Source organism: Ambystoma mexicanum, chromosome 6p, assembly GCF_040938575.1.
Source record: "Ambystoma mexicanum isolate Mex_15411 chromosome 6p, UKY_AmexF1_1, whole genome shotgun sequence".
Taxonomy (NCBI): domain Eukaryota; kingdom Metazoa; phylum Chordata; class Amphibia; order Caudata; family Ambystomatidae; genus Ambystoma; species Ambystoma mexicanum.
The window spans coordinates 579,168,398-580,011,389 of record NC_090935.1 but is presented as its reverse complement, the minus strand read 5'-3'; the positions used below and the strand labels follow the sequence as shown (position 1 = coordinate 580,011,389).

Genomic DNA, 842,992 nt, shown 5'->3' with positions numbered 1-842,992 from the left:
GGTAGATGGGTGAAGAGGATAGACGGGAACATGGTAAATTGCTTTGTGCATACTAGACAAGTCTTGGGGCCATTGGTGATATGGTCCGTTATACCATCTTCATTATTTGGGTTCACATCATTCCCTTATTGCATGTTTTACAGGCTACGTGAATCAGCAGTAAAAAGTCGTCCAGCAGCATATCTCTAGTCTTTCTATACCAGCCCCACGGCAAGTGCCAATCACCCCAGCAAAAGGAGACAATTGTTTAAAACATTTTATTTTTAAAAAGAGGCAGTTTGATTGTTTGGGCCACAGGGTCCTTTTTTTGGAAGACATGATTGTTGGGGTCATGACTAAATCCCCTCACCTCAATAGTCCCACCTGCATTAAAATTTCCTCAACCTCCATCGCCTTAGCCACCTTCTTAAAAACAATATTGCAAGCACCACAAAGGTCACCAAAAACTCTGTAGCTATCCTAGGAATTAAATACAATTCTAGATGAGAATAGGGAACTCCCTGGTGTAGATAATGTGGATGATTGTGTTACCATCCTCCATTAAAACCTATCCTGAACCAATGTTTGGTGTTATGGAATACTTGAACTTCCCATTCTGAAGCTGAGCCCTCTCAGTGTAGTGCTGCAGCAAAAGCAGAAGCTTGGAATTCCCCTGTAGCTAGACCTTTTAAGAGGCAACAAACCTGAGATGCCCCTAACCAAGTTGCCCCTGCTAGCAAGCAATGTGATGCTACATTTAAACCTTGTGATAAAAAACAGTGGCTCAGTTCCCACCCTCTGGCCCAATCAGGCTAGTCTCTGCTATGGGTGGCTCAAGGTAGAAGCCCATCTGCATCTTTCCGAACACCCAAAAAGAAGAGACACTTGGTAAAAAGATCTACCCTGCTTCAGGAAGCATACTGCACCTTCCAGCCTCTTGTGCATCCTCCGACCCCAATAGACAAATATTACAATGGGCTTCTTTCCCCTTTGAATACTGCCACAGGTAACACATACATCTACTGTTAGATATCCCAGAAACATCGGACCCCGGTTGGAGATTAGATTTCTTGTGAGAACTTGGATGGATATTGTGAAGACCACACAGTTTGATTGTAAAGCAGCCTGCTTTAACCCAACAACTGGCAGCTACCAAATATCTGCTTACAGACTATCCCATTTATCAGCCTTGTAGCGCAAATACAATAACACGGGTATCCTTTTACAAAGATGCCTGGGGAGATGACACCTCATTTTTTTCAAAAACCTGCGTTCTCCCCATTTGCTGCCTTGCTCACAAACGGTATTAACTATAGAGGAGACTTTCATTTTGTTGAATCACAGTTGCCAGAGAACAGCAGCACAGATTTGAGAAGATTGTTTGATAGTACATGTTCTTTGGTTTCCAGGAGACCTTTGAAACCTAATCCAGGAATATCCAAACAGAGAAGAACCTCAGTGTTTTGCTGCAGTATGGGAGACTCATACAGTGCTACAACCCCCATTGGAATGAAATATGTAATCTCATGCAGTGGATAATGCAAGCCAATGTCCGGAGGCTTACCCAACAAAGTAATTGTCCGACCGATGATCCAAGAATTAAGTTTGCACTGAAGAACAAGGGGCACGATACACAACTGCAAATAAAGGGCTGTCACCAGCATATTACTCTGTGATTACCACTAGATGTAGTACTATATGCACAGCATGTGAATCTAAGCAGATCCACAAGCATCAGAAATAAGATTACTGTGAGTAATGCATGTCTTAACCAACATTCGAGAATAGTAAAGCTTGAGGACACTGCTGAAGAGGCATTGGCAAATGTCTTTGTTTCACGATTGCAGCCCAAGCTCCAATAACAGTTCAACATGATTTACACAGGCTCGCAGGCTGAAAAACCTTTCTGAACTTGTAACAGTCTGAACCTCTGTTTCTAATGGATTGTGTCCTCTCAAAGATTCCTCATATTTTCCTGCTTAGAAAAACTCTTGGAAACTGCAAGTCTCGGGGATCCTCGAGTAATCCGCTTCGGGACCGGATGGGATGTCGACATCTGTACAAACAGCATGCTCAGCAAAGCACTCCATGACCGCTGTTCCTTTTTCCAGCATGCCCAGTATCTTACTCTTGAATAATTTGATTACCTCAAAGAAATGCTCCGGCACGTTTTTCAAATCTTAAAATTTCATAGATTTTATTACTTTTCGATAGTCAACTCCGAAAAACCTTCGAGTTTCAAGAGTGCCATGATTGCGGCGCAAAAATGTCATTAACCGAGCCCCCATAGAATGGGTCCGTTTTGCCTCTGTGCCGATCATGTTAGTGGCAATTTGTGGCTCATTTCAGAGCATGACGCCAAATGCCCTAAAGGAGAGAGCCTCCAAATTAACTCTGGGTCGTTTGACGTCAAAGTTAGCAAATTCACTGTCGAAATGAAAAAAACGACAATGGTAAAGGCTCAGCGGCCGTGGACTCACCGGAGAGGGAGCGGAAACAGTCAAAGCGTTGTAAAATATCCCATTCGTGGAGCGACTCCAGTCTCTCGTCAGGAGAGACGGGTACCTTTTCCCTCAAACTGCTTCAGTGGAAAAGTGGTAAGAATTTCGTAACAAGATACAGGTCTTGAAGAAGGCGGATTTTCCCACTTCTGGCTCCTCCCGGAGAAAGACCTTGAATGCCACTGCGCCTGAAAAAGCCATCAGTGTCTCGGATCGCCAACTTCCTCATGCGTCAAAGAGCCCGGGAGCGATTAAGGTCTTGACAAGGATTTTCGAGCTATCGGCACTACCAGCGTCCTTGTCGGCTGCTGTATTCATTGATGCTCCGTCAGCTCCGCCTGCATCGAAGGACCACTCGGCTTCGATGGTCAAAGACTGCCTCCCAAGGTTTTCACCAAAGTCAAGCAGGTACTTTGTCTTCCTTCCAGTGCATCTTAGATGCCCTTCTGGTTCGAACCCATGAGCCTTTTATTTTTTTAATTATTTTTTTACAGCCCGAGTATTTTCAGGATGAGGAAAGTAGACTGGCTGACCTGGCTTCCATTTTGCATGATGCAAGTGGTCTGGATACCTCCCATGAAGTGGAGTTTCTTCAAGGGTATCCTCAAGCCCATCCTACTGTGGCATGTAGAAGGCTGATGGCCAAGTTGGCGGATGCCTTAGCCTGCCCCCCAACCCATCCACAGGAGATTATGGAATGTGATCTCAGGAAAAGGGCACACATGTTGAATCTGGCCTCCCTTTCCACAATAATATTAAAAAAATCCCCTTTTAGAGGTGTGAAAAACTGTCCCAGAAGTCCATAAAGGTTTTGCCAGGTAATACAGACCAGCTTCCTTTGACCCAGTGTTCCTCACCAAACACCCTCATATGACAGTCTGGTTGTGCAAGCTGCTACAGTTGGCTTTAAGGCAAGTTCCTTCCCCAGACGGGGACAATGACGTATTATGGTCTGGCCAAAAACTGTTTTCCTTGGAGCAGCATGGCACTTAAGGCAGTAAATACCTCTTTTGCACTTGCAAAGTACACAAATACCCTATGGTCTGTGGTGGCTGAGGCAGCAGAGCACATCCCTGAGGGGGAAATGAGGAACAGGCTCTTTAATATTGTAGAGGATGGAAAGGAGGCTATGCGTAAGCCCTAGAATCGGGACTTGCCACAGCTGACTGTGTTGGAAGGTCTATGGCGGCAAGCTCTGTTAGAAGATTCGCATAGCTTCATGAATCATTTTTTTTCACAAGATGTGTCACATCAAAAGGCCGAGCAATTTTGCGTGTACATTTATTTGGACCCAAGGTTGACGATAGCCTTAAGAAATTACATGTCCCCAAGGCTGCAGAACGTCCCTAGGGGCTGCGGTAAGGCAGCCTGCTCAGACTTCCTCATAGTGGAAAGGCAAGCCCTTTTAGTACTACAATTATGGCCAATAGAGAAACAGCCACCACCCGCCAGGGCCAGAGACTCTTCTCTAGACCCTCAAGAGGTAGAGAGCTAAGGCAACACAGAGCACTTCTGAATCTAATCCCCTCCAGTGCAACCCTTGCCTCCAAACTTCCTTGAGGACTTGTGCCATTCCATGCTGTTTCGGGGGTTCAGGCGGATTGTTCACACCATACTCAAGAATGGTACAATACTAGACGCATGGGCAAGGCAGGTGATTTCTCTGGGATACTGCCTCGCCTTTTAAAGCATCTAGCAGACTGCCCACCTCCTGTTCCAGAACCACTACTCCTGAAAGAGGATTCCTCTCTTCTGGAGAAAGGTGCCATAGAGCTAATACCAGTACAGGAGAGGAACAGTGAGTGGTACTCCCTTTATTTTTCAGTCCCAAAAATGACTGGGTGGTGGGGGGGGCTGCAGTAAGATGGTAACACTCACAGATCCTTCAGGACTGATTGATGTCACTTGACCTACAGGACTCTTACTTCCATGTGCCAATTGATCCAACGCACAGGAAGTACCTGAGTTTCGAGTTCTGCCTTTTGGGCTTACCTCTGCCTGGGGGTTTTCACCATGTCGATGGCGGTAGTGGCATCCAGTTTTAGAAAAGGGAGAGATTCACGTTTTCCCTACTTGGATGATTGGTTGATCAGGGCACTGTCTCCGGATCAAGGCCTGGATCTCAATTTAAAGAGGTCGCAACTGCCACCTTCTCAAATGCTTCAATTCATCAGAGCTCCCCTGGATTCTAGGGCAAGGATTTTCCTCCTGAGGACAGAGCTCTGCACATCCAGCAGATGGCTGCCAATTTTCAGAATCCCAATACCTTCCGGCCCTAGACTTCCTAAGGTTTCTTGGCCTCATGGCATCCTGCATAGTCCTAGTGCCAGAGATCCGTTTGAGGATGAGATTAATCCAATGGGCCCTCAGATCTCAATGGTTGCATTTCTCGGGCATGTGACACTTGATTCAAGTCCGGAGCAGAGTTGCGCAGGATCTCCAGTGGTGGATTCGTGGAGAATATGTTGTTGGGAGAACCCTTTTGGCAACCATGGCCAGAGACGACAGTAGTAACACGTATTAGCAAACTCATCTCTGAAAGGCTGGTGCACCAACCTGTATGGGTTAACTGTGAGCGGGCTGTGGTCCCTGGCAGAGGCAAAGGTTCACTTAAACATGTTAAAGATGGGTGCAATCCGACTGGCGCTGATGGTCTTTTTGCTCTCCATACAGGGAAAAACTGTCCTGAACATGACGGACAACACAGTGGCCATGCACTGCATCAAGAGGCGGTGTAGGGTCTCTTCCCCCTGTGCAGAGTGGCCATGTAGCTCTGGTTCTTAACGTTACAAAACAAGATCTCCTTGGCAATTCATCTTGCTGGGAAGGAGAACACAATGGTGGATGCCCGGAGTAGGCACGGCTCGGTCTCCCACGAGTGGGAGCTATGTTAGAAGTCCTTCTGCAGATCTTCACCCTCTGGGGACCCCCAGGGTGGATCTGTTTGCATCCAGTATGAACAGGAAGTGCAATCTTTTCTACTCATGGGAATGTCCCCCGAGACGAGCACTGGGGCGGGGGGAGATGCATTTGTGGTGGACTGAAACCTCCACTGATTCCAGTCATTCCCCAAGTGATCATAAGGTTGAAGAGGTTCGGAGCCACCATGATCCTGATTGCCCTGAACTGGGCCAGGGGGGTGTGGTACCTGGACATTCTGGACATGGTCACTGTCCTCCATATAGTCTTCCTGGAGGCCGGGCCTTCTTTCTCAGGAGATGGGGCTGGTTCTTCACCCGAGCGTACACAGGTCCAACCTGCACACTTGGTTTCTGAAAGGCTAAGCTACAAGAATTGGGAAATTCCAGAAGATGTGATGGAGGTGGTGTTTTTAGCCAGGAGGCCAGCAACAAAGGCTTTGTACTGCTGCCATTGGAGAACAGGATGTTGATCCTTTTCTTTGCGATATCGGGAAGGTGTCGTCCTTTCTTTATTTGGTAAGACAGGGTTTCAGATTGCCACTGTTACGATCTATTTGGCGTTGTTTTCTATTTTTAAGAGCATGCCCAAACAAGGATCGTATTTCTCATACTCCTACATCCCGTCCCACTTTTGGGACATTCCGTCTAGTCTGACGGGACCGCAGCACTTTTGTAAAAAGGCATCAAATTGAAAAATGTGTCCTTCTCTTTTTACGTGGGGTACCGCACTTGGCCGTAATCCCGCCCTCCTTCGCTCTGCGCATCGCCCTTCAGTCCTTTTCACCGCGCGGTCGGGGCTGGATGCACTTGCATCACCGGGAAGACATTTTTCTTGTTTCCCGTTGTCCTTCTCTCCTGCTCCGGTTCAGCAGTCGCGTAGTCCTCCGTCTATGCCGGATTGTTTTGGATTTGTCCCTTGTTCCTCTTGCGAACGTCGCTTTGCTAGGGCGGATCCCCATTCTTTCTGTTTGGAGTGTCTGGGACCGGATCACCGTTGGGACTCGTGTTTCTACTGAGACTCCCTTTCGGTCCCGGCACTTCAGCGTCGTCTTCGTCGGTGGGAGGAGATCTTCCAGCGAGTTCCTCCACCGCATTTTCAACTCTTCATCGACGAAAAGAGACGCCCAGTAAGTTCCTTACTTTTTAAGGCACCCCGCCCTGGGGTCTCCTTCCCAGGGTCCTCCAGGTCTGGGAGGGGCTTCAAGAGCTCTGCTACCAGGGTTTCCCCTGAGGTGCCTCGCAGGCCTAATAGGCATACCATGGTTTACTACGAGGGTTCCCCCGAGGGGCCTGCCGACACCATATTATGATCTTAGGTTCACCAATCGGGTGCTAATAGCCAGCCCAGTCGTGCTGAGGCTTTGGGTACCAGAGGTCTCCTTGTCTGGAGCTTCCCATACAGGCACCGGGGTGCACCAGGCCTCAGTCGAGCCTTTCTGTACTGAACCACGGTTCAAGACCACTCTCGGGGGAGCTATACAGACCGGACTCGGTTCTGAGCTTCCTCTCATTGAGGCTAAGGTGTTTACCGACAGAAATGAGACCTGTTAAGGTCTTGTCTGTGAGGTGGATGCCTCAACATTACCGCGCTCGCGGTAATACCGGTTCTGTTGAGGGGGCGCAGGGAGAGGTTGCTGACCGTTTCTCCTCTGTTACCGGCTTTGCTGAGATTTCTCTCTTGGAGGCTAATTCAAGGGGTCACGTCGGGATATCCAGTAAACATCCCATGCCCCATAGTGCCGGCTCTGCCGAGGATCCTTGTGTCAAGGCTAAAGTTTCAATCAAGTCCCCTGACAAGTCTGTGGAGTTAGATGCCTCCTCCACACATGTGATGCAGTTCTCCTCAGCTGCTAACAAAATGGCGTGCCTTCCTGCGTGGTCTATGGCTGCCATTTTGGATTCTTCCCTCACACCCACGCTATTGACGGTTGCTGGGAACCTTCTTTTTTGGTGGACCAGCTTTTCCACGGGACAGTGTGAAATCCGATCAGCCCCTCCTTATGACTGGCGTACTCAGATGCCACTACCGCATACGGTCTCGCTTCCTCCTACTTCTGCCCCATTGGTCTGTGTAGACCCGGTTGGTGGCAGACTCTCTGGGCAGCCTTCCTCTCTACGTTTGTGGGGGTATGCCCCTCATGAGCAGCCTCTGCCCACTCCAGTGCCTAAAGTTTCGGCAGAGGATGCCTTTTTCCAGAGGTTTGTCTTATGAACTCTGATCCCATGAGGGAGTACTTTAAAGGCTTTTTAGGGAGATCTGCCCTCCGGTGCCACATCCTGCCCCGACAGTTCCATTCACCTGTTGACCTGGCAGCGGTACTGCCTCTATCTCTCGGCCCGCCTCAAGCTCTTCCGCCTCTGCCTCCTTTGTCTCTGGTTGACAAGACTCCAGCAGAGCGAGACGTCATTTTGACGCGAGTTGCAGCGCAACTGGCAGATCGTGACGGTCTGGACGACCCTCATGCAGATCAGGATAGTGAGGACCAGCCCCGCTCTGTCGGAGCATTCCATGACCGTGTCCTGGACATGTCACTCCTTGACATACCAGTACCTGAGGCACCCTTGTCTCTATAGGAGCGCACCGGCCTGTTCCTTCAGAAGGACGTTCTGGCCGAGGCCCGCAAAGTATGGGATGAATCCCACACTGGGCTACATATCAATAAGAGAATTGACACCTGTTACTGGCTTCACACCTCTGAGGAAGTAGCCTTGGCGTCATCTCCGCTCTCTTCCTCAACGGTGGTAGCAGCCGCCACTCTGCAATCCAAGCAGGCCTCTGCGATCTCTGCTGCCGCGGATCAAGTTCTGGCCAAGGAAGACAAGTTGCTCGATTCCTTGGACAAGAAGGTTTTGTACAACTCGGCGCTGCAATTGCGTCAGACTAACGCAGAGCTCATTTTGGCCGCGGCGGATATGAAACTGTGGATGGATTTGGCGGGCTTCCATGAGTTCATTCCTGGAGACAGGCTGGAAAACTTTAAAGGTTTGCCAGACGCTAGGGTGTTGGCGCAGGATATGCTGGAGGCTGCTGCGCACCATGTTGATACCTCAGCTCAAGGCCTCATGTTGGGGGTCGACACCTCATCAAGCTTGGCTTCATGCAACAAAGTTTTCGAAGGAGGTCCAAGATAAAGTTCTGGACCTGCCTTTTGATGGCAAAGAGTTTAATTCCTCAACGGATGACGACCTTACAAAGACTAAGGCGAGCACACAAACTGCCAAGTCTCTGTTAGTGCTTGTGAGACTGGGATCCAGATCCGAGACTGGCATCTGGATCCCAGTCTCGGCCCTCCTCCGCCTTCAGAGGGTTCCAGGACTGCAGGTCACGCAGAGCTGATCCTCCGACAGGTAGCTCCCGTCGGAGACCGCAACAGGGTCGATTTTTCTCTCGGTCTTCAGCCTCCTCTTCAGGGACAGGCAGTCTCTCTGCCAAAAAGTTTCAAAATTATATTTTTTGGCGCTCGCACGAGACTCTGGTGGGAGGACGAATCCCGTCTCATCTGGAGGCGTGGCAATCCCTCACCGAAGACTGGTGGGTTTTGTCCATCGCTCGGGCGGGCTTCCGCTTGCCCCTACCTCACCCTTCAATCCTCCCTTTCAGCAGTCGGGAGACGCCCTCCCTCAGAGCCGAGGTCCAGAAGCTTCTAGATCTCAAGGCGGTGGAACCCGTTCCCCAAGTGGAACGAGGGGGGGGGGGGTTTTACTCTGTTCGCGGTGCCCAAACCCAACCAGGCTGGCCTGCACACCATCGTAGACCTTTCCCAGTTCAACCTTTCCCTTCCCCAAGAGAAATTCCAGGTGATCACGCCCTACCAAATAAAGTCCTCTTCAGAAGGGCGACCGGCTCAGTGTTGTGGACCTTCAAGACGCGTATATTCATATCCTGATCTGGAGCCCGCATCGGAAATATCTGCGGTTTTTCCTGGGTGAGGAGCACTTCCAATTCCGAGTGCTCCCTTTTGGTCTCAGTTCAGCGCTGCGTGTCTTCGCGAAGATGTCGGTCATCGCTGCTTTTCTTCGGCTACAGGGTATTCATGTGTATCCATATTTGGACGACTGGCTTCTGCGCAGTCCTTGCCCAGTGAAAGCCTTGAACAACCTTCAGTCTCTCCTCCAGCTCTTGTTCTGCCTTGGGCTGTCGGTGAACTGGCGGAAATCCTTCATGACTGTCTCTCTGGACCTGATATTGCTGGGTTTCTGTTGGAACACGATCTACTTACTATGGACAGGATGGCAGACCACGTGTCAAGTTTTCATTCAGTCAGAGAGCATGTCGGCCTGGTGGCCCCAGAGGCTTCTAGGTCTCATGGCCTTGTGCGTGCTTGCTCTTCCCCTTGCTCGTCTCAAGATGCTACTTACGCAGATGGCTCTTCGGAGCGCCTGGCTTCAGGCAGTGGATCCGGACACCAAAATGATTCTGGTTCCACTCTGCATGATGACAGATCTCCTATGGTGGTCTTCCATAAATCTGTCGGTGGGTGCTCCTTTTCAGGAGCCCTCCCCTCAAACGACCATTACGACGGACTCCTCCCTTATTGGGTGGGGCACGACGTTGGATCATCTTCAGGTTTTCAACCTATGGACGCCACAGGACAGACAATTTCACATACATTTTCTGGAGCTTCTGGCGATTTTCCTGGCGCTCAAAGCTTTGAAGCCAGTGATTGTGAACCAAGTGGTTTGCATCCACACAGACAATGTGGTGTCCATGTTTTACATCAACAAGCAGGGGGGGTACCAGGTCACCTCTCCTTGTAGATCTAGCCATTCAGATTTGGGAATGGGCCATTCAGCACAGTGTTTGGCTGCTGGCAGTGCACATTCCGTGCCAACTGAATGTGACTGCAGACTCTCTCAGCTGACGAGCGGTGGTCAGCTACTTTAGTTATTTTAAAATGTTTTTATTGGCATTTATAATGTACATTAACGGTTCACTGCTCAATTTCCAATCACTGTCTAACATGTACTTAAGACAGGTTAACGTCAACAAATAACTTGTGCAATAACAATGAACAAACAGTCTTCACTTAGAGTTCTCTCACAAGGGCTCCCAACCCTGTTTCCTAAAAGGTTCCAGCATCTGGGGTGCTGCTGGGGATTTGAAGGTCCCAGTGTGGCGGTCCAAATTACCTCGTAAGGGCCTGACACTTAACAATCTCTAGCCACCATATGAGTGAATTCAGGTCCTTCACAGGGGTTTATCGTCTGATGGGCGGAACATGTCCCAGATTAGAGTTTTCCAGGCATCATAGGTGGGTTTGCATCCACTTCTGCCTTAGCTACTCCTCACCCTATACGCTAGTTTATGCCCCTGTCCAGTGTTCCAGTTCACTGTGCCATCTGGTATATTGTGAGCCTCCTGCTGTTTTCCACGCCATAGCAATGGCCCTTTTGCCCAGCACACATACCATATCCATAAATTTAATAACATGCCTAATTTTGCTTATTCTTGGGTAGGCCCCCAGGAGGCATTCTTTTGGTGTCCATTCGTACCGCGCCACTCCAGCCTTTCTGCAGACCTCTATCCTGGCCCAGAAGTGCTGTATCTTCGGGCACTCCCAGAACATGTGCAACATTCCGGCCCCACCTAACCCACACCAGGGACATAATGGGTTTGTATTTTTGCTGAATTTGGCTATTCTGCTCGGTGTCATATATGTCCTGTACAGGATATTCAGTTGGATCAGCCTAAATCGAGCATTTCTTATCACTTCCCGGGGGTATATTAGGATCCTCTCCCATTCCTTCTCCGTTATACTGCCTCCCACCACTGCTTTAACATGTCACTTTTAGGGTTGGGTCTGTCTACAAGTTGGGTATAGTCTGGACACTGGTTTCCACCCGTCCCCCAGGTTGTGAAGTAGTGTTAGGGCTGGATCTGCCTCTGGTTCCTCCAGCCACTCTCTCCATTTCCTTTTTGCCACCTTCCTGATCTTCCGGTACCATAAAAATTGGCCGTTATGCAGCCCCTCTTTCTCTCACATGGATTCAAATTCCCTGAAGACACCGTCTTTATTTGTATCCCCCAAGTGTAAATGCCATATCTTTCTCATTACCTTACAACTGCCAGGTCCGCATTGACTGCACAGACCTCGGCAGCGAGTGGAGTCTCAGGATTAGGGGTGCACACATCGCACCGGCTTCAGGGCCCTGCCCCAAACTCTCCTACCCAGCTGTACAATCATTGGGGCCTCCCCTAAGTACCTCAACGGGACCCATAGCACTTCATTCAGACGCGCTGGCGCTACAAGCTGTTTTAGCAGCCTTTTTTCCGATGTGGCTTAGTCCGCAAGCCACTTGACCACGAAGCGGAGTTGGACCGCCAGGTAATACTTCTCAAGATCTGGTAATTGGACCCCGCCCGCCTTATCTAGTAACATTAGCGTGCTCAGGGACAGTCTGTCTGGCAGGACCCCACAGCAGCTCCCTCAGTAATTTCTCCAATAATCGAAAAAAGGAAGCTGGTATATAGTAATGAACACTGTGGAAACAATATAGGAACCTCGACAGGACTATCATTTTGATGACTGCAACCCTACTCATCACTGATCACGGCAGTTTGGACCAGAACTTTGCGGACTTCCTGAGCCCCTGCACCGCCAGTACAGTGTTGCCCCCCCTGCATCTGTTCAGATGTGTCAGATATTTACCCCTAGGTACCTGAATGAGTGCAGCTTCCACCGGAGCCCTACTTAGGGAGATCTTCTTCCCTGTCCCTTGCCAGCCCCGCCAATGGGAATATGCACGATATCTCCGTGCTGAAGGAGATCCCCGACACTCGCACAGCAGTACATTGTCTGCGTATAAGTAGACAACATGGTATACTCCCCCTACCCAGATGCCTGCATCGAAGAATTGTTTCCTAATGTATATAGCCATCGGCTCTAACCCTAAAACATAAAGCATTGGCGACAGCAGGCAGCCTTGTCTGGTGCCCCTTTGTATATCCCACAGTGCTCAGACTATTCTCCCAGTCTTTACCCTGGCCACCGGTGCCTCATAGAGAATTCTGATCCACCGAATGAAGTGGTCACCCGGCCCAAATTGTCTCAAAACAGCGAGTAGCCATTCCCAGTATATGGTATCAAACGCTTTTATGACGTCCAGGGAGATTACCGCATACAGCTCCTGCAAGTCTGTTTGCGCAATAATACGTTGAAACCTACGCAGGTTTGCTGCTGTGTTCTGACCTGGTATGAACCCGTTCTGATCTTATCGCCCATATAGCCTTTGACAGTTGCTTGGCCAATATATTCGTCAAGATCTTAATATCATAGTTGAGCATTGCTAGTGGCCTGTACGAACCGCACTCAACTACAGGTTTCCCGGGCTTGAGTATCGGGACCACCAATGTCTCCCTCATGCTCCTCGGCAGGACCCCTGTTTCGTATGACTCCTTGAATACTTCCTGAAGGACCGGGGCTAGTTCTGTGTTGTATGACTCATAAAACTCTAGGGGGCAACCCATCGCTCGCAGGGGACTTGCTGGTGGTTAGTAATTTAATCGACTCGCCTATGTCCTCAACCGTCAGTTCCCCATTTGATATATCCCGTTGGGTATCATTCAGTGCAGGGAGTCCTAGCTCTTCTAGTGTGTCCAATATGTCACCCTGGGGTACTATTATTTCGTGGTTCAGTTGGGAGTAAAAGCTTTTAAATGCATGATTAATTGCTGATTACGATGTGTGCACCTGACCTGTTGCATCTTTAATTTCTGTGATCAGATGTTTGGCATTTTCCCTCTTGCACAGCCACGACAATAGTCTACCTGGTTTGTCACCCTCTGAATGTGCCATAGTGGTTTTTGCGATGTAATCAAATTTAGCTAATCTAGCCCAGGCACTTTGGCAGTCATCTCTGCTGATAATTCCTTTTCCGCCTCCCTTGTTTTCTGAGCGCTGGCTTCCATCTGTCTGATCTTCCCCTCGCCTACCTCTAGTTACTTTTTCAGTGACTTTCTGATGCCCCCAGCACTAGCAATGACTCCCCCCCCACACTCCCCCTAACCACAACTTTCAGTGCCTCCCAGACTGTGTCCCAGCCTTTTACACGCCCCACATTGTTATCCATATACTCCGTTCTCCAGCATGGGGTCTGGTATGGATTCACATGCTCATGAATATTCCCCGTCGTCAGGCTGGGAATCCTCGGTAAAGAAAAAAATCAGTATCAGTTTCGTTTCTGATCTGTCTTTCTTAGTAGTAACCAATCACTGATCTCTGGGTCATACTGCCCCCAGCCAATGACTGCCCTCTCCCTAAGCCCCGCCTCCGGCAGCCATCCTCAGATTTTTACCGCACGCTCAAGTGTTGGGAGTGTTTAGCTCTCGAGTTTTTTACTGCGTTTTCACGCTTTTTCAGGAGACTTTCGCATTTTTTAGGTTTAATCGAGCATCAAGCTCCACCGTTTCTACTTCCGATAACGGGGACCAGGTCGATCTCGAAGGGGGAGCGAGGCGTTGACCCTCCCCTCAAGGCGAAGGCCCAGGACGCACTTAAGGTGGTGAGGGCCTTGATCCACCCGGCTAAGGCCTCTACCGAAGTGGTCTCTGCGACCCTGGCGGAGCCGGCTGAGACTACGCCTATTGAAACGGCCTCTCGGCCCAGAGTATCCCTGCCGCCGCGGAGGGAATCCTCTTTCCAGCCCACCGCTAAGAACCCCGTGAAGCCCCCGGCTGAAAAAGAGGGGGGGGGGCGGTGGCCGCTACAGACTCAGAATCAGCCTCTGAGGAGGAACTGGTGGAGACCAAGAGGGGCCTCAACGAAAGGTCCATAGGCCTCAACGAGAGGTTCATAAACCTCAATGAGAAGTTCGAGAAGGTTCGATCCCAGGGGACGGTCCCTGCTGACGTGATCGAAGATAGCGACGAGGAGGACGATCCCGTCCGTCGCAGCCATTGCCCGAGCCCCAGGATAGCTCAGCGGCCATTTTGTTGGCAATCCAATCCTTATGTACCGAGATAAGGACGAGATTACCACGGACCCCGACGGAGGATCCAGAACCAGGCCCGTCAGGAAACCCTCCGCACAAGCGGAGGAGAGTCCACCCCTCTCCGCCCTTCATGCCTGCGAGGCCGGAGGATACGGCGACGGATACGGACGATGACGGCGGCGATGACACAGCAGACATCCCGTCGTCACCCCCCCAACCCCCGTGCGGGCTTCCCCAGCCGACGAGGTTGGCTCTTTCCACGCCATGATAACCAGGGCATCCAAGCTCTTCCAGCTCTGCCCTGAAGAACAGAAAAAGGAGGGGTTTCTGTACCAAGGACGAGAGGCTAAGAGGAAGACGGTCCTCGCGGTGCCTTTACTCGACGACATCTGGGACGAGGGGCTTGCTGTCCTCAACCCTGCCACGACACCCGCCAAGAGGGACAGGTACGAGAAGAAGTACTGAGTCCCCGATGCCGCCCCCTTGTGCCTCAGGGCCCAGCCCACGCTGGACTCTGTCGTCTCGGCTGCGGCTAAGAAGGCGGCAGCGGGCGCGGCGGCTTCAACTTTCACTTCCCCACCGGACAGCGAGGGCAAGAAGTTGGACTCTATGGGACGACGGGTCATCTCTTCGGCGGCGATGACAATTAAGGCGGCCAATGCCTTAGCGATCGTGGCCCGCTATGACGGGGAGCTCTGGTTCAAGATAGCTACCCTGCTAGATTTCCTGCCTGATGACAATAGAGCGGAGGCCCTAGAAATTCTGCAAGAGGGCGAGGTGGCGTCGGATCACGCCATTACGGTGGCAACGGACATTGCCGATACCGGATTTCGCCAACTGGGCAACGGAGTTTGCCTCAGACGACGAGGATGGCTCAAGGCGACAGACTTTCGCTAGGACGTCCAGACCAGAGTGTTGGACATGGCGTTCGACGGCAACAACCTCTTTGGTAAGGCGGTGGATGAGTCTCTACAGGCCATTAAGACCGACTCAGAGACGGCCCGGGCCCTTGGAATGCTTCAGCAGCGACGGCCCTTTCGGAGCTCTGGAGGCAGACAGGGTGCCTCCAAAGGATCCAACGGTGGCTCCTCCACCTACCGCCAGGCGGCCTGCTCCTCTTCCCAGGAGTCCTACAGAGGTCGCGGCAAGCAAGGGGGTTCCCGCCGTCGTCGCCAAGGAGGCCAAGGCGGCAAGGCCGCGTCCAAGCAAGACTGACCCGGCCGGGTGGTTGGGCCCCCACCGAAGCACCCCAGTGGGAGGCCGACTGACGAAGTTCGTCAGGGTGTGGGAGTCCTTCTCCACCGATCGTTGGGTGTAGGACACCCTGGCCAACGGGCACTCACTGGAATTCCTAAAGAAGTGCCCTCGCATTCCTCCTGTGGCCAGGAAGGAGAATCACGTCCCTCAACTGCTGTTGGAGGTAAAGGCGATGCTCAAGAAAGGTGCCATCGAGCTCGTCCCCAGGAGGCTCCGGGCTCCGGAGTGTACTCAAGGTATTTCCTCGTCAGGAAGAAGACAGGCGGTTGGCGCCCCATCCTAGACCTGCGTCGGTTAAACAAATACATCAAGGCGCAGAAATTCAGGATGGTCACCCTCCAGCACATACTGGGACAGCTGGAGGAAGGCGACGGCCTATCGTCGCTGGACCTGGAGGATGCCTACTTCCACATCCCCATTCTAGAAAGGCACAGGAAGTTCCTCAGGTTCGTGGTTCAAGGACGCCACTACCAATTCAGAGCCCTACCGTTCGGATTAAAGTCGGCACCCAGGGTTTTCACCAAGTGCCTGGCAAAGTGCCTGGCACCAGTGGCGGCACGGCTGCATCTGCAGGGGATCCACGTCTACCCCTACCTGGACGACTGGCTAATCCGGGCAAGGTCAAGGGAACTCGCCGTCGATCATACGGCGAGGACCGTCCATTTGCTCACGGAGCTGGGGTTCTCCATCAACTACCCCAAATCCCACCTGGTTCTGTCACAAGTAGCACTGTTTTTGGGGGCGAAGCTCGATACAGTGGAGCAATTGGCCTCCCCTTCAGAGGAGAGGACCAAAACCATCCTGGGCAAGGTACAGCGACTGTTAGCCACGGACGTGGCCAGGGTGAGATCCATCAAGTCCCTTCTCGGGATGATGTCCTCATGCATCTACCTTGTATCCCTTTGCAGACTTCGGATGCGTCCGCTACAGGAGTTCCTCGACGCCCGCTGGGTTCAGGCGGGGGGCTGCTTCGAGGACCGGATCCCCCTCTATGAGGAGTTCCGTCGGGCGATCCTATGGTGGGGCACCCGGGCTCACCTCACGATGGGCACGGACTTTCAAACCCTGGCGTTTCAGGAGACGGTGACTACGGACGCCTCTCTGGAGGGTTGGGGGCCCACACTGGAGATCTCCACGCAAGAGGCCTTTGGCTCCCGGTGGAGAGGTCTCTTCACATCAACATCTTGGAGCTCCGTGCAGTGTTCTGGGCGCACAAGTCGTTCCTCCCGTCCCTCACGGACAAGGTGGTGAGGGTCTTCACCGACAACACCACCACGATGTTCAACATACGGAAGCAGGGAGGCACCAGATCCCCAGCCCTACCCAAGGAGACCCAGGATCTGTGGCACTGGGCCGTCGCCCAGGGGATGTTTCTGGTTCCCTTCCACCTGGCAGGAATAAAAAACACCATCGCCGACTCACTCAGCAGGGAGCTGCGCTCCTGCCACGAGTGGGAACTGCGCCAGGATCAAGTGGATCGACTCTTCCAACGATGGGGCAACGCCCAGATCGACCTGTTCGCGACGGCGACGAACTCCAAGTGCCAGAGGTTCGCCAGCAGGTTCCCACAGCTTTCTCGTGGGAAAGGAGATGGACTTGTACACAGTTAAAATCCCCCCACCCCCCAATATGAAAAAGCAGTCACTGTAAGGAGTCAACTTCGCACCCAACTTGGTCAGGTACGCTGAGGTCCCACAATTGGGGAGATAAGTGTTGACTATGCAGATTCTGTCATATCTCCTTATTTCGCCCCCTTCTCATGAATAGCGCAATATAATTTCCCTGTCTTGGAAGTTCAGGATCCTTGCTATTATCGGACGAGGATGTGATCCAGGTAGCAGCTTTTTTTGTAGGGTCCTGTGGGCACTTTCGACCGCGAACCCCTGTGAAAGGCGGCCAGCATTTCTTGTTGTAGCAGAGTTTCTATGAAATTCGTGGGATTGGAGCCTTCCATCCCCTCAGGGATTCCGAGCAGGCGCACGTTGTTGCACCTAGACCGCCCTTCAGCGTCCTCCACCCTTTCCTCCAGGACCTTGTTTCGCCGTTCCAGTTCCTGCACGCTGTTTGGTATATCCTTCAGTGTTTCAGTTGTTTATCGTTGCCCAGACTCTGTGATGGTTACGCACTCTGTGAGGCTGCGCATATCTTGGTGCATCAGCTGCATGTCTGATTTTACTGCCTCTATTTTGGTGTCAATAAAAGAGTGTAACCCAGCAATTGCCTCCAGCACCTGCTTGTCCTTGTTGTTTTCGTCTGTTGTCGGTTGGTCTGAGCAGGCCACTTTGGCTTCCTGCCTCTGTTCCTTTGGTCTGGCTACAGCGAAGGACTCCATAATGGTGGTCTTGGTCTTTCCTTTGGGCGGGCCATAGCCGTCAACGGTGGGTCGGGACAGTGCTGGTCCACTAGTTGGCGCCATGCCCTGTGTGGCTTGAAGCTTGTCTCGTCTAGCTGCTTGCGCCAACTCTCCTTCTCTGGCTCCCTATTTCCTGATTTTTGTTGGGCACAGCTTAACGGCTTGTAGTAGGTGCCGTCTGCTGGAAGCCTTCACTGCAAATAGGACTTGTCTGTGTTAGCTACGCCTCACGTTCGCGTTGCACAATCGGTCCCTCTGCTTGTGCAGGTGACAGACACTTTGCTGCCCCCAGGTGATTTCTATGTGCAAACTGGGGCAGGCAGCTCAAGTCAGTGGTCACTCCGTGCTCATGCGATGTATGCTGCCCCTGATTTGCCTATTCCCCTTGCGTAAACCGGGTCAGAGGTTCAGTGCTATTGGGGGAGATGCGCCTCACTGGCACGTGTCTATTCCTTCGCCTCGTTGATAGTGCTGATAGTACAGATCAGCGCCTGGTTTCCCGCCTGGCGTGGGTGCCTGGTGTCATGGCCAAGCACGGTTCACCATGCAGCCCTGCCACTCACTCCAACCGGCGCACTCTTCCCTGGTGTGTGCCTTCACGGCTCGTTGCCTCCGGCGACCAAGGTTGTTACACACACCCACCCGTGGTCAGCTCCCCCCTCCTGTGTTAGTGTTGTCAATTCGCTTTGTGTACGGCAAGCCAAGGGGTGGGCTGCATGTCGCCTGCTGGTCGGACGACAATGTCAGCAAGCGTTCATTTGCTCTCTCCAGCCCGACTCTCTGGGCACTCTCCAGTGTTCTTGGGTGGGCCTCCAGAATGTCAGTTTTGCGGTCCCGCTTTCCTCCTTGGGGGGAGGGGAGGGGTACTGCCGACCCACACCCGCAGGTCCGTTTCCCGTTGCTGCTGTCCGCGCGCCCCAGCGTCACCAGCTCACATCTACTGCATTCGTAGTACTTTCTGGGTGCTCCCACTCGCCGCGAGACCAAGGATGGTGCCAGTCTCGGGCTGCGTTCTGCTGGGCTCGCCAGGCCGACCCACTGCCTCCAGGTTCTGGCAACTGTGCCACTTGTGTCATGGCCTGAGCCTGTGGCAGCAGCTATCTCCGCTCACAGTCCAGGGTGCAGCTTTGCAGTGCCCGACCCCTCCTTCCACTCGCTCTCAGGCCACAGTGCCACCCGCCATCTTGCCTTCCCCGGGGCTCAAGTTCAGGAGCTTTGTTTATCTGGTTGCAGGCTCCGATTTTCGTCAGGTCTTCTCCGGTGAGGTGCAGGATCGCTAGTTTTGTGTGGACACCCCCTTTTCCGCACTCTATTCAACAGTTGCCATATATTCAAAGGATCATAGCCAGGATCTGGACGGGAGCTCTGTCTCAGTACGTCCTTACTCCATGAGCTCAGGCCACGCCCCCACTATGGTCAGCTACGAGTGGGAACTGAGCACGGAGATCCTCTGACCTTTTTCGTCATTCGGGCACTCCAGAAGTGAACCTCTTTGCGACATCATCAAACAGGAAACTTCCTCTTTATGCTTCCAGGAACAGACTCGGAGCTTCTACCATGGTGGATGCTCTCGAGATTCCGTGGCACAACATGAGGGCCAATGCCGTCCCGCCTCTTCCTCTGATTCACTGGGCGCTATGCAAGCTCAGGAACATGACGAATTGCACTCTCCTGTTCATAGCCCCTTGGTGGCCAGCCATATTCTGGTTTTCAGAGCTTCAGCATCTGTCAGTGTGCTCACCGATCAGGCTTCCTCTGATTCCCGACCAGCTTCACCAGAGCAATCAGCAGATGTGGCACCCCTCCCCACAATCGTTCAGCTTGGCGGCCTGGTGCCGGAGTCCAAATCTTTAGAAAGTTTCAACTTGTCAGTGGATAATATGCGTATTATCCAGGCAGCTAGAAAACGTTTGACAAGGTCTCAGTATATGAGCAAGTGGCTCCGGTTCTGTCACTGGTGTTTAGCTAAGCAGCTGGACCCCAGAGATGCTACCATTGACACGGTCCTGTCTTTTGTGTCTCATCTGGCAACTTCATGCATTCATGGTTTGTCTTGTAGGACTTAATTGTCGGCTATCGCTGCTTACCTGTCCACAGACACTTGCTCTTTTTCATTGACAAACCCTGTCATTAAAATATGCTTTGCAGATCTATTGCATCTTTATCCACCTGTGCGCAACCCGCATCCTAAGTGCGAATTTAATGTGGTCCTCACTGCCTTATGCCATAAACCTTTTGAGCCCATGGCTACGGTGGACTCTAAGTTCCTTTCGTGGAAAATGGCTTTTCGATTGTGGTGACTTCGGCAAGGCGTGTAAGCGAGCTTCAGGCCTTGTCTGTAGAACATCCATTCCTTGCCTTTCATAAGGATAAGGTTGTCCTCCGGACTAATCCTTCTTTTCTTCCAAAGGTGGTATCCGATTTTCATCTGAACCAGTCTATTTCTTTACCCGTCTTTTTTCCAGACCAGACTCCGATGCTGAGAGGTTTATTGCACAATTTGGATGTCAGACGAGCTCGTAAGTTTTATTTGGACAGAACATCTGTAACGCTCACCTGGCTCCCACGGAAGCGCGGGCGTTGCTGGGACTGCTGTGACCTCTTCTGCAGAGATGCGTAAGACCCGGAAGATGGACTGGACTGGATTCCCCAACCTGGCTTTTCTGGCTCGGAGGAATATCCCACTGTGTGTGAAAAGGAAGGGTTAATAGTCTGCGGGTGATGTTACGACCGCCCACTTCCCTTCTCTCCCTCCGTGAAACCCTTTTGGGATTCCCTGCGAAGACTCACCTTAGGGACCAAAATGACGAGCTCTCCATCCTGCTTCTGATGCAGGGGCGCGTTGTGATTCCAGTTACTTCACTGGATTGATGAGTTTAAACTAGTTTGTCCATTCCCGTCGTACCGCAAATGTTTATGGCAAGTTTGGGTTTATATTCACTCATCTGTTCTTTTCTTTCGCAGGTGCTGGAGAAGATTCCGGGCTGCAGGCGATTTGGATGAAGCCAAATTCTGGTAAGAATTCCGATGAGAGATTCCTTTGCAGTTTTAAGTATCTCCTTTAATGTCCAATGTCTTTTTCCCCATAGGGGCCGGGTACGGCAATGCCGGAGGTAAGGCGCCGACCCGAAAAGAGCTGCTGTGTCTCTCTTGCAAATGGGTAAGTCTTGAGTGAGCGTATTGCTAATGTTCTCACATGCTCTCACTAATACAATGTCTGTTTCTTTTCCCCTTAGGGGCCGGGGTGCTGAGATGCCGAAGGTATGGCACAAACCCGAAGGCGGAGAGGGAATTGAACCACAGGTAAGTTCTACTTAGATTCGTGTTTCCATTCTCACCTTTTTCCTTCCTTCCAATAGGTGCTGGATGGCGGTGGAAGCTCCGGATGGACGTCGCAGGACTCGAAAACGCCACGTGCAGGTTAGTGAAATGCAGCGTGCTGCGCGCGACGCGATGCGCGTTTAAAATGTTTGCCTTCTTTGCAGGATCGTCGGAGTGCAGATGTATCAGGTAAGGTTCTTGTTTTCACCTGTTCTCTTCCCTTTTCTTCTTTAGGTGTTTGCAGGATGCTGGCAGGCGTGATGGAGGACCAAGGCAGGAGCAGGCATGGTGAGCGTCCAGCTGCTAAGTGCAGAACAACGCGAAGCGTGGTCTGCTGCTTGGGTGTGGCTTAAATAGCCTTTCAAGTAGTTCCAGGTATGTATTCTTCCCCCAGAAATATGTATTCCTCCACCGGTCACACCCTAGAGATCAAGTAGTCCCTAGAAAAATAGTTCCTTCCAGTCTTGGAAGTTGCAGCATGGTCTGCACAGGTAAGTCTACACCAAGCACTACTCCCAACCTACTTCTGTATGAGCCTGACGCCAACGGCGCCAGGACTGAGTCCAAAGGGCCCCCATCTGGGGCTGCTGGGACTTCCCTTGAATGCATGGTGTCTGTCTCTGAGGGTGCCGGGCCTGGTTTGGCTCCTTGGAGGCAGGCATCATGACAACATCTAAACTTAGGAACTCGTCACAGCTTTTTGTGACCTTCGGAGATCCGAAAGGAAAGCCGGCCTCGAAAGCAACTATTTCCCGATGGATTGCTTCCTGTATATCAGAGGCTTATACCGTTCAGGGCCTTCAGCCTCCAAAAGGAATTCATGCCCATCTTGTGCGGGGCAAGGCGGCTGCCGTTGCCTTCCAGAAATGTTCCCTGGGAAACCATTGCCAGAGCAGTTGCGTGTGCTTCCCCATCAACCTTTTGTAAGCATTACTGCTCAGACCTGAGCTCCAGAGCTGATGCTTAATTCGGTCAGGCTGTTCTTCAGAACCTCTTTCAATAATGGAGTTCCATCCACCCGTTTTTCCTGTGAGGAGTGCTTGGTAATCTCCCAAATGCATGGAGGGAAGGGGACGGGACGTAGGAGTATTACAAAGTGACTCACTGTAGTGACTCTTACTCCTAGTCCATAGTCCCCTTTCCTCCATACGCCCGCCCACCCGCCGTCCCCTCTAATAAGTATCCTCTATTATTGCTTAAAGGTCTCAGACCTGATGAAAGAAAAGGACTGAAGGGCGATGCGCAGGGCGGAGCAAAGGAGGCCAGGGTTACGGCCACGTGCAGTACCCTGCCTAAAGTGGACGACACATTTTTCAATTTGATGCTTTTTTACAAAAGTGCTCTGGTCCTGTCCCACTGGACGGAATGTCCCAAAAGTATGAAGGAAAGGGGACTATGGACTAGCAGTAAGATGGTCACTACGGTGAGTAACTTTGTTAATACCTTTGTTGGTCCAATTTCTAAAAGATCTAGCAAACACTTTCCCTCTGATTTATCCCCCACCCCTCCTTTCATGGTCTTGCATCTTTTGTTGACTTTGCTTATGGCTTCTCCTTTTGAGCCAATGCATTTGTGCCCTCTGAGTCCTTACTTGGAAGACGACTTTCTTAGTTGCTATATCTTCAGCTCGAAGGGTGAGCGAATTGTAGGCCCTTTCTTGTAAACCACCTTTTACGATTTTTACCAAACACCAGGTGACTGTTTCTTCCGAAGGCCGTATTCTGGTTTCATTTGTCGCGAACAATTTGTTAGCCAGCCTTCTATCCATCACCTCATCCATCTCAGGAGGAAGAGACTACATAGGCTTGGCCCCTAGGACAAACAAATTTAGTCTGGAAGACCAACCTTTCTTCCCTCGTCCGTGATATCTTACTGCTATGAGAATCTATCTAAGTGAGGAATCCATGAGAGCACACAATCCATTAGAACAAATTCGAGGGGATTGTGTCCTCCGGCGTGTTGCACATCTATGACGGGTAATGAGCACAGCTGTGCTGCTTCGGAAATTTTTTCGGCGCAGGCGTCCTGCGTCGTTGTCGACACGCTGTCCTTGAGGGCCTCCGTCGAGTGTCGACATCACCGGATGTTCTATATAGGACGCACGGCGCCCATAGCTTCAGTTCCGTTTTTTCTGCAAACGTGTTTGCTTTGGAATCTCGACACGCTCGATTCTTCTACTCCGAAAGCGATGTCTTCGTCTTCTTCTATCCCGAAGTCGGTCTTTAAAAAATTTCAGGACTGCGTTTCGAAAATGTCCATCACGGACCCGCAAGACATCTGCCTCCGGTGCCTCGGCGAAAGCCACGCCACCGACGACTGCGATGACTGCCATCTGTGACATCGAAGGCCTTGGGGAACGAAAGAAAAAATTTAAAGATGGGTAGGGTGTCTAAGCCCCATAAGTCGAAATCCACTGGGCTTTCGACCGACGACTCGAGGGGCGACACTCTGCATCGGTGAAAGTCCAGGGGGTCTCGGTCTCAGAGTGGTTCCCGCCATTCCTCTGCCTCTTCGAGGCATTTTCGGAAGCGCCGTCACCGGTCACCTTCCCTCTTCCTCGTTGGAGGACTCTGCCAGAAGGCGGTTGACTTGTCCCATCAAGTCTTCGTCGCTGGCCGAATGGGATGCATTCCGCCAGCAGATGGTGATTTTCGAGTCGCAAGCCACTGTTCCGTCCGCGCCTTCGAGAGAAGCAGGCAAGGAACGGGCTCGGTCCACCACTCGCACACCTTCGGGCTCGGGCGGTCGGCGCGATCATTGCGAGCCATCGAGGTCCCGCTCGGACAAGGTTGATCGCCATAGACGTGCCAGATCCAGGTCCCGATCCTCGATGCCATCAAGACAGTTGGAACCTGTGAAGCCTTCCGAGAAGTCGTCGACGCCATCGGCGCTGAGGCCGTGTAAGGACACTCTTGGGGCTCCGGCCTCAAAGCAGTTGTCGAAGTCATCAGCGCCGATTCCAACGGCGCCCTCAACGCCGTTTGTGGAGGATTTGCCTGAGATGCCCCAGAGGGCTGTGGAAACTCGGAGGAAGGCTCGCAGTAAGTCCGTGAGGCCTGTTTTTGAGCCCTTCTCTGTTCCTCCACCCAGATTGGGTTTTTCCAACCTTTTGGATTACATTTCGGAGGTGGAAGAAGGATCTGATGAGGAGGTGGCTGTGCCTCCTGATGTCGCTGATGACCTGTTGTCTGGTCACATCAGATGGAAGAGCTCAATCAGTCCTTGCATGACGCCAGTGGGCTTGACCCCTCTACGTAGGTGGAGTTGGGGAGGCCTGAGCCATGTACACACACCAAATCCTCATGTAGGCGTCTCATGTCGAGGGTGACTGAATACTTGGGGTGGTCTGCTCCACCTGTTGATTTTCTGCAGGATGATCTGACAGATATCCTGGACTAAGGTCCATCCACTGACCCGTTGTTGCCATTTCATATGGCTTTGCAAAGAAGGGTGGTGGCGGATTGGACTGCTCCGGAGAGTCTCCCGGCATTGAATAAGTCGCTTCCGAAAAAATACCGTTCAGCCAGTGGTGACCCCTGCTACTTGATGACCCACCCTACTCCGGAGAGTTTGGTGGTGCAGGCGGCTACGGCCCCCACAAAGCAGGCTGTGTACCCTACCATCCCTCCTCCATCCCTCCTGAAAAGGACGATAAGCGCTTTGATGGTTAGGCGAAGAAGGTATTTTCATCTGGAGGTATGGCTTTGAAGGCAGCCAACTCCGTTTGTGCCTTGGCAAGATTCACTCACACTCTGTGCAATTGTGCATCTTTGGCGGCTGAGCATATTTCCGAAGGGGAGGAATGGGATGGTTTTCTAGCCCTCGTGCAGAATGGCAAGGATGCCATATGTGAAGCCGTTCAGTCGGGTTTGGACACGGCAGACTGTGTCAGTCGCTCCATGGCTGCGAGCACTGTGATACGCAGATTTGTGTGGTTGCGGAAGTCAGGGTTTGCTCCTGATGTGCAATCCCGGCTTCTCAGCATGCCCATTGATGGGGTCCATCTGTATGGCAGCAAGGCTGACGCAAGCCTTGAGAGGTTGCAGACCTCCAAAGCTGCAGTGAAGTCTTTGAGTGCTGCAGTACGTCAACCTCAGCCTTTTCGTCCTAGGGGACAGCAATGGAGGGGGGGGGTTCCTTTCAGTACTACTCTTCCTTTGGTAGATTGAGAGGGGCTGCCAGTCAAAGGGGCCACCGTAGGAGTACCAGAGGTGGAAAGCAAGGTACTCGAGGTGCCAAAGCCGCTCGGGCAGTTGCCTCTTTGCCCTCAGGCACTGCCGCAGCCACGTCTGCTCAGTCATGAGGCCATGTCCCATGGTACGCCAGTTGGGGGCAGACTTGCGCAGCACCTTCGAGAATGGCGTGCCATTACTTCAGATGTATGGGTTCTGGAGATCATAACCCACGGCTATGGTCTCCCCTTTCGGCAGAGGCCTCACGACAATCCACCGGGAAAGCTCTCTTTTAAGCGTCCGGACCCGCTCCTTGCGCAGGAAATACTATCCCAGCTGGAGAAAGGCGCCATAGAACTGGTGCCTGTAGCAGAGAGGAACAAGGGATGGTATTCCCCTTATTTTTTGATCCCGAAAAAAGACGGGGGATTGAGACCCATCATGGATTTGCGTTGGCTGAAAAAGCTCCTCAGGAAGGACAAGTTCAAGATGGTAATTCTTTCTCAAGTCATCCAGGCCCTTCAACTTCAGGATTGGTTGGTGTCTCTAGACCTCAAGGATGCTTACTTTCATGTGCCGATTCATCCCAAGCACAGGAAGTACCTGAGGTTCGCGGTTGGCGACTCGCATTTTCAGTTTCGGGTCCTGCCGTTCGGATTGACCTCCGCCCCGAGGGTCTTCACCAACCTGATGGTGGTGGTGGCAGCGCATCTCAGAAAAGGGGGGGATTCACGTCTACCCCTACCTGGACGATTGGTTGATCAGGGGGCGCTCTCCCGAGCAAGTCCTGGATCATCTGTCCGTCACCTGCCACTCCCTTCACAGGTTGGGCTTCTCACTCAATTTAAAGAAGTCCCATTTGACACCTACCCAGCGGCTCCAATACATCAGAGCTGTGCTCGACACATCCCTGGGGCTGTGTTCGCCTCCCCAGGTGAGGGCTCATCACATTCTGCTGATGGTGGACAAATTTTAACGTTCCCAGTGTCTCCCGGCGTTCGAGTTCTTGAGGTTGCTCTGTCTCATGGCATTCTGCATTTTCCTGGTGCCAGAGGCCAGGCTGCGGATGAGATCCCTGCCGTAGACTCTCAAGATGCAGTGGTCGCAATTCTCCTGCAGGATGTCGGATCCTGTTCAGATTCCACCCTTGGTCGGCCAGGATCTTCTGTGGTGGGCCGTAGAAGGCAATCTGATAAAGGGAGCTCCATTTTGGCAACCTTGGCCGGAGGTGATGATCGTGACGGACGCATCCCTCACGGGTTGGGGAGCTCATGCCAACAAGTTGACAGCCAGCGGCCGTTGGTCTCCGTCGGAGTCCAGACTCCACATCAATCTGTTAGAGCTGAGGGGCGTCAGGCTAGCCCTGAAGGCTTTTCTGCCATCTGTGCGGGGGAAGAATGTCCTGATTATGACAGACAATACAGTGGCCATGCACTACTGCAACAAAAAAGGGGGGCGAGGTCACTCCTGTTGTGCAGGGAGTCTATGCAGCTCTGGTTCTGGGCCATTCAGCAGGGCATTTTGATCTCAGCAGTTCATCTGGCCGGAGACGAAAACGCGGCGGCGGACGCTGTGAGCAGGCAGAGCACGGTCTCTCACGAGTGAGAGCTGGCTCAGCAAGTTCTTCTGGAGATCTTCGCCCTTTGGGGAACCCCACAAGTGGATCTCTTCGCCACCAGTGTCAACTGGAAGTGCGAAAGGTTCTACTCGCGGGAATTTCCTCCAAGAGTGGCCTTAGGGGACACGTTCATAGTGGAGTGGTCCTTCTCACTGCTGTACACGTTTCCTCCAGTCCCCGTCATTCCGCAGGTGTTGCGGAGGTTCCGTTCCCGGATGATCCTCATTGCTCCGGCATGGGCCAGGAGAGCGTGGTACCCGGACCTGCTAGACATGTCCATCTGCCCTCCACGCAGTCTTCCCTATCGAGACGTTCTGCTCTCACGGGAGGGGGGTTGGGTTCTCCATCCAGAGGTCAAGTCTCTCAGCCTTCATGCTTGGTATCTGAAAGGTTGAGGTATAAGGATTGGGACCTCCCCGAAGACGTGATGGAGGTGTTGCTTTCGGCCAGACGGCCTGCAACAAAATCCCTGTACCCTTGGAGAAAGTTCTGTGACTGGTGCAGGGTACAGAATTTGGATCCTTTCCAATGTTCCATTCCTTTGGTTTTGTCTTTTTTGCTTTCCTTAGCCCACAAGGTCCTGCAAGTGGGTACCATTAAGGGTTGCCTGGTGGCGCTGTCTATTTTTAAGCGCTCGTCTGAGGAATGTTCTTATTTTAAGATTCCTTTGATTTCAGTGTTTCTAAAAGGGCTAACTAATGTGTTTCCACCGTCGCCTTTCCAGGTGCCGGGATGGGATTTGAATTTGGTTTGAAAGTTCCTGATGGGAGCTCCGTTTGAGCCCTTACATTCTTGTCCATTGGGACCGTTATCCTTTAAAACTATTTTTAGTTGCGGTTACTTCCGCACGCAGAGTGAGTTGCAGGCACTCTCCGCCAAGCCACCCTTCACTGTGTTCCATAAGGACAGGGTTGTACTTAGGGTGCGGCCTTCTTTGTCTTCAGGAGGTTGTGTCGGAATTCCCTTTGGGCCAAAAGGTCATTCTTCCAGCGTTTTATCCTCCTCCACATCCTGGTAAGGAAGAGGAGAGACTCCATAGGTTGGATCCTAGGAGAGCTTTGACTTTCGATCTCTCACGGATGTCCCGGGTCAGAGTGGACGATCAGCTCTTTGTTGGTCATGCTGGAAGGCGTTTAGGTCAGGTTGTTTCCAAGCAGACCTTATCCAGATGGATCATTTTGACGATCTCGGAGTGTTACCGTTTGGCCGGAAAGGACCCTCCAGTAGGCTTACGGGCTCACTCTACTAGGGGTGTGGCTGCCTCCACTGCTCTACAGAGACACTATTCCTTGGACTCCATCCATGGGCAGGATTTGGCCCATGGATTGATACTGCCCCCATCCAGTGACACTCCTCTCCTTAAGCCCCGCCTCTGGCAGCCATCTTCAATTTGTTCTCTGAGCTATTTGTGTGTTTTCGATGGAAAAGGCTCTATTTTTGTTTCAAAGAAGCCTGTGTGCTCTTCTTCATCTGCCGACAGCGGCGGCCCATTGTCTGGGAAGTTCTGTGCCCCTCAAGGGTGAAGATTCATCGAAGATTCTACAAGGCCATGTGGGCCTACTTTGCGGCCTCCGACGGAGGAGGAGGAGGAAGAGAAATGCTTCTAATGCCTGCACCCAGGCCACAAGGAAGTAGAGTGCGAGATATGCCTCGGTTTCTCCAAAAAAAGAATGAAGGACAGGCGTAGTAGGCTGGCGGCGTGGCTTAATGCCAAGGCCTCTGACCTGTGCTCTGAGCAAGGTCATGCCTCACCCAGGAACTGCCGGTCTGAGGAGCGTTCTAAGTCCTTTGAGGGCGCCTCATCTGTGAGGGCCCAAGATAAGGCCAAGAGCTACAAGTCTGAGTCCACTGGGTTCGCCGTGGAAGCGAGTCCCAAAGTGGATACTGCGCAATTAGCATCACCTTCCGCCTCCATTGCCAGCCTATCATCAAGCTCCTCTTCAAAGAGGAAGTCATCTACCCTGGCTTAACTACGTAACAAATCTGTGAAGCCCAAGCAGGCTCAACTGGCAAAGGCTAAGACCTCATTGGCGACTATCGATGACTAATACTACCACGACAGCTGCGGGCGCTGATCCTGAGAAGGTAGCTTCCACGGCTCAGTGTCCCCGCGACGCCGCCACAATGACTTTGGCAAAGTCTGCAGGCAAGCCAGAAGGGGTGAAGCCGGCCAAGGCCCTGGTTCAAGACCCTTAGGGGGAGGGGTGGGTGAGGAGGCCCTGAAGCAGCCCTCACAGGCCGTCGCACAAACCATGGCGGTCTCCTCCACGGATGACATAGATCAAAAGTCCTTGCATACGGTCCACGAGGACCTTGAAGCAGAGGACAACAGCACAGGCCCTAATTTTCCTGTTCTGCCTTCTCAGCCAAGGGACATTTCCTTGATATTCTGTCAGCTCTGCACATCAGGTGAGTGTTTGGCAAAGAAGACCCTCCTGGGCCTTTAACTCTGTGATTTATTTTGTTTGAATTGGCGCACCCCAGCCCCGTTGTGCAGCCTCCCCACTCCCTCCCCCCAGCCCGCTTCCACTTCCCTGTTCCCGCCCTCCAGCCTCCAAGCACGCCCACCATCCCCTGATTGGTGCACCATCTAGGTCATAACTGACCTCTCCAGGGCAGCCCTCTGCCCATGCAGCCCCTACGCCTAAGGGACCCAAGGCAAAGGGCAGCTCCTACAGAGGCGGCTCCTGATGGTATGCAGGTGTCAGCAGTGGAAGCCAGCAGTCAACCAGCAGCTACAGCCAAGATAAGAGTGGCTGGGGTGGGGAGTAGAGCAATCACTCTACCCTAGTAGCCCTACGACTTTGCAAACTATCCTAGCACTGAATGTTGGCCTGCATCGCACCATAAGGAACTATTCAGATTGACTAGAATCACATCTGTTCTCACTGCATTGATTCACTGCTAGAAAGTACACACTGTGGTATTAGTTTGACCTACTGTGAGTGATTTACCTGCCTAAGCTACTGACCTTGAATGTCTTCCCGTTAACATCTAGAAGCACCCACTGTGATATTACAGTATATTTGCATATGTCACACCCTTGGAATTTGTTCTGGTTAAATTGACTGACACCTTGAAAGCTACACTGATTTGCATCTAGAAAATGCCCTCACAGGTAATACTGTAATTTATTTTGCCTGTCCTGCACCTCTCCTGGATTCGGACTAATGATTCTAACCTACTTGAAATCCTCAACTTATCACTGCCTATACTTTTACCTTGTCGGTTCTTGCCATCCTATGTCTGCTAGGCCTATCACTCTTAATGTAGTAGTCACCTATGTCACATCGGAATGTAATCTTGTAATACCTGTATGTGACCACCTGTCTCTTTGTAAACTAGGTGGTAGTAATTTGCATTTTTCCTGTATGTATGTACCATAATCATCTTTGTAACTAAGCTCTAAGTATACTTGTAATGCTCGCGCCCAGCTACCTAAGGGTTTGGTTGCGCTCTATCAAATAAACAAACCAACTTAGAAATTGTTCATGTTAGCTTTATTCGCCTCTAGAAGGTGCCATCTGAGATAATACTGTAATTTCTCCAGCATTGAATCTTTCATAGATTCAGATGCTTGAATATTACCCGTCGTCAGATCGGGAATCCTCAGTGATTTAAATAATTATTTTTAAAAATTAAATATATACATTATTTCCATAGAAAATGAATGTAGATTGTCCATTATGGCCAATAAGTCATTCAATTGTGTAGCCCCTCCACCTCACTTTGGTCCTTTTATAGCCCTAACCAATGAGTTCGCAGGCCTTAAGCTCTGCCGCAGGCAGCCATCTTCAGATTTTTCACTGCAGTCTAACGGAGGGAATCCTTAGCTCTCGGAGCTTTCCATTTTTCTTTTGTTAGCTGTTGTCAAACTATTTTTCAAAATATATTCCGTCTTGATCTCCTGATCAAACACTACGGATAGTGTGTTTCTGGGCTTAGAAAACACAAAAATTCTACCTGTTTTCGTCGAGTGAAACTTCACTTCACATCATGGCTGAAGAGCCAACTGCCAAAAAGCCTTCCCTGTTCAGGGACTGCAACAGGTGCAAGAAGAAACTTGTTTATATGAGGGACCCTCATGGCACTTTATCTACTGTCTCTACCCTCATGACATCCACAGATGTGACATTTGCAAGACCTTCACCAACAAAACCTTGCAGGACAGACACATGAGACTTTTGCTACAGCTTGAGTCAAAAGGGCAATCTTCTGATATTCTGATGAGGAATCTGTCAAGACAGCCTCTGTCTCATCTATAAAACCATCTGAGAATCAAACTTCAAAGAGAAGGGCCTATTCAATGGAAAGGAGCACTTCCCCTTTGCATAAAAGCAAGAGAAAGGTGGAGATGACTTCCCTCACACCTTCTCTTAGCCCTGGGGACCAAAAGAAACAGCATCCAGAAGAAAAAAAGACCTCCAAAGTTAAGGAGGTGTTTTCTAAAAACTCGTTGGGGGGGGGGGGGCGGCAATTGTCCACGAAAACTCTGTCTACCTGAGGTACCAGTGATAAGGGCTTGTCGACGACCAAATGAAATCACCGTCAACTAAGAAATCGTTGTCGACGAATCAACCAGCGTCGTCGACGAAACCATCGACAAAGCTATCAACACCCATGTCCAGTGAGAAAAGCAAGCCTAAAACACCGTCCACGGACATCCCAGTTGCGCCGTCCAATGAGGGCAGCACAGATAAACCAATGGTCACCATTCCTTACACCAAAGAGGTCCACGAGGAACCAATAGGAACGCAGTTATCTCCCTTAAGAGAGATGACATAGCTGCCTGACATAAATTTACAGGAAGAATTTTCGGACACTGAATTCATATGTGAACAACCTATTCTCACTCCTAAAGTGAATAGCATGCCCTGGCACCCCACTATGGAGGAGCCCAAGGACACAAACGACCCAACACTCATGGAGTCAATGCAAAGGATTAATAATGAATTCAACAGGCGTCGGAGACAGAGAAATCTGACTTCTACTCCGACAGATGCAAGGTCTCCTCAGAGGGACAAATCGCCTCACCATAGCATGCCGAGAAGCTCCCCTCCCAAGATCAGACCTCATAAAATGCCACGTTCACCCGAACCTCCTCGCAGATCTAGGAGCAAGACACATAGTGCTTCACCAAGAGTCTCCCCTCCAAGGTCTTCGCCTAGAACAAGACCACGCTCGCCTACAAGGGATCCTACAGTTTTACCATCGACTGCTTCGGTTTCAGACTGGCAGGAGGACCCGTTCAGAGATTTTTCAGACCCAGAAGAGGGAGAGATTACTCATGAACTGGAAACACAAAGTGAGTGGGACGACTACATCATAGAGAAACCCAGGAAGAAGGATTCTCCAGGAGATACTTCACCACCTGACGATTTGGTATTGTTCCATACGATTATCGTCAAAGCAGCAGACCTTTTCAAGTTGCAAGTTACAACAGAAGAAAAGAAGTCAGTTTTATATGAACATAGGGATAAGTGTAGGAGAACAATCGCCACTATCCCTATTTTAGACACCATAAGGGACTCCGGAGCAAAGATATTGTCTACACCTGTGTCCACACCTGCACTCGTCTCGCGGCCAGAAAAGAAATACAAAGCCCCAGACACGGCACCACTATGCTAAGAGGGCATACTAAGCCAGATTCCGTAATCACAGTGGCAGCCAGAAAGAAATTGGCTAACCCATCATCCCCTTTATCAGCACCACCTGATAAGGAAGGCCGTAAATTGGAGGCTATGGGTAGAAAAGTGTCCTTGTCAGCTTCACTTACCATTAGGGCAGGCAACACATGACAGGGCGACTGGACCATGAGATATGGCTTTGCATGGCTAAGTTATCCAAACACTTGCCGGTGGAATTAAAGGAAGAGGCTAGGGCAATCATATCGGACAGTGAAGCTACATCCGATCATATGATTGACGCAGCGGTGAATGTAGCAGAATCAAGTTTTCAACAAATGGCCCATGGCATGATCCTGAGAAGATGAGCCTGGATGAAAGCAACAAACTTCAGGCCGTAGGTCCAAGCTCAAATATTGGATATGCCCTTTGATGGACAAGATCTTTTTGGGAAAAAGATTTATGACCATCTCAAGGGAATAAAAACGGACACTGATACAGCCCGAGCCATCAGTTCCCTTAAAGATAAGCCATGAGCGCAGATCCTTTCGAGGCTCATCGTTCAAGTACAGAGGTTTTAACTGCCCATCCTACGGTCAAAATGACACAGGGCAACAACTTTCAAGACCATCAGTCGACAGCCAGGAACAGCCAAAGGGGGAGACGTGGCTCTAACCAGACCAAAACATAAAGCAAACACAATTGGCAACTCCTATCTTCCCCTCCCACATCACACCCCGGTGGCGGGAACAGTAAGCTGCTATTTCCAACGCTGGCGGACAATAACACCCGACAAGTGGGTGTTGCAAGTGATTCGAGAGGGTCACACTATCGAATTCCTGGATCAACCCCCATCCCTTGCTCCCATCCCACGCAAGGTTAATCTCATGAAACGTATCATGTTGGAAATTCACAAGTTGCTTCAAAAAGCAGCTATAGAACTGGTTCCAGATCAACAAATGGTAAGGGGCTTCTATTCCCGGTTTTTCCTCGTGAGAAAAAAGAATGGTCAGTGGAGACCGATATTAGATTTAAGAGCGCTAAACAAATTTGTCAAGCGCATCAAGCAAATACTTCCTAAAAAACAGAACGGAAACCGTATGGATGAAACCTTTTAAATCCAACCCAAGAGACTCCACATGCTGAGTACCACAAGGATCATATTTTTCCCCGCTTTTATTCAACATCTACCTATATCTATTAATCAAAAGACACGGCCTCACCTGCTACAACTACGCCAACAACATACAAATAATTTTTAAAATATAAGACACCCGAGAAGAAAACACAAAACTAGAGATTTGCCTTCATGATATATTCAATTGGATAAACTTGAACCACCTCAAAATTAACCCAGGCAAAAAAGAGATAATGATAGTCACAAAAAAACAGAGGAGACATCAACTACATCCCCTGGCCAAGAGAACTCGGCATGACGCCAACGCCATTGTTGATTTGTAAAAAAAACCTAGGGGTCCAGATGGACAACAACCTCGCCCTATAGCCACAAGTTAAACGCTCTACTCAAGAAATGCTTTTCTCCTGCGAGCGGCAAAAAGGATCCTGCTGTTCCTATAATTCGGCAAAAAAAACTCTTACCATCATCGATCTGGTCATGTCCAGAGTAGATTATGCCAACAGCCTATATCTGGGCATGCCTGAACGACTTCTAATAAAACTACAACGCATACAAAATGCGGCAGCCAGACTCCTTCTCAAACTACCCCTAAGAGAACACATCACACCTGCGCTAAAAATACTACATTGGCTACCAATAAAACAGTGAATAAAATTCAAATTCATGTGCATCACACACAGAGCAACACACAACCAAGGCACAGAATTCCTGAGGGATAAATTACGCCTACACCAGCCGTCAAGAACGCTCAGATCAAGCAACGACATCCGCCTAGAACCGAAACCCTATAACAAAAGAAAACTGAGCACCCTCGTTCTCTCACCAGGCACCTAAAACTTGGAATGACCTACCAAAGAATATACAGAACACAAGAAACCACCTAGTATTCAAGAAACTGCTCAAATCCTGGCTTTTCACTGTGTAACTAGAAGACCACCCACAAGAACGCCCACACCGCTAAACAACGATGAATAAAGAGACCGACGTTGGGCCCCACCAAACATGAACAGAATCCAAGGAACGCACCCCACGACATACCATAAGACATGAGATAGCCACAAGAGGAGGACACAAAAGACTGAACACATAGTCGGACCAAAACAAAATCACTCGGACGACTCATCCACACCATCCCGGCCTATACCACACCCAAAGTGTCTCTCCCTTTGCAGGACTCTCGATTCTAGATGTGTTTTAGGACTGTGTTAGGCAGAAACCTGTGCAGTTCCCTTAGGGACCACTGCAAAAGATTTAAGACTACAGGTGTTGGCAGTAAACCCATTTGGTAGCAGTCCGCACCACCCAGATTTACCTGGTAGCTGTAGCTGAGCAGTCAGACTTCCCTCAAGAAGAGTTAGGCAGTATGCAAAGTATACACAATAGGCACTCAGATACAACAATACAAGCAAACACTGACCAGAGCTTTGGTATCAAAGTATATAATTATTTATTTAAAAACACACTGTTGAAAACACTCCAGCACTCTTATGGTAAAATATTCTAAACACAGTTACTATTATAATATATATACACCCCTTTTTCCTTATCAGATAAGTCACTGTAAAACGCCACTTATTTTCATGCAGAGGTGAGCGCTTAACTAGATGGCACTCCAATAAGTTTGTGAGAAAGGGAGGGAAAAAGACAGAATATGAAAAGGTACACCACTCTAAGATTCAGGAACACTGTTAGCAAGGCAGAAGAGCAAAAGTCACTGGTGAGCCAAAGTCCAAAGGCTGGGCCCACTCTTAGAGAGAGCAGAGCACAAATGCGCCCAAGATCACACAGTTACACTAGGCTTAGAAAGTCTTGCAGAGGGTTCAAAAAGAGTTTAGAGAGGCTTAGGAAAGTTTAGCCAGGGTGTCCCAGGCTAACCCAGGTTCGAAAGCCGGGGGCTAAATCTACCCCGTACAGTCGGTAGCAAGGGAAGCCAGACGGGACACGGTACCTTAAGTGGGAAGCATCCTCCAGCGGTGGCAGTTGTTCCTGGTAGTTGGTGCAAGTTGCGTCGTCGTCCAGGGGAAGAGAAGATCTCCAATTGGAGGAAAGATGAAGGTCGTTGCACTACCAGGGCAGAAACCAGCCGCAGAGTTTTCTGGTTAAAGGTGGTACCTTTGTTTCGCGGTCGTGGTAAAACGCGGTATCCCGGTTGCCGGGGTGCTTGGCACAGGCAAGGCGGCCACGAGGTACGTCAGGAAGGCGAAAAGACGGTGAAACTGGTTATCCCCACCAGTCAAAGGAAGAAGACTCTCCGGCGGGAGATCTCCTCTGTCATTGGGAAAAGTGGTGAGACGGTCCAGCAGGGCTCCACCGGGGGTGGTGTCGTGGCAGGTCGGCTCAGCTTCTCCCTCGTCGGATTCTTAGGTCCTGTGGCGACTTCTGAAGTTCCAGTCCCCAAAGCCCTGCTTTTATGCAGCAAACTCCCATTCACTCAGCCTAGCTGTCACTCAAACATGCTAAGTGGTGAGCCGGCCGGCTCACCACTTGGGCCAGTCAGCATGGAGTGCGACTTGAGTTGCCTAGGCAACTCAGTCCAGGGTGCCTAAATTCCCCTCCACCCCTCCTAAGTACCCCAGACAGAGTGGCACCACTTTGGAGGGCTTCTGTGGAGAAGCCCGCCAAAAAGTGGAACAAAGGGCTCGACTTGGGTTGGAGTCACAGAAGAGAACACAAACGCCATTTTAGAATCAAGTTTTGGCAAAAAATACCAACCGGAGAATTAATATTAATTAAACCGGCAGTATGTTCGAGGCTACCGTAAATAATTAAATAAAGATAGTAGCCTAAAATAATGGGAAATCCCATAGGAAAATATTTGCGGTTGAATATAAAAAGTAGTATCCACTGCCACCAGCCAAAACTCGATCAGGGGGGACGGAGACGTGCCCCCTCGACTAACAGACCCTGGGGCAATTGAATTGCCCCAGCCAGTACGTCCACAATATGATGGTTTGTACTGGTTCTGTTCAGAATTTAAGACTAGTAAAGTCAATGGTGACTTTACATGCCCTGGTAGTCAGTCCCAGGGTATGGAGTCTATACTGGGGGGTCACTATGACACCCCTGTGTCACTGCACTGAGGGTGCTGTGTAACACATCACAAAAACACATGAAGCCCTATGGAGTAAAAGACCCCATAGCCCATTAAACACATCTAGATTCAAAGAAACGCACCCAAATCATGTCCAAGAGTGAGGGTAAAAGAGTCTCACTCTATGCAGGAGAAAAAATAAACCCCAAAAATCCAGCAAAGCTGCTGGGGGACTCACTAGGTTAGGAAATTCAGCCTAAACAGAGAATTCTCCCTAACACTCTATACTGAATTAATCAATTGTTTCTCAAATCCAGCGAAGTATGGTACTATACTCAATTGCTCTGTTGGGTGCCGGCCTCCCCCCCACTATTCAGGACTAGAGTATAGCCATTCCCGCACCAGGCAGGATTCCCAAAATCTAGGCATTCAGCCATACTGTGATTAGCTGCAAAACTTATAACCCACTAACCAAAAAAAGCTCAACTTTCTGCCTACTTAACTCGCTCAAAAAACGAACACCACCACCTCTCGCACTGCAGGTCGCATGCACTTCACCACACTGCTACAACACATAACTGCACCAATAGCACATGAGGACTGACATTGCTCCGATACTCGCACCAAAAGCTCAGCACACGGTGTATACCGAGTTGAAGCTGCCAACAGAACAGCACTCCTCTCACTATCCTACTCCCTCTTCACCCTACTAACCCACCCCACTTTCTCGTTTGCAGATCCGCCAGAGCGCCTGGGGACCAACTCCGTTGGTGACGGTGCGCGATACAAATAACTTTAACATTTAACATCAAATTCAAGAGGGCATCCTTCCAGAATGTCCTCCCATGGTTAAACAAACACGATTTCCTAGCCACCGTGGACTTGGAAGACCCCCTTTTTTCATATTCCATTCATCCTGCCCGCAGAAAGTTCCTCAGATTTGCAATAGGGGAGTTATATTTTCAATTGCGTGTTCTTCCATTCGGACTAAGGTCAGCACTGAGAGTCTTTACCAAGTGTCTGGCACCAGTGGCAGCAAGATTCAGACGAACTGGAACGGAGGTTTATCCATACCTGGATGACTGGTTAATAAGGGCAAGTTCGTTCAAACTTGCAACCTCGGCTGTGACAAAAACAATAAACCTACTGAAGGGTCTAGGTTTCTCAATAAACAAAGACAAATCCTGTCCAACACCCGACGACTGTGCTCTTCCTGGGAGCAGAGCTCAACACCAGCATAACCAGGGTATGGCCTTCAGCGGACAGAATGTCAGCAATGCTTCAACTAACCTCTTGGTTCCACGACAACATAACAGCCACGGTACGCTCTTTCAAATCACTGCTGGGCATGATGTCCACATGTACATTTCTCATACCAAATTGCAGACTTCGCATGAGGCCAATCCAAGAGACCATACACCGGCAATGGAGACGAGCACTCTAGTCATGGGAAGATACCATCCAGCTCCTAGCAACCTTCCACAAGGCACTCCAATGGTGGAGCACGCCTCAAACTCTGTTGCAGGGAATGCCTTTCCAAGCTTTGACATCAACGCTTCTCCTTGGAACAGATGCATTACCATCAGGCTGGGGAGCCCACCTGGCAGTTCTGCAAACAAAGGGCACGTGGTCAGGCCCAGAATCCCGGCTAAATATCAATGTGTTGGAACTCGGAGCAATACGCTGGCCACTGAAAGCCTTCCTTCCGGTACTATCAGGGCAAGTAGTAACCATCCAGGCTGATAACACAACCTCCATGCATTATACCAACAATATAACAAGGAAGCGCAGAAGCTATGGACCTAGCCACTACAGCACAAAGTTCACATCAAAGCTGAGCAGAGACTACTCTGCATCCCACAAATGGGAACTGGACGAAGCAGAAGCTCAACGGATATTCCATGAGTAGGGACATCCGGAGATCAACCTCTTTGCCACCAAGAGCAACCGGAAATGTCACATGTTTGCTTCCAGATATCCAGAACACCGGTCATTAGGGGATGCCTTCTCAGTGAACTGGACAGGCAAATTCCTGTACGCTTTCCCGCCGATTCCTCAGATAACGTGAGTACTTTGCAGATTGAAGGAACAGACGTACACAATGATACTGATAGCACTGGATTGGGCTCGTTGTTAGTCTCACCTGGCTCCCACAGAGACGTCGATCGGAACTGGACAGCTGCGGTCTCCACCAATGTGACGCGTAGGGCCGAGATGACGGACTGGACTGGCCCACCTAGCTTCGTTTGCTTGGCCCGAAGGAATATTCTTCTGCAAATGGAGAAAGGGAATTAACCACCCGTGGAGTTGAGCGTAAATCCCCCACCCCCGCTGTTCTCCCCACAGATCACCTTTGATGTCCCCTCTTATAGTCTCACCTGATGGTTTGAAAAGATGAGCTCTCCATCCTGCTTTGAGCCCAGGGGCGTGTTGATAACCAGTTCCTTCATGGGCTCGAAGGAATGGGTGAGTTCCAGAACAATATTGACTCCGAGATTCCCGGCAAGACGCCGTAAGTATAAAGTTCGTAAGAGTTCAAATGCCTGACTTTCACTCTTGTCTGATTCCTTGCAGATTGCAGCTTGACCCTAATGAAGAGTTCCTCGTGGCAACCGGTAGTATTCTGGTAAGGATTTGTATTTTCCAACACAGTTCAATAAAATAATGTCAATATGTAACCTGTTGCTTTCTCCCTTATTCAGGTGCTGAGAGAAAGTATGAAGTCTCGGGGAATAATACCTCCAGCGGTAAAATCAGGTAAGTCCATTGTGGTGAGTAGGGTTCCCCTTGTTAGTCTTTGTTTCACCTTGCTGTCCTTTTGTTTCCCCTTAGGGGCCGGGGTTCGGTGAAGATGCAGTGGAAGCTGCGCCGACCCGTGAAGAGGAATAGTACCCCCGGTGGTAAAATCAGGTAAGTCTCTGGGGGGGTAACTAATATTCCTCTGTGTATTCCCTTGGCTCACCTTGCTGTTCTGGTCTTCTCCCTAAGTGCCGGAGTGCGGCGGGAACATGCAGGAGGATGCAGTGGAATGTGAAGATGCTGCAAAGGCCGGTGAGTTCAGCGCGGCGCTGCAGCAGGCGAGGCGAGGCGACGCGCATAAAATAACTTCTTTCTTCCAGCTCGAAGGCGCGATGGATCGGGAATTCAGATAAGGATCAAAGGTATTGCTCTTGTTCTAACCTTTTCTAATTCTTTCTCCCTTTTTCTAGGAGCTCCAAACTCGAGGCGGGCATGGCAGAAGGCTGGATGCAGACTTGCAGGCACGGTGAGCGTTACGCTGCTGGATGCAGAATAACGCGAAGCGTGTGCTGCTCTTCGGGCGTGGTTTAAATATCCTCCAAAGTAGTTCCAGGTAAGTATTCCTCCCCAGCCCCGCCCGAGTAAAAAAATAGTCCCTAAGTAAAGTAGTCCCTTCCAAGCTTCCTTTGGCTTGGAGCTCTTGCAGCATGGTCTGCATCAGGTAAGTTTTAATCTATGAGCCTGGCGCCTATGGCGCTAGGACTGACACTCCATATGAGCCTGGCGCCATAGGCGCCAAGACTGGACCCAAACAACCCCTAGCAGGGGTTGTTGGGCTTGCTTAGGATAACTTGATGCCTGCTTCTGGGTTTGCTGGACTTGGTCTGGGTCCCCGGGGGGTAGGCATCATGACCGCACTACCCCCCACCCCCAAAGGCCCCTCCTAAAGTCGTTCTTCCCTGTGGTTTCGGTTTGTCTGGGAAATTTTGGTGGAATTTTTTCACCAATCGGGGTGCATGAACATGGTCACTAGGTTCCCATGACCTTTCCTGTGGTCCGTAACCTTTCCAGTCGATTAAATAAGAGTTTTGACTTTATCAGCTTGGAGTCCAGGATGTTCTTAACTTCAAATTCGGGTTCTCCGTCTACAAGGATAGGGTCTGGTGGCTTGGTTAGTCTTGTCCCTGGTTGCACTGGCTTCAAAAGTGACACATGAAAGACGGGGTGAATTCGCATATTAGCAGGTAAGTCCAACTTGACAGCCACCCGGTTGATAATGGCCTTAATAGAGTATGGTCCCAAATATCTGGGGTTAAAGGTCCGTGTTCCCTTTAGAGGTATGGCTAACCATACTTTGTCCCCTATCTGGTATTGTGGAGTATCACTTCTATGCTGATCAGCATCTTTCTTGTATTTTTCTGTCGCCTGTTTTAAATGTGTAGTTGCTTCCTTAAAGGCTTGTGTAATCGTAGCGTGCAGATGGTCCACTGCGGGCATTTCTAAGTGTTGGGGTGAGCCAAGGTCTGAGGTTCGAGGATGGTGCCCATATAAGGTATAAAAGGGGCTTTGTCCAGTTCCAGAGTGTACTGAATTATTGTATGCATATTCGGCGATCCAAAGAATGTCTTTCCAATTACTCTGTCTGATGTAACATACAACGCAGGTATTGTTCGAGAGTCTGGTTGGTCCTCTCCGTTTGACCATCGGTCTGGGGGTGGTGACTGGTCGATAACCTCACATCGATTTGCGCCAATTGACAGCATTTTTTCCAAAAATGTGAAATTAATTGACTGCCCCGGTCAGAGACCAATATGGACGGAAATCCGTGTATGCGAACAATGTTTTCGAGGAAGTCCTTGGCCAGGATTGAAGCTAAAGGTAATCCCTTTAAAGGAATAAAGTGGGCCATCTTGGAAAAAAGATCCACAATAACTAGAATGGTGTTAAATCCATTGCCTGGGGGTAGGTCAGTAATAAAGTCTAACGATAAGGTGTGCTATGGTGTAGGCGGAATGTCTAAAGGTTGTAAGAGTCCAGCTGGTTTTTTTCTTTTGACTTTTGTTTTGGGCGCAAATGCCACAAGACATCACAAATGATTTAATATCCTTTCGCCAGGTGGGCCACCAGAATTGTCTTTTAATTTTAGCTTCAGTTTTTGCAATACCTGGGTGCCACTTCATTAGGGTATTATGATAACGGGAAATGAATAGCTCTTGTAGTTCCTTGTGTGGCAGAAATAGCCGCCCTTGGTAATAAGGCATGTCATTGGTGACAGAGTAGTCCGGGCCTTTTTTAACCCAGTCCTGCAGGACTGTAGGATCAAAGAGTTGCTGGATCTTTACCTGAATGTCCTCTAGTGTCTGTAGAGTAGTCGTGCCAAGAATTCTTTGTTCGGAAATTATAGGTACTGGATCTGGGTTCACTTCTGCCTCTTCCATCCATATTCGGGATAAGGCGTCTGCTTTACCATTCTTACAACCTGGTCGATAGGTTATTACGAAATCGAACTCGGCAAAGAACAATGCCCATCGAAGTTGACGTGACGATTGGGCCTTGGCTGTCTTTAAATACTGTAAGTTCCGGTGATCACAGTAATGGTATGCCTGGCACTGAGAAGATAGTGCCGCCAAGCCTTGAAGGTGGATTTAATGGCTAATAACTCCTTGTCGGTAACCGCAGAGTTTAACTCGGGTGCCGAGAACTTTCTGGACCAAAATGCTACTGGATGAAGCTGGCCAGTTTCAGGGTCCTTTTGAGACAGGACAGCTCCCATGGCTAGACTGGATGCATCAGTTTCCACTATGTATGGAAGTTCAGGGCGCGGGTGCTTTAATACAGGTGCAGACGTGAATTTCGCTTTCAGCTCTTGGAAGGCATTTTCAGCTTCTTCAGTCCACATAAAGCGTTTATTTTTTCGCAAGAGTGCTGTGATGGGATGTACAACATGTGAAAAATCCGGGATGAATCTGCGGTAGAAATTGGCAAAGCGGAGCATGCTTTGTACTCCTTTAACTGAACTTGGTGATGGCTACTTAAGGATTGCGTTCACCTTTCGTGAGTCCATTCGGACTCCCTTTGGGGTCAGGATAAACCCAAGGAATTCAACTTCTGTGGCATGAAAAATGCATTTTTCCAGTTTTGTATATAGTTTGTGCTGGCACAATTTCTCAAGGACTGCTCGGACGTGCTTCACATGGTCAGATTCTGAAGAGGAGTATACTAGAATATCGATATATACGACAACACAAACGTCAATGAGTTCACGAAGGACAGCGCTCATGAAGTATTGGGAGGCTGCTGGTGCATTGCACAGCCCGAAAGGCATCACCTGGTATTCGAATAACCCATACTTAGTGCGGAAAGCAGTCTTCCATTCGTCGCCTTCTTTTACACGTACCAGATGGTATGCCCCCCGGAGATCTAATTTAGTGTATATACAAGCGTCCTTCACTTTGTCTAGTAGTTCAGGGATCAGAGGCAATGGGTATCGGTTCTTAACAGTTATCTGGTTCAATGCGCGGTAGTCTATGCACGTTCTTAGGTCACCTTCCTTTTTGGGCACGAAGAACAAAGCTGAAGATGCAGGGGACTTGGATGGGCGAATAAAGCCATTGCCGAGGTACTGGTCTAAGTATTGTCGTAGGTGAAGGTTCTCAGGTTCCGTAAGGGCATAGATCCTGCTACAAGGGGGTTGTGCACTGGGTATGAGATCGATTTGACAATCGTACCATCTGTGAGGAGGTAAGGTGTTTGCCTGTTCTTTTTGGAAGACATCCTGGAATTCTTGGTATTCTGGAGGTAGTTGCATGACTGCTGTGGTTACTGTGGCCAGGCCTGCGTTCTGACTTTTCTTTGGGTAACAGGTTTGTGCACAATCCGGGAAGGTTATTCTCTTCTCTCGCCAATCAATACAAGGATTGTGTGTTTCCAACCAAGGTATCCCCAGTATTATTTGGAACTGTGGGTCTTTGATTAGATCAAACACAATAGTCTCTCGACACCCATCCTGACCCAATAGTGTCATCTCTGCGGTCGAATGAGTTACAGGCCCAGAGGCAATTTCAGTTCCATCGACTGTGGTGATGACATCTGAGGTGGTTTTTCAGCAGAGAGGTAGATTCATCCTGGAAGCCAATTCATAGTCCATATAGTTTACTATGGCCCCGCTATCAATGTATGCCCTTACTGCGTTCATACGCAATGGCTGCCCTGGATCTACGAGGACCATTGGTATGATGAAATGTGAGGTCTGAGTATCCTCCTTCAAGCTCGGCAAGCGGACCTCTACGCTTGTCGGGCGTGGTCGTTTCCCGAGTCTGACTCCATATGGCTTTTATCAGCAGCTCCTACCACCTTCTTGGGTGGTTTTACAGGGCAATCCCTTAGAAAATGCCCAGAAGTTCCACAATATAGAAACAATTGCATTTGCCGTTTCCTTTCTCTTTCCTTCTGGGTTAAGGATCCTTTAACCCCTCCGATTTGCATGAGTTCTGAAGCATCTGCTCCTTTGGGGTTAGCAGGGTTTTGACCAACTCCCGATTCTCAAACTTGGCTCGATCAGCCTTTCTGTTCTCAAGTCTGTGATCTAACTGGACCACTAAGTCTATATATTCAGCGCAGTCTTGAGGTGGTTTCACGACTTGAGCCAAGACATCCTTGAGTTCTCCTCGAAGCCCTAAATGAAATAACGTGATTTGTTTTATCTCAGGCCATCCAGTTCCCACTATCAACCTATTAAAGGTTGCGATTTAGGATAGAAGGTCCTGGTTACCCTGTCGTAGGGACAAAAGTTTGTTATCCAGGGCCTGTCCTTGGGAGTGCCGGGCAAATAGTCTTTCCATGCTCGTTTGAAAGTCCTGAAAATCCCGAAGAATTGGGTCATCCTGAGTAACTAGTGTAATTGACCAATCAGCTGCACTGCCGCTGAGATATGACAATACAAAGGCTACCTTGGCTTGATCGTTTGGGGGAAGGCTCCAGGTCTGCATAAAAAGTGCAAGCGGCATTGGTTCATAAACACGGCAAACCTTTTGGGATCTCGGGCAAAGCGTTCGGGTGGAGCTAATGGAATATTTCCAGGTAGGTTTATTTGCACAGGGTTACTCGATAACACAGGAGCTGGATTTCCCCTGGAACCAGGTAGGGGTGCTTGTCCAGCCTGGCCTTGCAATAGTTGCCTAGCAAGGTCATCAGTTCGCTCCTTGGACAAAATCATTTCTCTCCTAAGAGCATTGGTTTCTTGACGGGCGGAATGCACTTCAGCCCTCAGTTCCCCTAGAAATTGGGCCAATTGGTCAGTCTCTGAGGTATCCATAACGCCCGGGTGGGAATTTGTGGGTAGGCTTTGCATTCTGTTACGCCCACCTGGCTCCCACAGAGGCGTCGATCGGAACTGGACAGCTGCGGTCTCCACCAATGTGACGCGTAGGGCCGAGATGACAGATTGGACTGGCCCACTTAGCTTCGTTTGCTTGGCCCGTAGCAATATTCTTCTGCAAATGGAGAAAGGGAATTAACCACCCGTGGAGTTGAGCGTAAATCCCCCCCACCCACACTGTTCTCCCCACAGATCACCTGTGATGTCCCCTCTTATAGTCTCACCTGATGGTTTGAAAAGATGAGCTCTCCATCCTGCTTTGAGCGCAGGGCCGCGTTGATAACCAGTTGCTTCACTGGCTCTAAGGAATTGGTGAGTTCCAGAACAATATTGACTCCGAGATTCCCGGCAAGACGCCGTAAATATAAAGTTGGTAAGAGTTTAAATGCCTGACTTTCACTCTTGTCCGATTCCTTGCAGATTGCAGCTTGACCCTAATGAAGAGTTCCTCGTGGCAACCGGTAGTATTCTGGTAAGGATTTGTATTTTCCAACACAGTTCGATAAAATGTCAATATGTAACCTGTTGCTTTCTCCCTTATTCAGGCGCTGAGAGAAAGTATGAAGTCTCGGGGAATAATACCTCTGGCGGTAAAAGCAGGTAAGTCTATTGCGGTGAGCAGGGTTCCCCTTGTTAGTCTTTGTTTCACTTTGCTGTCCTTTTGTTTCCCCTTAGGGGCCGGGGTTCGGCGAAGATGCAGTGGAAGCTGTGCTGACCCGTGAAGAGGAATAGTACCCCCGGTGGTAAAATCAGGTAATTCTATGGGGGGGGGTAACTAATATTCCTCTGTGTATTCCCTTGGCTCACCTTGCTGTTCTTGTCTTCTCCTTGGGTGCCGGAGTGCGGCGGGAACATGCAGGAGGATGCAGTGGAATGTGAAGATGCTGCGAAGGCCGGTGAGTTCAGCGCGGCGCTGCAGCAGGCGAGGCGACGCGCATAAAATAACTTTTCTTCCAGCTCGAAGGCGCGATGGATCGGGAATTCAGGTAAGGATCAAAGGTATTGCTCTTGTTCTAACCTTTTCTCCTTTTTTCTCCCTTTTTCTAGGAGCTCCAAACTCGAGGTGGGCGTGGCAGAAGGCTGGATGCAGACTTGCAGGCACGGTGAGCGTTACGCTGCTGGATGCAGAATAACGCGAAGCATGTGCTGCTCTTCGGGCGTGGTTTAAATAGCTTCCAAAGTAGTTCCAGGTAAGTATTCCTCCCCAGCCCCGCCCGAGTAAAAAATAGTCCCTAAGTAAAGTAGTCCCCTCCAAGCCTCCTTTGGCTTGGAGCTCTTGCAGCATGGTCTGCATCAGGTAAGTTTTAATCTATTAGCCTGGCGCCAGGACTGACTCTCCATAGAAGCCTGGCGCCATAGGCGCCAAGACTGGACCCAAATAGCCCCTAGCAGGGGTTGTTGGGCTTGCTTAGGATAACTTGATGCCTGCTTCCGGGTTTGCTGGACTTGGTCTGGGTCCCCGGGGGTAGGCATCATGACACTCGTCAAGTTTGGTACCCAACTCTCCAACACTTATCCCAGTGGCCCCTGATTCACCTCAAAGCTCACCAGAAACATTTAACACAACAGAATCACAAGGTACTCCACCACGACTCAGCACGCCTGTCACTCAAGGTGTGGTTCCTGAGCAGCGAAAAACTAGCTAATTTGACTCTTCCTCCAGAATGCTGGGACATAATCAAAGCCTCTAGGGCTCCTTCCACATGGACCACATACATCCGGAAATGGACTCGTTTCACCAAATGGTGCGAGACGTCACTGATGAACCCATTCACTGCGTCAGTAGAACAAGTGCTACCATACTTATTGCACCTAGCTAAAGCAGGGCTCTACTTGGCCTCCATCAAGGTGCATTTATCCGCCTACACTACAGATCTATATCAACCTTGCTTACCAACACGGCTATCGAGATATTTCTGAAAGGATTGCTGTGTACTTTTGTTGGGGGAGAGGTGGTGTATTCTGCCCCCCTGCACCATTCCCGCACCAGGTAAAGGGTGTGTGAGCTAAGGGGGAAGTTATCTCTGCCCCTCTTGTGAATATTCACATCTCCCATTTTGGATATAAGTGTATAAACGGTCTGCTTATGCGTGTGGTTTGGACTCCATTGTCATGATCTCTGCTTCCAAAAGGTCAGGGTTTTCCCAACTCCCTTGGAAGCAGATCCATAACCCAGGTTCCGAGGGCCAACCAGTCCCAATTGGGACCTTTTGGACCCAGTCCTGGCGCCAGTGGCACCAGGCTCATAAATATGCCCAGTCCCAGCGCTGGAAGCGCCGGGCTCATAATGCTTGGGTGGACTTACCTGCAGCAGACCATGCTGCTTACTTGCCTGCCAGTTGAGCCTCTGATCCTCTTCTGTTTGGAACTACTTTTCCTGTTGGGTGGGGCAGGAGCCACTCCCTAGATTCAGAACACTGGAACTCTTCTGGAAAGCAGGAACTCTTTTCTTACCTAGGCGTGGTTGTGGAAGGATACACCTAAGCACTACAGGAGGCTATTCAAACCACACCCGATGGATGAATCTTGCTTTGCGTTATTCTGCATCCTCTGCAGCAGAACGCTCATCGTGTCTTCTGCATCTGATCCTGGGCCTAAGCAAAAAGGCTTACCATCCTGAATCCAGTCTTTAGCAACACCTATAAAGACAAGAAAGAACAGGTTAGCATTACGGTCTTCAGTGACAGCGCTTCACTTACCTGGTCCATCGGCTGTCATCAACGCCTCGCGCTGCATTCCGGCATCTGAAAGACAAAGGCTTACCTACTCTTCGTGCGCTCCGGAGGCCTTCGGCGCTGCATCCCGCATCTGAAAGACAAAACAAGGTGCGTTTAAAGACATTGGGGAACTTTAATACTCACGTGCCATTACTCCTTTCCACATCTAACCCAGTGGGTATTCCGGCACCCTGCAGCCGCTCCGAACTTGTACCTGCAAAATAAAAAGACAGTTAGAGCGCATCGTGAAGCAGGCAACAAGCGCTTACTTACGTGCTTCCAGGCGCTTCTATTCATCACACGGGCTCCATCTTCAACTCACTTCAGCCCGTCATCCGCCATCGCCGGAACCCTGCAAAACAAGAGACATCATTACTAAAGACTTTTAAAGACATTAGAATTACTCGAAACTTACCGTTCGTGCAGTAAACGACGGACAGCAGTCCTCTGAAGTCAAGAGGCCTGCTCCCCTTATCCAGTGAAGAAACTACCCAAGGCAGATGGAGAGCACGGCGTTCACTTACCTAAGGTGAGAGCGTTGACCTTTGGGGTTCTACAGGAGAAGAGAAAGGGAAGAAGAGAGAGACATTCAATAACCCAGTTCATTAATCCCATATTTTCTATCTGCAGACATCTTACCCTTCGAGTCAGACATACAGTGCACAGAGGTCCAGCCCAAAGAGCCAGCTGTGTGTTACACATCACCTTTGAAGATACGGCATACGCCCAGTCAAGACCGGCGCCTCAGGTGAGCGTTACATCCATTTTGTGTCTTCCCAAATGCCATCTTTTTCTAGGCCATCTGCCGAACTGTCCACTCTCCCTCTCCCAGCGCCTCTTCTTCTCCCAGTTGTTCTCACGGAAACGTGGCCATTCATTGTTGTTGCAATTAGCAAGTATCAAGTCCTGACAAATGTGCTCATCCTAAAATGTGAGACCAAGGCCTGCTCCAGCCCAAGTGCCCATCATCTCTGCTGACCGATTCATTCCCCTTCCACCCCCTCCTTGCCAGGCTGCGGTCCACTGAACCCATGCCCCCTGTTGGCCGACTCATTCCCTCTGCACCCCCTCCCTGCTAGGCCGCGGTCCACTGAACCAATGCCCCCTATTCTCTTTGAATGCATCTGGTCTCCAGACCCTTCCCCTGGACCACCTCTAATTCACCCTCCATATACCTAATCTAGGATGATCATATATTCTGGTAACACTAACGACTATCTCCAATGTGTTTGAAATCGTGAGACTCCAGAGTCCACACATCAGAGATTGTCCCTTCTGATAAGGAATCTGAAGGAACAACCCCCTAACCCATGCTCCCATAAAAATACAGGTTGGAATGTACCTATTTCACACCAACAGCCCCTTTTTGATGTGACAATTTATGCCAGTCATTATTCCTTGCATGCCAAGCTCTGTTATTTAGTCTTCTCAGATAGCGCTACATCATCTCTGCAGACCTCGCCCGACCTTCACCCTGCAAGGATGAGCCCAGTTGACCACGTGTCCTGTGACTGACGGAGATACATCCACCAATGTAACCCAGGCATCCCCTATGGGGCTGGGAGTAGTATATGTGCCTAACCAATCATGTTTTCGGATCGTCTCGTATGTTTCACATCACTTATGACGCTTGGTGCCCTTAAAATGGGCTGCCCATTTATCTGTCAGCAGAGCGCTCTCGACCAGCAGAGTTCTTTGCTTCCATTTATTTGCTTATATACATTTTTGGTTTCCTTGCAATTACTCTCCTGGTCTCATTCCCTAGTCGGGTATGTACTTTATTCTGTCTAGGACGCGTGCATGATAATGTGCCAACCTTCACTTTCCCGCCAAAGCCAGTTCCTTCTTGAAGCCTGAACACGGTCCTGGCAGCGCTCATGGAATCACCATATGAACCCAAAGATAGGTGTAACATGACATTTTTACCCTGGAAAACTGCTTTCCTAGTAGCCTTCAAATCAGCCAGGAGGATTAGTGAACTGCAAGCTCTTTCATCAGAACCTCCATTCACCATGTTCCAAAGGGGCGTGTCATCCTAAAAATGCACCCTAAATTCCTACCTAAGGTGCTATCAGAAATGTAATTCTCGGAGTGTATCGTGCTTCCAACTTTCTTCGCAAGCCACACATCTAATGCAGAGAGATCATTACACTCGCTAGATCTAGCGCGAGTCCTAAATCTTTACATACAGAGGACCACGGAGTTCCGCTCTTCTACAAGGTTTTTCCTAGCTTTTGCTGGTCGCACAAAAGGACAGCATATCTCGGAACAGAGCCTAGCACGTTGGGAGACCCAATGTATTACCCACTGCCATCAGTCTAAAGGCGATCCTCTTGCCAGACCTCCTTCAGTTCACTCCACCAGGGGAAGACTAGCTTCAGTTGCGTTCCACGCAGGTGTACCAGTAAAGGACATCTGCAGAGCCGTGACTTGGAGCACACTGCATACTTTCGCCAAACATTACTGCTGGGCTGAAGATGCCAACAAAGTATCAGTGGTTGGACAGGCGGTACCTCTTTGAGTAAGGTAGGAGCAGCCTTCTTTTCCCCACCTTTCCCTAATAAATGTGACTTGTTGAGTTGCTATATGCTATGCGCACTGAAGACTACTTCAGAATGTATAGTATTTTGGATTGTGGGCATGCTTAACTGCTTGGTATTCTTTTTAAGCATCTGAATCTATGAAAGATCCAATGCTGGAGAAGTCTTAGTTACTTGCCTGTAACTGTATTTCTCCAGCATTGGTATCTTTCATAGATTCACATGCGCCCACCCACCTCCCCTGAGAGGCTGCTCCATGGCCCGGCTGTCATCATACAGGTAGTCTTCTCACGGCCGAAAATCTGAAGATGGCTGCCTGGGGCGGAGCTTAAGGCCTGCCACCTCATTGGTTGGGGCTATAAAGGACCAAATTGAGGTGAAGGGACTACACAATTGAATGGCTCATTGGCCATAATGGACAATCTTTATTCATTTTCTATGGAAATAATGTATATATATTTAATTTTTATTAAAATATTATTTAAATCACTGAGGATTCCCAGTCTGAGAGCGGGGAATATTCAAGCATGTGAATCTATATCCCATAATTTGATGACATTTACCCATAACGCAGGGAATCCTAGCCACTCCTTTTACCCTTGATTTCCACAGTTTCTGCTTTTCTTAACTCCCCCCCCCCCCTTTTTTTTCTCAACATGGCCTGCAGGAGACTAACTCCCGTAGAATAAATACATACTTACGTTTGTTTTCGCACAAAATGGTAGGAGCTTTGCGACGTGAAGCGTGATGACGTCGGATGTTTACATCTGTCGCCATCCCGCTCGCATTACCACAGACGTCTTCATGTTTAAAAAAAAGTGTGATGCATCCGGATAGCAGTCTGCTCTTCCAGAAGCCTCACTGCACCCTAACGGACGTGACAATCCAGTGAATGACGGTAAGATGATGGAACCTCAGGTACTGCTATTCTTCCATTCTCCCTCTTATTACATGGAGATGATACACCCCGCGCTCACCCACAACGGACGTTCTGGGCACACTTGCATACCCCGCTCTGCACTCCTGTGCAAGTTATTTTGAGAGATCTTGAACAGCTTGTAGCATCTATAAGTATGGGCTCTTTAGCCAATTCTAAACGGATGTTTGGCACCATGCGAGTGTTTACATACAGAGGTCACTTGATTTATCCCTTTTCTTGGCTCATACTACCGAGAAGCGTTACTTTCACCTTATGACCTTCACTTATTTTCATCCAATTTTTAACCTGAGGGCACATGGTGATGGCTTCCTAATATTACACCATAGGCATTGCACCACCTTCCCAGTTGGATATATACTTTTAACTTCTCTGTAACTATCTATGCACACACAAAACGGTGAACATGACTGTTTTGGTACTTAACTTCCAATGAGAATTAACTTAGTCCTTTTCCATATAGACATATAGCAACTTTTGCTATAGAAACCCCCATGGTGATGACATCTCGCACCGGAGAAGATCCTTAATGACATATCTATTATAACACTTAGGAGATCCTGGGACCATCAATACATAGGACATATGCTCCCCGCCGGGAGGTAAGCAGATATGCATGGTTAATATACACCAACTTGATATTAAGGCAATTAATCCCCGTTAGTTACAATTTTATCTTTGTATGTTCAGCTAAATATCAGTGCACTAAGATTCCTGACTTAGGATACCGATATTATTGGTCTCTAATAGGAGCAACCATAAAGTGACCCAACACGATGCACAAAGGAACCTACTCCACACAGAGAGGTACGTTTTTTGATTCTCTGGTAACCTCTGCTATTGTTAAATCTGGAGTCTAGATACTTATACAGTTTTGGGACATTCAGAGGTTATCCTCTACCCTCTGATATAAGACCGGGATCCTCAGAAAGAACCTTAGTGGGGCACACATGCCAGGTATGGTCATCTTCAGCCTAATTCAACTTATTGACAAATCTGTAAACGTACCAGTCTCAGGCATGTAATCTAAGGGATTATTATTTGTTTTAGAATCTGCAGATATCAGAATTTTAGACCAAAGATGGTTATGAATAGATCTTCAAATTACTACTCCTGATGAAGGAAATTCTATTTTCCGAAACACATTGAGTTTTTAATAATACCTACCCCTGAATACATGTTATCAATATGAAATTAATATTGTAACGTTATAGCTTCAGTTGGAATACATCTTTTTTACTCTACCTTGTTGAATTGCATTAAAAATAACGTTCTAATTGCTAACTCATGTCCAATTGAATTAAACTCTAATAGGTTCTTTGGCATAAAAGCCACCCCATAATTAACTCAATTTACTCACAACTACTATTTCTGTTTACGTAAAGAATTGTCTTAGAACTATTTAGTTACTAACAGCTAGTTAATTTGTCTTTTGAAAATATGCATGTATGAATGTTATTTACCCATCGTTTGTCATTGACAATCTCCCGAGTGTACAGGGTACGCAAGTGTTCCACAGATCATGGACACTTTCGTTCCTCTTCTTATCTATGAAAGATACCAATGCTGGAGAAATACAGTTAGGTAAGTAACTAAGACTTATTTTGCCTGTCCCGCATACTTAGAAATTGTTCCTGTTTGCTTGATTCGCATCTTGAAGGTGCCCCCTGAGATAATACTGTAATTTATTTTGCCTGTCCTGCACATTTAGAAATTGTTCCTGTTAGCTTGGTTCACATTTATAAGGTACCCTCTGCGATAATGCTGTAATTTATTTTGCCTGTCCCGCACACTTGGAAATCGTTCCTGTTCGCTTGATTCGCATCTAGAAGGTGCCTTGTGTGATAATACTGTAATTTATTTTGCGTGTCCCAAATACTTAAGAATTGTTCCTGTTGGCTTGTACCACATCTAAAAGTGCCCTCTGAGATAGTTCTGTGCTTTACTTACCTGCGCCGGTCACACTTAGAAACTGTTCTTGCTCCATTGATTCACTTCTAGAAAGTGCACACTGTGATATTTCTGTGATTAAGTTGCCTCGGCCGCTCACTTAGAATGCGTTGCTTTTAGCTTGATTCTGTTGGAATCGTCCCTGTTACACCACTGTGACTTAGAATTGTTCTTATCAGACTGACTCACACCAGAAATGTGCATTGATTCTCAGCTAGAGCGTGCCCACTGAGATAGCACTGTGACTTACTTAGCTGTGCCCACTGAGAGAGTACTGTTATTTACTTGCCTTTGCAGCACACTTAGAATTTGTCTAGTTACATTGATTCAAATCTAGTAGATGCTCGCTGTGATGGTTCTGTGATTTACTTGCCTCTCCCACACTTTTAGGAATTGTTCTTGTTAGATTGTCTCACATCTAGAAAACTACATTGATTCACATCTTGAAGTACCTGATGATATGGCACTGTGATTTACTTGCCTAAAATGCACAAATAGAATTGCTCTCACTGCCTCCATTCACACCTAGTAATTGACGTCTGAGATTGTACTGTGATTTATTTGTACCACACACTTAGAAATTGTTCTTGTTGCATTGATTCACATCCAGAAATGTCCACTGAGTCAGTACTGTAATTTATTTTACCCGCACACTTACAAATTATTCCTCTTAGCTTTACCCACCTCTAAATTACCAATTGAGATAGCTCTGTAATTTATTTGCCTGTCCCACTCACTTGGAGCCTGTTCTTGTTAGCCTGTTTCACATCCAGACGGTGCCCACTGAGTTATCTCTGTGATTTACTTAGCTGCGCCGATCACACTTAAAAACTGCTCTTGCTGCATTGATGCACATCTAGAAAGTTCCCACTGTGATATTCTGTAATTTAGTTGCCTCTGCCGCTCTTAGAATTCATTCCTGTTACATCAATTTGATTAAAAATTGTTTCTATTACATCCACTGTGACCTAGAAATTGTTCCTGTTGGACTGACTCACACCTAGAAAGTTACATTGAGCCTCACCTAGAAAGTTCCCACTGAGATAATACTGTCTTACCTGCCTGCACCGTACACCCGGAATTACTCTTGTTCGTCTGACTCACTTCTGCAAGCTCCCCACTGCGATAGTACTGTGTTTTGCCTGCCTGTGCCGCTCACTTAGAATTTGTCTTGTCTCATTGATTCAAATCTAAGGGGTGCCTGCTGTGATGGTACTGTTATATACTTGCCTGTCCCACACTCTTAGGAATTGTTCATGCTAGATTGATTCACATCTAGAAAGGTAGCAGAAAGCTACCTGGATTCACATCCTGAAAGTACCCTCTGAGATAGCACTGTGAGTTACTTACCTACGCTCCACAATTAAAAACAAGAGTTTGCACCTGGCTCCATTGAAACGTAATTGCCATACATCAGAGCACTCTAACTTTATAAAGCAGTCTTTTGAACAAGCCTTTCTTCGCAGTCTCATTCCAATGTCTTTTTTTGTAAAGGTCTCAAAAACAATGCCACATTGGAGTGATCACCCACTCTTCTCTGAGCAAACACAATTGACCAGCACAGTTTGTCATGACCCCTAACCAGTCGCAGACTTAACTTTGACAATGATTCACAACTAGAAAGTGTCACCTGAGATAGTACTGTAACTTACTTGCCTATGTTTTAGGCGCTGCTACTAGATCCAGACCTCCACCCTACTGCTACCATCTTTAGCCCTCTCCCACTGCTGTGGTGTCCAGAATCTAGACGCACGTTGTACATCTAGGACCTCTACATCTACTGTTACTAGTTCATCAATCTCTAGGTACTGCCATGACCTCCCCACGGGATGGAGATCCCTGCTCATCATATACCCCCTCTCCCACCTGTCCTGATCCCTAGCCTCCCCACACCATTGCCCCCCTATCGCTCACCCCTCACTGTGCAAGGCCCGTGCTCTAGCACCCAACTTCACGACCCCCCTCTATTCCCCACCTGACTGCAAACCATGACCCCTCCCCCATAAATCATTACACCCAGATACTGCCCGTCCACTCTCCTACCATCATCCCTCGAACTTTAAGATCAGAGGAGCACTGTGGCATGCCAAACAGCTGCCTCCTCAAACGCTTAACCCACATCCACCATCCCACCCTAACATATTGACTTCCGCTCTCCCACTGACATCGATTGAGAACACTGTTAGCCCCCGCCCATGCACCATGCCCTTTATCAAACTCCCAAGCCAGGGGAGCCCTCTGGTATGCCAAACAGCATCAATCCACCTCCATTTCCACTCCGTCCTTGTGCCCTCTGAAGAACTCCCCTCCCTCTCTTCCAACCTCCCATGCCGCCCATCCCTCCCCCATAGCCCACTGGGGAACCCACCACTCTCTCAACCAACCTCCCATGCCACCCTCCCCCTTAACCCGTACCCAACCCCCACCAACAAACCGCCCCCTTCTTGTCCCTTCCCCTGTCTGAAAGTAGCCATCTCGCCCTTGCTAGAAAGCTAGCCTCTGACAAGCCCGACCTCATATTTATCACCGAAGCCTGGTTCTCCGACGACTTTGCCCCTCCCCTATAGCATATGAAGCCTTCCCCCCCTGGCTACTTGCTAATCGCCCACAATAGACCCTCCAGAGGTGGCGGAGTGGCAGTCCCCTTCAATCCTCATTTCTCCGTCTCACTCTTCGAATCCCAGACATGCATTGCCCCCTGCAAATCCCTTCTAGTAAAACTCTTGCTACCACCAACCTTCTCCCACAGCTTCCTACTCATCTACAGACCCCCTGGCTACAACAGACATTTCGCCGACAACCTTTGTGATTCAATAGCTACCATTTAAGTAAACCACCCTGCTCTTACACTCTTAGGAGACTTCAATATCTGGTTAGATATCCCCAACAACCCCATGACTTATCCGCTGGTTGACCGTCTTGCTCCCATGACCTGGTTTATATATTCTGCCCGAAACCACTCATCTTGACCGTCCACTATGCCATCCTGTTCTCTTTCCACACTGCTCTTACTGCCCCCCCCCACAGTTCCCCCTGGAATCTCAAATGCTGGAACAACGTCAAGATCCTTCTCCACCTAGCCGAAGCCCTGCTTCTACGTCCTCCTGCAACACCCCCTGATAGACCATTAACTATTGACTCCTGGCTTAAAGACTCACTAATTCCTCTCGCCCCCCTCGTGCCCCATTTCCACACGCAATGGACCCTCCCCCAAATGGTTCATGCCCCACCTGAGGAATGCCAAAAAACATAATAACTCTCTTGAATGCAAATGGCGAGCATCTAAAAGCGATCTCAGCAGATCCATGTTCGCCCTGCACCACTGGAACTATAAAGCTGAAATCCCAAAGGCCAAAAAAGCCTATTACAATAAACGAATCCTCAAGTGTGGCAACCGCAGCAAAGAACTCTACTTGATCATATCAGAATTCGTCAAACCCAATTGCACCTCTACCCAATCCACCCCCATACAATCACTCTGCGACTTCCTCTCCCTACACTTCTACAACACCGCTCTTGACAGGACGACATCCCTTAACACCAAACTGTCCTCCCTCTCCCGCCTCCCATCACCGACGACTCCTGATTCCATTGCCCGACGCCCAATTTCCCTACGTTCAACACTTTCAAACCCATCTCCAGACCCTACTATCAGCCAGCAAACCCTCGAGGTCGCCCCTTGACCCCTGCTCCGCCTCTGTCCTGAAAGAAATATTCTCATCTACCTGCACAAGAGAACATGCAAGAGCCATACTAAATTACTCCCTCACCTCTGGTATCTTCCCTGATGCCTTCAAAATAGCACATATCAATCCACTTCTTAAAAAGGCATCCCTTGATCCGCTTGACCCCAAGAATTACAGACTAGATTACTTGCGAAACTCATTGACCGGACAGCATACTCCCAGCCCAATTCCTTTGTAGAATCCAACTGTCTCCTCGACCCGCTCAATCTGACTTCAGACCGCGACATGGAACAGAAACTACTCTGATCTCGTTCTGGGATGATCTCAAGGTCACTCCAGACTCTGAAGGCTGCGCAGCACTGTTCCTCCGCGATCTCTCTGCAGCCTTTGACACGGTAAACCACTCAATCGTCCTTGGCCACCTTCACTCCCTTAGAATCCGTGGCACTGCTCTCATTTAGATTGCCTCCTTCCTCAACAACAGGAAACAAATAACCCTCCTCTCCCCTTTTGTCTCAACTGCTCGCTCGGTGAACAATGGAGTACCCCAAGGCGCACACCGATCTGCTCTCCTGTTGAACCACTATATGACCACTCTACCAAGAATCATCCGCATGCACAACATCTCCTGTTACAACTACGCTGACGATACCCAAATATCCTAAGGATTACAAAGTCAGGCACCAACCCCCAACTAAACCTTGAAGCCGGTCTCCTCGATATGGACCGATGGATGACATTAAACCACCTCCTGAACCCTGACACAACTGAAATCATGGTGTGCGGCAGATCAATGTGTCAAAATGATGTCACTACCACCTCAAACTTCTCAGATGCATTTTTCCCTACCTCTCCTACCCGAACCGACTTGCCGCAGTTATGTCTATTGTGATGTTGATACTGGACTATGCCAACTCCCTATACCTAGGAGCTTTGGCATACCGACTCCACAAACTCCGAAGAGCCCAAAACGCTTCCCCAAAACTGCTCCTCATGTCCCCTGCCCTCCAAGATGTCAGGCTGGAGCCAGGCCACGATCACCTATGGCCCTCAAGGGCCTCTCCATCCCTCCAAAGACCCACTTGGAGTCAGACTTGGCGCTTGTGGCACCAGACTCACTCACTCCCATAGGATAACATTGGGGATTGGACTTGTAGTGCATTGATGGGGACAAGATGGATGCCCCCACATATTTCGGTTCCCAGAACTGCATGTGCGGTCTAGTCTTTTGGGTGTGGTTCAGCCCAGAGACACCTGGGATACCCAGAGACTATTTAAGCCACGCCCATGCTGAGAAACATGCTTTGTGTTTTCTGCACCTGCAGCGTGACACTCACCGTGTTCGGATCGGTCTCCAGTAGGCCTGCATCTTTCTTCTGCGCTCAGCTCCTGCAAGAACAAGAACACCGTTAGGAACAGCCTTACCTTGCGGCGCTTCTGCCCATCATTCATCGCTTCTTCTGTTCGGCGGTGTCATTCCCATCCAGGCACGCCGCTTCCTAAGGAAAAGGGTAAAGAACAGAAAAAAGGCATTGGTAAGCATTCAGCAAATCTTCGCTTATTTTTAAAGACTGTACGACCTTTAAACACTTACCTGAATCCCAGCCGCTCTGTGGGAACTCTGTCTGCGGAACTTCTCATCCATCTGCAAGAGGGAAAAGACATTCCAGGTTAGCGTGGAAACATCTAGAGGCGCCACATAAGCGCTTACTCACCACATTTCTTCTTCATAACCGGCATCCAAGCTGAAAACGTCGCGGCACCTAAAAGACACAGAAAAAGAACTCAGTTCAATACAAATACGAAAGGGTCGCATCGCGCATCGCGTGCTCACTCACCATCAGTGCTACTCATCTCAGCAGCACGTCGCCATCCCCGGATGCCGGCCATCATCTAAGGAAGGAAAGGAACGAAGTTGGAGAACTGTTCAAAAGACTCATTATACTTACCTGTCGGACTCTTGCCAGTGAAGTAACTAGGCAGCACAGAGCCCGCATCAGTCAACGCACCCCTGTGCTGAAAGCAGGACGGAGAGCACACTTTCCAAGAAAACAAGGCCCAGTCTCCAGTCGAGTAGACTCCAGGGAAGGGTTTGAGGTCGTAAGAGGTCAGAACAGGCTGAGTGACCTCCCTGTGGATACCAGGTGAGCGTTACACCTGAGTCCACAAGACCACATCTCACCAGCCCTCCAAACCCTCCACTTTCTCCCCTTCGGACGAAGGGCCACTTTCAAGACACTATGCATCACTCATCGAGCAGTGCACAGTACAGGCCCATTGTACCTACAAGAAAAGATAAAACCTTACCTCCCATCTCGCACCCTAAGATAAAGTTCTGCCCTCCTTCTAGTGATTCCGACCTCTAACTCTGTCAAATCAGAGGATCCGCCTTCTCAACCTTGGCCCCATCTCTGTTGAACTCACTCATCCCACATATTCGACACACCCAAGACTATTTGACATTTCGCAAAGCTCTGGAAAAAAAGTCTCTTTCCGTAATGCCGACCACGACCATCTGAAGTGATTGAACGTTACAACCCGATGACTAATGCTCAATGAAATCCTGGGCAATGATGCCACTGAATACGCTTATTAAATCACTATTAAGCAAATGTACGCTTGAAATCTGGAATATCAAACTCCTTAGATCATAATTCCACCCAAAATACTCCCATATCACAATGCTTACTCTCTACTCCACAACATCACACAATTAGAGTGCAGATACACCCCTTGATCAATTTCGGCCTAGCTGCTCAATACAAAAATTACCCCATGAACACCTAGTTATTCTAGTAAAATGCAGCTACAACCCATGACAAACCGGCCTAGCTGCATACACGGGCGTCCTAACGCGGCCAGAACCCAGTCTTGGTGTCCACCCTCCAGACTGCGCACATTCACCTGATATCAATACGACCACACCTAATGCTAGGATGCAGCTACCATCAAGCAATTGCATCAGCTGCACACATAACTGGTGCACCCAAGCACTCTGACACCCTTCTCTCTCAACTGACCTGGACTACGTTCCCTGAGGGCGTTCAACCTTCCAGCGCTTTGAGGTCATACCAATGATACATAGAGTGCGATATAAATGCCAAATAACATAACATAACTACATACCTTGGTGTCGGAGATCCTGATGAGGATGCCTCCGGCTCCAGTACCTGTGGTTTCCCAGGTCCCCGGATCAGCCTCCAGCAAAGAAGAGGAACCATCATCCGACGCCCCCACATCAACCTCCTCCACCACGTCAGGCCCCTTCTCCCCAGCAGACACTGGAACCGATACGGCCACGGGTGATGACGAAGACATTGTTGCTGCAGACAATGAATTGCCACATTTGGATTCTCCGCATATGGTGTCCCCACCAGATGAGGTGGGATCGTTCCACTCAATGATCGCCAGTGCCTCTGATCTAGTCCAGCTGGTGCCAGAGTAAACCAAGTAGGAGGGCTGCCTGTGTCAAAGCCGCGAGGCCAAGATGAAGACTATCATGGCGGTGCCCTTTCTGGACGATGTTTGGGGAAGAGGGCCTGGCCCTCCTGAAGAACCCTTGCACGGCTATAGTGAAACCGGATAGGCTGGAGAAGAAATCTATGGTGTCGGACTCCGCACCAAAGTGCCTTAGGTCGCAGCTGCGCCGGATTCAGTGGTGTCTGCGGCCTCGAGGAAATGGTCGGCTAACCCGTCCTCGTCTTTGGTCCCTAAGGACAGTGTGGGGAAAAGGATGGACGCCATGGGAAAGAATGGGATTTACACCGCGGCATCCACTATCAAGGTGGCCAACGCACTGGCGATCCTGGCCAGGTACGACGGGGAGTTGTGGTACAAGCTGGGGACGATCCTGGAATTCCTCCCCGATGATCAGAAGATGGAGGACATCGCTCTCTTCCAGGAAGGGGAAGTAAAGTGTCGGATCACGCTATCACAGTGGTGTTGGACATCGCCGACACAGGGTTCCGACAAATGGGGAACAGTGTCTGTCTTTGTCGACAAGGTTGAATGAAAGCCACTCATTTCTGTCATGAGGTCCAAGCGAAGGTGCTGGACATGCCTTTTGACGGAGAAAACCTGTTTGGGAAGGCCGACAAGTCCCTTCAGGCCATCAAGACTGATGCGGAGACGGCCCGTTTCCTGGGCACTATCCTGCAGCACTGCTTGTCATTTCGCTCCTCCAGGGGAAAGTCGAGCAGGTCTTCAAAAGGGTTCTCCACATTGTACCGACAGCCTTCCAGATCCTCAATGCAAGAAGTCTACAGAGGCGGTTCCCAGGCCTATGGTAGTGGAGGACAGCGTCGCTGTCGCCCGCTGGGCAGGTCTCCGGCCCCGAAGCACACCTGAACCGACTGGCATGTCGGGCCCCCACTCATGCACACTGGTGGGAGGCCGGCTGACGAGGCTCATCGGAGAATGATCACCACAGACAGATGGGGGCTGTTTGCCCTCACCCTCTGACACATCCTGGAGTTCCAACGCAGGTGTCCGCAGATTCCTCCGGTTCCCCGTCAGGAGCAGCACATCCCTCGGCTTCTGGTAGAGGTACGAGACATGCTGCGAAAAAGGGGCAATAGAGCCGGTTCTCCAACGGCACCGGGGCTCCGGAGTCTATTCAAGATACTTTCTAATGAAAAAGAAGTCAGGGGGCTGGATGGGCACATTGCAAAACGTGCTCGGCCAACTGGAAACTGGAGACTTCTTGACGTCGTTGGACTTGGAGGACGCATATTTCCACGTCCCATTCAGAAGAAACATTGGGAAGTTTCTACGGTTCATGGTGCAGGGACAGCACTACCAGTTCGAGGCACTACCTTTCGGCTTGAAGCCGGCCCCCAGAGTGTTCACGAAATGCCTGGCTCTTGTGGCAGTCCATCTGTGTCTACAGGGCATACACGTATAACCGTACCTGGACAACTGGCTGACACACAGAGACTGGCCGGCTACTGATGGATCTGGGATTCTCCATCAAATATCCAAAGTCCTGCTTAACACCATCACAGAACACGCTGTTCCTAGCCGCCAGACTCAACACGGTGTCTTGCCTGGCATTGCCCTCGGAGGAGAGGCTAGCAGCCCTTCAAGGAAAGGTGAACAGCTGTCATCGACGAAGACAGCACAGTGCGGGCCATCAAGTCATTTCTGGGCATGATGTCCTGCATCTACCTAGTCTGTCTCTGCAGGTTGCAGATGTAACCCCTACAGGAATTCCTGGATGCCCGCTGGATACAGGTGTCTGGAAGCTTCACGGACAAGATCTCTCTCAACAAAGAGTTCCGTCGGGCGATGGATGGTGGGGCGTCCGCTCCAACATCGCCCAAGTCCCGGGGTTTCCAAACCCCCAATACCAGGAGACAGTCACCGCGGTTACCTCCCTGGAACATTGGAGAGCACACACCGGACGTCTACACGCCAGAGGCCATTGGCTGCCAGAGGAGAAGTATCTTCATATCCACATTCTAAAGCCACCGGGCAGTGATCTGGGCCCTCAAGTCGTTCCTCCCTTCTCTGAAAGGCAAGGTGGTGAGCATGTTCATGGACAACACCACTACCATGTTTTACATAAGGAAGCAGGGGGGCACTCGATCCCTGGTGCTCTCCTTGGAGGCTCAGGACCTGTGACGCTGGGCTGTCGGACAAGGGATGTTCCTCGTCCCTCTCCACCTGGCGGTAGTCAAGAACACCATTGCAGGTTACCTCAGCAGGGAACTTCGCTCGTGCCACGAGTGGGAGGTTTGTCAGGATCAGGTGGACCGCCTATTCGGCAAATGAGGCGGACCAGAGATCGATCGGTTTGCGATGGCAGCGGACTCCAAATGCCAGAAGTTTGCCAGCAGATTCCACCAGCCGAGGAGTCTGGGGGACGTCATCCCCTTCCTGTGGGTAGGGCTGTTTCTGTATGCGTTTCCTCCATTCCCTTTCCTGCTACAAGTCATCAACACACAGGATCCATGCAAGATGATACTCATTGCCCCGCCGTGGCCAAGGCAGATTTGGTATCCGGACCTTCTCAGCCTGTCAGCGGCACCTCTGGTCAAGGTGTCAGTGGTTCTGGATCTTCTCCCCAGAGGAGGCGGCGCAATCCCACAACCCAGGATCGCTGAACCTGAGGGCTTGGCTCCTGCAGGCCTAGAGTTTCGAGGGTATGAGGGGCCAGCGGACTGCAGGAAGGTCCTCGCCAAGGCCAAGGCATCATCGAACTTGAAGTGCTACGGTCAGAAGTGGAAGCATTTTGTGGCGTGGTGCCAGTCATAAAAGATTACCCCTCTGAGGGTCACAGCCCCACTGATCCTTCCGTATTTGCTAACCTTTGCAAAGGCCATACTGGCACACGCCTCCATCAAGATACATCTGGTGGCTATCTCCCGCTACACCAGGTCCCCAGGAAGATCTTCACTTTAGTCGCACTGACTCGTCAAGGAGTTTCTCAAAGGGCTTTTTTGATCTTTCCCCCCAGTTAAGGCTCCTGCCCCGATGTGGGAACTCAACGTGGTTTTGATGAGGCTCATAGGGGCCCCCTTCGAGCCTATGCATCAGGCCCCACTCAAGGTTCTCTTGTGCAAAATGGCTTTCCTTGTGGCCATCACCTCTGCCAATAGGCTAGGTGAGATCCAGGCCCTATCCTGCAAGCAACCGTACCTGACTTTCCACGAATCAAGGGTGCTTCTGCAAACGCACCCCTCTTTCATGCTGAAGATTCAGTCTGAATTCCACCTCAATGAGCCTTTGGTGTTACCTGTTTCTTTTCCCGAAACCTTTGCCGCTGGCGGACTGGCCTTGCACTCGCTGGAAGTTGCTTTGTCATCGGTTGGCGAACCAACCGCTACCTGGCTGTCCGTGAGCCCACTCCACCAGAGCAATCACAAGGACGTCGTTCCTGTCTGGTGTGCCCCTGCTGGACCTCTGCAGGGCTTCACGAAGAGGTCCACGCACACCTTCACGAAGTTCTACTGCGTCAACAGGGATTCCAGGGAGAAGTGCAGTCTCGCCCAAGCAGTGCTGCACAACCTATTCGCTTGAGTCGAGCCTGTTCCAGAGGTGAGTGTATTGCTTCTGTTGAGCCTTAGCCACCTCCTGTAGTTGTGTAATGTTGTACTGCTATGTATTAGCTATTCATGAGCCTGTGAATCCATGCCAGACACCATCTTTGGTATGGATTCACATGCGAACCCTCCCTCCGGCCCCTGTGCTGCTCTTCTTGGTCATGCTGCCACTTTACGTGCTTACCAAATCTGAAGATGGCTGCCAGAGGTGGGGTTTAGGGAGAGGACTCACTTTGGACAGGGGCAGTATGACCCAGAGGACAGTGATTGGTTTAGAGGAAAAATACAGTTTTTAAGTGAAAGTGAAACTGTTTTTTCTTTTACTGAGGATTCCCAGCCTGATGATGGGGAATATTCTTGAGCATGTTGATCCATGCTAGACCCATTCTGGAAAACAATAGTTACGGGTAAGTAACTTAAACCTGACTTATCCCTGGTAATGTTCTTTCTGTTGGATGTTCCTCCTACAGATTCCTCATTGCCCTCCCAGCCTACCCCATGGTTAGGGAGCTTTCCTTCTATGGTTCACTATGACACTCTCCTTTAACACTTAAGCGTCTGTTCTTTTGTCCTTAATCCTGAACGTGACGCCATTTGTACTGATGTCTAGGTCACATTCTGGTCCCGAACCAGACGACTAGAGGATCTTCTTCTAACTGCACAGTGCTCTCTGCTGGGGAAATAGTTTGAGAGTTCTGCAAAGCAGGAAAATATATCCAAGGTGAGGAATCCGTGGCAAGAACATCCATCAGAAAACAATTACCAGGCGTTAGTAATTTGTCTGTCTCTTGACATGCACAGAAGAAAGAATTTTGAAAGCAACCTCATGGCCTTACGGTTACAGAACCTCCAGGGCCAGGCCCTGCAAGGGGTTGGGGAGTCATTAGGGGCAGGACATGAGGGAAGGTTTGAGCAAGGGGAGAGATGCCCCACAGAATGTAAAGCAGGGAGAATTCCGTAGCCCCACGATCTGTAACTACAGCAAACAGTAGGGCTACTGGAAGTCCCCATGGAGACCCCAGCATAAGTGTCTACCTCCACAACAAGGAGCATTTCTATATGTTCCGTTTGAACTGAAGAAACCAATGCCCTCAGCCACATATGATCAGTGCTGAGACAGCCCGAGAGAAAATCTAGTCCTAAACGGCTTGATCCCATTAGACCAGTGGTCTTCAAACTTTTTTGGCCAGGGCCCCCCTGAGCAAAATTTGGGCAGGTCGGGACCCCCCAGAAATGCCAAATGGACAGTATATATTGCGCGCCGTCACCTGCTCCCATCAAAGTCGCTGGGCTCCCTCATCCCACTCCTACCCAGTCGCTGGTCTCTCCCCACCCCATCACACACCCAGGGCTCTCCCCACTCTGCTCCCATCACTATCCCATGGTTCCCGCCCATTGTGCTCCCACCATAGTCCCTCGGTTCCCCCATCCCGTTCCCAACACAGTCTGAGGGCCAGTGGCGGCTGGTGAATCTTTTTTAAGTGGAGGGGCATTAAGGGGAGGTTCGGGGGGGTTTCCCCCTGTGAATTTTTTTTTAAATAATAGGTTAAAATGTTGCATTGTAGAGCATACTTTTAACAAAAAATGGGTAAATAGCCAAACAGTTTGCAATTGTTGCTGGGAGTCCAGGGGGCAGGCATTGATATTTTATTTCTATCGCGCTCGTACACAAGTGTTTCAGAGCGTAACAAGGCAAGGGAGGGGAACAGAGGAGAATAAAACAGCGATCTTACTAGGCCCAGTGACATTGAGAACGCGCAAGTGTGAGGGGAAAAGTGCATGGAAGGGGGGAGAAGTGGAAAGTGCGAAGCAGAGGAGAAACGGATAAATAACAATAAATAAATAATAAAGGCAACAAACAGTGGTAGTGCAGCCAGCAATTTGCAAGTGCTACGTTTAAGGCAGCAGACAGGGTAGGTCTGATAAGTGCAGGAAGAAAGATGGTTCTCCTCAAGTTTTAGAGTGGCAGGGCGCTGTTCCAGAGGGAGGCCCCAGCCGAAGACGGAGATCTACCCCCAGCTCGTTTCTTTGATAAACGACTGACCCTGAGGGAGTTGGAGGTAGAGGAGTGAAGAGCTCGAGAGGGGAGGTATTTGCGGAGGAATAGCTGAAGGTATTTTGGACCCAGGCCCCAGAAAGCCTTGTGGACAAGGCAGAGGGTTTTGAATGATAGATGTCCGGTAAAAAGATACCATCCCTGTCCCCTGGGCCCCACTGGTCCTAACACAATGAACATGATTATGTGTATATGCAAGGCGCTGCACATTCATACAGCAATCCCTCTATCATTCACATGAGCATCCATCACCATACACTCACTCATAACGCATCCATACACATGTTTAAATAAAAACAATGAACATAAACGTACCTTCTGCATTGGCCTGTGTGTGGGTGCTGAAACAGCCTGCTCCAGCTGCTCTGTCCGTATGTGCGAGGAGGCGCAGGAGCTCCCCCTCGGACATACAGACATGCAGTGCCCCAGCCAGCATTTCCAATGAGCTATGCAATGCTGGCGAAGCAAAACGCCCCAGCACTTGCATGGCTCAGTGAGCATGTGCGGCTGGGGAACTAAACTGAACTGTCAAAGGGAAACAGTGTTTCCCTTTGACAGTTCAGCCAGCCCAGGAGCACTCCATTAGCTGGATAAAGCAGCTGAGGGAGTGCTCACTGTTTCACTGGGCTGGTTCCTTAGCTCCTCCATAATGGGTGAGGGGCCACTGGGTGGGCGCCTCTTGCCATTATGGATGAGCCGCCAGGCTCGGACAGGCCTATAGGGCAATGCCTGTACCAAAAATGTAAAATGCTAGTTTGGGCCAATCAAAATGGGCCACCATTTTGGCCAATGTGGACCATTTTGATGAGTTACTTAACTATGCAGTTAGTAATGTTGACCATTGTTGCTGAATATATCACAATTTACTTACATTTTAACACAAAGCACCCCTTTGGGTACTATTGAAACAGTGGGCTTCATAACTACTCTGGCGGTAGCTGTGCCGGTAAAACCGGCACGGCTGCCACTGGAGTTGCATCCGGGTCTGGTACCCGCAAATGGGCAATTACTAGGTCATGCCGAGTTAGGCGGACATGATAATTGCCCTTTCGAAGGTGCCGGTAGATCCCCATTCCCATTTGAGCCCCATATGGCTCAAATGGGAATGGGGAGCTCGGATGCACCGGCACCGTTAATAACGGTGCTGGTGCATCCGACGAGCTGAGGTCAGACCTGGCGGGGGCTGTCGAGCACCCATGAGCACAACTCTTACTATGGCGGAACGGTAGCAACGGTGCCGGTAGCTTACCAGCACCGTTGTTACTGGTCCGCCATAGTAGTAATGAGGCCCAGTCTGTGACTAAAGGAATGAATATCCATTTACAACTGTGGGCCACTTTTTCATTGTTGCCTGAGACAGTTTCATGCTTCAGCCCGCCCATGTGGGCCACCCCTGCCCATTTCTTCCAATCTAAAAAAAAAAAAAAAAATAAATAAAATCTTATTTCATGCTGAGCTCTCAGGGCCCCCCTGGGATGCACCCGCGGACCCCTAGGGGGTCGCGACCCACAGTTTGAATACCACTGCATTAGACCCAGAAGGCCCATACATTCAGTGTCAAGTAGGGAGCCAAGCCAATTCATGTTTAGTGGACACTGGCGCAAGTAGATTAGATTGGACTGTTTTCCTAACAACCCACTATACTATGACTGTTAATGCTGTAGGCATATCAAACGCCCCTGTAATACACCCCATTACAAAGCCTGTTTTTTGTCACTTTAGAACCTATGGCAGCATTTGCTTTCTTACAGAGCCCATCAGCTCCAAGACCCATTTTAGGTAGAGATTTATGTACATTTAACTGTACTATCTACTGTGAACCAGATGGAGTTTTTCTAGTGGTGCCTGACAGAAATACCAGAGTGGTACTTGCTTGCCATGCTGAAAAACTACACTGACAAATGTCGGAGGTAAACGACACAGACCTATCCCCAGAATTGAGTGAGTTACTGGAACAGTCCCTAACTCCCTCAGGTCAACGCACAATTATGAATGAAGTAGGGTGCATACACAACACATAGCCAGTCCAAATCGAGTGAATCAATTGAAACTGTTACTGCACTATCAGTTGAGCCCAGAAGCAGAGGAGGGTATAGTGCCCGTAATACAATCCCTTTTGAAACCAGGAATAATTGTACCGACAAGCAGCCCACGCAATATATTGCCAGTAAGGAAACTGGGGAGATGGCTACAGATTAGTTCAGGACCTTAGAGGCATAAACGTTGTTACCATCCTTCCAAGTAGTCCTGAATCCAGTGACCATACTTTCCTGTATTCCCCAAAAGATATACACTTCACAGTGGTGAACCTATGTTATGCATTATTTTCCGTACACATACACCCAGATAGGCATTTGTTAGTCTTTTGCCAAGGAACCCAGTACATGTAGACTCTCCTCCTACAGGGGTACATAGAGTCCCCGACTCTTTTGCCAATAGCTCAAGAAGGACTGGATGAAGTCCCATTCAAAGGACAGTCCGTTCTAGTACAGTACATAGATGACCACCTCTTGTAAAGCAAGCTAACATGACTTGACACATATATGCATGAGAATAAAAGACAGTCGCATAAAAACTCCAACCAATTCACATATCCGATAGGGGTGGGCGACATGAGATCTTATTTCAAATTTCCAAAAATGGTGCACTTGGAAAATGAGTAAATTGAGCCAGATATGAGAATTGGAAATATATAAATTCTAGTGACAAGGAAGTGAACCTTGATACCAGTCACGGCAGCCCCATCCCCCATGCCTGTACCAGTCATGGCAGCCCCGACCCTGCCGCCTCAACAGCCTCCGGTAATGATAATCGCCAGGCAACATCTGCCTGTGCCCAGCACTCCTCCGGCTCCCCTAGACCCGCAGTACACAACAGTGGACACAGAGGAGGACGACGACCAGGACAGACCATCATCAGCAAAAGCATTTCACGAGCGGCTTGCAGGCCTGGCTGAGTACCTAGGAATCCCGCAGCCACAGGTGGAGCAACCGGAAGCGAGGGTACTGGCTGAAGTTCTCGCACTATGCCCTACTGCCAGAACAGGAATCCCACTTCAGAAGGACGTAGTAGCGCTTGCCAAAAATGTGTGGCTCAATCCACACTCTACCCAGCCTACCAAAAGGCGTTTCAATGCTAAATACAGGCAAAATGAATGCCCCCCCCTCCCTTATTGTCAGCACACCCACAACCGCATTACTCAGTGATAGCGGCAGCATCACTGTACTCCAAGCCACAATCTTCTTGAGCGACTTTGGCCTCAGCACTTGCGGACGCCATGTTGGCTGCTGTCAACCAGAAGTAATGGCAGGAGAGTGCCGATTTCCTCCCTGAGCTCCCTACCCGCAGCCAAGCTCGCTTCAAGGCTGGGCTGGCTGAGGCCAAAATCGTGGCGCAAGACCTAATGGAGTCCGTGGTGGCCTACATTGACACTTCAGGTCGGGCCATTTGCATTGCCAGGGACATGAGAAGGATGGCGATGCTAAGGGCTACAAAATACAATCCAGATGTGCAGGAACACATACTAGACCTGCCTTTTAAGGGGTGGGGGGGGCTGTCCCATTTGACAACAGATGAGGAACTCTATGAAAAAGAATAGCACGCAGACAGCAAAATCTTTATCGATCCTCAAGTCCACTCCTAAGACGTACAGCCAAACGCACCAGCGCTTGGAAAAGGGTTGGTCCTTCGGAGGCTTCAGAGGCTTTCAGGAGAGACTGTCCAGGCAACCGGACAGATTCCCTAGCCAGCACTGGCTGAAGCAGCACAAAGCGGCTAAGAAGGGGTTTTTCCAGTCCCCAGCCTCAGAGGGGAAGATAATTGTGACAGGCCCACCCGGATCCACGAGTCTGGTGGGGGGGCAGGCTTGCCCTTCACACACACCACTGACGGACAAGGTTCACAGACCCATGGATCCTCTCAGTAGAATCCATGGACTTCCGGCGCTGCATTCCTAAATCTCCTCCTTCCTCCCGCAGATTGCTTCAACAACTCTGTTGGCGGAAATACGCTCGCTAGTAGCGAGCCAGGCAGTGGAGGAAGTCCCAGCTTCACAACGGGGCACGGGCTTCTATTCACACATTTTCGCCATACACAAAAAGAACCAGGCTGGCCTGAGAGTTGTTAGACCCTTCCACTTTGAACCTTTTCCTCACACTCCAAAAGTTCAAGATGGTTACCCCAGCCTTCATAGCGGAGAGATTGCGTGTGGGAGACTGGATGTGCACCCTGGATCTGAAGGATGCCTACCTACACGTCCGGATTTGGGACTCCATTGGTCCTACCTGAGGTGCAGGATAATGGGTTTTCACTTTCAATACAGGGTTCTACCCTTTGGACTCAGTTCGGCCCCCAGGATCTTTACAAGTCTAATGAACGCAGTGGCAGCCCTACTCGCGCCGCAAGGCCATCATATTTACCCATATCTAGACTGGCTAGTCAGTGCGAGATCTCCGGAGCGGTCCGACATACGGCATCTGCCCTCATGGATACACTATGACCTGGGATTTTCTATCAATCTCAAAAAGTCACAGTTGGTACCCACGCAGAGGCTGACTTTCCTGGGATTTATCTGGGACACAAGCTCCAAGAGGATCTTTCCCTCAGAGGACAAGATAATGGCCACCAAGAGGGCCACTTGGCATTTCTCAGCAGAGCAGTGACCTCGTGTGGTGGTACCAGCACCTGTTGGGAGATATGGCCACATGTCTTCTTGCAGTGCCACATACGAGGCTCAAAATGAGGCAGCTGCAGCTACATTTATCAGCCTCCTGGTGTAACGCTCACCTGATTCCCGCAGAGGCGCCGGTCTTGACTGGGTGAGTGCCGTATCTTCAAAGGTGATGTGTAACACACGGTTGGCTCTTTGGGCTGGACCTCTGTGCACTGTATGTCTAACTCGAAGAGTAAGATGTCTTAGGTAAGTGAACGCCGAGCTCTCCATCTGCCTCGGGGCAGGGTGCCGTAACCAGTTTCTTCACTGGATAAGGGTGCTGGCCTCTTGACCTCAGAGGACTGCTGTCCGTCGTTAACTGCACGAACGGTAAGTTCTGGGCACTTCAAATGTCTTAAAAGTCTTTTGTAATGATAGCTCTTGTTTTGCAGGGTTCCGGCGATGGCGGATGGCGGGCTGATGAGAGTTGAGGATCGAACCCGCGTGAGGAATAGAAGCGCCTGGAAGCACGTAAGTAAGCGCTTTTAGCCTGCTTCACGATGCGCACTAACTGTCCCTTTTATCTTGCAGGTACAAGTTCGGAGCTTTAGAGAAGCTGAAGGGTGCTGGAATACCCACTGGATTCGGCGTGGGAAGGAGTAATGGCACGTGAGTAATAAAGTTGCCCAATGTCTTTAAACGCACCTTCTTTTGTCTTTCAGATGCGGGATGCAGCGCCCAAGGCCTCCGGAGTGTGCGAAGAGCTGGTAAGCTTTTGTCTTTCAGATGCCGGAATGCAGTGCGAAGACCTCCGGAGCATGCGAAGAGTAGGTAAGCCTTTGTCTTTCAGATGCCAGAATGCAGCGCGAGGCGTTGGTGACAGCCGATGGACCAGGTAAGAGATGCGCTGCCACTGAAGACCGTAGTGCTAACCTGTTCTTTCTTTGTCTTTACAGGTGCTGCTGAAGACTGGATTCCAGGATGGTAAGCCTTTGTTCCCTTAGGCCAGGATTAGAAGCAGAAGACACGATGAGCGTTCTGCTGCAGAGAATGCAGAATAACACAAAGCAAGATTCATCCATCGGGTGTGGTTTAAATAGCCTCCTGTAGTGCTTAGGTGTCTCCTTCCACAGCCACGCCTAGGTAAGAAAAGAGTTCCTGCTTTCCAGAAGAGTTCCAGTGTTCTGAACCTAGGGAGTGGCTCCTGCCCCACCCAACAGGAAAAGTAGTCCCAAACAGAAGAGGATCAGGGGTTCAACTGGCAGGTAAGTAAGCAGCATGGTCTGCTGCAGGTAAGTCCACCCAAGCATTATGAGCCCAGCGCTTCCAGCGCTGGGACTGGGCATCTTTATGAGCCTGGTGCCACTGGCGCCAGGACAGGGACCAAAAGGTCCCAATTGGGACTGGCTGGCACTCAGAACCGGGGTTATGGGTCTGCTTCCAAGGGAGTCGGGCAAGTCCTGATCTTTTGGAAGCAGAGATCATGACAGCACCCCCCCTCAAGGCCCCTCCCAAACCGGGCTTCTCCGGGGGTTTGGGCTTGTTAGGAAATGTTCGATGAAATCTTTTGATTAGACGAGGCGCGTGGACATATTCTGCAGGTTCCCAGGATCTTTCTTGGGGACCGTAGCCTTTCCAGTCAATCAGGTAAAATAGTTTAGATTTGGAGATCTTGGAATCCAGGATGCTTTTGACTTCAAACTCGAGTTCTCCATCAACTAGAATAGGTTTTGGAGATGTAGTTAGTCGGGTTTGAGGTTGCACGGGTTTTAATAGAGAGACGTGGAAGACCGGATGTATCTTCATGTGAGGGGGTAAGTCCAACTTGACCGCTACTGGATTTACTATGGTAGTGATGGAATAGGGACCAAGGTATCTTGGGTTGAATGTGCGTGGTCCTTTTAGAGGTAGATATTTGGTGGATAACCAGACTTGATCTCCTACTTGATATTGGGGGGCTTCCTTCCGATGTTGGTCTGCTCCTTTCTTGTATTGTTCTTTAGCCCTTTGAAGGTGAGAAATGGCTTCCTTAAAGGCTTGGGTGATTGTAGAATGCAGGTGGTCTACTGCTGGTGTTCCAAGATCTTGGAGTGGATCCAACTCCGAGGTTCGAGGGTGACTACTGTATAAAAGAAAAAACGGGGTTTTCCCAGTTCCCGAGTGGACAGAGTTGTTGTAGGCATATTCGGCTATCCAAAGGATATCTTTCCAAGTTTTTTCAGTTTGTTGTAGCATGCAGCGCAAATACTGTTCCAGATTTTGATTGGTCCTCTCGGTTTGTCCGTCGGTTTGAGGGTGGTGGCTGGTCGAAAGTCTCACATCAATTTGAGCCGACCGACAGCAACTTCGCCAAAAATGAGAAATAAATTGACTACCTCGATCCGAAATTAGAACTGAAGGAAAACCGTGCAGTCGGACGATGTTTTCGAGAAATTCTCGAGCCAGAGTTGCTGCTGTTGGTAAGCCTTTGAGTGGAATGAAATGCGCCATCTTGGAGAATAGGTCCACGATTACTAGGATCGTATTGTATCCGGATCATGGAGGTAGATCGGTGATGAAGTCCATAGAAAGCGTATGCCAAGGGCGAGGCGGGATGTCAATAGGGCGTAAGAGGCCTGCTGGTTTTTCCTTTTGACTCTTGTTTTGGGCGCATACTCCACAGGACATTATAAAGTCTCTGATATCTTTTTTCCAAGACGGCCACCAGAAGTAGCGTTTGATCTTTTCCGAGGTCTTGGTCATACCGGGATGTCCTTCCATTAAAGAATCGTGATAACAAGAGATTACCTTTTTCTGTAAATCTGTGCTGGGCAGGTATAACCGTTCTTGGAAATAGAATAGGTTGTCCTTCACCGTAAAGTCCTTTCCCTGCAGATGCCAATTCTGTATGTCTGCTGGAGTTAACAGTAGCCTGGCTTTATCCTTAACTTCCTCTATGGATTGTGTGGCGATTACACCTAGAATTCTTTGTTCGGGAATGATAGGTACAGGTTTAGGATTGATCAAATGTTCTTCCACTCCCATCCGAGAAAGGGCATCAGCTTTACCGTTTTTTGTACCAGGTCGATAGGTAATTATGAAGTCAAACTCGGCAAAGAATAGTGCCCAACGGAGTTGCCTAGAGGATTGAGCTTTTGCGGTTTTCAAATATTGCAGGTTTCGGTGATCTGTAATCACAGTAACGGTGTGTCGGGCCCCCAGAAGATAATGCCGCCAAGCCTTAAAGGCGGACTTGATAGCTAGAAGTTCCTTATCAGTAATTGTGTAATTGATTTCAGGAGGCGAGAATTTGCGGGACCAAAATGCCACGGGATGCTACTGATTGGTTACTGGGTCCTTTTGTGATAGAACTGCCCCCATGGCAAGGCTCGAAGCATCAGTTTCAACGATGTAGGGGAGTTCTGGGCGAGGATGTTTTAAGATCGGTGCAGAGATAAATCTAGTCTTCAAATTCTGGAAAGCTTGTTCCGCCTCGGTAGACCATTCAAAACGTTTGTTTTTCTTTAACAAGGCGGTGATGGGCTGGACTATTCGAGAGAATTCGGGGATAAACCTGCGGTAAAAGTTAGCGAAGCCTAACATGCTTTGAACACCTTTTACGGAGGATGGCGATGGCCATTTGAGAATTGCATCGACCTTCTTTGAATCCATACGCACTCCGCTAGGTGATAATATGAATCCCAAGAATTCAACTTCAGTCACGTTGAAAACACATTTTTCCAACTTAGCGAAAAGTTTGTGTTGACGCAATCTCTCGAGGACCATTTTCACGTGTTTCCGATGTTCAGTTTCCGATGAAGAATAAACGAGGATGTCGTCAATGTAAACAACAACACACACATCTATGAGCTCTCTGAGGACATCGTTCATAAAATATTGAAAGGCGGCCGGGGCATTGCAAAGTCCAAAGGGCATGACCTGATATTCAAATAGCCCATACTTGGTGCGGAAGGCCGTCTTCCATTCATCGCCCTCTTTTACTCGTACCAAGTGGTAGGCTCCTCTAAGATCCAGCTTTGTATATATGCATGCTTTTCTGACTTGGTCCAGGAGTTCAGGGATCAAAGGTAACGGATATCTATTCTTAACGGTGATCTGGTTCAGGGCGCGATAATCTATACAAGTTCTAAGGTCCCCTTCTTTTTTTGGAACGAAGAACAAAGCTGAGGAAGCAGGGGACTTGGAAGGACGAATAAACCCATTCGCTAGGTATTGATCCAGGTATTGTCGGAGGTGAAGATTCTCAGGCTCGGTGAGGGCATAAATTCTACTACAAGGAGGAGTAGATCCAGGTATCAGGTCTATCTGGCAGTCATAAGACCTATGAGGAGGTAGAGAGTTAGCCTGATCCTTCCGGAAAACATCTTGGAATTCTAGGTATTCAGGAGGTAACTGGGGAGCCTCCGAGGAAATTGCTGCCAGTGCAACACCAGGTCGAGGGTGACAAGTAGAGACACATTCTGGAAACTGAACCGTTCTTGCTCGCCAATCGATCTGAGGATTGTGCTTCTCTAACCAAGGAATTCCTAGAATAATCTGGAACTGAGGGGCCTTGATCACATCGAACACGATCTTCTCATGGTGTCCATCTTGACTTACTAGCGTCACTTCTTGGGTGGTATGCGTTACTGGTCTGGAGGCTATCTCCGTACCATCCACCGTAGTAATGACGTCCTTTACAGCCTTTGGACAAAGAGTCAGATTCATCCTCAAAACCATTTCATGATCCACATAATTGCCGATTGCACCGCTGTCGACGTAAGCTTCAATCGCATGTAATCGATCCGGATGTTCAGGGCTAATGAGGACCATAGGTATCACGAAATGCGAGGTCGCGGAACTGGTTTTAACGCTCGGCAAGAGGACCTCTATTCTTGTCAGGCGAGGTTGTTTCCCTGCTCAGAGTTTGTGACCCTGGTAACTCCAGCTCCTACTGCCTTCTTGGCTGGTTTCACCGGACAGTCTCGAAGAAAGTGCCCCGAGTTTCCGCAATAGAGGCATAATTGCAGCTGTTTTCTCCTTTCCCGCTCCTTTTGTGTTAGTGGTCCTTTCAGGACCCCTATTTGCATGGGTTCCCCGGAGTCTACTCCTTTGGTAGGAGTTGGTGGTTTGGAAAATACTCGAGCATCAAACTTGGAACGATCGGCCTTCCTGTTCTGCAGTCTGTGGTCAATTTGAACGACTAAGTCAATATAGTCCGAACAGTCTTGCGGGGGATTCACTACTTGGGCTAACACATCTTTGAGCTCTCCAAGTAGACCTCTATAAAACAGCGTAATCCTTTTGTTCTCAGGCCATCGAGTTTCCACTATCAGTCTGTTGAAAGACGCACTATAAGCCAAAAGGTCTTGATTACCTTGTCGCAATGAAAGGAGCTCATTGTCCAAGGCCTGCCCCTGTGAATGTCTTGCAAACAGTTTTTCCATACTGAGCTGAAAAGCTTGAAAATCATGGAGAACCGGATCATCTTGATTAACTAGAGGGATCGACCAGTCTGCCGCATTGCCACTAAGGTACGAAAGCACAAAAGTTACCTTAGCTTGATCAGTTGGAAAGGCTGCTGGCCGGCATAAGAAGTGCAACCGGCACTGATTAATAAATACTGCAAACCTCTTTGGGTCACCAGAAAATCGTTCGGGTGGAGCCAGAGGTACATTCCCAGGTTGGTTGATCTGCACTGGGTTCGTAGAGGATGTTGAAGGAAGATTTGCCCCTGATGCGGGTAACGGAGTTTGTCCGGCTTGTGACTGTAGCAATTGTCTGGCGAGATCGTCTGTTCGCTCCTTGGAAATAATCAGTTCCCTTCTTAGAGCATTCGTTTCCTGACGGGCTGCATGCACTTCTGCTCTTAGTTCCCCAAGTAACTGGGCTAGCTGGTCGGTATCCGAGGTTTCCATAGCGCCTGGGTGGGAGTTTTGCGGTAGGCTTTGTGTTCTGTAACGCTCACCTGATTCCCGCAGAGGCGCCGGTCTTGACTGGGTGAATGCCGTATCTTCAAAGGTGATGTGTAACACACGGTTGGCTCTTTGGGCTGGACCTCTGTGCACTGTATGTCTGACTCGAAGAGTAAGATGTCTTAGGTAAGTGAACGCCGAGCTCTCCATCTGCCTCGGGGCAGGGTGCCGTAACCAGTTTCTTCACTGGATAAGGGTGCTGGCCTCTTGACCTCAGAGGACTGCTGTCCGTCGTTAACTGCACGAACGGTAAGTTCTGGGCACTTCAAATGTCTTAAAAGTCTTTTGTAATGATATCTCTTGTTTTGCAGGGTTCCGGCGATGGTGGATGGCGGGCTGATGAGAGTTGAGGATCGAACCCGCGTGAGGAATAGAAGCGCCTGGAAGCACGTAAGTAAGCGCTTGTAGCCTGCTTCACGATGCGCACTAACTGTCCCTTTTATCTTGCAGGTACAAGTTCGGAGCTTTAGAGAAGCTGAAGGGTGCTGGAATACCTACTGGATTCGGCGTGGGAAGGAATAATGGCACGTGAGTAATAAAGTTGCCCAATGTCTTTAAACGCACCTTCTTTTGTCTTTCAGATGCGGGATGCAGCGCCGAAGGCCTCCGGAGCGTGCGAAGAGCTGGTAAGCTTTTGTCTTTCAGATGCCGGAATGCAGTGCGAAGACCTCCGGAGCATGCGAAGAGTAGGTAAGCCTTTGTCTTTCAGATGCCAGAATGCAGCGCGAGGCGTTGGTGACAGCCGATGGACCAGGTAAGAGATGCGCTGCCACTGAAGACCGTAGTGCTAACCTGTTCTTTCTTTGTCTTTACAGGTGCTGCTGAAGACTGGATTCCAGGATGGTAAGCCTTTGTTCCCTTAGGCCAGGATCAGAAGCAGAAGACACGATGAGCGTTCTGCTGCAGAGAATGCAGAATAACACAAAGCAAGATTCATCCATCGGGTGTGGTTTAAATAGCCTCCTGTAGTGCTTAGGTGTCTCCTTCCACAGCCACGCCTAGGTAAGAAAAGAGTTCCTGCTTTCCAGAAGAGTTCCAGTGTTCTGAACCTAGGGAGTGGCTCCTGCCCCACTCAACAGGAAAAGTAGTCCCAAACAGAAGAGGATCAGGGGTTCAACTGGCAGGTAAGTAAGCAGCATGGTCTGCTGCAGGTAAGTCCACCCAAGCATTATGAGCCCGTCGCTTCCAGCGCTGGGACTGGGCATCTTTATGAGCCTGGTGCCACTGGCGCCAGGACAGGGTCCAAAAGGTCCCAATTGGGACTGGCTGGCACTCGGAACCGGGGTTATGGGTCTGCTTCCAAGGGAGTCGGGCAAGTCCTGATCTTTTGGAAGCAGAGATCATGACACCTGGAACCAGGATAAGGGTTCGCAGGCGGAGCAGGTCAGCATAACACAACAGCTCCACCAGGATCTGATCTGCGGATAGGCAGGCCCTTCCAGCAACCATACCTCAGGTCACCATTACCACAGACTCATCCCAAGAGGGATGGGGAGCTACCCTGTACAGCCACAGCGGCCATGGAGTATGGTCCCGGCAGGAGCAGCTGGCGCACATCAACTGGCTAGAGATGGGCTAGCTGGATTGCTCTCAAAGCCTTTCTACCTATTATCACCAGCAGGGCGATTCTCATTCAAATAGGCAGCTCCCCCTGCATGTATTATATCAACAAGCAGGGTGGCACCCGGTCCCCGCCACTCTGCAGACTGGCGGTCTACATTTGAGAGTGGTCTCTTATGAACAACATACACCTGTCAGCAGTCCACCTCCCGGGGGAGTCCAATCTGGAGCCAGACCGGCTCAGCAGGCTGGGCGTGGACAACCTCGAATGGCAGTTGAACAAGCAGGTCCTTCAAGGGATCTTCAACAGGTGGGGTCATCCACAGGTGGATCTCTTCACCACCAGTACCTACAGGAGGTGCCCCCAGTTTGCCTCCTGGCAGGGGAAAGGCAGGGGTTCGCTGGGCGATGCAATGCAGATCCCGTGGAACAACATGCCGGCTTACGCTTTTCACCCACTCCCCTGGTGCACAGGGTCATCTGCAGGAACAGGGAGTTGAGGGGCCTTCGGATCATCCTCATAGCCCCATGGTGGCCAGCAAGACCTTGGTTCTCGGAGCTGCTCAGACCAACGGACCAGGCCCCCGTTCACCTCCCACTGGGCCCAGCACACTTACTCTCTCAGCAGGAGGGAAAAGTCATCCACCGCTCCCTGCAGAAATTAGCCCTTGCAGGGCTCCGTGGAGCAGGTTTCCCTGGAGCATCTGCACCTGTCACAGGCTAACCTGCCCATTATACAGGGGGCTAGGAGTGACGCCACCAGGAGCCAGTACAAAAGCAAGTGGACCAGGTTCTGTCACTGGGCAGAATCAAAGGAAATTGATCCTTTGGCTTGCACGTTGGATGACGTGCTCTCCTTCTCTGCACACCTCGCACACTCTGGCGTGCAAGTAGACACATGCTGCACTTATCTGGCGGCCATTGGATCTTACAACAACTCTCAGGAGGAGGTATCCTCATACTCGGTGGTTAAGAGGCACTTAGCGGGCCTGACTAGGCTATATCCAAGAAACCGCACCCGGTGTGGGACCTCGATGTGGTCCTGGGCGTCCTGGCGCATAAAGCATTTGAGCTGATGGCGTCCGTGGACATCAGGCTAGCAACCAGTAAGACGTCCCTCCTAGTGGCCTTACCTCTGCATGCCAAATCAGTGAGATCCAGGTGCTAGTGGCTTCAGAGCCATATACTACATTTCATAAGGGCAAAGTGGTGCTCAGAACACACCCCACATTCTTACCTAAGATCGTCTCCTCTTTTCACCTTAATGAGGCGGATGATGCCCAGAGGGGTACTGCACTGTCTAGACATCAGACGGGCGCTAAGATTCTACCTGGACATAACCAAGAGCTTCCGCAAATCAGATGCCCTATTCGTCAACTTTGGGGGATCACAACCAGGCTGTCAGGCCTCCAAGTCTTCCTTAGCAAGGTGGATGGTTATGGCCCTCAAGGAGGCCATTGCCAGCAAACATGCATGCCCACGCCATCAGAGCTGAAGCCACAGCGGTAGCTTTCCAAAGGCACGTTCCGTTGCAGGTTATCTTCAAATCGGCTACGTGGGCCACTCCCTCGGCCTTCTGCAAGCACTACTGTTTGGATGCTAGCGCCAAGTCGGACGAGGCATTTGGTCAGGCAGTGTTAAGGAACTTTTCTTTAGAGGGGCAACTCTCCAACCTGAGCTACATTCAGTTGTAATCGCCCATACAGTATGGAGGAAAGGGGACGGGATGTAGGAGTAATTATAAGTTAATCACCATAGAGACTAATGTACTCCTTGTCCATAGTCCCCTTTCCTCCATCCGTCCCCCTATTAAACCTGTTGTCATTAGGCAATGTTAATATTGTTGACTCGTCAAGAGGAACTGAGGAGTGGCGCCGGTGGGCGGATGTCAGGGGAAACCCCCTGCGCCCATCTAAATTTCAAGGGGAAGATGATTTTTCTAGTGAAAAAGGTTCTGTCTCCCGTCCCTAGCGAGGGACGCCCATACAGTATGGAGGTAAGGGGACTATGGACTAGGAGTATGTTAGTCACTACGGTGAGTAACTTATAATGTTTACTTGGTACGAGACCGAGAGTCACAGACAGGGTGAAGTTCATTCATGTAACTTCCAAAAAAGAGTTTAGAAAATTGGTTAGCTAGACTAGGGCAAGACTCTTTCCTGGCGTCAACACAGTCCTTGCAGCTTGCCGTTTTCACAGAAGTCAGTCCCTAAGTGACCATTTCTGTTGTCTAGGAAAGGTAACTGTACTTATCGCTGGGGCACAGCTTACCCAAACCAATACAAATATTGGACAACTAAGAATAATCTCTTCTTCAAGTAAAGTAACAAAGGAACTGCGGTCAAGCCCTATTTGGAATTTCACCATTGCTGGAGCTGCCCTGCAATGGGACTTTGCCTGTGCAGAAATTCAGGATTTCCCCAATGAACAACTGATGAGAATCAGTGATGTGCGGCATTGAGTATGGCCACAAGAGCTAAACTATAAATGACACATTTGAATGTATTGAAGGTGAAAATCCTTGGGCAGCCATCTCGGTTCCTAAATAGTGCCCGGGGATAACCCCAGACATGTGTGTAGGATTAGGAACTGATTGGTTATGTCTCTTAAGCCTCCCCAGCTACAATGTCTGGATACTTTGACAGATCAAGTAATATTGGTAGGGGTCATGATCTGTTGGCGAAGGTTGGGCCACTGCCATGTCTATACAAGGTAGAGAGTTATTTAAGTCTAATGAAAGCTGTATCTGGATTAGTAGGACCCCCTCAGTAGACCTACATTTCTTCCTTGAACTCAAACTAGGGTGCACAAAGTATTCTGACTGATGGCGACGACTCACCTTGTAGAATAAAATAAATGACCCTAGACTGTATAGTCATGATACCACACATTTGAGAACTAATTACAACTCTGACACCAGGTTCAGGCGATCACTGACATAAAGAAACAGTTGCATGTCGAAACTGTGTTTGATGGGGTGAACGTTTCTAAGATTGCACACTGGTATGCTCCCTGTGTTCTTCTGATGTATGTGTATTAACATAATATAATGGATAATCCAGTCACTGCTACCATTACAGGACTAATACATTTACCAAACACATAATGATACATTTAGTCAGGAAGGAAGGGGCAGAGAATATAAAATGTTTTTCACATTTAAAGCTCATGCTACATAAAATTAAAGCAAGTGTTAGCCAGAGTTTGTGTGAAGTACCCTTTAGGACCACTACACACAACTAAGACTACAGGTGTAAGCAAACCAACCTTGGGTATATAAGTCTGTACTACACAGTTTTTGATGTTAGAGGTCTACAATCACAGGTGTTCAAATAAACTCTTACACTCAAGGTTTCTTGGTTAAACAGTTAAGTTATTCAAGAGTCAGTTATAAAACATTCACTAGAAGGAGGCAGTTAGATATCATACACAAATATACTTCAGTACTATACTCGTTAAGTTTCAGAGGCATTCAGACTACTTTGAAGGAGGAGCAAAATGGCATTCAGAATACTTTGAGGGAGGAGCAAAAAGGAATAGGTTCAGAACATAAAAAGATTACAATTATTCTTAGACAGTGCAGATACTTTGAGTTCACCAGAAGAGTCAATTCAATTCAATAGGCCGGCCTAGGTCAATGGGCTAAAGTCTTGGATAGAGCAAAACGGTTCTGGTAAGTAAACGGTAAAGTCTCTGTAGAAGTTCTCAGAAGTAGTTTGTAAAAAGAAAAATTATATGTTGGGTCACAAGCTGATTAGGCCTGCGAGTTGCAAAGGTTTGAAGCACTTTCACCGCGAGAGGCAAGTACTCTCTCATTTCACAGTACCTTACAAATGAAGAAAAAGATGCAGCTGAAGACTTCTGTTCCTGGCAGTTCCTGCAGATCTCGCTGTTCCTGTGGGACTGGTCAAAAAGCTGGCACTTGGCAAATCTTCAATTCTGGTAGCTGTAGTAAAGCACAAAAACTGGTGTCCCTCTCCCTGGTTATACGGTTTCCTGCAGCACTCTGAGGAAATTCAACCAACTCCGAGATAAGGTGTCCAGGTGGCTTACTTTCAAGTTGATAGGTCCCACCAATTTAAAGGGAGAAGTCGTCCTTGAAGGGACTTCTCTGTCGAGGTGAATTTGGCGATTCGGACCTGCAGCAGGGCTTCACCGGGCAAACAGTCGAGGAGTTGCAGCAGCCGTCCTCTTCAAGCTCGTCTTTGGTTCTTTCGTTCCAGTGGTTGACTCTGCCTTCCAAGCCAAGAGACTCGCCTTTTATTCAGTTCTCTCCCATTCATTCCAGCCTAGCTATCACTCACCCAGCAGGATGGCTGTCCTTGCCGGACAGTCAGCCAGCCGGCCAATTATACCAGAGTGAATTTGGGCCTCCTAGGAGACTAAGCACAGGGAGTTTTGGGCACCTCCCTCACTTCCTGCCCAGCCCAGACACTAGGGCGCAAGAGGCGGACTTCAGTCCTGAAGCCCACCAAAGGCGTAGGAACAAAGGAACCAAACCTAGTTTGGCATGCAGGGCAAAACTCTAGAAGGACCTTTCCACAAAGAAATGGTGAAAAAAGAAGACCGGGACCCGTTTAAACAAAGGGGGCTCAGACGCCATCTTGAAAAACATGGCTCCAGCGATTTAACACTAGCGGTGTTCGCGGTCGGGAAAAATCATGGTAGTTCGTTGTAAAACCACTGCCACCAGCCATTTCAAGAGGAAAGGGTAGAATTTGACTGCTGGTGAGTATCTAGACACAGGGGATACTAAGTAACCCCTCAAGCACTCTATTGTTTGGGTGTGCTGAGTCTAAGATTTTAAAGAGACTAGTAAAGTCAATTTCACTTTACTTACTCTGGGAAACAGTAGTTTATCCCAGAGAAAGTATTTAATCCTTGGGAAAGCCTGAAAAGGTTTTCCTGTGTCACTGCACTGAGGGTGCTGGGTGACACAACTGAAAGGATGATGCCTATGGAGTTGGTTAGACTCCATAACCAAAGGAAACACACACAGAAAACACATTAAATCGAAAAGTCCAAAGCCCCAAAGTTTAGCAAAAGAGCTGGAGGGCTCTAAGGTGGGAGGAATTGGCACATTTAGGAGAATTCTCCCTAACAGCAAGTTGCTATTTTAATTCCATGAACCAGCTTAACTGCTTAGTGACCTGAGATTTCAAAAATAAGCTGCAGTACATGGTGAGGGACGAAAGAGAGACCAGGGAGTTTGGAAAACCTGCAAACAGGCATTTTATGATTTTAGCCACTGATACAATTACACAGTGTACCTAGCATGGAGCAATTATACAGCACAAAGGAGCCCCATAACAAGAGCAGGTTTTAATTGCATACTACGGAGTGAAGTCTTGGCTATAAGAGCAACGCAAGAAGTTGAGGCTTATTGTTCCAAGTATCAAGAGGAGGTGGAGGACTTGCCTCACTTTCTTTTTAGTCCTGATTATGCTCATTGAAGAACAAGATTATTAGTTCCTGTGTTCAAAAACAAGATTTCAATGGATTGCTTTTCCCCCCCAGATTCCTCATCTGATAGATATCCTCATCGGGTGTCGTATGTATACCATGTCACTACACCCCATACCAAACTCCTTTTTCTGTATGCTCGTACGCTACTTCAGGTGCATGACATTGAGTATTAGACTCAATGTTTTTGACAAATTCTCGCACCGTTTTTTCATAAAACCTCAATTGCGATGTCCACTCGCTGGATTTCAGGCTATAAAAGGTTCACCGACTGCCATTCCAAAATGTCAGTGACCGACCCGCACAACATTTGTCTTGTCGGTGTCTGGGTGCGCATCACAACACAAAGGGATGTGTCTCGTGATCCAAGATGCATTCAAAACCATTTGTGAGAGGGCCACCAAACTTACTTTGGGCGACCGTCCCTGAAATGCCTGGCACAGTCGCTCGTCTGGTCCTCCGAAGCCGAGACGGAAGGACCCACTCCGAGAAGGAAAAGCATCGGTGGAAGGCCAAAAAGCAGTCATACTTGAGGAGCCACTCTTCATCACGTAAGAAAAAGAGGCACTACTGCCATTTACACAAGTCCAACTCGTTGTCGGAAAAAGGTAAGCCTGGGCCGACCACTCGAGGAGTGGGAACATTTAAAAAAAAGAAATGTTAGAAATGTTTAAAACCCAGGCTGCTGCAGGTGCGCCCCTCGCCCCGAACAGCAAGACTCTGCTGCAAAAGCGGCGCTTAGCACTCCCGACCCCCAAGCATGCCAAACCATCAACTCCTTCAACGTCGGAGAAGCCTTCAGGCTCCACGCCGAAGAAAAGCGCAGAAAACATCGGCGGCTGGGCCTTCTTGAGAGCGTTGAGAGGCTGATGTTCCTGATGTCACAGTAATACCCAAGCCTCGACCTGCGCCAACGGCCGTTCCATCAGCGTCGAAAGAAAAACCCTTGGTGCCAATTATCAGCGACAGATCCCTTGCCCTGCTCTCCTGGTCCGAATTCTGTGAGTCCATGGCATTGATTTTCGCCACTGACCAGGGGGACATCAGTCCCATGTATACATGGTCGGGAGGTGTCCATTTTTTTCAACGGCCAAGCAGATATGTTGGCGTTAGCCCAAGGATTACTTGCTGCCAGTGGCCTGGACCTGTCTCCAGAAGTCGAACTTCAGCAGGGTCAGTCTTACATGCACACCCATTCTAAGTTCAGGGCCGGTGCTATCACTAGGCAAGGTTATGCGCTTGCCTATATGTGGAAATGTTAGAGCGGCAAAATGCTGCTTTAACATATCCACCCTAATTGTATACTAACTGCTTTGCCTGTGATAGCACCGACCCTGACTGTCTGCAGGCTGAGGCTGGCAGACCAGGCGGCGTTGCCACGTCGCAAAGGTTGGGGTCGGGTCAGGGTCATGAGTGGCATGGGCGTAGCAGCGCTGGCCCGGTCCGGCACCTGCGCATTTGCACTCCACGTGGCAGGCCATGTACGAAGCACCATATGTGCCCCCTCGCATTGACTGATCGTCGTGATGGTCATGGTGTGAGTCTATTAGGGAATGCTGCAGTGCACTGTGCAGCCTGGGTGAGCCCCCTGCCTTGATCCTGTTAACTTGAATTAGTCCACCGTCCAGACCGTTTATCAAACGTGGTTGCCTGCGCACCCTGGCTGGAGGCCGGCAGCAGCTGTTTGCTGTGCAGTGCGCCAGGCCAGTGAGTGCCTGTTGCGTAGGGCACCTATCCTGGACACGGCGGACCCTGCAGTGCTATGAGAGCGACCCTGGGGCTGGGCCCTGCCTGTACTGGAGCCTGTGCTGAGAACATTCCGACGTCACGCAGGTGAGGACTCCACAGTAATTGTATACTGCCTTGTCTTGATAGGATCAACCCTGCTTCCTTCTCACACTCCCTCCTTCTCTTCAAATCCGACTAGCAGGGACTGGTAGCTGCGTTAACATGTGTGCTCTGCTGTACTCCGCATGCAACACTACGAGACGGACACTGGTCAGATTGCATGCTCGTGTGTGTGCCCTGTGTCTCCTTCACACTCCACTACACGAAAGTCAGTGCGTCCCCGGCAAACACCTTTGTTTGTTTGTTTGTTTGATTTATATAGCGCATCAAACCCGGGGGTATCTGGGAGCATTTTGCAAGTAGATTTCAAGTTTTCAAGTTAAACATAGAGTAGTTACAGTTGTTATGTACAATAATACAGTAATACAATAAAACAAAAGCGAGTGAGCAATATAATACAAAGGAGGTACATTACGACAATTTACATAGCAGAAGACAGACTCTTGATATGAAAGGAAATCCGTAAAATGACCTTTGGACCCCCGTATGTCCTTAGTAGCTAGCCAACTTTTAGTGTTTTTCCTAAAGCTATAGAAAGACAGTTCTGTTCGAGAGAATACAGGAGTGTGTTCCATAGCTGAGCGGCCATGACAGGAGAGCTTCTGCAACCTGCTTTTTTCAGTTTAAATCTGGGGACTGTGAGGCAGAAAGCGTTAGCCGTCCTTGTAGGACATGTTGATGATTTTTGGACAATTTTATGCCTTAGGTATTGCGGGGCAGCATCGTTTATGCATTTGCATGTGAGGGAGACTGTTTTAAGCTGGATTCTGTCCTTGATTAAGAGACAGTTGTTCTTTCGCCTGGCCTCCGAAATGTGTTGTCTCCTTGGAAAACTTAAGGCCGTTCTCAGTGCATTATTTTGAAGTATTTGGAATTTATTGACAATGTATTTGTTAGCACCTAAGTAGTGGGCATTACAATAATCAAGTTTTGAGAGAATTAAGGCTCTCGCTAATGTGATACAGCTTTCAAGGGAAAGGAAAGGTTTGCAGGCCTGTATCAGCTTTAAAACATAGTTCGGGTTGCACACCCATTTGTACCCTTAATCTGAATGCACTAACTATAACAGTGGAAAACAGCACAGAGTGTAGGCAGAGGTGTGTGCATGCAATATATTCTGCATTAACTCAGCTCACTTTGTTAACACGCCTGCTGTAGACACCCCGCCTGTGTGCAGTGCAAACCCTTCCGGTCAATGGCACTAATGCAAGCAGGTCCGACTCCACCTTTCAACCTTCAAAGGTCAATCAATAACATGGCTGCCATTTCCTTCCTTGGGGCAAAACTTGTTGACAGAGCCAGGACCTCGAATAATGTAGCCAGTCCCCCCACGCTTCCCATTTGGGGATTCGGAAAATAGCTTTTCAACGGATCAAGGGGAGCTGGAGGCAAGAAATTCATGGAATGCCCCACGTGGAATAAATACAGGATCCTTACTGACACCCTGGAATGTAGGCAATCCCAGTGTCCCTGCCGGTCGCAGAGTCTTCCTGATTCTCGGACATTGTTTTAGTGATTACATCAAATGCAAGGAACATGGGCGGGCCGAGTTGCCCCATCTGCCTTTGTGGGACACTTGTGCCAATTTGAGCTTGCAGTCCATTGACTAACTAAGGCGAGCTATTCCCACCCATTTCCTGCCCAAAACGCATCAACTCCTGGGATGTCTTTGAGCTCGCTTTACTCAAGCCAATAGCCCCATATCGCCCGAGATGTTTTGAGTAAGTGCAGCTCACTACTGCTCGGTCACAGCTCTGCTCAAGTAGGTCACTTTGAAATACAGTTGTTGCTTGAATAAGAAAAAAGGGAGTTGGGGGCTGTGAGGAGTAATGGCGCATCACACTGCCTCTAGTACTGGAGTGCAAAGTAACCTATTTAAGGGAACATCATGACACTAATTTATTTATTTTTCCTTATTTTATTGTTCATTTATACGGCGCTTATACAAAGGTGGAGTGCTTCAAAGCGCTTCAAGGTGGGAAGGGAACAAGGAAATACAGTAATCACTCTTAGGCCTTGACGTTTCCGAGTGAGTGACCGAAAAACTAGCATACTCTGCCTGGCGGTATTTCACCTAGTGCAAGTGCATCAAGTGTTACAGTAGCGACCAAGCTAGAGAGAAGGGACACAAAAGGGGGTGTAAGGGAGACAGGACGGTATGCAGTGATTATCATGAATACTAAAATAACTAATACCATTATAACGAACCTAAAATAACTAATTGCAAAATATTGAATTCGGGAAAAAACTAAAAAAGGAGGTGGAAGGGGGGATAGTGGTTTTGGGGGTGGGGAAAAGTATTAAGAACAAATAAAAGGGGGGTTTTGGGGCAGAACCCCACCAAAGGTAAAGGTAGAGATCCTGTGGGCCAAGTGGGCCATGTAGATAATGAAAGACTAGGGGGGTAGGTTAGATCCCTGGGGGACACCACAAGTAGAGAGACTAATAGAGGAGAGAAAGGACCCAAGTTCCACCTAGGAGGGCCGGTCAGAGAGAAAGGAGGTGAGCCATGCCAGGGCCTGAGCTCTGATGCCCAGGGTAGCACAGAGATGGCTGATCAGGATGTTGTGGTTTACCATATCAAAAGCAGAAGAGAGGTCAAGAAGAATGAAGACAGAGGGAGAGTTAGAGTCAAGATTTGAGAGCAGGTCTTCATGGGTGTTCAGAAGAGCAGTTTCGGTGCCTCTGGATGCTCTAAAGCCAGACAAAGACGACCAACAAACTCAATGTGGAGGTTGATGGCAAAACAAAAGAAAGCCAGACTGTGTTTACTTTACTTTATCAACCAGCATCAGTCATCAATGCAAGCAAAGCCTGCTGTGTGCATCCCTGTGTACAATAAGTGTCACACTGACATGAACGCTCCATGCACTGTGAAAGAGTCCTTTTGAATAATAACCCTGCACAAGTGATTCGCTCTCGGTTGCTTTTAATGGCCATCTCTCAACCCGCCATCACCCGCTGCGATTATGTGTGCAGCTGACACAACTGCATCCGAGAGCCTTCACAAGGCAGCCAGACTGCCTGGATTCAGTGTACCAGCGACATCCTAGTGCTCTTGCAGTTTAATGTGTAGAAAGTGTAATGTGTTAGCTGAAGGTAATGTAATGGGTTGCAGCAATCAGTAACAAAATGGTGACATTTGGTTGAGAATGGTTAGGACCCGGAAAGATCGTGGTGGGGGGGCGCCAATCTGACAGTTTGCCTAAGGTGGCAAAATTCCTTGCACCGGCCCTGGCTAAGTTTAGGGCCTTAGTAGAAAGGGTAGTGGACACCCTAGGTTTGAAGTCCTCTTCAGCACCTGTTCAGGGCTACGAATTGACAAACATCTTAGATCAAGGTCCTGTGACAGAGCATAACATGCCACTTAATCTGCCTATTGCAGACGCCCTGCACTCCTTTTGGCAACATCCCAGCTCCATTCCCCCAGTGAACTCTTAACTTTACGAGGAATTACAGGCCGGAAAGAGGAGATCCATCTTTCCTGACTTCTCACCCTTCTCCGGAAGGGCTTGTTGTGCAGGCAGCCACAATCGTCAACAGACCTGCGGCATCCACTTCAAATCTGCCTCCGGACAGGGAGAGTAAAAGGTTCGACGCAATGGGCAAGAAGGTCTTTACTTCTGGCAGCATGGCATTTAAAGCAATCCAATGTGGTATGTGGATTTTCAAAATATTCTTTTGGTTATGGAAAGCAGTGACACAGGCTACGCAATACATCCCTGAAAGTGAAATGTGGGATGGGTTTACTTGGCTGGTGGTATATGGGAAGGAGAGAGCCAAGCAGTCGTTGCAAACGGGCCTGGACATCGCCGACTGCGTTGGCCGTTAGATGGGGTCGGTGGTAGTATTGAGATGTCAAGCATATCTCAAAACATCTGCCTTCTCCCTGAATGTCCAGAATAGGCTTCTGGAAATGCCTTTCGGGAGAGAGTTTCTTTTTGGGCAAAAGGCTGATGACGCTTTGGAGAAGTTTAAGGAGTCAAATATATCTGCAAAATTGCTGGGCCTAGCTGCGCAGCAGGCCAGACTTGCCTTCAGCTTTGCCTCTAAGGGCAGAGGCTGCAGGTGCTATGTGCCTTAAGGCAGGAAAGCGCAGCTCCCACAGGGCTACAGATGTTATGTGTCCTATGGCAGGAAGGCGGAGATCCCGCAAGCCAGTAAAGGGAAGAGGCGTTTCTTGCGTCCCACAAGGGGCAGAGGTGCTTCTAGAAGCCAACAAGCAGCAGCAGGGTCACGTGCGCCCTCTAAGCTGCTTTGATTTAGTCTCCCACGAGATACCGGTTGTGGACGGTTGGCAGGGCATTGGTCCCTGTGGCAGGAAATAACTACCGACGCCTGGGCCCTGCAGTTGATTCGGTGGGGTTATTTTCTGCCTTTTCTAAAGAGGCCTCCAGGCAGACCCCCACCTCCCCTCAATCCAACCAGAACAGGAGCTCCGCAATGAACTGGGAGCCCTATTATCGAAGGGTGCCATGGAAGAGGTGCCTCCCGATCAGAGAGGGTCAGGTTGTTATTCCCGTTACTTCCTGGTGCCCAAGAAAGGAGGAGGTCTCCGTCCCATCCTGGATCTCAGGGCCCTGAACAAGTGCCTGAGGAAGGATAAATTCAGGATGGTGATGTCGAGAGAAATTCTCCACACACTCGAACTCAAGGACTGGCTGGTGTCGATAGAACTACAGGATGATAATTTCCATGCGCCAATACACCAAAAGCACAGGCAGTTCGTAAGGTTCCTCATTGACGACAGGCACTATCAGTTCAAAGTTCTTCCCTCTGGGTTGACCTCCGCTCCAAGGGTCTTCACCAAGCTCATGGCAGTCGTCGCGGCCCACCTAAGAAGATTCCGGGATCCATGTATTTCCATACCTGGAAGACTGACTGATCCGAGGGGATTCAGCTGGGCAAGTCTCATCTGGAAGACACCTGCCTACTGCTGCACAGGCTCGGCTTCTCCCTCAACTTGAAGAAGTCCCATCTGATGCCAGTCCAGGGACTCCAGTTTATCGGATCGGTCCTAGACACCTGGGTGGGAAAGGCCCCCGCCCCCCACCGACGAGAGAGTCAGCAACATCGACCAGATGGTAGTTGTTTCAGAACCACGCCACTCTTCCAGCCGCTTCCTTCCTCTGATTTCTGGGTCTCATGGCCTCCTGTATTTTACTAGTGCCAGAGATCAGGCTGCTGTATGGGATCCCTCCAATGGCTCCTGATGGACCAGTGGTCTCAATACCTGGGAGCGCTCTCGGATCGCCTGTCTGTGTCCAGCCAGGTAGTCTGTGAACTCGGCTGGTGTACCTCACGCAGCAATCTTTTGGTGGGGGAACCTTTCTGGCCATCCTGGCCCAAGTGGTCACGGATGCGTCTCTGAAGGGTTGGGGTGCCCGCTGCGAGGAATTGCAGGTGAGCAGCCTTCTGTCTCCATCAGAAGCCCAGTGGTATATCAACAGCCTGGAGTTGCGCGGCAGCAGGTTAGCCCTGAGGGCCTTTGCACAGTCTCTCAGAGGGAAGCATGTCCTCGTCCTGACAAACAACACAGTGGCCATGCATTACCTCAATAAGCAGGCATGCACTCTCACCCGCTCTGCACAGAGACAATTTAGCTGTGGTTCTGGTTGAGCGAGAACCAAATCTCGGTCTCGTCACTTCATCTGGCGGGGACAGAAAACACCTTGGTGGATGCTCTGAGCAGGCAGAGCACAGTCTCACAGGAGTGGGACGTGTGCCCGGAAGTCCTAGAGGAGGTCTTCACTCTCTGGGGTACCCCTGCAGTGGATCTGTTTGCCAGGGAGTCCAACAGGAAGTGCAAACAGTTTTGCTCAAGGGAAATTCCCAGCGAATCTTGCACTAGAGGACAGGTTTCTGGTGGATTGGACATTCCCTCTCCATTATGCCTTCCCTCCGATTCCTACCATTCCTTGGGTTCTCATGAGGTTGAAGAGCTTTTGAGCATCCATGATCCTGATCGCCCTGGATTGGGTGAGGAGAACGTGGTACGCTGATCTACTGGATCTGACCATCTGTCCGCCTCATCGGTTGCCTCAGCGTCCAGATTGCCTCACCCATTCGGAAGGCTGGGTACTTCACCCAACCCCGGGCTCCCTCAAACTATATGCGTGGCTCTTGAGCGGGTGAGGTATGATGACTGGGTCCTCTCAGAGGAGGTGCTTGACCATCTACTAGATCTCTGTATGCGTGCAGGTGGAGATGATTTGAGGCGTGGTGCAGGGAACGCGAGACTGACCCCATCGCTTGCCCCATCACCACGGTGATGGAGTTCCTTTGATCACTGGCCTCTTCAGGCCTTCTGGTTGCCACAGTGGAAGGGTATTTGGCGGCCCTGTCTGTGTTGAAGAGATCCCCAGATCAAGGTTCGTTTTTCACCATTCCAATCATGGCCCAGTTCCTGAAGGTCCTTCTCAACAAGTTTCCGCCTACCCCCTTTATTGTCCCAGATTGGGATCTTAATCTGGTTTTGACCTTTTTGATGGTCGGCTCTGTTCAGACTATGCATTCCTGTTCTTTGTGACTGTTATGATATGGCATTTATAATGCGCCTATACACAAGTGTTTCAAGGTGCAAGGAAGGGGGAACAAAGGGAGGACATACAGCGATTTTACTAGGCCAGGTGACATTGAGATCGCGCAAGTGCAGGGGAGGCGGGAGGGGAAAAGAGGGAGGTGTAAGGGGAGGGGGCAGTGCAGTACATGGGATCACACAGTTGAACAAATAAAACAAATAAAAAGGTAGGCCAGCTGGTGGCAAGTGCAAGGTTAAGTGCAGACATCAAGTGTCAAGTGCTGGTAGGGGACTGTAGGGATACAGAAACAGACCCAGACGAGGCAAGGGAGGGGGCACAAAGGGACTGTTGTCCCTTAAAACTGCCTTTTTGGTCGCAATCCCGCCTGCCAGGAGGGTTAGTGACTGCAAGCCTTGTGTTGCAAACCCCCATTCCCGGAGTTCTTTCGCGAGAAAGTCTCTCTTAAGGTCAGGCCAGGATTCCTGCCTAAAATAGTTTCAGAATTTCATTCTGTCCCAGGCCATTGACTTGTGGGTCTTCTACCCTCCTCCGCATCCTTCAAAGGAGGAGGAACGTTTCCACTGTCTTGATCCCAAGAGGGCGTTATGTTTTTATGTGGCCCGTACGGCTGAGTTTAGGAAATCAGACAAGTTGTTTGTGGCCCATTCCTTATCTAGGAAAGGCCTGCCCATCACTAAACGAACTCTGTCGTGGTGGATTATCCTGTGCATAGCCGAGTGTTACCAGTCAGCTGGCAAGGAGCTTCCAGCAGGTGTCAGGCCCACTCGGCCAGAGGGGTCTCATCCCTTTTGGCACTCCAGAGAGGGGTCCCGATTAGAGATATTTGCGGGCGGCCACTTGGTCATCTTTACATACCTTTACCAGGCACTATGCCTTGGATGTTGCACGGGGAGCTGACGCTAGGTTTGGTAGGGCGGTTCTACAGAATCTGCTGGTTTAAATCTTTCTGCCCTCCTCCATTATCCTAACTGCTTGGGTAGTCTATTATGTGGGATCTGTAGGAGAAAAGCAATGCATGGAAGGAGAAATTACCTTGCCATAATGTTCTTTCTATGGATTCTTCTCCTGCAGATTCCTCATCGAACCCTCTCATCCATCCACGCTCGGAAAGTTCTGTGGGTGGTCGCTTCTGTCCAATCGAGGTGACATCTGATATGGCTCTGGGATGACTGTTTTCTGTAAAAAAATATATATATACGTTTTTTTCTTTACACATTGTTGTGTGGTCACCCTGTTGGGGTGTACCCATGTTAATGTTCTAATGGCTGGTTAGAACTGCTCCTGTGGTTTTTCTTCTGCAGCGTTCAATCGCAGGGAGAAAGGTTACAGGAGCTGATGTGTGGGGCGTAGTGACGTGCTACAAATATGACGCCTGATGTCACGTCTGGAGCCGACAATCGGGAGACTGTCAAGATGGATTGACGATCGACTGCCGAGAGTCTAGGTCCACTACGCCCCCTGACGAAAAATGTCCAAAGCAGCAGAGCTGGAGATGAGCATCTATCATGATAAGAACATTACGGTAAAGTAATTTCTCCTTCTAAGAAGTCAGTGGTCACAGTACCTCGAAGCGCTCACGGATCCCCTTACGGTGTCCAACCAAGTGTCCGTCGACCTCGGCTGGTGGACCGACCGCATCTATCTGCTGGCCTCCTTGACCTCAGGCCCGAGTGGTCATGGATGCATCTCTGAAGGTTTGGGGTGCTCACTATGAGGATTTGCAGGTGAGCGGCCTTTGGTCAGTGACGGAAGCCAGGTGGCACATCAACAGGCTGTAGTTGCGAACAATCAGGCTAGCCCTGAGGGCTTTCGTTCCATCTCTCAATGGGAAACATGTCCTGATCCTGACGAGCAACACGGTGGCCATGCACTACCTGAACAAGCAGGGTGGCGTGCGCTCCCTTCCACCTTTGCAGAGAGGTAATGCAACTGTGGTTCTGGTTGCGGGAGAATCAAGTCTTGGTCTCGGCAGTTCATCTGGCGGGGACAGAGAATGGCTTGGTGGATGCTCTGAGCAGGCAGAGCACAGTCTCCCTTGAGTGGGACGTGTGCCAGGAAGTCCTGCAGGAGGTCTTCTCTCTTTGGGGTACGTCAGCAGTGGATTCGTTTGCCACAGAGTCCAATAGGAAGTGAAGTCAGTTTTGCTTGAGGAAATTCCCAGCGGACAGTGCGTTGTGGGCCGCGTTCCTGGTATATTGGACCTTCCCTCTGCACTACGCCTTACCCACAATTCCTGTCATCCCATGGGTTCTCATCAGGAGGTTGAAGAGGTTTCGAGCGACCATGATCTTGATCGCCCTGAACTGGGCAAGGAGAATGTGGTACTCTCTTGGATCTGATCATATGTCCGCCTCACCGCCCTTATCTCCTAGCCCAGTCGGAAGGTCAGGTACTCCACCTGAAACCCGGAGTGTCTCAACCTACATGCCTGGCTCTTGAGAGGATGAGGTATGATGACTGGGACCTCTCAGAGGAGGTACTTGTGGTGTTGCTGGCTGCACACAGACTGTCTACAAGATCTCTGTATGCATACAGCTGGAGAAGATTTGAGGCGTTGGGCAGGGAATGCGAGATTGATCCCCGCTCTTGCCCTACCACTACAGTGATGAAGTTCCTTCTGTCACTGGTCTCAGGAGGCCTTCAGGTTACCACAGTCAAAGGATATTTCGCAGCGTTGTATGTGTTCAAAAGGTCCCCTGATCGAGGTTCCTTCTTTATGAACCTGGTTGTGGCCCAATTCCTGAAGGGCCCTGTGAATACGTTTCCGCCAACTCACTTTGTCGTCCCGGATTGGGATTTAAATCTACTCCTGACTTTCTTGATTGAGGCTCAGTTTGAGCCCATGCATTCCTGTTCTTTGAGACAGTTGTTGAAAACAGCCTTTTTGGTTGCGATCATGTCAGCCAGGAGAGTTAGTGAGCTGCAGGCCTTGTGTTTCAAGCCCCTGTTCCTGTGATTTTTCCAAGAAAAGGGTTCCCTCAAATAAGACCTGGCTTTGTTCGTTCCGAAAGTGGTTTCTGAGTTCCACCTTTCCCAGTCCATAGATTTGCCGGTCTTCTACCCTTCAGCACATCCCTCTAAGGTTGAGGAGAGGTTCCACCGCTTACATCCCAAGAGAGCTTTCAGCTTTTACGTCACTAAGACGTCTGCGTTTTCTAAAAATCTGACCAACTTTTTGTGGCCCATTCATTGTCCCGCAAAGGTCTAGCGGTAACAAAGCAGACTCTATTGCAGTGGATTATCCTCTGCATCACAGAATGTTACCAGTTTGCAGGCAGGGAGCGTCGTCCTGGCATCGGGGCACACTCGACGAGAGGGCTCTCAACTTCTACAGCCCTGCAGAGGGGAGTTCCTATTGGGTACATCTGTTGTGCAGCCACGTGGTCGTCCTCCAAACATTTACCAGGTAGTATTGTCTAGATGTCGCACTTGGGGGCTGATGCACATTTTGGTAGGGCAGTTCTGCAAAATCTACTACTGTAACACTTTCTGCCCATCTCCATGGTCATAACTTCTTGGGAAGTCTCCTCAGATGAGGAATCTGCGGGAGAAAAGCAATCAATTGAAAGAGAAATTACTTACTGTAATAATCTTTTTATGGATTCTTCTTCTGCAGATTCCTCATCGCCCCTCTCTTCCATCCCCGCTCAGAAAGTTCTTGTGGCTTTGCGCATCTGTTCAAGCAAAAGCATGCCTGGTGATGGTTCTGAGGTGACTGCTTCGATCTGGCTAGTCGCTTACCGTTCAAAAATATAAAAAGCTCTTTCAATTTTTTCTCTGATTCTTGGGGTTTTCACCTCTTTGGGATGTTTCCCATTGTCAAGTTTTTAGCAGGCTGGTTAGCCTGGTCTTCCATCGTTTTCCACTGCAGCGTTCAAGCACGGGAGACAAATCGGCGGCACTGCGGTATGGGGCATAGTGAGGGGGTATATATACGATGCGTGATGTCATGTCCGGAGCAGCACCAAGCAAGATGGATTAACGATCGTTGGCCGAGTCGAGGTCTACTATGCACCCTGTTGAAAAGTTTCCAAGCAGCAGAGCTGGATGAGGATATCTATCAGATGAGAAATCTGCAGGAGAAGAATCCATAGAAAGATCATTACTGTTAGTAATGTCTCAATTTGTGCAATATTGACTGGCACTTTACTATTTATTAAATGTGAAGTCCCCTTTTATAGCATGGTCTCTGTCAAACTACAACCACAGAGCCTGGAAGAATCGGATGCGCCTAAAATTTAAATCGTGTTATGCAATTTAAACTAAGTGGTCCAAATTTCATCAGCATTAAGAGGATATTGTCCAATTAAAGGTTATTCTGTAATCAGTTGCGTAAATACAGGTTAGCTTGTGCAAGGGGTGTTCTGTTATTGGTTGGAAAGTATGCATGCAGGGCAGGGCTTGTGTAAAATGGATCAGTTTATGCCAGATATGTTATGATAATAGTATCCTCTACTTATTTGGGCTCTTTTAATGTGGATTTGTTTGATTTTTAGATGTTGGGGGAGCAAATGTGTATGGTTAGTAAGACCATTAAGTGTTTTTGCTAATCCATAACACATTTTAATCATTTTTACTACACACATCATGGGATAGACAAATGGAAACAAGGATGTATTTAAAGTCACTGAGGTATTGATTGATGCATTGCGTTATAAATAACCTATCATATCATGAATGCTTGATATTAGTTTCAGGAACAGAGCCTCTACTATATATACAAATCACCCTGAGATATTTATGCATTGTGTGAAGAATCATTTATCTGTAACTACTGCAGACATTATTTGTCATTTTTATATAGATGCACCATGTTTGTGTTACTGCGGAAATTAATATTCCTTTTTTAATTTCAATGTATAAATGCTATGTACTTTCCACTATAAATCAATTTGGTGCTAGGGATTCTATGGGCATACTTCTTAAGAGCACTTGAATTTTGAAACTCCTTAATGCCAATATCTTGGAGTGTTTCACTCAGTATTTGTCTTTGAAGTCTGAGTTTGTTTATAAAAAAGTATTTGATTTTGTTTATTTCTTTTATGGATACGATTTATCTGAAATAAAGTAATTGACTGATTAGCTAATTTATTTCTGTTTTTAGCTGGATTAATTGGTTGCTGTTGTAGGTGCTTAAATAGCTGGAATAGTGTAAGATCACATGCTATGCATATGCTGACATCTAGTGGAAGCTGCAGAGTATTACAGTTGTTTTTGAAACTCGAAAAGGGACATCGACAGGGCGTGCCAGTAATACTATCCCTAGTATGACGTCCATTGTACCCATGATCCTTCACACGTCGAGGTCCCTCAGATTGTTTTGTTCCGCCATCATTGTTGGACGCTGAAAGCGGGGTTCCTTTCCAGCTAACGCCATTTATTATCAAAGAAAAAATGAGAGCTAGTTACTCTTTCGAAGGGATTGTGTCCGCCGACGTATTCCTTATCTTAGATATCTCTTTCCAGCTTTGCTGGCCTCGGAAATTTTTTCTCTCTAGAGGGCGCTGCGCGTCGACGTCCACCGAGTCGATGTCCCTCGACAGCCGCCGTATCAACGTCATCCTGCCTATAAAGGCCGCGCGCAGCGTTCGTTGCTCAGTTCCGTTTTTCCACGCTTACTCGGTGCCTCGGAATATCGTTGCTCAGTTTCGTAGAGATATTATTCCATTTTCCTCGAGATATTCGATCCATACTCAATGGCTTCCTCGTCTGAACCGACGACCCCTCGGTCTGGTTTTAAAAAATGCCGAGACTGTGGAAAAAAGATGTCGCTGACGGACCCTCACAGGGTCTGTCTGTGGTGTTTGGGAGCTGAACACCATTGTTCGGAGTGCGAGGACTGTATGTCCATGACAGCTAAGGCCCTGAAGGAGCGTAGGGGGAAGCTGGAAAAAGGTAAGACTTCTAAAGCTTCTTCTTCCTCGACGAAGTCGAGACATTCGTCTCCTCGTCACCATTCGCGCTCCAGGTCTCGAAGCAGGTCCCATCACTCCTCGAGATCGAAGCACTCGAAAAGGAGATGCCGAAGATCCTCTTCTTCCTCTGTTTCACCTAAGAGAATCCCTTGCCCCACGAAACATAGTTCCCGGGCTGAATGGGAGGAATTCCGAAAAAATATGATGAGCGTCTTCGAGAAAGCGGCCTCGACCCCCTCGAAGACTGCCGAGAGCGATGCTCTGGTCGAAAGACCCGAAGGTCCAAAACGCTGCGAGTCGCAGCACCCGGCGAAGGAAGCTTCACGAGCGCGTCACGAACCCTCGAGTAAAGCAAAGACCTCGAATCCTTCTTCGAAGGTTCCGTCGACGCCATCGACGAAGGTTCCGTCGACGCCGAGGTCGGTGTCTTCGACGCCGTTGGCGAAGGGACCTTCGACACACGGGTCTGTCGACTCAACGCCATCCTCAACACCGGCGTCGACGCCAAGGAAAGTCACGGTTGCGGCGCACCCAGTGGCTATTCCCAGGTCTTCGATGACAATGTCGTCGAGATTGTCGATATCCTCAAGCAGAATTCCGATTCTATCGAGGACCTCGAGGCCTCCACCTTTGTTTTCAACGCCACGTTTGAAGCCTTCGGCGTCAACAACATCGACGTTTTCGAGGCCGATTACAACAAGTTTGGCACCCTCTGCCTTGGAGATGGGTTTCACACCCTTTGTGAGTTCAGACCAATTGAGAACAATGTCCTCAATTATGGAAGAGGGAGAACTGTCTGACCAAGAAGAGACATTTGAGTTGCAGGGATCTGCAACCCCGGTTCAAGAGGAGTTATCCTCAGAGGAACGCAGATTAAAGGAACTCCATGATTCCTTACATGAGGCAAGTGGTTTAGACACTTCCCCAGAGGTGGAGTTCGCTAGGCCAGACCCGGGGGAGCATGCTGAAACCCCTTATAGAGCCTTAATGGCCAGAATCACAGATTTATGGGGTGGTCAACACCTTCACAGGCTTTCCAACAGGATGACCTCACGGATATTCTTGATAAAGGTCCACAGGAGGATCCTGTAGTACCTTTTCATAAAGCTCTTCAAAGAAAAATAATGACGAACTGGGAAACCCCAGATGTCGTCCCGGCAGTAAATAAAAAAACTGTCTACTAAATACAGGGTATCTTCTGCAGACCCTGAGTTTTTGTCCAAACACCCATCCCCAGAAAGTCTGGTGGTACAGGCAGCACCTTCTACTGACATCTAGACTGCTTACCCTACCGTCCCACAGGACAGGGACGATAAAAAATACGATGCTATGGCTAAGAAAGTCTTTTCGGCATGTAGCATGGCGTTAAAATCTATTAATGCTACTTGCACCCTTGCTAGATTTAGCCATACACTTTGGGAGTGTGCTTCTACAGCGGCTGACTGCATCCCGCAGGGAGAAGAAAGGGAGGCGTTCCTAAATATCATAAATGACGGTAAAGACGATATGTGCGAATCCCTCCAGACAGGCATTGATTCGGCTGACAGTATCAGCAGAGCAATGGTGGCAAGTACAACAACCAGGAGATTTGCTTGGTTGAGAAAGTCTGGTTTTGCCCCAGATGTGCAAGCCAGGCTCTTGAACAGGCCATTTGATGGCTCTTCTTTGTTTGGGGAAAAAGGCGGATGACAGTTTAGAAAAACTGCAAACATCAAAGGCAGCAGCAAAATCCCTAGGCGCTGCAATCCGTCAGACACCTTTTCGTCCCACAGGAACCTCTGCGAGAGGCAAGTCCTTTCGCTTCTACTCCGCATTCGGAAGAGGTAGAGGACGACCGGCTCAAAGGGGACAAAGAAGAACTACCCGAGGTGGACGGGGTAGATATTCAAAAGCCGCAGCAACAGCAGGTGCCTCTTTACCATCGGCATCTGCATCAGCCTCCCCAAAACCACTCTGAGGACTTCCCTCACAAGACACCTGTAGGAGGCAGGTTAACTCAACATCTGGAGCAATGGCAGGCTATCACGTCAGATGCTTGGGCATTGGAGACAGTTGCACAAGGTTACTGCCTGCCTCTCCTACGCATACCTCAGAGTCATCCACCGGGGATCAGCTCTCAAAAAGCTCCAGATCCGCTCCTCTTGCAGGAAATTTTAGACCTGCTAGAGAAAGGTGCCATAGAACCGGTACCTGTAGCGGAGAGGAAAAAGGGCAGGTACTCCCCTTACTTTCTCATACCAAAGAAAGACTGAGGACTGAGACCCATCTTGGACTTGCGAGAATTGAACAAATTCCTCAGGAAAGACAAATTCAAGATGGTAACTCTCTCTCAGATCCTTCAGGCCCTTCAGTTCCAGGACTGGTTGGTATCTCTGGACCTTCAGGATGCTTATTTCCATGTGCCAATCCATCTCAAACACAGGAAATACCTGAGGTTCGCAATTGGCAATTCTCATTATCAATTTCGAGTGCTGCCATTTGGGCTGACCTCCGCCCCGAGGGTCTTCACCAAGTTAATGTCGGTAGTGGCTGCAAGTCTAAGGAGGGAAGGGATTCACATCTACCCCTACCTGGACGATTGGTTGATCAGAGCTGTATCTTCGGAACAAGCTCAGATCCAGCTAGATCATGTTTGCCACTCCCTTCACAGACTGGGCTTCTCCCTCAATTTAAAGAAGTCACAAATGATACCATCGCAGAGACTCCAGTTCATCGGAGCGATCCTGGACACTTCCCTGGGAAAAGCCTCGCCACCAGAGGTGAGGGCTCAAGATATTCTACAGATGGTCACCAAGTTTCAAAATGCCCAACGTCTCCCAGCCTTCGACTTTTTGAGGTTGCTAGGCCTCATGGCATCCTGCATTTTCCTAGTGCCAGAGGCTCGCCTGAGAATGAGATCTCTCCAGTGGGCACTGAGAACTCAGTGGTCACAATTCTCAGGGAGAATGACAGATCTTCTTCAGGTTCCCGACAGGGTGGCTCGAGACCTTCAGTGGTAGGCCTGTCAGGAGAACATTCTGAAAGGAGAGAAATTTTGGCAACCTTGGCCGGAGATAACGGTAGTCACGGATGCCTCACTCACGGGGTGGGGAGCCCACGCCAACGACTTGACCATCAGCGGTCGTTGGTCTCCATCGGAGTCCAGACTACATATCAACCTGTTAGAGCTGAGGGCCATCAGACTTGCGCTGAAGGCTTTTCTGCCATCTGTACAAGGAAAGAATGTCCTGATAATGACGGACAACACAGTGGCCATGCATTACCTCAACAAAAGAGGAGGCGTAGGATCACTACCTCTGTGCAGAGAGGCGATGCAGCTCTGGTTTTGGGCAATCCAAGAAGGAATCTCTCTATCGGCAGTTCACCTAGCCGGAGAGAAGAACTTGACAGCGGACGCTCTGAGCAGGCAGAGCACAGTCTCCCACGAGTGGGAACTAGCTCAGGAAGTCCTTCAAGAGATCTTCGCCCTTTGGGGAACCCCTCAGGTGGATCTGTTCGCCACCAGTGTCAACAGGAAGTGCGATCTGTTCTGTTCAAGGGAATTTCCCCCGAGAGGAGCTCTGGGAGACGCGTTCATAGTGGACTGGGAGTTTCCACTCCTGTACGTGTTTCCACCGGTCCCTGTCATTCCTCAAATGATCAGGAGGTTGAGAAGATTCCGGAAAACCATGATCCTAATTGCCCCGGATTGGGCCAGGAGAACGTGGTACCCGGACCTTCTAGACTTGTCCATCTGCCCTCCAATTCGACTTCCACTCAGAGAGAATCTGCTCTCACAGAAGGGAGGTCAGGTTCTCCATCCAGACATCAAAACCCTCAACCTTCACGCTTGGCTTCTGAAAGGCTGAGGTACAAGGATTGGGACCTCCCTGATGACGTTATGGAGGTGTTGCTTTCGGCAAGAAGGCCAGCAACAAAATCTTTATACCGCTGCCGTTGGAACAGATTTTGCAGCTGGTGTAGGGAAAAGAATATCGATCCCTTTTCATGTGGTACACCAATGGTTTTGTCCTTCCTACTTTATTTAGCGAATTCAGGCCTTCAAGTTGGCACCATCAAGGGCTATCTCGCAGCGCTATCCATCTTTAAGCGCACTGCGGAAGAGCCATCCTATTTCAAGTTACACTTGGTAATACAGTTTCTAAAGGGGTTAACTAACGTTTATCCCCCAAGACCATTCCAGGTTCCCCTATGGGATTTAAATTTAGTCCTAACTTTCCTGATGGGCACACCTTTCAAACCACTCCACTCTTGTTCGTTAAGATTTCTTACCCTTGAGACTGTTTTATTAGTAGCACTTACATCTGCTAGAAGGATGAGCGAGTTACAAGCTCTTTCTTGTAAACCCCCTCATACAATCTTTCACAAAGACAAAGTTGTTCTGCAAGTGAAGCCTAATTTCCTCCCAAAGGTGGTTTCTGAATTTCATATCACACAGAAGATTACCCTTCCATCTTTCTATCCTCCCCCCCCCATCCAGGGAAAAAGGAAGAGAGGTTACACAGGCTGGACCCAAGAAGGGCTTTAAGTTTTTACATTAGTAGACTGGCTAGGATAAGACAAGCAGACCAGCTGTTTGTAGGCTACGCAGGTCACAAGCTGGGGCTACCGATAACTAAGCAGACCATTTCCAGATGGATTATTTTAGCCATTTTGGAATGTTATAAACTGGCAGGAAAAGAGCCCCCTCAAAATCTTAGGGCTCATTCGACCAGAGGTATCGCAGCTTCATCGGCCCTCAAAAGAGGAGTGCCGGTTCGAGACATTTGTGCGGCTGCCACATGGTCGTCCTTCCATACCTTTACACGGTTTTACAACTTGGATTTCTCCTCCAGTCAGGAAACTAGGTTTGGAAGGGCAGTATTGCACTCTATTCATCAATAAGAGGAAGCATGAAGTCAGTACTCCCACCTCCAATAACAGAATACTGCTATGGGAGCCTATCTAAGATAAGGAATACGTCGGAGGACACAATCCCTTCGAAGAACAAGTTACTTCTTACCTTGTAACGTTCTTTCGATGGGATGTTCCTCCGACGTATTCCTCATCGACCCTCCCATCCATCCCCGCAGTACTACTTCCCTTGTTGTTGCAGCTTACGCTCCTTCAGGGTGATTAGTTGAGTCCAGAAAGAATTATTGTGGGCTACAAAACGGAACTGAGCAATGGACGCTGCGCGCGGCCTTTATAGGCAGGATGACGTCGATACGGCGGCTGTCGAGGGACATCGACTCGGCGGACTTCGACGCGCAGCGCCCTCTAGAGAGAAAACATTTCCGAGGCCAGCAAAGCTGGAAAGAGATATCTAAGATAAGGAGTACGTTGGAGGAACATCCCATCGAAAGAACGTTACAAGGTAAGAAGTAACTTTGTTCTTCTGTCCTTTTATAGCCGTTACTCGACAACGGTTTCGAGGACAGATTTAGTCAGCTGCAGAACCTGCCTCGACGGACCTCCACACGGTCTCTGAAGGCCGCTCTGGGCCTCGGCTTACACAATAGGGGGATTTGGGGGTGGTACATATCTTAGCTCAGAGAATACATATTTCCCCTTCTTCCCACTCTATTCACCAAGCTGCCCTACCAATTCGAAATGGAAAACGCTCCTTTTAATTTTGTCCTACTTGTAATAAAACATTTCCCTGGAAGGACTTGCACCGGGTGTGCAACCTCTGTCTTCCGAGGGACCACAACGAGGGCCACTGTAAAGCTTGCAAGCTTTTTAAGGCCAAAACCTTAAAGGACTGCAAAACAAAGCACTGGGCCCACCACAACATGCAGGCCAAGGCCGCCATAGATGTTGAATGTGCTTCTAGCGATGGCAGCATCAGCGTCTTCAGTGACGACAACAGGGAAAGTTAAACCATCTGATGCCCACATGCAATCCCCCGACCCCACCAGACAGGCCAGCAGCGCTGTTACGGGGACGACACCCGGCGGCACCAGCAGACAAGACCCACCCTACTAAACACACAACCCAAGGCCATAAGCCGACGGTAACACCGACTACATGGCCACACATGGCGTAAGGGGAAGGTCCACCAGTTCCCTGTTCTCGGGGCATTCGCGATCGTGTTCGCTTCATGACAGGCTTCTGAAGTCGAGAGATGAGTCTGATTTGGACGCAGTGTCCAAAACTACTGCTGAAGGCAACAAACACGTCAAAATCGGCTAAAGGACCACAGACTTCGAACAGTTCACACCTTGTTAAAAAACATATCCCAGAAACACTTCTGAAGGGGCAGACTTCGACATACCACACATCAAAAACCCACAAGTCCCATAGGGAGAAGGAAAATGTTATCTAAGGGGAGGGAATAATATCTGAAACTATGAAGCACAATAGGCAGCCTACACCTGAACTACCTCCCACTCCTTCAATTTATCCCAAGTTCTTCAGAGGTCTTCTGAAGATATAGACGGTCATGAGGCGCATTACTTTTATGGTCAATCTTTTTTTAGAAGAACCTGTCATGATGCCTACCCCTGGGGACCCAGACCAAGGTGCAGTCCTGGCGTCTATGGCGCCAGGCTCATATGGAGAGTCAGTCCTGGCGCCATAGGCGCCAGGCTCATAGATTAAAACTTACCTGATGCAGACCATGCTGCAAGAGCTCCAAGCCAAAAGAGGCTTGGAAGGGACTACTTTACCTAGGGACTATTTTTTACTCTGGCAGGGCTGGGGAGGAATACTTACCTGGGACGACTTTGGAGGCTATTTAAACCACGCCCAAAGGGCAGCACACGCCTTGCGTTATTCTGCATCCAGCAGCGTAACGCTCACCGTGCCTGCAAGTCTGCATCCAGTCTTCTGCCCCGCCCGCCTCGAGTCTGGAGCTCCTAGAAAAAGGGAGAAAGAAAGACAAAAGGTTAGAACAAGAGCAATACCTTTGATCCTTACCTGAATTCCCGATCCATCGCACCTTCGAGCTGGAAGAAAGAAGTTATTTTATGCACGTCGCCTCGCCTGCTGCACGTGTCCTAGACAGAATAAAGTACATACCCGACTAGGGAATGAGGCCAGGAGAGTAATTGCAAGGAAACCAAAATTTATATAAGCAAATAAATGGAAGCAAAGAACTCTGCTGGTCGAGAGCGCTCTGCTGACAGATACATGGCCAGCCCATTTTAAGGGCACCAAGCGTCATAAGTGATGTGATTCATACGAGACAATACGAAAACATGATTGGTTAGGCACATATACTACTCCCAGCCCCATAGGGGATGCCTGGGTTACATTGGTGGATGTCTCTCCGTCAGTCACAGGACACGTGGTCTACTGGGCTCATCCTTGCAGGGTGAAGGTCAGGCGAGGTATGCAGAGATGATGTAGCGCTATCTGACAAGGCTAAATAACAGAGCTTGGCATGCAAGGAATAATGACTGGCATAAATTGTCACATCAAAAAGGGGCTGTTGGTGTGAAATAGGTACATTCCAACCTGTATTTTTATGGGAGCATGGGTTAGGGGGTCGTTCCTTCAGATTCCTTATCGGAAGGGACAATCTCTGATGTGTGGACTCTGGAGTCTCACGATTTCAAACACATTGAAGATAGTCCCTAGTGTTACCAGAATATATGATCATCCTAGATTAGGTATATGGAGGGTGAATTGGAGGTGGTCCAGGGGAAGGGTCTGGAGACCAGATGCATTCAAAGAGAATAGGGGGCATTGGTTCAGTGGACTGCGGCCTAGCAGGGAGGGGGTGCAGAGGGAATGAGTCGGCCAACAGGGGGCATGGGTTCAGTGGACTGCAGCCTGGCAGGGGGAGGGGGTGGAAAGGGAATGAGTCGGTCAGCAGAGATGATGGGCACTTGGGCTGGAGCAGGCCTTGGTCTCACATTCTAGGATGAGCACATTTGTCAGGACTTGATACTTGCTAATTGCAACAATGAATGGCCGCGTTTCCGTGAGAACAACTGGGAGAGGGATAGGCGCTGGGAGAGGGAGAGTGGACAGTTCGGCAGATGGCCTAGAAAAAGATGGCTTTTGGGAAGACACAAAATGGAGTCCAAATCATACGCATAAGCAGACCGTTTATACACTTATATCCAAAATGGGAGATGTGAATATTCACAAGAGGGGCAGAGATAACTTCCCCCTTAGCTCACACACCATTTACCTGGTGCGGGAATGGTGCAGGGGGGCGGAATACACCACCTCTCCCCCAACAAAAGTACACAGCAATCCTTTCAGAAATATCTCGATAGCCGTGTTGGTAAGCAAGGATGGTTGAAATAGATTTGTAGTGTAGGCGGATATGGCGGATAAATGCACCTTGATGGAGGCCAAGTAGAGCCCTGATTTAGCTAGGTGCAATAAGTATGGTAGCACTTGTTCTACTGACGCAGTGAATGGGTTCACCAGTGACGTCTCGCACCATTTGGTGAAACGAGTCCATTTCCGGATGTATGTGGTCCATGTGGACGGAGCCCTAGAGGCTTTGATTATGTCCCAGCATTCTGGAGGAAGAGTCAAATTAGCTAGTTTTCGCTGCTCAGGAACCACACCTTGAGTGACAGGCTTGCTGGGTCGTGGTGGAGAACCTTGTGTTTCTGTTGTGTTAAAAGTTTCTGGTGAGCTTTGAGGTGAATCAGGGGCCACTGGGATAAGTGTTGGAGAGTTGGGTACCAAACTTGACGAGTGTCATGATGCCTACCCCCGGGGACCCAGACCAAGTCCAGCAACCCCGGAAGCAGGCATCAAGTTATCCTAAGCAAGCCCAACAACCCCTGCTAGGAGCTATTTGGGTCCAGTCTTGGCGCCTATGGCGCCAGGCTCATATGGAGAGTCAGTCCTGGCGCCATAGGCGCCAGGCTCATAGATTAAAACTTACCTGATGCAGACCATGTTGCAAGAGCTCCAAGCCAAAGGAGGTTTGGAAAGGGACTACTTTACTTAGGGACTATTTTTTACTCTGGCGGGGCTGGGGAGGAATACTTACCTGGAACTACTTTGGAAGCTATTTAAACCACGCCCGAAGAGCAGCATACGCTTCGTGTTATTCTGCATCCAGCAGCGTAACGCTCACCGTGCCTGCAAGTCTGCATCCAGCCTTCTGCCATTTTTGAAGACAAGAACAGCAAGGTGAGCCAAGGGAATACACAGAGGCAATATTAGTTACCCTCCACAGACTTACCTGATTTTACCACCGGGGGTACTAATCCTCTTCACGGGTCAGCACAGCTTCCACTGCATCTTCGCCGAACCCTGGCCCCTAAGGGGAAACAAAAGGACAGCAAGGTGAAAAAAAGGGACAAACAAGGGGAAACCTCCTCTCCACAAGAGACTTACCTGATTTTACCGCCGGAGGCATTATTCCCCGAGACTTCATACTTTCTCTCAGCGCCTGAATAAGGGAGAAAGCTACAGGTTACATATTGACATTATTTTATCGAACTGTGTTGGATAATACAAATCCTTACCTGAACATTACCGGTTGCCACGAGGAACTCTTTGCTAGGGTCAAGCTGCAACCTGCAAGGAATTGGACAAGAGTGAAAGTCAGACATTTGAACTCTTACGAACTGCATACTCACAGCGTCTTGCCGGGAATCTGAGTCATTATTCACCAATTCCTTCGAGCCAGTGAAGCAACTGGTTATCTACGCGCCCCTGCGCTCCATGCAGGATGGAGAGCTCATCTTTCTAAACCATCAGGTGAGAATTTAAGAGGGAACATCAAAGGTGATCAGTGGGGAGAACAGTGGGAGTGGGGGGGGGGGTTAACGCTCAACTCCACGGGTGGTTAATTCCCTTTCTCCATTTGCAGAAGAATATTCCTGCAGGCCAAGCAAACGAAGCTAAGTGGGCCAGTCCAGTCCGTCATCTTGGCACTACGCGTCACATTGGTGGAGACCGCAGCTGTCCAGTTCAGATAGACGCCCCTGTGGGAGCCAGGTGAGCGTAACAGAACCCTCAAGTTATAGAAAACATCCAGAACAAGCCACCAGCTCCTGGTTTTTTGGCAGGGGGTTGACACATTGTCGCCGCATTAGCGGCAACAATGTCACAACCCCCTGCCAAAAAACCAAGACAGACGCCCTTCAAACAGACCCCCCCTCAACAGGACCCAAACCAGTTTGAACTCTGACTCCGACCTAAGCTTCCAGGAGACTGGAGCATATACTGATTCCGAGGATCGGGGGGACATAACAGAGGTGGACCATTATTTTGTGAAGACGAAGAAGACGTTTAGGTCATACCGTCTCCTGACCATGTAGACCTGCCGGTGGCAGACTCACCGGTGGATAACCAAATCCAACTCAATGACATACTCCTAAAGGCAGCTGATCACTTCCAAATTCAGACACAAGAAACACAGGTGGACAAAGACTTTGTCATTATTTAAATTGCACTGAGAAAGTATTTAAAATTGAATTGTGAAACCTAGGCCTTTTCCCCACTTTACAGGACTCTCAGACTTAGGTGTCTTTTTTCCTCTGTTATTTAAATTGCACTGGGAAAGTATTTAAAATTGAAATGTGAAAGTAGTGCCGTTCTATGGGTTTGACTTCTTAGCAAAGCATTTATCTAGCAAACTTTCTACCAGTGTCTGAGTGCCTATCATCTTGTCCAATTGTCTACTATTGTCTTGTCTCTCGCTGTCTAATCTGCTTGTGCCCCTCCCTGCGTCTTTCCCTAGGGTTCTCCCCACCCCTACCCCTCCCTCCTTTATCCTCTACCCACCTACTCTATGGTGCTCTCTGTCTCTCCTATCTTTTCCAATTGCTTCTCTATCGATTATCCTGCTCTCCTCACTAAATCTGCTAGGAAGAGGTTTAAAAAGGACATCCTGGTCTCCAACACAGGCCTCCCTATCACTGACACCTATACCATTGCCTCCTCTGGCAAACCCTCACCGACATCCTCTTTGTCGGTCCCTGGCCGGACCTATGGACTCTGCATATGGTCTCTGTGCTTTCTCCTCTCTCTTCTTCTCCCATTAATGGTGGCACCCAATGTGAGGTCCTCCTGGCCTCCTTCGACTCCTCTAAGGTCATCATAAATGTTTACCTGAATGGTACCGTCTTGGTCCAAGGCTCTCAGGCCAATCTTCTCCTCTTTGATAGACGCTTCCCGCACCTCATCAACTTCCTTCCTTCTCCCGCTGTCCCCTCTTTTACCTCCACAGCTTCTTTGCCTCCGCCTGCTGTCTCCTCCTTGGCTACCTTGCCCTCTCCTCCTTCCTCTTCTGCCCCCCCCTCGGGGTTCTTCTACACCTCTGCAGAGCGTACCTCTGATTTGTACCCCTCCCCGGGAAGTCTTTCAAGGACGGCAACCTTCTCCATATTGCCACTTTTAATTCTCGCTCAGCTGTCAAACACTCCTCTGACATCTGGTGCCTCCTGGAAGAACTTGACCTTGATGTCCTCGGTCTCAATGAGACATGGTTCACGGCCAGCTCTGTCACAAGCTTCGACACTCTCCTCCCTGATGGCTACAAGATCCTCTCTGTGCCCAGGTCCAACCGCTCCAGAAGGGGAGTAGCCCTGATCTTCCATAAGTGGATTCCTGCCTCTGTCATTCCTACGCAGGCCTACTCCTCTTTCAAATGCCTCGTCTGCAGGCTCTCTCTCCTAGCCATTCCCTTACTGTGGCTGCCATCTATCGACGACCTGGTCACATCTCCTCCTTCCTCTCTGAGTGGGCTGACCTCTCCTCTTCCCTCCTAGTCTCGAACACTCAACTCCTCCTTCTTGGAGACTTTAACATCCACCTGGATGCTTCCTGTCCTTCCTCTGGACTCTTTCGGACCTCTGCACCTCTCACTCTCTATACTCCCCTGTGGCCCGACTCACTCTGCAGGGCACACTCTGGATGTTCTGATCTCTTCAGACCTTTCCCTTTCTATCCCTCTCACCACTCTCCTCTCTCCTGGAGTGATCATTTTCTCCTTTCCTCCCAGCTCACCCTCTCTACCCCTCAGGCCAAGCCAACTCCAGCACTGCAACCCACCTTCTCGGTTATCAGACCCATGAAGCGCGTGTCACTTGAGGCATTAGTTGAGGCTTTTGCTGCCTCTCTCACCGCCACTCCCCCTTTGGCTGACTCATACCCTGACACAGCCCTTTCCATGCTCCACTTTGCTATATCTGATACTCTTGATGTTCTTGCCCCTGTCATGAGGATCCGCTTGAAGCCCAAAGCCAAGTGCAACTCTTGGTATGACTCAGAGCTTGTCACCCTCAAATGCAAGTGCAGGGTGGCTGAGAGGAAATTGGCATGTTTCCGGTGCATCCTCTGACAAACTGGCCTGCCACCTGCTTCAAAGGCAATACCGTCTCTCTGTCCACACCGAGAAGAGAGCACACATCCAAGCCCACGTCTCTGCGTCATCAAACAACTCGGCCAAACTCTTTAAAATCTGCAAAGAACTGGCCAATCCTGCTGCAGTCTCTACCTCTCCTGTCCCCTCCCAGGACCTATGCACGACTCTGGCCTCTCATTTAATCTCTAAAACTGAGGACATCCTGTCCTCTCTCTCTTCCTCTCCCCCTCTACTCCCTGCTCTTCCTCTGACCACCTCTCCTCCCTCCTTCTCTGCGTTTCCCCTTTTCTCCCCAGACAAGGTTTCTAGACAGTCTGATCTATGAAAGTCTCATCAAAACAGGCTTACCCGTTTTCCTCCAAAACCATCAAGGACCACATTGACACCCTGGCTCCTGCTCTGGCTCAATTCTGCAACCACTCCTTCGCCACTGGAGTCTTCCCTCCCCCCCCGAAGCACTCCCTTGTGTACGCTCTTCTGAAGAAACCCTCTGCCGACCCGTCCTGGCCAGATAACTACCACCCAATCTCCATCACTCCTTTCCTGGGCAAACTCCTGGAAAAGTTGGCCATCTCCCAGCTTAATCTTCACACTGGAACTGTTGGTTGTCTCTATGACCATCAGTCTGGCTTCAGATCTGCCAGAGCATGGAAACTGCTCTCCTGAACATCCGTGAAGACCTGATCTCCAGCCTTGATTCCAACATGTCCTGTGTTCCCATTGTGATGCTGGAAATGCATCGGAAGGACAGGGCCCCCGTATCCTTGTCCTTTACTGCTTTTTATCGTGTGTTCTGTCGTGTTTTCCACGCACGCAGGAGTTCATGTGGGACTCCTGGCAGTGCAGCTCTCTTTTGGTTTTGTGTACAGACCCATGGGATACCCTTATGGCACCCATGGGTGGGGGTACAACCCTGTGCCCCTAGTCTATGTTTTTGGGCACCTGTGTGTGGCCCACAGAGAAGGGTACAGGCTGGTGGCAGCCCCATGCTGAATTGACTGGTGCCCTGAGCGGCCTCCATTTTGGGATGCCCAGGCCCTGTCATTGGAATTGGTAGATTCCTGATGGAGACAAGATGGCCCCCGTGGCCTCTTGCCTTCCATCGCCTGTTACCTTGATCTTCCCAAGTCCTCCCGGGAAGCCCTGACTCTGTCCCTTCCACCTGACAGGCTGTTGGGTGGAAGTTCCATATATGGTAGTGCAGGGAAGTGCCGACCAGACTGGCTGGAGCCTTCCCAACGACCGTATGCTGTGGATACACCTGTGGGTGGGACCTGGGTGAATGGAGTGTGTGACGAATCTACACTTCTTGTTGTGGATGTCTGGGATCTGGTGTTTGACACAATGACTGAGACAGCCCTGCCCGAAACTGGAATGAATGCAGTGTGTAGTGTTGAATGGCGTGGTACTTGTCCGAATTCACATTCTGTGTTGTGAGTGTCTGGATGGAGAGTGCACCGCGTGCCTGATTGGCTGACTGACTGCTGAATGCCTTTCGAAGTGATTGGCTGCCTGAGTGTGACCCAGCATAATGAATGGGAGATCAACAGTATATCTGGGGACCTCTCACTGCTAGGAATCGTGTTCAGAAGCTGAAGTCCAACTACGAAGAGTAAGTGGAGTGAAACTGAAGCTTGACCTTGAAGCCCTGCTGGAAGAGAAGAATTGCTGTTGCTCTTCTTCATCAATCTGAAAGCTGCTGTGTCTCCAAGGACTGACCCAGAGAGGACCTGGTAAGGCGCCCTCTTCCCGAGCTACGAGGGACCATTGTGCACCAGCTGATCTTTGCCAAAGCTCCCTGGTAGACAGACCTACGAAAGGCTGCCAACCGGAGACAGGGACTGCCGCGGAATCCCAAAGAGAAGCGCCTGGACTGTTGTCCGCCACCGTCACCGACCGGAGCTGCCGTGCTCCTGTTGCCTAAGAACTTTAGATTCACGGACGTGCTCGTCCGCACTGCCGCCCACCTGCCGGAGAAGGCCAGGCCGTCGAGGCGCCGAGGAGCATCCGCTGGTGGGCTTCCTGCCACCCAAAGACCACAGAGACGCCGACGACTCGACACCCTTGCTGGGCCACAGTTCTTCAAACTCTTTGTGATTCAGAACTATCGACATCGAGGTGCCCCTCACGCCTCTTCCTTGCAGGGCGTTTACGCATCCCCGTCAACGAGCACCGCTAGAAAAGAAGCTGCTACTTCACCGCCGTAATTCACCTTGTCCTTCGCCGGACTTTCGACAAATCGTGTCTCCTGCCTTAAAGGGAGGGCACTCAAGAAGGGCTGACGATTCCCCGACGAGGAACGCTTCAACGCCAGGTACTTTGGGGTTGCTGAACTATTGGAAAGACTCTTGTGAACAATATATGGACTGGGCTTGTGATATATCTTTATTCTACAGGTTGTCCAGGTGGGGTAACGGTGCCAGTATTCTGCCAATTGTTTTAACCAACTGCTTTCCTGTTATATCTATTGTTGGTTTCCTTCACAAACTGATTTGTGACATTTAACCGTACAGTTGATGCACTTTAAAGAGATCGAATAGTAATTGTGGTACCACTGTATAGATTTGCCATTATAGATAACCGAGTACAAAGTGAGTTATTGTGATATTGTACATAACCTTGAATATTAATTATATAAAGACTGTGTTTTAACTAATATAGTGTGTGAACATTCCTTTGTGGGTGCTTGGGGACTACACTGTACTTAAGTACCAGCTCGCATCACCTCCTGAGAAGCTAGGCCTTGATTGCTCGTGCATTGCTACCGTAATAGAGAATCTTGGCTGGGGTCCTCTGTGCCTCTCCTCTACCATATAGAGAGCAGAAGTACAGACCCCCCCCCCCTCCAGTCTTTACACTCATTTTACGTGATCTCTCTTCTGCCTTTGACACTGTGAACCATGCCATCCTGCTCAACCGTCTCCGTGGTAACCTGGGTATCACCGATCAGGCACAGGCTTGGCTGACTTCTTTCCTCTCCGATCGACCCTCCCAGGTCCAACTTGTGTCCTTCTTCTCCTCTATCTCTACCTGTGGTGTTCCCCAGGGGTCTAACCTATCTCCCTGGCTGTTCAACCAATACCTGGCACTTCTTGCCCACCGCTCTCTGCCCCAACTTTCAGTGCTATGCGAATGACACTCAGCTCATTTTCAGGCTCCCTTCAGCCACCTCTTCTGCTTCTCTCATCTCTGACTGTCTGTCTGCTATCCAGGAGTGGTGTGCCGCCAATGATCTCTGCCTTAATGCCAGCAAGACTGAGATTCTCCTCAACGGCACACCTGCTCCCTCCTTTCCTGTCACTCTCTGGCTGGCCTCTCTTGGCCCTCTTCCTGCTCCCACAATGCAAGGTGTGCCATCACCAGCTTTTTTCCAATATTGGGGGACTCCACACATTCCCTGGCAACAGTGGAATTAATCCTTTCAAAGACTCCTTTCAAATTCTTCTCCTACCTGTGAGGCTAAGAACCTTGGGTCATCTTCGACTCCACCCTCTCCTTCTCTCCTCACATTTCTGACGTCTCCAAGAAGTCAAACTATCAGCTGCACCTCCTCAGAGGTATTCTTCCCTTCCTCACTTTCCCCCATAAGCTCACTCTCTCCAGAGCTCTGGTTCTCTATAGGCTGGACTACTGCGACAGCCTCTTTCTGAATCTGCCTGCCTCTACTCTCCACCCTCTGCAACTCATCCAAAACAGGGCTGCGAGACTTGTTCTTGGCCTCAAGCCCAGGGATCGTATCTCTCCAGGACTGCAATCTTTGCACTGGCTCCCAGTGCCTGCCAGGATTAAGTTCAAAACCCTCTGCATTGTTCACAAGGCTTTCTGGGGCCTGGGGCCTCAATACTTTCAACTCTCTCTGCCTAAATATCTTCCTTCTCGAGCCCTTCGCTCATCCGCCTCCAACTCCCTCGGGGTCAGTCACTTCTCCAAGCAACGAGTTGGTGGTAGATCTCTTTCTTCGGCTGGGGCCTCCCTCTGGAACAGCCTCCCTGCTTCTCTGAAGCTTTAGGAGAACCATCTCGGGTTCTGAAAGCACCTCAAGACCTTCCTCTTTGCTTCTGATTTCTCTCCTCCGCTGATCTCCTGGCTGAAACTGAAATTGCACTGGTCACCTGGCTACCCTCTGTTCTAGGTTCCAGGTCTCCTCCCTGCCATTTGCACACCGGCACTGCCCCCCTGGCAACCCCCTGCACTCGGGGGGGGGGGGCTGTTTATGTATCCCTAAAGCCCCCTACCAGAACCTGACACCTGATGTCTGCACTTACCCCTGCACTTGCCACCACTAGGCTGCACATCTTTTTTATTGTATTTATTGGTTTTTATTTATTTTATTGTTATCCTATGTACTGCACTGCCCTCTCCCGTTCCCCCTCGCACTTTTCCTTTTCCCCCGTACACTGCACTTGCGCGATCTCATTGTTACCTGTCCTAGTAAGATCGTTGGCTCTGTCTTACCTCTGTTTCCCCCTCCCTTGCCTCGTCGTGCCTTGAAACACTTGTGTATAGGCGCGTTATAAATGCCATATCATGTTGGTGACAAGAAATCAGCAACCCAATTAACTCCCTTATTACAATCAGTGCAAAGGAGAATACAACCCTCTCTGGTAACCCCCCAACTTAACGCGGGCAGTAAACCCCTGCATTGATGAAATGTTCCATCCAGCGCCCTCTGACCCCCTCTATATCAGGGGTCAGTTAAAGCCAGACGTATTGGTCATCACCACCACGAGGAAAAGGGCGGGAACACCTCTTGCATCTTCAGAGGCTCCCCTGATAAAGAAAGCAAAAAGTGTACACTTTCGGTAGGAAGGTTGCCACCTCTGCAGCATATCAGGCAAGAATTGCCAACAACACCACTCTGTTGGCCAGCTACAACTGCCACAGGTGGGAGAAAATAGACACAATAATAGCCTCAGCCCCAGAGCCATTTAAATCCCAAATCTCCCTCGCAGTAGCAGAAGGGAAGGCTGTATCAAACTGCATTTTGAAAAATAATTTAGATGCAGTGGATAATGCTGGAAGAATTATTGCAGAGGGCACACTTATAAAGTGCCACGCATGGCTACGCCAGTCAGGCTTTACATTAGAAACACAAGCGACCCTCCTCAATATGCTGATCGAGCCTAATGTTCTGTTCAGCAAAGCAGTATAGAATGCACTCAAAACTGCAAAAGAAGAGTGTGACACTCTAAGGTCACTGGGACAACTAACAAGCAAACCCTCAGGTCAAAGGGGAGGCCCTCATTTTCATCGCTTCAGGGGACAAAATTTGCAGAGGTTCTGTATACAACCAAGGTCAGGGTTCAGCGCAAGGCCAATCTTCTCATGGTTTTCAGAGAGGCCAAAGGAGATGCTGCGGCAAAGGCAGATCCTCTTCTTCCAGAGGTGGATCCACTCCCCCAAAGCATTGACCACCCGCTCCAGGTTCCCTCCCATGTCACTCCTGTAGGAGGACGCATAAAACACTTCACCCACGCATGGGAGGGAATCACCTCAGACAAGTGGATACTTTCTACCATGGCGGGTGGTTGTGTAATGCTGCTACAGTGACCCTCCCACCATCCTCCAAGACAAAGAACAACCACAAAGGAAGAACAGCGCATACTGCTGGAAGAGGTAAAGGCGCTCCTGTTAAAGGACACCGTCAAAATGGTCCCGGCGAACCAGGTAAACAAGGGTATCTATTCAACGTACTTCCTTGTGCCCAAAAAAGATCTAACAATGGGGGTCATTCCGAGTTTGGAGCCTGATGTCTCTAACCATGACAGCCTTAGGAGAGGTACTGGAACGGGCAGCAGCCAAGTGGTTGAGAGGTGCAGTGCAGGCCACACAGTATGATATTGTATCTGGTCTGGCGGAAACGGTGCCCATTCATTTGCCTTTAGGTGCCAGATAACAGAGGTCGAAGTGGGCGGGAGCTGTCAGGAGCGGTGTTCCTATAGTTTTTATTTTTAAGTTTCACTGTTCCTATACTTTTATTTTAAAAAGAAACCGTTCTGGAATGGTTTTGTTTTAAAATAAAAGTGTAGGAAGAAGTTGAAGCTTGAACTTCAATGCACTGTGCATTCCCTTAAATAGCAGGTGGGTTTGTTTGGGGGTTGGGATTGTGTGTGGGAGGGGGGCGCAGAGATGGGTTTTGTCGGGAGCGGGGCAGACCAGCAGGGAACATAGCTCCACTACTTATTTTCGTACACTTCGACCACTGCCAGATACCCCCTTCTGGCTCTCAATGCTCATAGCTGCCCTTTACTGCAAGTAGTATCACCCCCCCCTGTGGAACATATTGCAAACAACTCGGGCCTGATTGGCTCTAAATGATAGAACGCCCGCCTTTGGCCACTTGCCCCTTCCTTCGTTGTTCTCGGACATTGGCTCTGTTGCATCGAATATCTGCTTTTAATATTATTGCCTCTAGTACCATGGAAAGGATTGATCTTCCAGACAAATATAGTGCTACCAATTGGGTGATTGTCACGTGTGTCTCACTGGTTATTGTTGAAAGAATTAGTACGAATTCCTCTTATATTTCCGCTTTCGGTTTTGATCTGGTGGTCTTCCGTCTGCACCAACAGTTTGCACCCTCTTTCCATCCTATATTACACCCTGGAAGGCAGGCGAGTGCTCACTGGCCCTCAGCGAACCCATGTTAACCCTCGAAGTGCTGCACCTTGGAAAATATATCTTTCCGGAAGTACACGAGATAAAGCGACTGGATTCCATATTGAATTAGTGCCAGGACTTGGTGTAAAGACTAAAGGCTCTGGAAGTTGCTTTCTCTTTGATGATTTTTTGTCATTTTTTTAAAAATTGATTCGTACAATTCAATCAAATAATTTTTTTTAAAAAAAACCTATTATAGGGCGCATCCTCTGGACTCGCTGCAGGGAACTTGGGTAACCCCTGTTTGGGAAACATCTGTGCCCTGGCCAGTGAGCCGGGCTGTTTCTCTTAATTTACTTTCTTGGAATGCGCGAGGTTATCGCTCTTTGGTGGGCTTGAATGCCCCCCCCTTATCGCTGATTTGTTTCTATTGCAAGAGACTTGGCTGTTGTCTGACTTTATATTAGATGGCTACAATGTGGTTTTCGGATCTGCGGTACCCCTAAGGGGTGGCCGCCCCAAGGGAGGTCTATATACTGGTGCCAATGCTCCCTACACTTTAAAATACTTTTTTCGAAGTGGAATATTCATACTAACCCCCTTTGTGCAGTAATGGAAAATGTTCCTGTATCTGGTGCCCAGACTTTTGTAGTAATTTTATGCGATCATCTTGATGGAATTGTTGAGCAATTGTTGGCTTGAAACTGCACGCAGAACGCCGCTTGGACATAGGCTGAGAAAAGGGACATTAAGAGAGAGTTAAGAATGGAATCCCATTAAATAGCGAATAGGAGAATTATGTGCAAGAGCACCAGGGCTGATTAACAACGTAAAATAAGAACTTGCAGTCATGGATTTATAATGGGGAGAATTCAGGACTCCAAGCCCCATTGTACATGGAATTAGGCATGTAGACCTGCTTTAAACCAGAGTCTGTTTAGGCCTAAGAAGAAGAGGGTCCAGCCTCGAAACGCGTCGCCACTCAAAAGCACACTACTGGCAACATTTCTTCATCTTTTGTTTGCTCTTTGCAATAATACTGAGATTGTTTTTGCATTTGTCTTTGTACTTAAAGTTGCAATTTAAAAACAAAATACATGCACTTACGTGTTTTACAAAAACTATCTGTTTGAATGTTTTTCAATTACCTACAGTAATCACTTTCTTTAGGATATAGTAGTTGGTTGATCCAACACACCTTATAGTGTGCAGGGGACGGGAGGGTTCAAAGCTTGAATCTTCTCCTTCTTTGTTATTTGTAGAGGTCTTGTGCCAGGATCTCAATTCCTCCCCCGCACCTTAAAATTTGATTAGCAGTATTCCTTACGACTCTTTAAACATTTGGTTGTGCACCTATTTTGGTATTACCTTGTCAATTGTTGGCTTGTGTCACTGGGACTTTGCTTGAGTGGGGGTTGGTATTAGCCTTGTGGTGGGATTGTGGTGGCGGGCGATTCCAATGCCCATTGTGGCCAAAGGGGTGACTTATGGAATTAAGATGGTGGTGATGCCTCTGATATTGTTTGTGAAAGCGACGGTCCTTACCTATCCAGGCTGAAAAGGAAAGGTCGTTTGTGGTTAGATGTTGCGGCTGAATTTGGTCTGTTGCCCCTCAGTGTTAGGGGGGCTCCAGCACAATCATTGGCAACCTGGAGTAATGAAAGGTCTTCTTGTGTAGATTACATATTTGTAAACTACCCTATACGCTCTCAGGTTATGGAATTGGTTATTCATTGTACATCTCTTAGTGACCATGCAATGCTTGGGGCGTACTTACAATCCGGCGCACTGCCTGTATAGAACCCCCCTGTGTTAAGTGTCTGTTTATGCTCAGGGTGACAGAATTGTTTTGGACTGAGGCTAGCGCTACATGCATAAATCAGTCATTGGAAACATGTGGATATTCCCCTGAAGATCTTATATGTTTCAACCAGTGGATTTTATAAATGCTGTTGAACAACCCTTGGCCTTGCCAATATCGGAATTTGGTGGTACGACAATCTGCCAAATCCAATTCACAGGGAAAAAGAAATCTTGTGAGCCGCTGCTCATAAGGTTGTGCCCGATAAATCCCTCCTGGTGATAGTAAAAAGAGCACATGTATTGGCACTGTGTCCTCGCTATAAAAACTGGATGCAAGGACACAAATGTGGCCTTCACAGTTCTAATTGGAAGATGATACAAGCCTTATTGAAAAAACACAATTCAAATTAGTTTTGGTACTTATTTCGTACCTTTGTCAAGTGAGTCTTCCAATGAGGTCTGTGGTATATCTGAAGATTTGTGGGTAGCCCATATTGAGAATATGTATTGGGACGGTTCTTTGATATCATTTGTACCAGCTAAGTATTCACGGCCAATTATTGGTGAATCCATTGTTTGTGATTTAGAAGACATATTACTTCTAATAAGTAAGATTGAGGCATGTAGAGCTTCCAGCCCGGATGCGATAGCCAATGTTGTGCTCAAAAGAAACCCCCTTTTCTGGGCGCTGCTCCTTCATGAATTATTCACACATATAATCAAAATGGGCAAGTTTCCTAGAAGCTGGCACGAATCTATACTGGTCCCAGTACATGAAAAAAGGGCCCACGTACGGACCTTAACAATTTCCGTCTGCTCGACTCCATTAAGAAGGTTTTTGGTGCCTTACTATTGAAACAATTGTCAGCTAACTGGATAGAAAAAAGGCAGCAATACTGTTCATAGCATATGGGCTCTCCAGCTTTTAATGTCTGATGCTCTGTGTTTTGTGGACTGTAAGGTGGTGGTCGATAGGGTATCTCGACCCAGACTTTGGTATAAGTTGCAGTGCTGGAGCATCACCCCATATTTGTTATATTTGATCAAACTGTTTTATTCAGCCGCCACCTAGTAACGGACTCACTCAGGAGTGATATGCATCAAAGCCACTCACAACTAACATCCTTAAACAGGGCTGCGTATTGGCGCCCTTCCTGTTTAACTTATACGTGGCTGATATGGACGTGGAATAGCAGGCTGCCCATAACTCCCCCCCCCCCCACCCCTAAGCTTGGCAACGAGAGCATAATATGGCTCTCGTATGCTGACGATACGGTGCTGCTCGAGCAAACGCCTATTGGCCTGCAGCACTCTTTGGATGCTCTCCATTCGTATGCAGCTACTAACAAACTGAACATAAATTTGAGCAAAACTAAAGTTATGGTAGTTGGAAAGCGAGCGCATGCGAACACTCCCTTTCTTTGGCATTTAGGGATAGAGCGCCTTGACATATGATAGCGCTTAATACCCAGAGGTTTCTAAGCGCGCACCCGAGGATCGAACCTCTGGTACTCGTGTTGTCTTGCTTCCAATGCGAGAACCTTGTCCCTGAGCTATCCTCCCGAGATGGATAGTGGATAGTTACCTCTAGCTGGGCATGCCGATGAAGCAGACTCCTTCCCTTGGTTTTTTATAACGAGATGCTTCCCCCCAAAGACTACTAGGAAGTGGCAGGCAGTTAAGTCTGGCATGCATAAACAGGGAGGTCACTGAATTGAAGGCTTGCTAGAGGTATATCGCAAATGTATCATACCCGGGGTCCTCTGCGGATTAGAGGTTTTACGCACCCGATATGTGAGCTGGCTTGACATGGTTGAGGGAAGATTCTGTGCTCATTGCCTGGTCTGCCCATTGCCGCCCCAGTGGAAGCACTGAGATTGGAACTAGGGGTACCTTCTCTTTTCTCTCTTTGGAAACTGGCAAAATGCAAATTGCTGGTAAACATCCAGTTGGCTGTTGGTTCCGTTACATCACTATTGGGTCTCGCTGTTGCACATGTTCGATTAAGTCATGGTAACTGTTCTTACGGGGATCTATCGGTCACTGTGATGGAGCTTCTTGGGGATTAGGCTCTTCTCGTGGAGTGTGAAGCCCCAGTTTTTATGATTAAATTGAAAGAAAAGACATTAGTGATGGATTGATTGCAATCATTAACTAAACTGTCCGGAAAGAGGTGATATGCTCAAGATACCAGGCATGGCTCCTTTACTGATCTCCCTCGTGGACACCTTATCAAACTGCACAATCCTGCCCTGAAACACCTTTCTACTTTACTTGTGCCTCAACAGCCTCCTTTACTGGAGTATACTGGTGCATGGAAGGGTATCCCACCAGACATCAGGTTCTGCCGTTTTTTAGGCATAGTATCGAGACTGACAGACATGTTCTGACTGAATGCCCTCAGCTGATGGACTACTATATTAGGGCTTATGGGAAATTCCTGCGCCCTATGAGTAGCCAGGGAAGTGACCAGTTCTGGGGTACAGTCTACTGAGCTGAATCATTGGTAATAACTGCTGCGTGGTATTATGTTTCGGAACGGATTTCAAGACAGCTACATGTATAGATTTTAGAGTCTTTTATTTGTTCTTACTTTGTTTTCATGTGTTTTCATGACTGAAGTAATATTGTATTTTTAATGTATTATTGCTAACCTCCTTTCTCTGCTCTCCTCCTTCGTTCTCCTCCCCAACCTGTTCAGTTAGCTGACTGGTCACCTAGTGCACCTCCAGAGCCTCACAGGTCCCAGGCTCCCCCGCCAGTCCTGCACTTGCCTCTGGGCCTCCACTCTCTGCCTTGCATTACTGCTGCACCTGGAATAGGTTCCATGAGAGTGGCACCCACTCTGCACTTAACCCTGCGCACTTGCATGACCTTAAATTTACTATGCTTACAATGTTTGTCTGTCCTGTCTTCCTCTATCTCCCCTCCATAGCTTGCTGTGCCTGCATGCATAGGCGCATTGATGACCAACATTTTTTGTCTTGTATGTCCCTCCGCCTGCACCTCTCCCCCCCACTCTTTGTCACGCACTTATACTAGTAGAAATACCCTGGCCAAGTATGCTAGTTATTGCTGTTGGATCATTCGAGAATCTTCAAGGCCTAAGAATGAAGACGATATTCCCTTGTTCCCTTCACGCTTTGAAGCACTTCACTTGCGCTTTACAAATAAACAATTACAATTATAATGATTATTTTGTGTTTGATGTATTGTATAACTTTGCTGAGTGTAAAAGGCTTGCTTGGTCATTTGCATCTTTATGCAAATAATAAATAAATAAAATAAAGGGGCATTGACTAGTATTCTAGTAGTGTTTTAAAATGGACTGGTCGTGGCTAGTGGTCTGGTAGTGTTCTAAAATATACAGTAGACACGGCCGAAGGTCGTGGCAGGTGCTGAAATAATCTATGGAATAGCAAAACCCTTGAATTCAAGGGAAACACTTTAGTTGCAGGGACATTAAGGTGACAACCTAATGCAACAAAATCCCTAAAATTCAGCTAGAGCCAGCATAACTTCACGCTCCTGTTGTGCAGCCTATGACCACTATTATGACATCTCTGAGGCCATCACTGATTACATTTATCACATCACTGATGGAGTCACTGGTGACATCATTGTTTACATGATATATAATACCACTGATTACATATGTGATGGCAACAGACATATAATATCATTTGACTTAGCTAATAAAAGCTTTAATGAACTAAATAAAAATGTAGGCCATGGCCAAGGCTGTCTACACTGCACATGGTTGAAGGCCATGGCTAATGGATGGTTAGTGTTGTACAATATACAGAGGGCACGGCCAAAGTCTGTAGCCACTGGCCATGGCAGAAAGCCATAGATAGTGGCCCCTTCATGTGTTACAATATACAGTGGGCACGGTCGAAGGCTGGGACCTCTGCCTATGGCCAAAGGCCATGGCTAGTGGCTGATGAGTGTTGTAAATTATACAGTGGGCCGTGGACACTAGTCATGGCTGAAGGCCATGGCTTCTGCTCAATAATGTGTTATAATATACAGGGGGGGTGGCCAAACGGTGTGGCCACTGGCCATGGATGAAGCCATGGCTAGTGGCCCCTTATTGGGGTAAAATATACAGTGGGCATGGCAAAAGGCCATGGCTAGTGTCATGTTACTGTTGTAAAGTATACAGTGGGCACAGCCGAAACCTGTGGCACAGTGTAGCCCTTAATGTGCTCAAATATACAATGGACACGGCCAAAGGTCATGGCTAGTGGCCCATTAATGTGTTCAACTATACAGTCGGGCATGGCCAGTACATCCAGCATTGCTGGCTTGGACGAGGGACTTGGAGACGATACATGAAATGAGCAATGGCCATAAATTTGAGAGTTCCCACGTCTCTCTTAGTGCAAACTTGTCCTTGATCCACTACAGGTATGTCCACCGTCTATACTACTCACCAGTTAGGCTAAAAGGCTCCACTGTATACTTTACAACAGTAATTGGACACTAGCCATGGCCTTTTGCCATGCCCACTGTATATTCTACCCCATTAAGGGGCTTATAAATCACTTGAGCAACTTTGAATTATCTCCCTTTTTGTTTACCATCCATTTGAGAGGCATGTGGATGGTCTGGTTCTTAAAGGTAGACCCCACTAGGTATGGTCTTAAAGACCAGACTATGGTAAAGCATTTTTTCTGCAGTGGCCTACCTCAACTCTCTACCGTTCAGTTGCTTGCAGATAAAGGTAGTGTTCCTTACAGTTATCGTTCAATTGAGTCAAAACTGCACCGATACCTGCCTCAGACGTATTTTGTGGTAACCATGGAACGGAATCTTGTTTTCTGCTGCCCTAACACTATGAGCCTGACAATGGGTTACCTTTAGCCCCTGAATGTCCTTCTCACATTCTTCTGCCGAAAGCCACCTTTCTAGCTTTCTTGGATGGGAAGCAATGGCCATAAGAGGGACTGCTATGGTACGACATAACATTCTGTTAATATCAAGTGTTGCCTAAAACGCCTTTCACTTGGGTCATTGTGCAATCTTACTACCTATCCGTACCCTGACAAATGTGACACTTGCTGGACTTTATGGTCATGGTGCCTGGTGATCACCTACCTGCAACTTTTTAAGGTGTACTTCCCAAGTGGCACTATATATGACAATATCATCCAGAAATGCCTTGCGAACGTCAACCTTGGTTGGGTATCCAGTCGTATTGCAAACATTACAGAGTGGTACATAACTGAGTGGACAATAACACAGAAAAATACCAAAAAGATTAAATAAATATATAAATGAAAGTGGGCTAAGGGGTTAAAATGAGTCGAGATTGGGTTAGGGTGGCGTTATAAGGGTAGAAAATCAAGGTGTTTGGAGGTGGGTAGGTTGCCCAAATTAAAAGAAAAGAAAATGTCAGTGTTTTTCAGTGTCTTACCCGCAATGAAATGTAGCACTCTGTAATTGTGGTCGGTAAAATCACATATAATCCCTTGGTTGGCCTGCGTTTGTGTGGAAACAAATTAGGAGATATGAAGAGTGCCTTAATTTAAAGTGAAGAGGCACCAGCATAATGCTTTATTTCATTCATTACTGTTTCTCACTGGTTACCGCAGAAAGGGTGCACCTTTGGGATGCAGGTAGTCACTTCTATGGGAGACTCCACCCGAAAAAATGACAGTTTGGCACACATCCGGAACATTACTGAATTGTAAGACAAGAATGCTCCCTAAGCCCATGAATTCTGTCCTGCATAATTGTAAATAAATTGAAAAACTATGCTGGATATTTCTAATATAAATAAAACATTCGGCATTGATCAGGAGAATCTCCATGTGTCTTGGATTGTGCACCTCCCTGCTACAGATGAATAAATGCAGATCAGAACATTAATACTTCATCATGAAAATAAATGTGTGAGAAATATAGATCAGAACAGAAGAAAACTTAGTTTGCATTGTTGAAATGTATATTAACTAGTCAACTAGGAAAGCAAACCATCTTTAATTTAATCAGCTCACATGCAAAGTGTTTCAAATGGAGCACACGAGTAGATAATCATGAAAAAATGAAGATTACGTATTGTTTTAAATTACAATGGGCCTCATTACAAGGTTGGCGGTCCGGTAATAACAATACCGGTAAGGCATTACCGGCATCGATTCCCGGACCGGCCCATCACGGCCTGCAATGCCGGTCCTACCGGCATCGACAGGGACCCGCTGTGACTGTGCACCACCGTACCGGCATGCGCACGGGCGCCGTGCCAGTAACACTGGCATGCCGCAAGGAAGGGGACATTACGAGTCGCACGGACATGCGCATACCGGCATCCAGATGCCGGTAAGAAGGGCCACCATGATGCCGGTAACGCAGGCATCGCGGATCACCCGTTAATAGCAAACTGCTGTGTTGCCAACTGCCACAGGTGCACACAATCAGCACAGGTGGAGGCAATGGAGCCTGGCCCTGCACAAAAGGAGCACACCCACACGCCACATCCCTTTCAAGACCCAAATGATTCCATTTGCAGTTGCGATACTGGAGCTGGAGGACATGCTTGCACTGCTACTCCTTGAGCAGGCAGTACACCAGGGATTACAGAGGAGACGCAGGAGGAGAAGGAGGGTGAGACTGGCCCAGCAAATCCCACCAGTGCAGGCAGTGATTCCCTACAGGCAGCCACCAATCCCTCACATAAGGGCCAGTCCATTCAACTTAACCATAGCACAGATCCACACCCTGTACCGCCTGGACAGGGACACCATCACCACCATAGTGGATCTAATACATGAAGACTTGGTCAGCCTGATGAACATCCACACCGCCATCCCCCCTCTGCTGAAGGTGGTGTCTGTGCTCCACTTCCTGGCCACAGGCACCCACCAGCACACAGTGGGGCAGCTGCATGGCATCTCGCAACCATGTTTTTCCGGTGTGCTAAACCAAGTGATGGATGCACTCCTAAAGCACGCAAGGGCCTACATATCACTACCACGGACAGCACAGGAGGTGAATGACACCTAAATAGCATTTCATGCACTGGCACGCATGCCCAATGTCATTGGTGCCCTCAACTGCACCCACGTGGAGTTGGTAGTCCTGCATGCCGTGGAGGTGGTGTACCGCTATCGGAAGCTATACCACTTCATCAATGTGCAGATGGTGTGTGATGCCAGCAAGATAACACATTGCTGTGCTAGATTCCCAGGATCCACGCATGATGCAATGGTGCTGCGGAACTCCTCGCTACCCCGCTATATGGAATGACGGGCTGCCCAACGTGCCTGGCTGCTGGGTGAGTCTGCTCTCTGGGAGTGTATTTGGGGGGGGGGGTACATGCATATGCAACCTGTCTGCTCTCTGGGTCATGGGAGTGTATTTTGTGGGTGGGGGGTGGGGGGGAGGTGCATGCATATGCAACCTGTCTGCTCTCTGGGTCATGGGAGTGTATTTTGGGGAGGAGTGGGTACATGCATATGCAACCTGTCTGTTCTCTGGGCCATGGGTGTGTTCTCATTGGGGGTGTCTGGACACTGTCCATGCTGGCAAACACCGTGCCCATAATCATTCGAATTTGATGCATGACACCGACAATGGAGGCCGACATACTCTGGCCGCACACCAATGTGTAAATGTCAGACTCGCAATCAGCGCACACCCCTGAACTTGTCCACTGGACATCATCTGACCGTACCCACATCACCACAATGCACCATCATGCAGTCACAAAGCTGAATACACATGACCGCATCAAAGCACCTCGCAGGTCATGCATCCATGAATGTGCAGTATAAATTGCCACTTGGGGAATTCCCTGTCACTGCCCCTACCCGACAGTAACACTGCATAACACCATGGTAATATGTGCAGATGAATGCAAATGGGAAAATCACACGTGACAAGGATGCTTAAAATGGAACCCATCAAGTAGTGAACAACACCTATATGGGTGCAATTGGTGCGGGAATCACCCACAGTACATGAGTACCAGCATGCAAGTCGACACCCTGCATCATCCAAGGAACGCATCCCTACACTGGCGGACCTTACCAACAATCACATTGTGCCATTGTGACATGTGTGACGATGTCGAGGGACATGTGCATGGCGTCATCAATTATCCAAACGCATGATAGTCTAAACACCCTGTATCATGTTGGACATCAGCCTAATTCATTAGACATTGCCCAACATGCATTTGGTCTCATCCCCTGCCACATAACTCTCACATGTAAGTACATCATGGACCTTTTCATTACATCTGGGTGAGTGTTGATTCCAATGTCTAGGCCCCTAAGTCTTGTACGTCACCCAAGACCAGCACCATGGATTGCCAAGTTGTGTACAGGGCAGATAGTTGCGCAGATGTGCAGTCAATAGCTGACATTGACGATATACTGCATATGAGCATGAACAATGTACAGGCTAAGCACAAATGGAATTGAAGAAATACCCTCACACATACATTATTGTGCTCCTCACCCCTGTCAGGAATCCGCAGAACAGGCACGAAGAGGACTACAATCGTGCTCATAGACGCACTCGGGTGGTCAAAGAGCAGACCTTTGGCCTGTTGACGGCACGGTTTCGCTGCCTCAGCAGGTCGGGTGGCGCACTCATTTACGTGCCTGAGAAGGTGGGCAAGATCATATTGGTATGTGCCATGCTGCACAACATTTCCATCCGGTGCAATGTACCTCTGCCACCTGACCTGGACCAGCCACCACCAGGTGAGGATGAAGATGATAAAGTAGAAGATGTTGCACAACGGCCTGGTCGCGATGCACATGATGGACGTGTTGTGCGCCAATCATTGATCACCCATTTTTTATGATGCCCTGGGATGAAGAGGGAGTTTGGAATGTTGGACTTTGGGCACTAGGATTGGGGGACTTTGGGCACTGGGATTGGGAAACTCTGGGCACTTGGATTGGGGTACTCTGGGCTCTCTACACTGTCATGCAATAAATTGACACACGCTCAAGAAGCAATGTGCAGTCATGTGATTTTTTTTTTAACACAACAGGTGTATTGAACTAATATAAATTTGAACATGAATGAACCCTCCACCTGCAGTACAGCATCTAACTCTACCCTCCCTCCACCCCCCAAAACCCTGACACAACCACTCCCCCTACCCAGACACCCCCTCCCCCCACCCCGCCTCAACACCCCCACACACCCCCTCACCCTACACACCCCCTCACCCCTCCCTCCACCCCAACGCCCCCACACACCCCCTGTCCCCACCCCCCAACACCCCCACACACCCCACCCCCAACACCCCCACACACCAAAAGCTTAATATGTGTCCGAATGGACTGACAAGCAACACGTCCAAGGTTTGAGTATTTGTGCTACAGATATAAAGCCCTCATGGGCCGGCTTTGCTGTACGGTTTACAGCCCGGATGATGGCCACAGTGTTCTCTCTGTTGGCCCTGCGTGTTGCCTCCCCATCAGACACATATTGCTTTATCATGTCATGCATTGACTGTTGACAGGCCTCCATTCGCGACATCCGTCCATCCATGTCCCGGATTGAGATGGTTCGGGATGGTTGCATGGCTGATGGGGACATGCGCAACCCAGTCCTGTCCTCTGGTGGAGACGTCTCCTCCTGGCTGCAGTGACCTTCAGGCTCATGCTCAGGGGTGCCCTGTGATGTGTCCTGCGGGCTGGGCGTGTGTCCACCATCCCCCGACATGCTGCCTTCTGCATTAGGGTCCTCCTCATGCCCCTCGTTCTCGTTGGCACTGTGTTGGGCGGATGCAGCAACCTCACGCAGAGAACTTGTGGCTGCCAACTGCGTGCCGTCAAGGTTGCTTGCCACTGATGTGGACTCATCCCCAGCAATGTGTGTCTCCTTGGGGGCCGATACATGCATTGCATGTGGGCAGGCTTCCTGCCCGCAACATCTTTATGCTGGTGTGCCTTGCTGGCACGGGTGCCTCTGGCCGGTGCTGCATGGTGACAGGTGGCTGCTCGACCTGTGTTAGGGGCAGTGCACCCGGTTGGGCACTGGTGTGTGCTTTGTCAGCCCCTTTGCTCATCCTTGCACCCCTGGACATGGATTGCCTGGTGCCATCATCCTGACTCCTGGCCTTTCTTGCAGATGTTCTTGGCTGTGCCACTGCATCATCCCCGTTGCTGTCAGAATTCGTGCCTGTGGGGATAGATGGGCATGGCATCAGTGATGGGGGGGACATGCATCCTGCATGCATTGGTGTTGGTGCAGTTTGGGCCATGTGCTTCGTTCTGTGCTTGTTGGAGTGGCAGACATGGTGCTTGCAAGATTGGGGGGGGTGGATTGTATTGTCATCCCTCAGGTGCATAATGTTTTCCATGGTGTCTATTGTGAGGCCTACAGGTGACATGTGCTGTTTGGTTGTGTATCGGGGGTGTATTAGTTATTGGAGAGGCATGCAGCATGAATTTTGATGTGACAGTGGCGGGGCAAGCATCTCGACAGGGATGTGTGTATGATGGGCCATGTATTTGCGCTCATCAGATTCACATTTGGTGGCCAACTTTGTACTTGGGATGTCAGGGGTGTGTGGGGACTTTTGTGGTGCGCAAAGGGTCATTCACCGTCATCATCCGATGCTGGGACTCCATACTCTGCTCCTCCAACTCCTTCTATGGCCTCTATGTCCATGATGGAGCTGCAGGTTTCCTCCCACCTGGACAACTTGATGGGGGAGTTTGGACCGCCGCCTGTTGCCTGCCTGCCCCTGGCTGCGGTTGGCTGAGAGTATATTACAGACTCGCAGGCGCAGGTCGTCCCATCTCTTCCTGCAGTCCTTAATGGTGCGTGTTGTAGTTCCCACCGCACTGACCTTCCTTGCGACATCCTCCCAGATTTGTATTTTGCGCAACTCTGCTGGTCGCCGCAGGTCCACACAGAAAACAATATCGGCCTGCTCCACAAGCGTGTCTGAGAGTATATTGAGCTCATCATCGCTGAAGCGCGGTTTGCGCATGCGAGAAGTGCCTTTCTTTGTCACTTTAGCCATTGTCTTCCAGCAGGGATTGGGAATTCTGGTGCACATGTCCTGTCTGCCAAGGATTGCAATGGATTGTGTTTTTCAAGATGGCTGTCGCTGTATTTCCCGTTCTGGCGCAATGACGTTACTTCCGGTGCCGGTATTGACGGACCCAGCAATAACGGTACCGTTATTTAGGGGCACAACGATGACGGATGAGTTATCAGTGCATTTCTTGATGCCGCTATCGGGAGGCATTGGGGACGTTACCGGCATGGAGGTGCATCCGTTAATGGCATGCCCGGACACGCGCCCACGAAGACTCGTAATCAGACGTTGTTTGCGGAGTAAGCACTGCACGGACACGTTCATACCGGCATGCCGGTAATGACAGATTTTTACCGCCAAACTCGTAATGAGGCTCAATGTCTTCTGGGACGGATTAGTTCAACAAAAAGATGTGAAGTCATTGTAAAGTTTTTGATATGAATTGCTTACACTCCGTCATGAAGAAGCCTTTCATGCATAAAAAATAATTTTGAATCTTGCGATGGCACAGCCAATGCTTGTTTTGTTATTTTCTTTGCTATCTTGACTACAAGTTTAAATGTCATTTCAGCCTTTCATTCTTTTAATCATGAAAACACAGTAGGTTCACAGAAATACAAAGGGCAATGTGGACCAGCAAGGCCTGCAAGTGAATGAGGTGGATCACACCAATTGCCAGGAACTATTTCTAATAAATACAGCTTAAAATTCCTCCAAGATGGAATCCATGGTTTTCTGGCTGATGAGAATCATGACCATTTAGCCTGTTACCCTAATGTCTGCATTCCAAGAACACATTACTGCCAAAGTGACATCAGTTAAGGTAATAAAGCTGGCCAGATGTCCAATAATGGAAAAAAGGCTGTTTGCATGACTCATTATGCTGAACACAGCACAAATCGAAGAAATAAATCTTAAGGCTGCAATTCTGTTGCAAGAACATAATGGCTGTTTAAATCAGCACCCATGCAGTGTGAAATTCATTTTGCTTTTAAATACACAACATAATCATCTAGAAGCAAATGGGAAAATGTGTTACGATCATAACGTGTTCATCTGTCATGTGTGTCCAAATTCAAATTGCCTACATCTTTAAATAGTTTTTAAAATATGACTATTAATAGCTTCATGAACAATTATGGCACCTATTTATGCGGCATATCCAGACATCTGTCTAGGCGGGCATCCCAGAAATCCATATTTCAGCTAGGTGGTATGTTGCTACGATAAAATAGGCAATAAAAATGACTATTGCATTCCAAAGTGTGAGCATGTGTATAGAAATTAAGATCATCATATGACGATTGGGGGTGTTTACCCTGTGAGTATCTGACTATTAATCAGGCCAATGAAACAATGTTTCGGCCTCATTCGGTGTCATTAGTGAGGAGTAGCTTGGGTCTTGAGGCCCAGCTGGCTCGGGACCCACCTGTGGCATAGCCATCTCACTCGGGGTGACTTATGCAAAACAAAAGAGGTGATTGCTGGAAGGTTTGGAAGTAATATCAAGCTCTGGCATTGCTCTGGGCAACCTTCCAGATCATCGTTCTTCAACCTGCCAAGCCATTACTGAAGGGAAAAGACCATATGCAAAACAGGTTTTGTCCCACCCCCCAAAAGCAGCAGTCCAAATGGAACTGCTAAATCACATCCCTTCTGCATGAGACAACAAGCATCCCCAGACATGTGTTGGCTTCATTAAGCATCATCAGTGAGGAGTAGCTTGGCTCTCTAGGCCCAGCAGGATCATAACGTGTTCATCTATCATGTGTGTACAAATTTGAATTGCCTACATTTTTAAATAGTTTGTAAAGGGATGACTATTAATAGCTTCATGAACAATGACAATGATTGCACCTATTTATGCTGCATATCCAGACATCTGTCTAGGCAGAGATCCCAGAAATCCATATTTCAGCTACGTGGTACGTTGCTATGATAAAGTAGGCAATACAAATTACTATTGCATTCCAAAGTGTGAGCAAGCATCCCCCACCTTCTTTTTCATTTCACATGTATAGAAATTGAGATCATCCTATGAAGAGTGGGGGTGTCTACTCTGTGAGTGTCTGACTATTGATCAGGCCAATGGAACAATGTTTTGGCTTCATTGGGCGTCATCAGTGAGGAATAGCTTGGGTCTCGAGGCCCAGCAGGCTCAGAACCCACGTCTGGGCATACCTGTCCCACTGTGGGTGAATTATGCAAAATAAAAAGAGGTGATGGCTGAAAGGTTTGGAATTAATCCTGACCTCTGGCATTGCTCTGGGAAAACCTCCAGATCATCATTCTTCAGCCTGCCAAGCCATTACTGAAGGGGAAAGAGCATATGGAAAACAGGGTTTGTCCCACCCCAAAAGGGGCAGTCCAGCCCAAACTGCTAGATCACATTCCTTCTGCACGAGACCACAAGCATCCCCAGACATGTTCCAGCCTCATTAGGCATCATCAGTGAGGAGTAGCCTGGGTCTCTAGGCCCAGCAGGATTGGGACCCACGTCTGGGCATACCTGTCCCACTCAGGGTGAATTATGCACAAATAAAAAGAGGTGATGGCTGGAAGGTTTGGAATTAATCCTAACCTCTGGCATTGCTCTGGGTGGCAGCAGAACACAGATACCTTTGCTGACAGGGGGCCAGGGTGGAGCTAAGGGGCAGCTGCCCCTTCTGATTCCTCCCTGGTGCTCGGTGTGCCCCCAAGTCCTCCGGCAGGGCCCTTATAGTTCTGTGCACCATTCACAGGTTTTTAAAATAAAATATAAGGGTTGGCGCACAGTCAGGGTACTGGCTGAGCGCCAGCCTTGATTTAAAAAAGAAACTGATTTGGGTGCTGACATGTGCAGCACAACGGCCCACTCTCAGGGTTGCTATGGCAACCATGTTGGCGCTGCTGAATGCGCAGTGCCGGCGGGCCCTGGGGATTCAAGTCCTTTCGGGTCACACCAAAATCTGTCCAGTGTGCTGCCTGCTGGCCGTGCCTCTGCCCAGAAGACCCAAGGTAAGTATACATTTTATTTGTATGCAATGCATTTTGTGGGTGTGTGTGCAAGACTTGTTGAGTGAGACTGTAACTGTGCATGTATGTACGTGTCTATATATGCATATGTTAGGATCAGAGTGTGTCTAGGTAATGGTATGTGCCTGTGATTGCATCATCCCTGCAAGGGATTTAAAGTGACCAACCATACAGTTTTTATGTACAGGATTTTCCTGTTTTCTTTCGAAGTATCTTGGATGGTGATGCAATGCCATTCGGCTTCGAGCCTTTAACATCGACTCGAGTACCAGAAGAGTTCCAAACAGAAGAGGCCAGGTTGACTGATTTAGCCATGAATCTCAAAGCTGCAACTGGCCTGGATACTTCTCCAGAGGTTGGATTAGAGCAGCCAGAACTTCATAACAATATAATACTGCATACAGAAGGATGATGGCTAAAGTCCCTGAGGCCTTCGGTTTGCGACCATCCTGCAAGGGATGTCACAGAATATGACCTCACTGATATCCTTGGTAAACAGCTACAGGTGGAACCTGTTATTCCCTTTCTCTCTGCCATCAAAGATCCTTTGCTAAGCTGGGGAAGACACCCTGCTCGGTACCAGCAGTGCACAAGGATCTGGAGACGAAGTATAAACTGACATCCTCTGACCGGATTTCATTTCCAAGCATCCCTCTCTCGAGAACCAGGGGAGCCAACGCAAGCTCATATCCTTCCTTGGCCCCTGATAGGAACAACAAGAGTTATGATGCTCCGTCAAAAAAGATCTTCACCCCAGGCAGCATGGTCCTGAAAGCCATTAATCAACATGTGCGCTACACCCACACCTTATTTAGGATGCCGCAAAGGACAAAATGGGGGAACGTTTCCTAAGTACAGTGGGAGATGGTAAATAAGCCATGTGCCAAGCGCTTCATTCTAGTCTGGAAGCTGGAGACTGTGTGGGGATGGCCATGGGTACAAACGCCATGTCACAAAGTTTTGCCTAGCCCAGGAAGTCCAGATGTGCCATTCAAGTTGCTTTACATGCCATTCGATGGCTCAAACTTGTTTGCTCAAAAGGCAGACTATACCCTAGAGCAATTGCAAACATCTAAGGTGGCGGCAGTGAAATCGGCAGAAGCAGCTGCACGTCAACCCGCTTTGCTCACAATCCAATGGAAAGTTGAGTCTTTCCGCTAGTACAGCTATGCTACCCAAAAAGGAAAACCTCCAGACAAAAGACGTTTTTGAAACCGAGAGGCAGAGGAGGTAACACTTCTCAATCCAATCCCGTTTTAGCCCCCTCCAGTACGTCATTGGCTTCAAAACTACTTTGATAGCTTTTATCATCCTACTCTGCTAAGGGAAGTGTACTGCATCATTCTTCAGAATGGTGCAACATTACTATGGGCATGAGCACTGCAGGTGGTCATCCCAAGGGCACTGCCTTCCTTTTCTACGGAATCTGCCAGAGTGCTGTCCACCCATCCGGCCGCTTGTGCTCCCGAACCGTTACTCCAACAGAGGATTATCGCCCTACTGGAGAAAGGTGCCATAGAAATGGTACCTCAAGCAGAGAGAGAAAAGGGGTTGTACTCCCTTTACGTTTTGGTGCCAAAGGATGACAGAGGACTCAACCCATATTGGATCTCAGACGCTTGTTTCTCAGAAAGGATGAGTTCAAAATGGTAACTCTCTCGCAGATCCTCCATGCCCTGGAGTTTCACAATCAGTTGGTGTCACTCGACCTCCAGGAGGCTTATTTTAACTTGCCAATCTATCCGAAGCACAGAAGTTACCTGACATTTGTCATCAGCTGTTCCCATCCCTTCTGGGTACTGCTTTCCAGGCTCACCTCTGCTCCGGTTGTTTTCACTAAGCTGTTGGTGATGGTGGTGGCCAACCTGAGGAGAAGAAGGAATTCAAGTTTTCCCCTACTTGGATGACTGGCGGACCAGAGTCCATTCCCTAGATCAAGCTCTGGATCACCTCAGCCACACCTGCCACCTCCTACACAAGCAGAGTTTCTCCCTCAACTTCAAAAATGCCCCAAGTGACATCTTTCCAAATCCTCCAGTTCATTGGAGCGGTTCTGGAATCTTGCTTGGGGAAGGTTTTCCTCCCGAGGACAGTGTTATGCACATTCAACAGATGGTCATATAATTTCACAACACCCAATTTCTGCCAGACCTAGACTTTTTATGGTTGCTAGTGCCAGGGGCCCGATTGAGACTGGGATCACTGTAGTGGACTCTGAAGTCCCAATGGTTTCAGTTCATAGGAAACATGGCAGATCTTCTGCAGGCCCCAACCAATCAGGGTTGCACAGGATCTCCTGGGGTGTCTGGAAGTGACCATGGTCACGGACGCCTCCTTGCAAAGCTAGGATGTTCATCTGACTGAGCTGATAGTAAGCATTCTGTGCCCCCTGGCAGAGATAAGACTCTACTTAAACCTGTTAGAGCTGAGGTCAATAAGACTGGTGTTGATGGGCTTTTTGACTTCTGTATAGGGCAAGACCACCCTGATCATGACGGACAAAACAGTGGAAATGCACTACATCAAGAAGAGAAGTGATGCAGGGGTCAGAGGTAGTTTAACTCTGGTTCTGGGCATTGCAGAACAATGTCTTTGTCGGCAATTCACTTGGCCGGGATGGAGAACACTGACAGACTCCCTGAGCAGGCAGGGCTCAGTGTCCCACGAATGGGAGCAGTGCTAGTAAGTCCTTTTTGGAGATTTTCTCCTTTTGGGAAACCCTCAGGTGGACCTGTTCACATCCAGTTCCAACTGGAAGTGTGAACTGTTCTGCTACAGGGAATTCCTTCTGAGAGGAGCACTGGGGAATGCCTTTGTCCTGGAATTGAATGTTCCACTACTGTATGCATTCCCACTGATTCCTGTCATTCCTCAAGTGATTAGGAGGTTGAAGAGGTATGAGATAACGATGATTTTGATTGCTCCAAATAGGGCCAGGAGGACATGTTACCCGTGGACCATCTGTCTTCCATTGCGTCTTTCCCCAAAGGGAGGACCTGCTCTCGCAAGAGAGAGGCCTGGTTCTCCACCCGGGAGTGGGAATGCTGAACGTGCAGGTCTGGCTTCTGAAAGGTTGAGGTATAATGACTGGCACCTCCTGGAGGACATCCTGGAGTTGATGATTTTGTTCAGGAGGCCAACAACGAAGCCGCTGTACCTCTGCTGTGGAACAAATTGTGCAACTGGTTCGGAGCCGAAGAAATGGACCCTGTTCTGTGTGATACCTCAAAGGTTCTGTCGTTCCTGATGTACCTTGCCAGGCAAGACCTTGAGGTCATGACAATGAAAGTTTACATGTTTGTTTCTTTGTTTGTTTTATTATTTATAATGCGCAGATATACCCAAGGGTATCAAGGCGCAGCATTTACAAGAATATGCGAAGCTTGGTTACAAAAATAGAATATACATGCAGGCAATGGAAGTATATACAGAGCATAGTAAGGAGAACAAGCAATATATACAATATAAACGCGAGTACGGGTGGGCGCACGAGGTTACACAGTGTGCGGGTAGCAGGAAGTGATAGCCTTGGCGCCTAGCTATCTTGGTGGTCCCTCGTTTTCAGCCATGAAACTACCATGGATCGGAATTTCAAGTAGGGCATATCTGCTCTCAAGTTGGGAGGCAAAGAGTTCCACAATTTGGCTGCTTTTACCGGAAAACTGTTACCTCCTATGGTGGCAAGTTTGAAATTTGGGACAGCGAGGCAGTCTTTGTATGCAGTTCTAAGGGGTCTTGCGGAAGCTTTTCTGTGGAACCTGTTAATCAAATAGATCGGTGCGGCATTGTTGAGAGATTTGTGGGTTAGAGATGCCGTTTTTAGGAGGATTTTGTCTCTAGTGGAAAGCCAGTTATTCTGTTGGCTAAGTCCTGAAATGTGCTCTCTTCTAGGGATGCCTAGGGCTGCTCTCAGGGCGTTATTCTGGAGGGTTTGTAAATTGTTGGTGGTAGCCTTGGAGGTTACCAGGTAAAGGGCGTTGCAATAGTCAAGGCGGGAAAGTATAAGGGCTCTAGCGAGTGTGAGGCAGCTAGTGTCCGACAGAAATGGTTTGGCTGAGCGGATTAATTTGCACGTGTATGCAGTTGAGGATGCCAGGGCACTCAATTGTCTTTTGAAGGAAAGGTTGGAGTCCAAGTAGAGACCCAGTGTTTTGACCTCCTGACCGACTTTATATTATTCCCATCTATCATAAAGGAGTTGTAGGCAGGGCTAAGTTTCTTTAAACTGGGCGTAGTACCCAGGATGATAAGCTCCGTTTTCTCATCATTCAGGCATAGTCCATGAGTGGCCATCCATGCCTGAATGATGATGTACACCCTATTTAGCAAGGCCAAATACTTTTCATAATCTCCGGAAAGCGGAAGGAGGATCTGGGTATCATCTGCATAGTTAGTGTAGGTGATACCGAGATGATCCAAATCATCGAAAAGGGGCTTGGTAAATATGTTGTACAGTGTGGGGGAGACGCAGGAGCCCTGTGGGACACCACAAGTGATAGGAATGGGGTCTGCTGCAGCAGTGGGGGAGAAGACCCTCATAGTTCTTCCATTGAGGAATGAGGTGATCCATTTGATGGCCTCTGGAGAGAAGTGTGCTGCTGTATGGAGGTGTGAGCATAGAACAGAATGGTCGACCAAATCGAAAGCTGCAGATAAGTCAAGGAGGAGGAGCAAGGCAACTTGCCCTTTGTCCCTAAGGGTATCAATCTGAGCTTTTAAGTCAATAAGTGCAGTTTCAGTCCCGTGTTGAGGACGGAACCCTGATTGTCTAGATCCTAAGAGGTGGTGTTCCTCCAGGTGCTTCTGTATTTGTACATAGGCGACCTTGTCAAGGATTTTTAGTAAGAAGGGAACAGTAGTTATAGGTCGGTAATTTGTGGGTATGGCTGGGTCCAGAGTAGGTTTTTTTAATAATGGAAGTACCCAGGATTGTTTTAGGTTGGGAGGGATGGAGCCAGTGTTGAAGGAAGCGTTGATCAGTTTAGTGATGAAGGGGGAGAGGTCACGGGCGGCATCTTTGATAAGCTGTGCTGGGCACAGGTCTCCCTGGCAGTTGGATGGTTTCAAAGATAGGATAATCTTTTCTACTTCAAGAGTATTGACTTTAGAGAACTTGAAGCGGATAGGATCTGTGGGCGTGTGCTTATCCTGAGTTTTGGAGGGGAGAGTGTCTTTTAGGGCAGCTTTTTTTTACTAGAGATTTTACTTTGAAGGGTCACAATCTTATTTGCCAAAGCATTTTGAATTTCAGAGCACCAGTTTTTATCTTTGGTGCAGGTATCAGGGGGTAGTATGGGGGTTTCTACTACTTTAAGTATAGAGAACAGTTCTTTCATATTAGATTTAGCTTGGGATATGTGAGAGTCAAAGGAGGTTCATTTGGCCAGGTAGATTTCTTTTTTTAGAGTGTGGATAGTTTGGAGAGTTTGTTTGTTTGCAGCTGAGGGGGATTTTTTTCAGGTGGCCTCGCAATTTCTCTTTTGCTGCCATTTTTGAGGAATGGGGTGTACCATTTGTTAAGGTGCGTTTTCAGTTTACTAGGTCTGAGTTTAAGTGGGGCAATGAGGTCTAGCGAGGAAGCCGTAACCTTGTTATTTTCTTCAACCAGGATCTCTGGATCCAGGTTATCGGGGAGTGTATTAAGTGTAGGGAGTAGATTCGGGATGAGTCTTTCTGGTGTAATATTCTTTTTATTTCTGGTGAGAGTTGGAGGGGCCGTGGTGTTAGGCGGAGGTGGGGGTCTGTCCGTGGACAGCAAGAACGATGCCAGGTGGTGATCGGTCCAGACTAGTGGAGAGGTATTTGTGATTTTCGGAAAGCAGTTGTGGTCGGGCACCCAGTCAAGTATTCTACCTTTCGAATGAGTGGGTGCCTTACTTCTTTGCGCAAAGCCTAGTTCAGCAAGAGTGTTAGCTATGGTGCTGGCTGTTTGATCTGCTGGGTCGATGTAACCCATGTTAAAGTCCCCCAGGGTGAGAACTTGAGAGGAGCTTTTACAATTGCTAGATAGAATGGCATTGAGGTCTTCATCAAAGGTGCCAATAGGGCCTGGTGGGCGGTAGATCAAGTGGATATTGAGGGTTTGGGTATTAGTGAGTGGGACTTTGACTGATAATGTTTCGCAGGAGAGGACATTGGAGGAGGTTGCTAGTCTCATGGACAGACTGCATTTGTGTATGATGGCGACATCCCCTCCTCTGGAGTTGGGGCGATCTTGCCTCAAGATGGAATAGTTATCTGGGACTGCTAGCATAAGCATAGGGCCTGCTGCAGGGTGTAGCCAAGTCTCAGTGATAGCGAGGAAATCAAGATCTTCTTTGAGGATCAGGTCAGCAATTTCTGTGGCATGAGCTACTAATGATCGGGCGTTGATCAGAGCTCCCTTGATTTTAGGGCTGGCTGTGTTTTTAGTAGCAGTTGTATGACGTTTGTCTTGTGTTGATTCGAGAATGCCCTGACTGGGGAGGTTATGAGGGGTCTAGTGGTGGGGTTGTAAGGTGGATTGGAAGTTTTAGTAGAGGAACTGGAACGAGGAGGCTGTTCTTTGGACGTCTGTAAAGTGGGCAGTGAGCGGGCGAGAGGCTCATAAACTTTGGCTAGTCTAGCTCTAAGTCCTAGGTTCCTATCTATGGTAGTACGAGGGAGACTAGTGGGTAGTAACTAGAGGTTATTTATCTCTAGGTGTGGTGCCTGGTTGATGAAAGTAGTAGGAAAAGGCATGTTGGGTAAGTACGGGACCATCTTAAGTTGAGTTATACTGTTTAGGATGAAGATGAGGACGCAGGCAAGCAAGCTGGTGGTAGTAAATGGAAACATACTAAGTAGTGGTGAGGATATTGGTAGGCTATAGGATAGGCTTGGGAATGCTAGTTAGGACAGTGTGCATTTGTGTTAAGGACTTAGGCCATAGAACACCATCTAGATTCAGAATATGGCAATGAGGCTAAAATGCATGGAACACCATCTAGATTCAGAATATGGCAATGAGGCTAAAATGCAATCGTTATTCCTGGTCCTCATTGTCCTGTGATTCCTGAAAGTACTCACAAATACCTTTTCCTGGCCCCTCTTGTGGTGCCAGTGTGGGATCTAAACTTGGTACTCACTTTTCTAATGGGAACACCCTTTGAGCCGTTGCACTCTTGTCTGCTCGGGCTTCTCACTTGCAAGACGGGCATCCTCATGGCCATAAAATTGGCATGGAGAGTGAGTGAGCTCCAGGCTCTATCATGTATACCACCCTTCACAATTTTCTCAAGGGACAAGGACACATTCAGAGTGCGTCTTTCTTTTCTACCCAAGATGGTATCTGAATACCACCTTTAAAAAAAAAACTCTGTTTGCCATTCTTTTACCCACCACCTCATCCCTCTAAGGAAAAGAAGAGACTACATAGGCTTGGTCCGTGAGGAGATCTACATTGCCAGAATAAATTCCTTCAAGATGGAGGATCAGCTCTTTGTGGGCTACAACGGCCCTAAAATGGGCACAGGGGTAACAAAGCAGACCATATCCGGATGGATTGTGCTGTGCGAATCTGAATGCAGCACAATGGCGGGAAAAAACATTGACACTCCAAAGGGGAGTTCCAACTCAAGACATCTGCCAAGCAGCAACGTTGGCTTCTATTTACACCTTCTCAAAACATTACTGCCTGTATACCCTGTCACGTTTGGACACCTGCTTCGGTAGAGCTGTCCTGCAGCATGTTCTTTAATGACACCAGCAGAGTTTGCTCCTCCCGCCTTCTGTATATTGGTACTGATATGGGAGTTTATCTAAGATGAGGAATCCATGGGAGGACACAATCCATTGGAAGAATAAATGACTTACCTTTACCTTGAATGTTGCTCCCACAGATTCCTCATTGCCCTCCCAACTTACTCCGCAATCAGAGATCTCTCTCTGTTGCTGTCTCTTTTGATGCTAAGATGTGCATCATATGATTTGTGATCCCCAACACAGCTGAGCACGGGGGAAAAATCTAGCAACAAGGTCTGATGCAAGATATTTGTACTTATGCCAGAGTCACATCAGATGAAGAGCGCAGAGGAACCTGGCCCTGGAACCTCTAGCAATATATCTGAGGCAGCAATATGACACCATAGGCATCGAGGTGAAAGGGGAGCGGCATCTTATCTCCCTATATGCAGATGATATGCTACTGTACTTGCGATTCCCAGAAGAAAATCTCCAGTACATCCTAGAAGTGCTGGAGAGATACGCTGTGCTGTCCGGTATAGCAGTGAACCCCCAGAAATCCAGCATGTTCCCATTAGGGGGGTACATGGGGATTCCAGCTGAGTGACTCCCTGTATTGCAAGTACCATGGGCGGTTAGCACATTTCTGTACCTGCGGATAGATATATACCACACCGTGGAGGAGGAGCATAGGTGCAACACAGAAGTAGCCATTAAAAAAATTGAGAAGTGCATGCAATTTTGGGCAAAGCTACCCTTGGCGTTGATGGGGCGGGGAGCAATGCTAAAGATGGTGGTTCTGCCAAGGCTCCTACACTACTTTGGGAACATACCGTACCTGATTCCTAAGAAGTTCTTCACCAAACTGAATAGCATGTGTAGGGACTTTTTGTGGCATGGCACGCGAAATAGAGTGGCGTTATGGAAGTTACAGAACTTCCATGACAAAGGAGGGATAAAGCTGCCCAACTATGAGGCGTACTACGTGGCAAGCCAGTTACAATATGTCGCCAAATGGCTCTCTGACGAAGAAACCTCGGAATTTAGGCTGTTTGTGCGCGATTGTGCACCTTTGTATTTGAAAGTGTTGATGTGGGTACCCGGGGCGGAAATGGTGGGGCGCCCTAAAATGAGGCTACTGGGGTGGAAGGTGTGGCGCAGGGCATGCCAGATGATGGAGAACCTGTCCCTATGCTCTCCGCAGATACCACTGGTTGCATTGACGGGGGCAGATGTGCAGCTATGAATGATACTCAGGAACCACTGGGAACCGGCTGGGGTGGCAACAATGGGTGATATTTGGTGGGAGGGCTCTAGCATTACTTTTGAGGGGCTGCGGGAAGAAACTGGCTTGCACGAGGGCCAGCATATTACGTATTATAGAATGGTACAGAGGATTAAGAGAACATGGCCTGAAACTGTGTTGGAGGAAGAATCAGAAGCCACCATAGACATGATATACGACATAGCTGAAGGGGGCCATGAGATTTCCAGATTGTATGAAATGCTGATGTCTGAAGTGGTGAAGGAGGTCACGCAGTTGAGACTAGATTGGGAAACGGAAGTTGGAGCCCCGATGGAAGACGGGATGTGGGTACGGGTGCAGGGGTATCATAAGAAAGTGTCTAGAAACGCGAGGCTGAAACAGATTCAACTGTACATAACGCATAGGGCATATGTGACGCCTTGGAGGATATCGAGGTTTGAAAATGCAGGACGGCAAGCATGCCCCAAGTGAGATGAGGAGAACGCGGGCATGCTGCATATGGTCTGGTCATGCCCAATCCTAAAACGTTTCTCGGGGGGAGTGAAAGGGAAACTGGAAAAAAAGGGGGTCAAGATTGTAGTGGATACAGTGTGGGCCTGTCTGCTGGGGGGGTTCCCAAGACCACAGAAGCTCAGGCACGTGAGTAAGCTGAGGGATCTGGCTTATGTGCTTGCAAAAAGGAGAATTGCCATGGGATGGAAGACATGCCACGTGCCAAATGTGGAGGTGTGGTTGAGAGATTTGCAAAAATGGGCAGAGGCCGAAACCATGGTATGGCAAGAAGCGAGTAGCACAGGGGGGGAGGAGGAGACGGAGTCCCTGATGGCCTGGAAATCATTGATAGCCGAACTGTTTGGGTCAATAGGTGACCCGGCGGAGCCTATAGAAGAGGAGACCGCACCACAGGATGCGGAAACTGAAGGTGTAAAGCAATAGACTCGTAGAGAGGGGTGGGATAAGGGAAGTAGTGGCAAGAAGTTAAGAAAGTGTAATGAAACTGTTGGAACATACACTGTTTGTTTGATTTGTATTGTTTGGTTGTGTTTATAACTCAATAAAATATTTTTTTTTTTTAAAAGAGCGCAGAGGAACCTCGACACTACAGCTGCACGGTGCCCCTTGCTGTCAAACGTTTTTAAGATCTGCTGACGCAAGGAGAATATATCTATGATGAGGAATCCATGGGAGGAACATCCATCAGAATTAATGTTACCAAAGAGAAGTAATTTGTTCTTCTCACTATATTTAAAGGCAAGTGTGATTTGACTTCTTGTAAAGAACATCGTTTTTTTCTGCAGACAGAGCACAGAAGCAGAGAAGTTATGCCTATCAGACTGAGAATAGGATATTGTACTTTGCTAGCGTGAGTTATTTCTTGTTTTCACTGTACTGAAGCTGAGGGAGCTTACCTTTAAATAAGAACAAAAATGCTTTTTCAGTACTGTGTTTGTTGTGTAAAACAGAGAACACTTCTAGCTCCTACAGTGCAGCATTTTGTAAATTATAGCTAAAATAAACTGGATCATGCAGTGTTCACAGGCATGGTCAAATACTTTGGGCTGTGAATCAGTGGCCGTGCTTCATAGCCAAAACACAGAATGATCATTTCTGACCCGTGAAACCCATAGATATTTAAAAAGTGAATGGGGAGGTGAAAGGGAGTTTACACATTCTAATTTCATTCCCATTGAAAATGATACCAATAAAAATAAATCCTCTCCTCTCTCGACATTTCACAGTAGGTAGATGACTCTGCTCCTGTGGTAGCTGATTCCAGAAGTGGGATGGGTTGTACTGCTTGTATTAGAAAATCATAACACCCTTTTCCTATATTGGGTGGGTGAACCATAATCCTGTGCATTCTTAATTGATAACATTGATTTTCTAACCCAAACCTATATACTTAGATTGAACTCCTCTAGATTGCATGTACCATGCTAGAAAACCACAGCCCCACGTACACACAGGAGGGTGAACTATTATAAATGTGCACATGCATGTCATTTTTTTAATGTAATCTCTCTCTGTTACCAGTACCTGTTTTTGATGCTGGAGAAAATGTTCTAAACTTGCTGAGGGATTGCGATGTATAAGAATTTCAAAACACTGGCTGATAAGCGGCATGACATCAAGTATTGTGTAACATTGAAGATTAATGTCAAAAAATGAATGCTATAGAGCGACTGTGTGTAATACATTAATTAGTGTTACAGGTATGCCAACTCTAGTTGTTATATGCTCTCAACATTCATTTATCGGATTGTGGTGACTTTCTCTGCATAAAGTAAGGGGACCACCTTGATTTTCTTTTATTTAAATGTAAATGATGCACACAGTTTGTTTCTTGTCCCAGAATTATGGGGTGGTATTATATACCAGGGATTGCCAGTTATTGAAAAGATCAACACAGCAACAAATACCTCAACAGATGGAGGCTCAATTTGGATCGCTAAGTAGATAATAACACTGGTGTCGACGCAGCCAAGCATTGAGTAACACAAAATGTGCGCAAGAAGACAGATCTGTGTGAAGTTTCATTATTGCATAGAATTAGATGGTCCCTGTTGTGTAGTCTAATGAGAGTATTGTAAGGAACTCATGGTGGCCACAGTAAAGACAGACACAAGTGATCACAGTTCACAGAAACTGTATGAATCAGTGAGAAAAACGCCTAATTTAAACCTAACTGTAAGATGGGAGCAAGCTACTACTATCAAATTATAATAAGGCAGTCCTTGTGGCGTCTTGTCAAATAAAAAGGGCCTATACTATACTTAAAAGAAATATCGCCAATCCTTACTGCTAAGTTACAAAAATAGTGTGGGATAATGTTCACCAGAAAAGAAACAAGTGTTCACAAAATGATAAGTCAGGATGCTATAGCCTGGGTCTCCCTTCTCCATGTTTTTAGCACGGGACAAGGCGGGACTCTTAGCACACTCCTGAGTTTCTCTAGCACGAGGCTACAGTTCCTTTCTGGGTATCAGGACCTTTGGTGGTTAAGTCTCTTTTTCTACAAAGTCTCTTGCGTCCGAGGGCCTGATGTGTCCAAAATAACAAAACAACAGTTCCTTTCCGTATGTACCCCTGGGTCTCCCTCTTCTGGGCTCAGACCCTTCTCGAATGTTAGCCTCTCTCCGTCGGGTGCACTACGGCCTTTTACTCAGAATGTTTCACTTTGTATTCATGAGTCTCAATGTCTTTTTAAACAACCTTTCACTGTGGACATCCCTCAGCCGGGTTAACTCTTGTCAACACAATGTTTGTCAACACAATGTTCACGAGGTTATTACTCTTCACCCTGTTTTGCAGGCATCCCGCAGCCGGGTTCCCATTTGCCAGTAACACCGTTCACTTTGCTTTATCACAATGCAGGATTCATTTCCCTTAGCTTTCCTCTTGGCAACGGGTCAAAGACTTTCAAATACACAAAGGGTTTTACTCAACCCTTGTATGGCCACTTTGACCTGTTACATCAGGCTCTCATTGACATTTGGGATGTGATCTTTGATGTCCTGGGTGTTAGTCTTAGCAGTGCACTGTGGTGGCGCAAGTTATGGTTGCTTAGCTTACCATAACTGGTGAATTTCTGAGGTTTTTTGGTTTTACTTGTAACCATAACGTCCCTTTAAACACGTTTTTCCATTGAATTTCATAGGTTTTTATTAGTGCAACTTAACCATAAGGTCCCTTTAACAAGTTTTTTCCATTTCACTGGGGCCTCACTTAGACCTATGTATGACTTCCAGTTTGCAAGTCATAGTGATAATATATACTTCTCCAGCATGGGGTCTGGCATGGATTCACATGCTCATGAATATTCCCCGTCGTCAGGCTGGGAATCCTCGGTAAAGAAAAAACCAGTATCAGTTTCGTTTCTGATCTGTCTTTCGTAGTAACAACCAATCACTGGTCTCTGCGTCATACTGACCACAGCCAATGACTGCCCTCTACCTAAGCACCGCCTCTGGCAGCCATCCTCAGATTTTTACCGCACGTTCATGTGTTGGGATCCTCGTGCTATTGCTCTCGAGCGTTAGTGCTATTTTTCGCGCTTTTTCACAAAAAACTTCGATTCTTTCGGTCAAAAGAGCCTCAAGCTCCACCGATCCTACATCCGATCAACGGGGACCCGTGTCGGATTCATCTGTGCCCCTCAAGGGTGAAGATTTCGTCGGGCTACGCTTCGGAGGACTCCAGAAGCTTCTCAGGCCCGGTCCCGGAGATGGCCCAGGAGAAGGGAAGCTCGACGCCCGGAAAGCTGTTCAGGGTCTGCCCTGGATGCCAGCTGCAGAACGTCTTCAAGGAGGACGAACACTCTTTCTGCCTTTACTGCCTTCATGAGGACAAGACGCACGTGGAGAAGGACTGTGCGTTTTGCGGCAACATGTCGGAACGGACCATGAAGGACCGCCATCAACGTCTCGCCAACTGGCTGGAGGGTAAGAGCCCGTCTGGCGAGAAGAAGAAGAAATCCGAGCGGTCTTCTAAGACCTTTGAGGGCGCCCCGGCGACGGGGGCCCAACATAAGGCCAAGCACCGCGAGTCCGCTGGCACCGGGAGCGCCGAACGGTCGGGCTCTACGGGCGCCAGGCAGGGCGCACCCTCCCCGGCACCATCAACCACGAGCCAACGCTCTGGGTCGGGTAAGAGGAAGGCCGAGCACCCGGCGAAGCTCCTGGAGAGGCCCCGGTCGAGCTCTAAGGCAGAGGAGGAGCGTGGCAGTGCCCCCTCCCTCAAGGATAAGGCGGTGAGCGCACCTAAGGTGGTGAAGGCCTTGATCCATCCGACCAAGCCCTCTATCGAAACGGTCGCGGCGGCCCTGGCTCAGCCTGTGGTGGCTACACCAGTGGTGGCGACCTCAGGGCCCAGAATCTCCCTGCCTCCGCGGAGGGAGTCTTCCTTTGTGCCCATCGATAGGACCCCCGTGAAACCCTCCGTGGGGAAGAAGAAGGGGGGGCAGGGCGTCGTCGTAGATTCGGCCTCAACCTCAGAAGAGGAGCTGATCGAGGTCTTAAGCCACGGCCTAGGCGTGGAAGAAGGCCAGCCCGTCGGAATGGACCCCGACGCAGGTGACGACGACGACATCGTCGAGGATACCGACGGGGCCCCTGCTCGCCCGTCGGATTCCCCTCTGCCAGCGCCGCAAGACAACTCGGCGGCCATTTTGTTGGCCATACAGTCCTTATGCTCCGAGATAAGGACGAGGCTACCGTTACCGACGGAGGAACCTCTCCCGTCGGGGGATCCAGAACCGGGACCTTCTGGTGTTCCCCCCACCAAGAAAAGAAGGATCCATCCACCACCTCCTTTTCAACCGTCGCGCCCCGTCCAGCCCTCCTCCCCGTCCACCCGAGGGGATGATACGGGGACTGACACGGCAGCGACGGGTACGGACGACGAGGCATACGACGAGGATTTTCCGTCGTCGCCTCCCACCAGGGCTTCTCCGCCCGACGAGATCGGATCTTTCCACTCCATGATCTCCAGGGCTTCCGAGCTTTTCCAACTCTGCCCTGAGGAGAAGAAAAAGGAAGGCTTCCTTTATCAGCGGCGCGAGGCCAAGAGGAAGACGGTCCTCGCAGTGCCTCTGTTGGACGACATTTGGGATGAGGGCCTTTCCCTCCTCAAGAACCCTTCCACGACGCCAGCTAGAAGAGACCGGTACGAGAAAAAGTACCGGGTCCCGGACACGGCCCCCCTATGCCTCCAGGCGCAGCCTACCCCGGACTCCGTCGTCTCCGCGGCAGCCAGGAAGAAAGCGGGGGGGGGTGCGGCCTCCACATCAACTTCCCCGCCGGACGGCGAGGGAAAGAAATTGGATGCTATGGGACGTAGAGTCATCTCGTCGGCAGCGACGACGATTAAAGCGGCCAACGCCTTGGCTATCGTGGCCCGCTACGACAGGGAGCTCTGGTACAAGATAGCTCCCCTGCTGGATTTTCTGCCGGACGACAAGAGGGCGGAGGCCCTTGAGATCCTGCAGGAAGGTGAGGTGGCGTCGGACCACGCCATCACCGTGGCGACGGACATCGCCGACACTGGGTTCCGCCAGCTGGGCAACGGCGTTTGCCTTCGACGTCGTGGATGGCTCAAAGCTACAGACTTTCGGCAGGACGTCCAGACCAGAGTCCTGGACATGCCCTTCGACGGGAACAACCTGTTTGGGAAGACAGTGGACGATTCCCTTCAGGCCATCAAGACGGATACTGAGACGGCCAGGGCCCTTGGAGTCCTGCAGCAACGACAAACGCCCTTTCGGAGCGGCGGAGGCAAGGGCGCCTCCAAAGGTTCCGGCGGCGGTTTCGCTTCCTACCGTCAAGCGGCCCGCTCGTCGTCGCAAGAGGCCTACAGAGGACGAGGCAAGTCTAGCTGACCCCGCCGTCGTCGCCAAGGAGGTCAAGGCGGCAAGGCCGCGTCCAAGCAGGATTGAACCGGCCGTGGGGTCGGGCCCCCACCGAAACACCCCGGTGGGAGGCCGGCTGGCGGGCTTCGTCAGCGTGTGGGAGTCCATCTCCACCGACCGTTGGGTGCTGGATGCCCTGGCCCGGGGCCACGCGCTCGAGTTTCAAAGAAGGTGCCCGCGCGTCCCCCCGTGGCCAGGAAAGAACTTCACGTCCCTCAACTTCTCCTGGAGGTAAAGGCGATGCTCAGAAAGGGCGCCATCGAACTCGTCCCAAAGAGGCTTCGGGGCTCCGGAGTCTACTCGCGATACTTCCTCGTGAAGAAGAAGACGGGAGGATGGCGCCCCATCCTAGACCTGCGACGTCTGAACAAGTTCATCAAGGCGCAGAAGTTCCGGATGGTCACCCTCCAGCACGTCCTGGGTCAGCTGGAGGAAGGAGACTTCCTATCGTCGTTGGATTTGGAGGATGCCTACTTCCACATTCCCATCCTAAAGGGGCACCGAAAATTCCTCAGATTCGTGGTCCAAGGGCGTCATTACCAGTTCAAAGCCCTCCCCTTCGGACTACGGTCGGCACCCAGGGTATTCACCAAGTGCCTCGCACCGGTGGCGGCGCAGCTGCGCCGCGAGGGGATTCACGTCTACCCCTACCTGGACGACTGGCTCATCCGCGCCAAGACGAGGGAGCTCGCCGTGGTCCACACGGCAAGGACCGTCCAACTCCTCACGGACCTAGAATTCTCCGTGAACTACGCCAAATCCCACCTGGTTCCCGTGCAAGTCGCACTGTTTCTGGGAGCGAGGCTCGACACAGTGTCCCTTCTGGCCTCCCCGTCGGAGGAGAGGACCAGGACCATCTTGGGCAAGGTGCAACGGATGTTGGTGGCCGACGCGGCCAAGGTGAGGTCCATCAAGTCCCTCCTCGGGATGATGTCTTCCTGCATCTACCTCATTCCCATGTGCAGGCTCCGGATGCGCCCGTTGCAAGAATTCCTGGATGCGCGCTGGATCCAGAGGACGGGCAGCTTCGAGGAAAGGATCAAGCTCGACGAGAGTTTCCGACGAGCGATACGGTGGTGGGGCACCCGCGCGCATCTGACGGCGGGCATGGACTTCCAGACCCCAGCCCACCAGGAGACTGTGACCACGGATGCCTCCCTGGAAGGGTGGGGAGCGCACACCGAAAATCTGCACGCAAGGGGACTCTGGCTCCCGACGGAGAAGTCCCTGCATATCAACGTCCTGGAGCTACGTGCAGTGTTTTGGGCCCTCAGGTCCTTCCTTCCGTCCCTCAAGGGCAAGGTGGTGAGGATCTTCACCGACAACACCACCACCATGTTTTACATCAGGAAACAGGGCGGAACCAGGTCCCCAGCGCTGTCCAAGGAGGCGCAGGACCTGTGGCATTGGGCCGTCGCCCAAGGGATTTTTCTGGTACCGTTTCATCTGGCAGGGATAATAAACACCATCGCCGACTCACTCAGCAGGGAGCTGCGCTCGTGCCACGAGTGGGAACTACGGCAGGATCTGGTGGATCGCCTCTTCCGACGGTGGGGCACACCCCAGATCGACCTGTTCGCGACGGCAACGAACACCAAGTGCCGGAGGTTCGCCAGCAGGTTTCCCCAGACGAGGAGCATGGGCGATGCTTTCTCGTTCCCCTGGGAGGGCCTGTTCCTCTACGCGTTCCCTCCCTTGCCTCTGCTAATCCGGCTCGTCAACCAGCTCAAGAGGTCACGGTGCAGGATGATCCTCGTCGCACCTGCGTGGCCGAGGCAGATATGGTTCCCGGACCTTCTGGACTTGTCAGCGTCCCCGCCGATCAAGCTGCCGGCGGACGCGGATCTACTCTCCAGGGAAGGAGGCGCCATCCTCCACCACGACCCGAAGTCGCTGAACTTGCAGGCCTGGCTCCTGCAGCGCTAGAGTTTGGAGGATACGACATACCGGCCGATTGCAGAGAGGTTCTTGCAAAGGCCAGGGCGTCCTCGACTCTTAAATGCTACGGACACAAATGGAAGAGGTTCTCTGTCTGGTGCCACGCACAGAAGATTAACCCTCTACGGATTACGGCTCCCCAAGTACTGCCGTACCTGCTGACGCTGGCCAAAGCTGGTCTGGCACACGCGTCCATCAAGATTCATCTTGCTGCGATCTCCCGATACACCAGAACCACGGGGCGGACGTCCTTGTGGTCTCATCGTCTGGTGAAAGAGTTCATGAAGGGACTGTTCAGATCGTTCCCGCCGGTGAAGGCTCCGGCCCCGGCGTGGGAGCTCAACGTGGTGCTGACCAAGCTCATGGGACCTCCGTTCGAGCCTCTGCACTCGGCCCCGTTGAAGTTTCTATCGTGGAAAACAGCTTTTCTTGTGGCCATCACCTCCGCACGACGAGTGGGAGAGATCCAGGCCCTTTCCTGCAAGGCCCCGTACTTGACTTTCCACGACACGAGGGTAGTGCTCAGGACGCACCCCTCCTTCATGCCCAAGGTACCGTCGGACTTCCATCTCAACGAACCCTTGGTGTTACCTGTGTTCTTCCCGTCGCCTTCGTCGCCGGCTGAGAGGACTTTGCACTCGCTGGATGTAGCTAGAGCGCTGAAGTTCTACATGGACCGCACGAAGGGTTTTCGGAAGACGTCACAACTCTTTGTGAACTTTGGACCTGTCAATCAGGGGAAGGCTCTCTCGAAGGCTTCCATCTCCAGATGGCTCTCCGGCTGTATCATGTGCTGTCACCGGTTGGCAAACCGACCGCTGCCTGGCCGTCCGAGAGCCCATTCCACCAGAGCGATCGCAGCTACCACGGCGTTCCTATCTGGTGTGCCCCTGCGGGACATATGCAGGGCTGCTACGTGGAGGTCGACGCACACCTTCACGAAATTCTACTGCGTCGACCGGGATTCCAGGGAGGAGTCCAGGGTCGGCCAAGCAGTGCTGCGCAACCTGTTCGCCTGAGGTGAGCCTGGTGAGGAGGTAAGATGCTTAATGTTGAGTTGATGTGATGCTTGATGTTGAGCCTTTGCCACCTCCCGTGGTTGTGCATGTGTGTACTGCTATGTATTCTTTATTCATGAGCATGTGAATCCATGCCAGACCCCATGCTGGAGAAGGAACAAGTTACTTACCTGTAACTGTTGTTCTCCAGCATGGGTCTGGCATGGATTCACATGCGAACCCTCCCGCCTACCCCTCTGCGGCTCTTCACTTGGTCATACTGCCACTTCACGTGCTTCCAAATCTGAGGATGGCTGCCAGAGGCGGTGCTTAGGTAGAGGGCAGTCATTGGCTGTGGTCAGTATGACGCAGAGACCAGTGATTGGTTGTTACTACGAAAGACAGATCAGAAACGAAACTGATACTGGTTTTTTCTTTACCGAGGATTCCCAGCCTGACGACGGGGAATATTCATGAGCATGTGAATCCATGCCAGACCCATGCTGGAGAACAACAGTTACAGGTAAGTAACTTGTTCCATACCGAGACGTTCATGAGGCACATAGCACTTTATGTCTGGGTGCACTTCGCACATTGCACTTTATACATTCATTGCACCTATTAAGGATGTCTTGCAGTATGCATAATATTTCTGCGCAACTTTGTATATAGAAACATTTGACAAGTGATATTCCACCACTGACCAGCACACATTAGGGATATCTGCCTTTTTGCACAATATTCTGGGAAATAAAGCCCATAGTGCCTTTAAATATATTGGCACTGTTGTATTAATTGTTTACGAAGCATATTGCACTTTATATTTGCAGTATACAGTTTTGAAACCGTTTTAACACAACGGCACTTTGGTATCAATTGTTTACGAAGTACATCGCACTTTATACTTGTATTGCACTTTGTAAAGCTATTATGCCATTTGCACAATCTCTTGCACATTTTTGTACAGAGTGCTATTGAATATTATGGTATTAAGCCAGTTTGTGACTTCCTGTATCCCATACCAGTGGACAGGGGAATAATAGCCATTTGCACAGTCTATCTGGCGGATGTCCATATGTAGTGCTATTTTACCAGGTTGGCATTATTTTGTGCATCTGGCACAGTGCATCCCAAATCCCATCTACTGTGAGGGATTGCCATTTGCACAAATTGAAGTTCAGTAGTGTGCAATGTGGTATCCAGTTTAATAGTATAGATCTTCTGTTAGGCACGTCTCCCTTTACACTTCATATTTATGTCTCAGAGATCAACGGAGACCGAGTATATATATATATATGTGTGCGCATATATATATATATATACACAATATGTTTCACTAAGTGTATCATTGGGATATCCAGCAACGTGTTATTTTACCGCCATGTACAACTTTCAAAGATGTCTGCTTGCAAGTGTATAGTCAACATCCAAATCGGGCCCAAAACAGCTAGCAGTGGCAACAACAACGTAGGACTGCAGTTGTAATAAAACGACCCGAATGCATTGTGACTTTTCAAACCCGACGAAGCCGGTTCAGGGTGAAACACGTCGTTTGTTTTCTTTGTTTTCTGCTGCCCCCATGTCCATGGAAACAAATTAATAAAGGACTATTTTGTGGCACCCCACGAAGGGATCGAGCTTCTATTTCATTCCTCTTTACACTTCAGCCTGAGTGTCACTGCACCGTGGACTTCTCAGCAGTCTATTTTTGCTTTTTCATATATATTTATATATATATATATATATATATATATATATATATATATATATATATATATATATACATATATATATATATATACATATATATATATGTTCAAAGTACTACCATTCTCATTCAGAAGATTCAAGCTGCACTTTCCTCAGTGTTTGTTAGGCAAAAACAATCCCAATTGGAACAAAAAATGCTGCCGGATCCACACCTTGTTAGCCAAAATGACCTTCCTTTATTTTTCTTGCAGGGAAAATCGTACAATACAATAACATGGAAATCCTTTAAAATCCAAAACGACCAAAATACACGGGTCCTCCCAAGTGCAGCAATCAGTTTGCTGAGGCGTTCACGCGTTCCGCGGCCAACTCGCCACTTGTTCACAGCGATTAACCTCATTGTCAAACTAACATTTAAAAAGACATGAAAGAGAGGCAGCCCAAGAAAATAGACACAGCCAAAGGACTGGTTTTCTTAGCAAGCTGCAGTCCCAAAGATAACATGTCGGCCATATTGGCCTAGTGTTTTAGGTAAGTAACCAACAGCTTTTTACTTTCTGCGAGTGTCATTCTGATATATGCACAGTGATATATTTACAATAATTGTATAATTCCACACAGTGTATTGCATTAAGGTGCATTAATCCTCTTGACATTATTTTTATATTGCGGCTGATGGATAGTAAGGCGTATTTCCATATGTGTAGTTGAAAGACAGTAACAGCATCAGCGCCAGTACCCATGGAGCTTTTTACATATTGCAAATTTGCGAAATATTTCACATGGGAATTATTAATGTAACCACCATGTGTTTGGGCAATCTGTTGTTCAAAGTAAAATGCTTATTTGAGCGATAAAGTGCAAAGTGCCATGAAGCATTTAGCATCTGGTCATTCTAGCTTCTCTTTAACGCTGTGGTTAAAGAGAAGCTAGAATATATATATATATATATGTACACGGAAAAAGTGTTTGTTTGTATGTTACTCATACACTTCCACACTGTTCCACCAATATGCACCACATTTTTCAAAGTGACCTGTTAGGACCCTCCGGACATTACTGTCTACATGACATTTGGACACCCCGTCCCGTTCCCAGATTTCAGCACCTTCACACATGAGACGGTTGCCTGGAAGTGGCAAAACATCCAGATGCAAGGAACAAAGCCTGAGGTCCCAAAAAACACATTTCAAGGCCATAGGATGCTCTGTTCCCGAGATATTTGCACCGCAACGCAGACAATCAGTGAAACATCAATGTGGTCGTAGAAGGACCGGACAAAGCGCATTTTAAGCATCTTGATGCCTGGAACAAAACTTGAACCTGCCTACATGACCTTGAAAAACATGTTTCAAGGACCTAGGATGCACTGTTTCTGAGATATTTGCACTGCACCACGTCATGGTTAGGTGACAGGTGGGGAGAGCGCACAGAAGGTCCCACTATGCTGAAGCATGCCAACTCTTGTCTTCCCTTCACGTGTACTCTGTGGTATGTAAGCCAGCCACACATGCCCATTTTCAGTGCACTTTACTTCAGAGTGCAAAGCACATCAAGCGATAAGCGACTTAGAACAGTGACCTACAGAATTATTGAGTTTCAAAAACTAATGAGGATTATCATGTATGTCTACAGAACCTATATATATATATATATATATATATATATATATATATATATATATATATATATATATATATATATATATATAATGCCCCAAATGGTTTAAAGATCTTCAATGTTCCCAGTGCTCTCTGAAAGAATTTTATTTGGCCTTTTGCTGAATTGCATTCTAGTATTTGTAGTATTTGTAGTCTCCCAGTCAAGATGGGGGAATAATGCCACGATTGTACACTTTTTGTCTAACATAAATCTATAACCATAGTTCTATAAGGATTTACATATTTAAGTGGCACTATGGTATGTGTACTTTTTAAGTTATCTTTATAATATCTTTATAAAGCAAAGTATTGTTGAAAGCCAGACATGTGGGTGAGGAGGGGAAATGATGAGAGAGCAAGTAAGTCATTAGTATTTTCCCAGGATGTGGCAAGAAAGGTTGCAATCCTGGACACTGTTGCAGTAGTTTTCCCCTGTTTGTAGCTGACACAGCGTAACATTTTTTCATAGGGCGGCGCATCCCATTGTTTTCTTGATGTTGGCAAGCTTGCTGAAGTATTTGCCTACCAGGATTTTACCCAGGTTTTCATCATGTTCCCAGTGCAGAGGCTTACTGACAAGACCACAAGCACTTGTCTCGTATCAGGATTTTCTTTTCCAGGGAATATTTTGCTACAGATTGCTGGGTTTATAAGGTAAGCACCTTTTATTGTATTGTATTGTATTGTTTATTTATAGTGCGCACCTAACCCAAAGGGTAGCAAGGCGCAAAAGTATCAAGAGGTTTGTGAAGCTTAGTTACATAGCAGCAGGAGGTGTGTTCCCGCAGAGGTTACATTGCTGGTGACACCTGGACAATAATGGACAATCAATCAAGTATCCCACAAGATGTACAGTATATACAAATATTCTAGCATGTATCCTCTAATAGGCAAAAATAGACATTAGTATGTACAATTCACAGGGGTTATGGTGAAGCACAACCTAGAGAAATATTAAGTATTGTGTTCCTTAAGTCAGTGGATAGTCTTAGCTCTAAATTGTAAGTACGGGAGGTCCTCCCTAAGTGGTGGAGGTAGTGAGTTCCAACATAGGGCTGCTTTGACGGGGAAACTGTTCCCCCCAGACCTCATGCGTTTGAATTTGGGCACAAGGAGGATATTGGCGTTGGCCTTTCTAGATGGGCGGGAGGAGATAGGTCTGGAAAATCTAGTTATTAAATATTGAGGAGCTGCCTGATGGAGCCACTTATGCGTCAGGGAGGCAGATTTAAGGAAGATTTTGTCTTTGGTTGATAGCCAGTTGACAGATCTTCTAGTATCCGAGATATGTGCTTTTTTGCCTTTGGTTGATAGCCAGTTGACAGATCTTCTAGTATCCGAGATATGTGCTTTTTAAGGGATGCTCAGGGCAGCTCTTAGAGCGTTGTTTTGAAGGATTTGGATTTTGTTGGTGGTATATTTGTTGCAGCCTACATATAGGGCATTACAATAATCCAGCTTGGACAGTATTAGAGCTCTAGCTAGTGTAATGCAGTTGGACGATGAGAGGAAAGGTTTAGCTGCTCTAATAAGTTTGCAGGTGTATGATGTGGCAGAAGCCATAGCATTAACTTGTTTTGAGAGAGTGAGTGTAGAATCTAAGTAGAAACCAAGGGTTTTGACCTCTTTGGCTACTGTAATCTAGTTGTTGTCGATTACAAAGGATGAGTAATTTGGTCCTAATTTGGTAAGGTTTGAAGAGGTTTATACTTTCCCAGCATATTTATTGGAAAATGTCTTCTCAAGTTATTTTTCTGGTGTTCATTACCTTTTTTAACATTTCAATGCTATTTTGTCTTGTGAATGTAAACCTATATCTACTGAAACAAAACAAGATCACAAGAAACAAAACAGAAAATGGATATTCAAACAAAACAGAAAGCAGTTTATTATGCATGGCAGCAATCACTAGTCACTAACAACCTAAGCCCCCAGCACTCTCTAGCACTGAGAGCTTCAGCAATCCCAGCCCTCCCAGCACACCCTCTTACTGAGAGCTCCCTTGCTCCCGGCCCCTGCCTTCTCTGCTCTACCTCGCCCCCTATACTGATCAGAAAACCACTGTTATGCAGAATAGCCTTGTGGCTTTGACGCATATTACATGCATAGAAAGCAGTGTATGGCAACAGTATTTTCAACCTACGTGCATCCGTTTCAACATAGCTGTGTACTGTAACACAATGACATGTTCTCCTATAGTATTCTAAGAAAGCAAGCATATTGTGTTAATTCTTCTTGTCTTTTCTCACAAGACAGTCTAACTGCAGAAACGAAAAGATTTGCTGTGTTATCTCGCAGTCAAGGCTAAATCTGTCAGTCTGCCAAGAGACAAATTGTTATGAAAACATCTATACACTGTGTTCAGCTGCGAACACATTTTCCTTTCGCGATCAGCAAAAGCTGAATTCATAATGGACAAAAACACACCACATCTTTGCGTTTAGAAACAAGAATGAAGATTGTCCAGGCTTAACAGCTCAGGCAGTCTTGATTCTATTAAAGACAAGGAGGCGAGCATTATGCTTTAACTTCTTTAATTACTGCTCCCACAGCAATTCAACAAAACAAATATATTTTTTTTAAACTTGGTAACACTGTTTTACGCTTCCATGCCCTGGAAGCTTTCTGTAAACATAGGGGTATCATAGTTTTTAAAAAAACAGCACAAAAAAGACGACATAAAATCGGTCAATTCCCTACAAAATAGTGGGCAGGACAGCAGAGTTTGGGCAGATTTGTCGCGAGCTTTCCAGCGATGTGTGAGTTCTGCAGACAGTAACTGGTATGCATCTAGAGTTTGTGAGTACTCCCATCCAAGCACGAACCCCGATTCCGATGTTCAAATCCCAAAGCGAAAGGGTCCAGCTCTTCAGCGAACTACAGATCCTAGCCAACAAAGGGGTGATATAGAGAGAGCTACTGCAGGATATAGGCTTTATCAGCAATATGTTCCTAGTGCCCAGAGGGGAGAAAGTAAGACCCGTAATAAATTTAAAGAGCCTGAATGAATGGGTAGTTTACAGGCATTACAAGATGGAGGGTATTCATCTCCTTCGAGATCTTCTCAGGTCAGGAGATTGGCTGGTCCGACTGGATCTCAAGGACGCCTATCTCACAGTACCGATAGCAGCTCAATATCAGAGATATCTGCGTTTCCTGTGGGGTGCCGAGGTGTGGAGGTTCACTTGCCTACCTTTCGGGCTAGCTTCCGCTCCGTGGGCCTTCACCAAGCTCATGCGCCCGGTAGCAGCAGCTATCCGCGAGCAGGGGATAAGGATTATCATTTACCTAGATGATATTTTGATTCTAGGTCAGAGCGCAGCGCAGCTGCAGGTCCAAGCAGAATGGGTATCCAGATAATGACGTCTGGATTTCATCATCAATTCCGAGAAGTCAGATCTCCGCCCCACGCAGAGGATAGAATTCTTAGGATTTGTGATAGATACCAAGAAGGCGGTTCTAGAATTACCGGCTCAGAAAATGCGAGCGATCCGCAATGAGCTAAGAGGGGTGATAGCGAGGAAAGTTATTTTGCTTCGTAATCTAGCCTGTGTAGTGGATCTGCTTGCTCGTGTCCTGGCCAGAAAATAAGGATCTTTCTCGCTCCCAACTGTCAGGGAAGCTAGCCATGCTCCTATGTCTCATAGCGTGTAGACAGGTATCGGATGTGAAAGCATTAGAAGTAGACAGAAACATCTTCTACCCAGATGGTGTGGCCTTCTCCATTGCAAATAGAACAAAGTCAGACTCTGCAGTTATCTCATATCCCTATTTCCCAAATAATGCTAAGCTTTGCGTAGCACAGTGCATCAAGGACTATGAAGCAGCTACGGCAGCGTTGAGGCCCAGAGGTGTAACGCAGTTGCTCATTGCCCGTAGGAAGCCTTTTCACGCAGTAGCGACAGCCACCATAGCGAGATGGGTTAGAGAAGTGATGCAGTGGGCAGGAATAGACTTGTCACGTTTTTGGGGCGCATTCCGCGAGAGGCGCATTGGCATCCAGCGTATTTGCGTCAGGAGTATCCTTGCAAGACATTATGAAGTCAGCTGATTGGTCTAATGAACGTACCTTTAAGACTTTCTATTTTAAACCTGTCTCACAGATTGCTAATAGAGTTATTAATGACTTTGAACAAGCATAATGCTTGCCTCCGTCTTGTGATAGAATGAAGATTGTCCAGGCTTAACAGCTCAGGCAGTCTTGATTCTATTAAAGACAAGGAGGCGAGCATTATATCCCCACCCTCGTGGGTCATGACAAGGCATGAACTGTACTATTGTATTGTGTTGAGCAAAGACCCACCCTTACGTTCTCGTCTTCCATTAATTTCAGGGCAGACCCGAAGCGACATGAATAAGTCTTCAGTGTTCCCGCATATTGGAATTCTTGGGGGAAGGTTCTACTACAGCATCTTACGCCAAAGGTTCGGCGAGAGGAAGGATTGCATCCCCATGGTTGTTAGTTTTTATGTTGACTGAGGAGTTTGAGTTAAGAACATTGGTCGCCAGCCAAAGAAAGAGGATTGGAGAGCAGTCAGAGCCCCTCTTATGGACAGGGGTGGGTCCTCATTGGACAAAGGGACTGATGCAGGACTACAGAGACACAGAGGATTGTGGGCATTAGTAGTTTGAAACGATTTTATGTCATTTTTTGTGCTGTTTTTTGAAAACTATGATACCCCTATGTTTACAGAAAGCTTCCAGGGCATGGAAGCGTAAAACAGTGTTACCAAGTTTAAAAAAAAAAAAGTGTTTTGTTGAATTGCTGTGGGAGCAGTAATTAAAGAAGTTAAAGCATAATGCTCGCCTCCGTCTTGTCATAGAATGTGCGCTTTACAAAATAACAAGTGTACATAATTCTTCCTGGCTCTCAGAAAATATTGATTCATGATAGCTGAGAACAATCTACAGTGCTAAACAGAGTTTACACTAAATGATTAATGGATTAGTCCATGCTAACTAACCATAAACAAATGCAGATTGACAGTCTTGCGCACTTTCTTCTAGGGGGGAGGCCAATTGAAATTCATTTGGATATTTCCCTTTGAGATATATCTTACAGTGCCATGTGTCATGGGTGCCATTTTCACTATCGGGGTAAAAGTACCTGGGCATATGTTATTGTTGCAGCCGGTCATTTTTTCCCTTTTCTGTGCTGCTTAAATTTGGTTATTTGGGGTTGTGCGATGTATCACAACAGTCAACAAGAGACCAGCCATAAAACAAGGCTGTAGAGGCGGAGTCAAATACCCCCACCCAAAGCTCCTCCCCCATGCTACCTATATGCTGGGAACCAGAGTGTGAGACACGTGCAGTGCCAGTGAAAATACCTATACCGAAAATAATTTTGGAAGTAAGGTTCCCATTGAGGAAGCCATACATGCATTCATGACAACATGATGGCCATTTGAATGAAATCCCAGAGGAAGTGGGAAACACAAGCAAGGATGTCATGAAAAGCAGAGCTGACGTACTCAGAAGAAGAGGTTGAAGAGTGTAAACATTCCATAGAAACAAATGAGGTGGTGTTAATGATGAGCAACATTTCGGGCTCGCGATTAAGATGCTCATGCTACAGAAATAATGAAGAAGATATCAAGTAATTTTACAGGTGTACCGATGCAGTAACGCAAGTAGATAAAGTATTCTTTTTTTTTTTGATAACATATTTTATTGGTGTTTTAAAAACAAGTAAACAAACAATCAATACATGCGCATTGCTGGTATAGGTCACTGTCTGTCTCCGATTGGTGTACACATAATGTTTCAAGAAAAGAACAAAGAACAAATGGGTCAATTTTGTCCGAACACGGGGCAGCGCCTAGCTGCATTATCCTGCGGGCACCATGGGCGTCAGGGGGGGGGGGGCGCCTTTTGATGTGTCCCAATGGCCAATATGCCTGTGTTAGCCCTCATTGGGCTTCTTCCCATTTCTGCCACACTTTCGGGGCTTTAGCCGGGCATCCTCTGGCTGCGTATACTCTGTATTCCGTTGCGATACAAATATCCACATCGGTCCTCCATTGTTCGTAGCTCGGTATTTGGTCCGAGTCCCATTTCTGAGCAATGTTCCTTTTCAAAAGTGCAGTAGTGGTGAACAAAAGCAATTTTTCATATCTAGATAAGTCAATTTCATCATCTATCCCCAACAGTAATAGCTTAGGGTTTCTGGGAATTGTTTTCCCCATAACTCTGGAGAGTTCCACACAACAATCCTCCCAAAGTGGTTGGATGTGTGTGCAATCCCACAGGATGTGGAAGAAGGTGCCTTTTTCTGTTTTGCATCGCAGGCAGCTCGGGTCATTGATCCTTCCCCATTTATATAGGGCTACCCTAGGATAGTATACTCTGTGTAGTATCTTTAACTGGATCAGTCTAAGCCTCGATGATATTGCTATCTCCCTAGGGAACATCAATGCTATGACCCATTCCTCCGGTAGTATGGCCCCCACATCCGACTCCCATTTGGTCCGCAGTGACAGCAGATCTGGTGTGCCAAAGGAACTTATGGCACTGTACAGAACCGATGTCACTTTATGAGTGATTTGTTCCGGGAATAAGTTTCTTTCAATGGGGGTGAAGTCTGGTAGAGAGATCACTTCAGGGAGAATGTTCTGTAATGCGTGTTGTAGTTGGGCATAGTGATAGTGTTCCGTTTGGGGAAGTCCAAATCAGAGCGCCAACTCCGCAAAAGGAACCATGGTGTTATCTTTCACAAGGTCTCCCAGTGTGAGTGATCCATGCCGAGACCAGTTCGGCCATCTGGGGAGCGTGTATACACTGGGAAGGTTCTTGTTATTCCACAGTGGCTGCACCTGCGATAGTTTGTCGCCCCATCCCACAAATTTGTGTGCATCTATCCAGATTTGTGTTATCTGTACTCGCATGTTGGGGGTGGCCACGCGGTCTCTTTTCTTGTAGAGATATAGCATAATGGGTTTCCCGGGAGTGTCGGGTTCTAAAGATCTGTTATGTGGTGCGCCGGTGTCGCCGTGTAGTTGGTCATTCACTTTCATCAATTGACTGGCCCAATAATACGTTTGCATTCGGGGTAGTCCTATTCCACCCTCCCATATGGATCTTTGGAGCGTGGCGAGAGCTATACGTGGGTGGCCGTCATTCCATAATAGTCTACGAAGTGTCTGATCTATTTTCTTGAATATGTTTGGAGGAATGTATAAGGGGGCGTTCTGTAATATGTACAGGAGTCGAGGCAAGGTCATCATTTTAAAGAGCGCAGCTCTACCCAGTAATGTCAGAGGATGGGATGACCAGTGACGTGTGTCCTCTGCAAATCTTGTCATGACTGGGTACAAATTTCTGGGAACATAATCAGTCAGATTGTTTGTTATTAATATACCTAAGTATTTGAATTGTTCCCTTTCTACCTGGTAGGGACATTGGGGCGGGATCGATTCTTCCTCTTGTCTAAGCGGGAACAGGGTAGATTTGGCCCAGTTTACCCTCAGGTCACTAAAGGAGCCGTATTTCTGGAGTAGATCAGTCACTATGGGGCAGGATCTGACCGGGTCGTGTAGGTATACCAACAAGTCGTCTGCATATAGGGACACTTTGTCCTCCCAGGCTTCAGACCATCGGAATCCCTTCCATGTTTCGTTAGTTCTTAACAGTATTGCGAGCGGTTCAATTGCTATTGCAAATATCATGGCTGACAGTGGGCATCCTTGCCTGGTCCCTGTGCCAATTTCAAAGGGGTCTGATACTTGACCATTCACTTTCGTGACAGCTAATGGAGAATTATACAGTAATTTAACCCAACTCATGAACTGGGGCCCAAATCCCATTCTATGCATTATCTCCCAGATCGCATCCCATCTGATAGAATCAAAGGCCTTCTCGAAGTCTACTGCCAGCAGGGCCAGAGGGCCTCGGATAGTGGTCGCATTTTCCATTGCAGTGAATAATCGATGTATATTCATCCGCGTGGATCTTTGCGGCATGAAACCACACTGATCCGGGTGGATCAAGGAGGGTATGACTTGCTGGAGTCTATTGGCTAATGTTTTCGCTAGGATTTTGGTTTCAGTATTGATGAGGGAAATCGGTCTATACGAGCTGCAGCAATCTGGGGGTTTATCCGCATTAGGTATGACCACTATAGTGGCCTGTCTCAGGTCCTGTGGGAGGGACCCTTTGTTGCGGGAGGTTTCATACATTTTCAGTAAGTGTGGTGTGATTAAGCTTGTGCCCATTTTCTTCCACACCTCAACGGGAAAGCCGTTGGGTCCCGGGGTTTTTCCGGGTTGGAGGTTCGCTATGGCTGCAGACAGTTCATCCTCTGTTATATCGGTTTCTAGCAGGGCTCTTTGTTCGAGCGTCAAGGAGGGAAGGGTGATTCCAGAGATGGCCGTGGTGTCAATGGGGGAGGTTGGTGCTCCATAAAGCTCCTTATAATAGGCTGCGAACCCTTCCGCTATGTCGCGGTCCGCTGTTGTTAGTGTATTCCCCTGTGATCTAATTGCCCTAACATGTCGGAGCCCCTCGTCTCGCTTCTCCAGCCATGCCAACATTTTGCCTGCCTTATCCCCGGTTTCGTATACTCTGGCACGCATCGCTGCGTGTGCCTGTCTGGCATTGTCCAGGGCTACGTTTTGGAACTGTTTTTGTGCTAATTGTAACTCGCGGTGAGATTCTGGGAGGTCCTGGGATAGATAAGCTACCTCTGCCTCTTGCACGCGCACTTCGGCCGCCCGGATCGCTGCTACCTGTTTTCTCTTATGGGCTGTGATCTGGGATATGAGTTCCCCCCTCAGTACTGGCTTGTATGCCTCCCACAGTGTTACAGGGCTATCCACGGAGGTTATGTTCAATTCAAAGTATGCTTCTGTCGCATTTTTAATATGTTCCACCAAGTCGGGGAAGCCTAGATAATAATTATTTAACCTCCATGCGGGTGGGGGGACCGGCCTATGGGTATTAAGCTCCAGTATGAGCGGTGAATGGTCCGATATGCCTCTGGGTAGGAGGTGTGCATCGGTTGCTAGATGTAATTCGGAAGTCGGGAGAAAAAAGTAATCAAGTCTGGATAGCGAGGCGTGTGCTCCGGAGAGAAACGAGTATTCTCTCGTGCCGGGGTGTAAGTGTCTCCACACATCTTTCAGGCCTATTGCGTCGACAAATGTGGCTAATTTAGTATGCGCAGCTGGGTTTCTCGAACGGATGTGCGTACGGTCGAGTTCCAGGTTCATGACTTCGTTAAAATCTCCCCCCACCACTACCAAGTTCGAGGAATCCGCCACTAACATAGGCGTTATATCGTTAATTAGTGCGGTGAGTAAGGTTGGTGGTGCATATACAGCTAGCATGGATATGGACCGCTCCCAGAGAGTCGCGGTTATGTAAACAAATCTGCCTCCCGTGTCCTGTGTGACAGATAGGAGATTCAATGGTAGTTGCTTGTGTACCAGGATCAGTACTCCCCTGGCTCCCATGGAGAAGCCCGAGTGTAACGCAGTGCGGTAATTGGTTCGCTTAAAGAGGTTACAGTTCGTACCCGCCAGGTGCGTTTCGGTTAGGAAAACCACATCGGGCGCATGACGGTTCAGATATTGTAGTACAAGGCGCCTCTTGATACTGGTGCCCAGCCCGTTCACGTTCCAGGTCATTATCTTAATGGACCTGGTCTTGCTTACAATGGCGTGTTCTGTCATGGTGGTTGGGAGTTGGGCATACCGGGTAATGCTGTGTGTGTCCTCGGTTGTGACCCCTGTCCGCCCCACGGGAGCCAGACTCCAGCCCTTTGCGCGCATTGATCCTAAAACAGTAAACTAGACAAACAAACTCTGTCATGAAAACAAACTCCCTTGCCCCCTCCCTATACTCCACCCCAACTAGAAGTATCTGTCGCCCGAACATTAGGCCGAGCTTGACTAGGGTCTGCTCGGACTGAAAAATTAATCAAAACATTTGGTATAACTAGTTTGTGTGTCTCTCGCTGTTACTTGACACTAGTTCTTCCACCTTTGTCAGGGGGGGGCCCACTTGGGCCGCCATCTCTTTATTCTGCGGGGGAGGTCTGACGGTGTGTTGCCAACGGGCATCTCAACTTGAAGTCTCTTGCAGATGTTGGCGGTTATGTTGGTGTCAACCTGTGCCTGTCCGCCTCAGTCGGCTCCTCTTGGCGGTAGTTCATCCTGGTCTTGCAGTGGCTGTGCATTCGGGGGTCTGTCTGGGCGCGGTCTATGTCGTTCACGTTCCCTTCTATTTGTAGGGCCCCAATCTCCCTCCAGGTTGTTTTCTGCCCAGTTCCATGCATCTTTTGGATCATTAAAGTGCACTGTTGTGCCATTATGGTAAATTTTCAACTGTGCCGGGAACAGGAGGCCATATTTGACGTTCTGGATCTGTAGCTTTTTCTTAAGCTGGTCGAAGGATTGGCGTGCTCTTTGTACTTCCCTGGTGAAGTCCGGGAAGAAGGCGATTTTGGCGCCGTTATAGGTCATGGAACCTTTGGATCTAGCCATCTGCAGTACCGTGTCTCGTCCCTGTAATTTAGGATTTTGGCGATCACTGTGCGGGGTGGGGCCCCAGGCGTTGGTCTGCCTGTTGGGACTCGGTGTGCACGTTCAATAGAGAAGAGTTTTGAGAATTTCTTTGGAGCATATAGATCCATGAGCAGTTGTTCCAGGAATAGTTCCATGGAGGGGCCTTCACTTTTCTCAGGTAGTCCCAGGATTCGTATATTATTTCGCCTAGAGCGTCCCTCCCCCTCCTCCACTCGTTCTTCTAGAGTTTTAACACGTTGCAGTACTCTGGTCATCTGTTGACTCATGTTACGGAGGCCATCTTCCGTGTTGGATATGCGGGTTTCCGCCTCTCCCGTGCGAGACGTGAGTTTCTGCAAGTCATGGCGTAGGAGGGACACTTCTGTGCTGATGCCATCCATTTTGATCTCCATAGCCGTTCTGGAATTGGCTATGGCATTCATAATGTCTTTGAGAGAGGGTTCGGGTTCCTCATCTTCAGTAGCTGCCTGCGTCGGCTCCAAGGCCAGTGTGGGCACTGCGTATTGCTCCATTTTGCTTTGTGTCGTGCCTCTTCTGCCCTTATCTTTACCCATACCCTCTTCCACTTTCAGGGGTTTCCTGATCCTAAAAGTGTTGTACGTGAGCCGGGACACGGATTTAACACTTGGGCTGTTGGTCGAGGAAAGGGGCTATTTGCATTCAGGGTGTTAGGTTGTTGAGAGGGGGTGGGCGGGTGGGGCGGCTCCCCCCCTCCGTCCCCCACCTCCCGTTCCCCTCCGCGGGACCGTCCACCTACACTCCGGGCTTCCCGCGCCTCCCTGTGTGCAGGAGCAACGTGCTTATGTCCAACAGAGTAATGCTAGTCCCTTTCAGCTTGATTCTGTGTATCTGGATGGTTTCGCAAGACTTGCCGTGTGGGATTACCTCTGTGTTTTGCCGCACTCCCAGCGAGGGTCTTAGAGCTGCAGCGGTGATTTCCGTGCACCGCAATGATCGGAGGGATTTACTGGGAGCGGGCGGGCGGGAAGGCCGGGAGCGGGAAGGGACCGGTCGCAACCACCGCCTCCCGCCCACCTTTCTCCTCACCGTTTTGCGTGTCTGGCTACGCACTTCGCCGTCTCTCCCGCCGTTGCCGGATTCCTGTTGCTCTGGAGTTGCTCTGGAGTGGCAGGCGCTCAACGCGGAGTGGAGCGGAGCGCCTGCGGCTGGACGGCACGCCTGGGGACTGGGGACGGGGACGACGCCGGCGGTCTTGTGTATGGAGTCGTCAGGGGGCAGTGCGCCGGGGGCCGCTCGCACAGTGCCAGTGTCCTCACGTCTCGAGGCGGGGTCGCGGCCTTCCCGTTAGGTGTTTGTACCTCCCGTGGGCCGCTGTTCTTCGTTCTGGATTTGAATGACGAGTTATTCCAAGTCGCCGTCGGCCATCTTGGATCGTGTTCAGCGGCAGCCACACTCTCTCACCTTCCGCCGCAGCTATCTCCGCTTTCGGTCTCCGTTTTTGTTTCGGAGTAGCTGCGATGCGTTCTGCTGTCTTTCCGCCAGCTTATCATAGTTTTGAAGGGGTGCTGCGAGTCAGATTCCCCCAGGATTTAACAGGATGTTTGGCGGCACCAGGAGCTCAGCGGGCACACGTCTACATCGGTTGCTCGCTGGCCACGCCCCCGATGAAGTATTCTTAAAGGCTAGTGAATAGATTGCGGTGATGCGCCAACATATATGCATAGGAATGTATGGACTATGGATGATGCCACAACGCATTTTAGCAGAGCTAGATACAGTGAAAAGAAAGGCTTTCAGTGTGTCGCAGTTGGAAAAGCAATCGACATTCAGAGGTGAATCGAAAAAAGGCTTCGCTGGCCCAGTACGAGGAAGCCAAGGCCACCGTGAATCCGAATGTTCATGCAGTAGTTACAGAACATGTGAAAAGAAACTCCTGTTTGAGATGAGGAGTGAGAACATCGAAGATGTCAAAGGCTCATCATTTAATAGTGTTTTAAATGCAGAAAGTCTCTGAAACATGGTCTGCAGTCACGTGGATGGATGAAAATAGATACTGGGATGAGTTGTATCGAAACCAAGAGACAGAGGATGCCTATGCTCCCTCTTATTCTCAAGTACAGAGAACATTTTCAAGGCCAAGTTCAAAGCCTTAATTGACTGGCAGAAGGCAAGAGTGATGATAGATGACAGGCTAATTGGTGGGAAACTATGGTTATGACCAGCCCACCAGCACCTGGATGTTAGCCTGTGTGCTGCTTGCATAGGTGAAATATTACAGAGGAGTACAAGGGTGCCAAACAATTATGAAGGGCCACGTACTAAAGAGCCCTATAGTTTGCATAACCAATGGGACATCGTGTATTTGATGATGTTCGTAGTGACCTGCACTAGAGGAGGGCTTAGTTGCCCCACCTGATGATAGAGACCCAATCACCATCCCTGACAAGTATGGAACGTATACCTAGAGGTTCCCTGTAAGCCTATCACTTTCCCAATTAGGTTTTTGTAGTTTGCAACGTAGATTGACGTCAATGATGACGAGGTGTTAAAATAAATATTGTGTTTTTGATTAAATTCATTGAGTGAGAAGATCAAGCGTGTTCGTTGATGTTCATTATACTCCCTGTTTTAGATAATTGATATTAAAACAGACGCACTTTGCCAACTTCCTGAGTCAGTTTGATTATTGATGTTTGAGTATATTCTGCATCCCCATCTATCGCAAAGTATTGTTACCTCGTCTTAAAGGGCTTGTGTTGGGCACACAAGTTCACGTGCTAGCAGAGAGAGGATGGTTAAAAATCTATCAACCTAGTAAGCTTTGGGGTCCCGGAAATATTGGATGTCCTCCCACATTTAGCTAGAGGAACGTGAAGCTTCCTGTGGATAGCGGCCATTAGTTAAAAAACCTTGCAAGTACAGTTGGGATGGGACCCTCATTTTCAAGCGGAATCCCCTCCTGACTTCTACAGGAAGCTGAGTGGACTGAAGGCTGAAATGGCTGGTTGAGGAGGAGGCAATCCCAAGGGTCAGAACTCAAAGCGAATGGTGAGTAGGGCTGAGTGAGGTGGCAAACTGAATGAGCACTAAGTGGGGAAGAGTGATAACGGGGAAAGAGTAACAGAGGGTTGGTTGGGGTATTTTATTTTTGGTTTAAGATGAAGAGCGTCATGCTTTAAGACAAAGATCATCATAGTTTAAGGTTTATAGACGAGGAGCGATCTATATAATAAGCCTGGAATCCTACGTAAAGGACGTTTAGAAGGAACTTGTCCTAAAGTCCAAGTGGACGTACATAGGCTACGAACGATGAAGGATTGTTAAAGAGGACAGTTCATACTTCGATCAGAGTCATTATTAGGGGGCAGGAAAAGTCACAAGCGTTGACAGAGATTTATGTGGGTCAGTGTAGTGGCATTAGCCTGCTGAGCTATCCACAGTTGCATATTAGGGCGTAACAGGCGCAGCGGTTACATGTATATGCGAAGCTTGGTTACAACAAAGAAGTTATTTACATACAGGTATTAAATACACAAATATACAGGTAAAGTCTTATTACAAAAAAAAATATACAGTAATTCCTGTTACAGACAGGTAGAACAATGGTGAGAATATAACTGGTGAAGGGCAACTAGCTGATGTCGGCGGTGTAAGCAAGTATGGGTGATAGTGGGTGAATGTGTAGGGAGTGCAGTGGGGTAACGGGAGGTAGTCCTCACAGTGGGAGCTAGCTACTTATAGCATTGGTTTTCAGCAACAGGATGTGTTGGTCCTGAAGTTTTGGTAGGGAAGGTCAGTTCTCAAATTGGGAGGTAGGGAGTTCCATAATTTAGCTGCTTTCACTGAGAAGCTGTTGCCACCTATTGTGGATCGATTGAAATTGGGAATATAGAGGCAATCTTTGTAGGCTGTTCTGGAGGGTCTCAGGGAGGTCTGTCTGTGGAATCTGTCGGCTAGGTAGATAGGTGCAGTGTTGTTAAGAGATTTGTGCATGAGTGACAAAGTTTTTAAGAGAATTTTGTCATTAGTTGGGAGCCAGTTATTTTGTCTAGTACTCTGAGATGTGATCTCTTCTGGAGATACCTAATGCCGCTCTAAGGGCGTTATTTTGTAAGGTTTGGATTTTTCTGGTAATGGCTTTGGTGAACCCTAAATAGAGGGCATTGCAGTAGTTCAGGTGAGACAGGATGAAGATCGTGCAGCTATGGTCAGATAGAAAAGATTGTGCAGCTATGGTCAGATAGAAAAGGTTTAGCTGTGCGGATCAATTTGCACGTATAGACCGTAGAGGATGCTAAGGAATTGACCTGATTGGTAAATGAGAGTTTTGAGTTTAAGTAAAAGCCAAGCGTTTTTACCTCATGTCCTACATTGAAGCTGTTACCATCAATTATAAATGAAGAGTAATTGGGAACTAGTTTTTTTAGGCTAGTGGTGGTGCCCAGGATGATGAGTTCAGTTTTGTCATCATTCAGGCATAGTCTGTGTGTGGCTATCCATGCCTGGATGATGATATACACTCTGTTCACCAAGGCCAAATCCATTTCATAATCCCCAGAAAGCGGGAAGAGGATCTGGGTGTCATCTGCATAGTTAGTGTAGGTGACACCGAGATGATCCAGATCATCGAAAAGGGGCTTGGTGAAGATGTTGTATGATGTGGGCGAGACACAGGTGATTGGTATGGGGTCTGCCGCTGCTGTGGGAGAGAAGACCCTCGTGGTTCTGCCATTTAGGAAGGAACTGATCCAGGTAGTTGCTTCTTCAGAGAAGTGAGCAGCTGTGTTAAGGTGGTTGTAGAGAATATTGTGGTCGACCAGGTTCAATGCGGCCGAGAGGTCTAGGAGGAGGAGTAAGGCGGCTTTGCCATTGTCTCTGATCTCATCGATTTGGGACTTGAGGTCGATGAGTCCTGTCTCGGTTCCGTGTTGTAGACAGAAGCCTGATCGTCTAGCTCCTAGTAAATGGTGTTCTTCCAAGTATTTCTGGATTTGTACATAGGCAACCTTATCCAAGATTTTTAGGAGAAAAAGGTACAGTTGTGATAGGCCTGTAATTAGTCGGTGTGGTAGGGCCAAGGGTAGGTTTTTTTAAGAGTGGAAGTACCCATGATTGTTTAAGATTAGTGGGGATAGAACCGCGTTAATAAGCGGAAAAGGACGCCTTAATAAGCTTCGTAATGAAGGGAGAGAGGTCTCAAGCAGCATCCTTGATAACCTGTGCAGGACACAGATCGCCCTGACAATTAGACGGTTTCAGAGACAGAATGATTCTTTCCACTTCAAGGGTTGAAACTTTGGTGAAGTTAAAACTTGTGGAATCATTGGTAGTAGTACTCTATTTTGTTTTCGATGGGAGAGGGTTGTTTAAGGAGGCTCTTTTACTAGCAATTTTGTTTGTAGGGTAGAAATTTTGTTAGCTAGTGCGTTTTGGATCTCTGAGCACCATTTATCATCTTTGATGCAGGTGTCAGGTGATGCTATGGGGATCTCTAATTCTTTGAGTATAGTGAAGAGCTCCTTCGTATTGGATTTGGTTTGGGAGATGCGCGTGTCGAAAGAAGTTAGTTTTGCTAGACACATTTCTCTTTTATAAAGGGCTGAAAGTTTAGAAGGTTTGTATTTGTTAGCTGCTGACAGTAGTTTTTTCCAGGCGGCCTCACAATTTCTTTTTTGCTGTCTTAGGTTTTTGAGGAATGGTGTAAACCATGTATTCAGATGAGGTTTGGGTTTACTTGGTCTAGGTTTGATGGGGGCAATCAAGTCCAAGGATGTGGACATAATTTTATTGTATTCTTCAACCAAAGACTCTGGATGCGAATTAACAGGGAGCATGTTGAGGGTAGGGAGTAAGTTTGGATAAGTCTCTCCAGTGTAATATTCTTTTTATTTCTGGTTAGAGTGGGTGGAACCCTAAAGGCTGGGGGCGGTGGGGGTCTATTGGTAGAGAGCAAGAATGAGACAACGTGGTGGTCAGTCCAGGCTAGAGGTGAGATAGAGAGGATATTGGCATGACATATTGGCATGACAGTTGTAGTCGGCCACCCAGTCGAGTATTTTGCCTTTGTCATGGGTAGGTGCGTTGCTTCTTTGGGTGAAGCCTATTTCAGCAAGGGTGTTACTTGTGGTGAGGGCGAGCTGGTCTAGAGGGTCTTTAAAGCCCATATTGAGGTCCCCAATAATAAGTACTTGTGAGGAACTTTTGAGCTTACTGGACAGAATGGTGTTGATGTCATCCTTGAAGGTTCCAGGGGAGTCTGGGGGGCGGTATATCAAGTGGATGTTAAGAGTTTGGGCACTGGTGAGTGGAACTTTGACAGATAGTAATTCACATGAGAGGACATCAATAGGAGTGGCTAATCTCATGGGGAGGTTACTTTTGTGAATAATAGCGATACCGCCTCCTCTAGATTTTATTCTGTCTTGTCTCAGTATGGAGTAACCATCCGGGACTGCTAGCATAAGCATAGGGCCTGCTGCCGAGTGTAGCCATGTCTCTGTAATGGCGAGGAAGTCAACGTCCTCTCAAGATCAGGTCAGCGATTTCTGTAGCGTGTGCTACTAGCGATCTGGAGTTGATTAGGGCTCCCTTGATCTGGGGGCTCATGGTGGTTGTGGTAGTAGCTTGTGTTATTTTAGGTTTACTATGCTTGATTAGATTTAGAGGCTTAAGGTCAGAATTACGAACAGTACCGAAAGGTTGGTCTGGATAGGCCAGGTTGGCTTAGTCCTTCGTCCTATTGTGGTGGGAATAGAACTAATGGGAGGTTCATAGATTTTAGCTAGTCTAGCTCTAAGACGTAAGTTCCTAGCTATAGTTGGGCATGGATTACTTGGTAGTGGGGGTTGGGAGTCATTCATGTTTAGGAGTGGACTGGAAGTTGTAATGTTATAAGGGTTAGAGGTGTGTGTTGGGATGGGTAAGTGTAGTGACATGGTGTATACCATGATACAATTTTGCAGGGCTATGGTGTAAGCAGTCTGGTTCGCGGCTAATAGAAGCATGCTAGGTAGTGGTGGCAAAGCTTTCGCGAGCAATGGGTAGGTGAGCAATTGGTATGCTAATAGGCCACCGGGGAACAGGTAAGGAAAGGCAAATCATTCAGTGTCCTTGGAGGAGTTGACCTTGATTTTGACCATAGTTTCCAGAGAGGAGGTGGAGCATACAATCAGTAACTATCACGGCAGATAAAGAGGGGCACTGGCCTCAAACTCACGAAGAGTTCACAATCAGTTAATGCGGCAAAGCAATAGGTAGGGCAACAAGCATGCACAACCACTCCGCATATGAGCGAGCAGTCCTTACTGCATGAGCCACCACAGGTCAAGTTTAGGCTAGGCAGATCGTTTAGATTATTAAAGGTGCTAGCACTGTACTGGTAGCAAATTCTAGGCAAATGGTGGGACATGCGGGACATCAGTTCGGGACATAGGCGGATTCAGGGCCAGTTAGGGCAAACAGACATAAACTGGCATTGGCTATACAGGTGAGCAATTAGAACAGTGGAGCAGTGCAATCATAGGTCATTCAAGGCTAGTGGGCAAGCAGACATGAGATGTGCAGGCCTCAAGACGGCATGCAGTGAGATAAACATTCAGTGCAGATGCGTTCGTCATAGGGCGTGATGGGAACAATGTACACGCGAGATTAGACCGAGGTTACATTGGGAGGCATTGTACTCGTGTAGAAACAGGGTCATGCACGGTTAATCAGGCAAAAAGATAGTGCGGGCACAGGCACTACCAGAGGGCAATATTAGGCATGACAGACAGGCAGACATTAGGCATACTTGTGCAGATGTTGTGGATGATATGCTTAATTTACAGGCAAAATATGCGTTCAAAGTGTCCGAATTGATCATCCGCGGGCCTCATGCAGTGATCGGTAAAGTTTGGGCTTCTATCGTCGCGGAGGGGGATTCGACAGAAGTGGGCAAGTAGTTTGATGGTATCCCAAAGGTTTAAGTCTCTCAGGAGGTTCTACATGTACGATCAGCTGCTAGGCAGTGGGCTGGAGATTAGTTGAAGGCGTGGAGCGCACGTTATCTTACGTGATGAAAAAGGGAGGACACATGGAATAATCTGCACAGTTGCAAGCGCGGGGATGGCTAGGAGCCTCACCATAAGTAGTTTGGATATTGGAAGACAACGATGTTGAGCACTCAAGCACGTGATAGTAGCGCCTACCTTAATAGGCTATGAAGAGATACATTGAATGTTCAGGCCTAGAAGGGGTGGAATGTTACATTGTGCATAGAAAGGCAGGGCACAGGACCAAGTTTAGTAGCTAACAGAGACCTGTATGTGAGTGCTTAAAGCATTATAGACTTGGATAGCCAGGCTTTGTAGTCAAGGCACTATGACACTAGCTAGTGAAGCACAGGGCTGGTAAAGCTTGCTCACTAGGGGTTAATGGCGATGCATATTACTTCAGCTCCACTTTTTGCTGCAGTGGCTCTGCCATGCTTCGTAAACAAAGCCTCTTTCTCATGAGAAGGAAGGGTACGGCCTCGCACAAACTGATAATACACATTCCTGAAGTGGCAGATGGGCTCCAAGGGAAGGAGGAAAGGAGAGTCTTGGAGAGTTAGCAAATTGGGATTTTCTATCGGTAAACTTGTTTTTGCACTGAGAATGTTCGAGAATAGTGCATCACGTTGACTGACAGCACAAGATTACAAAAATGCATGCCCACATGATCCAGGTGGGAGATTCATCCGCAGACTGCTATGGAGCATGTGCCCGGAGCATGATGACCTAGGCAGCTCCTTGTGGCGCTGTCATCTACAGAGCTGTCTGAGCAAGCAGTTCGTTTAAGATGACCTGGATCTCCAGCGCTATAACATCCAAGGGACGTAAGACTGTGTTTCTCTAATGAGCTTCGTGATTTCTTTAACAGACATTCCTGTCCATCTAAATTACTGTTATATTTACTGTTCTGTTATATTATGCTCTATGTCTAATAAATGCTAAATTTATGCTGAAGGTGTGATTTCTCTAGCATGAGTTCATTGCTTTGCACGACCGGACCTGTAAGTGAGTGTAATAGGGTAATTTATGCTAATAAGGGCTGGTCTCTGGGGAGAAGTACCCTTTTCAATACAGCCGGCCAGTTTGTTAGTTAATGTCAGGTTTCATGGGGTTTGGTTGAATGTGGTGGAATGAGTGTATGATTAACATAAATTATGGTTTGGGCCTTAACTTTTAGTGCAGAGTGTGGAGAGCTTCCCAAGCCAAAATGGAGACTTCCAAAAGGATCAGTGATTGGTCAGAAGTAAAAGAAAGGCGTTGTTAGAACATTCTAAACTGCCTTTCATTGTCAGCAGCCCAGCAGGAAGGTCTTATGTTTGAAGCTCTGAAGATTTAGAAACTTTAGCTAGGCCCTTGTGCCTAGGATTTGTTATTTGGATCAGGAAAGTGTTGGAGAATTTAAGAAGAAAGTCAGAAACGTTCCGATAAAAGAAAGAAGCAAGTTAAGTGACTTTATAATTTTAAAATTAACTTTGTGAAATTCAAGGAGTTTTATTTCTATACAATTTATCAACCAGTTCCTGTTTTCTTATTCTTAGTTTAAAGAGTAGTTAGTTTTGTTCTTTTAAGACTTTATTTTTGGATTTCTTGGACAGTACTCTTATTTAATGAACTGCGCAACATATTTAGCGCGTGGCAAGTTGGTGTGTGGAAGCCTGTTCATCTTTTCAGCGTTGTGTGTTTTTTCGGCCGTATAAAAATAATTGAGCACTGTACCTTCTTACGGTAACAGTGCTTTCTTTTAACGTCAGGCTAGCGCTAGAAATCTTACACTGTCTGCGCAAGTGACAGTGTTATAGATACGCGATCCTGAAACATTATGATTTATTGACTAACAATCTAACCTGGCGTGCGTACCTCATTAAGCTGCCTCTTCCAGGATCAGTGTCCGGAGCTCAGTAATTTCCTCTTTTCTACTTGAACAAATAAAATTAAGGAGGGAGAAATACTGATCTACTACGCATGCGCATATGCCATTTTTGAACTCTATTTTCTGTTCCTATGCGCACACCATTTTAGAAGGAAAAGGAATATCTTCACGCATGCGCATAACTCTAGTCAAGTGAACGCTTCCTTGAAGAGCGATATTTTTATGCAAGCAAAGGATCCAATTAGTGAACACTCCTTTTTTCCACATGCACAAACAATTCTAAAAGGGAGAAGCAAGAGTGTCATATTTGAAATTTGTGTTAAAGCTAGAGATTCACACAAAAGTCGGACCTAGCATTTCCAGATGGGCGTGTGTGTGTTTTGGAATTTGAACTGCTAGAAGATTAATTCATGGAACTGAGAGAGAGTGAGCTAAAGATAGCAGTTTTCCAATTCTGAATTGAAGAAGTTAGTAAGAGCATCAGAGACTCTATTTTTTCTTCAGTAAGAAAACAAACACTTCCTCTAAGTTATCAATAGAGGATATTCAGGTATGGTGGCATGTTTATTTACTCAATTCAAGAAAGAGAAGTCAGATCCTAGGAAAAGAAAGGTTACTGACTAAAGTTTATTTGTTGTTTTTTATCTACAGGTTAAGAGATATAAAGAAGCTGAGCAAAACCTGAAGTTTATTATTTTGTCCCATTTTCCCCCTTTCCCTTGGGGATGCTCTCAACTGAACTGTTTGTTACCAGTTAAGAGGTTAGCATCCAAAGGGGACTGCGGGGGTTCAGCAGCTTCTGCGGACAACATCCTGATTGAAGATGAAGCCTGACAGTTAGTATCTGTATATTACATATGATATATGTGGTAAAAGAAATTAAATATTGAAAATATAAGGAAGAAATAGACTAAGGTAGAGAATATTGAGAGTTGAAATGTTATTATTTATTTATTAGTTGACCAATGATGTTCATTGAATAAGTAGATTGAAGTAAAGTGACATAGAGGATTGGAGCTGCGACGATTGGTGCACGCTCATTGTATTCTTTTTCTGGAAAGCATTTATCTGTGTAAAATAATGGTAAGGAGTGACAGTCGATTGTGACTAGTCATGATGGAGGATATTACTCCGTTTATACACTTGTGCAGACAGCTGCCAAAACACGCACCCAAGCTCAAACAGTACAGTGCAGAATGGGTTAAAGGCACGCCAGATAAAATGTTCATGCCATGGCCCCAAGGGGGATCACTGTCTAAAGCAGTTTTACAACATATGACAACATACTTGCACACAGCATATACAAATAAGAGGCTAGAAAAGAGGTTAGCTAGCATAGAGCTTTGGAAGATGTACCAGGAGGAATGGGAAGACCCGCCTCCTGAAGACTGGATGCTTAACCGGTGTAAAGAGGGGGGTGTTGAGTCTTCTGCTCCCCCTACCGCGCCTGAAGCAAATGGCGACAATCCAAAGGATGATGGATTATATCCTTTACGAGAGCTTAAGGCAGCAACAGGGTATAACAGCCCAACATATAAATCGCCTGCACATAGCAGCAACGAGGTCCAGAAAAGACTCTAGAAAGAGATGCGATACCTAAAGTCCCATGGGACAAGGAAAGAAGTGATCGACCAGGTATGTCTCTAGATATAGAGAGAGAGCTCTAAAGATGCAAAGAAGAAAAAGACAAAACAGACCAGGTAATGCCCATACAGACCGAATGGATGGGTGGTCAGATACTGCTCAAATTTGATAGAAAGAGCATTGCGGAAGTAAGAAAAAAGGAAGATCAGGACGAGCAAGATGAGAAAGACAAATAACGAGAGAAATGATTCATGGAAGATGAAGCTAAAAGAAAGAGTAGATAAAGAAGAGAACTGTATCAAGATGAACAGTTGAAAAAGCAGGCGACAGCAGAAGAGCAGAGAAAATATGATAACAGGCAAAGAGCAATCAAAGAACGAGATAAGAAAAGAGAAGACGAGGAAAAGAAATTGAGATGAAAGAATGTAAAGACGCAGAGATGAAGATATGTGCGTAGAGCAAACGAGAGAAGAGAGGTGAAAAGACAGGAAGATAAAGGGTCAGGGAGAAAGCTGTCATGATCTCTGCTTCCAAAAGGTCAGGGTTTTCCCAACTCCCTTGGAAGCAGATCCATAACCCAGGTTCCGAGTGCCAACCAGTCCCAATTGGGACCTTTTGGACCCAGTCCTGGCGCCAGTGGCACCAGGCTCATAAATATGCCCAGTCCCAGCGCTGGAAGCGCCGGGCTCATAATGCTTGGGTGGACTTACCTGCAGCAGACCATGCTGCTTACTTGCCTGCCAGTTGAGCCTCTGATCCTCTTCTGTTTGGAACTACTTTTCCTGTTGGGTGGGGCAGGAGCCACTCCCTAGGTTCTTTTCTTACCTAGGCGTGGCTGTGGAAGGAGACACCTAAGCACTACAGGAGGCTATTTAAACCACACCCGATGGATGAATCTTGCTTTGCGTTATTCTGCATCCGCTGCAGCAGAACGCTCATCGTGTCTTCTGCATCTGATCCTGGGCCTAAGGAAAAAGGCTTACCATCCTGAATCCAGTCTTCAGCAACACCTATAAAGACAAGAAAGAACAGGTTAGCATTACGGTCTTCAGTGACAGCGCTTCACTTACCTGGTCCATCGGCTGTCACCAACGCCTCGCGCTGCATTCCAGCATCTGAAAGACAAAGGCTTACCTACTCTTCGTGCGCTCCGGAGGTCTTCGCACTACATTCCGGCATCTGAAAGACAAAAGCTTACCAACTCTTTGCACGCTCCGGAGGTCTTCGGCGCTGCATCCCGCATCTGAAAGACAAAACAAGGTGCGTTTAAAGACATTGGGGAACTTTAATACTCATGTGCCATTACTCCTTTCCACATCTAACCCAGTGGGTATTCCGGCACCCTGCAGCCGCTCCGAACTTGTACCTGCAAAATAAAAAGACAGTTAGAGCGCATCGTGAAGCAGGCAACAAGCGCTTACTTACGTGCTTCCAGGCGCTTCTATTCATCACACGGGCTCCATCTTCAACTCACTTCAGCCCGTCATCCGCCATCGCCGGAACCCTGCAAAACAAGAGACATCATTACTAAAGACTTTTAAAGACATTAGAATTACTCGAAACTTACCGTTCGTGCAGTAAACGACGGACAGCAGTCCTCTGAAGTCAAGAGGCCTGCTCCCCTTATCCAGTGAAGAAACTGGTTACAGCACCCTGCCCCGAGGCAGATGGAGAGCACGGCGTTCACTTACCTAAGGTGAGAGCGTTAACCTTTGGGGTTCTACAGGAGAAGAGAAAGGGAAGAAGAGAGAGACATTCAATAACCCAGTTCATTAATCCCATATTTTCTATCTGCAGACATCTTACCCTTCGAGTCAGACATACAGTGCACAGAGGTCCAGCCCAAAGAGCCAGCCGTGTGTTACACATCACCTTTGAAGATACGGTATACGCCCAGTCAAGACCGGCGCCTCTACGGGAATCAGGTGAGCGTTACAAAAGCAAAGCAACGAAGAGAGTTTGACGGGGAAACGGAACGAAAGAGAAGGCAAAGGGCACGCAGCATTGATCACATTGAGAAAGAGTTAATGGAACCGAATCCAGTAGGAGCATGGGAGGACATAGAAGAATTTTTCCCGACACATGATCCAATGCCAGAACCATCTAGGGCAGATTTAGAGGATGATTTTCATATAAGAAGCATTGGAGAAAAAATGTATAAGGTTTATCATGAAATGAGGACTAAGAGTGTATAAAAAAAAGGAAAAAACAATCGATTTGAAGGTGCTCAGTCAAGAGGCAAAGAGGGGGGTTTGTTTTAACCCCGGGAACAGAGTCTTGTCTTTGGACAAACTAACGTTAAACAGAGATGAGAAAGAAGGAAGCCACACTAGTTGGAGCCAAGATATGTCAGATGAAGACAGAGAAACCTTCCGTTTGGAGGAGGGTGCTAATGCATGAGGTCCTGAAGGATGTTCTCCGACAGACAGGTGCAGTAAGATGGTCAGATCTGGACCTACCTAAACCGAGGGCGCCAGAGCCCCTGGCACGGCCAGATCGACCTAAAGGGCCTATCCCATAGTGTGAGGGGGAACTCGCCACTTTATGTGAGCAGGCTAAGGTCACTACCAGGAAGGAAGGCAGTGTGGATCCATTGCCCCTGCTATGGATAGGCAGACGATGGGAGACTATTGCGATTTTGGGATCTCACAGTTCCTGTTGTTAGAAAAAGGAGAAGTTAGCCCACAGTACATACCATGGCCCTAAATGGATAAGGATAATCTAAGGTGTAAACTCCCGAGTCTGATGTCGGGATCCGGAAAATGGATTTAGGAATTAGAGAAAATGATAGGAGGCAATATGCTAGCTATAGGGGACATTAAGGGTCTTCTAGCAGCTATACTTGGGGAGAGAGCTGATGACATTTGATCGAGAGCAGGATACACAGCTGTCACTGTCCAGAACACAGCTAATGATGGAGCGATGTTCAATAATTGTAGAGCGGCAGTTTGGAAAGCGCTTCGAGTACAATATCCTGATACGTCGGATATGGGCGCTATAATGGCACGTAAGCTGCAGGAAGGGGAGGATCCGCTTGTTTACATTCATAATTTCCAAGAGCAGCAGTCTTTGGAAACGTGCAAGCCATGGGGAAAATCTATATCTGTGTTCTATCATATATTATGTCAAGGGCTACCAGACAAGGTGTAGAGACAGCTCAAGAAACTGGTGGATATGGAAGCAAAACCATGGCCAGAAATACAGCTGACCATAGTGCATCATTGCAGATTTGTCATGATCCCTGCTTCCAAAAGGTCAGGGTTTTCCCAACTCCCTTGGAAGCAGATCCATAACCCAGGTTCCGAGTGCCAACCAGTCCCAATTGGGACCTTTTGGACCCAGTCCTGGCGCCAGTGGCACCAGGCTCATAAATATGCCCAGTCCCAGCGCTGGAAGCGCCGGGCTCATAATGCTTGGGTGGACTTACCTGCAGCAGACCATGCTGCTTACTTGCCTGCCAGTTGAGCCTCTGATCCTCTTCTGTTTGGAACTACTTTTCCTGTTGGGTGGGGCTGGAGCCACTCCCTAGATTTAGAACACTGGAACTCTTCTGGAAGGCAGGAACTCTTTTCTTACCAGGAACTCTTTTCTTACTTAGGCGTGGCTGTGGAAGGAGACACCTAAGCACTACAGGAGGCTATTTAAACCACACCCGGTGGATGAATCTTGCTTTGCGTTATTCTGCACCCTCTGCAGCAGGACGCTCATCGTGTCTTCTGCATCCAGTCCTGGGCCTAAGGAAAAAGGCTTACCATCCTGAATGCAGTCTTCAGCAACACCTATAAAGACAAGAAAGAACAGGTTAGCATTCCGGCATCTGAAAGGCAAAGGCTTACCTACTCTTCGTGCGCTCCGGAGGTCTTCACACTGCATTCCGGCATCTGAAAGGCAAAGGCTTACCTACTCTTCGTGCGCTCCGGAGGTCTTCATACTGCATTCCGGCATCTGAAAGACAAAAGCTTACCAACTCTTCGCACGCTCCGGAGGCCTTCGGCGCTGCATCCCGCATCGGAAAGACAAAACAAGGTGCGTTTAAAGACATTGGGGAACTTAAATACTCACGTGCCATTACTCCTTTCCGCATCTAACCCAGTGGGTATTCCGGCACCCTGCAGCCGCTCCGAACTCGTACCTGCAAAATAAAAAGACAGTTAGAGCGCATCGTGAAGCAGGCAACAAGCGCTTACTCACGTGCTTCCAGGCGCTTCTATTCATCACACAGGCTCCATCTTCAACTCACTTCAGCCCGTCATCCGCCATCGCCGGAACCCTGCAAAACAAGAGACATCATTACTAAAGACTTTAAAAAGACATTTGAATGACTCGAAACTTACCGTTCGTGCAGTAAACGACGGACAGCAGTCCTCTGAAGTCAAGAGGCCTGCGCTACCTATCCAGTGAAGAAACTGGCTACAGCACCCTGCCCCGAGGCAGATGGAGAGCTCGGCATTCACTTACCTAAGGTGAGAGCGTTAACCTTTGGGGGTCTACCGGAGAGGAGAAGACGAAAGAGATAGGGACACCCCAATAACCCCAGTTCATTAACCCCATATTTTCTATCTGCAGACATCTTACTCTACACGTCAGGCATACAGTGCACAGAGGTCCAGCCCAAAGAGCCAACCGGGTGCTACACATCACCTTTGAAGATACGGTAGTCGCCCAGTCAAGACCGGCGCCTCTGCGAGAATCAGGTGAGCGTTACAGAACGCAAAGCCTACCGCAAAACTCTCGCCCAGGCGCTATGGAAACCTCGGATACTGACCCCCTAGCCCGGTTACTTGGGGAACTAAGGGCAGAAGTGCATGCAACTCGTCAGGAAATGAAAGTTCTAAGAAGGGAACTAATTATTTCCAAGGAGAGAACAGACAATCTTGCTAGACAAGTGCTACAGTCACAAGCCGGACAGACCCCGTTACCCGCATCAGGGGCAAATCTTCCTTCAACATCCTCTATGAATCCAGTGCAGATCAACCTACCTGGGAATGTACCTCTGGCTCCACCCGAGCGATTTTTTGGTGACCCAAAGAGGTTTGCAGTATTTATCAATCAGTGCCGGTTGCACTTCTTATGCCGGCCAGCAGCCTTTCCAACTGATCAAGCTAAAGTAGCTTTTGTACTTTCGTACCTTAGTGGCAATGCGGCAGACTGGTCGATCCGTCTAGTTCATCAAGATGATCCGGTTCTCCATGATTTTCAAGCCTTTCAGCTTAGTATGGAAAAACTGTTCGCAAGACATTCACAGGGGCAGGCCTTGGACAATGAGCTTCTTTCGTTGCGACAGGGTAATCAAGACCTTTTGGCTTATATTGCATCTTTCAATAGACTAATAGTGGAAACTCAATGGCCTGAGGACAAAAGGATTACGCTGTTTTATAGAGGTCTATGTGGAGAGCTCAAAGACGTTTTAGCCCAAGTAGTGAATCCCCCACAGAACTGTTCGGATTACATAGACTTGGTCGTTCAAATAGATCACAGGCTGCAGAACAGGAAGGCCGATCGTTCCAAGTTTGATGCTCGAGTATTTTCCAAACCGCCAACTCCTTCCAAAGGAGTAGACTCTGGGGAACCCCTGCAAATAGGGGGTCTGAAAGGTCCTCTAACACAACGGGAGCGGGAAAGGAGGAAACAGTTGCAATTATGCCTATATTGCGGAAACTCAGGGCACTTTCTTCGAGACTGTCCGGTGAAACCTGCCAAGAAGGCAGTAGGAGCTGCAGTTACCAAAGGTACAAACTCTGAGCAGGGAAACAACCTCGCCCGACAAGAATAGAGGTCCTCTTGCCGAGCGTAAAAACCAGTTCCGTGACCTCGCATTTCGTGATACCTATGGTCCTCATTAGCCCTGATAATCCGGATCGATTACATGCAATTGAAGCTTACGTCGACAGCGGTGCCATCGGCAATTATGTGGATCATGAAATGGTTTTGAGGATGAATCTAACTCTTTGTCCCAAGGCTGTAAAGGACGTCATTACTACGGTGGATGGTACGGAGATAGCCTCCGGGCCAGTAACGCATACCACTCAAGAAGTGACGCTAGTAAGTCAAGATGGACACCATGAGAAGATCGTGTTCGATGTGATCAAGGCCCCTCAGTTTCAGATTATTCTAGGAATACCTTGGTTAGAGAAACACAATCCTCTGATCGATTGGCGAGCAAGAACGGTCCAGTTTCCAGAATGTGTCTCTACTTGTCACCCTCCACCTGGTGTTGCACTGGCCGCAATTTCTTCAGAGACTCCCCAGTTACCTCCCGAATACCTAGAATACCAAGATGTTTTCCGGAAGGATCAGGCTAATTCTCTACCTCCTCATAGGTCTTATGACTGCCAGATAGACCTGATACCTGGATCTACTCCTCCTTGTAGTAGAATTTATGCCCTCACCGAGCCTGAGAACCTTCACCTTCGACAATACCTGGATCAATACCTGGCAAATGGGTTTATTCGTCCTTCCAAGTCCCCTGCTTCTTCAGCTTTGTTCTTCGTTCCAAAAAAGGAAGGAGACCTTAGAACTTGTATCGATTATCGCTCCCTGAACCAGATCACCGTTAAGAATAGATATCCGTTACCTTTGATCCCTGAACTCCTGGACCAAGTCAGAAAAGCATGCATATATACAAAGCTGGATCTTAGAGGAGCTTACCACTTGGTACGAGTAAAAGAGGGCGATGAATGGAAGACGGCCTTCCGCACCAAGTATGGGCTATTTGAATATCAGGTCATGCCCTTCGGACTTTGCAATGCCCCGGCCGCCTTTCAATATTTTATGAACGAGGTCCTCAGAGAGCTCATAGATGTATGTGTTGTTGTTTACATTGACGACATCCTCGTTTATTCTTCATCGGAATCTGAACATCGGAAACACGTGAAAATGGTCCTCGAAAGATTGCGTCAACACAAACTTTTCGCTAAGTTGGAAAAATGTGTTTTCATCGTGACTGAAGTTGAATTCTTGGGATTCATATTATCACCTGGCGGAGTGCGTATGGATTCAAAGAAGGTCGATGCAGTTCTCAAATGGCCATCACCATCCTCCGTAAAAGGTGTGCAAAGCATGTTAGGCTTCGCTAACTTTTACCGCAGGTTTATCCCTGAGTTCTCTCGAATAGTCCAGCCCATCACTGCCTTGTTAAAGAAAAACAAACGTTTTGAATGGTCTACCGAGGCGGAACAAGCTTTCCAGGATTTGAAGACTAAATTTATCTCTGCACCAATCTTAAAACACCCTCGCCCCGAACTCCCCTACATCGTGGAAACTGATGCTTCAAGCCTTGCCATGGGGGCAGTTCTATCACAAAAGGACCCGGTAACCAATCAGTTGCATCCCGTGGCATTTTGGTCCCGCAAATTCTCGCCTCCTGAAGTCAATTACACGATTACTGACAAGGAACTTCTGGCTATCAAGTCTGCCTTTAAGGCTTGGCGGCATTATCTGCTGGGGGCCCGACACACCGTTACTGTGATTACGGATCACCGAAACCTGCAATATTTGAAAACCGCAAAAGCCCAATCCTCTAGACAACTCCGTTGGGCATTATTCTTTGCCGAGTTTGACTTCATAATTACCTATCGACCTGGTACAAAGAACGGTAAAGCCGATGCCCTTTCTCGGATGGGAGTGGAAGAACACTTGATCAACCCTAAACCGGTACCAATCATTCCCGAACAAAGATTTCTGGGTGTAATCGCCACAGAATCCATAGAGGAAGTTAAGGATAAAGCCAGGCAACTTGTAACTCCAGCAGATATACAGAATTGGCATCTGCAGGGAAAGGACTTTGCAGTAAAAGACAACTTATTGTATTTCCAAAAACGATTATACCTACCCAGCACAGATTTACAGAAAAAAGTAATCTCTTGTTATCACGACTCTTTAATGGAAGGTCATCCCGGTATAGCCAAGACCTCAGAAAAGATCAAGCGCTACTTCTGGTGGCCGTCTTGGAAAAAAGATATCAGAGACTTTATAATGTCCTGCGGAGTATGCGCCCAAAACAAGAGTCAAAAGGAAAGACCAGCAGGCCTCTTACGCCCTATTGACATCCCACCTCGCCCTTGGCATACGCTTTCTATGGACTTCATCACCGATCTACCTCCATGCTCCGGATACAATACGATTCTAGTAATCGTGGACTTATTCTCCAAGATGGCGCATTTCATTCCGCTCAAAGGCTTGCCAACAGCAGCAACTCTGGCCCGAGAATTTCTCGAAAACATCGTCCGACTGCACGGTTTTCCTTCGGTTCTAATTTCGGATCGAGGTAGTCAATTTATTTCTCATTTTTGGCGAAGTTGCTGTCGGTCAGCTCAAATTGATGTGAGACTATCGACCAGTCACCACCCTCAGACCGACGGACAAACCGAGAGGACCAATCAAACTCTGGAACAGTATTTACGCTGCATGCTGCAACAAACTGAAAAAACTTGGAAAGATATCCTTTGGATAGCCGAGTATGCCTACAATAACTCTGTCCATTCGGGAACTGGGAAAACCCCGTTTTTTCTTTTGTACGGCAGTCACCCTCGAACCTCGGAGTTGGATCCCCTCCAAGATCTTGAGACACCAGCAGTAGACTACCTGCATTCTACAATCACCCAAGCCTTTAAGGAAGCTGTTTCTCACCTTCAAAGGGCTAAAGAACAATACAAGAAAGGAGCAGATCAACATCGGAAGGAAGCCCCTCTCTATCAAGTAGGGGATCAAGTCTGGTTATCCACCAAATACCTATCTCTAAAAGGGCCACGCACATTCAACCCAAGATACCTTGGTCCCTATTCCATCACTACCATAGTAAACCCAGTAGCGGTCAAGTTGGACTTGCCCCCGCACATGAAGATACATCCGGTCTTCCACGTCTCTCTATTAAAACCCGTGCAACCTCAAACCCGACTAACCAAATCTCCAAAACCTATCCTAGTGGATGGAGAACTCGAGTTTGAAGTCAAAAGCATTCTGGACTCCAAGATCTCCAAATCTAAACTATTCTACCTAATTGACTGGAAAGGCTACGGCCCCCAAGAGAGATCCTGGGAACCTGCTGAATATGTCCACGCTCCTCGCCTAATCAAAAGATTTCACCGAACATTTCCTGACAAGCCAAAACCCCCGGAGAAGCCCGGTTTGGGAGGGGCCTTGAGGGGGGGTACTGTCATGATCCCTGCTTCCAAAAGGTCAGGGTTTTCCCAACTCCCTTGGAAGCAGATCCATAACCCAGGTTCTGAGTGCCAACCAGTCCCAATTGGGACCTTTTGGACCCAGTCCTGGCGCAAGTGGCACCAGGCTCATAAATATGCCCAGTCCCAGCGCTGGAAGCGCCGGGCTCATAATGCTTGGGTGGACTTACCTGCAGCAGACCATGCTGCTTACTTGCCTGCCAGTTGAGCCTCTGATCCTCTTCTGTTTGGAACTACTTTTCCTGTTGGGTGGGGCTGGAGCCACTCCCTAGATTTAGAACACTGGAACTCTTCTGGAAGGCAGGAACTCTTTTCTTACCAGGAACTCTTTTCTTACTTAGGCGTGGCTGTGGAAGGAGACACCTAAGCACTACAGGAGGCTATTTAAACCACACCCGGTGGATGAATCTTGCTTTGCGTTATTCTGCACCCTCTGCAGCAGGACGCTCATCGTGTCTTCTGCATCCAGTCCTGGGCCTAAGGAAAAAGGCTTACCATCCTGAATCCAGTCTTCAGCAACACCTATAAAGACAAGAAAGAACAGGTTAGCATTCCGGCATCTGAAAGGCAAAGGCTTACCTACTCTTCGTGCGCTCCGGAGGTCTTCACACTGCATTCCGGCATCTGAAAGGCAAAGGCTTACCTACTCTTCGTGCGCTCCGGAGGTCTTCATACTGCATTCCGGCATCTGAAAGACAAAAGCTTACCAACTCTTCGCACGCTCCGGAGGCCTTCGGCGCTGCATCCCGCATCGGAAAGACAAAACAAGGTGCGTTTAAAGACATTGGGGAACTTAAATACTCACGTGCCATTACTCCTTTCCGCATCTAATCCAGTGGGTATTCCGGCACCCTGCAGCCGCTCCGAACTCGTACCTGCAAAATAAAAAGACAGTTAGAGCGCATCGTGAAGCAGGCAACAAGCGCTTACTCACGTGCTTCCAGGCGCTTCTATTCATCACACGGGCTCCATCTTCAACTCACTTCAGCCCGTCATCCGCCATCGCCGGAACCCTGCAAAACAAGAGACATCATTACTAAAGACTTTAAAAAGACATTTGAATGACTCGAAACTTACCGTTCGTGCAGTAAACGACGGACAGCAGTCCTCTGAAGTCAAGAGGCCTGCGCTACCTATCCAGTGAAGAAACTGGCTACAGCACCCTGCCCCGAGGCAGATGGAGAGCTCGGCATTCACTTACCTAAGGTGAGAGCGTTAACCTTTGGGGGTCTACCGGAGAGGAGAAGAGGAAAGAGATAGGGACACCCCAATAACCCCAGTTCATTAACCCCATATTTTCTATCTGCAGACATCTTACTCTACACGTCAGGCATACAGTGCACAGAGGTCCAGCCCAAAGAGCCAACCGGGTGCTACACATCACCTTTGAAGATACGGTAGTCGCCCAGTGAAGACCGGCGCCTCTGCGAGAATCAGGTGAGCGTTACAAGATTGTTGCAGGAGAAAAATCTAAAGAAAGAAGATGGTAGGAAGATTGAGGAGGCTAAGTTAGTACAGAGAAAGCTATAGAAGTATGCTATAGAAGGGGCAATGTTAACTAGTGGAGAAGGGCCAGGATCGCAGCTAGCTGCAGGTATGCCACAGGTGAATAACCAACGGCAGTTCGATCAAGGCAGGAATGGATTAATACCATGAGGTAGGGGAACCTTCCATGGAAGAGTAGGCTTTCAGAATAATCGAGGGAATTTTCAGAGTAACCCAGATGGGTTTCAACCTATGCAGAATGATAACAAGGGCATGCAGGGAGGACAAGTCAGAAGACTCCCTCCTGTATGTTGGACATGTGAAATGACAGGGCACACAGCACGAACATATGGGAGCCAACGGTATGTACATAATGGGCAGTTCTCAAGAGGGGGGACCGCTTATCCACCTGCATATGGCTCCCAAAGTAGAGTTTGCCCAAGATCAATCAGTGTATCAAACACAAGAGTCAAGAATGCAACAGGCTTTGCAACCACAGCAAGCACCATTGAACCCATCACAAGGGCAGTCACGGCACGCACCCATGCAGATACAGGAGGGTGCAAACACAGCACAGCTATTAACTCCTAGAGTATGAGGTGTCACTATCGAAGGTGGGAATCCTTTCACGGGCACAGGAATAAGTATGTTCCCACAATAGGACAGTTCACTGGGTGACTTGATGTGTTCAGTACTATAAGTAACACCAAATCCTCAAGAGGAACCAAGGGTTGATGTCACGATAGGAGGCAAATCTTTTTATTTTTTGGTAGACACTGGTGCAACTTGCTCATGTTATTGTCAGGAAATACCATGAATGCTCAAGGTTTCATAGGAGCTACAAGCAGAGTTCCTTTTACTGAAACATTGCCAGTCTCTATAGGAGAATGTGATATGTCTGTCATGACATTGTTGAATTCAAAACAGACATCAGTTAATATATTGGGTCGAGAGCTAATGACAAAGCTAAACATGACGATTTCTTTTACTGATGAAGGGATAGTGTGTTCTACGCCTGGAATACATTATTTAAATGTGAATGAATTAATTATGGCATTTACATGGCAAATAGCCATACAAGGAGTACCATTAGAACCAGAAGTATTCATTATGGGGTACACATTCTGTTAACATGGCTGCCTGGTTTAGTGGGTAAGACTATGAAAATACCTGATGAATTTCTCATTAGGCCAGAAATTCCCATGCACGTAGACTGGGCGGGGGGGTGGATTTTTCCCTTGGAGTTACAAGCAGCTATAGTATGAGGGGTCTTGACCATGCTCGCAGGATTTGATGACAATGGCAGATCATAGAGTACTGTAATTGCTATTGGAGAGGGTTACAGATTAACTGACGTCACTGATGAGGATATATTTAAAGATGACCCATCCGATGACGAAGTAGTGTTCGAAATGAGCATTACATATTGGTTTAGGGCAGAAAGATGCAAGGTTCCACAGAAAATGATAGTGCAACATCGTCCCACATTTTTTGATGAAGACATGGCGAAAGTTTCACTATGGACTACGGGCCCTTATGACGTAGGCCTATTAAAGGGGGTTGGAGAAGTTGAGATTAAACTGAAGCCAGGAGCAATTTTACCTCGAGCACGGCAGTATCCCATGTCTCGAGAAGCAGACAAAGGTATTTTTAAGACGACATCCGCTATGATGGATCAAGGCATTTTAGTGGCGTCAGAGTCAGCATGCAATATCGCAGTGTACCGTATCAAAAAATTGAAGTGAGGGTCGTGGCATTTAATTCGACATGCGCCCAATTAATCAGATTGTAGATGTTGAGTTTCCTCTAGTTCCAAATCCGGCGACGATCATATGTAGTATTCCCCCAGAAGCACGATATTTTACAGTGATTGACTTGAAAAATGTTTTTTTCTCAATCCCTTTGCACAAAGATTCTCAGGATGTGACATCATTTATGTTCCGTCAGACTAAACTGAAAAGTACACGATTACCCCAAGGGTACTGTGAGTCACCATCGATTTTCAATTGAGTCCTACAGATGGACTTAAGCAATATTGATTTGCCGAGTGTTGTTTTGCAATACGTAGATGATATTTTGGTCTGTAGTATATCCGAGGAAGAGTGCATACGTGACTCAGTGCAGCTAATGATTATTTTAGCCGAGAAAGGATACAATGTGGACAAGGAGAAATTGCAGTATTGCCAAAGAAGAGGTGTTATACATATGTCAGTTAATTTTGCATGAAGGAAAGACACATCTTGAAAAGGCTGAGGCAATTTTGAAAACGGTGAAACCGCACACGATAAAGCACATGCAAAGATTTTTGGGACTGTTCAATTACGTAAGAGCCATGGGTATTTGATTATAGTTCATACACAAGGCCATTATTGCAGGCCCTGAAAAAGGCTCAACAAATCCAGGAAAAGATTGTATGGACTGAGGAAATGGAAGAAGGGTTTGATGAGTTAAAAAAGGCAATTTGCATAGCTCCAGTCTTAGGGATTCCTAATTATTCGGAGAAATTCTTTTTATTCTTGCGCACAAATGGAACAGTTATGATGGCAGTACTCATGCAGAGAACTACGTAGGAGTACAAGCATCTAGCATATTACAGTGGGATCCTGGATCCAGTAATGAGGGGTCACTTCCCTTGTGAACAATCGTTGGCAGCTGCCGCGTTTGCTATTGATAAATCTGCCAGCATACTAATGGGGTGTTCCATGACGTAGTTTGTTGAGCATGTATTATTTGCTGTTCTAGAGCAACCTAAAGGTACATTGACGTCTCAAAGAGCTTCTGCTTATGAGGTAGTTATATCAAATCCAGCGATTAAAATAGTAAGATGTAAAACAGTGAACCCTGCCACGTTTGTAGCTGAACCACTGGCAGAAGACAAGCATGTACATGTACATGATTGCTCAAAATACGAGGAATTCTATGATAAGATCCCAAGGGTAAAAGAAAATGCTTTGGCAGCTGGGGAGATCCTCTTTGGTTCTTCAATGAACGATCAACCTGATGGGCAAAGATATTCAGGTGCCACTGAGGTAAGGCACAAGGCTAATGGGGAATTTGAAGTAATTACGAGTGCAAGACTACTGTCTCACTTTTCAGCACAGGCTGCAGAATTAATGGCACTGATTGTGGCACTGAAGAAACACGCAGACCAGGAATTAACCGTGTACAGTGACTCTGCCTATGTTATGTCAACAGTGCACGCAGGATTAGCACATTGGAAGAGGAGGGGCTACCGCTGAGCAAACAGCACTCCAGTGCAAGACGCTGCTTTATTGGACAGACTTATTAGAACACTACAACTCCCAGTAGCCATCACGATAGTCAAGCACGCAGCGCACACTAAGAGAGCAGACTTTATTTCACGTGGAAACCAGGCTGCAGAAGAAGAAGCAAACAGAGTTGCATATTCACCTGATATGAGTTTGGATACGCCTTATGTGAAAGAAAGAATGGTGGTGATGATGATTTTAAATGAAAGCTTTAATAATTTATTGAAGACACAATTAATGGAAGTTCAAGGTGGAGCCCCACAGGACGAGAAAGACCTGTGGACACGGAGGGGGTGTTCTTTATCCCCTTCCGAGGCACTGTAGCGACAGAAAAGCACTGGTAAACCAGTGATGCCTGTAGCCTTATTAAGGGTGGTGTTGGAACAGCTACACTACCCTGAGCATGTCACTATGGAAAGCCTCACAGCAACTATTGCGGAGGACTGGTTCATACCGAATTTGTTGGAACACGTTGCTTTTTATGTAATTTTGCTGTTGCCTGGACCTCGGGCATCTGGATCTCTCCATCATTGGGAATTGCCCGGGGTGGAGGTCATTGGGGCCCCTGCCCTTGTTGGCCTCACCATGATGGACTGGCAGGCGTCCTTTCAGTGGTTTCATTTTGCCATCTTCACACACCCCTTAGTGGAACAAGGGTTTGGGCCGTCAATCATGACATAAGCGCCAGCTGATGCAGTGTCTACGAAGAAGGACATAGCAGCCTTGCTGTAGAAGATCCGGTGGATCCCTGCAGACATAGGTGTCCTACTTGACACCTTGGATAAACGTGTTGATAAACTTGATGATCGATTGCTTTGGAAAATAATCAAACCTCCATGGACATGGTGGAGCTCCAAGGGGATATGAGGCTAGCGGAACTGAAAAGGAGGGAATCTGAAATGACACTTAAGATGGATGACTTTGAGAACCGAGAGAGGAAAAACAACCTCTGTTTTTTTGGGATCCAGGAGAAAGACAGACTGAAAGGGACATTCAGAGGACATTCCATAAGGTGGTTAAGCTTCTGTTTGGCAGTGATATGATTGCAGAACCCACAATTGATGGGGCTCATCATGCAGGGGGAAGGGGAAGGAGTCTGAGGTCTGTGCTTGCCCGCTTCCACTATTATGAAGAAAAGCTGAGGATTCTTGTGAAGGTGAGTAAGTAGGGGGCCGGTTTCCCCTAAGTTCCACCAGGATAACTATTTTCCAGGACCTTTCAGCCTTCACTTTAGCGAGGAGAAGAATGTGTGCTCGCCTCACTCACTGGCTCAATGGGAAGGGCATTTCGTATTGCTGGGGGTTTCCGTTTTCTATTTCTTTCGAGTATGAGGGCCAAAAATGTAGGATGACATTCAGAGGGTTGAGATTGAACTCAACACCCCACCAGGAGGGTTCCTTGATATTAGGGGTGCTGATAATGTTTGACCTCTCATTGCCCCCTCCCCCGATCCACAGAACTGGACTTAGGTTTTTATGTTTTTTTTTACTTGTTTGGTCAGTTATTGAGTTGGTCAAGGTTTTAGGGTTGAAGGGTGCTGATTTAGTGGGGACTGGATGCATGTGATGTGTTCAATTACAGTAGTGCTGAGGCTGGATGAGGGCTGGGGTAAAGGTGCAGGCTAAACATTATATGCTATTGTTCATTTGGTTGTGGGTGGGTCTGGGTGCTCTTATATAGATATGACGGGTGGATATTCCCTGGTGGTTTGGGAATGCCTGGTCGTCGGATCCTCGAAGAGTGGCTTTAACTGGATGGGGCTGAACACCGCAGGAGGGGGTGGGAGGTTTGGGGTAAGAGCTGGTAATGAGTTTGCATGATGAGTTGAGCCTATTCCACCCTCACGATAGGGGTTTCACCTTTTATTCTCTGCCTTATGGGACATATACTTGCATTTACTATCTTTGTGTGTCTAGGGAGTTGTGGGACAGTGCGCTGTGTTGCGAGATACTTTTGGTTAGTTGGTTGGGTGACAATATGGTATCGCTGGACCTATCATGGTGGGGGTTGAGTGCTCTACACTCCCTGTGGTGATGTAATGAGTCGTTTTGTAAGGATCCAGTGTTTAGGGAGGAATTTGAAGGGGCCATTAATGTCATGATCTCTGCTTCCAAAAGGTCAGGGTTTTCCCAACTCCCTTGGAAGCAGATCCATAACCCAGGTTCCGAGTGCCAACCAGTCCCAATTGGGACCTTTTGGACCCAGTCCTGGCGCCAGTGGCACCAGGCTCATAAATATGCCCAGTCCCAGCGCTGGAAGCGCCGGGCTCATAATGCTTGGGTGGACTTACCTGCAGCAGACCATGCTGCTTACTTGCCTGCCAATTGAGCCTCTGATCCTCTTCTGTTTGGAACTACTTTTCCTGTTGGGTGGGGCAGGAGCCACTCCCTAGATTCAGAACACTGGAACTCTTCTGGAAAGCAGGAACTCTTTTCTTACCTAGGCGTGGCTGTGGAAGGAGACACCTAAGCACTACAGGAGGCTATTTAAACCACACCCGATGGATGAATCTTGCTTTGCGTTATTCTGCATCCTCTGCAGCAGAACGCTCATCGTGTCTTCTGCATCTGATCCTGGGCCTAAGGAAAAAGGCTTACCATCCTGAATCCAGTCTTCAGCAACACCTATAAAGACAAGAAAGAACAGGTTAGCATTACGGTCTTCAGTGATAGCTCTTCACTTACCTGGTCCATCGGCTGTCACCAACGCCTCGCGCTGCATTCCGGCATCTGAAAGACAAAGGCTTACCTACTCTTCGTGCGCTCCGGAGGTCTTCACACTGCATTCCGGCATCTGAAAGACAAAAGCTTACCAAATCTTCAGACGCTCCGGAGGCCTTCGGCGCTGCATCCCGCATCTGAAAGACAAAACAAGGTGCGTTTAAAGACATTGGGGAACTTTAATACTCACGTGCCATCACTCCTTTCCACATCTAACCCAGTGGGTATTCCGGCACCCTGCAGCCGCTCCGAACTTGTACCTGCAAAATAAAAAGACAGAGCGCATCGTGAAGCAGGCAACAAGCGCTTACTTACGTGCTTCCAGGCGCTTCTATTCATCACACGGGCTCCATCTTCAACTCACTTCAGCCCATCAACCGCCATCGCCGGAACCCTGCAAAACAAGAAACATCATTACTAAAGACTTTAAAGACATTAGAATTACTCGAAACTTACAGTTCGTGCAGTAAACGACGGACAGCAGTCCTCTGAAGTCAAGAGGCCTGCTCCCCTTATCCAATGAAGAAACTGGTTACAGCACCCTGCCCCGAGGCAGATGGAGAGCACGGTGTTCACTTACGTAAGGTGAGAGCGTTAACCTTTGGGGTTCTACAGGAGAAGAGAAAGGGAAGAAGAGAGAGACATTCAATAACCCAGTTCCTTAATCCCATATTTTCTATCTGCAGACATCTTACCCTTCGAGTCAGACATACAGTGCACAGAGGTCCAGCCCAAAGAGCCAGCCGTGTGTTACACATCACCTTTGAAGATATGGTATACGCCCAGTCAAGACCGGCGCCTCTACGGGAATCAGGTGAGCGTTACAGAACGCAAAGCCTACCACAAAACTCCCGTCCAGGCGCTATGGAAACCTCGGATACCGACCAGCTAGCCCAGTTACTTGGGGAACTAAGGGCAGAAGTGCATGCAGCCCGTCAGGAAACGAACGCTCTAAGAAGGGAACTGATTATTTCCAAGGAGCAAACAGATGATCTTGCTAGACAATTGCTACAGTCACAAGCCGGACAGACCCCGTTACCCGCATCTGGGGGAAATCTTTCTTCTATATCCTCTATGAATCCAGTGCAGATCAACCTACCTGGGAATGTACCTCTGGCTCCGCCCGAACGATTTTCTGGTGACCCAAAGAGGTTTGCAGTATTTATCAATCAGTGCCGGTTGCATTTCTTATGCCGGCCAGCAGCCTTTCCAACCGATCAAGCTAAAGTAGCTTTCGTACCTTAGTGGCAATGCGGCAGACTGGTCGATCCCTCTAGTAAATCAAGATGATCCGGTCCTCCATGATTTTCAAGCTTTTCAGCTCAGTATGGAAAAACTGTTCGCAAGACATTCACAGGGGCAGGCCTTGGACAATGAGCTTCTTTCGTTGCGACAAGGTAATCAAGACCTTTTGGCTTATATTGCGTCTTTCAACAGACTGATAGTGGAAACTCAATGGCCTGAGGACAAAAGGATTACGCTGTTTTATAGAGGTCTACGTGGAGCGCTCAAAGATATGTTAGCCCAAGTAGTGAATCCCCCACAAGATTGTTCGGACTATATAGACTTAGTCGTTCAAATAGATCAGAGACTGCAGAACAGGAAGGCCGATCGTTCCAAGTTTGATGCTGGAGTATTTTCCAAACCGCCAACTCCTTCCAAAGGAGTAGACTCCGGGGAACCCATGCAAATAGGGGGTCTGAAAGGTCCTCTAACACAAAAGGAGCGGGAAAGGAGAAAACAGTTGCAATTATGCCTCTATTGCGGAAACTCAGGGCACTTTCTTCGAGACTGTCCGGTGAAACCTGCCAAGAAGGCAGTAGGAGCTGCAGTTACCAAAGTTACAAACTCTGAGCAGGGAAACGACCTCGCCCGACAAGAATAGAGGTCCTCTTGCCGAGCGTGAAAATCAGTTCCGTGACCTCGCATTTCGTGATACCTATGGTCCTCATTAGCCCTGATAATCCGGATCGATTACATGCAATTGAAGCTTACGTCGACAGCGGTGCCATCGGCAATTATGTGGATCATGAAATGGTTTTGAGGATGAATCTAACTCTTTGTCCCAAGGCTGCAAAGGACGTCATTACTACGGTGGATGGTACGGATATAGCCTCCGGGCCAGTAACGCATACCACTCAAGAGGTGACGCTAGTAAGTCAAGATGGACACCATGAGAAGATCGTGTTCGATGTGATCAAGGCCCCTCAGTTTCAGATTATTCTAGGAATACCTTGGTTAGAGAAACACAATCCTCTGATCGATTGGCGAGCAAGAACGGTCCAGTTTCCAGAATGTGTCTCTACTTGTCACCCTCCACCTGGTGTTGCACTGGCAGCAATTTCTTCAGAGACTCCCTAGTTAGCTCCCGAATACCTAGAATACTAAGATGTTTTCCGGAAGGATCAGGCTAACTCTCTACCTCCTCATAGGTCTTATGACTGCCAGATAGACCTGATACCTGGATCTACTCCTCCTTGTAGTAAAATGTATGCCCTCACCGAGCCTGAGAACCTTCACCTTCGACAATACCTGGATCAATACCTGGCAAATGGGTTTATTCGTCCTTCCAAGTCCCCTGCTTCTTCAGCTTTGTTCTTCGTTCCAAAAAAGGAAGGAGACCTTAGAACTTGTATAGATTATCGCTCCCTGAACCAGATCACCGTTAAGAATAGATATCCGTTACCTTTGATCCCTGAACTCCTGGACCAAGTCAGAAAAGCATGCATATATACAAAGCTGGATCTTAGAGGAGCTTACCACTTGGTACGAGTAAAAGAGGGCGATGAATGGAAGACGGCCTTCCGCACCAAGTATGGGCTATTTGAATATCAGGTCATGCCCTTCGGACTTTGCAATGCCCCGGCCGCCTTTCAATATTTTATGAACGATGTCCTCAGAGAGCTCATAGATGTGTGTGTTGTTGTTTACATTGACGACATCCTCGTTTATTCTTCATCGGAATCTGAACATCGGAAACACGTGAAAATGGTCCTCGAAAGATTGCGTCAACACAAACTTTTCGCTAAGTTGGAAAAATGTGTTTTCAACGTGACTGAAGTTGAATTTTTGGGATTCATATTATCACCTGGCGGAGTTCGTATGGATTCAAAGAAGGTCGATGCAGTTCTCAAATGGCCATCACCATCCTCCGTAAAAGGTGTGCAAAGCATGTTAGGCTTCGCTAACTTTTACCGCAGGTTTATCCCCGAATTCTCTCGAATAGTCCAGCCCATCACTGCCTTGTTAAAGAAAAACAAACGTTTTGAATGGTCTACCGAGGCGGAACAAGCTTTCCAGGATTTGAAGACTAAATTTATCTCTGCACCAATCTTAAAACACCCTCGCCCCGAATTCCCCTACATCGTGGAAACTGATGCTTCAAGCCTTGCCATGGGGGCAGTTCTATCACAAAAGGACCCGGTAACCAATCAGTTGCATCCCGTGGCATTTTGTTCCCGCAAATTCTCGCCTCCTGAAATCAATTACACGATTACTGACAAGGAACTTCTGGCTATCAAGTCTGCCTTTAAGGCTTGGCGGCATTATCTGCTGGGGGCCCGACACACCGTTACTGTGATTACGGATCACCGAAACCTGCAATATTTGAAAACCGCAAAAGCCCAATCCTCTAGACAACTCCGTTGGGCATTATTCTTTGCCGAGTTTGACTTCATAATTACCTATCGACCTGGTACAAAGAACGGTAAAGCTGATGCCCTTTCTCGGATGGGAGTGGAAGAACACTTGATCAACCCTAAACCTGTACCAATCATTCCCGAACAAAGAATTCTGGGTGTAATCGCCACAGAATCCATAGAGGAAGTTAAGGATAAAGCCAGGCAACTTGTAACTCCAGCAGACATACAGAATTGGCATCTGCAGGGAAAGGACTTTGTAGTAAAGGACAACTTATTGTATTTCCAAGAACGATTATACCTACCCAGCACAGATTTACAGAAAAAAGTAATCTCTTGTTATCACGATTCTTTAATGGAAGGACATCCCGGTTTGGCCAAGACCTCAGAAAAGATCAAGCGCTACTTCTGGTGGCCGTCTTGGAAAAAAGATATCAGAGACTTTATAATGTCCTGTGGAGTATGCGCCCAAAACAAGAGTCAAAAGGAAAGACCAGCAGGCCTCTTACGCCCTATTGACATCCCACCTCGCCCTTGGCATACGCTTTCTATGGACTTCATCACCGATCTACCTCCATGCTCCGGATACAATACGATTCTAGTAATCGTGGACTTATTCTCCAAGATGGCGCATTTCATTCTGCTCAAAGGCTTGCCAACAGCAGCAACTCTGGCCCGAGAATTTCTCGAAAACATCGTCCGACTGCACGGTTTTCCTTCGGTTCTAATTTCGGATCGAGGTAGTCAATTTATTTCTCATTTTTGGCGAAGTTGCTGTCGGTCGGCTCAAATTGATGTGAGACTATCGACCAGTCACCACCCTCAGACCAACGGACAAACCAAGAGGACCAATCAAACTCTGGAACAGTATTTACGCTGCATGCTGCAACAAACTGAAAAAACTTGGAAAGACATCCTTTGGATAGCCGAATATGCCTACAATAACTCTATCCATTCGGGAACTGGGAAAACCCCGTTTTTTCTTTTGTACGGCAGTCACCCTCGAACCTCGGAGTTGGATCCCCTCCAAGATCGTGAAACACCAGCAGTAGACTACCTGCATTCTACAATCACCCAAGCCTTTAAGGAAGCTGTTTCTCACCTTCAAAGGGCTAAAGAACAATACAAGAAAGGAGCAGATCAACATCGGAAGGATGCCCCTCAATATCAAGTAGGGGATCAAGTCTGGTTATCCACCAAATATCTACCTCTAAAAGGGCCACGCACATTCAACCCAAGATACCTTGGTCCCTATTCCATCACTGCCATAGTAAACCCAGTAGCGGTCAAGTTGGACTTGCCCCCGCACATGAAGATACATCCGGTCTTCCACGTCTCTCTATTAAAACCCGTGCAACCTCAAACCCGACTAACTAAATCTCCAAAACCTATCCTAGTTGATGGAGAACTCGAGTTTGAAGTCAAAAGCATTCTGGACTCCAAGATCTCCAAATCTAAACTATTTTACCTAATTGACTGGAAAGGCTACGGCCCCCAAGAGAGATCCTGGGAACCTGCTGAATATGTCCACGCTCCTCGCCTAATCAAAAGATTTCACCGAACATTTCCTGACAAGCCAAAACCCCCAGAGAAGCCCGGTTTGGGAGGGGCCTTGAGGGGGGGTACTGTCATGATCTCTGCTTCCAAAAGGTCAGGGTTTTCCCAACTCCCTTGGAAGCAGATCCATAACCCAGGTTCCGAGTGCCAACCAGTCCCAATTGGGACCTTTTGGACCCAGTCCTGGCGCCAGTGGCACCAGGCTCATAAATATGCCCAGTCCCAGCGCTGGAAGCGCCGGGCTCATAATGCTTGGGTGGACTTACCTGCAGCAGACCATGCTGCTTACTTGCCTGCCAGTTGAGCCTCTGATCCTCTTCTGTTTGGAACTACTTTTCCTGTTGGGTGGGGCAGGAGCCACTCCCTAGATTCAGAACACTGGAACTCTTCTGGAAAGCAGGAACTCTTTTCTTACCTAGGCGTGGCTGTGGAAGGAGACACCTAAGCACTACAGGAGGCTATTTAAACCACACCCGATGGATGAATCTTGCTTTGCGTTATTCTGCATCCTCTGCAGCAGAACGCTCATCGTGTCTTCTGCATCTGATCCTGGGCCTAAGGAAAAAGGCTTACCATCCTGAATCCAGTCTTCAGCAACACCTATAAAGACAAGAAAGAACAGGTTAGCATTACGGTCTTCAGTGACAGCTCTTCACTTACCTGGTCCATCGGCTGTCACCAACGCCTTGCGCTGCATTCCGGCATCTGAAAGACAAAGGCTTACCTACTCTTCGTGCGCTCCGGGGGTCTTCACACTGCATTCCGGCATCTGAAAGACAAAAGCTTACCAACTCTTTGCACGCTCCGGAGGCCTTCGGCGCTGCATCCCGCATCTGAAAGACAAAACAAGGTGCGTTTAAAGACATTGGGGAACTTTAATACTCACGTGCCATCACTCCTTTCCACATCTAACCCAGTGGGTATTCCGGCACCCTGCAGCCGCTCCGAACTTGTACCTGCAAAATAAAAAGACAGTTAGAGCGCATCGTGAAGCAGGCAACAAGCGCTTACTTACGTGCTTCCAGGCGCTTCTATTCATCACACGGGCTCCATCTTCAACTCACTTCAGCCCATCATCCGCCATCGCCGGAACCCTGCAAAACAAGAAACATCATTACTAAAGACTTTAAAGACATTAGAATTACTCGAAACTTACCGTTCGTGCAGTAAACGACGGACAGCAGTCCTCTGAAGTCAAGAGGCCTGCTCCCCTTATCCAGTGAAGAAACTGGTTACAGCACCCTGCCCCGAGGCAGATGGAGAGCACGGCGTTCACTTACCTAAGGTGAGAGCGTTAACCTTTGGGGTTCTACAGGAGAAGAGAAAGGGAAGAAGAGAGAGACATTCAATGACCCAGTTCCTTAATCCCATATTTTCTATCTGCAGACATCTTACCCTTCGGGTCAGACATACAGTGCACAGAGGTCCAGCCCAAAGAGCCAGCCGTGTGTTACACATCACCTTTGAAGATATGGTATACGCCCAGTCAAGACCGGCGCCTCTACGGGAATCAGGTGAGCGTTACAATTAAGGAATATTTTATTCTGAATTATAAGGGGAAGGTGGATATAGGTACAGTCTGGGATGCTGCTAAAGTGATGTGGAGGGGTCTGTTGATTAGATAGGGGGCCCAGAAGAAAAGGGAGAGAACCGTGCTGAAAAATAGGTTACACAAGGAGATTGGTGTAGTGGAAAGGGATATACAGACATTGGGTATGGGGTGGAGGAATGTGTGGATGAGGTGAGGTGTAAAAGGGAAGAGTTGCAGCTTTTGGAAGAGGGCAAGATGGTCCAAAAGCTCCAGTTTATGTGGCAGAAGTATGAGAACGGGGATAAGGCAGATGTGCTATTGGCTGCCCGCCTTCGTGGACAGCGTGTCGAAAGATGGATAATGGCTTTGTAGGGCACTGTAGGGCACTGATGGCCGAGTGTAATTGACTTCTGAAGGGATTGTAGATGGCTTTGCTTCTTGTGTGAGGGATTGTATGCAGGTGAGGGCTGGGTGGACTCCGGAGGACTGGAGGCCTACCTAAATGGGGTCGCTCTCCCTGTCCTAACGCCTGAAGATATGGCGAGTGTGGATGCTCCTATAACACTGGAGGAGATTGTGGACGGCAATCGCTGGTTTCAGCTGGGGAAGGCCCCAGGTGAGGACAGGTACACGCCGGAATTCTATAAATCTTTTATTTTAGGGCTCTCATTTGGTGATCCCTAAGGAGGATAAAGACCCCTTCCTCTATAGTCCCTATAGACCTATCACACTTCTTAATGTGGACGCAAAGTTTTTCACTCAGGTCCTTGCCTCTAGGTTGGACATGTACATGCCCTGACTTGTCCATTTGGGTCAAGTTGGATTTATAAGGGGGCACCAGGGTGCGGAAGCTCGGTGGAAAACACTACACCTCATGGACTGGGCGAAGGGTGTGGGGTAATCCTATGCTCATTTCAATTGATGGGGAGAAGGTTTTTCCCCTTGTTTGGTTTGGCCCGGGGTACGAGACAGGGTTGTCCCCTTTCACCTCTTCTTTTTGCTCTTTCTTTAGAACCACTGGCCTAAAGATTGAGGGAGGATCAGCGAGTGGAAGTTATAAGGGTAAGGGAGATGGAGTATAAATTGGGGTTGTATGGGATGACATTTTGTTGATCTTCAGAACCTGTTGGGATTGATGCCAGTGGCAGTTGAACTGATTGGACAATATGGTAAATTCAAAATTAATAGGGCTAAATCTATTTGTTTTCCTTTGGTAGGGGGGGGATCGGGATATCAGTGGATTGGGCCATTTCGCCAGGGAGGTGCGAGAGGGCCAACTGCATTATTTGGGTGTTTTTCTTACGAGAGAACTACAAGGGTTGTGCGAGGTCAACTACCCACCTATTTTGGAAAGGTTGTACGACGACTTGGGACAATGGGAATGACTCACCATATCATGGATGGGATGTCTGAATGCTATAAAGATGAATTTCCTTCCTAGAGTTTTGTATTTATTTCAGAGGTTTCCTATCAGTGTTCCTGAGGCTATGTTTAGGGAAGTGAAGGGATGTTTTGTAACGCTCAACTGGCTCCCACGGAGGCGCTGGTCTGGTCTGGACTGCTGTGGCCTCTTCAAGTGTGATGTGCAGAATTCGGACCACCGATTGAACAGGACCCCCAAATCTTGCTTATCTAGCCCGTAGGAATATCCTTCTGCAGATGAGAAAGGGGATTAACTGTCTGCTGAATAATGTGCTTGCTCCCCCCTTTCCCCCTTCGTTCTCCTCTGACTTCCTCCAAAACCCCCGGTTTAAGCTCACCTTATGGTTTGGAAGGATGAACTCTCCATCCTGCTTCTGGTGCACAGGCGTGCGTTCGTCCAGTTACTTCACTGGTTTTCAGAATGGTGCTGGCAAATCCACTTGACTTTACTGAGCGATATGCCGTTAGTAGGAAGATACAAAAGTTCAAGTGTGAGCCTCCTTTTATGTTGTCTTTTTCTGTCCTTTATTTCAGGTGCAGAACAAAGGCGATGCGTTGAGGGGTTAAATTGCTGGGGTAAAATCAGGTGAGTTAGTGATGAGGGCGACCCCTCTAAATGTCTTTGTAATTCCCCAGTAATGTCTTTTGTCCTTTCACCATAGGGGCCGGGGTGCGGTACCTGCCAGAGATGTGGCGCCGACCCGAGATGTGGAATGGTTCACCAAGAATAGCCGGTAAGTAATATGGCTGAAAATTCGGCTTTCCTCTTGTGTTCCCTTGCTCACCTTTTGTCTCTTCTTCTCTCCCTTAGGTGCGGTGCAGAGATGGGGCGACCGGCACTGAGAGCCGCGATGGAGCTGGGCGGCGTCTCGGGAACAGGTGATTGAAGTGCGGCGCTGCAGTGAGCAACGCGGTGCTTTTAAATGGAAGTCTTCCTTCAGGAATGCTGGCGTGAAGATTCCGGCTGCAGGTAAGAAGGTTGAAATAGTTCTTGGTTTTCACCTTTCTCTTCTCTTATTCCCTTACAGGTGTTCCAGGTTCGAGGCAGGCGTGGCTGGAGTCCAGGTGCAGGAGCAGACACGGTGAGCGTTCAGCTGCTGGCATGCAGAACAACGCAAAGTACGTGTGGCTGTCCGGGCATGGCTTAAATAGCCTTGGAAGAAGTTCCAGGTGAGTATTCTTCCACAGCCCCACCCAAGCAACAAAATAGTTCCTTCAGAAAAATAGTCCCTCTTAAGCCTCATTTGGCTTGGTTCTTCATGCAGCATGGTCTGCATCAGGTGAGTGTGCAGCATGGTCTGCTTCAGGTAAGTGCACCAAACACTTCCCCTTATGAGCCTGGCGCCAGGACTGATGTCCAACATGAGCCTGGCGCCAACGGCGCCAGGACAGAGTCCAAAGAGCCCCTATAAAGGGCCGCTGGGCTTTTACCCGGGGGCGTTATGCCTGCTCCCGGGGGTGCTGGGCCTGGCCTGGTGCTCCGGAGGTAGGCATCATGACATGTTTGTTAAAGTTCTTATGGCACGGGAAGAAAGCACGAGTAGTGTATGATATTTTGGTGCTTCCAAAGGAGTGTGGGGGAGTGAATTTTCCAGACCTATATTTGTACTATAAAGTGGCTCAGCTTCAGGTCTTTGTGCCTCATTTGAGGGAACAGGTGGAGCGTCAGTGGGTGGGTTTGGATCATTATCACCTTCGACTGGTGACGTTTGGGGAATGGTTCTGGGTGCTGCAGATCCATATGCTGCATAGAATAAGGGAGCATCCCATTTTGGGTGTCCTTTGGACTATCTGGCGCAAGGAGCCTGAGATGCAGGGGTTTATGACTTGGCCTTTCCTGGTGAGCCATTTGTGTGCCCCACGGGTGAGGGGCCTTATTCCAAACTTAGAGAGGTTTCAGAGTTGGTATGAGGCGGGTTTGACGCGGGTTGGGTAGTTATGGTAGAGGGGGCAGTTTATCCCCCTTTCGGAATTGGAGAAGGCACTGGGATTTGGGACCTTGTTCATTTTCTCCTTTCTGCAGCTGAAGGGAGTGATCACAGCTGATGTTCGGAAGGCACAGGTGTAGCGGGATCTCAACTCTCAGACGGAGATGACAGGTCTGATTTACCTCCTGTATTGTGCCCTGATACAGGGGGGTAAGGGGAGCACAAACAGACTTAGGGGTCAGTGGGAAAGAGACTTGGGCATAGGATTGGATGGGGAATTGTGTCATAGATTGTGTTCTAGGGCATTTAAGGTATTGATTGCTTGCCAGTTTAAACTTCACACTATTAAATGATTGCATAGCTGGCAGTACAACCCGGTGCTCCTCTCCAAGATGTTTCCTGGGGCGAGTCCACTCTGTTGGCATGAGTGTGGTGTGCGGGCGGACTATTGGCACATGTGGTGGGGTGTGATAAGGTGCAGGTGTATTGGGATGAGGTGCTTGGATGGATAAAAGAGATGGATGGTGTTTCACAGGAACAGGTGCCGTTTCTTGTGCTGTTTGGCCCGGAAGAGATTTAGGGAGAATGTGAAGGGTGGCTCACTGCTGTTGGCGGAGAGGGCATGCTTGGCTATGCATTGGACAAGGCTAGAGCTACACCGCAAAATGGAATGGGCCAATAAGGCTAAGAATCTTTATACGATGGAAAGCATTACTGCAGCCATTCACGGGCATGAGGTGAGTGTAGAGACTCAATAGAACGGGTTCTGTGCCTGGTTCATGCCCCCGTGAGTTTTTTTTTTGCTGTCAGGTTTGGGGTGATGAGGTGCTGGAGGGAGGGTTTTTGGAGGGGCCGGATTCAGCCCCTCCCTGCTATGGAGGTGATTGAATTACCAGTGTTGGGCTTTACCACTAGTGGATGTTGTGGTTTTTGCTTAATGTCTGCCTTCCCTTTGCTCATTTCTTTTCTTTCTTGTTTTTCGGTTGGGTTCTTTTATGTAATGTAGAGATATCGCACATGCAGTTTGTTTTATTGTTCATATGGGTCAGGAGGTGTTTGTTGTCTATACCAGGGTGTTGGGGTAGCGAGGTGGGAGGAGTTCTGGGAAAGAGGGGAGTTATGTTTTTCTTTATGGCATCGATGTGGTTTTGATTGCTGCTTCTCTTTTTGTGTTTTGAAAAATGACAATACTCTTTCAATTTAAAAAAAAGCCATCTTTGATTGATGAACGTCTTTGAGCGATGGGTTGCAAATGTTTTAAAATATATAGTGGGCATGGCCAGAGGCCAAAGGCCATGGTTAGTGGTCTCATAGTGCCCACTGGCCATTGCTTAAGGCGATGGCTAGTGGTCTGGTAGTGATCTAAAATATACTGTGGACATGGTGAAAATCTATGGAATAACAAAACTCTTGAAATTCAATGAAAAAACATTAGTTAATGATCAGTTAAGGTAAGAAACTTATTGCAACAAAACCCGTCAAATACAACGCATTAGGGAACTCAAGACCAGCTTAACCCGCTGTGTTCCTGTTGCAAAGCCCAAGAGGACATATTTATTAGAAGAGAAGGGATTCACAATGCCATAGAAAATGGCATTATGGAGGATATAGTATTCTAGGGGAGAGCAAGTGTTTTAAAATATAGAGTGGGCACGGCCAAAGTCTGTGTTCACTGGCTGTGGCTAGTGGTCTGGTAGTGATTTTAAAAATTTAGGGCCTCATTACACGGAAGGCGGTAAGGGTTAACGGTCACCGGTAAGGGCACCGGTGACCGTTAACCCTTACCGCCTTACTACGAGGTCCCTTTGCGGGACCCGACCTTAACGCCTGGTGTAGACCAGCCGTTAAAGTTGGGTCCCGCAAAGGGATCTTGGTGCTAATTACGTTACCGCAATTTGCGGTACCGTAATTAGCTCCTTCCCCATTCCCATTATGCCCTATGGGGCAAGAATGGGAATGGGGAAGGGCCATGGAGAAAGGGGGAATTACCGCCCGCCAACCTTGGAATGGGGGTGGTAATTCCCATTTTCTCCATGGTGGTACCGGTATGGTACCGGCGGCAACCATGGTGCTAATAGCACCATGGTTTACCGCCTTCCATGTAATGAGGCCCATAGTCTGTGATGTCATCATTGTGGTCATAGGCTGCGCAACAGGCGATGCAAAGTTAAGGTGGCTTTAGCTGAATTTTCCAGGGTTTTGTTGCAATACATTTTTTACCTTAACTGATCATTAACTAAAGTTTTTTATTTAATATAATATATATATATATATATATATATATATATATATATATTGCCCTACCAAAAACCTGTACACTTCACTAAAAAAACTTTTCAAACGTGCCATTATGGTTCAAAGTAAAACCGAAAACCCCCTGAAATTCGCCAGTTATGGTAGGCTAAGCAACCATACCTGCCATCACCACTGTGCACTGCTAACACTAACACCCAGGACATGAAAGATGGCATCACAAACATCATTGATGACATCACTGACGACTGCACATGTTTAGCCCCTTTGTTTTTGTTCTGTGCCATATATATATCTGTATATTTAGTTAAAAAAACGTTGTTAAAGGGACGTTATGAATCAAAGTAAAACCGAAAAACCCTTGCCATTGCCTAGTTATGGTTAGCTAAGCAACCATAACTCACACCACCTACGTGCATTGCTAAGACTAACACCCAGAACATCAAAGATGACATCACAAATGTGTCAACCCAAACAGTCAAGGGGTATCTGAATTTGTACTATTGTCTTACACAAAAAATAGTCAACTTTGACAAAGGAACACATGAAGACATTGTAAGTAGGGAAACCTAAACGTTTGAATTGAAAACCATGCTTTTAATGATCATGTGGAATGAAATGGATTATACCATTACAAAAGAAAGTATGCCTCCAGCGTAATTACCTTACAGAAACTCTGCTGCCAGGACCGACAGTAGACGCACGCAGTACAGCGAAGGCAAAATACAATAAAATAGTAAGTGAACTTCATTTTTCTTATATGTGGGTGTACTTTTTTGGCATGTGGGGCACAAAGAAATAATTTCTTTCTGTTGTTTTGACACAGAAATGTGCAGTACTTTGGAGTGGCTGGAGGAGAATTTTCCACATGGGGAAATGTCCAAAGATAGCGATAATAATGGTAGACACTGCTCTGCATGAGCAAAATAATGATCAGTATTTTATGGCCATTTAACATATATATATTTATTTTTAATAGACCAGGACAAAAAAGAAGAAAGGCCAACAAACACCACAGAGGAAGACAGGCTGAAAAGGATAGAACTGAAAATGGTCACACTGAATGACAATTTTAATAGTTTATGGCAATTTGTGAGTTTGTGAGAGGAAAAATACGTTAACACTGTCCCACCTGTACCTGCCCCCCTTCTCTATTCCCTAGTGAACCTTCCCCAAACCTTCAAGAAGAAAATAGACGTTTTGATGCCATGTTCGCGGACACGTACAGGATCAGAGTGTGACGACTATACATTTAAATATTATTCCCCCTTTCCCCTTTAAGGTGGCTTTGAAAAGAGCCATTTTTTTCTTCTTTTGGGCAGATGCCTTACAGACACCTGTTATTTTGTGTTTTGAAAAAAAAATGTGTTCTTTACTCCTGCAACCATTACAGAACATTCTCCAAAGCAAGCCTCACATTCCAAAAGAACATGGCGTTTCCCAAAGAAGATAACGCAACACCATCTGCTTCAAAATAAGCCGCATTACTGGGAACAATGTTCTCATGGCTGCAGAAAAATATACCAGCGCGTAACATAAAAGCATGCATGCCGCGATTGATGTTACGCCTCCCAATACTTTGATCAGGACAGAAAACAGAACTGTTGTCCCATTTTCCTCTAGGGAGTAACCCAGAAAAAAATATTTTCACAGTTGAAAAGATGTTCATTACTGCTTCAACCAACTGTTTCATATCTTCCAACAAATTACGTAAACTCACGTAGCCCAAATGGCAAGCACCGTAGTGCAATAGTACCACATGAGGAGTGGTCATTGTACGCATCTAGGTGCAAACTTGCAGAATTGCCGCAACATTGCGATCAGTCTCAGCGCTCCACACCACCTCCACTCCTCTCACATCGAAATGGTGTGCCAGATGCCGACTATTCAACATAGTACTGTAAACCATGTACAAAAATATCTCCAAAGACCAAAACCGTGACCCTCTGCATCGCTGTCATCTTCAGTATACGCACCGTCTTTCAACACAAAAGAGCAATGTGAACATCTGATTGACTGATGCCTACAGTCCCCTTTCCATGCTGCATTTGCTGTAGAAACCCGTATGTGACACGCCCTACCCGCAGACAAGCCTTGTCTACGTGCTGCATGTAACTCTTAGCCAGTCCTTCTACCCTTTCCACATCACTCGCAAATCCATTCCCTCATTGAACACAGCTAAGCAGTCACACAACCATCCACCAATCACATTCAACATCCCTACATCTAACTCTGTCATCAAAATTGTGCACTTCAAATGTACTATTGATCACTCTGAATGCAAGTCGCATATCATTGCAAAGCCCCTACTTCAAAAACTACTGTGCAAGTGTTGCGGATTTCTACGTATAGCTCCATGCATGCACACATGCATGCGTATAAAGTACAGGTATGCATATTTTAATCAGAGAACATGTACAACCCTTATGATTGCATTTAAACAAATTAATGCCACTAAATCTGCAAAGCCAATACATGCCAACGCTCCCCCTTTAAGTGCAAGATGTCCGATTTGTCATTGACAAACCGCACTACTACTTACTGTCTCCCGCATAACCTATACATACGTTGCAACCCGCACTATTTAGCGCAAAACTCGATTTTCCATTAGAAAATGGCACAATTTGTTACTGTGTACCGCCTACATAAATGCTACTTCCAATACGATCTTATGAGAAAAATAAACGTTCCCGATTGCTGTGGTGACATCTCCCTCTGAGGCTTTCCCGATTTTTCAAAATCGTACTTATAGTATGAAAGTGCAGACATTTTTCCCATCTACTATAATGACCTATCGCTTGCAAACCTCTCTGCTATAGACAACACAGCTTAAAAGAAACAAGGCATTTTCATAACCTAAAAATTGTACTCATTTCTGAAGCATGTGCAACTAACATACGGAAAGTAACATACAAAAGCAGCACATAGTGAAGTGAAATGCACACATGCACTGTGTTGAAATGTCAAAGGAGAATACTCGACAAAAGATGCAAAATTAACGTGTACAGTAACATCACTGCTTTAAACACACAGTTACTAACTTCTTCTTTTTACAATCGCAGTGAAGACTACTCTCCTGAAAATCAACAGCATCTACACTGCAAACGACACATCCGAAGAAACCTGGTTATTCAGGAAAAAAAGTAAGTACAGTACAACCTTTATATTCTAACTGTTCCTCAAACAGACTGTGTAGGTTATGTATTTAATTTGCGCACCAAAGCAAACAGTGATTTCTGAACCATTCTACCCACAAATCCCCATTTAGTAAACAAAGAATAACAGGCAGAATGGCTCACAAATCCCTGTGTGTTTGGAACTCAAATAACGTACAGAAGCCTTAGAATGTTAGTACTAGAAAACAAATAGCTGTTTCAATGTTATGCCATTACATTTACTATTAATGCTTCTCCTCACCACTAGCCCACTTTGTACTCTCATCTGAAGCACATTGTAGTGGTGTACAAACAGAAAAATAGCCTTCCCAAATCATTGTAAGAGGCCAATGCACATTCACACACCACCACAAAGAGCTTCCCCGTCAAACTCATGCACGCATGCACACAGCACACATACATTGTACAACAGACCAAACCATGCCTTCTTTTTTTTCAACAGACCCCAAAGAATGCCTACCAAAAAGCAAGTCCTTAGAAAGGAACGCAGAAATAGAGCAAATAAAAATAAGTATGCAACCTAAGCATCCATCTGTAGCAGAGTTTGTAAAGAAGGTTCAAACAAAACAGCTAATACAGTCGTTTAGCAAAACAAATGAAGCATCAACTACCGAAACTTTACCTCCTCCAACAAAATGTGGCACGAAACACAAAACACTTTACAAAAAAATATCGGCTACCAGTACTGCTAACAATGCTCCTATTAATCTTGATATAGTAACAAGAACCTATAGTAAAAAAAAAGTATTTTAGCAAAAATGTTTCACCACAGAGTCCTTCAGAATCTAATAAGAAGAGGACCGAAATCATCCTCAACCCTTAAAACCTACCGTAGAAAATTAATCCTACAAGCTCTCATTGACAGTGCAATCCTTCTCAAAAGGAAGTTGTTTATATTAGTGTTAAATAGAATGAAACCACTAACAAAACTAAGTACCAAACTACAAAAGAAACTTATCAATAAACGGAATGTGAACAAAAAGAACTTCTTACATATTTGTGGAGGTGAATGGAATCACACAACAACCACAGAACCATATTTTAATGAAGAAGCATACAAACAAAATCAAACAAACACATTTGCCATCCATAGCAGTGGACGAGGGTATGAAAAAATCAATAATAGCATTATGGAACAAGAAGCACTGCTTAGAAAAGTATACCCTGAAAACTCAGAATTACCTCTCAATTCGACTGAACCAGACCGTCCAGTGTGCAAATGGCCGTGCACGTCAATGTGTGCCATTCCTAACAAATCTTTCAAATCTTTACGTCGGTTCCTCAATCAGTATGTGAAAGGTAAAGACAAAATTAAAATGAAAGTGCTGCAAAATATGGATATCTGTCCAGTGCGCAAATACACAGGACTACAAGGACATTCATTAGCCTGCATTTCCTGACCTATTTGCAAAAGCACCTTACATGATATCAAAAGGATATCAATACATCATTCAAATGTAAGAAATCTAGTGTATAAAATTTACTATGCTAAAAGTCCAGCTTCAGAATTATCCTATTTAAATAACACTCTTCTGCATGGTACACCCAAATATCTACAAGAAGAAATTGACCGTATCCAGAGAAAATATTTTGGAAGTGAAAGTCACTTACAAAATGCAATAGTTCTCGAACAGACTAGCAACAATTCTGCACATAGCAACCTTCTATTACACACATACAAAAAAGAAATACTAAAATTTAAAAGTGCATCGGCTGAAATAACAAACCATGTGTGTGCGTGTGTTGCCGCAGAACGTTTTACAAAACAAACACAAAAAATGTAGACATAGCATACAAAATAGAAGACAATGAAGATTCCAAATGGTTTGAAGTAGCTCTCTACCTTTTAGCCGAAAATAAATATCAAATAAGTGAACCCCTAATATGTTGCAGTTACTGTACTACAAAATTGGACAACAACCAAACTCCTTCACGTGCTATCACACACAAATAATTTGGAATTGTTTCCATTACCAAAAACCCTGCAACAACTCAATTTGTATGAGAGCATCATAATTCAAACAGTTCATCCATTTCAAGCAATTATACGCCTTCACCCAAAAACAGCAAAATTACCTCACTCTGAATTGGTGAAAGGCGTTCGTGGCAAAGTAGCTTATTTGCCATTAGATCTAACAGAATACACACTCCAGCAGTGCAACGTTCAATAGAACATTCTTTGATTGTCTTGGTAAATTGTGTACCAACAAAAGACAAAAGAATTTGGCAATAACTGGTGGACTTACATAAAGTTAGACAAGCCTTGCAATATCTAAAAGAGAATAACAATTGTTACAAGGAAATAAATATTGAAGAAAGCTTAAGGGAAACAACTGAAATAATTGAAGAGTCATCAGAAACTGGACAATTCGAACTTCTGAATCCTGCTGCAGTATCCACTCTTTTGGACCAGTACACAATTCATCCATTGCATTCCAATGAAAACATAGATGATGCACTAGAAACTTACCAAATGCGACAAACCAAAGGTTCACCAATGAGCATATGGGAAAAAAGTATAGAAGCACATGCTTTTCCACTGCTATTTCCTACTGGCAAAGGTAGAAGATACGATGATAGACCCATTCAGATTACGGCATCAGAATACCGCTCATTATTTTGTGTATTCGGAAGATCCTAGGTTTAGACAAAATGTGGAATACATATTCCACCTACACTTTGAAAGTGAACTAGCAACCCTATGTTACGGAGTTGCACACATTTTGAAATCTGGAACCCACTTTCAAAATATGTCAGCTATGCAATTAATACAAAAAGTACAAGAAAAAGATGAGGTTTTACAATCAAGTATAACAAATTTGTTTGCAAACATGCGTGGTACAAAAGAATACTGGTTCCGACGGCACGGAGACGTACATTGTATGATCAGAAACCTTGGACCACTGACTTGGTTTGTTACACTAAGTTGTGCAGAATATGCATGGGAAGATTTACATGAATTCCTACGCATCTCAAACAGCAACAAAATCAACATACATTTATTAACACCTGGAGAACTTTGCTCTCTAGATCCAGTTAATGTCTCAAGGTATTTCCATCATCGTTTCATTGCTATGCTAGACTTTATTTGCAATAAAACTGTTCCACCCCTCGGAGAAGTGCAACACTTCTTTTGGAGAAAAGAATACCAAGCGAGAGGAGCACCACATATTCACACTCTTTTATTGATCAAAGGTGCACCTAAATTTGGTCATGACACTGATGCCACTGTTTTGCAATTTATCCAAAAATATGTCACTTGTGAAATCCCTTCACAATGGACACATAGTGACCTGCATTGGCAGATTTTACAATTTCAAAGACACAAATGTGGCAAATATTGCCGTCGCAAATACAAAAACAAAGGGAAATACTACACCAAATGCCGGTTTGGTTTCCCTAGACCAGTTACAGAAACAGGTGAAGTGAACAACTTCATGTCTTAAGTTCGACATAGTAAATCACCTAAGAACACGTATTACATAAAAGCAACAGAAGAATCAAAATATATCAATGATTACAATCCAATCATTGCCCTCTTATGGAATGCATACATAGATGTGCAGTACATTGCAGACAATTCCACTGCTGTTGCACGATATGTTACAGCCTACTTAACAAAAGCAGAAAAAACAGAGCTTCAAGACCTCTGGGATGACCTATCATCAGACAAAACACTATCTCAGAAATTGTACAGCCTAGGCATAAAAATGCTCTCTCATAGAGAATGTGGGGCCTATGATCCGGCAGATCGTTTAACTGGCACTGCTTTGTACGGAAAATCAGACAACATAGTATGGCTAAGTCTTGGCCCTGCTAAATCTAAAAAAAAAGAGTTCTGAAATCATACGAGGACATAGAAACAATTGCAGAAATGACCCAATTCTTCAGGATTTTCAGGACTTTCAAACGAGCATGGAAAGACTATTTGCCCGGCACTCCCAAGGACAGGCCCTGGATAACGAACTTTTGTCCCTACGACAGGGTAACCAGGACCTTCTATCCTAAATCGCAACCTTTAATAGGTTGATAGTGGAAACTGGATGGCCTGAGATAAAACGAATCACGTTATTTCATTTAGGGCTTCGAGGAGAACTCAAGGATGTCTTGGCTCAAGTCGTGAACCCACCTCAAGACTGCGCTGACTATATAGACTTAGTGGTCCAGTTAGATCACAGACTTGAGAACAGAAAGGCTGATCGAGCCAAGTTTGAGAATCGGGAGTTGGTCAAAACCCTGCTAACCCCAAAGGAGCAGATGCTTCAGAACCCATTTTAAACAACTTTCACTACATCTCAGCGGCAGTGCAGCTGATTGATCAATTACACTAGTTCATCACTAGTTTAAAAAACGACTTACTGGACACATACTATCCGAACAGGAGTAGCACTTTAGAAAGCATGTGTCTATACCACATAGCTCAAAACTTTGCATACAAAAATAATGTAAAACCTGATGAAAGCAAAGGCAGATATAGAGTTACAGATTGTGAAGGCAGCTTAGTGAAACTTACCAAACGAAGCTTAATTAATCATGTTAAATTGTCATTAAAAAATCCTCAACAGAAAGAACTATATTACATGTCTCTGCTACAACTTTTTAAACCATGGAGAAAAGAGGAAGAGATACTAGATATCTATGACTGCTATGAAGATGCTTTCAAAGCAAATGAAAGCGCTATCACCGATGTGAACTTTACGCAGTACAAAACAATGTTGCACAATGAACAGCAACATGAAGAAGAAATTCAGGCCCAACTAGAGAAGGACTCTTCCGACAGTAGTCAACCTTCTGTAACAGGAAGCCAAGAACCACTAGGACAGCCACTAATAGCAAATGAGGCAGAATTAGCTATGACAGAAGTGGAAAACACCATGTGTCACTATCAAGAAAATATAGAAGACTTAACTGTACAACAAGCAAAACTTAACAAAGATCAGTGCACCATTTCTGAAGACGTAACAAAACATATTGCACATGGTGTACAACACGAAAATAAAGAATGTACCTGCCAAAATTACAAACCAATACTGCTGTATGTCAGTGGTGAAGTTGGGTCAGGAAAAACATTCTTAATGAAAAGCATCAGCAAGTTCCTTCAGCAATTGACAAACAACAAACTGTCGGCTGTTGTAACTGCCCCCACAGGTTTAGCTGCCTACAACATAGGCGGTGTCACTTTACACCGATTACTACTTCTTCCAGGAGAACACCAAAACAAATTAGGCTATTACAAACTTTCTGCAGACGCTGCAATGGAACTACGCAGAGTATTAAAGCAAATGAAAATGGTACTAATAGATGAAGTGAGCATGGTCTCCAACCCTATGTTGGCTTTGATTCACCTCAGATTGCAAGAAGTACTTAAAACAAACTACGAAGAACTCTTTGCAGGGAAACACATTATCGTTTTCGGAGATCTTCTACAATTGACACCACTGAAAGGTGAACCTATTTTTAAAACCTTAGGACACAAACTCTGCCGTAAAACTGTTGGCAGCATAGGAAATGTCAACCTTTGGCAACATTTCCAATACAGAGAATTAACAGAAAACATGCAGCAATCTGCAGATCTCACTTATGCCAACATCCTAAAAAGTATTAGAGTTGGTGTGCTACTTCAAGAAGCACAAGCAATATTGAAAAACCGGCACATTCATGCACTTTATGGCGATAATGCATGTGCTGCTGATGTTATGGAACAATTAGCGCACAAAAATGTAAATTGTATGGCCTTAATGCCAACTCTTGCAAGCTGTTTCAAATTCAATGAAACAATGTTAAATAAAGAAATGCAACCAATAATAGAAATTTGTGCCACAGACAAACTAGACGTACATGGTATGACACTACCCATGTGTGAGCAAGCCACAACAAGACTAAATGGCTTAGAAAATTCAATCTCCAACATAGCTGGGTTGGAAAAAATATTAAACTTATCCTTAAATTGTAGAGTAATGCTTAAATGTAACCTTGACGTGGAGCAAGGGGTAGTTAATGGGACACTGGGTACAGTTGTTGGCTTTCAATCATACCCACGTGACAACAACATTCAGTTTGTCAATATTCGCTTTGACAAACTTTCAGAAGTGAAAAGAATAGGGCGCTCAACTGCTCGATTCCTTTTGTTCAAAGACATGTATGTACGTAGAGAATAATTTTCTGTAACTCTTGCATATGCAGTCACCATTCATAAATCCCAAGGTCTTACCCTAGACAAAGCATTGATAGATATAGGAAACAGTCTTTAAAGAAGGCATGAGCTACGTAGCACTATCACGCTTACGTACACTTGACGGTCTATTTCTAATCAACTTTGATGCAAGTAAAGTAAACGCTGATATTCCTTGCATTTTAGAATACAATAGACTACGTTCACTATACACCCCCATCTGAAACAATATCCTGTTCCAGAAAAAGTAAAACGTGGTAAAAGAAAACTAATTCAAACAGAAATGCAACAGAAGCTGACAGCAAATCCTTCAAAGAAAACAAAAGAAGGTAAAAGTTCATCAATTACCTCAACCAAAGAAGAACCTATTAGGGAAAGTAAACCAGGTACTTCTTCAAAGAAGGAACAGAAACTCTGAAAAAAGCACTCAGATACAGAACTAGCTGGTCCATTCAAATTTTCAAATGAAACTGGAGTAAGTTGCTATGCAAATGTAGCAATGAATATTCTATTTCAATTGCCACCAGTTGTTAACAATATTTACTTACACAGTACAGACCAATTGTGTTTGCAAATGTTAGTCCTTCATAGAAACGCAACAAACAATCCTGACAACACGTACAGTGTTTACGGAATACGACAAGAACTGGACTACTGTGCTCGAATGGTGAGATTCACTATAAACTCACAAGAAGATCCACAAGAATTTCTAATGTACTTACTACAAGTACTGGAAAGCAAAAGCATACCTATGAATGAAATCTTCCAGATTGCATACATGTGGAAACATACATGCACTCTTTGTAGCAATGTGATACAGGAACAAATTCCAAATGAGCGATTTGTGTATGCATCCATACCTAATTGTGAATCCATTCCATTTCAGCAACTTCTACAGAATGCAAACCATGGCAGATTATGTACTATGTGCAATTCAGACAATCGCTCCACCTTACTGATACAAATACCTAGTAAGTACATAATACTTATGCTGCTTCGTTATAATGCAGATGGTACCAAAAATAACTGCAAGCTCACTGGATTCACACACGGTCAAGTGTCACTTGGAAAGAAAACCTTTACAAAAGTAGGTATAATCTACCATGCAGTAGCTACAACCAATGCAGATCACTACACTGCATACATTAAAAAGAAATGTGGATGGGTGGAATGTAATGATAGCACCATTACTCTAAAGCAGAGATTGCCAGCTAATCTTACACATGCGTATTTAATCTTCCTAAAGCCAAAATTTAATAACTAATGTGTACTTCAACATTACCAAAAAATGAAGTGAAAGACTAGAAACAGTTAGAATATGCCAACAGGTATCTAACTGTTGTTAAAACAAGGCAACAAACATAACATTAGTCACAAAGAACAAGGAAACACTCAAAGAAAGCAAAGAAATAGTTTGTAGCATAACAATTAAAGTTTTTTTTTAATATGACAAGGTTTTTTATCCCCAGATCCAAGGATTTTAAAATCAAACGCAGAAACCGAGCAAAATGCACAGTACACTGGTTTGTAAACTAAATATGAGGTTGAAAAAAAAGCTAAACTGTCTATTATACAATGTAATAAATCTGCTTAAAATGCAAACAATAACATGCTTTTTTCTTTTATCACAGAAATTAAAAAAGTCTAGTTCCGCCAAGTACTAAAGTCATGTAAGACATATATGGATTCTGAACAAAATAACAGTAAGTATAATTACAGTCATTTCATACATATGCTAATCTATGGCAGTAATGTGGTGCAGTGGCTCTAGACTGGGCCTAGCATCTTTGATGTATAACCTACCACCTACACCCTACGGCCAAGCAACCAAGACTATAGATCTTACCCACAACCATCGCTGCATATCAAAACCATGGTGCTTCTAATTTGAGTACTTCTAAGTTTACTTTTGGGTGCAGCCATGCACCCATGACTGCAGGCCCTCCCCACAGCCACCTGAGTGATGTTCAATACTACGGGTGTATCTATAGCTGTGATATGCTGCAGTGGGTGTTGACAGGGCTTAAAGTCTTACATGTATGTCCATACATAGTTCAATGTATGGGTGTTAAGTGGCTTATGGCTCCAGTGCTTATAACTTTGATCTTTGCTGCATGGCATTCGGCCATGCAGCCAAGACTCTACACACTCCCCATAACCATCTGATCGATAACGAATGCTACAGGTGTACCCATTGCTGTGACATGCTGTGGTGGTTGTGGCCAGGGCCTAAAGTCTTGGAAGTATGGCCTACGGCCTATGGTCTACAGCCATGCACCCAAGACTCTAGGCCCTGGCCACAACCACCACAGCATTTTAAACCCATGGTTACTTATAAAGCAGTAGCACACCCATCGAACGAAACATTGCAACTGTAGTATGTACTGAATTTGTAGGCAAGACTCTAGGCCCTGCCCACACCTACCAGATACATAGTCCATTGTATGGGTGTGATGTATGAATGTGATATGCTGCAGTGGTTCTGGGCAGTGTTTGCATACTTGGGTGTAAGGCATACAGCCTGCAGCCATACACCCAAAAGTCTACATCTTGTCCACAACCACCGCACTATATAAAACCCATGTTGGCTTATAAGTTAAGAGGTTAAAACTTTGTGGTTGGGTGCATGGCCTTTGGCCATGTACCCAAGAGTGCAGGGTCTCCCCACAACCACCTGAGTGATGTGCGATACTACGGGTGTATCAATACGTGTGGTATGCTGCAGTGAATGTGGCGAGAATATAGAATCTTAGCTGTATGTCCATAGATATTGCAATGTATGGGTGTGCAGTAGCTTATTACTCTCGTGCTTACAACTTTGTTCTTGGGTGCAGGGCCTTCGGCCATGCAACCCAAGTCTCTACACACTCTCCACAACCATCTGACCCATAAGCAATACTACAGGTTTATCCATTGCTGTGACATGTTGCAGTGGTTGTGACCAGGGCCTAGAGTCTTGGAAGTATGGCCTACGGCCTACGGCCATGCACCCAAGACTCTAGGCCCTGGCCACAACCACCACAGCATATTACACCCATGGTCGCTTACATGAGTAACACACTCATTAAATGAAACGTTATAAGTGTAGCATGTACTCAATTTGTACCCAGGACTCTAGGCCCTGCCCACACCTACCAGATACGTAATCGAATGTATGGGTGTGATGTATGAATGTGATATGCTGCAGTGGTTGTGGGCAGTGTGTACATGCTTGGGTGTATGGCATACAGCCTGCAACCATGCGCCCAAAAGTCTACGTTTTGTCCACAACCACCGCACTATATAAAATCCATGTAGCCTTAAAAGTTAACACACTATAACTTTGTTGTTATAGTGTGTTAACACTATAACACCCAAGAATGCAGGACCTCCCCACTACCACCTGAGTGATGTGCAATACTACGGGTGTATGTATAGGTGTGGTATGCTGCAGAGGATGAGGCCATAGTATAGACTCTTATTTGTTTGTCCATAGATATTGCAATGTGTGGGTGTGCAGTAGCTTTTAACTATAGTGCTTACAACTTTGTTGTTGAGTGCATGGCCTTCGGCCACGCACCCAAGTCTCTACACACTATCCACAACCACCTGATCCATAAGCAATACTACAGGTCTGTCCATTGCTGTGACATGCTGTGCTGGTTGTGGCCAGGGCCTACAGTCTTGGAAGCATGGCCTACGGCCATGCACCCAAGACTCTAGGTCCTGGCCACAACCAGCACAGCATATTACACCCATGGTCGCTTATACATCATTAACACACTTAAACAATGAAACATAATTGTACCATGTACTCAATTCGTACTCAGGACTCTAGGCCCTGGCCACACCTACCAGATACATAGTCGAATGTATGGGTGTGATGTATGAATGTGATGTCCTGCAGTGCTTGTCGGCAGGGTCTACACTCTTCGGTGTATGGTGTACAGCCTTCAGCCATGCATCCAAAAGTCGACGTCCTGCCCACAACCACTGCACTATGTAAAATCCACGTTGGCTTATAAATTTAGAGCTTATAAGTTTGTTCTTGGGTGCATGGCCAAAGGCCATGCACCAAAGACTGCAGGCCCTCCCCACAACCACCTCAGTGATGTGTGGTATCTATAGGTGTGGTATGCTTCAGTGCTTCTGGCCATAGGCTGGACTCCTAGCTGTATGTCCATAGATATTACAAGGTATGGGTGTGAAGTGGCTTAGACCTCCATTGCTTGCAACTTTGTTCTTGGGTGCATGGCCCTTGGCCCTGCACCCAAGACTGTACACACTCCCCACAATCATCTAATCAATAATCAATGCTACAGGTGTATCCATGGGTGTGACATGCTGCAGTGGTTGTGGCCAGGGCCTACAGTCTTGGAAGTATGGCCTTTGGCCTACGGCCATGCATCCAAGACTCTAGGCCCTGGCCACAACCACCGCAGCATGTCACACCCATGGCGGCGTACTAATGAATAGCATACCCATAGGAAAAAATAATGTCATTACGGCATGTACTCAATTTCAATGTTCTGTAACACCACGCGTGTCCTTAGAACAGTTTCAAGTGCCCTGTACACAGGATGGACTGAAATACTACCCTTATTAGACCCCATGTTTTCTGTACATACAAACATCCCAAACAAGGCGGGCATAGAAAATACATCATGAACTCCTACCGCCAGAACAAATGCAGTTTTTCACCCATCTCTTACTGTCTGAACCTCCCCAAGCAATATGACACAGCAAAATAGTTTTTGAAATAACATGCTGCCACTGGTTGCCACTCCGCTGTCGGCGGATCCAAGATGTCGGCCGCATCCAAACAATCTAACGCAGAACACTTCTCACTGCAGCCAATCGACAGAGACGTTGCGTGTCCGCGGTCATGATGCCAGCCCCTTAGCCAATCGGTATCTTGTCCGCGGAGCGAACAGGGAAGTGTGACCGCGGAGCTGACATAGATATCACAAAATTTTAGAGACCTACTTTTTGGTCATTTTAAAGAAAAGTACTGCACGGAAGGTCACCAAATTTACAAAAGCACGCTTTCGGGACCAATCCCCTGCTGCAAATTTGGTGAAAATCCATCCAGCGGTTTGCCCTGTAGCCGTGCGCAAAGTTTTTCCCCCATTCAGTCTAAGAGTTCAGAGTGGCCCATATACTTTTTTTGCAAACTTTGGTGAGGATTCGTCCAGGGGGAGCAGAGTTATAGGCCGCCCAAAAAGTGCTCTTCCTATGGAAACAGCAACTTAATCATAACTACACGGCCACTACTGTGGCCGTGTAATATATATATATATATATATATATATATATATATATATATATATATATATATATATATATATATATATATATATATATATATATATACACCAACAAAAGACATTGTTAAAGGGACGTTATGGTTAAGTTGCACTACTAAAAATCCTATGAAATCCAATAGAAAAGTTGCTACAGGGACGTTATGGTTACAGGTAAAACTGAAAAACCACAGAAATTCGCCAGTTATGGTTAGGTGGGTAACCATAACACAACCATAACTCGCGCTACCACTGTGTACTGCAAGGACTAACACCCATGACCTCAAAGATGACATCACAAATGTTATTGATGACATCACTGATGCCATCACATTTCTGGCTCCCTTTTTTTTGTTCACTGACATATGAAGGGCAGGTGGTTTTCTTCACTGACAGGCTGGAAGTGAACATTCAAAAGGTACTACATTTGTAGACCTTACCCTTCTCATATGTCCTTACACTCTTTTTCTAAGGGTTCTGTCACATCATGTGATTCATGTACATAGGGGAAGAAGCAGACCTGAAACACAGCAATCATTTCTGTGCATGAAGACAATCAGTTAGGTTATGAAGACTTTCTGGTAATACTGCTGCTTTTTTGCTTACTTTACTTTCCCGGTATATGGGCATATTTGTGTGCGTTGTGGTCTCTTTATGGTTTGTGTGTAGTAGTACAAATCTGTAGTACGTGAGGGGGTATTAGCTACTTATTTCATGTTTCACAGTAGGCGAAACTCTGAAAATAAAGCATTCATCATTATACTATGTAGCATGGCAAAAAGTTGAATATTGGACGTCTATGGTGCATGATGCAGACAATGCCTACGTTTCTGCATGAGGTGGTTGCTATACTGGAAAGAAGTCTGTAGTGCAGTGGTGTTTATAGCAATGGATTCTGTGCTGAATTATGTATCTCATGATAGTTCTCCAAATGACCTTGGATAGTATTGTGGCAACATTATATTGACAATCCCTTGTGGAGGCTTGTTATTAAAACTAAAGGCACATGTGATGGCATCAGTGATGTCATCAATGACATTTGTGATGTCATCTGTGAGGTCATGGGTGTTAGTCCATGCAGTGCACAGTGGTAGCGCGAGTTATGGTTGCATACCTTCCCACAACTGGCAAATTTCTGGGGGTTTTCAGTTTTACCTGTAACCATAACGTCACTGTAGAAACGTTTTTCCATTGAATTTCATAGGTTTTTTAGTGGTGCAACTTAACCATAACGTCCCTTTAACAATGTCTTTTGTTGGTTTATTTCATAGGTTTTTAGTAGGGCAGTGGAACCAGAAAGTTCCTTCAGTATACATTTTACAGTGACGGTGGTAGGTTTTTAGTAGTGCAAATTAACCATAACATCCCTTTAAAAATGTTTTTTTTGGTTTATTTCATAGGTTTTTAGTAGGGCAGTGGATCCAGAAACTTCCTGTAGCATAGTTTTTTCAGTGAAGGGGATATGTTTTTAGTAGCGCACGTAACCATAAAATCCTGTTAGCAGTGTTTTTTGTTAATGAATCTGGTAGGTTTTTAGTAGGGCACTGTAACCAGAATGTTGCTTTGGCATAGTGTTTTCTATGAAGGTGAAAGGTTTGTGGTAGAGCAACTGAACCATAACGTGCCGTTAACAACATTTGTGCATGGAATCCTTGGCTGCCCCCATGACGAACTTGTTGAAAGGGCAAATTCCCCTGTGTATGTATCCATTTGTGCTGCCCCTTCCCTTTGCTAACAGTGTCTGTGTATTTTAGAAATGGAAGGTGTACATGTTAAATGTTGGGGAGTGTATGAGTGTTTTTTCTTTTTCTGTTAACAATGCATGGTGAGTCTACAATCACAATGCAAGTTTCCATAAAACTCCAGTACTGGCCGCATCTTCCAATGCACGTTTCAGTAATTGTGGAAGCGCACGTCTGTCTGTTGCACAGCTATTCACATGAGTAGGGCATCCTCTGTGTGCTAGTAACACCACCCCTGTCGCCAGACCTATAGAATAATAGGGTAGGCTATGGTATTTCAAGCAGTCATGGTGACTGCCTGGGTTGCTGTGCAGACCTACCAATGTATGGCTGCAGCTTGCCTGGCTCTATGAGGCCCACTGGAAAACAAGGAATAGTAACCTCCAATGTACGGTGGGCGTGTTCAATGGCGCATTAATTTGATTGATGTGCTGCTTGCCTTTCCATGACCCGTAAAACAGACAAACCGTCTCTGCAGTGAGCACTGTGACGGAAAGTATCAAGGGTTTGCTGGCGGGTCAAACAGTTGGAGTAACATTTAATTGCAGGTGTAACAGTCTGCAGTGAGTCTGCAAAATGGCAAAGATGGTGCGCCTTGGTCACTCACATACAAGTGCATGTAAAGAGAAGGAAACGAACAGCACATTCTTCGGAGTGCAAAGACTATCAGTGGTGGTTAGAAAAGTAGTGCAGCCGCATGGGTCTCGCGGAATACTTCTCTTCCTGCTCCACGTAATGAAGCTGTGTTTCACCTTGTTGTAAGCATTCTTTTATTTCAGAATGTATTAATGTCCGTGAATACTGGTTCTACGGCTAATGGCGTACCATGAAGTGTCTGTACTGCATGTGACGAGAACTGAAATCGAAGCACAAGGCAACAGTGGGCAGGGTACTGCCCTTCCAACAGTGCATGATAATTTCATGAACAGCATTCTGCAAAGCTGCTCCGGCCACCAACAGGAACAGTTGTGTATGGCAGCAGATCCTAAAAACATCCTTGCACACCATAGGCTGTGCTGCAGACCTTACCTGGCAAAGAGCATTGTATTGTGCATGTATTGCAACGCGGAACTCTACAAAGGGAAAGTACTTGGAAGTGCTTGGGAAGGGTCAGTCCGGGAGCATGACAATGACTGACGACTATTTAAGTGAGGGCCACCCAACATTTCCCTCTCTTTGTTCACTTCCCCTATATTATCCCTGTAGGTGGTGCCCCTTCCGTACCGGGCCTTGCCTTCCTTTCCTTCTGTGTGGTGTGTAATAAGATCAAAATAAATGGAAAGCAACTAGAAGAGGAAAAAAGTTCAATGGAAAAAGCTGCTTTCAGAGTTGGAAAGGCACAAGTAGACGTCTTCACAATGTACCGCGCTTTCTTCATTCCCGGATGAAATGAAAAGTAACGCAGCCACATCCGTGTCTGCGTAATGCGATAAAGATTTATGCATTAGATCAGAAACATACGCATGACCTAGGCAAATGCCTCCTTCATCGGAAACAGTATGGAAACTCTGGTAACATATTGTGCACTTTTCCCTCCACAATAATGAACAATAATGGCGGCATGATCGTGCGTCACCAAAGTCTCACAAACAGTCACTGCATTGCAGGTACTCCATACCAGTTCAAATCTACATGGTACAATCCAAAATGAGAAACCAATGCAGTGTGTTCCATTCACTTTCAATCAATGTATTCCGAACTCTCCCAAAAACTGTACACTGTGGCGCGTGAAGCACACAGCCATAACCACATGTTTCGCATTTGTATCGACAAATACACTCTGTATCACAGTGTGTGCATGAAAAACCACCCTCACGAAACCTTATTCAGCAATGCCGTAGCATGCACAGGGCCATTGCTATGGTGGCCATCGGCAAAAGGGCCGGATGTAGCACGTGCATCCTTGTATCTATCGCGATGTCCGCTGTCTTATCGTGCTGTGCGCACGGGAGTGGGGTAATAAATGTCAACCAGGGTAGGGGATTTTGTTTGCAGTGGTGGCTCTCAAAAGAGCCGTTTTGTGTTTTTTTTTTAAGTTGCTTCCATAGAAACATTTTTTTTCTGGTTTTTATAAGTGTTTTTGTTTGTTGTACTTCGCCTCACATTCTTACAATAACGTCTTCAGTGCAGCCTGTAGATTTGAAAACAAAATGTCATTGCCACTGGGCGACAAAGAAATGCCATTTCCATTGAGAAGGTGCACATATCGATAACCAATATTGTCATTCTCACAGGAGTACACCCCAGCAGTATGCAAGAAGTTACACATGCTTCTGTTGATAAGACGCCTTCCAACCTCTGGCTGACGACAACATTAATTGGAATAGTTATAAACTGGACTTGGTGGTATACATGAGAAAAGCACGTTTGCAGTTGGAGTAATGCGCTTCACTGCTTTCATCATCTTTTTGAGTTGACGGTACACACGTGAACAAGCCATGGACCCCAAAAGTAAGCCTCCATAGAGCACGACCACAACGTGTACAGTTGCGTAAGTGACCACCCGTCGACATTCTGAAAGCAAGTCTCTGAAACTGCACATCTACACCACAAAGCGTCCCCTCCTCCAAATTCAAATTGCCATTAAAGCCTCTTTCCCCGGCATACTGGAGCAGATCTAGCACAAAGCGATCACCCACTATGAAAACTGTGTGTCTCGCCATCTCTGCCAGCCTCATTACACAGAGTAATGAAACAAAATATGACCGCCCTTTCCTGTGACGCACACCCTGACCACCTGATTGGACAATTTCCACAGTCGCATTTCCATTGGCCAACATGGTGAGAAGCGCAGATTGTGGCATGTGCGCTCCCCATGTAACACTAGCAGTTCTGTAAAACAGTACACTGCGTACATACCACACCCAGAAACGTTGTTGTGCAGTCCCTCAGCCTCCACAGTCCCATTTCAATGGCCACCGTTCTGAAAATCTCCGGATGCAGCTTTCATACTGCGTGCGTGCATGGGGGAAGAAATGTCAACCAGGGTGAGGGCTTCCGGCTGTAGGGGTGGCTCTGAAAAGAGCCGTTGTGGTTTTTAAAAAGAAATTGTATTATCTTCCACAAAAAGCTTCCACAAAAAGAGCTTGTTTTCGGTTTCATAGAGTAGTGTGTTTTCTGTTCGTCCTCAGATTTTTACAGGAACATTTTGAATGCATCTTGGAGATGAGCAAACAAAACACCATTACCAATGGACGACAACAAATTGCCATTTGATAGCAAGACCTCCGCATTTGCAGAGCTAATGATGTCATTGTTACATAAAAACATGCCATGAGCGCACAGAAATTCAGACATGCTTCTGTTACTCAGACACCTTCCAGCCTCTGGCTGGGTAGAACAGACAATATAAGTGGTCCATACTCTTCGTGGTGGTATGGCGGAGAAAACCACCTGGCCAGTGGGAAAAAGCCTCTTCAATGCATTCATCAGCCTCGTGAGTCGACAGAGCAAATGTAAACAAGACACGTAACCCAAATGCAAGGCGCCATAATGCATGACGACACTATGCACAGTAGTGGAACTAGCCAGGTCTCTGCAAAGTGCATGCATATCGGCTAAACTGAGGTCATTGATAGCCCACCACAATGCGTCCATTGCTTCCAAACTGAAATTGCCATGAAAGTGCCTTTCCTGGCCATACTTGTGCAGATCTATCACCAAGGCATCACCCAAAGTGAACACAATGCGTTTCTCCATGTCCGCCAGCGTCACTACGCACAGTAATGAATACCAGTATTACCGCCCCTTCCTGTGCCCCACACACTCAGTAACTCAATGGATAACCCACACACTACCATTGCCAATGGCCAGCATTGTGACAAGCTCAGATTGTGGCATGTGCGCTTCCCAAAGTACTGTGAGGGCCACGACACAGTAAAGCATGAACAGCCCTTCTTCCTTTTCCATTATCCTCTTCCCAGCACACCCTCATTAGGTATTGTTAAGTGGTTACACACGCATCCACCAGTGCCATCCAAGACGTCAGCATCTAACACTGTCAGTTCTCCACAAGACATCATATGGACCATTACAAATTCAGCCTGCAAGTGTGCTGGGTTTGGAAGGCATGTCCAGTGGAAAGTTCAGTGAAACATTGCAGTATTTGTGCATGCACATTCATCCACATGAGCACCCATTACCACAAAATAAATGTATGAAGATTTTTTTGGCAGTATATGTACAACTCTGTTATAAGTGCCTCTGCGCACGATATCTGCCACTAAACGTGGATTATGTTTTTGAAAAGCATAGTGGTTTTTCCCCCATCTCCTACCATGAAGTGGCACTTCAATGGTATCGGCTTGTAACGTTTTCATTTAGCTATATCATACAGTGTATTAGCGAAACAGGAACTCTCTTCTTTCCTTCTGACAATGCTACGAATTGTGTTCGCCACTAACCCATCTCGTACATAAATCGTAAAGATATGGCACCAAAGCCACCACTGAATGTGGCATTCCAACCTAAAGGCAGTTCCCAAAAGATCAGTGTGTGCACGGCTGTGGTTCTTTGTATGCTGCACTATTGCCACAGACTATTTTCTGCCAGCTTCTACTCTCCGCCCTCAGTAACTCATCCATAAGAGGACTGCGCGACTTGTTGTTGGTCTGAAGGCCAGGGATCATATCTCTACTGGACTAAAATGTCTGCAATAGCTCCCAGTGGCTGCGAAGAATAAGATAAAAACCCTGTGCATTATGCACAAGGCCTTCTGGGTCCTGGGACCTCAATACCTTCCACTCTGACTTCCTAAATGCCTCCTTGCTTGAGCTCTTCCCTCATGCACCTCCTACTCCCTCAGGGTCAGTTGCTTCTGCACGCAAGCAGTTAGAGGTAGATGTCTTTCTTCTGCTGGGGCCTCTCTCTGGAACAGGCTCTCTGCCTCCCTGGAACTTGCGGAGAACCATCTTAGGGTCTGGAAGCACCTCATACCTTTTCCATGTTCTTCTTCTTTTTTCCCTGCTCACTTCCTGCCTAAAACTGTTTGTGCACTGGTTTCTTACCCACCCTCTAATCTGTGCCCCAGCCCACCTCCCTCCCAATAGTTCCACCTCTGTACTGGCTTTCTGCCAACCCCCACACTTGGGGACTGTTTTCTGTAACCCTAAGAGTCCAACCACCACTTTATGTCTACACTTATCCTTGCACTTGCCAGAACCGGCCGTAGTGGCACTTATTGCTGTTTTTTGTTGTTCCCATGTACTCCACTGTGCCATCTCCCTTCCCATTCACTTGTGCACTCTCAGTGTCACCTGGCCTAGTGGGATCAATGTCTCTGTGTGGCCTCTGTTCCGCCTCCCTTTCCTCGTCGCGCCTTCACACACTTGTGTGTAGGCATGGTACAAATGCCACAGCATATCATACCATACACACACCGCATTCATAACAACAAGATGCCTCCCACATACCTTGAAGACTTCACAAAATGGTCTTTCCACTGTAATCCATGTACTACAAATGTTGGTAAAGTACTCCCACAAAAGCAGCACGGAATGTATGTTAGCAACGTTAAGCAACTGCGTGCAGTGCATGCATAAAAACAGGATGCCTGCTACTTCCCTTGCACACTTTCGAAATAGCCTCCTACATTTCTCAGTACAAACAGACCTTCTGCCACAGTGTCTGTGTACACACCATAACCAGCAACCACTTTGCGCAATGCTTTAGAACCACAGAGCTAATGCCATAGCTGCCATCCTGAAAAGAGCCGGTGTGGCATGTCTAATCCTAAAAGTACTGCGGAATCTGTGGAGTTACCATGCTAGGAACAAGAGGGGGAGGTGGTGGGGGGGCGGGGCGAGGTTGGTTTAAAACAGGGTAGGGGAGTGTGTCTTTAGTACTGTCTCTGAAAACGCATATTTTTTTTGTCGTGTTTTTGTTATGTACTTACGTGCATACCGTTTTTTGTGTTTTCTCTCTTTTGCTGACTGCCTGTTTGCTTCTCCTCCTGACATTTCTATTGACTGAAGGTCAAGGCTTCTCTTACATTTCGACAGGATTCTCTGCAATGCTTTGTGCAGCATGGCAAACAAAACCGCATTGCCAATGGAGGTAAAAAAAATGCCATTTCCTTGGAACCACTAGAAAACTTGCTGGCTATTAATGCTTTCATAGGCGGTGCAGAACATCCTAGCACTGCACATAAATTCACACATGCTTCTTTTTATCCCACACCTCCCGATCTCTGGCTGTGGACAAAGTACACCAGCATGGTCCCATGCTCGTCCTGGTGTTATCGATGATAAAGTCACCTTGGCAGTGGGAAACATCTGCATCACTGCTGTCATCAACTTCAACTAGGTGAGCGAGCAAACGTGAGCATGACATGTACCCCAAATGTAGTGCTTGAAAATGCACGACCACCATATCAACAGTAGCGACAGAGGCCGTACATGTGCAAAGGAGATCTATGCACCCGAAACCCCACTCATAGACTGTGCCCCAAAAATCCTCCACTCTTTCCAACTGAAAGTTAGCAGCACAGCCTCTTTCCACAGCATATATGTGCAGATCCTGCACAAAGTTATCACCCACGATTAGCACTCTGCATCTCGCCATCTCTGCCAATGTCACTGCATCACCTTTTGGGTGAAAATGTTACTGCCCCCTCCTGTGAACCACACCCTGCACACCTCATTGGATAATCCCCACAGTTCCATTTGCAAGGCCACCATGCTCAGAAGGGCAGATTGTACCACGTGCCTCTTCCCAGCTACAGCAAAGGGTCGCACCACAGAAAAGCAGACACAGTCCTTCTTCCGTTTCCACTATTACATTTGCAACACTCCCTCATTAGACAGTATGCAATAGGCACTCAAGCATGTAGCTATCACATGCAAGACCACTGCATTGAACACTATCATTTCTGTTCAGCACTCCAGACGTACCGTTACGCACTCACAGTACACGTGCACTTAGTGATGCTGATTAGTTCTTCTCATGGTGCAAAGTGTTAAGACACTTCTTCAAGCTAGTGTCCTGTACAGGGGAAACCATAGGAAACAGAAATATTATGAAATTGGTCCCCAATGTACAACGTGTTCACTGACCTGCACCATGTGCTAGTGAACGCATATTACCTCCCTTTGCTTTTTCCACCAAGTGTAAAATGTTCTCGACAACCACTCTTCAAAGGTCACCATCCACACCCTCCACACCTGATTGGATAATTCCCACAGTTCCATTTGCAAGGCCACCATGTTAAGAAAAGCAGAATGTACCATGTGTCTCTTCCCAACTACAGCGAGGGCCACACCCCACAAAAGCAGACACAGTCCTTCTTCCGTTTCCACTCTTACATTTGCAACATTCCCTCATAAGGTAGAATGAAATAGGCTCACAAGCATGTAGCAATTACATGAAAGACCACTGCATTGAACACTATCATTTCTGTACAGCATTCCAGACGTACCGTTACACACTCACAGAACACGTGTACTTAGTGATGCTGACGAGTTCTTCTCATGGCCTAATGTGTCAAGACACTTCTTCAAGCAAGTGTCCTGTACAGGGCAACCCATAGCAAACGGAAATATTAAGAAATTGGTCCCCAATGTACAACGTGTTCACTGACCTACGCCATGTGCTAGTGAACGCATATTACCTCCCTTTGTTTTTTCCACCAAGTGTAAAATTTTCTTGACAACCAATCTTCAAAGGTCACCATCCTCGGAGGGACGCAGAGTTAACCCTGTATGACGGCTTTATGTGGTGCTGGGTGTGACCAAGGCCTACTCTCTTGGGTGCAAGGCCAACGGCCTATGGCCTTTTGCCATGTACCCAAAAGTGTACGCCTTGCCCAGACCCCGCACAACATATTGCCGCCAGGAATGGGAACACAAAGGCCTAACAGCTAGAAACAAACATACCCCAAGAGTAAAGCAGAAGGTGCCTAACAGCGCCACAACAGTGAGTGCCAAGCTACTCCACACCTTGTTACAGACTGCCCTGAACCAGACTGCAAATCGGCCCACAGACCGCAGAGCGGCAAACATACCCATTCATCATGGTAGCAGACCCATTAGCATTTCCTGCGAGGGTAGGAGCTCAGGGACCGCTCCCTGACAACAACACATGGTTGGACTCTGCACAGGGGGCTTTAAAGAAGCTGTTGGAACCAAATAGGCCTGGTGCTGCACTGAGATGGGACCTGTGGATACACCAGTTTGAACTGAACACAAAGTCACGCAAGATCACAGACCCCGAATACAGGCGAACACTCCTAATGCTCAACCTCGGGACCCTTGCGCTGAGACTATTTAACAACCTACCTAATAGAGGCACAGAGGATGACTATAGTGCTAACCAGAAAGTTTAACCCACAGCTCAATCCAGACATCGAAATGTTTCAAATGAGCCCAGCCCGTCAACGACTGAATGAAAATATTTATGATTTTCTTTATCGCCTCCGAGAAATGGCTGTAGGGTGCGACTTCCAGGATGAAGAGTTTGCTGTTCGACAGCGGCTAATCCATGGCCTCTTATCAGAAAAACTCTGCAGAGTGATACTATCGGAAACAAACCTACCACTAGACTGAATACTCACCATGGGACGTCAACGAAAACAGACAGACACACATGTGGTTGTAATGGAGTTCATGATTAGCCGATTACCCCTGGACTCAGAAAATCCAGAGAACAGCATAGCAGCAGAAAACACCCTCCGAAAGGGAAGAGACAAGCATGGCCAAAAGCTGGGACAATATGAATCATGCAAATGATGTGGAGGGCCCTGGCATAGGGAAGAACCGTGCCCAGTGCTAGGAGCTACCTCCCACAAGTGCAGAAAGCTTAACCATTTCGCAGCAATATGCCTGAGCTCCAACCCCCACAGCCAAACTGACCACAGAGCCACTGGACCACCAGAACACTGGCACAACGACTCCCACCGGGGGAATAAGCATGAAAGCACTCCCAGCAGCATATCCCTTGCAAAACAACACCAACGGAGAAACCGAGGGCGAGCATGTGCGGTGAATGCAGATGACGAAGGCAGTGACGAGGAGGAGCACTCAGATGATGAATGATCCCCCGACAGGACATCATGCCACGGAAGCCAGGGAGAGAACAAGTGCACATGATATCAGCCGTAAAACCATGCTACACCCTTCCCACATGCATGATCCTGGCTGACGGCACTCCCACAAAAATGATGTTTGACACAGGGGCCACCGTCAATGTAATGGCTGCTGTTTGCTATGAGAAGTTCTGCCCACGCCCGACCCAGCAACGTACGTCAGTACAACTGTATGCCTATGGGTGCAAGAAACCTCTGCCAGTGAGGGGCTCCTTCAAGACAGAGCTAGCGTACGAAGGAGAGAGATGCAAGCCACTCATTTACATGGTCGATGCAAGCATCAAGACACCCCTCAGCTGTAAAACAGCTGGAAAACTAAAGTTGATCCATTTTGCTTTTGTGGTACGCACCGGAGGAATTAAAGGCCTTTAAGAAAAACGTATCAAGCTATTCCAGGGCATTGGGTGTTTGAAGAACCACACAGTCGAACCCAGAGCCCTCCAACAGCGAAGGGGTCCTTTCCACATGAGGGCCGCAGTGAAAGCTAAACTCAAGAAACTCGAAGACCTCCACATCATAGAGAAAACTACCAGCCCAACATTGTGGGTGTCGTCTATGGTGGTAACCGCAAAGCCCAAGCAGTCCCAAGCCGTACGGATATGCATAGACATGCGGCTTCGAACATAGCTATCGGAAGAGAAAGACATATCACCCCCACCATAGATTAACTTATCATGGACCTCACAGGGGCAACCACCTTCAGCAAACTAGATTTACCCTCTGGATACCATCAGATTAAAACCAAAGAATCGGGGTACATTACAACCTTCTCATCACACCTTGGACTGAACATGAGGTTAGGAAAGTCCTGCAAGACCTCCCCTGGGTGATCAATGTCAGTGACAACATTCTAGTTAATGGAAAAACAGACAAAGAACATGACTCCTGACTCGCAGCGACCCTCCAACGCCCAGAAGACTCCGGGCTAACACTACATGCAGAGAAGTGTGAGTTTGGGAAGAAGATTCTCAGCTTCTTCGGGTATGTGTTCAACAAAAAAGGCATGTCTCCGGAACAAGTATGGTATCAGACATCAAAAACACCAAAGCACCTATCAATGTCATTGAAGTTCACAGTTTTCTCGGGGTGGCCACCTATTGTGGAAGGTTCATTCCCGACCTTGCCTCCAACGCAACACCGCTACAGGAACTCACCAAAACGAATTTCACTTGGGAGTGGGGAGAAACTTTTTCCATTGCATCAAAGACACCCTGCTAGGAGATGCAACCATGGCTTTCTTCGATACCGCCCCAGAAACAGAACTACTTGTTGACGCCAGCCTGGTGGGACTGGGCGCTGTCCTGACACACAAAGATTGAGAGGGGATGATCCAGCCTTTGGCATTTGCAAGCAGGGCACTGACCCCCACTGAAAAGAACTATGCACATATCGAGAAGGAAGCGTTAGCCATCCTATGGGGGTGCAGGCACTTCCACGTGTACATCGTAGGCAACCTGGTCAAAGTCTTCACAGACCACAAGCCGCTGGTACCGATATTTAAAGGGTGCGCCCAACAACCTCCTGGGCAAATCAAGCACTGGATGCTACAACTACAACAATTTGACATAGATGTCCAATACAACTGACAACCCAGCTCAGTTCCTGTCGTGACATGCTCGCCCCGCGACAAGGAGGATGGGTGATGCGCAGTGCCGAAAGATTGGGACAAGAAAGATGGTGATGCACTAAAATGAGTGCCTGGTCTGAAGAGGAGGATGATGCACTGTTTTAAGGGCATGGGATAAGGAAGATTATGATGCGTGGCAATGATGGACTGGGAGAGGAGGAGCATAAGCCCAGTAATTTGGGACTGGGACTAGGACAAGGAGGAGGAGGATGATATGTGCAAATGTGCTACTTGATGATGCACGGTATGGAGGGAGTGGGACAAGCAGGATGGGTGATGCGCAGTGATGATAGATTGGGACGAGGAAGATGGCGATGCACTAAAATGAGCGACTGGCAGGAAGAGGAGGATGATGCATAGGTTTGGGGGAATGGGATGAGGATTATGATGCATGGTGATGAGGGACTGGGATGTAAAGGAAGATGGTTATGAAGGACTAGCATGAGGCTCTGTTTGGGAATGCAGGAACAGGATGAAGCTGCATGTGATAATGAGTGACAGGAATGAGGATATGTGAGGTGAATGTAATGAGGGACAGGTAATAGGATACATGTGGTAATGAAGGATTGGGACGAGGATGTGTGTGGTAATGGGGAGGATGTTTGTAGTAATGAAGAACTGGAAAGAGTGATGTGAGGGGTCAGTAATGCGAGGCGCACAACTGTTTGATGATTTATCAACATATGCTGTTTTATTCTTAAAAGAAATATGATCAAAATGCCTCAACATCACTACTCTGCAGAGGATTTCCCTGCATAACCAAAGCTTAGGAGAAACACTCTAACACAGGATAACTGGCCCTCGCACTAAGCAAGAAATACACAAATAAAATGTATGGCAATACAACATACCATGAACAACATTCACAGTTTATGAATAACCTTCTAATGTCCTGGGTGATTTCCCTTCCGCAGTATTGAAGGTCAATTCTGTTAGTGTTCAACCAAAGAAAGAGATGTCTCAAATCAGTTCTTGATGTTTCAAAGTCAATGTAAAGGTGTGGTCCAATGATAGCAAATATCTTCACCCTGGTGAAATATCCACTTTCCACTCAAACATCACCAATGGTAATCACAGCTACAATGCTTTTTCACCTATTCAAGAAGACTTGCCACACTTCCAAAGAAATGGAACATCCACAACTGCCAGGGATACACAGTTCTTGGTTAACAGTTAGTATTTTCTTAGTTACAGTTTTAGAATTTGCAATAGTATATTTGTCAGGATTACTTCACGGTGCTGCTGCTTCCACTTCAACACCTTCACTTCTACTTGATTTACTATGAGAACAATCAACTTTGTCTCACAATACTCCACTTTGTTTAGACCACTACAATGTTGCATCCACTGACAACCAGATAGGCCACCACAGCTATAGTACTTTGGACTACTACCACAGCTTCAGGGATTTGTAAGTCTAGATAGGCTTTGACAAGATAAACTTCAAAGTACTTCAACAACTTCAAGTATGCAAAACACTCTTCCTCTGAATAACTCTCTTCAAAAGGGGCAGCCTTTTTGCCTCTCTTGTCTGTCTGCCACATTAACCTCCTGGTTCTGCCTTTAAGACTCATGTTTTCCCTGTCTTCCACAGTCTCTGGCACTACAGGTTGCATCAACTTCAGAAAAAGCCTTTACAAGCAGTCAGTTTCCCTTCCCCAGCATTACCTGCACCTTTCTGCCAGTTATCGGCCCACATAATTACCCAGAAGCCTTGGTACCACTCTCTTAGCTTAAGGCAATGAGTGCGCACTTGTATCTTAAGCCAATTAAACTGTTATTAACTTCACAGTACATTTAGATTGATTTTGAACTCTGAGAAAGGCTGGTTTCACTGTTAATATGGGGAGACTCTTGGCTTGGGCAATGCGTGTTCTCTTCTTCAATAGCACATACACTTTAACTTCTTATAAATGAAAGGTATGCTGTGTTAATGTAAAGAATAGAGGTCTGTCTTTCTTTCAAAATCACAATTAGGCACACACAACCACTTCTTAATTGTCACGTCTCCCATTGCTCGCCCTATCAGGAATCTCACGATCACACGCCCCACACCACACCTACCCACAAAAGCAGTCCCTGCACACAGAAAGAACCAGCAGTTCGCCTGGCGTAGGAGGACACCAGCCTGTAGCCCCGGCGTCTACCGTCCTTCGTTTCGCTGGCAGTTGCCATGGAAGTGCACTCACGGCTGGCCACGCCCACGGAGACTCCCACAGCAACCCCGAACATCCGGCGTCTCGTGACCACGTGATCACGTAACGTCTCGCACATCCATGGGACAACATCACGGGACACATCACGTGACTGCTTAACCAGTTTAAAAGCATCTTGACAACGTGGGTACAGCGCTTCACAGCTGATCTCTTGAGGATTGTTTAGCGCTCTGGTTTCCTTGCTTTTGATCACAGACTTTGCGACCTCGGACTGTTCTACGGATTTGTCTTGCCTGCTCCTCGGATTTCTGCCTCTTTGGATCCCGCCTTGTTGCCCCGGCTCCTCGACCTTGGAACTCTCTCTTGGACTGCCTTTGGATTATCCCCTCTGAACCTTGAATCTTGGAACTTGGTTTTGACCTGTCTTGCCTTACTGGTCCATCCACATCAGACCCAGGTGTGATTCACCCACGAGCCGTGTAGAACGCCTCTTTCACCACCATCAGCAGTCTGTGGCTCTCGCCACGCTTAGGACCCCACCTATAGCACTCTTGGGTAAGCCTTGTTACTACTGATTGTTACCTGTACCAATTGCATTGCTCCTGTTTAACCATCACCCATTGCCTTACAGTGGTCAGGGGGTCCTTCTGGCGTTCCTGCTACCTGACTGATGGCTCAACACACCTGTGGCCTCAAAGATTGCACAGGCAGTGTATCATTTCTGTTTGTGCAGTTCTTGGGGACGGAGGTACAATAATCTGCACGACCATCAAGATCAGAACAGACTGTGAAGCCTTCCTGGTCGTCCAGATTATGGATACCTCCTCCGGGGACCCTGTGGCCGCTCTAATGCAAGCGGTTGCGGCCCTTAGGACCGACATGGCCGCAGCCACAACGGCCATCCACCATAGACTCGACGCCCTACAAAGCACACGTGCCCCTTTACCCGCAGATGCCGAGTTCGGCGACCCCAACACCCCAGCTCCGCCTCCACCTCCGCCCACAGCACCCACAGTCCCCACTCCGGTGGTCCTTCCAACCTCCTTTCCTCTTGCTGCCCCCGAGCACTATCAGGGGGATCCCAGGAAATATCGCACCTTCCTCAACCATTCCAAACTTCACTTCTTGTGTAGACCCCAGCTCTTTCCTGACTCCGTTACCAAGGCAGCTTTCCTTCTTTCTCACCTGTCAGGTGTAGCGGCCATTTGAGCGAACCCATTACTAGAGAGCGATCACCCTGCCCTATACAATTTCGACCTACTAGTGACAGAGATGGCAAAGGTTTTTGACACCAGGTATAAGGCGCAATCCCGAGACCTGGAATTGCTTGATCTTACACAGGGAAAGCAAACGCTGATTGATTACATCACCCGTTTCAATCAACTGGCTGCAGAGACCTCGTGGCCTGAAGAAAAGAAAGCCATAGTGTTCTACCGCGGTCTCTGTAGCCACATGAAAGACGCTCTTTCTGTGGTTCCGGCTCTTCCCTCAGTCTTCTCTGAGTTAGTGGACCTGGCTCTACAGGTGGACGCTCGCAGGTCCGAGCGGAGAGCAGAGACGGATTTTTCCAACCAGACACTCCCAGCCCCACCCGTCTCTGCTCCGGAACCCATGCAAATCGGCGGGATCAGGAGTCCCATCACCCAGGCCGAGCGGGAGCATCGGAGAACCGATAACGCCTGTTTTTACTGTGGTACACTAGGGCACTACGTTAAAGAATGTCCCCGCCGCCCTAAAAATAAAGCATCAGGTTTTCAGAAGGCTCGCCCCTAAGAATGGGGGTACGGGCGAGTCCTTCTCTGACCCCCACTGAACCTGTATTTGGTCCCATCAGACCGATTGCGGTCCAGGCCCAGTTGAAACCAGCCGGAGATCTGGCACACTCAGTACAGATCGTGATCGACTCCGGGGCCACTGGCTGTTTTATTGATATCTCACTGGCTCACGGCCTCAATCTACCCTTGATCAAGAAGAAGTACCCGGAGCCGGTACAAGCAGTCAATGGTACCTCACTTGTCTCTGGTCCCATTGAGTACCAAACCGCTCCCATGTTAGTGGTGATTCAGGGCACGCACCAAGAGACGCTAGCGTTCGATCTCATTTCCACTCCGCAGTTCGGTATCATTTTAGGCATCCCGTGGCTCAAACAGCACAATCCCTTGATTAACTGGGGCAATGGGCAGGTCACATTTGAATCTGAAGTCTGCCAGCACTTCTGTTTGATCGAGTCCACTACGATTTCATCCCTGGCCACCGTCCTTGGGGCCATGGCCTCCACCAGCCTTGAGGAGACGGACCCATCTGCGAACGTCCCACACACTGTGGGGGCCATTACAGCGGGGATCCCCGCTGTCTATCATGGATTCCTAGAGGTGTTTGACAAAGTCACGGCAGAGGGTCTACCACCACATCGACCCTATGATTGCCCCATTGATTTGGTTCCTGAAGCAACTATACCAAAGGGCAGGATATACTCCTTATCTCCATCGGAGGAGTTGGTACTCAAGGAATACATCCAACAGGCCCTACGCTTAGGTCACATACGACCCTCTTGCTCTCCGGCTGCCAGTCCGATCGTCTTCGTGCCCAAGAAGGAAGGTGACTTACGTCCCTGTGTTGATTACAGACGGTTGAACGCCGTTACCGTCAAGAATCGGTATCCCTTACCCCTCATCTCCACGCTTCCAGACCGATTAACCAAGGCATCCATCTTCACTAAGTTGGACCTTCGGGGGGCGTACAACCTGGTTCATATGCGTAGCGGAGATGAGTGGAAGACGGCATTTTGTACTCGACAAGGGCTGTTCGAGTATACTTTAATGCCTTTCGGTCTCTGCAATGCCCCTGCTACGTTTCCACGCTTTGTCAACGAAGTGTTCTGCGACGTCTTAGACATTTTCGTCGTGGTCTACCTAGACGATATATTGATATTTTCGTCCTCACTGGAGGAACACATAGGCCATGTCACAGAAGTACTAACTCGGCTAAAAAAACATTCCTTGTACGCCAAACCCGAGAAATGTGTGTTTCATACTAGGGAAGTAGAGTTCGTAGGCTTTCTTATTACACCCGGTGGCCTATCCATGAACATGTCCAAAGTCCGTGCCATCATTGACTGGCCCGCCCCAACCAGTCTCAAACAGTTCCAGTCGTTTCTGGGTTTTGCCAATTTTTACCGGCGATTTATTGCCGGTTTTTCGTCCATTGTCTCACCACTGACTGCCCTGACCAGTCCTCGGGTCCAGTTTTGTTGGACCTCAGAACACCAGCGTTCTTTTGAGACACTCAAAGCCAGATTCTCACCACAGCTCCTGTACTACATCATCCCGACCCCAAACTCCCGTTTGTTGTGGAGGCCGATGCCTCTTCCTTTGCATTAGGCGCAGTGCTCTCCCAACCTTGTCCCTCCACGGGTCAGCTGCACCCCGTAGCATTCCACTCAAGAAAATTCACACCTCCCAAGTCCCACTACACAGTCACCGAGAAGGAGTTACTGGCCATTAAGTATGCACTACTGACCTGGCGACACCATCTCATTGGGGGCAAACACCAAACCGTGGTTTACACAGATCACAAAAACCTCCCTTAAGTGCTTGAACAGCAGACAAGTGCGTTGGCACCTGTTTTTTGCTGCCTATGACTTTGTGGTAAAACACAGACCAGGGCTTTCACATGGTAAGGCCGATGCTCTATCCCGCTCACCCGGGGGTCTTTGCCCCTATACCCAGATACTCTTCTAAACGAAGGTCATGTCATATGCATGTGTACTCCTCCTCCCTCCATGCTAACTCTCATCCGACAGTGGGTTTCACACCATCCACAAGCACTAACGGAATGGGATTTGGTACTCCAGGAAGGGTTGCCGTTCATACAAGATAGGTTATTCCTCCATACTAGCGACGTACGTAACCAGGCACTTGCTTGGTCCCACGACGCGGCCATCAATGGGCACCCCGGACAGCACCGCACCTTGGAGTTACTAAAGCGATGGTGTTGGTGGCCATCTATGGGGCGCGACGTTCAACATTATGTAAACACTTGCTCCATCTGTGCACAGTGCAAGACACACAGGGGTCGTCCCGTGGGTCTCCTTCAGCCCCTACCTATCCCTCCCAGACCATGGCATACAGTCTCTATGGACCTCATTACAGACTTGCCTCGCAGACAAGGGTACGACTCCATCTGGGTGGTTGTCGATTCCTACACAAAGATGGCCCGTTTCGTTCCTTGTCACGGGATTCCCTCAGCCCCTGCTCTGGCCCAACTATTCTTCAAGTCGATCTTCTGTCTCTTTGGTCTTCCACAAGTCATTGTATCCGACCGCGGTTCGCAGTTCACATCCCGTTTTTGGCAGGCCCTTACCAAAATCCTTGGCATTGATGCCCGCTTCTCCTCAGCCTACCACCCGGAGAGCGATGGCCAAACCGAGAGGGTGAACCAGGCCCTCGAACAGTACCTGCACTGCCTGACCCTTCAGTATCAGGATACATGGTTGAACCTGCTCCATTTGGCCGAATTCGCATACAACAATGCCTGGCATTCCTCCACTGGGTTCTCCCCCTTCTATTCACTCTATGGGCAGCACCCTCGTTCTCTCCCTCTCCCCGATTTTTCTTCCTGTTCCACTCCCACCGCCAAATTCTGTGCTCGTGATCTGCACTCTATCCATGCCCAGACACTGGTCCATTTGCGGGAAGCCCAGGCCTCTATGAAAACCAAGGCCGACAGGAAACGGGTAGCGGCTCCTGTTTATCGGGTTGGTGACCGTGTTTGGCTGTCGACTCGCCATTTGCGGATCCCTGGTTGCCGGAAACTGTTGCCCCGATTTGTCGGTCCCTACAAGATTTCCCATGTTCTGAACCCGGTGGCCCTACGGCTCTCTATTCCCTCTACCTGGCATATCCACCCAGTGTTCCACACCTCCCTACTCAAGCCTTGTCTTTCTCCCACCCGGATGGTCCGGTCTCCTGCCCCTGTTTCTGTGTCCTCCCCGGATACATATGAGGTCAGTGCTATTCTGGGTTCTCATATCTGCAGGGGTCGCCTCCAGTATCTGGTTGACTGGTTGGGGTATGGCCCTGAAGAACGCTCTTTGGTTCCCTCTCGGGACGTCCATGCCCCGCGTCTGGTTGCTCGCTTTCATCGGGATAACCCGTCCAGCCCACGGGGTCGTGGGCCTTTGAGGGGGGCTCTATCACATCTCCCGTTGCTCGCCCTATCAGGAATCTCACGATCACACGCCCCACACCACACCTACCCACAAGAGCAGTCCCTGCACACAGAAAGAACCAGCAGTTCGCCTGGTGTAGGAGGACACCAGCCTGTAGCCCCGGCGTCTACCGTCCTTCGTTTCGCTGGCAGTTGCCATGGAAGCGCACTCACGGCTGGCCACGCCCACAGAGACTCCCACAGCAACCCCGAACGTCCGGCGTCTTGTGACCACGTGATCACATCACGTCTCGCACGTCCGTGGGACAACATCACGGGACACATCACGTGACTGCTTAACCAGTTAAAAAGCATCTTGACAACGCGGGTACAGCACTTCACAGCTGATCTCTTGAGGATTGGTAGCTCTCTGGTTTCCATGCTTTTGATCACAGACTTTGCGACCTCGGACTGTTCTACGGATTTGTCTTGCCTGCTCCTCGGATTTCTGCCTCTTTGGATCCCGCCTTGGAACTCTCTCTTGGACTGCCTTTGGATTATCCCCTCTGAACCTTGAATCTTGGAACTTGGTTTTGACCTTTCTTGCCTTACTGGTCCATCCACATCAGACCCAGGTGTGATTCACCCACGAGCCGTGTAGAACGCCTCTTTCACCACCATCAGCAGTCTGTGGCTCTCGCCACGCTTAGGACCCCACCTATAGCACTCTTGGGTAAGCCTTGTTACTACTTATTGTTACCTGTACCAATTGCATTTTTCCTAATTAACCATCACCCATTGCCAAACAGTGGTCAGGGGGTCCTTCCGGCGTTCCTGCTACCTGATTGACGGCTCAACACACCTGTGGCCTCAAAGATTGCACAGGCAGTGTATCATTTCTGTCTGTGCGGTTATTGGGGACAGAGGTACAATAATCTGCACGACCATCAAGATCAGAACATTAATGTAGTTTAAAGACTGGTATTGAATTGTATTCCTGTGTGAAAGTGAAGTTTAGAATTCAGTCCTCCTTTGGGAATCACAATTAGGCACACACAACAACTCCTTGATGTAGTTTTCACAAGTTAAAAGTTTTAACCACTTTATTATCAAGGTTATCTATTTGTAATGGTCTTCACAATTAATTAGTGACCTGCAACCGCTCCTTCAGGCAGTAACAGTCTTTTACAGATTGAACAATGGATTTAAGTAGTGTTAGCTTCTCACGCAAGTAAAATGACTTTCACGTTACACGCAAGTGCTACATTTACATTGTTTGAGTATTTCGGCTTCAACTCACAACTTCTGCTCACTTTAAATTTTCTGCGAGTGAACAGGGAACTGGATACTGTTTCCAGCAATGCTTGTGCAAGGTGATAGAATTATGTGTTTCACTCACCGGGTTCTTTGACCCTTGCTCTGCGGGTCGTACTGCTTCCATGCCTTCTTCCACAAGTTCTACTGCTTCTGGGTTTCTAAGGACCCACACCCTTCCTCTCTGAAGGTGTCTCCGGTCCAACCAATGATTTATGGAGCCCCCTCTCTCCTGAGACTCACGGCTTGACATCTGCTTCTCGCCTCAGTCTCCAGCAAATTCTGTGTGCAGCAACCACAGCAAGCAGCCTCACATGGGAAAAGACATCTCTCCTGCACGCCTTCCACTGTGCAGCCTCTGCACTTCAGAGTTTGGGGGAACAGGAACCTCTCAGAACAAGCAGGTTAAATCTGCTGTCTCCACATTCTGGCGTACCTCTTGTTCACCCACTTCTGCTTCATTTGCCAGCCTCTTGCCTTCTTCCTTCTGCATATACTGCTACTACTGCTACAACTCGGATTCCAGTCACAGTTCCAGCTCCTTCCAATTGCCTGCACCTGAGGGGGGCTTTTATGCCTCGTGGGTTCCTTCAGGTGTGGGCTCTTAGGCTTAATTGCCTGACTATTGCTGCATCATGCCTCTTCAGCCCTCTTCCTTGTCCCAGTTCTTCTGGGATTATGGGACTTTTAGTCCCCTTCAGCAAAGTTACTTCTTTCAAAATGTGAGTTAATTGTAAGGGCTGCTTTGCTTCTCTTAAACTCATTAAAAGATGGACTGTTAGAATTGGCTGTAACAGAGGAAGATATTTGATTGAAGGCATTTTCTCTAGATCGTTTTACATTATACCTTAGGGAGTAAGGAAGGTATTTATTCTTAAAAGATCTTTCTGTTGACAAGGCTTGCTCTGATTTAACAACGCTTGTACCCCAGGTCACAGATTTTATGTGTGGATCAGGGGCAGTATAATGACAATATGCCATTACCTGTTTTGGCAAACCAGAAGGCACTTCCTTCCAGAGGACAAATACTGCATTTTATCCATCGGGATTTCCTCACCACCCTGGGCTCTGTCTCCTCCCAGGTGATCCTCCCGCAGTACACCTCCCCCAAGGTCCAGGATCAGGATAAGGATGCCAACATTGATGGAATTGAGGGACCAGGGTGTACATAGTAATGGACATCAGGGATTGGGACAAGAATGCAAAAGGTAATGAGGGACCAGGGAGAGGATGCATGCTGTATTGGTAATGAGGGACCAGGAAGAGGAGGAAACCAGTAATGATGGACCAGGACGAGGATGGGTGCTGTAATGGTGTTGAGGGACTGGGACGAGGAAGTGCGTGACAATGATGGATTGCATGGAGATACATGCAGTAATGGTAGTGAGGGACTGGACCATGGATCAGTATAATGCTTTTTTTGTCTCTGGTATATATCCCACTTTGTTCAAACCCTCATAGACCGGCTCAACACTTTTTCTCATCTTTGTGCCATTGTACCGTCACACTTCTGGAAAATTCTGCCAACATTTCTAAATGTGTCTGACCAAAAATGACATCTCGGTTCTTCAAATAAATACAAATTAGAAATAATGGTAAAGAGGGACTCTTCTGGGGAGTGGTAGGGGGTGGAGTCTAGGTTTGCACACCTAATGAGGGGAAACCAGATTGGTTAGTTGAGAAATAGCCAATCTGGTTGGTCACAGGCCACAATTGTAGTTTGCTGTTCTTTGCAGGATTTGCCATTATAGTTTGCTGATGTTTTCCAGGGCCCATTGGCGCTCATATTGAAAAACGTTTGAAAAAGAGCATGTTGCAACCCCTGAGTGGTGTTTCTAGGGATGGACTGTGGGCCAAACTTCCATGGTGTCTGTCCCCATTCACCCTCGCTTCAGTAATCAGCAGCAGACCCAACGGTGGAAATGTGTAGGATGTAGAAACTGTGAGGAGCACCATATCATGTTGAGCTCCTTCATGTATTTATTTTCTGAACCTTTGACATATTTCTTTATATTCTTTTAATTTTATTTTGTTACAAATTAACAAACAGTTCCAATATCAATATGCCAGTATAACCCATTTCCCCACATTACAACTAACCAAACAGATTTAACTCATAACCAAGTAACTAACAGTGGTGCTGGAAGTATGTCTTCAAGAAATCTCACTCCTGACAGCATAGAATGCAAACGCTATGGCACATCAGTTTTTTTCTTTTTTGTTTTACTTTAGAAAGGGTGCAGGCAGGGGCTAGGTTCCCTAACAGAAGCAGGTGGCAGACACGTTGGAGATGCTGTTTTTTTGTTTTTGTTAACTATCCACCTCATTGTGAAGGAGGTATTCCAGACAACTCTTTAATGTTCTGTGTCTCCTGTTGGGTGATTTAGGAGGCTACTTTTAATGATGGACATGGACGTTTTTAAAAGATGCATTCATTTTGTTTTCAAAAACTCAAGTTTTCACTTCATTTCCAGCACAATGAGTGATTCCGCACAATTGTGGTTACATTATTTTCTAACATTAGAGAATATTTGCAAGCATTTATTTTCCGTATAGAATTTCATGTGTCAGACCACAGTAGTATTTTGTCAAAATGAACCTTTGGCTGGCGTTCCATTTTTTCTCCCCTTTCTCTTAATCTAATTGCCTCTGGTGCTTCGTAAGCGGCCTCTCCTAGGAGTCGTGCAGTACGTTCCACGTCTCACGTGAGGTGCGGCTTGAGGCAAGGTCCTTTACTCGGATACCTCGACTCGGACGCGGAGGCGGGCTGTGCGACGCCCGGAGTAGTGCCGAGAGATTTGGGACGTATAGAGTGTGCCGTGGCTCGGCGTGGAGCAGGAGCGGGTGACCGCCGAGAGTTGGAAGGAGAAGAAGCGGCCTATTAATCCCGGCCTTGCTGCGGGCAGTACGTGGCACCCATTGGTGCGGCGCGGTCTCGAGCGGCTTAGTGCCTGAGAGAGGTCGCCCTGCTTGGCCTCGACCCAGTAAGCAAGGCCAGCTGTGGCGAAGCCCCGCAGTCACGCTATGCAGTCTCGCTGTGGCTATTGGTGAGTGGGTAGCGAAGGAGTGACAGTGCAGTCACTGTGTGCTGTGAAGGTGCCCGGTGGCCGCCGGTGAGCGGTGTTAACTATAAGGAGCCGCTGGTGAATCTAGCTACTAATCATTGGGGGCGCATTGGGACGATTTCCGGTGCATTCCCACCGCGGTCACAGGGGTGCTTCTGGGCTGACCCGGGAGCCGGTGGTGCTGGTGGGTGAATTGGGCACCTCCTTAACTGCTTTTTGCTGCTATCCTTGATATAGAAAGGCTCTGTGGCTGGGGTGGCTAGCCTGATAGTAATAAATTTGGGCACACCGGGCTTACCTGTTGCCATTGTTATTTTCACCTTATATGCCCTTCTCCCTATAAATATTAAATAAAGTTTGATGTTGGATTTGGGAGATTTGAAGCACTATCTATTTCTGATCTAAAATACCGATTTAATAGGAGACTGTGGGGATTTTCCCTTTGATCCTGAAATCGGACTAATTTAGCCTTGTTGGCTTTAGACAGCGTATACAGATCAGAGTGGATGGCTCCCCTTAAAAAACCTGCTATATCCAAATACAATCTAAGGAAAAGGCAACAGGAACCAGTCATGGGGCCTATAATAGTAGAATCTAAAAGCAAGAAGAATAAAGCTAAGAAAGGAATTCCTGCAGACCAAGGAAAGATTACGGGTTTTTTCCCCTTAAATATACCAGCCGAAATAAATTCTACAGCCCTGGAGACACCCATGGAACCAGTGATCAATACTTCTAATCTGGGTAGCTCGTTGAATTTTGAAGATATCGACAATAATTCCTTATTGGATCTATGCTTAAACATACAGAGAGGTATGACCCCTCAGACAGTGGTCCCCTCGGAGAATATTGAACTTTCTATGATGGAGAGTCAGGCTAAAGACTGCGGTAAAATATCCCACCAAGTTGGGACATTGGAGAGACTATCTACATCACCTAATCTAGTCATTGATACATCCTCAGATAGGGAAACAGAGAAAGCTAGCAATAATTACCCGGGTGTGCCAGAAATTGCCGAATTACAAGCTTCTGTGGCATCCCTACAGTTTGCACTAAAAATATTATTGCAGATGTCTGGGCGCATATTGGCAAATACAAACACATTGATTAGTGTCAATGAGCGAAGACGGAATTTGGCTGAGGAGGCGGAAGGTAATTTATCTGAAGCCATCTTAATAGCAAATGAGATGCATGAACAACAACTCCCTGATACTAACATCGCTACAACAGTACATCCAAATACACCACCTGCTCATAAGCAGCGCAGGATGGCTAAGCAAGTATCTGGTGGGGCTAGATCTAGTAGTCATGGGCCTTCCCCATCAGCGATGGGGAAGCCCATCCGTCGCTCTAAAAAAGCAAAAAAAAGAGCTGCTCGGGCGAAGAAACGAAGGGCTTTAGGAAATGGCCGTTTAACGAGCTTGCTGATTGCAGAGAACGTAGAAGCCCCTGATGGGGCAGAGGAACTTGAAAATTCAACGATTGAGTCCATACCTGAAGATGACATTTTCTCAGAGAAGGCGTCTAAGATAGCGAGTGAACATGGTAGTCCCCATAACTCAGTTCTCACTGCATCAGATACTATAAAAGAGAATGATGCTGTTTGGGGAAATCGTACTTGCATTATCAAAAATTTATATCAAACTGATAAAAGCGCTTGGCTCTCTCGTTCTGAATTTTTGAAGACTGTTTTCTGTTCCTCAATTGAGAGTTTTGCAATCCGAAGATTTTCAATTTTTTGAGCCCTTGTCAGGATCATATCCTAAAGTGTCAGCCCTGCATTGCAAATTCATATCTACTGCTCAATTATTAAGGACATACAAAAGAGTTGAAAACGCTAGATATTGAGATAGATGCGAAATTGAAATATAATGAGCCCTGCTGTTTAGAGTCGGAAATTGCAACAGATAGTCTTGTAGACGCTTGTCCTAATTTGCAAATTGGAAAGAAGATGGATAAGACTGAGGTACAATTTGTGTTGAAATGGCTGACGGAGGCTTTATCCAAGGTTGAAGCCAGCCATTGAAAATTATCGTTGGCATCATGGAATTGCAGGGGCTTTGGCCATCTTTTAAATAAAGCGGGGCCAATTGCTCTATTATCTCACTATAACTGCATCTGTTTACAAGAAACTTTAGCAATGAACTCCTTATTTTTGGACGGTTATAAGGGACACCAGGTATTTGCCAAATGAGGTGAAAGGGGACGGCCCTTTGGGGGGCTATGGATTGGGGTATCCAATAGGTTTTGGTCGACGAGGATTGATGGGAGTCAAGACGATCAAATGGTGGCTGTTGAGATAGTATATAAAGATAAGAAGCCTACTGAGAAATTCTTGGTTGTGTGCTTATACAATCCACCGGGGGCTGCGTTCAGAGAGTCCCTACAGGAAGCGCTACATGAGCTATTGGCCAGTTGGTTAACTATTAAAGGGAATGCTGATGTCTGTGTAGTTGGAGATTTTAACACCCACATGTTAGGGGGAGAATGGAGAACGGCTAATCCAAAGCTGAACTCAAAATGTGTAATGGAGCATCATAAAGTAGTGGGTGAAGGTTTAGACTGGGTGCACTTTTTTCATAATTGGGAATTTGAGATGGTAAATGGACGTACCAAAAGTGATCATCCTGGCAGACAAACACGGAAAAATGGATCTGTGAGCAGTACCCTGGATTATATTTTTGTATCACCTAGTATGATGCTTCTGGTGGATGATATGATAGTAATGTCAAACAATTGGAGCGACCATGCTATTCTGGCATGTTCGTTTGATATCTCTGAAGCTCATACTCAATTGTGTACTATATGGGACTTAAAAGTCAATCATGCAGGGACGTGTATTCGATGGTCTGATAAGAATGTGTTACGTGCTGATGAAGCCCTATATAAAAATTGTTACCCCAATCTGGAAGAATTTAAGAAGATGTCCATTGATGGGGTCGAGAATTGGATTCACCTGTTCTCTGACAAATATGCTTCCACTTTGGTTAGAGCTATGTCCAGTGAACAGGAGAAATTTCCCATCTATGATAGATTCATCCGAGATGCTAAAAGAACATTGAGGGCGGAATTAAGAAGAGCTAAGAAAACTAGCACTACCTGTGATAAATATAATACTATTTCTAAGAAATTAAAGAATAGATACAGGGCAGCTATTAAGGCAAAAAGAAGCTCTGACAGAAACAAATCCTGGCAAAGGTTAGTGCAGACTATCTGCTCTCGTAAAACTCGTAGCATATGGGCACTCCTTAATGAAACCAGAGGGAACAAGACACGGCAAATAGCTAACCCTATTTCCAGTGATGAATGGACCAGGTTTCTGGAGAACCGTAATGTAGTGTTTAGAAACGAGGAGATAATTCCAATGGGTAACATACCAACCGATCCCACTATGGACATCTCCTACGATTCCATTCTTTCTACGATTAAATTATTGAAATCCTCCAGGGCACCTGGACCAAATGGGCTGGCCAACATCGTAATAAAGAGCAATCCGGACTTTTGGGCCACCCTAATGAACATATTGTTCTCGAAGATTGTGAGGGTAGGGAAAGTCCCGAGCTCTTGGCAATCGGCCATTTTAATACCTATATTCAAAAAAGGCAATCGAATGGATCCCAACAATTATAGATTACTTTCCATGTTGGATAGTACAAGTAAAATATTTGCTTCACTCTTATTGAAAAAACTACAGCAATGGGTTGATCGGGCTAATATCTTATGTAAATTCCAATGTGGCTTTAGGCAAGACTACTCTACTACCCATAACCTTTTGGTTATGGATTATATGTGCACTAGAGCCCTACAAAGTGGACAACCTCCCCTTTATGCACTGTATATAGATTTCAAAGCAGCATTTGACTCTATTCCTCGAGAAAAACTTTGGTTGAAGTTACATAAACTCGGTTGCCCAGATGATTTTCTATACTATCTTAGGCTATTGCATCAGAACACCAAGGTGAAACTAAAATTAGATCAGGGAGGCCATATTTCGGAAGAAGTTACACAGAATAGAGGGGTTAAACAGGGATGCGTGACTGCCCCCCTAGTATATAACTTATATGTACATGACATCCCTTCGACAATAGTCTTGGCAAAAAATTGCCCTCCCAGTATTGGTAAAACCCCCTGTTTGGTACTTGCATATGCTGACGATTTGGTGATTTTTGACCACACAATCAGTGGCTTATGTCGATCAGCTATAGCCCTCTGGGAATATGCTGAACAAAATGGGCTCACTATCAAAGTTGAGAAAACACACGTGATGAGGTATACAAGTAAAAAATCTGCACGTGTTTTGCTTCGCATGGATAGTGTTGAAATTTCCTATGTCCCGGAATATAAATATCTCGGGATAGAATTTGAACCCAGAGGTGATTACTCTATATGTAAACGTAATCGAAAAATAAGAGCAGCACAAATTACTGCCCTATTTAAAAGCTTTACAACTAAACAGGGAGGCTTTCCCTTATGGGGATCCCGTCACCTCTATATACAAGTTCTAGCGCCCATGATTGTATATGGCCTGGAATCTCTGATTAAGATGGATTTAAACTGGTTACAAATTATAGAGGGAAAATTCTGGAGGAAGATATTGGGACTTCCAGCATGTATCTCTATGTCTCTGCTAAGAATTGAGCTGGGATTAATATTGTTAAAAGCACAGATACTGAAGAAGAGAGCTGGGTTTTATTCAAAAATGGTGAATGGTACGGGCAATGCCTTACTAATGACATTTGCCCTGAATAATGATAAAGAAAGCACCATTAGTGAATTCCAAAAACAAATGGAACAGTTGCTTAAGGATATTTGCTGGAAACATCGAAAAGGGACTTATACGGAGGCTATGCAGTCTTGCAGGGGGAGACGGGTAGAGTTATAGGACTGGCTTGAGAACTACGAACATCTTCGTAAACTAAAAAGGTATAACTTTGTGCAAAACAGGTTATACACATTCAAGAAACCACAGAAATATTTGATGATATGCCCGTCCCATAGACTCAGGAGGTTCATATTATTACTGAGAATAGAATACCTTCCCATAAAGATGACTACGGGTCTGATAGATAAGATACCCAGAGAACAATGCTATTGTCGTCTTTGTAAGAATCAGGAATTTCCCGAGACAGCTAAGCATGTTCTTACAGAATGCCAGGTAATGATTGACGATATAAAACTACATTTGGGAAAGTATGTGCATAATTGGGAGACCATAGGGAACATGTTATTATGGAACTATTGTGTTAATACCAATAGTATGCGCGTGTTAACTGCACTTTACACTATTTGGTTAAGAGTGGAAGACAAGCTGGACATATCTATATGTGGAAAGCTAGTTTTTGGCTAGGCCCTTGTTATGTATGGAAATGGAGTCATTGTCAAGGAGGCTAGACCCTGCAATATAATTTGCTATGATCATGGGATAAGGAAGAATATTATGTGTACCTTAAATTGATGATAATATAAGAGACAATGAATGAATGATTTATATTTGAGTGTAATTTTATTGTATTGTTTTATATGAAGATTTTTAATTCTTTTTTATTGTTTTGGAAATGTTTCTTTTCTTATATTGCACTGTATTGTATTTTTATTTTAGGTTGTATATTATTATGATGTATATGTGTAAAGTTTATTATTTAAACTAAATCACATTAAAGATATTATTATTATTGCCTGTAATGAAAGCCTTCCACCTGTATTGGTTTCCTAGGTTTTGTAACCAGGGTCATATTGCATCAAAAAACAGACCATCCAGTTTATAGCTATTTTGTGTGCACAACAGAATTTGTGAAATACTGCTAAAAAGGCACAAATGATTGTATTTGAACCCTCTCACACTTAACATAATAAGTATGAGCAACAAATCCATGTCAATTTGCATTGCTGGCAGTAGACATCTAACGGGCGTTTGATAGCTTAGATTGGACACATACAGAACTGGCCTTAGGAGCCTATGGTTTTGGACCGAAGTTCACCAAAATAGTATGAGCAAATTACAAAACCCTGACCATGAGAATTAATGTTAATAGGGAATGGACAGAACCTATTCAGATTTGAAGAGGAATGAGGTAGTGCTGCACGCTACCCACCCTTGTCTTTGCCCTAGCTATAGAACCCATGACCTGCCTAATACGGAATGATGATAGGATAAAGGGGGTGACTTGCGCGTGGCAACAACATAAAATAGCGTTATATGTGGGGGACTCGAGATCTCCCCTATCAGCCATCCTGAAGGATCTACATTGGCTTGGTAAGTTTTTGGGATTCACTATAAATTATGGGAAATCTAAGGCTCTCAACATCACAGAGGACCCGTACGTGGTGGAGGTGCTCAAGAGGGTGACCCCTATCATGTGGGTGGAAGAGAAGGTGGAATGTTTAGGTGTTAGCATAACCCCAAAATATGAAGGATTACATAGGGCCAATGTCCCAGAAATGGGAGTCCTGCTAGAATTAGTCTGGTTTTCTAGGATCACAGCTGCGAAGATTAACCTATTCCCCAGATTGCTATATTTATATATTTAGAGCCTTGCCTATAGTCATCCCATTTAAAAAGGATCAAACTCCTGCAGGGGAGATCTTTTCATTCATATGGAATCATAGGTGGCCTAGGCTACAGCAATCCATATTAACCTGACCCCCCAATTTTGGCCGGGCAGGAGTCCCAGATAGAGGGAGATATCTACAGGTATTGCAAATGATACCCCTGATGGAGTGGGCATTGAACCCTGTATGTAAGTGTCGGAAGGATGTGGAGCAGCAGGCTACATCCATCCCTCCATCGAAGATTCCCTTTATTGGTGGCGGGGTGAAGGACAGAGGAGGATACCTTCTGCCCACAACGGAATATGTGCACTGCATTACTGGGTCTGCGGACTGAGACTAGAGGGGATTAAATTGGGTCTTCGACAGCTATCACCAATAACTGATCATCCGGAATACACCCCGGGGATGGCCAAATATTATTATGATAGATGGGAAAGAAATCGATTGCTCATCCTGGCTGACATGTATGCAAAGGGAAGACCCCTGACGTCTGCTAGAAAGGACATAGGCTACCCCTTAAGAGAAGCACAGAACTAGCTCAAAGGGAACCCTGGGGGAAGGTGTTTCTTTAGATGGAGCAAGGCAGGTAGTTGTTGACAATGGGTATAGGGACTAGCATGGCCATGAGCGGTCAATGGGTGGCTAAATAAACAAATACCCACAGCATGCATGCCCACCTCACATATCTCTCCTGGCTTCACTTCCCATGTGAAGGGTTGCTGCTTATAGTTGATGCGTAACGTGCCACTTAATTGGCAACTTCTGATTCCAGAGCTCTCAGGTTTCAAGGAGCCTTCTATGAGAAGGCCATCCAGTCCTGTTGCTTCCCTTTGAAAACTGGGATTTATATTTTTTTCTTTGCCATTTGATATTCAGGAAAACTACAAGTTCAATAATTCCAAGCAAAATCTGCATGGCCTCTCACACCTCACCTGTTCATGGGAAACTTGAAAGCACTGTGATTCTGGCCTGCATACCACTTTAAGACGTACACATTTGAGATCGGACTGCAATATCCGTGAGCTGAAACATACTTCAAGAAAGCATTTTGATTTGCCTTCATCTGCTAACCGAGTGCTCATCACCCAATCAAGAACCAGTGGGGGAATGATTTGAGTGTGTCCAACCCTCATATGACCGCCCATAAACTCCCTGAGCTAATGCACCCCAGTAAAGAAATAGTTATTGCAAGTATAAATACCATGCATGCCTGAGTAATATGAAAATTCCTTCCTGGTTCACTTTAGCCACCTCCAACTATCCTGTAACTCTAGATCCTTCGATCCTTCAACAGTGCCCCTAAGAGTTTTGCTGGTGGGGCTGGTGTCGCATGCTTATCATCTGATCTGTCCAACAGTGGGTCCAGTGTGCAATTAAAATCACCACACCAAATCTACATCATCTCCCTGAAGGGAACAGGGACAAACAAAAGGAAGACGCATCATGATTGGGGGCATAGGTGTTAATAAGACACTGCTCCCTAAAGTCTATAAAGCTGTGCATTAAAACCATCCGTCCTTCGTTATCTGTGCAGACTTCCACCATTCGAAAGGGCACAGCAGGAGCCACCTAAATAAGGACCCCCCCCTTGCATAGGTAGAGAAGGTTGACCCAAATCCCATCCCGCCCCACATTTTAAGCATGCAGAACTGTTGCTCAGTTGTGAGATTGTCTCTTGAAGCATCACTATCCCCACTTCCTACACAGGTACGAGGGTACCCTGACATGCTTAACATAATTATTCAGCCCCCTGACGTTCCAAGAGGACACTCTCAATAATTTTTCCATGTGACCAAGTCCACACCCTCGTCTTCCCCTTCCTATACTTCAGATATCTACTTTTCCCTTTCTCATCCCATTGTCGTTCACACGGCTTCCCCCTTTCCATCCCTATCCCCTCCTTTACCCCTGTAGAACACCCCATACGTTACATCATACATTACCAAGCTGTTTTGTAACTGAAACATACCACATCAAAACTTAACTAACAACCCCACAGAACCCATCTGTGCAGTTATAACCATCATTCATCCCACCCCTTCTTGTAGGAATTGACAGCTGGATACCACTGCAGTATCTGTGATTTCAACAGATAGAAATTTTGTGGGGGATTTTGGGCCTTTCCCGAATTTGCCAGTCCAAATGTTTTTAAAGAAAAGGAATATAAATCCAGCGACTTATGCTACCAATGTAGCTCGCAGTCCAAAATACCATCTTATGCCTGTGCAAGCTGTGCTCCGAGAACCCCAACCGGCCCATAGAGTCGGGGGTTTGCTCAGAAGCACTTTAAGACGAGATAGCAGTACCCGTTACATGGATGGAGGTGCAGATATATACTTCAACACCAATCAATAAGGACAACTCAACGGTTTGGCAAAGGGAGTCCGTTTTAATGACAAGTACAAAAAACGGGGAGTCATGAATATCAGCAAATAGTGCGATCTTCCTTCTCGCTTTAACTCCAATGAACTTCATAAAAATGCTAACATTTATACTGAAAACTCATCATCATTGACGTGTAACACCCAAAAGTTGACATGCAATTCTATTGGTTCGGAAAAGGTAACTTTAATATAGGTACTATATCTGTATATGGTAACGGAGTGAGGGGATTGGGTAAACACTGTCAGGTGGGCATGTAAGCCCTTCCTTCAAAAAATGACTACTGCAGACGTCACTAAAAGTACGACGTCCCATTGGTTCTACTAACTATAGGACCCTAGATTACTTAGTCCACTGTGATTGGGTTGGTACTAACCCCATGCATACTTGTTCACTTTGCTTAGCAGCACGCAGAATGGTCGGCCAGGTGCAGGGTGCCTCTCAACTCACCCGGCCTTCCTCCAATCAATCATCACTTTAGTGGCTATGTGTCAATTATTTCGCTGTGGTTGGCCTCGAGACTGCATCTTCTGTCTAGATATCTTCTCCTGGCTCACAGCCATGCGTAGGTGTGGGGGTCTTGCTTCTGTTCGTTCGGCTGGTCACGTGATTCAGACACCGTGGATTTGCCTTTTCTTCAACAATTTGTGTATTTAATTTTATGTTCACCCACCACCTGCCTTTGCCTCCATATCTTGCCCCTTCAAAGCAGTATATTCTGGTCCTTGCTTCAGTTAATTGTAGCTACTGCTTGTTCATTTTGATGGATACGACCTTGATTCCCTAGGCACAAATTGCCTCTGCTGAGTTTCGTTTCTGCCGCTTAGCTCCTGATTTCGTTGAATGTGAAGCCTTTCTGGAATGGCCTTAGTAATTTTTGTTAATTCTGCTTTTTGTGTAAAGTGAAAGTATACTTCATCTAATGTGCTTTATTTGAGGTAGATATGTATATGGCACTTGCCGCTCTATCCCTCTACTCAGAATAGCAAGCTGCACGATTCTCTTAGCTTTCTTGCAGTTTCAAGCATATGTACACGTGTAAACTGGTTGAGTATCTTCGCCATGCTCATTGCTAAAACTTCTTACTTTGACATAGTCTTTTCACTTTAGGTTCGCGATATCCTTTATTCATGGCGTTTCGTCTCTTTATGTCATTCTCTGGTCGTCATTTCTTCTACATGTGTTAGGTTCTTGTGACGTCACCATTCGTCTTCCATTAAGACCTTTCTTGTTTTCTGCTCGGAGTGCACTCAGACGATCTTCGTTTTGTTTCATTTGTTGATATGGTTTTCTCAATGGATACCTTACTGTCCATGGTTTCCTTGGTATTGGTACTTCAATAGGTGCTGTTCTTCTAATAGGTACTGGGCAGAGCCCTACCGCGGCTCTCTGCTGGTTTATTTGCTTATCATACGTCACATATCTTGGTGTGAATGTTCCTGGTACTTCAAAATGGGTGATTGGAGTGCAGGCTTTATTTGGGACCTCCTCTACACTCCCCCCTCTGGGCGATTTATCGACCACTTTCACCTCCTTCTTTGGATCCATCTTCTTTGGTTCCTCTGTATTCACTTTTACTTCACCGCCTGGGTCCATTCTTTCTGCATCTTCTGGGTCTATACATGATGGTCTGAAGAAATGTTTTTTTGGGGTCCATATCTTTATTATTCCTTTTAAACTTCCTGCTGTTCTCACGTGTTCGTCTTTATTCCATGTCATCAGTTGACACTGTCCATTTGGGCTGCAGTAGACCCATCTTCCCACATAATTGCTGTGCTTCCTGGGATAGAGAAACTTTGTTACTTCTGGTGTGTGAATGCTGGCCTTCACAAAGTCTCTTATTTCTTCGTCAGTCATGTTTTTGGGTTTCCATCCTGGCTTGACATCAATCATGATCTTCATCCCTATGGCTTTCTTCGCAGTCATCTGGCACTGAGAGATTATTATCTTGATAACACAGAATCCTAGCAATATCATCACTAGCAGGGGTCCCAGGAACTTGAATGCATCTGCCATCCATTGTGGAACCCATGAGAACAGTGATCCAAACAACTGTCATCATCAACTTCGTCAGTTTCATCAATCATTTGATTCTGTAGTTTTGTCAGCATACCTATGGCTTCTGTTAGAGTTCCATTTTCCTCATCGTGAGAAGGTATAAATGTGCAACATGATTCTCCGATTTTTGCACAAACACCTCCATCCATGGCTGTGATCATGTCAAGCACAAATCTATTCTGGTGAGTCATCAGTCGGGCTGCTCTTAACTCTTCCTTGATCGCGTTGAATCCTTTTATGGTTGTGTTGATGGTCTGCAGTAACTCCCATCTGGTTATGTGCAACAAATTAGTATTTGCTCCAACTTGGAATCTTGGCATGAAGATTGTTGCGAACACTGATGAGGTGAGGCTAAACAGCCTATGTTCACATGGCATTGCATGAAGCTTCTTCAGATTTGGCAGAAAAGTAATTCTCTTCAGTCGCGTCAGAAGTACCACAGATCTCTTTTTCCTCAGGTGAGCATCTGTTTTCGGGAAACTGTCAATATTCAGGTCACTTTTCGGGATCACCAACGCTGGAATGTGGACATTCACTATTGTGCATATACCTCCCCAGTTACTCAGCAGTCTGATGTATGCTCTGGATCCACATGCCCAATAATGATCCATAATTACTGCAGTACCCTGTATCATTCCTGGCATATCAAAGACTCATCCACAGTTCTGATTCTCTCCTATCTTTCTAGTTCCATTATTCCTGAAGCATAGTTTTGGGCTTTCCAGTGGCACTATCTGCAAGGGTCCTCCTCTGTCTTCGACCCATGTTAATAACTTTGCAAGTCTTGGCCATAAGGGCTTGCATAGTCTTTGTGAATTCTCGATTGCTTCTTTGCAGGCTCCAAGGACCATCCATGCCCTGAAAATCACTACCCCATTTTCCCATCCATCTGGTGAAAGCACTGTTCCCCAAATCTGCATTTGGCCTCTGTTCTTCCAACTTTGAGCCTCTTCTTGAGTTTTCCCTTGAACATTTAGCTTCTTGTTCACTTCCCATCTGATTTCTGCTCCTTTCACTCCAGGTTTCTCGATCCTGATCACATGATTCCTAGTATTAGCTCTATTTCTTGTCTTTATGTCTTGAACATAATCATCTTCATCAGGATCAGTTTTTTCAGTTGCCTATTTCACTGAGGCATCCCTTCCCATGAACTGGCCACTGGTTTTGCACATGGCTACATGTGAAAGACAGTGTGCTGTCTGGACATCAATTTCTACAGCTACCAAGATCTTGGACTTCCCCATACTGTATGGTAGGAGTGCACAAACAAAGCATTCCCCTTCTGAACTTCGTCTTCCAACTTCATTCATGTGCTGATACCAAATGTTGTTTCCCAAATGTGCTGTGCTGTCCAAGTAAAAGTAAGTTCACTGTCGTTTCCGTGCATGCTTCTCTTGATCCTTAAGGTTTTCATGTACATCCCTGAATGCATCTATATGGCTCTTTCTTACTGGAGGATTCTCGGGTATCCTGGTCCATGGTGCAGGCCTCCTCATCTGTGCCATTTGAGTAGATAGAAGTCTGGCAGTTCTTTCCTTGTCCTCATGTGTCTTTTTCTTTCTGGTTAGAAATGTCCACATCCACTCTGGCTTGGGTTCAGTATATGGCTGCACTGCAGAACTTGTACTTGTCCGTGTTACTGGAACATATATGCTCGGCAATGTTGTCTCTGTGGGTTTATTCTTCAACTCCTCTAGTCTTTTCCTTTGTCTGGCTATGAATGGCCTTAATGTGTCTGCTATCAGTTGTGCTCGTGCATAGATTTTCTCCGAGTTTACTCTTGTCTTTCTTGGTGTTGGATCAAGAGTTTCTGATACAGCTGTTTCTGTTGGCTTTCTTTCCAACTCTTCTTATCTTTCCATGACGTCCGCTTCCTTCATTTGGCTCTCTACTTTATTTGTAGTGAGATTTCCCATAGTAGGCAGTCTTTTCTTTTCCCATGCTTTGGATTGTGGTTCTGCAGTCATTGACACTAGGCCTGGTGAATGTGCATTCAATGTTTGCATGCATGTGGTTGTCAGTAAACTTTTTTCATTCATACTCTGCCGACCCTGTCTCCGGCTTTTCAATTTGCTTGTTACCACAAGTGGGTGTGTGTCATTGCTAATCACATCCATCTCAAGTTCGCTCACTCCATTAACAAATCTTCTAGGGACTGGAATGACTATGTAAGGTCTGGGTGCCTTCGTAGGCTTCATGCATGTATCATTAGGTGGGTGTACTGGAGTTGGAACGCTTTGTGCACCAATAAAAAAATGCAGTTCTAACAGTAAAATGATGATGAATATAATACACAAATACATTATGCCCCTATAGGTTAGGGTATAACCCAAATTGGTTGTTTACAATTGTTCGAATGAACAATTGACCGAATTTCCGAATTTAAAGGGTCACAATTGACCTTTTCACAATTGACCGAATGTATATGTATATGTATATATATATATATATATATATATATATATATATATATATATATGGGTTTTGGGGGGTTTGGCGTTGGGTGGGGGGTTGTGGGGGGTTTCCCCCACATATATGGTACAATTGACCTTCACAATTCGGTCAATTGTGAAAAGGTCAATTGTCATTCGAGCAGTTGTAAAACGATCAATTCGTATACAACCTAGGTTAGGTGGCAGCATTTACGTCCAGGGAACTGTGACCATCTCTCCTCCTGCGGGAGCACTAGAGTACTGTTTTGGACCCCCATCACGATCATCTGTAAAAATGTGTTAACTTTTAATACAAATTCTAAATAATATTGTCTCTGGATCCTGTTTGTTCTATTTGTGAGCTGTAGAACTTAAACAATTGTCTCTCCTTGTCAGACCACTGGATTTGTCTATTAGGTCTGGATACAGTTTTCTTGTTTAGGCTATGGGGAGTGTCAAAATCAAGCAATAATTGAACAAGTATCTTTACTCTGCATGTTCAAAATGTATCAGCTCCCAGTCTAAGCCTCTGATCTTCTTCATTCCCAAAGACATGCTGTGTCCTTGTCAGTACAAAAATAAAATAAACGAAATCTTTGACACTGCTGTCTCGATCTGTCCCTCGGCGGAAAGTTTAAAATCTTGTCAAATAGTTCTGCTGACGGTTAGAAAGTTTGATTTTCATCACAATACCATGCAGGAGCATGCCCATCTGTGCGGAATTTGCTGGGTCTCTGATGTATGTGAGGATGTCAACATCGATCGGTCTCCCCGCAAGCTCTGGAAAATCCTCGATTAGGCGGAAGAACATATTGCTTGCCAACCTGCTGTCTTCTGGTGACAGGGACATCTGGAATTTGGGACTGTTTGCTTTTCACTTCACTGTGAATAGTGTCTGCAATTGCTGTTTGCGTGGAGAGCCACTTGTATTACTATGCTATTTAGGATGATGCTCAGACGTTCTGTATTTGCTGGATCTCGAAGAAAAGTTACTACATCTGTCGTTCTCCCGACAAGTTCTGGACACTCTTCGATTAGGCGAAAGAACAATATCTTGGTAAGCTCATTCACTTCCTTCTCCGCTTTGGGACATCTGGCTTTTCCTCGCTGTACTCAGGAAGTAGGAGGAACTGCTCGGCAATCACAGTGAGCAATCTCCTTATAGTCTTTTTGTTTTCAGGATCTTGAAGAAAGTCAGTGACACTGGTGAGCCTCCTCACCACTGATGGGTATGATCTTAGCACTAGATCGAAGTATGTCACCACATCTTTGGTGATGTCGCTACTGTGGGACACCATAAGTGATTCCGAACAAGGTTATTGTGCGGAAAGAGTCAGGATACTGGTTTTTCTTCCAGTTTATGTGTCCTCAATCAAACTTTCGCATGTTCTCTTTTCCATATTAAGGCTTCAGTGTGCCTCAGTCCAAAGTTCAAATTCAGCAGGCTATGTTGTGGTTTATAAATGCAATTTTCTTCTTCACCCTGCAACTAGGATGCAAAGAGTGTCCGTTTGTATGTCCTTTTCCTCCTTTTTGGTCAGAGGAATGTCTAAAGTAAAACCACAACTTTTGCACAAAAGCTTTGTTTTTGCTTTGCTGCTGCTCATGCGTCCTTTTTCCCTTGTTGTGGATCTCGTCTGCACATGCTGTGGTTCTTCCCTGTCGTCTGTAGTCTCTCCATGCTAGGGTGCAGGTAGGGGGCCTTCTCCGATGTATGGCTTGATGTCACCCAAAAAGATCCAAGCTCTTCTTCCTTGTAGCTTTACTGCAGAGGGAGTGCAGTCTTCCACTGTAAAGGGACCGTTAAACCTTGGCTCGTCCCACCTTTTCCTCGTATGGTTATTTACCAACACGGTGTCTCCAGGAAAAATGGATGGAACACAAAGTCCTTGAGCTGTGCTTTTAGTAATATCTCCTTCTGTGATCCGTGCTGTCCTGCACCCTTTTCGTCGTTGCTGCAGCTGGCCTGAAATTACAATAAGACAAGATGTCATGCAATTCAAGTAATTTTGCCTTTCAGACCCTAAGATTTCTCCTGTTGACTGGGCATCACATCTAGCTCTGTCTTGGGATGTCAGGGGTGTGTGCATTCTTCTTCCTGTGGCTATTTTGTGCAGCATTAGATGATGGTCGGAACCGGGTTGATTCCGGAGTGCATACAATGCCAAAGGAAGGCAGTGCAGATGGTCGGAACCGGGTTGATTCCGGAGTGCATACAATGCCAAAGGAAGGCAGTGCAACCATCCCTTTCTTAGAGTAAGCTTCAACTTGGCTATCCTTTCCTTTAATAAGCTGTTGAGCTTCTCACATATCCTGTTACCTTGTGGGTGATACGCCGACAAGAACTTGTGCTTTATACCAAGCAGGAAGCTGATCTGCTCAAAAACATAGTTTACAAAATGGGTCCCATTATCTGATCTCATGACTTCACATACCCCCCACCTGGGAAATACCTCGCTCACTAAAAATGTGGCCGCACAGGTAGAGTCTGGGTGTGTACATGGACCCGCCTCTATCCATCTAGAGAATGGAAACACCACAGCAATTAGCTATCTGTTATTGTTACAAACTTGAATCATGTCGACGTAATCGACATGCAAGTGCTGAAAAGGCCCATTTGACCTTGGGATGACTCCTCTCATTACTTTTAATCTGTGCCCAGCTGTGAATTGTTGGCAGATTATATAATTTACTATGAAAAATGCAACGTGCTCGGTTAAGTTCGGTATGAACCAGTCTTCTGCGAGTGTTGCTGCTAGATTCTCTTTTGTCATGTGTGCTGAATAGTGTAACTGCTCCAGCGCTAATTTTAACAGGGCTATAGGCATTACTGGTTTACCAGTGCCGTTTTGTCACCACAAGCTTTCGGAGGGGTTTAAAGAACACCCTCGCTGTTTCCATACATTTTTCTCTTCCTGTGGTGCCTCCCCTTGGAGTTCCATCCACTGTGTTTGCCCCAGATTATTATAGCTTTCAGGTGCAGTTCGTGCAACAATCATTTTCTCATTTGTGTGAGCGATTTCCACCTCCATGCTCATCTCAATCTTGGATGCCATACGCTTGGCTTCCGTGTCTGCTGCTTGGTTTCCGCGTGAGATAAAATCTGTCCCTTTCGTGTGGGTGGCGCATTTCACGACCGCTATGCCCACTGGGAGCTGTAGTGCCTTAATCAGCCTGTCCAATAAGGCTGCGTGCTGCTCTGGCGTGCCGTTTGCTGGGAGGTAGCCCCACCTTTTCCAGCGTGCTAGGCCTACTTGCACTGTTGACATCACATAGGCAAAGTCACTGTACACCGTTACTTCCTGGTCTGCTTGATTCTCAATCGCGAGTATCAACGCCAATAATTCTGCAGCTTGTGCTGAATAATGAGATGGTATTCGTGCACTGAGAATCACTCAAAACTCCCGGTTTGCTGTATGCTTCATTACAGCAACGCCTGTATATCTTTGTCCATAGTTTTGATCGTTTCTCGAAGAACCATCAATGAAAATAATTTCTCCTCCTGCCAGTGCATTTTCTTTCACTCTGGGAATTTCATCATAGAATTCTTTGTAATTAGCACAGTCATGTATTGGCTCTCCTTCAGTGACTGGCTCAGCTATGAACATAGCTGGATTCACTAACTTGCATCGGACTATCTTAATCGAAGGATTCGATATGATCACTTCATAAGCAGAAGCTCTCTGAGATGGCAGTGTGCCTTTCGGTTTCTCTAGAATAGCAAATAGCGAGTGCTCGACGTACAACGGCATGGAGCATCCCATCACAATGGTAGTAGCTTTCTCGATGGTGAACGCTGCGGCAGCTAAACCTTGTTTGAACAGGAAATGGCCTCTCATCACTGGGTCCAAATTTCCACTGTAGTATGCTAGGGGCTTGTACCCCAATGTGGTTCTCTGCGTGAGTACTGCCGTCATAATGCTGCCATTCGTGTGCGAGAACAGGTAGAATTCCTCTGCATAATTGGGGATTCCTAAAACTGGTGCTGTGCAAATAGCTTTTTTGAGTTCAGCAACTCCTTCCTCCATGGTCTCAGACTATACAATCCTTTCTTTCGTCACTTGTGCTTTCTTTAGGGCTTGAAGCAAAGGCTTGGTGTACGAGCTGTAGTCAAAAACCCATGGCATGACATAGTTGCATAGGCCTAGGAAACAGAATTGCGCCTGAATTGCTTCTCTGTTGTGCTGCAAATTAAGATGTCATCCACATTTTGCAAGACAACACTTTCTAATGCAATATTGCTTAGGTCCATCTGTAGGACTCTGTTAAAGAAAGGAGGAGACTCACATTACTCTTCGGGTAGCCTTGTGCTTTTCAGACGCATCTGTCTGAACGTGAATGATGTCAGATCTTGTGAGTCACGGTGCAACGGGATTGAGAAAAATGCATTTTTCAAGTCAATCACCGTGAAATATTTTGCCTCAACAGGTATATTACATAGAATTGCAGGCGGGTTCAGGACCTAAGGGAACGCGGCCTCAACAATATCATTTATTGGCCTCAGGTCTTGAATTAGCCTCCAAGACCCTCCCTTTGTTTTTTTGATAGGATAAACTGCAGTATTGCATGATGACTCTGACGTCACTAAGATGCCCTGCTCCATCACAGCTGAAATTGTCTTAAAAATTCCTTCATCTGTCTCTCTGGACATGGGATATTGTCGTGTTTTTAGTAGAATTGCTCTTGGCTTCAGTTTAATTTTCCCTTTTCTGACTCCTTTCAATAAGGCTATGTCATAGGGGCCTGTAGTCCACACTGAGACAGGCACCTGGGCCATGTCGTCATCAAAATATTCAGGATGGTTTTGTGCCAGCATCTTTCTCCGAGGCACTTCTCTTTGGATCATTCTCACCCAGAAAGTGAGGTTCACCTCAACTGCTGTTTCTCCCTCGTCTGCTTGCTCATCAAACATATCATCATCAGTGATGTCAGTCAATCTATACCCCTCTTCAATGGCGATTATTGTGCACCATTGTCGGCCCTCATCATACCCATCGATCAAAACCATTTTCCCTCGTATTGCAGCTGTGTGTATCACCAAGGGAAACACTTGTCCACTTTCCTCGTGCATAGGTATTCTTGGCCTGAACAGAAATTCATCTGGGGTCCTCATAGTTTTTTCAGCAAGGCCTGGCAGCCCTGCCATTAGCACACGTACTCCATACGCGAATATTTCGGGCTCCAATGGTGCAGCCCTCATAGCTGTGTGTCCTGCGTATGCTCTAATCATTTTGCATACGTTCGAATAGTGCATTCCTGGAGTTGAGGATACTATGCCCTCCTTCTTGAACGAGATTGTCATGTTCAACTTTGTCATTAGATCTCGACCCAAAATGTTTACTGGGGTCTGTCGTGAGAATAATAGAGGCACATTCATTTCACATTCTCCTATAGAGACTGGAAGTGCGTTTGTAAAGGGAACACGACTTGTAGCTCCTGTGAAACTCTGAGTATTTATAGCATCACCGGACAAGGAAAACTTAGCTTCATGTATACACGAACGTGTAGCACCTGTGTCAACGATGAAGGAATATTCTTTATCCCCTATAACGACATCCACCCTTGGTTCCCGGTGAGGGTCTGGTGTCACTAATAGGATAGAACACATCAGGGTACCCAATGAGCTGTCCTAGTCCATATATAATTTTGCCCCACCTTGTGTGAATGGACTTCGCCCATCACCAGTATTATTCCTCATTCCAGGGTTCGCAGTCTGTCCTCTGCTCACTGTCTGTAACAGTTGCATAGGCAACTGTTGAGACTGTCTTTGTGGAAAACTCATCAAATTCTGAGGTTGCGAGTTTTGCTGTGCTCCTGGCATTTGCTGTTGCACCGTGTGATTCTGTGCACCTCCCTGCTGTAGAAATGCAGGTGGATTCACCATGCCTGCTCCTATTTCTTGGCGGTTCTGCATCATGCCTTGGTTTCTGCATGTACAAGTTAAATGCCCTGTCATCCCACACAACCAACATACTGGCGGTGGTCTGATCATTTGCCCATTTGGCAAGTCTTGGTTGCCATTTTGCATGTTTTGAAACCCTCCTTGATTATTCTGGAAACCTCCCTGATTACTCTGCCATCCTTTTCCTCTAAATCCTCTTACCCTCGGGTAAAACCCAGTATTGCCCTGATTATTCTGCTATGGATTATTGACTTGTGGCATGCTTGATTCAGTTGTACTAGTTATCACGGCTCCTTCAAGAGCATATTTTGACAATTTCTTCTGCGCTAATTTTGCCTCTTCACCCTTTCGTGGAGCTTCCTTTTTACGATTCTTCTCTTGCAACAGTCTGCAATAGTGTGCGATGGTCAACTGTATTTCTGACCATGGCTTGGCCTCGATTGCTACCAATTTCTTGAGCTGTTTCTGTACTGGCTCTGGCAGCCCTTGACATAATATATGGTAGAACACAGGTATAGATTTCCCCCAAGATTCCCGAGTCTCGAGTACCCAGGCGTCTTGAAAATTCTGTATGTAAATTAACGGGTCTTCCGACTCCTTAATTTTGTGTGTCATGATAGCTCCCATATCGGAAGTATCTGGGTATAGCACTCGCAATGCTTTCCATACCGCGGCTCTGCAATTGTTAAATGGATCTCCGTCATGCGTGGTATTAACTGTGGTCACACCAGGGTAACCCGCCCGTGTCCACACATTGTCTGTTCTATCCCCAAGTATGGCGATTAAGAGACCTTTGATATCCCCGATAGCTAACGTGTTCCCGCCTGTCATTTTTTCAAGCTTATGGGCCTCATCACGACTTGGGCGGTAACGCTATTAGCGCGGGCGGTATTAGCCCTACCGCCGAACTCCCCGGCGCTAATAGCGCCGGATCACGAGTTTGGCGGTAATGTAAGTCCCCATTCCCCACTGAGCCCATTCGGGAATGCCCCATTGCCCATTGGGCTCAATGGGGAATCTTTGCACTAATACCGCCGGCGGATTTCCCGCCGGCGGTAATAGCGCAAACTTTCGGCAGATTTCCCCCCAGCTCAGAGCTGGGGCGAAATCCGCCGAAGCCCTGATTCGGCAGACCCTTAAATCCGGCGGTAATAGTGCTACCGCCGGATTTAAGGGTTACTTCCGAAGTCGTGATGAGTCCCTGTGTATCCATTCCCGGCTCCTGATGTTAACATTGGAAGCTTATTTTTCAGGTTTTCCCGATCCATGTGTGGCCATTGAATATATTGTGGTCTTGCTCCACCTTTCTCAAGCAACGGAAATTGGGACGTGTAGTCCTCTCCCTCCTCTCTCATTGCTCTTCTGCCTATTGCAGGCGTAATATTCCCACATCGCCGTCTACCAGGCAATGACCTTAGTCGGCTCATGTAGGGTGGTGGCGACACCCCCCTCTGACCGTGAGATACTTCTTCGTGCCGATCTGACTGTGTGGCAATTTCTGATGCCCTCTGTGTAGATCGGGAGAGCACATCACTGCTGCCAGAAAAGCTTCCCATTGGCTGCCCATAAAGGAAAGAATTATATTCAAAGCGCTAAGCATCACCCACAAATGCGTCCACCTCTCTGCTCCAGCTTACCTATCCCAGAGAATCCACCCGATCTCCTCCACAAGACCCACCAGGACACCCTATGCCAATATGCTCTCCATACCTAGGGTAAAAAGAGCTAGAGCAGGTGGCGCCAGCTTCCCTTACCTTGCTGCCTTACATTGGAACACCCTTCCCACCTCACTGCGAGCTGAACCTTCACTGACTGCCTTCTGCAAAGCCATGAAAACTACCCTGTTCACCTAATCAACCCCATCAGATCAAGCTCCCATGACTACCATGTATGATGTTTTATGATACTCCATATTGCTTGACACAGGATCCTGTCTTACTGTAACCCAAGGCACATCCTGTACCCATTGTAACTAAGTCTCCTTACAAGTAACAGCGCCACAATGCCCCTGGGCTGCCTGCACACTATACAAATGTAATAAATAAATAAATAAAATAGATCCCCTAGAGTCTGACCATCTTATCCTTTTCCCTCCTGAGACTCTCTTTTCGCATCTTCTCTCCTTCTCTGTTTCTTCCTGCTCCTCTCTTTCGGTGTCTGGCATTGTCTGCCCCCAACTTGTGCAACTTGTTCTCTATTCCCACTGCTTCGGGGGACATCCTCAGTGTCATAAAGTTGAGTGCTCTCCAGGCACTCGTTTCCCCCTCCCTTTGGGGTACTTGTTCTAGCCCCATTTAATCATATATCCTACCGATCATTTCTCTGATGCTTCTGGTGTCGAAGTCATCCTCGATATTTGTGCTAGATGTGCCTGCTACTGAATCGTACTCAGGAAATAATTCTTCTATGTCTTTCCAGTCTACTACTGGCTCAGGTTTTTTTTATCTCTCTTTCCAGATATTCAAGATTGCATGCTCTCTGTCTTCGCTTACGTTCTATATCGTCATCGAACTCTCTGCGCTTCCTCATTTCCTCTCTGACCCTATCTTCTGCTTTTTTCTTTTTGTCCCTACGTTCAGTTGCCCTTTGGATCTCCTCATCCCTTCTTCTCTTTATTCTTTTCTCTCGTATCCTTTGTTCTTCCTCTAACCTTCGCTGCTCCTGTCTGTCTTGATCATTGGCTGCTCTCTGTTTACGATCGTGCTGCCTTTTGCTCTTCGTGATATAACTGTTCTCGTCTCTGTCTATCTTTTTTCCTTATTCTTTCAACTCTCAATCCTTTTTCTTTCTCCTTCTCCTTTCTCTGTACATCGTCTAATTTCTCCTTTTGTTTCGCGTCATCAATGCCTTTACCATCGAGTTTCAATAAAATCTGCCCTCCCATCCATTCGTTATTTGCGAATGCTATCTCATCAGTTCTATCCTCGCTTCCTTTCCATCTTTTACCTTCTCTCTCCTTGTCGAGAGATGCACTTGACTGTGTCGGGTCTATTTTCTCGCCATCGTGTCTCTCCTTGTCCCTTGGGACATTGGAGATGATATCTCTATTCTTATCTTGATTTTTGTCACTACTTTGCGTAGGTGACTCATACGCTGGGTTGCTATACCCCATGGCTGCTTTAAGTTCTCTGAGTGGGTATAACCCTTCCTCCTTTTTGTTTTCAATTTTCGCTTCAGATGGGGCGGGTGGCACTGAGGGCATCTCCCCCCCTCTGTGCATACATTAAGTATCCAGTCTGATGGCGGTTCCTCTTCCTTGTCTTGTTGATACATTTTCCACAACTCGAGACAAGCTAGGCGTTTGTCTAACTTTTTGCCCATGTATGTGGCATGCAAATATGTCGTCATGTGTTGCAAACCAGCTTTAGATAAGGACCCGCCCTGTGGCCACGGCATAAACATTTTGTGGGTGGTTCCTTTAACCCACTCTGCACTGTACTTTTTCAACTTAGGTGCATGTTTCGGCAACTGTTTGCACATATGTGCTTATGGAGTTATGTCTTCCATGCTTAAATCTTTTCCCTTTCCCTTTATATATAACTGGTCAATGCTTTACATGACTTAAACAATTCCAACAATATGAGCGAGCACCAATCACTGCAAGCTCCAATCCCGAATTTTCCACAACATTTTATATCTCTATTTTTACTCAACAGACATCAATTAGTATACTACAATATTTCAGTTATTCAATCGAGTAAATCTTATGTCGGTTCCTCTGAGGAAAAAACGTTTTGACTTATGACGTCACAACAAATAACACATAAGACAGACGTTGACAGACTAGATGAACTCCAGCTGGCCACATAAACCTCTGCCTCTAATATTACCCCGACATAGAGTTTAAACTTCTCCTTTTCACAGCGTCTTTAACCGCCGTGGTGACCTATTTTGTTCCTCTTCATTCAGGACTCTGGATACAAGTTTCTTCTAGCCGCTTGTATTAAAAGCGTAGGTGTCTTCCCCGGTAACCTCTCTCTTCTCGGGTGTCCTCCTCCCCGGTATCCTGCCTCTGTCTACTTAATTATTCTTTATTTCCTTCCCCATATATATATATATATATATATATATATATATATATATATATATATATGCATTCTTCTCTACATCTGACTTTTTTGTTTTCCCGCTTCCCTCTGTTACCTTTTCCCTTACTTGTTCTAAGGCATATACTTTTGCCAAAGCATTAGTCTTTTTCACTCACCGTTCACATGTTTCCGCTCTGGATCCTCAGGATCACTGCATTTGTCACCGCCTTCTCAGGCTTTTCTCCCGTTCAGCTGCCAGTAGGAATGGGAAGGGGTTACATGGGGAGGCACAGGTCCCTTCAGACCTCGTTCTGCAGATTTTATTTTTATTCTACCACTGTCTACGGGGAGCTTCACGGTCTACTCAGGTAAATGGCAAAGGACTCATGATATTGCCGAGGACCTAGAGTTACTTTATGTCGACGGTCAATTGGTGTCTTATTCTAATCGATATTCGATAACCATCAATCTCTGCTACCAAGTGTGCGTCGGGATTTGCCAGAAGCAATTTAAGATGAGATAGCAGCACCCGTGAGATGGTTGGGGGTGCAGATATATACTTCAACACCAATCAATAAGGACAACTGAACGATTTGGCAAAGGGAGTCCGTTTTCATGACAACAACAAAAAAAGGGGAGTCATGAATATCAGCAAATGGTGCGATCTTCCTTCTCGCTTCAACTCCAATGACCTTCTTAAAAATCCTAACATTTATACTGAAAACTCGTCATCATTGACGTGTAACACCCAAACGTTAACATGCAATTTTATTGGTTTGGAAAAGGTAACTTTACTATAGGTACTATATCTGTATATGGTAACGGAGTGAGGGGATTGGGTAAACACTGTCAGGTGGGCATCTAAGCCCTTGCTTCAAAAAATTACTACTGCAGACGTCACTAAAAGTACAACGTCCCATTGGTTCTACTAACTATAGGACCCTAGATTACTTGGTCCACTTTGATTGGGTTGGCACCAACCCCATGCATACTTGTTCACTTTGCTTAGCAGCACGCAGAATGGTCGAGCAGGTGCAGGGTGCCCCTCAACTCACCCGGCCTTCCTCCAATCAATCATCACTTTAGTGGCTATGTGTCAATTATTTCGCTGTGGTTGGCCTCAAGACTGCATCTTCTGTCTAGATATCTTTTCACGGGATTCACACACCATGGATTTGCCTTTTCTTCAACAATTTGTGTATTTAATGTTATGTTCACCCACCACCTGTCTTTGCCTTCTTATCTTGCCCCTTCAAAGCAGTATATTCTGGTCCTTGCTTCAGTTAATTGTAGCTACTGCTCGTTCATTTTGATGGATACGACCTTGGTTCCCTAAGCACGAGTTGCCTCTGCTGAGTTTCGTTTCTGCCGCTCAGCTCCTGATTTTGTTGAATGTGAAACCTTTCTCAAATGGCCTTAGTAATTTTGATTAATTCTGCTTTTTCTGCAAAGTGGAAGTATACTTCATATAATGGGGGGTCATTCCGAGTTTGGAGGTAGCCATGGTGCTATTAGCAACATGGCTGCCTCCAAACTCGGGTCCGGGTCCGGTCAGTCAGAATGGGGACTTACCGGGACATTCCGACCTATGCGGACCCGGTAAGTCCCCATTTCGAAAACCATTCCCCATTCCTATTGAGCCCCTAGAGGGCTCAATGGGAATGGGGAAGGAGCTAATAACGGGCCCGCAAATAGCTCTGAGCTGGGGGAAATCTGCTGAAAATTTGCGCTATTACCGCCGGCGGGAAATCCGCCGGTGGTAAGAGCGTAAAAATTCCCCATTGAGCCCAATGAGGAATGGGGCATTCCGGAATGGGCTCAGTGCGGAATGGGGAATTCCATTACCGCCAAACCTGTGATCCGGCGCTAATAGCGCCGGGGGGTTTGGCGGTAGGGCTAATATTGCCAGCGGTAATACCACCAGCGTTACCGCCCAACTCGTGATGAGGCCCATAGTCTCTCAAATTGACCGGAGGCAACCTGATTCTCAGAATCCAGCCACTACTGACAGGTCCCCAGACTCCACTGCATTGCCCGCTTGGTACACACAATCCGCCACAGCCACTGCAGCTTCCCCTCAATTCACAACACCAAACTTCACTCCCTTCTCACACTCACCTTGACGCATATGTTCACCTGCAGAATGACTCAAACTAGGACTCAAACTAGGCTCCAAAGTGACACCACACGTGTCGTTTGGCACCAGGACCAGAGGTATGCCTTTCTCTGCCACTATTCTCCGCTTGTTGCATAACGACCCATCATCTAGAACCACATATCCTGCACCCACCTTAACTACCATCCGCGGGAGTACACTTCAACCTTTGGGTACAAATCTTGGGTTCTTCACCCGCACACAATCACCAACCTTCACTCCAATCGGTTTTTCGTTTATCTGTTGCAACCTTTCTTTCCTGTCAGACACATACTCTCTCCAACACTTCAGACATATTCACTTTGGTGAAGACACCACCCCCAAGAGCAGCCATCTTCAATTTTGAACCTGCTTTCCTACCCCTCATGAGTTCAAAAGGTGACCGACCTGTGAAGGATGATGGTGTATGCGTATACGCCGCCACCGCTTCTGACACTACCCCACTCCAAGACAATCTATTGGCAACAGCCAGTTAAATAGCCCCTTTCATGAATATATTAATTCTCTCAACTAACCCGTTTGCAGAAGGATTATATAAAGAGGTCCTATGATGCCTGGTACCCAGATTCCTCAAGATTCTCCTGCATACGGAGCAAAATTAACTGAACTCTGTTGTCTGTGATAATGCTAGCAGGAACACCTTTGCTGTCAAACACCCTGCTCAATAATCTTCTCAGTTGTCACAGTTTCCAACGCAGAGGCCCAACCCACTGTGACGTGTAATCCACCAAAACCACAACAAACCTCAACTCCCCACCGAGACCATTCGTAGGGCCCATGATGTCTAATTCCATTTTTGACCACACTTCACCCGGAACCTCTAGAGGATAAATTGGCTGTGGACGCACAGCACCCTATTTTTATCACATATGGCACTTACTCCTTTACAGCCACCTCCACCTACCCAAATGGCCTTTGTGCACCAGCTCAACAAGCCTGGGGCTCCAACTGAGAGGCAGCATTAACATATCACCTCTCATGATGCCCCATGGACCCTCTGCCAACTCACTCTAAATATGCATATAGGCCTTCCCTTCTTCTTTGACATTTACTTTCTCCCAGCCGACCCTCTGCAAACCGTCCTTAAATCATGCCAACTCTATGTCTTCGCACACTCCCTCTCCCACTCACTTTTGTCAACAGCGGGGAAGTATGCATGCAACTTGAGTACTCATTACGCACTCCAAAACCTCAGCCGGAATAACCCATGGCAACCGGAGCAAACAGTCTGCAACCTCATTCCTCGAACCAGCAGTGTATTCCATGCTGACATTAAATTCTTGCAAGTCTACCATCCATCTTGCTATCCTCAGAGACATAGACCCCATACATTTAGTAGTAAACACATACGGTTTGTGATCCATTCGAATTATGTACAGAACACCCCACAAACATGTCATGAAACGTCTAGATGCCCAAGAGGCCGCTAAGGCCTCTCAATCAATCATTGCATAATGCCTCTCTACACCTCTGAGTACTCTAGATGCAAACACAAGGAGTTTGAAACTCCTGCCCTGACACTGCTCCAATACCGCACTTACGCTAATATCACTGGCGTTCATGGTGAGTACCGACTTACTTTTTGGATCAAACAAATTCGAAGATGGAGCCTTATCCACATCCTCCTTCAACTGGATAAACTCCTCTTGGCAATGCTCTGATCAGTCATACTTGACATTTTTCTTCAATAATGCATGCATGCACACAGTCTTTTCTGCATAAGATGGGATACATTTTAAATGGTACTCGGTCGTTCCCAAGAACAACCTGAGCTGCTCCTTATTCACAGGAGAAAAAGCCTCCCTCATCACCTTAACTAACCCTTCCATGGGTTTTATACCATTCACATCCAATGTGTGTCCTAGATAAGTAACACTGCGGCCACCCACCTGATATTTTGCCAATTTCACAGTCAACCCACTTTTCTGCAAAATCTGAATCAATTGAAGCACCCTTTCGTTATGCTCACACTGATCCTTACCCCAGGGCCCGGACCAAAATATTGTCTTGGAAGTAGCTCACACCATGCACTTCCCCAAACAGTGCCTGCATCAGCCGCTGGAAATCTGGCCAATGCGGACACCAAACCAAATGGCATATGGCAAAATCTGTATGCCCCAAATGGCGTGACAAATGACGTAAGGGGAGAGACCCTTTGTGCAGATTTATCTGATGATACGCGGAAGAGAGATCAAATGTGGAAACCACACTGCTTTTCCTATGGTCACTAAAAGTTCATTTATATTAGACAAAGGATGCCGAACCACCCAGATGCTCACGTTGAGCTCCCTGAGGTCAACACACATCCTAAGGCCACCATCCTGTTTGCGCGCTAATACCACAGGCGACAACCACTCTGAGGACTAAATCTCCTCTATTATTCCCGCCTCAGGTTTGGAAAGTTCACCTTTTAGCCCTTCTCTGGCCAACACTGGTACCTTTCTGACCTTATGGGTACTAGGCACCGCCCCTCTCTTCAGTACAATCTTAAGCGAGAAGCCACGCAACATACCCAATTTGTTTGAAAAAACTGTAGGGTTCCTGTTCCTCAAATCATCCGCCGATACACTGCCCCTGGCCGTACTCGCTCCCCATCCTCCAAATACAGCACAGGAACAGGCTTACCCGGGTGTATTTCTATTTCCAGGGGTGCTTGCTCGTCTTACCCCAAGACACACTCACTCCTGTGCACTGCATACAGCTTCCCTTCAGTACTCTGCCCTTTTAATTCGATTTGAGCCCACTCATATCCCAGTACTTTTATAGGTAACTTCCCATATGCATTGGGGTTGATATCAGGCATTTGATGGTTGACACTTCTTTTCCATACCTTTTCTTGTACACTTCAGGTGAGATCACGGTGTATGGTGATGCAGAATCTACTAACATTTCAATTTGCACACCTTTCACAGTTAACATGTCCAATGGCCCTTTCTTGGCAGCTCCCTCATCATGTAACAGAACCCCTTCATATGCTGCATTGCTCACATGTCCCACCACGCCGTCTCTACCTCCTTCTGCTTCCACCATCTTGACAACTTGCCTTCCTTGCATACCGCCACCCTCACCATTCAACCTGCACATCCAAGCATATAATGTCCCTTGCTATTGCATCTCTTACACTCCACACCCTAGGCCAGGAAATCCTTGACCACAGTGGAGTGGCACATGCATCCACATTTTCTACACCCTTGTCTTCCTCCAGCACCAAATGGTCCTTTGCCGTTCTTGTTCGTGTGGTAGACCACCTTATGACCCTAGTCTTTGTGTCTCCACCACTCTTCTTGGGTACTAACATAGCCTGTACTGACTCCCCTTGAGACACTTTACAGGCTTTCTCTGTGACCACTTGTACACTGGCACGGGACTCTTCAATGGCCCTTGCAATCTCAATCACTTTGTCCAAGGGAGGATCATTGTCAATCTATAACCTCTCTCTCTCACTTTGGCATTGCTCATTTTCATCATCACCTGGTCTCTGATATATTCATCCAGTACACCCGTAAGTTTGCAAGTGGATATGAGGGTACGTAAAGCTGTGACATAAGAATCAATTGGCTCTCTGGCACCCTGTGCCCTGGAAAAGAAGTGATATCGCTGCAATACCATATTGGGTCTTTTCCCTTAACGCCCTTCCAACTTCTTCAAGGCAGTCTTGTATAAACTCACCACAGTTTCTCCTTCCCCACGACCGGGAATATGCACCTCCTCACCAGGCAAATGTCTGGACAATCTGAGCCCTTCAGTACCTAAACAATTCAGAAGTGCTGTCTCCTTTTCATCATCAGTGTGCTTGGCGCCACCAGCTGCCCTCAACTAGACCTTGAAGGCGTATACCCAGCGGTCCCACAGCACTGGAGGCTCACCAGGTGCTGACAAAAATGCAGGTGGAAGCCTAGCGTTGCTCTGCTTTATGGCCCCAGAAATAGCTGCTTAATGATGCTTGGACTTTACTTTAGCTTTGTGCTTCCCAGCCAGCACACTTCGCATTTACCAAGGCAAAACTGTTTACAGTACCTCCACCAGGCTGATACTGTGGCAATAAGCCACGAGGTGGCGGGCCAATACCACCCCAGGTAATGCCCCCGGGGCGAGTTATAGGCCCGAGCCTAGAATTGTGAACATTAGCCTGCGTCGCATCTAGGTAGGACTTTGAATGTTAGCATGCCTGCACTTAGATAGAGTTGTAAATATTAGCATCTCCACACTTAGATAGAATTGTGAAAATTAGCCTGCGTCGCATCTAGATGGAATTGGATTCTGGACATACCGGGATAGGGGTCTGGACATTGGCCTGCACTGCATCTAGATGGGATTGTGAGGGTCGGCAAGTGCCACACTTAGACAAAACTGTCAATGTTAGCATGCTAAAGGTCAGCTAACCCACTAACCAATATAACGTCAAAGTCTGCATACTTATCTCACTCAAAAACTCACACAACCATCTCTCGCACCACAAGCCGCACGCACTTCACAACACTGCAACAACACATAAGCCGGAACAACAGCACACGCGGACTGACACCGATCCAATACCCGCACCAAAGCTCAGCACCCGGTGTATACTGAGTTGAAGCTGCCAACAGAACACCACTCCTCTCACTATCCTACTCCCTCTTCACCTTACTAACCCATCCCACCTTATCGTTTACAGATCCGCCAGAACGCCTGGGGACCAATTCCGTTGGTGACGGTGCGCGGTACAAATACCTTTAACATTACCTCGGGCGGTATTGGCCCGCCACCGAGTGGCTTATTGCCATTAGTACCCCGGCCCGTTAGACCGGCATACTAATTGCTTTTTTTTTTGTTGTGAAAAAACCCAAAAAAAAACCGCAACAAAATGGCCGCCGCCATGGAAAGGGAAAACGTGGTCCGTTTTCCCTTTCCATGGCGGCCATCGGGAGCGGATGCGCTGGGAACAGAAGTGTTCCCAGCGCGTTCGCTTCCAAGACCAGAAGAAAAAAAGAAGGTAAGTGGGGTCGGGAGTGTAACGCTCACCTGATTCTCGCAGAGGCGCCGGTCTTGACTGGGCGACTACCGTATCTTCAAAGGTGATGTGTAGCACCCGGTTGGCTCTTTGGGCTGGACCTCTGTGCACTGTATGCCTGACTTCAAGAGTAAGATGTCTTAGGTAAGTGAATGCCGAGCTCTCCATCTGCCTCGGGGCAGGGTGCTGTAATCAGTTTCTTCACTGGATCGGTAGCGCAGGCCTCTTGACTTCAGAGGACTGCTGTCCGTCGTTTACTGCACGAACGGTAAGTTTCGAGTAATTCTATTGTCTTTAAAGTCTTTAGTAATGATGTCTCTTGTTTTGCAGGTTCCGGCGATGGCGGATGACGGGCTGAAGTGAGTTGAAGATGGAGTCCGTGTGATGAATAGAAGCGCCTGGAAGCACGTAAGTAAGCGCTTGTTGCCTGCTTCACGATGCGCTCTAACTGTCTTTTATTTTGCAGGTACGAGTTCGGAGCGGCTGCAGGATGCCGGAATACCCACTGGGGTTGATGTGGAAAGGAGTAATGGCACGTGAGTATTAAAGTTCCCCAATGTCTTTAAACGCACCTTGTTTTGTCTTTCAGATGCAGGATGCAGCGCCGAAGGCCTCCGGAGCGTGCAAAGAGTTGGTAAGCTTTTGTCTTTCAGATGCCGGAATGCAGTGTGAAGACCTCCGGAGCGCACGAAGAGTAGGTAAGCCTTTGTCTTTCAGATGCCGGAATGCTAACCTGTTCTTTCTTGTCTTTATAGGTGTTGCTGAAGACTGGATTCAGGATGGTAAGCCTTTTTCCTTAGGCCCAGGATCCGATGCAGAAGACACGATGAGCGTTCTGCTGCAGAGGATGCAGAATAACGCAAAGCAAGAATCATCCACCGGGTGTGGTTTAAATAGCCTCCTGTAGTGCTTAGGTGTCTCCTTCCACAGCCACGCCTAGGTAAGAAAAGAGTTCCTGCTTTCCAGAAGAGTTCCAGTGTTCTGAATCTAGGGAGTGGCTCCTGCCCCACCCAACAGGAAAAGTAGTTCCAAACAGAAGAGAATCAGAGGCTCAGCTGGCAGGCAAGTAAGCAGCATGGTCTGCTGCAGGTAAGTCCACCCAAGCATTATGAGCCCGGCGCTTCCAGCGCTGGGACTGGGCATATTTATGAGCCTGGTGCCACTGGCGCCAGGACTGGGTCCAAAAGGTCCCAAATGGGACTGGTTGGCCCTCGGAACCTGGGTTATGGATCTGCTTCCAAGGGAGTTGGGAAAACCCTGACCTTTTGGAAGCAGAGATCATGACAGGGAGGGGATGGGGAGGAAGAAAAAAAAAACGTACTGCTATCTCCGGCGGGGGACCATGGAAGCCTCCAGCCATGTGGAGGCTTGGAGCGAGTCTCCACACGGCTGGAGGTTTCCATCGTCCCCCGCCGGAGAGAAGGTAAGTGGGGTGGGGAGGGAGGAGGTAGGAAAGGCTGGGGAAAAATAAAAATCTTACCTGAGTCCCCGGTGGGGGACGAAGGAAGCCTCCAGACATGGGGAGGCTCGGAGCGGGGATGGCCCTGCTTCGAGCCTCCTCATTGGCTGAGGGGCTGCCACGCCCCCGCCGAGGACAAGGCGGCTGGAATCCCAGCTGAGAATTGAAGGATTCTCGGCCGGGTAATGACCCCGCGAGAGCCAATGCTTGTTACATTCTGATTCTCTCTCGCCGGGTACTAATGCTAAATGTGCACTCCTGTATGTATCTGGACCGGTTTCATCAAAGAAGGAATACATATTCCGGCATCCAGCACTGATACGAAGAAAGCTGTGTTTCTTACATTGTTCCTGATGTAAACAACGCAATTGCTAAGCAACCCAAAATGGCCACCACGTTGATGGGTCATTTCCGTGGACCTTTCCACTCTTCCCTGCGCGTCGCTGTATGCATGCGCTCCTGTGCCACTGACTACCTGCTCATCGCATGCTATGGCCCACCAAGCCAAAATCTGCACAGGGGAGGGCCCATAAGGCCGGGACCAGCACCGCGGGGCTTGCGGAAAAGGCACAGGAAGCAGACACGGCTAATGCCAAGGCTGTAGCAAAGCTCCAGTTTGTGGCGCTGCCCGTAATGACGGGCTTACGCGGCGGCGTGACGTTGCACGCCGCCGCCGAGTTTATAAATAAAGGGGCGTTCCCGGCCGCGAGCAGAGCGACCGGGAAGCCCGAACCGAAAGGCTGTGTGTGTGTGTCCTTTCAGGTGGGGGGGCTTACGGGAATGCAGTGGGGGGCTCAGGACAGCCCCCCAACAGTGGCGACGAGCGAGTGCGGATGCCCGGGCCCGGCGGTGCAGGCTTCCGAAATTTTTCTGCATAAACGGAGCGCCTGGATGCTCCGTCTTACGCCATGGCTGCGGCTCGTACACGCGGCCGGCGGCCATTTTGTCTGACAGGCCGCGGATGTTCTCCGAGCTCCGGTTTGGAGGGGGAAGTGAATCTGGGCCAAATTTTTGGCAATTCTGCTTGCAGGCAGCATGATCTGCACACCCATGTTTGGATTGTGAGTTTTTATGTAGTTTTGGTGCAACTACGTCGTGTGAAAGCCAGGAGAAGGGTTAATATGGCTGGACCTGCTTAGCCTACTCCATGCTCATGGCTTAATTTTTGGGACACCTATACATTGGTGGATGACAGCAGTTTTTCTTCGTCCCCTTCATCATCAAGTCGCTGTGGTATCTTCTTCATCCTCTTCATCATTGGAGAAGGTTGTGATTGAGAGACATTCACACCTGCATGCTGTGTTCCTGGTCCTTGGAGCTGGTGCCCGTCCCAGGTGAGCTGTCAGGCTCGTAGTGTGTACCTGGTATCGGAGTTGACTGTTATATGCACTCACACTGTGGTTGGTGAAGGGTGGCTGAGTTGCGGCCTCGAGGACAACTGGTGGGGGTGCCTGTGCGCTCAGACCTATGTTTGACTCTCAAGATTCGGATGACGGGGCAGGGGCTGCGCCGATTCCTCAACAGCCTGGGCAGCCTCCAATAATTTCAATGCAACAGCCGGTACCGGCTCCACAGCTGCCCCTGCAAGGACCTCCCGCAGTGCTTCCAGCTGCCCAACCTGGAATCCCCATCATGGCTCAGGCGAGAGCACCCGCGGCCCACGCTGCTTTGCAGCCCATTCCGGAATTTGATGCATCGGGGCCACCTTCGAGCATGGGCCCCCGGTGGAGGAGATGGATGAGTCGCCTTGATATGTATTTCAGGGCCTCTCAGGTGACGGACGATGACAGCAGAGTGGCCACCATGCTGTATTCCGCAGGGCCTGCGGTCCAGGAAATATTTGAATCCCTCACACCTGCTAATGCCTCCTATGATGCGGCCAAGGCGGCACTCCTTGCACATTTCCTCCCCCTTGCTAATTTGGACTATGAGAGATTTGTTATGCTGTTGGCCAAACAGAAGGATGATGAGACACTGGACACCTTCTATGGTCGTTTGCGCCGCCTCTCCCTAGGATGTGCGTGGACGGACGCGGAAGACATGATGCGCACGATGTTAATCCAGGCATGCTCCTCCGGCAAACTCAGGAGGCAGGTCCTGAGAGAGCCAGGCATCACTCTGCCCCGCATACTGGAGCTCGGCCGTTGCCATGAGGTGGCAGAGGCTCGGGCCAATAAGATGGAGGCAGGATCCCGGTCAGTGAGATCGGAGGAGGTGTGCGTTGTGTGGCGAGGTGGCAGAGGCATGAGACGTCCTGGTGGAGGACCCCGTGACAGGGCAGGCAGAGCCGCGGAGTCGTGCCAGAAATGCGGGTACGACCTTCCTCACCCGACAGAATGTCCGGCGGTGGGAAAGACCTGTGGCAGATGTGGACTGGCCGATCATTTTTCAAGAGTATGCCGTGCAGCCCTGCCGGTGATGGTGCCGAGAGGCCAGCCACGGACGTGGATTCCACGCCAGAACCTGCCGCCGAATGTGGCCCAGGTGGATCAGGGCGAAGTGGATCCCCAGGTGGAGGGTGCCGAGGAGGATGACGAGGAGAACATCTTTTTCGTCTCGAGCGTGGAAATTCTGAAAAGGAAGAGCCGGAGACAGCCCAGATGTGTGGTGGAGGTCAACCACTCCCCAGTCCCGGTGCTCGTGGATACGGGGGCCTCCGTCAATGTAATGGCCAGAGGACCATTATGACATGCTTGAACCCCTCCCAGGTCTGGACACATCGAAGGCTCGCATATTTGCGTTTGGAGGGCTGGAACCGATACCACTGGATGGTGCCTTTGTAGCCTGTGTTGAACATGACGGCTCACAGATCAAGGCTTGCTTCTATGTGACTCCTGTGAGTGACAACACCCTGCTCAGCTGTGCCGCTGCCGAGGCCCTGGGGATTGTCAGTTTCGCCTATTCAGTCTATATGGAAGACATCAATGATCTCCTAGACAAGTACGCAGCACTCTTCAGTGGGATCGGGAAGATGACCGGCGAACCAGTTCGGCTTCACATCGATGAGTCGATCCAACCTATTGCCCTGAAACATCGTAGGGTACCGTTTCATCTGAGAGAGCAAGTGGACAAGGAGCTGGACAGTTTGGTAAACCTGGACATCATCGAAAAGGTGGAGGGCCCGACCCCCTGGGTGTCTCCGATCGTGGTGGCCAGAAAACTTAAGCAACCTGATTCGGTCCGCATCTGTGTCGACATGAGGCTCCCTAACAAGGCAATAAAGAGGGAGCGGCATCTCACACCCACGATTGACGACATAATTGCGGAAGTACAAGGGGCTCGGTTCTTTTCGAAACTGGATCTCCGAGCAGGTTACCACCAGGTCGTTCTCCACCCTGAGTCCAGGTACATAACAACGTTTACCACCCACCGGGGGTTGTACCGATACAAGAGGTTGAGTTTTGGAGTGTCATCTGCCGCAGAGGTGTTCCAGAACATCATCAGGGGTGCCCTGGCAGATCTCGAGGGCGTCCTCAACATCAGCGATGACATTCTGGTGTTCGCGAAGACAGAGGTAGCCCATATGAGGAGGCTTGGTAAGACCCTGAAATGGCTCCAATCCCTGGGCCTTACCCTTCATAGGGAAAAATGCGAGTTCATGCGCACCTCCATTGAATTCTTCGGTTTTGTGTTCAAGGAGGGAGGGGTATCGCCCGATCCAAGAAAGGTCCAGGACATCAAATCGGCACAACCTCCCGAGTCGGTGTCTGATGTGAGGAGTTTTCTGGGGATGGTGACCTACTGTGGACGTTTCATCCAAAACCTCGCCTCGAGGTCGGAACCACTCCGGGCCCTGACGAAGGAGGAGTCAACGTGGCACTGGGGCCCACTTGAGCAGGCCGCTTTTGAGGACATCAAAGCTGCCCTCACGACGGAAGACACCATGGCATTCTTCGACCCAGCCCTGGAGTCAGAGATCGGTGTTGATGCCAGTCCTTTTGGCCTGGGGGCCGTGCTAACTCAGGTGGATTGCAACAGGGGAGTTTGGCCCGTGGCATATGCCAGCAAGGCACTCTCAGAGACTGAGCAGAGGTACTCCCAGATCGAGCGGGAGGCCCTTGCGGTGCTGTGGGGCTGCAGACATTTTCGACTCTATGTCTTGGGTCGTCCGGTGACGGTGGTAACCGATCACAAACCGTTGCTTCCAATCCTGGTTGGGTCTTCGTCAAAGCCACCGGTAAGGATTGAGAGGTGGATGCTCGCCCTCCTTGAGTATTCTGTTACCCTGGTGTACCGGCCCGGGGCCAACAATGCGGCGGACTACCTGTCCCGCCACCCGGGGGTGCGCGGGGGAGAGGGGCATGATATCTGTGAAGAAGAGGCTGACACCCATGTACGGATGGTGGTGGAGGCGGCTACACCAAACGCGATGCTGCTAGCGGAGCTGGAGGCAGCGGCGGCCCAAGACGAATGTTTTCAAGTACTGAGGCACTCGATGCAACACGGCTCCTGGAAGTCCGTCCTCGAGGCTGTGACCGGGCGGACACATGAGGCCAAAACAACACTTGAACAGCTGTGGAAGGTGAAGGACGAGTTGTCGTTTTCGGAGTCGGGCCTGCTGCTCCGGGGTGACCGGATTGTCGTCCCCCTGTCAAAAGTGAAGGAGGTCATCCATCACTTTGGCACACCATGGACATCAAGGCGCAGCCAAGACCAAGGCGCGACTCCGGTTGAAGGTCTGGTTTCCTGAACTAGAGAAGAGGGTTGATGACTTTGTAGCGGCATGCGTGTGGTGTCAGGCAGCCTCTCCTCTGCAACGGGAGCCGGCAATAGAGGTGATGCCCGGAGGCACCCGACCTTGGGAGGTCGTCCACGCGGACTTTGGATCGACGTCGGTGGGCACCCACTTCCTGGCAATTGTCGATGAGTACTCTAGATATCCAGAGGTGGAGTTCGTCGAATCCGTGGCGTTTGAGCATGTGGTGGTGGCGGTGGAGAAGATCTTTGCAGCCCACGGGTTTCCCCACACCCTGTGCTCAGACAATGGGGCTCCTTTCCAAAGTGAGCGGTTCTCCGAGCTCATGGAGAGCTGCGGGGTGCAGCACAGGAAGGTGTCACCGCTGTGGCCCCGAGCCAATGGCGATGCGGAGAGACACATGCGGACTCTTAATAAGACATTCCGGATCGCCCAGGGACAGGGTCAGCCCCTACAACGGGCCCTGTACCAATTCCTGCGGATGTATCGAACCACCCCGCATGCCTCAACTGGAGTGGCTCCTGCAGAAGCGCTGTTCAAGAGATGCCCCCGGGGTCTGCTACCCGAGGTTGTGGAGAAAGAACCGGGAGTGATTGATGACCAGCGGGTTGCAATGGAAAGGCGAGTGAGAATTGACCAAGAAAACCTGCGAAGGGGTCTCCGGACTCAACGGCTTGAGCCGGGAGACGAAGTTCTAGTCCGCAACCGACACCCCCATGGGAAACTCTCACTCCCCTATGAACCCGAGCCTTTGTATGTTGTGGCTGTCAAGGGATCCATGGTGACGGCCTCGGATGGGCGATCTGCCATCACCCGGAATGTGAGCTTTTTCAAGAAACTGGGTGATCCCCGGACTGAGACTCCGCCTGAACCTGACCCACCAGAGGACCCCGATGCTGGAGATTTCCGGGACGAGGTCCCAGACTCCCCAATCCGGGGAGCCGTGGCTGAGGGACACCACGGGCAGGAGGTACCCCCAGAGGGCTGAGCGAGGGAAACCTGCTTACCTCAGCGAGTATGTTCTTGGACACTTAGCCAGTAAACTGTGATGAAGGGACCCGGGTGGTTGACAATAAAGGGGTGTTGGGTGTGCAGTGGTGGTTTATAGTGTAGCTGTGTGTTAAAAGTTATTATCGTTAAAAGTGCCGTTGTTGTGGTTCCTCCCGAAAAAGGAGGAGTTTGCGCTGCCCGTAATGACGGGCTTACGCGGCGGCGTGACGTTGCACGCCGCCGCCGAGTTTATAAATAAAGGGGCGTTCCCGGCCGCGAGCAGAGCGACCGGGAAGCCCGAACCAAAAGGCTGTGTGTGTGTGTCCTTTCAGGTGGGGGGGCTTACGGGAATGCAGTGGGGGGCTCAGGACAGCCCCCCAACACAGTTAATGTATATGGCTGGGCGTCCACTGACAGTGCGTGGCCGGCAGAAAACGCATACGTGGGTCTGCAGGGTCCACTTCCACTTGCCTCATTGCTGGTGAAGTAAGGACGGAGACAACAGGTAAGAGATATCTGGATGTTTATTCCTCGGAAATGGACCCCATGGCTGCCCAGCCACCAAGCCCCTACAACAGTAATCAGGAACCCTGGCCAATAGTAAACACGCCAGAGTTCCATTACAACACCGTGCTTTTCAACCAACAGAGCCCTTTCTTATTAAAGTCTGCATTATCTGTTTCTCTAACAAGGGTGAGTTTTTAGAGTTAAAATTAACTGATCGCATTGATTGTTTTATTAAAGTTCCTATTATTCTAGAACCTTGATTGGACATTCTTTTATTTTGGATCCATTGCACTTACGCTGTTCGGCTATCTAATATTATCAGCTTACACCCCTCAAGAAGGTGCCTGTCCTCAGCCCAAGTTACCAAAGGAGGTGATGGTTGTCGGGCTGTGTCTGTTTAACCTTTATGATTAGGATCACAGCTGGTTTAGTAATAGTGTGGGCTGAGAAGGCGTTTTATTCACTAATCATCAAAGCAACCTAGCAGTAGTCATTTCTTCAAAGTGAATGTTTACTGAAATGCTTTCATTATGGGATGTCCCCATAGAAAACTAGCATCTCTCGTGACAAGGAACCTCCCATTTCTGTTGCCAGATCAGACTAAGCAGCGTGGCACTAGGGCCCAGCTGCGAGACTCAACCATGCAGTGACAGAGGGGAGGGCAGGAGCCCGTCGAAAGCACATCTTGGTGGCGGTGTTGCTGTATAACTTTCTCAAATGCTATTTAAAGCCCCTCCTGAGTCAGGAGAAATGAAGCTGCGAGAAGGACTTGACTCTCCCAGCCGCCCGGGCAGCCGCTGAGCAAGGACTAACTACTGCGCCAGAACATGGAGGCCCTGTACCCCGCCGATTGCGACCGCGCCTCCGAGGTGTCCTTTTCCCTGGAGGACGAGGGCCCCGAATCGGGCCTGGAGCCCGGGGAAGCGCAGGAGCTGTCCGACAGGTAAACATGAAGTGTTTCGGGTGGGCGGAGACGGCCTAGAGCTCTTGTGCGGGTCAGACCTCTGCCACTTCTCGGCAGGGCAGCACTACTGTACTTGTTAATGAGCAGTGCTGTCTCCTTCTCTGAAGTACTGCCATTCTTGCACCAGGACAGTACTGGCACTTCGCCTCGACTGGAGCCCTGTGTGTTACTCTCACTGTGTAGCCCTTTTTTAAATTCAAGCAGGTGACAGTACTGAGTACTACAGCTTGCCCCTCTTGTCGGTTCCTGCGAGTAGGGGCGCTGCTCTTAACCAAGGCATTCCTCCTGGTTCTCTCCAGCCTGTAAAGTGTAGGCGCTTTGATTTGGCAGTCTCTGGATTTTCTATTTAAGGAGCCTCTGACACACGCAAACACCAGCTGGGGTGCCTTTCCCGGCTCTTCTCCTCCGCCTGACGCCGATAAACATGTTGATAAGCCATTTTCTTCCTCCCCCGTGTTGCTGCCGTTGGCTGCGTGAGCAGCTCGCTACAGCGCTTTGGCTGCGGCGTCATCTAGCGCTGCAGGAAGGGAAATGAGCCCCAAGCGTGTGTACAGCTGTGATGCTTCTGGAGTGTTCTGCAAAAGGACGACGCAGCCGGGCATTTCGGCAGCCCTTTGGCAAAAAGCAGCTGGCAAAGACGCGTAACAAATGTGAGTCAGTGGTGGACACTAGAGAGGGTGTCAAGACAGTAGTTATGTGCCTGGGGATGTATTGCAGTGCTTATGAATAGTGAGAGCGGCCGGGCGGGAAGTGCACAGCACAAAACACACACTGAATAGCGTTTAGATGCTTCAAAGATCTATATACTGGACTAGCAGTTCCTACACTCACAAAAAATTAAACAAAGCTATATTTATATTTTGTACTTTTTCCATTGTCTCTCTAGACCATGGAACCTACCCACATGCCAAAATACAGGTTTGTACCTTCTTGGGAAGTATGCTGAACATTTCAAACACACACATGTCCAAGCATTGCAGACAGCTTAAAAAAATCCAAAATTCGAAACATTGACATTTTATACATTGTCTACACCATGGAACCTACCCACATGCCACATTCCAGGTTTGTAGCATGTTGGGAAGTATGCTGAACATTTCGAATAGACACACACATGTCCACACGTTTCCCTTCTTATGTATATAGAGATTTGAAGGTGTAATAGTGGTGTTGCTCGTTTTCATAAATAATGCACTGACTCACAAGTCACACTTTCCAAGAAACGCACGTTTGGTTATTGTTGGAAACAGGAATATTTGGCCTTGTTGTAAACATGTTTATTGTCTTCAAATCACAATGGGCATTGACTTGGCCTATATCAGGCGTCGCATGCATTAGAGTTGTGAGGGCAGAGGGACGTCGTTCTGAGGTATTTAGCGTCCGTGGTGCTTTGGGATCCCCATGACGCACAAACAACTGTGCACATTATTTCACAACAAAACCCTTTTGTGAAAGCTGCGGTTATTGAAATGGCGACTGTCCATGCCGTTTCCTCATTTTCTCTAGAAAATACATTAAAACGCCCATTCAGAGGACTCTGTGTGACACTAGTCATTTCGTATTTGGAATGACTCCAGTAAATATAGGCACTGCGTCAGAGCAGCGCATGTGGCGTCGTGTTTTCATAACACCAGACGAGGGTACCTCACAAGTAACTGTTCTCAGGTGGTGTACTCCGGCTGTGACGCAGTCATGCTGTGACTTTCCTTCTTGCCCATACTATTATCCAAGCCGTTTATTATAATTGTTCCTTTATAATGCGCTTAATAGCGGCGACCAGTTTCTAAGCGCGAGCCCAGGATTCAAGCCTGTTTTGATATGCATTGTCTTGTTTCCAAGACAAACGCGTTGCCCCTGAGCTATCCTCCTGGCCTAATAAAAGTTTTTCCATCAAGTTAATATACATCATAAAAAGTTAACTCACGTTCAACAGCTGAAACAATACTCTGTGCACTCAGCATGAGACTGCATTCGTTTAACTCAATCAGACATCACACCTTCAAATAATAGCCTGTCAAAAAGAACCAGTTTAACTCATGCCTCAGTTTCAAATGATAGTCAAGGACAGTCTGTTTAACAGAATAAATAGTGCCTACAGGTGAGGAGTACAGGGGGAAAGGAGGCAACAGCTCCCTTGGTTCTTTAGCAATGGTTGCAGGAGTCTCATGTTGCACCTATAAAAATGTTTAGTTTTCAGTTTCTGGTTGTACACACCAGTGGTGGCAGGTGCATTTTTTAATTGGAGAGTACATAAATATTTCCCCCAAACATGCCAGAGCAACCGGAGATGTGTTTTAAAATAATGGCTTACAATTTGTACATTTTACAGCACACTATTTTAAAAAATTGGGTAAAAAGCCAAACAGTTTGCAATTGGTTTTGTAGGATAGCTCATGAAAAAGACCATTAAATACAAGTCACCAACAGTGCACAGGGCCATTTCCAGGGTCCGAAACAGATGGGGCATGTGAGCTATTTAGCTCTTGCTTGTTGACCTGATGTCTTTGCCCACAATATATGCCAGTATAAAAATGTTCATGCTAGCTGTACCCATACATTTCCATGTTGGCTGAACCAATATATGGCAGTATTCCCATATAAGAACATACTCATGTTTGCTTTGCACATAATTCCAGTATTGACACCGTAAGAAAACATCTATATGCTTGTTCTGCTAATATATGGCAGTACCCCACCATTAAAAATGCCATGTCACAGTATAAAACATGTCCAAACTGTCTGCATCAAAATGCCAGCCAGCCACGTAATAACACTTCTCATGCTTCCTTTATCAAAGATGCCCAATACAAAGTGTCATGCCACAGTAAGAAGTGGCTAGACTAGCTGAACCAAAATGCTAATTTAGCCACGTAATAACACTGATCAAGCTTCCTTTATCAAAGATGCCCAATACAAAATGTCATGCCATAGAAAGAAATGGCTAGACTGGCTGCATTAAAATGCCAATCTACCTACATAATAACAGTTTTTATGCTTGTTTTATGAAAGATGGCCAATACTAATTATCATGCCACAGTAAGAAATGGCTAGACTGAATCCACCAAAAGGCCAGTCTAGCTACATAATAACGCATATCATGCTTACTTTATCAAAGGCGCTCAATACAAAATGGCACATCACAGTAAGAAATGGAAAGAGTGGCTGCATTAAAATGCCAGTCTAGCTACATAATAACAATTATCATGCTTGCTTTATCATAGATGCCCACTAAAGAAATGCCATTCCTGCACCCAAATCCCAAAGGGCACCGCACACACACAATCAGTGTGAGTCATGATATGTTTTACTAGGCATCTGTCATATATTCCCAGTACAAAAATACAATGCCTGGTCCCTGTGACCCCCAGCGCCTCAGATGCACACAGTGTGATTATGCGTGCATGCGAGGCACTGGGGGTTTAGGTGTCAGGTATGATATTTTTAACTAGGCATCAGATCTATCATGACCCTTGGGCCCCCCAGCACCTTGCACGGAGAGATGATTTTGGTTGGTGGGGAGGGGGTTTGTGCAACAACAGCATTTTTAAAATGCCATTGTAGCACAGCCCCTTTCCCCCACAACTGCCAAAATCAGCTACCCAGCTCAACACAAACACACTTGAGCACACATTCACACCACATTGACATGCAGCATGCACTTGCTCATTCACACGTAACCCATCATACACTCACTCATTACACACAACACAAGCATACATGCATACACATTTAAATTAACTTACCTTCTGCCCCACTCCTGAACCTTCCACCCAGCGCTCCAGCTCCCGCATACCACAAACAGGAACCAGGAAGCCAAGAGCGCTTCCTGGTTCCTGCCCATGCGTGCAAGAACTGGAGAGCTGATGAGGAAGTGGCCTGTTCTGTTTGTATGTGCGGGGAGGCCCAGGAGTGCCCCCTCGCACATACACATATGCAGTTCCCCAGCCAGCATCTCCAACGGGCAATGCAAGCCTGCGGAAGCAATACACCCCCGGCTTTGCATGGCCCATTGACCTGCAGGTCTGGGGAACAGTACTGTCAAACAGAAACCGCCTTTTCCTTTGACAGTTAAAGACAGCCCAGAAGCGCTAGCGTTCGGTGTTCACACTGGGCTGGCTCCTCAGCTCCTCCATAATGGGTGAGGGTGCCTGGTGGGTCGGCGCCCCCTCACCCATTATGGATGAGCTGCCACTGGAACATCCTCAATGAATCTATGCAATGTGTCAGTGTACTGGAGATGAAATACATTTGACTTTGAAGTCATGTACATGAACTGCACTTTTGGAAATGCAGTGATTTTGAGCACATTAAGGGATCCATAGAAACACACACCCTACAGTAGAAACTTACTAGGATAGCTCAGCAGGTTGAGTAACTGTTGCAGAGTGGATACATATTTAAAAATGGCTGTTAATCAAATGACTTTTTGCATTTCCTTATAAAAAATAAGTGCCATAAAATGTGTTCGACCAGCCGATGTCTTGGGCTAGTCACTGGCTTATATTCAGGGTGGGGGTGGGGACATTTCAGCCCCTCTAGTGAAAATCAAAAGTTGGCACCCATGAGCCCACAGTTTCATTTCCTAATACCTTCTGTCAGTCAGCACAATAGAAACATCTATTTGTGATTAGGCAGTATGACAAGCATATAACATCTTGTGATAAAACACAAAAAAAGGGCACAGAAATCAAAGGGCATTTGTGTGATAGTGAAACAAAAAAACTAAACACAGTTTAAAGAAAACGAGTGGATGCATGTTTAGGAAGCATGTTTCAGTTTGGAAATGTCTTTTTTGTTTTTTTCTATGAAAGTGTAAACGGCACATTTGGAAAACAATAGTGTGCCCAGCCTGTAGGTAGCCTGCTTTTATCAGTGATGGCCATCACACCGGGGATATTCATGGCCCATTGATTTCTGTGGTGCCCCTTTCATGCCAGAAGAAAGCAAACAAAGTGCGTAAAAACGCGCGAATGACAGCTGGGCGAAAGAACATCTTTATGACATCTGGAAAGAGCTCTTTGCCAGGAGGGTGAGGTGGGCAGTCCACCAATTAGGTGGCAAAGCAGCAAATATGGGGGCAAATGCCCCCCCCCCTTTACTCACATTCTAGGTAGGCCTATGGTGCCATCATGTGAGTAAACACATGTCTTACCGTTTACCCACTGTTTTGACCCTTTAAAAAACCACCTCAAACAAAATGAACCCTTTAACACAAACACATATATATTCAATGCATATTTTTTCGTTGGTTGGAATTCGATGGAAAATTTTTCGTCAAAACATTTTTCGATGGAAAGACTGAATACCTTTTTAATACTGTTTCTTTTTTACATGGGCTGATTGTTCCCAAAAGGCGTTCCCTCTATCAGAGACCTGTGCGCATATTGGAAATGGGGCAGCATGTTGTTCATAATCTGATGCCACTCTGATGACGAAGTGTGAAACGGTGTGTCAGAAGTGTACAGGCAGCGGCTTGCTCTGATTACATGTTAGCCTTAAACTTTGGTACTGTATGGCATGGGCCTCGTAATCAGGTAGATATGTACGTGCTACTTTCCTTGGATATATATTGTGGTCCATGTCAGAAGAGCACTTGAGAGCATGCAAATTTCAGTGGTATAACATAATCAACATACCATAACACAACATCTCGTACTTTCATTTTGATCCGATGTGCTTGGATACTGCAGTGTGCTCAATTTGGGAAGCCTGGATTATAACCCAGGTCCTACAGGAGTCACTGAAAAAAATGAAGCAACTGCACCCCCATCTTCCTCCTAAATGTATTTCATGCTACTTTCAATCAACTGCACACAAACATTGTTTTAGATAGAATTTAGGGGAATGTGACCACTTAACCAGGAAGGAAAGACCCTCACTCCCCGTTTAGCACAGTGTAACAAACACAAAAACACCACCAGGTCGCCATTTTCTCACGGTAGAGATTGTGATCAGTTTAGATGTAGATAAGACGCGTTGGCAATGGCAACAGCTCTGGCTTTTGTAAAGGAACCGTGTAAGCATGTGTCAGACATTGCCCTCCAGCAGTGGCGGATCCAGGATTTCAAAAAGGGTCATGCGGGAAAGAGGGTGGGGCTGGAGGGTGGTCACGGGCGGGTCTAGGGAGCTCCACAGGAACTTCCTTTCTCCCCTTGCCCAAAGAGACATTTCTATAACAAGTGGTGCCTTATTATTCAAATAGAAGATGCATATGAATTAAGTATTTCAAAGCAAGCATCAATCAAAAAAGCACAAGTAAAACATATTCTGTGAGCTGCCTGCATTTACTGGCTAAAAAGATGGTTAAAAAGGAAACTGTTACACAGGATCTCGGGAGATAATACATTTATTAGGGAAATCCATTTGGAATGCCAGCTTCCAAGACCTAAAGCAGCTGCAAAGTTCATGCAAGTAGTGCTCTGTTTCAATCATTACATTTGAAACCATATGACCATGCTTTGGGGTCCACAAGTAATACTTTCCCTGGTTTTACGATACCATCTTTACTCTGCGTGGCTGCAACGCGTAAAGGTGCATCAGATCATCAATAACTTTGCCTGTTTTTTTGGTAAATTCTCATTGGATAAAAGTACATTTATCTATTAGTTATTTATTGTGAATTGCTTCACAGGTGACCCTGACACAAATATAAAACACTGCATGTAAGAGACAACAACATCGTTCAACATTATCCTTAATTAAAAACCTCCAGAGCAAACAAGTAGTATGCATCCGATAAAAGATATCAAGAAATACAATATAAATACACACATGAATTAAAAAATACAACGATTAATTTTCAGACAATACCTTATTTAATAAGCACAATGCTGCAATTTTCAAAGAAAGCTGTGCGCCATGTAGGATTTGATTCCATAAGAGCCTCGGGGACATCAGTCTAAAGTGGGAGGTCAAATAACCAAAACACAGAGTTCTGAGAACCCTTAGTTGCACACATTCGACAACAATATGATATAAAGACTCGATAACCCCAGGACACCAGTGAAATGTTCTTTTGGCACCAAGAATTCAATATGCAGGGATTACATTAAAACATAACCGTAAGAAAAGAGAACGAGCATGTGAATCAGGGAATTTTATGAGGTATGTTGGGATAGCATTCAAGGGTTTCTTTACCATCATGATATATAATAACAGCTTGTGTGATTTACATACGATATCATAGCTATCCAATCTTCTCCCCCGAGCTTATGCTTAACACTGTTAGTATAAGGGGGAAAAGCCTCATTAGAGGCCTCCAGAGAAGACGGAATAGATTGGCAATATGAGTGCCAATTATTGAAGATGATATCACTCTTATTAAGCATTTATTCTTTAAGGATATACCATAGCGACTCTTTAGTGGCAAATAGGATCGTCTGGTACAGAGATAGTATTTTCCTCTTCGCTATAGCCTCGAGGGTCAATAGATTATCGGGGCTGGCACACCTTTTGGTGGGCATAGGACTCGCCTCCAGCATATTCCTTCCAGTGAAGGACAATACAATAGATCTACTATCAGTGATGTCTCAGAACCATAAAACAGTGTGGGCACCACAGTAACCCTATAACAATTGGTCATAGGGAGGGCCAAACAATGACCATATTTATGATTAACAATGAAGGCCTGCATCGCAAGTCTAATCGTTTTTTGTTTTAACCAGGCTAAAAGGGCTGCGTTACTGATACTGAAGTTTGAGGGACTGTCCAAATATGTAAAAGTATTTAAAATCTCAAGTTCAGAGTTGTTCGGATACCATTTAAAATTGTGGAGAAATCGTAGGTTTTTCTAAATTGATTACCAGGTTATTCTTACTTACGTACGCTTGTAGCGCTTAAAGCTGTCTTTGAAGACCTATAGGCGTTTGGTCAAGTAAGGCCAAATACACAATGTAGACCAAGACATGGGGGGAATGAACGGCCTTTCAACACCAATGTCAGAAATAAATACATTAAAAAGATGGGGGGGCCAGAACGCAGCCTTGCGTTTCTATTGGCGATGATAATAGACCATCGCTATTTAACCGAATCTTGATAGAAGTATTAGAATAAAAAGCAGAGATCGTCTCTAAAAGACGCTGCGGGCAACCCAGTAATCTCAACTTCCTCCACAAATGACAGCGATTTACGCTGTCAAATGAGATTGTAAAATTAACCACAGCACAAAAATTCCCCTTTTGTTAGAGAGTGCCTCCTCTTTAAGCAGATTTAGAATAGAACCATTCGGGGGTGGGGGGCAGTATCATCAGTATAGATGGGATTCAAGCAATGACGCAATAAGCTTGCTTGGGACATCAAGTAGTGCTACGGGCCAATAATTTGAAGGTTTACACCGCTCACCTTTTTAAAAAATGGGCACAGTTATCGAGGATCTCCAAGAGGGGGAATTACACGTGAGCCTAAAAGGTACATACAAATGATAACAAGCAGTGGCACCTATATACACAGGGGTTATGCTTTAAGTTGGTGCTTGAGAGCCCGTCTGGTCCTGGAGCGCGAGAATCTTTCCTTCTAATAATAAGTCTGTAGATCTCACCCCCTTGAAAGGAAGGGCCCAAGGATGCTCAGATTCACATACTGTCCCTAAGAGAATGTTATCAAAGTAAATCTTCTTAAAATGCACCCAATTCCAGGTTGTCTCTGGAATTGGGTGCACCTGCATGCAGATACAATTGTTCATTGACTAAGTTCCAAAAAGAGGCCGAGTTCTTAATAGGCATAGCCTTGAGCATCATTTCTGAATCCCTCTGTGTTAAGATATTTTTATAGGAGTGCAGCCAATTTTTATATTGAATTTTGTATCGGCGGCTTAGTGCACGTGAACTTTCCTTAATTAAGGGGCCTAATAGACGCAGTTTCACGCATAGCTTTCTTTTTTGGTCCTGCACTATTTGATCAAGCTGGTGCTTTCGTCAAAAACCAGAAGATTTAGCGGGGATAATGTTATCATAGAAAGTCAGTAGGACTTTGGTATAGCCGCGAATGACTTGATAACGATTCAAGGTCTGATTATTGAGCACTAGCTCCACCATATCATTGAATTTGATAATATTTTTCTTGGATCAGGTAAGTCTAGTTCTACCATTAAAAACGACGATTTGCGTGGAGTAACTAGACCAAGTACTCCTCTGCCCCGGAATGACCCAGGACACAACCAAAGGGCGGTGATCACTACATTCCACATTTAAAATCTCGAGTGGGGAATAAAGACTGAAAATTGGATCAGTGACAAACATATAGTCAATTATAGGTTTCTGAGTGCCTCAATACCATGTAAAGTTACGATTAAGTTGATAGAGGTCCCATGTTTCCATGAGGGTGGACCACACCGCTTCTCTAGTACATCTCTCTCCAGAAGTGGGTTCTCTCCACAAGTGGTCAATTTGCAGGTGGTATTCAGGTCACCACAGATAAAAATGCTGTTTGAACCCTTCATGGATAACCAATCAGCTAGAATACTTTCGACCAAGGAAAAAAACGTATATTCAGTAATTTGCACAGCGTTCCAATAAACCTTCACAATCAAAGATAACCTCTCAGTCGCATAAAATGCTGTATCCCACACACATTTCATAGCTTGTCCAAATGAGTTCGAGCTCTTCCAGGGGAGTATAGTAATGTTCAAGCCAGGATGCAGGCCCCCTAATAAAGCCTCAGAGGGCCTTCTTCTTAAACCTTCATAGGCTGGATTCAGTAACAAGGGGTAACCATGCATGATGGGGCAATCCCTCAGCCAGGTCCCTTGGGGTGCAAAAAAGTCATAGGATTTAAGCAGCAAAGGACCCTCTTGGAATAAATGTAAAACCCCCCTCGTGTTCCATGATAAAAAAACATAGGGAGTTCATATGTATTGCTTGAGATATCTAGGCAGAATTAGATGGTTCCTTATATATGGCTCTGGCAAGCCAGGACCAATTTTCAAGGGCAATTCCGGACTGGGCAGCCCCACCTCCAGCTGTATTTTCCTTATCGAAGCAACATTGCTGAACATGTCATCAAGATATCGGCTTCCTGAACAGCTCACTTGAAACCTTCGACAAAGCAGAGGTTTGTCTTAGTTAAAGATCTGCCAAGTTGTAGGAAGCAAAGTCAGTTAAGTCATAGCCATGAGAGAGCAAGTGGTCAGCTGCTTGTAGTAGTACTTGATAAACCAGGGTAGAGTTTATGTGCAAAATGACATGGTGGAGTGACCAGTCATTTAAAAAGTCTACATGGGCATTATCTTTAGAGTCTATTCCCTTGAGGGGAGTGACAGATCTAACGAGAGAAAGCATGTTAGCTTGATACAACTTAACATCTTCTTTAATAATGGGACGTTTTTCCAGCAGTAGGCAGTTACAATTCGACTCGTTCATTTGGCGGGTTCATTGATGGAGCCCAAATTCTGTTGTAAATATTAACTAATATTTCCAACAGAACTTGGGCTCCATCAATGAACCCGCCAAATGAACGAGTCGCGCCCAAGGTTCTAAGCCGACGCTGCTCCAAGGTGAGAAAAGTGGGCACGCCATCCACTGCAGAAGTAGACGTAGACAGGTTTCCACATCTTTGGGATAGAAAACGGGGCACATCGTCCACTGCCGGAGCAGATCTGGATGGATTCCCTCACCGTTGAGATACTGCCATTTGGGTATTTATTATACTCGGCGCAGCCTCAGCCGCTTGTTTTTCACTGTTTACCATACTTATGGCACCACTTAAAAGAGCAAGGTCGAGTCTACAAGTAAGAAAGGGGGCTGCGCCCACTGTCAGGAAGTGGGAATTACCATCTGCTTAGAATTGTTAATCGCAGCAAATGCCTGTTGGCATTCCCCATTCAATTGCACCTCCCTGAGCTTATTACAGTCAGAAGCAACCACCTCAGGTACTTCCATGCAATACGATGGAATGTTAAGTAGATCCTCAGAGAGAACATTGTGTACTGGACTTAAGCAGCCCATCTCAACTCGCACTCTAACTCCTTCATCCAAGTTATTAGAGACGTTGCAAGCCGGGAGTTGAATACAGCATTGCTTACACCTTCTCTTTCTACTTTGAGTGTGTGTATTTTTATGCTCCCAACAAACTGCTGTGGTAGTACGGTGAGGCTGCAGAGACATTTCTAGATCCACAGCTATGATCCTGACTTTTGGATTTTATTTTCATCCTTAGCAGGTGCAGATTTTCTAGAGATTTTTTTCCTTTGCTTTTTTGCTTTTTTCTTTGGTAACAACATTTTGTAATTTAGATTATCTGTTGTAGAAACTGAGGACAGCGCGCCTTGGGATGAGGGCTAAGAGAGATAATCAAATCGTCCTCATCCTCTCTTGGGAGATAGAGGCCCTCATTATAGAAGTGGCTAGCTTGTTCTCAATTAGTTGTACGTCCATATTAGAGACACTCAGAATTCTGCAACGGTTGTGGGAAAATCTCCAAAGCCTGATTACTTGGTGACGTTTTTCCTCAGATTATGTGCTCGCGTGTTGGCCAAAGTCAACTTTGTACTTATTGCAGTAATCATTGATTTCTGCCCGCTAAGGTTGCCATTTATGAGTTTAACACAAAGTTCAGCACAGAAATGGTAGTGGCACCAAGTGGTGGGACGCATTGAGAATTGGCGGGACCTGGAGAAAATAGTGAAGCGGGAGGAGACATTTTTTAAACGAGTGGACAGACGCAGATGAGTTATGAAGTAGGTTCAGAGATTTGTCTAAAGAACACAGGATACCATTGAGATCAACAAGAGCCTTTTCACAAGAGCTGGACGGGGCGCCTGGTTCTGGCACACAGGACAGGAGAATTAAAAGAGCCTCATTAAGGATTTCATTCACGTATTGCTGTGGTACGCAAAACTCTTGAATAGGACTGCATATAATGGACGGTTCCACCACCAGCTTGGAGATTTAAAGGAAGTGATCTTCGCATAGGAAGGAGTTTGCAAGCTCAAAACATTGGTGTGACTTGCCGACCCTTTGTTAGAGCAAACTTTATGCATGTAGGCTCCCGTTAGCAAAAACATTGATTAGTGGGTGCCGGGGAGCTACAACACACTATGGGGTCTCAACAACTGGGCTCAAGTCTGGGAGGGTAGCCCCCGTGCATGCTGCTATGTTGCAGAGATCATGAGAGGAAGACATAGCGGGAAGTAGAAACAGTCCTACTAGAGGATATGTGCACGCCCAGGACTCAACAGCTCGACAGTCCTGTCAGATCCTGGCAGCTGACTGCAGCCAATTGCTCTTGTCCGCACACGCGCTTCGTGCCGAGATGGACATTTCATCCATGTGTTGCACTGAAAAAAGTTCTCCAGAGACACAACTCTGTTGTGTAGTCACCCGTGCCTCGGGTGGGCCACACTCACGCATGCATGCAAGCATTCGCACAGAGAGACACGGGACGGGATGTTGCCTCTTACGCGTCCCGGCGGCAACTGCCTGCACGGACGAAAATTATTGAACTGCGCATGCGCGCTGCCCAAACGAGGCTTGCGCATGCGCCATAAGTGACTGGGACGTCACAAACTCCAAATTCCCAAATTTGAGACGTACTCCATGTGGCTCATAGCAGTCGATGCAGCCGACTGCACTCGTCCACACACTCTTGTGCACGCTTCGCGCCTAGGTGGACGTTTTATGTGTGGTGTTACGCCAAAAAAAGTCCTCCAGATACACAACTCCAAATTCACAAATTCGAGATTTGGTACTCTGTGTTGCTCACAGCAGCCGGCGCAGCTGACTGCACTCGTAAAGCAAGGACAGTTAAGGTGTTTTAATTATTTGTTGACCCGAGGAAGGTGTTTAGAAATCTCAAGCGGCAAATGCAGTGGCAGCTGGTGAATTTTTGTACTGGAGGGATGTAAATGCATATGTCTAATATGTGTGTGCAACCGAGTGCAGCAAGGGAACCCAAACCAAATAAGGGGAGTTCGTGGGGGTTCTGCTTCCAAGAATTATTTTTAAATAATGGTGCATGAAAAATTGGGTAAAAAGAAAAGCCACAGCGTTTGCAATCAATTTTGTATGGTAGAACATGAAAAAACCTGATAGATGCAATTTACCAACAGAGCACAGGACCATTTTCCAATGCATTGTCATTATGCCTTTGCTTGCAACAAATGCATGTATAAAAAACATGTTCATGCTGTCTGTAACTATCCTTGCATGCTGTGCCAATATATTCCTGTATTACCATATAAGGACTACCAGCCAGTACAACAACCATGCCACGGGAAGAAAGTATGTTCTGTCTGGCTAAACCAAAATAGGCCAGTGTACCAAGTAGTCACACTTATGTTTGCCTTTACCATTGATGCAAAGTACAAAAATGCCATAAAACACAAAGAATATATGGATAGACTGTAGCCACCAATTTAAGCCGGTCTAGCTACATAATAATACTTATCATGGTTGCTTTACCCTTAATGTGAAGTAAAAAGTAACAAATACCATGCCATGCCACAACAAGAAAGCAAATGTGCTGTAAGGGTGCAGAAGGAGGAGACTAAAAAACAGGTGGCATAGTGGTTGCTATAGACTTTTATTCACCAAGAAAATAAAAATAGAACTTAACTTTCACTATCTCTATGAGGGATTTCCCTACTTCAACTAAAGTACTAATGTGTCTGTCAGAGTGTCCTTGTAAATCAAAGAGTCCACCGTCCAGTGTCAAAATCATAATTCTGTCCCTTACATTTATAACTAAACTAGAAGGTCAATCTTCTTGGTACAGGAGAATAACCTCCTTCTCCTGGACTGATTGGCACAGTTCTGGTTGCACGTTATTAACCAGGAGGAATGATTCCCTTCCCCTGGTCCCAATACTTCCCAGACAAAGGACTGTCAATCCTGTAACACTCTGTATCAGAAACATATGTTTCCTCACCCCAGGGGGAATCGCTCCCTTCCCCTGGATCACAATGTTTTTTGGTTTGATCCTTTTTGCAGATTCAACTACCAGGAAAATGACTCTGGCTTTCACTGTTTCTCATTCAAAATAGAATGACTCCTCCTGGCCTCTTGGTTAGATTGTCCTTTTTCCTGTAGATGTAGGACTACGAGGAGATTGACCCCCTTTTCCTAGTATCCTGGTTTCACAGTCACTTCACACTCAGTGGTACCTAGGGGAAAGGACTCCCTTCACATGATGATCCTTGTTTCACACTTTTCTTTCTTTCCCAACAGTTCATGCACAAATATTATTCTTGAGACAGGTTTCCCCATTATAGCCCACTTGGCCTTCTGGCTTGCCAAGTGCTGCCACGAGGAAGAGGATCGTTCTCGCTTGCCTTCTTTGTTCGTAGGTCCCAGACCCGTATTTCTCTATTCCGCTCATTGGACATTCCTGGTTCACTATCCTGCCAAGTACTGTCATGAAGAAGATGATTTACAAAGTTCTCTTGACTCACTCTTAGCTCAGTGGACAGATTTGTTCACTAGCCTGCTGATTACTGTCACAAAGTCCTTTTTACTCGCTCTCTCTCAAGTTGTGGCGTTATGTACTGTCCCCTCTTTGGGAGTTCTTCCCCTTTTCCAATCACAATATTTCTCCATTTCTTTGGGGGTCTTTTACTACCGCGATTCTCATGTTGGGTTTTTCTGACACTTCCACTTAAGTGCCAACACTCCCTTTGGTCCCCACCAGCCAGCCCGGTTTCTTTCCTGCCTTTAGGGAACGTCTCAGTGGGCTCGGGTCTGTCCTGGGAGTCGTCCTTGGGCTTTGCGCTGCCTCATGTACTTCTCCCTTCGATTGGTGGCTCCGTAGGTGCTGGCTTCCTCCAGCGTTATCGCCTGCTCTGGACCATGCAGTCCCTCTGCTTTCTCCAGTCTGGCTGTTCTACTTCCAGCCACCGGATAGGTCCCTCCACATCGGACCCGGTAAAAACCTCTGCTTCCTGCTGACAGCGTCCTGGTCTGCAGCCCTTACTTTGTTCGGCACTAAAATGCTGCTTGGTCCTCGTCCCCTCCAGGGGTGGCTTGGCAAACTCCCAAGTCCATCTTGTGTTTTTTTGTTGGTGTTGCTAGTCACTCTTAGTGGAGAACTAGAATGCTCACACCTACTTTTGGTAGTGATCTCCATAGTTCTGCACCTCTTCCTCGCCCCACTCTTTGTGATGCAAGTCTTACTTGTGCAGTCTGGGCTCTTCTTCATCTCAGTGGATCTTATGTCACTGGCCCTAAACAGGTACATGGGGTGGCTTGGTATAGTACTTGGGTGTAACATAGGTGTAGGTTGAGAAGGAGTGATTGGGAGGGGGTCATACCGCATTCTCCCTAGATATTTGTCCCTATACCAAGAGGGTGAGTCACTCCCCCTGAGATCCTCTCACTGTGCGCCCCCCAACCCCCAGGGGAACTATCGGGAATCAGCCTCACCCCCCTGGCTTCATGGGAAGGGGCTCCCCATGGGGAGAAGTGACGACATCCAGGGATTCGTTACAGCACACTGACACCATAGGCCAAGCTAGCCACGTAGTAACATTTACTAACGCTGAGTGGAGTGGGACCTTACATGCTTCTTGTAAACAGTTTCCATTACTCTTTATATGTATGCAATTTGGTCTGAATCTCTTGGAGGACGTTTAATGATGGATATATTCTGTAAATTCAATCTGAGTTGTCCAGCACATGTTCTATATGCACTGGTGACATTGTTAATATTCATAGAATGGCGTATCTACACTATCGTATGTCCATTAGAAAGTTATGAGATCGTCCAGTGTCATTTTTATCAGTAATGTGTTCAGCAATGCAAGCTGAATATTCTGTGGTAACAATACGGTACTTTATCATGTGAACACTATCACACTCATGGGGCCTCATTATGAGTCTGGCGGTAGCATGGCTGCCACTGGAGTACTTTTATTTCCGGTGCCTGGCATGGGGACTTACCAGGGCATTACGGCCCTGGTGGTACCGATAATTGCCCATTGCCGGGCGCCGGAAAATATTACTCCCCATTCCCATTTGAGTCCCATTGGACTCAATGGGAATGGGGAGGACAGATGCACCGGCACCATTCATAAATGGTGCCGGTGCATCCATCAAGGTCTGCGAGCAGGTGCCTTTCCGCCCGCCAGGTCATACCCGCTCGCAAGAGTCGTAGTTTGCTGGTCCGGAAACAACAGTACCGGCAAGCTTACCAGCACCATTGTTTCCCGACCTGCAAGCTCGTAATGACCCCTATTGTCATTAACGGAAATGAGCTAAATATACTTTGGTAACAATATGGTACTTTGTTGATGAAAGTGACGAGGTCTTCCAGTATTATTTCTATCAGTAATGTGTTCATCAATGCAAGTTGAATGTACTGTGGTAACAACATAGTACTTTATCATGTCAACACTATCACACTCATTAGAAATTAGCTGAATATACTTTAGTAAAGAGCGACAATTGTTATAGATTCCACTCATTCGGCGCGTGTGCTGTTTGTTATGCTGGGATTTACCCCATTGCTTTTTCGGCGCCTGAAAAATGCAGTTCCACAAAGCTTGTGATTTTCATTTCTTCCAATCTTTTATTCTCTTGAATTCATCAATTGATGGTATAGCAGGTGGTGCCGACACGTGTTTCGACTAAACAGGTCTTTTTCTAGTCTGGTAGGTAATGAAGAAGGATTGTCACGTAGCTGAACTCGGAGGAAGAAACACATACAACACGAGAGGTATTGGCCTCTGACAACTATGTAACTGGGCGGACCAAGCCCTTGCCAATCCAACTACCCAATACTTAACTGACCTGCCTGCACCAAGCAGGACCCAAGACAATCCTCCTTCATTACCTACCAGCCAAGAAAAAGACCTGTTTGGTCGAAACACGTGTCGGCACCACCTGCTATACCATCAATTGATGAATTCAAGAGAATAAAAGATTGGACGAAATGAAAATCACAAGCTTTGTGGAACTGCATTTTTCAGGCACCGAAAAAGCAATGGGGTAAATCTCACCATAACAGACAGCACACGCGCCGAATGAGTGTAAACTATAACAATTGTCGCTTGATACACACAATAGGCACCACGAGCACGGGCCTTTTTTCAAGTTTCCACCAACTGGCTGCTAGTGCACTGCTAACAGAGATGGAGGGCGCGGAAACCCATGGTCCCTGGTGCTCTTAACGCTACTTTGGTAACAATATGGTAGTTTATTAAGCCAATACCATCACACTCATTTTTATTAATAGAAAAGAGACTTTGTGAACTGACTGGTTTCTGTGCTTGGTCTCATTAACTAGCAAAATAATGTCCTTAGCAACGAACATTGTCTAAGCAATCCCACTTTGGTGAAAACAACTTGTTACTGATTACGAATGTTAGGAGGTGATATAAAAAGGTTTTTCATCAGCCATATAGCAATGGAGTTGGAGAGTGACTTCTCATATTAGACTTACTTTTTTGGAATTCTTCACTGTTTTACATGATTTTAGTAAAATGCATTTTTTGAGTGAGTATAATCCGGTGTATCCGGGTTTTCTCTTTGCATAAGCTTTTGGGGTCTATTATGTATCGCCATGGTTATTGCAGATTAAGAGGATGCCGTAATCCATTAAGATTCATTAGGTTGTGTACACTACAAGATGGCGAAGTGGTTCACACATTATCAAACGTCATCCCTGCGACATCTTAACGCTTTTGGTCAGTTTACCGCTTACGCTTATTTAATGCCGAGCGTGGATCAGGCGGCTGGTTTTCCAGCTCATCTGCTCCACTGCTCGCTATATACTGTCAAGGCAAGAAGTGGGCATTAGGTTAGAGGGGGGGACCTCTGATGTTAAATATGCTGAGGGCGATCAGGAGGACGAGGTTATCCTCATTGACGAAAGTTGTGGAATCCTCCTTATTGGGTTAGACAAACATTAAGTTCTATAATGTAGGTCTGAGTTTATTGATTTGGCGCTATATTGAGATTGTCTAGGTTATGAGCAGGGTTGGTGAGATATGTATCATTTTGGTTACAGGTTGAAGGCCTTTTTGTGGTTTGAATGGGATAATGCCGTATTTGGAACATCAGGTCAGTGAATTTATCTAGATTGAATTGAGCATTATTGGAAGGGGTTGTCTTATGCAGTTCTAATTTAGTTGTGTTTCTATAATCGCAGGAAGCAAGGTTCTAATTCCCCTGAAGAAGGATCTATGATCCAAAACGTGTTCGGAAAAAGAAGTTCTGGCAATACTAGAACAAAAGATTTGTATTTCTGGAACTGTCCATACACTCAACTGAGAACCTTTATTGTGAACTAAGCTACTTTATGAAGTTCTTTTACGTTTCATATAAGGGTCATTGGGTTGGTGGAATCGATGTTTGTATTGAGAACCTGCACTCGAAATGGTGTTGATTCTTTTGCAAATGCAACTTTTTTTAAATGAAACTTTTTTGATTATGAAATCCTGTCTAAAAATAATATAAGCTACTGAGACAGAGTGGTTGTATACTAATATTTGTATAATAAAAAAGATGAATATAGGTTTGTAACATAATGTGGGTATTCTGCCTGCTGTGACTGCTTAGGGGTTTCTCATTAGGTTATAGTGAGCTTCTTGCAAAGTGCTTTATCCATGTTCCCATGTAAAACATGCCAGCCCACCTTAAGAATATAAATGCAGACTGGCACTACTAATGTAGGTCAATCTAGCCATGTAGTAGCAATTATGTTTGATTTTCCTTTGATGCCAAGTGAAACATGCCATGCCACATTAAGCATATGCAGACTGACACTCGGAGTGCCAGTCTGCATATACTTGCTTAATATGGCATGGCATTTATTATTTGGCTTTAAGGGTAATGCAAACATTATGGGCCTTATTCACAGAGCATTTTCCAATGGGGTTTTTCCATTATGAAAGGCTTCTGTGAATTAGGCCCAATGTGTGTTATTACCTGGCTAGACTGACATAAATTCAATCTAAGACAGTCTAGCCAATGTAAGACAGTCTAGCCAGGTATTACATGGCTAGATGGCCATACATCAGACATATTAAACATAATAAACATAGAACAGTGTAGACACCCCTGATGCACAGTAATACCACTTTACTTACCATTGTTGCTTTACCCTTGATTCTTAATGTGGCCTGATATCTTTTACATGGCATCAAGGGTAAAGCAAAGTTGATAAGTGTTATTATGTGGCTAGCTTGGCCTATGGTTTCAGTGTGGATTTAGTTTCTTGCTGAGGCATGGCATTTCTTACTTTTTACTTGACATCAATAGTAAAGCAATAATGAAAAGTGTTATTACATGGTTAGACTGGCTTACATTTGTGGCTACAGTCTACCCATATATTCTTTGTGTGTTATGACATTCTTGTACTTTGCATCAATGGTACACCAGCGTAGTTTAGTTTAGCCATTCTGAATATACTTTCTTTCTGTGGCATGGTATTTTTTCTGGCTGGGAGTCCTTATATGGTAATACAGAAATATATTGGTGCAGCATGCAAGACATGTACAGACAGGAAGGACATATTTTTGATACTGGCATATGTTGTGGGCAAAGGCATGATTAAAATGTGTTGAAAATGTGTCATGTGCACTGTTGGTAACTTGCATCTATTGGGATTTGTCATGTGCCACCATACAAAATTGATTGCAAACATTGTGACTTTTTACCCAATTTTTCACCGGAAATGCTGCTATTTTAAAAATGTCTCAGGAGGAGAAGCCCCACAAGCCTCCCCTTGTTTGGTTCTGCTCCCTCACTGCACTTGGTCGTACGCACATATTAGATACATGCATTTACATCCATTGAGTATAAAAATTCACCAGCTGCCATTGCTTTTGCCGCTTGACCCCTGCAATGTTTCCCAACAAGCTGGCAGTTACTTAGTTATGTTCAGATCCCAACCAAAAAAGCGATTGGTGGAAGGTTTTGAATAAATCTGAACCACTGATATTGCTCTGGGCAACCTTCCACACCACTGTTTTTTAGCCCGTCTGCACCATTGCAAAAGGGGTTCAGCCATATGCATATCCGTCAGGTACTGCTGCCAGCCCAACCTGCTAGGCCAGGTCCCCTCAGCACATAAACACAAGCAACCCCAGACATGTGTTGGCCTTGTTGGGCCTCCTCAGTGAGGTGCAGCTTGGCTTCCTATGGCGCAGCGAGCAAGGGACCCACGTCTGGGCATACGCTCTCTCACATAGGTTGACAAACTACAACCAATTCTGTGAAAATATGTGTGGTGTAAATGTGGTTTTGTGTCATTATATAGTCTCTAGACCCTCGGAATATTCGTTTTGTGTGTGGTTTCCTGCAATGAGTGGGGATTTATTTCCAATCTTGATTTTGTTAATGACAAAGCATCAATTAGTCCAGGTTGTTCTGGTGTGGTATTGTTGGGGTGGTACTGTTTATCTATTCTCCAGGTATCCTAAAATGAAGGACTTCGGTATGGTCCCCCAGCAGTGGCCGCCGGTGTGTATCTGAGGTGTTTTCACCTCAGGTGATGATGGAGCTCCCCTGCAGTGAGACTGGGGTTGGATGGTCCCAGGAGAGAGGTTCCGCGCCGCTGGCGTTGAGGAAGAAATATTCGGGGGCAGGAGGTGCAGGGCGCAGGACTCTGTGCGTGCGACTGCCAGTGGTGAATGCAGGCCTGCCCTCTGCTCTAACTCCATCTGGAGAGTTCTAGCGGCTGCGTAGGCGTGAGCTGTCAGTGCTGGAGTGGCTCTCCCGTCAGAGGGCCTTGGTGTTCGCGGTAGTTTTTCCCCTTTGTTTCGATGCGCCCGTTCAAGTCGGATGAGGGACGAGAGTTTCGTCCTGGGTGTCCATTAAGCCCAATATATACTATTATTTTTTTCTTCTCTCAGACTCGCTGGGGGCCGTCTGTTCGATTGACGGTAGTCAAAAAGAGAAAGAGAAAAATGGTCACAAGTTGGGTGCCGCTGTTCAGCCATCCTATAAGCTCATGTGAGAACTCGTTAAATGAACACGACGGTTGGTGAGATGCGGACTGTGCTTCAGAGTATATCTTTCGTTCGAACTTGTGGCAGTGTTAATTACAACAACCGTTAAAATATGTATTTAGCTGTTCGGCCAGCACTGGCCTAAGAGAGAAAACAGGTAGTTTCACATTGTGGTCATTTGTGTTTTAGGTAGGCTGCATCACGTGCAGTGTGCTGTTTTTGGGGTGAGGTTGTCCTTGGTCACTCTGCATTTTTTACATAGCTCTGGTTTGGGATGTGGGGTAGCTCGCTTTTACACCATCTATCATAACAGTGTTTTTTCCCCCAGCTGAGTTGTAGGAAGTTTTACCAACTGAAACCTGTTCTCTTTTTCTCCTTCTGTTTTTTTGTGTACTCTCGCTGCCAGCAGACCGTTACTGTGTTTATGCCGGTATAGAGACTCAGTAGAGAGGTATCTACCCAAATTGGGGCAGGGTGCCAGCATATCCTCTTGGCAACCGACATTCAATTCTTAGTTCGCCCGTTTCCCCCATGTCAGAGTACGTTGGGTAAGTGGTTAAAAAGGGTACAACGTCCTTTCATCGACAGGTATTTTTTCAATGTTTTTTTTTACAAAAATCTTTCGCTCAAAAAACCCATAAAAAATATAGGGGTGGGGATGGGAAAGGGCATATAAAGGGTGGGGGGGTCGGGAATAGTAAAAAAAAAAAAAAAAAAAAAAAAAAAAAAATGACAGGGAAGGGGGAGTTTGTGGGAGGAACCCCCTTGCATGTTTTTTGGGGTGAAATATTTTTTTCGGGGAAAAAACCTGTCAAAAAATAGCTGTGATGAAATGACATAGAACCGATTAAAGTGGATTCTTTACCAGAGGGTTTGGACCCCTTTTTACATGTTAAGTGTGAGTCCAGTGGTGTCTGTTCTTGTGTGTGGAGTTTGCCGTGTGGTTATGTAAATTGTCTGAGTGGTAGACTGCAGCTGCCAGTAGTTTAGGGTTTCTTTTGCTGATGCTGTTTAATCTAAGGTTGATGTGATGCCAGAACTTTTAAAGCTTCACATTTGTTATTTATTGCATTTTATTATCTGACTGACTTATAAGACAATCCTAATGTATTTAGGGCATTGACCCAAGTTCTATCTTGCTCACTGGTTAACCCACTCTATAAGGTGAAGTGTGGGGTTTTAAAGCTGCATATGAGTGTGCATACATTATATATCGCAACTGACTTATGAAGCCATTGGGGACATCCACCTGAGGTATGCAGGGCAATAATATGAATAATATGTTGTTGGTGTTGTACTAGCATAGTGTATTTTTTCAATTTTATCCACTTTGCAAAGCATTGCTTGGGTAGGGCTGCTTTAGTTATTTACTTATTATATCTATTTATTTAGTTATTTTAGTAATTGGCTCAAATGCAAACACTGCCCTCATATACAAAGACAATTTCCTGGAGAAAAGGGTTTGCATTTGAGTCAATTTGCGTACCCACAATGCCTTGCTGTTGTGGCTCAGAACTGGAGGTGAACTTCCAGCAATGGCTACTAGGTGGCATTGTGAATGTGCGACTTGGCTCAAAGGAACTTTCCTATATATACAGATGGGGAAAAAATTGCCTGTTCAAGGTTGACAATTTCATTGGTGTATGATGTTTTATTCAGATCATTGAGAACATTTAAACCCTGCTCCGACTGTAATAATCTGACATTTCAAGAGCAGAAACACCTTACATAAAGACCTACCTCAAGTCAACAATGAATGAATGCAGGTTAACTATCCTTGCTTTCCTTTTTACCCAACGAGAATTTACCAAAAAAACAGACACTGTTATTGAGGACCTGATGCACCTTAATGCTTTGCAGCCACGCAGAGTAAAGATGGCATCGTAAAACCAGGGAAAGTATTACTTGTGGACCCCAATGCATAGTCATATGGTTTCAAATGTAATGATTGAAACAGAGCACGACTTGCATGAACATTACAGCTTTAGGTCTTGGAAGCTGGCATCCCAAATCGATTTGCCTAAGAAATGTATTATCTCTCAAGATCCTGTGTAATAGTTTCCTTTTTAACCAGCTTTCTAGCCAGGAAATGCAGGCAGCTCACAGAACATGTTCTGCTTGTGCTTTTTCGATTGATGCTTGCTTGCACTCATTCATATTCATCTTGATTAAGTGCAAACATAAGGCACCACTTTGTATAGAAATGTCTGTTTGGGTGAGGAGAGCAAGGAAGTTCCTGCTGAGCTCCCAAGCCCCACCCCCTGACCTCCCTCCAGCCCCACCCTCTTTCCTGCATGATCCTTTTTGAAATCCTGGATCCGCCACTGAAAGTAACCCTAACATTCGTATTATTATGTAACACCCACCGTGCCCGTTCTTAATGCAAATTCTGAGTTGTGCTGATTTGAGATGTTTTATGGGATGTATGCATACATGAAACACTAACGTCTCCACTGAAATTGCACATGAGTGAGCAGCTTTCAGACAGGTAACTTTCTGCAGTAATTTACACTGAGCCTAACCGGAAGGAAGCACAACAGAAGGCAATAATCAGATGTGTTTGAGCGTGAACTTGCTTCATCAGAGGCGGTGGTCTACACTCCATGCTAGTAAGATGTGTCCATTTGCAGTTTGGGCTATTGGGTGGCCCTTAGGCACCATCTATAACCTGGAACTATTGGATTAGAAAGCAGATAATATGTTAGAAGGGACACGAACCTTGAGGGTATTGTTTGGTTATTCACCCACCCATTGACTGCCCGTGACCATGTGAATCCCTGGGGCCCTCCTTGCCCACAACACATCTCATGGGATCTCTTTTAGCTAGCTCTATCAAGCCGTAACTTTACACTACCCGTTTTATTTCTGAGAAGTCTGCTGAGAGTTAATAGCCCAATTGTGCATGTAACTGTAGTACTGGCGTAATACAAATATCCGAACCAATCAGTGCCTTGAGCCACTTGATTTCTGTCTGTTTCTTGGCGATTTGGTCTTCAAAAGGAACCCGTTTAAATTCCCACTAGCTGGCATTACCTGTATGCTGCTTTGAACAGTGACGCCAGTTGTTTCATATGACATCACTTTGCAGTATGACCTGGGTAGTGGTAGTGTTGTTTGTGGTGCAACAGACATTACATGAAGTTCTTTTTGTTTATGTAACTGAAAGACTTGTAAGGAGAGCGTGTGCATCCGCTAATCGCTAGCCCCTGGCATGGGGTAGGCAGCCTGCAAGTCACAAGCACCCATCAGAAGCCTTCCTTCCGAGGTGGATACGTTGGGTTACATTATATTTGTATATGATGATAAAAGCATGTATAAGAAGGAGAAATCCAGCATGAGGCGCTAAACCTAAAAGCCAGATATTGTTATTAAAGTGTTCCCCAAATAATGGCACCTCTGAACTTTATGCTCACAGCTTGTAAACGCTGCGAATATTCACCGTTGATATAGTCTTACTTGATTTGAACTCTGCTGCGCCGACCCACGGATATTTAAACATCTCGCTTGTAATCGCACGGAGACAGCTGCAGTATGACATACCCCACAGGTTTAGCCAGAACCGAACTGTGCACCCAGGGTTGTACGTCGACCGCGGCTGCTCCAAATATTGCCCTTCAGCAGGGCTCAGCAGGGATCTCTGACTTTCCCGAATAGATCACTTTCTTTCAGGAATGTGAATACAAAGCTGAGTGACAATACTGCTCTTCGCCAGCAGATGTCACCATCAGTCATGTTTATAATGGAAACATCGGTTAAATACATTTTAATGATATTGTTTTGAAACAGGTTCGATTATTGAAACACATTATATTAAAGTACTATATTTACAATGATGTTAATTAGTACATAATAATCACACACTTCCTTCAAAGGATCTTTGGGATTGGATGGTGCAGGGACCTATTTTGATTTGAAGATCTATTGTATATATTAATCTATTTTGGTCAATATGTTTAAGCACCTTTACTATATTTAATATACATTTCAAGTAGAATTGACTCCCTTCCATTGCTCGCATGGAAGCTCCTTAGGGCCTATTAGGGCCTGTCACTATTATGTCACTCTTAATTATGTAGTCCCCACCTCTTTTAAAGGCCGTGAGAGTGTGGCAGACCTTTTTTGTGCCTCACCCCCAAAAAAAGTGCATCAAGCTGTGCTGGAGCCCCCCCCCCTCCCCCCAGGGCCGGCCTTAGGGCCGGGCGAGCCGGGCGACCGCTGAGGGCGCCACCTCGGGGGAGCCTTTCAAGGGCTACGCCGAGCTGGAGTGGTGGGAGAAATGTCCTTTTGAAATGAAATGCGGTAGCTGAGATGCAGAATCGGGGTTAATTAGAATAGGGTGCTGATGGTTGCATCAGCGCCCTATTCCAGTGATTAACTCCCTGCTCCGGCGCGGGAGTGGGGAGATCATCATCTCAAAAGATGCCACAGCACCCTATTGTTGTTAAATGCGCCTGCAGCCTTCTCCCACCACCCAAAAGAAACATTTGGCACCTCCAAACCCCTCCCCGGTGCCAATTGACCAGGGGCGCGGTGTGGTTGGCGGCACCACATTGTTCTTTTTTCTGCCGGGGCGCTGCCACCACTAAGGCCGGCACTGCCCCCCCCCCAATTTCTTAACCCACCTAAAGCACTGTGTGCACCACTGCCTACAGTCTTGAAGACAAAATGTCTGACTGCACTGTAAGCATTCAATGTACTAGCAGAACTCATACTTGAAACCAGGGGTTAGAGAGTCACCTATCCTCCTCATAAGGCCTCCCACCGGGGCCCTGGCGAAGGACAGCCCTTGGGGCTGGAGTAATGCAGCTAATGGAACAACAGGAAGTAGACAGTAACAGGTCCATCTTGAAAGCAAACCAACTTGGGGGGCGTGGCTAGGCGCCGAGGCAAGATGGCCGCCTAGAGGATCGGCTCCGCCTCACATTAAAATAAAATAGCATTAGGGAACATAATATTTTATAAATACTTACCTTATCTTCATACCGAGCGTCTTAAACATCCCGCTCGCGCTCGGTGAAACTTCTCCGCGGCTCCGGCGTCAGGAAGGACTTCACACGCTGCAGTTCCAATCAAGGGCTTCCGCATCGGAAGGACGTCGGAACGCGAACCGCCCCTCGTGAGGAGAGGGGCGGCGTCCTTCATCAGCTGACACCGCTGGCTGGGCCTAAACCTCAAGCACTTTTTCACGAGAACGCCACCTACTGGAGAAAAAAAACCAACATCTTTAAAGTAAGAAACTGCTTTTAAGCGCACACGCTAACATTTCATATAAAAGCATTCTGATGAAAAAGGCTTAGGGAAGAAAAAAAAAAAAAAAAAAACTTTTAAAACAAACAAGAAAGACTGAAAAGTTTGAAGTATAATAGAGGCAATACAGGTCTCCAACCTTATTAAGGAAGATAAAAGTTATTAAAGGGGCGAACAGGCTCACAATACTAAGCACATCAGTCAATCTCCCTTCTACAAAAACCCATTTCTCCTTTAAACCTTATATTACTACCATGCCTTCTAGTTGCAACTTACCGATATTGGTCTGTCAAGCAGGATTATAATCTCACAGCCGGTTTATACCTACAGCTCCACTAGTCCAAACCCTATCTATGGACAACAGCTATAAACAACAAATCTATTGCAACCTTCAGTAGTATATTCCTTATTATTCAGGGCTTTTCCACGTTTTGGTCTCTCCAGGTCAGAGGTAAGCTTTGGGAATAATATGGATGTAATAATTATATACTACTCGTCAGCATAAATATCTTCCACAAAAAAAAAAAAAAAAAATTACACGCCATAACTACTCGCACATATTATCATCTTCTCAGTTATGGCAACCAGCAAGGCAAATCTAAAAAATGGCACCTCTACCAAAGACGCCACCGCCTCCTCAACTACTCTAAAAAGACCCAAAAATGACTCCCCACCTCCAATTGGATTCTCAGACTCCGCGATTGAAACCATTCTAGCTGAAATAAGGGCACTCAAACCCTTTATGGAAACCACTAACACAAAGTTACAACAACTTGATGAAAGGTGGATGGGAGTTATCAACAGAGTAGATGAGGCAGAGAAAAGAATTGGCGCGCTTGAAGATTTATCACCCAAGGTTGCACAAATGGAGAAATCCATCAAAGAACTTCAAAAGCATAACGAAGATTTGGAAAATCGGAGTAGGCGTAACAACCTACGCATCTCGGGCCTTCCTGAAGGAGCTGAGGGCACAGACCCCATTGCCTTCCTACAAAAATTCCTACCGGTCATACTACATTTGCCTTTGGAAACCACTTTTAATATACAACGTGCCCATAGGATTGGCCAACCCTCAGCCTCTCCCTCAGCTCGTCAGCCACCAAGAACGCTCATTTTTTACCTGTTAGAATACTCTCAACTGCAACTTATCATCTCCACAGCTAAAGAACGTAAATCTCTAATCTGGCATGGTAGTAAGTTATTTATCTCACAGGATGTGGCTAGAAGTACAGCCCAAAGAAGAAAGGTCTTTCTGGCGTTCCGGCCTGCCCTTAAACAACTTAATGTCCGATACGGCCTGTTCCACCCTTGCTCCTTTAAAGTTACATACGAAGGACGCTCTGCAGTCTATGATGATCCCGCTGACCTAAGGCTCTTCATACAATCCATCAAAAATGAAAACATGGACATCTCTTCTCCAGCGGCGGCCTCTAATTCATCTACTACTTGAAACTGGTTCCCCATCACTTGACTTTTACACTCATAAGTATCTAATTACCTAATGCTTTGAACTTACATTGATATTAACTATGTGGGGTGGGCGCTCTTTTGGGTCCATCTTCCACAGGAAGTCGCTTTTTCCTAGTTAGCGACTCGGTAGGCGTTTCCTATCCCCCATATATATATCCCCTTAACTCCTTATCCCATGTCCTGTTTGATCCCCAAATTCATTCATTCGTCATGGTATACTACCGGTCAAGATGTGATCAAACCCCTATCTCCCTTCCCTGACCCTCAATGTTCCTTCTTTCAGCACAAATATTGGTGTATACATTATTTCAATCGAATGACAATGGTATATGTGTATTTTTGTAGGATAGCTATAAGATGTATGAATATCAAATTTCCGCCAGCTAGATGATATTTAAATTCATAACATGGAATATTAAGGGTTGCAAGAATCCAATGAAAAGATGTAAAGTACTATCTCACTTAAATAAATTTAAACCAACAATAGCTTGTCTACAAGAGACACACTTATCCCTCAAAGAATCAATGAAACTCAAGTCTCTTTGGGTGAAGGAAGTTGTTGCTAGCCCAGCTTTATCCAAGAAAAATGGTGTCGCGATACTTATTAGCAAAAAACAACCCTACAAAATCCTTGCCCAAGATGCAGATACAAATGGTAGATGGGTTTGGGTGAAACTGCAAATTGACACGACACAATTATCAATTCTCAACATTTACGGACCTACACTACCAGATCCCTCCTTTTGGAATAATATCAAACAAATGATTTTGAAAAATGATTTCGTCAACCTGATAATGTGTGGCGATGTCAATCAGGTTCTTGACCCCTTTTTAGATCGAAAATCCAGTTGCATATTCAAACCCAACAAAACTCACAAATCCTTTATAAATTGTCTAGGAGAGACAGGACTAATTGATTCATGGAGGATATCTCATCCTTCACATTTGGATTATACCTACCATTCTCCCCCACACAACACATTGTCACGTATTGATTATATTTCGCTACAAAAACTCTTTCGGGATCCATTATAGACTCAAAGATTGCCAATATCATTATCTCTGACCACGCTCCTGTCATTACTTCCTTCTCCCTTACAGATATGAAAAAGGGTTCTCCTAGATGGAAACTTAACAATTTTCTTTTAAATGATCCTAAATCTATTCAATCCATCAACGCTTTCATTCAACAATACTTTAACGAAAACCAAGATCAAGATACCTCCACTGTCAATAATTGGGATGCTTTCAAAGCGGCCCTTCGTGGCCACATAATGGCCCTATCAGGCAAGAATAAAAAAATCAGGAAAAAACATCTCGATGATCTTTACTCTAAACTCACTATTGCAGAACAACATTATTATACTGACACTAACTCAGCCAATCTACGACAAGTCATTAAGATACGCTTTGAAATCAATAAAGAAATTACTGAGTTGGCGGCAGGAACCATTCTTAAGTATAAAACTAAGATCTATCAAACTTCTAATAAAGCAGGTCAAATGTTAGCCTCTTATCTAAAAACCAAAAAAGAAAAAGTTCAAGTCTCTCACATTCAAGATAAGCTGGGCAAGATGCATCATAGGCCTGATGAAATTTTGGAATGCTTTAGAAGATTTTATACGGAACTATATACTCCAGAATGCGCTATTCCCAGAGAAAACATTGATTCCTTTTTGAACAACATTAGTAGAACCACCTACCCTGACATTGATCTATCTCATCTAGAAAAAGACATCACGTCTATCGAGATTACCAAAGCCATCCATGGCCTCGGAAAAGGAAAAGCACCAGGCCCTGATGGACTATCCACAGAATTCTATAACACATTCTCTCAATCCTTAACACCTAAGCTCAAAAACCTTTTTTCATATTTTATCTCACAAAAATGTTCCTCGGGATCATTTTCTGAAGCTTTGCTTATCATTTTTCCAAAACCTAACAAGGACCCTACTCTTCCTAGCAACTATTGACCCATTTCCCTTATCAATATTGAAAGCAAATTTTTTGCCAAAATACTTGCCAATAGAATCGAATCCTCTCTCCCAAGTCTAGTTAAACCAGACCAAACAGGATATGTAAAAGGACGTAATATATCCTCTAATGCAAGACTCCTATTAAACGCCATCAACCTTGCTGCCAATGACAAAAAAGACACACAAGGCTATGCGGCCATTGCATTAGATGCGGAAAAAGCTTTCGATCGTGTCGACTGGAATTTTATGTTTCAAACTCTACGGTGGCATGGTTGTGGTGAAAAATTTATTTCACTGGTCAAACTGCTTTACTCTGCCCCCAATTCGGCTATTTACTTAAATGGTCAAACTTCCTCCTCCTTTCACTTACTAAGAGGAACGCGTCAAGGTTGCCCCTTCTCACCATTACTATATATCCTCTCTCTTGAACCACTTCTAGAATCAATAAGATCTACCACAAACATCCCAGGAATTCAAGTCGGTGCTTCAATAAATAAAATAGCTGCATATGCAGATGATATTCTTATAATAATTAAAAACCCCAAGCTTCACATTCCCAACCTCTTGAGTATTTTATCACAATTCGGTCAAGTATCAGGATATAAATTAAATACACAGAAATCAGAAATTATGCCCTTAAATCCATACTGCCTTAAACATGATATCGTCACTTTTGGCCTCAAATGGTGCAATAGCTCAGTCAAATACTTAGGTCTTCGTTTTGCCCCAACTATCCCGAATACGATCAAACTCAACACTGAAACACTACTGGGCACCCTCAAGGATCTAACTTCCAAATGGTCTCCACTATACCTCTCCTGGTGGGGGCGCTTAGATACTATCAAGATGATGCTTACTCCCATAATACTATACTATCTGCAACTTCTCTCCGTCCCATTATCCCTTTCCTTTTTCAAATCCATTTACTCTATACTACTTAATTTTCTATGGGGAAAAGGAAAAAGTAAGAGAATTGCCCTGACAAAACTGAAAGCCCCCTATGATATGGGGGGAGTTAGATTCCCTGACTTTAAATCATATCATCATGCATTTCTTATAAAACAATCTCGTCAATGGTTCATTGATCCTATATCCGCTGATATCCCAACCTGGTGTACATTAGAAAAACAAGTAGTTTTATCACACGAAATCACGGACTACATATACATTTTCAAACATTCAACTAAAAAGATTTCAGACCCTATTAAAGCTTCAATATCTGCTCTACAAACCTTTCTTTTTCCTCACACTATAACTCCTAGTAAGCATCGTTCCCCACTATTATGGCATAATAAGAACATAGTAATTAATAACAAGATCCTTAACCGCAAAACATGGATTCAAAAGGGTATCAGATTCGTCCAACAGATTATAGATGACACGTATGTCCTTTCCTTTCAGCAATTCTCCACCACTTTTAACATTACTAAGAAAGACTTTCAATTTTATAACAACTTAATTAATTCCTGCCTTGATGCACTTGCCCAATTTTCCAATGAAATTCTTACTCCTGATGCCCTTAGACTAATGCACCTTACCACAGGTGGTGAAGTTCGAGCCTCAAAAATTTACAATATGCTCACCTCAAATTTTAAGATTTGCCCTATACGTCTGAAATGGGAACTTGATTTGGGCTTCATGTTTGAAGATGAAATATGGCATCGTCTGTTTGCTAAAATCAAACAAATATCGGTATCAGCAAATATATCACAACACTATTATTTCTTCATGCACAGAGCATTTATTACTCCAGCCAAATTGGCTAAGTCTAATCCGAATTATAATGCTAAATGTTGGTCATGTGGCATATCTCCCGCCACGTATATGCATATGTTTTTTGAATGTTCATTTACTGTTAAATTTTGGCAGGAAATCTGGAAGCTTCTTAAATGTATCTTCTGTGTTGATGTGCCCTTTTCCTTTGTTAACATATTTTTAGGAAGTATAGCCATTACAACTTATTTCCCATCTGACTCTGCAAGACTTTATGACTTATTCATCTGTATAGCTTTAAAATGTATTACGGCTAACTGGAAAGACTCTAGTTTACTTTCCACCAAAATCTGGTGGAACACCATTTGTAACACTCATAAACTAGAGATGTGCATGGCCAATAATCACAACACAATTCCTAAATATAATGCTAAATGGTATTTTTTCACCAGGTATCTTAACTGTTTTAATGCAACTGCTCATGGTACATAAATTTACATTCTTATATTAGCATCATTATTCATATTGCCATACTTATTCAAAAATGCTAGAACTTGATAATGTTTGAAATGATTAGATTATTTTGATGAAATAATCCAATATATCCATTCCCCCCCTATCCTCTTCCCTCCTTATCCTTATATGTCTCTAGTCTGTCTCCCTGTACGTCTCCCCCCAAATCTCTATTTTCACTACATATAAATCACTCGTTGCAGACCTGTGATATAATTAATTCTAAACTACATGTTATATTAATGCGGTTTATATCTATTATAGTTCATATTACATTCGCAAGTGAATTTAACAAATGATTTAGCCTTATAGAAATACTATTACAAAGGATCAAAATCAATTACTATGTCATTTCTCTGTTGTTCTTGTTTTATTCAAAGTCTGTAACCTGTTGATATCTGTATCAAAATCAATATTTTAACAATAAAAATCATTAAAATAAAAAAAAAAAAGAAAGCAAACCAACTTGGGCGTGTCAGTTACCGGGGAACCTCTTTGCTTTCTTAAATATGTGAACCATGTAAAGGTATGTTTATATCTGCAGACGTGACAGGCGTGTTTGACTAAGTATGGGAAAATCCCTTGAAAAGTACTGCATTTTAATTGGAGGTTGTCTCTTATGGGGTCCAAATCACTTCGTGGGTACAAAACATATCTAAGGATGGCGCCACCCCTCAGTCTGTTTTGTTATGTTAACGTTTTTTTAAGCTGAGGTACAGCGCAACCAACACCAAAAAGGCAACCTGGCCCTATGACTGAAACCACAGCTATCGCAGCGAAAAAGAAAGCTTCAAAGTGTAGAGTTTTCAAAGCGTTCCTAAAATGTTTATGGACCGAACAGGCATGAAGGGCAGCCGCGAGGGCATTCCACAGCAAGGCCGCTCTGACTGAGAAGCGCAGCCACCAATTCTTGCACAACGAACTCTAGGGACAGCCAAAAGAGAGCGGTCCGGAGAGCGCAGTGCACGAGCAGGAATAGAGAGGTGACATTTCGCCTGCAGACACTCCGGACCTACAGCATAGTGAGCCCTATGCACTAGACAGAGGGATTGAAAACACACACGCTTCGCCACAGGGAGCCAGTGGAGAGACCTGAGAACAGGCGAGACATGTTCCCGATACAGAGTTCCAGTGATAAGGCGAGCAGCAGCATTCTGAAGCCCCTGTAAACGGTGTACTAAGTAATCAGGCTGTGCCAGGTAGAAGTAGGTGCAGTAGTCAATTCTGCTGAGGACCACAGCAGAGACCACTGGGGCGCGCAGATGAAGTGGAATGAAAGGCAGAACCTTCCTGAACGTTGCATCTGCACCCTGACTCGTGCCTCTCTGTGCGTTGTAATTTGCAGGTTCAAGCTGAAATGGTGTCAGATCAGAAGTCCATCCCTCTGAGGTTGGGAGGCCAAAGGGAAGATAGGAGACAGTTGCGAGTGCTCTAGGGTCCAAGAGAGGGGCACAGTTTTGACTTCTGTCAGGCCTTTCTTTCCGCTATTCTTTACAGCACTTGTCTGCATTACGGCACAAGTCCTAAACAAGCATTGGCATAACTTCGTTTTACATTTTGTATCTGAGCTTTTGCCACACAATGCCATAGTGGTACTATGTGGACAGAAGATGGCAACAGCTGGAAAATGGTATGGGTACCTGGGCATATGATAAGAATGTATGTCTGGAGAAGTCTTATCTCATACCTATACACAAGCCTGAACTGCTGGCTTTGCCAATGCTTGCATTTACCAGAAGCCTCTCACAGTGCCGGAGGCTGGTTTTGGTGTCAGACGGCGGTGCATCTTGAAAGGGTACCCTTATTGCACTTGCTTGCACTTGCTTGCACGCTAGTTGCAGCTGTTGATGTTTTCATTTCAGCTGCATTCACATTTTCCCAGAATTGGCCTGTGTGACCGAGCATCCTGAGGGAGCCAAACCATTGTCGAGGGAGGGGAGGGAGAGGCCCTCTCAGAACATATTTAACATTGGGCTGAGATGGTGCATTGGACAGCACAATTCTGAAAAACACTGGGTAAAAATGTGCACAATTTAAAGTTGGTTCTGTATATTAACACATGAAAAAGTCCAATAGATGGATGCCAGGCCTCCAAAAGCGCACAGTAGCACCGTACAACATTCTCATGATGCCCGTGTCACTAATAAATGTGTTACAAACATGGTGCCAACAACATATGCCACTATAGATAATCAAAGGCACATTTCCTATGACCATGATATATGCCATCATTGCCCTGTAAAACATGTCTTTATGCTGAAACCTGGGAGATACTAGTCACCTGCTCCTTTTGCACACATGCCTGTCATTATGCAATCATGTTTTTATGCAAGCATGAAACATCTGTAAATTACTCTTATCGATCAATTGAAAAAACACTTTCTGCTTGTAGCGTTGAAACCTTAGTTGACAGAAAATTAGACAAATCAACCTTGTGATATTGATAATTTCAATGTATATTTCAATCTCATGAACATGCCATGTCTGACATACTCTCAATCTCATGAACATGCCATGCCTGCACATGCTTCATGCTTAGCGCTTCCTCGGGGCACACACTCAAACAACTTGTTATATTCGAGAACAATTACAGGAAATGACACAAAAGAGCAACCGTTGATAACACGGTTTTGTTAAATAATGAAGAAATGTACCTGTTTTTTTTGTTGAAAACTGAAGGAGCACTAGGCACAAAACACTTGTCAGCATGGCATGTTCATGAGATCCATAGTATTATAAGAGTGGCTTGTCTGATTTTCTGTCAACTAATGGTACAACTTTACAAACTGGAATAGCTTTCTCTATTGCTCAAGAAAAGTAATTTACAGACATAATCGCATAACAACATGTGTGGGTGCAAGAAGAGCAGGTGAACAGTATCTCATGAATCATGGAATGTTTAGCGCGGCGCAAAGTGACTTTGCACTGCAAAAATACACTATTTAACGCTCTGTGAATCAGGGTATTTGTTGGCAGTGCAAAGTCACTTTGCACCATTGCAAAGTCACTTTGCACCGTACTAAATATTCCATAAATCAGGCACACAGTGTCTTTACCTGCCCCTCCCCAGGAGCTTCATTGCTATAAGCCTCAGCCATGGCCATTACTGATCCACTGATGGCCAACACTTTTACCACTTCTTCATGCCGCCTTGTGCTCAAATATATTCCAGGATAATAACACTTTCATGATGGTGGCTACAGTATATGCCATGGCTGACATTGTAAAGCACATGTTCATGATTCCTGTGACTATGATATATATGCCAGCTGTGGCATGTTGAACACTTTTTCATGCTGCCCAGGTCCAAATATATGCCAGCATTACCATTATAACGGACTTCCATGATGTTGCCCACAATATCTACCAGTGTGCCCTTGTAAGTAAATCACGTGGTGGCAATAAAGGTTCTAAAACGTATGCTATCGGTAAATCCATGCCTAAGAAACACGCACATGTACACGTCTCAGATACACAGACCCAGACATTCAGACTCTCTCATTCGCACACATTCATTCAGATTACCTTTGCACATGTACACAAACCATTCACAACACGTATGCACAGAAACATTTTTGTTTTTGTAGTATAATTGCCTTTTCCACAGAGGTGCCGGTGTCCGCACGCCCCCTAGTACAGACTGCTTTCTGGGGCTGCCAGTCAGTCCCCCAATGTGGACCAAGGCCTAAAGACTTCGGTGTGGGTTGCACCCCCTTAATCTAGATCAAACTCTAGAAAAACATTCAATTGTAGGTATTGCTACCTTGTTCCATTAGTAATGAATCTGTTATGAATAACACTGCTGACTCTGATATTGTGAAAAAAACACCAGCTATGTTTTAATTTCATTAAAGACTCCACTCGGCTGCCTTCGGCAAAAAATGCTAAAAATGCCAATGCATTTCGAACAACTCATCCATCATCAGGACACATAGCTATACAACTTGTTATTATAATGAACCAGTCATTCACCAGGACCACACATTTATTTATCAATTTGTAAGGTGCTCCTGGTACCCGAGGGCTTAAGGGCGCAGACATGAAACAAAGACAGGACAGAAACATAATTCTTGGAGCAGTGGGTGCCTGAAGGCAGACGTCTATCTACCCGAGTTTTAGAAAAAAGAAAGGTCTTTAGTTTCTTCTTGAAATCTTCTGTCGAGACAATGTTTCCAAGAGCGGGAGCCAATGCATTGTATGCGAATGGGGCAGCTTTGCTGGGGGCTCCATTGCGTGCCTAGTTAGTGTTGCAACGTGTCGTTTTCAACAAATTTGTATTGTCCAATCTCAGCAGACGAGTGCTAGGTTTCTTCACGATGGCTTCCATTAAAAAGGAAGGCATCTTACCCCTCATACATATGTGTGTTATGAGCAGCAGCCTAAAGCGCACCCTTGCCTGTACCGGGAGCCAGTGCAGGCTCTGTCTCGCCTCCGACACACGATCTCTCCGATGAAGTCCTTTAATGACCCTCACTGCCCCATTATGTACAACCTGAAGGTGGCGAAAATCTGTCACGTAGATACCTGCCAAGAGACTGCCACAATAGAGCCGATAATAGCTCTGGCCAGAGTCTCTGTGTTTTTCTCGGAGATCAGAGGCCGAATATGGCGCAAGAGCTTTATAAAGAAGAGGAAGAAACAAGGCTGTTCACCTGAGCCTTCATATTGAGGTTCTTGTCTAATATAATGCCTAGCGTCTTCACCTTGCTCTTTACCTCAATGGCACACTTATCTATGCTAACGTTGTTGTACATGGAACCCAGCTTCTGCAGTTTAGTGTCCGAGCCAACAATCATGAGTTCGGTTTTGGCACTATTTGATTGCCAATCCATTTGCCACCATCAACTTTTGAATCTTCTGGTATATTTGATTGATCAATGATTCATCCTCGCAATGTGATCCCGAAATAGGAATAACACATTGTGTATCGTCGGCGTAATTGGCGAAAACAATCCCTTCTTGCTCTAGCATTAAAAAGAACGGAATCATGAAGATATTGTAGAAGCATGGGGATATAGGCAGCCTCCTTGTGGAACCCCAAACAGCAAAGGAACTGGATTTGCCTCTGCCAGGTCACTCGCCACTCTAACCTTCCTACCACTCAAAAAATATTGTGAGAAATGAGCAATTTCCCCCAACCTGGTGGACAGAATGGTATGGTCCACCAGGTTGAAGCCACCGAAAGGTCTATGATCATCAGTAAGGCAGTTTGACCTTCATCCATGCCTTGATGTAGATGGGATTTTAAGGCTAAAAGGGCCGTCTCTGTCCCGTGGTGTTGGCGAAATCCAGATTGAAATGTATGCAGAATCTGATTGTTGTTTAGGAAGAGCGAAATTTGGTTGTACGCTACTCTATGCAGAATTTTCAAGAAAAACACAGTATTAGTTATCGGTCTATAATTAGAAGGCGTCAGGGGGCAAAGGTTGGAATTTTTTAGTAAATGTGTGATCCAAGCATTTTTTATGTCGTCTGCACACTATGCTGTACGAAGGAGGCATTCACAAATTTCGTGAGCGTGGGAATTAAAATGCGCGAACACTCCTTAATCATGATTGAAGAGCAGGGGTCACACTTGCAGCTCGTAGTCCTTAATTGAGCAATAATTTGCCCAGTTCAGCTTATGAAACGGGCGAAAAGTTAAATGTCTTCAACCCCCTTTCCCTGTTTGGTAGCGTAAGGACATTAACTTCTAATAATTTTTACTAAGAGATAATTTTTTCTTTTCCATGGAATCTTTGATTTTCTCTGATTTGCTGAACGTGGACTCCTGGTTATTGGAACACCAGAGATTATTTTTCACTGTCAGGTCTTGGGCAGGACCCTGTATATCTTCTTGCTCTTTTAAAATCTTAAAGAGTTCCTTGGTGTCTGACATCGCGTTTCCAATTCTGACATTTAATGGCTCTTTTTTAGCTTCAATCATAGCCGCTTTAAAAGTTCCTTTAGCTTTTTTGTACGCTTCCAGGTTAGATGGGTCTCGACATTGACACCAGGCATAGAACAGTTTAATTTTCCTGGTCTTCAGCTCCGCGAGGTTGTCATTAAACCACGCATTACTGATACGTTTGGATTGATATTTAACCTTAGAGCTCAAGTTCTCCAGGGTCAATTTCTTACGGCTTCTGGTGGAGAGGGAGACTCTAGGCTCCTTTAATCTTTTAGTAAAAAATGTCACATGTGTCTGAAAGTATATACAATAGTGGTCCGACCATGGGCATGGGCAGGGTAAAATTTCGATATTTGAAAGGTTGAGATTATGGGTGGAGACACAAGTCTAGAGTATGTCTCTCGATGTGCGTGGGCTCTCTGATGTAATGAGAAAAACCCAGCGAATCTAACGTAGTCTCCATAACCCCTGCAGTAGCGTCCAGATCACTGCCTAACCAGAGATTAAAATCACCCAACAAAAGTAGTTTGGTATTTGGTTTAAGAAAATATAGCAGACAATTGCTCAATTGAAACAGGAAGGTGGGTGCTTGGGTCCGGGCCCTGTATAGCAGTAGGATATTAAGTGTGGTTTCAGCACTAATGCCCACTTTTACCAGAGCAAGCTCCACTCCTGGTATGGAATCACCATCAATCTTATTTTCCCAGATTTTTATTATTCTGATTTAATAATAAGGCCTACTCGCCCCTGCCCCCGCCCTCCATTCTGTAGTGCCTTATCATAGAGTACCCCTCGGGAACTGCTAATGCCAGCGTAGGGCCGGCAGCCTGGTGACTCCATGCCTCTGTGAGGGTGCAAATATCCAAATGTTGTTCTTCAGTAAGTGTGGATACTTCCGTTGTATGTTTTAGCAATGACCTAGTATTTAGCAACATGAATTTCAACTTGCAGGACGGAGCTATAACAGGATTGTTAAACCTTTGTAGATTTGGGGCTTGCTTAACCTTATTCTTCCTTGGGCTGTTGAGACTGATGAACTGTGAGTGGGTATTCGCACTTTTGTCAGAAGTGGAGTTTGACTGACGCTTCACAGTACACTCGTACTGCTCGTGTCCCCTCATCCAATCCCACCCCCACGTGGGTCTTGAAAGCTACCTTACGGGAGCGGGTGGTGATTGAGGGGTGAGTACCATCCCACGTATTTAGCGCACTCAGTAAATGTTTTACCGGCTCACATAGTATCAAAGGGGCCCCCTCTACCTGCTCCAATGGGTCCTCAAGCTCGCCTCAGCGCAGGGGGGGGGCTATGACATGGGGTGTGAGAGTCTAAGATATGTATATTTCTATAGGCTCTTCACTTGCAACGTTGTACAAACACCTAGCTTCCAGTCTCTCCCTAGCCATCCGAATAGCGTTTAGGACTTCAACAATTCCCATGGTGGTCAATTAATGGCTTACTGGAAAGAACCATAAGGACTGGTCCTTCTTCCTGCCTCCCTGAATGAACCGGAACAAACCGGCTCCTACACGCCGACACTTACGTGCCTGACGAGAAGCTAAATACTCCCAGGAACTACAACTTTGCTGGGAATTGTAGTTCCAAAGTGTTTAACGGCTCGTGGGCTACCGAGGACACTTGAATCACAGCATTAGCTAAAAGTAAAGCTATCTGAGGTTGCGGCGTTCCCTAAAATACAATTTAGATGCAGAACAGAATATTTTACACTTCCTCCTAAAATGACAATAAAATGTAGCTAAAATAAATTAAATGAAACATGAACAGGTCTACAAGTTTAAAAAGATCTAACATAGGTGCGTGTGACTAATCTGTAACCACCATCACAAATAGTACACCATTAGATATAATTGAGGGGACCATATTCCATAGTTGTCACATTTTTTTTCGAAAACAACATATTTTTAAAAAAAAGCTAATTCCATCAAATTATTTCATAGTGAACATTCATATCACGAAAGTATTAATACATATTGATATATGGATGGTAAAACAATAAACAAAAAGAAAGAGAAAGGAAAAAGGGAAAAAAGAAAAGAAAAATCGTTAGGATCTTAGAAGGTGTTACATAATCCTCTTAGAAGTCTCCCTACAAATCATTATACTCAGCACAACCCTAAATCTGTGTCTATCTGAGTTAGTAACCTCTCTAAACCGTGCCGTTCTAAAAGAAACTTACACCATGTCCCTGGTCTAACTGTGTTCTCAACATGTGCACCCTCTGTGCAACAAATAGCCTGAAAAACCTGAAAACAGTATCTGCTTAGCTGGTAAAACAAGAGCGGCGCACATCACAAATATGTGTTCAGGAAAGCGTGGCCAATAGTAGCTCAGTGAACTCTAAGCATAGATACAGAAGCACACCATCGGTATCTGCTGTGGTGATTAACCCACATCAAAATGACCCACATTCATCTACACCGTCTTACCTCTCTCCTTCTAATCAATCCTTCCACCTCGGATCTTAGTGTCTACCGCCAGGATCCTCTAAGCAAATCCTTTTAATGATGCAGTAATCACGTGACATCTAGTCACGTGATACTCGTTCTCAGCCAACATTCCTAAAATGTAAATAGAGAACGGAACGGGACTTGTGTAGGTCGCAAACAGGACCCGTAAACACCGCTGTCAGTAAATAAGGTAACGCCTGCCCCTGAAGTAGATCCACCCTCAATCGTGAGCCAATTATAAACATGCTCACCATGGTACTGCTCCTAATTCATGTGACAAATGATACTAAGGCCACTATGAAACTCCACACGAGCTCCACAAATAACGTTGATGCTGTTTTACTGGATAACGAATTAATTAAGGTCTGAAAACCGGTCAACCTAATCCCCACATATACCCATGGGATCAGGCAGGAGTTCCTCATTGCAAAGAAATATGATATAAAACTATAAGATACAGAGAGACGAATAAGAAAAGGAAATAAGGTGCCATAGTGTAAAATAAGTATTGAAAACTATCACTGCAATCATCTACTAAGTAAATGAAATAGAACTAAAGTATAGCAATTCACAATGGTTCCTTGGCAAAGTGTTAAACAGTCACAAACATGTCCTAATTGTTAATTGAATGGTGGAACAATACGGGAGTATTAGTCTTGGGTTACCAAATACATTGCCAATATCAATCAATACATTGAACAGTGACCTGATACAAGATACAGTACGAGCATCTTTTATATTACACACTCAGTTTACATTCATAAATAAAATTGCAAATCCAATTCTTTGTTCATACCGCGTGGCATCAGGGACTCCAATCTATCAATGCAGGAGGCCTCTATTTGCACTCTTCTCTTCGCAATATCCCCTCTGAATCCTTTTGTAGCCATTACTTCAAGGATCTGAAACCTCACCTGTGCAATTGTATGTCCACATTCATTGAAATGTGCTACTGATGAATGCCTGTTGTTGGTTTGTATACAGGATTTGTGTTCTTTCCATCTGACTTTAGCCTGTCTTTTGGTCTCTCCCACATAATACATGCCGCAGAGGCACCTGATACAATAAATGACATTCTCAGTAGAACAGGTAGCGAAATGTCTCAACTGTATACGTTCACCGGTACAGGGATGTAAAACATACAGACCCTTCATCACACTATTCCAGTTACCACAACTTAGGTATGGATAGGTGCCCTTCCTGTCCGTCATGTTGATATTCGGTGCCTTTTCTCTTGTGCTAACTAGCATGTCTCTTAGATTCTCACTCCTTTGAAAGGTGAATACTGGTGGTTCAGGGAATAAATCTTTGGTTCTTGTATAATTTCTGAGTATATTCCAATGTTTCTTAATGATCTGTTTGATCTTATTGCTCTGTAGGCAAAATGTGGACACAAATACTACAGTTGGAGTAGCCCTCTTAGGTTTTGTTTGTAGTAGTGTTGCTCTTGTTTGGTTCCTTGTTTTCTCAACTGCTGTCTCTAAGCTACTCATAAGGTACCCTCTGTCTTGGAATTGTCTCACCTTTTTGTCAAACTCTATTTTGCATTCATCTGGATCAGTAACAATCCTTTTAATTCTCAAAAGTTGCCCATATGGTAAGTTAATTGTTGTGTTTGGAGGATGAAAACACATCCAGTGTAAGGGGTTGTTTCTTTCTGTGGGTTTAGTGAAGAGGGTTGTCGATATCTTGTTGTCTGTGACTTTAACTTCCACATTCAAAAAATGCACATTTGGTCTCCCAAACTCGTTTGTAAACTGCAACCAAGAATCAATCTTGCTAATGAACTTCAAAAGATCTTGTAATTTGTCAGGAGTACCGTGCCAAATAGCAAAAATATCGTCGATATTCCTGACCCACTTAATCAAGTAGTTACGCCTGGCTGGGTGATGTATGATGTGCGTGGTCTTGAACCTGTACATAAAGCTGTTAGCATACACAGGGGCCAGCCATACTGGCACCCATCGAGGTACCTGGTGTTTGAAGGTAATGTTGCTTCTTATATTTGAAGTAAGAAATCTGTGAAATAAATTCTAATAACATCAAGATTAATTATTTGTTGGCACTGATAGTATCAGTTTGTAGAAGTAACCATTCAACGGCCTCCTGACCGAGGCCTTGAGGGATGCTCGTGTAGAGGCTGCATAGATCAACAGTAAATAAAATGTCCTCACTAGTGTGCTGGACTGTCTCAAGTATTTGGAGAAAGAGGGTAGTATCTTTTATGTATGTTGATGTAGCTTGTATGAGCGGTTGTATAAAGTAGTCGATGTAGATCACTAAAGGTTGGAGTAATCCACCTATGGCTGCCAATATAGCTCTTCCCGGAGGGTCAACCAATGTTTTGTGTATTTTTGGAAGTACGTAAAATGAGGGTACGATAGGATGAGCTGTGGTAAGAAATGCTTTTGTTTGGTCTGAGACCCATTCCAACTCTTCTGCTCTCTCAAGTATATCGTCTATATTTCTCTTGATCTCGGGTGTAGGCTTGTTGCTCACTGGTGCATATACGTTATGGTCTTGTAATTGTCTCATGTATTCGTTATGATAGTCAATTGTGTTGAATAATACCATTGCACCGCCCTTATCTGCCGGTCGTTTCGTGAGCTTGGGATCTGTATACAAAGATCGAATCTGTGATATTTCACCTGTATTGAGGTTTCAGCATTTGAGTTTGTGGATGTTCAACAGTTTCAAGTCCACCATCACCATATTCTGAAAGATGTCTATCAAAGGTACAGAAATTGGTGGCATAAATGTGTTCTTAGGTTTAAACTCTGAGTATCCTCTACATTGTAAATCTCACTAGAGTGTCCATTTCCTGGTGATTTCGAGAAGAATGTTTTGAGTTTCAGTTTACTTATGAATTTTAATAAATTGACCTTCATATTGAACAAATTAGAATTGTATGTAGGCACCTATTTGAGTCCTTTTTGCAACGTCTTAGTCTCACGGTGTGTAAGTTGCCTCCTTGATAGGTTAAACACTAGGTTCTTTGTATTTGAAACCTGGTATGCATCCCTCTGTTCACTTGTTCCTTCCGGCTCCTCCCCCTCGTTGTGCTTTTCCTCTTGGTCCTAGCTCTAAAAAAGGACGCTGTGATTGGTTAGTGCCTTCTCCCACGTTACCTGCGTTACTGCCTGATGTGCTCGTCTTTTGAACTGCAGAAGCACCTTGCAGAATGTTGGTGGTATCCATTTCTGTCTCACGCACGTCTGATCACAAGTTCCCTCCTGTTTTCATGGGTTGCTGACGGTACTTATCTGCCCAAGTATAAACCTTGTTGTTCAAGTAGTCATACATATCTTTCTTAAATGTTCTTAATTTCTTAGTCTTTAGTTCGACTCTGTAAGACTCTCATTTAATATTGATGTTGGTTAAGATCTCTGTGAATTTCTCAGCATCAGTCAAGTTGGTAATGGTCATAGTTAGTTCAACTATCTCTTTTTGTAGTTGGTTGATGTTACTGGCTAACTCTTGTATGGTTTATGGTTAGTAGGATCAGATCAAGGGAACATTTGTTAAGAATCTGTTCCCATTTTGCTACAAAGTCCTTATTTTCCTTACATTCGGTAGGCCTGAGCGGAATACGTAGGCCCCTAGGGATGCTTTGAGCTCGATAATATTTCCCCAATGTTACAGCATGCGATTTGCGATTGATCTCTTTTCTTATCACATATTCCAGCTGTTTGATCTTGTGCTGAGGATTACCTGTTTTGTTTGTAAGTCCTGTTTCTTTGATCAAGTTAAGTATGGCATTGGCTTCATTGGCTGAAAAGCTGAGTGTAGGTGCTCTTTTATCAGTAAGATGTTCAATATCTACAAACGACATTGCCAGCGCGCCTTCACTCAAAAAGGTTGTGCGGACAAAAATGTCTCAATGCCCATACTAAGGGTGAGTGGGCACCGCTTATGTTCATATAATCTGTAATTATATGAATTCACAGTTTGTTATCGATAGTCATAGGTTGGGGTGCATACCCGTAAGTAAATGCCTACGCACTGGGCATTACAGAATGAACAGCAATGTGGACCAAGGCCTAGGAGCCTACGGTGTGGGTTGCACATCCTTAATCTAGATCAAAGTCTAGAAAAACATTCAATTGTAGGTATTGCTACATTTCTGACTGCTATCTCGTGAAAAAAAAAACAGCTATGTTTTTGTTTAATTAAAGACTCCACTCGGCAGCCTTCGCCATAAAATGCTAAAAATGCCAAAGCATTTCGGACAACTCGTCCATCATCAGGGCAAATAGCTATACAACCTCCAGTCAGTCCACACATTACCTGCTGTGGTATTCTGTTGGTTTACTGCTGGAGGTAATTCCTTCAAAACCTGAATTCAGCAGACAGCAGTATTTTTCAAACACTGCCGGAATTATTTTTACTGCCAAACTTGTAATGAGCCCGATGTGCTTAGTTGTACCCTCACACTATGCTTGTGTTGTGCTCTCCACTTCTACCTTTCCACACAACATCATGTGGAGTGGTGAGTAGGGCTGTGTCTTATTTCTTAGACCTAAAAGTGGCCGGCTATGGCTCACAATCAGCTCTGGTTACCAGATGGTCTCTGTGTCCCCGGCAACATCCTATTCCAGCCATCATCTCTGCTTTTACTGTAGGTTTACTTTTGTCCATTTTATTCAGTTTAAGTGACCCACGACTACAACTTCCAGAATGCAAATGATGGTGGAATCAAAGCCCTGGACTGAGGCACACGTACCTGATAACCACTTACTCCTCCAAACCTACATATCCTTGGTGCTGACTGTTACTGCCTCTTCCAAATCTCTCAACAGCTTTCCCCTGTTCCTGCTACGGAACCAGATCTGGAACGCGGGCATGTGCAGAATTCCCCAGGCATTCACAATGACTGGGAGAGCACTACAGTCTACATTACATGGAAGTCATCTGGAAACCTTACACTCCTGTTGGCCTCTCCCCTGCCTCATCTTTGGTAACAGGAAGCTGGAATAAGACTTAGGGCCTCATTACACGGATGGTGGAGAACCATGGCGCTATTAGCGCCATGGTTCATGCCGGTAAAATACCGGCACCGCCTTGGCGGAAAGGGGAATTACCGCCCCATTCCAAGGTTGGTAATTCCCCCTTCCACCATTGCCCTTCCCCATTCCCATTTCTGCCCCATAGGGCATAATGGGAATGGGGAAGGTGCTAATTATGGTACTGCAAATTGCGGTACTGTAATTAGCTCCCTGGGTCCCTTTGCAGGTTGGTTTTTAACGCCTGCAAAAAGCAGGCGTTAAATTCCCCAACCCGCAAAGGGACCTCGTAGTAAGGCGGTAAGGATTTACCGGTACCGGTAAAATACCGGTACCGGTAAATCCTTACCGCCATCCGTGTAATGAGGCCCTTATACCCAGTGGAGTAACGTTGCTGAAAATGTTGGGGGGGACATGACATCTGGAAAAAAAAGTGCCCCATCCAAATGAATGGGGACAAAATCGTGTGCCATGAAAGATGGGGGGGACAAACACCCCCGTCCCCCCTAAAATTACACCCATGCTTATACTGCACAGTGTAGGGCTGAGGATAATATATGCCTGAACATGCGATGCTTGAACTGTGTTCTCTTGGTCACAGACCCCATGATGCTCCAAACACCTTATGGTTTTCGATGAATTGGGTGCGGTTTGCCTGTTTTTGGACCTCAGCGCCTGAACTGAACCTTACATGATGCCTGCCCCCTTTTCTCGTGGCAATGTGCTACATGGTAGAAATCAGACGGTTTCTCATGAGCTTTGATAGCTTTTTGAAGCTCAATCTGTGTTGCTTTTTTAACCGTATCTATCTTCTCTGGTTTCAGGCCATCCATGCTGGCAGATACCGGAGATTCAAGCTACTGCTTCCTGGGATTTTTCCTGTGGAGCAGATACAGAGCGGCAAAACATGCACAGTGGTTTATCCGCTGGGGTTCCCGTATATCAGAATGGGGCAATGGGTGGCAAGGTCATACAAAAAAAGCTTCCTGTGGGTTCCTCCCACCACTCCTCATGCCGAAGGAGGCCAAAAGTAGGGTTTAGGGGTGGTATGCCAGAAAGGCAGCCGGCAAGGGTTGAGTGTAACCTCGTGGTGGCTACGCAGGGTGTAGCATTATGCAGCCTTGGGTAGCATTGTTCGAGACCACCTCTACTTTACTACATGAGCCATTTATGTAGCTGGAATACTCCTTTCAGAGCACAGACCTCGTTATGTCTATGGCTGCTGGCCTCAGTCGCTCATACACACACATTGCACTGATGAGCAAGGATGACCATTGAAGTGGCTAGATGGTGCCACAAGGTCAAGGAGGATCAATTAGAGGCAGACACGAGAGGATGTAGTCAGCGGGGGTGAACTAGCGGGATATACAAGGTTGGGACAAATCAAGGAAAACACAACATGAAACTTCAGTGACAACAGCAGGATGGCTTATCTATGCTTGTAAAAGTTCAAGACCTTTAAGCTGCACGTCTCAGTCTGGGTTCTTTGCCCATCCTGCACATCTCTGCAACACGTGCCTAACACACTGGGTTATCTTCTGAACACTCATGGCACTCAAATTTATTGGGATGTATTTCAATTTGTGGTATATTGCTCATGGAAGGGAGACATGAGTTGTGCTTTAGTAAATGAACAAAGTCTGTTTATTACAGTGAAAACAGAAAACAATACAGGTTTAATTGATTAGAGCAGACTATACTTATGAGAACATACAGAGTATCCTAAAATTAAAGGATACTGTCGTCCCCTGCACACTGTCGAGATGGTTACAGCCTTATTTTAGGAAAGTCAATTGTATTTAGATTAACGTTCAAGATAAACGTGAGTAAATAACAATTTAAGACGATTGACTGAAGACGATCAAAAAGAGCAAATATGCTTGTTTAAATTTACAAGAAAATATTAATTTCAAATTGGTACAGATCCATTATTCAATTCAGTGTAATCTCGAGATCCGTGGCTCAGCGATTTTGCGAGATAATCCCTTCATCAGAAGCTTAATGTTCAAAATCTATTTACATGAAAGATCAAAGAAAAGGGGAGTGATTCAATTTGATCAATATTGATTTAATTTACCTTTAAGATGGAAAGTATTCCACCATTTGACTGTGAAAGAGGAACTCGATTTAAATTCTGTTTAAGAACATAAATAGGGAAAACATATTACATGTAAGGTCAATACGAATGTTGCATGAGCTCAAAAAGCATTGAAGAATAGTTGTAAAGCTGTACCTGCCATTTGTGATGGCGGTCCACCAAGCAATATCAATAGCTGTTTTCATAAAGGTTTCCGGTTCTAATCAGAAAAAAATAGATAGAGCACCCTTGTGCCTGGGTAGCATTTTCCTCCCGTGCACCTTGACTGATTGAAAGCTTTAAACCATGGAGTGCCTGTAAAAAACTCAATTGTTTACCAGAAGGTATTTATGGACAGCAGTCAGGTAACAGGTTTAGAGCCCTGGCGCGATAACAAATCCAGGAATGTGCTAGTTGTGTTTTATAAAAATGCGCACTAACTTCTTTGAATAAGTCAGCCATGTCCCCCACTCCAAGGTGGGGGCCCTGGGCATATGATTTTATTGCCCACCATTAAAGACGCCTCTGGAATGGGGGCTGGCATAGGGGAGGGCAGGGAGGAAAAGTGTCTCCGAGTAGTTTATTTGAGCTGGAATGGATGCAGAAAATAGATGTTGGATTACAGTGACAAGGAAGGAGCAGGAAGATACAGGTGGAGGGTTGAATTTGGGTGAGGGCAGTTTGATTGGAGAGTGGAAAAACTTGTGGCACCCCTCAAATTCCCAATACCTTCACACATTTGGGAACGTAAGAGTCTCTTGTTCGAAGACTGTTCTTTGGGAAAAAAGCAATCATTAAAAAATAAGGGCCGGATGAAGTAAATTGCAATGATGGTAGTCCACTTTGCATCAAGGAGAGGCAATATAACACCAATATTTGCACACGCAAAAAAGTGAAAAATGTGTTCCTTGCACTTGTCACTGAGGGCCCGATTCTGAGGTGCATGCAAACATAGAAAAGTCTTGTTCCATGGAGGAGCAATACTTTTCTTAAAAGCATCATATTCTGTTAAACTAAGAATGTTGTGGCTGGTGCTTTTGCAAGTGCCTGATTTACAGCCTGACAACGGGTTTGTTTTGTTTATTATTTATAGGGCGCCCTAAACCCTTAGGTAGCTGGGCGCACAACATAACAAGATGACTTATGGCTTGGTTACAATGCATAGATAAATATATACTGGTGCATATAACGTTACAAATTACATAGTTACAGGTATGTACATGTAGTCACAGTAATAGTTACAATTAGCATAATTACAGATATGTGCATATGCCTGGGTACAAATCGTTAGTATCAGATTACTGCCTGGGACCGAAAGAGTGGAGGGGAGCATAGGTGGCTGTGATTTATTGGTCTTTGTGACATAGCCAATTGCGGGTGTTGCGCCTAAAGCTGTTGTAAGATTGGTCTCTTCTTAACTCGACTGGTAAGGCATTGCATTGCTGAGTTTCTTTTACTGTTTTCTGTAGGTGGAATCTGGGGATTTGGAGACAGTAGGAGTTGGCTGTTCTGGTTGGGCATGTAGAGGGTTTTCTGGTTATTCTTTCCTTCAGGTATGGTGGTGCTGCGTTATTTAGGCATTTGAAGGTTAAGGTAACCATTTTAAGGAGGATCCGATTGGTGATTTTTAGCCATTTGTGATTTCTTCTGCTGTTGGAGATGTGCTCTCTGGCAGGGAGGTTCAGGGCCGTTCTGAGCGCATTGTTTTGCAGAGTGTGTAGTTTCTTAGTGATGTATTTGTTAGATCCTGCATAAAGTGCATTGCAGTAGTCCAATTTGGAGAGGATGAGGGCATTGGCTAGAATGATACAGCTAGCCGGTGAGTGGAAGGGTCTACTCTAGTGACATCACTAATTCAGGAGAGGCACTGCAAAGGCATTTTCCTTTGCAGAGCCCTTTCTTTGCATGTTTAAAAAAGGAGCTAAAAGACGAGCCTGTGACGTGTCGTTAACATTTCTGCACACGTTTTTCCTTTAAAAGCTAGACTTCTCTCTGGGTGGTAACACCACTTTTCTAATTTACTGAAGGCTCAAGGAGACCTAAGTAAATAAGAAAAGTCTCAGACTTTTTAGAAATCCTAGAAGTGACACTGGTGCGCAGTTGCTCTCACAATGAAAGACTTAATGAGATTTTGCAGCTGGAAAGCATGGCTGCTCCCCTCTAATCCTTCCACCCACCTCATATTGGTGGTGCTGGAAACTGGAGGGGAGACTCTTGGCTTTCTACTCCAATTTTTGCCACAGTTCAGAATCGAGCCTGCAGTGAAGGGTGATTGTTCAATTCAATTTTTGCACTCGTAGTCGGGTGCAAATGCAAGTTCAAAATTGCCTGTCAGGGGCCAGATTACAGAAACGTTGCACCGGTGTAAGGGCAATGTTTGCACTGTATTAGCATTAGGGCAAAGTTTGCCCTGTTTTTAAAAACACAGGGACATATTTGAAAACTATTGCACCATGACAAGTGCAGTTTAGCATGGTATAAGCACCAGGTCAAAAATTGCCATAAAAAGATGCATTATGAATGCATTTTTTCACCAGGGAAAAGATTGCCTAGTACTAATACCATTCCGTATTAGCACTAGGGCAAACTTTGCTCTGTTGCAATAATGCAGTGAAAATGTGTCTTTTTTGCCCAAGGGCAATTTTTGCTCTATGCCTACACCATGCAAAACTGCACTTGTCATGGTGCAATAGTTTTCTAATGTGTCCCATTGTTTTTAAAACTACGGCAATCTTTGCCCTAGTGCTAATACCGTGCAATTTTGCCCTTGCACCATTGCAAAGTTTCTGTAATCTGGCACCAGCTGGGTAGAATTGCTGTCGTTACTAGCCTTAATGTGATCCGGGCCTGCAGCTGCACTGATGCATAGAGATGTCTCCAATGCATCAATGTGTATTGCGCTTGTGTTGTTGCAATGTCTTCCTCTTAATTGCTGTCGATCATCCCCGTCATACGCTTTATTTATTTTGTTTATATAGAGCTTAAACCCATGGGCATCAAAGCACTGTCACATACAAAAACACAAAGATGGAGGGGCAGCAAACTATCATACCTTAATGAACGGAGGGAAGGACATCAGTGTTTAAGAGGAACAGTTATGTAAAGAATTCAGTAAAAGGGAGGGTGTACAGCTTTTTCCTGAAGGAAGAGCGAGAAGAATCGGGTTGGTAGCTTGTTCCATAGTGTAGGGTCAAGAAATTGAAGGGCTCTGCCCCCTGCATGGGTTTGTTTGATGCATTTGCTGAGCACTAACTTCTGAGAGCAGGAACGTAAGGCATGAGTGGGTTTGTGCCATTTAAGTCGTGTGTGACAGTGAATCTTTTGAATGTAATCCTCTGCGCAATTGGTAGCCAGTGGAGTTTTTTTTCAATACTGGCGTGATGTGGGATCCGTTATAAATGGCTTACTCTGTCAGATAACCCGGATGTAATAATGGCAAGCGCTGACAGTGGTCGAAATATGAGCAATTCATGCTCATATCCGAATTGAGGTAGATACCCACAGACTTAATATTTTTTATGATGGGGCCCATCATTATTGATTCCTAGGAATTTCCCAATTTTACTCTGGCAAGTAAAAAACCCTGTCTGGCTTTTTGCTTGAGACTCAATCAGTTTTATTGATTGGCACTATGTTATTTCAACATTAAGTAAACATGACTGTTGTGATAAATGTAAGAGAATAAAACATAAAATGAAAGAATGACCATAAAAAAGTCCAGCACTAACATGCATAAAACACACAGTAAAAGCTGGTGATGATACAAAGATAGTGGTTTTAAAACTAAGAATAAGCAACATTGATTTAAAGACTTTTAAAATCAATATGAGATTTTTCAATAGAAAGCAGAGAGGGGTGCATAACACAAAGCCACCTCGCTATTCCGCAAGGCCGCTTCACCTGGAGGAGGCCTCCAACGTTTCCCTCTCTTTCATGCAGCACTCAGGTAACTTGCAACTGCAAACACAACAGCACGGCAAGCCTCTTCCAAGACCACACCAGAGCTTCCGGTAGATGTGTGATGCCTGCCTCACTCACAAGGGTAATATGAAGCGTCGCTTAAGATCACTGTACAGTCGATCGAGAAACAAAAAATAGATAGGAGTCTCATGTGCGTGCCTACATGGCATCCAGTCCCTCAAACCTCAGGGCCAGCGACCCAATCCGGTACTTCGTAAAGATTGCCTAAATGTCAGAAAGAAGCTTCCTATCCAGGTTGTCCACCTTGCCCCAGCAGGTTCTGAGATTGAAGAACTTACATTATTGAGTTTCACACTTAAATTCTAGAACTTCTGTTTTTCCACCCTTACTTTCATGGCGGAAATAAACTTCTGAACCTTTCGCAAAAGGCAAGTGCTAGACGTTCTAGGCCATTTGTTCTGTGGTTGAAACTGATCAAGCCCTTAGCTGCAGATAGTACAGATAGACAGAGGGGGCCAGAGTGGCCTAGATTCCAATCCATAGCAACACAGTTTCTTATAAGTCAAGGCGTCCAGAGTAGCCCAGATTTCACCCCATATCAACAAAGGGCAAAATGTAGCTCCAGAGGCTATGTTCCTAATGCCCATGTCCTTACGGACAAGCGCTAAGTATGTACCAGAGAGAAGTCCAGCTAATGATTGTAAGAATACATTCTTGTCCATTCTGAGTGCACCATGTTGGAGTGGCCCCTAAGATCCCCCGCATACAAGTCACCAGAAACTACCTTGGCTCGTTAGGCCTCTAGTAGTAACTGAGAAACCATGTAGGCCTCACACCTGCAATTGCATCTAATATTACCCCCAGCTATCTGCTGGAGAAGGAGACTGCTCATGTCCACCAAGGGGCTTTTTCCTTCTTTTATCTTGTGAGATCATGGTCATCCACTCTTAGTGACAGTTTTCTTCTTTCATTTAACAGATTTTGCCAGGCTTTCCCAAAGAGCTCCTTAGTATAATAGTACAACCCTGTCAGTTCAAGGCTGCAGCAGTGGTTGTGGTGAGAGGCACAGGTTGGAAGGCCATTAGAAAGCCCTACTCTGAGGTGGGTGCAGTTTAATGCGTAGGTTACCCTAGATTATGCCTCTTTATAACTGTCCTCCACCTCGGGCATTTCTTCTTCCACCATCGCCTTGTCTGTGTCTACAATTTCTGTAGACTTCCTTATATTTTAGAGCCTCTCTGGGTTCTTTCTCTACTTATCATAACTCCTGCTTTAACTACCCAGCTGCCTCTTACACCACCCTAATACTCACAAAGTGCATTTTAAAAAAAAACAATTGTTCTCCTTCTTCTTGTGCCAGATTGGGGATTTAGGCTGCAAACAGTACCATGGTCCCAATGTCTGCCATAGCTATGGCAGCCCCCATACATGCTAAGAGCTGCATCTCTGATAGTCTGTCTGTGCAGCCCTGCCTCAATGCAGCTGCTGTAGCAGATCTCCATATCACTATTGCCTGTGCTTTCATCTCAGTCGCAGCCCTGACTCTCATCAAAGCAGGATGTCAACTCACAACTCCAATTAAAAATCATCAAAAAAAATCTAAATGTACCATTATCTTCCACCCAAACTAGAAATGAAATGACCACACCTAAACCAGAACTTTGTTTTAATTTTATTAAAACTACAATAAAAGAAATTGAAAAAATCATACTCTCAAGCCTTCCAACTGCCGAGGAGACCAATGCCCTGCCCAAATCATAAAGGACGCAGCAAGAGATCTCTCACCCTTTATCTCGAAGCTTATGAACGCGTCATTTACCTCAGGCACTATCCCAAGTAATCTCAAGGAATCTTGGGCCCTTCCCCTTCTAAAGAAACAAACACTTGACTCTGCTATACCTACAAATTACAGACCAATTACAACAGTGTCATTCCTCCTCAAGATATTAGACAGGGTGGCATACTTGCAGATTCAGCGCTTCTTGGAACAGAACAAACTCCTGGGTACCCGGCAATCAGGTTTCAGACCTCTGCACGGGACTGAAACGGCACTCATTGACCTAAAGGCCCAAGTTGACGAGCTGAGAGATCAGGGTAAATGTGCCCTATTACTCCTCCTAGATCTCTCAGCAGCGTTTGATTGGTGAACCACACTGTCCTTTGCAACCACCTAGAATCAGCAGCACACTTCTCACAACAGGCCATAGCATGGATCGAATCCTTCTTGAACGAAAGAACGATGAGAGTCTTCTCCACCTCAGAAGCAGCCTATCCCCATTACTTGTGGTGTCTCCCAGGGCTCCTGTGTCTCTCCTACCTTGGATAACATATTCACCAAGCCCTTCTTTGATGATCTAGATTATCTGGATGTCACCTGCACAAACTATGCAGATGACACTCAGATTCTCCTCCCACTTTCAGGGGATTACAACCAGGATTTGGCCTTGGTGAATAGGATATACCTCATCATCCAGGCATGGATGGCACTCCATGGCCTATGCCTGATTGATGACAAAATGGAGCCCATCATCATGGGGACCTCAACTAATATTAATAAACTCGGCCATAAATATACCTCCTTCAACATAGTTGACAACACTATTAAGGTGATGAAGGAGATAAAAACACTAGGCTTTTACCTCGACTCTGGTCTCACCTTGACAAAACAAGTAAATGCCATGGCATCTACCACAGCAATAGTGTAAACTGTGTAAACTGATTAGATCAGCTAAACCCTACCAAACTATGTGTACACTGATTAGATCAGCTAAACCCTACCTCTCAACAAGCGGCTGTACCACATTAGCAAGAGCACTGGTGTAATCCAAGTTGGATTACTGTAACGCTCTCTACATTGGCGCCAACAAACATATCACTAAGAAAATACAAATAACTACGCCCTAAGAGCTGCGTTAGGAACGACAAAAAAAGACCACATCTCATCAGTGAGGAGAAATAATGGCTGGCTATCCACCCTTGATAAAATCAAACTTAAAACTGCCTCCTTAACCTTCAAAGCCCTCAACAATGCAGCACCACCTTACCTCAGTGAGAGGTTCAACAAAAGACCAACACTTAAACCCACAAGATCAACATATACTAACTGTTTGACAGTTCCTCCATTCAAACAAGTTACCATTGGGGGAAACAGCTTCCATGTCAATGCGGCCCAACTATGGAACTCTCTGCCTCCACACTTGAGGGAAAACCAAACATACCGACACTTCAGGTGTAACATTATCAAGTGGTTTAAGTCCGAAAATCTCTAAACATAGAGCATGGAGAGTAGAGCCGCATACATACACTCACTAGAAAAGACTCTCATTCTGCAGACATTAGCAAATATTTTCTATTTCTTTCCTTCGTGATAATGACCACCATCGCCCCCCTCACTTCTTATATTCCTGCTATGCCCTGTGCCTTAACCTGCATGCCTTTTACCTTATTATGGAACATGTACATTTGTAATTTCCTCTTTGCTACATTATGTAACCTTGTAACATTCCTATATCAATATGTAACCTGTACATTTGTAAATACCTTTTTAATACCTTATGTAACTTTTTAAGCTTAAAATATCCTTGTCCACGTGCCGTGATACATTCGGGTCTGGCGCGCGCTACACATATAGAAACAAATAAACAAATTTGTTATCCAGCTACATCCGTCCGGGCCCAACAGCCCACAAGCATGGGGCAGAGCTGGGAGTGTGTCTTCCTCCTACACAACACTCTTCCAGCAACTAACACCTCCCCCTATGCACCTTATGCCTTCAGTAATTCCCCCAGTACACCTCCAAATTGCTTTACCGTACATTTCCAATTAAGTGTTTTCTAAAACAATTGTAATCTTCAAAGTCAAAGAGCAGCTCAAAACTTGTCAGCTTTGGGCCTTGAGCTTGACATTAGTCAAACCTTTTCTGCCTCTTAAACCACTTGATATACCTAACCTTGACTATCATCATAGAAGCAAAAAGTTATATCATCTTCTTAGAAGGTTGGATTGAGTGTAGAGAAAGTGTTAGTTAGGTCTTTCAGGGGCATGGCTCTATTCTTGGTCAATCTGGGGGCGCTGTGTTGTGGGTTGTGTGGAAGTCACAGAAGCAGTTGCACCTGTCATTGTGCTATCAGATCTTGACTACTTTGCCCTTGAAAACTCACTGCTGGGATTGAATCTGCTGATTGAATTGTGGGCTCTGGTAGATTTTTGATAGGGTGTTTGATAGCCTTGGAGAAGGTTCTGCGTTTGTTGGATTCCTTGGCAATGGTGGAGGACTAGCAACTGGGTTTGGGTGCAGAGATGCGTTTCCTGCATGCTGAACAGAATGACTTCAGGGCAGTGAGGTCTGATTGCTGAAGTAATTTTCAGCAGCCCTTTTGTTGCGTGCAAAAATAGTGTTTTCTTTCCGTCATGGTTGGTGAGTACCCCGGTGCAGAGGACTTTGATCTGAAGAAGCAGGTCTGGTGATGGCTGTGACTATAAGGGTAGTGATGAGAGTGCTGAGCAGGCCATTTAGGCTCATCGAGAGGTTGAAGATATCTACCAAGGAGGAGAAGCTGTTGGCTGGTGGTTCCAGAGGGAAGTTCTTGAATGAGGTTTAAAGTGTCTTCCTTGTTTTTGGTTGGCTGAGCTGGAATTGGGGTGGTGTGAAGATGCTGGATAGGTGGGGCAGCTTAATCTATTCAGTTTCAGAGCTGTCGATGTAGGCATTGGTTTGTGCATTAGTGTAGAATACCAGGTCCATTGCTTTGCCTTTTATGTGTGTCGGTTCAGTGATACATTATTTTATGTTCAAGGTGTGTACTAGCTCAGAGCTGTTCTTTGGTTTTCTCGATGATGTGGACGCCTGGAAGTATAAAGTTAGTGATTATGGGGTGTTGGTGGATGACGTCTATGATTTCCTCAAGGAAGGCTGTCTTGGACGGGGGAGATTGGTATATCAGATTGATGGTAGTGAGTGGGTGTGTGTGTGTAAGTGTTTGTTTCCGTTTGTGGATGATGCTCTGTATGCTGCAGCATCTGGGAATGAGGATCTAAAGGATCTCATGCCATTAAGCATTTAACCTACGCCCATCACCACATTAGCAACAGGGCGGGGGAGCCAGCCAATCAGGTAGTTATGAACACAGGCTTGAACCGCCGGTTTAAGCCTGCGTTACAAGCCGCCATGCGGCCAGCTCCCTCGTCGCCATCTTCTCCCCACCCCCATTTCCCCTTTTTTTATTTTTAATCCCCCCCGCCCCTAATTTACCTTATTGCAGCTGCGGCGGCACTCGCAGCCGCACCTTCCTCTCTGCTCAGAATGACTGTCATGGAAAGGGAAGAGGGGCTCCATATGGAGCCCCGCCTTCCCTTTCCATGACGACCATGTTGGTAAAGGATTTCCCTTCGTACAACAGGACGCAGCTCCAGGTTGCCGCTTTTTAGCACCCCAGGTTGCCGCTTCGGTAACCCGGGGTGCTAATGGCCTTAACATCGTTACCGGTGAGCCGGATCGGGTGTTATAAGCCCGGGGCCCTATTTAAAGGCCCTCGCTGGATCAGGTGTTAACGCCACAGTAATGGTCTTACAGCACTGCACTTTGTCCAAAAGTTGGCGTATTGTGCCCCCCGACCAGGGTGAGTGAGACCAAGATCTGCAAAAGAAAGCAGAAATACAGATTAGAGGAACGGACATAGAAATGTAAATAAATAATGGGGCTGAACGAAAGGGAGGTATGGTTGTGGTAGTAGGGATATATGTGTGCTCAGTGTTAAGGGATCAGATAGAGTGCTTGCAGATGAGAAGGAAGGCAAAAATTGCTGCACGTAAAGCCAAGCATTTTATGTGATGGCAGTTTCTAGTACCTTGTTGAGTGGTACTTATGGTATTCAGTGCCTAGTTGTGTCGGGGACTTGAAATGTACTCACGTGTTTCCTCGCAGTGTGAAGGCTTCCTTGCCAGTGAAGGTTACAAAATGCCCACTTTCTTATAGAATATATTCTGGCAGCGCCAATCTAATTGGCAGAATTGCCAGCACCAAGAGTTGGCCATGTATAGGTAAATGGGAGGCGCACAAAAGGTAAGAATGGGAAAGGGTAGAAAGGAGAACTGTAGCCATCAAAGGCCAATATTTGCTTGCCATCTTGGGGAGTAAGTTGGATTAGAAGTACTCTTATATAAACAAAAAAAAAGACAATTTTTTTTTATTGAGTATTTTTTAATGAAAAACTCACAAATCTTGCTTTTTCATATTCACAGTCTCAATAATTGTATCAAGCTTCCGTTCAAACATTAACAACCCCTTCCCCGCCCCTCCCCCCGGGACAAGACTTGTTGCTATTAACGTTCATAGAGCTTGGGTTGCATGTACTTCACCGGGGCGCCCTGCCCCTGGCATGTTTTTCCATTATTTATAGATGTTGAGGAAGGGAGCCCATTCCATTTCTCTGCTTGGGGGATCTCGTGAAGTGCCCCCGTGATGTTCTCCATCTCATATATTTCTCTGGCTTTCTGTGCCCACGCTGTCTCTGTCGGGAGGGATTGTGATTTCCAGTTTAATCGTAATACAAACCTTGGCCGCTAGCAGTAAGAAGTGTGGCATGTGGGGGAGCCTCACCCACCGGCCTTCCTGTTCTTCCAGGCCGAATAGGACTAATCGAGGGTCACATTCCCTTCCCACCCCATTTTAATCCATCCCAGATCCTCTTTCCAGAATGCCTGGGCTTTCGGGCAGGCCCACCACATGTGCCAATAATCTGCTTGGTCGCTGTATTCCCTCCAGCATTGAGGGCTAGTTTAATCGAACATTCTGGAGAGGCGTCTTAGATCGTAGTGCCATCTATGTAATAGTTTTAGTCCGTGCAGTTTGTATTGCACTGAGATGGAGGTTTTGTGGGCTGAATTACACATTTGCGTCCAAAAGTGATAGTATATCTTTGGGCCCAGATCTTTCTCCCATGTTTTTCTGAGGACTACATCCTTGTTCAAGTGGCTGCATAGGAGGGTCTTATACAGCTGACAGATGAGGCTTTTGGTGGATGAGGTTTCATTTAGTATTTTTTCCAGTGGTGTGAGCTCTCTTTGCAGGTCGTCCTTCCATTTATGTGCCGTCAGGACTCCCCTCAGTTGTAGGAATAGGAAGGTACCAAGGGGTTTAAGTTGTAGGCCAGTTTCCATATCTTGATGGGATATGTATCTGCCTCCTTTTATCATCTGTCCTACCCTTTCCAGGCCTGCTTCAAACCATTTATGGAAGCGTTGTGGCTCCTGGATTTCATCTCTAATGGGGGGGCCCATACGTGACTCATGGGTGAGGTTCATGTCGTGTGTCCCTTCATATCTCCTCCTTTGTTCTACCAAAGTTTCAGGAGGGATCCTACAGCATAGTGGTTAATCACTTTGGTCGGGAATTATGGTTTTGCGGCCCATAGCCATTCCCCTAGTATCACTGGCCTCAGCAGGTGGTTTTCAATTGCCACCCATTACTTATTTTTGTCACCTCTGAGATGTGGCACCAGGACCCTGATTTGGGCTGCTCGGTAGTATGTGTAACAATCTGGGAGTCTAGGTCCCCTTCCTCCTTGCACCTCATTAAAGTATTGTAGGCTATACGCTGCTTTTTCCAGTGCCAGCGACATATTAGGAGCTTGACTTTCAGTTCTGTGAAGTGCTTTCCCGGAATGTCTATGAGGAGCATCTGGTATTGGTACAGGACCTTGGGAAGGATCACCATGCTGATTGCGTTAAGGCGGCCAAGCCATGAAATCGTCAGTTTTTCCCATCTGTACATGTCTGTTGATAGTTCTGACATCAGAGGAGGGAGGATAGCCTCGCCTTTGTTTTTCTTGTGATGCTGATACCCAGATATTTTAGCTTCTGCCTCGCTATCGGTCTTCCCCCCGTGTTTTGGTTTTTCCTGCCTCAGGGTCATCTGGGGCATTGTAAAGGAAAAGAGTGGACTTCTGCATGTTTACTTTTAGGCCTATCCATGTTCCCGAATTCTTGTATGGTCCGGAGAATTTTGGGTATTGAAGTCGGGGGGGAGGAGGGTCTGCCAGGTATAGGAGGATATCATCAGCGAACATGGGAAGTTTGTATTCATTTCTCCCTACCTTAATCCCTTCCACAGTCCCATAATTTCTAATTGAGTTTCCCACTGGTTCTATTGACAGGGCATATATGAGTGGGAAGAGGGGGCACACCTGTCTGATTCCCCTAGATAGGTTAAATTCTTGTGATAGTTTGCCATTTACCACCAGTCTCCCCCTGGGTGTTTTGTATATTGCTTGGACTCCTCTTATGAATCGCTATTCGAAGCCCATGTTCTTAAGTATGACCCAGAGAAATCCCCACTTCACTCGATCGAATGCTTTCTCTGAGTCCAGGCTTACTAGTGCCAGCCTCCCATCTATCCCCTCGGTGTGTTCCATGATATCTAGCGTCTTACTCATGCCGTCGGCCCCCTGTCTGTCTTTTATAAAGCCACCTGGTCTGGGTGAACATGGCGAGGTATAATGTCCTCCATGCGGGAAGCCAGGATTCTTGTGTATATTTTCGCGTCTGTATTTAGCAGTGAGATTGGACGCTATGACTTGCAGCATGCAGAGTCTTTTCCTGCTTTGGGGATGATTACTATATGGGCTAGCGTAAAGGATGGTGGTGCCTGACCCGTTTCTTGTAAATAGTTTAGCCATGTGTGGGACCAAGGTGTCTGAGAATTGCTTGTAGAAGCCCATGGTATATCCATCTTCCCCTGGTGCCCCTCCCGGCGGGAGCCCCTTTATTGCTGCCTTTACTTCTTCAGAGGATATGGGAGATTCCAGGAGTGTCTGTTCTGCCTGTGACAGGTGTTTTAGCTTTGCCCTGGTTATGTAATCTTGCATCTTTGTCTCTGTCCCAGTGCCCTGAGAAGAGTAGAGGTCCAACTAATATTTAGCAAATTGGTTAGCTATTTCCTCTGGCGTTGTGGCGCAGTCTTCTTCTTCTGTCCTAATCCTTTCAACCCACCTCTCGGCCCTCTGAGCTCTCAGTCTAGCAGCTAGCATCTTTTCCGCCTTGTTACCTTTTTCGTAGAATTTATGTTTTAAGAATTTCAATTTTCGCATTGTGTCCCCAATCCCCAGCGCTTTTAATTCCTCCCTTTTTTGTTTGACTGTTTCTAAGTGTTCCTCTCGGTACGTCTCCTGGGCGTGCAGCATTTCTTCCAAACTCAATATTTCCTTACCCAGCTTCTCCTCCTGGAGCCTCTGTTCCCTTTTCTTCCTGGCCCCTTCTCTCATCAGTAGTCCCCTCTATGTGGCTTTCCCTGCTTCCCTTAATGTTGTGATTACCACCTCCCTTATTATTGTGTGTGCTGAAGTATTCCTCAATTTCTGCCCTGAGCTCCTGAGCAAAGAGTTTGTCTCACCACAGGAGCTTGTTGCAGCGGCACTTGGATTCTCGGCTGCCTGATCTCTCCATGTCTACCGTAGCGGTCACCATATCATGATCAGACTAGGCGACTGGTCGGATGGTGCTTCCCCTGATTCTTGGGTGGAGTTTCTTATTAGTCAGCAAATAGTCAATTCTAGTGAAGGTTTCATGGACGCTGGACCCAAATGTGTATCCCTTCTTGTCTGGGTTCAGTGATCTCCAGATATCCACAAGGTCTCAATTCCTCAAGTTTTTCCTAAATCTATCTCCTGTCGCGTTTGGGGTTGCCCTGGGTTCAACCCGTGTCGTTTGTCTATTTGTGGATCCTCCTATGTTTTAAAGTCTCCTCCTATGACCATGGGGCCATTGCTCCTATTCACGATGGTGGCGAGGGCCTCCTCATTAAAAGTGTCTTGCCCTTGGTTGGGTATGTATATTCCCGCTAATGTGATCTGGGTGCCCTCCCTTTCCCCCTGGACCAACAGGCGCCTACCTCCCATCAGCGCGTGCGCCTCTGGGTTTGTCAGTTTGACTTGTTTGTGGTCGGTGGAGGCCCAGTATGGTTGCCCCACTCCCCTTCCCCTCATCGGCCTTTCTTCCCCTGCTTTAGGTCTGGTCTCTTGAATGAAGAGCACATTGAGTGTGGCTCTTTCAAATTGCCACGTGACTAGTGATCTTTTGGTGGGGGAGTTCAGTCCCTTAACATTAAGTGTGCCCACCTTTAAAGTGGTAATCCCTGGCCCTGATCTTGAGTTCCCTTCCATTCCTACGTTGCAGCCCCTCTCTTATGTCCTCTTCCTCTCCATTCATCCACTTTCCTTGCATGCAGCCCTGTCCCGTGCATTTTATTTTGCTTTAAACCCATCCCCCCATCCCCCCTCTCTTAAAACTGTAACCATAACTAAACAAGTTTGACCACAGTCTCTACCACAGTCTAAAGTCCCTTGGGTTGAGGCACCCTCTTAAAACTGAGGGCCACTAGGTTTTGAGCTCACCCCTCACCAGAGAAGCCCATGAGTAATCCCTTTTCCCTCTCCCCATAACTTGTGAGCCTTCTTTGTTCGTTTGCGTGGCCCCCCTTTCATGGTTCAGGGCGGTTGCGAAGTCGGCGGGGGCCACAGCTTAACATAGTTTCTTCCCACCTTACTTCTCTTTCGACTTTGAGGTTGTGATTCTGTGTGGTGGGATCTTGGTGAGTGGGCCCCAGGGCCCCTGGTGTCCATGGTGTCTGTTAGATGTCTCAATACTTGCTTTGCTTCCTCCGGTGTGGTGACTCTACAGTCTTCTCCTTTGGCTTTGAATGTCACGTAAAAGATGTAGCCCCATCTATACCGGATTCCCTGCTTGGTGAGCCAAGTAGTCAGGAGTCTGCATTCCCTTCTGCGGCCCAGTGTGAAGCTTGATAGGTCTTGGTATATCTTTATTTTCGAGCCCTTCTACCCAATAGCTCAGAACTTCTGATTTTTCTTTGCAGCGTAGGAATTTTGCAATTATTGAACGTGGCCCTCCTCCAAATGACCTTCCTCCTCTGTGCGCTCTATTTGTACCATTTTACCTCCCTCCACCTTAAATACGAGGTTGATGATGTCCTGTAATTTGACCTCGATCTGGGTGGGTGTTTCCCCGTCTGTTTCCTCCAGGCCAATTATTTGAATATTCGATCTCCTTTCTCTGTTCTCTATGTCATCCATTTTGAGGGTTATTTCTTCTTCTTTTAATTCTATCGCCGTCCTTCTTGCGTTGAGTTTCATTTCCATCAGGTCCATATGACCTGATTGTGTTCCAAATGTTCTACTTTTCCTTTTATCTGTTCAACTTACCCTCGTAATGGTTTGAATATCAGAGCATAGGGCGCTGATCTTTGCCATCAGCCTTGCAATGTCCTCTTTGGTGGAAGCGTCGCTCATTTTGAGGGGTGCTTTGGTTCTGACTTCCGCTTTGGACGTCTCCAACTGTGTGTATTTTTGGAGTCTATCCAGGCCTCTTGTGGGGGTTGGGGGGTCCGCAGTGAACACCTTTCCCGTCCTGGCAGCCCAGTGATAGTGCTGGGGGAAGTGTCCACTGCAGCATTTTGCCTGCTTTTTAGTCTTTTCCTTTTATTTCTGCTATGTTATATGTTCCTGGGGACGCTGGGGATTGCTGGTTTTCCTCCAGAGGTCCTCTAGCGGGGGGTTTCGTAGTGGGGTCTTTTCTTCTTGTGTTGGGGAAGCCCTCTTTTGGGGTGGATTAGAGGTGTTGTCTTCCAATTATGTGCTCAGCTCCACTTGGGTGTGGGCACTTATGTGAGGGTCTCAAGATTGTTTGGGGGCTTTTCTCTGTTCTCTCCTCTTTCCCCCTTGGATTGTTCTTTGCTCTTTGGAGTAGTGAGGGGTCCTTGTTGTTTCTGGCCCCTTTGAGGGGGTAACTTTGCCCACTTCCGCTGCTTTTAGGTGGCCAGGCAGGTGTGTCACGTTTGTGTGCCCTGGTATGTATTGTTTCCTCTTGCCGTGTACGTTTATTTGTCCCCCTGTTTGGAAAGGGCCTTTCCTTTCCCCCACCTGTTTTAGGCGGGCTTCCTTCTCACCCGTTGTCTGGGCCGCCTACTGGGCGGGGACCCAGTTGTTCTGGTGGTGGGAGTTCTGCAGCCTCCCTTCAACTCTCCGGCTCTCTGCTGTGCAGCAGCACCTTGGAGGGGCCCCAGCAGGGTTGCAGGTGACTCCCCCTTTCCCCACTGTTTGCTGCCGTATCCCTCTGATGGCGGGGGTGAGGGAGAGAAGGCCTCTCACCTGTTGTGTGCGCTCCTCGTCCCTGACAGCGGGGCTCTCCTGGGGCATCGCTCCTCCAGGAACTGTGTGGGCTCTCCTTTTCCCTGGCGCTGGCGATATCGTGTCTCTGAGCAGTCGTCCCTGGGCAGTCTTCCTCCTCCTCACTTCGCTTGGGGCTCCGGTTGGAGTTTCCGCTTCAGTGACAATCCGGGGGACAGCTGCCCAGGCCTCTACTTCCCCCCGCGGGCAGTGCTGTGTTCGGGCTGGTTGCTCGATATCCCTTTCTCCACGCCGGTCCTGATTTGAGTCGTGTGGGTTAAAACACAATGCTTACTCCGCTTCGCCTTGTTGGACGGTTATTCTTCCTTCGAACTGCATATAATGGATTCTTTGCGGTATACGTCCTGCCACCCGGATCCTCCTCGGCTTGGCGCCTTCAGTGGGGCATTTACTGTGTGCAGGCCCCGGTGGGCGTTGGGCACCTCACACAAATGCCGTTTTTTCCTTGGTTCGGGGGCCCGTTAACGTCACCCCTGCCTTTACCAACGTTTCACTGTTCCTGCCTTGGGATTCAGAGATTACAACTGGTCCGGGATTAGCTTTATCTCATCTCTTTTGTTTCCTCAGTGAGAGGAGCCAAGCTGCCATTGCCTTCCAGACCCCCTTGTGGTCTCCAAACTCTTATATTTTAAAGGGCATTGACTGTAATGAATCATATTCACAGTTAATATAATACTAAGTGAATAGAAAATGAGGCCACAAAAGCTCTGTTAGACTAACCAATAGCGTATATGCTACATTATCCATGCTTTATTTACTTGAGGAAATATTTATATTGAATGCAAAATCTTATGGGCTACGGGTAATCAGGGAAGGAGGTGTTGAGAGAAACAAGTTGGATGTTCACGCCCCTTGTGACTCTTTAATGCACACCTTGGGACTGTATTAAACATATTGCAAATTAGCACCTGATAAGTAAAAATAAATAAGATAGATCCTAACTGGGATAAGAGTTTTTATAACAAAAGAAGCAGTTTGAGAGTTGGGCAAACTCATGAACATGTCCTGAGCAATTTAAAAATGATAAACTACTTAACGTGGGCCCTAAATAGTAAATTAGAAGTAAACATAAGTTATTTTCCTGTAAAATTGGATGGTCCTTGAAATGTAACTAAGGTGACAATCTCACTGTTATATCAGAATTGACCATATATCAAAGTCTATATCGCTTCTGTGTAAAATTGAATAACGATTCAATTAAATGCTACTGTGTTATGCAAATCCGCTATACTTCATGGTGTTTACGGTATGTACATACAAGTAAGTGAATGTGAAATAAAAGACAAGACGATGGAAAACTAGTTACAAACTTAACTCCAGCTGTACAACGCCAGGTACAATGTGAAGTGCTGTATCAACGCAGTTAAGTGGTAGGCTTTGCAGTGTTCAGAGGGAGATTGGGCAAATAGAGCTCTTCCTAGTGTCTCAAAGGTAAGTGGCACGCAGAGACGAGCTATTAAGGTCGTCTAACTCTGTGACAAGAGAGGCATTACTTGGAGATCACATCTTGGTTACCGTACTTTCAACTGCTTCAGAAGAACATTGCCATGTACAGATGAAATGTATTGGTAGTGTATGTGAAATAATTCCATCAAGATCAAATATGCTGGCCCTAAGAAACATTTGGCCCGAAAGGGAAGGGGCAGGGAGATGTGTTAATTGTATCCAAGGTGCAGAAGAATGTGGGTAGCCAGCTTTTGGACTGTGTGTGGTTTGTCATTTTAATACGCTCAGGTTGCAAGATAAAGACTTAGCATATTTTATTCTAGAGACGACTCTGACAATAATTTCTGTATATTTCTGAGGAAAAGCAAGGGAAGGAAACATTCCTCCAAATACTTTTCAGAGTCCAAATTCTTGTTTAGCCAAAGCAGTAATATGTGGATCCAACAAGAGGTCTTCATCCATTCCGATGACCAGGTTTTTAATTTGCTGTGATGAGGAAAATGTGAGGGCTCCATTAGTATTTTCTTCTTCTTCAGGCTTAGTAGTAAATGGTTGCAGGCCATCCAGTCGTCACATTTTAGAGTTCAGGTCATACTGTATATTTTTAAAATTATTTCAGTATCGTCAACGTAATTGTGTGATGAAAAAGTAAAAGTTCTAATGAAGTAGGAAGGCGAATCAGATAAAGATTTAAAATTAGAAGTAATAGCGACATGCATGGAGGGACTACAAACAATCCCTTTTTTAAAGGAAATTGGCAAGGTACCATTATTATGCACTGGGATATGTTGTTCTGGAAAGGGATTATCCATTTGAATGCTAAGTCTCTGATCCCGAATATAAATGAGCAGTCTTTTAGAATATTGTGGACCAGTTGGTCAAAGGGTGCCAAGAGATCAAGGAGGATCAAGGCTGCAGTGCTGTCCTGATCCCCAATAATTTTAAGGTCATCCCAAATCGATGTACAGCTTCATTGCTGTGACTGGGTCTGAAACTCACTTGTGCTGGGCTTCAGAGTGCATTGTCCTCAGTGAATTTCCTTAATTGAGCAGATGCTCCCTTATCTGCTCACTTAGCAAGGAATCTACAATTAGAAATTGTACCGTTATTTGGGTTAGCCAGATCGAAGCTATATTTCTTTAGCAAATCTTTGCAGTTTGCCTTCTTAAATTCTGCAAGAACTAACCCTGAATAGAACATGTCATAATTTCTAATTGCGTTTCCCACTGGTTCTATTGACAGGGCATATAGAGTGGGAAGAGGGGGCACACCTGTCTGATTCCCCTAGATAGGTTAAATTCTTGTGATAGTTTGCCATTTACCACCAGTCTCCCCCTGGGTGTTTTGTATATTGCTTGGACTCCTCTTATGAATCGCTATTCGAAGCCCATGTTCTTAAGTATGACCCAGAGAAATCCCCACTTCACTCGATCGAATGCTTTCTCTGAGTCCAGGCTTACTAGTGCCAGCCTCCCATCTATCCCCTCGGTGTGTTCCATGATATCTAGCGTCTTACTCATGCCGTCGGCCCCCTGTCTGTCTTTTATAAAGCCACCTGGTCTGGTTGAACATGGCGAGGTATAATGTCCTCCATGCGGGAAGCCAGGATTCTTGTGTATATTTTCGCGTCTGTATTTAGCAGTGAGATTGGACGCTATGACTTGCAGCATGCAGAGTCTTTTCCTGCTTTGGGGATGATTACTATATGGGCTAGCGTAAAGGATGGTGGTGCCTGACCCGTTTCTTGTAAATAGTTTAGCCATGTGTGGGACCAAGGTGTCTGAGAATTGCTTGTAGAAGCCCATGGTATATCCATCTTCCCCTGGTGCCCCTCCCGGCGGGAGCCCCTTTATTGCTGCCTTTACTTCTTCAGAGGATATGGGAGATTCCAGGAGTGTCTGTTCTGCCTGTGACAGGTGTTTTAGCTTTGTCCTGGTTATGTAATCTTGCATCTTTGTCTCTGTCCCAATGCCCTGAGAAGAGTAGAGGTCCAACTAATATTTAGCAAATTGGTTAGCTATTTCCTCTGGCGTTGTGGCGCAGTCTTCTTCTTCTGTCCTAATCCTTTCAACCCACCTCTCGGCCCTCTGAGCTCTCAGTCTAGCAGCTAGCATCTTTTCCGCCTTGTTCCCTTTTTCGTAGAATTTATGTTTTAAGAATTTCAATTTTCGCATTGTGTCCCCAATCCCCAGCGCTTTTAATTCCTCCCTTTTTTGTTGGACTGTTTCTAAGTGTTCCTCTCGGTACGTCTCCTGGGCGTGCAGCATTTCTTCCAAACTCAATATTTCCTTACCCAGCTTCTCCTCCTGGAGCCTCTGTTCCCTTTTCTTCCTGGCCCCTTCTCTCATCAGTAGTCCCCTCTATGTGGCTTTCCCTGCTTCCCTTAATGTTGTGATTACCACCTTCCTTATTATTGTGTGTGCTGAAGTATTCCTCAATTTCTGCCCTGAGCTCCTGAGCAAAAAGTTTGTCTCACCACAGGAGCTTGTTGCAGCGGCACTTGGATTCTCGGCTGCCTGATCTCTCCATGTCTACCGTAGCGGTCACCATATCATGATCAGACTAGGCGACTGGTCGGATGGTGCTTCCCCTGATTCTTGGGTGGAGTTTCTTATTAGTCAGCAAATAGTCAATTCTAGTGAAGGTTTCATGGACGCTGGACCTAAATGTGTATCCCTTCTTGTCTGGGTTCAGTGATCTCCAGATATCCACAAGGTCTCAATTCCTCAAGTTTTTCCTAAATCTATCTCCTGTCGCGTTTGGGGTTGCCCTGGGTTCAACCCGTGTCGTTTGTCTATTTGTGGATCCTCCTATGTTTTAAAGTCTCCTCCTATGACCATGGGGCCATTGCTCCTATTCACGATTGTGGCGAGGGCCTCCTCATTAAAAGTGTCTTGCCCTTGGTTGGGTATGTATATTCTCGCTAATGTGATCTGGGTGCCCTCCCTTTCCCCCTGGACCAACAGGCGCCTACCTCCCATCAACGCGTGCGCCTCTGGGTTTGTCAGTTTGACTTGTTTGTGGTCGGTGGAGGCCCAGTATGGTTGCCCCACTCCCCTTCCCCTCATCGGCCTTTCTTCCCCTGCTTTAGGTCTGGTCTCTTGAATGAAGAGCACATTGAGTGTGGCTCTTTCAAATTCCCACGTGACTAGTGATCTTTTGGTGGGGGAGTTCAGTCCCTTAACATTAAGTGTGCCCACCTTTAAAGTGGTAATCCCTGGCCCTGATCTTGAGTTCCCTTCCATTCCTACGTTGCAGCCCCTCTCTTATGTCCTCTTCCTCCCCATTCATCCACTTTCCTTGCATGCAGCCCTGTCCCGTGCATTTTATTTTGCTTTAAACCCATCCCCCCATTCCCCCTCTCTTAAAACTGTAACCATAACTAAACAAGTTTGACCACAGTCTCTACCACAGTCTAAAGTCCCTTGGGTTGAGGCACCCTCTTAAAACTGAGGGCCACTAGGTTTTGAGCTCACCCATCACCAGAGAAGCCCATGAGTAATCCCTTTTCCCTCTCCCCGTAACTTGTGAGCCTTCTTTGTTCGTTTGCGTGGCCCCCCTTTCATGGTTCAGGGCGGTTGCGAAGTCGGCGGGGGCCACAGCTTAACATAGTTTCTTCCCACCTTACTTCTCTTTCGACTTTGAGGTTGTGATTCTGTGTTGTGGGATCTTGGTGAGTGGGCCCCAGGGCCCCTGGTGTCCATGGTGTCTGTTAGATGTCTCAATACTTGCTTTGCTTCCTCCGGTGTGGTGACTCTACAGTCTTCTCCTTTGGCTTTGAATGTCACGTAAAAGATGTAGCCCCATCTATACCGGATTCCCTGCTTGGTGAGCCAAGTAGTCAGGAGTCTGCTTTCCCTTCTGCGGCCCAGTGTGAAGCTTGATAGGTCTTGGTATATCTTTATTTTCGAGCCCTTGTACCCAATAGCTCAGAACTTCTGATTTTTCTTTGCAGCGTAGGAATTTTGCAATTATTGAACGTGGCCCTCCTCCAAATGACCTTCCTCCTCTGTGCGCTCTATTTGTACCATTTTACCTCCCTCCACCTTAAATACGAGGTTGATGATGTCCTGTAATTTGACCTCGATCTGGGTGGGTGTGTCCCTGTCTGTTTCCTCCAGGCCAATTATTTGAATATTCGATCTCCTTTCTCTGTTCTCTATGTCATCCATTTTGAGGGTTATTTCTTCTTCTTTTAATTCTATCGCCGTCCTTCTTGCGTTGAGTTTCATTTTCATCAGGTCCATATGACCTGATTGTGTTCCAAATGTTCTACTTTTCCTTTTATCTGTTCAACTTACCCTCTTAATGGTTTCAATATCAGAGCATAGGGCGCTGATCTTTGCCATCAGCCCTGCAATGTCCTCTTTGGTGGAAGCGTCGCTCATTTTGAGGGGTGCTTTGGTTGTGACTTCCGCTTTGGACGTCTCCAACTGTGTGTATTTTTGGAGTCCATCCAGGCCTCTTGTGGGGGTTGGGGGGTCCGCAGTGAACACCTTTCCCCTCCTGGCAGCCCAGTGATAGTGCTGGGGGAAGTGTCCACTGCAGCTTTTTGCCTGCTTTTTAGTCTTTTCCTTTTATTTCTGCTATGTTATATGTTCCTGGGGACGCTGGGGATTGCTGGTTTTCCTCCAGAGGTCCTCTAGCGGGGGGTTTCGTAGTGGGGTCTTTTCTTCTTGTGTTGGGGAAGCCCTCTTTTGGGGTGGATTAGAGGTGTTGTCTTCCAATTATGTGCTCAGCTCCACTTGGGTGTGGGCACTTATGTGAGGGTCTCAAGATTGTTTGGGGGCTTTTCTCTGTTCTCTCCTCTTTCCCCCTTGGATTGTTCTTTGCTCTTTGGAGTAGTGAGGGGTCCTTGTTGTTTCTGGCCCCTTTGAGGGGGTAACTTTGCCCACTTCCGCTGCTTTTAGGTGGCCAGGCAGGTGTGTCACGTTTGTGTGCCCTGGTATGTATTGTTTCCTCTTGCCGTGTACGTTTATTTGTCCCCCTGTTTGGAAAGGGCCTGTCCTTTCCCCCACCTGTTTTAGGCGGGCTTCCTTCTCACCCGTTGTCTGGGCCGCCTACTGGGCGGGGACCCAGTTGTTCTGGTGGTGGGAGTTCTGCAGCCTCCCTTCAACTCTCCGGCTCTCTGCTGTGCAGAAGCGTCTTGGAGGGGCCCCAGCAGGGTTGCAGGTGACTCCCCCTTTCCCCACTGTTTGCTGCCGTATCCCTCTGATGGCGGGGCTGAGGGAGAGAAGGCCTCTCACCTGTTGTGTGCGCTCCTCGTCCCTGACAGCGGGGCTCTCCTGGGGCATCGCTCCTCCAGGAACTGTGTGGGCTCTCCTTTTCCCTGGCGCTGGCGATATCGTGTCTCTGAGCAGTCGTCCCTGGGCAGTCTTCCTCCTCCTCACTTCGCTTGGGGCTCCGGTTGGAGTTTCCGCTTCAGTGACAATCCGGGGGACAGCTGCCCAGGCCTCTACTTCCCCCCGCGGGCAGTGCTGTGTTCGGGCTGGTTGCTCGATATCCCTTTCTCCACGCCGGTCCTGATTTGAGTCGTGTGGGTTAAAACACAATGCTTACTCCGCTTCGCCTTGTTGGACGGTTAGTCTTCCTTCGAACTGCATATAATGGCTTCTTTGCGGTATACGTCCTGCCACCCGGATCCTCCTCGGCTTGGCGCCTTCAGTGGGGCATTTACTGTGTGCAGGCCCCGGTGGGCGATGGGCACCTCACACAAATGCCGTTTTTTCCTTGGTTCGGGGGCCCGTTAACGTCACCCCTGCCTTTACCAACGTTTCACTGTTCCTGCCTTGGGATTCAGAGATTACAACTGGTCCGGGATTAGCTTTATCTCATCTCTTTTGTTTCCTCAGTGAGAGGAGCCAAGCTGCCATTGCCTTCCAGACCCCCTTGTGGTCTCCAAACTCTTATATTTTAAAGGGCATTGACTGTAATAAATCATATTCACAGTTAATATAATACTAAGTAAATAGAAAATGAGGCCACAAAAGCTCTGTTAGACTAACCAATAGCGTGTATGCTACATTATCCATGCTTTATTTACTTGAGGAAATATTTATATTGAATGCAAAATCTTATGGGCTATGGGTAATCAGGGAAGGAGGTGTTGAGAGAAACAAGTTGGATGTTCACGCCCCTTGTGACTCTTTAATGCACACCTTGGGACTGTATTAAACATATTGCAAACTAGCACCTGATAAGTAAAAATAAATAAGATAGATCCTAACTGGGATAAGAGTTTTTATAACAAAAGAAGCATTTTGAGAGTTGGGCAAACTCATGAACATGTCCTGAGCAATTTAAAAATGATAAACTACTTAACGTGGGCCCTAAATAGTAAATTAGAAGTAAACATAAGTTATTTTCCTGTAAAATTGGATGGTCCTTGAAATGTAACTAAGGTGACAATCTCACTGTTATATCAGAATTGACCATATATCAAAGTCTATATCGCTTCTGTGTAAAATTGAATAACGATTCAATTAAATGCTACTTTGTTATGCATATCCGCTATACTTCATGGTGTTTACGGTATGTACATACAAGTAAGTGAATGTGAAATAAAAGACAAGACGATGGAAAACTAGTTACAAACTTAACTCCAGCTGTACAACGCCAGGTACAATGTGAAGTGCTGTATCAACGCAGTTAAGTGGTAGGCTTTGCAGTGTTCAGAGGGAGATTGGGCAAATAGAGCTCTTCCTAGTGTCTCAAAGGTAAGTGGCACGCAGAGACGAGCTATTAAGGTCGTCTAACTCTGTGACAAGAGAGGCATTACTTGGAGATCACATCTTGGTTACCGTACTTTCAACTGCTTCAGAAGAACATTGCCATGTACAGATGAAATGTATTGGTAGTGTATGTGAAATAATTCCATCAAGATCAAATATGCTGGCCCTAAGAAACATTTGGCCCGAAAGGGAAGGGGCAGGGAGATGTGTTAATTGTATCCAAGGTGCAGAAGAATGTGGGTAGCCAACTTTTGGACTGTGTGTGGTTTGTCATTTTAATACGCTCAGGTTGCAAGATAAAGACTTAGCATATTTTATTCTAGAGACGACTGTGACAATAATTTCTGTATATTTCTGAGGAAAAGCAAGGGAAGGAAACATTCCTCCAAATACTTTTCAGAGTCCAAATTCTTGTTTAGCCAAAGCAGTAATATGTGGATCCAACAAGAGGTCTTCATCCATTCCGATGACCAGGTTTTTAATTTGCTGTGATGAGGAAAATGTGAGGGCTCCATTAGTATTTTCTTCTTCTTCAGGCTTAGTAGTAAATGGTTGCAGGCCATCCAGTCGTCACATTTTAGAGTTCAGGTCATACTGTATATTTTTAAAATTATTTCAGTATCGTCAACGTAATTGTGTGATGAAAAAGTGAAAGTTCTAATGAAGTAGGAAGGCGAGTCAGATAAAGATTTAAAATTAGAAGTAATAGCGACATGCATGGAGGGACTACAAACAATCCCTTTTTTAAAGGAAATTGGCAAGGTACCATTATTATGCACTGGGATATGTTGTTCTGGAACAACATATGCTAGTCTCTGATCCTGAATATAAATGAGCAGTCTTTTAGAATATTGTGGACCAGTTGGTCAAAGGGTGCCAAGAGATCAAGGAGGATCAAGGCTGCAGTGCTGTCCTGATCCCCAATAATTTTAAGGTCATCCCAAATCGATGTACAGCTTCATTGCTGTGACTGGGTCTGAAACTCACTTGTGCTGGGCTTCAGAGTGCATTGTCCTCAGTGAATTTCCTTAATTGAGCAGATGCTCCCTTATCTGCTCACTTAGCAAGGAATCTACGATTAGAAATTGTACCGTTATTTGGGTTAGCCAGATCGAAGCTATATTTCTTTAGCAAATGTTTGCAGTTTGCCTTCTTAAATTCTGCAAGAACTAACCCTGAATAGAACATGTCATAATTTCTAATTGCGTTTCCCACTGGTTCTATTGACAGGGCATATAGAGTGGGAAGAGGGGGCACACCTGTCTGATTCCCCTAGATAGGTTAAATTCTTGTGATAGTTTGCCATTTACCACCAGTCTCCCCCTGGGTGTTTTGTATATTGCTTGGACTCCTCTTATGAATAGCTATTCGAAGCCCATGTTCTTAAGTATGACCCAGAGAAATCCCCACTTCACTCGATCGAATGCTTTCTCTGAGTCCAGGCTTACTAGTGCCAGCCTTCCATCTATCCCCTCGGTGTGTTCCATGATATCTAGCGTCTTACTCATGCCGTCGGCCCCCTGTCTGTCTTTTATAAAGCCACCTGGTCTGGGTGAACATGGCGAGGTATAATGTCCTCCATGCGGGAAGCCAGGATTCTTGTGTATATTTTCGCGTCTGTATTTAGCAGTGAGATTGGACGCTATGACTTGCAGCATGCAGAGTCTTTTCCTGCTTTGGGGATGATTACTATATGGCTAGCGTAAAGGATGGTGGTGCCTGACCCGTTTCTTGTAAATAGTTTAGCCATGTGTGGGACCAAGGTGTCTGAGAATTGCTTGTAGAAGCCCATGGTATATCCATCTTCCCCTGGTGCCCCTCCCGGCGGGAGCCCCTTTATTGCTGCCTTTACTTCTTCAGAGGATATGGGAGATTCCAGGAGTGTCTGTTCTGCCTGTGACAGGTGTTTTAGCTTTGCCCTGGTTATGTAATCTTGCATCTTTGTCTCTGTCCCAGTGCCCTGAGAAGAGTAGAGGTCCAACTAATATTTAGCAAATTGGTTAGCTATTTCCTCTGGCGTTGTGGCGCAGTCTTCTTCTTCTGTCCTAATCCTTTCAACCCACCTCTCGGCCCTCTGAGCTCTCAGTCTAGCAGCTAGCATCTTTTCCGCCTTGTTCCCTTTTTCGTAGAATTTATGTTTTAAGAATTTCAATTTTCGCATTGTGTCCCCAATCCCCAGCGCTTTTAATTCCTCCCTTTTTTGTTTGAGTGTTTCTAAGTGTTCCTCTCGGTACGTCTCCTGGGCGTGCAGCATTTCTTCCAAACTCAATATTTCCTTACCCAGCTTCTCCTCCTGGAGCCTCTGTTCCCTTTTCTTCCTGGCCCCTTCTCTCATCAGTAGTCCCCTCTATGTGGCTTTCCCTGCTTCCCTTAATGTTGTGATTACCACCTCCCTTATTATTGTGTGTGCTGAAGTATTCCTCAATTTCTGCCCTGAGCTCCTGAGCAAAGAGTTTGTCTCACCACAGGAGCTTGTTGCAGCGGCACTTGGATTCTCGGCTGCCTGATCTCTCCATGTCTACCGTAGCGGTCACCATATCATGATCAGACTAGGCGACTGGTCGGATGGTGCTTCCCCTGATTCTTGGGTGGAGTTTCTTATTAGTCAGCAAATAGTCAATTCTAGTGAAGGTTTCATGGACGCTGGACCTAAATGTGTATCCCTTCTTGTCTGGGTTCAGTGATCTCCAGATATCCACAAGGTCTCAATTCCTCAAGTTTTTCCTAAATCTATCTCCTGTCGCGTTTGGGGTTGCCCTGGGTTCAACCCGTGTCGTTTGTCTATTTGTGGATCCTCCTATGTTTTAAAGTCTCCTCCTATGACCATGGGGCCATTGCTCCTATTCACGATGGTGGCGAGGGCCTCCTCATTAAAAGTGTCTTGACCTTGGTTGGTTATGTATATTCCCGCTAATGTGATCTGGGTGCCCTCCCTTTCCCCCTCGACCAACAGGCGCCTACCTCCCATCAACGCGTGCGCCTCTGGGTTTGTCAGTTTGACTTGTTTGTGGTCGGTGGAGGCCCAGTATGGTTGCCCCACTCCCCTTCCCCTCATCGGCCTTTCTTCCCCTGCTTTAGGTCTGGTCTCTTGAATGAAGAGCACATTGAGTGTGGCTCTTTCAAATTCCCACGTGACTAGTGATCTTTTGGTGGGGGAGTTCAGTCCCTTAACATTAAGTGTGCCCACCTTTAAAGTGGTAATCCCTGGCCCTGATCTTGAGTTCCCTTCCATTCCTACGTTGCAGCCCCTCTCTTATGTCCTCTTCCTCCCCATTCATCCACTTTCCTTGCATGCAGCCCTGTCCCGTGCATTTTATTTTGCTTTAAACCCATCCCCCCATGCCCCCTCTCTTAAAACTGTAACCATAACTAAACAAGTTTGACCACAGTCTCTACCACAGTCTAAAGTCCCTTGGGTTGAGGCACCCTCTTAAAACTGAGGGCCACTAGGTTTTGAGCTCACCCCTCACCAGAGAAGCCCATGAGTAATCCCTTTTCCCTCTCCCCGTAACTTTTGAGCCTTCTTTGTTCGTTTGCGTGGCCCCCCTTTCATGGTTCAGGGCGGTTGCGAAGTCGGCGGGGCCCCAGCTTAACATAGTTTCTTCCCACCTTACTTCTCTTTCGACTTTGAGGTTGTGATTCTGTGTGGTGGGATCTTGGTGAGTGGGCCCCAGGGCCCCTGGTGTCCATGGTGTCTGTTAGATGTCTCAATACTTGCTTTGCTTCCTCCGGTGTGGTGACTCTACAGTCTTCTCCTTTGGCTTTGAATGTCACGTAAAAGATGTAGCCCCATCTATACCGGATTCCCTGCTTGGTGAGCCAAGTAGTCAGGAGTCTGCATTCCCTTCTGCGGCCCAGTGTGAAGCTTGATAGGTCTTGGTATATCTTTATTTTCGAGCCCTTGTACCCAATAGCTCAGAACTTCTGATTTTTCTTTGCAGCGTAGGAATTTTGCAATTATTGAACGTGGCCCTCCTCCAAATGACCTTCCTCCTCTGTGTGCTCTATTTGTACCATTTTACCTCCCTCCACCTTAAATACGAGGTTGATGATGTCCTGTAATTTGACCTCGATCTGGGTGGGTGTTTCCCCGTCTGTTTCCTCCAGGCCAATTATTTGAATATTCGATCTCCTTTCTCTGTTCTCTATGTCATCCATTTTGAGGGTTATTTCTTCTTCTTTTAATTCTATCGCCGTCCTTCTTGCGTTGAGTTTCATTTCCATCAGGTCCATATGACCTGATTGTGTTCCAAATGTTCTACTTTTCCTTTTATCTGTTCAACTTACCCTCTTAATGGTTTGAATATCAGAGCATAGGGCGCTGATCTTTGCCATCAGCCCTGCAATGTCCTCTTTGGTGGAAGCGTCGCTCATTTTGAGGGGTGCTTTGGTTGTGACTTCCGCATTGGACGTCTCCAACTGTGTGTATTTTTGGAGTCTATCCAGGCCTCTTGTGGGGGTTGGGGGGTCCGCAGTGAACACCTTTCCCCTCCTGGCAGCCCAGTGATAGTGCTGGGGGAAGTGTCCACTGCAGCTTTTTGCCTGCTTTTTAGTCTTTTCCTTTTATTTCTGCTATGTTATATGTTCCTGGGGACGCTGGGGATTGCTGGTTTTCCTCCAGAGGTCCTCTAGCGGGGGGTTTCGTAGTGGGGTCTTTTCTTCTTGTGTTGGGGAAGCCCTCTTTTGGGGTGGATTAGAGGTGTTGTCTTCCAATTATGTGCTCAGCTCCACTTGGGTGTGGGCACTTATGTGAGGGTCTCAAGATTGTTTGGGGGCTTTTCTCTGTTCTCTCCTCTTTCCCCCTTGGATTGTTCTTTGCTCTTTGGAGTAGTGAGGGGTCCTTGTTGTTTCTGGCCCCTTTGAGGGGGTAACTTTGCCCACTTCCGCTGCTTTTAGGTGGCCAGGCAGGTGTGTCACGTTTGTGTGCCCTGGTATGTATTGTTTCCTCTTGCCGTGTACGTTTATTTGTCCCCCTGTTTGGAAAGGGCCTGTCCTTTCCCCCACCTGTTTTAGGCGGGCTTCCTTCTCACCCGTTGTCTGGGCCACCTACTGGGCGGGGACCCAGTTGTTCTGGTGGTGGGAGTTCTGCAGCCTCCCTTCAACTCTCCGGCTCTCTGCTGTGCAGCAGCGCCTTGGAGGGGCCCCAGCAGGGTTGCAGGTGACTCCCCCTTTCCCCACTGTTTGCTGCCGTATCCCTCTGATGGCGGGGGTGAGGGAGAGAAGGCCTCTCACCTGTTGTGTGCGCTCCTCGTCCCTGACAGCGGGGCTCTCCTGGGGCATCGCTCCTCCAGGAACTGTGTGGGCTCTCCTTTTCCCTGGCGCTGGCGATATCGTGTCTCTGAGCAGTCGTCCCTGGGCAGTCTTCCTCCTCCTCACTTCGCTTGGGGCTCCGGTTGGAGTTTCCGCTTCAGTGACAATCCGGGGGACAGCTGCCCAGGCCTCTACTTCCCCCCGCGGGCAGTGCTGTGTTCGGGCTGGTTGCTCGATATCCCTTTCTCCACGCCGGTCCTGATTTGAGTCGTGTGGGTTAAAACACAATGCTTACTCCGCTTCGCCTTGTTGGACGGTTAGTCTTCCTTCGAACTGCATATAATGGCTTCTTTGCGGTATACGTCCTGCCACCCGGATCCTCCTCGGCTTGGCGCCTTCAGTGGGGCATTTACTGTGTGCAGGCCCCGGTGGGCGATGGGCACCTCACACAAATGCCGTTTTTTCCTTGGTTCGGGGGCCCGTTAACGTCACCCCTGCCTTTACCAACGTTTCACTGTTCCTGCCTTGGGATTCAGAGATTACAACTGGTCCGGGATTAGCTTTATCTCATCTCTTTTGTTTCCTCAGTGAGAGGAGCCAAGCTGCCATTGCCTTCCAGACCCCCTTGTGGTCTCCAAACTCTTATATTTTAAAGGGCATTGACTGTAATAAATCATATTCACAGTTAATATAATACTAAGTGAATAGAAAATGAGGCCACAAAAGCTCTGTTAGACTAACCAATAGCGTGTATGCTACATTATCCATGCTTTATTTACTTGAGGAAATATTTATATTGAATGCAAAATCTTATGGGCTACGGGTAATCAGGGAAGGAGGTGTTGAGAGAAACAAGTTGGATGTTCACGCCCCTTGTGACTCTTTAATGCACACCTTGGGACTGTATTAAACATATTGCAAACTAGCACCTGATAAGTAAAAATAAATAAGATAGATCCTAACTGGGATAAGAGTTTTTATAACAAAAGAAGCAGTTTGAGAGTTGGGCAAACTCATGAACATGTCCTGAGCAATTTAAAAATGATAAACTACTTAACGTGGGCCCTAAATAGTAAATTAGAAGTAAACATAAGTTATTTTCCTGTAAAATTGGATGGTCCTTGAAATGTAACTAAGGTGACAATCTCACTGTTATATCAGAATTGACCATATATCAAAGTCTATATCGCTTCTGTGTAAAATTGAATAACGATTCAATTAAATGCTACTGTGTTATGCATATCCGCTATACTTCATGGTGTTTACGGTATGTACATACAAGTAAGTGAATGTGAAATAAAAGACAAGACGATGGAAAACTAGTTACAAACTTAACTCCAGCTGTACAACGCCAGGTACAATGTGAAGTGCTGTATCAACGCAGTTAAGTGGTAGGCTTTGCAGTGTTCAGAGGGAGATTGGGCAAATAGAGCTCTTCCTAGTGTCTCAAAGGTAAGTGGCACGCAGAGACGAGCTATTAAGGTCGTCTAACTCTGTGACAAGAGAGGCATTACTTGGAGATCACATCTTGGTTACCGTACTTTCAACTGCTTCAGAAGAACATTGCCATGTACAGATGAAATGTATTGGTAGTGTATGTGAAATAATTCCATCAAGATCAAATATGCTGGCCCTAAGAAACATTTGGCCCGAAAGGGAAGGGGCAGGGAGATGTGTTAATTGTATCCAAGGTGCAGAAGAATGTGGGTAGCCAACTTTTGGACTGTGTGTGGTTTGTCATTTTAATACGCTCAGGTTGCAAGATAAAGACTTAGCATATTTTATTCTAGAGACGACTGTGACAATAATTTCTGTATATTTCTGAGGAAAAGCAAGGGAAGGAAACATTCCTCCAAATACTTTTCAGAGTCCAAATTCTTGTTTAGCCAAAGCAGTAATATGTGGATCCAACAAGAGGTCTTCATCCATTCCGATGACCAGGTTTTTAATTTGCTGTGATGAGGAAAATGTGAGGGCTCCATTAGTATTTTCTTCTTCTTCAGGCTTAGTAGTAAATGGTTGCAGGCCATCCAGTCGTCACATTTTAGAGTTCAGGTCATACTGTATATTTTTAAAATTATTTCAGTATCGTCAACGTAATTGTGTGATGAAAAAGTAAAAGTTCTAATGAAGTAGGAAGGCGAGTCAGATAAAGATTTAAAATTAGAAGTAATAGCGACATGCATGGAGGGACTACAAACAATCCCTTTTTTAAAGGAAATTGGCAAGGTACCATTATTATGCACTGGGATATGTTGTTCTGGAACAACATATGCTAGTCTCTGATCCCGAATATAAATTAGCAGTCTTTTAGAATATTGTGGACCAGTTGGTCAAAGGGTGCCAAGAGATCAAGGAGGATCAAGGCTGCAGTGCTGTCCTGATCCCCAATAATTTTAAGGTCATCCCAAATCGATGTACAGCTTCATTGCTGTGACTGGGTCTGAAACTCACTTGTGCTGGGCTTCAGAGTGCATTGTCCTCAGTGAATTTCCTTAATTGAGCAGATGCTCCCTTATCTGCTCACTTAGCAAGGAATCTACGATTAGAAATTGTACCGTTATTTGGGTTAGCCAGATCGAAGCTATATTTCTTTAGCAAATGTTTGCAGTTTGCCTTCTTAAATTCTGCAAGAACTAACCCTGAATAGAACATGTCATAATTTCTAATTGCGTTTCCCACTGGTTCTATTGACAGGGCATATAGAGTGGGAAGATTGGGCACACCTGTCTGATTCCCCTAGATAGGTTAAATTCTTGTGATAGTTTGCCATTTACCACCAGTCTCCCCCTGGGTGTTTTGTATATTGCTTGGACTCCTCTTATGAATAGCTATTCGAAGCCCATGTTCTTAAGTATGACCCAGAGAAATCCCCACTTCACTCGATCGAATGCTTTCTCTGAGTCCAGGCTTACTAGTGCCAGCCTTCCATCTATCCCCTCGGTGTGTTCCATGATATCTAGCGTCTTACTCATGCCGTCGGCCCCCTGTCTGTCTTTTATAAAGCCACCTGGTCTGGGTGAACATGGCGAGGTATAATGTCCTCCATGCGGGAAGCCAGGATTCTTGTGTATATTTTCGCGTCTGTATTTAGCAGTGAGATTGGACGCTATGACTTGCAGCATGCAGAGTCTTTTCCTGCTTTGGGGATGATTACTATATGGCTAGCGTAAAGGATGGTGGTGCCTGACCCGTTTCTTGTAAATAGTTTAGCCATGTGTGGGACCAAGGTGTCTGAGAATTGCTTGTAGAAGCCCATGGTATATCCATCTTCCCCTGGTGCCCCTCCCGGCGGGAGCCCCTTTATTGCTGCCTTTACTTCTTCAGAGGATATGGGAGATTCCAGGAGTGTCTGTTCTGCCTGTGACAGGTGTTTTAGCTTTGCCCTGGTTATGTAATCTTGCATCTTTGTCTCTATCCCAGTGCCCTGAGAAGAGTAGAGGTCCAACTAATATTTAGCAAATTGGTTAGCTATTTCCTCTGGCGTTGTGGCGCAGTCTTCTTCTTCTGTCCTAATCCTTTCAACCCACCTCTCGGCCCTCTGAGCTCTCAGTCTAGCAGCTAGCATCTTTTCCGCCTTGTTCCCTTTTTCGTAGAATTTATGTTTTAAGAATTTCAATTTTCGCATTGTGTCCCCAATCCCCAGCGCTTTTAATTCCTCCCTTTTTTGTTTGAGTGTTTCTAAGTGTTCCTCTCGGTACGTCTCCTGGGCGTGCAGCATTTCTTCCAAACTCAATATTTCCTTACCCAGCTTCTCCTCCTGGAGCCTCTGTTCCCTTTTCTTCCTGGCCCCTTCTCTCATCAGTAGTCCCCTCTATGTGGCTTTCCCTGCTTCCCTTAATGTTGTGATTATCACCTCCCTTATTATTGTGTGTGCTGAAGTATTCCTCAATTTCTGCCCTGAGCTCCTGAGCAAAGAGTTTGTCTCACCACAGGAGCTTGTTGCAGCGGCACTTGGATTCTCGGCTGCCTGATCTCTCCATGTCTACCGTAGCGGTCACCATATCATGATCAGACTAGGCGACTGGTCGGATGGTGCTTCCCCTGATTCTTGGGTGGAGTTTCTTATTAGTCAGCAAATAGTCAATTCTAGTGAAGGTTTCATGGACGCTGGACCTAAATGTGTATCCCTTCTTGTCTGGGTTCAGTGATCTCCAGATATCCACAAGGTCTCAATTCCTCAAGTTTTTCCTAAATCTATCTCCTGTCGCGTTTGGGGTTGCCCTGGGTTCAACCCGTGTCGTTTGTCTATTTGTGGATCCTCCTATGTTTTAAAGTCTCCTCCTATGACCATGGGGCCATTGCTCCTATTCACGATGGTGGCGAGGGCCTCCTCATTAAAAGTGTCTTGCCCTTGGTTGGTTATGTATATTCCCGCTAATGTGATCTGGGTGCCCTCCCTTTCCCCCTCGACCAACAGGCGCCTACCTCCCATCAACGCGTGCGCCTCTGGGTTTGTCAGTTTGACTTGTTTGTGGTCGGTGGAGGCCCAGTATGGTTGCCCCACTCCCCTTCCCCTCATCGGCCTTTCTTCCCCTGCTTTAGGTCTGGTCTCTTGAATGAAGAGCACATTGAGTGTGGCTCTTTCAAATTCCCACGTGACTAGTGATCTTTTGGTGGGGGAGTTCAGTCCCTTAACATTAAGTGTGCCCACCTTTAAAGTGGTAATCCCTGGCCCTGATCTTGAGTTCCCTTCCATTCCTACGTTGCAGCCCCTCTCTTATGTCCTCTTCCTCCCCATTCATCCACTTTCCTTGCATGCAGCCCTGTCCCGTGCATTTTATTTTGCTTTAAACCCATCCCCCCATGCCCCCTCTCTTAAAACTGTAACCATAACTAAACAAGTTTGACCACAGTCTCTACCACAGTCTAAAGTCCCTTGGGTTGAGGCACCCTCTTAAAACTGAGGGCCACTAGGTTTTGAGCTCACCCCTCACCAGAGAAGCCCATGAGTAATCCCTTTTCCCTCTCCCCGTAACTTTTGAGCCTTCTTTGTTCGTTTGCGTGGCCCCACTTTCATGGTTCAGGGCGGTTGCGAAGTCGGCGGGGGCCACAGCTTAACATAGTTTCTTCCCACCTTACTTCTCTTTCGACTTTGAGGTTGTGATTCTGTGTGGTGGGATCTTGGTGAGTGGGCCCCAGGGCCCCTGGTGTCCATGGTGTCTGTTAGATGTCTCAATACTTGCTTTGCTTCCTCCGGTGTGGTGACTCTACAGTCTTCTCCTTTGGCTTTGAATGTCACGTAAAAGATGTAGCCCCATCTATACCGGATTCCCTGCTTGGTGAGCCAAGTAGTCAGGAGTCTGCATTCCCTTCTGCGGCCCAGTGTGAAGCTTGATAGGTCTTGGTATATCTTTATTTTCGAGCCCTTGTACCCAATAGCTCAGAACTTCTGATTTTTCTTTGCAGCGTAGGAATTTTGCAATTATTGAACGTGGCCCTCCTCCAAATGACCTTCCTCCTCTGTGTGCTCTATTTGTACCATTTTACCTCCCTCCACCTTAAATACGAGGTTGATGATGTCCTGTAATTTGACCTCGATCTGGGTGGGTGTTTCCCCGTCTGTTTCCTCCAGGCCAATTATTTGAATATTCGATCTCCTTTCTCTGTTCTCTATGTCATCCATTTTGAGGGTTATTTCTTCTTCTTTTAATTCTATCGCCGTCCTTCTTGCGTTGAGTTTCATTTCCATCAGGTCCATATGACCTGATTGTGTTCCAAATGTTCTACTTTTCCTTTTATCTGTTCAACTTACCCTCTTAATGGTTTGAATATCAGAGCATAGGGCGCTGATCTTTGCCATCAGCCCTGCAATGTCCTCTTTGGTGGAAGCGTCGCTCATTTTGAGGGGTGCTTTGGTTGTGACTTCCGCTTTGGACGTCTCCAACTGTGTGTATTTTTGGAGTCTATCCAGGCCTCTTGTGGGGGTTGGGGGGTCCGCAGTGAACACCTTTCCCCTCCTGGCAGCCCAGTGATAGTGCTGGGGGAAGTGTCCACTGCAGCTTTTTGCCTGCTTTTTAGTCTTTTCCTTTTATTTCTGCTATGTTATATGTTCCTGGGGACGCTGGGGATTGCTGGTTTTCCTCCAGAGGTCCTCTAGCGGGGGGTTTCGTAGTGGGGTCTTTTCTTCTTGTGTTGGGGAAGCCCTCTTTTGGGGTGGATTAGAGGTGTTGTCTTCCAATTATGTGCTCAGCTCCACTTGGGTGTGGGCACTTATGTGAGGGTCTCAAGATTGTTTGGGGGCTTTTCTCTGTTCTCTCCTCTTTCCCCCTTGGATTGTTCTTTGCTCTTTGGAGTAGTGAGGGGACCTTGTTGTTTCTGGCCCCTTTGAGGGGGTAACTTTGCCCACTTCCGCTGCTTTTAGGTGGCCAGGCAGGTGTGTCACGTTTGTGTGCCCTGGTATGTATTGTTTCCTCTTGCCGTGTACGTTTATTTGTCCCCCTGTTTGGAAAGGGCCTGTCCTTTCCCCCACCTGTTTTAGGCGGGCTTCCTTCTCACCCGTTGTCTGGGCCACCTACTGGGCGGGGACCCAGTTGTTCTGGTGGTGGGAGTTCTGCAGCCTCCCTTCAACTCTCCGGCTCTCTGCTGTGCAGCAGCGCCTTGGAGGGGCCCCAGCAGGGTTGCAGGTGACTCCCCCTTTCCCCACTGTTTGCTGCCGTATCCCTCTGATGGCGGGGGTGAGGGAGAGAAGGCCTCTCACCTGTTGTGTGCGCTCCTCGTCCCTGACAGCGGGGCTCTCCTGGGGCATCGCTCCTCCAGGAACTGTGTGGGCTCTCCTTTTCCCTGGCGCTGGCGATATCGTGTCTCTGAGCAGTCGTCCCTGGGCAGTCTTCCTCCTCCTCACTTCGCTTGGGGCTCCGGTTGGAGTTTCCGCTTCAGTGACAATCCGGGGGACAGCTGCCCAGGCCTCTACTTCCCCCCGCGGGCAGTGCTGTGTTCGGGCTGGTTGCTCGATATCCCTTTCTCCACGCCGGTCCTGATTTGAGTCATGTGGGTTAAAACACAATGCTTACTCCGCTTCGCCTTGTTGGACGGTTAGTCTTCCTTCGAACTGCATATAATGGCTTCTTTGCGGTATACGTCCTGCCACCCGGATCCTCCTCGGCTTGGCGCCTTCAGTGGGGCATTTACTGTGTGCAGGCCCCGGTGGGCGATGGGCACCTCACACAAATGCAGTTTTTTCCTTGGTTCGGGGGCCCGTTAACGTCACCCCTGCCTTTACCAACGTTTCACTGTTCCTGCCTTGGGATTCAGAGATTACAACTGGTCCGGGATTAGCTTTATCTCATCTCTTTTGTTTCCTCAGTGAGAGGAGCCAAGCTGCCATTGCCTTCCAACCCCCTTGTGGTCTCCAAACTCTTATATTTTAAAGGGCATTGACTGTAATGAATCATATTCACAGTTAATATAATACTAAGTGAATAGAAAATGAGGCCACAAAAGCTCTGTTAGACTAACCAATAGCGTATATGCTACATTATCCATGCTTTATTTACTTGAGGAAATATTTATATTGAATGCAAAATCTTATGGGCTACGGGTAATCAGGGAAGGAGGTGTTGAGAGAAACAAGTTGGATGTTCACGCCCCTTGTGACTCTTTAATGCACACCTTGGGACTGTATTAAACATATTGCAAACTAGCACCTGATAAGTAAAAATAAATAAGATAGATCCTAACTGGGATAAGAGTTTTTATAACAAAAGAAGCAGTTTGAGAGTTGGGCAAACTCATGAACATGTCCTGAGCAATTTAAAAATGATAAACTACTTAACGTGGGCCCTAAATAGTAAATTAGAAGTAAACATAAGTTATTTTCCTGTAAAATTGGATGGTCCTTGAAATGTAACTAAGGTGACAATCTCACTGTTATATCAGAATTGACCATATATCAAAGTCTATATCGCTTCTGTGTAAAATTGAATAACGATTCAATTAAATGCTACTGTGTTATGCATATCCGCTATACTTCATGGTGTTTACGGTATGTACATACAAGTAAGTGAATGTGAAATAAAAGACAAGACGATGGAAAACTAGTTACAAACTTAACTCCAGCTGTACAACGCCAGGTACAATGTGAAGTGCTGTATCAACGCAGTTAAGTGGTAGGCTTTGCAGTGTTCAGAGGGAGATTGGGCAAATAGAGCTCTTCCTAGTGTCTCAAAGGTAAGTGGCACGCAGAGACGAGCTATTAAGGTCGTCTAACTCTGTGACAAGAGAGGCATTACTTGGAGATCACATCTTGGTTACCGTACTTTCAACTGCTTCAGAAGAACATTGCCATGTACAGATGAAATGTATTGGTAGTGTATGTGAAATAATTCCATCAAGATCAAATATGCTGGCCCTAAGAAACATTTGGCCCGAAAGGGAAGGGGCAGGGAGATGTGTTAATTGTATCCAAGGTGCAGAAGAATGTGGGTAGCCAGCTTTTGGACTGTGTGTGGTTTGTCATTTTAATACGCTCAGGTTGCAAGATAAAGACTTAGCATATTTTATTCTAGAGACGACTGTGACAATAATTTCTGTATATTTCTGAGGAAAAGCAAGGGAAGGAAACATTCCTCCAAATACTTTTCAGAGTCCAAATTCTTGTTTAGCCAAAGCAGTAATATGTGGATCCAACAAGAGGTCTTCATCCATTCCGATGACCAGGTTTTTAATTTGCTGTGATGAGGAAAATGTGAGGGCTCCATTAGTATTTTCTTCTTCTTCAGGCTTAGTAGTAAATGGTTGCAGTCCATCCAGTCGTCACATTTTAGAGTTCAGGTCATACTGTATATTTTTAAAATTATTTCAGTATCGTCAACGTAATTGTGTGATGAAAAAGTAAAAGTTCTAATGAAGTAGGAAGGCGAGTCAGATAAAGATTTAAAATTAGAAGTAATAGCGACATGCATGGAGGGACTACAAACAATCCCTTTTTTAAAGGAAATTGGCAAGGTACCATTATTATGCACTGGGATATGTTGTTCTGGAACAACATATGCTAGTCTCTGATCCCGAATATAAATGAGCAGTCTTTTAGAATATTGTGGACCAGTTGGTCAAAGGGTGCCAAGAGATCAAGGAGGATCAAGGCTGCAGTGCTGTCCTGATCCCCAATAATTTTAAGGTCATCCCAAATCGATGTACAGCTTCATTGCTGTGACTGGGTCTGAAACTCACTTGTGCTGGGCTTCAGAGTGCATTGTCCTCAGTGAATTTCCTTAATTGAGCAGATGCTCCCTTATCTGCTCACTTAGCAAGGAATCTACGATTAGAAATTGTACCGTTATTTGGGTTAGCCAGATCGAAGCTATATTTCTTTAGCAAATGTTTGCAGTTTGCCTTCTTAAATTCTGCAAGAACTAACCCTGAATAGAACATGTCATAATTTCTAATTGCGTTTCCCACTGGTTCTATTGACAGGGCATATAGAGTGGGAAGAGGGGGCACACCTGTCTGATTCCCCTAGATAGGTTAAATTCTTGTGATAGTTTGCCATTTACCACCAGTCTCCCCCTGGGTGTTTTGTATATTGCTTGGACTCCTCTTATGAATCGCTATTGGAAGCCCATGTTCTTAAGTATGACCCAGAGAAATCCCCACTTCACTCGATCGAATGCTTTCTCTGAGTCCAGGCTTACTAGTGCCAGCCTCCCATCTATCCCCTCGGTGTGTTCCATGATATCTAGCGTCTTACTCATGCCGTCGGCCCCCTGTCTGTCTTTTATAAAGCCACCTGGTCTGGGTGAACATGGCGAGGTATAATGTCCTCCATGCGGGAAGCCAGGATTCTTGTGTATATTTTCGCGTCTGTATTTAGCAGTGAGATTGGACGCTATGACTTGCAGCATGCAGAGTCTTTTCCTGCTTTGGGGATGATTACTATATGGCTAGCGTAAAGGATGGTGGTGCCTGACCCGTTTCTTGTAAATAGTTTAGCCATGTGTGGGACCAAGGTGTCTGAGAATTGCTTGTAGAAGCCCATGGTATATCCATCTTCCCCTGGTGCCCCTCCCGGCGGGAGCCCCTTTATTGCTGCCTTTACTTCTTCAGAGGATATGGGAGATTCCAGGAGTGTCTGTTCTGCCTGTGACAGGTGTTTTAGCTTTGCCCTGGTTATGTAATCTTGCATCCTTGTCTCTGTCCCAGTGCCCTGAGAAGAGTAGAGGTCCAACTAATATTTAGCAAATTGGTTAGCTATTTCCTCTGGCGTTGTGGCGCAGTCTTCTTCTTCTGTCCTAATCCTTTCAACCCACCTCTCGGCCCTCTGAGCTCTCAGTCTAGCAGCTAGCATCTTTTCCGCCTTGTTCCCTTTTTCGTAGAATTTATGTTTTAAGAATTTCAATTTTCGCATTGTGTCCCCAATCCCCAGCGCTTTTAATTCCTTCCTTTTTTGTTTGAGTGTTTCTAAGTGTTCCTCTCGGTACGTCTCCTGGGCGTGCAGCATTTCTTCCAAACTCAATATTTCCTTACCTAGCTTCTCCTCCTGGAGCCTCTGTTCCCTTTTCTTCCTGGCCCCTTCTCTCATCAGTAGTCCCCTCTATGTGGCTTTCCCTGCTTCCCTTAATGTTGTGATTACCACCTCCCTTATTATTGTGTGTGCTGAAGTATTCCTCAATTTCTGCCCTGAGCTCCTGAGCAAAGAGTTTGTCTCACCACAGGAGCTTGTTGCAGCGGCACTTGGATTCTCGGCTGCCTGATCTCTCCATGTCTACCGTAGCGGTCACCATATCATGATCCGACTAGGCGACTGGTCGGATGGTGCTTCCCCTGATTCTTGGGTGGAGTTTCTTATTAGTCAGCAAATAGTCAATTCTAGTGAAGGTTTCATGGACGCTGGACCTAAATGTGTATCCCTTCTTGTCTGGGTTCAGTGATCTCCAGATATCCACAAGGTCTCAATTCCTCAAGTTTTTCCTAAATCTATCTCCTGTCGCGTTTGGGGTTGCCCTGGGTTCAACCCGTGTCGTTTGTCTATTTGTGGATCCTCCTATGTTTTAAAGTCTCCTCCTATGACCATGGGGCCATTGCTCCTATTCACGATGGTGGCGAGGGCCTCCTCATTAAAAGTGTCTTGCCCTTGGTTGGTTATGTATATTCCCGCTAATGTGATCTGGGTGCCCTCCCTTTCCCCCTGGACCAACAGGCGCCTACCTCCCATCAACGCGTGCGCCTCTGGGTTTGTCAGTTTGACTTCTTTGTGGTCGGTGGAGGCCCAGTATGGTTGCCCCACTCCCCTTCCCCTCATCGGCCTTTCTTCCCCTGCTTTAGGTCTGGTCTCTTGAATGAAGAGCACATTGAGTGTGGCTCTTTCAAATTCCCACGTGACTAGTGATCTTTTGGTGGGGGAGTTCAGTCCCTTAACATTAAGTGTGCCCACCTTTAAAGTGGTAATCCCTGGCCCTGATCTTGAGTTCCCTTCCATTCCTACATTGCAGCCCCTCTCTTATGTCCTCTTCCTCCCCATTCATCCACTTTCCTTGCATGCAGCCCTGTCCCGTGCATTTTATTTTGCTTTAAACCCATCCCCCCATGCCCCCTCTCTTAAAACTGTAACCATAACTAAACAAGTTTGACCACAGTCTCTACCACAGTCTAAAGTCCCTTGGGTTGAGGCACCCTCTTAAAACTGAGGGCCACTAGGTTTTGAGCTCACCCCTCACCAGAGAAGCCCATGAGTAATCCCTTTTCCCTCTCCCCGTAACTTGTGAGCCTTCTTTGTTCGTTTGCGTGGCCCCCCTTTCATGGTTCAGGGCGGTTGCGAAGTCGGCGGGGGCCACAGCTTAACATAGTTTCTTCCCACCTTACTTCTCTTTCGACTTTGAGGTTGTGATTCTGTGTGGTGGGATCTTGGTGAGTGGGCCCCAGGGCCCCTGGTGTCCATGGTGTCTGTTAGATGTCTCAATACTTGCTTTGCTTCCTCCGGTGTGGTGACTCTACAGTCTTCTCCTTTGGCTTTGAATGTCACGTAAAAGATGTAGCCCCATCTATACCGGATTCCCTGCTTGGTGAGCCAAGTAGTCAGGAGTCTGCATTCCCTTCTGCGGCCCAGTGTGAAGCTTGATAGGTCTTGGTATATCTTTATTTTCGAGCCCTTGTACCCAATAGCTCAGAACTTCTGATTTTTCTTTGCAGCGTAGGAATTTTGCAATTATTGAACGTGGCCCTCCTCCAAATGACCTTCCTCCTCTGTGCGCTCTATTTGTACCATTTTACCTCCCTCCACCTTAAATACGAGGTTGATGATGTCCTGTAATTTGACCTCGATCTGGGTGGGTGTTTCCCCGTCTGTTTCCTCCAGGCCAATTATTTGAATATTCGATCTGCTTTCTCTGTTCTCTATGTCATCCATTTTGAGGGTTATTTCTTCTTCTTTTAATTCTATCGCCGTCCTTCTTGCGTTGAGTTTCATTTCCATCAGGTCCATATGACCTGATTGTGTTCCAAATGTTCTACTTTTCCTTTTATCTGTTCAACTTACCCTCTTAATGGTTTGAATATCAGAGCATAGGGCGCTGATCTTTGCCATCAGCCCTGCAATGTCCTCTTTGGTGGAAGCGTCGCTCATTTTGAGGGGTGCTTTGGTTGTGACTTCCGCTTTGGACGTCTCCAACTGTGTGTATTTTTGGAGTCTATCCAGGCCTCTTGTGGGGGTTGGGGGGTCCGCAGTGAACACCTTTCCCCTCCTGGCAGCCCAGTGATAGTGCTGGGGGAAGTGTCCACTGCAGCTTTTTGCCTGCTTTTTAGTCTTTTCCTTTTATTTCTGCTATGTTATATGTTCCTGGGGACGCTGGGGATTGCTGGTTTTCCTCCAGAGGTCCTCTAGCGGGGGGTTTCGTAGTGGGGTCTTTTCTTCTTGTGTTGGGGAAGCCCTCTTTTGGGGTGGATTAGAGGTGTTGTCTTCCAATTATGTGCTCAGCTCCACTTGGGTGTGGGCACTTATGTGAGGGTCTCAAGATTGTTTGGGGGCTTTTCTCTGTTCTCTCCTCTTTCCCCCTTGGATTGTTCTTTGCTCTTTGGAGTAGTGAGGGGTCCTTGTTGTTTCTGGCCCCTTTGAGGGGGTAACTTTGCCCACTTCCGCTGCTTTTAGGTGGCCAGGCAGGTGTGTCACGTTTGTGTGCCCTGGTATGTATTGTTTCCTCTTGCCGTGTACGTTTATTTGTCCCCCTGTTTGGAAAGGGCCTGTCCTTTCCCCCACCTGTTTTAGGCGGGCTTCCTTCTCACCCGTTGTCTGGGCCGCCTACTGGGCGGGGACCCAGTTGTTCTGGTGGTGGGAGTTCTGCAGCCTCCCTTCAACTCTCCGGCTCTCTGCTGTGCAGCAGCGCCTTGGAGGGGCCCCAGCAGGGTTGCAGGTGACTCCCCCTTTCCCCACTGTTTGCTGCCGTATCCCTCTGATGGCGGGGGTGAGGGAGAGAAGGCCTCTCACCTGTTGTGTGCGCTCCTCGTCCCTGACAGCGGGGCTCTCCTGGGGCATCGCTCCTCCAGGAACTGTGTGGGCTCTCCTTTTCCCTGGCGCTGGCGATATTGTGTCTCTGAGCAGTCGTCCCTGGGCAGTCTTCCTCCTCCTCCTCACTTCGCTTGGGGCTCCGGTTGGAGTTTCCGCTTCAGTGACAATCCGGGGGACAGCTGCCCAGGCCTCTACTTCCCCCCGCGGGCAGTGCTGTGTTCGGGCTGGTTGCTCGATATCCCTTTCTCCACGCCGGTCCTGATTTGAGTCGTGTGGGTTAAAACACAATGCTTACTCCGCTTCGCCTTGTTGGACGGTTAGTCTTCCTTCGAACTGCATATAATGGCTTCTTTGCGGTATACGTCCTGCCACCCGGATCCTCCTCGGCTTGGCGCCTTCAGTGGGGCATTTACTGTGTGCAGGCCCCGGTGGGCGATGGGCACCTCACACAAATGCCGTTTTTTCCTTGGTTCGGGGGCCCGTTAACGTCACCCCTGCCTTTACCAACGTTTCACTGTTCCTGCCTTGGGATTCAGAGATTACAACTGGTCCGGGATTAGCTTTATCTCATCTCTTTTGTTTCCTCAGTGAGAGGAGCCAAGGTGCCATTGCCTTCCAACCCCCTTGTGGTCTCCAAACTCTTATATTTTAAAGGGCATTGACTGTAATGAATCATATTCACAGTTAATATAATACTAAGTGAATAGAAAATGAGGCCACAAAAGCTCTGTTAGACTAACCAATAGCGTATATGCTACATTATCCATGCTTTATTTACTTGAGGAAATATTTATATTGAATGCAAAATCTTATGGGCTACGGGTAATCAGGGAAGGAGGTGTTGAGAGAAACAAGTTGGATGTTCACGCCCCTTGTGACGCTTTAATGCACACCTTGGGACTGTATTAAACATATTGCAAATTAGCACCTGATAAGTAAAAATAAATAAGATAGATCCTAACTGGGATAAGAGTTTTTATAACAAAAGAAGCAGTTTGAGAGTTGGGCAAACTCATGAACATGTCCTGAGCAATTTAAAAATGATAAACTACTTAACGTGGGCCCTAAATAGTAAATTAGAAGTAAACATAAGTTATTTTCCTGTAAAATTGGATGGTCCTTGAAATGTAACTAAGTTGACAATCTCACTGTTATATCAGAATTGACCATATATCAAAGTCTATATCGCTTCTGTGTAAAATTGAATAACGATTCAATTAAATGCTACTGTGATATGCATATCCGCTATACTTCATGGTGTTTACGGTATGTACATACAAGTAAGTGAATGTGAAATAAAAGACAAGACGATGGAAAACTAGTTACAAACTTAACTCCAGCTGTACAATGCCAGGTACAATGTGAAGTGCTGTATCAACGCAGTTAAGTGGTAGGCTTTGCAGTGTTCAGAGGGAGATTGGGCAAATAGAGCTCTTCCTAGTGTCTCAAAGGTAAGTGGCACGCAGAGACGAGCTATTAAGGTCGTCTAACTCTGTGACAAGAGAGGCATTACTTGGAGATCACATCTTGGTTACCGTACTTTCAACTGCTTCAGAAGAACATTGCCATGTACAGATGAAATGTATTGGTAGTGTATGTGAAATAATTCCATCAAGATCAAATATGCTGGCCCTAAGAAACATTTGGCCCGAAAGGGAAGGGGCAGGGAGATGTGTTAATTGTATCCAAGGTGCAGAAGAATGTGGGTAGCCAGCTTTTGGACTGTGTGTGGTTTGTCATTTTAATACGCTCAGGTTGCAAGATAAAGACTTAGCATATTTTATTCTAGAGACGACTGTGACAATAATTTCTGTATATTTCTGAGGAAAAGCAAGGGAAGGAAACATTCCTCCAAATACTTTTCAGAGTCCAAATTCTTGTTTAGCCAAAGCAGTAATATGTGGATCCAACAAGAGGTCTTCATCCATTCCGATGACCAGGTTTTTAATTTGCTGTGATGAGGAAAATGTGAGGGCTCCATTAGTATTTTCTTCTTCTTCAGGCTTAGTAGTAAATGGTTGCAGGCCATCCAGTCGTCACATTTTAGAGTTCAGGTCATACTGTATATTTTTAAAATTATTTCAGTATCGTCAACGTAATTGTGTGATGAAAAAGTAAAAGTTCTAATGAAGTAGGAAGGGGAGTCAGATAAAGATTTAAAATGAGAAGTAATAGCGACATGCATGGAGGGACTACAAACAATCCCTTTTTTAAAGGAAATTGGCAAGGTACCATTATTATGCACTGGGATATGTTGTTCTGGAAAGAGATTATCCATTTGAATGCTAAGTCTCTGATCCCGAATATAAATGAGCAGTCTTTTAGAATATTGTGGACCAGTTGGTCAAAGGGTGCCAAGAGATCAAGGAGGATCAAGGCTGCAGTGCTGTCCTGATCCCCAATAATTTTAAGGTCATCCCAAATCGATGTACAGCTTCATTGCTGTGACTGGGTCTGAAACTCACTTGTGCTGGGCTTCAGAGTGCATTGCCCTCAGTGAATTTCCTTAATTGAGCAGATGCTCCCTTATCTGCTCACTTAGCAAGGAATCTACGATTAGAAATTGTACCGTTATTTGGGTTAGCCAGATCAAAGCTATATTTCTTTAGCAAATGTTTGCAGTTTGCCTTCTTAAATTCTGCAAGAACTAACCCTGAATAGAACATGTCATTGGTGGCAGTTTGGACTGCCTCACTGATGACTGGGAACTCATTTGTGTGTTTTGATAAATGATTATTTTGTGCTACTAGTGTGTGCAAGACCTCCTGGAATAAGAGTGAAAACGTAAGGAATGCTCTGCACTGTGTCCATTCATCTTCACTAAACTGCCTTTAGGCCCCTAACCCCCACCCATCCAGGCCGGAGCCAGCCTCACAACACTGACCTGACCCCACACCTTTGCATTCCCTGATAAGTAAGCGACCCCCAGGTCCCAACACAAATCAAGTGTGGCTGTATTTCTCTCTAACATAAAAACATATCCCTAGTAACACGAGGTACAGGGAAGGATAAACTAAAGATCAAAACCCAGGGTGGAGACCTTGAGTGCGTGAACTGCGGTCTCAATGAAGCCCTGAATGTGTGGGTCACCGTGCCTGTATTTTATCCTCCCTTTCCCCTGGCACCATTTCCCGTGCTGCCATGGTGCCTGCCACAACGAGTTAATATTCCGGCTTAGCGTATTTAGTTTAGATAGGAACAATGTATTAATGTGTGCACCGACCTTCAGCGTGAGGATGAGCCCAGCTGACCCATGTGGATCCAGACCGACGGGAAAGAACTAACCAATTACTGCCTGGCATCCCCTATGGAGCAGGCTCATGTGTAGGGTGCCTCCAATCAGTGCCACCCATTTGTACTGTATGGTGTGACGCGTTTGGGTTTGTGAATGTAATAGAGTGCTCTCCAGGAGCAGAGTCCTTTGCTGATATTTGTATTCTGTACAACTAAACCTTGTTATCCTTGCACACTATCTCCTGACCTATTTCCCTAGCACCTGGCCTATTTCCCTAGCAGGTTGTCTTTATTCTGGAGTGTGCGTAAAAAGGAATTTGCCTTCAATTTCAACATACGGATGCAATGTATCAATGTTAGGTTGCCCTCTGCTGTCCAAATGGCAAAGTGCACCCACTTCAACAACAGCTACAATTTCAACAAACAGAATGAGCACGGTTCTACGCAGTAATTTTCCACTATCACAAATATTCGGATGTTACTTCTTTCCACCCCCACTTCTCTTCAGACAGGGCACGGCGGTTCCAGAGTCAATGAACATTTAATTACTGGGTCAACAGTTCAGTCTCTAAAGAGTAAAACACTGTAGGACGAATGCCTCCTCACAAACTAAAACTGAAAGTAGGTGCTGTAATTATGCTACTACGCAATTTTATGCCATTACAGGGACTCTGCAATTGAACAAGGTTGACAATTACACGTCTACAAAGGCACATCTACAAAGGCACATCATAGAGGCCTGTGTGATCGATGGTACTTAGATATTGTTCTTATACCGTGCATACCTCTCATTCCATCTGATACGCTTAGCCGTCTCAATTAATGACCATTAATAAGTCACAGGGACATACGCCCCCTTCCTGGAAGCGATCAGTGGTAATTGCGATATTTAAGAAGGGAGACAGAAGTGACCCTATGAATTACGGACCAATATTGATATGCTAGAACGGCCGCCGGGAACAGCTAGTGTGACATAAAATGTTAACAATGGGATGGCTTCTAATTGAATTAGACAGTTTGAACCTCAGCTTGTAAATCCTAATCTGGATGTCCTCCCCTTTGTAGATAATCAATTCACAGACCTGGGGTTTTTAATTGTCCCGTGAACTTCTCTCTTGACTCATCAGGCCGAACACTTGGGTCCTCAGCTTCTCGTTATTGGTTCTGCAGAGGCCCCTTTTTCATGGGCTTCTTGGGCATGCAAAGCCTAAACAGTGGTAGAAGCTGGGGCAGGATAGTTGTTGGCAAAATGCCATAGCTTCCATCTGATGGCTAGTAACCTGAGTCTATTTAGAGGCTTTAATTCTGATTTCTTACAACCTCCCTATCTCAGAGTCATGGGGCCTCATTCCGAGTACGGCGCTAACCAATGGCGCTATTAACGCCTTGGTTGACGCCGTACCCGGACCGGCAGCGCCTTGGTGGTTGGCGGAATTACCGCCCCATTCCAAGGTTGGCGGGGCGGTAATTCCCCAATCCCCATTTACCCTTCCCCATTCCCATTCTCGCCCCATAGGGCATAATGGGAGTGGGGAAGGCGTCAATTACGCCACCGTAAATTACGGTGGCGTAATTAACATCAAGGTCCCTTAGCGCCATGGTATTTAACGCCTGCTAAAAGCAGGTGTTAAAAGCACCATGGCGCTAAGGGAACTCGGAGTATGGCGGTAAGGGATTACCGCCACCGCTCTCGTTAGCGGTGGCCGCTATCCCTTAACGCCATACTCGGAATGAGGCCAATGGTTCTATTCTGCAAAGCTCCCCCCTCACTTTCCTCCTTGATGTGTTGCAATGATTTCTTGATTAAGGGATTCTCTCCTGCACCTCCTGTCATCTTCTCACCAATCTGCCTCTCCTCCTGTATTTCCTTGATGCTTAGCCATATGCTTATACCGTCACCACCTCACAGGCTCACGGTTCACAGGCGTCTGCTCCTCCAGATCTACCATAATTTCTTCTCTTCTTCACCTCCCTGCTCCTTTGTAGTCTATTCTTAATCTGACTCCTGAATACACGGTTCAACTTCTCCTTTGATAATTCACCCAACCTCCTTTTTCGTCCCCATTCCTTCCTCCTTAGTAGTCTCTTCACACTCCTTTCTCCACCTCTCTGCCTCCTTACAACTTTCTCTATGATGTTCCTCTCAACTGCCCTAGGAAGGCTATCTCCTCCGTCCTCTCTCCATCTCCCTTCAACCATGTGGAAAGGCCACTGCTGTGATGTTTAATGTGCTGCACTCGTGACAGGAAACTGCAGGTGTTGCCTGCTTACTTGCCTGAGTGGTGATAGAGCTGGTCACATGTTCAGTTGACATGGCTCCAATGGACCGCCCTCATGGCTGGGAATGGCTTGGCTCTCTGCTGAGTTGCTTCCTTGTGACACACACCATTTAATTTTTGTAAGTAAACATCCCCCAGGAGGGATCCCTGAGGGGGCTATCAGGATTGTTGAACCAGCAAACATAGCAACGTTTTCCAGCTTCCTCATGAAATGGCAAGAGGTGCTCTCATGGAAAACTGGTATGTTTTTTTTTTAAAGCAGGTATTCCTACACACTAAAGGAACGAGTATGGATGCCATTTTAGCTCTTAGTTTGTCTAATTTATATGTCGGAGCATTTGAAAAACAATTGGGCCTCATTACAAATCAGGCGGTCCAGAAATAACGGTGGCGGTAAACCCGCCGCCACCGTTGTTTCTGGACCGCCTGATCCCGACTCCTGCAGGCGGGAGGTGATGTTCCCGCCAGGTTTGACCTGGCGGGTTTAACACCGCCCGCCTGCAGGCGGACGAGGAAACACCGGCAGCATTACGAGATGCTGCCGGTGTTTCCATGATCCCCATTCCCATTGAGTCCCACAGGACTCAATGGGAATGGGGATTAACACCATTCCGCCTCCGTAATTCCTGGGAAACTGGGGTTGTAATTCCCCAGTAATTCTGGGAATCACGGAGGCGTAATGGTAATACGAGTCCGGCGGTAACCAGGCGGTTTTACCGCCTCGGTTACCGCCGGACTCGTAATGAGGCCCATTGTATTTTATCTGACCCTCATTCTTTATCGGCAATGCTACCAAATATCTGGGATACATTCAGTTTGACAATTTGAAACAAACCCTGGTTAGAACGTATACACACCATATTTCCAAGAAACCCTCTCTCAATCAAGGGGGTTTCCCCTCATTACAGGACACAAAAAGTGTTAAATGGTAGCAATGCACATTCACTAATACAACAATGAGCTTACAGTGAGGAAACTACCTTTCACTCTAAATATCATGCTAACTGTTAGTATCAGAATGTTGTGCACTGCATTTAATGGAGCAGCTACAAGAAAAGTGCACATGCATTTTAGAACAAAAAAGCGCTAGCCACAGAGCAGATCAGAAATAAAGCTATGTGACGGGGTCGCCGTCGCAGCCTTGTCAGGGGCGGGAGGGAGCACAACCCTAGACACCCCACCCCGGGGTCTGAGTGCAGGCATGCCGCCTCATGCCCTTTCTTACCTGTGTCTGGGGCAGCGCAGCCACCTAGGAAGACCCCTACGGGAGAGTGCTGGTGTGCTCAGGCTACCGCAGGGAAGACTCATGACAAAGAGGGTTCGGGCCGCTCCTGTCAAACAAGCGAGAAAACCTGTAGGGCCATCATCAAGAAGGCAGCAGTGTGGTAGTGTTTATATTTCTTGGGGTGCAGCAGCCGGGACAACACTGGTCACCGCAGCAGGAAGACAGCGCGGCTCCAGCTGGCAGTGTTAGCTTGAGACCTTGCATATAGAGAGCCCACAGGGAATCCCTTTTGAACTGGGGCCCACTAGGTCACCAGAGATTGGCTTAGTGGAAAAAGGCCTACCGAGAGACTCACCCACTAAAGGCCTGGAAGGACAACGTGCCCATGGGAGCCACCCCAGGCCTATGGACCCCCCATATGGTCTCTGTTCTCTCTCCATTTTTCTCTTCTCCCATTAATGGTGGCACCCGGTGGGAGGCCCTCCTGGCCCCCTTACACTCATCTAAGACTATCATTAATGTCTACTTAAATGGCACCGTCTTGGTCCAGGGACCTTAGGCCAATCTCCTCCTCTTTGATAGACGCTTCCCACGCCTTATCAACTTAATTTCCTCTCCTGCTATTCCTTCTTACCCCTCTCTGGCTCCTCTGCCGCCTCCTCCCTCTGCCACCTCTTTAGCACCCGCTGCTGCTTCTCTGGCCACCATGTTGCCTCCCTCGTCTACCACCCCTCTGGCACTCTCTTCTCCCCCTCTGACTGCCCTGACTTCTTTTCCTTCTTCCTCTGCCCATCCTCGGGCACCTCCAACACATTTGCATGGTGTACCTCTGGCCGGGACCCCTCCCCGGAAGTCCTTCAAATGTGGCATCCTGCCCCACATCGCTAGTCTCAACTTATTCCTCTGACATCTGCCGTCGCCTTTAAGAGCTTGATTTGGATGTACTCAGTCTCACCGAGACTTGGTTCATGGCCAGCTCTGTCACGAGTTTCAACACTTTCCTTCCCGATGGCTACAGGATCCTCTCCGAGCCCAGAACCAACCGTCCCGGTGGGGTTGTAGCCTTGATTTTCCTGGAGTGGATCCCAGCTTCTATCATTCCAATGCAGCACTACTCCTCCTTTGAATGCCTGGTCTGCAGCCTCTCTATCTCTCCTGGCCTCTCTCTCACTGTGGCCACTATCTACCGGCCACCTGGCCAAGTCGCACTATTCCTTTTTGAGTGGGCTGACCTCTGCTCCTTGCCTCTACCGCTCAACTTCTCTTCCTCCGTGACTTGAACATCCACCTTGATGCTACCATGCCTTTTCAGTACTCATTTGCAACTTCAGCGATTCTCTGTCTATCTCTATTCTTTCCTCTGGCCCGACTCACTCTGCAGGGCACACCCTAGATGTTCTGATCTCCTCAAACCTTCCCTTCTATAACCCCTCACTTGGAGTGATCACTTTCTCCTTTGTTCCCACCTCTCTCTCTCTTCCCCGCAGGTCTAGCTGACTCCAGCACTGCCACCTACCTTCTCGGTCATCCAACCCCTGAAGTGTGTGTCAGTTGAGGCTTTCGCCGCTACTTTCTCTCCTCCTCCTGCACCATTATCTGACAGAGCCCTCTCTAGCCTTCATCTCTCTATCGCTAACACTCTGGATGTCCTTGCCCCTGTCATAAGGATCCACTTAAAGCCCAAATCCAAGTGCAACTCTTGGTACGATTCCGACCTCACCGCCCTTAAACGCAAGTGTAGGGCAGCAGAGAAAAAGTGGAGGGCATCGGGCACACCCCCTGACAAACTGGCCTGCCGACTGCTCCAAAGGCAGTACAGACCCTCTGTCCTCTCTAAGAGGAGAACCTACACCCAAGCCTGCATTTCTGCGGCATCTAACAGCCCTGATGAACTTTTCAAAATCTGCAAGGAGCTGGCCTATCCTGCTGCAGTCTCTACCTCTCCTGTGCCCTCCCAGGCCCTCTACGTGGCCTTGGCCTCTCATTTCCAGAGGTCGAAGTGGGCGGGAGCGGTGCTCCTATACTTTTTATTTTTAAGTTTTACCGTTCCTATACTTTTATTTTAAAAAGAAACCGTTCTGGAATGGTTTCGTTTTAAAATAAAAGTGTAGGGAAAGTTGCAGCTTGCACTTCAGTGCACTGCACTGAACATTCCCTTAAATAACAGCTGTGTTTGTTTGGGGGTTTGGATTGTGTGAGGGTGGGGCGCAGCGATGGGTTTTTTGGAGAGCGGGGCAGACCGGCAGGGAACATAGCTCCACTACTTCTTTTCGTACACTTCAACCACTGCTCATTTCACTACTAAAACTCAGGACATTCTGTCCACCCTCTTTTCCTCTACCTCCTCTTCCTCCTCCTCTACCACTCCTGGCCCACCTGAGGCCGTCTCTCCTCTTCCTTTTTCCTCCTTTCCCCTGTTCACCCCTGACGATGTTTCTAGACAGGTCCTATCTATGAAAGTCTCATCAAAGCAGGTTCTCCTCTGCTCATCCAAAACAATCAAGGACCACATCGAGACCCTTGTTCCAGCCTTGGCCAATTTTCTGCAATCACGCCTTTGCCACTGGAACTTTCTCCTCCCCCTTAAGCACTCTCTTGTGCACCCACTTCTAAAGAAGCCCTCAGCCGATCTTTCCTCTACGGCTAACTATCGCCCGATCTCCATCACTCCTTTCCTGGGCAGACTTTTGGAAAAGCTGGCCATCTCCCAGCTTAATCTACATATTGAATCTGTTTATTGCCTCAATGACCACCAGTCTGGCTTCAGAGCTGCCAGAAGCACGGAAACTGCTCTCCTGAACACCCGTGAAGACTTGCTCTCCAATCTTAACTCTAATCTCCCTTCTGTCCTCATTCTCCTCGATCTATCCTCTGCATCTGACACGGTCAACCATGCCAACCTGCTCAATCGTCTCCGCGACTACCTTGGTATTACTGATCAGGCCCTGGCCTGGTTGACCTCCTTTCTCACTGACTGACCCTCTCAGGTCCAACTGGGTCTTTCCTCTCTTCTATCTCTGTCATGGGTACCAGGCTGGGTGGAGACTTGGCAGGCCTGGCATAGGCACACAAAAACTCATAGCAGATACTTTCTTTTAATTCCTTCCTAGTGTTTGTAGTAACTTCCTGGTTATCACTTCCTGTTTTCAAACAGGAAGTGTATGACAATTCATGAGCTCTCTAGTGTTTGGGTGTTGCTGGCTATATAAGCCACACCCAAGATTCTTCCAGTGCTTCGTGTTGCTTAGTGTGAGCTGCATCAGCAACACACTTGCCGTGCTCTGGATCAGCCAGCTTCTGCTTACCTGCTCCGAATCATCCTGCTTCTGCTTACCTGCTCCGGATCATCCTACTTCTGCTTACCTGCTCCGGATCCTCCTGCTTCTGCTTACCTGCTCCGGATCCTCCTGCTTCTGCTTACCTGCTCTGGATCATTCTGCTTCTGCTTACCTGCTCCGGATGAACCTCCGTGCTTTCTCCACGCTGTCATGATCACTGCTTCCAAGGAGCCAGGACCAGCCCAACGTCCTTGGAAGCAGGCCCCTAACCCTAAGCCTAGGCACCAGCCGGTCCCCACTGGGACCTTTTGGACCTTGTCCTGGCGCCGGTGGCACCAGGCTCATCAAAGCCATCGGTCCCGGCACTGGAAGCGCCGGGCTCATAATATGTGTGAAGATGCTTGGGTGGACTTACCTGCGGCAGACCATGCTGCTTACTTACCAGCTACATAGGAATCCTCTGTAAACCGGAACTACTTTCTTACCTGGGTGGGGCAAGCTCCACGCCCTGGATACAACACTGGCACTCTTCTGGAACAGGAACTCTTTTCTTACCTAGGCGGGGCCGTGGAGGAAGACGCGACCATTTCTTCACGCTGCACCTCCGCCTGTGGAGACAAAAGCATAGTTATTACTTACCGGCAATCCGCGAATTCCGGATGTTTTCAACGCTGCAACCCAGCATCTGAAAGACAAAAGAAGAGACATTAGACAGGTATTTACTTACGCCCATCGCGCTCGCCACAATAGAGCGCCTGCAACTACTCCGGCATTTTCCAGCATCTCTTCAGCACGAACTCACAGCTGTAAAGGAAAGAGACAGTTAAAGCGCTTGCATTTACTTACGCATTTCCAAGCGCTTCTTTCCAAGGCTCTGGCTCCAGCTTTGGCTCTCTTCATTCCATCTTCTATCACAAGAGCCCTGCAAAACAAATAGAAGAAAGCATTATTCCGAGCCCTGTTCAATACTTACGTGTCCACGCACCTAAAGACTATATGGACTAAAAGGTGTCCGGAAACTCACCGCTCGTGATGTTAACGGCGGTTGCGATCCTCTGATGTTAAGAGGCCTACGTTTCACCCAGTGAAGGAACTGGCAACGGCACCCTGCACCAGACGCAGATGGAGAGTCCAGCATTCACCTATCTAAGGTGAGCACGTTGACCTGGGGGCTCTACGAAGAAGCTTAGAAGAGAGAGAGAGAGAAGGACACTCAACTGCCCAGATCTTTAACCCCATATTTTCTTTCACCTGCAGAAATCTCACCCTTCGAGTTCGACACACAGTGCGAAGAGGCTCAGCCCCAGAAGCCAATCGAGTCCTGCACATCACTTTTCGAGTCACAGACACCTTCCTGCCTAGACCAGCGCCTCCGTGGGAATCAGGTGAGCGTTACACATGCTGCAGCTTTCTCTGGTCAAGAGGGGACTTCTACACCGGCACCTGTAAGCACAAAGAGGAACAGAGTTAGCGTGCGCACTTCAGTAACGCTGCGCATACTCACCAAATCTTCACGCAACGCTGGAATCCAGGTCTGTAATCCGAGCGGTCAAAGCCCTGTAAAAGAAAGAAGAGACATTATTCATTGCGCTCGCTCCAATAACGCAGAGACTAATTTCACTGCGCTCTCTCTAATAGCGTGGTGCATACTTACCAAAGCCTCCGTGCATACTTACCAGACCACCAAGTCTCCAGTAGCGCTGAACCCAGACTCGAGGCACCAATACCACATAATCCACTCCTGCAAGGGAAAGGAGAGACATTATCAGGCGCAGCCGAATCTAAGACGCTGCACATACCTACCAGCGGCTGACTTCTACACGTAGCGCTACTCGCCAACAAAATACCTTGGCAAACAAAGACAATACGGACAATTCTGGACACTCAACATCCTCCACGCAACGTTCACTTGTGGAAAGGACTTTCTAGCCAGTGAAGAAACTGGCGCCTTGAACACTCGGCTGCGCTGTGAAGCCATATAACAGCGTGTGGCATCAGAACTCAGCCAGCAGACATTGGAATCATTCATATGAGTGAATCGCGCCCCTGCGAATGCAGGATGAAGTGCACACCCTACTAAAAATCAAGGTAAGCCTTTAGGGGACATCACAGCACACGGTCAAGAGAAGGGAAGGGCCCAGGGGAATCAGGGGAATTCAGGTCTGAGTGTACATCTTGTATTTTGACAGGTATCCCTCCGGGTGAAACAGGGGAAGTGAGAACTCGGGGTCAAGGGAGGCTCATCCAGCTCCTGCAGAGAGACAGGTGAGTGTGACAGAACACAAAGCCATCCTCAATATCTCTGCCCGAGCGATGGAAACCTATGAGGTAAACGAGCTTTCCCTATTGTTAGGTGAACTACGGGCCGAGGTGCATGCAGCCTGCTCTGAGACAAATGCCTTAAGGCGCGAACTTGTAGTCAACAGGGACAAAACAGACGACTTGGCAAGACAGCTCTTACAGACCCAAGCTGGTCTAGCACGCCTATCAGGTGGAGTCCCTCAGTGGCAGCCTACCGTGGCACCTGTAGTCACACCCGTTCAGTATTGCTTCCAGGCAATTTAGCACCCCCGGAACGCTTCTCTGGGGATCCCAAGAAATTTGGAGCGTTCATGAATCAATGCCGCAATACACTTCATATGCAAACAAGACACTTTTCAGAACGACCAAGCTAAAGTAGCTTTCGTCCTCTCCTATTTAGGAGGGCACGCGGCAGACTGGTCTGTCCCGTTAGTGCTTAGGGACGACCCTTTACTGAGAAATTACCCAGGTTTTCAGCGTAAACTGGAAGAACTATTTGCCCATCGGACCCGAGGTCAGGCCCTGGATGATGAGCTACTCTCTCTGCGACAGGGTGGTCAGGATCTTATTACATATGTCGCCACATTCAATCGTCTAATAGCCAAATCAGGTTGGCCAGAGGAGAAACGAATAACGTTATTTTATCGAGGACTGAGAGGAGAATTAAAAGATGTCTTGGCGCAAGTAGTTAATCCTCACGAAGATTGTAGTGAATACATCGATCTAACTATGCAACTAGACCACCAGTTACAGGATCGCAAGGCCAACCGAACCAGATCAGAACATAGACCAGTGTATGTCCGACCAAAAAGAAGCGTCCCATCGACAGGCCTCAGAAACACACTCAGAGCCCATGCAGTTGGGTGTTCTCAGGGGACCACTCACCAAAGCAGAGAGAGAACGGAGGCGTCAGGAAAAACTTTTCTTATATTGCAGTCAATCCCGTTACTTCCTCTGGAACTGCATGGTTAAACCTCCACGGAAGACAATGGGGGTACTAGATACCACAGGGGAAGACACCGAGGTGGAAAACTCCAACGCCCGGCAGATGTAGAGGTCGGTCTGTCGAGCCAGGAACGGAGCACTCAGATCTCACATTTCAGAATTCCTGTGGTTCTGGTAGATCCTTCACAGCCCACCCGAATGCATGCCCTCAAGGCTTTCATAGACAGTGGGGCTGTTGGAACTACCTGAACATAAACACAGCAAAGACCTTGGGATTGGCATTCCACCGTAAGGACACCGTTGAAAGCGTGACAGCTGTGGATGGCACACAACTCCTTTTGGGACCAGTAACACAATGTACTTCCACCCTCACCTTAATCTGCCAAGATAGCCATAGGGAAGGTATTACATTCAACCTTATCGCTGCACCCCAATTTCAGCTAATTCTTGGGATACCGTGGCTAGAGACGCACAACCCAAAGATAGATTGGCGAGCCCGAACCTTACTCTTTTCCAGGGAATGCGCCTCTTGCTACGACAACAAAGGGATCCAAAGAAGCCCATTGTTAGCTTCACAGGAAAAGATAGCAGGTTTAGGCTTGGTGGGCACCTTACCAGTGGAATACCAGGAGTTCCAGGATGTGTTCGCGAAGGAGCAAGCTAATACGCTACCACCACATCGAGTTTATGACTGCCAGATCAATCAGCAACCAGGGGCACAAGTACCATGCAGCCGAATGTATGCATTAACCGAGGAAGAAAACACTCATCTATGGACCGACTTGGACCAATACCTGGCCAACGGCTTCATTAGACCATCTAAGTCATCCGCCACCTCCCCACTCTTCTTTGTACCGAAGAAAGAGGGGGATTTAAGAATGTGTATTGATTATCGGGCCCTAAATCAAGTCACCATAAAAAATAGGTACCCATTACCTCTGATACCAGTACTCATGAGACAAGCGAAGATTTTCACAAAACTAGACTTACGCAGCGCATATCACCTGGTACGCATGAAGAAAGGGGACGAGTGGAAGACTGCGTTCCGTACCCGCTATGGCTTGTATGAATACCAGGTCATGCCCTTTGGGCTTTGCCATGCCCAGGCTGCGGTCCAGCATTTTATGAATGATGTGTTACGGGAACTCCTCGATGTCTGTGCAGTCGTCTACATCGATGACATTCTGATTTACTCCACCACTCCCCAAGAACACGTAACCCATGCACGAACAGTACTCCGCAAACTGCGTGAAAACCAACTGTACGCAAAACTAGAAAAATGCTCCTTCCACGTCACTGCGGTGGAGTTTCTGGGATATGTACTGACACCGCAAGGAATCAAGATGGACAATAGAAAAGTGGAGGCAATCCTCACTTGGTCCTCACCCACGTCTGTAAAGGGAGTACAGAGTTTCCTAGGGTTTGCAAACTTTTATCAACGCTTCATACCAGGATTCTCACATATTGTACATCCAATTACGTCTTTGCTGCACAAACACCGAAAGTTCGAATGGACACCAGCTGTGGAAGAAGCCTTCCAAGCTCTCAAGGAAATATTTACCTCAGCCCCAATACTGCAACACCCACAGCGCGATTTACTGTACTTCGTGGAAACAGACGCTTCAAGCATTGCCATGGGGGCTGTATTGTCTCAACAAAATCCCGAAACCGGATGCCTTCATCCCATTGCCTTTTGGTCAAGGAAATTCTCCCCAGCAGAATTAAACTATGCGATTTCTGAGAAAGAACTTCTAGCAATCAAGAGCGCACTGTGTGAATGGCGACATTACTTACTAGGAGCAAAACACACCATCACAATAATAACAGATCATCGGAACTTGCAATACTTACGCTCAGCGAGCGAAAGCTCAGTCTTCTAGGCAGCCCCGTTCGGCCCTATCCTTAATGGAATACGACTTTGTGATCACCTACCGCCCCGGATTTAAGAACAGGAAGGCGGATGCATTATCCCGCATTGGGACAAGTTAGGAAGTTTACAATGCCCCTAACCCGGTGGAGATCATACCCAGTCATAAAATTCTCGTCTTCTGCATTGGCCCATCTCCATTAAACACACTGCAGGAAGCAATAAAAGAAAATATGTCTGAAGAAGACCTACTGGCTTGGGACATGAAGGGAGATCAGTTCACCATTCAAGACAAACTACCATACTACCAAAAACGCCTCTACGTTCCAAATAAGGATCTGCAACAAGCAATCATATCAGACTACCACGACTCACAGTTAGAAGCCCATCCGGGTATAGCCAAAACCATGAAGAAAGTAAGCAAAGCTTATTGGTGGCCAACTTGGCGAGAGGATATTGCCACCAACATAGGCACCTGTGAGGTGTGTGCACAATACAAAACATCCAGGCAAAAACCAGCCTGCCTCCTTCAGCCAATCACCATTCCGCCAGCGCCCTGACACACAGTATCAATGGACTTTGTCACTGGCTTACCTCCTAAGACCCTGTATTACTTGATTGACTGGGAGAGGTACGGACCCCAGGAAAGATCATGGGAACCTAGCACACACGTGCATGCCCCCCGATTGGTGCGAAAATTCCATCGTGGCCATCCTGAGAAACCAAAACCCACACACGCACCATTGGGAGGGGTCTTGAGGGGGAAGACTGTCATGGGTACCAGGCAGGTAGTTGGGGCAAGCTGGGTGGAGGCTTGGCAGGCCTGGCATAGGCACACAAAAAACTCATAGCAGATACTTTCTTTTAATTCCTTCCTAGTGTTTGTAGTAACTTCCGGGTTACCACTTCCTGTTGCCAAACAGGACGTGCATGACAATTCATGAGCTCTCTAGTGTTTGGGTGTGGCTGGCTATATAAGCCACACCCAAAATTCTTTCAGTGCTTCGTGTTGCTTACTTTAAGCTGCATCAGCAACACACTTGCCGTGCTCTGGATCAGCCAGCTTCTGCTTACCTGCTCCGGATCATCCTGCTTCTGCTTACCTGCTCCGGATCCTCCTGCCTCTGCTTACCTGCTCTGGATCATTCTGCTTCTGCTTACCTGCTCCGGATGAACCTCCGTGCTTTCTCCACGCCACAGCTTTCTCCGGTCAAGAGGGGACTTCTACACCGGCACCTGTAAGCACAAAGAAGAACGGAGTTAGCGCGCACACTTCAGTAATGCTGCGCATACTCACTGAATCTTCATGCACCGCTGTAATCCAGGTCTGTAATCGGAGCGCTCAAAGCCCTGCAAAAGAAAGAAGAGACATTATTCATTGCGCTCGCTCCAATAACGCAGAGACTAATTTCACTGCCCTCTCTCTAATAGCGTGGTGCATACTTACCAAAGCCTCCGTGCATACTTACCAGACCACCAAGTCTCCAGTAGCGCTGAACCCAGACTCGAAGCGCTAATACCACATAATCAACTCCTGCAAGGGAAAGGAGAAACATTATCAGGCGCGGCCGAATCTAAGACACTGCGCATACCTACCAGCGGCTGACTTCTACACGCAGCGCTACTCATCCACAAAATACCTTGGCAAACAAAGACAATACGGACAATTCTGGACACTCAACATCCTCCGCGCAATGTTCACTTGTGGAAAGGACTTTCTAGCCAGTGAAGAAACTGGCGCTTTGAACACTCGGCCTTGCTGTGAAGGCATATAACAGCGTGTGGCATCAGAACTCATCAGACAGACATTGGAATCATTCATATGAGTGAATCGCGCCCCTGCGAATGCAGGAAGGAGTGCACACCCTACTAGAAATCAAGGTAAGCCCTTAGGGGACATCACAGCACATATTAAAGAGAAGGGAAGGGCCCAGGGGAATCAGGGGAATTCAGGTCTGAGTGTACATCTTGTATTTTGGCAGGTATCCCTCCGGGTGAAACAGGGGAAGTGAGAACTTGGGGTTAAGGGAGGCTCATCCATCGCTCCTGCAGAGACACAGGTGAGTGTGACAATCTCTCTCTCTACTTGTGGTGTTCCCCAGTGGTCTGACCTCTCTCCCTGGCTCTTCAACCACAACCTGGCACCTCTGGCCCACTGCATCGCTACTTTATGCTCCAATTTTCAATGTTATGCGGATGACACTCCACTCTCTTTCAGGCTCCCCTCAGCCACCTGTGCTTCTTCTCTCATACCAGACTGTCCGGCCACAATTCAGGAATAGTGTGCCGCCAATTATCTCTTATCCTCCCCATTGGGACACCCTCTCCCTCCTTTCCTCTCTGTCTTTGGCTGCGCACTCTGGGTCCTCATCCTGCTCCTTCCTGTGAGGATAAGAACCTTGGTGTCATCTTCGACTCCACCCTCTCCTTCTCTCCTCACATCTCTGATGTCTCTAAGAAGTCAAACTACCAGCTGCACCTCCTCAGAGGTATTCTTCCTTTTCTCACTTTCCCCCAGAAGCTCTCTGACTCCACAGCTCTGGTCCGCTCTAGGCTGGACAATCACAACAGCCTCTTTCTAAATCTTCCTGCCTCTACTCCTCGACCTTTACAACTACTCCAGAACAGGATTGCAAGACTTGTCCTTGGCTTCAAGCCCAGGGATCGTAGCTCTCCAGCTCCGAATTCTCTTCACTGGCCCCTGTGGCTGCAGGGATCAACTTCAAGGCCCTCTGCAACATCCACAAGGCTTTCTGGGGCCTGGGATCGCTCTACCACCAACATTCAATTCCAAAACATCTTCCTTTTCAAGCTCTATGCTCATCTACCTCTAACTCTCTGAGAGTCAGACGCTTCTCCAAGCAGAGAGTTGGGGCAGATGTATCTCCTCGGCTGGGGCCTCCCTCTGGAGCAGTCTCCCTGCCTCTCCCTAACTTGAGCAGAACCACCTCTGGTTCCGGAAGCAACTCAAGACCTTCCTTTTCGCTTCCGCTTTCTCTCTTCCTCCCCCCTGCTGATTCACCTAACTGCTCCACACACTGGTCACCCGGTCATCCTTTGAACTTGGACCCAAGCTCCTGCATGTCCAGTTGCCCTTGCACTGCCTTCGGGCTCCTCAGCACTTAAGGGTCTGTATCTGCAACCCTACAGTCTCTTCTCTCTGCACTTATGAGCCATCCGTTGTGAGTTAACTGCACGTCCACCTTCCCCCCGGCACTTCTCCACTTCCCTCTTCACCGCACTTGCGCAATCTGATTGACACAAGGCCTATTAAGAGCTTTATTTTGTCCTCACTTTGTTTCCCTCTCCTTGTCTTGTCGCACCTAGAAACACTTGTGTACAGTCGCGTTATAAATTCCACATCAAATCATATCACTACAACTCTATGCCAGAAGTGCAGCAGGATAGAGGGGCGGGGATTACAAGTCCGTATGCAGCCTGTCAGCCCAACACCTAGCCAGCCCACCTCACCCCCTGGAAACCAGGTATGTTATTGGATAGGGCAAGTTTCCAATCCTGGGAGGAGGTGGGGAATTTAAGAAGGTGCATGCGAATGGTTGAGTGTGGGATTGTTGGGTGAGGACATCTGAGAGACCAGAGGAGGTGAGATCGAAAGGAGTGTGGAGGCTATTGTAAGGAGGGGATCTGTTGAGTGTTTTTGTGTGAGGGTGGAGATTGTGACAAGTAGAGGTAGAGTAGGAATAGCAGACTGGTAGTGGTGGTAGTAATGGAGGAGGTAATAGGAGTTGGGAGTAGAGACAGTAGGTTGCAGAGTGAGTAGAATAGGCAGTAGAGTGGCAGTTGGCAGTAAAGGGCAATAGTGTGCACTACTGAGTAGAAAGACAAATCATTTGACTGCAGTAGTAGTAGGAAGTAAAGGTAGGAAAGAGATAGTGTTAATAACAGAGTAAGAACAGTACTAGAGGGAGAGGAAGGAGAGTGACAAGGAGTGGCAGAGTAGGAGTAGCTAGTAGTAAGATTAGCAAGAGAGTGATTATAACAGACGAACATCGAGAAGCAATGAAGTAGAGTGGGAGGAAGGAGGGAAGAGAAGATAACTGAAGTAGAGGGGTAGTTGGAGATACAATCGATAGTAAGAACAGTAGAAAACAAAGAAATAAGATTGAGGGTGGAGATGCAAAGGTGGAGCGAGCGAAACAAGGTGTGAGGAGAAAAGCTTGAGTCCAGTGTTGAAAATGGTCACTTAAGAACCAGTGTGGAAGGAGAAAGAGTGGTACAGTGTGGAAGAAAGCACCGTCCCTAACATCCGATGAAACCTAAGCTGGCGAGTAGAAGGAGAGTTAGAAGATCCCTATGGAGTGAGGTAGCCAATGCTATAGGGAAGCCACATTTAGCGCCAAGAAGAATGATATACAGTAAGGGTGACCTGGCTGTAGTACTCATATTAACATGGGGGGTCCTGGGAGTCCCTCTGCCAGACATTAGTACTGGTTACGAGAGACTTACCCAGATTCTTTAGCTCGCTATCTTTCCCAGAAGAGAAATATCCAAAACATATCAGTCTTTGTCTTGTCCTGGGGCAGTCCAGGACTAAAATGCTGGGCAATTCTCATCTGAACAAGAGTACCAACATATTAAGGATTTCAATCAGGCGATACACTCTGCTCTCGGCCTAGTGTACAGCGCAATGGAAAAACTTATTTGATATATGGATTCAATTATTTGAAAGATGTACCACTCGTATCACACCCCTTACTTAAAAATACCCCGGGTCACACTGGACCAGGAATCAGGCTGGTTTGTAAAAATTATTATTTATTTATTTAAGCTCAAAATCACAATATATATTTTAATAGATACAACAATCACCAATGGGGTGACAGAACACTGAATAATATCTTTAATACACTAGGAATAAGACATGAGCAAAACAAATGCAGCACAGAAAATAATACTTTTGTGTTGGTTTGAACCAGATAGCACTGTGGTTAACAATTCCCCCTGCAACACACCTCCACTGTCAGATCCCTTAGACGAACTGCTCCTTGTTGACACGTCGTGGAGTAATTAATTCTTCCTATCAATGTGACTCTCAGGGGTACAAGAGGACAGACTGAGAAACAAATTGATCGAAAGATGTTGTGAATTCGTTGGAACCGCGACTGCTTCACGAATTTGAGGACATCCAGGTTACTCCAGGTCACTGCAGAGAAGTACATCTAATTACCAGCTAATATTGAACTCTCTAATAATGATTTACAATAATCGAAAAACTAACCTGCAGAGAAACATGGCATTAAGCAGAGGAGTTCCATACAAATTGACCCTCTAGACTGATGAGTTCTGGAGACCACAAGAAAAAAGGTATTTAGCAAAAAGTAACCAGAGGTACAGAGAATTGGCCAGAGAAGTGAAGGTTTCTTACCAGTGTTCTCAGGGTGTATGAGATCCCAGGCGATTACTTGTCCTTGTCGTCTTTCAGGAGTCCACTCCAGTTCAAGGTTTGTGTCCAAATCACCAATCACCTGTCCCGACGGCACGAGGACGTCTATGGTGCCAAGGCAGTCTCTAGTCCAGCACCTCAACCTATTCCCGCCGGCACGAGGACGCCTAGAGTGCTATGGAGGTCTCTAGTCCAGCACCTAACCTGTGCCCGCCGGCACGAGGACGCCTAAGGACAACACGGAATGAAAGGACAGTGTAAAGAGACAGATAGGAGAGAAAGAAAACAAGCAAGCAAGTACAAGTCCCAGGGAGAGGAAAAACCAGAAGAAAGTATCAGAGAGGAAGCGGTCACCTGCCTCCAAGGTCCAAAATCTACCAACACAAAATCACTGGGCAAGAATATCCTAGAACGATCCAAGGTCAAAATTCCTAGAAACCATATGGAAAAGGGCAATCCGGGCGAGAAATCCAAAAGACGTAATCCGAGGTCAAAAGGTACCAGAAAATCCAAGCATAAACAAAAACTGCTGTCAAACACGATCAGAAGCAGCGTCTGGAGGGCGAGGGAGAGTTAAATACCGGACTACCGGCAGTAAGTCGATCACGTGACCCACTGCGTAAGGAATCACGTGGGAAACTATGCGCCCACTGCCGTAATCTCCATGGTAACTTCCACGCAAAGCGTCGGAAACACGGTTTCCGACGAATGCGTCTGCAAAGGGCAGTTCGTGGACAAGACACCACCACCCCCCGTCTTTCATCCGGTAAAAGCCCTCGCTGCTGCCTGCGAGCGGACAAGGTAATTGGAGGGATGTTGCGAACCCGGGACCGTTTTCTGACAGTATCTTCCCCCAAAGGACCCCCATGCTCCCGAGAGGCCAAAAACTGGGAAACCAACAAAGGGGCATGTACATTACGCTCCGGTTCCCATGTACGTTCTTCCGGACCGTACCCCTTCCAATCCACCAAAAAATACCTGACCCCACGAGAAATCTTCGAATCAAGTATAGCGTTAACCTCATATTCCTCCACACCTTGAATAATCACCGGAGACGGTGGCGTAACTATCCTAGTATGGTCGACACAAGGTTTAATCATGGATACATGGAATACCGGATGTATCCTCCAAGAGCATGGTAAGTCCAATCTGACCACCAACGGACTCAAGACATCCCTGATAACATAAGGACCAACAAAGCGTGGTAGCAGACACCGACGCCCCGGGATGCGTAGATTTCTCGTGGAAAGCCAGACCCGCATGCCTGGAACGTAATCGGGTGAAACTCGGCGGTTACGATCTGCGTATATTTTGGGCTGCTTCTGTGCTTGTACTAGGTGTTCCAAAACACTAGCATGGACCACAGACAGATCCTTGATACAAGACTGCACAGCCGGACAATCTGCAGGGAGTTCCCAGTCCAGAGGTAGAGTGCGAGGGTGTTGCCCATATAAGGCAAAAAAAGGTGACGTTCCTGTAGATGAATGACTCGAATTGTTATATGCGAATTCCGCCATGGGAAGGACCGTTAACCAAGATTCTTGATGCTGGAGGATGAGACACCTGAGATACTGTTCCATAGTAGCGTTAACACGCTCAGTTTGGCCATCCGTTTGCAGATGGAAGGCTGTGGAACATCGATCATCGACCCCCAATGAGGACATGAGATGCCTCCAAAAACGTGACGTAAACTGGGACCCCCTGTCAGAAACCACGATTTCAGGAAGCCCAAAAAATCGAAATACGTGTCGCAAAAACAATTCTGCAAGCTTAGAAGCAGAAGGCAGACCTTGGCAAGGAACAAACAAGGACATTTTCGAAAAACTGTCCACCACCACCCACACGGTATCATAACCATCGATCAAGGGCAACTCTACTACAAAATCCATAGTGATCATCGCCCATGGTTTCACCGGTACTGGCAATGGCTGTAGCAGCCCCATAGGCTTCGCCGAGTGAGATTTGCATTGGGCACAAATAGCGCAGGTCGATATATATTGCGAGACATCTCGCCGCATTGAAGGCCAGCAGCACCAACGTTTGAGGAGTTCAAGCGTTTTCTGTGAACCAGGATGAGCTGCAATAGTAGCGTCATGGCATAATGCAATAGCCGCATAGCGAGTGTCATGATCGGGCATATAAACGCGACCCTCGACGTAAGGCAGACCATGCACAACGTCCATGTTGTATTCTGCTAATTCCGCTGGCTCCTTAGCTACCCAGGTTTGGAGCGTCGTCTTCAAAGTGGGCTGTAATACACAACCACACACCACTTGTGTTGGTAACATCAAAGACCCATCCTGTAGACGTGAAACAGAACCCCCAAGGCTTCTGGATAGAGCGTCGGCCTTGGAATGCAGAACCCCTGGACGATAAGTCAAGGTGAAGTTATACATCGAAAAAAATTCATGCCAGCGGGCGTGCCTGGCAGTAGTACAAGTCCTGGCAGTAGTACAAGTCAGAGATTGCAAGGCCAACAGGTTTCTGTGGTCGGTATATACTTGGACCGGTATTTCAGTACCAAGAAGGTGATGCCGCCAGACCGTAAATGCGTCTCTAATAGCCAATAATTCACGTTCAGTGATGGTATAGTTTTGCTCATAAGGTGTTAACTTCCGTGAATGATAGGCGACTGGATGCAGATCGCCCGTATCAGAGCAAGGCTGGGATAGAATTGCTCCTACAGCTACATCAGAAGCATCTGCTTCGACGTAGAAAGGTTGTTTGACGTTAGGATGCAACAAAACAGGTGCAGAGGTAAACGCTGCTTTCAAAGACTCAAATGCTCGTTGAGCGTTATCGTTCCATAGAAAAGGTTTCTTATTACTGGTCAGTTCGGTGAGTGGCGCGGATATATAAGAGAACTGTCTAATGAAACGACGGTAAAAGTTGGAGAAGCCCAAAAACGACTGTAACTCCTTCCGGGTAGAAGGTTTAGGCCAATCTAGTACAGCTTTGATCTTATTTCTGCTCATCTGCACTCCTTTATTGGTGATATCATATCCAAGGAACTCAACATGGGTCACATGAAAAACGCACTTCTCTAACTTCACAAAAAGATGATGATCACGCAGGCGTTGTAAAACTTCCGAAACATGGTGCACATGCAATTCCATGGATGGGGAGTAAATGAGTATATCGTCGAGGTAAACGATAACAAACCTGTCGATCATGTCACGAAGGGCGTCGTTAATAAAATTCTGAAAGGTGGCCGGGGCATTACAAAGCCCGAATGGCATTACCGAGTACTCAAACAAGCCATATCTGGTCTTAAATGCCGTTTTCCATTCATCTCCACGACGAATCCTCACTAAGTTGTAAGCCCCCCTAAGATCCAATTTAGTAAAGAACTCCGAAGAACCCAGCTGATCTAGTAAGACAGATATCAAAGGAATAGGATACTGGTTTCGTATAGTACTTGCATTAAGCTCGCGGTAATCTATACAAGGTCTTAATTCACCCTCCTTCTTAGGCACAAAAAACAACGGGGAAGCAAACGGAGAATGAGAAGGACGAATAAAACCTAACTCAAGAGCCTTATCCAAGTATTCTTTGAGGACGGCATCCTCCTTTTGAGTAAGAGAATAAATGCGTCCCGATGGTACCTTAGCATCTGGTTTGAGATCAATCAGACAATCGTATGGCCGATGAGGAGGCAATTTCTCAGCTTTACTCTTATCGAATACATCCATGTATTGTGTATATTCGACAGGCAGGACAGTGTTAACAACTGCTCCAACAGTGACTGCGGAATCCAATAGGGCCCGACTAGGAGCTGCAAGTATAGAACCTGCCGAGTTACAAACCTGAAGACACCGCTGGGAGCTAAAGGCAATAGCCCCAGTCTCCCAGTTAATTACCGGATTGTGAAGCTTGAGCCAAGGTAACCCCAAAATCAATTTGTATTGGGGTGCCATAATGACGTCAAAGATGATAGTTTCCGAATGCTCAACACCAATGGTTAACTGCAAAGGTATGGTATGTTCAGTAACTAGTCCAGATAGAAGAGTAGAACCATCAACAGCATTCACCACCTCTGGAACTTTCTTCGGTAGAAGAGGTATACCCCATGTTTGGACATATTGAGCATCAATATAATTTCCAGTAGCCCCGGAGTCTAAGACAGCTTCAGAACTCCATGGCACGGCCTGTTGATAGCTCAGAGTAATGTTAACATAAAAGGGCATAGATATACAGGAACCCTGCATAGAACAGCTCGGAGTAGGGGTTCCTTCTACTGCCGGGCTTTGGCGTTTCCCGACTTGCGGGGCTTCTTAGGGCATGCACGAAGTAAATGGTTAGCAGAACCGCAGTAAAAGCACAAATTGTTTTGTCTCCGGTTTTCTCTTTCTTCCACTGTTAACGGGCCTCTAACTGCACCGATTTGCATGGGTTCTTCCGCTCCAGTTACGGGAACTGGAAGACCAGCAGGGTTAGACAGGGTTACCCTCTTTTCCCCTTTTCTTTCGGCCCGTCGGGCGTCAATCTGGAGTACTAAATCTAGGAAGTCAGGGAAAGATGTAGGAACCACCGGAACCGTGGCTATAGTGTCCTTCAATGAGTCTGATAACCCCTTATAGAACAAGGCTGCCTTCTTTTCTTCTGGCCACCCGGTTTCAGCAGACAACTGATTAAATTTAGCTAGGTAAAATAATAAAGGAGCGTCTCCCTGGCGGAGATTTAATAACTCCAAATCGGTGGCCTGAGTCTTATACCGAGTATCGAATACCCGAGTCATAGCATTAATTAAAGCATCACAATCAAACAATAGCGGACTGCCCTGTTGCAATAATGGGTTCGCCCAAACTGTGGCCATACCTCCGAGATTCGATAAAACAAAGGCTGCTTTAGTAGTTGCATCAGGAAATGAGGTAGGCCGGCACAAAAAATGTAACCTACATTGATTAATGAAGGTCCGAAAGGTTTTAGGATCTCCGGTAAATCTTTCGGGAGGAGCAAGCGGAAACTGGGCGGCCATATAAACAGGCGCAGAATCTGGCCTAGCTGAAGACCCTGCCTGACATGCGGTACCCACGGAAGCCAAAGACGGTGAACCTACGGCCACTTCCCAGATCCCAGCCTGCATGTCATCAATGCGTCGGTGGGTGTCAGCATGGGCAGCTGTCATATCAGCACGTAGGTCGGCCACTAATTGCACCAAGACGGCCAACGGGTCACTAGTTGTATCCATAAGGAAGGCTTCTGATTCTGTCAGATCCCTTAGACGAACTGCTCCTTGTTGACACGTCGTGGAGTAATTAATTCTTCCTATCAATGTGACTCTCAGGGGTACAAGAGGACAGACTGAGAAACAAATTGATCGAAAGATGTTGTGAATTCGTTGGAACCGCGACTGCTTCACGAATTTGAGGACATCCAGGTTACTCCAGGTCACTGCAGAGAAGTACATCTAATTACCAGCTAATATTGAACTCTCTAATAATGATTTACAATAATCGAAAAACTAACCTGCAGAGAAACGTGGCATTAAGCAGAGGAGTTCCATACAAATTGACCCTCTAGACTGATGAGTTCTGGAGACCACAAGAAAAAAGGTATTTAGCAAAAAGTAACCAGAGGTACAGAGAAATGGCCAGAGAAGTGAAGGTTTCTTACCAGTGTTCTCAGGGTGTATGAGATCCCAGGCGATTACTTGTCCTTGTCGTCTTTCAGGAGTCCACTCCAGTTCAAGGTTTGTGTCCAAATCACCAATCACCTGTCCCGACGGCACGAGGACGCCTATGGTGCCAAGGCAGTCTCTAGTCCAGCACCTCAACCTATTCCCGCCGGCACGAGGACGCCTAGAGTGCTATGGAGGTCTCTAGTCCAGCACCTAACCTGTGCCCGCCGGCACGAGGACGCCTAAGGACAACACGGAATGAAAGGACAGTGTAAAGAGACAGATAGGAGAGAAAGAAAACAAGCAAGCAAGTACAAGTCCCAGGGAGAGGAAAAACCAGAAGAAAGTATCAGAGAGGAAGCGGTCACCTGCCTCCAAGGTCCAAAATCTACCAACACAAAATCACTGGCCAAGAATATCCTAGAACGATCCAAGGTCAAAATTCCTAGAAACCATATGGAAAAGGGCAATCCGGGCGAGAAATCCAAAAGACGTAATCCGAGGTCAAAAGGTACCAGAAAATCCAAGCATAAACAAAAACTGCTGTCAAACACGATCAGAAGCAGCGTCTGGAGGGCGAGGGAGAGTTAAATACCGGACTACCGGCAGTAAGTCGATCACGTGACCCACTGCGTAAGGAATCACGTGGGAAACTACGCGCCCACTGCGTAATCTCCATGGTAACTTCCACGCAAAGCGTCGGAAACACGGTTTCCGACGAATGCGTCTGCAAAGGGCAGTTCGTGGACAAGACACCACCACCCCCGTCTTTCATCCGGTAAAAGCCCTCGCTGCTGCCTGCGAGCGGGCAAGGTAACTGGAGGGATGTTGCGAACCCGGGACCGTTTTCTGACATCCACCCACCAATAAGCAAATTTAAATAGATGTGAGGGGATAGCAGGTATTCCGAAATAGTACAGATCAAACAGTGTCTCATTTCTCCCATACCCCCTTACACAGAAAGTCAGTCAGTTTGGCTTTTTAAGTGGCTGAGCAAGAACTCGAAATGTGTGGAAAAATGCTTAAATTATTATAAATCCCTACGGGAGCCGCTTTGAACAAATACAAATAATCACAAGCGATGGTTTAATCAGAAGATACCATTTGAAATCTTAAAGTCCAAGTCGGAAACAAACTAAAGCAATTTCACACGTGTAAAGCCTTTCAAAGTTTTAAAATCGCAGCAAACGTTTCCTTGTGCGATTTTGGCTATAACGGGAGAATCACACTGTTTTGCAGTGCGGTTTTGGGTTCTATGGATAGCTATGGATGTTAGGTTCATTTCTATCATGAAAGGTGAAAAAGTTATAGAGGTTTTAGTGAGAGTCGTTTTTCAAAAATATAGGCACAAATTTGGACAGAGGGTTCAGTTTTAAAATCAGAAAAAATATTGACTATGGACTAGAGCATCCAAGCTAAGCCATCAGGACGGCACAACGTAAGAGTCAGGAGTGATTCGCGACTCAATCCTGGTTCCTCGCTGTCCACCCTGGAGCGCTAGGCTGGTCACTTGAATGAAATTAAAAGATCAAAGTTGACAAAATGACTAGGAAAAGGATGCTTTTACTGATAGACAGAATAAGATTTCACTACAGATTTAGACAATGTTACTGATTATTGACGTAAGGATAGTTCAGAGGTTAGGAGGCGACAAGCTAATGCTTGGAAATCAACAGTTTCTAGCTTCCTGTTACTCACAAAACAAATGGATTTAAGATTTTGGACCGTCAGGATTCTGAACCATTGAATCGGATCTATCAGGGACTGACAGCTGGGCACATCGGACTGGACAGGGTCAGCAAGGCTTTCTGGTCACAGCACGGCACAGGACTGCACGGGATCTGCCCTTCTTGGTTCTGAGGATATTCCAATTCAGCAGGCAAGCATTAACAGCATGCCTGGCTGTATTATGATGCTTCCCCTAGGCTTTTGGTGTTATTTTCTAGAATTTGAGGCCTAGCTGAGAATGGTTCAACTATGCATAGGCCTTTGCTTTGCCAAGTTTCTGGAGTCTAGAACAAGGAAGATGTAGATTTCAGCAGCAGAGCGCTTCGTCAGCAGTCGGGAGATAGAAAAGTTTCATAAGTCCCTATGTGTTGTCAGCTGTCCCTATACATTATGCCAGATGACATCACGAAATGGGAGTATTGGGCCGGCTTAGCTAAGCTTGCCCCTGTGAAAGGTGATTGGGTCAGAGTCTACTCTCTGCTTTGATAGGAGGAGAGAAACAGAGTGTCATCTTTATGATATCATTTTATGATGCTGAGAATCCACCCCTAGCCACTGGAACACAAAGTCTAATTTTGGCAAAATACATATTTACACATGTGCAACCTCTATAAAAAATCACATAGACAGATTGCATATTTTATGGAGTATCTGCTCCTCAAAACCCCACGGCTCTGAGACTTTGTTTCGACTTTCTGCAGAATTTTGTCAATTTTGTAATGAGAACACGGTCCAGTATTTCTGTAAATTTCCACAAATATGCACGTTTACACTGGGAATGTGTGTATAAAGTTTCACAATTCTAGCAGAAATACAGTCCCCATAAACCCACATTTATTGCCATTCCTGTTCAGAATAAACTACACGGTTGTACTACGTTTTCAAAGGTAGTGCTAAAAATTTGGATAATCTGCCATTTTCAGATTTTGCACCCCTTCTGATAATAAGTTATACACCTTCTAAAAATGTCCATTACATATCCTGTTAACGCCAAAATGGTCAGTATTTGTCACTCCTTGAAGCATGTGGTAGCCCCTTCCTTTGGAATGTTCTTCTGTCAGCCAGGAGTTTCCTGGGCTGCAGCAGTTTTACAACATTTCACACCTTAAATATCCTGGGTTGGAGGATGTCCATTGTTTAGTCATGGGCCGGAGACAAGAGTCTGGCCTCGCCTGTCATTAGCACAGTTCAGCCAGCATCTGCTGATGGGAATGCCCTCCCCCTGGCTAGAACCTGTTTGGCAGCCTCTTGGCAGAATTACATCCCCCGGCCAGGCTTAATTTAATTGTTAAATTCTTTTGGCTTTACTTTAGCACTAAACAAACTTGTTGCATCAAATAACAGATAGAATTCTCATTCAAGATGTTAAACCTATGGGATCAAAAACAACTGCAATATGGGTTACTATCAGTAACAGGCCTCCTATATTGAAAACATTTGAGTTTCAGTTTATAACATTTTTAAAGTTTAATCAGGAAAGCCCATGACAGCTGTCATCACAGGTAGCCCTCTGCTGCACAGAGATTTTTGACAGCTCCACAGGCAGGCCACTTTTGCTGTTGAAATCTCGTTTTGCTCTTAGCCTTTCAGGACCTTGTAAGTTCACAGTGATTCCTTAAACTAAGTGAATTGTAGCACCCAGCTAGAATTTTCAATATTTGGAAAGTGTTATGTACCGGCATTCTGAAGGTTCAGCAGCAAAGAAAAGGTGATTAAAGCAATATTTGGAGTTTCATTTAGCAAAACACTGCTTTTTCCTTCTGTACTCCACTTTCAATTGTTGCAGAGCCCAATGACACATTTCAGTAGTGAGAGCTCTGTTCCACCACTGACAGCATGCGTGGCAGATTTGGGCAGCCATCTTTGTGTGCATTGAAAAGCACGATTTTCAGGGGTTTTGGCACGCACAACGGTCTTGCGGCCATTTTGCTGTTTCTGGCACCACCATAACAGAGTGATGCAGCAAAGCAGAGCAAAAGTGGGTCAATACATCCCCAAAGTCCCCCCTCCTGACTTGGTTTTGACCTCCCGTCAAGGGGAGATTGGGATGTTCTTTTTCTGTTCGTGTGGCGAACTTCAGTCGCTTCTCCCGTCAGTGCTGGAGGCGACCCGCACTCTTTGCCGGTTCTGGTCAGGAGCATTGCTGGTTCTGGTTGGGCGTATTGCTGGTTCTGGTTGGGTGTATTGTTGGTTCTGGTTGGGCGCATTGCTGGTTCCGGTTGGGAGTATGGAGCGGCACTCCGGGCTCCTTGGGTCTTTCCTCCCGGTCCCCGAGTGATCCTCCTTGGTGATCCTTTGGATGATTCTTAGTCCAGATGCTAGAAGATAGAACATAACATGGTTATGGATATTTTCCCACTACTGTGTCCACACGTCATCTGGGGATGTCAGCAGTGGGAAAGACACTTGCATTGGTTATAATTGGCAATATTCCCCCTCTATGTTTACTAATGGTCTTAACACTCTTCTTGCACATACACAGTGAACTTTTAGTGATTCTTTTATGTTTCCGGATTTTCCCCCTCTGTGTATCCGGTTTGCTCCTCTATTTGCCGCAAAGTATGCCTGGGATGGCAACTCTTCAGCTGCTTTATGTGGACCCACTTGTCTTCCCCTTCTGCCAAACTGCCCTTGGGGATGCGGATTCTGTAGGCGACTGGTGAGATTCTGTCCACAATTTCAAAAGGACCCCGCCAAGTTGGGAGGAATTTGCGCTCTTTAGCTTGGTTCCTTTGGAAATTGTACAAGTAGACCCGGTCTCCTACTTTGTATTCCTTCTTAGTTGTCTTGAGATCATAGTGGATCTTCATACTATCTGCAGATCTCTCTAGATTCCGCTGAGCATAGGCAAAAACATGTTGAAGGTGTTTTCTCAGATTCTCAACATACTCATGAGTTGTGGAGGCCTTTATCAAGGTCTGCTCTTGGGTTCTGTAGAGCAGATGCTGGGGTAGCACCATCCTTCGTCCAGTCATCAGCTCAAATTGAGACATTTTTGTTGCAGAAGAAGGGGTAGATCTGATGGCCATCAGGACAAGGGGTAATCAAATGTCCCAACTTGGCCCAGAATCTGCCACAAACGTTTTTAATATGCTCACAATAGTTTTATTGTACCTCTCAACTCCACCACTAGAGGATGGCCGGTAGGCAATGTGTAGTTTCCTTTTGACCCCAAGTATCTCCCATATCTTTGTGATCACTTCACTGGTGAAGTGGCTACCTCGGTCTGACTCAATCCTTTGGGGTAGTCCAAAATGCGAGAAGATGTGATTGATCATCAGGGCAGCTGCTGTTTCTTCCTTGCAATTTGGAACCAGGAGACATTCCAGCCATTTAGTGAACAAGCATGTTACGGTCAACATGTACTTGTTCCCCCTAGAGGAGCGAGTCACGGGCCTGATAAAATCGACTTGCAAATCTGTCCACGGCAGTGTCATCCCCCTCTTTTGGAGGGGAGCACATTGTGTGAGTGATGTTGGCGGAAATTGTGCACACACAAGACACCCCTTCAAGTATTGGTCGAGGTCCTGCCCCATGTGTGGCCAGTATGCAACCTCTCGCAAGATTTCTAATGTCATGTGAAACCCCCTATGACCGGCTGTGGCCGCATCATGGGCGTGACTTAGCATCAGGCTTCGGAATGAGGTAGGGACCACCCATTGGTCATGGCCAGATATGGATTTCCTCACTAGCAAACCGTTTTGGATTCGGAACATTTTTGGACATTTCATCAACACTCTGAGGTCCTCTTTCCCAATGTAATCGGGGAAAGTTCTCAGGGTCCTCAATGTTTTGATAAAACATACCAATTATTGGATCCCCCTTTTGAGCCGTAATCAAATCAGCATCTGTGGTCTCCTTACTCCATTGTGTAGTTGAGAGTTCATTGTGAGCATTTGTCTGGGACCTAGTGATAGCAGTGACCTGAATTTCCCCCAACAGGTACTCAATCTCAAGTAGATCCCCTTGGATGGCTCCCATTTTGGCCAGCTGATCAGCTAGGTCATTTCCAGTTTTGTCTGGTCCCTCTACTTTAGAATGACCCTTGATCTTTTTCCAGTAGATGGTCATCCAATTTGAGATGACCATATCATCAATATTTTGTATTAATTTTCTGTGTTTTAAAGGTTTATTATTAGCACATAGCATGCCTCTGGTTTTCCAGTTAACCAGGTGCTCCACGAACCCGTTCCGTACATAATCTGAATCAGTGATTATGACCAGTTCGTGGAGTTAGTGTTGGACGGCAGTAAGGATGGCTTGATGCGCAGCCATCAGCTCTGCCACTTGACTACTTCGGGGACTGATTTTGTACCCAGCTGAGGGTTCTGGGGCATCATTCACCCATGCATTCCCCACGCAGGCCACAAGTTCCTTTTCCCCGTTGTTGTCAACATGGTAGGAGCACCCATCCACATAGACAGCGGGCAGTCCCTCACACTTGTCTTCTTCATAGACTTTGTGTGGGGAATTAAGGTATGCCTCCATGTTGTCCTTGATTTTAAGACTTTCGTCCTCGAGACAGTTTTCTCTGGTACAATCATGCAAGTCAGCCAGACCTTGCGCGAGGGGACTCTTCTTGTTTTGACCATATCTGACCTGCACAGGAAAGCCTTGCATTGATAGAATCCAGGAAGTAATTTGGTAATTACTCACATTTCCGGCTCGGATTCTGTCACTTTGAAGATATTGCAAAGGTTGGTGTGGAGTCTTCACTATGATGTGTTCCCCCTGGATAAACGGGCTGTAATTCTTCAATGCCCATACCGTTGCCAGGAGTGCCTTCTCACAATCGTTGAATTTTTCCTCCACAGAGGATAAAGTCTTACTCGCATAGGAGATTACTTTATTGACCTTGTCATGCTTTTGATATAATACTAAAGACAAGCATGTATTTCAGAACCCTGTCTCCAAGAAGAACTCCTTGTTTTTGACAGGGTAAACTAGGCAAGGCGCTTGTGAGAGTCTTCTTTTGAGTTGTCTTACTGCCTCAGCTTGTTCTGGACCCCACTCCCACTTGACCCCCCTTCAACAGATGGATCAGGGGTCTTGTGATCTCTGCATAGTCCTCAATGAACTTTCTGCTGTAATTAGTTAGTCCAAGGAGGCTCCTTAGTTCCCGCAGAGTCGTGGGGTCTTTTATTTTATGGAGTTCTCCTACTTTCTTTTCCTGGGGACAGAGATCTTCAGGAGTTATTTCATGCCCCAAGAAATTGACACGGGTCCTACACTCCTGTGCCTTTTGGAAAGAGAGTTTTGCTCCGGCAGCCATCAACTTTGTCAGAACATAACGGATCTCCGCTATGTGTTCCTCCACAGTTGAGCTTTTGATTAGAACATCATCTACATAGGCCAGGTTACCCCTTTCACCCAAGTCGGGCATGGCCTTATGCAGAAAGATGTTAAATTCATTGTTGGAGTTGATGTTTCCGAAGGGAGTCGGGGTCCAAGTGTACTGCTGCCCCCCGAAGGTAAAGGCCAGTTTATATTGGTCCTCCCTACTGACAGGTACAGTCCAGTACCCATTGGTCAGGTCAATTGCAGTGAATACCTTTGACCCTTGGATCTGGGCCAGCCCTTGGTCAATGTAGGGAAAAGGCCATTGGGAAGTATGGACCCTTTTGTTGAGCTCCCTTAGGTCAGCACAGAGTCTCCACTGGCCGTTTGGTTTCAAAATCCCCAGCACCGGATTATTGAAGGTGCTGTGGACTGGATGAATTATCCCAGGGGACTCAAGGTTTTTAATTATTTCAGTAAGGGACTCCATTGATGTGAGAGGCAAGCGATATTGCGTCACAAACCCCTGGAGTCATGCCAGGGTCCGTGGGAATTGTTGTGTGAATGCTGGTGCGACCACAGTCATATGAATCCACCACAAAGAGATCTTGAAAATCTAAGAAAACTTGTTTCAATTTTTGCTTTTGCACCAGAGTCTCACAGGCATAAGCTAGGTTGACTCTCTCTTCAACCATCTGCCTGAAGCCCGGAAAGACTTCTGGTTTGGCTATCTCAGCGGCTTCCTCCGGCTGGGTGGAGAAGTCCCTGGTCAAAGTACTGACTTGGACTGATGGCTTCAGGTGGGGAAGGCAGTCCTGGTGGACTTGAAAGATCACCTCATCCCTCCTGAAGTCACAGGTCACATCTTCCTTTCCATAAGGGCAGGAAGAGTATGTCAGGAAATTCCCCCCATGTCGGGTGAAGATCCTTTCTGGTGTTATGTCCTTGTCGCTATCACTGTCAAAACAGTCGTTGGGGATTGGTCCCAACAGTTCCTTACCTAAATCTTTGGAAAAATGTCGGTCATCAATCACCATTCCAATAATGGTGCCTGCGCCCAGAGTGATACTCTTTAGGTCGCTGTTATCCATCTCTATTGGAATGGTGTTGTGTTCTGTATTGACTAGTGGTGTTGGGTTTAACCCCAACCCTTGCTGTTGGAAATGAGCATTGAGATGAACATAGGAGTCAGGATTTGTCAGTTTCTGTCCTCTTTTTTAATTTTTACTTCAAGTGAAAATTGTTGGGTCCATTCTGGGATGGTGACTTCCTCTCCTATCTGGATTTCAACTGCATACGGCAGCAGTTGAGCTGACCGAAATGCTTTCTCTGGGTCATCAAAGTCCATGGGATTACCCGCTAATCGGGACCAGGCTTTGAAGTTTATTAGGTCCAAACTAATGGCAAAGCGATTGAGAATGTCACTGCCTAAATAAAATGCAGCAGGGACATCTCGCACAACCCAACAATTATGGACTATGCTCTTGTTGCCTATGGACGTTTTGAGCATACACCTGCTAGGCAGGAGATGTTTGGAATTGGGTGTTTCCAGGTCCATTTCCCATGTGTCTATCAATTTAAATGTGGGAATGGCTGGATCTTTTGGGAGTTAGCGGCCTCTCTGATGAAGCTCTTACCGTTGTTCACACACACTCGGGCGAGAACAGAGTCCTTCCCCTCATTTAACTGAATAGGGATGAACATCTAACTGCTCTCCAATTTTCTGAATGTCAGCCAAGCTTTAAGCTGGTTTCTCATAATTTTGGACTATATGATTGGGATTTTCTGATTGTGAATTTGTATAGAATTTCAGAGTATTCCTTTCCAGTGTGGAATGCTACTTGAGACTGGAAGGAAGGTTGATTTTCAGAAATGGAGAGGACGTCCCATCACCAGTTTGCTGTCCTACTGCAATTACTGTCACGTCTGGGATTTGGTTGTTTTGGAAATGGAATTTAATTTGGTCAGGTTTCTGTTCAACCATGTGGCATGTGCCATTTAAACTAACATGGTTGACACTCTGTTTTAATTTTATTGGTCGGTTAGTCTGGGTCCATAGGACCTTGTTTACACAATCTATGAGGGGAGACAATCTACGCAGGATGTCATTCCCTAGTAAACATGGTGTGCCCTCTGGAGTCCCAACTTCTTTTAATTTTTGTATTTAAAATGATATAGTTTATACATAAACTTTTCATTTATATTGCATAAGACATTTTACATCATTTAGAGATTAGAACACTATGACGCATCTTTAAGAAAAGGAGCGAGGACCAAGCCATAAAAAGTTACTTTAGGCAACTTGTGTAAGCTCCAGGATATTGTCGAGGAATTGTACAACTGTGTATATCAACTTATTGTTTTTGCCTGGAAGGAGTTTTAGCCATCTTGAATCGCTTTGTTCTTGTTGGTCTGAGATCTTGAATAGCTCTCCAAAGAGGATTCTCTTGTCCGCTAGGGAAGGGGATATCATGATTAAATGCATGAGAGACTCGGCTGTTTCCTTATTCTTACAAAAGCGGCAAACATTTTCCTCCTTTGGTATATTTCGAATTTGGGATAGTCTTTGTCTGGTAGGAAGGATATTTAGTCATAGTTTCATGAAGATTGTTCGAATAACTGGATCTGGAAAAAGTTCCAAATAATGTGTAAGTTCTTTCAGAGCTCGTATGTCAATTGAGCATTGTAAATTCGTTGAGTATGCTGCCTTTTCTGCTATTGTTCTAGACCAATCATTACACTGAAGTTTGCACGCTGTGGCCGGTTTATCAACATTTCTGACATGATTTCTTCTTTTGTCATTTGGTTGAACAGCTCGTTCTTCCATGCTTTCAAGCTGGTGTTATGCATTGCTTGTGGCATTATTTTAAGGATTTGCATTGCTGGGACTGTATCTTCATTTATGACCTTACGAAGGAGATCAAACTGCTTCCAGCGTACTGTTGAGGCAAGTGATTGTAGGGCTACCTCAAAGCATATTCTGGGCATACGGTAGTTCTTTGGAAGCTGTAAGATTTTGCGCCAGAATGATGCCTCTAGCTTTTGCCAGTTTATTCTAGTAGCAATGATCATAGCGTCGGTACCATAAGTGATGATTGGAATTACCTTTTGGCGGTAGAACGCTATGATCGGTTTTGCAGAGAATTTCCCATAGCGTCTAGGCAGCATCACGCCTTGACGTGCCAGCAGTTGGATTTTTCCAACTGCTGGCACGTCACCCAGGCTGTTTCTTCCTTTTGTTGGTTTAGTAACACGCCAAGATATTTGAACGAGGTAACCGTGGTCAGCACTTTGTTATCCAGGGCAAAATTTGGTCTGTTTTGGCAAGACGATTTATGGTAATTGGTTAATGCCATGATTTTGGTTTTTTAATATTTATCTGTAGTTCATTATTGGTCATGTACGATTCTGTCATACGTAGATTCTCCTGTAGTCCAGATGGCGTTTTGTCTAGGAGTACGATGTCGTCAGCATACATCAAGTATGGAATCGGAATTGAGTTTATCTTTGGTGGATTGAGATTTGCAGTGTTGATGTTTGAGGAGTAATCAGCAGTGTACAGATTATACAGTGTCGCTGCTAAGGGGCATCCCTTTTTTAAGCCATTCCAGGTTCTTATCGCCTCCGTCGTTGTACCTTCTTTTGTTAACCTGATCGAAACTGTTGTGTAGGAATATAATAGTTTGATCAGTTCGCTGATTTCAAGTGGGCAATTCCATTTAGCAAGTTTGTTCCACAGGATGGACCTGTTTATGGTATCGAAGGCCATGTGTAAGTCTATGAACGCTGCATAAACAGGCACGTTGTTTCTTATGGCTCATGTTTTAACAGGTTTAAAGTTAGAAGGTTTACATTAGTTCCTAGGTTCGCGGTGAAGCCAGTTTGTCGATTATCCAAACGGTTAGCAGCTGTTGCCCATATGGTCAATTTTCGTAGCAGACATGAGGCAAACAATTTTCCCAAAATATCTAGCAGGGCGATGGGTCTGAAGTTGGCCGGGTTGTCTCTGTCGCCCTGTTTGTAGATTGGTATCAGTACCGCCAGTAGTTGGTAGTAAGTTGACGGTATTTATTAAGGTTAATATGAGATCCATTAGGTTCGCCCAGGTCTCCGGATCTCGCTTCAGGGCAGCGTTGGATAACCCATCCTGTCCGGGTGCTCTGGAGGAATTTAGTTTGCCAATCATTTCTGCAAATATGTGCTTCTCCCAGGAGATGGTCCATTGTTGTGAGCTTGTCGCTATCTCCATATTTTCGTTGTTATTCCGCGATTTGTAGAGATTGGAGAAATGTGCGATCCAATTCATTTGGGTGACATTAGATACCATTGCATGTTGCTGCTGGTGATTATTATTTAGCAGATCCCATAGAGATCTCAAGTTCTTATTTCTGAGTGTTTGGAGCATAGCTTCGGCATCCATTTGCTGCAGGGCCATCGCTTTTGATTTGTTCCAATTTCTGTATGTTTGCTTTGCATTCCGGATGTTTTCTATGTTTCCCGGGTTTGGATCTTTTCTCCATTTACACAGGTTTTGGCACAACAATTTTCTTTTTTTTAACTAATTCTTGGTTGTAGTAATGTTGATGGATGGCTTTCTCTGTAGCAGGCTTGTTTTTTTGGAAAGGGAGAAGGACCCAATCATAATTTATTTTCTGGTCATCTGGCATTGGTGTTTGTTGGAATACCAGTCCAGGTCGGGATCAACAGATTCTGAGCATCATGAGGTTGATTTAGTAACTAGGTTTCTCATCGAGATCTCTTTAGTCCAGCGGAGCGCTCTGGTTGAAAGGTCATTAGATTGCTTAAGGAGTCCATTGGTGTCATACAGGTGAATATTTAGGTCTCCACAGATGATGAGGTTTATATCAGGGAATTTGCCACTGATTCGGTCCATTGTTATGAATACACCATCCAGGAAGCAATTGTCATTAATTGCAACTGGATTCCAATACACGTTGATGACTGCGATTATTCTAATTGACTTCAAGTGTGATTAAGGTAAGCATTCTGACTTCATCTCATTCATGATTTTGATAATGGTCAATTGTGTCCATGGATTTATGTTTTCTGTTTCAACAAAGTTCCATTGTGGGGATATCCTCACCAGCGTCAATAGGCCTGCAGCCGCGCGGCCCCTAGAACTTTTTAGGGCTGGGTTGAGGACGGTGATGTATCTGTCACAAGCTGGGGTCTTGGTCATCCACGTCTCTTGAAGGCATATAATCTGGCAGGATTCTAGGATGGAGTCTGGAGAGTCAAAGAGATGGGAAGATCCTCTCGTATTCCACAAGCATAATTTCCATCTGTCGCTCTTTGTTTCGATTGATGGTTATGAGCGAGGTTTTGGAGATGTCAATGGTTGTGATGGATCTTCATCATAATCTCTCCAAAAAGGTTGTTTATTTTGCAGTTTTCTGTTAGTATCGCGCTGGCTGATTGATGTAGGCGTGTGAATTCTTCCAGAAAATGAGTTGGTGCTCATATGTCGTGCTGGTCTCTCTTCTTGCAGCTTAGTATCGTCGTCAGGAGAGTTCACTTGTTGTTCATATGAGCGTGTAGAGTCATTAGCATCTCTTGGTTCATCTACAGTTGGGGTAAGGGAAAAACCTAATGAGAGCAGTGGCATGGCCATATCTAGGATTCGGTTCATGATCTCCAGAGTGTATAGTTCAATCTGGACCTAGTCTAAGTAATATTCATCTTCAAATCTCACTATCTTTATATCTTGTGAGTTAATTAATTTAAGTTGTGGGGTTGCATGGAGCAATCTTAGTACATTAGTCCTGTTGAGTATGATGGATGTACTTGATTCATTAATACAGGCTAGTCGTAGAATACATTTCTGCTTTTTCTTCCACGGATCTATAAATTGTGGTAGAATGTAGGTATCGGTCTTATGAGGGTTCCTTGTGTCTTTTCTTTGGATGTCTGGAGAGTCACTTGCTGTGGCTGATGTGGACGCATCGGCCTCAATAGTTTTATCAGTCAGGTAACTTGTTTCATTCGGATAGTTTGACGGATCATCTGATATGTTTGTGAGGTCTCCCGTTTGGTGGTGAGGAGCATCTGAGATTGTTTCACAACACAGATTCGATTTATTTAGTGAATACGTAAGGTCAATTGCATATTCGTCTATTATTACGAGTATCGATTCATTGATTTTTGGTAACTGTTCATTGGACTCTTGGTGAGCTGAATACATACTTAGGTTGAGGAGATCTTCTATTTCAGCTTCAGGGTTGTTGGAAGATCTTTGTCTCTGGCATGTCGTGTGGTCACCCTTTGGGTCTAATTTCATTACTCCATTTTTTTTTCAGATTTCTGGGGGTGCAGTTGTTCTGTTTCTTAAGCTCAGGACCTCCCGGAATATTCCTTAAAAAGGCATGGGAGCCTGTTTGTTTATTCCCCTTTGTTCGTTTAGTTTGAGGTTCTGGAGTCTGTTTCGCCTGTTGCATCTCCTTGAAAGTTTTCTTATTTGAAAATATCTGAAAAGTATCTGGAGGTTTCGATACTCTCAAGGTATCTGGTGAGTTCGTGTTAGCAGGTTGGCGTCCTACAGCTGAGGATGCCGTAGGGGTTCGTAAACATGGTGGGTTCTGCGTGATGTCTGGAGGTATAATGCTGTTTGGAGGAGCCGTTTGGGGATCTTGAGGAGCCTTGGGGGTTGACACTGGATGAGCCTTCGTCAGGGTAATCATTGTGGCAGATAGCATAGCTTTTTCAGCTCGTTCGGCTGCAGCCATTTCGAAGAGTCTCGTTTGTCATTGATGGGAGAGTTCCGCTTCTCTGTCTAAGCGTTTTTCTACGTTGGTAATGAAGGCTTCTAGGTGGGTTTGCTTCGTGTGGATTAACGCTAAAAGCGTAGCTTGATCTTTAGAACTTTTGTTTATCGCTTCGTACAGCTTACAGAACGGAATCATGGCTTGTGTGGTGACGGTTGGGAGCATATTTTGTAGATCAAGCATTGTCGTCGGGATCCTTTGAGGAGATTGGTGTTCGAGAGTGGGGGATAATGCTTTGATAGAAGCGTCCTGTTCTTCTTCATAGTTAGGAGGGATGTCGCTCTTCTTCTGTGTGCGTGGACCGAAATGGAACGAGGCGTCCATGTCATCGTATTCGTGCTTTAGGTTCTTTATCGGTTGGTCTTTTCGTTTCGCCGTTTTTTTTGTCCTCAGGTTCTCTGCCATCGATTTGATGGGCAAGGTTGGAGTTGACGTGGTTGGTAAGTCATTTAGTCGCTTTGCCCGTGTGTCTCCGAAAACTTCTTTCCTTTTTTCGATGTTAGTCAACAGTGATTCAATTTCAGTGATGTCTAACGACAGGCGGGCTACTTTTGCTCTAGATTGTTGAGTGTCTTTAGAGCTTTCAGCTCTGGAAAGGCTCTTAGTAGTATAAGATTTCAGCCATCACAATTTGGCTTGCCTGGCTTTTTCTTTTTTTGACGAGTCAGGTGTTTCATGGTTCTGTATGTGCTCTCGAGGGAGGATAGTGGAAGGTGCTGAGAGCGTCTTTGATAGGAATGCCAGATTTGTCTTGATGGCTTGATCTGTTTTTCCAATTCCTTGACTGGCCACATTAGGTGAATCTGTTAGAGTTTCTCCTCCTTTTAAGCAGGGTTTTTCACACGGCAATGGCGTTTGCACCAAGGATACCGTCGTTAATGGAGATTTCGTAGGGGCATCTAGATTTGAAACAGTAGTGGCTGTAGTCTCGGTGTCCGGCCTCGGAATTTTGTTTGAGCTCGGGCTGGCAATGCTGCTATTCCGATGAGGCGAGATCAATAGCTGCCCTTCTATGATTTGTTGAGGAAGACATGCCGTCATTACTTGCAGATTGTCTTCTGGCGATGGCGGGGTTTCTCTCTGAGGTGGAGTGCGGAAGATTACCTCTGGTTCCTGTGCGTTGGCTGCTGTCGAATTGGCACCGATGGTCTGGGTAGGTTCGCCATGTATGTCTCTATTTGGCACTTGGTGAGTAAATGGGTGCTTTGTTCCCTTCGCAATTTCTTGTTTAAGTAGGACTTCTTTTATTAAAGGTTGTGATGAATCTTTCATCATGGTAGTCTGTTTCCTATCACGCTTTCCTCGTAACCTGGTGTGAGGACCCGGTTTTTCTGTTTGGGACTGGTCTCCTCCAGCGCTAGACGTATTTAATCAGGAAGACATTTCTAAGATAATTGTGTGCTCAGGAGAGGAAATATGGGTACTGCAAATACTGCAGTGGCCTCATTGCAAGATTTCCCGTCCTGTGTTTGATGGTATGGCAGAGCAGCAGTTTTATGGGGTGCCAAACACCAAATACAGCGGGTTGTAGGTGTTTTTACTGGAGTCCAGTAGGAGCTGAGGAAGGATGGCAGCTCGAGGTGGCAGGAGCAATACCAGGATCAAAGGGGAAAACCTCCGCAGTCTCCTGGTAGCTCTGGTCCTCAGAGCTAGTGATTAGACAAGGATGCACAGAGTATTTGCTAAGATCAGGTAGATACTGAAAAGGACTGGCAGCCCACGATTTCAGGGGGAGGTGAAAGGATCAAAGGGGCGAGCCCCCGCAGTCTCCTTATGATTCTAATCCTCAGTGTTAATGGTCGACAATAAATGTCAGAATATAGTCAGTTCGAAAAGAACACCTACCGCAAGTTCCTCTGGTGGTGGCAAGCACGGCAGCGCGCCAACATGCAGGGGATCGTGAATGGGAGTGATGCTTCTGTTCCAGTTATCCTTCACAGCCGTGAGTTAAGGTCCAGCTGGGGGCGATCAGCAAGTATACCGCCGACCCAGGAACCCAAAGGACCCAAAGACCCAGAGACTCCGTGTCTCGACTCCGTGGCCCGCTCCGCGGTCTGGGTGTGTTTTTGAAAGAAAAAAAAAAGCAAAGAAAGTGGACTGGAAGTCCTTGTTGCTTGTAGCTCGCTGCACACAGTATCCTGCAGGCACTGCAATCCGAAAGACTCAGCGTCTCGACTCCGCGGCCCGCTCCACGGTCTGGGTGTGTTTTTGAGAGAAAAAAAAAAGCAAAGAAAGTGGACTGGAAGTCCTGGTTGCTTGTAGCTCGCTGCACACAGTATCCTGCAGGTACTGCAATCCGAAAGACTCAGCGTCTCGACTCGAATTTTCTTTGTTTTATTTATATCTGATTGTGAAAAGTTAGGCTGAGGCACTCTGCAAACTAGACTACCACCTTCCAGTACTGCTTTGACAGGCACTCGTTCTCTTTCAAGTCCCAACTATGACTGGGTGCTTCACCTTGTGTCGCCCAATTTTGATATCCAAATCCGCAGTCCCCTCGACAGGAATTTCCTTCCCATCGAAGTTCTGAAGTTGTCCAGGAAGAGGGGTGAGAGGGATTTGGTATTTCTCCCCCCTTCCCGAATTCAGTTGATCAAAGGCCCTTTTTGACAGAATTGTGGCTTGGGATCCAGTGTCCACCAGTGCCAAAAATGTACATTGCCCCTGTATTTGGACTCGGGCATAAAATCTTCCCTCCTTCTCCTCAAGGGGGCAAAGATAATGCACATTTTTGGCCAATTGGTGGGTTAATTTCTTTGCTTTGGATTCTGACAGAGGGGTGATTTGGGCAGGATTTTGTTTAGGATCTTGGGAACCTGTAAGAAAAAGGTGACAGCTGGATATGGGGGGAGTTTTGGACTCTTCTGGTTCTGATTCTGGGCTGCCCCCCCCACCCCCCTTTTGGAGGCAGTCACCAGAATTGGTTTGAACAAGGTGATTTTCTTGCTGGTCATTCGGGGGTTCAATGTTGGGCGGTTTAGACTTAGTCCCCACATCTACCCAGTCTTGATCAGGATCTCTTGGGGCCCGTTTTTCTTTGGGAGGAGTTCCCCCATCCCTGTAGGAGAAGATCCTTTTCCCAGAATCCTCTGAGGACCTCTCTCCTTCAAATTGGAATATTCACACCTCCTCCACAAAATGGGTCTGTCTAGGCTCTTTACTTCTCATACCCCTCTATTCCTTAGGTTGCAGATTTTCAGGGGCAGGAGATTTTGGTTCCGGTTCCTGGGTTTCCAGGGCCTTTTCACAAGTGGGGAAGGAAGCTTCCTCTAAGGCTTTACACGCCCCTTCCCCCCGTGCCTCCTCCCTGAGAACTGGTGGGTTGTCGGGGTTCTCTCCCTGTCATTGCTCTGGAGCACCAGACCCTTGATTTGAGGAGTTCTGAGTCGCCATGTTCATTGGAGGGTTTTGCTGCGCCCTCAACATGCGACCCAGATCCTGTGCCAAGTTCTGGACCTGGCGCTCCAGTTGGGACACCCACTCTGGCTGGTACGGGGTCCTCTGGTCTACCCTGGGTTGATCACGTGAAGGATAACTGTCCCTTCTCCCATAAGACCTTGGTTGGGATCGTTTTGTTACCCCTCCACCCTTGGCCTCCCCTCTCCCAGATTGGGCTGTCTGGGTTCAGGAAAGTGGGGAAAGAAAGAAGGGTTGTTTTGGGGGTTGAGGTTTGGCGGGTACCGGGGAAAGAAACTCAGCCCGGCATTTGGGGTATTACTGCCCTCCTGGGGGAAAGTGAGTAGGGAAGTTTCCTGGGTTGGCAGCTGTCTGGTTGGATCCCTCCCTCCTTGGGCTGGAGGAGACCACACATAGCCCAGGATCGGTCTGTTTCCCTTGTAGCGGGGGCTGATTATGGTTAGGGGAGTTGGGTGTCCCATTTGTGAGGTTGCCTTCCTGACTCCCTGTTTGGGATTGGCCCGAGGCCCTTCTGGGTCTTGGGTTAGTAGGATTTGGCGCAGGAATGTTTTCAGGCCCCCCCATCTCCAGATCTAAAAATGGGGGCAACCTTCACCTCTGCCACCTTAGTAGCAACAGGGGTGTTGGTTGGTTTTGGGCTTTTATTGGCACTTTCTACTGGCTTCTGCACTTCGTAGAGGCGAGTTGCTTGTTCAATAACCCAGTCTAGTGATATTTTCTCATGAAAGTCCCTCACCAGCTGGGTCATAATGTATTTAGGGAGGGCGTCAAAGAAGGTATTGATAAATTCCCAGCTGTCTGTGCGCACCCTTCTGGTGGTCTGCGCAAAGGCACGTTTCAGCTCTTGGACAAATTCTTGTGGGGCCTGGTCTTCCCCACATTGCAGGTTGTAGGCTGCCTTGGGAGCCTCTTGAGGGTTTCTATGGATTGAAAAATGCATTAAGATGGCCGCCCTATAGGTGGACCTTCTTGAATTGTTCTTGCCCTCCAGCCCCGCAAAGAAGCTGGAGTATTCAGATGAAAATGTCCACTTGACATACTGAATACAGCTTTAGCTGTCCTTCAGGTGGAATGTCTCCATCATTTACTCAAACAATTCGAGGTGCTCCCAAACTGAATATTTGGCATTTTTGTGGTAGGGCGTTATGACTCTCCTAATAGCCTTGATTTGCTTCAGGGGATCTTTCAATAGGGCCCTCTTAACTTTGTTGCCCTTTTTAGTTTTGGTCACCCTTGTCCACTCATTCTCTGACTCAGAGGCACTGCTGCCAGAGCTGGCTGTCTGATCTTCTAGGCTCTCCCTGATTCTGCGAGCCTGGGAATGGCTGGCAGAATGTGGGGGCCTAGTCTCTTGAGACCTGTGGCGCTCAGAAGAGTCTTCTGACTCTCCCTTGCTCACCGGATTGGCTGAATACCCCCCCCCCCCCACTGTCCTATCTGGGAAGAGGTATTCTAAGATGCTCTTGTTGGGCCTATTCTCATGGAATTCCCCACCAAATGATCCCTTGGTAGGTGGTATTTCTGAGGATCCAGTTCTCTGATTCTCCCCTCACTGGAGTCTCCCTGATCAGAGAGGCTGGCCCTAATATTTGGAAACCTGTACATAGATGCCCACCCATCCATTTCTGGGAGGCGCTGACCTGTCAGTCCCATACTTCCCATTGTGTTGAAGTCTGCCATCCCTGTAGCCCTTGGCTCATATGAGCCAGTGGACATGAGGGTAGCAGAGTCCATGGAGTTGAAGAATGGTCTCTATGAGTTGTTCTTGCATGGCTATCTGTTTGTGGAGCCTGTCATTCTTTTCACAGAGAGCCTCATTGTCTCTCTGTGCTTCCTGCCTGAATTGGGAGCACTGGTCCAATCTCTGCTGCAGGATACTCACCTCCTAAATTTGGTCCTTTCTGGTCTGATTATTCTTTGCCAGAGCATCCTCCACCCGACTGGTGTGCTCTAACAGCTTTTCATAATCAGTTTTGATTTCCCCAAACTCTTGAAGGGCCAGATTACTTTCCTCCAACTTTGTTTTTAAATGGCTGACTTCCTGACCTAAGGCGTCCCTCTCCTGACATAGAGTTCACCTCTGCTCAGCCAGGTCGTCCCTTTGTTTTCTAATGGCATATCATTTCTGGTGCTCCTCATCAAAATCTGAATGAGCGTGGAGATCCTTCACTATTCATTTATTATTTTCCTCCTTTAGTTCATCAATCTGACGTTCTAGGGCAATTATCTGTCCTGCGCAGGATAATTTAGTTGTTGTGCCAGCTTGTGTTGATTCTCTTGCAGAGAGTCCACCCTTTCCTGACACTCCTTTTGCAGTGTCTGTAACTTGGTATCTTGCTCTGCCTTCTCTTGCTGCAGGAGATCCAGAACTTCCTTTAATTTTGTCTGGTACTATCTCTGATTCTTGGCTCTTTTGTAGCCTTTGCTATGCAGAGTCCAGATCAGTTTGGGTTTTCTCTAGGGATTGTACTTGCCTCTTTACCAGATCTAGGCTTTCAGCATGTTTTTCCTGTATTACTCCAATGTGGAGGTACAGGTATGCCGCTATTTTGGCAATTTTACATTGCTCTTCTTTTGCTTTTGGGGCTATATACAGTTCACTAAGCGCCTGGTGTAATTGACACTGGCCCTGCCATGTATCTAAGTCTATGGCAGTGACTTGTTGTTTGATTTCCTGCAGCCAGACTTTCTCATCCTGCTCTGGCCACTCGCCCCTGACAAACAGTTTGTGCAGGATGTGTTCCATAGCAATAGTGATTTCCACTGGGGTTGTCATTTTGGAAATATCAATTTCCTAGATAAATTATTTCAGGGTACATTTACTTTTTCAAACATGCCTGATTTCTAGAGTATTTAATTTAGGGGCGCTTATAAAGTGTAGCACAGTACTCACACCACACAGAGTATTATTACTTTGCAGGTTAGACTGCTGTGTGAGACTGTCACGGGTGGCAAACAATCAAACCCCGGACTCGAGCCCCCAGATTTGTTAAGGATTTCAATCAGGCGATACACTCTGCTCTCGGCCTAGTGCACAGCGCAATGGAAAAACTTATTTAATATATGGATTCAATTATTTAAAAGATGTACCACTCGTATCACACCCCTTACTTAAAAATACCCCGGGTCACACTGGACCAGGAATCAGGCTGGTTTGTAAAATGTATTATTTATTTATTTATTTAAGATCAAAATCGCAATATATATTTTAATAGATACAGCAATCACCAATGGGGTGACAGAACACTGAATAATATATTTAATACACTAGGAATAAGAAATGAGCAAAACAAATGCAGCACAGAAAATAATACTTTTGTGTTGGTTTGAACCAGATAGCACTGTGGTTAACAATTCCCCTTGGAACACACCTCCACCCACCAATAAGCACATTTAAATAGATGTGAGGGGATAACAGGTATTGCGAAATAGTACAGATTAAACAGTGTCTCACTTCCCTCTTGCCCCCTTACACAGAAAGAGAAAAACAAAGTGGGCTTTTCAACTGTCAGTTTGGCTTTTAAAGTGGCTGAGCAAGAACTCGAAATGTGTGGAAAAATGCTTAAATTATTATAAATCCCTACGGGAGCCGCTTTGAACAAATGCAAATAATCACAAGCGATGGTTTAAACAGAAGACACCATTTGAAATCTTAAAGTCCAAGTCGGAAACAAATTAAAGCAATTTCACACGTGTGTAAAGCCTTTCAAAGTTTCAAAATCGCGGCAAACTTTTCCTTGCGCGATTTTGGCTATAACAGGAGAATCGCACTGTTTTGGGTTCTATGAATAGCTATGGATGTTAGGTACAAGTAGGAGTAGAAATTTCGTTTCTATCATGAAAGGTGAAAAAGTTATAGAGGTTTTAGTGAGAGATGTTTTTCAAACATATAGGTGCGAATTTGGACAGAGGCTTCAGTTTTAAAATCAGAAAAATATTGACTATGGACTAGAGCATCCAAGCTAAGCCACCAGGATGGCACAATGTAAGAGTCAGGAGTGATTCGCGACTCAATCCTGGTTCCTCGCTGTCCAACCTGGAGCGCTAAGCTGGTCACTCGAATGAAATTAATAGATCAAAGTTGACAAAATGACTAGGAAAAGGATGCTTTTACAGATAGACAGAATAAGATTTCACTACAGATTTAGACAATGTTACTGATTATTGAAGTAAGGATAGTTCAGAGGTTAGGAGGGGACAAGATAATGCACAGTAATCAACAGTTTCTAGCTTCCTGTTAATACTCACAAAACAAATGGATTTAAGATTTTGGACCGTCAGGATTCTGGACCATTGAATCGGATCTATCAGGGACTGACAGCTGGGCACATCGGACTGAACAAGGTCAGCAAGGCTCTCTGGTCACAGCATGGCACAGGACTGCACGGGATGCGGGCTTCTTGGTTCTGTGGATATTTCAATTCAGGCAAGCATTAACAGCACGCCCTGCTGTATCATGATGCGTCCCCTAGGCTTTTGGGGTTCTTTTCTAGAATTTGAGGCCTAGCTGAGAATGGTTCAGCTATGCATAGGCCTTTGTTTTGCCAAGTTTCTGGAGTCTGGAACAAGGAAGATGTAGATTTCAGCTGCAGAGCACTTCGCCAGCAGTCAGGAGATAGAAAAGTTTCAGAAGTCCCTGTGTGTTGTCAGCTGTCCCTATATATTATGCCAGATGACATCACAAAATGGGAGTATTGGGCTGGCTTAGCTAAGCTTGCCCCTGTGAAAGGTGATTGGGTCAGAGTCTACTCTCTGCCCTGATAGGAGAGAAACAGAGTGTCATCTTTATGGTATAATTTTATGATGCTGAGAATCCACCCCTAGCCACTGGAACACAAAGTCTAATTTTGGCAAAATACATATTTACACATGTGCAACATCTATAAAAATCACATACACAGATTGCATATTTTATGGAGTATCTGCTCATCAAAATCCCATGGCTCTGAGACTTTGTTTAGACTTTCTGCAGAATTTTGTCAATTTTATAATGAGAACATGGTCCAATATTTCTGTAAATTTCCACAAATATGCACGTTTACCCTAGCAGAAATACAGTCCCCATAAACCCACATTTATTGCCATTCCTGTTCAGAATAAACTGTACGGTTGTGCTAAGTTTTCAAAGGTAGTGCTAAAAATGTGGTTAATTAATCTGCCATTTTCAGATTTTGCTCCCCTTCTGATAATGAGTTATACTCCTTCTAAAAATGTCCATTACATGTCCTGTTAACGCCAAATGGTCAGTATGTGTCACTCCTTGAGGCATGTGGTAGCCCCCTCCTTTGGAATGTTCTTCTATCAGCCAGGAGTTTCCTGGGCTGCAGCAGTTTTATGACCTTTCACACCTTCCATATCCTGGCTTGGAGGATGTCCATTGTTTAGTTCTGGGCCGGAGACAAGAGTCTGGCCTCGGCTGTGATTAGTACAGTAGCATGTGCTGAGAGGAATGCCCTCCCCCTGGCTAGAACCTGTTTGGCAGCCCCTTGGCAGAATTGCATCCCCCGGCCAGGCTTCATTTAATTGTTAAATTGTTTTGGCTTTTGGATGTTGTATGCACACAGAAACAAAGTATGCCAACCCTTGGTTGTTGCTTCAAATCCCTGGCTTCAATGCCGAAGCAACAAACAAGGCTTGGCATACTTTGTTTCTGTGCGCATGCAACGTCCGGAGACTGCAGGAAGAGGTGCATCTTGCTAACACGTTGTCAAGTGCATTCAACATTGAATTAAACACATATTTTACATTGATACAAAGACTTTCGATACCATTGAAATATCGCTTCTCTTAGGGGACTGGACCCCTTTTCCTACACCTGTCGGAAAACGTTGTGAGGGTTGACATTGACTGGAATATAGAAGCCATTTGCAGAAATCAAAAATCTTTTTGTACTTGTTACATAGGCCCAGCATTGAAAAAGACCCAAGCGGGTCGAAACACGTGTTGGCTTCCAAGAGGGCCGCACACATGACTTTCGCATGTTTAATTAAATCAGCCCAAAGGGGGCAGTTTTAACGCATAGTTGGTATTGTTTGTTATTCAGTGCGAGTATACTGAGGTTTTGGAGCCTATTTGACATTGTTTGACATGAGCCAACTGCCAGCGCACACCCCATACAAACCCCCTTTCCTATAAAACTGTGCTATTTGCAGGTTGGGATTTTCCTGCAAATGTACAGGGGTGCAGCAGACACGTTTTTTTAAAAACTTGTTTGGTTTTCTACGTATACAATACCATAGCGCTCATTACCTGGCAATCCCACTCCATATTCTCTCAGAATCAAGCTAGAGAATGTTTTACTCTAGCTAGGCTTGATTAATGAGATGGGCCGATAGTTGCAGGGTTCATTCTATCGCCGCACTTTCAAAGCACCCCGCCATGAGGGAGGGAGATGTTAAGATTATATTCTTAAATAAACCCATTAGCATTTCCACCCGTAAGGGTGAATTTGATTTAAAGGTGGCATTTTTATGTATTGGCTGAAGTAACCTTCTTTCGTTCCTTGTTTATCGTGAACATGCGCTGCAAAGTGATATGTTGCCAAAGATGACATTTATACGTTGCTTCCATTCATGTATTCACATCATGACCAAAACAAAAAAAATATGATTATATGTATATCCCTTCTTTTTTATTTTTATTTGTGGTTGTTGGCACTGCACACTTGGCATTTCTGATTGGAAACTGAAACTGAAGGATTTTTGTACTTCCCCTTTAATTCTATCGGTGCTTCATTACACTGCTGGAGTGTGCATATGCGATAGTGTTTATGCGTTGACGAGTAATGCTGTGCATGGTCGTTGAGCAGAGAGAGCAGCAGTTGCTACGTTGATGGGTTCCCTTCTCTAATGTTGGCGAGGTCACGCGTGCGCTGTGCACGGAGCTCCAATGAACTAAATATCTTAAGGCTAATCGTAGCTCTTGCTGATGGTGCTGCCAGTGTTTCGTGTCCTTGGTTATGTGTAGGGGTCTAGCGCTTGGCAGAAGATGTGAATGCTGCGACCTCTTACCGTTCAGCAAGGTGATGCCGGCACTGGTCAGATTCACGAGTTGCACTCAACTATATAACTATACAACCCTTAACTCCACCCTTACACCCCGACCAAGACAACAACTAGACTAAAACAACTCGGAATCGTACAATGCCGCGCAAACGACCCACCCAGAGGGTAAGAAGAGAAGAAAGAACAAACACCCCGAAACTTCAACTAAGAACCACAACAACAGAACCCACCCCCACAGACAGGTTCAAAGATCGGACCAACACTGAAAGAAGAGACAAATCCCTTTACCTAACTCCATACCTCACTGAGACCTACTCACCAGATCGAACCAACGCGACGCCAAAACCAACTACACGGAACAACCTACCAACATCACGAAGAAGGACAAACCCCACCAGATACAAAAAGCACACAACTGAAGCAATAACACCATACATCACCAAAGCAAGAAGAACCCCCAACCCACAACCATATCCCCCGGAAGACGAACCAGATGAAAACAAAAACCCTAGGCTAAACCTAGAAGTACTACTCGAGAACGCCGACAACCTGAAACCTGCTCCTGAACAAGATCAGAAAACGAACCTAACAAAAAAAGGCAAACCAAGCTACACTTCTAAACTCCACTGCAATCTAATAAATGCAAGATCCATGTCAAAACACTCTACAGAGATCTTCGACCTACTCGACGACAACGGCATCAACATCCTCTTCATCACAGAAACTTGGCTGGACGACAACTACAAAATCACACTCCAAAGCTGCCTTCCAGCAAACTTTAAATGCCTTCAAATAAACAGGAAAAACAAAAAAGGAGGAGGCATCGCAATAGCATTTAAAGAGCAGCTGAAAATAAGAACAGACAAACCACTCAACATCCCCAACTGCGAGTCCATGGTCATACACCTAACAACTAGCCCAAAAACCAACATCACATTCATCCTGGTGTACAGACCCCCAACTTATGATGCATCCTTCGTCGACAACTTCATAGAAGCCATAACCAACATAGCCATCAACCACGAACACCTAATCATACTGGGGGATTTCAACATCTGGTTCGAAGACAGTCATGCCAACTCCCAAAACTCACTGATTGAACAACTCGCCACCATGAAACTACGACAACTAGTAAAAGGGGCAACTCACTCGGCAGGACACACCTTGGACGCAATATTCGCAGAGGAAAAACTCATCACCATGGCACCGCCGATACAAATACTGTGGAGTGACCATCTCATCATCCCATTCGTAATCACTCTGCCTACTCAAGTCTACATCCAACCTCCCAAACTCACAGCCACCACAAAAAGAAACTGGAAAGACGTCAAAAAAGGCAACCTATTCGAACAACTGGAGTTAACCAAGCCCTCAACAACAGAACTAGACCTAGCTGACCTAGACGGGAAAGCGGAGATACTACACAAATGGATTGCAGATACAATCGACAAGATGGCCCCAGAAAAACCATTCACATCATCAAAAAAAAGAGCAATGGCAAAATGGTTTACCCCACTACTAAGCACCATGAAAAAAGAAAACAAAAAGATGGAAACGGAATGGAGGAAAGATTACAATCCAGACAAAAAAACAATGTTCCAGAAGCACATTCGCGCATACAAGAAGGAAATTCAAAAGGCAAAGAGAAAGCATTATGATGACAGGATCACAAATGCCACCAACACACAAAAAGAAATGTTCCGTATCATTAAAGAAATGAGAAACCCACCAGGCTGTGACAACACCCCAACCCCCTCAGAGAAACTATGCAACAACCTTGCAGACCACTTCAAAAAGAAAATCAATGACATCCGACAAACCATCCAACAGAGACCAACCAGCAGCGACTTACAACCAAACGAACCTAAATCAGAACCGCAGCACAAACTCAATAACTACCCTCAAATATCAGCAGAGGCATTCGCAACGCTGATAAAACACAGCAAGAAAGCAGGCTCACCGATGGATCCCTGCCCCCCGGACATCTACAAATCAATCCTCAGACAAGGAACACCAGCAGAATACTTCAGAAACCTTCTAAATCTATCACTGGCAACAGGAACAGTACCAAGGATCTTCAAATCGGCTTACATCAAACCACTTCTGAAAAACACAAGCGGGGACGTAGATGACCTCTCCAACTACAGACCAATCTCCAACATCCCCTACCCAGCCAAACTCCTCGAAACCTACGTATACAAACTAACCCAAGAATACGTTGAAGAACACCACCTGCTAGACCAAGCTCAAGTCGGCTTCAGACCCACAAGAGGTACAGAAACAGCACTACTATCCATCTGGGATGACCTAAAAACAAACGCAGACTCCAACACAACATCTGCCCTTATCCTGCTCGACCTCTCTGCAGCCTTCGACACAGTTAGCCATGACACCCTAACCAAAAGACTAGAAGACATAGGCATAACAGACACAGCGCTACGCTGGACTAAATCATTCCTAGCAGACAGAACTGAAACCGTCTGGATCAAACCCTTCAAATCCACCCCACGAGTCAACGACTGTGGAGTACCACAAGGATCCTCACTATCTCCACTGTACTTCAACATCTACCAAACCCCAGTAATCAGAATCTTCAAGAAACACAACATCAAATGCTACAACTATGCAGACGACACTCAAATCATCTACAAGATCGAAGACACCCAAGCCGATCATTCAAACTTAACCGACTGTCTAAAAGAAGTCTTCAACTGGATGAATGCCAACAACCTGAAAATCAATCCAGGAAAAACCGAAATCATGATCATATCCAAAGACCAAGAGAAGGAAACCGCCATCCCGTGGCCAACGGAAATGGGATCTACACCATCACCATCTAAGGTAGTAAAAAATCTGGGAGTCCTGATGGACAACACCCTAACCTTAGAACCGCAAATAAACGCAACAGTCAAGAAATGCTTCTTCCTCCTCCACACGGCAAGAAAAATACTACCTTTCCTCTCCTTCACACACAAAACACTCACCATCGTCGGCCTCATCATGTCAAATATCGACTATGCAAACAGCCTCTACCTCGGTATACCGGAATACCTACTGAAGAAGCTACAACGGATCCAAAACACTGCAGCCAGACTACTCCTCAAACTATCCAGAAGAGACCACATTACCCCGGCCCTAAAAACACTACACTGGCTCCCAGTAAAACAGCGTATCATCTTCAAAACATTGTGCATAACGCACAGGGCAATCAGCGGACAAGGAGCAGAATTCCTACAAAAAAAAATAACAATCTACAAGCCAACGAGACCGCTCAGGTCAACCAACGAAATCCGACTGGAACAAAAACCTTACATCAAGAAGAAACTCGGAGGCACCGCTTTCTACCACTTAGCCGCGAAAACCTGGAACAACATCCCAAAAGTAATAAGGAACACCAAAGACCACCTTAAATTCAGAAAATTACTAAAAACCTGCCTCTTCAACACCGGAGACTAAAACCGAAACAACAATAAGACAAACGACTCATCAAAAAAGGACATTGACAAACCCCTAGAACCGACAGAAGTACCCTGGGCACCAGTAGGGCTGACGCTGGACACAGGGGTCCACCCGCGAGACCCAGAGAAATGGATACAACTACTCCAGCCAACCCTTACCATCCCCCACCGCCCGTGCAGCCACAACTAGGTTCCACGAGGCTGTGGAACGAACAAGATACCACCAATCACCACACAACCGGGTGTATGGACACTAGCAGCGGCGCTAGTCAGGTGGAGGGGGTGAGGAGCATGCAAGGTTATTAAGGGAGCGGGCGGAGGGGACAGCTAGATCCTCAAACGGCCTCGAATGGAAAAACGGGCACGTACCTCCTGAGGCTCAGGGTGTACAAGCATCCCGTCGGGTAAGATTACACGAGCCCAACCGGTGCAGTCCAGGATAGAGCTGACTAACGAATACCATTAACAATTTCCTTCTCTGCATACACCTCTCAAACTCCAAACCAAACACAACCACAAACCTCTAGCGCAGCAAACCGCACGAACTTCACTACACTGCAACAACAAAACAAAAAAACACATAGACTCGCACATCAGCACACGACGACTACCGGCCGCATACACCCCAGGCCCAGCCGACGGAACCACCGGGCTGAGGCTGCCAACAGCACATCACTGCAATCTTGCACTTTTCAAGCCTCCACCCACTAACCCACCCTCCCCCCCTCTTTCAGAGCCGCCAGAGCGCCAGGGGACCACTCCGGTGGTGATGGTGCGCGGTACAAATGACCTTTAACATTAACATTAACTCGTGGGTTCCTGCAAACGGGCTATCCTCGTTACCAATTTATGAATGTAGCAATGGGTGTCCTTTTGATTTACATATTTGTGATGTGAATGTGTACTAGAGATATGGCAGTGTTTAGTGTGAGTGAGCACTATGAGGACTATTGATTAGTGTGAGTGAGCACTAGATGTTTAGCATGTTGAGAGTATGTAGAGTTATAGGCGCTTTTTAAATTGTGATCTAGGCGCACATAGGGTGCATAGCCTAAATGGTATATTCGCACATTGTGTGTTAGAGTTTGAGTTGAGTGGAGGTTTAAGAACTTAGTTGTGCCCGGTGGAAAAGAAGTTAATCCTCCATCCAGCTACAGTTTTAATTAAGAGATGGAATGCGAGCCAAGCACATGATGTGCAGTTGTTAAGTTAGTAGAGTATTTGGCCGTGATGCACTTTGAGTGCAGTTGTTAGAGGTACGAGACGTGACTTGAAATCCACTGATTCCTTCGTTCAATGGAGTTGATCGTATGTCGTAGCAATGTTGACCTTGGTATTAGGAGGCATACAAGAGCATAAGTGGGTTTACAAGTTTTACATAGAGAGATTTGAGATGATGAAGAGAACCCAGGAGAAATGTTTTGAGTATGGTGATTTAAAAACAAACACGGAATGTCCCAGAAGGTAAACACCCCACACCCACAAGTCCAAGTTCCCCCCCTAAAGCGACAACATGAGTTAAGAATATGGCAAGTATAAACATGAGTTAAAAGAAACATAGCAACACTGTAATCAACAATGGTAGGGCACCCAGGGGCCACAACACGAACACTCACTCAACACTCACTGGCCCCACACTACATCAACCCATGACCAACCCCACTAAGTAAAGCACTAACCCAGACGTCACAACATCAACACCACAACACACAAATGTACCGCCCTCCCCCTAAACTCCATCAATATTCACATGAAGTGAGGGCTCTGAGCCAAACATCAAACCCCCACAGTATGTGTCCAAATCTCTTAAATTGTTTGTGAAACCGCTACACCTTTCACAAAACTCTTCTCTCCAGTGTACACCCACCGTACAGATGGGATAGCTCTCCATGACCAGGAATACACTGGGAGCACAGCGCTTCTACAGTTCATGTTACGGTGGACACTCCGCTCCTGAAACAGCCGACTGCTGCCTCTTAACGCCCCATTCTCATCCTCCTCCTCCTCTGTGCCACTAGGCCCACCATACTCTGCAGCAGAAACAGGGACTTCTGTGGAACGCGGGCTTCTCCCAGTTTGACGCTGAGTTCCAGCCAAGGCGGCTGCGCCGCTCATCGCACAATCAGTGACGTCACCATTTGTCCCGAGGTCCAAGAGCCCAAAGATTAAATGATGAGAAGCTGAAAGTCAGAAGGACCACTGGAGAAGATGGCTGAGGTCGTAGAACAGCACATAGAGAAAAGTGACAGCCTTGGACTTTGTATTCCTCTGTTGCTCGGTAGAGATGCCAGCCAGAAGGCAACGCTGGTGGCTTTCCAAATGGGGCAATATCAGAATCCTGCAGGTACCAGAAGCCCGCCAACATTCTGCTTTCCGTGATGATCGCACTGGAAATGGGGCAGTACCAGAAAGGTGAAGGTACCGGAGGCCCCGCTGGCAGGCTGTTTCTTTCCCATGCGCACAGCAGTACCAACTTGCTGCTGGCCTGCAATGAAAGGAGTGCTGGATTGCTTCACTGAAAGTCGTGCTGTAGGCCAGGAAGAAGGGAGCCCTTGCAGGAGTGTGCATACCATGCGCTGCCTCACAGTGGTTCTAGAGGAGTGGAAGCTAGCTGCTGGGGGTCCAATGAGCGTTGGGGACCCAGATCTCCATCCGTTTTGCAGAAGCTCTTGTGCTTAACTTTCTGGTGTTAGGAATGCTGTTCCAAGAGAGGAGCGTCAGTGTAGGTTCTGCTCACTGGAGGTGGAGACCTTACAGCACTTGTTAATAGGATGTGTGATGTTGAATCCTTGGCGTAATACATATGTATGTACATTCGTTCACCACGAGGAAGCCTTATTCACATGATTGTTGGTTCAGAGTTTCAAACGGGTTTGGAAATTTCAATGAGCATTGCTGTTATTGCATTTTTGAAGCACATTTTAATTACGGTGTGATATTTAATGTAGGGGAATTGTGTATACATTGTATTTGTATGTGTTTAGGTAGAAGATCTATTTTGTATGTGTTGATGAATTGTTTGCGAGGGTGTGAAAAGTGTATTGTAAACTGTTACACACAATAAAGAATTATAATAACATTGATTCTTGCCCTGTCTCTTATATGACACTTACCCCGTGTCAATGGGAAGATACTTGTCTAGTTTTGTGTTTTTTCTTTGTATTCTGTATTCGCGTTATGTGTGTTTTTGTTACTTGTTTTGTTTTCCCCATTAATACCTGGGGAAAGCGGAGCAACCAATCAGATCGTGGGCTGAATCTACCAATCCAAACCTGCGTTACGAGCAACCTGATGGCTGCTTCCCCCATGCCTCACCATCTTCCCCCTACCCTCCTTTCCCTTAATGTTACATTCCCATTTCCGTCCAACACCACCTACCTTTTTTTCAGCAGTGGCCACGCCACGCCATCTTGCGGCTCTACCACAAGGATCCCGGCAGAGTTAGAATGAGGCCCTTTGTTTGGTATTTGCGCCAATTATAATTTTTAATCTTGGATATATTTTTTATGGCTTTAGTATCCCTACAAGATTCAATATGGACTATGTCAGGGGAAAAAAGACGACGGAAGGGGGGGATTTTTGCTTGGGCATTAAAATCCATGAAATTAAAAGACAGCATTAGAGGCAGTTTCAAATGTGTGCTTAACGGATTAAAATGAGTGTGAAGTAACAATTCTGTATTTGCAACTCAAGTCGGGATTTCCTATATTCTCATGATCTTTGCCTGCTATTCTCTGGATCTGGCAGAAGCTAGGGGAAGACAAATCCCAGCCCGGAAAACCCTAAAATATAGGAGTTCGACATAAGGAAAATATGAGTAATAAGAGCTATTATCCCATTAAAAGCCCCCTGGGCGGCAGGCCCGGGTGGGCTTTAAGCAGCTGTTTTAAATCTGATCCAGCAGCCCAGGCATTTGTTTTGGCACTTATTTTTGTATATCTATGTCACCTTCATGTGACATCCTTTATCATTGGAAGTGGAGCGTTCTTATCCATTTGTTAATTTTTATTTTCTAAAGAAGAAAGGTGACACTACACAACAGCAGTGCATAAGAAACCAGACTATACCTTATTTAGGTTGAGCATATTCCAAATCTCATGTCTATATGAGTTAACATGCAATATCATCCCCTTCTCGCATAAGGACACAGGGGGACGGACACACACAGGGAGTGGGCGACAAGGAAAGTCAGCATAAGAAAGGGAAAAGTGAAAGGGGAGATCCATTGCCAATATAGGTGGAACCCCTGTAGGGGATTCCATTTTGCAGTTACTAATAAAGTTCATTTAAAGTGCCCCACACATCTTCACAACTAGGTGTCATTGAATGTTCTCATACTTTGCTAGCAGACACATTGTGTACAGCCACATCTCCACTGATGGCCTACTGGAAGATTCCTGAAGTCGCTGGATTTCCGATGTAGCAATTAGTAAGGTGATGAATAGCCATAATTCTCTATGACTGGGCAGGTGATCAGTTATTAGACCTAACTCCAATCCGCCTACAGAGAACTCTAAATTATTTGCTTGGTTCAGGAAACTAATCTGGGCCTGGTTTTTGTTGTGTACTTCTGTTGTGGGTTTTCCATCTGTTCCTCTACTCTGGGGTTGCAGGCCTAGGGTGTAGGGTCTCCTGCGCCATTCCTTCGGTTCGCCATGTGAGCCTGTCCCTGGTCTGCAAGTCTTGTTGGGCCTTCTTGAGGAGGCAGAGGTATAGATGGATCTTGTCAGCCAGTAGTGCATCCAGTTCCTCCTCGGGTGTCTTGGCTAGGAGCGGGTCTACCCCTTTGGTTTCAGACAGAGCTGCAGAGGAGGGTCTTGTTGATACTCTAACGGTAGATTCTCTGGTATCCACTTAGTCCCTCCTACCAGGGTATTGGTGTCTTTCTCTGCCACCATCCTTGTGGGTGCTTGTTTGTCCTGCCTCTGCTACCTGTCTTGAGCGAACAAGGCCCATCAGACACGTTTCTGGCTATCTGATGTCTCCTTTTGATGTTTCCTAACTATTTCTTGATGTTTCTCAACTACCACCTCCTCTGTCTCCACGCTCATCTTCAGTCCTCTCTCCAAACACTCCTTTTCAACTTCTGAAGACTTCTCTAGCTCTTGTTCATCCCTCTCTGGTCACTATCTTCCTCTTGTACCTTCCACCCTCTGTCTTGGGATTTTCCACCCCCGGCTGATCGTCTCCACCCATTTTCACCTGTAAATTCCCAATCTTATCTGCATTTTTTCTGTCCTCCTCCACATTTTTCCCAACCTCCTCTGTATTATTACCATCCTCCCCCTGTTGTTTCCCAACCCCACCCTTACTAACAACCTGTTCCTCAGCAACACCTACCACCTTATATACACCAATCTGTGCCGTATCTCTCCCAAGGAATTGCCTTGTATCACCACGCCCAATATCTGCTCACCTGCTTCTCAAGCCTCTATTCAAAAAGGGGCCACTCTGGTGTGACCTCACCCAACCTCTTTGGACTCAGTCCCAACCACAATTCTCCCTTTTCTGGCCTCACCCAGAAAAAACCTGACTGGTCCTCCAACCTCCGCTGTACACTCTCTGGGATCACTACTCTAAATTCCTCTCACCCAATCCAACTCCCCCTTATTCTAGGAGTGGCATTTTTCCCTGTGGCTGTCCCCTGCTTTTGGGTGGGGGCTTAGGGAGGGTGATTAGGGTCTCCTCCATCAAATGCTATGGCCCATCATTTTCTAACCTGGGGAAATACTCTGCCCCCTTGGGTACGGGACTTCATCACACAGTATTAACAATTGTAAAATGTTGTATGCATTATGGTTTGATGTCAGCATTTTAACAATAGGGCTTTTCATGTATTTGATAATATTGAGACCTGCTTCATGTTTTATTAATGATAGTCGGACTTCATTTGAGTTACGTAAGTAGGAGATGAACTTTAGGATTGGATTCCTGCGTCAAGCGTTATTTCAAATAGTATTTGTGATAGTTAAAATTATTGTTCTTATGATCTGATAACCTGTTACACATTAGAGTAGTTTGAAACTGATCACTCTGTATGTGGCAAGCTCCATTTAACTGTTGTATTTAGTTTTAAAAAAAAACGTTATTTCAGCCATTAAAGAAAACCCATCAAAGTCAAACATAGCATAAAAACATAAAATGAACAAACAATCCAGTCTGAGCCCAACTAAGATAAGAGATGTAAACAAAGGATTCATCACTGACACCAACTATGCCTATAGGTTTTTTTCCTAACATATATTATACATTTGTACAATCCGGCAAACCAAGCTATGTTTCCCAACCTATACAGCTATATACATATAATATGCACTCCAAAGTTCTTCGATCATTGAATTTCCGGTGTCTGTCTATAGCTAACAAAAGCAAAGCTTACATTGATGGACTCTATTTAAACATGTCTTAAGTGTCTGTTGACGAATATCACTTTTTAAAGAGCAGCTAACTAAAAAGTGCTGTATTGCTTCTCTACACCCTTGGCAATATAGAAGGTATCAGTATTCAACATGCTCCAAGGCTTAGTCACTGCTACCAAAGAAGTTGTATTAATGCACAACTGTATATATGAACATTCTATATAAAAAAAAAACTCTGTCTAAATACAGATTCAAAGCTGCATATCTGTTTGTTTGATATATATATCTTCTAGATGCAGTATTAAAATAAATACTTTCTAAAGGGACATTTGATTGCCATGAAGCAAACACATCTTTTGCAGCTCTTTTAGTGCTTAGGTTTATTGTGTCCGGTCTCTACCAAGAATCTTCCCTTGCTATATCTAAGAATTATTTTCTCTAACATTGTTTACCCAAGGTCAAGTGTGCAACACTTTCTAAATCCTGGATCACAAGAAGCGGTTGGTTTTACTTTACTTTCTTAGAGTGGGACTAAGCGAGATGCATGCAGTAATAAACTGGCTTGAAATTAATTATGTGTAGGTTCAAGTCCAATCCCAATGGTGCAGGAATGTTCGCGGCACTCCTTAAACTGCTCTACATTTTTTACAAAAATGCATTCTCTGAAACACGTTTTTCAGATGAGAATAGCCCCATATGTTCGCCCCAAGGAGGGCCTCTCCGAGCCCTTGCATTTTATACACATGTATTGCAGTTTCAAGGGATCTAACTCCATACAAATACACAAACTTAGTGGTTGCCCCACGAGTTGTCATGTTGCCTTTTTCAGTTTGGTGACACCCGCTCCCAGCACAGGTAAATCTAATCTGTAGATAGTCAATCTGATGAACCACTTGTATCTTGGTATCATACTGGGTCAGGTCGAGCTTGCTGTGTTTCTTTTTCTGGGAAGAGCACACCATTGCCTTGGTTTTCTCTTCATTGATCACCAGTCATTTATCACAATATGTTTCTTGAAGTGTATTCAATTGCTTTCTGAACCCCATGGGCTACCTGCTAGAAGAGGGCTATTGGCCTGTACAATAGCTATCTCTTCTGCAATGTTGTTAATATAGAGACAGAAAAATATGGGTGCCATTTCGCAGCCCTGAGTACGTTTCTACAGGAAATAAACTCATATTGTTTTCCTTCCAGGCCATATCGCACTGAGGCAGAGTTATTTGGTACCAAAGCTTTGGTTTTGTCACATTATCTGCCTGAAGACCTTCCCACAGTTTCATCCTCGGGATTGGCATCACATTCTGTTCTGCGATCATTGAAAACAATATAAAGAGGGAATCCTCTGTGCTAAGCATATGCAATGTAATCATATACAAACAATGACTAAAATCAACCTGAACGCTTGATCAGTAGTGCTCAGGACTTTCTTAAAACCTGCCTGCCATTGACTGACAATATTACCCTTTTGCCCCCATTGAAATACCATCATCAGTACTATCTTGACAAATACCTTCCCACCAGTATCTATTAATGAAATAGGGTGGTAATTGCTCAGATCCTCCCTCCCCCTTTCCTTTGTACTATTTTTGCAATGCATCATGAACTCAGTAATTTATATGCAGAAAATTCTGAATAGAGATAGTATTAAACAGCATAAAACAATGTGGTGGCCCGATATCCTGCTCCTCCTTAAAGGGCTTTGCTCATAATCGGTCCGGGGCCTTGCCCAGCTTTTGTCAGCTCCGAGCAAGTCTGACGTCTTCTACAGAAAGCTGTAGCCCTGCAGATTCCATATCTATCCAACCTCTCCATTCACTCGGTTTCTTGAAATCATCCCCATCCTCATTGATAGTATACTGAAATAATCAAATCTCTCTTTATCAGGGCTGCAATTTGCAAAAGTGGACTGATTATACTGTGAGCTTGAGGTTGCTATATGCTAAAAGTCCTGTGAGTTGTTCAAACCTATAGCCTTGTCTAGGGGATCCCATTTGCACACATTTCTTTTTCTCATCCTTTATTAGTATTGTATAGTACTGATGTGCTTTAACAATCATTCTCTGATCCCCAACCTTCTGTGCTTTTAACGAGGGCAAGCAGCCCCATTTTGGCCCTCTGACATTCTACGTCAAACCATGTTTCTTTTGCTAGTTTATCATTTCTTCTTTATGTGGTTTCATAAATATGAGCAGAATTAGAATTAACATTGCTCGGTACTTTTTCAAGAATTGGCAACATACTTTCATACATTTCAGGCCCAAACACATCTTTATCTAGATATTTGCATTTAGACTGCCTTCTATAGTTATAGCTAGCTAAAACAATAGAATTGCCTGCTATACCAGAAGTAGGGTCCAAAATAAAGGATTTGTCCACAAGGTGACACTCATTCATGTTTATCAATATATCATCTATTAAACTATAATTATCTTCTCCCTTAAACGTTTGTTCTGCTGGTACATCGCTTTGAACTCACCCATTGCAGACGTGCAAACCATTTGTAATGAAAGCCGGCACTGATTGCAGCACATGTTGAAGTTGCCTTTTTGGTTTGTGCATATAAACAGGTGGAATGGTCGAGCTAGTATTTTTATCTGTGAGACATTCTAGACTAACAAGAGGTTCAAATTGCAGATTGAATTTACATACCACGTTCTTTGCCAGTCTACCCATAGATTGAAACTTGCAATCCCAGTTATCCAGTCATTCTTCCAGTTTCAACATTGTTAATATACCATGTTTTTTTCTGCAGGCCTTTTAAATATCTTCAACAACAATATATTGTTGGGTGAGGGACATTCCAAAAATGAGTTTGGATATCAGCCAGTTCTGTGCCCAGTTTATACATGTTGTTGTGTAGGCACACATTTATCCAAATAGACCTTGATTTAGTTGTCCCCTTTCATGTTTCCCAGCAGGTATAACATTACTAATATAACCTTCAATAGACACATTCTCTACAGTCCACATCTCTTGGAAGCATATTATCTTAATTTCTCTAATATAGCAATCACCCCGCAGTCGGGGGTTGTACATGGCCGGGAACAGCCCTGCCAGCCCGGATCCAGACAGGCCTGAGCGAAACAAATAGTTTAATTATTTTCTTAGGGATATGGACTGGGGAAGGGCCTCCAGTGGATGGAAAAAGCGGGCGGTACACAGTGCATTCTCGCCCGCTCTTCGAGCCACCTGATTGGGTGAGCGCCCTTCTCCGGGTTTGAATAAACATTACCAATAATCATCATTTATATTTATTTTTACCAAACCTGCTGTATTACATGTCATGAAGCCTAATTTTCCCAGGCACTTTGAGAATAATGGCCTTGGAGATACACTTGAATCTGGCTTCTGTAGTCCACTGACACTGCACTCACACGTCTTCAACCTGTTCCCTGCTGCTCACCACACACTATTTTCTATTCTATACTCATCCTTTTGAGCCATAGTTCTGCTTTTGACACTGTAAACAATGCTCTCTCTTCCTCACTCTCCAGGGCATTGGAGTTTGCAAATGTACTCTCACCTGTTACACCAGCTACATGGACGGTCAATCCTTTAGAATCTCTTGGCACTTGAAAACCTCTGGCCCCACCACTCTCTGTCAGCATCCTTCAAGGTCCTTGGACCTCTGCCCTTCACCATAGATACCTCTGCCCTAGGAGAACTTAACATTTGGCTTTCACTGTCATTTCTTTGCTGATGATACTCAAATCTTTTTCTACATTCCCTCCTTCACCCGAGTGATCTTGGAACAGATTACCAACTGTATCACTGAAATTATTGCTCTCTCGCCCAGGGCTTGAAGCCTTGGGTGTCCTCTTTGATAGCGACCACCAATGGCAACAGTTCATCACTTCCACTGCTTCTGCTGCTCGTATTGACCTTCTCAACATTTGAAAAGTGCATCCTTTGCGTACTAACCACTATACAAAAACTCTAGTCTCCACCTTCGTGCTCAGAAAACTTGACTATTGCTCAAGCCTACCCCTTAGCCTTCCACTCTACTCCTTCCTCACTCTAGACAAAGGCATCAACTTTGTATGCACGCTGCACCCTAACTAGATCCTTCCCCCCACTTCTTCCTACCAACATCATCCTGGTTGGCTCTCCATGCATCACTGCTCCCCTTTGAAGCTCCTTCTCCTAGTGTACAAACCTACCAATGGTCTTGCTCCTCCGTACCTCTCTGATTGTGTCTATTCACCATCATATTCCCTCCACTCCTCCTGTGCACTCACCATCACTGTCCCATTCCCTCTGCCTGCCTCCTACTCTTGCTTCCAATCTTTCTCTCAACTCGCCCGTTCCACTGGAACCCTCTTTCCATTACAATCAAAGCCAGCCCGACTCTGGATCTCTTCAAAGCTTAACTTATACTTCACTTACTTGCTAATGAGGGAGCTCCCCCTGCCCTCTCCCACATCCTCCCTACCTAACCCCATCACTTCCTCCAGTGATGCTTAATAATGTAATGTTGTGTATTGTAAATAGTACTCCACTAAAGTTTGAAGCACTTGCCCCCTTAGTTTGTTGTTACCGTCAAAGGTCACCTGTTTCTTATACATATTATTTCCTGGGAGTTTTGTTTTGTCTCTGCTATGTAGCCCACTCTTTTATCTACACCCTCATTACCTGGCTCATCACGTGTTCTCATCTCTGTGCTCTTGTACTTGCACCCTTTAGGGGAATGCCTCCACCATCTGTAAATGTGCTATTTTAAGTAATTTCATATTGGAATTGACATCCCTGTTCTTCAAATAAATTCAAAAACAAATACAAATAAATGTGATCAACAATTAAACAATCTTTTCCTGCAAGGGGTAGGGCCAATGTGGTTACAACCCAACAATCTAAGGATTCTGAAGTGCAAATTATAGCCTCCTCCTCTGTAACATGCATTCTCTCCTCACTCACTGTTTTCTTCAGATCATCCTCTATCATTCCACTCTGTGAAATGCTGTTGAATTGATCGCTAACATTGCCCTCCCTAATAGATGAGATGGTGGGCAGGATCTCTGCCCTGGTAGCTCCTAACTTGTTTAAATGGTGATCTGGCACTGGAATACATTTAGGCTCATTTAAGATCAGAGGTGAGGATCTCAGCTGAATAAGCAACCCTTGTGGTGGTAGTTCTCTATACTCTATACTCATTTGCCAACCAAATGCGTATGTAATCTTTAGTAAGGCCATGTTCTGAATTGACGTGTTTGCCCTTTAATATATCTGCTCTTATCAGATCACAGCATTCCTACCAATGCCTTAACCAATGTATGCACTTTTGAACCAGACTTAGACACAAGGGCCTAATTCCAAGTTTGGTGGAGCTGGAAAACAGTGGTGGTAATTCTGTTACTGCTTATTTGGGCCGTAAAAAGGTTAACACAGTTTTCGCAACACTGCCAAATTATAATTTTGGGTGGATTTACCACTGGTGGAATTACCTCCACTTGGCCTCCAAAAATCGACTGATTTACAGCATGGTAATTCCACCAGTGGGAAAACCTCCACAAATCCACATGGAGTCCAATGCACTCCAGAAATGAGGAATTACACCACCCTACCACCACCTGTAACCCTGTGGTAAACTCACAGGCTCATTTGGCAGTAACAGTCATTCATTTTGGCAGTAATTATGTGGATTTACAGCTGAATTACTGCCAAACTCGGAATGAGGCCTGTTGTTCTTTAAACCATCAATCTTAGTTTCCAGAGTCTCCTTCAGAGTATTGATCATCTGACCTCAGAGTATGCCCCACAACACCAGATTTCATTGGTTGAGCGGGATTTTTGGAAAGCTTGACTTTATTCCCTTTTTGCCTTTGTCGGCTCTATAACTTTCTTTGTCTGTTTTGGTTTTAGGGCCTCACTTCACGTGGCCTTGGCCAGCACATTCCTGTTGTCCAGCTCTATGCCACTGTGGTATGTCTTTCCTCTGGCATCTTTATATATATATCAACACACTAGTTGGGGCTCCTTTCTTTCCCATTCAACTTGACCATGTCCATCAGATTGCTCCCATTACCCGCTGCATCTTTGCCGTTTTCTACACTTAGTGAGGCAAGGGGTGAAAATCTCTTTTGTTATCTAATATCTTCCTCTACCCAAGAAAGTTCACAGTGTATTCCTTGTCAGGGTTTCACAAGGATACCGAATGAATTGAGTTATGCTGGATTGGTAAACTCTTCCCATCCTCCTGGCAGGAACCCTGTTCTATTTCAAATTGTGCTAAATACTCCTCATCAGACTGAGCCACCTTGTTCCCCCTTCCCTCTACACTCGGGTGTTATGTGTCAAATCAGTTTCAGAAGTCCCTGTGGGGACTACATTTAATGTGGACTGAAACATGTTCACATTCCCTCCTACATCAGAGTCATGCTGCCCTCTTTTAGCTGATTTACCTTCAAGTTGCAGAGCAGTGACTTCGTTTCAGATATGAAAGAATTTGCCTCTTCCCTGGGGCCAGTGATCTGTGAACACTGTTTCCTGGCTGGAGTCAAATCAAACCCTTATGTTTAGTCTTTAGCACAGTATTCTGTCAAGATACTAATAGCAGAGCTGCTAGACTCTAAAAGTAAAAAAAAAATATATATATATACATCGAGAGTAAATCAGAAATGAATTTTCCTTAGACACCCTTAAAAATACTCAGCATTGGAATTGTAACCCAAATTACAAAATCGTACACTGGTTTACAATTTAATACAGGTGTTAAAAATTTGCTAAATGTAGAAATACATAATGATATCATGGTATTTATTGAGCACGGACCCAGCTTTGAAAAGCAACGGAGCGCTTTACAGAGGTATCCAACTATACAGATACACAACGCAGCGCTCTACAGAGGTATACAACCTCACAGATGTATAACAGAGCGCTTTCAGAGGTAACAACAGAACAGATATACAGCGGGGAGTTGGATACAGGGGGTACAGGGTGGCGTGGAGGAGAGGGGTGGACGGCATCTAGCGAGTCAGGTTGCACAGGGGGCGATGTGATGGTCCAGCTCTTGAGGGGGAGAGACTCCTTGAAGAGGTGGGTCTTGAGTTCTTTCTGAATTGTAGGAGCGTGGGGGTTAGTCAGATGCTGACGGGGAGGAGGTTCCATAGTCTTGGGGCGTAGACAGAGAAGGCTTTTCTTCCGGTCCTTTCCTTTTTGCAGTGCCGGATTTCGAGTCTGCACATATCCTGGCTTCTGGTGGTGCGCTGTCGGCCGGAGATGCTGATCAGTGCAATCTATGTGATAACACCATTTCTCTGCGACTGACCGTCAGCTTCCAGGAGCATGTATGGGCTGCGCAGCATTCCACTGCAATGGCAACTGCAGGGAAACAGTGCAATATGATGAATGCAACGTTGAGCATTGAAAAGTATAGCAGGTTGAGCCATGTCAAATATGCAATTTTAAAGATGTCATCAAAGCTAATTGTACAAAATAGGCAACATTATATCATTGAAAAAGAATAGAATCGTAGGTTTTAATACTGTGATAAGAAAGTGCTTTACCAAGTGTTTTACAACTGTCTTTCAATAAGAAAGTTACGTCATGACGGTGCTACAATGATGTATTGTTTTTCAGTGCAACCACGGAAAGCTGTCACACGCAGTAGTCTCTTCACACATCTATTTTAAAACCTGACTCCATCTGCAGACAAGGGCATAACCTGCAGAACAGAAGGGGCAGCGGTTGTACCCGAGTTCCTGGGAATAAAAGTGGCAAAAGCAGGGCGTGTGAGGGAAAACACCAAAAAGGTGAAATATAGTGTAGCATGCACCTAGTTTATCACTGAACAGTCTTTAAGTGTGCCTCCACCTGCCATATTTACATGTGGTTAGCGTGTTGCCCATAATTTATAAGATGCGCAAACTAAATATATTGCACCCAACTCTGTAATTAGCCTGGCCACACGATTCATCATAGAAAGGGCAATGACCCGGGGTGAGAATTATGCAGCATAGTGATGTCTCCCAGCAGGGCTGTATTTGTAAACCCTTCAGTGGGTTACAGCAGGAAAGCTGGGCCTGCTCTACGCAGAGTGGCGCTAAATGATAGGAGGCCCTCCTTGTTGTGATACCATGGATTGGCAAAAACCTACACGGCTTTGGATTCATTCCGTCTTAGCTTTCCCTTACCTCACAACCCATTTGAAGAATCTGACGCTCACTTCCAGCAACGCACTTCAAGCCCACGCCGGTGGAAGTATGTCTATACGCCTTATGCATAAAGGTGAGGTGACAGACATTGCTCCTGCATCCCAAACTAACTAGGAAACTCTGCAGGCAAAATTCCCAGACCATACTGAAGTGGTGCGTTCCTCATACCACTGGAGTCAGAACATCTGCTGGGCATTCAACAGGAACATGGCGTGTGATGGGTCCGCTCACCGTCAACCTCAGAGCGCCTACTCAGTCTAGGCAGGGACACAAGAACAGTAACATTCCCAGACATGCATTTATATAAAGAGATGGCGCCAATAAAAACTTGGTAACCACCATTATTAATTTTTTTAACAATATAACCGGAAACCAATAGTCTCAGCCATCCGTTTAATGAGACAATTTTTGCTGTTTTAGTCCCGTAACTTTAATTTGAGGAAGTATCTGAAATGTGAATTCTTATATATTCAAACACCTGACTTATAAAACGGCCTTCTTAGTAGCCATTACCTCCATAAGAAGGGTCAGTGAAATTCAGGCTCTGTCAGTGCAGGATCCTTTCTTTACTATCCACAAGGACAAACTGGTTTTACGCACACACCCTAGGTTCTCACCTAAATTCATATCCAAGTTCCATGTAAACCAGTCCATCGAGCTTCCGGCTTTCTTCCAAAACCCGCAAAGCTCGGCTGAGGTGAAACTACACACCCTAGATGTGCGTAGGGCGGTCCTATACTATGTAAATAAAACCAGACCGCTAAGGAAAACAGATCAACTGTTTGTCTCCGTAGCTACAGGCAGAGAGGGGGATCGCGTCTCTAAGGGCGCTATCTCGAAGTGGATTATCAACTGTATACAGCTGTGTTACTCTCTTTCTGAAAAGACTCTGCCTTTTACGCCAAGGGCCCACTCTACTAGAGGCATTGGTGCCACTCTGGCTTTCATTGCAAATGTTCCCCTCGACACCATTTGCAAAGCAGCTACTTGGAGCTCTATTCACACTTTTACTCAGCATTACTGCATTGACACTCATTCCAAGACAGATACACAAGTGGGACAAGCGGTTCTAAGACACCTATTTGCTCATGACCCTTCTCACATCCCACCTCCTTCTTCTGGTACTGCTCGCTAATCTATGCACAGCATGTGATCTAAGCAGATTCCACAAGCCTCAGAAGGGATACATTACTCACCGTAATCGTATTTCTGATGCTTGTATCTGCTTAGATTCACATGCGACCCACCCTTCCTCCCCTCCGAGAGAAGGCGCATGATTGCTTGTAGTCTTACCTTTCTGTCTATCTGCTTGGATTATCTGTACTCACGCTACTCCTCATGCTTCCTCATGTCAGAAAAAATACAATCTGAGGATCCTAGACGCGTGAGGGATCTTGGGTACAGTGGACGTCACACTAGGGATAGTATTACTGGCACGCCTGTGTCGACGCCCATTTTCGACTTTCGAAAAACAAACTGTAATACTCCGCAGCTTCCACTAGATGTCGGCCTGACACAACCTCGACGACGGCTGGAGAAGTCATCGACCGTCGACTGCTCGACGGATCTGGGCCTCGGAAGGCCGCTGGCCTCGGCCCGGGCCTAGTAGGCCGCTGGCCTCGGCCCTTACAAGTAGGGAGAGTGGGGGGTGGTACATACTCTTCACTCTTGATATATAGTTACATTTTATATATTCCTACACTTAGCAGCCCGCTGCCTTAAGGTGCGTATGGAGGGTACCCCTTTTCAATTCTGCCCCAAGTGCAATCGCAAATACCCTTGGGTCGACAGGCACGCCACGTGCAATCTCTGCTTGCCGAGGGATCACCCCGAAGCGAACTGCAGAGCGTGTAGTAGGTTTAAACCTAAGACACTTAAGGACCGTTCGACAAAGCGTTGGGCCCACCACGCCAGGCAGGCGGCCATGGCAGCGGAGGGCGCCTTCAGCGATGGCAGCGACGCCGTACTTTCGGACGGCGAGGGCATTATGGCGTCGAGAGACAGCCGGCGAGCGCAGGTCCCCGACCTCGGAAGGTCGTCCGGCAGGGCGGCTATGGGGAAGACCCCCGGCGACGCAAGCGCTACACACCTAACACACACTAAACACACTAAGACCAACCGGACCTCGACGACGTCGACTTCCCGGAAAGAGGCACAAAAAGAACGGTCCGACTCGGTGTCCTCTGGGCGCTCTCGATCGAGATCACCTCACGACGCAAGGCAATCATCCACTCTTGCCAAGAGTGCCTCGCTACACACATTAACGGAAGTTCGATCGTCGGGAGACGAAGACGACTTCCACCCCCAGGCCGCGCTCCAAGATACCGAGACCGCGGTTAACACCAGTGAGGCCCCACGCCCGAAGCACACAGGTACCTCTCCAGACCCTCGGCGCCAGGCGTCGAAAGTCTCTGGGGCCTCCAAGGGACAGGGAAAACATTTTTCCACGCACGGGGAGGGGGGGAAACAGCGGAAAGCACAGCCTTCCACCCCTGTAAAGCCATCCTCTCACCCTAGGCAGACAAGTAAACACAAGTCTACCCTTGAAAAGTCCCATACATCATCACCTGCTAAGGTTATACCCTGTTCCAGGGAATGGTCCAGTGAGGACATAGACAGGGTTATGTCTAGGATGTCTTCCTTGGCTGATTTTTATGATAAGAACCCAGAACACTTTCTTTCATATAACCCTCAAGGGGCCACACCCTCAGGCTCCTCCGATCCTATCCCGCTAAGTAAAAAGCCCCGGGTCGAAAGACCTGAACCCTTCGAGGTTCAGCCTTACTCCACTCCATATTCTACTCCACTCCCCAGTTACCAGGGACAAGTTTTCCCTGAAGAGGACCAGGAGTTTGAAATTATGGAAGAACAAACCGGGACAGATTACTATGCAGAGGATGAGGACCTGGAGGAGGGAGAAGATGAACAGGAAATTTACAGAGTAGATTCCCCAGTACAAAGCGAAGCCCCAGTTTCTGACTCTCCAGTTGATAACCAGCCCCTCCTCAACGAGGTTCTCGCTCGAGCAGCGGAACACTTCCACATCGACACCCACGGTGTACAGGAGGAAAGGGACTTCGCGGAGGAGTTTGTAGGAGAGAGAAGACCGGTCGCTCAGACCATCCCTATCCTCAAATCCATCCAACGAAGAATAGATCCTTCCCTGGTGAATCCTAACCTCACCAGAGCTGTCAACCCCAGAATTGAAAAGATTTTCCGGGCAGCCCAGTCTGACCCTCTGTATATAAGGGGACATCTTAAACCAGATTCCCTAGTGGTGACCAACACTAGAAAAAGGGCTGGCACGCCCTTATCTTCATCAGAAGCTCCTCCCGACAAGGAGAGCAAAAAACTTTACGGGTTTGGCAGAAAGGTAGCCTCAACGTCCGCCTACCAAGCAAGGATTGCGAATTCCACCACCCTGTTGGCTAGTTACAATTGCCATCAATGGGAAGAAGTCGCGGCGCTCATTGCCTCTGCTCCAGAACCGTTAAAGGGCCAGCTGGCTCGGATCTCGGCAGAGGGGAGAGCCGTGTCTGGTTGCATTTTAAAAGCAACTTTCGACGCCGCTGACAACGCAGGGAGATTGATAGCAGAAGGTACTGTTATCAAGAGACATGCGTGGTTACGGCAGTCGGGATTCAAGACAGAAACCCAGGCTTCTTTAATAGACAAGCCAGTGGAACCCGACCTATTGTTTGGGAAAGCGGTCGAAGACGCACTTAAAAATGCCAAAGATGAATATGAGACTCTCAAATCCCTTGGCCAGCTTACCAACAAACCCCCTAACCAGAGGGGGAACAATAATTTTCGTCGCCCACGCGGCCAAAATTCACAAAGAGGCAACTATGCCCAGGGACAAGGTACACAATGGAATAACAACCAGCAGTCTACCCAGAGTTACGGCAGGGGTAACAAGAGAGGTCGTGGAAGAGGCAGAGGCAGCCCCAACAAGGGAGGTGGCACGCCTCCACCAAAACAGTGACGCTCAGTTCAGGGTCCCTTGCCACGCAACCCCAGTAGGGGGACGCATTTCCACCTTCACCCAGGCTTGGGAAGGGATCACCTCAGACAGATGGGTGCTGTCAACAGTATCCGCAGGATATTGTATAGAACTACTGCAGCGTCCCCGGAATCATCCTCCACGACAAAGAGTGCACTCCCTAGAGCATCAAAGGATCCTTCTCGAGGAGATCGTCACTCTGCTAGAAAAGGACGCGATAGAACTCGTCCCAGGACACCAGGTAAACAAGGGTATCTATTCAACTTACTTCCTTGTGCCAAAGAAAGATTTGACAATGCGCCCAGTATTGGACTTACGGCCTGCCAACAAGTATGTCAAGCCCCAAAAATTCCGTATGACCACGCTACAAGAGGTAATCCCCCTCCTAAAGAAGGGGGATTACATGGCAACCTTGGATATGAAAGATGCTTATTTTCATATTTCCATGCTCCCAGCGCACAGAAAGTACTTGCGTTTCAAGGTGGACAGTCGACACTACCAATTCAAGGTACTGCCCTTCGGGATAGCTTCAGCACCAAGGGTATTCACCAAGGTACTGGCGGTGGCGGCTGCACACCTACGCAGGGAAGCAATCCCGGTGTACCCTTATCTGGACGACTGGCTCATAACGGGGGAAACCCCAGGAATTTGCAGGTCAAACATTCAGAGGACTATCGACCTCCTCCACGAATTAGGCTTCTCCATCAACGAGAAAAAGTCAAGTCTGGTGCCAAGCACCTCAAAACAGTTTCTAGGAGCTATCCTAGATACTCAGAAAGGATTGACCTTCCCTTCGGACGAGAGAATTCGGAATATACTTCTGCAAATTCCACATTATCAGTCAGGTCAACAGATAACAGTACGCAAAGCTATGCGGTTACTGGGCATGATGGCGTCATGCATTTACCTGGTCCCCCACGCGCGTCTGCGCATGCGTCCCATGCAGGAATGGTTGGCGAAACAGTGGTCTCAGGCAAGTGGTCATTGGGACGATCTAGTGGTCGTTTCGCCAACACTCGTACAGAGCCTACACTGGTGGACAAGAGAGAATCTCGCAAAGGGGAAACCCTTTTACGATCCCGAAGTACAAGCAGTGGTTACTACAGATGCATGCCTGACTGGGTGGGGAGCTCACCATCTCCACCACACAGCTCAGGGTCTCTGGTCTCACTCAGTAGCCAAGAACCACATCAATCTGCTAGAGCTTCTGGCAGTATTCCGAGCGCTAAGGGCGTTCGAGCCCCATCTACTGAACTTGTCGGTGCAGATCAGGACGGACAGCACGACAGCCATGTTCTATCTGAACAAGCAAGGGGGGACTCGTTCGCCAAATCTGTCCAAGCTTGCCCAGAAAATATGGATATGGGCACTCAGACGGAACATCTTCCTGTCATCGCAACATGTTCCAGGGGAGCTCAATTCCCTAGCGGATGCTCTAAGCAGAGACTCCCTCCCAGAAGAACACGAATGGGTCCTTCACAGAGACGTAGTAGAAGATCTCTTCTCTCAGTGGGGTTTCCCCACTATAGACCTATTCGCCACAAGCGAAAACAAACAATGCCCAGGATTTGCATCCAGGTTCCCCCAGCCGGACTCCCAAGGGAATGCCCTGTGGATGAACTGGTCAGGGATGTTTGCGTACGCTTTTCCACCAACTCCTCTCATCAGGAAGGTGGTGTACAAGATGAACAAGGAATCGATGACGCTCATCCTAGTTGCTCCCATGTGGGCGAGACAACCATGGTTTCCACACCTACGCAGAATGGCGGTGTGCGAACCCATCAGACTCCCAGCCTGGTACAACCTACTGTCCCAGAAACAGGGTCAAACAGTGCATCAGGAACCCAACTCTATGAACCTAGCAGCATGGCTCCTGAAGTCATAGAGTTTGGACATCTCAAATTACCACAGAGGTGTATGGACATTCTAAAGGAGTCCAGGAAACCAAATACAAGGCACTGTTACTTTGATAAGTGGAAAAGATTCGTTATCTGGTGCCAGAATAAACAAATCAACCCGGTTGATTGCACTCCTTCCAACGTTGTGACATACATGCTCCACCTGCTGGATGCAGGGTTGGTTTTTAACTCGCTGAAAGTACACCTGGCAGCCCTCTCGGCTTACACCACATCCCATAACAAGGTCTCGTGGTGGAAAGTACCAGTGGTTAAAGCCTTCATGGAAGGAGTAAAGAGACTTCACCCTCCTATTTCGAACCCACCGCCAGGATGGGACCTCAACGTGGTGCTAGCTAAGCTCATGGGACCCCCATTCGAACCCATGCATAAAAGTAGTCTCAAACACCTGACTTATAAAACGGCCTTCTTAGTAGCCATTACCTCCATAAGAAGGGTCAGTGAAATTCAGGCTCTGTCAGTGCAGGATCCTTTCTTTACTATCCACAAGGACAAACTGGTTTTACGCACACACCCTAGGTTCTCACCTAAATTCATATCCAAGTTCCATGTAAACCAGTCCATCGAGCTTCCGGCTTTCTTCCAAAACCCGCAAAGCTCGGCTGAGGTGAAACTACACACCCTAGATGTGCGTAGGGCGGTCCTATACTATGTAAATAAAACCAGACCGCTAAGGAAAACAGATCAACTGTTTGTCTCCGTAGCTACAGGCAGAGAGGGGGATCGCGTCTCTAAGGGCGCTATCTCGAAGTGGATTATCAACTGTATACAGCTGTGTTACTCTCTTTCTGAAAAGACTCTGCCTTTTACGCCAAGGGCCCACTCTACTAGAGGCATTGGTGCCACTCTGGCTTTCATTGCAAATGTTCCCCTCGACACCATTTGCAAAGCAGCTACTTGGAGCTCTATTCACACTTTTACTCAGCATTACTGCATTGACACTCATTCCAAGACAGATACACAAGTGGGACAAGCGGTTCTAAGACACCTGTTTGCTCATGACCCTTCTCACATCCCACCTCCTTCTTCTGGTACTGCTCGCTAATCTATGCACAGCATGTGATCTAAGCAGATTCCACAAGCCTCAGAAGGGATACATTACTCACCGTAATCGTATTTCTGATGCTTGTATCTGCTTAGATTCACATGCGACCCACCCTTCCTCCCCTCCGAGAGAAGGCGCATGATTGCTTGTAGTCTTACCTTTCTGTCTATCTGCTTGGATTATCTGTACTCACGCTACTCCTCATGCTTCCTCATGTCAGAAAAAATACAATCTGAGGATCCTAGACGCGTGAGGGATCTTGGGTACAGTGGACGTCACACTAGGGATAGTATTACTGGCACGCCTGTGTCGACGCCCATTTTCGACTTTCGAAAAACAAACTGTAATACTCCGCAGCTTCCACTAGATGTCGGCCTATGCACAGCATGTGAATCTAAGCAGATACAAGCATCAGAAATACGATTACGGTGAGTAATGTATCCCATTCTCTTTGTAGTGTTTGTAAACCATGTTGATAAAGCATAAATTAAAAGTTTTGAAATTAAAGCTATGGGGCTGAGGGAAAAAGCCCACTCAAATCACGCAGATTCCCCATTTGCTGTTTTCATTTTAATTGAGTACAACGTGAAAGATTCATAAATGGCATGTGGAGAGAGATGCCTCAGGCCGACTGACTAACTCATGTGAGGCACCATAACAACAAGGACTCACTAGAACCAAACCACCCTGTGCTTGTCCAAGGTTCTGTGTCTCTAACACATAATGCTTCACAAATGGCCAAAAGGAAGCCACGCCACCGTGATACATTTTATACATAAACTCCTAATCCATTTTTCAAAACAGTCAGCCACTAGAAAGTAAACTATCAGTCATACTCCTGCTGTTCGACAGGGTCTATGATGAGTGGCTCCCTCTTAAAGAGTATGTAAATCAAAACAGTTGAACCGTGATGGTGAGGCTGGATTACCACATTACTCATAACATTTTATCAAATATATTTAATGCAATTGCTATTCAAACAATATAAAATACAAAATACCATACAGGCTATCATAACTCATATTGCCAAGAAACTATTCCACCTTTCATCCACATATACACCAACAAATGTCCACTTACATACTCACACTAGTCAATGATATGTGGATGAAAGTTGGAAGAGTTTCTTGACAATATGAGTTATGATAGCCTGTATGGTATTTTGTATTTTATATTGTTTGAATAGCAATTGCATTAAATAAATATTTTTGATAAAATGATATGAGTAATGTGGTAATCCAGCCTCACCATCACGGTTCAACTGTCTTGATTTACATATGCTTTTTGCCTGAAGAACGTTTGATGTACAGGCAGCCTTATTAACGATAATTCCCCCTTAAAGGGCCCTTCTAATTTTCAGGGATTCTTTTGAAGCTCTATGTTGTGCCTCCTTCGGCATGCCTCAGAGGCCAGGTGTTTATGAATGTAGCATTCCTAGTCCTAGGCCATGTCACATTGAGAACCCTTAGCAGAACATCTCCAAAGTCAACCTTCACCTACACCCTTTCCACCAAAACCAAATCCTGACAGACCAACTGTCAAAACTGCCTTACTGCCATAGGTTCCATAAACTGCCTATCTGCACAACCCTCCGAGGTTTTATAATGCCCACGGAAGTGGCACTGTCCCCTTCACGAAGGACCAACACCTCGGGAAACAACTGACCAATGAAACTGACCCCCCCCCCCCAAGGGAAAAATGTGCAGCACAAACACAAATAGTCTACACCAATCACCAGTTTAAGCAGGGGGCTATACAACCTGCAGCCACCATGTTGCCACATAAAAACATGTATTTGATGGATGGTGGGACAGGGTATATAGCAGGTCACCTCCCTGATAAAGTACATTTGGGGTTAGCTTTTGCCAAATACCTTATTTCAAATTTACACACCAGAAGAAGCATTTCTAGGAATATATATATATATATATATCTCAAATACATTGAAGCTTTCAATATCCTTACAAAAGCCTATTAATAATATTCTTACTACAGTCTAATAATGAAATTACTAGTATACTGTAAAAAGACAATTGCACCACTCTTTCAACTGTAATAACGTATTACAGTTGAGTTGTGATCTGGCAATTCCTGCTGCTAGAGCCTGCCCAGAGCAGAATTCCAGCTGCCACTGGAGTACTGTCGTTACTAACCTTTCAGAAGGCTTTCTGCCCTAATACCTCTCTGTGTCACTGTACAGATATTCATTGATGGCGAGCTGTTCATTGTGCACTGCTGGCGAATACGGGTCTATCTACATGTATTTTAAATGCATTGGGGGTCATTACGACCCTGGCGCTAAGGGGTTAACGGCGCCGTAAAAGGCTGTGGCGCCGTTAACCCCTTAGCGCCTAGTTACGAGGTCCCTTTGCGGGACCCGACCTGAACCGCTGGTCTGGACCAGCCGTTAAAGTAGGGACCTGCATAGGGACCTTCGATGTAATTACGGTACCGTAATTACCGCCTTCCCCAGTCCCATTGAGCCCTATGGGGCAAAAATGGGAATGGGGAAGGGCCAATGTTCAATGGGGAATTACCGCCCCGCCAACCTTGTAATGGGGTGGTAATTCCCCATTGAACATTGGCGGACTCGTTACAACACCGGCAGCAACCATGGTGCTAATAGCGCCATGGGTTACCGCCAGTGTTGTAATGAGGGCCATTGTCTTAAAACTGCTGACAATATGTTTTTGTAACACATTGCAAGCTGCATATTAGTGTGTTTTTCTACTGAATAGATTCTACATGGGTTACATATATTAAACACTGGAAGATTACTTGTATTAAAGTCATCAGTAGACCAAGGGGATGTTAGTGCAGCCATATATTATTAAGGAATAAAATACCCCAACCATACATAAAAATGATATTTCAAGTTATCTCAGAGTTCTGTTGCATTATAAACGAATTCATCCTTTGGCGGTGTTCCCCTATTTGTCCACACAACTCCTTAGCGACTTGCAAAATCATTATAACATATGGTAGGGGCTACTTAATGCCATATGCATTACATGGCAGCCTGCAATAGCTCTATACAAGTGTAAACATAATTTCATTATTACATTCTTTCAGTAATTCAACTGCTAGCTGGTAATGAGAAAATGGCACAGCAGCCTACAATATCCCCATAAAAGCTAGTCAATAATGCCTTATCACAGTCTAGTGGTGACATCACTTGTCTACTGTCTGGTGTTTGAGCCAGCACATAGCAGCATTTCAGCTGCCATGCCACTCAGCACGTCTAGAATAGCTTTCTGTTACTCATCCTCTCCCTCTTTCCGTATGTATATATATATATTTATATGTATATAAATACACACATATACATATATTATGGCATCATGCTAGCACATGGTATAGTTAAGGTTAAGATAAATTGTCAATGGAGTGTCAGAAAATAACTTTTCTTAATAACTCTTGAATGTTGTTTTCAACAGCTTTTAACATAGTTTCCTCAAAGGAAAAACATTTTTTTCTTCCCAAATATCTCCCAATGGGCTGTTTTGATTGATTTTCAAGAGGTGTGGCATGTACCTTAATATTATCATGGATTGGTGCAGTTAATAAAACTTCGAAATTCAAGCTGCCCAGTTTCGAGGTGTTCACGTTTTAACATTTATCCATATATCACGCATACGCGCAATGAATGTGATCTTTGATATGAAATGTACCTGTACGTGTTGAATATGTAAATTGCATACATGCAAGATACTATAACGTTAGCAAAGCAGAGGAGGGTCTGGGAAACTATCAGCACAAACACAGCCCATTGACTTGTTCTTGTGTGGATGGCCCTTGGGAGAGTCTCAACCAAGTCTTTAGCTCACTGTTCTTTTCACAGAGAAGAAATGTCCCTGCATATCAGTCTTTGTCCTGCCCAGGGGCTGTCCAGCACCGAAATGCTAGGCAATGCTCCTCTGAATAAGAGTACCACAGCAACCCCATACACGTGTTTCAGCCTAGTTGGGCATCATCGGTGAGGTGAAGCTGTGCCTCTCTAAGAGCCGTGAGCAAGGGGTCCATGTCTGGATACCCCTGGTAACTTAGGGTGAGACCCAAAGTTACTTGGTATGCAAAACAGAGGGGGCCTGGGAAACTCTCTCCCAGCACGGACACAGCCCATTGACTTGTTCTTGGGTGGATGGCCCCTGGGAGAGTCTCAACCAAGTCTTTAGCTCACTGTTCTTTTCACATAGAAGAAATGTCCCCGCATATCAGTCCTTGTCCTGCCCAGGGGCTGTTCAGCACCAAAATGCTAGGCAATTCTCCTCTGAACAAGAGTACCACAGCAACCCCATACACGTGTTTCAGCCTAGTTGGGCATCATCGGTGAGGTGAAGCTGTGCCTCTCTAAGAGCAGTGAGCAAGGGGTCCATGTCTGGATACCCCTGGTAACTTAGGGTGAGACACAAAGTTACTTAGTATGCAAAACAGAGAGGGGCCTGGGAAACTCTCTACCAGCACGAACACAGCTCATTGACTTGTTCTTGGGTGGATGGCCCCTGGGAGAGTCTCAACCAAGTCCTTAGCTCACTCTTCTTTTCACAGAGAAGAAATGTCCCAGCATATCAGTCTTTGTCCTGCCCAGGGGCTGTCCAGCACCGAAATGCTAGGCAATTCTCCTCTTAACAAGAGTACCACAGCAGCAACCCCACACATGTGTTTCAGCCTAGTTGGGCATCATCAGTGAGGTGATGCTGTGCCTCTCTAAGAGCAGTGAGCAAGGGGTCCACGTCTGCATTCCCCTGGTAACCTAGGGTGAGACCCAAAGTTACTTGGTATGCAAAACAGAGGGGGGTCTGGGAAACTCTCTACCAGCACAAACACAGCCCATTGACTTGTTCTTGGGTGGATGGCCCATGGGAGAGTCGCAACCAAGTCTTTAGCTCTCTGTTCTTTTCACAGAGGAGAAATGTCCCCACATATCAGTCTTTGTCCTGCCCAGGGGCAGCCCAGCACCGAAATGCTAGGCAATTCTCCTCTGAACAAGAGTAGCACAGCAACCCCATACACACGTGTTTCAGCCTAGTTGGGCATCATCAGTGGGGTGAAGCTGTGCCTCTCTAAGAGCAGTGAGCAAGGGGTCTACGTCTGGACCACATTTGAACTGTGTTGTGCCTTATGGTCGCCTACTGGCCACATTTGAACTGTGTTGTGCCTTATGGTCGCCTACTGGCCACATTTGAACTGTGTTGTGCCTTATGGTCGCCTACTGACCACATTTGAACTGTGTTGTGCCTTATGGTCGCCTACTGACCACATTTGAACTGTGTTGTGCCTTATGGTCGCCTACTCACCACATTTGAACTGTGTTGTGCCTTATGGTCGCCTACTGACCACATTTGAACTGTTGTGCCTTATGGTCGCCTACTGACCACATCTGATTTGCTGTGTGCCTACCTTATGTCACCAATGCCACATACTCGCCAATCTCCTGCAAGCCGCCCCTGCTATAGCATGCTATCCTGCCTCATCGCAATCATGTTCCCCTTTTGTGTCATGCAAATTAACATACCTTGCCATGGCAATAGCTACACATCCCATAAAAATGGTCTAGCCAGGCCGGCCTGCCCAAGACATTACCCTATCATATGCCCCACACCATTCTTGCCTACCACTCCTGCCTTCCTCCCAGTCTCACAATCCGCCTCTCCGAACCATTACCACACATACATTTCTGATGTCCCGGCTACCAAGCACCTACATACCTCCAAGCGGAACCCTACCAATATAAGTACTTCAAGCCCCACCTTTGGCCCCAGTACCTCCACAACTGCTGACCTTACTGTCTCTCGAACCACCACCCTCACCCCTATTGATCGGAACAAGAGACTTGGTGCCAGAACCCACCATAAGACTAGCATACCCCTAGCTAAGCGACCCAATAAGACTATCAATCACACTGCAATACCTAGCAATTCCACCCTTTCCATTCCTAAAGAAGCTCTTCTAAATGTTAGATCACTAGTCGCCCATTCCATAGAAGTAGCCGACATTATTCTAACTAACAACTTGGACTTCCTTGCTGTTACCGAAACCTGGTTGCATGATGCTGCAGGTCCATCTCTCACCCTAGCTATACCGGACAACTATACCATCCTCAGAGCAGATAGACCCAACGCACGAGGAGGAGGTGTAGCTATCATTTTCAAGTCCTCGCTTAATATTAGACTAGCCTCGTCTCCTCCACTTAAATCATGTGAACATCTCACATTCAAATTACAAACGTCCCCTAAGAGCACTATTACGATGCATTTAATTTACAGACCCCCGGGCCCACCAGGCTCATTTGAGGAAGACATCACCTCACTAGTTGCCGAAAGCTCCAAACTTTCAGCACAAATGATTATACTTGGAGACTTCAATCTTGGGTTTAATGACCCCCTCGACACCCCAGCCAGTGCCTTGGCCACAGCATTAGAGGAGCATGGCCTCCAACAATTCTGCTCCAAACCTACCCACTCGAAGGGTAGAATCCTCGATTGGGTAACCGCCCTCAACTGCAACATTACCATGAAGGATCCCATACAGCTCGTATGGACTGATCATCATTTCCTCCCATTTGACATTAACACTAGTAACCTAGTGCATAACAAACCTGTTACTGCACCAGCCTGTCTAACTAGGAAAAAGAGTAACATCACAGCGGAAGCCTTAATACCCTTGGTGACCCCTATTCTGAACGCACTACCAGCCACAACTGACCTGAACCAACTGGTCAACGTCTATAATGATTCCATGGCCAAAGCAGTTGACACTATTGCCCCACTAAAAATGCGCAAAGGGAAACCAAAAGCGCACCTGAATACATGGTACACCCCAGAACTTAAACTCCTCTGGCAACAAAAAAGTAAACTTGAAGCACTATGGAAATCAGCGCCCTCAGCAATTAACAAAACGAATCTCACTAATATCTCCACTCTCTACAAAAATGAGATTATACGCGCAAAGAAAGAATCGCTCAACTCCAGGATCGCGCAGGCAAGTTCCAGCTCAAAAGAGCTCTTTAACATCCTAAAGGAATTAGAAAACCCCATTCCTCCCACGGATAGCTGCACTAAAGATAAACCATGGTGCACAGGGATCCAGAATGCCCTTGTTAACAAAATGTCAGGGCTCCAGTCTAAAATTGACAATAAACAACAGCAACTCACTTATGATTTGACTTCCAGCCCCACCCCTCCCCCCCCTACAGCCACCAGCCCAGGGTTTACCTTCAAAAAGGTATCCATACCCGAAGTACAAAAAATTATAGCATCATTGAAACCCTCAAACTGCAAGAGGGACAGCTGTCCCGCACAGATCATAAAAGATGCTGCAAGGGATCTCTCCCCGTTCATTACAAAATTAATAAACCTGTCATTCTCTGATAACTCGGTACCCAGCAATCTGAAACAATCCTGGGTCCTACCACTACTAAAAAAAACTACCCTCGACCCAGATATACCCACGAATTACAGACCCATCACCACTGTCCCATTCTTACTAAAAATTCTTGATAGAGTGGCCTATCTACAAATCCAGGATTACCTCGAGACTAACCATTTACTAGGAATTCGCCAATCCGGCTTTCGTCCACTACACGGGACAGAAACGGCCCTGGTTGATCTCAAGTGCCAGATAGACGACCTCAAAGATAAAGGTAAAGCTGGCATCCTTCTTCTTCTTGACCTATCCGCTGCCTTTGATCTGGTTGATCACAAAATCCTGTGCAACCATCTGTCATCGGCAGTACACTTCTCCCACTCCGCAATTTCATGGATCCAATCCTTCCTGGACAATAGGACCATGCGGGTCTTCTCACCCCTAGCAGCTGCCGACCCTATCCCTATTACCTGTGGTGTCCCACAAGGATCTTGTGTATCACCTACTTTGTATAACATTTTTACAAAGCCCCTATTCGACAAGTTGGACCATCTGGGTGTCACCTACACCAACTACGCAGATGACACCCAGATACTCCTCACCTTATCCGGCAACTATAATTCGGACGCCATTTGGATCAATGAAGTCTTCTCCATCATTCAGGCATGGATGGCCACACATGGCCTCTGCCTGAATGATGACAAGACTGAACTGCTCCTTGTCGGCTCACCCAACACCATTCGGAAACTTAGTCCCAGCTACACTAGCTTTACCATTGACGGCAACACCATCCCTATCGCCAAGAGTGTAAAAACCTATGGTTTTTACCTCGACACGAATACTAATCTAGCCAAACAAATTAATATGACTGCCTCAGCCACAGCCTACACGGGCAAACTAATCAGGGCCTGTAGACCGCTGATTTCCCCTAACAACTGCCTCACCTTAGCCAGAGCACTTATACAATCTAAACTAGATTACTGCAATAGTCTCTATGTAGGTGCCAACAAAACGGTAATTAATAAATTGCAAGTTGTACAAAATAATGCACTCCGTGCCGCCCTGAATATTCCCAGAAGAGAACATATTTCGGCTACTAGAATTGCATGCAAATGGCTCTCCATCCAACAAAAAATAGATCTAAAAACCATCTGCCTCACCTATAAAGCACTCAACGGCCTTGCCCCTCCCTATCTTACTAACAAATTTACACTAAGACAGACCACTAGAACCACTAGATCCTCTAATACACTACAACTGACTGTGCCCAAATTCTCCCTCAAAAGAGCTGGTGGTTCCAGCTTCCCAGCTCTGGCTTCACAACTTTGGAATACCATTCCACTGGATATCAAATCTACACCCACCTTCCAGCCTTTCAGAACTAAGGTCATCACCTGGTTACTCAGCAATTAACCTACCATGATTGAATGCATACCCTCTGCAAGAATGTATTTTGCACTATGTCAGAATATTATTGGCTATGCACTAATTGCTATCTTGTCAAGTATACCTTTGCTTCATCACTGTACAATTGTGCCCTACCTTGCCTGTCTGTAACTCGAAGCTTAAGCGCCCATATACCCTTGGGTCAGGTGCGCTATACAAATTAATAAACAAACAAACAAACAAACAAACAAACTTAGGGTGAGACCCAAAGTTACTTGGTATGCAAAACAGAGGGGGGGTCTGGGAAACTCTATACCAGCACAAACACAACCCATTGACTTGTTCTTGGGTGGATGGCCCCTGGGAGAGTCTCAACCAAGTCTTTAGCTCACTGTTCTTTTCACAGAGGAGAAATGCCCCGCATATCAGTCTTTGCCCTGCCCAGGGGCAGTCCAGCACCAAAATGCTAGTCAATTCTCCTCTGAACAAGTCAATGGGCTGTGTTTGTGCTGGTAGAGAGTTTCCCAGACTCCCCTCTGTTTTGCATACCAAGTAACTTTGGGTCTCACCCTAAGTTACCAGGGGAATAACTTATAGTAGTGAGCCATTACATCTATTATTGCAGCATTTTTACTACGTACCTGCCGCTAACTAGCTTCAGCTCCCTGTCTATTAACCTAGAGAAACATTACCACAATGTATTGTGATGATTAAGAAGATTTAACCTACAATGTCTAGTTCTGTATCAACCAGACCATAGGATACTGTCCACCATATTGCCTTGCATCAGAACCCCTTGCTCTTTTAGTTGACCCCAACCTATTTGCCCGTCAGACTAGCCTATCTTCCATTTGTCAGACACCAGCCTACTTACCTAGGCGTAGTACTGGACTAGACAAGCCCCCCATCCCACTTCCACCCCAGCCACACTCAACCATGTCAGGCTGGCTACTTATCACCATGATCCCGTTCTGTCTCATCCCTAATCAAATACCTTGCTCAGGGAACCACTATATCACACACAAAAATGGCCTCTCCAAACCAGCCTGCCCAAGGCACCACCCTCTCCCATGCCCCACTCCATTTCTGCCCTTACTATCACTGTTTCCACCTGTTACCAACTTCGCCCTCAACTTTAAACCTAATGCCAGCACCCATGCCACCACTCAGAGTACTAAACATCCCACCACCAGACTCTCACCAGAACCCGCCCAGGAATCTTGAAGAAATCCACTCTTTACCTGTCTCAGGCGAGTTAAGACGCTCCCGCTTAAGGTCACAAACCCAGTATCGGGTCAACTGCCCCTTATCTAACGACACACCGTGTACTCAACCACCTTCAAGTGATTACCACCATACGTCTAAAACTAATACCAAACTAAGCCCAACCCCTAGACTCATGATGCCCATGATAGCAGAAACCTCCACATTAAAACCTACAACCATCTTTCATGGCGCCCTCATAAATGCCCACTCTCTAGGTGCTCATGCCATCGAAATTCATGACCTAATCACAGAATCACAGCTTGACATACTAGTCATCACTGAATCATGGCTTCACCAAGCCTCTGGCCCTCTCCTCACCATCGCCATCCCTCCAGAATATACCATCCTCAGAATGGATAGGACTCACTCGCATGGAGGTGGTGTTGCCATTATCGCAAAGACTAAACTCCAACTAAGCTCATGCAACATTGAAAACATGGCAGTTTACGAAATACTGTTCGCCAAACTTCCCATAAATGGAAAAACAACCGTTAACATAGTAGCTATCTACAGATCTCCTAACCCCAATAGCCATCCCGAAACAGACATCCCGTTACTATTAGCTCCCCTCATCAAGCCCAATACCAAGTGCTTCATCCTGGGAGATCTGAACCTAGGATTTATAGATAGCCTTGACCATAAAGCAGAAGCACTACACTCCTCCTTGAAGGATATTAGCTTTATACAATTAGTGAATGCCCCTACCTACATCAATGGAAGAACCCTTGATTGGATCCTATCATTCAATACTGACATTTCCATTGACTCTATTTCCCCTTTAGATTGGACAGACCATCATAACATTATGTTCACCATCAATGTCTCTGATCCCCTTGCAACCAATCCTAAAACCTCCAACACCTATGAAACCAGAAATCCTCGCAAACTCACCCCTGAAAACTTAGAGCCACTGCTCCAAAGCGCTAGGTCCATTGTCTATCACCAACAATAACCCCTGCCTATTAGCAGATGCCTACCACAACTGCCTCACGTCCACCATCAATGCTGTAGCTCCTCTCCCCACCAAAACAAAATGCACTGATAAACGATCATGTTTCTGGTTCAATGATGATCTTGTCACACTCAGGAGAACCAAACGTGCCCTCGAACACACCTTCAGAAAACATCCCACAATAGAGACCGAAACAGCCTACCAGGAGGCGAATAGAACCTACAAAAAAGCAATAATCATCCATAAAGCGAATGCTTACAATGCTCGGATCAGTAACGCTGTATCAGACTCAAAATAATTATTCTCAATACTAAAAGAATTGGCAAAACACTAAAAGAATTGGAAAATCCAGCCACCAACACCAGCAAAGAGTGGTGTACTACTATACAAGATCCCCTAGCTGCCAAGAATGACCTACTTCAAAACAAAATTACAACCAAAAAATAACTTCTAGCAAAAAAAACTGTTACCGACAAGCACCTACCTACCCTTAATGAGAACACCAACCCCATATTCCATTTCACTCATGTCTCACAAGGATTAGTGCTCAATACCATATCTAAGCTCAAAGCATCTAATTGCAAAGGAGACTCTGTCCCAGCAAAAGTAGTAAAATCTTATGCCCACACACTGACACCTATCATAACTAAATTCATAAACGCATCCTTTAAGGCCAACCTGGTTCCATCCAGCATCAAGGAAGGCTGGGTTACACAGCCTCGACCCCACTGTGCCCACAAATTATAGACCAATAACAACCGTCCCGTTTCTACTCAAAATCCTCGACAAAATAGCATACAACCAAGTCCAAGCACACTTGGAACAGAACCAACTCCTTGGCACCAGACAATCTGGCTTCTGCCCTAACCACAGCACGGAAACAGCCCTCTTGGATCTCAAAATCCAAATGGATTCCCTCAGAGACTCAGGAAAACTCTGCATCCTCCTCTTACTGGACTTATCTGCAGTGTTCGATCTTGTGGATCATAATAGACTCTGCTTCACCCGAGCTAGAGATTTTAACGTCCCCACGGACGCCACCACGTGGATCAAATCCTTCCTAGCGGACAGGACATTCAGAGTTTCCATAGGCAAATAAGCCGCAGATCGCATACCAGTCCCTATTGGCGTCCTTCAAGGCTCCTGCCTTTCACCCACACTTTTCAACGCATATACTAAGCTTCTCTTCTCAGCACTGGACGGTATGGGTGCCATCTACACCAATTTTGTAGATGACACCCTGATCCTTATCGCACTTTCAGGGAATTACACCCAAGATACTCTGACTATCAACAAAATATACGCCATAATCCAAAACTGGATGGCCTTAAACAGCCTCTGCCTCAACAATGAGAAGACAGAGATTCTCATCATGGGCCCCCAATGCAAAATAAGCCCTCTGCATCCAGACTACTCTGCCATCAACATAGATGGCACCACAACACCGGTACTCAAACATGTAAAAACGTTAGGCGTCTACTTAGACACTAACCTCTTTATGACGAAGTACATCAACGCCCTCTCATCCTCCACTTCCTACACCTCTAAACTCATCTCTCTCAGTCGCCAATTCCTGACCCCCACCAATTGCATCACTCTAGCCAGGGCCCTGATTTTATCAAAGCTTGACTATTGTAATGTATTATTACTGGGTACCTCCAGCTCAAACCTCAACAAACTACAACTCATACAAAACAAAGCCCTTTGAGCCGCCTTCGGAATAAGAAAAACTGACCATATTTCCAAAATCAGAAGAGAGCAACACTGTCTACCCATCAAAGCCAGAATTATCTTCAAAACTCTGTTAGCCTGATTCATGGAATTATTCGCGTAAAAAACGCAGATTAGCTCGCCTTTCTGCCCGAAAATCCCCATATTTGAAACAGGAATTTTTCAGCCAGAAAGAAAGGCACGCAAATCTGCGTTTTTCACGCAAATAATTCCATGAATCAGGGGATGTGTATCACCTTCAAGTGCCTCCACAAAAATTCTCCCATTTACCTAAACCATGCGACTGCCAAAAAAGAAATCACCAGATGCCTAAGATCTAACAACCATTCACTATTAGCAATACCCTGGTACAAATACACCAGAGCAGGTGGCAGCAGTTTCCAATACCTAGCTCCCCAACACTGGAACTCTCTACCGCTATCCATCAAAAATGAGGAAACCATTGCGGGATTTAAAAAACTGCTAAAAACCCAGCTATTCAACTTATACTAATAATAATCGCCATCATAACATATGTAAATAATTCTGTACTTGCATATACCCCCTTTGCTTTGTAAATAACTGTGGTCTTCAGTATTATACCCTGTGTTAATTTCCTATCTTCTGTTAATGTAATTGGCCATAATGGCTGTTTGAGTATATGCTTTATTAAGATGTCTGTAACCTCGCTGTGATACCCAAGGGTCTGGGCGTGTAATAAATGCAATAAATAAAAAAATTAAAAATAGACACACACCAAACAGTCATGCGCCATGCAACATACTCTCTTAAGACATACGCTCTTATGACACACTTATGCCACAGAGTTGCCTATGTAGACAAGAGCTATAAGACATATGCTAAATTAATGGACTCATTCTACAACAAATCAGCATGTACTTGTACGAAATTCGCAAATTCAATGATAAAACTCAGAAGTATAAACACTCTATACCACTACTAATCCAACCTTAACACTCACTAAGGGGGTCATTTCACTATGTGCTGGAGTTTAAAAATAAAGCGTAAGATGCTTTTATGCTTTACTTTTATTCTTCAGCACATTTTGCTGCCGTTCCGAAGTGCACGAGGGCAGCAAAGCAGATCTAGCATCCCGGCTTTCATTTTATCCTCCTGCTTGAAAGAGCATTTGTCTTTACGCCTGAATGAGATTTTCAGGCGTAAAACAAATGGATTCCAATGGTATTCCCGGATTCCATTGGAATCCATTAATAAAAAACACCTGCAAGGAGCTTACAGGCAGTATTTTATTTATTCCAAAGCGCAGAGTAAAAGTGAAGAGTAAAGGCAATTTCGCCTTCATTTACTCTTTACTTTTACACTTCCCTTTGGGAGTGTGTAAAATTGCATGCAGGGGACCAGCAACACGTAAGTGTAAGTGTTGGTGGTCCCATGAATGCAATTACCATATGTTGCTAAATGTATTAGGCAGGTTACAACAATACCATAGTCGAAGTGAGTGGTAAGGTTGGAATTTGTAATGGTATGGAGTAAGTATCTGTAGTTTAACTATGTTATTCACACTCTTTGTATACTTAACCTTTTTTTAGATGAAATTTTACTTTTAATTTAAAATGGTTTTTTCATAACTAACATATATTTGTTACAGAAAGTGAGAATGAGGAACCATCTGTCCGCTTACATTTCTTAGAGGAAATGAGGCTACTCTGCCAGGATGGAAGAGCAAACCAAAAAACACGGGGAAACAATTTCAACACAAGAGGACGAGGGAGAGGAGGAAGAAAAAAACCAGGAGGGGGCAGAGGAGCAGCAAGCACAACCAACGACCCCCCAGCGAGATCATTGCGCTCTGGAAAATAAGCAACACTGTCACAGAAGAGATGAACAAACAACAAGACATTAATCTATCTGAACATATACTTACGGATGAACAAAGCAAAGTGCTGAACTTGGGGCTTAATATTTGCCCCTTGACAAGGTCCGATTATGTACAGACCAGAATTGACCTAGACAGTTTTATGCGTAAAATGCGCCTCAAATAATTCTTCGCAATGAATACGTACAAGGAGCAACCGAAGCTGGCGCAGGAAGGTTGCACGGATATTACCATTGCAGAACTGAGTACCCTCTCCACTCTAGTAAATTTGGAAAAAGGAGGACAAATTGAAGTGAGTGAAGACCCTGTCAATTTTGGGAATTGGGAATAAGTATTGAATGGCCCTCCACCAGTGAACTAAAATGCAAATCCAAGTATCCCAAGTTTATTCCTGTGGGTATCCCCAGTAGTCATACTGAAGCCTTTCAAAATGTAGTTGTAGATGACTTAAAGAGTATGAGAAGAACTAACAGATTTCCACACAAAGATAACCTGTCTAAGAAACATAAGAAGGTGCTCACTGAATTAAGCCAATTGTCGAACTGCATCATCAAGCCGCCAATAAGGGCCGTAATATTGTAATGATGAATAAACAAGACTACATAATGGAGGCTCATGAACAACTATTTGACATAAAATGCTAGGAGAAACTAAATATGAATCCTATAAAGGAATTGGAAGCAAAAGTATGGACTTTCCTCACTGTATGGAAGAAATTGGGGATCTTGGATGAAGATGTGGTGAAGTTCGTTTACACTAAACACTCAACAATACCCACCATATATGTCCTCCCTAAAATTCATAAGAATCCTACTAGACGACCGGGAAGGCGATTGTGACCCTCACCTGGTCTCTCTTGAAGAATATGCCTAAAATTGTAGATTAAGTGTTATTTACGTCTGTCTCATCACTACCATCATATCTTAAGGACACCACAGACTTTTTGTGTAAAATAGATCATTTCCCACGAGAGCCTCCTTACATCCTGGCAACCATGGATGTGGTATCCTAACATACCTTCATATAACATGAATTCGGATGAAATCATGGGAATTTTTCCTCAATACAAGATCACTGAATTATCTGCAACATATGAATATGATCTTGGGCATGATCAATCTATGCCTTAAGAATAATACTTTCCTATTCAATAATTAATTCTTCCGGCAAACCCAGGGGACTGCCATGGGCACAACATTTGCCCCCTCGTATGCGATTTTGACGATGGGGTACTGGGAGAAATTCATAGTGGGGACAGACAAAAACAAGGCGTACACAGAGAACTTAGTACTTTGGCTACGCTACAACGATGATCTCTTCATCATTTGGGAAGGCAGTGAAAGGAACTGGTTAGAGTTTGTTAAACACTTGAATATCAACAACTGTAATTTGAAATTCACCGAACATCACAGTGCGCATTCTGTAGTGTTTGTGGATGTAAAAGTAAAAATAATAGACCAGCAAGTTGTTTGTGAGCTTTATAGGAAACTGACTGGCTCCAACGCTCCACTACATCCCGGAAGTGGACATCCAAAAAACCTCAAATAGAGTATACCATATGGTGAATTAATCAGACTACTCAGAAATTGCACTAACATCACAGATTTTGAATCAGCCAGTAAAATCACTGCACAGGGATTTTTGAAACAATAATTTCCCAAGAAAATCATCAAAAGATCCTATTTCAAAGCACGGGCCTTGGACAGACACACTCTGCTAACCAAGCATTCGTCAGACAGTATGGGCAATGCCAATGACGATGCCATAAGATTAATTCTTACTTTTGGAAGTCATGCGCAACCAGTGAGACTTATACTGAATAAATATTGGAAAGTACTAAAAGCAGATAAAGATTGTGGGGCAATACTGAAGGAATACCCAGATATCGGGAAAAGCAGTTCCATCAAGGACACTATGGTGAACAGCTTTATGAAACCAGAAAATTTGGGGGAAAGAAATAATTGGCTGACCAAAAGTGGAGAAGGTTTCTTTAAATGCACTCCATGCAAAATCTTTAAATATGCCCGGAATTGCATCACACATAACCACCCAGTGCTGGGGGTACCCCATCTACATCAAAGGGAAAATCACATGTGAATCAGAATACATAGTTTATGTCCTGTCATGCCCCTGCCTAAAATGGTACAAGGGAAGCACGAACTGTAAATTAAAAATTTGCATCTTGCAGCATGTAAGAGCGATCAGGAACAAGGACAGTGCCTATCTCATGGCCAAACTCTTCTTGGAATTTCATGGAGGAGATCCAAAAGAATTGACTTTCTTTGGTATATACAAAGTGGATGTAGGGCCAAGAGGAGGCGATAGTGAACGTCAGTTACGACAGGAAGAGACTAGATTCATTATAGACTTCGAGAGTAAGAACACAGGTAGCCACAATTTGGATGAAGAACTCTACACATTTTTCTGAGTAGAATAACTATATAAACTCCACTTCTCCGGAGGAATGAATCATCTTCCAACCTTGGCCTTTGGACTCTTATGAACAATCCGGCGGAGATAGGAACCTGGACATTTCTGCAAATAGGAAATAACAGCCTGTCTCAGTGATCAACTTTGGCCCTTGTTGCCTAGCAGCATATGTTTACATGTTTTTGAAGCATGTACTGCTTCATCGTATTTTCATTGTCTTTTATGGTTGAAAGAACCTGGTATAGTCTGATAGTTGTCAAATCATTGACTTCCTTGTCAGACGCTCTTCATTAGAGGTACCATATATTTTATGGTCTTTGAGCAGGGATGTTTCTTATATCTTTCTTTTACAATTTTTGTGTATAGAATGTGTCTTTTCTTTTTCTGTCCTCAACTATATAGGTTAGGACAGGGTTTTTGCACATTTTAACTATCACCCTGCGCAAAGCCAAGACTAAGAGTGCTGTCATAATTGATTGGAGAGCTTTCACTATGCAATAAGCGTTTTAGATCAACAGTAGATTGTTACATTGTTCATATTGCCGGGTCTGTGGCTCAGTGGTATAATGCATCCACTATAGGGACCTGTATTTGAACTCCTGGTCACAGATTCAAATCCTGGCAGATCCACTCAGCCCTTCATCCTTCCGAGGTCGATAAAATTAGTGCCATGAAGTTGGGTAACAATAAACATCTGTTATTAGCGCCAAGATGCCCCTTCGGGGGTCAACGTGCGCTTTACAAATACGCCTGTTATGTTATATAGATAACAGACAGGAGGACCGCCATTATTTTTAATTTGAAGAGTTGTGAACGGAGGGTTGTAATTGTACTGTTGCAATGCACTCTGCTCTTTATGTTTTAATATGCGATGTATGACATATTTATATGACACAAAGTTGTATACAAACCATTAATCTCATGTAGAGGATGTACAGATGGAACATATTGCCCTAAGTCCCAACATTAGTTCAGACTAGTGAAGGGGTATCACTGCGGTAAATTTTAGGTAGGTCAGTGCTGGGATATGAAATGAGCTGTAATCAGACTGCTTAAAGGCTAAGATGTGAAGCATATCAACTTAAGATATTGCTTATTAGAGATTGTAGTGCACTGTGCATACATGGAAATACTTTTTTCTTCCATGTGTTTGTATGAACCATCTCCAATACACTAAGTTAACCAGCCTATGCACACAAGAAGAAGTCCAGCCGTACGTTATAAATGCACTGTGCATTTTAAACATGATATAATTAAGAAATATAGATGCACATACAAATTCTTCTAACTCACCTCAACAAATAACAATGGGGATTGAACTACATGGTCTCGATATATTGAAAACCCCAGGAAACCTTTACGTGGAATTGATGAGTACACATGTTAAATAGTGCAGAAAATGCAAAACATTTAATATTTTTATATGGTGTTTTGGATGTCTGCACGATATTCTGCACCTTGGAATCTAAACAAAAACTATATTCCAATGTCATGATTCTGTATGCTTATAATAATTATGTAGTAGCGAATCTGCGATGGTATACGTACATCGTACAATTGATGTTGTCTTAAAAGATCTTTAGCAATGTGGGTAGTGGAGTAAGTGACAGTGAAAATAATGAAGAAATGGGATACTGGCATCAGTAAGGAGTAATTGCAAGTATACATTGTGTTTAAAATGTTTTAAATGTCCATATATAGCGATCCCGTTTTCTACACTTTTGGGATCCCAACACTGTAATAGAGATCATTAGACAGCCCAAGGCAAAATGGCCGAAATAGTTTGGCACGGTGTAAGTCCCCTTCTCACTTTTTATTAATTTGGTGTTTTAAGGTTGAATGGTAGAAGGTGGAGTTACTGTGAACAAGCCACGCGATAGTGGCGAAACGCATCAGACTGCTTGCATTCTGCTGGCACAAACGATGTTGGGAGGATGAACGATTTTATGAAAATTATGGATTTTTCTAATAAAGTTTAAAGCATTTTATTCAACTTTTGAACTTTTTGGCCCTTTTACTTTTGAGGAACTTTCACGGGAGTGCTGCGCATTACGATGGTGCTTCCTCGCCACCTAGTTTTGGATGTATATATATATATAGATTCAAGGAAAATTCTTTAGTTGAAGTGAACTTACGGTGAGTAAACTTAACGCAACAAAACTCTTGAAATCCAGCGCATTGGGAAACTCGGGACCGGCTTAATTCGGCACATTTTCATTGATCTCCCCCATAATGCCATAACCCCTATAATGCCATTTTGTATGGCATTGTGACTTGCATCTCTTATCATTTTCAGCGCCACTGGCCATGCCCTTTCGGCCGTGCCCACTGTATAACCTTCAGCGCCACTGTCCAAGGCCTTTGGCCTTGCCCACTGTGTATATATTGGTGTCAGTGGCCATGGCCTTTGGCCGTTCCTACTGCATATTTTTCAGCTCCACTGTCCATGGCCTTCGGCTGTGCCACTGTATATTTTTCGGCGTCTTCGGCCATGGGCAGTGGGCACAGACGATATTCTTCAGGACCACTGGACATGGCCTTCACCCATGGGTAGCGCCCATGGTTTTCTGCCATGCCCATTGTATACTTTAAAACACTAACTAACCACTAACCGTGGCATTGAGCCATACCGACTGTATTTTTAAAATCACTCCCTGCTCACTAGCCATGGCCTTCGGCCGTGCCCACTCTCAATTCTTTTTAACAGTACGGACTTCGGCAGTGCCTGCTCTCTTTTTAACACTAACAGGAAACTGGCCATGGGCAGTAGCCACGTCCACTTTATATTTTAAAACAATTCCAGGCCTTTTCAAATGCTAACAAGCCACTGGCAATGGCCTTTGATTTTTCACCCCCGACATCACTGTAGCTGTAAAAATATATAATTATTTAAAAAAATAAAACATTCTATTACCACGGGTACATCACAATTAACTACAGATACCCTTGGTTATATACTCTTGGTTATTTGTAGTCATTCTACCCGTGGTTATTGGGAAAAACAGTGAAAAAGAAATCCTTACATGTCCTCCCAGACCCACATCAAGTGTCCCCCTCATGCCTCCTGACATCCCCTGCCCTCTCCCATTCCCTCTCACAACACTCGTTTCGGTGATGCAGTTTCAGTTGAAATGTCAGGTAGCCACGGTTTTCCCCCAGGTTATATCCGAGGATATGTGAAAAATGTTTGAGCCTCGTGTTGCAAACTTGGTCCCTAGCCCTCCCCCCTTCCAACTCCCAAATTTCACACGCTGTCCTTTTGTATCCCCCAGCAACTCGCCTGATTCATTTTTCTGCATTTTATTTTCCGATACTCTGGGCTATAACCTGGGATACAACCCGGGGTATAACTGCGGCTATCACTCTCATCAAGAAAAAAAATAGATGGTGGAAGTTTCATTTATAAACACCCGGATACTCAATCTATGCGGGCAGATATAGCTATTTATTTTTCAGATGGGGGCACCCTCTTCTCTGTCAAAAAATGTATAAAGTACTGGACGGAATAACCCCGGAATATATAACAGGGATTACACCTTTGGACTGGAGGGCCAGCAAGTTTAGTGAATCCGTGCATTTTCCTCAACTGTAGCTACGCAGATAATCTTTCTCCATGTAGGTTTCCTACATGTACGCCGTGGTCGAATTTACCTGAAATGGGTGTGTCAGGGTGTGCGGCCTGCTGGCTTTTGGGGTGTACCAGTAATGTGTTTGTGTGTGTGGGGATTGTGCATGGCAGACACCCCGTACTTTTGCTGTAATTCACTAAGCCTCATGTGTCATAAGTTACACCTACAAAACCCTGGTGTAAGTGCATTGTTTGAAGTTCGAAGGTAGACATTTGAGGGCAGAGGTGGATGGGATGGATGGTGAAAGTGCAGAAAAGTGTTTTTGAAAAACGCGTTTGTGTGAGATTTTAGTACTGTTATTTGACTTCTGCATTCACTTGCAATAGTGTAATTTCCACCTCCGAAAATTAGGCTGGCTGTTTTGTAGCATAATTGTGTTTTCTCAGTGAAGCAGGTTGAAGTTACACCAGATTTTGAGCAAAGTGTTTGGTTTATTGAATACAGAATTCTTGCATACCTTACACCTTACTTATGCAAACTGCTTTTTGGGGACTATGTAAAAAAAGTGTCATTAGTGAATGAGACCCATATATAATAATTTTATTTTTATTTTGTTGTTTTATTTAGTATATTACAGCTATCAATGCTTTAATGTAATACAATACCATAAGAATCATTCAGTACATCATATAATAGCAAATGAATATACTTGAAAGTATCTACAGTCAGTAGCACATTTAGTCAATCAAAATTCCACAATTATTTATGAGACAATCTCTAAAATCTCTCTAATACTCTTCCACAAGTTTACCATGTGATTTAGTGTTAGGAAGTCATTGCCCCCATAAAATACATCCCAGAGATGGCCGCTATCGTTGTCACCTTTCCCACTAGCTCTAAGCATCCCCCTTCTAATGATAGCCAAGCTCTCACAATATATCATCAAAATTATCATTCATGTGGTTGTTGAGATTACCAGTTGCTTAGGCTTACTTATAGGGTAAGCGTATGATTATACGTTTTGCCCCAAATCCGTTAAAGCTCTTTGGAAGTTTGATTCCATTGGAAATGATTATTCATGCCTTTGAAGTGCATTTGGCTATAAGTATTTTAATATTTTTTTTTTAAAAAATGTGTATTTTATTGCAACTTTAACATACAAACAAAAATAATATGACAGGAGGAGAACCCTCCACATGGGTGGCCCACAGCTCATGTAAACCATTAATATTGCGTCCCACCCCTTCATCACAGGATTACCCTGGTTAGTACTAGTTGAAAAGGGGGGAAATATATTCAAGATTGTCATAGATATCTAAGTCAAACGCTCATTATTAACATTAAAACTCTTCATGCCACCGTCTGCCAGACCCAGGACTCCAACCGGAACCCAGCCATAACAGGTGTTTACCCCTGGCGCCAGCGCTAACAGTTCCTGATGAACCAGCAGCCTACAATGATGCATTGTATACCACGCATCAGCTCTTAAGCAAAACAGCATTATCTCAGACTCCTACAACCACTGAGAAATTGGAATGTCATGCACCCTGATATACAAAAAACAAAATAAAGAAAGAGAGAATGTGCCCAAGTGCCTCAGCATAATATAGTGGAGCCTCCCAGGGACCATGACACCACAACCTTTATCCTGACAGGACGTTGTCCTCGCAGGAATTGTTGTCAACAGCTTCTCAGCACTCTCGGGATCCCAAAAAATATATTTTTTCTCGTTCTAGGAAACCTTAAATTAAGCTGGTCTAAGCAATCCCACTTTCACACTGTGGGGGTCAGTACGAGGTTGGAGGTAGCCATGGTGCTATTAGCGCCATGGCTGCCTCCAAACTGGGTGCAGCTGCGGGTTCCTTGAATGAGGAATTACCGGGCTATTCCAACCTTGGAGGACCCGGTAATTCCTCATTCAATTTACCCATCCCCATTCGAGCCCCCCATTTGAGCCCCCATGTGTATAGGCGCTATACAAATAAACAATCAATCAATCAATCAATTAAATGTTTATCAATAGTGAATCCAGCATATGAATCCTCTAGCTTCCCTCTAGACTGAGGTGACCCAAAGAGCAAAAAGCTCCGTTTTAGCGGCGTTCCAGCACATACCATTATATGTAATCCAGTTCTGTATCGCAACAAAGATCCGTGTCACTCTCTCAGTGTCTCTCTTGTACACTCCGCACAGCTCGATAACGATCTGTGTGTCATCTGCATAATTAGTGAAGCAGACTCCTAGATTATCTAATAGGACACACAATGGTTGACAGTAAAAATTAAACAAAGATGGCGAGAGCAAGTGCCCTGCGGAACACCATATTTCAGCACTTCAAAGGGGGAACAAGCATCACCCCATACCACTCTGGACGTCATGTTTTCTAGGAATGAGGCAATCCAGGCAGCTGCCTAATCTGAACATCCTCCTACCGTCTTCATCCTACTCACAAGCTTCTCATGGTCTACCAAGTCGAAGGCTGCTGATAGCTCTAATGACATGAGCAGCACTGCTTTGCTTTTGTCCATGAGCAGAAGCATTTCAGTGCCATGGTAAACTCTGAAACTGGATTCACTGCAGTGCACAGCCTGTACACTTCCCAAGTGTTTTTGTAATTTGGCCATTACCATCTTGTCTATTATTTTCAAAAGAAAAGGAGCATTTGAGATTGGTCTAAAATGTGAATAGTCCTTAGGGTTCAGACCTGGTTTTGTATCAATGGAGTCACTGCTACTTTTTTAAGGGAACTGGGGACTTAACTCTCTCTGAAAGATGCATTAATAAAACGAATCAGAAAAGGTGTTAAAAGGGCACTATTTGTGAGAATGATTTTAGAGGGGAGGGTTTCACCAGCGCAGGTCGATGTCTCATGGATTTAAGGGCCTTAGCCAGTTCTTCATCATGAATAGGTCTGAAAGAGAACTTAGCTTGCTCTAGTTGATCCCGTTGCTTCTTATTCCCAGTATATATTTCTACGTTGAGCCGACTCCTATTTTTCATAAAGTTGGCAAGGCCTTTAGCTATCTTGTCCGAGAAGGCCTTCTGAATGTTTTTACAGTCAGAGTTAGAAGGCTGGGTAACATATGACATAGCTTTAGTTTTTCTAAATCTCTAAGGATCTCAAACAATTTCTTGGAATCGTTTTTAGAGCTAATGATTTGAGAAGTGAAATAATGTTCTTGGGCCAGGAGGATTTCTGCATGGTATTTTTTTCTCTAGCGATTTCCACATGTCCTTATTAATCTCTGACAGATTTTTTTACCCAGAGTCTTTCTGCCCTTCGTCTTTCTTTTTTTTTAATGGCCAGTGTTGCTGTGTACCATTTATAATTGTTTGTTTTTTCTCTAAGGATCTTGGTTTTAATAGGTGCTACCTGGTCCAAGAGATTAGTTATCTCTTTGTCGTATTTAGCTACCAACAATTCAGGTGAAGCTAAGTTTGATGTAATTCTCATGAGGCTGTTGAGGCTATTTGCTAAGTCTTTATGGCTGATTTTATCATAATTCCTGCTAGCCTCTCTCTTCAATAGATTTTTCTTATCCATTATGAGAATTGGAATGCTCAAAATGAATGGCCGGGTTCATACTAACAACCCAATCTAGTATATTACCTAGTTTATGAGTAGGATCTTTGTTATGGACCTCAAAGCCACATAGCAGCAGAATTGTCAGCCTGAGGCACGGGGCTAGTTGGTCTATCCATGGGCATGTGCCCACTGATCACAGTATCGGATCCAATGTCTTAGTACCTTGCTGACTCCTCTTCCATATTAGTCGAGGTATGTATCTGTCCATGTATCCCAATAAAAAATAATCTACACAGGGAGGTACTATGCTCCTCTACATGGATGCACTTCCACCAACTGTGGTAATTAGATCACAAAACCCACCTTCTAACGACATCTCGTATCAACAGAGCAGGGGGGCCAGCGCCGGCGCATCAATTGCAGACTTGAGCAGACTTGCTAGTCACTGACGCGCCGGCGCTGACGTGCCTGACAACTGTAGAAATGGGCGTGCGGACTACAATCCTCTGCGGATTGTAGTTCGCCACGCAACAACGTGCAGCAGGCCACGTTGTGATTATACAAGGGACAGAGGCAGAGTGTGTGAACAATAAAGTGACTGAGTGGGCAAACAGCTAAAAAGCAGGCAAACTCTAACTGGCTAAAATCAATAAAATTAATGATTTCGATTCTAGGTAAAATAACATATTTTTAAAAACTATAGAAATATATTTTTTAAACGATCAACTCGACTGAAGATGTGCAAATTAACTAGGAGTGCAAAGACTGCAATTAAAAAGTAGCATCTGGCATCCAAGGGGCAAACATATGTGGCAACACTCTTATTTTTTCTTTTCTTTTAGGGGCTAAACCAAATAAAATCAAGAAAAGGTCCAACATTCTATCCACCCATTCCAAATGTCTTATCGGCACCGCGGAAGTACTACGAAAGTACTGTTTGCTGTTCTTGTTCCTGTCCGTGGACTCTGTTAACCTTCGTTGGATTCGGCTTCTGCCGTGCGTGAGCAGGAGTCATTTCGCTTGCGGGAGGACTGTATTCACCGCGACACTGATTTGGAGCTACAGCTTTAAGAAAAGCTCTTGGCTTGGTAAATCCCGCCCCCTCATTTCCGAGGCAGAGCGGTACAAATAGATCCGCTCATGCGCATTCTCGCGCGCACCGCAGGAAGTACTACGAAAGTACTGTTTGCTGTTCTTGTTCCCGTCCGTGGACTCTATTAACCTTTGTTGGATTTGGCTGCTGCCGTGCTTGAGCAGGAGTCGTTTCGCTCGCGGGAGGACTGTTTTCACCGCGACACTGATTTGGAGCTACAGCTTTAAGAAAAGTAAGCTAAGACTGTTTGCCCAATCATACCCATAAAGACGCCAAAAGACTCCGAAAGACTCTTATAGACTGTAAGTCACTTCTGCAGTCAGAGCCTTACCATTCATTGTTGTCCTCTCTTTGTAAATCACACCCCCTCATTTCCGAGGCAGAGCGGTACAAATAGATCCACTCCTGTGCATTCGCGCGCGCACCGCGGAAGTACTACGAAAGTACTGTTTGCTGTTCGCGGTGCGCGGAGCAGCGTTGGAGCGGTATTTAAGAACATTTGTGTTTAAATTTAAAATGGGCTCTTCTTTTTCCAAAGTAAGCCTCTTTTCCATTCTGATAACTGAATTTCCAATTGGGTCTTATCTGTTCAGGAAATTTATTTCTACACGGTGGTAAATTTCTTGTTAGTGTATTTGACTCGTACTGATAAACAATGCGGCACATCTACACCTTAAGAACTGGAATGCCTTTGCTCCCAAATCTCTGGCGGACTGCATGCACGAGAGATGACACTGAGAAATCTGAAATAAATTTAGGTGTCATAACAGATGAAAATGCTGTGTTAACATGTTCAACGCCTAAAATGACACCTGCTCGACGAAAGCGGGGCAGAAATAAAGATTCTGCCGTTAATTTTACTGATATTCGCACCTTTTGCTCTCCTGCAGCTCCTACCACTACTGGCAATGAAAATCGGCTGCCTGTACCTCTTGTTGATACCATGGGCAACATGCCAGTCAAAAACAGCACAGCAGGTGCAACAGGTGTAGTAGTTTCAACCCCACTGCAAGATGCAGAAGACGTAATAGAAATTACAGCTTGTTATATATCACTATCAGATACTACAGTACTTCGAGGTGAATCCAGGCCACATACTAGTGTTGCGATGGGAAACTATTCCTCTTCCCCATCTGTATCACAAAATGCTGCTCCAATAACCATTGAGCTAGTTGACTCTCAGAGTGAAACTTCAAACCATGTTTTGGCAGAGAAATTATCATTCTCACCCAACATTTCTGAAATTACACACAGGAATCAAGGTGTGTCATCATCCTCTTTTTTAAATCCAACACCACGTAGACAATTAGAATCTCATCCCCAGCTAGCGCAGGATGGCTTGTCGAAAGTGGTAGTTATGTCCTTCGAGGCCATGAACACTACTATGAACACTCTGATCAAACTATTTGACACACTAAATGATAAAATAAATGTGCAAACCGATTTACTAAACTCGGTTATAAAATGGCAATCGAATTATAATGCTACTCCTTTGCCTCATGATACTGTAACTACCTCCCAGTCCAAAAAAACAAAACTCATAACGGTGGTTGATTGTGCCATGTCACCTGGAACTGCTGTGGATGGTCAACTATGTTCTGGGTCTAATTTATGTACACCAGTGCTCCCATGTTTTCCTAACATCATTGTTGGACAATTTGCGAACTTCTCTTCCAACATTCCGTCCAACTCTGCTACTATGGAAAAACAGGAAAAAGTGACTCCTGTAAACACGACTGATAACGAGGTTTACACAATCTTTTCGAAAAAAGATCATGTACCAAAGCAAAAAAGCTCTAAAAAATTGCCAAATATTGTGGCAAAGAAAACAAAGAACATCAAAGGTACCAAACAATCGATGTCTGCTGCTTCTAAGCAGTTTATAAAACAACTTAAAGTACCGAACTCAAATTCACAATTAGCATCTTCAGCCGTTGCAAAAAAATACTTATTACTGGCGCAAGCCTGCAAGCAACTTGTGTATGCTAATTCTCTCTCCAACAAAAAAGTGACTTCTCATGAGCCTCTGGATGATTTAATAAATGCAGTGAATTCTCATGCAGATACGCATAAACAACTACCTTCCAAAACAATTACCAAATTGCTCTGCTCAGAATTGAACACAAATCTATCTTGCGATGAAAAAGAAAACTTAACTCTACGGCGCGAGGAAATTAGAAAAGCAGTTGATGCCTATATGACTCAATGTTCAGCTCAGAAAGACTTCAAGGTTCCTGAATCCATTAGCAAGTCCGTTCTGCATCCAACATCGTGTATGTGTCTTGATAATGCTGGAGAAGTAAACAGGTGCGATTCTAGGCAACAACAAGCGTTTTCTAATATCACAAACAAGCATACAAACTTGGCTGTTCAAAATGATAATCACAGGGCTGAAATAGCTCAAATGCTTACATCTTTGCTACCCAACAAACCAGTAGCTGAAACACGTAAACCATCTTCGATACTATTAAAGAAAAATGTCTCAGTATCCGAAGAGAAAACACAAACTAAGCCCAATTATCATACTTTGGGATCATTACTCTTGAGCTGTCGCCTCAAGCCACATACGCAATACACCTTAAACCGTCAGAGCATTTTGGAAATATTCTCTGACATTGACTCTTTGAATGACATTATTAGCTCAGACATAAAACAGGTTGAATTAATTGCTATGCATCAACGAAGCACAGTGAGACTATGGTTCCGGTCAAGAGTGATCAAGAATCTTGTCTGGCAAGCAAAGGAAGTGTTATTCTCAATGGGTTTCCTTGTCATGTGTGAATCACAAAACGAAGTTGAGCCAAACTCACTCATGAAAGAAGGCCCCATTTTTTTTTTACCTGGTGCCGAATCTGCAATGGATGTAAATCAACAATGCCAATGCCAGTGTAATGCAACCAAAAGTTAACTAGAGCACAGAGATGACAAAGTTGCAATATCCCCTGTCTCCTGGAACACATGTGGTTTCAGTCACTTAATTGGCAATAAGCACAATCGATTATCAGAATTTGATATTGTAATGTTACAGGAGACGTGGATTACTAATTCAATTTTATGGGAAAATCATGACATACATGCAACTCTGGCCTTAAAAGGCCCTAGAGGGCGGCCGATGACTGGCCTTCTCACCGCCACGAAAATTAGTGCTAATATTACCATTATCCATAAATACACTCCAAATCATTACTCCCAATTGACTATTATTTCTGTTAACACCATCCTCTATGCTCTGGTTAATCTTTACTGGAATCCTTCAAACACTGATGAAATTGAGTTTGTTACCAATGTTTCCACGTTGTTGGAATAAATTACATCTGTTTCCAAAATTGCCCATACTATCATAGCTGGTGATTTAAACCTCCATTGTTTAACTAAGATAATGACCACAGAACACAAAAGGAGAACCCTATGGAACCAGTTAATCAAATCTAGAGGCTTTATCATGATGAATGGGTTAGGCCTCGAGGATTCTCCACCTCACCTCATAATACTTGGTCTCAAAGAGGATCCAGTGGAATCATTGATTATGTATATGTAAGCAGCTCGCTTTTTCAGTACTCATCTAAATTTAAAATTGAAGAAACAAAAATGAGTGACCACAACCTGCTTTGCCTCCAATGGCTTGCTCCACAATGACAATTACCATCTGTAAATACAAAATGGGGTCATTCTGTTATTGCTAATAATAGCGTTAACAGATTACGATGGAACGCACATTCCATCATACAATTTGGTATAACGCTTGAAGCAACATTTAATAGATCTACACCGTACCCAGTATCCAGTTCTCTGTATCAAGATATTTTACACAAAATGAGACAACCCATGAATAGGGTAAATCAACAAAAGCCCAGAAACCATGTATTTGATCTTAAAATAAAAGAACGGAAAGCACCATTTCGGAAGGCTAAGAGGCAGGAGGCACTTCTTCCATTATGCATTTGTTATCAAAAACTAAAGACTTTAAAAACTAACTATAGGAATTGGATTCGACATTATGAAGAACAAATGTCACAAGCAGATGGAGAACAAATGCTTGATTATATAAAAGACAAGAACACAACACGCATATGGAAAGTCTTAAATGATCTAACTTCTACCCAACAGCACTGTAAACATATTCAACAAGTAATAGAAGCTACATGGGTAGAATACTTTCAGAAAATCCTAGCCCCGCCCATGCAGAAGGGTGCTATTCATATCAAATCCAAAAATTGTCCTTTTTTTCTTAACATTGATAGAACAGACGTATTGTACTTCATTCAAACTATTAGTGCATCTAGAGCCCCTGGGCCCGATGGGCTGTCGAACCATATATTCAAACAACATCCTGAATTACGGTCTAACATCCTATTCTCTATTCTTCAACAAATCAATCATTCTCAGACAATTCGCTGTTCATGGAAACATTCCATCATTGTTCCACTTTACAAAAAGGGCAATCGAGAGAAACCAGAGAGCTACAGGCCTATCGCGCTATTAGATGCGCCGGGTAAATTCTACTCCCGGATTGATTTGAAAGAACTGAATATATGGCTCAATTCAGCTAATATGCGTGATCCTTTTCAAACAGGGTTTGTGTTCCAAATATGATAGTTCTGAATATGTTAAAAGCCAAATACACTGATCGAAATCAAAACTTATATATGGCTTTTGTTGATTTTCGCAGTGCATTTGACTCCGTTGATGATTGCCCCTACTCACTTCAAAGAAAAATTGAATATCTTCACTCTAATACAACTGTCCAGATTAAACTTACACTAGATGGGCAGTTAGGAGTGTTAGCTCAGAAAGAGGTGTTAAACAAGGCTGCATTTTAGCCTCAACAATCTTTAACCTTTTCCTATTAGATCTGGAAATCGAGTTTGATAACACAGAAAGTGATGCACCAAAATTGGGAACACAAAAGATTAAATGGATTCTTTACACCGATGATCTTGTACTTGTATCACAGACCCCTAAAGGCCTTCAAAATTTGCTCAAATGTTTAGAGAACTATAGTAGAGCAAATAATGTAATAATTAATACAGAAAAAACACAGGTTGTCATATGTCAAAAGAACAAAAGCAAGAAAAACATCAAACGATGTAAATGGAGGTTCATAGACATAATTTCGAATACAAAATATTCGAAAGTCAAAAAGTCGAAAAAAAACGTCGAAAAAAAAATGTCGAATTTTTTTTTAATGACGTTTTTTTTTTCGAAATGGGGGTTCCCCCCAACCCCCCTTTTTTTTATTTTTACCTATTTTTTTCACAGAAACTAGAGCCAAAAAAAAATATCGAAAAAAAAAACAATTCGACATTTTTTTTTTCGACATTTTTGATTCGACTTTTTTTACTTTCGAAATTATGTTTTCGAAATTATGACTGGACACCGTAAATGGACACTTGATAAGCAAAACATTGACGTGGTTGACAACTATAAATATCTAGGCTTATTTTTAAGTTGTCCAAGTCAACAAAAGAATCCTCTAATTCTTAGTGCAAAAGCTCAAACCCTGGCTTCCCAAGCATCAATTCTAATGCGCAAATATGGAAAGTTTACCATCAATCACATATTGTTGTTTTACAAACAAAAAGTTATACCTGTAGTGTCATACGGGGCCGATTCCCAAACACCAAAAACGAGACAGTACTGGGATCGGTATGAAAGTCTGTTCTGGAAATATGTTCTTAAACTACCAAACAGTGCTCCAACTGCTTTACTGAGACTGGAACTGGGAACTTGTTTGATTTATTGTAATGTAATTTGGAAAATGTGCTGTTTCTTGAGGAAGTGCTTGGTAGGTGCATCAGAGAAGAATGTGCTGAACACTATTGCACATTACTTACTAACATCAAATGATAAATTCCCTAAATTGTGGTACAATAGTGTACTTAAAGCTCTAACTGAAGCCGACATATCTCTACAATTGTTAATCTTGAATCCGTCAAAAACCAAAAAAATATTCTTTCAACATGATTGGATTGTGACTCAAGATCTATGCAAAAAATGTGTTGATTACTCCCCTCTTATTTTTCTTCTGAAAAAATGAGCACAATGGACAAATACCTGCAACAATGTCCATCACATCTTGTGAGACAGCAATTACTCAGAATGCGTCTAAATCTTTATCCTGCACATGCCATTATGGCCAGAAGGGATAGTAAATTAAAACATGATTGGTGTTGCTTTTGTAAAAACCTTGAGCAAACTGAGTCTTTAACTCATTTAGTTGTGTGTTGTCCAGCGTTGGTCCATTTACGACAAATTTACTTTAAAAACCAATTACAGATTTATTGCCATCATTCGGATGATGAAATTTGGGGATTGTTAATCAACAGTGAACGTCTGTCTATGTATATTGCTTTAGTCAAATTTCTGTCAGTTATTCTGTAGTTATATGTTTGTACAAAAGGTCTAAGAATGATGCTTTTTATTTTGATGAAAAATGTAATTTTATTGTGTATCAATGAACAATACTGATTGTAAATTACGAGTTATTTTTGTACCAAATATTTGAAAGGTTGAATTTCAGCCAAACAAATTTAAAACATTTTTAAAAAACTACTTATCGGAGAAGGAACCACAGCCCAGTAAGCTTTTATAAACTTACAGCACCAACATATGGGACAAAATGTACCCAGTTCACTGTAGCCTTGCCAACAATTCTCACTAACTCTGGGTTAAGTTCTAGCCAATCTGACAGGAGGTAATTGCCACCTATGCAACAGTTTGGTCCCATGTAGCTTAAAATGATTTTATTTTGGGATTTGGTATTGGCTTGTACTACCTATTGCACATATGGGACAGGGGGTTATCAGAAGAAGTAAATGAAAAATCATTTCCCCATCTCTTGCTAATATCAGAAGAACAGGACTTTTTACTTTGATTAGTGTCCTAGAATCAGCTGGAGCAAAGCCTTTTTCTCTCCAATATCATTTTAAATTCCCTCAATGATCTAGAGATATTATCTTTCTACTGTAAAAAGTCACTTTTTAATTGAAGATAAACAAGACTGATAATTAAGCAATAAATCCTGACCGGCGGCCGAGCACAGCGAGGGCATTAACGATAGGCCCCAGCACTGTTACCACCCAATCCAGCCCTGCCGGTGAGGGTCTCATTGCTATTAGCATCCCCACATTTGCAATCTGGAAACCCTGGGTGCTAACAGCAATGAATTTTGTTTTAATGAACAGAACGCCTCGGGGCGCCCCGTTCATTCAAACAAAACACTTAATCAAGATGGCTGCTGTGGAGCTGGAAGGTGGGGTGGCATTCAGAGCCCCTCTTCCATTTCCATGGTGGCAGCAGCAGTGGAACCCATCAGGTAAGTGGGTTGGGGGATGGGGGAGCGCAGAACAGAGGGCAAGGGAGAGGAGGGTGGGGGAAGATGGCGGGGCGGGAGACGTAGCCATCAAGCAGCTCAGAACGCGGGCTCAGATCGTGGTATTCAGCTTGCCATCCGAGCAGCCCGATTAGTTGAATTTTCTCCTTTCCATAGTTGGCCAGCTTTCTCAACACTCGGCAGCCTCTGTAATGTTGTTCAGAAAGGGAGGATGCCTCAGAGAACTTAGAAGGGAGGGCCAAGATGAGTGCTTATCAATCATCCCCTTGTTTCTCAAAAATTCCCACAGTGTTGAGGACAAGGTGCTTGATGTATGATTTAGGGGCAGCCAGTCTGAGAAACCACATCTACTCCACCACTGTTAGCAGTGATCATATCATGTGCATTAATGTTGCACATTGTTACGTTATCAAGGGCCTGAAATGGTCATAGATTTTTCTAACTTGGGCAACCAAATAGCACCCTTCTACACATAAGTTCAATATTCTGGACACCAACCACATAGTCATTGTAATTGGTTATTTATAACGCTCTTAATAACAAGAGGTTTCTAAGCACGAACCCGGTGATCGAATCTGTGTTGCTCCACATCGTCGTGCTTCCAAGGTGAGCACGTTGCCTCTGAGCTATCCTCAATCCACTCGTACTTTCGCACTGGATACTTCAGCGTCACACCAGCAGAGGGTCCAGCAGAACAGCACTTACGGTGCACTTCTACATAATGAAAATCCATTCCGCTCAGTTTGGGTGGCAAGATCAATTGATTGTAAGTAATTCTCTTCCTCTTATCATCCCAAAGGAATCTCAGTATGGCAAGCTTAATTTCCCTAAGAAACTGTTTCTGGACAATAAACAGTACCATTGTAAACAAAAAGAGAATTCTAGGCAAAGCCTCCTTGTTCACATTGCCAAGTGGCCCATCGAGGACAGCCTCAATGGCCACCCCCTTTATAAATCCAATGTTACTGCTTGCCTCAAAGGGGGGAAATTAATTTGAAATAGGGAGCCCAGCTCATCACTTAACCATACCTGTAGGAATTTCATCTTAATGCTACAGACGTGAAAAGGGAGGTCAAGCATTAACCTGGCAATTAACCTTTCAGTTTCAAATGGTGGATGGAAAGGTGATTTGCACGTTGTTGAGTCAATTAAAACCCACATCTCTCTTGTGGGATACCAGCATACGCCGCTAAACGGCTAGCAAAAGAGCTCACACCATTTATAAAAACCTTTGTGAATAAGTCTTTACAAGACTCTCAGGTGCCTAAAGCCCTAAAAAAGGCATTAATAAAACCCCTGCTAAAGAAAGCCAATTTAGATCCGGAAATAATGAAGAATTATCGGCCAGTGGCAAATTTGATGTGGCCATTCAAAATCTTGGAAAAAGTGGTTTGTTCCCAGTTCCAAGCATACGTAGATAAGGAAGAACTGTTAGATAATCTTCAGTCAGGAACATGGCACAGAGTCGGCACTGTTAGCTGTACATGATGACCTACTCAAAGCAGTGGACGAGGGGAGATCAACAGTTTTGTTGATGCTGGACCTGTCCGTGGCTTTCGATACCGTGAACCACCAGACAATGGCTCAACGTATAGGGGAAGTGGGAAAAGCATCTAAGGAAGTGGTGAGATGGTTTGAATCATTTCTCAAAGACAGATCACAAAGAGTTATACTAGATGGATTTACTTCCCAGACGGTGGAGCTGGAATGTGGGGTGCCTCAGGGCTCCTCCTTATCCCCTCTCATCTTCAACCTGTACTTTCGTCCAGTTTTTAGAATATTCAAAAAGTATGGCCTGCTGGTTCATTCATACGCTGATGACACACAGATATATATAGAACTCTAGGATAGTCAAGATGACTTTGAACGTATAAATCTATGTGGAAGAACTTAAGGAGTGGATGCCTGTCAATCAGTTACAGTTAAATGCGGCAAAAACAGAAATCATACTGTTTGATCCAAAAAGTAAAAAGTCACAGTAAAGACAAAATCCGCCACCACTGATTCTAGGTGAACAATTGCAGTACGCCAAAAAAAGTAAAGAATCTAGGCTGTTGGTGGCAGGAGAATCTAGGGAGTGAGCGTCAGGTGGGAGCGAAGGTAAAAAACAATTTACTTCGCACTGCGCTCACTACGGAGTATATTACCCCACATTCCAATAGAAGATAGAGCGGCTGTGGTGGAGGCAATGACCAACCCCCACTTGGATTATTGTAATAGCTTGTTAGCAGGCATCCCAAAAAACAAATGGACAGACTGCAGAGAGCACAGAATGCAGCAATCAGAGTAATTGGGAACCTTAGGAAACGGGATCACGTTTCATCAATGCGGAGATCCATACATTGGCTGAGGGTGGAGGACAGAGTCAAATTCAAGATAGCATGTTTGGTTTTCAAATGTTTGAAGGGGCTAGCGCCCGGGTACTTGGCTGATTAGATTATACCATATCACCCCAAAAAGAATCTACGATCAGAGGATAAATGTCTCATCTGTAGTCCACGAACAAAGTTTGTATCAAGAGGAGATAGAAGCTTCGGAGCATCTGGCCCCAGAGTTTGGAATAAACTCCCTTTGGAAATTAGAATGTGTGAACCCCTTGATTTATTTAGGAAGAAATTGAAAAAGTTCCTATTTAATTAAAGGAGGAAAGTTATTGTTAGAACTGCAACGTTAATTCGTCCCTCTGGCTGTTCAATGCTAAATTGTAGTTGTCATCTGCGACCGAATATGGTTTGCTCTGTCTGGTGCGCTTTAAAAATTCCACAAAATCAAAATCAAATCAAGCAATGCCCTGTGCTCTTGGACCTAGCAGAAATATCACGGATTTGTCAACATTGCTTTTGTATTCCAATAAGCGCCAATACCTGTGCAGTTGCCCTGATAGGGTTTGCAATGACCACTGGGGATATGCAATATAAACCAGTATATCACTGTGAAGCCTAATAATGTTGTTATACTCCTCCTTGCTGCATGACAAGAGCAAAAAGGAGAAGGGAAAGCAGGCACCCTTGTTGGGCACCTCTCTATAAGATCAATACGTGGGAATCGGTTCCATTTACCATCAACTAAGCAGTAGGAGCAGAATGTAGTTCATACATCCATTGTAACCAGTGTTGTCCACATCCATAAGTCTGCAATTCCTCAAATGGAAATTTCAAGTTGAACCTATTGAAGGCTTTTTCCATATTGAGTGAAGCCAGGTCGACTGGTAGCTCCCTTGCAGAATTGGTTTACATTTAGGGGGTCATTACAAGTTTGCCGGTATCCCGCTGATAATTCCGGTGGGAAACCGGCAAACTGACCTACTGTTTCCACCGCCTGATATCCCGTTATTACCAGGATATTACAAATACTGGCTGTTTTTTGCCACTGGGGGCCTGATTTACCTCTGTTGTGATAAGCTGCTAGGCGCTTGCAGTAACCTGCACTTGCACTAACCCACTGAGCTATCTTGTGTGTATTAGAGCCTATTCGAAGCGTGGAGGAAAATGCTGACATCAACCAGGCCTCTCGAACTGGGTGAGTCTGCATGCTTGTAAGGGGTTAATTGCGAAGGCCTTTTCTGAAGACATAAAACATCTAGCATTTGCAAGAGGCTCTACGCAGCCCTTGGGAGCCAGACACAGCTTTGCACAGCTTTGCTCGTCTTCGCTCTGCAAATCAGGTGCACTGATAAGGCAAGAATGTCAGATCTTCTCAAAAAGGGTGAGCCTAGAAGCTTCTCGAAGAGCTGATACGTCATGATGATTGACGTGCAGCCCCTAATAAGAGAACTATACTTGGACCAGTGAGGTAGGGACTCATCCTGGGTTGTTGGTGAGACGCGCGTACCAAGACGAACAGTGCCTGGACGACCAGCTGTGCACTATCTGGGCCGAGACTCCTAGCATCATATCCCCGCTCTGGTGTAGGACTGTGGGGGCTTAGCCAGTCCTCCCCTCCTCTCCTGAGGAGTGCCGGGCACCTGTAGCGGCGAGGGTCCCGGGTGTGATCTGATCGTACCTTCATCTACATTTTATTAGGAGCGTAAGACAAAATAATTGCATATTCATCTGTGATTGACAATTGGCATTATACAGCTTGTACTTTCTATCCATATTATTGTAAATTGCTGCTTAGTTCTCATTAGACACTGTAGATAATAAATGCAAGCATCATATATTCTGTGCGATTGGCTTTTTTCCAGACTGAGTTCATTGTGCGTCATAAACCTTACTTGTGTGGGAAGGTAATTAGGAGTGATTTACTTCGCACAAAGGGCTGGATCCCAGGGAGTGCGGGTTCTGTTTATCACTACAACCTCCAGCTCTTGTTAGAGGTAAATCATTGATCCCCTATCAGCAAACCTGTAGTTTGCCGGTCTGGCAAAACTGCTGGTGCCGGAATTACCGGCAATTTTACCTGCATTTTTCCTGGACCGGTAAACTTATAATGATGGCCTTTGCGTTTTAAGGTCGCTGCCCTCATTGTGGATCAGAAAAATTGCATCTTGCAGAAATAATGGGGGACTGCCTGACCCTCTAACACACTATTAAATACCTCAGTCTATTTCGTGGCTAGGAGGTTGACAAACTGCTAATACATCTGGACCATCACTTGCAGGGGCCTTTCTTGATTTCATGCCTTTAGTTGCAACCCTGACTCCCCAATACATAAGAGAAGCCTCAAACTGAATCAGTTGTTCCGCTGATAGCTTTGGGAGACCAAGATCAGCCCAATACCCCATAACTTGTGAACGAGAAGCTACCTCCTGCAATGTGCAGAAAGCTTCATAATAATTTGTGAATGACACTGTCTGACGGCGGTTCTCTAATTATTTCACGTGGCTCTTTATGGAGTGCTGACACTCCCCATTAGCTCTTTTTTTCTTAAGTCTTGTAGCCAACTTTATATTTGCCCTGTCACCTTTTTAATAAAATGTTGGTTTCAAGTTTCCTCCTGTTGTAACTTAGGACTTTTCTCCCTCTCTCCCCATGTTTTTACTGTTTTCATTCGCTCCATTGATTCGTCTCCCCTGATTGCTGCTAGGCTGCCTGGTGAGTTTGGCTTGTATTGTGCAATCCTCTTGCCCGCCCCCAGTCACCACCCCACCTTCAACTATGGTGCTCTCCGTCTCTCCTATCTACATAACTGCTACTCTATCACTTTTTCTACCCCTCTCTCGAAGTCTGGAAGGAAACAATTTAAAAAGCACTGCTGGTCTCCAACCCAGGATTGCCCATTGCTGACACCTACGTCAATGCCTCCTCCATACAGGCTATAACTGACATCCTCTTTGCTGCCCCCTCTCCCGACTTATGGACTCCCCATATGGTCACTATCCTATCCCCTTTTTCTACCACACCCATTAATGGTGGTACCAGATGGGAAGTGCTCTTGGAACACTTCTCATCATCGAGATGCATCATTAATTTGTATGAGAATGGCACTTTCAGCCCAACCTCCTCCTTCTTGGCAGGCATCTGCCCTCTTTCATTAACTTCCTCCCTCCTCCTGCCACTCCTCTTTCTGCCACCTCCCGGGCCTCTTCATACCCAATGACAGATGTACCCCATCCTGTACCCCGCCTCGTAGGACCTTTAAAGGTGGCAACCAGCTTTACCTCACTACCCTCAACTCCCGCTTTGCTGTCAAACACTCTTCTGACATCTGTCACCTCCTTCAAGACTTTGACCTTGACATCCTTGCCCTCACTGAGACGTGGTTCAATGCCAGCTCTGTCTGGTTTTTGACACTCTCCTTCCTGAGGGCTACAAGATCCTCTCCAGGTTCAGGTCTTATCGTTCTGGAGGCCGAGTGGCTCTTGTCTTCCCTGATTGGGCCTCTGCCTCTGCCATAACCACTCAATCGACTTCTCCTTTGAATGTCTTGTTTGTAAGCTCTCTGTCTGCCCTTCCCTTTGGCTCACGTCTACAGGACCCCTGGCCCACCCTCCCTACTCCTCTCGGAGTGGGCCGACCTCACCTTTTCTCTTCTGACCTCTACCTCTAAGCTTCTCTTCCTTGGAGACTTCAATATCCACCTATACTTCTCTGATGCAACCACTCTACCCTTCCAAAACCTCTGCAACTCTTTCCCTCACCATTACTCCCTCTGGTCTGGCCAACATCTTGGATGTGCTCATCACAGCTGATATTTCTCTCTCTAACCCTCTCACTACCCCTCTCTCCTGGTCTAACAATTCTCTTCTCTCCTCCCATCTTGAGCTCATTGGCTCCCCAGCTAAGCCTTTACCTTCACTGCCAGTCTCCTTCTCCATCATTCGACTGATGAAACGAGTGTCAGTAGCTGTTTGATATGATATGATATGGCATTTACAACGTGCTTATGCACAAGTGTTTCAAGGCTTTTGCTGCCTTCTTCATTCCTCCATCCACTCCTGCTATTGACTCCCATACTGACTCCTCCCTTGCTAATCTTCACCTCTGCAACAGCTGAAAAACGTAAGTTCAAAGTGGCTAAATGTAAATGGCTAGCTTTTAGCACATCCTCTGACAAACTGGCCTGTCGCCTGCTCCAAAGGCAATAAAGACTCTCCATCCATTCCAAGAAATGGGCCCAGATCCAAGCCCGCATCTATGGGGCCACAAACAACACGGCTGAACTTTTTGAAATCTGCAAGGAACTTGCCAATCCTGCGTCTGTCTCTACTTCTCCTCTTCCTTCTCAGGCCCTCACTCTCTTCTACCCTCTCTCCCCATCCTCCCCCGTGTACCTAGGCCTCCCTTGGTGTGCTTCTAATGATCGCTGCCTTAATGCCAGTAAGACAGAGATCCTTCTCATTAGGATGTGTCCCCCCTCCTTTCCTCTTACTCGCTGGCCACCCTCCTTGGGCCCCCTCCCCTCACACTCTTGTGAGGCAATAAACCTGGGTGTCATCTTTGACTCCTCCCTCTCCTTCTTACCTCACATCGCTGACCTTGTCAATAAATCTCACTTTCAGCTTAACCTCTTCAGAGGCATCCTCCCTTTCCTCATCTTCCCCCAGAAACTCAATGTCTCCAGGGCTCTGGTTCGCTCCACGCTTGACTACTGTAAGAGCTTCCTCCTTCATCTACCTGTTTCCTCCCTCCGCCCTTCGCCCTCTTCAACTAATCCAGAATAGGACAGCAAGACTTATCCTTGGCCTCAAGCCCTAAAACCTCTCCACTAGCTCCTTGTGGCCGCAAGGATCAAATTCAAGACCCTCTGCATTATCCACAAGGCTTTCTGGGGCCTGGGACTTCACTACCTCCAACACTCTCTCCATACATATCTCCCTGCTAGAATTCTTCGGTCCTCTAGCTCCAACTCTCTGCAAGTCAGATGCTTCTGCAAGCAGCGTGTGGGGGTAGATCTCTCTCTTCAGCAGGAGCCTCCCTTTGGAATGGCATCCCTGCCCCTCTCCGTCTTAAGCGTGATCTCCTTAAATTCTGGATGCTACTCAAGACCTTCCTTTTCTCCTTCTCCCTCTCCCTGCCCTGCTAGTTCCACCTGCCTCCTGTCTGGTGTCTTGTTTCCCCTCATGAGCCTTACTGGGGCCAGGCCCTCCTCTGACCAGTCTCCCCCCTCACCCTTACCAGCACTTTTTCTCTGACACCCTTCCCTGACTAGCCTACTGAGCCTAGTCACCCCCTTCGCACTAGTTCCCCCATCCCCTTTTTCCCTTGAGCACTTGCTCCCGGGGCCTCCCTAAGTACTCGCCCAGCCCGCCAGCCCCTCTCCATTGCACTTCTCCCTCTTCCCCTCTCACCACACTTCCTGTTATTGCACATGCACGATCCAAATGTCGCATGGCCTAGTAGGACCGTTATTGTTTTTTCTCTTCTGCCCCCCGCCCCTGTATTGTGGCACCTGGAAACACTTTTTGATGTATAGGCGCCATAAAATGTTCACCAAATAAAAGATATCTCTACATCATGAGAGGAGACTGCGCTCAAGTTCCAGCTATGACAAGATAGTTGCTAACGTCCATCTGCAAGCAAAATTGATCCTCCTATTGACCAGATACAGTCTCAGTTGGTTGAGTTTATGGAAAGCTTGCAAAATACTTGGCATTTTTGATCAACTGTGACACATGTCTTCTCCACCCCCTACCACCTTGAAATGCTCCTTTCATTACACATTGGCAAGGGCAGGGTCCTCACAGTTAGACCAGGATGTGCAGCTCATGGTACATGTCATCCCTATATTGCAATAGTTAAGGTCAGTCCCAACTGTGGCGAGTATTGGGGGTACATGACCTCTTGCTCTGTGGGAGTACTCTGGCCATGCCTACACATCAAGCCCTCTTTATGGGTTTGTCCTACATGCATCGCTGATAGCTCGCCTCTGAAGACTACCCTTCCAGTGATCTCAGGGACACCGTACACACACAAAGAAATTTCCATTTACTTCTAGGTCCGGGGAATCTTTTGAGTTGGAATAGAACTATTTCTGTTGTACCTCAGCTTTTAGCACCGCTCCCATTACCAGTTTGGCACATTTCCCATCTACAACATCATCAGTTATGATGCCTGTCCTTCTTGTGAACATTATGCATTTAATAGATTATGGGCCTCACTACGAGTTTGGAGGTAGCTATGGTGCTATTAGCACCATGGCTGCCTCCAAACTCGGGTCCGGTTAGTCAGAATGGGGATTTACCGGGTCATTCCAACCTTGGAGGACCTGCTAAGTCCCCATTCTGAAAACCATTCCCCGTTCCCATTCGAGCCCCCATAGGGTTCAATGGGAATGGGGAAGGAGCTAATATAAGGCCCGCAAATAGCGGGCCCGTTATTAGCTCCCTGGTCCCTTAGCGGCTCTGGCCTTAGTGGGACCCGCTAAAGGACCTCAGAATGCGGTGGTAGGGGGTTAACGGCACCAGCATCCTTACCGGTGCCGTTAACCCCCCTACCGCCGTACTCTTAATGAGGCCCTATGTATTTCACGCCTGGCAGGGGGGCGGACATGGCCGGTAATGGCACACCAGCACGTGCCATGGTTGCAAGGGCCGTGGGCAGTTACGGCCATGTCTGCCCCCAATGGGGGTGAAATCCATTCGCACCACAGGGTTCATCCGGGATGCTAATGGCTATCTTTTATTTCCTCCAGAGATTGGCTGTTGTAAGCGACGCCAATCTCCGAAGGAAAACAAATCATTATTCCAAGATGGCTGCCACCATAGGTAAAAGGGACTAAGTCCCTTTTCCATTTCTATGGCGGTGGCCAGAGCAGGAGATGCGGTGGACCAGAGCATAACGCTCCAGTCCTGCAGGTAAGTGTGGCGGGCGGGACGGGGGAAGAGGTTTGGGTTTGGCTTGGGGTATGAGGGAGTGGAAAGGCAACAGGGAGAGACTCCCTGTTGCTTCCCCACATATACAAAAAAAAATTGCGCTACCCGGGGAAGGGCCTTCGGTGGCTGGCACAGCTGGCAGAGAATGTATATTCTCGCCCACTTTTCTAGCCACCTGATTGGCTAATGGCTCTTACCCGGGTGTGAACGTTCATTTCATGGGGCACCCATACTGAATGAATGTTGGAACCTTGTTTCTTAGGGGCTCATCCCATTTTAGGGACAAGAGACTCATGAAGTAGCACCAAATACAAATTTGCAATGCACAGCAGAGTGGGGCAGAAGACACAACAGACAGATTGACAACCGCAACATCAGAGACAGATATCAAAGTACCTTGAAACAGCAGTAATACCTTCATACTACATGTATAGTCAGAGGGTGACAACAAACCCCAGGTCTTGGAGTGAAACTTCAACTCCATGTACAGAAAGCAAAAAGACGTCGAATGTGAAACTGGGTTCGCGTGTATCCGTATATGTGATTGCTGAACATTAGAGTCAGTGACTTGCATGGAGTATGTGCTGAAAGCGCAACTTTGTGCAACATCTAATGCATACAGGGTCATTCCATCTTTGTCCTAATGAAGGCAGAGACATTAATTGCATCCGCGTAAACATATGATTGGTCTTGCGATCTGTGGACCAATTTCATGTCCTAATTCAGTAATCTTAGTGTTTAGTCATATGTAGACCCTGACTGTTGGGGTCCCTTTAGAATAGGATTATTTGGTCTCTGTTATTTATCACAGGGACCACCCAGGGGCTGACCTACTTTTCATATGTACGACTATTACATATTTTGGTCGTTTTGTTTCTTTCTAATATGTGTTTTAGTTTGTCTCCTTTTCTGACGTGCTTTTTACTGTCTTACTGTCTAGTTTGGTAATATTTACATTTCCTTCTTTGTACAAGTCTGTGAATTATTGTGATGGCATTATTATTGTGGTGTTTTCAATACATTTATGACAATACATATATAAAAAGTTCTACTGTACATTAACTGTGCATTAGAACGATTTAAGAACAAATGTGTTGTATATAATTTGTTCGATATTAGGGTTGCTTGGGTATAACCTCTGTGAGGTATACCACGTTTGATAGCAATTGTCTTAGCTAGTAGACTGGTCAAAATTATTCCTGATGGGAACATCTTCTCTGTGTACTTACTTTAAGTTATCTAACAGCAGGCCATGACAACCATTGCCGGTCTGCCACCACAACGGCCTCCAAGGAAGGTCACGCTCCTTTCTCCTTCAACTGTTCATAGCAACGGTCCTTAGAAAAACCAACCCCTGTCTAATTCTGAGGGAGGATCAACCGCATTGTGCAACAGGGCCAAGATTCCACACAACCCTAACAGCTGAGGATCCATGGAGCAGTCTGGCTAGAGTGGAGACATTGGGCCTCATTACGAGCAACCCGGTCCAAAAGAAATTCCGGCAAAACGGCTGCTACTATTGGCTCTGGCATTTTTTCCGGACCACGTTACTCTGAGTGTGCCAGTAGGGTCAGTGAACAACTGGCACGCCTGACCTGCTGGTAGCTCAGGCCCCTACCGGCAGATAATTCACTGAAGCACCAGCACTTTTAACAACAGTGCCAGTGCTTCAGTGGTCCCATTCCCATGGAGTCCGATAGAATGGGAACTTATAGATCCGCCGCTGCCCGTAATATACTGGTTATATCGGGCGGTGGCCTCCCGGCAATCTTGGAATGAGGCCCATTCAATACCATTTCAGTAGCGCAACCTACTAGCAATAACATGGTTTTACAATAAAGCGAATACCTGCAATCTACTTTGAGAACTTGTGTGTGGTTCTTCTTATCCAAAGATCCTGGTAGCCCAACATCACATGGCTAAATTAAGAGAGAGTCTTCATAAGGAGAGAGGTGCAATAGTCCATAGGAGAAAAACGTTTTGGAATCATTAAAGGACAGATGAACCAGATGTTTCGGGTATTATTAGGCTGTAATGAAGTAAACTCTCTTCTGAAGTTTTTATGGAAATAAAACCCTCTTACTAATCTAGTACTTTAAAAATGGACTGCTAGCAATGGTCAACCTTGTTATAAAGTGGGGCCCATTTTGATTTTTTATTAATATTCTATTTGTTGAACATGATGTTTGGCTTTTCATATAACTATTTTTGTATGGGACTATCACCTCCTCAGTTAACGGTACAATCATTTGGGCAGGCCACTCTGAACTCTGGGAATGGCAGACTATCCATGGGCTTCAGCAAGATGTCCTGCTCTTTGGACTGTTGGGGTGCGTCAAGTAGAGAAATCCACCCCCAACCAGACCACAGACACATTTAGGAACCGCTAGTGAAGAACCAGGGGTGCAAAGTAGTGGGGCAAAGTTTGCCCTAGTGCAAAAATATTGGGCCTATATTAGAAAACCTTTGCACAATGACAAGTGCAATTTTGCATGGTATTAGCACTAGGGTAAAAACCTATTCTTTTGATAGATTTTTGCACGAGGGAAAACTTGGCCTAGTGCTAATAGTGGAATGATATTAGCACTAGGGCAAACTTTGCACTGGTGCAAACATTCATTGAAAGTTTATATTTTTTGCACTAGGACATATTTTGCCCTAGCATAAATACCACGCAAAATTGCGCTTGCCATGGTGTAAAGGTTTTCTAATACAACCAAATGTTTTTGCGCTAGGGCAAAATGTGCCCTTTTGCTAGTAGTGTGCAAATTTGCACTTGTACTGGTGCAAAGTTTCTGTAATATGGCCCCGGGAGGTGAAGATCCAGGAGCCAAAAAGTATAGAAGCAGCAAATACAAAGATATTTGTGACGGTCCAAATGTACTGCTATTCCTATCTCTGTGTCCTGAACCCCAGAGGAAAAGGCTCTAGAAACTGCCAGTGCTCCAGCCAGATACGATTTCGAAGTTGGAGTATTTTATTCCCTATTTTTTAAAGTTTGGCATAAAATGTTCTAAGGAGTAAAATAGTCGATCTCATTCCCTATGGGAGTATTTTATAAGCAAGTAAAAATGTGTTAAATAAAAAACATATGTTTTTGTAAGAAATATTTCTTTGCACCTCGTTATTCATACACATTAAGAAGATACATTTTTACCTATTTGGATCAGGCAGTAATAATAGAAATGTCTTCCTGTGGCACTTTGTGTACTACTGGTACAAACATATTCATGGAGCAGTGTGGATGAACGGAGGGGCGCGAGTTCAATGTGCCAGTTTCCTATTTTTAGTTGGGAGTATTTGCCAATTTCTAGGGAGTAAAAGTTGCCAGTACACTCCTTCCCTGTAGGGCTGGTTACTGCAGATGAAAGTATACTACTCTCTCTGGGACAGGTGGGTCCCACTAATGGAAAGACATACTACCAGAGGTAAAAGTGGCTCAGAACCTTGTGAACAAAATAAAACATGAGTTAGCTTGAATTTGGAAATGCAGGTGTTTTTGAAATGTTGACAGAATTTAGGATATATTATCCTGTAAGAAAATCGTCTACTGGAATGTTTTCAGGGATGTTGTATAAAGGCTGAGGATGAATACATGAATGCAAGTAATGTGCTACAAATCATTAGGGACCTTACCCTCATTTCCCTCTTCCCTCTAGCTTCCCCTCCACCTTTCCTTCACCACACTGCGGGACTGAGAAATGGTGGCAGGGTTAGAAAGGCAGGTTATAGGGACTTCAAAGAGGTTTTGAAGGGAGGTAGGCTAAATGATTTAGATTTCATAATGGTGCTGGTTTTGGTTTTCCAGTATAAAGATATGAAATACAAGTGTAATTATTCCACTCTCTGTGCTAATGCAATGATCTAAAGTTGCAACCTGAAATTGATGCCCTATGTACTACTTAGTCTTCACAGGTATCACAAGAGACTGATAATTTGTCCCATCGTCTCGGACAAGAATCATTTACATTAAAACCTGTTTGCTGGTTATGCTCAACAATGGTAGAATGAAGACCAAAAACTTTGTTTAGATGACTCACCTGTTGCTGGTAATCTTTGCTAGCCTAGCCTAGGCCCATCTTTTTATCATGACCATTTACAAGTCTCACAGTTTGAGATCCGGAGCACCCAAATCATGACCTGCTCTGGAACAATTTTTTAACAATAACATTTCTTAGCAGCAAAACTGTACAAATGGAGAGCAAGGAAAATAAATAAAATTAACGTGTTTCACTTGCAACACATTTTGTACAGACGAGGAGGAACCCCATGGTTTAATAAAACATAGATGGCTTCCTTGAGCAGCCCTAGAGAGCAAGTGTGACTAAGGTTTCACAAGAGGCTTTAAATGCAGACAATATATTAAATGTTTTGTTTGTGTATTACTCAAGAGTTCTAGCCTACAAATCAGACATACAATTATGACTAGTCATATTTATATTGAATAAACGCAATTACGGTTTGGGTCCTTGGTGGGCGACTACTTAGATTCTGTATAACGTAAAGTCTATGCAAATTACATGTTGTTTGGCAAAGCTTGATTGAAAACCAACATTTATTAAAGTAATGGCTATGTTTTTGTTTATTTCAGCTTGAAGGAACTTATCCAAAGTGAGAGTGTAAAACCAAAGCTGCAGTGCATCATGGCGAACCCTAACTTCTCGATGGTGACCGTCCAGTGTGAAGATAGCGGGATAATGTGGGAAACAAGTTCAAGTAGGTGTTCTACCCCTTGGGCATCAGAAGCAAGTACAACCTCTGATGTCTTTAGCATGGAAAGTTCCTCTGTAGGATCTCCACCGGGGAAAGTTATCTTCATAATGGATGAAAACAAACTTCGTCGAAAAAAGGTTTTTAAATCATCAGATCGGACTTTGTTTCCATCCCAGTTGAAAGGAGGCCTTGGTCACAAGAAACATGAACCTGCTGAAAGCAAGATGATAGAATCAGCAAGTGCCCCAGGAAAAGTGAATCCACACACTGCTTCAAGCAGAAAGCCCATTTCCGCGGAACCTTTAAGTGCACCAATGCTCATCCAGGATATAAACCAAAACGTAAGTGGAGTAGAACAAAACAAGGTACATGCGCCAGTGGAGGCAAAGCCGGCGGTCACAGAGACCACACCACAAAAAGTAAAACAACACCCTAAAGGATCGGTCAAGTCTCGAATTCAGAAGTTCAATGCTGTCCCAGAACCACCACAAGTACCGCCTAGGAAACTTTCCAGAACATCTGCTAATGCAATAGGCAGTGCATCAGCTTCCAAAGGGGAGTTACCAAAAGTCAATGAACAGCCAATCGATAAAAATAAAAAATCACCCTTTGAAACACAGCCGGAACAGCTCATCACACAGAAGGAGAACTGCGTTGACAGTCATGTTTTACAACCTCTTCAAACAAATATTGAGACAAGGCTTTCAAATGGAGTACACACAGTTCATCCCGAGAAAGAAGAGAAGGAAAACATAGTCCCAAATTCACACGAGGAATTTTCCACACTCTCTGGAAAGTCGTATTCTGTTTCAGATGAAACACATGGGTTTACACCACCTGTTTCAGAGCAGCCCCAATGTATTTCACCGTTTCTTACTGATGAAGTGAAAAGGCTTGGCAGTCAGCGTTATTTGTCTGAAGGTCATGCAAAACCAATATCACCTGGTCCTGCAGATGAGGCAGAAAGACCCAATGCACCCCCTTCAGTATATCCTGTGCCTGCAGCTCGGAGATCTAAAACCAAGGCCTCTCTACGAGAAGAACCCATTTCTCCTTGTCATGACGAAGAATTGGCACAGGAAAGTCCTGCTCAATTGCCCAAAGAAAATCTTTTTCTTACAGGTCAGTCAAGCCCATTTTCATTTGTCCCTATTACACAAAAGCATGAACTTCAATCCGAAAGGGAAAGTGTCATGACAAATCAGTTGTCAAATGCAATAACTCCCAAGCTCATTCAAGATACCAATGGGAACCATATCTTCCAATCAATGTCAGGATTTCCACTTTCCAAACCTGGTTCAGATATTGAATCTAGTGGCCAACCAGAGGTGCTGCATGAAGCACTTCATTCGTCAGCAGCCGGCAGTCCCCGGGTGAACCCTACAAGGGGTATCTCAAGGCAAGGTGCACTTATTATTCCAGAAGAACCTAAAAATGAGCAAGAATCTGGGCGGCAGTCCAATGTGTTCAGCATTGTCTCTGAAGGTTACGAGATTTTAAACATTCTTGCACCCCCACTTATATCTTCAGTTGACCAAGAAGAAAGCGAACACATGCAGGACAAATTGGAATACTTGGAAAAGAATCCCCTGTTCAAAAGTAAACAGCTTACCGCAAGAAATCCGGGTGATGGGAACGTAACTGGGCTGGCAGATGCAAATATCGATGCTGACAGAGGTGATGCAGGTAGAAGTGTGCATTTCAGAGAACAAGATGAAAATGCTGGAACAGCTGTGAAAGGAATGTTGAATGAAGGTGAAAAAAGCTATACAGGTTTCAATCCTTCTAAAAATGTAGCAGACATGGATTACTTTGAAAAGTACACATTAGTTGATGACCAAGTGCCCATTCCGCCAGAAATTCAGAGATCTCTCCGAGCGGACGAAGTTGATGACTTTCTTAATGGAAACCCATCAATACGCTCCGAAGGAAACACCTTTGGAGGAAATGTGAATGTTAATTCTTTTGAAGATGAGTTTTACTCACCAGGCACTGACATTGATGAAGTGTTTTATGGTAGCGCACAGGAGGAAAATAACATGCATTCACAGCCGAGGCGACTGCTAAATCCTTTAAGTGCTCAAAATTCTATTGACCGAGATATTAAAAGGGAAATGAAGACTGATGGCTATGATTCAGATTCTACCTGTCCTCAGTTATTTAGCACAGAAGAGAGAGTATTATCCCGTTCCATGTTGTTTCCAACATCAGTCCAATTAGTTAACCCAGAGCTTTTGGAGGAGCCACCAGCGTTAGCATTTTTGTACACAGATCTGTATGAACAAGCAACTGGGGACAGAACGAAAGAAGACAGTGAGCATTCTGATACAGAAAGTGCAATTTCTGAGCAATCATTCCCAGGTCAGAATTCTGACCCAGATGATGGGCCTGGAATATATTTTGAAAAGTACATTCTGAAAGATGAAATTCCCTACGATGTCAGAGGGTCTAAAAAGAGCCTAAAAGATCATTATGAAAGTGATGATTTTCAGAAATTTGAAGACTTCTATGTTGAAAGAAGGGGTTTTCCTGAAACTATTTCCAAAGATGTTGAATTCATAAGCAGTCGGCAGGTGGAACAAATACCCATCCAAGTAGAAGCACCTGTCATGATAGAACATGTTTCAGAAGTGGACATTTTCGAGGAAAAAAGGGAACTGTTGATAGACAATTGCACTCAGTTTATTGAGCCCAGTGAAATGATAAGTTGTGAATTATCTCAATCAAATGATCCCATCCTATTTGAAGCTTCTGAAGTAACTCAGTCCAGTGATCCCAGAGAATGCTTATCTTTAGAAGTCGGTCAGTCACATGATGCTGCACAATGTTTAGACTATGAAGTAGCTCAGCCAAGTGATCTCGGCGAACCTGTCAGTTCTGAAGTAGCTCAGTCACATGACACCAGAGAACTTATAGATTCCGAAGAAGGTCAGGCACATGATGCCATAGAACTTGTCGCTACTGAAGAAGGTCAGGCACAAGATGCCAGAGAACTTGTCGCTACTGAAGAAGGTCAGACACAAGATGCCAGAGAACTTTTTGCTTCTGAAGAATGTCAGGCACAAGATAACAGAGAACGTGTACTTTCTGAAGCAGATTGGGTACCTGAAGCAAGGGAACCTGATGTTTTGGAAGGAGCACAGTCACGTTATGCCAGAGAACTTGTAGCTTGCAAAGAAGCACAGGCTCATGGTGACAGCGAACTCATGGCTTCTGAAACAGGTCAGTCATATGAGGCTGAACAACTTGAATCTTTGGAAGTTGATCAGTCACTTGACGCTAGAGATCTTCTAGATTCTGAATTAGCTCAGTTATATGATGCCGGAGATCTTCTTACTTCTGAAGTATCTTGGACGCCTGATCAGAGAGATCTCCTAGCTTGGGACGTGAAACCTGTTGCACCCTGCACAGAAGATTTAGATACTTCAGGGTCAATAAGCACCACTGCAGAGACTCTCGAAATGACATTGATTTCCAAAAATGAATTAACAGCAGAAAATAATAATCAAGATGATAGTCATGTGCCCAACCAAGAAACCACTGTATTTCAAACAGCTGACTCCACTGAAGATGAAGCACATGCCACAACTGTACAAGAAGACATACACACTGACGACAAAGAAGAAACAGAAGCAGCAACAGCTCATAGAGAAGATGAAGTTGTTTGTGAAATTAAACTTGAAGAGCCGTCTGCAGATGAAAATAATTGTGACCAATTTACAGAAGAAACTCAAGAGGCAGATACTAAATCAGTTTCACAAATATCCAACGCACAACAAGAGGGGTCTAATGGAGAATCAGATAAGCTCCTCCTTGTCATCGAAGAACAATTGGATGAGAGTATATCACTAGGTTTGGTCAGCCAACCCCAAGAAAATGAGGACAATAAAGTGATACAAAATCACTGTGTAGAGAAAGAGGATGAAACAAGTGTAGGGGAGGGCAGTGAAAATCTTAGAGATCTTCCATTTTCTGATGTCAGCGTGAGCATTCAGATACATTCATACACTCAAGAAGAGCTTTTGGAGGCAGATGACACAGACCACATTGGAACTATTGAAACAGGCAAAACTGGAACTACAGAAATAACCGCAGCCCCACAAATGTCACATAATGCCATAGAAATGATATCTGATATACCAAATTCTGAAAGGCAGTCACATAACATTTGTGATGAGCTACATTCCCAGTCTTTTCTACCCATACTGGATACCCTTGAAGGTCAGCCAGAAATAGAGTGCCAAATCCATGATGAAGAAACCGCTGAGTCAATGGACTATGAAGTAATCACCCATGAAGAACTTTTGCAAGATGAAATGTCCTCTGAATTTGCCCATGAGGAACTCCTGTTGTTAGAAGATAAGGAATTTTCAGATCATGCTAGTGACGGGGGCTATGAGTTTGTCAGTGATTTAGCACAGGACATGACTGCTGAGCATGAGGAGTCAAGTTTTGAAATGATCGAACATGAAAAATTACCTGCAGACTCTGAATCAAAAAGACCAGAATCAGAAAATGAACCTTTGCAGAAGGAACCTAAGACACCTCAAATTGACACCTATTGTTATGTGTGCAGATGCCCAATTGCAGCTATTGATAAGATATTTGGAGAACATGCAAGCCATGAGGTTACAACATTAGATAATGCAGTAATTGAGATGACGGTAAGTGATTGCCTTATCATTATTATTATAGATGACAACTACTCATACCCAAACTGTACAGTGCTATTATGGACCCTTCCACATGTGAATATGTGATAGCATGACATAGTATATTAGTACAAAGGGAAACACTTCTCATTTCATGACTGCTCTTGATGATGTGAGGTTATTAGATATATTTACATAATATCTTACACCATAGGAAAGGTAATCACCCTCAGTGATTCATATTATTGTGGCTCCAAACTCTTTAAAAGACACAAGGCCATTGGGTTAATGTTTTATTCTTCAGTTTCTTAGTTCAATTTGAAACATCAAATTACATTTTAAGACGTGGAGACACCCAACACCCACCTCATTTATACAGGTGCAGCCCCAACTGACTCGCACAGGGAATTGTTTTTCAAATCCCCACACTCAACATTCTCTGAACCCTCATGCAGATGCCATTCAACAACACGCCTAAACCAAATCTACGCACTGCAAATATGCTAAGCTCACTACTCATGCACCAAGAGAAACAATTGCAAAACTAAGCCTCAGTCTGGTGCAGTGCAATATTATACTACCCATCCCCAGGCATCAATCTATTCCAAACATCAAAGAATTCTTTTTTCTTTTTTTTTTAACTCAACTTTATTTAGATCTTCAAATGGAAAACAAACATAGATAAGATCGAGCAAGAAGCATCAGAGGAAGCAAATTTAGGATTGGTGCCAAGGCAACACTATTCCTGCATGGAAACAGCTAGTTTCAAGGGTGCATTTCCGGCCCACACATAATCAAGACGGGGCCTGAACACAATACCAGGCACGTCGGTGAAGACATTCTATAGTACAAGGCTACAATAAATTCCACCAGGATGCGCTAAGACTATATTATACTTAAAGTAGGGATAGGGACCGGAACAGATTTGGTCTGTGCATGTTCGACAGTGTTGACGAGCAGAAGGAGATGAAAGGGGACCAGGTGTTTTGGAATTTTGGCAGAGTACCCTGGAGTATTGCAAACATTCTCTCCATTGCCCCGGTGTTGCACAGTTTGGACAACCACAGTTCCAGTGAGGGGCCCTCAGTGAAGTTCCAGCAATGGCTATTGTGCGTCTGGCTGCGTTTTAAAGCATTGTTGATGAATCTGGGGTGAACAGATGAAATACACTCCTCCTCCGCAATTTCGGGCACCACCCAATACTAGGACCAGAATGTCCAGTGACAGGTCGGTGCCCACCATTTCTTTTATCTTGGCTAGGATCTTTTTCCAAAATATTTGAATAATTGGCCATCCACACCACATGCAGCCTACTGTACCCGTCGCCCCACATCTCCTCCAACACTGTGACAAGAACCCAGGGACTAAACCATGAGGATCCTCCGGTGCATAATACCACCTCAAATATATCTTATTAAGGCACTCCTTGGTGGCTGTGCATCTTGATGTTTTAGCTGCATTAACCCAGATGGGCGGCCAAGTCTCCATCGAGATCTGTAGTCTACCTGTTCCTCCCATTTCTTCATATGGTGAAAAATGTCCTCATCATCCCTCCTGGTTATCCAGCCCCTCGAGATATTATCTCTGATGGTTAATTCAAATGTTGTGTGCTGTCTATTTCGATTTGTGACCCAGTGGCAAAACTGAATGTAGGTGAACTGTCTGTTTCAGTGAGGTTAAGCTTCGCCGTAGCCTCTCGAAAAGGTAGGGGACGGACCTGTAAATAGCAATTCCTTAAATGCTGCAGGCTCCCCTCTGTCCATTTTTGAAAGGCTGCGCGGTTACATCCCGGTGCAAATTCGAGGATACCTTCCACTACAGAAAATAGGCCAAGACCTTAGCAGACCCCCCATAGTCTCTGAGCCCCATCCCAGTAGAAAAACAAGGCTGACGTTGATTCTTCCTGATGGCCACTAGCTTTACGGGCCCTTCCCCCAGTGCCATCATATCTGCCAATGGAATGCCAAAGGTGAGGGGGGATAGCTCAAGGGCAACACGTTTTCTTGGAAGCAAGACAACGCAGCGCAACACAGGTTTGAATCCCGATCCCGTGCTTAGAAACCAATCTCCGGTATTAGGCGGTTACCAGTCATTTGGTCGAAAAAAAAAGGTCGACAGGACAAATGGTCGACACAATTTGGTCGAAAGACAAATGGTCGAATTATTTTATTTTTTGTATTTTCACTTTTTTTTTGGGGGGGGGGGATCTCCCCAACCCCCTTTTTTTTGCTTAAAAACCTATTTTTTTCCTAAACGAAAACCTGAAAAATATATATATAAATAAAAATAAAAAATTCGACCATTTGTCTTTCGACCAAATTGTGTCGACCATTGGTCTGTCGACCAATTTTCCGTCGACCAAATGACTGGACAGCGTATTAGGTGCATTATAAAAGAACAATTATTATTATTATAAATCCCCCTGCAGCTTGCTCGATCTGACACCAACTGCCATCCACTGGATGGTGTAGGCAAGAAAACATGTGCACTATTTGAGAAGAGCTCAGGTATCTATGGAGGTCCGGGACCCCAAGAGTGGTCATGCGGTACATTGCACACGGTGCAATTCACGGGGGTCTGGTGAAACATTTCCTTCTGCAGTGGATGAAGGACCCACCTCAGGATTTTGACTGCGAAGCAACAGAAAACATATAGAAGTTTGGGGACCACATTATTTTTCAATGCATGTATTCTCCCTATCCAACAGATGTCTAGATTCGCCAGCGGCCAAGGTTTGCCCTAAGTTGCTTACGAAATGGGAACAGATTGTGGTGCCTAAGGTTTCCTCCCCTCCCCAACAGTTTGATTCCCACTTAAAAGGGCAGAGGACTCTCACTGTAGGCTTAGAGTTCCTCGCAGGATTTTGACTACAGGATCCACCACTGATATGTTTAAACATCTTGAGTGGTTTATTGAGAAACCCGCCACTTTTTCAAAATCTGAGAGTTTTGCCATCACCACAGGAAAGGATGAGTCGGCTTCCTTCAAAAATATTAGGATATCGTTTGCATATAGAGCAATTTTTTGGGGCACCCAATTTACCACCAGACCCTTGATGGGGTCATTGGCTCTTATTTTAAGCGTGGACGACACAATAAACAGATAGATGCGACTCAACCAAGAAGGTCAACTATCACAGCACACACAAGACACACCAGGGTCCTAAATATGGATACATGCTGGCTCCTTTGCTATTTAGTTTATTCATTTCAGATATAGGTGAGACACTCTGCAAGGCTATGTGCTTCCCCTGTGTCTAGGTGGCCAACCGATTAGTCGACTTCTTTACGCTGATGATCCAGTGTGAATGGATCAAGCCACTATAGGGCTTCAGCATCAACTGTCTGAACTAACCAAATACGCAGAGGTTGATATGCTGTCCATAAATGTTGTAAAAACAAAGATTTTGATAATGAACCCCTCGAGGAAGTTAAAAGAGAAAAGGTATTATTGGAACTTCATACAAAATGTGTCAGAGAGAGTGGATCCCTTCATTAAACTTGGGTTTACAATCATAGGAACTGCAAGGTTGACAATTATGATGAACCACCTAAAACTTAAAACAAAATGCTTAGCTTCGCAGGCATGTTTAATAAATAAGAAGTTCGGGACATTTTTCCCTAGTACCGGTCATACGATTTTATAAACTGAAGGTTATTCTGGCCCTAATTTATGGTACAGAAACCCTGGTCATGCCGTCATACGATCTTTGGCAACCACTAGAGAGGATATTTTGTAGGAAAATCTTGGCAATTCTAAATGGGGTTCCAATTAAAGTTATTCATTTTGAGTTAGGGTTGTTGTCAATGGAGGTAATGATAAAGTGGAAAATTATTTCCATGTTTCACAAATGTCCAATTGCAGTAGAAGGATCTGTGTATTAACATCTATACAAAACTATGTTAATGTGAAGTGATAAAAGCCTTGTAACCTGGTTGAAAGATATATCAGTGATTTTTTAAACAATTAGAAGTGTCTGTTGAAACACTATTGACTAACCCGGTGCATGTAAAGAAATAATGGTGTCGGAATTATTGGATCGAGACTTCTGCAGATGGGAAACGTTATAAGCTATATTACCATATTAATGACAAATTGAAATATTTTAATGTGATACCTGGATATCTTTTAAAATGTCCTTGTCCAAAGCGGAGAATTCAGTTTTTAAGATTTATGTTGAACTAGTATCCAACAAATGAAGAAGTAGGAGCCTGTTCTGGTATTTCTAGAGATGAGCGTAACTGTAGATTCTGTAATCAAGTGAATGCTTTAGAAAATTTGGAACACCTGTTAGTTAATTGCCTGTGTTTAACAATCCAGAGACAGGCTCACTTTGGTTTTTTCTTATCTCAGTATAATACTGTTACACCAGAACTTTGGTGGCCTATGTTGTTGAAGGCTACAAAAGTGTCTTTAATGCAAGCTATTTTAAGATATTTAAACAAAATTGTATTGAAAGCCTAGATGATACATTTTATAATGTACTGTTTTTTGATGTGTATTAATTGATATGTATTTTATGAATGGATATATGTAAAATGTATGGTGCTATAATTATGGTGCTATAATTATGTAATAATGATGTGAGTTTGTGAAAGATTTGAAATTCAAGTCAAACACAATAAATAAAAAAAATGTAAAAAATAAACAGATAAAAAGGGAGCAGCAAAGAGGACATTCCTGGCGCACGCCCCCCTTGTCAAATCAATCCTTGAGCTTAGGTGGCTGTTAATCCGAACCTTTGTATTTGGGGTCCTGAGGGATGAGCAAACCCAGGCCAGGAAATTAGGGCCAAATTCCATACCTCTCATTACCTCCAGCAAGAGCCCGTAGTCTACTTTATCGAATACATTATTGTCATCTAGCCCAACCAGGACCAGGGACACTTCCTCTCATGAGGTCCAACCAATAAGATTTGTGGCTCTTCTTAAATATTAGTATGTGAAGATCGGCCCTTAACAAACCCAGCCTGGTCAGAATGTAGGAGTGTGGGGAGTACCCCGGTCAGCCGATTGGCTAGGATCCTCCCGCACATCTTTACGTCAATATTTAGAAGTGATATGGGCATATAAGAATAGTCTAATAGGGGATTGCCCCGTTTAAGGATGAGGGTATCAACCGACTCTGCCAGAGATCCAGGGAGCAAATAAAAAAAAGAGTAAGACAGCTTGGTACGATGTCGTGGGAGATGTGGCCTAAAGATGGTCGAGTTGAGGTAAAGCTAAGTCGCGCAAATCACAATGACAATTCAGGTAAGACTCCCTGAGAACAGATAATCAATCACCAGGGCTCACGTTACTAACGGGAGAGAGTCCGGCGTTGGAAGGATATCAACAACCGAAGGCATATACAATTCAACGGGGCCAAAAACTCACTGTGTGCGAAACTATTAAATAACGGGCGACTCGTGGCTGAAAAAATACTTTCTGGCATGGGAGAGGGAAGAATCTACTTACTATTCCGGGACGAGCTGTTGAAAATATGCTCGCTCGCAAGGTATGTCAAGTCCGTAACCCAACGGCCCCCCTCTGGCGATGTAAAAACTATTCCTACGGCTTCTTAAATACTGAGCTAATGCAGTCAGTTGACCGCGGTAGGAGGGACCCGTGACCAAAGGACCGCTCACGTGACTGCAACTTGTCAATCAAGGTAAAAAACGGACTATGAATGTTGTGCCGACCTGTTTTTCTTGTTCTCTAAAACATCAAAAGGCTCGCGGTGGGCGGGACCCAAGGGATTTCCCACGTCATCGTCTCAGTTGTGGAAACCCTTTAGGAATATGAAAACCCTGGTTCTAGTGTGTTAAGACCTTTAGTTAAAGTTTTTAGGTTAAAGATCCATAATTGTTCTTTGTAAGCCAGTTTTTTTGTAATTTGGAAGCAGTTACTTTTTCAATGCAGAACCACTCCATTTGTTCCGCAGTATGGCCCATTTGAACAAAATGGATTACCATAGGAGCATTCAGATTCCGAGTATTAATTTTTGAGCGATGTTCATTAATTCTGGTACTTACTTCTCTTGTTGTTTTTCCAATATACATCATTTTGCAAGGACATAAAATTGCATAAATGACGTTTTTACTTTTACACGTTGTAAAAGTGCGTAAGTCCCAGGTTTCATTTTCCATTAGGAAAGAAGTCGTTTTTTTTTAGAACTTGCAGGCAGTACATGACGTGCATGGGTAATGCCCTATCACTGGGTTGAAGTTGGTGTCTCTGATCGCGGTTGGTTTAACTGGGGTTCTACTTGCACGTGTCATTTTTTGTTTTAGATTTTTGCCTTTCTTGAAAGCAAATAAGGGTTTTGGCAAGATCATGCCGGATGCCTTGATGACCCGCCAATTTTTTAAAATGATGCCTTTAATGGTATTACTGTATTGGCAATAGGTCGAGACACAAACCAATTGTTCTTTTTTGGTGTTCTCATTTTTAGGTAATAGTAGCAGATCTCGATTTGCATAACGGGCTCTCTTTCTAGAGTGTTTAATAAGCTTTTTAGGGTAGCCTCGTTCTAATACTCTATTTTCTAGGATAATGGCATGTTTGTTAAAATTATCAATATCAGAACAATTCCGGCGTAACCGTAGGAACATACCAAAGGGTAAGTTCCGTAGTAAACTGGAGGGGTGTTGACTCTCAAAACAGAGTGTGGTTTCCCTTTCCGTTATCTTTCTGAATAATTCAGTTCGTAAGACACCTCTTTGTTCAAAGATAGATAAATCTAAGAAAGCAATCCACGTAGTGGAATACTCAAACGTGAAATGAATATCTGAATCAACTTTATTGAGCCATCCCACGAATTGAATTAAAGACTGAGTATTGCCTTCCCATATTAAGAGTATGTCGTCAATGTATCGGCGATATAACTTAATCTGTTGCCGGAAGGGATTTGAGTTTGCCAAGATTTTTTCTTCCTCAAGAAGAGCCATAAAGATGATGGCTAAATTTGGGGCAAAAGTACAGCCCATAGCAGTCCCTTTAGTTTGCAGAAAAAATTCTTCCTTGAATTTGAAAAAACTGTTGGTTAGAACTAACTTGGCAGCTTCACACAGAAAATTAGTAGGAACAACATGTGGGTAATAGCCATACAATGTGTGATTGCAATTGTTTCTGTAGGGTGACACAAGAAAAATTCCAGGCGATGGCTGGTCACCAACAATGCACAAGAGCATTTTCAAACACATGTTGATAATGCCTTTGCTTACCATATATAATGATATTATCACAATAAAGCACACTGGCTGCAATTCATGTTTTGTTATGGGTCATTTGTGGTGCATTTACCTAGTATTGTTGTTTTTTGACAAACTACCATTTCCAGATGCAAACCCTTGATGGAAAGTCTTTTTTAGGCGACATTGAAGGAATGTAACCTGCATAATAACCTAAATAAACAATTTGCTCATAGCTTACAAGTGACCTCGCCATTGGTGAGCACAGTGACAATTCAATCCGTGTGTCTGTTTCTCTGTAGCTCATTAAAATTCCAGGGCACACTGTATCGGCTACATGAACACGCTGCATCTTTCTTGTATGCCACGCCAGTCTGTGATTGAAACTTTATTAAGGTGCAATGAGAAAAACTGACTTCACAAAAACATTGCTTCTGATAGTAATTATATACACGCCATGAGATGGTCACAATGCAATTTTTGTTTTTCTTTGGTCAGGTCTGAGCTTTGAAGCTCTAGAGAATAAGTCTGCACCTTTGTAATTTTGATTACCTTGAAATTGAGATGTTCAATATGTCCCTTTAGTCTATTTTGTAATTACACATAAACTAAATATGAACTTATCAATGTTGTCGCTAAATCTGTCTTTTATACACCAACATACATTGGTAATATGAAATCTTTTTTAAATATTTATTGTGATACAGTTAACAAAATTTACTTTTCACAAACTGACACCATGAAACACCATATTCATGAGCATGTGAATCCATGCCAGACCCATGCTGGAGAACAACAGTTACAGGTAAGTAACTTGTTCCTTATGGATCACATTTAGGGATTTTCCATCCAGTAAAATAAAATCTTGATAGGTATAATGTTTACATTCTGTGATCATTTGTGTCCAGTCATTCTTCCACAATCTTTAACCTTGAAGGGATTTGCTATTAAATGAACCAACGAAAGATCGAGGGCAGATAGTGTTAGTATACATTTTTTTACCCAATTATTAACAACAGGCACTCTTTTAGTGTTGACAACCTGTTACAAAAAGTAAAACAACAAGCACTGGGAAGCAGAGTACATTTTTCTTAGCATTGATAGTACTTTTCAGGCGACCATGGCCTTTATGCAGCGTAGACCTAGCTCAAAATGAAGCAAAGATGGTAGGGTGCCCAACGGCAGACCCAAAACATGTTTCTAAAATAATCCGTCTATAACTTGCCATTGCACCTTGTCCCAGTCTAGGAGTACTTCTGCACCCTAAGCAATAACTGACAAAATCTTTATAAAACTTTAAGAGCGGAAGACAGGAATGTCTTCCATAGCGCTTATTAATAGTTTTGGCTTGCATAGTTAGTACTTTAAGTTTGGCGCAGAGATGAGATGTCTGCATATGGAGGATAGGCACATCAGAATTTAGGAAACCCAAATAAGTAAACTCTGATACTAATTCCAAGTCATTGTTTCCAAGCGACCATCTAATACTCAGTGATCATGAATTCTTTGTTGGCCGCAAGATCATAACCTTAGATTTCTTGGTATTTACAACCAGCTCGTAGCTCAGGGTATATTCCTGTAAGGCTGTTATCTGCCGCTCAAGGCCAATCGAAGTTTGATCTATTCAAATAAGGTCATCTCAGTAACCAATTAATACGAAAGCTGTCAAGCTTGGGGAGAAATTACTGTTTTTTTTACACTTGTTGGCGATATCTGTGTTAAACAAAGAAGTGGGGCAAGTACACAGCCTCGCTTTAAGCCATGTTTAGTAGTGATAGAAGTGGATAGGTCTGTTGGTGTTTAACTTGATTCTGATGGAAGTATCCCCATAAAGCTCTCGGATAATAGCTACCAAATTATCAGGGCATTCCCATTGAAGGATTTTTTACCATAGCAGTGATCGACTCATGCTGTCGAAGGCCATTGTGAAGTCAATGAAACAAACGTATAAGGATAGGCCTTTGTACATATAGCTGGCCTTCAATAGATTCAGTAGAAAGATGTTCAATGATGTTCCCACCCCTCCAATGAACTCAGTTTGGCAGGGGTCCATAATTTCTGCCAAGAAGGCAATTCCTCAACAGTTGTTCAATGATGGTACAAAAAAATCTACCTGCAATATCGAATAAACGATAGGTCTATAGTTGCTCAGACCAGACCTATCCCCCTCTTTATAGATTGGTATTATAATGGATATTTTCAATGACGGGGGAATTATTCTAGAGCATAACACTTTAATGAAGAGAGTACACAGAATATGAGCCCAGAGGATTGGATTACCTTTTAGGGCCATGTTAGATAGCCCATCCGGGCCCGGCGCTATAAGGTTTTTACTCTTTAAAATAATAGCAAGACTATCCACTGCCTCAAAAGATATAGGCCATACAGTATTACTAAGGGGCTCCTTGGGATAGTCTACAACAGACTTTTGGGCATCAATGGAAGTGTAAAAAGAAATCGAGACCCTTTACGGAATGGGGTTTAACTGAAAAGTTATCTGAGGCTTAAGATAATTATTAATAATTCTCCAGAATTATCCAACTTTGAGCCCTTCAGACACGTTAGCATTATTTCCATGTCATTCTATAGTAAAGTATTTCTATATTGGCGTAGCCAATTCTTATATTTATTTTTCACTTTGTGCTTTGCCGAAGCAAAATCCTTCAGCATAAAATGTTTAAGAAAGCAAAGTTATCTTCTCAGTCTCCGTTTTTGGGTTAAAATGTTTATGTAAAATTGATGACAACCTCTTTTAGACGGTTTACAGAAGTATTTATATAAATCTTCAACTAAGTCAACGTAAGAGTGTTTGTCTAATAATGTAGATAGGTCTGCTTCCTCTACAACATCTGCGAGGTGCGCGTTAATTTCTACTACTGAATTAACGGACCATATTAAGCGATTGCCAGAATTATTACTGGTCAAATTCCATTTAAAATAAGTAGCCTTGTTTAACTGAGATTTAGTCCCCCAATCCAGCCATTAACACGAATGATCGCTTGAAGAAGCTTCAAGCACTTGTAAAGAGGTACAACTAAGATATGGCTCCCTTCAAAACAAAGATATAGGGCCTCATTACACGGTAGGCGGTAACCATGGCGCTACCAGCGCCATGGTTGCCGACGGTATTTTACTGTGTCCGCCTTGGTGGATGGCGGAATTACCACCCTACTCCAAGGTGAGCGGGGGCGGTAATTCCCCATTCCCCAAGGCCCTTCCCCATTCCCATTTATGCCCCCGTAGGGCATAATGGGAATGGAGAAGGCGCTAATTACGGTACCGCAAATTGTGGTACCGTAATTAGCACCAAGGTCCCTTTGCGGGTTCGTTTTTTAACGCCTGCTAAACGCAGGCGTTAAAGTACCAACCCGCAAAGGGACCTCGTAATAAGGCGGTAAGGGTTAACAGTCACCGGTAGCATTACCGGTGACCGTTAACCCTTACCGCCTTCCGTGTAATGAGGCCCTACTCTATTGTAGAGGAAGTGACCTCACCTTTTTCTGTTTTAGCAGGTGTGTCCCCAAGAAGATTTCCATTTGCCATAGTAAGACCCCAAGCATTAATCATGTTCACCCATTGCATCCCTCTAAGACAATAGGTTTTTTGATACGCTAAAATAGGCGCCGCCAGGTCAGACACCTTCATGCAATGGCTGTTGAAATCTCAACATATAATTATGTCTGTTCTTTCATAAGCAGCATAGAAATTATCCATAATTTCCTCCAAGGAATCCAACATACCCCTTAGAGGGAAATGGCAAGCAATATCAGAACTTTATTGAGGTAAAACCAACCATATAATTTGTATACTTGCATTGGGATGTTTCAACTTCTCTGCCCAGATGACTTTCCCACCTCACACTCCTGTTAATATCCCGCCTGATGAACGACCCTGATACATTTTAATTGCTGGATTAAGACAAATATTGAAATCATCTAGTAAGGGTTTCTGCAACAGCCATGTTTCTTGAAGTAAAAAGATATCGGCCTGTGTCAAATCTCCTGATCTTGCTTGAAATAAATGAGTATGCCCCCTAGTATTCCAATCGAGCAAGCGAATAAACCCTACTGTCAAATTTGAACTGAGCTATTTTTTAGACTTAGATGTACCCTCGCCAGCCATACCCAGTTGTCTCACAAGTGTTACTTTGCAACTTTCGACCATGAGATGTTACTTTCCTTGAGTCAGTGTTCGTTCTTGGACAAGTAATTGTCAAGGTTCCATTAAAGTCACATGAATTAGCACAAACTTCAGATTCTGTTACTATGGGCTTGACAGTTTATTTCCCTTTACAGGGATGATATAACGTTAAAGAAGATCCCCGAGGCTAATCTTTGCAGGTGCATGGGGAGCGCGGTGATCTGGGAAGGGGACTTTAACTGTGTACTAAACCCTAGGGTAGATAGATCAGACGGGAAGATGGACAGACCCGCCCCAGCTGCTAAAGTGCTGCAGACTTTGCGAGATGACTTTGGTTTGGGAGATGTGTGGAGGATGAGACACCCTCAGGAAAGGCAATACTCGCATTATTCTGCCCTGCAGCAGTTACATACGAGGCTGGACTACGTCTTTGCTACACCAGAGGTAATAACAGAGGTTACACAAGTAGAATATAAAGCAAGAGTCCTTTCGGACCACTCGCCCTTGATCCTCGGATGGCAATACTGCCCCCCGAGAGCAAGGATTTCGACGTGGCGCCTCCGAGCAGAAGCACTGAGAGACCCCTTTTTTAGAGAGGATATGAGGGAGGAGATTATTAACTATTTTGAGACGAACACCGACAGTGTGGACTCGGGGGGCACACTGTGGGAAGCTTATAAGGTTGTGATGCGGGGAGTAGCCATAGCAAAATCTAAGGGTCTGCAAAGGGGGATCCTGGCTGACCTACGAGTGACAGAAGGGTAACTGGAAAAGTCATTGAGAGGAGCAAATACCACTAAGGAAGAAATGGAACTGATACTCGGGCTGCAGCAGAAATGTGCAGATCACTGGGAAAGACTGTGTAACCTCAACTATAAGAAATATATAGAGAGACAGCACGCGGGAGGGGATAAAGCAGGAAGACTTTTGGTGTGGTTATATAAGAGCGAAACCCCTAGACCCACGATTAGAACAATAACAAGGCAAGACGGTAGTGTAGCTGACACCCAAGATGGAGTTAATCAGGAGTTTGCAGACTATTATAGGCAACTATATGGAGATGATGGGGAGAGTAGTCGCGAGACGAAATTGGAAACATTGGAGGATATAGGATTGGCAAAGATAAGCGCGGAGGAAAGAGAGGAGTTGGATGCACCGATTACATTGGAGGAGCTGGAAGAGGTGGTGAGACAGTTGCCCACTAGTAAGACCCCAGGGGCTGATGGACTCCCAAGTGAATTTTATAAAGTATATAAAGAAGAGGTGCTTCCCCCACTGTTAGAAATGCTGAACGAAGCATCTGAGCTGGGAAGATTGCCAGAGTCACTTAGGGAAGCGATTATAATACCGCTTCCCAAACCTAACAAGCCAGGGCATAGCTGCGGTTCCTATAGATCTTTGTCGATGTTGAATCAAGATAGGAAGATATTGACGGCTGTTTTGGCAAATAGACTGAAGAGGGTTATTGTTAAACTGATACACCCTGATCAGACCGGTTATGTCCCGAATAGGAATATATCCAATAATCACAGACGACTCCAACGGGTCATTAAGTTTGGCGGCGAGAACGAGGGTGAAATGGCAATTGTATCTTTGGACGCAATAAAAGCCTTCGATTCGGTCAGGTGGCCATGGCTGTTGGCGACCCTGGCGGGCTATGGGATGGGGCCTGGATATATACGGTGGGTGAAAATGCTATATAGTGAACCGCTGGCTAGAGGTAAAACTGGAGCAGTGATATCGGAAAGATGGCAGCTTCAGAGAGGCACCAGACAAGGATGTCTGTGGTCTCCAATGCTCTACATATTGGCTTTCGAACCCCTAGCAATATACTTGAGACAACAATATGACATCATAGGCATCGAGGTGGGAGGGGAACAGCATCTGATCTCCCTATATGCGGATGATATGCTGCTGTACTTGTGGCACCCGGAAGAAAATCTCCAGTATATTCTAGAAGTAGTGGAGAGATATGCAGGGTTGTCTGGTATAGCAGTGAACCCCCAGAAGTCCAGCATGTTTCCACTGGGAGGATATAAAGGGATTCTAATGGAACAGTTACCAGTGTTACAGGTACCATGGGCGATTAGTACATTTTGTTATTTGGGAGTAGATGTATACCACAGAGCGGAAGAGGAGCATAGGCACAACATGGAGGTAGCCGTTAAAAAAATTGAAAAATGCATGAGATTCTGGGAGAAGCTCCCCTTGGCAATGATGGCACATGGGGCAATGCTAAAGATCGCGGTCCTACCTAAGCTCCTGCACTATTTTGGGAATCTACCGCATTTGAAACCCAAGAAGTTTTTCATCAAACTGAACAGTATGTGTAGGGATTTCCTGTGGCATGGCACGCGAAACAGAGTGGCACTATGGAAGCTACAGAACTTTTATGAGAAAGGGGGGATAAAACTGCACAATTATGAGGTCTATTATGTAGCCAGCCAACTGCAGTATGTTGCCAAGTGGCTTTCAGAGGAAGTGACCTCCGAATCCAGGTTGTTTGGACACGATTGTGCCCCATTTTACCTGAGAGAGATGATGTGGCTGTCCAAGACAGAAATGGAAGGGCGCCCTAAGATGATGGTACTTGTATGGAAGATGTGGCGCAGGGCATGCCCATCCCCATGTTCCCCGCAGATACCATTAGTCACACTAACAGGGGGAGATAAGCAGCTAAGGATGATAATCAGGAATGACTGGAAACCGGTTGGGTTGGCAACAATGGGTGATATCTGGCGAGAGGGCTCTATCATAGATTTTGAGGTGCTGGGTGAGGAAACTGGGTTACACACAGGCCAGTATATTACGTATCATAGAATGGTGCAGAGAATTAAGAGAACCTGGCCTGAAGTTGTATTGGACGAAGAACCAGATGCTACCATAGATATAATATATGATATAATGGAAGGGGGACATGAGATATCCAGAATATACGAGATGATGATGTCTAAGGTTGGGAAGGAGGTAACACAATTGAGACAAGACTGGGAAGCGGAAGTAGGAGGCCAGATGGAAGATGGGATGTGGGAACGAGTTCAAGGGTACCATAAGAAGGTGTCGAGGAATGTGAGATTAAAGCAGATACAACTGTATATTACGCATAGGGCGTATATGACACCCCAGAGGATATCTAGGTTTGCAAATGCATTACGGCAAGCATGCCCTAAATGTGATGAGGAGAGGGCGGGTATGGTGCACATGTTTTGGTCATGCCCGGTTATTGAGGGCTTCTGGAGCGAAGTGGCACAAAAACTAGCAGAGAAGGGGGTCAAGATTGTGGTGGATACAGTGTGGGCCTGTTTGTTGGGGGGGTTCCCTAGATCACAGAAACTCAAGCATTGTGAGTAAACTGAAAGATCTCGCATATGTGCTTGCAAAGAGGAGAATTGCAATGGAGTGGACGACATGCCACAGACCACGAGTGGAGGTGTGGTGGAAAGACTTGCAGAAATGGGCAGAGGCAGAAACCATGGTATGGCAAGAAGCGAACAGCGCAGGGGAGGAGGGGGAGACAGAGTCCCTGATGGCCTGGAAATTATTAATAGTGGAGTTGTTTGGGTCAATACAAGACCCAGCAGAACCCATGGAAGGGAAGACCCTACCACAAGATGCAGAAACGGAAGGTGGAAAGCAGTAGGCTCGGAATGGGGGGTGGGATAAGGGGAGCAGTGATCAGAATTACGCAATGTACAATTGGACTGTTGATATATGCACTGGATGTTTGGTTTGTATTGTTTGTTTGAAGAAACTAATAAAATTGTTTTATAAAAAAAAATCATAAAAAAGAAGATCCCAGAGTAAGTAACAATGTGGGCGCCCCAAGGACCATTATCGCCACAAGGTTAGATTTAATATGAAATAAGTGAAAGAGCATACCCAAGTAATCCCTCAATGAAGTGCATAGCATATAACAATGGAGATTTGAGTGCTTAGAAATGTTGAAAGGTGTGTTGTATTTTTTTCACTCTCAGATAAAGGATTATCAGACACAGTGGGTTAAAACATAAAAACTGAAGTAGAGGAGGCAACACAAAACTGTTGCAGTCTTTACTTTAGTATGTCTGATAGTTCAGTGAGTTAATCGTTGCCCTGGGTAATCTGATCTTTTAGGTCACAGATTTAGATCTCATCAGGTAAGTCTGGGCCACTTATCGCTCTGAAGTCAATAAATTGAGTAGTATTTTATTGGGCCATACTAATAATAGTACCTCGTTGTACATATTCCCTAACACTGCTGATGTGCTGCGACTTCCTATATGCTGTGTTTAATGTCTTGCGACACGGGTTTCTCTTCTCCATGTTATTACAAAAACAATACAAATAACAGGTACAAAAGTGTTGCAATTGAATGGAATTTGAAACATTCTTAAACAACTGGAGCAATTAGCGCCTGTGCCTGTTGGGCTCTGCCAATGTACACCCCAGGCTCTCTGTCTCCCGATGTAACGTCCTGTGCACCAGGGAGAGAGCACTCATCTCACAGCTCCCTGAGTGCCATAAGATGCACCAGTTAGCAGGAGCGTGCATGGTGACAAATGCACCTAAATCTAGTCAACAGTCAGTGGGAAGTGAAGACAAAGGCCAGATAATGCAGTCAAGAGGGATGCAGGGACAAAGCAACCTCGCCAAAGCTGTAGCCAGATTTCACAACTACAACAGGCACTTTAAAGCATTACTGAGCTTGTACTATGAAACATGTACATTTCAGCGAGAATAAATAATCGCCCCCAATAAATAAACCACCACTGGGTTGAACTCCATAAGAAGACAATATGTGACTTTAGTAATCATTCCTCTCTGTACGAAACTTGCCGATGATCTCCGGGTCCTTTTTGTGTCTGTCATCGTTTTCATGCACATCAACTTCCCACAATAAAATGCTGTCTTAATAGCAGCCTACGCCACACATTTCCCAAAACAAGTGACACAGCAGCTTCTGGAAGACACTGGCTGAAGAGATTAAACTACAGGGCGTCCCCCTACATCGAAAGAGGCCCACTGGCGTCATGAAAGCTGTCAAGTTCTTTTGAGGCAAATGCAGCTTTGCTTGATGGCATGAAGATTTGAGGTCAATCAAATAGAACACTCTTTAATTACAGACTTCGGCAATAACTGGATATGTTGAGGGAGTGTAAACACCTCAGTCACTATGTTTCTGTTGAGTACACCGACATTGATTCAAAGGCCGATCACACCTCTGTAGGGCTAATCCACTCTGGCGCATCAACTAGCTCTATGATCCCCTCTTTGACCAGTCTGGACAACTCCATCTCAACCTTCATTTACAAGGAACCATACGTTTCTGACCTTTGCAGCTACCAGAAAGGGCACCAACTTTGAACCCAATCACATGTGCAAATCTCTTCAAACATCCGCCTTCATTGTGATCGCCCTCATGAAAACACAAACTGATGTCACTTGAGTTCACGTCAAGAACTTTCACCTTGTGTCCTCCTGTTGTTGGCACTTTATCCTGATGTTTAGTGTCCAACTTGAGGGGATCAAGTTGGACACTAAACATCAGGATAAAGTGCCATGGCTTGATCCTCCCAACTGAGTAGCTTTTGACCTTTCTTCGTTACATGGGTGACTCTGCCAGATTTACGCCCCTTGAATTTTAACATGTCAATGGGTACTTCCCTATATACATTGGCCTGTCTGTCAGTCTCGAGTAAGGTACAGTGATATGATATGATATGATGTGGCATTTGTAACGAGCCTATACACAGGTGTTTCAAAGTGCGATGAGGCAAGGATGGGGGAACAGAGGGAGGACTTAGACAATGATCTCACTAATCCAAGTGACATTGAGATCGAACAAGTGCAGGGGAGCGGGGAGGGGAAAAGTAGCAAAGGGGAAGGGGCAGTGCTGTACATGGGATCAGAACAATAACAAGAAGTGCGGCCAGCAGGTGGCAAGTGCAAGGGTAAGTGCAGACAGCATGTGTCCAAAAGTGCAGGTAGTGCAGTGGTGAAAGACATTTGTCCACACCTGCTTGTTCACCAAGGTATAGTCTGCTCCGCTGGCCACTAGGAGCTCCACAATGACAGCATTAATTGTGATGTGGGTGAACGGTTTCTTGTTGTTGCTTCTCACTGCAATAATTAAGAGTAGTTCCTCATGATCTGAAATCTGACTTCAAGTGGGAAATGCCATCTCATTGATTTCCTGTACAGATCTTGCTTTGGCAAACCTGCATCATCTTGCAACAATCCCCTTTTTTCCACACTCACGACCAATAGTGTTGAGCACTTAGCAACCTCTGTCATTGGCCAGATGGCCTCATTGCGGCATTGAATGCACCCTTTGGGAATAACGCTGTGTGAGTCTTCCCTTTGCACGTGCTATCTAGCAGTTTCCCCTTTGAGCTTTTCTGGAGTGCAACTGGGCTCTTTAGTTTGGCCTTCATTAGTTCTCACAGATTTGGCCACTGCACTCACTTCAGATTGCCCTTTGTTGGATTCCTACTCTAGTTCTTTTATGCAAATTTCGGAATGTTCAACACATTTGGTGATCCCAATTGCCTCGTCCGACATGCAGTCATGTCTTCAGATTAGTTTAGTTTCTTTATTTATACCGCACGCCGAACCGTAAGGTAACTGGGCGCCGGAGACTTAGAGGAGTCTTTGCCATGCTCCCTGCTTCTACAACTTTGTCCTGGCAGCGCTCTCTTAAAATGCCAATGGACACTCACTCCCAACTGCTTGACAGTGATCTGAAAGATCTCTGCTGCCACTGGCCTGGTAAGAGGCTAATGCTCTTTACGCATTCACTCTGATAGTCTGGCTGTAAGCAGTGGTGAGGGTGAGTGCTAGTATTTTTAGTTGCACGTTACTGAATGCCAGGGAGCGGGCCACTATTTTATTCAGGTAGTCTCCCCAGCAGTTCTCATAACTCACTCAGTTGCTTAGGACTGCCTTTTGGATGAAGCATCGGGTACCTTCAATGCGCAGAAAAAGTCTTCATACCAGGGCGGACTCTCACTCCAGCAAGTGATTGTTTTAGAAATTCAGGAGAGTCCCTGGAGCTCACCTTATAAGGTGCACTGGGGGCCCTCTGGGTGTCTCCTCTTCCTTTAGTGGTGCCTTCCCAGCTCTCACTGCTTGCAACATGTCAGGGTTCCTAGTCCGCTTGCCACCAATGCTATGGATTATCTGAAGGCTCTTGGATGACTGAGGACGCAGGGTTTTTGCTAGCACTGGAAAGGACCGGGGGCTAGGCTAATGTTGGGACTGGCGGGACTCTGGGCTAGCCAGTCTTTTGGTTGTATCCCCCAAGCTTCTATCCGGGCTACAACCAAATGACATAGGGCTTTGGCCCCCTCAGCCCCCGCCTTAGCAACGCCTCTGCGTGAGGAGGGAGGTTTATAAACAGACTTCCATTTCATAATCTGTTCAGTATTAAGCCTTACATCACAAGTGCCAAGGACGAGTATGCTTGTCCTTTTTGCATAGACTTACATAATAGCCTGGCACTTAAGGGGTTAAGATAGGGAAACACCCACCAGCCACCTCATCAGTGCTCAGCCGCCACCTGACTCATCAAACAGACAAACACAACCTTCCCTCAGGCCTCATGCACACAACATTCTATCCTCCAGTCAACGTGGCCAGCAGGACAAGCAAACAGGACACAGCAATCTACTGGGGCCCTGGCATCCCTGGGACACACCCCGCCTGCATTTAAATGCATTGTCTGAAGCTTCAAAGACTTCATCTATATGGTGCCTATTCAATGCTACTACTGCACACATTGCCAAATCGATTTCTGTGACAGTGAGTGCAGCATTTTCTTTAGGCCTTAGGGGTTGACCATTCATTCTCTGAACTGCAAGACCACTGAGCAGGTGCATGCCTATCACTGCCGGGATACATTTATATAGCTCTCCTCTTTGCCTCATGATTTTCCTGAGAGGCCCAACCCCATCTGGTTGAGCCTTCCGTCATAACTCAATACTCCAATCACATTTCAATTCATTTGGTTGATCATCCTTGAACATTTTCTAATTTACTGATGTACTTTTTCTTTCATGGGTACCAACACTGAACACCACATTTAAATGCAGCCCAAGTAAAGGCTTGCATGGCAGCAAACGCGTAGCCCTGATGTCCTTGCCCTTTGGGTTCAAGATAAAATAAGTACTCTTTTTACTCCTACGTCCCGTCCCCATTTCCTCCATACTTATGGGACATCTCTCGGTCCTGTGGGACGGGACCGGAGCACTTTGTAAAAAGCATCCAAAATTTGTTTTCAAAAATGTGTCCTTCCTCTCTTTCTTGCGCAGGGCCCGGCACGCGGCCGTAACCCCGCCCACCTTGGCTCCGCCCCACGCATCGCCCATCAGTCCTTTTCCCTGCTCGTTCGGGACTGGACGCACTTGCATCCTCGGAAGATTTTCTTCCCGTTTTTCCTCTCTGGCTCTCGCTAGCGATCATGTACTAGGCTGTCTATGTCGTTCAAACTAGACTTTCCAGATTGTTCATCCTGTCACCGACGCTTTGCGAGGGTGGATCCCCATCCTCTTTGTTTAGAGTGTTTGGGTCTGGATCACCGTTGGGACTCCTGTTTTTACTGCAACTCCCATTCGGTCCGGGCACTTCAACGTCAATTGGAGCGGTGGGAGGAAGTGTTCCGACGAACTCCTCCTTCGCATTTTCAGGCGTTCATCGATGAAAAGAAGAAACGTCCGTTAAGTTCTTTACTTTTCAGAGCACCCCGGCCGGGGGATACTTTTCCAGGTTTCTCCCGGGCTGGGAGGAGCGTTGATTGCTCTGTCACCGGGGATTGCCCTGAGGTGCCCGTTGGGCCTAATAATTGTACCAGAGTTTTCTCCAAGGGTCTCCCTAAGGGGCCTGTGGATACCAGAGCACGCTTCGAGGCCTCTCCTGTGGGGGCTGTTTGTAGACCCAGTTCTACTGAGTCGTGGGGTACCGGGGCTAGCTCTGAGGCCTCTCTATCGGATTCCCTCAAGAAATAAGACTGTGGTGTTCCCCGAGGCCTTGGTTGGGCTTGGTGTCACTGAACGGATGTTCGAGGCCCGCGCGGATAAGGCTGTTACCGGACCTGGGTCCGAGGTCCCTCGTACAGAGGCTAAAGCTCCCAACATTTATGAGAGGCCTGGCAAGGCCTTATCGGTGAAGGCTGTTTCTCACCGTTCCCGCTCTTCCGGCGACACCAGATCTGTTGAGGGGGCAAAGAAGGAAAGTTCTTCTTTTACCGGCAGTGCCGAGGTCCTTCCTGGGAAGGCTAATTTGGCGGTTGGTATGTCGCAGAAACATTCTAGGCCTCATAGTACCAGCTCTGCTAAGGTTCCTTATGTTAAGGCTAAAGTTAAGACCCCTGATCCATCGACGGGGACCCCTGCCTCACTTCCTCATGTGCCGTAGTTCCCCTCAGGCGATGACAAAATGGCACAGCGGCCATTTTGGGTGCTACCCCTACAACTACGCCATCGGCCTCAGGTGTAGGGCTTGGTTCCATGGGTGAACATAGAGTTCCTTGTGCGCATCCTTATCGGGCAGTTCATGATTGGAACGCCCGGATGCCCCTTTCGCATGTTTCATTGCCTGTGGGCTTGGCACCTTTGATTTATGTGGATACGTCGGTGGAGGGGCCGGTGTGGCACCCTTCCCCGTTACGTCCCTGGAATTATCCTCCTCATGAGAGGCCTCCTCAGGTTCCAAAGCAGTCCCCGGAGGATGCCTTTTTCGGTAAATTTCAAACGCTCATGCGTACCGACCCCATGAGGGAATATTTCAAAGGGCTTTTTAGGGCGATATGTCCGCCCGCGCCTCCCTTGCCTATGGTGCCTTCCCCGACTCTTCCGCCTTTGCCCCCATTGTCTCCCGTGGACAAGGCAGCGCCCGACACGGCTCAGCAGGATCCTGACCTGTCGGATGACGCGCAAGGTGATCAGGACAACGAGGACCTGCCCCGCTGTATTAGAGCTTTTCATGACCAGGTACTGGACATGATGTGCTTCTTAGATGTTCCGGTGCCCGAGGCACCCGCTCAGCAGGAGGGCGTGCTTTCTGGGGCGTTCACCCTGTCTCCTTTGGAGCGTACCAGCCTGTTCTTGCAGAAGGACGTTCTGGCCGAGGTCCGCAGGGTCTGGGAAAAGCCACACTCTGGACTTTTCGTCAATAAGAAAATTGACGCGCGATACAGGCTGCATTCTTCGGAAGAGGTGGCCTGTCGTCTTGTCCGCCCCCTCCTCCACAGTGGTGGCTGCGGCCACTTTGCAGTCCAGGCCTGCAGCATCCTCTTCCACAACGGCTACTCAGGTTCTGGGAAAGGAGGATAAGCTCCTTGACTCCCTTGGGAGAACATTTTTCGCCAACTCGGCCTTGCAGCTCAGGCAGGCCAATGCCGAATTGGTGTTAGCGGGGGCTAATATGCAGATGTGGAAAGGTCTGTCGGAGTTTGAGGAGTTCATCCCGATCGAGAAGCTGGAAGACTTTAAGGCAGGATTATCCGACGCCAGGGTCTTGGCCCAGGATCTCCTGGAGGCTGCGGCTCATCACGTAGACACCTCGGCTCGGGGCCTTATGCTGGAGGTTGATACCTCACGGCAGGCGTGGCTGCATGCCACTAAATTCTCAAAAGAAGTGCAGGACAAGGTGTTGGACCTTCCGTTCGATGGTAAGGAGCTCTTTCATTCTACAACAGATGTAGAGCTCACCAAGACGAAGGATAGCACTCAGACAGCTAAGTCCTTGTCGGTCTTTGTTAAGACCCCTTTCAAAACCCAGAGACCGTTGTCGCAAAGCCGACCCTCCTCTGGCTTTAGGGGCTTCCTTGACCGGAAATCTCCCAGAGTGTATACCCCTTTGGGGAATAACCGCCGTAGGCAACAACGGACTCGGTTTTTCGCCCGCTCCTCGGCCTCCTCCTCAGGTTCAGGTGGCAACACCACTGAAAAACCTACAAAATGAGGGTTCTCCACGCTTGCACGAGACCCCGGTGGGAGGACGCATTGCGTCTCATTGGGAGGCGTGGCAGACCATCAACGAAGACAGATGGGTCTTGTCAGTCACTCGGGCGGGCTTCCGCTTACCCCTCCCCTGTACCCCACCCTTCAACCCTCCTTTTCAGCTGTCGGGCTTGCCCTCCCTCAAAGCCGAGGTTCAGAAACTTCTGGATCTCAGAGCTGTGGAACCCGTTCCCTTCAGGGAACGAGGGGAGGGCTTCTACTCCCGGCTGTTTACGGTGCCCAAACCCAACCAGGCTGGCCTGCGCACCATCCTAGACCTTTCCCAGTTCAATCTTTTCCTACTCCAAGCGAAATTCAAGATGATCACGCCCAGCCAGATACGGTCCTCTTTGCAGATGGGCGATTGGCTCAGTGTGGTGGATCTTCAGGATGAGTACATGTATATTCTGATTTGGAATCCACACAGCAGTTATCTCCGTTTCTCTTTGGGAGAGGAGCACTTCCAGTTTTGAGTGCTTCCTTTTGGCCTCAGCTCGGCGCCGCATGTCTTCAAGAAGATGATGTCGGTGATTGCGGCCTATCTTCGTCTGCAGGGTATCCATGTGTATCCGTATTTGGACGACTGGCTCTTATGCAGCCCTTGTCCGTTGACAGCAGCGGGCAATCTTCAGTCTCTCCTTCAGCTCCTGTTCCATCTTGGGCTGTCGGTGAACTGGCGGCAATCTTCTATGATGGTCTTGCAGGACTTGATTTTCCTGGGTTTTCGCTGGAACCCGATCGACTGAAGGGTGTACCTGACCGGGGACAGGATCGCAGATCTGTTAGCCACGTGTCATATGTTTGCGCAGTCAGAGAGCATGTCGGCCTGGTGGTTCCAGAGGCTTCGGGGCCTCATGGCCTTGTGCGTGTTGGCTCTTCCTCTTGCTCGTCTCAAGATGAGGCGGACTCAGATGGCTCTTCCGAGTTCTTGGCTTCAGGCTGTGGACCCGTATTCCAAGTTGATAATGATTCCGGCTTCCATGAGAGTGGATCTGGAATGGTGGTCATCTCTCAGCAACCTGTCGGTGGGTGCAGGGTTTCAGGACCCATCCCCAACGGTGACGATCACGACAGACTCCTCCCTCCTGGGGTGGGGTGCGACGTTAGATCCTCTTTTCAGGTCTCGGACCTCTGGTTGCCTCAGGACAAGCTCCTCCACATAAATCATTTAGAGCTTCTGGCGATCTTCCTAGCGGTCAGGGCGTTCAGACCGATCATAGCCAACAAGGTGGTCTGCATACGCACGGACAATGTGGTGTCGATGTATTACATCAGCAAGCAAGGGGGAACCAAGTCTCCCCCTCTTGTGGACCTGTCCATCCAGATTTGGGAGTGGCCTGTGCTGCATGGTGTTTGGCTGCTTGCAGTGCACATCCCGGTCCAGCTGAATGTCACAGCGGATGCCCTCAGCCAGCGGACAGTGGTCAGCTATGAGTGGGAGTTGAAGGCAGAGGTCCTCTTATGGATTTTCTTGCGTTGGGGCACAAAGGAGGTGGACCTCTTCGCTACGGCGGTAAACAAGAAGCTTCCTCAGTATGCCTCCAGAGGGGAGCTGGGAGCCTCCTCTCTGGGGGATGCTCTTGAGATTCCATGGCACAACATGAGAGCTTACGCCTTCCCGCCTCTGCCTCTAGTCCATCGAACAATTTGGAAGCTGAAGAACTCAACACCTGTCGATGTATCCGCCAATCATCCAGGCAGCCAGGAAACCCTCGACTAGATCCCAATACAGAAGTAAATGGCTCAGGTTCTGTCATTGGTGTTTGGAAAAACAGTTGGACCCAAGGGGGGCTACGATTGACATGGTGCTGTCCTTCGTATCCTTCCTAGCAGAGTCGGGTGTTCACGTTCTGTCATGCAGAACTTACCTTTCAGCGGTCTCCGCTTATCTTTCTACGGACCAATGTTCTTACTCTCTGTGTAATCCAGTGGTTAAGAGGCATTTTGCAGGCTTGACACACCTCTACCCTCCAATCCGTAGTCCGCACCCACCGTGGGATCTAAATGTAGCCCTGACGGCGTTGTGCCATAAGCCTTTTGAACCAATGGCCACGGTGGACCTCAAGTACCTATTCTGGAAAGTGTCCTTTTTGGTCGCCGTTACGTCAGCGAGGCGGGTGAGTGAGCTCCAGGCCTTGTCGGTGGAGCATCCCTTTTTGGTCTTTCACAAGGATAAAGTAGTCCTACGGACGAATCCTGCTTTCCTGCCGAAGGTGGTAACTGAATTGCATCTGAATCAGTTGATCTCCCTGCCGGTCTTTTTTCCGAACCCTACCTCAGAGGCAGAAAGGGTTCTGCATTGTCTCGATGTCAGAAGGGCTCTTAAGTTCTATCTGGACAGAACTTCTGAGCTTAGGAGTTCTTCTCAACTGTTTGTGACTTTTGGTAACCCTCAGGGTAAGCAGGCGTCTAAGGTGACTATTGCTCGGTGGATCACCGTCCAACGGCTGAAACCTCCTAAGGGTATTCATGCACACATGGTGCGGGGCAAGGCAGCCGTGGTTGCTTTTCAGAAATATGTCCCCTGGGAGTCCATCGCTAGGGCAGCTACTTGGGCCTCCCCATCTGCATTTTGTAAGCATTATTGTCTTGACATGAGCTCAAGAGCTAATGCTCAGTTTGGTCAGGCTGTGCTGAAGAACCTTTTTCAGTAAGGGGTATTTCCATCCACCCGTAGCTCCTGTTATGGGTGCTTGGGAATCTCACATAAGTATGGAGGAAAGGGGATGGGACGTAGGAGTATAACCAGGTTACTCACCGTAGTGACCTCCTTACTCCTAGTCCATAGTCCCCTTTCCTCCATACGCCCGCCCGCCGTCCCCTCTAATAAGGTTCCTCTGTTATTGCTAATAGGTCTCTGACCTGGCAATAGAAAAGGACTGATGGGCGATGCGCGGGGCGGAGCCAAGGTGGGCGGGGTTACGGCCGCGTGCTGGGCCCCGCACAAGAAAGAGAGAAAGGACACATTTTTAAAAAAAAAATGTGGATGCTTTTTACAAAGTGCTCCGGTCCTGTCCCACAGGACGGAGAGATGTCCCATAAGTATGGAGGAAAGGGGACTATGGACTAGGAGTAAGGTGGTCACTACGGTGATTAACCTGGTTAAAAGGCAACGTGCATTACCGATTGACTTGTCTATAAGCACCTGCAATTTTGTACTTGGCTTGTATAATACTCTCCAGTAGGGACTGGTTTAATTTGTACTTAGCCATTGTATAATTGTGCGTTTAATACATCACTCTACAGTCTGATTTTCACCTGTGAAACCGGGAAAAACCAGAATAACCAGGAGACCGGAGTTACAAACTTGCTTCCCTGCTTGACCAAATAGTTTTCTTTCACTTATTAATGCTCTAGTTCTCACCTGTAGATCATATCCGACAACAAACAAACAAAATACTAATAGTATGTTACATAAAGGTTTAGACATTTACTTTCACAGATAACCTTAAACGCTACTGGCCTGTGCAGTTTCCATTGGCAAGTGGATGCTTTTGTAATTTTAGAATGCTCTTGTCTGTATTTACCATCCTGCTCAGCCTGAATCAACCGTCAAGATGGAAAACGTTGTGCTCACATTAATATTTAAATCATGAATAGGTTAAAAGGATATTGGGACTGGCATTCAACCTACATAAATTAAGCTGATGGGTCGTAAACTACTAAACTTTGGAGCCTTCTTACAAAGGTTTGGCCATGTATTTTCAGTAATTAAGCCCCAGTCCCCGTTTCATGTCATATTTAGTGTTCCACTGTATCATATATTTGTTTTAAGCATATGTAACACCCGCCAAATTTCCGACGCTCACAGCATCTGTAAACCTCTGAAGAAAGCTCCAAAGGCTTTTTTGTCAAAGCTCATTTTGACTGCAGTATTTCTAAACCTTTGAAGGGAGCTCAACAGGTTAATTTGTCAGGCCCAAAATGCCTGCGACATTTTTAAAATCTCTGAAGGAAACTGAGAAAGCGAATGTTAGTTTGTCAAGGTCCTTAATACCTGCAGTATTTCTAAACCACTGAAGGAATCTCAGTAGGTTAGGTTGTGAAGTCCTGTAATGGCTGCAGTATTTATAAAACCTCTGAAGGAAGCAGAGAAGGAAAACGTTTGTTTGTCAAGGCCCATCATTCTGTATAGAAGGAGAATGTTAGTGTGTCAAGGCCCATGTTATCCATTTTTGTACAAAGTGTAACATAACCCAACAGGCAACTTGGCGCTCATAGCTTCCAGAACAGGACACAGCAGCTAAACAGAAGGCTCAAAACAAAAGAGCTTTTAAAGAGCGACGGAACTGCATATGATCAGAAGTAGACCGCAAAAAAAGCGGAAGGGCATTCCAAAGTTTGGAAGCCACTGCTGAGAAAGCCCGGCCGCCAATATGGACATAGCGAAATTTAGGGAGAAGAAACCTGTCCCTAGACCATAAAAGACGACAGGGAACGTAGGGCCGAAGCATTTGCTGAAGATATACGGCTCCCACGCCATGAAATGTCCTGTGGACCGAGCACAAGGATTTTAAAAGTACACGCTTGTCCACAGGGAGCCAGTGTAAAGATGACAGAATGGGCGAGATATGATCCCTAAAATAAGTACCAGTGGCCAGCCTAGCTGCAGAACTCTGAAGAATCTGAAGACGTTTAATCAGAAAAGCAGGCTCGACCAGGTAGAGGGAGTTGCAATAGTCAATATGACTCTGCTCTAAGGCAGCAACTACAGGGGCACGAAGATGCTTAGGGAGAAACCAAAGTATCTTTCTCAGGATCTTCATCTGAAAATGTCCTGACGGCAGACTGTGCCAATCTGAGCTGCAGTAGTTATACAACATCTGAAGGAAGAGTAGAAGGAAAATGTTAGTTTGCCAGGGCCCATAATGTCTGCAGTACTTCTTAACCTCTAAAGGAAGCGTAGAAGGAAAATGTTAGGTTGCCAAGGCCCATAATGCCTGCAGTACTTATTTTTTTTTTTTTAAACGTGTTTATTTTAAACAGGCAGGTTATGACAATACAAAGCTTAATCACTTGCGACATGAAGCATACAGTAATACCATTTGACGCTCCTCCCACCCCACCCTCCAGTCTCAAGTTCCGTCTTCACGTCCCCGCTGGGGATCTCCATCCTGAATAGTTCTCCTGGCCAGTTGGGGCTTGAATGTCAGGGCCGGGAACCTTTGGTCTAAATCCAATACCGGACCCCAGATGTTGGGAAAGCGATGTAAAGTGCCTGCCCCGGGAGCCGTCACCTTCTCGGCGATCAGGATGTCCCAGACTTTCATCCACCAGAAAGGCATGAGCGGGCCCTCTGTCGTTTTTCATGTGCGGGCTATCACGTTCCTGCCCGCAAGTAGGCATTGCGATAATAGTTTGGCCTTAGGACCAGATCTTGGGTAGATCCCGGGGATCGGTGCTCCAAGGAGAATAGGTTCGGGGGCCAAGGGCAGTCGCACCTGAGTGATGTCCGCTATCGTCGCTAGGCATTGTTTCCAAAAGGCTTGAGCCTTGGGGCAGGACCACCACATGTGGAAGAAGGAGCCTATTCGGCCGCATTGTCTCCAGCATTGTGGGTTGAGTGTAGATTTCATTTGATGAAGTTTTAGGGGAGGGTAGTACCACCGGAGGAGGATCTTAAAGGCGTGCCTGCAGTACTTCTTATTTATTTATTTATTTATTTACATTTATAAAGCGCTCACACAGCCCGCAGGCATCGAGGCGCTGTTACAGGAATTGTTTGTTTTTCTTAGTTTGTCTTAGTTACGTATTTATAACGCGCTTAAACACCCGGAGGTTTCTAAGCGCGGACCCGGGGATCGAACCTGTTGCTGCTTCGTGTCGTCTTGCTTCCAAGACGCGCACGCTGCCGCTGAGCTATCCTCCCGGGACAACCTCTGAAGGAAGCTGAGAAGGCACATTTTTGTTTGACAAGGCCTATAATGCCTGCAGTACTTCTTAACCTCTGAAGGAAGTTCAACTGGTTAGTATGCTACGAACTGTAATGCCAACATACATGCTGGTCTGCACATTAGCTTTTCATGTTCTTTATTAATGAAGTATATTGTCTTCCCTGAATTCAATGTTAGAATCACTGCGCTGTAGAAACCCAGTTGGGATTGTGTCCCCTCCCTACATGTGTTTGCACCCTCTCTGCCTCCCTGTGTGGCACCAAGCACGACAGTTCACCGCTTGACTTCACACTGCATATTTTTTTCTTCTACAAAATTACTCTAACGCAATTTACATTTGGAATTGTGGTCCAGTTTAAAAAGCATTTGTTTGGAAAATCATTTACTTTCAGAGCTTTTCTATGTCTGTGTTTTTATAAATGCTCCCCGAAGTGTGCATCTTTTTCCTGAATGGCCTCCTGATTCTGTATGAAGCGGGGGATTAGAGTAAGCTCCCTCTCCCACAAAGCTTTGTGATCAGTGGTGGTCCTTCTTCAGACCAATTTTCCTCTTGCCTTAATGGTACCCAATCAGCAAGTATAATGTGCCCCAGTGAAAGCTTGACGTGCAGGGGCTGCTCTATCTCCTGAACTGTTGGTGTATCCAATAGTAGGATCTTCAAATGGGGGCCTCTATCTGGTATTGCTGCCTCTGCCATGTCTCCCTTTTGTACCCTGGATAGATGACATTGGTATTACTGGGTATTGCCTCTGTACTCTCCGATGGCTTTGATGGGAGTGTCTCTGACACTATGGCTGGATGCTTCGATGGCACTCATTCCTGGGGCAATACTCAGGATGGACAACAGATCTTTTTTTTGGGAAAGCATCACCCTATTCTGAAATCTGATGACGTTCATTTAGGTTAGTGTTATTAGACAGGCATTTTTACACACTAACGTGGATGATTTACAGAGCGTTTTTCAATGAGAGTTTCCCATTTCTCAAGACCTTTGTAAATCAGGGGCCTAACGTCTTGAGGTTTTCTTCACCATTGGTGTGCAGAAGAATGTAAGATTTAGGCTTTCATCTGACATACCTTGTCTATTCATTCTCTTAAACTGCACAGTCTTTTCAGATTTGGAAATTTAAACATGCAATCTTGACACTGAAGAAAACAATGGCAGATGCTAAACTTTCTTTCAGCGTAATGTAATACTTTTCAAATGACTTCTGTGAGGTCTACAGTCAAAGGCGAAGACAACATTTCTACATCTAGAAACAGTGCCACAGAGCTACTGTTCTTGAAAGGCAAAATATAAGATCGTATTTTCCGTGGCCCAATGCTATTTGACTGCAAATTAGCGGAGCCATTGATTAATGGAGACCAGTGGCAGAGACAGGATAGGGGCCTTGACCAGTTCATCACATTCTGTGTTGTCTGTACCACTGCTGCAGGATGGATCAATTTCCCAAACGATTGGGCTATTCGGTTGAGTCATGCTGAACTATGTGTGACCAAGTACCACGATCTAAACCAGATTCCATACTTGATAGTCCTGGTGTACGAGGTGAGGCTGGCTTGTTTGATACACCATGGGAGAGTGGCAACACGGCAGCCAGGACCAGACATTGCGCAGGGAGTACTGTAACCCGCACCAGACCAATCATCAGTATCCCAGCTAGAGGGAACAATCCCATTGCCCTAACAGGAGTTCTCAGAGAGATGGGTAGCTAAAGGACATGCTTGACAAAAACCTTAGTAGGATACGCCCAGTTGATGGGACTCGGGAAAGGCAGCAATCATTTGTCTCTAGAAGTCAGGGAAAGCTTAACAATTGCTTGCCGAATGTTCACCACAGGACAAAGAACTAAAGAACTAAAATGGTTGACCCACCTTTTTTCCGCTTTGAGTTTCAGTCAGAAAGGTCACAAGAGCACCATACCTCCTGGAGGAAAGAACAAGGAAAGGTCCACCAATACTTTTCCAGCCCATCAAGATGCGGCTTATTTTGATGGAACCTGTAATTGACACTGAAAGTACAGGTAATGCACTTACATGTAAGCAGTCCTATCCATACAGCATTGATTGAGTCATGAATTGTTTTTAAATCGGCACAGAAAACCAGGCAGATTCAAGTTTCTGAGCAGTTTTACACCCATTTGTCAAACTAGAAATGTCGCCTGAAATGTCCGTGCTTGCTGGTGGCATTGACATGATTCTCTATGTTTTGCAATTGGTTTATGCAGGTGTGAAATCCAGTCAGATTCCAATATGGACTCCAGCCTCTCCATTCGCATGAAAATTAAATGTGGATGGAAATGCGTACAGCTTGTGCAACAAGAACGGATAGGTGAGTCATAAGCGTCTGACCTCCATGTGACACAACTATGAGCATTGTACAGATTATAATTGTTTTTTTATAACGCGCTTAATACCGAATAAGTTTCTAAGCAAGGACCTTGGATTCGAACCTGTGTTGCTCTGCGTCATCTTGCTTCCAAGACGAGGGCGAGCGCATTGCGTTGCTCTGCGTCATCTTGCTTCCAAGACGAGGGCGAGCGCATTGCGTTGCTCTGCGTCATCTTGCTTCCAAGACGAGCGTGTTGCCACTGAGCTATACTACCAGTGTCACCGTAATGTACTGGTGAAGACATGTAGATTACAGTCTGTGTGCTCATGAAATGATCTTGGTTGCATATACCCAATCCACTGATTGGAGTGAAACATCACAGAGGGGAGGGACAAGACATGCAAAAGGGGGATGCTTCTCCCTGGAGGTCAGATAGAACCTGGAGCCAGAGGAAGAAATATTGGGATACTGGCAGAGCCTTCTAGGGGCACCTCTCCCATTAGACTGAGATTGTTTGCAGAGAGGTTGGCGGAACAGCCTTTTCATCCCCAAACATAAATTGTCACTTGAGAGGCTGAGAGACAAGCCTCTGAACCTAGGAATTTGGCGGACCCACTGGCAACAGAGGTGATACAGAAAATCCAGATTAAAGAGGTGAATTCCAAGACTCATGTGAAGTCAAAAGGGGAGAGAATGCAACATTTCCCAAAATTGCTGAGAACCCCAAAGTTGAAACTGATGAAGAGGGAGACCTGCAAAGATTGGCTGAAGTGCTTCGATCACTGTAGAAAAGATAGAGACACCAAAATGACCACTGTGCACTCTGAGAAACATATTATTAAAGACTACGAACATTTACTCCATGCCCAGTTTTATTCAACAAAGGGTAAAAATATATAATGTGCCTTGTTATCATTTGTTAAGCTTCAAAACACTTTGCCCAACTACTGGAGGAAGCAGGCACTGAAGGCGCCACAGCCCTTATCCTCTTGTATTTGCCAGTAGCAATCAACACCATCAATTGCATGATCCTCTTGGACTGCGTAAAGAAATCAGGGCTGCATATTGCAGTACTCAGTTGTGCCCGGACAATATTTCATAATTGGTAGAAGTTTTTTTTTTATTTCATTTACTTCATTACAAACTTTTCAAATAAAAACAAAGAAGAAATGAAAAAAAACAGCAGAAAAAACATCGAAATATTTGCATCTTTCCTATATTAAAAGTCACTTTCCAAGGCAACTCAAATTTCTTTCAATTTCTTCCAGAAAAAATGTTAGTGCAAACGTCAGTTGTTTGTTTCCTCCTTCATTCACTAGGCTCCAGACATCCTCTGTGTTTTGGCAGGTCTGTAGTACGCTCACTTTTTCAAAAATAAGTAATCTCAATTCCTCAAATTTTGAACAATATAAGACCTGGGGCCTCATTACGACCCTGGCGGTACGGGGTTAACGACGCCGTAAAAGGTGCCGGCGCCGTTAACCCCGTACCGCCTCATTACGGGGTCTCCTCACGGGACCCGGTAAGTAACGCCTGGTCAAACCAGGCGTGCTTATCGGGTCCCGCGAGGGGAAGAGGGAGCAAACAACGGGCCAACTCGTAATGGCCCGTTGTTTGCTCCCTCTCCCATTCCCATTCAGCCCTATGAGGGCTGAAATGGGAATGGGGAAGGACCGGGTCCGGGTCCTTGGAGGGAGGAATTACTGGGCCTTACGAACTCGGAATGGCCCAGTAATTCCTCATTCTGTGGACCCGGACGCGATTTCGGCGGCAGCCATGCCGCCAATAGCGGTATGGCTGCCGCCGAGGTCGTAATGAGGGCCCAGGTGTTTTAATGATTCACTGGAGGTTTCGCAGAAACGACATTGATCATCGTCTATTAGAGCTTTACTCCAAATATTGATTTTTTCTTTGGTTCGATATAGATTATATCGAAACATCATAAATGTTCTTCTCTTGATCTTGAAGGGAAATTTCTCCAAATAGTTTGGTAGCTTGTGACATTTTCGGGCTTCCGGAGGAGCATGCTTCATGCATCTATGGGACCCTCTTTGCTCAGCTGTTTCATACCAATCTTGATCCCATAGTTCCTGTTTGATTTTGTTAGGGTTCTGGATTAACATATCAACATCAGATGCCAGGAAATTTAGCCTTTTCTCACAGGACTCTTTTCCATTGTTGGAAAATGGAATTTTTTCCTTGATGGCTTCCTGGTCCTAATATTTGGAATTGCGGTAAGTTATCAGCGCCCATGATCTTCCGATATAAAACCAAGGTATTCCACTGGATTCTCGCATTTATCGAGATCATACCGAGTTCATATCTGAGGCAAGCAGTCGGTGCTCCCTTCGGTATTTGGAGAATCGTTGTCCAGAAGGTATTCTCGCACCAAGGCCATATTTTATATGTGCAGCCCAGCATAGTTTTGGCTGCGAAAATGAGTGATGGAATCACTTTAGCTCGATAGAATTCCATGACTGGCTTTGAGCTAAATTTGCCATATTTTTGGTTGATGACTGCGCCTTGGGCCGTCAGCATTCTGCACTTCCGCCTTATTCTATGTAGCATTGGCTCATCGGTTATATTTGAGAAGATGGTTACACCAAGATATTGCACCTGTTCTACATGCTCAACTGGATCGTTCCCAATGTACCACTTGTGTTTTTTCGAGTTTTTCTTATTATTGTTACACCTCAGATTTTGTAAGACCAAAATCTCTTTTTTGTTTGGATTAATTATTAGTCCATTGTTTTCGATGTATGTTTTAAGGGCAGTTAATTTTCGCTGCAAACCGATGGGAGTTAGGTCTAACAGGACCATATCGTCTGCATAAACCATGTGCCCTGGTTCTCTCCCGTTGATCTTGGGGGGGGGGAGATCGAGTTTCAGATAAAGCATCGTCTACGTCTGAAATTAACAAGTTGAATAGGGTAGCTCCCAGGGGGCATCCTTGCTTTACGCCCCTTGTTGTCAGAATCGGAGTACAGAGCAGACCAGCTTGGTTTAATCTGATCCTAATTGATGTCTCTGAGTGCAGGTCATGGATTGCTGTCATAAGATTTTTCGGGCAGTCATAGAGCTCTAGCTTTTGCCACAGGATTTGCCGATCTACACTGTCGAATGCATATGCTAAATCGACGAAAGCTACGTAGGTCTTGCTGTTCTTCTGAATTGTTTCCAACTTTAAGATATTTAGCATCAACAGGTTTAGGGAGCAACCCACTCCCTTTACAAATCCTGTTTATCTTGGGTCATATGTCTTTGTTTCCTTTATCCATCGGACCAATTGATTCAGGATCAGTGTAGAGAATATCTTTCCCACTACGTCGAGCAATGCTATTGGTCTAAAATTCCCTGGCAGTGGTCGATCTCCTTTTTTAAATACGGGGACAATAATGCTCTTCTTCCAGGAGTTAGGGACTCTCTTGTTCATTTGAATATTCAGGAAGAGGTTATAGCTGAATTTTGCCCATACTTCTGGATGTTGTTTAAGGAGAACATTAGTGAGCCTGTTGCCTCCAGGGGCTCTAGAAGAACTAAGATCTTTTATGTTCTTTAGGATATCTTCTTCTGAGATTTAAAAGTCCCAATCCTTCATTACATCAGATTGTTTGTAGTCACATTCAGTTTGTTTAGAAAACAACTTCGTAAAATGGATAATCCATTGGGATTCTGACACTAAACTTGACAAAAGTGCTCTTTGGGGTGCCTCAACATTATTTATGACTGCCCAAAACTTGCTTAAGTTCCTATTCGACATTAACTTTAACATCTCCTTAGCATCATCTTGCAGCATATTGTGTTTGTGTGATTTTAACCAACTTTTGTATCATTTTTTGCTTTTGTTAAATTTGATCCACCAGTTTATTTTTACTTCCTTCTTTAATAATCTTAAATGTTTTCACAAGTCTCGTTTTTTTGGACTATTTTTTGGTCATACTTGTGTTAGTGGCTAAAGTAAGGCTTTTTAGTTCCGCTAACATTCTGAGTATATTGTTCAAGCAATTACGTGTATTCCTTGACATTATCTAATCCGTCTAAACGGGCTCTTTCCAGTACATTTGCCTTTCTCGAGATTTTCATTTCATTCACCCGAATTCTGTGTCTTCCTGGTTCGACAATAATAGGGATTTGCCAATGATCTTCGTCATTGCGATGGTATCCATTTATAGTGGCAATTACCAGATTGTGATCACTTTGCTTCATCTCGATAATGTTTGACCAGTAATTGATTCTGAGGCGTAGATGAAATCTAGGATGGAATTATGTGATCCATGGCTCCAAGTGTACCTGGGCGGTATGTCCCCATTTACATTCCCATTCAGGAGTAGCATTTTCCTTGCATCCATTTCTTCCACCCAAGCTGATTTTATCAGGTAGGGATTTTTTCGTGCTTTGGTAAGCAGACTATTTTTGCAGTCTGCCAAATTAAGAGGTCATGTTTAGGTCACCACATAATATTATCTGGGCTCCTTTTTCTTCACTTTCCATTGAGTTGATTATGTTACATATCTGATCTAAAAAGTCTGAATCATCTGACGAACTATGTTGCCAGTATAGATTTATGATGAAGATCTTTTGTCCCTGGCAGGTGTCGTCTTTTCCTATTTCAATTATCGATGTTTGTATATATGGAGAAGGGTTTTTTGAGGAGCTCAGGTGCATGTTCGTTCCACTTTTGACTAGCGTTATCAGACAAGCTTTTGTCTTCCTTTATTTTGTTTTATTGCTGGGTTAAAAGCTATTTCATGGTTAATTGCAGCTGGCCTTGTAGATACCCAAGTTTCTAGTAGGCAAACAATATCAAGTTGTTTAAGTTCAGTTGGCGCAGTATCATAAAGATGGAGAAACCCTCGAGGATTCCATGATCCGATTTTTAGACCCCATTTTGTCGGTTCCTTCTGGCGTTATCTGTCCGAGTTGCCATTTAGGGCCCCTGCAAGCCAAGACCAAGATTCCCTCTCTTTGGTGTTATCTTCGTTGGTGCATTCAGGGCTTTTATTCAGATTGTTCACTTTAGCCGCGAAGGTGATCTTGATCACTTCAGGTTTTGACGGACTCAATGGCATACCATTGGGAATATATTTCTCGTTTTTCTCCTGAGGTCTGTATACTTTCCCTAATGGAACTCGTCTTTCGGAGATGTCCTCTTTCATGAATTTTTCGGTGTGTTCTTCACTGCCTTTAGAGAATTCATTTGTCGCTCCTCCATGTGACATTTTAGGTTGATCTTTACGCTTGTCGTACCACTCTGAAAGATCAAATCCTAGGGAGATGAGGTCCGAGCAGTTATTTAGCAACAGATCTCGTACAATTCTTGAGTGAATATGAAGTTTCACCAAGTCCATTGTATTCTCAGTAACAAATTCAACTGTCTTGATGTCCTCTGAAGCAATGGACCGCAGTTGTGGTATATGTTTAAACAGTTGTAGAACAGTTCTACGATTTAGAATCAACTTGTCCTTTCCTCTTAAAACCCTTTCCAGGCTTGTTCATATCCTCCCCCAAACAATTGCTCTGTGGAGTGATACAGGACTTTGGCCTGTCCCAGGCCCTTTTCAATCTTAATATCTGACCCCAGGCTGAGCTGATTCGCCAAAGTGGTTTGCTTTTCTTGAATGATGCGGACAGCACCCACATCTTTGGGAAGCTGCCTGATAACAGGGATCTTAGATCCATCAAAAATGCTGAATGTCTAATAACTCCATTAAGATGAATCCTACTGAGATGGAGGTCCTCATAGTCAATGCTGTCTGTAACCTCTGGAACTCTTTGTTTCAGCCATTACCCTGTCCAAAGTCAACTGCAAAGAAGCTAGGTGTAATTATGGATGCTGACCTGTCCTTAGTGCAGCAAGTGTCCTAGAGGTGAAATCATGTCTTTACAACTTAAAGAAATGCAAGCACCTTTTGCCAGTTCTTTCTTCCTTTTCAAAAGGTGCCACCTTGAGCAGCCAGATGTCTTATAAATATTCTTAGGTTGGAGCATATCTCCTCTGGGCTGGCATCTCTGCTTTGGCTGCCTATCACAAGTCATGTCTCTTTGAAGACCCTGTGTCTCATTCAAAAGGCCATATGCAGCACCAAACCTACAGCACTTACAGAATATGGTCATACTATCCCACTAGGGACCTCTGCTCCTAACCCACATTCTCTCTGACTACGACCCATATTCCAGAAGGGAACAATTGGTGGGGGATGCTTTTGGTGTTGTCCTCTAAGAAATGTAACTCTTTACTTATTCAACTAAGAAGTGAACAAAATCACCAGTTACATCCCAGCGGCTTTAAGGAAGAAATGAAGATCTTGCTCTTCGGAAATATACAGTTCAGCTGTGGATCTCTTTGCTTCTACATCACCAGTTTGCCTTCCGGCCAATGTATGTTTAGCCCCGGCCTTTCTGGACCTGGCTTGGCAGCCAATGCACATTCCTTAACCCCCAGGCCAGGACGGGACCACAGAGGAAACATTCCCCTCCTCCCCCGGACCAGCTGGACAGGAAGGGCCTTCAGCCACCTCCAACACACTGATGTTAAGTATTCCACAGGAGATGGGCTATATCCATAAATGTAATGAGGCAGAGTCCCCGGGAGAGGGATGTTTGAGCCTTTGTGGGCAATTATAGCAAAGAAACCACCCAGGCAAAAATAAAATCCCATATTACTAACTGCCCACTGTCACGAATCACTAGATGTCATCACTTGTCCGAGGGGGGGACCCCTTCCCATGAGGCCAGGGAGGTGAGACCAATACCCGATAGTCCCCCTCAGTGTGGTATAATGCCGAAATATAGTAGACCTATGTACTTTTCTAAAGTAGACTGCCTCGCGGTCCTAGAAAGTATTGAGACAAAGAAGAACATCAGCAACATAGGTGTACTGGGACAAGGTGGGCCACAGGAACAATGAAGAGCAATACCAAGAAAGAACAGCAGCGGTATGGACTTCCGCAGAGGCGTGGTTCCTTTTACGCCATAAAAACCAAAGAGGACTGCCTGTCCGAGAGTCACAGCCAACTAGGATAAGAGACCGTGAAGCCCGCAAAGCACGAAGCAATCCGCTCCCAGTGTCAAGTGGACAACGGGACTTCTTTGCCTGACGGCGTCTAGACGGTAACGGGAGACTGGCAGACGGTGACGCGAATGCGAGAGGCAGCGTCCATACCGTTGCACCAATGGCCGGGCTGATCCACCAGGTGAAGGCACCGAGACACAGAGACCATCGCGTGGCACACAGAGTAGGGGAGAGACCCCAGGAAGAACTGACCGCGCCTCCTGGTAACAGGCAGGTTAACGGGAGAGGCACAGGGACTGGTAGTGGCTGAACATTACAGGAGGCAAAGTTCCTGTACGGACATTATGAGTTAGACTATCTTCCTTGTGTCAGTACTTGGCAAGCGAGACTACCAAGGGAACATAAAGAGAAGGGGAGAGAAACCTGGGTCAGGGACCCAAACCATATGAGTACTTTGGTTTGTCCCACATGATTCCCTCCCCTATCAAGTACTGCCATGAGTAGGATGACTCATATGGGACAAACCAAAGTAGAAGAAAAACCCAAACCAAGAGAACGATACGAGTCATCTTCTTTGTGGCAGTACTTGTCAGGGAAGTGGACCAAGTAAGCCAATCCAAAGAAGAAGAGAGAAGCCAGGGTTGCGGATACTCATAACACTCAGAGCTGGGTGTTGTAAGTGTGAAACCTAAGAGAAGAACAGGAGAAGGGAGTCACCCCCTGGCTGTAAGAGATTGTTTTATGATTTCCAGGAGAAGGGAGTCATTCTCTTGGTAACGTGGACCGAGAGGAAGGCCAAACAGGTCTGGGGAAGGGAGACATTCCCTTGGGTCTTTGTGAAATTGAGACCAGGCGTCAGGAGAAGGGAGGCATTCTTCTGGCCCACTGAGAAAGTGAATACTGTTTTAGAGCTTAGTGACCTGGGGAAGGGAATCATTCCCCCAGACTGTTTGAGACTGAACGGCAGGAGAACTGAAGCATTCCCCTGGACTACAAAGTAAATATTGTTTTGGAACTTTGTGACCTGCGGAAGGGAGTCATTCCTCCAGGTTGTTTGAGACTGAACGCCAGGAGAAGGAAGGCATTATCCTGCCCCACCAAGAAGACATTTTGTGGAACTTTGACCATAACCCAGGAAAAGGGAGGCATTCTCCTGGGATCAGAACCGTACTGCTTTATTCCTTAGTTTATAGTGTGAGGGCCAGAAGTAGGGTTTCCTTGACACAGGACAGTGGACACTTTTAATTTAACAGCCATCATAAGAGTCACCTTAGATCTTTAGATTAGGCAGGGAAGCCCCTCATAGGAATAGGGAAATAAAGTTTTTCTCTTGCTTTATTACATAATATAAGTATTTAGCCCAAACATGCCACCTTCCCCTCACACTGGCTGTCCCTTTATCAATGGGGTTAGGGGAGGACCCTCTAAGGGCATCCCACTCACATGGTGACCCCCATGCTCAAATTCCCATTGAAGTCTACACTCAACTTCCCACATTTTAACACTGAACACTTTCCTTAACACTTCCAAATACATTTCTGTCACCTAATCATGGTAGCTGTAGTGTGCCTTAATTAAATTCTGCCCAGCATGAACAACAGTCACTGTCTATAAATATTATCAATTTCCCCAGTACAGAACCTCTTTGTCCATGTGACTGCTTTGTTACACAAATGGGCCATATGGGGCAGAACCCGCCTGTAGTGGGTGGCTGCCACAGATCACTACATCTGCTCTCATGGGCACAGGCTTTGCTATTTGATGTGACATCATTTCATCCATGGCGGTGCAAGAAGTTCTAGGGATATGGCAAGCCATTTCCTCTATGGCGGTGCAGATGACTTTGCCTGTGGTTGCAGGGACTTCCCAGTGTGGGTGAACCCCAGCGAGCGAGACCTTTCGCTGGGGCTCCACCCAAGCTCTGCCTACCTGGGCAGGGCCACCAGCGGTTTCTGACATACTCCATCGGACCATTCCAAAAACGTCAAGTCGTGGCAGATGGGCTCCTGCAGGTCCCGGTAAGGGGTGGTGACCTCTCGGGCCCCTGCCTGGTGTGGGCTGCCCCACACATGCAGACCAGGACGGCAGGGTCTTTACCACCCACTCTGTCTGGTCCCGGGCATCCATCTTCTCCGGCTTGCTCGGCCCAGCACCCAAGCATGCTGTACCGCTCCCAGGCTTTGTCCCCTTGCCTGGGGAAGGCTCGCTTAGGCTGCCCAGATCAGAGGCTAATTTTCACCCGGGCTGCCAGCTCCATTCGGCCCGGTCTTGCTCCGTTCTTTGGCCTCACTCGGATTGCCCCTTGGTGGGATGACATTCCCCTATGCCTTGCAAGAGCCCTGGCTGCTCCCAAACCCCCTCTGGACACTGCTATGCCGCTGCTGGCATATGTGGCCCAGCTATCAGGGTCAGTGGCGGCCCAAGGTCAGCTCGATCTCCCTGTCATGATCTCTGCTTCCAAAAGGTCAGGGTTTTCCCAACTCCCTTGGAAGCAGATCCATAACCCAGGTTCCAAGTGCCAACCAGTCCCAATTGGGACCTTTTGGACCCAGTCCTGGCGCCAGTGGCACCAGGCTCATAAATATGCCCAGTCCCAGCGCTGGAAGCGCCGGGCTCATAATGCTTGGGTGGACTTACCTGCAGCAGACCATGCTGCTTACTTGCCTGCCAGTTGAGCCTCTGATCCTCTTCTGTTTGGAACTACTTTTCCTGTTGGGTGGGGCAGGAGCCACTCCCTAGATTCAGAACACTGGAACTCTTCTGGAAAGCAGGAACTCTTTTCTTACCTAGGCGTGGCTGTGGAAGGAGACACCTAAGCACTACAGGAGGCTATTTAAACCACACCCGATGGATGAATCTTGCTTTGCGTTATTCTGCATCCTCTGCAGCAGAACGCTCATCGTGTCTTCTGCATCTGATCCTTGGCCTAAGGAAAAAGGCTTACCATCCTGAATCCAGTCTTCAGCAACACCTATAAAGACAAGAAAGAACAGGTTAGCATTACGGTCTTCAGTGACAGCTCTTCACTTACCTGGTCCATCGGCTGTCACCAACGCCTCGCGCTGCATTCCGGCATCTGAAAGACAAAGGCTTACCAACTCTTCGCACGCTCCGGAGGCCAGCCCAAAGAGCCAGCCGTGTGTTATACATCACCTTTGAAGATACGGTATACGCCCAGTCAAGACCGGCGCCTCTACGGGAATCAGGTGAGCGTTACACTCCCTCCCCAAGGGGACATCAATGCTGTCTTATATTCCTCTTTCCTTGCCACACACCCACTCTAGCTGCTGTGTTCCAACTTTCTCCAACTCCTGGAGTGTAATCCTCGTGACAGGTAAGTCCACAGTCCCTGGTAGAGGAGACCCACCCTTTGGTTTCAGTGTGTAAGGCTTTCAAGTAACCCAAGTGGTGCGGGCGCCATTTTGTAGTCAGGGAAGTCAAGTAAATGAAGTAAAAATCACATACACATTAAGAACTTTTAAAACCTTTTGCTGTCTGTGTTTTCATTTTCTATCCTAGCCTACCTACTCCCCTTATGCAGCTAACACACTAATACATGTTTCTGTAGATAACTCCCATACCTAACCAGGCCCCATTTGAACCAGGGGCTATAAATGCATTTAATAAATCCCACGACAGCTGCAAAAATACACACTTAACAGAAAGCCTCATTACACCTTTAGGAAGTATTGACGACGAAGATTCCTTCTGGAAAGGCAGAAGGTCATAAGCTGGAGCTGGGGTGGCCTGCCCATTGGGGGTTCTAGGGTGGTGTCCCCCCACCCCCATTATTTTTGGACCCACCAAGTCCCTGTACGTAACCCAGCCAAAAATAAAAATGTATTTGCATTATGGCCTGGTTGATTGTAACTTTCTCCAAATGTAGTGTTTGCATTTGTAAAGACTCTAAGACTGGTGTCTGCAAAGTACTTTACGTAAGTAAAGGCTGGTGAACAACACGCCTTCACTTAGGCAGTGGAATCCTTCAGGGCGCCCTAGGAACTTTGGCGCAGGAAGGATAGTGAGGGCCGCTTCACCACTCCCCCTGCCGCCTGTCGTTGGCCAGGAGCGGGGACAGAATGCTGACCGTTCCCTCTGCCTGGTCCAAAAATAGGCAAGAGGAGGGGTGATGGGCATAAACCTGATGACGTCTGAAAGAAAGTGGGAAGCCGTTCCAGAATAGAACATCACGTTTTTAAAATGAAAAAATGAAAAAGGGATTGCTGTGTATGAATGATTTGTGTGGGCTTGCGTTTGTGTGAGTGCGAGAAACAGAGTTTATTTGAACAGAGTCTGTGAATGTGACAGAGTGTGTTTTCGTGATTAAGCATGTGAGGGAGGGTACTCTGAGAATGTTCTGGGGTTGCGCGTGACGGTTGGATTGAGAGAACCCTGCATGGGTGCTTGGCTGCTAGTGTGAATTTGTATGAATGTATGTGTGTGTGGAAGGCTCGTGCCTGGGGGCATTGGTGCACACAGCCTAGCGCCTTTGGAAAATGCCATGACGTTTTACAAAGGCAATAAGGGCACAGCCAATGTGATGGAGTGTTTTCACTTTGATGGTGGATGGGTTGGTGGCGCATTTTTGCAGCAAGCATACCACAGTAAGAAAACATGCAGCACAGGAATGTTTTCTAACTGTGGTGTGGAATGTTATACTGGTGCTAAGGGTAAAGCCAACAGGAGTATGTACTTACATGGAGATACTGGCATATATTGGCAGAGCCAGTGGCGACTTGTTTTTTATACTATCATTACTGACCTTAAGGGAAAAGCAAACATGAGCATGTTCCTACGCGGGAATACTGGCATATTTTGGGGCAGCCAGCATAGACATATATGGGCACAGTGAGCATGAAAGTTGACATATAGTGGGCAAAGGCAGAATGAAAATGCTCCTGTGCACTGTTTCTGATAATCGCAGCTAATGGATTTGTTTATCTCTTACCCTACAAAACCGATTGTAACTGTGGCTTTTCACCCAAATGTTCACAGAATGTGTGCTGTAAAATGCACCATTGAATCCATTATTTGAAACATCTTCTCGGGGGAGAACCCCCCCCCCCCAAGCACCCTTGATTGGTTTGTGCTTTGTTGCTACGCTCGGTCTCTACTGTAATTCATGGCATATTTTGATCCGCCTCCAATAAAAAAATGTACCAACTGCCACTGGGTTGGCTTTAAGGTATCAAACTTGACCAGTGCTTGACTCACAAATCACATGTCTCTGTTCATCTGATCTCACATAAGAGATTATTACTGGCGCGGTCTCCCACACCCACTCGAGACATAATCGAGTAAAAGTGGGTGAAGCAATGCAGAGATGTGTTGTGGAAAAGACAGTTATTTGATGGTCTCTTGAAAACGGATGGCTTTAATGGTGCCAATCCAGCCTCTAGCCCCCACCACCCAATTCCTGTAGAAAGAACATCATGGTTGGCTAATGTCTTTTAACCCTCAAGTGCTAATGACGAGTGTGGGCGTCCTATTTGCATAGCATTCCATAGATGTCAGCATTTAAGGGGTTAAATAACTGTGTGTTTTGAAAATCTATTACTAATCATTTTACAAATACCTGTCTGGACACTTGCAGTTCCGTAACTTACCCCTTGTGAAATATACAGCAGATCACGTGCACTTCTGTGATGTATGCCTTGACAAACATCTGATCTCTTGCAAATCCCTAGTTAATCCCTTGCCAAATCCATCTCTGATCTCTTGTCAAATGCCTGATTTATCTCTTCCATTCGCTGCTTTGTCCCTTTGTCACTTGTCTAATTTTTGCGAATTACTGGCTGATCCTGTGTCAAAAACCTGCTAAGTCTCTTCTCAAATACCTGGCGAATCTCTTGTCTTGGCTCTTTTAACATTCCTGGATCATTGTGGTACTATTTTAATTGCCAATCTTCAATACAGTTGATGGCAATACTTAGTTATGCTTAAATATTCTACTCTAAGGTCATTATGGACATACTCCAGATTCATAAATCTATGTATGGCTTAATGATATAAATGCATTAAAACGAGATGCAAACATTTTTAATATATACTGAAACATATATGCTCTACACTCAGAAACAAACAGTTTATACTGAAATTAATATACTCAATATTGCGATACACACATTACATTTTGAAATATGTACATCGTGCACCGAGAAACATGCATTTGAAACTGATATTTATATACTGTATAATGAGCTGAAGCCATATATTGAAATATAAATGATGTGCATTGAGATATATACATTTTATACTGAGATATATTTATACTTTATATTAAGAGGCCCACATTATATAATAAAATATGTGCATTTTATACCAAACTATGGATATTATACATATAGATGTGCATGCTACATTTTACTAAATCATATACACAACATGCGGAAATGCATACATGATAATATGGGAAATTGCTTATGCCGTTTACTGGGAGACACAACTAGTATATTAAAATGTGTCTGCACCATAGGGATACTGTACTCTAAACTGAACATGCTTCATGATAAGCTGTGTTAGTAGCTGGTCAGATAGCACAGCGAATAGAGTTCCCGTTTTGACATCCCTGCAGAGCGTGCTGTCGCAGGTTTTGGCAGTCCCAAATTCAGGCTTTCATTTTTTCGAGGTCGATAAATGAGCACCACACACCGTGGGAAATAAAATGCAGCGCTCAGATGCCTGAGGGTTTGTAGCACTATATAAATGTGAATTTGTATTATTAATATGTATTGTACATTAAGATAGGTGCATTATGAACTGCTCTCTGTCTCTCTCTTTATATAGATCTTTCTGAGGCTTGTGGAATCTGCTTAGATCACATGCTGTGCATAGGCCGACATCTAGTGGAAGCTGCAGAGTATTACAGTTGTTGTTTTTGAAACTCAAAAAGGGACGTTGACAGGGCGTGCCAGTAATACTATCCCTAGTGTGATGTCCACTGTACCCATGGTTCTTCACGCATCGAGGTCCCTCAGATTGTTTTTTTCCACCATCATAGACGGACGCACAATAGTGGAGTTCTTCTTTCGGCATATCACCATTGATTATAATAATTAGAGCTAGATCTCTCTTCCTATCCTTTATTCACCGATCGAGTTCATTTTCGACTACAGTGAAGGAAGATGAGCGTTGAAGAAGAGATCCTTTCAACGAATTAGTTTGGCTCAGGAGAGCTGCACTGGGCTTCGGCCCACACAGTAGGGAGAGAGGGGGGGAGGTCATTGACAATGTACTTTACCCTTTTCCTACATTACATTCGCCTAGCTAGCAGTACATGTTTTTTTTAAAAACTTTATTTTTGCATTTTAGTAAACATGAGTACCAACAAGCCCAAACAGTGGGCTGATAACAAGCCGCCGAATGCCCTCCTCACGCTCACCCTCCCACCCTCCGACAGTCCCATCACACAACAGGCAATTAACACATTTACATTTACACAAGAGAAGTCTGTGGTGGCTGATCGGTTGTCCCGGCTGGTGCTGCTCTAGAGAGGATGTACGAGATGTATGGGCCCCATATATCTGGGGGTCTTGCATGGAGAGGGAGTGTCTTTATGAATTCTGTTTTCGTTTCTTGGCAGTATGTGATGTCCCTCTTCCAGTTCGCTAGGGTAGGGGATGTGCCCCGTCCCCATGCTATAGCCACTCTTCTACGTGCCAAAACCAATAACAAGCTTGCCAGTTTCCAGATGTGTGAAGACAGGGGTCTCATAAGTCCGAGGAGCGCCACCAGTGGTGAGTGTCCCACTCTCTCGCCGATAATTGCGTTAGTTTCGTCAAGCACATCTGACCAGAATTTAGACACTGGCGGGCAACTCCACGCTAGGTGCAGGAAATCGGCGTCCGGGGAGCCACAACGGTCGCAAGATGCATTGGACCCAGGGTGGTGTCTGTTTCTCTTGTTAGGGGTATAATAGGTTTGATGCAGATAGTTAAAGTGGATTTGTTTGAAGCGGGAATTGAGTGCCACTTTTTGTGTCTGTTGTAAAATATAGCTCCAGTCTTCATCAGGAATGGGGGTTTGAAGCGTGGTTTCCCATCTTGTCTTTGTTTTGGGGTTTGAGGGGAGAGTGTCGATGAGCAGGGTTTTGTAGATGGATGAGACTAGTTTGCCCTCTCCTTGTGCCTGAATGGTCCCATGCAGTAGTTGCCAGGTGGGAGGTTGTTGCGGGAATGATGGGATGAGGGCCTGCAAGGTGTATCGCACTCTGAAGTACAAAAAGATGTCAAGGGAGGGCGTGCCCCCCTTTTCCCTCGCCTGCTGGGGTGTTATGAAGGTGTCTTGTATAAAGAAGTCGCCTAGAGTTTTTATTTTGCACTTATCCGCCCAGTTCAGGTACACTTTCTCGGCGGTGAGTGGGATCCCGGGAATTAATTTCGCGGGCCGAAGAGGAGAGTATCTAAGCTGAATCTTGTACTTTTGAGCCATTTTCCGCCATATTGCGAAGGTGGATTGCACTATGTTCAGTGTCGTGTGTGGCACTGCTTGATTGCTGATAATCACTGCCCTTAGCAAGTTGGGTGAGGCTAGGGCCCGTTCGACCTGTACATGCGGTCTTACGAATTGTGGTTCGTACCAATGACTGAGAAACTGAGCTTGTGCTGCCCAGTAGTACTGTTCTAGATCAGGTAAAGCCAGGCCACCCTTATTAACAGGAAGCACTAGGGATGAGTAAGCCACACTTGCAGGTTTGCCGGACCATATAAGGTCCAGAACTAGGCTTCTCAGATTCCCCAGGAAGAGCTGGGACAGCAGGATGGGGATGTTAGCGAAAAAAGGTATAGGAGTTTGGGTAAGATTACCATTATTACCAATGAGGCACGCCCCCAGATGGTGAGCGGTAACGATTTCCACCTGTTTACCTTGTCTCTTAATAATTTCAGTGTGCTATCGTAGTTGTCTTTCAGTATATCTTGGTGATTTAGGGACACCTTAATTCCTAGATATCGGACGTGAGCTGTCTCCCACTGGAAGTTAAAATCGTCTTGGACAATTTTGGTTTTTGTGTTTAAGGGAAAGACGATTGATTTCGATTGGTTAATTTTCAAGCCAGATACCAAACCAAACTTGATTATTTCACGCATTATTGGATTAAGGTTTTCGCAGGGGTTTTGCATGAACAGGACTATGTCGTCGGCATAGAGTGATATTATTAGCCGGTGAGGACCCATTTTAAGACCTCTCTGGATATGTCGTTCCCTAAGGCCCGCTGCCAATGGCTCCATCACAAGGGCGAATATCATAGCGGATAGTGGGCATCCCTGCCTAGTGCCACGCTGGAGGTTGATCTGAGCCAAGCGGGTCGACCCGAGCGAGATTGCTGAAAGGGGCTGGGTATAGAGGAGTGAGACTAGCCTGATAAACTGTTTCCCAAGTCCGAGCTGCTGTAGCACGGCGAATATAAAGGGCCACTCAACAGAGTCGAATGCCTTTTCAGCGTCTAGTAGCACTGCCACTGCCTGCTGATCAGGGTCGAGTGCTGCCAGAATCCCAAACATTCTGCGTATCCCAAATGTGGTGTTTCGGCCAGGCACAAATCCCGCTTGGTCAGCGAGAACCAGTGCGGGCATTAATGGGAGAAGCCTATTGGCGAGGATCTTGGCCAGGATTTTGTTGTCCAGATTAATTAATGATATGGGGCGATAGGACTTACAATCTTCGGGGGGCTTGTCTTTTTTGTGTAGCAGGATTACGTTCGCTTCTCTTAGTGTCTGTGGGAGAATGCCAGATTTGATCGCCTCCTCATAGACATTTAGCAGGAGAAGGGCAACGAGAGGGGCGAAGTATTTATAAAACTCACCAGTTAGCCCATCTGGTCCCGGGGCTTTGGAAGATGGCAGATTTTTGATGGCTTCTTGAATCTCTTCTAGCGTTATGGGCGCATTCAGTGGCTCACAGAGTTCTCCCTCCACCCAGTAAAGTTCAGTGTCATTAAGGTAGCTTCGGATCGCAACAGAGTCTGTCGGGACCCGGCGCTGTATAGGTCCTGGAAGAAAGCCCTGAACACCTCGACTATATCTTCTTCTTTGTGCAGCATATTTCCCTGCGGTGTCCGGATACTGTCCACCCTTGTCGACCTCCTGTCTGCCGCTATGAGGCGAGCAAGAAGGGCTCCAGGCTTCTGGCCTTCACCGTATTGTCTAATTCTGTGGTTGTGCCCCAGGAATGTTATCTCCCGTTCAGCCAGTTTTCTAAAGTTCAGAAGTTCTTCTTTCAGCCTCGCCTGGATTTGGTCTGAATTGTGTGCGACTTGCTGCTTTTCCAATTCCTTCAGGTGCGTTTCGCAGGTTTCTAGTTTGCGTCTAATAAGTTTCAGGATTCCGTTTTCCTTGGCTAGACAGATGCCTCTTACGTAGCATTTGAAAGATTCCCATAGCACTCCGGCAGAGTTGACGGTGCCTTGGTTAATGACAAGAAAGGAGTTGATTTCCTCGCTTAGCTCGGTGGCAAATGTCGGATCGGCGAGGGATCTGGGTTTGAAGCGCCATTGTGGAGGACGTGGCCTGGTGGTCGGCCGGTGGCATTCGAGTGTTACAGTGGCATGGTCTGAGAAGGTTTTGGGGAGTATTTGTAATGCTCCCCATTGCCAGCTACTGTGAGCGGAGACTAACAGATAGTCAATGCGAGAGTTCGTGTTATGAACACTTGAGTGATATGTGTAGTCTCTGGCTTCCCAATTCTGGGTCCTCCAAATGTCCGAAAGGTCAAACGCTTTACAGATCTCTTGCACTTGTAGGCTGGCTTTGGACGAGTGAGCTGTTGTTAACTTTGATTTATCTTTCTGTGGGTCGAGGTGGGTGTTCAGGTCTCCACCCCAGATTATGGTCGCGTTTCGCACTTGCGAGAGGCGGGATAGCACCCAGTCAAAGTTTTTTGCGCCGTCTGTGTTGGGGGCGTAGGAGTTGACGAACACCACCTCCTTACCCTCCACCATGCCCCAAACCATAAGCGCCCTCCCCTCGCTGTCCCTCTCTGTTTGGATCAGACGAAACCCCAGTGAAGAGTGGAGAAGAATAGCGACTCCTCTGGCATAGGATGAGTATGAAGAAAAGTAGCGATGGCAAGCCCAGCTGCGGGCCCACAGGTGCTCATTTTGCGGCAAGAGGTGGGTTTCCTGAATCATAGCCACCTCGACCTTGTGACGTCTGAGTAGTTGCAGGATCTTGCGTGTCTTAGCGGTTAGGCGGTGGCGCTCTGAGCGCGTTTCAAACGACAACAACAATCAAACAAATTTCCTTACACGGACAACCCCCAACTCGTCTGTTTGGAATCCCCCCAACTGGAACATACTGCGTGCTGTGCACGGGGCGCGGGTGGCCTTCCTAGGCACAGTCCCCGGCCTCCCGTTTGCAAAGGTTGTCCTGGAGGCTTGGTTCCTGCTTGCTTTGGTGCAGTAGTGCGGGTGTTTGTCACGGCGGAACTCTCTCTGCTCTTTCTCTGTTTGAGGCGCCGGGCGTTTGGTTTGCGGTCTTGCATCCCCGCCTGTTGAGGTATAGTGAGGCTTCTTCTGGGGAGTTGAAGAAGTGGGTATTACCCTCTATTTGAATGCGGAGCCTCGCCGGGAAGAGCATCGAGTAAGTGATCTGGTTGGCGCGCAGTCTGTGTTTCACCTGGGTGAACGATCTCCTTTGGGCTTGGACAGACGGCGAAAAGTCCGGGAAAAACTGGATGTCGTCCCCGTCGAAGTGTAGTTTGCCCTTTTCCCTTGCCATTCTAAGGATGGAGTCCCTGTCCTTGTAGCTTAGAAGCTTGGCAATGATCGGGCGGGCAAGGGCTCCCGGCGCCGGTCTTGTTGAAAGGATTCTGTGGGCTCTTTCCACTACGAACATTTGCGATAGGACTGTGGGACCAAAAAGCTCAGTGCATAATTTTTCGACGTGTTCTTCCATTCTGACTGGTAGTTGTCTTTCTCTGATTCCGATAATCCTGATATTATTTTGCCTGGAGCGGCCTTCCAGGTCCTCGTTTTTGGCAAGTACAGTTTTCATTTGCCCCTCGAGCGAGGAGACCCGGGAGGTGAGTGCTTCTGTGCCGTCGTCCAGATGTGACACTCTCTGTTCGACTGAGTCGAGCCTGTCGCTGTTTGTCGAGCTGGTGTTGTAACAGATCCACCTTGGACGAGAGCGAGTCTATCTTGCTGTCCAAACCGCCTATCCCAGCTTTTAATTCCAGGATTTCCCTGATGTCCGTTTGTTGCTGCAATTCTGCCTCTGACTGGTTGTTCGGGGATTCAGGGTGGTGTTCCGGCCTGGGTGTTTTAGGCGATGGGCCTGCATCAAAGTCGAGCCGTTTCTGGGACTTGTCCGGCTTCCCCATCTTGAGCTTGACTACGGAGTCGAGTGTCTGGTCAAGGCGCGGGTGAGGGACCCGGATCTGGTGCGAGGGGCTGAGATCAAGGTGCACGGGGAGACGCTGTGAGTCAAGATGGCGGGGACGCCACGGCCTACTCGCCTGTTTTGCGTGCTTCTGTGGGTCTCCTCGCACCTCCCGCTCCGCCACCGGCTGGCTGTGGGTGCCCCAACTCTGAGCGATTTCCCCCTTCACCGCTTTCTGCTGGAGGTGGTCGCGGCAGGTCCCTCGGATTGGCTCTCGTCCGTCTACGAAGGATTTTGGGTGGGTGGGCGGGACTCCCAGGCCCCACGCAGGTCGCGGCAGTGCAGGCCACACTACGCAGCGAGTTTCTCACGTAAGGCAAGTCCGATTCGCTCCGAATTATCGACATGGATGAGATGCTGTGCTAGGATATATTATTCTTGCAGATTTAGTAGTTTCGCCACAGGATTGCCGCGATTAAACAGGATTCATGCGGGAGGCAGCCGGGAGCTCACAAGGGAGCGGCCATCTTGGTCGGCTCTCTAGCGCCCTCTATCAGCTAGCAGTACATGTTATCATGGCGAAGACCCCTTTCAAGTTCTGTCCAAGTTGCAGGAAAAAATTCCTGTGGGTCGACAAGCACAAGGTGTGCAACCTCTGCCTCCCACGAGATCATGTCGAGGAGAAGTGTTGAGCCTGTAATCTCTTCAGACCGAAGACATTGAAGGACCATAAAACAAATGCCCCTACTAGTCAACCCCAATCTAAGAAGTCTCGTCCGGACACCCTGGATATTTCCCCACAGGTTGATCCTCCCTACATTGATCTTCATGACACAGACTATTATGATGAGGATACTGATGGTGTAGATACTTATACAGCTCAAGAGGGCACAGAAGAGGGCTGTGATGATGACGAAGAGACATATATGTACACAATAGCATCTCCCGTCAACCAAGATTCCCCAGTGGCTGATTTGCCTATTGACAACCAGCCCCTTCTTAATGCCATGCTTCTTAATGCGGCAGAACACTTCCAAATCAGAACACAAGAGACCCAACAGGACAAGGATTTTGTTGAGGATATCTTGGGGGATAAAAAATCTGAAACTCAGTTTATTCCTATCCTGCAATCTGTCCAGAGAAGGATCCAGCCTTCTCTGGAAACCCAAATCAGACTTGTGTGGTTAACCCACGCATAGAAAAGCTCTTCCACCCATCTCCCACGGACCCCCTCTATGTTAGGGGACAGCTTAAACCGGACTCACTCGTGGTCACTACAACAAGAAAGAGAGTGGGTTCTCCTGTAGCTTCCTCTGAGGCACCACCTGACAAATAAAGCAAGCGCCTATACACCATGGGCAGGAAGGTAGCCTCTTCTGTGGCTTTTAAAACTAGAATAGCTAACAATACTACACTCTTAGCTAGCTATAATTGTCATAAATGGGACAAAGTGTCTGCACTACTATCGTCAGCTGCAGAACCCTTAAAGACTCAATTGGCACAGGTAGAAGCAGAGGGCAGTGCCGTCTCGAGCTGCATCTTCAAGAACACTTTAGACACCACGGACAATGCTGGAAGAATATTTGTGGAAGGCACGATTATTAAGTGCCATGCTTGGCTTCGCCAATCTGGCTTTAGGCAGGAGACTCAAGCAGCACTGCTAAATATGCCTATCGAGCCCAACGTCCTCTTTGGTAAGTCAGTCGAGGACACTCTAAAGTCAGCAAAAGATGAATACGATACTCTGAAGTCCTTGGGACAACTTACAGAAAAACCCTCAGGCCGAGGGAATAATAATTTTCATTGCTTCAAAGGAAGAAATTCCCAAAGTGGTTCAGGGTATGCTCAAAACCAAGGGTCATCGTGGAATAACAATCAGGGCCAATCCTCACAGGGTTACCGGAGAGGTCAGCGCCGTTCTCGCGGCCAGTGGAGGTCCTCCACTTCTAGAGGTAGAGCAACACCTCTAAAACAGGGCACATTTCCAACTTCACCCAAGCATGGGAGGGGATTACCTCAGAGAAATGGGTGATATCCACCGTGGTGGGCGGGTACTGTGTGGAACTAATCTAGCGACCCCGGAACCATCCCCCGCGCCAGAAGAAAAACTCGGAGGAAGGACAACGCATCCTTCTCGAGGAAATCGCAACGCTGATCCAAAAGGACACCATAGAAGTCGTGCCGGCCAACCAGGTAAACAAGGGTATTTATTCAACCTACTTCCTTGTGCCAAAGAAAGATCTAACAATGCGTCCAGTATTAGACCTATGCCCTGCAACAAATATGTCAAGCCACAAAAATTCCACATGACTACGCTACAAGAAGTAATTCCTCTGGTAAAGCGGGGGGACTACATGGCAACTCTGGATGTGAAAGATGATTATTTTCATATTTCAATGTTCCCAGCGCACAGAAAATTCTTGCGGTTCAAGATAGCAAACCAGCACTACCAATTCAAGGTGCTACCCTTTGGCATAGCCTCCTCTCCAAGGGTATTCCTAAAGGTACTGGCAGTGGTGGCAGCACTCCTGCGCAGGGAGTCAAGCCCAGTATACCCTTACCTGGATGACTGGCTGATTACAGGGGAAACCCCCCCTATTTGCAGGACAAACATTCAAAGAATGATACATCTTCTCTTTCAATTGGGCTTCTCAATAAACGAGAAAAAATCAAGCCTAGTGCCAAGCACAACCAAACAGTTCCTAGGAGCTGTAATAGACACAAGGGAAGCCTTAGTCTTCCCCCAGAGGAAAGAGTCCAAAATATGTTACTGCAAATACCACATTATCAGGCCATTAAACAAGATAAGCATACACAAAGCTATGCGATTGCTAGGCATGATGGCATCTTGGATTTATCTGGTGCCACATGCACGCCTGCACATGCTCCCCATGCAGGAGTGGTTGGTCGAAACAGTGGTCTCAGGCAAGTGGTCAGTGGGACGATCTAGTGGTCGTTTCGTCAACACTAGTACAAAACCTTTTGCTGGTGGACAAGGGAGAATCTGTTAGGGGGCAAACCCTTCCACGACCCAGAAGTGCAAGCGATAGTGACGACAGAAGCCTTGCTTGCCGGGTGGGGGGCTCATCACCTTCATCACACGGCTCAGGATCTGTGGACATATGCCACGGCACAGAACCACATCAACCTGTTAGAACTGCTGGCAGTATTCAAAGTCCTTCAGGTTTTCAAGATACAGTTAAAAAATCTGTCGGTACAAGTCCTCCCCGACAGCACAACAGCTATGTTCTACATCAACAGACAGGGGGCACTCATTCTCCAAATCTGTCCAGACTTGCACAACAGATTTGGAAATGGGCACTCAAACAGAAGATATTCCTATCGTCACAACATGTTCCAGGGGAACTCAATACCTTAGCAGACTCTCTAAGCAGAGATCCCCTACCGGAGGAACACGAATGGCAACTAAACCCAGAGGTCATAGATCACCTCTTCTCTCAATGGGGTTACCCCACCCTAGACTTGTTTGCTACAAGCGAAAACAAGCAATGCTCAGACTTCGCGTCCAGGTTCCCAGAACCAGGCTCCAAGGGGAACGCCCTTTGGATGAACTGGTCAGTGAGGTTTGCTTACGCTTTTCCGCCCACTCCTCCCATGAACAAGGGGGTGAACAAGATTCACAGGGAACAAGTGACGCTCATCCTAGTTGCTCCTGTGTGGGTGAGACAGCTATGGTATCCACATCTGTGCAAACTGGTGATGTGCGATCCCATCAAACTCATGTGCCAGACATAGCTACTGACCTAGCACGGGGGAACAACAGTGCACCCTCTACCTCAGTCCATTAACTTGGCAGCGTGGCTCCTGAGGTCATAGAGTTCGGACATCTTAACCTGCCACAGAGGTGTATGGACATCCTAAAGGAAGCAATACACTAGGCACTGTTATTTCGACAAGTAAGGCGATTTGTAGTTTGGTGCCAGTCTACACAAATAAACCCCATAGAATGAATGTACTCCATCTCACCTTCTAACTTATATGCTCCACTTGCTAGATTCAGGGTTAGTCTTCAACTCAATAAAGGTACATTTGGTGGCTTTATTGGCTTACACCACCTCTCACAATAAAGTATTGGTGTAAAGTACTGGTCATTAAGGCATACATGGAAGGAGTAAAACGACTCCACCCTCTGATTTCTAACCCACCTCCAGGATGGGATCTCAATGTAGTACTTGCTAAGTTCATGGGGGATCCCTTCGAGCCAATGCATAAGTCAAGTCTTAAGCACTTGACCTACAAGACAGCCTTCTTAGTGGCTATTACTTCCATAAGAAGAGTTAGTGAATTAGAAGCATTGTCAGTGCAGGATCCTTTCTTTATCATACACAAGGACAACTGGTTTTATGCACTCATCCTAGGTTTTCCCCTAAGTTCATCTCTAAATTTCACGTAAACCAGTCCATTGAGCTACCGGCCTTCTTCCAGAACCCAAAATATGCTGACAGTGGTGCACACCTGGTAACATTTGATATAGAAATTCAAATCGTCATTATACGTACAGCAGAGCTGATTTAAGAATTTTAAGGTGCGGGGGAGGAAACAAGGCCTTGGCACAAAGCCTAAATCAGAAAAGAGAAAATAGAAGAGGGCCCAAAAGGTGGGGCCCTCCCGTCCCCTGCACACTATTTACTGATGCCACATAGGGCCTTCAAATATATAGATATAAATCTATCAATGTATAAATATATAACAGCAGTTTTGTTAGTTGAGCATATAACGATTTATTTGGCAAAGAAGAAAACAAAATAAAATTTGCCAAAAAGCACAATCTGTTATACAAAGTAATTCATGACGTATGACATATTAAAACAAATTGCGATGAAGCAATAAATGATGAAGAGATGATGCTGTCCAATTGTGGGGTGGCGACGCGTTTCGAGGGTAACCTCTTCTTCATAAGGGCCCAATTGAACTGTTGACAACATTACAAAGAGACAAAAAGTAAAATCTTTTATTTTATTTCCATACCAGTCAAGGACTGACTGACAAGCTGTACATAACTCGAGATGCTAGCGAGATGGTGAAAAGCAGAATACTGGAGATCTAGTATGGTGAAAAGAGTGAACTCTCAGATAAAAGAGAAATACTCTATACTAATAACTAAACCCATAACAAAGGAGATGTATTGTGTGAGATCCACCTACATGGTGGGATCTAGAAAATGGCGTGATAAAAGATTGAACAGATCGAGATAAGCCAAAGGCGGTAGTGGGTTATAAATAGCAAGGACCACCCTTGAATAGTGAAAAAGCAGAGACAATATGGGGAGCGTGTATAAGAAAAAAACCTTACCCCTCCTATGGACGGGAAAAGAAAAAAGAAAAACTCCAAAAGAGCGTTACTGAATAAAATAAATAATACTTAGAATGAACCGGAAACGGTTTTAAAGAATGCACTCACTCGAGTTGCGGGACGGGAAGCCAAGGTATCAGGGGCATCCGTGTGGTCAACAAATATTTGAAACAATTATACGATGCAGGGCATCTGCAAAGAGACACGTACTGCTGGCACCTAAGTGGGGACACATACATTTCTGTTATACTGAAGAGAAATGAACATGGGGTCTCCCAACCGGGCAAAGAAATCCAAGTAGCGGTAGCTTACCTATACAGTGTGTAGAACACTGTTAGTGGAAACTGAAACCGGCAGGCAATGGCTCCGCACGGTCGTGACCTAGGAAACGAACTGTGCTGGGGACACGCCGTCAGACGTAAAAAGGAAACTAAATAATAAACATAAAAAAGGGGGCATAGAGGACGGTGAGTGAGGAATATGGGGGCCATCTTGCAATGGCGCATAGTGCAAACGTACTCATAAGGACTGACCAGAGATCAGGATGAATAAGAAAGGTAGAGTAAATATGTTCCATAGTGAAATTTAGGAATTCTGGTGTTCACCATCGTAACGCATTTTATAATTTAGGTACTAAAAAAACAGAAATTTGTGAATAGTACAGTAATCATTACAGTCATGATAGATAACACAAATGGTACATGCAGTTTACTCTAAATAGTCCAAAACAAATCATATAGAGTAATGAGGCTACTCATTATATAGTGAAACAGTTATGATACAATGGCAAGGGGATTGAGGGCAAGGATAAGAGATTGCGATATAGCCTATTACTCATACAAGGTTCGAAATTTAGGAATTCTGGTGTTCACCATCGTAACGCATTTTATAATTTAGGTACTAAAAAAGCAGAAATTTGTGAATAGTACAGTAATCATTACAGTCATGATAGATAACACAAATGGTACATGCAGTTTACTCTAAATAGTCCAAAACCAATCATATAGAGTCATGAGGCTACTCATTATATAGTGAAACAAGTATGATACAATGGCAAGGGGATTGAGGACAAGGATAAGAGATTGCGATATAGCCTATTACTCATACAAGGTTCGAACCCATAGAAAGATGGTTCAATAGGTCATTCGTGGACAAGTGCAAACAATTAAGTAAATATAGGCAAATCAAACAAAGGAGAATACAGTTCCTTTGGAGAAAACATCAAAGTCACAACAGTTGTAATGAAATAGAATATTAAAGTAGTGTAAACAAAAAATTGTTTTAAATCCGGGATACAGACACTTGTGTATAGTAATTGGCAATGTAGTATGTGGATTTCACAATTAACTATAGAAAGCAACTCAAAGAGAATTCATCATTCAGACCCTTAGGTTGCAAAGTGTCAAGTGTGTGGATCCAGTACTTCTCTCGCTGTGACAACAGGGATTGGTAATTGCCACCTCTGGGTGGACGTTTGACAATTTCTATAACTTGAAATTTAATTTGTGCAATCGTGTGTTGGAATTCGATGAAATGCCTTGCCACTGGGGATCTGAGATTCTTACATCTGATGGTGGATTTGTGTTCTGACCATCTTTCTTTGACGGGTCTTATGGTTTGTCCTATGTATAATTTACCACAGGGACATTTCAATGAATAGATGACACCTGCGGAGAGGCAGGTGGAAAAATCTCTGATTTTGAATTTCTTCCCAGTTTGTGGGTGAGATATCGTTTCACCTTTTATAACATTGTTACAGTTCGTACAATTCAAGCAAGGAAATGTACCCTTCTTTATCGTACTCAGTACAAGTTGTTTGTCTTTAGGAGGTCTTTCCGCTCTCACTAGTTTATCTTTGAGATTGTGTCCACGTCTAAAGGCCATCATTGGTGCTTTAGGAAATAATTTCAGGAGAAAGGGATCATTGTGTAGTATGGTCCAATTTTTACGCAAAGTTTTGCTGATTTGGAAACTCTGTCGTGAATACTTTGAAATGTAGAGTAGCGGTGTGGGTTTGTCTTTGACTTTAGGGATGCGTAGTTGTTCCTTCGTGAAGGTCTCTGATCTGTTGCGGGCTTCTCCTATGACAGTATCTGGATACCCCCTAGAACCAAATCGTTCAACTAAAAATGAACATTCTGAGTCAAGGCCTGCTGGATCTGAGATAATTCTCTTCAATCTTAACATTTGACTGAATGGTAGGCTTTTAAGCATGGGTTTAGGATGGAAACTGCTGAAATGTAAAAGATTGTTCACGTCTGTTGGTTTATGGTACACCGTGGTGTAGGGGTGTCACGGTATTCGTTTTATGACGGTACGATAACCTTCTTGCCAAATGACGGTATATCATGGTTATCGCGGTATAGCAGGTGGAGTTAACTGATCTTAACAAATATGTTCTAAAAGGTCATAAATTGACAGATTTATCATCAAACAAAACCAGGCACCCAGGGCCAGAATTGGGCTTTTCAACCTACTTTCCACTGAAATTCCTTGCTTCCACCAAACACAAACACACGTGTGGAGAGGAGGTGGTGGGGTGGAGGCCTGCTGCAACTGGCAAAGCAAACTGAAAAGCTTTTCTTAAGTGGTCATTTAGGCTTTTTGCTTCCCCACTGGCTACTGGTGAAGATGAACATGTTGCCATCTTGATAACCTGCATGCCACAGATCAATGGAGGCTGATGGTAGTATACGCTTGTGCACATACACACACACACACGCACTTTCTTTTTACGTTACAGCCTTTAGTTTACTTGCGGGCCAAAAGGTGTTCAGTAATCACTGACATGTTACCCTTTGGTATGGCAGCAGGGAATACCCACAGAGATGAGTGAATTTCGCAGTGTGACTTATTATATGTAAATTCAATGATAGAACCAGGGAAATCCCCCATTGCCATATGTTTAGAGAACATTATCCATTATAAATATATAAACCCCAAAGCCGCCACCCCAAAGTAAACCCTTTTCCTTCTTGGCACTCTATCTATTCTTCCTATTGCTAACATCTTGATTTTGTGTATGGCACGTGTGGTTTATGGAATGGCATTAAAAACTGCTCCAACTGAAACTACTTGGCAGACGGCACATCCAACAGTGCAAAACCAAGACTGTGCAGCAATTGCTTACTGCAGCCTTTCCAAATCAGATTGAAAAGCACACTTAACGGTATGAACGGTATAACGGTATAAATAATGTGACGGTTATTATTGTTCAATTAAGTGGTTCACGGTATCTTTAACGGTATACCGTTATACCGTTACATCCCTACCGTGGTGTCGATGTGACCCTCTTTGATCTGTAAGCTCACATCCAAAAAATGTAATGAAGGATCCCCTACTTCCATTGTGAATTTGATTGTGTTATTTACTGAATTCAGATGTTCCAAAAAGAGATCCAATTCATCTCGTGTTCCACACCAAATACCAAAGATATCATCTATATAACGTTTCCAGGTCAAGATTTTGAATGACCAAAATGGGTGCTCCAACACGTTTTCTTTTTCAAATTTATACATGTAGGTGTTAGCATAAACCGGAGCCATGGCAGACCCCATTGAAGTACCTGATGATTGTACATAATATTGGCCCTGAAATCTAAAATAACTATTGTGAAGAATTATTTCCAATAATTCCACAATAAATTCTTTATTCCCTCTTATATGTTCATGATTCAACAGAAGCCAGAGTACAGCATCGACCCCTTCGATGTGGGGAATAGAGGTGTAAAGGCTGCATACATCCATACTAAAGAGAATACAGCTAGTGTCCAGGGCTATGATTTCTTGTAAACAATTGAGGAAGTCTGTAGTATCCTTCAGGTAGGTTGGTATTTTCTGAATTAGAGGTTGAAGTAAACGATCCACATAGATGGCCAAGGGGTCAAATATGCTATCGGTTCCCGCAACTATTGGTCTGAGTGGCGGATTAATATTGTCTTTATGAACCTTTGGTAGGCCATAGAACACAGGCGTGATTGGATATTTGTTTATAAGGAACTGACTTGTTTTTAAATCAATCCAGTTGTTTTCCAAAGCATTGTCAACAGCTTTCTGGATGATGGCTTTGATTCTAAATAGTGGATCATTATCAAGTTTTGTATAAGTAACGGTGTCGTTAAGTAGTTCCAAACATCTCCGTGTGTAGTAAGATGAATCCATGATCACGATTGCCCCACCCTTATCCGCAGGTTTGATAATTAAATCTTCATCTTTAGCCAACTGTTCAACATGTTCAAGTTGGCTGTTCTTGATATTAACTGGTTTAGTGCTATGATAGTTAATTCTATTGAGGTCATTAATGACACTCTTCTCGAAGAGATCCAAGATCGAGTTTTGAATCTGAGGGTCGAAAGTACTCTTAGGGCGCATCTGTAAGATGTCATCCTCTAGGGCCTGTGATTCTGTATCCAAATCGGATTCGAAAAACATCTTCAATCTTAATTTCCTCAACAATCTGTGAAGACAGATTTTTTCTTCAAAAAGTGATGTGTTGCAAGTAGGAACAAAGGAAAGACCACGGTTTAAGATATCAAGTTGGCCACTCGTCAGGTTTTTGCTTGATAGGTTCATGACTAGATTTTCACTTATTTGTATCTTCCTTTTTGTGTTTTTCTTGCCTCGTCGTGTTTTTCTTTTTCTTTTGGTCTGTCTCTCAGGCCTAAAAAAACACCTGTGGTACTAGCAACTGTCCCAGATTGAGATGGTATAGGGTGGGGAGTTGTAGTCCCAGGTGTTGGTGCTTGCTGTGAAGTTTGTTCTTGTGACTGATCTTTCAGTATTGGTTCTCCCACACTACTACTACTACTGTCACTCCCTGAGTTGGAGTTATTAGGATTATTAGCTCGACTTCTGATGACGTTTCTGTGATGGTAAAACTCCTGCCAGGTATACACGATATCGTTCAAATAATCGAACGTATCACGTTTAAACTTACGTAGTTTCCTTTGTTCTATGTCTGCTTTGTAATTACTCAATTTGGAGTTGATGTCTTCCAAAAGTTGTGTCAGATCCTCTTTTGACTTGAATTCTAAAAGCTGTGTTGTCAGTGCTTCTATGTCTTTGTCGATGGATGTCAATGACTTGGAAAGTTCCTCAATCGTAAGTAAGATCAAGTCAAGTGAACACTTGTTCAGAATTTGATCCCATTTAGCGACAAATGCTTTGCTCTCGCTGCAGAGTGTAGGTCTCAAATATACCCTCAAACCTCTAGGGATTCTCTGTGATTTGTAATATTCCACTAGGGTACTGGCATGTAATTTCTGCGATATCTCACGTCTAATGAGTTTTTCTAATTGAAAGATTATTTTGTCTGGGCTAACTTTACTCTGTAAAGATTGGTCTGTATCCTTGATGAGAGCTAATATGCGTTTAGCTTCTTCCGCATCAAATGCAAGTGTAATTGCGTGTTTATCTGTGATCTCATTGATGCGAGAAAATGACATATTTATAATGAACAAAATTTATATCAGGGTGCTCCCCACTTGGTACGTGCCACACTGGAAGACCAAATTCACAATGGAAGTAGGGGATCCTTCATTACATTTTTTGGATGTGAGCTTACAGATCAAAGAGGGTCACATCGACACCACGGTGTACCATAAACCAACAGACGTGAACAATCTTTTACATTTCTAGTGAGAGCGGAAAGACCTCCTAAAGACAAACAACTTGTACTGAGTACCATAAAGAAGGGTACATTTCCTTGCTTGAATTGTACGAACTGTAACAATGTTATAAAAGGTGAAACGATATCTCACCCACAAACTGGGAAGAAATTCAAAATCAGAGATTTTTCCACCTGCCTCTCCGCAGGTGTCATCTATTCATTGAAATGTCCCTGTGGTAAATTATACATAGGACAAACCATAAGACCCGTCAAAGAAAGATGGTCAGAACACAAATCCACCATCAGATGTAAGAATCTCAGATCCCCAGTGGCAAGGCATTTCATCGAATTCCAACACACGATTGCACAAATTAAATTTCAAGTTATAGAAATTGTCAAACGTCCACCCAGAGGTGGCAATTACCAATCCCTGTTGTCACAGCGAGAGAAGTACTGGATCCACACACTTGACACTTTGCAACCTAAGGGTCTGAATGATGAATTCTCTTTGAGTTGCTTTCTATAGTTAATTGTGAAATCCACATACTACATTGCCAATTACTATACACAAGTGTCTGTATCCCGGATTTAAAACAATTTTTTGTTTACACTACTTTAATATTCTATTTCATTACAACTGTTGTGACTTTGATGTTTTCTCCAAAGGAACTGTATTCTCCTTTGTTTGATTTGCCTATATTTACTTAATTGTTTGCACTTGTCCACGAATGACCTATTGAACCATCTTTCTATGGGTTCGAACCTTGTATGAGTAATAGGCTATATCGCAATCTCTTATCCTTGTCCTCAATCCCCTTGCCATTGTATCATACTTGTTTCACTATATAATGAGTAGCCTCATGACTCTATATGATTGGTTTTGGACTATTTAGAGTAAACTGCATGTACCATTTGTGTTATCTATCATGACTGTAATGATTACTGTACTATTCACAAATTTCTGCTTTTTTAGTACCTAAATTATAAAATGCGTTACGATGGTGAACACCAGAATTCCTAAATTTCGAACCTTGTATGAGTAATAGGCTATATCGCAATCTCTTATCCTTGCCCTCAATCCCCTTGCCATTGTATCATAACTGCTTCACTATATAATGAGTAGCCTCATTACTCTATATGATTTGTTTTGGACTATTTAGAGTAAACTGCATGTACCATTTGTGTTATCTATCATGACTGTAATGATTACTGTACTATTCACAAATTTCTGTTTTTTTAGTACCTAAATTATAAAATGCGTTACGATGGTGAACACCAGAATTCCTAAATTTCACTATGGAACATATTTACTCTACCTTTCTTATTCATCCTGATCTCTGGTCAGTCCTTATGAGTACGTTTGCACTATGCGCCATTGCAAGATGGCCCCCATATTCCTCACTCACCGTCCTCTATGCCCCCTTTTTTATGTTTATTATTTAGTTTCCTTTTTACGTCTGACGGCGTGTCCCCAGCACAGTTCGTTTCCTAGGTCACGACCGTGCGGAGCCATTGCCTGCCGGTTTCAGTTTCCACTAACAGTGTTCTACACACTGTATAGGTAAGCTACCGCTACTTGGATTTCTTTGCCCGGTTGGGAGACCCCATGTTCATTTCTCTTCAGTATAACAGAAATGTATGTGTCCCCACTTAGGTGCCAGCAGTACGTGTCTCTTTGCAGATGCCCTGCATCGTATAATTGTTTCAAATATTTGTTGACCACACGGATGCCCCTGATACCTTGGCTTCCCGTCCCGCAACTCGAGTGAGTGCATTCTTTAAAACCGTTTCCGGTTCATTCTAAGTATTATTTATTTTATTCAGTAACGCTCTTTTGGAGTTTTTCTTTTTTCTTTTCCCGTCCATAGGAGGGGTAAGGTTTTTTTCTTATACACGCTCCCCATATTGTCTCTGCTTTTTCACTATTCAAGGGTGGTCCTTGCTATTTATAACCCACTACCGCCTTTGGCTTATCTCGATCTGTTCAATCTTTTATCACGCCATTTTCTAGATCCCACCATGTAGGTGGATCTCACACAATACATCTCCTTTGTTATGGGTTTAGTTATTAGTATAGAGTATTTCTCTTTTATCTGAGAGTTCACTCTTTTCACCATACTAGATCTCCAGTATTCTGCTTTTCACCATCTCGCTAGCATCTCGAGTTATGTACAGCTTGTCAGTCAGTCCTTGACTGGTATGGAAATAAAATAAAAGATTTTACTTTTTGTCTCTTTGTAATGTTGTCAACAGTTCAATTGGGCCCTTATGAAGAAGAGGTTACCCTCGAAACGCGTCGGCCACCCCACAATTGGACAGCATCATCTCTTCATCATTTATTGCTTCATCGCAATTTGTTTTAATATGTCATACGTCATGAATTACTTTGTATAACAGATTGTGCTTTTTGGCAAATTTTATTTTGTTTTCTTCTTTGCCAAATAAATCGTTATATGCTCAACTAACAAAACTGCTGTTATATATTTATACATTGATAGATTTATATCTATATATTTGAAGGCCCTATGTGGCATCAGTAAATAGTGTGCAGGGGACGGGAGGGCCCCACCTTTTGGGCCCTCTTCTATTTTCTCTTCTTCCAGAACCCCACCAGCTCAGCTGAGGTAAAACTCCACACACTAGATGTAAGGAGAGCGGTCCTTTACTATGTAAACAAGACCAGACTGCTGAGGAAAACAGATCAACTGTTTGTCTTCATAGCACAAGGCAGAGAAGGAGACCGCATTTCCAAGAGTGCCATCTCCAGATGGATAGTCAAATGTATACAACTGTGCTATTTTGTTATCAACCAAGACACTGCCTTTCACGCCAAGAGCTCCCTCCACAAGTAGCACATGAGCCACTCTAGCTTTCATTGCAAATGCCCCCTAGACAGCATTTGCAAAGCAGCTACATTGAGCTCAGTACACACCTTCACTCAGCACTACTGCATTGACACGCATTCCAAGACAGATACACAGGTGGGACAAGCGGTTCTAAAACATCTGTTTGCTAAGGAACCTTCTCACAACCCACCACCTTCTGCACCTTCTGCTAACACTGCTCACTAATCTATGCACAGCATGTGATCTAAGCAGATTCCACAAGCCTCAGAAGGGATACATTACTCACTGTAATTGTATTTCTGATGCTTGTATCTGCTTAGATTTACATGCGACCCACCCTTCCTCCCCTTGGAGAGAAGGTGCATGGATGTGTTATGAGCTTGTCTGAAACATATCTGCTTGGATACACCTGTAGTCCCGCACACTATATGCTACCTCATGTCAGAAACAAAGCAATCTGAGGGACCACGACGCGTGAAGGACCATGTGTACAGTGGACGTCACACTAGGGATAGTACTACTGGCACGCTCTGTTGACGTCCTATTTCGAGTTTCGAAAACAACAACTGTAATATTCTGCAGCTTCCACTAAATGTCGGCCTATGCACAGCATGTGAATCTATGCAGATACAAGCATCAGAAATACGATTACGGTGTATCCCATATATATTATGTATCCCATATATATATAGATATAAATATTTATTGATATATATGTATACTGAAATTACAAAGTTGTAGTCCTGTTGTGTTTCCATATGAAGTGCCAATTTTAAGATGTTTATAACGTTGACTTTGTTTGACAGATCTGCATGGAACTTGGCAAAATAAATACATGCACCTCTGAATTATTTTGGAAAGTTTCATAAAGTCACGGTTAGCAGGGGAGGCCATGGTAGGGTCCTAAATTATGCTTTTCTCATAGGGAATTTTTGCTGTCACCTTCAGAAAATAAATGCTGGTCAGATGTTAGCCAAACCTTCACAATGATCAGTATTTTGGTCCAAAAGTGTTTTTGAAAATGTAGTGAAAACCCACCTAGTGTTTTATTTTAAAAAGCCAAGAATGTGGAGCATTTTGATTGACTTATGTACACTTTGTCTGGTAAATTCGGGGGTTCTCGTTTTTAGATGTAAAAAACAAAATTGGAGACTGCTAGGGAGAGTGGACCAAGATGGCCGCCTGAACATCAGCCCAACATTGTCCTGCTGATTTTGACGAATTGCGCCTGTGGATGCCTTCCAAGAGGGACGCCCAGTAACAGGGAGGCTAAAGTAACCCTCCTCGATCACCTGATGTTGGTTCTTGCCAGTGGAGTGGGCTGTGATTGACCGGATTCCCCGGCCCGGCTCCAGTGTCATGAGCGGTTGAGATCCCCCGCTCTTGGAACGAATCGGATCTCGTGCAATCTATGGTGCGGCACGCCAGAGCTTGAGGGTGATTGAGCGTTTCATGGTTCCAATCCACAGAGTGCTTGGGCCCAATAGGACTCCCTGCCGAGTGCTGGGTAGAGGAGCTGTGATGGCAGCTCAGGGATAGTGGAGCAAGAGAGAGCCCCAAGGAGCAGTCCAGCACTGGTGAGACATGCTGTGCTAGGGCGAGGAGTCCACAGAGTGCATAGGCTGAGTAGAAAGACGCTGGTGTGGGGCCCAAAGGGTTGAGGATTGGAAGGAGAGTGCTCTTGATCTGAAAGCCGGGCAAGGGGAGCACTGTTCCATTCATGGTCACTGAGGTGGATTGAGAGGGAGGGCCGGGTAGTGCAGTGGGGTGTGAACCTGTGACAGTGAAGGGGTTTTCATGCTGCAAGACCCTCATCTACCGAAGGCCCCTTTGAGAGAGAGAGTGTGCGGTTGTGCAGAATTGGAGCCCAGATGGGTTAGGGGCCCCCGACACGGTATCCAGTCCCTGCAGAGGTAACAGAGGTGCATCCCAATGGCGGCAGGGGTGAGTGAGCCAGGTACTCTAGACATGAGCACCTCTGGCCAGACCCTTCTAGCTCCCAAAGATATTTTATCTGGCATCCTCCTTGAAATAAAAGCACTCAGAGATATCCAGACATCGATAGTGAATCTGAGGGTATCGAGTGAAAATGTAGCCAATAAAAATGTAGTAGGTGAAAAAGTCATGGTGAAAATATGTGTGCAGTGAAAAAGTTGCCAAGCAAAAATTTGTCAATAAATGCAGCTGAAAAGTAGCCAAATATGTAGTGCTGCTAGGGTAATTGTTAGGGTGAAGGAGGGTTTAGTGGGCTGGTGATTGCCTGGTTTAGGGTTAGGATAGTGGTTGGGGTAACGATATGGATTACAGTAAGGAAGTTGGGGTTTGGTTAGTCGTTAAGGTAGATTAAGTGTCAGGATTAGTGTTAGGTTAGGGGTTATTGTAAGGCTAGGGGTAATAGAGTAATGGTGTGGGTAAGTGTTAATGAAAGGGATAGGGAGATTGAAGATGGCTGGTGATGTTGGTTTAGGATGGGGTTTAGGATAAACATAGTGGTTAAGGTAGTTAGGCTAAGGTTAGGGTTAGTATTAGAGCAAGGGTTTTAATTAGGACAAGAGCTATGTACTTTGTAGCGAGCTGGTGATGGGGCTGGAGATAGGCTGACTGTTCATTTTCTATTGATTTTGGATTGAGTAACATGTAAATAAAATGCTTTAGCGCACTGAAAGGTTATTGTTCTGTGAGAGTTCAGGGTAGTAGACGGGTTGTAATTTAGAGTTAGAGGAAGGTGTGGGAATGGAGTCAGGGTGATTGTGGAGCTTTTATTAGAGGTTTGGGTCATATTTACGGTTCCAGCCTTGTTCGTTTGTGTATTTAAAAATAGCTTTTTGGCGACCTTATTAGTGGCAACATTTTCACACTTTGGATTGCTCGTATTGAATGACTAAACCTGGGGACATTTTCACATGGAACCGATCTGAGAGGTAGAGTGGATGTCTTGGATTCCAAATTTCAAGGCCTGGAAAACAACCAGCACCAGAGGGACATGTTGAAAATGAGATACAATGCAAGATTGCTGTATCTCGTGACTAGACAGACGGTAGTGCTGCTGAAGGTGGACAATTTGGAAAATCCTGAACGGAGGAGCAACCTACGGATAATGGGGCTGAAAGAACCTGATGGAAAAACACTTAAAGATGTGGAGAGGAAGGTGAAAAAGATTGTACAGGCTTTGTTTCAAGAAGAAGGTGGGAAGGTTGTATCAATTGACAAGGATTATCGGGGAGGGGCAGACTGTGGGAGAGTCCCAAGGTCAGTTGTGATGCGATTCCACTACTATGGGAAGAAGTCTGAGGTGTTAGCAAAGGCCAAGCTATTGAAGGACTTCCAGCATGATGGAGACTCCTTAAAGATTTACCAGGACTCATCCAGCCTCACATTGTCCAGAAAGAGGGACTGTTGCCAGTTTACACAATGGCTAACATCCAAAGGGATCCAATATCATTGGGCATTCACCTTTGCCTTGATCTTTGAAGTGGGCAATAAGGAAAGGGTTCTCCTCAGGGGACGAGGCTGCGGATGTGCTCCAACATTTATCGAACCGGCCTGAACAGGAAGGGTGTCGTGATCACGGCAAAGTCCTGTATAAGAAGAGAGATACCCCCATGGTCCCACACCCATGTAGAGAGTACTGGGGAGCAGGAAGTTCCTCAGACTAGATACACCTTCCCCCAATAAATGAGGATGGATTGCCTACCAACTGTGGCGCTGTTAACAGTCTCGTTTGATGCGGTGCATTATGAGAGTGGTCTGCTCAGTCTTGGGCATGTAGGCTGGCACCATACGTTTATGTCCGGTAGGTGATGCTTTTCAACCTAAGGCGTTTTGCAATGGGGACTGAACCTACTGGCTTATTCACGAATGGGCGTCTAAACGTTTTTTCCACCCTGTCCATATCAGACTTGCCCCATCACTTCTACAGTTCAGGAAAGAGCTCATGACCTTCCTCTTCAAGGAATGGCTCCTCCCTAACACCCCGGTCCACACACTCTGCACACCCCACCCTACCTAAGACTCAGTGATCTGCTCTCCACTGTCTTCCCTTCATTCTGCCAGTTGCCCACCCTCCACAGTCAAGTTCCCGCTCCTTTTTCTCTTCTTCCCTTACCATGTTCTTCTCCATATGATTGTAAAGTGCTCCATTGCTTCCCGAAGCTAGGTCTGTGCTCAATAAATACCCTAATAATACTAATAATTATGATATTTGTGGTTTTGTTTGTTTCATTTTGGGGTGGGGTGGGTGAGGTGGGTGAGGTGGAGAGACAAGGCATGGAGGTGGGTATTGGGAAATGGGGCGGAGAGGTTCGTGCAACGGTTGAGTCATCAGCTGTGAAAGACTAGTGGTTGATGTTTGGAAAGCAGTGTGTGACATGATGTTTTGATGTACTAAGAGAGGTGCGCTGAAAGGGCATGTTACGGTGGTTTCTTATGTTTAGGGGTTACATTCACTAATGAAAAGATCTTTGGTGGCCAGGGAATTCAAAAATAAGGGTCTGGGCATATTGCTTCTACACGAGACCAAACTGAAGGACCTTGAGGAACATGGATTGTTGTCTGCCCAAGTGGGCCAAATGGTTTGGTCCTCCGGAAAGGTAAAGAAGGGTGGGGTGGGGATTCTCTTCCACAAAGCCTTGGTGATTAAGGTGTCAAATGTATTGTTATTTATGTATTTGTCATTTGTATGGTACCTATACACAAGTGTTTCCAGGCACAAGACAAAAAGGGGGGGGGGCATAGGATAAAATCCAAACAGTAATGGTCGTACTAGGCCTTGTGACATTCTTACTGTGCAAGTGTGGAGATAAAAAGTGCAAGGCAGGGTAGAAATGGGGTGCAGGGCTGGGGACAGGGGAGCGGGTTTGGAGTGGGGGCCCAGAGGGGGCTGAGTAAGTGATAGGGGGAGCCATGGCGGGCAAGTGCAGGAGAAGAGGGAAACGGAAAGGTGTCATGGACAGGGTGGACCAGAATCAGACTAGCCTGGGAAGGGGGCCCGAAGGCAACTGCTGGTAGGAATGCTGGTGGTGGGGGAACTGGTGAAGGGGGCCTTGCCACTGAAGACTCATAAGGGGCCTGGCACCAGTGGAACATTAGCACCGGAGGGGAGAAGAAAAGAGGAGGAGAAAAGGAAAGTCTTGAGGAGTTTCCGGAACTTAAGAAGATCTGGCTAAAGTCTGAAGGTGGCAGGGAGGCCATTACAGAGGGAGGCTCCTGCCGAGGAACAGGCTCTAATTCCCACTCTCTGCTTGGAGAAGCGTCTGACCTGCAGAGAGTTGGAGCTAGAGGACCGAAGTACTCTAGCAGGGAGGTATTTAGGGAGAGGAAGCTAGATGTAGAGAGGTCCCAAGCCCCAGACAGCCTTTTGGATGATGCAAAGGGTCTTGAATTTGATCCTTGCAGTCACCGGGAGCCAGTGGAGGGATTTTAGGGCTGGAGAGATGCGGTCCCTGGGCTTGAGGCCAAGGATAAGTCTTGCAGCCGTATTCTGGATTAGTTGAAGAGGGCAAAGGGACGATAGAGGCAGATTGAGGAAGAGGCTGTTGCAGTAGTCCAGCCTAGAGAGAACCAGAGCTCTGGAGACATTGAACTTGTGGGGGAAAGTGAGGAAAAGAAGAATTCCCCCTAGGAGGTGGAGCTGAAAGTTGGACTTGATAAGGCCCGTGATATGCGCAGAAAAGGAGAGAGAGGAGTCGAAGATGACCCCAAGGCTTAGCCGAACAGGTGGGTGTGGTACGCCTGTCGGAGGTAACAAAGAGATCAAGGGGAAGGCGATCGGAGGAGTAGCAGGAGAAGGGAGACAGTTGATGAGAGACGGAAGTCGCTGATCGAGAAGAAGGAGGGTTGGTTGAGAACCCTTGGCCATGACAGTGCCATTGTGATTGACATTAATGATACACCTTTGGGATGGGAAGTGTACCAAGAATACTTCCCATCTGGTTCCACCATTAATGGGAGAAGAAGAAAGAGGGGAGAGGATCATATGGGGAGTCCAAAGATCTGGAGAGGGGGCATCAAAGAGGATGTCAGTGATAGTCGGCCTGGAGGAAGCATTGGCGTAGGTGTCAGCAATGTGCAGGCCTGGATTAGAAGCCAGGAGAGCCTTCTTAAACGTTTTCCTTCCAGGCTTTGAGAGAGAAGCAGGATAGGTGATTGAATAACAGTTAGAGTAGTTAGGGGAGATGGAGAGCACCAAGGATACATAGGGAAAGGAAATAGAGAAAACTGCACAATGCACGAGGAAACAGATAATTAGTTGGAGGTGCCCAACAGCAAATAGGTAGGTGACAAATTCCTCAACGGTGAAGGGCCTCACGGAGGAGGCAGTTCTTAGTTGGTGATGCCCAACAACAAACAGTACATATAAGGCATTCATGGAACTGGGAGAGCAGAGTGCCGTCATAGTGTTACAGAGCGGGTTGGGTGAATCAACAGAAAGGAGATGTAGAGCAAATGCTGGTTTAAGTAAGGGCGAGGTAAGGCACATGGGAGGCCAAAGTGAATCCACCAATCGTTGCTGAAAAAGGTGCTGCCATAACATAGAGGAACAGGTTAATTGGACAAGCTGGAGAAGAAGAGAACAAGGTTGGTGGTAAGAGCGAGATGAGGCCCAGAGGGAGACCAAGTGAATATCCCCAGGCGAGTTGCCAAAAATTAGACACCCCTCCAGCGGGTGCAGGAAGGAGGGAAATAAAGGCCCCCTGGGAAGCGAAGAGTATGTGACCCCAAAGTGCAGGGCTGACCCTCTCAGGTGTTAGATACAAATGTCCCCCTAATACGCAAGTGCCACAGGGCTGGCTTCTACAAAGGATTAAATAGCAGCAAAATTACATTCCTGGGTGCTGTGGCCAGCACACCGCTGTACTTTCACCTGCAGCAGGGAAAAGTCTGCAGGCCCCAAATCCACAAGAACCTCCGAGCCACGAGCTCCCCCTGCACAGCAACCAACAGTCCCTGAGCGCTATTCCGATTCTGTTGGTCACAGCACAGCCCCGGTATCATGGGACTCATATTGTGAATCCCTCCAAACTCCCTTGAAGTGCACAATCGCAGCAGGATCCCGCAAGGAGCCCAGTGCCACCCTGAGACTAGAGCAGGCTCAATAGTTCTGAATTCTTCTCGTGGCAATCTTTGTTTCTTTGATGCTTTTTTACACCCGGCACCAAAACGAAATTTGATCTGGCGGGTGCCCTGGCTCACTCAGCACCCACGGTCAGCGGATTGCATGCCAAATGAGCCGCTTCTCAGCCAAGAAGTGCAATTTCCAGGATTGTAATCAGGAATTCAACCAGCCTGGAGTGGGAGCAATGAAGCCTCACAGCCTCATCCACTGCTCACTGGAACTTTACTATAAAAAGGAACATCTACAACCATTGGAAAGTTTTAAGATTTCTTTAAACACTCAATGCAAATGAAATATTCATGAACATAGGTTCTCACACTGCAAATGAAACCTTAACTCACACCACACCACTACTTCACAACATTCATTTTAAATATAAGGTAATTAACATAAGGAGTATATCATAGCTAAAGTGAGTGTTGTGAAGCAGTAGCTTGGCGGAGTCAAGGTTTTATTTGCAATGGTGGTCATTTTCGATGTAAGAGTAATTTGCAGGGAAGGGACCACCTTCATTTGCACTTAAGTGCAAAAGGTCCCATCCATGTACTTTCTAACTTTATCATCATGTAGTGGAAAAGTGAAGAGTACAACATTGGTACAGTCACCTTCACTCTTCACTTTTCCATTACATTTGTGGAGAAGTGTAAACGCCTTCCACAATTAACGATTGTGGGAGGAATTTACAATGGATTCCTATGGAATCTGCCTGCATTTACCAGGTGGTAATTTCAGGAGGATTCCATAGGACTGCTTATCCACGATAATCCATGTTGGAAATAAGGCAGCCACATGTTTCTGGTAGATCAGGAAATGGTATGTCCACCCTGCTCCACAATTCTGCCTGATAAATGCTGAACATGAGATGGATCAGTAAAAGTGGCACTAAATGCTTTATTGCCACTTGTGCCAATCCTCCTTATTACAAAAAACTCTACACTGATTGAAGCAATTCGTAGTGAATTGGGCTTAGTATCCCTTTTAACTCTGAAGTGTTTGCTAGCGGCAAAATTATTGCAAAACATTCTTGGTGAGAGAGACAATCCTGCATCTATCTATTCTAATTTCTCTGCCACGATGAATACTGTATCTCCTTTAAAGGCATTACATTCATGGAACTTGAAGGCTATCTCGTTTTTTGAGGATATTGGCCTAATTGTTACTGAACCTATAAACCCAGGCCTGACATTAACGGAAATTAAGCAGAAGGCCCTCAGTTGGGATAGGAATAATAATACATTGCTTCTAACCATGAGAGCTGCTTATCTTCTTAATTATATAAAACAAGGTTTCCCTATTAATGCTCCTTTTAAATACATTATAAAGCTCAACGATACTAGGGTTGGAAGATTTCTTCTCCAACTTTGATGGGCACAACTTTTTCATACACTTTTCATCGCATTGGAGCTTCATCTTCTATTCCTTGGCAGGAACGTCTTTGCTGTATCTCTAAAAAAGAGATAGAAACACCCCGCCATCTTCTCACTGGTTGTGTTATGCTAACTGTTCTGTATAAGAAAGGATATGAGTTTTTAAAACAAAAATGTGACTACCTGTCCGGTGACCAGACATGGCTTTAATATTTTCAGGTGAATGCCTCAAATTGAATTTTGCCACTTTTTACGTCTGGCAGAGATTGATACATGGAGTGTGAATATTGTTGATCATGTATGGTCTTATCCCCATTGATGTAGGATTGATCGAATCTGAAAATCTTATCTTTATCCTTTTATTATTGGGTTTTACTATAAACTCATGAAATGTCTACGGTATATGTTTTATATTGATTGATCTTATACGAATTTAAAGTCATTTTAACATGATTTTATAACATTATGTATGATTTGTAACTCTTGGTTTCTTAATTATTTTAATGTGTATTAGTGTTATAAGGTTATTTTTGTAACTATTAACACTATCAGAAAAGAAATAACAAAAAAAGATTCTTACTGAGATTTTATAGTAACCTTAACTTTGGTATTTCCAACATTTGTAGACTTTACGTTTTTCAGATAGTAACATTAAACTTTTTTTTAAAGTACATTTTTCTTTTACTGAGGCAGTGGTTCTTACACTACAGTCATGTGTTGATTAGGCATTTTTTTCACTGCAGTTTAAATATTTAAAAGATAGATTAGCAGTAGGGCAGGGTCTGCTACAGAAACATTTTATAATTTTTTAAGTGAACATTTATTTAGGTTTGGGTATTTACAGAACTCCCAGCTGTGAGAGAACTTTTGGCTAGTTTGGCTAGTTTGGCGGGCAAGAATGCAGGGCACAGGCATAATTAAACTCATACTCATCAATCAGAAGAGCTCAGCCCCTAGGCAGGAGCACCACCTCCCTCATTAAAGCATTTTGGCCCCATTTAAAGAGAGGGTGGAGGATAGAGTGAGAGCTTGGGCGAAGAGGGAAACAAGCTGCAGGAAGAGGGAGTTGTGTGGACTAAACAAAATGAGAAAGGAGAGTGGAGATGTTGGGGAAAAACAGAACAATAAGGGAGACAGTAGAATGTACATAATGTTATGTGATGAATTGAGGGAATTCGCCCCTTCTCCCCAGTTGGGAGACGTGAGCCCACTCTGCAACACCCTTCCTAGGTGTCGAGGCAAGTGGGACCTCACCAGGAGAAACTCCCCCTTTGGGGACAAGGACTCCTGTTCCCGTGAGGAACTCCCTGGCCTCCAAGTGATGGCACCTATGGAATTGTACAATATACCAAACTGTTATCAAACTCATGAATACACCATGAAGTTATATTATGAACAACAAGAGACTAACCAGTGAGAGAGATTGAGGCCGAGAGAGAGCAAAGACGCAAGAGATGCAGGGAAAGCTCCCTGTGCGTAACGGAGCATAAGAAGGCGCGGCTCTGGGAGAACATGGAGGTGACGTGCTACAGAGCTGCTCCAGTGCAGAACCAGAAACGCTGAGCAGCCGGTGTGCGAGAGCAGAAGAAAGCTAAACCAGGTGGAGGAGAAAGAGCGATGGTGGCCTGACCACAGAATCAAATTGGTGGGCAGTCTACCTGTATAACAGCGCCAAGACCATCCAGGAGAGTAAGCAGATCCAAGTCACGATCCCAATGATGTCCCAAAGACGAGAAAGGCACATCTAGGAAGGAGACGCCGGTAGGGAGCAAGCCATGAGTGGGATGAGAAGGAAAGAGAATCCAAGGGCCTGCTGGTACTGCTAATCTTGCCCTGGAACTCAGAATATAAAACAGGGCGTGGAAATACCGGCAAACCAAGCAGGACTCATTATATGATAAGCAAAACTCGTCCCAGTACTAATTGGAAAACTATTGGAAAAAATCCTTTGAAATAGAACTGTTTGAATGAGATAAGAAAAGGTATGGAAACCATAGATTGGGAAAGAAATACAATTGAAGGCTTATCCCTTTGTGAAAAAAGGGAAGGCCTACCCATATCTCGAGATAAGAAAGAGAGCACAAGAAAGAGAGACATTTGGGGAGAACAAACATGTAAAGCCAGGAAGCCCAAACTCATATATGAAAATGCACCCTGTGAATGGAGGAATTGTTAGGAATGACAGAGGTGAGATGGGACATGCATGGAAGAGAAAGGAGATGTGTGGGTGAATAAGAAAGAAGGCAACTGGAGTAGTGTAAGAGATGAGAATGAGAGAGATTAGGAAATGAAAACGAAAGATACAAGAGAAGAGTATTGGTAAAGGAGACACGTATTTTTTTTACATATTGCTACATATGACATAATGAATCTCTTGGTATAACATATATGGCATGGCATATCATGACATGACATAAAATAAAATATCATGACATATATTAACATGACCTGACATGACATAGCATGAAATATGGTATAGGTCCTAGCATTGTAACACAGCATTTTGGGGGAAATGCATTGCTTCTGGTAATACTTTATTTTTTATTTTTTATTGTCCTTTTAGTCACAGAAAAAGGGACGTTTTACAAATTCTCATCAATTTTATTTACAAAAGAGCAAATAAGAAATAAGAACAAAGTAAAAGCATGCTATAAAAACTCATTTAAAAGAGAAAAACAAGCAAAAGAACAAGGAATATTTTTTACAAACAATATACAACTTGAATTAAATCTGCACATAAATCTTACAGCGGCAATTGTATAGATTTTAATTTGTACTAAAGAGTTTTAGCAGTGCTATGGATAGTCGAATCTCCTTTCCTGCAGAGAGTCTATGCCAAAAATCTTTCATAGATAGCAAATTCATATCATGGACAAAACCAGAAAAATATTTGACCCTAAGGTTTAGAGTAGATGAACAAGAAATCAATATATGCCACATATCTTGAAGGAATCCTTCATTACATAATGTACATTCACCAGTAGAGTACTCAATTTTTTGCCATATGCGGTTGGTCTCATTATTTTTGTTAAATTTAAGCAAAATCTTAATAACTCATTACGCCATTGATGGTTTTGAAATTTTCTAATACACGGTAAGAACTTGATTTTTCGCATAAACTGAAGTTTTTGATGTTTTTTTGATTCATAATCTGCTCTCTAGTTTTGATCCATTCTGAGCAATAAAGAGCTAGTTTGTCCTTGTCAGGATATTCTATCAAGGTTTGCGATGTGCATTCACATTCTTGTAGAATTTTTTCAGAGTCGTCACAGATATTAGATAGATAATAGTTCATTCACATGCGTGAATACTTGCTGATATCTACATACAGAGATTTATCCAGAGGTATCTAAAATAGGCGGTAAGCATCCAATATTTTCCAGTGGAATTGGGATTGAAGGGAATTAACCCAATTCATATCTCAGCCTTGAGATGGATAAAGACTGCGACAGAGATAAGGTTTTTTTCCAAAGTCGACCCTCATATAGATCCCAGTTGATGTTCCGAGCATAAGGAGTACATTCCATCCCGTGGAGAAGTGATGGAACAATTTTATCTTTGTAAAATTTTATAAGTGACATCAAAGAAAATCTACACTAGGTCCATAGAATTTCTTTAACTGACACATATATTGTTATGTTCTACTCTCAAGTTCAATATTTAGATCTTGAAACAAATGATTTGTCTTGAGAGTCAGACCTAGATATTTAACTTTTTTTTAACTAACGGTAGTATTTGCCCTGCAATGCTCCATTGGTGTTTGCAGAGTTTATTGGTAGGTTTCCCAAACATAATTATGATTTTAAAGGGTTCATTATTAAATCGTTTTCTTTGGCATATAGCTCCATTGCATATATCAGATATTTTAGCCCCAGTGCAGAGTTATCAATAAGGGCAATATCATCTGCATAGACCAATAAATGTATCTTGGTATTTCCAATAAACGGAGATGCAAAGGTGAAGTTTTTAAGAATGTATCCAAATCCGCAAGTTTTAAGTTAAAAAGTAGAGCGGCAAAGATACATCCTTGCCTGACACTATTGTCTGTTGACATTTTTGTTGAAAAGTCACCTTGTAAGTTTAATCTTACGTTGACTGATGTTTTATCATGTAGGGCAATGATTATTTGAAGCAGGCCATCGGGGATTTGCCATGGTTTTAATTTTTGCCATAATTTTGACCTATCAACTAGGTCAAAGGCCTTTGATAAGTCAATAAGGGCGATATATATGTTGGCAATGATTGTTTTGTCTGGCTTTGAGCTTTCAAAGTGTTAAGAGTAAGGCCATTTAAGATTGTTGACAGGCCTTCACGAAAACCTACTTGGAATTTAGATAGGATTTTGTGACTGGGGACCCATTTTTGTAAATCTTGTAAAACCAGACGGGAAAATACTTTACTATCACAATCCTTCAATGCGATCAGGCGATGGTTGATTGGATCTAATTTGTCGCCCTTTTAAAAATTGGAATTATGATCTCCTGTTTCCAGGAGGGTGGGATTACTTTACACAGCACGATCTTCTCAAAGAGTTGTGACAAAATAGTTTACCATGTGGCAGGATCTGAACGGAACATTTGGTTAGTTAGTCCGTTTGGGCCGGCAGTTTGAAATTTAGAAGCTGCCATAATTAAATTCAAAATCTCTTCCTCATCTATGTATAAAATCCATCTAATTGTGTTGTCTCTCAAAGATGGGAATGGCCTATCCGTAACCATTTGTTCAGTATAATAATTCTCCCAGGTGGATGCAGGTAATATCCCCGCTTGACGGCTGCTTTGAGGTGTAGACAGATTATTAATGAATGCCCAAAGTTTTGACTGTGATCAGGTAATAATGTGTTTAACATATTTTGTCGTTTATGTGCCGTAACTGGCGATGCCCAAATGATCAATGTCTATAGATGTTTTTTCATTTGTTTTTTTTCTCACAAATGGGTATAAAAGTCAAGGTTTTGTACCTTAAGAGCACAAAGATTTTTATTGAGTCTGATCAAAGGTATGTGCATGATTTTCCTCCGAGCCGCTTTTTTAGTTTGAGGAGGATTCGGGTCCCATATAAATTCAACAAATGAACCAGGGGCACTTAACAATTCAATGCCATCTCTAGAGCCATTCAAAACCAAATTACGCAATTTTCCATTCAATTTCAGACCTCTATTTGTGAAGCCAACAATACGATTCCCGTTGGGATTGATGTGCAACTTGGGAACATAGATATCATTGCTTACTTAATTTCTCAATAAAAAGACAGCCTGAAGTGAATTGTGATCACTTTGAGTCCAAGGCATTACTTTGATCCATTGCACTGCTCAAATAACTCAGGGGATACTATTAAGTAGTCTATGATAGAAGTGCTCCTACCGTTTGACCATGTAGGAGCAAGGGGACAGTCACAATCAATATTTCCATTTACAATATCCAGATTCCAATTTATAAACAATTAATGTTGTTGGTAGCAGATTTACCATTGCTTTGTTTATTCCGCCCCATGTCTGGGAGCGGACAAAAGCAGAGCAATCCACTGTGTGATGGAGGACCATCCTGTCACCTCAAGCAGGGCAAGGGTATACAGTAATCTCTGAAAGCCTGCATTTCTTTTCTTGTTACTTGAAACACGTACTCCATCTTCTCTCGAGAAATACATTGGTTTGTGCTAGAATTCAATTTAATTTCCTTAAAAGATATTTTTTGTGAGGTTCATTGCCATGACCACTATGTTAAGTAAATTGATTTAAATGGGTTGCATAGAAACATTAGGGGCACCTTTAGTGTAACATGAGGCACCCAGGGAACTCTCAGCTTTGCAACGTTTTATAGATTGATATTGTACTTTTGTTAACAAGTCAGACATAAAAATGCAAAGTAATGTAACAGGGTTTTCTATAGCACCACCTTTCCCATTTGGTAAGTCAGTGCCTCACCGAGGCAAGTACCTTTTGATGTCACTTTCCATGATGCCACTTCCCAAGACATCACCTGGGTCAAAGGTTGCGTCATAAGGTTCAGCCACTCTCTCCCTCATGACATGTAAATGTTGGCACCCCTGCTGGCATGCTAGCTCTTCAGATGATCAGTGTCCTCAACTGTGCCTCAAGAGTTGAAGTGCTGCCGTATTGTTCTTGAGGACCGCTTTGACCTGTATAAATCGCAGTCGCCATCACTTATTGGTGCAGTGGCTGCTTCTTCTAATTGTAGTCAGAACACCACGTAGTTCTGCTGCAGTGACAGAAACAGAGAAGGTAAGGCGCTAGCCAGCACTGTGCACATGATCGAATACATGCTTCTCAGGTGAGAGGTGAGTGTTGTAGGGGCTACCCTGAAGCATTGAAAAAAAGAGAGCAAGGATCCACGGTGCGAGGTCCTTTCCACCTTGATAGAATTCCAGCCCATTCCCTGCACTGCCTAATTAGCTGTCTGGCAGAAGATGTGTGGTCCCCACTTCCCTAAACGAGAAGGAGGAAGGGGCATCTGCTTCTGTCAACAGTAAGGTTTCCACATCTCCCATTAAAGGACCCCCTGAAGGACCCTGTGGCCATTATCAGAGTTGGCCTGTAGGGGGAAAACCAGCAATGTACCTACCATTTCCCATTACCTGCATATACGCTGCATCTACTATCCTGCTTATGTACCTTCTTTCTGTTTTGCTTGTTTCATCAATTTACCAGCGCCTTCATACTTACGGGTTTGGGCGCTGTCAACAAATACAATAAATAAATAAATAAATACCAAGCTTACATCGTTGGCTTCCATGAGAGCGAGGCTTGGTTTCAAGCACAGCATAGCTATGCGCAGCCCTGCACACAGTGTGATGAAATCTAGCATTGCTATCTGCATGAGATGAAAGCCTTCCTGACACTACAGACTTTCACTTCTAGTACTTCACCAATAAGGACGTGTAGTAGCCTGTAAATAAGGTGCAGTGCACATTATTTACAGGCTACTGACAGAGGTACGTGACACTTCATATGGTTTTAACCAAACTGTACCTTTTTTTATTTCTTTGCAGAATCACCTGGAGGAAGTTTTAGAAAAGCTACAAGAAAGTTCAATAAAGACAGAGGAGTTTGTTACTGAGATAGAAACCCTGTACAATGCTGTTGAGGTAAATGAGTGCTTCTTACACATCTGACGCCAAGGTATTTGATGTCTGGACGGAATCATTACAACTGCTCTTTTCTGAAGTTCCCGCTTTCCTTTGAAGCCAATTCTCTCACTGCTATTTCTCGTGCTTTACTGGGGTGAATCGCAAAGAATTAACTCTCTTTCGAGGAGTAAATTAGAAGTGATTTGGAGGTACTCTAACTTCTAGGTGAATTTGAGAGCATGTGTCCATAAGTAGGTCAGAGTTTCTATCTATCATTTCTTTGTGACTCAGCCCCCGCGTTGCTAACAGTGCCCTTATGGATTGCATGTGTCAGTGGGATTTCATTTGATACATGTGTAATACAGTCGATGATTACCCAAGTGTCTCTTACAATGATCACCTGCATAGAAATGGCATGATGAGCGCATTTATTAACAGAACTATTTAGTGGTGAGTTGCAGCCATTTTAGAATATTTCACATGAAGCGCATGTTCTGTTTCCTCTAAAGTTTGGTATTTGACATAATATTTCCCTGTGGCGGACACAAAAGATTTTGTGATGAAAACTGTTTGATATTTTGAATATTGGAAAATTGTACTCACTCATTGTGTCCCAGAAGCAGCTTCAACTAAGTAGAGCTTTTACTTGCTCAGCTCTACAGAAAGTGCCACCAGGCTCTCAATAAAAAAATATTATATGTTCTTCTGAAAGTAATAGTACTCAGGTTTGAAAAATAGTCTATTCAGAGGTCAGACTCAGAGCCTATCAATTTAAGGTACCAATGATGCAGCTAACCACACCTTTCCACAAGCCTACTCCTTCCTATGTATTTTATGAGCGAGTGTAGGATCTTCTCTACTGCAAGTGACTAAATGCTCCTCATTGCCGTGCCCCACCCTGTGATCCTCTCTGCAAGGTGTGGTATGGCGCATGTCTGAACCTGAAGGAGGTGCACAGTAAGCGAGAGGTCAGCAGCAGCGATTCCCCCGAGGGTGATGTGTGTGGAAGGAGATAAAATAAGAGGCTCTTCTAAATCTTCACACCTGTGAGTACCATTAGTTATAACCACACCCAGCATGCATTGCTCCACTGCAGCATCCGCCTATCCTCTCCTCCATGTGGCAACACTGGGCACGCCACATCTTCTTTCGGGTCTATTCCTTGACATGCTTCATCACAATGCAAGGTGTGCCAGTGCCACCACCAGCTTTTCTCCAATGTTGGGGGACTCCGCATATTCCCTGGCAACAGTGAAAGGACTCCTTTCAAAGGCTCCTTTCAAATCCTTCTCCTACCTGTGAGGCTAAGAACCTTGGGTTATCTTTGACTCCACCCTCTCCTTCTTGCCTCTCATTTCCGACATCTCCAAGAAGTCAAACTATCAGCTGCACCTCCTCAGAGGTATTCTTCCCTTCCTCACTTTCTCCCAGAAGCTCACTGTCTCCAGAGCTATGGTCCTCTCTAGGCTGGACTATTGCAACAGCCTCTTTCTAAATCTTCCTGCCTCTACTCTCTGTCCTCTACAACTTATCCAGAACAGGACTGCAAGACTTGTCCTTGGCCTCAAACCCAGGGATTGTATCTCTCTAGCTATGAAAGCACCCTCTCTCTGCACTTATTAGCCACCCACTGGCTGCACCCTCTGATTACTGGCACTTAGCCACCCGTGGCTGCACTATGCTACCTGCACTTCTCCCTCTTCCCTCCCTTTTTGCACTTCTCCATCCCCTTCCCCCTTTTGCACTTCTCCCCTCCCTCCATGCGCTTGCGCGATCTGAAGGACACAAGGCCTAGTAAGATTGTTGTTTTGTCCTCCCTTTGTTTCCCCCTCCTTGTCTTGCCGCGACTAGAAACACTTGTGTACAGGCGCGTTTTAAATGCCATTTCATATCATATCATAGATTGAGGCTATTAATGGTCTGGAATTTGGCCTAAGCCATCTACAGGCCCTTCTCCTTCATTTGGCACGAAAGTCCAGTGGTCACTTGCCTTGTAACCCACCCCGTGTGGCCCAAGCTTACCTAGAATGATGCTTTGGCCAACAGATAACAGTTATACTTGAACAGAAGTAATTGTACACTAGATTGCAATCCTCATCCGAATTAATCTATTGATGACTTTGGCACTGTGCTCACAGAACTGTCTAGCAAATGTGCGTCCGGTGCCATGACTGACCAAGTGATCAGGGAGCAGATGGTGCTGCATTGGTTCCATGTGTTAATATCCCTGCAAAAATATCACCATACAAAAATATCACCATATTTTTGCGGTGACATTAAGGCATGGAACTTGCGGGGGACACCCCCTCAACCCCTGCATTATTTTTAAAGGAGCGGGGGACACCCCTGCAACCCCTGCTCCAAAAAAAACCCAAAATTACCCCCCCCCAAAAATATCGCCTATGACCGTACCAGACGACCTTATATATGGCGATATTTTTGGTGGGGATAATATGTAGTGATACCGCTGCGTTGCCATGATCCCAAGGTGGGACGCATAGGAATTCCTCATTAGAAGATACCGTTACCCCTGAAAAACTATTGAACATTTGCAACGTTGCACAAAAGAAGCTCTGAGTAATAAATGTATACAAAACAAATTGTTATGGAAATGCTTTTGATGTGGCAGTACGAATAGTATCGCAAATCAAGCCTGTATCGTGGTAGAAATGCAGTATTCCTCTCCTGCAATTTTGTGGGTCATTTGTCCATAGTCTGCAATTCTACATTCTCCAAGTAGCAGCAGTCGACAATGATTAAGATTGTGATTGCAAAGAGCCAATGGACCAACCAGCCCTCATCGTGAGGCCACATCACACCCCTCCAGCAAAAGGAGGCCTTCCTGCATAGTAACATTTTATGACGGGGAGACAAAATTGCTAACAGACTCTGGGTTGTATTACACCATTGTACCTGAAGTAACATATCACAACCTATTTTCTCTTGAAAGAAAGTCTCTCCTACCTCCACACATTTCCCCAGAGGCCTTTGGTGGGCACAAGATTCACTTCCTGGGTTTCAGAGACAGAACAGTAACTTTTAAGCACCGGCAGGCCAGAGGCAAAGTGAATGTTTCCAAGAGAGGTCTGCTGGTACTGGGGGTAGGGGGACGAACAGCATTTATTGAAAATCAGGCTAGACCCTGATTATCGTAACAAGTTCTTATGATGGGTGCATCTTTTGGGGATAACCTACTTGTGAAATATGCATGTGTGCTCCGTGACAAACCAGGAACACTCAACAACTATAGCCACAAAATAGTGTTTTGCCCAGGTGAACTTCCCATTAAACGGAAGTTGTGGCCATTTCCTCTCACTGCAAGACAAGAACTTAGATACAAAGTTACTCAACTCACTCATGAGTGGTCTCATCACTGAGCCCTTGGAAGCAAGCAAACGGCTTAGTCCATTGTACTAATCCGCAAGCCAAATGGCAAGGATCTTCGCCTCTGTGTTAACCTGTGCAGTGTTAACAGCGATGAAGTCACAGACAGTTATCCTCTTATCCACATCACAGAACTAGTGTTGCTCTTCCACAATGCAACATTCTTCAGACTTGATCTTTAAAGTTTGAATCTTTTAATGATCCGGTATCCCAACTCAAAAGCGTTCACTGCATTTATCTTCCAGATGTGGTGTTTCTATACAGGTGAATGCCATTTGGCCTCTCTTTGACTTCATCTGTCTTTCAAAGGTTTGTCACTCATTTACAGGCAGGTGTTCCCAATGTCATTTTCTAATATGATGACATTTCAGTGATCTTAATATACAGGCACTCCAAAGAGGTGCATAGCACCTCACTCGGCCTAGTGTTACAGAGAATCCAGTCCAGCGGCATGACCCTCAAAGCAGAAAATTATAAATTGTTAAGGACGGAATCCCTTGGCTAAGACTGAAAACAACATTGGAACAAGCAAGTCAGGATACACCCATTCCATACTCCAAGGATCAGGTTCGCTCCTTGATGGTTGCTTACTGCAAAGACGGAATCATGTTGTCCTCTCTTGAAGAAGGATTATGTATTGAAATGATCGCCCGCTGTCCAACCTGCTTTTCGATGGCCAAAAGTGTCATTCTTCTGGCTGCCTATCTGCAACCATTTAAGATGGAAGCCGCCATCATTTTTGGCTGACGACGCCAGTGTGTACGGACTGTGGTGTGTAATGATGCAGAGGGACACAAGACTACATTTACCTTCTGGTCCTTCACGGAACTCAGAAGATTTACTCAGTAATCAAGCGAAACATGCTCAAGTGTTGTGCTTGAGGCACAGAACACTTTTGCACCTATATTTTGAAGCAGGAGATTTTATCAATGGACTGACCAGAAAGCGTTCTCCAATTTTAGTGCCCAATGGTACCAAGAATGCTTCCTCCACGTTAGCGCTCTTTACTGTAAAACTAAGGCAGTGCAATTTCCTACACTTATTTGGAAAGACCCACAAACTCACTGATGTCTAGAATGCCTTTTCCGCTGGATGACACAGTCAAATGTGACGGACATGAATGCCTGCTGTATTCTGCTCAGAATGCAGAGATGGCCACTAACTCCACCATCAGTGACATTCTTTAGACAGAGAGCATAAGGGAAGAACCCACTTCATTGATGCTGGAGTGGTACATTAACATTGGATGGCCATTAGAGAAGTCTCTTGACTTTGGCCTCCAGCCCTACTGAAAGATTCCAGGCAGACTTTCTGAAGAAGGAGGTTTGCTAATGCAAGTTGACAAACTGGGGCCACCAATTTCATTACGTTCCCGACTGTTACACAGAGCGCATGATGGTCATTTGGTTGTTACTATCACAAAACGCTGCCCCTGACAAAACCTAGTGGCCAGCAATGGAAAGGGAAGCGGAGAATGCCATTGCCTCATGCTCTGCGTTTAAGGAAGGGGAATCTCGTCCTTCTATGTGTATGCCTCTTCTCACATCTGTAGAATGGACTGGTATTGTTTGAGGAAAAAGTGGGGATTGGTCTGATGGACTTCATGCCACTCTACCAGTGTAATGCTGTGGTTCAAACAGATTACACCCTGGGTCGGACTCTGGCATAAAATTGTCTTGGGCACCAATGAAAAAGTGGCCACAGTTGCAAATGGCAATTCATTCCTTTTGTGGCAGACTAAGTAGTACCCAAGGGGTGTTTTCTTTTATCAAATGTGATGCAAATTGTGCATTTTCAAGAATATTTATTCAGTAACACTTGTCAAAACTGCTAGCCGCGTGGCAAAGTAACTTATCAAACTGGCCCACATGGGCCAAAAAAGTGGGCCACTTTGACCAAAAAACCTCGCCCATACGAGCATTTTGCGTTTTTGGTTCGGGCATTGCCCTATTGTCCTATATGCCAGTCCAAGCCTGATTACACCTCATAAGGGATTGATATTTTTTCCTACCAGAAAAAACTACAAACACCACCATTCTGGTCTAGTGTCAAACAGTGGCATGCAGTTTACCTCAGTTTCCATGGTCTTTTACCCACAGTCAACACAAAGGGCGTCCTCTGTACCTGGTGCCTGACAATGTCGTACAGTTTACCTCGGAACGCCATGGTCTCTTTACAACAGTGAATGGGTATCCAACGACTTAAAGCAGCCCTGTACCACTCTAGAGGAAAGGGACAATTTGTGAGGGTGAGGTTTCCTTAACGAAATGCTGTAATCTGTCAGGCATTAAAATAAAGACTCCCGTGAAGCAGTCCAACAAACCATAGCAGCCTATAGAGTGACCATCAACTCCACCACATGAGAGGCAGGGTTGCAAATACCTACCTTTTTTGTTTAAATGTTTTTTATTTTCTGACAAACAAACAAATAAACCAACATTAGACAAGCATCGCCATATCATTACAGTGATTCAGGTACATGTCTGTTTCGGCATCTACAATGGGGGCCTGCTTCCATTACATTGTATGATAGTCCCTCTCGTTTGCTTTCTCGGTGCTTACTCCAATTCTTCATTCAAGCATGTACTTTCAACCGGGGTCATCTGCCTCAGGCTGGAACATGTTCCATGTCAAAGTGTTCCATGTTTAAATCCCCTCCACCTTCGTGGTTTCCCTTCTGCAGCGCTCTGAGCCACACTGTAGTTTCTGACAATGCCTATCTTTTTAGGTCTGCCCACCAAGTTTCCAGTCTGGGGCCCTCTGTTGATTTCCACCCCATGGCAATCCTGCGTTTCGCTAGTATGCAGATTAAATCTTTCATTTGAGCAAAGTGGGCATTTGGTCTCCCTCCCCTAGGAAACAGTCCAGCATCTGTATGCCCCCTCGTGTTACCCTGTCAGCTATTGCACTGCAGAATTTTTGTATAACCGGACACCCCCAGAACATATGCATCAAGTCCGTCCCTTCCTGGGCACATCTCGGGCAAACTCGTGCTTCCGTGCTGGTTATGAGTGCCAATCTGTGTGGGGTCATGTATGCTCTGTGCGTGACGTATAGTTGGGTGAGTTGAAATCTAGCAGTTCTAGAGACTACTTTTGTGTAAAGCACCGTTCTTCCCCACTCTGCGTTTCTCAGCGCTCTCCCAATTTCTGCCTTCCATTTATGGCACACCTTAAGTTCCCTCTGTCCCGTCTTGTTCAAAAGCAGCTCATAGAGTCTGGAGACCACGTGTTCCCCTTCAGATACATCATACATGGTGTCTAGTGTCACGTTAAACTCTCCTTCATATTGTGGACCAGACTATCTCCTCCTAATTGTAACAGGAATTGACCTTTGTGTATGTCATATTCATCAATCAGAGGCTGGGAGGTTATCAACTCACTATCCCTCACAAGGTCCCCGATAGTAGCCAACCCTCTATCTTCCCAGTGTCTCCTGTATTTCGCCAGTGCGCACTGTTGTTCACCTATTATTGCCGTCAGAGGGGTGTGCACTGAACAAGGATCCGGATTGCCCAGGAGTCTCCAGGTTCTGTGCCATATATCCTTACCTAATTGCAGCAACTGGGAGGGTCGCTCCAAAGCAAGCTCCTTCATCCAAAGTACTTCCTTCAGAAAGTATTGCTTTAACAGTGGTTGTCCCCCAGCCATGTGACCACGTGTTGTAGCTGCCCCACCGAGTAGTAGCTTTCAAAGTGGGGCACCTTCATCCCACCCTCAGCATAGTCCAGCATAGTCCCTCTTCAGCGTACTCAGGGCGATTCTGTTTCTTCCTCCTTCCCACAGGAATTTCCTATCCTGTTTGTTCAGTGTTCAGAAGAAAAGTGCTGGTATGCTGTGCGGCACGTTAGTAAAGCAGTATGGGAGCCTGGAGAGTACAAACATCTTCTGGAGGGTCCCTCTCCCTGTGACTCTGAGTGGCAGTCTTCTCCAGAACTTCATGGAGCTGGTTACACCATCCACAGCTTTCTGCGTGTTGCTCTTATGGGAGGTCTCCGGGCCGTGTCTTATAGCGATGCCCAGGAAGAGAAAGGTCTGCGTCTTCCATTTTAGGCCTAATAGGGACAATGTTTACTCTTCAAGGGCTCTAAGCCCTTCAAGTGGAAACAGGCAAGATTATTCTCCATTCACCTTGATCCCTGACACCTTGGCAAACTCATCTATAACATCTATCAAGTGTGGTAGATTGTCTTCTGGCTTGCTTACATACAATAGCATGTCATCCGCATATAGGGAAATTAGGTGCTCTACTCCATCCAATGCTATTCCTGCCTCTGCATATTCCTTCCTGAGGAACACTGCCAGTGGTTCAATAGCCAGGATATACAGCATTGGTGATAGTGGGCATCCTTGCCTCGTTCCCTTTTGCACCTCCCATGCTTCAGAGATCTGCCTGCCTGTCTTTACCCTGGCCACAGGCACTGTATAGATCAGTTTAACACATTGTAAGAAGATCTCCCCAATACCATAATGTGCTAGGGCTTTCAGCAGCTAGTCCCAATGAACTGAGTCAAAGGTCTTGACTGCATCCAGTGATGCGACTGCACATTCGTCTGGGAGGTGGTTAGTGCTATCTGTTACATGGTGTAGTCTTCTCAGGTTCCACGTGGTGCTCCGCCCTGGAACATACCCTGTTTGGTCTGTGTGTATTAAGTCTCCTATTACTCTTTTCAATCTATTCGCTAGGACCGCTGTCAGGATGTTGCAATCCTGGTTTACCATAGAGAGGGGCCTTTATGATCCACAGCTCTGCAGTGGTTTGCCTGGTTTGAGGACCGGTATAATGGTGGCTTCTCTTAGGCTATTGTGTTGTGTTCCCAGTTCGTATGCCTCAGTGAAAACACTCAGCAATTTGGGTGCCAGTATGTCTATATATGTTTTATAGAACTCTCCCGTGAGTCCGTCTGGTCCTGGGGTTTTGGAAGTGGGCAGCTCTCTTATAACTTCCTTAATTACTTCAAATGCCAGTGGTGCGTTCAACTCATCTGTCTGATCTTCCCTGAGTCTTGGTTAGTCTATATTGGACAATGCTTCGTTCACATCACTTCTACCCCCTTTTGCCTCATCTGCGTACATGTCGTTTTTGGGTGTATTTAGCCAAGTCCAGGCGTCCCAGTTTTTCCCATTCCCTCATATATTCCTGTCTTGATTTTATCAGCCACCCTGGCCCAGCCGGTGTTCCCTTTTCTGTACCTTCTGCTTTTGTTACCTCGTTTTTGATGTCTTCCAATGCCTTCAGTGTTTCTTTTCTGAGTCCTCCCATTTTCCCAATAGCTTTCCCTCGCATGACCACTTTGAATGTGTCCCAAACTGTACCCCTTTGTGCTACGCTGTTTGTGTTAATGGTAAAGTATTCCTCTATCTGGTCTCTCATGTAGTTATTGAACTCCCCCTCCTGGAGGGCTTCTGCTCTCAGGCGCCAGGTGGGTGTTCGGGGTCTCTAGGCCTTGTCCTGCCATGTCGCTATAAGTGGAGTGTGATCTGAGAGCATCCTGGCCTTGTATTTTATGTGCTCAAAGTTCCTCAATGTTTCCTCCCCCGTGAACATATCAGTTATTCGTGTATGCACCGCATGGGGGGGCTAAGAAGTGTGAGTAGGTCCGCTCTGCTCCATATCTTTCCCTCCAAATGTCAACCAGTCTGAATTCTCATAATAGGCCTTTGAGGGTTTTGGACTGTGGTGCTGTTTTTTTTGTGTTTGGTGTTTGACCTGTCCAGTGCTGGATTCAGTGTGCAATTGAAGTCTCCTCCCCACACCCATGTTGCCTCTCTGTACGTGGACAGCCTTGTATATAATGATCTAAAGAAGATCGTGATGTCATGGTTTGGAGCGTATGTATTTACAAAGCAGACCTCCTTGTTTTCCCACCATCCATGTCTCCCCTCATCATCCTTTCTGATCTCCAGCAGCTGGAAAGGGGCTGTTGGCACTATCCATACAAGGACCCTCCTTGCAAATGCCAAAAAGGGTGAGACATATAATTTACCCCCCATTTCTTATCTAGTGTGGCCAGCCTCTCTGCCGTTAAGTGTGTTTCTTGGAGCATTGCTATCTGTATGCCTTTAGTGGGTAGGTTGGTGCGCATTCACAGCCTCTTTATGTAATTGCTCAGGACCCTCACATTCCAAGTGATTATTTTAACCCCTCAGGTGTTAGCATAATGGATTGTGTTCGAGCCTCTTAGCTCCCACTGCCCTGTCTGTCCACTTGGTATTATTGCATGCATGCTTATGTTCATCTCTGATCTGGGCCCTGGTGTGCTCTTATGTTTATCATGATGTGGTTTAATTTCATTTCTGGTCTTCCTCACTTGAAGGCCCCATTCTCTCTTGTTCTCCACAATCTTGCATACTCCTTCTATTTCTCCATGTTTATGGTTCCACTTGTCTAATAACCAAAGAGTCCCCTTTGTTACGTTTCCCCATGTTTCCTCCCCTGCTCCCCCTCCCTTTTCTCCTTTCCCCCGGTAACTCCCCAAAACAGTGCCAAACCAAACAATGACCCAGCGTTAATGTTCATGCTTAGTCCTAGCTGCTTCTCTCACTCCCCTTTCTTCTCCATCGGGGCACGTGCGGCAGCTCGACATTTCAGAAATGACGTCTAAATGTTTCAACTGGGGTATGCAGCCGCTTACCGGGCTGCCGTTTTGCAGCTCCTGCTGGTACTGCTGTGTCTCTATTTCCGCGTACTCTCATTGTCCTCATTATGTCCTCCAGGCTGATTTATGTCACGGTTCTCAGGGCCAGCATCAAATTGTGTCCAGAATTCATCTGTTATGGTGCTTTGCTATTTCTGTGTGGGAGCTGTGGTATCCCTGTATCCCATCCAAGCCTACGCTTCTTCCATGTTGTCGAAAAAATTGTGCAATATTTTCAGTTTAGCCAGGTATATTAACATATAGCGCATGTTCGCACTTTTCAGCCGCTCCTTGGCCGGGCCAAACCGTGCTCTTTGTTGTTGGGCCACAATGATATAATCTGGATATATTGCTAGTTTTGAAGCTCCTCTTTTAATGGTTCCCCCTTTTCTAGAGAAGGCAAGGACTTTTTCCTCTGTCTTTATAGTTTAGTATTTTGGCAATTATCGGTCTTGGGGGGCACCCGGGGCCTTTTCCTTAGCGATCTGTGTGCCCTCTGAACCGTAAATCTTTGGGACAACATACCCGGACCCACCTCCTGTAGCAACATATTTTCCACATACTCTGTGGGGTCTCTCCCTTCTTCTCCCTTGGGAAGTCCAAGTATTTGTATGTTATTCTTGTGGGGTCTCCCTTCTGCATCTTCTGCGCAGTGATCTAGGGCCTTCACCTTTTCTCTGAGTTCTTCCATTTGGGTCCTGGTACTAGCTGTGGTCGTAGTATTGTCTTGTACTTGTTGTTCTGTTGTGCCCAGGCGGTCCGTGAGTGCCCTCACATCCAGTCGCAGTAGGCCTACATCCACGATTTTGTGTCTATTTTGTACTCCAGTGCCGTCTTTAGCGCTGCTATGGCTGCCAAAATTGGGCTCTCCTCTTGCATGGTCACCAGCTGCGTTGAGGTCGACCCTGGTTGTTTCCCTTGCTGATCTGCATTGGTGTTCCCTTTTTGTGCATAAGCTTCCATAACCGTTTTCTTGCTCTTTCCTTTTTTGCCTTTGTCTGCCATCTGTATGTTGTATGCTTACGTGGTTTCCTTGCCGCCGTGGTGTGTCACTTTGTTTGCTTGGGTTGAGTTCCACCTGCGCTCTTTGAACCCCCTGTGTGGGTTTTATTGTCACCCTTTCTCCTGGTCAATGGGCTCTCAGCACCCTCTGCTGCCCTCTAGTTGTTGGTCTGTAATATTTTGCCTATGCAGTCTTCCCCAATGCTCGGACCAGTGGCGTACTTCGGGGTCTCCCGTTAGCTTCTTGTCTCTGCCTCCAGCCTCCCTTTACCAGTTTCTGTCGGCTGTGATTTTCAGGCTATGGGGCTTTCTGTTGTGTGGATGGTGCCGGGGGCGCACTTTAAGCTGTGCGTGCGGGTGGCTCTGTCTGCTTTGTATGTCTTCTCCACGATGCGCACTGTGTACAGTCTTCCCAGCATCCGGGGGCTCCCACCATTTCTGCTCCTCACCTGTTTTCCTCGGTCGCCGGCAGAGAGCGTTCTTCCGCTGGTCCGCTGTTTTGGGAAGTCTGGGCTGCAGCTCTCGCTCTCCCGCTCCTCGGTTGCACTCTCCGGGGGGTCCAGGCATCTCACGGTCTCTTGCTCCCTTCTCTGTTTCTGCTGTCTCACCTTCCCTCTCTGAAAGGTGTCATTTATTTGGGGCAGCACACGGTTTTGCCCACGAAGCAAAGCTTCTCTCGGACTGCTGCAGGTCTTCCACGGCAACCGTCCGTAGGAGCTCATCCTTCCTCTCCTCCTCGCCTCTTTTTTCAGTGTGCGGGCTGCCTCTCAGGTGTGGAGATCGCCCATCATGTTTCTTCTTCCTCTGGCGTTGCTCTCCCATGTTGGGTCTCGGTGCCTCTGGGACACACGGCTCTTCCTCCTTGTTCAGTACCTCTTGAGCTGCGGCACTTTCCCCGGCAGCTCCTGTGTAGTTCCGGTCCTCAATGCTACTTTTAATCCAGCATGTGGACGGGTGAAATATTTATCAATAAGTGGATCAAGTGGGAGCTAGAAGAAAGCTCTTCCTTACCGCATGGCTGCTGGCCACGCCCCCGCAAATACCAACCTTATTCTGGCATGGGCTCATTCCAGAGGAATGCCCAAAGATCCCTGATGCTGAAAATATCAGATCGTCGAAGAACAACAGAAGAAAACAACTTATAGCAATGCGCACCTCGCCTCTAAGCTCCCTAAAGACCTCACACAGATTGGCACTCATAAGCTCCCTTTTTGGCTGGGACCAAAGTGTGAGAAAAACATAGGAAGGAATCCAGTGGTGACCCCAGTGAAGGGTCAGAAGATGCAGTTCACAAAGAACAAGAAAACAATGCCAAGGACACTGTGATCGACCCAGGCACTGAAACCGGATGACCACGAACGAAGAAGACTCCATCGAGATTTCAAGACTGTGAACTGTCAGAAATACTTTGACTCTAGGAAAGCCAATGATGTAGTATCTTCCATCCAGTGCCCTGCTGTGCCTCTCCCTGCTGCACTCCACCTTATACCCACCTACAGATTGTGCCATACAGTGCATGTGCAGATTTATGTGCGAGAGTGTAGTAGCAGCAGTGTTTCAACCCTATGGTGGTCCATGTGGAAAGAGATAAAATATAAGGTTCTTCTAAATCATCACACCTGTGAGTAGCATCCTTTATTATCACCACAGTGAGTAGCAAGAAAAAGACCACACTCTGTTCTGTCTGTGGATAACACATAGATAGCTGCCAACACTGCCAATTTTGCATTTCATCCATAGTTGCATTTCCAGAAAAGTGTTGTAATCTCTCCCTGCCCTCTGCCCCTGCAGCTGCCCCTGCTTTCAGAACAGCATTCCTTCAACTTGCTCTGTGAGCTCTCACCATGTTGTCAGATCTACTCATGTTTTGGAAGCCACATGCCTTTAGGGTTAGGAACTTGGAGACCAATAGAGAAAGGTCAATATGACTTTCAGATCCCCCCAGCACTTCCTACCCTATCAATTTCCACTTTCTAGCTGGCAGCTGCACAGCCTGGCTGAAGACACACTTTGTAAACTACATTTCACAGCGGGATCCATTGACAATCCCAAATGCTGGTCTGTTGTAATGACACATAGAAGCAAGCGTGGCCTCCTGCCTTAGGCATAACCTCTTACTAGCGGACACATTGGCTTTGATTTGGCGCTGATAGTTTTTGCAAAGGAGCCCATACCATATAGGTGGGGCAGACCTGCAAGAAGTGAATTGTTCTTGTTTTTCTTGATTCTTTTGACTTGATTTAATTTTGTTTTCATCAATTTTTTGTGATGTTGGTGGACTTCTAAACAGCAGTGAATTTGTAATTTTTTCAATTCTTTTGATTTGTAAAAATTGTTTTTGTTATGAAAAATGAGTCTTATATGCTCTCAATGAATTTAGATTTTCATTTATATTGAATACATTTTGGTTATAATAATTATGTTTACACTTTTTTACTTTTGTATAAGCAAATTGTGTGCTATTGGCAAATTTATGTTAATATTTGGACTCTTAAAAAGTTTAAGAAAAGGGAAACTAATGCTTGGATATCCATTTAAGGGATACCACCAGTAGGAAAATTAAGATTTAACTTAGCTACACAAACTAGTTTTTTTTGCAGCTCTTGGAAATGTTTGCTTTGTATCCATACCACATAGGTGGACTCGGGGTTCTGGTGCTAAGTGCAGGACTTGAGGTGTAATTTCCTGTGCTTCATACAAAGAAGCACTGACAAGTTCACACGCGAAACCCTATGAAAGAAGCTGTGTGCAGACCTATGTTGCTCATCAGAAGCTCAAGCTTGTCTTGCAGAATGTATTATCCACTAAGGCACAGCATAGCACCTTTTAGGACCAATGACACAACAAGGTTTTGACCATGGCCTGCCGTGAATGACCATAGCTGTCCCATAATGTTTAGTATGTTTGATTTCAGACAAGCTCGTCCCCAAATATGAAAGCCATTGCAGGTTTTGCTGGCACACGGTCACCTCTTTGTTTCTTCTAGGAAAACTACGATAGAAATGGGAAACTGCTGGAAGAGCAGAATGAAGAGATGGTTAAAATGGTAGAAGCCCAGCACAAGCAGAAGATGCAGAGTTTTGAGGAGGTGAAGAAGATGAAAATGGAATATTTGTATGATCAGATGGTCAGCTTCCAGCAGAATATTGATACGGCGAAAGAGATATTGGAGAAAACAGTGAAAGAAACTGAGGAACTAGAACAGCTGGTTTTCTTAAACGTAAGTGCAAATTATATCAACTCCAAAAATCTTTCTGAATCTTAAAGAGTTATTCCTATATTAGCAAAGTGGACATGGGAAAGGGATCTGCTAATTAGTTTAGTTTGGCCACGTTTAAATCCAAAACTACATCCTCTGTAATCATATCCTGCTGAGAGTGACGACCGCCTCCCTTCTGTCTATGTCCAGTCAGTGTCACGGTCTCCGGAGTGGACCCCACAGTTTTGCTGCAATTTATGTATGAATTATGTTCTGTTTTGTTCTGCCAATATTCACATACCATGGCCAACAACGCTTCTGGATTGTAACCAAACGTCATTCACACTGCCCAAAATCAGACTGCATATCAAGGCAGGTGAGGGACACCGTGGCATTAATGGGCGAACCGCGCACCCAAGTAGATGAGTGGACATCTCTGTGCCTTTGCCAGCCTCCAGTACTTCCGGGTTTTCTGCACCCAATCCCTGAGATTAAAGTAAAACGAGACATGATGGTAAGCAACGACTGCTCGACCGATCCAGCCTGCCATGTCCCTCCTTACCTTTGATTCGCAACATGGCCGCCAGCTTCACCTTTCATAAAATGGCTTCACAGCTCAGTGAGTTTCCAAAGGAAAGCGTTGTAAATAATCTGCATTATCACCGCAATGTTTAAAAGCCACCACACTTTCTTCCTGTTGGACAGATTTCTTTAAGCTTTTTTTGTTTACATAGTTTCAGTTTTGTTACTGATTTTATTTGTCACACAACTCCATTTTCTGTTCCCCCCTAGTCCGGTAAAGAAATCAACACCAGGTATATAAATAAGATGCAAAATGGGTTCCTTGTGCGTGAGTATTGGGAACAGCATGGCTGGGTGGTTGTTTTGCAGTTGTGACCGTTTTCTGCATGCAGTAAATACAGACAGATTAACACCAGCAAATGATTCAGCCTCAACTACACAGTTCACAAATTCCTATGCAGCCCCATCACACTGTCTACGTGCCCTCTCGCCCACTACCGGGCCGTTGCACCACTTTCCTGTGCCATGATCCTTTTGTATCATTGTGGAGTCTGCCACAAAGCTAGGCTCTGCCATTGTACTTATTAATTCATCGAACATAGGACAAAAACATAGAGACAATCAGAGTATGAAAAGATAACCAAAACTCATGCATAAGTGTGCCTGCTCGAATGACAAAGGCCAGAAAGCACACATGGAACAAATAATGTGCTTATAATTGCAGATAATGTTGCACTAGGAAAGATGACACCTTGCACTTTTGGATCACGTTGCACAAAGCACTGGTACACAGACCCTGGGGGACTTAGGAAAGTGGAGTAGCACAGAACTCACTTCACAAAAGGAAAAAAGAGACCAAGTTCGCTTACATCTAAAACGCATTGCTTCCACTTGGTACATATTTTGCATGAGTTTTGATTATCTTTTTATATTCTGCTTTTGTTTTCGAGGTCTCGCAGATCTTGTCCTATGTGTTCCTGCTGTGTTCTAAAAATCAGAAAATACAATAACAGGGTCACCCCCTTGGCCTGACCCCTCAGTTAGTGGATGTAACATGCGTTAAGGAGAAACATGCAATGGGTTTTGTCTGTTGCATGTGAAGTGCAGCCTCAAATGCCCCAATGATGCTCCCATATGCATAGTATAGTCACCATATGCTAAGCTATAAGCTCACACCTGCAGGTGCTTGCATCATATGTTAGATGAAGCCTTGAATGACCCAATAACACCACCACACAGGCACCGGGTGTAAAGTATAGGCTTGCAGGAGGTCCCATCATATGCCAAAAGCAGACTCAAATACCCAGCTCCCGCAGACATGACTTCTATTGCCCTTTGGAATGGCCTTCACTTGCTGGAGCCTCAAAATAATTTTACAATTATTTGTTATTATCTACTTTTGTGTGCATAGAAACCAACTAAGTACTGTTTCGATGTGCACAGCCAACATTTGGTTCCCATGGATCAGTAGCGGAGGCAGCTTTTGGTGCCGGGGGGTGGATAATGGGGTACCAGGGGGAATCTGGGGGGCGCACTGGGCACCAGGGGGGCACAGGTGCACCCACGGGGGTCGGTTGCCACCCCTACCCCCACCCTGGCTCCACCACTGACATGGATCGGAGGGAAACGCCCAGGGGCAGTGCAGGCATTTTTATAAGGACCTCCACAATCCCATTAGATATAGAAAAAGTGCATTGTCTATTGGTATAAGGAAGGTCCTTTAAAAAAAAAATAATGGATGAGCAAAAGGCCAACAGCCCAACTAGAATATTCTCTCTCCTGCCTGAGGCTTGATGTACAGCGGTAGAGCCCACACTTGACAGAAAATTCAGCTCACACTGTGACCCCCCCCCTCCTCGTCCCCCAAGTATCCTTCTCCTGTCCCTGGAAGGTGGGGGCTAGTGAAGAGTGCAGCAGTTATTACTGGTACTAAAGAGTGCTTTCGTTAAATGTTTTAGGAGGAAGTCACACAATGTTGTTCCTTTGCATGTTGAGCCGTTCAACTGCATTTAGTTACTGCATCATGTGTATATTATCAGTTAAATTCGTGGATGAAATCTTTTAAATTGCCTATTGGAGTCAACATTCTCTTTGCTTCTAAAGCTACATGTGTAATCTGCCCAGTTACTTGCCCAAAATCTACTTTGTCTTCAGCTCTGTATTTACTTTTATGGTATGAATATATTATGTAATCATAGCTTCCTATGTGTATACAGAAAGTAAGTGTAAACAGACAGGCAGAGTTATGATATTTGATATTTATAACGCACCTATACACAAGTGTTTCAAGGGGCAATGAGGCAAGGTAGGGGAACAAAGGGGGGACAAAGACAACGATCTTACTAGGCCTAGTGACATTGAGATTGCGCAGGTTTAGGGGAAAAGTGCCAGGGGAAGGGGAGGAAGGGCAAGTGCAGGACACAGGATCAAAAACAAGTAGTGGGCTAGCAGGTGGCAGTGGAAGGGTTAAGTGCAGACAGCAAGTGTCTGATAAATGCAGGTAAAGGGACTGCAGGGTTGCAGATACTGACCCAAGTGCAAGGGGTGCCAGAGCAGTATCTGACAGGAGATCAGCAGGGCAGAGGAAAAGAGAAGGCAGAATCAAAGAGGAAAGTCTTGAGATGCTTCCGGAACGGGAGATGGTTCTGCACAAGTTTCAGAGAGGCAGGGAAGCTGTTCCAGAGGGAGGCGCCAGCCAAAGAGAGAGATCTGTCCCCAACTCGTTGCTTGGAGAAGCGCCTAACCCTCAAGGAGTTGGAGGTGGAGGAGCGAAGAGCTCGGGTAGGAAGATATTCTTCCGAAGAGAGAGTTGGAGTTATTGCGGTCCCAGGCCCTAGAAGGCCTTGTGGACAATGCAAAGGGTCTTGAACTTGATCCTTGCAGCCACTGGGAGCCAATGGAGAAATGTCAGGGCTGGAGGCATACGATCCCTGGGCTTGAGGCGAAGGACAAGTCTTGCACTCCTGTTCTGGATGAGTTGTAGAGGACGGAGAATAGAGGCAGGTAGATTTAAAAAGAGGCTGTTACAGTAGTGAATCCTAGAGAGAACCAGAGCTCTGGAGACAGAGAGCTTCTGGGGGAAGGAGAGGAAAGGAAGAATACCTCTGAGGAGGTTCAGTTGGTAGTTTGACTTCTTAGAGACATCAGAGATGTGAGGAGAGAAGGAGAGTGTGGAGTCGAAGATGATCCTGAGGTTCTTAGCCTCACAGGTGGGAGTAGGAGGAAGGCCAAGGGAGGCCGTCCATAGAGTGGCAGGAAAAGAAGGTGCAGGTGTGCCGATGAGGAGGATCTCAGTCTTACTGGCATTCAGGCAGAGATTGGCGGCACACCACTCCTGGATTGCAGACAGACAATCCGGGATGAGAGAAGGAGAAGAGGCAGCAGAGGGAAGCCTGAAAGCGAGCCGAGTGTCGTCCGCATAGCACTGAAAGTTGGAGCAGAGAGCAGCAATGCGGTGGGCGAAAGGTGCCAGATATTGGTTGAACAACCAGGGAGAAAGGTTAGACCACTGAGTAACACCACAGGTAGAGAGAGATATAGAGGAGAGGAAGGACCCAAGTTGCACCTGGGAGGGTCGGTCCGAGAGGAAAGAAGTCAGCCAGGCCAGAGACTGATCAGTGATGCCAGCAGGATGGCATGGTTGACCCTGTCAAAGGAAGAAGAGAGATCAAGTAAGATGAGGACAGAGGGGTGATTAGCATCAAGGTTGGAGAGCAGGTTCAAGAACATTGCCCAAGATCCCATGGTCATAGCACCATACCCCTACTTCTGTCTCTGTAAAGTATTGTCATTGTTGAATGATGTGGTTGCAATGTCCCCTGATGTAGAGCATGAATAATAAATGATGGTGAGTATTGCCTGTATTTAATTAGCAGGTGCAGGTGTCAAGGGATAGCCTATTCCCCATTCACTCATACTAAAATAAAGGTCTGTGTGTATCCTGGTATATCCGTGCATTCCTAAAAATGCATAACTTGAGAAGTTGTAACCTTTTGATCACCCTTCTCAGAGGTCCACCAACGGAACTTGATTTGGAGTGGCACGTTTCTAAGTTAATGAGTTGAACGTGTTGTTATTTGTAGGGACCGTTGTCTGCTTGTGTTAACATACTAATCAATATGCTGTGTTTGATTGACGTGATTGTTGTGCTCAAAAACATCTTGTATTTTTCAAGCAACATTTTATGCATAATGCAGCCATGTTGTAATGTGTTGTGTTTCTTTTTTAAACCAGTAGAATGTATTTTAATGAACCTTCAGTAGCTATGCTTTTATGTTTGAGGGATGACACCTCAATAGACGTCAACAGCTGGGAAGGATCATGGAAAGGCGAGGGAGCCTTTAAATGTCAAGGGAGGGGAGCCCCGGAAGGTGATGGAAGCATCGAATTCCTCTTCCTGCAGCTGAACGTCAAAAAGTAGGGAGAGCCCTGAAGGCCAAACTATCAACCTTTATTTTGCCAAAGCCTTAAATAACAGAACACTCACCTTTCAAATGACCAACCAAATCTCGCAGTGGCATTAAATGATGTGACCTTCCTATGCAAGCTGAAAGTTACTTAAACACCTTACCTAAGCGATCACAATCACTTCTTAGTGTATGAACAGTTCTTGTAGGTGAATGGAAATTTCCCGCTAGTCCCTTCATTTACATTCGTATTATAGCTCATTATACTGTATGCTTCATAATTGGTTACCTAGAAGAGGAATCTTTATCACTGTCTCTACTTCGAGTCAATCGTGTTGCTCTTGTCAATAGGCTAAAAATGACAAAAATGGACGCCCTAGCTACGTCGCAGAACATAGCAGCCAGTTTGGACATACATTCCACACGTATACTTCCACTGAGCCTGTAAGCACTCCTGCTGGGTGTCCTCTACCATTAGGGGCCGAATATGTATCTCCTAATACTCCCGAAGCTCGCCATACCTCACACCTAAACGAAAGGCTGGCACTCAGCTCAAGCTGAGTTCGAACCGATCATTGTAAATTGTGAGATGAGCATGACACTAGACTGTTCTGAAGAAACAGTCATGTTAAACACTCAGCTAAAGTAACTGTCACCTCAAACCTAAAAATATGTCAGGAGATACACTAAAAATTGTACTCCTTGACACTAGATCTCTGAACAACCATGCCAGCGACATTCATGACATGATAGTCGACAGAGACCTCGACATGGCTAACTGAAATGTGTATTAAGGATAATGGTGGCCCGGCCATCTGCCTAGCAGTATCCTCCGAGTATTCGATTCTCTGCACAAATAGGGAGATGGGAGCAGGGGCCGGGGTGGCAATCATCACCAAAACTAACCTAGGCCTGTTTGTCTCTCCAGTCTCTTGTCAGGACTGTGAAATACTGCTTGCCAAGATGCCTCACAACCCCAATTGTTGTCTGAATATTGTTCTAATCTATAGCCCCCCCTCAGCAATGCCCACCTTTAATGAGGAAATAACATATATTTTGCATTCCCTAGAAGGGCCCAATCAGGGCCACCCTCTTCCTTGGCGATCTTAACTGCTGGTAGGGTGATAAACTTGACAAAGAAGCCAACTCGAAAGAGCTCTAACTAACATAAATGTGAAGTAACAATGCGCCCACTACTGACAAAAATCACATTCTAGATTAGTGTCTACCAAAGATCTTGTAGCTCAGGTTGACCATGCACAGCCATGCATCTGGTCGGACCATGACAACATTGACCTGCATATTCTGCTCCCTCAGGGGCACCCTAAACGAATTAATACAGCTAAACTAGTCACCAGCAAGAACCTCAAGAAAATAGATTTCAAGAATCTTGCATCCTGCCTCAAGCTCATCACGTCAGAAACCTTCCAAACAGACTCAGCCGAACATCTTGCTCTTCTATATCAAAGAAGGTTAACCACCCTTCTTGATAAGGGCGCGCCTCTTGAAACCAAGCCAGTTAGAGATAACCCTGGCCATCAGAAATGGTTTATTTCTGAATTGATTGCACTAAAGAGGGTGAAACGGAAGCTGGAATCCATTTGGTTACAGCATCAAACAGCCAGATAAAATGTACAAAAACAAAGTGGTTAATAGCAAAAAGAACTTCTACAACCCCGAAAATCAAACAAGAAGCCAACAGTACCAGAAAACTCTTTGAAACTTTAAGACTTCTCGAGAAACCTAATGCTCTCCAAATACGGTTCCTATCCACCACTCAAGTCACACAGACAGTGCAGGCCGCCTTTGAGGAAAAAATCATTAAGGCAAGAGAAAAGATAGAAGTAAAAATGCAGGCTAGGAATAATACATTTAAAAGCCTTTCATATAGAGATCACAAAGTGTCAAGTCACCTTTCATTCTCCCTTTTAGAAATGAATGTGTCTGAGATGGAAGAAATCCTCTCGTCCATGAAACCTACAGCATGCTCAGAAAATGCTATTGCCCATAAAATTATCCTGGAACACAGGGTGCTCTTTGCCCCATTCCTTACTAGGTTAATGCCTCCTTTCGAGAAAGAAAGGTTCCCAAGTCTATCAAAACTTCACAGTCACCCCATTGCTAAAGAAATCCAACCTTGACCCCAAGGACCCTAAAAATCTCAGACCTATTACCAACTGTAACTTCCTGCTTAAGGTCCTGGATAAGGTGGCCTATACACAGTTCCAGTGCTTCGTCAAAGCAAATTGTATTTTCCATCCTAGACAGTCAGGCTTTCGGCCCAACTACAGCACTAAAACTGCTCTAGTGGACCTTCAAGCTCACATGCTCCGCATCACAGAAGAGGTCAAAGCAGGTAATCTGACCTTGCTGGATTTATCCAAAGTATTTGATCTGGTGGATCACGGCACCCTGAAACAGACCTTACACCACCTAGGTCAGTGATTGATTGGTTCCTCTCCTTTTTGTCAGACCGCGATTCACGTATCCAGTGGGGCCAGGCATGCTCTCTTACCACACCTATCTGGTGCAGAGTACTGCAGGGAGCAAGTCTGTCTCCAATCTTGTTCCACCTCTATATCCGGCCCCTATGTTCTCTCTTAAACAATCTGGGCGCGTTTTCTACCAACTACGCATACGACACCCAGCAGGTCATAGAGCCAACAGGAGACTATTTGACTGATTCTGCAGCCCTTTCTTCTATATACCATCAAATTGAAGACTGGATTTCTTCCAATTGGCTCTGCCTGAACTGCAACAAGATTGAATTGTTGATCTTTGGTTTAAAGGCTGCACGGGCTAAACTAAGTACTGCCTACTCTAGTTTTCAAATAGGCACAAGTTGTATTCCAGTAGTAAGTAAGTTGAAAACTTTGGGTGTCTCTCTGGAGGCCTCCTTAAATTCAGATGCTCACGTCAATCTATTGACAAAAAGCTATAACCATTCTCTTCACCTACTCAAAAATATACGTCTATTAATTAGAGACAGTAATGCGATTATCTATTAATTAGAGACAGTAATGCGATTATCGCTCGAGCCACTGTCTTGACAAGGTTAGACTACTGTAACTCTTTTCTTTTAGGAGCCTCATCTTCCAACATAAGGAGATGTCAAGTGCTACAAAACAATGCTGTGCGCATTGTTAATAAACTCAACATGCGGAGCACATTTCAACCCACAGAAGGGAGCTGCACTGTCTTTCTATTCAGGATCGCATTTACTTCAAAGCGGGTACCATCGTTCACAAATGTGTGTATGGAGCAGCCCCCTCCTGCCTGAAAACTCTGGTCCTGCAGTACCGTCCTACCAGAGCATTACGATCCACCAACAAAATGCAGATCATAGGTTTAAAGTATAAACGCGAGAATGGTCTGGGAAAATCCTTCCAAGTCAAAGCGGCCAAACTCTGGAATTCTCTTCCCACTTCTGGAACTCTGGAGCCCAATTCCAGGACCTTCACAAAAGCCTTAAAAGCATTTCTATTTAAGTAATTGCCTGTATCTGTCTTTCTGCAGACCCTGCCCCGTCTCTTTTGTTTGTCCGCGTGTGTGTGTTGCGTCCCGATGCCTGCGGGCTTCCGGCGCATTAGAGATAAATAAATAAATGCATTTTCTTTTGCCATCTTTCCATTTTACATAGATTTCACCACCTAACAACACCTCTTGAGTAAACAATAGGTTCCCAGGGTGCTCTCGTCTTTGCTTCCCCTTTTCTATGATATCTCCAGCCCTTCTACAGAGGACCCCCCACCCCTTTCAGATTAGTTTCACCCCTAGCTTCTCACTTGTCTTTTGCGAAGTTTGTGATTGCAGGTGAGCACTCCATTTCAGGAAGGTCAAAATAATGCTACCCCTGCTTTTGCCCTGGTTCCAGATTTCGTCCATAGTGGCTTCATATGGTGCTGTCCAAGCCCTGCCAGATGTGGAGACATACATGACGTATACAGTAAAACATCTAATCATCGCTGATTGCACCTGCAAACTCCCTCGTCAGTAACATTGTATGGCACATGGCCAAATATTTCAGCATGTGGACCTGGCCAAGCAGATATTCATGAGAAACTAACAGTGTTGAGGGTCAGCAGGAAAACTGAATCTTGAAACTTTCATAAACAAATATGCAGAATTACTCTGTGAGTCAGCCCTTGATATGTTTGTCACGATGGACACTGGATATTTGCAGATCAATTACTGCTTCAGTGCATTACAGATGTCAGGAAACAAATGAAGCTACATTGTCGAAGCGGTCAATCACGCACTCGTTTGCAAACCGTGGGTTCAACTGAAACCAAGTTCCGTTAGATGAGTGACAGAGTGGCATGTCCTACCTCGCAATGGACGATCTATGAGACTACAGACAGACCTCTACACCCAGCTGGCAATATTATTGCCTCAATCTCCCTACCGTCGATGGTATTCTCTCTGGCACCAGTAGTACCACGCAGAATAGGACACACTTGCCGAGAATGGAACAAGGGCTCCATCGAGTACATTTAAAAATCTACGAGAAGATTTCTGTGCAATTTTCGACAACAACAAAACACAATAAGCGAGGACAGGTATCACATAAACTATTATTGGAGCTTAAAGATATGTAGAGGTGTACAATCTCTGGACTGCCTCTAAAAGAGACAGCCCAGGATACACAGCCAGGAGAAGGCGGCATTGCAACCGGGGTTGTGTGCAGTGGGACTGGAAGAAGGAGGTCAAGGCTGCCAGCAGTGGAGCAGGTAAGTATTTGGAGGGCCGGGGGGCGTCTAGGTCTGAGGGAGGGGAGCCAGTCTTCTGGAGGAGTGGTCTCCATTGGGTGGGATAATGACATAGAACCTAATTGGAGATATGTGCTCATGACCTGCAGACAGCAGATCTTAGCTCCATAAAGCGATGACGTCTGCAGAGATTTGCCCGTAATGTTGCTGATTGGAAAGCCGTCGCTGGCAATGTGCCCGTCATTTTGCCAGACTGCAACAGAAAGGTTCTGATGCGATGCTTGGGGGTGACTGTGGGCGTTAACAATTACATTCTAAAAGTGTGTCTTCTACGGTAGGCTTAGTGGGCAATTGTATACAATAGGGTGATAAAATGACAATTAAAAGACAACGTGCCTGATTGACAGAGCGTTTTCCAATGGGATGGTGCCATTATAAAACACGCCCTGGAATCAGGCCCAATGTGTCTCATTATGAGCTTGCTGGTATCCCTATGGTATTTGTGCAGAAATACACTACACTCGCTTATAGTTACTGCCACTTGGTCTGGCAGATTTCCACCGTAGGAAGTGTCAATACCCATCTTTGGAGTCCATAAGCCTCCATTGGAGATTTGGTGGATTTCCTGTGGTGGTAATACCGTTGTCAGGATTAGTCAGGCGGGTACAAAGGCAGCGAATATGGCAAGGGAAATGTGCACCCAGGAACAACGACTCAGGTATGCTAAAACCCAGGAGTGCAAATAGAGTGTGACATCAAAACCAATATATGAAAAGGGATGTGGGGTAAGCACCTGACCGCGAGGAAAGTCGGCAAGCGCCTTACCCCCAATTGCTGTTACAGGTACTGACAGCGCTAAACCCACGTGGAGGGCAAGCAATGACAGGATCTGTGTACTAACACTCTTGATGGTATTACATAAGGGAACTTAAGAACTGTACTCACGAGGACGAGATACACCTCTTGAATGTCAGCTAGCCCACGAATCCTGTTGGTGAATCTGGGACCCAGAAAGGCTATAACAGCAATGGGAGAAGTAGGGAGGTCCAGAGGACAAGGGCTGAAGGCAGCCGGAGTGAGGCAGGCTGCCGGGCAGGGCAAGGGCGTAGACTGGAAGGCAGCAGAGCGTGATCCGCTGCTATGTGGAGAGCCCGCAGGGCAAGGGCGGAGGATGGAAGGCAGCAGAGTGAGATCCGCTACAATGTGGAGAGCCCGCTGGGCAAGGGCGGAGACTGGAAGGCAGCGGAGCGTGAACCGCTGCAGAAAACTAAATACCTAAGTTGGAATAGGGATTACAACTTAGTGGGGAAAACATAAGCATTCACACAGGAGCTAGCTACCACCACACACCACACCTAATGATCAAATGGGAAATGGATGCAGAAGTGCAATGGAAAACATGGAATGGATCCTCTAGAAAGTAAGGATCTGGAGCGACCCCTCCAAGGAAAAGACAGGAAACTAAACTAAGAGGAAGGCTAAGGCAAAATGGGTAACAGCAGCAACGGACAGAGTCAAAGAAATATAGAACACAGACAAACTGGGCTGCATCTAAAAGGGGAAAGCACTGAGAATTGCTGCCTGCAAACAGGGAAAGACAAAAAGGGAAATCAAGGGAGCAGAAATCAATTAGCGCATGAATCCGAAATTCAGGGCGGAGGAAACAAGAAAACAGGAACAAGGAAGTAGGTAAAAAGGCAAGGAACCAAGAACCAGGGACTAGTCAAAAACAGGAACACTGCAATCGATGACCAGCGCTGGACTGAAGTGAGACTGAGGCTTTTAAAGCTGTTAAACGAGCACACGCCTCTGGTGTGCTGACTGCTGCACCTGCAGCCACAGGTGTTGCCTATCCTCCACCCAACCTTGTCCTGCAAGGGTGGAGGTGGAGCAGTGGGCCAGGCATTCTGGGAAGCACAGTCATTTGGTTAAAGAAGCATGCTGACTGCCAAAAACCTGGAATGGATCCGGAAGGGAAGTAGTTTGGAAAATAGGGATTTAGCGCTCCCAATTCATTACAGCACTGTGGCATTAGGTTCGGAGGAAATGTCCAGCAAGGAATAAGCCCCAAAACATGTCCCCAAGTGGCGGGAACGGGAGCGGAGGGAGCGAGTCGTGACAGTATACCCCCTCCTACGGCCCTCTTCGGGTGCCCGCCACCCGTACGAGACTTCTTCTTTCCATGATGGGAGTGCGTTGTCTTTGGAGGTGATACTGATGGAAACGGTGACTTCTGGTGAGGAAGAGACTCATGGTTCGAAGAAAGGCATGAAGAACTTGCAGGACCTGGAGCAGAGTTGGAAGGTCCAGGAAGCTCAGTCACTGGGAGTGGACCCTTGTAAGTCTTTGAGGAGGGAGGCAGGCTGGTGCAACTTGCCTTAGACGATGGTAGAAGTTCTGTTAGCCTTTCTGCCGAGAGCGGACATGCGGGAGGTGAGGAGTTCTGACTCACCACTTGGTCCAGCTTGATGACTCTGAAGCGGGAGCTGGCAAAAGTCTCAAACTCTGATGCTGCATTTTTAGGAGGCTCTGATGCTAAGGTGAAGCAGTTGGGAGAATCGTCTTGTGGAAAAGGCAGGCATTCTGGTGCTCCTCCTGAAGCAAAAGAAAGGCAATCTAAACGTTCATCGACAGTAAATGTTTGGGATTCAGGAGGACTGTCTGGAGCAGTAGAAAATATAGCAGGATCTGATGGTGTAGACAGGTATACCTCTGATGTTGGAAGCGAAGTTAAGCAGGATACCGGTGTATCATGAACTGAAGGCAAACAAGCAATAAACTCTGGAACTGAAGACATGCATATATGATGGACTACCGGAGGCTCTCTGGCTGAAGGATGATCTTCTGGATGAGTCACTGTAGCTGAAGACAGGCAGGCCAGAGGAAACTTTGAAGCTGAAGGCATGCGAGTTGGAGCCATCTCGGTAGCTGAATCCAAACATGTCAGGGTCTTTGGGACTAACCCCGTGCATGGTGGAGGCTCTTGATTAAATGGCAGACATGGCAGCGGTTCATTGATTGAAGACACGTGTGCCAAAGATGACTGCAGGGCTGTGGATTGGATCATAAAAGAGTCAATGGTTGTAGGAGGACACACAGAAGTCTCAGAAGTTGATAGACACATTAGTGGCTCAGGAATGGAGGGCACCTTTAGGGCATTAGACTCCTTGGCTCCAGTAACCAAGGACTGAACTGTACCCTTGCAGTCCTTTTCTTTAGTGGGTGACACAGAGTCTCTTTCCTTGTGGAAGTCAAAATCAACCAGTGGAATCACCATAGTAAAGTCTCTGTTAATCAGGATTTCGTCAATTGTCCATTCCTCTGTCTTAGCTTCTGAAAGAGGCAGATTAACAATCAACAGTTCAGGAATCGCCTGCTGGTCTTTTGGTTCTGTATACTGTGGAATGAGTTCATCAGAACATGAAATCTGTACTGTCTCTGACTGTTCGTATTGATCAGAATTGGCAGAAGGAAGAGTGAACCCAGAGGTAAGATCGTCTTCCACATCAGCTTTAACATCTACTTCAGTCTCAGCAGCTGTATCAAGAGCAGGACCTAAGCCTACTGTAGTGACTGAATCTGTGTATGCCACCTTTGTGTATTGTGTTTGAAGATCAGAAGCTTGTATGTGTGCTAGCTCAGAATTATGACAGACTGCTACACAGGAAACTTTAGGTAAAGGAGTGGTTTGTACATCTTCAGCTAACTGCAATCCCTGACAATCAGCAGAACAATTGTTAGAAACTGTGCCCGGATTGAGCGCTGTGCTAGACGAAAGACCTTCACTCCCAATAGATCTAACATATCGACAAATATCATGGTTTACCAAAGTCTCTACCCTCAGGGGCTGAACAGTGTTCACTTCCTCCACATCAACAGATAAAGTCTGAGGTGTATTCAGTAAAGAGTGTAAGGTCTTGTTTTCCTCTTGTGCAGAAATGAGTTTTTGTCTTAACTCCTCAAGTTTAGCTCTTAGCATGCCCTGCATTAACTGTACATCACTATCAGTAGGCACAGGGGGAAGCATAGTGGCATCAGGGCTGGATCCTGCACTAGCAATCTGGATGTGCATCGATTGTACATTGTCCTCTACTGCTTGCAGGTTCTGTGATTTATAGTTCCTCTTACCAACTTGGTCTGTGTTTTCCTTAAACAAACTATTGACATTAGACCTCTTGGCATTAGGGACTACAGTATGTACCTGTGCAACGGAGTATGCGTTAGACTGAGGGTAGAAAACAGAAGTTATGCAAGAAACCCCTCTATTCTTTATGTTGGTATCATGAAACTGTTTCATCTGAGGTGAAGCACAACTGGAATCATGGGGTTCAACAACCGAGGTACTCTCGTATAATAAGTCTAACAGTGTGTTGTTTTCTGCGGCTAAGGCTTGTGCTGACATAGAATCGGGATCAAAACCAAAGATAGAACTAGGATCAGGCCATGTAGGGTGTGCCATCCTATGGGAAAAATACTTTGCACGTAAATGCCCATTCGTGACAAGGAGTTCATTGGAGTCAGGCCTAGTGATTTGATTGTCACAGGTAAATGTAGGGGAGGCCTTCTGTACAAACTTGTTAGAGGCCTTGCTGCCTTTCTTTCTTAAACTTGCCATATTCAATGGGAATTTTGGGCTGGTCATTCTGTCAGGATTAGTCAGGCGAGTACAAAGGCAGCGAATATGGCAAGGGAAATGTGCACCCAGGAACAACGACTCAGGTATGCTAAAACCCAGGAGTGCAAATAGAGTGTGACATCAAAACCAATATATGAAAAGGGATGTGGGGTAAGCACCTGACCGCGAGGAAAGTCGGCAAGCGCCTTACCCCCAATTGCTGTTACAGGTACTGACAGCGCTAAACCCACGTGGAGGGCAAGCAATGACAGGATCTGTGTACTAACACTCTTGATGGTATTACATAAGGGAACTTAAGAACTGTACTCACGAGGACGAGATACACCTCTTGAATGTCAGCTAGCCCACGAATCCTGTTGGTGAATCTGGGACCCAGAAAGGCTATAACAGCAATGGGAGAAGTAGGGAGGTCCAGAGGACAAGGGCTGAAGGCAGCCGGACTGAGGCAGGCTGCCGGGCAGGGCAAGGGCGTAGACTGGAAGGCAGCAGAGCGTGATCCGCTGCTATGTGGAGAGCCCGCAGGGCAAGGGCGGAGGATGGAAGGCAGCAGAGTGAGATCCGCTACAATGTGGAGAGCCCGCTGGGCAAGGGCGGAGACTGGAAGGCAGCGGAGCGTGAACCGCTGCAGAAAACTAAATACCTAAGTTGGAATAGGGATTACAACTTAGTGGGGAAAACATAAGCATTCACACAGGAGCTAGCTACCACCACACACCACACCTAATGATCAAATGGGAAATGGATGCAGAAGTGCAATGGAAAACATGGAATGGATCCTCTAGAAAGTAAGGATCTGGAGCGACCCCTCCAAGGAAAAGACAGGAAACTAAACTAAGAGGAAGGCTAAGGCAAAATGGGTAACAGCAGCAACGGACAGAGTCAAAGAAATATAGAACACAGACAAACTGGGCTGCATCTAAAAGGGGAAAGCACTGAGAATTGCTGCCTGCAAACAGGGAAAGACAAAAAGGGAAATCAAGGGAGCAGAAATCAATTAGCGCATGAATCCGAAATTCAGGGCGGAGGAAACAAGAAAACAGGAACAAGGAAGTAGGTAAAAAGGCAAGGAACCAAGAACCAGGGACTAGTCAAAAACAGGAACACTGCAATCGATGACCAGCGCTGGACTGAAGTGAGACTGAGGCTTTTAAAGCTGTTAAACGAGCACACGCCTCTGGTGTGCTGACTGCTGCACCTGCAGCCACAGGTGTTGCCTATCCTCCACCCAACCTTGTCCTGCAAGGGTGGAGGTGGAGCAGTGGGCCAGGCATTCTGGGAAGCACAGTCATTTGGTTAAAGAAGCATGCTGGCTGCCAAAAACCTGGAATGGATCCGGAAGGGAAGTAGTTTGGAAAATAGGGATTTAGCGCTCCCAATTCATTACAGCACTGTGGCATTAGGTTCGGAGGAAATGTCCAGCAAGGAATAAGCCCCAAAACATGTCCCCAAGTGGCGGGAACGGGAGCGGAGGGAGCGAGTCGTGACAACCGTAGGAAGTGTCAATACCCATCTTTGGAGTCCATAAGCCTCCATTGGAGATTTGGTGGATTTCCTGTGGTGGTAATACCGTAGGAAGTGTCAATACCCATCTTTGGAGTCCATAAGCCTCCACTGGAGATTTAGTGGATTTCCTGTGGTGGTAATACCGTAGGAAGTGTTAATACCCATCTTTGGAGTCCATAAGCCCTCATTGGAGATTTGGTGGATTTCCTGTGGTGGTAATACCGTAGGAAGTGTCAATACCCATCTTTGGAGCCCATTAGCCTCCATTGGGGATTTGGTGGATTTCCCTTGTTGGTAATACTGCGCACAGTAAATCCACCTGTTTTTGGAGGTAAGGTGTAGGATTTACCTCCAGTTCTGGGGTGGAGGTAAATCCCACACTTTGCTCTAAAGTCGGAAACTGGAGGTAAAGTGGCAGCAAATCTTTACCAACATGTTACCACCATTCTTCCTGCACCGCCAAACTCCTATATTAACAGCGTTGCCTGTGCTCTGAGCATCCTGTGATTGTAATGTTTACTGCTAGCTTGTTTTTCATCGTATTGGATGTGTGGTTTGCGTGCAGTGTGGCAAAACTCACACAGATAACATAGCCCTTGACTGATTTCCCTTGGTTTGCTTTGTGGGCATTGGTCCTTTTTAGGCCGTTGGCGATGGTGAATTCTCACAAGCAGTTTGTACTAAATTGGCCATTTTCTATTGGACAGGCTTCTTGCAGCAATGGAGAATACCCTCTCATTAGAAAAAATGCCAAGCGCCTTTTCCCTGTTTGAACATTATGCCGAAAACTCTTTGAGAAGCGAGCAGAAGACGCTGAAGCACATACCAGGTAAGAAGATCTCACACTATACCAAGAGCATCTGTCATGCACAGGGACAGAACTGCCTTGCTTTTCAGGATTGAGTGCCCTAATCTAGCCAGTCCCCCAGCTTTGAATAACCGGGTCCTTTCAGCATGCAGCTCTCTGGAGTTCAGAGCAGAACACTCTCCAAATTAGAGACTCTGTCAACATTTAAGCGCATTCCCAGGCTTCGCGAGGATCCTGGTCCGGGGAAACGATGTGATTGGTTTCTGCTGTATCCCACGGCCTTCCAGTGCGCCCTGGAAGAGCAGCGTAAAGCTGTGTGTGAAACCATGCCTTGTTGGAAGTCTCCACAATCGTCGTTCTGGGTCCAAAGCCCAAGAAACGCAGCCATTACATGATATTTTTACGCCATTCATCTCATTAATAGCAGCAGAACCTGACAGAGTGAAACACTCTGCTCGTTTTCAGTAAACCCAAAGGACACATTATTGGAACAAGGTGCAGAGGCCGGGATATGTCCATTGCAAATACTGAAAATCACAGGGAAAACAGAGAGCATGTAGTGTTTGCTTCATCAGGATTGGAGAACCTCTTTGTTTGACTTGTGGACAGTTGTATGTGGCTTTCAGTTAGAGGTGAAAATGGAGAGAATAAGGGGCATATATTAGAGTCCTTATCACTGCTTCCTGAAGAGACAGGGGCGTGAATCTAAGGAGAACGTTCTGCTCTTTGGGGGCGGGGATGTGGGTGCAAGCATGGAATCTGGGGCATCTAGACCAGCTTTGCTCCATCAGAGTCCGTGTCCCTGAAGGGTAAATGGGTTCTAGCAGCGTGCCTGACACCAGGACCAGAATGGCAGCATGGGGGTCGCTGCCCCTTTCATTAGCAATAGATGCAGATGGCGTTTTTTGTTTAATGCCACATGAGAGCCTGTTTGGTAGAAGAATAGTTTTTGAAAGTAGAAAGACCACTCCATGGGCCTCATTATGATGTTGCTGGTCAGGAAACAAGGGTGCCAGTAAGATCACCGGCACCCTTGTTTCTGGACCGGCAAACTACTGTGGTCTGAGCCAGCAGCCACCGTAAGCAGACTTGTCACGGGAGCACCAGCCCCTTTGTTAACAGAGCCAGTGCTTCCATGTCCCCACTCGCATAGATTCCCATAGGACTCCATGGGAATGGGGATTAACAAATGTACCAGCGCCTGACTTCCCAACTGCCAGACATGTAATAGCCTTGTGGCATTGGGAAGTCAGGTGCTGGTAAATTATTACGGGTCCTGCGGCAACCCGCAGGTTGCACCGGCAGGGTTACTGCCGGACCCGTAATGAGGCCCCATGTGTTTTCTGTGTCAAGATGTCTACTGACTTTCAGGTTACTACCTTTCAGTGATGGCCAGAGTCATGACATTTGTTGGAACCTTCTTTTATTATCATGGCAGAATTATTGTGCATCACCTCTACTCTTCATTGACATAATTATCCATTAAGAGGATGTTGGGGCATTGCGAAACTACAGTACTTTAGTGTTAGGCAGTGGCAGAGGCAGCTTTTGCTACGAGGGCCGTATAACTCCTGAAGGGACATGAAGATTCTAAACGATTCATGGGTGAGCCCTCACAGGGTGGTGAATGTTTTCAGTGGAGAGTCCTACATTTTTCTTCAAATTAGCATGAGCAACCAAGCTTGGTGAGGGAGCTCAAAACAGCTAAGGGAGACCCGGGGTGGGGAGAGGGTGAGGCGGGGTGCTCCACCCCTCAAGAAAGTTTGTTAAATTAATGTGCTAAAATTATGCATTTTGCAGCACAATTTATAAGAAAAATGGGGTGAAAAGCTGTAATCTACATTTCGAGGGGATTGGGCCTCATTCCGAGTATGGCGGTAAGGGATAGCGGCCACCGCTAAAGAGAGCGGTGGCGGTAATCCCTTACCGCCATACTCCGAGTTCCCTTTGCGCCATGGAGGTTTTAACACCTGCTTTTAGCAGGTGTTAAAAACCATGGCGCTAAGGGACGTTGATGTTAATTACGCCACCGTAATTTACGGTGGCGTAATTAACGCCTTCCCCACTCCCATTATGCCCTATGGGGCAAAAATGGGAATGGGGAAATGGGGTGAAAAACTGTAATCTACATTTCGAGGGGATTGGGCCTCATTCCGAGTATGGCGGTAAGGGATAGCGGCCACCGCTAACAAGAGCGGTGGTGGTAATCCCTTACCGCCATACTCCGAGTTCCCTTTGCGCCATGGAGGTTTTAACACCTGCTTTTAGCAGGTGTTAAAAACCATGGCGCTAAGGGACGTTGATGTTAATTACGCCACCGTAATTTACGGTGGCGTAATTAACGCCTTCCCCACTCCCATTATGCCCTATGGGGCAAAAATGGGAATGGGGAAGGGTAAATGGGGATTGGGGAATTACCGCCCCGCCAACCTTGGAATGGGGCGGTAATTCCGCCATCCACCAAGGCGCTGCCGGTCCGGGTCCGGCGTCAACCAAGGCGTTAATAGCGCCATTGGTTAGCGCCGTACTCGGAATGAGGCCCATTGTGTCCTCCGATGTATTCATTATCTTAGATATCTCTTTCCAGCTTTGCTGGCCTCGGAAATTTTTTCTCTCTAGAGGGCGCTGCGCGTCAACGTCCGCCGAGTCGATGTCCCTCGACAGCCGCCGTATCGGCGTCGACGTCATCCTGCCTATAAAGGCCGCGCGCAGCGTCCGTTGCTCAGTTCCGTTTTTCTGTGCTTACTCAGTGCCTCGGAATATTGTTGCTCAGTTTCGTAGAGAATTATTCCTATTTCCTCGAGATATTCGATCCATACTCGATGGCTTCCTCGTCTGAACCGACGACCCCTCGGTCCGGCTTTAAAAAATGCCGAGACTGTGGAAAAAAGATGTCGCTGAATGACCCTCACAGAGTCTGTCTGTGGTGTTTGGGAGCTGAACACCATTGTTCGGAGTGCGAGGACTGTATGTCCATGACAGCTAAGGCCCTGAAGGAGTGTAGGGGGAAGCTGGAAAAAGGTAAGACTTCTAAAGCTTCTTCTTCCTCGACGAAGTCGAGACATTCGTCTCCTCGTCACCATTCGCGCTCCAGGTCTCGAAGCGGGTCCCATCACTCCTCGAGATCGAAGCACTCGAAAAGGAGACGCCGAAGATCCCCTTCTTCGTCCTCCTCTTCCTCTGTTTCACCTAAGAGAATCCCTTGCCCCACGAAACATAGTTCCCGGGCTGAATGGGAGGAATTCCGAAAAAATATGATGAGCGTCTTCGAGAAAGCGGCCTCGACCCCCTCGAAGACTGCCGAGAGCGATGCTCTGGTCAAAAGGCCCGAAGGTCCAAAATGCTGCGAGTCGCAGTACCCGACGATGGAAGCTTCTCGAGCGCGTCACGAACCCTCGAGTAAAGCAAAGACCTCCAATCCTTCTTCGAAGGTTCCGTCGACGCCGTCGACGAAGGTTCCGTTGACGCCGAGGTCGGTGTCTTCGACGCCGTTGTCGAAGGGACCTTCGACATACGGGTCTGTCGACTCGACGCCATCCTCAACACCGGCGTCGACGCCAAGGAAAGTCACGGTTGCGGCGCACCCAGTGGCTATTCCCAGGTCTTCGATGACGATGTCGTCGAGATTGTTGACATCCTCAAGCAGAATTCCAATTCTATCGAGGACCTCGAGGCCTCCGCCTTTGTTTTCGACGCCACGTTCGAAGCCTTCGACGTCGGCGTCGACGATTACAACAAGTTTGGCACCCTCTGCCTTGGAGATGGGTTTCACACCCTTTGTGAGTTCAGACCAATTGAGAAGAATGTCCTCAATTATGGAAGAGGGAGAACTATCTGACCAAGAAGAGACATTTGAGTTGCAGGGATCTGCAACCCCAGTTCAAGAGGAGTTATCCTCAGAGGAACGCAGATTGAAGGAACTCCATGATTCCTTACATGAGGCAAGTGGTTTAGACACTTCCCCAGAGGTGGAGTTCGCTAGGCCAGACCCGGGGGAGCATGCTGAAACCCCTTATAGAGCCTCAATGGCCAGGATCACAGAATTTATGGGGTGGTCAACACCTTCACAGGCTTTCCAACAGGATGACCTCACGGATATTCTTGACAAAGGTCCACAGGAGGATCCTGTAGTACCTTTTCATAAAGCTCTTCAAAGGAAAATCATGACGAACTGATGTCGTCCCGGCAGTAAATAAAAAACTGTCCACTAAATACAGGGTATCTTCTGCAGACCCGGAGTTTTTGTCCAAACACCCATCCCCAGAAAGTCTGGTGGTACAGGCAGCATCTTCTACTGACATCAAGACTGCTTACCCTACCGTCCCACAAGGACAGGTACGATAAAAAATATGATGCTATGGCTAAGAAAGTCGTTTCGGCATGTAGCATGGCGTTAAAATCTATTAATGCTACTTGCACCCTTGCTAGATTTAGTCATACACTTTGGGAGTGTGCTTCTACAGCGGCTGACTGCATCCCGGAGGGAGAAGAAAGGGAGGCGTTCCTAAATATCATAAAGGACGGTAAAGACGCTATGTGCGAATCCCTCCAGACGGGCATTGATTTGGCTGACAGTATCAGCAGAGCAATGGCAGCAAGTACAACAACCAGGAGATTTGCTTGGTTGAGAAAGTCTGGTTTTGCCCCAGATATGCAAGCCAGGCTCTTGAACATGCCATTTGATGGCTCTTCTTTGTTTGGGAAAAAGGCTGATGACAGTTTAGAAAAACTGCAAACATCAAAGGCAGCAGCAAAATCCGTCAGACACCTTTTCGTCCCACAGGAACCTCTGCGAGAGGCAAGTCCTTTCGCTTCTACTCCGCATTCGGAAGAGGTAGAGGACGACCGGCTCAAAGGGGACAAAGAAGAACTACCCGAGGTGGACGGGGTAGATATTCAAAAGCCTCAGCAACAGCAGGTGCCTCTTTACCATCGGCATCTGCATCAGCTGCCCCAAAACCACTCTGAGGACTTCCCTCACAAGACACCTGTAGGAGGCAGGTTAACTCAACATATGGCAGAATGGCAGGCTATCACATCAGATGCTTGGGCATTGGGGACAGTTGCACAGGGTTACTGCCTGCCTCTCCTACGCATACCTCAGAGTCATCCACCGGGGATCAGCTCTCAAAAAGCTCCAGATCCGCTCCTCTTGCAGGAAATTTTAGACCTGCTAGAGAAAGGTGCCATAGAACGGTACCTGTAGCGGAGAGGAACAAGGGCTGGTACTCCCCTTACTTTCTCATTCCAAAGAAAGACGGAGGACTGAGACCCATCTTGGACTTGCGAGAATTGAACAAATTCCTCAGGAAAGACAAATTCAAGATGGTAACTCTTTCTCGGATCCTTCAGGCCCTTCAGTTCCAGGACTGGTTGGTATCTCTGGACCTTCAGGACGCTTATTTCCATGTGCCAATCCATCTCAAACACAGGAAATACCTGAGGTTCGCAATTGGCAACTCTCATTATCAATTTCGAGTGCTGCCATTTGGGCTGACCTCCGCCCCGAGGGTCTTCACCAAGTTAATGTCGGTAGTGGCTGCAAGTCTAAGGAGGGAAGGGATTCACGTCTACCCCTACCTGGACGATTGGTTGATCAGAGCTGTATCTTCGGAACAAGCTGAGATCCAGCTAGATCATGTTTGCCACTCCCTTCACAGACTGGGCTTCTCCCTCAATTTAAAGAAGTCACAAATGATACCATCGCAGAGACTCCAGTTCATCGGAGCGATCCTGGACACTTCCCTGGGAAAAGCCTCGCCACCAGAGGTGAGGGCTCAAGATATTCTACAGATGGTTACCAAGTTTCAAAATGCCCAACGTCTCCCAGCCTTCTACATTTTGAGGTTGCTAGGCCTCATGGCATCCTGCATTTTCCTAGTGCCAGAGGCTCGCCTGAGAATGAGATCCCTCCAGTGGGCACTGAGAACTCAGTGGTCACAATTCTCAGGGAGAATGACAGATCTTCTTCAGGTTCCCGACAGGGTGGCTCGAGACCTTCAGTGGTGGGCCTGTCAGGAGAACATTCTGAAAGGAAAGCAGTTTTGGCAACCCTGGCCGGAGATAACAGTAGTCACGGATGCCTCACACACGGGGTGGGGAGCCCACACCAACGACTTGACCATCAGCGGTCGTTGGTCTCCATCGTAGTCCAGACTACATATCAACCTTTTAGAGCTGAGGGCCATCAGACTTGCACTGAAGGCTTTTCTGCCATCTGTACAAGGAAAGAATGTCCTGATAATGACGTACAACACAGAGGCCATGCATTACCTCGACAAAAGAGGAGGCGTAGGATCACTACCTCTGTGCAGAGAGGCGATGCAGCTCTGGTTTTTTCCGCAATCCAAGAAGGAATCTCTCTATCGGCAGTTCACCTAGCCGGAGAGAAGAACTTGACAGCGGACGCTCTGAGCAGGCAGAGCACAGTCTCCCACGAGTGGGAACTAGCTCAGGAAGTCATCTCAGGTGGATCTGTTCGCCACCAGTGTCAACAGGAAGTGCAATCTGTTCTGTTCAAGGGAATTTCCCCCGAGAGGAGCTCTAGGAGACGCGTTCATAGTGGACTGGGAGTTTCCGCTCCTGTACGCGTTTCCACCGGTCCCTGTCATTCCTCAAATGATCAGGAGGTTGAGAAGATTCCAGAAAACCATGATCCTAATTGCCCCGGATTGGGCCAGAAGAACGTGGTACCCGGACCTTCTAGACTTGTCCATCTGCCCTCCAATTCGACTTCCACTCAGAGAGAATCTGCTCTCACAGAAGGGAGGTCAGGTTCTCCATCCAGACATCAAAACCCTCAACCTTCACGCTTGGCTTCTGAAAGGCTGAGGTACAAGGATTGGGACCTCCCTGATGATGTTATGGAGGTGTTGCTTTCGGCAAGAAGGCCAGCAACAAAATCTTTATACCGCTGCCGTTGGAACAGATTTTGCAGCTGGTGTAGGGATAAGAATATCGATCCCTTTTCATGTGGTACACCAATGGTTTTGTCCTTCCTACTTTATTTAGCGAATTCAGGCCTTCAAGTTGGCACCATCAAGGGCTATCCATCTTTAAGCGCACTGCGGAAGAACCATCCTATTTCAAGTTACCCTTGGTAATACAGTTTCTAAAGGGGTTAACTAACGTTTATCCCCCAAGACCATTCCAGGTTCCCCTATGGGATTTAAATTTAGTCCTAACTTTCCTGATGGGCACACCTTTCGAACCACTCCACTCTTCTTCGTTAAGATTTCTTACCCTTAAGACTGTTTTATTAGTAGCACTTACATCTGCTAGAAGGGTGAGCGAGTTACAAGCTCTTTCTTGTAAACCCCCTCATACAATCTTTCACAAAGACAAAGTTGTTCTGCAAGTGAAGCCTAATTTCCTCCCGAAGGTGGTTTCTGAATCACACAGAAGATTACCCTTCCATCTTTCTATCCTCCTCCCCATCCGGGGAAAGAGGAAGAGAGGTTACACAGGCTGGACCCAAGAAGGGCTTTAAGTTTTTACATTAGTAGACTGGCTAGGATAAGACAAGCAGACAAGCTGTTTGTAGGCTACGCAGGTCACAAGCTGGGGTTACCGATAACTAAGCAGACCATTTCCAGATGGATCATGTTAGCCATTTTGGAATGTTATAAACTGGCAGGAAAAGAACCCCCTCAAAATCTTAGGGCTCATTCGACCAGAGGTATCGCAGCTTCATCGGCCCTCAAAAGAGGAGTGCCGGTTAGAGACATATGTGCGGCTGCCACATGGTCGTCCGTCCATATCTTTACACGGTTTTACAACTTGGATTCCTCCTCCAGTCAAGAGACTAGGTTTGGAAGGGCAGTATTGCACTCTATTCATCAATAAGAGGAAGCATGAAGTCAGTACTCCCACCTCCAATAACTGAATACTGCTATGGGAGCCTATCTAAGATAAGGAATACGTCGGAGGACACAATCCCTTCTAAGAACAAGTTACTTCTTACCTTGTAACGTTCTTTCGATGGGATGTTCCTCCGACGTATTCCTTATCGACCCTCCTATCCATCCCCGCAGTACTACTTCCCTTGTTGTTGCAGCTTACGCTCCTTCAGGGTGATTAGTCTAGTCCAGAAAGAATTATTGTGGGCTACAAAACGGAACTGAGCAACGGACGCTGGGCGCGGCCTTTATAGGCAGGATGACGTCGACGTCGATATGGCGGCTGTCGAGGGACATCGACTCGGCGGACGTCGACGCGCAGCGCCCTCTAGAGAGAAAAAATTTCCGAGGCCAGCAAAGCTGGAAAGAGATATGTAAGATAAGGAATACGTCGGAGGAACATCCCATCGAAAGAACGTTACAAGGTAAGAAGTAACTTGTTCTTCTGTTGCTTGTGGAACTGGTTAGATCACATGCTCTGCATAGTCCGACATCTACTGGAAGTCGCAGAGTATTGCAAGATTTGTTTTTGAAAGTCGAAAACGGACATCGACAGGGCGTGTTTAGTAATACTAGCCCTAGTGTGACGTGTACTGTACCCATGGTCCTTCATGCGTCGAGGTCCCTCTGGTTGTTTTTTTCTGCCATCTAAGTCGGTCACAAATGCAGAGTTCTCTTCCAGGCAGATGCCTTTGATTAACTACAGTTGTAATTGTAGACTTACTTCCTTTTCCTTTCCTTTGTTGATCGCCATGCCGCTCGATGAACAGACGCGGCCTTACGGGCTTGTTCGGGCTTTGGTCCATTACAGTAGGGAGAGAGGGGGTGGTTCTCTATACTGACTTCTTTTAGAGAATGTTTATCCCATTATCCCCTTTTGTTCTTTTTTCGCACAGGTGCCCTTTTAAGACATAGTAGGACAAACCCCCATTAAAATTTTGCCACCGTAAATTCCTGTAGAAGGACATGCACTGAGTGTACAATCACTGTCTTCCGAGGGATCACACCGAAAATCACTGTAAATCCTGTCAGCTTTTTCTGCTGAAAAAAACCTTACAGGATTGGCGACCAAAACACTGGGATGCTCATGCCATGAAGGCCGAGGCCTCCATAGACGTGACGGAAGACTCCAGCGAGGGCAGTTACGGGTCATGAGTGACGCTGAGGGCAATCATGGTCTGTCGGAACCCAAAGTGTGGGCCCCGACTCCTAGAAGCAGGTTGGTGGTCCTGTGATGGAGAAGACACCCGGCGGCCAAGGCACACATAAATGTAAACACACTAAGGACATACCCTAGGCCTGACTCGCTGCAACATCATTGAGCGTCGAGGCCCATGTGGTGACCAGGGATAAAGCCTCAGGTTCCCCACTGTCATATGGGCCATCTTGCACGCTTTTTCCTCATGGCAGTTCCCAAAAGCTGAAAGCGAAAGTCGGTTCGGACACTGAATATCAAAAGGCCCTCTTTTCACGTGCCGAGTAACAGGTGGAGAAAGGCATTTCGGCATCTCCTAAAAAGATGCAGAAAATACAAACGGTAATAAAAACACATTAGCGCTTCACTACTCAAGGCAACGTCGCCGTAAAAACACAAATTCTTGATCCTTGGTCCAAAAAGACACCAGACAGAGTTTTCTGACCCCATAGACTCTTTCTCTGGGGCTATACGCCATAAGGATACCATTCCATCCCAGCCCACCCCTGCTAAGGATGTCACTCCCTCCCAGGGTCCTGTCATCTCCAGCTTCCCATCCTCATGTCATTTTACACCAGAACAATTTAATACAATTTTAGGGAGAATGTCCTGTTTCGTAAACTTTATGGACAAACACCCCGACCAATTAACAGTTCTTAGAGATGCCTCACAGCCAGGGGCGTCAGCAGAGCCCACCCCCTGTCAAAAAGTATTGCCTTGAGCCACAGCCAAGCACCTCTGCTCTAGGCACTCCAGCCTCGCCTCTCCAAGACACCACTCAATACCCAGACCCCTCTTGGGACTCATATTATGATGACCAGGCAGACCCAGGGTCTCAGTGGGACCTCTATGGCCAAGACCAAGACCAGTTTGACGACGATGAGGATGACAACATTTACATAGTGCAGTCGCCAGACCATCAGGACCAGCCGGTAGCAGATTTGACAGTTGACAACCAACTCCATTACAACAAACTGTTAATAAAGGCGGCGCAACATTTCAATATCGACACTCAGGAGACACAAATCGACAAGGACTTTTTGGAGGATATCCTGGGGGACAAGATGTCTGCCATGCAATTTATACCTCTCCTGCAGTCAGTCCAGAGGCGTATCCAGCCGTCCCTACTAACACCTAATCTCACAAGGGCGGTCAACCCAAGAATAGAAAAACTATTCAGACTGATGCCCACTGACCCCCTGTATATGAGGGGCCAGCTCAGAATAGATTTGCTAGTGATCACCACCACCAGAAAAAGGGAAGGCGCTCCCCTGGCGTCGGCAGAAGCCAGTCCAGACAAGGAGAGTAAAAAGATGTATACGTTTGGGAGAAAGGTTGCTTCCTCTGCAGCATTCCATACAAGAAATGCCAACAATACAACACTGTTAGCTAGTTACGGCTGCCATAAATGGGATGAGCTGGAACAACAACTAGAGACCCCCGCAGTGCCACTAAAGACCCTGTTTAAGACTGTCTCAGAAGGCAAACCAATCTCCAACTGCATCCTGAAGAACAATCTTGATGCAGCGGATAATGCAGGATGCATCATAGTGGAGGGAAACCCTCATTCAGCGGCATGCCTGGCTTAGGCAGTAAGTGTTTAAGCTAGAGACCCAAGCAACTCTCTTAAACATGTCAGTAGAGTCAAATATATTATTTGGGAAGGCCGTAGAGTATGCCCTCAAGAGTGCAAAGGATGAGTAAGACACTCTCAAATCCCTTGGGCAATATGTTCCTCGGGCTACTCTCAGGGATGACAGTCCTCTTCCTGGGGCCAGTCACAAGGCCAAGGTTCCTCATCTAACTTTCAAAGAGTGAACAAAAGAGGCAAAGGTAGAGGCAGAACCTCACCTGGCAGAGGCTCAACCCCTCCCAAACTATGACACTCAGTTTTAGGTCCCCTCCCATGCCACTGCAGTAGGAGGCCGAATCACTCAATTCATCCATGCATGGTAGGGGATAACTTTTGACAAGTGGGTGTTGTCCACAGTGACAGGTGAGTACTGCATTGAGTTGCTGGAGGAAATAAAGGCACTGCTCAAAGGATACCACAGAAAGCGTCCTGGCAAACCAGATAAAGAAGGGTATTTATTTAACGTACTTCCTTGTGCCAAAAAAGACCTCACCATGAGCCCAGTACTAGATCTGCCCTCTGCGAACAAATATGTCAAACCACAAACGTTTCCCATGACCACGCTCCAGGAGGTGATTCCACTCCTGAAACGGGGAGACTACATGGTGACATTGGGCATGAAAGATGCATACTTATATTTCAATGCACCCTGCGCACAGAAAATAGCTGCGTTTCAAGATGGCGGGAGTACACTACCAGTTCGAAGTACTCCCATTTGGTATCGCCTCGGCATCAAGAGTGTTCATAATGGTGCTCGCAGTAGTGGCAGCACACCTACGCAGAAGGTACATCCCGGTATATGCCTATCTGGACGACTGGCTAATCACTGGGGAATCACCTCAAATTTGCGAGTTAAATACGCAAAAGACAAACTTCCTCTTCAATCTGGGTCTTGCCATCAACAAGAAGAAATGAAGTCTTGTCCCCAGCCAGGTAAAACAATTTCTGGGGGCTATCCTAAACACAAAAGAGGAGCTGGCATTCCCCCTCAAATGAGAGAGTACAAAATATGCTGTTGCAGGTACCTCAATACAAGGTTGGTCGCCAGAGAACGGTACGTAGAGCATTGCGCTTGTTAGGGATGATGGCCACTTGCATTCATTTAGTTCCTCACGCGCGCCTGCGCATGCGTACAATGCAGGAATGGTTAGTGAAACAGTGGTCTCAGGCAAGCGGACAGTGGGAAGATCTTGTGGTTGTTTCGCTAACCCTGGTTCAGGCTCTTCGCTGGTGGCCCAAGGACAACCTGGTAAAAGGAAAACCTTTTCCCACTCCACCAGCACAAGCAATCCTAACTACAGATGCCTCAGTCGCCGGTTGGGGGACGCACTTCTTCCACCACACAGCCAATGGACAGTGGACACACGCTACTGCCCAGAGACATATCAACTTCCTGGATCTCTTGGCAGTCCTCAAGGCTCTTCAGGACTTTCAACATCATGTCAAGGGTCAGACGGTACATGTCTTCACAGACCGCACCACGGCCATGTTCTATCTGAACAAACAGGGAGGCAGACACTCTCTAAGTCTGTCCAAGCTATCCCAGAAAATATGGAAGCGGGCACTGTAGCGGAACATGTTCCTAACGTACCAACATGTTCCAGGGGAACTCAATTCTCTGGCAGACACTTTAAGCAGACACCCTCTACCAGAAGAAGATGAGTGGCAACTCGACAGAGATATCCTAGACAGAATATTCTCACTATGGGGTCACCCCCCACTAGACTTGTTTGCCACAAAGCTAAAAGCACAATGCCCAGACTTCACGTCCAGGTTTCCCCAGCAAGGGTACAAGGGGAACGCCCTGTGGATGAACTGGTCAGGGAAATTTTCTTTTGCTTTTTCCCCAACACCACTCCTGAGCAGGTTAATGCACAAGATGCACCAGGAACAAGTAACCCTCAAGCGGTTTCTCCTATGTGGGCAAGACAGCCCTGGTTTCCACATCTGCTCAAACTGGCGATGTGCGACCCAGTCAAGCTTCCATGCCCATACAACATGTTAACACAGCCCAAAGGGGCATTCCTTCACCCACGCCCTCAATCAATGAACTTGGCAGCTTGGCTCCTGAAGTCATAGAGGCTGGCCACTGAAAACCTTCCACAAAGGTGTATAGATATTCTTAATGAAGCACAAACCCCAACATCAGACAGTGCTATTTTAATAAATGGAGGAGATTTGTGATATGGTGCACATCATAATCACTAAGCCCGGAATCTGAAGTTTTGCTGTTGACATTTTGGTGTGATAAATCACTCATTATTTCATGGGGTATCCAGTGGTGTGAGAAGAGGATGAAATATTTGGGTGTATGGCTTACCCCGCGGATTGAGAGCATGGTGGATGAGAACATGAGTGATGTGTGTGAAGATTTTAAATTATGGCTTACCCCGCGCATTGAGAGCATGGTGGATGAGAACATAAGTGATGTGTGTAAAGATTTTAAATTATGTCTGGAGAGATGGACCCATTTCAAGTGATCATTATCGGGTAAAGCAAATGCATTGAAAATGTCAGCTGCACCGAAAATCAATTATACACTTAGTATGCTTCCGCTAAATATCAGAACTTAATATTGGAAAGAATTGGAATGTTTGATTCAGTTGTTCATTTGGGACAATAAACCTCCAAGATTACAACTGTGGAAACTTAAGCTTCTGCCGGAAAAGGGTGGACTTGGCATCCTGAATTTCCAAGCCTGTCATTTAGCGTTTTCATGTCAGTTTATTATCCCATTCCTTAAAGATCAGCTAGATGAGTGGGCTATTGCCGAGTCGGGCCTGGCCAGTACTCTTTTGCCAAAGGCAATCTTGACCATGTCAAATACGGCTAATAAAAGAAATCCCATTACTGAATTTCTAAGGATTTGTGTATGTATCTTTTGGTTCAGATGCGTTGAGATCACCCAGGGCTTCATTGTGGATGAATGCTGCTATTAAGGAAAAAGGAAGGTCATTATTTTGGGTGAACTGGTTTATTGGTGGAGTTTGTTGGATCGAGGGTTTGTGGCACAATGGAAAATGGATTTCCGGGAGGGAAGTTCGCAGAAGATGGGACATTGTTGATTTTACTGAACTTGAATACAGATGTCTAAAGAGATGTGTTGGGGAGGTTAAGTATGAGGATGATGTTGATTTGAAACTGGTAACGGGTGCACGTCTGCCTGGTATGCGGGGGGTCGTGAGCAGAGTGTACAGACAAATTGTATCTAAATACAAGGATAATGTGACCCTTCGAGACAAATGGAGTTTAAGGATTGGATTTGATATTTCAGAGGAGCAATGTATGGATATGTGTGGGAATTTTAAACTCTGTTCACTGAATTTATGTGAAAGATCTAGACAGATTAAAATTCTGAACAGGGTTTATTGGAGCCCGGAGAGGTTGATGAAAATAGGGATGTCTGGTACGAATGATTGTTGGAAATGCTTGAATTAAGTGGGCACACTAGAACATATGCTCTGTCATTGCTCATCTGCTTGTGGATTTTGGACTGATGTTTGCAAATTGTGCCTACATGTACTGGATTGTATAATTGATTTGGATTTCAAAACAATGATCTTAGGCAGTAAGGAGTTGTTGGATGATGTTTCAATTTCACACAAAAAATTCTTATTCAGAGGTGCGTTAATTGGGAAAAAAAAAGATTCTTCGTAATTGGAAATCACAAATAGTACCACTTTCTTCTGACTGGATTTTTGGATTTTTGACATGCACTCGCTTGCGAGATTTGGAGGAGATTTCTTGATGTATTTTAATTTTTGTTCTTTTGCTTCATGGATTTCTGTTTTATGTTTCAGTGGTGGGGGGGTTGTTTTGGGCATGTGTAATTAGTTTAGTTTAGTTTATTATTTACAGGGCGCGCCATACCCTGGGGCATCAGGGCACACAAGACATGAATATGCTCAACTTAGTTACAGGTACATGTTAAGTAGGAACAGTGCAGGGTCATCATACAATTTACAGTAGGTGAATATCTATAAGGCCGGATCTAGGTCCAAAAGCAAAGTTTTACAGGTGCAGGCATTCTTGAGGGGAGTATAAGATAATAATATATACAGTAATAATATACAGGCACCAGGAACATTCCAGTGCAGGAAGAGAGGCGAATTCAAATAGCCTGGTAATGGGGTGCAGGTAGAACTCCAGGTTAGTTCGCCAGTGGATACAATTAAGTCAAGCAAGTCAGGGTAGTTAGGTGTCATTTGCTCTCAACCAATTGGTCAAGGTCTGTCTAAATTCCGCAAAGGGCTGGGGTTTTCTAATGCCATGGGTAGTGAGTTCCACAGCTGCGCAGCCTTGACTGGGAAGCTGTCCTCTTATAGTAGCGAGTTTAAATCGCGGGACTTGTAGGCAGTTAGCGTTCGCTGTTCTTGTGGGTCTGGTCGAGGTTCTTAGATGTAGCCTGTCCTTGAGGTAGGGTGGTGCTTTGTTGTTGATGCACTTGTGGGTAAGGGAGGCAATTTTGAGTTGAATTTTCTCAGAGGTGGATAGCCATTTATAATCTCTTCAAACCGAGGATATGTGCTCCTTTCTGTTAATCTTGAGAGCTGCTCTCAGGGCATTGTTCTGGAGGACATGGATTTTATGGATAGTCTGTTTATTAGCCTCAATGTATAGTCCATTACAATAATCCAATTTGGACAGTATAAGGGCTCTGGCAAGCGTGATGCAACTGTCTGTAGAGAGGAATTCTTTGCTGGCTCTGATGAGTTTGCATGTGTATGCAGTAGCTGAGGCTAGAGAGTTAACTTGTTTAGCAAAGTTCAAGGTTGCATCTAGGTAAAAGCATAGGGTCTTCACTTCCTTTGCTACTTTTATTTTATTCCCATCGATAATGAAATTGGCATAGTCAGGGCTGAGTTTGGATATGTATGTCGGGGTGCCTAGGATAATGAGCTCAGTTTTGTCATCGTTCAGGCATAAACCGTGTGTGGCCATCCATGCCTGAACGATGCTGTAGATTTTATTCACTAAGGCCAGATCCTTGACGTAGTCTCCTGAAAGCAGGAGGAGGATCTGGGTGTCGTCTGCATAATTGGTGTAGGCGATACCCAGATGATCCATTTCGTCAAAGAGCGGCTTTGTGAATACATTGTAGAGGGTGGGTGACACACAAGATCCTTGAGGTACACCACATGTTATGGGGATCGGGTCTGCTGAGGCTGATGGAGAGAAGACTCTCATAGTTCGGTTACTCAAGAATGACTTGATCCATATTATGGCCTCTTTAGAGAAGTGGGCTGCAGAGTCTAGGTGGCTACATAAGACTGTATGGTCGACTAAATCAAATGCCGCTGAGAGGTCTAACAGGAGGAGTAGGGCTGCTTGGCCATTGTCTCTGCAATGATCTATTTGGGCCTTGAGATTGATTAAGGCTGTCTCAGTCCCATGCTGTGGGCAGAATCCGGATTGGCGGGTTCCGAGTAGGTGGTTAGATGCAAGGAAGTTTTGTATTTGCATGTATGCCACTTTGTCTAAAATTTTTAGAAGAAAGGGCACGGTCGTGATGGGTCTGAAGTTAGTGGGAATGGCCGGGTCAAGGGTTTGCTTCTTTAAAAGTGGCAGTACCCAAGACTCTTTTAAGTTATTCGGTACAGTGCCTGTGGTAAAGGATGAGTTGATGAGTTTGGTTATGAATGGCGATAATTCTCTCGCAGCATCCTTAATCAGTTGGGCAGGGCATTGATTGCCTTTACAGTTGGACGGTTTAAGTCCCAGGATAACTTTTTCTACCTCAATGGTCGATACTTTGGAGAAGCAGAAACGCAATTCTAGTTTGGGTTTTGGTGGTGGTGCTATAGTCTGCGGATCATATGGTATGTCAATTCTATATCACTGTAAAGACCGGAGGTGGGGTTGGTACTTCCGCTTTCTATATGGTAGAGGAGAGGCACAGAGGACCCCAGCAAAGATTCTCTATTGTGGTAGCAATGGACAAGCAATCAAGGCCTAACTTCTCAGGAGGTGATGCAGTCTGGTTCTTAAGTACAGTGTAGTCCCCAAGCACCCATAATGGAATGTCTGCACACTGTATTAGTTAAAACACAGTCTTTATATAATGAATATTCAAGGTTATGTACAATACCACGATAACTCACTTTGTACTCGGTTATCTATAATGGCAAATATACAGTTCTATGTGGTACCACAATTACTATTAGACCTCTTTAAAGAGCATCAACTGTACGGTTAAATGTCACACAAATCAGTTCATAAAGGAAACCAACAACAGATGTAAGAGGAAAGCAGTTGTTTAGAACAATTGGCAGAATACTGGCCCCGATACCTAGACACAGTTCTGTGTGGAGATCCCCCCACCTGGGCAACCTGTAGAGTAAATATATATCACAGCCAAGTCCATATTTTGTTCACAAGAGACTTTCCAATAGTTCTGCAATCCCAAAGTACCTGGCGTTGTAGCGTTCCTCGTCGGGAAATCGACCGCCCTTCTTGAGTGCCCTCCCATTAATGCAGGAGTCACGGGTCAGCGGACGTCCGACGGAGAACAGGGTGAACTACGGCGGTGAAGTGGCAGCTTCTTTCCTAGCGGTGCTCGTCGACTGGGAAGCCTAAACATCCTGCAAAGAAGAGGCGTGCGGGGCACCTTGATGTCAATAGTTCTGGACCACAAAGAGTTTGAAGACTTGTGGCACAGCAAGGGCGTGGAGTCGTCGGTGTCTCTGTGGTCTTTGGGTGGCGGAAAACCCACCGGCGGATGCTCCTCGGCGCGTCGACAGCCTGGCCTTCTCCAGCGGGATCAGACGGGCGATGATACAGACGAGAGTGTCCTTGGATCAAGAGTTTCTTAGGCAACGGGAGCAGGGCGGCTCCGGTCGGCGATGGCGGTCGTCAATGGTGGCGGACAACATTGCAGGCGCTTCTCTTTGGGATTCCGCGGCAGTCCCTGTCTCCGCTCGGTAGCCTGTCGTAGGTCTGTCTACCAGGGAGCTTTGGCAAAGATCCGGTGGTGCACGATCTTCCCTCGTAGCTCGGGAAGAGGGCGCCTTACAAGGTCCTCTCTGGGTCAGTCCTTGGAGACACAGCAGGTTTCAGATTGATGAAGAAGGGCAACAGCAATTATTCTCTTCCAGCAGGGCTTCAAGGTCAAGCTTCAGTTTCACTCCAGTTACTCTTCAGCTTCTGGACACGAATTCTAGCAGTGAGAGGCCCCCACATATACTAGTTGATCTCCCATTCATTCTGCTGGGTCACACTCAGGCAACCAATCGGTCAGAAGGGCATTCATGCAGGCAGGCAGCCAATCAGGTGCATAGTGCATTCAGGCCATTCACTTCTCTCCAGACACTCACAACAAGTTATGTGTATTGGGACAAGTACCCAGCTATTCAACACTTGACACTGCATTGATACCAGTTTGGGGCAGGGCTGTCTCAGTCATTGTGTCAAACACCAGATACTAGACATCCACAACACAGAATGCGTATTCGTCACACACTCCATTCACCTACGTCCCACCCACAGGTGTACCCACAACATACCATCGTTGGGAAGGCTCCAGCCAGTCTGGTCGGCACTTCCCCACACTACCATATATGAAACTTCCACCCAACAGCCAGTCAGGGGGAAGGGACAGAGTCAGGGCTTCCCGGCACTTCGGGAAGATCAAGGTAACAGGCGAGGGAAGGCAAGAGGCCACGGGGGCCATCTTGTCTCCATCAGGAATCTACTGATTCCAATGACAGGGCCTGGGCATCCCGGAATTCAGGCTACTCAGGGCACCAGTCAATTCAGCACAGAGCTGCCATCAGCCCATACCCTGCTCTGTGGGCCACACACAGGTCCCCAAAAACATACACTAGGGGCACAGGGTTGTACCCCCACCCATGGGTGCCATAAGGGTATCCCATGGGTCTGTTCACCAAAACCAAAGGAAAGAGCTGCACAGCCAGGAGACCCACATGAACTCCTGTGCGGAAAACACGACAGAATACACAATAAAAGGCAGTAAAGGACAAGAATACGGAGGCCCTGTCCCTCCGATGCATTTCCAGCATCACAATCATCATTATTCTTGATTGGTTGCTTTTGTGTTTTGTCCGTCACTGGTTACCTTTGTATATATTTGTATAAATAAACAAGATTAAAAAAATAATAATCACTAAGCCCATTAGAATGTTCTCCATCTAACATTCTACACTGCATGCTTTACTTACTAGACTACGGCTTAGTATTTAATTACTTAAAGTTGCATCTGGCGGCCCTGTCGGCTTACACCACTTCACAGAACAAGGTGTCCTGCTGGAAAGTCCCTATCATTAAGGCATTCATGGGAGGGGTAAAGAGGCTATACCCCCAATTTCCAACCCTCCCCCGGGTTGGGATCTCAATGTTGTGCTCTCCAAGCTCATGGGGCCACACTTTGAGCCTATGCACAAGGCCTTACCTATAAAACCGCATTCCTAGTAGCTATCACCTCCATAAGACGAGTCAGTGAGCTACAGGCTTTCTCTGTACAAGACCCATTTTTTACTATACACAAGGACAAGGTTGTCCTCTGAACACATCCTATGTTCTCAGCTCAGTTCATCTCAAAGTTCCATGTAAACCAATCAATAGAACTTCCCACCTTCTTTCAGAATTCATCAAACTCAGCAGAAAGAAGCCTCCATACACTTGATGTACGGAGGGCGGTCTTGTACTATGTGAACAAAACCCCTAAGGAAAACAACTCTTTATTTCCATAGTGCCTGGTAGAGAAAGCAATCACATATAAAAAAAGCGCCATATCCAGATGGATAGTCAAATGCATACAACTCTGCTATTCCCTATCCAAAAAGTTTCTACCCTTCACCCCAAGATCACACTCTACCAGAGATAAAGGGGCTACCTTAGCTTTCATTGCAAACGTCCCTCTGGATGCCATCTGCAAAGCTCCTACATGGAGTTCCATCCATACGTTCATACAGCCTTACTGCATTTACACACACTCTAAAGCAGATTCACAGGTGGGACAGGCGGTCCTAAAACATCTCTTTGCCGCTGTACCTTCTAACTTCCCACCTCCTTCTCCAGATACTGCTTGCTAATCTATGCAGAGCATGTGATCTAAGCAGATCCACAAGCTGCAGAAGGGATACATTACTCACGCGCCCTGACGCCCGCGGGCTTTCGGCGTGCTATAAGTACATAAACATAAACCAGTATTTCCAGTGCTTGTATCTGCTTAGATTCACATGCGCCCACCCTTCCTCCCTTACTGGAGTAGAAGGTACATAGATGTTTTCTGGGTTATAACTGTTTCTGCTTTATCACATCTGTACTCACGCTACACTTCATGCAACCTCAGGTCAGAAACAAACAATGTGCGGGACCTCGACATGTGAAGGACCATAGGTACAGCACACATCATACTATGCATATTATTACTAAACATGCCCTGTCGACTTCCGTTTTCGAGTTTCGAAAACAAACTTTATAATACTCTGCGACTTCCATTAGATCACATTATGCAGTGCATGTGAATCTAAGCAGATACAATTTATTTATTTATTTATTTATTTATTTATTCACATTTGTTTAGCGCACAAGCAGCCCAGTGGGCATCGTGGCGCTTGTTACAAGAAAAGAAAATGACTTATTTTACATACTTTACAGTCATTACTTGGTTGCACGAGAAGAAAACAGAGGATATGCAGATGACTAGTTGTACATACAATGAAATGAATTTCTTAGTTGCAAGAGAAGAGAAATGTCTATTGGGGGGAAGAGGAGGGAGGAGGGGAGGAGGAGAGAGTAAACAACATGAGGAGAGGGAGTTAGTTAAACAAGATGGTTTTCAGCTTTTTTCGGAAGGCAAAGAGAGAGGTTTCTGCTCTCAGTGTGCTAGGTAGAGAGTTCCATAGCTTAGGGGCAATGTAGGGAAAACTAATTCCACCTGCTCTAGCTCGATTGATGCGTGGGACCTTAAGTTGGTTGGAGTGGCATTGCCTGGTTGGTCTGGAGGAGTGAGACTTAGTTAGTGTATCAGACAGGTATGATGGTGCGGAGAGGTTGATACATTTGTGTGCGGTGGTAAGTATTTTGAATGTGATGCGCTCTTTGACCGGAAGCCAGTGTGCTGCCCTTCTGGCTAGCGCAATGTGGTCCCTTTTAGGTATATTGAGGGCTGCTCTTAGAGCATTATTCTGTGTGGTTTGGAGTTTATTGAGATTGGAGTTGGAGGTGCCAGCCAGTAGCGCATTACAGTAATCTAGTTTGGCTCCGATGGTGGCTCTGGCGATAAAGAGGCAATTATCTCTGGTTAGGAAGGGTTTGATGGCATTGATGAGTTTGGTGCTCAGGGCGGAGGCTGAGACAATGGAGTTGACTTGTTTGTCCATAGTAAGAGAGGCGTCGATGTGGACTCCTAGTGTTTTTACAGAAGGTAGAACTGTGATGACACAATTGTCAATGTAGAAATTGGTGTAGAGTGGGTCGAGTTTAGAGAGAGTGGGTTTTTGCCCCAAGATGAGAATTTCAGTCTTGTCTCCGTTGAGACATAAGCCGTTAGTGGCCATCCATGCTTGGATGGTGGCGTATATGTTCTGGAGGGTGGCTGCGTCCTGATGGTATAGTCCTGTGAGCGGGAGGAGTACTTGGGTATCGTCCGCGTAGTTGGTGTATGCGATCCCAAGTGCGTCTAGTTTGTCAAAGAGTGGTTTGGTAAATAGATTATAGAGGGTAGGAGCCGTGCATGAGCCTTGGGGGACTCCATGCCTGATGGTCGTAGGCTCTGCATTAGCTATATTGGAGAATACTTTCATTACTCTTCCTTCGAGGAAGGAGGTGATCCATTTTGTGACTTGTTTGGAGAAATGTGCGGCCTGTGTGAGATGGTTGGTAAGGATGGCATGATCGACTAAATCAAAAGCCGCCGAGAGGTCTAGAAGGAGCAGTAGGGCCGGCTTGCCTTTGTCTAGAATTAGCGTGATTTGGTTCTTCAGATCTAGTAGAGCGGTTTCAGTGCCATGACCTTTGCGGAAACCAGACTGCCTTTTTCCTAGGATAGAATAGTTTTCAAGGTAGGACTGTATCTGCACGTGGGCTGCTTTATCTAGGATTTTCAAAAGAAATGGGACCGTAGTAATGGGCCGGTAGTTGTTCGGTTGGGTCGGATCAAGGGTAGGTTTCTTTAAGAGCGGACGCACCCATGCCTCTTTAAGGCTGTCGGGAACTAGGCCCGTCTTGAATGAGGCGTTAATGAATGCTGTGATGATTGGTGTGAGGGGTGCCGCACACTCTTTAATGATGTTGGGGGGGCATATATCGCCTTTGCATTGGGATGGTTTAAGCTGCTTGAGGATGTGGAGAGCATCTGCTTCGGTGATTGGAGAAAAATTGAATTGCGGGTGTTCTTGCTTTTAGTGGTATTGGCGGGATGGGTCTGTTGGGGGGGGAGAGCCTTAAAGTGTTGTGCTATTTTGTTTTGAAGAAGGTCTATTTTATTTAGCATCGCTGTTTGGATGCTGTTACACCAGTCTTCGTCCTTAACAATCTCATCTGTACAGATAGGGGGGACGGTAAGCTCTTTAAAGATGGTGAAGAGCTCTTTTGAGTGGGAGTTAGCTTCCAGGATACGTTTATTGTAGGTTTCTGACTTGGCTTTAAATATGGCACTTTTGTATTTTTTAGAAATGCAGAGAAAGTCTGCTTTGGTGGCATCACAAGGGTTGGCCTGCCATGTTTTGAGGGCTTGGCGCTTACATTGGCGTAGATTTAATAGGTCCTCAGTGAACCATGAGTTGGAGTGAAACGATTTTTTTTCTTTTTTGTTTTCAAGAGGAGCTGCGGAGTTGATGGCATGGGTGAGAGTGTCTTTAAAGATATCTGCTAGAATGTTGGGGTCAGGGGAGAAAGGAGGTGCTAGGCATGGGCTGTTGAGGAAGGGACGTATATTGTCTGCTGTAAGTTTTTTGGCACTTCTGGCTAACTTGGCCGGTGCGGGTATAAGTGGTTTGGAGTATGCGGATATGGGAATGCAGAATTGAAGGCAGTTGTGATCGGACCATGGGAGGGATGTGTTGGAGTTGAGGGTGGAGCCACAGTTGTGATCTGCCACCCAGTCTAAAATACGGCCTTTATTATGGGTCGGGGCAGTAACTATCTGTGTGAATCCTAGATCTGTGAGGTTTCTAGCGAGAGTGGTAGCTGCTTTGTCAAGTTTGTCATTGTATCCAAGGTTTAGGTCTCCTAGAAGCAGAGTTCTGGAAGTTTGTTTGATGTTTTTACCCAGGACATGGTTAACTATGCCTGTGAAGTTATTGGCAGGGCCTGGGGGTCTATATATGACATGTATGTTAACTGTATCTTTAGGGGTGAGGGTGAGTTTGGCTGAGAGGATGTCCGTGGAGTCTTCCCCAGTAGTGGGAGTCTGTCTTAGTGCTAGGGAGTCTTTGAAGATGAGTGCGACCCCACCTCCCGTTTTGGCTATTCTGTCCTGTCTTAAGATAGAGTAACCTGGCGGTACAGCTATGCTGATAGTGGGGCCAGAGGCGGAATGCAACCAAGTTTCTGTTATGGCTAACATGTCTAGGTCTTGGTTGGTAATAGTATCATTGACTTCTAGAGCGTGGGCGTTGAGTGAGCGAACATTCAGTAGGGCACATTTAAGGTGTTGGAGCGTTTTAGGTTGTAGTGGCTTGAGGTTGGTGGTTAGAGTAGACTTATTGGTAGTATGAATAGGCTTGCTGGACATGTGATGTCTGGGAGGAGCTGGCGTCAGAGGCTTGTTAGGGTGCTTGTAAGGCGGTGGTGGTGTAAGGCGGGCGGCAGGTTTTTGCGTGCGTGCGTGAGCCTAGGCGTGAGTTCCTGATAGTTACCTTCATGGGTGTGGAGGGGAGTGCTATAGGCCGTGTGCGTGTTCTGAGTCTACGCTGCCTATGTAATGTTTCGGGCATTTTGGGGGGAGTATTGTGCGTGGTGGAGTGCCTAGGTTCCATGATATGACTGTTGGGTTGCCCTTTGGGCACGAGATAGCCAATACTACTAGTAAGTACGATGTAGATTGAACCTAGGAGGATGAATATTATGTGTGCGGTGTGCATGTTGAGATAGGGCGGTGAGAGCTGGGATGCTATAAGGGTTGGACAACCTGATAGCACTGTGGTCTCTAGCGACCATAGGGCACAACACAATAGCACTGTGGTCTCTGCCTTTCTCTGAGATGCCACCTCCTATTGTCATCCAGCCAGCCCTCTAGATAGTTCTGAAGCATATGATGAAACAGCCGGCTTAGAGTGGAACCAAATTGGATGGAAAAGTAACATTTGTCCTGTTTCCTGCTCTGAAAGTGTTTTAAACAATAGAGTCTTTAGCAGAATGGATTTCATTCTGTACATTGTATTCATTGCATTTCCAAGCTAGCCTTGCACAGCCCAAATGCCATGCACACTGGATTTATCAATCTCCACCAAGTTTATACAAAAGGCATGAACTGACTTGCACTGTTTATTAGTAGGGTGATTTGTTATATGTTAGATGGATAAGGTAAATTAGTTTCTGAGGCTTGTGGAATCTGCTTAGATCACATGCTGTGCATAGGCCGACATCTAGTGGAAGCTGCGGAGTATTACAGTTTGTTTTTCGAAAGTCGAAAATGGGGCGTCGACACAGGCGTGCCAGTAATACTATCCCTAGTGTGACGTCCACTGTACCCAAGATCCCTCACGCGTGTAGGATCCTCAGATTGTTTTTTTCCGCCATACTGGTCGGAAGCATCTTGCGGAGTTCCCTGGCCTTAGCCATACTTTTGCTGTTATTATAATTATAATTCTTATTCATTCCCTTCCCCACCCCAACGTCGACCCTCAACCTCGACGACGGCTGGAGAAGTCATCGACCGTCGACTGCTGCACGACGGATCTGGGCCTCGGAAGGCCGCTGGCCTCGGCCCGGGCCTAGTAGGCCGCTTGCCTCGGCCCTTACAAGTAGGGAGAGTGGGGGGTGGTACATACTCTTCACTCTTGATATATAGTTACATTTTATATATTCCTACACTTAGCAGCCCGCTGCCTTAAGGTGCGTATGGAGGGTACCCCTTTTCAATTCTGCCCCAAGTGCAATCGCAAATACCCTTGGGTCGACAGGCACGCCACGTGCAATCTCTGCTTGCCGAGGGATCACCCCGAAGCGAACTGCAGAGCGTGTAGTAGGTTTAAACCTAAGACACTTAAGGACCGTTCAACAAAGCGTTGGGCCCACCACGCCAGGCAGGAGGCCATGGCAGCGGAGGGCGCCTTCAGCGATGGCAGCGACGCCGCACTTTCGGACGGCGAGGGCATTACGGCGTCGAAAGACAGCCGACGAGCGCAGGTCGCCGACCTCGGAAGGTCGTCCGGCAGGGCGGCTATGGGGAAGACCCCCGGCGACGCAAGCGCTACACACCTAACACACACTAAACACACTAAGACCAACCGGACCTCGACGACATCGACTTCCCGGAAAGAGGCACAAAAAGAACGGTCCGACTCGGTGTCCTCTGGGCGCTCTCGATCGAGATCGCCTCACGACGCAAGGCAATCATCCACTCTTGCCAAGAGTGCCTCGCTACACACATTAACGGAAGTTCGATCGTCGGGAGACGAAGACGACTTCCACCCCCAGGCCGCGCTCCAAGATACCGAGACCGCGGTTAACACCAGTGAGGCCCCACGCCCGAAGCACACAGATACCTCTCCAGACCCTCGGCGCCAGGCGTCGAAAGTCTCTGGGGCCTCCAAGGGACAGGGAAAACATTTTTCCACGCACGGGGAGGGGGGGAAACAGCGGAAAGCACAGCCTTCAACCCCTGTTAAGCCATCCTCTCACCCTAGGCAGACAAGCAAACACAAGTCTACCCTTGAAAAGTCCCATAAATCATCACCTGCTAAAGTAATTCCCTGTTCCAGGGAATGGTCCAGTGTAGACATAGACAGGGTTATGTCTAGGATGTCTTCCTTGGCTGATTTTTATGATAAGAACCCAGAACACTTTCTTTCATATAACCCTCAAGGGGCCACACCCTCAGGCTCCTCCGATCCTATCCCGCTAAGTAAAAAGCCCCGGTTCGAAAGACCTGAACCCTTCGAGGTTCAGCCTTACTCCACTCCATATTCTACTCCACTCCCCAGTTACCAGGGACAAGTTTTCCCTGAAGAGGACCAGGAGTTTAACATTATGGAAGAACAAACCGGGACAGATTACTATGCAGAGGATGAGGACCTGGAGGAGGGAGAAGATGAGCAGGAAATTTACAGAGTAGATTCCCCAGTACAAAGCGAAGCCCCAGTTACTGACTCTCCAATTGATAACCAGCCCCTCCTTAACGAGGTTCTCGCTCGAGCAGCGGAACACTTCCACATCGACACCCACGGTGTACAGGAGGAAAGGGACTTCGCGGAGGAGTTTGTAGGAGAGAGAAGACCGGTTGCTCAGACCATCCCTATCCTCAAATCCATCCAACGAAGAATAGATCCTTCCCTGGTGAATCCGAACCTCACCAGAGCTGTCAACCCCAGAATTGAAAAGATTTTCCGGGCAGCCCAGTCTGACCCTCTGTATATAAGGGGACATCTTAAACCAGATTCCCTAGTGGTTACCAACACTAGAAAAAGGGCTGGCACGCCCTTATCTTCATCAGAAGCTCCTCCCGACAAGGAGAGCAAAAAACTTTACGGGTTTGGCAGGAAGGTAGCCTCAACGTCCGCCTACCAAGCAAGGATTGCGAATTCCACCACCCTGTTGGCTAGTTACAATTGCCATCAATGGGAAGAAGTCGCGGCGCTCATTGCCTCTGCTCCAGAACCATTAAAGGGCCAGCTGGCTCGGATCTCGGCAGAGGGGAGAGCCGTGTCTGGTTGCATTTTAAAAGCAACTTTCGACGCCGCTGACAACGCAGGGAGATTGATAGCAGAAGGTACTGTTATCAAGAGACATGCGTGGTTACGGCAGTCGGGATTCAAGACAGAAACCCAGGCTTCTTTAATAGACAAGCCAGTGGAACCCGACCTATTGTTTGGGAAAGCGGTCGAAGACGCACTTAAAAATGCCAAAGATGAATATGAGACTCTCAAATCCCTTGGCCAGCTTACCAACAAACCCCCTAACCAGAGGGGGAACAGTAATTTTCGTCGCCCACGCGGCCAAAATTCACAAAGAGGCAACTATGCCCAGGGACAGGGTACACAATGGAATAACAACCAGCAGTCTACCCAGAGTTACGGCAGGGGTAACAAGAGAGGTCGTGGAAGAGGCAGAGGCAGCCCCAACAAGGGAGGTGGCACGCCTCCACCAAAACAGTGACGCTCAGCTCAGGGTCCCTTGCCACGCAACCCCAGTAGGGGGACGCATTTCCACCTTCACCCAAGCTTGGGAAGGGATCACCTCAGACAGATGGGTGCTGTCAACAGTATCCGCAGGATATTGTATAGAACTACTGCAGCGTCCCCGGAACCATCCTCCACGACAAAGAGTGCACTCCCTAGAGCATCAAAGGATCCTTCTCGAGGAGATCGCCATTCTGCTAGAAAAGGACGCGATAGAACTCGTCCCAGGACACCAGGTAAACAAGGGTATCTATTCAACTTACTTCCTTGTGCCAAAGAAAGATTTGACAATGCGCCCAGTATTGGACTTACGGCCTGCCAACAAGTATGTCAAGCCCCAAAAATTCCGTATGACCACGCTACAAGAGGTAATCCCCCTCCTAAAAAAGGGGGATTACATGGCAACCTTGGATATGAAAGATGCTTATTTTCATATTTCCATGCTCCCAGCGCACAGGAAGTACTTGCGCTTCAAGGTGGACAGCCGCCACTACCAATTCAAGGTACTGCCCTTCGGGATAGCCTCAGCACCAAGGGTATTCACCAAGGTACTGGCGGTGGCGGCTGCACACCTACGCAGGGAAGCAATCCCGGTGTACCCTTATCTGGACGACTGGCTCATAACGGGGGAAACCCCGGGAATTTGCAGGTCAAACATTCAGAGGACTATCGACCTCCTCCACGAATTAGGCTTCTCCATCAACGAGAAAAAGTCAAGTCTGGTGCCAAGCACCTCAAAACAGTTTCTAGGAGCTATCCTAGATACTCAGAAAGGATTGACCTTCCCTTCGGAAGAGAGAATTCGGAATATACTTCTGCAAATTCCGTATTATCAGTCAGGTCAACAGATAACAGTACGCAAAGCTATGCGGTTACTGGGCATGATGGCGTCATGCATTTACCTGGTCCCCCACGCGCGTCTGCGCATGCATCCCATGCAGGAATGGTTGGCGAAACAGTGGTCTCAGGCAAGTGGTCATTGGGACGATCTAGTGGTCGTTTCGCCAACACTCGTACAGAGCCTACACTGGTGGACAAGAGAGAATCTCACAAAGGGGAAACCCTTTTACGATCCCGAAGTACAAGCCGTGGTGACTACAGATGCATGCCTGACTGGGTGGGGAGCTCACCATCTCCACCACACAGCTCAGGGTCTCTGGTCTCACTCAGTAGCCAAGAACCACATCAATCTGCTAGAGCTTCTGGCAGTATTCCGAGCGCTAAAGGCGTTCGAGCCCCATCTACTGAACTTGTCGGTGCAGGTCAGGACGGACAGCACGACAGCCATGTTCTATCTGAACAAGCAAGGGGGGACTCGTTCGCCAAATCTGTCCAAGCTTGCCCAGAAAATATGGATATGGGCACTCAGACGGAACATCTTCCTGTCATCGCAACATGTTCCAGGGGAGCTCAATTCCCTAGCGGATACTCTAAGCAGAGACTCCCTCCCAGAAGAACACGAATGGGTCCTTCACAGAGACGTAGTAGAAGATCTCTTCTCTCAGTGGGGTTTCCCCACTATAGACCTATTCGCCACCTATTTTGCACATATAAGTGCAAAATAACATAACATAACATAACAAGCGAAAACAAACAATGCCCAGGATTTGCATCCAGGTTCCCCCAGCCAGACTCCCAAGGGAATGCCCTGTGGATGAACTGGTCAGGGATGTTTGCGTACGCTTTTCCACCAACTCCTCTCATCAGGAAGGTGGTGTACAAGATGAACAAGGAATCGATGACGCTCATCCTAGTTGCTCCCATGTGGGCGAGACAACCATGGTTTCCACACCTACGCAGGATGGCGGTGTGCGAACCCATCAGACTCCCAGCCTGGTACAACCTACTGTCCCAGCAACAGGGTCAAACAGTGCATCAGAAACCCAACTCTATGAACCTAGCAGCATGGCTCCTGAAGTCATAGAGTTTGGACATCTCAAATTACCACAGAGGTGTATGGACATTCTAAAGGAGTCCAGGAAACCAAATACAAGGCACTGTTACTTTGATAAGTGGAAAAGATTCGTTATCTGGTGCCAGAATAAACAAATCAACCCGGTTGATTGCACTCCTTCCAACGTTGTAACATACATGCTCCACCTGCTGGATGCAGGGTTGGTTTTTAACTCGCTGAAAGTACACCTGGCAGCCCTCTCGGCTTACACCACATCCCATAACAAGGTCTCGTGGTGGAAAGTACCAGTGGTTAAAGCCTTCATGGAAGGAGTAAAGAGACTTCACCCTCCTATTTCGAACCCACCGCCAGGATGGGACCTCAACGTGGTGCTAGCTAAGCTCATGGGACCCCCATTCGAACCCATGCATAAAAGTAGTCTCAAACACCTGACTTATAAAACGGCCTTCTTAGTAGCCATTACCTCCATAAGAAGGGTCAGTGAAATTCAGGCTCTGTCAGTGCAGGATCCTTTCTTTACTATCCACAAGGACAAACTGGTTTTACGCACACACCCTAGGTTCTCACCTAAATTCATATCCAGATTCCATGTAAACCAGTCCATCGAGCTTCCGGCTTTCTTCCAAAACCCGCAAAGCTCGGCTGAGGTGAAACTACACACCCTAGATGTGCGTAGGGCGGTCCTATACTATGTAAATAAAACCAGACCGCTAAGGAAAACAGATCAACTGTTTGTCTCCGTAGCTACAGGCAGAGAGGGGGATCGCGTCTCTAAGGGCGCTATCTCGAAGTGGATTATCAACTGTATACAGCTGTGTTACTCTCTTTCTGAAAAGACTCTGCCTTTTACGCCAAGGGCCCACTCTACTAGAGGCATTGGTGCCACTCTGGCTTTCATTGCAAATGTTCCCCTCGACACCATTTGCAAAGCGGCTACTTGGAGCTCTATTCACACTTTTACTCAGCATTACTGCATTGACACTCATTCCAAGACAGATACACAAGTGGGACAAGCGGTTCTAAGACACCTGTTTGCTCATGACCCTTCTCACATCCCACCTCCTTCTTCTGGTACTGCTCGCTAATCTATGCACAGCATGTGATCTAAGCAGATTCCACAAGCCTCAGAAGGGATACATTACTCACCGTAATCGTATTTCTGATGCTTGTATCTGCTTAGATTCACATGCGACCCACCCTTCCTCCCCTCCGAGAGAAGGCGCATGATTGCTTGTAGTCTTACCTTTCTGTCTATCTGCTTGGATTATCTGTACTCACGCTACTCCTCATGCTTCCTCATGTCAGAAAAAATACAATCTGAGGATCCTACACGCGTGAGGGATCTTGGGTACAGTGGACGTCACACTAGGGATAGTATTACTGGCACGCCTGTGTCGACGCCCCATTTTCGACTTTCGAAAAACAAACTGTAATACTCCGCAGCTTCCACTAGATGTCGGCCTATGCACAGCATGTGAATCTAAGCAGATACAAGCATCAGAAATACGATTACGGTGAGTAATGTATCCCATATGTTAGTCTCATGTTTTTATTTCAGTACAACTCAGCTCACAAATGTGGTGTAGTGGTTCAAAGTGATAACACCCTTCTTATGCAATGCCCAGTTCAAAAACCTTCATTTTTCTAGCATGTGTCCTGTCCATTCCAAATATTGACATCTACTAGATTCAGCTTGAGTCTCACACCTGAGTCTGACAAGCTTGCTCACCACTGGGACCAATCTTTTACCCTTGTTGAAATTCAGAATATTTTTTCCCTACACACCCTCCTTTTTTTTCTGCTCTGCAGGAAAAACTACAGGAATCACTGCAGGAAAACATATAATCATGCAATGATCCCTGCCTCAATACACCCATGTGATGGTGGGCACACAAATAAAATCGACTGTAACTTGATTTTAACAATTAACTAAATGAAATGGAGCTATAAGAATCAAACAACATGCAACTGGTAATGTTCATTCCCCCCAAAAAACATAGTACATACATATACAAGCAACTGAAATATGATTACAGTGAGTAATGTATCCCATATAAAATGCTTAGGTATGTTTCCGTACTCAGCTGATGCTATTTATCAGTGTTAGATTGCCCTCTGCTGTACAAATGTCAAAGTACACCCACTTCAACAACAGCTATCATTTAAACATACGGATGCAATTTATCAGTTTTGGTTGCCCGCTGCTGTCCAAATGGCAAAGTGCACACACTTCAACAACAGCTACCTTTCAACAAACAGAATGAGCACGGTCCTACATGGTCACCTTCACCTTCCACTATCGCAAACATTTGGAAGTTACTTCTTTCCACCCCCACTTCTCTTCACACAGGGCACAGCGGTTCCAGTGTCAATGGACAGCTAATTACCAGCTCGAAGTTTCCACCTCTAAAGAGCGAAACGCTGTAGGACGAATGCCTCCTCACGAGCTAAAACTGAAAGCAGATGCTGTAATTATGCTACTACGCAATCTCAGGCCATCACAGGGACACTGCAATGGAACAAGTTTGACAATTACACATCTACAAAGACATATCATAGAGGCCTGTGTGATCGATGGAACTTAGATACTGTTCTCATACCATGCATACCTCTCATTCCATCTGATACTTTTAGCCTTTTCAATGACCATTAATAAGTAACAGGGACCTACGCCCCCTTCCTGGAAGCAATCACTGGTAATTCAGATATTTATGAAGGGAGACAGAAGTGACCCTATGAATTACTGACCGATATTGACCTTGAAGATATGGTAGAACGGCCTATGTTACGCCGGGAACAGCTAGTGTATAATTGTTTCTCTAACGAAACATGACAAATATCCAGTGCATTTCATGGGCATTCATGCCTGGTGAATAGTTTGAGGGGAGAGGGCTACATTTTTTCTCAAATTATCGCGAGTCAGCAAGCGTAGCGAGGGAGCCCAGAATAATTAAATGTAGAACATTTTTTTAAATAATGTGCTGAAATTATGCATTTTGCAGCACAATATTGGACAAAAATGAGTTACAAATCCATACAATTTGCAGTTGGCTCTCTAGAGTAACACATTAATGAATCCAGTAAATTCCATGTCACTAACAGTACATTGCAGATGAGCACTTTATACCATTTTCATGAGGCTGCAGCCACAACCTATCAGTGCAAGTACAATGGTCACAGCAAATCTCATGCATGAGCTGCTGCCACAACTTACCTATGCCATTAATGGTCAGTGTAAATCACGTGCGTGATGCTACTGGTGCAATCTATCTATGCCAGTAACGGTCACTTAGTGAACGTTACTGGCATAGATAGATTGTGGACGCAGCTTCACGCTGATTTGGCATAAATAGGTGTGACAGGGTGGCCCATCACAAAGAACCACACTGACTCCAATAGCAAGTACAAGGGTGTTTATTAAAATTCTTTACCGATGGGATAGCGGTATCTATTGTGACAAAGGGTCTAGCGGGGCATGGGATGTTTGGCGCTAGGGGGGGCCCTCTCTATTGTCCCCACCTCCCTAGCCCAGACATCCCTATCGGGAATGTTAGTAGCACTAGGATCGGTAACTCCTCTCTATCTTTCACTACCTGGGCTTCATGGGATTTCCCTAAGTCTTTGACTATCTGACTCCCTAGGGAACTTCTAACTTTCCCTCTCCTATCCCCGCTTAGGAGTCTCAGGGAGTAATGAATGGTGCTTTCTTTAGCTCAGGGTCCTGCTCACTCCTTTTAGACCATCTTGTAACTGACCATTCACTATACTGGTCTCTTAAGCTGTTCTTCCACCACCACGTCACTGTCCCTCCAATCTCTCACTCTGCCTTTTCACCTCCACCCTTAGATGCTGCTGCTCTCCTGGTTCCAACTACCACTTTCCTACCAATACCTCTATCACTATTGCCTTCTTTTCTCCTCACTACGACTTCACCTTCTACTCCCCCTTTACTGTTACCACTACTTCTGTGCTACCGCAACTCCCTCGCTCCCCTGTTTCTACTACTCCTACTACTCTCACTAACCCTCTCCGGGTACTGTCACTTGCAATACGATCACTATTACTAACTACTGTCCACTACTACCAAATACCACTTCCTGCTACTGCCAATACACCCACCTACTACTACTTTCTACTCTATCGTTATTTCACACACTCGTTGTTCTCAAACACAAACACTTCACAGACCCCCTCTCACCAATAGCCTCTGCACGCCTTTCGCTTTGGCCTCACTTGGTCTCTCGGACGTCCTTCTCCACTGCCTGGCCTCACCCAACTAACCCACACTGCACATCTCACATGCACCTTCTTAAATACCCCACCCCCTCTCAGGATTGGACACTCACCTTGTTCAATCACTTACCTGGCTCAAGGGGATGTGACAGTGGAGGTATTTAGGGAGGCTTCAAAAAGGGCTTGCAAGCCCCACCCCCTTTTCTGCCAGCATCACTTGCAAAGAAAGTTAAAGACTTTCTGAGGGACTGGAGTCCCTGTTTGATAAGGCCTTCTAGTGGCCCTTTTACGGTTAATGTCCCTAGTGGGCTAGTGGGAGTTTCATTTATAAGGCCTCTATTTCTAGATGGCGCGTAGACCCGTAGAGTCTCCGCTGCGTCCTTTTCTCTTGTGGTCGGTGTTATGCTACTTGCCGCTTCCTGCATCTTATAATGTTATCTTATGTTATGTTGATTTATACCGCGCACCCCTACCACCTAGCGGCAGTCTCCAGGCAATAATGACCAATGTCTTTTGTTTGGGGTTTTAAGGACTATACTAAGCCTCCTATAATCAGCATAAGCTCTTTAGTTAGAAGTCTCTTTTGCTCTGGGATGTGCAGCACTTTTATCAGTAAATCTTTTCTCAACTCGTTCTGAAGTTTTTAGACTTTACTTTCCTAGCAAACAGCATATCAGTCAAGGAATGCTTCTACCATTCATTCTGGGGGTGGAGTGATTTTCTCAGCGATCAACATGATAATGAATGCCTCGTCAGTTCGCTTTGCCAGTCATTTGCAGTATGCAATATGTCAATCAATATGGCTGAAATGGAAATGGTGGCTGGGCACTACATGAGGTGCCCATCTTCCATTTCCATGGCAGTCCAGAAGGATACCAATGGTGGAGGCTTTGTCAAAACTGTGGGATCTGTGACAGAGGAAAATCTTTTTTAAATTTGAGATAAAAAGACCAATGTTAAAGGGTCAGGTGCTTGTTTGGAATGTGGGTTTATACCAATAGGTAAAGCACAATATTGAAGCTACCTGATTGTTTGCTGGTCCCACCCTGGGCGCTTATGCACAAGAGACAGGAGAGTACATTCCCTTTTACTCACTTCCTAGCCCACAAACTGCCAAAAATAGGGAGGCAAGCTGGACGGAACTATGTGCCCTCTTAAGCAAAGTTCGGCTTTGAACTGTCGTGGCCCAGTCTGCGTGAAAGCTCTTGAGGCCTGCTAGTACCTTTATAGGGAGGGCTACCGTGGTGTGGGAGGCTAGATCGCTCTTGGGCTGGGGCTTTGCTCTTCTGGAGCTAATCTGCATAATCCAGTGGTTTCAGTTTCATTGTTCTGTTAAAAGAGGGCAACTGGACTTCTAGGGTTCCAGGCGGCTGCAGATTCAGCTCACCAGTTTGCATTTTAAGCTCTGTTTTGGACACTGAGACCCTTTTGATGGATAGAGTACTGCTTTAATTGCATAATGTGGGAGTTTTCTGACGTGCCACTTGTCACCTGGCTGCCTCAGAGCGCTCTAGTTGGCCTTGAGGATGGTGTCATGGTAAAAGGTCCAGGCTTCATATTGATTAGTTGTCCTGATTGTCTTCATAGCCGATGGTGTAATTTGGCTCGGGATGAGAAAGAAAGACCATCCGAGTGTTCTCCAATTGGTGGGGCCCAGCCCGTCTGCAGGGCTGGTCCATGTCTGTGCTGCTTTGCTGCATATGTAACAGATGTTTATGTGAAGGGGATGGACCAACCAGGTTTCGCACTAGCATGTGCCTCCAGGAAATGTGGGCTGAATGAAAAAGGGGTAACTTGTTAAATGCTCCTGAGTTTGAATCAACAGTGCAGATGGGATTGCTACTGTGCAAACCTCACCAATGGGCACGCCTGGCAGAGGGGGAGAAATGGACTGCAGGTCTGGGGACCTCAGTGCACTACCAATAGGCAATGCAAACCCAATGGGAAATAACTGTAGCAAATGAAAGCACATTCACGATGAAACAAGGTAATTGGAGACGTAATGCGCTCACAAGAATGACTGCACACCCAAGGCAATGATCATAGCCCTATCCAGCTGCATTTAATGGTTAGGACCCCTTTCTCTATATGTGTGCTCAGTGAACGCATTGTAACCTTTCATGTTCATCTTTTTTTAAGTGAAGATACCTTATTTCAAACTTTTGGAGCTCTGTAAAAAAGAAATTGACTTAGTTTTCTAGCATCACGTTGTAGACGCGAACATGGAAGCGTAGCAACAGATATGGTCAAACCATTCACTAATCACCCACCTTGTTCTTAGGGTGCCATAGCACACACTCCCCTTTTAATGGATGGTCACAAAATCCCGCCTGTCAGATAAAGGAAGACCTCAATTTGTCACTACTGACTCTAAGATCCTTTTAGAAGATGTGCACATTGATGCTTCAAAACCTGCCATCAAGATGCACCCTCAGATCCAAGAAACTGGAGTAGGAGGTTGAATACACCAGCAGGTAATATAACAAAGAACTCGCTGAGATAAAAAGCCTGGGCCATAATCAATGTTCCATAACATGGAATGTCAGTGGCACAAATTGATACCCACAAGCTAACAAGTTATATTGGGTACAATACCAAAGGGTTTACCACAAACATTTCAAGAGAGAAAAAAATGGTCTACTTTGTTAAGAACATAAGCGATCCTTTAAACCAATCCAGAGAGCCCTGGTCATATCCCTGGAAGAAACCAAACTGATATTCCTGCAAAATCGGAAAATCCATGTGTGCATCCCTGGAGCACTGGGAGGACAGACTGACGATCCTGAGTGCAAAATCCATAATGATAACAGCCCTGAACCTTGACACATCACTCCCCTCATTCCTCATCCCCACATCCACTGTCTACTACCATCAAACCCTGGGCAAGGTATAGGGGAATAGGAGTGTTAGGCAGAATCCTGTGCAGTGCCCTTAGGGACCACTACACACAATTAAGACTACAGGTGGCAATACAAGTTTTACCTTTGGTACAAGCCTGGACTACTATGTTAAAGTGGTAGCAGTAGCGGAGCAGCCAGGCTTATCTCAAGAGTATATGAGCAGTAGCAGAGATTACACTAAGGGACCACAATTACTGTGGCTCAAGCAAACACTGACTCAAGGTTTCAGGTAAAAAATATAAGTACATTTATTTTTTAAACCATCTGTTATAAACACAACACTTCTATTTATTCAAAACCACACGTAAAATACACTACAACCAACCAATTCACTTTGGTACACTCTAACTCAAGGTACGTACCCAATGTCTTAATGGGCCGGTGTTGTGAAACAAAAGACGTTACCGGGAATACACTTGCAATCACTTTTTGACAGTAATGACAGTTCGGTCTTACTAAAGAAACGCGTATCTGCGGCCAGAAATGTTACCGGGGCAAAAACACACTTAGCACCTGAGTTAAACGGAGAGAGTTGGGGGCAAAAATCATAGGCAATACTTTTGTCAAGGCAGACAGAATCAGAAAACACTATTTGGCGGAATTCAAGAGTCAATAGGCCGGAGCCAGTGTCAATTGGAACCGGGTTCCTGTTGTCGAGGATCACACAGTCGGACAGTTCAAGATTCAACGTTGCCAGGAGTACTTAGATATTGTCAATAGAGGAAGCAAAAGTTATAAGAAGGAGGGAAAACAAGTACAAGCCTTGGAGTCGAAGAAAAGGGATTCACCCTAATTCCTCAAGCAGAACACAGTACCTTATTCAGTGAAGAAGCTGGTGCCACGGCAGTTGTTCCTGTTGGTTTCCTGCAGACCCACGGTTCCTGGAGCTTTGGTGCGAAGGAGGACGTCTGGCGGGTTCTGCACCACACAGGGATGAAGCCGGCAGCAGCGACGGTGAATAAAAGGTGCGCTCCTTAAAAACAGGAGAGGCTCTTCAGATGGCTATCCGGACCATTACAGCAGTGTGCAGCGATTTCGACCAAGAAGAGGATCCTCTGGCTGTGGAAGATGAGCTGGTTATCCCCACCAGGCTCAAGGGAAGAAGACTCCGGACTGGATCTTCGCTGGTCGTCGAAGGTAGATAGCTTGGGACTGCAGCAGGGCTTCACCGGGACGGGGTAGTTGCAGCAGCCGTCTTCTTCTCTGCTTCTCTGCGGTTCCTTGTAGTTCCAGTGGCGACTCTGACTTCTAGCCCGAGACCTGCCTTTTATGCGAAAATCCCCCATTCACACAGCCTGGCTGTCCATCACGTAGTAGGGGGGTTGTCCAGCCCGGACAACCACCTCAGCCAATCATGGCAAAGTGCGACTTGGGTTTCCTAGGATACCCTGTGCAGGGGGTGACTACACCCCTCCCTCACATTCAACCCATCTAGACACCCAGGCGCCTGGAGGAGGGCTTCTTGGCAGAAGCCCGCCAAAAGACAGTGAACAAAGGAAGCAAACCTGGTTTGCCGTGCAAAGTAAGACACAAGAAGGACTTTAACAAAAAGAAATGTTGAATAAACCCGACCAGAGCCAAAAGAAAAAGTATTTGGTCCAGTGGGTTTATGTTCGAGGCTAATATAATAGCCTAAAATAATACCACGTTTATATAATATAATCGCGGTAGAAATGTTAGGGTAGACACCACTGCCACCAGCCAAGTCTAACTGTTAAAAGAGCGTAACCATGCTCTAGGAGGTACAGATAAAAAGGGATAAGGAGTAACCCTTTCCAGTACTCCATGTAAGATGGTGAGTACTGGATCTGTGGTTAAATGACTACGTAAAGTTAATGGCAACTTTACCCTTTTCTGGGGGACTGTAGTCAGCCTCAGAAATGGAGTCGGTGGGAAGTATAAAAGACAACCCTGTGTCACTGCACTGAAGGTGCTGTGTAACACACAAAAGAGGGGGACTACTGAAGTGGTGTACTCCAGAGTCCACAATCACAAAAACAGGTAAATGACACATGGCAAAACATGGGTAAGAGTGGGGGGGGGAAGCTCACACTCTTACCAAGTGAAAAAAAGAAACTCCAGAAATCCAGCAAAGCTGCTGGGGGACTCACTAGGTGAGGGAAATTAGCCATAAAATGAGAATTCTCGCTAACAAGGATGTAACAAGCAAAGGATCTAACCTGCCATTGGAGTCCTCTCCAGCCTCAAGCATGAAGCAATTTCGCCCTCCACTCACGGAGGATTTTTACAAATTTGATAAACTCATCCCTTAACGAACAAAGGTGAGGTGACTCAAACACAGAGGCTGGGCTATGGACTGCCCAGAAGCCAAACTCGAGTGAATGCCCCATCACACTGCATTTCAGGATGATCCAGAAACTTGAAGTGTTCGGGCAGGCCTCCAACTAATGAGTTTTGATTGACAAGGTAGGCCCCTTGGCACTGGAAGAATGAACAAAAAGTATAAGAAGATTATAGAAGTGGACCAGAACAAAACCTGCAAATAAAGTCCCAAACAAGGCAATATGGTAAAAACCATGATTTATGAGTCAGAAAAAACAAGCTGGTCAAGTGAAAATGTCTTAATATAGGAGTAAACGGTCCAGCAGTTTCTGTGAAACATGCTCAGTGGTGCACAGAGATTGGTTCGCCAACCTAGACGCTACAAAATTACCAGAAAGTTCTGTCGAAGAATAGTACCCTTCATCAGTGCAGCTATAACTCGATAGTGATAGAACCGATTACTGGTAAGAGGAAGGCTAAAAAAAAGATGTCCCGAGGGCAGGGCCAAATACTCGCCTGCAGCAGCCGGCCAAGAAAGATGAGGGCAGTTGCGGCGAACGGTTGTTCACATTCATGAGGATGCCTTCTGCCTCTGCTTACTGTGAGAGAAGAGCCGGCTGAATGCTTTGTGCAGCAGCAAATGCTCCTCAGGCTGGCAGGATGATTGGCCCCACTGCTTGACCGCCATTTCCAGAGCCTGCCAGGCTCCCTGATGATGGCCGTGTGGCAGATAGTTTCCGATTCCCTAAACATGTTGCTGCACAACATCCAGGCCATGGGCTCTGAATTCAAGGCTTGGGCGCGACGCTTTTCTGTCTCATGCAGCTCCTGTATGGCTCCTGAGCGAACCCACTCCTTCCTTGCTACTATTATGCAGTGGCTTAGCAACATGGCCATAAAACTCTCTGCCTTCCGCTTCTGCCGTTAGTGCTTGCATGACATGTAAATGTCAGTGGGTTTAGGACTACCCCCAAAATGTTCCTATTTTTAACCAGAAAGCAAGGAACCCGGATTTACTTTTTAGGGTATGCAGACTTAAACAGATGAGTTTTCAATGTACATCAAAATGAGACAATGGGTCTCATTACGAGGTTGGCGGTAACCTGCCAGTACTTCCGACGGGTTGCCGCCTACCCCATAACACCGTTACCACTGCCTGACTTCTCAGTGCTACCTGGATATCATAAGCGGAGGCGTTACAGTAAATCCCTATTCCCATGGAGTTCCATAGGACTCCATGGGAATGGGGACACTGAAGCACCAGCACCGTTCTTAACGGTGCTGGTGCTTCAGTGTAAATCCTGCAATCATTGGCCTGAACTCCAGGCAGATCAGGCCTGTGGGGAGATCCGTGGCACCCACCGGCAGACTCGTAGTTTGGCGGTCCTGAAAGGGTGCCGGTACTTTGCTACCCGCACCTTTACTTCCGTACTTGTAATGAAGCCAAGAAGGAGGAGAAATGGACAATAAACAGAACTTCCTTATCTGGAGTCAAATGGCAAGATATAAGGCTTGCTTTGGGACGAATGCTTTGAAGGTCCTGCAGCACAGTTTGTATTGAATTTGGTAGTGGCAACCAGCAAATTTCAATTACAACGAGAGTGATGTGGTCAAACTTGAGGGCTTTGTTAATCAGTCAGGATGAAAACTCTCTTAAGCAAAAGGAGCTCAGAAGGCAGGGGACCAGTCAATATAGCATTAAAAAATGTTCAGTCGGCAAAGCAACAACGTCTGAATGATGCGAAAATCTGCAGGAGATAGAAGAGACCATCTTAATGGGGCTATCCGGTGAATGATGTCACGATAGGTCTCCAAATCTAACCAATCACACTCTCAGATCCTTATCATTGATCATTGGTGTAGTTGTTGACATGGATAAAGAGAACTGGACTTGTTTCTACTTCATGCCTCTTTGGAAAGGCATGTCTGAAACAATGGTCCTCATTACAAATCAGGCGGTCCGGAAATAACGGTGGCGGTAAACCCGCCACCACCGTTGTTTCCGGACCGCCTGATCCCGACTCCTGCAGGCGGGAGGTGATGTTCCCGCCAGGTTTGACCTGGCGGGTTTAACACAGCCCGCCTGCAGGCGGACGAGGAAACACCTGAAGCATTACGAGATGCTGCCGGTGTTTCCATGATCCCCATTCCCATTGAGTCCCAGAGGACTCAATGGGAGTCCTATGGGACTATGGGACGGCTGTTCATAATCTGCAAGGAATCCGCCAATGCTACTGCAGCCTCCACTTCTCATCTGCCATCCCTGGCCCTCTGTACAGGTCTCTTACCTCCTAACCAAAACTCAGGACATCATGTCCTCACTCTCCTCCACACCCCTCCTTTGTCCCTCCCTGTTACCCAAATATGTTCCACGTATAACTAAATGTACCAAAGTGCTCACAATGGACTGGACCTTCAGAAGCAGTTGTCAGTGGAGACTGTAAGAATCTCCCTGTAATCCCTATCGCTCCCAAAATGCCAAACGGCAGGAACGTAGGGTTCCGAGGGAAACCCTTGGAAAGGGAAAACCCCTGTGGTGACAAGTGCCGCTCCTGGCGTCTGTGTGTCGTTTTGTGATGTTATTATCTCTTTGTTTATATTGTAGCTGCTGGGCTGAGATTCATGTATGCCGGAATACGCAAAAGTGAGAGGAGATAACATTGGTAATCAGCTCTCAGTAATATGCAAAACTAGAGTTGTGTGCCGCGATTATGGTTCATCTGGAATTACAAGCTGTGATTAAGGAGTTGGGTGGTCTTCGTTAAGTGAGGAGTGGGAAGAAAGAGCTCTGAGAAGGGCGAGAGAGAGAGTTAAAGTACAGACTAGAACAGAGTAGACAGAAGGCAGGACATAAAGATTAGAACTCACAGGCGTTATGTGAAAGCGAAGCAATGCACCATGTCGCCTGCTTCTCCCGATCATATCCCGGCTGCAGACTGCACAACGATGACGTGGGTGCGACAGCCTTTGCCTGGCATGCCTTCTCTAGAGGAACTAAAACTGCACATGGCACTTCGGCAGCCACGTTGAAGGAACCGGAATCCGCATACAATGGAGAAACCCTCCTCTCCATCTGGCCCAAAACATCAGGTGCCGGTAACAGGATGTAACACTCACCCACTCTCAGGCCTCCCCTGCCCCCCCTCATTCCTTCCCTTCTACTCTCCTCTTTCTCGTCCATATCACTGGATGAGGTCTCTAGACAAGTCCTCTCTATGAAAGTCTCTTCCAAACAGGTGCTCCCCTGCTCCTCCAGAACTATCAAGGACAACATTTCCTCCCTTGCTCCAGCCTTGGCTGAATTCCGCAATCACTCCTTTGCCACTGGCTCTGACCCGCTACTCCTCAAGCACTCCCTTGTGCACCCTCCCCTCAAGAATCCTTCTGCTGACCCCTTCTGCCCGCCTAACTACCACTGGTTGTGAATACCCTTGGCATCACAGGCCTGGCACTGGACTGGTTGACCTCCTTTCTCTCTGACCGACCATCCAAGGTTCAACTGGGCCTGTTTCTCTCCTCCATCCAACTCTCCATGTGCAGCGTCCCTCGGGGCTCTATCCGATCTTCAACATCTACCTTGCCCCTCTAGCCCATTTGATCTACCCCTTCTCTTCTCACTTCCAGTGTTATGCGGACAATACACAACTCTCCTTCAAGCTTCTGTCCACTGCCTCCTCTTCCTCCTCTCTCATTCCTGACTGTCTGACTGCTATTCAGGCATGGTGTGCTGCTATGGATCTCTGCCTTATTGCCAGAAGACTGAGATCCCTCTCATTGGGACCCCAGCTCTCTCCTTCCCTCCTACTCTCTGGCAGCCCTTCATGGGCCCCCTCCACTCACCATCTTGTAAGGCTAAAAACCTTGGTGTCAACCTCGACTCCTCTCTCTCTTTTTCTCCTCACATCACAGACCTTGCCAAGAAGGCCCACTTTCAGCTGCACCTCCTCAGAGGCATTCTCCCTTTCCTCACATTCCCCCAGAAACTACATTTCTCCAGAGTTGTGTTCCTCCGCAGGCTGGACTACTGCAACAGCCTCTTCCGCAATCTGCCTAAATCCTTACTTCGCCCCCTTCAACTAATCCAGAATAGGACTGCGAGACTTATTCTTGCCTTCAAGCCCAGGGACCGCATTACTCCAGCCCAAAAATCTTTCTACTGGCTCCCTGTTGCTGGGAGGATCAAGTTCAAGACCCTCTGAATAATCCACAAGGCTTTCTGGGGCCTGTGACCTCGCTACATCCAACTCTCTCCCTAAATACCTCCCTGCTGGAGCCTGTCGGTCTTCTGGCTCCAACTCTCTGAAGATCAGACACTTTTTCCAAGCATAGTGTGTGGGGTAGATCTCTCTCTTTTCCGCAGGAGCCTCCCTCTGGAATTATATGATATGGCATTTATAACGTGCCTGTACACTAGTCTGTACCTCCCTGTACCTCCCAGCCCCTCTCAGACTTGAGCCAGACCTCCTTAAGTTCTGGAAGATTCTCAAGACCCTCCTTTTTTCTGCTTGCTTTCTCTTCCCCCTAATCTGCTAATGTCCCCCTCTGCCGCTTTTGAATGGTTCCTTCTGACTCATACAGGCCACCAGGCCCTCCTCGCCCAGTCTACCCTAGCACCTCAGTCTCTCCTGTCTGCCCCAACCTGCACTTGTCCTTTCAGGCTCCCTCCCCCCTGCACTAGCCTGACTTGGCCTGCACCCATATTGAGCACATACAGCCCCTTCCTCGCACATAGCATGTGGACCTTATTCCTCTGCACTCTCTGCATTCCCCTGGCACTTGTCCACCTGGCCTCCCCTTAGCACTCACCTAGCCAGGGGACCCTCTTCCCCACCTTCCTCCTCCCCAGCGCGTGTGCACTCTCCACTCCGACCTGCACTTCTTTTCCCTCTTTAGCATTAGCCCATTCTGCTCTGACAGGCACTTCCCCCCTCCTCCCCAATCCCCTGCAGTTTCTGTTACTGCACGTGCACGATACGAATGTCACATGGTCTAGTAGGACCGTTTTTGTTATCCTTCATCTGTTCCCCACGCCCCTCTTCTGTCTTGGTGCGCCTTGAAACACCATTTGCGGAATAGGCGCATTATAAATACCCAATAAATAAAATCATTTGATCTTGTGCTTTTACATTGGTCTTGTCTGTCTCCCTGAAGTTCACTAAATTTACAGCAGATGGCACCAAACCCAACAACTATTATTTATTGAGCTAGTAGAAATGAGCGTAATTCCTGCTCAAATCTAATGTGTGTTGCAAAAACGTTTGCAGTTCATAGATTCTGCGAATGGATGTTGAAGTGCCCAGCGGTGTTGCAATTTTTCGGCTTCCTCTGGCTTTTAGTCTCGCAGAATACAGATCTTTTGTGAGTGTTTGATGCTTTTGAGGCTGGTAATTCGCTATAGTATCAGGGGCTTATTTCCCCCCATATGTGGGGCAGCGTTTGCTCATCACTTCTATAACAATTCCCCCAGGGATCCCCTTGATATTGTGACACTGCGGATCCCCAGGAGGTAATGTCATTGATATTGAAATATAAGGATGTGAGAATGTTTGTGGCACCGATTGCCGGATTCTTCCAGCTTCTTAGTACCCCCTTTTTTTAACATGGTAATCGAATTATCAGAAGGATGAAAGGCAGCGACAGGCCTTCGGCATGAGGCGAACTTTGCAAGTGCAGGCTGCTCTCATGTCAGAGGCTAGTGAGATGGACACCCCGAAATAATCTCACTTTCTATTGGAGGTTGGCGAGCTTTGCAGGGCCATGTCCAGCTTGGGCCAAGGGGCTGGCTTCAGCTTGGGCCAAGGGGCTGGCTTCAGCTTGGCCCATGGTTTACATGGTCCTACCTCTTGCCTCAGGCAGTGTCTGCATGACTTCCTGTGGCACCTGCCAGATGGGGGCCTGGCAATATTGCCCACCCTTACTGCCTCTAGAGTCACCATGTTCTTCATTTTGGGCTCAAACATCATTTGAATGCACCTCGTTTAATAGCAGCTGCCTGTTTAAGGGGGAAGCTCCTTAGGTGCTCGGCAGCAGAGAGGAGTACATGGCGCATTACCTGTGACAAGCCTTTCTCAAAGTGTGAAGGCCAGGGGATAAAGCCCATTAGGCAGCGTCAGCACAAGTTGTGTTTGTAATTGGCGACCATTGCTTTTCTATAGGCCCAGTGTTATCCTCTGTCACAAGGCCCAGCGGCAGCCACGCCTCCTGTTAGAACTAAATGGAACTGCCAGTTGCTGTCCAGCTGTGTGAATGTGTGGGGGTCTTGCAGTCAACGGAACTCTGCCAAGAAGGGTAGTGAAAGGCCCATAGTCTATGGCACTAGACCCTGGAGAGAGAAACCAAGTCCTTATTGGCCCGGCTATTCCTGTAACTAAGGCACAGCCTCAGTGCAAACCGTGCTGATGGAAGCCCAGCTCTTCTGAAGAAGGTAAGATGGCGCCTCAGGAGATGTAGGCCCCTTAGACACTGCCTTCTCCTGTGCTATTCCTAAGAGAGCTGAAGTCTGGAGTGGAGTAACTCTACCCTCCGAGTCAAGGGAAGGGTGAATTGGTAATAATTCTTTTTATTACATGAAACCCCAATTATAACTTAACTACTCAATATTCGTCTTCTTCCAAGACAATTACACTGAGTCAAAAATACCCCCCCTCATCAAACTGTCTAGGGGTTTTTATATGCAGAGAAAAACATGTTTGCTGTTTTGTGGAACTCCACCTTTTCCTCCCACTTGCCACTGGTTGCATCCTGTGCAGGATACATCAGGGTTGCATGTCATCCCGTGCCCAGTATAAAGATTCCAGGGTCTATCCTGCTAGAGCTGGGCACGGATCGTTAAGATGTGAGAGTCTTCTGCCAACCTGTCTCTTGGCTCACTCTGCGCCCCTCCTAGCATACTCTAGGATGGGTGCAAATATATAAGCACACTCCAGTCCCAGATCGTGTGGAAAGCATTGCCTAGTGGGGAAAAAAGCACTGTTCTGACGTGTGATGCTTGATGGGTGCAATGCTTTCACTTTCTCTGTGACCGCAGCTGTCTTCCCAGAATTTGACATGTTCATTAGAACACGCATATTTTTGTACTTGTTATTTTCACAACATTTTTTTTAAAGCGCCTCTAAACTCCATTTTGCGAGTGTTACGCTTGGTCCGAGGTTGAATGGCTCACGACTGCTATGCTTCTCATGTGCCCGCATTCATTGGCCTCTCTAGGGCTCTGTGATCTGTGCCTTGCTCCCATATCTCACCTGAGGCCAGCAAGTACAGTCTGGCTGCATAGTGCGGAGAAACAGCTGGAAGGGGTTAGTTCATTCCAGGTGTTCAATAGATTTGATGAGGGCTAGAATCCTGAAGACACTGGCCCTCGTTATAAGTCTGGTGGTCCGGTAATAAGGGTGCCGGTAGCAACGGCGCCGGTACTTCAGTGTCCCCATTCCCGTGGAGTCCTATGGGACTGCACGGGAATGGGGATTTGCCGTTCACGCCGCCTGCCGTAATATCCCCGTGGCACCGGGAAGTCAGGCAGCGGAAACAGTGTTATGGGGTTGCCGGTAACCTGCCGCCTCCAGGGGGGTTTCCTGGTAACCCTGCAATGAGGACTACTGATTCAATTCTTATGCTGTAAATATAGCTGTGAAAAGGGTTTTGAGGGTACTTTCTACAGGGGTGTGGAAAGTAATAGCGCCAACTGCAAACCAGCAACGGTTGTATGTAATTGCACACATGGACCAGCAGAGATGAGGTAGTCATGTGAGCTCTAGGCTTCGCATGGCTCTCATTTTTGTCACTCACTAAAAGTGACGATATCCTTACATTGCTAAACCCGAGGAAAGAAACTGGAGATGCTCACTTTGTTTTCTTGCCTTGGACATGTTACTGCATGTTTGGCAGGAGCAGGAGGAACATTCCCCCTTCATCATGCTGCACTAAATGACATTTGTGTTAGTGCCATTAGCTCTTTTCAAAGTGGAGGTGTCGGCACCGGCTGACATGTTGCAGCAACATATTTTTGTTCTCTATCTCTAAAACAGTATGTAGGCACGAGCTGCTGAAGTACTTACACTTGACCTTTTTAGTTTAGGCTATGAGTTGGCACTTGCGCCACCTATAAGCCAAAACTATTGCATGAGAGTCAGATAGGGAGAAATTACATAGGAGGAGGAACACAAAGCTTGTAGGTGTTGTTTGGTTATTTGCCCACCCATTGACTGCCCATGGCCCTGTTAATCCCTCCAGCCATTCCCATTAAGTTCTTGCACCTCCCTGCCCAAACCACCTCTTCCTGGGAACTCTTTGAGTGAGCACGCTTTACTCAAGCCTTACCATCAAACTTTGCACTTGAAGTGCCTACCCCAGTTTTTTCAAAGCTGTCTTCTGAGAGTTAGACTTAATTGGAGCTGTTAAACCCGCTAGGTGTAATAAAAATATAAGAACCAGGTCTGCCTTCAGCCACTCGATTTATTTGCACTATGCGTGTCCTTCACTGAAGCCCCGTTGAAAACAAGCATTGAAAACAAGCATTGTCAAAGCCAACAGTTTCGTGTGGTGTATAAGTATTAGGAATTTGCCAGGGACTGCTATTAGATGCCGAGGTACTGGCATAATGTTGCACCTGCTACCATCAATGGCCACTTAATACCACTATGGCAGTGCCTGGCAAGTGCCTTTGCTGTTCCTGCATAAAAGCCCAAGCTGTTGGCATAGCCAATGTGTGTTCTCTTAGTGCAGTTGGTACTGTTACAGATATCCTTTCCTGCTCTTGACTTGGCGTCCGAGGTTTGAAACAGGAGGCAGCATTTTCCTAGACAGATAGTTGGTGTGGTACACATTGCCACGTCATCATCTATGCCGATGCACATTCAGTGCCATGCTTCCCCCTCTCTTGCCTCCTCTCCAGGCCGCAGCACTTGCACATGACACGGGCTTCGGACACCTGCCCGACAGGGATGGCCTTGTGAAAGGCGAGCTTTCAGCTGGCAGCACCTGGCACAGTCGGGATGCGGAGGATTTGCCCCGGAGATTACATCAAATTCGAATTCATCTAATTTCTTTCAATTTATTTTACCCCAAATATATGAAGGGGGCGTGTAGGCAAATAACTAATGTGATAGGGTGATGGAAGGACTTGCGGGGGATTTCCTTCCGCATAAATTTGCTGCAAAATCTGCCACAAATTTATTTTTAGATGAAATCGAATTCGATGTAATCTTTGCGACCAAATCACACGGAACGCACAGTTGCTGTAACTTAGATATTTGATAGCCACACGCTGCCAGGGCCGGTGGTGCAAGGAATTTCGCCACCCTAGGCAAACTGTCAGATTGCCGCTCCCACTCCAGATTCTCAATCAACCATCCTCCGACCAACCCCCACACCCCCCCCACAGCCTTATGTTCACCAGATGTGTATTGCCCTGCAGGAGGGGGTGACTTCTAGGCCAGCATGCATAAAAAGAAATCAACAAACGAATGTGGGGCAGCTCAAAACAGCAGCTCCAGGTGCCCGGACAGATTTGGCACCATACCACGAAAACACAGGAAAGAAGCATTGGCAATGCCAATGGTTTGGGCCTTTTTGTAGACGCGGGAAAGGCATTTGCCAGGCACTGCCGTAGTGGTATAAACTGGCCATTGATGGTAGCAGGTGCAAATGGTGCGGCTACCTGGGCATATAACTGCAGTGCCTGGCAAATGCCTAGTACCTATATACAAGTCAAAACTGTTGGCTTTGCCAAGGCTTGTTTTAATAGGACTTCAGTGAAGGACACCATAGTGCTTATAAATGCAGTGGCTGTCGGCAGCCTGGTAAGACATTCTTATTATATCTGTAGCACGTACAGCTCAAATTAAGTGAATAACTCTCAGAAGACTGCTTTGAAAAAACATTTGCAGGCACTACAAGTGCAAAGTTGTATGGTAAGGCTTGACTAAAGCACGCTCAAAGACATGGTATGGTATGGTAATGTTTATTTATAAAGCGCCTATACACAAGGCAAGTGCTTCAAAACACTCAAGGAGGGTGGGAACATGGGGACACAGCAACAGTCGTTCAGAGCCCTTGAAATTCTGAGACGATAATAGTCTTCACAGGCAGAGTAAGTGCAAATAACACAATTAACAGTTGAGACACAGCAAATAGGCCTGACGACGATTCTGCAGTTTTACCAAGTGTAATTAAGGGGAGTAGACAGGGGAGAACAGACAGACGATCTTCAAACACAGTGCATTCAGATCGTGGAAGTGCACAGACGGTTCCAGGGGGGGCCAAGTGCACCCAGTCGGTGGATACTAGGGTAAGTGCAGAGAGAGCCACTCTCTTGGGTCATTTCTCAAGTGCATTGAGGGTGGGGTGAGTGCAGGGCGCTGAGGCAAGTGCAAGAGTGGACTGGTGGGGTGCCAGGGACCTGTGAGACTTGAAGGTACACCAGGTGGCCAGTCAGCAAGCTGTACAGAAAAAGAGGGAGAGAAGGAGAGAGAAGGAAGAGGAGAAAAGGAAGGTCTTAAGGAGTTTCCGGAACTTAAGGAGATCAGGCTCAAGACGGAGGGTGGCAGGGGGTCTATTCCAGAGGGTTGAAAAGATTCAGTGTGGAGGGTCATCTGAGAGATAGTCAACTTCTCCAGGAGTTTGTGCAGGAAAGGAGTGATAGAGATCGGGTGGTAGTTTGCCAGAATGGAGGGGTTGATAGAGGGTTTCTTGAGCAGAGGTTGCACAAGGGAGTGCTTAAGAGCCGTTGGGAAAACTCCAGCAGAGAAAGAGAGATTGCAGAGATCGGCTCGGGCGAGGGAGTCAATGTTGTCCTAAATGGTTTTGGAGGGGCAGAGGTCCACCTATTCGGATGAGGCCTTCATGGACCTGACTTGTCTGGCTACCTCAGCGGGTGAGAGGGAAGAGAGGGGAAGTGGTGGGGGGGGGGCAAAAGAGGCTCCAGTGTAGGTGTATGTTGTGGTGTGGAAGGGACGAAGGAAAGGATGTCTTGGGTTTTTGTGATGAAGTGTGCAGCCAGGGCCGAGCAAAGGTCCTGGGTGGGTGTGACAGAAGAAGAGGCTGCTTCAGAATTGGTCAGTTCCTTACAGACTTTGAAAAGATTGGCGGGGTTGCTTGATGCCGCACAGATGCAAGCTTCAATAAAGGCTCTTTTCTTGGTGCGGATGCAGAGTCGATATCACCTTTGAAGGAGGGGGCAGGCCAGTTTGTCAGAGGGTTCGCCCAACGAATTCCATTTCCGCTCAGCTGCCCTACACTTAAGTTTTAGGGCTACCAGATCGGAGTCGTACCAAGAGTTGCACTTTTTGGAAGACTTCAGACGGACCCTCATGAGAGGGGAAAGAGTATCAAGAGTGTTGGAGATAGAGAGATTGAGGTTAGCGAGGGCTGTGTCAGGGTGTGAATCAGCCGCAGGAGCGGGAGGGGGCGAGTGGGTGGAGGCAAAGGCAGCCACTGTCATTTTTCTCATGGGTCTGGTGACTTTGAACCTGAGTGGCCATGCGGGTGTGCCACTGCTAGAGAAGAGGAGAGCTTCAGGTGAGTTGAGAGAAGAGAGTGGTCAGTGCAGGAGAGAGAGGTAGTGAGAGGGATCGAGAGAGGGATGTCAATAGAGATGAGAGCATCCAAAGTGTGGCCCACAGTGTGCATGGAGCCATTCCCAGATGGGAACACATCCCAGAGTGGATGCAGTTTGGGCAGGAAGTGGGTTGGAATAGCCATAGAGATTAGCATGGCCTTGGGTAATCAATGTGTGGGTAAATATGCAAACAAAACCGACCACCTTTGTTTCCCTCCTCATATGCAATTGCTTCACACTCAGATGCAATAGTTCGGATTGGGAGCATAGCAGAAGGACGGAGGGTGTTAGGCAGACACAAGGCAAAGCCACAAAGGTACATGGACAGAAAGACAAAATAGGGGAATGATGCCGTGAGTACGAAGGGCAAGGGAGGGTGTGAGTAAAGAAGGAAATGCACTGCACATGGAGTAGAGAGAACGAGAGAGTAGTGGGAGAGGAGTGGGACAGAAGAGCAGAGGCGACTGGGAGGAGAACACAGGAGCACTGAGCAGGGCACAGAGGGGGCACTGGCAGCCAGGCAGTGACACAAAAGTCAGCATGCAAGGATACGGTCGGACTCGGACAGCAGCAGTGATGGGGAGGAATGTGCAGTGTGCAGCGGGGGATGGAGAAACAGAAACACCGAACCAGACAAGAGACCGAGGCAGCTCCAGAAAGGAGAGCACGTTTGCACTGCAAGTGACAGTGGGTGACAGAGCCGCTGTAGCCCCAGGGCTGACAGCAGCTGCAGGGTTCAGACTAGGTTTCATTTAGTCATATAGTTTCACAAACCATTAAAGTGTACTCCCTGGATCCTGTGCCCCCTGACGGGATCTATGCCACCTGGCATTACTGCCTGCTTCTGCCATTGCCTTTAGCACAAGGCCAAAATAAAGCCCACCATTCTAATCTCTAAGAAAAGTGCCGTGCACCGATGCCAAGCTCTTCACCTATCTGAATGGATTAGTCCTAATTGGCCACCATCAGTGAAGTCAGATTGTTAACGTCCAGTCTCTGTTCACTCAGAGTCTGCCAGTCCCGCTTGACCCACTAGAGGCTCCATGCCAGGGGACTGGTGCTATGTGTGGTAGTCTGTGCTGTTGGTTAGGGGCCTTACAATCTCAGTTATCGGCTGTTGACCAATACTGTGAATGAAATAATCTCAAAATAAATAACAATACATCTAGAATAATGACCTTTGATAAGGATAAGCAGTTTTTCTGGATGGGATGCATACTTCTTGAGCAGGCTTATGACTTCCTGTATCTCGGCATGATAGTTTTATCCGTCACGCGATGGAACCTCAGATTCCCCCTGCACTAAAGAGACTTGGAGCTGTTGAGAAAGTCTTCATAATATTTTGTTAAACTCAGGCAATATTATGTTACCACAGGTTGACAGAGCCTTTGAGCCACATATGGAAGTACTGTGGTTTAGGCGCCCCCGGAGCGCTCGCTCCAGGGAAGCAAGCGGTAGAGCTGCAGTCTGCAGGGGGAGCCGTAGGCTCCATGCTGGCCACTGCCCCCCACAGTAGTCTCGCTCTCAGCCCCTGATGCCCATGTGCTTCCAGCCATGGAGCCCCTGGGACGGGTGACCGCGCTGAGCCTGGCACTGGGCCTGGTCTCGCTGGCGGCGGCGCTGTTCGTCATCGACACACTGACATCTTCAGCAACCACACCCCACTGCCCCAACCCCCAATCTTGCTGAGATATCTCGCAGGCACTGACTCTGGCTTTGATGATTTGAATAGTCTGGTTGGGGCTTGATGTGGCACCCATTCTTGAGCCACCACATAGCCATTCAATGTCGTTTTTCAGCATGTGTGTTCTGCAAGTAAGTAAGCACGTTTAAACGTGGGTTTGCGCACTGGTACATCTACTTACTTGGTTGGCAGTGTAGTCAGCACGGCACCTCGGTCCAGGGGTCCTCCTCACCTGTCTTGACTCGTGTGTCGTGGTCGTCGCACTGCACTGCAGCATTCATACCATCGAGTTGACGATTGGATCGGTCAAGGGCCCACTTGTGGTGCTTGGTGGCGTGCTAATGCACATTGCACAGGTGCCAGTGCTGCCACCACGCCCATTCACCCATCGTGACCCTGACCCGGCCCCAAGTCCCAACTGTCACTGCACCACCTAGTCTGCTGCTGCAGCCAGCCAGACTGCAGACGGTAACTAACAACAAGGCCGGTGCTATCACCAGGCAAGGCAGTAGTGTGGAGGTGTTAAAAAAGAATTTTGCCGCTCTAACATTTCCAACATATAGGCAAGCGCCTAACCTTGCCTAGTGATAGCACCGGCCCTGCACGCTGCATATCATTGGCCAGTGCTCCTGTCATTGTGCCTGTAGTTAGCAGAGTGTTCATGGATTACGGCCACAGAATCCAAGCACAGCATATACTCGCTGCAAGAAAGGCTCTTTAAAAATGAAAACATTGGCATCAGGGAAAAGTGAGAGAGATTTTTGCAGACCGAAAGAAGAGGCTTTTTTTATATTTCTATTGTGGAGCACACGCAGCGGTAGAGGTCTGCATAGAATAGAAAGAGGACAGAAGCAACAACCTGAAGGCGCGTGGGAGCAGGAGCTGTGGAAGGGGACCGCTGACAGACAGCTCAGAAGGTGTGCTTGTACCAGCAGTTCCAGCAGATAAAGGCAGTCTTGAGAGACACCACGGCACCACAGCTGCTTAGGTGCATGTGTTCCCCTCGCACAAACCTGGCCTGCGTCTCTTGGAAATGTCTTGCTTTTGTGATATTTATTTTGTTTTGGAGTTGTACATTTAAACAAAAACCTTTTGGCTCTGTCAGGAATTCTGATTGTAGTGCAGGTTCACAAAAAAAGTGGGTGCAGCCAGGACGCCCACATCCATGTCCTGTGCATGTAAGCAATTAAGGTGTGTTTCCTTTGGTGGTCCACAACTCCCAAACAGTATGTGCACACATAGCACTCACCTCCCTCTCTGGCAAACGTTCTTCCTTCTCTTGGTTCATTTAAATGTAGTGTTTCAAATGTCTTATAAGTTGTCCTCCCTCACATAACTCTGGCCCGCCCCTCTTGCTTTCTATTAAATACTTAACATTTTATTTGATGTTCCAGTTGTCACAGCTTAGTTGCGTTGCTTCACCCATCCTTGCCCTGCATCCGGGGCAAATGTCTGATTTTATTTTGAATTAAATTGCATTGATGTTTAACATATCGCTTCCACTGAGTTTTCCCTACCATAACCGTGGCCTGCCTGTGTAGCTAGCATCGCATTACTGTTTTTTAACTAGCGTACCCTCAAAATGCCTCTCCTGAGTTGTGTTACTTCAGACGCCCATCAGACACAAATCTCTAGCAAATGTCTCATTGAACAAGGCAAAGCAAGGACCAGAAAGGTAACTTGTGTGTAGAAGTTTGCTTTAAAGTGACAGGTCAGAAGCTTACAAAAGGGGGTAAACGTGTGTGTTTTGAAAAAACAGATCTGGAACATTGGATCAACAATACATTCAATTATTGACTTGAATAAAAATAAATGTTTTCATTATATTTCATAAAATGTCATCAGAGATACAAACAATAGCACAATAAACAATGCAATTACTCAACCATTACTCAACCATGAATTCAATGCATTCAAACCGTACATCAAACTCAATCAAAACCAAGTACACAATTAAACCATACACTCAATACAACTGTGTACAAAAACAATTACAACATTAAGGAAGAGGTTGTGAATTACACAACAGTAAAGCCCAAATAAAACTATATTTGAAAATCTATAATTTGGTATGTAGCTAGGAGGAAGGCTGAAAAGCTCAACTTAGTTGGAAAAGACCTCCTGCTACTCCAAGAGAGCACCGACCGGTTTCAGTGTTGAAAATTGATGTATAAACGTCTTCATCAGGGGAATTGGTAAATCTAAAAACAAATACATATACAAACATATTTTCAAAAATGCACAGCTAGCTGTCTGGAGTTGTATCAAAACACAAAATGTATTTGAATACATATTGTTTACTTAAAATCTAAGCCGTCTAATTGACATACGGCCAGTCAAACATAGCACCAGTCATATATAAAGCATTAGGAAACCTGTCCAAGAAAAACAAAGGGTCATCAACTACAAGTGCACCAAGCTCTTGGGACCCCACCAAGTGATAATAAATAGCCACCGCCTCAACATACGCGCCTAAAAGCTTACAAAAAACATGCTACGATACTTATGCCCTCACAACTTTCTAATACAGAGTCACACTAACCTAACCCCTGCTTCCCCTAAATCCGACCCTCAAATCGCCCTTCCCATCTCCAATGGCTATACCCATACTCAGCTGCAACCCCAGTCACCCCACCTCAATCGAATTACCTGACTACCTCGCTTGTACCTAGGAGTTCCACTCCTCCCTCAACTCATCCTGCCCCAGGCTCGTCTGTCCATATATTAATGTTAATGTTAAAGGATATTTATACTGGGCACTATCACCACCGGAGTGGTCCGCTGGCACTCTGGCAGATCTGAAAAAACGAGGGTTGGTTGGGGTACGTTAGTAGGACAAAGTCTTGAGGAAGAGCAAAGGAGCTGTGATGTGCTGTTGGCAGCTTCAGTTCGGTTAACACTGTTCGCTGACCTTTTTGGTGCGGTGTTCGGTCGGTATCCGTCATATGCTGTTGTGTAAGGCTATGTGTGGTTTGTTTGTTGTTGCAGTGCTGTGAGGTGCTTGCGGTTTGCTGTGGTTTTAGAGGTATGGTTGTGTTTAGTTAGATTTTGAGAGGTGTATGCACAGGGGTGAGGTTTTAGTAGGGTTGGTTGTTAGCATTGTTGACTGAAGAGATGCATATTCATTTTGTGAGTCCTCACTCGGTGTGACTCTAAGTAATATTCACAATCCCCCCTGTATGCGATGCCAGCCAATATTCACAGCTCTATCCTAACTCGGAACAAGCCAATATTCACAGTTCTACCATAGTGTGGCACAGGTCAATAATCACAGTCCTCTCTTGGTGTGACTCAAGGCAACATTCACAAACCTCTCTGGATGCGACGTAGGCCAATATTCACAGTCCTCTCTAGATGTGATTCAAGATAATATTTGCAATCCTCTCTGGATGCGATGCAGGCTATCATTCACAGTTCTATCTTAGTGTGGGACAGGTTGATATTCACAGTTCTATCTTAGTGTGGGACAGGTTGATATTCACAGTTCTATCTTAGTGTGGCAGATGCTAATAATCACAGTCCTCTCTAGGTGTGGCTCAAGGTAATATTCACAATCCTCCCTGGATGTGACGCAGGCTAATATTCACAGTTCTGTCTTAGTGTGGCATAGGCTAATAGTGGCAGTCCTCTCTAGATGTGACTCAAGGTAATATTCACAATCCTCTCTGGATGCGACGCAGGCCAATATTCACAGTTCTGTCTTAGTGTGGCACAGATCAATAATCACAGTCCTCTCTAGGTGTGACTCAAGGTAATATTCACAATCCTCCCTGGATGTGACGCAGGCCAATATTCACAGTTCTGTCTTAGTGTGGCATAGGCTAATAGTGGCAGTCCTCTCTAGATGTGACTCAAGGTAATATTCACAATCCTCTCTGGATGCGACGCAGGCCAATATTCACAGTTCTGTCTTAGTGTGGCACATGCTAATAATCACAGTCCTCTCTAGGTGTGACTCAAGGTAATATTCACAATCCTCCCTGGATGTGACGCAGGCCAATATTCACAGTTCTGTCTTAGTGTGCTGCAGGCCAATAATCACAGTCCTCTCTAGGTGTGTTAGTTAAAGTGGTTTGAGAGCTTGTTAGGACTGTGGGTCTTGCGCTAATGTGTGCGTTGCTATCTTCTTTACGTTGCCTGCCGCCTATCAGGTGGATCTCAAAGGGACTAAGCTCCTATGGTCCCAATGTTTGCAAGGGTTTTTCTGGGTTACTGAGATCCTAAAACTTGAAATTAGGCGCTGGACAGTGTTTCCTTAGTATCCAATGAGTATCAATTCCCACACACGTTAGGTGTTTGCAACATTTGCTGATTTATTTTTCCTTCAGTAATTCACACATTGGTTGTCACTCTTGTGACCAACAAACTTCATATGTGGTACAGAATATGTGTTATACTTTTATTCCATTAGTGCCGACACGCGTTTCAACCTTTTGAGGTCTTTCTCAAGGCTGCATATTAGTGACACGAGTGACAGTGTGCATGGTGAGTGGTGATAGAGGAACATTCGTAATTATTACATTAAAGCCCATAATTGGTTGTCAGTATTTGACGGCGAGACCATAGTTGACAAGTTCATAAACAATGGTAATAGTCCCGTGACATTTGTCAGGTGTGGCATATTCACATATTAGCAATGCATTTGTGGCTATGTTAATTGGTCACATGGGTTAAATTGCAATAGCATTTTACCATTGTCAGTCGGTTATACTCATATTATACAATTGTTATTGTTTCATTGCATTATTAGCAAAATACAACGGGGAAAAAATATTTTTTGATTAGTTTGGGGAGGTAAAATGATAGAGAAAAAGATAGAGAAATTGCTCTTTAATTGCCTTGTTTGTTGGTCTAATTAAGATTTGCTTAAGCTTATGAGGTTGGTTGAGTAAAGCTTACCAAGTGTAGGGTTAGCGTGTTCCCCGATGGTTGGAATTTTAATTCTTATGTTCAGCAATGGTAGAGGGTGACACCTATATGGAAAGAGATTGAGGTAGTAATGAATTCTCCTATCTTGGTCCTAATGCTAATAATTCCAAAGTTGGCTTGGGTTTCTTAGTGCCTCCATTAGGTGCAATTCACCTGATTTAAGAGAAAGGGGGCACAAGGCCCGGTCATGCCACCGATTAGTGTTGGCTGTGCTTGTGGGTTGGTTAGCTAGAGAAGTAGCGTGCCAATATAATGCAGTGATAACTACATATCCAGTGCTCAGTACATACAGTATGAGGAGAGTCCCCCATAGCGTTAATGGGGTTCCATGGTGCGTTAACCTATTGCTCCTGTGCAGAGGATCTTGTGTGCCCGACCGATGCAGTGAATACTATGTAACCAGCAATCAATATTAACAATGTGCGGAAGTTCTTTCATGGCGTTATTTGCGCGTTAGATTAATTTGTCCTGTGCTGAGGCAAGTGTGTTGCCCACTCCTGTTAGCACGTGTCAGTTTCAGTAAATAGTTTAGCTGTTGTGTGCGCCTCTATACTGTAGAAGTAGGCCCATTATCTTGCCCAAATAGTTGAATGTAGCCCCAATGATTATGGCATATATGCCGTGTTGGTTCAGCTTCACGTAAATTATAAAAAACACTTGTGGTTTTAAGTAGTGTGGTTTTCAATTTATCACTTGCCTATAAGCACTGCAATCCTTAGCGTTGCATAAATGACAATGTGCCTCATTAATTTGAGAGTTCCGAGTTACCACTGCTACATATCCAGTGCCCAGTACATACAAAATGAGGAGAGTCCTCCATAGTGTTATCGGGGTTCCATAGTGCATTAAACTATTGCTCCTGTGCACAGGATCTTGCGTGCCTGACTGATGCAGTGAATATTATGTAACCAGCAATCAATATTTACAATGCGTGGAAGTTCCTTCATGGCGTTTTTTGGGGGGTCCCAGGCACGTTAAATTAAATGGTCCTGAGCCGAGGCAAGTGTTTTGCCCACTCCCGTTAGCACGTGTCAGTAAATAGTTAAGTTGTTGTGGGCGCCTCTATACTGTAGAAGCAGGCCCGTTATCTTGCCCAAATAAGTGCCGTATTGGTTCAGCTTTACGTAGGTTACAAAAAACAATACATGTGGTTTTAAAGAGTGTGGTTTTCAATTTTTCGCTTGCCTGTAAGCGCTGTTATCCTTAGCGTTGCATAAATGGCAACGTGCCTATATTAGTGCACATTTCCTAGTGCATGTTGTCGTGTGTGCAACATGACTTGTTAAAAAGGGGAAGGAGAGATGGGGTTGCAATGGACACAAACTTCCGTAAAGTTAGGTTATGTCTCTATCATAAGGAGTATCACTAGTTGTGACCAAATAACGCTTTAAAATAAACTACATGTGGGGCTCAGAATTGTTGGCAGTCTTACCTCTTACTCTGGGGTGAGTGTCCGTGTAGTCTCTTGGTCTCGCGGTGATCTGCTTCAGTGAGCAACACTGTGAGACTGCAAGAATGCTACCATTAAAGTGTAAGCTGCCCATCCATTTGGGTTGCAATGGACACAAACTTCCGTAAAGTTAGGTTAGGTCTCTATCATAAGGAGGATCACTAGTTGTGACCAAATAGCGCTTTTAAACTACATGTGGGCTCAGAATTATTGGCAGTCTTACCTCTTACTCTCGGGTGAGTGTCCGTGTAGTCTCCTGGTCTCGCTGTGATCTAATTCAGTGAGCAACACTGAGAGACTGCAAGAATGCTACCGTTGAAGTGTAAGCTGCCCATGAAGAAAAGTTCACATTGGTAATGGAGGCATATATGACATGTCCTCTCCACTGGTATAACCAGCCAGAGAAGGCTTAAGGTGTTCTCAAGGATGTTAATATATAGGTTAAAGAACATCCATCATTCTAGTTAAAAACTTTCAAATCACTGTAGTCATCTTAGTGACCATCAACTCAGTCCACAGTGTTAATAACGTATCAAAGACACACATTTAGTTCATGTTCTGTGTTTAGGCCAAGCAGTACATTTCTATATTTACAAATGAGTTTAGCCTCCCTTTGGTGTAGTCTTAGTTCACGGTCCCCTCCTCTGGGCTCTGGCCTGATGATTTCCAGACCCACGAATGTGAGGTCCTCCTTTCTCTCCAGTTGGTGTTGTTCCTGCCAGTGTTGTGCCAGGGGGAATTTGGCATCCTGTGACTTCAGTGATCCTAGATGTTCACATATCCTTATTCGCAGTTCCCTGATGGTACTGCCTATATACATATGTTTGCATACATTTATTATTACATATATAACATACTTGGTTTTGTAATTCACAAAGTATGTTATATTATGTTTGAGGTTGTCTCGAAAGATTAATGTTTTGGTGTCCTGAGCAAAACTGCACATAGAGCATGTGTCACATTTGTAAAAACATTTTGGTTTTGCAGCTGATAGCCAGTTATCCCATCTTGGTTCCTCCGTTCTCATATATGATGGGCTCAATATTGTCTTTAAGGCTATAATCTTCTGGATCTTGTGGCTCTCTTGTTGATATTGCGTGACATATCTTAATTTGTTTTCAATGCTCTTGGTCCGATCTTTTGGGTTGAGTAAATTCTTCCTTGATTTTATTTTTAAATTTGTTTATTGGCATTTAGTTACGTTTACAGTACGACACCTCAAACGGGTTTATTTCTAATTGCCAAACTAACAGCTATTTCTCAGATTTTACTGTAACACGTTAAAACATTAACATTACAAACATTTCAAACAACATAACATTAAACCGTCTCCTTGTTTTGTCCTTGAGTGTTCCATGAGCTTCCAGCAAGGGGGGGTGTCTGGGTAGTGGGGGGGAGGAAGGGTAGGGCCACCTCGGAAGTTGTCTGGGTCTTTGTTAGTCTCATGCCAGGTGTCTACGCTAGCCGTGTAACTTTAAGACCGCCCAGGTGACTCGTTCAAGGGGGTTTATCGTCTGAGGGATGAAACAACTTCGTCATAATGTCTTTCCATGCGACTAGAGCCATGCTTGAGTCTTCGGTAGATCTGGCCACACTGTCCTCCCGGGCCCTTGTTTCAGCGTTCGCCCATTTTTCAAGCTCTTTGTGCCACACTTTGTAGTTTGGGCCTGCAGGTTTTTTCCATGACATTGCGATAGTTCTCTTAGCTATTATACACATTATGTCCATCAGTTTAACTAAATGCTTGAGTTTCGCTAGTCTAGGGTAGGTTCCCAGTAGACATTCGACTGGGGTCCACTCATACCTGGTCACGCCCACTTCCTCAGATGTTTGTTTTATTCTTGCCCAGAGATTCTGTGTCTTGGTACATTCCCACAGCATGTGGATCAAGTTTGCCTCATCTGCTCCGCACCAGGCACAGGTGGGTGGCGTGGATTTGCTGAATTTAGCTATTTTACTCGGGGCCAGTTAAGTGTTGGACAGTACATTTAGTTGTATCAAACAGAATCTGTGGTTTCTAGAAACCTCTTTGGGAAATTTCAATGCTCTATCCCATTCTTTGTCTGTCATCTCCCGTCCCGTATCTGTTTCCCACTTATTCTTTAGATCGGCGCTCCGAGGGTTGGGAGTGTCAATCAAGAGGCTATATATTTGGGACACTGATTTCCCTCCCTCCCCTAAATTATACAGCAGTGTCGTGAGGGGGTCCGAGTTTGTTTCCTCTGGCCAGGTATCCCACTTTATTTGAGCTATTTTGGGGATCTTCTGGTACCACAGGTATTGGCCAGTGTGAATACTGTCCTCCGCCTGTAGCGATGCAAACTCCCGGAAGGTTCCTTCGGCATATAGGTTACCCCAAGTGTAAACCCCTTTTTTCCCAGAGCCTGATATTCTTCAGATCAGCATCAGTGTTTCCTAGGTCCGAGATTATTGGCATTTCTGGGGAGTATGGGTGTTTTAGGTGCATGAGCGTATTGGTCCTGTGCCATATTTTCCTACCCAGGGTCGCTAGCATAGGTGTATTCCTTAGCAGGGTTTGTGGGGCCAAAATAAGTTCCTTCAGTTGTATCGGGAAGATCATGGTCTGTAGCAGAGGAGTCTCTGATGTGGTCTCGTCCGCTAACCATTTAGATACAAAACTCAAATAGTATTTCTCTAGGTTTGGTAGTTGGATTCCCCCCTGTGTGTATGGTAAAACCAATGTGGATAGGGCCACCCTGTGTCTGCCTTTTCCCCATAAGAATTCACTGATTATTGTTTCGAGTAGTCGAAAGAAGGCTTTTTTGATGTAGAAGTGCACATTTTGGAACCCATATAAGAATCTAGGGAGGACAATCATTTTAACTATTGAGGATCTGCCCATCATAGATAGTTGTAGTTTTGCCGAGAATCCCATCGATTGACTCAGTGCAGGTAATGCTGCTCTTGTGTTATGTTCATGCATTAGTTCCGGGGTGTGCATTATCTGAATCCCGAGGTATCGGAATGAGGTGGTCTGCCATTTTATGCCTACCGAGGGGAGTTCTTCTATGCTCCTATTTTTCAGGCCTGCTAGGGGGAACAGGCAGGATTTTGACTTGCTGAATTGTATGCCTGACACCTTAGCATAGTTGTCAAGAACTTCTAGCATTGTTGGTACATTGAGGTGAGGGTTTCTGACATATATTAGTACATCGTCGAGTGAGATGATGTGTTCCACTCCTCCTAGCCGTATTCCTGCATCAAAAAATTGTTTTCTAAAATAAATAGTGATGGATTCCAATCCCAGTATATAAAGCATAGGGGAGAGTGGGCAGCCCTGCCTGGTTCCTCTGCAAATATCCCATGCCTCTGACACATGCTTCCCAGATTTCAACCGTGCCCTTGGTTTACTGTAGAGAACTTTGATCCATCTAATGAACCCTGGGCCAAAGCCAAATCCCTCTAGAACTACCACCAACCACTCCCAATATATAGAATCAAATGTCTTGATGGCGTCTAAGGATAACAGCGCATACCATTCCTCTTCTGTATCAGTGTGGGCTATTATGTGTTGAAGCCTACGTAGGTTCATAGTTGTGTTACGACCTGGCACAAAACCGGTCTGTTCGGCGTACACTATGCCTCCTATTATTCTGGACAACCTCTTCGCAAGGATAGTTGTTAATATGTTCACATCATAGTTGAGCATGGCGAGCGGGCGGTAAGAGTCACACTTGTCGGCAGGTTTATTAGGCTTGAGCATTGGGACCACAAGGGTTTCTCTCATGCTATCAGGAAGTATCCCTCTTTCATAAGCCTCCTGGAAGACTTCATGTAATAGGGGTGTCAGGGATGGTTCATATGCTTTGTAGAACTCTGGGGGCCGCCCATCGCTGCCCGGTGCCTTACATGTGGCTAGGGATCTAATTGCCTCTGTTATGTCCTCAGATTTGATATCCATGTCTAAGGTTTCAGATTGTGCTGGGGACCTATCTCTTCAAGCGTGTCAACCATTAGATCTTGGGGAACTCGGTCTTCGTGGGAGTATAATTGTGCATAAAAGCACTTCAAAGTGTCATTTGTACTCTGTTGGGGTTGGTGCACCTCGCCACCCTCATCCTGCAATGCAGTGGTTGTGTGCCTGGCGTGTTCTTTTTTGCAGAGCCAGGCCAATAGGCGGCCCGGTTTATCCGCTTCTGCGTGTGTTCTGTTTGTTCTGGTGACAAACTTAGCCAGTCTGCTCCACGCCTTGGTGCAGTTCTCTCTAAGTGTTCTGAGTTTCTCCTCCCTGTTTGGGGTGTCTATGGGGCGGCTTCCAGACTAACTATTTCCTGCTCCTTCTGGTCTAATTTGCCTTGTAGCAGTTTCCTGATACCTCCAGCTTTTGTTATGATTTCTCCTCGTGTTACTACTTTCAGGGCATCCCACAGTGTGCTAACATGTTCCACACTTCCCGTGTTTTCTATTATAAAGTTATCTATGGAGTCTTGTAGTTCATCTTTGAATGCCGGATCTTTTAAGGCCTCTACAGGCATTCTCCACATGGGGATGGGAGGTCTGGGGCCACTGTGGTTCCATTCCATCAGGAGTGGGGAATGGTCCGAGATAGATCTTCCTAGGTATTGCGCGCCCTCTATCTGTGGTAAATGCTCCCTGCCTATAAAAAAAATAGTCTAGTCTTGTGTGGAGGCTGTGTGGGGATGAGAAGAAAGAATATCCTCTCTCCCCAGGGTGTAGTTCTCGCCATGCATCCGCCAGGTCAAGCCCATTAGTCATGGTGTTCAGGGATGTGGTGGCCGCCGAAGGGCCTTTTGGTGGGGGCAAGGACCTGTCTAGTTCTGGGTTGTGGACACAATTAAAATCACCTCCCCATACGAAAAAGCTATTCCTGTATTGCAACATCTTAGTACCCAACACGTTTAGGTGAGCTGGGATAGTATTGTTGGGGAAATATGAGTTCACTATGCATATTTCCATTTGTTCGAAGCTTCCCCATATTACCACATATCTGCCCTCTGGGTCTTTTTCAGGTATAACTGAAGGGTAAGCTCATGAATAAGTGGAAGGACTTAAGAGCTAATAGTACATGGAACGAGTAGGGAGGCGTCCTGCCACTTGTCTTTAGGTCTCTTTACCTATACATTTTGGTAAAGGGTGATTATTTTGCATGCAAAATAGGATTTGACATCAGCTTTGTTACTTGGCTAGCTGTCAGAGGGTATTCTAAAAAGATGAGCAAAAGAGGCCCTTGAATTTTTTTTTTTAAGGAAAAAGGATTACTTAGTGCTAGTAACTGCACAACATCTTCTATGCAATTGATTTTACAAGAAGATGTATAGGTGTTTTTTAAGGTACATCGTTCGTCAAAATACATTCATTTTCTCATTTTTAGAAATGCATTTGAGAAAGGAACAGAAAACAAACATATTTGTGGCAAAAAACTTGACAAATACAGAGAAATTAACAAATGAAAAAAACTGAAAAAAAGGGGAAAACCTTGAACCATCAATAACAAAGTTTTTTGTCTTGAGTAAGTAATAAGTGCAGGACAATTGGTGTCTGTAAATTCTTAGAGAAACAGGGACCTAGTCTTTGGTCTACGTCTAGAGACAGATCAACTTATGGACGGGATTGGAGGAAGTAAAGCCTTCAAAATTATGTAGTCCTCTGGGTCTTTTTCAATCTTAGTTAGGTGGAATGGTAATTGGGGATTGATCCGGGTGTAAACCCCTCTTGCGTATCTCGAGTAGGGAGCTCCGAAACCCTGTCCGCCCCAGTGTTTCTTGAGTTTAGCCTCGGATTCTGAAGTGCAGTGTGTCTCCTGCAGCAGTGCTATCTCCACTCTCTTTCTGTGTAGGTAGGATTTGATTCTATTCCTGCGGAGGTAAGTACCCAGGCCACGCACATTCCATGTCATTATCCTTATTCGCGCTGCCATGGCGGTTCCGCGGGGAGTTCAGGGTCTTCCTGCCCCTCTTGGGGCTTGTCTGCGATTGTACTCAAGCCCCCACAGACTCCCATCAGATGCGAGCCCTTACCCTTCATGTCTGTTCCTATCGCCCGCATACCCTTTGCCCTCGCCTTGCCACTTGGAGACTTACCAACTTTTTTAACTTCCATTCTGATTAATGAATTAACCAAAGAAAACAACGAAGAACTGCCCCCAGCAGTTGCTACAAACTCACAACGCTCGGGGGCTCCCAATCCTTTTGGGCCTCTCCAGGCCTTTCGGTACGGGTGGTGTGTAGGCATTCTGCCTGCACTGTTGTAGGTGGGGTGGGTCTTCACCAGTCTCGTGTTTGGTCCTTTGTGCCCCTGTCCAATTTCTTCGTCCATTCATAGCGGCGTTAAGTAAAGTGTTGTAGTCCATTCCGTGCTTTCATAGTGTAGTGGCCGTCATCCAGTGCAGTTCTGATCGTCTATTCATCTTTTGTCCATTTTTGTTGTTTCTTCAGCATCTTCCGCGAGGTTATTGTGCTCAAGCCACATATTCGCTGCAGCTGGAGTCTCTAGGAAGACTACCTTTCCCTTGGAGAGTACTTTAAGTCTTGCTGGGTAAAGTAACATGTACTTAAGGTTAAGTTTCCGTAGTCTTGCTTTTATTGGTATGAAGGAGTTCCTTGCAAGTTGCACCACGTGGGTATAGTCTGGATACATGACTATTGCGGAATCGTTTCTTTTCATCTCCCCACCTTCCCTTGAGAACCGCAATATTGTCTCTCTGTCGCGAAAGTTTAAAATCTTCGCTATTATTGGTCGTGAATATGATCCTGGAGGGGGCCGTTTCTGGAGGGATCTATGAGCACATTCAACGGAGAACCCTTGGGTCAGTTTAAGTGCCCTAATTTCTTGAAGTAGCATTGTTTCTATGAATTCGGTAGGGTTCAGGCCTTCCATGTCTTCCGTAATCCCGAGTATTCGGATATTATTTCGGCGGGCGCGGCCTTCCGCGTCTTCGGAGCGCGATTCCAGTCTCGTCACTTTTCATTCTAGTTCTTGAACTCTCGCTTTCAGATCTTGTGTAGTCTCGCCATTTTCTTGTAGGGAAGCCTCTCTTTTGGTCACTCTTCCCGTCAAGTTGCGGGCATCTTGTCGCATTAGCTGTATATCAGATTTTATTTCTCCTATCTTGTCCTCAATGGATGTGCGAAGCGCCGCAATGGCCTGCAGGATTTGGGTGTCTCTAGGATTCACTGCCGGGACTGGCAGTTCAACTGTGGCTGTGACATCTTGTGGTGGTTGTTGCTTTGGTTTGACCATCGTAAAAGAGTCCATTGTCGCTGTTTTTGATTTATTTTTAGGAGGTGACATTTCCTTACTCCAGACTTTTGCAGTGGGTTGCGTGTACCCGCCCTGTGTCCTACTAGGTAGTTTAGTTGTTCGCCGTTGGTAGCTCTTGCTTGGGTGTTATGTCACTGTGGGATAAGTTCCCGTGCAGATCAGGGCCCACCCTTCTCAGGTCTTTCGTTTCACCTCGGGTCTCAGGTTTTCTCAGGTGTGTTTCAGTGTTCCCCTCTTTGATTTGGGGTGGTTAGGATGGAGGTTTCTTGTCTAGGCGTATTCGTGCCTGCCCAGTTTTCCTCCAGCAGAAAGCTCTTCCTTCCACTTAACAATCGACCCCCGCACCCAGAGTGTTTCTCCACCTGCTATGGGATGCTGGAGTGGTCCTTAACGCCCAGCACTGAGGAGCGTCACTTGGCACAGTGAGGAGCAATTACCTCTTGCTCTCGAAATTGCTGGTGGCTTCACGGTGGTGCGTGGTTGCGATCCAATATGGGCTACTTTGGTGCTGCTTGACTGGTTCTGTGACCCACGCGCTCCTTGTGCACGAAGGTGACAGACTAGCCTCGTTTATGGTTCTGAATACTATGCTTCACTTACGTTTTTAAAGCACCACAGAGCGATGGCTTTAACCAGCCCGCGGCTGATTGCGGTGTGCTGCATGAGACCCTGCCTCCCCGGGTGCACGGCCATTCCCCCTATCGTGGCTCACCTCCTTTCCTTCAGCTGACTTGTCGCTCGCGGCTCGTGGCTGGCTGGGGTTCTCAGGCCGTGTGTCCGTGGCAGTCCGCCTTCTATGCTTTAAATCGCTGAATCGGGCGTCAGGCCCCGGCTTCCCCGGCTCCAGGCCGCACTGTCCTCGGGCACTGGCGCTTCCCTCCTGCTACACTGCGAGGGTCGATGATAGGCGGCACGCTCCATCTCCGCCCTCGCCCGCTGTCCGGTACCTTCTTCGACCTTCTATTGCGGGTCCGCTAATGGGCTTTTGCCCCTTCGGTGACACTCCCCGTGTCCGTGTATCGGGCTTTCCCCGGTTCCGGAGTCCCGCCTCCTGGGTACCTCCTTTGGTGGCGTTGAATGGTAACCACCACGTCCTCAGTCGAGGGGATTTCGTTTGGCAGTCTCCTCCTGCAGTCCCGCCGGCGCTCTGTTCGGGCTCACTGTTGTGACGCTCCGATCTTTCCAGCGATGGAGGCCGCCATCTTGGGTGCCACAGGGGAGCTTTTTCAGCTGCTCCGTTTTCTCGGTTGCCAGTGCCGGTTTTCTTCAGCGCTGCGGTCGAGTTCAGCAACAAGGTTCTTCTGTCTTTAAATGTAATTTTTATTGCTGCACGTTCAGTGCAATCGCCAAAATATCGTCTACTGCAGGATCATGGACAGGAGCTCCTCAGGTTGCCGACTTCACTCCATGCGCGCTGGCCAGGCCGTAAATTCTTCCTTGATGCAGTTGGTTAGAACAATTGGCAGAATACTGGCCCATACCGTTGGACACGGTTCTGTGTGGAGATCCCCCCACCTGAGCAACCTCTGGAATAAAGATATATCACAAGCCCAGTCCATATACTGTTCACAAGAGTCTTTCCAATAGTTCTGCAACCCGAAAGTACCTGGCGTTATAGCGTCCCTCATCGGGGAATCGACAGCCCTTCTTTAGTGTCCTCCCTTTAAGACAGGAGTGTTCAGGAGTCACGGGTCGTTGAACAACTGACAAAGAACAGGGCGAACTACGGCAGTGAAGTGGCAGCTTCTTTCCTAGTGGTGCTCGTCAACGGGGAAGCATAAACATCCTGCAAGGGAGAGGCGTGCGGGTCACCTCGATGTCGATAGTTCTGGAACGCAAAGAGTTTGAAGAACTGTGGCCCAGCAAGTGCGTCGAGTCGTCATCGTCTCTGTGGTCTTTGAGTGGCGGGAATCCCACCGGCGAATGCTCCTTGGCGCGTCGACGGCCTGGCCTTCTCCGGCGGGATAAGACGAGCAGCGGGGCGGATGAGTGCGTCCGTGAATCGAAAGTTCTTAGGCAATGGGAGCACAGCGGCTCCGGTCGGCGACGGCAGTCGTCGATGGTGGCGGACAACAGTCCGGGCGCTTCTCTTTGGGATTCCGCGGCAGTACCCATCTCCGGTCGGCAGCTTTTTGTAGGTCTGTCTACCAGGGAGCTTTCCCAAAGATCAGCTGGTGCACGATGGTCCCTCGTAGCTCGGGAAGAGGTCTCCTTACCAGGTCCTCTCTGGGTCAGTCCTTGGAGGTATAGTAGCTTTCAGATTGATGAAGGAGAACAACAGCAATTCTTCTCTTCCAGCAGGGCTTCAAGGTCAAGCTTCAGTTTCACTCCAGTTACTCTTCGTAGTTTGGACTTCCGCTTCTGAACACAAATTCTAGCAGTGAGAGGCCACCAGATATACTAGTTGATCTCCCATTCATTCTGCTGGGTCACACTCAGGCAGCCAACCGGTCAGAAGGGCATTCATGCAGGCAGACAGCCAATCAGGTGCATAGTGCATTGAGGCCATTCACTTCTCTCCAGACACTCACAACAAGTTATGTGTATTGGGACAAGTACCCAGCCATTCAACACTCCACACTTCATTCATACCAGTTTCGGGCAGGGCTATCTCAGTCATTGAGTCAAATACCAGAAACTAGACATCCACAACAAGAAGTGTAGATTCATCACACACTCCATTCACCCAGGTCCCACCCACAGGTGTACCCACAACATACGGTAGTTGGGAAGGCTCCAGCCAGTCTGGTGGGCACTTCCCCACACTACCATATATGGAACTTCGACCCAACAGCCAGTCAGGGGGAAGGGACAGATTCAGGGCTTCCTGGGACTTTGGGAAGATCAAGGTACGGGGGCCATCTTGTCTCCATCAGGAATCTACCGATTCCAATGACAGGGCCTGGGCATCCCAAAATGGAGGACACTCAGGGCACCAGTCAATTCAGCACGGAGCTGCCACCAGCCCATACCCTGCTCTGTGGATCACACACAGGTGCCCAAAAACATACACTAGGGGCACAGGGTTGTACCCCCGCCCATGGGTGCCATAAGGGTATCCCATGGGTCTCTACACCAAACCAAAAGAGAGAGCTACATCGCCAGGAGTCCCACATTAACTCCTACGTGGAAAGCAAAACAGAACACTTGATAAAAATAAGTAAAGGAGAAGGATACAGGGGCCCTGTCCCTCCGATGCATTTCCAGCATCACACTGATGGCAACTAGTTGCATGTAACACAGAGTTTACTTCAGTTGGTTTCCTAAACATCCTAGTGAGGATTGTGACTTTTTTGACTGAGATATCCAAATCCAGGAATTCTATTTGCTCCGCACTATGCGTTCCTGTGAACTCTATTCCGAACTGGTTCTTGTTCAGATAGTCCTTAAAGTCAGCTAATTGTAGCTCAATACCTGACCATATCATTTTTACATTGTATATAAATCTGTGCCATAAAGACCTCATTGTAGAAGACATGCACCTGTTCAAAGTGATTCATAAATAGGTTCACAAGTGGTGGCGCATACATAGCACCCATTGCTATCCCCTTGGTTTGGTGGTAGAAAGTTCCATTGAATAGGTGTCACACTCTACCATTGCTGACCATAAGAATTTCAATTCCAACCATCCGGGAACACGCTAACCCTACATTTGGTAAGCTTTACTCAACCAACCTCATAAGCTTACGCAAATCTTAATTAGACCAACTAACAAGGCAATTAAAGAGCAATTTCTCTCTCTTTTTCTCTCTCATTTTACCTCCCAAACTAATCAAAAAATATTTTTTCCTCGTTGTATTTTTCTAATAATGCAATGAAACAATAACAATTGTATAATATGAGTATAACCGACTGACAATGGTAAAATGCTATGGCAATTTAACCCATGTGACCAATTAACATAGCCACAAATGCATTGCTAATATGTGAATATGTCACACCTGACAAATGTCACGGGACTATTAACATTGTTTATGAACTTGTCAACTATGGTCTCGCCGTCAAATACTGACAACCAATTATGGGCTTTAACGTAATAATTATGAATGTTCCTCTATCACCACTCACCATGCACACTGTCACTCGTGTCACTAATATGCAGCCTTGAGAAAGACCTCAAAAGGTTGAAATGCGTGTCGGCACTAATGGAATTAAAGTATAACACATATTCTGTACCACATATGAAGTTTGTTGGTCACAAGAGTGATAACCAATGTGTGAATTACTGAAGGAAAAATAAATCAACACATTTTGCAAACACCTAACGTGTGTGGGAATTGATACTCATTGAATACTAAGGAACCACTGTCCAGCGCCTAATTTCAAGTTTTTGGATCTCAGTAACCCAGAACAACCCTCTCTAGGTGTGACTCAAGGTACCATTCACAAATCTCTCTGGATGCGATGTAGGCCAATATTCACAGTTCTGTCTTAGTGTGGCACAGGTCGATAATCACAGTCCTCTCTAGGTGTGACTGAAGGTAATATTCATAATCCTCTCTGGATGTGGCGCAGGCTAATATTCACAGTTCTATCTTAGTGTGGCACATGCTAATAATCACAGTCCTCTCTAGATGGGACTCAAGGTAATATTCACAATCCTGTCTGGATGCGACGTAGGCTAATATTCACAGTTCTATCTTAGTGTGGTATAGCCTAATAGTCGCAGTCCTCTCTAGATGTGACTCAAGGTAATATTCACAATCCTCTCTGGATGCGACGCATGCTAATATTCACAGTTCTGTCTTAGTGTGGCATAGGCTCATAGTTGCAGTCCTCTCTAGGTGGGACTCAAGGTAATATTCACAATCCTGTCTGGATGCGACGCAGGCTAATATTCACAGTTCTATCTTAGTGTGGGACAGCCTAATATTCACAGTTCTCATTAGTGTGGCACAGGCTAATATTAACAGTTCTATTTTAGTGTGGCACAGGCTAATATTCACAGTTCCATTTTTGTTTGGCACAGGCTAATATTCACAGCTCTATCCTAGTGTGGCACAGGCTAATAATCACAGTTCTCTCTTAGTGAGGCATAGGCCAGCATTCACAGTTCTATGTTAATGTGGCATAGGCTAATATTCACAGATCTCTCTTAGTGAAGCATAGGCTAATATTCACAGTTCCTCTCTTAGTGAGGCATATGCCAATATGGAACAAGTTCCTTACCTGTAACTGTTGTTCTCCAGCATGGGTCCAGCATGGATTCACACGCCCATGAACACTCCCCGTCGTCAGGCCGGGAACCCGCAGCAAAAGAACAAACAGCTTCACCCCCGCCTACAAATGCAAACCGCCTCTCTCCCACAAACCAACCACCGAGCTCCGGTCCACACCGCCCCAGCCAATGACCGCCCCCTCCACAAAGCCCTCCTCCAGCAGCCATCCTCAGAATGGTAGGACGTAAAGTGGCAGTAGGACCAAGAGAAGAGCTGCAGAGGGGCAGGCGGTATGGTTCGCATGTGAATCCATGCCAGACCCAAGCTGGAGAACAACAGTTCCACGTAAGTAACTTGTTCCTTCTCCAGCATGGGGTCTGGCATGAATTCACATGCTCATGAATAAAGAATGCACAGCAGTACATAATTAAAGTAACAGACTCGCCTCAGGCGAACAGGTTGCGCAGCACTGCTTGGCTGACTCTGGACTCCTCACTGGAATCCCTGTTGGCGCCGTAGGAATTTGTGAAGACATGCGTTGATCTCCACATAGCAGCTCTGCAAATGTCCAGCAGGGGCACACCAGACAGGATCGCTGTCATTGCAGCGATCGCTCTCGTAGAATGGGCTCTCGGACGGCCAGGCAGCAGTCGGTCGAACCAATTCTGTTGACGAATCGGACAATGACGACGGAGATCTCTGTCTCCTCTTGAGCTTTTTTGAGGAAGACGAAGAAGAGCCCTTCGACGCCTCCCGCCCCACCGCCAACTTACTTTTCCTCTCACGGAGGGCCTTCTCTGTCATAGATTGACAAGAGCCACAGTCGCCTGTTCGGTGGTCTGAGCGCAGACACCATAAACAGATTCGATGGGGATCGGTAATGGACATCTTCGATCCGCAATTATTACACTTCTTAAACCCCGTCTTGGGTGTCAAAGTGGTCGAAGAAGAAGACATTTTCGATAGAAAATCCTGAAGCGCGCCGTTCACGAGTTGCGAAGCAATCGGAAAAACAGAACTGAAGCCAACGGGCGCGGCTCGAGCCATTTATACCATCGGTGACGTCGACACGCTACGGAGCCCGTCGAGGGACATTCGACACCACAGCCTCAAGCACAGCGCCCTCTGCCGAAAAAAAAATTCCAATGCAGCGAAGCTGGCGAAACGAATTATATGCAGCGAAGCTGCCGAAACAAATTATCACAAGATGAGTAATACGTGGGAGGAACATCCAGTCGAAAGAAAGTTACAGTTGTTAAGTAACTTGTTCATCTCTCCTACAGAAAGTCTGTAAAGGGGAATGTGTATGCAAAGGAAAGTCAGTGTTATATCATAAAGGATCAAGATGGCTGAGCCAACTCTACTCCGCACATTGGACATCATGGAATAGGGCGGCGGCCGTAAACAGGATGGCACACTCTGGCTCAGGTTATCAAAAAAAAGGCAGTTCATAATGTGGGTCGAGGCCTGCATGGCCTTCCACGTTAAACTCAATTATTCAATTTTTCTAAAAGTTCTTTCACAGTTCAACAAAGTTCACATAGGTCTCAGACCTCTCAAGGCATCAACAGTTCACGTAGGTCTCACTCTGACGGGCTTGGACCTCTCAACATAAGGTACCTGATTCAACGTCATGTAGGTCTCCCTCAATCGGGCTCAAACCTCTCAACAAAAGGTATCTGATTCAACATAGATCTCCCTCAGTCAGGCTCGGACCTCGCAATCACAGCACTTGCAGGGGTTCCCTTCCCCAAGCGTTATTCACATTCGTTAGTGGTTCCCTTCACCTAACTTATTTCATATTCCAGGTCTCCCTCATTCGGGCTCGGATATTTCACTGATGTGGAAGACTTTCGAATCTGCAAGGCTTTTTCCATAGACCTCCACCGGACCACTTCGACTTTCATGTCAGCTCTCCCTTATGGTATTTGCCCCAGTGTCTCTTGGTCTTGGTAGTTCCACAACATAATCAGAAAAGTTCAAAGAAATCTTTCTCTTAAAGCAATCACCTTTTAACTTCCCCTTTTGACGGGATTAATCTTGACCATTGCACAGTTTAGAGTTTGTTCTATTTGTCGCTTTTTAACAAGACATCCAACATTTCACAGAGACTTTTGAGTGGGCTATTTCCTTTCACTGGACCACTCACTACTCTGTAGCACTGGCTTCACAGTTATCTGTAACTTTTAAAGTTCAATACTGGTTTGCTTTCTTTCGTGTCTCATTGGCATGCGCACAAACTTTAATTGTGAGATACACTGTTGCGGCTTCAATCTTTCCTTGACACAAACCAGCCTTTCATGTCTTTTGCTAACTCACTGGTTGTGTGCATTCCTTTCTTTTCTTTGCAGCTTTGATTCACAAGTCAATGTTGATAACACAGGCTTGGCCTCGCCTCCCCAACTTTGTCGTTCACCCGGGAGGGTCGCTAGCATCCTTGAAACATAATGCAGGTTTCTTCTTGTCTTGGATTTGGCTGTCTCCACATTTCCTTCATGGTGTCCCGGCGGCAACAACCTCCTGCAGGCATCTTCAGGGTTTCCCTACTCTTCGCTCTAGTCCCTCGATCAATCTTCCTGCTCCATTGGGTTTGCCTTTGCCCCGAAAGATTTGCTCCTTCTCGTGTCTCACCTTGCTCAGCTTTTCCAACAAAAAAATGTCTCTGAACTTAAAGCTCCACAATGCTTCACTCTTCTTTTGCTCCCACTTCACTAGCTCCCCTTAATAGCATTCTGTCAGTTTTGGGAGTAGCAGATTGTCACAGTGGGATGTCTCTGAGGTCAGAGTCTCACCACCTGCTCCTCAAAGGCTTGGGCTTCAGTATATTGCCCAGGGGAGGAACTCTGGCTTGGGCACTACCAGCCAACCCCAGCTGACCCTAGTTTGACTCCCTGGAGTCACAGCTCCCTCGCCACATTGCAGCCTCCCCTGTACTCACAGGCTCAGCGATCTGGCAGTCCCTCATTCCCCAGGTCTTCCAGGGCATACTATTAAAGTGATTCACGAAAATATGCCACACTTGTATGTCCTCCTTCACAGACGATGAGACCCTGATACTGTGATGAAGTAATCTAGCCCCTTTCATGCTCTTTGCCATGTGTCTACATAAAGTCCTTCCTGGGGCTACCACTTCACATGCAAGGGTCAAATGCCCAAAGAACTTCATCTACTCCGGCTTCCCTTTAGCAAACACTTCAACCAATAAATGCAACAATTCTTCCACCTTTCCCGAAAGCAACCTGGAACACGTAGCCACCGAATTCAGTTTGATACCTGAAAACGTTAATCCTGTGGATGGCCCCTACATCTTCTCCAAGGGGTAGCTAAACCCTCAAATCCTCCATCAAACCCTCATATTCCTGCAGCAACCTTCCACTTTCCTGGTCATTATCTGCGGGTCACATTGATAAGAAAGCATCCAGGTTGTGCAGTATCTGCCCATATCCCGAATTGTACTGAAACCACTTCTGTAAAAAGATGCTAACACACTTGAACAGAGTGCACAAAACAGAACAGTCCATGGGGGTAGCCCTGTATACACACATACTACCCCAAACTGCTTCCCCAACAGCCAAGGAACTGATTGCAATCTGAAGGTTGACATTATTTCGCTTGTTGCCATAAGGGCCCTACTCCACCATCCCTAACCAACACAATGGCCTAATCTGTTTTGGAATAAACCACTATGTACTGCACTTGATGGGTGAAATCATTGACAAACCTCGGCCATAGGAAATGGTGAATTGGGCTAACTACCCTAGCTTCTTTTAGGGCAACCCCCCAATGGGGGAAATCAGAATATATTTCACCAGCCATTAGTGGAAGGGGCCAGCCAGCCAACCTTCCTCAACCTCCTTAAGGATCTGCTTCTCCACTCCTGGATGCTTCTTCACCGACCTCAGGTTTTCTGCCCAACGCCTCGCCTCAGGCCTTCTATACCCTAAACTGAAACCATTCTGAAAATCCTCCCCCAACACCCTGGCTTTGTGCCTATAAGGATAAAAATCCAGTATTTCCCTCAGTAGTTGAACCTTATATGACATAGGGCTCCCTTCCACTGAACAACCCTTCGGCCACTTCTGAGAACTGTCTGCGTACCCATGGCCCATGCCTTCCTCCACACCTCGAGCATTCATGCCAAAACATGTAGAATTGCCTAATGCACAAGTCCTTGTTAAATGCCCAGCAGACCATGGACTCAAAAGATCGAACTCCTGCCCATCACCCTGAACTGGGTGGGATGGCCCAGAAGGGGCTGAAACAGCAATGATAAGTAAGTCACTGGTCGTATGAACTGAGCGGGCTGGCCTGGTCGGCACATTGCACTACAGGTATAGGGCCATATCCGTCTCCCCCGCACCACCCCTCATGCTCTCCCAGCTTTGCCCTTAAGTCCTTGTCATGATGTAAAATGGCCACCAGAATTCACGTCTTGCGTATTACATCCATATACTTAAATCGTGCCACACGTCGCGCTGGCATAAAGGCTGAAGTGCAGTTCTCAATAGCTGCTGGTGCTTTAGGTCTTCTGGGTAGCTACCCTTTTCCTACTTTGACCCCTCCTTGCATCACACCTTACTACGCAGTAGTTTGAAAACTTCCACACATTTCCCTTCCAAATGTTCTCCTTTGTGGGTAGCATTAAGTTCCCCCCAGCGGCTTGGTTATTCCCATATACAGGAAGATATCTTCCTTCACCTTTTTCACTTTCCCCAACTCTCTTTCCTGCTTACCTTGGATCTCGCCTTCGCCACCACTGTGCAAACATCGATTTGGCTGCCCCGTCCGTCTGCTGCATGCTCAGTAGTCACAAGTACTGCGTTTTCTTTCTCAAGTCCTCCTGCCATCATCTTTCTGCAGTACTATCGCCTCTTCCCCAGTATTCACCCAACCTCCACTTCTTTTCCACCTTCCAACCTTTCCCTCTGCAATCTCTCACCCTTCCCCTAAGGGCTTGTGGCTGCCCCCTTTCCTTTCCCCAAACTGCCAACCGCCCCTCTGAATACTGACCTATCGGTAGATAATAGGCCTCCTCTGTTGGCCTCCTGCCTCCTCTTTCATTACCAGTAGACGGGGTACATCGTCCTGTGCACCTTTGACCACTGGCTAGGCTCCTAATCCTCCTTGCTCCAGAACCTACGTTAGTCCTCTTTTCATGGCTCTTTTTTACGGTCCATGGCTGGACAGTGTACTCCCTTCCTCAATGGTCCCACACTGTGAGTGACACCAAGAGTCCCCCTTTTCTCCCTTGAGACTAGAAAGCCATCTCTCTCCACCAACAACAGGGCTTCTATCACTCCACGGACAGGATGTCTTCTCCCCCGGGTGCCCTTTGTATCCCTCCTTTTCCACTTCTTCACCTACTACCCATTTACTCCCTTCCCCACCTTGACCCACTCTTCCTTATTTACCAATGCTAGGTCATACTCCCCTGCCTCCAACCACTCACCTACATCTCCTACTCCTTCCCCTGTGCTAACCTTCAAAGGAGACACCGTACCCAGCTGCAAATCCTTATCTGTCTCCTGCCCCCTAGGTGGGAAAATATCCTCGCCTTTGCTTCAAGGTGCCAGCCCAACGTTTTCTTCGGATACATCCAAGCAGACTGTGCCCAGTCTCAACATTTATTTGCCTGCTGAGGTGGTGGGGGACTGTGATTGTTATATTGTTGAACACATTGTGAAAAACTCCAATACTTGAATTAACCAAATTGCAAATATCAAATGTGAATTTATATTGTCTGATCACAGTTATCAATAAGGTAAAGGAAACATCTAGACATAATCTGGTTAATTTAATGGATAGATCATCTTTCAACCTAACATTGAATGCAACTCATCCTTGCCTAGTCACAAATTGCATGTAAATACAATATATATATATATATCACATGACAGCCTGGTCACAAGAATAAATTCTGTGGATACATCATGTGTCAAACCAATTAGAGTTATTGAGTTCATTGTTTTGGATAACCTTGGCTAGCACAGAGTGTCAGTTATCTTAATGGGAAAAGTTTTCACTAATGGGTCTAGGGTCACGCGTAGTATAGCTCAGTGGCAATGCTCTCTTCTTGGAAGCAAGACGAAGCAGAGCAATACAGGTCTGCGCTTAGAAACCTGTTCGGTATTAAGAGTGTTATAAAAAAAACAATTATTATTTCATATCTAAAACTGTAGTTTCCCAGACTATCCTATTAACAACACAATACCAATTTGTACGGGAGACTAATACCCTGGTAACCAAACAGGTGTGAGCTGTCCTCCTCCCCGCCCCCTATACAGTGTCCAAATGGCACAAAGAGGCAGATGTGGGAAGGTGGCCAATACCCTGTACTTAGTGCACACAGGGGTGTGCTTGGTGGGCCAGAATACTGGCGCACCCAAGTTCAACCACCTACTATCCTGCACCTGCCACAAGCATGCTTCAAACCCCGCTCATCCACGATCTGGCCGCTCAAAGCAGCTACCATATGGCCTGGGGCACCTTACCATACACTTTGCTGACACTGTTCCCTCAATCCAGCCTGTTGTCCCCAGTCAACAAAACAGGGACACTTGGAAGATAACGCCTTTAACAACTACATTGATCTGTGAACTGAAAGACAGTTGTGGTTCGAATATCCCGCTAGCCTTGTTTGCATGTGGTGAGATGGGCGGGATGTTCACAGATTAGTGGATTCCCCTGTTTGAAAGGGTACATACTTGTTTTAATTGTCGGTCTTTTTTTTCCATGGAAACATATCTGTTTGACTGTATTTCTGGAGGTTGGATGGATTTACTGTTTGATCAAATGAAGGTGTGTTCTGTGTTTTATGTTAATCGCCCTTATTGTGTACATACTTGTAGAGTAGTGAAGACGCGTGCCTCCTCTTCTGCATTGTATTCTGTGTATACAGCTCTCTACCTGCCCTCCGGCAAGGACGGTGCTCTGATACGCTTCTACTCTAGCTACCGGAAGTCCAAGGCACTCTTTGGATGAAGTTCCTGCTTCTCTGCTGTCCCTTTCTGTGGTGGCATCTCTGACATCATCGGCCTCCCTCTCCCTCTCCCTCTGAAAGGCTTTTCCGGAATGGCCGGATGCTGCTGCAGCTTTGGCCTCAATAACCTACCCCATAAACCTCTTCTGGAACTCATGAGACTACATGGCGTGGTTAGCCCCGCATCACAGTAGGTCAAGCATTTAACACATGTATTTCCCCAGAATTCATTTCTTTTGGGATCTAGGAATCTGACTTAATATTAACCCTATTATAATCGCATACAGATTGCACCACCCAAGCTTTCTAGGAAATGTCAGCATGGAAATTGATGTCTCCTTGTGTGAGAATCAGATCAGCATGGAAATTGATGTCTCCTTGTGTGAGAATCAGATAAGCATGGAAATTGATGTCTCCTTGTGGGAGAATCAGATTTGCATGGAAATGGATGTCTCCTTGTGGGAGAATCAGATCAGCATGGAAATGGATGTCTCCTTGTGGGAGAATGAGATCAGCATGGAAATTGATGTCTCCTTGTGTGAGAATCAGATCAGCATGAAAATGGATGTCTCCTTGTTAGTTCAGCTAACTTGAAGATACTTAACGGGATCACTCGTTGAACCAATGTGGTTTGAGACAGCTTCAGCTCTTTCCCAGAGCTCTTGGAAGTATATCGAATATGGGCCCTGGTTTTATTCAGCTGCTGCACGATGCTGAAAGCGGGAGGTATGGGCTCGCTGCATCTCTGGGTAGCTTCATCCAGCCCTCTTCTTGCCATCCTCTTCCTATTCCATCCCTAAAAAAAATACATGCATCGGCGAAGCCACTAGACATGAATCCTGATTGTAGAGGGTATGATTATAATTTGTTTATCCTGCAGATACTTTATAAAACAGAAATTGTGTTTTCTACTTCTACAAAGCCAGAACTATTTATTTTGCCAAGGTTTGTTGAATCTAGCCCAGTTTCACCACTCTCCAGCCTCTGCCATGCTACCCGACTCCAGTTATTTCTCAAAAGTGACTGCCGTGGACTTGATATTAACACAGATGGTACCATCAGAACCTGAGGCCTTCTCTATCGTGTTCTGGTGATTAATATGGAGCTCATTTTGCTCAAAATCGTAATTTGGTGCCAGGGAGCCGTTACAAAAAGAAATACGCATAGGCAGCTGCCTGCCACCAAATTCTGGTGTCGCCAAATTTTGGCCATTTACACAGGCACTCCACCGTGCAAACAAGTAAACTCTGCCTACCATACTCACATGCTATGCAGTGTTTACAATTACGTGCACAATGGATCTCCACGGGGAAGCCTAGCATCTGCACTGGCATGAACATGCCCGTCGGTGTAAATGCGGCGGCATGTGTGTGGTGGAGAGAAAGGGAGGCAGCAGATCTTCTGCTCTTCCTGTCCGGAATATAAATGGATGAGAACAAGGCGTAACGTCAATGTGTGGTGAAAAAGCCGTAAGCGATGCTTTTACGCCACACATTACGGCTCATTCAAAAATGAGACCCTACAGAGCTTATTTTCAATTGAGCCGTAACGTGAATGGAAGGCGTAAAAGCCTTGAGTAAGGCTTTCACGCCTTCCATCCACGCCACAGCTCATTTTCAGCAATTTGTGTGGCATAGAGTAGGGGTGGAATGCAGCTTGCATTTCCGCCGCACCCTTCCTCTCCGCCATACAAATGCTTCTGCGTGTGCACCGGCGCAGATGCAGGAAATCCCTATGAGATCCGCCTGCTTTAGTCACGAGCATAAAGTAGGCGGACCCCATACGGATCCATTGCACATGCTTCTGTGCACAATTCAGATTACGTCGGGGAGGGTTTCATTTCAACTGGGAACACTGCTTACTTCGCTGTCAAATTACGTTTTTTATATAGAAAACGAGTTCCTGAAAATCGTAATTTGGCAGCAGGACCCGTTATGTTTACACTTAAATGTAAGTGGATCCCGCTGGCAAATGTTCGTCATTTGCACTGTGGGGTCCAAATGTAAAGGTTATAACCTGGGCATTTGTCCATTAGCTATGCCATTTGTATAAAACATTTCTCATTTGCAAGCCCTCTCCTTTCCCCTCCAGTAAGGTGCTGCATGAGACATTTCTTTTAGTTTGGCATAACAAGGCAGCAGATTTATTTTTACATATACACAACCACTGCAAACAGGTATTAGAAATAGTTCCAAAAAGTGTGGCGACTGCTCCTCGTCCTGCTTCCCCCTTTACCTCCATGTCCATTGCAGGCACAACTCCCCCAAGGCCTTCGAGTCTGAGAACCATCTTCCCTTGCAGGTCTTTGCGGCCTGGGGGAGCGCCGTTTGTTGGGGGGAAGTTGAGCCCCAATTGCTACCGCCAGACACCCCCGCCGTTTAGGCTCCCAGGAGGCGCTGTCTAGACTGAGCTAAGCCCCTTCCGGTTTAGCAATGGCTCATTTGGAGTCTTTGTCTTATCATAGGTTGCCACAACCCGCCACGCCAAAGGTGGGTTACTGCCCACCGTGGCTCCCTCCTTTCCTTGCTTATAATTCCAACAATTTTGTGCAGATATTCCAGAAAAACAAATCCATTCCCTGCTCAGACAAATGAACTCCATCCTTCAAGTAGTACTCCGCGTTTTTGAGATTGATCAAACCGTGTCTGATATGCTGAAAGCCTCTTCCTTTGCAAAACTTAGCCATAGCCCAATTCAACTTCCTCCTTGAATTCTCCACGGCCGCCTAACTCCCAGCGCCCCCCCCCCATTCGTGCCTCGAGATGATTTCTGACCACACGATTTCGGTCTCCCCCATTTCCGCCGATAACTCCTGTAATGAAGACATCATTTCCCTGAGCAAGATCCCCCTCCCCAGACCAGCCAAGTCGTTGCCACTGAGGTGCACCACCAAAACATTGGGCCTCCGATGTTCCCTCAGGAGTCTGCGCACGTGCCCCCGCAGCTGTGCCCATTTCATACCCGGCACTCCATGCCATTGCACACGGTATTCCCCGGCGGTCAACTCCTCCTACTTGGCTGTCCAGCTTGCCCTGGCCCTTGATACAAACGAATGGCCCACCACCCAGGCGGACCGTCGCCTTCCCTTCATCGATGCTACTGCGAGGAGATAGGAGAGAGGAACCGTTAGTCTTACTTTTTTTTCAGGCCTGACGTATCGCTTAAAACAACCGTACCTCCAGCCCCAATCTGTTTGATTGCCTCTGCTCCCAGGCCCATCCCTGCCGCTGATGTGGCTGCCCCTATCCTGAAGGAATGCGTCCCGTAGACCCCATTCGAGAACCCTGCCTCCACCAGTGTCAAGTCCATCACCTTTCTAAATTGAAAAAGGCTTAACGCTGTCCCAAAAAGAAAAGGATCCTCCTCACCGTGTGAATTCTCCAACTCAAATACCTGTTTACGCATCCTACTGGACAAACCGGGCTGTCCTGGGTACCCCCTAACATGATGCTTGTGCCTTTCCCTTTCTGATCGGTCTTGGATCTCCTCAGAAATATGTATAACCGCTCTCCTTGTACCCCTATGTCACAACTCCTAAGGAAACTTAAACCCTTACCCTTCTTGTTGGCTGGCACCAACTCGCCTACCCTTAAAGCCCCAAAAAATGCCAGTGAGAAGGCTGCTGTGAACAATGCTTTTTCATAATCATCCTTACACACCACCGTTAAGCTCCTGATCATTTCGTGCAACTTGCCCACATCTATGGGCCGTCTCTCGTCAGGTTTACTTGTCACCTGCTTGGCCCAAACCCTCATTGCCATGACAATGTAATGCTCTTTGGTGGGATCGGGCCTGCCCCCCAATTTATAGAAATGCGCAACAGCTGGCAGGTGATAGACCACCCAAGATCTGGACCTTCCTTGTTGCCAACACCATCCTACAAAGGCCTGCACTGGCCTTTCCTTCTCGCTCTCGGGCAGGATGTTGTTTTGAAAGGCTATGAAGCGATCCCAGCACCCTCTATATCTTCGCATTGTGCCTGGTGCAAGTGCCGTGTCAATCAGTGAGCTCAGATCTCCCCAACCAATCCCCAACATTGTGTCTGGAAGGGTGTCATCTTTGTGCTCGCCTCTGGGTGATTTTCCCGGAACTTTCCCCACTGTAAACGAGAAAGAGAATCAGCGGCAACATTCTTAACCCCCGGTATATGTCGTGCCCGGACCTCTGCATTCAGCTGCAGCAAGCACCTTGTTAGCTCCCTGAGTAGCCCCAGCGCCCTGTCATTCCTACTTGTTCCCATGTTGATAATCTGGACTACCGCTAGGTTGTCAGACCAAACCATCACCTTTTTGTCTTGCAATTGTTCTGGCCAGAGCTTGAATGCCACCACTATCGGGAACAACTCTAGTAATGTAATGTCCTTGGTGATCCCCTCTGCCTGCCCGCACCATCTCTTACCCAAGATGGCCCCAAACCCTAGAGTCCCTGACGAGTCGGTGACCAGCTTCCGGCCATTTCCATTCCCCAGGTTATCTCTCCACATCAACACCCTGTTAAAGCAGTCCAAAAAAGTATTCCACATTTTAAGATCCTCTTTAACCTCCTTTCCTAGGCTCACATGCTGACCCGCATGCTTCAAGCCCACCGTTTTTAGCTCTATGCTCCTAGCGAACACTTTACCTGCCGGGATCACTTTGCCTGCAAAATTCAAGTTGCCTGCTAGGGACTGAAGTTCCTTCAACGTGTCTTTTTCCTTGCCCAACATCCCTGCAATTACCTCCTTCAACTTCCTTACTTTTTCTCCTGGCAGCCTGCATTCTCCTGCCACCGAGTCAATTTCAATCCCCAAAAATACCAATGTCGTGACTGGACCCACAGTTTTCTCTTTTGCCAGTGGAACCCCAAACTCCTCCATCAACCCTTGAAATACCCCCATGAGCTCCTTGCAATCCTGTGTTCCTTTTCTCCCAATAAACAGGAAATCATCGAGGTAATGGAGTATCCCCCCGACCTTGGCTCTTTGCCTTACTGAAAATTCAAGGAATCGGCTGAACCTCTCAAAATAAGCACAAGAAATTGCACACCCCATCGGTAAACATTTGTTGTAGAAGTATTCCTGCAACACCTTGAACCCCAGCAAATGGTGGCTGTCCTTGTGAATCGGCAGCAAGCGGAACGCCAAATCGATGTCGGCCTTCCCCGTGAGGGCCCCCTCACCTAACGCTTTTACCAATTCCACCGCATCTTCAAATGACGCGTAATGAACCCTGCATTGGTCTTCTGAAATGCCATCATTAACTGACTCCCCCTCCGGAAAAGACAAGTGCTGTATCAATCTGTACTGCCCCACCTCCTTTTTTGGCACCAGGCCCAAAGGGGACACTACCAAGTTTTCTAGTGGAGGTGCAGTGAAGGGACCTGCCACCCTCCCCAACTGCACTTCTTTTCCCACTTTCAGTGCCAAGACCTCAGGCATTGACAAAGCAGACTTCAAATTACAAGCCTCCCTTGGTCCTATTCGCCTGTTGAAAGGAATCTTAAAACCCCACCTGAAACCTTCCCACAACAACTTTGCATCACCCTTGTCACAGTATGCATTCAGAAACGGAATCATAGCCTGTAAACGTATTGGCGTTGGTAGTTGCGTTTTAATCATGCTGGCTTTTTTCCTTGCTTTTTGTGCTGCCCTTTGCCTTACTCTCTCTGCTGGAGGAGCTGTGCCTCCCTGCGCTCGGGCCCTTCGTGTGCTTGAACCTGCATGAATTTCCGTATGTGCACTTCCCTTCAGCAAACAACCAACATTCTGGTAACTCCCCCTGGTAGTTGGAACGGTTATTCCAGGAAGAGTTCCCTCGAAAGGACCCCCTCACCCTTGAGTAGGACCCCCTGCCCTTGCCCTGCGTTGCTCTCTCGCTTGAGACAGTCTCATCCACTGGCCTAGATGGGACCATTTTTTTGTCTAGGTAACCTCCCACATCCACTTCATCCCATGTCATTGCTGGGCAAACCTGCATTTTGAGTCTAAAACCCCTATCATAATTGATCCATGCATCTCCCCCAAGCTTCAAATACTGCTCATGAATATACTGTTCGTATGCTAACAAAGCCACGCCATCTTGTGGGAATTTTTCAAACATGATGGTGGCATACACCCGGAATGCCCTTAACCAGGTATGAATATTGAGCTCAATTTTTGGCTTCTCCCTCTCCTTCTTCTCCCTTTCCCTTTCAGTTGGCTCACTGAAACCCTGTCCTGAAGGGACCATCCCTACCAACTCCAGAATATCCATGAACTCCTTCCTCCACACCCGTTCCTTGTATGCCAGAGGTATGTGCCAAGCCAGAGCGTTAATCGCCACTCTGGCTGGCGCAAACCCTGGCATGGGCCTCCCATACATTGTGGTATTGTTAGCCGGCTCCTGCCCCTGCACCTGTTGAGGGACCTGTGCCCCCCACATTGGCGTTCCCCCTATTTGGGGGGTATAAGCTGTGCTTGTCCCCTGCGTCGCAGGACCCGCTCCCCCCGTCTGCCCCAGGTTCACCCCTACTACCAGCCCACTCACCCCAATCATGGGCTGACTCCCCAACCGACCCTCCTGTTCCGGGACCACACCTCCCTTTTGAGCCCCTTTACCCACTAGGTTCAAGGCATTAGTATTATGAGAAGGTATCTGTCCATTTACACCAGTCCCCCATGCTTCCATACATTCCTTGAACATACCTTTCACCATATCCAAGGTGGTTGGACCCTTAGCTGCTACCGCCGGTGTGGCTACAGGTGCGCCGCGAGGACCTCCCATTGGCCTTGGAACCTCAGCAGGGACAGGTGCCGGTGTGGCTTCAACCTCCTGCGCCCTCCCCTTTCCCTTACGGGTGGCTTTCCGTTTTTGAGCCGCCACTGCCTGCTGCTGGCTGTCCCTCGCTCAGGGCCGGTCTTACAACAGATTGCACCCCAGGCGGGAAGCATCTTTGGTGTCCCTTCCTCCCCCGACCTGTGATCTCATGCATGTGTCATGGGCTGAGCAGCGGGAGTGGGGACTATGAGTTAACAACATTGTCAATGCTGTCATCTGCTGAATTTCATGAACCTCAGAAAACAGCAATAAGAGGCTCAAACCCGAACAGGCTTAGTTATGTTAGTCTGCTTTTGCTCTTAATTTTTAGTAACAATGACCAGTTTGCTGCCGTGACTCAGGTCAGAGAATCGACAATTTCAGATCTACACTAATGTCATTCGTATGACCTCAAACATTTAGCCACTCTTAAAAGGTGATGAACTGGTCTTGAACAGTGTTACTCAAACCTCCAAGAACAAGCACCAGCAACATACCCACCGATAGCTGTACAAGCCCGTCTATCTCAGCATTAAAATACATGTACTGCATCAAATATTTCACGGGAAGTTAAATATATTTAGGAGGGACACACGTAAACAATATCACTACTCCATGTGAGTGGTAAAGTCTACTTTAAACATATGCAGAGAGTTAACATGCATGTACAATTCAACATAGCTCCCAATGTTAATGTTGGAGAGGTGGCGTTCTAAAATTATGACATTACAATGTGGAGTTTACTTTGAAACACACTGCAGTGCATTACCACGGCAGAGAAATGGCAGTACGAGTATTGGGGTTTGTTTCGCTCATGCTTGTGAACTCTCCAAATTCTTAAATGTTTCCTTCGTGATCACTCATTTTAGCTCCCGACAGCACCATGAAACTGTAAGATCGCAAAGAAAAACGACGTCTACCATCCCAACATAAAAACAAAAACAATCAAATTCTTAAAGGGTGGAAGATGACCTTTTCTTGGGACTCGTTAAGTTTACTTTTTGCAAATTACTAGTCGCGTGCTGCTTGAATACCAGTGGCCCTTGCATATTGTGCAGTGTATAGACGAATTTCATTTCAAGGGACTTGGAGTACTGCGGGTATCAGGGGAAGCATCTCCAGTGTACCCCAAGCTTAGTGCGCTTTGCCCTCTACCCTCACCCCCCATCTTTGCAGCCCTGCGCTTTTTCACATTCTCCATTATGGTAAAGAACATTGTCCCGAGCTTGGGAGAGACATGGACTATGCAGAAGGAGCTGCCTACCCAGGGTGTGTTTAGCTGCTGGTGTATCAAATGCAGAAATGGGTGGCATCAAGAGCCCCACGCTCTAAAACATCTTTTGCGCACTGGTTGGTCACACGACAGAAAGTGTGAGCAGGTGATTCCCCAACAGTTGAACCATTCTTTAGAGACCTGGCTTTGATTAATGAGGCGTTAGCTAGTCATGGCCATATCCCAGCGTTTGTGTTAAAGGAGATCGGAAGCTGCACCGTGCAGGGTATTTTAAAGGCCATGAATTGATGCTACAACATGTCGCCCCCAATGGAACAAAGAAAGTGAAGCATGCATCCTACAAGTCTGGGTATTTGCATTATACGGAAGACGGACCAACCTTCCACAGAGACGGTTTCTACTGTAGTTGGTGAGTCACTTTCCCAAGCCAGCTGCTGTGCAGACTTCGCTCAGTTTTTGGTCCAGTGTCTGCATCCATCCTTCACTTCATCATTCACAAGGCACGTTCGTGTAGGTGTTTGTTTATCTCGTTAGACTAGCGTGATTGCTATTCCAAACAAAAAGAGCACAACGACAAAGAAGAGTATAAGAGAAGTCTGAGCAAACAGTGAAATGTAGGAAACTCTTGCACTAAAATAAAGTCAGCACTGCATGCCCAGGAAAGAGGGAACGACGAACAATATGCTCGGGAGCAGGAACTAGGGGGGCGTAGTAACCCCCAAACCGGCCCAAGCGTGGTAGCGGCCCCCAGGGCCTCGCCCTCAAAGTGATTTTGGCCCGGCCAACGGACCGACCAATCCAACCCTGCTGGAACGTGCAACTGTCTAAGATCTGCTGACGGTGACACTCTGCCCAGGTCTGGACTGGTGGTGGACTCTCCTCAGGAGATCAAAAGGCCGGAAAATGCTTTTTTACACTTGCAGAGAACTGGCATATAGGGAGCAAAGGCATGATGAAAATGTGTTTGAAAATGCTCCTGTACATTGTTGGTGGCTTGGCATCTAATGTACGTTTTATTTCTTACCCTACAAAACCGATTGTAAACTGTGTGGCTTTTTACCTAATTTATCACAAAGTGTACTGTAAAATGCACAATTTTAACCCATTATTTAAAACCTTTTCTCAAGGGGACACATCCCTCTGATTGGTTCGCCCGACCTCACTACTCTCAGTCACTCCGATGCATTTGGCTGGGGGCAGAACAAGTGCCCTTCCTTCAACAGGCTCTTCTTCATGTGGGCCCTACTACATTAGCTCCATGCCCCACTTGTTACAGAATAATGGCTACGCCTCTGGTGAGTTGGGGTGAAAGATGGATCTAATGGGCCAAAGGAAGGCGTGATATCTACTCAGCCTCCTGGGCTTGGGGAGGAGGCATTAGGACGATGGGGGTTCAGTAGCACAATAGGTTTAATGTCCCGTCTCACTAATAGTTTTCAAAACGGTCATCCAGCCCCGCCAAAATGATGAGGCTGGATCTGCCCCTGTGCGGCACCCTGTGTGCCGCCCCAAGATTTGCTATGGCCTCATCAGGCCACCCCTATGAAAAATATCTGGGGGAGCCACTGATGCAGAAACTGTTTGTATTTGCTGATTCTGCTGCTGCTTGGAAGTGTGTGCTTGTGATGGGAACAACTTCAGGATTTAGTGACCCACTCGCTCCTCTTTTCTGTAATGGCCGGGGCCGACAACACCAGCCAGCACCAATCGATCCACACTTTAGTGTCAGTGCGCGCCCATAGCCTGGAGGAGGGCACACGGCACCGTGACCACCCGGGGCCGGGGGAAGGTAATAAAGCAACAAATGTTGCCAATTTATTTGCCAATTGCCCTGCCTGAGGGCCGAGGCCAGTCCTGTTTCTTGGCCCGGACGAGGCGGGCAAATGCCCGGGGCGCAATATCCCTGGGGGACGCAATTGCCCCGGTCCCTGGAGCCTCTGGAGGGGTTGGAATTCCCTAGTTTGTGGGGCGGCGCATTGACGTGGGGAAAGTTCCGCAGGTCAGGTGCTGGCGCTGCCCCTTCCGACTGTAATGTCACGAAGTACAAAAGTACTACGTGACATTACAGAAGTCAGAGGCTCCCTCTGACCACTTTTGCGCCACTTAGGGCGGGGGCATAAGCACACCAATAAAAAAACTTTAGGTCCTCCTGCAGCTAAGACCTTCCATCACAAATGCCGGCAGGAAACTGCTAATGGCGGCCCATTAGTCACTAAATGGTTTTGTGCTGGCATTGAGATGGGAGGGGAGGTGCAGTGGGCTGTGGGGAGTGTGCGTGCCTTGCAGGGACGCACCGTGGGCCCCGACCCGTTTGGGCCCATGGTGCGTCCCTGCAAGCCCAGAAAATGGCCAAAATAATAGTTCAAAGCAGCGCTATTTCTTTCATGCTGCTTCTTTTCCAAACTATATATCAATTACACTTTACACCACTTCCATGGCACTGGTGATGAGTTACTTCACTATGCGGTAATAGTTTTGACCAGTGTTGCTGAGTAAATATTCTTTAAGCTACGAACAGGTTTATTTATTTATTCATGCAATGTTTGTCTGGTACATGGAGACGGATAATTTATCTATGCAATGCTTGTCGGATACCTGTATCCGACACACATTGCATAAATAAATAAATATGCAGGTACCCGACAAACATTGCATGAATAAATAAATAATCCTGGTCCATGTATCCTTAGAACAGTCAAGACTTTACTGTATCAAAGCGTAACCCTTGATTCCCATTCAAAGAATGTTAAAGTGATGTTTATTGGGTTCAGGGGTCTCCCTGTCATTGCCCTTTTGGCTAAGGTTGCCTCCAAATCCCCTTCAGCATCCTGTGTTCTTTGTTGGTTGTATATATTGCATCCTGTGCCATATTCATGGTCTCTTGGTTGGTGTGCCCAGTCCTCATTATCTGCAGCCTAAGTGGGACTGGGGCATAAAATTGTCTTGGGCACCAGTGAAAAAGTGGCCCACCGTTGCAAATGGCAATTCATTCCTTGTGTGACAGACTGTTTGACTTTGGGTAGGAGTTCCTTAACGGTGTAGTTTGGGAATGGCGCGCAGGGTGCAGTGGGAGTGGTGCGCGGGGTGCGGTGGGAGTGGTGCGCGGGGTGCGGTGGGAGTGGAGCATGGGATGAGGTGCGGGGGGCGCTTTCCTAGTGTTTCGTCCTGGGCACCAAATGGACTAGAAACTGCCCTGGCAGAGGCCACAGCCTGCAGCAGTTCTAGTGATAGAATACACGTGTAACACGTTTGTTTCCTAACATTATAAAAATGAACAGGCACATTCATTTTTATAATGTTAGGAAATGAACGTGTTACACGTGTATTCTAGCACTGCCCTGCCTGAGGGCCGAGGCTGCATCTTGCAGCAGTGCCAGTGGTTGAATACACGTGTAACACGTTCGTTTCCTAAAATTATAAAAATGAACAGGCACATTCATTTTTATAATGTTAGGAAAAGAACGTGTTACACGTGTATTCTAGCACTGTGGACTGCTTCTGCAGCGCCCCCTAGAGGCTGACTGACGTCAGGCAGCCGCCTGGGCTGCCTGATGCAAAGACCGGCCCTGTCCTCGCTCTCTTGGTCATCACTCTTTTCCTCTTGCCCACCGGCTCGTCCTCTTCCTCGAGCTCCTCAATGTCCTGCCCCTCTCCCTCCTGGGAGTGCACTTCAACCCATGCGTCTTCCACGGGTGTTGGTGGAAACAAGAGTGGTGAATCCGACCTCTGGCTGCGCCCTGCCACTTCAGCTCCGACCTGTGATGCCATCTGCTGCATCCAGCTGGTGCCATATTTGTCCCCAGCCCTCCTTCCCATGATCAAAAACGCTTCCAGGTCATCCGTCTGCTGGTCCACGTGGCTTTTCCTTTGAACCTCCATGGTTCTTATTGGGCAATGTAGTTCAAATTAATGGCAGTCTTATTTTTAAGCTTTCCCGCCGTGCTCCGTTGTTGCTCAGCTTAATGGTGCGACCCTCTTTGCCGTACCAGCGCTGAAAGCCGCCTCTACGCGACCTCCTTCTTCCGGTCTCCTTCTGTGGGCCCTTCAAAAACAGCGTCGCGTTGTACGCCTTCCTCTCTGCTGCCCGCTCTCTACCGCTTGCCCCCGCTGCACGGAGAGACCTTCACAGCCACCGCTCACCGGAATGGGTAGCAGGGCGAGTGCTGCTGCTCCGCTGCACGGAGAGACTTCCTCTGTCCCTCGTGCTAGCAACGCCCCTTCGAAGCCTCCGTAATGCTCTGGTGGAGGGGTCGCTGGTGCTCTGCTGCACGAAGAGACTTCCTCTGTCCCTCGTGCTAGCAACGCCTCTTCGAAGCCTCCGTAATGCTCTGGTGGAGGGGTCGCTGGTGCTCCGCTGCACGGAGAGACTTCCCTTGCCTCCCGTGCTCGTGACGCCCCTTCGCAGCCTCCGTAATGCTCTGGTGGAGGGGCTGCTGGTGCTCCGCTGCACGGAGAGACTTCCCTTGCCTCCCGTGCTCGTGACGCCTCTTCGCCGCCGGCTCCGCGAACTTCGCTTCCTCGGCCAAGCGGATGCTTTGTTCGGTGCAGGTCCCGCCGGCTGCTTGCTCCGTTTCAGCCGTTGCTTCCTCCGCTGACCGCCGCCTGGGGCTCACCTTTCTCCTGGGTCTAACGACGGCAAAAAGAAATCCAAAACGAAATCCTCCGATGTTGACGGGCGCCCGGCTGCTGGAAGAGCTGCAAGTGCTTGTGTGCCGGGCGCCCACCGCTTATGTAGCCCGAGCTCCTCCCTCTTCTTTTGTTGCCTTTTGTGGGCTTTCGGCGCCCTTTCTTTTTGTCTTCTTTGCCGCCCTCTCCCCTGCCCCTGAGGGGGAGGGACGAGAGAGCGGAAGGAGGAAGGCCCCTGCCCCGGTTATCGGGGTGCCTCCTCCATTCCCTCCGGTCCCCGTTGTCACCTTCAAAAGGCGGCGTACAAGCGTGCATGCTGCCTGTTGCCCTTCATATTTGCACTCTGCAGTGCAAAGTGAGTAAACGCTGCCAGGCATGCTGGCAGCGCTTACTTTTGTTTCTGTGAGCCGCTTGCCATGCTCACGTGGCAAGCTGTGCTCACAAATGAAATGATACCCACCCTGGCATGCTCGCACGTCGGCGAGGGTTTCATTTCAACTGGGAGAACTGCTTTACCTGCTTACCATTCATGCATTGTTTCCAGCTCAGGGGCAATGCGCTCGCCTTCAAAGCAAGACGACACGGAGCAACACAGGTTCGATACCTGGGTCCGTGCTTAGAAACCTCTCGCTATTAAGTGTACTATAAATAACCCATTACATTACAAACCCTCTGGGGAGGATGTAATCGTCATTGTACACGCTTGGGAGTGGGTACAATAGACTCCATAGGGATCTCCAGCATTCGTGCTGGAGCATTTGTATGGCGGTGAGAAACGCAACGGTGGAAGCACGAGTTGCGGCGTTCAGCCCCTCCTCCTCTCCGCCATACAAAAATGAGCCGTGGCGTGATTGCAAGGCGTTAAAGCCTTTTACGTCATGGAAAATGAGCCCCTATGTGTGGGGTTCAAGTCACTACTTGAAACTGCACAAACTGTAATCAGCTACTGGAATATTGACTTTCTGCTCCTTCATTGTGATTGTTCATTATTCAACTTTGCTTTCCATAATTACATGAAATGTGTTGAAAACGGTGATATGTTATTGTTAGTTGAATATGGATCAACAGGCTAGCTTGTTAATTACTTATGCTAATCCAGGAAACCTTTTGCACGTGGAAGGTTACTCATGGACGGAAACCCCTTTCTTTCAGTGCCTCACACCCCAAAGCTGCGGCCTCAAGAAGCCAACTCGGCCACCGGCACCTCCATCACAGCCTACTGGGGTGTCAGCGAGGAGGACGTCATTGACTGCTTCCAAGTCTACTGCATGGAAGAGCCGCAGGGAAACCGGGACCAGAGTGGTATGTTGCGTGTCTGCGGAGTCTGCCCAACCTGAGTCTGACCAAGGGTGGTGTTGCAATGTAGTGAAAGCACCAGGTGTGCAAGGCTTACTGTACATTACTGGAGGAGAGCGATGAATGTTTTTTGAAAATGTGAACACCTTGGAAACGCTTATGGGCATGATTTACGAAGCGTTTTTCAATGGGAGTTTCCCTTGGAAAAACGTGTTTGTAAATCAGGCCATTATGTCAGTCAGAGAACTTTAGTGGGAGCAGAGAACTCGGGTGCCTCTATGCGTTGCAATGGGGCTTTGCGTTATGTTGCACGGATCCAAGGTCTGCAGGTTTCACTGTGCTCCGTACAGTCGAGAGCAGAATGGGCCTGTGTCCTGTTGTGCGCACAGCATGGGTGATGTGTCTGGGGGAGCGAAGGAACGGGTGAAGCCGTTTAATAGATGGCGCCAGGAGGCTGCAGGCGCGCCTCAGCCAGGCCAGGACGCATACACATGAGCTGTGCACTGCGCGCGTGTGCGCAGCGTTGGTCATCTGTCAATGAATGGGATGGCACTACTTCAAGGGGTGGTGCCTCGAATCCCAATGGTACATAGAGCTGTGTAGGCGCTACGTGGAAGGTGTAGTTATTATTGGTTTAATTATCAACATTGATATCGAGACCATTATTCATATTACTTACCAGCTAGTAAAAGCATGCCTGGTATATTTTTTATATATATGATAACTGGGTAAAATATGTAATATTTGCGTACAGTTGTTTCCGTATATTTTTGCCATATGCTGAGCCAGCGCAATACGTGTGCCTGTTCTGACACAGAAGATTGACCTTATCTTTCAGGTCTGATAGAAGAATACCGAGTAACTGTGAAGGAAAGCTACTGCCTCCTGGAAGAGCTGGAGCCTGACAAGTGTTACAATGTGTGGGTCATGGCAGTAAACTACACCGGCTGTAGTTTACCCAGTGAAAAGGCCACCTTCAGGACGGGTAGGTGATGCCGGGGGACGTCGATGTGTGTGCGCTGCAGCCCGGAAGTCAGGGGCGCTTTCAGTTCCCCATCAGAGGGGCGCTATCTCTGAAGTGCGTCCTGCCGGTGCTATCGGGCAGTGTGTTGACTGACAGCACACACCTTTGTTAGGGGGAGTCTGTCTGAATTCCTTAAGTGAGGGGTTCAGGAAGGGCAACATTGTGGGGATGGTGCAGAGGGGACAAGAGCATGCATTTTTCCAGAGCTCTACACCGTGCCCGCCCTACTCAGAATGCATAATCGCCCCAGTTTATGCGTCCCCTGCAGCTGCATAATCACCCCAGCCATATGCGTCTCCTGCACCTGCATAATCACCCAAACCATATGCGTCCCCTGCAGCTGCATAATCACCCCAGCCATATGCGTCCCCTGCAGCTGCATAATCACCCCAGCCATATGCGTCCCCTGCAGCTGCATCATCACCCCAGTCATATGCGTCTCCTCCTGCACCTGCATAATCACCCCAGCCATATGCGTCCCCTGCACCTGCATAATCACCCCAGCCATATGCGTCCATTGCAGCTGCATAATCGCCCCAGCCATATGCATCCCCTGCAGCTGCATAATCGCCCCAGCCATATGCGTCCCCTGCAGCTGCATAATCACCCCAGCCATATGCGTCCCCTGCAGCTACATCATCATACACTAAGCCATATGCGTCCCCTGCAGCTGCATAATCTCCCAGCCATATGCGTCGCCTGCAGCTGCATAATCACCCCAGCCATATGCGTCCCTTGCAGCTGAATAATCCCCCCAGCCATATGCGTCCCCTGCAGCTGCATAATCACCCCAGCCATATGCGTCCGCTGCAGCTGCATAATCATACACCCAGCCATATGCCTCCTCTGCAGCTGCATAATCACCCCAGCCATATGCTTCCCCTGGAGCTGCATAATCACCACAGCCTTATGCGTCCCCTGCAGCTGCAACATCATACACCCAGCCATATACTTCCCCTGCAGCTGCATAATCACCCCAGCCATATGCGTCTCCTGCACCTGCATAATCACCCCAGCCATATGCGTCCCCTGCAGCTGCATAATCCCCCCAGCCATATGCGTCCCCTGCAGCTGCAACATCATACACCCAGCCATATACTTCCCCTGCAGCTGCATAATCACCCCAGCCATATGCGTCTCCTGCACCTGCATAATCACCCCAGCCATATGCGTCCCCTGCAGTTGCATAATCACCCCAGCCATATGCGTCCCCTGCAGCTGCATCATCACCCCAGTCATATGCGTCTCCTGCACCTGCATAATCACCCCAGCCATATGCGTCCCCTGCACCTGCATAATCACCCCAGCCATATGCGTCCATTGCAGCTGCATAATCGCCCCAGCCATATGCATCCCCTGCAGCTGCATAATCGCCCCAGCCATATGCGTCCCCTGCAGCTGCATAATCACCCCAGCCATATGCGTCCCCTGCAGCTACATCATCATACACCCAGCCATATGCGTCCCCTGCAGCTGCATAATCTCCCAGCCATATGCGTCGCCTGCAGCTGCATAATCACCCCAGCCATATGCGTCCCCTGCAGCTGCATAATCCCCCCAGCCATATGCGTCCCCTGCAGCTGCATAATCACCCCAGCCATATGCGTCCGCTGCAGCTGCATAATCATACACCCAGCCATATGCCTCCCCTGCAGCTGAATAATCACCCCAGCCATATGCGTCCCCTGCAGCTGCATAATCACCACAGCCTTATGCGTCCCCTGCAGCTGCATAATCCCCCCAGCCATATGCGTCCCCTGCAGCTGCAACATCATACACCCAGCCATATACTTCCCCTGCAGCTGCATAATCTCCCCAGCCATATGCATCGCCTGCAGCTGCATCATCGTACAGGCAGCGATATGCGTCCCATGCAGCTGCATAATCGCCCCAGCCATATGCATCCCCTGCAGCTGCATAATCGCCCCATCCATATGCATCCCCTGCATCTGCATAATAGCCCCAGCCATAGGCATCCCCTGAAGCTGCATTATCATACACCCAGCCATATGCGTCCCCTGCAGCTGCATAATCTCCCAGCCATATGCGTCGCCTGCAGCTGCATAATCACCCCAGCCATATGCGTCCCCTGCAGCTGCATAATCCCCCCAGCCATATGCGTCCCCTGCAGCTGCATAATCACCCCAGCCATATGCGTCCGCTGCAGCTGCATAATCATACACCCAGCCATATGCCTCCCCAGCAGCTGAATAATCACCCCAGCCATATGCGTCCCCTGCAGCTGCATAATCACCACAGCCTTATGCGTCCCCTGCAGCTGCATAATCCCCCCAGCCATATGCGTCCCCTGCAGCTGCAACATCATACACCCAGCCATATACTTCCCCTGCAGCTGCATAATCTCCCCAGCCATATGCATCGCCTGCAGCTGCATCATCATACAGGCAGCGATATGCGTCCCATGCAGCTGCATAATCGCCCCAGCCATATGCATCCCCTGCAGCTGCATAATCGCCCCATCCATATGCATCCCCTGCATCTGCATAATAGCCCCAGCCATAGGCATCCCCTGAAGCTGCATTATCATACACCCAGCCATATGCGTCCCCTGCAGCTGCATAATCGCCCCAGCCATATGGGTCCCCTGCAGCTACATAATCACCCCAGCCATATGCGTCTCCAGCAGCTGCATAATCACCCCAGTGATATGCGTCCCCTGCAGCTACATCATCATACACCCAGCCATATGAGTGCATCCCCTGCAGCTGCATAATCACCCCAGCCATATGTGTCCCTTGCAGCTGCATAATCACCCCAGCCATATGTGTCCCTTGCAGCTGCATAATCACCCCAGCCATATGCACCCCCTGCAGCTGCATAATTGCCCCAGCCATATGCGTCCCCTGCAGCTGCATAATCACCCCAGCCATATGGGTCCCCTGCAGCTGCATAATCGCCCCAGCCATATGGGTCCCCTGCAGCTGCATAATCACCCCAGCCATATGCATCCCCTGCAGCTGCATAATCGCCCCAGCTGTATGCATCCCCTGCAGCTGCATAATCGCCCCAGCCATATGTGCTCCCTGCAGCTGCATAATCGCCCCAGCCGTATGCTTCCCCTGCAGCTGCATAATCGCCCCAGCCATATGGGTCCCCTGCAGCTGCATAATTGCCCCAGCCGTATGCGTCCCCTGCAGCTGCATAATCACCCCAGCCATGTGCGCCTCCTGCAGCTGCATAATCACCCCAGCCATATGCACCCCCTGCTGCTGCATAATCACTCCAGCCATATGCATCCCCTGCAGCTGCATAATCACCCCAGCCATATGCATCCCCTGCATCTGCATAATCGCCCCAGCCATATGGGTCCCCTGCAGCTGCATAATCACCCCAGCCATATTCGTCCCCTGCAGCTGCATAATCACCCCAGCCATATGCGTCCCATGCAGCTGCATAATCACCCCAGCCATATGCGTCCCCTGCAGCTGCAACATCATACACCCAGCCATATACTTCCCCTGCAGCTGCATAATCGCCCCAGCTATATGGGTCTCCTGCAGCTGCATAATCACCGCAGCCATATGCATCCTCTGCAGCTGCATAATCGCCCCAGCCATTTGGGTCCGCTGCAGCTGCATCATCACCCCAGCCATATGCGTCCCCTGCAGCTGCATAATCGCCCCAGCCATATGCGTCCCCTGCAGCTGCATAATCGCCCAAGCCATATGCGTCCCCTGTAGCTGCATAATCACCCCAACCATATGCGTCCCCTGCGGCTGCATAATCATACACCCAGCCATATGTGTCCCCTGTAGCTGCATAATCACCCCAACCATATGCGTCCCCTGCGGCTGCATAATCATACACCCAGCCATATGCGTCCCCTGTAGCTGCATAATCACCCCAGCCATATGCGTCCCCTGCAGCTGCATAATCACCCCAGCCATATGCGTCCCTTGCATCCGGATCATCATACACCCAGCCATATGCGTCCCCTGAAGCTGCATAGTCGCCTCAGCCATATGCGTCCCCTGTAGCTGCATAATCACTCCAGCCATATGCGTCCCCTGCGGCTGCATAATCATACACCCAGCCAAATGCGTCCCCTGCAACTGCATAATCGCCCCAGCCATATGCGTCCCCTGCGGCTGCATAATCGCCCCAGCCATATGCGTCCCCTGCGGCTGCATAATCATACACCCATAAGGTACCCTTTTGTGCCCACCCAGTTTGTCTGTAAAATCCCATGCTTGTATCTGATTCATAAAATACTTTCTGAAACTGTTTGCATGATGTTCACTCCGTTAGAAGCTCATACAGGAATAACCTTATGGAGTGAAATACTTATGATTATTGGTAATTCACACTAATGATGCACCTTGATGCAGTCTCTTTGTTCTGTCTACATTGCATATAAAATGCAATGATTTAAAGATGTGGTACATTTAACTCCTGTTGATCTGGAAATATTTTGAATCGGAAAAAGTGATGAATAAAACTTGTAAAATCCAATGAATGTTATGTGCACATCTACATGTTACGTGATGTTAGCCTGTTGTTTTTTGTACTGCACCAAATCAGCACTTTTCCAGTCCCAGACATGCAGTAGACTCCCAGACCTAGGTACCATTTCAAGCTTTACAGTTTTAAATAACAGCCACTGTTGCCACCTGCTGGTGAGGGCACTACGTGCAGCTCATTTGTTGCACTCTAATGATAGAATGATGCTTTCGTAAAGGCACTCATTGTTGCTGGGAGCACGCTGGTAGTACTGGCGGCCTACCGGCAACCTCGGCTTACCCTTTTCTGCCTCCCGATATCACAGTAATACCGGGATATTACGGGCGGCGGCAGAACGGTAAGTTCCCATTCCTGTGGTGTCCCATAGGACTCCACAGGAATGGGAACACTAAAGCACCAGCAGTGTTATTAACGGTGCTGGGGCTTCAGTGATTTATCTGTCGGTAGTGGCTGAACTACCAGCACCTTATTTCCGGACCGGCTCCCTGTAAATGAGGGCCAAAGTACCAATAGCTACTACGGAGCCTGCAGTTGAGGAATGGTCGAAATATCTCTGTTGTTTATTTATTTATTACATTTATATAGCGCACAGGCAGCCCAGGGGCATTGTGGCACTGTTACTTGTAAGGAGACTTAGTTACAATAGGTACAGGTTGTGCCTTGGGTTACAGTGAGGCGGTGACCTGTGATCAGCTATCGGTGTTATCATACAACCTAATACATCATGCATGATATTCATGAGGGCTCATGTTAATCTTCATGGACCTCAAGGTTTGTCAGTCTCAGCATTTGCTAGTGCATCTCTAATGCAATACTGTATCCACAGCACCTTCCACACCTCTACTTAAGGCAGAAGATTGCACGGTGTGCTGGGACACCGCCATCATCCGGTGGAGCACTGCGTACCCCGACGCTAAGGAGTCTTTCACTCTAGAGTGCTGCAGACAGTATTCACCGGAAGGAGAAGGTCTAAGGTGAGGCTAATGCTCTAGAACTCTTTACTTAAAATGTGCTTGATGTCAGAACCTTAAACTACATGTATCGGGGACCTGCCCATGGTCACACAGGGTAACTGAATTGTGACTACCACTTCACTGAGAATTCTGCAGCAGAATTCTCAGGCTATTAACCCAGGACCACATTGGAAGATTCCTCAGGCGGAGTGACAGGCAGATGCAGAGACTGTAAACATGCACTGTAGGAAGGCAGAAGATGGCAAAGATGAACAGATGTGGGAAATTATATGATTTAAGTCATTTATAAGGCACCTGTACACCAGTGTTTCTGGCGCGACAAAACAAGGGAGGGAAGACAGAAAGAGGGCAAGACAAACGATCTTACTAGGCCCTGTGCCATTCAGATCGTGCAAGTGCGGGAACGAGAAGTGCAAGGGGAGAGGGGAGGGGAACAGGGTAGAACTGCTCTGATTAAGTGCAGCCAGGGCAGCGTGGCTCTGGGTAGTGCAAAGGGAAAAGGGGACTGTAGGGTTACAGTTACAGCCCCTAAGTGTGTGGTATGCCCCAAGGCAGTGCAAAGGTGACTGATCAAGAAAGAGCCTGGTATCCAGTGAGACTCTGAGCAAGCAGTCGGTTCAGCAGGTAGGTCAGGTGGGTCAGCAGTGGATGGAGAGAGAGAAAGCAGAGGAGAAGAGGAAAGTTTTGAGCTGCTTCCGGAACTTCAGAAGGTCTGTCTGAAGTTTGAGAGGGGCAGGGAGGCCAAACGGTCACAGACCGTGCCTGGAATAGTGCAACAATCGATAGAGACTAAGTGAGGCAACCAAGCTCAAGAGCATTCAACACCAGGCAATACTAAAACATATACAGTGGGGGATTCTGGTCACTAAAGTGCACTGAAAGGTGAGTCCCTGTAAAAAGTAATGCACCCGGAAGGCTTCGGATTTGCTAAATTACGTTGTAGGGCCAAACCACGTCATTTACAATGATTAGCATGTTCTGTACTTTTTGTGCTGTAGACAAAATACAGGTCAAAGCTTTAGGGAAACATCCAAGTCAACCATTTCCTGGAATGTTTCACTGGCGTGCTGAGAATTCCACCAATTGAAACGGCAGATCCCAGTCAACAAGATGTGGCACATTAGACAATCAGGTGAACACGCTCACTCACGAAATAACACAAGGGGTCGGGAAATGCAGACACTGTGTGCAATCACCAGTGAAGACTGGGCTAAGCTGTACCTGAAAGTGTCTATCAAAACCCAAAGGGAAGCTATTGTAAGCTGTAACTTGTGACAATACAGAAATACAGGAGAGTACATAGAATCACGCCCTGCTCAGTGGGCCCAGGGTACAAGTGGAAACATGCACTAAAAACTGAAACCAACCATCAAAGAGGCAGTGCCCAACTGACTAGTGCAACAGCCAGAACAGAGGCATGGCCCACAATCAGACAGTGTACCACAGGCACGTCGATAACAAGCAGTGGGGCTCATTACTAGTTTGGTGGTATCCTGACTGTAATACCACTGAGATACCACCAAACATTAGTACCCGGCGAGAGACAATCAGAATGCAACAAGCATTCTGATTGGCTCTCGCCGGGTCATTACTCGGCCGAGAATCGTTTGATTCTCGGCCGGGATTCCAGCCGCCTTGTCCTCGGCGGGGGCGTGGCAGCCCCTCAGCCAATGAGGAGGCTCAAAGCAGGGCCATCCCCGCTCCGAGCCTCCCCTCGACTGAGAAGCTGCCTTCGCCCCCCGCCGGGGACTCGGGTAAGCTTTTTCTTTTTCCTTCCCTCCCTCCCTCCTCCCTACCCCACTTACCTTCTTGCTCCTGCGTCCCCGCTGGGCAACGATAGCAGGCTCCAGCAGTGTGGAGACTCGGAGCGGGCCATCCCCGCTCCGCGCCTCCACACGGCTGGAGGCTTCCATTGTTTTTTTTCCTCCCCTCCACCCTCCCAACCCCACTTACCTTCTGCTTCTTTTTTTTTTTCTTTTTTTTTTCAGGAGCGGACCCGCTGGGAACACTTGTGTTCCCAGCGCGTCCGCTCCCAATGGCCGCCATGGAAAGGGAAAACGCACTCCGTTTTCCCTTTCCCGGCGGGCATTTTTTTCATTTCTTTTTTTTTTTTTCTGTTTCGAAATGCAGCGAAACAAAAAATAAAATGCCATTAGCACCCCGATCCAACGGGCAGGGGTGCTAATGGCAATAAGACCCTCGGCGGCGGGCCAATACCGCCGCAGGTAATGCCCGGGGGCTTTGTTAAGGCCCTTGCGACGCTCGGGCCTATAACTACGGCCCCGGGCATTACCTGTCTTATTGCCACAATATTACCATTACTGCCACTTGCTTCGACGGTATTACCACTGCAGGCAATACCGCCGGATTACAAGTGGTGCTTTTGGGAGAGTAAATCCCTGTTTAATGGGATTGTTGGGCTTAAAGCTGGATGGAGGTTTGAAGGTAGCTCCTCCACTTTACCTCCAGAAGTCAGCAGTTACCATCCGGTAATTCCACCGGTGGTAATACCTCCAAACTTGTAGTTTGCTGGCGCAGGGAAAATGAAGGTAAATGGATTTAGCTCCACTTTCTTCCTACACCGCCAAACTCGTAATGAGGCCCAATGCCCCATTGGGATAGAGCGCAAAGATCAGGCAAAGCCCACTTGCTAGCTGAGCGGTCAAGGACAGACAGGAAAGCAGAGATAAGGTTCAGGCACAGAACAAGTGCAGAGGTTGTGGAAGGAACTGCACTGCAGAATTGCAGACGTCATACTGGCAGCTCCTAGGAGGCACTCATGTGCAAAAGTGAACATTGGCTTAAGGGAGCAATTAGGGCGATCTCAGCATCCGGCCGTCCACATCTCCACTCCTGGGATCCTGCAGCACCCCATCCTGCACAGGTGGCTCTGGTGAAGACAGGGTCGCCATGGATCCTATCTTAAAGATTCTAAGAAGCCCCCGGAATTCCTAGAATCCACAAACACGACATTTTTAGAACCCCTTGCAACTCTACGTTTTCTGGGGAAACAGTAGAATTCTATTCAGTCCCTGGGCCACGAAAACATCTGGACAGCCTCCCTTTCTCTCTGTCTCGGATTTGTTGCCTCGCTAACATCTGGGAAAATGAAGAACTGCGGAAACCCACAGTGGAGTATTCCTTTCTGGGCTTTCACTCTCTTTAGTACCAGCTTCCTGTCCACCATAGTGACCAAATGAACTGTAACTGTAGGGCCTCCAATTCCCTCAGTCAGTTTGGCGCTATCCCTGGGCGCAAGGGCGATTTAATAAGCCCGAAAGCCCAGATGCTCGCTCATTCAAGTACATTCCTTCTCTTGACACCCACAGGGAATCTGATCCAGCTCATCGTCACGGGAGGATAGCTCAGGTGCAACGTGCTCGCCTTGGAAGGAAGACGACACAGAGCAACACAGGTTCGATCCCCGGGTCCGTGCTTAGAAACCTCTGGGTATTAAGCGTGTTATAAATAACCTATCACATCTCATCATGGTTGAAGCCCTTTCATAATTCTGCAAGTCCTCCGCTGCATCCTCAAACCTCTTGTTCTCCTTGGTCCCGGAGGCCGCAACTGCCCCCAGCCCCTTCACTATTTCCCTTGGCACTAAGGAGCGCATCTACCCCACCCTCGTGCCACGCTCCACAGCTTCAACCACTTCTCTAATGTTAAGGTTGCCTCCTTTCATTTGTCCAGCCTCATGTATGTCTTGCAGGTAGTCTTCTCAATTGTACTCGGCACCTTCATGATAGGGTGATTCGAGGGGGGGGAGGAGCGCAAGGCCAATCTGCAGTAAGTGACCTCTCCTGGTGAGGCCGAGCCTTCGGAGCATAGACGTCAGGCTTCCTACTATCTCTATGGTAGGCAATGAGTCAAGGGGTGGAGGTTAAAGACTCTTATTAGTGGCCCGTATGCTTTGTGATGTGGAAATTGGAAAGGTGGGCTCTTGCCTATCCGAGGGGTGTCCATCTTGGCACTGGTGTGCACTCTTGTAAGGGAGCTTGTTTGGGCCTGTAGTAAAACATGCTAGCCTCATAGTTTACATTGAAAAGGCCAAGATATTGAAATGATGCATAGTCAAAAGTTTGCGTTTTCTCTTCCGCTCCTTATGGTTTGGGATCTTTCGATTTTCATTGCAATCCTTTTGAAGTGATACCTTTGTGAATGCTGACGGGGGATCTTCTGATCATTCTCTTTGTTATATGGTAATAAAGATATATTCCACAAGGGCCAGGGATGCTTGTTAGAGAGCATCTTAAGGGAATACATCAAACCCACTTTTCCAAATGTTCACACTTTTAGGTCTTTTGTTTTCACTAGATAGATGCACTTGAGAAACAGAGGGATTGGTTCTTCTAAGTGACATCTTATTACACTGTGCATTTCTTTCAGGTAGTTGTGAATACCTTCGATGCACCTTGTGAAATACCATTGTATCATCAGCATAAAATACCTTGCATTTGAGACATTGGCCCTCATTCCGAGGTTGGCGCAAAGACACCGGTGCCGGTAATCCCTTTGCGGCCTAATCCGAGTTCCCTTAGCGGGTCCCTTCCTTAACGCCTGGTTTTACCAGGCGTTATGGATGGGACCCGTTAAGGGAAATCAGAGCCAATAACGGTACCGCAATTTGCGGTACCATTATTGGCGCCTTCCCATTGAGCCCTATGGGGGCTCAAATGGGGAATGGCTTTTACAATGGGGACTGACCGGTCCCGCCAAGGGAGGACTGGACCGGTAAATCCCCATTGAACGGGACCGGACACGGTCCCGTTATTGGTGGTAGTCATGGCGCAAATAGCGCCATGACTACCGCCAAACTTGGAATGAGGGCCATTATACAGCTGGTGCAAAGATAGATAGGTGCTCTGCAGAATGGACATGCAGAGTGCAGTATTGGTATTAGGGGACATGGCTGAGGGTTGAGGGTGTGAGTTATGCTGACTCAGCAACATGGATGGACAGATGTGAGAGCAAGTTTACATGTAAGAACAAGAGAGTTTCCAATGTTGTCAAGAACTGGAGTAGGGAGCGGGACAGTTTTAGATGCAGTGAGAGGTTTTTACAGAGTGTAGGCGTCTAGAAGAAGAATGCTGGCTTCCAAGTCCTCCCTTTCGTAGCTTCCTGGATTTTAAGTCTAGCAATAAAGCAACTCGAGGTCAGTCTATGGTCACCAGAGAAGGCAATCAGACTTGCAAGGTAGTCAGACCTGCTGGTATGTAGGACTCTTTATGTCTTTCCATTTGGTGTAGGTGTTTTCTAGCCGGGGAAGAGGCGGGCGAGGCATTGAGGCTCTCATAGGATGGGGGTGCTATGGTCACATATTCTGTCACTGGTGATGCAGAAAGCCGTGGCGTGGAAGACACATTGTTGCGGTGTTAGGGTGAAGACCAGTACCCCGTTCTGTGGGGCATTCCTTGTGTAAAAGAGGGAGAGCTCAAGGGGTTGCATAAAGAAGAAGAAGAAAATAAAGCAAGTGTACATCCCACTCCACCTTTTTCCATTTTCCCTCCGCATTTTCTCTTAATAACATCAGCAGCTTACTTCTATTCACAGTTATGGTAAAAGTATACAAATGAGGCAACATTGGATTTTATTTATTTTATTGTTCATTTAAAACACTGACGATGCAGAGGGTCTTGAACTTGATCCTTTAAGCCGCAGGGAGCCAGTGAAGAGATTTCAGTGCTGAGAGACACAATCCCTGAGTTTGAGGCCAAGGACAAGTCTGGATCATTTGTAAAGGTCGAAGAGTAGAGGCAGGCAGGTTTAAAAAGAGGCTGTTGCAGCAGGCCAGCCTAGAGAGGACCAGAACTCTGGAGACAGTGAGCTTCTGGGGGAAAGTGAGAAAAGGAAGAATACCTCTGAGGAGGTGCAGCTGATAGTTTGACTTCTTAGAGACATCATAAATGTGAGGAGAGAAGGAGAGGGTGGAGTCAAAGATGACACCAAGATTCTTAGCCTCACAGGAAGAAGGCCCTGAGTGGGCGGCCAGAGAGGGAGGAAAGGAGGGAGCAGGTGTCCCAATGAGGAGTATCTCAGTCTTACTGGCATTAAGGCAGTGATAGTTGGTGGCACACCACTCCTGAATTTCAGCCAGACAGTCTGGTATGAGAGAAGGAGCAGAGGTAGCTGAGGAGAGCCTGAAAGAGAGCTGGGTCTCATCCCCATAAATAAGAAAGCGGCAGTGCAGTGGGAAAGTGGTGCCAGCTATTGGTTGAACAGCCAGGGAGACAAGTTAGACCCCTGGAGAACACCACAAGTAGAGCGAAAGAGATAGAAGAGCGGAAAGACCCCAGTTGGACTTGAGAGTGTTAGTCAGAGAGAAAGGAGGTCAACCAGGCCAGGGCCTGATCGGTGATACCCAGGTTGTCACTGAGACGTTTGAGCAGCATGGCATGGTTGACTGTGTCAAAAGCAGGGGATAGATCAAGGAGAATGAGTACAGAAGGGAGATTAGAGTCATTATGGGAGAGCAGGGCTTCACAGGTGTTCAGGAGAGCAGTTTCCATGCTTCTGGCAGCTCTAAAGCCAGACTGGTGGTCGTGGAGGAAACCAACCGATTCAGTATGCAGATTAAGCTAGGAGATGACCAGCTTTTCCAAGAGTTTGCCCAGGAAAGGAATGATGGAAATAGGGCGATAGTTAGCCGGAGAGCAATGACCATCTGAGGGGTTCTATGTGATTTCATCGACGGACTTTTCATCGCAGGGTTTTTTGCCACGGATTTTTTTTGCAAAAAAACATCGCTTTTTTTTTGGGGGGGGTTACCCCACCAAACCCCCCATCCGTTCAATTATTTTAATATTCCCCTAGACGCACACCAAATTTATTTAATTTTTAACCCCCAAATAAAATCGATGTTTTTTTTTTTTCGAAAAAAAATCGCGGCAAAAAACCCTGCAATGAAAAGCCTGTTGATGAAATGACGGTATACCATCTGAGGGCTTCTTTAGAAGGGGGTGCACAAGGAAGTGCTTAAGGGGGAGGGGAAAGTTCCAGTGGCAAAGGAGTGATTGCAGAAATCGGCCAAGGCTGGACAAGGGTGTCAATGTGGTCCTTGATGGTTCTGGATGAGCAGGGGAGAACCTGCTTTGACGAGACTTTCATAGATCGGACTTGTCTATAAACATTATGAGGGGTGAACAGGGGAAAGGAGGAGGAGGGACAGCCTCAGACGGGCCAGAAGTGGTAGAGGAGGAGGAAGAAGAGGTAGAGAGGGTGTTTTAGTGGTGGAATGGCAATAGCAAGGTCGGGCTGCTGATTTTACTTGACTTGTCAGCAGCTTTCGACCTCATGGACCACAGTAAGTTAATAGATTGCCTGAAGAATGTTGCTGGCTGCTCTGAAAAGGCATCCCTCTGGATTGAATCCTTCTTGCAAAATAGGATATCTAAAATCATCTGGGGCGAAGCTCGATGAAAGACTTGAGAGGCTATAGTGTGGTGTGCTACAAGGTGCTTGCCTATAGCCAGCTCTCTTTAATATATTTTGTCGTCCATTATGTGATCTTCTTGACTCATTGGGAGTTAGATTTTCTAACTACGCCGACAACACCCAACTGATTATAAATATCAGTGGGAACTATGAAAAAGACTTGGAACTCGTTTCTAGGATTTACAATACCATTCAAAACTGGATGTCCAGCAATGGTATGGAAGACTCCTACTCGAGCTTTGTTATTTAAAACCAGCTTGTAAACACTGTTTCAAAGGTGAAGACCTTTGGAGTTGTACTTGAGGCCTCATTAAACTCAGATATGCAAACCCAGCATACCATCAACAAGGCTCAATACTTCCTAAGATTACTTAGGTTAGTTCAACCTTTTGTATCAGAGGCCCATTGTACCACTGTAGTTAGGGCGTTCATTATGCCACGTATTGGTTATTGCAGGGCGTTACTGGCCGTTGCTGGTAAGGGCTGTATACAAAGGCTCCAAATCTTGCAGAATGGTGCCGTGCACATCATTAAAGGGGTCTCCAGAAGTGAACATATCATAGAGCATCGTAGAGGCTTGCACTGGCTTTCGTTGAAGCCAGGATTAGTTTCAAAGTATGCACTGTAGTGCATAAATGCCTCTACGGCCAAGCACCAAGTTACCTTCAGGACCCTGTAAGGGCGGTTTGCCCTAAGAGTAACTAGATCTAGTGATTCAGTTTGTCTTGCCATCCCTCTCCGATATCTTCCTATCCGACATCTTTTTCTCTACCTGTGGTGTCCCCCAGGGATCTAACCTCTCTCCCTGGCTGTTCAAGCAATACTTGGCACTCCTTGCCTACCGCATCGCCGCTCTCTGCCCCAACTTTCAGTGCTATCTGGATGATACCCAGCTCATTTTCAGGCTACCCTCAGCCTCCTCCTCTCTTTCTCTCATCTCTGACTATCTGTCTGCTATTCAGGAGTGGTGTGCCGCTAATGACCACAGCCTTAATGCCAGTAAGACTGAGATTTTACTCATTGGCACACCCACTGCCTCCTTTCCTGCAGCTCTCTGGCTGGCCTCTCTTGGCCCTCTTCCTGCTCCCACCTGCAAGACGAAAAACATCGGGGTCATCTTCGACTCCACACTCTCCTTCTCTCCTCACATCTCTGACGTCTCTAAGAGGTCACACTACAAGCTGCACCTCCTCAGAGGTATTCTTCCTTTCCTCTCCTTCTCCCAGAAGCTCACCGTCTCCAGAGCCCTGGTTCTCTTTAAGCTGGACTATTGCAACAGCCTCTATCTAAATCTGCCTGCCTGTACTCTCTGCCCTCTGCAACTTATCCAGAACAGGACTGCGAGACTTGTCCTTGGGCTCAAGCCCAGGGATCGTATCTCTCCAGGACTGACATCTCTGCACTGGCTCCCAGTGGCTGCAAGGATTAATTTCAAAACCCTCTGCATTGTCCACAAGGTCTTCTGGGGCCGCAATATCTTCAACTCTCTCTTCCCAAATATCTTCCTTCTCGAAGCTCTTCGCTCATCCGCCTCCAACTCCCACAGTGTCAGTCGCTTCCCCAAGCAACGAGTTGGTGGTAGATCTCTCTGCTCGGCAGGGGCCTCCCTCTGGAACAGCCTTCCTGCCTCCCTGAAACTTGAGGAGAACCATCTCCGGTTCTGGAAGCACCTCAAAACCTTCCTCTTTGCTTCTGCGTTCTCTCCCGCTCTCCCCTGCTGAATTCCTGACTAAATCTGCATTGGCTACCTGGCCACTCTTTCTGACCTCGGGCCCAGGCCCCGCCACTTGCACACCTGCACTGCCTCACTGGCAACCCCTGCACCTCGAGACTGTATTCTGTATCCCTACAGTCCCCCTACCTGTAGCCTGCTCTTACCTTGCACTTGCCACCATCCGGCTGTTGTATTTATCTACTTATTCTACTATCCCATGTACTGCACTTTCCCCTCTCCCTTCCCCCACGCACTTTTCCCTTTCCCCCTTCACATGCATTTGCGCGATCTGAATGACACCTGGCCTAGTATGATCGTTGTCTGTCCCTCCCTCTGTTCCCCCTCCCCTACCTGCCGCGCCTCGAAACACTTGTGTATAGGCGCGTTATAAATGCCATATCATATCATATCATCCCGAAGAGTAGACGGTTGAAGGGTCTGGGAAGATCTTTCCAGGCAAAGGCGGCACGTCTGTGGAATAATCTCCCAATAGATTTATCTGTAGAAAGAAATCATTTATCCTTCAGGAAACGACAAAAAACAGTTTTTTTTAATTAACTTCTCTGTCTTTCGGTTTGATTAATTTCTTTCTCTTTTTGCGCCCTGCTGCCTATGGGCTCCCGGCGCATTATTAATATAAAAATAAATAAAATAAAATGAAATGAGAAGCCAAGGTGCAGAGGGCCTGGGAGGGAACAGGAGAGGGAGACTGCAGCAGGATTGGCCAGCTCCTTGCAGATTTTGAAAAGTCTCGGCCGAATCTTTAGATGCCGCAGAGACGCGGGCTTGGATGTAGGCTCTCTTCTTAGAGAGGACATAGAGTCTGTACTGCCTCTGGATGCCCTCCACTTCCTCTCCGCCGCCCCACTTGCGTTTAAGGGTGGTGAGGTCAGAATCATGAAAGGAAGCTGTATAGCGAGATGAGGGCCAGGAACCCCACCCCAGTTCTGGATTGTTACAGCAATTAGAGATTGGCCTTTAATTTGACAATGCTTCATAAGTGATACTTGGATTCAAGCTCTTTGTATAATGTGATGCATCGAGTCCCACAAGTACTTTTCAGCAAATGCTGTTTTTGCTAAGACCCCCTTTTAGTTTAACATTTAGTGGTGGCTATTGATAAGGAACTATTGGTCTAGAAAGTATATTGGATTGTGACACTTTTTGCTGGCATTTATGGTGGGACATTTATAGGCCTGTCCCATGACAAGTCGCATAATGGATTCATTGAAGCCATTCAGATTGTCGTCCTCTAGATTGGTTTCAGTTATTGGTGTTTTAGAACAGTCTGCATGAAAAATTGTGTGTCTGAAAGTTAATGCATTTGTCACAGTTATGTAATAAAACTTGGCTGCCGGGGCCACTAATGAGACCCAAGTTGCAGTATCAGATCGTGAAGTGATGTCCAGCACTCCGGACTATGGTCTCGTGGAACACCAGGGGATTTTCACATTTGTGAGGAGTTAATTTGAGAGACTTCGACCTCATATGTTTGCAATAGACCGGGCTGTGTTATAGGGCTAATTTAGATGGCTTGACTGTGCTTTTAAATCGTGCCACGAGGGCCTCAAAGGGAAGACCTACGTTGGGTCTTTTATTTTCAGACCGAAAGTGACCATAATCTGCTGAAAGTGTTATGGTGGGGAGAAGTTAAGAGGGGAAGTGAACGGGTAAAGATGTCACTGGAAGTGGTTAATGGAGGCAGCAGGCTTAAGATGTCTCGAAAGAACATTGAGTCATGGACTGACCATTATTTCTCAAGTGTACATTTAGGAAAGGGGCAGGAGGTCTACAAACCCCTGGATTACACCGCGATCTTGCAATGTTTCATGGTGAAAAAACATGGCCAACTGGCAGCTCAATCAAACATCGTCATACCTACGATAACATTGTTATAGTTAAAAGAAGGGAGCTACAAAGAGATGTGAGAAGACTGAAATTCTTATACTTAGAGACTGCAGGTTTGGCAATTCAGAGGATAAAAAACGTCTGCAAATATTGGCTCTGGGGTCACAAAGCCGTTATGCTGCAACAAAACGCAGACGACATGCTAAAGGCCCTTGAAAAAAAGCACTGGCGATGCATGGGCCCTAATTAAAAGTAATCACCCACCGCCCCCCAGGACACTCTTCAAGTAAACAGGGTATCAAAGGCCTGCTGAACGGCCCATTTTAAAACCCTCTACTCCGCCACCTCGAATTTAACTTCTACAGATGGAAACAGACTCTCGGAGACATGGTATGTCTCGAAAGACTACGAAGACGTATTGACACTGATTAAGAAAGCGTGCGCCTCTCATGCTCTGGGCGCTGACGGCCTGACAAACTCCATGCTAAAACAGGAACCAGGTATGTGGGTCCATTTCATGCGTATGGTGTTTGGGCAGATAGAGCATGATCGAAGCATCCCAGACTCATGGAGACGTGCTATCATCGTTCCGATATTCATGAGGATCAGTAGGAACGACCCTAAGAAATTTTGCCCTATTGCCCTTCTTGATGTTATGGGAAAGATCTTTGGGGCATATCTGCTGAAAATATTGAATTAATGGTCTAGTAATGAGTTTCATTTGGACGTATTCCAGATGGAATTCATCAGGGGCTTAGGAACTAGTCCAATCATGACTTTGATTAAGGTGCTAAAGGGTAGGGCCCTTGTGGGAGGCCGTAGGACCTATGTTGCTTTCCAGATGGAATTCGTCAGGGGCTTGGGAACTAGCCCAATCATGACTTTGATTAAGGTGCTAAAGGGTAGGGCCCTTGTGGGAGGCCGTAGGACCTATGTTGCTTTCCAGATGGAATTTGTCAGGGGCTTGGGAACTAGTCCAATCATGACTTTGATTAAGCTGCTAAAGGGTAGGGCCCTTGTGGGAGGCCGTAGGACCTATGTTGCTTTCCAGATGGAATTCATCAGGGGCTTTGGAACTAGTCCAATCATGACTTTGATTAAGGTGCTAAAGGGTAGGGCCCTTGTGGGAGGCCGTAGGACCAATGTTGCTTTCCAGATGGAATTCATCAGGGGCTTTGGAACGGTTTATAGTCATAATGTCGAAAACAAAAATGTGGAAAGTCATAATGTAGAAAAAGAAATGTCGAAAAAAAAGTCACATTTTTTTTTCAATACGTTTTTTTTCAAATGGGGGTTCGCCCCCAACCCCCCTTTTTTATTTATTTGTTGTATTTTACCCATTTTTTATACTTACCAAACACAAAAAATACATATAAATAAAAAAATAATAGATTCGACTTTTTTTTCGACATTTATTTTTCGACATTTTTGTCATTCAACATTTTATTTTTGACATTTTGACTGACCACCCTTTGGAACTAGTCCAACCATCACTTTGATTAAGGTGCTAAAGGGTAGGGCCCTTGTGGGAGGCCGCAGGACCTATGTTGCTTTCCAGATGGAATTCATCAGGGGCTTTGGAACTAGTCCAAGCATCACTTTGATTAAGGTGCTAAACGGTAGGGCCCTTGTGGGAGGCCGTAGGACCTATGTTGCTTATGTAGACCTGGTGCAGGCATTTGATAGTGTCAGTAGGCCCAGGCTGTGGGATAAATTGGCCCGATGGGGTTGCCCAGGGTCCTTTTGGACCAACTGAAGGCCTGACATACAGAAACTAGATTAAGGGTGAGGCTGAACAGTGCTGGTCTGTTATCAGATGAAGTACACACATTCAGGGTGCTTAAACAGGGCTGACCCCTGGCACTGTCCCTCTTTAATCTTTGTATCTCCGATATAGGGGAGAAACTAGTGGGGCAAAGTCTTTTCCACCCAGGTTGGGTGGTACCCCAATTGGCCACCTACTGTATGCTGATGCCTTGGTGTTAACGGACCAGGCTGCTATCAGCCTTCAACACCAGCTCAAGAAATTACAGGAGTATGTGGAAGAAAATCAGTTGGCAATAAACACTGCTAAAACAAAAATGACGATCCCGAGAAACCGCCAAAAAAGGCCCAGATGGCAGTTTTCTTGGTATCTGGGCTCATTACGGGTGGAAATAGTTGAGTCATTCAAATATTTGGGAGTATGTAAAAACATGAGCAAGATAGAGGCCAAAACAGAAGAGATTATCATAAACAAGGCAAACATGCTGGGAAATCAAGCTAGACTGCTTAATATTTGTTTTTGCTGTTTCTCGATCATACCGCTGTTAGACTTCTACAAACTAAAAACTGTGGCGGTCCCGACCTACGGATCAGAAGCACTGCTTGGCCAGTGACTGAGGGTATTTTATCGAAGGAGGTCTTGGGATTGCCGAGATCCACCACAATACAGGTAGTCAGGCGTGAGCTGGGGCTGATCTTGTTAAAGGCAATGGTAGAGTGGAAGGTCCTTGCTCTCTTCAGGAAGTGCTTATTGGAAACATTCCCTCCTCTCCTCGCTTTACTAAAACGCTAACTGGAATCAGGCCACGATGAAACCCTTAGAAAATGGGAATTTAATTGTAGGTACTTCTTGAAAGACTGTTGGTTGGTGAAAAGGACATATGAGCAAACTGGACTAAGGTAAAGACTACTTTGTGGAGAGCAGACTGGATTGTTCCATTGGATGAGTTGAACAAGTTTCAACGATTTTATAACTTGAAAGACGTAGTTCGAGCCTATGGCACTATCCCAAAATACCTGACTAAATTCCCAAATGGTTTCTACAGGTCCCATTTTATGAGACTTCGTCTCAACTTATTCCCAACCAAGGAAGTCCAATCTGTAAGATCTACTATAAGACCCAGAGATGTGCAATGTAGTTTCTGTGGACATCTAGGATTGGTGGAAACCATAAGCCACCTACTGCTATTTTGCACATCTTTTACAGCCTTGAGTACTAAGCACTTTAACACCTGTGGACTGGTGGAATCTTTTACGGAGTGGGGAATGGGTACCCTTTATCTAAGCAGCAGCAACCTTTTTAAGAACGTTTTTTGATTTTAAAAAAAGTTGAATAAAATAATGTGTAGATGATGGTTTTAACAAGATTACCATCTGTCTTGTGTGAAGAACTAGTAGGAAGGAGTGGATGCAACTAAGCTGTCATAATGGTTTTAAGGAATTTGTATGTATGAATTACAGATGTAAATGATATTGGATTCATATATATTTTGTAAAAAGGTTTGTAATAAGCTAATAAGCCAATAAAAAAATGAAAATGCATCCACGGGAAAGCCCCTGGCTACCTGAAATCCAAAATACGGACATATGCTCCAAGACGCACCCTAAGCTCTATGGATCAAAATAGGATCACAGTAGTGCCACAGAGACGCAAGTCGGGCCTGGGTAAATCCTTTCCCGTTATCACAGCAGGTATCTGGAATAATTTGCCAGTTAACATAAGGAAAGAGCCCAACTACCTGCGCTTTCGTAAGCTAGTGAAAACTTACCTTTTTGACTGATATGCCACCTATGACCCTCTGATCTTGAGATTCATCCAGTAGAACTGTCCTGTCTCATATATGTTTGTCTTTCATGTCCCTGTCTGTGCGCCCCGATACTCGCGAGTTACCGGCGCATTACAAATCAATAAATAATAATAAAATATTTTTTTAAAAAACTTCGAACCTAAGTGTGCCTTACAACTACTTGATTTCTAAGCAATGCAGCGACCCAGAACACAGACCTGAAATAAAGTATTTATCGCCTTCCATATATTTTCTTTGTATAGAAAACGTTACAACTGGTAATACCTGTGCATTACTGTTGTTTGTTTTTGTGAAGAAAAGGTAAGGACCATTAGTAACATGTTATTCATTTGATTGTGATCATTTATTTAAAAAAATATATATATAAAAGTTGCAATGTTAACAATAGCTCAATGGGGAACATGTCTGACTATTAAAAAGTACAGAACATTTTGATTTGCCAGTGCTTATTTCTTTTTTTTAATGTAAGTATCTCAGTGTACGTGTTAATATTGTGTTGAATTTTCAGATCTATTGCTGGGATAAAAGGTTATGAGTTAACAATCAACCTGCAACCAAATGAGAATTATTTCTTCTACGTGAGAGCCGTCAATAACTTTGGGTCTAGTGAGCAGAGTGAAGCGGCCCTCATCTCCACCAAAGGTAAATTACCTTCTGATTGCCCAAGTTCCTTAATTTTGGCTATTAGGTGGCGTTAAAGCACCACTTTTGAGACAAAACTATTGCATTGGAGTACAGCTAGGAGGCAGACGGGATGTGTATAGGGACACACAGCTTGTGGTTGTTGTTTGGTTATTTACCCACCCATTGACTGCCCATGGCCATAGTAATCCCTTTGCCTTTTCCCACCCAAAACACTTCCTCCTGGCATCTTTTGGAGCTCTTTCGAGCAGTAACATAGAACTTGGAGCTGTAATTGCCTGCCACTGTTATTTCAAAGTGTTCTTGTGAGAGTTAATGGCTATATTGCAGCTGTAAATGTGTTACTGGTGTAATAACAATGTTTTAACCACTGCTTCCTTCAGCCACTTCCTTTAAAAGATGTATGCCTATACTTGCAGTGAAGTGCTGTTGAAAACAAGCATGGACAAAGCCAACATGTTTTGCTTGTGTATAGTCATTAGATATGAATTTGCTAGGCACTGCTATTCCATGGCCAGGTATGCACACCATGTTGCAGCTGTTGCCATTTTATGGCCATGTAACGACATTATGGCAATGCCTATCGAATACCTATGCCATGCCTACACAAATGTTAAAACTGTTGGCTTTGTCAATGCTTTTTTCCCCCTTTGGCTCCTGGCCAACAGGTCCACTTGCCGATAACGCTTTCTTAGCCATTGCCCAACTTCTCTACCCTACGCTAAGAAATTAAGTACACATGAAGGACCACTATGTGGCACTTTGCCCCTTCCCATCTGTCCTATTCTCCATACCCTTAACGGGTCTGATCAGATTAGATCGTTTACCTTGCGCGTTGCTCCTGCCCCCTCAACAGCCTCCCTGATTTCCTCATTGACCCTGAGGCAAGGAACACCAGCCATTGCCTCCTGCATTAAATGCACGAGCGAGCTTCCTGCATCAGTGACGTAATGCGCCCATCCATGATAATGATGTGTTATTTATATAGCGCCTTAATGCAAAGCACTTTACAGAGCACATATTTACATACAACATCACCCAACCGAAATTGGTACTCATTTATCGACCTCGGAAGGATGAAAGGCTGAGTTGGCCTGCCGGGATTCGAACCTGCGACCTACAGATCCTACTCAGATCGCAGCAGCGAGCGCTCAACCCGCAGATGGCAATGATATCGCTGCCATCGCCTATTGATCAACAGCGCACCATTTAGCCTCAATTCACCTTCATCGTGATATTTTGATTTTTAATGGTTTGTAGCACTGGTTTTAAGATATTTACAAAACGTGTGATCATATGTAGCCCGTTAAAATACTCAACGAAAGACCGGTTAATGATGTCCGTTTTGAAAAGTGATAGTTGAAAAAAAAATGATTTGCTTTTAAAGTGCTTAACAGATTCTGTTTTAGCCCATGTTATGTGCCAACTCCCCATGAGGTAATTATTGATGGGTTTATTAACCACGCATCATTTTGCCCGATCCCTCAATTTGCCGTTGTGCTATTTTCAAGCATATTTTGTTTTCTAAAGGTGTTGACGTTCAGCAGCCGGTAAAAGCGAGGCTGTTATTAGAGAGCTCTTGGGTGTGTCGCACAGCCCAGCACATCACCACACGCATTGCACAGTGGCCTATGATTATAGCAACGAAATTAGAGGTCGAAGTGGGCGGGAGCGGTGCTCCTATACTTTTTATTTTTAAGTTTCACTGTTCCTATACTTTTATTTTAAAAATAAACCGTTCTGGAATGGTTTAGTTTTAAAATAAAAGTGTAGGAAGAAGTGGAAGCTTGCACTTCAGTGCACTGCATGTACATGTACTTGTGTGGCAGGGGGCGCAGCGATGGGGTGCAGGAAACATAGTTCCACTACTACTTTTTGTACACTTCGACCACTGAGCTAAATGCTAGCAGAATCGCCTGCCGCCCTCCTTAAGAGGCTCCAATAACTGCTCCCTGGCAAGAAATTCAGGCGCGAACTGCTGGAGTCAGTCCAGCGCGAGCAAGCGCGAGGTAGCCTCTCGCGGACAAGATTAAAGGAGCACGACCTGCGGGGGGCGGGTGGGGGGGGTTGGAGCGACACGTGGATAGTCAGCAAGAACGCCAGTAATGTGTGCGAAGCTCGTGGTCAAACACGAGGAAGATAAGAGGAGGGATATCATGCACTGGGCAATGTGAGCAAACACCGGATGTGCGTCATGCAAGTGGGAGGGAAGTGTGCGGAACTGAAGTCAAAAGCAAAAAGGGATCTGCTCCAGTACTTGTGTCACCAAAAGGCCCCAGGGAATGTAGCCATAGAGAAGGAGATGTTGTTTTGAATCAAGACATACAGCTACTGATGAATATAGGAGGGGTTAAACCAGTCCTCAGGAGTCCTGATGAAAGCCCAGTAAAATTAAGGAGGCTCTCTTGCCACAGGCAGGGGATACCGAGTAGACTATTGGGCCGAAACGCAGATGTGTCAACAAGTTACAATTGGACATTGTATAGGGTGTGAGTCAAGCAATCACTGGGTTTGAAGGTGTATGCACAAGCACCACACTATAGTGGGTGAAGCCAAAGTGCTAACTTAGCGAGAAGACCGTATTAGAGCAACAGGTGTTGGGAAGCAACATGTGAACAGCATTTTTTTTTAGGTCAAACAACTGTATGTGAAAAACCTTAAACGCATACGCTGGGTTTATTTGAGATGCCCAGCATACAATGTTGTTACTGGGCGTGAGTACAATATTGCCTCACCTACTACCCCCCACTGAGTGTGTATATGTTTTTCTATGACTGTATTGTGTAGAATTTGTGTTGTCACATTTTTAAAGACATGAGAACTGTATTTTTGTAGAATTAATCTGAATAAAATGTATAATTAACAAGTGGTCTGTGTAGAGCTGTGGTACAGAAGCCAGGATGTATGTATTAGGCAGGAGTGACCCTTAAATTTGGCAAGTACTCCCATATAGGAGCTGCGTGTATAGACTGTTAAGTTTTCCCAGAGGTTTGGGAGTACATGGCTGGGCCCCATTGAATATTGAAAGGAAATTCAAGATCCTTCATGTAGAACTCTGGTGCAGACTTCTGCTAATCCCCGACCCACAACCATTTATCTGTGATTTACCGGTAAATCACCTGTGAATTCTGTGATGCTGAGGGATAATGGAGGGGTTTCTTTTGCCCTTGGAGGAGGAGAGTGTGAATATTGTGCGGCTCAACCAAGGAAAATACATGGCTGCCTGGTAGCTACGTGTTATCTCTGTGACCTTCACCATTTACAGAAGCGCTCACACCACAGATCAGATACTCAGACACGGGCAGATGGTTTTGGCCATGGGTAGGACATGTGTCACGCCTGCTGTCGGCAAAGGCATCTTGATGCCAACTGGGATCAGACAGTTTTGAGCAGCCCCTGCATTATATAAAAAAAAAAATTCGATCAAATAACATTTGAACATTTCTCAGTGGTTCTTTTTTTCTAATTATTTCATGGAAATCCCATAGGATTACCTATGTACCTGATTACAGTTCTTATTGCTGGACTTTAGATTATCCAAACTGCTCTGGTTTGCCTCGGTTCAGTGGTCCCTTTTTACACTTCATACGCATTCCTGGCTTTTCGAACTCCATTGGCTGCTCAAAACTGTCTGATCCACTCCGCCCTCTGTGGTGTTGGTTCTCCATTCCTTACGACCAAAACAAGTCTCTCTGTTGCAAGTGAACTTCTTTGCTCAAGAAACTCCCATCTGCGCGTGATGCTTTGCTTGCACTTCTCCCTTAAGCGAGGTAGATTCACAAAGGGGTTAGGTAACTCTGACATACTCCTGGCGTAAACCTGGACATGGTTAGTCAATTCCCAAGGAAGTTTCTACGGGTAACTCTGATTTACACGGTACACCGGTCTTGGATTAAGTCAGTCAGAGTTGCTCCTAGTACCTAGGCTTTGTGAATCATCGTCCCTCTTGTCCTGAAATTCCATCCCCCTCTTTCCAGTAGATTTCATATATTGTTTGGATCTTTGATGGGATCGATTCTGTGAAGCAGATCTTAGTGACCTAATGGTGTGAGTGCAGCAAAATAGATCCGGGATGTAGGACAAGACCGTGGTGGTTCTTTAAAGACAAGAACCTAATGTAACACTCAGGAAAAAATCTGGGGTTTTGCAGTATATCCGGGCTTATGTCTTCTCGCCTAGATTCAGGGAAGTCTATTTACATAGGATTGGTATCTACAGAAATGATTGAATACAAAAAAACCCTAACACCTTTGTGAATCAGCCCCAAGGAACCCAGTTGCGGTATAAACTACCCACATGCATGCTAAGTGAATCCTACCAAAATGGACACAGAAATTCTTTTAGAAATGTTTTTGTCTGCTTACATGGAAATGGGCTGGAAGTAACACAGGCAACTTCCCTTAGTTGGGATACAGTTTATATCACAACACTAAGATGCTTATTCAATTTAGTGCAGATGTGGGGAAAAATGGTAAAGTGTGGCTTCTGTTACTTTCCCCCCACTCCTTGACATTGTAATCCGCACAAGCATGATCTCTTCAAGAAAACCCTGCACTTCACGTCATGACACCATGCATTGTAACATTCCGATCCCCAAAGTATACTTGAATTCCTCCATATTACGCCCGTATTTCATTCACCCGTAGCAACCTGGCTCTGTCCATGGAAATGAAATTACACACGCCGCCCGCCATTGCCTGTGTTTGCATATTTTGTGCAAATGTACAATAATGTTCTCACAGTGTGGGAGCTCCAGTTCCCTGCACACTATCACTGGCTATAGAAAGCCAAAGATTAGATACAAGGGTAGAATGAGTGGTCTCAATTTAACAAGATAGGAGAGAATATCATTTTCAAGGTAATAAGCCAAAACGTATGCACAATAGTATAGAAATCATGTAAATATCCTTGAGCAACACATCTTCAAACTCAGTCCTGTGATGTCCATCAATTTTCTTTTTAATAGAATGCCCACTTTCGAGCTGATGCGCTCTTCATCAGGGGGTTATACACACTTTGTATGTCTGTGGTATAACAAATAATTGGATTCAGTGAGTCATAATCTGCATACATTGTACAAAAAATGCATGTGTACACATATAATAAACATATCAATTAATACAAACTAAATGAATCACCTCCATCTTACATCAGCATCACAAGCAGTGCTGGTAAATGTTCTATCAGTGTCCTTATAACCCGCGGAAATTCTGTAAAGGCAAGTGATTGGGGTCACTTACTATTCATGTTTAGAAATTATAAATTCAAATAAATTAATACAAAAGTGTGTCTAATCTCACCTCCTATAGATGTCCACAGGAAATGGATAACTGGAGACAGTGTTTCCCTTGTGATTTTAAACTTGAAGACAAGTAGTCTCTTTAGTCTAGATGGTAAAGAAAGGAAGCGTGGCTATTCATTCTCTATGTCAAAGATATAAATGAGAGTATGGGAAGACATTGTACAAGACTTACGTGTCATTCTTCCCAGGCACCCTGTGCCTGCACCTGTACCGACAGTGTTTATGCAGTCCGAGGTTACGCGACTTGTAATTTGCTCGCTTACTTCCACTTTAGGTTAAGGTGTCTAATGTCAAAGAAGAACCCATGATCAGGTCGGATGGTAATGCTAATCCTGTAGAGTGTAATGGATTTTCAAACGATCGTACTTACCATCAATGTAGTTAACTCGGTAAGCGTTCTGCGTAACATGCTCCTATTAAGAATCGCTGTGTAATGGCAGCCTATGTTGGGGGTAGTTGCTAAGCAACTACGCTCCTGTACAGCGTAATGACATCACCATAGGAAGCGTCGGGCGGCGAGTCCCGATCTTGTTGCCATGGTGATCAACATCCTCGTTCTGGCCATTTTGCGGGGTTAAACTGAAAGCTATTGTGGGATATCTAATCCAATGTGAGTAATGTACTTTCTATTCCTAGCCCATGTTAGAGATGGGGTGAATTAATTTAGCTTTAAGGCATGAAAGGCGCTTGAGGGGGAACATACCCAAACATGAGATGGAACTATTTAGTTTGCACGCCGAGCGTGAAGTCCGGTTTCTAACGTGCCCGGTTGCAGCCAAGAAGTATGGGGAAGATGAACTTCCCGGTAGGACGCTCGCTAGAGTGGTCAGAACCAAGCGTGGGTAAACCCGGGTAGATGGTATACAAGACAACCTGGGTGAGGGCAAATGTAACGATCGGGACGTCCTCGAGGTGTGCCGCAATTATTATGGCTTGCTGGATGGGCAGGATCTTCGCCATGACCTTATGGAAATAATGGCCTGGTTGGGGGGCGTTACGTTCTCAAGACTTAGCCCCCAAGCGACAGAAAGCTTGAGTGGTCCCCTCACCGTGGATGAACTAATGACAGTAATAAGAGACCTCCCCAGTGGCAAGGCTCCTGGCCCTGAAGGACTAACGGCCGAGTTCTAATGCAAATACTGCACCCTGCTGGCTCCCCGCCTCATATAGGTCTGGGATGAGTCGCTGGTCAACTCTGTTCTCCCCAAATCTATGCGAGAGGCCACCATCACAGTGCTATTGAAAACTGGGAAGCCCGGTAATGAGTGCCTGCTCACTCTTTTGAACGTTGACTCAAAAATCTTTTGAAATCACTTGCAAACCGTATCCTTCCACTTCTTCCCCATATTGTCCACTAAGATCAGGCAGGTTTGCCCATGGCAGGGCTACATCCCTTAACATTAGGGTGATTGTTCAATGTGCTTGCAAGAATAGACCCGACCTCTGAGGTGGTGGTGTTCACAGTGGATGCCCATAAGGCGTTTCATATGGTCTCCTGGGAGTATCTATACGTGGTTCTAGATAAAATGGGTTTTGGTCCTGAGATGCTCCGATTTATCAAACTCCTATTCTCAACCCCCTTGCGAGGGTACTGGTCAACTCCTGCCTTTCGGACCAGTTCAGGTTAGGAAGGGGCACACGTCGGGGTGTCCCTTCTCCCCTATACTGTTCGCACTGGCCATTGAGCCTATGGCAGACTTTGTACATTACCGTTACCGCTGCCGCAGTATTCGTCTTCTGGGATCCACAGAAACAATCTCACATTATGCAGACGATGTCCTGCTTTATATACGAAACCCGTTAGTCAATTTAGACCCAACTATCCGAGACATTACACTTCTTGGCGAGTATTCAGAGTTTCTAATAGATTACTCTAAATCTGAGATTTTCCCCCTGACGGAATGTACGAGGGAACTGCAGAGGGAGTTTTCTAGATAATTATATGGTCATCAAGGGGTAAGTCAGGGATTCCTCGCCCACCTCTCCTCCCTCCTTCTCTGCCTTTCCCCTGTTCTCCTTAGACAAGGTTTCTAGACAAGTCCGATTTATGAAAGTCTCGTCAAAACAGGTTCACCCCTGTTCCTCCAAAACCATCAAGGACCACATTGACACCCTGGCTCCTGCTGTGGCTGAATTCTGCAACCACTCCTTCACCACTGGAGCCTTCCCCACCCCCCTGAAGCACTCCCTTGTGCACCCTCTTCTTAAGAAACCCTCTGACGATCCTTACTGCCTGACTAACTATCCATCACTCCTTTTCTAGGCAAACTCCTGGAAATACTGGCCATCTCCCATCTTAATCTTCACTCTGAATCTGTTGGTTGTCTCCATGACCATCAGTCTGAATTCAGAGCTGCCAGAAGCACGGAAACTGCTCTCCTGAACATTTGTGAAGACCTGCTCTCTAACCTTGATTCCAACACCCCCTGTGTCCTTATCTTACTTGATCTCTCTTCTGCCTTTGACATGGTCAACCATGCCATCCTGCTCAACCGTCTCCGTGATAACCTGGGAATCGCCGATCAGGCCCTGGCTTGGCTGACCTCCTTCCTCTCCGATCGACCCTCCCAGGTCCAACTTAGGTCCTTCCTCTCCTCTATCTCTATCTCTACCTGTGTTGTTCCCCAGGGGTCGAACCTCTCTCCTTGGCTGTTCAACCAATACCTGGCACATCTTGCCCACCGCATTGCTGCTCTCTGCCCCAATTTTCAGTGCTATGCAGATGATACTCAACTCATTTTCAGGCTCCCTTCTGCCACGTCTTCTCCTTCTCTCGTCTCTGACTGTCCTTCCGCCATCCAGGAGTGGTGTGCCGCCAATGATTTCTGCCTTAATACCAGTAAGACTGAGATTCACCTCATCGGCGTACCTGTTCCCTCCTTTCCTGGAACTCTCTGGCTGGCCTCTCTTGGCCCTCTTCCTGCTCCCACCTGTGAGGCTAAAAACCTCGGTTCATCTTCGACTCCACACTTTCCTTCTCGCCTCACATCTCTGACGTCTCTAAGAAGTCACACTACCAGCTGCACCCCCTCAGAGGTATTCTTCCTTTCCTCTCCTTCCCGCAGAAGCTCACTGTCTCCAGAGCTCTGGTTCTCTTTAGGCTGGACTACTGCAACAGCCTCTTTCTAAATCTGCCTGCCTCTACTCTCTGCCCTTTGCAAGTCATCCAAAACAGGACTGTGAGACTCTTGGCCTCAAGCCTAGGGATCGTATCTCTCCAGGACTGAAATCCCTGCACTGACTCACAGTGGCGGCGAGGATTAAGTTAAAAACCCTCTGCATTGTCTACAAGGCCTTCTGGGGCCTGGACCTCAATACCTTCAACTCTCTCTTCCTAAATATCTTCCTTCTCGAGCTCTCCGCTCATCCGCCTCCAACTCCCTCAGTGTTAGTCGCTTCTCCAAGCAGCAAGTTGGTGGTAGATCTCCTTCGTCAGCTGGGGCCTCACTCTGGAACAGCCTCCCTGCCTCTCTAAAACTTGAGTAGAACCACTTCTGGTTCCAGAAGCACCTCAAGACCTTCCTCTTTGCTTCTGCTTTCCTCCTCTCCCCTGCTGATCTCCTGGCTGAATCTGAACTGCACTGGTTACCTGGCTACCCTCTGATCTCGGGCCCAGGACCCCTCCCCGCCAGTGGCACACCTGCACTGCCCCCCTGGCAACCCTTGCACTCAGGGACTGTTTCTGTATCCCTTCAGCCCCTACTAGCACTTGACACCTGATGTCTGCACTTACCCATGCACTTGCATCAGCTGGCCGCCCTTTTATTTATGATTATTTTACTGTTATCTTATGTACTGCACTGTCCCCTCCCCTTTCTCCTCGCACTTTGCACCTTCCCCCCTCCCCTGCACTTGCGCTATCTCAATGTCACCTAGCCTAGTAGGATCGCTGTCTCTGTCCTCCCTCTGTTTCCCCTCCCTTGCCTCGTCGCGCCTTGACACTCTTGTGTATAGGCACGTTATAAATGCCATACCATATCATATCATATATCATAAGGTCACCAGATGGTCCCACACTTCCCATATCACTGGTGGGTAGGCTCTCCCTAGTTAAAATGATCCTGTTGCCCAAACCTCTGTATACATTTCCCAATGTTCCACTCTGGCCGGGCAAGGTATTCTTTGTCAGGATACATGGCATGCTTGCACAGTTTTTATGGCACGTGGGGGCTGTGCGTAAGAAATGGATTGCCATGACTTCCGGCCTATGCAGAATGGGGATTTGCAGACCATCACCTTGAAATCTATTGGTTAGCGGCCCAGGCCCAATTTGCATCTCACTGATACAGGGCTGCTCCACAACCTCACCAGGTAAAGCTGGAAGGGCTGGTCGTGGGGTGGGGGGTCAGATCTTAAGACACTCATCCTATATGGGAGGTACACAGATAAATGCCCATTAGACCCCGTGCACACAACAGTACTTGCATGGCACTCAAATATTTCTCTCGACGGAGGCACTTCACACATACTACAAGTGGCTTCCCTTATGGAAATTCCTGGGACTGGGCCCCACATGGGACAAGACTGCGAGCAGACACTGGGAGGGTCTGGGATATCATGCACTGGCAGATCTATTTCCAGATGGGTCTTTCATCTCCCCAGAAACCTGGCGTCGGGAACACAAAGGCACGACCTGCTACAATACTACAGACTAAGAGCAGCGATCACCGCATGGTGGCCCGATTACCACTCTGAACCCCCGGAAAACACTGAGTTGATGTTTATTGCCAATTCTAGTACCTGTCAGGGTACCCTTTCCACGCTGTATAAAAAGATTCTGCACAAAACACCCAGTACGGTCCTTGCAATCAGAGGCAAGTGGGCAGAAGATCTAGGGTCAGAACTCTCGAATACACAGTGGAGTAATATGTGTCTGCATACTCTTAACGTTTCCCTAAACTCCAGTTTTCGACTCATGCAATACAGGCTGCTGAACAAGCTTTACTACACCCCCCGGAAACTAGGTAAAATGCCCGGGATGGGGGACCAGATCTGCCCACGGTGCCACTGCCCAAACGCTGATCATCTACACATGTTCTGGAGATGCCCCTCCCTTGGGGACTTCTGGGTTTCAGTTATGCAGATTCTGTCATAAATGGTCAATGTTACACTGGTCCCCTGTTGGGGGCACTATTTGGGGAATGGCCTGCATTTGCCAATAAACATCTCTGTTCATTTGTCAATATGATTGCTAAACAGTGTATACTGATGAGGTGGAAGGACGTACACCCACCCTCCACTGAATCCTGTGTTGAGGACTCGACGTGGGCCCAAAACTGTGAAGACGCTTATATAGACACGCCCTCTACCTCCAGACCTAAAGACACTTGGGCAGAATTCCGATCCTACCTCGCCACCCGGGCCCAGGAGTAGGGCTCTGAAGGCTGGACAGACTGTTGTCATAATCCACTTGATTACTGTTGTTATAACTCAGGAAATGCAGACCAACTGTTTATTTACTGTCATGTCTATCCCTACCCACTTCTACCCATATATAATGCTGTACTATGATCCTGATATTGTTTTCGGTGTTGTATGCTTTACCTGCCATGGTTAAATAAAAGTAGAAAAAAAGAGGGGGCTCAACCCCTCCTAAGGAATGACCACCCACTACAGGTTCCTTCCCATGCATCTCCAGTATGAGGTCGTATTTCTCACTTTACCCACGCATGGGAGGGGATCACGTTGGACAAGTGGGTACTTTACACCGTGGTGGGGGGGCTATTGCATAGAGCTAATACAAATACCAGCCAACCACCGGCCAAGACAAAGACAAACTACATAGAAAGAACGCTACTAAAGGACGCCATAGAAATCATCCCAGCGAACCACGTAAACAAGGGTATTTAATCAATGTACTTCCTTTTGCCAAAAAAAGAACTAACAATGCTCCCTGTCCTAGACCTGCACCCTGCAAACACCTATGTCAAGCCACAAACATTCTGCATGACAACGCTACAGGAAGTAATCCCACTGCTAAAACAGGGGGACTACATGGCAACCTTGGATATGAAGTATGCATACTTTCATATTTCAAAGTTCGTAGCGCACAGAAGATTGTTGCGCTTCAAAATAGCGAACCAACACTACCAATTCAAGGTGCTACCGTTCGACATAGCCTCTGCTCCAAGGGTATTCACCAAGGTACTAGCTGTAGTGTCAGCACACCTACACAGAGATTAAATCCCGATGTACCCCTATCTGGACAACTGGCTGATAACAGGGAAGCCCCCCAAATTTGCAAGCAAAATATCCAAAGAAGAATCAATCTTCTGTTGGCAATTAGGATTCTCAATCAACGAGAAAAAAGCAAGTCTTGTTGCAAGCAAAACAAAACATTTCTTAGAAGCTGTCATAAAGACAGAAGAGGGTCTAGTCTTTCCGTCAAACGAAAGAGTGCAAAACATACTACTGCAAATACCTCAGTATATAGCCGGTTGCAAAATAACTGTACGCAAAGCAATGCGTTTGTTCAGGATGATGGCTTCATGCATTTACCTGGTCCCACATGCACGCTTGCAAATGTGCCCAATGCAAGAGTGGTTAGCGAAACAGTGGTCTGATGCAAGCGGTCAGTGGGACAGTGTAGTGGTCATTTCGCTAACCCTAGTTCAAGCACTAAGCTGGTGGACAAAGGAAAATCTGTTAAAGGGAAAACCTTTTCTCAACCTAACAGTGCAAGCGACAGACTCATCACTCACTGGGTGGGGAGCCCATTACCTACACTACACAGCACATGGCTTGTTTACCAATATCACAGCCCAAAATCACATACACCTCTTAGAGCTACTAGCAGTGCTCAAAGCCCTACAAGCTTTCTAAATGCATCTGTCAGGGCAGACAGTTAAAATCCTCATGGACAGCACCACTGCCATGTTTTACATAAACAAGCAGGGGGGCACACACTCTCCAAGTCTGTCTTGGCTAGCACAAAAATTGTGGAAGTGGGCACTCAAGTGGAACATGTTGCTAACGCTGCAACATGTTTCAGGGGAACTCAATTCTCTGGCGGACTCATTAAGCAGAGATCCCCTACCCGAAGAGCACGAGTGGCAGCTTGGCAGAAACATCTTCGATGATATTGTTTCCCTCTGGGGCTATCCTCCCTTAGACTTGTTCGCCACAAGCCAAAACACACAATTCCCAGGTTTCACATCCAGGTTTCCCCAATCCGGATCCAAGGGGAACACCCTGTGGATGAGCTGGTCAGGGAAATTTGCCTGCGCTTTCCCCCCCAACACCGCTACTGAGCAGGATAGTGAAGAAAATGCACCAGGAACAAGTGACAGTAATCCTAGTTGCTCCTAAGTGGACGAGACAACCTTGGTTTCTGCATTTGTGCAAACTTGCGATATGCGAACAAATGAAACTCCCGTGCCCCTACAACATGCTCACCCAGCACAGGGGGACAACGTTACACCCACATCCTCAATGCATGAACTTGGCAGCTTGGCTCCTGAATTCATAGAGTTTGGCCATTTAAAACGACCTTAAAGGTGTATGGAAATCCTCAAGGAGGCACGTAAACCAAACACCAGACACTGTTAGTTTAACAAATGGAAGAGATTTATAATATGGTGCCAGTTAAAAAATGTAAACCCAATCAAATGTACTCCATCACACATTCTTCATTACATGCTCTACTTACTAGACTCAAGTCTAATATTCAACTCCATCAAGGTTCACCTAGTGGATCTATCCGCGTACACCACTTCTCAAAGCAACGTGTCCTGGTGGAAGGTCCCTGTCATTAAGGCATTCATGGAAGGAGAAAAAATCATTACCCCCCCCACTTTCAAACCTGCCTCTTTGAGCGTATGCACAAATCCAGCCTTAAACACCTAACATACAAAACGACTGTTCTGGTGGCCATCATCTCCTTAAGAAGAGTCAGTGAACTACAAGTTTTGTCAGTGTAAAACCCTGTCTTTGTTATCCACAAAGACAAGTTGGTACTAAGAACACACCTTAGGTTCTCACCTAAGTTCATATCCAAGTTCCATGTCAACCAGTCCATTGAACTACCTGCTTTCTTTCAAAATCCATCTAGCACAGTTGAGAAAAACCTCCATGCACTCCATGTAACGAGGGCAGTGGTATACTATGTAAACAAAACAAAACCGCTAAGAAAAACAGATCAACTGTTTGTCTCCATAGCACCTGGCAGGGAAGGTCATCACGTTTCAAAGAACGCCGTCTCCAGATCCTAATACCGTCACCACCAATCTCCAAGATCATTCAAAAGGTTTGCCCATCTCTTTCCCTTTTCATTACGCGAGGACGGCTTAAGGCAGGCAGGTGGAATACTATAGGCTACACTGGACTGATCTTGTTCAGTGAGGGGGTTTGTAAGGGGAATTTTTGCATTCAGATCCCCCACTATTATAACAGGTACAGTATGGATACAATTGTGGGAGTCAAAGAGGTTTGCCAAATTTGCCATAATGGCCTCTGAATATACTAAACCTGAAGGGTCATATATGTTAATTACTACGATATCCATGAGAGATCCCAACCAATTCCACGTAATGCGACCTGTTAAAATATAATGACTGTTTGTAGGGAGCTGTTTCACAGAGAGGTTATTTCGAATACTGACTAATAAGGCTCCTTTAGATCTTCCCCTAACTCCTTGTTTGGCCAAAATCGGATTGTTCTTTCTGCCGTCACAGAATAATCCATTCACTGCCCACGTCTCCTGTAATGCTATCACTGTGAAATGTTCCAAATTAGACCAAATCCCACTCTCCTCCTGATAGTGGGACTGATCCCTGGTATTCAAGGTCATCATTGGGGATTGTATTTTAGGGGCTGGAATTCCCTTTGAATTGCAGAATCCCAGTCTAGCAGAATCAGTCCTCTTTATCTTTGAAGTCCGTGGTTGAAGTTTTGGAAGCGTTGGTATAGGTAGCGATGGCTAATACCATCACTACCAATGGCAATAGTGATGTGTTCTCCCGTATTTATTTAGACAGATCCCAGGAATTGATCAATGAGTGCATAAGGGAGGATCTTAATATCTTGCTTCCAGGGGCAGGTCACTTCAACAAATTCTTTTTTCATTATTATTTATTGGTTTTTTGACACAGTGTCAATAATAACACATATCACAATGGCAATTCCAGATATCAATGAAAGGAAAAACAAGCCTTAAAACAAAAATACAACAACCCAAAACTAAACCCTCTCCCCCTCACATGGACTACAACATTCACCCCCACCTTCCAGGTCCTGTACTTCAAAAGACAGGAGGTCCTCTACCTCAGTTCCAGACTATGTCACCATTCACGCTACCTCACTATGGATTCATCAGCCCTGCTCGTCGGTTAACACTCTTCAAGGGGGTCTAGCATCAGAAGGATAAAGTAAGTAATCTAATAGTGATGCCCATTCCAATCTGTGCGACACCGCTGTATAAAGGTATTCGATCCTGAACAAGGCCGCTAGTTCAGCATTACCCACCTGACGGGTTCCCTAAACCAGTCCATAGGTCTTGGGCCTTAGGGTTGACCCAGGACATAGCAATATGCCTCTTTGCCAATACCATGGCTAGGTCCACCATTTTATGCAGCTGCTTCTCTGATTTCCGTCTGGGGAATTGACCCATCACGCAGATCAAGGCTGTTTCAGTTATCCAACCAGCTCCCATATCAGCCAATTTAGCAACCACTTCACCCTAGAGGGGTGAGAGAATGTCACACCATGTGTAGAAGTAACGTTCGTTTCTTTCCACACCCCTCTGGCAGCTGTCCTATCGCTCTGGGTTCATATTGTGTATTCTTTTTGTGTGGCGTTAAATATGTCTTATGTAGGATATTATATTGGATGAGTTTGAAACGGGTGTTCCGGGATACCAATTTCGTGTAATTACAAATCCTTTCCTATTGCACATCCTCAAATACCAACCCTAGATCCTGTTCCCAGACCTCCCACACCTTTGATGCCAACCCACTCCAGATCCTATTCTCGAGGAGGATGCTGTATAACATAGAAATCTGATGTCCCCCATTTCCAAGAGTATAAAGGCCCTCGAGCAATAAGTTATTGGGGGGAGGAGGCCTGGGAAGAGGATCTAGGGTTGGTATTTGAGGTCAGAAACTGTCCCTTGTGTATCCCAAAGATAACACAGAGATCGGCATATGATATGATATGTCATGTATAACGTGCTTGTACACAAGTGTTTCTAGACACGACAAGACAAGGAGTGGCAAACAAAAGGAGGACAAAACAACAATCTTACTAGGCCTTGTGTCATACAGATTGCGTAAGTGCAGGGCAGAGGGCGGGGGGAATGCTAGGGGGGGAGAAGTGCAGGTAGATCAATAAGTGCCAGGGTTTGAAGGGGAGAAGGGCAGGTATTCAATAAGTGCAGCTGGAGGGTGGCTCATAAGTGCAGAGAGAGAAGGTACTGTAAGGTTACAGATACAGGCCCTTTAGCGCTGGGGGAGACTGGAGGCAGTGCAAGGGAAACTGGACATGCAGGGTCCGAATTCAGTGGGTGGCCAGGTGACCAGTGTGTGGAGTAGTCTGGAACATCAGCAAGGGAGAGGAAGAAAGAAAGCAGAAGCAAAAAGGAAGGTCTTGAGTTGCTTCCGCAACTGGAGGTGGTTCTGCTCAAGTTTGAGAGAGGCAGGGAGACTGTTCCAGAGGTAGGCCCCAGCCGAGGAAAGAAATCTGCCCCCAACTCTCTGCATGGAGAATTGACTGACCCTCAAATAGTTGGAGGTGGATGAGCGCAGAGCTCGAGAAGGAAGATGTTTTGGAAGAGAAAGTTGGAGGTAGCACAGTCCCAGCACCAGAAAGCCTTGTGGATGATGCAAATGGTCTTGAACTTGATCCTTGCAGCTACGAAGAGTCAGTAAAGAGATTTCAGTGCTGGAGAGGTATGATCCCTGGGCTCGAGGCCAAGGACAAGTTTTGCAGTCCTGTTCTGGATAAGTTGTAACGGTCGAAGGGTGGAGACAGGCAGATTTAGAAAGAGGCTGTTGCAGTAGTCCAGCCTAGAGAGGACCAGAGCTTTAGAGACAGTGAGCTTCTGGGAAAAGTGAGAACTGGCAGAATACCTCTGAGGAGATGCGGCTGATAGTGTGACTTCGTAGAGACGTTGGAGATGTGAGGATAGAAGGAGTGGGTGAAGTAGAAGATGACACCAAGGTTCTTAGCCTCACACGAAGGAATAGGAAGAGGGCCCAGGGTTGGGGGGGGAGGGAGTCAGGGAGCGAGAGAGGGGGGGGGAGAGAGAGAGAGAAAATACAAATTAAAAATAAATTTAAAAAAGAAGGAAAGGAGGGAACAGGAGTCCCAATGAGGAGGTGCCAGGTAGTGGTTGAAAAGCCAGGGAGAAAGGTTAGACCCCTGGGGAATACCACAAATAGAGAGAGGGATAGAAAAAAGGAAAGACCCCAGTTGGACCTGGGAGGGTCGGCCAGTGAGAAAGGAGGTCAACCAGGCCAGGGCCTGACCTGTGATACCCAGGTTGTCACAGAGGCGATTGAGCAGGATGGCATTGTTGACCGTGTCAAAAGCAGAGGATAGATAGAGGAGAATGAGGACAGAAGGAAGATTAGAGTCAAGATTAGATAGCAAGTCTTCACAGGTGTTCAGGAGAGCAGTTTCTGTGCTTCTGGCGGCTCTGAAGCCAGACTGGTGGTCGTGGAAACAACCAACAGATCCAGTATGCAGATTAAGCTTGGGGTGGCCAGCTTTTCCAAGAGTTGGTCTCAGTCGGCCCTCTTCAAAGAGATCTCCCCACACTGCCACTCTCTTGATTTCCCACTCAGCCATTTTCCCCATATGGTCAGTGCCCATGCCCAGCGGTATGTTCAGAGAATATGGCTTCATGCATTCAGCCCGTCTATTTGCCCATTTCCACCGTTGCCTCCCTAGGGTGATCAGATAAGTTTCCTTCACAGCAATCTTGTGTCGCCACAGTGCAGATACTTTCCAACACCAACAAATGCTTTATCTTTCACCTTACTAGATGGAGCCTCACATGCCCATTGACTAACTTAAAATTCAGGTTCAGCCTCATATTTCCATGGCTCAGGCCCATTTATGCCAAAGGGCATAGTGACTTCCACATATTGTCTTATTATCATATGGACTGCCTATTGCGCTCGGAGACTATCTCACTACTCAAGATTAGCCACATATACCCAAGTGCTGCCCTAATGCCTAGGGACCACCTTAATGCCCAGGCCTAGCCTCATATCCCCGGGGACTAACTAAATACTCGGGTTCATCCTCCTCACCTCCTGCCCAAGGACTGCCTTGCTGCCCATGGCCACCATTCTTATGCCAATGGCTTGCCTCATATTGCCCCTTGCCTGCACTCATGGCCAGGTACAGCCTCACACGATGGAGGGCCACATTAAATCATGGTTCAGGATCCATATTGCTTAGGGATTACTACATATGGCCCATGGTTTGCATGATCACTGTAAAGACGAAGCCTCTCTGGCCAGAGGTGCCTCAGTGCCCGTCAATCACCTAATATTATAGCAGTGGCCACCTCAATTCTTAGGTGCCGCCTCAATTCTTAGGGGCTGCCTCAATTGTAAGGGGCTGCCTAATATGGAAAGGGTCTCTCATCTGCCCAGGGACTGCCATGTTGTCCAGGGGATACCTCATATGCCCTGGAGCTACCTGAATACCTAGAGATTGCCTCATATGTGCAAGGATTGCTCTAGTGCCGAGCTGCAGCCTCACATACCCAGATGCCAGTGATTCAGGCATTCATTTGCCGCTAGGGGCCAGAACTCTCTGGCCCCCAATGTCAAACTTGGATTGGCCGGTCCAGAAGAATTGCTGGAGCCACAATTACTGCCATTTTTTCTGAAATTGTTTCCGGACCGGCACACTTATAATGAGGCCCATAGGCACACTTACCCATATGCAGACATTCCGATTGTTGATAGAGGAAAGTGTCAGTGAGGAGCATGTAACTTGAGAGGGCATCTTCAACTCTGGTCCTCGACAATCAAATCCACCCCACGTTTTAAGGCTTTCCACCCAAAATTTCCAACGTAAATCCTGAATCAACTTTTTGAAATGCGCAAACATCCAAAACCTTCCACCGAGCCTACTTGCACTAGGTGCAGGAGAACGCGCTACGCATGAGAGGTTCATTTCTGAAACGTTCATGCATTCTCTTTGAAGTGGGAGAGCAGAAGTGTGCATCGCTGCTCTCCAGCTTGCACTTGTGATACATTAGTGTCGGGAGAGCAGACATGTGATCGCTGCTATCCAGCTTGCACTTGTGATACATTAGTGTCGGGAGAGCAGACATGTGATCGCTGCTATCCAGCTTGCACTTGTGATACATTAGTGTTGGGAGAGCAGAATTGTGCATCGCCGCCCTCCAGCTTGCACTTGTGATACATTAGTGTTGGGAGAGCAGAATTGTGCATCGCCGCTCTCCAGCTTGCACTTGTGATACATTAGTTTCGGGAGGGCACTTGTGATACATTAGTGTCGGAAGAGCAGAAGTGTGCATCGCTGCTGTCCAGCTTGCACTTGTGATACATTAGTGTTGTGTCAGGAGAGCAGAAGTGTGCATCGCTGCTCTCCAGCTTGCACTTGTGATACATTAGTGTTGTGTCAGGAGAGCAGAAGCTTGCATCGCCGCTCTCCAGCTTGCACTTGTGATACATTAGTGTTGGGAGAGCAGAAGCGTGCATCGCCGCTCTCCAGCTTGCATTTGTGATACATTAGTGTTGGGAGAGCAGAAGCGTGCATCGCCGCCCTCCAGCTTGCACTTGTGATACATTAGTGTTGGGAGAGCAGAATTGTGCATCGCCGCTCTCCAGCTTGCACTTGTGATACATTAGTTTCGGGAGGGCACTTGTGATACATTAGTGTCGGAAGAGCAGAAGTGTGCATCGCTGCTGTCCAGCTTTCACTTGGGATACATTAGTGTCGGGAGAGCAGAGGCGTGCATCACTGCTCTCCAGCTTGCACTTGTGATACATTAGTGAGAGCAGAAGCGTGCATCGCTGCTCTCCAGCTTGCACTTGTGATACATTAGTGTCGGGAGGGCACTTGTGATACATTAGTGTTGGGAGAGCAGAATTGTGCATCGCCGCTCTCCAGCTTGCTCCTTGAAACATTAGTGTCAGGAGAGCAGGAGCGTGCATCGCCGCTCTCCAGCTTGCACTTGTGATACATTAGTGTTGGGAGAGCAGAATTGTGCATCGCCGCTCTCCAGCTTGCTCCTTGAAACATTCGTGTCGGGAGAGCAGAAGCGTGCATCGCCGCCCTCCAGCTTGCATTTGTGATACATTAGTGTTGGGAGAGCAGAAGCGTGCATCGCCGCTCTCCAGCTTGCACTTGTGATACATTCGTGTCGGGAGAGCAGAAGCGTGCATCGCCGCTCTCCAGCTTGCACTTGTGATACATTAGTGTCGGGAGAGCAGAAGCGTGCATCGCCGCTCTCCAGCTTGCACTTGTGATACATTAGTGTCGGGAGAGCAGAAGCGTGCATCGTCGCTCTCCAGCTTGCACTTGTGATACATTAGTGTCGGGAGAGCAGAAGTGTGCATCGCTGCTCTCCAGCTTGCATTTGTGATACATTTGTGTCGGGAGAGCAGAAGCGTGCATCGCCGCTCTCCAGCTTGCACTTGTGATACATTAGTGTCGGGAGAGCAGAAGTGTGCATCGCTGCTCTCCAGCTTGCACTTGTGATACATTAGTGTTGTGTCAGGAGAGCAGAAGTGTGCATCGCTGCTCTCCAGCTTGCACTTGTGATACATTAGTGTTGTGTCAGGAGAGCAGAAGTGTGCATCGCTGCTCTCCAGCTTGCACTTGTGATACATTAGTGTTGGGAGAGCAGAAGCGTGCATCTCCGCTCTCCAGCTTGCACTTGTGTTACATTAGTGTTGGGAGAGCAGAAGCGTGCATCGCCGCTCTCCAGCTTGCATTTGTGATACATTAGTGTTGGGAGAGCAGAAGCGTGCATCGCCGCCCTCCAGCTTGCACTTGTGATACATTAGTGTTGGGAGAGCTTAAGCGTGCATCGCCGCTCTCCAGCTTGCACTTGTGATACATTCGTGTCGGGAGAGCAGAAGCGTGCATCGCCGCTCTCCAGCTTGCACTTGTGATACATTCGTGTCGGGAGAGCAGAAGCGTGCATCGCCGCCCTCCAGCTTGCACTTGTGATACATTAGTGTTGGGAGAGCAGAAGCGTGCATCGCCGCCCTCCAGCTTGCACTTGTGATACATTAGTGTCGGGAGAGCAGAAGCGTGCATCGCCGCTCTCCAGCTTGCACTTGTGATACATTCGTGTCGGGAGAGCAGAAGCGTGCATCGCCGCAGAAGCGTTGATACATTCGTGTTGGGAGAGCAGAAGCGTGCATCGTGATACATTAACGTCACAGTACCCTACCAGAGAGCTTCAAACAAAGGGATCACCTGGAATCCCTGTTGCTAGTGATGCGGGAGGTGCACCCAGTACCAGCAGGGGTTCACCTCACCGGAGAGCCCCTTTTAACTCGTAAAATAACTCATGGCAAAAACAATCAATCCTCTTGAGATAGGCAAGTAAAACCCAGCGATGCTCGCCGAATCCAATTGTGAAGTTATGCGTGACTTGTGCGGTGTGTGTTATGCAAGCCATATTGGAATACCATTAATTTCAGAACATTCATTTTACTTTCCTTGCTTTGACACTAGGGACGCGGTTCCACCTGCTGAAAGATACCGCCCATCCTCCTTTACAAGTGTCACCGGACGGGGGCGCTGTGAGCATGACTCCAGAGAGCGACATTAGCGGGTAAGTAGTAAAGTCGTCAGCATAGTGCGGTATGTTTGAATATCACATGACCTTCGGGTGCCGTTTGAAGCTATGGAGGGATGGGTGCTTCATTTTAGGACTATGAATGAATGGAAGAGTACATTCAGAACGCTGGTCGCGCTTTCATTAAACGGAGTGTGTGGCTTGGCATTAGCTCACACAGAGTCTCTCAGCATGCACATGCTATGTGCGTTGGTGGCATTCGTCGCCTCACTGCGAGCAAACAGTAGAGCGCATCTGGAGTCAGCACCAGGGGCGCGGCGGGGCGTGACCTGGAATGTTGCAGCTCCCCTAACACCGGCAGGCTGACCTGATGGAGCTAATATGACTCAGAGAAGTATGCCAGGCGCCTGTGGACCTTAACGAATACGTGTAGTGGTAAGTTTAGAGCACCCCATCTATCATCTGCTCAGTCGCGTTGCCCTGTGCACGAGATGCAGGCTAGTAATAATAAATGGAATAAAGATGAATTTAGACCTGCAGAAAACATACATCTCTCTCTCTCGCTCTCCCTCCCTCCCTCGCCCCCCCCCTCTCTCTCTCTCTCCTCTCCCTCCTCTCCCTCTCCCTCTCTTTCCTTCTCTCTCTCCCTCTCCCCCCCTCACCCCCAGTGGAATGTGAACGCTAGACTCCACGGAGACCCTTAATGGATGGTTATGGTCTGTGCATCTATGTCAAGATCCCCAGGGCTGGGACATTAACCCGAACTGTCCGACTCCCATTTTTATTTATTTATGTATGTATTTATTTATTTATTGTTCGCTTTTACAGCAAGTACATACTATTTCAAAGCGCCCACAGGGCAAGGGAGGGAAACAAGGGAGTGATTCATATTGAATACACAACACAGATGGGGAAAGGAGAAGGGAGATGTCCAGGGAAATGTCCAGAATAGCATAGGATGTGTCAGGTTCCATTCTGATTTTGGTTTCTTATGTTATGCCTTTGATCACACAAATATGTGTGTTTGTCTACTGTGCACATGCCAAATTGTGAGATGTCCGAAATGGCTCAGCATGTGTGATTTGAACTTGCGTGTGTGTTTGTGTGCACCCAGGTGTGTATTGTTCTGTGTGTAGGGGGGCAGGTCGTACTTAACCTTCTGGCATTTCTGCATATTCTGATTTGTTCTTTTTTTGTCTACTTTTCTTCTGAAGAAATCTCATGTATTGTTCTAGTCATGGCCCGTGTCTGTTTGTCGCTGGTGTTTGTGTGTATGTGTGCGTGTGGGTAGCCTGTTTTACATTTGTGTGTATGGAGGGGAAGGGAGAGCATTCCTTGTGTTTCTGTCCGAGGTTTCTGCATTTTTCCACGTCTGGAAATTTCGGCCCAGCGCTTGGGGTGGTGGGGGGGGGGGGTTTGAGGGGGGGGGGGTGTGTGTGTGTGTGTCCAGCTGAAACAAAGATAACATTTTGAAAAGTTTAAAGGTAAATAACTCTAGATTCGCATATCTAATGTGACGTGCACCATCCACATAATGTCTAAATGCACAAGATACATCTCTAAAATAGAAGCAGGGAATTGTGTCCTGAACACTTATTTCTATGTCTATGGCAAGCCCTTTTCTACCCAAACTGAAATGTGGGTATTTTTGCCTTAGCTTTTAAACTATGAAACTGTTCATGACACCTCTCTGAATTTAGCATGTATACTCACATTTTCCAAATAATTGCATGCATATAATACTGAACAAATGATGTTTCAGTACTCGGTCGGCTGAAGTGGCGTGGGCTACTGAACACATGGGCCTCATCACGAGTTGGGCGGTATCCCAGCGGCATTCCTGCCGGGATACCACCTGCGATAATAGCGCAACTGCCAACGGGTCAGGCGATATTCACAGGTTTGACGGAACGGGAATTCCCTATTCCTCATTGGGCCCAATGGGGAATTTTCGGCACGACTACCGTCGGTGGTATTACCGTACAGTAATTGCACCGGAAATCGTCAAATTCGCAGCAAATTTACCCATAGCAAAGAGCTGGGGGTAAAACCTACCAAACCTGTGATTTGGCGGGCCCTTAAATGCGGTGGTAATAGCATTACCACCGCATTCAAGGGTTACCGCCAAACGCGTGATGAACCTGTTATAACAAATAAAAGACTAAAACAATACATTAACCCCTGTGATGGTAGAGCCATGAAGCCTCTGGAACGCAGCAATGATTTGCATTGTAATAATCTTATGTAAATCTATTTCCTCTTTGTGGCAACCAATATGTTTAGAAAAGCCATTCTATAGCTTGACCTCTCTGTTGCGCCACTAATACCTCTCTAACATGCCCATTGCGTTTTGTGGGGTCGTACATTTTTGGGTGTAATTGATTTAGCACCACATCTTTTGGTGGCAATGCAATTAATTTCAGTTTTACCGCACTGCCAAATTGCAATTTTCACTTACAAGTGGAGGATTTACCACCAGCATGGAGCTGGAGCATGGAGCTGGAGCATGGTGCTGGAGCATGGAGCTGGAGCATGGAGCTGAAGCATGGAGCTGGAGCATGGAGCTGGAGCATGGTGCTGGAGCATGGAGCTGGAGCATGGTGCTGGAGCATGGAGCATGGAGCTGGAGCTGAAGCATGGAGCTGGAGCATGGAGCTGAAGCATGGAGCTGGAGCATGGAGCTGGAAGTACATCTTCCACTTAGATGCCAAAAATGGACAGATTTAACGTAGGCAGAATTACTGCTGCATTCAATCTGCCATTTGCCCAATGGAGTCTAATGGATTCCAAAAATGGGGACTAACTCTGCCATGCCTCCACTCGTAATTCAGTAAATCTACCCGACTGAGTGCCGGTAACAGTGATTGGGTTTCGCAATATTTACGTATAAATACTAATAGAATACCACCAAACACGGAATGAGGTCATAGGTTTATTGGGCGATGTGCCTTGCACTGCTGCAGGCATGCTTTTACACAATGCACGACAGTCCGGTAGTATCGCAGTCAAGGCATCTTCTGCGATGGGTGCCAAAACTACCGGTGCAAAGTACAGGCTTCTACCTGGAGCAGCAATATTCACACATTCGCTCACCAACACACCTCACTCACATTTCTCTATTCTCTGACTTCAGCCGCCATCTCACGCTCTTGGTGACTGTCTTAGTTGTCCTGTGTGTATGTGTGTGTGTATGTTAGTGAGCATGTGAGTGAGCAAGAGAGAGAGAAATGCATGTATATGTGTGTTTGGTAGCTGGCCTATACATTGGCGGTGTTTGGCACTGCAGGTTCTGTAGCTAGAAGAATGCGTGAGGGGTGCATGCTTATATGTGATTTTACCGAAAACATTTTAATAGAGGCATTTTTTTTTACCGAAATTATTTTACCCCCCAAAAAAAAGAATTTACATTTTTTTTTATTTCTGTCCGAGGTTTCTGCATTTTTCCACGTCTGGAAATTTCGGCCCAGCGCTTGGGGTGGGGGGGGGGGGGGGGGTTTGAGGGGGGGGGGGGGGGGTGTGTGTGTGTCCAGCTGAAACAAAGATAACATTTTGAAAAGTTTAAAGGTAAATAACTCTAGATTTGCATATCTAATGTGACGTGCACCATCCACATAATGTCTAAATGCACAAGATACATCTCTAAAATAGAAGCAGGGAATTGTGTCCTGAACACTTATTTCTATGTCTATGGCAAGCCCTTTTCTACCCAAACTGAAATGTGGGTATTTTTGCCTTAGCTTTTAAACTATGAAACTGTTCATGACACCTCTCTGAATTTAGCATGTATACTCACATTTTCCAAATAATTGCATGCATATAATACTGAACAAATGATGTTTCAGTACTCGGTCGGCTGAAGTGGCGTGGGCTACTGAACACATGGGCCTCATCACGAGTTGGGCGGTATCCCAGCGGCATTCCTGCCGGGATACCACCTGCGATAATAGCGCAACTGCCAACGGGTCAGGCGATATTCACAGGTTTGACGGAACGGGAATTCCCTATTCCTCATTGGGCCCAATGGGGAATTTTCGGCACGACTACCGTCGGTGGTATTACCGTACAGTAATTGCACCGGAAATCGTCAAATTCGCAGCAAATTTACCCATAGCAAAGAGCTGGGGGTAAAACCTACCAAACCTGTGATTTGGCGGGCCCTTAAATGCGGTGGTAATAGCATTACCACCGCATTCAAGGGTTACCGCCAAACGCGTGATGAACCTGTTATAACAAATAAAAGACTAAAACAATACATTAACCCCTGTGATGGTAGAGCCATGAAGCCTCTGGAACGCAGCAATGATTTGCATTGTAATAATCTTATGTAAATCTATTTCCTCTTTGTGGCAACCAATATGTTTAGAAAAGCCATTCTATAGCTTGACCTCTCTGTTGCGCCACTAATACCTCTCTAACATGCCCATTGCGTTTTGTGGGGTCGTACATTTTTGGCGGTAATTGATTTAGCACCACATCTTTTGGTGGCAATGCAATTAATTTCAGTTTTACCGCACTGCCAAATTGCAATTTTCACTTACAAGTGGAGGATTTACCACCAGCATGGAGCTGGAGCATGGAGCTGGAGCATGGTGCTGGAGCATGGAGCTGGAGCATGGAGCTGAAGCATGGAGCTGGAGCATGGAGCTGGAGCATGGTGCTGGAGCATGGAGCTGGAGCATGGTGCTGGAGCATGGAGCATGGAGCTGGAGCATGGAGCTGAAGCATGGAGCTGGAGCATGGAGCTGAAGCATGGAGCTGGAGCATGGAGCTGGAAGTACATCTTCCACTTAGATGCCAAAAATTGACAGATTTAACGTAGGCAGAATTACTGCTGCATTCAATCTGCCATTTGCCCAATGGAGTCTAATGGATTCCAAAAATGGGGACTAACTCTGCCATGCCTCCACTCGTAATTCAGTAAATCTACCCGACTGAGTGCCGGTAACAGTGATTGGGTTTCGCAATATTTACGTATAAATACTAATAGAATACCACCAAACACGGAATGAGGTCATAGGTTTATTGGGCGATGTGCCTTGCACTGCTGCAGGCATGCTTTTACACAATGCACGACAGTCCGGTAGTATCGCAGTCAAGGCATCTTCTGCGATGGGTGCCAAAACTACCGGTGCAAAGTACAGGCTTCTACCTGGAGCAGCAATATTCACACATTCGCTCACCAACACACCTCACTCACATTTCTCTATTCTCTGACTTCAGCCGCCATCTCACGCTCTTGGTGACTGTCTTAGTTGTCCTGTGTGTATGTGTGTGTGTATGTTAGTGAGCATGTGAGTGAGCAAGAGAGAGAGAAATGCATGTATATGTGTGTTTGGTAGCTGGCCTATACATTGGCGGTGTTTGGCACTGCAGGTTCTGTAGCTAGAAGAATGCGTGAGGGGTGCATGCTTATATGTGATTTTACCGAAAACATTTTAATAGAGGCATTTTTTTTTACCGAAATTATTTTACCCCCCAAAAAAAAGAATTTACATTTTTTTTTATTTGGGGTGGCTTGCCCCGCCAAACACCCCATTTCCCATCTGTTTTAACACCTTTCCCCACCCATATATATATTTATTTTTCAAAAATCTATTTTTACAGTAAACATTTTTCGGTAAAAAATGCCTCGAATAAAAATTCTTCTGTAAAATCGCTGGATACTGGAATGGTGCACTGACCCGTGATGGATAGATTTGATTTGATGTATTTATATAATGCAAAGAACGAACTGAATCGTATTTAGGCACAGACGTTAAAGACTATACAGCTGGGACAGGGGGACAGAGCTAAATTACTATGGATACAAAAAGTGACCAGACCCTCATGGATACCGCCATTCAACTACTTAAATAGATACGTTTTAGGGCATTACTAAATTGAAGAAGGGATTGTGCTGCCCGAATCTCCAGCGGAAGGCTGTTCCACAGTTTGGGCCCATAAACCGAAAATCTTGGGTCGCCCCTAAACACACAAGAGTAGGGTCGATCCACCAGTAGCAGTTTATCACTTGACCGAAGCCTCCGTATGGGTTGATATTTACACATTTTCTCCAGCAAATATGATGGAGCAAGGTTTAGACAAAAGAACCTGGAAACCGATTCTGCCATTCACAGTTAATCAATGAAATGATTGGTCTAATCCTGAGATGGAGGAGGACTTACCCACTCTAAATATCAACCTAAATGCAGCATTTTGCGCTATCTTCAACAGCTGACGTTGTTTAATCGGGATCCCTGCAAGAAGACTGTTACAGTAGTCTAAATGTAAGCTCTCGAGGGCTCCGACCACTACTGCATGGCCATCTGACGGAACAAATGGCAGTGCCTGCCGCAGAAGACGCAGGGTATAAAAGATAGACCGCACCTTAGCACCGAACTGACCTTCGCCGCTCAAGTTCTCCTTCAGCCTACATTTTTGATCTTAGTAGCAATGGGCAGTTCCGAGCCAAGAAAGCAAGGTGGATGGGGGCGCTTCTTAGGGTGAAGGAGATGTTTGGGCCCAAACAATGCTAGTTCCGTTTTTTTTCCAAACTTTCTTTATTGATTTTACATAACAGTAAGTGGTAGTAATAATACCAATAGTAACAATGATCCCCCCAACTCCCGTTCAAGCACTCCCGTACAGCGCATCAGATTTTATATACATGTATACAATCATTAGGCATGTTATGTTATGTTAAAGGTATTTATACAGCGCACCGTCACCAACGGAATTGGTCCCCACGCGCTCTGGCGGATCTGCAAACAAGGAGGTGGGTTAGTGGGGTGAAGAGGGCATAGGAAAGTGAGAAGGTGGTGTCCTGTTGGCGGCTTCAGCTAGGTTGTCACCATTAGCTGAGCTTGGCTGTGAATATCCGATCGATACAAGTCCTTGTGTGCTGTTGATGTAACTTATGTGTTGATTGTTTGTTGTTGCGGTGTGGTGAAATTTGTGCTGTTTGCTGTGCGAGGAGTGGTTGTGCGGGCTTTAGTGTGATTTAAGAATGCTGAAATTTGAGCTTATTGGGTTATATTGTATTGTGTTATATTTGTTTTTTTATTATGTAGCGCTTTTCCCCACCTTTGTGACCTTAATGCGCTTTTCCATGTTTGGCGCCCTTGGTGACCGTAGTGGATGTGGTTGGAAACATTCTGGGGGGATTAGTTTAGGAGATGCGTGTGTGCAAGTTGCCATTCTAGGACTTAGATGGCTGGCAAGGCTCGACTAAGCAGCCCAAGGGAGGTCAGACACATGGGTGTGGGCTGTTGAGGTTTGAGATAGATTGCTATTGTTGAGAGAGTTCATGTGAGGTCAGCTATACCAAATTCCTTTCGGGTGGTGGTCGCCGCATGCTAGTGGTATAGGTGTTGCGGTACGTCAGGTGTTTCAGTCTGGACGGTTATGTGTGCACCAGACCGGATGTGTTTGGCCCTAGGCGTATTCTATCATGCATGGATGCTTGGCTGTGACTGCTGCCTGTGTCCACGCTCGTGGTGTGAGGTATCCGTACCGTAGGCTGCGAGATTGCTCGGTTCGGGCAATTTATGTCCAGGTCTAGAGTTGAGGTCCTATACCAGTGGGCCTAGCCTTCATAATGTAGCCGGTTTCCTCATATATTAAGCAGAGATATAGGCCACACCTGGATTCAAGAGTCCTGTATAGTGGGAGAGAGGCCTACCCCTGAACGTGCAATTGGAGTACAAGACTAAACACCGCCCATGACACAACACATTAGGGATCATCACACTAGCATGTGTGTGAGGCCATATTAGCCTGGGTTCTCTTATAGGTTTACATTGCATTGGGATGAATCAGGGGAACACATCTCACCCTGGTCTGTATTGTCCAAAGTTCACTTCCCACGTATTTGGATTTGTGAATAAACATTGGGGGTCAAATCCCATTGTTGCAGGACTTCCCTCCACCTGCCGACTCATCACACATCAGGGCGGCACGGCAATGTATCCAAAAGATATATGATTAGGCTAAAATCTTAGGAACAGAATATAGAGCTGTTGAGTTTTAAGATGGGCCCACGTAAAACAGATGTATGTTACACCCTATACTTATATAATATCGATGATAATGCAATTAAAAATGGGGAGAATATCGACACAAATATAGGCGTACCCTCTACTTTAGACACGTGCAGCTTTATTTTAAGTTGTGCACTGCTTTCCTCGATTCCAGATGCTATTTAACTCGAATACCTGTTACCCCTTCCTTTGCCTTCAGGATTCCATCGATCCTGGGCGAGCCGCTGCCTGCACGCGGTCTGCATTACTGGGAGATCACGGTAGCCAACTGCACAGCATTTCGGATCGGAGTCTGCTACACGTCTACACCACCAGAGAGTATCCTTGACGAGAACGATACTTCCTGGTGTATGTACTGTTGCTCAACAGGAACAAGGTAATGTAGTCTCCTTGCAACAGCTTTGGCATGTTTATTCTTGCAATTACCTCTGCGCAGAGAGTGGACTCACTTTAGGGTTCATTTGTTTTCTTAGTTGTGATGGGAAGTCAAGTAAAGTTGAAAGTCTTCTTTAGATCTTGTGACAAAGCAACGTCTGTTGGGTTTCATGTCAAAGGTCAACTACTGAGAATACTGGAAACGAGAATGTTATAGGTTGACTATCCACATGTTAATATTCTACGTGTGTTACATAGGATTAGCACCCCATAAGGGTGCGGGAGGGGAGTGCAGACGGCCTCCCAGCCGATCAGGTAGTGCCAGGCGGCCTCTCAGCCATTCATTGGGCTTGTAACGTAAGCTTTACTTCATGGTAAATCCTGCAATCCGAGTCCCCTGAGCAGTAGGAAGTCACCATTTTCCCCATCAGGAAGCAGGTAAGTCCTCTGGTGCAGACTCCCCTCCACCTACCTACCCCAATTCCCACCTCCCCACCTACTCCCCCCTCATTCCAAATCCTGCCCCACTTACCTGAAGCTGCCTGGTTCTTCTCCGGCGCCTGGAACACTATGTGTTGCGATGCTTTCCCGAGCGGCAATGGCCACCATGGATAGGGAGAAGGGGCTATGTGTACTTCCCTTCTCATTTGACCATGGCAGACATTTTTTTTAAAGTTGAGAAAGAGTAACCTGTCAGTTTCTCAACTTAAAAAAAAAAAGATTAATCTCCTGGAAAACAACAGCCAGGATGCTAATATCAATAAACCCCTCCGCGTGGGGTGCTTTATGTATGTATGTATGTATGTATGTATGTGTGTATGTATGTATGCAGGGAGGAACAATGCTCCTTTGATCATAAAAGAACATACAATAAATAAGAAATCAGATTTGACAGGAAGCAGTGAGCTTCTTACAATGAGGTGCTAACGAGTGACATTCTGAACAGGGTGTGGGGGGAGTAAATGGAACAGTCACCGGGGACAATACATGGGTGGACATACATAGATTAAACACAACTGTAAATTAAAAATTTACTTCGCACAGGCCTGTAACTTGCCCCTGTGCATTACCTGACCCAGTAAAGCACCTACCCGTCGGGTTTTATTGCATTATTATATCACGTGCTTTATATGGTGCAAGATTCCTGTCACATTTAAGCACTGTAAAAATAGTTACTATTGCTACTCTGTATTGAGCATACTTAATTGGCTGGCATCAGAAAAATCACGAGTGGAGTCACACATACCAGGTTTCAAACCTGTGACTAAATGTCACCTACAGGTTGACCTTTTTTAATCTTTTGTAACAGGTAATGATATTTTTGTAAGTAAATATAAAAGTGACTTTTAACATTGCTGTTCATAATTTACTAGATGGCTTAGTTTACCGGCCTGTGGGAAACTATAGGCTGATAAGTGTAGCAGAGGTGAAGGACACTTGACGGACCTAGTCATATAGTGAGAGACAGGGGTGTTGCTAGGTCAGGAAAAGTTGTGGGGCTAAGTTAATGTCGGGACTGTCAGGACTCAGGGCTATCTAGTCTTTTAGTTGTAGCCCCCAAGCTTCTATCCGGGGCTACAACCAAAAGACCTGGGGCTATAGCCCCCTCGAGCCCCCCCTCCAGCAACGCCTCTGGTGAGAGAAGATGGAGCCCTATTCCTAAAATAGCCGTAACCGTTGATTTATATTTCCAGACAACGCATAGCACTGCCCATCATCTACTGCCCTCTATGCGTTGTCACACATTTTACTACAACTCAAACCCCCCCCTCCCCGAACTGCGTGGGCTACCAGAGAGGAGATGTCATCTAGCCCCGTTATCTCTAAATAAAAAGTGCTGCAAAAAAGGTCAGAATGTCCATGTTTAGTGAATAGCCCAGACCCTTCCTGTGGATCATTTCCACTTCTCCACCAAAGACAAGGCAAGAACAGTATTGTTATTCTACACACCTATGCTCCAAGCCAAGAACAGTATTGTTATTCTACACACCTATGCTCCAAGCCTGGCATGACACCTACTTTGACCTCCTCACAGTCGGTGCTAGATTGAAACCACCCTATGGTGACAAACTCTCTATAAGCAAAGATGAATGTTAGGAAAGATTGTCTTTTTGCTGCTTTCCTCCCATAGACTTTGACGGGACACTGTGTCATTTAGCTGTTGTCTGCTTCCTGACTGACTTTTTGGAGATACTTCCCTTGCTTTATATCACTCTTATGGGGAACCGATCAGTCCCTAAGACTATAGGTACTGGGCGACTGTGTCTCCCTTAATGAATTTCTTGAATTCTAAAAGCTGCACACATTATTGTAAAGGAAAGTAAGGTTAGGATACTTTTTATGCTTATGACTTTTTCTTTTGTAATCTTGTGGTTACAAATACGATGAGCCTCATTATAGCTTTGGTGTTATCGCAGCAGTAAATCTGCCAATATACCACCAAACTGTAATACTGCTACTGACACTTAGCCCAACGGTATTATAGCCAGATTACAAGTGGTGCTAGGGGGTGTTAGTCCCCATTAATTGGAGTCTGTAGGACCCCATGGGGGATTTTGGTGGTATTTCCACTGGCAGTGATTCGCCACTCATAATACCACTGAATTGGCTGATTTTGGGCGGTAAGGTGGTGTTAAGCGGCTTCACTTCAACACTACAGCTAAGTCAATGCCTAGTCTGGGATGCTGAGGAAAACCCTTATTGATGTATTTTTATGTCCAGTTCAGTAGTCTGGATGACAACCCTTGTATAACACCCCCCTCTTAGAATCCCCCTGACCCCACTGAGCCAAGAAGTAGGTTTGTTTGGCAAATGAAAAGGTTTATTTGAAAAATTAACAAGATATATATATCACACTTTTATAATAAATTAATATCTGATAGTACACTGAGACATATGATGTGGATCCACAATGGGTAATGTTACAGTGTTACACTTGATTACTTAGGAGTAGTATAGAGGATGAGGTAGCTGAAAATGCTTGATGGTTTCAAGGAAATGCAAGGTGGAATAAAATGCAGTACAGCAAATAAACTTGATATGATTTCAACCAACAACAATGTAATCACATTTTCTCTGGCAATTCACCCCCCCCACTATGCAATGTAAGAAATGGAAGGAGATGGAAAGAGGAGCACACAGTTCTCAGGAATGCAATCAAATACAATAAGAAATTCAGTTCCCCCCCCAGCAAGCTTAGAGGAAACAGGTAGAAGTTTGAAACACAGGCCCAAAATGCTTTTAAATGTGATGGCAACGGATGGGAAAATGTGCTAACTGATTTTAATTCCCTCTTGAGATTCAGGGTGAGTGAGAGATGCTTGTTGGTATTAGTTCAGGCTCACTTTAGCAATGCTCTATGAGTTATTACCAGGTTGCAAACAGATTTTAACAAAGGAAAGAATGGAGCTGCTATTATAGTGGAGAAATTGAGCCAAATCGCAAATCGCGGTAAATTTCGTGAGTGCGTAAATCGCGATTGCGGTAAAAGTATAAGGAGTAGGAAGTCGGTTCTAGGCTTGTTGGAAAGCTCAGATTCTAAGCTTTCAGAGGAAAGTTAAATCTTGTTCCTAGGATAAACGGTTCCAGATATACGGACAATTTAATAAAGGTAGATTTTCGGATTTAAAGTAAAACTCAAATGACAGGTGACAGCTTGCAGCTTTAGAATGACAGATGACAGCTCGCAGCTTTAAAATGACAGATGACACGATTTCTAGGAGGCAGTTCTACTTAGGTTAAAATAGCTTGAATTAGATTATTTTAACTAAGAGATTGGTTCTGCACAGTTCTGCTAGGTACTCACAATATAAATTTGAAATAGGCCTCGTCACGGATCTGGTCAACTGGAATGGACTTCGGCGGTTCTGCTCACAGCGTCTGGGTCAGCTCTGCTGTGCTGGTCTAGCCTCTCTGGATACAGCGGCCTCTGGTTCTGGATACTGCTCTGCTTTCCGGTCCGGATCAAGTGGATTCTGGATGTAACACTGCTTTCTGGGTACTGGCAAGAGTTCTTGGCAAAGAATTCAGACAGCTCGCCCCGCTGTGGAATAGTTTGCAAATGATTTTAAGGATGCTGAGGCCTGCTGACAAATACTTTTGCTTGCAGTGGGGCCTTCTTGGTTCAAAGTTCTGTAGTCTCTGTTTAGCTTGGATGTCTAAGTGTTGGATCTCTGGATGTGAAGTCGTCGGTCAGCACGCTCCGCAGCAAATGGAATTGAATCTCTCTACCTGTCCCAGCAGTCTCTTTTTATGTGTTTTGGAAGTGGGTATGTGCGTGGCATAACTGAGCCTGCCCCTCTCTACTTGTCATTGGCCCAATTCTCCCCTCTCCCATGATTGGGGGAAGGAAATGGATTGTCATCATGATGAGGTCTGATGGGTCAGAAGATCCTCCCCTGGTCAATTTGCCCACAAATCTATATTTGATTCAAATACATATTTCCCAGATACACAATTTGTTGAAATTACATGTACATATTATATATTCCTTATGGTCCATGCTTGTCCGCCTCTGATCTTCCTGGGGGCTTACATTAAAAAATGACAACATTTTGCGCTTTTTGACTGGTTTACCGATATCGGACATTTACCAAAAATTACACACATGTGCGATAGGAGTATGGACATTAATTGATGAAGTGTCAGATTTTTAACATGCAGACATTTGGAGTAAGACCCTATTTTCCGCTAGCAACCCCCTAGCATACACCACAGGGCCCTAACACCTCTTAAAACGTGCACAGAAAAATCACAAGAATAATGATATTACTTTTATAATTCTGACAAGTCCGTACTATGAATTATCCATCTTTTTTAAAATTATGCTCTGGCCCAGATGGGTGTGGTTTAGGTTCCAAAGCACATGGGGGAAGCTTCTGTCTGCCCCCGCCTCCAGCTCGGGTGGCTCACAGAGGCACTTCTCCTCCCACTTCTCCCAAGAGGAAGCCACTTTACGGCCCCCCCAATATAACATTTGCCTGAGTCCCGGACAAGGCTTTGTGCAACCTCCTGCAGGTGCCCCTCCCCTAATCGAATCAGAGAGGTGTCAACTCCTTTTGGTGGGGAAGCAGGATGCAGCTAGGCCTGGGAAGAGTGGCTGAGCAGGTTTCTCCTGTCGGGGGGAGTTGTCAGGCAGAATTCAGCTAAATGTCACTTTCGTTCCCAGTTTAAATCAAACTTACAATTTTTACATATACATTAAATAATTACTTCCTTCAAGTCATTTCAGAATATAGTTTTACATTGTATCCACCTCTTAGCAAGTCTTTCCTTGGCCTGGTTTGGGTTTCTCTGTTCAGTTTTACACAAAAGTCTGGTGGTTTTAAAACGCCGGCTTTCTGATAGTGGTGAGTACCGGTATTGCATCAATTTTTGGGATCTGTCTTGAATTACTGCATTTCAATAGAGTGGTCATTTGCTTGATAGTATAGGACCCTTGCTTAACATTGTTTTGATGGCATCCTTACAGTAGATTGGTGATGTGGAACCCCCCACAAGAAGGTTGTATCTTTGGAGTGGTCTTGTGCCAACTGCGCAGTTCTCCTGGATTCTGGCATGAATGTGGGTGGTGACAGCTCATCCCCACATCCACCCAGTCTATTGATTTAGTTTGTTCTGGTATAGAATAATGGGCGGCGACAGCTCATCCCCACATCTACCCAGTCTAAGGATTCAACATGGGTCAAAACCCTTGACAAAACCCCCCGCCCAACTGCGCTTTGATTCGAGTCGAGGGGAAGTCGGGTGCCAAGGATGTTTTGAGCCCTGTGCTGGTATGTCCGCATTATCTTCTTCCAATTCTGTAGATGGCACAGTTCAGCATCTTTTCCTCCACCCAGTTGGATCGATCGGTTCTCCTCGCCGGTCCTGATGGGAATATTGGGCGGTACCCCGGGCCCCTCGGGTCTCTGCTCCCAGTCCCCAGTCGTCCTCCTTGGTCAATCTCCATGGTTTCCTCTCTCCTAGGATGATAAAGCAAAACGGCAATACCTATTCATAGACCTTTTTCCCCCACTATTGATATAGTGGGGCGACATATACATTTTATAAATCAGAAGATATGAACATATACATTTTTTTTTTAATTAGGAGACAAGAACATATATTCAAGGATCACAGAATTGTATAGACTATATGTGGAATATTTTAGGATTGGAGCTTTTATTGATCTGGGGCGGCCCCCTCTGGGATTCCAGAGGATTCCTCCAGTTGTTGCAGAGTGTGCCTAGGATGGCAACACTTTAGCTGATTTATATGTACCCACTTGTCTTCCCCCTCTGCCGAACTGCCCTTGGGGATGTGGATCTTGTACGCTACAGGGGAGATCTTGTCTATAATTTCAAACGGCCCCTTCCATGTAGGCAAAAATTTCCGCTGTTTGGCCTGGTTCCTTTGGAAATTGTATAGATAGACCCGGTCTCCCACAGTATATTCCTTCCTGGTGGTCTTCAGGTCATAGTGGGTTTTCATGCTATCAGCTGATCTTTCTAGATTCCGCTGAGCATATGCAAAAGCATGCTGAAGGTGTTTCCTTAAATTCTCCACATACTCATGAGTTGTGGAGGCATTTATCAGTGTCTGCTCTTGGGTCCTGTAGAGCAGATGCTGGGGAAGCACCATCTTGCGTCCAGTCATCAACTCAAATGGTGACATTTTAGTTGCAGATGACGGGGTAGATCTGATGGCCATTAGGATCAGAGGTAGTCGGATATCCCAACTTGGCCCAGAATCTGCCACAAACTTTTTAATATGCTCACAATGGTTCGGTTGTATCTCTCCACTTCTCCAGAAGAAGCTGGCCTGTAAGCAATGTGTAGCTTCCTTTTAACCCCCAGTATCTCCCACAACTTTGTCATTACTTCACTGGTGAAGTGGCTACCTCTGTCTGACTCAATCCTTTGAGGTAGACCAAAACGGGAAAAGATGTGGTTAATCATCAGGGCAGCTGCTGTTTCTGCCTTGCAGTTTGGGGCTGGGAGACATTCCACCCACTTGGTAAACAAGCATGTAATGGTCAACATGTACTTGTTTCCTCTAGACGAGCGAATTACAGGGCCTACAAAGTCGATGTGCAAATCTGAGCATGGCAGTGTCATCCCCCTCTTTTGGAGAGGCGCACGGTGTGTGAGGGATGATGGCTGAAACTGTGCACACACAAGACACCCCTTCAAGTATTGGTCGAGGTCCTGCCCCATGTGTGGCCAGTATGCAAACTCTCTTAAAATTTCCAGTGTTGTGTGAAACCCCCTATGACCGGCGGTGGCCGCATCATGGGCGTGACTTAACATCAGGCTTCGGAATGAGGTAGGGACCACCCACTGATCATGGCCAGCTTGGGATTTCCTTACCAACAAACCGTCTTGGATTCGGAACCTTTTTGGACATTTCATCAACACTCTTAGGTCCTCTTTCCCAATGTAATCGGTATCAGTCAGGGGAAAGTTCTCAGGGTCCTCAATGTGTTGGTAAAACTTACCAATTTATTGGATCCCCCTTCTGAGCTGTAATCAAATCAGCATCAGGGGTCTCCTTACTCCATTGTGCAGTTGAAAGATGATTGTGAGCATTGGTCTGGGACCTAGTAATGGCAGTGACCTGGATTTCCCCCAACAGGGACTCTATTTCTATTAGATCCCCTTGGATGGCCCCGGTTTTGGCCAGCTGATCAGCTAAGTAATTTCCAGTTTTGTCTGGTCCCTCTACTTTGGAATGACCCTTGATCTTTTTCCAGTAGATGGTCATCCCATTCGATGTGACCAGATCATCAATATTTTGGATTAACTTCCCATGTTTCAAGGGTTTGTTATTAGCACATAACATGCCTCTGGTTTTCCAGTTAACCAGGTGCTCCACGAACCCGTTCCGTACATAATCCGAATATGTGATTATGACCAGTTTGTGGAGTTGATGTTGGACAGCAGTGAGGATGGCCTGATGCACAGCCATCAATTCTGCCACCTGACTAGTTCGGGGACCAATTTTGTATCCAGCGGAGGGTTCTGGAAACTCCTTCACTCATGCATTCCCTACGCCGGCCACCAGTTCTTTCTCCCCGTTGTTGTCAACATGGTAAGAGCATCCATCCACATAGACAGTGGGCATTCCCTCACACTTGTCTTCTTCAAAGACTTTGTGTGGGGGAATTAAGGTATGCCTCCATGTTGTCCTTGATTTTTAGACTTTCGTCCTCGAGACAGTTTTCTCTGGCACAATCATGCAAGTCAGCCAGACCTTGCGCGAGGGGACTCTTCTTGTTTTGGCCATATCTGACCTCCACAGGAAAACCTTGCATTGACAGCATCCAGGAAGTAATTCGGGAATTACTCACATTTCCGGCCCGGATTCTGTCACTTTGGAGGTATTGCAGAGGCTGGTGTGGAGTCTCCACTATGATGTGTTCCCCCTGAATGAACGGGTGGTAATTCTTCAATGCCCACACCGTTGCCAGGAGTGCCTTTTCACAATCGTTGAATATTTCCTCCACAGAGGATAAAGTTTTGCTCGCATAGGAGATTACTTTATTGACCTTGTCATGCTTTTGGTATAATACTGCCGTCAAGCACGTATTAGAGAACCCTGTCTCCAGGAAGAACTCCTTGTTTCTGACAGGGTAAGCTAGGCAAGGCGCTTGTGAGAGGCTTCTTGAGTTGTCTTACTGCCTCGGATTGTTCTGGACCCCATTCCCACCTGACCCCCACCTTCAAGAGATGAATCAGGGGTCTGGTGATCTCTGCGTAGCCCTCAATGAACTTTCTGCTGTAATTAGTCAGTCCAAGGAGGCTCCTTAGTTACCACAGAGTTGTGGGATCCTTCAGTTTCTGGAGTGCTTCCACTTTCTTTTCCTGGGGACAGAGACCCTGAGGAGTAATCTCATGCCCCAAGAAATTAACATGGGTTCTACACCACTGTGCTTTCTGAAAGGAGAGTTTTGCTCCGGCGGCCCTCAACTGTGTCAGAACATAACGGATCTCCGCTATGTGTTCCTCCACAGATGAACCTTTGATGAGGACATCATCTACATAAGCCAGGTTACCCCTCGCACCCAGGTCGGGCATGGCCTTATGTAAGAAAATGTTGAATTCATTGCCGGAGTTGAGGTATCCGAAGGGAGTCCGGGTCCAGGTGTACTGCTGGCCCCCAAAGGTAAAAGCCAGTTTGTATGGGTCCTCCCTACTGACAAACAGAGAAGAGAGTGGGCACCACCATGTATTCAAAAAATGTTCAGAATATTCAAGTAAAAATCAAATATTTCAAAAAAGAATATACATCCTATTGAAAAGGAGCTGGCTGTGACAAGTCTGGAGACACCCGGACTTATAATTGCAACACACGCTGGAGACCAAGTAATAATACTGGGTCACACAACCGCTCTCATATGGGGCCCAAGATGGGCACGTATTTATATCTGATTCACGACAATATGTTCAAGTATCCATAATATACCATACTTCTTAGAGAAAGGAAGATGAGTCTTTCTGATTCATATCAAAAATGATTTATCCATAGTAGTTCAAACAAAAAGCTATCACTAATAATCCTTAGTGAGGAAGCAGTTGCCACAATCCACATGTATTAGACTAAAAAAGCCAATGCATTTCGGAAATTATTTCCTTCATCAGGGCGAGTCTAATTATATAAGTCCAGCAAGCAAGTATATAACATAACAAATGCAAGTATGTGACATAAATTCATATAATGGTGACAATTCAAACGAAACATACATTGAAAAAAATGAATGAAAGGAAACATACCAATCAGTAGATGTTACATCATGGGTAAATATCAATAGCAAAAAAGAAAAAAGAAAAAGAAAAATGCCGTAAGTGGTTTATAAGGTAAATAAATGAAACCAAAGAAGAATAGATGTGGATTTACCTCATTGGTGTGGTCAGTGGTGAAAAACAGAACGTCCTGCGTTCATGCCCACTCAGCAGTGGGTTGTAAATGACATTATGCACAAAGGCATGGAGAAAATCCACTCGTGCTTACAAGGAAACCAATCTGTGGATCATAAAAGATCCAATTAGATACTGTGTTTTACACTCATACTTGGTCAAAGAGAAGGATTGTGATCAGATTCTTACCTTGTAATACACAGAGAGAAACGATCCTCCACTGTGCAGCTGCAGGGCAGTGACACAGACTGCAGTGTGAAGCCGTTGTCTAGGCAACGGTTCTTTTGTTTAGCATGTGACCACCTCGTTTCTGTGAGATGCAGGTGGTCACAATTAATGATGTAAAATCGGCCAGGGCCCACAAAAATGACAAACCAAATATTTATGGGGCATCATCAATAGGTGCCCATAATTGTAATGATAAAATCCGAAAAAAATTAAACATTAGAATAATGAAGATAGAAAAAATAATGTCACAGGTCCTGTGGCTGTCTGGTCACAAATACTGCTGTAAATTCGACCAGGGCCCCCAAACAATAAAAAATGAGGTATTTATAGGGCATCACAAATGGGTGCCCATAATTGTAATAACAAATTCCCAAATTAAAAAAAAAAAAAATTATGAAAAAACAAAGGAGTAGTGATGGATTTATGTAGGTGGTCTCAAATAATGATGTAAAATAGGCCAGGGCCCACAAAGATGTCAAACCAAGTATTTATGGGGCATCATAAATAGGTGCCCATAACTGTGATAGTAAAATCCGAAAAAAAAAAATATTAAACCAGAGAATAATGAAGATAGAAAAAATACTGTCACAGGTCCTATGGCTATCTGGTCACGAATACTGTTGTAAAGTCGGCCAGGGCCCACAAAAATTAAAAATGAAGTATTTATGGAGCATCACCAATGGGTGCCCATAATTGTAATGACAAAATTCCAAATAAATATATGAAGTAACAAAGTAGTAAAGATAGAAAAAATACTGTCACAGGTCTTTAAGCTGTCTGGACAGCAAGACATAACAAAATTAAGCTAAGGTAATAGTAAGACTATTCAAACGTAGATGAGCAGTTGAAGCACAGTCACAGTGCGTAAGGTGTCGCCCAGGGGCGGCACCTTGGGTCCCAGACATACGTCCGGGACATGCAGTAGGGCTGTTACTAGAATGCTCAAAACATGATTAGACAAAAGGCAACATATGCAAGACAATAATTAAGAAAATAAAGCAAAAAAGGCTACATGAGATAGAGTGATTCGAACTAGTTAAGCTCAACGGCTGTCAACATGTGGAAATGTAAAAAAACAGTATCCAAATGTTCAGAACATCTTTCACAAATTACTCTGAGCATCATATAGAGTAGCCAATGCAATCAAAAAGTAATAATTAGAGCACAGGGCAAAGAGACCCCTATGTATGAAAACATGTTAAAGTATACAACTCAAGCACAGAAAGAACAGTAGTTTTTTTACATTTCCACATGTTGACAGCCGTTGAGCTTAACTAGTTCGAATCACTCTATCTCATGTAGCCTTTTTTGCTTTATTTTCTTAATTATTGTCTGGCATATGTTGCCTTTTGTCTAATCATGTTTTGAGCATTCTAGTAACAGCCCTAGTGCATGTCCCGGACGTATGTCTGGGACTCAAGGTGCCGCCCCTGGGCGACACCTTACGCACTGTGACTGTGCTTCAACTGCTCATCTACGTTTGAATAGTCTTACTATTACCTTAGCTTAATTTTGTTATGTCTTGCTGTCCAGACAGCTTAAAGACCTGTGACAGTATTTTTTCTATCTTTACTACTTTGTTACTTCATATATTTATTTGGAATTTTGTCATTACAATTATGGGCACCCATTGGTGATGCTCCATAAATACTTCATTTTTAATTTTTGTGGGCCCTGGCCGACTTTACAACAGTATTCGTGACCAGATAGCCATAGGACCTGTGACAGTATTTTTTCTATCTTCATTATTCTCTGGTTTAATTTTTTTTTTTTTTTTCGGATTTTACTATCACAGTTATGGGCACCTATTTATGATGCCCCATAAATACTTGGTTTGACATCTTTGTGGGCCCTGGCCTATTTTACATCATTATTTGTGACCACCTACATAAATCCATCACCACTACTTTGTTTTTTCCTATTTTTTTTTTTTTTTAATTTGGGAATTTGTTATTACAATTATGGGCACCCATTTGTGATGCCCTATAAATACCTCATTTTTTATTTTTTGGGGGCCCTGGTCGAATTTACAGCAGTATTTGTGACCAGACAGCCACAGGACCTGTGACAGTATTTTTTCTATCTTCATTATTCTAATGTTTAATTTTTTTCGGATTTTATCATTACAATTATGGGCACCTATTGATGATGCCCCATAAATATTTGGTTTGTCATTTTTGTGGGCCCTGGCCGATTTTACATCATTAATTGTGACCACCTGCATCTCACAGAAACAAGGTGGTCACATGCTAAACAAAAGAACCGTTGCCTAGACAACGGCTTCACACTGCAGTCTGTGTCACTGCCCTGCAGCTGCACAGTGGAGGATCGTTTCTCTCTGTGTATTACAAGGTAAGAATCTGATCACAATCCTTCTCTTTGACCAAGTATGAGTGTAAAACACAGTATCTAATTGGATCTTTTATGATCCACAGATTGGTTTCCTTGTAAGCACGAGTGGATTTTCTCCATGCCTTTGTGCATAATGTCATTTACAACCCACTGCTGAGTGGGCATGAACGCAGGACGTTCTGTTTTTCACCACTGACCACACCAATGAGGTAAATCCACATCTATTCTTCTTTGGTTTCATTTATTTACCTTATAAACCACTTAAGGCATTTTTCTTTTTTCTTTTTTGCTATTGATATTTACCCATGACGTAACATCTACTGATTGGTATGTTTCCTTTCATTCATTTTTTTCAATGTATGTTTCGTTTGAATTGTCACCATTATATGAATTTATGTCACATACTTGCATTTGTTATGTTATATACTTGCTTGCTGGACTTATATAATTAGACTCGCCCTGATGAAGGAAATAATTTCCGAAATGCATTGGCTTTTTTAGTCTAATACATGTGGATTGTGGCAACTGCTTCCTCACTAAGGATTATTAGTGATAGCTTTTTGCTTGAACTACTATGGATAAATCATTTTTGATATGAATCAGAAAGACTCATCTTCCTTCCTCCCTACTGACAGGCACGGTCCAGAATCCATTGGTCAGGTCTATTGCAGTGAATACTTGTGACCCTTGAATCTGGGCCAGCCCTTGGTCAATGTAGGGCAGAGGCCATCGGGAAGTATGGACGCGTTTGTTGAGCTTCCTAGGGTCGGCACAGAGTCTCCACTGGCTGTTTGGCTTCAATATTCCCAGCACCAGATTATTGAAAGTGCTGTGGACTGGACGGATTATTCCCCGGGACTCAAGGTTCTTAATTATTTCAGTAAGGGACTCCATGGATGCGAGAGGCAAGCGATATTGCTTCACAAACACTGGAGTCATGCCAGGGTCCGTGGGAATTGTTGTCGTGTGGATGTCGGTGCGACCACAGTCATATGAGTCTACCGCAAAGAGATCTTGGAAATCCAAGAAAACTTGTTTCAACTCTTGCTTCTGTTCCAGAGTCACACAGGCATCAGCTAGGTTGACCCTCTCTTCCACCATCTGCCTGAAGCCTGGAAAGACTTCTGGTTTGGCTATCTCAGCGGCCTCCTCCAGCTGGGTGGAGAAGTCCCTGGTCAGAGTGCTGATTTGGACTGGAGGCTTCAGGTGGGCAAGGCAGCCCTCATGGACCTGGAAAATCACCTCATCCCTCTTGAAGTCACAAGTCACATCTTCCTTACCATAAGGGCAAGAAGTGTACACCAGGAAGTTCCCCCATGCCGGGTGAAAATCCTGTCTGGTGTTGTGTTGTCATCGCTGTCACTGTCAAAACAGTCCTTGGGGATCGGTCCTAACAGTTCATTCCCTAAATCAATGGAAAAATGTCGGTCATCAATCGCCATTCCGATAATGGTGCCTGCGGCTAGAGTAATACTCTTTAAGTCGCTGTTATCCACCTCTATTGGAATGGTGTCATGTTCTATGTTGACTAATGGTGTTGGGTTTACCCCCAACCCTTGCTGTTGGAGAAAAGCATTTAGATGTATATAAGCATCAGGGTTTTTCAATTTTTGTCCTCTTTTAACTTTCACTTCCAGGGAGAATTGTCGGGTCCTTTCTGGGATGGTGACTTCCTCTTTGATCTGAATTTCAACTGCATAAGGTAGCAATTGAGCTGACCTAAATGCTTTTTTTAGATCATCAAAGCCCATCGGATTATCTGCTAATCGGGACCAGGCTTTGAAGTTTATTAGGTCCAAACTAATGGCAGAGCGATTGAGAATGTCACTGCCTAAGTAAAAGGCGGCAGTGACGTCTCGCACGACCCAACAATTATGGACTATGCTCTTGTTGCCAATGGAGATTTTGTGCATACACCTGCTTGGCAGGAGATGTTTTGAATTGGGTGCTTCCAGGTCCATTTCCCATTTGTCTATCAGTTTGAATGTGGGAATGGTTGGATCTTTTGGGAGTTGAAGAAACATGGCTTCGCTGATGAAGCTCTTACCGTTGTTCACACACACTCGGGCGAGAACAGAGTCCTTCCCCTCATTTAACTGAACAGGGATGAACAACTGATCTCCAATTTGCTGAATATCAGCCAGGCTCTGAGCTGATTTCACATCTTTCTGGACTATAGGAGTGGGAGTTTCTGATTGTGGATTAGTAAAGAATTTCAGGGTGTTTCCTTCCAGTGTGGAATACCACCTTAAACTGGAAGGAAGGTTGATTTTCAGAAATAGAGAGGACCCCCCATCACCAGTCTGTTGTCCTACTGCTATTACTGTCACGTCTGGAATTTGGTTGTTCTGGAAGTGAAATTATACTTGGTCAGATATTTGTTCAACCATGTGGCAGGTGCTGTTTAAACTAACATGGTTGACATTCTGTTTTAATTTTATTGGTCGGCTAGTCTGGGTCCAGAGGATCTTGTTTACGCAATCTATTAGGGGTGACAGCCTTCTCAGGAGGTCATTCCCTAGTAAACAAGGGGTGCCCTCTGGAGTCACTACTATGACCGGTTGTTTCACCTTGTGTCGCCCAATTTTGTTGTCCAAATCTGCAGTCCCCTCGACAGGAATTTCCTTCCCGTCAAAGTTCTGCAGTTGTCCAGGAAGAGAGGTGAGAGGAATACGGTAATTCTCCCCCCTTCCTGCATTTAGTTCATCAAAGGCCCTTTTGGACAGAAGGGTAGCTTGGGATCCAGTGTCCACCAGTGCCAAAATTGTACCCTGCCCCTGTACTTGTACCGGGGCATAGTATCTTCCCTCCTTCTCCTCAAGGGGGCACAGATAATGCACATTTTTGGACAACTGGTGGGCTAATTTTCTGGTTTTGGACATTGCTAGCGCAGAGATTTGGGCATAATTCTGTGAAGAGCCTGGGGAATCTGAAAGAAAAAGTTGGCAACTGGAAATGGTTTCGGGTTCTGGGCCGCCCCCCCCTTTTTGGAGGCAGTCATCAGGATGGGTTTGACCCATGGGATTTTGGTATTGTCGGTTCTGGGATGAGATGATGGGCGGCGGTAGCTCAGTCTCCACATCTCCCCAGTCTGAATTGGCATCCCTTGGGACCCATTTTTCCTTGGGAGGAGTTCCCCCATCTCTGAAGGAGAAGATCCTTTTCCCAGGATCTTCTGAGGATCCCCCTCCCTCAAATTGGAAGACCTGTACCTCCTCCACAAAGTGGATCTGTTTGGGTCCTTTGTTTGTCCTACCCCCCCTCTGCTCTTTGGGAGGCAGGCTTTCAGGGGCAGGAGATTTTGTTTCCGGTTCCTGGTTTTCCAGGGGCTGTTTACAAGTTGGGAAGGAAGCGTCCTCCAAGGCTTTACACCCCCCTTCCCCTTGTGCCTCCTCCCTGGGAACCGGTGGGTTATCGGGGTGCTGCCCCCGTCATTGTTCTGGAGCACCAGGTCCAGAGTTTGGGGCATTCTGCGGTGGCATGCACATCTGAGGGTTCTGTTGAGCCCTCAGTATGTGACCCAGATCTCGTGCCATATTTTGGACCTGGCGCTCAAGTTGTGAAACCCGCTCAGGCTGATACGGGGCTCTATTTTCTCCCCTGGGCTGATCCCGGGAAGGGTAGCTATCCCTTCTCTGGTAATTCCCCGGATTGGGAAGATTTGGGTACCCCTCCACCCTTGGCCTCCCCTCTCCCAGATTAGGTTGTCTGGGCTCAGGGAATTGGGGAAAGAAAGATGGATGATTTTGGGGTTGGAAATTGGGTGGATACCTGGGGAAAAAGTTCTGCCCAGGATTTGGTGAATTTCTGCCCTCCTGGGGGACGTTAGGAGGGACGTTCCCTGGGTCAGGTGCTTGGCTGAATCCCCCCCCTTGGGCTGGAGGAGTCCACACATAACCCAGGATGGGTCGGTTTCCCTTGTAGCGGGGACTTACATAATCAGGGGAGCGAGGGACCCCATTTGTGGGACTACCTCCTTGGCTCCCTGTCTGTGACTGGCCCGAGGGCCTTCTGGGCTTGGCATTATTAGGTGCAGGTAGGTTTTTAGGCCCTCCCATCTCCAAATCCAAAAACGCGGGTGACCTTTACCTCTGCCACCTTGGCAGCAGCAGGGGTGCTGTTGGTTTTGGGGTTTTTCTGCGCATTATTTTTATTTTCGATGGGCTTCTGCACCTCATAGATCCGGGTAGCCTGTTCAATGACCCAGTCTAAAGATCTTTTCTCATGAAAATCTCTCACGAGCTGGGTCACTATGTATTTGGGTAAGGCATGGAAAAACGTATTGATAAATTCTCTGCTATCCGTGCGCACCCTTCTGGTGGTCTGTGCAAAAGCACGCTTTAATTCTTGCACAAACTCTTGTGGGGCCTGATCCTCACCACATTGCAAATTGTAGGATGCCTTGCGAGCCTCTTGAGGATTTCTGTGCACAGAAAAATGTTTCAAGATGGCCGCCCTGTATGTGGACCACCTTGAATGGTTTTGATCCTCCAGCCCTGCAAAGAAACTGGAGTATTCTGGTGAGAAGGTCCATTTGACGTACTGGATGCAGCTACTGCTGTCCTTCAAATGGAAAGTCTCCATCATTTTCTCATAGAGCTCCAAGTGTTCCCAAACAGAATACTTGGCGTTCTTATGATAAGGCGTGATGACACTCCTTATTGCCTTTATTTGTTTCAATGGGTCCTTTAGCAAGGCCCTTTTTGCCTTATTGGCCTTTTTGGTTCGGGTAAACCTGGTCCATTCATCCTCTGACTCAGAAGCACTGCTCCCAGAGGTGCCCGTCTGATCTTCCAGGTTTTCCCAGATTCTGCGAGCCTGGGAATGGCTGGCAGAATGTGGGGACCTGGTCTCCTTTGTCCTGTAATGCTCAGAGGAGTCTTCAGATCCCTCCTTGCTGCCAGGATTTGATGGGTCCCCCCCCCCACACTGACCTAACTGGGCAGAGGTTTTCAGGATGCCTTTAATGGGCCTACTCTCCTGGGGTTCCCCACTAAATTGCACTGTGCTTGGGTGTCCATACCCGGAAGCCCGCCCATCCATTCCTGGGAGGTACTGGCCTATGAGCCCCATACTTCTAGCTGGATAGTAATCTGCCATCCCCGTGGCCCTGGGCTCATGTGCGCGAGGAGACATGGGGGTGGCAGAGTCCAGAGACTGGGCGAGATGAAGGCCTCTGGTACTAGGGCTCCTGAGGTTATGCTCAGGAGTTTCTCTTTCCCAGCGAACCTCATCTCTATCCGCCCCTGTTCCCTGTTTCAAAGCAAGAGCCTGCGCTTTCAGTTCCTCAGTTAAGGCCTTACTAGACTCTATCAGTCTCTCCTGCATCGCTACCTTTTGCTGGAGCCTATCATTGTGCTGGCAGAGAGCCTCATTCTCTCTCTGTGCCTCCTGATTGGTCCTGGAGTACTGGGCCAGTCTCTGCTCAGGAGGATTACCTCCTGAGTCCCATCCCTACTGGCCTGCTCCTTTCTTGCCAGAGCCTCCTCCGCCCTCCTGGTGTGCTCTAACAGGTTCTGGTGTTCTTTTTGGAGGTCACCCAGTCCCTGGAGGGCCAGGTGATTTTCTTCCATTTTCCTTTTTAAGTGGCAGACATCCTGGCCTAAGGTATCCCTTTCCTGATAAGAGCCTGCATCTGTGCCGCCAGGTCGTCCCTTTGCCTTTGGAAGGCACCAGCTTTCTGGCGCTCCTGGTCAAACTTTGCCTGGGTATCCAGGTCTTTCAAAATCAGTTTATTGCTCTCTGCCTTCTCCCTATCTAGGTGGCTTTGCAGGGTGACTACCTGCTCAGCACATGCCCTATTGAAGTCTAACTGTTGCTCCAGCTTTTTCTGGCTCTGCAGTAGGGAGTCCAAACCTTCTTGGTACTCCTTCTGCAAGGCCAGAAATCTGGTATCCTGGTCAGCCTTTTCCTGTTGCAGCACATCCATATCCTCCTTTATTTTAGTGATGTACTGTCTGCTGTCATTTTCTGACTCCTGGCTCCTGAGCAGCCTCTGCTCAGAAGAGTCCAGATCAGATTGGGGCTTCTCTAACGCCATCTGTTTCCTATTTGCCAGATCTTGGCCTTCAGCACATTTGTACTGCATGGCTCCCATATAAAGGTACAAATATGCCGCTATCCTGGCAATTTTATTATGTTCATCTTTGGTTTTAGGGGCCATATGTAGTTCACTCAGGGCCACATGTAGGGGACCCTGATCTCTCCATATATCTGACCCTGTTTCAGTGACCTGTTGCGCGATTGCCTGCAACCAGACCGTTTGGTCCTGATGAGTCCACTCACCTCTCACAAATAGCTTATGTAAGAAGTGCTCTCTGGCTATTTTGATGTCTACCAGTGTCGTCATTCTGGAATTTGAGTTCCTTCCTGACTTACAGAAGTTTGTATTTTATTTTTGCAAAACAGACCGTTTCCTTATAGCGTTCCTTTGAGGAGTGCTTTACAGCGTAACACGGCGTGGTGATCTGACGGGATTTATGTCTCCTGTCAGTTAGCACACTGTATTAATCTGCACAAGTGATAGATCTAACTCAGAATCTCCGGCTACGAGCCCCCACTTTGTTAAGCGGCTTCACTTCAACACTACAGCTAAGTCAATGCCTAGTCTGGGATGCTGAGGAAAACCCTTATTGATGTATTTTTATGTCCGGTTCAGTAGTCTGGATGACAACCCTTGTATAACACCCCCCTCTTAGAATCCCCCTGACCCCACTGAGCCAAGAAGTAGGTTTGTTTTGCAAATTAAAAGGTTTATTTGAAAAATTAACAAGATATATATATCACACTTTTATAATAAATGAATATCTGATAGTACACTGAGACATATGATGTGGATCCACAATGGGTAATGTTACAGTGGTACACTTGATTACTTAGGAGTAGTATAGAGGATGAGGTAGCTGAAAATGCTTGATGGTTTCAAGGAAATGCAAGGTGGAATAAAATGCAGTACAGCAAATAAACTTGATATGATTTCAACCAACAACAATGTAATCACTTTTTCTCTGGCAATTCACCCCCCCCCCCATGCAATGTAAGAAATGGAAGGAGATGGAAAGAGGAGCACACAGTTCTCAGGAATGCAATCAAATACAATACGAAATTCAATTCCCCCCAAGCAAGCTTAGACGAAACAGGTAGAAGTTTGAAACACAGGCCCAAAATGCTTTGAAATGTGTGATGGCAACGGATGGGAAAATGTGCTAACTGATTTTAATTCCCTCTAGAGATTCAGGGTAAGTGAGAGATGCTTGTTGGTATTAGTTCAGGCTCACTTTAGCAATGCTCTATGAGTTATTACCAGGTTGCAAAAGGATTTTAACAAAGGAAAGAATGGAGCTGCTATTTTGACAAGTGGAGAAATTGAGGCAAATCGCAAATCGCAGTAAATTTCGCGAGTGCGTAAATCGCGATTGCCGTAAAAGTATCAGGAGTAGGTTCTCGGCTTCCTGGAAAGCTTAGATTCTAAGCTTTCAGAGGAAAGTTAAATCTCGTTCCTAGGACAAACGGTTCCAGAGATACGGACAATTTAATAAAGGTAGATTTTCGGATTTAAAGTAAAACTCAAATGACAGGTGACAGCTTGCAGCTTTAGAATGACAGATGACACGATTTCTAGGAGGCAGTTCTACTTAGGTTAAAATAGCTTGAATTAGATTATTTTAACTAAGAGATTGGTTCTGCGCAGTTCTGCTAGGTACTCACAATATAAATTTGAAATAGGCCTCGTCACGGATCTGGTCAACTGGAATGGACTTCGGCGGTTCTGCTCACAGCGTCTGGGTCAGCTCTGCTCTGCTGGTCTAGCCTCTCTGGATACAGCAGCCTCTGGTTCTGGATACTGCTCTGCTTTCCGGTCCGGATCAAGTGGATTCTGGATGTAACACTGCTTTCTGGGCACTGGCAAGAGTTCTTGGCAAAGAATTCAGACAGCTCGCCTGGCTGTGGAATAGTTTGCAAATGATTTTAAGGATGCTGAGGCCTGCTGACAAATACTTTTGCTTGCAGTGGGGCCTTCTTGGTTCAAAGTTCTGTAGTCTCTGTTTAGCTTGGAAGTCTAAGTGTTGGATCTCTGGATGTGAAGTCGTCGGTCAGCACGCTCCGCAGCAAATGGAATTGAATCTCTCTACCTGTCCCAGCAGTCTCTTTTTATGTGTTTTGGAAGTGGGTGTGTGCGTGGCATAACTGAGCCTGCCCCTCTCTACTTGTCATTGGCCCAATTCTCCCCTCTCCCATGATTGGGGGAAGGAAATGGATTGTCATCATGATGAGGTCTGTTTATGGGTCAGAGGATCCTCCCCTGGTCAATTTGCCCACAAATCTATATTTGATTCAAATACATATTTCCCAGATACACAATTTGTTGAAATTACATGTACACATTATATATTCCTTATGGTCCATGCTTGTCCGCCTCTGATCTTCATGGGGGCTTGCATTCAAAAATGACACCATTTTGCGCTTTTTGACTGGTTTACCGATATCGGACATTTACCAAAAATTACACACATGTGTGCAAGGAGTATGGACATTAATTGATGAAGTGTCAGACTTTTAACATGCAGACATTTGGAGTAAGACCCTATTTTCCGCTAGCAACCCCCCAGCATACACCACAGGGTCCTAACACCTCTTAAAACGTGCACAGAAAAATCACAAGAATAATGATATTACTTATATAATTCTGACAAGTCCGCACTATGAGTTATCTATCTTTTTAAAATTATCCTCTGGCCCAGATGGGTGTGGTTTAGGTTCCAAAGCACATGGGGGAAGCTTCTGTCTGCCCCCGCCTCCAGCTCGGGTGGCTCCCAGAGGCACTTCTCCTCCCACTTCTCCCAAGAGGAAGCCACTTTATGTCCCCCCCAATATATTATTTGCCTGAGTCCAGGACAAGGCTTTGTGCAACCTCCTGCAGGTGCCCCTCCCCTAATCGAAACAGAGAGGTGTCAACTCCTTTTGGTGGGGAAGCAGGATGCAGCTAGGCCTGGCAAGAGTGGCTGAGCAGGTTTCTCCTGTCGGGGGTAGTTGTCAGGCAGAATTCAGCTAAATGTCACTTTAGTTCCCAGTTTAAATCAAACTTACAATTTTTACATATACATTAAATAATTACTTCCTTCAAGTCATTTCAGAATATAGTTTTACATTGTATCCACCTCTTAGCAAGTCTTTCCTTGGCCTGGTTTGGGTTCCTCTGCTCAGTTTTACACAAAAGTCTGGTGGTTTTAAAACGCCGGCTTTCTGATAGTGGTGGGTACCGGTATTGCATCCATTTTTGGGATCTGTCTTGAATTACTGCATTTCAATGGAGTGGTATTTTGCTTGATAGTATAGGACCCTTGCTTAACATTGTTTTGATGGCATCCTTACAGTAGAGTGGTGATGTGGAACCCCCCACAAGAAGGTTGTATCTTTGGAGTGGTCTTGTGCCAACTGCGCAGTTCTCCTGGATTCTGGCGTGAATGTGGGCGGCGACAGCTCATGCCCACATCTACCCAGTCTAAGGATTCAACATGGGTCAAAACCCTTGACAGTGGCAGAAATACCTCAGGACATTTTTACTCCACCTCACCCCCAAACACGTAGTTGGGCAATGCGTTAATGCAGTGTACATGGTATTACCGCAGCATTTTACTGCACCGTCCAACTTATGAGGCCCAATGTTTTAAAGATGGGCTGGTGGCATTGTATATTTTTCTTTCGTGTTTTTATCTTTTTGCATATGCACTTTTGCATTTTACCGCATAATGCCATAAAGAGTAGCATATGCTTTAAAGTGGCCGCGCCACAATATTTGTGCCTGTTCTTTGGCCATTTTGTACCGTGGCCCTCTTTCTGCCCTTTTCCATCCTGAATTGCCACATATGGAAAGCCCTTTCCCATGCAAAGATGCTGCTTTCCCTGGCAAAGTGCAGGCCTGTGTGTGTGTGGCAAGATGTGGGAGCTGGAACTGTCTGGTCCCAACCACATCGGAGCCACAGAGTGTCAGTTTCTGGGCACAATGTTTGGCCAGTAGCTGTCCATGATTGCCACATAGGAACCTGTGTCGGAATTGCGCTAGGTCACTTGTAATAGACTATTGGATTCTGTCAATAACACAAAAAGAAAATAAGCATTGCTTAAATAAGCTTCAATCACAATTTAATTAGCAAACTGAGAAACAGCAGCCACCATGTCTTTCGACCACCACAGGTCTTCCTCAAGGGTAACTATTTGAAGCACACAGGAATTTCAAATATCATATGTAATCAAATGGAATGTAAATATTCAAGAAAGAATATGAGGAAGATAATTATTTAAAAAAATCTTTTTTAAACATTTTTTATTTAATATTGTTATGGGCCAAAAATTAATTTCGACCTTTCAACATACAATACATATATTTAGTTAAAAAATAAATAAATAAAATCATTTCTTTTTTCCTTTTACAAGTACAATATCATCTTTGTGTTACATTTGACAATATAATTGATAATACAAATATTATTTCATACTTAAAATTACATCTCATTTTTAGGACTATCCAATTCGTTCATTCCCATTTGGTTGCAATTTGACAGCCATTAAGGGGCCGATTCATAGAACAAACGTGCGCTGAAAATCCCAGCGCAAGCAGGCGCAAGATGGCGCAAGCGTGAGAAAGCAAGTGCACGCGCACGCGTGCGATTCAAGGAAGGCGCTGCGTGTGTATACCACTGGTTGTGCGCCAAATCCGTGAGTGGCGCACGCGGGCACACACGTCATCAAACGGCGTGTGCTACGCGCACAGCGAAAGCGCACATATCGTGGCGCACACAACAAAAGTGGGCGGAACAGTGGCCTAACACACGGAATGGGGAATAACGTGTGAAAAAGAAGGCGTAACTGGCGAAGTACTGCAGGGAACTACACGGAACGCCCACACGCACGCGAACAACCCGTATTCATAGATTCAAATACGGGAAACCTGCGCACGACAAAAGATGCGCATAGGCGCTAACGCGTCCACCATAGGAAGGCAGACGGAAGCGTCCCCGCGCACAGTCTAAAAGTGCGCGCAAACAACAAACACGTATATACAACTATGATGAATGCCCCATTTGTCGCAGCACTCCGCAGGAGGAGGGGAATAGCCAGGTCATGCATTTATTCACCCCGGACAAGCCTTTTTGGGATGCCTGACGACCAGGTCTACGGCCGGTATAGGTTTCCACCTCGTATCATCCTAGACCTGGTCAGGGAGTGGGAAGATGACCTTACATCCCCCACCCTCTGCTCCCAAGCATTGAGCCCCTTGGAGAAGGTGCTCAGTGTCCTGCATTATTTGGCCACTGGGTCATTTCAGCGGACTACTGCCATAGTGGGGGGGGTCAGGCCACGCAGTTACGCTGCCTACACCAGGTCTTGGCAATCATGACAGCGTGCCCCTCAGTCCGCAGGCACATATACATGCCCAGAAAACCCGCAGAAAGGCAGGCCGTTGTCCAGGACTTTTACAAGATGGGCACACTTCCCCAAAGTGTTTGGTGCAATAGATTGCACCCATGTGGCCCTACGTCCACCTAGGGCCATGGAGCACATCTACCGAAACCGCAAGCACTGGCATTCCATCAACGTGCAGGTGGTATGCAATGCAAAGGGAATCATCACCTCTGTCTATGCAAACTACCCTGGCTCCCCCCATGACAGTTTCATAAACAGAATGTCCCCCCTGAGCCGGGCCCTGGAAGGTGGGCAGCATGGTGACACATGGCTCCTAGGTGAGTACAAATGCCTGTGCACATGCATGCATGTCACACACACCCACGCAAATACACAAACCCCAATAATCACAACCATCATCACCTCTCCAGGGGACAGTGCCTACCCTCTGAGCAACCACATGATGACGCCAATCCGGAACCCCACCACACCACCCCAGGTAAGATACAACGCTGCCCATATTGCAACCAGGGCCATAGTGGAGCGCACATTCGGAGTGCTCAAGTCACGCTTCCTCTGCCTTGACCGCTCTGGCGGGCAGCTACTCTATGCACCCCCAGTAGTGTGCAGGATCATTGTGGCAGCATGTGTCCTGCACAATGTTGCAACACGGCAGGGCGTACCGGCGGACATGGTGGTGCCCCCACATCCCCAACCACAGGCACAGGCGCTGCCCATGGAAGGGGACAGGGCACGTGGCGAGGAAGCCTGGACCGATCTTGTGGCCACATTTGTCACCTAAACTCCCACCCCTGCGGAGTGCACACAGGCCTGACACATAGCAGGTGACAATCGATGATGACAAAGAGACAGTCAACTGTCACAACCTTACCACCCTGAGAATGTTGCCATGGAAGTGCCACATTGCGTGCATCCCTAGCTACTTAAAAATAAGCAATCCTGTGTGACCAAAAGGCACACATGCAAGGTGTGAATCACACAGACCTGCAAAACAGGCCATGACTATCACTGGTATGTCACCCAAACCCTCCCAAACCACAACATGACATGGCAAGCAATAGCTATACACCAACACAGTACCAATAAGGTACACATTGATATGTGAAAAATGTAAAGTGGCATCAGACAATGATGCCTGACATGGAATCAGATGAAATGACTGACCAACAACCTCCCACCCAAAAGAAGACATACCAAAATTCATTCCAACAGTTGTAGTTGTAACATAACAATGAATGCCTGTCTACATGCACATTGTGCATTGCAAAATCAACACTACAGCTTCTGTGTGCCGTGCCCACCTCCTGCAACACACTGCTCAGCGCACACCATAGTGAACAGCCATTGTGTGTGACGCACACCCCGAGCATCACATCCAAGCGCCAAACTACATCAAAAGGAAATCACGCATGTACAGGATCCACAATTGGTCATAGATCATGTGCTGCAGGGACACAGTGGGCACCAGAAGGCAAACAGAGTGTACATGTGGACATGGAAGGGTGGTTGTACATGTAGTGGATCATAGTGTGAGTGTGTGGGTCAGTAGGGACATGCACTCAATATATGCATGTGCAATCAAGTGACCATCAGTTTCCTCTACACATCACATGTGAACATTCACCAAATGTACACCCCAGCATGTCAAGCCACAACGATTCCCTCACACCTGAAAGGTAAACACAACACATGAACAGGCATTGATCAGCAGAATACATCATGTACATAGGATACTGCAATTACAATGTCAGGGTGCGCATTACACTGTAGGGCAAGGCAACTGTCAACAACAAAACACCCCTCCTCCCTCACAAATCACCATGACCCACTGAACAACTGCACCTGGGTTATGTAGCCTTCATCCTTGATTTTCACCTGGCCACAGGATCACCCTTCCCCTTTGTCACCATCTCCCACCTTGTGTGCAAAAAGCATCCAGCACCCTCTTGGGCCACCTTGACTTGCGAAAACACCACATCAAAGAGAACTCAAAGCAGGCCAACACAGAAGCCAGGCAAAAAGCCTGCAGGCAGCAAAACAAACCAGAACAGCCTCCAGTAGATGACTTGAAGTAGCAGTACGTCACAAAGCCCAAGTACTACCACAATGACGTAACAACCAACATAGCACAGTAAAACAATGTCACAACAGGATGTGTACCATGTGTGGTACATAACACAGAATGATGCACCACAAATTGATGTGTACTGTCACAGATCCCGTGTACAGGCGCAGGAGTGGCACGAACCAACCACCCCCACCGTGGTCTGGGTGCCTGCAAGGTCAAACTCACACAGGCCTCTGAGACCCTGGTGGGGAAGGAGGGTCAGGGATATGCAGTCAGGACAGGCATTGCTATACTGGAAAACCGGAATGCGGGGCAGGAGAGGGGAGTAGGATTGACACGGGAAAGTAGGAAATACACAAAACTGTACTTCTCACATTAACACATACACAAGTACACCAAACTTGATCATCATGCGCATAGTAACAAATTACTCAAATGGAAGACAAAGAGAAACTTATCTCTGGGGTGAGTGCTGGCCTCCTGCCTGCGCATTCTCAGGTCCGGTAACAGGAGCAGTTCAATGCTGCAAAGAGAGCCACAGCTACTAATCTGTGCGTGCCCATAAGACACAAACACACCACCATATATGCCCCAAACTAACAAATTACTCTACAAACAAAAAATCTGGTGTGGATGCTTCGTACCCATACGTAACATTACCCCTGTGATGGTTCATACACAGTCAATGCAGTAAGTCAGGCGCCGGTGGGTGCGTGGCGAATGGAAGACCAATGTGTGACGATTTACACAACATGCAATGTTCCCTGGGTAAGCAGCCAGAGACATATAGCACGGTATGACTTCAGAACAAGTCATGTTCCACCATGACCGAAATAAAGTAGGTAGTGCATGTGTCAAATTCTACATGGAAATGAAATGCACTGCACACGAGTATGTTCCTTGCTGTCTGTGCCTGTGAGCTGCTTCTTTCCATGTCTCGCAACGCTACATGGCTAATACAAGTGCCTCAATGGACCATGGTGGACCATAGGGTATGTGACACTTCCCCTGCAGGTGCCCCAGGCAACTGTCCCATCAACTAGCCATTAGTCCACCAACACATCTCAGCTGTATTGTGCGCTTCAACACCAATATTTGTCCAAGCTCACCGTCAGTGCTGCTACTAAGCATGCATGTGCAATTGGCCTGGTGGAAGGTTTGCTGTGTTTTGGCCCCCCTGTGCTGCTTACCTTGCCTGGAGTCCCTTGAAACACGTCAGCTGTTTTCGGATGTATGAGCGCAATCCCTGTGCCTCTGCTTGCGCACACATGTGCATGTCGGCACCACCAAACGTGTCCAGCTTGCAGACGTCCAATGGCCCATGTCTGTTGGCAAAAGTGGTCTGGAGGCTCATCCCCCTGCAGAAAGGGCATGAAACACATGATTAATGCTTTAAATTCATCTGTGTGTGTCTCTTCAGGCATTTCATGACTGGGCCATGTCAGAGACGTACATCAAAAATCACACCATCAGTCCGTCTTTCACAGGCAAAGTGTGGAACACACTATCTACAGCATGAATTGCAACAAGCACATGTACAGTAAAGATAAGAAACATACTACACAATGCATAGCAATTAATGTACACATGAATCATGAAACCCCCCATCTAGCGAAAGAAGAACAGTGGTCAATAACACCCATATCATCCCCACTAGGGGTGTTAACACAACTTCGACAGCAGTAAACATGCCACAGATATGACAGACCAAAGCCCTTCTGTAATAGACTGTTACACCAAACCATCCTTGTGAGCCCATGGATAAGGGGAAGCATGAGTGGCATATGTAAGACAACGGACCCCAAGCTGCAAACACATACACAAGACAAGCTTGAAGGGCCCAGCTGGAACAGACAGTGGATGCTTTCAAAAGCCACAAAGCACCACACCGTCACATGAAAGCACAATAGACAAGCAATTTTAAACTATATTAACTAATTACACTAACTATGAAAAACCTATATTACCTAAATAAACTAACTATCAAATAGAAACTTAACTAACTAAACTAAAAGAAAAATCTAAAATGGCCACATACAACCCAGGGGGGAGAGGCATCCAGGAGGGGGGAGGTACAGGGTGCTGCTCAACACCCACATGCAATGATGTTGAGGAAAAGAAAAACCTCCATGGGCTCAACGCCCGCACAGCCCGACCTATGTGGGAGATAGATTGTCGTCGGAGTCTGGCTCTTCCTGGAAAGGAGGACGTGGCACAAGAGCCTGACCACGCCTAGCCGCAGCTTGCCCCTCGTCGGCAGCAAGTCTGCCGGACGGGTGAGTCTGGTTCTTTGCGGCGATCACACATAGGTCTGCATGCGGGACCTCACGTGATACACATGCTTCCTCTTGCAAGGTAACACGTGTAACACGGAGTTCCTCATGCAAGGCCTGGCTGGACAACTGTTGCACCTCCCTGCAAGCATGTAGCTCAGCCGAGATGGTATGCTCAAGCTGCGCAAACCTCTCCTCTGCCCGCTCCCTCTGGGACATCATAAGGACACCCAGAGTGTATCTGAGGGAAGCATACTCCTCCCTCAGGGCCTCCATGTGTGCTTCTGCGTGAGCAGCAATTGCTCGACGCAAAGACACCATCTCAGCCTGGCGTGCCCTGTCTGAGGCCGCCATGCCCAGCATGAGCGAGCGGGCCGTGGACCATGCCGCCTGCAGCTGGAGAAGCACCTGCCTAGCAGGGGGGAGCATGGATTGGGCCACACGCTCCATGTTCACAGCGATGTTCTCCATTGCTGCCCCCTGGGATTCAGAATTGGCAGTCATGTCTTGCTCCCACTCAGTATACAGCGGTTGGGTGCGGCGACCGCGCTGCTGGGCTTGACCCCTGCGCGACCCAAGGACTGGGTGTCCTCGTTGTGTTGGCACCGCCCGCGGCTATACGCCGCATGCCCCGTCGACGTGATGGGCCAGGCACATCAGTGACTGGTGTGGAGGGTGACCCTGTGTCCTGATCCACCACAGACGGAGGTTCCAAGACTGTCTGACCCCTCAGTGCAGGTCTCGCGGACAGAGGAGTGCCCACATCAGAATCACTCACCCCTGACATATGGACCTGATGCTCATCCAACTCGACATGGACGTCAGAGTGGTCATCAGGGCTGGACTCATTGCCAGCCAGAGACAAGATGGACTGTAGCACATGTGGGTTTTCGTGGCCTACCACCCCACGACCCCCACTTGTGCCGGGTTGGTGTAGTGATAACAATCCTGTGCCTGGCATGACAATACCATCCTCTGGCTCCATTGCGTCATCATCTGAAAAGTAGAGAGAAAAAAGGTCACTACACATGTTATAAGCACACAACACACACACACACAGACATCACACAGACACCAAACACATCAAGCAGACATGTCACACACAAAAGAGAACCTGCCATGCATGCTGGGTCAACTTGACACTGCTTATGTGATTAGGCATGTAGAATGGTGTCATTTTGCACAGAAGTGGGTCGATGCAGTGCAGCAATTTTTTATGTTACTCACTGTCTACATGTACAAGTACTTCATGATGTGTATCTGAAAATGTGAAGGCAGTGCAAGGTCAACTTCAGCCATCACGTGCAATGTGCATTCAATGGCTAGCATGGCTACAAGCAAACCACCCCTCCCCCCCGGTGCAAATGCAGGGATGTCTAGCATGGTATCAAAAGGCTGACCATAGACCTGTGTATTGACAGACAGTGTAGACTAGCATCAACTGCATCATGTGAGTCAAGTGACAACACAGCAAATGATGATGGGACAGTAAGCAGGACACATGATGAAACCTCCAGAGTACACCCACGTGTGAAGAAGACACTACACCAGTTGGACAGAGTCATTGGCCATTAAACAGGCTGAGGCCTGTGACCCACACAGACTGTCGCACCCTAAACATGTGTGCGATGCAGGACTGAGCCACAGTGGAAATGGGAATGCTGATGAAATGCCATACAATGTAGGTCCCCCTGGACTCCTACTACAATGATCATCCAGTCAAGGACACACAGGGGCATGAGTGGAATACACATGGAGCATGAATGGGCACTCATGTCCCTACGGGGCATCTGACCTCTGCACAGTCCAAGTGAGACACCCTTCATCAAGTACAAAGGATGTACCACACAGCATATGTCTGGCAGATTGGCTGCTGGAAGTTAGCATGTACACAGGGCGCATGAACAGGGAAGTACTCAATGGCAAAATTGAAGCATACCAGTGCTAAGATGGAATTGGGGTGCAGAGGGGGGGTGAAGGGGCAAGGGAGCATGCCTACATGGAGTACCCACATGCAGGCAGAGGACACATGCACATCAGTCATGCTATGACATAGTCCCTGGGCTGAGAGGAAGGTCACCCCAAGCTACATGCAGAAGGGCCAGTGAGCTGGAACATGGACTTGAGGGGCATCCTGGTGACCAGCATGTGAGTAGGGTGCAATAGTGGTGATGCGGACAGTCCCTGTTTGCTCCACATGTCCACCATCCAGCAGAGCAGACATGCATCAGAGAAGCATTGCATTACTTGCACATCAGAACCATGTACACGTGACATGTAGTGGCAGTCATGCACAACACATCACACAAGTAAAACACACATGTCCACAACAAACACGCAGCAACACTCACTGGACTGGGCATCAAAGTCCGGCATCTCTCCCACTCCTTCGACCGATTCAGATAGTATGAACTCCGCAACGAGTGACTCATGCAGAGTGAGGTCTTCCTCCTCAGGTGCAGGCCCACTGCCAGTCACCAGAGTCAAGTTGTAATTTGAGGCACGCTTAGCCTTAGCGCTGCGTTTGAGGTCATTCCAACGCTTTTTGCACTTTTGCGCCGTGCGCACCTCATGGCCGAGTGCACTCACATGTTCCGCAACTTGCTTCCAGTGGGTATCACGGTGGGCAGCCGTAGTCTGACAATTAGGACCCGCTAGCATGTCATGGCTGTGGCCCAGCACGTAGTCCACGAGGTAGTCCAGTTCCTGGTTTCAGAAAGGCTTCTTCCTCGACGTGCTGGAGGTCGTGGCTGTGTGTGGGGTCCCAGCCTGTGCTGCAGGTGCAACCTTCCTCCTCTTGGATTGTGGCGCAGACCCTTGCTGGCAAATGCCGCCCTGATCACTATGGCCAGTAGCACCGATTGAGCCAAGGGAGTGGCAGGTGGAGGGACGACCAAAGGCCTGACTTGCGTCAGTGGCAGCTGGGTGCCCGCTAATGGACCCTGCGCAGCAACATCCGCTGTGGCGGGGTCATTCACCGTGACTGTCCTGGTTGGCAGACTCACAACCGGGGTGTTGTTGGCTGCATCTGCCCCTGCACTTGCCAACACCCGGCTGTTCGGGGCAGCAGATGACATTACTGCCCCAGGGACACGTGTCTTGGTCAGGGCAGCCCTGCATGCACCTACGGTTTCCCTCCTGGCCTGTTGGAAATCTTCCAAGGGCTCTACAAGTGCCAATGCAGCCTGCGCTGGCAGACCCTGAGCCTGGGTGGTGGTGTCCACAGCTGCACCTGCAGCTACCTCTACCCTTGAGCCCGTGGCAGTCGATGAAACAGACTGCCGGGTCATACGGGCGCCAGTGCCAGATGCAGAAGCTGCATCTCCCGGAACCACAGGGGGTGGTGGCATGACTGCACCGACACATGGCACAACATCGTGCTTAAGTGGCGCACCCCTGCCTCTTCCCCCTCTGCGGCCACCCTGGACACCCTGGAGTCCCCCTACTCCCTGGTCACCCCGGCCACGTCCCTGACCATGCCCGCCACGAGGAGGACGCCCAGCTGAGGTGCCCCTCACCTTTGGTGGCCTCCCACTCATGGCACAGATGGAGTAGTGCCGGCACAGATGGAGGAGTGCCAATGGGATGTGTACACCACAATTGTCCTGGGCAATTGGGGTGAAGGGGGTGGGATGTAAGATGTTAACAGCCCCCCTGCATCTGCAAAGCTGTATGTGACCCCGGTGATGTAGTGAAGGGTCACGCAACGCTCAGGCACCCCAAAACTGCAGTAAAACCGTGCACGCAACCCTGCTGCCTACGTGCGTGGAATCAACCTCCCGCAGTACGCGGTGGCACCCAGTAACACGAAAAACGCGTACGCGTGGGACACACAGGCTACTATGACCTCGAAAACGGGTGCGATACACAGGGGCACCCGCAGTGGGAAAAATAGCATGCGCGACTCACCGTCTGACTAGGGTGATAATAAAAAACCTGTGTAGCCAATACCCCCGCCAAAAGAAGAGATACGTCCTTGATCCACTGTGAAGTTGTGAAGGCGCGCGAAACAACACGAAGTAGCAACACACGTCGGTCTCCACGAAAGGCACGTACAGCGAACTGCTGGCCCCGCTCACCTTTAACCTGTGCTGAGGGAAAAACCCACGCGCGTCACGTCACTTACGCGAGTAAGCCCTTTCCTCGGATTACACGCATTCACACGCGGACGTGCAGTTTTTTCACGCGCGTGCTGAACCACTATGCCCATGTTACCAGGGAAAAGCCTGCGCGCGTTGCGTCACAGACGCGCTTACGCACTAAGGGCCTTTCCTCGAATTACACGCTGACGTGCAATTTTTTCACGTGCCAAATCACTCCGTATCAAGCTGGCCACGCAACAACACACGGAAGACCACGCTCCTGCCCAGAAGGCTGAATTACTGCCCCCCAGAGCCCTGAGCACGCTCCCACCTGCCATCTGCTGCTGCCTGCTGCCCACGTGCCCTGCTGTTTGGTGCCTGCACGTCAGCCAGGGGTGCAGTTGCTGTGACCACCCCTTCTGGAACTGAAGACTCCCGACTGGGATACCATCGCTCCACAGCCCAGCCCCAGGACCCAGTTGCCCACCCACACCTGCCTCTGGGGTTGCCATGTTGGGCACAACACCATCTGGCACCACTGGCAACCCCCAGCCAGAGAGGCAGAGGGCCACCAGCTTCAGTGCCAGGGAAGTTGGTGTCCTGGTAGAGCAAGTCCTGCGGCAGTATGATGCCCTGTTTGGAAGTTTGCGTGCCGACAATGAAGGATGGACCAGGATCTGGATGGACATCGTGACTGCCATCTATGAGGAGGGGGTGGCAGTCCGCAACATCAAACATTTCCGGAAGCGCTGGGAGGACTTCAGGTCTAGGACCCTCGACAAGGCCCAGCGCCTCTTGAAGGCAGCGGATGCGGAGGGGCGCCGGGGCCACCTGTCCGACCACCAAATGAGGGTCCTGGAACGCATACGCCCAGCGCTCCACGTCCAGGTCCTTGAGAGGCAGACCCGTCTGGAGTCGAGCGGTAAGTGTACATGCATGCTGATTGGACGCTGTGCGTGTTGTGGTGTCCCAGTAGTGTGCAGGTTGCACAAGTGTTTTTATAGGGCCATGTATAGTTGTGTATGTACAGGGGCGTGAGGCTGCCACATGTGAGTCCTCTCATGTGTGAGACACACCGATGGTGTATGTGTTGCTAAGCATGCTGGCCAAATGCAGGTGTGGGAGCACACATGTTTGAATTTCTGTGTATGTACATTGGCATGGTTGTGGTGTCACACATGGATGGTGGTTCCTGCCTCATGTATCTGCACTGTGTACATGTGCGTGTGTGTGTATTTGACAAGTGTGCAACTGTGATGCAACATGGATGCATGTGACACTGACATGTAGGAGGCAGATTACCAGATGTGACATGGATGGTGACATTATCACTGCAGTGGTGGAGATGTACAGATGCATGTCAGTCTGGTGGCATGTGTACATGTGTTGTGCACTCCCTGTGTTTCATGTGACGTCAGGCTCACCTTTCGCTGCTCGTGCTTTTGTTTTTGTATGGACGGTGGTGCCTGGTGCAATATTCCTGTGGATTTGCTCATGTGTGTGTGTTGAAATGACATGTGTGTTGGGGAGTGTGATGCCATGTCTGTAGTTTTACACTGCCACTCATGTGCAACTGTCATGTGTGTATCAGTCCATTGTACAGTGCTCTGATGCCTGTGTTCTATCTCTACCTGTCTGCAGCGTCAACTGATGAAGAGGGTGGAGAGGGTGCTGTGGAGCAAAGCGGCAGGGATCGCACCACCAGCCGGAGACGCAAGGCCCGGCTCCCCTCCCAGGTTGTCATCTCGTCGGGGAGTGAGGAGTCTGGTGCCGCGTCCCAGGTCGCAGCTGCCGAGGGTATGTCCAAGAGGCGGAGGTCGGAGGTGGACTCCTCGGCAGCAGAAGGGGCAGCTGAGACCCCACAGGGTCCTATGGAGGAAGATGGCATGGAGTCATCCAGGTTGGTGGGGGGTTTGGTGGAGGAGGAGGCCATGGAAGGGACACACACAAGGTCTGGAGGTGGGGATTCCACTGGTGCGAGTGGTGCAGTGCAGGGGCAAGGACAGGAGGCAGCACAGGCTGCCGCGGAGGTGCCTGTGTGTAATCCTGTCCCCGATCCTGTGACTGCATCATCCTGCACCAGCAGGGATGCCTACGTCCAGACCCGTCTTCAGGGAGGGGATGAGCGCACAACAACTGGCCTTCCTCTCCCTGCGGATGTGGCAATCCGTGACCGGGTTGAGCCTGTCCTGTCTGGGATGGCGTTGCGCCAACTGGGCATCCGAGGTGACCTGCAGTGTTTTCGTGAAGACACTGCACGTCATCTCGGATGCCTCATTGACCGCGTTGACCTACTGGGACGGGTCACCAGGGCTGGATTCCTCTGTATGCTGGACCTTGTTCCGAGCCCCTCCTCACCTGAACCCCCTATGCGCCAGTCGTCCTCAATGCCATCTTCCCACCCATGTATCACCTGGGTACCCTGTGGAGCTGCCTCTGACCCTGCGGCCAGGCTGGTGGAGGACACATCCCTGCCACAGTCGGGAGTCGGACGTCCAGCAGGGGTGGCCACCTCAACAACTGCACCCCAGCCGGAGGAGGACGTGCAGGCAGCAAGAGCTAGGGCACAGGCACAGCAGCAGCAACAAGGTGGGAGCCATGATGGCTCGGGGCCTTCAACATCCGAGGGGTAGGCATCGGCCAGAGGGCAGGAGGACCCAGGATTGGAAGTGTCATCCGTGTGGCAGCGGTTGGGCCAGGCCATAGGTGCGGATCGGCGGCGGGCAGAAGAGGCACAGCTCACAATGGTCAGGGCGGAGAACTCCATGCGGAGGGCACTGAGGCGGGACGAGTGCCTCGAGGCAATTCGCAGGGAGTTGGAGGTCAAAATGTCATCGTCCCTGCGAACCCTCGGGCCATGGAAGAGGACCGCCTCTGGGACATCGAGCAGGAGTTCGATGATGCCTTGGCCCGGGACATCGGGAAGTGTGCCGTTGGACTAGCCCGCCACCATTGTATATAGTTTGTAGTTTTAGGTTTCCTTTATCTTTTTCATTCATTTGGGGCGCTTGGACAATGCCCCTCCTTTTTGTATATAGTTCTTTATTAGGTAGTTTTTTTGCTAGGTTTCATTTCATTCGTTGGGCTCATGGACCCTGGATTACTTCTTTGTACATAGTTGAACAGTGGATTTATCTATTATTTTTTTTCTCACCATGGAGCAATGGATTTTACTGTTTCCGTTTCCTTTGGATTTGATTTGGTGGCCGGAGACTTTGGACACATTTTCATTTCGATTTATTTGGATTCAGACTTCATGTTTTTCTTTTTGTGTTTTGGACATGCTGCATTTCATCTTTATTTCAAACATTTTTTCATGTTTTCATTTGATTACATTCTTTTTGAGTTCAGTACATTTTGGTTTATTACTTTGATGTGTGGTATTCTCTCATTGGTTTCATGCATGTCACGGTGTAGGTTTTCACAATCACCAGTACCCATTGTGTGTGTGTGACAGACATGTGTTGATGTACATTCTTGCCATTTGGGTTGTATCATGTAATGGGCATTTCAATGTGGGGTGGATGGGATACTTGGTTGGGTCATTGCACAGGGGTGGCGTGCGGTGGGATTTGGGAGGCCATGAGGCCCATGATTGTGGATCATGATGAGGTGTTGGAGGGACATGAGTTGCGGCCTGCTGGCAGGTGCCTGTCAATGCTGGGTGGGTGGGGGTTCTGGGGGACATGAGTCGGGGCCTGCTGGCAGGTGCCCGTCAATGCTGGGTGGGTGGGGGTGCTGGGGGACATGGGTCGGGGCCTGAGCCTCACTGGTGGGGGGTGGGGGTGCTGGGGGACATGAGTCGGGGCCTGCTGGCAGGTGCCCATCAATGCTGGGTGGGTGGGGGTGTTGGGGGACATGAGTCGGGGCCTGAGCCTCACTGGTGGGGGTGGGGGTGCTGGGGGACATGAGTCGGGGCCTGCTGGCAGGTGCCCGTCAATGCTGGGTGGGTGGGGGTGCTGGGGGACATGAGTCGGGGCCTGCTGGCAGGTGCCCGTCAATTCTGGTTGGGTGGGGGTGCTGGGGGACATGAGTCGGGGCCTGAGCCTCACTGCTGGGGAGTGGGGGTGCTGGGGGACATGAGTCGGGGCCTGCTGGCAGGTGCCTGTCAATGCTGGGTGGGTGGGGGTGCTGGGGGACATGAGTCGGGGCCTGCTGGCAGGTGCCCGTCAATGCTGGGTGGGTGGGGGTGCTGGGGACATGAGTCGGGGCCTGAGCCTCACTGCTGGGTGGGGGTGCTGGGGGACATGAGTCGGGGCCTGAGCCTCACTGCTGGGGGGTGGGGGTGCTGGGGGACATGAGTCTGGGCCTGCTGGCAGGTGCCTGTCAATGCTGGGTGGGTGGGGGTGCTGGGGGACATGAGTCGGGGCCTGAGCCTCACTGCTGGGGGGTGGGGGTGCTGGGGGACATGAGTCGAGGCCTGCTGGCAGGTGCCCGTCAATGCTGGGTGGGTGGGGGTGCTGGGGGACATGAGTCGGGGCCTGAGCCTCACTGCTGGGGGGTGGGGGTGCTGGGGGACATGAGTCGGGGCCTGCTGGCTGGTGCCCCTCAATGCTGGGTGGGTGGGGGTGCTGAGGGACATGGGTCGGGGCCTGATCCTCACTGCAGGGGGTGGGGGTGCTGGGGGACATGAGTCGGGGCCTGCTGGCAGGTGCCCGTCAATGCTGGGTGGGTGGGGGTGCTGGGGGACATGAGTCGGGGACTGAGCCTCACTGCTGGGGGGTGGCGGTGCTGGGGGACATGAGTCGGGGCCTGCTGGCAGGTGCCCGTCAATGCTGGGTGGGTGGGGGTGCTGGGGGACATGAGTTGGGGCCTGAGCCTCACTGCTGCGGGGTGGGGGTGCTGGGGGACATGAGTCGGGGCCTGCTGGCAGGTGGCCGTCAATGCTGGGTGGGTGGGGGTGCTGGGGGACATGAGTCGGGGACTGAGCCTCACTGCTGGGGGGTGGCGGTGCTGGGGGACATGAGTCGGGGCCTGCTGGCAGGTGCCCGTCAATGCTGGGTGGGTGGGGGTGCTGGGGGACATAAGTCGGGGCCTGCAGGCAGGTGCCCGTCAATGCTGGGTGGGTGGGGGTGCTGGGGGACATGAGACGGGGCCTGCTGGCAGGTGCCCGTCAATGCTGGGTGGGTGGGGGTGCTGCGGGACATGAGTCGGGGCCTGAGCCTCACTGGTGGGGGGTGGGGGTGCTGGGGGACATGAGTTGGTGATCACTAGTGCAAGGTGACATGTGGGCTGGCTGGGGGGCATGCCCATGGTGGATGGGCTGCATGCAGGACATGACCAGGGGTGCTGGGCAGTCCCCTGTGGTGTGGGCTGCCTGCAGGGGCTGTGGAGGGGGTAGAGGGCACACCTGGGAGGACCTACACTGCCAATTCACGTGTGGGACTCCCCGCGCACCCCACTGGATACACGTACCCCGCTCTGACAGCGAAATCGCGTGTCAAACTCCCCGCGAACCCCAGTAATACATGTACCCGCTTGCACAGGGCCAATCGCGTGTGAAACTGCCCGCGCATCCCCGAAATACACGTACCCCGCTCGCACAGTGCCAATCGCATGTGAAATTTCCTGCAAACCCTTGAAATACACGTACCCCGCTTGCACAGGGCCAATCGCGTGTGAAACTTCCCACGAACCCCCGAAATACACATACCCCGCTCGCACAGGGCCAATCGCATGTGAAACTTCCCGCGAACCGCTGAAATACACGTACCCAGCTCGCACAGGGCCAATCGTGTGTGAAACTCCCCATGAACCCCCGAAATACACGTACCCCGCCCGCACAGGGCCAATCGCATGTCAAACTTCCCACGCACCCCCGAAATACATGTACCCCGCTTGCACAGGGCCAATCGCGTGTGAAACTTCCTGCGAACTCCCAAAATACACGTACCCCGCTCGCACAGGGCCAATCGCGTGCGAAACTTCCAGGGAACCCCCGAAATACACGTACCCTGCTCGCACAGGGCCAATCGCGTGTGAAACTCCCTGCGATCCCCAGTAATACACGTACCCCGCTTGCACAGGCCCAATCGCGTGTGAAACTCCCCGCGAACCCCAGTAATACACGTACCCCGCTCGCACAGGCCCAATCGCGTGTGAAACTCCCTGCGAACCCCAGTAATAAACGTACCCCGCTCGCACAGGCCCAATCGCGTGTGAAACTCCCTGCGAACCCCAGTAATACAGGTACCCCGCTTGCGAAGGCCCAATCGCGTGTGAATCTCCACGCGAACCGCACTTATACACGTACCCTACTCAAAAAATTTAAATAAAATATATATACTATATATATATATATATATATATATATATATTTATTTCTGATGTTTGTTAATCTGCTTAGAATCACATGCTGTGCATAGGTCCGACATCCAGTGGTCACTGCGGAGTATTGCATTTTGTTTTTCGTAGTCGAAAAGGGGACGTCGACAAGGCGTGTCTGTAACACTATCCCTATAGTGACGTGCGTTGTACCCACAATCCCTCACGCGTCGAGGTCCCTCAGATTGTTTTTTTCCGCCCAGCTACTGGTCGCCTTTATGCAGAGCTTCTCGAGAGATATTGCCAAATAGTTTCTTCGACGTTTGGTCATTTGTTATTAATATCAATAACGTAGATCCCTCCCTCGACGCAGAGCCGTTTCTCCGCCGAGCAAGATCTTCTACGGAAGGACGAGTGGAGGAGATCCTTCGGCACTGCCGAACACGTGGCCTGGCCTCGCCGGCCATGCACAGTAGGGAGAGTGGGGCTTTGTGGTCTTTCTTTCTTTCTTTAAGAATGCCTTTCTCTTTCCCCTCCCTCTCTTTCGAGGTCGTAGTCACACCTATTACCCTCAGCTATGGAGAGGACGCCATTTAGGTTTTGCCCGCTTTGCAAGGGTAAATATAATTGGAAGGATAAGCACAAACGGTGCAACCGTTGCTTACCCCTCGATCACCAGGAGGACAGCTGTGCGGCCTGTAAATTACTAAAGCCCAAAACTCTAAAGGACCGCTGGGTCAAAAGGTGGGCTGCCGCCGCCGCCGAGTGTGACGAGGACAGTGACTACACGGCCCCCGTAACGGAGGCTGTAGACCTCTCAAAGGAGCGTTCACGCTCCTCGTCGTCCGTCCCCGGCCCCGACAAGCCCGGCTCACGCCCAGCTTATGGGGATGAACACCCCGGCGACAAGGACGCACATAGAAAAACACCAAAGCACATACCCCCAGGCACACATTCGTCGAAGACGAAGACAGCCATAGCGCCAACGGGGACGCCGAGCCCACCGACGTCTTCCACCGACCGTAAGGGTCGTCAGCCCTCCCCGCCACCGCTTCCGCGAAAGGCGACTGGGCACTCTAAAAATAAGGGCGCTAACACCAAAATTTCCGGCGACGCGCATCGCAAGAGTGCTCACGTTGCCAGCAAGGACTCGACGACCAAGGACTCGACGACCAAGGACTCGACGAGCAAAGGCTCGACGCTCCATAGCGCGACAGCAACCGATCCCTCGGAAGAGAGAATGATCGCCGAAAGCCTCGTGCGCATAGCATCTAAGGACGGCCAAAGACGTACGGTGAGTGAAACGCCGAAAACCGCGCACAAGGCCAAAGATACGCCGAAGGCGCCGGAAAACAGATCAGGCCAGTTCCCGACGCCGACAGAAGGCCCTAGCCAGCAAGAAGGCTACTCAGAAGGCGAAGGCCATCTTTCTTCGACGTTATGGGACAGAACCAGACAATTACAGGAGGAAGAAACCCCGTTTTCTTTCCCAGACCGTCCTGGCCGACCTCAGTGGACCTTTGAAAGGTTCCAGACCTGTATGGACAAACTAGATAGGTTCATGTCCATCCCAGAAGACAGGGCACCCAAGAGACCAAGGGAGGCACCCCTTGAGAGTCCAAGGGCTAAATACCAGAAGTTTTATAACCCCATACAGGAGGACATAAACTCTTACAATCCCACTGAGGAAGACACCTTCTTCCAAGAGGAAGATGAGTTCACCTATGTTGACGACCAACAAGAAGAGGAAGGTTTTCAAGAGGAAACTAACCTATGTGAGGAAGGATTCCAGGAAGACACAGGCGAGGGTGACCAAAATCCCTGGCAGTCACCGGCTAGGTCGAATGACACAGGCAGTAGCAGTATAGTCATCAGGTCTACTGAAACTGCACCAGTCAGGAACCCTTCGCCTGTCGATGATCAACCCACTTTCAATGCACTGCTGAAGAAGGCAGCAGCACATTTCGAAATCGAAACTGGGGACGTCACCCCAGACACCGATTTTGTGGAGAGGATTATCAAAGAAGAACCCCCCTCTAGCCAGGTTATACCTATCCTCGCCTCAGTTAAGAGACGTATTACACCTTCTCTTTCCACTCCTGCATTGGTGAGAGGGGTCAATCCGAGGATTGAGAAACTGTTCTCTCCCTATCAATCAGACCCATTATATATTAAGGGTCACTCAATCCCGGACTCCCTGGTCGTGACCAACACCAGGAAAAGGGCAGGAGTCCCACTATCTACTGGCGAGGCACCCCCAGATAAAGAGGGGAAGAAGCTGTATGCCCTAGCCAAGAGAATCACCACCTCTGCATCATTCTCTACCAGAATCGCCAATAATAATACCCTATTGGCAAGCTACGCCGATGCTCAATGGGCTAAGCTCAGACAGGACATCGAAGAAGCTCCCGAACCCCTAAGGACTCATTTACTGGCTACAGTTAACGAGGGCTCTCTGGTCAATCAAAGCATCGTCAAGAATACCCTCGATGCAGCAGAGACGGCTGGCCGCACTTTGGTACAAGGAATTTTACTGAAGCGTCACGCCTGGCTTCGCAATTCCGGATTTAAGGTGGAAACACAAGCGTCCCTTATTAATAAACCCATAGAGGAGTCCAACCTCTTTGGGAGAGCAGTGGATGACGCGCAGAAAGAATTTGATACAATAAAGACCTTAGACCAAATCTCTAAACCCCCTAATAGGCGGGGATTTGGTAATAAACGCTTTTTTCGTGGTCAACGCCAGCAACAAAATCAACAACAACAATACTCTGCCAGCAACTACAAGAGTAATAGCGGACAGGACAATCAGAGGGGTCAACGTCATGGCAAGGGAAGAGGCCGGGGTTCCACCCCCAGAGGCTCCCAAGCCAACAACACCACCAAGTGACGCGAAGATTTGCGTCCCCTCCCATGCAACGCCGGTCGGGGGCCGGTTAACATCCTTTCTTCCAGCATGGGAGGGAATAACATCAGACCGCTGGGTACTTTCCACCGTAGCCCGCGGCTACTGTATAGAGTTCAACAGTTCCCCAACATACAGACCCCCGAGGGGACGCCGCATGACACCAGAACACCTCACCATCCTTCTCCAAGAAGTGGATCAACTGCTGGAAAAAGGAGCCATAGAGGTTGTGCCTCTATCACAGGTAATGGAAGGTATTTATTCAGTGTACTTCCTTGTACCCAAAAAGGATCTAACCATGCGCCCTGTATTAGATCTGCGCCCAGCAAACAAGTTTGTCAAACCCCGGAGGTTTCGTATGGTGACCTTACAGGAAGTGATCCCACTGCTATCACAGGGAGATTACATGACAACACTGGACATGAAAGATGCATACTTTCATATTTTAATGTTGCGAGCGCACAGAAAATACCTCAGGTTCATGATAGAGGACAAACACTACCAGTTCAGAGTGCTACCCTTCGGCATAGCATCTGCACCAAGGGTATTCACGAAAGTACTGGCAGTGGCAGCGGCCCACCTGCACAGGTTATCCATCCCAGTATACCCTTACCTCGACGACTGGCTCATAACAGGGGATTCTTACAAGACATGCTTTTCAAACACCCAAAAGACTGTAGACCTTTTGTTCCACCTGGGCTTCTCCATCATCGAGAAGAAGTCCAGCTTAGACCCCAGCCAAGTCAAACAATTCCTAGGGGCTCTAATTCGAACAAAGGACGGCCTCGTCTTCCCCTCCAACGAGAGGGTCCAAAACATGCTGTTTCAGATCCCCCAATATGTGGCAGGTCGAGCGGTGACGGTGCGCAAAGCGATGCGTTTGCTTGGAATGATGGCGTTGTGTATTTATTTGGTACCTCACGCGCACCTGCGCATGCGCCCCATGCAAGAGTGGCTCAACAGCCAGTGGTGTCAGGCCAGCGGACAATGGGACGATCTAGTCGTGGTCTCGCAAGCCTTGGTTCTCTCGCTACAGTGGTGGACAAAGGAAAACCTGATGATAGGGAAACCCTTTGCCACACCCGCGGTGGAGGCCACTCTAACCACAGACGCATCCCTCACAGGATGGGGGGCTCACCTATCCCATCAGACTGCTCACGGAGTGTGGACTCCGAACGTAGCATCCAAGCACATAAACCTACTGGAGCTACTGGCGGTGTTCAAAGCACTAAAAGCCTCCCAGGAACACCTACAAGGGAAGACAGTGATGGTCCTTACAGACAGCACCACAGCCATGCACTACATCAACAAGCAGGGGGGCACCCACTCTCCAGGGCTGTCCAAGCTGTCCCAGAATATATGGAAGTGGGCTCTCAGTCACAACATGTTCCTACTGTCACAACACGTACCAGGGGAACTCAATCTGCTAGCAGACGAACTCAGCAGAGACTTCCCCCTGCCCGAAGAGTACGAATGGCAATTGCACGAAGACATCGTCTTAGACGTCTTCACGCAATGGGAATTCCCGGAAATAGACCTGTTTGCAACTCTGGAGAACTCACAATGCCAAAGTTACGCCTCCAGGTACCCCCAAAACCAGTCCAAGGGGAACGGTCTGTCGATTCAATGGTCAGGGAAATTGTTTTACGCCTTTCCCCCGACTCCCCTTCTCAACAAAGTAGTGCACAAGATGCACCAGGAGCAGGTTACCATGATACTAGTGGCCCCTATGTGGGCCCGGCAGCCATGGTTCGCTCACCTGATGGAGATGTCCCTATCTCCCCCAGTGAAACTTCCCTGCCCGTACAACATGCTGTCACAGGACAAGGGCAGGACACTGCATCCAGGCCCTCAGACCATGAACTTAGCAGCCTGGCTCCTGAGATCATAGAATTTGGACATCTACAACTCCCGCAGAGATGTATGGACATCCTCAGGGAAGCCAGAAAACCTAATACTCGCCACTGCTATTCTAGCAAGTGGAAGAGATTTGTCATCTGGTGTAGAGGTAAGAGCATCAACCCGGTTGACTGCTCTCCCACAAACATTGTTCTGTACTTGACCCATTTACTGGATTCAGGTCTAGTGTTCAATTCCATTAAAGTCCACCTGGCGGCACTTTCTGCATACACCACTTCCCAACTTAAAGTGTCGTGGTGGAAGATACCAGTTATCAAGGCCTTCATGGAGGGGGTAAAGAGAATACACCCTCCGATAGCTAACCCAGCTCCCGGATGGGACTTAAATGTGGTACTTTCTAGACTCATGGGCCCTCCTTTTGAACCCATGCACAAGGCAACTGTTAAAGACCTCACTCTTAAGACTGCTTTCCTAATAGCTATCACCTCCATTAGGAGAGTAAGTGAACTACAGGCTCTTTCTGTTCTAGACCCCTTCGTAACAGTTCACAAGGATAAGGTGGTTCTACGCACACACCCAAGGTTTGCACCAAAATTCATCTCGAAATTCCATGTAAACCAGTCAATAGAACTACCAACGTTCTTTCAAAACCCTTCCAGCTTGGGAGAAAAAAGTCTGCATACACTAGATGTACGCAGAGCTGTCATGTTCTACATGGAAAGAACCAGACCACTGAGAAAGACTAATCAGTTCTTTGTCTCGGTGGCAGCAGGAAGAGAAGGCGATGAAGTCTCACAGTCCACTATATCTAGATGGATTGTTCAATGCATCACTCTCTGTTACACTCTTGCTAAGAGAGAACTACCCTTCAAGCCAAGAGCACATTCCACTCGAGGCACTGGGGCTTCCATAGCGTTCATTGCAAATGTTCCCCTTGAGTCCATCTGCAAAGCGGCTACCTGGAGTTCTGTGCACACCTTTACAAAACACTACTGTCTAGATGCACACTCTAGATCTGACTCCCAGGTGGGACAGGCAGTATTAAGACATCTTTTCTCTACTGTTCCTTCTCATAACCCACCGCCAACTCCAGGTACTGCTCGCTAGTCTATGCACAGCATGTGATTCTAAGCAGATTAACAAACATCAGAAGACAATGCATTACTTACCGTAAAAGCATTTCTGATGGTTGTATCTGTTTAGATTTACATGCGCCCACCCTTCCTCCCCGCTCGGATGGAAGGAACATAGACATCTTTCTACATCTCTCTCTTTTCTGTACTCACTCACGTACAGAAGGCTCCCTCAGGGCAGAAAAAATACAAACAGAGGGACCTCGACGCGTGAGGGATTGTGGGTACAACGCACGTCACTATAGGGATAGTGTTACAGACACGCCTTGTCGACGTCCCCTTTTCGACTACGAAAAACAAAATGCAATACTCCGCAGTGACCACTGGATGTCGGACCTATGCACAGCATGTGAATCTAAGCAGATACAACCATCAGAAATGCTTTTACGGTAAGTAATGCATTGTCATATGCGCCCCAGGCATATACAAAACAATTGTCAAACAAGGAACCCCAATGGAATACCACAGGAATCTCCTCAACTTCTCAATCTCAACAATGAGAGGAACAGAATCAGCTCTCCTCTCAATATGGGATGATCTAAAAACGAACGCAGACTTGGACTACAGTACCGCCCTGATTCTTCATGAAGAGATTAGAAGGACTAAGAATAACAGATCAAATCCTTCCTAACAAAACCGAAACCGTATGGATGAAACCTTTTAAGTCCAAACCTAGAGACTCCATGTGCAGAGTACCACAAGGATCATCTTTCTTCCCGCTTCTATTCAACAGCTACATGTACCTATTAATCAAACTCATCAAAAAACAAGGCCTCGCATGCTACAACTACGCCGAGGATACTCAAATAATCTTCGACATACAAGACACCCGAGAAGAAAATGCTACACTAGAGAATTGCCTCCGTGATATATTCAACTGGATGAACCTCAACCACCTCAAAATCAACCCAAAACAGAGATAATGAGTGTTTCAAAAACACTCATTAGTGTTTCACACTAGTAGACATCAGTTACATCCCCGGGCCAAGAGAGCTCGGCACCACACCATCACCATCATCAACTGTAAAAAACCTAGGGGTCCTGATGGATAACAACCTCACTCTAGAACCACAAGTAAACGCCCTACTCAAAAAAGTGTCTTCCTCCTGCGAGCAGCAAAAAAGATCCTACCGTTCCTGCCGTTCGCCAACAAAACACCATCATCGCTCTGATCATGTCCAGAGTAGATTACGCCAATAACCTATACCTGGGCATGCCCGAACGACTGCTAAAAAAACTACAATGCATACAAAATGCAGCAGCCAGACTCCTCCTCAAGCTACCCAGAAGAGAAAACAATCACACCTGCCCTAAAAATACTACACTGGCTACCATTAAAACAGCAAATAAAGTTCAAGTCCATGTGCATCACGCACAGAGCAATACACAAGCAAGACGCAGAATTCCTAAGCGATAAACTACGCCTACATCAACCAACAAGAACACTGAGATCAAGCACCGACATCCGCCTGGAACCAAAACCCTATAACAGTAGAAAACTCGGAGGATTCTCTTTCCCTCACCAGGCACCGAAAACCTGGAATGACCTACCTAAGAATATACGTAAAACAACAAACCACCTAGCATTCAGGAAACTCCTCAAATCATGGCTCTTCACAGCATAACTAAAACAGCGACGCACTAGAATGCTCACCCCGTTAAACAACAATGAAAAACCCCAACCTCGGCCACTCCCAATACGGACATACACAGAACCCAAGTACGGAGCCCACGACAGACCATAAGATATTAAGGGAAATAGCCACTAAAAGAAGGTGACCATAGACAGATTGCATAGTCAGACCGAGACGAAAGCCCTTAAACAACTCATTTACTGCCTCCCGACCGTACCATATCCAAAACCCCAGCAGACACATTTAGATAGAAAGTTTGTGAGAGGAGACCACAACACCAGCTCCAGCATCCAAGGAGGAGAATAGACACCCAACCCACACCAATCAATCCATCAGCATTAGAACTCCTACAGAGCTCGCTAGAATAGAATGGCGAGGAGCAATTGGAGCAGTTACAGAGTACGTTAGAACAGTACAGGGAGCACCTCACACATACCTAGAACCCTGCCAGGCTTAACCCCTTCGACCACTCTGAAGAGATTGGGAGGATTGGCGAGCGCCACACTCGGATAGAGTTCTGAAAGTTAGCATGTTAAATTTCATACAACCCACTAACAAAAAAATCTCAGCATTTTTGCAGACTTATCTCACTCAAAAATCTCACACAACCATCTCTTGCACAACAACCTGCACGCACTTCACAACACTGCAACAACACATAAGCCGCACCAACAGCACACGAGGACTGACATCGATCTGATACCCACACCAAAGCTCAGCACCCGGTGTATACCGAGTTGAACCTGCCAACAGAACACCACTCCTCTCACTATCCTACTCCCGCTTCACCTACTAACCCATCCCACCTTCTCGTTTGCAGATCCGCCAGTGTGCCTGGGGACCAACATCAGTGACGGTGCACGGTATAAATACCTCTAACAATTAACATTTAACATATATATATGTGGGGCGGTGGGTTATGATAGATGATGAATGTAGGGCTATGTGGGGGATTCATCTTCCACCCCTCCCCCCGCATATATATTATATATGCAGAGAAATGGGTTTAAAGAAAAATAAAGAATCGGCATTTTGGGCGTCAGTATTTCTTTTTTTCGAAGTGATCACATAGATCCTCAAAACGTCTGGATCATGGGCCTTCTCTACCAGGACAAGCCTCCAGTCTTCCAATTTCCACAGCACAGACCCTTACCTGCTGCTTCTTTACCCCCACCTCTGCTCCCTCTCGCCACTGTTTCCCCTTCCTCCCCTCGTGCCCTTCCCTTCCCACAGAACATGCTTCCTGTAGTGCCGCACGTGCAGCCGGAAACACCATTGCCCCACTCACCTCACTGCCTGCCCACAGAGCCATTATGGCCTCATTGATGAATGGGATTCGCCTAACATAAGTTCAAGTATTGAATAACCGTTTCTGGTCAAGCCTTACTTGAAACCTTTCCCGTAGATTTGTCATGAATACAATATGCGCATGATGAAAGTAATAGCAAACTTAAGTCACGTTTTGAGATATACGCAATGCATATATGTTATGTTTCAGTGGATGTTATTTTCATTTTTTTGGTCATTCTGAAGACCTGACTGGATTTTACTATTCGGTTTGTCCGCGAGCACAGCGCTTGCCCAGGGCTCCAGGGAAAATCATGAGAGGGTGGGGGCTCAGGAGGGAAAGTTGGTCCCAGGGTGGGTGCTCTAAGTGGCCTTGTTTTTTAGTTTTGGCTATTAGGTGGTTCTAAAGAACCATCTATAACCCAAAACTATTGCATTAGTGTTCAAGTAGGGAGAAATGGCATCTGAGGAGGGACATAAATCTTGGAGATGTTGTTTGGTTATTTACCCGCTCATTGACTTGCCATGGTCATGCTAATCCCTATGGCCATTCCCACCTGATTCATGTCCCTCCCCGCCCAAAGCACATCCACCTGAGACCTCTTTGAGCTAGCTTTAACAAGCCTTACCATCAAATGTTGTGCTTGAAGTACCTGTCAGTATTTTTTCAAAGCATTCTTCAGAGAGTTCATATCTAAATTGGAGCTGTAAATAGATACTGCTGTAATAAAAATGTCTTAACCACGTCTGCCTTCAGCCACTCCATTTATAAGCACTATGCATGTCCTTCACAAAAGTCATGTTGAAAACAAGCATTGGCAAAGCAAACAGTTTTGGCTTTTTTATAAGTATTAGGCATTTTCCAGGAACTGTTATTATATGCCCTGGTACTCACTCCATTTTGGAGTTGCTACCATCAATGGCAAAAGCCAAAACTGTTGGCATTGGCAATGCTTGTTTTAAATACAGTTTTGTAGCAGCATTAACAGCAGTCTTTTTTATTGTCTTGGTTCAACAATATTAGAAAGATGTAGAAATAGGGGTTTACATATTTAGACAAGCAGCAGTACTATGTTCTTTAACTTGCTCCGCCATTATTCGTTTTGATCTAGAACTGAACTGTTCTGTAGGGTCTAAAAATAATGGGGCAATGAAAAATGTCCTATAAAAATGCCATGCGTATGTTGCCCTTTCAGGCTATTCCAGCTGTTACAATTAGCTTGATATGAGGACGTAGGTGTGGCTAATTCCCAAAACCTTGGTGCGGCTGAACGCAAAGGGCAAAGTGCACCTTGAATTCGAAAGCTGCCACTACCTGCACGCAAGTCCCATGATGCACAGAGGGAAGGCGCAAGAAGCGACTGCAGAGCAAGCCCCTCCATGTGTATGCAAGTGCCCAGGTGGATGAAGCGGGCAGATGCACCCTGATGGGCCTTAATCGGTCTGCCACAGTAAATGCAATTGTATGCATTTCCAACCCTATATCCGGGTTTGAAAACGTAGAGTAAAGATGTGGGCCTCAGAACAAGTTTGCTGGTATTCCGGCTGTAAATCTGCCGGAATACCAGCAAACGCAATTATTGTTACTGGCACTTGTCTGCCGGTATTACCGGCAGATTACACGTGCCGGTATACACGTTAAATCCCCATTCCATGGAGTCCCATGGGCCTCATTACGGGTCCGTTGTTAACCCTGCTGGTGCTACTCCTGTTGAAGGACCCTCGCTGCCTCGGCAGCCCTCCTCCTGCTGCAACATTCTACAGTGAGGCGCACGCTTTGGCAGGGTAAGACCTGCATTTTTCTGTGCTCATTGCGCTGTTGCGTGATTCTCTACATTTCTGCCAAAAATTGAAGTTCGCTGCTTGGGGGGCTCACGATTGCCTGAGAGCAATCTTTTGTTTACTTTTACCCTAATCTGTGGGTTTCTATGATCCATTGTATTCATGAGAATATTGGGACACATTGCCCACGGTCCTTTCCAAGATGGCAGCATGCTCTTTGTTCTGAAAAGGCTCCTTGCCCGGCCTGCACTCCCTCCCACCATTGGTTGCCTGGGCTCTCATAGCCCAATCAGCGCAACCGGTAGGCGGGAGCCGGCACACCAACTAAGGCCCATGAGGAGGCCTTTTTCATTCATTCTCTCTCTTCTCCTGTTGAAGCACCCTCGCTGCCTCGGCTTCGGCAGCCCTCCTCCTGCGGCAACATTCTAAAGTGAGGAGCACGCTTTGGCAGGGGTAAGACCTGCATTTTGCTGTGCTCATTGCGCTGTTGCGTGATTCTCTACATTTCTGCCAAAAATTGAAGTTCGCTGCTTGGGGGGCTCACGAATGCCTGAGAGCAATCTTTGTTTACTTTTACCCTAATATGTGTGTTTCTGTGATCCATTGTATTCGTGAGCATATTGGGACACACTGCTCACGGTCCTTTCCAAGATGGCCGCATCCTCTTTTTTCTGAAAAGGCTCCTTTCCTGGCCTGCACTTCCTACCCCCATTGGTTGCCTGGGCTCTCATAGTCCAGTCAGTGCAACCGGGAGGTGGGAGCCGGCACACCGACTAAGGCCCATGAGGAAGGCCCCTGTTTGCTCCCTGTCCGCTACTTGGAGGCTTTCTGCACCCTGGCACCCGACGTTCCAATAATGATGCCACCAAATTCTTCTAGTACTCCAAACAGCTTTGACATTCACACCGCCTTAGCTATGTCTCCTGCTGTCCCCTCCTGTCCCCCTTGGCTACCTTGCCTCTCTTTCCTCCTCCTCTGTCCCACCTTAGGCTCCTTCTCCTCTGCCTGGAGTACCTCTGATTTGTACCCCTCCCCGGAAGGTCTTTAAGGCTGGCATCCTTCTTCGACTTGCCGCTCTCAACTCTCACTCTGCTGTCAAACACTCCTCTGACATCTGCCACCTCCTTGAAGAACTTCACCTCAATGTCCTCGTTCTTACCGAGACATGGTTCACGGCCAACTCTGTCACAAGCTTTGACACTCTCCTGATGGCTACAAGATCCTCATTTTTTTTAACTTTCTTTATTGACATTTCATATAAACAACAACTCTCAACCAACACCCGACCCCGCCCCTGCTGCCCACCCACCACTTACATAGGCACATGGGTTAATCGCCACACATTGAGGCGGACCAAAGTACACAACCAACAAACTACAACCTATGTCAATGAAGAGCACACGCTATACAGTGACAACTCGCAGGAGTCCATGCAGCAAAAACGAAGGGCCACAGTTCAGTGGATTCCCTCCACCTCCTCCAGTATTTCAATTTTCCAGGGCCAGATGATTATGATAAACACCACGTGGCGCATGGGTCGTTCAGTTTGGTGGTGATAAACTCAAAGGTTCCTGTGATGAACAAGAGCTAGGCCCCCTCCACTAGGTTGGTTGAGAATATATGACGTATACGCGTCCCACATCTTCCTGTCCCCCCAGCACTTCCCTTGCATTACGCCCCATCTTGATTCCATGTTGTTGCAATACAGAATGTCCTGTGACCATTGAGCAATCGTCAGGGCACCTTTCTTACCCCACCCCTTAGCAACCCTGCGCTTGGCCAAAATCAGCAGGAGGCTTATCAGTTTTCGAGTCTCTTTTGGCACCTGTGCAATGTACCCCAGCAAGCCCATTATCGGATCTGGGGCAAACCGCTGACTCGCAATTTCCCCAATCACATCAAACCCCCCCTCGCAAAATTGGCTAAGCAGTGCGCATTCCCATGCCACATGGAGAAATCCTGCAGGTTCACACCCGCACCTGATACAGGCCCCAGACCTTTGATCGAAATACTGATGTAATTGGGCCGGAGAATAGTAATATTGATGCAAGAATTTAAAATGGACGAGTTTAAAATGAGTGTTGATCGCCCCCTTTCTAGCAACCCTCGCAACAGTATGCCCATATGTCCTCCGATATCTCCCCACCCAGCAACTTTTCCCACTCCTCTCGTGATGACGTTACAGTCGATAGCTTACTCTCCAGAGCTATTGCATACAGCTTCGAGAGCATCCTCCAATCCAGGTCCCCCCCTATCACCCTGTCCAACAACCTAGCCACATGGGGTTGCTTGGGGAAGGCCAGGAATAGCCGCTGCAGCGCCACCCGAAGCCTAAAGTACAGGAATACATCCAGCGCTGATAGGGCCCCTCTACCTCTTAGCTGATCAATGGAGATGAACCTACCATTCGGGAACAAGTCTTCGAATTTAGTGACCCCCAACCGCTTCATCAAGGCAACATAACCCGCCTCACTAGTCACAGGTATCTCCGGTATAAATATGACCGGGAGTTCTGGCGAATAAAGTATACTACCCCAAGGTTTGTGTTTCAGAAGGGACCAGGCCCTACACGTTAACCCTACCAAGTTCCGGGCCACCCTCGGGCGAACCTGAGCCGTCAGAATAACCGACCTCAGCAACGCCGGCGATGCAATCGACCGTTCTACCTCAACATGCCTATGTTCAGCCGCCATCCCATACCAATACCTGAGATAGCTAGCCTGGGCCACATTATAGTATAATTCAAAATCAGGCAAAGCCAGACCTCCCTCCCGTACAGGCACAATGAGCTTGTCCCACGAGACCCGTGCTTGCTTGCCAGCCCAGAGAAACTGAATCACTGCCGATTTAAGGTCTCAGAAGTATTTCTTGGATATCCTAATGGGAACATTGAGAAACACATATAGAAGTCGGGGGAGAATGGTCATCTTGATCACAGAAACCCTACCAAACAAATTAAGCGGAAGCGAAGTCCATCTCTGCATTGCTTCCTTAACTGACTTGATCGCCTTCCCAAAGTTACTGCGGAACACCTCCTCCTCGTCCCTGGCCAAGGTGATTCCCAAATACTGGGTACTGAGCATATCCCACTGGAACCCCCATGTGTTCTGAAATCGATCCAGCCTGTCCGTCAATGGAAATATTACTGACTTGCTAGCATTCACCTTTAGCCCCGACAGCTCCCCAGATTGTTGAACATCCAGCATGACTGGATCTAGATTGACCTCAGGATGGCGTAAGGAACAGGACCATATCATCTGCATACAGCGAAATCACCACCTTGCGATTGTGTAGCTGTATCCCCCAGTGGATGTGTAGCTCCCTCACTCTTTCAGCCCAAGGCTCTATTGCCAGGGTAAACAACAGGGGGGACAGAGGACACCCCTGACGCGTTCCTCTTTCAAGCAGGATTAATGCGGTCGTCTGCCCATTGACCTTCACCCTTGCGACCAGCTTTTCATATAAGAGTGACACCAGGGACAAGAAGAACCTCCCCAAGCCCATATTCAATAGAATCGAAAGCCTTATTGGCATCCAATAAAACCGCAGCAACCCGGTCCGTACTCGGCAAGGCAGCCATTAGCCCAAACATCCGCCTCAAACCAAACGACGTCTACCGACCAGGGATAAAGCCTGCCTGATCAGCCCCAACCAGCGTTGACATCAACGGTGCCAGGCGTGACGCTAAAATTGTGGCCAAGATCTTATTGTCCAGGTTAATCAGAGATATCGGACGGTACGAGGAGCAATCTCCCTCAGGCTTCCCGGGTTTCAACAGCACTACCACCAGAGCCTCCCTAAGAGACTCTGGTAACCAACCCTCGATTACCGCTTCCTGGTATACCCGCAGCAAATAGGGTGCCAATTTATCGACATAACACTTGTAAAATTCAGATGTGAAGCCGTCTGGGCCCAGAGATTTCCCATTAGGCAGTGACTTTATGACCCCTATCACCTCATCTAGCGTCACCGGCCTGTTCAACCACTCCCTCTGCCCCTCCGAACACCAAAACAATCCCACCTGGTCGAGATAAGCATCAATATCCGCTTGCGCGGCACGGGACTGAGTAGCATACAGGCGAGTATAGAATGTGTGAAACTCACAAAGTATCGCCTCATCCTCAAAATGATCCGTCCCTCCCTTGTCCGTAATTACTTCCACCCAGCACCCCGAGTTATTCAAACGAGTAGCCCTAGCTAGCGATCGTCCCGGAGCTTGACCCTCACCATACTTCCGAGGGGCCAACCTGTCACACTCACTTTTAACCTCGTGCTGTGCCAGCGCGTGGAACTCCTGAAGCCTCCTCATTATATCTCCCTGTTGAAGGGGTAAGAGCCGCCACCTTCAAGGTACGTTTCTCCTCTTCTTTCTTAGCCAGATCTTTGCGTATTCTCTTCAATATGCTCGCCTCCTTAGCTATACATTCCCCCTGTATCACACATTTAAACCCTTCCCACAGGATACCCACCGAGGATACCGACCCCTCATTCATCTCAAAATAGCTGTCAAGGGCACTTCCTAGCTCTTCCCTAAAAACTATGTCTGTGAGCTCATCACTCTTGAATCTCAACGGGGGCCTCATCCCAGCCCGCCCCTCAACTGGATAGTTAATAAGACAGGGGCATGATCAGAGAGAGTGTGGGCTAGGATCTCCACCCTGGCTGTCTGCCCCATGAGACCCTCGGACACCAGGGGCTAGATTACAGAAACTTTGCACCGGTGCAAGTGCAAAGTTGCACAGTATTAGCACTAGGGCAAAGTTTGCCCTAGTTTTTAAAACACTGGGACATATTGGAAAACGATTGCACCATGACAAGTGCAATTTGGCATGGTGTAGGCATAGGGCAAAAAAGATAGATTTTCACTCCATTATTGCAACAGGGCAAAGTTTGCCCTAGTGCTAATACAGAATGGTATTAGCACTAGTGCAAACTTTGCCCTGGTGAAGAAATGCATCCAAAATGTATCTTTCTTGCACTAGGGCAATTATTTCCCAGGTGCTTATACAATGTCAAGGTGCATTTGTCATAGCGCAATACTTTTCTAATATGTCCCAGTGTTTTTTAAAAATAGGGCAAACTTTGCCCTAGTGCTAATACCGTGCAACTTTGCTCTTGCACCCGTGCAAAGTTTCTGTAATCTGGCCCCAGAAAGTAATCCAAGTGTGCAGATGAGTTTTGCGGTGCAGAGTAATGTGTATATTGGTTAACCGTTGGATTCCGCACCCTTCAGATATCCGCAAAGTCTCCACACCGCCAGCATACCACGGACTCTGACAGAACTCTTACTACTCAAGCGCGGAGTACTCCCCACCCGGTCTCGAGCAGGGTCCAGCACCGCATTACAATCCCCCACCCATACAATTTCCCCTTCGGGCATGTCCACTAGCTGCCGCTCCACCCACTCCAACGACTCAGCTGTGTCCTGGTTAGGGCCATAATAACAAATCAAAGTGTATAACCTCCCTTAAATAACCCCCTGCACTATGAGCGCTCTCCCCACCTGATCCCTTAGCAACTTGGTCATCCGAAATCCCACCGAACTGTGCACCAAAATACACCCCCCCCTAGAAAAGGAAGAGTATGAAGAAAAATACCTATGGCACCCCCAGCTCTTACCAAACCTAGACTCTGAATCTACTGTCAGATGGGTTTCCTGGAGAAATGCCACCCCTACTTGGTGACGTCGCAAGTATTGTAACATCTTTTGGCACTTCGGTGGGCTGTTGAGGCCCCTAACATTCCAGGTCAAAAGTGTAAGTGTCGCCATTAAGAACTACCTCAAAGCTTCCTGTCCGTGTACCTGTCAACATCCCGAATGGTCGCATATCCCGTGCCGCTAATCTCCCACCCCTCTCCCCTACCAACAACTCCCAACTTGTCGGTGCGTCCCCTCTCCTCCCCTCAACCCTCCCCCCTCTCCCACGCCGGACACCCCAACAATCCGGCCTCCCAGTTGCCCTGAACATATTCTCAACCAGCTTTCGCACCGGGGGTAGCTGCAAGCCCGACCCTCCAGCACACCACTCCGAGCATTCCGACACCTGTTCAAAAAATTAAGCTCGCACACTGTAGCAAGTCCCTCGTCCGGAGCGCAAGTACCTTTGTGCCTCCCCACATCAGGCGCCGTTGTCGCTCAGCTGTCCGGGTACTTCTGGTAACATATCCAAAAAGGATGCAGCCTCCTCAGGGGTCTGGAAAAAGAGTGATCTGACTTTATGCTCCACCCGGAGTTTGGCCAGATACAGCATCGCATATTTCATGTTTCTATCCCTCATCCACCTTTTCACATCCAGAAATGTCCTCCTGGCTGCCTGCACCTTGTCAGAGAAATCCAGGAAAAACTTGATGGTATCCCCCCCCTATAGGTGACACTCCCCTTCTCTCTTGCCTTCCGGAGCACAGTGTCCCGGTCCCGATAATTCAGCAGACGGGCTATCAGTGGTCTCGGTGAAGCTCCAGGGACCGGTCTCCTCCCGGCAGGGATTCTATGTGCCCTCTCCACCACATATAATGGGGATAACCCCTCTGGACCCAGTGCCTCCTTCAGTATTCCTTCGACCAGAGCCTCCATATCTCTCTGGTCCACCAATTCAGCCAGACCTACAATTCTAATGTTATTTCTTCTCAACCTCGATTCAAGGTCCTCCTGCTTCTCCTTGAGTTCCTTCAGGGCCTTTCTCACTCCAGCCATTTCACCCGACACTGAGGTCGCCACGTCCTCCACACCGGATATCCGACCCTCTGCCTCATCCAGCCGTTTCCCATCAAGAGACCGTATCCCAGACTGCAACTGCGTAAACATGACCTTGAAGTCCTGAAAAGCCGCAGTAGGGTCTGTGTCAGATTCTGGGGTTCACTGATCAGGTAAATCCACCATTGCCCCACTGCTTTTGGCCTGAGCACGTATTTCAAAGTGCAGTCTGGATTGTACAAGATCCTCTTTGCACCTAGATTCTCTAGGTCCGGAGGGGGTGTAGCCCTGATCTTTGCTAAATGGATTCCAGCCTCTATTATTCCCACTCAGACTTACTCCTCTCTTGAATGCCTTTTCTGCAGGCTCTCTCTCTCTCCTAGACATTCTATTACTGTGGTTACTATCTACGGGCCTCCAGCTCAAATCACCTAATTTCTCTCTGAGTGGGCGGACCACTCCTCCTTCCTCCTGGCCTCAACCACTCAAATTCTCCTCCTTGGTGACCTCAATATCCATCTAGACTCTCCTTGTTCATCTTCTGTACTTTTCCATGACCTCTGTGATTCCCTCTCCCTTTCTATCCTCCCCTCGGGCCTGACTCACTCTGCAGGGCACACGCTTGATGTTTTGATCTCCTTGGACCTCCCCCTCTCCATCCCTCTGACCACTCCTCTCTTCTGGAGTGATCACTCCCTCCTCTCAGCTCTCCCTTGTGCTCCGAGACCCCTGACCGGCCCATAGAGTTGGAGTTTGCTCAGAAGCACTTTAAGACAAGATAGCTGCACCCGTGAGATGGATAGGGCTGCAGATTCATTACTCCAACACCAATCAATAAGGACAACTCAAGTGTTTGGCAAAGGGAGTCCGTTTAATGACAAGTACAAAAAAACAGGGAGTTATGAATATCAGCAATGGTGCGATCTTCCTTCTCGCTTCAACTCCAACAAACCTCATAAAAAAACCCATCATTTATACTAATAATTCATCATCACTGATGTGTAACGCTTAAAAGTTGGCATGCAGTACTATTGGTTCAGTAAAAGTAACTTTAATATAAGTACTATATCTGTATATGGTAACGTAGTACGGGGATTGGGTAAACACTGTCAGGTGGACATCTAAGCCCTACCTCTAAAATGGCTACTGCAGACGTCACTACAAGTACAACATCCTATTTGTTCCACTAACTATAGGACCCTAGATTACTAGGTCCGCTGTGATTGGGTTGGCACCAACCGCATGCATACCTTTTCACTTTTCTTAGCAGCACGCAGAATAGTCGACCAGGTGCAGGGTGACCCTCAGCTCACCCGGCCTTCCTCCAATCAATCATTACTTTAGTGGCTATGTGTCAATTATTTAGCAGTGGTCGGCCTCGAGACTGCATCTTCTGCTTCGATATCTTCTCCTTGCTCACATTCATGTGTAGGTGTGGGGGTCTTGCTTCTGTTCATTTGGCTGGTCACGTGATTCAGACACCGTGGATTTGCCTTTTGTTCAACAATTTGTGTATTTGATTTTATGTTCACCCACTACCTGCCTTTGCCTTCTTATCTTTCTCCTTCAAGGCAGTATATTCTGGTCCTTGCTTCAGTTAATTGTAGCTACTGCTTGTTCATTTTGATGGATACGACCTTGGTTCCCTAGGCACGAGTTGCCTCTGCTGAGTTTCGGTTCTGCTGCTTAGCTCCTGATCTTGTTGAATGTGAAACCTTTCTTGACTGGCCTAAGTAATTTTGGTTAATTCTGCTTTTATGCAAAGTGAACGTATACTTCATGTAAAGTGCTTTAATTGAGGTAGATATGTATATGGCGCTTGCCGCACTATTCCTCTACTAAGCATAGCAAGCCGCATGATTCCATTAGCTTTCTTGCGGTTCCAAGCATATGTACATGTGTAAACTGGTCAAATACCTCTGACATGTTTACAGCTTAAGCTTCTTTTATTTGACATCGCCTTCACACTCTAAATTCACGTTATCCTTATTCATGGCGTTTTTGCCTCTTTATGTCATTCTCTGGTTGTCATTTCTTCTATAGGTGAGTCAGGTTTTGGTTCTTGTGACGTCACCATTCGTATTCCATTAAGACCTTTTTAGTTTCTTCAGGGACTGTACTCAGACGATCTTCATTTCGTCTCATTTGTTGATATGGCTTTCTCAATGGGTACCTTACTGTCCATGGTTTCCTTGGTACTGGTACTTTAGGCATTGTTTTTCTGATAGGTACTGGAAAGAGCCCTACCGCGGCTCTCTGCTGGTTTATTTGCTCATCATACGTCACATATCTCGGTGTGAACGTTCCTGGTTCTTCAAAATGGGCGGTTGGAGTGCAGGCTGTATTTGGGACCTCCTCTACATGCACTCTTCCCCCCAGGCCAAACCTACCCAACACTGCCACCTACCTTCTCGGACATCCGGCCCATGAAGCGTCTGTCATTGGAGGTTTTCACTGCCACCTTCCCCCCCTCCCCCCCATTGGCTGACTCACATCCTGACACAGCCCTGTCTCTGCTCTACTCTTCTCTCTCTGATACTTTTGATGCTCTTGCCCTTGTCATGAGGATCCGCTTGAAGTCCAAAGCCAAATGCAATTCTTGGTGTGACTCTGACCTAGCTACTCTTAAACGTAAGTGTGGGGCGGCTGAGAGGAAATGAAGGGTTTCTTGTTCATCCTCTGATAAACTGGCCTGTTGCCTGCACCAAAGGCAATACTGACTCTCTGTCTGCACCAAGAAGAGAGCCCACATCCAAGCCTTTGTCTCTGCGGCATCTAATAACTCGGTCGAACTGTTTAAATCTGCAAGGAGCTGGCCAACCGTGCTGCAGTCTCTACCCCTCCTATCTCCTCACAGGCTCTTTGCAATGCCCTTGCATCTCACTTCATCTCAAAAACCCAGGACATACTGTCAACCCTCTCCTCCCCTCTTCTCCCTTCTCCTTTTGTGAACGTTGACCCTCCTTCTGCCACCCACCGCCCCTCCCTCTTTCTCGTCCTTTCCTCTTTTCTCCCCTGACGAGGTCACTAGACAAGTCCGATCTATGAGAGCCTCATCAAAACAGGTTCATCCCTGTTCCTCTAAAACCATCAAGGACCACATTGATACCTCGATCCTGCCCCTGCTGATTTCTGCAACCACTCCTTTGCTTCAGGAGCCTTCCCCTCCCCTCTGAAGCATTCTCTTGTGCATCCTCTTCTCAAGAAACCCACAGCTGATCCTTCTTGTCCCAATAACTATCGCCCAATTTCCATTACTCCTTTTCTGGGCAAACTCCTGGAAAAGCTGGCCATCTCTCAGCTCAACCTTCATTCTGATTCTGTTGGTTGTCTCCACGACCATCAGTCTGGCTTTGGAGCTGCCAGACGCATGGAAACTGCTCTCGTGAACATCTGTGAAGACCTGCTCTCCAACCTTGACTCTAACATTCCCTCTGTCCTCATCGTACTCGATCGCGCTTCTGCCTTCGACGCAGTCAACCATTCCATCCTGCTCAACCGTCTCCGTGACAACCTGGGTATTACCAATCAGGCTCTGGCCTGGCTGACCTCTTTCCTCTCTGATCGACCCTTCCAGGTCCAACTTGGGTCCTTCCATTCATCTATCTCTCTCTCAACCTGTGGTGTTCCCCGGGGGTCTTACCTCTCGCCCTGGCTGTTCAACCAATACCTGGCAACTCTCACCCTCTGCATTGCCATTTTCTGCATCAATTTCCAGTGCTATGCTGATGACACTCAACTAATTTTCAGGCTTCCGTCGGCCACCTCCTCTCCTTCGCTCATCTCGGATTGCGTAACTGCCATTCAGGGTTGATGTGCCGCCAACGATCTCTGCCCAAATGCCAGCAAGCCAGAGATCCTCCTCATCGGCACACCTTCACCCTTCTTTCCCCTCACCCTCTGGCCAGCCTCCCTTGGCCCTCCTCCTACCCCCACCTGTGAGGCCATAAACCTTGGGGTCATCTTTGAGTCCACGCTCTCCTTCTCTGCCCACATCTCTGATGTCTCTAAAAAAGTAAACTTCTTACTGCAGCTCCTCAGAGGTACTCTGCCTTTCCGCAGAAGCTCATTGTCTCCTGAGCCCTGGTTCACTCCAGGATGGACTACTGCAACAGCCTCTTTCAAAATCTACCTGCCTCTACTCTCCGCCCTCTACAACTCATCCAGAACAGGACCGCAAGACTTGTCCTTGGCTTCAAGCCCTGGGATCGTGTCTCTCCAGACCTGAAATCTCTCCACTGGTTCTGAGTGGACGCAAGGATTACATTCAAAACCCTTTGCATTGTCCACAAGGCTTTCTGGGGCCTGGGTCCCAAACACCTTCAGCTATCCCTGCGTAATAAGCTCCCCTCTCGAGCTCTTCGCTCTTCTACCTCTAACTCCCTCAGGGTAATTCGATTTTCAAAGAAATGAGCTGGTGGCTAGATCTCTGTCTTCGGCTGGGGCCTCCCTCTGGAACAAGTTCCTGCCACTCTGAAACTTGAGTACAACCATCCCTGGTTCCGGAAGCACCTCAAGACCTTCCTCTTTGCTTCTGCCTTCGCCTCTCCTCTCCCCTGCTGATCTTTTTCTCTCTCTGCACCGTGCAAATGGTCCTACCCTCTGTCTTCCGGGCCCAGGTACCTGGTCACCCTGCCACCCGCCCGCGCTGCCTCCGGGCAATCCCTACAGTGGGGTCTGTATCTGTAACCATGCAGCCCCCCTTTATTTCCAGCACTTATCAGACATACCCTGTCTGCTGCCACAACCCAGCACTTGCCACTTGTTGGCCGCACTACCACTGTTTGTGGCTTTTATTATGTATTTATTTTATTATTTATCTGTTTTTCCTTTGCTCTGCACTTTCCACCTCTCCCCCCTGCCATTCACTTTTCCCCTTTCCCTCTCTCTTGCACTTGCGCGTTCTCAATGTCACTGGGCCTAGTAAGATCACTGTTTTTCTTGTGTTCTGCCTTATTCCCCTCCCTTGCCTTGTCGCGCTCTGTAGCACTTGTGTACGAGCGCAATACAAATAAAATATCATATCATACCATACCAGTGGATTGCCGCCAGACCCGTAATAATTTACCAGCGCCTGACTTCCCGGTGTCACCAGGCTATTACAAGTCCGGCAGCCGGGAAGTCAGGTGCCGGTAATTTTATAATCCACATTCTCATACTATGGGAGTGGGGACATGGAAGCACTGACACCATTGTTAAAGGTGCTGGTGTTTCCTTGACAGGTTTGCTTACCGTGACAGAGTCAGACCTGTTGGGAACAGCAGCTCAGGCAGGCAAACCCGTAGTTTGCCGGTCCGGAAATAAGGGTGCCGATGAGCTTACCGGCACCCTTCTTTCCGGACCAGAAGACTTGTCGTGAAGCCCTATGAGGGGATTTTGCCGCTATCACTGGCCGTGCCGGTAATACAGGCAGTTTTTTGTTGTTAGCGGTCAGATTTACCTCCAGCTCTTAACTGTAAGTATATCCTTATCCCCTACTAGGAAAGTTGTAGTTGGTCGGTCCATTGTTACCAGCACTTTTACTGTGTTCCGGCCATCTCGTAATGAGGCCAATAGATTTTTATTCTGTACTTCAGTATTTATATGAGCGGCTTGATATTGTTCTGACACCCCCACACCCTTTAGCATTGGTCCTTCCGCTGAGAGGGATCTCTGACAGGGAGATCATGAACAGTGGAAACAGAAGCATTTCTTTGTTAAATACTGGCTGCACTCAGGAATTCCACAGCCATTCCCACAATACGCCATCTGTCTGATCTGGTGGTTGGCTGGAAGCCATTTGCATGGGCAAATTCTATTTTGGGAGTTATGCCATCCACAAAATGCAGTTTTTAAATTACTTGGAACCAAAATTGGAACTCGCAAGTCAGGAGAAAGTCTAGTTATTTTGCCCCGATTTGTTGGAATTTTTTGTAATAACCTAGTAGTGAAGCTCTGCCGATGTCCATATAAGTGGTATGTTGCCCGTTCCCTTTCTACATCTTTCATTTACTTTTTCATGTTATTATTGAGCATTTGTAGTGTGCAATTACACCTACACCAAAACCATCAGCACCCTGGTACACGCATGAACTCAAACTCAGCAAAAAAGTAATCAGGAAACAAGAAAAAACCTGGTGCCGTTTCAGGACTGCATTCAACCTGGCGCTAAGCAACCCGCCGACAACTAATCAACACAGCCAAGGCCTCCTACTATCAGAATACATAGCAGAAGCCGACAAAAAAAGCAGTCAAGTCTTCAAAGTGGTCAAGCAGAGCGCCAACCTTCTACCCAAACCTGCCTTACCACACTCCAACGAGAAAATCCACTGCCATCAATACCTTCATCGACAAAATCAACAGAATTCGCCTGCACATAGATGTCTGCTCAGCATCCACAGACCCACCTCACATCCCCCTTTGCGAAATTTCAACACCCTGGACAACATTCAAGACACTCTCGGCAGAGGATCTGGTAGAAATCACGGATGCCCTCAAAGCCACATCGTATACAGATGACATCCTCCAAGCATCCATCCTCAGGACCCTGCCTGCAGAAGATCTCCTTCCCTACCTGGAGATCCTCAACAGCTCTCTAACTCAAGACACCTTTCCATCGACCCTAAAAACAGGACATATCCTCCCCCTGCTACAGAAACCCACTCTGGATCCAGACATCATAGTTAACTATCACCCCATCACCCATCTTCCCTTCCTACATAAGATTATCGAAAAAGCAGTAGCCACACCAATGCAGCAACACATTGACACCAACAATCTCCTCCAAACTTACCAATCCGGATTCAGACCCAGATTCAGTACAGAGACAGCAACCAAACAGGTGGTTGACGACGCCCTCAACATCCTTGACGACAGCCACCCCTATCTTCTGGTTCTACTTGACCTCTCGCAAGCTTTCGACACAGTAGGCCACCAGGCGCTTACGGACACCCTACATTGGCACATGGGGATCAGCAACCTTGTCCTACGCTGGTTCAAGTCCTACCTCGGCAACCGCAAGACGTTTGTTCAGATGGACTCCTCTAGATCACCAATTCTACCCATAACTTGTGAAATCCTGCAGGGTTCCATCCTCTTCCCAGTGAACTTCAATCTATACATGGAGCCTCTGGGAGCCCTCTTAGCCACATAAAACATCCACATCCACCAATACGCCGACGACACACAGCTATTCCTCAAGATCGACTCCATCAAGGACATCCATAGGCTCAATGCCTCTCGCTGATCCGGTCTTAGATGTCCAGTGCATACTTGAAGCTCAACCCCTCTAAGACCGAATTCCTACTCCTCACCAACAGCACTAAACACCCATACATATAGACCTGACTATCAACCATGAACTCTGAGAGATTCACACCCAAGCTCACCTCCTGCGCCAAGTCCCTCAGGTTCCACATCGACAAACATCTCTCCTTCAAGACACACATAGCTAAGAAAACTCAGACAGCTTTGTATCAGCTTTCCCTCCTGCTAAACGTCAATCCCATCCTCACTCCAGACAGCTTTAGATCTACCGTTCAAGCACTGGCCCTATCCCATCTGGAAGGGGGCAATGCACTCCTTGAAGGACTCCCGTCATCCTCCCTTGTGCCCCTGAGAAGTATCCTTCATGTGGGCGCACACCTTATCAAGGGTTTACACAGATACAACCACATCACCCCGGCCCTCAGCGACCTTCACTGGCTCTCACTGCACGCACACATCCCCTTCAATTCTTGCTGCATCATTTATAAGGCAGTCGTCCTCAAGTCAACCAGCTGCTTCATGGCAAAACTCTGCATCTCCGGTGTACTGTGCCCCACCAGCAGCCAGGACATGTGCAGACTTACAATCTGCTGCTGCAAAAAGGAAAGGAACAGAAAACAAGCCTTCTCTGCCTATACCCCAAGACTATGGAACCGCTTCACCGCCTGCATCAGACTTGCCCCCACGCTTCTACAATTCAGAAAAGAACTCAGGACCCACCTCTTCAAGGAGTCTCTCCTCCTCAACACCTAGGCCATCACGTCGCCCCTCGTGCCATCTGACTCGCGCCTCTGCTCCCCGCCACTCGGTACAGCTGTAACCCTCTTCTGTGCCCCTCTGTATCCTACCCCCCGTTGTTTATCTGTTCTGTTGTTACCAGTGAAAAGTGCTCGGTTATGCATCTGTAATGTTGTACACCTCTGTAAAGCACTCCGTTATGTATCTGTATTGGTGTATACCTCTGTAAAGCACTCAATTCCTTCTCGAAGCTAGGTCTGCGCTCAATAAATACAATAATAATAATAATAATAATACTGCATAGCCACTTAAGAGTGTGGAAAATAGAAAACGAGGCGTGGCAGGAGAGCATATCAGTGAGACAGTATTCCTGGGAGTGGAGTAGGATGTGAGGGTTAGAAAGAGCCCACGAAAACGCAAGGGATCTCATAAGCTCAGGATTCTCACCCAAGGAATGAGAACAGGTCTTCTCAGAAATGGCAAGACATGGAAGCAGATCTGCAGCCTCCCTTCTCCTGGCTGATCTTCAGGTCCTGTCCTTGGGAATCCATTTGCCAGGATGTGATGGAAAGTAGCCGTGTACTGCCGTGTGGGGGATGCATGTGGCACTGCATTAGAACTTGGATGAGACCGAAGGCAATGCAATTGACACTGGCCTTGAGATGTCTAATCATGAGCTTCCAAACGATAAACAAGCATGTCTTCATTATTTTGATTGGAACGGAAGTGGGGGGAGTCACTAAATTCATAATAGCAAGCATTTGCTTGGCACAGTCGTGAGACTGATGAGCCGCAGCACGACCGTGAGTGAGCATAATGTGGTCGTCACAAGACCGAGCATTAGCTGAATATTCCTGTAATGGGAACATTCTCCTTCACAGTATGGTATTTGATTTCTCTTTTTATTACTGGAGTTTTCCTCATAAGCAGCTTATACATTTGTCTCAGTATTACCTGCAACTCGTTCACATATTTTTTTCAATGTGCCAATATTTCTTGTAATTTCTTTAAACAACCATAACTTGTTAGACAAAGTTAATAGGACTCACTGTAACTCTTAATCCCATGTGCACTTAAGTTATGTTACGTTATGCTATGTTGATTTATACCACGCATCGCTACCATCCAGGGCGGTCACCAGGCACTCACGTGGCTCTGCAAGCGAAGAGGGTGGGTTGTGTTAGTGAAGATAGGATGAAAGGATAGGTTCAGAACCAGGAGAAACTGGCATCTGTGTGCGCTGTCTTGCGTGTGGAAGTTGGTTGAGAGACCGGGCTTCTTGTAATCGTAAGGATAGGACTCAGTACCTCGGATGTGTGCTGGTGTTTTATGTTGCGTGTGTGCGTCGTATGAGGTTAGTGTGGGGTTACGGTCGTGTGCACTGGTTAGTTGTGTCCATAAGGGGTGCAGTGTCTTGGATGTCTGTTAGGTGTTTGACTTACGTCTGCCCATCTTTCCATTAGCAACTTGGGGCCCATTATTCAACTTATTGATACAGCAGGAAACTGTTCCACAGTGTCAGTGTTTTTTAATACCTTTTTAGGGAACTCTGTTTAGTAAAGAGAACATATAGCAATTTTATGCTTAGACGGGGGAACGGGTGTCGTGACCGACCTTCTGTATTGCCTTACAGTGTCCAGATTGTAAGAGCACTGTTGATGAACCTGTGCAGACTCCCTTGCAATGACATTTAAAACGGAAGATTAATGAAGTTTAAAGGGCCAGTATGCCATGGATGTATGTTTTTGGAATGGCCTGTATATGTGGGCCTCCACGTTAATAGCCGATCTTCATGATCTCTTTACAATCTTCATCTCCTTCCTTGCCTCTCCTCTCAGGTGCAGATTGCTCTGTTTCACTGTAACTCTGGTGGTTGGTCCAAGGATGGAGACGATGGGTTCCATGTCGCCTACAGAATATCAAAGAGCAGTGTGCTTCCTTCCAAGTGTTCTCTTTGGCCTGCCAAATAATTGTGAGGCTAGGGAAAATAATGGCTGCGTGTCTGCCACAAAAATAAAATGTGCCCTGGTATTTTAGTATGGTTTATCAAAAGCCTATTTTTTGATGGCTACCATTTTAATTTAAACCAAATCCAGATCTTTATCCATTCCTGGCAAAAATGTAGTTTCTTCGGAGTCTGGAGGGTAATCATGTAATTTCCACAGACTCAGGCACTATTAACCATATAGGTTCACTCCATAGATACATGTTCCTTTTTAGATACATTTTCCTTTAAAGTGTGTCCAGAAGTTCTCTCTGGTAGAGAGTCTTAGTGATGATCTATCAGAAATGCTGAACTCCGCCTTACTTGGAGATCAGTCTTGTTGATGTGTGCAATGCATGCAGGTGACCTGTACAACTCATGATCTTCTATCTGGGAATTTCCTTTCATCTGCCTTTTCTGTTTTGCCTTATTCAGTTTCAACTACAAATTCCTCCATAACGGGGCCGTGAATGATGTCCTCTTGACAGAGCACCCTGTTCGAATTGGCGTTCTTCTGGATTACAACAATGGAAGGCTTGTGTTCTTCAACGTCGAGAAGAAGCAGCTACTGTTCACCATCAGACACAGGTTCACCAACTCCTCCCATCCAGCCTTTGCTCTGGAGGCGCCAGGGGAGATGCACCTGCACACAGGGGTCGAAATGCCAGCGTTTACAAAGCTCAGCTAACACCTCCATCCACATCTGTTCATAGATCTATTGTCCAAGAAGACACCTCTGGGCCTTCAGAGTCGCCCCGTAATGTAGCGTTCCTCAAGAGAAAGAAGCGCTTGGGGATTGTGGGCGTGGAGAAGAATGTTATACTCAAATGCATGAGAAGCAATTTTTTTGTGGTACCAAATACGATGCTACAGTAGATCGCTTTTTTAAAATTTTCTCGTGCGGATCACCACACGCATAGTTCTCAATTTACTGTACAAATGACCACATATGAGTAGTGGTAAAAATATGGTAATTGGTTACATTTGAGCAATAAAAACATCAATGAGGTTTAAAATGTAAATTTCTCAAATTTTTAAAGGCAGGTTTATCAAGAATCTAATTGTGTCGTTTTTTCTACGCTTTCTTTAGTCCTTTTGATCACAGTCGTTGATGAACTGCGTTGATTATTAGAACCTGTTCACTGTGTCCTAACTGTGTTGCATTGTTTTGTGGACTATAACGCTTCTGGCGTTGGTGTTCTATAGATTGAATGAAACTAACCCGCTATGGGTGGACTTGGTTGCTTTTCTCATTTAATATTTATTATTTATTTTGAATTCTCATGTTGCGCCATATTATTGAGACCTCATGGTGACAGGCCCATGGTAGGTGCAGTGAGCCCAAGGTAGGCAGATTGAATTTAGTTATTCATTTTGGCTTACTTTTCTTCTCCGTATTTGTACTTTTGTCTTTTAATTTCAAGACCATACTCAGGTTGCAACACAGAATCATGGGAGTTTTCCCTGTGCTGCTCTATTTGCATCTGAAACAAGGATGTCATGAGCTGTGCAAAGGGTGGGGTGTGGGGTGGGTTCTCTGTGTGTGCGCTTTTAGGGGGAAAACACAATTTTAGTACACCTGTATTCAGCGGGAAAGTTCTCCTTTAGCTGTGTGGCCTCATGTTCCCAGAAGTTGTCTTCCTGGGGACTTTCAATCTGGCGGCTTTCTTGTATTTTACTTACATCAAGAGTACTGCTCTCACTGGCATCTTTTCCGAATTGAATTTGAGAGTTGAGGTATGCACCACACCTCCAAAAATGTTTGAAAAGATATGGCCAAACTATGTTTTTTAAAGTGTGTTTTCACATATATTATCTATAAAGCTGTGCTTAAAGACAGCTCTGAAGGGGAGTTCATGAAGAGTCCAGTTTTATCCCAGGATTACTGTTCCACAGCAATGGAACACAGAATGATGTGTCCATCATAACACTGGCAGCCCGTTAGAAACAGTGGCTGCGCAGCAGGGAAATGTTCACACGAATCACGCCACAAGAGAAACAGCGCCTCTGTGTTGCAACACTTCCTTTTGTTTTGCTACAGGATGGGCTTGGCGTAGACAAGTACCTCAATCGCGCTACCCTCTACAACTGGAGCCCGCCCGCAGAGACCTCACGGGTTAAAGTTGGGGGTCTAGCGGTTGCTCTTCAGAAATGGCAAGATTCCTTTATTTCACGTGATTTGCCATCCTACTGGAATCTTCTTAGCTGAATTTCGCAAAATAGCCATTCCGTTCAGCATGCTATAGCGTCAATGGCGTAGTAACAACACAGGCAGTATTAATACTCCACTCCCTAAAGCATAAAACACTATAGGTCCCTCGTTTTGAGTTGCACTCGTGACCATTCGGTTTGGACAGATGCCACCAGTGTCTCAGTTAAACTCTTTTGGGACTTTTTAAAGTTGGGGAAAAGGACAAAATCTTCAAAAGAATGGGAATAGGAAGTCAAGACTTACATAAAGTATTTGAAACCATAGATTATGGATATTGGATTCTCAGAAGTGCTCTTAAACCTGCTGATGGTATTATTATTTTCATTGAACGTCTCCCAGAGTCCCTTCAGGTACTTCCTGTGGCCAGATTGGCTCGTTTTCAAATCCAATTCGTACTTTGGCTTCCATTTTTTGGTCAGACTTACAAAACAAAAGAGCACGTGCATTCTAGCCGTCCTGTTTACCTTACAAAGAAATTGCCTTTCTTTTGTCATGAGGAAGTTTACTCCCAAAATCTCAAGCATGTACGTACGTTTTTTGGACCTGGAATTTTGTGACTTCCACAAAAAGTTTACTGAAGCTCAGGCTGGCATCGTAGAATGCTTCCCTGTTTATGGAGTGACCAGTTAGCTCTAGGATTTAAACCCCTGTGTTTTGCACATTATTGTGTTGCTCTTGTGCCCTGGGATCTGTGTGCGATGAGTAGAGGATGCTTTGGGGAGACAGAAGCTCATATAAATGAGGGATCTTTACTGTAAAATAGCTTATAAATCTCAAATGCCAGAGGTTACCTGAGGCTGCACCTGGCTTAGAATGAAAGAATAAAGGACTGTAGGCTAGTGAATTACAAACTGGATCCAATGACAGGTAGACAATTCTCACAACAAACTAAAGCCCTTCATTCTAGGCTGCAATAGCCCTGACCTTTACGAAAAGTCTTAAATACTTCCCAAAATACTCGTCAAATTTTGCAACATTCCTCATCAAGGGACAGCCTCTTTGTCGCAATAATATGAAGTTCAAATAAAGTCACTCATTTGGGAATAGACAGATGGAACCGCGAGATGCATGAAAGTGGGGGTATAGAACCATGGAAGAGGCACGTCGGAAACAGACAGAGGACCATTTATTGGGCCCCAGATGCTGCATTCTACTCTATACCTGCAGAATAGCTTCCAAGGTGTTTCCTGGATAAAATAAACAGATGTAAGAACATATATGCTGTCTGTAATCATCTTTCTTATTAGCTTATGAACTTTTTCATGGTTTTTGTGAATGGACAGATTGTTTTTATTGCATTTTCTTGCTTTCGTCTAATTAATTTCATATTGATATTTTGTTCTCCTTTTGTTTGCAAGACTTGAAAATGTGACTTGAATTCCTTCCGTGGGCACAATAAAGTAGCTTGTATTTTACTGTAAAATGTATCACATTTTGGTTTTATTTGCATCACATACTCTTTTTAAAATAAGCTGCAGCAGGCATGCCAGGAGCATCCATGTGCTTCCAAATGTTCTATAAACTGCCATCATGCTGTACGCAGTTTCCTTATATTCTCAACATGTAAACATCTAATTAGCTTTGGTCCAGAAGTGGATCTTTACTGCCACCCAATGAGGCAAAATCTTAGTCCATGGACGTAAGCTTTAAACGTGTGTATGGCAGGATGTCCCTTACCAGATTTGTTTGGGGTGGATACCCCACTCGCGTAACGTGTAAATACAGCTCTGTTGGCACCTGTTATAAGGTAGCAGGTGCAAATCAGAGATGCTCACGGCCACCTCACGATATGCTGCAGTGTATATCTTTTTGAATCAAGGCCTTCATCTTTAGGACTGCAAGTGCTAAGAACCCAATCTTGCATAGGGCTGTGTATTCACAGGAAAAATGTAGTCTAAATCCCCCCGCCCCCCCAACAAGAGTTTTTTCAATTGACTTTCTAACATGATGTTGCTCTGCATCTGGACCAGTCGCCAGTTCTTCAAGGATGAGAGACGGGACCCTGCCTCTGCGATAAATGACTGAAGGATCAGGGAAGCATGTTCCTACACTGGCTCTATGAGAGGTCCTGTGATCATTTATCACGTGGTCTGCAACTACTGGGAGGTCATATTTAGTTTCTTCAAGAGCATCTTCTGAAAATGGAAATGCATCAGAGATACCAGCTTATTCATGAACGCAGAGGGCAAAGTGTTTGCTGCTCCTTGCAAACAAAGTGTTGGGGAATTCAGCTTGTTGCAGATGCCAACAAGGTAAACAAAATGCACAAGGAAGCAGGGGTCACACAGAGCGTCATCTTTCATATTGTGTATGTAAGGTATCTACTGCGTGCACTCAATGGGAAGGGTATGTTGGGTACCTTGGTACGGTCAGGTATATATCATCATATATAGTTTCAACCCGTATTTACCACTCTGGTACACACACCTTACCGCCTCCATGGGCATGGCCTTGACATCTGGGGAGAGCAAAGATGTAACACCCAACCTGTCTATAAATAAATTGGTGCCTCCACTGGGGTAACATTTTCAGAGCGAGCCCCAGATCCCCTTAGTCCTGTAGACAGCACACACACTGCCTTCAATAATGAAACGTTACACAATTGTACACCTGAACAGTGATGAATGAACCAAGCACACACACGAGGTTGAATAACCTTTATCTATTGGACAATAAATAAATAAAGCAGCACTATCTTGATATGATATGATCAGTTATTTATAACGCGCCTGTACACAAGTCTTTCTTCTATGCGAGAAGACAAGGAGGGGGAGAAGAAGGATGACAAAACAACGATCTTCCTAGGCCTTGTGTCATTAAGATTGCGCAAGTGCAAGGAGAAGGGATGGGAGAAGTGCCAGGGGGTAGAGGATGGAGAATTCCAGGTACTCAATAAGTGCTGCCCGGAGGGTGGCTCATAAGTGCAGAGAGACAGGGGACTGGAGAGTTACAGATACAGACCCTTAAGTGCAAGGGCAACTGGGCATGCAGGAGCCTGGGCCCAAGTTCCAGTGGGTGACAGGTGTCCAGTGTGTCCAGCAGTCAGGGACATCAGCAAGGAAGAGGAAGAGAGAAAGCAGAAACGAAAAAAGGAAGGTCTTGAGTGGCTTCCGGAACCAGAGGTGGTTCTGCTCAAGTTTGGGAAAGGCAGGGAGGCTGTCCAGCGGAAGGCGCCCAGCTGCGGAAGAGATCTACCCCCACTCTCTGCTTGGAGAAGCATCTGACTCTCAGAGAGTTGAACGTGGATGAGCGGAGGGCTCGAGAAGGAAGCTTGGCAGACGTGAGTACATTGGGCAAGCACGCTTTCCTCTATACAATTACTGTTAAAATAAGAATGCACACATAGTTCATACAGTGCTTAGTACAATGGATAATTGATGCAAAAGCAACAGCAACTGGCATAAATATAGCACCTACTTACATAATAGATAGGCCTTGTTAACAGATGCCTTGGGGAATAAAAACAGTTTAAATTCGAGTTTAAAACAGACCTAGTGGCATCTGCAGTCTGCCACACACTAAAAAAACAAAACAAAAGGAAGATGATAAGAAAGGGGGGGAAAAAAACACGACACAGCAGATAAACGCTGCACCAAAGGAAAACGCAAGAGGGATCTAGTCCCAAACAGAGCGTGTCTGAAATGAAATGAAAGGGATGTACTAAAGTTCACGGCTATCCGTGATGGAGCGTATGTCTAAGTAAATAGAACATGGAATTACAGACGCAAACTCGGTAAATTGTATGATGTAAAGTATACCCCAGAAAAGTCACCAGAAGTGCGTTTATTTCTTTTATATTTTTTAACCTACATCTCAAAAAGACATTTCAACCCGTTGTGCCGGAACAAACCTTCTCACGCCTCCTAAACTTTAGCAGAGGTAAAAGATAGAGAGAGATAATGCGCAAAATAGAGAAACTGGGAAAGCTCTGACACCCGGGATCAGGACCAGTCTTACAACAGATTGCACCCCAGGCGGGAAGCATCGTTGGCACCCCCCCACCCCTGACCTGTGATCTCATGCATGTGTCATGGGCTGAGCAGCGGGAGTGGGGACTATGAGTTAACAAAATTGTCAATGCTGGCATCTGCTGAATTTCATGAACCTCAGAAAACAGCAATAAGAGGGTCAAACCCGAACAGGCCTGGTTATGTTAGTCTGCTTTTGCTCTTCATTTTTAGTAACAGTGACCAGTTTGCTGCTGTGACTCAGGTCAGAGAATCGACAATTTCAGATCTACACTAATGTCATTCGTATGACCTCAAACATTTAGCCACTCTTAAAAGGTGATGAACTGGTCTTGAACAGTGTTACTCAAACCTCCAAGAACAAGCACCAGCAACATACCCACAGATAGCTGTACAAGCCCGTCTATCTCAGCATTAAAATACATGCATTTATGCAATATGTATTGCATCAAATATTTCACGGGAAGTTAAATATATTTAGGAGGGACACACGTAAACAATATCACTATTCCATGTGAGTGGTAAAGTCTACTTTAAACATATGCAGAGAGTTGACATGCATGTAAAATTCAACATAGCTCCCAATGTTAATGTTGGAGAGGTGCGTTCTAAAATTATGACATTACAGTATGGACTTTACATTGAAACACACTGCAGTGCATTACCACGGCAGAGAAATGGCAGTACGAGTATTGGGGTTTGTTTCGCTCATGCTTGTGAACTCTCCAAATTCTTAAATGTTTCCTTCGTGATCACTCATTTTAGCTCCCGACAGCACCATGAAACTGTAAGATCGCAAAGAAAAACGACGTCTACCATCCCAACGTAAAAACAATCAAATTCTTAAAGGGTGGAAGATGACCTTTTCTTGGGACTCGTTAAGTGTACTTTTTGCAAATTACTAGTCGCGTGCTGCTTGAATACCAGTGGCCCTTGCACATTGTGCAGTGTATAGACGAATTTCATTTCAAGGGACTTGGAGTACTGTGGGTATCAGGGGAAGCATCTCCAGTGTACCCCAAGCGTAGTGCGCTTTGCCCTCTACCCTCACCCCCCCCATCTTTGCAGCCCTGCGCTTTTTCACATTCTCCATTATGGTAAAGAACATTGTCCCGAGCTTTGGAGAGAAATGGACTATGCAGAAGGAGCTGCCTACCCAGGGTGTGTTTAGCTGCTGGTGTATCAAATGCAGAAATGGGTGGCATCAAGAGCCCCACGCTCTAAAACATCTTTTGTGCACTGGTTGATCACACGACAGAAAGTGTGAGCAGGTGATTCCCCAACACTTGAACCATTCTTTAGAGACCTGGCTTTGATTAATGTGACGTTAGCTAGTCATGGCCATATCCCAGCGTTTGTGTTAAAGGAGAGCGGAAGCTGCACCGTGCAGGGTATTTTAAAGGCCATGAAGTGATGCTACAACATGTCGCCCCCAATGGAACAAAGAAAGTGAAGCATGCATCCTACACGTCTGGGTATTTGCATTATACGGAAGACGGGCCAACCGTCCACGGAGACGGTTTCTACTGTAGTTGGTGAGTCACTTTCCCAAGCCAGCTGCGGTGCAGACTTCGCTCAGCTTTTGGTCCAGTGCCTGCATCCATCCTTCACATCATCATTCACAAGGCGCGTTCGTGTAGGTGTTTGTTTATCTCGTTAGACTAGCGTGATTGCTATTCCAAACAAAAAGAGTACAACGACAAAGAAGAGTATAAGACAACTCTGAGTGAACAGTGAAATGTATGAAACTCTTGCACTAAAATAAAGTCAGCACTGAATGCCCAGGAAAGAGGGAACGACGAACAATATGCTCGGGAGCAGGAACTAGGGGGGCGTAGTAACCCCCAAACCAGCCCAAGCGTGGTAGCGGCCCCCAGGGCCTCGCCCTCAAAGTGATTTTGGCCCGGCCAACGGACCGACCAATCCAACCCTGCTGGAATGTGCAACTGTCTAAGATCTGCTGACGGTGACACTCTGCCCAGGTCTGGACTGGTGGTGGACTCTCCTCAGGAGATCAAAAGGCCAGAAAATGCTTTTTTACACTTGCAGAGTACTGGCATATAGGGAGCAAAGGCATTATGAAAATGTGTTTGAAAATGCTCCTGTACATTGTTGGTGGCTTGGCATCTAACGTATGTTTTATTTCTTACCCTACAAAACCGATTGTAAACTGTGTGGCTTTTTACCTAATTTATCACAAAATGTACTGTAAAATGAACAATTTTAACCCATTATTTAAAACCTTTTCTCAAGGGGACACATCCCTCTGATTGGTTCGCCTGACCTCACTACTCTCAGTCACTCCGATGCATTTGGCTGGGGGCAGAACAAGTGCCCTTCCTTCTACAGGCTCTTCTTAATGTGGGCCCTACTACATTAGCTCCATGCCCCACTTGTTACAGAATAATGGCTACACCTCTGGTGAGTTGGGGTGAAGGATGGATCTAATGGGCCAAAGGAAAGCGTGATAGCTACTCAGCCTCCTGGGCTTGGGGAGGAGGCATTAGGACGATGGGGGTTCAGTAGCACAATAGGTTTAATGTCCCGTCTCACTAATAGTTTTCAAAACAGCCATCCAGCCCCGCCAAAATGTTGAGGATGGATCTGCCCCTGTGTGGCACCCTGTGTGCCGTCCCAAGATTTGCTATGGCCTCATCAGGCCACCCCTATGAAAAATATCTGGGGGAGCCACTGATGCAGAAACTGTTTGTATTTGCTGATTCTGCTGCTGCTTGGAAGTGTGTGCTTGTGATGGGAACAACTTCAGGATTTAGTGACCCACTCGCTCCTCTTTTCTGTAATGGCCGACAACACCAGCCAGCCCCAATCGATCCACACTTCAGTGTCAGTGCGCGCCCATAGCCTGGAGGAGGGCACACGGCACGTGCGCCCATGGGCCTGGCTGGCGCCAGCAGCGCCGGCACCACCCGGGGCCGGGGTAAGGTAATAAAGCAACAAATGTTGCTAATTTATTTGCCAATTGCCCTGCCTGAGGGCCAAGGCCAGGCCTGTTTCTTGGCCCGGACGAGGAGGGCAACTGCCCGGGGCGCAATAGCCCCGGGGGACGCAATTGCCCCGGTCCCTGGAGCCTCTGGAGGGGTTGGAATTCCCTAGTTTGTGGGGCAGCGCATTGACATGGGGAAAGTTCCGCAGGTCAGGTGCTGGCGCTGCCCCTTCCGACTGTAATGTCACGTAGTACAAAAGTACTACGTGACATTACAGAAGTCAGATGCTCCCTCTGACCACTTTGCGCCACTTAGGGTGGGGGCATAAGCACACCAATAAAAACACTTTAGGTCCTCCTGCAGCTAAGACCTTCCATCACAAATGCCGGCAGGAAACTGCTAATGGTGGCCCATTAGTCACTAAATGGTTTTGTGCTGGCATTGAGATGGGAGGGGAGGTGCAGTGGGCTGTGGGGAGTGTGCGTGCCTTGCAGGGACGCACCGTGGGCCCCGACCCATTGGGCCCCGAGTGGAGTGCGGGGTGTGGTGGGAGTGGCATGAGATGGGGTTCGGGGGGGCATTCCTAGTGTTTCGCCCTGGGCTCCAAATGGACTAGAAACTGCCCTGGCAGAGGCCACAGCCTGCAGCAGTTCTAGTGGTAGAATACACGTGTAACACGTTTGTTTCCTAACATTATAAAAATGAACAGGCACATTCATTTTTATAATGTTAGGAAATGAACGTGTTACACGTGTATTCTAGCACTGCCCTGCCTGAGGGCCGAGGCCACAGCCTGCAGCAGTGCCAGTGGTTGAATACACGTGTAACACGTTCGTTTCCTAACATTATAAAAATGAACAGGCACATTAATTTTTATAATGTTAGGAAACGGACGTGTTACATGTTACACGTGTATTCTAGCACTGTGGACTGCTGGTGCAGCGCCACCTAGAGGCTGACTGACGTCAGGCAGCCGCCTGGGCTGCCTGATGCAAAGACCGGCCCTGCCCAGGATGGTGTACACGTTTAACGTAGAGTTTGTTTACTCCACACGGACTCACTGATAAGAGGAAACACCACAAATTCCTTCGAACCCACTCTAGACCGCAGCTTGACTGGCCAGGGTTGGGTACAACAGCCAGCAGCCCAACCTTGCTTTACCCGTAGGCACACTTCTTTTCCCTCGACCAGTCACACTACTAAAAGATATACACCCCACAGCTCATGCAAGAGATACCATCCTAAGAGGTACTAGTGTGTGAAGTATCGATCGCTTGAAGTTACCTTAACACCATGACCAGTAACAGCCAACAAAGCTAATACAATCTTCTTCCTTTATTTAGGCTTATTTAACAAAGTGCACCAAATTGCAGTAAAAGGGTTTATAAATAAGATTACTCATAAGCAGTTCCTCCTCCCTCTCAGCCCTTTCCCTCCTACCTCATGGCTGTACGATCGCATTCAGACAAACACGATTATGACAGGCTGTCACAAGGGAGTTTATAACTCGACCTTGGTAGCCCTCCAAGGAAGGACCGCCCCCCACACAAGGTGAGGCGGTGTCAGAAACACAATACCGGCCGAAAGCCATCCACCTTCGCATAACTCTGGAGATGTGGGCAGCAAAAGCACAATTCCTCGATGAGGAAACCAGACTTCCAACAGGTCAAAGGAGGCCTGCTCGTATTATTGGCAGGCGCACCCGCCAGCTCCTGCGCCAGTGTCTACCATGCTCTCTCTATCTTCTCCCCTCTCTCGTCCCGGGAAACCCTGCAGGTTTTTTCAGACTCTCCCAAAAAGCCCAGTGTCCACAGGGGGATCCTACTGATCTCTGAGGTAAAATCACCTCAGCGACACACCAACACCGCTGTCAGCCGGGCGACTTCAAATTCCTCCATTTTGTCTATATCGTGCCCAAACCCAAAATGGACGACCAGATGGATGCACCTGAATGAAAAGAAACAGAAAAAAAGTCCTGCAAATGAAAAAGAGAGCAGGAGAGATACACAAACACAAATAAACACAACGCAAACCAAACAGCATGGTGCGAGAAACCAAAAGGTGTCTCACCCACTAGTCCCCAGGGATCTGTCATCCAGGTGGCCAGGACACAGCAATCACTTTTGGATCCAATTCCTGGGGGTGAACCAGTGCGGGAGAATCACCTCGGTGAGGGATCTTCTGGGAGTGGGACGCCAGATTGTGAGACGCAGTATCCCCTTCCCTATGACACCTTTACCCCATAATGCCAGGTAGGATATTTAGGAACTCTACCTCCCTCCCCTTTTACAACACAAACACTTTCACATGGACAGCCTGCTATGAGAAAAAACAGACTAATACCCGAGTAGTATACCTGATGTGTCCCAATACAATGGTCAGGTGAGGTCAGGCAATTACTGACCATCACACACACCTGACTTCCATTAAGCTAAGCTTCCCCATCCGGATAAAACCAGAGCACGAGAGCATGCTCTGAGCAAGGCAAAGCACATGAGGAAATAGCAATTTCGAGATATCAGCTGAACGAGAGAAGAAACACAGCAAAACAGAAGGGGATCGCAAGGAGGTCCCTTGACCTTTTCGACAAGGAACTGTTACTTTCCAGAAACCTCGAGAATAAAAAGCATAAGACCAGGAAACCAGGCTGAAGAATCCTACATTGTGTGTCGGAGATACCCGGGACCCTCCCACGTCAATAATCAAGGTGGGGAGAAGCAGCAGCCACCGTGGTACTGTCCTTGGCTCCAAGAACAAAGCAGCGTCAGTGAAATCAACACAGCCAGTGAGTTGGGGAGACCGATACAAGACCGTTCTGTGTTGGAGCCAAGGTTGCAAGCAGCAACATTGTATGGCGAGTGCTGGACCGAACATTGTTAAAACGCGTGTCATAAGAGACGCAAGTAAAGTTGAACTGCTGATGAGGGATTGAACTTTAAAAGCAAGATACAATACCTTTGACAGTGTTCCAGCACCTCGTTGGTGCTCAATCGAAGATCTCTGTGAGGTATCCAGCACATATTAAAAAAAAAATCCTTACATGCTGGTGACAGGGGAAAGTATTTTAGAAGATTTCACTGGAATTCGCCTGCGTAGAGATTCGCAGTAATGGTAAGTGGGTTTATAAAGTGCACTAACACCATCAGAATGGCTTCCTAGCACTAAACTGACAGTTCCCAATTCACAATTGAAGTGAAATACCAGCCTAACAGATCAGGCTTGTTGAGATGGTTTTCGAGACGTCTCAGCCGCAGAGGGAGAGAAGTCCATAGATTTGCTCATCTACTGAGAAGGACCTGTTTCAAAGCAGGCCCTTTCTAGTTATAGATACTCCTAGAAGCTGAAGAGAAGAAGATCTCAGAGATCGGTGTGGGGGGCTGTGTTTTAAGAGCTTCAATCGAATGGATTTAGTGCCAGTTCCATGCCAAGCTCTGTGTAGGATACTGTGAAGAATCCTACATATCTCTCACTGAAACCCTGCCTAAATTCTCCCAGGTGGCCAGGGAAAGGCAGATGCTTCCTGATCCTGATCTTGGTGGTGGTGTACTGTGAGAGGATCACCTCGGAGGAGACAGGGCCCAGGGTGGTGAGGAGATCCTGTGGGATGAGACGCTGTATTAGTCCTCTGAAAGGAAGTGCCTTTCTGGGTTGCCAAAACAGGTGATGGCATATTGCCATTATAGTGTCCCTGACTCACATGTAAGATCTAGGACTCTGGGTACAAGCTCTGTTAAATCTGAGCAAACCTTGTTAACAGAAAGGTCCTTTAAGAATAAATATCCTCCTTACCCCCTCAGGTATAATGCAAAAGGATCTAGAGAACATGCCTTAAATCAAATGTCTTCCTCTGGAACAACCAATGTTATCAGTTAATCCTTTAATGGGTTTAAGGTAAATAAATCAACCCTTAAAAATAACTCAGTTGTTGAAAGACTTAACTTTACTGAAGGGGACTACATGTCCCATAATTCCAGAAGTACTGGGACGAGGAAGAGGGCTGAAGAGGCATGATGTAGCAGTGGTTAGGCAATTTAGTCTAACAGCCCACACCTGAAGGACCCTGGGAGGCATAAAAGGCCCCCTCAGGTGCAGTCAATTGGAAGTAGCTGGAACTGTGACTGGAATGCAAGCTGTAGCAGTAGTAGCAGAAGGAAGAAGGCACAAGGGTGGCAAACCAAGCAGACGTGGGAGAACAAGAAGAGGCTCCTGTTCCCCTAAACTCTGAAGTCCAGATGCTGCACAGTGGAAGGCATGCAGGAGAGCTATCTTTCCCATTGTGAGCCTGATTGCTGTGGTTGCCATGCAGAGAACGTGCAGGAGGTCGAAGCAAGACGCAGTGGTCAAGCCGTAGCTCTCAGGAGCGAGGGGCTCCCTAAGCGTGTGGCCGAACCGGAGACACCTTTACAGAAGAAGGGTGTGGGTACCTACCAAGCCATAAGCCATAGAAATTGTGGCAGAAGTCAGGAAAGCAGTGCGGCCCGCAGAGCAAGTGTCAAAGAAGCCAGTGAGTGAAGCACAATGTTCAAATACCTTGCACAAGCATTGCCAGCAACAGTATCCAGCTCCCTGTGAACTCACATAAGAGTTAAAGCGAGTAGAAGTGGTTAGTTGAAACTGATATACTTGAACAATGGAAATGTCGCACTTGCGTATAACATGAAAGGTATTTTACTCGTGTGAGAAGCTAACGTTGCTTAAACCCATTGTTCAGACTTCAAAAAAAGACTTACTTGAAGGAGTGCTCATGTGTCCCTAATTAAGGAGAGTGAATGCTGTGAAGACCATTACCGAATACCTAACCTTGATAATACAATTATTGAAACCTGTAACTTGTGGGCATTGCATCAAGGAGTGGTCGTGTGTGCCTAATTGTGATTCCCAAAGGAGGATTGAACTCTGTCCTTCACTTTCACACCGGGATACAATTCAATACAAGTCTTTAAACTTTGAAAACTACATTAAGAAGTGGTTGCTGTAGTGAAAAGGGCATTTGCTCACCAGGGGACCAGCCCTGATTGCAATAAAACACCCTATCACCCCCCCTCCCATACAGGTCCGACTGTGCACGACAACCATGAACACAATGTTGGAGAGATGACACCTTCAGCATAAAACTTAGCATTTATTTGAAAGCAAGCAACATATAAAAAGAACAGTAAATTTAGCAACAATTTGGAAATAATAATATGCAAGTTAGAGAAATCACAAATACTCAGAACACAGTTTCACGTTCCTTGATCTAATTAGCGCAGGAGACCCAGGTCATCTTAAACAAACTGCTGCCCATTAACGAGGTGGCTTCCCTCCTATCCTTCAGCTAGCTCTTAGATGACAGCGCTACAAGACGCCGCAGGGGCAACCTCAAGCTCCGGGCACTTGCTCGACAGCAGTCAACGGAAGAATCCCCCCTGGGTCATGTGTGCATGCATTCATGTACCTTCGTGCTGCCAGTCAGCATGATGCAATATTCTAGAACTTTCTCCGTGCAAAGCATGTTTACTGATGGAAAAACCCAGCTTGCTAACTCTCCAGGAATGTTCCTTATCAGCGCGGGCAAGGCCGTGCCGTTTCTTCTTATGGGCCTGTTTAGGGAGGCTGGCAGTACTACGGTTGCAAAGAAAGAGTATTCCAGTAGAAGATGAAATAATTATGCATTGCATTAACCCCTAGTGAGCAAGCTTTACTGGGCCTGCACTCTGCTAGCTAGTGTCTATAATGCTATAAGACTGGCTATCTAAACACTATAATGCTTTAAGCACTCAAATACAGGTCTCTATTAGCTACTAAACTTGGGCCTCTGCTCAGCCTTTTGCAAGATATGAGTGTAACCTTCCACCCCTTTTATGCCTGCACGTTCAATGTAGCTCACTATGCTGAATATGTAGGTGCTACTAAGCATTACTAATCCATCTATAAAGGTCTGTTTCAGCATTTAGTACACACTTCGAAAAAGCTATTAGATGGCTGCATTAACAGCTAAGACTAAGGACCTAATATCTAATATGGTTAGCTCAGCAGGCTAATGTACCCGAGGAAAATGCAACTTCCTTCACACTACATTCCACCCCTTTTCAAAGTGTGGGTGACAATGCTGGCTTATATCTATCTTCATTTCATATTATACAGTAATAACTGAAACAATTAAAGATCTTGGAGCTTTCCAAGAGGTTTAAGCAAACTGTCTTCTACCTGTTAGTCAGCTCGGCATGCAAGGTTAATGTAAACCCTAGCTAGAAAAAATGTATACACTATGAATAGTGATATCTAACCTAGCCGCAACCTGGTCTACCCAGAATGCCTACAAAAATATCTTCTACCTGATCATTGCAGCATGTGATTAATAACAAGGCAATCTGGTGTTGGTTAATCTGAATGAAATATTGCATTCATGTATAGTCACCAGCTCTAAATCTGGCATCCTTCCACTCTGAGGGCCTACCCACCCCCCTGTTCCCAGGGCATACAAGCATGACTATGGGCTGTTTAATTAGACACTCCCCTAATGTTGTGGAACCCAACCGAAACCATCTAATTTCATGAGCAAGATTAACACAAGGGCACCAGGTTTCTAAAACAAACAATTCTACTCATTTGCATTAAAACTCAATCATTGCTCTAACAATCAAAAACCCAAATGGCTTTATCTAAACATATGTAGTTAAATGTAACTTCTTGTACCAGTGTGCTGGAGACAGCCGTCCCCAGAAAAAATGAAACTTGCTGGTTCAACAAATTGTGCAATAAAATGCATCTACAGTCCATTATGATTTCATTTACCCGCCCTAAGGCTGCAAAAATGTCCTTGTAGCTAAAATTCTACCATCTTCAATTAGAGCTCATACTCTTGGCAGCATTTCTTCAAAGCAAAACCTTAACATAAACTCAGATAGCTTAATGTACACACTCTCATTATTCCAAAGCATTTAACGCTCCTGCTCGCACAACCCTGCTGCCCCAACAATTCATAAATCATTCTCCTGGCTACGTACAACATAGTAATTGTCTAAAAAAAAACAACTCTGGGTAAAGCAGCTGAGTTGGAAGAGCAAAACATTGCATTTTCACAGATCCATCTCTAAATGCATTTCACCAATAATAAAACCATTTTGCAGCATTTTGGCATTCAAGTGCTGTTTCACACAGCTGTTTGTGTTCTGTTTGGTTATGTTACAGTCCACATCCCTTTAGACAAAAAAGGCAAAGCATATCAAACAGGTTATTAAAACCCCCCACTGAAACATTTCGGAATTTGCATTATCAAGTGTCTGACAGTATGCCAAGTCAGCGTTGTGGCAGTTCTATAATATTATTCTGTCTGGTACTTCTCTCAGATTGAAGTACAATTTTCATCACATAAGGCAGGAGCATTGAGTGCGGTGTGGGAAGTGTTCAGTGTTCACATGGCACCACCCCGCAGTAACCCGCTTTCTCTGAGAATGCGTCTGCTGGACTGATCAGAAGCACCCGATAATTGCTTGCGTCTAACCCCAATCATGGCACGCTACATTCTTGATTTTTGCCTAGTAGCAAAAAACAAACAGGAATGTTAGAATTTCACAAAAGTAACATTTCAGTGTTATCCACCTCTTTACTTAATACCTCCCACGCCTTCAGAAGTCTTATCAGGTGACTACACACTTTCATATCATTGCTACCACAACCACCTTCACCCTTCTATGTGGTATCAGGGGCTTGTTTGTCTTCAAACACTTGGGGTGTAACTACCTGTTCACAAATCATTTGTGCAATGTGATCATAGTTGGTCAATGGTACCTCAGATGGACCCGTGTTGTTTGCAAAAGCATCCTAAATGTACCCCAGTAGATCAAATCTCTCAATAGATCAATGCTCTTCTTCACCAATGAGTCCATAGGTGCCAGCAGCAACTTACTTCCAGTGTCTCGTGATCTCGATTTGGTTTGCCCTGCTGGCATTACTCCATTTTCAAAGGTAAAGTCTTTTAGTCCAATACTGCCTGCGGATTGCTTGCATAAGCGGTTTTTCCTTTTTTCCACTTTTCCATACAGCTAGTGTCTTTAAAGCCTCTGGTTTTTCACTTGTCAGTTCCCAAAGGGTGTCTGCTGATTTCTTGGGCCACCTCTTGAGAGCGTTAGTCTGAGTCAGTTTCTTTATTTGCTGCAACAAATCACTCATTCTTGTTCTTGCATTAATCCTTGAGCCTTCTGGATCATGGCTAATGTGCAGTGTTCATGTTATACTCCAAAGCCCAGTTTTGCATGTTGTGTCTTGCAAAATGGCTACCTTTGTCAGATTTGATTTCATCTGGAACGCGATAATGTCTCATCAGTTACTCCAGCCCTTGCAATGTAGCTCACTAATGCTGGCTGTGTTTTTCACCTCTCTTCAAAGCACCTTGAGGTTTCTTTTCTAGTGCATAGTGCTTTATTCCGCAGCATATGGGGCACTGGGATGCAGCTTGCATGGCAATGTCCACTGTAATGGGCACTTGTCATTTCTGAGCCCATTCACAGGTTCCCAGTTTCCCCAAATGTCCAGATGCTTGATGCGCCCAGCCTGCCATTTCATGCAGAATTTCTTTTTCTTCCAGTGTTGTCACTGGGCGAATCCTTTGCCATCTGATCAGCTCCATCATTGCAAAAGTTCAGTATACTAGTGTCAGAAAGCATGCGTGCATTGGCATGCGCAAGTTAAATTGTGCTCTTTTCACCTTCTCAATCATGGTAGCTACCGCTTTCATTTCAGCATTATGGCTTGCACCTCCCACTTCCTCTCTCATCAAGAGTGTTTCTCGATGGGGAAGGAAAGCAATGGCTTGCCAGTGTCTCTGTTCTTTCTCATACATGGCAGCCCCGTTCGCAAAGCCAGACTGTTTCTTTTGCTTCTTCTGTCAATAAATCATAACAGTGTGTGACTTTAAAGGGAGATTCTGGCAGTAAGGGGCATTCGATTCAGACATTTCTTTTAGATTTAGTGCTTTCAGCATCTGCTCACGCAACTCGGAAACCCCCGTACTGTCAGCCTTTGTGCGCTGCTGTAAATACCACTTCCACTGGACATGAGCAGCATTCTGCGCTTTTCTCACTTCCTCCCACAGTCATTTCACGTGCCCAGCCCATGACAGGAATGTCTGTGAAATTTGTCTTCTCAAGCCGCAAGCTCCACACAGCAAAATTATTGCAGACAAGAATTTCCAGTTCAAAAGAGGCACTTTTTTGTCATCAGATTCAACTCACTATAATTCTGCAAAGCATCTTTTAGCCTGTTGAAAAGCAGTCTGCTGATCAATGTCCCATTCAAAAGCATATTTCTTCCTGGTAACTTTGTAGTTTGGCCTTACAATTAGATTCTGATGCAGTTTGTGATATTTCCATAGAACCCTCAACCCAATTAATCTTTGCGCTTCCTTATCACACACAGGGTTTTTAATCTGTTGTACCATTGCCACCATAAAACCAACCATTTTCTTTACTGAGCCAAACCACATTGCACTTAGAAATGTCACTTGTTGTGCAGATCCTTGCACTTTCTCTGCATGAATTGCCCAAACTCTACTCTGCTAGTGGGCTGTCAATTTGTCAACAACCTTTTCAACGTGTGTCACAGTTAACAGTATATCAACAATGTCTTGGTCAAAGCATATGTCACTCAATTGCAACATTTCCATGTCTTTAGCAACCAATCTATAGCATAGAGTGGGAATATTCAAATACTTTTGGGGCAAGTTTGATCATGCCACATCATGATTTGGTTTATAAAGTGTGACATTCGTTTAAGGGCATCTTGATGTTAGGGACAGCACTAAGAGGCAAAACAGAACAGCCGGGGATCAAAACAAGTGGGTTTTCAAAGCTCTCCTAAAGGATAATAATAATTTCTTTTTATTTAGCGCTTTAATCTGACGCGCTTTACAGAGGACATATTTACATACATTACTATTATTACCCAATCGAAATTAGTACTCATTTATCGACCTCGGAAGGATCAAAGACTGAGTTGGCTTTGTCAGGATTTGAACCTGCAACCTGCAGATCAGAGCAACAAGTGTTTAACATGCTGAGATATCTTACCAGCATTGACAACCCAGCAAACAGTAAAGATGGTCCTTGATAACACAGAGAAAGGAAGGGAGAGAATTCCACAATCTGGCGGCCGCGATGGAAAAGGCCCTGCCACCAATCCGAATATACTGTGCCCAAGCGACAACAACTAAGCACAGTTCAGTAGAATGCAGTGCTCGGGCGGGGGCATAATGACCACATTTCGGTTGCAGATAACTTGCTCCCTTGCTGTAGTATGCCCGGTGGACCAGACAGACAGACTTAAAAGAAATACGCTTGTCGACCGGGAGCCAGGCGGCAAAGAATGGGAGTGACATGAGACAAATGGGGTGCCCATTTGACTGCCCAGGCCGCTGAATTCGGAAGAGCCTGAAGTCGTCGGATAAGATATACAGGTTGCCCCAGGTACAAGGCGATGCAGTAGTCCAGGGTGGACAGCACCAGGGAAGCCCCTACGGGAGGCCTAAACTGCACAGGTATAAAGGGAAGAAACTTCCTCAGAATCTGTAGCTGCAGGTGGCCCTGTTGGCATATCGCACCAATCCGCTTATCAGCTGAGAGGATGGCTGAGATCTTTTACCATAGCACAGAAAGGTCCAAGAGTATGAGGCCAGAACACAGGGGTCCAGAGAGCAATGGCAGAGGGGGGGCCTACCACCATCAACTCCGTTTTGCTACCATTCAGCATGTGAGAATTTCTACTCATCCAATCCCACACGGCTGCCAGACAGGCCCTAAAAGAGAGGCAGTCTCCTCGGAAGAAAGGTCCAAGCGAATGCTGATTCTGGTGTCTTTGGCGTAGGAGTAACAAAGGAAGCCGTTGGAGGAGAAGAGCTTGACCAGAGGCTGAATGTAGATATTAAACAAAATTGGCGAAATGGGAGACCCCTGGGGTACACCACAAGTGAGAGGAGCAAGGACAGACCGAAAAGAGGGGAGAGAAAGTTACTGAGTCTGGTCAGAGAGGATTCATCTGAACCAGACGAGGACGGTGCCAGCAATGCCTGCCTGCGCAAGGCGCTCCAACAGGACATTATTTTCAAGATAGATGTTTCCTTTATTAGGTTACTAATCACTTTCTGGCATTCATCACACCATACAACCAAGGACTCAGAGCACGCCGGCATTTTTGTCTTTAAGGAAATGTACAAAAAGATCTTACAAGTCTTAAGGCAACAGAATCTGAGAGTCCAGAGCATATGTTTAGTGTAAATAGGATAAATTACACAATGTATTCATGCTTCTCCAAGCTAATATGTAAAGCCTCTTGCTTTATTTCTACCCACCCCTCACATGTTTACAACTCTAATATAGTGGAAGCAAAAAGAGAGAAGAGGCCCAAAACCAGACTCCTTAAGAAAGACCTAAGTGACGATCTTCAGGCGTGCAAATCTGCCAATAAAAAAATCTGTCAGGCATATCACAACAGGTGATAGGGGCTGAAACTGTTGCTTGCTATCTAAGACAGCCAGAAAATATTGTAGGGGGAGAATGTGTCAGATTTTTGAAGGCCTTGAACAGTATCACTCCAGCATTGGACTCAGCCCCTAGTAATGCTATTGAAGAAGACTCATAGGTAGCACATTTTAAACAAATGTATGCTCCTACTATGAAAATAAATTCCCATTATACCACGAAGAAACTAACCCTTAATAAATGGCAGGGCATGTTTTCGAGGGAAGAGAGTTCAAATGCTATTAAAAGAAACAAGGACTCAAGAGCCCCAGGTCCATATTTCTTAGGCACAATTACCATCAAATACAACCCAGAGCTTTGGTCAGAATTTTGGGAGATACTATTTGCTGTCATTATTAAAAACCCTGACTAACTCATGGCATCTTTCTTATATAATTCCACTTTAAAAAAAAAGCTGGCATAAGCAAATCCTGCGAATTATCATCCTATTGCGATTGCCTTTCTCCTTTTGAAGGAATTGAAATTTTTGCGCAGAAAAGTTAAATCTATTGCCTAAATTACAGGTAGAGTTTCGGAAAACATTGGAAACATCTCTCAGTGGCACTATTCTAACTCATATTTATGCTCTATCACATTGGAAACCCAGGAAATATTCCTACATTGCGAGTATGGACATGACAAATGCTTTCGATAGGGTAATCAGAGACTATGGTACAAACTAAAATACATGGGGAATTCCGGAAGGCCTTCTTAGCCTTATCATGCTCTTGCATGAAAATACGCAGATTGAGGTTAGATTAAACTGCAAAGGGTCTTTATCTCACGCTATTTGCACTCATGTTTGCAGGGGACTATTTTAGCCCCAATGCTTTTTAATCTTTATATGGCAGACTTTAACAACCTATGGGACAATATAAGCTGTCTCCCGGTGAAAATGGGTTCAAAATCATTTAATTGGATTGCTTTTGCAGATGACTTTTTATTTTTCGATCTTACCTCCCCCCCCCCCCTTGGCAACAAAAATTGAATGCATTTTCAGCATATGCGTCTCAAAATAACTTGCTGGTTAATGGCAAAAAATCTAAGCTCCTTTAGGACAAATAATTGGTTGGTTGCAAACTTGAAACGACACGTTGCCATCCCTACTTGGCATTCACTATTTCCAACTCATCATAAAATCTGTAAAATAATCCTTGTGGAGTAAAATGATACCCTTGTATGACCAACTGAAATGCATTTACATGAGTTTATTTACATTTTTGTTGACTCCAATTTTGAAATATTATTCAATGAAAATAGATCCAGCTCTTACTTACGGACTTGATATTCTCTCTTGTGACTTGGGTCCATTTTCAAATTCTTTAGAGGGTTATGTATGTAAAAAGACTAAGGGGCCGATTCATGGAAGAAATATGCGCCGGAAATCTCAGCGCAAGCTGGCGCAAGTTTGAAAAAGCAAGCGCACGCGCACACGTGCGATTCAAGAAAGGGCCTGTGCGTGATTTCCCCAGGATGTGCGCCAAATCCATGCGTGGCGCACACAGGCGCACACATCATTGCAACATCCCGAACGCTGTGCGCGACGCTCACAGGGAAAGCGCACAACGTCGGCACACACACCAAAAAGGAGGCAGGATATGGGGCGTAACACGCGGAATGGGGAACAACGCGTGAAAAAGAAGGCGTAACTGGGGAAGTACTGCAGGGAAATAAACAGAATGCCCACACGCACGCGAACAACACGTAGTCATGGAATTGAATACGGGAAACCCGCGCACGCCAAAAGACGTGCATAGGCGTCCCACATGAAGGCAGGCGGAAGCGTCCCCGCTCACAGTATGAAAGTGCGCGCAAACAACAAACACGTATATCCAGCTACGATGAATGCCCCATTTGTCACAGCACTGATCGTGGGACACCACAGGAGGAGGAGAATAGCATTTATTTTCCCCAGACTAGACTTTTTGGGATGCCTGATGCCCAGCCCCCCCAGAGGCCACCTCGACTGGTAAAAATATCAAATCGCAGAGAACTCCAAGGAGCCAACCCCACAAACCAGGGAAAAAGCCTATAGGCACCAAAAAACCCAGGAGGAGTCTCCAGTAGATGACCTGAAGTAGCAGGAAATGCCAAAGCACATGTACAAGCACAATGATAGAACAACCAAGGTAGCACAGTTGAACAATGGTCCTACAGGATGGGTACCTTTTACGGTACATAACATACAATGAGGATGCAACAACTGATGGGTAGTGTCACAGCTCTGGTGTCCAGGTGCAGGAGTGGCACGAACCAACCACCCCCTCCGTGGTCTGGACACCTGCAAGGTCAAACTTACACAGGCCTCTGAGACCCCGGCGGGGAAGGAGGGTCAGGGATGTGTTGTTTGGACAGGCATTGGTATGGAGGATAACCTGAAAGAGGGGCAGGAGAGGGGATTCGGATTGGCAAGGGAAAGTAGTCAAAGTAGTAAAAACTACTATTCACAATAACACATACTCAATCTGAGAAAACATGTTCATCATGCACATTGTACCAAATGAGTCAAATGCAAGCCAAAGAGAGACTTATCTCTGGGGTGAGTGCTGGCCTCCTGCCTGCGCACTCTCTGGTCTGGTAATAGGAGCAGTTCAATGCTGCAAAGAGAGCATGAGTTACTAATCTGAATGTGTGTTAACAACACAAACACAACACCATCCATGCCCCAAAGTAAGTGACTCCTCCACAAACAAACACTCCTGTCTGCTGCTTTGTACCCATACGTTAGTTTGGCCCCCTCATGGTTCATACACTGTCAATGCAGTAAGGCAGGCGCATGTGGGCACACAGGAAATGGAAGACCAATGCGTCAAGAATCACACATGATGCAGTGGTCCCTGGGTGAGCTGCTACACGCGTATATCGAGGTGCAACTTCAGTACAAGTTGTGTTGTGGCAGCCACAGATTTCAATAGGTAGTGCAGGTGTCAATTTGCACATGCAAATGATATGCACTGCACACAAGTCTGTGCCTCGCAGGGTGTCCCTGTGCGCTTTATCAGTTTCTGGCTAGGAACGCTACTGCCCTAATAACTCTGCTTCAATGGAGCAGGGGGTACTCTAGGATATGTTCGATGTCCCCTGCGTGTGCCCCAGACAACTTGTAAAGCCACTTTGCATTTGGCCCTAAGTGCATTTCAGCAGTGCTGTGCGCTTCTCCAGCAATGCCTGGCAAAGCTCCCCAGCACTGGTGCTACTTAGCATGCATGTGCTACTTAGCATGCCTGTGCAAGTTGCCTGGTGGAAGGTTGGCTGCGGTGTGGGCCCTTGTGCTGCTCACCTTGCCTAGAGCTCCTGAAAACACGTCTGCTTCTGTCGGACGTCTGAGCACAAGCCCTGTGCTTCTGCTTGCGCACACATGCACACGTCTGCACCACCAAACGTGGCCAGTCATCAGGATTACTCGTCCCTCTGTCTGCTGGCAAAGGTAGTGTGGAGGCTCATTTCCCTGCAGAAAGGGCATAAAAGATATTAATAAGGCTTGAAAGTTCTCTGTGTGTGTCTTCATGCTGGTTGTCACTGGGCCCGGTTACAGACCTACATCCAAACTCCTCCCACCATCAGTGTGACTTTGACAGGCCAAGGGTGCAGGCTACTGTCTACAGCATGAAGGGCATCAAGCACATATACAGGCAAGACAATAACATACATCACAATCCACATCAATGAATGGAGACATCAATCATGTACTCACCCAAATTGATTACAGACATGGGGTGGATAAAACGCTACAAATCCCCACTAGGGGTGTTAACACAATTAGTACAGCAGCAGACAGGCCACAGTTATGACGAAAGTCCAAAGCCCTTGTGTAATTGTTTGTTACACCGAACCATCCTAGCAAGCCCATGGATAAGGGAAGCAGGAGTGGCCTATGTGAGTCAGGACCCCAAGCTGCAAACACATACATGAGACAAGCTTGAAGGGCACAGCTGGAACAGACAGTGGATGCTTTCAAAAGCCACAAAGCACCACACTGTCACATGAACGCACAATAGACAAACAATATTAAACTATATTAACTAATGAAACTAACAGTGAACAACCTACATAACCTAATTAAAATAACTATCAAATAGTCAATATTAACTAACTAAACTAAAATCAAAAATAGAAAATGGCCACATACGACCCGGGGGATGGGGGAGAGGCACCCATGAGGGGAGAGGTACAGGGTGCACCTCAACACCCACATGCGATGATGTTGAGACAAAAAAAAAAACCTCCATGGGCTCAACGCCTGCACAGCCTGACCTGTGTGGGAGATATCTCGTCGTCCGAGTCTGGCTCATCCTGAAAAGGAGGACGTGGCACAGAGCCTGACCACGCCTAGCCGCAGCTTGCCCCTCATCGGCAGCAAGTCTACTGGACAGGTGAGCCTGGTTCTGTGCGGCAATGACACGTAGGTCTGCATGCAGAACCTCCCGTGATACGCGTGCTTCCTCTTGCAAGGTAACAGGTGTAACAGGGAGTTCTTCCTGCAAGG

General features: G+C 46.5%; 1 protein-coding gene and 1 long non-coding RNA gene across 5 annotated transcripts; one reads left to right on the top strand and one right to left on the bottom strand.

Moving 5' to 3' along the window:
* The first annotated feature begins 282,710 nt into the window (after window positions 1-282,710).
* On the top strand, window positions 282,711-821,521 carry CMYA5 (cardiomyopathy associated 5). Of its 4 annotated transcripts, none has more exons than XM_069627405.1 (13): window positions 282,716-283,013; window positions 494,878-499,663; window positions 578,749-578,844; window positions 592,836-593,069; window positions 593,841-593,863; window positions 609,532-609,653; window positions 700,776-700,925; window positions 701,758-701,904; window positions 707,252-707,399; window positions 722,476-722,609; window positions 743,581-743,680; window positions 751,862-752,038; window positions 818,322-821,521. In XM_069627405.1, the coding sequence occupies exons 1-13, from the start codon at window positions 282,898-282,900 to the stop codon at window positions 818,572-818,574; spliced, it is 6,486 nt and encodes a 2,161-aa protein (XP_069483506.1). In that variant the 5' UTR covers window positions 282,716-282,897; the 3' UTR covers window positions 818,575-821,521. The 4 variants fall into 4 exon arrangements, 3 of the variants coding, with proteins under 3 accessions (XP_069483508.1, XP_069483506.1, XP_069483507.1); XM_069627406.1 differs by lacking the exon at window positions 282,716-283,013 and adding an exon at window positions 283,400-283,684; XR_011280640.1 differs by lacking the exons at window positions 593,841-593,863; window positions 701,758-701,904; window positions 707,252-707,399; ... (2 more) ...; window positions 751,862-752,038; window positions 818,322-821,521 and having other exon boundaries at window positions 282,711-283,013; window positions 700,776-700,909.
* LOC138511618 (uncharacterized) lies at window positions 761,352-762,176 on the bottom strand. The gene is made up of 3 exons (XR_011280641.1): window positions 762,123-762,176; window positions 761,914-762,039; window positions 761,352-761,664 (listed from the first exon to the last, which is right to left on the bottom strand). It is a non-coding gene; the product is annotated as an uncharacterized lncRNA (long non-coding RNA).
* Window positions 821,522-842,992: the final 21,471 nt, after the last annotated feature.

Bases quoted from the DNA above. Each gene is read 5' to 3' on its own strand.
- CMYA5 (XM_069627405.1), top strand. From the start codon at position 282,898: ATGGAGGCCCTGTACCCCGCCGATTGCGACCGCGCCTCCGAGGTGTCC. The intron at 701,905-707,251 runs GTAGGTGATGCC...CTGTATCCACAG, and splicing joins AAAGGCCACCTTCAGGACGG to CACCTTCCACACCTCTACTT. The intron at 722,610-743,580 runs GTAAATTACCTT...CTTTGACACTAG, and splicing joins GGCCCTCATCTCCACCAAAG to GGACGCGGTTCCACCTGCTG.